The sequence below is a fragment of the Pelophylax lessonae genome (genome assembly GCF_965119305.1).
Source record: "Pelophylax lessonae genome assembly, chromosome: 7".
Lineage (NCBI taxonomy): Eukaryota > Metazoa > Chordata > Amphibia > Anura > Ranidae > Pelophylax > Pelophylax lessonae.
Genome location: NC_138774.1, coordinates 268005003 through 268995512, shown reverse-complemented (window position 1 = coordinate 268995512; position 990510 = coordinate 268005003). Strand labels below are relative to the sequence as shown.

The following is a 990510-nucleotide window of genomic DNA, read 5'->3' as shown; positions in this document are numbered from 1 at the left end:
AGATCGCACTGCAATATGCGATCGCAACTGGGGGTGTCGTTAACTTTTAATTGACACCCCCAGCGTATCGCATATGGCAGTGTGAACTGCCAGAGGTGCGGATGCGATGCGGAATCACGCTGCATATTCGCAGCGTTCCCGAATCACACAAATGTGAACCGACACTAAGAGCCGGTTCACACTGAGGCGATCCGACTTGCCGGGGCGACCTGTGAAGTCGCGGTGCACAGCACGCACCGCGACCTCGGAGCGACATGCACGGACTTCATATTATTGAAGTCAATGCAGGTCGCCCCGAAGTAGTACAGGACCCTTTTTGTAAGTCGGAGCGACTTGTGTCGCTCCTATTAGAACGGGTCCTGTGCTAATCTATGGCAGGCGACCCACAGCGACTTGTCAGGCGACCAAGTCGCCTGACAAGTCGCCCCAGTGTGAACCGGCTCTTATACTTTTATTTTTACTATATACGTGGCTCCTGGGATTTGTCCAGCCCTATATTACAACACAACGCTCACCATGAGCAGCAAAACCAGGAAATATCAATTGTAATATTAGGATTCTGGTACAGGGAAGTTTTGTCTATCAATCTCCTGCATGACCAGAAATTACCCCTATATTTAGGTGACTGAGCTGTAATGAATCATTAGACACAGGGCCTGCGATAGTGGAGGGCAGCTGGAGCACTGTATGACCAATCAGATTGAATTGTGCATGTAACAAAATCTGCAATCACTGAAGGTCAAGGATGGATCTGTATCAATGTTGTAACCACAGCACTACTCATATCATAACTTCTAAGGAGGTCATACACTGAATAATCATTAGTCAATTTGTCTTCATAAGATCGAAAAGTACCTCTAGAGCAGTGATGACGAACCTTGGCACCCCAGATGTTTTGGAACTACATTTCCCACGATGCTCAACTACACTGCAGAGTGCAGGAGCATCATGGGAAATGTAGTTCCAAAACATCTGGGGTGCCAAGGTTCGTCATCACTGCTCTAGGGTATATATATTTATAGGTGAATATATATTTCGAACATATATGTTACAGGCAATGTGTGAATTTAGGCATTCTATATTCTATATATAGATTACATATATATATATATCCATTCTATAGAATATATATATTTAGCCATTCTATGGAATACCCATATATATATATATATATATATACATATACAATACTTGGGTATTCTATAGACTACCCATATATATATATTTTATATAATATATATATATATATATATATATATATATATATATATATATATATATATATAGCCATTCTTTGGAATATCCATATATATATATATATATATATATATATATATATATATATATATATATATATATATTTTAGGCATTCTATAGAATACATATATCACAGTGGTTAGCACTTTCCCCTAGCAGCAAGAGGCTTTCCCTTAGCAGCAAGAGGGTCGCTGGTTCAAATCCCAACCACGACACACAGGGTTTCCTCCGGGTTCTCCGGTTTCCTCCCACACTCCAAGGACATGCTGGTAGGTTAATTTGATCCTGTATACATTGGCCCTACTGTGTATGTATGTGAGTTAGGGACCTTATATTGTAAGCTCCTTGAGGACAGGGAGTGATGTGAATGTGTAATGTATATGTAAAGCGCTGCGTAAATTGACAGCGCTATACAAGTACCTGAAATAAATAAAAAATATATATATTATTATTAATTATAAGCCCCCGTTCACACTAAGGCGACCTGTGAGGTGACCTGGTCGCCTCACAGGTCGCCTTCCATAGGGAAGCTGCGGACCCGTTCTAATAGGAGCGACAAAAGGGTCCGGAGCTTCTTTGGGGCGACCCGGAGGCGACCGCCATAGACTTCAATGTTATGAAGTCCGTGGCGGCCGCTCCGAGGTCGCGGCGCGCTGCTCGCACCGCGACCTCGGAGGTCGCCACCCGAAGTCGGATCGCCCCTATGTGAACGGGGCCTAAAAGTGAATGGACGTTGACATATCTTCTTTGAGAGCACCAAGCCCCCTCTGCTGGTCATAACTAGCACTGCAGTAATAAAAAGGCCCTTCTTGTAAGTGCTCCTGCATTAGAAGTGTGTAATGATCATTTTGCTCGCCTCCTTCTGAAAATAGTGGTTACATTGCTGTCATGCTAATCCAGCTAATCTGAGTCAGTGACCAGAAGCAGCACACAGATCAGGAGTTCTGATATTGCTCTAACTAGGCTTGTTCTGGGTCAGTAACTTAGAAACTGATACCCGCAGCAGCCAGGAAATGTATTTATACTGAAATTAAGAAATGCTGCAAAAATGTTCTATTCGTGGGGAAAACTGTCGCAGTTTCCAGCTGTTCAAACATAAATCAGTCATTTTAAACAGTCTCTTGTAATGACAATGTTCCTGTTCCTCCAGGGGTAGAGGAGAGCGCATTCAATATAGCTTCTTTTGTGATCCGGGCACTGCAGTTATGAGATGGATGACACAATCATGAAACAAATCGCACACCATCCTATCTTTAGGGAGATTTATGAACATTGTCATGCTGTTGATTTGCATTTGCACCCTTCACAATTCTACACCTCTCTGCAAAGTCTGCATGTAATACATTTAGAACATTGTAGAAGCAATACAAATACTGATGGTCGCATAATAATTTGAAGACTATATAAACTCAACATTCCATATTTCAGGAGCTCAGGTAAGGATTGGGGGGGGGGGGTGCTGCTGCACACAGAAGGTTTCTGCCTTCATGCATTCTTAAAAAATCTTCTGCCTTTAGAACCACTTTAATGCATGCTGCACCTAAATGCAGCATTTTTACCCAGAGCACATCAACAAAGCATATTAGTGAGGGCTGTACCTGTTGGAAATAATGGATTGCAGCTTGTCATTGCACTGGGCATGCATTGAGCAACGCAGCCCACTACATTTGGTGTGGGTCAGGGGCATAACTACAGGGGTTGCAATTGCAACCGGGCCCCATGCTCCAGGGGCCTGTGCGGCTCCCCTGTACACCTGGATAGGAGGGGCGGCAGGGGCAGCATATAGAGAAATCCCTGTCCTCCTTTTTCCTCCTGTAGCTGCAGGAGGAAAATGGAGGCGATTGGTTCCTCTGTATGCTGCCCCCGCCACTCCTCCTACCCAGTTCACTTGTGTTCTGCTGTCTCTGGGCCCCTGTGTGCTCCCCTGGTCCCCCCACACTCACACTGTGCTCCCTCCCCTCTCCTTTCGGCTGCTGCAGGGGATGTGTCACAAGAGAGAACTAGGAAGGGGTCGGTAAATATGTAATTTATCAGCTCCTTCCTTTTCTGAATGGACAGAGTCATAGTCAGTCACATTGTAAAAAAATAAAATAAAATGATAAAAAATAATACAATTAAAATACCCAAAAATAAAAAAAACTACAGACACCAGTGGGTGAACTTCCAGGATCGTAAAGATCACACTTGCGACCGGGCCCTGGCATTCCACCACCGTGGGGAGGCCCAAAGATGGCAGGAAGGGGGCCTACTGCAGAACTTGTGAAAGGGTCCGGCTGCAGGACCTTAATAAAGGGCCCCGCAACCAGAGTAAAGGGCCCCAGGATCAGTGGGAAGAGCCCAAGGCTTGAAGGAATGGGCCCCGGCCAGGGGTCCGGGGGGGGGGGGGCCCTTCATGGTTTCTTGCACCGGGGCCCTGAAGGTTCTAGTTACGCCTATGGTGTGGGTGAGCCCTTGAGCCCTAAGGGTTGCCATAAACTGTTATCCATTTGTGCATCAACTGAGATAAATGGGCTGTGTAAGGCAAAACAGTTCACCAAACTGTCACTGCTCACTCACTTCAATCCTTCCTGCCTTCTATGGGAAAAGACATGTGACAACAGTGGTAAGATTCACAAAGAAGATTTTGGCGGGTTTGAGGGCAGGCAGATGTCTTGCCGCCTGTCATTCTCAGCAGTATGTCTGCCTGCATGCATAGACGTTCACTAATCTGTTCTCAAATGTAGATATTTATAATAACACTTGTTCTATGTATAGATGTATGCGTCACTGTATACCTGCCTACATAAAACAAACAGAACTGTATTTATCTCAACATGAAATCTCTACTCCTATATGTGCCGACATCACATCATTTATACTACAACCCAGAGTAGGCTTTTACAAACTAAAAAAATGTAAATCAATTCTTAATGGAGTCTACTTCAGCTCTGGAAGGTTTTACCCCCCTTCCTTGCCAGGTCATTTTTTTTTTTGCGATATGGCACAGCATTGCTTTAACCACATTAAGACTGCATGCCGCAGATTTACTGCGGCGGGCAGCCTCTCCTGCAGGAACCGACATGGTGGGTAAGGCGGGCGGTCAGCAGATGCACGGGGCCGGCAGCCGAGATTGCTGCTGGCCACTCGCGATCGCTCCCCACTGAGAGAGAAGACCGGTCAGCTGTTGTAAACACAGCTAAACGTTCTTCTCTCTGAAATTATCACAGAGCGCCTGTGATCCTTCTATATAGTTAATAATTTAGTTTATTCAGCATGAAATGGAGCTTAGTTATGTATCATAAGACTGTATATTCTGCAAGATTTACATTTTTTGCATTCAATGAATCCAAGCTCTGCAAGCTAAGATAACATGCATTGCATTGATGTATTCACACAATTTCACACCAACTACCAGCAAGAATAAGTCCTTACATTTAAAGAGCACCTGTCATTTCAGATTAATCATGGCAGCGCCTGTAAGCGGGCATCCACTCACCTGCTGCCGCCACGTCCCTCACCTTGTTGTGTCACTGCCGCATCACCAGCCGTCCTATTAAAGTGAATGGGACAGTCAGTGAGTCAACAGAGGGTCTGCAGGACAGAGATGACAGTTCTTTAAAAATTATGATTTAAATCAAGCTAGTGATTTAAAATGGACTTGATTTAAATCAAATCCACCCTGGTGGAGTGACTCCCTAAAAATCCCTTCTCAGCATGACATATATTGTGTATGTAAAGGCAAAAGTTATCAGTAACACCCTCTAACAAGTTTACTGTTCTCTTCGCTGATGAGATTCACCCCTTCTGTTTATCCTGGTGACCATTATCACGGAGGCAGAAAGAGGGAAATTTCTAAATATTCGAGTTGTCACCATCACAAGAGGTTGGGGTATATATTCCAGTGGACACACCCTGTTCTGGTGACAACTGTCTAAGAGGTGTTCCCCTCACTCTAGGAGATTTCCTCTAATTTCCTGTTGGTTGCATCTCTAGTGCAGAAAGTAAAAGGTACATCTTCCAAATGGTACACGACCACCAAAAGTATGACTCTCATCGATCTTGTTTTTAGTTGTTAAAGTATAAGTAAAGGCAAAACTGTGCCTTTCCAAACCAAGTGCCTGCATCATCCTGTTTTTAGCCCTGATGAAAGGGGAGTGCTGAGCTCCCGAAAAACGTTGGCTGTTCCAAAATAAAAATATTTTAAAAAAGTTTGTACAAGCTCGTGTGGCGCTCCCATCCTTTCAAAACGTCAACGAACCCCTCTGGAGGTCCAGCAAGACTGTCAGGGTACCAATGGCAGGGGAAGGACTCTAGGACCCAGCATTCGTAAGGGTACCAACGGTAGGAGAAGGACTCTAGGACCCAGCATTCGCCAGGGTACCAACGGTAGAAGGACTCTAGGACCCAGCATCTTCACCAGCACTTCATATGGGCCTTTAAGTCTGCCAGTGGTCGAAGTTGCTGATCGATCTTCAGCTTGTTACCCATGTTCCTGTGATTCCTTGCTCCTGTGATCCTTAGTTACCGACCTGGCTGGTTTCTGACCTGGCTCTTGTCTGCTCCAGTCCTCGACCCCCGGCTTGTGTTATGGATACCTTATGGATACTTTTCGGCTTCCCATCTGGCTTGTCTGCACTGTTACCCACCTGGCTCCTGATCCTGGCTTGCACCGACCAGCCTTCTGACACAGTGATCCTACAGACCTGTCACACCTCACAGTCGCCATCAGTCTGCAGCCTCTGCTCAATACATCAACAGTATCCCTAAGTCCTCCTGCAAGCAACTCCGCAGGCTGCAGGGGAGTCCAGGACTTAGCCACAAGATAAGCCCTCTCTCCATTGGCCTCCAGCACCCGGTACCTGATAAAGACCCTACAGTTGTTATGGCACTTTTCCACTGCAAGTACCGGCTGGGCTGTACTCGGCCCTGCTTGGCCCGGTTTGCTTTTTGACTGCTGGTACCGCATGGTACGGTGTTGGAACGGTTCGGTACGGTACGGTATGGTTTGCTTTTCCACTAAAGTAGTACTAAAGTTAAGTGGGTGGGATAACAACGGGGTGGGTGGGATTCTCTGCCCAATCAGTGGCTAGTAGTGACTGCATGCCAAGGATTGTGGGATATGGTACCGGGTATGGTACCTGTTGGAACCGCAATCGAGGTGGTACCGTTTTTGAGAGCTGTTCCATGCAGTGGAAAAGCGCCGCCGTACCGTACCATACCGAACCGTTCCAACACCGTACCATGCAGTACCAGCAGTGGAAAAGCACAAAAGCGAGCCGAACCGTTCGGTTCCATGCAGTGGAAAAGCGCCATTAGTAAACAGCCTCTAGGACAGTGGTCTCCAAACTGTGGCCCGGGGGCCAGATGCGGCCCTCTGCTTGCCTTTTTCCAGCCCTTGAGGCAATATTCCTCCCACTGATTTGAGACACTAGACTGCCAACTGAGTTGACATCAACAATGGGGCACCATTTCTCCGACTGACACCAGCAATGATACCAACGATGGGGCACTATTCTTCCTCCTAATACCAAATGTGGCGATGTTTACTCCCACTGATGCCAGAAAAAATGTACCCACTGGGCACAGTCTGGCCCCCCAAAAGTTTGAAGGGCAATAAACTGGCCCTTTGTTTAGAAAGTTTGGAGACCCCTCCTCCAGGACCACAGACCACCTATCCCCTCAAAACACATCCGCATAAGGTTCAGTGCTCCTACAACACAAAGATTGCTTTCGTTTTGGACAGAGTGGCGAGGGATTGGAACAACTGTCAATTCTACTGTGGTCTGCGCCCACGTTAGGGTGAATCCCCCCTCTCTATTTGTCCTGTTTACTGTTCCTGCTAAAAGTAAAAGAAAATCCCACATTTAGGGTTGTCACTAGAAAAGTAACAGAGGAAAAATCTTTCAATGGGGAAACTAGGTCTGGTGACAACCAAGGATTTCCTCACTTTGGAGGGATTTACCTGTTTTGGCTACAGGACAGGAAGTGAAGGGAAATCTTCCCCAATGGGATACAGATGGAAAAAAAAACGGATAGGGTTTTAAACCTCTCTAATGCCTCGTACACAAGCAACGATTATCGGCCGTCTTTTGTCCAAGTTGTGTTTTGTTGGTTGGAATGTGCCTAGACTGCACACAAATTTTCTCGGCCAACAAAATTCTACTTCAGAAGTGATGTCATGTGCTGGTTTACTTTCCGTGTGTTTTTTCTTCTCTGAGCATTCCCAGTCTTGCTCATCAGATTTTTGTCTGCCGAAATCTGTACTGACTGACGGAAAATTGGGCGTTGTGTTGACGGCCAACAAAAATTTTATAGCCTGCACACCAGATTTTATTCGGCCGAAAAGTCGGAGTCGGTTGTCGAAAGCATCATACTAACAAGCCGAAAATCTTACTTCTACTTTAATTGTTTTGGCTCTAAATACACTTGAAGACAAATTGGATTTCAGTCATGTGTTTAGATTTTACAACTTCTATCAGCTGTCTGATATTATAAATCTCAGCAAAATACACTGAAGCTACCAAGTGTGTGGGAAACTACATGTCAGTGCATCTCGGTGACTTTTAGAATTTAATTTGGCTAGCAGCTAAACAAGGAAGCAAAGCATGGGCTTGACTAGGATTAAGTTGAGCTCTAGTGAATTACACAGGGTGGGGTGGGCCGACTTATTTTAGTTTATGTCTCCGTCCTTGGTGAGAAAGTCAAAATGCTCGGGAGAGGACCCAAGCCTTCGTATTATCAGCAGACCTTGTACTAGAGTGATCATTAATCAAACAAAGCCAAAACATAGCTAGTGGAGCAAAGACTCGTGGAGGTCTTCTGAAGCCACCTACATGTACATGTAATAGGACAAAGGTCTTCTCTGAGCCATTTATAATCTCTGGAACCTTCCTCAGTTTTCAGTACAAAGTATGACTTGTGCTGATCTCAGCTAGGATTAGACCACACTGTAGGTCACTTACAAAAGGGACTATTAAGTTAATTGTCCTTCTCTTTTCAAGGTTTTTCTCAGATTTCACTGGTTGTCATGGCTGTGAATTGCAAACACGTGTACAGAACAAAATTGTCTGCAGGAATCACCCCAAGCGGGTCATATCTACGTGGTATGCACAGTGGAGCACACAGTTGCCTTAAAGCAAATCTGTGAGGTCAGAAATACAGGTCCTGCTAGTGTCAGCTAGCAGCTGCAGTTACCTGGCTGTCATGTTCATTTTACTTCACATTTTTCATACTTCACTATCCACTTATAGAAGAATGGGAGATAGAAGAAAGGAAAGGTATGTGGAATGGGTGAGGATTACTTACTCACCTTTCCTTCACTTCCTTGCTGTTCTGTTCACCAGTAAGAATGAACAGAAGAACCTCTGTTAAATCTACAAGTCTCTCCAGCTGGAGAGACCTTTAGATTTCTCTCTCATCAGCAGTAATCAGCACGGGTTTACAAATGGGCGTTCTTGTCAAACCAATCTCTTAACATTCTACGAGGAGGTGAGCGGTGAGCTAGATAGGGGGAGACCAGTGGATGTGGTGTACCTGGATTTCGCTAAGGCATTTGATACAGTTCCCCACAAGCGCTTAATTTATAAAAGAAGGTCTGCAGGTATCGACCACAAGGTTTGCTCTTGGATACGGAACTGGCTAAAAGGACGTGTCCAAAGGGTGGTAATAAACAGCGCATACTCAGACTGGTCTGAGGTAGTAAGCGGGGTCCCCCAGGGCTCAGTCCTGGGACCAACCTTGTTCAATTTATTCATAAACAGCATTGAGGACGGGATCAGTAGTTCTATATCAGTATTTGCAGATGACACAAAATTGGGCAGGGCAATAACTGCACAGCATGAAGCAGATATCCTACAGAATGACCTGGACAAAATAACGAAGTGGGCAACGACATGGCAAATGAGGTTTAATGTGGAGAAGTGTAAGGTTTTGCACTTGGGGACTAAAAACATAAAAGCACAATACACGTTAGGGGGGGAACCCTTGGGGGAATCAAAAATGGAGAAAGATCTGGGAGTCTTGGTTGATGATAGACTAGGCAATAGCATGCAATGTCAAGCGGCAGCTGCCAAAGCTAGCAGAATATTAGCATGCATAAAGAAAGGGATGTATTCCAGAGATAAAACTATAATCCTTCCACTTTATAAAACTCTGGTCCGACCGCATCTGGAGTATTCTGTCCAGTTCTGGTCGCCAGTCCTCAGGAGGGATGTGTTGGAGCTGGAGAGAGTCCAGAGAAGGGCAACTAAACTAATTAGGGGATTGGAGGACCTTAATTATGAAGAGCGTCTGCAATCGCTTGATTTATTCTCCCTGGAGAAGAGACGCCTGAGAGGGGACATGATTGCAATTTATAAATATCTCAATGGTGATCTCGGCATTGAAAAAAAGCTATTCAATCAGAGGGATTGCATGAGGACTCGAGGGCATACAATGCGATTAGAGAAGAAGCGTTTTAACCTCCAGGCAAAGCAGGGGATTCTTTACTGTTAGGGCTACAGGATTGTGGAATTCTCAACCACAAGAGGTGGTTTCTGCGGGAAGTATGGTGGCTTTCAAAAGACTCTTAGACGTACATCTCATAGATCAGAACATTCAGGAGTATGTGAAAGGAGTACGGCCACACACACCTACACAGGTTGAACTGGATGGACTATTGTCTTTATTCAACCTCAACTACTATGTAACTATGTAACTATGTAACTATGAGATAACATTGGGCTATTGACTCTTGCCCTGTCCCTTTGTGACAACATAGGACCTAACGGCATTTTTTGAAAATCCAAAATTTCAAGGAGCGGAGGAGAAATCTTCCAACAGTGAAATCTGTTCCTGTGGCAATGAGAATTTCCCCTCACATTCTATGTGTTCTAATCTTCATTAATCAAAAAAAAAAAATGATATATATATATATATATATATATATATATATATATATATATATATATATATATATATATATATATATATGCCTTTAGATACAATTTAAACCTTTGGATTTTTTTTTTTTAATCCAAAGCTGTCTAAATGTCTGGTTGCATCTGGCCTTAGAACTTCAGCATCACAGAATCGTAAGAACCAAAACAGCAAAAGGAAAGTGGAAAAACATGCAACACAGAAAGTAATGAAGCCAAAGCATCCGCATGACAGCCAGGGAAGTAACATTTTTAAAAGAGGTCAGCAATGGTATCTACCATATTTCTATGGGTTTCCTTCATATGATCTACATTTACATTTACGTCCTACATTTAATACATTTCTCAACCAGGGTGCCATGGAACCCTAGGGTTCCTCCTGGAGGTTGCTGGGGGTTCCTCGAGCAATGGGCAATTTCTGCCTCTCAGATAAGTTCCCAGTGACACCATTTTTCCTTTTAGCTATCTGTAAGGGGGTAATTTTTCCCATTGATGACAAGAGTAAGGAGCGTTCTTCCCACTGACTGTCACACTAATGTGTCATGAGTTACAAATTTTTCATTTTTACCAGGGGTTCCCCGAGACCACAAATTTTGTGTCAAGGGTTGCTCTGTGTTGAAAAGGTTGAGAAAGGCTGATTTAATATATGCAGCTATTCTATGGACTAGCCTATAGCTACACAGGAGCACAGCTGTTGTCTGTGGAAAGGTCTCAGTACAGATTTTTTTCTGAGAGCCTGTTTACTTGATAACTAGATGCTATTCATGGATCCAGACAGCAGAAAATAAGAAGTGTTTCAGTTGGCCTCATAAAACATCAAAGTTTATGAAGGATTACAGGGAGTGAGTGTGGCCCTGCCCTGAGCTGCCTTGTGACCAACCATAAATTTACATTGTACACCCTGTCAAGGACAAATGATATCCCGCGTCTGAAAACAAAATCGGCACTCTAGTCAAAGCTGGTGAATTTTCACTCACACTGCTATGCTTACTGTGGTCCAAGCATGATAGCTTAAAAAATGTAAAGGAAACCTTCAACTTCCCCACCAACTCACTCCACTCCTAGTCCCCCTCCTTGCTAAATATTCAAATATTGTTTAAATGTAATTCATTTTGGAAATACCTTTTTGGGGGAAATGTCCCTGCACATCCTGGATTGTTGCCTGGGTGAGAAAGATGTATTGGTTTCCTACAGACTAAGATACCCAAGTCATACATCCCAGGAGGACTCGGGAGACTACAGTGCATCATCAGGGAGTCGGGGACAGTGCATCATCAGGGACTCGGGGACAGTGCATCATCAGGGAGTCGGGGACAGTGCATCATCAGGGAGTCGGGTACAGTGCATCATCAGGGAGTCGGGTACAGTGCATCATCAGGGAGTCGGGTACAGTGCATCATCAGGGAGTCGGGGACAGTGCATCATCAGGGAGTCGGGGACAGTGCATCATCAGGGAGTCGGGGACAGTGCATCATCAGGGAGTCGGGTGTCTATTTGGTTCTTGAACAGCCAGTCCCTGGTGATGCGCAGCAGAACATGTGCGTCTTCGGGGGGCTGGCTATAAGAACCCAGAAGAGACAACCTGCCCCCTGAAACACTGAGAAAATTATTGTGGCGCAGGACCCTACAGAACACCACTTTTAAAGGAATGTTTGTTGGGCGCTTCTGCTGAGAAACCAGTCCTCCAGCTTGATCTTGCTAGGGGGGGGGGGGGTGAAAAGGGAGGTGGGTGGACTTCCAATATCGTGCAAGTGCACCACGCTAACAATGAGGGCAGCTCTTAGGAATGGCAGAAGCAGTTTCAACTAGTAGGCACAGAGAAGAAGAAAGGCGTGTCCGAGTGCAGCTAGCAACACTTTATTGCACACAACAGACTTACAGGATGGATAACATGTATCGTCACGGCTCGGGTCTAACTGGTGGACAGTTAGAGGATAGGACGAGTAGCGGGGACCAGGAAGAGACCCCGAGCCGTGACGATACATGTTATCCATCCTGTAAGTCTGCTTGTTGGGTGTGCAATAAAGTGTTGCTAGCTGCACTCGGAGGCGCCTTTCTTCTTCTCTTTGCCTACAGAACACCACTGGAACGCTGGGCGTATATTTTTTTCCTAACCCAGCCAAAGGTAAGAGGGGAAAGTAGATAAGGGGAGTGGGGTGAAGTTCCTCTTTAAAGTAGATTGGTTGAACTAGACTGACTTTTTTCAATGTATATCTGATGCCAAAACCCTCCCTTCATTCCTGCCCTGCAGACTCACCAGGAAGCGAAAATATATGTTTCCAATGTGAGGGGAAATCACCATACAGACCGCTGTCATAGGACTAAGTTCCCCCATTGGGAGATTTCCCCTCTATTCCTGTTCTGGTGAAGAATCAGAATTTTGGATTTACACCCACTTTCATTCCTGGTGAAGCTGATAATCAAAACAATTAGAGTGAATCTCCCTAGCAAAGACAGGCCACAAAAAAAATGAATTCTAAACCTTCAGCACTCTGAATACAAAATAAAAAAGATTTGCCTTCTGTTATTACAGCATGGCCCATTGGTTGAAAATATTGTAGCCATGCCATACTGTGCATACTTAGCCTGTCCTTGATAGGCCCAAAGGGAACACAGGCCTTGCAAGGTCTAGTGCTGCTCCTTCCCTGGTCAATAACAGGCTGAGGTGGGGAAGTGACTAAGTTGTATTGTTTAACTGCAGTAAAAAAACAAAAAAAACAAACAGGTCAACAAACTGGCTGCACTTTCTGGCATGGTTGTGTTAATCTCAGGAAAAGATAACTAATTTTTATAGTAGTTGAAACCTCAGACATGAAATATGAACAAAGCATATCCCTCTACAGTGAGAGCACTAAATGTAACTTCTCTCAGCTGCTTTGTTCCTCTGCTATCAGCATAAATCACTTCAGACAAGTTTTCCTGACACCAAGACAAAAATGGTGACATGGGAGGTAGCTCCAGCTGATTAGCTCTGCAGATGTGTGTGTGGTGTGGTTTGTTGAATGTTTTTTTTTAACTTAACCTCTTGCCGACCGCCCACCTGCGGCATGGCGGCTCGGTTGCGCAAAATCACGTAGTACTACGTGATTTCGTGCGCGAGGTCTTGGCGGTGCACGCCCTGCCGGAGCTGCGATCCCGCTGTGTTTAGACACAGCGGAAGGCGGGTTGCGGGAGGAGCGGCGGCGATCGCCACCGGCCTCACACGATTGTCAGATAAACTGACAGAAGCCCCGTCTGCTTATGTAAACAAAGGAGACGAGTCTTCTGTCAGACGGGCAGGGAGAGATCAGAAGTTTCAGCTGAGCTGAAACCCGGATCTGTCAGTGCCTGTCACAGAACCCCCCCCCCCCCCCCACACAGTCAGTAAGCATATTTAGTTACACATTAACCCCTTTGATCACCCTCAGTGTTAACCCCTTCCCTGCCAGTGTAATTTATACAGTAACAGTGCATAATATTTAGCACTGACTACTGTATTAATGTCACTGGTCCCCAAAAAAAAAGTCTCAAAAATGTCAATTAGGGGCCCGATCTGTCCGCCGCAATGTCGCAGTCCCGCTAAAAAAACGCAGATTGCCGCCATTACTTATAAAAACACAAAAATTCCAAAAGTCTATCCCGTGGTTTGTAAACGCTCTAACTTTTGACCAAGCTTTTTGGGATTTTTTTTAACAAAAATATGTAGCAGAATACAAATTGGCCTAAATTGATAAAAAAAATTCGATTTTTTAAAAAAAATTTTTATTGGGAATATTTTATAGCAGAAAGTAAAAATATGGTGTTTTTTTTTTTCAAAATTTCGCTCTTTTTTTGCTTAAAGTGCAAAATCTAAAAACCGCAAAGATGATCAAATACCACGAAAAGATATCTATATTTATGAGGGAAAAAAAAGGACATCAATTGTATTTGGGTACAGCGTCGCACGACTGCGCAATTGTCAGTTAAAGCAATGCAGTTCTGTATCAGGTCTTGGGATACTTGGAAAGACATGTCCCACTTTTCAATACTATTTAATCTTAAAACTTTTCATCAATTAAAGTACATTTCCTCTAAAGCTGTTAAGCAGCATCTCTCCGACATTATTTTATCCATCATGGCTACTCTCACCCTGAGTAAATGACACTACCCACATTAATCATATAACAGGGACATAATTCCAGTAAAGTCAACGCAACCTCACGTCAAATGATCTGGCAGGGAGAAGATTTTGTTTCATGACAGTGAGCCTTGCAGAGAGATCTGATGACAGATGATTCAGGAGATATGTCACAGTAGTGACACAGCACTCCGAAGGAACAGTCCTACACATCTGTGCCACGGTGTCACATCCATCCAGGGTGGATAAAAATTAATGATTTTTAAAAAAAAAAAATGTATTTAAATTTGATTTTGATCAAATGTATTTTAATAAAATGCATTTGAAATAAAACTCTATCTAAAGATAGTTTTCTATTTAAGATACATTAATAGAGCTTAGGTATGTAGCATATATACACTTTCCAAAAAATTAAAGGAACACTTTTTAATCAGAGTATAGCATCAAGTCAATTCAACTCCAGGGATATTGGTCTGGTCAGTTAAGTAGCAGAGGGGGTTTTTAACCAGTTTCAGCTGCTTTGGTATTAATGAAATTAACAACAGGTGCACTAGATGGGCAGAAATGAGACAACCTCCAAAAACAGGAATGGTTTTACAGGTGAAGGCCACTGACTTTTTCCCCTACTAATCTTTTCTGACTGTTTTTCATTAGTTTTGCATTTGGCTAGGGTCAGTGTCAATATTGGTAGCATGAGGTGATACCTGGACCCTATAGAGGTTGCACAGGCAGTCCAACTCCTCCAGGATGTCACATCAATATGTGCCATTGCTAGAAAGTTTGCTGTGTCTCCCAGCACAGTCTCAAGAGTATGGAGGAGATTCCAGGAGACAGGCAGTTACTCTAGGAGAGGTGGACCATAGAAGGTCCTTAACCTATCAGCAGGACCAGTATCTGCTCCTTTGTGCAAGGAGGATGAGCACTGCCAGAGCCCTACAAAATGACCTCCAGCAGGCCACTGGTGTGAATGTCTCTGACCAAACAATCAGAAACCGACTTTATGAGGGTGGCCTGAGGACCCGACGTCCTCTAGTGGGCCCCGTGCTCACTGCCCGGTACTGTGGAGCTGAATTGGCATTTGCCATTGAACACCAGAATTGGCAGGTCTGCCACTGGCGCCCTGTGCTTTTCACAGATGAGAGCAGGTTCACCCTGAGCACATGTGACAGACATGAAAGGATCTGGAGAAGCCGTGCAGAATGTTATGCTGCCTGTAACATCGTTCAGCATGACCGGTTTGGTGGTGGGTCAGTAATGGTCTGGGGAGGCATATCCATGGAGGGACGCACAGACCTCTACAAGCTGGACAATGGCACCCTAAATGCCATTAGGTATTGGGTTGAAAAACCTTGTACCCATTGTAAGACCCTACGCTGGTGCAGTGGGTCCAGGTTGCACTTCAGTCTGTTCAGGAGCTCAGTAATGCCCTGGTCCAGATCCAGGAGGAAATACCCCAGGACACCATCCGTCGTCTCATTAGAAGCATGCCCTGACATTGGTCAGGCATGCATACAAGCACGTGGGGGGGCCATACAAACTACTGAGTACCATTTTGAGTTGCTGCAATGAAATTTTAGCAAAATGGACTAACCTGCTGCATCATTTTTTCACTTTTTTTCATTTCCATCAAACAATTTGGCATTCTTTTGTTCCTAACACATTACCCAGTCCATATCAGTATAGATGTCCAGCATGATATTTTTCCCCATTGATAGCTGATGTGTTTTTAAAGTGTTCTTTTAATTATTTTGAGCAGTGTACTATACACACATTATTTATTTATTCTGCAAATATGTATATTCTGCAATATTTACATTTTTGGTAAACTCATTCAACGAAGCCAAGGTCTGCAAGGTGAAATAACATGCACTGCATTGATGCATTAACACAATTTCCCACTAACCACCAGCCAGCATTTCATAAGTGGTTGCAGAAGTGGAGGAATCCTCTTCAATGTCTGAGGATTCAGGGTGCGTGGTCGCAGACCCAGCAGGGTGACCCACGTTTGCGGTGGCCAAATCAGATTCAGGATCTGATGAGACAGACGAGGCGGGGATGTTGCTTTTTGCCAGCCCGTCGCCCAAAAGCCACCTCCACCCGGGACACCCCGTCAGTGCAGCCTCAGCGAGAGGATCAGATGGGGAGATGTGCTCCAAAGACTCCATGAGTCACCAGGGGGATACCACAAAAAAGTTTAAAACATTGCTAAGTGACAACCCCCACAGCTCTGGCAGCCCACCCGGTTGCCAGCCACAGAGCACCAATCGATCCTCAGTAGAGAGGAAGAGGACCCCACCGGACTCACTACCCCGTAGAAACCGGCACTGTAGCCAACAGGAGAATCTGCACTGCATGAACTGCGATCAGGAAATTAAAAGATCCAGAAGTCAGCACCAGGGGATGAGGAGGGGCTCCCATTACCGAAATCGCCACCCAGAGGGCTCCACTGTCATGGCCGTTGCTATTTTCAAATGGCAAACCACCGAAAAATGGCCACCCGACTACACAAACATGGCCTCCGTGCATTAACCACACAGGCCACAAGAAAATGGCGGCCAATGACGTGGCTCTTTACCCATGTGATCGGCTGTGTCCAATCACAGCCAGTCACATGTAAATGAGGAAGTGCTGTTTTTCGGCTCTCCTCGCCTCGCACTGTCAGAGTGTGTGATGAGGAGAGCCGATCAGCGGCTCCTCCTCGAAGGGGAGTACAAGACAAGTAATCAGGGCACTAATGATCAGTGCCCTGACTACAATACAGTAAAATAAATGCACAACAGCAAACATGGCACATCAGTGCCCCAATCAGTACCCCAATCAGTGCCTGCCCATCAGTGTCACCAGTCAGTGCCGCCCACCAGTTCCCATCAATGCAGCCTATCAGTGCCACCTGCCTCATCAGCGTGCATAGTGAAGGAGAAAAATTAATTAGTTTCTGCCAGTAAATTTTGTAAATAAGAAAACTTTTTTTTTCAAAATTGTCTATTTTTTTTTAGTAAAATATAAAAATTTGAATAAAACATAAAAAACCCAGCGGTGATTAAATATCACCAAAAGAAAGCTCTATTTGTGTGAAAAAATAAAAATTTGGATACAGCATTGCATGACCGCGCAATTGTCATTTCAGCGTTGAAAGCTGAAAATTGGCCTGGGCAGGAAGGGGGTGAAAGGGCCCTGTATTGAAGTGGTTAAGGCACTCTCTGCAACAAAAAAAATGTATTTTTGGTGAGATACTCCTAAAGGGTTAATTGCGTCTAAAGGGATGCAGACCCCGCAACTTTCCTCATTAGGACACTACACATGCATCAGCTAATCAATAATGAAAAAGTCACTCCCATTCAGATTAACTCTGCACTTTGACATAAAAAAAAAACAAACAAACAAACAGCTTTTACTTCAGAGCAGAAACAGGTAAGAATCTGCAAGAAAGTGTGTTAAATCCTTGCAATTGTATATTAATCCCGCAGATTGTTTTTTTTTCACAACAAAAGTGAAGTAAGCCTCGATTGACACTAGCGCGACTTGTCAGCCTGACAAGTCGCGCTCCCTCGCGTTCCATTGACCGCTACAGGACCCGTTCTAATAGGAGCGACACAAGTCTCTCCGACTTAGAAAAAGGGTCCTGTACTACTTCGGGGCGACCTCGGAGCGACTTGCATAGACTTCCATTATGTGAAGTCCCTGCAAGTCGCTCCGAAGTCGTGGTGTATGGGAATGCACAAGTCGCCCCCGAAGTAATACAGAGTCGTGTCGCCCCAGTGTGAACCGACTCTTAATCTTTAAATCTACTCAGTTCACCTTTATTCTATAACAGCCAGCTCTCTTCTGCCTCTGGACTTGCTGAGAAGACACGGCCTGCAGATTTGCTGATCAATATCTGCTCTTATCAGAATACAAATTACGGGAAAGAAAGTATGGACTGCTGCATGGGTGCTCTGTACTCATAAAGATCAGGAAACATTTTTACTATGGTACAAGCGTTGCTGAGAGCAACGAACCAAAACAAACTTACCAGGGAGAAACCTCTAAAAATAGAGTTTCCTTGAAGTGGAGTGACTAATGTCAGTCAGACCTGGCACTAATGAGTCACATGCAGTCACTTCCAGGTGGTGGCTGAAGAATAAACATATAGTGGAAGCGATCTCTAAATATGAACTTCTCTTCATCTCTCTTTTTGGTCTCTTAACCATTTGCTGTCCGCACTATAGCCGAATGGCCGCTACAGCGCAACCAGCTAGTTCTGGGATGCCGTCAAATGACGGGCGGCGCGCTCTGTGATTGCAGTGTCCAGAGGAGACTACTGATCACAGATTGAGGTAAAGAGCCTATCAGCGGCACTTTACCATGTGTCGAATCACAGCTGACCACTAATGTAAACAGAAGCCGGTGATTGGTCCTCCTTTCCTCACACTGACAGCTGACAGCGTGAGGAAATGAGAAGACAGCCGATAACTGGTTTCTGTAAAAGGGCTGATAATCAGGGCACTGATTATCCTGATTATCAGTGCAGTCCCAACATTGTCCACCAGTGCTGCAAATCAGTGCCCACTAGTGCCACCTCATCAGTGTCCCCTATTAGTGCTGCCTACAAGTGCCACCAATTAGTGCCACCTCTCACTGCTGCATATCTGGCAATCCAGTTCTGGTCGCCAGTCCTCAGGAGGGATGTGTTGGAGCTGGAGAGAGTCCAGAGAAGGGCAACTAAGCTGATTAGGGGATTGGAGGACCTTAATTATGAAGAGCGTCGCTTGATTTATTCTCCCTGGAGAAGAGACGCCTGAGAGGGGACATGATAGCAATTTATAAATACCTCAATGGTGATCTCAGCATAGAAAGAAAGCTATCCAGTCGCAAGGATTGCATGAGGATGCGAGGTCATACAATGCGATTAGAAGAGAAGCATTTTGACCTCAGGCCACGCGGGGGGTTCTTTACTGTTAGGGCTACAGGATTGTGGAATTCTCTACCACAAGAGGTGGTTTCTGCGGGTAGTATGGTGGCTTTCAAAATACTCTTAGACGTACATCTCAAGGATCAGAACATTCAGGGGTATGAGAGATGATTACGGCCACACACACCTACCTAGCTTGAACTGGATGGACTATTGTCTTTATTCAACCTCACCTACTATGTAACTATGTAACTATATATCAGTGCCGCCTCATCAGCGCCCATCACTGAAGGAGATAAATTAACTGTTTGCAAAATTTTCTAACAAACTATGAAAAACTTTTTTTTATCAAATTTTTCGGTCTTTATTCGTTTATTTAGCAAAAAATAAAAAACCCAGTGGTTAAAAAAAAAACAAAAAAAAAAACGCTCACCTGTGAATGAAGGCGTATGGTCCACAATATAAAACTGTTAAGAAAAAAAAAGACAAAAAGGGTCATTTCAGGGGCCAGTTGTACACAGACTACATCCCTTTATACATTTGTATAGAAGATCATTTTTATTTTCACACAAAATTTCAAGTTATGTTAACACTTTAAAAATAGTTTACAGGATATTGAATCTACGTATCAACAATTTAGACATCTTAGTACATAAGATGTCATATGTCACATACATAGTACAGTATACAAGTGATCAACCACAGACGCTACCCATATGCTACACCAGAGTATAAGAACAAAATAGTTTCAAAAGATATTCCTCATATATTTTTGAAATTTCTTACAAAAATTAATAAAAATAAATAAAAAAAGATATTTCTTTAGTAATAGTTACATAATTGATGATTCCAGCCCTGGAGTGAGAATCTACAACGCATTTCACAGGTTTGCCACTTGTTTCATCTGGAAAACTGGAGAGCCTTAACAATATATATAGAGTTTGTTGATGCAGATGTGCACCCCAAAAAGAAGGGATCCCAGACCAGGCACCCGCTTAACCACTTAAGGACCGCCCCACATACATTTCCTGCAGCAGGGTGGCCCTTAAAATGCTTGTAAACCCTCTCTTATAACTTGTACCTATAGGTAAGCCTTTAATAAGGCTTACCTATAGGTACTGTAAATATCTTCTAAACTTGCACCGTTTAGGAGATATTTACACTTCAAGCAGCCAATGACGTAATCGGCGCATGCGCTCTGAAGGAACGGCCATCTGTGCCTTTCCTTCAGTGCCCTTTGCCGTGAACGGTGGCCCCCACGCGCATGCGCAGGAGTGATGTCATCGCGCCTTCAGCCAATCAGATGGCCGGAGGACGCGAACCAGGACGGCCGAAACATATCGGCCGTGTCACCGGTGAGCGGGCGGCACTGCGGGGGCTTCGTTCTAAGGTAGATATTTACAGTGCAATGCAGCCAATGATGTCATCGGTGCATACGCTCTGAAGAAACGACCGCCCGTGCCATCTCTTCAGAGCCCTGTGCCGTGACCGGCGGCTCCCGCGCACATGCACCAAAGTGATGTCACGCGGCTCCGGCCAGTAATACAGCCGGAGTAATACAGACCCAGAAGGATGACGGGCGAAGATGGCTGCGGCCGCCAGCGGGGACAACACGAACTTGCAGGTAAGTGTCACATAATGTGCTAGTATGCGATGCATACTAAACACATTATGCATTTACTTTGCAGGGAAGAAGAAAAAAAAAATGAAGACTTTACTTCCTCTTTAATGTATCTTAAATAGAAAACTATCTTTAGATAGATTTTTACTCCAAAAACATGTTATTAAAATAAATTTGATAAAAAAAAAAAAAAAAAAAAATCTGAGTTAAAAAAAAAAAAAAATCAGATTGTTTTTAGAAAAATCACTGACTTTTATCCACCCTGGCTCTCATACACATCGCTGGATCGAGATTGGACTCAGGAGAGGAGGGGCTGAGGAGAGGAGAGGAGGGGCTGAGGAGAGGAGGGGCTTAGGAGAGGAGAGGAGAGGAGGGGAAGGGGCTGAGAGAAGAGGGGAGAGGGGAGGAGGGCTGAGAGGAAAGGGGAAGGGGCCGAGAGGAAAGGGGAAGGGGCCGAGAGGAGAGGGGAAGGGGCCGAGAGGAGAGGGGAAGGGGCCGAGAGGAGAGGGGAAGGGGCCGAGAGGAGAGGGGAGGGGGGGCTGAGAAGAGAGGAGAGGGGGGGGCTGAGAAGAGAGGAGAGGGGGGCTTAGAAGAGAGGAGAGGGGATGAGGAGAGGGGGGGATGAGGAGAGGGGGGGATGAGGAGAGGGGGGGATGAGGAGAGGGGGGGATGAGGAGAGGGGGGGATGAGGAGAGGGGGGGATGAGGAGAGGGGGGGATGAGGAGAGGGGGGGATGAGGAGAGGGGGGGATGAGGAGAGGGGGGGATGAGGAGAGGGGGGGATGAGGAGAGGGGGGATGAGGAGAGGGGGGATGAGGAGAGGGGGGAGAGGGGATGAGGGGATGAGGAGAGGGGAGGGGTTGCATTCAGAAGGTTTATTACCATAATGCATCCGGGGGAGACATAGGAGAACGTGCCGGGGGAGACATATGAGAACGTGACGGGGGGGGGGAGACATAGGAAAACATGACGGGGGGGGGGAGACATAGGAGAACGTGACGGGGGGGGGAGACATAGGAGAACGTGACGGGGGGGGGGGAGACATAGGAGAATGTGACGGGGGGGGGGGGGAGACATAGGATAATGTGACGGGGGGGGGAGACATAGGAGAATGTGACGGGGGGGGGAGACATAGGAGAATGTGACGGGGGGGGGAGACATAGGAGAATGTGACGGGGGGGAGAGACATAGGAGAATGTGACGGGGGGGAGAGACATAGGAGAATGTGACGGGGGGGAGAGACATAGGAGAATGTGACGGGGGGGAGAGACATAGGAGAATGTGACGGGGGGGAGAGACATAGGAGAATGTGACGGGGGGGAGAGACATAGGAGAATGTGACAGGGAGGGGAAACATAGGAGAATGTGACGGGGAGGGGAAACATAGGAGAATGTGACGGGGGAAGAAACATAGGAGAATGTGACGGGGGGAGAAACATAGGAGAATGTGACGGGGGGAGAAACATAGGAGAACGTGCCGGGGGGGGAGACATAGGAGGAGAACGTGCCGGGGGAGGAGACATAGGAGGAGAACGTGCCGGGGGAGGAGACATAGGAGGAGAACGTGCCGGGGGAGGAGACATAGGAGGAGAACGTGCCGGGGGAGGAGACATAGGAGGAGAACGTGGCGGGGGAGGAGACATAGGAGGAGAACGTGGCGGGGGAGGAGACATAGGAGGAGAACGTGGCGGGGGAGGAGACATAGGAGGAGAACGTGGCGGGGGAGGAGACATAGGAGGAGAACGTGGCGGGGGAGGAAACATAGGAGGAGAACGTGGCGGGGGAGGAGACATAGGAGGAGAACGTGGCGGGGGAGGAGACATAGGAGGAGAACGTGGCGGGGGAGGAGACATAGGAGGAGAACGTGGCGGGGGAGGAGACATAGGAGGAGAACGTGGCGGGGGAGGAGACATAGGAGGAGAACGTGGCGGGGGAGGAGACATAGGAGGAGAACGTGGCGGGGGAGGAGACATAGGAGGAGAACGTGGCGGGGGAGGAGACATAGGAGGAGAACGTGGCGGGGGAGGAGACATAGGAGGAGAACGTGGCGGGGGAGGAGACATAGGAGGAGAACGTGGCGGGGGAGGAGACATAGGAGGAGAACGTGGCGGGGGAGGAGACATAGGAGGAGAACGTGGCGGGGGAGGAGACATAGGAGGAGAACGTGGCGGGGGAGGAGACATAGGAGGAGAACGTGGCGGGGGAGGAGACATAGGAGGAGAACGTGGCGGGGGAGGAGACATAGGAGGAGAACGTGGCGGGGGAGGAGACATAGGAGGAGAACGTGGCGGGGGAGGAGACATAGGAGAACGTGGCGGGGGAGGAGACATAGGAGAACGTGGCGGGGGAGGAGACATAGGAGAACGTGGCGGGGGAGGAGACATAGGAGAACGTGGCGGGGGAGGAGACATAGGAGAATGTGGCGGGGGGGAGACATAAGAGAACGTGGCGGGGGGGAGACATAGGAGAACGTGGCGGGGGAGGAGACATAGGAGAACGTGGCGGGGGAGGAGACATAGGAGAATGTGGCGGGGGGGAGACATAAGAGAACGTGGCGGGGGGGAGACATAGGAGAACGTGGCGGGGGAGGAGACATAGGAGAACGTGCCGGGGGGGGGAGACATAGGAGAACGTGTCGGGGGGGGGGGGAGACATAGGAGAACGTGCCGGGGGGGGAGACATAGGAGAACGTGCCGGGGGGGGGAGACATAGGAGAACGTGCCGGGGGAGGAGACATAGGAGAACGTGCCGGGGGAGGAGACATAGGAGAACGTGCCGGGGGAGGAGACATAGGAGAACGTGCCGGGGGGGGGGGAGACATAGGAGAACGTGCCGGGGGGGGGGGAGACATAGGAGAACGTGCCGGGGGAGGAGACATAGGAGAACGTGCCGGGGGAGGAGACATAGGAGAACGTGCCGGGGGAGGAGACATAGGAGAACGTGCCGGGGGAGGAGACATAGGAGAACGTGCCGGGGGGGGGGGGGGAGACATAGGAGAACGTGCCGGGGGGGGGGGAGACATAGGAGAACGTGCCGGGGGGGGGGAGACATAGGAGAACGTGCCGGGGGGGGGGAGACATAGGAGAACGTGCCGGGGGGGGGGGAGACATAGGAGAACGTGGCGGGGGAGGAGACATAGGAGAACGTGGCGGGGGGTTTATTGGCTGTAGAAAATAACGCCTGACGCCAAAAACAGCCGCAGTAAAAACGCCCCGTGTGCATGAGGCCTAACAGGTTTGTTTTTTTCTGAAAATCCCTTTAAATCAGCGTTGGAACATAAAAGTCCAGATAACTTCTCATGTGAAGCATCCAGTGCTCTTCTAATGGAACTTCCCTCCGTGAAATCCAAAGCTCCTCCCCCTGTGACACACTGGTCACATGACATGACCTCCTGGATAATAGGAGGTCTCCCAGGCTTGTTCCCCATACAGCGGAGTCTCTCTCCTTTCCCCATTCACACCACAGGTCCTAGCAGGACAATCCTCATCATGGGCATAGAAACAGAGAACACAAATAGACCAACATAGTGCTCACTGTGCACTTTATATTAAAATAAAGAGAAGGTGAAAAACACTGACATAGGAAAGACTGTCAGTGCAAAAAGTAAACAGCCACAAATATACTGGCTGGGAGGGGACACTCAGAGGACGTCCCATAGGACGACACGCGTACGGAGGGGATCTGTCTGCTGATGACTTCATCGTGCTGAGAAGAAATCCCTAGGAGCGGAGTTTGCAGCACATATTAGAGGAGTCCCTGAGTGTCTTCTCTCCTCCAGAGCAGGAGAAATCTCTGTGGTCGGTGGATTGCACTGTATATACTGTGTGGAATCTTCTATAGGTTACCTTCATCTTACATGTGAGGGCGCTGCACTGATTACTGGGATCACACACAGCGATGGCCTTCTGCAGGCTGACAGAACTGGGGAGACTGGGATTCGTTTTACATGGAGCAGGCCGCCAGTGCCTGGGCACATGGAGTATGCATGGACACATAGCGTATGTAGTCAATGTATGGACACATGGAGTATGTATGGACACATGGAGTATGTAGTCAGTGTATGGACATATGGAGTATGCAGTCAGTGCATGGACACATGGAGTATGTATGGACACATAGCATATGTAGTCAGTGCATGGACACATGGAGTATGTATGGACACATAGCATATGTAGTCAGTGTATGGACACATGGAGTATGTATGGACACATAGCATATGTAGTCAGTGTATGGACACATGGAGTATGTATGGACACATAGCATATGTAGTCAGTGTATGGACACATGGAATATGTACAGACTCATGGAGTATGCAGTCAGTGTATGGACACATGGAGTATGTATGGACACATAGCATATGTAGTCAGTGTATGGACACATGGAGTATGTATGGACACATAGCATATGTAGTCAGTGCATGGACACATGGAGTATGTATGGACACATAGCATATGTAGTCAGTGTATGGACACATGGAGTATGTATGGACACATAGCATATGTAGTCAGTGCATGGACACATGGAGTATGTATGGACACATAGCATATGTAGTCAGTGTATGGACACATGGAGTATGTATGGACACATAGCATATGTAGTCAGTGTATGGACACATGGAGTATGCAGTCAGATTATGGGCACATGGAGTATGTATGGAATATGCAGTGTATGGAGACATGGAGTATGCAGTCAGTGCATGGACACATGGAGTATGTATGGACACATAGCATATGTAGTCAGTGCATGGACACATGGAGTATGTATGGACACATAGCATATGTAGTCAGTGTATGGACACATGGAGTATGTATGGACACATAGCATATGTAGTCAGTGTATGGACACATGGAGTATGCAGTCAGATTATGGACACATGGAGTATGTATGGAATATGCAGTGTATGGAGACATGGAGTATGCAGTCAGTGTATGGAGACATGGAGTATGCAGTCAGTGCATGGACACATGGAGTATGTATGAACACATAGCATATGTAGTCAGTGTATGGACACATGGAGTATGCAGTCAGTGTATGGACACATGGAGTATGCATGGAATATGCAGTGCACGGACACGGAGTATGCAGTCAGTGCACGGACACATGGAGTATGCAGTCAGTGCATGGACACATGGAGTATGTATGGAGACATGGAGTATGCAGTCAGTTTACAGACACATGGAGTATGCAACCAGTACATGGAGTATGCAGTCAGTGTACGGACACATGGAGTATGATTGGAGACATGGAGTATGCAGTCAGTTAACAGACGCATGCAGTATGCAGTCAGTACATGGACATATGGAGTATGTGCAGACACATGGAGTATGCAGTCAGGGTACAGACACATGGAGTATGTATGGAGACATGGAGTATGCAGTCAGTGCATGGACACATGGAGTATGTATGGACACATGGAGTATGCAGTCAGTACATGGACACATGGAGTATGCACTCAGTACATGGAGTATGCAGTCAGTGTACGGACATATGGAGTATGCAACCAGTACATGGAGTATGCAGTCAGTGGATGGACACATGGAGTATGTACGGACACATGGAGTATGTATGGTCTATGACCCCCCCAGCACTGGGCACACACAGTCATTATACAGGAGACCGGCCATGTATATGGGGTGTTCCTCCTCCTCCAATCACACACTCTCATTCGCACAGTGCAGAGATATTCGCTGTCACTTACCTGTCCCTTGTCCCTGTCTGTCCCTGTGTCCGCTCCTTCCGCTCCTCCGGCCGCCGTCCGCACACAGCTCCCTTCACCTGATTTACGCTATTTGCGTTACCACTGCCGCGGCACCCGCACTCTCAGCATACGGAAAGCTTTTCGCTTACGCAATCTGCGTAATAGCCGCCAACTGTTCATCTTTCGGAATACAGGCTCTACGCAGAAATTAGCGCAGAGGTGACGCAAGTCATGGAAGGAACGCGCGGATTGGTTGTCAAGTACGGGTTGGCCGCCTTCTATTGGCTGGTAACAGGAGGCGCCGGTTTTGATTGGTGGGAGGATGCTGCCTGAGGTCTGCGATTGGTAGAAAGATCAATTGAAGAGGCGAGCGTGTGTTTTGGGCTCAGATACAGGCGCGTGACGTGTCTGCAGCTGAGGAGAATAGTGGAAGGGGGGCTCAGGCTCCTCAGTGGGGTTATCATAGGCTGTGCTGCTGGAAACCCCCAAATAATTCACATTAAAGCAATTTATAAATATGTTTTTATTATATTTTTCTTCTCCCACATTACCCGAAGCCTCATTTCTCTGGTAACAATGCCAGAAAACATTCACCTTTTCTGTCCATGGTGCAAAGAAACTGCCCTCAGTAACCACATAACACAACCCTTTCACTTCTTTATAATAAAACATTTCCCTGCACCCTGTAATATAAAGGTCCTTTATTCACACGTCGCCCTCCAAAGAGTGAACTGCAGTGAGTTGCTTTTCAGAGGGCGCTTGGCATGCAGCGGGAAAGCTCTATGCCGCCTCATTGTTATGTTTTCACCACCACACGCATGCAGTTGGCGGGCGATAGTGGTGTGGCCCTATTCAGCTGAATGGGTTTTGGTCGGTGGGCGGTTTTGCCCGCTGACAACGACAGAGCGAATCAATATTGCCGCAAAGCATTGTGGTCATGGCATGTGTGACCCCCCCATCCGCTGCCAGAAAGGGGGGAGCGACTGTGAAGACGGGGGATTACCAAAGACTGGCGCATGAGGAAAAACGTTCCATTTTTCTGGACCGGAAGGATTTGCCCCCTTGTATGTGAGTTAGGGACCTTAGATTGTAAGCTCCATGAGGGCAGGGACTAATGTGAATGTGCAATGTATATGTAAAGCGCTGCGTAAATTGACGGCGCTATATAAGAACCTGAAATAAAACAAAAATAAAATGACCAGGCCATTTTTTGCAATTCGGCACTGCGTCACTGTAACAGAAAATTGAGTGGCTGTACCACACTGTACCCAAATAAAATGTGTGTCCTTTTTTCCCCACAAACAGAGCTTTCTTTTGGTGGTATTTGAACACCAGTGCGATTTTTATTTTTTGCGCTATAAACAAAAAAAGACTAAGCGCTGGTTCACACTACCGCAACGCTACTTCCCGGGGTGACCTCCGAGATCCCGGTGCGAGCAGCGCGCCGCGACCTCGGAGCGGCCGCCACGGACTTCATAACATTGAAGTCTATGGCGGTCGCCTCCTGGTCGCCCCAAAGAAGCTCCGGACCCTTTTTCTAAGTCGGAGCGACTTGTGTCGCTCCTATTAGAACGGGTCCGCAGCTTCCCTATGGGAGGCGACCTACGGCGACCTGTGAGGCAACCAGGTCGCCCTAGTGTGAACCGAGGCTGACAATTCTGAAAAAAAAAACAATATTTTTCAAATTCTGCTATAAAACATTCCCAAAAAAAAGAATGTAAAAATCAAAATTTTTAATCCATCTAAGCCAATTCGTATTCTGCTACATATTTTTGGTAAAAAAAAAAAAAAATCACAATAAGCGTATTTTGATTGGTTTGCGCAAAGGTTATCGCGTCTACAAACTAGGGGAAAGATTTATGTTATTTTTATTTATTTTAAATTTTTTTTTTACTAGTAATGGCGGCCATCTGCAATTTTTAGCGGGACTGCGACATTGCAGCGGACAGATCGGACCCCTAACTGACATTTTTGACACTTTTGGGGGGACAAGCGACATTACTACAGTAATCAGTGCTAAAAATAGTTGATGATAATGGTTGCGGTTCCCCATTCGGGGAGGGTGTCTGAAAATTGCAGGAGCTGATGTAGCGCCCTTGTTACTTATACAGACATATAGCTTTATGCTATTTATTTCCTTTTTGCATCCCATCTGATGTTGGCCAGATGGTTCTGACATGCATTTAACCAACCTTAGATGCATCTCCCTACAAGGATAAAGCTCTGCATTTTTGCTTACTTATTCCGCTCCTGTATATGCTCATATCACCTTCCTCGTTAGTTCTATATTGCGGTATTATGCCTTTCTACAAGTTTACAGTACTATACAGAATATCTCATTATTAGCTCCAGACGAAGCTATTTAAGGGAAACATGTCGAGCAATATGACTGTATAAATCTTCTGATTGTCCGAATACAACATCAAGCGATCTCGATGGACGGCAGTCTCATCTTCTGTCACCCCTCATGAGATCCTCCTGATGTGATGTATTTTCCAACTTATGCTACTAAGAATATTGTATAACTGTTTATTCTGTATCTGTTACCAATCAAGTTTATTGATATACGGACTAACTAATGCCTCTGTTGAGGCTTACTGTCCACATTTTGATGTCATTTTAATAATTTATTAATAAAATTGTTATTTTTTTAATTTGGTGCCTTTAATAACCACTTAAGCCCCGGAAGATTTTACCCCCTTCCTGACCAGGGGGTTTTTTGCGATTTTTTATTGCATGAATTTAACGGACAATTGCGCGGTCGTGCGACGCTGTACCTAAACGAATTTGACGTCCTTTTTTCCCACAAATAGAGCTTTCTTTTGGTGGTATTTGATCACCTGTGCGATTTTTACTTTTTGCGCTATAACCAAAAAAGAGCGTAAATTTTGCAAAAACAACAATATTTTTCACATTTTTTTATATGAAATTCCCCCAAAAAAAAAGTAAAAATCAAAATTTTTTAACATTTTTGGCCAATTTGTTTTATGCTACATATGTTTGGTAAAAAAAATCGCAAAAAGCATGTTTTGATTGGTTTGCGCAAAAGTTATTGCGTTTACTAACTAAGGGAAAGATTTCTGTCATTTTTGGTGTTTTTTTTTTTTAACGCGTAATGGCGGAGATCTGCGATTTTTTTGCGGTACTGCGACATTGCGGCGGACAGATCGGACTCTTGACTGACATTTTTGTCACTTTTGGGGTTACCAGTGACATTACTGCAGTAATCAGTGTTATACATATGCACTGTTATTGCAAAATTACACTGGTGGTGAAGGGGTTAACTTTATTTGAGAGGGAGGGGTGGTGTGTGTCCCTAGGGGCATGATTCTTACTGTGATTGGCTGTGGTTTGAAGTGTAGGAACAATGATCAACGGTCCTACATAGTAGAACCGTATGATCACTGTTTCTACACAGGGGAGAATGACAGGCGGCTTGTTTACATCAGCCGCCTGACTTTCTCCCTCTCCACCGACGATCGGCGAGTGACCGGCGGACATCGGGTCCGCCGGTCACACGCACGGACTTGCTGGGGAACGAGCCGGGGTGGGAGCGCACCTCCGCGGGCGCGCGCTCGCCCGCTATTGGCTCCCAAGCAAGTGACAGGCTAGGGACGTGCCGGTACGTCACTTTGCCTGGCCGGAGCTGACTACCGACGTATATCGTCATGCGGCGGTCGGCAACAGGTTAAAGTCCTTGCCTCTCCAACCAATCTCTTTCCAGTTTATTAGGGATGTGGCACCCATTTACTTTATATATGCGCTCAGACCACTGCTATATGATTGCGCATCCAATTCAGGAGGAAGAAAACTAATGGAGAAGAGAAACACTGGAATACTAGTCAGTAGCAGTTTGCAAAGGTGTTTTTGCTTTGGAAGAATAAATCACCTCTAATGTTGGGTTTTCTACATATGTGGATGTTGCTGTGTTATGTAACACTGTTTGTTTAACTTTTTACATTTTAGAATGACGTGCTTCAAGACATGTGCATCATTTTAATGGGTGCCTTGACTGAAAAAAGGTTGAGAAACACTGGTCTAGCCTGCTTTTTGCTCACTGCCTGTATGGGCTTTTTTTAACAAGGCCTCAGCCTGGTCTTTCATTAGATTACAATGTAGAATTGTGTCAATCAGTGTATACATCCTAATCCACAGCCAGTGGACCTTCAGGCATCCACCATATGTGAGCCATCGTGCTCACAAAACCTGAAACAGAGAGGGGAACGTCCGGGAACAAATTTACAGATGCGAGTAAGAGACTAGCGCTTCAGGACTTTATAGGAAGTTTTAAGCGCTATCACATTCCAGGAGCATGTAGCTGTGGACGATCAAATTTACTTCCAGTCTTCTTTCGGAATAGTTACACCAAATTCCCACTCCCAACCTGCCATATAAGCCGTCTTTCGAGAAAGGGCAGAGGAGTTGAGAGATGCGTATAGAAGCAAGATGAGTGCAGGTTGGCGTGGCATTTGCTTTCAAACCAGGTAATTGTGGGTAACAAGGGGGCTTGTGCACGAGAAGTGATTAAACAAAATGTCTGAGTTGGATGTAACTAAAGATGTCCCATGAAGGTGCCTCATATTTTTGGAAAATAGTCAAAAGACTTGACTCCCTTAGAATAAAAAAGAGACTACACATTCATAAAGAATTTTTGGGTCCACCAGCGGAATAGGGTTGGTGCCTCAAGACCTGGAGGGCACAATGGGCAGTGAACCAGGTTCAAGAGCAGAAAATATGGAGAAATGAGGCCACTTGAGTATTTGATCAAGTCCCACACTCGAAAAAAGGAGGCCAAGGGAAGAGCTGAAGAGGTTGGTCAGCGAGGAGATGGGAGCCAAAGCAGAGATGAATGCTACATTACAAAATCTATGCGGTCCAGCAAAACCCAGATAGGGGTAGTAGCAGGGGTCAAGTCCTGGGAAAAAAAGTGTGGGAACTCACTCAAATCTCCCCCCCACCTCAAAAATAAAAAAGTGTGTGTGCGTGTGTATGTATATATATACCTTTTGAGGAGCGAGGGCCACTTTAGCAACTTGGTAACCAGTCGTGGGCCACAATGAAAAGAACGGGCAGATGACAGGTCTGTGTCCACTCAGTATATGCAGAGCAGACACGGACACAGCCCGCTCTACCCTATGGGCCCTCCAATCCGATCTGCCAAGACAGAAGGGGATGGATCTTCTTCTGTTTTTTAAGTGGATTGGATTGGAAATAGCCGGGTGTAAACGGACACAAGGGGCCTAAGGCTGCTTTCACACAGATGCACTGCAGTTTACCTGCACCTCAACTGACCTCGATCTTCACTTCTTCCTCAGGATTACTGCAGGTATCGCTGGCTGCTGCTGTCCCCCAGACGGGTATGGCTGGGGGCTGCTGCTGGCTGTCCTCCAGGGCTGGTACTGCTGGCTGGAACTGCTGGTGGGTACTGCTGGTGGGTACTGCTGGCTGGTACAGCTGGCGGGTACTGCTGGTGGGGGAACTGCTGGCTGGTACTGCTGGTGGGTACTGCTGGCTGGTACTGCTGGTGGGTACTGCTGGCGGGTACTGCTGGCTTGTACTGCTGGCGGTTATTGCTGATGGGTACTGCTGGCTGGTTTTGCTGGCTTGTATTGCTGGCGGGTACTGCTGGCTGGTACTGCTGACTTGTATTGCTGGTGGATATTGCTGTCTGGTACTGCTGGCTGGTGCTGCTGGTGGGTACTGCTGGCTGGTACTGCTGAGATGTATTGCTGGTGGGTACTGCTGGTGGGTACTGCTGGCGGTTATTGCTGATGGGTACTGCTGGCTGGTTTTGCTGGCTTGTATTGCTGGCGGGTACTGCTGGCTGGTACTGCTGACTTATATTGCCGGTGGGTACTGCTGTCTGGTACTGCTGGTGGGTACTGCTGGCTGGTACTGCTGAGTTGTATTGCTGGTGGGTACTGCTGACTGGTATTGTTGGTTTGTATTGCTGGCAAGTACTGCTGGTGGGTACTGCTAGCTGGTACTGCTAGCTGGTACTGCTGGCTTGTATTGATGGCGGATACTGCTGGCTGGCACTGCTGGCTTGTATTGCTGGTGGGTACTGCTGCCGAATACTGCTGGTGGGTACTGCTGGCTGGTACTGCTAGCTTGTATTGCTGGCGGGTACTGCTGGCTTGTACTGCTGGTGGGTACTGCTGGCTGGTACTGCTGGCTTGTATATAGGGCTGGTACTGCTGGCTTGTATTGCTGGTGGGTACTGCTGGCTGGTACTAGCTGGCTTGTATTGCTGGTGGGTACTGCTGCCTGGTTACTGACACTATCAGTGTGACAGGAGCCATGCTGGAGGAAGCATGCGTCTGCAGTAGAGAGCTGCTCTCTGTACAGTATCTCTCCTGTACCCTGTCACAGGCAGAGTACATTTGGTATCACTCCGGCTCCTCTTCCTCTAGTGCTGGCTCAGTTCCTTCACACTCATGCTCAGGGATGGCGGGTCGGGAACCCACAATCTGGGCTTACCAACCCGCCATCCCAGAGCAGAAGGTAGCACGGGGATTCTGTTGGGGGGTCACCAGGATGCAGCTGCTAACGGGAACAGCGTTCTTGCTGTGGAAAAAGTACAGGAACGTCGTCCCCATGCGTTCTGCAGGACTCAAGCCCTGGGTAGTAGAAAGAAGTCAGGTAAGTGGAGCCAGTTGTGCCGCCCTATAATAATGAAGGAGACGGGGAACCCCCAAGCCCCGACCCTATTTTTCTAATGCAATGCAGGCAATACAGTATTGTTGTGTTATGCTTTTGGGTGTCATTATCGCAAAGCAGTAGTGTGAATCCAGCCTTACTGTATATCATGTACTGTATATCATACTGCCAAAATTGTGCCCATTCTTGACCCAGGAGAGATCAGAATACAGGGAACAATGGTTACATGCAATAATAGGGTATGCATTTTGTAGTTGAAAAAAAAGTTAAAAAATAGTGCATAACTGCATGTGATTTAAGCCGTTATACATGTTACAGCCTGATTGTACAATCTCCTTTAGACTAGGTTTACATTAGTACGGTTCTGTGTGCCGAGTTTGTTGCAGGGATAGAGCAGCTCATTTATTTACACACATTCCCAAACCTGTATTAATGTGAACCTAGTCTTAAATATACCAACAATGATGTAGGGTAGTGTTTCTCAACCAGGGTGCTATTTAGGTTTCCATTGCGTGCCACAGTTTGCCCTGGATCAGAGATGGATGAGAGAACTCTGTGTTGATGGGAGACTCATGCACGTGTGTCAAGCCACCAGCCATGTGTCGATACCAGTCCTCCAGGCCATTTCATGTGGCCTTCGCCCCTCTTCTGCAGCTGTAGGAGAGCTCCAGCCCTCCTCTGGTCCTCCTCCAGACCATGTACTTTCTGCTTTCTAGCAATGCCCCCAGCAGCAGCACAAGATAAAGGGGGTGTGCTGTGATGTAAGGAAAGGTGGGGGACTCAACTTCTGATGGTGGGGAGGCTCTTTACGTCTTATGTAAGGGTAAGGGATGCTCTGGACATCTAGTCTTACAGATACAACTGGCCCTTTTGAGGGCAATCATAATGCTGGTGCAGCCCACAATTTAATTGAGTTTGACACCCCTGCTCTAATGTGATGGGAAGACTCTGATATGATGGGGCAACTCTGGAATGGGGGTACTCTGATGTAATGGGGGGGCCCTCTGACGTGAAGGGGGACCTCTCATGTAAAATAGGTTTTTCTGATGTGATAAGGAACTCAGTTGTGAAGGGGGAAATCTGATGTAAAAAGGGGTTCTCTGATGTGATAGGGAACTCTGTTGTGAAGGGGGAATTCTGATGTAAAAAGGGGTTCCCTGATGTGATTGGGGGACCGTTCATGTAGAGGAGGCTTCTATTGTGAAGGGGAGACCTATGACATGATGGGGGGACTTTGATGTAAAGGGAGGGCCACTGATGTGATGGGGAAAGTTTTGATGTGAAGGGATCTTTCATCAAGGTGTGTATTGTCCCAGGCTCAGGTTTCCCATTAATAAGTAACATTTATAGACAAAAATGCCAGGTGGGCCAAAAGGGGAAGGAGTGGGACTTTGAGGGTTGCCAGAAATCATATAATCAATAGGAACATTATTGTATAAAAAGTTATAAATGTATTATTAATATAAGTTAAACAACCCCACAAAGTGGGACTCAATGACAAACAGTTAAAACAATCACATAAATTATCAAACCTATGTAGCACATCACAGCATGGGCTTGACAATGTTAGTGCACAGCAGGGTACAGTCCCATTGGTTCTTATCCAAAGCCTCAACGCGTTTCAACTTGTTCAGTCTTCTTCAGGGAATTACTGGACAATAGGATTATATCGCCCTGCTCACCCTGCTGTACACTAACATTGTCAAGCCCATGCTGTGATGTGCTACATGGTTTTGGTTATGTGGTTGTTTTAACTATTTGTCATTGAGTCCCTCTTTTTGGGGATGTTTTAACTTATGTTAATAATAAATGTATAACTTTTTATACAATAATTTTCCTATTGATTATAGGATTTCTGGCATGACTCAAAGTTCCACTCCTTTCCCTTTTGGCCCACCTGGCATTTTTTGTCTATCAGGGACGGGTGCCTCTTTCATGATTGGTATGGCCAACAGTTAGATGGTTGCAAATATAAGTAACATTTATGCAATTTACTTTGAAGACTGGGGTGCCTCAAGAATTTTCATATGTTTAAAGGGTGCCAAGACTAAAACAAGTTTGAGTAACGCTGATATATTTCAAGGGTCTGCCTGACTGGATACACAGTAATTAAATTGGATAGATGAGGCAGGGGCATAACTACAGGGGTTGCAAGTGCAACTGGGCCCCATGCTCCAGGAGGTCTGTGCGGCTCCCCTGTACACCTGCATATGAGGGGCAGCATGTAGAGAAATTACTGTCTTCCTTTTCCCCCCTGTAACTGCAGGAGGAAAATAGAGGACATTGGTTCCTCTGTATGCTGCCCCCCCCCCCCCCACTCCTCCTATCCAGTTCACTTGTGTTCTGCTGTCTCTGGGCCCCTCTGTGCTCCATTGCCCCCCCCCCCCCCACTGTGCTCCCTTCCCTCTCCTGCCGGCTGCTGCAGGGGATGTGTCACAATAGAGAACCAGGAAGGGGTCGGTAAATATGTAATTTACCAGCTCCTTCCTTTTCTGAATGGACAGAGTCATAGTCAGTGACATTGTAAAAGAATAAAATAAAATGATAAAAAATAATACAATTAAAATAGCAAAAAATAAAAACTACTGACACCAGTGGGTGAACTTCCAGGATCGCAAAGGTCACACTCGCGACCGGGCCCTGGCATTCCACCACCGTGGGGAGGCCCCAAGATGGCAGGAAGGGGGCCCACTGCAGAACTTGTGAAAGGGTCCCACTGCAGGACTGTAATAAAGGGCCCCGCAACAAGAGTAAAGGGCCCCAGGATCAGTGGGAAGAAACCCAGGCTTGAAGGGAAGGGCCCCAGCCCTTCATGGTTCCTTGCACCGGGGCCCTGAAGGTTCTAGTTACGCCTCTGAGATGAGGTATATCTCTGTATCACATAGATTTGGTAGATGTAAAATGGATTGTACAAAGGTTGTATCCTCAAATTTCAAAGTGTACAGTAACCCTTAATTGGGTGTCTAATTCTTATAAATGAAGGGGAAATGCAAGAATAATTTTCTATAGAGACAGGGGGCAGATAAAGAAATAAAAACATTGCATTTAGTAATGTGGTGAAAGTGTAACTCAAGGAAAAACTTTTTTAAGTTTTGGACAGGGAGAGGGATTAGAACCCCTGTCAGTTTTCATTGCTGCCTGTGGCCCCGATAAGGCCATTCCTGCGCTCTATTTGTCCTGGTGACCTTTATCACCAAGAATGAAAGTGATAGAAAATCCCAAATTTTGGGTTGTCACCAGAGCAGCCCTCCTGCGCGAACCGACGTAGCTCTACGTCGGTCGCGCGCCTGCAGCTAGGGGGCGACCGTGCGTCACCGGTGGGGCGCTCCCGCCCCCACTCGGCAGTGGGGACTCTGATGCACGGGGCAGGCAGCTTCGATTGCCGCCTGACACCCATGATCACTCCCTGCTGAGAGAGAAGAACGGTCAGCTGTTGTAAACACAGCTGACCGTTCTTCTCTCTAAAATGATCACAGAGCTCCTGTGATCCTTCTATATAGGAACACAGGTCTCTGTGATAATTTCACAAGCCACGCCCCCTCACAGGTAGACACACCCCCCTAGGTACACATTTAATCCTTTGATGACCCACAGTGTTAACCCCTTCCCTGCCAGTGTCATTATTACAGTGACAGCGCATATTTTTAGCACTGATTACTGTAGTAATGTCACTGGTCCCCCCAAAAGTGTCATAAATGTCAGTTAGGTGTCCCATCTGTCCGCCGCAATGTCGCAGTCCCGCTAAAAATCTCAGATCGCCGCCATTACTAGTAGAAAAAAAAAAAACAATAAAAATTACAAATCTTTCCCGTAGTTAGAAGACGTTATAATGTTTGCGCAAAGCAATCAAAATACGCTTATTGCAATTAATTTTACCAAAAATATGTAGCACAAAACAAATTAGCCTAAAATATAAAAAAATTTTGATTTTTGAATTTTTTTTGGGGAATTTTATATAGCAGAATGTGAAAAATCTTGTTTTTTTTCAGAATTGTCGCTCTTTTTTTGGTTTATAGTGCAAAAAAAAAATCGCACAGGTGATCAAATACCACCAAAAGAAAGCTCTATTTTTGGGAAAAAATGGACATTAATTTTATTTCGGTACAGCGTCGCACGACCGCGCAATTGTCCGTTAAAATAACTCAGTGCCGAATCGCAAAAAATGGCCTGGTCATTAAGGGGGAAAATCTTCCTGTCCAGAACTGGTTAATCTGATACAAGTTGAACTGATTTTTCAGGTATGCCTTCCTGTTACATAATTTTGGTAAATCCAAAATGCAATTGTACAGAGATTGTATTATCAGATTGTACAGTGAATGGCCGGTCTAACCCCCTCTGGTTGGTTGTGGTGCGTTGTAATGTCCCTATGGCAAATGCACCTGCTGGAATCTGAAGGTAAAATGCAATGAGCAGGGTTTTCACTTTGTACCAAAGTACTTATTTTTCCCAAAAAGAAATGTAAGACAGGAAGTGAGAAATTGTTCTAGATTGCAGATAGATGTATCGGCTTTGACAAGGAATGAATCATTTTATATCCTCCTACACTTCTCACAGTTGATAAATGCATCATCACTTTGCAGATTGTAGCAGAAAACTAATTAACTATTCTTTTCTATTTGTATTGTGTCATTTCAGTTTTGGAGTTTATTATGTTAATAATCTATATGTTATGTATTGTAAATATAATCTATCTGTCAATTTATCTATTCATATCTAACCGCATCTATCTATCTATCTATCTATCTATCTATCTATCTATCTATCTATCTATCTATCTATCTATCTATCTATCTATCTATCTATCTATCTATCTATCTATCTATCTATCTATCTATCTATCTATCTATCTATCTATCTATCTATCTATCTATCTATCTATCTATCTATCTATCTATCTATCTATCTATCTCCATGTTGCTTAAAGAGGAAGTAAACCCTCCTCTGCAACTTTTACCTATATGTGATCCTATGATAAGTCTTACCTATAGGTACTGTAAATATCTCCTAAACCTGCACCGTTTAGGAGATATTTACCTTACATGCAGCCAGTGACGTCACTGGTGCATGCGCTCTGAAGGAACGGCCGCTTGTGCCGTTCCTTCAGAGCCCCGTGCCGTGACCGTCGGCTCCCGCGTGCGTGCGCGGGAGTGACGTCACTGCGGCTCCGGCCAATCAGATGGCCGGATGCCGTGATCCCGGAAGACGGGCGACGGGACATGTCGCCCATCATACAGGTAAGCGGATGGCATGGCGGGGGCTCGTTCTAAGGTAAGTATTACATAATGAGCTAGTATGCGATGCATACTAGCTCATTATGTGTTTCTCTTTCAGGTCGAAAAAAAAAATGTTTGTATGGGTTTACAACCTCTTTAAAGTGACATCAGACTCCAGTTTTAAAATAAAATCGTATTCAAGTATGTATTCCCAACTCCAAAAAGATCCTTTTGCTCTCAGCCTCCTCCAAATCTCCAAATTCTCTTTTCCCCCCCACAGCATGCAATAGTTCCTTCCACAGACCAATAGGTCCTGTAGTTATATACAAGCTGGTGTAATGTTCCGGTACCTTTGGTACCCTAAATTACACTTTCCACAAGTGTATGCGCCCTACCATTTACTTTTGGAAAGGTGCGCATACACCTTTAAGACTGGAGCTGTCATCACTCAGCGCCGGACTAGATGGCTACATAGTTAGTGAGGTTGAAAAAAGACATGAGTCCATCCAGTTCAACCTATGATGTGTGTGTGTGTTTGCTTTTAGCCGTACATTGTGTACCCCTGTATGTTGTGGTCTTTAACCACTTGCCGACCGCCGCACGACTATCTACGTCGGCGGTCAGCCCCTCACAGGCAAACTAACGTAGGGCTACGTTGCTTGCTTGTGAGGGTCTAGGGAGCGAGGGCGCGCCCCCGGAGGCGCGCTCCCGCTCCCGCGTGGTCACGGACCCCCCCCCCGCGCGTGTGACCAGCGGACCCGATGTCCGCCGGCCACTCGGCGATTGGCGGGGGAGAGGGAGAATGTCAGGCAGCTTGTGTAAACAAGCTGCCTGTCATTCTCCTCGCTGCAAAGACACTGATCACATGGATCTACTATGTAGATCCGTTGATCAGTGTCCTTACAGCTGAAGCCACAGCCAATCACAGTAGAAAGCACGCCCCTAGGGACACACACAGCCCCTCCCTCCCAAATAAAGTTAACCCCTTCACTACCAGTGTATTTTTACAGTAACAGTGCATATATATAGCACTGATTACTGTAGAAATGTCACTGGTAACCCCAAAAGTGTCAAAAATGTCAGTCAAGGGTCCGATCTGTCCGCCGCAATGTCGCAGTACCGCAAAAAAAATCGCAGATCGCCGCCATTACGCGTTAAAAAAAAAACAACAAAAATGACAAAAATCTTTCCCTTTGTTAGTAAACGCGATAACTTTTGCGCAAACCAATCAAAATACGCTTTTTGCGATTTTTTTACCAAACATAGGTAGCATAAAACAAATTGGCCGAAAATGTTAAAAAATTTTGATTTTTACATTTTATTTGGGGGGAATTTCATATAAAAAAATGTGAAAAATATTGTTATTTTTGCAAAATTGACGCTCTTTTTTTGTTTATAGCGCAAAAAGTAAAAATCGCACGGGTGATCAAATATCACCAAAAGAAAGCTCTGTTTGTGGGAAAAAAAGGACGCCAAATTAGTTTAGGTACAGCGTCGCACGACCGCGCAATTGTCCGTTAAAGTCACGCAGTGCCGAATCGCAAAATACCCCCTGGTCGGAATGGGGGTAAAATCTTCCGGGGCTTAAGTGGTTAAGGTGTCCATCTAATAGTTTTTTGAAACTATCAATGCTCCCTGCTGATACGACTGCTTGTGGAAGAGAATTCCACATCCTTACCGCTCTTACAGTGAAGAACCCCTTACGCACTTTAAGGTTAAACCGCCTTTCCTCTAGTTTTAGTGAGTGACCACGTGTCTTATTGTATCTCCTTTCTCTGAATAGTTTGTTCCTTATGCTCGGGTCGCCAGTACAGTATTTGTACATTGATATCATATCCCCCCTCAATCGTCTCTTCTCCAGAGAGAATAAGTTCAGGGCTTGTAGTCTTTCCTCATAGCTGATGTCCTCCATCCCCCTAATTATTTTTGTTGCCCTTCTCTGGACTTTCTCCAGTTCCAGCACATCCTTTCTGAGGACCGGTGCCCAGAACTGGACAGCATACTCCAGATGTGGCCGGACCAGAGTCTTGTAGAGCGGGAGAATAATCTCTTTATTTCTGGAGTGAATCCCCTTTTTTATACATCCCAGTATTCTGTTGGCTTTGCTTGCTGCGGCCTGGCATTGCATGCCACTGCCAAGCCTGTTGTCTACCAGTACCCCGAAGTCCTTTTCCATCCTAGACTCACCCAGAGGTTCCCCCCCTAGCGAGTAGCTTGCTTTCTGGTTTCTGGCCCCCAAGTGCATTACTTTACATTTTTCAACATTAAATCTCATCTGCCATGTAGTTGCCCACTCCGTTATTTTGTTCAGGTCCGCTTGCAAGGTTTCCACATCCTGCATAGAAGATATTGGCATGCCTAATTTAGTATCATCCGCAAATACTGAGATTGTACTAGATATCCCCTCCTCTAGATCATTTATGAATAAATTAAACAGGATTGGTCCCAGGACAGAACCCTGGGGGACCCCACTTTCCACACCCGCCCAATCCGAGTACTCCCCATTAATCACCACCCTCTGTACTCTCCCCTGGAGCCAGTTCTCTATCCAGGTACTCACCTTATGGTCCATACCTATCTTCCTTAGTTTGTACAGTAATCGTTTGTGGGGAACGGTGTCGAAGGCCTTTGCAAAGTCCAGATACACCACATCCACAGGCTTACCTTTATCTAGGTGGCAGCTCACTTCATCATAGAAGGTTAATAGATTGGTTTGGCACGAACGATTTTTCATGAATCCGTGCTGATTAATACTTATAATACCGTTTTCATTACTAAAGTCTTGTATGTGGTCCCTTAACATCCCCTCCAATATTTTGCAGACTACAGATGTTAGGCTGATCGGCCTATAGTTACCCGGGATATATCTCGGCCCCTTTTTAAATATTGGTACCACGTTGGCTTTTTTCCAATCAGCTGGCACCATACCCGTCTGTAAACTATCCTTAAAGATCAAGAATAATGGTCTGGCAATCACCTGGCTGAGCTCTTTAAGAACCCTCGGGTGCAAGCCATCCGGTCCCGGGGATTTATTTATGTTAAGCTTCTCTAGTTTAGCTCTAAGTCTATCTTCTGTTAGCCATGGCGGCACTTCCTGAGGTGTATTATTTAGTTCGGCCTTACAAGCTGGGTTCGTGTAGACCCCCGATTCCTTTGTGAAGACTGAAGAAAAGAAATTATTTAACACTTCCGCCTTTTCTCTGTCCTCAGTGGCCATTTTTCCTTTATCATCTTTTATGGGGCCAATGTGTTCTGGCCTCGCTTTCTTACTGTTTATATACTTAAAGAACTTCTTGGGGTTCTTTTTACTCTCCTCTGCTATATGTCTCTCGTGTTCTATTTTAGCCGCCCTGATTTCATCTTTACATTTCTTATTACACTCTTTATAATGCTTAAATGCTGCCACTGACCCCTCAGTCTTGTATTTTTTGAAGGCCTTTTCTTTAGCTCTAATATACATTTTTATGTTGGAGTTTAGCCACCCAGGGTTTAGTTTTGTTCTTTTAAATTTATTTCCCAGTGGAATGCACTGGCCCACCCCCTTGTTAAGTATGCTCTTGAAGCACTCCCATTTTTCCTCCGTGTTCTTTGTTCCCAGGGTTCTATCCCATTTGATATTTTCTAGCAGCGAGCGCAGTTTAGGGAAATTGGCTCTTTTGAAATTCAGCGTCTTAATATTACCCTTGTGTTTCCTATTATTGTAATTAATACTGAAACCAATTGACCTATGGTCACTGCTCCCTAAGTTTTCCCGTATTTCTATATCCGTGAGCAGGTCTGCATTGTTGGTAATCAGTAGGTCAAGTACCGCATTGTTTCTTGTCGGTGCATTCACCATCTGACCCATGAAATTGTCCTGCAAAATATTTAGGAACTGCCTAGCCTTGGCTGAGTGCGCGGTTCCTTCTGCCCAGTCTATATCCGGATAATTAAAGTCCCCCATTATAATGACATTTCCCATCCTTGCTGCCAATCCTATCTGTAACATGAGGTCCGCCTCCCCCTCCTCACTCTGGTTGGGGGGCCTATAGCATACGCCCAATATTACCTTCCCCACCGTGCCTTCCCTTTGAAGCTCTACCCATAGGGATTCTGCCTCGTCCATAGCTCCATTATTAATATCATCCCTCATATTTACCTGTATACTGTTCTTAATATACAGACATACCCCTCCCCCTTTTTTACCCTCTCTATCCCTGCGATAAAGGGAATACCCCTGAATGGTCGCCATCCAATCATGAGAGCTGTCGAACCAAGTCTCAGTTATCCCCACAAAATCTAAGTCCTCCTCAAACATCAGCAGCTCCAGCTCTCCCATCTTGTTGGCCAGGCTTCTGGCATTGGTATATAAGCCTCGTAATTTAGATCGGTTACATTTATCCTCATTTGATGTTTTTAGGCTGCTCTCTTGATTTTTCCCCGTACCCACCCTGGGTTTAGGAGCTCCGAACACCCTACCGCTAATGCCCCCATTTCTGCCCTCTGAATCTTGCTTTCCACTGGCTAATTCTACATCTGTACCCTCCCCCCCATTCCCTAGTTTAAAAGCCCCTCTAACTTTTCGGCCATCCTCGCACCCAGTACGGCTATTTAAGGCGTCGGTTCTCACTCACATGTGTTCGTTCAAACACCCTTATCTGGATGCTAACCTTGCTTGAAGCTTCCATGCTTGCAAGCTTACTTCGCTGACGGAACCTCGCTGCGCTGATCCCTGTATCCCGCTACTGGATCATCCGCCTCTCCTGAACCACCCTTCGGCTGTATTGCTAATAGTGCTAAGTACCCCGCAGGGGAATTCTCTATAAACTTATACTAAGCTTACACTATCTAGCTCTGCATAGTAGAAACTGTTTATCACATCTGCATAAACTAGATTGCTAGCTCTTGAGACTACTGCTACTTTTCTGCACTGGGTTGATCTCTTTTGTATGTCCACCTGCTATTCTATCATCTGCTATCATACAACATTGCTAAACCTTCCTGCATCCATCTGCTACTGTCTCACCTTCAAGTGTCTATCACCTACCACCTCCACTCAACCTATCCCTCAACCTTCATCATTGTGTTACCACATATATAAAGTCACTCTAGGAACCAGCTTGCTAATTGTGTGTATTTACTGGCTGAAATAAGACCTTCCACACATGATGAGTCATTGAGGTTGGGAATGGTATCTCAGCATATCTCTTACATGACTACTGACGTGGAACTATTTCTGCAGCTGAAAATCCACACCATATAAGAAACGCAGAAGCGTTACAGCTGGCAGGAGAAACCACGGCATGTGGCAGGGGAGCAGTCATTCCACACACTCAGGTGTGTTGAGTACTTACAGCCACTGTCAAGCAGTGAAAAGGCAGTATTTTAAGAAAAGGGCCGCCGGAAACAAGAATATAATGACCATTCTTTTAGCAAATATGTAAGTCTTTATAAGTGGCCTTTTGCTGCCGGGTCACTTTAAACCTGAAATTCTGTAGCTAAATACAAATTTGTGTAAACATGTTATCAATTCCCAGCATGTGTGTTTGTGCTGCCAAGATACGTGTGTAAACTAATTACATGTGCCAAGAATGCCGAATGTACTTATCTCTATGATGCTGCCAATGTTATATTATAGGTTAGTGCTGGTGATAATATTATATCACAGCAGTCAGTACTACATAACATATTCCAGGTATTGATTGCTGTAGTGTAGGAGAAGAGAACTAACACCAATAATTAAAACCTGGGCATGAATATGTAATAATAAAGGTACGTGCACATGTCACTGATGTATGAACATCAGATTCCAGGCGGAAAATTCCTGCATAAAAAAACGAGGAAAGGCAGTATAGTAAATGCGCGTATCTGCACATAAAATTCTATTTTTTGTTGGGATGTGTTGTACGCACGTAAAATACTGCCCAGAAATGCTGACTTATTTTTTTTATGTTTTTACTCATCTATACGCAGCGTCAGTGGCATCTTAAGAGCCTTAAAGGACTCCGGGCAATGCAGTGCACTGGGGCCCCCTCTACACAATCCCCCACGAGAATAAAAATGCAAATTATGGATAAGGCGATATTTATTGGTACAGCAATACCAGGCTAATGACAGCTTCCAAGTTGGGGGGCTAGGTCCTGTGAACACACACACGCAGGGCCGTCTTTAACACAGGGCAAAAGGGGCAGCTGCCCTGGGCCCAGTCATTGGTGTGGGGCCCAAAGAAGCTGCCCCTTGAGCCCACAAATAGTTGATAAGTGGATTCGGGAGGGCCCAAGAAAATGTTTGCCCAGGGTCCAATAAATATTAAAGATGGCCCTGCACACATGGACGGGAGTCAGGCTCGACTGTCCTGTGTGTGCCTGTTCCCGTGGAGGTTGACAGGCATTCCTGAAGTTGTGGGCTCCCCCTCCACGGCCCAAGTGGCCTGACAGCATTGCAGGGCCTGCTTGCCACCTGCTAAGTTCGGCGGCAGGATGCTCACGGGACTAATGCTTGGCTGGGGCTGGGTCGTTGGGCAGGTGAGGCCCCAACGACCCAGCCCCAGCCAAGCATGACTTGCATTTACATCAGTAAATAAAAAATGACTGTATGCCTAAAAAGTTGCTTTGGACATCAGTGTGCAAGAGGACTTAGGCCAGCCATATACTGAGTGAATTTCTTACCCTCAACCAACAGACAGTGCTGAGGTGGGAATCCCTCCTGCTGAGCCATAGTCTTCTGCTGACGGAGAGGGGAGGAGGCCAGGGGAAGCCATGCCACTGGGAGAAGACCGTTATTATTGCTAGCAGCTATAGCAGCTGCTAGCAAAAATCGCAAGAGAATCTTGCAGGCTGATTGTACCCAAGTTTTTACTGCCCCCTGGCTGCCTGTGTGAAAGGAGCATCAAAGTAAGCTCACAATTACACATAAAAAAAAAAAAAAAATGTCCCCATGCATATCTACAGTGTCCCCAATATATTAAAATGCTGTGCTCTGTTCTCCAAACAACTGCTGACACCATTGTGCTCTCCAATTTGTCCTGCAGATGGCTGGACACACCCAGCGCCAGATGTGTGGCCCAGGAAATCCACTAATGAGCACGCCAGACCTCCCTTACCACCTGTGGAGTCTACTTTCTCCCCGTGCTGGTGGCGCTCTTCCACAGTGGCACTGCAGCTGGAGAGGAAGTCAGGAGGAACATGTTTCCTCTATTACGTAGTTATGTAGTTATTCAGGTTGAAAAAACACACCTGGCTCAACCAATAAAAAAAAAAAAAAACCGTAAAGAAAACCCAACCATACAATCCCATACACACAATCCTATACTCGCAGTTGATCCAGAGGAAGGCGAAAAAAAAGCAGCAAAGCATGATCCAATTTGCTACAGCAGGAGAAAAAATATTCCTTCCTGATCCTCTGAGAGGCAATCGGATATTCCCTGGATCAACTTTACCTATACAGTGAATATTTGTACCCAGTTATATTATGTACACCCAGAATAGAATCCAAGCCTTTTTTAAAAGCAATCTACTGAGCTGGCCAGAGCCACCTCTGGAGGGAGTCTATTCCACATTTCACAGCTCTTACGGTTACATAGTTACATAGTTACATAGTAGGTGAGGTTGAATAAAGACAATAGTCCATCCAGTTCAACCTGTGTAGGTGTGTGTGGCTGTAATCATCTCACATACCCCTGAATGTTCTGATCCTTGAGATGTAAGTCTAAGAGTCTTTTGTAAGCCACCATACTTCCCGCAGAAACCACCTCTTGTGGTAGAGAATTAAACAATCTTGTAGTCCTAACAGTAAAGAACCCTCCTCGTTCCCTGAGGTTAAAACGCTTCTCCTCTAATCGCATTGTATGTCCTCGAGTCCTCATGCAATTCCTTCGAATGAACAGTTTTTTTTCTAAGCTGAGATCCCCATTAAGATATTTATAAATTGCTATCATGTCCCCCCTCAGACGTCTCTTCTCCAGGGAGAATAAATCAAGCGATTGCAGCCGCTCTTCATAGTTAAGGTCCTCCAATCCCCTAATTAGTTTAGTTGTCCTTCTCTGGACTCTCTCCAGCTCCAACACATCCCTCCTGAGGACTGGCGACCAGAACTGGACAGAATACTCCAGATGCGGTCGGACCAGAGTTTTATAAAGTGGAAGGATTATAGTCTTATCTCTGGAATACATCCCTTTCTTTATGCATGCTAATAATCTGCTGGTTTTGGCAGCTGCCGCTTGACATTGCATGCTGTTGCCTAATCTATCATCAACCAAGACTCCCAGATCCTTCTCCATTTTTGATTCCCCCAAAGGTTCCCCTCCTAACGTGTATTGTGCTTTTATGTTTTTAGTCCCCAAGTGCAAAACCTTACACTTCTCCACATTAAATCTCATTTGCCATGTCGTTGCCCACTCCGTTATTTTGTCCATGTCATTCTGTAGGATATCTGCTTCATGCTGTGCAGTTATTGCCCTGGCCAATTTTGTGTCATCTGCAAAAACTGATAATGAACTACTGATCCCGACCTCAATGCTGTTTAAGAATAAATTGAACAAGGTTGGTCCCAGGACTGAGCCCTGGGTGAAGAAACCTTTCCGTATTTGGAGACAAAATCTGTTTTCCTCTAGACGTAAAGAGTGCCCCCTTGTCCTCTGTGATGACCTTAATGTGAACAACTCAACACCAAGTTCACTATATGGATCCCTTATGTATTTATACATGTTGATCATATCCCCACTTAATCTCCTCTTCTCAAAAGAGAATACATTTTAAGAACTGGTGCCCAAAACTGAACTGCATATTCCAGATGAGGTCTTACTAATGATTTGTACAGGGCAAAATTATATATCTCTCTCTGGAGTCCATGCCTCTGTTAAAACAAGGAAGGACTTTGCTTGCTTTGGAAACCACAGCTCTATGGTTTTCTGAGTCACTGGGGAAGCAGTCCAATTGGATACTGCCACCCCATGTAACTCGAGTAGCCATCTTGGGTCAAGCAGAGCCTATTTAAGGCCCTGGCTTCCAGGCTTGGCGTGCATTTTGCGATTTGGCAGAGTAGGAAAAGGTAACCTGGGACAGTAGTGGTGGTAGGGAGAGGTTCCTGATGAGGAGGGAAAGAGTAGGGTCTTCTGGACATCTTGCCAATTCGGTACTAGACAGCCAGGCTGCATTCTGTCCCCTCTTTACAGGAGCAGTCAGTTCAGCTGGAATCTGCTTCTTCCATGTGGCTGGAAACTGTGAGTGTACTTGACTGGGTAGTCTTCCCACCAGATTGGTTGTGAACTGTTACTGCATTACTTCAATACAAGTCTTCTATTGCACCTGCCTTACTGCCTCCACCCTACGCTGCACCACACCAACACACAGATCTGTCTGTAAAGGGCCAACAACGTGGCTGAATCCCTAAAACACTGATGCCATCCCAACAGCATCCATAGTTCTAAGACATTGTGGGCCCCAAGAGAATTCAGGCCCACCAGTCACACAGAGACACAATCACCAGAGGTTGGTCACGTGACCCCTTAGAAAAAGTTAATCACTTGTGGACCGCCCACCATAGACCATAGAAATACTGTGAGAGGGCAACCACTCTGCGCCAGATCACGTACCTATTATGTGATCCGCCACTTTCCGGCTTGGTGCGTGTGCGCGTGCCGCCGGCGAGACACTCCCGCGGTGATTAGACACAGCGGGAGCCCAGCAGTGGGTACTGCGGACTCGATGTTCGCCGGCACCCACCAATTACACAGGTAGAACAACAATCTGCCTATGTAAACAAGGCAGATTATCATTCTGTCAGAAGGGAAGACATTTTTATTGCAGAAAGTAGAAAATATATATATATTTTTATTTTTAAATTGTCACGTTGTTTGGTTTATAGGTAAAAAAAAAAAAAAAAAAGCAGAGATGATCAAATACCACCAAAAGAAAGCTCTATTTGTGGTTAAGGGTACAGCGGTGTTGGGTACAGCGTTAAATTACCGCGCAATTGTCAGTTAAAGTAGCGCAGTGCCGTATCGCAAAAAAAATGGCGGGGGGGGGGGGTAAAACCTTCCGGTGCGCAAGTGGTTAAAAAAAACATTTACAATAGGATTTATTGGAACAGTGGGGAGGCAATATTTGAATGGCCTTCGAGCAGCTGAATAAATCCAGCTGCCCTCTATTTCTATACATTTTAAATCGATTAAAGGTAAGTGAAAGAATGTTTTGACTTTAGCACAGTTGCACAGCTGCCTGCCCAACACTATCAGCTTGTCACAAGCTTTCACATTTTTCTTTGCTGCTGTTCTTTGAACAAATCCAGATAATTCTCCTCGTTTCTCCCCACCCGGCACATGTTCAGTAATTGTCAGTTACGGCCACTTCAATCAATACTCATGGAGCATACAAATGATTTATTCATTCTTTGCAGCTAGTTCACCTGGGTGCTCCATGTAGGCAGCACTTCTTATAGAACACCCAGCGTGCGTCTGAACTCATTAAAATGGAGTCACACTGCCCTTTCTCTGCAGAAATGTTGGCTGAAATTGCTCAGGTGTCCGTCCATGATATATTCAGTGCATGGCAATTAGTGCATAACAGATACCAGATCCTGCAAAGTGACCCTCTTACCGACAGGTCACATGGTACAGGGTGATGACTAATGGGAATATCAAATAAAGAGAAAGTCAGAGTCTCACACACGCCATGCACAGGACTCAATTGAAGCCTCTTGAAAATGTAATATGACTGCCATTTTTTTTAACTAGTTCTGGACAGGAAAAGAAAGCTCTATTTGTGGAAAAAAAGGATATCAATTTTATTTGGGTACAGCATCGCACATCCGCTCAATTGTCAGTTAAATCGGAGTTCCGGCCTCAAAATCAAAAAAATCTATTTTGGGCCACCCGCTTGCTGAGGGTCACCTGAAAAAGAAGAAGGACCCTGATGATGTCAGTTACGCGCTGACGAAACGCATCGGGACATAGGATCGTGATCGCGCTACCTCGTCACTTCCGGCTCCCGGCGGAATGCAGGTGGAACGCGGAAGCGGCGTTCAACACCCGGAGGCCGCGGCTGTTTTCATGTATATGCTTTGTACAAGCCTTTTACCATGTAAGTGCATCTGAGTAATTTTATTAAATTATACTTCATTAATGTACTTCACCATTTGAGTCCTCTTGTTTCTTCCTGGGTACGATTTATGGGAGTCCATCCCCAGCAACATTGAGTTATACAGGAGGATTTGTTTGGAGTATATTATAGGGGCTGCCTTATCCTGGTATCGGCTGTTAATAATAATGGTATCCTGTTCCTGCTTGTACTGACCCCCTGTAACTTAAGGGGTCCACTTCATCTGGTAAGCCTTGAGTGCACACCGGGTGGTCCTGTTTTTTGGTGGAGGTGTTTAAACTTATCAAGTGCTGAAGTCATTACCATCAATATCTATTCACATTGGACATTTATTGGGATCCATTGCGGACTATTTATTTATTTATTGCAATGTATACATATATTTTTTATGCTTGATTTATATTCTACATATTTTTCACTTGATTTTTATGGGTTTATGATTGCACAGTAATCTCAGTATTTAACTTTATTTATTTATTGCAACATATTATTCACCCACCTATGCATTATATTATAAGGTCTGTGTTTCTCACAAGTGTTATTTGGTTGAGCGCAACTCTTATCTAGCAATATTTAATTTTTTCCACAATTCACCTGAAAAAGAAATGGATACTCCCGATTTTTTATTTTTTTTGGTCACTTACCTTGTAATTGAAGAAAATATACTCACCTTCCTTCCACTTCCTCCCTCTGCAGCCGCGGCACGCGCCGTCTTTTCCGGCTTGCGATAACTCCTGGGAGCTGAACGTCATCGCTCCCAGGAATCAATGCACCTGCACCGGCCCCGCTCGTCAGTTCCGCATTCCCTTGCTAAACAGCTTCTGGGCATGCCTGCACCGGAAGTGACGAGCGGGGCCGGTGCAGGGTATTCCGGGACTCCGACGTCACGGAAGAGGACACGAAGAGGGGCGCTCCGGCTTCAGCTGCCCACACCTGAGATGGCAGCGCTGGAGAAGAAATTTCCAAGGTAAGTATTTCTTCTAAAAGGTAAGTGCTATCCTGACTGTCCCGGGGGTATTTTTATCAAAATTTGACCCCCGAGGCCGGAACTCCGCTTTAACCAGTTCTGGACCGGAAGGATTTGCCCCCTTAATGACCAGGCCATTTTTTGCGATTCTGCACTGCGTTATTTTAACAGAAAATTGTGCGGTTGTGCGACGCTGTACCGAAATAAAATCGACTTCATTTTTTTCCCCCACAAATAGAGCTTTCTTTTGGTGATATTTAGTCACCTGTACGATTTTTATTTTTTGGGCTATAAACAAAAAAAAATAGCGACAATTCTAAAAAAAAAAAAAAAAAAAAAAAAAAAAAACAATATTTTTCACTTTCTTCTATATAACATTCTCAAAATAATATTTAAAAATCATTTTTTTATTCATCCTTTTAGGCCAATTTGTAGTGTATAGTATTATCACTGATCACTGTAATACTGTCTCTGGTGATGTCAGTGCAGCATCAGTTGGTGTCAAATTGGCCGCTGATCGCAGTCTCATTATAAGTCGTTGATCGCCGCCAGTAGAAGTTTAAATACATTTAAAAATGTTAATTCCATTATACTGTATATACTATAGTTTGTAGGTGCTATAACTTTCACCCAAATCAATATACACTTATTGGGATATTTTATTAAAAACATGTAGCTGAATATTGGACAAAATTTATGAAAAAATTTGATTTTTTAAAACTTTTTTTATTGGATATGTTTTATAGCAGAAAATAAAAAATATAGGGTATTTTTGGTCTTTTTTTTGTGTAACCAGTTCTGGACCGGAAGGATTTGCCCCCTTAATGACCAGGCCATTTTTTGCAATTTGGCACTGTTACTTTAACTGAAAATTGTGCGGTAGTGCAACACTGTACCGAAATAAAAGCGATGTCCTTTATTTCCCAACAATAGAGCTTTCTTTTGGTGGTATTTAATCATGCGATTTTTATTTTTTGCGTTATAAACAAAAAAAATAGCGACAATTCTGAAAAAAAAAAAAAAACAACATTTTTCACTTTCTGCTATATAACATTCCCCCCCCCCCCAAAAAAATGTAAAATCAAACTCTTTTAACATTTTAGGCCAATTTGTTTTCTGCTACATATTTTTGGTAAAAAAAAAAGTGCAATAAGCGTATTTTGATTGGCTTGTGCAAAAGTTATTGCGTCTACTAACTACGGGAAAGATTTATGTCATTTTTATTGTTTTTTTTTTTTTTTTACTAGTAATGCGATCTGCGATTTTTAATGGGACTGAGACATTGCGGCCGACAGATTGGACCCCTAACTGACATTTTTGACACTTTTGGGGGTACCAGTGACACTACAGCAATCAGTGCTAAAAATATGCACTGTTACTGTAATAATGACACTGGCAGGGAAGGGTGTAACATTGTGGGTGATCAAGGGGTTAAATGTGAGCCTAGGGGAGTGATTCTAACTGTGGGGGGGGGGGGCGTGATCATAGAGATCTGCGATCCTTTATAGAAGGATCACAGGAGCTCTGTGATCATTTCAGGGAGAAGAACGGTCAGCTGTGTTTACAACAGCCGACCGTTCTTCTCTCTCAGCAGGGAACGATCGCGGGTGTCAGGCCGCAATCGGAGCCACCTGACCCGTGCATCGGCTTCCCCGCTGCCGAGTGGGGGCGGGAGTGCGCAGCCGGCGGTGCGCGCTCGCCCCCTAGCTGCCTACGAGTGACCAACGTAGACCTTTTTTGGTTTGCACAGGAGGGCCACCTTGCCGCAGTAAATAGGCGGCGGGTGGCCGGGAAGCGGTTAAAGCAACCTTGTTGCTTCTTCAAGAAAATATATCCAGCTGCATCCTTTGATACAAGAAGGGAAATAGTAGACCAGGTGGTGAGAGAAATTTTCTCTGCCTTCATTATCCCTGGGCGCAGCTGCCATGTGACATATTCCATGCTGTGGAGAGCATGTCCCCTGCTGAGTGCCAAGGCCACAATAAAGCAACCTACGGGAGAAACCATGGTACCCAACGGTGGACATGGTTTCTCGCACACTCAGAATTGGCAGCTAACAGCGGCACCCAGAGCTGATGAAAGGAGTGAAGATTCCGTTTTCTGCCCATCACAGAGATAAATATTTCATTTTTTGTATCGCAGAGAGAAGCTGGCTGTGTTTTCTTAGAGAAGTGACAGGGTCACTTTAAAGCGTAACTCCACTTTTGTTGAGAAAAAAACATTCCCTTCTGGGTGATCTCTGTACATTACAAGGATTATAACAAACTTTGTTGCAGATTCCTACCTTTTGTTATTCTGAAGAAATCATTGCTTGTTCCTCTGTGCTGAGTGGGTCTAATGGGAGGAGTTTCATAATTATGTATCAGCTGTGGCAGCTGCAGGGCTCTAATGAGTAAAGTTGCTGGGCCTGCATCCCTTTAGACGTGTTCCTATTCTGAGTATCTCACCAAAAATGACATTTTTGTTGCAGGGGTTGCCTAAAATCTGACTTGTATCTTATAGCAGGAATACACAGTTCGAATATCGACCGATCGTTCGGTCACCGATCAACGAAAAAGTGTTCGTTGGTCGAATCGTCGCCAACATTAAAGCGGAGTTTCGGGCTCAAAAACAACTTTGGCCCATCCGCTTGCTGTGAATGCCCTGAAAAACAAATGGATGCTCCCAAATTTTTTTTTTCTTTACTTACCTTGTTTTTGAAGAAAGTATACTTACCTTCCTTCTACTTCCTCCCTCTTCGGCTGCAGCCCGCACCGTCTCTTCCTGCTTACATTGATTCCTGGGAGCTGGACGTCATCGCTCCCAGGAGTCAATGGGCCTGCACCGGCCCCGCTCGTTAGTTCCGGTGCAGGCGCGTCATTCCCTGCTAAACGGCTTCTGGGCATGCCCAGAAGCTGTGCAGGGATGACGCGCCTGCCCCGGAAGTGACGAGTGGGGCGCGGTGCAGGGCATTCTGGGTCCGAAGAGGACGAAGTAGAGTATGCGCTGGCTTCAGCTGCCCACACCTGAGATGGCAGCGCTGGAGAAGAAATTTTCAAGGTAAGTATTTCTTCTTACAGGTAAGTGCGACCCGGGACAGTTCAGAGGCTATCCATTGTGGAATGTACTAGCCCTGACTGTCCCGGGGGAATTTTTATCTAAATTTCATCCCCAAGGTCGGAACTCCGCTTTAACAATCGAAAATAAAGTCTTTCAAAGAGCAATCAATTTCATACGTAGAAAAATGAAAATCGCACAGGTGATCAAATACCACCAAAAGAAAGCTCTGCTTGTGGGAAAAAAAAGGACGTCAATTTAATTTGGGTACAGCGTCACACGACCGCATAATTGTCCATTAAAGTCATGCAAAGCCAAATCGCAAAATAGGGCCTGGTTTTAGAGCAGCCAAATCCTCCGGGGCTTAAGTGGTTAACCACTTGCCGACCAGCCGCCATAGTTTTACTGCAGCAGGTAGCCTCTATTACGCGAAACAACGTACCTGTACGTCACTTTCTGTAATAGACAGTGGGGGGCGCACACGTACTGATTGGTCAGAGGGGAAGTCAGTCATTGGGTCCAGGTCTGGCCACCCGTGATCGCTCCCCATGGAAACAGAACAGCGGTCTGTAAACACGGCAGACTGCTGTTCTGTCACAGATGAACCCAGGGATCCTGTGTTACTACTACTTAGGAACACAGATCTCTGTGTTCATCTTATGAGTAAATCCCCCACACAGTTAGAAAGCACTCCCTAGGAGCATACTTAACCCTTTGATCGCCCCTGGCGTTAACCCCTTCCCTGCCCGTGTCATTAGTACAGTAACGGTTCATATTTTTAGCACTGATTACTGTAGTAATGTCACCGTTCCCCTCAAAAGTGTCAGTTAGGTGCGTGATCTGTCCGCAGCAATGTCGCAGTCCGGCTAAAAATCGCTGATCGCCGCCATTACTAGTAAAAAAAATAAATAAATAAATAAAAATGACATAAATCTATCAACTAGTTTGTAGACCCGATAACTTTTGCGCAAAACAATCAATATAAACTTATTGGGATTTCTTTTTACCAAAAATATGTGGCACAATACATATTGAAAAGAAAGTGATCACATTAGTGATAACTATAGCGCTTGCAGTGTCCCCTAGTGGGAAAAATTATAAATCACAATGATGCTGAATAATATATGCAAAAATGATGCTCTCAAATAAATGCACTGATAAATAGACAGATAATAAATAAGTAGATAAATAAATAAACCACTCATAAATATAGTCCTTCACAGTGTACAGTGATAAAAAAACTTTCAGTGTGTAATAAATATTAAATATAAATAATAAAAGTCCAAACAAAGATGAGATGATAAAAAGTGCTAGTGCTCGTTGTTTGATCCCTTAGTGCTTCCTTCACCGTGAGAAAAAATAAATGAAATGCCCACTCACCAAATGCTGTGGGTTTTATATGTCTTACGACATTAAAACCATCTGTGCTTAGTTAGGAGATCCTTCCCGGTTCGGATAGCTCTCCCTGGGTCTTTGCAGCCACTGCGGGTTAGACTTCCACCTCGGGTATGTCCCCTCCAGCCACGATCCCAAACTTAGGAATGTGCCCCACCTGCAAGTCTCCTCCAATCACAAGCGTGATGGGGAAATAAAAAGCGGATAGTGTGGTATTGTTTCCAATATTTTATTCACACACCCCATGCAATAACAGCAATAAAATCCTTGTAAAATTCCAGCAGGTGATAAAAAGTGCTCATCCAAAGTTCAAAATAAACAGCACAATCGTGAGGTAAAACGTGGTCAGTCCAAACAATACAGGCAAACGGATAGGACCGTCATACGTTAGACACAGAGAGTGGAGAGCGGTAGTTCCGGTTTGCGTTCCACTCGAGTGCGTATGACGTCACGGCGTGCGTTCCACCTAACGCGTTTCGTCATTGGCTAGACGTCTTCAGAGGTAATTTATTTAAACTAATAATCACTTAATTATCCACATATATGTTTATTTATTTATAAAAACCAGATCCTGATTTAATCTCCCTGGCGCGCTAATATATACATACTGTATATATTTTTTTGCACACAATACATATTGGCTTAAATTAATGAAAAAAATGTTTTTTTTTTTATTGGATATGTTTTATAGCAGAAAGTAAAAAATACAGTTTTTTTTTTTTTCAGAGTTGTCATAGTTACATAGTTAGTGAGGTTAAAAAAAGACATCAGTCCATCCAGTTCAACCTATGATGTGTGTGTGTGTTTGCTGTTAACCGTACATTGTATACCCCTGTATGTTGTACATTGTATACCCCTGTATGTTGTGATCTTTAAGGTGCCTATCTAATAGTTTTTTTAAACTATCGACGCTCCCTGCTGATACCACTGCTTGTGGAAGAGAATTCCACATCCTTACTGCTCTTACAGTGAAGAACCCCTGAGTATTTTAAGGTTAAACCGCCTTTCCTCTAGTTTTAGTGAGTGGCCACGTGTCTTATTGTATTCCCTTTCTCTGAATAGTTTGTTCCTTATGCTAGGGTCACCAGTACAGTATTTGTACATTGATATCATATCCCCCCTCAATCGTCTCTTCTCCAGAGAGAATAGGTTCAGTGCTTGTAGTCTTTCCTCATAGCTGATGTCCTCCATTCCCCTAATTATTTTTGTTGCCCTTCTCTGGACTCTTTCCAGTTCCAGCACATCCTTCCTGAGGACCGGTGCCCAGAACTGGACAGCATACTCCAGATGTGGCCGGACCAGAGTCTTGTATAGTGGGAGAATAATCTCTTTATTTCTGGAGTGAATCCCCTTTTTTTATACAACCCAGTATTGTGTTGGCTTTGCTTGCAGCGGCTTGGAATTGCATGCCACTGCCAGGTCCTTTTCCATCCTAGACTCGCCCAGAGGTTCTCCCCCTAGTGAGTAGCTTGCTTTCTGGTTTCTGGCCCCCAAGTGGGGGCCAGAACTTTACATTTTTCAACATTAAACCTCATCTGCCATGTAGTTGCCCACCCCGTTATTTTGTTCAGGTCCTCTTGTAAGGTTTCCACATCCTGCATAGAAGATGTTGGCATGCTTAGTTTAGTATCATCCGCAAATACTGAGATTGTACTAGATATCCCCTCCTCTAGATCATTTATGAATAAATTAAACAGGATTGGCCCCTTTTGTTGCGCTCTTTTTTTGTTTATAGCGCAAAAAATACAGACAACATAGGAGATCAAACACCACCAAAAGAAAGCTCTATATGTGGGAAAAAAGGACATCAGTTTTATTTGGGTACAGTGTCGCACGACCAGTCAAATGTCGAGTAAAATAACGCAGTGCCGCATCGCAAAAAAATGACCTGGTCATTATTATTATTATAATACAGGATTTATATAGGGCCAACAGTTTGCGCAGCGCTTTACAATGTGAGGGAAGACAATACAGTTACAATACAATTCAATACAGGAGGAATTAGAGGGCCCTGCTCGTTAGAGCTTACAATCTAAAAGAAGTGGGTAAAACCTTCTGGTCCAGAAGTGGTTAATGATATGTAGGATGAGGGCTTCATTTTATTCTGTTTTTTTTTTTTTCTTTTTTGTTAACACACATTTCCATAGAAACAAAGATGAAGCATGGGTGTATCCATTGGTATAGAAATAACCAAGCGTCATAATAAAAATGTAATCTAACAACTGTAGTGTGCTTAAAATAGGATAGGAGTGTTTGTGTGTGTTTACCTAATCTTATATTGCCACCTAGTGGACAGAAGCATCATTTTAGGACTGACAAAAAAGTTGTTGTAGCGCCATCTAGCCAAAAGAAGGGTGTACATGCATGTGTAAATAATAATTTTATTTCAATAAAAAATAAGGTCCATTGTGTGCCGTATTGTCTATTTTGATAAGTCTCAATTGATTTATTTTTTTCGTTTTGAGGTTCTCCTATTATTTATTCAATACATAATTCCCTTTACTTGCATTGCTTTCTTTGCTAATGGTTATCAATCCTTGACTTCCGACAAAAACCTGCATTTACTATATCTTGCTGGTTAATTATTATTATTATTATTATTATTATTAAGGATTTCTATAGCGCCAGCAGTTTACGCAGCGCTTTACAATATTAGAGGGAGACAGTAGATTTACAATACAATAAAATACAAGAGGATTAAGAGGGCTCTGCTCAGAAGAGCTTACAATCTAATGGGGTGGGGCAGGTGTTACAAGAGGTTGTAAGATTAGGGAATGAATGCATTTTGTGAATAGCAAGAACTGAATGGCTGCATTGCATCAGGAGTCCCATGTTTATAGTATACTATAAGCTTATACTGTATATGCATTAAAGCAGAACTCCAGGCAAATATTAAGAACTTTGAAAATTATATTTAAAATTAGATTAACATGTTAAGGTTATATGAGATTTTAAAGCGGAAGTTCCGGCCTCGGGGATGAAAATTCAATAAAAATACCCCCGGGACAGTCAGGGCTAGTACGTTCCACAATGGATAGCCTCTGAACTGTCCCCGGGTCGCACTTACCTTTTAGAAGAAATACTTACCTTGAAAATTTCTTTTTCAGCGCTGCCATCTCAGGTGTGGGCAGCTGGAGCCAGCGCGTCCTCTTCTGCGTCCTCTTCGGTGACGTTGGATTCCCAGAATGGTCTGCACCGGCCACGCTCGTCACTTCCGGAAGAGATGAGCGGGGTCGGTGCAGGCGCATTGACTTCTGGGAGCGATGACGTTCAGCTCCCAGGAGTCATTGCAAGCTGGAAGAGACGGCGTGGGCCGCGGCCGCAGAGGGAGGAAGTGGAAGGAAGGTGAGTATATTTTCTTCAATAACAAGGTAAGTGACAAAAAAAAAAATCGGGAGTATCCATTTCTTTTTCAGGTGGCACTCAGCAAGCGGATGGCCCAAAATCAATTTTTTCGATTTTGAGGCCGGAACTCCGCTTTAATGATTGGGTTAAAGAGGAACTAAAGGGGTCAATACTCACTTTTTCAATGGCCCCTCACTGATGCCAGCATCTTCACCAGTGTGCCAGCCTTTGGCCATCTTCATTGGCTGGTGCAGGAAGACATCACCCCTGCGCATACGCAGCAGGCCGCCATTCTGACACAGAGACGGGCCCAGAGCTGTAAGCTGAGCTGTGCATGCACAGCTCAGTTTAGCATGCCGGAGTACACAGCAAGCAGGCACGTGGGGCATTTTATTGCAGAAAAGACATTGAGAGTCTCTCCTGAAATAAAAGCTTGTCTGCTCACTGTTTGTTCCAGAGGCGTTTTAGTGGAGCTTTAACCTAAACGTAAAAATACAACTTAATCCAATTTGTTATCTAGCATATGTTCAAAAGAAAAAATTGGCCTTCAAATAAAACAGGTCAGTGGAAATGTAAAAATCTGAAAAATGTGAAAACCATCATTATAGTGTGGCAGTATAGGGGCTGCAAAATCACCTATTCATCCTAAATAGGACGGGGTACCTCCACAACTGGGGCAGGATACTGTAGACAAAAGAAAGACCCCAAAGTTAGCCCAGAGGGGGGCACTAAGGGGAAGAAGTTGTAAAGGAGGTCCTCCTTTACAACTTCTTCCCCTTAGAGCCAACCTCTGGGCTACCTTTTGGGTTTTTCTTTTGTCTACAGTGGAAAATGTAAACCCAAGAAAAAAATAAAAATAAAGATGGAGAACTATTTAAGGTGCATACTGTATATATGAAGAAGATATTCATTAAAATAATGATTTAAAGAAATTATCACAATTCACAGTAATTGTTAAAATGTAGCAAAGGAAGACCAAGGAAGAAGCAACTATAAAATGAAGCTTGAGCACAGTGTTGAAACCAGCTGAAGCCCCCGTTCACATTGGCGCGATTTGACTTGTCGCAAATCACAGCCTATTGCTGGCAACCGATTTCCAAAAGTAGTTCCTGCACTACTTTTGGCGACTCCAGGGGTGATTTCAATAGACATCTGTGCATGCACCTGCACGGATGTCATTTAAATCGCCCCCGAACTCGCACTGAAATGCAGACTGAATTGCAGCTGAAATTGCACGATTTTAAACCCACGTTCAGTGTGAACATATGCAAATGGTTGGGGAGCAGGCATGAGGCGATCATAGTAAGCAATTTAAGGGGTCATTTAAGGGGTTCTTCACTGTAAGAGCGGTAAGGATGTGGAATTCTCTTCCACAAGCAGTCGTATCAGCGGGGAGCATTGATAGTTTCAAAAAACTATTAGATGGACACCTTAAAGACCACAACATACAGGGGTATACAATGTACGGTTAAAAGCAATGTACGGTTAAAATCGCCCCCGAACTCGCACTGAAATGCAGACTGAATTGCAGCTGAAATTGCACGATTTTAAACCCACGTTCAGTGTGAACATATGCAAATGGTTGGGGAGCAGGCATGAGGCGATCATAGTAAGCAATTTAAGGGGTCATTTAAGGGGTTCTTCACTGTAAGAGCGGTAAGGATGTGGAATTCTCTTCCACAAGCAGTCGTATCAGCGGGGAGCATTGATAGTTTCAAAAAACTATTAGATGGACACCTTAAAGACCACAACATACAGGGGTATACAATGTACGGTTAAAAGCAAACACACACACACACATCATAGGTTGAACTGGATGGACTTATGTCTTTTTTCAACCTCACTAACTATGTAACTATGTAACTATAGTGGGCTTTGTTTTAGTCTCCTGAAATGCATGCTGTGATCTTTCAGTGCTCTGGAATAGGGGGATTCAGGATCTATTAGACCCCAAATCTCTCCTCTGGCCCCCCCATGTAGCAGATAAGACCGAGATCGGTCTGATTGGCTTCTTTCCTGGCCGCTGAAGGCCAGGTAAATAAAGGGGCAGAGCCGGAAGTGACAAATCCTTGTCGCTCCTGGTTTCCAGGGCTACAGAGAGAGTGGAATGACGTCAGTTCCTTTCTCTCTGTACAGGGCAGCCATTGCTACCAACCACATCACTCCCAGCCTCCACGATGGGACCGGAGAGCCCGGGAAAGGCAGCAGCAGAAGGGGGGTGGGTCCCCCTTCCGCCACCCACAGAAGTATTCGAGTGGCTAATTAGCCACTCTAATCACTTCTGCACTGTAGATAATTGCCAGCTGAAAACAATGATACTGAGATGATGCCTGTAGGTGCAGGCATCATCCTGGTATAACCATTGAAACCCAAGGACTTATAGGAACTTCCTTGGGTGGGAAGTGGTTACATTTTTTTGAGCAGTGTAGTTGTTTCTCATAACTGAGGTCCTTCAGCTTCCTTAAAAGCTTTGTTGCCCTTCTCTGGGCTCTCTCCAGTTCAAGCACATCCTTCCTAAGTATTGGTAACAAAATCTGGACGGTATACTCAAGATGTAATGTGGTAAAATTACTGTACTCAAGATGTGGCACCGCTCAACAATACTCAAGATGTGACCAAACCAGTGTTTTGTAAAGTGGTTAAATTATTGTTTTACCTCTTGGGTAAATACCCTTTTTTAATGCCTTGCTTGCCACAGCTTGGCATCGCATGCTATTGTTGATTCTGTGATCTACTAGAACCCCCAGATCTTTTTCCATCCTCAATTCTCCCAGAGGTTCTTCTCTTAGCGTGCAAATTGCATTCATATTTTTATGTCACAAGTGCATTTTTCAATATTAAACCCCACCTGCCATATAGCTGTGCATCCCTTTATTTTATCAACGTCTTATTGTAGAGTTGCTATATCCTGTTGTGAAAATATTGCTTTGCTTGTTTTTGTATTACCAGCAAACATTGAAAATTAACTATTTATTTCAACCTTTATATAATTTATAAACAAATTTAACACAATTGGTCCCAGGACAGAGCCCTGGGGCATCCCGCTCACAACTCTAAATCATATAGAAAATATGCATTATTCACGATCCTCTGGGCGTTTTCCTGCAACCAGATTTCTATCCAGGTACATACAGTACTATATCCGCAATTCCAAAAGACCCTATTTTACCTGACTTCTTCTATCCAAATTACAGCTCACCTTTTCATAGTATGTATCACGTACCTGGTGCTGGAGGCCAATGGAGAGAGAGGGCTTCCCTTGCGGCTAAGTTCCAGACCCCCCTGAGGATGAGAACAGGAGAGGTCAGGCCCAAAGTAGCACGGGTCGCCTGCAGGACTGTGTGTGGAAGGATTCAGAGTACAGCTGGAGTGCTGGAGTGGGATCAGCAGACAGGTGGGGCCCGTGAGGTGTTTGCAGGACTTGGATAATGCTGAGACTGGAACGTGGTCAGGTGGATAGCCAAGATCAGGAGCCAGGTGGATATCAGAGCAAGCGTAGTCAGGGGGATAGCCAAGATCAGGTGCCAGGTGGATGTCAGAGCAATCGTAGTCAGGTGGATAGCCGAGGTCAAACACAGGAAGCAATCAGGAGACAGGTCGAGGACAAGCCGGGTCGGTAACAGGAAACAGGAACTGGAATATCACAAGGTTAACACACTGGAGGAGCCGAAGATCAAGCAGCAACTAAAATCACTGGCAGGCTTCCTTATATAGGCCCAGGTAAATTGCTGGTAGTGCTGCTGGGTCCTAAAGTCCTTCTCCTGGTAAGTTGCTGATAGCGCTGCTGGGTCCTAGAGCCCTTCTCCTGGTGTTTGTTCCCTGACAGTGCCCCCCCCTGACGGGCAGCCTCCGGATGCCCATTTGGGCAATTTTCTCCGGGTGTTTGTCCTGAAACTCTTGGAGGAGTCTGGGGGCATGTACATTGGCTTCGGGTTCCCATGAGCTTTCTTCGGGTGGATACCCTTTCCATTTAATTAAGAACTGGGTTTGTCTCCCTCGCTTCCTGCAGTCCAGGATTGCTTCCACCTCGAATTCTGTGTCCTCACCTATTGTCACTGGCGGCGGAGGTGGCTCTACTCTCCCTGGAAATGGATCTGGAACAGTTCGTTTGAGCAAGGAGGTGTGAAAAACCGGATGGATCCTATATGAGTCAGGCAAAGATAGTTCGTAAGCCACTGGGTTAATTTCCCATTTGATCTGAAAGGACCCAATATACCTTGGCCCTAGCTTCCGTGAAGGGCAGGCAAATTTCAGATTGGCAGTAGACAGCCACACTTTGTCCCCAACCTTGAAGGAAGGATTTCCCCTCCGTTTCCGATCAAAGTGTTTTTTTGTAATCCACTTGGGCTTTCTGTATGGACTCCCGGAGGACCTGATAATTGTTTTGAATGAAAACAAGTCTGTCCTGCAAGGTGGGTACTGAAGTTTCAGGCATGATTTCAGGCAGGGCAGCAGGGTGGAATCCATAATTAGCCCAGAATGGGGACTGGTTTGTAGCTGAATGGACAGAGTTATTATAGGCAATTTCCGCCAGTGGAAGCAGGGATGCCCAGTCATCTTGGGAAAAAGCTGAAAAGCATCGGAGGTATTGCTCGAGGGTTTGGTTGGTGCGTTCTGTTTGCCCATTACTTTGGGGATGGTAAGCAGATGATAGGCAGAGTTCCACTTCCAAGGCTTTACAAAGGGCTCTCCAAAACCTAGAGGTGAATTGCACCCCCCGATCCGAAACAATGTTCTTTGGTAGTCCATGAAGTCTTATGATTTCCTTGATAAATGTGTGAGCGGTTTCCGCTGCAGAGGGAGTACCAATCATTGGTATGAAGTGGGCCATTTTTGATAATCGGTCTACAACAACCAGGATGGTCGTGAATCTTTCAGAGGGAGGAAGATCAACAATAAAATCCATTGAAATCATTTCCCAGGGGCGATTAGAAATAGGCAAGGGTCTCAATAACCCCCAGGCTTTGACCTTGTCGCTTTTGCTGCGTAGACATATCGTGCATGACTTGACGTAGGATCTACAGTCCCGACTGAGGTTAGGCCACCAAAAAGAACCGCTGAATGAGCTCGTTAGTTTTACGGGCCCCAAAGTGCCCTGCAAGTTGGTGGTCGTGGAATGCCCTGAGAACCAGAGACCTAGCTTCTTGAGGTACGAAGATTTTGTCCTGGTGCCAAAGTAATCCACCCTGCCTCCTTAACGAGTCATGTTCGGATTCGGGGCACGATACAGAAGCTTGTTCAATGGATGCCTTTAGGTTGGGTTGAATCAGCAAAAAATTTTGGGCAGATAAGATAGTGCTTGGAGGAGCACATTCAGTAGATTCGGGGAACATCCTGGACAGGGCATCGGCTTTCCCATTTTTGGAACCTGGGCGGTATGTCAAGTGGAAATTAAATCTCGAAAAGAATAAGGCCCACCTGGCTTGTCGAGGTCTTAGGCGTTTTGCAGATCTTAAATATTCCAAATTTTTGTGATCTGTGAAGATCATAATTGGATGGTTAGCGCCCTCCAGCAGGTACCTCCATTCTTCGAGAGCCACTTTAATTGCCAGGAGTTCTCTGTCACCCACATCATAGTTTCTTTCGGCCTGATTCAGCTTCCTGGAGCAAAAGGCTACTGGGTGAAGCAGGGCCTTTGGGCCCTGACGCTGAGAGAGCACGGCTCCCGTAGCTACTTCGGATGCGTCCACCTCAAGGACAAAGGGAAGAGCTGGGTCAGGATGTTGCAACACGGGAGCAGAGGTGAAGAGAGCCTCCAGTTTTTCGAGAGCCGCTTGAGAATCCTGGTTCCAGGAGAAGCGTGAGTACAGGCGAGTGAGCTGGGTGATCGGGGCAATAATAGTCGAGAAATTCCGAATAAATTTCCTATAAAAATTAGCGAAGCCCACGAACCTCTGGACCCCTTTCTTGTCAGAAGGTGCAGGCCACTCCAAGATTGCTGATACCTTCTGAGGATCCATGGAAATCCCTTTCGTGGAGATTATGAGTCCTAAGAACTGGATAGATTGTTTCTCGAACTCACACTTTTCTGCTTTAGCATATAAGCCATGGGTTCTTAAGGTCTTTAACACTTTTCTGACGTGCTCTCGATGGAGTTCAAGCGAGGCTGAGAAAATTAGTATGTCGTCCAGATAGACGATTAAGAACAGGTCAAGGTATTCTCTGAAAATATCATTCACAAAATGTTGGAATGTTGCGGGGGCATTACATAGCCCGAAAGGCATCACAAGGTACTCAAAGTGACCAAAGCGTGTTCGGAAGGCAGTCTTCCACTCATCACCTTCCCTAATACGAACCAGGTTATAGGCCCCCCGTAAGTCCAACTTTGTGAAGACCTGGGCTGTTCGGAATCTTTGGAATAACTCGGGGACGAGAGGGAGTGGGTATGTGTTCTTGATAGTAATTTTATTAAGGTCCCTATAATCAATACATGGTCTGAGAGAGCGATCCTTCTTCTCGACGAAGAAAATGCCGGCTCCAGCAGGTGACGAGGAAGGGCGGATGAATCCTTTGGCAAGGTTTTCATCTATATATTGTCGGAGGGCCTCCAGCTCCAGCTCGGATAAAGGAAAGATGCGCCCGAAGGGTACTTCTGCTCCAGGTAGCAACTCAATTGGGCAGTCATAGGACCGATGTGGGGGCAAGGCATCCGCACCTCTTTTGTCAAACACATCAAGGAAGTCAAGGTAGACTGAAGGAACAGCATGACAGGGATCCGGTGTAGGTTGAACGGAGAGACACACTGAAGAGTTGACAGGCGTGGGGACGCCACAGTGTTGATGACAGTAGGAAGATGAAAAGATGATTTCTCCCTTGGGCCAATCAATTTGCGGGTTGTGGGCCCGTAGCCAGGGTATCCCTAGAATGGCTGGGAATATAGGAGACCTGATGACATCAAAGCGGAGGAATTCCCGATGGCCTGCTTCTGTTGTGGCAAGGACGGGGATAGTCTCCTGAGTGACTGGTCCAGAGCTAGGGGCAGTGCCATCTGCTAAATGCACATCAAGTCTTTGTTCCTTCATTTTCAGGGGTATGCGCAAGTTCTTGGCTAGGTTGATGTCCAGGAAGCAACTACAGGCTCCAGAGTCAATGATCGCCCGCAGCTTTACTTCCTTTCCATCCACCTGCAGAGAGATGGGGAGAATTAAATGAGTGGATATAGTCCCAGACAACTGGAGGTATGAGGGGCGTGGAAGGCTGGACTTACTTGGGCGAACAGGACAACTGCGAAGAAGTGGCCCGAAGCCCCACAGTAGAGACACAAGTTATCTTGTTGTCTGCGTGCTCTCTCTTCAGGGGTTAAAGCAGGGCGGAGTAGGCCAATTTGCATGGGTTCCCCAACGGACGTATTCATGGACTGGGGAACAGAGACTGGGAGTGTTGGTCCTGGGACCTTTGTAATTACCCATGTGGGTCGGAGGGTCTGAGTGCGTTCGGACCTTCTCTCCCGCAGCCGTCGGTCTAGTTGGATGGAGACTTGGATGAGACTTTCTAAAGAGGCAGGAGCCTCAATCCTAGCCAACTCATCCTTGAGAGACTCAGATAAGCCTTGCCGGAACTGGTATTTTACGGCGGCATCATTCCACCCAGTATCAGCTGACCACTTGCGAAATTCCACAATGTAATCCTCCACTGGTCGTCTGCCTTGTACAAGAGCATGAAGGGCCGACTCTGCAGTGGCAGTCCGTTGTGGATCATCATATAGGGTAGCCATAGCTTCAAAGAAGGTGGAAACTGAATCCAGGACTGAGTTCTTTTGCTCAAGGAGATTATGAGCCCAGGACTGTGGCTCATCAGATAAAAGTGAAATGATGAAACCCACCTTGACAGTCTCAAGAGAAAAAGTCCTTGGTTGTAGGGCAAAGTAAAGGTCACAAGCATTTTTGAAAGCTCTGAATTTCCGACGGTCACCTGAAAAGCGATCAGGAGTGGGGATTCTGGGCTCCGGAGGGGGTAAACCCATTGCAGGTGCGGCTGCTTGATACTATCACGTACCTGGTGCTGGAGGCCAATGGAGAGAGAGGGCTTCCCTTGCGGCTAAGTTCCAGACCCCCTTGAGGATGAGAACAGGAGAGGTCAGGCCCAAAGTAGCACGGGTCGCCTGCAGAACTGTGTGCGGAAGGATTCAGAGTACAGCTGGAGTGCTGGAGTGGGATCAGCAGACAGGTGGCGCCCGTGAGGTGTTTGCAGGACTTGGATAATGCTGAGACTGGAACGTGGTCAGGTGGATAGCCAAGATCAGGAGCCAGGTGGATATCAGAGCAAGCGTAGTCAGGGGGATAGCCAAGATCAGGAGCCAAGTGGATGTCAGAGCAAGCGTAGTCAGGTGGATAGCCGAGGTCAAACACAGGAAGCAATCCGGAGACAGGTCGAGGACAAGTCGGGTCGGTAACAGGAAACAGGAACTGGAATATCACAAGGTTAACACACTGGAGGAGCCGAAGATCAAGCAGCAACTAAAATCACTGGCATGCTTCCTTATATAGGCCCAGGTAAATTGCTGGTAGTGCTGCTGGGTCCTAAAGTCCTTCTCCTGCTAAGTTGCTGATAGCGCTGCTGGGTCCTAGAGCCCTTCTCCTGGTGTTTGTTCCCTGACAGTATGTTAAAAGCTTGGTCTGGTAAGACCAGTCCTTCATAAATCCATGCTGATTACTACTAATGATACTATTTTCATCAGCAAATTCTTGGATACAGTCCCTTACCATTCCTTCCAGTAGTTTACATACTATTGATGTTAGGCTGAATAGTCTATAGTTTTCAAGTATATAGTGTATCTCGGACCTTTTTTGAAAGCATGTTTGCTGTCCTTAGGAACTGTAAGGAATAACAATTCGGCTATAACATGGCATAACACGTTTTTTGAGGACTCTTTGGTGTAAGCCATTTGGTTTTGGTGATTTATAGGCCTTAACACTGGTCTCTGTCAGCTACAAGGTTACATTCAATGTACATTCAATATACTGTTAATAATGTTACTGTGATATTTTTTTATATCCCTCCTTTTGAGGAGAAGAATGTATTTATTATCTTTGCCTTCTCCCTGTCACTTGTGACCAACTTTACCTGATCATCTTTTATGAGGCCAATATTTTCTGACTTTGCCTTTTTACAATTAATATATCAAAATATAAAAATTTTGGAGGTTTTTTTACTCTCCTTAGCAATGTGTCTCTTGTATTTTGGCTGCCCCCTCACACTCTTGCATTTCCTATTGCATTCCTTGTAGTTTTGGAATGCCAATAATGACCCTTTGTAGTGGACTCATATTGATTAAAGAACCTTTTTTTCTCATTAGTGCTTAGCCAACCAAGTTTAACTTTTGTTATTTTATATTTATTGCTAATTGGAATGCACTGGCAAATTCCATTGTTAAATATGTCCTTAAAGTACTCCCACTTTTTCAGTGTTCTTTGTTACAAGAATTTGATCCTATTTAGTGTCATGTAGTATGAAGCACAGCTTAGTAAAGTTGACTCTTTTGAAATTGAGTGTTCTTCCACACTCGGGTCTCTTTTTCCTATAATTTATGGCAAATGTAATTACTCTGTGCTCACTCTCTTCCACCTCTGCAATCATCTCTGCGTTTTTTTGTAAATAGAGGGTTCAGCAGAGCATTATTTCTAGTTGGAGCTTCCACTATTTGACTGAAGAAAAAATGACAAGCCTTAGGCTGGCCATACATTGAACAAATTTCGAAAGAATATTCTTTTGAAAATCAGAAATTTTGTGCGTGTTGTGGTGGCGTGATGGTGCCACCATTGATTTTGAAATTCGACCAACCAAGCCTTCAATTTCACTTCATATTACTACAGAAAAGAATTTTGTAGCTGGGAATCTTCTTTTTTTTTCCGAGCATTTTCTTTTCTTGCAATCATGCGCATTTCTTTTTCGATTAGATCTTTCGCACGATTCTCCCATCATTGATTAGAAAATAGTTTGTTTTTCAAAACATTTCCAACATGTCCGATCACTCAAATTCAATGAGCACACAAAAATCGGCTTTTGCTGCAGCCCACTAATGGTGCGAAATTCAAACGAAAATTCTTAGATAAGATTTTCAAAATCGACCCATGTATGGACAGCCCAAGTTGAGCAAACAGATCTCACTCAGATTAGCAAACAACCTCTTCCAGTGTTTCTTCAGTCCTTTTCATTAAACCAGGGGGGAAGGTCATACTGTGCATACACAGTCTTTCTTTTAAAGGCTGTAATAGGGCAGACATCTTCTTTCAGGTAAGCAAGTAGAGATTTTTTTTACCATTTAGGCCTATGGAGAAGCAGCCATCAAGATCAATGAAGAAGACTGAATAACTGCCAGAGTCAGCGTAGGCCATCCAGTAAAGGAGGTTAATTGCTGATCTGAGGTCAGTACCATAATAAAGAACAAATAGCCTACCTGATGTCAGAATACCAGGGTATATATGAGATGGTGATGCCCCAACATAATTAAATGTATGCAGCCTTTGAATGTATTTTTACATATAGCTATCATTTGCTCCTGAATCTATATTTTTATTAGTGTCTGATTATCCTCTGCACATTAGCACCCAGGTTCACTCACCTGTTCCACGGTCCAGCACCGGAACTTTCTCTTTGTGTGCAGCCACTGGCTTCCAATCAAAGAGGGGGTGCCATGTGCCAGCACCTGCTCTACAGTACCCGTGTGATTCCCTGTGAGTTTCTGTCAGCTACTTGTTGCTTTCCCCCATTCACACTTTGTTCACATTGTGCTTTAGTGTTTGCATTACTTGCCTGTTGCCGGGGTACCCTGGGATTCTGCGTACCTCAACAATTCCCAGTGCCCCAGTGTGTTTGTGCACCCCTGCCTCCTTTCGTTACCCGCCGATCACCGATCAGCGGGCTTTGATTGCTCGGTTCTCAGTCTTAGGGCCGGCAGGGGACAGATGCAGCACTGGACAGATGCTGCACCCACTTAGGTAAGTATGGCTCTGAAAAAAAACAAAAGTCCATACTTCTCTATAGAACATTATTTTTATGCCTGCGTCTCATTTCATATGTTAGTATATAAAGCAGGAAACAAGTACTTCAAAAATAGATATTTGATTTTATTATAAAAGATTTCATGTTGACAAAAAAAATTGGGTATGGGTTGAGATGTTGAGTGGATCCTAAACAATTAAAGCTAAGAATAATTTAAAGAGAAAGTCACAAAAAATGTGTAGTAAGCACATGCTTGTTTCATCCTTTTTCCAAATCTGTACACATACCAACCATATAAAATGCTTCATACTTCTCAAGCCATCAGTTCAAACAAGAAAGTTCTCCGTTTGAGACAATTTTATCAAGCTGCAGGGCATTAGACATTAGATTACTGTTCATTAGACAGTAAACCATAACTTCATGAAGGTCTGTTTGTCTAACCAATCACACTGGTTTTCCATTAGTCGTTATTCGATCATTTGACCATCAAAAGTTCACTTTTGCATTTACTCAATAAAAATCTTGTATAGTCTCCACAGAAACCAAAGCTCCTAACATATGTAGGGAAAAAGGCAGAATTCACAATTTCTTAACTTTGCAAATGATAGCATTTTGTAGCAATAGCTTCTCCCTTAAGGTGCAACTATTTTTTGACCAGGCAGGGCGAAGCAATGGGTCCACTTTAGACCTGCCCCCACAGTATATATATATATATATATATATATATATATATATATATATATATATATATATATACCTTCCTTTCACTTGCCACCACTCCTTTGCTGGGAGTAAAGAGAACTAAAGAGAAATTCTCATTTGACACTGACAACTTTGGCACCAGTGCTATCATATGGGGGCAGAGGAAGCAAACTTAGGGTAAGTAAACCCAACTGCAGAGACCGCCTTTAAAGTAAGCCTACTACTTTGTCCTGTATGAACTCTTTAAATGCAGATCAGTTGTTAAAATATTGAAAAACATTTTTCACTTTTTTTTTTTACTTATGCCTCGTACACACGCATCGATTATTGGCCGGGAATTTTCGTCCAACGTCCGATCGGCCGATTTTCGGCTTGTTAGTATGATGCTTTCGACAACCGACTCCGACTTTTGGGCCGAAAAAAATCTGGTGTGCAGGCTATAAAATTTTTGTTGGCCGTCAACACAACGGCCGATTTTCCGTCAGTCAGTACAGATTTCGGCAGACAAAAATCTGATGAGCAAGACTGGGCATGCACAGAGAAGAAAAAACACACAGAAAGTAAACCAGCACATGACATCACTTCTGAAGTTGATTTTTGTTGGCCGAGAAAATTTGTGTGCAGTCTAGAGCACATTTCAACCAACACAACAACACTGGACAAAAGACGGCCGATTGGTCGGCCGATAATCGTTGCGTGTGTGCGAGGCATTAGAGGATATTGAAGTAAAAGCACTCTGGCAAAAAAGCTTTATATTTCCCTTTCTGGCAGGCCATGAATGCCCCTCTTGATCTCTGTGTGGCGGTGCTATCTGATACCTCCGAGTGCATTAGATAGGTTGTCCTCCGCCTTGTGCTGTGGTCCTGCTGACCACTATGGACACAAAAGTGGGGAAAGGGGAACCACAGCGCCAAGTGAAAGACATGCTATATGGCACATGAAAATCTCTCCCTACCCTTATGTGACAATGCTGGCATCTGAGCAACTGAAAACCTTTTTACTTTTTAAGTTTTTGATAAAATGGGGAAGCGTTAATGTATTTATTTTTTTTATGCCTCCATCCTATTGGGGAGATTTTCTTTTAATTCCTGTCCTGCAGACACAACAGGAGGAGATAGAAAATTCTACAACATGAGAGGAATTCTCCTCTTAAGCCAGGGGTGTCCAAACTATGGTCCTTCAGCTGTTCAGGAACTACAATTCCCATCATGCCCAGTTATGTCAGATTTAAAATGCCTCATGGGAATTGTAGTCCCTGAACAGCTGGAGGGCCATAGTTTGGACACCCCTGTCTTGAGCAGTTAACACTAAAACAGGTTGGTACAACTCTAAAACTTTGGATTTCCTTTCATTTTCTCTCTCTGTGACTACGGTAATCAGGAAAAAATATAGAGGATGAATCTAACTAACAGGGACATCAACAGCAATTGAACTTGACAGGAGTTCTAATCCTTTCCTACGCTTTTCAGTTATATACATTTTAACTCAAGGCATGAGAACAGGCAAGTATAAAAATTCTCCTTTCACACCATGCTTGACTTTCATCGTCTTTCAGGGGCAACAAGCTCACTTTAGATACACTAAGGTAATTTCTTGCTTTCACAATGCCATTACCAGTCATTGACTTATATTGTTTGATTGTCCATTTTGAGTCCCCTGGTCACCAGCTTCATTGGCGGCTGAAGACTCCGTGTTTCGACTTTGTAGGAATTTGCGTACATCTTTGATCATAGGTCGCAATACCTGAATAAGGGCGTTCAGGGCTGCCTGAGACCCCTCCATGGCCTGGGCTTGGCGTTCCTGAGCACTAGCTTGGACTTCTTGGGACCGGCGTATCATCTGCAAGATATCATTTTGTTGCTCCAGGTGTTGAGCAATCTCCTTCACATGCAAGTTCGTTACTCTCTGCTCCTGCAGCAGTCGTGCGGAATTTAGTGCAATTCTGTTCTTTAGTTCTTGAGGTTTTCCCGTAACTTCAGCTGAAGGAGAGATCATTTCTACAGGGGTCTCAGAAGTAACTGTCGTGGGGGTTTCTGTTGTACAATACTCCACCACATTTTCTTCTAAAGTATGGTAGGTTGTCTCTGTAGGGACTGAGAAAGAAATTAATTATACTTACAGATCCTTTGTTCAGATGCAAGTCAAAATGTTTAGAACAGGGATCCTCAAACTGTGGACCTCTAACTGTTGCGGAACTACACGTCCCATGAGGCATTGTAAAACTCTGGCATTCACAGCCATGACTAGGCATAATGGGAATTGTAGTTCCTGAACAACTGGAGGGCCATAGTTTGAAGACCCCCATGTTTAGAAGGACATGCCAACATCTGCAATTTCCATGTGTAAAGGTATTCACAGACAAAAGTGAATGTTTTCACCATTCCTCCCCTTACAGTCAGACAGGGAACCTTCCTACATTTGTATTGTCCCCCAAATGCCTCCTGCCTAAATATGCTCAGTAAAACAGCAACTAGGCCATGGTGGATTTACAAGACCGGTAAATATTGCTTCACCCCAAAATGCCTGCCTGGAGCCTTTCCTCTGTCTTAGTCATAGGTGCCTGAAGCTTTTCCTCTGCCTTCTCCATAGGCATCAGCAGCCTTCTTTGTGCCCCCTCTATTGGCACCTGCAGTCTTCCCTTGTCCCCCTGCATAGCCACCTGCAGCCTTTAATCTGCCCTCTTCATAGGCACCTGCAGCTTCTTTCTGCCCTCTCCATAGGCACCTGAAGCCTTCCTTATGCACTCTCTATAGGTACCTGCAGCCTTTTCTCTGCCCTCTCCATTGGCACCTGCAGCCTTCTTTCTGCCCTCTCCATAGACACCTGCAGCCTTCCCTCTGCCCTCTTTGCCTTCTCCATGGGCATCAGCAGCCTTTAATCTGCCCTCTCCATATGCACCTGCAGCCTTCTCTGTGCCCTCTCCATATGCACCTGCAGCGTACTCTCTGCCCTCTACATAGACACCTGCAGCCTTCTCTCTGCCCTCTACATAGACACCTGCAGCCTACTCTCTGTCCTCTAAATAGACACCTGCAGCCTACTCTCTGCCCTCTACATAGACACCTCCAGCCTACTCTCTGCCCTCTCCATAGACACCTCCAGCCTACTCTCTGCCCTCTACATAGACACCTCCAGCCTTCTCTCTGCCCTCTATATAGACACCTGCAGCCTTCTCTCTGCCCTCTACATAGACACCTGCAGCATTCTCTCTGCCCTCTATATAGACACCTGCAGCCTTCTCTCTGCCCTCTACATAGACACCTGCAGCCTTCTCTCTGCCCTCTACATAGACACCTGCAGTCTACTCTCTGCCCTCTCCATAGACACCTGCAGTCTACTCTCTGCCCTCTCCATAGACACCTGTAGCCTTCTCATAGACACATGCAGCATTCTTTTTGCCCTCTCCATAGACATGTGCAGCCATCTCTCTGCCCTCTACATAGACACCTGCAGCCTTCCCTTTGCCCTCTCCATAGACACCTGCAGCCTTCCCTTTGCCCTCTCCATAGACACCTGCAGCATTCTTTCTGCCCTCTCCATAGACACCTGCAGCCTTCTTTCTGCCCTCTCCATAGGCACCTGCAGCATTCGTTCTTCCCTCTCCATAGACACCTGCAGCTTTCTTTCCACCCTCTCCATAGTCACCTGCAGCCTTCTTTCTGCCCTCTCCATAGTCACCTGCAGCCTTCTTTCTGCCCTCTCCATAGTCACCTGCAGCCTTCTTTCTGCCCTCTCCATAGACACCTGCAGCATTCTTTCTGCCCTCTCCATAGGCACCTGCAGCCTTCTTTCTGCCCTCTCCATAGTCACCTGCAGCCTTCTTTCTGCCCTCTCCATGGGCACCTGCAGCATTCTTTCTGCCCTCTCCATAGGCACCTGCAGCCTTCTTTCTGCCTTCTCCATAGTCACCTGCAGCCTTCTTTCTGCCCTCTCCATGGGCACCTGCAGCATTCTTTCTGCCCTCTCCATGGGCACCTGCAGCATTCTTTCTGCCCTCTCCATAGGCACCTGCAGCCTTCTTTCTGCCCTCTCCATAGGCACCTGCAGCATTCGTTCTTCCCTCTCCATAGACACCTGCAGCTTTCTTTCCACCCTCTCCATAGTCACCTGCAGCCTTCTTTCTGCCCTCTCCATAGTCACCTGCAGCCTTCTTTCTGCCCTCTCCATAGACACCTGCAGCATTCTTTCTGCCCTCTCCATAGGCACCTGCAGCCTTCTTTCTGCCCTCTCCATAGTCACCTGCAGCCTTCTTTCTGCCCTCTCCATGGGCACCTGCAGCATTCTTTCTGCCCTCTCCATAGGCACCTGCAGCCTTCTTTCTGCCCTCTCCATAGTCACCTGCAGCCTTCTTTCTGCCCTCTCCATGGGCACCTGCAGCATTCTTTCTGCCCTCTCCATAGGCACCTGCAGCCTTCTTTCTGCCCTCTCCATAGTCACCTGTTGCCTTCTTTACAATCACTTTAACCCTCAAAAATTGCATCAAAGTCGTACCTGAATGTTATACAATGCATCTTGTGCGCCACAGTTGTCCATTATCACTGATCAAATCCAAAATTGTATCCAAGTTGCACCCATCCAAAGTTGCATCAAAGCTGCACTCCAAAGTCTATGCAACTCTGGAGTCTTACAAGTGTGAATAGAACCTTAGAGCCCTTTCACACTGATGCGCTTTTCAAGTGCTTTGGTGCTAAGAAAAAAGCTCACGAAATGAACGCTTTCACACTGGGGCGGTAAAAAAAATCCTGCAGGCAGCATCTTTGGAGCGCTAAAAAAAAGCAACTCAAAAACACCCCTCTCAATTGAAATCAATGGGAAGTGCCTCAAAAGCACTGCAAAAGCACTGGAAAAGCGCTAAGCGCCTCAGTGTGAAAGGGCTCCTAGGATCCATTGACACTTGTGCGACTTGTCATGCAACTTTGGACATTAAAGTCGCATGACAAGTCATTCCCCATGTTTTCCATGTTTTCCAATGATAACCATTCATCTATGTGCAACTTAAAGTTGCAGAGACTTCAAAGTAGTTCTTACGCTACTTTGGTTCAACTTTCATGCAACTTGAAGGCCATTGACTTCAATGTTAACCCTCAAAAGTTGCATGAACAAGACAGTTACCACAACTCCAACCTCCTGTTCCAGCATTGGCCTCAGACAAGGTAAAGCTTTGTGAGTAAATCTACACAATTAAAATTTAAGAAAGTCTATACACATTCTTGGACAACTTTTAAAGTATATCTAAAGGCAAACTTTTTTTCTGGTTTTGTGTAGAATGTAGAGGGATTAGAACACCTGTCATGTTTTTATTGCTGTGTTCCCATTGGGGGGATTCACACTCTCTATTTGTCCTGGAGACCTTTATCATCGAAAGAGAAAGAAAATCCAAAATTTGGGGTTGTCATCAGAACAGTAATAGAGGGGAAATCTTCCAATAGGCGCACTAGTTCTGGCGACAACCAGGACAACCATACTTTGGAGGGATCATCTCCCGTTCCTGTTTTGGCTATGGGACAGGAAGTGAAAGGAAATCTCCCTAATAGGATATAGATGGTATATATAAAAACCTTACAGGGATTAGAACTAGTGATCCACCGATATCGTTTTTTCGTTGCCGATACTGATATTTTGGCCATTGAATATCGGTATCGGCCGATATTTTCGTACATTTAAAAAAAATGTTTTTTATTTTTAGCACTTGACAGGTACTGTTGTGGAGGGATCTGGGGGTCTAAAAGACCCCAAACCACTCCTCTGCCCTTAAAAGCATTTTTTTAAATCTGGCGCTGAGTACCCAGAAGTGATGTCATGACATCACTTCCGGGTTTTTACATGGAGACCCAATCAGAGCCGAATGCGGCTTTGATCGGGTCTTCTGGGGTGTGCAGGCTGGTTGCCCGGTGTTGTGCCGAAACCAGGCACTCAGGTCTGATCGGAGCTCCGCCTCTCTAGCCGTCTGCAATCCAGCTCCACCTCCCCAGCTTAAATGAATTCCGTCCCTCCAGCCTTCTGCACTCCAGCTCCTCCCATGCTCCCTCCGCTCCGTGTAATCTATGTTTTTAAGACTACACTACTTTAGCCGAGTGCCTGGGGAAACTGGTACTGGTCTCCCGGTGGGGCGGGAGATCCGGGCGAGCCGCGGAAGGCGGCAGCAGCATCGGTTGCCATTACAAGACAGCTTACCATCGGCTATGGACGCCGGTACTGGGGTGATGCCTCTAGCTGCAGACATCACTCAGGTACAAGCACTTTCCTGAAATATCGGCAATATCGGTAACCTCCGGGGGCCGATTCCGATATATCCTTATAATCCTCCCTTATTCTATCCAAAAGGTAAAAAGGTTTTGCCTTCAGTTCTAATTGAAACTGTTAGTTCACATTTACAGAAAAAATGTAAAGGTGAACACCCTCCCAACACTCCCCCCACCCCATGGTACTTACCTCCATGTTGCCGAGCCGTCAACACCCCCCATAGCCAGTCCAGCGGTCTGGAGATTTGAAACTTCTGCTTTTCTCAGCCAGCGCCTCCAGGACGGACCAGATGGGTTTTGACTGGTCAGCATCGTCACACTCAAGTCACATTCACATTAACAGTGCTGACCAATCAGAATCCATCTGGTCTGTCCTGGAAGCGCTGACGGAGCGGAGGTAGAACAGTGGGGATTTAATATCCCCGGACTGCTGGAGTGTCTGCGGGGGGGTGCGGACAGCTTGGCAGCCCCAAAGGTAAGTACAGAGGGGGGGGGGTCAGGCAGGGGTGTCCAGTGTTAGTTCACCTTTACATTTGGTAAAGGTGAACGAACACTGGACACCCCCGCCTGACCCTGAGAGCTGTGAAGTCCCATTCACAGCTCTCGTATGAGTTTTTTGGGGGGGCGTTTTGGAGCATTTTGTCTTGAATGGGTTGCCCACATGCACCAAAGTAGCCCCAGAACTTTTTTTTTTTTTTAGATCGGAACGAAGAGTATTTTTTACTACACTTTTTGGTGCGTTTGCAGCTTGCTTGTCGTGTGACAGGCGGGCATCTGCTACCCGCAGTGCTATTACCATTTTATAGCAACACAAGAGCGATGCGGGTTTGCAGCGCATTTTCCAAAATGCTTTTTCTGTGCAGTTTGCTATGCGTTCAGAAACACATAGATATGAATGAAGCCGGAGCATAAACTAACACTTTAACTACTTGCCGACAGCCCCACGCAAATTTATTGCGGCAGGGCGGCTCGGCTGCATATAATCACGTAGATCTATGTGATTATGTGCATGCAGTCTCGGTGGCGTGCGCGCCTTCCGTTGTGATTAGACACAGCAGGAGGCAGACCATGCGAGGAGCGGGCGCGATCGCCGCTGACCTCCTGCGATCTTCAGGGACACTGACAGGAGAGCCGCCTGCCTATGTAAACAAGGCAGGTGGCTCTCCTGTCACACAGGCACAATGAGATTGTGTGTCTCAGCTAAGCTGAAACACCGATCTCTGTGTGCCTGTCACAGAGCCCCCCCCCCCCCCCCCCACAGTTAGTAAGTACAATTTAGGAGCACACTTAACCCCTTGATCACCCCCAGTATTAACCCCTTCCCTGCCAGTGTCATTTATACATGCATATTATTTAGCACTGATCACTGTATTGGTTTCACTGGTCCCCAAAAAGTGTCAGATTTGTCCGCAGCAATGTCGCAGTCCCGCTACAAATCGCTGATCGCCGCAATTACTAATAAAAACAAAAAAATAAAAAGTCCAAAAATCTATCCCATAGTTTGTAAACACTATAACTTTTGCGAGAACCAATTAATATACGCTTTTTGGGATTTTTTTTTTTAACCAAAAATAAGTACCAGAATACAAATTGGCCGAAACTGATAAAAAAATTTAATTTTTTACGTTTTTTATGGGAAAGTTTTATAGCAGAAAGTAAAAAATATATATTTTTTTTAATCACAATAGTCGATCTTTTTTTTTGTTTATAGCGCAAAATCTAAAAACCGCAGAGGTGATCAAATACCACCAAAAGAAAGCTCTATTTGTGGGGGGGTAGCACGGCAATTGTATTTGGGTACAGCGTCGCACGACTGAGCAATTTTTCGTTAAAGTAACGCAGTGCCGAATCGCAAAAAATGGCTTGGTCATTAAGGGGGCAAAACCTTTCGGGGCTAAATTGGTTAAAGAACAGACTTAAAATGTGTGCGTCATTTTTTTTCCCAAGCTCCATGAGGATGAAACGAAAAACGTTGTAATTATTTCCACCATTTTTTTTTTATAATGGGTATTAATGGCATACTTGCCAACAGTCCCTGGAAATAGGAGCATGTCTCAGGTAATTTATATTGTCCCTGGAAGCGCCTGTTAATCGGGCTGCCCATAAATGTTATGCAGAAGTAGTGCAACTGAATGGGAGAATTATTCCAACTCTGCTACTGTGGCCTTAAAGCGGAGTTCCACCCAAAAATGGAACTTCCGCTTTAGGTATTCTAACCCCCTGACATGCCACATTTGGCATGTCATTTTTTTGGGGGGGGGGGAGCGGGTACCTAGTTTTGACAGGTACCCGCTCCCACTTCCGCTCGGAGCTCCGCGGCGCCCTGAACGGAAGTTCTCCTCTCCCCCTCCCTCCCTGCAATCTTCTGGGACATGTCAGAGGTCCCAGAAGATTGCCGGCCAATCAAAACGCGCAGCGCGACTCGCGCATGCGCAGTGGGTACCCGGCTGTGAAGCCGCAAACTGTCACAGCCGGGTGCCCACAGCAGTGATGCCGGCGCCGAGGGAGAGGATCGAGGCTTCGGGCGGCCGCATCGCTGGACCGTTGGACAGGTGAGTGAAATGGCTGGAACTCCGCTTTAAGTTTGAAATCCCCTTTTTAATTTCCTGTAATTCTCTCTATATTGAGTAGACCCTATAATCTGATAAGTAGGCGGAGATTAATTCTGCAGAGTGGGCGGAGCTTCAGGGAAGTGGGTGTGGTAATTGATAGCTGTGCTGCAAAGTGTCCCTGGAAATTTTTTTTAAATGTTGGCAACTATGTAATGGTGGTTTTTGTACAGACGCCGGCGTTGATCTGGCCCCATGTTACTTATCTCTGCCCACTCACTTTGTGCCAGGGTGACGGTGTCGGGTGAACTGATGGAGACTTGGGTGGGGATTTCGGTGGCGCACTCCTGGGCGGGCAGGCTGAGGATGGCGCTCTCCCCCAACAAGTTGCATATGCGCTGTTGCAGAGGCGTGAGCATGACGGGCGGCGTGCCCACGTCCCCCTCGCCCTCCACCGCGGCGCGCGCCTGCGACATCTTCCTGCGCACCTCCGTCTTCAGATCCGACCACTTTTTCTTCACCTCCGCCAGCTCGCGGTGGCACGTGCTAATGGCGTTGACGCGCTTCAAGATGTCGTACCAAGCGTTGCTTTTGGTCATCAGGGGCACCCCAGCGTTGTAATGGTTAATCAATATGTGCTTCTGCTTCTCCATCTCCTCCATGATGATCTCCACTTCTTGCTCCGAGAAATTGGTCTTTCTTTTCTTGGCTGGCGTAGCCATCGCCGCTCCGACGGTCGGGAATAAAGCCGCAATACGTAAATTGCGTAAACTGGGGCGGCACGGAACCTACGCAGCGTAACGGCTTCCAGAATCTGCCTCTTTATCGCGTCTCTACGCAATCTTGCGGAGGGAGGACGGGTCCCGCCCACACGGGCGAGTGTAACATTTGATTGGCTAACTAATCAGCGCCAGCAATTGCGTGACACTCCCGTCAATCATTAGTACAGCGCCACCATTGGTCGGTGTTATTAAAGCGATAACAGAAAAGTGCTGTGTAAAAATTAAAAACTGTGTAGGTTTTCTGTCAGGTGAATGGCGTTTAATATAAAAACTACGAATGGATTTCAAGCTAAGGAATACTTTGTGTTTTCATTTAAAGTTAAGTTTCCCTCGCAATGCCCGAGCAGCGATTGGTTGCTGAGCCTGCAGCGAGCCAATGGGCTGCGCGCTCTGTTCCGCATCACTTCCGGCTGGGCGGGGCCTGCACAGCGATGTGGAAGGGTTGTGGCGCAGACGTCAGGGGAGGTGTGAGGTGACGTGTTTCCGGCCGCCATATACCGGCGTCTGACGAAGAGAGCTGTGAGGTGCTCCGCTAACGACTCCCGCCGCTTACCCGCCCGACCGCTCTGGATCCCGGCGTCCCGTCTATGGCCCGTCCCCGCTCGCTGGTGTCGCCGCTGCTGAGCGGAGTGTTCTGTCAGTGTGATACATTGGGGGGAGCTCCGCACACACACGAGGCCCACTCCTCCGACCCGTGCGGGGGGCTCCTGTGTGGGGGGCCCGAACAAGAGCGACGCCTGCTAATCCTCTTCCAGGAACTGGACGTCAACAAGGACGGCGCCATCTGTGTCAATGACCTGACCGTGGGGCTCAAGAGGCTCGGGGTGCACCGGACAGAGCTGGAGCTCAGGGTAAGAGAGCGCTCATTGGCTGAGGGGGGAGGCGAGGACTACAAATCCCAGAATCCACTGCGGGGCTCACAGCTTACACAGCCAGGGCTGCTGATAGGGCAGTACAGTCAGACCTCCTGTACTGGGCCCAGGCCTCATCAGTTTGGGGGGGGGGGGGACATATGCAGTACTGTCTTATTGATGACAATTGTACAGTCCTGCTGGCTTCTGCTTTTCTTTTCTCCCAGATGCACTGCCGGGGGATTGGTTCTAGTATCTGCGCTCCCAGCTGTCTAGGACCCCCGTGTGCCCCTTTCCCCGCAGTGCTGCTGGTGTCACTTTTCTCCTGCTGGAAGCTGCTGAGGGCACATGGGGGGGGGGGGTTATTTCAGGCTGGTGAACAGAACCATCCTGAATGAACACAGTGAGTGATTAGTACTAGGGATCGACTGATATATCGGCAGCTGATCTGCACTTTGCCTGATATATCTGAATTGGCCCCCGGAGGTGACTGATATTGCTGGTATTTTGGGCAAGCGCTTGTACCGGAGTGATGTCAGCAGCTAGAGGCATCACCCTGGTTCCGGCGTCCATAGCCGATGGTTGGCTGTCTTGTAATGACAACTGATGTGGCTGGGAAGCCACTTGGCTGTCATTACAAGGAGCGGGAGGGGACGTCTGTCCCCTCTGCCCTCTGTGGCTGGCCCGGGTCTCTTTCCACCGCTCCTTGTAATGACAGCTGAGAGGCTTCTCAGCCGAATCGGTTGTCATTACAAGACAGCTGACCATTGGCTATGGATGCCAATACCAGGGTGATGCCTCTAGCTGCAGGCATCTCCGGAGGAGAAGTCCCCATCCCCCCACTCTGAGGGGGATGGGGATGTCCCCTCCCGCTCCTTGTAATGACAGCCGAGGGACTTCTCAGCCGCATCGGTTGTCATTACAAGGAGCGGGGGGGGGGATGTCCCCCCTGCCCTCCGTGGCTCACCTGGGTCTCCCGTCCCACCGGGAGACCCGGGCAACCAGCCTGCACAGCCGCCGAAGTTGCCCGATCAAAGCCGCATTTGGCTCTGATCGGGTCTCCATGTAAAGGCCGCATTCGGCTCTGATCGGGTCTCCATGTAAAAGCCGCATTCGGCTCTGATCGGCTCTCCATGTAAAAGCCGCATACGGCTCTCCATGTAAAAGCCGCATTCGGCTCTGATCGGCTCTCCATGTAAAAGCCGCATTCGGCTCTGATCGGCTCTCCATGTAAAAGCCGCATTCGGCTCTGATCGGCTCTCCATGTAAAAGCCGTATTCGGCTCTGATCGGCTCTCCATGTAAAAGCCGCATTCGGCTCTGATTGGGTCTCCATGTAAAAGCCGCATTCGGCTCTGATTGGGTCTCCATGTAAAAGCCGCATTCGGCTCTGATTGGGTCTCCATGTAAAAGCCGCATTCGGCTCTGATTGGGTCTCCATGTAAAAGCCGCATTCGGGCTCTGATCGGCTCTCCATGTAAAAGCCGCATTCGGGCTCTGATCGGCTCTCCATGTAAAAGCCGCATTCGGGCTCTGATCGGCTCTCCATGTAAAAGCCGCATTCGGGCTCTGATCGGCTCTCCATGTAAAAGCCGCATTCGGGCTCTGATCGGCTCTCCATGTAAAAGCCGCATTCGGGCTCTGATCGGCTCTCCATGTAAAAGCCGCATTCGGGCTCTGATCGGCTCTCCATGTAAAAGCCGCATTCGGGCTCTGATCGGCTCTCCATGTAAAAGCCGCATTCGGGCTCTGATCGGCTCTCCATGTAAAAGCCGCATTCGGGCTCTGATCGGCTCTCCATGTAAAAGCCGCATTCGGGCTCTGATCGGCTCTCCATGTAAAAGCCGCATTCGGGCTCTGATCGGCTCTCCATGTAAAAGCCGCATTCGGGCTCTGATCGGCTCTCCATGTAAAAGCCGCATTCGGGCTCTGATCGGCTCTCCATGTAAAAGCCGCATTCGGGCTCTGATCGGCTCTCCATGTAAAAGCCGCATTCGGGCTCTGATCGGCTCTCCATGTAAAAGCCGCATTCGGGCTCTGATCGGCTCTCCATGTAAAAGCCGCATTCGGGCTCTGATCGGCTCTCCATGTAAAAGCCGCATTCGGGCTCTGATCGGCTCTCCATGTAAAAGCCGCATTCGGGCTCTGATCGGCTCTCCATGTAAAAGCCGCATTCGGGCTCTGATCGGCTCTCCATGTAAAAGCCGCATTCGGGCTCTGATCGGCTCTCCATGTAAAAGCCGCATTCGGGCTCTGATCGGCTCTCCATGTAAAAGCCGCATTCGGGCTCTGATCGGCTCTCCATGTAAAAGCCGCATTCGGGCTCTGATCGGCTCTCCATGTAAAAGCCGCATTCGGGCTCTGATCGGCTCTCCATGTAAAAGCCGCATTCGGGCTCTGATCGGCTCTCCATGTAAAAGCCGCATTCGGGCTCTGATCGGCTCTCCATGTAAAAGCCGCATTCGGGCTCTGATCGGCTCTCCATGTAAAAGCCGCATTCGGGCTCTGATCGGCTCTCCATGTAAAAGCCGCATTCGGGCTCTGATCGGCTCTCCATGTAAAAACCTGGAAATTATGTCATGACATCACTTCCAGGTACTCGGCGCCAGATTAAAAAAAATAAATGACAGCATTCAAAACAGCCAAACTTGGCGTTTTGAATGCTTTTAAGTGTGGAGGAGGGGTTTGGGGTCTTTTAGACCCCCCGATCCCTCCACAAGAGTACCTGTCAAAAAAAAAAAAAATTAAATGTAGAAAAATATCAGCCGATATGCGATGACCAAAATATCGGCAATAAAAAAAACTATATCGGTCGATCACTAATCTGGGACCCCTGTGTGCCCCTTTCCCTGCAGTGCTGCCGGTGTCACTTCTCTCCTGCCGGAAGCTGCTGAGGCCATACGGGGGGTTATTTCAGGATGGTGAACAGCTTGGGGGGCTTACCATCCTGAATGAACACAGTGACCGATTAGTACCAATCGCTCCCTGTTGGGGTGCAGATATTGCCTCCATGCCGTTATTCACTTGAACGGGTCTTCTTTGATGGGGGGAATAATTTGGTCTATGGCTGCATAGCATTGCATTTTAGCAAAAGTATCATTTGATATTTTAATAGGGGGAGGGCCCTATCAGGTAGGCTGTACTGTGCCCCATGATTTCTATCAGCAGCCCTGTACACAGCACCCTGGGATTTGTAGTTCTGGTCCTGTACATGGTGTCTATGGGTTTGGGGGGTCCCAAAGGCAGTATTTCACAACTCTGGTCCTCAGGGCACACTAAGGCCTCTTTCACACGGGCGATCCGGTTAGATCTGCCTGTCAGTTTTTCAGGCGTACCTGATCGGATGCTCCATGCATCCCTATGGGGCAGCGGATGTCAGCAGAGACCTCTCCGCTTCCGATCCTGTCCGTGAAATCCGGATGGAAACCCTATTTTCCATCTGTCTGGAGGATAAGATCGGACAGGCGGTCCGTTCTCATCCGATCTTCCCATAGAGGACATCGGGGATCTGACAGCTCTGTCTCTGCACACAGAGCGTAGACTGAGCTGTCATCTGCCTGCTTAATGGGGATGGGCGGATTGATCCCCGCTGAGCAGAACTGAGTCCATCCCGTGTGAAAGGACCCTAACAGGCCAGGTTTGCAAGAAAATTGATATACATCACAAGTGAAATCATTTTCTGCTCAGTGATTGCAGTATTCTAGTCTGCATCTCCCCAAGGTAATACTTAAAATCTGAATGAAAATGTGTGTACTAGTGCACTCCCATTTAAATTAAATAATGTGCAAAAGGTATTAGTATGTAATTATACCGTATCTCCCACTGCAACAAGAGGCAGAGTAAAGTGACAAAGTGCTAAAAAGTACTTGAATGGTGAAAAATAATTTAAAATTGAAGATGACAATTAATAGGTGCTCCTCTATTATAAAAAATACTAGAAACACTTGAAAAATTAAATGCTGTGTTAAAGGGCATATAATAATCAATAAAACATCAATGATTAAACAATTGATTATGACAATATATAAAGTGCTTAGTGCAAAAAATATATCTGACAGTGACACCAGTGAATCAAAAAACATCCAAGACACAAAGTAAGGATGAGTCCTTTAAGTGTGCCCAGCAAGATATACTTAAAATCTGGCCTGTTAGTGTGCCCTGAGGATCGAGTTTAGAAACGCTGCCCCAAGGGGTTTGTTTAATTTGTAGGGATTTCCTCTCACTCCTATTGGCCACGGGGCAGGAGGTGAAGGGTGCATCTCAAAAAATTAGAATATCATCAAAAAGTTTAATTTCAAGTGTAAAGGTACACAGTATAAGAAAATCGGGTCAATATTTTTGTCAAGAGAATTTTCGTATAGAGCGTACACAACTTTATACAGCCGATTCAGAATTTTTGTAAGAGTTCTCGAAGGGACAAACTCCAAAATGTTTCTTGTATGGAGAAAAAAATGAACTATTTTTGCTTAATGTTTTCCGTTTGCATACGATTTTTGTACAAGAAGAATCAGTAAAGAGACTGCACATGATCAGAAATGATAAACAAAGTCTTTGTCATACGATAATTTTCATATAAATTTTTATTCATTGGTTCCGATTTGCTGTGAAATAAGAGGAAAATCAGACCATCGTTTGCCCGATTTTCTTAGTGTGTACCCCACTTAACTCATATATATTTTATAGATTCATTACACACAGAGTGATATATTTCAAGCGCTTCTTTCTAGGGCTACAACGATTATCTTCATAATCGATTAGTTGGCCGAATATTTATTCAATTAATCGGATAATAACCTTAAAGTGTGGTGTATAATTTAGTTAATATGTAAATTTAAAGAAAAAGGCAATTTATTCTTAAATATCTATATGAAGTGTTAAATATAAATAACCAGCTATATGGTTAGGGAGGAAAATCTCTATTTCACTCTGAGAATATCAGACAGAGGAGATATACTGTATATACTATTAGAGGGTGAATCTGGTAAATATCATCAGACTCCGAGATCAAATTTTTTTTATGAAAAGAAAAATTACCTTTTTGCCAATTTTTCAGACAGAACTGTAATATATGATGTATGACAGACTCTCTTGTCATAGGCAGGTGACTTGATAAAAGCTCCCTGCGCCTGCTGTCAGTTATGTTGGCCATACAAAAATAACGTCTTCCTTCAAAAAAGTGTTTTAAAGCGGAGTTCCAGCTATTTGACTCACCTGTCCAATGGTCCAGCGATGCGGCCGCCCAAAGCCTCGATCCTCTCCCTCGGCGCCGGCATCACTGCTGTGGGCACCCGGCTGTGACAGTTTGCGGCTTCACAGCTGGGTACCCACTGCACATGCGCGAGTCGCGCTGCGCGCCGTGATTGGCCGGCAATCTTCTGGGACCTCTGACATGTCCCAGAAGATTGCAGGGAGGGAGGGGGAGAGAACTTCCGCTCAGGGCGCCGCGGCGCTCCGAGCGGAAGTGGGAGCGGGTACCTGTCAAAACTAGGTACCCGCTCCCCCCCCCCCCCCAAAAAAATGACATGCCAAATGTGGCATGTCAGGGGGGTAGGACCACCTAAAGCGGAAGTTCCATTTTTGGGTGGAACTCCGCTTTAAGAACTTTCCTTCAATTTTCTAATCATTAGTGGGGTTCAAATCGACGTTCATTTTCAATAACAGTGATGATAAAATTAGAAGGAGCAGAATAGAAAACTTTTTGGTGAAAGAATTATCAGACAGTGTATGTGGTTTTCATTCAGAAATTACATTCATTTTTAAAACTGAATGCTAAAAGCAAGTGAAATTTTCAAACAACATTCCTTCCTTCAGCGAATGTACAAAGATTTTTCCTATGAATATTCCCATCCAAAAATCGATACGTGTATGGCCAGCATAACTCTCGGTTCACACCTAGGCGCTTTGCTTTGTTCTGTTTCTGCAGTGAATTTTGCTGTGTATTTTTGCACGCACAATTTTGCTGCGTTATACTTACCCGCACAGTGCAGCCCTGATGGTCCTTTTCTGGGGTCCCCTACCAACACTTCTGGCTCCTCCTGCCTTCAGAGTGCCTCAATAGCAAGCTGCAAATATAGTAAAGCGTGCCCCCATAGCAAGGTAAGAAAAACTTTTGTGAGGCACTCACTGAGCTGTTTGTGTGCTGCACGGTCTTCTGACATGTATGGAGGGTGTACTGAGCTGTATGTGTGCTGCACTGTATTTCCTTATATGTAAACAATGCATTCTGTATGCTGACAAACTAATTGATTATGAAATTAGTTAACAGCTATTTTCACAATCGATTAGTTTCGGCCCTATTTCTTTTAATATTGATGATTATGGCTTACAGCTAGTGAAAACCAAAAATTCAGTATCTCAGAAAATTAGATTACATAAGACCAATAAAGGATTTTTAATACGGAAATGTTGGCTTACAGAAAAGTATGTCCATGTACAGTATAGAATGCACTCAATACTTGGTCGGGGCTCCTTTTGCATGAATAACTACATCAATGCGGCGTGGCATGGAGGCGATCAGCCTGTGGCACTGCTGAGGTGTTATGGAAGCTCAGGTTGCTTTGATAGCGGCCTTCAGCTCGTCAGCATTGTTGGGTCTGGTGTTTCATCTTCCTCTTGACAATAACCCACAAGATTCTCTATGGGGTTTAGCTCAGACGAGCTTGCTGGCCAATCAAGCAGAGTGACACCATGATCATTAAACCAGGTATTGGTAGTTTTGGCAGTGTGGGCGGTGCCAAGTCCCGCTGGGAAATGAAATCCGCATCTCCATAAAGCTGGTCAGCGGAGGGAAGAATGAAGTGCTCTAAAATTTCTTGCTAGAAAGCTGCATTTTTAATAGTCTTTAGGGTGTAAAATGTTAAAACCAAACAATCTTTTAGCAACTTTTAAATGTTCTGAAACTTTTCCTAAGAATTTTTTTTATCCATCTATGACCAGCTTTAGACATCATTCACACATTGCACATCTGGGATCTCAGGATCCTCTCCACAGTTTCAGTTCGTGTTTTAAAATAGCTGAAAAATGCACACAGTGGGCTTGGGCGCTGTACATTCTTAAGCGCACCCCAAATGTGGTGAAAAAAAATGTGCAAAGCTTGCTGCTGGAGAATCCTTGGCATGTTTGGCAGCTCATTCAATAAAATGGGCTGTGCTTGACACATGGAAGCACGCTAAAATTGTGCCGAAACATACGTTTTCCACTCTGTAAATTGGGAATGGGCCTTAGATGTTTTCAATGCTTCACAATATTCCTGTGTGCATTCATGCCTGCGAATGCACCCCGTCTCTGATTTGATGCAAGAACCCCAGCAGGGGGTCCTGTGATTAGCTAGGAGAGGCAGCCCCAATGGGAGGTTGCTGGTTCTTGCAGCTAATCGGTGACACTCGCATGTAATTGCTCATGTGAGCAATTGTTTTATGAATGATTGCATGCGAGTGGCCGCGATTTAGCTGCGGAAGCCATCCGACTTCTATTGCTTTCAATGGTCTGCCTCTCCCAGCTAATCACAGGACCCTCACTGGGGTTCTCCCATCTAATCAGAGGGCAGGGTGCATTTGCAGCGGTAAACGCACCATAAAGCCCAGTACACATGGGCCGAATGTCAGACGGCTTCTATTGAAGAATGGCCTTGTGTATAGCAACCGTTTGGCCGGCTTATCGGAGGCTCATGACCAGCAGGGGGGGGTTCCCCCTGTTAGAACACAATAGTTTAGAAGGGGAGATTGAGGTACTAACATCAGATTTTTAGTACAGCGGCTCTGACCTGAGCTGTCAGTGGTGTGCATGAGGCTTTAGTTTACAGAACTGTGGTAGCCTGTACAAAATTAAAAAAAAAAAAAAAAAATGCTAAATTTTTAGTGCTTATTATCCCATAACCGAAATAGTTAATGCATTTGTTAAACACTTGGTGGTGGTTTTTTTTTTTTTTTTTGTGAATTTGCTAGCCTTGAGTCAAATATCGCATGAGTTATTTTAATTAAAATATCCTGTGTAGAAAATGGCATGGAATGATCTGTAAAGGTGGCAATATGTTACTATACAATCTGATTGTGCCATCTCCTTTATGGTGCCCATACATGCTCCCATAAGGGCCTGTTTGGATCTTTTTTTTTTTTTTTTTTTTTTATTTACATATAACAATTTTTGCATGTTATTAGTGCATGATTTTAAAATAGAATGTAACGCATTTTGCATGCATTTTCATTCCTGGCCACCTGGGAAAATTGAGGTCTCAAAAAAAAATGCACTCAAGTGTGGAAGGTTTTTGGTGAGTTTTTGTATAGACGTTTCCAATGGGCCCCAGCTTGGCAAAAGTGCACAGATGTTAACAGACCCTAATGGATTGATTTCTATTCTGATGAATCTTCCCCTGATAGAGATAATAGATTTATAATCGACAATCTATTCGTCTATAGGGCATACCCAGGGAAGTCTTAAGTTATTCGCAATAATCACGTCTGTTTTACCATGTAATCTCATAATGTGGTCAATTGAAGTACAATTGTATTCATGATCAAAGTGCCTTTAGTGTTGTGGAATTATGCAAATCATTCATTATGCTCATCATTCCACCCTGGACAATAGCCTCAGTATGAAATTAGCCATAACTTTTTTTATTGTTTTTTCCCCCAGTGATTTAAGACTCAATCGACTGTCTACGGTTTTGATCAATATACACTGATCAGATAATAAAGTTGAAGCTTGAGTTGTGTGGCCATATATGACACTATCTGTACAGCTAACAAAGTATATTGTAAACCATCTTTATGATGGTCATACACATGCCATAAAAGATTGATTTCTGTTCTGATCACTCTCTCCTTATAGTATTAACAGCAGAAACAGGGAAGCAGATTTCCGACCATCATTAAAGCAGACCTTCACCCTACCTGTGAAGTTGTCCTACCTATGGACTTTTTTTTTTTTTCCTCTTTGTAAGGATTTATTTGTAAGCAGCGCTTCTTTTCTTCACGCCTAGGTGAGACTTTGTCACTGCTCCAACTTATACACAGATGAGATGTCCCGCAGGGCTTGGTTTCTGAGAGAGTCCTGCAGCACATTTCTACGCATGTGCTGGGGTCCCCGGTATCTGTGCACATGCTGGTTTTGCTGTGTATGTGCAAAGACCGCTGTTATGCCTCGTACACACGTACCGATCGTTGGCCGACCGATCGGCCGTCTTTTGTCCCCGGGCTGTCGTGTCCGCTGAAAAGTGCAAAAGACTGCACACGAATTTTGTCCGCCGACTGCAGAAGTGATGTCATGTGATGGTTAACTTTCCCTGTGTTTTTTCTTCTCTGAGCATGCCCAGTCTTGCAAATCTGCTGTCTGTCGGCCGAATTCTGTACTGACTGGCGAACAATCGGCCGTTCTGGTGTCGGCCTACAAAAATTTTAATGCTTGCACGACAGATTCTGTTCGGCTGAAAGTGCGCTGTCGGAAGCATCATACTAACAAGCCTACAATCGGCCGAATCTTTTCGGCCGACAATCTGCACGTGTGTACGGGGCATTAGGGAAACAAATAACTTTCCTTGTCTTTGCACATGTGCAGCATTTTCACGGTATGTGCGCAGAGCCTGTAGGTGCAACTGCACCCCCCCACCATAATGAGGATACACTGTTCTGATCCATTCATCAGATCCACGCAGATGTGCACTCCATGATGGGCATGGAGCTCCGTACAGCCAATGGCCTGCACAGAACACCTATGGATCCCTGGCACTATAGGATGCCCTTTGCACGGGTCTTCGCCATGCCCATGTGAGAGAGACCGGTGTTATAAATCTCCACTTACTGTAAGCAGGCATGTGAATGTTACATCACAGGAACCACTGCAATTGGTAAAAATCTATCTGTTGGTGCTGCTCACTGATAACCTTAATAATCTGGTATGCTTCTGCCATTTCTTGGTGAAATAGTTTCCAGTATTGTAGTCAGGCAATAGTATTGGTGATCTTCCTTGTACAGCCAGGTAGAAGTTGTGTAGGTTACTCTTACATAGTTTGTGAGGTTGAAAAAAGACATCAGTCCATCCAGTTCAACCTATGATGTGTGTGTGTTTGCTTTTAACCGTACATTGTATACCCCTCTGTTGTGGTCTCTAAGGTGCCCATCTAATAGTTTTTATAAACTATCGATGCTCCCTGCTGATACCACTGCTTGTGGAAGAGAATTCCACATCCTTACTGCTCTGACAGTGAAGAACACCCTGCGTATTTTAGGGTTAAACCGCCTTTCCTCTAGTTTTAGTGAGTGGCCACGTGTCTTATTGTATCTCCTTTCTCTGAATAGTTTGCTCCTTATGCTAGGGTCGCCAGTACAGTATTTGTACATTGATATCATATCCCCCCTCAATCGTCTCTTCTCCAGAGAGAATAGGTTCAATGCTTGTAGTCTTTCCTCATAGCTGATGTCCTCCATTCCCCTAATTATTTTTGTTGCCCTTCTCTGGACTCTCTCCAGTCCCAGCACATCCTGGACTCTCTATCAACAACAGGACCATGGGCCCTACTTAGCTCTCTTCCCCCCAAATACTGAAGCCGAGCTTTGTCCTCCTTCCAGCCCAATTTTCTTTGTCACTATCTTGGCCTGACCTAGTGCATACCTCGAGAAAATTCCATTCATTCCTATAAAGAGACTGTATTTCCCAATGACAGATGGCCTTTCTATAGGAATAAATGACCCTGTGCATTTGCAGACAGTGTCGATCTTGCAGGTACATGTAGAGTACGTGTAGCATATAGGGGGAGGTAAAAACAAAAAAAAAAACTGCAGGCAATTGCATATAAAGGAGCTGTTCAATTTGAAGTTTTGTCTATCAATTCCTGAAGTTTACACAGCTTTACCCCGCAGCCCTGCCTAGCAGTGGAGGGTTATTGATCTTAAGTTCTGAACACTTACAGGTCACCTAACCATCCCCACCCTGTGACTGGACAGTGAAAGAATAAGCAGTGCAATAATTAGCTCACCTCAGTTACTCTGCTCTCTCCTCCTGTCAGTATGCTGCTTGCATTTCAGCACAGTTATTTGGCTTTGTCCTATCTCTCTATACATTACCAAGTCAAATCTAACATTTTAAAAGCCGAGGTTGCAACAGATTGCTGAAATGTGATTCTTTTAGGAACCCCCCCCCCCCCCCCATGTAATTTGGAATTGCATTTAAAATAAATCAAATATTAGGAGAAAGTAAAATATACTTGCCTTACAGCAGCTTTTGAGGATCCAGAATCTCATGAAGATTCTCCTGCACTGTCGAAGCGCCTTCCCTGAATTTATTTGGCAGGCCTGTGGCATCGCCCCTACCAAGGTGCCATTTGAGGCACCTGGGGTGTAAAAAGACAAGTGTGTATATATGTATGTTTTACCCTGATGTGGTATCAGTGAGCAATGTTGCTGTTTATGTGGGAGGGGGCTCTAATGGCTTCATATCCTATGCTTTAGGGATGGAAAAGTTATTACTTGGTATGGATGTATAATTAGCCTTATCTTTACAGATATTCTGCCATCTGTATACCTTGAACCTATACAATCTGTTATGTGTTATCTTATCTGTAATGGGTGGTATCTTGCAGTATATGGACTGCCATTTCTTTTCTTTTTTTTTGTAAATTTCCTTTACACCCATCCCCCTATCGGGAAGATAGACATAGACACAGCTGATTGATGATGCCCTTTTGTAAAGATCCGTCCCCTGTGATGATTGTAGAAAAATCGAATGGAAGAATTTGCTGTTGGAGGAAGGAGGTGGTCAGTTTTGCTGGAAATAGAAGATATGGGTTCTCCATTTTAAAGTTTTATTTTGCACACCAGCAAAACCATACCATTCCAGTATCGATTGAAGGTATATTATTCAAAACTGTTACACAAACACATAAAACAAATAAAGCCATAGGCATTAGGGCTGAACGATAGTCGATGTGATATCGACTATCGTCCTGCAGGCATGGGCGTTATTCATATCGCCGAAGACACGATATTCAGGCATTAGGCAGGGAAAAGTCGGGACTGGGGGGGGGGGGGGGATTACATCCGTCCGACACTTCCCTCCCAGCTCTGCCTCTTAGTCTCCAGCCGACCATTACTCCGCCCTGCTCCGCCCATTGTCTCTCCTGGCTGCATCGGGGGCGGGATAAAGCTGTAATGTTTTGTAAATAGATTCAATGGAGAGACAATGGATGGAGCAGGGCGGAGTAATGGTCGGCTGGAGACTAAGAGGCAGAGCTGGGAGGGCTGGAGTGTGGGGTGGATTGTATGGCGGCGGAGAGGCTACAGTGCAAAGCAGCAGGAGAGGGGGGAGAGACGTCCGGAGCATGGCGGAGGAGCACTGTGGGACAAAGGCTGCTACTGACAACTTCACTCAGCCCGCTTCCTCTACACTCTGGCTCCGACACAAGGCTCGGGCTGTCCGGGCGGGAGAAGTTCTACAAGTGTAGTGGATCCCCTGGCAGAAAGCTGAGCTCTGCTAACTGATCCCTCCTCCGGAGACTGTCTGGGAGAAATATCGCAATATATATCGTTAAAAATGAAATATCGCAATGTACTTTTTCCCCCAATATCGTGCAGCCCTAATAGGCATAGTATAAAACCTGAACGGTAATGCCTGAGCGGCAACTGGGCATTTCAGTACTCTGTAAAGAAGTGTAACAAAAGGCAAATTGGAAAAAGCATAACCTCCGTGGAGGTTAGATGGCAAACAAACTAGAATGAGAGGAAAATGAACAGACTCTAAAGGAAATGGCAGATAAAGAACAGAGTGGGGTGGAGGGGGCGTTGGGAATAGGAAGAGATTGTTTAATGCAGGGCTCAACAAACCCCAGGTGCCAGGTCGCATTGGCAACTAGAATTAGTGTCCTGGTGCCTGGGCTACACTGTGGCAGGTGTCAGACATCCCAAGTCTCCTGCTAGATGCGGATGTTTCCCGATATCCCGGCTTTCTGTATCAGCTGTCAGAACGGAGCTAATGCTTCCTGTTTAGTTCCGGCTCCGTCCTGTCACAGGCGGGGTGATATCAACTGCACTCCGCCTTTGAGGAGGCCAAGATATGCAGGAAGCATCGGCTCTGCATGCTCCCTTCAGCACTGCTGCTCACATTCTCTGCCAGCAGTAATTCACATGTGCTAGGGGTGCTACTATCCCCCAGCACATAATTGTAAATATCCCAGCGTGTGCAGTGTTTGACTCCTACCACCATCACCACTTCAAATCACTGAATGGGTCATGGTGGTTAGTGTTCCTTTTAATATCTCTGAGGAAGTAAACCTCTGTATACTGATCCCATTTCATTTGATCATCCTCTAGTTGTGTTAAATTGTGGCGCTTTTCCACTGCATGGAACCTAACGGTTCGGCTCACTTTTGTGATTTTCCACTGCATGGTACCACATGGTACGGTGTTGGAACGGTTCGGTACGGTACTGCGGCGCTTTTCCACTAAATGGAACCGAACGGTACGGCTCGCTTAAACGGTACCACCTCAGTTGTGGTTCCAAGAGGGCCGTACCAGTACCATATCCCACAATCCTTTCCATGCAGCCTTGACTGTTTGTCACTACTAGCCACTGATTGGTCAGAGAATTGTTGTTATCCCACCCACTTTACTTTAGTGGAAAAGCAAACCGTTCCAACACCGTACCATGCAGTGGAAAACCTAGAAGGGCCGAGTGGACATGAGTCCGTACTTGCAGTGGAAAAGTGCCATTGGTGGACAGGGGGGTGCCACCTCCCTGAAATTCGTTTTTTCAGGTTGGGATGTCTGTTGTCTCCATGCTGCCCCCCCGCCCACGTGTACGCAGACTAAGATGCCGCGCCGCCCGGTAATTGAGGCCGTAGCTTTTGCGGCCTGCTGTAGGGAGACTCTTACATCGGGGAACTGGCGCCCTCTTGTGGTGGCTGGGGCTGCAATAAGCAGTCACTGGCGGTGCTGAGGGTTTCCCCTGCCACTTCTCACTGCTCGGAGAAGAGGTTGAAGATGTTGAGGGCTTGATCTGGTGCCCTGTCCTTACCGGTGAGTGGATAGAGTGTGGGGCAGCTGGTCAGGACAGCGTCAGTTCCATTTACAACCCCACAAATATGGAAACTGTTTTTATTTTCTATCAAAATACATTTTATTTTTCCTCTCCCTGTCATGCCACACAGCCGAAGCCCCTTTCCCATGGGCTGTCTAATCAGGTCCGCCTGTCAGTTTTTTTTTTTTTTCAAGCAGACCTGATCAGACCCTCCATTCTTTTCTATGGATTGGCAGATGTCTGCTGACATCTGCCACCACCCGATCTTGTTGACCATAAACAGACATATATGGTGGTCCTACTTTTCTTTTTTTCGTCAGAAGTCTGACGAATCGTATCCGATGGCATCGGATTGAAATGGACAGGCAACCCACTTCCATCTGACTGCCCCATGAAGGAGAGCGGGACTGTCCATATTTGCTCGGCTCATAACTTTTTTTTTTTTTTTTAGCTGGCTCCTAGCTTTCAAGCAAATTTGTCAAGCCCTGGTTTAATTTTCCCTGAGTTTAGAGTCTTCTCATCCCTCTACAGTTATATTGGTGAATTTAGGCACAAGTTCAGAGAAGGGAAACAAAAGGACAATATTGAGACCTGGTGCTGCACCCTTTACCCTGCTGATATGGACTCTGGCCCATGTGATTATGGATAATTTAGGCCTGTTCCTTTTTTATTAATCCTTTTTATAGGTCTGACTCCTGGGGATTGCAGCCACTATATGAGTGCTGTTGTGGTCCAGGTACCTTTTTTATGGTCTTTGCCTGGCCAATAAGAGGCTATATCTAAACACTGCTAATCGTTGATCCAGCTGTAGTTAGAAATGCAGTCAGGCATGAGCTGGTGTTTCAGTGCATGTAAAAAAGGGTCTACATGTTAGAGCAATTGGGGGGGGGGGGGAGTGCTTAAGCAAAGTAGAGATGATGCAATTTTCTTGTTGCAGGAAAGAATCATTTGATAAACTTCAATGGACAAGCTGCAGAAAAGCATGTGGTGCATTTTGCCGCAATTTGCGTTTTTAAATCTGCTCAAATTTTCGAGGGAAAAAAAAAAGCTTAGTCCCGGTTCACACTTGTGCGATGCGGGAAGGCTGCGAATTTGCAGCCTGTTCCCTCATTGCAAACGCACATCTGTCAGTTCACACTGCCATATGCGATACGCAGGGGGTGTCAATTAAATGTTAACGACACCCCCCAGTTTGATCGCATATCGCAGTGCGATCTGACAGTTCGCACAGGATTGCATCGCACAAGTGTGAACCACTGTGCGATCCGATCCTGATGCGGCTGGAAAAAAGGGTCATGTGCGTCTTTTGTGCGGGTGCAGTGCGAATTTCAGCCATACAAAGTGTATGGCTGAATTCGCATCCGCACATCCGATCGCATGTAATGAAGGAGCAGTGCGATCCGAATTACATCGATCGCCGCACTCGCAAGAGTGTGAACCGGCCCTTAAACTCACGTTAAAAAAAAAAAAAACGTAGAAAGCACAGCAAAAAGCACTAGAGAAACGCCTAAAAGAAACATGCACAGGTGTAAATTGAGCCTATTTGTATTTTGCTGGCAGGAAGCCTTCCTTGCCAGCAGTACACAATTGCTGCTGGTGGCTAGAGTCACTGGCAGTAATCGTGTGCAAAAAATCCACCAGGCTGGTTGTCAATTGTAGGAACAAGCCTGCCCCTAGATTGCTCAAATCTCAGCTGGTTCCGCAGGGACTGGCTAAAATTTGATCCATCTATGGCCAGCTAAAAGCAGAGTTCCACCCATATATGGAAGCTCCGCTTTACTGTGAGCCCCCCATTTGGCACTTTTTCGGGGTGGGGGGGAGTGGATACCTGTCAAAGAACAGGTACCCACTCCTACTTCTGGGTAAGGGTGCTGCGATGACTCGTGTCATTTGCACCCCCGCTGTCTTCTGGGAGACACACACAGAGGTCTCAGACAGTGGGGCCATTTAGAAAGTGAACCGTGGCACGCGCAGTAGGAAACAGGCTTTGAAGCCGCAAGGCTTCACTTTCTGTTTCCCTTAGTAAGGATGCTGGAGACAATGGACGGGTCGGCTTTGGGTGCCTACGTCGTGGGCTCCATGGACGGGTCCTTATATTAAAAGTCAGCAGCTAAAGTATTTGTAGCTGCTGACTTTAATTTTTATTTTTTTTTCCTCAAGGCTGGAACTCTGTTTAAGGGCCAGTTCACATTTGTGCGATGCGGGAACGCTGCGAATATGCAGCGTGTTCCCACATCGCATCTGCACTCCTGGCAGTTCACACTGCCGTATGCGATACGCAGGGGGTGTCAATTAAAAGTTAACGACAACCCAAGTTGAGATCGCATATCGCAGTGTGATCTGCAAGTTTGCACATAATCGGATCGCACTAGTGTGAACCACCATGCGATCCGTTCTGCTGTGGATAAAAGGATCATGTACGGGTTTAGTGCGGATGCGGTGAAAATTCAGCCATACAAACTGGCTGAAATTTGCACCGCACAGAGATCACATGTTGTTTAGGGCAGCGCGCTCCGAATTACATGCAATCTCCGTGATCGCACTAATGTGAACCGGCCCTTAAGCATGATTTGGGGATGATGGATAATGTTATTGGTGTTAACCACTTTCATGTATAAGAAGAGCTTGCTCTCCGTTTCCAATTTGTGTGTACATGGTATGAGAGCATTGACAAGGATGGAATTCACAGCAGTTTCCTATAATGTGTCGGTACAAATATTGTCTGTACTCTATGAAGCGGCCTTTTTTCAATCTGCTAGCAGAATAAAATTTGAAAATATGAAATAAAAAAGAAAAAATAGCTTTGCTGTGTTTTTTTTTTTGTTAGTAATGCACTTAGATGGCACAATGATGGTCATGACTAAAGCCAGATGCATGTAGCGAGATTCGGCTTGTTCAGCAGAGACCAGCCACATTTGGATCCATGTATGGGCAACCTGGTTGTACACACCTAGCCTATTCATCCCCCCCCCCCCTCATAATTATCAGTGTTACTGGCTGTAGCCAGTAACACTGATCATTGTAATCTGCTGGTGGAGAAGGCTCCCTGCCGGCAGAATACAATGGCTCAGTAGTAACTATTCCTCTATCCAAATGTGTGGATGGGAAAATCTGTTAATTTTTTTCATTCAATCCCCTATTTACTGTATAATTTGACATTTATAGTAAAACCTGCTATTGATTACAAATGTCAAACGCTTTGCTTACCCATTTCCTAAGTGTTTATGATGAGTTTTGGAAAGTTTTCTATAGGAACACTGATTGTTTGTTTCTTAGATCGTGATTTCATTCTTCTGGTTTGTGGCAGCAGTTTAATTGGAAAACATTGACTAGCTAACTGTATGGTAGACATGAGGGGAGCGAAATATGCAGATCACATAATACCGATCTCCTAATGAACTGAAGAACATTTTACCAGTATAGTTTCATGTAGCGTGACTTTTAGTGACTCCCTGTGGGAAAGACAAGGCCACAACCAGACAGTTTACAGACCTATAACTATTGTGTGTGGGTTGTTTGTTTTTTTTCTCTCGCCAGACTAAACAAGCCTATTTCTGTTCTCCTTTGGCTCAAATGGGGTTTTCCTCAACAATGTCAAAGCTCCATCCTCCAAGGCCATCAGTTTCTTCACTTGTGGATTGACGTGTGTGTTCAAGTGTTGGAAGATTAATTTAACACTTGGAAATATTGAAGGTTTAGCGTGGACCCTGATGTAAGGTTTATTTCATTAGAGAAAGCTCATTAAATCCAAAGATAGTCAGTCAGCTTATTGGAAGCCATCCAGGAATGCTCATTAAAGGTTTGGTAATTTGCACACTGGGGCAAAGGAAGCATGACTGTCCATAGCAGCTAATCTGACAAGCATTGTCTTAGCGCGTTAATACATCATATGTCTTATTTCTTTATACTTCCTAGAAGAGGCTTGTTGATCCTCTGTAAAAGTGATTGTAAACGATCCCCTTGTAAAACAACCATATCAGTTTAAGGCCCCTTTTTTAGATGGGGTGGATCCATTTGGATGGACTTTGCATACTCCGTCTATCCCCGCTGAGCAGGCGGATGACAGGTCCATCTCCACTCACTGTGCAGAGACGGACCTGTCGGTCCCCTCTCATCTATGCGGAGATTGAGTGAAAACGGACTGCCTGTCTGTCATCCGATCCAATCCACTGGGCACCATCTGTCTGTTTTCAGCATATCTTGTCCGATCGGGTGCCAGGCATTCAATGTAGAAGGTAACGGAGAGAGTGGGTTGAGTGAAATGTATAGATTGGAAGTAGTAGTGAGTGTTAGCACCGGGGGGGGGGGGGGAGAGGTCGGCTACGCAAATAAAAACAAGGTATAGATTGGGTAGGGCAGAGGCTTGAGGGTGTAAAGTGACCATTGGAGATTGGTCTCGTTGTCTGTCATTTGTATGGATGTATTGGAAAGAGGGAGGGTAGGAGGAGGAAAGGCTTCACCCATTATTAGGTGGGGTTCATGTCCTTGGAGAGATGTCTGCAGAATGTGGGAATTTAGTCAGGAAAGTGTCTTTGGACTTTTTTTTACAGCTGCTGTTTTTGGGGTCTGGCATTTTTTTTAATTTTTCTACAGCCATTAAACTCCCCAGTATGTTATCCTATGTGTCTGTGCACACACAGGCTGTTATCAGCGGTCCGTATGTCTGTTTTTCCTCCCGTCCGTTTGTGGATGAAAAACAGACTTTATTTATTTCAGGTACTTGTATAGCGCCGTCAATTTTACGCAGCGCTTTACATATACATTGCACATTCACATCAGTCCATGCCCTCAAGGAGCTTACAATCTAAGGTTCCTAACTCGCATACATACACAGTAGGGACAATTTTTTTTATTTTTTTTGTTTTTTTTTTATACAGGATCCAATTAAGCTACCCGCATGTCTTTGGAGTGTGGGAGGAAACCGGAGTACCCAGAGGAAACCCACGCAGGCACAGGGAGAACATGTAGTGTCATGGTTGGGATTTTAACCAGCGACCCTCTTGCTGCTAGGTGAAAGTGCTAACCACTACACCACTGTGCCACCCTAACATAATGTATGTCTATGGGATTGCGGGCGTTAGCGGATGACTATCCACTGACATCCGTTTTGCGTCCATTCCGTTTTTTGAGACGGAAGAGAACCCTATTTTTCTTCCATTTAAAACAAAAAAAAAACGGATGTCAGCGGTGTCATCCGCTAACGACCGCAATCCCATAGACATACATTATGTCCGTTTTTTTCATCTGCAAACGGATGGATGAAAAACAGACATACGGAACGGCCCCTACAAAAGTGTCATCCGTGTCCGTTTAAAAAAAAAGTCACTGAGCGGAGCAAAAAAGTAGCTGACCGTGTGAAAGGACCCCAATTCTGATAAAAGCTTAAAAATGAGGAAAAACACGCCTATTTTGCGTTTATCAATGTTATTGAGCCATAAGATTTTGTGGGAGTCACATTTTGCTATATAAAATCAAAAAAGCTACAACTGAAAAACGCTACTGCAAAAAAAGCTGAAAAACTCCTTCCACAGCTTTCTACTGGCGTTTTGATAATGTCCAGTGTGCCTGAGGCCTAATAGTATCTAATGTGGGAGCATATAAAGAGGTTATAGTACGTCTATCGCTCATAGCAATCATATTCTAGCGGTCATTTATCTAGTCCAGGTTGAAGGTGATCTAGTTGCTATGAAGCCCTTATAAATTGGCAGAGATCTCTTTGAATCCATTTCATGCAGCCTTTGTGGCGTCGCACGGTCTTGCATTGCCAGCATCATTCTCCAGTTCCCATAAGGTTATATCTGTTATAACTTTGCCCTCATTACTTATACAGGAGTGCTGATTTATGCAAACTAACCGGGAAGGTTTCAGCTTTTAATGCAGTGAAGTAGTCTGGTTGCCATTAGATTGTGCTTCCTTTTCTACCTGAGCAATGTGATAGTGAGCAGTTTACCGGCTTTCAGGGCCTCAATGAATGGATTGTTTGTAGAGTGACAGATGCTGGATAAATATTGGCTGACACATCAGCTGTGATGGTTAGGAATATGCACTTCTTGTTTGTTGCATGCAAAGTAAACATTGCTATATCAGGGCTTTAAGCATTCCATTATCTCTCAGGAAAAATGTCTTACGTCAAAGCGATTGAGTTTGTTGCTTTACTGGAAATTCAATCGCCAAGAAGGCCATTTCCCCTGGAGCCTAGCAGTGTAGAATGTGTGTGACTCGTGTGTGAAGTAATGTTAATTCTATTATTTAGTGAAAGGACGCTATTACCAGCATGACAAGAGGATGCCCCAAGGCCACTCCTATTCCAGGAATACCTAAAAGAACGTGGAGAGGTCTCTGTTCATTACCAGAGGAAATGCTAATTATTTACCCCCCCCCCCCATTCCCACTCTGCTGACGCACAGGAGTCTCTGTACATGCAGGTATCTGTAGCCAAAGAGTTCGAAGGGAGAGTTGTGTGTAACCCTAGTGATAATCTTCGCAATCTTTCAATGCACAAGGGCCGTTCCATGGCTTGATTGTGTGATCGTCCTTTATATAGGACCCCTTATGCCATAACTTCCTCTATATGTAGTTGGCAAAGGTTATTATACATTGGTTCTCCTTGTGTCCCGTTCTCCCACCCTTCAAATCAGATCACAACAAGGACATTTGTGGTCGTTTTATTTTTTGCTCAGTGCTCTGCATGTATACCGGTCGGCAGAGCTGTGTAAATATCACACCTGGATGGACAAATAAAAATCTTTTGGTGGGTAAAACTGCTCCCTTCATTGTTTTTTGGATTTAGTCATGCCCAGAGTTTATTTATTTCAGGTACTTGTATAGTGCTGTCAATTTACGCAGCGCTTTACATATACATTGTACATTCACATCAGTCCCTGCCCTCAAGGAGCTTACAATCTAAGGTAGTTAAGCTTTAAAGTATAACTAAAGGCAACTTTTTTATATATATATATATATATATATATATAAAACAAACCTATCCACCATACTTACCTGCTCTGTGCAATGCTTTTTCACAGTCCAGTCCTCTTCTAGGGTCCCCCGCTGGTGATCCAGGCCCTGCGTCCTTTATTGGGTGCTTGCTCCCGAGCCCCGCTGCCGCATCCATTGACAGCTGGACTCTGCCCTACCCCCGCTTCTGTGTCACAGCATTTGACAGCAGTGGAAGCCAATGGCCCCACTGCTGTCAATCTGTCCAGTAAGGAGAGACAGCGACGGGGGCCGTTGCACTTGTGTACATTGCTGGATTGAATTGGGCTCAGGTAAGAAAAGGGGGGGGGGGGGAATGTTTTTTTCACCCAAAGACCCCTTTCAAATGGGCTTTCCGATCTGGTCTGCCTGTCAAGTTTTTTTTTTTTTTTGTTTTTTTTTTTGTTTTTTTCAGGCGGACCTGATCGGATGCTCCATGCAGCCCTATGGGGCAGCGGATGTCAACGGAGACATCTCTGCTGACACTCGCTGCTATCCGATCCTGTCCGTGAAATCCAGATGGATGGAAACCCTATTTTCCAATCCGTCTGGAGGATCGCATCGAATGAGAACGGACAGGCGGTCTGTTGTCATCCGATCTCTCTTAGAGGAGAGCGGGGATCTGACAGGTCTGTCTCTGCAAAGTAAGGCGGAGACGGACATGTCACCCGCCTGCCCAGCGGGGATCGGCGGATCAATCTCCCGCTGAGCAAAACGGATCCTGACGGACGCACCGCCCGTGTGAAAGGGGCCTTATGCATTAAAGTGAAAAAACCTTAAGCCTTAACAACCAATTTTTTTTTTTTTCTGTCCAATCGCTTCTGCTCCTGAACATGCTGCGATCTGGGTTTTTTTTTCTGCCTCTAAACATAGGCTAACATGAAGGGGTATTTAGAGTCAGGAAAAAAAAAACACACCCCTAAAAGCAGCATTGTGCATGAGACCTTAAGCTGTTAAACTTTTTGCACCTACTATGCTGCTTTATACCATCAATCTGGTGATTTAAATGTAATGGAGTGAATGCCACCGGCATGTTGATCTCTGAGTGAAAACATTACTGTTTGCCATCTAATCTTAATACTGTAGGTGTCACAAGAAACTCCATGGGTTGTGCTTATGTGCAACACTAATTACCTGGTTTGTGATTACCTGCTGAGGACATCCTGCTCCCACCTGTTGGGTTTGTGTTTACCGTGATGGAAGATACTTTATTATGTGCACACAAATGGGCTGTTAACCAAATCAAGTAACAGTCACTATCTGACCATGTTGTGTGCGTGCTGTCTTACTAGAATATAGTAGAAAAGAAAAATGTTTTAAACTGCATCACTAGCCAGAGCATTATTTTTTAAAGTTTACGCAACCCCTAAAAATGAACTTATTTAAATCTACCACTGAAAGTATTGTTATATGTTCAGTAAGTGCAAAAAATATCTGGTTGATTATAAAGCAGGCCATACATTATGCAATTTCCTTTCCTTCCACCTTGGAAAGAAGGAAAGAAAATAGCTCACTTCCCCCGTCAACACAGTCAGTGTTGTGGGGAAATCCCTCCCACAGTGCTATTGTATTCTGCTGGGGAGCCTTCCCTGCTGGCAGAACACAATTACTGTTCCCGGCTTTTAGCATGTGGCGCTAATTCAGAGAAACCCTACAGGTTGGTTGTACACAAGTCGATTGATGGATCTTATATGGGACTTGTGTACAACCAAGGTACCTGTACATGGATGGAAATTCATCAGGTCCTTGTTGAACCGGCTGAATTTTTATCCATGTATGGTTAGCTTAACACTCTGTAACTGGTTTTAGAAGCAAAGCCTACTTTTGTGAAACATCTGGCTGTCCCTCCTTCGCATCTTCAATTGAATGGTTCAAGCACTGGCACCCAACAGTGACTGTAGTGCATGCACTGTTTGCCGGAAAACTTTCCAAAAAAGATCTCGTGACAAGCACACCATGCCCTGAAGATGTTTTATCCCATAAGAGTTAAGAAATGGCTTAATTATTGATTTTTATATTGGCTCTCACCACGAGGAGGATCCACTATAAGATTTCGGTTATTATAAACACTTTTGGAGTCCCTTTCATCTTGGGGTCACTGTCCTTGCCTTCTGTTCTCTTACTATGGTGCTGTATATGAACACGAGATCAGTGTCTCGTTTACAGAAGATAAGCCTTATTAATGTGCTTTGTACTTCCATCATTTTTTAATCCATTTAAGATCTTTACACACAATGATCTATTTCCTCATCACAGGACGCTCTTGCTACCCTTGTTCACCTTTCCTTTCACAACCATCTGTTGAGCAGTTTGTTCTTTGGGTTAGTGGTCAATTTGCAGTAGATGGAACATTCTGGATTCAATTGTCATTTTATCAATGCTTTATTTGTAAAGCAAAGATCTTTGTTATGCAGAAAACTTTCTTTCAGAACTGTATTGCTGTGTAAGGCAGGCCATGCATGAGGCAATTTTCTTTCCTTTAACCACAGTTTGAAAGAGAAAACTGCTTGATTTGGGAATCCATCCTACGGTGTTGTGGTCTGTTGATGGTGAGCTTTCCCCATCAGCCGAATACAATGACCACCACTGCTGCTGCTGGTTATAGCCGCCAGCAGTGATCATATGGAGGGAAAAAAAAACCCAATCAGCTGTTTGTACTGAAGTCAATCGATGGATTGAATTCAGTACAACCAGCCTGCCCATAGACCTATTTAAATTCAGCCAGTTCCTGCTGAACTGGCCGAATTTCAGTAAAGCCTCGTACACACGCAACGATTGTTGGCCGACCGATCGGCCGTCTTTTGTCCAGTGTTGTTGTGTTGGTTGAAATGTGCCTAGACTACACACACATTTTTCTCGGCCAACAACAACCAACTTCAGAAGTGATGTCATGTGCTGGTTTACTTTCCGTGTGTTTTTTCTTCTCTGATCATGCCCAGTCTTGCTCATCTGGCTTTTGTTGGCCGAAATCTGTACTGACTGACGAAAAATCGGCCGTTGTGTTGACGGCCAAAAAATTTTATAGCATGCACACCAGATTTTTTCAGATGAAAAGTCTGTTGTCGGAATCATCATACTAACAAGCCGACAATCGGCCGATCGGACATTGGCCGAAAATTCACGGCCAACAATCGTTGCATGTGTACGAGGCTTAAGTCTTTGGCGAGCTTAATTGATGAAGCAGAATTCCATCACGGTCTGGCCTTGAAAGGGCTCCAGGAAGATCTTTCAAGCATTGTCAGCCAAACATTGTATGTAGGTACTTGATTACCTTGTGATATTCTTAACTAACTGATTGTTTTGGAATGCACAGTACATAAATATGCGTGCTCAGACATGCATCGGTCATTTTAGGAGATGACTGACTGGAAGTCTAATTTTATTTGCCCATCTTTTCCCTAAAGCTGAATTCCCACATTTCCTAAATAAGGGGTGTATGGCAAGTGTATTTATTTTTTATGGTCTAGCAAGGAGCTGCAGCAGGCAGCCCATAAGTAAATGGAAACGCAGCAGCTCTACAAATAGCTGCAACAGGCAAGGATGGGTGCATGGCCCCTGACAGACTTTGGGCTGAGTCCATCATGTCTCCATTCAGATGTATAGGCTGCTGCATGCAGCTCTGCCAGTCGATCAAAATAATGCCTAGAATGTACTATCGTGTGTGTGTTTTTTTTTTTTTTCCCCTCGTTCGTTTCGCCTACTGAGGAGCTCACTGTACTAAGTTTACTGTACTAACTATCTTAGCTGATCTATTGTGGTCTGACAGGGGACTGAGCACACTGATCAGATGCCGATTCACTAATGGCATGGCCCTTTGACAAAAGCTGGACAAGTTGCCGTACACACTGCCGAATGCCATCCGGTTTCTATTGAAAAAGTTTGAAAAAAAAATTTGTTTTTTGTTTATGCTATACAATTTTGTAAATAAGTTTTCCTGCACTGATGGGGTGGCACTAGTGGGCTGCCCTGCTGGGCAATGATGGGCACTGGTGAGCGGCAATGATGGGCACTGGTGGGCGGCACTGATAGATGGCAATGATGGGCACTGGTGGCCAGCACTGATGGGGAGGGCACTGGGGAGCCCTGATTGCCATCCCCGGTGGGCATCTCTGGGGTCATGGGTGGGTATCCCTGGTGGTTCTAGTGGCTTGCTCTCAACGCCACCCCCCCCCCCCCCACCCGTCAGGAGAGACGCAGATCGGCTCTCATTTACTCGTGCCTGTACTGAGGAAAGCCGATCAACGGCTCTTCCTGTGTACTATGTGACCAGCCGTCATGGTAAAGAGCCTACGTCAAGAGCACCCTCTGCACTTTAACCAGTTACAAACCGCCTGCCGCAGTAATACTGCAGCAGGCAGCCCCTCCTGCGCGAACCGACATAGGTATACGACGGTGATGCGCCTAGTGCTGGAAGGCGAGTGTGCCGATGCACAGGGCCCGGTGGCCGCGATTGCCGCTGGGCACCCGTGATCGCTCCCCGCTGAGAGAATGGCAGCTATTGTAAACCAAAAATATGTAGCAGAATAAATTGGCCTAAAAAAATGAAAATTTTGATATTTAAAATTTTTTTGGTGAGGAATGTTGTATAGCAGAATGTTAAAGCAGTTGTAAACCTAAAAAAAAAAAACCCTGCAAGACAAAGGCATAATGAGCTAGTATGCATCGCATACTAGCTCATTATGAATTACCTTAGAACGAAGCCCCGACACGGACCCCCGGACACCACTGTGGGAGCTGACATGATCCCTCGGCGTCTCTTCCGGGTTCGGCGGCTCCGGCACTGTGATTGGCCGTAGCCGCGATGACGTCCGAGAGTCATTTTCCGGCAAGCTCCCGGCATGGAAAGCTGAAGGTCCGCCGGACCTTCAGAGCGCATGCGCCGCTCACGTGAGAGGCTGCATGTACTGCAAATATCTCCTAAACCGTGCCGGTTTAGGAGATATTTGTACCTACAGGTAAGCCTTATTATAGGCTTACCTGTAGTTAAAGTGGAAATACTACCGCTTTAAAAATATTATTTTTTCAGAATTGTCGCTTTTTTTTCTTTATAGCGCAAAAAATAAAAATTGCATAGGTGATCAAATACCCCCAAAAGAAAGCTCCTATTTATGGGGAAAAGACATCCATTTTATTTTGGTACAGTGTCGCACGACCGTGCAATTTTCCGTTTGAAGTAATGCAGTGCCGAATCGCAAAAAAAAAAAGGCCTGGTCATTAAGGGGGCAAATCCTTCCGGTCCAGAACTGGTTAAGGTGGTAAACCTTTCATAAACGGGCCCCCCAAAACTTTACCTGAGCCCCAAGCTCATTTCAACATGGTGCCCGAGAGCGTCATCACTGCTCGCCCTCGTGTCTTTTCATACGACGTGGAGGCAGCAGTGGAAGCCATTGGCTCTTGCTACTGTCCATCAAATCGTTTGAGGGTGAGGGTTGGCTACACTGTAGTATGTCAATAGAGGCAAGCAGCCTGGCTCGGGATCAAACCAGAGGAGAAACCGGGGGAGGGGGGGGGGGGAGAGAGAATCTTCCAATGGACACACTTGTCCCTGGAAAAACCATATAGGAGGGGACTGGTCTGTGTTTGGAGAGATTTCATCCTGTTTCCTGTCATTTGCCGGGCAGGAAGTGAAGAAAAATCTTTTCAATGGGACACAATTTCCAAAAAAAAATTAAACCTAAAAGGTTGCACACTAGATTTTGCTTTAACCAGTCTTTTTGTAATAAAAAGGAAAAATGCGTAGATTTATTGCATTCATCAAGAGAACTTTAGCCTTGGCTGCATCCTCTACCTTTTTCAGAGACTGATGGTAACTGAATTCTTTGAATGTCACTGCGACTTGGCAAGGTTCCGATCTCTTGAGCTCATTATATTAGAGCTTCCTGAAAGGGAAACACTGGGCCTCATTTATACAAGTGTAGGAAAAGAGTAGAGGAGTTGTCCGTGTTATCCAATTAGATTTCAGATTTTAGACCGCTGCTTGCTAGGGGCCTTCACATTGTTTAATGCTAGATATCACATCTTATTTCTAATAAGGATTTAAGATGAGGGTATTTTGTAAAAACTATCTTTCTTTTTAGAGGAGAAATTATTCCTATGGGCAATTTTTTTTACGTTGGATAACATGAGTGACTGCATATATTTGGAGACCTTGTCGCTGCCTAAAATTGTAGATAAAAGCACAAAGTGCTTTAAATGCTTACTTGCATTGTCCTTTACTATAAATCATTTGTATTGATTTGCAATTGACCCCTGAAATTGCTAGGAAATATAATTACTACCTCAGGAAATCAGTTACATTACACAGCCCTATCACCCCTTGCACATCATAGTCCTATACTCTTCTGGGAGTGTCTAATTACGGTCTTTGCTGGTCCAACTCCCCTGATCTTCCCTCACCTCCCTATGTAACCTTTTATGTAGTTTCTGGGGAGGAACAATGGGAGATCCAGTCAGTAAAATTTTCTTCTGGCAGACGTCTGAATCTTACGTTTGCACTATAATCATAGCCTGCCTTTTACGTCACAGCCACCTCTTTACATCACGTGTCTTCAGTGCCCATTCACGTCACTGTGCCCCTTTTCAGTTCAAGCCTTTGCTGCACAGCAGAGGCACTTATCAGCCTGGGTTATGCTCTCCTAAAGCCTCGTACACACGCAACGATTATCGGCCAACCGATCGTCCATCTTTTGTCCAGAGTTGTTTTGTTGGTTGGAATGTGCCTAGACTGCACACGAATTTTACCGCCCGACAAAATTCTACTTCAGAAGTGATGTCATGTGTTGGTTTGCTTTTTGTGTTTTTTCTTCTCTGAGCATGCCCAGTCTTACTCATCAGATTTTTTCCCTGTCGAAATCTGTACGACTGCACGAAAATCGGCCGTGTATAAAACAAAAGTTTTATAGCCTGCGCACCAGATTTTTTTCGGCCAAAAATTCTGAGTCGGTTGCCGGAAGCATCATACTAACAATCCGAAAATCGGCAGATCGGTCGTCGGACGAAAATTCCCTGCCGTTTTTTGACGCGTGTGTACGGGCCTTAAGTCTCCCATCTGCCTGCCGTTGTCATCCTCACAGCAGGGCAGAGGGTGGGAGATGCTGCAGATGAGGGCGGGAGATGCCCAGCTTACTATGTTAATGTGTGATTGCCCACTGGTTTGTTAAAACTGCTGCTCTCCATCCCGATCTGCAGCACCTCCCACCTCCCTGCCCTGCTGGGAGGATGACATTGGCAGCTGGACAGGAGACTCGGGAGAGCACATGCAGCTGCTAAGTGGCGATTGTGGCTTGGACAGGACTGTCACTTAGTCTTCACGGTTATCCCTGCTGCAGGGTGACCTCTTCTGAGGCTGGGGAACATATCCAAGATGGTAGCACCCCGCTACAGTCTCAGGGTTTTTGGATGGCCATATAATGAAGGGGGTTCATCTTTTACAGGAAAAAAAAAACGTAAAGGTGAACTAATGCTGTACACCCGCTACACCACGTCCTCCATCCCAGTCACTGCTGTACTTAACCTCAGGGTTGCTGAGCTGTGGGCACCCTAGCAGAGCTGGTCCAACAGATTTGAAATTCCTTGCTCTCTTCAATGCAGCGCTTCTAGAATGGGCCAGATCGATTCCCTGTAATGACCTTAACCAATCAGAATCTATCTAATGTATCCTGGAAGAGCAGAGGATTTCAAATCCCCGAATTGCTGGGCTGGCTGCGGGGGTAGTGAACAGCTCAGCAACCCTGGGGCTAAGTACAGCAGGGACTGGGTGGGGTGGCGGGGAGAGGGTGTATGGCGTTCACCTTTTACTGAAAAAGTATAAAGATTAGGGATGCACCGAATGTTCGGCAACCGAACATTATTCGGCCGAAAATGGCAAAAGAAGCACTTTCGGTGTTCGGCCGAATAAGTAAAAAGGCCGAATAAATTTGTGCCGAACAATAGGGCTGAACGATAGTCGATATGATATCGACTATCGTTCTGTGGCCGTAGGCGATATGAATATCGCCGAGGTCACGATATTTACATAGGCAGGGGGAAGGGACTCGGAGGAGGACTCACAGACTTCCGTGTTAGGCAGGGGAAGCCGGGACACTTCAGCGGTGAGCATACATACATTACTCACTCGTGCACTGCAGCCCACCCCACACATTCAGTGAGTCTTACTCTCCTCCCTAGTTTTTTCAATGGCACATTCAGGGAGCCAATCACGCCGTGATTAGCTGCACAGCGAACCAATCACGCGTGCCTGCACACCTGATTGGTTCCGCTGTGCCGCTACTCACGGCGTGATTGGCTTCCTGAATGTGCCATTGAAAAAACTAGGGAGGAGAATAAGACTCACTGAATGTGTGGGGCGGGCTGCAGTGCACGAGTGAGTAATGTATGTATGCGGCTGTGCTCCTTTCCAGGCTCCTACTAGTCCACCTCCAGCCTCCTACTACCACCACTATGAGAGACTGTCTGTCACTGTATAATCTGATCGAGTCCACACTGACACTGACTGACTGACTGTCACTGAGTAATTGATGTTACCACATTAACCCTGACCTGCCCAGTGCCCTGTATCTGCAATTAAAATTTACAAGGCTGCCTGCATGCTTCCTGATTTCCATTCCCAGCATCCTTCCCAATCCCTACAGTGTCACTAACATTAACCCTATGGTACAAGGCTGCAGTGTGCACTGAATCCCATTCCCTACAGTAACATTTAGGGAGAGAGAGAGACATGAGAAGACGAGAGAGAGAGACACGAGAGGACAAGAGGACAGAAAATTGGCAAAATAAATGGAAAAAATGCGAAACACCGCGTTCGGTATTCGGCCTTCGGCCAAGAATTTCATTTAGGTGCATCCCTAATAAGGATGAACTAACACTTTTTTTTTTCTGTTAAAATGTGTGTGTGTGTATGTGTGTGTATATATGTGTGTATATATATATATATATATATATATATATATATATATATATATATATATATATATATATATATATATATATATATATATATATATATATATATATATATATATACACACGCACGCACATATTTTTGTTACATGGATGGGGTTTGCAATGTTTTATTATTGTAAGAACATAATTATGGTGTCCGTCAGGCATGTATCTCCGCTGACAAGGAAGTGAAGCGCTCACATAGTTACAGCTAATAGCGGCCGCTCCCCCCGCCCGGTGTCAGGTCAGTTCTGTTCTGTTCTCATTCACACATAGTTGACAGGCTTACAGGGATGCACAGGGATGGATCACATAGTAATATCTATAGCGGCCGCTCGCCCCGCCCCCCCCCCGCCCGGTGTTAGGTCAGTTCTGTTCTCATTCACACATAGTTGACACTGACAGGGATGCACAGGGAAGGATCACATAGTAATATCTATAGCGGCTGCTCGCCCCGCCCTCCCGCCTGGTATGTCCATTCACTAATGCACAGAGTAGTAGGGACGTCATTGAGAGGCGGTGTCCCCGGCCAGAGGAGGGACTTTTGAATGAAGGACACCCGAGGAGGGGTAGCTGAGGCAGTGGGGGGGGGGGGGGAGCTGAGGCAGCTTACCAATGATATTTGTATTATGAAGCATGAGGGGTTAATGTATTGTCACTGCTGGTCACTCATCTATTAGTGACTGACCAGTGGCAGGTAATTAACCCCTTTGTGCTGCATTAGTGCAACCAGTATCAGTGCAACCAGTGTTAATTAACACTGATACTGGTTGCACTAATGCAGCACAAAGGGGTTAATTACCTGCCACTGGTCAGTCACTAATAGATGAGTGACCAGCAGTGGCAATACATTAACCCCCTCATGCTGCATAATACAAATACCATTGGTAATTAAATTAACCTCTTGCCAACCCGTCACAGTACATATACTGTGACAGGGTGGCAGCGACAGGTGTACGCCTGCCTGTTTTTGGTGTATGCCCCTCTTCTATCCATTTTAAATTTTTTTGGGGGGAAAAAGTCATTTTCGGTTTCGGTTTTCGGCCAAGGGCATCCTGCATTTTCGGTTTCGGCCCAAAATTTTCATTTCGGTGCATCCCTACTTTTCATTAATTTATTTAAGAAAAAAAAGCCTAAAGAAAGTGAATACCACTTGAAGAAAAGCTGTGTCACCTCTGTAGCACAGGCTGCTGTATAGATTTCTCCTCAAGGACCATGAGTGATGCTGGAATTTCCTCCTGGCTTGCTGGATGCTGACTGGTCTGACTCCAGAGCGTGTTAATGTCCGCAGCTGTGATTGGCTAGACCCTGCTGCAGTGTGAATGCAGAGTCAGAGCAGCCGGCTTCAGTATTTTTGGTGTGAACATTTGCAGAGTGAGGGCAAGGCAGACTCCAGGTGTTTCCACTGTATTGCATGATGCTTGCTGTACAGCTACATTGCTGCTCCTAATTCCAGTGTTACATTTCTTTTTTGCTGTCTCATTGAAGCAGCCCTTGTTACAAAGAAGCATCCAGGTGTAAAAGGGTGTGTTTGAGGTTTCTCAATCTTCACATTTCTTTATTGCTAACGGAAGGATGCTGAAATCAGTCTGGGAGTTCTTGGGCACGTATATTCCCTGGATAGCCTGCAAGGGCTCTGACGGTGATAATGTAAATGGTCCCTCTATTACGGAGGGGACAGATGTGAAGGAGCAGAGTGATGCTGATGAGGGTCCGATTGTCCTGATGGTGGTGGCACCCTGGAAGGAGCTGCAGCAGGTAAAGTTTTCTTGTCGGTGAACCATCACAGCATGTCGGTGGGTGTCACTCAGCAGAGGAATATGAAAACTCACAAAACTGAGTGACTTTGAATTGGGGATGGAATTATTGCTGGGTGTGTACCTGCTGCCATATATTGGAAGAGAGCTCAGATTTTTACTTCTGGATCGCTCTAAAAGGCTTCATAGATTTAATTGCAGAAATAAATCTGATATAAAGTGAATATGGCATAAGAGCTGCTATTGCTGACGACCTGCTGTCTTTATTAATAACCCCTCTGTTGGTACCCTTTATATCACTGACCCAGAATGATGCAGATCCAGAATACTGGCTGCATGCTTGTTCTGTCTTTCCCTCAAACTATTTGAAGCAGCCTTTTTCAGAGATTTAGCAATGGCAGGCTACATATGATTCTCATTAGTTTTCCTTGAATTTATTAGCCCTGTGTGTGTCTAGCAGTAAACCTGCCTTATTCACTGAACAGGGGCTGGGCAAACTGAAAGAGCCGGGCAAATGTCTTTTCTAAGCCATGCTTTCTGACACGCATAGAGGTTTAGATTTGTCCCCTATATTTTTGTAATGTACTCCTAATTGCAGCCCATCTTTGAATTGCATTACATACTAACATAAGACTCTACCTGAAGTCAGTTCCTCACATTTCTGTCCTGCTTTTTGTGCTTGTACTATATACATGCAGCATGTGCTTATCGTGCATTGACAATTTTCAGTCATTTTAGCTGCCATGTAAATTTGAGTTGAGCAAGTACACACTATTACTCTGGGTTCACATTGATGCGGCTTTGCGAGCCACATTTTGCGCAGTCATGGCTGCCTATTCATTATAGTGGACTGCCATGCCTCCTGAAATGCAGGGAAAGGTCCCTGCGCTATTTCTGGAATTGCAGCCCGCACGGGAACTGCAAGTGCGGTGTGATTTCCAGCGCGTGCAGTGTACCATTAGGAATCATGGCAACCTCATGCATTCAGTTCGGCTTTGGGGACCGGTGCGAACCTACAGCAGGAATCGCCTGCACAGATGTGAACCTAGCCTGTCTGTAGTTTGTATGCAAGAAACTTGTAGCTGTTCTGAGGAATGATTCCTTCTGAACAAGGTTACATTTTACTTGATTCACGGAGTTCACTGTAGCTAAGCCTAAACTATTCTTACAACTTTTAGAGGTGAATTTCGTGAGTAAGCTGCTACTGAGCTACCAGTGGAGCCCAGTGGCTGTTGCTGATTAGCTCTGGATTTTGAGCTACTGGTGAATGTTTCCTTCCTACATATAGGCAATTACCCCAGATGGGTATTCTTAGTGGGGTAAATTTGCTGTACCATTTAAAAAAAAAAAAAAAAAATCTATGGCATATTAGGATATATATATATATATATATATATATATATATATATATATATATATATATATATATATATATATATATATATATATATATATATATATATATAATTTTTTTTTTTTTTTTTTCAATTCATTTATCTAACTTCACTGCCTGCATGCTTGTTTTTGGTCAGTGACAAAAAGGGTCAGGGTGGTTGTAGGCATTTTCAGAACATGGTGGGCATTTTTGCAGTAAGATAAAGGAGTGTTTTGTAACTCGATTGAACCTTTCTTTGGTCAATGTCAGAATGTACCAGGGAGTATCAGATTGTTGGCCCAGAATCTATGTTCAGCTTTGTACATTCCTGGTAGCAGCATTGATGTAATACGCAGGGGACAAACTCACGTGGACCTCCATGGTTGTGGATCTGATCTCTTATCTATCTAATCTTCATTAGCTTGCATCACAGAGGATTTATCTCTTAATTATTAACCACCTGTGTGTCGCACGACTTTGTCTGTTCCAGCTCTTTTGGAAGGTCCTTGTATTTGGATTACCTGTCTTGTGATGGGTCTGGTTCCAGATTGGATAATGATCCTTACACCCCCCTATTACCTCCAGTTTGTTTATTGCACAGTTGAAACAAACCCCTGGTTTTATACTATTGCAACAGCTGTCCCAAACATGTCACAACCACATATACATAAACTGTTAATAAGCATATTCTGTTTAGATGTGTGGTAGTGCTTGCTGCCCCTCTGAAAAGCAATTTGCGTTGAATCACTTTTGAGAAGCTTCGAACAGGTGGTGAGGTTATGTCACCGCCTGTTTAAACCCTGTAAATGCTGCGCCACAGCCCTAATTACATGAGTGGGTTTGCAGCTGGCTGTGGTGCTGAATGCGACCAAAGCAGGGTGGGGTGACGAGGAACATGTGCAGCGTTGCGGGTGTGGTGAAGAACCCTCCGGTTGCATTTGGCAGTCAGTACTCTGTCCCTCTTTTGCATCATATTATGTTACACCCATATTTAGGGTATAACATGGTGCAAATAGGGGCCCCTACCAGACACCTGCATTCCACTGATTGCGGGTGCAATGCTTTGCAGGCACATATATCTATCTATGCAGTTAATAATCCTTTTCAGAAAACAAAGCGGGAGATGGTCACTGGACATACTATATATGATGTTGGAGACTGGGGCTATTCAGAAGATAATTCTAATTTGGAGATATCACACAAGGCTGCTAGAAATCCTTACTATAATATAACAATGGGGAAACAGATTAGTGTCTGCAGAGGCCCCTAGGGCCATAAAACGGCACCAAAGGGAAGCAGGTTGGGCACCAGGGCTTTACAGCTTTGATCAATGTAACTATGCATATATCATACCTGTAGGATACCACCCAGAAGTTGGGGAAATCACTCCACTCTAGTAAGCTGCTACAATATCTGGTTAGCATGGTTGCTTTTCAGAGATCTGGGATTGGTCAATGTGGAGAGAATTCTCTGAATGGCACGCGTGCGAAGCAGCCAACCTCCTGTGTCCAGCAGAGAAGACGCTTGGCACGGGACCCGGAAGCAAGAGGTTACTGGAGTAGCAGTGCCTACTATATTGACATCTAGCTTCTAGAAAAGACTCCACAGGTATTATATATGCAGGTATGGCTTTTACATTGGTTCAGCTTGGACCAATATAACTATGTAAATAAATGCCTTACCTGAAATTCTTTCAAGTACCGGTAGGTCTAAACTGGATAAAAGATTGTTACTGCTTTCCCTGCTTCCTTTCAATATTATTAGTAAACCTGTTATATCATTGTGAGTTGTACTCCATATTGGCTGCTACTGCAGAGAAATCGCATTTGATAGGGCAGATGATGAAACCAACTGTCTACCTGAATTGACCTTTTAATTGGCTGATAAGTGATTTTAGTAGCCCCAATACCCTGCTTTTTAATTACGCAAGAGTATTTCTTTACTTGCACTGATGTCCTTAGTCTATTTGTGGGGTTACCGAGAATGGCTTCTTAAGCTGATTGTATATACTTGAATTTGCTTAAGCCAATAATGTACTAAATGTGCAATTTGTACTTGCACACCAGTATAAAGCCTAATTGTATGAAGCTGCTGCTTCCTTCAGGGGGATTCCAGCACTGGCAAATTATTCCTCACTGGAATTTTTTTTTTTTGGGGGGGGGGGGGGGGGGGCTTTTGGACTTTAATAATGCTGGGATGCTGGAAAGCCCCCCCCCCCCCCTTCTCCAGTAAGACATAGGCTTTTTCCTATTAAATATTTTTACAATTCAGAATTTCCCCACTTAAAGTATGTCACAAGTCCTTTAAATATTTCTTTTTCTGCATAAAGCTCATTCACTCAAGAGACCCTTATGTAGTCATACTAGTTGGTGTGCCTATGGCGGGCAGATGTTTACAGGTCCTGGCTCTGTTTTACGAACTGTACCATCATACTCGTGCATGTGCACTTGATGCTGTTCTAGGCCCTTATGCTTGTTTCAAGTGCATTTGTATAGTATGGCTATTCTGTGTCGGCATCTAGTCCCACTTGCATGGCTGCTACATGTGCTGCAGGCCATGTCAGATAGTGTCTGCTTTGTAGGTTTTAGGTATGCATGTGATAACTGCATAAAGGAATGGTGTGGAAAATAGTGCCAAACTGCCCTTGCATTCTATATATATATGTTCTCTAACATGATTTTCCCAGATGGCTGCACTAAGATGGGATGGTTACAGAGGACACAGAAGGCAACTGTACTAAATATTTTCTTCTCCTCTGTATTTACACATGAAAAGGAGGGGTATACCGACCATGACTGTATGGTTAGCAGCACATCACAGGACTTGCTGCAGTGGGTAACCGAGGATGAAATCAAGGAAAGACTTGATAACATTAACGCAAATCACCAGGACTGGATGGTTTGCACCCAAGAGTACTCAAGTAACTCAGTAGGGTTATATCTAGACAATTGTTCATGATCTTTGCAGACAGTATATTGACAGGAACTTTACCAGGTGATTGGCGGAAAGCCAATGTAATACCACTATTAAAAAAAGGGCAGAGGCATATTCCAGGAAATTACAGGCCGTCAGTCTGACATCAATTGTATGTAAATTATTGTCAGGGATGATAAGGGACTATATCCAAGAATTGGCGAAGGACAACAGTATAATCAGCATGAGTTTACAAAAGGACATTCTGGCCAAACCAATTAACATTTGACGAGGGGGTGAGCTAGATGGGTGGAGACCTGTGGATGTGGTGTATCTGGATTTTGCTAAGGCATTCGGCACAGTTCCCCACAAACTCCTAATCTACAAAATAAGGTCTGCAGGCATCGACCAAAAGGTTTGTTCTGGATAGAAAGCTGGTTACATTGGCGTGTCCAAAGGGTGGTGATACCACTCCAGACCAGTCTGACTATGAGTTAAGTGGGGTCCCCCAAGGCTCAGTCCTGGGACCAATTTTGCTCCGTTACATGGAGGAAGGGATCAATAACTCAATCTCTTTTTTCGTGGATGACACAAATGTAGGCAGGGCAATAACTTCTCATCAAGATATAGAAATCTTACAGAATGATCTGAACAAAAAAGTGGGCAACTACAGGGCAAATTAGATTTTATGTGGAGAAATGTAAGGTATTGCACTTGGGGGCTAAAAAAAAAATAATGCAAATTATGCTCTGGGGGGGGGGGGGGGCCTCTGGGGAATCCAGGATTGAGAAGGATCTGGGGGTTTTAGTAGAAGATAGACTAAGCAATAGCATGCAATGTCAAGCCAAAGCTGGTAGAATATTAGCATGCATAAGGAAGGAGGTATATTCCAGAAATAAAGCTATAATCCTACCACTTTATAAAATTGTGGTCCGCCCACATCTGGAGTATTCTGTCCAGTTCTGGTCACCAATCCTCAGATGTGTTGGAACTGGAGAAGAGTCCAAAGAAGCGCAACTAAACTAATTGGGGGATTGCAGGGCCTTAACTATGAGGAGCGATTACAAGCGCTTAATTCTCCCTGGAGAAGAGAGGCCTGAGAGGGGACATGATGGCGATTTACAAATACCTCAATGGTGATCCCAGCATAGGGAAAAAACTATTTACACTCAAGGAGTGTAAGAGGACACGTGGCCACACAAAAAGATTAGAGGAGAGATGGTTTACCCTTAAGCTGCATAAGGGGTTCTTCACTGTAAGGGCGGTGAGAATGTGGAACTCTCTTCCACAATTGGTGGTAGCTACACGGAGTATGGCTACTTTTAAAAGACTCTTGGACGTGCATCTCGGATCACAACATTCAGGGTTATGGAAAAAGGCATCACTGAGCTCCTGAACAGACTGAGGTGCAACCTGGCAGTGTCAAATGGACCGAAACATAATGTCCCAGAGGTGTTCCATTGGCTTTATGTCAGATGAGCAGGGGGGGGGGGGCAATTCAATGGGTCATGTCCTTCATCCTCCAGGAACTGGCTGTATACTCACGCCACATGAGGCCAGACATTGTCGTGCACCAGCGTAGGGTCTGACAATGGGTCCCAGGATTTGATCCTGGATACCTGACAGTCAGGGTACCATTGTCCAGCCTGTAGAGGTCTGTGTGTCCCTCCCATGGATGGATATGCCTCTCCAGACCATCACTGACCCAGCAACAAAACTGGTCATGCTGAACAATGCTACCAGGTAGCATAACGTTCTCCAGACTTTCACGTCTGTCACTGCTCTTTTGGTCAGAGAAATTCACCCCAGTGGCCTGCAGGAGATCATTTTGTAGGACTCTGGCAGTGCTCATCCTTTTCCTACTTGTACAAAGGAGCAGATACCGGTCCTGGTGATGGGCTAAGGACCTTCTATGGCCCTGTCCAGTTCTCCTAGAGTACCTGCCTGTCTCCTGGGATCTCCCCCTTGCTCTTGAGACTGTGCTGGGAGACACAGCGAACCTCCTGGCAAGGCACGTATTGACTGCCTGTGCAACCTCTATAGGGTCCAGGTATCGCCTCATGCGACCAGTAGTGACACTGACCCTACTCAAATGCAAAACTAGTGAAAAAGTCAGAAAAGATGAGTAGGGAAAATGTCGGTGGCCTCCACCTGTAAAACCATTTCTGTTTTGGAGGTCGTCTCATTGTTGTCCACCTAGTGCACCTCACATCAAAGTTCACAAGTTCATCATAGTTCACATCAAAGCTGCTGAAACTGATCAACAACCCCCTCTGCTACTTAACTGACCAGATCAATATCCCAGGAGTTAAATTGACTTGATGCTATAATCTGATTAAAAGGTGTTCCTTTAATTTTTTTGAACAGTGTAGAAAACCTAAGGATTACCCTTCAGACAATAGAGGAATGCATGTAACACATTTTAAATGTTTGCATTTAGATGCAATTTAAGGCCTCTTGCACACAATACTCCTGTTTGAGCATCTACTTTTTCCAGACTTTTTTTTTTTTTTTTTTTTTATGTATTTTTGAGCAAATGCATGAAATCTTTCTCACTTCTGTATGTAAATGAGCATTTGCGTGCATTGAGGTGTAAATTACTGACTAAAAATGCAGATTTTTCTATTTTGTTTTTACTGAAGAATGCACAGCGCTTGTTTACATGCCTGTGTGCACAGGCACATTACAATTAAGGGGCTATATATTAGCTCATTAAAAAAAACTGTACTGAGCTTTTTCAAGCTGCGAGATGCTCAATGGGAGTTTTGTGTGCAAGAGGCCTTATAATGAGGAGGTATTTTGTTTCCTCTGAGCAGCCTTTTTATTTATTTAGTACTTTGCCTTTTTTTTTTTTTTTTTTTGTCATTGTACTTATTAGGCCAAGATGATGATTGGTTAGGTTTTTTTTTTGTTTTTTTTTTTTATTGAACTTGTGAGCACAGGCTTTTTATAGCAAAGCTCAAATATATCTATTTATATATGTAAACAAGTGTCGGGTCTTGCCATGTCATAGCATTGTGCTACTGAATCTATGTAACATTTTAAGGAATGCACCTTGTGATGTGTTCAGTAATTGATGTCACTAGGGGGTCTTCTTTCCCTTTAGCCTGGTAACCTTATCAGCTGCTGTCCCATAGCAACATTCCAGGGAGTTGTCCATTTATGTGGCTGGAGAATCCTTTGTCACATTCAGTGACTTGGCTTCGCTGGGATTGGTCAGCTGTAGAAGGCTGGTTCTGCCAGTTAGGCAGACTTCAATGGGAAGGGGTTGGTCTGTATCGGCCAATAGGAGCTGAGCACAGGCACCTAGTCTTGTAACCTGCCGGGTTCAGCATTTACTGTAGAGAAAGCGTGGAGCTGTAGAGGAGTCCAGAGCTGACGCAGGTGTAAAGCATCTCCAAGATGCTTTGTCTGTGCTTGTATGTGCCCGTGTCAGATGACTCTCAGTCAGAGTTTCAGTACTTTGAGTCCAATGGATTACCTTCAGAGCTGAAGTCCATTTTCAGGCTAAGCCTTTTTATTCCATCTCAGGAGTTTTCAACTTACAGGCAGTGGAGACAGGTGAGCTTATGGCTGCTTTACACTGGATGTCCTTTGTCTCGCTCGTGTAGTAAAGGAGTGCAGTTGTATTTTACACTATTACCTTTTTTGTAAAGGGAAGATTTTACAAAATTCCTCGTCCTTTGTATCTTACAAATACCCACACATTGATATCATTTTTTTTTTTTTTTTTTTAAAAGTTGGTTGTGAAGATCTTTACTTTCAAGTGTGTGAACTTTTTTGAAATTTTTTTTTTTTGAAATTTTTGCAACCAGATAACACAATTTTCCAGTAGTGGGATTTTTTTTTTCTTAGCAATTATTTAAATGCTGTATTAATGCATGCAGGGTTTTCATGGCTTATTTATAAATGGGACAACTTTTGACAACGGTGTGTAATATAAATATTCAAATTTTTTTTTTTTTTTTTTTTTTGCAGTTCACAATGCATTCTGCAGTCAGGCTTTTTGGCAGTTTCTTGCATGTTTTGTTACATGTTCATAGCGCTCGCCATGTGAATGCCTGAAGTTGTTTCACTGCAGCAGTTGCTTCTAGTGGTGAATCGGAGAGAGGTTGTGCCGGTTCAGAAAATGATCAGTCATTTATTGGTTTATATTAGTTGCCCAATTATTAAAAAAAAAATAGCACTTCATTTGGTCCCGTTTCATATATACTCAACCTAGACAATTTTATTTTGTGTGCAACGTTTTTTCAGACATACTGATTTGGCTCTCATAAAAGCTAAAATACTGCATCAGATTTTTTTTTTTTTTTTTCAAAATTAGAATTTGCTAAAAGCCTGTAGTGATGGGATGAATTATTAATCGTATTGCTGCTTTAGATTCTGACCCTACTGTAGCTTGGAGCTCTTCAGTCTCCATAGTTGATGTGATCATGTGCTTGACAATTGATATAGATATGTGCGGTTCAGGGCTAGTCATGGTGTTGGTTATAATGCAGGATTTATATAGTGCCAACAGTTTGCGCAGCGCTTTACAATATGAGGGAAGACTTTTATATTATATATATTATAAATCTCTCTCTATCTCATATGATATGAGGAAGACAGTTACAATTCAATACAGGAGGAATTAGAGGGCCCTGCTCGTTGGAGCTTACAATCTAGTATCTACAACTAAGAATCCCCCCCGCCCCCCCCCCCCCCAGCCGAGGAATCTGTAGTTCTATTCGCTACAATTGGGAAAAGCTTTTATATTTTTGGGAGCTGTGGATTACCTGGTCTATGGTTTTTTTTTTTTTTTTCTATTTGTACATTTTACACAAAAATGAAAAAACGGTAAATAGGGTCTTTGGTATGTGTTTGACATATGTACCGGTTTAAAGTTATTTATGAATCTGTAACATTATCACCATCCCATGATTATAGAATTTGCTTAAGGTAAACTGTGCGCCCGCTGGCCAGCGTGTAATGTCACACACTCAACTATCTTTAGCTGTCAGCACTCCGTGTCCTCTGATGGAGTCCTGTGACTGCAGCTCAGACAGTTTACAAAGGTCACTGTAAATCTCTCTGCTGATCTCACTCATCCTCCGGTGGCATTGCAATTGGTGCCTATTAACCCCATCAGGTGCCTCTGTGCCATGTACAATGGCTTCTCACCTAGTCCGTTTAAAATCCTTTGTCGTCCAATTTTGAGACTCACACATTTCCATCATTAGGATCTGTCCAACGTTTTAACTCAAGTTTGCATATAATGTTGGCTTCCCTGAGGTTTAGGTTCCTGTATGCCCCAGATAAATGATTTGTTTTGTAGACTGTTTCTGTAGCCGCTTATGCTTTTTCCAGTTCTATCCTGCGCTTTCCAGAGGCAGCATGCCAGTTGATGATGATCATGCATAAAGAATGACAATGCAAATCTGTTTCTCCTTTTTCTTCCATAACAGAAGATAGTGAAAGCTGGAGATAAGGACCAGGATGGGCAACTGGACTTCGAGGAGTTTGTGCACTACCTTCGTGACCATGAGAAGAAGCTCCGATTGGTCTTCCGCAGTCTGGATAAAAAGAATGATGGTTAGTAATGCAGTTTGTCTTACTGAGGAATCACCACAGGCAGACACAGAATAGTGAGGCAGCTGCTTTCCGAAGCTTACTTGCCAAGAAGTTCTCAGTTTTATGAATTGGCTTACTAAAGCAGTCTAAATGTGTGTGCAACCTCAGCAGCTATTGCGACTATGAAATACTGCTGGCATCAAAATATGATGTCCAATACCTTGCCCCCCAAAGAGCCTTGTTACACTTAGATCAGGCTTGCTTGCTTCAGAAGTTTACATTTAGTCATCCCAGTTGCAAGTGTTGAATTAATTTCGGATAGTTTTGTCAAGTTGTTGGCCAAGCTTAGATGGCATTACTTTTTTCTGTGCCCTGTCTTATTAAATGCATATCATAAATTCACTTAAAGTACAAATAGCCTTTTACAAATATAGTGATAACCTCATCTATTGAAGTTGTAGATCACAATCTGGCAGTTTATTATTTCTGTGGCCTCCATTTATAGTTCTAGAACAAGTCAACCTATGAATGTCAGCAGTCCATGAGACTCAAGTCAGAGCGAGGCCAGGTGTTCTATGAGGTTACAATTGTTTTGCCATGATCTGTTTGCTCAGAGACATGGTCTTTTGAAGTATTCTGAACTTAAAACTTTAAACTTAATCTTTAAATATAATTTTATTGATTTTCTATTTTTTTTTTTTTTTTTGCTCCTCTTCCAGGTCGAATTGATGTGCAGGAAATAATGCAATCTCTCCGTGACCTTGGTGTAAATATCTCCGAGCAGCAGGCAGAGAAAATCCTTAAACGGTAAGCACACAATACCCATCAACCAAGTCTGTCTTCAAATTCTGTAGTCTGTCCTGTATTGTGCTGATGACTCCTTCTCGTGTTTCTCTTCTCGCTTTCACCCCCCAAAAAAACTAAAGTGATCTAGTCTAGTAATCCCAGAGTTGCCCACAAATACTTTCTGGCAGGGAGTAACAGTAACTGTTTATCTGTGCTGTCTTTCCTTTTGCTTCTGTCTGTGTGGCTGTCAGAATTAGGACGGGACACCGCTGGGGTCCTGTCGCCCAGTAAGTATGCTGTCCTCTTGTACCCTTCCCGCTGTGTCTTGCTGTGCTTGTGCATGGTTGCCTGTGTTTTTCTCGGAAATCACTGACCCCTATGCATTGGCCTTTGTCTTTCAGCATGGATAAAAATGGTACAATGACCATAGACTGGAATGAGTGGAGGGATTACCATCTCTTACATCCTGCTGAGAACATTCCAGAAATCATCCTTTACTGGAAACACTCTACAGTAAGTGCAAATTTAAACACTTCCTTTGTCTTGTTTCGGCATGCTTTGATGAAACTGGATGCTAAAATGCTTTTCATACTGTGAAATGGGATGAAGTGTGTGCAGCGGAATACTCCAACATAAGCAGGGCCTGACCATTTTTAGGGGTATCAGTCTGGTCTTTAGGCTGCAGGAATACACCATTGTATATATGACCAAGTTTTCAGCCCAGCTGAGGAGACGAGTTTCTGTTAAAATAAGTTTCCGAATGTTTGTAGTGATCTGTGGACAGTGATCTAATAAACCATTGCTGGGTATTAACAATCACCTGCTGTTCCTTGTTCACCTAGGTTTGGCATTTTGGGGGTTTAATTGAAACGTAACTGGCATTCCTTAGAGGACCTGTCTGCAGGTCTGAGCAGCCCATGTCTTGTAACAAACTTGCTGTATCTGCTATTAGGTGAGCAAAAACCATATCGTAAAACTCCGGCAGCGAATTGCATGCAGAGAATAACTGGTCCAACTCAGCCTATGCTGGTTAGTTCCACCCCCCTGTAGCCTGAGGCTTTTGTGCTGTAGGAACCGGATGTGCTTCCCTTTTTTTACATAACCTTCTGCAAAAGAATTCTTTACCATTCTCTGCTAAAGTACTTTTAGGGAACAGGCCTGACCGGCAGCTATAAAGCTGCTTAGGGTAGAGTATGGTTTATACATACTGGCTGGATAGTGCCAACATTGATTCCATCTCGCTGCTCCCTTTGCAGATCTTTGACGTTGGAGAAAACCTCATTGTGCCTGATGAGTTTACCGTGGAGGAGAAACAAACTGGAATGTGGTGGAGGCATCTTGTGGCTGGTGGCGGGGCTGGCGCTGTGTCTCGGACATGTACGGCTCCCCTAGATCGGCTGAAGGTCATCATGCAGGTTAGTAGATTTTATGGGGCAATCATGCCACACCGTCTGGGTATTTGGACATAGTTTCTTCTTTTATATGGTGACATATTCAGTATTGATTAATGATGCAAGCTCTGTCACAACTTTTTTCATTGCATTTTGTTAACGAAGGCAAGGAGAATTGTGTAATCGCAGTCAGAGATAAATGGAGGAATGCTGAACTTTGTCCTGCACATTATGAATGACATTTGCCTTTTTAGCTCACTGTGTGCTATAGAGCAGTACAGGTTCTTCCCTTGGCATTCAGCCATTTTGGGGTTTAAAATTTATGTTAAAAAAAAAAAGAGGTTTGTGGCGGCTGCAGAAAGAACCTTATGCTTTGTGGAGGCTTGATTTTTAAAGAATTCTTAATTAGAAAAATTTGTGGAAGTTCTTTCAACCCCGCTATGTGCATGGACTGGTTTACTGAGTAGCTTCTACTGGTAATGATGTATTGGCTGATTACCATCAACGCCAGCTCCAGGTCCATGTGTTGCAGTTGTTAATCACGGTTTTCTGAAAGACGTATTATAGTAGTGACGCACTAGCAGCTGAGCAACAGGTCTTTAACTGAAGTACTGAGAGTTATTATGCATTCCTGCTGGGATTACAAAGTTTTCTACAAAAAAGCAGAATCCATTGTGCCGGGATTAGAAGTGATTTCTAAACGCATGCCTCATGTTTTTCTCTTGCAGGTTCACGCTTCACGCAGCAACACAATGTCCATGGCAGGGGGCTTTATGCAGATGGTCCGTGAAGGAGGCTACCGCTCGCTGTGGCGGGGAAATGGCATTAATGTCATTAAAATTGCTCCAGAGTCTGCTATTAAGTTCATGGCTTATGAACAGGTGAGTTTGTCACGATCTGCTGCTATGTAATAATGCTGGCAGAATGTCAAAGGTGAATGCAGACAGATTGAGTCAGTTTTGTGTAGACTTTATTCTTCCATGTTAGCTAATAAGGGTGCTTTTTCTAGTGCTAAAACCTACTTTATTCCAAACAAACTTTAAAAACTCACCTGAATGTGTATACAGTGTATCAGTACCTATACAGGGGAAATTATCTAGCTGGATACCACGGTGCACTGGTACGTTGTGCACACATCCATGTGTTTTTAAATTTGTTTTAAATCCTTGATTTTTAACGGTAAGCACTATGAGAAGTGTATTTATAATTTTTGAGCACTTCTCTAATGTACAAATGAAGTAGACAGAAGTTAAGCAAGGTAAATTAAGTGGTTCAGTTTCATTTAAGCTCATTATCACACAGATAAAGCACAAGTGGCTTTTTGTTTTTCTTTTTTTTTTTTTTAAGATTTTTTTTTTTTGTTAAGATGCACAGATTTAGATGGTAATTTTGTCACATGTATAAGTAGAACTGTAGTAAATTGTAGGTACCTAGTAGCGCTGCATTATTTGATTTCATTTTGGATAGTGTGGGAACACAGTGTGTTGGTAAGCTGCTATCTGAGGGTAATATTGAAAGTGTGGGGAAAATAGATGTTGGTTTTTTTGTTTTTTTTTTGTATCTTTGTATTTTTTTTTTCTCACTGTTTTTATTAACTTGCTTTTTCTAGATTAAACGTTTCATTGGGAGTGACCAAGAGACCTTAGGCATTCGTGAGAGATTGGTGGCAGGGTCTCTAGCTGGAGTAATTGCCCAGAGCAGTATATACCCCATGGAGGTGAGGACATTAGCTGCTGGAATTGTGATCCAACCTGTGGTTATGAAGTTGGCACTTATGCACTTTTCCTAATGGTTACAGGTTTTGAAAACGAGGATGGCTCTGAGGAAGACTGGCCAATATCAAGGGATGTTGGACTGTGGCAAAAAGATTTTGCTGAAGGAAGGGATGTCTGCGTTCTACAAAGGATATGTACCCAACATGCTAGGGATTATTCCTTATGCTGGTATTGACTTGGCAGTATATGAGGTAAGCCACTAGGGCCCTATAGTTAAAATGTAGCTGTAAGAGATGAGCAAATGTATCTGCAATTTATTTTGGACTTTGAACATGTGAATCCAGGCTTTGGATATTCGCTTAGCGATTTCCCTCTGCACTGTTCAATAACTTACATTATTATGACCCTACTTCTAGAAATGTCTAGCTTTTCCATTTTTTAATGTTAGTAAAACACTCCTTGTAATCATCTGCTTCAATTAAACCTTTTCCAGACAGTGATATTGTTTTGTAGAAGGTTTCTTGCTCTAACCACTTTTTTTTTTTTTTCTTGAAGACTCTGAAGAACGCCTGGCTAAGTCGTTATGCTACAAGCAGTGCAGACCCTGGCGTCTTTGTGTTACTGGCCTGCGGGACCATATCCAGTACATGTGGGCAGCTCGCCAGCTATCCCCTAGCTCTGGTCAGGACACGCATGCAGGGACAGGGTGAGTACACTTGTCAATCTGAGGATTTATATTTGTAAGAATCTGCATTTATCCAAGCTAACAATAGACAAGCAATCCTTTTACTGCAGAAAAAAAAAAAAAAAATACTTGGAGCACCTTGAAAGCTAATGATAAAACCGAGCTCAGATGATAGATGGGCAGGTCGATTATCTATTTCAGGGCTGTGAATGCCTTCGGGCAGGACAGAATAGCGCACGTAGATCTCCCCTCCCTACTTTAAGTATAAACTAAATGAGTGCTTGCCCAAGGCACCCCTTTGTATTGCCCTCCCATGTCTAAGGGCACCCTGAAGGATTTTTTTTTCTGTCCCAGGCAGATTTTCATTTCACTGGGTCTCTTGATCATGGCAAATTTCTTACCAGGCACTTCTCTGTTCTCCAACTTCAGAGTTTAAGGTGCTGACATGTACTTGTGTCTTTTTGCAACCTGGCTAACTATGTATGTATATGTCTTGATTTACTGTGGGGGGTGTTATGCGGTCTTGGATCTCTGCACTAACCAATTTATCTCTAGAAGCGTGAAACATTATGGTTGACCTGCTTTTTATTTCTCCCCTCTGCAGCTTCCATTGAAGGAGCTCCACAGCTGACTATGAGCAGTCTCTTCAAACATATCATAAAGACTGAAGGCGCTATTGGACTGTACCGAGGCCTGGCCCCCAATTTCATGAAGGTGATCCCAGCCGTCAGCATCAGCTACGTTGTGTATGAAAACCTAAAGCTCACACTGGGCGTAACTTCGCGGTGATAAGAAGCGAATGTCATGCCATTGCTGGACATTAGACTTCATTCTTGGGGTATCACTCCCTGGATGTGAAGTGTCCCGTCTTCATTCTGTGAATGTGTTTAACACTAAAACGAACGGGGTAAAGCTGTGATAAGCCGAGAAACAGAAGGATGTGAGACTTTGCCTCTCTATGCTAGGAACCCCTCACCTAATCGACGATTGGCCTCATTCCATGCCCCTTGGTTAGGGGGGACCAGTAGCATCTTCCACGCTGGAAATGTGTTTACATTTTATTTTTTATTTTTTTGTGTGTGTACACTCGGCTTATTTTATGTATTGAGCTTATGATGTGCCAGCATGAGTTCTCTGAATGTACTTAATGTACTGAATATATGTCATACAGCATGCATATTAACAGTGCTATTGCTGAGGCAGCAGTCAGAGATGAGGACAATATACTTTTTCAGGGCAGCTGATCCTCTTGTATGGGCTTCAGGCCTGGGCAGCTGACAAGCAGAGGGAATTTGATTGTGGACAAGGAGTGTGATTTGGCACAACACCACTGAGGGGAAATTAACTGGAACCGATCTGCCTGTGTGGCTCTGAAAACGAGCTTCTCCACTTCTCCCTCCAGCTTTCAGCTGCTGCAGAAGGAGCCACATAGGTGGACCTGTGTCATATTTACTGGCCTCCTCCTTTTCTGAATGAACACGATGGGTGACCGGTACTGATCACTCATTCATAACTGAAGCATATTAAACGGTTTTACTATGCTTCGAATCGTTTGTGAATGAAAAGGGAGCCTCAATACACACGTCCAGTTAATTCAGCTTTAGTGCTCAATTTCTTTTCGGACTCAAAAGTGAGACATGGGGGTTCTACTTGGACCCCATGATATTTGACCAAAGTCCTGCCCCACTCCCACAATGTGAAAAAAATTGTAAAAAAAAAAATGAAGGGCTCATTCACACCAATACTCCTGCCAATACAGTGTGAATGAGCAGTTTGCTTGGCTGGCGCTGCCTATTATTCTATGGGGATGCAGTGGCTATAGAGAAAAGATGCAGGTCTTTGACAGGGGTGGGTAACCGGTTCCAAATGCACACTCTGTTCAGTGCTTTACACCTATATCCACGCTCCTGTCAAATTACAACCTGTGGCTGTTTGTATAACTGCTGCGTCCCCATAGCGTAACCTAGGCTGCCTGCATTCCAGCCACATAAACTACTGATCCACAATGTATGAGGTACAGTGCCAATGTGACTGAGCCTCAAGACCTCATTCACACACAACTTTATTTATTTACTCAATAGTATTTTCTTTTGGGTTTAGTTAGATTTTTGTAACTGTTATATTTGTGTCCACTTTTAATGTATTGTATATTTTTTGGCAAAAATATTGTTTTTTTTGGGTGGGGGGCCTGTGAATTGTAACCACAGCCCTGACTCTATGTAACTCCGCACCAGGTTATCTGGTTTGCTTGTTGTTGCCCGACCCAAGTTCAAGGCAGCCAGTTTCCTTCAATCAGAGCATTCTACTGAGTTGTTCGAAATTTGATTTGATGAGGCTCAGGGGCGTCTGCTCAACTTACAAAATTGGCACCTCTGCAGGTCGCTGACCTGCTAAGACTCACCTCTGGCTTCTTAGCTGCCTCACAGCTGTTATGATATCATTTACTTTAGTAAAGTAACCTAGCAGCAGCACAGTGTCTTAAGTTTTGCAAATGCTGTTGTCCCACACAAGACCATAGTCTGTGTCCATCCAGGACAGTGTTTGCTTGCACATTCCTCATTGTGTTTATTTTGTTCCATGGTTTTTACTGCCTAGCTTGTATATTTATTATATATTTATTTAAAAGAAAATAACAGTGAAATATTTTTACAGATGTTATAATTATAGATATAGTATTATGGCCTTTTTTATTTGACTAACTTTTATTTTTTTGCTGAGTATACAAGTGTCAGACCATATAGTTGGCAGTTGGGGTACTTTGGTCAAATACCCACAGTCACCTCTGCCCTGGTCTTAAGTTCTTACCTAAGAGCTGCTCCTTTCTGAACAGTGGACTCTAACCTGTTGGGAGGGGAAGCAGCTGGCATCAAGTTTCAAAGTCGGTGGTTTCTAGTAGGTTTTGAGGTCATTGGGATCAAAGGAAACGTTTATGGGACCCACAAACGGATAAGCAATCTGTTCAGACCTCATAAAGATAATTTGCACTTTAAATAGGATGTTGTGAGAATGAGTGAATGGTTTGGTACTTTATACACTATACACTCTCCCCCGGTTTTTAAAGTTTTTTTTTTTGTTCCACTTTAAAACAAATCTATTGGTTTGAGTAGGAGCTAGTGTCAAGCCCACCATCTTATCGTGGGGTTTCTATTGGTGCCATTTGTACCTGTTGAGCTCTATCTGCTGTGCCTATGACAAGGGGAAATAATTCTTCCAGTGAATTTAATTAGACAATGTCTACTACAGCTGGAGACTTTATTTGGTTATGGTAGCAGAAATAGAGTAAGGCCTCTTTCACACGGCCGTTCCGTATGTCCGTATATCACCCTATCCGTTTGCGGGTGATATACGGACATAATGCATGTCAATGGGATTGCAGATGTCAGCGTATGACCATCCACTGACATCCGATTTGCGTTCTTTCAGTTCTGTTCCGTTTTTTGGAATCGAACAGAACCCTATTTTTCTTCCGTGCAAAATCGGATGTCAGCGGTGTCATCTCCCATAGACATACATTATGTCCGTATATCATCCGCAAACGGATGGGATGATATGCGGACATACGTGTCCGTAAAAAAAAAAAAAATGCCGGAGCGGATCGAAATACGGTCCGTTCCGTGTGAAAGAGGCCTAACTTGCAGAATCATCTTGGTACTGGAAACGCCAAGAAGTGGAGGATTTTTTTTTTCTTAAGGAAACTTTATTAAGCAGGGCATACATGCAGGGTTTTTTTTTTTCTTTAAAAAACCCAGCAGGTTGAACGGAAAAACTCATAGCTCCCAGCATCCACAAAAGCAAAGTGGAAGTGGGGACTTCTCCCCTCCCCCTCTTCTTCCTGTTAGAATACACAAGATCAGGGCTTCAAATGCTGATTGAATGCCGGTTTTCCAGCATAATTGTTTAACTGAAGCCGGTGTAACGACTGGTTTCTGTTGGAGAGTACAGACATACCAAAAGCTGGCTAGTTCCTGTTGAATCAGCTGTCTTTCGGTACATGTGTACCCAGCTTCAGATTTTTCATAGTCAAAGCAAGTGCATAACACACGTAGCTATACAACATGTAACACAGGTCCACATAATATAGCATTTGAAAGCCGTATTGTACCAGCCAGTCATATATAGCATTGTATGCCAGGTTATCACATATGCCGAATACAGTGAAAGTGACCTCTTGGTTTCAACTCAAATGCGTTAATACCCCTAAAGTATTAACTAAAAACAAAATAGTTGTACTATTGCTTTAAATAAAAAACAACTTGCTGACAATAAGTAAATATTACAACTTCAGTAATAAAATGTGCATTAAACTTAATAAATGCAAAAATAGTCTGGAGTATTTTGTGAAAATCAGTTTTTGACATTCCACTGTTATCCAACGCCACATTATCCGATTATTTGGTAATCCGGTCGATAGCACTTGTGTGTAAACGTGTGCCGTGGGCATGGAGCCTCAAAGATGGATGCAATCCTCTCCATACCACTTTAGGATCAGATCACAGCAGCACTCAGCGCGGGCACGCTTTTTGGTGGGGAGATGGTGACATTACCCTTTAATTACAGGAACAGCATGGCCTCAAATGGAGAAGTACAAAGGCGCTATAGCGCATTAAAGCAATTTTGGGGAAAAAAAGTGAATGTAGTAAAAAGATACTCGCAAACAAAAAGGTAAAACTGTGTGTAGAATAAAAAACAGTGCTCAATCCATGTGTGATGACGTCCCTACAAATGCTCTGTCTGATGCGTTTCATCACACCAGATGTCTTTGGGGACAGGAACTGCTGGCATTTGATAAAACCACATTGAGCCTAATGAGTTTACATGGAGGAGAAACAAAATGGAATGTGGAGGAGGCATCTTGTGGCTGGTACTGTTGTGGACATGTGTGGCTTCCCTTCACATGCAGCCCTGCAGGGTTTATTGGGTAATGCCACACATGTGGGTATTTAGACATAGCTGCTTTTTTTTATAGAGGGAAATGTTCATTGATTAATGATGCAAGCTCTATCACAACTTTCATTGCACTGTTTGCACTGTGTTCACGAGGGCAAGGAGAATTGTGTAATCCCGGTCAGAGATAAATGGAGGAATGCTGAACTTTGTTCTGCACATTATGAATGACTTCTGCCTTTTTAGCTCACTGTGTGCTTTTTGAAGAGTACAGGTTGCTTGGCATTCAGCCATTTTGGGGTCGAGGTTTGTGTAAAAAGGTCATATAAGAAGCTCCGGGGCAGCTGTACTTTTAGTGCAAAAGATACTCACAATAGCTCTTAAAACACAGAGATATAAAAGGAGTAACCCTATGTGCTTAGGAGTATGGTAATATGAGTAATAGTGTGCTGCTACTTAAAGGGTACAGAATTAATAAAATGAAATTCTGTGTATATATAACTTTTAGTGCAAGAAGGATCCTCATGTTTCACTGTCATTTTATTCAGATTTTGGAGCCCCTATGTGGGAGCTGTCCTCATCTTATATCTTACTTGGTGTACTGTAGTTTTTCATACAACGTCATTTAAACTTTAAGCTGGATACACACTTTATAACTTTTGTTAGATTTCCTTTAGATTAACCTTCCAACTATGTAGTGCAAGGGACTGCCTGACTGCATACAAATTGAAAGGGTTTAGATTTGACCTCATATTATATGGTTTTGGTAAATCTAAAGACCATTGTATAGTGTGTATTGCCCATTAGGCTTTTCTTACTAATGAAAAAGCCAGTGATGGGAATACATGTTATATTTAAAGATTTAGAGAAATCGGTGTACAACTTTTTCTAATTTGGTTGTATTTCTGTTTTAATGCTTTTAATTTTCCATCTGGCAAAACTGGCATATTTCTTGAACAGTGTTAGTTCAGAAGAGGACTTTCACTGTGCATGGGACTGGTTTACTGAGTAGCTTCTACTGGTAATCTGTTGGCAGATTGTGGTCAATGCCAGGTCCAAGTGTTGCAATTGTTAATGAGTTTTCTGAACACGCTAGCACGTTCCCACTGGGATTATACAATTCTCCACAAGCAGGTTATATATCATTATACTGGGATTAGAAGCAAGTTCTGAGCGCATGGCTTGCCTTTTTCTGCTGCAGGTTCACTCAGCAACACCATATCCATCACAGAAGTCTTTGTGCGGATAGTTCGTGAGCAAGGCTTCTGCTCACTGTGGAGGGGAAACTACGTTAAAATTCAATGTCACGATCTGCTCCTGTGTATCAATACTGGTATATCATAGGTGGATGCAGACAGTTTGATGGGGATTTCACTGAAATAAAAATTACATAATTTATAAGAAATTTCATGAAGGGGTGATCCTAGTCATATATGTTGATTAGGAGAACCTGAAGCTCAAACTGGGCATGACTTTGCAGTGATAAGCAGATATCGTTCTTTTTACTGGATATTAGACCACATTCTTGGGATGTAAATGCCTGGATAGTGCACGGCCTGTCTGCATTCTGTGAATGTGTTTAACTCTAACAGCAACAGAGTAACACTATAGTGTTGTCATGCACGATCGAACAGTGTGTTACTCTACATGCAGTTTCACGTCTTATTCTTTCACGTCTTATTCTTTCACGTCTTATTCTTTCACGTCTTTATTCCTTCACGTCTTTATTCCTTCACGTCTTTATTCCTTCACGTCTTTATTCCTTCACGTCTTTATTCCTTCACGTCTTTATTCCTTCACGTCTTTATTCCTTCACGTCTTCCTTCCTTCACGTCTTTATTCCTTCACGTCTTTATTCCTTCACGTCTTTATTCCTTCACGTCTTTATTCCTTCACGTCTTTATTCCTTCACGTCTTTATTCCTTCACGTCTTTATTCCTTCACGTCTTTATTCCTTCACGTCTTTATTCCTTCACGTCTTTATTCCTTCACGTCTTTATTCCTTCACGTCTTTATTCCTTCACGTCTTTATTCCTTCACGTCTTTATTCCTTCACGTCCTTGTTCCATTAAATCGATTTTTAGAAAAGGTTAATGCACTATTGCACCTTCTACGCAATGTTATTTGGGGGCCATGCTGGTATTGTGATTGGTGGGGGGTGCTAGTGACACCCTCACCCTTAAAGGGATAGAGCACTGAAGCTGCTGAAGTGGTTTGGATGGGATGACCTCCATCTTTGAGGCTGTCTGGGCCATGTATTTACACACAAGTGCTACTGACCTCAGTACCAGGCGGTCAAATCATCTGGTCCACAAAAGGGAGCAAAAGTCAATGCAAAAAATAAATGTCAATGTTAAACCTGCCTGTTGTAAATGGATTGCTAAGAGTGCTTGTCTAGAATCTGTTTAATAAAGTTCTATATATTGTAATAAAGAACATTTTTGGTTTCTAATTTTTCTCTTGTATAAATCACCCCTGCAAATTCTCAGAAGTCTGGATTGAGTACAATACTTGCCTCAAGATTTTTCATCTCCAGTCTATCCTACCTAGAACCGGATAGACCTAACTCTAAACTAGCCTCCCCAAGCCTTGGAAATCTTAGAAGTAGCTGGAAGGAGCTGCCTGTTAACCATTAACTAGCAGGGAGTGGAGACTTCATGAGAATTATTTGGCCAAGGCTGCAATTCTATAACCAATAGGTATACAATTTTTACTGCAATACCTTGTGCTTTACCATCTGATTTTCTAGTTTATGGGCCTTGTGCTTTACAAGAAAACCTGTAACTAAAAATGCTGATGAACCTGATGGGGTGTCCTTGCAATACAGGGTTTGTCATTTCACATGACTGAAATTCAAGTTTAAACGGAATATTCTTTTCAACCTATTAGTATTTATTGTAAGTGTTCTGCCTTAAGGCCCGTACACACGTAGCAATTGTCGGCCGTAAATATTCGGCCGCCGAACGATCGGCCGATTGTCGGCTTGTTAGTATGATGCTTCCAACAACCGACTGCGACTTTTCGGCCAAACAGAATCGGGTGTGCAGGCTATAAAATTTTTGTTGGCCGTCACCACAACGGCCGATTGTTCGCCAGTCAGTACAGAATTCGGCTGACTAACCGCAGATGAGCAAGACTGGGCATGCTCAGAGAAGAAAAGACACGGAAAGTTAACCATCACATGGCACCACTTCTGCAGTCGGCTGTTGTTGGCCGACAAAATTTGTGTGCGGTCTTTAGCACTTTTCAACCGACAGGACAGCACCGGACTAAAGACGGCCGATCGTTTGGCCGACATTCGGTACGTGTGTACGGGGCTTTAGTCTACAAACCTGCAAGCCTTTTGGCCATTGTTGGGTACCTTCAGGACTAATTAAAAAAAAAAAACTTGGGCATAACTTTTTTTTTTATAGCTTAACTGTAGACAAGGGTGTTTATTTTTATTTTCCTTCATTTGGATGGGTTTTAGTCTCTTCATAGTAGGTTTTGATTGCAGTCATCATTGTGTGTTCATCATGAACGGAACTGAGATAAATCTTGCACAGGATCACAAATGACCTTTTTATTTGCTTTAGCAGAGAGAATAAGTTAGGCATACAGTTTGAAAGTCAGCCTAAGGCTTTTTTTTTTTTTTTTAAATCTCTGCATATTTATTCCTGTAATTGGGGGGGGGGGGGGGCAACAATATAGGGCTTGGGTTTTGGTGCTGTAAAATGCAAGGTCCATTTTAATGAATAAAATGCTTGTATGCTATTTATTAGGCAATTTTATATAGTGCTGTCAATTTATGCAATTTGTTTACACCCCTATATATTGTACATTCAATATGGGGTTTTGTGACTGTGTAAATCTCAGTTGGTAGATGAACACGCTACTTTAGAACCATTTCTCTTCCCAATCTTTTCAGTATACACACTATTCTGCTTACTGATAAAGCCACCATTGAGGTTAGTTGAATGAATGCCAAGTATGAAAAGGCAGCCCTAACATGAGCAAGGGGGGAGAAGGAGCTCACTGAAGGAGCACTATTCCTCAAATAGTGTATTTGAATGTTAATGCAACTTACATATCTTGTATTAGTACATGCATAGTGATGGAGCTGGCCATACATTATACAATTTTTCGTTTGATTTACCAAAAGCATAGATTAGGAGGTCAAACCTAAACAGTTTCAATTTGTATGCAATCAGGCAGACCCTTAAAAGGGAAATCTAAAGGACATTGAATAAGAAAAATTGTATATGTATGGCCAGCACAATGGCAGCAAAGGTGTCAGTGCGGTGCCTGGCCAATACAAATATGCATGATAATACAAAAAGACCACCCCCACCTATACCTGACCTTGATAGTAAGGAGCACTGGAAGAGCAAACACAGATCAAAAAAGCGAGGGGATTTCCAGTCACTACTTACCAACCCAATTGACCTGTCTTTTTTTTTTTAAATCAGATTATTTTTATTGAAACAAAGAAAGAGTTTTTATACACAATACAAAAACAAAACTCCAGAACAAAGAGAGAGAGAAAGGCAAATTGGCGAGCACATATCAGAGGTACACCCCAGTCTGTACGTTCTCGAGATGGCATATATTGTGAACACAATAATGAGCTAACACATACATTAAGAGTCATAAGGCCATCCCCCCGAAATCATTTGTTAACATATGCTATTCATAGTGTACATGAAAGTAAATAGTAGCCAAGATAGGTGCATCGACACCATCGCCAATAAAGAGCCAGAAACACAACAAAATAAAACAAAACAACATCGGTGAATTCCCTCTAATTGCCCATACGGAGTATAATGATGCCGAAGTCCCGTAAGTAGACACCCGCATAAGATACATATCAGCAGATGCAATCCCCACCCGTCCACTAACGTGCAAGGTAGAGCAAGTAGCCACACTACGCTGAGGAGATTACCCCACCTATCAGCCTGTTGGATACCAAATGAAGGGGAGCCAGACCCGGCACATCAAGCCAAGGTCCCCAAATACGGTCAAATTTAAGTGCGTTCCCTCTATGTTTGTACGTAAGGTGCTCCCTATTCAGTAGCAATTTCACCTCCTCAATCCATTCAGCATGTGTAGGCGCAAGGGCGGAAATCCATTTCCGCGCTATCAGCTTCCTGGCAAGAAAAAGAGCCCTGAGGACCGCAGCGCGCACCTCAGGGGGGTAGAGTTCCTCATCCAGCCAGCCCAGTATACACAGCTTTGGTTCCACAGGAAGAGATAGTTTCCAAATATCATTGATGGAACGCAAAACCGCATGCCAGTAGCGATGCAATTTCGGGCACCTCCAAAGCATATGCAGCAAGTCGCCTGTGTGTACCATACACCGAGGGCAGAGGGGGGAATCCCTCCTCTGCCAGCGATGCAGGCGTTGTGGGGTCCTGTATGAGCGGTGCAAAATAAATAGCTGCGTAAGCTTATGCGAAGCAGATAGAGAGACCTTTGGTACATTATCCAGTATGCCCGTCCACTCCTCTGAGGAAATGGGGCCCAGATCCTCAGCCCAGGCCTCCCGACACTTATAGGTCATAGCCCTAGAGATTTGTTCCATAAAGGCTGTGTACAATCAATTGACCTGTCTAACAGTATGCGTTTAAAAACGGGTTTCCTTGCACACATTTACAAATGCATGTGTAAGAAACCTCCAGCGCTGTGCTGTGAAAAGACAAGCGCTCTGCTAATCGGTTGCTATGCACCCACCCCAACACAAATTTTCAGCTGCTTGTATCTCCTGTGTCAGATAACATATCTTAAGTTATCATGCTGATAACATAGGAATGGAGCAGCAGAAAGACATGACTTAGGGCTTTGGAGACGAACTCTACAGCTGTGCCCAGGTCAAATTTCATAAATAGGGTTTACATCCACTTTAAGTCCAGCGCTGCCTCAACAATTTAAAATGAAGAATTATTCAATACATAGAGGGAACAGAATGTCAAGCACAACCTCCTATATAGTCAAAAAGTAAAATAAAATCATTAGCAGGAGGACACTGTAGATTTCAACAATGCTGAAGGATAAACAAGTTAAAATCAATTTTACCACCTTTCAAAACTGTTTACACAAATAAAACAATTGATCATAATGAACTCCTTTTTTAAAATACCAATGTTGCATAAATTCTCAATCTATATAATGGGTCCTCATACACCTCTCTGCATTTCACAGGATCAAAGCTCTTCAGGAGAACGTTTAAGGGATATGCATTCTGAATAGTCCTAAAAAGAAGAAAATACATTTTATATACTGTATACACACGTTCCAATGCTTATTATACAGTAGTCTTTTGGTTTATGCACTGCATCAGGCTTTAACGAACCAACAACCTAAACAAGAGAAGCGCACCACCAAAGCCCCTGGGGGTCGAGTGCAGGGCCATCCCACAGGGCAGCGGGGGGAGAGAAGGCAGCAAGGAGTAAACCACTATCACTGTTAGACATGCACATATATACTGTATATTATCGAGGTTTTGGGTGTGGTGGTAGATCGTGAACCGTAGGAGCTGGCCAGGGGTTTAAAAAGGGAAAAAGCTCAAAATGTAATTATAACTGTGGAGGCTGCAGTCACCGAACTATGGGGGAACACTGGCCTTCCTAGTGCACGGGTGGAGACCTGTCTCCACGCAGGGTCAGTGGTTGCCCTCTGTGCCTCAGTCATTCCCATCTTCGTTGCTCTAAGGGGGTTCATGTGTGGGTGTACGAAGTACTAGAAAGAGTCAGCGCAAAAAAGTCAGGTAGTTATATTGGCAGAGGTGGCTATCCATTGAACAAATTCATCGGGTGCCTCTGCCAATCGAACTACCTACCCGCCCTTTGCGCTGACTGTTTCTACTACATGTCTATCAAGGGTTGTTAGAAAGTTGAACCTACATGCTGACCTCAAATAGATAAGGTGTGATCAAGAACTGATGGGACCATACCATTAACCCATGGTTTATTCATGTAAGGTTACTAGAGAGGTGGTGAACTCAGAATTGTAACAATTTAGATCACTTCTAATGGTTTAAATTTCTCTCCTACATTAGAACAAATGAGACAAAGGATCATCTATTAAGTGTAGTATGACAAAATGTAGAAATAAATTAAATAGACTTAGGATAGGAGTCCTTACCAAGATGTTCTCATATGAAAGATTTTATAGTTTGAGTCCCTCCATTTGCCCTGGTGGAATCAGTGTTCATTAATTCCTCAAAGTTTTAAAATCAGCTCAATTTGAATCCGTTTCTGGATAGAACTCCAACTTACTTTCCATATGTTCCCCTATCTCATTGCTCACCTTATTAATACACACACCACAAATTGCCCCCTCACATGACCATAAATCTCACCATACATAATCAGATGGCACCATCAATCAACCCTCCCATCCTCAACAAATTCCCCTACAGGCATCCAACCTATCACATACACAACCATATAAACCATCCAATCACAATCCATAATTTAGTTGCAACATAATGTATATTTCTCTATCGCTCATTGACAGACGTAGTCTTCTTGATTCTCAAGAGCTGGGTTATGTTGTCTCCGCAGGAGTAGGACTAGGCAGAAAGACAAAACGTTCTGGCTCCACCTTAGGGGCAGTCCCTGAGGGTATATCCTCCCTCTCTCTGCTACAGGGAATCAGTTTTTTTTCTGTCTAGTCAGGAGTAAGGACCTAAGCTCCTTGCTGGGATCTTTTTGGTCCTGGCAAGATTTTTTCTTTAGAAGAAATATTTTTTAGGTAGTTTTTTCTCCAGTGTTTTTCCTGTGAGATCTTCAAGCAAAAAACGCCGGACTGGGCGACACTAGTGGTCACCCCAGCCGGCCTACGAGCGCGCGCAGACCATTGCATTGCGCTTGGTCGGCCGCGACATATTCAAGTAAGTATGCGGGGCCGGGCGACGGGCTGGATGTTGAGATCCAGTGGTCACCCCGGTTTCTGCCTACGAGCGCGTGCAGACCAGAGCTCCGCGCTGGGTCGGCCGCGACGGAGTCCCAGTGGAGGGACTGACCTTGCGAGTTAAAAGTCTCGCTTGGACGCCAGGAACCTGAGAGTCGAGGCGTCCGGAGTGGTCCACAAACCCCCACCCCGGTGGAGAGGGTATTGTGAAGAGAGGGTGCCTGTCGGTTCGGTATGGTGAGTAAACGTTCCCTTTTTTTCTTTCCTCGTTATGAGGCAGTATGAATTATGGGCCCCTCCATACATGGTCAGTATATATCTGACACTAAAAGTCCCCCTTGTAAATACAGTATGTGTTTGTGGGAAGTGGACTTGGTTTGAGAGCTAACACTCTACCCAGCAGACTGTAGCATTACAGCAGACATAGGAGGTATAATCCTACCTTATTTGTAGTGTATCTCCTGTAGATCTATCAATCGCCACTCAGCAGAGATGCAGGTGGATGTGCTGAGAAAAACGTTTTCGGCGGTCCGCCGCCATTTTGCCGTAGACCAGGTGCATGCATGTCCTCAGGTCACGCCGGCCGCCATGTTTTTGGAGTCTAATGTCTCCTATATGGGGGCGGCCATGTTTCATGAGCCCAGCTACCTCGTGGAGAGCTGGGAACGCCGGAAGGCGTACACAGGGGGCGGAGCCACGTCCTTCTACCCGGGAAAAAGCAACAGCTCCTTCCAGTCTGTAAAGACAGACGCTGACTGCAGTTGGTTGGAAACTTCACTGCATCGGTTGGTGAGCCTTGGGGGTCCCTCTCTCTCTCTGTGGGATCGAGAAGCAGGTACTCTGAGGGGCGCTATTGCGCTAGGGGGAGACACATAAAAAAAAAAAAAAAAATTAAAAAAAAAAAAAAAGTTTTTTTTGTGTTTTCTGGCAAAGGTGTCCTGAATTATCATGGACCCTGCCACTCATGTATCTCCTCCGGATCCCCTCGAGGGGTCTGCGGGATCCTCCAGCACCCCACTGACGATTAAATCATTGTCCGCTATTATGGAAGCTTGTGTCCCGGGTGGAAGTGGCTTGTCAGGGACAGGGCGCAAGTAAGCGACCCCCGCCTAACCCCTTATTATCTGAAACCTCGGATTCAGACTCTGAGCCTATTTCTGCAGTTGCAGGTACTTCATCTGGTATTGGTGTCTCGTGTACTGTCTTTTCAGACAGTGAGGAGGATGTTTCGGCATCAGCCATAGCCAGAGAGGAAGCGTTGGTAAACGCACTCATGGTATCTGTTCAAGAGACCTTAAGATTACAGGGTATTCCGTCAGAAATAGCTGAAACTGAAATCCCTTTTGGGACTAAAAACGCATCTAGTGGCGAAGGTTTTTTCCATTCCCCAAATGTTTTGGCAATCCAATCAAAGAAGAATGGAGTCTGCCAAAACGCATTTCTACTATTTCTAAACGCATTAACAGGCGTTATCCGTTTGAGGAAACCCTCATTAAGAAATGGACAGAACCACCTGTGGTGGATTCACCAATTGCTAGATTGAATAAAGCCACGGTTATTCCTCTAGAAGACGCTCCGTCTTTTAAAGATCCAGTGGATCGCAAGATAGAAGTTACGTCTCGCACCATGTTTACCTTGATTGGATCAGCTTTTAGACCAATAATTGCTATTGGTCTGGTTTCGCAGGCTGTAACTGTATGGACCAAGTGGTTACGCCGGGACCTAGAAGAGGTCCCTCAGGCGGTATCAGATTTGTTGGAACAGATGATACAGGGGTTACAGTTTGTGTGTGATGCGGCGTTAGACGCCACTTCATTATTGGCGCGAGCATCTGTCTCAGCGGTGGTTCTCAAGCGTACACTGTGGCTAAAAGGTTGGTTAGCCGACCAAGGTTCCAAAAAAGCATTGGCTAATTTCCCCTTTTTAGGAGAGCGTCTATTTGGAGCCAACTTAGATGAGATCATTTAGGATCTCACGGGTGGAAAGAGCACCTTTTTACCGCAAAATTTTAAAGGTAAAGGAACTCGTCAAAGACGAGGGCCTTCTTTTTCTGCTCACAAGAGGTTTTTTTCGTCCCGCGGGTGAAAAAATTAAGTCCTCCAAAGCTCCTGCAGGAGGCGTCAGGGGTCGTTGGTCGGGCAAGCAAAAGCCCGCCCCCTCTAGACCTGAAGATAAACCGTCCAAAGCCTGAAGGTGCGCCCCCCACCCATAACTGGGGTGGGGGGACGTCTTCGCCGGTTCCCGGATCCATGGCTTTCCAGAATCCCGGACAGATGGGTTTGCGAAGTCATAAGGTCAGGGTACAAGATCGAGTTTCGATCTCTCCCACCGGCGCGATTCTTCCCTTCCAATAGCCGACTATCCCCGGATCGTTTAGACGATCTGTGGAGAGCAGTCACAGATTTACTACAACAAGGAGTGGTAGTCCACGTTCCTTGGACAGAACGCTTTCAGGGGTTTTTATTCAAACCTATTTACAATACCCAGGAAAGAGGGCAAAGTGCGTCCAATTCTGGAATTAAGGGCTCTCAATTCTTTTGTCTACATAAGAAGATTCAGAATGGAGTCCATTCGCACAGTAGCAGCCTTTCTGCATCCAGGGGATGTCCTAGCGTCCATAGACATCTAGGACGCATATCTTCACATTCCCATTTTCGCAGGACATCAGCGGTTTCTACGTTTTTCCGTAGAAGAGAACCACTATCAGTTTGTGGCGTTACCTCTCGGTCTCGCCACGGCTCCGCGGGTCTTCACGAAGGTGTTGGCCCCAATGTTGGCACTTCTGCGCCAAAGAGGCATATCGATTCTAGGTTACCTAGACGATCTTCTGCTTCATGCAGAGTCTCCTCAGACCTTGCTACAAAACATAGAAATTACTATGATTTCTTTACAGGAATTCGGGTGGCTGGTGAACCAGCAAAAGTCATTTCTGGTTCCCACCCAGAGGCTCGAATATCTGGGTCTAATTCTAGACACAGTCAGGACAAGAGTTTTTTCTTCCGGTAGGGAAACTCCGAAAGATTCAATCAGCAGTCCACCAACAGCTGGTCTTTCCTTCGGACTTGCATGAGGGGTCTGGGGTTGATGGTGGCTTCCTTCGAAGCAGTCCCATTTGCCCAGTCCCATACCCGAATTCTTCAGCAAAAGATTCCTCTCAGATGGAATCGGAATCCGGAATCCCTGGACAATCAGATCCGATTGAGCAAACAGACCAGAGAGTCTCTGGTCTGGTGGCCTCGGTCTCCGATGCTCAGCCAGGGAAAGTCATTTCTGCCAATATATTGGATGACAGTGACCACGGATGCCAGTCTATCCGGATGGGGAGGAATTCTCGGTCAGTTATCTGTCCAGGGACTTTGGTCCCCGGAAGAATCCAGGTTACCGATAAATGTATTGGAACTGTAAGCGATCAGACTTTGTCTGATTCACTGGACCGAGCAGCTCCAGGGCAGCCCGGTTCGGATCCAGTCGGACAACGCCACGGCCGTGGCTTATGTCAATCACCAGGGGGGCACCAAGAGTGTCCGAGCGGCCAAAGAAGTGGCTTGCATTCTTCGCTGGGCGGAACGATTTGTTCCAGCAATCTCTGCGGTGTTCATTCCGGGGGTGGAGAATTGGCAGGCAGATTATCTCAGCCGTCAGACTCTGGATCAGGGGGAATGGTCCCTCCATCCAGACGTTTTCCACCAGTTGTGCCTACGATGGGGCACCCCGGATATGGAACTGTTGGCATCTCGATTCAACAGGAAAGTTCAGAGATTCGTGGCTCGCTCCCACGATCCTCTAGCAGAAACCGCAGACGCACTGATCGCCCCGTGGGGGCAATACCAGCTAATGTATGCCTTCCCTCCTCTTGGGTTACTGCCAAGACTTCTTCGCAAGATAGAGGAGGAAGGAATTCCAGTAATCCTGGCAGCTCCGGACTGGCCTCGTCGAGCTTGTTACGCCGACTTGGTCAGACTGATGGCGGACGTCCCGTGGAGACTTCCTCTCAGGGAGGATCTACTGTCTCAGGGACCGATCTTCCATCCTGCTTTACGATCGCTGGTTTTAAACGGCCTGGTTATTGAGACCCAGGTGCTGAAGGACAAGGGATTGTCAGCTTCAGTTATTCCTACTCTAGTTAAAACAAGGAAAGCGACTTCCAGAAAGATTATCATCGTACATGGAAGTCTTATATTGTGTGATGTGAATCCCTTGGGTTCCATCTACATCTTTATTCGGTAGTCCGAATATTGGCTTTCTGCAACAGGGAGTTGAGCAGAAGCTGGCCTTGAGTGTTATCAAGGGTCTGGTTTCAGCATTTGCTATCTTCTTTCAGAAGCTTTTGTCTACTCATTCCTTGGTGCGGAATTTCATCCAGGGGGTGCGACACCTGGCTCTGCCAGTGCACGCGCCGTTACCATCCTGGGATCTTAATTTGGTGCTGTCGGTTCTTCAGACACCTCCCTTTGAAAATATCAGGGAGATTCCCTTGCCTACTTTATCCCAGAAGGTGGTCTTCTTGGTGGCTATCACTTCTGCACGCAGGGCGTCAGAACTGGCTGCATTATACTGTTGTTCCCCAGATCTGGTGGTTCATAGGGATAAGGTTGTTCTTCGTCCGAATCCATCCTTCCTTCTAAGGTGGTTTCAAAGTTTCATTGAATAAGGACAGTGTATTTTCCTTCCTATGTCCTTAGCCCAATCATCCTCGAGAATTTGCATGGCATTCCTTGGATGTAGTTCGGGCGATCAGGATATACTTGAATACTACGGATTCAATTTGTAAGACGGATTCACTGTTTGTGATCACGGATGGCCCTAAGAAGGGGTTGCCTGTTCTGCTGCGACCATCTTTAGATGGATCAGACAGACGGTGGTATAGGCTTATTTTATCTAAGGGTCGGGATCCCCCGTTCCCTGTTAAGGCGCATTCTACTCGGGCGCTTAGAGTTTCCTGGACCTTCCGCCATCAGGCGTCAGTGGTTCAGGTTTTCAAGGCGACTGTTTAGTAGTCGGTTCATACCTTTACAATATTGTATAAGGTTTATGTGATGGCATCGTCAGATGCCTCTTCTGGCTGCAAGGTTCCTGCAGGCCACTGTTTGAGGAGACTGTTGGTCTACCTCGAGGATTTGTGGGGTAGGTCTCATCTGTTTACTCGATGAGTCCTTTGATACTTCTGGTTGGCTCCGGTTGGGCCTTCTAGATTGGATTTTGATTCTGTCAATCCCACCCCTCATTTTGTGGCACTGCTTCTGGATGTCCCAGCTCTTGAGAATCAAGAAGACTACGTCATTGACAGACGTAGTACCCGCCCCTCTATCATTGAGTTGGGTTGGGTTAAATTCTCTGTACTGCTTTAAAACAGAACTGATTCCCTGTAGCAGAGAGAGGGAGGATATACCCTCAGGGACTGCCCCTAAGGTGGAGCCAGAACGTTTTGTCTTTCTGCCTAGTCCTACTCCTGCGGAGACAACATAACCCAGCTCTTGAGAATCAAGAAGACTACGTCTGTCAATGAGCTTAAGAGAAAAGGATTTTACGGTAAGATCTTACAAAAATCCATTTTTCTCTTACGTCCTCCGACAGTCGCCGCCTCTTCATATTCGTCACATATGGGGTATTAGACTTTGCTCCGAATGAGTAGCTAGGCAACAGAATATGTTAACATTAAAGCTTTTAACATATCCCACCCTCAAGGGGTGGTCCCCTCAGTCAATACCCTCCTACTTCCTGCAACCATATCCCAGTTTCAATGTCTAGCTTGTCAGGAGTGGCTGGCTCTCTCTGTGCTGGGGCTTTGTGCCCCAGACTCTTTCTTCTTTTTTGATTTTTTGTTTGAGTTTTCTCTCTACCTTTACTTAGCTGTTCTTTTTGTCAGCGTTAGTTAGTTCTTCGGATGAAGAGGATCATGCGGGCTGGGTCTCGGGCTGATCCCCCTGGTCGCAGGTCGTGGGTCAGTGGCTTCCCAGCCTGCCATCGAGCGTTCAGCCAGGTAACGCTCCTGGCACAGTGAACGACCCATCCCTGTTCGGTGCAGGGATGATTGGTGAGGTGGCTACCTCACTGGACGCTGTGCGGTTTCTTAACCCCCATTCTGTGCGTCTTGTATGCGACTCTCCCTGCCTCATGTGCAGCGGCTTGTTCGCCTGTGCGGGTCCCCCACGCCACTGTGAGGTAAGTGTATCTATGTGGGGACCTGTCTGTCTGGGGGGGTGTCAGTCTGGGACTGTGTAACCTGCCTCTGTTCACACTGTTTGTCTCCCTATCACTCGGCTGCATGCTGTGGGCTGCAAGGGGGGGGGGGAGCTGTGTGACACTGTGTGTGTCAGCCTTGTCAGTGTGAGAAGCTGGGTGCTGTGGGGCATGTTTTGGGCACTATACAGCGATCGCTGCGGCGATCTGACATGTTTTTTATACATGGATGACGTGTGCATTACTGTACTGTGGAGCGGCGGTTTCGGCGCCAAACGGCGCCATTTTGCCTACACTCGCTCCGGCCGCATGTTCTACATGCATGGCGGCCATTTTCTTGTAGCCTCCCATAGGCTTTCATAGAGCGCCCTGGCAGCATCACTTCCTCTTCTCCAGGAACACCGATCGAGGCAGCAGCAGCGGCGAGGGTCTCCTCAGGTTATATCCTTCTTGTCCATTGCCTGTGTCAGTTTTATTGGCCCTGTGGGGGTCTCATTGTGCTTGTGTGTGGTGCGGTGGGCTGCGCTCGCCGCGCTTGTTAAAGGGGCAGTTAACCCTTTATTATCCGGATTTAGCCTCTATTGTGGCGGGCCTTGCTGCTCAGGTGCAGATGCTGGTGGCTGCTCAATCTACTAAAAGACCCAGAGTTTCTCTTTCCTCTGATTCTGAGGGTGAAGGTGATGGGGCTGTTATGGCGGGGGCCTCCTTATCGGGGTCCCGCTCCTCCCTGGATCTAGTGGGGTCCGAGGTGGAGGCTGAAGTTGAAGGGATTGATATAATTCTCCCCCTGGCTCGCCTGAAGAGCTTGCAATCATGGATGAATTGATTGCTTCCATAAAACAAACGCTGCGTTTGCAGGATGAAGTGTGTCCTCCCGCTGCCTTGGCGGCTTATGGGACGCAGAGAAAACGCAGGACGCCGCAGGTTTTTCCCTGCAATGATGATTTTCAGCGCGCTGTTAAGGAAAAATGGCGCAATCTGCGCAAACCTTTTGCTGTACCAAGTAGGTTCAAGCTGCGTTATTCTTTCTCGCCTTCCACTGATGAAAGGTGGTGTGTGCCACCCCCAGTGGATCATGCAATTGCGGTTTTAAACAAATCCACTGCGATTCCTGCAGAGGATTCCCCTGTGTTCCGTGATGCCACGGATAGGAGATTGGAGTCTCTTGCCCGTCATACTTATTCTGTTACGGGTTCTATGCTTAAGGCTCTGTTTGCCTCTCTCATGGCGGCCCAGGCGGTCGCAAGTTGGACGCAGATGCTTAGGCGCGTCCTAGTGGCCGATTCGGCCTTGCCGGCGACCCTGGATATGGTGGATCAAATCCACCAGGGTGTCATGTATCTGTGTGATGCGGACTTGGACCTAGTCCCATTGGCTGCACGTGTGCACAGCGTGGCGGTGTTGTCTCGCCGCCTGGTTTGGTTGAAATGTTGGTCGGTGGACCAGTCTTCACGTAAGACCTTAGCCAATCTGCCTTATGATGGGTCTCGCCTTTTTGGGGAGTCCTTGGATGTGTTGATTAAGGGGATCACCGGAGGTAAGAGCACTCTCTTGCCCCATTTCCCCAAGGCTAAGGGGGCTTCTGGGAAGAAGCATGCTAATTTTCGGCCCCCTCAGGGGTCCTTTCGTGCCTTTCGGTCGCACTACAAGGGAAAACCGTTCAAAGGTCAAGGCTCTCAGAAGAAGCCCTGGTCTGGTAAACAGAAGTCCGGTCAATCCGGATCCGCAGCCCATAACAGTGCGGCCTGAAGGGGCGCCCTCACCCAGTTTTGGGGTGGGGGGACGCTTGCTTGGTTTTCTTCAGCCCTGGTTGGCCCGCGTGCGGGACAGATGGGTTCAGGAGATCGTTCGATCTGGTTACAAGATCGAGTTTCTCTCTCGGCCGGAGAGCAGATTTTTTCCCTCAAATCTTCAACTGTCTCCAGAGCGTTTACGGGACCTGCACCTGGCGGTGCGGGACCTGAGGGCTCAGGGAGTGGTAGTTCCGGTGCCTCATCGGGACAGATTTCAGGGGTTTTATTCCAATCTGTTCACCGTGCCCAGAAAGGAGGGCAAGGTTCGTCCAATTCTGGACTTGAAGGCTCTGAACCGCTCTGTGCGGGTTCGCAAGTTCCGCATGGAATCCCTGCGGTCGGTGGTGGCTGCCCTGGTTCCGGGGGAATTCATGGCCTCCATCGATTTGAAGGATGCGTATCTTCACATCCCCATTTTCGAGGGTCACCAGAGGTACCTTCGATTTGCCATTGCGGAGGATCACTACCAGTTCGTGGCGTTGCCTTTTGGTCTCGCCTCGGCTCCGCGGGTCTTCACCAAGGTGCTTGCACCGGTTCTGGCATTATTGAGGGCCCAGGGCATTTCTGTCCCGGGGTATCTGGACGACATTCTGGTTCGGTCTGCGACCAGCCAGGGTCTGGAGAAGGACCGGTCTGTCACGATGCAAACTCTGCAGGAGTTTGGTTGGACGATAAATTTTCCAAAGTCGACACTGAGTCCGTCGGTTCGTCTTCCCTACCTGGGAATGATTCTGGACTCGGTGCAGGCGAAGGTCTTCCTGCCGGAAGACAAACTCAGAACTCTTCAGGAGGAAGTCGGGTCCCTCAGGGACGTTCCGCACTCGTCTCTGCGGACGTGCATGAGATGTCTGGGATTGATGGTCTCGGCCTTCGAGGCGATTCCCTTCGCCCAGTTTCACACGCGGGGTCTCCAAGCGGAGATCCTGTCCATGTGGGACGGGCGACCTCAATCTCTGGATCTTCAAATCTCGTTGAGTCATCGCACCAGAAGAGACCTTCTGTGGTGGCTCCAGTCCCCGATGGTGTCCGGGGGAAAGTCGTTTCGTCCTATCTCGTGGACGGTAATCACCACGGATGCCAGCCTGTTGGGCTGGGGTGGTGTTCTGGGCGTTCTGTCCGCCCAGGGGACTTGGTCGGAGGGGGAGTCCTCCCTTCCGATCAACATTCTGGAATTGCGTGCGATTAAATCTCTGTCTTCATCGCTGGACGGACCGGCTGCAGGGCTGCCCGGTTCGGGTGCAGACGGACAATGCCACGGCGGTGGCCTACATCAACCACCAAGGGGGCACCAGGAGTGCCCGAGCGGCTCGAGAAGTGGCCGACATCCTGTCTTGGGCCGAGACTCATGTCCCGGCAATAACGGCGGTTCACATTCCGGGGGTGGAGAACTGGCAGGCGGACTATCTGAGTCGCCAGACCCTGGATCAGGGGGAATGGTCTCTCCACCCGGCTGTCTTCCAGATGTTGTGCGCGAAGTGGGGTCTTCCAGATGTGGACCTATTCGCGTCTCGTCTCAACAACAAGGTGAGAAGGTTCGTGGCAAGGATGCGCGACCCTCGGGCAGACGCGTCGGACGCGTTAGTGGCCCCGTGGCATCAGTACAGGCTGATGTACGCGTTTCCACCGATTCAGTTGCTGTCCAGGTTCCTTCGCAGGTTACACTCGGAACGCAGCACGGTGATTCTTGTGGCACCGGACTGGCCTCGCCGTCCTGGTACGCAGACCTCGTGAATCTGGCGGTCGACGCCCCGTGGCGTCTGCCTCTTCGAGACGATCTCCTGTCTCAGGGACCGATATACCATCCTGCTTTACAGTCGCTGGCTTTGACGGCCTGGCTGTTGAGACCGAGGTCCTGAAGGAGAAGGGTCTCTCCCCGGAGGTCGTTCATACCTTGATCAACGCGAGGAAGTCTTCCTCGGGGAAGGTTTATTACCGTACTTGGAAGGCCTGTTTTGCCTGGTGTGAGTCCAGGGGGTTTTCACCCCGCACGTACTCGGTTTCCCGAGTGCTGTCCTTCCTTCAAACGGGTGTCGATCAGCGTTTGGCGCTGGCCGTTCTGTTTCAATGTCCCGTGGCTTCCAACTCCTTGGTTGGCACTTTTGTTCAGGGAGTGCGGCATCTGGTTCCTCCTAGGAGGGATCCTCTGCCCCCTTGGGACTTGAATCTCGTTCTATCTGTATTACAACGTGCTCCTTTTGAACAGATCAGGGAGATCTCGTTGTCTATGTTGTCCTAAAAGGTCGCCTTTTTGGTTGCGATCACTTCGGCTCGCAGGGTGTCGGAGCTGGCGGCTTTGTCCTGCAAGTCTCCGTATCTGGTTGTTCATTTGGATAAGGTGGTCTTGCAACCTAATCCTTCTTTTCTTCCGAAGCGAGTTTCGGAATTCCATCTTAATGAGGATATTGTCTTGCCTTCGCTGTGCGCGAAGCCTAAACATCCAAAGGAGGTGAGATTACATTCTTTGGATGTTGTTCGGGCGATAAGGGTTTACCTTAAATCGACTGAGTCTTTTCGAAAGACGGACTCCTTGTTTGTTCTTCCAGAGGGTCCTCGGAAGGGCATGGCGGCGTCGGCCTCTACCATCGCCAAATGGATCAGGCAGACCATTGAACAGGCCTATGCTTTGCAGGGGAAGGTTCCCCCTGTGCCTGTGAAGGCGCACTCTACTAGATCTCTGAGTACGTCTTGGGCCTGTCGTCATGGGGCTTCTGTAGCCCAGGTGTGTAAGGCGGCAACCTGGTCGACCGTGCACACTTTCACAAAATTCTACAAAGTAGATGTTCAGGCATCGGCGGATGCTTCCTTTGGCCGCAAGGTTCTTAGTGCGGCAGTTCCCTAGGGTCCCTTGTTGGGGACCTCTGGCTGTTGGGATAAGTTTTTTATCCCCTGGTTATTTGTCTTTTCCTGGGTTGTTGCTCCTGTTGAGCACTTGTTTTTCCTGTAGCCCAGCTGGTTTCCTTCCTTTGGTAAGGTTCCTTTCTTTGATGCGGAGACTGCGTTGCCTTTCGGCGCGGATGCGTTTCCCACCCTTCATGTTTGCACTGCTTTGGGACGTCCCCATATGTGACGAATATGAAGAGGCGGCGACTGTCGGAGGACGTAAGAGAAAACGGAATTTTTGTAAAATCTTACCTGTAAAATTCCTTTCTCTGAGTCCTCCGACAGTCGCCGCCCCCGCCCCTCTTTTGGGGTTTGGTTGTATACTCTACTGCTATTCCACTGAAACTGAGATATGGTTGCAGGAAGTAGGAGGGTATTGACTGAGGGGACCACCCCTTGAGGGTGGGATATGTTAAAAGCTTTAATGTTAACATATTCTGTTGCCTAGCTACTCCTTCGGAGCAAAGTCTAATACCCCATATGTGACGAATATGAAGAGGCGGCGACTGTCGGAGGACTCAGAGAAAGGAATTTTACAGGTAAGATTTTACAAAAATTCAGTTTTTCCCTCAATTTACCAACAATTGTTTCAGCATTTACCAGATTGCCAAATCGCCATATCAGTATTTACATACTCCTTCACTTCTAGTGCCACAGAATACCATCCATTGAGCAAAAAAAAAAAAAAAAGTGATTTTTACCTGTAAGGTTCACAAATCTGTGCATCTTCTCTGAACCCTGATGCTCTATAAGCCACCCCCACTAGCAGAGGCACTGATCCATGCCTTCTCCTAGTACAAACACTTTCCCTACAGTAGTAAAGCACATGTCAGGCACACATTTAACCCTTTTATCGCCCCTGATGTTAACCCCCTCTCTCTGCCGGTCATTGACAGTGCATATTTGTTTTTTAGCACTGATCACTGTATTGGTGTCACTGGTCCCCAAAAAGTGTCAGTGTTCCAACTGTTCACAGCAATATTGCAGTGCCCCTTTAAGTCTCTGATTGCTGCCATTACTAGTTAAAAAAAAAAAAAAAAATCTATAGTTTGTAGACACTAACTTTTGTGAAAACCAATCAATATATGCTTATTGGGATTTTCTTTTACCAAAAATATGTAGCAGAATCCATATTGGCCTAAAGTGATGAAGAAACTTGATTTTTTACATATGTTTTTTGGTATGTTTTATAGCAGAAAGGAAAAAATATATATATTTTTTTCCAAAATTGTCGGTCGAATTTTTGTTTATAGCACAAAAAATAAAAACCACCAAAAGAAAGCTCTATTTGTGGGAAAAGGACAAACATTTTGTTTAGGTACAGCGTCGTATGATGATTATCAGTTAAAGTAACGAAGTGCTGTATCACTAAAATTGGCCTGGTCATGATGGGGGTAAAGTGGTTAAAAGATATGTCACATAGCACTGTATTTTATCACTGAAAAGGACTTTTGAACTGGACTCCCTATGAATATTTGGGAACACACAGAGATACACGAGGGTGGGGGTCAAAGCATGTTCGTTTATTTTAGGAAATGTCCTGAGCATATATACAGTTAAAACCGAAAACTTAATTTCGCAATAAGGGGCTTGGCTTCGGTATGACTCACGATCACATGATACTTTTTGGCATACTACAGTTTAAACTGTTCCCATAACAAATCTACCTATTAGATGTTCTTATGTGCAACTGTTTCTGCAGAGTCAGACATAGCCGAACAAACAAGATGTTATGACTATAAATCAGGCATAATTGCAGGAATAACGAGAAGAATATACAGCATTAATACGCCATTAGCCCTTCAATCCCCTCTTTTATCATGAATATGATAAATCCCATTAAATCGCTTGGGCAACAGGCTTGTCCAAGCCTGATCATCATTCTTTTTAATCATTCCGTTTATTCCTTCTCTGCATACCAAATAACAACTATACAGGACAAGTATAACCAAGACAATAACACAGACAGCAAGTAGGCAGGAAAAAGTTCTCAGCACCTCACTTCCTTTGGGTGACCACCCTGTACACACATCATACCATGAAGTGTGGGCATCCTGTGACAGCTGAGTGGTGGCTGCTGCAAGTTTGGACCTATGGGCAGTGAAGAATTACCTATTTGGACTGCATGGGCTTATTTGTTTTGTCATAGTCCTCAAAACACACAGGCCTGAATGGGCCTAAATCAGTTTATTATCCATGTTGGCAGAAAGACCAACAGAATCAAAGGACTAAAGCCCCGTACACACGCAACGATTATCGGCCGACCGATCGTCCGTCTTTTGTCCAGAGTTGTGTTTTGTTGGTTGGAATGTGCCTAGACTGCACATGAATTTTCTCGCCCAACAAAAATCTATTTCAGAAGTGATGTCATGTGTTGGTTTGCTTTCTTTGTGTTCTTTCTTCTCTGAGCATGCCCAGACTTGCTCATTAGATTTTTCACTGTCGAAATCTGTACTGACTGCACGAAAATCGGCCGTGTTTTGACGGCAGAAAAATTTTTTATAGTCTGCACACCAGATTTTTTCGGCCGAAAAGTCGGAGTCGGTTGTCGGAAGCATCATACTAACAAGCCGAAAATCAGCAGATCGGTCGTTGGACGAAAATTCCCTGCCAATTTTCGATGCGTGTGTACGAGGCTTAAGTCCACACAGAGTTTTCCCAGAAATCTGGAGAGACAGTAGCTAGGACTTCTGTATCCTCTTCCGGCTTGTCTGTTGCTTTAATTGCAGGGCCTTTATCACCTGTTTTACCCCTCTTTGTTACTCTCTTTATTCTGGTCGCATGGATCCACTGGGAACTCTGTTCAGTCAGGACTACTGTTCTGGTCACTGCAATCACCGTCTGTGGTCCAGATCCCTTGACCTTGTTTAGTTGTCTCACAACGACTACATCTTCAGGTTGAAAAGTGCGTGTTGGTTCCTGTTAAGAAACAGACAAATCACTGCAGATGCCATTTAAAGTCTGAATTAACCTAGTACAATAATGTGTTCCAAAGCACCAGGCATGATTACTAGAAGACATTTTGCCCAAAATGTTGGAAATGGTTTTCCCATTAAAATTTCAAATGGTGACAATTTAGTTTTTTTTGGCAGGTTTCATCCTTATTTCTAATACTACTGGAATAGTGTCTTTCCAATTTTTGGGAAGTCCCCCTGTTACAATTTTATCCTTGATTGTCTTGTTCATTCTTTCCACTCTACCCAAACTCTGGGGATGATATGGAATGTGAAATTTCCACTGAATATAAAACAATTTTACAAGATCCCGGCAGATCTGGGAGACAAATGCTGGCCTATTATCAGCAATCACTAGGGGACAACCCCACCCAGGTATTATTTCTTTAACCATGACTTTTACCATTCTGTTTGGGAAACAAATTCAAAATAACTATGATCACATTGTTAATCATTAGATTAATTAACCCCGCACATATTGCTATGATATACCTGTAGTCATGTCATATGGGTGACCTTGCCAGTTATCACTAATGTCTCATCCCAGTAATTATTTTCATGAGAAAAGGGAGGGTGGCAAGGGAGAGGATCACGTCTGCACACAGCTAACATGACACACAAGATGTAGAACTAACCCTTCCAGCATTCACACATACGCAATTATCTCTTTAAAATTGCTTACATTTTTCCCATTTGTACACAACACATGCATATTGTTCTCTCCCTTTCTTTTAACTTATTTCCCTGCTTTTCTACCTCCCCAAAATCTACTTTCCTTCCAACACTTATATTCTACTCTATGTACATGACTTATAAACACATAGGCTCTATACTGAGGAATACTTATTAACCACTTCTGGCCCGGAAGGGTTTGCCCTCTTAATGACCAGGCCATTTTTTTGCGATTTGGCACTGCGTTACTTTAACGGACAATTGCGTGGTCGTGCGACCTAAATAAAATTGAGGAAATGTAGAAAGTCCCCGGTTAATGGAAACCCTGGATGTGGGTTGCCATTGTCCCTACACAAAGTGAAAAGCAAAGGAATCCCCCTGGGGGTAGGACTATGTAGGCAACCACACTTCCAAATGAGGTAAAAAAAATATATAATTTTATTGATAGTAGATAAAAAAATCGTAGGATAAGAATATACAAGGGATTATGGTGTGTGTGTGTATATATATATATATATATATATATATATATAGACATTAATCAAAACATAATGGTACCAGGCAAATGTACAAGGCGACAAGGGAGTCACTTGCAGATGAAATCACAAAGGGCACTGCTGTGGAAGATGGTGTGTCTTGACAGAAACCGCTCATGGATGGTACGGGCACAAGCCGTGATCTCCTCCGTGGTTCCAACAGGGATCCCCAGAAAAATGGGTCAGTATGTGGTCCCCTACAGAGTAATTCTGAGTGGTCTGTAAAGAATGTATATAAATGTTTGTGTATATATAGGGATATATATTGGAGAAAGGGGGAGTGGAAATGTACCCGAGTTTCTGGGCTAGGCAACCAATATGGGTTATAAGTGCCCCGTAGGGGGTAACAATGGGGGAGGGGGGATGTACCTGTGTCTATGTCAGTAAATCGTGATAAAGTACATCCAGGCAGGTATGGTACTGCACATCAGCCGGAGAAAGGGGAAATCCACCTAGTAATGCGGTGTGGACCTTCAGTGGCCGTCTGAAAAGTATGTACAGATTTTCTCTCCTGTGTGGGGATGGTAGGCATCTAAGTGTGTAATACTCTATGTACCTATGGCTGTTGAGTCTGATTTTGTCATTGCAGGTGGTGTTCCACTGGCGCCCGAGTCCGCTGCAGTGCAGGGGCACACTGCGGCCGATGCCACCCGACCCCCCCAGCCGACCACTCAAAGAAGCACCACCCTGCTGTTGGAGGTGGGGGCACTGATTCTTCCAGTGATCTTGTCGTCCAAATCCAAAGCAGTGAGTGCCTCTCCCTGTATTGTAATTCCCTCTTCTTCTACCACTGCCTTTACCACCTCTCCAAGGCCTCCTTTCACCTGCCATTTCTCTTTCCCTTGCCTGCCCAGATCACAGTGCCATCCATGGTCACTAAAAAATGCCTTTTCAGGTGTTTTAAATTCAAAACAACCTGCTACATCCTTCTCCATTAACGTCATACCTCTTTTCCTAAGCCTTTGTTTACATGCCTCTGCCGTTGGAAGAGAAGTACGTCCCTTCCACTATCTAACCATTTCAGTTTCTAATTCGGCCCACATTGTAGCTCTGCCAGCTTCTGCAGCCAAAGTACCCGCTGGTTGAAGTGTACTAATAGACAGTACCTTTGTCCAGTCACAACCCGATCCTGACTAATTTCCCAGTATACCATCCACAAGAAGCCTCATATCTTCCTGTGACAGCTGTCCCCCTTTTGTAGCCCTTTTTAAAAAGACTATACAGGCTGTCTGATTTTTCTGAGGTTTAGGGGACTCACCTAAATTTGGGTACAAGGATGCATACGGGACAGGTTAGTATGCTGGGGGTTATTTAACAAAATAATTTTTATTTCCCTTGACGGATAGCGCACGACTAGCTTTCTTTTCAGCAGCAATCCTATTTATTGCACAACAATCCTGATCCTGTCATTATTTACATTAGTTTTCCATTTAGGTACAGCCTTTTCCTATTTGGTTTTTCCCTCCTTAACATCACTAGGATCCACTACTGGGTGCCAATGTGGAGCTACCTTTAACCAATTCTCTCCTCCTCCTTTCATGTATTCTATATCCCACGTGGGATTAGGGCCAAATGCATCATAGGCACTTGTGTCTCCCAGACAAAGTCCTCATATCATACTCATGAAATTCATCATTAGCCCCATCCCTAGGAAAAGGATTACTACTTCGCACAGCCTCTGTCCAGACCACTAAATTTGAAACCCAAGGGTTAATATAGTAATAATTAGTTGATGACACGCTGCCTACATAATCTTTACAATTATCTCCATAAATCGGAGGTGCAAATTTGCTACTTTGGGAGCCCATTTTCAACCAAGCCTTAAAAACTCTATAAGGATGCGAGGAAGCCACCGTACCAAACAGCCTTTCCTTTTGATATCCCTATGTGACTGTGGGTCTCACAAAGACCTGCTTCTCACTGGGATCGGCTGTTCGAATCTCCTTTTTACAGAGACATCCAACAATCCGGTCAACCACAAGAGTGCATTATGCACACATAGTGGAAGTCATCTAGCCTTTAAAACCTGCTGTGTTCCAACACAGCTTTTACGCAGCTCCTGCAAAACTTGTATGCAGTGCACAACCGGATCTGTACCAACAGATCTTTTATATCTGTCCCATTAAAACAATTTTATGGCCCATGGTTCTTTTAATGCAAAAAAAATAAAATAATCAGAGCTAAGGTGTTAGAATGTGCCAAAAATAAGGTACACTTTACTTACCTTAGATGATCTTCCATCCCACTTCTGACACCAAACTAAAAGGAACTTTTGAACCAGACGGCTAGATGGACTCCCTACGAATATTCGGGAACACACAGAGACACACGAGGGTAGAGTCAAAGCATGTTCGTTTTTTTCAGGAAATAACCCCAGCATATATACAGTTAGAACTACAGAAAAATAATTTCGCAATAAGGGGCTTGGCTTCAGTATGACTCACGATCACATGATACTTTTTGGCATACTACACATGTTTAAACTGTTCCCATAACAAATTTACCTATCGGATGGTCTTATGTGCAACTATCTCTGCAGAGTCAGACGTAGCCGAACAAACAAGATGTTATGACTATAAATCAGGCATCATTTCAGGAATAACCAGAAGAATATACACCATTAACCCTTCAAACACCTAAGGTAGTGCAGGAGTATTACTTTCTAAGCTATAATTTGTGGTTATCACCTCATTTGCATGTACCTCAGTTGCTCCTCTACATTTTTCATCTGCTGCAGTTCATAGTTTGTGGTCTACATGTAATGTGGGAACGTTTAGTCTAAGACCTATTTAACACTAGCGGACCGATGGGGTCCACCTGAAAAACTGACCCTCCAGTCTCCTCTATGGAGCAGTGGGTGTAATCAGAAGTGTCTATTTACACACACTGACTTCGGATCTGATCCAATCCTATCAGCTAAAAACAGATGGATGGGGATCCGTTCCAATGGACCCCACCCCTTGTGGAAGGGGCCGAAGTGTAATATTGTCACGTTTTTAAAATTTAAAGTGCCATTAAATCCCAGGCTATTATACATGTCTTTATATGTAATATTACATTATAAACCCACTCCCTTAATTGTTATTACATTTGTTTTATATAGAGAATTAAAAGCCTGGTTGATCCTGCCAGTCACTGGTGCTACTTTCTTGCTTGTGTCCCCGTTGCAGCATCAGATTGTGCGGACCAACCGTTGCCACCTGTACTCCACATGGGAGGGGCTTTAAAGAGAATCCGCCACTGTCCTATGAATGGGTAAAGATTCATTGTAAGTCTGACTCAGTGAGAATGATCTGCACACCTGTTCTAGGTCCATTGACTTGTGTTAGCATAGCAGTCAAGCAACTGGCATTTTCAGAAGGTTTTCAGCAACTGAAGTCCCATGTTCCCCCCATGAAAGGGTACACATTACCAGGGTTTTTTTTTTTTTTTAACGGTTAGATTAACCACCTGCCAACTGCCTGCCGCTGATATACTGCGGCAGGCTGGCTCAGCTGCGCAAACCACCGCACCTGTACGGCGGTTCGCGGGAGCGCTCCTGGGGAGCGCGCACCGCCGGAGGCGCGCTCGCACCCCATTAGCCAGTTGGGAAGCTGATTCACAGGGCTGGTGGCCGTGATTACTGCCGGGCACCCGCGATCACTCCCCGTGGAGAGAGAACGGCGGTCTGCTGTTGTAAACACAGCAGATCGTTGTTCTCTCAGGAATCAGCACAGAGCGCCTGTAATCCTCATTTTTTTTGATCACAGGTCTCTATGTTGATTCCACAAACCCTTCCCCCTCACAGTTAGAAAACCCCCTCTAGGCATACACTTAACCCTTTGATCGCCTCTGAGTTAAACCCTTCCCTGCCAGTGTCTTTATTACAGTAACAGTGCAATTTTTTGGCACTGATTACTGTAGTGATGTCACTGGTCCCCCCAAAAATGGCAGTTAGGTGTCCGATCTGTCTGCCGCAATGTCGCAGTCCCACTAACAATCGCTAATCGCTGCCATTACTAATAAAAAATATAAATAAATAACAATTACATAAATCTTTCCCCTTGTTTGTAGACGCAGTAATCAAAATATGCTTATTGTGATTTTTTTTTAACCAAAACAATGTAGCAGAATAGCAATTGGCCTAAAATTATGAAAAGATTTGATTTTTACATTTTTTTATTGGGAATGTTATATAGCAGAATGTGAAAATATATATATATATATATATATATATATATATATATATATTTTTCAGAATTGTCGCTCTTTTTTTGTTTATAGCGCAAAAAATAAAAATCGGTGAGGTGATCAAATACCACCAAAAGAAAGCTCTGTTTGTGGGGAAAAAAAGGAAATTTTACTTGGGTACAGCGTCGTACGACCACGCAATTTTTAAAGTATTGCAGTGCTGAATCGCAAAAAATGGCCTGGTCATTAGGGGGTAAAACCTTTCCGGTCCAGAAGTGGTTAAGTGATGGGGGTACTAAGCGTAGGGAATTCTTTGTAGAACACTGGGCAGCCACACAAAACACACTAGTTCTTTGCAGCAATAACCTCATTCTGACAACCAGTGCCAGGCTTCTGTCACAAAATAAATGTGTTTGGATTCCGGACACGCTTCCACTTTAACACTATATTCTCTTGTGTTCACAGTTCAGTTCCCTAGAAGGAAATGGTTAGCTGGGAAATGTGCTTAGTTCCAGCTTACAAAAGCATTGGGCATGAGTCATTTTCTAGGAATTCTAGAAGCAGTGTCAGAGATCACATGCTACTTTGCACCCTGAATAAACATAGGCAGGCATTGACATCTAACAAAAACGCTTGTAATATACCAAAAAAAGAAAGCTCATGTACTTTTTTGAGCTTCTGGCATTTTGCTTTAGGCGACAGAAGGCTCAAATGTGAACAGTGGCCATTGAAATGAATGGGATTTTGCTTGTTGGGCGTTTTGAGACTTCGTTTTACGAGCTGAAATACGCTCAGGCGTGGACAGGGCCTAAATATTAATTAACTGATTTCTATTTGCCAAAAGCTGAGATCTTGGTGAAAAAAAAGACCCTTGCAAAATTAAGATTACAAACCATTATGGGGTTGTGTTCAGTTTACAAAACATTCCATAGCTAAGAGGGCCATGTTTCAAAAGAGGGACTGATGGCCCAAGTATTAAAGCTAAAATGAGTACATTAATAAATGGAAACCAAACACCCACATAACGGAAAGTCAAGATACCGTGAGACAATAGGAAAATACTACCAGTATAATAAAAGATGAAAAAAACTAAAGCAGATTCACTGCAAGCATATATATATATAAAATCACTGTAAGTGCATGCCAACTATGGGACCTATGGCTTCAAGACTGCAAAACAGAAGAATAAGAAGGAGCAAGGAATAGGGCAAGGGAAAAAAGATAAAGGAGGGAAGAGGAAATAGAAAAGAAGAGAGAGAAGGAAATGGATATGGGACACGACTCAAAAGAGAAGGAAGTAGCGTCCTTCCCCCCCCCCTCCCTGAGACCACAGAACCCATATTTCTAACAACTTTTTAGTGGTAAATGCAGTTAACATTATATCTATGTCTAGCAGAAAAGAGATTTCATCTCCAAATACAGAAAGGTTTCTTCACAATATGAGCTGTAACAATGTGGAATAGACTCCCTCCAGAGGGGGTTCTTGCCAGCTCAGTAGATTTTTTTTTTTTAAAGGAACTTTTATTAGTGTGTAGAAAAAAAGAATACATAAAAAACATATGGCATATCATACTGTTGCACATGAGCACACATATACAATAATATAATAAACAAGGAACACTTCCCTTATTCAAAGCAGGATTATACGGCAGCAGAGACATATTCTCCACCTTTTTTTTTCTTTTTTTTTCTTTTTTTTTAAGCAAACCCACCCAAAAGTATATTCAAATCAGTATTAATCCACTGGTGAAACGTACAATTTCTTATAAAGAGTTAAATCAAATCAGAGCGAGCGGAGAAAGAAGAGTCCCAGAAGAGCAGGCCATCAGGGTTATGTGTATAGGCCACCAGGAGAGACATCCACTACCAGTGGCGGCTGGTGCTCCATGGGTCGGGGGGGCGGCAGATGGACCACGGCAGACGGACCGCACCATACACCCCCCTAAACCACACCAGGCCGCACACCATACCCCCCCCCCGGACCACAGCAGGACAGGACCCGGCTCACTCACCCTGCCTGGACATCTGCAGAAGCAGGCGATGACGGCTTCGGCTTCTTCCCACTGTCTTCTGCGTCGCATCCCTCCACCTCCATGCCCAATGGCATGGCTTCCCCTTTCGGCCAATCGGGAAACGGGTCTCAAAACCCACTTCCTAATTGGCCAGGAGGAGGATCCGTGTGACAATAGCGAATTTTCATTCGCTATTGTCACACAACTGGGTGGGCTCGGGGCGCAGTGCTCTGCGCCCCAAGCTCAACCTTTTTTTAGCCTGTTAGAGCCTCTGGCTCTAATCACATGGTTAAAAAAAGAAAGCCCCATTCAACTCCATGCGTCCGTCGCCCCGCATGTAGATTAGGGGGCCGGACGCATGGCGCCCCTGCGCCCCCAATTCACCAGCCGCCACTGTCCACTACCCCCACTTTCTCTCCATTTTCCCTACAAGCATTGCCTCTCGGACATCAAGAGGGCCCGATACCGAGTCCACCCAACCTTGCCACAGTTCATCAAATTTTTTAGGACAACCTTCTACCAGATATGTTAGTTTATACATTGGTAATGCATTATTTACAAGTTCCACCCAGGCCCTTACGCTAGGAGGATCTGGTTTCTTCCATTGTAATACTATAGTCTTTTTGGCATAAAAGAAGAAGAGTCATAACAGGACCCTCTGGGACTGCCTAAGCTCCTCCTCCCCCAGGCTACCCAATAAGTATCTATCCGGGATACAAATATTAGGAAGGGCCAGTTTATCCAAAACTCCTGCACCCTTGGGCACCCCTAAACCAGCCAGCTCAGTAGATTGCTTTAAAAAAGGCCTGGATTATTTCCTAAATAAGCATAATATAACTGGATACAGCTGATCCAGGGAATATCTGATTGACTCTCGGGGGATCAGGAAGGAATTTTTTCCCCTGCTGCAGCAAATTGGATCATGCTTTGCTGGGGGGTTTTCACCTTCCTCTGGATCAACTGTGGGTATAGGATTGTGTTCATGGGATTGTATGGTTGTTGATTTTTTTTTTTTATTGGTTGAACTAGATGGACTTTTGGATGTATTTTTTCAACCTGACTAACTATGTATATGTGGCTATATCAAATAAGTGAGTTGGATGTACACTATCTGTCCTCCTAGACCTACAGTCCTTTATTCAACTAGTTAGCCTCAGTATCCCCATAAAAGGCTTAAGCCTAGTACACACGATGAGATTATCAGACGAATGATCATTCGTTTTTTTTGCATGCTATTGTCCATATCAAAAATGAATAGGTTTCTAAAGTATGCAAATTCTTGTAGGGCAGAAAAAAAAATTGGAAGTGATGTAATGCATTTGTATTGTATTTTCAGACAAAAACTATACTGATTAAACCAAAACCGTACGATCTGGTATCGTAGGAGAAACATTTTCGTGTTTGTACCTTTGGAAAATTTCGGACGAAAGCTGTGTACTAAGGATTAGATTATCGTACGATCGCTTTGAAAGTAGTGGTGTAAAATATTCTGAGCGTGTGTACAGGGCTTTATTATGGGGGTGGAGAGGCTGTAAAGAACAATGTGACTACCCTGCATTGGTACAACTAGACCCAACAACTAGAAGAGGAGGGCAGAATTTGAACCAACTCTGCTAGCAATTTGGTTTTAGGTGAACTACTATTTCACCAATACAACTGCAATAACTGTGACAATAGGCATCTGGTATAATTCCTCTGCCTAGCAGGGCAGCAATATGGAAATTTTAACAATACATGCAAGTGTGGTACTGACCCCATTATGATGTGTGGGTTGCTGTGTGCCACCACCGGCAGCCCCACTGCCCTTGGCCATAGCCTTTGTTGGCTTATGCAAATAATCCTGGCCTAAGTATACTACCGTCAATTAAGATAAAATCTTGATATGCATATAGGCAAAGCACACCTGCTGTATTGCTCTAGGAAATTCCACTTATTCCTGTTAGTGATCCGAGAACCTCTGCTTGTGGAACAGAAGAATTCATGTAGACACTAAAGGCCCGTACATACTTGACGGAAATTGGACGAAATATCCTCCGATTTTTCTCTCTCTTGCTCAGCGTTCATTACCATTTTTAGTTGACAGTGCATTTAGTTGACAGTGCATTAGTTGACAGTTCACAAAATTTCTCGTCCGATTTTTTTTTTTTTTTTTGGTACATTTGTTCCTAGACTTCCGGGTCGTCAGCAACTCCAAATCATGCGCGGTCTTTCGTATCCGATTTTTCGCGGAGGTACTGCATACACATTAAACGAAAATTGGTCGTCTGGGGACGGACGATAAAAATTTTGGTGTTTGTCCCTCTGTTTTTTTCGTTGAAAATGTCGGCATCGGCTGCTGAAAGTTGTGTACACACTAGCCGAAAATCATACAATTTTACCTCTGACGGGAATTTTGGGCAGATTTTATACTAGTGTGTACCCCACTTAAGGCCTGGTTCACACCTATGCATTTTTTAGTGCTTTTTCAGTTTTGCAGAAAAACACTATAGTCCATTTAACATAGTTTCCTATAGATCAGGTTCACATCTGTGCATTTTATAGAAAGGGCCAGGGACTTTTTTCTGGTTTTTGGTTCCATAGACTTTAATGGATCAAAAACGTGTATTGAAAAACTCAAAATGCACCTGCAATATGCAAAATGGAATATGCAAAATGCAACCTGCATATGTGTGGACCAGGCCTTACTGACGCGTCAGCACTAAGAAATATCTCCCAGCTATCAATTCAGTTCAAATCTGCAATGGAGGTGCAAGTGTATCGCACAGAAACCTGTACTGAGCGCATAAGAAGAATATCATCACTGATCTCCCCTTAGGACTCATTCACATGGGTGCAGTGGCCTGTTCAGCATGAAAAGCATTTTTTTATGCATTTGGAACAGAGTGGAGCTATGTGCAGGCAGCCTATGTTAGTCAATGGAGATGTAAGGACTATACAGATTCCCCTGCACAGCTGAGTTTGATAGGCAGGCAGGGAGGGATGAATGACATGTTTAGGGTTGTCTACTAATTTCTGTATACCTGTTAAACTCTGGATATGCAGGCGAGTGGGTACAGCCAAAACCTAACATAGGCTACCTGAATGCAACTCTCTGGATGCACGAACAATTGTCTCTTACATGCTGTACGGGCCTCTGAACCCATGTGAATGAGCCCTTATTGAGTTACAGCCACTGTGTCTCCAAAACCTAACATAGGCTACCTGAATGCAACTCTCTGGATGCACAAACAATTGTCTCTTACATGCTGTACGGGCCTCTGAACCCATGTGAATGAGCCCTTATTGAGTTAAGGCCCGTACACACGTAGCGATTGTCGGCCGTAAATATTCGGCCAACGTCCGATCGGCCGATTGTCGGCTTGTTAGTATGATGCTTCCGACAACCGACTGCGACTTTTCGGCCGAACAGAATCTGGTGTGCAGGCTTTAAAATTTTTGTTGGACAACACCAGAACGGCCGATTGTTCCTCAGTCAGTACAGAATTCGGCCGACAAACAGCAGATGAGCAAGACTGGGCATGCTCAGAGAAGAAAAAACACACGGAAAGTTAACCATCACATGACATCACTTCTGCAGTTGGCTGTTGTTGCCCGACAAAATTCGTGTGCAGTCTTTAGCACTTTTCAACCGACAGGACAGCACCGGACAAAAGACGGCCGATCGTTCGGCCGACAATCGCTACGTGTGTACGGGGCTTTACTAACAAAAAAAAAACTTCTTACTGTCCATGATCTGAGAACCCCTGCTTGTGATGCATTAGAGGAACTCCCGAACACACCCACTGCAATTTCGATATCTCCCAGCTCCAATTAGGATAAAATCTGCCATGAAAAGTGCAAACAGTATCGGTGGTACAGGATCTAAAGAGAGAGCTTCTGACTTTCCTGCTCTTGATCAGTGACTCAGAAAGTATCCAAGCCAGGAAATTAGTGACCTGATCCGGGTAGTCTCAGATCTCACTTCTTTTAGGGCAGCTGCAGTTACTGTCAGACATTCCCCTGGTGACAGGTCTAAGAGGAAACAGTTTTATCTGGTCTGAACAATGGCAGTTTTCTCCTCCTTAATTGCCCCTATGTAAACTTTGCCTCAGAAGCCATTCACACCAAGTTTCAACCTTCCTGCTTCTATGTACTTTACCCACATATGAAAACACATTTTCTATGCATGATTTCCATCATGTGCCCTAAAAAGGAGTAACCTTTATAAATAAGAGACCCTCCATGTTACCATACGTGCATTTTTGCTCATCACCACTCCATATCTCAGTCTTGTTTTAAGCGTGTCAATGTGCAGAATAAGGAGCCTGTGGGCTGCTGATACAGGGACACCTAATATGCAGATACTTGTTCTGGGTCAGTGACTCATCAAATAGTGAAGAAGAATGAGGTTGACAGCTCTGGAGACCAGATTACAAGCAGGCCATATGCATGGACATCTAAAACATACAAAGGGGGCAATTAAGTTGAGCATTTGAAACCTGTTTCTGGCAGTATGGCCCCTATAAGACAAGCATGCGCCTAATTTATGAAAACCTTGCGAATGTTTGGATAAGAGTACTGATGAGTGCAACAGATTCATGTCGTTTTTAATTGCGCCACTGCTATGACTGCAACATATTCAATTGCAGCCAATTCACAGATTAGGAAACAACTGGGGGAATCAATGGTGGAGAAGGATCTGGGTGTTCTGGTAGATCATAAGCTTAAAGAGGAAGTAAACCCTCCTCTGACACTTTTACCTATAGGTAAGCCTATGATAAGGCTTACCTATAGGTACTGTAAATATCTCCTAAACATGCACCGTTTAGGAGATATTTACCTTACATGCATCCAGTGACGTCACTGGCGCATGCGCTCTGAAGGAATGGCCACTGGTGCCGTTCCTTCAGAGGCCCGTGCCGTGACCGTCGGCTCCCGCGCGCGCGGGAGTGACGTCACCGCGGCTCCGGCCAATCAGATGGCCGGATGCCGCGATCCCGGAAGACGGGCGACTGGACATATCGCCCGTCATACAGGTAAGCGGATGGCAGGTGGGGGCTCGTTCTAAGGTAAGTATTCATAATGAGCTAGTATGCGGTGCATACTAGCTCATTATGTGTTTCTCTTACAGGTTGCAAAAAGAAGAAAATTTTTTTTTCAGGTTTACAACCTCTTTAATATTAGCATGCAAGGCCAAGCAAAGGTTTTCAAAGCGAGCAAAGTCCTTTCTTGTATTTAGAGAGGCATGGACTCCAGAGAGAAAGAGAGAGAAATTTAATTTTGCCTCTGTACAAAATCATTAGTAATAGCTCATCTGGAATATGCAGTTCAGTTTTGGGCACCAGTTCATAAAAAGGATATCGGTGAACTGGAGAAAGTGCAGAGAAGAGCAACCAAACTGATAAGAGGCATGGAGGAGCTCAGCTATGAGGAAAGATTAGAGGAACTGAATTTATTCTCTCTTGGCAAGAGGAGATTAAGAGGGGGATATGATCAACATGTATAAATACATAAGGGGTCCATATAGTGAACTTGGTGTCAAATTATTCACCTTAAGGTCATCACAGAGGACAAAAGGGCACTCTTTATGTCAGGGGGGGGGAGAGAGATTTTGTCTCCAAATACGGAAAGGCTTCTTCACAGTAAGATCTGTGAAAATGTGGAATAAACTTCCTTTAAGAGCTGGTCCTAGCCAGCTCAGTAGATTGTTTTAAATTATTCCTAAATGTACATAATGTAACTGGGTAGTGAGAAGTTAAAGGAGTTATGGCATGTACCCTCTCCCACTTCCACTGAAATTGCCTAGGTTGTCCCCCCTCCCCTCCCTGCATGCAACCTCTTGGGACACCTCACAAATTGCAGCATGGCTTACGCATGCCCAGTGGGATACCAGCTATGAAGCCACGAGGAGTCAATGCTGGCTTCCCACACTAAACATGCTGGTGCTAGGGACCCCAAGAACTAGGTCAGGTGAGGACGTATCTGGATCCTTGGACAGGTAAGTGTCCTTATATTAAAAGTCAGCAGCTACAGTATTTGTAGCTGCTTTTAATTTTTTTGTACACACTGAAGAACCTTTTAAGACCAACTCTGAGTTGTCGTACAGAGAGATGCAACTGCTCTGATCGACCATCAGCTAAATGGGGCTGATATGCGTCATTGGTTTCCATGATACTGTTGACTGAATAGCCTACAGAGTCTTAGCAACTAAAGGAGCTGTGCAGCCAACAGCCTCTAACTGTCCAGTGTCCCAGTGCTGCCACCCATCCCCATGGCGCCCTTTAAAAACTTCCACGATTCACAGTTCTCACTAATGCATAGGTTCCAGGTATCCCTCTGTCCCTCTTTCTTCCATAGTTGTCCCTCATTTTGGTCTGATGAATAGATATTTATTTTAAAAAAATATCACAATTAGTATGTAGCACTACGCCCTTGGGAGCTGCTTGAAGCGGGTTCCCCTGGGTTGCCCATAACAACAACATGCAAACCCTTAGTACTTTAGGTTCTTGGCTCAGTCAGAAAACAGTCTGGGAGATTTGTTTTTTGTTTTTTATTGTAGAACTTGGGATGGGAGAAGGGATGAGTGGGATACTCCAACTAGATGAACTATGCACAACTTGAGGACTTCTAGCTATGTTGAATGCGGCAAGGCCGCTGCTTCACCTTGCCACTGTAGTGAAGTATAAGATAAGCGAACTACACAGTGAATCACTCTTCATGGCCCCGCTTGGTACCCCCTTTGCCCTTACTCTTTAGGGTCACGTTTGGCACCTCCTTTTACTCTTGCTAACCATGTGAGCTGACCTTTTATCCTCTGACTTCCCTGGAGTGGTCCCCTTTGCTAGGCGGACCCCTTGGCAAGCCCCCTGGTACTCACGCCTGAGGAAGGAGCACGCATGCTCCGAACGCGAGCACCCCCCTGCCACTATTGGATGTAAGCCTGGATACTGAACGCTGCCAGAACCACAGGAAGTGTCGGACTCCACCGGCACAGCCAGGACCACGGCCACCACAGTGTACTTCTCGAACATCCCTGGAGTGTTGCAGAAGAACTATTACCATTTGCTGATCAACGATTTCCTCTGTGTGAGTTACTACGTTGTTTTTATGTAATAAATAACCTTTTAATCTACACTGAGGTGGCGCTGCTTTTCTTCTCCTACCCCTTTTTGTCTGTTGTAGAGTCCCTCTAGCTCTGTATGAAGCCTGCAGCCACCTCCACCATCCATCTCCACTAACCCCAGGGATTGAACTATCCTGCATACTTCCTAAAAAGACTAACTACAGCCACAGTTGAAACTTTTTTCATAAGATCGAATGTACTTGACTCTTTCACTGGCGCAGGTCGAACGTTGTGTATATGCCCCTGGTACTCACGGATACTGTTTTTCCCAGAGGACTCTGCCCGCAACTCCACCATCAGCTTTTCGGGATCCTTTAGGCTCAGCTCCACACCTGGCTCACTAGGCCGACTGCCAGTGACCACCTTCCTCAGACAACAGGAGGAGAGACAAGCCGTCACCCTCCTCCTGGGACTCTGCTTCCCACCAAAGATGCCCTGTCACATCTGCCCTTGGCTTTTATGGTCAATCCCAAGATGCACTGCAGTGGTGACCTCCCACTGGGACTGCCACAAAAGCCCATTTGCCACTGGCCAGGTTTCCGCCACTGTCCAACAGGATCCCCTATTGGATACAGTGGGGACACTCCCTTAGACCAAATGACTCACACCTGGACACATGTAACAGGCATAACTAACAGATCAAGCTCCCCTGATAAGCAGAATGGAGCAACAATGCTTTTAACCTAGCACCTATCTAGGAGGGTGCTACAAGTATATTATAATAAACCATTTATCTCCACATTAAAATATTTGTTATTTTAAAGTCAATTTATTGGAGAACCAGTGAAGATAAGGACTTGTTGGTTTAACTATTTATTTTCTCATAATTTAGTAGGGTTTGTCTACATGGCAGGGTAGGTGTCCTTTGGGTGAATACTGCTTGCTAAAAGGTGTCCCTCTTTCTCATTTCACAATATTTTGAGGAATGGCAACCTGCTGTATTGAAGCACATAGTCAGAGAACGCAGAATGCTCCATTTTAAACCACTATGGGAACAAATGAAACCACCTGAACAAAATCATAAAAAGGTATGTAGATACATTTTCAACACTCACAACTGGAAAAGTGACCTATGACATAAATATAGGGGTTGCTGTTTTTGACCTACTTCTAAAAATGTCTTCAGTTCTTCTGAGTCAGAGACTGGGAAAACACGTGTGACAAGTAAATCAGAATTCATTTGCTCTGTACTTGGTTGGGGTCAGTGACCCCAAATATTGAAGGTAAAACATCAGGATTGAAAAAATTGGGTGGTGCGCTATATCAATGAATGTGAATGCATAAACTGTGCATAAAACTGAATGTGCAAATCAATATATAAACATATTGTGCAAATGGAATGAAAACAAAGTCCCAAAGATTTCTTGGTTGAAAATCCAAATGAATATTCAGTGACTGATGTAAACAGATGGTGACAATTCAAAAGTAACTCAGTGATTCCCTCCACCTATGTGAATTCCTCCTTACCGGACGGATGAAAGTAAGTGCTCCTCTATACAAGTATAAACACACGATAATTGTGCTCAAGCCCAAAACGATCCGTGCTCACCACCGTGCATGCATATGAGCCTGCTTGGCCCCTTACCAGATCGGTATGGATAAAGCACTTTGCCACAACTTCCTGGACTGCAATGGCTGTCTCTTAGGATGTTCAAGCAATCGTTGGGTAGACTCAGCAGGAAGATCGTATCATCCAACAATTACATGTAAAAGAATAGCCGCTATGGTGCATTACCTTTTAAACTTGGTTTATTAAAGGAAAAATACACTTACATGTATGTGGATAAAAAGCAGCAAATAGATGTATAGGAGCGTTGAGGAAATTCTAATGAGCCCGGGTCCGGCTGCAGCTCGGATCCCGAGCGACGTCGTGACGGCACGCCTCCTGTCTGACGCGTTTCCACCGATTGGTTATCTTCAGAGATAGGAGGTTCCCGCGCGCCGTCACTTCCGTCCTTTTATTTTCAATGGAGCCGCGTCACTTCCGGTGTCAACAATGGAAGCTCCGGAAGTATCTCATTCCATTGTTGACACCGGAAGTGACGCGGCTTTTTTTCTTATACAAAACATCAGGATTACAGATAGGCTATAAGCATTTTCAGAAACAAAAAGGTAAGTAAATGACAGTCTAGATCAGTGATGGCCAACCTTGGCACCCCAGATGTTTTGAAACTACATTTCCCATGATGCTCATGCACTCTAAACCCATTGGGCTGGTGCTCTTCTTTCCTTTAACTTCTAGAAAAACAACTATTCTTTCAGAAAAAAAAGATATGAGATACACTAACATTTAAAGGGTATGTAAAGCTGACAGTTGTTGTTTTTAGATTTGGATAGAGTGGGTAAAGCCTAGTAAACAGGGGCCGAATGTCGGGCGGCAACAGCCGGTTTATTAGAAACTGTTCGACATTCGGCACATGTGTACAGCAGCCAACCCGACGGAAGCCAACTGTTCAGCCGGCTTCTGTTGAAGGGTCATGAGTGAATAAGGTATGCCGACCAGCTCCTGGTTGGCGATCTCAGCCAATGGCTGGGAGCACTGACCGGAGTTGTTAGTACAGCGGTTATGACCTGAGTTTTCAGTTTTTTTTTCACTCAACCCTCTGGGTTGAACGAAAAAAAAAAAAATAGTGGTGTGTACTAGGGATAGACCGATTATTGGCAAAGCCGATATATCGAGAGCCGATCTGCACTTTCCCCGATATATCGGAATCAGCCACCAAGGCGACCGATATTGCCGTTATTTCGGGAAAGTGCTGTACCGGAGTGATGCCTGCAGCTAGAGGCATCACCCCGGTTCCGGCAGTCATAGCTCAGAAGCCGCTCGGCTGTCATTACAAGGAGTGGGAGGGGACTGTCCCCCCTCTTGCCGCCTTCCGCTCCAACCAGCCAACCAGCCTGCATGGCCGCCAAAGACCTGATCAAAGCTGCTTTCGGCTCTGATCGGGTCTCCATGCATGTCATGACATCACTTCTGGGTACTGGTGCCAGATTTAAAAAAATTACAGCATTCAAAATAGCCAAACTTGGCGTTTTGAATGCTTTTAAGTGCAGAGGAGGGGTTTGGGGTCTTTTAGACCCCCAGATCCCTCCAGAAGAGTACCTGTCAAAGAAAAAAAATTTTTTTTTTAAATGTACGAATATATCAGCCCATATCGGCCTATACCGATACGCGATGACCAAAATATCGGTATTGGTAATTGGTATCGGCAATGAAAAAACTATATCAGTCCATCACTGTTATGTGCGAGGCTTAAGGGTTCGAACCTATGTCAGGTTTTGCTGACCATCTGCCAAAGGAGACTGCAGTAAATAGGGGATTTCCCCCAGTTTCTCTCATTACTTGCTGTGTTTTTGAGACAGGAAGTAAAGGAAAAACTCAGTGGGGCACGGAGAGGAGAATAATGCAGGAAGACATTAGCTGTGGCTGAGGAAGAGACTAGCAAAAATGCAGTATATGAGGACAACAGTTATTTTGGAGTTGGAGAAAGCACAAGGGGAAATTTGCATGTATATGACATGCAAGGAATTATCCACGCACAGTAACTGAAAGCACTAATCTGGTTATAAGTCAGGTAAAGCAGAAGTTCCAGACATGGCATATTTACCTACTTTGGCACACCCTTCCATGGTAATACATGGGAATCCCCTTAGATACTATCTTTATTAGGATTGCAGATCATTAGTATGGATTACTCTAATTGAGTGCAATTACTACTGTCAATCTTTTCTGCTTCACTTTAGTCATGTAGACACTAGTTATATCAAATGTGCTTAGGGATAGTCAACTCACTTACAAATTAGCTTTAAAGCGTAAAACCAATTTTGTTCTCTACTACCTGTAATAGTATAGCTAACTGGACGAATGATCAGATTGGGAGTAACTGAAGCATGCAGTTTACAATACAGGTGCATAGTTAGCAATAATGCAAAACATGTTCAGAATGGCAAACACATGTATACGCTGCAGAAGACCCTATTGCAGGGCTTGCAGCAAAATGTTCCATAAATAATAACCCAGACCTGCTACACGCTGTGCCATGCTGCCACCGTGGTGAAGGTTGTAAGAGAGGATAGGGGGACTTAGGACTCTGATATGAAAGGAGGGGGAGTCATCAAAAGTAATAGGGGCTGTGATGTGAAAGTGGGGCTCTGACATGCAGGGGGAGCCTTTGATGAGCAGGGAGAGGGGGGTTCTGATGTGCATGGGAGGCTATTGATGTAAAATGGGGCTGGGATGTGATGGGGGCTTTGGATGTGAAGGGCAAACTCCAATGTGATGGGGGGGGGGGGGGGATTCTGAAGTAACATAGTAGTTAAAGCGGAGTTCCACCTAAAAGAGGAACTTACACTCATTTGCTTCCCCCCCCCTCCAGTGCCACATTTGGCACCTTTCAGGGGGAAGGGGGGAACGGGTACCTATTTGACAGATACCCTTCCCCACTTCCGAGAGACAGCGCCACGGGGCTGTCCCTCGGAAGTTTGGCCCTCTCCTCCTTCCCCCGCCGCCGAGCCAATCCGAATGTACAGTGCGCTACGCGCTTGTGTATTAGGGACCCGCCCGTGAAGCGGCACTGATTACTGTAATAATGTCCCTGGTCCCCCCAAAAGTGTCAAAAATGTCAGTTACCCAGGATGGTTTTCTGCTCACAAGACCGTATGTGTGATATTTCCTTGACTACCTCTTTGGTTCCTACGGGATCTGCTGAATTTCTGTTTTACTTGCCACATTGGTCCAATTTATGTACTTGTTCCTGACTGTAATGTATGCCTTGTTTACCTACTATAAACAAAGAATTTACAAAAAAAATAAAATGTCAGTTAGGGGTCCGATCTGTCTGCCGCAATGTCGCAGTCCCGCTAAAAATCGCAGATCGCCACCATTGCTAGTAAAAAAAATAAATAAAAATGAAATAAATCTTTCCCCTAGTTTGTAGACGCAATAACTTTTCCGCAAACCAATCAAAATACGCTTATCGGGATTTTTTTTTTACCAAAAACTCGTAGCAGAATACAAATTGACCTAAAAGGATGAAAAACTTTGATTTTTACATTTTTTTTGGGAATGTTAGATAGCAAAAACTGAAAAATATTGTGTTTTTTTTTAGAATTGTTCCCCTTTTTTTGTTTATAGAGCAAAAGATAAAAATTGCACAGGTGATCAAATACCCCCAAAAGAAAGCTCTATTAGTGGGAAAAAAAGGACATCAATTTTATTTAGGTACAGCGTCGCACAAATGCGCAATTGTCCGTTAAACTAACGCAGTGCCGAATCACAAAAAAGGGCCTGATCATTAAGGGGGCAAATCCTTCTGGTCCAGAACTGGTTAAACAGGGCAGACCTCCGTCTACCCCTGGGGCATGTTGATTTGACTATTCCCATTCACATGCGGATCTCTTTTATGATCTCTTTATTCCACCCTACTTACGGCTGGAGCTACTATTGAGGGCAATCTCACAGTCTTTTATTATATAATGGTTTACACTGGGCTTCATTTGTTTGCATGAAGATCATCCTCTATACTACTTGGATATTTGTTATCCTTAGCTATCTATTAGTCTGTATCTCGTACATTGTGCTCGACTGACATCCCTCCTGACTTGCATTATTGCACTTTGCTTTCGAGCAGAGGTAGTTGTTACCGGGCACGGTTACTCGAGATCTGACTAATCAGTATGCTATTGAGGTTCACTGTCCTGAGTCCGGACTCTGCTTGGATTTATTGTATGACAACGTTGTCATTTGCACATGGTGTTTGGTGGAGGTGGTGCTTTTTATTCGTGTGATGTTTATATATAATATTCAGTGGCGGCCCGTCCATTGGGGGCGCGGGGGCACCGCCCCCCCCTATACATGCGTCTGGCCCCCTAATCTACATGCAGGGCACCGGACGCAATGGGTTTCCAATGGGTTTTTTTCTTAACCACGTGATTAGAGCCAGAGGCTCTAATAGGCTTCAAAAAAGGGTGGGCTCGGGGCGTAGAGCACTGCGCCCTAAGTCCACCCAGTTGTGTGACAATAGCGAATGAATATTCGCTATTGTCACATGGATCCTCCTCCTGGCCAATCAGGAAGCGGGTCCTGAGACCCGTTTCCCGATTGGCCGAAAGGAGAAGCCATGGCATTGGCCGAGGAGGAGGAGGGAGGAGACTGAGGAGAAGCAGCCGACACCACTGCTGCCTGCCCTCCACATGGTGAGTGAGCCGGTGACCCAGGGGGAGGGGGGGGTTAGGGTTTGCGGGCTGGTGTGGACCGGGGGGGGGGGTATGGTGTACTATCTATTGTAATTAAATAATACTTTTATATATTTTTATATATATATATATATTTTTTTTAATTGTATGAATTCAGACACCTGCATACACAATATAAGATAAACAGTACATTCTGAATCCTCCTGTATTAAATTGTATTGTAACTGTACTCTCTGCCCCTCATGTTGTAAAGCGCTGCGCAAACTGTTGGCGCAAAATAAATCCAGTATAGTAATAATAATTTTATAGATCGGATTTTTACATAAGACCAAAACGAGGGACAACTGAGGAGGAAAGAGGGACAGTGGGATTTGGTTACCAAAAAGGATTTCTCTCACAATGAGGAACCTTTGGAACCCATAATAAGGACTACAGCAATAAAGAGGACATGTGATTTGCACAGTGTGATTTGCACAGCGTGATTTGCACAGTGTATAAGTCTAAAAGCGGTTGTATCCTCAAAAATACAAAAAAATAAAATAAACCCTGCAGGACAAAGGCATAATGAGCTAGTATGCATCGCATACTAGCTCATTATGAAATACTCACCTTAGAAGGAAGCCCCGACAGGGTCGCCCGGACACCGCTGAGGCAGCCGACATCTTCGCTCAGCGGCTTGGGCGCTGTGAGTGGCCGGAGCCGCGATGACGGGAGTTCACTTTCCGGCAAGGAGCCGGCAAAGAGCTCTGAAGGTCCGCCGGACCTTCAGAGCGAATGCACCGCCGGTGCAGCGGCTGCACGGTTTTGGAGAAATTAATTTTACCTACAGGTAAAACTTATCATAGGCCTATCTGTAGGTAAAAGTTAAAAAGCGAAGTATACTATCACTTTAATAGCGAGCGCTGGCTTGGTTTTGCAAGAGAGAGACCTTTTGTCAAGTAACCCAGCCTGGCTGGAACCTGGCCAGACTGGGAACCCTGTCAGGGAAATTGGTCAAATGACAAGTGGCTTGTCAGCTATCTTCGGCATGTAGAAGGCGAGCTGGAGGATCAACTCCCTGTCAGTGACGTTAGTTAGCTCGTGCAAGCCGGTGACCAGAATAATCCAGACGTCAGTGTGTAAACCTACCTAGAGATTTCCCATCCTGCTCCATGCACCTGCTAAAAACAAACACAAACCATTGTATGGGTCCTCATTGACAAGAAAGGTACAAATACCAATCTAGGACATTAATAGTAGATTCCTTAACCACTTCTGGACCGGGAAGGATTTGCCCCCTTAATGACCAGGTCATATTTTGCAATTCGGCACTGCGTTACTGTAACGGACAATTGCGCGGTCATGCAACGCTGTACCTAAATAGAATTGATGTCCTTTTTTTCCCACAAATAGAGCTTTCTTTTGGTGGCATTTGATCCCCTCTGCGATTTTTCTTTTTTGCGCTATAAATAAAAAAAGAGCGACAATTCAGAAAAAAAAAAAAAAAACAACATTTTTCACATTCTGCTATATAACATTCCCAATCAAAATTTTTTAACATTTTAGGCCAATTTCGGCCAATTTGTTTTCCGCTACATATTTTTGGTAAAAAAAAAAAAGAAAATCGCAATAAAAATATTTTTGATTGGTTTGCACAAAAATTATCGCATTTACTAACTACGGCAAAGATTTGTCATTTTTATTGTTTTTTTTTTACTAGTAATGGCAGCGATCTGTGATTTTTAGCTGCGAGGGACTGCGACATTGCGGCAGACAAATCGGACACCTAACTGACATTTTGACACTTTTGGGGGGACCAGTGACATTACTACAGTAATCAGTGCTAAAAATATGTACTGTTACTGTAATAATTACACTGGCAGGGAAGGGGTTAATACTGTGGGTGATCAAGGGGTTAAATGTGAGCGTAGGGGAGCAATTCTAACTGTGTGGGGGGGGGCGTGGCTTGTGAAATGATCACAGAGATCCTATATAGCAGGATCACAGGGGCTCTATGATCATTCCAGAGAGAAGAACGGTCAGCTGTGTTTACAACAGCTGACCGTTCTTCTCTCTCAGCGGGGGGTGGGAACGCGCTGCCGGCGGGAGCCCCCTAGCTGCAGTCGCGCGACCGATGTATATTTACGGTGGTTTGCACAGGAGCGGCTGCCTGCCGCAGTTACAGTCGTTAAGTGGTTAAAAGGTAACTCCACTTTTCGTGGGGGAAAAAATAGCAAATAAAGAAAAATAATATAGCGTATACAATTGCGACACAAATCATATTGTAATTGAATGTTATTAAAAATGACCTTTACTTTTCAATCTACAGCTGCTATAATTTTCTGAAAATGTAATGCAACATGGCTACCTGGAGCTGTTCTGTACACAGAATGTATACTGACCACACCCCAGAAACATCATTTCCTGCTTGTGTGATTGGCTCACTAATTTTCCCAGAAGTCTGCAGTAAGTCAGATTTCTGGCATCCCCTGCAACAAAAATGTAATTTTTGGTGATATATTTCCCATAGGAACACGTCTAAAGGGATGCAGACCCAGCAGATGTCCTCATTAGTGCCCTGCAACTGCCACAGCTGGTTGATAATTATGAAACCACTCCCATTAGACTCACTCAGCACAGGAGAACAGAGGAACAAACATGGATTTCTTCAGAATAACAAAAGGTAGGAATGTAATGTACAGAGATCACCCAGAAGGAAATGTTTTTTTCTCAACAAAAGTGGAGTTACGCTTTAAACAAATATACTCTTTGTACTATGTATAGCTATAGCAGTTATTTTGCAATTTTCCATTTCTGCAATGGACCAGAAGAAAAAAATAAGATTCCTATTACTTTGTCAGCCCTGCTTTCCTAGGGCCTGCTCACACTGTACTATTGCAACGCAAGTGCCGCAACACACTAAAATGTGGGCACATGGTCTACTCCTAATGTGAACAATTATGTGATGTTCACATCTCTGCACTGTTTTGCAACAAAAAAAATGTGGCCGTCTGATTTTCGTTTCATTCTAAAGTGTTGTGTGGGGTGTTTAACCACTTCTGTGGTCGGTCAAATCTGGTAGGAGGCTTGGACACCTGGGTGATTGTTGGTGGGTGGCCCCTGGATTGACATCTCTATTGGAATTGGCTTAATACCGATCTCCTATCTCACCCCTGTTTGTGGACTCTATATGAACTGTTCACTATTGCATTCACACTTGAGCGTAGCGTTTTACCGCGATTTTACGGCATTTTTTTTTCAGTCATTTTTGGAGGCAGGCATTGACATCAGCCCAAAAAGAAGCTCATGTACTATTTTCTTTTTTTTTTCAAATATAGTTTTATTAAATCATTTCATACAAAAACCAACAAGACATAACAATTCAACAAGTTCCCAAAACATAAACACAATGGCAACAGTACATCCTCATAGGTAACTCTCAACTATATCTCAAGATGGTATTTCAGACCTTCATATATTAGCCCGTCTGGCACCTGATCCCAATGCTGTTGCCCAGTTTATTATACCCTCCCACCCCCCACAGAGAAAAGAGGAAAAAAAAAAAAAAAAAAAAAAAAAAAAAACCAAACAAGCATCTCCTCCTCCCAATCCCCCCCTCCCGTAGATGAACGACGCGCCCCCCCCCCCTATCTCCAGTCCTCTATCAAGCCCTCTTAGCTAGCAAAAAGTCGTCTGCCTACCTCTGATAACATAAACAGGTTCCATTTATCCCAGATACTATTATATTTTTCCTGCTTATGTTGTGAGGACAAGATCAAGTCTTCCATTCTACTAATATTTTCTACCTTCCGTACCCAATCTGAAATTGACGGTGCTCGTGTTTTTTTCCACAGTAAGGGGATACATGCCTTTGCAGCATCTAATAGAAAAGGTATTATTGACCTCTCATACTTTCCACTTGGAATTTCAGAAAGATGGAATAGGAAAAAGGCTGGGTCCTCCTCTATCTTATAATCTGTAAAAGTTTGGGTCAAGTTCCTTACCTCCGACCAAAAGGGCCTTATTACTTCGCATGACCAAAAGATATGTAAAATTGTGCCCTTCTCCTTCCTACACCTCCAGCATTTATCTGTCTCTTGTGGATACCATTTGTGTACTTTGTCCGGTGTGTTGTACCACCTGGTAAGTATCTTAAAATTTGTTTCTTGGGATTTAACGCATCTTGCAGGTCTAAAAGTAAATCTAAGAATCCTTTCTATTTGTTCCTGGGTGAGCTCACGGTTTAGCTCACTTCTCCATTTCTCTACCCATGGCCAATTCATCAACTCTTTTGGTGTGGTTAATAATAATGTATATGAGGTTGCTAGAGTGCGCGAAACACTCCTTCGTCCTTCACATAATCTCTCAAACTCCGTCAGTGGTCTATCAAATCGCTCTGGATTCGGTATCGATGATAGAAAATGGTGTAACTGATTCGCCTGCCAAAAGGGTAGGCCAAATGGTCCCCCTTCCTCTTTTAATTTTGCAATCGAGGGCCACTTTTTCTCTATCAAAAAAGCTGATACTTGTACCTGCCCTTTTTCTTTCAATTTTATATACTCTTTCCCCTCCATACCCGGAATGAATTTGGGATTTCCCATTATTGGAACTAAGGGTGAATCCATAGTTGTTAATTTTTGTTGAATACCCTGATAATGGCTTATACGAAGCGTATTACCTATTATTGGGTGGGTTTTCAGATTTCCAGGTAGACTTGGGTAACACCATATTGCCCTCTTTAAATCCACCGTAGTTTGCGCTTGTTCAATTTGCGTCCAAAGTTTTGTACTGGACTGGTGCCACCACTCCAGTACTCTGCTTAGGTGTATACCGTGGTAATACTTGCGTACGTCTGGTACTGCTAAACCCCCGTACTGTTTTGACACCACCAAGGTACTACGGGCTAAACGAGGCTTTTTCCCTGCCCATATATATTTAATAAATAATGTGTGTACACTCTTAAAGAAATTATTTGGTATTTTTACCGGTAATGCTCGCATAAGGTATAAATATTTAGGGAGGATATTCATTTTCAATAAGTTACATCTCCCAAACCAGGATTGCAGCCCTCCTTGCCACTGTCCCAGCATCTTCCTCGTCTCTGCTAACAATGGCGGGAAATTCAGTTCAAAGACCTTAGATAAATTTGTAGGTACATACGTCCCCAGATATCTCACTGCCGAATCCTTCCATTTAAATTTAAAACTAGCTTTTAATGTAGATAATTTCAACTTTGGGATACCCACCCCCATTGCCTCCGATTTCCCATAATTTATTTTGAAATTGGAAAATATTCCATACTGCTCAATTTCCTTCAGTAAATTCGGCAGCGAGATCTCTGGGTTCGTTATCGTAAACAAAAGATCGTCGGCGTATGCGGCGATTTTATATTGTGTTTGTTTCAGCTTTATCCCCCCTATGTCCGGGTTTGCTCTAATTCTGCACAGTAGGGGTTCCAGCGATAAAGCGAACAGGAGGGGAGACAACGGGCAGCCTTGCCTTGTACCGTTTTTTATTACAAAGGGGTCTGAAAGAATTCCGTTTGCTTTTACTCTTGCTGTGGGGTTTGAGTAAACTTTCGCTATTTTCTGTAACATTAACTCTCCTACTCCAATGTGTTTTAGGACTGAGAACATATAAGACCATTTCACCCGGTCAAAGGCTTTCTCCGCATCTGTGCTCAATATGACGCAGGGGGTCCCAGACGAGCTGGCCACCTGCATCAGATTGAGCACCCTAGTCGTGTTGTCCCTTGCCTCCCTGTCTGCCATAAACCCCACCTGGTCTAAATGTACTATGTTTGGCATATATTTTGTTAATCTTGTAGCAAGTATCTTAGTATATATTTTTAGATCCACATTTAGGAGAGATATCGGTCTATAGCTCCCACACTGCGATGGGTCTTTCCCTTCTTTTAAGATCAATGAGATATGGGCTGTCAGGGTATCTCTAGCCCAGATCTCATTTGCATCGACCCCATTGTATAGTCTTCCCAGATATGGGCCCAGTATGTGAAATAACGAATGGTAATATTGGTTTGATAACCCATCCGGGCCCGGAGCTTTCCCCTGTCTCATTGATCTCAAAGCTTGCTGGATTTCTTCCTGCGTGATGTCTGTCTCCATAGCTAAACATGCCTCCTGAGGTAATACTGGTAGACCAGATTGTGACAGGTAGTTTTCTATCTCTTGCTCGATATTCTCATCTTCCGTCAGATTATATAGGGTCGAGAAGAAAGATTCAAATTCCCCTGCTATCTGTCCCGGGAGTGCTTTCCTTTCCCCTCCTGGCGCCACTATATAAGGTATATATGACCTCCCCTTCTGATCCCGCACTGTCTTTGCTAACATTTTCCCACATTTATTTGCCGATTCGTATGAGAATCTTTGTGTTACTTGTAGTGCTGCTTTTGCCTTGTATTGGAGTAGATCTGTTATCTGTTTTCTGACTAGTATTAATTCTGCTAGTAAAGGTGCTGATGGTTTCTGCTTATGATTCTTCTCTAGGTTCTTTAATTTCTCTAGTAGTGCCTTTAGGTTACTATTTCTTTCTCTTTTGATTCTAGCCCCATGCTTTATTAATACCCCTCTTACTACCGATTTATGTGCTTCCCAGAGAGTACCTATCGTACATTCTGCTTGGTCATTAATCTCAAAATAATTTTGTAGTTCCTTTACTACGTCCATTAAAACCTCCTGGTTTTGTAAAAGGCTTTCGTTTAGTCTCCAGAAACGTTGTTTATGTGAATTAATGGAGGTCAAGCTATAGATCATTGAAATTGGGGCATGGTCTGACCAACTGATGTTATCTATCCCTGTATTCCTAACCGCCTGGAGTTGGGCATGGGGGACCAGGAAGAAGTCAATCCTGGAGTAGCTTTTATGAGGATTTGAGTAGAATGAAAATTCTTTCTCAGAAGGGTGTTGGAGTCGCCAGATGTCTATTAGCTGTTCTCTATGTAAAATTTTTACCACTCTTCTTCCTATTCCCTGTGGGGTTGCTGATAGCCCATTGGAAGTATCCACTACTGGTGTCAGGGTGATATTAAAGTCCCCCCCCAAAATTAGTTGGCCTTCTGCAAATTCCCTCAAATCCGATAGTGTTCTGGCAATAAACTTATCCTGCTGGGTGTTCGGTACATATAATGTTGCCAATGTAACTTGTATATCTCCTATTTTACCCTTTAGAAACAAAAATCTGCCATTTACATCAATTTTACTTTCTTGATATGTCCATGGTATACTATTAGCGATCAATATCGATACACCCCGAGATTTACTTTGCATATTGGTTGAATGATATACATACGGGAAGGCTCCACTATTGAGGTATGGTAATTTATTTGTCTTAAAGTGCGTTTCTTGAATGAAAGCTATGCTTGTTTTGAGACGTTTTAATTCCATCAATAGAATTCGTCTCTTTTCTGGGATATTTAATCCCTTCACATTAAGGGAGATGAGTTTTACGTCGTCCATCCCCGGGAGGGTGGGAGGGCAGGAGGAGAGCAAGAAAAGCACACCGAGAAAGAAAAGGGAGAGAAAAAAAAAAAAAAAAAAAAAACCCAGATATATTCCTCTTCCCCTAACTAATCCCCCTGAGTCAACGGCGAGGACCAAGGTTCGTCCCCGCTGGTCCCTCAGTGGGAAGAATATCTATTCTTTTTTTTTTACACACGGCATTTTGCTGCCATTTGTGTGTTTACCTAAATGGGGAAGTAAGCGGAAGAGGCCAATGAGTAAATCCCCTCGCCGCTTCTCCCCCCCCGCCCTTAAATTTCATTTTTCGCCCCTTTTATCTGTTATATCCCCGATGTACTCCCAGGATCTTAATTGCTCATACCAGTCCACTTTTCCTCAAGTTTCTCTCCTCCTCTTCCTTTCCTCTCGCCCCGAGAGAGAAAAAAAAAAAAAAAAAGAAAAAAAAAAAAAAAAAAAAGAAATTCCCATATCCCTCCTAACCACTCCTCTAATGTATTCAAGTACATCCACAATCAAACTCAAATTTACACTGTTAAATTTATACTTTTATACAGCAGTACCCCCTCTCTCCCGTTCCCCCTGAAAGAGAGGTAGGGGCAGGATATTGACTCTTTAGTTTCAATGGTCCCCAAAAAAAAAAAAAAAAAATGGGGGTGGGGAGGGAGTCCATATCCCTTCTATCCAATCTTCTAATATGTTCAAATACATCTACAATAAAACTCAAATTTGCATCGTTAAATTTATACTTTTATACAGCAATATCCCAGCACTCGCTCCATATGGTGGGGGGGGGGGAACCCACATCCCTTCTATACAATCTTCTAATATGCTCCAATAAATCTACAATAAGACTCAAGTTTACATTGTTAGATTTGTACTTTCACCTAGAGGAGGGAGGGAAGAAAAAAAAAAAAAAAAAAAAAAAAAAACCTCTTGCCCATGAGTGTATAAATCAACAACACCATCCTTATTGTAAGTGGCAACGCAAAAAAAAAAAAAAAAAAAAACCCCGAAACCCGTGTCGCTATGAAGAGAAGGGGGAAAAAAAAAAAAACACCCCTTCATTTACATATCGTGAGAAAAAAAAAACCCGTGTCTTATGCACAATTTATTGTGAGAAAAAAAAAAAGGAACCAAAGAGAACCACCCCGTGATTCAGGGGGAAGAAAAAAAAAAAAACAAAACAAAGAGACCCCCTTCGTTACGTACTATGGACCCCAAAAAAAAACCCCTTTTACTAGTATTACTATTAGTGTTATTATGTGTAGGGAAAAAAAAAAAATTACCCTCTGCTCTATTACCACCCCTTATTCCTTGACTCTCCCCAAAACCTCTCTACTCCCACCCAACATTGTGGGTACTTCCATCAGCTACAGTGCATCATATGTCCACCTCTGGAAAAAAAAAAAAAAAAAAAACGTTTTTTTTTAAAAAATTCACAAAAAAAAGCAAAAAGTTTTTCCTTTCTTTGTCCGTGCGTCACTAGGACAGAGGAAGAGAGGAAAAAAAAAAAAAAAAAGGAAAGGGGGGGAATCTTCCAGCCCCCCCTCCTCTCCTCGCTTCCACTTCTCATTTATTCTCTTCATTTTCTTCCTATAGACTGGATTTCTGTATATCGATGATCCCCTCCTCTGTTATTCACCCCGAGGGGTCCCATCCAATTAGGGATATCTATGGGTTCCGTGCCCAGAAATGTAAACAGTGCATATTTCTCCTGTATTCTCCGCAGGGTAAAGTAATGTCCACTCCTACAAAATGTTATGGAGAAGGGAAATCCCCACCTATAAGTACAACCTTGCCTCCTGGCTAGGTCTAGTAGTGGTCTTAACAAAGCTCGTCGTTGTAGAGTCGCTTTAGCAATATCCGAAAAAATTTTTATGGGTGTCCCTTCATAATCCAGCTCTTTCATGCCCCAGGCCAGTCTCAGAATGGATTCTTTGTGTACATAACTATAAAGCTTACATATCACATCCCTCGGGTTGTCTTCCGATCTTCTAGGGCCGGACACCCTATGTATCCTCTCTACCTCCAGCTGTGCCGGGAATTTATCCCCCATAATTTTTTTAAACACCTGCTTAGATACATCTATAAGCTGTTCCTGCTTTACCGTCTCTGGTAAGCCCCGAATCCTCAGATTGTTTCGGCGACTACGATTTTCGAGATCTTCAAGTTGTATATAAATAGTTCCTTCACTTTCCTCCTGTAAATCTCTTGCATGTTCCAATACCGTTACCCGGTCTTTAATTAAAGCTATTGTTGTTTCATCCTCTGCTACCCGGTTAGCCAACACCTGTATCTCCTTTCTCACCAACTGCATCTCCCTGCGGTGCGTTTCCTCCACTCGTTCAATAATTTGTTCCATATCCATTTTAGTGGGTAATGCACTCAGGATGGCTTTTAATTCGGCTGTCTGGGTTGCAATTTGGGGGTTTACTAGGGGGCTCAAATCTCCTCTTTGACTCCCGTCCTGCCCCACCAGACTAGATTCTCCTGAAGGTGAGGTGACCCGAGAATCGGTCATATCACTAGTCTCTAGGTCAGTCTGTATCTCCTCCCTCCTCTCTGCCATCTCACCTTCCCTGGTTGTTTTTTTTGATAAGAACCGCCTTATTTCTCCCTCTGCTTTATTGTTTACCGGCTCTTTTCCCAAGCTTTTTCTTCCCTTGCGCCTTTTCGACAATGTCATATTATCTATGAGACACTGATGGGTTTTCCTTGAATGCAATCTGAACCACACTTCTAGCAGGCTCCTCTTTCTTACTTTGCTGCCGGGTAAGGACTTAACTGCTAGTGAACCTCCAGCAGGTTTTATTTATAGGATAAAGTGTCTGCTCACCTTCTTCCAAGGTTTACCTCCTCGATGCTCCTGCCATACAGCGTCTCGGCGTTGCCTTCCCTGGAGGTTCCCGTGTGTCTCCGCCTAACCTCCCACAGAGCGGAAGGTGAGCAATCTCCTTAGCAGACTGTCACTGGTCCCCTCGGTCCTGCTGCAGGCAGTGCTTTTTCTCTCAAGAGCGGTGAGTGAACAACCTCCTTGGCGGTCCGTCACTGACCCCGCCGGTTCTACTGTCTGCCGAGCTCTCTCTCTCAAGAGCGGTAGTTACACACGCTCCTTGGCGGTCCGTCACTGGCCCCCGCCGATCCTGCTGCATACGGTGCTCTCCCTCTCCGGACAAGTGATTGCGGGCTGATCCGACCGTGTCACCGTCGACCCCCCGCGCGCTCCACGTGTAGGGCGTCTCTAAGCTACTTAGCTCTGGTGCTCATTCGGGCGGGGGAGAGAGCGCGAAGCTAGGGAGTTCACGGAGCTCTCACTCCCATGACCGCTTCCGACCACGCCCCCTCATGTACTATTTTCAGCTACAGGCGTTTTGCAAAACGCTCAGATGTGAACAGGGGCCATTTAAATGAATGGGGTTTTACTTGTTGGGCGTTTTGGAACGGGTTTTTTTTGCGTTTTTGGAGCTGAAAAACACTCAAAAACGCCCAGGTGTGAATGGAGTAATGAGTGCTGCACCTATTGCTTTTTTCTATTGTATCCGTTATTCAGGATTTGTGCCAGCTGCTATTGTACTCTCTATTTATTGAGGTTGGCGCAGTATATAACCACCATTTAACCACTTCTGGACCGGAAGGATTTGCCCCCTTAATGACCAGGCCACTTCTTGCGATTCGGCACTGCATTACTTTAACAAACAATCGAGCGGTCGTGCGAAGCTGTATCTAAATCAAATTGATGCCTTTTTTCCCCCACAAACAGAGCTTTCTTTTGGTGGTATTTGATCACCTGTGCGATTTTTATTTTTTGCTGCTTTAAACAAAAAAAGAGCGACAATTTTGAAAAAAAAAAAAAAACTATATTTTTCACATTCTGCTATATGACATTCCCCCCCAATAAATTGTAAAAATCAAAATTTTTTAACATTTTAGGCCAATTTTGTTTTCTGCTACATATTTTTGGTAAATAAAAATTGCAATAACATAACATAGTAACATATTTAATAAGTTTATTTTGATTGGTTTGCACAAAAGTTATTGCGTTTACTAACTAAGGGAAAGATTTATGTCATTTTTATTGTTTATTTATTTTATTTTTTGTGGGACTGCGACATTGCGGCGGACAGATCGGACCCCTAACTGACATTTTTTACACTTTTTGGGGTACCAGTGACATTACTACAGTAATCAGTGCTAAAAATATGCACTGTTACTGTAATAATGCCACTGGCAGGGAAGGGGTTAATACTATTAGTGATCAAGGGGTTAAATGTAAGCCTAGGGGTTTCCTACATTGGGGGGGTTGGGCTTGTGAGATCATCACAGAGACATGCGATCCTATATAGCAGGATCACACAGCCTCTGTGATCACTTCAGGGAGAAGTACGGGCGGCTGTGTTTACATCAGCCGTCTGTCCTTCTCTGTCAGCGGGGGAAGATCGCGAGTGGCCGGCGGACATCGGAGCCGCCTGTCACACGCACTGGCTCCCCGGCTGTCCCATTACTTTTGGTCCCTTAAAAAGTGGGGGGCACATATACAAAGTGTTGTAATTCCTACACCGTTCACCTGATTTGGATGTAAATACCCTTAAATGAAAGCTGAAAGTCTGCAGTTAAAGCACATCTTGTTTGTTTCATTTCAAATTCTTTGTGGTAGTGTATAGAGCCAAAAAGATTAGAATTGTGTTGATGTCCCAATATTTATGGACCTGACTGTAGCACAAGATAATTTTATACATTTTCCCAACAGTTTTTTTTTTTGTATTGTAGTACTCTGGGCGGGGGGCGGGGGGGGGGGGGTTCAGGTGTATTGCATGGTCTGCTTTTTTCACAAAGCTTTATTGAGATGCCACGTGTAAAAATTCTATACAGTTTTATGCATTTCCGGTGGTCTGTGACACAACCTGTAAACAGTAGTTGTGTATGCAGTACTTTTTCTTAGCATGTGAACTGACATGATTAGGACTTATTCAGATGCCAGGGCCGCCACTGGCAGATGCATGTGCATCCACCTCGGAGCTGCACAGCATTGGCAGAGGCTCTGCGCTTTGGTCTGTGTATCTGCTCCTGCCCACATGTTAAACTTTGACATGTGCTCGTGTTCGTGCCTGTATTCTGCCGAAAACTCCAACTCGCCAAAATCTCCATGCACGTCACTTCCAGTGACTCTACAGCAGGAATAATTGGAGATTTTGACGAGTTGCAGTTTTGACAGACCACTGGCAGCCAATGCACTACAGCAGTGGTCCTCAACTCCGGTCCTCAGGGCCCACTAACAGGCCAGATTTTAAGTATTACCTTGGGGAGAAGCAGACTAGAGTACTGCAATCACTGAGCAGCAAATGATACCACCTGGGATGTATTTCAGTTATCTAGCAAACCTGGCCTGTTAGTGGGCCCTGAGGACCAGGGTTGAGGACCGCTGCGCTACGGTACACGACAGAGGCGTAACTAGGACATTCAGGGCCCCGGTGCAAGAAACCATGAAGGGCCCCCCCGGACCCCTGGCTGGGGCCCTTCCCTTCAAGCCTGGGGCTCTTTCCACTGATCCTGGGGCCCTTTACTCTCATTGCGGGGCCCTTTATTACGGTCCTGCAGCGGGACCCTTTCACAAGTTCTGCAGTGGGCTCCCGTCCTGCCATCTTGGGGCCTCCCTACGGTGGTGGAATGCCAGGGCCCGGTTGCAAGTGTGACCTTTGCGATCCTGGAAGTTCACCCACTGGTGTCAGTAGTTTTTATTTTTTGGTATTTTAATTATTTTTTATAATTTTATTTTATTTTTTTACAATGTCACTGACTATGACTCTGTCCATTCAGAAAAGGAAGGAGCTGGTAAATTACATATTTACCGACCCCTTCCTGGTTCTCTATTGTGACACATCCCCTGCAGCAGCTGGCAGGAGAGGGAAGGGAGCACAGTGGGGGCAGCACAATAGGGGGGACCACGCGAGCACACAGGGGCCCAGAGACAGCAGAACACAAGTGAACTGGATAGTTGGAGTGGCGGGGGCAGCATACAGAGGAACCAATCTCCTCCATTTTCCTCCTGCAGCTTCAGGAGGAAAAAGGAGGACAGTGATTTCTCTACATGCTGCCCCCGCCGCCCCTCCTATCCAGGTGTACAGGGGAGCCACACAGGCCCCCTGGAGCATGGGGCCCAGTTGCAATTGCAACCCCTGTAGTTACGCCCCTGGTACACGACCAGCGGCCTCTTTTCACAGAACACTGGGTAAGGAGGAAAAAAGTTGTCGCCGCCTTTAAGGCGGTCATGTTGTTGGTTGGTAGTGAGCGGACTAACAATGTCCACTCATTATAGCATGTAGTGTAGTGTATAGGCTGCCGGTGGTCTGTGAACTCATCAAAATCTCCAATTATTGATGCTGTAGAGTCCACCGTAAGTGAGGTGGTGGGAAACTTTTCGGCGGAACACCGGCACTGCGCGTGCATCCACTTCTATTGGCTGCCTGCACGCTGTTCCAAGGTGGATGAACACGCTTCGGTCAGCAGCTGTGCATGAAGGATGGCACAAATCTGAGTCCTTAAAAACAGGACATTGTGCATTCAGGCTGCACTGGAAAAAAAACTGCCAGCGTAGCCCCAACACAGCTGGTGTGAATGGGCCCTTATGACCGTTATAGCTAATGGTAGCAATGACACCCAGCACTCTTCAGTGAACTACAATGTTAATTACACTAGTGTCCCGATTCCTACCCCTGAGGGGCTAACCTTCCAGTAGACCTTGCCATGCCACCCCACTGGGAGAGGAATCAAAAGTTGCTATGCCTACAACAACTGCAGAACTTCATTAGCATATTCAACATTACATCCACACCTAGGGAACTCTACTTAGAGGATCTCTGTGCTTCAGTTCCAGGGTCTGGGCCACCCGCTGTGACCATTGTGAAGGGTTCCTACTCTCCACACTGGATTGTTTACTTGTTTAACACTATGCAGAATGTAACAATAATTGTTGGAGCCTCCAGAACCCCCCAGGTGGACAGGAACAGAGTTGGGAATAATGGCAGAGAGATCTCACTATTGACATTTCCAATACATAGAAGAAGCCCACCAGGCTCCTATAAGCAAATTATCAATTTTTATGTGGAATTCCCATTACAGTAATAAAGGTTGAGTTGTATAAACATTAGCGTATAACAACTGTAACCATCTGATCAATGAGAACCTGTGTTCCCTGCTAAGAGATTTATGGGTGCTACCAATACTGGTACATTCTTTGTCATCTTGATTATTGTATACCACTTTGTCCAACCCAGTGGGAATGCTTTCTAACTGTGTGGGGGATGTACTCATAAGATGAACACAGAGATTTTTTTATTAGTAACGGCGATCAGCGATTTTTAGCGGGACTGCGACATTGAGGTGGACAGATCGGACCCCTAACTGACATTTTTGACACTTTTTGGGCACCAGTGACATTAATACAGTAATCAGCGCCAAATAATATGCACTGTTACTGTATAAATGACATTGGCAGGGAAGGGATTAACACTGGGGGTGATCAAGGGGTTAAATGTTTGCCTAATAGTGCTTACTGACTGTGTGGGGGGAGGGATTTTGACAGAGGCAGGGAGAGATCAGTGATTCAGCTTAGCTGAATCACACGATCTTTCCTTTCCACTCTGACAGAAGTGCAGCCTGCTTTGTTTACATACTGTAGGCAGACGGCACTTCTGTCATTCTAGCCAAAAATCGCGGGAGGCTGGCAGCGATCGAGCCCGCTCCCCCCGTGGTCTGGCTCCCGCTGTGTCTAATCACAGTGGGAGCGCGGCTCCGGTGACGTGCGTGTACCGCCGAATCCACGTGCACATAATCACGTAGATCTACGTGATTATGCGCAGCCCATCCGCCCTGCCACAGTAAATCTGCGTGGGGTGGTCGGCAACTGGTTAATTTATAGCACAGGAAAAAAAAAAGCAGAGGTGATCAAATACCATCAATAGAAAGATTTATTTGTGGGGAAAAAAGGACATACTTTTTTTGGGTACAGCGTTGCATGACTGCGCGGTTGTCAGTTAACCGCTTGCCGACCGCCGCAAGTAGATTTACTGCGGCGGTCAGCCCCTGCCAGGCAGAGTGACGTTAATTAACGTCACTAGCCTGGGAGGGTCTGGGGAGCGAGCGCGCGCCCGCCCACGGACCCCCCCGCGCGTGTGACCTGCGGACCCAATGTCCGCCGGCCACTCGGCGATCGTCGGGGGAGAGGGAGAATGTCAGGCAGCTTGTGTAAACAAGCTGCCTGTCATTCTCCTCGCTGTAAAGACACTGATCACATGGATCTACTATGTAGATCCGTTGATCAGTGTCCTTACAGCTAGAGCCACAGCCAATCACAGTAAGAATCACGCCCCTAGGGACACACACAGCCCCTCCCTCCCAAATAAAGTTAACCCCTTCACTGCCAGTGTATTTTTACAGTAACAGTGCATATGTATAGCACTGATTACTGTAGAAATGTCACTGGTAACCCCAAAAGTGTCAAAAATGTCAGTCAAGGGTCCGATCTGTCCGCCGCAATGTCGCAGTACCGCAAAAAAATCGCAGATCGCCGCCATTACGCGTTAAAAAAAAAAACAACAAAAATGACAAAAATCTTTCCCTTTGTTAGTAAACGCGATAACTTTTGCGCAAAACAATCAAAATACGCTTTTTGCGATTTTTTTTTTTACCAAACATTGGTAGGATAAAACAAATTGGCCAAAAAATGTTTAAAAATTTTGATTTTTACATTTTTTTTTGGGGAATTTCATATAAAAAAATGTGAAAAATATTGCTATTTTTGCAAAATTGTTGCTCTTTTTTGTTTATAGCGCGTGATCAAAAAATCGCACAGGTGATCAAATACCACCAAAAGAAAGCTCTGTTTGTGGGAAAAAAAGGACGTCAAATTCGTTTAGGTACAGCGTCGCACGACCGCGCAATTGTCCGTTAAAGTCACGCAGTGCCGAATCGCAAAATACCCCCTGGTCTTTTAGCAGGAAAATCCTCCGGGGCTTAAGTGGTTAAAGTATTGCCGTGCCGTATCACAAAAAATGGCCTGGTCATTAGAAGGGGTAAATCTTCCAGAGGTCAAGGGGTTAAGGGCTTGCGGCCCGTGTTTATTGGTCAGCGTTTACAGCAAAACAAGAAGATTCCCACCACAATCCAAAACAACAGTCCAGCAGAAATCAAGTATTGAGCCTTCTGGCTAGTAAATAGACCACACTGGGTCTGCTTTCATCCATTCCCAGCAACCACCCATTAACCCAGGACAGACAACGTATACCCCAGCTGGGGAACGAGGTGTGGTCCGTGATTATCCCCCTTCATCCTGCTACAAATCTTCCACTTTAGGCCACTTTCACACGAGTGATCCGATCCGATCCGCCTGTCAGTTTTTCAGGCAGACCTGATCGGATGCTCCATGCACCCCTATGGGGCAGCGGATGTCAGTGGTGACATCGCCGCTGACACCCGCTGCCATCCGATCCGATCCTGTCCATGAAATCTGGACGCATGGAAACCCTATTTTCCATCTGTCTGGAGGATCGGATGAGAACGGACAGGCGGTCCGTTTCTCATCCGATCTCCCCATAGAGGACAGCGGGGAATCCAACAGCTCCGTCTCTGCACACAGAGCGGAGACGGAGCTGTCACCCGCCTGCTCAGCGGGGATCAGCGGATCAATCCCTCGCTAAGCAGAACGGACTCCGTCAGGCGGTGCGCCCATGTGAAAGGGGCCTAAAGAGGAAGTAAAGTCTTTCTTTTTTTTTTTTTCTTCTCTGCAAAGTAAATGCATAATGTGGTAGTATGCATCGCATGCTACCACATTATGTGACACTTACCTCTAAATAAAGCCCGCGTTGTCCCCGCTGGCGGCTGCATCCATCTTCAACCTGTCTTCCTTTCCGGATCTGCGGACTCCGGCTGTATTACTGGCCGAAGCCGCGTGACGTCACTCCCCCGCATGCGCACGGGTGCCCAGGGCTCTAAAGGAATGGCACGAGTGGCTGTTTCTTCAGAGCGCATGCGCCAATGACGTCATCGGCTGCATGTAAGGTAAATATCTCCTAAACGGTGCAAGTTTAGGAGATATTTACAGTACCTATAGGTAAGCTTTATCATAGGCTTACCTATAGGTAGAAGTTATAGAGTTGGGGTAACAACAACTTTAAGGGACAGTTCACACTGAAGCAATGTCAGACATCGCATGTGATTCGCACCGCACTGCTCTGCAAATCACATGCGATGTCTGTGTAATCCAAATTCAGCCATACAGATTGTATGGCTAAATTTGCATCGCATTCGGACCAAACTCGTGCAGGACCCTTTTTTGGTCCGTACCAGAATTGGATCGCATGGTTGTTCACACCCATGCGATCTGTTTTCTGTCTGAATTGACAGTTCGCACTGCGATATGTGAACTGATCTGGGGGTGTCATTAACTTAGTATTGACACTCCCAGCAGTTTGCATATGGCAGTGTGAACTGCCTGCGAGTCTAGTGCGATGCGGGAACCCCCAGTGGACTCACAGGGTTCCCGCATCGCACCAGTTTGAACCGAACCTTAAGGCCATATGGACTGTTTATTTCATCAGTTCAGTCACAATTTTTTGTCCGTTTTTCATCTGTTGTCATCTCGGGTCTCCCAGTGGAATGGGAGACCCGGGTGGAGTGGCAGGAGGGGGCGTCCCTTCCCGCTCCTTGTGATAACGGCCGAGTAGCTACTTAGCCACATCGGTTGTAAGCACCTGACCGTCCACTGTAAAAAAAAACGGTACCGGGGTGAGGTCCAACCCAGTTACTAGCAAGGTGTATCTAATAAAGTGGCCAGTGAGTATATAAAAAAATATATATAGTGGTTGAAATAAACTCTCCAAGTGACCCCTTGACACGTCTCCTATGAAAGAAGGAATTAACCGCATTAACCAAAAAGTGAAATTTAAACATTTAACCACTTCCCGCCCGTCGTATAGCAAAATGACTGCTGCAAAGTGGTTGCTCTATCCTAACTCGGCATCATATGATGTCCAGCAGGATAGGCCGCTTTGCGCCTATCAGTGCCCATCAGTGTCACCCATCAGTGCCGCCTAGTAGTGCCCACCGGTGCCGCTTATCAGTGCCCATCAGTGCCGCCTATTAGTTCCCACCAGTGCTGCTTATCAGTGCCGCCTATCAGTGCCCATCAATGCTGCATACCAGTGCTACCTATCAGTGCCCATCAGTGCGTCATATTAGTGCCACCCCATCAGTTCCTCCTCATCAGTGCGGCCTCATCAGTGCTTGTCAGTGCAGGAAAAAACTTTTATTTATTTATTTACAAAATTTTATAACATAAACAAAAAAAACATTTTTTTTTTTTCAAACTTTTCAGTAATTTTTTATTTGTTTAGCAAAAAAAGAAAAAAACTTGCAGTGATCAAATACCACCAAAAGAAAGCTCTGTTTGTGGGGAAAAAAGGACATAAATTTGGTTTAGGTACAGTGTTGCACGACCGCGCAATTGTCATTCAAAATGCGACAGCGCTAAAAGCTGAAAATTGGCCAGGGCAGGAAGGGGGTGAAAGTGCCCGGTATTGAAGTGGTTAACTTATCAGCATAAAGGGGAAACCAGAAAATAGGCAGTTGGCTAAACTTTGCTGGCTCCTAACCACTAATACCTGTTCACCCATTAACCCATGGGGTACTTGGATGCAAGATGGATGGATGAAGATGCAAACTACGGGGTACCCAAAAGTGGAACTTCTGCTCATTTGGTCCCCCCCCCCCTCCGGTGCCACATTTGGCACCTTTCCGGGGGGAGGGGGGAACCCTTTGGCACCTTTCCGAGGGGAGGGCAGGTACCCTTCCCCACTTCCGGGAAACGGCGCCGCGGCGCCGTCCCTCGGAAGTTTGGCCCCCTCCTCCTTCCCCCGCCGCCGAGCCAATCCGAATGCGCAGCGTGCTTCGCGCATGTGCAGTAGGGACCCACCTGTGAAGCCGCAAATTTTCACTGCCGGGGTTCCCTCACCGGTAATGGCGGCGGCAGCACCTAACAGCCAATGGAAACAGCCAACATCGCTGGACTCCAGGACAGGTAAGTGTCCTAATATTAAAAGTCAGCAGCTACAGTATGTGTACAGTATGTGTAGCTGCTGACTTTTAATTGTTTTTTGGGGGGGGGGGCTGAACTCCGCTTAAAGTGAAGATCGTAGACACATGACCTTACAAAGGTTTATACCTTAGACACATGACCTTACAAAGGTTTATACCTTTATTTTTAAACAGACCATATCTACAATAGTAATTTATTGGTAGTCATTTTATAGTCTGTACATGTTTCTACGTGAGACAGTGTAAGGTGTTTGTAGGTCATACATGGGTGTGTACAATGGACTTTGTTGTCCCCATGCAAACTGGGAGTGTTAAGTGGCGGCAACAAAAGATTTACTTTTTGTTAATTGGTTCAAATCAAATGTGAAAAGCATCAATAAAAGCATGAGCAGATTAAATGAGATGATTGCTAAAACCCTTGTTATGAATACGATTTACCTAGAGGAGTTTTTTAACGTAAATTTTAACACAAACAAAATGATATTTAGCTTGTTTAGGCACTATAAATCATAAATAATTGACTTGTTTTCACTTTTTTATCCTCTGTTGAATTTTAGTGATGCTGATCTCCTGCAGGCTCTTTGCAGCAACTTCATGTATGAACTCCAGTGATGGTTACATAGCACTTTTCAGGTAGGTCTCCTGATAGTGATGTAGGAACCCTGCCTTAAAGTGTAACTTCACTTTTGTTGAGAAAAAAAAAAAAAACATTCCCCTCTGGGTGATATATGCAAGGATATATAATCATACTATGTAACTATGATTATAACAAACTTTGTTGCAGATTCCTACCTTTTGTTATTCTGAAGAAATCCCTGTTTGTTCCTCTGTGCTGAGTGGGTCTAATAGGAGTGGTTTCATAATTATCTATCAGCTGTGCAGCTGCAGAACACGAATGAGGAAAGCTGCTGGGTCTGCATCCCTTTTAGATGTGTTCCTATTGGGAGTATCTCACCAAAAATGACATTTTTGTTGCAGGGAATGCCTGACATCTGACTTGTATTTTAATGCAGACTTCTGGGAAATTTGGAGAGCCAATCACACAAGCAGGAAATGATGTGGCAGTTGCAGGGCTCTAATGAGGAAAGTTGCTGGGTCTGCATCCCTTTAGATGTGTTCCTATTGGGGTATCTCTCCAAAAATGACATTTTTGTTGCAGGGGGATGCCTGACATCTGACTTGTATCTTAATGCAGACTTCTAGGAAAATTGGTGAGCCAATCACACAAGCAGGAAATTATGTGTCTGGGGTGTGGTCAGTATATATTCTGTGTACAGAATACCTCCCAGGTGGCCATATTGCATTGCATTTTCAGAAAATTACAACAGCTGCAGATTGACAAGGAAAGGTAATTTTTAATAACATTCAATTACAATTTGACTTGTGTTGCAATTGTATACGTTATATTATTTTTTCTTTATTTGCTAGTTTTTGTCCCCCCACAAAAGTGGAGTTACCCTTTAAGATGAGGTTTCCCTTGTTGAAACTTAGTGTTACAGCTGGACTGTAGTCATCCTAAGCTTATATTTACTGTATACTACTGCTTTCACTGGGGTTTCCCTTAATTTCCGGTTATTGTTTGCTTCCGCCTGCTGTTGGGGAACGTTCCTGGCAAAAGAGCAAGTAGATATAATAATTCTGAGGCATAAATATTCATTTCTCCCTGACCACCCACTAGGAGGTTTATTGCCTGTGGTGGATGCTTGGTCAGGATCTGAATATTTGGGGTGACCTTCCTTACATTTGTCCATGCGTCCTGGACTGCTGCCAGGAGGGGAGGCTGTGTCGGAGGGCACACACCCATTTCTTCAGAGTCCGAGCTCTGAAGAAGGGGTCATGTCCTCAGAAATGTGGTAGCCATCTAACTGTGTCATACATGGTCAGATGCCATCACCTTACAGCTGGAGTTGAGATGTGAAACACTTGTTCCTTACTATGTTTGTGGGTATACAATTGTCCTTTTGGATCCAACATTTTTGGTGCTAATTTACTAGGCGTTTGAGCCCTCCTTTGCAGTTTGTTGAAGATTTTCCGATCTAAAGGGGCTGCAGCAGGCGAAGCATTACGAAGACCCCATTAGATGTACGACTGTCTGCTAGAGTGTTTTTAATTTTTTCTGCTGCTAGATAGACTGAGCTCAATAGAAACTGATCATACCGCCAACTAACAACCTTATTGTTGCCTGCAGACTTGACTTGGACTATTCTCATGTGCACCAGTGGTACAACTGGGCCCCGACACTAGCTGGCTAAAGCGTTAGGACTAAAGACTGACCCTTTACAGCTGCTACACAGTGACCTTCACTTATTGCCTATGCTAATAGGCACCTCTCAGGGGACATTGCAATTAATGTATACTATATGCACTGTTTATTGCTGACTTTGCTGATTCATGAGTTAATCCAGTCTAGTGTTACGGAACTCTCTTCTAAGTTACCTTGGCATAGTGATTATACTGTCTAGCACACTGTGTCTGAACCTACCTTCTGTGTGGTCATTTATGCTTAAACCACCAATTTACCAACAAACAGTCTTGTGTTTATTTCCCTGTACTAATTCACAGGCAAGTTAAAGGTATTTATACTCTAGTTGTTATAAGTGCTTGCAGTGACTTTCATTCACCCAGGTGTGTCAGAGGGACTGAGGTTGTTCTTGGAGTTAAGGGGCAGAACAGGGAACTCGACAGAGAACCTAAATTACAGAGCAGCTCCTGCAGGTCTAGCACTATACGTGTAAGACCCCATTCAGACTAGCGTGACTTGTCAGGCGACTTGTCAGCCTGACAAGTCACGCTCGATCGCTCGCCATTGATTAGCACAGGACCCGTACTAATAGGAGCGACACAAGTCGCTCCGACTTAGAAAAAGGGCCCTGTACTACTTTGAGGCGACCTTGGAGCGACTTGCATTGACTTCCATTATGTGAAGTCCCTGCAAGTCGCGCCGAAGTCGTGGTGCACGCTTTGCACCGCGACTTCACAGGTCGCCCCTCGAAGTCGGATCGCCTCAGAGTGATCCGGCTCTAACTGCAAAGGCGGGCGGAAGCAATCTCCTGGAGGAGGATGGCAGGTGCAGGGTGTGTTTTAATGAGGTTAGCTGCTGAAGTACTTCCTTATACCACTAACAGTTTTCCCATCCTAAAGGATGAATACCAGAAGTCATGGAGGCGTTTTCTCTAGAAGAAACTGCAGGCTGAGGTAAAGCATCCCCTAGAATATAGAAAAAGCCTTTTCTTTTCTGCAACAGAAGTACATTAATGGTATACTTTGCTTTTAAATGTTCCTATTTCTGTATTGACTGTGGCTAGTTGTAGTGTATTAACACAGACAAGCTGTACAGGTTGCTTCTTTATTCACTGCACATCAGCATGCAACTAACTTCAGCCACACCCAGCTCTCAGACATATACATAATTGTAACATTTTGCAGACAGCAACTTAACCCGTTGCTTACCATACTACATTCCCTCCTCTCTTTGAATAAAACATAACATGCACAACGTATTAATAAGATTAACAAAATGCATGGATGAACAACTAAAAATGTAACCTATAAACTCCTGACTATACACATAGTCCTTAAGGTAGGCCGGTGGATTTGTTGCTCGTTTTTCTCTTGGCCATTCCGATGTGGATGGTTGTGGATTGAAGTCTGGATCACTGGCAGTATCATCACTACTCTTTGCCTGTTCGCCATCTTCCGATACTTGACCTTCTGACTCAATAAATTTCTTCACAAATGAGGAATTACGCACTTTTGTGTGTCCATCTAAATCCTCTAAAACCACTTGAGTACCTCTTTTCTCCTTTACAACATAAGGCTCAGGTTCAAAGGACGGAGCCAGTTTGTTAAACCGATCACTTTGAAGCAACACCTTATCACCCTGTTGAAGGCCACTAGGTTGACAATGGCGGCGGTGGTTTGCATACTGTTCAGCCCGGATCTTCCTTTCCTCATCAATATGCCGAAAAGGTTTCTGACTTGTAGGAGGACCCCCAATGTCTGGCAATTTTGTCCTGAATTTGCGACCACAAAGAAGTTCCGCAGGACTAACGCCAGTGACAGTATGCGGAGTTGTGCGATAAGCCAAAAGAAAACGCCACAGTTCCTTTTTCCAGTCTCTTCTCTCTAAATGAGCAATCCGCAAAGCTTTCAGCAAGGTTCGATTCTGGCGTTCCACTTCCCCGTTAGCCTGTGGCCAGTATGGAGTTGTACGATGATGTTCAATAGCATTTGATTTCAGATAATCCTGAAATTCCTGAGAAGTAAATTGGGCACCATTATCACTCACAATCCGTTTAGGCAACCCATGTGATGCAAAAATGCTCTCCAACCCCTCAATTACAGTTGATGATGTAGCTTTAGTGAGAACTACCACCTCTTGCCACCTTGAATAATAGTCCACAACAACTAAAAGATGGTGTCCAGATGGAATGTCGCACAGATCAATGGCTAAATCTTCCCATGGTCCCTCAGGTAGAACAGTGTGAGTTACTGGTTCTGGTTTAGGTTTGCTGCCCACCAACTGACAGGCTCGACATGAAGAAACCAAACGTTCCACATCCTTGTCAATTCCTGGCCACCAGACTTTCTCACGTAATCTTTGTTTGGTGCGTACAATGCCTTGATGGCCCTCATGGGCTAAATGTAATGTACGTTTCCGTAAATCTTTAGGCATCACAATACGATTGCCACGTAGAACTAGTTGTCCTGCAATACTCAGCTCTTGTTTGATTCTGTGATAGCTTGGGTCACAATCCACCCAAACCCCTTGTCTTACACATTTTCTCAACCGAGCAATTTCCGGATCCACAGATGACAATTCTTCAACCTCCCGCGGTGTCAATGCCTGAGGCATGGCGTTAGTAGCCACAAAACGAATGTACTCTTCTGCCAGGTTATGAACAGGTGCAGAAGACTGAGGCAATCTGGAAAGTGCATCTGCCGCATTAGTCGGTCCAGGTCTGTACCGCACTGTAAAGCGATATGGTAACAATCTGAGAACCCATCTCTCAATTCTGGCGGATGGTTTTGAGCGTGGCGAATATATCACTTCCAGAGGCTTGTGGTCTGTGATGATTTCAAAATCAAGGCCGTAGAGATAGGTGTGAAACCTTTCACATCCCCAAACAACAGCCAAAGCTTCTTTCTCGGTCTGAGAATAACGTCTCTCTACATCAGTGAGGGATCTGCTTGCATACTGAATAGGCCTGTAATCGCCTGTGCATTGTCTCTGAACCAAGATGGCGCCTAACCCCACAGGGCTAGCATCGACAATAACTTGGGTGTGTGCAGTAGGATTGAAATAAGCCAAAGTTGTGGCGCAAGTCAGCCGTCTCTTAAGTTCATAAAATGCACCTTGTTCCAAAAAGCCCCACTTCCACGGGACTGCTTTGCGAGTCAACACTCTCAAAGGTTCACTGACAGTCGCCATATCTGGAATAAACTTGGCACAGTAATTCACTAGCCCAAGAAAACTGCGTACTTCTGCAGGGTTTTCAGGATTTCTGGCATCAGACACAGCTTTAATTTTACAGTCCTCCGGACCAATGCCCCTGTCAGACAGCACATGGCCCATAAAAGTCATTTTATTCATTTGAAATGTGCATTTCTTCTCATTTAATGTTAACCCTTTCTCCTTCAAGCAATTTAGCACTGCACGGAGACGTTCGTCGTGCTCCCGTGTGTTTGTTCCCCACACAATTATATCATCAGAAATGTTATGCGTGCCTTCACAACCATGTAGCACTTGCTGAATCACATGTTGATAGGCCTCCGGTGCGGACGATACGCCAAACATCAACCTCTTGTATCTAAAAAGACCTTTATGGCTTGCAAATGTAGTGATGACTCTAGATGCTGGGGTCAATTCAATCTGATGATAACCCCATTTCAAATCCAGTTTACTGAAGACACTTGCCCCATTCATTGCATGTAGAACATCTTCAATAGTGGGAATTGGATGTCTCTCTCTCTGCACAGCTTGGTTAGCACATCTCATGTCCACACAAATCCGAATATCTGTGCCCTTTGGTACAACAACTAACGGCGATACCCACGGAGTGGGCCCTTCCACAGGTTCAATAATGTCAAGGTCTAGCAGCTCTGCCAGTTTGTGCTCAACAGGTGATCTCAGGCTATAAGGAAGTCTGCGTACTGGCTGTGCAATAGGCTTTACATGTGGATCAATGTGAAGCTCCAACTGAAAATCCTTTAATTTTCCAAACCCAGAGAAGCAATCTTTAAATTCCTCTTTTAATGCAGAAATAGCAGGAGACACCATATTCACTCTTGCGCTGCCTACATCACGGCCAATCTGTAACACCCCTAGTGCCATTGCGGTTTGACGACCAAGCAGAGGCGACCCTGTGCCATCTACAACATAGAATTCGGTCTGCAATGGAGGACCAGTCTCATGTGTTTGAACAGAGGTATAAAATTTGCCTTTAAGTTGCAGTGGTGTACTGGAGCCATAAGTATAAATCTGTTTAGTGGTGTTACACAATTTAAGGTGATTTTCTCTGCCATTAAGACTGTGCCAAGAAGCCAAGTCCATAACATTGCATGTAGCTCCAGAGTCAATCAACACTGACACATCTGTATTTCCAATCTTAATGGTTAATGTCCCGGCTTGCAGAGAACACAGGGAGAATATAAATTCACAGTCAGGAGCACTCTCTTTATCCTCAGCTATAACATTTACTTGTGCAGATTGTCCTTTGGTTTTGTTATCTCTGGTTGTACTTCTACACACAGCTGCAAAATGACCTGTCTTTCCACAAGCATAGCACATTTTATTCTGTACCACAGTGCAGTCCTGACTTGTGTGTCCCGCCCTGCCACATTTATTGCAGGTGATATGTAAAGTCCTCTTTGGAAAACTCTCTTTCCTACTCCAGATATTCCTATTATTATAGGTAGGTTTGGAGACTGTATTGACAGATGCAGTGTTCTTGGTTTCAATATGCAGAGCCTGGAGCTCAGACAGTTCAATGGCTCTTGCAATCTCCTGCAGACTAGTAAGTGTGAGACTAGGTTCTCTCAATAATCTCCTCCTGAGGTGCACAGATGTGCATTTCTCTATGACCTGATCTCTGATTATCTCCTCAGTTACAGTCCCAAAATCACAAGACTTTGCCAGATATTTCAGCCTAGTCACATAACTGTCTGTGGTTTCTCCCAGTTCTTGCACAGCCTGTCTAAACTTATATCTTTCATAGGGAATATTTTTCTTTGGCTCAAAGTACTCACTCAGTCTATTCATGGCTGTCTCATAGTCTGAATCTTCCCCTGTTGCTCCCAGGGTTTCAAAAATGTCCTGAACTTGAGGTCCAGCTAGATGCAGCAGCATGGCTCTCTTCTGAGCAGGTGCAGTCACTCCTGTGGCTATAACATAGAACTGAAATCCCTTCTTCCACTTGTCCCAGCGCTGTGAGAGACTAGTGTGGTCTCCAGACGCATCAAACGGTCCGATAGCTGGTAAATCCAGAAAGCTAGCCATCCTCGTCGCCAAAATGTAGTGTATTAACACAGACAAGCTGTACAGGTTGCTTCTTTATTCACTGCACATCAGCATGCAACTAACTTCAGCCACACCCAGCTCTCAGACATATACATAATTGTAACATTTTGCAGACAGCAACTTAACCCGTTGCTTACCATACTACACTAGTGAAGACGTCTTGACTAATTTCTTTGTCCTATAAAAGGTATCCTGTGCCTTACCCTCTCTCTCTAAGATTATTTTATACTCAAATAACTCTGATAAAGTGTCTAAAGCACAGGTGTCAAACACAAGGCCCGCGGGCCCTCCAGGCCATTTCATGTGGCCCTTGCACCTTTCCTGCAGCTGCTGCATCTTCCTCATCTCTGCCCATGCCTCGTCTCAGCAGGCGGCAGCAGAGAGGACAGAACTCCTCTGCCAGATACTGTGCTTTCTCCTGCAGCTGCAGAGAGGACCCCCCAGCTCAGCAGCTGGCAGCAGAGAGGAGAACACAACTCCTCCTGCAGATCCTGCTCCTCTCCGCCTTCACTGGTCTCAGCATTTAGCAGACTTCGGTAGCTGACTCCAGCCCTCCTCCAGACCGTGCAGTTGCTGCTTCCCAGCTCTGCCTCCAGCTTCTTCCCAGCAGCAGCACATGGTAAAGGGGATGCACAGTGATGTAAGGGAGGGTGGGGGCTCCTGACTTATCATAGTGGGGGGCTACAGATAGAACTGGCCCTCTGAGGGCGACCATAATGGTGATGCGGCCGGCGATGAAATTGAGTTTGATACCCCCGGTCTAAAGTAACTGGTGCCCAATTTCTTCCACCCCACAAGAAGGTTTAAGCTACTCGCCCATGGAACCACCTGGGGATCCTCATTTGCCTCCCAGGGATAAAAGTACTACAGTGACAGCAGTGGACCACGCCTACACATCATTTTAACCGCCCGCCTGATGTATATTAAAATGTTGGTGGGCCGGATCACCTCTCGTTCTGGGATGACGTCATATGGCGTCGTCCCAGTCACACCACTCTTGCGCGCCCACGGGGGCATGCAGCACGGTGATCATGGGTTTGCGTGTCCCTGATCTCGGTAAAGAGCCCATGACGCAGCTCTTTACCCATGTGTTTAGCTGTGTCCAGTTACAGCCGATCACATGTAAACACGGAAGTTCCGGTAATCGGCTCTCCTTGCCTCACATTGACAGAGTGTGAGGTGAGGAGAGCCGATCAGCGGCATCTCCTCGCAAGAAAGACCTGTACAGGTAATCAGGGCATGGATCATCAGTGCCCTAATTATCTGTGCAGCCCCAACAGTGCCCAGCAATGATGCCAGTCAATGACCATCAGTGATGCCAATCTGTGTCCATCAGTAATGCCAGTCAGTGCTGCCTTTCCGTGCCATCAGTGGTTGCTCATCAATGCTGCCCATAAGTGCCCTCTATCGGTGCCCATTAGTGCTGCCTATCAGTGCCCATCTGTGCCACCTATCAGTACTCATCAGTGCTGCCCCATCAGCGCATATCAGTGAAGGAGAAAAATTACTTATTTACACATTTTTCTGACAGAAACTAAGAAAAACTCTTCAAAATTTTGGGTCTTTTTTTTTTTTTGTTTTATTTAGCATAAAAATGAAAAACCCTAGTGGTGATTAAATATTACTAAAAGAAAGCTCTATTTGTTTGTAAAAAAAAAAAATTTAAAAAATCTAATTTGGGTACAGCGTGTCATGACCACGCAATTGCCATTCAAAGTGTGACAGCGCTGAAAGCTGAAAATTGGCCTGGGCGGGAAGGGGGAGAAAGTACCCAGTATTAAGGTGGTTAAAATGACCACTTGCCTCCATCAGAAGCCTGTGTGACAGAGTGACAATGTAAGAGCACAATTGGGAGACAGAGACAGTGTTGTCACTCTATAACACAAATGCATAGAAACCAATCAGCTTTTTTTGTCAAAGCTTAAAGCGGAGTTCCGGCCACAAAATCAACATAATCGATTTTCTGGCCATCCGCTTCCTATTTTGTCACCTGAAAAAGAAATGGATAGTTACAATTTTTTTTTTTTTTTTACTTGTTATTGTAGAAAAATATACTCACCTTTCTTCCACTTCCTCCCTTGGCGGCCGCGGTCCGCGCCGTCACTTCCAGTTTGCAATGATTCCTGGGAGCTGAACATCATCGCTCCCAGGAATCAATGCGCCGGCACCGGCCCCGCTCGTCACTTCCGGTGCGGCACCGCATTCCCTGCTAAACAGCTTCTGGGCATGCCCAGAAGCTGTGGAGGAATGCTGCGCCGACCTGGAAGTGACGAGCGGGGCCGGTGCAGGGCATTCTGGGAGAAGAGGACATGGAAGAGGACGCAGAAGAGGATCACGCTGGCTTCAGCTGCCCACCCCCGAGATGGCAACGCTGGAAAATACATTTTAAAGGTAAGTATTTCTTCTTGCAGGTAAGTGCGACCTGGGACAGTACAGAGGCTAGACATTGTGGAATGTACTAGCCCTGACTGTCCCGGGGGTATTTTTATTGAAAACATTTTTTTCGTGGCCGGAACTCCGCTTTAAGTGAACAAGCTGAAGTTAGAAGATGGTTGGCTATAATGCATAGTTGCACCATATTTTGCACTTTCCAGTTTTAGTAAATTACCCCAGAGTGTCTGGATTTTGACAGGCAGGATCACCATGTATTTTCTTGTTAAATCTTCTTTTATTATAAATTTTCAGGTAAGACACAGAACAAAGTTTGCATAGACAGGTATCACAAGGTTATGCATGGACAATCATGATGACAGTGGTTATATCTTATAGTAAAGGATGTTGACATTAATGTCCTAGGATGCAATTTTTTTTAACAGAGCAGTAAGGTATTAGGGCCGGCTCACACCATAAAAACGCACACCCCTGTTGCGTTACAGATGCAGTTTTGCTTATAGTTCACGCCACAAAACTCACTCCAGATGATACAGCGATCTCCCCTGCTGTTCTATTGTGTTCTGACAGGGGAACACTCCGGTCAGAACTCTCAAATTATTTGCTGAGGGCGCTAGGGTTGCCACCTCATCCCTTTTAAACTTGGACACACATTAATTACACAGGTTCTGAGGCTGATTAAGGTGGTAATTAAACTCACCCCGTGCCTTATGTGCATTATATCAGCCTCAGAACCTGTGTAATTAATATTAGTCCTGGTTTAACCACTTCTGGACTGTAAGATTTTCCCCCTTAATGACCAGGCCATTTTTTGCGATTCAGCACTGCGTTATTTAACAGACAATTGCGCGCTCGTGCGAAGCTGTACCCAAATAAAATTGATGTCATTTTTTCCCCACAAATAGAGCTTTCTTTATGTGGTATTTCATCACCTTTGCGATTTTTATTTAATTTTTTGCACTATAAACAAAAAAAGAGTGACAATTCTGAAAAAAAAAATAAAAAAAAAAAAAAAAATATATATATATATATATATATATATATATATATATATATATATATATATATATATATATATATTTCACATTCTGCTATATAACATTCCCAAAAAAAAAAAAGTAAAGATCCAATTTTTTCATCATTTTAGGCCAATTTGTATTCTGCTACATATTTTTGGTAAAAAAAAATCCCAATAAGTGTATATTGATTGGTTTGCGCAAAGCTATCACATCTACAAGCTAGGGGAAAGATTTATGTAATTTTTATTTATTTGTTTATTTTTTTAGTAGTAATGGCGGCGATCTGCGATTTTATAGCGGGACTGCGACATTGCGGCGGACAGATCGGACCCCTAACTGACATTTTTGAAACTTTTGGGGGGACCAGTGACATTACTACAGTAATCAGTGCTAATAATATATACTGTTACTGTAATAATGACACTGGCAGGGAAGGGGTTAACACAGGGGCGATCAAAGGGTTGTGTGCTCCTAATGGGCCACACACACTATAAGATTTTCTGAAGACTTTTTCCTTTAGACTTACGTAAACCATATAATATAAGGTCAAACCTAAACATTTTCAATTTGAATGCAATCTGCCAGGCCCTTGCACTACATAGAAAAGGTAAATCTGAAGGAATTCTCTAACCACAAAAGTTGGATGTATCCAGCTTAAAGGCCCGTACACACGATAAGAAAATCTGTAGGGAAAATTCATCCGACGACCGATCTGCCGATTTTCGGATTGTTAGTATTGTGCTTTCGACAGCAACTCCGACTTTTCGGCTGACAAAATCCTGATGTGCAGGCTATATAATTTGTGTCGTCCGTAATACAACGTCCGATTTTCGTCTCATTAGTACAGATTTGGACGGAAAAAAATCTTTAAGAGCAAGACTAGGCATGCTCAGAGACGAAAGAACACATACAAAGCAATCCAACACATGACATCACTTCTGAAGTAGAATTCTGTCGTACGGGAAAATTCGTATGAAAATAACCTCTTCACTTTCCACATCAGACTAGCATGCCACAAAAAACGGACGACAGATTGTTCGATAATCTGATCGTGTGTACGAGGCTTTAGGAGTGCTTTCTAACTCTGTGGGGGATGGACTGACTGCAGGAAGAGAGACATCTGTGTTCCAGGTTAGTAGGAACACAAGATCTCTCTCTTCCTGTCTGACAAAACGACATTCTGCTTTGTGTATAGGACATTCCTCTGAATGCACGTTGGTGGCCAGTGGGGTGTTTTCTAACTGTGGGGGGATGGGCTTGTAAAATCAATACAGAGACCTGTGTTCCTAAATAGGAGGAACACAGGAGCTCTGCATTGATTGCTGAGAGAACAACGGTCTGCTGTGTTTACAACAGCAGACTGCCGTTCTCTCCTCACGGGGAGTGATCGCGGGTACCCGGAGGCATTGTGAATCGGCTTTCCCACTGGCAATTGGGCGATTCGCGAGACCCTCCCGACCCGCTGCCGTATAACTGCAGCGGCTTGTCTGCAAGTGGTTAAAGGTATGAGGTGTCAACCCTAGAGGGCACGGATCAGAAGTCGGTCAGCAGAACTTTTCCAGGTATGCCCCTTCGACAAATGCCGGCCGAACGTCGGCTGGTGTTTATCGAACTGGCCAATGCCATTTGACTCGTGTGTACTAGGCTTAAGTCACTAATACATTCCATGAGCATGAGTTGGTGGTATTCCAGATGTGGACCTACTCATCGTGATCTAGTTTCATGTTTAAACCTTGTTCCCATTTGCTAAAGTATTTTAGACGTTCGAGAGTATATTTGGATGTAGGAGTGCCACACATAAGGAAAATCAGCCCTGGGGAGCATGGATCATTTGTGCATTTGAATTCAAAAGGAGTGAGGGATAATCTTTTGAAATGAGCTGTGTATGAATCACAATGCTTGACCTGCAAATAGCAGAACAGCTAGGAATTAGGTAAGGTTTTTTGGAGAGCAGGGAAAGACTTCATGCCTTTTTAAGTAGAAAAAGTGTAGAAACAGGTTACTTTTGAGTCCATCCAGTGCCTACAGGTGCTAGGTAATTTGTGTCTTAGAATGAATGAGGGATTGTGAATAATTTGATAAAAGGGGCAGGTGTGGAGAGAGTAGGTCTCCCGAATACTTAACATCATTCCAAATCTACAGGGAGTGTCAGGTAATAGGATTAGAAAGGGAGGTCCTGTCCTGCTGATGTAGCCATAATAAATTGTGTATAGACAGTGGATTGCAATCAACCTCCTCCAACACAACCCAAACTGGCAACTAGCATAATATTTTGTAAATTGAACAGCCTGGTTGTGTCTTAAAGTGGTAGTAAACCGAAAGTGGTTAAAAAAAAAAACATTTCCTGCATGTCATAATTATGCTAGTATTTATCACATACTAGCACATTATGAGAGACTTACCTTAGAACGAAGCCCTCCAGCACCACTATGTCACCGCTGAGACAGCTGGCATCTTCACCCGGTCTTCCTTCTGGGTTCACAGTCTCCGGCTACATGAGTGGCCGGGGGTGCAATGACTTCATTCCCGCACATACGCGCAGGAGCCGAAATTTAGAGCACAGGCTCTGAAGGTCCGGCGCTGTAAGCCAGACCTTCAGAGTGCATGCGCCGGTGATGTCATCTGCTGCATGCAATTTCTCCAAAACTGTGCAAGTTTAGGAGATATTCCCAGTTCCTACAGATAATCCTTAGTATAGTCTTAGCTGTAGGTACATGTTGAGTTTACTACCACTTTAGGAAATTTGGGGCACCTAGGCCTCTGTTTGGTTTGGTTTAGTTTGGAACATAATGTGTTTTGAGAGTCCAGGTTTGCAGTTTTGCCATATAGGGATGCAATCACACTTGCGAATGCACTCTGTGTGCAAGCAGCTGTGAGCACCCCAGAGAGGGTTTCCGGGATTATCTGCAAGTAGGCAGCCCTATTAAAAGCTATGGGAGACTGTCGGCTCTTGCATGTAATTGCGCATGCTACAATCACATGCAAGTGATTGGCCCTGAACTTAGGCCGAATTGTGGGCGAAATTAGCAGTGAGAGCTGGCAGCCTCCCATTGTTTTCAATGGGGCTGCCTACTTGCACGACAAAAACTGGATGTGCAGGCTATAAAATTTTTATCCTACGTAAACACAACATCCGATTTTCTTTTAATTAGTGCGGAAAAAAATTGTGAGAGCAAGACTAGGCATGCTCAGAGACGAAAGAACACATACAAAACAATCCAACACATGACATCACTTCTGAAGTTGAATTCTGTCGTACGGGAAAATTCGTATGAAAATAACCTCTTCACTTTCCACATCAGACTAGCATGCCACAAAAAACGGATGACAGATCGTTCGATAATCTGATCGTGTGTACGCGGCTTTAGCCATAGTAGTAAGCATTGAAATACGAGGGATCCTCAAAATGTTCCCGCACTTTTTTAAACTCAAAAACAAATTACGTCACTTTTCTACATTGTCCCCTTCATTGTCGATGCATTTTTCCCAGCGTCATACCAACTTTTAATGCCATCAGCAAAAAATTTTTTTGGTTGAGCGTGTAGCTACTCATGAACCACTGCTTTCACATTGGCATCACATCTTCTTCCCCTTAAAGCTTCTTTGAGCGGTCCAAAAAGGTGGAAATCAGATTGCGCTAAATCCGGACTATAAACTGGGTGTTCTATAAATTCCCACTCATAAACGAGATTAGGGGAGAACTTTATCCCCATACTGAGCACAAATGAAGAGATGAATTTGTGCTCCCGCCACACATTCTGACCACAAAAAGTGTATGACTGTTCCTCTTTGGTGCAGTTTATAGGTTTAGCAGCCATCTTCACCACAGCGTGACAACTCGTATACTAAACTGCAAGCTCAGCCGGCTTGCTAGACAGTCACATGAAACTCTCAGACACGACCAGTCACTACTCCTCCCACCCTCACTGTTTCCAATGAAAATATAAAAGTGCAGAAACTTTTTGGAGACCCCTCATATACGTATTATTGAGACCAGAGTAAACAACAAGTAACAGTTTAGGTCTCTATTTGCATGAATTATGAAGATGAGGGTAGATAGAAGAGAACAGGAGGGTACCAGGAAGGTGGAGTGTGAGAAAGACGAGGGGTGATGGGATTACGCTCCATATAAAAAAATAGCATTAGATTGCAACCTGTTGATCACCAGGTATTATTGTAATAAAAGCTGCAGACTTAAAATAATGAAAATAACTTTTGAAATAAATAATACAACTGGGATGACACTTTAAAGCCAACAGAATACTGGGATGTATAAAAAAGGGGATTCACTCCAGAAATAAAGAGATTATTCTCCCACTCTACAAAACTCTGGTCCGGCCACATCTGGAGTATGCTGTCCAGTTCTCGGCACCGGTCCTCAGGAAGGATGTGCTGGAACTGGAGAAAGTCCAGAGAAGGGCAACAAAAATAATTAGGGGAATGGAGGACATCAGCTATGAGGAAAGACTACAAGCACTGAACTTATTCTCTCTGGAGAAGAGACAATTGAGGGGGGATATGATATCAATGTACAAATACTGTACTGGCGACCCTAGCATAAGGAACAAACTATTCAGAGAAAGGAGATACAATAAGACACGTGGCCACTCACTAAAACTAGAGGAAAGACGGTTTAACCTTAAAGTGCGTAAGGGGTTCTTCACTGTAAGAGCGGTAAGGATGTGGAATTCTCTTCCACAAGCAGTCGTATCAGCAGGGAGCATTGATAGTTTCAAAAAACTATTAGATGGGCACCTTAGAGACCACAACATACAGGGGTATACAATGCACGGTTAACAGCAAACACACACACACATCATAGATTGAACTGGATGGACTGATGTCTTTTTTCAACCTCACTAACTATGTAACTATGTAACTATGTAAGGATAAGTTCACCTTTAAAAAAAAAAATCATAATTGCACATTTTTTTGCTGCTAAACAAAATGTGCATTTACTATTTTTTTTGTAGGAGCCTGGAAAGCATTGCACCCGTGATCAGCAGATCGGGGCTAAAACCTAAAAAGAGAGAGGGGGGGGGTGCCACCTGAGGGTAGTATAAATAACAGGTTTTAATAAACAAAGGATTAAAAATGGGCAGTAGAAGGAGATGTAGGTTCCGGGCATGTATCCTGTGTATCTGCCAGCCTCAGCCCCGATCCTCCTCTCTCCCGGTGACGTCACTTCCCCTGCGGTCCACGCTGGTTAGCATGGACTTCCTGACACTATAGAACGTACGTCCGTGCCTCTATCCATCCATCTGACTGCCAGTGGAATCTGCAAGATGACTGAGAGCAGTGGGCTAAGTACTTTATTTGATGAGCATGCATACTTCTCCTGCTTGTGGGTGTTTGCCACTACTAGCATCTCATAAATTATCTTCCATGGACTTGGGACTGAATTTGTTGTTTCGTATTATTAATTGCTGAAATACTTTTGTGGGCATACACGCTCTGTGCGCCAGTAACCGCTGTCTGCCTTTACAGGCAGGCAGTTACACAATGATAGGAAAAATCAAGGAACTACCTAGAGCAGGGTTTCCCAAACTTTATCGGGCCGAGACCCACTTCTGAATACAGTTATTTTTCGGGACTCACTTGCTTGTAATTAAATATTGTAAAGCGCTACAGAATTTGTTGGCGCTATATAAATGCACATAATAATAATAATAATGCATATTTTAAAGAGAGGGGGATGTTAAATTAAAAATATCAATTTACTACTTTTCAATTTAATATTGAATACACTTGCCAGATGTTCTAATGCCTCGTACACACGTTCAGATAATCGTATGAAAATAATCGCTTTCGACTTGATCGCACGATAATCTGATCCTTCGTACACAGCTTTCGACAGCCGATCATGACAGTTCCTCCAACAAAATCGGAAGGGACAAACATGAATACTTCTGTCGTACGATAGCCTAGCGAACGACAATCGTTTAATGAGTACACTATGCGTCCGCTAAAAATCGAACAACAAAGACCGCGCATGATCAGAAACACTAAAATAGCACGGAAAAAGCCTGGCTGCCATTGTTTTTGTTTTGCACCATCTGATACATAGCTACGCAACCAGGAAGCTTTTCTGGAATCGTACGAAAAAAATCCTACGTTTATATGCATTGTTGAATTCGATATTCGTATCATGCAACAAAATCCGAACGATAAGTCGTCCGATTATCTGAACGCGTGTTCGAGGCATTAGTCAGGGGTCAGAAACCTGTAGCATGTGTGGCATATAAGCGGAGTTGTAAGTAATCAGCACCCTCATAGACAGTATAAGGCAGGCAGAGGACAGAAATCAACCACCCCAGAACAGTGATCAGCAGGCTATATGACACTCACCCTCCTTCCTCTCACAGATGTCCACAGTGAAGGTTTGCCCTCTCGAGGGCCCAGCACACCTCAGAAAAAGACAAAAGAAAAGGGGCGCACCGACCTAGTGCATTACCACTAAAACCATTTATTAAAATTTAAAAAGTATGCAATATACACAGAAGGCAGGTGTGACTATACACACATCAACATTGTACATAAAATCTGCAAGGTAGCCAAGGTCCCACACAAAGCTAAATGGCATGCAGTGTGCTGGGCTGACGCGTTTCAGGGGCGAGCCCCCTTCCTCAGAGCCAGAAAAGTTGCTGCTCATTTGTTTTACTACCCGGCACACCTCACCCAGAGTCTCCATGATGAGGAGCTCTATGCTGGTCTTGGCTCTTCTCCTTCAGATCCTCTACTGGGGTCACATAAGCTGCCATGAATGCCTGACACCATCGGGCCACCTGGTCCTTCTATGACACCGAGGCTGCTGTCTCTGCCCACTATAGCTGAGAGAATCCCACCGCCAGTCTAGCCACCACTGCTGCCGCCAGCAAGACAAAGGAGCTGGCTCTGCACCACATGAACATATCCTACATAACAGCCCACATATGTACTCACTGATGCAAGTATCCTCCTCGGGGGAAATGCAGACCAGGCTACGTAAACTGCGTGGGTGGGGTCCTGAATCCATCCCGATTTGACTGATCTGGGTCTCTGTAATTTGCGCGGGCTCGCACAGCACAATTTAAGCGGGCCCACTCTCAGTGATTTCCGGCTCAGCGCGACCCACTCAAACACAGTTCGTGACCCACCAGTGGGTCCCCACCCACAGTTTGGGAACTCCTGACCTAGAGCGCTCATCGGCACCCTGGTAGTTCATTGAAAACTACAAGCCGTAAGCTGCAAAGGCTGTCTGTACTTGTAGTTCATTCATTCACAGAACTCTGTGAATGAATTACGTGGCCAGGTGGCCCTACTTTCAAATTAAATAACTAGAATAAATAAATCGTATCTAAACATTAGGAAAACTAAAATCAGGGAGTTGTAAAACTAGTATTGTATTGTGCTATATATAAGCTAGATAAAAACATCATAAAGGGATTTGTGATTTTTAGAGAACAATACGGCATGTTCTCTAAGGATGACTTGGTGAAAACAACAATTTTCCTTTACTTTGAACTCTCCCTCCAACTCACTCTGTAACGTCATCACTCGAACATTGTTTTTTAGCTGTATTTGGCTGCAAGACACAAGTAAATTATTCTCTGATGTGTACTTTCCTGCTCACCAGAATCCTCACATACCAGCACCTGTAAAATAACAAACACAGTTCATCTACATCAGTGCTGGACTCAATGTGTTAGGGGGTTACCTGTTTGTTATTGCCCTCTTGGAGAGAACTGCTGATGTCATACAGATTACAGGGTGTTCTGATAGTAAAAGTCATATTTACTACTTTCTAACATGAAAACAAGACATAAACTTAGAAACCCTAGTGTTTTCTGCTTCAAACTTTGGAACAAAACTCTATTTTCCACTGGTATAAGCAAAATAGAGTAACGCCATCATTAGACAAACACACTATAATGCCAAAGGTTTGTGGATACCTGACCATCACAACTATAGACGCTTTTCCACTGCATGGAACCAAACGGTTCGGCTCGCTTTTGCGCTTTTCCACTCCATGGTACTGCATGGTACGGTGTTGGAACGGTTCGGTACGGTACGGCGGCGCTTTTCCACTACACTTCCAAGAGGGCCGTACAGGTACCATATCCCACAATCCTTTGCATGCAGCCTTGACTGTTTGTCACTACTAGCCACTGATTGGTCAGAGAATCGTTGTTATCCCACCCACTTACTATTAGTGGAAAAGCAAACTGTACCGAACCGTTCCAACACCATACCATGCGGTACCATGTAGTGGAAAACCAAAACCAGAGCCAAGCAGGGCCGAGTGGAGCCGAGCCGGTACTTGCAGTGGAAAAGTGCCATATATGAGCCTGTTGGACATCTCATTCCAATACCACAGGCATTAATATGGAGTTGGCCTCCCCTTTGTGGCTCCAGCGGCCTCCACTCTTCTGGTATGTGTGAGGACAGAAGCCTCCAAAAAATGGTTATTGATCACAGAGGTGCCCTGTGTGAAAGACAATGCTTGAGATAATCTTTTACATCAAGAAAAGAACAGGTCTTTATTGGTCATTGAATAATTGTATAGACCAGTGATGGCGAACCTTGGCACCCCAGATGTTTTGGGACTAGATTTCCACTACACTGCAGAGTTCAAGAGCATCATGAGAAATGTAGTTCCAAAACATCTGGGGTGCCAAGTTTAGCCATCACTGGTATAGACCATCTATATAATTTATTGGGGGCTTCTTTTCTTACACATATCCTCCATCAGGATCCAATTGCCTTTCCAGCACAGGATCATTTGAAAAGTCACCCAAACAAGGCTTAAGAGACGTATATACTTCTGCACAGAAATATTCTCCAAAGGCCTGACTATCCTGTTGCTTGATCCCTCCTAATTGAAGGTCCTGTAGCCCCACCAATGGGAGTATTGGGCCTACATTACTTTTACTTTTTACTACATTACCTAAGTACTGCAGAAGGATCTCTTTCTCTTGTTCATGCTCTTTTGCCATGATCCACTCTTCCGGGAAGGCTTTCCACAAGATTTTGGATTGTATCTGATTTATGCATATTCAGTCAAAATAGCATTTGTGAGATCAGGCACTAATGTAGGACGTGAAGGCTTTAATTCCCTGACCCTAACAGTAAATTAACCTAGCCTCCTAAACTGTACTAACCTCTTATTCACCAAAAATAATCTCACTAATCCACTATTCTGATGGCCAAGGGTGGCAAAGTTTCAAGAGGTTGGCATTCTACTCCTTGTTTCATTATCTTTAAAAAGTCAACCAAAATGTATACATTAGATATTTATATTAAAAAAGAATAGCGCGCAAATGCAAAAGAAATAACTACCAAATCTGAAGACAATCCATAAATAAAAATGGGGGTTTGGTCCCACCATATGGCCATATCGTGCTCAAGCCCACTACTGCGTCAAAGTACCCCATTATCAGTGGGTCCTACACTATCCATGAAAAAGAGATGAATCCAGCCTAACCCTTGGAGATAATACTCCTTGCTGGGAAGGATGTGCAAATGCACTACAGGGGACTCCTACTATATCCACTAGATGGTGGACACTGATTGAGTACAGGTGTGTGTGGGGGGGTGGGGAGGGTTGCTCAACCTCGATGGTCTGGTCAGACCGAATACATAATAAACAGGCAAAAAGTTTGGGGGAGCATACCCATGTATTTCTAAAGCTGCTGCAGCTATGAACCAAAAGACATGTATATTAAAAAAGAATAGCGCGCAAATGCAAAAGAAATAACTACCAAATCTGAAGACAATCCATAAATAAAAATGGGGGTTTGGTCCCACCATATGGCCATATCGTGCTCAAGCCCACTACTGCGTCAAAGTACCCCATTATCAGTGGGTCCTACACTATCCATGAAAAAGAGATGAATCCAGCCTAACCCTTGGAGATAATACTCCTTGCTGGGAAGGATGTGCAAATGCACTACAGGGGACTCCTACTATATCCACTAGATGGTGGACACTGATTGAGTACAGGTGTGTGTGGGGGGGTGGGGAGGGTTGCTCAACCTCGATGGTCTGGTCAGACCGAATACATAATAAACAGGCAAAAAGTTTGGGGGAGCATACCCATGTATTTCTAAAGCTGCTGCAGCTATGAACCAAAAGACATATTGTTGGAACCTGTTGGGTTGGGTAATGCCACTGGCTTCTGTCTTAGATGACCCAATAGAGAGATGACTCTACCACCATTCTTGTTTTGTCCACCTGGGAGTTTTGGATGTTCCTGCCCACTTGTGTGTGTCCCCCACCCCCTGTAAACACCTCCATAATATATGTGAGAGATACAGAATTGAAAAGAGAGAATGGAAACCTACAGAAGATGTGCAGATCCTGGAACTTCTCCATAGGGATCTCACCAATATTGTCACTGAGAGAAAGAAAAAGCTGTCACTTAGTTTAACTTTCCGACATCTAAAAAAAACCAAAAAAAAAACAACTATTTCAATAGTTGACTCCTCAAAAGAAGAGAAAAATACAACGATCCACCACCCATGCCTCCTATTCTCACCTTCTTTATGAGTTACTTTGGCTGAAGAATTTTCAACTTGAATAGACCATGAAGGTAGGCTCTTACATGACATTTTTGATAAAGAGATTGTACAGTCAGATTATAACTTTAGGGCGTCCTTGCAATACGCAGTTGATGTTTCTAAGAAGTTCCCGGTGAAGCATGCTCTCTTTGCTATTGGTGGGTTTACTGTGTTTGGGCTGAGTGGAGACCTGAGTAGTGAGAAGTTATCCCTTTGACCTCTCAAGAGATTCAGCAGAAAACACCATGTAGTGTTGTTCAGGTTACCCATCTTGATAAGTATGACACTGTGAACTGTGCTAGCTCCAGGGGTTTTCAAGTGCTACAGAGCTGATGTGAGAAAGGAGGATTCCTGGACTTTTGTGGAAAGTAAACAGCCTCAAGTCTAGAGAACATGCTTCGGCTATCTGAGTCATAAGGTGAAAATACCTGATGTATGTGCTGTTGAAAATAAGGGTGTACTCACACAGAACTTGGATGAACTGAACCATGCCTGAGTTCAGTTGTCTCCTTTTGCTTGATGGTCTTCACTTACACTGTGCTTGAAAGGAAACATTTCTTGGTACATCACACCAGAGTGATCCCTGCTTCCATGCTCAGGTGATCTATGTAGAACGCTGTGCTCAGGCATGGGTTGCACTCAAAACTTAAAAAATTCTCCGGCACTCAAGTGGTGTGTGTGACAAGGGAAGAAATGTCATTAAATGGACTTTGTTGGCATCGCCTTTGGTCTTGCCGTCCCCTCAGGACCAAGGGTATCCAAACACACTAAAAAACAGCAACAAGAGAGGGGCGCACTCATACTGAAGCAAACTATACCCAATTACAAGTGAACTGCGCTCCTGACCACCCTTTTCAAGAGGTCCCGAGGACAGTACTCGTACCTGGACGTAGTTCAGAACACTTACAGGGTGACCCTATTCTGTTTAAACTGCCAGTATGAGTATAAGAGCCGGCACAGAATGCATTAAGATAAAAACCTTCTGAATTTACAACTTCTTTAACCACTTGCCGACCGCCAGCAGGTCGGCTCTGTCCTGCGAAACTACGTAACTGTACGTCGCTTCGTGGGAACAGGAGAGGGGGCGTGCGCACGCCCATTCACCACAGGGGAAGCTGATCTGCGGGTCCAGCGGCCACGATCGCTTCCCATAGAGACAGAACTGCGGTCTGCCTCCTATTTAGGAACACAGGTCTCTGTGTTCATTCCATAAGTACATCCCCCACACAGTTAGAAATAACCCCATAGGGACACATTTAACCCTTTAAACCCCCCTGGTGTTAACCCCATCCCTGCCAGTGTCATTAGTACAGTAACTGTGCATATCTTTAGCACTGATTACAGTAGTAATGTCACTGGTCCCCCCAAAAGTGTAAAAAATGTCAGTTAGGTGTCCGATCTGTCCACCGCAATGTCGCAGTCCCGCTAAAAATGGCAGATCGCCGCCATTACTAGTAAAACATAAATAAATAGAAAGAAAATGACAAAAATCTTCCCCCCAGTTTGTAGATGCAATAACTTATGCATAAACCAATCAATATACTCTTATTGGGATTTGTTTTACCAAAAATATGTAGCAGAATACATGTTGGTCTAAAATTATGAAGAATTTTTGATTTTTTTTATTGGGAATATTATTCAGCAGAAAATAAAAAATATATTTTTTTTTAGGAATTGTCGCTCTTTTTTTGTTTATAGCGCAAAAAATAAAAATCGAAGAGGTAATCAAATACCACCAAAAGAAAGCTCTATTTGTGGGGGAGGGGGGGGGGAGGACATCAATTTTATTTGGATACAGTGTTGCACGACCGCGCAATTGTCAGTTAAAGTAACGAAGTGCCACATCGCAAAAAGTGGCCTGGTCATTAAGGGGGAAAACCTTCTAGAAGTGGTTAAGTATAGATGAGTCAGGCTGGCAAGGGGAGTCGGTGGAAGGTGGAGTGCTGAGGGGGTCTGTTGGTGGTCTTAAGGGGCCCTCTAGGTTTAGGGGGACCCCACAGGGTGAAGGCTCAGGCTAGCTCAGGAAGGATCCCTTCAACACTGCGGTGTGATTGGGACCACCATCTTGGAGAAGTGGGAGAGGACATTGAGTACATCAGCACACCCAGGGATTCACAAGGGGAAAGACTGCCACACGTCGTGCGACTGACCGGGCTGTGAGATTGTGAGTGTTGTGCAACTGAGTGTCAAGTGAGTAAAGCGGAGTACCAGAGGGTGAGAAGGTAGAGTTAGGAAGTCAGGAAATAGCCACATAGGATAGTCTTAAATCACTGAATCCCCATTAGATTAGATTAGTAGGTACAATGCCTGGCGGGTGTGGAGATGCGAGTCGGTGTACATCTTGTAATATGTATGCGTTCCTCAGACATGTGATCGAGGGCGAATACAAATGCACAAAATGTAAGCACGTTGCTTCCCTGGAAGCTCAGGTCCTGAATCTAGGGAAGCAGCTGGCAACACTGAGACGAATGTCCATACCGGAGGAGAGCCAGGATCGTACCAGTCAGGTGCAGGCAGGGGTCTGCACAGAGGTGGGTGGAGTATCGGAGGTGCAGGCATCAGAGCAGAGTAGACATGTGACAGTTAGGAAGGGTAGAGGGCAAAAAGGCAAGGAGGCTGATCCTGGACTGGAGCACCCCAATAGATACGCCCCATTGTGTGATGTTGGGGAAACCAGTCAGGGACCAGCATTGCTGGAGCAGAGTGACGCCCCTAGCTGCCAGGGGAAGAACTCCTCCAGTGAGGCTGGGAGAAAGGGAAAGGAAAGACAGGTGCTGGTGGTAGGGGACTCAATTATTAGAAGGACAGACAGTGTAATCTGTGACAAAGACCGTGTGTGCCGAACAGTCTGTTGTTTGCCGGGCGCTCGGGTTCGGCACATCGCGGATCGGGTGGACAGATTACTGGGTGGGGCTGGGGAAGACCCAGCTGTCATGGTACACGTGGGTACCAATGACATAGGCAGAGGAAGACGGAGAGTCCTAAACGATTTCAGGGACTTAAGCGCTAAGTTGAGGACTAGGACCTCCAAGGTAGTATTTTCCGAAATACTACCTGTACCTCGAGCCACACCAGAGAGGCAGCGGGAGATTAGGGAAGTTAACGAGTGGCTGAGGAGCTGGTGTAGTAAGGAGGGTTTCGGGTTCCTGGAGAACTGGGCTGACTTCTCAGTCGGTCACCGGCTCTTTTGTAGGGACGGATTGCACCTAAATGGGGAGGGTGCAGCCGTACTGGGTGCGAGGATGGCCAAAAAGCTAGAGGGGCTTTTAAACTAGGGAATGGGGGGGAGGGTACAGATGTAGAATTAGCCAGTGGAAAGCAAGTTGCAGAGGGCAGAAATGGGGGCACTAGCGGTAGGGTGTACGGAGCTCCTATACCCAGGATGGGTATGGGGAAAAATCAGGAGGGCAACCTAAAAACATCAAATGAGGATATATGTAGCCGCTCAAAATTAAGAGGTTTGTATACCAATGCCAGAAGCCTGGCCAACAAGATGGGAGAGCTAGAGCTGCTGTTGTTGGAGGAGGACTTAGATTTTGTGGGGATAACTGAGACTTGGTTTGACAGCTCTGATGACTGGATGGCGACCATTCAGGGATATTCCCTTTATCGCAGAGATAGAGAGGGTAAAAAAGGAGGAGGGGTATGTCTGTATATTAAGAACAGTGTGCAGGTAAATATGAGGGATGATATTAATAATGGAGCTAAGGACGAGGCAGAATCCCTATGGGTAGAGCTTCAAAGGGAAGGCACAGTGGGGAAGGTAATATTGGGCGTATGCTATAGGCCCCCCAACCTGAGGGAGGAGGGGGAGGCGGACCTCATGTTACAGATAGGATTGGCAGCAAGGATGGGAAATGTCATTATAATGGGGGACTTTAATTATCCAGATATAGACTGGGCAGATGGAACCGCGCATTCGGCCAAGGCTAGGCAGTTCCTAAATATCTTGCTGGACAATTTCATGGGTCAGATGGTGAATGCACCGACAAGAAACAATGCGGTACTTGACCTACTGATTACCAACAATACAGACCTGCTCACGGATATAGAAATACAGTAGAACTTAGGAAACAGTGACCATAGGTCAATAAGTTTCAGTATTAATTATAGTAATAGGAAGCAGAGGGGTAATTTAAGGACGCTGAATTTCAAAAGAGCCAATTTCCCTAAACTGCGCTCGCTGCTAGAAAATATCAATTGGGATAGAACCCTGGGAACAAAGAACACGGAGGAAAAATGGGAGTGATTCAAGAGCATACTTAACAAGGGGATTGACCAGTGCATTCCAAAGGGAAATAAATTTAAAAGAGCAAAATTAAACCCTGGGTGGCTAAACTCCAACATAAAAATGCATATTAGTGCTAAAGGAAAGGCTTTCAAAAAATACAAGGCTGAGGGGTCATTGGCAGCATTTAAGCATTACAAAGAGTGTAATAAGAAATGTAAAGATGAAATCAGGGCGGCTAAAATAGAACACGAGAGACATATAGCGGAAGAGAGTAAAAAGAACCCCAAGAAGTTCTTTAAGTATATAAACAGTAAGAAAACGAGGTCAGAACACATTGGCCCCATAAAAGATGACAAAGGAAATATGGCCACTGAGGACAGGGAAAAGGCGGAAGTGTTAAATAATTTCTTCTCTTCAGTCTTCACAAAAGAATCGGGGGGCTACACGAACCCAGCTTGTAAGGCCAATCTAAACAACACACCTCAGGAAGTGCCGCCATGGATAACAGAAGACAGACTTAGAACTAAACTTGAGAAACTTAACATAAATAAATCACCGGGACCGGATGGCTTGCACCCGAGGGTTCTTAAAGAGCTCAGCCAGGTGATTGCCAGACCATTATTCTTGATCTTTAAGGATAGTTTACAGACAGGTATGGTGCCAGCAGATTCGAAAAAGGCCAACGTAGTACCAATATTTAAAAAGGGGCCGAGGTGTATCCCGGGTAACTATAGACCTGTCAGCCTAACATCTGTAGTCTGCAAGATTTTGGAGGGGATGTTAAGGGACCACATACAAGACTTTAGTAATGAAAACAATATAATTAGTAGTAATCAGCATGGATTTATGAAAAATCGTTCTTGCCAAACCAATCTATTAACCTTCTACGATGAAGTGAGCTGCCATCTAGATAAAGGTAAGCCAGTGGATGTGGTGTATCTGGACTTTGCAAAGGCCTTTGACACCGTTCCCCACAAACGCTTACTGTACAAACTAAGGAAGGTAGGTATGGACCATTAGGTGAGTACCTGGATAGAGAACTGGCTCCAGGGGAGAGTCCAGAGGGTGGTGATTAATGGGGAGTACTCGGATTGGGCGGGGGTGGAAAGTGGGGTCCCCCAGGGTTCTGTCCTGGGGCCAATCCTGTTTAATTTATTCATAAATGATCTAGAGGAGGGGATATCGAGTACAATCTCAGTATTTGCGGACGATACTAAACTGAGCATGCCAATATCTTCTATACAGGATGTGGAAACCTTACAAGCGGACCTAAACAAAATAACGGGGTGGGCAACTACATGGCAGATGAGGTTTAATGTTGATAAATGTAAAGTAATGTACTTGGGGGCCAGAAACCAGAAAGCAAGCTACTCACTAGGGGGGGGAACCTCTGGGGGAGTCTAGGATGGAAAAAGACTTGGGGGTACTGGTAGACAACAGGGTTGACAGTGGCATGCAATGCCAAGCAGCTGCAAGCAAAGCCAACAGAATATTGAGAGAGATTATTCTCCCACTCTACAAGACTCTGGTCCGGCCACATCTGGAGTATGCTGTCCAGTTCTGGGCACCGGTCCTCAGGAAGGATGTGCTGGAATTGGAAAGAGTCCAGAGAAGGGCAACAAAAATAATTAGGGGAATGGAGGACATCAGCTATGAGGAAAGACTACAAGCACTGAACCTATTCTCTCTAGAGAAGAGACGTTTGAGGGGGGATATGAAATCAATGTACAAATACTGTACTGGCGACCCTAGCATAAGGAACAAACTATTCAGAGTAAGGAAATACAACAAGACACGTGGCCACTCACTAAAACTAGAGGAAGGGCGGTTTAACCTTAAAATGCGTAAGGGGTTCTTCACTGTAAGGGAGGTAAGGATGTGGAATTCTCTTCCACAAGCAGTCGTATCAGCAGGGAGCATTGATAGTTTCAAAAAACTATTAGATGGGCACCTTAAAGACCACAACATACAGGGGTATACAATGTACGGTTAAAAGCAAACACACACACACATCATAGGTTGAACTGGATGGACTGATGTCTTTTTTCAACCTCACTAACTATGTAACTATGTAACGTAGCAAGCCTTTAAAGGACAGGGCTGTGCTTAACCCTTTATCCTTGTCCTGGGAGATCTCCAGAGCAGCCAGGAGGGCTGCTGGTGAATGTGGAACTGGGAGCAGGTCTACAGGGGGAAAAGAGGAATGTTCTGCATGTAGTTTGCTGAGGAGCTGGGAGCAGTCCTTCAGGAGAGAGGAGGGACTCCTACGTGTAGTGTGCAACAAACTGTGCTAAATTCCAAATGGGGGCCAGAGGGTTCCTAGCCTGTAAAGGGATTTTGCTACGAAAATCCTACCAAATTCTGAATGCTGAATTCTCAAGAAGGACCTGCTGAGTAATGGAGCTGGGACCAGATATAGGCCCCTTTCACATAGGCTGTCCGATCAGGTCTGCCTGTCAGTTTTTCAGACAGACCTGATTGGACCTTGCACTCTACCCAATGGAGTGGCGGATGTCAACAGACACATGTGCGCCGCTATCTGATCCTGCCCACAAAATCCTAACAGATAGTGGTCCTATTTTCCATCCGTCTGGTGCATTGGATTGTATAGGATTGGACGAAAACAGACTGGCAGGTTGGTTTTTACCTGATTTCCCCATAGAGGAGAGCAAGACTGTGTCCATCTCTGCTCTGCACAGCGGAGCAGAGACAGACCTGTCATCTGTCTGCTCAGCTGGGATTAGCAGAGTGATCCCCTCTGAGCAAGCAGACTCCGCCAAACAGGGGTGCACAAGTGAAAGGGGCCCTACAGGGGGGAGCGGAAACACTCCTGCAAGCAGTTACTCCAAGTTTGTGCTAATTTCCAGAAGGGTCCAGGACAGGGCCGGACTGGGAATAAAAACCAGCCCTGGAAATAATTTCATACCAGCCCCAGTGGTGTAGCATGGAGTGTCAGCACCCAAGGCAAGGCAAGTAATTTGCGCCTCTAACCAGCGGACATTTAGCGCTCTCTGGGTCCCTACCACTCATACAGAATTAAAAACCCCTTATGGTACATTTTAGGATTTACCACTCTTTATTCTTTCTTTCTCTTTTATCTCTCCCTATCCTAATTTCTTGTTTTTTTTCCATCTCTCTCTCTATCCGGCTTTCTTGTTCTCTTATTCTTTATCTCCCTTTTTCTTTGTTCCTCCCCCACTTTTCCTCTCTCTTTTTATTCCTTCTCTTACTCCTGGGGGGGGGGGGGGGGGGGGGCTGGGAGAGCGGCGCAGGCTCCAGGGACAGCCCAGCTGATCCCTCCTCCCCTAATACAATGCTGATCCCCCCCCTAATACAATGCTGATCCCTCCTCCCCTAATACAATGCTGATCCCCCCCTAATACAATGCTGATCCCTCCTCCCCTAATACAATGCTGATCCCCCTAATACAATGCTGTGCCCCCCCAGCCCCCTCCCCCTAATACAATGCTTATCCTCCCCGGCCCCCTCCCCCTAATACAATAATGAGCAGGTGGATGACAGCTTCGTCTCCGCTCTGTGTGAGCAGACGGAGCTGTCAGATCCCCGCTGTCCTCTATGCGAAGATCGGATGAGAACGGGACCACCTGTCCGTTCTCATCCGATCCGCCAGACAGATGGAAAATAGGTTTTTCATCCATCCAGATTTCATGGACAGGATCAGATCGGAGAGCAGCGGGTGTCAGCGGACATGTCTCTGCTGACCAGTGGCGGCCCGCCCATAGAGGGCGCAGGGGCGCCGCCCCCCCAAACGACGCAGGAAAAAAAAAGATTAAATAAAAAAAGTCAAGTTTTCGCCCACTAGGGGCGCCGGACTGTGTGCTGGGTATGGGGGGGGGGGGTTTGACCCCACCCTCGCCCGGCAGAGGCGCCGATTGGCACTCTTCTGGGGGTGTGTTGGGGCGCAGAGCAATGCGCCGGGACACACCCCACTTTAACGATGTCCGGGCTGTGATTGGCCCAGAGTCCAGTCTGGACCAATCACAGGAGGACATCGGACCTGGTGACGTGACGCCTGGGGGCGGTGCACCGCCCAAGCGTCACGATCACCTTCCGTTCCCGCCGGCGGCCCGACGTAGAGAGAGAAAGGACTCGGAGCGGCGATCGACTCGCAAGCAAGAGCGGCGTGGAGGAGCTGACAGTCGTACGGATCGGAAGAGCAGCGTGACCGGCGTGGAGGAGTGAGTGAGCCGTAGCCGCCCGCGGCCAGGACGGTAGGAGACATCACAGCCGCGCAGCCAGGGAGGGTGAGTAGACACAATCCCAGGCTCCCAGCAGTGTGTGACAGACCGTCAGGGACCAGCAGCAGCAGCTAACGGTAAGTGGCGATATTAGACAATATGGCAGCGGCGCACTGTGTGTTTTTTGTGAAGCTGCATGCCTGTACATTGACCTGTGCTATCATGCCTGCTGTACATTTTGCTGTGCCATCATGCCTGCTGTACATTGAGCTGTGCCATCATGCCTGCTGTACATTGACCTGTGCCATCATGCCTGCTGTACATTGAGCTGTGCCATCATGCCTGTACATTGAGCTGTGCCATCATGCCTGTACATTGACCTGTGCCATGCCTGTACCATGACCTCAAAGTCACGCAATTTTTTTACCGCTTTTTGGCCGCAAAGCAATACCTATTACATTTTTCTTTTTGCGCCCCCCCCCCCCCCAAAACTTTTGAGCACCAGCCGCTACTGCTGCTGACATTCGCTGCCTCATAGGGATGCATGGAGCATCCAATCAGGTCCGCCTGAAAAACTGACAGATCGAATCGCCTGTGTGAAAGGACCCTAAGAGAAGAAAGGAAGATTGTCCCCAAGTTTTACTGTGTTCATCATCTGCTGGGCATCCCAAAAATTCCTTCACCCTATCCAAGTTGTTATCCCCTAATAAAAATATCAAAAACAAGTTACGGGACTGACTTCTTGTGTCTGGCTGCAAGTGGAGAAATGCATGTTGCCTGGCTGTGCAGGAATAGGAGAGTCAGTTACCAGCAGCCCCTATGGGGTTAGCGCTTCACGAGTAATTTGGAACCTTCCCTGTACTTTAGTAAAGTCATAAAGTATTTGTTTGTGCTATAGAATCACTCTCACTCGCTACATTACACGTAGCATGCCATGGTAATTATAAGTGTGAAAAGAGGATTATCTGTCTTGGCTGCCTATCCAGGCTCTATACTCTAGACTCTATTGAGTACACCTTCACTGGAACTAGCACTAATTCCGGAGAATTCCAGCACACAGGCTACAGAGATGATGGGAATAAACTGGACCCTGGGACGTGCACTTGAGTGTCAACTCGCCTATTATCCTGCTGCTCTTTATCCTGTTTATTGCCTTTTTTTTTATTTCAAATGTCTGGACTTCATACTTTCCACACTATTCTTTGAATTCCAAATACAGATTTCCTGTTGTAGTCTTCTTGTTTTTTTTTTTAGCTACTTTTAGCTCCTTCCTCTGACACAGATTGTAGCGCTGACGTGACAATAGGAACTGAGAATTGGCAAAACCTTTTTTGTTTTGATGCCTTTGCCAGGTTTTTCCAGGGAAAAACACTTTGCAGCTCTGTATATGTGTTATGTCGGAAGTTGAACCTCGATATTCATGCTGAATGTCATGTACAACATTTGGCAGTTATTAATCTAGGTCAAAGTGCAGATATACAGTATCTCACAAAAGTAACTACACCCCTCACATTTTTGTAAATATTTTATTATATCTTTTCATGTGACAACACTGAAGAAATGACACTTTGCTACAATGTAAAGTAGTGAGTGTACAGCTTATATAACAGTGTAAATTTACTGTCCCCTAAAAATAACTCAACACACAGCCATTAATGTCTAAACTGCTGGCAACAAAAGTGAGTACACCCCTATTGAAAATGTCCAAATTGGTCTCAAAATGTCAATATTTTGTGTGGCCACCATTATTTTCCAGCACCAGTGTTGGGGGTAAGGAGTTACAAAGTAACGGATTACAGTAACTACATTACTTTTTTGGGTAACGAAGTAACGTAACGCATTACAAGAATAATATTGGTAACTACACTACTTTACTAGGCTATAGGAACACGCTTTCCTGCGTTACCCAAGCCGTGCGGTGCGTGCGTGGCTTGCATGAGTGCGTGTGCCGCACATCGGCGCCCTGCGCAGGCGTGTGACGTCATTTTGGCGCCAACACGCCGTCTAGCCGCATTTCCACCCCAGTGCATTTGAAGCAGCCCGCTGGACAGTTTGGCACCTCGCACTGACGTGACGCTGGGCGCATCAGGATCAGCGGCCTGCTGTGGCGAATCCAGATTCCAGAATACTTACTTATCGAAGAGGAAAGTAAAGTAATAAGTAGTGAAGTTACTTTTCAAATGCAGTAACTAGTAAAGTAATCTCATTACAATTTACAGTAGTACTAGTAACTAATAACTAATTACATTTTTTGAGTAACTACCCCAACACTGTCCAGCACTGCCTTAACCCTCTTGGGCATGAAGTTCACCAGAGCTTCACAGGTTGCCACTGGAGTCCTCTTCCACTACTCCACTCCGACATCATAGAGCTGGTGGATGTTAGAGACCTTGCACTCCTCCACCTTCCGTTTGGGGATACCCCGAGGATGCTCAATAGGGTTTAGGTCTGGAGACATGCTTGGCCAGTTCATCACCTTTACTCTCAGTTTCTTTAGCAAGAAAGTGGTCGTCTTAGATGTGTGTTTGGGGTCGTTATAATGTTGGAATACTGCCCTGCGGCCCAGTCTCCGAAGGGAGGGGATCATGCTCTGCTTCAGTATGTCACAGTACATGTTGGCATTCATGGTTCCCTCAATGAACTGTAGCTCCCCAGTGCTGGCAGCACTCATGCAGCCCCAGACCATGACACTCCCACCATGCTTGAATGTAGGCAAGACACACTTGTCTTTGTACTCCTCACCTGGTTGCCGCCACACACGCATGACACCATCTGAACCAAATAAGTTTATTTTGGTCTCATCAGACCATAGGACATGATTCCAGTAATCCATGTCCTTAGTCTGCTTGTCTTCAGCAAACTGTTTGCGGGCTTTCTTTTACATCATCTTTTAGAAGAGGCTTCCTTCTGGGATGACAGCCATGCAGATTAATTTGATGCAGTGTGCAGCGTACTTTCCTTTGCTACATTTACTTGGTAGATGTGTGTTTGACAAATACAAAACTCTGACAGATGTGGTCACTATCCAGTACCATCCCAGTGCTATTGTTTGTTTACAAGGCTTGGAGGCGCCTGCGTCACTTCCGGTATCGGCAGTGTTACCCGGCCCCACCCTACACGTTTCGTCACAGTCACGTGACTTTCTCAGGGATGTTTGGCAAAAAGTGTTAATGTTGGCTCTGTTTAGAACATGTGTATTCTTTGGATGAAATAAAGAGACATTTCATTCATCCTCACCTGGTTTCTGACTTTATCTACATAAACAATTGCAGAAATCTGATTCAAATACTTGTGCAGGTTGTATGTAACAATTTAGAGCCAATCATGCCAGTGGGTGCTCGTTGTGGTGCGTATATCATGCTGACTGGTGTGCATTGTGCATCTATGTTGCAATGTGTTAAAATAATGCATCAGAGTTTATGTTTTTCTTTTTTTAACTTTATTTAAAGTTTAAGATAAAAACACAATGACTTAAAGGGTAACTCCACTTTCATGAGAAAAAAAAGCAAATAAAAAAAATATAGCGTATACAATTGCGACACAAATCATGTTTTAATTGAATGTTATTAAAAATTACCTCTCCTTTTCAATCTGCAGCTTTTGGAATTTTCTGAAAATGCAATGCAATATGGCTACCTGGAGGTGTTTTGTACACAGAATGTATACTGACCACACCCCAGAAACATCATTTCCTGCTTGTGTGATTGGCACACCAATTTTTCCAGAAGCCAACATTAAGTTAAAAGTCAGATTTCAGGCATCCCCTGCAACAAAAATGTCATTTTTGGTGAGATACTTCTAATAGGAACACATCTAAAGGGATGCAGGCCCAGCAGCTTTCCTCATTAGAGCCCTGCAGCTGCCACATCATTTCCTGCTTGTGTGATTGGCTCACCAATTTTCCCAGATGTCTGCACTAAGATACAAGTCAGATTTCAGGCATCCCCTGCAACAAAAATGTCATTTTTGGTGAGATACTTCCAATAGGAACATGTCTACAGGGATGCAGACCCAGCAGCTTTCCTCATTAGAGCCCCGCAGCTGCCACAGCTGATAGATAAATATGAAACCACTCCCATTAGACCCACTCAGCACAGAGGCACAGGGGAACAAACAATGATTTCTTCAGGATAACGAAAGGTAGGAATCTGCAACAAAGTTTGTTAAAATCCTTGTAATGTACATAGATCACCCAGAGGGGAACGTTTTTTTCTCAACAAAAGTGGAGTTACTTCACAGCTGTGTGTTGTGCATAGACACGGGGCATATAGAGAACAATTGTTCAACACTGGTCCAATGCGGGAAACCCTGCAATTTCAGTGCGGGTTTCCGCATCGCACCTGAATCTCACACTGGTTCACACTGACCTCTATGAAGCACTGGGGGTGTCAGTGTAAAGTTAATGACACCCCCAAATCGGTTCGCAGATCGCAGTGCGAAATGGTACAGGAATCGGATCACGTGGGTGTTAACACCCATGTGATTCGATTCCAGTGTGGACCAAAAAAGGGGTCCAACAACCATTTTGGTGCAAATGCGATGCGATTTCAGCCATACAATTTGTATGGCTTAATTTGCATTACACAGACATCGCATGTGATCTGCACAGCAATGCGGTGCGAATCACATGCAATGTCTGTGATCGCACCAGTGTGAACCCAGCTTAAATTGCCTGATACGTGTACAGAGTTTGCTTTCATTGTGTAATTTTGCAATATATCTGATTGTATGGAACAACAAACTATTTTGATATGAGGGGACCAGGCAGGTGCCTGAGGAGTACAGTAATTGCCATTTAAAGGGTAACTCTACTTTCGTGGGAAAAAAGTAGCAAATAAAGAAAAAACAATATAAAGTATACAATTACAACACAAGTCATATTGTAATTGAATGTTATTAAAATTTACCTTTCTTTTTTAATCTGCAGCTGTTGTAATTTTCTGAAAATGCAATGCAATATGGCCGCCTGGAGCTGTTCTGTACACAGAATGTATACTGACCACACCCCAGAAACATAATTTCCTGCTTGTGGGATTGGCTCACCAATTTTCCCAGAAGTCTACACTAATGGCCCGTACACACGTGCAGATTGTCGGCCGAAAAGATTCGGCCCGACGACCGATCGGCCGATTGTAGGCTTGTTAGTATGATGCTTCCGACAGCGCACTTTCGGCCGAACAGAATCTGTCGTGCAAGCATTAAAATTTTTGTTGGCCAAGACCAGAACGGCCGATTGTTCGCCAGTCAGCACAGATTTCGGCCGACAGACAGCAGATTTGCAAGACTGGGCATGCTCAGAAAAGAAAAAACACACGGAAAGTTAACCATCACATGACATCACTTCTGTAGTCGGCTGTTGTTGGCCGACAAAATTCACGTGCAGTCTTTTGCACTTTTCAACAGACATGACAGCCCTCGGACAAAAGACGGCCGATCGTTCGGCCGACGATCGGTACGTGTGTACGGGGCTTTCGATACAAGTCAGATTTCTGGCATCCCCTACAACAAAAATGTCATTCTTGGTGAGATACTCCCAATAGGAGCATTTGTAAAGGGATGCAGGCCCAGCAGATTTCCTCATTAGAGCCCTGCAGCTGCCACAGCTGATAGATAATTATGAAACCACTCCCATTATACCCACTCAGCACTGGAGGAACAAACAATGATTTCTTCAGAATAACAAAAGGTAGGAATCTGCAACAAAGTTTGTTAAAATCCTTGCAATGTACAGAGATCACCCAGAGGGGGATGTTTTTTTCTCAACAAAAGTGGAGTTACGTTTTAAGTGCAAAATAAACAATTACACTAACAGCTTACTCAAATATACAATTCTATATGTTAGATTTAGAGGAGGACCCAACACCCAAGTCACCAATGCAACTAGTTCCTGTGTGGTACCAAGCCTTGTACTGTCCCAGATTTACCCATTAGCATGGCCCCTGGGGAGAGCCATTGTAAATGAATGGGACTGTAGTTTGTGTGCATTTGCCTATTTGATCCAATTACCGATTTCAGATAAGCTGTTGGGGGTTGGGCGGCAGGTGTTTGACTCAGGTGTCCGGGGTCTGAGTCTTGTAGGAAATGGTATTTGAATCCGTATTAAAGCTGAGCTCCAGGGTAACAGTTAAATACATAGATAAAATACAAATTTGGGAGCTGTTTTCTACCAAAGGGTGTGTAATTCTGTCAATCCAGTCCAAAGATTACACAGCTCTGCCAAAGCTGATTGCTGCTTCTCCCTATGTGTCTTTTATACCCCCCTAGTGATCAGCTTTTAACAGCTTCCCGACCGCCCGCCTCAGTTATACCGTGGCAGGGTGGCCCTCCTGCGCGAACCGTATACGTTGGTCGCGCGCCTTCAGCAAGGGGGCGAGCATGCGCTGCCAGCGGCGCTCTCCCACCCCCGCTCGTCAGTGGGGACTCCAATGCACGGGGCAGGCGGCTCCGATTTTCCGCCTGACACCCACGATCGTTCCCCGCTGAGAGAGAAGAACGGTCAGCTGTTGTAAACACAGCTGACCGTTCTTCTCCCTGGAGAAATTCTGTTTTCACTAAATTTTCACCCTTAGATGCATCTAAGTGATGCTGATCTCCTGCAACCTCTTTGCAGGCATAGACACCAGAGACAGCTGCATGTCATGTCACCAGGTGCGTTTCTAAATGTGACCGAGGCAGAGCACGTCTGCACAATAAGCACCAGCATAGCTGCTTACAGCCAGTGCCAGAAGCGCAGTTGACAAGATGACAGCTAGGGATGTTTGTTTGGGCCGGTGTTCAGGTCCAAACCCAGCTGTCATTCTTCGTTCAATGAGCACCGGGTGGGGGGATTCCTTCCCCTTGCAGCTGATTTTACTAAGGCTCCATTGACACCATAGCGTTCCGGATCGCAGGAGGAATCAACACAATTCTGCAATCCTGAATTGCCGCAGTTACTTTCAATGGCACCCTAATTGTGGAGCGTTATTTTTTTTGCCACGATTGTCAACCGACAAATTGCGGTAAAATAGCGCAAACAGATTAGCGGGACGCCATTGAAAGTAACGGGGCATTTTGCGACGATTCGGGATCTCCATCATGCGAACAGAGCCTAAAGGCCTGTACACAGGATAGGAAAATCGGAAGTAAAATTTAGTCCGACAAACAATCTGCCGATTTTCGGATTGTCAGTATGGTGCTTTCGGCAGCCGATTACGAATTTTCAGACGACAAAAACTGGATGTGCAGGCTATAAAATTTTTTATTTTTTTATTTTTTCATTTAATTAGTATTTTTTTCCAAAAAAAATCGTAAGAGTAAGACTACGCATGCTCGGAAAGGAAAGAATACATACAATTTTACAATTCAACACATGACATCACTTCTGAAGTTGAATTCTGTTGTATGGGAATTTTCTTATGAAAGTAACCTCTTCACTTTCCATATGAGACTAGCATGCCACCAAAAACAGATGAAATTTCATCTGATAATCTGATCGTGTGTACGAGGCTTTAGGCCCTATTCCCACTTGGTAATTGGACCGCTGCGTCCAGGGCCAATCATTTGCCGGTAATCACTCCATGACTGATCAGCTGCGGGTTAGCATCCCATTGTTTATAAAATGGGAACCTGCCCTCAGCTAATCACCTGGGAACCCCTGCTGGTTCTCCTGTATATTGGATATTTAATTTTGAAAGCATAAAAGTTTAGCGCTGAGCAGTGCGGGGTGTACCAACATGGCCATCGCCACCTTCCTACTGCTGGCATCCAGGTTCTTTCAAAATATAACCTCAAAACAGCATCACAGATGTCAATATACTATATTTATTTTCTATACGCTCACTTTATTGCTAAAATTACTCTGAAATTCAAGACATAGCTGGGTGTAGTAAGATGTCCGCATGGGTGTTCTATCACATTACCGCTACCCGTCAGATCCTGAAGTGGTTGGAAGGCAAAGCGGTGTGGAACGCATAGCGCATGCGCAGTAAGTATTTTTTTGATCGAAATGTCACTTCCGTTACACGATCTGACGGGTAGTGGTACTTGATAGAACCACATTACTGTCAAATATCTCACCTTTCTTTACAGGATCTTCCATATCATCCTTTCTCAGCCTTTTTAACCCAGGGGAACCCTTAACCACTTAAGCCCCGGAGGATTTGGCTGCTAAAAGACCAGGGTTTTTTTTGCGATTTTTTACTGCGTGACTTTAACGGACAATTGCGCGGTTGTGCGATGTTGTACCTAAACGAATTTGACGTCCTTTTTTTCCCACAAACAGAGCTTTCTTTTGGTGGTATTTGATCACCTGTGCGATTTTTTGATCATGCGCTATAAACAAAAAAAGAGCGTCAATTTTGCAAAAATAACAATATTTTTCACATTTTTTTATATGAATTTCCCCCCCAAAAAAAATGTAAAAATCAAAATTTTTTAACATTTTCGGCCAATTTGTTTTATGCTACATATGTTTGGTAAAAAAAATCGCAAAAAGCGTATTTTGATTGGTTTGCGCAAAAGTTATCGCGTTTACTAACAAAGGGAAAGATTTTTGTCATTTTTGGTGTTTTTTTTTAACGCGTAATGGCGGCGATCTGCGATTAATTTTTTTTCAGTACTGCGACATTGCGGCGGACAGATCGGACCCTTGACTGACATTTTTGACACTTTTAGGGGTACCAGTGACATTACTGCAGTAATCAGTGCTATATATATGCACTGTTACTGCAAAAATGACACTGGCAGGGAAGGGGTTAACTTTATTAGACAGGGAGGGGTTAAGTGTGTCCTAGGGGCGTGCTTATAACTGTGCAGGGACATTGCTATTGGTGTAAAAACAAAGATCAACGGTTCTACATAGTAGAACCGTCTGATCTTCACTTTTACACAGGGAGAATGACGGGCGGCTTGTTTACATAAGCCGCTCCGCCTTTCTCCCTTCACAGGAGCGATCGTAGTGTGACCGGCGGACATCGAGTCCGCCGGTCACACGCACTGACTTGTCTGTGAACGAGCCGCGGCGGGCGCGCGCCCGCCCGCAATTGGCTCGCAAGTCAGTGACAGGCGAGTGACGTATCCATACGTCACTCTGCCTGGCCGGGGCTGACCGCCGCAGTATATAGTCGTGCGGCGGTCGGCAACTGGTTAAAATAACTTTCAGTTCTGAAGGAACCCCTGCTAAAACCAACTGATTGGTGGGTCAGTGGGAAAAAGTGTTCCCCTAACATCGGCTGTTAGAATGCCAACCTTACAAACAGCTCAGAGATCATTGGTGTCATGCATCTGGTGCTACGAAGTGGTGTAGGTCATGGAAATATGGAGGCACCATCAGATGGAAGGTCATTCAGACGCAGCTTAAGGAACCCCTAACATCCTCTGGAGGAACCCTATGGAAAACTTGCTGGAAGTGATTGCTCTTTATGTATAGCTTTAACCACTTGCCGACTGCCTAACGACGATTTACATCGGCAGTCAGCCCCTCACAGGCAAAGCGACGTAGGTCTACGTCGCTAGCCTGTGAGGCTCTAGGGAGCGAGCGCGTGCCGCTGGAGGAATGGAAATCACACGGTTCTACTATGTAGGACCGTTGATCTCTGTTCTTACACCAGTAGACACATCCAATCACAGTAAGAATCACGCCCCTAGGGACACGCCTAACCCCTCCCTCTCGAATAAAGCTAACTCCTTCCCTGCCAGTGTCATTTTTACAAGGGTCAAGGGTCCGATCTGTCCGCCGCAATGTCGCAGTCCCGCAAAGAAAAACGCAGATCGCCGCCATTACTCGTTAAAAAAAACCAACAAAAATCTTTCCCTTAGTTAGTAAACGCAATAACTTTTGCGCAAACCAATCAAAATACGCTTTTTGCGATTTTTTTTTTTTTTTTATGAAACATAGGTAGCATAAAACAAATTGGACTAAAATGTGAAAAAATTTTGATTTTTTACATTTTTTTTGGGGGGGGGATTTCATATAAAAAAAATGTTAAAAATATTGTTATTTTTGCAAAATTGACGCTATTTTTTTGTTTATAGCGCATGATCAAAAAATCGCACAGGTGATCAAATACCACCAAAAGAAAGCTCTGTTTGTGGGAAAAAAAGGACGTCAAATTCGTTTAGGTACAGAGTCGCACAACCGCGCAATTGTCCGTTAAATTCACGCAGTGCCGAATCGCAAAATAGGCCCTGGTCAGGAAGGGGGTAAAATCTTCCGGGGCTTAAGTGGTTAAGTCTCGTAGTTCAGTGTTCTTTAAACATGATTTCAGTGGATTGTTTAATGTAGTGGTATAATAATAATAATAATAGCTGTTATGAGATGTGATTATGATGCGGTCTACTCCATTCTCAGAAACTGAAGCACATTCCATTAATATACTTTGAAGGCTACATTCTTGTTGTACCAGAAATGGCTTGCAAGTGATAAGAATGATCCGGTTATGATTGGAACAGAACTAAACATATCTACATCCATTTTTTTTTTAATTTTAGACCAGCTTAGGCCAGGCTGTGATCTACTGGACAATGATGAAGCATAACCCAACCTGCTTCTTTCTGGACAGTAACTGGATTTAGTCACAGCTAAAAGAAAATAATCATAATCCTATATCTCCACATACTTATGTCTAGCAGATGAGGATATCATGCATTACCTTGTTATTAATGTTCTTTATGTATAAAGGGACAACATAATGCATTTTTGCCAACATTTCCCAAAAAAAATTCCAGGGACACTTTTTTTTTTGCTGTGCGTCCAGTAAGCCATTGTATGCAGAGAAATAGTTATTTAATTTACAATATAAATCTATTTTATTATATGAAAATATATTTAGAGTTTACATATAATTTAATTAGAGGCAGGCAGGTCATTTTTTAAAATGGGTTTTGTTCTACAAGAGGCATACCATCAACCTATTGTACAATTTAATTTTAAAGTATAGGTAGATTTATCATAATAAAGAAGAAAAAAAAACACTTGTAAGAAAATTCATTAATAAAAGAAATTTTAATAAATTAATAAAATAAACATTGGGTGCCTTTTTAGCCCCTTAGAACTCCTGGCAGTAAAAGCTGCATATTGCACACGTATCAAGGCGCGCCTGGCATTTGAACGTTAATGTGTTCCATTGGCCAGAGTATTAATTTATAGAGGCCATTGGATTGCATTGTTGATCAAACTAGTTATCAACCAATATAGTTTTTTTAATGCCGATACCAATATTTTGGTCTTTGGATATCGATATCGGCCGATATTTTTGGACATGTAATTTATTAATTTTTTTTACAAAGGTACTGTTTGTGGAGGGATCTGGGGATCTAAAAGACCCCAAACCCCTCCTTGGCACTGAAAAGCATTCAAAACGCCAAGTTTGGCTGTTTTGAGCTGTCAGTTTTTTTAAAATGAGTATGTCATGACATCACTTCCGGGTTTTTTACATGGAGACCTGATCTTGAATGCGGCTTTGATCGTGTCCTCTCTTCGGCGGTGGTGGAGATAGGATGCCCGGGTCTCCTGGTGGGATGGGAGACCCAGGTGAGCCGCGGAAGGCGGCGGGAGGGGGGGGGGGACGTCCCCTCCCGCTCCTTGTAATGACAGCCGAACGGCTTCTCAGCCGCATAGGTTGTCATTACAAGTCAGCCAATCGTCGGCTATGGACGCCGGTACCGGGGTGATGCCTCTAGCTGCAGGCATCACTCCGGTACAAGCACTTTCTGAAATATAGGCAATATCGGCAACCTAAGGGGCTGATTCTGATACATCTGGAAAAGTGCATATCGGTGTTGCCGATAATCGGTCGATCCCTAGATCAAACATTAGACACCTAGTATTTAGGTGTGTCTACCATTTTTCCTGCTCTTCAGCTCCTCTCCTGAAACACATTTGGTGTTTTTTTTTTTTGCCTGTATGTGTAAATGCTCCTCAACTAAGTGAAGTTTCTATCCCTGCTGCCTGTCAAAGTCTATGCTGCAAATGGACGGGGCTGAGTGCTGCACCAAGATGTACTTATGTTTAGGAGTAAATGTTCGGAGTGCTGGAGCAGTACTAGCATTTTGGGCCTTATGCACAAATGCCTGTATCACAGACTTCATGAGTTCCAGGCATTTCTTCCTGGATACATAAGGCCCTAAATGTCAGTATAATTAAGTACACTGTCTAGCCACAGCAGTTTTCAGCCTTTAATAGCTGTTTATAGGCTACCGGCAGCAGGACTGGACAGAGCACCTGTGCCTTCCAACTTCACAAAAAAGCTGGATCCCCAGGCATAGAGGATAAATGCCCAGAGTGCATGAGGCTTTAGGAGGCATTACACTGTAGTGAATTCTGAACCACATTTTTCAGAAACCAGTCGAAACCATCCTTGTAGCCACAACATACAGTCTCATAGACATGTCTAAACGTAACCACTTCCCGCCAAATAACGTATGTGTATGCGATTGGCTTACAGTTGTTATACCTTGATTATGACTGCAGCTGCATGCCAAAACCCCAGTATTTTTTTTATCTGCCAGCAATACTCTTTCATCTAAAAGCAATCCTAGCGGCTAATTAGCCACTGGATTGCTTTTACAGGTGGAGGGAGGGGACCCTGCCACCCATCGGGACTTCATTGGGGTCTTCAGTGTGTTTAGGGAGCCTGGTGTCTGATCCAGCTATGTCGCCAGGTTATCTAGAGCTGGTCCCCGGCCATTTGTATGGTCTAGGAGACCGGAAACAACATCATTACTTCACTTCCAGTTAGGACAGATGTAAACTCTGCCTTTTTTTTTTAAATGTAAAGCATTAGATCAATGGGTTTCTTTTTAACTTATGCTTTCCAGGCTAGAGGAGAGATCTGGGGTCTTATAGAGGACCTGTCATGTCTTATTTCTATCACAAAGAGGGATGTTTACATTTCTTGTGATAGGAATAAAAGTGATTAAAAAAAAAAGGGGGACAGTGAAAAAATTAAAAAAAGTAACACATTTTTTTTTTTTAAAGCGCCTCCGTGCTTCCCCGCAGAAGCGAAAGCATATTTAGGTCGCGTTCGCATATGTAAACGGTGATAGCACTACACATGTGAGGTATCACTGCGGATGTTCTAGTGAGAGCAATAATACTAGCACTAGACCTCCTCTGCAACTCTAAACTGGTAACCTTTAAAACATTTTAAAGTGTCTCCTATGGAGATTTTTAAGTATCATAGTTTGTCGCCATTCCACGAGCGTGCACAATTTTAAAGGTATCTATTTACTCTGTGTAACATCTTTTATATTTTTCAAAAAAATTGGGTTATATATTGTGTTGTCTTCTTACCCCAGTGTGTTTAAGACCCACTTGGTATACTATGTGTTCCGGTTACTTGTATTACACCTCTTTCAGTAACTTCAGACCAGGCGGGGACAACATTTCAAACGCTTTACAAAAAAAAAGGTAATTACTGAGTCCAATATTCATGCACAGAATTCTTCCCTATTCTAACTAAAGGATGTGCGCTGCCCTGGCATACCTGCAAAGGTAGGGTTTGTGCAATACAAAGTCTATTAAAGGCATTCTTCCAGTGCTGGTGTCTTCCGGGCGAACTCCAGGTTCTGATGACTTCACATCCAAAAGGTGATGAGCAACATCCTTCTGCTCCTCGCGGGTGTCATTCTCCATCACATTCCCTTCCGAGCATTGGTCTTGGCTCTCTGCAAGGCCTTTGTTGGGAACATGCTGTTGGAGATAACTCCGGGGCCGGACCCAGAGAGGAAAGCATCAAAAAGACCAAAGAACCTGGAAAGGCATTATCTCTTACAGCACCTAGGACAGCACCTAACTGGCTGATTCAACCTGCACTGTGTATATATACTGTATATACACTATATTGTCAAAAATATTGATACGCCTGCCTTTACACAGATGAAGTTTAATGGCATCCCAGTCTTAGTCCATAGGGTTCAATATTGAGTTGGCCCACCCTTTGCAGCTATAACAGCTTCAACTCTTCTGGGAAGGCTGTCCACAAGGTTTAGGAGTGTCTATGGGCGGTCATGTTGGAATAGGAAGGGGCCATTCCCAAACTGTTCCCACAAGGTTGGGAGCATGAAATTGTCCAAAATGTCTTGGTATGCTGACGCCTTAAGAGTTCCAAGCCCAACCCCTGCAAAAACAACCCCACACCATAATCCCCCCTCCATTGAATCATTTGGACCAGTGCACAAAGCAAGGTCCATGAAGACATGGATTAGCGAGTTTGGGGTGGAGGACCTCGACTGGCCTGCCCTCAACCCGATAGAACACCTTTGGAATTAATTAGAGTGAAGACTGCGAGCCAGGCCTTCTCGTCCAACATCAGTGCCTGACCTCACAAATGCGCTTCTGGAAGAATGGTCAAGCATTCCCATAAGACACACTCCTAAACCTTGTGGAGAGCCTTCCCAGAAGAGTTGAAGCTGTTATAGCTACAAAAGATAGGCCAACTCTATATTAAACCCTATGGACTAATATATAATGGTAATATAGTGTATGTATATACATCTCTATATATTTCTAAAACTGTCAAAAAATGCAATCGAATATGGCAACCACTAGGGTTGAGCTCAGCCATTCATAGACATTCCCCGCATCCTCGCACGTACAAGGGGTGTGTATATGTGAGGCTGCGGGACAGAGAATGCCTGAGCTCATCTCTAACAACCACTGATGTACAGAATGCCCCCCAGAAATGTCTTTTCCTTCTATGATTGGCTCACTGATTTTCATAGATGTCTGCGCTAAGATACAAGTCAGATTTCAGACATTCTCTGTAAAAAGGAATTCTATTGTTGAGATACTCCCTAAGGGTCCATTTGCAGCATTGGCAGCCTTTCCCAGGAAAGTCCCAATGCAAAAACCAGGCAATTTTCCTTGGAAGTAGTATATACTGAAAAAAAAGAATAAAGCAATACACTGTATCAGGGGAGTAACTGCAGGGGTTGCAATTGCAACCCGGCCCCATGCTCCAGGGGGCCTGCGCGGCCCCCCTGTACACCTGGATAGGAGGGGCGGCAGGGGCAGCATGTAGAGAAATCACTGCCCTTCTTTCTCCTCCTGTAGCTGCAGGAGGAAAATGGAGGAGATTGGTTCCTCTGTATGCTGCCCCCGCCACTCCTCCTATCCAGTTCACTTGTGTTCTGCTGTCTCTGGGCCCCTGTGTGCTCTCCTGGTCTCCCCCCCCCCCTACTGTGCTCCCTTCCCTCTCCTGCCGTCTGCTGCAGGGGTCACAATGGGGAACCAGGAAGGGGGGCGGTGAATATGTAATTTACTAGCTCTTTCCTTTTCTGAATGGACAGAGTCATAGTCAGTGACATTGTAATAAAATAAAATTATAAAAAATAATACAATTAAAATACCAAAAATCAAAAACTACTGACACCAGTGGGTGAACTTCCAGGATCGCAAAGGTCACACTTGCAACCGGGCCCTGGCATTCCACCACCGTGGGGAGGCCCCAAGATGGCAGGAAGGGGGCCCACTGCAGAACTTGTGAAAGGGTACCGCTGCGGGACCGTAATAAAGGGCCCCGCAACAAGAGTAAAGGGCCCCAGGATCAGTGGGAAGAGCCCCAGGCTTGAAGGGAAAGGGTCCGGGGGGCCCTTCTTGGTTTCTTGCACCGGGGCACTGAAGGCTCTAGTTACGCCTCTGCACTGTATTGTACACATTACCACACTGCAGTAAATAAAACTGAATGGGATGTTATAAAAAAAAAAAAGCTTACAGTGCAGTGCAACGTTTTCAGAGCATCACCATTGCTGCAGCCACTTTGCACATTAGTGGCTGCTTTCTAAGGCCCCTTTCACACGGGCTTTCCAATCAGGTCCGCCTGTCACTTTTTCAGGCAGACCTGATCGGATGTTCCATGCACCCCTTTGGAGCAGCGGATGTCAGCGGAGACATGTCCACTGACACCTGCTGCTATCCAATCCAATTCTCTCTGTGGAAACCCTATTTTCCATCTATCGGATCGGATAGAATCGGATGAAAACGGACAGGCGGTCTGTTTTCATCCGATCTCCCATAGAGGAGAGCGGGGATCTGACAGCTACGTCTCTGCAAAGTAAGCGGAGATGGAGCTGTCATCCGCCTGCTCAGCGGGGATAGGCGGATCGATCCCCGCTGAGCAAAATGGAGTTCGCCGGGCGGAAAGCCCGTGTGCAAGGACCCTTACACTGCTGCATGTGTGAAGCTCTAAGAGTTAACTACTTCTAGAGGGATGCAAGCACAGCAGCTTTCCTCATCAGAACACTGAGATTACACCAGGTGGTCATAACGAGCCTGACCCTCCCAATCAGAGTGGGAAAGACATGGAGAAAGCAGCAGCTATTGCTTCATAACAGATCAAGGTAGGAATCTATCAAAAAGTTTGTAAAATCCTTGCAATGTCTGTAGATCACCAAGAGGGGATTGTTTTTTTCTTAACAATAATGTTGTTAGGCTGCATACTATAAATCTCCATAGAGGACAGACAGCAGGCCATACTACATGCCTTGTGTCTCTGACTACTCAGAGTCTTTCATTATCTGGCTTGTCCATTTACATCATGCTCTGACCTAGGGCTATGTCACACTGGTGATTTGTTTGCATCATCTCTGTCTCCTTTTTTTATTTTTTTTATTTTTTTTTATTTTTTTTTTTTAAATTGCTACTATAGATTCACCAGTCAGACATGGTCTTTAGTGTTGTCATTATCAACACCGCTGCGTCTTTCTTTATACACATTTTGTTTTGTATGTGTTTGAAGTAGAACAATGCTTGATTCCAGGCTTTTTGTTTACAAAAATATAAAAGTTGACTGCTGCACTGCCACACCCGGATTCTTTATCATTAGGATCCTTTCACACCGCTCCATTGAAAAAACACATATGCATTTTTGGTGCGATTTTTGGCTGCCTGACTTCAATCGTTCACCTGTGAAACATGGACACTCAAAAAGCACACCAAAAACACAACTGTGGTGCGTTTTTAATGCGCTTTTTTTTATTAACTTCAATGAGGTACGTTTTTTTGTGTTATTTTAACCCCTTTGTGCCTACTGAGTGCAAATATGCAACCTCGGGTTCAGCGGGTTGTACCAGGGTGATGCCTGTAACTAGAGGCATCACCCTGCTACCGTTGTTTAGAGCCGACGGTCGGCTTTCTTTTAATGACACCTGATGCGGCTGAGCAGCCGCTCGGTTGTCATTACAAGAAGCGGAAGGGGACGCCCCCTGCCTTTCGCGCCTCGCCCGGGTCTCCCGTCCCAACGGGAGACCTGAGCGCCCAGCCAGCTGGCCAAAGACCCGAACAAAGCCGAATTGGGCTCTGATCTGCTCTCTGATGTAAAAACCCAGAAGCGATGTCATGACCTCACTTCTGGGTACTGCAGCCCTAAAGGCGCCAGATTTATAAAAAAAAAAGACAGCATTTAACCACTTCAATACCGGGCACTTTCACCCCCTTCCTGCCCAGGCCAATTTTCCCCTTTTAGCACTGTTGCATTTTGAATGACAATTGCGCGGTCATGCAACACTGTACCTACACCAAATTTATGTCATTTTCCCCCCACAAATAGAGCTTTCTTTTGGTGGTATTTTATCACCTCTGGGTTTTTTCCTTTTTGCTAAACAAATAAAAAAATACCGAAAAGTTTGAAAAAAAAAAAAGGTTTTTTTTGTTTGTTATACAATTTTGTAAATAAATAAGTTTTTCCTGCACTGATGAGACGGCACTGATGAGGTGGCACTGATATGCAGCATTGATGGGCACTGATAGACGGCATTGATGGGCACTGATAGGCGGCACTGATGGGCACTGATAGGCGGCACTGGTGGGCACTTATCGGCACTGACGGGCGGCACTGATGGGCACTAATGGGCACTGATAGGCGGCACTGGTGGGCAATAATGGGCACTGGTGGGCGACACTGATAGATGGCAATGATGGGCACTGGTGGGCAGCACTGATGGGGAGGGCAATGGGGGGCTCCCTGAGCCCTGATTGCCATCCCTGGTGGCCATAGTGGGCATCCCTGGGGTCATGGGTGGGCATCCCTGGTGGTTCTAGTGGCACCCCCCCCCCCCGAGGGTCTGCACTGGTAATCAATGATCTGATTACCAGTGCCGACCCCCCCCCTGTCAGGGGAGCCGCCGATAGGCGCTCCTTTACTCATGCCTGTCAGGCACGAACTAAGGAAAGCCGATCAACGGCGCTCTTCCTGTGTACTATGTGACCAGCCGTATACACTTTATATATCTAGCACCTTATATTATATTCAAGATAGTTATTGAGCACATATGGATTAATTTATTATATTTAACATAATTTTGAGTAGTGCTTCCTGTATAGTTCCGGCTCTCACAGGCGGAGTGATATGAAATGCACTCCGTCTGTGACAGGATCCATACAGGAAGCAGCAGCTCTACGCTCTACCTCAGCCGCTGCTTCCAGTATAGTTCCGGCTCTCACAGGCGGAGTGATATGAAATGCACTCCTCCTGTTACAGGAGCCATACAGGAAGCAGCAGCTCTGCTTTCTACCTCAGCTGCTGCTTCCTGTATAGTTCCGGCTCTCACAGGCGGAGTGATATGAAATGCACTCCGCCTGTTACAGGAGCCATACAGGAAGTGCGCTCCTCTACGCTTTACCTCAGCTGCTGCTTCCTCCAGCAGAGTGCACACATCTTTTCTGTGAGGAAACCTCACAGAAACCAGGAAGAAAGGAGAAGTGGCACAGTTACCTACAAGAGTAACAAGAGTGAGTACTTTGAATTTCTTCCCCAATCCCACTGAACAGGGAGGGTGTCTGCCATGGCTGTGACCCATAAAGGAGTCCACCTCATATTCTGGCTTATTAGTGGACTTTTTTTTTTTTTTTTTTCTGCACGTTGCACTTGTTTTCTGGACTTAATAGCAATACTGAGGAAAAACCATGGACTTTGAAGGCACTGGATAAGTAAAACATAAACATTGTATTCATTTACATCTTAAAACCAGAAAAGAAAACAAAAATACTTCGCCTCAAAAAAGGTGTAAATTTACAAGACTTCAATAACATTAAGCAGTCACGATGCTGAAATGTGGCAAGCAAGTACAAGCTTTTTTGTTCATGTTATTTTTCCTTTTTTGTCAAATTTATCAGCATATATGATTAAATTTTTTCTATATTCCATTACCATATAGAGCATTGAATCACTAGCTCCAGAAGAAGCTTAATGCCAAACATGTCGAGCAACTTGGCTCAATGAAATGCTGTATTCATCTGTAATCACATCGATCGATCTCCGTGAGAGGGCAGCACACACACCTGTCACCTTCAGTGGATCGTCCTGATGTGAAGTATTACCTATACAATTATGCTATATCAAAAAGCTTGTACTTGCTTGCCACATTTCAGCATCGTGACTGCTTAATGTTAATGAGGACTTGTAATTTTACGCCTTTAAGGCGATGTATACCTGTATTTTTGTTTTTCTTTTCTGGTTTTAAGATGTAAATTAATACAATGTTTATGTTTTACTTATCCAGTGCCTTCAAAGTCCATGGTTTTTCCTCAGTATTTCTATTTAGTCTTGAATTAGGATGTAGCACTTATTACTTATGATATGCGCCCAGCCTACCGCTATCTGGTAGCGCATTCAACCCAATAGCTATTGTTTTCTGGACTTGTTTTTTTTGCACAATATTTTTGCACACAGCTTGTATATTTTATATATAATTTTTCCATGTATTTTTGATTGAATTTTCTTAGTGTTTATATGTATAGATTTAACACTTTGCCCTGAAGCACTTGATCACCCATCTTTGAATATTAGGATTGTATTGAGTATTGTATTTTTTGGTTATATAAATAAATATATATATATATATAAGTACTGTGTGGGTACACTATATTAGCACTGGGATTCATTATTGGCAGTTTACGCTGCTAAAATTGCAATTATTGCGATTTATTTATATGATTTGTTCCTCCAGCAGTACCCGCATGACCAGCAGTAACCGCCAGAAGTACCCGCCAGCAGTAACCGCCAGAAGTACCCGCCAGCAGTAACTGCCAGAAGTACCCGCCAGCAGTAACCGCCAGCAGTCTGCAAAATAAGTAGAAAAGGTATGTGCATTAGCGTGTGTAAATTGTTGCAATATGTTTTTTAATAACTAGTTGTGTTTTGTCCTAATATGTCATGTCCTTGTTCATACATGTATGGATAAAGACGTGGCATTTTCTGGCTGCCTAAGTCCATATATGCTAGGGGTGTAACTAGCCCTCAGCACATAACTGTAACCAGTGTTGGGGGTAACGAGTTACAAAGTAACATATTACATTAACTACATTACTTTTTTTGGCAACAAAGTAACGTAACTAGTTAAAATACTAATATTGGTAACTACACTACTAGGCTATAGGAGGTAACTACACTACTTTACTAGGCTATAGGAGGTAACTACACTACTTTACTAGGCTATAGGAACGCACTTTCCTGCGTTACCCAATCGTTATTTCGAAGAATAGAGAGGGATGAAGTTTATGACTTTTTGTTGCACTTTATGTTTTATTCTGTTTTTTCAGGTTTTGTTCTCGTGTTTCCCAAAGCCTGTGTTTATACAATAAACTCTATGCAGAAAGAGTGTCATCATGTATCTTCTTCTACACGGTCAATTAAGAAAGAGGAGAGTAAAGTAATAAGTAGTGAACTTACTTTTCGAATGCAGTAACTAGTAAAGTAATCTCGTTACAATTTACAGAAGTAACTAGTTACATTTTTTGAGTAACTACCCCAACACTGACTGTAACTATCCCAGCATGTGCAGTGTTTCTGACTCCTACCACCATGACCATTTCAAATCACTGAAGTGGTCATGGTGGTTAGAGTGTTCCTTTAATATCTCTCAGAAGTAAACCTCTGTATACTGATTCCATTTCATTTGATCATCCTCTAGTTGTGTTAAATTAGCGCGGGGGGGGGGGGGGGGAGGGCAGGGAGGGCGCATAATCACTATGCTTTAATTATGTTCAATTTGTAACAATGAAAATACGTCCTGCATATCAGATATTTACATTATGATGCAAAATTACAGTTATGAAGTAGCAACGAAAATAATTTTATGGTTGGGCGTCACCCACAACATGAGGAACTGTATTAAAGGGTCGTGGCATTAGGAAGGTTGAGAACCACTGCTCTAGTGAATTTAGCTGTAGTGTTGTGGAAGTTTTTTAAAAAAGGCCGCATTGAGAAAAATAAATACAGATTTATAAAGCGGATAGGGCAAGTTGCTGATAACCAGTTAGGCTCCGTTCACACTTATACGACTCCAATGTTGCGATGACTTTGGTGTGCAACTTTGAGGCAGCTTTGGATGGGTGCAACTTGGATACAACTTTGGCTTTGACCAGTGATAATGGACAACTGTTGCCCTGTATAACATTCCGGTACGGCTTTCATGCTATGTTAACATTGAAGTCTATGGCCCTCAACCTGCATGAAAGTCGGATCAAAGTAGTGCATGATTTACTTTGAAGTCGCTGCAACTTAAGTCGCACATATATGAATGGTTATCATTGGAAAACATGGGGAACGAATAGTCATGCAACTTTGAACATCAAAGTCGCATGACAAGTCGCACAAGTAAGAATGGACTTTTAAAGTATAACTAAAGGGGTCGGGCAGGTTGCTCTCTTCCTCGTGACACAGTTTGTTCCCATTGGGGCGTCATAGGGGAGGGCAACGCGGCCACGGCCGGCCAGCACAATTGCAGTCAAAGCGGAGGAGTCCTGACATTTACATATGTTAATGTTGAAGTTTTATGAATGTATGTACCATGATACATCACTGTGTATGTTTATCACAATAGAAAAGTACATCCCGCTGACTTTGAACTGGTCACAATCTTTTGCTGTTTTTTGTAAAACTCGGAGGAACATAAGTACCGTTTGTGCAGTTTCCTCTGCAAATTTTATGGCATTAATTAAACAGTAATAACCCAATAGGAGATTATGGGGTAAACCTAAGCTTTCACGTTTCAGATCGATTCCACACTCTAAGGTTTGGACTAGGTACGAAGTCAAGGACTGAAGAACAATATGCCCATAGGAAGGCTATTGTCATTTAGGGACATCTCAAGCAGATTTCAGCTGACAGGGTGGATGTTCTACTATCTACATACTGCCCTTGTCCAATTCTCTCAGCCCCCCCCCCCATACTGGCTATGGATCCCATCGAGAAGCCCCTGGCTCAGAAGTCTCTACCTAAGCCCATCTCCTTGCTTAACCTGGCGCTGCTGAGCCTTGACTCCCCTAAGATGGAGAGGTTATGGGAAGCTTGGAAGGAGGACAGGATGGGGAGGACTAAGAAGACTGTTTGGAGAGCAGCTCTAAACTGGTCATTTCCTCTTGAGACAAACTAATACAGACTAAATCCCTAATAGGGTGTATTACACCTCCCAGAGACTGCACAGACTATATCCCCAAAGAGACTCCACTTGTGGACATTGTCACTGTGCTGTGAGGTCTTATTTCCATATGTTCTGGAGTTGTCCTCGGGTAGCATGGTTTTGGACGGAGGTATTTGAGGTGATCAATAACAGTCTGCAGTTGTCCCTCCCGATGTCTCCTGACCTAGTGCTTTTGGGTATACAGGATGACGATCAGAGGCCTAGGTGTACCAAACTTTTGATATCCTATCTCCTCTATTATGCTAAAAAGGCAGTTCTATGTAAGTGGAATGATTCCATCCCCCCCCCCCCCTTTAGTGGTTATGTGGGAGAAATCAATACCGCACTACCGATGTCTTAATTGACTTCTATGAATAAGAACTGTCCTAAGAAGTTTTATGCGGTTCTGGAAGCCATGGACAGCATAAGGGATGGACTATCCCATGATTGGCTGCTGAGATCCAATAGTTAGAGGCTGGCTCCTATCTAGCCTACGTGGACCCCGGTTCTCTTCTTCTTGTGCTGTGTTCCTCCTAAACTTGTATATCACATGCTTTATTTGAACTTGTATCTGCCTGGATCTGTTTACTCTCATAACTGTTGATTCTCGCTTTACCACTGTGTGTAAACGTACCATGCTATTTTATTCAATAAACGACCATTTTGTCTGTTAAAAAATAACCCAATAGGAGGAAGAAGCCTGTCTTTAAACACTGAAGTACAGAGGGTAGAAAAAAACCTTATCTCTTCTAATGCACCTATTAGGGATCGACCGATTACTGAGGGCCGATATGCACTTTCCCCGATATATCGGAATCGGCCACCAAGGTTACCAATATTGCAGATATTTCGGAAAGTGCTTGTACCAGAGTGATGCCTGCAGCTAGAAGCATCACCCCGGTGCCGACGGTTGGCTGTCTTGTAATGACAACCGATGCGGCTGAGAAGCCGTTCGGCTGTTATTACAAGGAGTGGGAGGGGACGTCCCCCCCCCCTTCTGCCGTCTTGCGCGGCTCGCCTGTGTCTCCCGTCCCACCGGGAGACCCGGGCACCCAGCCTGCACGGCCGCCGAAGACCCGATCAAAGCCGCATTCGGCTCTGATCGGGTCTCCATGCAAAAACCTGGAAGTGATGTCATGACCTCATTTCCAGGTACTGGCGCCAGATTATAAAAAAAATTACAGCTTTCAAAAATTACAGCAGCCAAACTTGGCGTTTTGAATGCTTTTAAGTGCAGAGGAGGGGTTTGGGGTCTTTTAGACCCCCATATCCCTCCACAAGAGTACCTGTGAAGTAAAAAAAAATAATAATCCTACTCTTAACCGGCTTGCCATGCCTGTGGGTGGGACGGAGCGGACCCCCACTTTTCACTTTTCTGTCCATCTTTTTCTCCCTCTCTCCTTTTCCTTCCTCCCTTTCTCTCTCCTCATTTCTCCCCTCTCTTGCATCTCTTCCCCTCCCTCCCTGACTTAGGGCATTGTGTTTGCCCTATCCCTTCTATTAAGTCATAAAATGCCACTAGGTGTGCTCCAAACAAAGGGTGGGGGGCTGCTCCCGGGGTCTTCCCCGCTTCGGGTGGGGGTTTTGGTGGGCCCCCTTGCCGGCCAAGTGGTAGATGCCGACGGGGATTCCTATCCCCCTCCACTTGGGTGGGTGTCGCTGGACTACCCTCCACACAAACTCTTGTTTACAGCAATGCTGCACATGAATGAATAAGTATGGAAGATAAGACAACATACGAACCCAGGTTACACTATATGTTTATGCTTTGTGATAGTATGTTTTACACGAGGTTGTTCCCTGTACTACGTAGTCCACATTTCTATTACTATCATGCAAATGTTTGTAGCATTGTTATTCCTTATTGTTCATGGCATACCTTTAAATAAAGAATTAAAAAAAATAAAAAATAATAATTTTTCTACATGTACGAAAATATCAGCAGATACCGATACGCGGTGACCAAAATATCAGTATCGGCAATGAAAAATCGGTCAATCACTAGCACCTATTCCATTACTTGCACTGATATTTCTGTTATCATTATTAACATCATCATTCATCAAATTATTTCTCATGCATAATTTGTCATCCAGCATTCCCCATCATCTATCATTAATCATTTGACACCATTCATCAGCCTATTGCATTAGGGTGTGCACCCCAAAGCTCGCACGTGTGTGTGTGTGTGTGTATGTGTGTGTGTGTGTGTGTGTGTGTGTATGTGTATATATATATATATATATATATATATATATATATATATATATATATATATATATATATATATATATATATATATATACACACACACAGGCCATTTAAAATGTATTAAAACATGGACAGGGTTAGTAGTTTTTATTTTATTTCTATTAATTTATTGTTTTCTTACCGTGTTTTTTACTTTTTTTTTTTTTTTTTTTTTTTTGATTGGGGGGCTTTGGTGAAATATCAGGGGTCTAAACTGACCCCTGATGTCTCACTTTTATTACAGGGAAAGGGACTGAGGACAGGGATTCCCCCAGTCCTTTTCTCTGCATCCTAAGCTGCACTGGACAGGGAATTAATGGAACGTGCTCTGTGGTGAGCGGCTTACTGTTCATTCACTAACTGAAGCATACTGTAGGAGTTTAAAGAGGAAGTAAACCCTCTGAAAAAAAATGTGAAAAAAAAAAACCTGTAAAGACCAAGGCATAATGAGCTAGTATACATTGCATACTAGCTCATTATGAAGTACTTGCCTAAAAAGGAAGTGCCGACAGGACGGCCGACATGTTCAGCCGTCCTGCTTCCTGGATCGCGTCCTCCGGCCATCTGATTGGCCGGAGGTGCGATTACATCACTACCGTACATGCGCCCGGGAGCTGCCGTTCATGGCATAGGGCTCTGAAGGAACGGCACGGGTGGCCGTTTCTTCAGAGCGCATGCGCCGATGACGTCATCGGCTGCATGTACTGTAAATATCTCCTAAACGGTGCAAGTTTAGGAGATATTTATAGCACCTATAGGTAAGCCTTAATATAGGCTTACCTATAGGTAAAAGTCTTTAAAGTGGGTTTACAACCACGTTAATGTCCTGCAGGCAGCAGCATAACCCAGTGCCAAAAAAACACTTCTACTCTGTGCCCCAAATGAACTCCAAAAAAAGGATTTTCTGGTATTTTAAAGATCCAGGTTAAAGTTAACCCCTGTAATGTGAATCGCATTACCGCAGAGAGATATCTAAACGGTAAGACATCTACATGCACACTCTACATGTGTCTGAGACCAGCAAGATTTCAAGAGGCCCATTATGTAAACCCATGTCTACCCTGCAGCTTCGACTAGAGTCTCTATGCAAACTCCCAGTATAAACTAGAGAGCGAAGTGAATTGTTCTCAGCCATGCAAATATAAGTCAATAAAGATGCAAAGCTCTGAGCAGAAAGTCCTAATAAATAAGCCTTCTATTCCTGGTAGAGGATAGATAAGGCTAGTGCTAAATTTTTTTGGTAAGTGTAATTTGTATTGTCATTTAGAGTGATTCATTGGGGGTGAGATACAAGAGGTTGCTAGACAGCTAACTGCTCTCCAATTAGAAAGAAAGGAAGTATCTGTAATAGACAACAAAGAAAGGAAACGTATACACTGATTTATCTTTTTAGTGTTTTAAACAGCTTTTCCTTTTGATAACAGCTATGTGCTTTTCTACTTGAGATTGGAGGTTTTATGTATCTTTACAGTAGACGGCTGGAAACTGACCGATTCTGATCATTAAATAATCAATAAACACTTCTCCCTCAGCACTGAGTCCCCTCTATCCAGGCTGACAAAATACTGGATCCTAATCCAGAATAAAAGCTCTTATGTGTCCAGTGTGTGTGTGTACACAGTATCTCACAAAAGTGAGTACACCCCTCACATTTTTGTAAATATTTTATTATATCTTTTCATGTGACAACACTGAAGAAATGACACTTTGCTACAATGTAAAGTAGTGAGTGTACAGCTTGTATAACAGTGTAAATTTGCTGTCCCCTCTAAATAACTCCAGCCATTAATGTCTAAACCGCTGACAACAAAAGCGAGTACACCCCTAAGTAAAAATGTCCAAATTGGGCCCAATTAGCCATTTTCCCTCCCTGGTGTCATGTGACTTGCTAGTGTTACAAGGTCTCAGGTGTGAATTGGGAGCAGGTGTGTTCGATTTGGTATTATCGCTCTCACTCTCTCATACTGGTCACTGGGAGTTCAACATGGCACCTCATGGCAAAGAATTATCTGAGGATCTGAAAAAAAAGAATTGTTGCTCTACATAAAGATGGCCTAGGCTATAAGAAGTTGCCAAGACCCTGAAAATGAGCTGCCAGCATTGCTGCAGAGGTTGAAGAGGTGGGGGGTCAGCCTGTCAGTGCTCAGACCATACGCCACACACTGCATCAAATTGGTCTGCATCAGGCTGTTGTCCCAGAAGGAAGCCTCTACTAAAGATGATGCACATGAAAGCCTGCAAACAGTTTGCTGAAGACAAGCCGACTAAGGACATGGATAACTGGCATGAGACCAAGATAAACTTATTTGGTTCAGATGGTGTCAAGCGTGTGTGGGGCGGCAACCAGGTGAGGAGTACAAAGACAAGGGTGTCTTGCCTACAGTCAAGCAAGTGCTGCCGGCACTGGGGAGCTACAGATCATTGAGGGAACCATGAATGCCAACATGTACTGTGACATACTGAAGCAGAGCATGATCCCCTCCCTTCAGAGACTGGGCCGCAGGGCAGTATTCCAACATGATAATGACCCCAAACACACCTCCAAGACGACCACTGCCTTGCAAGAAGCTGAGGGTAAAGGTGATGGACTAGCCAAGCATGTCTCCAGACCTAAACCCTGTTGAGCATCTGTGGGGCATCCTCAAATGGAAGGTGGAGAAACGCAAGGTCTCTAACATCCACCAGCTCTGAGATATCATCATGGAGGAGTGGAAGAGGACTCCTGGGGCAACCTGTGAAGCTCTGGTGAACTCCATGCCTAAGAGGGTTAAGGCAGTGTTGGAATATAATGGTGGCCACACAAAATATTGACACTTTGGGCCCAATTTGGACATTTTCACTTAGCAGTGTACTCCCTTTTCTTGCCAGCAGTTTAGACATTAAGGTCCGGTTCACACTTATGCGATGCGGGAACGCTGCGAATCCGCAGCCTGTTCCCGCATCGCACACGCACCCCCGGCAGTTCACACTGCCATATGCGATACGCTGGGGGTGTCAATGTAATCTTAACGACACCCCCAGTTTGATCGCATATCGCAGTGTGATCGTGCAGTTCGCACAGGATCGGATCGCACAAGTGTGAACCGCTGTGCGATCCGATCCTGATGCGGCTTCCAAAAAGGGTCCTGTGCGTGTTGGCTGCGGTGCGAATTTAGCCATACAAAGTGTATGGCTAAACTCGCACCGCACAGCCGATCGCATGTAATGAAGGAGCAGTGCGCTCCGCACTCGCATAAGTGTGAACTGGGGCTAATGGCTGTGTTGTTATTTTGAGGGGATAGAAAATTTACACTGTTATACAAGCTGTACACTCACTACTTTACATTGTAGCAAAGTGTAATTTCTTCAGTGTTGTCACATGAAAAGATATAATAAAATATTTACAAAAATGTGAGGGGTGTACTCACTTTTGTGAGATCCTGTATATGTAGAGAGGGAGAGAGAATAATATCTGTTCCAAAACTAGGAAAACATTACTCATTACTAGCATTGTTTAAGAAAAAAGGAATAAGAAGCAACATAAAAACAAGCAAGGACAATTTTATTTTAGGAATTAGAGTTTATTTCAAAATCAAAATAAAATGTATGTTTTTGTGGAAGTAATAGTGATACAATGAGAATGAATGGTTGACACTTGCATTTATATATAAACAGTACATGGTTTCCTGGCTCTCACAAATTCACGCTTGTTTGGCATTCACACATTTCGGAATTCACTATAGCACGGGTCTAAAATGAAATGACAGTAGGTTTGTGACCAGTTTTCTAGTCTGGGCATGCTCAGTTGTGTCAGTGCAGAGATCTAAAAACTGGGTGAATTTTATCTCTTCTCAGACTTTCAAGCATATTTCTGCTTTAACAACAATATTTCAAGAAATTTAAAAGCAGATCATCTCCAAACAATTATACCACAGGTTTACGAACCATTTAATCTATGAGACTAAGCTCTAAACATTATTTCCATGTGCAATTCACCTGCTGAGTAAATATTCACCGCGTGCTATAGTGAATATCGTTTGTGACCATTTGTTCACCCATTTGCCGACTAGGTGCTATAGTGAATTAGGCCCTTAGCATTAAATGTTCTGTTATTGGGCTGGCAAATACTGGACAAATTAGCAGCCATATGAAATCTACATTACTTTCAGAATATTTCCCTTGGAGTGGAATGACTATGGATTTAATAATTTGGCAATCTTTTTAAATGCATTGTTAGACTACTAAGCATGTACATACATTACTCTTTTTGCACCACCTGCCCACTATTCTGCTCTGCACTTCTCCCTTCACCCCTTCATCCATCTTTCTCCTCTGAACTTCTTGTCTACAGCTTTACTAGCAGAATTCTCCCTCCCCAATGCCACTGTCCACCCCTCCTCACCTCTGAACCTTCACTCCGCCACTTCCCACCTGCTTCTATCACTCTGTGCAACCCCTGCACCCCTATTTCACTATTTTTTTCAAACCTGCGCCCCTCTTCCACTACTTCTGCAGAACTTCTGTTCCTGCTCACTTCTGCCAAACTTCCTCCTCGCACACAATGCACACCCTTCAAACTCACTTAAATTCAGTCCCCTGCCCCCCCCTTCTTAAAGGCTAAGTTCACCATTTAGAACATGTTGCAGGTTACACCTGTATTTAGGGTGCACTATGTTCTCGTTCCTCTCCTTTCCCCCCTGTAACAGCGGGCAGAAGTTCTTCTTTTATCACCCACTATCACATTTTGAAAATGGAGCAGCTGTGTGGAGCTCCGCCAACACAAAAGCATCATTGTTTCACAGAGATCTGTGAATGAAGAAACTAGAAGTCCCATCTGCCACTGCAGTAAACAGATTGAAGTTTCAGTGAGCTTCTCTGCATGCTAGTAGTTCATTCACACTGCCTACAGCTCTGAAAATGACATCCCATGCAGAGGTACAGGCACAGAACTGTAGGCAGTATGTGCAGAAGCCTGACTTACATCCTCAATCTGCTGATCGCAGATGCAATACTTTGCAGCAGGGCCGCTGATAGGGGGGGGGGGACCACCAGCCCTCTTGTAGGGGGCCCTAGCACACAGGGGGGCCCACACAGAGAGGGGGATTAGTGATGGACAACAATCACAGAAATCTTCCAGCACCTGAATCTGATCTGTCCCTCTCCCTGCTATCAACTTTTATCTGTTGAGAAAGAGACAGTCATCCCTCACTAATCCCCCTCCCTTGTGTGGGCCCCCCTCCCAGCACTTATCTCTGCTCAGGAGTTTATTTGTAAATTGTAACTTTGTTTTTCTCTCTCTGATCACTGAGCTCCAAGCCTGTATATTTTTCTCATCTCATCTTCTTTTTTATTTAACATAGTTTTTTTTTTTTTTTTTTTTTTAGATTTAGCAGGAATTATACGAGTTATGTTATATTTGTGTCTGATAATAGTGATTTTGTTGTAATTTTAGCTAAATATATCTTTAATATTTTCTTGAGGGGGCCCTGCCAGGTAGTCTGTACGGGGCCCCGCGATTTCTAACAGCAGCCCTGCTTTGCAGGCTCCTCTTTTTAAAAAAAAATAAGTGCACATTTTTTACCTGCAAAAATAAGTGAATTTATTGCTTTTTAATTATTGGTGATATTCACTTTTAAACTCACTGTGCATCCTGAAGCACATACAACCAATGCAGTCCCCAGATTTCCCTTCCACACGCATATACACTATTGCCTTCCTGTCCCCCCTCCCTCACACAAATATTGCAACCCCCTCTCCCTCACACTTGCGTACAACACAGCTCCCATCACAGTAACTAATCTCAGTCCTCCTAAACATGCTGACAGCCACAGGTGGGCATAGGCACATGCTGTGCAAGAAAAGGGAAAGTCCATTGAAAGCGGAGTTCCACCCAAAAGTGGAACTTCCGCTCATTTGCTTCCTCCCCCCCTCCGGTGCCACATTTGGCACCTTTCAGGGGGGAGGGGGGAACGGGTATCTGTTTTTGACAGGTATCCTTCCCCTCTTCAGGGAGACGGCGCCACTGCGCCATTCCTCAGAAGTTTGGCCCCCTCCTCCTTCCTCTGCCGCCGAGCCAATCCAAATGCGCAGCGCGCTTCGCACATGCGCAATAGGGACCCGCCCGTGAAGCCTCAAGGCTTCACTGCCAGTTTCCCTCACCGGCAATGGAGGCAGCAGCAGCCGACAGCCGATGGAAACATCGGCTGCGGTGCTGACGACGTTGGACTCCAGGACAGGTAAGTGTCCTAATATTAAAAGTAGCAGCTACAGTATGTGTAGCTGCTGACTTTTAATTTTTGGAGGGGGTGAGGCTGGAACACCGCTTTAAAGACTGCTGCCAACAGAGATTGCAGGGGCAGTACTGCAGAGGTGGCTGGAAAGCTTAAGGGGTACAACTCGCTACACGGTTCCTGCCATTCCCACATGGAAAAGCTGCACCTGGAGCGGCTTCCCCCCCCCCACCATTGTCCTTGCCCTGGGTATAGAAGCTGATGACAAAAGAGAGGAAAGGGGGGTGGGGAAAAAGAGTTGTGTTAGATCTTTATTTACATACTGAGAGGGTAATTCAAAAGATTTTGGAGAACGTGTCCACATTTTGACATAATAAAGCTCTGTGCTGTGTGCAGGCAATCTATTTTATGCTATGGGGATGCAGCAACTGTATGAACACAGCCACAGGCCCTCATTTGACAGGCATGTGGATGCAGGTGTACAGCCCCACGCAGACAATATGCATATGGGGTCACTCCCCCACACCTGCACACCGGTCAGATTAGGAAGTGTTCATACAGCCACTGAGTTCCCATGGAGTAACAGGCGGCTCCAGCCACACAAGCAAACTGCTCATTCTCACTATATGGGCCAGGGAACCCTTGGGAGGGAGCCCTTAATTTTTTTTTTTTTACATTTTTAATTTTTTATTATTTACATAGTAGTTGAGGTTGAATAAAGACAACAGTCCATCCGGTTCAACCAGTGTAGGTGTGTTAATGACGTATTCATTTCCCATAACCCTGAATGTTGTGATATTTGAGATGCATGTCCAAGAGTCTTTTAGAAAGTAGCCATACTCTCCCCGCAGCTACCACCAATTGTGGAAGAGAGTTCCACAATCTTATGGCCCTTACAGTGAGAAACCCCTTGCGTAGCTTAAGGTTAAACCGCCTCTTCTCTAATCTCATTGTGTGGCCATGTGTCCTCTTACACGCCTTGAGACTAAATTGTTTTTTTCCTATGCTGGGATGACCATTGAGGTATTTGTAAATCGCTATCATGTCCCCTCTCAGGCATCTCTTCTCCAGGGAGAATAAATTAAGCGCTTGCAAACGCTCCTCATAATTAGGGCTGTTTGTGTAGCACCCTCCTAGGTAGGTTCTAGGATAATTAGATAGCTGTTAGATTGTGTATTTGATAGGCAAGTTTAGTTGCCACACTATAGACAGTGTGGCTGCAATTATTTGGTAGGCAAAAGCATATAATGCTCACTGTACCCAGGAAGGAGTCATCCATCTGTCCATGGGCCTTGTGAGTACAGACATTGGGAAGATCTTGGGGACCTTGTGCTCTAGCCACCCCTCTGGTGCCTAGTGTAGTCAGCTGTGGGACTATTAAAGGGGGCACCAGCTGGTGTCCTGAACAGCTCTGTCTAGATACAGTATTTGTCCACTAAATGAAAAGGACTTTGCTCCAGTGCCTCTACTACTACTTTGGCAGAAAGGAAGACTTATGCCCCGTACACACGTGCAGATTATCTGCAGACTTTTGTCTGCAGACTTACCTTTTCTATGTAGTGCAAGGGCCTGCCGGATTGCATACAAATTGAAAGTGTTTAGGTTTGACCTCAGATGGTTTTGGTAAGTCTGCAGACAAAAGTCTGCAGATAATCTGCACGTGTGTATGGGGCATAAGGGCTCATTCACACTGTCCGTCCGTCGGATTTATCTCAGCGGGGGATTGATCCGCCGATCCCCTGCTGAGCAGGAGAATGACAGCTGTTCCCCGCGCGCTGTGTTATCAGAGCCCCATACATCTCTATGGGGGAATCGGATGGGAACGGACCGTCGGTCCGTTCTCATCCGATCCGCTGGATGGATGGAAAATAGGGTTTCCATCCATCCAGATTTGACGGATCGGATGTCAGCAGACATGTCTCCGCTGACATCCGATCCCCCATAGAGATGCATGGGGGGACCGTTCAGATCCGCCCAAAAAACTGACAGGCGGATCTGAACAGTCCGCCTGTGTGAAAGGGGCCTTAGTCCTCAGTTGTGCATAGTTCTTGGAGTATCCCACCACTTCCCTCATCCCTATCCAAGTTCTTCAAACATAAAAACAACAAAAAAGAGAGAGAGAGTAAACGAGCTGGTTGTGTGCCTGGCTGCAGGGCTGAAGTTGGGAATACCTGGACAAGTAATTCCCGTGGCTCCTATGGGAGTAGCGCTACATTTGTTGCAATTTTATTTATTTATTTATTTTACAAGCAATACTTTTTTTTGGGGGGAGGGCTTTGGTGAAACCCCTGAAGTCTCACTTTCAAGACATGTTCCCCAGTTCCTTTCTGCAGTCTCCACTGCACAGAATGAATGAACAGGAATAATTCTGCACAGCCTTCCTGTTCATTCATAGATTACTATGCTTTAGTTATGAATGAACACAGTGATTGATTGGTACCAGCTGAATTTTTTTTACATTTTAGCCCGTAGGGTTAGATATAAGTGCACCTAAACCAGTGTTTATCAACGCCGGTCCTCAGGGCACGCTAACAGCCCAGGTTTGCAAGAAAACTGAAATATATCACAGGTGATATAATTTGCTGCTCAGTGATTGCAGTATTCTAGTCTGCATCTCCCCATGGTAATACTTAAAATCTGGCCTGTTAGTGGGCCCTGAGGATCGGAATTGAGAAACACTGACCTAAACAATTGTATAATGACTTAAGAAGAAGCCAAACAGGTTCTGAAGTCTTGCTTTTGTAATAGGTTAACCACGGTTATCACTTAAACTCCAAATTTTCAACACCCACAGTACATGGAAATCCATGAAATTTTATAGGCATTGTAATTTCTATTTCCATCACTATAATACACCACAGTATGGAAAAACATGAATCCTCGTGATCACTCGCACTTCTTCACTTTAAATATGTAATTACAATTTCACACAATAGAAAACCCTAATCACCATCACTAGTCTGCTATCTAGAAGAAGAATAGTTCTCATGTTGAAATCTCTTGTGGCTTCCAACATCCCTTAAATGTAAAGCGTGATATTCCCGACATTAAGAGGAGCAGAATGAAACTAAGCATTGTGCTAATGCGAGAATCTTAAATGAGATGCATCTTTGGGGTGATTGTAGTTAATAGAAATTTGCCCTAGTTTTCACAGAACAGCGCTTTTCTGTGCTGGTTTTGCTATATATAATTGCTTAAAAAAATTGATGCGTTCTGTCATTGGTGTGACATGAAGTTTGTAAACAACTACATCTGTTATAAAGTAATAATTTTGCACAAACTGCAAAATACTGTAGAAATCTACATAGTACTGCCTAGAGGAGTATAAGGGCCTAGAGGGTATGCTGGCTTTTGAGATGAGTTAGGTTAAGTCAGACATCTCAAGTCTCCCGCAAGTTGCGGGAGTCTCCCGCATTACGCCCTGCACTCACGGACACCCGCGAGCGCAGGGCGATATCCCGGCAGGGCTGAGGATTGCAGTGTCAGAGGCGAGCTCAGCTGTCATGACTGAGAACGGAGTCGCTATTTAGTTCCGGCTCACAGGCGGAGTGATATCAAGTGCACTCCGCCTGTGGGAAGAGGAGCCATACAGAAGAAGCACGTGGCTCTGCTCTCTACTGCAGCCGTGTGCTTCCTCTGTATGACTCCTTCTCTCACAGGCGAAGTGCACTTGATATCACTCCACCTGTGAGCCGGTATTACGGAGGAAATGGCGGCTCCATTCTCAGTCTTGACAGCTGAGCTTTGACACTGCCGCCCTCAGCCCTGCCGGGATATCCACAGCATACCACAGAGACCGCCACACCACATAGCCCAGCATACCACAGAGACCAGCATAGTCTGCAAAATAAGTAGAAAAGGTATGTGCATTAGTGTGTGTAAATTGTTGCAATGTGTTTTTAATACCTAGTTGTGTTCTGTCATAATAAAATGTCATGTCCTTGTACATACATGTATGAAGAAGGACATGACATTTTCTGGCTGCCTAAGTCACATGTGCTAGGGATGCAACTATCCCCCAGCACATAACTGTAAATATCCCAGCATGTGCAGTGTTTCATTGAAGTGGTCATGGTGGTTAGAGTGTTCCTTTAATATCTCCCAGAAGAAGTAAACCTCTGTATACTGATTGCATTTTATTTCATTATCCTCTGGTTGTGTTAAATTAGAAAGGGGGGGATGACTTTGCCATCTCCCTGAAATGAGTTTTTGCAGGTTGGGATGTCTAAGTTCACATTTAGATGGAATTTGCTGCATCCTGAATTCCTGCTTTTTTATTTATTATTATTTTATTGTTAATATACATTTTTTTAACCACTTGCCAACCGCCGCACGACTATTTACTGCGGCGGTCAGCCCCTCACAGGCAAAGCGTTGTAGGGCTACGTCGCTAGCCTGTGAGGGTCTAGGGAGCGCGCGCGCGCCCCCGTGTGGTCACGGACCCCCCCCCCCCCCCCCCGCGCGTGTGACCGGCGGACCCAAACGTCCGCCGGTCACTTGCGATCGTCTGTGGAGAGGGAGAAAGGCAGGTGGCTAATGTAAACAAGCCGCCTGTCATTCTCCCCGGTGTATGAATGATGATGATACGGTTCTACTATGTAGAACCGTTGATCACTGTTCATACATCTCAAGCCACAGCCAATCACAGTTAGAATTGCGCCCCTAGGGACACACATAGCCCCTCCCTCTCAAAAAAGTTAACCCCTTCACTGCCAGTGTAGTTTTACAGTAACAGTGCATATGTATAGCACTGATTACTGTAGAAATGTCACTGGTAACCCCAAAAGTGTCAAAAATGTCAGTCAAGGGCCCGATCTGTCCGCCGCAATGTCGCAGTACCGCAAAAAAAATCGCAGATCGCCGCCATTACGCGTTAAAAAAAAACAACAAAAATGACAAAAATCTTTCCCTTTGTTAGTAAACACGATAACTTTTGCGCAAACCAATCAAAATACGCTTTTTGCGTTTTTTTTTTTTTTTTACCAAACATATGTAGCATAAAACAAATTAGCCGAAAATGTTAAAAAATTTAGATTTTTACATTTTTTTTTTTTTGGGGAATTTCATATAAAAAAATGTGAAAAATACTGTTATTTTTGCAAAATTGACGCTCTTTTTTTTGTTTATAGCGCATGATCAAAAAATCGCACAGGTGATCAAATACAGCCAAAAGAAAGCTCTGTTTGTGGGGAAAAAAAGGACGTCAAATTCATTTGGGCACAGCGTCGTACGACCGCGCAATTGTCCGTTAAAGTCACGCAGTGCCGAATCGCAAAATAGGCCCTGGTCAGGAAGGGGGTAAAATCTTCCGGGGCTTAAGTGGTTAATATTATTATTTTTTTGACGAGTGGCATTTATACACTGCAACTGCAAGGCATGCATTTCGCTGTATTGACTTGAATGAGTTTAACAGGCCACCTGCCATGTGTTAATGGCCACAGCATGTGTAAGGCCTCCTTCAGTGTGTTATCTTTTAGGTGTGCAGTCAGGTGGCTGTAAAAATGAGGCTTATACATTTGTTTTTACTGCCCGTGTGAAAGATCACTTTAAACTCCAGATCCAAAAAAAAAAAAAATTTGTAGTAATTCCATCGTGTTCATTTAAAAGATATTAAATGTATTTTTAAATGTAGCTACTATAAATACCTGACTTGGTATTACTGCCTTGTAATTCTCTGTACAGCAGCACTAGGAGAGGGAGGGGCACCACCAGGAGCCAATCAGAAGTAGTACATGCACATGAGCTGACAGGGTACATTATGACAAATGCTCAAATGACCCAAAAATATGTGTAAACAGCGCTTTCAATTGCAAACCAACCAAAAAAAGAGAAAATTGCTAAAATTGTGAGGATTATAATATATATGGTGCCAATATGCATATTAAACAAAACCCATAGTACTTGATATTAAGTCTTGGTAATGTGAATGAAGATAATAATATGCAGTTCACAAACAAAACATAATAGAAAACAATAATAATAATAGAAAATAATAAAAGTGCTCAGTCCCAAATAGTAGTAATAATCAATGTGACAGGTCCTTTCAGTGCCTTGTGCTATCTTCAACTCCAATATCCACTTTTGGGCCACCACTTCACCATGTGTGTATTATAGGTCTCCACTCACCAAATGGAGTTGACCCCCTTGTTGTATAACAAGGAGTCAAAAGTGTTTATTGGTCATCCAAAGACCAGGGGTATCCTTCACACCACTCTCCAATGTTCTCTCCTCGTGGTAGCGTCTCCAGTGGCTCCAATGGCAGGGTTATTTGTGAATGGGAAAAGAAGAGAAGGGTGGACTTCTCATAGTGTAAAAAGCTCTGGTTTATTTAAACTATTTATCCGCTGCCGGTACCATACATAAAAAAATGTAAAACCATGGGCTTCCCATAGGTGCAAGAAGTGAGTAAAGCTGAGAGCCACTAAACTCCAGTGTGTTCTCCTACTGGGAGTCCTACGCACTCACTGTTTGTTCCAACTTGACACATTTCGTCACTACGTAACCTCTTCCGAAGTCCTAATCTGTTTGTAACAGCAGCTGCAGTTATTTGCAATGGTGTTTTATACTTGTAGAGTTGGGGGAGGGTTAGGGCCTCTATTCACCTTTTATTTCTGTCTATGTCCATCTTAATTATACTGTATTTTCCCTGTGTTTTCTTTTTTTTTTGTGGTCCAAGTGCTCCAAAGCATACTGATCAAAGCTGTTAAATGAGATCACTCCTAAATTTTAGGGTCTAATTTGACCCCTTCATCAGGTAGGATCTACTCCATGTATACCACCCACTCTCTTTTTAGATGCTGCGGATTCCCACTGACCTTCCCACTTCATTGCTACTTTCCCTGCACAGTCAGATGTCCGAAGCAAAAAATAAAGTTGGCAAAAGGCAGGCATTACTAGGCCAGCAGAGTAGTACAGTCAGTGGGTTAATGGTAAAGTGATCAGGGGCAGGGCCGCTGATAGAAATCATGGGGCCCCCTACAGCCTACCTGACGGGGCCCCCCTTAGCCCAACCCTCAACCCCCGCCCCTGGCCCCTCCCCAGACCCCGCCCTGAAACAATAATCGCATGCAAAAATCAGACAGGCTGGTTCTACCCGAGTCGATCTATCACTTGAGTACAATCAGCCATTTTCCAGGCGGACCTGATCTGTGTAACGCTCCTGCGTTTTACGTATGAAGTGGTTTTTCAGCTGCAGAAATATTCCAATTCAGTAGTCATGTAGAGAAACGCTGAGACACCTATCCCAACTCTCAATGACTCATCATGTGTGGATGATCTCAATTCAGCAAGTAAATACACACACTCAATAAGATGTTTCCTAGAGTGACTTATGTATATAGTAACACAGTGATGATAGGCTGAAGAGACAGGTTGGGTAGAGATGGTAGATGACAGACACTTGAAAGGAAATGTTCTTGAAAGTAAGATAGTAGCAGATGGGATGCAGATAGGTTTAGCAATCATGTATGGTAGTAGATGACAGAGTAGCAGGTGGACATACAAGAGAGATCAACCCAGTGCAAGAACAGGTGGTAGTAGGCTCAAGAGCTAGCAATCTTAGATAATGCAGATGTAGTAATAGTCCTTAGTATGCAGAGCTAGATAGTGTAAGCTTTAGTATAAAGGTTATAGAGGTTTCCCCTGTGGGGTACTTATCACTAATAGCAATGTAGCAGAGGAGAGGTTCGGTAAGAGCGGATGATCCGGTAGCGGGATACAGGGATCAGCGCAGCGTGGTTCCGACAGCGAGGTATGCTTGCAAGCATGAGAGCTTCAAGACAGGTTAGCATCACGGCACAAAGCAGTTTGAACGAACACATGTGAGTGAGAGCCGGCGATCTAAATAGCCATCCAGTACGGCGCTCAGTGATGACAGCATCAGTCTTAAAGGTGTATGCGCACCTTACCAAAAGAGAATGGTGGGGCGCATACACTTATGAAAGAGTAATTAGGGTACCCAAAGGTACCAGAACATTACAATCTGACCCCCCATTCACTACAAAAGAGCGATGGATCTAAACTGACTTTTTACACCTGCCTACCTTCAATCCGATCTGCTAAGCAAAACAGAAAGGGATCTGTTCCCCTCTGTTTTGTGGATCCGATCGGAGGGAAGTCAGATGTAAATAGACAGTTGGTTTGTTTGCATCAGATTCCCTTCGAGTAGAGTGGGCTGTGTCCTGGGCTGATGACCTTTCATCTGCCCACTCTGCTCAGCAGGGGGATCAGTGGACAGATCCCCCACTGAACAAGCCGATTCCACCCTAAGAAGCCTTAATAACAGCAACACAGGCATTTTAAAATCATCAGGATTATGATAACACACAGGCAGGTGGTCTATCATGGCTGGCTCTGTCACAGTGTTTTACATGACATGGCTGTTGGTGGCTGACCTTGTTAACTTATGACCAATAAGTTAACAAAATCAGCACCCAACAGCCATGTCATGTAAAACACTGTGACTAAGCCAGCCATGATAGAGCACCTGCCTGTGTGTTTTAGATAGTGACGTAGTAATGTACATTACAATCACTGCTATATATAATAATATAACTAATATTACCCACCCCCAGGCACCCCTGTGCTGCAGCAGCCAGCCACAATGAATTCTAGCTTCCCTCTCCTCCTGGGCGCTGTCAGATGACTGTTGCCGCCACCCACCTCACAGCCCCTCTCACTCCTGATCTCTCTCAAGCCAACTTCTGAGTGGGGGGGACTATGCAGAGCAGGAGCTGAATGCACTGGTCATTTTGCCCCGAAAATGAAAAAAAAAGTTCCTCCACTCCCACCAACATGCATAAACAGAGAGAGGCTCAGAAGATAGTAATAATACACCCCCATAAGCTAGAAGGAGCAGCTGAGCGGGGGTGTAATTTAGAAAGACCTTTTTTTTTTCTGCACTGATCGTCTGCAAAGCTGCCCGGGCCCCCCCTGCTGAGACAAGGACGCCAGGCCCGGTACAACAGGGCTGGTTGTACTGGCCTATCAGCAGCCCTGATCAGGGGTCAGTAAGGGGCTGTACGCATTGATTGTTGTAGGTAATGCTAGGGAGGGGCAAGGGCTGTAGGGAGGTGAATTCTGAGGGCAATTCGAGGCAGAGGGAGGATGAAAAAGCTTCCCAACCTCCTGCCCTGTGGATGTTGAACTTGTTGGGTGGTTGATATGTTATGGCGGTTGGGGTCAATGTAAGGACCCGTCTATGGTATGATATCCTATGGTTAATCCCAGTTAATGGTGGTTTAACGGGACTTGTGAAGATGGAAGTGTCAGCAGAAAATTTGGTATTGCACTCGAGATGGTGTTCTGTAGCTGAGGACCTTCAAGTAGTTCCGCAGATACAAAGTTTTGGTTTGGTTTCGGTAGTGCCGCCAAGGATAGGCAACCTGGGGGTCATTATTGTTGTTGCTCTATTTCTGGTCTAAGGAATGTTGATATGTTTATTGTTAATGAATGGCCGCTACGGCCCATTTTGCTCCAAAAGTGTGCCATTTGAATCATTTTAGTGATAAGTGGAAAGTGGGGTTCACTGGGCTCTCGAAGGTCTACTGAAGCCAATCCAGCACTACCTCTGGTATGCCTTAGAAATGCACATTACTGTTGGTGGAATACTGTGTGTACAGTTCCTTAGCTTTGGGTCTGTACACCTAAAACAGCACTGCTAGCAAAATAAAGTGGCAGTTTACTCTGCTATATTAGTCATTGGTTGTAGATGTACTAATGTGGGTCTTCCAGTATGACAACGACCCAAAACATACTGCCAAGGTAACAAAGGAGTGGCTCAAGAAGAAGCACATTAGGGTCATGGAGTGGCCTAGCCAGTCTACAAACCTTAATCCTATAGAAAAATTTTTTGGAGGAAGCTGAAACTTCAAGTTGCCAAGCGACAGCCAAGAAACCTAAAAGGATTTAGAGAAATCGACTATAAGAAACGTCTTACCTCTGTGCTTGCCAACAAGGGTCGAAGTCATGTTTTGTTTAGGGATGAAATCCTTTTTTTACTCACTGAAGAGCAACTCAATTTATAACATTTGTATTGTGTTTTTTTTTTTTTTCTGGATTTTTGGTTGATATTCTGTCTCATTTAAAATCTACCTATGATAACAATTCTAGACCCTTAATTTCTTTGTAAGTGGGCAAACTTACAAAATCTGCAGGGGATCAAATAATTATTTTCCCCACTTCACTTTGTCTCTAGGACGAACTGCTTCCAAACTTGGGTGCCTTGTGTGCAGAGCTGGATCATTCTTAAAGTGGTTGTAAACACTGTTGTACACCATTCATGAAATTTGAGCTAAGCACATATATCTGTAGTGTTTACTCATCTCTCTCCAAAGCTCTAAGTGTGGTTTCTCTCTTGTGCCTGGTTCTTCTGTTATCAGCATGAGTCACTTCTGACAAGTTCTCTGAGATAACATGAGCTCAAAATTTGTGTCAGGGAGGGAGAAAAGCAGGGAGCTTGTCTATTCCGAATAGAGCTCTGCATGTTCCTTCGTTCCTGTGCCTTTATGGAGGGGGTCCCTTTCCTCCAATCAGCTCTCACCCAGTGTAAGTCCAGTTTCCCCCACCCACCCCTATGTACTGCTGAAAGATGAAGAAAGATTTTTAACACAATCTGCACTTTTCAAAGTGTGTAGAAAGGGGAGGACAGCAGATATACAAGTAAAATTTATGTAGGATTTGTTTATTCTCTCTGTATCATCTGAGCCACTTCACTGGGTATATGTGAGGGTTTGCAACCACTTTAAAGCAACCCAGGCAGGGTGCTATAGAGCCTGCTCAATAACCTGCACAGAACAAGAGGAATATTTTATTTGGTTAAAGCAGTGTACCTGCCTGTCATTTTACCAGGGAGGATATATTTTTAAGCAATTGGGGTGGGAAGAGGCCAGGCCAGTACAAGCAATGCAAATGTGGTGGCTTCCCTGCGCCTGTTGTAATCCTTACTAAAAAAGGATTGAAGGGTCAATCTGCTACCTTGCCTAGCACCCCATTCTATCACACAGGCTATATACTGAGCAAATGTTGTACGTTTAAGGAGAATCAACAGAAATTTTCTTAGTAGATGGCCCTGTCGCTACCCTTCACCCAACATGTATCCCCGGCTCACCTGTTCCCTCTCCTGAGTATCCAGGGTGTCTGTAGGCAGATGCAGTCTACTTTCTCCACTGCAGGTGGTGCACTTCTGTAGCAGCACTACAGTTCAAGAGGAAGTCAGGAGGAACACAGTTCCTCTATGGTTTCCTGGGTCACTGGGGAAGCCTTCCATTAGATGCTGTCACCCATGTGACTCTGGCAGCCATCTTAGGTCAGGTAGAGCAGAGTAGGGACAGTACTAGCAGCAGGGAAAGGTTCCTGACAAGGAGGTAAACCGTAGGACTCACAACTTCTCTGTTCCCAGTTGGGCTACCTTCCCACCAGGTTATTTGTGAACTGTTTCTGCATTATTTCATCACAAGCTCTTTTCATTGCACTTGGACTAAGTGTGTTATTCCGCCGCACCACACTGCACCCCATGTACACATCTATAGCGGCCGCGGGTGCCAGTGGGAAAACAAGTGTTTGCTGATCTCCCTTTACTAGAATAAACCACCCCTTGATCCAACGCTGTCATTCCCTGGATGGGGAAGAAGCTAATAGAGTGCAATCAGTGCTTGTTTAGCTTCCAAGGACCCCATAGGTGACCTCATGGGGCTAATAGACCCCTAGTGATTCCCTAAGGAGAAGCTGTCACTTACAATATGCTGTCAGATGGGGGACTTGCTGGCCCCCCTGGTGACAGCAATAACATTAAGGGCAATAAAGTTAAGGTAAAAAAGAGGCCAATTGTTTTTTATTAAAGTAAAATAAAAAAAAAATAAAAAATTCAAAGAAACATTTTTTTTTTTTTTTTTAAGCCCCTGCCCTCACGCTTACTTCAATATGTACACAAACATGCATTTGACGCTGTTGCATATAAAAGCAATTGCACTACAGATGCCGGAGATAATGCAATTAAAGCTATAGCCGTCATTCACTGCTGACTCTAAATTGATGAGCTTCTGCAGTGTACAATTTTGGTACCATAGTTTTATTAATAGTAAAATGATTTGAATTTTTTTTTACTAAAAATAGGGGTTTTAGAAACCGTTTCAATTTCATTGTGTGACATTAAAAATTGTAAGTAACTGGTACCATTTTGTTCTACAGACTCTGTGCTTTCATTAAAATATTTTGGGGGGGGGGGTCTTAAATAAACAGCAGAACTAATATGTGCATTTTACCAAGGTTGCAAATAATGCAAAATTGTCTCTGGCAGTATTGTCCTTATGGACATTGGTCTCTGGCCAAAAAAATGCATGCAGATTTAAGGGGGGTTGTCAGAGAAAATCAGATCACTTTAGCTCTATACATGTTCCTTGTTTTGTAAAAGCTGACCATACACATTAACAATTTCACTTGATGCTGCAATCCATACTTTAAAGTGTTGATACTTACCTTCCGATGCCCATGCTATGAATTCCCACTGTTTGCAGGAGCTCTACTACCAGCAAAAAAAAAAAAAGTTGTCAGCATCTAAACTCGTCCAGGAGTGTTAAAGTCTAGCTTCATTTCTTCTAACCACTACATGTCAGAGGGAATGGAAGAAGGAACTGCGAAGTCCAGCAAGGGACCAGGCATCCAAAACACCTGGTTCTGGTTCCATACCAGATCACACACTGCCTTCTGGTCCCACTCCAGTTCACACATTGCCTTCTGGTCGCACTCCAGTTCACACATTGCCTTCTGGTCCCACTTCAGTTCACACACTGCCCTCTGGTCCCACTCCAGTTCACACTCTGCCTTCTGGTCCCACTCCAGTTCACACTCTGCCTTCTGGTCCCACTCCAGTTCACACACTGCCTTCTGGTCCCACTCCAGTTCACACACTGCCTTCTGGTCCCACTTCAGTTCACACACTGCCTTCTGGTCCCACTCCAGTTCACACTCTGCCTTCTGGTCCCATTCCAGTTCACACTCTGCCTTCTGGTCCCACTCCAGTTCACACACTGCCTTCTGGTCCCACTCCAGTTCACACACTGCCTTCTGGTCCCACTCCAGTTCACACTCTGCCTTCTGGTCCCACTCCAGTTCACACTCTGCCTTCTGGTCCCACTCCAGTTCACACTCTGTCTTCTGGTCCCACTCCAGTTCACACTCTGCCTTTTGGCCCCACTATAAATCATGCAGTGTTTCTACTCTTACTCTAGGTCACATGCTGCGTTTTGGTCCCACTTCAGGTCATACAATGCGTTCTGGTCGCACTCTAGGTCACATGGTGTTTTCTAGCTCCGCACCAGGTCACATACTAAGTTCTGGACCCACTTCTAGTCGTACAATGCAGTTTAGTCCCACTCCGGTCACACACTGTCTTCTGGTCCCACTCTACATCAGAGTCCTAGTCCAAGTCACATTTTGACATTTGGTCACACTTCCGGTCATGGGGTTCATTCTGATTCCATGTAAGGTCACACACTGTGTTCTAGTCCCACTCTAGGTCTTGCAATGTGTTCTAGTCCAGCCCCAGGTCACACACTGCTGTCTTCCACTGGTGTGTGACTTTCTATAAAAAAATTCTGTACTTCTCTGATTGTCTCTCTGTATTTCCATAGTTGTGACCATTGTGTACACAGGTACTGTTACACTGTGTTCAGCTGTAGCAGATGGCATGTCCTGGTCTTCAAGTTATTAATATTTGTGTAAATTAGTGAGGGAACAACCTTACTTAGATCCAGTAAAACTTTTGCAAAAACTGATCTACATGCTAGACAATCTACAGTTCAGAGCAGGAAGCAGAAAACGATGAGTGATGCTCATTTTGTCACCCAAGCAGCAGCTGACGAGCTTATTTTGAGATTTTGTCTTCATAAGCAATCTAATCACAATTCTAAAACCTGCTCCTCTGCTGTGTAATGCTATGATTGTGATAATTTGTGGATCTCTTGGAAATAAAATCTGCTTATATTTTCCCTCCTTTGCCCTCTCATCAACATGCTGATGACTGTTTAAAAAAAAAAAAAAAATTCTGCCTTCACTACTTTTATTTTAGACCTAGTAATGTGCTTCTCTATGCAATGAAGGCAGATCATTACTGGTGGGAGGGTGCTGTACATACAGAATGCTTTAAAAAAAGAAGTGTTAATCAGTGGCGGCTGGTGCTCTATGGGCCGGGAGGGGTGGGACGGCAGACGGACCACACCATACCCACGCCCCCCCCCCCCCCCGGACCACACCAGCTCGCACACCATACCACCACCCCCTCGTCCCTGGCTCACTCACCCTGGACTGACGCGGAGGGCAGGCGGCGGCTGCGGCTTCCACCGGCAGCGGTGGCTTCCCCTGCATCTCCTCCCTCCTCCTTGGCCAATAGCATGGCCTCTCCTTTCGGCCAATTGGGAAACGGGTCTCAGGACCCGCTTCATGATTGGCTGGGAGGAGAATCAGCGTGATAATAGCGAATATTCATTCAATATTGTCACACAACTGGGCGGGCTCAGGGCACAGTGCTCTGCACCCCGAGCCCACCCTTTTTTGAAGCCTATTAGAGCCTCTGGCTCTAATCACGTGCTTCAAAGAAAAAAAAACCCCATTGGAAGCCATGCGTCCGGCGCCCTGCATGTAGATTACGGGCCATGCCCCTGCGCCCCAGTGGACGGGCCGCCACTGGTGTTAATAGTTTATCAATTGACAGAATAGAAAGAGAAATCCAAATGAGTTGGTGTTACCACTCTTTGCCTTCAAAACAGTATCAATTTTTCTAGGTACACTTGCACTCAGTTTTCTAAGGAACTCGGCAGGTAGGTTGTTCCAAACATCTTGGAAAAATAACCACAGGTTTTCTGTGGATGTAAGCTGCCTCAAATCCTTCTGTCTCTTCATGTAATATTAGACAGACTCGATGATGTTGAGTTTATAGCTCTGCGTGGGCCAAACCATCATTTCCAGGACTTCTTGTTCTTTTGCATGCTAAAGATAGTTCTTAAAGCAGAACTACACTGCATCTGAGCACCACAATCCAAAATGCTATTTAATTCATTTTTAATATTCAAAACAAACTCCCAAATCCATCCTTGTCTCCATGCTTTATTTGTTGGGACATCACTTTGAAAAACACCCCCTAGCATTTCTGGCCATGGCCCTCTTGAATAAGGGCAGATGATTAATTTAGCATTTACTTCCTGGAATCCATCTCCCCTAAGCTCAGGCATGAAAGCAGGAGGATGTGCTTAGCTGAGAAAGCCCATCCTCCCCACCTGAGGACTCCTGGGAAGTTTGACATCATTTACCTAGGCCTGGAAACCATGAAGCAACTGAAGAAATATAAAAATAATAAAGGTTAAAACAAGTAAATACAATATACTTTCCTATCTATTTACTAATGCTAGCATCATCAGGATTAAGACAAGTCAAAGATGTTTCAGAGAGTGAAGTTCCACTTTAATGACAATTGGCTGTATGTTTGGGGTCGTTGTCCTGCTGCAGAATGAATTTGGGATCAATCACACACCTCCCTGATAGTATGGCATGATAGAGAAGTATCTGCCTGTATTTCTCATTATTGAGGACACCATTGATCCTGACCAAATCTCCAACTCCATCTGCAGAAATGCAGCCCCAAACTTGCAACAATATAGGGCTTAGGTTTTGGTGCTGTAAAATGCAAGGTCCATTTTAATAAAATGCTTGTATACTATTTGATTATTTTTTTTTTTATAAATGGTGCTGTCAATTTATGCAATTTTTTTACACATCTATATATTGTACATTCAATATGGGGTTTTGCGACTGTAAATCTCAGTTGGTAGATGAACACTCTGCTTTAGAACCATTTCTCTTTCCAATCTTTTCAGTATACACACTATTCTGCTTACTGATAAAGCCACCATTGATGTTAGTTGAATGAATGCCAAGTATGAAAAGGCAGCCCTAACATGAGCAAGGAGGGGAGAAGGAGCTCACTGAAGGAGCACTATTCCTCAAATAGTGTATTTGAATGTTATTGCAACTTTCATATCTTGTATTAGTATAGAGCTTCTCGGCCTTTTGGCTAAGATCAAGTGTAGTATCGACTTTAGCCCTTAGGGGTGTCTCTGCTTTACGGCTAGGACGTTGAGAAACATTTGTATCTATCCAAGCCATTTGGTCCTTGTGGGGTACCCTCTGCTCGGCCTTGTAGGATCGTTGATTAAATTCAGCTTCACCTACTCGCTGCTATTGGGTTAGAGGCTTAGCCCCCACAAGGAACGAGATTGCGATCTTCCCTCCTCCCCCCCCCACTCTGCGCTACTACCTTCGGGCAGTAGGCGCACAAGGGCCTTTTTAAAGGCTGCAAAAGAGTGAAGACGCCGAGGAATAAGAAGGAAGCCGCCGAAGTTCTCCTGAAGCGACTACCGACGAACTCCTCCGTCATGGGGAAGAGCACTGGGAAGAAGAAACATGTCTCCGCCATTTCTGCCAAGACTCCGGGAGAAGTCGCTTCAACCTCCACCCCCACCCCGGCGGCCGTTAGCCAGTCGGGCTCAGCAAGGCCAACCAGGTCCGCAGACGGGCTTCCTACCCTGGAACCCTGGATGAGGCAGACAGTGGTGCTGCAGCTGAAGGAGGTGGATGGAAGAACCCCCGACATGACCCCGGAAATCTTTGGCAAGAAAATGATCCTCGAGCAGGGGTTCAGCAAGGCGGAGACCCTGTCCGTACAGACCTTCATGAAAGGTATATTTTATATAACTTTTGTGTCCCTACAGGTCTGTAGAAGGTACTGGGAAGCAGTGAAGAATTGTGGCCCGGATTCCCCTTTCCGCAACTTTGTTGCGAACACTCCCATTCAACGGGATGAAAGGCGGGTGACGGTGTCCATGAGGAATCCCCATACCCCAGCAAAAGACATCGCTACCTACCTCCAGAGGTTTTGCATCGTGGCCAAAGACCCAGTCCGAATCCTCGATGTCAACGGCTTCTGGACAGGTAAGTGGGCAGTTTCTTGCAGGTTAAGGAGAGAGCCTTCGGGGGATCTCCAACACCTGAAGCCCTGCTTCTCTCTGGGAGCCTCCGCAGGACTCCTTTACTACGCAGACATGCCCCAGACCTGTCGCAGGTGTGGCATGCAGGGTCACGTAAGTTTTGGTTGTCAGGAACCTTCTTGCAGGTTCTGTCGGGCTACAGGCCATGAGACCAAGGATTGCCCGAGGTCCAAGACCTGTAACCTCTGCGGATTGGCTGAGCACGTCTACAGAGACTGCCCCCAGAGATCCCGGTCCTACGCTGGAGCCCTGCTCAAGGGCAGAGCCCCAGACAGCGCTGGGAAAAAGAAGCCAGGGGAAAAGACTGCGAAGGAACCTCGGAAAGCCACTGGTGAGTCCCCCCCTCCCCAGGCCCCTACCACCTCCTCCGACCCATCCCTCCCCAACCCCCCTGAGTCGGAGGTGACCTCACCTGCCCCTGCCCCTGCCCCTCCCCCCTCCCAGCCCCCCCCCGCCCTGTCCTCCATGGAGGACTTCCCCACCCTGCCCACCGCCCCCCCCACCCCACCCCCCACCAGCAAAGGCCGAAAACGGAACCTAGACAGCCCGACAACTGAAGAACCCACCAAGCGGCCCACCGTGGCCCAGCAAAATGACATCGCTGGACTGGACCCAGTGGTGGAGGACCTCGAGGACCTCGAGTCTGCGGGGGAAGACGAAGGAGAAATGCAGGTAGGTAAGGACCTGGCCCCCCCAGAGACTGACCTCACCCAAGACCTTATGGACAGCGTCCTTGAGGAGTGCGGCCTGAACCAGGACACCGGACAGGCGCAAGAGGCAGTGGAAGAACCACCCCCCCCTCAGGGGAGGTAAGTTCAGCCCACCTGCTAACTAGCCCCTTCATCTCCTTTACATGATGGCAGAGATCTCTATCTTTTCCATTAATGTTAGGAGCATCAAGGATGCGTCTAGAAGACAGGTGGCGCTGACATTTCTTTCCACACAGCAGAGTGATGTCTACATGCTTCAGGAGTGTGCCCTACCCTTCTCGAGGAGGTACACTCATCTGTCCTCCCAGTGGACCCATGGTCCCTCCTACTGGTCCGGGGGTGTCGATTGTAAGTCTGCAGGGGTAGCCATTCTTGTCAGGGGTGGTCGTTTCACGGTTGACTCCGTCCAGGAGCTCGTCTGTGGCCGTCTTTTGGTCGTAGACGGCTCGTGGGCGGGAGAGCCAGTTAGGCTCATCAACGTGTACGCCTCCCCAGATAAGAATGAGCGACTGGAGCTTTTCCAGACCCTGCGGACCCAACTCGTCACCACCAGGGCAGTAGTAATCGGCGGTGATTTTAACTGTCCGATTGAGGAGGATGGGCGCAGCTCCAGCATGTACGCAAAGCTCGACACCACGTCTAGGCTGCTCAAGGAGATGATCGCGGAGGCTTCCTTGAAGGACGCCGTGGGATCCATAGGGAAAGGTTCCGTGAACTATTCGTGGTGCCGTCCTGATGGATCCGTGCGTTCTAGGATAGACTTCGTGCTCACCTCCAAGACAGTCAGACATCGCGGGTTCTCCATGGTCCCCTGCTTTTTCTCTGACCACAGGGCCATTCACTTTCGGGGTGACCTGGGCGAGGGCTTTGCCCCCGGTCCGGGCTCCTGGAAGCTGAATGGTACCCTGCTGGAAAATGAGGAACTGCTGGAGGAACTCAGGGAGGCCTACATTACCTGGAAGGAGGACAAGAGGTTCTTCAGAAAGGTAAGTGACTACTGGGAGTTTGTGAAAGTCAAGCTACGCAGCTTCTTTCAGGCAAGGGGACGCCAGCAAGTGTGTGCCAGGAAGAGGGAACTCAGGAGACTGCAACGTCAGATGCAGTCCCTGCAGGACCTTCACCACTGCGGCTGGGACGTTAGGCAGGACCTGGAGGACACCAAGAAGAGCCTGAAAGGACACTTCGAGGAAGAATCCAGGCACCTCGTCTTCCGTTCCAAGGTGGAGAATCTTGAGAAAGGTGAGAAATGTAACTCTTTCTTTTTCAGGAAACTCCACTCAGGACACACTCCCTTGTCTGAGCTGCGGGACGAGACCGGAACACTCCAGAAGGGGAAGGAGGCTGTGATGCAAGTTGTCAGCGACTACTACACCAACCTCTACTCCCCGAAAGAAACAGATACGGCTGAGGCCGACAGGTTCTTGTCAGGTATCACTAACCAAATTGATCCTGCAGGTATGTCGGCAATCAACGCCCCCTTGGCGCTGGAGGAGCTGCACTCTGCCGTCAGATCCTTTAGGCAAGGCAGGACCCCGGGCTGCGACGGTCTCCCAGCGGAGCTCTATGTAGCGCTGTGGGATCTCGTTGGCCCGGACCTGCTCGAGCTGTACGAGGAGATGGTGGTGGAGGGCACAATGCCTCCGTCGCTGAGGGAGGGGATGATCACGATTTTGTATAAGCGTAAGGGGGAGAGAGGGGATCTGAAAAATTGGCGTCCCATCTCTCTCTTGAACGTGGACTACAAAATCCTCGCCAAGGTTCTGGCCAACAGGCTGAAATCTGTCATCGGACAGATCATCCACCCGGATCAGACTTGCGGCATTCCTGGTCGCAGGATTGCGGACAGCCTCGCGCTTGTCCGGGACACGGTCCAGTACATTCGAGGCCGCCGTGTGCACGCGGCCCTGGTCAGTCTTGACCAGGAAAAGGCCTTTGACCGTGTCTCCCATGAGTTTATGTGCAGAGCTCTGCGCAGGTTTGGTCTTGGGGACATGTTTTGTTCGTATGTGAATGTGATGTATAATGACATTTGTAGTACGGTGTTGGTGAATGGCTGGAAAACTGACCCTTTCCCTGTTCTCTCTGGGGTCAGACAAGGCTGCCCTCTCTCACCTCTGCTTTTTGTTTGCTGTATAGAGCTCTTTGCCGAATGCATCCGACAGAACCCAGAGATCAGAGGGATCACCGCACCGGGACCGGACAGAAGGGTTGTCAAGTGCTCACTCTACATGGACGACGTAACGGTGTTCTGTGCTGACCAGCGCTCCATCGACTCGCTCGTCCAGACCTGTGAGGACTTCGGCAAAGCTTCAGGGGCAAAAGTCAACTGCGGGAAGTCAGAGATCATGCTCTTCGGAAAGTGGTTCCTGCCTTCTTCTGCATCAATCCCTTTCAGCATCAAGGCGGACTTCATCAAAATTCTTGGAGTTTGGTTTGGAGCTGAGGGCGCAGCCCTGAAGTCTTGGGAGGAGAGACTGTCCAAGATGAGACAAAAGTTTGGACTATGGAGCCTCAGAGAACTCACCATCGAAGGGAAAACACTGGTACTCCGCAGCGAGATCCTCCCTGTGTTGCAGTACCTCGCCCAGGCCTGGCCCCCCCGGGTCAACACCGGCAAGGCCATCACCAGGGCGGTGTTCCACTTCATCTGGGGCTCCAAGATGGACAGAGTGAAGCGAGCAGTCATGTTCAAGGAACCCCTCAAGGGCGGTAAGGGCGTGCCCGACATCGCAACGTTACTGGGGGTGTTCTTTGCCTGCAACTGCATCCGCAGAACTTTGATTGACAGAACTTCGGACTCTGGAGGCAACTCCATGTCCCGTTTTTTCCTCCTGCCTCTCTGGAGGTCCCTTGGATGGGACAAATGGGACAGCTCCATCCCCTACAACTGGGACACTCCTTGGTACTACTTGGACACTTTCAAGTTCATCAAGGAGCTGGGGCTGCATGGAGTTAAGCCCGACTTGTGGAAGCCAAAAACTATCTACAAGTTGATCAGAGCATCGGACATTGCTGAGACTGTTCCAGGCCTCCCTTCAGCCACTTGCAAAGTGGTCTGGAGGAATGTTTCTTCAAAGAGACTCACCAACAGGCATAAAGATCTGGCATGGATGGCTGTCCAGGGGGGTTTGCCACTCAGGACATTTATGCATGCCAGAAACTTGTGCAGATACAGGCACTGCCCCTTTTGTATCATCCATGAGGAAACGTCTTACCACGTTTTCTGGGAGTGCTCATTTGCACAGAGCCTGTTGAGGGCCTTGGAACCTGAACTGAGAGACTTTGTCCCACAGACTGCCATCACACATTTTGCTGTGCTGAATGGACTTTTTCATGGGACTTTTTCCCAAGAGGACATTGACAACGCCTGGCGGGTGTTGTGCTGCTTTAAGGACGCTTTATGGTGCGCCAGAAAGCGCCTTATCCACCAGCGGGAGAGGATGTCCATTGAGGACTGTCGCAGACTGGTTCACAGTCTGCTCAGAGACTATAACCTGATGGATCTCATGGAGGAAGAGGAGGTCTGAAGATTTCCCCTTCCCCCACTCTCCCTTGTGTGTCTTTGTCCATTCAATAAAGCTTCGGGCCTGTGATTTCATTCCCCTCCCCTTACCCCACTCTCCCACTCCCCTATCACACCTGTTGCTTTTTGAAATGTAATATTGTTTGATTGATTCATGCTACGTATAGATAACGTTTCTTAGTTTCATGCTTATAGGGGTATTGCGGCGTCATGCATGATGTGATGGCTCGGGGTATCCTTACTCCGCACACCACATCAGGCATCATACCGCAGAATGAATGTATGTGATTGAATGTATTTATTAGTATGACCGGAAATGTATTGTAATGTAGTGTATTTATGCGCTGCGTCGCAGTACAGGGGAGAATGTACCCCGACAAAAGTATTGTTTTTTGTATATCTTTTATGCAAATAAAGATTACATTTTCAACCAAAAAAAAAATTAGTATAGAGCTGGCCATACATTATACAATTTTTCTTTTGATTTACCAAAAGCATATATTATGCGGTCAAAACAGAATAGTTTCAATTTGTATGCAATCCGGCAGACCCTTACATGGTAAATCTAAAGGACATTGAATAAGAAGTATTGTATAATGTATGGCCAGCTTAAAGTGGATGCAAGCCCTCACATATACCCAGATCAGGGCTCTGTGGGGGCCAAACCATCACTTCCAGGACTTTTTGTTCTTCTTTACACCGAAGATAGTACTTATTGTACTGCTCTCCACCCCTTTGATGAACAAACTGCCTCCTGCTACAGCCAAATATTTCAAATTTTGACTTATTAGGCCGGAGCACCTGCTGCCATTTTTCTGCACGCCACTTCCTATGTTTTCGTGCAAAGTTGTGTCTCTTAGCCTTGTTTCCATGTCTGAGCTATGTCATTTTAGCCATGATTCTTCCAAGAAGTCCACTTCTGGCCAGACTTCTCTGGACAGTAGATGGGTAAACTAATATAAGTATCAGTGGCGGCCCGTGCATAGGGGGCGCCAGGGCGCCGCCCCCCTAAAAAAAAGAAGACAAAGAATAAAGTTCGGAAAAAAAAAAAATCGGTTCGCCGGCCAATGTGGTGACTAAAGGGGGGGTGGGGTTTACGACCCAGAAGAGGCGCCGATTGGCTGCCTTCTGGGGGGCGTAACCTGGCCGCAGGAAAGAGCGCTTGGCCACCCCCACCTTCGTGATATCCTGGCTGTGATTGGTCCAGTCTCCAGCCTGGACCAATCATCATCCAGGATATCGCTGACGTCGCAATGGGGGCGGGGCCGGTGCGTGCGTCAGTCACTCACCGTCACCGCCGCTCAGAGAAGAGGAGTGGCCGCCCGCCAGTTCCCGCCACCGAGACGAGGGAGAAGGACCCGCCGCAGAAGAGGAGGAAGAAGCTGAGCCGCGCCGCCGCCAGGTAAGTTTGAAGGGAGCACGCTGCACTCTGCATTGATTGGGGGACAATGCTGTGGGCACTCTGCAATAATTGGGGGACAATGCTGTGGCGCTCTGCAATCATTGGGGGACAATGCTGGCACTCTGCAATCATTGGGGGACAATGCTGGCGCTCTGCAATCATTGGGGTACAATGCTGGCACTCTGCAATCATTGGGGTACAATGCTGGCACTCTGCAATCATTGGGGGACAATGCTGGCACTCTGCAATAATTGGGGGACAATGCTGTGGCACTCTGCAATCATTGGGGTACAATGCTGTGGTGCACTCTGCAATCATTGGGGACAATGCTGTGGCGCTCTGCAGTGATTGGGGACAATGCTGTGGCGCACTCTGCAATCATTGGGGGACAATGCTGTGGCGCTCTGCAGTGATTGGGGACAATGCTGTGGCGCTCTGCATTGAAAGGGGCTCGCACGCTGAACTCTGCATTGATGGGGGCACGGAACAGTTGCATTGAAGGGGGCACGCACGCTGAACTCTGCATTGTGGGGGCACAGCACAGTGTTTATTGCATTGAAGGGGGCACAGCACAGTGTTTGTTTATTGCATTGAAGGGGGCACAGCACAGTTGCATTGAAGGGGGCATGCACGCTGAACTCTGCATTGTGGGGGCACAGCACAGTGTTTATTGCATTGAAGGGGGCACAGCACAGTGTTTATTGCATTGAAGGGGGCACAGCACAGTTGCATTGAAGGGGGCATGCACGCTGAACTCTGCATTGTGGGGGCACAGCACAGTGTTCATTGCATTGAAGGGGGCACAGCACAATTGCATTAAAGGGGGCATGCACGCTGAACTCTGCATTGTTGGGGCACAGCACAGTGTTCATTGCATTGAAGGGGGCACAGCACAGTGTTTATTGCATTGAAGGGGGCACAGCACAGTGTTTATTGCATTGAAGGGGGCACAGCACAGTGTTTATTGCATTGAAGGGGGCACAGCACAGTGTTCATTGCATTGAAGGGGGCATAGCACAGTGTTCATTGCATTGAAGGGGGCACAGCACAGTGTTCATTGCATTGAAGGGGGCACAGCACAGTGTTTATTGCATTGAAGGGGGCACAGCACAGTGTTTATTGCATTGAAGGGGGCACAGAACAGTTGCATTGAAGGGGGCATGCACGCTGAACTCTGCATTGTTGGGGCACAGCACAGTGTTCATTACATTAAAGGGGGCACAGAACAGTGTTTATTGCATGGAAGGGGGCACAGCACAGTGTTCCTTGCATTGAAGGGGGCACAGAACAGTTGCATTGAAGGGGGCATGCACGCTGAACTCTGCATTGTTGGGGCACAGCACAGTGTTTATTGCATTGAAGGGGGCACAGCACAGTGTTTATTGCATTGAAGGGGGCATAGCACAGTGTTCATTGCATTGAAGGGGGCATAGCACAGTGTTCATTGCATTGAAGGGGGCACAGCACAGTGTTTATTGCATTGAAGGGGGCACAGCACAGTGTTTATTGCATTGAAGGGGGCACAGCACAGTGTTTATTGCATTGAAGGGGGCATAGCACAGTGTTTATTGCATTGAAGGGGGCACAGCACAGTGTTTATTGCATTGAAGGGGGCATAGCACAGTGTTCATTGCATTGAAGGGGGCACAGCACAGTGTTTATTGCATTGAAGGAGGCACAGCACAGTGTTCATTGCATTGAAGGGGGCACAGAACAGTGTTTATTGCATTGAAGGGGGCACAGCACAGTGTTTATTGCATTGAAGGGGGCACAGCACAGTGTTTATTGCATTGAAGGGGGCACAGCACAGTGTTTATTGTATTGAAGGGGGCAGAGCACAGTTGCATTGAAGGGGGCATGCACGCTAACTCTGCATTGTGGGGGCACAGCACAGTGTTCATTGCATTGTGGGGGCACAGCACAGTGTTTATTGCATTGAAGGGGGCACAGCACAGTGTTTATTGCATTGAAGGGGGCACAGCACAGTGTTTATTGCATTGAAGGGGGCATAGCACAGTGTTTATTGCATTGAAGGGGGCATAGCACAGTGTTCATTGCATTGAAGGGGGCACAGCACAATGTTCATTGCATTGAAGGGGGCACAGCACAGTTGCATTGAAGGGGGCATGCACGCTGAACTCTGCATTGTGGGGGCACAGCACAGTGTTTATTGCATTGAAGGGGGCACAGCACAGTGTTTATTGCATTGAAGGGGGCACAGCACATTGTTCATTGCATTGAAGGGGGCACAGCACAGTTGCATTGAAGGGGGCATGCACGCTGAACTCTGCATTGTGGGGGCACAGCACAGTGTTTATTGCATTGAAGGGGGCACAGCACAGTGTTTATTGCATTGAAGGGGGCACAGCACAATGTTCATTGCATTGAAGGGGGCACAGCACAATGTTCATTGCATTGAAGGGGGCACGCACGCTGAACTCTGCATTGAAGGGGGCACGCACGCTGGTCTCTGCATTGAAAGGGGGCATGTACACTGGTCTCTGCATTGAAAGGGGGCATATACTATCTCCTGTACCATGACCTGTGCCATGCCTGTACCATCACCTGTGCCATGCCTATACCATCGCCTGTGCCATGCCTGTACCATGACTTCAAAGTCACGCAATTTTTTACTGCGTTTTTTGACGCAAAGCAATACCTATTACATTTTTCTTTTTGCGCCCCCCCAAAAATTTTGAGCACCAGCCGCCACTGATAAGTATACAATATTTTTTTTCCGGTGTCCTGTTCACACAACAATGCTGTGTCAACCTGCATTGCATTAAAATGCATACATGTTGCATTTTAGTGCAATGCAACGCAGGACAACACAGCATTTTTGCAAGGGGATCTATTGTTGCTGGTAGGGGCCTATTGTTGCTGGGGTATGTCTTTTATATTGCTGGGGGGTCAGTTAGGTTAGGCTAGCTGAGGGAGATCTACTGTTGAGAGGGGTTTATTGTTGCTGGCTGTGGGGAGATCTTTTGTTGCTGCCGGGGGGTCTATTGTCGCCGGGGGGGGGGGGGGTTGGTTCGGGTGGGCTATTGTTGTTAAGAGGGATCTGTTGTTGCTGGAGGGGGGCTATACTGTTACTGGCTACAGGAATCTATTTTATTGCTTTTCTTGTTAACAAATTCCATACAAATTACTTTAGTAATAGTATCACCACAAAAATTATACTTGGTTCTGTATTCTCTAAAAGGGCAGTAATGGGTGGGGTGGAACCAAGGAACGTTGGGGGTGGAGAAGAGAGGTGACTCAGAGTGAGTTCCTGCACTTATTCTCTAAGAAATAAAGTCCTGACCTCAACACTCCTGGGCATTAACACACACAATAAAATGCAGTGAACAGTTGGTATTTGCCAACAAGCGGCTGCTGCTAACCTGCACAGCATCAGAAGATAGCCAATCAGGACAGGACAATATCCGCCGGCTATGAAGGAAACACTGCATGGATGATTTTTATGCATGGATGATTTTTATGCAGGGATGATTTTTAGCAACAGCCTATAGGTAATAGGATATAAACCATTAAACCTATAGCCAGCCATAGATGGAGTGATTTTCTTTCCTGTGTTCTGAACATTTTATATATGGGCAACTCCTATCCTCATATTGATTAGTGGTTCCAAATTAATAACTACTGCAGTAGGGAACCGACACAAAATGATACACACGCATCTTTCCAAAATAACAGTTCTGTTTAATTTGACGCAATTGAAGGCTTTTATACACATGATTACGTAGGTATCGCATTAATATTTACAATTGTACTTTTATGGTAACAAAGGGCGTAACATAGGCAGGCTAATTCTAATCAGGACTCCGAAAGAATGCAAACATATAATGAAAACCTTATTAGTGCTGTGTGCACAATGAGTAATATGCAGTGTGCCATACATACAAAATAGAATACAATAATATACAGGATGTACAAATTTCCATTACACCTGCAACCATGAAGGCCGCCCCCACCGGGAGAACACTGTAAATACTGCTAGCCGCTATATTAGCCGCTGGCAATAATGGCATGTAAAATCCGAAGATTGGTTGTATCCAAGTTGATCGCTCAATCAACTCCGATACATTCAGCCTGCCTATATATGGTTTGAATCTCCTCTGGTTCCTGCTGAATCGGCCCAGATTCTAACTGTCTATGGCCGGCTTTACTAATGTGCCACTGTTGATTGTTGTATTTTTTTTGTATAAACTTAATAAAAACCTCCTACCTCTAAAAAAAAAATAAAAAAAATACTAGTGTGTTATACTAAACTTTGTGTATTTTTTAAAAACAGATGTGTCTGACATACATAAATTTAGAGCTGTACTCTGGGCAGATAGTAAAATACCATTTAATCCTCCATGTACCTCCTTCTATAAGACATAGAGCCAACCAAGTATGTGCAAAGAGCAATGGCAGCTCCTATTTTACTATTCTGACCAGTTTACTTTAAATTTAATTTTAGGTATTGGTGCAGGCTTTTTTTTTTTTTTTTTTTTTACATAATTGCCCTGTTTTTTTTTTCCTTTAAAATTCTAAATGTATTGATTTTCTGGTATCATGCACACCCAAATAAAGGGTGTGCATGATACCAGAAAATCAATACATTTAGAATTTTACCTTTTCTACTGTGTACTTTGTTCAATAAAGCTTTTTGGGAAAAAAAATAAAAAATTTTAAAGTGAAAAAAACAGGGCATTTATGTAAAAAAAAAAAAAAAGATGAGATACATTTTTTTACATATACTCTGCAGATATGTTTCTCTGTCATCATAGCATAAGAGACTTTCTTGATATGTCTCCGAGCCTGTCCTGTGACTTGTATAAATATTTCTATTCCCCAGTTGGCCTGGGGCAGCAAGTCTGTAAGAGGCAAATTGTGTGCTGACAACCTAAGCATCAATAAAGTCAAGTACACGCGGGCTGAATGTCGAGCAGCAACAGGCAGTTCAATAGAAACCGGCCAACATTCGGCCATTTGTACTTCGGCCGGTCCGACAAAAGTTGGCCATTCGGCCCGCTTCTGTTGAAGGGGCATGACCGAAAAAGGTCTGCCGACTGTTTTCCGATCTGTACTCTTATCCAATGGCTGAGAATGCTGACTGGAGTATTGCGTCCCCTGTCCTCCTGTCAGAACACAATTGCACAGCAGCGGAAATCGCTGTACTACGATCAGATTGTTAGTACAGTGGCTCCGACTTGAGTTGTCAGGCTTTTTTGGTTCAGCCCCCTAGGTTAAAGGAAAAAACTTGTAGTGTGTACTAGGCTTAACCGTTTGCTGACCGCCGCAAGTACATATACTGCGGCGGTCAGCCCCGGCCAGGCAAAGTGACGTACCGGTACGTCACTAGCCTGTCACTTGCTTGTGAGCCAATAGCGGGCGAGGGCGCGCCCGCCCCGGCTCGTTCCCTGGGAAGTCCGTGCGTGTGACCGGCGGACCCGATGTCTGCCGGTCACTCGCGATCGTCCGCCGTGAAGGGAGAAAGGCAGGCGGCTGATGTAAACAAGCCGCCTGTCGTTCTCCCCTGTGTAGGAATGGTGATCATACGGTTCTACTATGTAGGACCGTTGATCACTGTTCCTACACCAGTACCCATGTCCAATCACAGTAAGAAGCACGCCCCTAGGGACACACTTAACCCCTCCTTCCCCAATAAAGTTAACCCCTTCCCTGCCAGTGTCATTTTGCAGTAACAGTGCATATGTATAGCACTGATTACTGTAGTAATGTCACTGGTAACCCCAAAAGTGTCAAAAATGTCAGTCAAGGGTCCGATCTGTCCGCCGCAATATCGCAGTACGTACCGCAAAAAAAATCGCAGATCACCGCCATTACGCGTTAAAAAAACAACAAAAATGACAGAAATCTTTCCCTTAGTTAGTAAACGCAATAACTTTTGCGCAAACCAATCAAAATACCCTTTTTGCATTTTTTTTTTACCAAACATATGTAGCAGAAAACAAATTGGCCAAAAATGTTAAAAAATTTTTTTGGGGAATTTCATATAATAAAATGTGAAAAATATTGTTATTTTTGCAAAATTGACGCTCTTTTTTATTTTTTTGTTTATAGCGCAAAAAGTAAAAATCGCACAGGTGATCAAATACCACCAAAAGAAAGCTCTGTTTGTGGGGAAAAAAAGGACGTCAAATTTGTTTAGGTACAGCGTCGCAAGACCACGCAATTGTCCGTTAAAGTCACACAGTGCCGAATCGCAAAAAAGGCCCTGGTCAGGAAGGGGGTAAAATCTTCCGGGGCTTAAGTGGTTAAAGTGGTTGGCAGAAAGTTTTTTATCTTAATGCATTCTATGATTAAAAAAAACCTTCTGTGTGCAGCAGGCCCCCTAATACTTACCTGCGCCCCATCTAATCCAGCCATGTAGCACAAGAGACTCTGGTATCCAGGACTCTCCCTCCTGATTGGCTGAGACACCGCAGCGGGGGCCATTGGCTCTTGCTGCTGTCAATCAAAGTCAGTGAGTCAGAGAGGGGGCCGTGGCTCCCTGTCTGCTTGCTGTGGGGGCACTTGGCAGGAGGGAGGGGCCAGGAGCGCCAGCGAGGGACCCAAGAAGAAGAGGGTCAGGGCTGCTCTGTGCAAAACCACTTCACAGAGGAGAAAAGTATAACATGTTTGTTTATTTTAAAAAAAAAAACAGACTTTATTATCACTTGAAGTCTGCTTGTCCGTTTTGTATTAAGTCCCCGTTCACACTGGGGCGACCTGTGAGGCGACCTGGTCGCCTCACAGGTCGCCGTAGGTCGCCTTCCATAGGGAAGCTGCGGACCCGTTCTTATCTGACTTAGAAAAAGGGTCCAGAGCTTCTTTGGGGCGACCCGGAGCGACCGTCATAGACTTCAGTGTTATGAAGTCTGTGCAGGCCGGACCTCGGAGGTCGCCCCGGGAAGTAGCGTCGCTGCTATGTGAACGGGGCCTTAGTGTGTTGCTGGTGGCCCCTATCTTACATGTCGTCATATAAACAACACCTCACCAGTTGCAGAACCACATTAGAAAGCCTTCCACTTTTCCCTTTTACCTGCTAAGAACCCTTCACATAATTTGCAGTTCTGGGAGAACCGCTGATAAAACCAGCTTATTGGTGGGTCAGTGGTGTTATGCAGCTCACTCTACAAGTTGTGATGGCCCTGGAATACACACCATCAATTGGAAGGTCAATCAACCACAGCTCAAGGAACTCTAGCAACTTCTAGAACGCCAGGGCTTCATCAAACCCTGGTTGAGAATGGCTACTATAGAGTGATGGCTTTGAGTCTGCTGACATCACATCCAAGATGGTGCTGCCTATCAGCAGTCTTAGGGCTTTTGGATGTCGCCACATGAGAGGCTATTACAGGTAAAACCCACATACAATATTACATATTATCATACAATATACATACAATACATATTTTCTTATGTGATTTAGTGGTTAGTACTTTTGCCTTGCAGCACTGGGGTCCTTTTTGTTCAAATCCCAACCAAAATGCTGCCTCCATGGAGTTTTCATGTTCTCCTTGTGCTTGCATGGATTTCCTCCCACACTCCAGTGACCTGCTGGTAGGTAATTTGGTACTTGTCTAAACTGTCCCTAGTATGTGTGTATGCATGTCAGATAGAGACCTTAGATTGTAAGCTTCTTGAGGGCAGGGACTGATGTGAATGCAGTGGCGGCCCATCCATTGGGGACGCATGGGGCGCCGCCCCCCTATCCATACGTCCCTAATCTACATGCAGGGTGCCAGACGCATGGATTGCAATGGGTTTTTTTTTTTAAGCGCGTGATTAGAGCCAGAGGCTCTAATAGGCTTCAAAAAAGGGTGGGAATATTCACTGTTATCACACTGATTCTCCTCCCAGCCAATCGGGAAGCGGGTCCTGAGACCCATTTCCTGATTGGCTGAAAGCAGAGGCCATGCTATTGGCCAAGTAGGAGGAGGAGGAGGAGACGCAAGGGAAGCCGCCGCCGCTGCCTGCCCTCCACATCAGTTCAGGGTGAGTGAGCCGGCGACTGGGGTGGTATGGTGTGCGAGCTGGTGTGGTCCGAGGGGGGGGGGGTATGGTTTGGTCCTTCTGCCGCCCCCCCAGCCACAGGAGCACCAGCTGCCACTGTGTGAATGTAATGCATCCATTCTGATAAACTTTTTGTTAAGATGAATGATTTGATAACAGGTCTCTTTAGGTAGACAATGGTCTCTTCTGCTTTGTCCTTCAGGGGTTGGGGGGGGGGGACAGATAGTTGTAGGGGGCAAGGGCTGAACCTTGCCCTACTTTTCCATCTCATGCAATAATGTACAGGCACGGGACCCTCTGTAAGATAATGAAAATTTATAGATAAAATATTTAATTCAGGGATCAAAAGCTACAGAGTATATAAGACATACAATGCAGATATTTGTGTTACAAATACAGTTGATTGCACATAAACCTATGTATTGCACAGCTATTTTCTTGACCTATTTGTGTTAATTGTCCTTGTGAACGAGTTCATGTCTGCACAAACAGTGTGAAAACTCAGGAACTCACACGGCCCTAACTAATAAAGTCCAAAGTGTAATGACTGTTCAAAGTGCGGTAATCCATAGCAACCAATCATCGTACTTATTAAACTAAGTAGACTAGTCTGACTGAATTGTGGTTGGGCTCTTGCAATTTGCACTGTTTAACTGAATAGGCATGAAAGGGCAAAAGGACATGTGTAATTGCACTGCTATCATGTAAGTGAGAGTGCAGTTGGAACAGGATGGGTGCAGAGTCCAGTCATTAGTCAACTAATTTGCTATGTCATCGTCTTCCTTCTAGGACTCGGATCAGATGACACGGGTCAATGCATGGCCGTATATTGCACTCTGTACTGTAGGACAATGAAACCACTTTCTATGCTTTTCATAATACAGTAGCATGGGTACTATAAGGTGAATGGTATAAATGTACAATGCCTCAGAGAGTTCTTTTCATTTGTGATCATGATCTGTTTGGTTGGAGAATCACCACTCACCCCCTGCAAACCCTAGGTTGGTTTTTGGTATTTTGATATTTTTTTCACCACAGCCAAGATCTCTCTTTTGCCACCTCATTGGTTTTCCTATTGGGTGTTTATGGTCCCCTTCCATTTACTCCCGTGCCAGACACTGAGCATCAGTCACCATTTGGAGACGCTATGTTTTATCAAGTTCCAAGCAAGTTTTATAGGGTTCTGTTGTTGAAGGCATCCACTCCTGAAGAAGTAAAAGTATTCACGAAACGCGTCGAGTTACAAGATGCATTCCTCTCTCATATTGCAATCATCTTGGTTATGTAAATTATGTACTTGAAAATATACCAGCTTGATGTACATTATATATTGTTACATGTACCCTATTGGCTTGATATGCCAAACATTTTTTATGTGTACTTTATACATTTATGTGTCCAATCCTTGTACAATAAATTGACATTTTATGATTTTTGTATTATGCCTCATTTAAAGTCCCATGGGCGAATATTGGTTGTGTGTCTGGTATTTTCCATATTACACCGCACACATAAAGAGAGACTCTTCACCAGAGTTGCTTTGAAGTAGAATTATGGTCTCCCATTAAATACACATATTAAATGTATTACCTGCACTTTTTTTTTTCCTCAGTCCCTCTGCAAAGTTTCACAAATATCTGTTGATCCTGGCCGTGAGGTTCACCTAAAGCAGTTTCCTGGAGTAATAATGATGCTGCACTGCTACAGAATTCAGAGCAGAGTTGCCACTTTCATGTAGACTGTGCCTGCTTGCACTATAGTGGGATGAGTTGTTGTTGCATCCTATCACGCCTAGTCCTGCCCACTGCGATTTGGATTGACGGTACTGCCTCTGTTGATGAAACTCTTGAACTGTGATTTGCAGTGTCTGGGAGCGGGAGGGTGTGAGACACAAATGGAGGATTCCACTTAGTCAGGGAAGGTAAAGGAAAGGTACGAGGGTGGATAAGAAGATGTGTATTGTAACTGGGTGAGCTATAGTATCTCACAATCCAGGGAATATCCGATTGCCTCTCGGGGGATCAGGAAGGAATTTTTTCCCCTGCTGTAGCAAATTGGATCATGCTTTGCTTGGGTTTTTCGCCTTCCTTTGGAACATCTGTGGGTATAGGATTGTGTATATGGGCTTGTATGGTTGGGTTTTCTTTTGATTTTTATTAGCTGAGCTAGATGGACTTGTGTCTTTTTTTCAACCTCACTAACTATGTTAGTATGTTACAAAAGTGAGTACACCCATTAAATTTTTGTAAATATTTTATTTAATCTTTTCATGTGACAACACTGAAGAAATGAAACTTTGCTACAATGTAAAGTAGTGAGTGTACAGCTTGTATAACAGTGTAAATTTACTGTCCCCTCTCAAAATAACTCAACACACCGGTTCAGGCACTGTCAACCCTCCTTGCTGCAGCTTCCAGTTTCACTAGCCCTTCTGGATAAACTTCTCCACATTCCTCCAGACTGATACTCTCTCCACAGTCCTCCCAGACTGAACACTCACCAGCCCACCTGGGTGACTTCTCAGGAGACCTCCCAGACGCACTGTTCCAGACACGCTTGCTCCTGTGCCTCCAGGAAGGGTTTCCTCTGTGTGTTGTGGGGGATCCTTCCAGAACCTGAGCTCCAGGCCCGAGGTCACCCCCTAGTCACCATACTAGGGGGCGCCCTGTGAGGGCCTCCGGCAGCCTCCTTAGCACTTCCATCTTCCACCCGACTCTCCCTGCTGGCATGACCCATGTCTCTTTATGAGGTAAACTGCCCCCTGCCAGTCCATTTTGCTGGGGATTGGCCAGGGTCCTCATATATATGCATTACAGCCCCTTCTAGCTGCCAGGGGGAGGCACCAGAAGAGCTGTCAGATGAGTCATCCAGCCTCCCTGAGTCACTCAACCCTAAAACCCTGACCCAGATTCAACCCAGGCCTGGCTGGCTCTCAGGCAAACCAATATACCTACACTAACAGCTAACTATATACTCTAGCTAGAAGGTGCTACATTTGAAATTATGTACAGGCAGTCCCCGGGTTACAAACAAGATTGGGTCTGTAGGTTTGTTCTTAAGTTGAATTCGTAAGTCAGAACAGGTACATTTTTAAGTGTAGCCCCAGCCAAAAGAATCATTTTTTTAAGTTTTTTGGATAGCATAGGGAAGGGTTAACACCTCTGTACCATTTGTTTTGCTGTCTGTGCCCCTGTTCAGAAGATTTCACTTCACTTTCTGTCCCTATGACAATTGGATTTTGAAAATTTTGGATTGTTGTGTAGACAAGGATTCGTGATAACGCATCAGTGGAGACACCTTTTTTCCCATGATCACTCTTACAGTACTCTTACAGATTGACATTTTCTTCCTAGGGGTAGATTTCCCCTCACTTCCTGTTGTCTCCCTCTGTTTGTAAGTAGAAGTCGTTTGTAGGTCGGATGTTTGTAACCCAGGGACCGCCTGTATTCACTACAGACTTGCTAAAGCTAGGGGTTTGTTGTTTAGCTGTAATGATGATTTTTTTGCAAGATATAGGTGTATGGCATCAGATTGTATTCTAGGTGTCCTCCCACCCTGCAATCCTCACTCAACAAGCTTTTGACAGAGTTAAATACGTTAGTGGCTGGTGAAACCGTTGTAGCAATCAATGCACTAAAAGGATGAATAAACTTTCATGCAATTTTCATTACAGTGGAGGGCGGCTTCTTTTTCTTTGTTTACATGCCACGGTTTTGGAGTGGATAGCGAACTGCTAGAAGCCTGGACCCCATCATTGGAGGATCAGGGGTAGGAGTGTCTGTAATGGAGCAATATGTGCTTTCCTGTTGCTCCAGCTTGGTAACCCATTTTGAGACTGAAAGTATTTCATTGGGGATTATAATGGGCTACCGATGGAGCCTTGGAATGCTATTGTAGCCTGTATTTCTTAACAACCTGGTGGCTGTGTGGCAATACCTGGAAAGCTTCTAAAATTGCGGATAAATAGCCTTTTAAGACAAAATGGTAGATTCTGTAGTACTGCAGAGATCATGACAGCCAAGCTGCGCATTTGAGACCACTACCTTCTCCCTCATATTTTTCCTCTCTAGCCTCCCAAGAACTAACTAGAATACAGATAAGAATGAAGGCCTGGGATGTAATTGCTACACACATATGTGCAGGAGACATAGGGAGGGGGAGGATTTGTATTGTATTACTGCCAAGCTAGTTGGGGAAATATGTATCTGTGACGTTACTGCTGTTTCATATATGTGATGTACACGCTTTTTCAGGCACTTAGCAAGCGTGCATGAGCCGGGCTAAGCCATTTTTGCTAGCGAAATAAAAAGGTTTGATTCTGAATCCTGAGTCCAAGAAATTCATTCTTGGTTTCAATGTATTTGCTGCAACGGCTGTATACAGCAGGAGATGCATAGAGTGTGCCTTGAGTAAAAATAAACAATCTTTCTAATTTAGACATTGGTTATAGTTTGGAGGAGAGAGGATTATTTCTTGCACATTTTTGAGTCCCACATTATGATTTTAGGAATGGGCTTGCAATGTAACCATATACAGTATATTTCTTTCAGTAAACCAAAAGGGGCACATAGACAAGCATTGTTGGTATGCAAAACGAGGGGGGGAGACCAGAACTCTAAGACTGTCACAAGCATTGCTGGTAATATGCAGAGCAGCTTCCCAAAAACATGTAATGCAAAGGATGTGATTGTATTCCGTAAACTCATTCCAGAACTGATAGCAGCTGCAATAAATAATATTGCCAGGGACTAGTGAATTTGTTTCCTATGCTTGAGATTCGGGGAATATGGCAAAGCAATATATTGTGATTGTACAGTATATGCTCAGCAGGGCCGGTGCTTCCACTAGGCAAACTAGGAAGTCGCCAAGGGTGCATTGCCACCTAGGGGCGCAGCCATGAGTCGGCACTATCTCTCCATCATGAATGATCCTTGTGAGCTGAGGGGAGGGGCGGCCGTGGGGGAGGAAGAAGGGGCAGTGGAAGATGCCAGGTGTCTTGGGCAGTGCGGCACTACCAGGCCCTGGCTTTCCACCACTGTTAGGGGGCCCAAAGAGGCAGGAAGTGAGTCCACCAGCGTGCTGCCTGAATGATGATCCTCTTTGGCTGGATCTGAGCGGCCTTAACCCCGGGCAGGAAGTGACTCTCTGCACTGAGCTGATGGGCAGCCGTTCGTTTCCCTGGGTCGGTGTAGCGTGAGAATTACCTACCCCGTGAGTATTACCTACCCCTCGTCACTTCCGGCCAGGAACAGCTGAGCAGCGCAGCAGTGCGCATGCTCACAGGGCCAGATACCTAAAGGGACGACAGAGGAGCTGACTAGTGCGCATGCGCACTAGTATGGAAATAGGACGGTGTACCGTGGAAAAAACCTACCCACGCGGCGGTTAAATAAAACAGCGGGGTTGCAATACGAATCATCTCCGCTCATGTGGCTGTCACTTCCCTGCTCTCGGCAAGTAAATATAAAAGCGGCTGGCGTCTCCGTGATTTATGTTTTCATACACCCGCCGCCGCTTTTATATTTACTTGCCGAGAGCAGGGAAGTGACAGCCACAGGAGCGGAGATGATTCGTATTGCAGCCCAGTTGTTTTAATGTAACGGCTGCATTCCATACAGTGCCGTGAACCGGAAGTGACGAGGGGTAGGTTTTTCTCACGGGTAGGTAATTCTCACGGAACATCGGTATTAAGCAGGGAGCGGAGGAGAGCTGAACCTGAGCCAGAGCTCGGCACCGGAGGGCTGAACCTTTACTGGAGCAGAAGCGACGAGACACTGAAAGGGTCTGAGGAGGTTGGCGATTAAATAAGTGTGGAGCTCTCTGCTGCTTTTCCCTCCACCAGGAGCCAGTTGGAGCTATGTTGAGCACTGTGGTCCAGGAGAGGAGTGTCCTGGGAGAAGGAATCAGCAGGATCAGTGCGGGCCACTCTTCATACCGCCCAGTGAGTGTGCCCAGAACAGGGGATCGGTGTCCCTGGGTGTTACATGGAGCATCCCTGGTATGAAAGGGAATCGGGGTCACCAGGTGTGCCATGGGGAATCGGAGTCACCAGGTGTGGCATGGGGAATCTGAGTCACCAGGTGTGACATGGGGGATAGGGATACCCGGGTGTAACAGGGGTTCGGGGTCACCAGGTGAGCCATGAGGAATTGGGGTCCCTGGGTGTGCCATGGGGGAATGGGGTCCCCAGATGTGACACAGAGAAACATTAGGGTCCCCAGGTGTGACATGGAGGAACATCAGGGTCTGACATAGAGGAACATTGGGGTCACTGGGTATGACAGCATGACATGGAGGAACACGGGGTCCTTGGGTGTGACATGGAGGAACATTGGGGTCAGTGGGTATCACAGCATGACATGGAGGAATATTGGGGTATCAGGGTGTGACATGGAAAAACATCAGGGTCCCTGGGTGTGACATGGAGGGACATCAGGATCCCCGGGTGTGACATGGAGGAATATGGGGGTCACTAGGTATGAGAGCATAACATGGAGGAAGCATCAGATCAGGGTAACTGGGTATGACATAGAGGAGTTTTTAACCATTTCCCTTTTTTTTTTTTCTTTTTTTGAGGTGGGGGGGGGGGGGGGGGGAGCAAGTAGCTGGTCTTGCCTAGGGTGTAAAATAGTCTAGCACCGGCCGGCCCTGATGCTCAGCATGAGAACCAACCATAGCCACACTGACTAATACTGTTCAATACTGGTGAGGGGCATTGGCAAAGAACTTTCCAAGTTCCAGAAAAATGTAATTCAGGCATACTAAAGACCTACTGGTATTACTGTGGTTGCATTTTGTGTTTAGAGTGCACCGGAATCTTAGGAAGACGTGTTCTTGGATTGTATTCCTGAGATCGGAGAATAGATTTGTGCATTTAAGTGTCAGATTGTGAAGACGAATCTAAAGAGTGTGTTGCAGTGTACACATACCATGAGTTTATACACCACTTCCATCGGGTTGTGTTGAATTATACTGCAGAATAATAAGCTTTAATAATTTAACAGTTCTATTAGATAAATCCCGGAAAGAAGCCTCAGTTTCCTACAATAGCGGACTATAGCAGCCACAGAAATGAGACATAATAGATAAAATCAAAAGTTTTTGTACAAAGGTAAAAGATTTAGAGATAATACTTTTCTAACGCCAAGACACAGGGGAGAAAAAGTATACTCAAATTGGAAAATACAAATTTTAAAATGAATGCGTATGGTTGAAAGTATCAATACAATCCATACAATAATAGTGATTTAATGTTGTCTGTAGGCTCTTATAATAGCGTAATGTGCTAGTATGCATCGCATATTAGCACATTATGAAATTCTTACCTTATTGTGTCAAACTCCATTTCATTGCGGGCCACATCAGCATTATGGTTTCCCTCAAAGGGCCGGTTATATCTGTAAGATTAGATGTCCAGAGCACCCCTACGCCCTCTTACATGAGATGTCAAGAGCCCCCCACCATCAGAAGTCATGAGTCACCCACCCTTCCTTACATCACAATGCACCCCCTTACCTTGTGCTGCTGCCAGGAAGAAGATGCAGGTGGATCTGGGAAGCAGAAAGTACAGGGCCTCGAGCAGGACCAGAGGGGGGCTGGAGTCAGCTTCCAGAGTCTGCTGAATCCTGAGACTAGGGGAGGCAGAGACAAGGTGGTGTTGCGGCTGCACAAAGAGGTGCAGGATCTGAAGGTGGTGTGGGCAATGACAAGCCTTTCTGCAAGTGCACAGAGAAGCACTAGATCTGGCAAAGGAGCTCTGTCCTCTCTGCTGCCGACTACTGAGACAAGGTGGTGGCAAAGAAAAAGGGTGTGCTGCAGCTGCATGAGAGGTGCGAGGGCCACATGAAATGGCCTTGGGGGCCTCATTCGGCCCGCAGGCCTTGTGTTTGACACCTGTGCCAAAAATCTCCACCGCTGAGAGGCCTTCCATCTTCCCCCAGTCTTCCTTCTGGGTTCACAGACTCCGGCTGTGTGAGTACCTGGAGCCATAATGACGTCACTCCCAGGCATGCGCACAGGAGCTGAAAAAAGACACAAGTCCATCTGGCTCAACCAATAAAAAACAAAAAACAGTAAAGAAAACCAAATCATACAATCCTATATACACAATCCTATACCTGCAGTTGATCCACAGGAAGGCGAAAAACCCCAGCAAAGCATGATCTAATTTGCTGCAGCAGGGGAAAAAAATTCCTTCCTGATCCCTCGAGAAGCAATCGGATATTCCCTGGATCAACTTTACCTATAAATATTAGCATCCAGTTATATTCTTTACACCTAGAATCCAGGCTGTGGACCTTCAGAGTGCAGGCACCTGTGACGTCACCGGGTGCATCCAGGATGAATATCTCCTAAACGGTGCAGGTTTAGGAGATATTCATCTTACAGGTAAGCCTTATTACAGGCTTACCTGTAGGTAAAAATCACAAAGCGTACTTTAAGCATACTCTGCTACATGCATGCCTGAGAAGTGCGGAGTGGATCTAGGCCAGTGATCTAACCTTGGCACCCTAGATATTTTGGAACTACATTTCCCATGATGCTCAAATACACTGCAGAGCACATGAGCATCATGTATAGTTCCAAAACATCTGGGGTGCCAAGGTTTTCCATCACTGATCTAGGCTATGTAGTGGATCAGGTGGGCAGCTTGTCTCTACAAACTGGAGTGCATCAGGGACAGATCAAGAGTCTAGTCTTGGGAGGGGCACTGCGGTTTTTCGCGGGCAGTTAGTCGGGGCAATGGCTGGTGTTGGCGCTTCAATCATCACGACCCCACGGTTGATATGGTGTCTGGATGATTGAAGCGCATTATTCCTATTATTACATTGTAATATAAAATTAAATAGTTCAACTCACCATAATGCAGAATCGGTGGGAGCCCTGAGCGTGTCACTTGCCACATCACCTGCCACCAGATGTGGATTGTCACTTTCCACGTCGCCTGCCACCAGGTGCAACTTGTCACTTGCCACGTCGCCTGCCACAGGATGGGGATTGTCACTTGCCATGTCGTCTCCCACCAGATGGGGATTGTCACTTGCCACATTGCCTGCCACCAGATGGGGATTGTCACTTGCCACATTGCCTGCCACCAGATGGGGATTGTCACTTGCCACGTCGCCTGCCACCAGATGCGGATCGTCACTTGCCATGTCGCCTGCCACCAGATGCAGCTTGTCACTTGCCACATTGCCTGCCACCAGATAGGGATTGTCACTTGCCATGTTGCCAGCCTCCAGATGCGGATTGTCACTTACCATGTCGCCTGCCATTAGATGCGGATTGTCACTTGCCATTTCGCCTGCCACCAGATGTAGCTTATCACTTGCCACCTAGAGTGGATTGTCACTTGCCAGTGGCTGTGTCCCAGAGTGAGGGCAGGCAGTGAGAGATAATGTAACCTCTCTGCTGCCCACGGCTGCACAGTGAGAGCGTTACTCGGTCACAAGCTAAATAGCGGTGTGATGCAGGGTGGGCAAGTGAGTGAGCAGAGAGATTACATCATCTCTTACCGCCCGCCCTGCATTATCGCTGTTCAGCTTGTGACAGAGTACCGCTCTCACTGGGCAGCAGAGAGATTACATTATCTCTCACTGCCCGCCCTCACTCTGGGATGATGCCATCTCTCTGCTCGCTCGTCCGCCTGCTCACTAGCCTGCCCGCTCGCTCACCTGCCTGTCCGCCCCCTCGGGGACAGTCCTGCGAAATCCAGGACAGTTGGGAGCTATGCTGTTATCATATGTCAGCCACAGATTGAGGATAATGATATGTGATAATAGTCTGGTATAATAGTTACACTTATAACATGTTGCTGCCTCTTTATTTTTTTTATTGCCAAACTTGTGTTGTCTCATGTTCTAAAGACCGGCTGAGGTCTTCTGCACTCATTCTGATGATTTGAAGCAGTAATTTTTTGTTATACTTGTTATGACTGCTTTGTAATGCATATTTGCGCAGTGTTCACATGACATACGACTGGTGGAAGCCCTTTCTGGCTTGAAAACTCATGTATTCTTTTTATACCGGTTTTGTGAAGATGAAAACTCTTCAATAAAAAATATTTGGGGATAAAAACAAAACTGGAGAGTGTAAAATCTGGTGCAGCTCTGCATAGCAACCAATCGGCTTCCAGATTTTTTTTTTTTTTTTTCCAAAGCTTAAAGGAGAAGTACAATGAAAGCTCATTAGGCTGTACTTCTGTGGATCACAGGAGTGCAGATCGTTTTGCACTCCTGTGACCCGTTTTCAGCAGACGTCACAGAGCCGGTCCGGGTTCGGGAAAGATTGCGACCATATAGTTGGGATCCACCCACTTGCCTGAACCGGCACCTGGCTCAGCCTCTCAGCGCTCTCCCGCCGCCTCCACAGCCCAGCAGTCCAGTGAACACGGATGGGGGGGGGGGGGGGGCAGAACAGAGAGCGGTAATTGACAGTCACCAGCTCTCTGCTCAGGGAGCACTGAGAACCAAGCAATCAGCGGTGTTTGATCTTTCACTTCTCAGCCTTAGAGTCGGCAGGGGACAGATGCAGCATCGTACCTAGGTAAGTATGGATCAAAAAAATAAAAATTCTCATAATTCTCTTTTAATTGAACAAGCTGAAGTTAGAAGCTGATTGGCTACCATGCACAACCACACCAGATTTTACAGGTTTAGTAAATCAACCCCTATGTGTCTGTCTCTATGTTTAATAACTTGTATGCTCAAGAACAAGAAACTCCAGTCTCCATCGGGGACCCGTGGAGGTACAGGTGCCGGTGGACTCGTAACATGTTACATGTTACACACTAAATATGGGTGTAACATGTAACTAGTTACAAAAGGTGAACTTATCCTTTAATGATACAAGGGAAAAGGGGACTAGACCCGGCACCACTAGCTACGGGTCCCACCACTTTCAGAAACTATTTTGGTTACTCCCTATGTTGGTACATTTGTTCTTTTAGTAGGGTAATATTGACTTGTTGTCTCTAGTAATCAAAGGGGGGTGGGGGGTTGTAGGAGCAGTAAATAGCAATCTCAGTACTGGAGGTCTAATCGCAGGAGGAAATTTTTCTTCATCAATATCTCCCAGTAAACACATTGCTGGATTGAGCTCTATTTGTATTAGATACGCTCTGTTTATTTTGTCCACCAGTGTTTGCCAATAGCGGACAAGCTTGGCTGCACTGATGGGCACTGATAGACAGCACTGATGGGCACTGTTAGGCTGCACTGATGAGGTGGCACTGATGGGCGGCACTGATTGGCAATTAGTGATGTCGCGAACATAAAATTTGCCGTTCGCGAACGCGAACATCGGCGAATGTTCGCGAACCGGTGAACATTGCGAACCGCCATAGACTTTAATAGGCAGGCGAATTTTAAAACCCACAGGGACTCTTTCTGGCCACAATAGTAATGGAAAAGTTGTTTCAAGGGGACAAACACCTGGACTGTGGCATGCCGGAGGGGGATCCATGGCAAAACTCCCATGGAAAATTACGTAGTTGACGTAGAGTCAGGTTTTATTCCATAAAGGGCATAAATCACCTAACATTCCTAAATTGTTTGGAATAACGTGCTTTAAAACATCCAGTGTGTGTATACGATCAGGTATGATGTTGTATCGTTCAGGTAGTGTAAGGGTTACTCCCGCTTCACAGTGACAGACCAAACTCCCCGTTTAACGCACCGCAAACAACCGCAAACAACCGCAAACAGACCAGAACCGACCAAAATGGGACAGGAACTGGGCTTTAAGGGTTAGGGTTAGGTTTAGTGTTAGGGGCTAGGGTTAGGGTTACGGTGAGATACTTAGGGTTAGAGTTAGTAACCCTACCCCTACGCCTCTAACCCTAACCGTCTAACCCTAAGCACTAAAAATAACCCTAGCCCTAACCCTAACCCTAGCCCTAACCCTAATTCTATTTTTTCTTCTGGTTCTGGACATGCTACAGAGCTGAAACTTCACAGGTACGCTTTTTAGACCCCCAGACACTGAATCACACAAAAAAAGTTTTTAAAAATTGTAATTTTTTGTTAGAGAGCCAATTATTGGAAAAATTAAAAAAAAATAAAAATAAAAAATTTCTTTGGATTTAGCATCTGGGCGGTCTAAAAAGTGTACCTGTGAAGTTTCAGCTCTGTAGCATGTCCAGAACAAGAAAAAAATACGAATTAGGGCTAGGGTTAGGGTTAGGGCTAGGGTTAGGTTTAGGGTTATTTTTATGGCTAGGCTTAGAGGGTTAGGGTTAAGGTTAGAGGGTTAGGGTTAAGGTTAGAGGGTTAGGGCTAGGTTTAGTGTTAGGGGTTAGGGTTACGGTGAGATACTTAGGGATAGAGTTAGTAGCCCTACCCCTACCCCTCTAACTCTAACCCTCTAACCCTAAGCACTAAAAATAACCCTAACCTTAGCCCTGACCCTAACCCTAGCCCTAACCCTAATTCTATTTTTTTTCTGGTTCGGGACATGCTACAGAGCTGAAACTTCACAGGTACACTTTTTAGACCCCCCAGACAATAAATCCAAAGAAATTTTTTTTTTAAGTTTTTTTTTTTTAAGTTTTCCAATAATTGGCTCTCTATCAAAAATGACAATTTGCTAAAAATGACCATTTGCTAAAATCATTTAAGTTCATTCTTCTTCCTCATGAATGTACACATAGCACCCCATACTGACAGAAAAACACAGAATTGTTGACATTGTTGCAGATTTATTAAAAAAGAAAAACTGAAATATCACATGGTCCTAAGTATTCAGACCCTTTGCTCAGTATTTAGTAGAAGCCCCCTTTTGATCTAATACAGCCAGGAGTCTTTTTGGGAAAGATGCAACAAGTCTTTCACACCTGGATTTGGGGATCCTCTGCCATTCCTCCTTGCAGATCCTCTCCAGTTCTGTCAGGTTGGATGGTAAACGTTGGTGGACAGCCATTTTTAGGTCTCTCCAGAGATGCTCAATTGGGTTTAAGTCAGGGCTCTGGCTGGGCCATTCAAGAACAGTCACGGAGTTGTTGTGAAGCCACTCCTTCGTTATTTTAGCTGTGTGCTTAGGGTCATTGTCTTGTTGGAAGGTAAACCTTCGGCCCAGTCTGAGGTCCAGAGCACTCTGGAGAAGGTTTTTGTCCAGGATATCCCTGTACTTGGCCGCATTCATCTTTCCCTCGATTGCAACCAGTCGTCCTGTCCCTGCAGCTGGAAAACACCCCCACAGCATGATGCTGCCACCACCATGCTTCACTGTTGGGACTGTATTGGACAGGTGATGAGCAGTGCCTGGTTTTCTCCACACATACCGCTTAGAATTTAGGCCAAAAGTTCTATTTTGGTCTCATCAGACTAGAGAATCTTATTTCTCACCATCTTGGAGTCCTTTAGGTGTTTTTTTAGCAAACTCCATGCGGGCTTTCATGTGTCTTACACTGAGGAAAGGCTTCCATCGGGCCACTCTGCCATAAAGCCCCGACTGGTGGAGGGCTGCAGTGATGGTTGACTTTCTACAACTTTCTCCCATCTCCTGACTGCATCTCTGGAGCTCAGCCACAGTGATCTTTGGGTTCTTCTTTACCTCTCTCACCAAGGCTCTTCTCCCCCGATAGCTCAGTTTGGCCGGATGGCCAGCTCTAGGAAGGGTTCTGGTCGTCCCAAACGTCTTCCATTTGAGGATTATGGAGGCCACTGTGCTCTTAGGAACCTTAAGTGCAGCAGAAATCTTTTGGTAACCTTGGCCAGATCTGTGCCTTGCCACAATTCTGTCTCTGAGCTCTTCAGGCAGTTCCTTTGACCTCATGATTCTCATTTGCTCTGACATGCATTGTGATCTGGAAGGTCTTATATAGACAGGTGTGTGGCTTTCCTAATCAAGTCCAATCAGTATAATCAAACACAGATGGACTCAAATGAAGGTGTAGAACCATCTCAAGGATGATCAGAAGAAATGGAAAGCACCTGAGTTAAATATATGAGTGTCACAGCAAAGGGTCTGAATTCTTAGGCCCATGTGATATTTCAGTTTTTCTTTTTTAATAAATCTGCAACAATGTCAACAATTCTGTGTTTTTCTGTCAGTATGGGGTGCTATGTGTACATTCATGAGGAAGAAGAATGAACTTAAATGATTTTAGCAAATGGCTGCAATATAACAAAGAGTGAAAAATTTAAGGGGGTCTGAATACTTTCCGTACCCACTGTATATAAAAAAAATTACACAAATACCAGCCCTTAGAAGGGCTTTTTGGGGTGCTGTCAGGATGCTGTCCTTACAGCAGTAGTGGACCAAGAACACTGACTAGCAAGACCAGGAACACTGACTAACAACTGTCCCTAGCTATTAACAGCAGCAGCAGCAACACTCTCCCTGCTCTCACTAACACACTGCTTCAGAATGATCTAAGATGGATGCTGCCCTTGCTTATTTATAGGAGGTGGGAGGGAGGTATGCTGATTGGCTGGAAATGTGCCTGCTGACTGTGAAGTTCAGGGTCAAAGTTTGCCTCAATGATGTATTATAGGGGGCGGACCGAACATCGCATATGTTCGCCCGCAGCGGCGAACGCGAACATGCTAAGTTCGCCGGGAACTGTCCGCCGGCGAACAGTTCGGTGCATCTCTATTGGCAATACTGATGGGCACTAATAGGCAGCGCTGATAAGCACTGTTGGGGCTGCACTGATCATCAGGACACTGATGATCAGTGCCCTGATCAGTGTAGATGTCCCCTTTCACACTTGCCAGTTACCGGCTCTCCTCTCCTCATGCTGTGACAGCGTGAGAAAAGGAATGCCAATAACCAGCAAGCGTGTTTACATTGTGATCAGCTGATCATCTGGTAAAGGGCCGCTGTGATTGGCCCTTTACTCCAATCTGTAAACAACAGTGTCTGAAGGGGGGGGGGGGGGGGTGTTTCTGGGAGGACGTCAATAGACTCCCTCCTAAAACTGGACCTCCTCCCCTGCCACATTTCATTTTTTTTTTGGGAAGGGAGGGGCTACCCAGTTTTGACTGGTACCTACTCCTACTTCCGATGGGATTACCTAAGTTGTCCAAGGATAGTTATCCTCTCCCCCTTCCTTCCCAAAGTCTTCTGGGACACATCACAGGTCCCAGAAGACTGCAGGACCATTCACGCAGCACAGCGGGCAGCCAGATGTGAAGCCGAAAGCAGCATGGCCAGGTGCCCAGAGTTAGGCTGTCAGTGCTGGGAACCCAAAGGCTAACAAAGAAGTAGCCCGAGTGAGGACTGTGCTGGATCCCTGGACAGGCAAGTGTCCTTTTATTAAAAGCCAGCAGCTACAGGATTTGTAGCTGCTAACTTTTTATTATTCTCCAGAGTGAAATGCCTCTTTAAGCATCTCTTTTACAGGGAAAATAAGTTTAATATTTGTAGTCATTTCTCATAACTGAGGTCCTCCAGCTTCCTTATTCGCTTTGTTGTCACTTTCTGAACTCTTGGTTCAGTTCAAGCACATCCTTCCTGAGGATTAGTGACTAGAACTGTATAGCATATTGAAGATGTGGCCGAGCCAAGGTTTTATAAAGTGGTGGAATTATAGTTTTATCTCTTGAGTTAATTCCATGCTAAAAGACTGCTGGTCTTGCTTGCTGCAGCTTGGCATTGCATTCTGTTGCTGAGTGTGTGATCTATCCAACAACCTTTTCTTTCCTCGATTTCCCCAGAGAGTCTATCCACCCAGATGCCTGAGGTGTCTCAGGGCACCTCTGAGAGCTGGAGCTAGCTACTTCTGTCCCCCCCCCCCCTTCCTCCCCACACAGCCTGGCATTCCAGTGAGCGCTGGAGGGGCAGAGCAGAGAGCCAGTGACGGCTCACTGAAGACCGAGAACTGAGTGATCAGTAGTCTTTGATCGCTCTGTTCTCAGTTTTTAAGAGGCAGCTGGGGACAGATTGAGCCTCAGACTAATGCTGCATCCACCTAGGTGAGTATGATTGTATGTTTTTTTTTGTAAATAATATGTAGATGGTTTACCCGCCATATTCTTGCCACAGGTGCACTTTAGGGTACAAACAGAAATTACTGGTTCTCTTTTGAATATTAGTAACCACTAGTATCCTTTTATCTTCTGGATTATAAGCTCTAACGAGTAGGGCCCTCCAATTCCTCTTGTATTGAATTGTATTGTAACTGTATTCTCTTCCCTCATATTGTAAAGCACTGCGCAAACTGTTGGCGCTATATAAATCCTGCATAATAATAATAATTAATTAATTAATTGGACCCCAGCGGTGAAGAGGGGGTGGCACAAATACAAGATTATCTATCTCTATGTACACTAATTTAAATGTTTTACTTTTCAGACTAAGTGACAGGAAATGATAGCGGTACACAATACAGTGTACGTGCGACTAATAACGACAGCTCACATTTATACACACTCACTAATCAGAGAAGCAGAAATGCTAAACTTAGTCACCATCACTCTCATATTCACACCCCAGTTTACTCTCAGCCTGTGCCAGCTGTTATCACTGCTGCTGGAAGCATGGGCACAATGAGTGACAAATTACAGGAATGTCCGAGGACACATCACATGGGTTTATTTATAGAAAACAATAAATCAAAGGAACTAGTCCAATTTCAGCTTAAATTAAACTATATCAAAAGCCGGAATTTTTTTGGGTGGATATTCCCTTTTCCTGTCTCGAAGACTTGGAAGTGAAAGAAGATCTCTTTCGCAATTCGAACATGGGGCTGGAGATAATCAAACGCACACATGCACAGTCCCATATGCCCTGCACTGTGCACCAGCATACTTCCCAACTTTTTGAGATGGGAACGAGGGACACCTATTAGCAAAGGTATGTAGGTATAGGACACACCCCCTGCCACGCCTCCTTAACCACTTGCCAACCGCCCGCCGCAGTTTCACTGCGGCAGGCTGACTCGGCTGCGAGAAACGATTTAGCTCTACGTCGGTCGCGCACATGGTGCTGGGGGGCAAGCTAGTGGCGCCGCCGGTGCACTCCTGTCCCTCACTAGGCAGCCGGGATGCCGATGCGCAGGCCCAGCAGCCGCGATTGCCGCCGGGCACCTGCGATCGCTCTCCGCTGAGAGAGAAGGGCGGTCAGCTGTTGTACACAGCTGACCGTTCTTCACTCTGAAATGATCACAGAGTGCGCCTGTGATCCTACTATATAGGATCACAGGTCTCTGTGGTTATTTCACAAGCCCATCCCCCATACAGTTAGAAAACACTCCCCTAGGCTCACACCTAACCCTTTGTTCACTCTTAGGTTAACCCCTTCCCTGCTGGTGTAATTATTACAGTAACAGTGCATATTTTTAGCACTGATTACTGTAGTAATGTGACTGGTCCCCCCAAAAGTGTCAAAAATGTCAGTTAGGGGTCCAATCTGTCCGCCGCAATGTCGCAGTCCTGCTAAAAATTGCAGATCGCCACCATTACTAGTAAAAAAAAAATACATAAAAATGACCTAAATCTTTCCCCTAGTTTGTAGACGCAATAACTTTTGCACAAACCACAAAATATACGCTTATTGCGATTTTTTATTTTATTTTTTTTTCTGTACCAAAAATATAAAGCAGAATACAAATTAGCCAAAAAGTATGAATAATTTTGATTTTACAATTTCCTTTTTTTTTTGGGGGGGAATGTTTATATAGCAGAATGTGAAAAATATATATATTTTTTTTTTTCAGAATCGTCGTTTTTTTTTTTGTTTTATGGCGCAAAACAAACAAAAAATTCTCACAGGTGATCAAATACCACCAAAAGAAAGCTCTATTTGCGGGAATGAAAGGACATCAATTTTATTTTGGTACAGTTTCGCACAACCGCACAATTTTCCGTTAAAATAATGCAGTGCCGAATCGCAAAAAATGGCCTGGTTCATTAAGGGGGAAAATCCATCCAGTTCAGAACTGGTTAAAGTAGAAATAAACAAAATATAAGATTAGTTAAACCCACAAGTGCTTTTTTTTACCACTACTATTCCTTTATATTGTAGAAATGACGTGATAAAGGGTGCGCTGACAAATCAAAAAAAGCTGCTACCTGTGTATTGATAAGTGATAATGTGATGAAAAAAGGTGCGCTAGGATATCTGCAGTGTTTTGGGACACTTGATGCACCATTGAACTTTGTGGTTTATTTGTTAGTGCACCATTATATCATTTACATTGTATTTGATTTATTATTTGCATTGTGACACACTCACTGCAGATATCCTAGCGCACCTTTTTTCATCACATTATTCCTTTATATTGGTTTTTGAAATTTACAAATGCTGCAATTTAGAAATTGGATAAAAGGTTTAGCCCTGGGAAATACTTTCTTTAAGATAAAAAGTGCATTTTATACAGGTCCCTCTCAAAAAATTAGTATTTTGTGATAAAGTTCATTATTTTCTGTAATGTGCTGATAAACATTAGACTTTCATATATTTTAGATTCATTACACACAACTGAAGTAGTGCAAGCCTTTTATTGTTTTAATATTGATGATTTTGGCATACAGCTCATGAAAAACCAAAATTCCTATCTCAAAAAAATTGCATTTCATAAAAAGGTTCTCTAAACGAGCAATTAACCTAATCATCTGAATCAACTAATTAACTCTAAACACCTGCAAAAGATTCCTGAGGCTTTTAAAAACTCCCAGCCTGGTTCATTACTCAAAACCGCAATCATGGGTAAGACTGCCGACCTGACTGCTGTCCAGAAGGCCATCATTGACACCCTTAAGCAAGAGGGTAAGACACAAAGAAATTTCTGAACGAATAGGCTGTTCCCAGAGTGCTGTATCAAGGCACCTCAGTGGGAAGTCTGTGGGAAGGAAAAAGTGTGGCAGAAAACGCTGCACAACGAGAAGAGGTGACTGGACCCTGAGGAAGATTGTGGAGAAGGACCGATTCCAGACCTTGGGGGACCTGCGGAAGCAGTGGACTGAGTCTGGAGTAGAAACATCTAGAGCCACCGTGTACAGGCGTGTGCAGGAAATGGGCTACAGGTGCCGCATTCCCCAGGTCAAGCCACTTTTGAACCAGAAACAGCGGCAGAAGCGCCTGACCTGGGCTACAGAGAAGCAGCACTGGACTGTTGCTCAGTGGTCCAAAGTACTTTTTTCGGATGAAAGCAAATTTTGCATGTCATTCGGAAATCAAGGTGCCAGAGTCTGGAGGAAGACTGGGGAGAGGGAAATGCCAAAATGCCTGAAGTCCAGTGTCAAGTACCCACAGTCAGTGATGGTCTGGGTGCCATGTCAGCTGCTGGTGTTGGTCCACTGTGTTTTATCAAGGGCAGGGTCAATGCAGCTAGCTATCAGGAGATTTTGGAGCACTTAATGCTTCCATCTGCTGAAAAGCTTTATGGAGATGAAGATTTCATTTTTCAGCATGACCTGGCACCTGCTCACAGTGCCAAAACCACTGGTAAATGGTTTACTGACCATGGTATTACTGTGCTCAATTGGCCTGCCAACTCTCCTGATCTGAACCCCATAGAGAATCTGTGGGATGTTGTGAAGAGAAAGTTGAGAGACGCAAGATCCAACACTCAAGGCCGCTATCGAAGCATCCTGGGCCTCCATAACACCTCAGCAGTGTCACAGGCTGATTGCCTCCATGCCACGCCGCATTGAAGCAGTCATTTCTGCAAAAGGATTCCCGGCCAAGTATTGAGTGCATAACTGAACATAATTTTTTGAAGGTTGGCTTTTTTTTGTATTAAAAACACTTTTTTTTTTATTGGTCAGATGAAATATGCAAATTTTTTGAGATAGGAATTTTGGTTTTTCATGAGCTGTATGCCAAAATCATCAATATTAAAACAATAAAAGGCTTGCACTACTTCAGTTGTGTGTAATGAATCTAAAATATATGAAAGTCTAATGTTTATCAGTACATTACAGAAAATAATGAACTTTATCACAATATGCAAATTTTTTGAGAGGGACCTGTATATAGATCAGACCAAAATGAGGAGGCACAGAGAAACTAAGTTCCAAATCGGGGACAGTACCTCAAAATCAGGGACAGTTGGGAGCTATGTGCATCAGTCATCAACCCTGCTCAGGGAGTGTAAGGATTATAAGCAGGGCTAAACTATTTTGCACCCTAGGCAAGACCAGCTAGTTGCACCCCCCCCCCCCCCCGAAATGATGATACCATTATATTCAAAAAGCATATGACTGCAGATATACATTTCTTAAGGTTGGCAAATGCAGGCTGTGCAGGGATGTTTTCTCACCTCCTTGCCAATGAGACTGACTGGGGAGCTGGGAGGAAGTGATGTAGCGCAGCTTGCCTGGCACCTCATTGGCTGGATACATCATATTCATGGATTGGCTCAAGTTTGCAGGAGACGGCTTTGTCTCCCGCTAACATCATCCAATCCTGAAGTGGTATGCGGAAGGTCTGCGCAGTGTGTGGGGAACATTGACAGACTGTGTAAGGAAGCCAGTGGAGTGTTAGGAACCTGGCGGAGCAGAGCCATAGATAATTTTTTTCCCTGGGGGGGGTTCATCTCTCAAACTGCAAGAGCGACACAAGATGGTGCCTCTTTCACTGCTTAGTAAGGTTCACTGTTGGGGTATTTTCTGAAAGCAGTTGGGCCTGTGTGAAAAATTATGCCCCTTGGCTGTGAAGAAGAAAGTGCGGCGCATGCAGTGCACTGCAACAAATATTGAGCGTGGTTCTCATTATGCTGATTATTGGCCGTGGCTTAAAGGAACATAGAGTTCAGGGATCAGTAGTAAGTGAGGCAGATTTTAGGAGTCAGTAGTAAGTGGAGGGGGGGGGGGTGGTATTTTTGAGAATATTTATGGATAGGCATTAATACCACTTTAATGACAAATGAAAGAAAGAAGGTAACGGAGGAGAGATTTCATTCTGGATTGAATTTTTAGACCAATGACAGCCTGCCAGACCAAGAAAGATCTGTGCCAGCAGCTTCCCTGTGCAGCTCTGTTTGGGAAAACTGTTTCTGTATTGTAAATTACTGCCGCACTGTGCCTTATTGCACCCTGTATTATGCTCTCTTCATGAACCCACACTGTGCGCTCCTGCCCCCTGACTCACCCATACTGTGCCCAACTGTTTCCTGTACTGTGCCCTCCTGACCAGCACAACCTGTGCACTCCTGACAACACTGTGCCCTACTGACCCCTGTACTGTGCCCTCCTGATCCACCTACACTGTGCCCTACTGTCCCCCCATACTGTGCCCTTCTGACCCACCTACACTGTGTCCTACTGATCCCTTTACTGTGCCCTCCATACCCACCCACGTTGTGCTATACTGACCCCTGTACTGTATACTCCTGACCCACCCACATTGTGCCTTACGGACCCCCGTAGTGTTCCATCCTGACCCAAACATGCTGTGCCCCCATGACCCACCCACACTGTGCCTTACTGTGCCCTCCTGTTCTCCGTTCTGTACTGTCTTGAGCCAAACGCACTGTGCTGTACTGATCCCCTTACTGTACCCTCCTGACCCATCCACACTGTGCCCTACTATCCCCCATACTGTGCCCTTTTTATCCATCCACACTGTATCTAACTGACCCCTGTACTGTACCCTGCTGATCCACCCACACTGTGCCCTCCTGACTCCTGTACTGTGGCCTCCTTACCTGCCCAATCTGTGCCCTCCTAACACATCCACACTGCGCCTTACTGACCCATCCACATCGTGTTCTCCTGACCCTCTCACACCTTGCCTTCCTGACCCACTCCCACTGTGCTCTACTTTCCCCCATGCTGTGCCCTCCTGACCCACCTACACTTCTCCCTACCTACCCAACCACACTCTGCCTTACTGACCCACCCACACTGTGCCCTTCTATCTCCCTTACTGTGCACTCCTGACACACCCACACTTTGCCCTACTGACTCAAATTCTGTGCTCTTCTGACCCACCCAACCTGTGCCCTCCTGACCCACCCACATGGTGCCTTACTCATCCCACACTGTGCCCTCCTGACCCACCTGCACTTTGTCCTACTGTCTATCTTACTGTGCTCTACTGACCCCCTTACTGGGCCCTCCTGACCCACACACACTTTGCGATCCTTATTCACCCACACTGTGCCCTACTATCTCCCTTTTTGTGCACTCCTGACTGACCCACACTTTGCCTTCCTGATCCTTGTACTTTGCCCTCCTGACCCCTCCACACTGTGCCCTACTGATACCCTCACTGTGCCCTACTGACACACCCACACTGTGCCCTGCTGACTCCAAAGCTTTCTCTCATGAACCACCCATACTTTGCCCTCCTGACCCACCTAAACTCTGCCCTCTTGACCCCATACGGTGCCCTCCTGACCCAGCTACACTCTTCCTTACTCAATCCAGTACTTTGCCCTACTTACTCACCTACATTATGCCCTCCTGACCCATCCACACTTTGCCTTACTAACACTTGTTCTGTGCCCTCCTGACTCGCCAACACTGTGCTCTCTACACCCACCCACACTGTACCCTCTGCACTCACCTACACTGTGCCTTTCTGGCCTCCTTACTGTGCACCGTTGACCTACCCACACTGTGCTCTACTAACCCCTGTACTGTGCCCTACTGACTCACCAACACTGTGCCCTCTACACCCACCCACACTGTACTCTCTGCACACACCAACACTGTGCACTCCTGTCCCTCTTACTGTGCACTCTTGACCAACCCACACTTTGCCTTACTAACACTTGTTCTGTGCCCTCCTGAACACCCATAATGTTCTCTACTGACCCCTGTACTGTGCCTTCCTAAATCACCAACACTGTGCCCTCTACACACACCTACACTGTGCCCTCTTGACCCACCCATACATTGTCCTAATGACATCTATACTTTGCCTTCCTTATCCAACCACACTTTGTCCAACTGACCACCGTACTCAGCCCTCGTATCCCACACTATGCCCTCCTTATCAGAACACACTGTACCCTACTAACTCCGTATTGTGCCTTTCTGACTCATCCACACTGTGCCCTACTGATTTTTTTTTTTTTATACTGTCCTTTTTGACCTATGTACTGTGCCCACCCGATTCACCCACATTTTGCCCTACTGACCCACATAATTTTCCCTCCTGACCCACCTACACTGTGCCCTCTGTACCCACCCACATTGTGCCTTACTGACCCACGTAATGTGCCTTCTTGACTTACCTACACTGTGCCCTACTGTCCCCTGTACTGTGCCCCCTTATCCACCCACATTGTGACCTCCTGACCCACCCACACTGTGCCCAACTAACCCCCATATTATGCCATCCTGATTCCCATATTGTGCCCTTCTGGACCCCCGTATTGTGCTCTTCTAGCTTACCTACACTGTTCATTTCTGACCTACTCACTACTCACACTGTGCCTGCCTAACCCACCTGTACTGTGCCTTCCTTAACCCACCCAACGTGTGCCCAACTCACCCCTGTTGTGTGCCCTTCTGTTTTAATTCTATCAACAATTTTTACTTTACTTTTTGAGAATATGTGTGTAAATTGGGGCAAGCTGATGGGGGGGCCCCAATGCATTACTTTGCCCAGGGTTCTAACAAGATGGCTCAGTGTCCCACATTGCGCAGGCTGCTGGGTTCTGTAGAAATTTCACTGCAGGGATTTCTCTATTTTCTTCCTGTTAATGAACTTCAGGCACGGTGGGGTTTAACAGGTTTCGGTCACCTTCTCACTCTTTTCCTTTGAGAAAAGTTAATTCACTGATTATACTGCCTGTAACGAGCACTGTGAATAAGGGTGAGAATCAGAATTGATCAGACGATCCCCCAGATAGCTGCAAATTTAAAGGTAAATCTACAGCAGTGGTGCAGACAAGTCTTGATTAAACAAAAAAAAAAAGAAGAAACAAATTGTTATAAAAAACAAGTTGGAGCAAAAGATGTCCATCCTCCTAGGATATCAGCAAACCATTAAGGCACGCTGGTAGTAGGAGGAGTTATATACCCTGGGCTTGCCTACAGCATTTTTTGACAGTGTCCAATCCAATAAGTAGGCTGCAGTATAAATTGAAGGTTTAAGACTTCCTGTGACCCTCCATGCACTAGAAATAAAAAAATAAAAAAAATGTCACTCCCCCTTCCTACCCCCCCTTATGGCATGCTGCTGATCTCCTGAAGCCTACCTGCAGCCACTTCCTGTCTACATAAACTCCAATGATGGCTGCATGACATTCTCAGAGGGTTTCCTGATACTGCAAATGTACATTGAAATGGCAACTTGTAGTTTATTATCCAGAAGCCTGTGTGACTGACAAGATGACCATACAGGAGCATAATTGAGAGACAGGAACAAAATAGTGTTGCCATAAAACAGGAAGTGCCTAAACAAGTATCTTAATGGTAGGATCACCAGGGATTATTTACATAAAAGTTGCAAATTAATTTATGACTTTTCAGATTACATTTTACGTGTTCAAGAATAATTGAGATTTTATTAATTGGATTTAGTTCTAGTTTAAACTGCATTATTATAGGAATAATTAACAGGAAGAACAGACCTATCCTCCCATGACAAGCATGTTGGGGAGTGTAGGAAACCCTTCCTCAGTCATGGGACATACAATATAAGACAAGGAAAGAATAGAGGATTTCCCTAACACTCTCTGGCATACATTTCGTCTGAGGATATTTCTGCTCTTTTCCACTTAAGTACAATGAGCTTTACGGAGCCAGGCTGCAGTACTTAATATCCCTTCAGCCCTCTGATAGCCCCCCTGGGCTTGTGGTCCACAAGAGCGAAGATGAAAATTAGAGACACTTGCGTAGTGTAGCTGAATAAATACAATTAGTTTTACCTAAAATACACATAGCTACATAGTTGGTAAGGTTGAATAAAGACAATAGTCTATTCGATTCAATCTGTGTGTGTGTGTTCCCTTTTCCCAATCATTTCCCTATATTCTTGAATATTGTGTCCGCTAAGATGCACTTTCAAGAGTCTTTTAAAACGATCAATACTTCCTGCCGACATCACCGGTTGTGGTAGAGAGTTCCTCATCCTTACCAACCTGACAGTGAAAAATCCTCTACGCAGCTTAAGGCTAAACCACTTCTCTTCTAGTCTCGTCGTGTGGCCTTGCATTTTCTTACACTCCCCAAGACTGAATAGGTTCCTACGGTACCTACGCTGGGATCATCATTGAGATATTTGTATTTCGCTATTCTATCTCCTCCCAAGCGTCTCTTCGCCAGGGAGAATAAATTTAGTGCTTGTAGTCATCCCTTGTAATTGAGGTTCTCCAGTCCCCTTATTAATTTTGTTGCCCTTCTCTGGACTCGCCCCAGCACCTCCTTCCGGAGGATTGGTGGCCAGAACTGGACGGAATACTCCAGATGTGGCCGAACCAGCATTTTATAAAGCAGCAGGATTAAAGTTTTATCTATGGAGTAAATCCCATTTTTATTGCATGCTAATAAATTCTGCTGGCTTTGCTTTCTGCAGCTTGACATTGCATGCTACTGCTCAGTTTGTCTTCTACTAGGACCCCCAGATCCATCTCAATCTTGGGTTCTCCCCCCTAGTGAGTAGCTTGCATTTATTCCCAAGTGCATTGCTTTACATCTTTTAATATTAACCCTCATTTGCCATCTAGTTGTCCACTCTATTAATTTATTCAGGTCGTCTTGTAAGGTTTTTCTATATCCTGCTGTAATGTTATTGTCCTACTCATTTTTGTGTCATCCGCAAACACGGAGATTGAGCTTATTAATAAATTCAACAGAGCTGGTCCCAGGACAGGGCCTTAGGGTACCCCACTTACCACTTCAGACAATTCTAAGTACACGTTATTTCTCACCACCCTTTGGCACGCCCCTATAGCCAGTTTTCTATCCAAGAACAAACTCTATGGTCCATGTCTACAGACCTGGGTTTGTAGATTAGGTATTTGTGGGGGACTGTATCAAATGCTTTTTCAAAATCTAGATATACAACATCCACTGGCCTATTTTGGTCCAGATGGCAGCTCACTTCTTCGTAAAATGTTAACCGTTTTTATTTGGGCAAGAACGCCTTTTCTCAAACCCATGTTGGTTACTACTAATGATACTGTTTCCATCAGCAATATACATTTAATTTAATTATGTTTTCAAGTATGGGCTTTGTGGAATCAGAATTCATATCGTGTATATATTGTTTTACTTTCTAGAAAAATTGGTTGCCATAAACTCTAATAGGGGTGGGGAGCTCCCGTGTATTTTTCAATAAAATAGTAATGTTTACTGCAACCTGTAGACATCCTATCCTGTTTTCACCCCTATTAATATATTAGCGGTCGTGTTAATATATAAAGAGGGATTTAACGAATGTTGGTTTACATCAGCCTTTCTCAACCAGGGCCCTGTAGAAACCTAGGTTTTTTCAAGAGTTTGAAAGGGATTGCTTGAGCGGGTGTGGATTGATCTCCTGCCTGATGATGCCAACATGTAGTTGGGGTGCAGCATGGTGTATGCGGAGGCAATAACTCACACAGCAAGTTGCAATAGAAAACTTATATTAAAGAAGGGAAGCAACAGTTCACAATAACCCGGTGGGACAGCCAGGCACGCTCCGTTTTCAAAAATGTGAAGAAGTGGGATGCAGTCAAACCATCAGTGTCTGTTGAGAGGGGACAGAATGTGTCCTGGCCGTCTTGTGCTCAGTCAGGAAGGTATTCAGAGAAAAGTGACCCTACACTTTCCCTCCTCCTCAGGACCCCAGTTATAAAGAATAACTGCAAAAATTAAAGGATAAGTTCACGTTTAAAATAAATGCACATTTTTTGCAGGTAAAATATTAACATTTATTGTTATTTTTTTAGGAGCCTGTAACACATTGTACCTGTGATCAGCAGATTGTGGGTGCAGTGTCAGGCTTCTGCAGACTGTCTGTGTAGCTGTCTGCCTGTACCTCCGATATGGGCAGGCAGTTACTGAAGGACAGGGAGATCAATGAACTACCTAGAGTACTCATCAGCGCCCCGGTAGTTCATTGAGAACTACAAGCCATTAGCCACAAAGGTTGACTGTATGTGTAGTGCATTCATTTACAGGACCCTGTGAAGGACTAACATGGCTGTGTGGGCCGTGCTATTTTTGAACGGTGGGAAGAAGATCCTTCCCGTTGTCACAGGGAAGGGGGGATTGAGGGGAGAGCGGGCAAATGCTGAACATGTTACACCCTAAAAATGGGTGTAACATGTTCACAAATGTGAACTTATTCTTTAAATGTACTCTTCCTAAAGAGCAGCGTAAGAAGAGATAGGATTGCAATATACAAATCTTTAAATAGTGACTCTAGCATTGGGAGGAAACTATTAAATTCTAGGTCTCTAAAGAAGACCTGCAGCCACGCAATGAATTTGGATGAGAAGTGGTCCAGTCTTAGGCCTCATGCACACTGGACATTTTTGCAACTTCTGTTAGGGTTGTCAGACTTTTCTTTTTCCCCTGGCTCTAAACATCCTGCACGTTTTGCCTATGTGTCCATGCACACATACTGTATCCCAGGGCTCGACAAACCCCAGGCGCCAGGTCGCATTGGCTACTAGAGTTAGTGGCCTGGTGCCTGGGCTACACTGCGGCCGGTGTCTTGTCCCCATGCGGCCCCCGTCCACAGGTGCATGAACTAAGATGCCACGCTGGCCGGTAATTGAGACCGCGGCTTTGCTGCCTGCTGGAGCAAGATTCTTACATTGGAGAACTGGCACCCTCTTGAGGAGGCCAGGGCTGCGACAAGCAGTCACTGATGACGCTGAGGGTTTCCCCTGACTGTTCTCACTGCCCGCACATCTCCTTTCCAAGAGAAGAGGTTGAAGGTGTTATGGGCTGTATCTGGCACCCTGTCCTTAACGGTGAGTGGACAGGGAGTGTGGGGCAGCTAGTATGGAACGGCCTCAGTTCCCTTTACCACCCCATAAAGATGAGATTAGTATTATGTTTTTTATTCATTAAAATTCATTTTTTATTTTTTAATTCTCTCCCTGTCTGATCAGGTCCGGCTGTCAGTTTTTCAGGTGAACCTGATCGGACCCGCTAGTCTCCTCTATGGAGCAGTGGTCGTCAGCGGACACATGTTCACTGACAACCGCCACAATCCGATCCTGTCCGCCAAAAACAGACAGATGGTGGTCCTATTTTCCATCTGTCGGGCAGATAAGATCAGATGGCATTGGATGGAAATGGACAGGCAGTCCGTTTTCATCCAATTGCCCTATAGAGGAGAGCAGGGCTGTGTCCGTGTTCGCTCTGCATAGAGGATAGGGCCTGTCATCCGCCTGTTCAGTGGGGTTCAGCAGAGAAATCCCAAATGGATTCCGCTTAGTGGAGGCGCCCGTGTGAAAGGGAACTTTGGTGGCATGAGTCACTGGATCTCCTGTCGCCCCCACCTTGCTGCACTGTCCTTCCCTAGTGAGCCGCTGCCCGTCACAGCATCAAGCCAAGTACACATGAGCCGAATGCCGGGTAACATCACCTGGTTCGATAAAAACTGGCTGCTGTTCTGCCCGGATGTATGGCAGCTGGTCCAACAGGAGCCAGTCGTTCGGCATGCGCAAAAAAAAAAAAAACTTGTCAAGGCCTGCTGTAGCCTTTTAGCAGAGTTTAGTGGCAGGGGCTTATAGAGGCAGAAAAAAAAAAAAAACCCACTGCCAGTGCATCCAGGAACAGCAGCGTTTTGGCAGAAAAAAATTGCTTGATGCTTGTAAAGGCCTGTAAACGCAGCTTAACGCGTTATAAGCTTTAAGCGTCAGGCATCTTTTCTGCCAAAACGCTGCTGCCAGAAGGAAAGGCTTTTAGGAGAGTTGGTCACAGTCTCCTGACATGCCAATTACATGCAGGGAAACCTGCATCCAATTCGCACCAGTGCAAACCCAGTCTCAGATGTGTTTCTCAGTGAACGCAGTGATATGGAAATTTCGTAGCGACCTATGCATACCAGTTGAACTGCATAGACTTATTCAACCATACAAACTACTGTATGTATGTAATTATGTAAGTAGTCATTGTTCCTACTGTCCAATTTAAGATGACACTAGAAATTGCACTTTCACTCCTACACAAAAAAATAAGTGCTATATAAAGCCGGTAATGGTTGAAGGAAATGGAGCAGGGTTTAACAAAAAAAAAACAAAAATAAAAAAAACAAAGAAAAGGACCTACCCCAGGTGTTAGATACTCTACGTTTTTATATTCTTACACCTCACAAACCACTCAAAGATACCGTATTTTTTATTTTATAAGTCATTCATTTTAGCAGGAATTTCCTGGGCTCTGAAAATTATTTAAGGGTTCCTTTGAAGATAAAAAAAGATGAAAAATGCAGTTCTACACAAATTTATCACAAGTGGTAGACATCCATACTGTGGCTTTTGATATGGCGTAACGCGTAGAGGTACCATGCGGTGGGCAGGTTTGACGGTTTTGATGTAACCTCTTTGGAGTTGTGATTGTTAAAGCTGGTTTTTATTTTAATAAATGTGAGTTTAATATTTTGAAGTTGGGACCTGGGTTTATGCCTCCTGAATTTATCGATACTGCACGATTGGAGATTGTCTTCCTTTTTTTTTTTTTTCATATGTGCTTTTTTGGACGGCATTCATCTAACTGCCTTCTAACTGCTTGAGACCCCTAGAGGGTGAATTATGGAGGTGAGCAGACACTTCACCTGGTAATAGCAGCACATAATTCAAGGAGTGGACACACGGAGTGACCCGCTGGCTGCTTTGCTGATTGAGACTCTTTCGGACTTATATATTATTATATATTATTATTATATATTGAACATTTGCACCTTCGGAGTGGTTATTTTTCACTTTGGACTTATCCGCTTCGTTTGCACTTTATTTAATCAGAGACAGCATCTCTGCACTACATTGCACTTTATTCGATTTTTTTTTTTACCTTATTTGGCACAACATTTTCTGTATGGTACATAATGTATGCTTTTTACACTGCTTTTTTTATATACTATTTTTTTAGCAGTGATTTCACATACATTAGTTTTGTTTTTTTCACTTTGGAGTTATTCCTCTTGGTTGCACCGTATCTAATCAGAGACGGTGTCTCTGTATCACATCGCACTTTAGTAAGCCATTTATTTATTTATTTATTTATTTATTTGGCACAACATTTATATGGTATTTAATGTATGTGGTTTTTTTTTTTTTACACTGCATACTTTTTATATTCTAATTCTAATGTCTTTTTTTCAACCTCACTAACTATGTAACTTGTATATTCTGTTTTTGTTTTTCTGATACCATTCACCAAACTTTTCAGACACACCTTGTATATGTTGTAGTTAAGGGATGATTTTCAGATGTTGCCAGCATTACGTGCCCCATGTTATATCTTACAATGTGCTCAATCCAGCGGGCTAAACGGAAAAAAAAAATAACAGAGGAGGTCGCTGAACTAACGATATGTTACTAACGACTTGGGGCTCCCCCTCGCTCTTACTCGGTGGCTCGGATCTTGGCTCTCCTTCAACAGGGAGTTGATCAAAAGTTGGCTTTGAGTATTATCAAGGGTCAGGTTTCGGCCTTGGCAGTTTTCATCCCAAGGCCATTGGCCACCCATTCCCTGGTGCGTAACTTCATCCAGGGGGTGCGACACTTGGTACCTTCGGTGTCACTTCTGTTGCCACCTTGGGATCCCCACTGTGCTATTTATTGTGTTCTGACAAGGGGACCGCCTTCCCCGCTAGAAGCTCATTGGTCAGTGCTCATAGCCTTCAGCTGCAGGTGCTGATTGGGATGCTGATTTTCCAGCATGTTCATTCCACAGAAGCTGGTTGTGAGACCGGTTTCTGTTGGACAAGGAGCTGTACACATGGGCCAAATGTCGGCTGGTTTCAGCGGATATTCAGCCTGTGTGTATGGGGCTTTAGATTGTGTTTAATACAGCATCTTCATGTGACCTTCCTTCTTGAGTCTCTAGTCATAACGCTAAACAGCCAACTGTTCTTAGAAGGAAATCATTGGACTCCGTGTTGATTTTAGTAATTCTGAACAATGAGTGCTTCAAGGACTGATCCAAAAAGCCCATGGCCATATAACCTTGGCTACAAAGAACATAGAGAATTTGGACGGCAGCCTAAATGAAGACGAATCTTATGACTGACTGTATTTGTAGTGTTTACTTTGTTCTGACGGGCTAAACATAGCCATGTAGCTGATTCAGGGTTCAGAGAGGGTAACCAGTACTGCAGATTACACCCTGTTAGTTGAAGGTTGAATACTTACTTTGTCGGAGGCTCTAGAATTTCAAGAATGATTAAGCAGTTTAGTGACTTCCTTATCAATCGACGGCGCTCCCCATCTTTACTCATAATCAATATTTACTGAAATTGGTAACATATATGAGAGAATGGATAGAAAAAATTCTCTGGAACTTTTCCTAGTTTGCATATTCATTTTAAAACAAATAAATTATATGGCTTGTTCATTTGAAGCTGAATCCAGGCAAAAGGCTAAGTTCACAGGTGAACTACAATACATATATGATACCCGCTTTTATCTGCCAAAAGATTTGTATTTCTTTCTAGTCAGTCCTAAGATTTACACAACTCTGCCACATACCATAGCCGTGTCGGTCACTGAATTAAAGAAAGAGAAAAACAGGCCGCCTCTACTGTCAGAGGTTTTTTTCAGTCCTCCAACCTGTAACTGGACAGTGAAAAGAGAAGCAGCAGATTGATGAGCTCATCTCTCTGCTCTCTTCTACAGTCAGAATATTTATTGTTAGCAAATGAGCACAGCAGCAATATGACTGATTGGCTCATTGTACTGCTTTTAATTCTCCCATTGTACTGCTTTTAATTCTCCCAGTCTGAACTCGTCTGTACAAGGATTACAAGACGCTAATACCAAATCTGATTCTTTCGCATATACAATTCAATTATGTATTAATGAATGCAGAGCTGCATTATTTTATGTATTTTATATTCTCCTTACCGCTGGGGTCTTTTTAAAGGAAACCTGTTCAGAGAGAATGCGTATCCTATGTCTGGTTTCTCCTTCTGAAAATGTCAGTTGACTTGCCGTCATGTTGGCGCAGTGACTTTTAAGGCATTACACATATACAGATCAGAGGTTTTGACTTTACACCGACATTCTTGATCTGTAGGCCTGTTGGAGCTCAGTGACTTAACCGCTTCCAGTACCGCCTGCCACAGTTTTACTGAGGTAAGGTGGCCCTCCTGTGCAAACCGACGTAGCTCTATGTTGGTCGAGCGACTGCAGCTAGGGGGCGAGCGCGTGCCGCTGGTGGCGCGCTCCCGCCCCCAATCGGCAGCGGGGACTCCAATGCGCAGGACAGGCAGCTCCAATTGCCGCCTGAATCCCGCGATCGCTCCCCGCTGAGAGAGAGCGACAGTCAGCTGTTGTAAACACAGCCGACCGCTCTTCTCTCTGAAATGATCACAGAGTGCCTGTGATCCTTCTACATAGAAACACAGGTCTCTATGATCATTTTACAAGCCCAACCCCCATACAGTTAGAAACACTCTCCTAGGTACACATTTAACCGTTTGATCACCCACAGTGTTAACCCCTTCCCTGTCAGTGTCATTATTACAGTAACAGTGCATATTTTTAGCACTGATTACTGTAGTAATGTCACTGGTACCCCCAAAAGTGTCAAAAATGTCAGTTAAGGGTCAGATCTGTTCACCGCAATTTCGATGTCCCGCTAAAAATCACAGATCGCTGCCATTACTAGTAAAAAAAAAAATTTGAAAATGATATAAATCTTTCCCGTAGTTAGTAGACGCGATAACTTTTGCGCAAACCAATCAAAATATGCTTATTGCGTTTTTTTTTTTTTTTTAACCAAAAATATGTAGCAGAAAACAAATTGGCCTAAAATGTTAAATTTTGATTTTTACATTTTTTTTTGGGAATGTTATATAGCAGAAAGTGAAAAATATATATATTTTTGTCAGAATTGTCGCTCTTTTTTTGTTTATAGCACAAAAAATAAAAACCGCACAGGTGATCAAATACCACCAAAAGAAAGCTCTATTTGTGGGGAAAAAAGGACATCAATTGTATTTGGGTACAGCGTCACACGACCGCGCAATTGTCCGTTAAAGTAACGCAGTGCCGAATCGCAAAATATGGCCTGGTCATTAAGGGGGAAAATCTTCCGGTCCAGAAGTGGTTAAAGTGGTTGTAAACCCTTACCCATATTTAGTGAAGGGATTGGCCTCAGATGATACACAGGGTTTAGTGAGGAGAGAGCGGATTGGAAGTAAGGGACAAACCACACCACACACACACATCTGCAGCGCTAAGGCCATCAATCAGCTGGAGCTTGGTGTCAGGAAAACTTGTCTGATGCTGATAGCAGAGGAACAAAGCAGCAGAGAAAAATTACATTTAGTGCTTTCACTGTAGAGGGATATGCTTTGTTCATATTTCATGTCTGAGGTTTACAACCTCTATAAATATTACAAGCATAGCAACTAGCATGTTTAGATAGAAGTCTACATGGACAGCTTCTTTTTAGTTTAACTGATTTGTAAAAAGGCAAAACGTCTTTTTCTTTCTTTTTTTTTTTTTTTTTTTTACAACAGCATGAAGAGGGATTAGAATACTTTTCTGTTTTTATTGTTGTGTCCCCATCAGGAAGATTCATTTTATACAGGATTTATATTGCGCTGACGCAGCGCTTTACAACATGAGGGTAGACAGTATAACTACAATACACTTTGAAGAGAAGTAAACCCTCTGGGGAAAAAATCGCATACTAGCTCATTATAAATTACCTTAAAACGAAGCCCCCGCAGTGCCGCCCGCTCAGCGACAGGACGGCCGACATGTCCGGCCGTTCTGCTTCCTGGTTCCCGTCCTCTGGCCATCTGATTGCTTGGAGGCGCGATTGCATCACTCCCGCGCATGCGCGCAGGAGCCGCTGTTCACGGCACAGGGCTCTGAAGGAACGGTACAGGCGGCCGTTCCTTCAGAGTGCATGCCCCGATGATGTCATCGGCTGCATGCACTGTAAATATCTCCTAAATGGTGCAAATTTAGGAGCTATTTATAGCACCTATAGGTAAGTCTTAATGTAGGCTTACCTATAGGTCAAAGTCTTTAAAGTGGGTTTACAACCACTTTAATACAGTAGGAATCAGAGAACTGTTAGGGTGCCAGGAAACCAGACCACACAGGGATGCAGGAAAATTAAGCAGTTTATTGGAGTAAACAACCATAAACGCACAGCAAGAGTGAGGAAGTGAGAGCAGGAACAAGCCAGGATCAAGTCCAGAAGCGGGTAGTCATCCAAGCCGGGGTCGAGTCCAGAAGTGGGTAGTCATCCAAGCCTGGGTCGAGTCCAGAAGTGGGTAGTCTGCCAATGAGGGGCCATCTGCCAATGTGGGGTTGAGAGCCAGGAGAGTTGTCAGCCAAACCAGGTCATACACGGAGAACAGAAGACTGTTAGCAGAGATGCACCTTGGATCACAAACACAAGGGCAAGGACTGCAACCAATCAGGAGATGGATATAGTCAGGTGTGCAGCATCATCACTGTGTGACAGACAGGCAGCAGACAAGTGATGACGCAATCGGGGTTTATAAGAGGCAGTAGTCTGCACATGTCCAAGATGGCTGCCAACAGCAAGGCAAGGTAAAACCTTGACCTTGCTCGTTAGAGCTTGCAATCTAAAAATAACCCTGTCTTTTTGTCCTGGTGATCATTATCACCATGAGTGAATGCAAAACCCAAATTTTGAGTTGTCACCAGAATAGAAATAGAGGGAAAATCCTCTAAAGGGGACACTACTTCCCGTAAAGCTGGTGGCAGTGCTTTCCTCACATTTTGCACAGGATTTCTGGTCACTTCCTGTTGTGTCAGGAACACAGGCAGTGAAAGGAAATCTCCCTACTGTGACACAGATGGCAAAATAAAAAAAAAACGACGGGTTTTAACCCTTTCTTACGCTATTCAAAATGGAAAAATAGTTCTACTTTAAGACATGCATCTCAGGGCATGTTGAAAGCTAGTTGCTATTTTTTTTCCCACTTCAGATAAATGTTTTTTTTTTTACTCCTCTTATTCCTTTTCTAACAATGTTTACAGGATGGTGGTTTTTAGGTTTTTAAATGCAAGTCATTGTGTCAATTACATAGTTAGTCTGTCTGAAAAAAGACACATCCATTTAGTTCAACCAACAGAGGGGAAAACATTTTTTTTTATATATTATACCTGCAGTTGATCCAGAGGAAGGCAAAACCCACCCCCCATCAAAACATGATCCAAATTGTTCCAGCAAGGGGACAAATTCCTTCTTGATCCCTCAAGAGGCAATCAGATATTCCCTGAATCAACTGTACCTATAAATATTAGTACTCACTTATATTATGTGAATCTAGGAAAGAATCCAGGCCTTTCTTAAAGCAATCTACTGAGCTGGCCAGAACCACCTCTTGTGGGAGTCTATTCCACATTTTCACAGCTCTTACTGTAAAGAAGCTTTTCTGTATTTGGAGATGAAATCTCTTTTCCTCCTGACTTAAAGAGTGCCCCCCCCCCGTCCTATGTGATGACTTTAAAGTGAATATTCCAAGTTCATTATATGGACCCCTTATGTATTTATACATGTTGATCATATCCCCCCTTAATCTCCTCTTCTCAAGAGAGAATAAATTCCGTTCCTCTAATCTTTCCTCACAGCGGAGCTCCTCCATGCCTCTGATCAGTTTGGTTGCCCTTCTCTGCACTTTCTTCAGTTTCCCATTATGCTTTTTATGAACTGGTGCCAAAAACTGAACTGCATGTAGCACTACTCCCAAGGGAGCTGCTGGTTACGGGTCCCCCTGGGTTACCATTAGCAACAGTAGAACATTCAGACATGTTTACAAGTGTTTTTACCCCAGAGAAGAATCAGTCCAGTTTCTTTGGTTTTTATGTTTTTTTAAGAACTTGGATAGGAGAAGGGATGAGTGGGATACTCCGACTAAACAAACTATGCACAATTTGCTGGGACGACTTGAGTAAACGCTGAGTAACACTGAAATTGAGCTAGCCATGGCTATGCCACTGGTTTCAGCCTGTCACAGCTGTGATGCAGAACTGAAGTAATTCTCTGAAGCAATCTGTACTCTGAAGCAACTGCACTGTACTACTGAACAACTTCAGGGCACCCCCTTGTTCCTAATCTTCAGGGTTCACTACATGGCACCCCTTTTACTGTAACACTCTGAGGGAGCTGGCTCCTTGATTCCCCTGACTTCTCTGGAGTCAGGGCCGGCCTTAGGTGTTCAGGCGCCCTGTGCGAGCTAATCCTGTGGCTTTTTTTGCACTTCATTTGACTTTTCTTTTTTATGATCACTAATAACTTAGCCCCCCTTACATTAGAGATCCCCCACGGAGCCCCCCTTACATCAGAAACCCCCCACAGAGGCCCCCCTTACATCAGAGACCGCCCACTGAGCCCCCCTTACATCAAAGACCCCCTTACATCAGAGACCCCTCACGGAGCCCCCCTTACATCAGAGACCCTCACAGAGGCCCCCCTTACATCATAGACCCCCAACACAGAGCCCCCTTATATCAGAGACCCCACACACAGAGCCCCCCTTACATCAGAGCCCCCCACACAGAGCCCCCCTTACATCAGAGACCCCCCACAGAGCCCCCCATACATCAAATACCCCCACACAAAGCCCCCTTTACATCAGAAACCCCCCCACACAGAGTCCCCCTTACATCAGAGACCGCCCACACACCCTTACATCAGAGACCTCCACAGAGCCCCCCTTACAGCAGAGACCCCCTTACATCAGAGACCCCCCAGACAGAGTCCCCTTACATCAAAGACCCCCCACCCAGCGCCCCTTTACATCAGAGACCCACCACACAGAGCCCCCTTACATCAAAGACCCCCACACAAAGCCCCCTTTACATCAGAGACCCCCCCACACAGAGTCCCATGTACATCAGAGACCCCCACACAGAGCCCCTCTTACATCAGAGACCCCCATACAAAGCCCCCTTGCATCAGAGACCCCCACAGAGCCCCCCTTGCATCAGAGACCCCCACAGAGCCCCCCTTACATCAGAGACCCCCACAGAGCCCCCCTTACATCAGAGACCCCCTACACAAAGCCCCCCTTACATCAGAGACCCCCTACACAAAGCCCCCCTTACATCAGAGACCCCCTACACAAAGCCCCCCCTTACATCAGAGACCCCCACACAAAGCCCCCCTCTTACATAAGAGACCCCCCACACAGAGCCCCCCTTACATGAGATCCCCCACACAGAGCCCCCCCCTTACATTTGATGCAGGAGAGAGCTTACTTGCCTTGGTACGGAGGCTCACCACGAGGAGAAGGGCGGGAGGAGGAGGAGCGGGAGAAGGAGGAGCTGACGATCTCTCCTCTGGCGTCCCTGGAGAGGAGGGATCGGTCAGTGGCGGCAGATCGGAGGCTGAGCTGTGTGAGACATACACAGCTCAGCCCTGGAGCAATAGGAGACCGAAGCACAGCCGCACAGCGGGAGGTAAGTGGCAGCCCTGGCCTGTGTTAACCCTCTCCAGGCCGCGGTTGACGCTTACCTCCCGCTGTGCGGCCTGATCATGTGCGAGCTGTGATGGCGAGCTTTAGACCATTCAGAGTAAGAATCATTAGCCACTATTCTCTGAATCTTATCTTTTAGCCAATTTTCTATCCATTTACAAACCGATCTTTACCTTACACATTAGTCGTGTGTGGGGCACTGTGTCAAATGCTTTTGATTTTGGGCCATTAAATATCTGTTCATATGGACTTCACTATGTGGGCTGTCTGTTTCTTTTTGAGCTGCTAAAGATTCCTCACAAGGTGTTATACAGTGACAGAATGCCATTATAAAGTGGATTTTTCCTTTCACCAGTTTCAAGCTTATTTGACCCCCAGACTGAAATAGCTGAGGGTCCATTACTTCCAGTGAGTGGGGGCACAGGAGGGGAGTGAGACTCCCTGCACTGTCTGATTGATTTGAAGCACCCCAGCACTTTTTGATGCACTCCAAGCACTTTCTTATACCAAGCATAATTGCACTATTTATGGACTCTTTATAGCACTTTTTGCACTTTCAAGGAATTGCACAGTTTATGACTATATATTTTTTCAAACACTATTGCACTTTTGGAATTTTTATGCACTATATTTTGCACATAAGATATTTCACTATATGATTGTTTATTGTTTTACTGCAAGCGCTGTTTTATTGTTGGTCAGTAGTGTCAGATCTGTCCGCCGCGATGTCGCAGTCCCGCTAAAAATCACTAATCGCCGCCATTACTAATAAAAACAACACAAAAAATTAAAATTCAAAAAATCTATCCCATAGTTTGTAAACGCTATAACTTTTGCTCAATCCAATTAATATACACTTTTTGGCATTTTTTTTTTAACCAAATGTTTTATAGCAAAAAGTAAAAAATATGGTGTTTTTTTTTTTTTCAAAATTTACGCTCTTTTATTGTTTATAGCGCAAAATCTAAAAACCGCAGAGGTGATCAATTACCACCAAAAGAAAGCTCGGTTCTTGGGGGAAAAAAGGACATCAATTGTATTTTGGTACAGAGTTGCATGACTGCGCAATTGTCTGTTAAAGTAACGCAGTGCTGAATCGCTAAAAATGGCCTGTTCATTAAGGGGTAAACCCTTCAGGAGCTGAAGTGGTTAAATATAGGCACCACATTGGCCCTACACCAATCCGCTGGTACTATTCCAGTTATTAACGAGTCCTTTTCAAATTATAAACAATGGCTTGAAATGATACAGCTCAAATCTGCTAGGATTCGTGGGTGGATGCAATCCGGTCCAAGTGCTTTGTCCACCTTTAGTCTGTCCACATATTTCTGGACCATATCACTTTTTTGAGCCATTGTGGATAATTTGGGGCTGTGTCAATACCGTCCTCATTATGGTCATGAGCTCCCCCTGCTCCTTTGTATACACAGAGCTTAAGAAAGTATTTAATACATTTGCCTTCTCTTTGTCCGCAGTCACCCACTCCTGATTATTTTGTAAAGCGCCTACATGCTCAGACCTGACTTTTTACTATTAATATATGTGAGAATAATGTAATTGGATTTATTACTACTAGAAGCGCAATGTATCAAGGGGCATGATGGGAATGCTGTCCCTACAACCCAAAATCAATGGTCAGGAGAATGGATATAAAATCCTAGTGTGTAGTAATACAATTGTTTATGTCAAGTAAATGGCATATACTGTTACATAGTTACATAGTTAGTAAAGCTGAAAAAAGACATCAGTCCATCCAGTTCAACCTATGATGTGTGTGTGTGTGTTTGCTTTTAACCGTACATTGTATACCCCTGTATGTTGTGGTCTTTAAGGTGTCCATCCAATAGTTTTTTGAAACTATCAAGGCTCCCCGCTGATACGACTGCTTGCGGAAGAGAATTCCACATCCTTACCGCTCTTACAGTGAAGAACCCCTTACGCACTTTAAGGTTAAACCGCCTTTCCTCAAGTTTTAGTGAGTGGCCACGTGTCTTATTGTATTCCCTTACTCTGAATAGTTTGTTCCTTATGCTAGGGTCGCCAGTACAGTATTTGTACATTGATATCATATCCCCCCTCAATCGTCTCTTCTCCAGAGAGAATAAGTTCAGTGCTTGTAGTCTTTCCTCATAGCTGATGTCCTCCATTCCCCTAATTATTTTTGTTGCCCTTCTCTGGACTTTCTCCAGTTCCAGCACATCCTTCCTGAGGACCGGTGCCCAGAACTGGACAGCATACTCCAGATGTGGCCGGACCAGAGTTTTGTAGAGTGGGAGAATAATCTCTTTATTTCTGGAGTGAATCCCCTTTTTTATACAACCCAGTATTCTGTTGGCTTTGCTTGCAGCGGCTTGGCATTGCATGCCACTTCCAAGCCTGTTGTCTACCAGTACCCCCAGGTCCCTTTCCATCCTAGACTCACCCAGAGGTTCCCCCCCAAGTGAGTAGCTTGCTTTCTGGTTACTGGCCCCCAAGTGCATTACTTTACATTTTTCTACATTAAATCTCATCTGCCATGTAGTTGCCCACCCCGTTATTTTGTTCAGGTCTGCTTGCAAGATTTCCACATCCTGCATAGAAGATATTGGCATGCCTAATTTAGTATCATCTGCAAATACTGAGATTGTACTAGATATCCCCTCCTCTAGATCATTTATGAATAAATTAAACAGGATTGGTCCCAGGACAGAACCCTGGGGGACCCCACTTTCCACACCCGCCCAATCAGAGTACTCCCCATTAATCACCACCCTCTGGACTCTCCCCTGGAGCCAGTTCTCTATCCAGGTACTCACCTTATGATCCATACCTATATTCCTTAGTTTGTACAGTAAGCGTTTGTGGGGAACGGTGTCAAAGGCCTTTGCAAAGTCCAGATACACCACATCCACAGGCTTTCCTTTATCTAAGTGGCAGCTCACTTCATCGTAGAAGGTTAATAGATTGGTTTGGCATGAACGATTTTTCATGAATCCATGCTGATTACTACTTATAATACCGTTTTCATTACTAAAGTCTTGTATGTGGTCCCTTATCATCCCCTCCAAAATTTTACAGACTACTGATGTTAGGCTGACCGGCCTATAGTTACCCGGGATATATCTCGGCCCCTTTTTAAATATTGGTACCACGTTGGCTTTTTTCCAATCAGCTGGCACCATACCTGTCTGTAAACTATCCTTAAAGATCAAGAATAATGGTCTGGCAATCACCTGGCTGAGCTCATTAAGAACCCTTGGGTGCAAGCCATCCGGTCCCGGTGATTTATTTATGTTAAGTTTCTCTAGTTTAGCTCTAAGTCTATCCTCTGTTAGCCATGGCGGCACTTCCTGAGGTGTATTATTTAGTTCGGCCTTACAAGCTGGGTTAGTGTAGCCCCCCGATTCCTTTGTGAAGACTGAAGAAAAGAAATTATTTAACACTTCCGCCTTTTCTCTGTCCTCAGTGGCCATTTTTCCTTTATCATCTTTTATGGGGCCAATGTGTTCTGGCCTCGCTTTCTTACTGTTTATATACTTAAAGAACTTCTTGGGGTTCTTTTTACTCTCCTCCGCTATATGTCTCTCGTGTTCTATTTTAGCCGCCCTGATTTCATCTTTACATTTCTTATTACACTCTTTGTAGTGCTTAAATGCTGCCAATGACCCCTCAGTCTTGTATTTTTTGAAGGCCTTTTCTTTAGCTCTAATATACATTTTTATGTTGGAGTTTAGCCACCCTGGGTTTAGTTTTGCTCTTTTAAATTTATTTCCCTGTGGAATGCACTGGCCCACCCCCTTGTTAAGTATGCTCTTGAAGCACTCCCATTTTTCCTCCGTGTTCTTTGTTCCCAGGGTTCTATCCCATTTGATATTTTCTAGCAGCGAGCGCAGTTTAGGGAAATTGGCTCTTTTGAAATTCAGCGTCTTAATATTACCCTTGTGTTTCCTATTACTGTAATTAATACTGAAACCAATTGACCTATGGTCACTGTTCCCTAAGTTGTCCCGTATTTCTATATCCGTGAGCAGGTCTGTATTGTTGGTAATCAGTAGGTCAAGTACCGCATTGTTTCTTGTCGGTGCATTCACCATCTGACCCATGAAATTGTCCTGCAAAACATGTAGGAACTGTCGAGCCTTGGCTGAATGCGCGGTTCCTTCTGCCCAGTCTATATCAGGATAATTAAAGTCCCCATTATAATGACATTTCCCATCCTTGCTGCCAATCCTATCTGTAACATGAGGTCCACCTCACCCTCCTCCCTCTGGTTTGGGGGCCTATAGCATACGCCCAATATTACCTTCCCCACCGTGCCTTCCCTTTGAAGCTCTACCCATAGGGATTCTGCTTCGTCCATAGCTCCATTATTAATATCATCCCTCATATTTACCTGTATACTGTTCTTAATATACAAACATACCCCTCCCCCTTTTTTACCCTCTCTATCTCTGCGATAAAGGGAATACCCCTGAATGGTCGCCATCCAGTCATGAGAGCTGTCAAACCAAGTCTCAGTTATCCCCACAAAATCTAAGTCCTCCTCAAACGTCAGCAGCTCCAGCTCTCCCATCTTGTTGGCCAGGCTTCTGGCATTGGTATATAAGCCTGTGTGTATGTATGTGTGTGTGTGTGTGTGTGTGTGTGTGTGTGTGTGTGTGTGTATATATATATATATATATATATATATATATATATATATATATAATGATACCATTAAGTGACAGTGTCAATAAAGGCTTAGGGTATATATCCAGAGGTATGTCCCATCCGTCCTAAGCCTTTATTGACCTCCATTGCCGTACGGTACTGGGGGTCAACATCTTCCGGTGAGTTTGTATTTCTCCCTTACCCCACGAGCACGGAGGGTGACACCACCATTGCTTTAAAGCTGCACTCCACAGTGATTGGAAGACCTACTTCACCAGTCCATGTTTGAGGAGTTCTTTAAATTTTAAACACACTATATCCACTTTTAACTTATTGGACACTTTTATGTGTGTTTTTAATGTGAAGATCACATGTTTAAAAGGACATCTATATTACCTGCAACGACCATTTTTTAAATTCAGCATCTTGATGCACTTTTCATGGGCACTTATATTGTTGTATGAAGTATTTTATGACCATCACGGATGCACTTTAGTTTTTATAGGATGCACTTTATATATTTTGATATGTACTTTATATGAATATTATATTAATGTAATTTGCACATGTCACTTAATGGTATCATCATCATATATATAGATATGCCATTTACTTGACATACACAATTGTATTACTACAGACTTTAGGATTTTATATCCATTCTCCTGACCATTGATTTTGGGTTGTAGGGGCAGCATTCCCATCACACCCCTTGATACATTGCGCTGCTAGTAATCTAATTACATTATTCTCATCTCTTACCATTGTGGGTTGTAGCAGCAGCAGTCCATACATTGCCAACATTTGGTGTATAGATCTATACACATACCTTTTCCCTTGGCGCGAGTGATTTACCATATTGATAGATTTGAAGATTTTTTTGGGGGGTTTTTCCTTCTATCTTTTGCAATCTGTTGTTTGTTTAGAATTTTTACGTCCTTTATTTCCTTTTTACATATTCTGTTATATTCTTTGTAACCTTTAAACAATGATAGTGTTCCTTCATTTTTATATTTTTTAAAAGATCTTTTCTTATTATATATAGCTATTTTTAGCTTTGGATGTGAGCCACATAAGTTTTATTTTTAGCCTTTTAAACTTATTGCCCATGGGGAATATACTTTGTAGTGAGTTTGCATATCTTGGAAACCCAAAATAGTCTTTTCAATTAGAACTCAGGAAAATGAATATTATGTCTAAATATTTTGGGACCACAACAATTAGGAGACCCCATGTGAGTGCCTGACAGACAGGCTGGATACATGTAAATCACATATTCTTTTGGCAGTGTAAGCGGCATCAGTTTAAGATGCTTCTGAGATCATTCATTGCATTTGACCTGCTTGAAGCAGGTTTTGCCATACCTCCCCACAGTTCTGGATTTTGTGTGACTGTCCCACATTTTACATAGTTAAGTTGAAAAAAGATCTGTCTCAACCAATTAAACAGTAATGATAACCCAACCATACAATCCAATCTACACAATCCTATACCCACAGGTGATCTAGAAGAAGGTGAAAAACCCTACTACCACCATCCTGTGTACAGAGGCTGTGTCCTACAAATGCTCTACCCCTGTACACTGGGTCCACAGCTCATTCATATTCAAATTTATGTAGAATTTGCATATCAACAGGCAGTCAGTGGGTTTTGCACATGAATGAGCTTTACTGGCTCATCCATATGTGAAGTCGATGGAAGGCCCTCTTCAGGTCTAGTCACATTGTACAGCTGAGGGGAGGATTTCCTTCTGCCACTGCATCTTTCCATTGCATCTGATGAGTTAGCGGAATGTGGGGAAAGTCTGTACAGGTGTATTGGTCAACAGGTAGGGTCTGTACCGGGTGGAGGGGGGGGGGTGGGTGTGTATTGTTCATGAGGGAGTGGGTCTAAACTGGTTGAGAGGGAGATGGCTGGAGGTTTGTGCTGTAGGTATGGTCTGAAGTATTTTTGAAAGATGAGACTCAAAAACCCCCCCCTGCTTGTCTGTGCAATTTTTTTATTTCATTTAATTCCACTATACTTCAATACCGGGCACTTTCACCTCCTTCCTGCCTATGCAATTTTCAGCGCTGTCACACTTTGAATGAACACTGCAGGGTCATGCAACACTGTACGACAATGACATTTTTATCATTTTGTTCACAGAACTAGAGCTATGTTTTGGTGGTATTTAATCACCACTGGGTTTTTTTTTGTGCAAAATAAACAAAAAAAAAACATTTTCTTTGTTAAAATAAATTTAGCAAATAAAAAATCTTTCTTCATAAATTTAGGCCAAAATGTATTAGGATACATTTCTTTGGTAAAAATGACCCAAATCGGTGTATTTATTTAGAGTATATCTGAAACTCCTGATGTACTGACGGCCTATAGTTTCTTGTGGCCCAAAAAATGCCAGGACAGTACATATACCCCCCAAATGACCCCTTTTTTGAAAGGAGGCAATCCAATGTATTTAGTAAGAGGCATGGCAAGTTTTATGAATTTGTATTTTTGTCACATGTCACAATTGTTTGGAAAGTAAAAAAAAAAAAAAAAACTTATTTTTTAATTTTCCATACTGCCAACCAGTGCAGTACGAGTCATCACATAACTGGTGTGGCAGTGAACAGGGACACTGACTGGTGACCAGTATGTAAATAAATAAATACATTTTTTTTTAAATACGTTTTTTTCTTTATTACATTTTTTTTTTTTTTTTACATACTCTGACCAGAGCAATACGCGCAAGGTGCATTGTGGGGAGGACGCCATATGTTCACCATAATCTAGAGTGGTTCCACCCGGCTGTCATTTGTCTATAGGCCAGGTGGGAACTGGTTAAGGTAAGCTGTGTGCATAAAAGCATACAGTATGTAATGGAACAGTGAATTTTTTCTAAAGAAGTCTACTGAGGTTTTTATGTGTCTGCTAGACTCTAGCTTTGTTGCACTGTAATTAACCCCTTCAGCTCCGGAAGGTTTACCCCCCTTCATGACCAAGCCATTTTTTGCAATATGGCACTGTGGTACTTTAACTGACAATTGCGTGGACGTGCGATGCCATACCCAAATAAAATTGATGTCCTTTTTTCCCCATAAATAGAGCTTTCTTTTAGTAGTATTTGATCACCTCTTGGGTTTTAATTTTTTTTAAAAAACAATATTTTGTACTTTCTGCTATAAAAAAGTAAAAAAATCAAATTTATTCATCAATTTAGGCCAATATGGATTCTGCTGCATATTTTTGTTAAAAAAAAAAACCCCGCCAATAAGCGTATATTGATTGGTTTTCACAAAATTTATAGCGTCTACAAATGATATGCAGTATTCTAAGATCAGATATTTTTGCGGGATTGCGGCAGACAAATCTAACACTAAGTGCCACTTTTTGGGGACCAGACCAGTGACACTAATACAGCGATCAGTGTTAAAATGCACTGTCCCTGTACTAATGACACAGGCAAGGAAAGGATTAAATGTGTCCCTAGGGGGTGCTTTCTAACTGTTTGGGGATGGCATAACTGGGGGAAGAAAGATCTGTGTTCTTCCTTGGCAGATCTCCAACTTCCTCTTTGACAGAATGGAGATCTGCCTTGTGTACATACGCAGACTGCCATTCTGCCTCTCCTGTGAATGATCGGTGAGTCGCAGCCGGACATCGCGTCTGCCGGACCCGCTGAGTCCAATCACAGCGGAAACGGGTCACTGGTGGCGCTAGCCCCCCCCCCCCCCTGTGCACGAAATCACTTGCATGTACGCGATTTCGCGCAGGAGGGCCCCTCGGCCGCAGTATATCTGCATGGGGCGGTCCTCAATCGGTTAAAAGCATATTTTGTGGGTAAGAGGACTGTGGCGCGTGTGTGCGCGCTGTATGCAGTGGGTAGGCACAACGGGTGTTGCAGAAAGGTCAGTGTCAAATGATTTCTAAATATTTTGCCAAATATGTTGGCAGTGTAATTGGTGTTTATCACTGTAATCTCTACAAGAGCTGTTGGGTTATTGCACTCTTAATAGACAGTAAAAGTGGTAGCTAGCTAAACAATGTGAAAATGCATAAATAATTTTATGAATGAGCAATACCTTCTTGGATGAGTTTCTGTCCTTATGATAAATCTTCCAGTGGCAGGTGGGATTCTGATCAAAGCTGCTACAGGTATAGCTTTAAACCACACCTAAATGGTTAGACCCACTTTTTACTGTGTTGTGTCACATTATGCCACTATAAAAATGGTCCCTCCAGCTCTCCTTGGCTTTCCTATGACTCATCCCTCCCTCCCTTGCTGGCAAACTTTCACGTGATTTAGAGAGAGAGCTGTGCATGATATCATTAGCCTAGGCTTTTATTTACCAGTCTAGAGGAAGTGGACTGTATAAGGCATTTTACTGGCAGCAAAAAATGTTTTACCATCCAAAATTAAAACAGGCAGAGGATTTAATAGATGAAAAAATGACTGAAGAGCCGCTTTAACCTGGGTATACATGGACATTTTTTGTTTCATTTGACCAGTAGGTGGAACTAATGAAAAAGAGGATTTCCCCATCCATGCAAGCGAGGTGGATGAAGGATTCCTCCTGAATTAATATTGTATTCTGACAGCAGGGACGCCCCAACATTGTATTCAAATAGCGGGGATTCTCCAACATTGTATTCTGACTTTGGGGACTCTCCACTGATTGGTGGCTGCACCTGCTGATCGATGAAAGTTTTCCAGCGTGGTCATTTGACAGAAGTCTGTCTAAAGACATCTGTTGAACAGGGAGGGTCACACACATTGAAAGTCGACCGGTCCATGCTGAACTGGGCACATTTTGAATCCTCTGTACCACCTTTAGTCAAGTTCAAAAGTTTAGAGGAAAGCATTCTCAAATACGTTTGAGCTGTGCTTGAAGTATTGTAATGAAATGATGTTCAGACAGAACTACTGATTGTCCACATGAGATCTGCTGTAGAGGCAGTTTAAAGTGACCATTATTTAGGTTTTTGTTCACCTTACCAGTAAAAAGTCCATAGAGCTAAATTCTTTTTTTTCGTGGGAAAATTCGTCATCAGCTACGGAAAGTGACGACAGCGATTCTGATGTCTCTTTCTGGCACATTGCTGCGTTGGAAATTCTGAAGAATCATTTGATATCCTTCCCAAATTCCACAAGCTGTGTGCCAGAAAGAGACATCAGAATCGTCTCTGTCGCCACTTTCCGTACCTGATGACGAATTTTCCCACGAATCGCTATCGGTCAGTTCTTCAAGTAACTCAGTATCGCTGACACGGTTTTCCAGTTCATCTAAAAGCGCTTTTGCGCAAAAAAAAAAAAACTTTTTGGATGCCATGGTCGTTCTCTATTTTCCAGGTACAAAGAACTGGAAAAGCACAGGCAGGGCACTGGAAAAGTCACCAGGTGAAATCCTGTGGTGAAATGGCATGAAACAGTGTATGTAATCTGTTAGGATCACAGCTTTGTATTATGTCATTTAGTCCCGGTTCACATTTCTGCGATGCAGGAACGCTGCGAATATACAGCGTGTTCCCGCATCGCGTTCACACTGCCATATGCGTTAGGCTGGGGGTGTCAATTAAAAGTTAATGACACTCCCAGGTCAGATCGCATATCGCAGTGCGATCTGAAAGTTCGCACAGAATCGGATCGCACTATTGTGAACCACCATGCGATCCGATTCTGCTGCGGACCAAAAAAAGGGTCCTGCGTGTGTTTTAGTGCGATTGTGGTGCGAATTCAGCCATACAAACTGCGTGGCTGAATTTGCACCGCACAGAGATCGCATGTGATTTTAGGAGCAGTGTGCTCCGAATTACATGCAATCTCTGTGATCGCCCAAATGTGAACCAGCACTTAGTGTTTTTACACTTTTGAATTTGCCACCAGTTCCACCCACCTGCGTCGCAACGCTCGCAGGGAGGGAACCAGAAGGCAAGTGCCGGAAATCAGCCGTGCACAGAGCTGGGAGAGACTGTAAGGATGGCGGGGGAGGTGAGTAAGATTCTGGGGTAATCCCGAGTGTGGCTCGGGGTTACCGCTTCTGGTACTGAAAGTAAACAAAAAAAGAGATCTTTCTGCACAACCTCATTCTGAAATATTTTTTTTTTTTGTTTTATTTAAACAAAATGAATGTGAATAGAGATTCCAACACCCTGAAACAGATTAATGACATGGGGCAGAGAGGAGGTCTGGGAGGCAAAGAAAGAAAAATAATGGCAAGGATGCAGGTGTGCAGAGACGCAACATATAATGGAGCAGAAAGGAAAGAAAGGAAAAGCCCCAAAGTCACATGTTGAGGTATTTGGAAGAAACTTGCCTTCTTGGAATTTGTAGGTGGAATTTGACAACAGAAAAACAACCCCCCCCCACCCCCCCCAAAAAAACAAAAGCATAAAACAGACATTCACAAGAAAAAAAAATATACCCAATAGACCTTTCTAAACATAGAACATGGTATTCTCAGTACAGTACAGCCTAGATTACAATATATAATATAGAACACGACAGATAACATAATTCTCTTTAGCTCCAAATTTACACATAGAAACTAAAATCTCTACAGAATTTACTCCAAAGCCAGTTGGGTTTTAAAAGCAACATTAATTCTCTTTTAACAAAGCAAAGAGAAATGTGACAGACATGGGGGGAAGAGATTCCGGGACTGGACAAGGATGCATTTAAATTAAAAATATGATTTTTTTTTTTCCCATTTCTGGTGTGAAAAAAGCAGGCAGGCAGCAAAATGCACAGGCAACAGCAGCAATTGGCCAAAAAAAAAAACATACAGCTCTGAAAAAGCAATTTATACAACCAAGCAGTGAAAAAAATGAAAATCTACAAAGATATCTATGAATAAAAATTACTTTGGTACAAATTTCATCAGTACGCAAGCCTACAAAAATATTCCCTTAAAATATATAAACAGATTAATTTAAATTAATTTTTTTCTTAATTTATCTTCTATTTTATTATTTTTATTATTTTTTTTTACCCCTTCATGCCCGAGTCTCTTAATCCGCACACTGTAGGGTTTGTATTACCACGATACAACAAGTTTAAAAATCAAGGAAAATAGTGCTTTATACGTTTCTTTTTTCTTTCTTGAACTTTTTCTTTTTGCCAATTATAAATGGTTTGGAATTCTATTTTTTTTTGTTCTGGATAGTTGAGCTGTTTCTTAACAGACAATTTTTTTTTTTTTTTAATATAAATTCAATTAAATGTAAACTTAGTTTTCAAGATCCACAAAATGACAGAATGGGGCCCTAGTTGGCATGCCCCTAGGAAACAAAAAAGGTCAGTGCGAATATGATGGTAAGTAAACATTTGCAGTGCCAGTCTCTGACGAATTCCTTTAATATAGCATATTCCAAGAGATCAGACATGAATTTTCCAGAAAATGTCTCAGGGGTGAAGGGGGCTGTACATAAGGAAGCAACCATAGCTTCCTCCTATTAAAATAATAAAAGCCAGGTGTCCTCCCACAAATGTGCGTGGGAAGTCATCATCAGCACCTTCAGAAACTTTTAAATAGCTTTAATAAAAAATAAAACAAGCTTCAATGCACCAGAGATTTTCACAGTGGGGGGAGGGGAGAGGAATAGCACCGATCGCCTTTATCTCACGTTGTTGTATCAGTCACGCCTCTGTGTAAGTACAGCTTTGGTTTTTTGTGTTCCTTCACAGGAAAGATGTGGGGAGGGGGGGGGAGATACTACTCTTAATCTCATTAAATAATATATTACTTTTACATATTTTTTTATATTGCACTTCACAATGCTTTCTGCCTAGGTTACCCAAAATTCTTGTCTGTTACCAGCTCCCCGGCAGAAAGGGAGGATAAGGACAGACTGAAGACTGTTTTTGGCTTGTTGCATGTAATCGCTCAAGCACGTGACTGGTGGACCTCATGATCTTTCCTTATTTCTTTGGCTAACACACTTTTCCTGTGGGTGTTAGCTAGTCTGGAGAATGATTATTCCGTTTCCTGTCCCTGAAGATTCTATTAATATGGGGGTGGGGCATGATGGAAACCCCCCCCAAGTCCAAGTTCCTCTGTAATGCAGTGGATTGGGGTCCAGGATAACCGGATTAGCTCTACTAATATTTGCAAGTCACTCGGCAGCCTTCATCCATTCAGGATAACAGTTCATTTAGGGTTCAAGACTGTTGGTTTAAGTCAGGTGGATGCAGAAACCAGAGTAAGAGTTCACAAGAAGCAGACACTCCCCACTTCTAGGTGAAGGTTCTTCCCAGGTTTGGATGGAGGGAGGTTTATTACGTCTATGATCGGTAAATTAGTTGGGTCCTGTGTCCGAAACGTGAAGATAGTTTGATGCCAATGCCCGTCTTGTAACTGCAAAGAAAAATATTTTTTATAATTATAGTGCTCATGCTGTAAAGATTTGTTTTTCTGTAAGAAATAGACATTAGCTTTCATCTTTTAGCCATACAAAGAACAATATTAGCAGCCAAGTTCCTAAGACAAGATCTCTCTGCCCTTGTATATAGTAGAAGTAGACAATGCGGCAGCCATATACCTAGTCAGACTGGGCCAAGTCCTAAATCCTAATATGGAAACTCCTCCCTTTGTCAATGACTTGGAAAAAATACAGAAGCCTTTAAATAAATGTGACAGCTAAGCATTGAATATTTTTAGAACAAGTTGTCAGCAATGCCACAGAGTCTATAATTTCTCACTAGAAGTTACCCTAATAAGCCCCCGTTCACATTAGTTCGCTCCGACTTAGGGGGCGACCTGTGAAGTCGCGTGCACCGCGACTTGCACGGACTTCACATAATGGAAGTCAATGCAAGTCACCTCCAGGTCGCCCCAAAGTAGTACAGGACCCTTTTTCTAAGTCGGAGCGACTTGTGTCGCGCCTATTAGAACCGGTCCTGTACTACACAATGGGAGCGACGGTGCACGACTTGTCAGGCTGACCAAGTCGTACCAGTGTGAATGAACCAATATTACATTGATCATGTTTTATTTTTTAAAAATAACAAACATGTTATACTTGCCTGCTCTGTGCAATGGTTTTGCACAGAGCAGCCTCAATCCTCCTCTTCTTCTTGGGTCCCCTGCCGCTTGCTTTGGGGGCACTCATATGCACGCTCACTGCCGAGCCTGCACTATGTGTCCATTAACACACACAGCGTGGCTCAGTCCACACCCCCCTCCCTCCTTCCCCACTGGCTGTGATTGACAATGGTGATGCAGAGAGGCTCTGGTCTCATGCACAGCGCTGAGTCGAAACTCGGATAAGTATAAGGGATGAGCTGCATGCATAGAATGCAATAAAGCTGATTTCCAGGTTTCCTGTCACTTTAAATAGTTTGTTGACCAAGCTGGTCCAAACAAACTACAGTAGTTCCTTCACTGACCAAGCTGGTCCAAACAAACTACAGTAGTTCCTTCACTGACCAAGCTGGTCCAAACAAACTAGTTCCTTCACTAAGTGTTGCAGTGTCTCCATGCACTATATAAATCTGCATGTAGCTTCAACTACGTTTGGGTTTTGGCTGTGAGACAGACTTCCCTTCTCACACTCTGAGCCCTGCTTAGACTGAATCATTTTGTGCAGTCATTCATAGGCAGCTTTGTATTCTGTGAATGAAGTTGGAGAGAGTGACATCATCAGCCCACCCTTCCAACTCAGTCATTCACAGAAAACTTTGTATTCCTTCACATAATACAAAGCTGCCTATGAATGGCTGAGCGTCGCTCGGACTGACTCATATTTTGAGTTGGGTATGATATGGGAACCCAGCACTGTGTACTGTATGTAGCTGAAGCCACATATAGTGCCTAGGGCCAGTGCAGCAATGAAGGAAATAGTTAATGAAGGAAATAGTTTGGACCAGCTTGGTACAAACAAACTATTTAAATTAATAGGAAACATGGACATCTGCTTAAGGCTCGGTTCACACTATTGCGATGCGGGAAGTGCGAATTCGCAGCCTGTTCCCGCATCGCACACGCACCCCCAGCAGTTCACACTGCCATATGCGATACGCTGGGGGTGTCAATGTAATCTTAACGACACCCCCAGTTTGATCGCATATCGCAGTGCGATCGTGCAGTTCGCACAGGATCGGATCGCACAAGTGTGAACCGCTGTGCGATCCGATCCTGATGCGGCAGCAAAAATGCCTCCTGTGCGTGTTTGCACTGGGTGCGATGCGAATTTAGCCATACAAACTGTATGGCTAAACTCGCACCGCACAGCTGATCGCATGTAATGTTGGAGCAGTGCGCTCCGACATTACATGCGAACCCGGCACTCGCAGAAGTGTGAACCGGGTCTTAAGGTAAAAAAAAAAAAAAAAAAAAAGTCTGTCATTACAACCACCTAAAATGCTGTTAGTAGCAGATCTATGTACTTGTGAGATGAGCCTTAAATGGAATCTGTCATGTTATAATATAATAGCAGCTCTCATATTTCTGTTAGTATCCTAACATAAGCATGCAGTTAGTAAAGAATTCTTGTCCTGAATGCTTCTTTTGGGTCAGTTACATTAACCAGTAAGAGCAGGTTAAGGCTGGGGTTCACATATGTGCAAATTGGATGTGGATTTCCCCACATCCAATTCACATGACATGCGAGTATGGTTGAACGAAAAAAACCTGACTGTATTGCCACATCCACACACTCAATGTGAACAGGGGAATCCTCCCTGCTGGGCTAATGTATTGTGACAACGGGGAGACTTCCCTGCATCATAATACACCAAGAGTGTTATAACTATGGCCCTCCAGATGTTCAGGAACTACAATTCCCTTCATGCCTAGTCATGTCTGTGAATGTCAGAGTTTTACAATGCTTCATGGGGTGTGTAGTTCTACAACAGCTGGAAGGCCATAGTTTGAAGATCCCTGTAATACACTGATCAGATTGTGGGCTTATAGCCTGCAGTGCTGATTGAGTGGGGAAAATCTGACAGGGTGTTTGTACAGAGGTTGATTGGTAGATCTACTTCTGAACAACCACAGTGCCCACACATGGAACGAAATTCAGCCAGTCTCTGCTGAATTGGACCAATTTTGATCCATGTATGGCTGGCTCAATAATACCAGAAACCTTAAACATGAACTCAGACAAAGAAGCTCCTATATTTTTAGGCTGACAGGTTACTTTATAGGCAGCAGGGTGTGGATCCACTTTGGAATATAACTGTTGTGACAAGTGCATGCCAATGTTCTTGTGGGTAAATGCATCAGAGTCCCACACTCCCAGATGCCATGTTTTGTGCAGCATTATAGATGTGTGTGTTGATATGTACACAAGGGAAAACACAAGCAACTAGTTATTTTTATAGTAGGGGCAGCTTTTTGTGAGCAATGGAAGGTGTAACCAGAGTGTGTGACATGGTGACATTTGGGTGTTTGTAAAGGACATGGTTATTGTAACACGCTTTCCAATTTTCCAGCATCCGTTCCCTTTGCATTTAGTCAAATGACCTTTCAGAGCTACCAATGAAGCTGGTGCTGGAAGTCTTCTCTGTGCCAGACACTGTGGTGGTAGATTTACTAAAAACTGGTGCACTTAGAATCTGGTGAAGCTGTGCATGATAGCCAATCAGCTTTGGCAAAATAACCTGGAAGCCGATTGGTTTTATTAAAACATGTGACTGATTTTGCACTTTCCAGCTTTAGTAAATAAACCCCTACAGGGCAGCCATCAGAAATTTTGGGGCCCCTTACACAGCTTTAGGCCTGGGCCCATCCGGGCCTGACCATCAAAATTTGCAGGGCCCGCCCTTTGGCTGTCCAACCAAATCCACCCACTGGCCATCCCACCAAGTCCTACAGTGCACTCACTTCTATTTTAACACTCTTACAACTTAATACGTGAAAATGAATCCAATCCAGCAAAGCAACATCCCCATATATTCAGAAAAGAGACATCTCAATCCAGTAAAGAGACGGCCTCATATATTCAGCAAAGAAACATCCCAATCCAGCAAAGAGACAGCCTAATATTTTCAGCAAAGAGACAGCGCAATCCCGCAAAGAGACAACCCTTCAGCTGCACCGGCTTACTCTGCAGCCACCCGTCTTTAGCAATTGCTAGTTACTACAGTAGCAACAACTCGGTCTCGTTGGTTGGGACCTGGGTGGCCGGGCCCCTCGGAACACTTGGGCCCCCTACATGTGTATGGGCTGTCCCCCCCTGATGGCTGCCCTGAACCCCTATGATCTGAGGTCTGAACAGGGAGCTGTAAATAAACACACATTTAGACATTTTACAAATTTATCTACACTCCCTGCTGCCACCCCTAACTTTGGATGGGAGTTCACATCTTTATCTCTCCAGGGCTGCATTTATACCAGGGGAAAATTGCGTGGTTTGTCACCCAAGAAGTTCAGGGGCTTCTTTTGGGCAACATGTTTCATGTTGTTCGCAACAGAACTGCACAGAATTTTTAGGAGCCATTCAAAGGAAAGTCATCTGAAATGTGCATTGTGCTATATTTGTCATTCACACCTAGGGTGCTTTAAAATCATGGGCAGAAGGGTGCCCATGAAAGCGACCCGGTGAGAATGCAGCAACAGTAGAACCCCCCTTATGCAGTTTAAGACTGAACAGCTTTTTATCCAACTTTGTGTGGCTGCATGTCTTTTTTATATATCTTAGGTTAAATAGTTTTCATCCAAAAGATACAGTCCTCATTTAAAGATTTGCATATTACAATCAAACAAAAGGTTGGTCTGACTAGAATAGTCCTTCGTAAGCTTATTTTGGTTACTACTAATGATACAGATACTACGGTTTTAATCAGAATATACAGTACTAGACATTAAGCCTGTTAAATTAACGGGCGCTAGAACATATGTGGTCAAACATTTGTAAAAACAGATTTAGCAGTAAGTCCACGCGAGCGCGCGCGCGCGCGCCCGTGCACGCCAACCGCTTCCAACAGTTTTGCCCGGGGGATTGTAGTGTATGGGGGGAGGGAGGGGATTGTAGCATATGGGAAGGGAGGGGATTGTAGCGTATGGGGAGGGAGGAGATTGTAGTGTATGGGGGGGGGGGGTTCTACAGTGTATGGGGAGGAAGATTGTAGTGTTGGGGGGAGGGAGGGGATTGTAGTGTTGGGGGGAGGGGGATTATAGTGTATGGGAGGGAGGGGATTGTAGTGTGTTGGAGGAGGGAGGGGATTGTAGTGTGTTGGGGAAGAGAGGGGATTGTAGTGTATGGGGGTGGATTGTAGTGTATGGGGGAGGGAGGGGATTGTAGTGTGTTGGGAGGAGGGGATTGTAGTGTGGGGGGAGGGGGGAGAGAGGGGATTGTAGTGTATGGGGGGGGGGGTTCTACAGTGTATTGGGGGGGGGGGTTCTACAGTGTATTGGGGGGGTTCTACAGTGTATGGGGGAGGGGCTCTACAGTGTATGGGGAAGGGAGGGGATTGTAGTGTGTTGGGGAAGGTATCGGGGAGGGAGGGGATTGTAGTGTGTGTGTGGGGGGGGGGGGGATTGTAGTGTGTTGGGGAAGAGAGGGGATTGTAGTGTATGGGGGTGGATTGTAGTGTATGGGGGGACACAGGGGATTGTAGTGTATGGGGGAGGTTCTACAGTGTATGGGGAGAGGGAGGGGATTGTAGTGTGGGGGGGGGGAGAGGGGCTCTACAGTGTTTGGGGAGGGGATTGTAGTGTGTTGGGGAAGGGAGGGGATTGTAGTGTATGGGGAAGGGAGGGGATTGTAGTGTGGGGGGAGGGAGGGGATTGTAGTGTATGGGGGGGTATTATAGTGTATGGGGGATGGGTTCTACAGTGTATGGGGAGGGAGAGGATTGTAGTGTGTTGGGGAAGGGAGGGGATTGTAGTATGGGGGGAGGGATGGGATTGTAGTGTGTGTGTGGGGGAGGGGATTGTAGTGTATGGGGGGACGCAGGGGATTGTAGTGTATGGGGGGAGCAGGGGATTGTAGTGTATGGGGAGGAAGATTGTAGTGTGTTGGGGAAGGGAGGGGATTGTAGTGTTTTGGGAGGGAGGGGATTATAGTGTATGGGGAGGGGATTGTAGTGTGTTGGGGAAGGGAGGGGATTGTAAAGTGGGGGGGAGAGAGGGGAATGTAGTGTATGGGGGGTTCTACAGTGTTTGGGGAGGGGATTGTAGTGTGGGGGGGGAGGGAGGGGATTGTAGTGTGTTGGGGAAGGTATCGGGGGAGAGGGGATTGTAGTGTATGGGGGAGGGGTTCTACAGTGTATGGGGGAGGGAGGGGATTGTAGTGTGTTGAGGAGAGGGAGGGGATTGTAGCGTATGGGAAGGGAGGGGATTGTAGCGTATGGGGAGGGAGGAGATTGTAGTGTATGGGGGGGGGTTCTACAGTGTATGGGGAGGAAGATTGTAGTGTTGGGGGGAGGGAGGGGATTGTAGTGTTGGGGGAGGGGGATTATAGTGTATGGGGAGGGAGAGGATTGTAGTGTGTTGGGGAAGGGGGGGGATTGTAGTGTATGGGGGGAGGGGGTTGTAGTGGGGGGGGATTGTAGTGTATGGGGGGACACAGGGGATTGTAGTGTATGGGGAAGGGAGGGGATTGTAGTGTGGGGGGGAGGGAGGGGATTGTAGTGTGTTGGGAGGAGGGGATTGTAGTGTGTTGGGGAAGGGAGGGGATTGTAGTGTGGGGGGGGGAGGGGATTGTAGTGTGGGGGGGGGAGGGAGGGGATTGTAGTGTATGGGGGGGTATTATAGTGTATGGGGGAGGGGTTCTACAGTGTATGGGGAGGGAGAGGATTGTAGCGTGGGGGGGAGGGAGGGGATTGTAGTGTATGGGGGGGGGGTATTATAGTGTATGGGGGAGGGGTTCTACAGTGTATGGGGAGGGAGAGGATTGTAGCGTGGGGGGAGGGAGAGCATTGTAGTGTATGGGGTGATATTATAGTGTATGGGGGAGGGGTTCTACTGTGTATGGGGAGGGAGAGGATTGTAGCGTGGGGGGGGGGGGGATTGTAGCGTGGGGGGGAGGGAGGGGATTGTAGTGTATGGGGGGGGGTATTATAGTGTATGGGGGAGGGGTTCTACAGTGTATGGGGAGGGAGAGGATTGTAGCGTGGGGGGGGGGGGTTGTAGCGTGGGGGGAGGGAGGGGATTGTACTGTATGGGGGGTATTATAGTGTATGGGGGAGGGGTTCTACAGTGTATGGGGAGGGAGGGGATTGTAGTGTGTTGGGGAAGGTATCGGGGGAGAGGGGATTGTAGTGTATGGGGGGGGGGGGGGTTCTACAGTGTGTTGGGGAAGGGAGGGGATTGTAGTGTGGGGGGAGAGGGAGGGGATTGTAGTGTGTTGGGAGGAGGGGATTGTAGTGTGTTGGGGAAGGGAGGGGATTGTAGTGTGGGGGGGGGAGGGGATTGTAGTGTGGGGGGGGGAGGGAGGGGATTGTAGTGTTGGGGGGAGAGGGGATTGTAGTGTGTGGGGGAGGGGGTTATAGTGTATGGGGAGGGAGGGGATTGTAGTGTATGGGGAGGGAGAGGATTGTAGTGTGTTGGGGAAGGGAGGGGATTGTAGTGTGGGGGGGAGGGAGGGGATTGTAGTGTGTTGGGGAAGGGAGGGGATTGTAGTGTGGGGGGGAGGGAGGGGATTGTAGTGAATGAGGGGGTATTATAGTGTATGGGGGGTGGGTTCTACAGTGTATGGGGAGGGAGAGGATTGTAGTGTGGGGGGGAGGGGATTGTAGCGTGGGGGGGGGAGGGAGGGGATTGTAGTGTATGGGGGGGTTCTACAGTGTATGGGGAGGAAGATTGTAGTGTGTTGGGGAAGGGAGGGGATTATAGTGTATGGGGAGGGGATTGTAGTGTGTTGGGGAAGGGAGGGGATTGTAGTGTGGGGGGGGGGTATTATAGTGTATGGGGGAGGGGCTCTACAGTGTATGGGGGGGGATTGTAGTGTGTTGGGGAAGGGAGGGGATTGTAGTGTGGGGGGGAAGGGAGGGGATTGTAGTGTGGGGGGGAGGGAGGGGATTGTAGTGTGGGGGGGAGGGAGCGGATTGTAGTGTATGGGGGGGTATTATAGTGTATGGGGGAGGGGTTCTACAGTGTATGGGGAGGGAGAGGAAGAGGATTGTAGCGGGGGGGGGGGAGGGTATCGGGGAGAGATGGGATTGTAGTATGGGGGAGGGAGGGGATTGTAGTGTATGGGGGAGGGGCTCTACAGTGTATGGGGGGAGGGAGGGGATTGTAGTGTTGGAGGAGGGAGGGGATTGTAGTGTGTTGGGGGGAGGGGATTGTAGTGTGGGGGGAGGGGGATTATAGTGTATGGGGAGGGAGGGGATTGTAGTGGGGGGGGAGAGAGGGGATTGTAGTGTATGGGGAGGTATTATAGTGTATGGGGGAGGGGCTCTACAGTGTATGGGGAGGGAGAGGATTGTAGTGTGTTGGGGGGGGGGGAGGGGATTGTAGTGTGTTGGGGAAGGGAGGGGATTGTAGTGTGGGGGGGAGGGAGAGGATTGTAGTGTGTTGGGGAAGGGAGGGGATTGTAGTATGGGGGGAGGGATGGGATTGTAGTGTGTGTGGGGGGGGGGGGAGAGGGGATTGATTGTAGTGTGTTGGGGGGAGGGAGGGGATTGTAGTGTGGGGGGGGGAGGGGATTGTAGTGTGGGGATGGGATTGTAGTGTGTGTGGGGGGGGAGGGGATTGTAGTGTTGGGGGGAGAGGGGATTGTAGTGTGTGGGGGAGGGGGTTATAGTGTATGGGGAGGGAGGGGGTTATAGTGTATGGGGAGGGAGAGGATTGTAGTGTGTTGGGGGGGGGGGGGGGATTGTAGTGTATGGGGAAGGGAGGAGATTGTAGTGTATGGGGAAGGGAGGGGATTGTAGTGTGGGGGGGAGGGAGGGGATTGTAGTGTGGGGGGGAGGGAGGGGATTGTAGTGTATGGGGGGGTATTATAGTGTATGGGGGATGGGTTCTACAGTGTATGGGGAGGGAGAGGATTGTAGTGTGTTGGGGAAGGGAGGGGATTGTAGTATGGGGGGAGGGATGGGATTGTAGTGTGTGTGGGGGGGGAGGGGATTGTAGTGTATGGGGGGACGCAGGGGATTGTAGTGTATGGGGGGACGCAGGGGATTGTAGTGTTTGGGGAGGAAGATTGTAGTGTTTTGGGAGGGAGGGGATTATAGTGTATGGGGAGGGGATTGTAGTGTGTTGGGGAAAGGAGGGGATTGTAAAGTGGGGGGGAGAGAGGGGAATGTAGTGTATGGGGGGTTCTACAGTGTTTGGGGAGGGGATTGTAGTGTGGGGGGGGAGGGAGGGGATTGTAGTGTGTTGGGGAAGGTATCGGGGGAGAGGGGATTGTAGTGTATGGGGGAGGGGTTCTACAGTGTATGGGGGAGGGAGGGGATTGTAGTGTGTTGAGGAGAGGGAGGGGATTGTAGCGTATGGGAAGGGAGGGGATTGTAGCGTATGGGGAGGGAGGAGATTGTAGTGTATGGGGGGGGGGGGGGTTCTACAGTGTATGGGGAGGAAGATTGTAGTGTTGGGGGAGGGAGGGGATTGTAGTGTTGGGGGGAGGGGGATTATAGTGTATGGGGAGGGAGAGGATTGTAGTGTGTTGGGGAAGGGGGGGGGATTGTAGTGTATGGGGGGAGGGGGTTGTAGTGGGGGGGGGATTGTAGTGTATGGGGGGACACAGGGGATTGTAGTGTATGGGGAAGGGAGGGGATTGTGTAGTGTGTTGGGGAAGGGAGGGGATTGTAGTGTTTTGGGAGGGAGGGGATTGTAGTGTGTTGGGAGGAGGGGATTGTAGTGTGTTGGGAAGGGAGGGAATTGTAGTGTATGGGGAGGGGATTGTAGTGTGTTGGGGAAGGGAGGGGATTGTAAAGTGGGGGGGAGAGAGGGGAATGTAGTGTATGGGGGGTTCTACAGTGTGGGGGGGGGGGGAGGGAGGGGATTGTAGTGTGTTGGGGAAGGTATCGGGGGAGAGGGGATTGTAGTGTATGGGGGAGGGGTTCTACAGTGTATGGGGGAGGGAGGGGATTGTAGTGTGTTGAGGAAAGGGAGGGGATTGTAGTGTATGGGGGGAGGGAGGGGATTGTAGCGTATGGGAAGGGAGGGGATTGTAGCGTATGGGGAGGGAGGAGATTGTAGTGTATGGGGGGGGGGGGTTCTACAGTGTATGGGGAGGAAGATTGTAGTGTTGGGGGGAGGGAGGGGATTGTAGTGTTGGGGGGAGGGGGATTATAGTGTATGGGGAGGGAGAGGATTGTAGTGTGTTGGGGGAGGGGGTTGTAGTGGGGGGGGATTGTAGTGTATGGGGGGACACAGGGGATTGTAGTGTATGGGGAAGGGAGGGGATTGTGTAGTGTGTTGGGGAAGGGAGGGGATTGTAGTGTGGGGGGGGAGGGGATTGTAGTGTATGGGGAAGGGAGGGGATTGTAGTGTATGGGGAAGGGAGGGGATTGTAGTGTGGGGGGGAGGGAGGGGATTGTAGTGTATGGGGGGTATTATAGTGTATGGGGGATGGGTTCTACAGTGTATGGGGAGGGAGAGGATTGTAGTGTGTTGGGGAAGGGAGGGGATTGTAGTATGGGGGGAGGGATGGGATTGTAGTGTGTGTGGGGGGGGAGGGGATTGTAGTGTATGGGGGGACGCAGGGGATTGTAGTGTATGGGGGGACGCAGGGGATTGTAGTGTATGGGGGGACGCAGGGGATTGTAGTGTATGGGGGGACGCAGGGGATTGTAGTGTATGGGGAGGAAGATTGTAGTGTGTTGGGGAAGGGAGGGGATTGTAGTGTTTTGGGAGGGAGGGGATTGTAGTGTGTTGGGAAGGGAGGGGATTGTAGTGTGTTGGGAAGGGAGGGGATTGTAGTGTGTTGGGGAAGGGAGGGGATTGTAAAGTGGGGGGGAGAGAGGGGAATGTAGTGTATGGGGGGTTCTACAGTGTTTGGGGAGGGGATTGTAGTGTGGGGGGGGGGGGGAGGGAGGGGATTGTAGTGTGTTGGGGAAGGTATCGGGGGAGAGGGGATTGTAGTGTATGGGGGAGGGGTTCTACAGTGTATGGGGGAGGGAGGGGATTGTAGTGTGTTGAGGAAAGGGAGGGGATTGTAGCGTATGGGAAGGGAGGGGATTGTAGCGTATGGGGAGGGAGGGGATTGTACTGTATGGGGGGTATTATAGTGTATGGGGGAGGGGTTCTACAGTGTATGGGGAGGGAGGGGATTGTAGTGTGTTGGGGAAGGTATCGGGGGAGAGGGGATTGTAGTGTATGGGGGGGGGGGGGGGTTCTACAGTGTGTTGGGGAAGGGAGGGGATTGTAGTGTGGGGGGAGGGAGGGGATTGTAGTGTTGGGGGGAGAGGGGAATGTAGTGTGTGGGGGAGGGGGTTATAGTGTATGGGGAGGGAGGGGATTGTAGTGTATGGGGAGGGAGAGGATTGTAGTGTGTTGGGGAAGGGAGGGGATTGTAGTGTGGGGGGGAGGGAGGGGATTGTAGTGTGTTGGGGAAGGGAGGGGATTGTAGTGTGGGGGGGAGGGAGGGGATTGTAGTGAATGAGGGGGTATTATAGTGTATGGGGGGTGGGTTCTACAGTGTATGGGGAGGGAGAGGATTGTAGTGTGGGGGGGAGGGGATTGTAGCGTGGGGGGGGGGAGGGAGGGGATTGTAGTGTATGGGGGGGTTCTACAGTGTATGGGGAGGAAGATTGTAGTGTGTTGGGGAAGGGAGGGGATTATAGTGTATGGGGAGGGGATTGTAGTGTGTTGGGGAAGGGAGGGGATTGTAGTGTTTTGGGAGGGAGGGGATTGTAGTGTGTTGGGAGGAGGGGATTGTAGTGTGGGGGGGGAGGGGATTGTAGTGTGGGGAGGGGATTGTAGTGGGGGGGGGGAGGGAGGGGGATTGTAGTGTATGGGGGAGGGGTTCTACAGTGTATGGGGAGGGAGAGGATTGTAGCGTATGGGAAGGGAGGGGATTGTAGCGTATGGGGAGGGAGGAGATTGTAGTGTATGGGGGGGGGTTCTACAGTGTATGGGGAGGAAGATTGTAGTGTTGGGGGGAGGGAGGGGATTGTAGTGTTGGGGGAGGGGGATTATAGTGTATGGGGAGGGAGAGGATTGTAGTGTGTTGGGGAAGGGAGGGGATTGTAGTGTGGGGGGGAGGGAGGGGATTGTAGTGTGTTGGGAGGAGGGGATTGTAGTGTGTTGGGGAAGGGAGGGGATTGTAGTGTGGGGGGGGGAGGGGATTGTAGTGTGGGGGGGGGAGGGAGGGGATTGTAGTGTATGGGGGGGGTATTATAGTGTATGGGGGAGGGGTTCTACAGTGTATGGGGAGGGAGAGGATTGTAGCGTGGGGGGGGGGATTGTAGCGTGGGGGGGAGGGAGGGGATTGTAGTGTATGGGGGAGGGGTTCTACAGTATATAGGGAGGGAGAGGATTGTAGCGTGGGGGGAGGGAGGGGATTGTAGTGTGGGGGGAGAGAGGGGATTGTAGTGTATGGGGGGTATTATAGTGTATGGGGGAGGGGTTCTACAGTGTATGGGGGAGGGGTTCTACAGTGTATATGGGGAGGGAGAGGATTGTAGTGTGTTGGGGAAGGGAGGGGATTGTAGTATGGGGGAGGGAGGGGATTGTAGTGTGGGGGGGAGGGAGAGCATTGTAGTGTATGGGGTGATATTATAGTGTATGGGGGAGGGGTTCTACTGTGTATGGGGAGGGAGAGGATTGTAGCGTGGGGGGGGGGATTGTAGCGTGGGGGGGAGGGAGGGGATTGTAGTGTATGGGGGGGTATTATAGTGTATGGGGGAGGGGTTCTACAGTGTATGGGGAGGGAGAGGATTGTAGCGTGGGGGGGGGGGGGGATTGTAGCGTGGGGGGAGGGAGGGGATTGTACTGTATGGGGGTATTATAGTGTATGGGGGAGGGGTTCTACAGTGTATGGGGGAGGGGTTCTACAGTGTATGGGGAGGGAGGGGATTGTAGTGTGTTGGGGAAGGTATCAGGGGAGAGGGGATTGTAGTGTATGGGGGGGGGGGTTCTACAGTGTATGGGGAGGGAGAGGATTGTAGTGTGTTGGGGAAGGGAGGGGATTGTAGTGTGGGGGGAGGGAGGGGATTGTAGTGTTGGGGGGAGAGGGGATTGTAGTGTGTGGGGGAGGGGGTTATAGTGTATGGGGAGGGAGAGGATTGTAGTGTGTTGGGGAAGGGAGGGGATTGTAGTGTGGGGGGGAGGGAGGGGATTGTAGTGTGTTGGGGAAGGGAGGGGATTGTAGTGTGGGGGGGAGGGAGGGGATTGTAGTGTGGGGGGGAGGGAGGGGATTGTAGTGAATGAGGGGGTATTATAGTGTATGGGGGGTGGGTTCTACAGTGTATGGGGAGGGAGAGGATTGTAGTGTGGGGGGGAGGGGATTGTAGCGTGGGGGGGGGGAGGGAGGGGATTGTAGTGTATGGGGGGGTTCTACAGTGTATGGGGAGGAAGATTGTAGTGTGTTGGGGAAGGGAGGGGATTATAGTGTATGGGGAGGGGATTGTAGTGTGTTGGGGAAGGGAGGGGATTGTAGTGTGGGGGGGGGGTATTATAGTGTATGGGGGAGGGGCTCTACAGTGTATGGGGGGGGGATTGTAGTGTGGGGGGGGGGAGGGGATTGTAGTGTATGGGGGGTATTATAGTGTATGGGGGAGGGGTTCTACAGTGTATGGGGAGGGAGAGGAAGAGGATTGTAGCGGGGGGGGAGGGTATCGGGGAGAGATGGGATTGTAGTATGGGGGAGGGAGGGGATTGTAGTGTATGGGGGGTATTATAGTGTATGGGGGATTGTAGTGTGGGGGGGGGGGAGGGGATTGTAGTGTATGGGGGAGGGGCTCTACAGTGTATGGGGGAGGGAGAGGATTGTAGTGTATGGGGGAGGGAGGGGACTGTAGTGTATGGGGGAGGGGGGATTATAGTGTATGGGGGAGGGAGGGGATTGTAGTGTATGGGGGGATTGAACGATAAATGTTGGGTCGGAGATTGATGTGGGGGAGGGGAGATGTGAGGGCGGGAAATCAGAGAGGAGGGGGGAGGGGAGCTCCTGACACACACAGAACAGTGTATCATCCAATAGGAAAAGACCCCAAAATCCACCACCACCTCCCTCCCGGGAAAATTGCTGTCACGGGCGAACCAATGGTAGTGGAGACCCCAAAATTTTACCACAGGTGGCTAAGACGCTCCCCCTACAGCTGATAAAAATTTGGGGTTTCGGGGATGAAAGGGCACGGAATAGTGACCCCGAGAACCGGGCCACCCCCCGCCATAGACTCCAATGTTAAACCTGGTCACCTCGCGGTTAGGTCACGGTCCCTTTGGGGAGGGGATTGTAGCTTATGGGGGGGTATTATAGTGTATGGGGGAGGGGCTCTACAGTGTATGGGGAGGGAGAGGATTGTAGCGTGGGGGGGAGGGAGGGGATTGTTGGGGGGAGGGGAGGGAGGGGATTGTTGGGGGGAGGGGATTGTAGTGTATGGGGGGGTATTATAATGTATGGGGGAGGGGTTCTACAGTGTATGGGGGAGGGAGGGGATTGTAGTGTGTTGGGAGGAGGGGATTGTAGTGTATGGGGGGGGGGGGGATTATAGTGTATGGGGGAGGGGTTCTACAGTGTATGGGGGAGGGAGGGGATTGTAGTGTGGGGGGGAGGGAGGGGATTGTAGTGTATGGGGGGGTATTAGTGTATGGGGGAGGGGTTCTACAGTGTATGGGGGAGGGGTTCTATAGTGTATGGGGAGGGAGAGGATTGTAGTGTGGGAGGGAGGGGATTGTAGTGTGTTGGGGAAGGGAGGGGATTGTAGTGTGGGGGGGAGGGAGGGGATTGTAGTGTGGGGGGGAGGGAGGGGATTGTAGTGTGGGGGGGAGGGAGGGGATTGTAGTGAATGAGGGGGTATTATAGTGTATGGGGGGTGGGTTCTACAGTGTATGGGGAGGGAGAGGATTGTAGTGTGGGGGGGAGGGGATTGTAGCGTGGGGGGGGGGAGGGAGGGGATTGTAGTGTATGGGGCCGAGGGAGGGGATTGTAGTGTATGGGGGGATTATATCCAATATATCTATCAATATATATAGATTACTTACATCTAGTTAAGTATACTTTTTTTTTCCTAATCCCATACTTCTCTTTTAAGCAGTGTTTTTTTTATACCTGTTCAGATTTCAATCCTTACCCACTGTTTTAGCAATAGCAGTGCTCTGTAGGGAACCATAGCAACTAAACAAATCTCTAAATGGGACTTTATAGATTCTGAATCTGAATTAACCAACAATGAACTCTCTGAATGTTTTATAACAGGTGCAGTAAAGTCTGAACTTCCTGACTTGTAACCACACCTGTATCTATAGATTCTTCAGATTGTTTCATATCATCCATTAGGTTTTACTATTACTGAGAATTTTATTTTTCAATAAGAACAAATCATAACTACCTCCACCCAACATAAAAATAAATAGCCTGAGGCTAGTTACAATGTTTTCTGTGTCTTTTATATGCGGAGCATATAATATTGTCTGATGGCAAAGAGCCAGTGTATGTGCTCTGCGTCATATGGTTTGAATCAGTATATTCCATTAATTTAAACAGATATTCAACTTTTTCTTTGTATTGAATCCTCCTAATAAGACAAAGAAAAAAGCCTAGTTTGCAAAGGAGCCCCTCCTTCCATTTGACAGTCTAAGGCCTAGCAGTCAAGCACTTTCACATGACTGATGTCACTGCTCCCCCTAGGGACTGACACCAACCTACACTGGGGATTTTAGTTAGAGAAGAAGCCTCAAGGGAGCACTGGCAATGGGTTGGACCTGGAAAAGGGGGAGCTGTATTCTCTGCAAAGATGTCAGTTTATAACTGTACATGTGATATATTGTAAACCTTTGGCTCTGATCGGGTCTCCATGTAAAAAAACAGGAAGTGATGTCATGACATCACTTCCGGGTACTCGGCGCCGAATTAAAAAAACTGACAGCATTCAAAACAGCCAAACGTGGAGTTTTGAATGCTTTTCAGTGCAGAGGAGGGGTTTGGGGTCTTTTAGACCCCCCAGATTCCTCCACAAGGGAGTGGCAAGAAGAAAGCCATTTCTTAAAGATATCCATAAAAAGTGTTGTTTAAAGTTTGCGACAAGCCACCTGGGAGACACCAAGCATGTGGAAGAAGGTGCTCTGGTCAGATGAAACCAAAATCAAAACTTTTTGGCAACAATGCAAAACGTTATGTTTGGTGTAAAAGCAACACAGCTCATCACCCTGAACACACCATCCCCACTGTCAAACATGGTGGTGGCAGCATCATGGTTTGGGCCTGCTTTTCTTCAGCAGGGACAGGGAAGATGGTTAAAATTCATGGGAAGATGGATGGAGCCAAACACAGGACCATTCTGGAAGAAAACCTGATGGAGTCTGCAAAAGACCTGAGACTGGGACGGAGATTTGTCTTCAAACAAATCAATGATCCAAAACATTACGCAAAATCTACAATGGAATGGTTCACAAATAAACATATCCAGGTGTTAGAATGGCCAAGTCAAAGTCCAGACCTGAATCCAATCGAGAATCTGTGGAAAGAACTGAAAACTGCTGTTCACAAACGCTCTTCTCCATCCAACCTCACTGAGCTCGAGCTGTTTTGCAAGGATGAATTGGCAAAAATTTCAGTCTCTCGATGTGCAAAACTGATAGAGACATACCCCAAGCGATTTACAGCTGTAATCGCAGCAAAAGGTGGCGCTACAAAGTATTAACTTAAGGGGGCTGAATAATTTTGCACGCCCAATTTTTCAGTTTTTTGTTAACAAAGTTTGAAATATCCAATAAATTTCGTTCCACTTCATGATTGTGTCCACTTGTTGTTGATTCTTCACAAAAAATTACAGTTTTATATCTTTATGTTTGAAGCCTGAAATGTGGCAAAAGGTTGCAAAGTTCAAGGGGGTCTTATGCTTTCGCAATGCACTGTATCATGTCATTTAGTGTATTTACATTTTTGAATTTTCCCCTGGTTCCACCCCATTGCTTCGCAACGCTCACAGGGAAGGGAACCGGAAGGCAAGTGCCGGCATCTGCCGAGCACAGAGCAGGGAAGAGAGTGTGAGGACGGCGGGGGATTGCAGGGAAGGTGAGTAAGATTCTGGGGTAATCCCAAGTTTGGCTCGAGGGTTACTGCTTTTGCGACTGAAAGTTAACCCCGAGCCACACTCGGGAATACCGCCAGGGAGGTTAAAGCCAGTGGTGGCATGGAGAGTCTGCCAGGCGCCTTTGAAAACTACATCATTCTGGTCCGGTTTGGTGCAATAAGGCCCACCAGAACGTGCCTCATCCTGATCCTGCAGAGACATTGAGAAAGGAGCTTAGGAGGTGGAAAAATGTAGATCAGGTTGAACTGATCCACAGTCACCAAAGCATCTACAGTGAAGGATTCCTGGATCCGGAGACAAGCTTGTTGTTGTACCTGGAAGCCAGGAGGTTCACATCCGGTGTCCCCCACCTGCAACAAAGGTCTTTGATCACCTCTGGGTGAAGAGGCCACCTTCCCGGCTCCAGCCATTGATCACGGAGGTAGTTCACCTGCTAGTTATTAAAGCCTGGAAGTACATGGCAGGAACATGAAGTTCTGTGCAAGCCAGAGTCAGAGATCAGCTTCTCCTTGAGCTAAGAATTCTGGTACCGCTTGATGTAAGCCAGTGCTATTGCATTGTCTCTTCCTGTACAAAGTCTGTAAATAAGGATCTGGTAAAATCCTCCACATCCATGGCTGACTCTACAGAATAAGCTGCAGCCTCAAGGAAATCGGAGACAGACTCTGAAGGAAAGGGCATTGAAACGTTCATGCCTGCCTTTTGAGGGAGCTATCATGGTTGTAAATTTGTCTATAAACACAGACACAGTAGCTGGGAAGTTTTACCTAGACAATACTGAGGAAGAGTTCGTTCCCAAAGGTGTTAAAGGAGCACACAGACGAGTGCTGTGACTGGGCTATTGGTATCCAGTCCCTAGACGATTCCTTGATGAAGCTAGTGGATCGCATTGCTGTCTATGTAAAAGTTTAGGTATCCTAGTTTGTCGTCATTTCTCTGGTGCTTGTTTTTTGAGTCTTGACATGTTTGGTATCTATTTACTCGATTTAACCTCCGCTTTTATATTTTACCATAATTTGGCCATTATACTTTTCGAAAATTAATTTTAGTGTACTTTTTCCTGAAATGTTGCTTTAGATAAATGGCTGCACAAATATTGTGTGAAAAAAATTGCAAAGGCCACTTCCAGGGCCTTGGCTTTCAGAACACAAATTATGTTTGGGGTTTCTAGATTTTTCTAGCAACAAATGCCAATATTTATTGTGTGTGAAAAAGTAAAAATATTGCCCCAGACAGCAAGTGGTTAAGGAAAAACGAAAACATTTTTATTTGTGATGGATTAGAACACCTGTTGGGTTTTTACTGCGATCCAGGGCTTCTTCATTAGGGGGATTTTTCCTCATTAATATCATGGCGGCCATGATTTCACCAGAGAAGGGGAAATCTGTAACAGGGACATAGCAATAAAAGAGGTTCTAGAAGGCGCAGGAGGCACTAAGTGCCAGTGTAGAATGCGCCTTAACAGGGAAAGGAGGAACCTGACCCTTGATTGAATAGGCCTGAACTACCCTCTGTCTGATCCATCTGGAAATGATCGCAGCAGATGCGGCTAACCCCTTGTAAGGTCCATCTGTAAGGAAAAATAGCGAGTCTAGTTTCCTAAAAGACTCGGGTTACCGCCAGGTGCACCCTGATCGTCTGAACCATATCCAGAGAATGCAAAGCAATCTCCTTAGAATGCTTAGGTTTAGGACACACAATGTCTTCATTCAAATGGAAACCAGAGACAACCTTAGGAAGGAAAGACTGACAAGGGCGAAGCACCACTTTATCTCTGTGAACGACAGGACAAGGTGAAGTAAGGTGTAAGTAAGTAAGACAAGTAAGGTGAATGACAGAACAAGGCTGCTAGCTCCGAAACCCTGCGTGCAAAAGTGATCGCCACCAAGAAGCCTAACTTCTGGGACAATGTATGCAAAGGAAACTCCCAAATATTTTCAAATGGTGGTTTCTAAAGGACCGACAGTACCAAATTGTGATCCCACAGGGGCAACGGAGACCGCACAGGGGGAGCCAAGTGGCGAACCCCCTAAACAAAAGTGCGAACCAAAGGATGCGTAGCCAAAGGACACTGAAAGAATATCGCCAAGGCCGAAACCTGGCCCTTGATGGCACCAAAGCCCAACGCTATTCCACACCTCTTTGAAGGAATGTCCAAATCCGAGCCACCAAAAGAACAGGGAGAAACCCCTAGAGACTCTCACCACGTCATGTATGACTTCCAAACGCGATGGTAGATCTTCCTAGAGGTAAATTTTCTAGCTTTTAACAGCATGGGAATCACTGAGTCCAACAACCCCCTATCCTTCAGCACCTGGCTTTCAACAGCCAAGCCGGTAAAGCCAGCGACTGTAAAGCAGGATGAAAGACCGGCCCTTGAGCCAACAGGTCTTCTCTCTGAGAGGGAGTCGCCAAGGGACATCGGCCATACTGACAAGGCTAGTCTGAGGCCACTAAGATGACCGTAATTCCTTCTGCCTCGATCCTTCGTAGAAGTTTTTGAGGCGGAAAGGCGTAAATCAGACAGTACTGGCCCAAAGGACCCACCAGTGCGTCTGTGGCATTGGCCAGAGGATCCCGAGACCTTGCCATGAACCTCTGCACCTTCCTTTTGAGGCGAGAGGCCAACAGGTCCACCTCGGGATTTCCCCACCAGAGACACAGCTGATGAAACACCTCCGGATGAAGAGACCATTCTCCCTGGTCCAATTGCCTGTTGACTGAGGTAATCTGCCTGCCAATTTTCCACCCCTGGAAATATGCACAGCAGAGAGAGGGTGGGAACGAAATGTTCCACCCATCTTAGAATTCCGGCTACTTCCCGAGCTGCTAGGACACTTTTTGTGCCTCTTTGGCGATTGATACATGTGACCCCCCTGAAGACGAACCGTCCAATGCGCCAGACAAAGTCTGATCGCTTGAAGTTCCAGTTCATTGATTGGTAGTCTGGACACCTTCAGAGTCCAAACCCCCTGAGCACAATCGTGCCCAAGACACCTCCCCACCCAGACAGGCTGGCATCCATGGTCCAGTACAGGGGAAGGAAGGATTTACCCTGTCGAAGAGCCAGAGAGCGAAGCCACCATATCAGGGATCCTCTCGTACCCCGGCTCAGCAGCATCAGATTGTCTAGAGACTGGATACCTGTCCCACTTGGTAAGAATCTCTCTGCAGAGGTCTCGTGTGGAACTGTGCAAAGGGAACCGCCTCAAAGGTAGACACCATCAGGCCTAGCATCCGTATGCAAGTCCTGAGAGACGACCGACTGCTGAACAACAGAAGTCGAATGGCATCCTGCAGCTTCTGGAGCTTGTCCAGCGGAAGAAACACCCTGGATGAAGCCAAGTCCAGAGTCAGACCCAGATAGTCTAACTTGGTGGACGGAACCAGAGCAGACTTCTGGAAATTCTATGTGCAACTGAACACCATGATGTCTAGGTTGTCCTGCAGAGCAGTCGGAGACTGTTCGTGCAGAAGAAGATCGTCCAGGTACCCCAGTATCACAATCCCCCGCTGTCGCAACAATGCTATCACCGGGGGCCAACACGTGTGGATACCCAAGGAGCTGAGGCGAGACCAAAGGGTAACGCCACAAACTGATAATGTTCCTCGTCCATGGCAAAGCGGAGGAAGCGCTGATGCCTGACATATTTTAGGAGATGGAGGTAAGCATCCTTGATATCACAAAGAGGCCATAATGAAGGGATGCCTCTACTGTATGAATGGACTCCATCTGCAACTTCTGTACTCTCACAAAGCGGTTCAGGGCCTTGAGGTCCAGGATTGGACACATTTTTTGCCTTCCTTCCTGGTAACCGTAAACAGGTTGGAATAAAAACCCCGAAAATGTTCAGAGTTAGGAACCAGTACAATTACCCCTTGCAACAGCAAATCTTGTACTGCCCCGAAGAGACCACGTAAGCGGTCTGGGGACAGGCGCAGGTTGGAAGGGAAAAACCTCTCTGGAGGACAAGATTGAAATTTGATCTTGTAACCTGACTGGATAAGCTCATGGACCCACTTGTCTTGAATCAGAGAGGTCCACGGGTCCGGAAAAAAAACAAAGACATCCCCCCACCCCAGATATGGTGTAAGGGCGCCCCTTCAGGCAGAAGAGGGCTTGTCTGCAGGCCTGGAGGGAACTGCTCTTGGCTTACCAGGCCAGGGCCTCTTAAAACCTCCAGAGACGGTCCTAACAGATTTGGATCCCTTGTCTTGAGACCCTGAGGGATAAAAAGGCAGCTTTATGAAAAAGGGACCATGTCTCCTTGGCCCTGTAAACCTGTGGGAGGAGTGTACTCTTCCTTCCTGTAACTCCCTTATAATGATTTCATCCAGGGAAGAACCAAACAAGCGATCCCCCACAAAAGGGGAGATCTGATAAGGTCTTCTTGAAAGCTTTGTCTGCAGACCGACATTTCAGCCAGATCATGTGCCAAATTACCACTGCTGTCACGGACAGCCTAGAAACTAAGGGAGCTGCATCCAGAGAGGCAGCACAGATAAACTGTAACCCCTGGACACTGGCCTAAGGACTGAACTGGCCATAGTAAATATGTGCCAGACCAAAGTCTCTGCTTCATTAAAAAGGGTCTTTAATTTCGGTGGAGGAGTCTCCAGCTTTCATAGCGGATTTGTTCAGCCTGGAAACCTGAGAATCCACCACAGGTGGAACATTCCACTTTTTTTAACAAGGACACTTTAAAGGGGTACCTTCTAGCGAAACACTTAGGTACCGCAACATTGCATTTAGGGGAATCCTACTGCCTCGCAACAATTTTGTCAAGATAAGTGGGAAAAGGAAAAACCTTTGTCACCTTTTGAGGATTTTCGGGTAACGAAGGTGACTGGCGCCTCAGACACAGCTGCATCCTCCATTTTTAAACAATCAATGTATCCAGCCGTGCTTTTTCATGCGCGGCTGTAGTAGAAGAGGAATTATCCTCTCTATCAGAGCACCGCAGGGTGACTCTAATCCACGGTGGCCAGATCAGACTTAGAATCTGAGGCGGAAGAGGAGGCAGGTGAAGGTGGTGGGACACTTTTTGCAGGACCATATCAACCTTTGACACTATGGACTCCAGCGCTGCCGCCATTGCATTGCTATGTGTGGTTAGATAGGGGGTGGTCCACAGGGGACCCTGACATATGGGGGAAGGGGACGTTGTGTGGGAAGGAGGGGAACCCAGGGGTCCAACCGTCCCTGAAAGGCCACCAGGGAATGGGGGAAACTACTTACCATACCATGGAACTGGGTGGCCACTGCGACTCATCAGGTCCTAAGCGCCCTTGCAAGAGGTTTAACTCTCAGGCCAGCTCCTGTCCAGTGGGGCTAAGTCGCAGTCGACCTAGCATGGAGCTGAGGCCTGCACGCACTCGCTGGCCGGACTGGGAAGACCGTAAGGATCTAGAATATCCAGTCCGTTGCCCAGTTCAGCAGTTGACTGTAGTTCCCATAGCAATAGAAAATACAGAGAAAATCAGTTTAAAAAAAGACAAAAAATGCTAGGACCAAATATCCCAGCAAGGAATTACAAGGTCCTTGACTAGGCAGAAAAAAACTGTATGCCTATAGCAGGAGGTGGGAGTATACCCCCTGGGACTGCCCCAGGAGTATACCCCCTGGGACTGCCCCATAGGCGTGGTAACGTTTTTTTTTTTTCCTGCCTAGTTTCCTGTAGGGGGCAGCATAACCCAATGGTCAGGAAGATTCTGGAGCTGTGTCTGTCAATAAACTAAAGAGAAAAAAAAAATTGCTTCCTTTTGATGCTTTAAATCTAAAAATAAAACAAAAACAAAACGATTATACTATATTACTACAAGATTCTGGTCCGGCCACATATTCAGTATGCTGTCCAGTTCTGGGCACCAGTCCTCAAGAGGGCTGTGCTGGAATTGGAGAGAGTCCAGAAAAGAGCAATAATGCTAATAAAAGGGAGAGGATCTCCGCTATGGGGAAAGACTACAAGCATTGAACTTATCATCTCTGAAGAAGAAACGCTTGAGAGGGGATATGATAGCGATGTACAAATAACGTACTGGTGACCTTGGCAAAGGAAAAAAACTTTTCAGTGAAAGGGAGATTAAAAAGGCACGTAGCTATTCACTAAAACTGGAAGAGAAGCGGTTTAACCTTACACTGCGTACAGCACTGGTTCTCAACTCCTGTCCTCAGGCCAGATTTTAAGTATTACCTTGGGGAGACACAGACTAGAATACTGCAATCACTGAACAGCAAATTATCACTTGTGATGTATTCAGTTATCTTGCAAACCTGGCCTGTTAGTGGGTCCTGAGGATAGGAGTTGAGAACCACTGGTGTAGAGGATTCTTTGCTGTCAGAGCAGTAAGGATGTGGAATTCTCTTCCACAAGCAGTGGTATTAGCAGGGAGCGTCGATCGGTTAAAAAAAAAAAAAAAAGATTATTAGATGAGCACCTTAACAATCACAACATACAGGGATATAAGAGGTACTACTGACAAGCACACTCACACACCACAGGTTAAATTGGATGGATCGGGGTCTTAGCCTTACCAACTATATATTTTTGCTAAAAAGCTTACTACTATACTGTATACTATTACTACTATACTGTATACTACTGTATCTCTTGCGGAGTGCAAGACGTGAATACCAGGTTAAATGTAGATATTTACAGTAATCACATTGTAAACATGGAGGACAATTTATATCTGCTCAAAGTTTGGCTTTATAGGTAAGTTCTATTGGAGAAAGGCTACCATTGTTTATCCTGAAAATGTCACTCATCTGTCTTTGAAACACCGACCTGAAAAAGCTATTGGATAGAGCAAGGAATAGTTAGGCAACAAGAAGAGACTTGTGCCAATGTCCCAGCTGAGCATTTTCTATTTGTACTGCTGACTATTGCCCCTTGAACAGAGGGTGCCAGACAATTAAAAGTTTGAGTTGTCAGCAGAACAAGATATGTACCAATGAAGGCAAAAGTTTCAGTGGCAACTGCCTAAAATAGAAATTATCCTCCCTTTACAGGGATTTCCTTTTATTCCCTGTTTGGTCTCAAGAACAGAAGTAAAGGGAAATACTCCCAGCAAGACACAGACAGCCAAAAAATCTGCTGGAAGATATATCCTTCCCTACTAAAATTTAAAAATCTATTGGCTACCCATGCAAAAAAAGGGGCATAACTTAACAGTTTGGGGTTAAATTATTTTTAGGGCCAAGAATATTTCCCAATTTAGCAGGAATCTACCCTAATTTTATGGTTTATATAAGGACTCCTTTTCATTTTTTGCCACTGCAATAGCTACAGAGGGTCTGCAGTTGTGAATAAATGGAACTGCCTTTTCTAAATACCTGTGCACAATGGATTAAAGCAGTCCGTTGTGATGTTACACTGTACTCCAGTGCAGAGCTCCTCCTTAGAAGAACAGCTTTGTTCCCAACAGCCCTAAAGACTGTAGGCTGCCTTAATCCATTGTGATATTTGCATTCAAATATTAGCTGATTGTTCTGTGATATTAAGTATTTTCCCATGAGGGTTATAGCACGATTTGAAATCTTACCTTGCAGTCATCCAGCGTGACCTCTGGCTGAAACTGGCCTCTCGCCTCAAATATCTGTCCATTCCAAGCCTTGAAGCGCAAGGGTTTTGGGGAGACTTTGTCTGAGGCAATTCCCCACACAGGGACGTTAAGGCAGTGGATAGTTATGTGCTGTACTGCTTCTGAACTCAGGAGGTGAAGAAAATTCATTTGAACCCGGCCAACATCAAAAACCAACTGTAGAAAGACACAACTGTTATTCTAGGTCCATTATGTGTAAATATGGAACATGCATAGTCAATGTGGAAGATAGAATCACATTGTTGAAAATACAGATATCAGGTGATTGGGGATTATTACATTTTGGTATTTTTTTGCCTCAACTTCATTGTTTGAGCACTTCTGTATGCAGCCACCTGCAATCTTTGTGCAGAATTTAATAGTGAATTCTAACTAATTAATGTAGCATTGGCATTTTGAGACGTGGAGACTGGTCACCTGAGCCGGCTAGTTGTGCAATGGGTGACTGGTCTCCAATATCTCCCCGCCCCCAAAGCACTGCACAGCACACCAATGCCATGGGCTTTTCAAAGTTAAGCCATTGAGAACTGGAGGCAAATGCCAAGGATTATTTTATTATTAACAGAACAGTAGGGCAGTGAGGGGAAGAGGAGTATGTGAAGGTGGGGGGGGGGGGGGGGGGAACAGCACAATTTATGTGAACCAGTTCAGTTGCTGTGCCTTGCAATTTTTTATCCCTCACGGAAAGACAAGAACATCTAACTTTCCTTCTGTATATAATTTTTTTATTTAGTCTTCATTTAACCACTTGACCTCCAGAAGGTTTTACCCCCTTCATGACCAGAGCATGTGTTATTCAGTGCCGGCTACTTTAACTGGCAGTTGCTCAGTCATGCTATACTGTACGCAAATACATTTATATCATTTTTTTGACACAAATACAACTTTCTTTTGCTATATAAACAAAAAAATAAACTGTCCAAAAAAACAATGAGTGCATTGCAGCGTGTTTTCAACGCTTTTCAGGCATTTGCGGTGAGCTTTTTAAAGGACAGGTGACTCAAACTTTCTCCAAAAACCATTTTGAGGCACGTTTGAAGCACTTTTCAGGCGCTTCCCATTCATTTCAATGGAGAGGGGCGTTTTTTGAGTTTATTTAGCTCTCCAAGTATGCTCCAAAGATGCTGCATGCTGGACTTTTTTCACCCCCCCCCCCCCCACCAGCGCACCGCCGCAGTGTGAAAGCAGTCATTGATTTTTCGTGAGCTTTTCAGGCGCTTTTTTTTTTTAACGTCAAAACACTTGGAAAAACTCCTCCATGTGAAAGGGCTCTTATAGAATTTTGCAAACAAATATTCTTTCTTCATGAATGTAGGCCAATATGTATTCTGCTACATTTTTTTTTTTGTAAAAATAACCCAAATCAGTGTATATCATTTTGGGTAAAAGTTACAGAGCCAACAAACTATGGTGTGTGTGTGTATGTGTGTATATATATATATGTATATATGTGTGTGTGTGTGTGTGTGTATGTACACACAAACATAATAACACACACACACACACTATTACCAAAAGTATTGGGACGCCTGCCTTTACATGCACATGAAATTTAATGGCATCCCAGTCTTAGTCCGTAGGGTTCAATATTGAGTTGGCCCACCCTTTGCAGCTATAACAGCTTCAACTCTTCTGGGAAGGCTGTCCGCAAGGTTTAGGAGTGTATCTATGGGGATGTTTGACCATTCTTCCAGAAGCGCATTTTTTAGATCAGGCACTGATGTTGGGCGAGAAAGCCTGGCTCGCAGTCTCTGCTTGTCATCCCAAAGGTGTTCTATCGGGGTGAGGTCAGGACTCTGTGCAGCCCAGTCAAGTTCTTCCACCCCAAACTCACTCATCCATGTCTTTATGGACTTTGCTTTGTGCACTGGTGCACAGTCATGTTGGACAAGGAAGGGACCATCCCCAAACTGTTCCCACAAAGTTGGGAGCATGAAACTGTCCAAAAGGTCTTGGTATGCTGACCCCCTTATGAGTTCCCCTCACTGAAACTAAGGGGCCAAGCAAGCTCAACCCCTAAAAAACAACCCCACACCATAATCCCTCCTCCACCAATTTTGGACAGATGGATTAGAACGCTTGTCAGTTCTTATTGCTGTCTGTACCCCCCTGTTAAGGAGGAAATCTTCCCATGGGGACACTAGTTGTGGTGACCTGGGGGTCCCCAAGGAATTCCCGTAATTTGCAGGGATTTCCTCTCCTGTTTGGCTATGGGACATGGGGCACAGATGGCAAAAAAAAAAAAATCTTAAATGGGTTATAACTCTCCCTTGCTTTATCTAAAATGTAAAAAAAGTTTTGCCTATAGTTCTGCTTTAACTGTCATGAATGGTTTTCCATACATGACAGCTTGCTTACTGTTGACATGCTGTGATTGGCTACAGCTAATCACATGGTACAGGGTGCTGTGATTGGCCCAGCTGCCATGCGACAGCTGTGAGTTAATCACAGCAAAACATAGCGATCACATACTACCCCAGCAGCCCACAGCAGGCATCGCCACAGGTTTGCACCTCTGTGCATGTGCACCTTGATGTACCAGTATGTTGCGGTGCCTGCAGCTGCCACCCACGCAGTACATTTACTGTGAGTGGGTCAGCAAGTGGTTAAAAAAACTCCATCAATTTTAAAATTAAAATATTTGTATATATTAGTACATGTTTGCATCATTATAAATCTAACAAGTTGTTCTTGTGTGTGTGTATGTATAAATCTATATTGCCAAATTATTAGAACTATAGCGGAAATGTAAAAACTACTTTGGTCCGAAAGGTACAAGTGTGTACATACAGACTAAAAAGAATGGTTTTCTGTAAGATATCCAGGAGATGCCTATTAATGACCGCCTACCTTGGATGTAGTTATAGGTCTCAGACACGTGTAACCACCTTGTGTAAAGTTACAGGTGACCTCAATTGTATCCGAAGAACAGCCAACATTAGGGTCAATCCAGTAAGTGCCTGTTGAGAAAGTACAACATTACACCATATGTCCAAACCCACCCTAGAATATATCAAATGGAAAACATCTCCTTACCATCTCCCATCTTTTGTTGGCAATTCATCAGATCACGGCAAACACGGGCAGGATTATCTCTTGTGCCCAGCGGGTTCTTTATACTTTGGATGAGGCTACTGAGGTAGTGTAGGGTCTTGAAAATTTCTCCCCCATTGTCCACCAGCATAAAGTCAGTACTCCGATAGGACTAAAATAAAAATTTTAAAGTTCTTTATTCCTTTCAGAAAAAAAATAAGCGTACAAATTCCCTAAATTGCAAAAGGTAAAATAATATAAACTTTTACACATTTAAAAAGGACATGATAGCGATTTACAAATACCTCAATGGTGATCCAAGCATAGGAAAAAAAATATTTAGTCTCAAGGAGTGTAAGAGGACATGTGGCCACACAATAATATTAGAGGAGAGGAGGTTTAACCTGAAGCTGCGTAAGGGCGGTGAGAATATGGAACTCTCTTCCACAATTGGTGGTAGCTGCGGGGAATATGGTGGCTATTTGTAAAAGACTCTTGGACGTGCATCTCACAGATCACAACATTCAGGGTTATGGGAAGTGATCACGTCACTGACACACACACCTGCACAGGTTGAACTGGATGGACTGTTGTATTTATTCAACCTCAACTACTATGTAACTATGTACACTAATGCTACTTGACTACTTGAGGAGGACTTTGACTTCATGGGAATTATCAGAAACCTGGTTTGACAGCTCACATAACAGGTTGTGACTATCCAAGGGTACTCCTTGTATCAGATGGGGTGGGTTGTGCCTGTAAGGAGGGAGAGATTTGATGGGAATTATAAGGCATGACATTGCTGATGGGGCTAGAGAGGAGGTGGAGTACTTGTGGCTGGAGCTTCACAGGGATGAAACAAACGGTGAATTGATTGTGGGGGTATTCTATAGGCCACCTAATCCTAAGGAAAAAGTGGAGTTCATCTTCTTTTACAGTTGGAGATGATGAGAAAGGCAGGGCAAGGTTTTGAATGCAAGCAAACAAGTCATAAAGTAATATAGAAAGGTATCCCATAATAGTGAAGGCAGCTAGACAAGTTTGCTACCAGCACAATGGGAACAGGTTTTCTGTGACACATCAGTAAATTTAAACATTTTCCCCACTTACCGTAACTGCAGTGCTCTACAGAGCACATACCCACACAGCAAATCTGCTATTTAGGAGCCACACTGCAGGCCCCACCCTGAAATCTTGGCCCTCTTCAGTTGGCTGCTTCTTCCAGGTGTGGATAGTCAACTCTGATGACATGCCAGACCCGCCACCTGTCTGCTCTGTGTGCTGATCTTGCAGCCTCCTGGAAGATGTGATGTAAGTATCCCAGAAGGCTGCAGGACCCGGTACGCATCTTTCTGGCCTAGGTCAGAATGGTGGTGGAGCAGGGCAAAAAAAATTTGTGAAATGGGTTTGAGATAAAAATGAGCTTGGATTTGGTCCAAACTTGGGTTGCGGCCATATCAGGTCAACGACATCACAAGTATTCCTGCTCCTTTGTGTACATGCCTCTTTATGTACATGCAGCTAAAGTGGGCAGGGAATAACCTAGCAGCAGTAGGCAGGAGTTAAGAACAAATCTGCGCTCATCTCTAGTTTCAGAGATGGAGAGCACAGTAAGGTAGTAGCTCCTGGTATTTTTCTGTATATGTAGTTTTTTGGGGAATGTGGATATTGTCTTTTGGACTCTCTGCGCTGCCATGAATCATTTATTTTCTATTTACCCTGTCCTCTACTTATATCTATAAATAACGAATATAGCAAAGTTTTAATGATTTTTCTGTGAGTGGTATAGAACTTGTATGGTTGCCGAATATGTTTTATAAACTGATAAATTCAGATCAATTCGGTGTTAGAATTAAGGAACGGATTGCCAAAAACATTACGGTCACATCTCCTTTAATTGTTGTAAGCCCATGACCACTCAGGCAGTATAGGAGTAATAAGGGTAATCCGAAATTATATATTTACCGGTCCATTGGAGTCCATAAGGGCTTGGTAGTTTTCATTAATGTCTTCTGTCCTCTGAAAAACACAAAATGTTGAAACTGAGTTCATTTAAAGTTTACATTGCGACACCCCCCCTCTTTTATACATAGTAGATGATATATTCTTAAACAATATTGGGAGTAATACTAAAATCAGCAGCATGTTTTTTTTTTAAATATGGTGTGCAGCAACCAATCAGAAGCAGAGATGTATAGTAACGAAGTAGAACTACTTAAGTACTGTACTTAAGTACCGAAATGCGGTATCTGTACTTTCCTAGAGTAGAATTTTTTTCTCCTACTTCTACTTTTACTTCACTACATTTTTTTGATGATTTCGATACTTCTACTCAAGTATTTTTTTTTTTTGTGCTGCATAGTTACTCGTTACTTTTAAAAAAATTACCACTGCCAGAACAGTAGATGGCAGGTTGCATAAAGCTCAAAAAAATGTGTATAATGTCATTTGTAAATCAGCGCATACGAAAATAAAGGCTGTGTATAATAAAAGCTGCTATACCAAATCTTTCCAATAAAAAGAAAATATGAAATAAACAAATAAATGGTGCTACAGCGCTTAAAGTGCATCAAGAAACTACTAACAAACACAACTTGGCTGTGCGAATAAAGTGCCTGTGCAATCGATATAATATCATTGTTGCCCCCAGTGCCCTGCCCACGCTCCACACAGTATCAAAAATAAAGTGACATGAATGTGCTAAAGCCTAAATGCAGTGAAAATAATTATTCCCACAATGTAACAGTAAATTCAATTCATATAAAATATGACAATAAATCACAATAAAATAAGTTATGAAATAAGTTAGGTCAGGTGCGTGCAACAAGTTGAAGTGTGTAAACCTATCTAGAACGAAAAGTCCATAAATGAATTCCAGTGTGCAAATCTAAAGTGTCACTTCACTTGTCAGATGCTTCCACCTCCTTCAGTGCTCGAGTGACCGACCAACACACTTAATGGTGGTGGCACTGGTGGATAGCGTCTGGGTGGCACTGTGGCACTGACTGCACTGGTTCAAAAAGCCATATATATTTATTTCAATTCTCAATCCATAGGTCCTCTCCTCATAAGATATTAATAACTTAAGATTAGGTGATGAACTTCTTGGCGGCCCTGGCAGGATGACGGGGACACCCGCCACTTCTGGAGCCGAGCCGATGTGATTCCCCAACATGTGACAAAGTGACAGCCAGGAGATCTAGTGGCTAGTAGTGCTCAACAATACCGCTTTTATATATAAAAATGAAATAAAATATACTGACTCACAATTTAGTAGTAGTAGTAGTAGGTAGCGTGTAGCAGTAGGCAGCACAACTCAATTCAATCAATCCCACAGCCTCGCTCGCGCCGCGGCCCGCGGAATCACTGTCATGATCATCAAGTTAAGACCGCACTGGAGGAGCCGTGCTGCCGTCTTCCCGCTCGAGGTCTCCGCCTCTAAACGTGTTGTGTGTCACTCAGACTCCACCCCTTAGGGCACTTACTGAGAGGAGTTGTGACACGGGCGGCGGGACGCAGGAGCAGGACTCGGAGCATTTTCTTCGTTATCTCATCTTCTTCTCTCTGTGAGTGAGGTGGACCGTGAAGAGGGCCTAATCCTTGCCATGGCAAATGTGCCATTTGAGAATCAAATAATCAATATAAAATATTAATATATTATATACACACGGGTCATGGGTGGCTTTTTTGAACCAAGAAGAGTGAGACTGATGGCTATGATGATTATCCGACCATCCATGGTCCATGGACCATAAGTGTTGTGTTGTGGTGGTGCCTGTGCTTCCTGCGGCCTGCCTCTGCCTGTGCGGCTGTGCCTGCACTGCAGTGGCCACTGGCAGTGGCACTTGACTTGAGCAAAGCAAATGAGCACTACTAGTGTGAAGGACAGGTGGTGGAAGCATGTTCTGACAAGTTCTTATAATGAAAATAATATAGACAGCTTTTTGAACCAGTGCAGTGCCAGTGCTACTAAGGTGAGAGACAGAGAGAGAGGCTATCCAGTCCACCACTTTACTTGAGCAGATCACAGAAGAAAGGTGGAAGCATCTGACAGCAAGTGACAAGCACTTCTTAGATTGCACACTGGAATTCAGTTATGGACTTTTCGTTATAAAGTTTAGTTTACACACTTAAACTTGCACCCAACTTATTCACAATCACAACTTATTTTATTGTGGTATTGTCATATATATTTTATATGAATTACATTTACATTGTGGGAATAATTTGCACTGCATTTAGCACAGACATGTCACTTTATTTTTGATACTGTGGGCGATGATTTTGAATACAAGAAGAATATATATACATATAAAATTGCAGGCACTTTATTAGCATTTTTAGCACAGCAACTTTGTTAGTAGTTTTTGATGCATTTTTCACTTTAAGCGTTGTAGGTTTGATGAAGCTGGCCTGGCACATCATCATCAATTGAGCGAATCAAATCAAACCGCGATTAAGAAGACTGCGCATGCTCCTGTTCTGCCTTTTGATCAGCTGAAAAGATGGACGAACCAAAAACACCACCTTCCACCCCTGGCCCTTCAACTTCAAGTGATCTGCCTGGCTGTGAGAGTGACGAAGCTCAGGAAGGAGACCACCCCTGGCTTTAAAAGGTGGATGCTTTAAAAGGGGAAGGGAGGGACATACTTTATCTGTTTTTTGTTTACAAAAAGTTACAGCCTAAGGAATTGTGATTGTCCTTTAGGTTGATCATTTGAATAAATCATTTAAAATAATAAAAAACAATATGATGTTCAAACTTTTGACTTCTTTCTTTAATAACTACATAACACAGTACTTGTACTTCTACTTTCAGTACTTGAGTAGAATTTTTTTTTCAAAACTACTGGTACTTTTTACTTTTAGTACTTAAGTAGCAAATTTTTTGAAAAAACTACTTGCAATACTTAAGTAAAAAAAATGTTGAATACTTTAGTACTTCTACTTAAGTAACTTTTTCTGCGAGCACTTCCACTTCTACTCAAGTCACTTTTTGATCGAGCACTTGTACTTTTACTCAAGTAGAAATTTCGAGTACTTTATACAAGTCTGATCAGAAGTAAACATTCGTTTTCAAACCGATGAATACTGTCAATTAGTTGTTTTGTACATCAACAGCAGTTTTCTGTATTACCTAAACATTCAAGCTAGGAGTGGAATATCCTGGTTAGGCAGAACCCCCAGCTCTCCATTCCTGAGCCAGCATACACTAGCTTATCAGTTGGCACATGCTACACTTTAAGTGCCATGTCAGTTTCTTTGCAAGACAAATTGGGTAATGTCGCAAGTTCATGTATTCGACTGAAACAGCATTTGATTTTCTCTTTCATTCATTGACGGACACCGCTCCTCATCTTCTTGACTAAGTGGGTTATACTGCCCCCTACAGGAGCTAGGACACTAGGCAGAAAATGACTATGTCTATGGGGCAGTCCCAGGAGATATACTCCCACTCTCTGCTATAGGTACTCAGATTTTTTTTTCCTGCCTAGTCAGAAGGGACCTAGTGCCTTGCTGGGATCTCTGGTCCTGGCATTTTTTTTCTTTTTAAATGGAATTTCTTTCCTCTTTTTATTATTTAGTTCCTGTGAGATCTACAATCAGTGCCGGACTGGGCGATGGACTGAATAATCTAGATCCAGAGGGTCCCCCCAGTCTGGCCAGCGAGCACGTGGTATAGATCGGCAGCCATGTTTGTGTAGCCTCGGCGGCCATTTTCTTGTGGTTTCACATTGAAAATAGTGGCAGCCATATTTTTGGAGCTGGATGGGCGTTGATTCGGTGGTGGGAGCCCCTCTTCGACCTCTAGTGCTGATCCCTGGATATTCCTCTTCCTGATCGCTGAATGGTGTGCAGTTAGTTTGGTGCTGCGAGTACCTAACCGGTGGTGGTGAGTCTGTTTGTGGGGTTCTCTCTCTGCTGTTGCAGCAGTAGTGCTCTGTGCTGGGTCTTGTGGTGCCGCCGGTGCGGTGGGGTGTCCCTTGCAGTTCTACACTTTGTTTGTGTGGGTTTCCCTCTCCATTCAGGGAGACCCTGGAGCAACTTTCACCACCTGATCCCCTCTCAGAGGCTGTCGGGCCCTCCGGGTCCCAACAAATGACTGCACTGATGGCGGTCCTGGAGTCCTTGGTGTCCAAGGTAGATTTGGTCCTGGGCAAACAGGCTAGCAAAAAGTGTCCCCCCTACCTTCACCTGCTTCCTCTGTTTCATCGGATCCAGAATCTGATTCGGCCGCCGCGGATGTGAGTTACTCTTTGGGGTCTGCGTCCATGCACCTTGTGTGCTCAGATAGTGAGGATGATTCCACTGCTCCACTAGCCGCGCTAGTGGATGCTCTGATTGTATTAGTGCGGGAAACCTTAAAGATGGAGGATGCAACTAAAGCAGCATCGGAGGCACGGGTCATCTTTGACACCCACAGGTCCTTCAAAGCGGCGAAGGTATTCCCCTTTCCCACCTTCTTTGACAATATTGTCACAAAACAGTGGGGGGTGGCCGAAACGCGCCTTTGCAATCCCTAAGCGGTTTGCAATGCAGTACCCCTATGAGGATTCCCTGCTTTAAAAATGGACGGTTCCTCATGTAGTGGACTCCCCAGTTTCAAGGTTGAATAAAGCCACTGTAATTTGAGTTGAAGAGTTCCTGGTTCCAGATCCGGCTGATAGGTGGTCAGAGGCCTTGACTCGCCATATGTTCACTGTGGCTGGTTCAGCCCTTAGACCAGTATTTACTATTGCCCTGGTGTTGCAAGCTATGACAGAGTGGGCAAAACTTCTACGCTGGGACCTGGAGGGGGAACAGCTCCCACTGCCTTTGTGGAGCTGGCAGATCAGTTGGTCCAAGTGCTACAGTTTGTCTGTGTCGCCTCTTTGGATGCGGCTCCCTTCATTTCTAGACTCTGTCTCAGCAGTAGTCCTGCGGCGTATTATATGGCTAAAATGAAGGTCTGTGGACCAGACTTCTAAGAAGGCTTTATCCAATCTTCCATTTGTGGGGAATCGCCTGTTTGGAGCTTCTTTGGATGAAATCATCAAAGGCCTCACAGGGGAAAAGAGTACTCTTCTTCCTCAGGCTTCCAAGGGTAAGGAGTCCTGTCGCAGACAAGGAGCCTCTTACCAGGGGTTCTAAGAGGACCTGGTCTGGCAAGCTATGAGCGGGTTCTGCCAGACCTGCAGACAAGGCTTCCTCCGCATGAAGGGGCGTGCTCACCCGTATCTGGGTTGGGGGGTCTTCACGGGTTTCCTGATCCATGGACCTCCCTGACAAGTAGGTCCACAAAGCCATTCACTCCGGCTACAAGATTGAGTTTCGATCATATCCTCTGGACAGGTTCCTTCCTTCCAACCTGCACTTGTCCCCAGATCACTTAGGGGATATCTTTGGGCCAGTGCAAGACTTGTTACTTCAAGGGGTGATTGTTCCGGTTCCGCCATTGGAACGTTTTCAAGGTTTTTACCCAAACCGGTTTACAGTTTCCAGGAAGGAAGGAAGGCAAGGTGCGTCTAATTCTGGACCTGGCTAAAAACTGCTTTGTGTGGGTACAGAAATTCCAAATGAAATCTATTCGCACAGTGGTGGCGTCCCTACATTGACATCAAGGGCGCCTACCTACACATTCCAATATGCATCGGCCACCAGCGCTTCCTCCGCTTTGTTGTGTGTGAGGAGCATTATCAGTCTGTGGCGTTACCCTTTGGTCTCGCCTCTTCACAAAAGTATTGGCCCCGGTGGTAGCATTGCTGCATTAGCAGGGGATAGCGGTACTGGGGGAATCTGGATGATCCGCTTGCTCTGTTGGACAACTTGGAGATTACTCTGAGAACTCTGAGGGAGTTTGGTTGGATTCTGAATCTTCAGAAGTCTGCTCTGGTTCCGTCCACAAGCCTGGACTATCTGGGTCTGACTCTGCCTCAGCCAGAGTTTTTCTTCCTCTGGAAAAACTTCAGAAATTGCAGGAGGCAATTCAGCTTCTGCTGTCCAGCAGATGGTTATCTCTTCGGTCTTGCATGTAGGTACTGGGCCTGATGTTGTCTACCTTCGAAGCAGTTCAGTTTTCACGGTTCCACATGAGATCTCTGCAAAAAGATTCTGTTGAAATGGCACAAGAATCCTCAGTCCCTAGACTATCTAATCCTGTTGAGCCGGAATACGAGGGGGTCCTTGAATTGGTGGCTTTGCTCTCCGGCACTTTGACAGGGCAAAAAGTTTCTTCCCCTGTACTGGACGGTCATCACCACGGACGCCAGCCTGTCCCGGTGGGCAGGTGTCCTCGGCACAGAGTGTGCTCAGAGGGTCTGGACATTTGAGAGGTTTCCCTGTTTACATTGTCCAAGAAGGTGGCCTTTTTGGTGGTTATTACTTCTGTGCACAGTGTGTCGGAGCCGGCAGGGCTGTCTTGTCATTCGCCTTACCTGGTGGTTCACAGGGTAAAGTGGTTCTTCGTCCATGTCTGTCGTTCCTTCCAAAGGTCGTCTCTGATTTTCATTGAATGAAGACATTGTGTTGCCCTCTGTATCCCAGGCCTAAGCATCCTTAGGAAATTGCCTTGCATTCATTCCCTGGATGTGGTTTGGGCAATAACAGGTGTACCTGGCAGCTACGCATTATTTTAGAAAGTCAGACTCACTATTTGTCCTCATGGATGGACCTTGCAAAGGATTGGCTGCTTCTGCTGCGACCATTTCCAGATGGCTCAGACAGACTGTGGTTCAGGCGTATTTCATTATGGGTCAGGTTCCTCCTTTCCCTGTTAAGGCACACTCTACTCGGGCGTTTAGTGCCTCCTGGGGCGTCAGTGATGCAGGTTTGCAAGGTGGTTACCTGGTCATCTGTGTACACGTTCACATGTGTTAACATCTGCAGATGCTTCCTTTGGCCGCAAGGTTTTGCAGGCTGCTGTTTAGAGGACTTGGTCCTGTTTGAGGGTGTTTTAATTTTTTTTCAGGTGAGCTCCAGTTGTTTTATGGTTGAGCTTCAGGTTACCTGGTTGGCTATGTTTAGCCATGGGAAGTTTTTTTTTTTTCTTGCTGTTCCCTCCCCTCACGTTTGACACTGCTTTGGGATGTCCCATCTAGTCAAGAAAATGAGGAGCTGTGTCCGTCAATGAACAAAAGAGAAAATGGGATTTTTGACTTACTGTAAAATCCATTTCTCTGATGTTCATTGACGGACACAGCACCCATGGGTTTTACTCTTCTGACACTGTAACAAAACTGAGTACCTATAGCAGTGGGAGTATACCCCCTGGGACTGCCCCATAGGCATATAGTCAAGTTCTTTTCTGCCTAGTGTCCTACTCCTGTAGAGGCAGTATAACCCACATAGTCAAGATGATGAGGAGCTGTGTCCATCAATCAACATCAGAAAAATTGATATTATGGTAAGTCAAAAATCCAATTTTTAGACATCTTCCATGACTAGCCAGACTATGACCTCTCTGCTGGCTTAAAAATCTAACTAAGCCCCTGAAATATTTGCCATTGTCTACATACCCCACAAACTTAAGATTGCTCACCTGACATCTACAAGTAGAGCCAGTCTCGCAGTGGGGAACAGTAGTTTTAACCGCTTTTAGTACAGGGCACTTTTACTTCCTTCCTGCCCATGCCAAATTTTTAGCTTTCAATGCTGTCACACTTTAAATGTCAATTGTGCAGTCATGCAATGCTGTACCCAAATGACATTTTTTTTCTTTTGGTGAGATTAAATGACCACTGGGTGTTTTTTTTTTTTTGCTAAAAAAAACAAAATGAGCGAAAATTTTGAAATAACAAACAAAAAAAAAAACGAACAAAACATTCGTTAGTTTCTGTCAGAAAATTTAGTAAAAAAGTAATTTTTCTCCCTCACTGATGTCCGCTAATGAGGCTGCACTTATGTGCACTGATAGGTGGCACTTACTTGCATCACTGATGGACACTGTTGGGGCTGCACTGATTATCTGTACAGGTCTCCCCTGTGAGGAGATGCCACTGATTGGCTCTCCTCTCCTGACACTGTCAGTGTTAAGGGGTAGTGAGAAAAAAAAATCTGAGCAATGAGGGGCAGTGGGGAGGGAGGTGTAGTGTGAGAGATAAGGGCGATAATATTGAGGTTTGTAGCTGCAAACTAGTTCTGTTCCCTGTGGGCAAGGGGTACAAAGTTCAGCTGTATCCCAATATTACCCCCCTTCCCAGCATATCTCCCTAGGTTCTCATTATATGAAACTGTTCTCTAAAAAGTTCACGCTAGGAACTCAACAGATTCCTAACGTACCTCAGTTCCAGGTTTTACCCAGGTAACACTAATTGCTAACAGGAACTAATTTAAATACAAAAAACAGGGAATTAATTTGTTGATGCACAATGCTTGTAAACAAGCCTATCAGTTTCGCCAATACCATTTATTTAGCAATATATATTTTTTGGGGGCACCACAAAGGACCTGAATTTAAGAAAACACACAAAATCATGAGGTATTTCTTTACATTTGGCCAAAATATATAAGCTCATCACCCACACCAAAGGCATGTCTGATGATTACTACACATACACTTCACAAAGTACAAGAAAGGTATGCAAGGAAAAAGAAGTCAGTTATTTGTACCATTGACTTGCACATTCTGGCCAAAATATAAACTATTACCTTGTAAGTTTGTGTTTTAGTCTTTTTGTAAGTTTGTGTGTTTTAGTCTTTTTGTAAGTTTGTGTGTTTTAGTCTTTTTGTATGTTTGTGTGTTTTAGTCTTTTTGGAAGTTCTTAAAGAGGATCTTTTACCCTGTAAGCAAAATGTAAAAAGTCAGCAGCTACAAATACAGTAGCTCACCCGACCCGGTTCTTTGTTGGTCTTTGGGTATCTTAACTGTGGGCAGCCAGCTGTGACTCCTTGTGGCTTCACAGCCAGCTGCCCACTCTGCATGCACCCCTTTTGGGTTAAGTTACGCTTTAATTTTATATGTAGAGAGATAATGTAAAAAAAAAAAAATAACGATATTTCATTACTGTAGCCAAGAAAAAAAATCTGCAATTCAGGTTACTTACAAATGATTCCAGAAACCCTGGTGGTCCCTGCAAGGGAAAACATGAAAAAATATGATCAATGATATCAAAGGAAATATGTGGCTTTTAAAATGAGGACCACACACGCCATCTTTACATGGGCACTCTATGCATCTAATGAAGGCATAAATTAGGGCATTACGCCACTGACTTATCACATGATAAACCCATCCATTGTTTGTAGAGGTGAACAAAGGTTGTGCTGAGATGATTTAGTCCTAAATTGCCAACAACTTGTAAATCACAAAACTGCAACTTTGAGCTCAATGGTATGATACTTTTTTCAGAGATGGGTTATAGTTAAATACGTCATAAGTGGATGGGGAACATGGAAATATTATATGGTCAGACTTAAGGAAAGACCTTACCTTAATAGCTTTATGTTCAACACCGCAAACCAAGTGTATTATTACCAGTGGACCTCAAGGACAAGGGTAATAACACTACTTGTGTTTATTGCCTTTGAAACCTCAATTGCTAGCTGACATTCCCACTTAAGATGATATTCTAAAACCACATAAGTGGTAAGAATGCAATACAACTGTACAATGCCTTCCCACTGGCTTTTCTAGAATCCATCACAATTTTCTTTAATCCTCCTTAATGTTTTCTGCGTGTCTAGTGTCACTTTATACGAGAAAGCCTAGACTGACTACAGAAATATATCTGAAAATGTGTGTCGTTTATTCCAATGGGTGTACCAGGCAATATACTGTATACATTAAATGTATAGGTGAAAGAAAGCTGGCAGCTTGATTGTCTGCAATAAATTAGTTTCATATTCCAGGTAATCCAACATCTTTCTTTCACCTATATGTTTGCTCGGGTGCTAGGAGGATAATAAAAGCCAGTACACCGACACTTACCACCTCGGGGAATTACAACAGTTTTCTACTATACCTCAAATGTGCCTCCGCTTTTTTTTTTGGTTTGTTTTTTTATTATCAAAGTTTCTAATTAGCATTTGTCTGTTTTTGGCATGACAATGTCTACACTCTTGTCTTTTCCTGACCTGTTCTTTACTCACATGACAAATGCTTTTGTCCCAAGCATAAACATACAGTAAGGTCCTGCTCTTTGAACTGCAGGCTACCCCCAGTCGGACACTTTTTTTTGGAGGGCATGGTAGTGTTTTGTTCTCTGTGTAGCTTAACTCTTATTTGGACATCCCTCTTGCCTCAGAATTACCCTGTGTCCAATGAACAATAAAGAAACAAGACTTTTGTTCTTTTCATAAAAACCTTTTCTTAAGAGTTCCACATAGGTCCCACTTTATGATCCAGTCCTAACTACTGCCTTTCCACAAAACTGGAGCATTATGGGAGTGGGAGGGATTATAGCTGGCTGACTAACAGCTTTGTTTGCTAGTGTCCACTCATGTAGGCAGCAGTATAACCATCCTGTCTCAGAATTAACCTTGTGTACCCTAATGAACTCCAAGAAAAGTTTTATAGACCGACAGGCACTGGCACCTGTACTGCGTGCAGGTTGCCTTTGTTTTGGCATCTGCTTTGAGCTACAAGCAGGTAGGCTGTAGAGGTGGATGCAGACAGGGTGCGTTCTGGGCTGTGCAGCTGCCGTTTCTACATCCACCCCTATACACTGCTTGTATGCAGATCAAAGGAGTTGCAAATGCCAAAACAATGGCAGCCTGCACGCAGTAGAAGTGCCATCACCTGTCTCAACAAAGCCTCATGGCAAGTACAAAAAACTTTTTTTCTTAACCTGGTGTTTCTGCCAGTAAACCTTTTACTCTCCTTTGCAAAATATATTTGGTCGATGTGTGTTCGACAAATACAAAACTCTGACAGATGTGGTCACTATCCAGTACCATACCAGTGCTATTTTTTACAATCAATGGGCTTTTGGGGCCTATGCACTCATTAAGACTTAAGCCTCGTACACACGATGAGAATATTGGATGAATGATTGCCCATTGTTTTTTGAATGCTTAACTCATGTCGAAAATTAGGCTACTAAAGTTTCGAAAATTCTCGTACGACAGAATAGCGCTTTGGAAATAAGTCCCCGTTCACATTAGGTCGCTCCGACTTAGGGGGCGACCTGTGAAGTCGCGTGCAGCACGACTTGCACGGACTTCACATAATGGAAGTCAATGCAAGTCGCCTCCAGGTTGCCCCGAAGTAGTACAGGACCCTTTTTCTAAGTCGGAGCGACTTGTGTTGCTCCTATTAGAACGGCTCCTGTACTACACAATGGAAGCGACGGTGCACGACTTGTCAGGCTGACCAAGTCGTACTAGTGTGAATGGACACTAAATGTAATGTATTTCTTTTGTTTTCGAGCATGTGCGGTCTTGGTCACTTTTCAGACGAATACTGTACTGATTAAACAAAAATCGTGCTGGTCCCTTCAGATAATTTTGCATTAACTGACGTAAACGGCTCTCGAAAGCGGTGTACGAATGATCAGATTATCCTACAGTTGCTTCGAAAGTGGTATTTTTCTGGATTTTCTGATCGTGTGTACAAGCCATTCAAGGAGCCCAATTGAATACTTAAATTGTATGTAAAGCCTAACAATTAACTTTTTTGTACCACTGAAATGTTCAAAAAATACCCCATGATCCTGTCAATAATTATATGAGCTGATAACTTCCTGCGTTGCACTGTTATAAGTTACATTGTTCCCAACTTTCTCTGTGGACTACAGAACACACTCCTATGCTATGGAGATGAGACTGGGAGATGTTCTGTAGTCCTTAAACACTTTACTAAAACTGTTTCAGCCTTGCATATTAACCAATCAGCTTGCTCAATTAAGCTTTGACAATAAAACCTGGAAGCCGATTGGTTACTATGTACAGCTGCACCAGATTCTGGTAAATCCACACCTTAATGTCCTCAGGGGACAATGCTATTCCTCCACAGATACAGTATGTTGAGTAAGCATTTACGTCCTAGGACAGTGTTACTGGCAAGATCCCCAGATGAAATAAAAGAAAACCACTGCATCTATGGACCAGTAACCTGCAATATGCAAAAATGTAATTCTTGTGTTCACATACACTTTTATAGCAGGGTGCACAGTGAAACAACTTAAAATAGGGCTTTTTGTATTGCAATACAACCCAAACATGCCTTTATAAAATCTGTTATTCCCTTATACTTACAGGAGGTCCAGGCTTTCCACGAGGACCAGGGGGGCCCTAAAAAAACAAACATTGTTAAAATATTTATCTAGTAATTAAATCTGTAAAAAGATGAAAGAATCAGTTTCATATTAAATAGCATATAAAATGACTATAAGATCAAGTGATTTCTATAATCTGACTTTACTTACCCTAGGCCCAGGTATTCCCTGAAAAAGCAAGAAAATGAGTATTAAATAACTGTCAAAGTGCAGCTCCAAGCAAACCTATACAGTATTATGTATTTACTGTTTTTACTCTGCCAAAGTATTTTGTTATTTTGACCTGCTATTCTAGTGATCCACATACCTTTACAAGTCAGACAAAGGTGATGGCACTGACTTACTGTCAATGAGGAGTGAATGTAGGTGGAGAGGCAACATAGGAAGCTGAATTGTTGAACTAGGAAGATGTTAAGAGGTAATTGATGCCTGGCCTCCTGAGCCAAACTTGGCATGTGTCAGTTACTTAACATGGAACTAAACTCATCGATTTATTGGTTTAAAAAAAAACATTACATTCCAGACATGCTGGGATGCTGTCACATTTGCCATGTGCTCTCAACCAAAACTCTCAAATTATCAAATGACTAAGATGGCAGCCTCCTGAAAAGGATTAGGGCATCTGCTTTAGTGCCGGGTCACACTTGTACGATGCGGGAAGGCTGCGAATTTGCAGCCTGTTCCCGCATCGCAAATGCACATCTGGCTGTTCACACTGCCATATGCGATACGCAGGGGGTGTCAATGAAATGTTAACAACACCCCCAGTTTGATCGCATATCGCAGTGCGATCTGGCAGTTCGCACAGGATCGGATCGCACAAGTGTGAACCACTGTGCGATCCGATCCTGATGCGGCTGAAAAAAAGGGTAATGTGCGACTTTTGTGCGGGTGCAGTGCGAATTTAGCCATACAAAGTGTATGGCTGAATTCGCACTGCACATCCGATCGCATGTAATGAAGGAGCAGTGCGCTCCGATATTACATGCGATCGCCGCACACGCTATAGTGTGAACTGGCACTTAACAAAAATTCTGATTATTTTGAACTCATAAATATTTTGAATGACATTTAAGCTTTTTTTTGGTACACTGTTTAATTAAAAATTATACTGCTTCTGCTTTAGACTGACAAATGTGAGAAAAACCTCTTTTCATGTGTTTTTTTTTCCGATAAGACTGACAACTCATCCTGTGTCCTCATTCTGTCATCAGTGACCTGAAGAGGGAGGCCATGCCTCCGAAACGTGTCGTCATGACAACGAACTGGGACGTGACGTTGCTCCTTTTCTCCTGTATGCCTCGACCTCCCCGTGATTACTGGTCTTTCCGGCTGAGTTTAGACACGCATGCACGGTAGTGACGGTGCAGGCCTGGCCGGGCGCAGGCGTATCAGCCGGAGACGCTGGGATTACAGTGAGCGGACCGCATGGCCAGTAAATCGTGGGGGATTACCATCATACAGGAGCAGTGATCGGGTTCCTTGCTATGCTTGAAGAGGCCATATAGGACAGGAACATGCCCAGAATCGTCTGCCAATATGTGAGTATCTGCTTTCACAATTGACATCTTTTAATAAAACTGTGTTATGCTAGGTCAGATGTGCGCTTGTCTCTTTTTGACTTGCATTCTGTCATCAGTGCCCGCCATTCTGTCCATTTCATTGGTGCCCACCAATCTGTCCTTCACCATTCAGTCCTCGACTGTGCCGCCATTCTGTCCTCCACTATAAGTTTGCAGAGCTTTTCTATTGACTTGAATGTGTAGTGTTCGGCAGGCTTGTTGCCCGCTGATCGGTACAAGTCAGGTAAACTTGATGCTTTGTACCCGCAGCATGTAAACACCCCTATCTGTTGCCTATTGCAGGTCAGGGGGGTTGGCGGGCAGCAAAAACACGGCTCATCTGCACATAGAACACTCTACGCGTGTGTGTGTGTGTGTGTGTGTGTGTGTGTGTGTATATATATATATATATATATATATATATATATATATATATATATAGAAAACATTTTTGATGTTTACCTACCATGTCGCCTTGTGTTCCTCTTTCTCCAATTGGCCCCTGTAAGAAGAAAATATGTAGAATGAGTAGTTTGTGTTGGGGTAGAATGCAATGTGTGACAGATTCAGGTGTTATAGTCATTAGTTCCACATTAGTCTCCTGTGCTGGTCTGCCAGCTTTGGTCATAATGTGCTGGGGGATTCCTTACACTGACAAATGGAACAGAGAGGTGTATACATCATGCACAGGGAGTTCACACTACCGACAATTTGAAAGGAAACCAGATTATCGAGTTCCATTTTATGGGCTTTTCATTTTAGTCTGGGTAGGTGTATTCCAGCTGGAAGCAGACAGACTGAACTCAACTGACTGATAAAAAAAGAAAGATTAAGCGGAACACATAAAAATATCAGAAGCCAGTTTATTAGTACACTCTGAATATTTTTACATTGCCGCATTTTGTAGGCACAGTGCTGTTGTGTTCAGTTTCTTATCTCCATCTATCCATAAATAACCTGTATCTTATTACACAAGGCACATGCACCAGTGAATGATCAAGGTGGAAAATAAACTACTATGTTTGCTAATGTCTTTCAGCAGCTGCTCATTCTCGGTTATCCTCATTCATGAGCTTCACTAAAACAAGTATTAAGACAGTGAAAATTTGGCACAGCAGTCTTCGTGCAAATAAGTGACTCTTTAAGCAGTGAAGGATGCTCACCATCAAATGAACTGGCTGACCTAATGAACTGGCTCCAATATAATGCCTCACGTGTGAAGTTCCTATAACTAATTATAGAGTTGATGAAGCAAAAGTATAGAAACTTGCCATGTGTTATGCCATCCACAGACATTATAATATTGTCACCCAATCTGACCAACAACATCTGGATCAAGAATCAATCATATTTCTCTAACCTTTGCAGCCTCACGGCTGACCTGTCTTAGAGTAAAGAGTTGATCATACAGAATGTATTTCTCAGAACGAATATTAATGCTTCCCTCAAGCTAGGGCTGTCTAAATGGGAACCTATGTTTTACCTATGCAGGACAAAAGCAACATGTTAAAGTATTTCAAAAGCCTTATGGCTTTTCACCTTAACGCATATTTAATGCATTCAGGGATCGGTACCGGTATGCAACCCCAGCTGTCTGACCCTGTGCTCCTCAGGTCCCCCCAAAGCGCTCTCCCACCGGCTAGCAGTGCAGTAAGTGGGCGGCCTGAATAAAGGCATAATCCTCAGTATAGAGAAGTTTAGCATAAGACAGCCACAAAATCGTTGCAACATAACCCTCCTTGGCACTCGTTCTCCTGGTCTTCCTTACCCCGCTCTCCATCCTAAATGGATTGAAAGTGAAGAAAGGAAGACCAGGAGAACGAGTGCTGAGGTGGGTTAGGTTGCAACTATTTTGTGTCCGCCTTACCAATCGTGCTGAATTCCTTATGCTCAGGATTATTATGCCTTTATTCAGCCCGTCTGCTTACTGCACAGCTAGCCGGCAGGGAGAGGGAGGTAGAATAGCTAACTACACAGCTATTGCCTGGGACTTTCTGTCTTTCCTGCCTATTGTATCAACTGTTACACATTGTGCATAGTGCACCCCTAAACCCTGCACTCTTCTGTACACAGCGCACCCCTGAACTCTGTATGTGACGAGGCTGGTAAAGTATGTAATTTACCGGCCCTCTCCTTTTCTGAATGAATACAGTTGTGTTTACTATGCTTCAGTTTGTGAATGAACAGGAAGCTGCTCAACACAGAGCACTTCCCATAAATGCAACTGAGGCTGCAGAGAAAGGGACTGGGGAATCTGTCCTCAGTCCCTTTCAGTGTCTCAAAAATCAGACCTCAGTGGCCTGTTTGGGCATTTTTGGCAGCTTGGCATCTTTGCCCTGGGCACTGAATAAACTTGTTTTAGTACTGGGGGGGGGGGGGGGGTGGTTGCCGAACTGAGTCATTGCCCCGGGTAAAAGAATGTCTAGCTTCGAAACATATTGTTATACAATGATGAAATGAGTTACATAATCCAAGCTATTTGCCCGAATTATGGTGTAAGGAGAAACAGAAGCAACTAAAAGCCTTTAATCTGACTGGTCTGGTGTATTGTAATGTCATGAATCCTTTTAAATTGCCCTGTGTTACATTGGTACAAACCGAAAGTACAAAAGAAAAAAAGGCGTAAGCCAGAAGGGAATGCTCCCTAAAGGTGCATGAGGTTATCACCAAAAATAACCGTGGTAAAAGGGGTGCAAAGTTGCAAGTATTAACAATGTGAGGGGGAGAAGGATCTCCAGCAGTGTAGGAGGAGCACCCAAAGCCCCCCCTTTCACAACACAAACACAGCAATAAAGCATACGTAAATTAAAACTTTTGTACCAATCCTACAGGATGCCAATTCTAAGCCAGGGACTAACAACTTTAAGATACAGGAGATATAAGCGCTAAGTTCAGACTCCTGAATGATAGGTTAACAAGTGTCCTTTGAAAAAAGGGGTAGTTATAACCCCTGAGCAGGGTAGCGTGTCCCTAACTTCCTGTTTAACCTGACAACGTAGAACCCTTTCTGAAAAGGGTTATAAAATCACAACCAATGTTGTCAGCCCTGCCTGCTGGACTACAGAAAACTGCCTATTGCCTTCTCTTTTCACATGCATTTATTAAACTTCTTTCCTATCAAAACAATGCTACTAGCCTTGAATACCAAATGCTTGCTCACACACTGTGCATAGAGAAAGGGCTCTTGGTAGATGTAGTTCTGGAAGAAAGCCTATGTCAACAGGATATGAGCTCCCAGGAGCTGCTTCTACAAGAATTTTACAAGAATAGTGATGACATCACTGGAAGTAATAAAAACGGTTTCCCGCTACAGGAACATAATAAAATAAAAAAAAATAATGCTGAGACATGATCTAGAAGGGGAGCACAATAAATTAAGGTACAATGATCTTTTATGTCCCCTTTCCCTGACTGAAACTAGCAGAAACTATCCCTCCCCAGATGTATTCTTACCCCAATCAAACAGCAGCTGTGTCCAGAGGATATGTATATTTATGTGTACTGTTATACATCCTTAAATATTTCTCGCAAACTATTGCATAAAAACAGGGATTATTGATTTGCTGGTATTGCAATACATTTTCAGACTGGTCATCTTCATAAAAGTGTACTTTAAAGTAGAACTATAGATAAAAAAAACTTTTTTTTTTTTTTTTTTTAAAGGGAGGGCTTAAGCCATAAGATTTTTTTTTCAGCCATCTGTGTCCCATTTTGGAGATTTCCCTTTACTTCCTGTGTCCCATAGCAAAAACCGGAAGTGAGAGAGGAAATTCCTGCAAATTAGGGGAATCTTTTGGGGACCCCGTGGTCACCAAAACTAGTGTCCTATTGGAAGATCCCCCCCCCCCCCATTACTTTTCTGGGGACACCCAAAATGTAGGATTTTCTTTACTTTCAATGATTATGGTATATAGGACAAACAGAAAGGGTGAATCTCCCTAATAGGGAGAGGGAAAGAAAGAAACAAAAGCTGACAGGGGTTCTAATTTCTACTCGAATTTAAAAAAAAGTTTTGCCTTTAGTTACACTTCAAAGCTGCCCCTGTTATGTCTAATATCTATGCAAGAAGCCATGTGTAAGTCGTTCCTGATTGGAGCTTGCACCGGGGTCTGAAGACCCTCTTCCTGCTCTGAGCAGCCATCTACCAATGCTGCAACGTGAGTCCCATTCCCTAAACCCATCATTACCGCCAGTGAGGGGTACAGGATAAAAGGGAAGAGACTATAAGCCAATTCCAGGTTATGAATAAAAAGCCTTTGGTTTAGAATTTAAAAGTGGCAAATTGGGTAAAGCACAGGTTCACTTTAAATCTTAGATAACAATTTTAGAAAAAGAAAACTTACTGGGTTTCCTGTGGGTCCTACAATCCCCATTGGTCCTCTGACTCCCTCATTACCCTTAGGTAAAGGGAAACAAAATATGAATTAGTACACCATTAAACAGAATTCTAAAATAAACACTACTTCCAAATACATAATATTTGTAAACTCGTTAAATACCTATCTTATGTTACTATCTGCAAGTTCTGTGAATTTCTAAGAGATACAATCACATTTAAATACCAGCATAAAACTAGATTACACTAGAAAAATTGAGTGCAGTCTGGCTAGCGCAGACAAACATAGACTTGCTGCGGGTTGTTTGCTAACATGCCATGTGCGTACAATAACACACAGCTGCCAATCAGCAACTAGCTAAGGGTAAATTCCACAGCAGCAGTCAAGGCTTGGCACTTTTAAAAAGTGTGAGTTTGGAACAAACCATCTCAGAATCAACATGGCAAAAAGCCTTTATACCCTCATTTAAAGCGTCCCACTGTACCAATCATTGGGAGGCATACCTAAAAATTCTTCATCAATGGTATCTAACCCCCATCTAAAATATACCCCGATCACCCATCTCAATGTTGGAGATCATGCGGTGAAACAGGCTCCTTATTTCACATCATATGGTCATGTAAATCTATCAAACCTTTTTGGAATAAAATCTTCACATTAATCTCTGAAATCTCAGGCAAAGTAACTCAACCAGATCCCAAACTAGCATTGCTTCATCTAAACATAGAACAATTCCCTCCCAATTCCAGAACAATTATTATACACCTACTATATGCAGCAAAGCTTAACATCACCGGACTTTGGAAGTCGGACTTTACTCCCTCACTTTCAAATATGATATCAGATCTTAACTGCCAATGCGAGATGGAAAGGCATTTCGCTCTAAGATCCTCTTCTCTTTCTAAGTTTACTAAAATATGGGATGTACGGTTCCAAAATCCTAATTGTACTGTCTTAGTATGATAATCTAGTAGAGAACAGAAAAGCTATGATAATAGGTAGTGTATGTATAATAAAACAAGTACCAATTTTATAATGACTGTTCAACCCCAATATTTCATTATATTGTTTAATTATAAATTTGATTTTTTTTTTTCTTTTGTGTGTTTTTCCTGTTTGGATTTGTAATGTTTAAAATTCAATAAAAATTATTGAACTGTTAAAAAGTGTGAGTCTTTTCAATGTCTTTACTTCGGTATACATGTTAAAGAGTTCTTCTGCTTGATGTAAATGATAGAACGAATATAGGTTAGGCCACATGCACATTGGGAGTTTAGCCTGTTTGCATCCAATCCTGGCATTTTCATGTACATGGGAGGCACCAGTGCAGCTTCCTATTATAGGCTGAAATATTCTGCAGCTGGATACTACGCAGAGTGGTACTCATATTTAGGTCCTTATGCATTGAGGCAAGTATTCCTGGAACGCAGAATACTTGCGTTCTGAGCATACTTTCCCTAAGTGCAATTACCATCCAGTATAGTGTCCTGCTGCAGTGTGTTTCAGCCTGTCGTAGACTTTGATAGGCTGTAGGCAGTGGGGCTTGGATGCTGCACCTGTTTCTCCTGGGTACATGAAAATGCCAAGATTGAAAAAAGTTGAGTTATTAAAAATATGCCAACGGGGGGATTTCCCTGCCATACAGTGTCTTGAAAAAATATTCATAAATCTTAAAATTTTCCACGTTTTATCATGTTACAATCAAAAAATGTAAGTGTATTCTATTGGGATTTTATGTCATAGACCAACACAAAGTGGCACCTAATTGTGAAGTGGAAGGAAAATTATAAATGGCTTTTTTTACAAATAAGTAAAAGTGTGGCGTGCATTTGTATTCAGCCCTTTGAGTCAATACTTTGTAGAACCACCTTTCACTGCAATTAAAGCTGCAAATCTTTTTTGGGGATGTCTCTACCAGCTTTGCACATCTAGAGAGTGACATTTTTGCCTCTTTTGCTTTGTAAAATAGCTCAAGCTCTGTCAGATTGGATGGAGAGCATATGTGAACAGCAATTTTCAAGTCTTGCCCCAGATTCTCAATTGAATTTAGGTCTGGACTTTGACTGGGCCATTCTAACACATGAAAATGCTTTGATCTAAACCAGGGATGTTCAAACTACAGCCCCTCCAGCTGTTGCAGAACTAGACATCCCATGAGGCATTGAAAAACTCTGACATTCACAGATATGACTAGGCATGATGGGAATTGTAGTTCCTGAACAACCGGAGGGCCAAAGTTTGAAGACCCCTGATCTAAATCATTCCATTGTAGCTCTGGCTGTATGTTTAGGGTCGTTGTCCTGCAGGAAGGTGAACCTCCACCCCAGTCTCAAGTGTTTTGCAAACTAACAGGTTTTCTTCTAAGATTGCCCTGTATTTGGCTCCATTCATCTTCCCATCAACTCTGACCAGTTTCCCTATCCCTGCTGAAGAAAAGCATCCCCACAACATGATGCTGCCACCACCATGTTTCACGGTGGGGATGGTGTGTTCAGGGTGATGTGCAGTATTAGTTTTCCGCCACACACAGCAATTTGCTTTTAGGCTAAAAAGTTACATATTGGTCTCATCTGACCCAGAGCACCTTCGTCCACATGTTTGCTGTGTCCCTGACATGGATTCCTGCAAACAGAACTTGTTATATGGCTTTCTTTCAACAATGGCTTTCTTCTATAAAAAGCCAGATTTGTGGAGTGCACGACTAATAGTTGTCCTGTGGACACATTCTCCCACCTGAGCTGTGGATCTCTGCAGCTCCTCCAGAGTTACCATGGGCCTCTTTGCTGCTTCTCTGATGAATGCTCTCCTACCTACCAAGACATGGCCGTCCACCTGAACTGACAGGCCGGGCAAGGAACAAAAACAAGTTCTGTTTGCAGGAATCCATGTCAGGGACACAGCAATGCTCTCCTTGCCCGGCCTGTCAGTTCAGGTGGACGGCCATGTCTTGGTAGGTTTGCAGTTGTGCCATACCTTTCCATTTTCGGATGATGGATTGAACAGTGCTCCGTGAGATGTTCAAAGCTTGGGATATTTTTTTTTATAATCTAACCCTGCTTTTTCGCTTTTCCACAACTTTATCCCTGACCTGTCTGGTGTGTTCCTTTGGCCTTCATGATGCTGCTTGCTCACTAAGATTCTCTAACAAACCTCTTAGGGCTTCACAGAACAGCTTGTATTTACACTCAGATTAAATTACACACAGGTGGACTCTATTTACTAATTAGGTGACTTTTGAAAGCAAATGGTTCCAATTTTATAGTTAGAGGTATTAGAGTAAGAGGGGCCACACTTTTCAGATATATTTGTACAACATTTTGAAAATCATTTATCATTTTCCTTCGACTTCACAATTATGTGCCCCTTTGTGTTGGTCTATCACATAAAATCCCAATAAAGTGCATTTACGTTTCTGGTTGTGACAACATGTGGAAAATTTTAAGGGGTATGAATACTTTTTTTAAGGCCTGTCCACCTCTGTGTGTTGCAGTTCCTCCTGTTACATTTTCCAAAAACAAAGGAAGGAGATTGGGAAATATTCACAATAGCAACGTGTGTAGACTTTGAATTCAGCACAAATAGAGTCTCCTGTTCAGCATCTACCAAAAACTAAAATATCAAATTTTGGGTGGAATGACCTTTAACCTGGTTTGGAGCTTGTTCACACCATATCCGCTGAGCTGCCTTGATCTGCATAGGGTAATGAAGGCTCAAAGCAAGGACACATAGAAAACATTTGTTTTCTGTTTGCCCTGCTCACACAATATAACTGCTTTGAGGTGCGTGTTGTAAAAAAAATGTTGGACAACACCACATTTCCCACACTACGCAACACACTATAGTGCATTCAGTTGATTAAAATGTAATTTAACGATATTTAAATAAAGTAAAAAAAAAAGTAAACCGTGCAGTGCATCACATCCTTCACATCGTACATCAACACAAAACCGTTATCCGGAGTGTTAACTCATGTGGGATGGTTTGAATGAGCCCCTTACTTTAAAAAGTATAAAATTAAAGTGGTTGTAAAGGCTGAAGGTTTTTATAAAACCTTCAATGTGCAGCATTCCCCCCCCCCCCCCCCATAGTAATTGGAACCCAATCCAGCAATGTGCATAAGAACAGTGGCTCTCTACCTCCTCATTGGCTGAGACACAGCAGCAGGAGAAATTGGATCTCACTGCTGTCAATCACAGCCAGTGAGGAGGAAGAGGGGCGGGGCTGAATTGGGTCCTGTGTGTCTTATGGACGCATAGAGGTGGCTTGGAAGCGAGCACGCACGAGTGCCCCTATAGCAAGCAGCATGCTCTGGGGGTACTTAGCAAGAGGGAGAAGCTAGGAGTGTAGACAGGGGACCTGAAAAGAGGAGGATCGGGGCTGCTCTATGCAAAACCATTGCAAAGAGCAGGTAAGTTTAAAATTTTTTTTTTCTTAAGTTGAACCTTAAGCAGTCACCTTAAGTTGCTTGTCTTTACCATAACCACATCTCTCCTGCCCAGATAAACCAGGTAGATGGAGACCTTAAAACATCCCCACAAGACCGAGCTCAGTCGCAGAGCTGGAACAAGTATCCGAGCCTACGACCATCCTTGCCTGTCTCTGGCATACTGTAGGCCTTACGTATCTATTTATCAATGTCCTCTATCTACTATGTGTGTATATTTTTCTAGGGCAGTTTGAAATTTAGAATGAAAACAGCACAATCCGCAATTAACCAGATTTTAAAAATCCTTTAATTGTGACTTTTGTGCCAGAACAGCTGATCTGATTGCTGGAAATTACTCACCATTAAGCCAGGAGGTCCTTTCGGTCCCTGAATGCCCTTATATCCAATGTCACCCGGAGGTCCCTGTAGGGATTATAAAAGTACAAATTAATTGGTTACGGTACCCAATCCTTGGCATGCCGTGCCCACAGACTCCTCTACTGCCCAACTGTACATGAATAGTCAAAACCCACAATTACCAGCAGGCAAAGCTGCCAACCACCCGACTACCCACAAAGTCCTGACATTTGGAAGCTTGCTTGATTGTGTCATCAGAAAAAGTATAACATGGTCGATAAACTACAGTTATGTTAGGGACGTCTGGGCCAAAAATGTTCTATGAGGAGCACACAAAGATGGCAAGTTCAGCAGCTTGAAGAAAATTGCCAGAGATCACAGAATGAATACCTTTGGTCCAAACAGGCCAGCTATGCCAGGGAATCCAGTCTCTCCATGGTCCCCCTGAAAAGCACAATTAGGACAGAATATAGGTGGTCTTAATAAATAAGGACACATAATAATTAGGGACAAAATAGCACATAAAACAAACACTCCAGACACTCAAAGCCTGTTTCTGTAGTTTAATCCTGTAAGCACTTGAGCAGATTATGCATTACACTGAAAAAGTTGACGAAGTTCGTCATGAAACATAAGAGCATCAGTGAATAAGCAGTGTGATTTTAGGTCAGAAAATGTCAGTGTCCTATTATCTGGTTAACTGTAGCACACATTTCTTTTTGATTGATTAAATGTACAAAGAGCTGAAAAAACATCAGTTTGATTGAACCTGGCTGTTTTGTTATCACATAGTAGGCACATTCCTCTGTGCAATCACAATAACATTTATTAGGTTCATGCAAAGAATGGATTTGTGTTCTGATCTATACTCACTCTACACCCTGTGCACTTAATAACCCTGATATAAAAAATTAAATGAAAAAAACAAACAGCCCAAGCTGCAAAACTCATTTGAGTTGAGGGTCAGGGTTGAATGACACCCAGCACTAATCCAGAGGACTGAGGGCAGACTGTGCATGCAGGGCGCCCCCCTCTGTGCTCTGTAATGGTGAAGAAAGTCTGCTTTCTGCATCTTTGAGATCCAGCACCTGACAGATCAGGACTGAAGGGAACCCTTGGGAATCATAACTACATAGTTTATATTTTTAGAACGTTAAAAAAAAAAAAAAAAAACTTGGGTCCATCCAATTCCTATATACCTTCCTTTAATATATATCTTTATATATTCTGCTTCCTGAGGAAGACAAGTTGTAAACACTCAGCTAGTACCACTTCCTGGTGGAGGGAGTAACACATTTTTTGTGCTCTAATAATAAAAAACCCTTTCCACAATCTAGTTCACCTTTAAAAAACAAAAGTGTACATATTTTTTCAGGAAAACAAAAAAAAACAACAAAAAAAAATATATATATATATATATATATATACACACACACACAGGCTAAGTTTTAAAGCTGCAGGCAGTGGCAATGGACAATGATAATGGTGATTACTCCACTTGTGTTCCATTGAGAACTACACATCTATCTGCCGCAGTAGAAGATTGGACTAGTAGTTCATTCATTCACAGATCTCTGTAAACAAATGACATGGCTACGTAAGCAAAGACTCATACAGCTGCACCGACTTCAAAAGTGACAGCGACTATGGGGGGAGAAGGACACCCACATGCTCTTAGAGGTGAACAGGGTGTTCTGGGGGACTATTTGCTTAGAAAAGACATTACACCTTAAATGCAGGTGTAACATACAACATGTCAGAAAAGGTGGAGTAAGCCTTTAAGCCTCCTTTCTTCTAACCTCGATTTGTGGTCATGTGCCTTGTTTAGAGACTTTGGCATAAACCGTTTATTACAGTTACTGAAGTCAACTTTGATATATTTGCATATTGTAATCACAGAAGTGTAAAACGGATACAACAAAAATGAAAAGAAGATAGAGTCCAAACATAGATTGGGCAAATGGTATACAAGATATGGATATAGAGAGTCAATGAGCGATAATGAACAGTTAATAAGTATAATAATGTAGAAGTGGAAGTCAATGGGGTTGTAATGATAGGAATAGCGTGTCCGTGTCCTCCCTTTGGGTCACCCCTAATGGGTTCAAGCTGTGACCCAGAAGGAGAACAGGTAATGGGAACCTTCCACAAATAAAGGATCTTCGAAAAAGTTACATATCTTGACTAATAAAATTATATCATAGAACATATGAAGAACAGCCTAATATAGCATGGCGCATAATCTTTCAAAACAACAATTTACTTTCTCTACTAGGTTTGAGTCCTCGTTTATTTTGAACAATTGGATGACTACTATAAACCAAATAATAATTTAAAAAAATAAAAATAAATAGAGGGAAGGAGAAGCTCATCATCTTCATGATAAATAAGGCACAGGCCATAGATGTTTGAACCATGTATGGGCAGGCAGAATGTACCAAAGTTGATCAATTAATCAATTTGGGTACAACCAGCCGTCTTCTTTTTACATTAGATTAGCGCTAGCAGATGGTATAGCTAGCAATAATTACGGTCTTCTCCTGAAGAGGGTGGCTTCCTCCGCCAGGAGAATACATTGGCTCGGCAGAAGGGATTCCCCTGTTAACACTGTCTTGTCTGAGTTGATGGTGGAATCAAGCTAATTTCTTTCCTGCAACCCGTGGTTGCATAACAGTATTTTGTGATCTTTGTTAGCTGTGGCTTGGCAGTGCATGCTATTGCTAAGTCTGTGATCTACAGACACCTGCCGATCTTTTTCCATCACCAAATCTTCCAGGGGAACCCCTCCTAATGTGCGATTTGCATGTTTGTTTTTGGCACCCAAGTGCATACCTTTACATTTCTCAATATTGAACTTCATTTGCCATTTAGCTTTGAGAATTGAGCGTAGAGTCTCTTTGCACATAATATTATGCAAATTAAGTCTGTAGGTAAAAGGAATGTAAACTACAGGGCTCTGTGTTTGATACCATTATGGTTGCTTGGAAGCTGGAAGACTACATTTCATATCAGCTTGGATTTAAGGGTTTGCTCACTTACAGCATCCAGACCAAATGAAGTCAAGTCAAAGGTGATACAAATACATCTTTCATAGGTAGCCTGCACAACTGTAATCATTAAAGATGAATCTGGCATGGACCCATTTGTAACAGGTTTTTTTACTAAAAGTTACACTAATTCTCACCGGTTGGCCTTTCGTTCCTGGCTCTCCTTTGGCTCCGGGAAGTCCCATGCCGCCTTCATTGCCACGGTTTCCAGGTACCCCAACTTCTCCGGGTAGTCCCCTTTCTCCCTAGAAAACATCAATAGTTATAAATGGAATGTGTTATTCCAGTTCAGTCAAATATATTCCTGAGATTAGGATAAAGACAGCAGGCCGAAAAATTCCTTAGGCTCAATTGCCTAAAATTCCAACCGTGGGTACCCGCCGACCTTCATTGAAGGAGCCACTCGGATGCAGCCACTGTTCAGGTATTTTGGCAGCCGCAGATGTCAGCTTTCAAAGTACAATAGCCCACAAGGAAAATTCATCTATCCGTGCTCTTTAGGCTGAGCAAAATAAGTCTATGCATGTATGGACAGTTTCAGACAGGGGCGGACTGACCATTCGGGGATTAGGGCACTGCCCGAGGGCCCAGGGTCAGTAGGGGGCCCCATTAGAGGCTACACACTACAGAAAGAAGCCAGGAACTTCCATGCAGGCTATGCCCACTCTATGTGGCTGAGCTGCAATTTGTAGGTGGGGCTTTGTGTGACTTGAGTGTGGACACAGGTGGCCCCATGATCTCCGATTGCCCGGGGCCCCATAAGTTGTCAGTCCACCCCTGGCTTCAGAGTAACTTTTATTATTCTAATATGTATTTACATTCAAATGCAGAGTTAATAAGTCAGTCTTGGCTGGAATATAATGATCAGACCAGTTCAAAGGACAGAGCTGCTCTCTACCTTTGTTATTATATAGTGCTGTGCTAAATTTTATATACAGCTGGAGTAAAGCAGAAGTATTTTAGGTAGGCCAAACACATGGGATCATACCTAGAGCACAAGACAATACATTTAATGCACTGATATACAGGGACATCCCTGAAAAACAATAAACTTTCAATACATTCAAACCAGCTAAATAAAAAAGGAAAATTCAGATGTTGTCATGGGTTGTTACAGCTTGCATATTGTTCTTTGCCTTATTATCCTGTGCCAACTACTGTATATGGGCTGTGCTTTCAAAGAACCACCAATGTGTGTTTGCTGGGTTCAGCAAAACCAGACCACTGTGACAAATAGACCCAAAAAAATACTTTTCTCTTACGTCCTCCGACAGTCGCCGCCTCTTCATATTCGTCACATATGGGTATTAGACTTTGCTCCGAAGGAGTAGCTAGGCAACAGAATATGTTAACAATAAAGCTTTAACATATCCCACCCTCAAGGGGTGGTCCCCTCAGTCAATACCCTCCTACTTCCTGCAACCATATCTCAGTTTTAATGTCTAGCTTGTCAGGAGTGGCTGGCTCTCTCTGTGCTGGGACTTTCTGTCCCAGACTCTTTCTTCTTTTTAATATTTTGTTTGAGTTTTCTCTCTATCTTTACTTAGCTGTTATTTTTGTCAGCATTAGTTAGTTCTTCGGACGAAGAGGATCATGCGGACTGGGTCTCGGGCTGATCCCCCTGGTCGCAGGTCGTGGGTCAGTGGCTTCCCAGTCTGCCATCGAGCGTTCAGCCAGGTAACGCTCCTGGCACAGTGAACGACCCATCCCTGTTCGGTGCAGGGATGATTGGTGAGGTGGCTACCTCACCGGACGCTGTGCGGTTTCTTAACCCCCGTTGTGTGCGTCTTGAATTGCGACTCTCCCTGCCTCATGTGCAGCGGCTTGTTCGCCTGTGCGGGTTCCCCACGCCATGTGAGGTAAGTGTATTTATGTGGGGACCTGTCTGTCTGGGGGGGTCTCAGTCTGGGACTGTGTAACCTGCCTTTAATCACACTGCTTGTCTCCCTATCTCTCGGCTGCACGCTGTGGGCTGCAAGGGGGGGGGGGAGCTGTATGACACTGTGTGTGTCAGGCTGGGCAGTGTGAGAAGCTGTGTGCTGTGGGGCATGTTTTTTCTTGGCATGTTTGGGCATATACAGCGATCGCTGCGGCGATCTAACATGTATCCTTATATTGGGATGTAATGTGTGTGTTTTTATGCACTGTGGAGCGGCGTTTTCGGCGCCAAACGACGCCATTTTACCGGCGCCCGCTCCGGCCGCATGGTTTACATGCACGGCGGCCATTTTCTTGTAGCCTCCATAGGCTTACATAGAGCGCCCTGGCAGCATCACTTCCTCTTTCCAGGAACACCGATCGAGGCAGCAGCAGCAGCGGGGTCTCCTCAGGTTTTATCCTTCTGTTCTTGCTATCCATTGCCTGTATTCAGTTTGTATATTCCCTGTGGGGGTCTCATTGTGCCTGAGTGTGGTGCGGTGGGCTGCGCTTGCCGCGCTTGCTAAAAGGGGGCAGTTAACCCTTGGTTGTCTGGCATTACAGGGGCAATGGATTCTCAGGAGGGCAAGTTTCCTACAGTATTGGTGGAAAGCCAGGGGACCGCTGTTTCCCCCCCAGGGGGGGATTTAGCCACTATTGTGGCTGGCCTTGCTGCCCAGGTGCAAATGCTGGTGGCTGCTCAATCTGCTAAACGGCCCAGAGTTGCTCTGTCCTCTGATTCTCAGGGTGAAGGTGATGGGGCTGTTCTGGCAGGGACCTACTTATCGGGGTCCCGCTCCTCTCTTGATCTAGTGGGGTCTGAGGTAGAGGCTGAAGTTGAGGGGGTTGATAATTCTCCCCCTGGCTCGCCTGAAGAGCTTGCAATCATGGATGAGTTGATTGCTTCCATTAAGCAGACGCTACGTTTGCAGGACGAAGTGTGTCCCCCCGCTGCCTTGGCGGCTTATGGGACGCAGAGGAAACGCAGGACGCCGCAGGTTTTTCCCTGCAATGCTGATTTTCAGCGCGCTGTTAAGGATCAATGGCGCGATCTGCGCAAGCCTTTTGCGGTACCAAGTAAATTCAAGCTGCGTTATCCTTTCTCGCCTGCCACTGATGAACGGTGGTGTGTGCCTCCGCCAGTGGATCATGCAATTGCGGTTTTGAACAAAGCCACTGCGATTCCTGCAGAGGGTTCCCCTGTTTTCCGTGATGCCACGGATAGGAGACTGGAGTCTCTTGCCCGTCATACTTATTCTGTTACGGGTTCTATGCTTAAGGCTCTGTTTGCTTCTCTCATGGCGGCCCAGGCGATCGCAAGTTGGACGCAGATGCTTAGGCGCGTCCTAGTGGCCGATTCGGCCTCGGCGGCGACCCTGGATATGGTGGATCAGATCCACCAGGGTGTCATGTATCTGTGTGATGCGGACCTGGACCTGATTCCGTTGGCTGCACGTGTGCACAGCGTGGCGGTGTTGTCTCGCCGCCTGGTTTGGTTGAAATGTTGGTCGGTGGACCAATCTTCACGTAAGACCTTAGCCAATCTGCCTTATGATGGGTCTCGCCTTTTTGGGGAGTCCCTGGATGTGTTGATTAAGGGGATCACCGGGGGTAAGAGCACTCTCTTGCCCCATTTCCCCAAGGCTAAGGGGGCTTCTGGGAAGAAGCATGCTAATTTTCGGCCCCCTCAGGGGTCCTTTCGTGCCTTTCGGCCGCACTACAAGGGCAAACCGTTCAAAGGCCAAGGCTCTCAGAAGAAGCCCTGGTCTGGGAAACAGAAGTCCGGCCAATCCGGACCTGCAGCCCATAACAGTTCGGCCTGAAGGGGCGCCCTCACCCAGTTTTGGGGTGGGGGGACGCTTGCTCGGTTTTCTTCAGCCCTGGTTGGCCCGTGTGCGGGACAGATGGGTTCTGGAAATCGTTCGATCTGGTTACAAGATCGAGTTTCTCTCTCGGCCGGAGAGCAGATTTTTTCCCTCAAATCTTCAACTGTCTCCAGAGCGCCTGCGGGATCTGCGCCTGGCGGTGCGGGACCTGAGGGCTCAGGGAGTGGTGGTTCCGGTGCCTCATCGGGACAGATTTCGGGGGTTTTATTCCAATCTGTTCACCGTGCCCAGGAAGGAAGGCAAGGTTCGTCCGATTCTGGACTTGAAGGCTCTGAACCGCTCTGTGCGGGTTCGCAAGTTCCGCATGGAATCCCTGCGCTCGGTGGTGGCTGCCCTCGTTCCGGGGGAATTCATGGCCTCCATCGATTTGAAGGATGCGTACCTTCACATCCCCATATTCGAGGGTCATCAGAGATACCTTCGATTTGCCATTGCGGAGGATCACTACCAGTTTGTGGCGTTGCCCTTTGGTCTCGCCTCGGCTCCGCGGGTCTTCACCAAGGTGCTTGCACCGGTTCTGGCATTATTGAGGGCCCAGGGCATTTCTGTCCTGGGGTATCTGGACGACATTCTGGTTCGGTCTGCGACCAGACAGGGTCTGGAGGAGGACCTGTCTGTCACAATGCAAACTCTGCAGGAGTTTGGTTGGACGATAAATGTTCCAAAGTCGACACTGAGTCCGTCGGTTCGTCTCCCCTATCTGGGAATGATACTGGACTCGGTGCAGGCGAAGGTCTTCCTGCCGGAAGACAAACTCAGGACTCTTCAGGAGGAAGTCAGGTCCCTCAGGGACGTTCCACACTCGTCTCTGCGGACGTGTATGAGATGTCTGGGATTGATGGTCTCGGCCTTCGAGGCGATTCCTTTCGCGCAGTTTCACACGCGGGGTCTCCAAGCGGAGATCCTGTCCAGGTGGGACGGGCGACCTCAATCTCTGGATCTTCAGATCTCGTTGAGTCATCGCACCAGGGAAAACCTTCTGTGGTGGCTCCAGTCCCCGTTGGTGTCCGGGGGCAAGTCGTTTCGTCCGATCTCGTGGACGGTAATCACCACGGATGCCAGCCTGTCGGGCTGGGGTGGTGTTCTGGGCGTTCTGTCCGCCCAGGGGACCTGGTCGGAGGGGGAGTCTTCCCTCCCGATCAACATTCTGGAATTGCGTGCGATAAGGCTCTGTCTTCATCGCTGGACGGACCGGCTGCAGGGCTGCCCGGTTCGGGTGCAGACGGACAATGCCACGGCGGTGGCCTACATCAACCACCAAGGGGGCACCAGGAGTGCCCGAGCGGCTCGAGAAGTGGCCGACATTCTATCTTGGGCCGAGACTCATGTCCCGGCGATAACGGCGGTTCACATTCCGGGAGTGGAGAACTGGCAGGCGGACTATCTGAGTGGCCAGACCCTGGATCAGGGGGAATGGTCTCTCCACCCGGCTGTCTTCCAGATGTTGTGCGCGAAGTGGGGTCTTCCAGATGTGGACCTGTTCGCGTCTCGCCTCAACTACAAGGTGAAGAGGTTCGTGGCAAGGAAGCGCGACCCTTGGGCAGACGCGTCGGACGCGTTAGTGGCCCCGTGGCATCAGTACAGGCTGATGTACGCGTTTCCACCGATTCAGTTGCTGTCCAGGTTCCTTCGCAGGTTACACTCGGAACGCAGCACGGTGATTCTTGTGGCACCGGACTGGCCTCGCCGGTCCTGGTACGCAGACCTCGTGAATCTGGCGGTCGACGCCCCTTGGCGTCTGCCTCTTCGAGACGATCTACTGTCTCAAGGACCGATTTACCATCCTGCTTTACAGTCGCTGGCTGTGACGGCCTGGCTGTTGAGACCGAGGTCCTGAAGGAGAGGGGTCTCTCTCCAGAGGTCGTTCATACTTTGATCAACGCGAGGAAGTCTTCCTCGGGGAAGGTTTATTACCGTACTTGGAAGGCCTATTTTGCCTGGTGTGAGTCCAGGGGGTTTTCACCCGCACGTACTCGGTTTCCCGTGTGCTGTCTTTCCTTCAGACGGGTGTCGATCAGCGTTTGGCGCTGGCTACGATAAAGGGTCAGGTGTCTGCGCTGGCCGTTCTGTTTCAACGTCCCGTGGCTTCCAACTCCTTGGTTGGCACCTTTATTCAGGGTGTGCGGCATCTGGTTCCTCCTAGGAGGGATCCTTTGCCCCCTTGGGACTTGAATCTCGTTCTATCTGTGTTACAACGTGCTCCTTTTGAACAGATCAGGGAGATCTCGTTGTCTATGTTGTCCAAAAAGGTCGCCTTTTTGGTGGCGATCACTTCGGCTCGCAGAGTGTCGGAACTGGCGGCTTTGTCCTGCAAGTCTCCGTACCTGGTTGTTCATTTGGATAAGGTGGTCTTGCGACCTAATCCTTCTTTTCTGCCGAAACGAGTTTCGGAATTCCATCTTAACGAGGATATTGTTTTGCCTTCGTTGTGCACGAAGCCTAAACATCCAAAGGAGATGAGATTGCACTCTCTGGATGTTGTTCGGGCGATAAGGGTTTACCTTAAATCGACTGAGTCTTTTCGTAAGACGGACTCCTTGTTTGTTCTTCCAGAGGGTCCTCGGAAGGGCATGGCGGCTTCGGCCTCTACCATCGCCAAATGGATCAGGCAGACCATTGAACAGGCCTATGCTTTGCAGGGGAAGGTTCCCCCTGTGCCTGTGAAGGCGCACTCTACTAGATCTCTGAGTACGTCTTGGGCCTGCCGTCATGGGGCTTCTGTAGCCCAGGTGTGTAAGGCGGCGACTTGGTCGACCGTGCACACTTTCACAAAATTCTACAAAGTAGATGTTCAGGCATCGGCGGATGCTTCCTTTGGCCGCAAGGTTCTTAGTGCGGCTGTTCCCTAGGGTCCCTTGTTGGGGACTCCTGGCTGTTGGGATAGTTTTTTGTATCCCCTGGGTTTTTTTGTCTTTTCCTGGGTTGTTGCTCCTGTTGAGCACTTATTTTTGCTGTTGCCCAGCTGGTTTCCTTCCTTTGGTAAGGTTCCTTTCTTTGATGTGGAGACTGCGTTGCCTTTCGGCGCGGATGCGTTTCCCACCCCTCATGTTTGCACTGCTTTGGGACGTCCCCATATGTGACGAATATGAAGAGGCGGCGACTGTCGGAGGACGTAAGAGAAAACGGAATTTTTGTAAAATCTTACCTGTAAAATTCCTTTCTCTGAGTCCTCCGACAGTCGCCGCCCCCGCCCCTCTTTTGGGGTTTGAATGTATACTCTACTGCTATTCCACTAAAACTGAGATATGGTTGCAGGAAGTAGGAGGGTATTGACTGAGGGGACCACCCCTTGAGGGTGGGATATGTTAAAGCTTTATTGTTAACATATTCTGTTGCCTAGCTACTCCTTCGGAGCAAAGTCTAATACCCATATGTGACGAATATGAAGAGGCGGCGACTGTCGGAGGACTCAGAGAAAGGAATTTTACAGGTAAGATTTTACAAAAATTCCGTTATTTGCAAGTCACACTAAAATAATAAACCACAGGTCTCATCCACACATCGGTATGCAAAAGCTGTAACATCTAATGGAATATTAAGCATGAGAACATTACATTGCAGGCACCCTGGTAAGAACATACATTGTTGTCAACAGTGGTCATATGTCACATGCCTAATGTGAACTGCAAGAGGAAACCCATTACCTGACTAGTGTGCAGGACGTGACGGTTATAAATAAACCAATGTACAGGCCTGTCACATGACGGCAGGAAAAGGCTGGATACCAGATGGGAAAACTGGGTCTCTCTGCTATCCTGGAGTGACCCAGCTTGGTGTCATGTCTGTCTCTAAGCTATAAGTAAAAGATACACAGAACTGCTTATAGGCTGGGACACAACCTATGTACTACTCTTTATACATATGGGATGTTTAGCAACTATAACTTAATGCACAGTGATCAGTTATTCTTAGACATATTCCTTATATGCTTAAAGTGGATTTTCAGCTTACATCTAACTAACCTTCAAAATGCCACCTAACCCCCCCCTCTTTCTAACACCTATGCTGACTAACCTGTGTAAGAAAGATGTATACATTTACCTATTTTAAGGCTGCTCACGTGACATCCCCTGTGTCAGCTAGAAGCAGCTGCAGGGGAGAGGAGAAAGTGCTCCGATGATGGCTCGTAAAGCCTAGAGCAGTGACTTCACCCATAGACTTTAATGGCCCATCAGCCCGTCAGCGCTCCCAGCTCCCCCCTGAAGCCATGCTGGATCACATGACTGGACAGGAGCAGCGTGAAAATAGGTAAGTATGATAGGCCAGTTTGAAGGCTAGTTAGATGTAAGCTGAAATTCCACTTTAACCATATAAGGGATATGTCCAATATCTGTGGATGGGGCTAGTTTGCTGTAAGCTGGAATTTCACTATGACACGTTACAGAATGCCTTTGAGGACAGAAACATGGGTGCCTTTGAAAACTTCTGAGCATATTTTTCACAAAATTGACCGAATTCAATCTCTTATGATGGCTTTTAGTTCCAAAACACGTTGGCTTGTTGTCTTTGAACTTCTATGATAAAATACAGGTGCATCTCATAAAATTAGAATATCATCAAAAAGTTAATTTATTTCATTTATTCAATTCAAAAAGTGAAACTCGTTATATAGATGCTTTACATACAGAGTGATATATTTCAAGCATTTCTTTCTTTTAATTTTGAGGATGTTTTGTTGGGTCTGGTGTCTCTCATCTTCCTCTTGAAAGTACCCCACAGATTCTCTATAGGGTTTAGGTCAGGTCAGTTTACTGGCCAATAAAGCACAATGATACCATGATCATTAAACCAGGTATTGGTATATTTAGCAGTTTGGGCAAGTCCTGTTGTAAAAGGAAATCAGCATCTCCATAAAGCTTGTCAGCAGAGGGAAGCATGAAGAGCTCTACAATTTTCTGGTAGAAGGATGCGCTGACTTAGGACTTGATAAAGTACAGTGGACCAACACCAGCAGATATCATGGCTCCCCAAATCATCACTGACTGTGGAAAATTTTGCATTTCAATTGAAAATCAACGTCCCAGAGTCTGGAGGAAGATTGGAGAGGCACAGAATCCAAGTTGCATGAGGTCCAGTGTGAAGTTTCCACAGGGGTATTTTCAAGAGGAAGATGAGAGGCACCAGACCCAACAATGCAGAAGAGCTGAAGGCCGCTATCAAAGCAACCTGGGCTTCCATAACACCTCAGCAGTGCCACAGGCTGATCGCCTCCATGCCACGCCACATTGATGCAGTAATTAATGCAAAAAAGGAGCTCTGACCAAGTATTGACTGCATGCTATACTATACATGGACATACTTTTCAGAAAGTCTGTATTAAAAAACCTTTTTTTTTAATTGATCTTGCATAATATTTAAATTTTCTGAGATACTGAATTTTGGGTTTTCACTAATCATCAAAATTAAAAAAGAAATGCTTGAAATATATCAATCTTTGTGTAACGCATGTATATAAAATATAAGAGTTTCACTTTTTGAATTAAATTACTGAAATAAATTAACTTTTTTATGATATTCTAATTTAATGAGATGCACCTGTACATACATTTGGACTTGTAGTTAATCCAAGGCAACTTAAAACATCCCTCTTGTTCACAAGCTGTCTAACCAGAGTCACTTTATTCCACAATATGGATCAAGTGATCCCACCTACAGTTTTTAAAGCAAAAATAAAAAACCTGATTGGGGTTCTAATCTTTCCACGCTCATACTAGAAAAAATGGTTTGTCTGCAATGGCACTTTGCAATCAGCAGGGTATTGGACAATGAAATCTGGGTATATATAGGCACCTTTAAGGTAAACATTCGCACCTTGCTTCATGGCACGGATACTCGGCTAAACGTGTATTAAAGCTTTCCTCTACAAATGTCTTTCTTTCTGTTTCTAACAGACATTAGACCTTTTTGGTAATTTGTGTTAACTGGAGCTCCCGCAGGTGGCCAGCTGCTGTCAGTACAGCCAATAACCAGAAATTTTGCACTGACGTAAAGTTGTAATGTCTTGAATGTCAACTATTTTTATAACACATGTCCAACTGAACTGAGCTGAGCTAATGTTCCCTGAAACCGCTGATTCCACACACAGAGCGACAAGGGTCTTCTCTGCAGCAAGCCAAAAGGGGATCAGTATTTCTAATCAGGCTGTGGTTACTTCATAAAAAAAAACGTAAGACTTTATACATTTTTAAATTGATGCACCTTGAATGTATTTAGCCAATTTAAACTGAAAGTCCAGTTAGAATTAAAGGCTTGTTCACAGTCACTGCTCAGGGCACATAGTAAACAATTGTTTTCTCTGTGCTCCATTCACACTGCAGTGCAGCTGAGAGATTCTATGTGGTGAACTGTGGGATAATGCAGATGTATAGTTCCTCTGTGCTGAGTGGGTCTAATAGGAGTGGTTTCATAATTGTCAATCAGCTGTGCAGCTGCAAAGCACTAATGAGGAAATCTGCTGGGCCTGCATCCCTTTAGACGTGTTCCTATTGGCAGTATCTCACCGAAAATGCAATTTGTTTTGCAAGGGATGCCAGAAATCTGACTTGTATCTTAGGCAGACTTCTGGGAAAATTGGTGAGCCAATCACACAAGCAGGAAATTATGTTTCTGGGGTGTGGTCAGTATACATTCTGTGTACAAAACAGCTCCAAGTAGCCATATTGCATTGCATTTTCAGAAAATGACAACGGCTGCAGATTGGAAAGGTAATTTTATGCTATATTTGCCCCATCAACATGGAGTTACCCTTTACCCCTTCACGCCAATGGGCGCAAATATGCAGCCTCCGCTTCAGCGGGCTGTACCGGGGTGATCCCTGCAGCTAGAGACATTACCCCGGGACCGTTGTTTAGAGCCAACGGTCAGCTTACTTGTAATGACAACCAATGCAGCTGGGCAGCTGATCGGTGGTCGGTGGTCATTACAAGGAGTGGGAGGGGACGTACCCCCTCCTTCCACCTTTCGCGCCTCACCTGGGTCTCCCGTCCCACCAAGAGACCCGAGCAACCAGCCGGCAGAAGGCCCGAACAAACCGGATTTGTTTTTGATCAAGTCTCTGATGTAAAAATCCAGAAGCGATGTCATAACATCACTTCTGGGTACTGAAGCCTTAAAGGGGCCAGATTTTTTTTAAAAAACGGCCGCATTCAAAACAACCAAACTTGGAGTTTTGAATGCTTTTAAGTGCAGAGGAGGGATCTGGGGTCTTTTAGACCCCAGATCCCTCCATAAAGAGTACCTGCCACTGCCTATTATGGTCACAATGTTTATATTCCTTGTAACAGAAATAAAAGTGATCAATTTTTTTTTTTTAAAATAGACAGTATAAAAATAAAAAAATGTAAATAAAATAAGAAAAAAATAAATTTAAAGCGCCCCATCCCTGGAGATTTTTAAGTACCGTAGTTTGTCGCCATTCCACGATTGTGTGCAATATTAAAGCGTGACATGTTGGGTACCTATTTACGTTGTGTAACATCATCTTTCACATTTTGCAAAAAAACTGGGCTAATTTGACTGTTTTTTTTTTTTAAGTTGCATTTGAAAGTCCCGCTGCGCAAATACCGTGTGACATAAAATATTGCAACAATTGACATTTTAATCTCTAGGGTCTCTGCTAAAAAATATATACAATGTTTGGGGGTTCTAAATAATTTTCTAGTAATAAAAATGGATTTTTGTAAGATCTTACCGTAAAATCCTTTTCTCTTAAGCTCATTGACAGACGTAGTCCTCCTTGATTAATATCAACTCGGGTTATACTACCCTCTACAGGAGTAGGACTAGGCAGAAAAGAAAAACGTTCTGGCCACACCTTAGGGGCAGTCCCAGAGGGTATATCCTCTCCCTCTCTGCTACAGGAAGTCAGTTATGTCACAAAGCAGTGTTTAGAGAATTTAACCCAACCCAACTCAAAAACAGAGCGGCGGGTACTACGTCTGTCAATGAGCTTAAGAGAAAAGGATTTTACGGTAAGATCTTACAAAAATCCATTTTTCTCTGTCGCTCATTGACAGACGATGATTAATATCAACTCGGGACGTCCCAAAGCAGTACCACAAATGAGGGGTGGGAAAATGGAAATCAAAATCCAATCTAGAAGGCCCAACCGGTGCCAACTAGAAGTTTTAAAGGCTCATCAATCAAAAGATGAGACTCAACTGAAATTCCAACGAAAAAAAAAAAAAAAAACCCTCGAGGTAGACCACCGGTCTCCTCAAATTGCGGCTTGCAAAACCTTGCGGCCAAATGAGGCATCCGCCGATGCCATCACATCAACTTTATAAAATTTTGTAAAGGTATGCACCGACGACCAGGTAGCCGCCTTGCACACCTGGACCACTGACGCCTGATGGCGGTAGGCCCAGGAAGTACTGAGCGCTCGAGTGGAGTGCGCCTTAACAGGGAACGGAGGATTCCGACCCTTAATAGAATAAGCCTGTACCACCGTCTGCCTAATCCATTTGGAGATAGTCGCGGCAGATGCAGGCAACCCCTTTCTGGGGCCATCCGTGATCACGAAAAGTGAATCCGTTTTACGGAACGATTCCGTAGTCTTCAGGTATACCCTGATTGCCCGAACCACATCCAAGGAATGCAACACACATTCCCGAGGATGACTGGGCTTAGGACACAAGGAAGGTAGCACAATATCTTCATTCAGATGAAAGTCTGAAACCACCTTAGGAAGAAAGGATGGCTTCGGATGAAGAAATACCTTATCCCTATGAATCACCAGATATGGGGAATGACACGATAATGCAGCCAGTTCTGACACCCTGCGTGCAGAAGTGATAGCCACCAAGAAGGCCACCTTCTGGGATAATGTAAGCAAGGGAATCTCCCTAATATTTTCAAAGGGAGGTTTCTGCACAACCGACAACACCAAATTAAGATACCAGGGCGGTAAGGGCGCGCGCACTGGCGGAGCCAAGTGCCGCACCCCCTGGATGAAATTCCGCACCAAGGAATGAGTAGCCAGAGGCTTCTGAAAGAAGATTGCTAACGCTGAAACCTGACCCTTGATAGTGCTCAAGGATAGTTTCTGCTCAACCCCCTTTTGCAGAAAAGCCAAGATTCGGGTCACCGAATAGTTACGTGGGGGAAATCCCAAAGATTCACACCACGCGATATAAGTCTTCCATGTGCGATAATAGACTTTGCTGGAAGTCGCTTTCCTTGCTTTAATTAGAGTAGGAATAACTGAAGCTGACAATCCCCTGTCCTTCAGTACCTGGGTCTCAATGGCCAGGCCGTTAAAGCCAGCGACTGTAAAGCACGATGGAAGATCGGTCCTTGAGACCGCAGATCCTCCCTGAGAGGAGGTCTCCAAGGAGCGTCCGCGACTAGTCTGCCCAAGTCGGCGTACCTGGCTTGACGAGGCCAGCCCGGAATTACCAGGATTACTGGAGTTCCCTCCACCTCTATCCTGCGGAGAAATCTCAGCAGCAACTTGAGAGGGGGGAAGACATACAGTAGCTGATACTGCCCCTACGGGGCGCTCAGCGCGTCTGCTGCGTCCGCTAGAGGATCGCGGGCGCGAGCTACCAACCTCCGCGCCTTCCTGTTGAACCGACATGCCAACCGATCCACCTCCAAAATGCCCTATTGAAGACACAGCTGGTGAAATCCTTGGTGATCGACCTAAGTCATCACCATGGCATTGTCTGACTGGATCTGAACCAGGCTGCCCTAGAGCTGTTTGGTCCAGGCAATCAGACCAAGTCTGATCAGTTCCCACACATTTATCAGAAACTTGATTCTTATCGGAAGTGATAACTTTTCCTGGCTGAGCTTTAGAGACCGGAGTCACCGGACCAGAGACTCCCTGGTCCGCTTGCTCAACCGGATCCGATTCCTGGAGGGAACTGGGAATGATCTTTGGAAAAAGTAAAGAAAACGTTCTGCTCAAGGAATGGGAACTACTGCTCCCTGTAGCATATGAATGTTGGCAGGGAAGAATTGCACCGGTAGAGGTGATCGACCCTCGATCTTGTATCCTGATCGTATGATCTCCTGAACCCCTTAGTCCGGGATTCAGGAAGGCCCTGGATCTAAACACCGGTGAAGACGTCCATCCACCCCTGAGCTGGGTGGGGGGCGCACCTTCAGGCTGTATTAGTTTTATCTTCAGGTTTGGCTGAGTCGGCCTTTTGTTTACCCGACCAGCGCCCTTTGAAACCTCCTGAAGGGGCTTTGCCCTTCACGCTCGCCCCGGCGGAGCGAACGAACCTTTTATGAGCGGAAAAGGAAGGTCCTCACCTGTTACGAGGTCCTTTAGCTTTAGCAGTCTGTGGCAAAAAAGTGCTCTTGCCCCCAGTGACATCCTTTATGATCTCATCTAGGGTGGCCCCAAATAGGCGATCCCCCTGAAAAGGGAGATTAGCCAAAGCTTTCTTGGAACCTTGATCCGCCGACCAACACTTTAACCACAGCACACGTCTGAGGACTACAGCTGACATCGATGCATGCCCTAACAAGGGAGTAGCATCCAGGGCTGCGTCACAGACGAAATGTAGTCCTCATATAATTTGCTCCATCAAATCAGACGCTGCCGGGGGGATACCTCTCCCCTTTAAGTCATGGCGTAGCAATTTTGCCCACTCTGTCAATGTTTGTGAAACTAAACCAATGGCAACCACTGGTCTAAAGGTTGACCCTATCAGGGAAAAAACAGTGCGGGATTCCGCTTCCACTTTTCGATCCACCGGATCCTTAAAGGACGGAGCGTCCTCCAACGGGATAACAGTGGCTTTATTTAGTCTGGAAATCGGTGGATCCACCACTGGTGGTACCGTCCATTTTTTAATGAGGGATTCCTCAAACGGATAGTGTCTAGCAATGCGTTTGGAAATAGTAAGGATTCGTTACGGATGATCCCATTCCTCTTTAATTTTATTACCAAAACATTTGGGTAAGGGAAAGACCTTCGCCGTCTTGGTAGGCTTACTAGTACCAAAAGGAATTTCCATCTCGTTTACTTCTGCCGGTGTAACCTCAAGTCTTAAGGTTTCCCGGACAGACACAACTAGTGCGTCCACCAACGCTTCTTCTTGTGCTATGGCGGAGGTAGAAACATCCTCCTCACTATCTGAGGAGACATTACATGAGACAACAGCCCCAGCAGGGGGACCTGCAGCTGCAATGACCATCTCAGAATCTGAATCTGAAGTATCAGATGAAATAGGGGTAGGCGGGGGTCGCTTTCTTGACCCCCGTCCCTGACAGGCCATCTCCACCCAGGATACCAAAGACTCCAAAACTGCTGATAATGCATCAATACTCTGTGAGGAACTGGAGGGTCCTGCAGCCACCTCGAGGGGATCAGGTGGGGATACATGTGTGGCAGGGTACATGATTATACAAGACACTTGCTAAGAAAAATAAAAATTGCAATTTTTAAAAAAAAAGGAAACTGACTTCCTGTAGCAGAGAGGGAGAGGATATACCCTCTGGGACTGCCCCTAAGGTGTGGCCAGAACGTTTTTCTTTTCTGCCTAGTCCTACTCCTGTAGAGGGCAGTATAACCCGAGTTGATATTAATCAAGGAGGACTACGTCTGTCAATGAGCGACAGAGAAATACAGATTTTAACTTGTAAGCAACATATGTCAGAAAAAGGCTAAGGCTCCAAGGGGTAACTAAGGCAGCCTAACTATGCAGCCTAACCAGCGGGTTGAATAAAATAAAAAAAAAAATGACCAGATTCCCCCCTCCAAACACTCGAGGATGGGGGATCCCTTCCCATTCCGCTATTGTTATCTGACAGCGGGGAGACTTCCCATTTGTCAGAATACAGTGAGTGATAAGTGCTGCCAGCTATAGCCAGGTAGCACTGATCAATTAGGAAAAACCTGACAGGGTGGTTGTACAGAAGTCGATCAGTAGATCAACATCTTGTACAATCAGCCTGCCCATACATGGATTGAATTGCGATCCATGTATTGGCAGCTTGAGGGATTAATTCACTTTACTGTATATCCAATCGAGGAGGCACTACATAGTTGCTGGCAGATCTAAAAGAGATTGTGCAATGCTGTACATTGTAATACTGTATGTACGGACAGTTTAGGATTACATACACTGCTAGATTGATATTTTGTTTGTCTAAAATTTCCACTTGTCAAGGTGATGTGCACTCAGCACATTATTACATTTGCTACATATGTGGGTAATTACAACTTGAACTTTACTTAGAATAAATACTTCAGGTGCTAAAAATAACCTTTAGCTTGGCATTTCTTTTCCAGCCCAGTAGAATCATGCCTTGTGACATATGAGGAGAGAGTATGCGTTTCTCCTTGGTCATATGCATTTTACACAGTCTGATGACTAGTGGGTATACTGCCTAAATTAAAATAAATAAATATAATTTATTTTCTAAAGTCAAGATCCACCTTTCTAATACAATTTTAAAAAGTGGTCCAAAACCTGATTAGTTTTTGGAAACAAATACATAAGATAATTTCCAAGGTGGTTTTGTTTACAGACCACAATAGCTTAAGCTGAAATAGACACAAAGAACTGAAGGAGTAGCGACTCCCCTCCTCCCTGCCTGCCATTTTAATTTCTCCCTAGGAAGTTGCATTTAGAGAAAGAAGCCCTGAAAGCAAGCAGCAGAAATTTTAACAATTTTACTTTGGGTACCAAAAGCAATTTGATTTGACAATGGACTAATCTGAATAGACAGAGCCGTTTACCATACGGCTAGGTATGCCAGAGAGTGTACTGGTTCTCTATGGAGAAGCAGAGTTGTACGGATTGTATCTTGCAGACAGCTGGATAATATTGAGAAGCAAAATAAGGAACTTAATACAATATCCCATTGATATACCCAGAAAGCAAGAAAACAACACACCAGTGCATAGAAGGTGAAATAAAACCAGTCATTTATCTAGGGCCAAAGAAGTCATTCCCAAGCCCTAAACAGCTGTTCACACACCTCCAGCCAGAAGAGGGTCCCGCAGAGAACACTGCAGTCAAGATGGGACAGCTGCAAGAGCTTCACAATATGGAACGGCTTATGTTTAACTCCAAGGGGGTTAGCCCAGACCCGAGCTGTAATGATGTATCTATGAGGAATTGAATGAACTTTCCAACAGCAATTGAATTAAACACAATCCTATTAAAACAGGATTCCCTGTGTGTAGCAGACAACATCCACTAGAGGGTAGCAGATACAAAGACAGTCACAGCTAGCAACTCATTTAGGATTCTTTTGGCATTCTCTAATGCTCAGAAATTCGGATGATTCCAATGACTCTCTGGCTCTCTTTAGGTCACATGACCAGTTGAGACTGGGCAAAATGCAGCCTAAAACCTCAGAGGAGTCCATAATGGATGTTTAACGTTTACATGAGTCAGACATTGGCTCCACCTGGATCAACAGAGTAGACATAATAATTAAGCATATACTGAACTGACCTCATGCTGTCTAGGGAATAGTGGGAGAATCCTGGAAAATTACAGATTGGTCAAAAGAAAATTGCAATCTGAGCAATACTCTACAATATATGACATTACCGGGGCAAAGCAGGTGTCCATAGGGGTTAATATACTTAATGAAATAGGCCACAGTACTTCTTCCCTTGACACCCTTATGCCCACTCATATCCTTAATGTCTGCACTCGCTCTTTCTTTCTTCACTTCTCTATACAAGGCCCAACCAACACAAAGGTGGAATTTAAACATGATACTATGGCTGTCTGACAATGTCATAAAGTGACAGTTGACAGTATATAACAATTGTACAGCTTTCATTGTTGGGCTATCTAATTCTGTGACATGTTATTAATATTTTACTACATTTCATCAAAGATTATTGAACAAACAAGCTACAGAAAAATACATCATGTCATTTTACCAGTATAGCAAATCAGATTCAGGCCAAACAAACTGAAGGCCATTCATTGAACATTTACAATAGGCAGCCACTTAATCAGACTGTTATATATATATATATATATATATATATATATATATATATATATATATATATATCCTGCAAGATTTGCCAATAAATAAATATGGTAGAGTGGGGGGACTGTTTGTGGTTTGTCTTGTACTAGGTTCTTGTTCAATTCAGTCCAGTGGCTTCACCCAGGTGTTGTGGTTACCAAAGGAAAACTTTAGTGTGAAAGTATCAGGGCTGTCCTTGACTCCCCTCTGAATATTTTAGTTCTCTGGCTGTCACCTCAATATCCGTTCCCTTTGAGCTTAGGTTCTTACTCCTAGACAGTAGGCTAAAAACGGAGCTGCCTCTAGCAAATAGAGGGTTTGGCCATCCCTAGGATGTTTTTTTTGCCTAGTGTCCTATAAACTCAATAGTCCGAGACCAAGATCTCAGCTGTTCCCATCAATGAACGAAAGGGAAACAATGTTCCTCAGCACCTCTCATAAACTCATCAAATATCCAATCACTTTCTGATAGTGAGGCCACTTGCCTATTCCTTCTTACAGACTGCATACTCTTATTGGCCATCATAATTAAAGTATGAGCGCTTAGAGCAGGGGTAGGCCACCTGAAAAATGGTGGAGACCTACCTGAACAACATGGGAAAAGTCAAAGATCACTGGGCACAGTGTCGCCCCTTCACACCCAATTTAAACATCTAATTGCCATACTACTGTTCGCAATCACGTGCATTGTACAGCAATCATGGGTTTAAATCATGTGGTGAGGAGGCAACCTATCGCTTCCTCACCACCTATCAAACACACTTGGATTGCTTTTCAGAGTAGCAGCAGTGCCTTCTGCACTTGTGCATGGGCCCTTAGTTGCATTCGGCAGTGGCACCATTAGGGGTCATTCACACAAACTTGGGGGGTGGTAAACCCTGTGGTTGACTTTAGGTAGCAGCCAAAGGTGTACACACGCCGAAGAAGGAATAAAGCCCCCTGTTGCTTTTGGTGGAATTTACTGCCTGCCAATCGCGACCCATTCAAGTAAATGGGGCCACTCTGCAAGTGCCCCACAACTGTATGCTTCTGTAGGGGCCAAGGGGTTAAAGCAGGCAGTGAGAAAGCAACACAACACTGCATGACAGGGAGTATAACTCCTGCTGTGGCTGAAACACGTGTACACCCCTGGCCACTGCAGCTAAAGGGGGTGCGGTTGGGGCAGGGGTGATAAAAACACATCTTAACTATGGGGTTTTACTACCCCCCCCAAACTCCAAATGTAAATTAACCCTTACTATTACCCTTACTGTTCTGCTGCGCTGCGGTTTACCTGCACCCTGGGTGCAGCCCAGTGCATCTGCAACTTTTTTGAGTTTGCTACGCTTTGCCATAGACCTCTATTATATCTTACAGGTGTGGGGCACTTTCTGAAAGTATACCAAACCCACAGAATATAATAAAAGTCCATGACTAAGCACAGCAAACCCACAGGAAAGCTGCAGGTACACTGCACTGCACCTGCGGTGTGGATAAACCGCAGTGCATCAGTGTGAAAGCAGCCTTATATTATTATCCCCAGTGTATTGCTGACCTGAAAATCTATTCTTTCCTGCTGATGGCACCACTCTGGAGACCCCGAGCCGGGATTAGAGATCAAGTGCAGTTGGTATCACTCCGCATGGGACATGAGCCAGCACTACAGAGGAGGCATTGGCTTATGTGGCTCTTGCTCCCTTTTACAGCTCCAACTTTACAAGTAGGAAGGGACAAGTAGTCCCTCTGCTCCCTTTTACAGCTCCAACTTTCCTGCCATCCCAGAGCACTCTGTTCAATGCTCTGGGATGGCAGGTCAGCAAGCTGAGAAGGTGATCTACCAGTTACCTGTCTGCGATCCACAGGTTGCTGACCCCCAGGGGCTGACTGGCAACCTTCGGCCCAGGGGGCAAGTACAAACCAGAAGCCCATGGTGCAGCTAATAGGCATCGCTCCCTCTATCCATCTTCCTGGCTGCCTCCTGACCCCAATTCCAGGCTGAAGCTCCGCTCCGGGTACTCTCTACTGACTGGCCGAATCTGGATTCCCGACTTGGTCAGCAGGGGGCGGTTGGGGAGAGCTGGGACAGCTCAATCAGGGCTGGCCGGGGGAGGCGAGTCTCCAGTGGTGCATGGAACTGGCCTCTGTTCAGACACAGTTTACACCATGCATGCTGGGGGGAGGCCTGTGCTCTGTCCTTGTCTCTATCCTGCACTCAGTAGGTAAGCAGTGGAGACTTTTTTACTTTTCTTCACCAGGAATCATTTAGGCATGTCTGTGGCAGAAGCGGTGCAGCCTTTTCATGGGGCATCAGAGCTGACCCCCCACTTGGATGCAAGCTCCAACACTTCCCATGTGTTACCTCTATGTCTTGCAGAATGGTCCAGCATTTAGCCATGACAGTAAGGTTCGGAAGACTGTTGCAGGAAGAGGTGTCTGCACTTCACGCTTACAACATTTTGGCCACCCCCCAAGGAAGGAGGTTCTTTAAATACCCCAACTGTTAATCCCTAAAAAACTGGACCCCTAAGCCTGACACTAGTTACTGCCTCAGGTATCTAAGCAGAGCTCTCAGTGCCAAAAGAAATTGCCTCATTCCCCTAGACACACAGTATTTATGGAATCTTATAAATCCCCAACTCCATCAAATAGTATTGAATATCAGACCTGGAATCATCTTACACTCCTTAGCAATGTTCAGAAGGTATCCACTTTAACATAAAGAATATATGATTAATTGTCCTGGTGTAAGCTTGAAATCCTTACCCTGAGTCCTATGGGTCCCTGAGCCCCAGGTAAACCAAGCACGCCAGTGTTTCCTCGCTTTCCAGGCAAGCCATCAGGGCCAATTTCCCCATCATCTCCCTGTTCCCCCTGAAAAGGAACAATTCATTCTGGTAAATACAAAATATCTTATGACTAGTGTTCTTGGTGTTCATTGCTGGGAAATTCACACACTTACCTTTATCCCCACACTGCCATCTTTCCCTGGTATTCCCTCTGGTCCAGGAGGACCCTCTTGGCCTTGTCTTCCTACCACTCCCCTAGGACCAGCCAATCCTACAGCTCCCTAAAAATAAAGTCAATCAATATTAAAGATTTCAAGTTTTCACCCATTGCTAGATTGTTAAAACAAACCTGTACTTCCCTTATTTAGGGCAAAACAATAGATTTACTTAAAAGGTGGCCCCACTAGGGGCACATACTCACCTTTCTCTTCAGTCCCCAGCCTCCCCATTCAGCTGCCAGGAGTGAAGAAAATTACCTAATATTTCTATGTATGTGAGAAAATTGACTCACTCCCCTCCCGCCAATGTGACAGTGCTTGTCAGTTGGCCACTCAGGCACCAAGGAAGTGAGGAGGGAATTATAGCTTACAAGGATCTAACTCTCCCTTTTTCCCAGCAGGTGCACAGGACAGTATGGGAATTAAAGTAAGGTAAGTATGCCCAGCTGGTGGCCCCTACCATTCAAGTGAACTTGCATGGGCAAAGCACGTGTTCAGATTGCCATCTACAGTATGTACTAAGACAGAATTTTATCTCATATTCTTTTAGGATTCTGAAGAACATACAGGACCATAGCAAACTGAAATGGGAATAATAAAAAAAGGAAATAAAAGGACATTAAAGTGATATTAAAGGTTTTTTTCTTTTTAACCAACATACATGTTATACTTACCTGCTCTGTGTAGCGGTTTTGCACAGAGCAGCCCCGGTCCTCCTCTTCTCGGATCCCTCACCGTCACTCTTAGCCCCTCCCTCCTGCCGAGTGCCCCTAGACCACGCAGCTTGCAATAGGGGCACCTAAGCAGGTTCGCTGGGGAGCTGCAGCCCTCCATGTCCATTCACACACAGAACCGCAGCTCTGCCCCCCCCTCTCCTGATTGGCTCAGGTGCTGTGATTGACAGCAGCAGGAGCTAATGGCTCCCGCTATGGTCTCAGCCAATGAGGAGGAAGAGTCCCTGGAGAGCCAAGAAACTTGTGCACATTGCTGGGTCGAGATGGGACTGATGAGAAAGTCTTAGCCTCGGTTCACATTTATGCGATGCGGGAAGGCTGCGAATCCGCAGCCTGTTCCCGCATCGCACACGCACCCCCGGCAGTTCACACTGCCATATGCTGGGGGTGTCAATGTAATCTTAACGACACCCCCAGTTTGATCGCATATCGCAGTGCGATTGTGCAGTTCGCACAGGATCAGATCGCACAAGTGTGAACCGCTGTGCGATCCGATCCTGATGCGGCTAGAAAAAAGGGTCCCTGTGCGTGTTTGGTGCGGCTGCGGTGCGAATTTAGCCATACAAACTGTATGGCTAAACTCGCACCGCACAGCCGATCGCATGTAATGTCGGAGCAGTGCGCTCCGACATTACATGCGAACCCCGCACACGCACAAGTGTGAACCGGGGCTTAGGGGGGGGGGTCTGGAGGGATGCTGCACAGAGAAGGTTTTTTATCTTCATGCACAGAATGCATGAAGGTTAAAAAAAAAAACCTTGAGCCTTTAGAGCCACTTAAAATGTGTCTGAGAAGACAGCTGTATACAGTGAATCCGGAAAGTATTCACAGCGCTTCACTTTTTCCACGTTTTGTTATGTTACAGCCTTATTTCAAAATTGATTATATTCATTATTTTCCTCAAAAGTCTACAAACAACACTTCATAATGACAACGTGAAAGAAGTTTGTTTGAAATGTTTGCAAATTTATTAAAAATAAAAACCGTAAAAAAAATCCCATGTACATAAGTATTCACAGCCTTTACCATGATACTCAAAATTGAGCTCCGGTGCATCCTGTTTAAACTGATCATCCTTAAGGTTTTTCTACAACTTGGAGTCCAACTGTGGTAAATTCAGTTGACTGGACATGATTTGGAAATCCACACACCTGGCTATATAAGGTCCCACAGTTAACAGTGCATGTCAGAGCACAAACCAAGCCATGAAGTCCAAGGAATTGTCTGTGGACCTCTGAGAGAGGATTGTATCAAGGCACAGATCTTGGGAAGGGTACTGAAAAATGTCTGAAGCATTGAAGATCCCAATGAGCACAGTGGCCTCCATTATCTGTAAATAGAAAAGTTTGGAACCACCAGGACTCTTCCTAGAGCAGGCCGTCTGGCCAAACTGAGCGATCAGTAGAGAAGAGCCTTAGTCAGGGAGGTGACCAAGAACCTGATGGTCACGCTGGCAGAGCTCCAGTGTTTCTCTGTGGAGAGAAGAGAACCTTTCAGATGAACAACCATCTCTGCAGCACTCCACCAATTAGACCTCTATGGTAGAGTGGCCAGACAGAAGCCACTCCTCATTAAAAGGAACATGACAGCCCACCTGGAGTTTGCCAAAAGGTACCTGCGGGACTCTTAGACCATGAGAAACAAAATTCTCTGGTCTGATGAAACAAAGATCAAACTCTTTGGCCTAAATGGCAAGCGTTGTGTCTGGAGGAAATCAAGTACCTCTCATCACCTGGCAAATACCATCCCTACAGTGAAGCATGGTGGTGTCAGCATCATGCTGTGGGGTTGTTTTTCATCAGCAGGAACTGGGAGACTAGTCAGGATCGAGGGAAAGATGAATGCAGCAATGTACAGAGACATCCTTGATGAAAACTTGCTGCAGAGTGCTCTGGACCTCAGACTGGGGCGAAGGTTCATCTTCCAACAGGACAACAACTCTAAGCACACAAAGATAACAAAGGAGTGGCTATGGGACAACTCTGTGAATGTCCTTGAGTGGCCCAAACAGAGCCCAGACTTGAACCCGATTGAACATCTCTGGAGAAATCTGAAAATGGCTGTTCACCAACCCTCCCCATCCAACCTGATGGGGCTGGAGAGGTCCTGCAAAGAAGAATGGGAGAAACTGCCCAAAAATAGGTGTGCTATGCTTGTAGCATGATACTCAAAAAGACTTGATGCTGTAATTGGTGCCAAAGGTGCTTCAACAAAGTATTGAGCAAAGGCTGTGAATACTTGTGTACATTGGATTTTTTTAAGTCTTTTATTTTTTAAAAGGTTTGTAAAGATTTCAAAAAAAAATTCTTTCCTGTTGTCAATTTGGGGAATTTTTGTAGAATTTTAAAGGAAAATAAAGAATTGAATCAATTTTTGAATAAGCCTGTAACATAACAAAACGTGGAAAAAGCAAGTGCTGTGAATACTTTCTGGATATTCCGCACTATAATATGTGTTATAGGTAGAGAATGCCAAAATTATACCTCTACAACTCTGCAACCATTTTGTCTTTTTTATGCTGGATAAGCGGGAAGACATTAGAAACTTAGTCAATGTTTTCATACTTTGTGCCCACTAAGTGTCTCCAGGACAGGAAGACAGACAGCAAAATAAGCCTAAAGAGTCCGCCTTTTGACAACATTTTATGAAATGAGAATACTTTCACTGTCCCCGTTACAGAGATTTTCCCTAATCTCCTGCCTGAGACCACCCAGGAAGTTTGTCCAAGAGAAGACTGTCCTGGAGGGATCACAGTGGTGGGTAACAGGAGGACACTTTTTATCTGACAGGTTTAATACAAACACACACACACATTTATATATATATATATATATATATATATATATATATATATATATATATATATAAACTAAATTAAATCAATATTTAGTGTGCCCACCCTTTGCCTTTAAAACAACATAATTTCTTATAAGTACACCTGCACACAGTTTTTTTTTTTTTTTTTAATGATCTCCGAAGCTTGTTGTCCGAAACATCTAGGAAAATGAACCACAGTCTCTGTTGCTTCAGGCTCTTCGTGTAATCCCAGAAAGACTCGATGTTGAGATTCATGGCTCTCTGGGGGCCATATTATCTCTTCAAGGTCTCTTGTTTTTTTCCTGAAGACAGTTCTGTATGACTGTGGCTTTAGGTTTGTACTTTTCGGCATTGAGAAGATCATTTGTTCTAACCAAATACTCAATGCAAATGCAGAAATGAAGTCCCAAATAGGAAGGAGCTCCACCATACTTCACTGCTGTCTGCAGACACTCACCCTTGCACGGCTTGTTTTTCTGTGTGGGCTGGTGTGAACAGGCCCCTGTGTGCAAGTATACGTCAGAGAATCGATGCTGCTTACAAAGCAAAGGGCAAATGCACCAAACATTGATTTGATGTGAGTTTTTTTTCATGCACTTTGTGGAAAGTTAATAATAAATAAAAACAAATTAATGTTTTTTTTTTTTTTTAAACCTGCTAATTTTACAGAAGTTAAAACATTAACAGTACTATATTTAAGGAAAAATTTATAAATATATACACAGTATATACTTGGCTGAGAGAATGTGAAACTCAAAACTTACAGGCGGTCCTCGAGCTCCGGGTTCCCCTGGTTTTCCTGGCTTGCCCTTTGTTCCCTTTGAAACAACAGAGAAATTAACTGAAATCTGGATTACTTTCACATTTGGTTGAAATCTACATTCTGTTCCTTTATGTAGCAAGTGACACCTGTACTGTCACCTTTTCATACAACTGTATCAGCTCTCCATATACTATAAAAAGCCAATCACGCTGATGGATTAATACTGAAAAAAGAAAACGAGCACAACTTTGAAATTGTAGCGCTTGGCTAGCAATAATTCTATTGTCTGCACATTTTCTTTTTACTACTTTTAATGTATTAGCTACAAAACCTTTTTTTGTGTTTCTAATTTACAGTTTTTACGGAAACAATTTATTCCAATAATTACTCCTAATCATAAAGTTTTTTGACAATCCCTCCATTTACTCTTGCCCATATTTCATCAATGTAAAGTAGAAATATTAGCAAAACATTTTTTTATCATTTTGGATAGAGCAAAAGAGGGTCATAAGTAACCCATCGGATTTTTTTTTTTCCCATCTGTGTCCCATTGCTGAGATTTTCCTTCACTTCTTGTCTCAAAGCCAAACAGGAAATGAGGGGAAATTCCTGCAAATTAAGAGAATTCCTTCAGGGCCCGCCAGGTCACCAGAACTAGTGTCCCCATTGGAAGATATTCCCTCTATTACTTTTCTAGGGACAACCCAAAACTTGGGGATTTTCTTTTACTTTCACTTTCAATAATGGCAAACAGGACAAATAAAGATGATGAAGTTCCTTAATGGGGGCACAGACAGTAATAAAAACTCACAAGCATTCTAATTCCCCTCCACTCCATCCAAAACTAAAAAAAAAAAGTTTTGCCTTTAGTTCTACTTTAATTATACGCAGCTAAATCTGATCTGTAAATAGATACTAAAAACGTATGAAGACTTTTAATCCATTTGATCAATTTTTCTAAAGCACAAAGCAATTGTAAACATTTGTTACTGTAGAACCATAATTTTCCATGTCCGACTTTGTGAAACTTTGTTTTCTCAATTGAGTAACTGAAGGGCCAAAACAATGTGGCCTTAGTGCCGGTTCACACTAATACGACTTGTCAGGCGACTTGGTTAGCCTGGCAAGTCGTGCACCGTCGCGGCCATTGAGTAGTACAGGAACGGTTCTAATAGGAGAGACACAAGTCGCTCCGACTTAGAAAAAGGGTCCTGTACTACTTCAGGGCGACCTGGAGGCGACTTGCATTGACATTCATTTTATGAAGTCCGTGCAAGTTGCGCTGCACCCGACTTCACAGGTCGCCCCCTAAGTCGGAGCGACCTAGTGTGAACCGGCACTTATAGCAAAACCAGTAAGGGCTCTCTAATCTCAAAAACAATTACGAAAGCCATACTGTGTTTTGTGCCCACAACCAACAGCAGTTCTATTCATTTTGTTGGATGGTGGGGGAATACAAAATGTGTCAGGAAGAGGACAGCCTGGTCAACTATGAATCCCTTTCGATCACACAATGTTTTCACAGCGTTATGCAGAGAGCACTTCATAGAACACAGCAGGCTGCACACCTGTTATGACTAAGGCTTTATAGGCTGAAACGTGTCAACTGATCTTATCAGCAGTTGTGTTCTGTGGTTCCTAAATAAAGATGAAGATTTTTTAAGAGCAACTACTGGTGTGCGGATCATCTTTCTACATATGTACTCAGTTAAACGGCTGTGGATCGGGCACCCGGGAGCTTGTTTATTGGTGAGCTGTATGGGTAGTATATTATAAAATATATATAAAATATATAAAATAGCTCCTTCTGTTTGTATTTCAGACTGCACACCTAGCCTGCATTTTATACGTGATAGGTAAAATACAAGCACAGTGTGGAATAAATCCTGTGATGTCCAGTGAAGAGTGGATAGTGATATCCGCTCTTTGTTATAAATAGGCCCCTAAGTGTTTTCACAGCAATCATCAGAGGTTTCCAAAATATATGAATTAATTTTATGTAACAGTCAAATGCCATTGCCACCTGCATAAATCACTGTGTAGCCAGACATTGCTGGATGCCTACGACCCTATAGTAGTCTGCCACAGCTACACCCATGAATTAAATTTTGATTGATCCAAGGATTCTGCTTTTATAGTGGCACGATAAAGGGTACAAATTCATCAGCTTTAAAAAAAGGTTTTCTAAAAACTTTCCCTCATTAAACTCACCACCACCTGGTTAATAGACCAGAGAGTCAAGACCCCTTCCGACATATCAGTGGAAGAATGATTTGTTGATGTAGGGAATACCAAGTACTCTTGGTAAAGGAAAGATAACTAGCCGCTAGCAAATTGTAAGTTGGAAATGCTGGTTTGGTAAAGATCAAACTAAGGGTCCATGTACAGTGGCCTAAAATAACGCTGCTACTGGAGGAGTTTAGAGTTTTGCCTGTAGAAGCAACTAAAGTTATCCTATGTGTCCATGCACATCACGTTGTTTAGAGGAGAATTTCAAGCTCAACGTTTAGAGGCAGAAAAAAACCCTTCTGTTTTGCGGTTCTGGCAGAAAAAATAGCTAAACCCTAGTACAAATAATGGTCAAAAATAGCCTTTTTTCCTGCCCAGAGCACTAGTGTTTTTTTTAAGTAGAAAGAGAGAAGTGCTTATGCCGCTGTACAGAACACTGGTGAGACCTCACTTGGAGTATTGTGCGCAGTACTGGAGGCCATATCTCCAGAAGGATATAGATACTCTAGAGAGAGTTCAGAGAAGAGCTACTAAACTGGTACATGGATTGCAGGAAAAAACTTACCAGGAAAGGTTAAAGGACCTTAACATGTATAGCTTGGAAGAAAGAAGAGACAGAGGGGATATGATAGAAACTTTTAAATACATAAAGGGAATAAACTCGGTAAAGGAGGAGAGCATATTTAAAAGAAGAAAAACTACCACAAGAGGACACAGTTTTAAATTAGAGGGGCAAAGGTTTAAAAGTAATATGAGGAAGTATTACTTTACTGAGAGAGTAGTGGATGCATGGAATAACCTTCCTGCAGAAGTGGTAGCTGCAAATACAGTGAAGGAGTTTAAGCATGCATGGGATAGGCATAAGGCTATCCTTCATATAAGATAGGGCCAGGGACTATTCATAGGATTCAGATATATTGGGCAGACTAGATGGGCCAAATGGTTCTTATCTGCCGACACATTCTATGTTTCTATGTTTTAAGCCAGTGTGCATGGACCCTAAAAGACATTAAGAGAAACAGAAAAACTACCATTGTTGGTCTACGTTTGTACATTCTGGTTGATTGCCAAAAATACCAGGTCACTGACAAGCTTATCAAAAAGGAAATTTTTTTTTTTTCAAACTTTCTTGACCTGCACACTTATTCTGGGCCACCTCCTCAGATAACATGGCTGTTATACCAACCCTCTGGGTCCTATACTATCATATTAAGGAGTTGGTCAGTAGTAGCAACCATACTTCTTTCATGGCAGAAACCTGTCACAAACCTGGCACCATGTGACAGACCTTAGACCTTGCTGTTCAGGAACGGAGCACCGAGTCATTGGGGATAGGTGGAATGTCACATGTCCCCCCATACCCCAAAAGGTAGTGTGAAGTGAAATATTTACAGGCAACTTAAGAGTGTCTTAAGTGAAGCTAACTTTCAGCTTTAAAATAAACCTGTGAGTAGTAAAAAGCTCTTTTTTTGTCTTTTTTGGTCCCATTGTCTCTTCCATGTTACGCTTAAAGCTCCCACTGACTAACCATGTTCGAGTGATCACATGACCTCTAATTGCTCACTTCTCAGTTGACTCTGAGCAGCGAGCAGTGATACCCAGTCACCACTCTGCACCTCTAGTGCCCGCTTGAGTGTCAGGCTTGGCAATGGGCAGGCACCGCCAACTCTGGCTCCTAGCCATGTGCCGAGAAGCAAGCCAGCTGTCAATCAGGCAGCTGAGTGGATCCCATCAAAATTTTCCACACCAGCTGTACTCCTGTGATCCACAAGAGAAATATGGCCAAAAAAGCTTTGACCATAGTTTTCTTTATTACCCAACCCTGAACTCCAGAAAATAAGCTGAGTGAGATAGGTGGGAGATACACAAACACCTATTAGTCAGTTGTTCAGAACATACCCTTTCATACAGTATATAAGGCCACATTCTGCAGGCTAATATTACAGTGAGGCATCCTTTCCTTTACCCTGCAAAGCTTACCATAGAGAGCCAATCAAAACATTTTTCATGCCTCTCTGACACACATCATCATACATAATTGTCTTTTATGATATGCACAGTAGATAGCTGTGTTCTAACCATCATCTGCCTCTTCCTATATGCTATTGATATGCTCTGTCCTATGTCTTACCTATACATCATATAAGGTGACAATAGGCACAAGGAAAAAAAACTGAATTTGGTAAGATCTCCTTTCCAAAAACAGAGAGGTTTTTCAGTTGACTGGATGCAGGCATTGGTGTTGAGGGCTGGGTTAGCTACTGCTCCTACATTTACTATCATGTATGAGAGTGGTACAGAGTGTGCGACAGGCAAAGGGGTACTCTCAGAAGATCCTCCTGATAAAACGTGAATTCCTCTCTATCCAGTGTTTGCTGAAGTAGTAAGTTAGTGAAACTTACAAATAAAGTAAAGGAGGGCTAATAAGGGGAAGAGCTGACAAGAGAGTGAGAGCCCAGCCACATAGATGTTTGGCTATGATTTTGTATGCAGCATTTTTTTTACTTAGACGGGTGCCCAAAAGTCTAACATTTCCAATGTAGAAGAAATCACCAGAACCTACCACAGTGCCTTTGGATCCCTTTAAGCCCTGAAAACCTGGAGATCCAGAATGTCCCTGCAAAAAAAAAAAAAAAGCAAATTTTACTGGAGAGTACACAAAAGACAAAATACTGAAAATAAAGTAGGAGGCATTTTGGTGTGAAGCACACCAAGTTCTAATCATCACGCTACATTAGCCAATACACCAAACAATATCTCATTTTACGGCAACTTAAGGTGTAAGTGTAATTTTGGCGAAAAATAAACTACATGCACCCTGCCTCCCCATTTAGCTTTATTGTGATATGAAATGTTTGTTACTGAACAAATAGGAGGCAGAGGTAGGACGTGGATGGGGTCAAGGACACCTCAAGATTTACATACAACTTCAGCTGTATGTATCGCCGCTACTGATTGTGGTTTTCACCAATGGCCACCTCCAATTATGCCTCAATGGGCAAAGTGACATTGGGGGAGGTTTACAAAAAGAGGAGCATTTCGAATCTGGTGCAGCTGTGCATGGTAGCCAATCAGCTTCTGACTTCAGCTTATTCAATTAAGCTTTGACCAAAAACATGAACGCCGACTGGCTTCTATGCAGAGCTGCACCAGAATGTGCACGCTCCAGTTTTAGTAAATCTCCCCCAGGGTCTCTTTAAACTGGCCATCAACGTTACAATCTCATTTTGGGTAATTTTTAAGGAGAATATACAGAGATTGTATAATCAACCTGATCACATCATCCAGTCTGGAATTTTTCAGGCAGGCCCTCACACTACGCAAATTCCTCTAATCAGACTAACATGTATGGTGAGGATTACAAGCCAACAGTGACAGTTCCTTACCGGTAAACCTTGTTGCCCTGGTTTTCCTCTGGGGCCATCTAGTCCTTCTTGGCCCTGCATTTAAGTAAAATATGGTTAAGGGTTATACTAGGCCTTAAAATTAATCAATATGTTTCATATTTACAATAATATAGAACAGTGTTTCTCAAACTTTTTTTTAATCAAGGCACCCTTTAAAATGATTCACAATCTCGAGGCACCCTATTTTAAAATGTAAAAAATGAATCTAATAATTTTACATTACGAAGCAATATCCTTGTACCACAGCCAACGTTAGAGGTAATTTATTCTTCCAATTACACCTTAGCACACGGATACTGACTAGTATTGCATTTTTTCTTTCTTTCATTCAGTTAATGTGACCTCTTTGCCGACGTTGAGGGACGGGGGAGGTTAAAACAAGGATGCTGTGCAGGCGCCCAACATCCGCCTTATCAACTGATAAAGCCATTGGTGATTAGGAAACCCGGCGGCTAGAAAGTTGTAATGGTGCACAATGAAAACCTGTGGCTTGTATACAATTTTTGGGCACTTTTTAAGAAACTTTCCAAGGCACCCTGGTTGAAAAAGGCGGATATAGAACAATATTGGCCTGTTTTTGGCTTGTATAGTAACCCTTAAATAGAAATCCAACTTGGCCTTCATAAGTTTTTATCACTCATGTGGTTTTTGGTACCTTTAACATCAAACCCCAGAAACATTTTTTTAGTTTTTTTTTTTTATAGAGTGTAGAAGTGTTAGATTTGTTGGGTTTTATTGCTGTCTAAGGCCTCATTGGGGAAATTTCTCATTACGTCTTGTTCCCATCAAAACATTTGATAGTAAGGAAGGGTAAAACTCTAATTGGGACACAGCTAGCACAAAAAAAGCGGACTGGGGTTCTAGCTTTACCCTACTTAGATTCAAAATAATTTATTTTTAACTGTTCCCTGTGTCCCTCATGAAGATTTACACTATTTACTACAGGAAAATCTCCCTAAAGAGGCCACAGATAGTAGTAAAAATGGACAGTTTTGGCATTGCGTACATTTTAAAGCGTGGCTCCACTCAAAAGGGGAAGCTCCGCTGCCACATTTGGCACTTTTTTTTTGGGGGGGGGGGCAGGTACCTGCATGTGCAGTAGGAAACCGGCTATGAAGCCGCAAGGCTTCACTGCCGGTTTCCCTTAGTCAAGATGGCAGCGCCAGCACCTGATAGCCGACTGAAAAATCAGCTAAGGTTAGGACAACGCTGGATTCCTGGACAGGTAAGTGCCCCAATATTAAATAATATTCAAAGTCAGCAACTACAGTATTTGTAGCTGCTGACTTAATTTTTTTTGGGGGGAGCCAGGAGCTGCTCATTAGGTACGCACCATCTGTTTATAGAAAGAAAATGAGCAATGAGACAAAGATCCTTCATTTATCTGATAAATAAAAATGCATTTCTGCCTTTGCACATATCTGCATGGCACAGTAACTGCAAGACCTCATACTGGTAATCTACTTCTAACTTGTTTGTTCAAATACCCAAGATTTATTTGAAAAAGAAATTAAAAGCCCAAGGTAACTATTTGTGCGAGCATCTTCAATCCCTAAGATTGATGAAGCCATCAACTGGTATTAAAGCAGAAAGTACACTGAAGATTGTATGTGAATGTTACACCAAGAAGATTTTTATAACTGAATAGGCATGGCGATTTGAAACTAGAACAGGGTGATTTTACAATTGTTCACATCTCCTGTCATGATCGTGGACAGTCAACATTTGCCTTGACATATTACTTGACACCAACAAAAACGGTCATACCTAAGGAAGAAAAAGGTAGCCTGAAAAGGATACGAATACTAAAAAATACACAGCATTTCTCCAGATCTATCGTGTCCACCAACCTTATAAAAGGACACATAAACGTGTCACTTATAGATTTGAAATCACATACCAAAAAACAATATATCTTGTGGTATGTATAACTACAGAGAAACTGCAGACCACTTAGAACCATATGGCATTGTGCTATGGAGAAACCTATCCACAGCTCCAACTTACAGGATATCCAGGATCTCCCGACTCCCCTCTATCTCCACGATCACCGACAGGACCCTTGATAAAGAGAAAAAGATGCATCACTTGATAATTTGGGTAGACCTGGTCTCCATTCAAGATATTGTGAATAATGCTATGATATCTAAAGGCTAGCTGAAGTCTCATTAATCTTAGTGTCTGAAAAACTTTTCAGTCTTCGAGAGTCGATGAAACTTTCTACAGATGTTTATTGACCTGGTTGAACTTTACAGGCCAGTCTCTGTTGTTTTAACCTTGAAGAGGCTGTTGTTGCTCAAAATGATTCTAAAGGAATAGAATTTAAAAAAAACAGACATGTTATACAGTACTTATTAATGGTTTTGCACAAAGCAGCCTGATCCTCTTCTTTTTGGGTCCCCCACCAGCGGTCCTGGCTTCCCCCCCACCTGCTGATAGCAAGCCTCTTGCTATGTGGGCACTCAAGCAGGTTCTCTCCCGAGCCACGCTCCTGTGAAAGGACACTGTCCATTCACACACATAGCACAGCTCGGCCCCGCCACTTGCGCTCTCCTCATTGGCTTACTGACTGTGACTGACAGCAGCTGCTGTGTGAGCCAATGAGGAGAGAGAGACCTGGGAGAGCCACTGCTCTCATGCACATCACTGGATCAAGATGGGGTAAGTATAATGGGGGGTTGCGGGGGGAGCTGTACCCAGAAAGTTTTTTACCTTAATGCATAGAATGCATTGTATATATAATAAATAAACCTTCCACCCTATCCCTATAGCTAAATCTAAGAACACCGTGCTACAAAAAACTAAATGATATAGGAGGCAGCTAAACACCAGTCTGCATCCAAACAACTGTGCAAATGCAATATATACTACATTCAAGGCTGCAGCCCTCTCCTATAATATGTTAAGTGCATAAATTAATTAATATATAAAGTTCATCAGTGAACAAAAGTATATTAATAAAATGAAATACAATACCTTTTATATACACAAATATATAAATATATCATTGTGAGTCCATCTTCAGTGCCAGTTCATATAAATATATATAGGTAAAAAAAAATGTGCATCGTGTAATCCCATACACGAAAAACAATCCTGTGTGTATCATCCTTGGTTCACCACAGTGCCCTTCACCCCACCAAGGGTGTCTTCTGATGAACTGTATATATTAATTAATCTATGCCTTTAACGTATTGTAGGAGAACGCTGCACCCTTGAAGGTAGCATAGAATGCATTAAGGTGAACAAAAACTTCTGCATTTAGTACCACTTTAAGTGATTTGTAACACCTAACATTCAATCTAAAACATCAGTCAAATAGGAGGAAGACATACATCTTTCATAGCTAAAGCCAGCCATGGATGTTGCGATTTTCCTCCCTGCAAGACTAATGATTGCTCACTTTCCCCATCAACACAGTCAGTGTTGATGGGGGAATCCCTCCCGTGGAGATATTGTGTTCTGCTGGCCGGGAGGGGGTGCAGGGAGCTTTCCCTGCCAGGAGAACACACAGCATTAAAAATCTGACATGCTAGTTGTACCCAAGTGGATCGTTGGAATGACTTGGGCACAATAAGCCTGCTCATAGATGGATCGATTTTTGGCCTGTCCCCGCTGAACTGGCACAGATTCGAACCATTTATGGCCGGCTAGTCATACACAACTCCAATTTTATTGTTCAGCCCTGCAGTTGATTCCCCCCTCTACGCTAATAGCACCAGCTGGTTATTATATTCAGCCGGTGGTCTGAATACCTGAACAGTGACTGCATTTGATAGGATTCTAAATTCAGATTCTTGTATAATCTCCCATGTGACTGGTTCTCTTAAAAGTATATAAAAAACACTTTTGAATAGGTAGAGAGTGGTTAGCAACCTACCAATTTAAATAGCTCCAAAGCTTCCAGTATCAGTAAACAAGTACTGTATAACCCAGTAGAAAGAAATGTGTTAGAGGTTTTCTAGTTTTTGATAGAAACTGCCCTTCCACCAATTGACTGTTTAAATAGCTCCATTGCCCAAAAAGCTAGAGAGATTTTAAAGAGACACACAACCAGACCACAGAAAACAACTGCTTTAAATAAATTCCAATGGCTGGGCTGTGTTGCATGCTTTAAAGAAAGATGATCAGCTCTCCAACTGAAGAAAAGTCCGAAGCTTCCATCTAACCCTTAAAAGTAATAACAGTTAGCAAAGTTTTTACTCTGGGATCCCACAGAAGCTGATCATTTGACTAAATACTTAGAATTTAGTCATGTGATCTCTTCTGGTGGAAAGCATAGACTGATATGAATTCTGTTCCTGCCCTTCGGAAGATTACATGACCAAAACCCTAAGCATTAAGTGACTGGCCTCTGTGGGAACTAGGGGGCCGCAGTTTCTGCTGCAATGTATTTTAGGGCTGCTGTTACCTTTTATGGCTTTAAGAGAAATTGGAGGGCAGAAGAGTTTCTTTTACATGGTTCGGATTTCCTATAGCTGATGGGTATGAGTGAAAAAACCTCTCTGAATTTGCCATAAATGTTCAGTTTGTATTACCAGCAAACAATCTGACTGAACAACTAGTCCAGTTTTAAAGTAAACCTGTCACAAATCAAAACATTCAAACTGAGCACATAACATATTTTTACCTTTAGGGATGTCAAAGGATCAATAGAATTGGATTATATAGGGAGCTGAAGAGGTTTGTAAATCTGAATGTATCACTTGAGCCTATTGGTCACAGTGTCCTCCCATCAAATTTAAAACAGACCTTGTCCCTTGTTCTAAATTTCACTTCAGCACGCATCACTACATGCTAATGTGAAATCATCAAACGCTGATTAAAAAAGAAAAAAAAAAAAAAAAGTTTTTGATTTTCTTACCCTTTTTCCCACCCGCTTCCTGGTTTCTCTGAAGGTACTAATGATATAGCTCTGGCCATAGCGATGCCCCCTGGGAAGGCAATGTCACTAGTGCCTTCAGGGAGATTAAGTACCCAAGCTGCAAAATCTCATAGTATTCTGACACACGCATGAGATGAAGTGTATGCATCTTACGCTATTTATCTGATTTGCTCCAAAAAAAACGAAAAAGTTTCTCCCAGAGATTTTGCAAGATTTTAGTGGAAGTCTTTTTTTTTTTTTTAAACATAAATGCGAGTACCATCGTATGGCGCATGTGCAAGATGGAGAGCATGACATTATGCGTCCCACCCAGTGACGGCTGGTGAATAAAAATTTGGGGGTTGGCGGCAGCAAAACCAACCCCCCCCCGCCCCCCCCCGGGACGGCCAGCTGGCAATCTGCTCTACCACCCCCTTAATCCCCCCTCCCGGGATGGATGGCTGGCTGCTCAGCCAGACAGCCGGCATCCTTACCTGCTCCTTCCCCAAGCGCCGCTGTGAGTCTCTTCGGCCGCATATCCCCTCCCTCTTCCTGGCCAATGGCCAGTAAGATCACGTCTCTTTTTAGCCAATCAGGAAAGGGGGGTCTCACGACCTGCTTCCTGATTGGCTGGGAGGAGGGTCCGTGTGATAATAGCGAATATTCATTCGCTATTGTCATAAAACTGGGTGGGCACCCCATGCCCACCCTTTTCTGAAGCATATTAAAGCCTCTGGCTCTAATCACGTTCCCCCATTGGAATCCATGCATTATACAGGAGTTCCATATAGTGCCAACAGTTTACGCAGGGCTTTACAATATAAAAGAGAGACAGTACAGTTACAAAACAGTAAAATACAAGAGGGTAAAAGGGCCCTGCTCAGAAGAGCTTACAATCTAATAGGTTGGTGATCGTCAGTTTCTCATTTACATGTGCATAAGCAAAAAAGACAGAATTTCACTAAACAAAAGAAAAAAAAGACCGTAATTATGAATGTGACCTTCTATGATAATAGTATTAAGTCTTACTCTGTCTCCAGGGGGACCAGGTGCACCTTCCATCTTGCCATCCTCCCCCTGCTCTCCCTGCAAAGAAAGATAGTATGTCATTATATACATATTACAATGTAATTCCCGTGAAGAGCTGGCAGCATGTTGCAACTGGTAACAGTCCTTGGTCTGGTCATCATGCTCTATGCCAGCTAGCTTTGCGGTGCCCCTCTTTACAGGACCCAATACACGTCAAGCAGTTAATGTGCTTGAAAGAGCAGCAAGAAAAGAGAAAGTCAAAATTCTGTTTAGATTATATGAATGAGTGAGAAAAACAGAGCAATGGCAAGTGACAGGAAAAAATGCAGAGGAGAAGGGCCAGAAAGTAAACATGTGAAGCTCCAAACACACATGATGAGGGGAGAAAAAGACGGGTGTGTTGTACTTGGCTGAAGGCCCACACACAGACACATTTATATTATAAGACAATGCATCTGGAAAGTTCTGAATGAAGGAAACCAAAAAAGTCACATACATAGCTTCCTTTTGATTATACAAATTTGACCATCGTTCTCATTTATACTGAGAGCTAAAAAAGCCAAAGTAAGCTTTCCTTTTAGTCAATTTAAACTCAGTTTAGATAGAATTTGAGGAAATAGAGGATTGGCCAGGGCAGAAAATTATTTGTTTTGCATTATTCTGCAGCACTGAAATAATCAGTCATAAATTCAATTGCATTTTCATCGATTGGATTTAGAGGTTGCTCAGTGGAAAAAGAGATACGACCGGTACCTTCAGTCGAATTCCACTTCCCTGTGTGTGGCATATCGATCAATTGTGTTGTCAGCTAATGACCAATCAATACTATTGGTAGAGATCAATCAGAAAAACAAATTGATAGTTTAACAAAGCATGCATGGCCACTATTAAGTTTTCTTTAACCAATCAAAAGTTAAATGTTCTATTTTATACTGTCACAGTTTTGCTGTCCCCATCTCTATTACCAATTGCGGCCTAGTTATTTACCTAAACAGGTTACATTCCATAAGGCTGACCTGTTATTTAAACAAGTTGGAGGCTTTTTTCTAGGCTCAGCTAATATTCACAAAAAGGAATGCCTACCAATTCACCAGAATGCAGTATCATTACTGTGTCATGAGGAGAAAAAAACGATTTTTGTACTCTCAATACTTTTCTTGGAGTTTACTAAGGGTAAAGAAATTCTGATACTGCAAGGTTAAATTGCTGCCTAAAGGAGGATTTGGACACTGGAAGGCAAAAAACACAAAAAAAGCATTGTGGCACAGCCTACGATAACCTCCTCTGCCCAGCATGCCTCGGTTCGTACCAAGCAGTACCAGGAGAACAATCATAAACACAGAGGGGTAATACTTGTGTCTGTCAAAGGACAACTAAAAAATTGTAAAGGATTTTACAGCAAGTACAAAAATCATACTCCTTTCTAATTAATTGAGGGACATAGGAATTCTGATACTGTCATACGTCCAAAAGCAGTTCAGCTGATGGGTGGGCAACGAGCAATAAGCTAATTAGCCCAGCAAAACAGAACCTGGGACTAGTGTCAGCCTAAGGACCAGCACCTGAACCTAGCACAAGATGAAGGTGAATTTCAGGCCTGACTGGGGAACCTGCAAACACAACAAGAGGGTGGACATGGCGTACCAGACTAATACCCAAGACAAAGAAGAAAGAGTCACCAACCACGGAGGAATAATGGAAGGAAGCATCGACTCAGACTTAGGTAGTGGGACTACCTGAAACATCAAGGAGTGGAATAAATTCCTATTTAGGAGAGAAAAAACAACCAACATGGTTAATAAGAAAGGGAAACCAGTTCCTGGAAGAAACCGGTATTAGACAAGGGACCTGGGAACAAGTCCTTGTAGGGGAAGACCAGCCACTATGAAGGGAAGGCCCTAAGCCCGTATACACCTGACCCCATATGGGTCAGGAAACAAAAACTCCATATCTGGAAATTTAGACAATCATGTTATCAAGGCAAGACTCACCAGGGAAGAACCCTGAATGACTACAATCACAACCTGTACAGAGGAGAACTGGCATATGAGGGGCATGAAAGTGTCTTAGTCCCAATATGTGTGAATACAAAAAAGAATGCCCAAAGGACTTTGTAAGACACAAACCACAAAGTATAAAATGTACAAAATTGATTAAACTTTAAACATTTTGTACATTTTATACCTTGTGGTTTGTGTCTTACAAAGTCCCTTGGGCATTCTTTTTTTGTATTTACAATCACAACCTACAAGGGGTGTGAAAACTACTTTTAGGCCGACAAGAAAACTCTGGGTACCCAACAAGAGTAGGCAGAAAGAAAGATTAGAACCTAGCCATAAGTTAGTGAGTAGGGTTACAACCCTAATGGAGTGGAGGATAAGCGGGACACACATACCAGTTACACAAGGCAACTATGGGGTGAGCTTTAAAAGGGAACATGCAACAAATCTATCCTGTCTATCTGAGTTCAAAGTCACAGGACTAAGAATGTTCCAGACTTCCCAGATACAGAAAAGCAGTGCCCCTAATAACAGCTAGGCTTTCTCAGCAGAGCTGAAGAATAGAGAGAATCTTCCTAGGACACTGAGGCAGGCTGGATAGAGGACACGTTATCCTGGGATGGCCTATGGATTTTTTTTTTTACTTTGTTTGACAGTGTTCATATATTCCTTTAGGCAACAGTATAACTTGGCAGTATCTGAAGTCCTATGTCCCTCAATGACACAGAAAGAAAATATCTTGTACACCCTGGACATGAAGCTTAATGGATCACTCTGATTGCAAGGCTTTCTTGCCACAGTTAGACTATCAATAACGGTAACAGTTACTCATGTTATCAAACATTTTATCATACGCTAAATTCACACCTATGCACTTTTGCGGATGGCGTTTGGGCATGAATGGGCTGCCATGCCTGCGTTTCCACAAAAAAAGAAGTGTATGCACCTTTTCAAAAACGAGGCCGCAGGGAAATCGCATGGTCTTTTTGACCATGCAATTTCCCTGTAGTTCCTACAAACGCAAACATAAAGCAGGGATGAGTGGTGGTGCCATTCAGAATGAATGGGGGCAGCCCTGCATGTCTTCTAAGAGCAGCACAATTTGGCTGTGGGTGCAGACCCTAGTGTTATGTAGCAGCTACAAATTACTACAATGTTACTGGTGTGATCCAAGAAAAGCTTTTCTCATTGTTATTTTATTTCTTTGATGTCTCAACAAACGACATATACCACTATGAAAAAGGAATGTGTGCTGGAGAAAATTCTTTAAATATTTGAATAAAGGTTGGTGCCATCCCTCCTGTTCACTTCAGCACTCCATGAACTACTGGGCGATAACCAGTATGGTATGCAACAGACATCTTTTTAACCAACCCTAAAGCAGGACACAAGGTGAAGAAACTGCCTAGCTGTACATTATACATTATACAGTTATACAGTATTCTCCATGTCACCCAAATCTGTACACTCTTTATTACATTATATACTTTGCACTGCTACACTATGTATACTAGGTTGTACATTATATTGAACTTTGCTCCACTCTGTATAGGGTCTATATAATATGCTCCATTCCCTCTACTCTGTACACTATGATATACATTAACCCAGTAAGTATAGTATACACTTTGCCACTGTCTATTGTCCACTCTAAGAATGACCAGACTCCATAATGTTCAGGCCAAATTTTTTTCCCGAAATGGGCATATTTTGCTAGTTTTCGTGAAATAGTAAAATCTGTGCGAAACATCACTACACCGTGAATTCACATGTGGATAGGGTTTTCTGTGATGTGGCTTATTCTATTACATTATAACATTTTCTAAAACTTGCATGGTATGTTGTGTGCTCATCATTACTAGAACAGTATGACAACAAATTAGGTGTCATTTCCTCTTGCACTGCAGAAAATTTTGAAATCTGGTTGTTATAAGCAACACTGACTGAGGAAAGAAACAAACAGGCTTTTCTATAGATAGATAGTAGGAGCCAGGAGGTAGCTTCTTGAGGTCAATCCTTGGCTGCTTAAGTGAAGAACATGGACACTTACAAAAACAAAAGTCTTTGTTTCGGTGTAAACACTCTTAAGAGTAACCGGTGGGACATAATATCTAACATTTAGATATATCTGTCCACTGAGAGAAGACCATGGGTGTTTTTTTTTTAGGTTTCATGTGCAGATGTATTCCTCGAACAATTAAGTCCTGCTAAGTGTACCAGGAATGGAAATAGTTTCCATTTTTCTCACAGTTCCTAGGTAAAGGAGTTTCCCTTCTTTCTGCTGAATGACTTGTCCCAGAAACCATGAGAATGTAGCCTGGTCCAGCTGGACCCAACATCGAAGAGATCGCTCAGACACACAGCCAAGCTTGTGAGTCATATTCTAGTCTGAACTGGTAAAACAAAGCTGAGTCAGCGCTGGATGTTAAAAACTGGGCTGCGGTTGAGGGGTTCACTGCAATCCTAAATTCCTAATCACCCAAATACTAAGTATTACAAAGGGTTGAGAGGAAAAAACCCTAGAGCTTCATGAATTTATGTTCCATGAAATGCCACAATTGAAGCCAAACTCTATTACAGTGCCATTACATTGATAAATGCACCATTAAAATACATACAGTATCTCACAAAATTGAGTACACCCCTTACATTTTTGTAAATATTTTATTCTATCTTTTCATGTGACAACACTGAAGAAATTACACTTTGCTACAATGTAAAGTAGTGAGTGCACAGCTTATATAACAGTGTAAATTTGCTGTCCCCTCCAAATAATTCAACACAGCCATTTTTGTCTATACCACTTGCAACAAGTGACAATGTCCAAATTGGGCTCAAAGTGTCAATATTTTGTGTGGCCATCATTATTTTCCAGCACTGCCCTAACCCTCTTGGGCATGGCGTTCACCAGAGCTTCACAGGTTGCCACTGGAGTCCTCTTCCACTCCTCCATGACAACATCACCGAGCTGGTGGATGTTAGAGACCTTGCGCTCCCCAACCTTCTGTTTGAAGATGATCCACAGATGCTCAATAGGGTTTAGGTCTGGAGACATGCTTGGCTAGTCCATCCCCTTTACCCTCAGCTTCTTTAGCAAGGCAGTGGTCATCTTGGAGGTGCGATTAGGGTCGTTATGTTGGAATACTTCCCTGTGGCCCAGTCTCCGAAGGGAGTGATCATGCTCTGCTTCAGTATGTCACAGTACATGTTGGCATTCATGGTTCCCTCAATGAACTGTAGCTCCCCAGTCCCGGCAGCACTCATGCAGCCCCAGAAAATGATACTCCCACCACCATGCTTGACTGTAGGCAAGACACACTTGTCTTTGTACTCCTCACCTGGTTGCTGCCACACACGCTTGACACCATCTGAACCAAATAAGTTTATCTTGGTCTCATCAGACCACAGGACATGGTTCCAGTAATCCATGTCCTTAGTCTGCTGGTCTTCAGCAAACTGTTTGCGGGCTTTCTTGTGCATCATCTTTAGAGGAGGCTTTCTTCTGGGATGACAGCCATGGACAGCAATTTGATGCAGTGTGCGTCGTATGGTCTGAGCACTGACAGGCTGACCCCCCACCCCTTCAACAACTGCAGCAATGCTTGCAGCACTTATACGTCTATTTCCCAAAGGAAACCTGTGGATATGACACTGAGCACGTGCTCTCAACTTCTTTGGTCGACCATGGTGAGGCCTGTTCTGAGTGGAACCTGTCCTATTAAACCACTGTATGGTCTTGGCCACCAAGCTGCAGCTCAGTTTCAGGGTTTTGGCAATCTTCATATAGCCTAAGCCATCTTTATGTAGAGCAACAATTCTTTTTTTTTCAAATCCTCAGAGTTCTTTGCCAGTGACCAGTTTGAGAGAGTGAGAGCGATAACACCAAATTTAACACACCTTCTCCCTATTCACACCTGAGACCTTGTGAAACTAACGAGTCACATTAAACAGGGGAGGGAAAATGGCTAATTGGGGGTGTACTCACTTTTGTTGCCAGCGATTTAGACATTAATGGCTGTGTGTTGAGTTATTTTGAGGCAACAGCAAATTTACACTGTTATACAAGCTGTACACTCACTACTTTACATTGTAGCAAAGTGTCATTTCTTCAGTGTTGTCACATGAAAAATATATCATAAAACATTTACATGCTCCCAAAGATGAACTTCTACTTTAATTTGATACTTGTAGGCAAGACATATTTTGGTCTTGTTTATAATATGCTGGTTTTAGGCAATATGTGTAAGTGGATATTTATCCCATAACTTTTTCATTATTTTAATATTTGTCTTGTAACCCTGATGAAGGAGGAGCATGTTTTGCCTCTGAAACATGTTGACTGTTTTGTGAATCATTAAAGATGAAAGAATTTGGCTCCTTCTGCTTGTTTAAGCTCTGAGTGATGCTCTTGGGCACTCATTGAAGAGTAGCCACCCTACCATGCCAGTGAGCTCTTTAAATGATGGCCTTTCTTGCTTTGTCACTCTGTGTTAATAAGCATTGTAGTCCCAGTGTCTCTTAAATGTATCCCTTTGACCCTTCTGATCTTCTTTGTAATCTAATGCACAATGTTATTGGGGAAGTATGCACAAATAAACAGGATGATGGAGACACTGTTCCAAAACCGAAAGGTGAAAAATAGAAGGTGACCTGCCTGGTACACGCAAATCTCCTATACTGTGGGCCCTTGGTGAACTCCTAGAAATTATGCTAGTTCAAAGGCAATAAGCACCTGTGTAGCCTCATGTGTGCTTGCCTTGAAATCCGCAGTGCTCCAATGATTTGATCATTGACAACCTCCTGCACTCAGCAGGTGCTTCAGCTGAGTTGGGTACAAATCTGACAAATTTCCGGTTAGTACGGTTTTAATGACTGGACAATTGACGACCTTCAGCAAAAATTAGGTTGCATGGCTGAGTCAGGTATAGAACTGACAAGTTTCCTTAAAAAGGGGCTCAAGAAGTGAATTTATCTGGGTCACTCTCTCTCTTATTATGCTAAAGTAGTGCTAGTTCCAGAGAAATGCATATCTATAAAGCCTCACCTGATCTTACCATGGAACCTGCACTGTTCTGATGATGGGGTGACTGACAAACCTTAGCACTCAATAGGCGCTTCAGATAAGTCAGGTATAGATGCTACAAGTTTCCTTTATGGTAAGCTAAAGAAGTGCATTAGTCTGGGTCCTTCCATCCCTTATTATGCTGAGGTTTTTATTATTCAAATATGTTCCTCCAGACATGGTCATGTGACAGACTGCTTACTGTGAAGCTTTTTAGAAGAATGTGTATCTAACTATTACCAGGCAAGGCAATGCCCAGGTGACTAGACCCACAAATAGGTTAAAATACAGTGATGGGAAGAGACAGCTAAACCCAGAGGAGTCATTACTTTTCCTGACATCATTAGATCAGCACATTATATGAATTCTAGGAGTGAGTCACTAATGCACTCTGCTTGTTAGACTTTGAGAGTTTACCACAAGACTGCTGACATGCACTTTTTTGTACATCCAAACGGACAGATTACAAACCCAATTCTAAAAAAGATGGGACACTGTACAAATTGTGAGTAAAAAAGGAATGGATTAATTTACAGATCTCATAAACTTATATTTTATTCACAATATAATATAGATAACATATCAAATGTTGAAAGTGAGACATTTTGAAAAGTCATGCCAAATATTGGCTCATTTTGGATTTCATGAGAGCTACACATTCCAAAAATGTTGGGACAGGTAGCAATAAGAGGTCGGAAAAGTGAAATGTACATATAAGGAACAGCTGGGGGACCAATTTGCAACTTATTAGGTCAATTGGCAACATGATTGGGTATAAAAAGAGTCTCTCAGAGTGGCAGTGTCTCTCAAAAGTCAAGATGGGCAGAGGATCACCAATTCCCCCAATGCTGCGGTGAAAAATAGTGGAGCAATATCAGAAAGGAGTTTCTCGGAAAAAAATTGCAAAGAGTTTGAAGTTATCATCATCTGCAGTGCATATCATCATCCAAAGATTCAGAGAATCTGGAACAATCTCTGTGCATAAGGGTCAAGGCCGGAAAACCATACTGGATGCCCGTGATCTTCGGGCCCTTAGACGGCACTGCGTCACATACAGGAATGCTACGGTAATGGAAATCACAACGTGGGCTCAGGAATACTTCCAGAAAACATTGTTGGTGAACACAATCCACCGTGCCATTCGCCGTTGCCGGTTAAAACTCTATAGGCCAAAAAAGAAGCCATATCTAAACATGATCCAGAAGCGCAGGTGTTTTCTCTGGGCCAAGGCTCATTTAAAATGGACTGTGGCAAAGTGGAAAACTGGTCTGTGGTCAGACAAATCAAAATTTGAAGTTCTTTTTGGAAAACTGGGACACCATGTCATCCGGACTAAAAAGGACAAGGACAACCCACATTGTTATCAGCGCTCAGTTCAGAAGCCTGCATCTCTGATGGTATGGGGTTGCATGAGTGCGTGTGGCATGGGCAGCTTACACATCTGGAAATGCAACATCAATGCTGAAAGGTATATCCAAGTTCTAGAACAACATATGCTCCCATCCAGACGTCGTCTCTTTCAGGGAAGACCTTGCATTTTCCAACATGACAATGCCAGACCATATACTGCATCAATTATAACATCATGGATGCGCAGAAGAAGGATCCGGGTAGTGAAATGGCCAGCCTGCAGTCCAGATCTTTCACCCATAGAAAACATTTGGCGCATCATAAAGAGGAAGATGAGACAAAGAAGACCTAAGACAGTTGAGCAACTAGAAGCCTGTATTAGACAAGAATGGGACAACATTCCTATTCCTAAACTTGAGCAACTTGTCTCCTCAGTCCCCAGACGTTTGCAGACTGTTATAAAAAGAAGAGGGGATGCCACACAGTGGTAAACATGGCCTTGTCCCAACTTTTCTAAGATGTGTTGATGCCATGAAATTAAAAATCAATTTATTTTTCCCTTAAAATGATACATTTTCTCAGTTTAAACATTTGACATGTCATCTATGTTGTATTCTGAATAAAATATTGAAATTTGAAACTTCCACATCATTGTATTCTGTTTTTATTCACAATTTGTACAGTGTCTTAACTTTTTTGGAATCGGGTTTGTACATGGAGTCAGCCTGAGGTACCACAAAGCTCAGAGACACAATGAATGTTCTAAGTTTACAATTCACATCACTTTGTGGAATGATCTGGAACCTATCTGTGAAAAATACGGTTGTTAAAATTGGTTCTGACATTGCTTACTGCCTGCGTGACAAACTGATTGCTGGCCCCTGTGATATATTCAGCCTCCTGTATACAATCTGAAGAAGGGAAAGTATTTGGGTTGCACAAAGCGATTAATAACTTTCCAGCTGCCATTTGTCTACACCAGGTTAGACAGAGCATTTAACCCTTTATTTCTCTAAAACACAACAAAACGTTTTGGCTGGAGTTTGCCTTTTTATCTGCATTTAGTTTTGGATAGTGTGGAAAAACACTAAAACTTGTGTTTGGTATTAAAGAAAAGCACACTAAACATGAAAACTGCTCGATGCTACATGAAGCGAGTGATAATCTGATGAGGATTTTCTAAAACATTTTCAAATATGCAGCAAGCAGGATTGTTACAAACTGCATTGCATCAAAACGCATAAATGCATTCCTGAAGCAGGAAGTACAGGACACACAATTATCTACCTAGTTTTGATGTGATTATGCTTTTGAAATGTTAACATGCAAGTATGAAGGGTCCATGTGTCCTTAGAAGTCATTTGTGGTTATGCGTCAATAGTATGTCAGTATTTAGGGTTTATTCCATTTTAAATTTTCACATGCTGCAATCAAAGTTCACGGACATACCTTTTCGCCTTTTACTCCGGGAGGCCCAATGGGTCCTGGGGGGCCTGCGTGTCCCTGTTGTAAGACAGAAAACATTTTCATTTACATGTCATTTAGATCATTCACAATTATTATTCCTCTCTCTGCATTTACCAGGCTAGGCCTGAATGTCACATTTCATTTGTAACCAAAAGCCTTAACCTGTGTCTCTCCCTGGTCACCAAGAAAAGGTTAATATATACCAGGAGGCCAGTTTACAAAAACTGGAGGATGGAAAGTGTTACTTATAACCAGTTAGATTTAGGCATTTTTTAAAAGACGAAGCATCAAGACTGGTTGCCATGGTAAATACTTACACTTTTGTCCCCCCATTACAAAAAAATAAGATAGGTCTGTGCTCAAATCCAAATAGCTTTACACGTATATCATCAGGTGCAAAGGGGGTGTGACCACCTATATACCCAAAACATTGCAATCAATCCTCTGCACACTGCTATACATCATTACACATTTCCTTTGTGTTCACATACACTATATTGTCAAAAGTATTGGGACACCTGCCTTTACATGCATATGAACTTTAATGGCATCCCAGTCTTAGTCCGTAAGGTTCAATACTGAGTTGGCCCACCCTTTGCAGCTATAACAGCTTTAACTCTTCTGGGAAGGTTGTCCACAAGGTTTAGGAGTGTCTATGGGGATGTTTAACTATTCTTCCAGAAGCGCATTTGTGAGGTCAGGCACTGATGTTGGATGAGAAGGCCTGGCTTGCAGTCTCCGCTCTAATTCATCCCAAAGGTGTTCTGTCGGGTTGCCTTACAGGGACCATATGCTTTTAGATGAGTGAAATAATTACTTCAGGATTGATTTACAGGACTTTAGTTGGCTCAAAAGTGCTCTTGAGCAGACGGATCTATGTTCAGATTTGTTGAAAACATAATACATAACAGCCAGTTGGCACAAGTGCCAGTATTAGTGATGAAAAGGTCTGTAATCCCTTATTTACACCGGCCTCCTGCACTTTTTAGAGAATTTTACACCCATATTTAGAGTATATCATGTAACATGGTGCCAAGACAACTGACAGCGATGGGGTCAGTCTTAAATTTTGTCTCTGCCAGCATAGCTGGATCATTTACACAGAGTTGTGAATGAATAAACTACAAGTCCCAGCTTCCACTGTGACAGATGGGCTTGAAATTATCAATAAAACACAAGTGCAATGATTACCTCACCTATAGTATATTGGCAATTCTTCCAGTTCTCCAACTCAAAGTCCATACCTTGGTACAGACAAGAAGCAGGAGGAAGAGCTTGTAGCAGCCTGTGCATTAAACCTGTAATTTATTGATCACAATTGCAATGCTTTGCAGGTTCATTTGCAAAAAATGAATAAATAAATGCACATTTTTTTTTCTCTTGCATGTATATGTGCTTGTATTTCCATGTACTTTAGACAGGTTTAGAGTTTTTAATTTACCACTGGATGCATATAATTCTATATTTTCTAAATGCAGCTAAACTGAATGCACGCAAATGCAAGTAAACACACAGTATAAATTGTACTAATTGAATTTATTACAGGGGTTTATATGCATTTAGAAATGCCCTGTAAATGCATATAATCACATGCCTGTGGAAATTAGGCCTAACATGCAGCAAGTATGCAGATATTGACCTTTTTTTTTTTACTATGATCCTCCTGATCTGCAGACTTATTTGAGGTCAATAGCTCAAAATACTGAAGCTATTATGTCACTATAGTAGCCAGGAAAGAAACATTTTTTTTGTGGAGGTAAGCATATTTCTCTTACTAAAGGTTGACGTCATTAAACTGACTTGTCATTAAAAAACAGTCAACTTGTGCTTAACCACTTAAGCCCCGAAAGATTTTACCCCCTTCCTGACCAGGGGGTTTTTTGCGATTTTTTACTGCATGATTTTAACGGACAATTGCGCGGTAGTGCGACGCTGTACCTAAACGAATTTGACGCCCTTTTTTTCTTACAAACAGAACTTTCTTTTGGTGGTATTTGATCACCTGTGCGATTTTTTTTGATCATGCGCTAGAAACAAAAAAAGAGCGTAAATTTTGCAAAAATAATAATATTTTTCACATATTTTTATATGAAATTCCCCCAAAAAAAATGTAAAAATCAAAATTTTTTAACATTTTCGGCCAATTTGTTTTATGCTACATATTTTTGGTAAAAAAAAAAAATTGCAAAAAGCGTATTTTGATTGGTTTGCGCAAACGTTATCGCGTTTACTAACAAAGGGAAAGAATTTTGTCATTTTTGGTGTTTTTTTTTAACGAGTAATGGCGGCGATCTGTGATTTTTTTTGCGGTACTGCGACATTGTGGCGGACAGATGGGACCCTTGACTGACATTTTTGACACTTTTGGGGTTACCAGTGACATTACTGCAGTAATCAGTGCTATAAATATGCACTGTTACTGTAAAAATGATACTGGCAGGGAAGGGGTTAACTGTATTGGAGAGGGAGGGGTTAAGTGTGTCCTAGGGGCGTGTTTCTAACTGTGATGGGACATGTCTACTATTGTAAAAACAGAGATCAACGGTTCTACATAGTAGAACCATCTGATCTCCATTTTTACACAGGGGAGAATGACAGGCGGCTTGTTTACATTAGCCGCCTGCCTTTCTCCCTCTCTACCGACGATTGCCGAGTGACCGGTGGACATCGGGTCCGCCGGTCACACGCACTGACTCCTTAGTGAACGAGCCTCAGCGGGCGCGCGCTCGCCCGCTATTGGCTCACAAGCCGGTGACAGGCTAGTGACGTATATATACGTCACTTTGTCTGGCCGGGCTGACCGCAGCAGTATATGTACTTGCGGCGGTCGGCAAGTGGTTAACAAAAACTCTATTACTAGCAGACACTGAAATTGCAGACCTACACAAAGTCACTCAGGAGTTTATGAGACACATGGGTGAAATATTATCTTTGGGTGGAGTGATCCTTTAGACTTCAATATTCATAAAACACATGGTAGAAAATAACAACAAGGCTGTAAACGAATACACTGATAAGCCATAGGGCTGCTGTCTAAACTAGTAATTTAAAGACAAAATTATAGTCACTTTGTGATAGAATGAAAGCAAACATATTACCTGATAGCCAGGTATTCCTGGTTCTCCCTGTGCCCCCATCCTGCCCGGAGATCCCTACAGAAACAAAGAATCACCAGTCAATTCTTCAGTCCCCGAAGTGATTCCTAAACTAAGCCTGTGGTTTAGCTAATAACATAAACATTTATATAGACTTGAGGCCTCATGAGCTGTAGGAACTTCACAATCCTTTTCTGAGAAATCTAGCATAAATGCCATAAGGAAGAACAATGGGAGCAAGTAGATTCTCTATAGTCCTACATCCTGTAGTAGCTAGCAGGACTGAACATAGCGGGCGGTGGCAGAGCAGGTATTTAACATACATGTAAACGTTAGAAACTTGCAGCAGTTGGAGATTAGAGTGCAAAGACATTGGCCACCAGAAATAGGGACAAGGATATTTAAACCCAAGAACAAAAAAATATATATATTGCAAATTACCAGTTGTTATTGGAGGCTTCATTAGTTTTTATTTTTTATACAAGCAAACATCAGCAAGTATAGACAACACCTGTGTCCTTGGCACTTCCTGTAAATTAAACTGAAAGCACAAACATTTTTATCTTCTTCCTTCCAAGCGGCCATCTGTAAACTACCAACTTTCCTGCCTCCATGTACTGGAGATAAAGGGAGAATGATGTTTGTAGTCCTTATCAAGAGTCAATATTAAGCTAAGGACTGTATTAGGAGCAGTCTAGCACCACATCCCACCACATCAGTATAAACTAATAATGGCTTCCAACCAAGGGAACCCAGAAGGTACTTCGGGATTTTACTGCTGTGCTCTTCCAGAATCTTTTATTCACATTAGTTCAACCAAACATACAGTGGGTACGGAAAGTATTCAGACCCCCTTAAATTTTTCACTCTTTGTTATATTGCAGCCATTTGCTAAAATCATTTAAGTTCATTCTTCTTCCTCATGAATGTACACATAGCACCCCATACTGACAGAAAAACACAGAATTGTTGACATTGTTGTAGATTTATTAAAAAAGAAAAACTGAAATATCACATGGTCCTAAGTATTCAGACCCTTTGCTGTGACACTCATATATTTAACTCAGGTGCTTTCCATTTCTTCTGATCATCCTTGAGATGGTTCTACACCTTCATTTGAGTCCAGCTGTGTTTGATTATACTGATTGGACTTGATTAGGAAAGCCACACACCTGTCTATATAAGACCTTCCAGATCACAATGCATGTCAGAGCAAATGAGAATCATGAGGTCAAAGGAACTGCCTGAAGAGCTCAGAGACAGAATTGTGGAAAGGCACAGATCTGGCCAAGGTTACAAAAAGATTTCTGCTGCACTTCAGGTTCCTAAGAGCACAGTTGCCTCCATAATCCTCAAATGGAAGACGTTTGGGACGACCAGAACCCTTCCTAGAGCTGGCCGTCTGGCCAAACTGAGCTATCGGGGGAGAAGAGCCTTGGTGAGAGAGGTAAAGAAGAACCCAAAGATCACTGTGGCTGAGCTCCAGAGATGCAGTCAGGAGATGGGAGAAAGTTGTAGAAAGTCAACCATCACTGCAGCCCTCCACCAGTCGGGGCTTTATGGCAGAGTGGCCCGACGGAAGCCTCTCCTCAGTGTAAGACACATGAAAGCCCGCATGGAGTTTGCTAAAAAACACCTGAAGGACTCCAAGATGGTGAGAAATAAGATTCTCTGGTCTGATGAGACCAAAATAGAACTTTTTGGCCTTAATTCTAAGCGGTATGTGTGGAGAAAACCAGGCACTGCTCATCACCTGTCCAATACAGTCCCAACAGTGAAGCATGGTGGTGGCAGCATCATGCTGTGGGGGTGATTTTCAGCTGCAGGGACAGGACGACTGGTTGCAATCGAGGGAAAGATGAATGCGGCCAAGTACAGGGATATCCTGGACAGAAACCTTCTCCAGAGTGCTCTGGACCTCAGACTGGGCCGAAGGTTTACCTTCCAACAAGACAATGACCCTAAGCACACAGCTAAAATAACGAAGGAGTGGCTTCACAACAACTCCGTGACTGTTCTTGAATGGCCCAGCCAGAGCCCTGACTTAAACCCAATTGAGCATCTCTGGAGAGACCTAAAAATGGCTGTCCACCAACGTTTACCATCCAACCTGACAGAACTGGAGAGGATCTGCAAGGAGGAATGGCAGAGGATCCCCAAATCCAGGTGTGAAAGACTTGTTGCATCTTTCCCAAAAAGACTCCTGGCTGTATTAGATCAAAAGGGGGCTTCTACTAAATACTGAGCAAAGAGTCTGAATACTTAGGACCATGTGATATTTCAGTTTTTCTTTTTTAATAAATCTGCAACAATGTCAACAATTCTGTGTTTTTCTGTCAGTATGGGGTGCTATGTGTACATTCATGAGGAAGAAGAATGAACTTAAATGATTTTAGCAAATGGCTGCAATATAACAAAGAGTGAAAAATTTAAGGGGGTCTGAATACTTTCCGTACCCACTGTATCAGGTTTGTGTACTTTAAAATTCTTTATCAAAAAATTGCCTCAAATATTCATAAATCCTCTCTAATCCACTCATCCTAAAATAGCACCACAACCCAATACCTAATGAAATACGGAGGATCACATAGCTTCCCAAACAAATGCGGAATGTGAATTGTGTATATGGAGGTTTGCTTTTTTCTTTATTGCTTGAACTAGACAGACTTGTGCCTTTTTTCAATCTGACTAACTATGTAACAATACTCCATAGTGAGTAAGAGTAACCATTCTAGGACAGGAAGTATGTTATTCGAAGGATTACCAGGGGAAAATAAAGAAGGAAGGCTGAAGAAAGAAAATCAATGCACCATGCCTAAAAGATAGGTAAACTGCAATATATTACATTTTTCTTTTGAAGTTCAGATACCCCAAAAGATTTGAGATTAGTAAAAATAAATAAATAAATAAATAGGTTAGATCATTTTAAGTTGGTAGTATTTCTGAAATAGTTCAAACCCCATGTTCTCTGTCAGGCTTTTAGTGTTGTCTGTGTCACAAGGACAGGAAGTGAGTAGAATCTACCCAATAGGAATGCAGACAAAAACAGCCCTTTAGATTAATAGAGACACAAAGGGTAAGAACTCATGTTTTTTTTTTCATGTTTTTTGTGTCTCCACTGAAGAGATAATTCTCTCTTCCTGTGAGGTTACTAAGAATTGAGGGTAAATCTCCATACTGGGGATAGGTAGAGCAATAAAAACTAGACAGAGGTATTGGGACTTCCCTTTTCTATATTAAACACATTTTGACTTCATTTGGACATCAACCATAAACTGTAGTTTTAGAAGGCATACGTTTGAGAGTGCGTGTGTGCCAACTGTGTACCTACCACTGGTCCAAGAGTGCCCCTGTTTCCCTTTGGTCCTTGATTTCCTGTGGGTCCGGTTTGGCCTGGTGATCCCGTCTCTCCTAGATGCCCTTGAAAACCTTTGTTTCCCTATTAAACAGCCCACAGAATAACTGATCAAGACAAGTTAATGTGTCATCCAGGAACAAGACATGGTGAACCACAGATGCCTGACCTTACCTTTCGTCCTGGCTTGCCCTTCTCGCCTTGTTTTCCTGGTTTTCCTTCTGTGCCCTATGAATCAAAGGTAAAAATTATATGTTTTTAAAATGAGAGGAATATCTTTGGAAAGCTTTTTTTATTAAAACAGAACAGTCAGCTTTTATCCCCCTTCCAGCCCAAGCCAATTCTGGCATTCCTTTCCTACATGTAAAAACCATAATTTTTTTTTTGCTTTGAAATTACTCAGAACCCTCAAACATCATATATGTTTTTTAACAGAGACCCAAGGGAATAAAATGGTGGTTGTTGCAACTTTTTATGTTACACGGTATTTGCGCAGCAATTTGTGACACACAATCTTTTTGGAAAAAAAACCCACTAAAGTTAGCCTGATTTTTTTTTTTTTGTATAATGTGAAAGATGATGTTAAGCCGGGTAAACATATACCTAACACGTCACGATTTAAAATTGTGCACACTCTTGGAATGGCACCAAACTTCCCTACTTAAAAATCTCCATAGGCTACACTTTACACATTTTTACAGGTTATTTGCTTAGAGTTACAAAGGAGATCTTGTGCTAGACCTACTGCTCTCATTAATGTTCGAGGCGATACCTCCATGTGTAGTTTGAACACCTTTTACATATGCGGGCACGATGTACGTATGAGTTCGCTTCTGCGTGCGAGCACATGGGGACGGGGGCGCTTATATTTTTTTTATTGCTTATTTTATTTTTATTTTCTCACTTTACAGAGAGATGTGGGGTCTATAAGACCCCACATCTCTCTTCTAGGCTTTAAAGCCGGAGTTTAAAAAAAAAAAAAACATCTCAGCCTTTCCAACTGAAAACATGGCAGTGTTTACATCTGCCGGTGCTGGAAGTGACGTCATAACGTTGCGCCCGGCCCCTGAGAGTCATACAGATGACTGGAGGGCGGCAGGGGGATAGAATTACATTTCTGAATGCCTGGATATACTTTCTGGCTGCTCAGCTGCAGCATAAGTGGGCAGGTATGCCTCAGGTGAAGGAGAACAAGGGGACGATCTGCGATTCTTTTCTGGCCATTCTATTACACTATACAAATGCACCCTCTCTCCCTAAAGGACTAGAAGCCCAATACTTTGCTAAATTGGACTTTTCTCTACTTATCGCCTAATGCATTAGGTTTGATGTAAAGTGAAACAAATGCAGGGGGTGGCTTGTTTCACTAATTATAGCCCTATCTGAAACAACCACACCTACCTGCAGTTGGCTAAGCTTATATATGCCACTCAATGGCATATGTATGGCATTACGCATTTAAAACATAATTTTAGGGTGGGGAAATTGTTATCATTTTTCCTTTTTACAAACTGTGTATCATATACCAAAGTCTCTGTATTTCTACTGAGCACAGCCGCACCATGCAGTCGCGGTCCAAAACATATTGGTAGACTTTTCGCTTTCTCCAACCTCCACTTTTGGTATGTTGCAATGTAGCACTGTACAGAAAGGTATTTTATTCTAGTGGCTATGCATCCTTTCTCTCCATCTATTTGGAAGCGTATCCCTGCAAAGCAATGAAACAGTGGCAGCCCGATCTGGGGAAATGAACCAGTGAACAATGGGAGATGGCTTTGGAGGTGCATAATAGTTCCTGAAACACCTCGCAGCACTTTTTCCAATAGTACATCTTGTTGAAAGTACACTAGAATTCTCTTAAATATTTCAAGATGGGACTTCTCCCTGACTGCCTGTCCTAAATCTAGCAAGGATCATGGAGAAATGTATGTGCTTTGGTTCTGTCTAAATGTATTCAAGCATTTCAGTGTACTATACCCCTGGACTCCAAATGTTGTTTATTGGGTATTCTGGATGATGTAATCTCCGATGCTTTTAGGAAGCAGTCTTCAGGGCCCTGTGTCAGGTCGGTAGGGTCGTTTTCGTTCACTGGAAAGGTGCTTCCCCTCCCACCCATAGAGGATGGCTAACACATATGGGTACAACCCCTAAATATGAGAGGGCTATCTACCAACACAGGGGATGCCCGTTCACATTTGAAAAAGTGTGGGGTGGGTGGTTAGACATTTTTGGACTGGTTCCCGTGTATAAAACAACAAAACTGTTGTAGGCTTTAGATGCACTTTTAAGAGCATAGTCTACAAAACCCAAGTAACATGACTTGTGCATGTGAGATTACCTCTTAATCCTCCCAATTGATAAAAATATTGAGCATTTCACGGTTCACGTCCAGATATAAACCCATTTCCACTTGAAGATTACTTTTTCAGGTTGGCTTGCACCTGTGTTTCTAAAGTTTTAATGTATCTCTTTTTTTTTTTTAAAGCTTCAATCTGTACCTTTCATGCTGAAGTAGAATGTGGTTCAGCCCCACGCTGCTGTGCCAAGATTCTTTTGTGTCCAAGGACTAGCCTAAAGCTATATTTCAAGCAACAGAAACACATCTGCTTATACAAATGAGCTCATGTCCAAAATGCACAGAAGGAAGCTATAAAGTAAAGGCAATGGGCCTTGTTTTGTTAAAGCGAACATGTCAGGGTATAGTTATAGTAGATCTATATCAAAAATGTGAAGGTCTGCTACATTATAAAGAACATATTGAAATTTAAATTGTGGTTAAGTAGTGCCCTGGAAAAAAAATCTACTTTTTGCCTTAAATTCCTCTTGTAAAATAGTAATGCAGATTCTAGCCTGTGCCCAGGCAGTGCTGTAGCATCATAGCTGAATATCTGCAATGTGAGCTCATATAGCAATGCTGCCTCTGACTGCTAGTCTAAGGAAATTTGTAGTAAGATTGTGGTGTCACTACTGTGCTGTCCACTGTTCTCCTTACTGGAGTGAAACTACATCTGAGGACCTGCAGCGCAAGTAATCTGCCTGCTGCTGCTCATTCCTTTTGTGGTTCTGTGCTTTCCCCACCTCTCCTGATGCTTTTTAATCCTTGCCCCACCAGTCATCCGATCTCTACTCTTTAAGGAGGGCAATTCTGATATGAGAAGGCAAATTTCTGCTTTTTTACCAATGCTGGAGCCTCTCCTGACCACAGAGGATCTACAATGTCAATGCGGCATAGTAAAACAAAAAATATCCTGCGCTTGGTAACCTCAGGGTGGGGTTTAATTCTTTCAGCAGCTGATTTAGTCACTTACTGAGTGAGTATGCATCATCTTTATCTTGTAATCCTGGCATATCCTGTGCAAACTGGTGCCATGACTGCTGCCCAACGTTTTCTAGTTTATTGTGGCTCCTTTCTCTTGCAGCATCCTATGGAGCCAACCTATCTATGCAGGGACTAGATGGTCTCTCCCTACATTGTGTGCATCAAAGAAACACAAACCCCCGTAGGCTGGGAAGGCAAGTCACTCATTTGCTCCCCTTTCTCCACGCTAAAAGACTTAACTCCAGATTGCACTATTCACTGTTGGTGACAACACAATGATGTTGCACACAATGGCCCTGAACCTCCTCTTCTTGGGCCCCCCGCTGGCAGTCTTGGCTCCCTCTTATCTCAGTGTGTTACCCTAAGAACCCACTGTCTATGGGCGTGTATCTGCAGGCTCACTCCCGAGCAGGGTTGTGTGCTTCTACTGACATACACAGCATGGCTCAGCCCCGCCCCCACTCTCTGCTCACAGTTTTGATTGACAGCAGCAGAAATCAATGGCTCCCTCTGCTGCCCCTGTGAGCAGAGACAGAGTGGAGAGCTGCTGCATATGGGCACAGTGCTGGCTCAGGATCAGGCTCAGTATACAGGGGGGTGAAACAAATGCAGGGACATTTTTGCCTGCATTTTATCCAGGTGAGTACCTGGATAGAGAACTGGCTCCAGGGGAGAGTCCAGAGGGTGATGATTAATGGGGAGTACTCGGATTGGGCGGGTGTGGAAAGTGGGGTCCCCCAGGGTTCTGTCCTGGGACCAATCCTGTTTAATTTATTCATAAATGATCTAGAGGATGGGATATCTAGTACAATCTCAGTATTTGCAGATGATACTAAACTAAGCATGACGATATCTTCTATACAGGATGTGGAAACCTTACAAGCGGAGCTGAACAAAATAACGGGGTGGGCAACTACATGGCAGATGAGGTTTAATGTTGAAAAATGTAAAGTAATGCACCTGGGTGCCAGAAACCAGAAAGCAAGCTACTCACTACGGGGGGAACCTCTGGGTGAGTCTAGGATGGAAAAAGACTTGGGGGTACTGGTAGACAACAGGCTTGGCAGTGGCATGCAATGCCAAGCCGCTGCAAGCAAAGCCAACAAAATACTGGATAAAAAAGGGGATTCACTCCAGAAATAAAGAGATTATTCTCCCGCTCTACAAGACTCTGGTCCGGCCACATCTGGAGTATTCTGTCTAGTTCTGGGCACCGGTCATCAGGAAGGATGTGCTGGAATTGGAAAGAGTCCAGAGAAGGGCAACAAAAATAATTAGGGGAATGGAGGACATCAGCTATGAGGAAAGACTACAAGCACTGAACGTATTCTCTCTGGAGAAGAGAAGATTGAGGGGGGATATGATATCAATGTACAAATACTGTACTGGCGACCCTAGCATAAGGAACAAACTATTCAGAGAAAGGAAATACAATAAGACACGTGGCCACTCACTAAAACTAGAGGAAAGGCGGTTTAACCTTAAAATGCGTAAGGGGTTCTTCACTGTGAGAGCAGTAAGGATGTGGAATTCTCTTCCACAAGCAGTGGTATCAGCAGGGAGCATCGATAGTTTCGAAAAACTATTATATGGGCACCTTAGAGACCACAACATACAGGGGTATACAATGTACGGTTAAAAGCAAACACACACACACATCATAGGTTGAACTGGATGGACTGATGTCTTTTTTCAACCTCACTAACTATGTAACTATGTAATTTTTACCTTAATTAAGGTACAAAATGTCCAGCCTGTAGAACCACTTTAACTTTTTCCTGTGAAGACCGGAAGTTCAGAGAAACATCACAGAGAGAAGCCAGTAGCATTGAAAGTTGAACACTGCAAAGTACTGGGTAAGAATTTTAACAAGTAGTTTCCTATGGAATTTTTATTTTTTTTGTGCTCAATATGTTAAGCATAAAAACTCTGAGGGTTCAATACTATTTAAACCATAAACTTTTTTAATTCATCAAGCTGTGTTCTTAATAGGAATAGATTTTTATATGGAATAATATATTCATCAGGGAAAATTGATTTTTTTTCAAGTATCGACAACCTTGATAGTTTCCAGGAATCATTTGCATACACATATGCAAGCATTGCTAGCATAGCTATAGAAGGCAAACATCTTATGCTGTGATTTGACTGCAGCTGGAGTCTGATTAGGACCAGAGTCCCTGGAATAAGACAGGCAGACTGATGAAACCACAGAACATTTCTTCCCGCAGACACAGAAGGGTCTCCATGTATTAAACATCGACTTGTGCACCAACATGCATCAGGCAGGGCTACAGGAAATTTGAAGGATTACCATGGCTGTTCTTGAACTCCAAGCTCATAAAAATTATACGATCCATATTCATTGGTGTGCCCAGTGATCAGAGATGGGAAAAGAGAACACTGCTGTCTGCGGCTGAACAGGGGGGTTATGAGTGACAGTGGATTGGCGTGAGATGACTTGACATGCAGTGTGACAAAGCAGAATCCCTCAACTACCGATAGCCTAAAACTGCAAAGAGATGCAATTTACTCGTCTGCACTCCAAGCCAAATGACTCTGCCATGGAACTATGTTGAAACATTCTCTCCAAAGCAAATATAATGTCATGTGATGTGGTATATCTAGCAGGCAATGTGGTTTTTCTAGAGACATGCTGTATTAGCTGTTTGATGCTGTTGCTGTGGTATAATAAGGAAATTATTAGCACCTCCCAGTTTGAATAAACAACAAATGGGATCACTTAAAGGAGGTATAGGTAGTGGTAACCCCATGTATATACAAATTTAGTGAGAGAAAATTCTTTGGACATGGATTTGAAACTCACGATAGTCTTTTGGAATATGTCCTTTTCTTAAGTTTTATTGTATTAAATCGGGGGTTAGCAACCAGTGGATTGCGATCAACAGGTGAACTGGTAGATTGTGGTCTGGGCTTGCTGACCCATAGCACCTACCAAGCATGACCTATTCAAGTGAATGTGGCTGCTCTGCAACCTTGTGCAGTACAGCAAACAATGGGGTTAAAGCAGACAGCGTTGTGTTGCTTTATCACCACCTGCTTTAACACCTTGGACCCCGCAGAAGCACTCAGTTGCAGGGCACTTGAAGAGTGGCCCTATTTGAAAGGGTCACGATTGGTAGGCAGTAGCTCCCACCAAAAGCAGCAGGAGGCTTAATTCCTGCTGCGGCATGTGTACACCTTTGGCTGGGGGTTGTAAAACATGGGGGTTGTAAAACCACAACATAACCACAGGGTTTTACCCCCAACCTTACGTGTAAACGAGCATTAAGTGTGCCACTGCCAAACCCAACTAAAGGTTTATTCACAAGTGTTGCTGCTCCTTTTAAAAGCAATCCAAGTGTTATTTTTAACAGGGGCGAGGAGGTGATATGTTGCCTCTTTACCACCCGATTTAAACCCATGATTGTCGTTCAATGCATGCGATTGCAACACAGTAGTACAGCAATTAGAGGCCTAAATCAGGTGCGAGGAGTCAACACTGTGACCGGTGATCTTTGACTTCTCCCATGTTGTTCAGGTAGATCTCCACCTCTTTAAGGTTGCCTATCCTGCATTAAATGAATAGGAGATCAAAGATTTGATTATTTTGATTAAAAATAGATTATTTCATTTAAATTAAAAAAAAAAACTATTATTTTGGTGATTTAACTGGATTTTTTACCGGGATGGGTCATCCCTTTTTATGAAGAAAATGCAAATTATTACTTAGGGTAGTTTATCATTTGGACACACAATCTATTCATTAAAATTATTATATCAATTATATTAACAGTAAGGCCAACGTTTGTAATAAAAATTAACATAGCAAGGGTAATTCCTACCAAAATTATGAGCATACGTTAGATGCACGCCTATAAACATGTATATAACATATTTTCTCTTATAGTGGCAATGTATAGGTGCATTTAAACCCTAACAATTACCTTTTCCTTTCCCTTTTTTCATGAAATGCTATTGAAAACGTTTTATTATATCTGTTTGCTAAATGCAAAAAATACACATTAATCTGCTTGAAATTCAGTCCTGTCCTGTGATCTCTGCTCTCTTATCTCAAGCAGTGTTATCAGTCATAAACTGTACATCTCTATGAATTGCAGAACACCGCACACCAAACTATAGATGGGTTGGGTTACCAGTTGAAGATAAAAGAAAAATCATCCTAAAAAAAAAAAAAAAAAAAAAAAGTATGAAGCCACCAGGACTGGTAAACTAAATAATATAATTTTCTTAGGTTGAAATTGTGCGGTTCCCACCATTGCCTAAAAGGCAAGCATCCATGCATCCATACCATTGAGCCTTTATTTTAATTTTTAAATTGCGTAGAGTAAGTTAGACAAACATGTTTTTATGTTTTTTAAAAAAGAAAAGACAATAAAAAACAAAGATGATAAACCATATCTCTGTAGGAGGGTAGTCCAATTACAAATCTCAGAGAAAGTAAACCAGTATAAAATAGAAATCGCCAGGGCTTTTTTTCAGCTGGAACTTGGTGGAACTCAGTTTCACCACCTCTGGCTCAGGCCTTCTGCTCACAATTATTACTTGTAAACACAGAAGTCCAGCTTCTGTGTTTACAATTGACAGCTCGTCTCCCAATGGCACCCACAGATCTGATTTCCTGAGTGGCTCCCAGGATGAGGACAAGGGATATGCAGGTGCCCAGTGTGCAGTGAGGATGCCTACACCCCTACTGGATGATCTCCCTGCGAGTAAGAAAGGTGGGGCTACCTACAATTTACCGGTAGGTACTAGAGCTGGCTGGGTGCTTAAAAAAGCAACAAATGTAAGACATTTGTAAGATGGGTAGAGTTTTTAAGGGGGGGAGATGATAGGGGCAGTGGAGGGGGAATTGCATGCAGAGGTAAAAGCTAAAAAGTGGTGAAAATGAGGCGTTGATGTGGGTAAGCAGCTTTAGAAATGGGCTGAACTCTACACTCTGTATGCAGTGCACCCTGAACTCTACACTATGTACATAGCACACCCCTGCCGCCGCCTCCACCCGACTTGTGCACTTTGTACCTAATGCATTCCTGGTATTTAGTGCCTGTTTAAGATCCTCAAACTGTTGGTGAAATTTGACCACACCCACTATTTGGGGGGGGGGGGTCATGGTGGAGTTCCTGCACCTATTTTCTGAGAAAAAAAGCCCTGGAAATCGCAATATCAGTAATAAGACATCTTTTGCACATGAAGACATTAAAGCAAGCTGGAGGAAAGGAAGGGAATGAATGTCTCATGTACCTCTGCTTAGGAGAGTGCCATACTCCCCATGTTGAAAGAAGGAGCTATAGAGCAAGAAAAAAAGATGAGAGAGGAAAGGAAATGAACAGCAAAAGTGAAGCAATTATAAATCCGGGGATAGTGTTTGGAAGTGGCATTTGCATAGCATGAAGTGCTGGGACAGAAGTGAATGGGAAACCAACAAAAAAGTGAGTGGTACCACAACAGTGGACTTCAGCAAAAGTCCCTTTAAAAAGGTATGTAGCTGAGGAGAGGTTTTTTTTTTTTTTTTTCACATGAAGTATCATGATCTTTAATTTATAAATTTTTCCATGTGCATACTGTTGTTGAGGGTCTCAAGCCATTTACGGAATGAACGGCTGTTAGAGGATTTCCTCTGTTGAAGAAGAGTGTTTTTGCTTGAGATACCAATTGAGGGAAAAGGGTTATAAGGGTGAGTTCAGGAGGACTGGAGACTGATTCCTGAGTAAGGAGGTTGTAAATAAGAACAAAAAAGTCACAAAACTTGGGAATGGGGGGACAGGCCCACCAAATATGAAGAGTGCCCGGGGAGGCCTGGCAGCGCCAACAGGAATCTGAGTGGGATGGAAAAATATGGTGCACTCTAGAAGGGGTAAGGTACCATTTTGAGAGCAATCTAAAGTTACATTCTTCGGTGGTACAAGACATGGACAAGCTTATTGGTGTTAAAGAAGATTTGTCCCAAAATTACCTAGAGTAGGTTTTATCTTCAAGGAGTCCACCCAGAATAGATATAGTGTTTACAGATATATACAGTATCTCACAAAAGTGAGTACACCCCTCACATTTTATATATCTTTTCATGTGCCAAAACTAAAGAAATTACACTTTGCTACAATGTAAAGTAGTGAGTGTACAACTTGTATGACAGTGTAAATTTGCTGTCCCCTCAAAATAACTCAACACACAGCCATTAATGTCAATGTGAAAATGTCCAAAATTGGGCCCAAAGTGTCAATATTTTGTGTGGCCACCATTATTTTCCAACACTGCCTTAATCCTCTTGGGCATGGAATTCACCAGAGCTTCACAGGTTGCCATTGGAGTCCTCGTCCACTCCTCCATGATGACATCATGGAGCTAGTGGATGTTAGCGACCTTGCGCTCCTCCACCTTCCATTTCAGTATGCCCCACAGATGCTCAATAGGGTTTATGTCTGGAGACATGCTTGGCCAGTCCATCACCTTTACCCTCAGCTTCTTTAGCAAAGCAATGGTCATCTTCGAGGTGTGATTGGGGTCGTTATGTTGGAATACTGCCCTGCAGCCCAGTGTCCGAAGGGAGTGATCATGCTCTGCTGCTTCATTATGTCACAGTACATGTTGGCATTCATGGTTCCCTCAATGAACTGTAGCTCTCCAGTGCTGGCAGCACTCATGCAGCCCCAGACCATGACACCCCCCCCCACCACCATGCTTGACTGTAGGAAAGACACACTTATCTTTGTACTCCTCACCTGGTTGCCACCACACACGCTTGACACCATCTGAACCAAATAAGTTTATCTTGGTCTCATCAGACCACAGGACATGGTTCCAGTAATCCATGTCCTTAGTCTGCTTGTCTTCAGTAGACTGTTTGCGGCTTTCTTGTGCATCATCTTTAGAAGAGGCTTTCTTCTGGGATGACAGCCATGCAGACCAATTTGATGCAGTGTGCGGCGTATGGTCTGAGCGCTGACAGGCTGACCCCCCCACCCCTTCAATCTCTGCAGCAATGCTGGCAGCACTCATACGTCTATTTCCCAAAATCAACCTCTGGAGATGACGCTGAGAACGTGCACTCAATTTCTTTGGACGACCATGACAAGGCCTATTTTCAGTGATACCTGTCCTGTTAAACCACTGTATGGTCTTGGCCACCGTGCTGCGGCTCAGTTTTAGGGTCTCGGCAATCATCTTATAGCCTAGGTCATCTTTATGTAGAGCAACAAATCTTTTTTTCAGATCCTCAGAGAGTTCTTTGCCATGAGGTGCCATGTTGAATTTCCAGTGACCAGTATGAGAAAGTGAGAGCGATAACACCAAATTTCACACACCTGCTCGCCATTCACACCTGAGACCTTGTAACACTAAACGGGTCACATGACACCAGGGAAGGAAAATGGCTAATTGGGCCCAATTTGGAAATTTTCCTTTAGGGGTGTACTCACTTTTGTTGCTAGCAGGTTAGACATTAATGGCTGTGTGTTTGAGTTATTTTGAGGGGACAGCAAATCTATATACATATAGCAAAGTGTAATTTCTTCAGTGTTGTCACATGGAAAGATATAATAAAATAATTACAATAATGTGAGGGGTGTACTTAACTTATGTGAGATACTGTATTTATTTATTTTTTAGCAGAGACTATGGAGAATAAAATGGCAGTCATTGCAATATTTTATGTGACGCAGTATTTGCGCAGTGGTCTTTCAAACGCAATTTTTGGTGAAAAAAATACACTTCACTGAATTAAAAAAAACTAAACAGTAAAGTTTTTTGAATATTGTGAAAGAGGATGTTATGCCGAGTAAATATATACCAAACATATTACGGTTTAAAATTGCACGCACTGTAATGGCGACAAACTACGGTACTTAAAAATATCCATAGGGGACACTTTAAAAATTTTAATGGTTACCAGTTTAGAGTTACCGATGAGGTCCTTTGCTAGAATTATTGCTCTCGCTCTAAGGATAATGGCGATACCTCACATGTGTGATTTTAACACCGTTTACACTTATGGGCACGACTTACGTATGCGTTCTCTTTGGCGTGCGAGAACGCGGGGAAGCAGTGTAAAAAATAGAATCACTGAGTTGGAAAAAGGATCTCCCCCTTGTGTCAGTACTTTGTTGACCCACCTTTTGCTTAAATTACAGCCTTTAGTCTGTTGGGATATGTCTCTACAAACTTTGCACATCTAGACTTTGTAATATTTGCCCACTCAAGTTCAGTTAAATTTGATGGTGACCATTTGTGGACTGCAGTCTTCAAGTCATTCCACAGATTTTCAATGGGGTTTAAGTCTGGGCTGTGGCTAGGGCCAAAGAAGGACCTGCACCTTTTTTTCCTTCAACCACCGTATGGTCATTTTTGCTGTTTGCTTTGGGTCATTGTCATATTGGAAGGTAAACCTTCTTCCCATTGACAAATTCTTGACGGCAGCAGATTTTCCTCAATAATTTGATGGTATTTTGCCCCATCCATTGTTCCTTCTATCCTGACAAGTGCTCCAGTCCCTGCTGCAGAGAATCACCCCCAAAACCAGATATTACCACCTCCATGCTTTACTGTAGGAATGGTGTTATTTGGATGGTAAACTGTATTGGATTTCCGTCAGACATATTGTTTGGTGTTGAGGTCAAATTATTTAATTTTAGTCTCATCTGACCATGACAACTTTTTCCATGTGGCCTCAGATTGTTCAAGGTACATTTTGGCAAAGCTCATTTGTGACTGCATGTGGCCTTTCTTAAAGAGTGGCTTTTTTTCTTGCAACCTTCCCATACAAGCCACATTTGTAGAAAATGTGTAATGTTGTTGTTACATGCACAGAATGACCACTCTTTGTCATAAATTCCTGCAACTGCTTCAGAGTTGCTATAGGCCTCTTGGTAGCCTCTCTGACCAGCTTCCTCCAGGCACTTTCATCCAGTTTGGAACAACGTCCCGATCCATGGAGTATCTGTTTTGTACCAAATACCTTCCACTTATTAATAATAGATTGCCCTGTGCTTTTAGGCATTGATAAAGCCTTTGAAATGTTTTTGTATGCATCTCCTGACTTGTGCCTGTCCGCAAGTTTATCACGGAGATATTTTGACAGTACCTTGCCACCCACAGTTGACTGTTTGCTTAAGTTGCACTAACGGGGACTGAAATGCTACAGGAAAGCTCTTTTCATGCTGAGATAATTAAAATTACCACATCTGATCACATTTTAAAGTCAAATGGCTTTGTGTGCCATTGAGAAGGTAATTAGCTGCGCCTGATTGAGTTTACAAGTAATTTTTAGGAGAGGGGTGATCCTTTTTTCAACTCAGTGATTCGGCTTTTGAATTTCTTTACATTTTTTCTGACATGTTGGTGTTATAACTTTCACTTGGATGTTATAGGTTGAGTAAATACAGCTGGATAAAGCAAAAACCGTGTCTGTCTATTTTTCCTAGATTGTAAGCTCTCACAAGCAGGGCCCTCTGATTCCTCCTGTATTGAATTGTATTGTAACTGTACTGTCTGCCCTCATGTTGTAAAACGCTGCACAAACTGTTGACGCTATATAAATCCTGTATAATAATACAGCTGGATAAAACAAAAATTGTGCCCGTTTTCATTTCAGGCTGCAAAGCAACAAAATGTGATTATTTTAAAAGGGAGGGGGGTGATTCTTTTCTATGTCCATGATATATATATATATATATATATATATATAAACATGCATATACACACACACGCGCGCATACATACATACACACACACAGCAGGTAAAAAAAATATTTAACAGGTCACCATTTTTCTGGGTAAAAATATTTCTAAAAGTGCTTTTGACATGAAATTTTCACCACGTCGGCAGCAACCCATACATACAAAGAAACCTAAACAAATACATTCATACAAGTTATGTGAATTCTAATGGAATGACACAGGGAAAAAGTGTTAAACAAGTGAAATATACTTAAGACAGCTTTAAGATGCCTCCTGTATGGAGAACCTAGTCGCATGCTTTGCTCAGGTGTGAATTTGACCCATTCTTCCACACAGTCTTTAAATCTTGAAGGTCCCGTAGGCCTCTTCTATGAACTCTGATCTTGAATTCCTTCCATAGATTTTCTATTAGATTCAAGTCAGGTGATTGACTGGACCATTCTAGCAGCTTTTAATTTCGTTCTTTGAAACCAATTGAGAGTTTTCTTGGCTTTGTGTTTGGGATAATTGTCTTGCTGAAATGTCCACCCTCACTTCAACTTCATCATCCTGTTAGATTTTTATCAAAAATATCTTGGTACATTTTTTCAACCATCCTTCCTTCAATGACATGATGTTTGCCAGTAACGTATGCTGAAAAACAGCCCCACACCATTATGTTCCCACCTCCAAACATCAAAGTTGGTATGGTGTTTTTGGGGTGATGTGTAGAGCCATTTTACCTCCAAACATGGTGTGTATTATGGCATTCAAAGAGCTACATTTGGGTCTCATCTGACCAGACTATATTCTCTCTGTATTTTACAGTGCAGCAAACTTTAAACAAGCTTTTTCTTCAGCAATGGAGTCTTGCATGGTGAGCATGCATACAGTCCATGGCGGTTGAGTGCATTACTTATTGTTTTCTTTGAAACAATTGTACCTGCTAATTCCAGGTTATGAAGCCAAGTGGTCCTTGGCTCTTGGACAACTCTTCTGATAATTCTTTTGGCTCCTCTGTCAGAAATCTTGCGAGGAGCACCTAGTTGTGGCTGGTTTATGGTGAAATTATGTTCTTTCCATCTCTGCATTATGGCCCTAATAGTGCTCACAGAGGTTTAGAAATTATTTTACCCATCATGAGCGTTTTCTTGTGTGACACCTTAGTAATGAGGCCCCTTTTTATAGGCCATCAGTTGAGACTGAACCAGTCAATATTAATTTGCACTGACAAGGGGCAGGATTGCTTTGTAATTGATGATAGATTTCCGCTGTGTCTTGGCTTTCCATGGCTTTTTGCACCTCTTTGTGTATTCCATACTTTTTCCTGGTGTCATTCCATTTTATTACACATAACCTAATTTCTGAACTTATTTGTTTTGGTTTCTTTGTATGCAATGCTGTATCTTTGTCTAGGCCAATAAAGCCCAGGCCTAGGGTGGCACTTTGCAGGGGGGAGGCAAAAAGCGGCCCTGCATGAAAGAAACAGCCTCCTCCTGGCTCCTGCATGAAAAGAGTCCCGACCGCTTGTCTGGTGCCCTCATAAAGCGCCCCCACTGCTGCCAGTATGATAATACTGGCTGGTGGACAATGACTTGCCTGACATTTGGACAGACCGGCAGCCGCACTTAATACAACTGGCGGCCGCTAATACTAGAAAGTGTGGCGATGGCAGCAGGTCTTAGCAGCCTAATGCTCAGCCTACCCTCCTCTGCAGCATACTGGGCTTTTGTAGTCTTCTAAATGAGAAGAAAAGCTGGAACATATACTTTTTTTGCTCATGGTTTTTGCAACCTGCTGATTTGTCTTATGTTTTTCTCTATAGGAACATCTTAATGCCAGTTAATCCCGTTTTATTTAGCAAAATGTATTGTAATTAAACATACACAGGTAAAAGATCTTTCAGTCCGTGTGTTGACATATTTTGGGGTCATTTTTGGCCTGATTGAGTCCTAATGCTTTGATTATTAAACTGGTTTGTGAATTTCACATGACCATCTTCAAATGGAACTGTAGTTGGCAGGTCCCCATCCCCAGTGTTCCTCCTGGGATAAGTAGCACTGACATCTAAGAGCGGTACCTGTGTTGTCAGATCAGCATTGTACTGCATGTTCAATAATACACAAATATAGATTTAGTCCAACCCTATCTGCTGGCCCAATGTGATGTAATTTAGGGTTATTTTAGCAGGAGAACATGAGCACTTCCACCACTGGAAGTGCTTTTGGTATCACTTAACACTGGCATTTGTTCTGAAATCAGTTTGAGATGTTTCAGTGATCATTCAGAATTTATTGACAGGTGAACTTGACCTCCTTCTGACTTGCACTTACCTGTGCTTAATGCAGATTTTGCATTCCAATAGACTTGCATAGGTATGGGAGTATATAGTATATACCTACTTGAAGCAAGCAAAAGCCTCTCAACACAGCCTAGGGTCCATTCACACCAGCCGCTGCGTTGGTGAAGCCTAAAGAAGAAGGGGTGTGGTTTGCAGATGACAGGAAGGGGTGTGGCCTTAGCAGGAAGGGGTGGGTCAAATTTAAATTAGGGGGTGCATGGGTCTAGTCAGGCCTAGGGCAGCACAAAACCTAAATACACCACTGTTTGTATGTATGGATTGCATGGATTCTTACTGACATGTGGTGAAACGTTCATGTCAATAGCACCTTTAGAAATATAGTTACCAAGAAAAATGGTGATGTGTTCAATACTTATTTAATATTTTTATTTAAATTATTATATATATACACACATATACATACACACACACAAATATATCTATCAATGTGCTTTTTCCTACTAACGTCAATTGAAAGGGGCCCTTTACAATGTGTATAAAACATGTCTTAAGACATTCACATCTGGAGTAAATGTAGCCTCATCTTTCTGCTCATAAGCCTCAACCAATGCTGACATTTTTATGTCCTTTATATTCTTAGCAGAGTTGTAATATCTCTTCTAAAAAATATAAAATTGTAGCTTTGCTCATTTTCTGACAACACATAATCCAATGATGTGGAACAAATCCAAAAAGTTATCTAGCCCAGTGTTTCTCAACTCCGGTCCTCAGGGCACACGAACAGGCCAGATTTTAAGTATTACCTTGGGGAGATGCAGACTAGAATACTGCAATCACTGAGCAGCAAATGATATCACCTGTGATGTATTTCAGTTTTCTTGCAAACCTGGCCTGTTAGTGTGCCCTGAGGACCGGAGTTGAGAAACACTGATCTAGCCAATGCTGGTTAAAAAAAACAAAAAAAACACAGTTCAATACTTGGCAAGTATATATATATATATATATATATATATATATATATATATATATATATATATAGTACAGACCAAAAGTTTGGACACACCTTCTCATTCAAAGAGTTTTCTTTATTTTCAGGACTATGAAAATTGTAGATTCACACTGAAGGCATCAAAACTATGAATTAACACACGTGGAATTATATACATAACAAAAAAGTGTGGAACAACTGAAAATATGTCATATTCTAGGTTCTTCAAAGTAGCCACCTTTTGCTTTGATTACTGCTTTGCACACTCTTGGCATTCTCTTGATGAGCTTCAAGAGGTAGTCACCTTAAATGGTCTTCCAACAGTCTTGAAGGAGTTCCCAGAGATGCTTAGCACTTGTTGGCCCTTTTGCCTTCACTCTGCGGTCCAGCTCACCCCAAACCATCTCGATTGGGTTCAGGTCCGGTGACTGTGGAGGCCAGGTCATCTGGTGCAGCACCCCATCACTCTCCTTCTTGGTCAAATAGCCCTTACACAGCCTGGAGGTGTGTTTGGGGTCATTGTCCTGTTGAAAAATAAATGATGGTCCAACTAAACGCAAACCGGATGGAATAGCATGCCGCTGCAAGATGCTGTGGTAGCCATGCTGGTTCAGTATGCCTTCAATTTTGAATAAATCCCCAACAGTGTCACCAACAAAGCACCCCCACACCATCACACCTCCTCCTCCATGCTTCACGGTGGGAACCAGGCATGTAGAGTCCATCCGTTCACCTTTTCTGCGTCGCACAAAGACACGGTGGTTGGAACCAAAGATCTCAAATTTGGACTCATCAGACCAAAGCACAGATTTCCACTGGTCTAATGTCCATTCCTTGCGTTCTTCTGCTTGTTGCCTTTCTTTAGCAGTGGTTTCCTAGCAGATATTCTACCATGAAGGCCTGATTCACACAGTCTCCTCTTAACAGTTGTTCTAGAGATGTGTCTGCTGCAAAGAACTCCGTGTGCCATTGACCTGGTCTCTAATGTGAGCTGCTGTTAACCTGCGATTTCTGAGGCTGGTGACTCGGATGAACTTATTCTCCGCAGCAGAGGTGACTCTTGGTCTTCCTTTCCTGGGTGCAGTCCGCATGTGAGCCAGTTTCTTTGTAGAGCTTGATGGTTTTTGTGACTGCACTTGGGGACACTTTCAAAGTTTTTCCCAATTTTTCGGACTGACTGACCCTCATTTCTTAAAGTAATGATGGCCACTCGTTTTCCTGTACTTAGAATTTGTATTATGGCAAGAAAAAAAGCAGCTAACAGTCTATTCAGTAGGACTATCAGCTGTGTATCCACCTGACTTCTGCACAACACAACTGATGGTCCCAACCCCATTTATAAGGCAAGAAATCACACTTATTAAATCTGACAGGGCACACCTGTGAAGTGAAAACCATTTCAGGTGACTACCTCTTGAAGTGTGACTCTACAATTTTCATAGTCATGAAAATAAAGAAAACTCTTTGAATGAGAAGGTGTGTCCAAACTTCTGGTCTGTACTGTATATTCAGTACAGCTCTGCAATACATGCATAGCTCCTGGGGTTTTATCATAACTTCTAAATGCATGAAGTACAAAAAAAATCTTGACCTAGTTGACCTGGCAGAAATCCAGTGAGCTCCCAACTTTCTCTTTGGGCTAATAACACAAGGAACAAAGTAAAAAAGAAAAAATCAGGGCTGTTTTCTAGAGGGAAAATAGGGAGGTTAGGAAGTAAATTTGGATAATACCTGGACATACCCTTTAAGTAAATCCATCTACATGCAGCAGCCTCACTCTGATTTTTCTATAACCTAGTGACATGTAAAAATTGATTGCTATGGGCAACAGCTTTTTCATTGCTTTATACAATAACAGTCCACTGACACTAAATTGCCCAGAGTGATTAGCTCACACTGCCTACAATCAGTAATAATGCTTCAAAAGTTCCAATAATGACCTAAGCTCATCAGTCCTGCGTGTAACATTGTTTGTTTTCTCTCTGCAGTATTTGAAGATTGAAAGTCATCTGAAATAAACAATCAAATTCTTAGAAAGCTAGAATAGTCACTTATGGTTGTGCCAAGTAATTGACGTTTTCTGGCAGAAAACATGTTGACCTTCAATGGAAGAGGAAATACTGTACGATATGGGTAACAAGCACAGGCACAAAGCACAAGGTGTGCGAGAGCCTTCCCCCTCTAGGCACCTCCAATATGAGATATTGGCCAGGGTCTGCTTGTAAAGCGAGGGATTCCATAATGCGGGCTCGGGTTTCTCACACACTCTAGGATGACTTTCCTGGAGCGGATACCCAATCTCTGGCTTGTCGTGAGACCAAAAATTTACTCTGTAGCGCTGCTGGATCTGAATTCAGGATCAGGACTCAGCGCCAGCTGGCCCTGCTGCAGACAATTCAGACGGCCGCTTAACTCTATAATAGCCATTCTACTCCAACTTATGAGAGCAATCTTTAGTTGGACACATGCGCAAAAACCTTTAGTTCTCCATGACTAAAATAAAAAACTGGCTTGACTTTCAAGCAGTAAAAAAACAAAAAGTCCACTAGGTATCTAAATTAGTGTTTAAAGCGGTAGTATACCGCTTTTTGTGACTTTTAACTACAGGTAAGCCTATAATAAGGCTTACCTGAAGGTACAATTAATATCTCCTAAACCTGCACGGTTTAGGAGATATTTACACTGCATGCAGCCGCTGACGCGAGCGAGGCATGCGCTCTGAAGGTCCGGCGGACCTTCAGAGTTCCTTGCCGGGAAGTTGCCGGAAAATGACTCCCGCGCATGCGTCATCGCGGCTCCGGCCACTCACAGCGCCGGAGCCGACGAACCCAGAAGAGACGCAGAGGGATCATGTCAGCTCCCACAGCGGTGTCCGGGGGTCCGTGTTGGGGCCTCGTTCTAAGGTAAGTATTTCATAATGAGCTAGTATGCTTTGCATAATCATTATGCCTTTGTCTTGCAGGGTTTTTTTTTTTTTTTAGTATACTACCGCTTTAAGCTTTGTCATAAATCCTGGACCTTCAATAAAATTGCTCAAACGCACATCTTGCAGAAATATCAGATGTACATTGTAATATTTGCAATAAATGGCATTGAACTCTGATAACTTCTTATGCAACGCCTACAGTACATTCATGGCTTTTCAACCCAAGAATATTTACTTGTATTGTATTAGTCTTGATAGGCTTGCAATAGAAGTGACACATTTGTGTTGCCTTTCATTAAATGTATGTAAAAACAAAAATCATAAAGGTAGATTCAAAACAATTTGCTCAAGTAGTATAAAGGGATTTTAAGAGGGCTATCAAAGGTCAGCTCTTTTTTACCTGGCAAAAGATATCTGATCAAATGTGATACACTTCTGCTGGGAGAGATGGATAATTGGGAGTAACAATGACATTTAAGTGTGCAAAACCAATGCCACTGCCCTGCCTCACACCTGGAGACCCCACACTGGTGATGTACAGCTTGAGTTCTTTCCCTTCTGTAAGCCCACCCAGGTACCTCTGCTCTTTCCACATGTAAGCCTACCTAAATACCTCTATTTTGTTCGTCATCTAAGACTTTCCAAGTACCTCAGGTCTTTCCAGTCGATCAGAGCATGTTTGTTAAAAGTCACATTCTCTGCTTCATAAATAGATCCCTTAAAGGAAAAGTCCAGCCTAACACTAAACACTGTGTATGGTGTGGTCCGTTTGGCCTCCCCCCCCCCCCCGGCCCATGGAGCACCAGCTGCCACTGCCTTTAAGGGCTCTATTTATAAAGCAGAGAATGTGACTTTTAACAAACATGGGCTTGGGCATAAAAAAATATATATTCAGTACATCTCTGTAATAGATGCATATTTCCCCATGTTTGTCTGTAATAAAAAAAACAAAAAAAACACACACACTTCAAGCACAGAAAGGTACCGGTTGATCTGCCAAAAATATAGTGATTTCTGTTTGAGCTAAAAACTGCCTTTGCTGCACTGATATCCCATGCAATGTTGGCAGCTCTGCCCCAATCTCTTCAGCAGTTCAAACAGGAAGTTGGGCGCACACTGGGTTTCCGGAAGATCAACAATTATCTTATTGTAATTACAGCCTTTGTAAGGGTACTTTGGGAAATATGATGGACACTGGCAAATGCAGTTGCAAGGAAAGCCCTACATAACCTCTCCAACTGCCTGCATTCCTCAGTTTTTTTAGCAGGCAAAAATAGGAGTAGATCCTAAAAGAGGGGTGGGGAAGCATGTCCTGTAATGTACTCCAAGAAAAATATTTTACAAGATAAAAATCCTTTTTTTTTCAAATTTCCATTACAGGACACAGTTTAACAAGTCTTAGACCATTTGGATGTCCAAAAGTAATCCAACAGAAGGGTGGCCGACACAGAAAAATAATATCAACAGGCCCACATATCAAAAGGGTCAGGGAAGGGCACAAAGAAACTCAGGGACCACCTTAAAGTACCTTGCAACCTTAACCATATACAGCTGCAAGAAAAAGTATGTGAACCCTTTGGAATGATATGGATTTCTGCACAAATTGGTCATAAAATGTGATCTGATCATCATCTAAGTCACAACAATAGACAATCACAGTCTGCTTAAACTAATAACACACAAACAATGAAATGTTGCCATGTTTTTATTGAGCACACCATGTAAACATTCACAGTGCAGGTGGAAAAAGTATGTGAACCCCTAGACTAACGACATCTCCAAGAGCTAATTGGAGTGAGATGTCAGCCAACTGGAGTCCAATCAATGAGATGAGATAGGAGGTGTTGGTTACAGCTGTCCTGCCCTAAAAAAAACACACACCAGTTCTGGGTTTGCTTTTGATAAGAAGCATTGCCTGATGTGAATGATGCCTCGCACAAAAGAGCTCTCAGAAGACCTACGATTAAGAATTGTTGACTTGCATAAAGCTGGAAAGGGTTATAAAAGTATCTCCAAAAGCCTTGCTGTTCATCAGTCCACGGTAAGACAAATTGTCTATAAATGGAGAAAGTTCAGCACTGCTGCTACTCTCCCTAGGAGTGACCGTCCTGTAAAGATGGCTGCAAGAGCACAGCGCAGACTGCTCAATGAGGTGAAGAAGAATCCTAGAGTGTCAGCTAAAGACTTACAAAAGTCACTGGCAAATGCTAACATCCCTGTTAGTGAATCTACAATACGTAAAACACTAAACAAGAATGGACTTCATGGGAGGACACCACAGAGAAAGCCACTGCTGTCCAAACAAAACATTGCTGCAGGTTTACAGTTTGCACAAGAGCACCTAGATGTTCCACAGCAGTACTGGCAAAATATTCTGTGGACAACCGTAAACGCTACATTTGGAGAGGAGTCAACAAGGCCTATGATGGAAGGTACACCATTCCTACTGTGAAACACAGAGAGAGATCGCTGATGTTTTGGGGATGTGTGAGCTACAAAGGCACAGGAAATTTGGTCAGAATTGATGGCAAAATGAATGCAGTATGTTACCATAAAATACTGGAGAAAAATTTGCATTCATCAGCCCAGAAGCTGTGCATGGGATGTACTTGGACATTCCAACATGAAAATGATCCTAAACACAAGGCCAAGTTGACCTGTCATTGGCTACAGGGGAATAAAGTGAAGGTTCTGGAGTGGCCATCTCAGTCTCCTGACCTCAATATCAGGTGTAGTTCATGCAAGACAGCCCAAGAATTTACAAGAACTGGAGGCTTTTTTGCCAGGAAGAATGGGCAGCTTTACCATCTGAGAAGATAAAAAGCCTCATCCACAAATACCACAAAAAACTTCAAGCTGTGATTGATGTTAAAGGGACCAATACATGGTATTAAGAACTGGGGTATGTAAACTTTTGATCAGGGTCGTTTGGGTAGTTTCTATTGTCATTATAATTTAAAAAGAGTAAACACAGTTGATTGATAATAAATGGCTTCAGCCAAACACTAACCATGAGTGAAGAAAGTGCTCATGTTATCATTCATATTCTCTAAGAAATGGCCAAGAAATCATAAATTCTGCCAGGGTATGTAAACTTATGAGCACAACTGTAGGTAAACACTACAGATATTTGTGCACAGGCCAAATTTCATGAAGAGGGTTTACATCCACTTTAAGCAGCACGCAGCACATCAAGATAGTGAATCTCCCTATGATGTTTGGAAGCAGGACATAGATAGGGAAGTTCAATGTCCTGGTTAGGTAGAAGGAAGAAACCACCGTCGGAAGCCTTAGGCTGCAAATACAACCTTATCCCTGTGTAACATAAGAAAGAACTCTACAGAATAAGGATTCTAACTCAGAAAGGTAACGTTATGAGCAAGGGGATAACAAGGGGACAAGGGGGTATCGCTGATAGGTTGAAAAAATAGTTTTTGGAAAATCAAAAGAACCAGGTTGAGATCCAACTGGAATGAAAAAAGTAAACATATAATTGAGGGATGACAAAGTAATAGCCCTGATAGGTTCAAAGGGTGGTCTTTGCAAAATCAACAAAAGCAGGCTGAGATCCCACAGTGTCACTGGGGAATGCAAAGGGGGAGCTATGTAAGCAACACCCTGTAGGGATGCTTTCACCAAAGAATGAGGCAAGAGGCTTTTTGGAAGAGAATTTCTAGGACCGAAACCTGATCCTTGGAATTAGTCAAAGCCAAATGCTGGTCTAGACTAGACTGGAAAAAAACATAATTCATCCCTAAGAGAAGATCTTCCCAGGATGGAAGTTGCTGGCTTCGCATCAGGAGAAGCAAGCTTTCAAAGTGCAATGTTAGACTTTAGGAAGTTGATTTCTTAGCCTTTAAGAGCATTGGTATGGCCAAATTCAATATGCTTCTGTTCCTCAAGACCTTGACTGCAACTGCCAAGCTGTTAAAGTCAGAAACCAAAAAGCAAGATGGTAAATCTGTCTTCGGGACAGAAGACTCAGACAATCTGAGTGGGTGCACAAAGAGTCTACCGAGAAGCTATGTCTGAGGACCAATCTTCCTGGACCAGTTTGGTGCAATGTGGACTACATCAGGAATGCCCTTTATCTCGATCCTGCAAAGCAGGTGAGGAAGGAGCTTCAGCAAGAGAAAAAGCATAGGTCAGGTTGACTGCTGTCATGGAGTCATTAGCATCCAATGTGAAGGCCTGAGGATGCCTGGTCCTGGCAACAAATTTGTGCACTCTGTAAGCCAGGAGGTCCATATTTGGCATCTCCCATCTGCAACAGAAAGTTGGACCCTTCTCCAGAGTCCAGACATTGATGACTGAGGAAGTCCATTTTCCAATTTTCCACACCTGAGAGGTGTATCACAATCAGAACTAGAGCAGGATGAGTTAAGGCTTTCTGTGATTAGTCACAGTAGGCAGTGGATACAGAGGCATGTTAGGGAAGATCACTGTGTTGTATGTAGGTAGAGAGACATAGTGTGGATGACCTGGCCTGTGCACCATGGGAAATGGTGCACTGAGAAGAAGCTGTGCAGGTGCGATATTTCTCCCTACCAAAGGCCTGTTGGCTTGAAGAAAAAATGTGCCAAATTGAAATAGTGGTGTGGCCAAATTGTGCTCCACATGTTAACACTTCAGGGACTGTAGTGACAGCACACTGGGTTCCAAATACATATACAGCCCTGACATATCACCATTGTCTGTGGTTTCTCCAAGGTAGCCGAGGGAATATTGGAGAACCAAGCCCAATCCTTATCTTTTCATTCCTGGTTGGCATACTTGCTGAGAGTTCCACTGGTAGATGGACCACTGACCTGGACCTGTAAAGCACCCTGTAGCAGACACCTCACAAAGCACTGCGTGCCTAGGTAAATGCAAAAAGTAGGCTCCAGTGCTCTAAGCAACATTACAGGCCTGACACGCATCTTCTTCCTGGCCTCCAGGCTGTGCAAAAGAAAAGCTGAAGTGGCTATGTAGCAATATAGAAATCTTGCTAGAAGAGTATCTTGAAAAGAAAGACAAAACACATAAAAGGGAACATAAAGGGGAGAAGACATATGTTCACCAAAGGACACTAGCAAAAACGGAGGCTTGCTGAGAGTGGGAGGGGTTACATAAAGGTTTTCCTTACAGCTTAGTTCGCCAGTGTACAATTACCTGAAGCAGCTTCATAACCCAATGGTCCAAGACTTAAATACCCTGTGTCCGGTAATGTAGACTTAAATATGCATAAAATGCAGAGATATACAGTACGTAATGATTTTTTTTTTTTTTTTTTTTCATTTTGCCGAAGCATACAAAAATGTCACCCTAACATCAACCCTCACCTAACCTCTGAAATACTGGGTAAATGCTTAATTTTCCTAATTTGAATGAAAAGGCACCAAGCAGATGGTGCTAAGTCCAGCTGTTTTGCCGAGAAAGTTCCATTGGGTACTTCTCACTGGCGTCTACTCGTCACTTGACTCATCAACAGAAGCTTTGTGTGCTTCACTTCCCATCAAAAACACACCTCGCCGCTAACAGATCATTGTTATGCAATGGGCATTGTAGGTGTGCATATTAACTGTAGACCTAAAGCCCTAATGACATCCACAATCCAGCAATAATATTTTTTTGTGTGTAAAGGGAGCTGGGGTAACACATTGTCGCTTACATATAAACAAACCACAGTAATTACAGCTGCACACCCACTGGGGTCTGTGTGAAATTTTTCTTGTACATTCTTGGTGTCTGCATTAAATCACAGCAGCCTGTAACATCTCTTAATAAACTGTATGAGATTAGAAAATTCCTGTGGTGAGGAAAGGTCAGATGACATCATGCAAGGCTTTAAACTGCATATACTTGTGTTAAGTGGACTTATAGCCAGGCATTCATCAGCACAGAAAGTACTACAGACAAAGAATACAGGGTAGGTGGAGAAAATGGGATTTTGACTTACCGTAAAATCATTTTTCTGGTGTTCATCGACGGACACAGCTCCTGTCATGTTTGACCATTAGGTTATACTGCCCCGTACAGGAGTAGGACACTAGGCAGAAAAGAATTCTGGCTACACCCATGGGCAGGCCCAGGTGGTATACTCCCTCTCTCTGCTATAGTCACTCAGTTTTGCTACGAGCAGTGTCAGGAGATTGATAACTCCACAGAGGGGTGGCTGCTGTGTCCATCAATGAACATCAGAGAAATGGATTTTCTCTTTCGTTCATTGACAGACACAGCTCCTGTCATTCTTGACCATTGGGACGTCCCAAAGCAGTGTCAAACATGAGGGGTGGGAAACAGCAAAATATTCCGAAGGCTAAACAGTAGCCGACAAGGCGAAAGGGGCTCAACCAAAACTGAAGCCCACCTGAAAAAAACAATACACCCTAAAAGAGGATCAGGTCCTCTTAACAGCAGTCTGCAAAACCTTGAGGCCAAAGGAAGCATCCGCAGATGCCAACACATCCACTTAATAAAACCTGGTAAAAGTGTGCACCGACGACCAGGTGGCAGCCTTGCAATCCTGTGTCACTGATGCTTGATGACGGAAGGACCAGGAGGCACTAAGCGCCCTAGTAGAGTGTGCCTTGACAGGGAAAGGAGGAACCTGACCCCTGATGAAATAGGCCTGAACCACCATCTGGGATGGTCGCAGAGAAAGCAGACAACCCTTTGCGAGGTCCATCTGTGAGCACAAATAGAGAGAGTCTGACTTCATGGAGGACTCCCTAGCTGGCAGGTACACCCTAATTGCCCGGACCACATCCAAGGCATGCAAGGCAATTTCCTTCGGATGTTTAGGCCTGGGACACAGAGAAGGCAACACAATGTCTACATTCAAATGAAAGTCAGAGACCACCTTAGGAAGGAATGACGGACAGGGGCAAAGCACCACCTTATCCTTGTGAATCACCAATTAAGGTGAGCGACAGGATAACGCCACCAGTTCCGACACCCTGCGCGCAGAGGTTATAGCCACCAAAAAGGCCACCTTCTGGGACAGCGTAAGCAGGGGAATCCCCCAAATATTTTCAAAGGGAGGCTTCTGTAGAGCTTAAAGCACCAAATTAAGATCCCAAGGCGGAAACGGAGCCCGAATTGGAGGAACCAAATGACGGACACCCTGAAGAAAGGTATGCACCAGGGAGAGTGTGGAAAAAGGTCATTGGAAAAAAGACCGCCAAGGTCGAGACCTGGCCTTTGATGGTACTCAAGGCCAAATTCTGTTCAACCCCCCATTGAAGGAAAAGTAAGATACGAGCCAAGAGACTCACACCACGCAATGTACATCTTCCATGTACGATCGTAGATCTTCCTAGAGGTAGATTTCCTAGCTTTTAACAACGTAGGAATCGCCAACTCAGACAAACCTCTATCCTTTGGCACCTGGCGTTCAACAGCCAAGCCGTCAAAGCCAGCGACTGCAAAGCAGGATGGAAGATCAGTCCTTGGGACAGCAGATCCTCCCTGAGAGGAAGCTTCCAAGGAACGTCGGTGACCAGCCACACTAGATCGGCATACCAGGCCCGGCGAGGCCAGTCCAGTGCCACTAAGATGTCCTGGAATCTCTTCTGCCTCGATCCTGCATAGGAGTCTGGGCAGAAGCTTGAGAGGAGGGAAGGAGTAGATCAGGCGATACTGACCCCACAGGGACACCAGCGCGTCTGTGGCTTCTGCCAGAGGATCCCTTGACTGAGCCACAAATCTCTGCACCTTTCATTTGAGCCGAGACGCCAACAGATCCACCTCGGGATTGCCCCACCAGAGACACAGCTGATAAAACACTTCCGGATGAAGGGACCACTCCCCTTGGTTCAACGCCTGCCGACTGAGGTAATCTGCCTGTCAATTTTCCACCCCGGGAATGTGTATGGCAGAGAGGGCTGGAAAGAACCATTCTGCCCACCTTAGAATGCCGGCTACCTCCAGTGCCCCCTTGGTGATTAACATAAACCACGTCCGTGGCATTGTCTGACTAAATGCGCACTGGGCCTTATTGAAGACGACCTGTCCAATGATCCAGACACAGACTGATTGCTCAGAGTTCTAGGACAATGAACGTTGTCTGGACTCTTCCATTGTCCAGATTGCCTGAGCAGAATGCTTGTCGAGGATGCCTCCCCAGCCAGATAGGCTGGCATCCGTGGTGACCACTGTCCAATACAATGGGAGGAAGGATTTTCCCAGCCGAAGTGCCGGAGAGCAACGCCACCATATCAGGGACTCCTTTGTTCCCCAACTCAACCGGAACCACTTCGAAGGTAGATACCATCAGGCCCAGCACCCGCATGCAAGTCCAGTGAGATGAAAATTTATTGGACAGCAGGAGGCGAATTGCAGCCTGCAACTTCTGGACTTTGTCCAGAGGAAGGAGTCCTGTGGCTACAGCCGAGTCCAGATTCTGGCCCAAATAGTGCAGCTTCGTGGACGGAACCAAGGCAGACTTCTGAAAATACAGAATCCAGCCGAACTCCCGCAGAGAGATAGTCCAAGTAGCCCAGTACCGTGAACTCTCATTGGCGTAGCAAGGCTAGCACTGGAGCCAACACTTTTGTGAAGACCGGAGGAATGGAGGTGAGACCAAAGGGTAATGCCACAAACTGATAATGCTCCTCTCTTACAGCAAAGAGGAGAAAACGCTGGTGACTGGCACATATTGGAATGTTGAAGGTAGGCATCTTTGATATCTACAGAAGTGAGAAAATCCCCCTGACGCAGGGATGCCACCACTGTTCGAATGGAATCCATTCTGAACTTCTGTACCCACACAAAGCAATTTACCACCTTGAGGTCCAGGATTGGACGCACTTTGCCTTCCTTCCTGGAGACTGTGAAAAGGTTTCAGTAAAAACTCTAAAAACGTTTTGAAGTCTGACCCGGGACAATCACCCCTTGAAGGAACAGGTCTTTTACTGCCCCCCCATACAGATCCTGTAACCGGTCTGGGGACAAGCGCAGGTTGGAAGGAAAAAACCTTGCACGGGACAAGAGGGGAATCCAGAGCCAGCGAAGATGTCCCCCCACCCCAGATACGGGTGAGGGTGAACTTTCATGCAGAAGGAGCCTTGTCTGCGGGTCTGGAGAAGTCTGCTCTCGACTTGCCAGACCAGGTTCATTTTGGATCCACCAGAGGAGGCCCTGAAAGGCTTTGAGCCCTTGTCAGTCAACCCTGAGGGACAAAAAAAGTTCTTATGGGCCAAGAAAGAAGGTCCAAGTCTACGATGAGGTTCCTTGCCCTTAGTAGCCTGCAGAAGAAAGGTACTTTACCCCCTGTGAGACCTTTATTGATGTCATCCAGGGAAGTTCCAAACAGACCTCCTTGAAAGGGAAGATCAGTCAAGGCCTTTTTAGAAGTCTGGTCTGCAGACCAGCATTTGAGCCAAAAGACACGTCGACCACCGCCAAAACAGAGAGGCGAGCCATCAGGGGAGCCGCGTCCAAAGAGGCATCACATGTAACCTGCAGCCCCTGGACCAGCTATTTCCCCAGCTCAGCAAAGGAAGGAGGGAGCGGTTGTCCCTCCAGGTCATGGCATAGGAGCTTAGCCCACTTGGTCAGAGTTTGCGACACTAGGGCAATGGTAAATACCGGCCTCATTGCCAAACAAGCTAAGGTGTACATAATGTGGGCCACAGCCTCCGCCTTCCAGTAAGCCAGATCCTTAAAGGCCGGGGACTCTTCCACCGGATTCATGGTTGCCTTGTTTAATTTGGAAACCGGAGGGTCCACCACCGGAGGCACAGTCCATTTCTTAAGGAGAGACTCCTAATAGGGGAAACACCTAGTAAAGCGTTTAGGAACCCCACGGGGACGCTTTGGTCGTCCCTTTTTAGCGACAATTCTGTCAAAATAGGCGGGGAAAGGAAACACCTTTGCCACTCTGGATGGCTTGTGAGCACGAAAGAGTAGCTGCGCCTCCGTCGCAGCTTCAGCTGCGTCCTCCATCTTCGGGGTCTCACGCACAGATACAATCAGTGCATCTACCAGCCCCTTTTCGTGTGCGGTCGCAGAAGTGGAGGATTTATTTTTACTCAGGAGGATTCGGCAGATTTGGCAGGATGACCCACGTCCGCGGCGGCCAAATCAGATTAAGGATCTGATGAGACAGAAGAGGCAGGGGAAGGCGGGGGGCGTTTTTTGCTAGCCCATTGCCCACAAGTCCTCTGCAGCCAGGAAACAAGGGACTCCAGGACCGCGTCAGTGTATGAATGGATGGTTGGGACCCAGAGGGCCCTGCAGCCTCAGAGAGGGGATCAGGTGTGAAAAGTGCTCCAAAGACTCCATGAGTCACCAGGAGGACCCCACAAAAAAGTGTATTACACTGCAAGGGACAACCCCCACTGCGCTGGCAGCACCACCGGGTCGTCAAGCACAAGGCACAGAGCGATCCTCAGCAGAGAGGGAGAGGACCCCACCAGACTCACCACCCACCAACACATGCATCTACAACCACCAGAAGAATCTACACTACACGTGTGGCGATCAGGAAGCTAAATGACCCAGGAGTCAGCACCAGGGGATAAGGAGGGGTTCCCACCGTCCAAAATGCCACCCACAGGGCTCCACTGTCATAGCTGCTGCTATTTGCTTTGGTAAACTAAAAGAAAATGGCCCTTAGACTACACAAACATGGCCGCCATGTATAGAAACTCACAGGCTACAACAAAATGGTGGCCCCGCGTGGCACCACGAGGCATATACGGATCCAGAGGGGACCAGGCCTCAGGACAGATCCAGGCAAAACAGGGGGCCCAGGCAGGAGCCCCCACCAGGTACAACCACCCCCGCACAATCGATCATCCGGTCACCGGTGGCCCACCTCTCCAGTCCCCATCGCCAGTTAGCGCTCTGCCACCACCCCAGGAAAGTTGCCAGACCACCCAAAAAAAATACATCCCCAGCATATGTGGGGGGGGGGGGGTAGGATGAGGGGCTTGGCAAAGGGGGGGATGCCTGCGGGAAGGAGGTGAACCCGGAGTCCAACTGTCCAAAAGAGAGGTCCACGTCCACCCCAAAACCCTCCAGGGGTAGAGGGGGACAGCTACTCCCCATACCAGGAACCAGGTGGCCACCGCTCTAGACAGATCCTCTTTTGCATCGAAATGGGGGGGCTGTCAGCCAGGAGGAACGCTGCAAACTCGCAAGACGTTTAACTCGCTGGGCCAGCCCCCGTCCAGTGGGGCTATGTTGTGGCCGACCTAGGGTGGAGGTGAGGCCTGTGAGCGCTCGCTGGCCAGACTGGGTTGACCACTGGATCTAGATTATCCAGACCGTCGGCCAGTCCAGCAGTTGATAGTAGATCTCACAGGGAAAATCCAGGAGGAAAAAATTGTCAAAGTTTTGCCAGGACCAAAGATCCCAGCAAGGAACTAGGTCCTTACAGTGACCAAAAAAAAACAGTGACAAGAGCAGAGAGAAGGAGTTTACCCCCTTGGACTGCCCATGGGTGTAGCCAGAATGTTTTCTGCCTAGTGTCCTACTCCTGTAGGGGGCAGTATAACCCAAATATGAAAGAGAAATTACGGTTTGCAAACCTTTTGAAATGCAATGGCTCAGTCATTGTAGTGGGCCATATGCAAAGCACAGCATACAGGGGAGCTTGCCGTGAAGAAGGAGCACGGCTGCCCTCCCCCAGGCAGCAAGCACGCTCGGAAACACGTCGCATGCAGATGACATCATCCAGGTTCGACTATCCACCAAGTCTCGCTGTCAAGCAAATACACCGAGCCTACTTCCTGGTTCTAACTTTGCCGTACAAGCCGGCCACGGCAAAAGGATTTCGGCTCCAGCAGGACGGATGTCCATGACCGGATGATGTACACTTCTCCACACTGGAACTTTGTTTTATGGGCATGAAAAAATGGATTTTTGTAAAATCTTACCGTAAAATCCTTTTCTCTTAAGCTCATTGACAGACGTAGTCCTCGTTGATTAATAACAACTCGGGTTATACTGCCCTCTACAGGAGTAGGACTAGACAGGAAAGAAAACGTTCTGGCCACACCCTAGGGGCAGTCCCAGAGGGTATATCCTCTCACTTCCTGCTACAGCAAATCAGTTATGTCACAAAGCAGTGTTTAGAGAATTTTAACCCAACCCAACTCAAAAACAGAGGGGCGGGTACTACGTCTGTCAATGAGCTTAAGAGAAAAGGATTTTACGGTAAGATTTTACAAAAATCCATTTTTCTCTGTCGCTCATTGACAGACGTAGTCCTCGTTGATTAATAACAACTCGGGACGTCCCAAAGCAGTACCACAAATGAGGGGTGGGATAACAGAAATCAAAATCCAGAAGGCCCAACCGGAGCCAACCAGAAGCATCAAGGACTCATCGAGCAAAAAGATGAGACCTAAGTGAAACACCCAACAAACCCTTGAGGTAGACCAACAGTCTCCTCAGATTGCGGCCTGCCGAACCTTGTGGCCAAAAGAGGCATCTGACGATGCCATCACATCAACTTTATAAAATGTTGTGAAGGTATGAACCGACGATCAAGTCATCGCCTTGAAAACCTGGATCGCTGACGCCTGATGGCGGAAGACCGAGGAGACACTAGGCGCCCGAGTAGAGTGCGCCTTAACAGGGAATGGAGGATTCCGACCCTTAATAGAATAAGCCTGTACCACCGTCTGACTGGTCCATCTAGATATGGTAGCGGCAGACACAGGCAACCCCTTCAAGGGCTATCCGTGATCACAAAAAGTGAGTCCGTCTTACGAAAACAAGTTCGTAGTAGTCAAGTGTATCCTTCTGAACCCCATCCAAGGAGTGTAATGCAAACTCCCAAGGATGGCTAGTCTTAGGACACGGGGAAGGGAACACAATATTTTTATTCAGATGAAAACTCTGAAAACCACTTAGGAAGGAAGGATGGATCTGGAAGAAGAACCACCTTATCCCTGTGAACCACCAGATATGGGGAACGTCAAGATAATGCGACCAGTTCTGACACCCTGCGTGCAGAAGTAATGGCCACCAAGAAGGCCACCTTCTGGGATAATGTAAGCAAGGGAATCTCCCTAATATTTTCAAAGAGAAGTTTCTGAAGAACCGACCACACTAAATTAAGATCCCAGGCGGTAAGGGTGCGCGCACTGGCGGAGCCAGATGTCGCACCCCCTGGGTGAAATTCCGCACCAAGGAATGATTAGCCAAAGGTTTCTGAAAGAAGATTGCTAACGCCGAAACCTGACCCTTGATAGTGCTCAAGGACAGTTTCTGCTCAACCCCTTGTTGCAGACAGACCAAGATTCGGGTCACCGAATAGGTATGTGGGGGAAATCCAAAAGATTCACACCACGCCATATAAGACTTCCATGTGCTAGAAGTCGCTTTCCTTGCTTTAACTAGAGGTAGGAATAACTGAAGCGGACACTCCCTTGTCCTTCAGTACCTGGGTCTCAATGGCCAGGCCATTAAGCCAGCGATTGTAAAGCAAGATGGAAGATCGGTCCCTGAGACCGCAAATCCTCCCTGAGAGGAAGTCTCCACGAAGCGTCCGCGACTAGCCTCACCAAGTCGGCGTACCAGGCTCGACGAGGTCAGTCCGGAATTTCCAGAATAACTGGAATTCCCTCCACCTCTATCCTGCGAAGAAGTTCCCGCAGTAACTTGAGAGGATGGAAGGCATGCCGTATCTGATACTGCTCCCACGGGGCGATCAGCGTTTCTGCTGCGTCCGCTAGAGGATCGCGGGTGCGAGCTACAAACCTCCGCACCTTCCTGTTGAGCCAAGGTGCCAACAGATCCACATCCGGGGTGCCCCAATGAAGGGACAGCTAGTGAAAAACCTCTGGATAAAGAGGCCATACCCCTTGATCCAGAATCTGATGGCTGAAATAATCTGCCTGCCGATTTCCCACCCCCGGAGTGAACACTGCGGGGAGATCCGGAACAAACCGTTCCGTCCAATGAAAGATGCTAGTCGTTTCGATGGCCACCAGGACACTCTAAGTGCCCCTTTCTTGACATAAGTCACGACCGTGGCATAGTGCGATTGGATCCGAATCGGGCTGCTCTAGAGCTGCTCGGTCCAGTAAATCAGACAAAATCTGATCGCTCTCAGTTCCGATACCCTACTGGTAACCTGGATGCTATCGGAAGGAATGACTTCCCCTGGTTGAGCATCGGAGACTTCCTTTTCCGCTCGCTCAACCGGATCCCATTGTCCAGGAAATCGGAATTCTGATTCCATTGGAAAAAAATCTCCTTCAGGAGAATTCGGGTATGAGACTGGGTATACGGTACTGCCTCTAAGAAGGCCACCATCAGTCCCAGCCAATTGACGGACAGCAACATCCGAATCGTTGACTGAACCTTCTGGAGTTTCTCCGCAAGGAGAAACTTTCTTGCCCAGGATGTATCCAACATTAGGCCCAGATAGTTCAGTCTCATGGTGGGAACCAGGGATGATCTTTGGGAAAGCGAAGAAAACGCTGATGTCCTGCGATGATGGGGATATAAGGATAGGCATCCTAAATGTCTATGGACGCCAGGAACTCCCCCTGATGCAGGGAGGCCACCACTGTTCGGATGGACTCCATCTTTCCCCAAGTCCAGAATTGGACGCACCTTGCCCTCTTTCCTGGGCATTGTGAACAGGTTCGAATAGAACCCCTGAAACCGTTCAATGTTAGAAGGGAAGAATCGTACCGGTGGAAGTGATCGAAACTCGATCCTGTATCCTGACCGTATGACCTCGCGAACCCCTTAGTCCGGGGTCCTGGCAAGCCATGGATCCGGAAACCGGTGAAGACATCCCCCCACCCCAGAGATGGGTAGGGGCGCATCAGGCTGTATACTTCAGGCTTGGCTGAGCCGGACTTTTTGTTTAGCCGACCAGCGCCCTTTGAAAAACCCTCTGAAGGGGCTTTGGAGGGTTTCGCCTTATCGCCCACCCTCGCGGAACGAACAAACTCTTTATGAGCAGAAAGGGAAGGTCCTCATTGGTTACGAGGTCCTCTTTATCCTAACAGTCTGTGGCAAGACAGCAGGTGGTACCGTCTATCCTTTAAAGAGGGATTCCTCAAATGGATAGAGCCTAGCCATGCATTAGGAAATAACAGGGGTTCATTTCAAAACGACCCCATTTGGGTAAAGGAAAATCCTTCGCCCTTTTGGTAGGCTAACAAGTACCCAAAAAAGAATTTCAGTCTCAGCTACCTCTGCCGGTGTAACCTCAAGACTAAAGGTTTCCCGGACAGACACAACTAGTGCATCCACCACTCTTGTGCTATGGCGGAGGCAGAAACGTTCTCCTCACTGCTGAGGAGAAATTACCTGAGACAACAGCCCCATAAGAGGGACCTGCAGCTGCATTGACCAGCTCCGAATCTGTATCTGAAGTATCAGATAAAAAATAGGGGTAGGCGGGGGTCGCTTCTTGACCCCCGTCCCTGACAGGCCACCTCCACCCGGGATACCAAAGACTCCAAAACTGCCGATAATGCATTAAAAACAAGTGGGGTACTGGAGGGTGCTGCGGCCACCTTGAGGGGATCAGGTGGGGATACCTATGCGGCAGGGTCAATGATTATACAAGACATTTGCCAGCGACAAAAAATGACAAAGTAAAAAAACTTTTTTTTTTTTTTTTCCCCCAGTCGCAACAGCGCCCCTCAGTGTTACCTGCCTTTTTGGACCCCACAGAGAGAGAGAGACCCCAAGGCTCATCCCTGATGCACAGAAGTTTTCATCAGCTTTCTCAGTGCTGTCCTGTTACAGACATGAAGTCTTTGGCCCTTTTTCCTGGGTAAAGGAGGCGGCTCCGCCCCTTAACACGCCTTCCGGCGACTCCCCCTGGCTCCACAAGGTGTTTGGTCACCTCAAACATGGCCGCCCCCATGCTGGAGACACGAGGCTACGCCAATATGGCGGCCTCGTGTGCTCTGCAAGACAATGGCGGCGGCCTGTTAGGATAGCGGCGGCTTAGCAGCGGCCTGCGGGATGCTGTATTCAGCCTAGCGGCCTGCGGGAGTGCATCGGCCCCCCAAACTTCACCCTGGATGGTGATCAGCCTGGCCGGCGGTACCGGACCCTGGCGGGCCGCATGCCGGCCGTGGGCCGTCGGAAGGCAGCCTGCCCTTGCTGGAGGAATGCGATCTGGACTGCAGTTATACATGCATAGACATCGCCCTGTGAACACCTCTGACAGGTAGGATACCTTATGCTACCACAGTAATATTCTAGTACTGCCACTGACTTCAGTCATCTTTACAGTTTTGAAATGACATTAGATTGTCAGCTCCCAAACCAAGCCTCCTGGTTTCTTGTTCACAAAAATCACACTCAAATAGGGGGATCTGTGACATGTTATAGGATAGAGGGGAGACCCATCCTTACCATTTCAGAGAGGGGCCCGCGTTCACCACAAACCCGTCAGGGGGAAAGGGGGAACATACTACTCACCATACCGGAACCAGGCGGGCGCCTACTCCTGACAGTACCCCTCTCCGCCGGGGTGGGAGGGCTGTCGACCAATACGGACGCCGTGACTCATGGTCATTGGCGTTTAAGCGAGACGTTTAACTCGCAGGGTCAGTCCCCGTCCAGTGGGACTATGTCGCGGCCGACCCAGCGCGGAGCTATGGCCTGCACGCGCTCGTAGGCTGAACTGGGGTGACCACTGGATCTCAACATCCAGCCCGTCGCCCAGTTCCAGCTTTCTTGCTTGAAGATCTCACAGGAACACTGGAGAAAAAAGCTGTCTAAAAAATCTTTCTAAGAAAAAAATCCTGCCAGGACCGAAGATCCTAGCAAGGCATCTAGGTCCTTACTCCTAACTAGACAGAAAAAAACTGATTTGCTGTAGCAGGAAGTGAGAGGATATACCCTCTGGGACTGCCCCTAGGGTGTGGCCAGAACGTTTTCTTTCCTGTCTAGTCCTACTCCTGTAGAGGGCAGTATAACCCGAGTTGTTAATAATCAACGAGGACTACGTCTGTCAATGAGCGACAGAGAAATATACTTACTAACGTGAGTGCATAATTTTATTAATTAAACCTGTTGCATAAAGTCTACACTTAGAGGCGCCTCTGTCTGTCTTTGTTTTAGCCCTGTGGAACCCCTGGCTTTTGGTTTCTGGATGGCTGCCCTACATGGTGGACTTTTTTTTCCCCCTGTGCCATTAATGACTTTTATATCTATGGACTTTTGGTTCGATATGTGATCAAGCGCCTGTTAACATTGTGTATTACAGGGGAGCTTGTGGCTCTTCAACAGTTAGATAATCACAGGTCGCATAAGCTTGATGTATCACTGCATCCCCTCGATAGGGAGGCAATGGTACCTTCAATTATTATTTTTGTTACATTTACCTGCAAAAGGGATCACCTTTAAACAGATCATTTTTGTGTGTTGTCGAAGAATGAGCAGCTGCACTCTGATGATGTCAGAATATTCGCAGCTTTATTTCACAAACAACCCAGCCAGCTGGAGATAAAGAACTTTGTTATTGTGATTCTGTCGCAAAACAATAATTAAATAAATAAATAAAATAAAAATAAGCTGATAGCAGATCTAAAAGGCACCTGCAGGTAGTGTCAGAGTTTGTCTGCTCCACATTCCTACTGTCTCATCACTATGATAGGTCTCAGTGGCCAATAGGAAAATTGTCAGATGTGGGAAAAAGTGGGCATGCTTTCTGCTTTGGCATCACTTGGAGTTCTGGAGCTTTGCTTGATTGGCACAGCCCATCATATAGGCATGGCAGAGGCAATAAAAGTTGCTGTAGGACCTCTAGGCTAGAGCACAACTCTCCAAATAGCATTGTTTGTCCCAGTATTCAGGTCTAACATTCTCTGTAACACTACAAATGAGACACATCTGTTGAATACCCGCTTTTTCTCTCTAAGTGGCTAGAGGACCTTGCTCTTACTGAAGATGACAGACTGGGATAAGATACTGTTTACTCACAAAGCCGCCATACCTACCAGAGCTCAGGAGCATAATTATAAGGTTTTATCCAGATGGTATCGATGCCCTTTGGTGCATGAACACCCCAGGTACTATGATACATATATGGGGGACCTGCCCATTAGTCACCCTATTCTGTAACAAAATCCTTCAACTGTATCATAAACTGGTCAGAGATCAGATTCCTAGTGGTCCTCTGATTATGCAGATATCCATGAAGCCTGGGTCCTTTAAAAAGAATAAAAAAAAGCTTACTCTGCCACTTAACCGTAGCATGTAGGGTTATATCCAGAAATTGGCGTAAACAGGGCACTCCCCCTCTGGTTGAATGGGCCTTTAAGATGTACTCTCTAGGTCACATGGAACAGATGGTCTCCTGCTTCCTATACCCTCCCCCCCCCCTCCTGTTTCCTATACCCTTCCTCCCCCCCCCCTTTTTTTTTTTAAAATCTTTTCTTCTTCTTCTCTCTCCTCTTCCCTCCTTTCTCTTCTTTGTATCCATTGAGTGCTTGCTTACCATTGTCTGTCACATGAGGATGTAATTGGTCTCAAATTGCGGATGCAGCCAATTTCACTCAAAAACGATACACCATAACTCCTAAGTTTGGTCCTTCATTATTCTCCCTTATGAGTTAGGGGATATTAAACCCGGATGTTCATGATATGTCACTACTCACCTTTACAGTTTGCATTATGATGTTTCTAATTTTGTGGCATTGTATTTGTTATCTATATTAAATGTAGCACTCCAATTACACATACCTTGCATTCACTTTCCTTGATTTGGATACATGTTTTTTACATAGGTCTCTACATACCTCATGTAATCCATCTTTTAAAAAGATATGTTCTATTTTGTACTGTTTGTATGTGCAATAACTTTTACTAAATACAGATTAAGCATAAAATATTAGTCTGCTACACCTTTATAGTCTAATCATATACTGAGGGGTGATCAAGTTACATTGCTTAATAGCAGGAGGAAAAACTGCAAGGGTGGATTTTATTTTCCAATTCCTGGAGTTAGGACTTAATGATGTAATAATGATTACAGAGCTGCATTTACTACATTTTCAAAGACTTTGGCACAGATTGTGATGATATGAGCCTGGTAAGTAAAGGAGAACAGTGGTTAAGGCTGGGCCCCCTAACTACATGGGTCTTGAAAAAGTTGCAGCATCTTTACGCCTGATCGAGAGCTTCTCCTCAGTGCAACACAGTGTATGCTGAATGCATGTAGTACAGTATGAAAAAAATGGAATTTGTCTTTAGTTTTAAACAACACTAATTCTAAACCCTCATTAGTTGACCATAAACGTCTTTTAGAAAACAACTAAGCTACAACCAGCTTCTCTGCAGTTTTACAGCAATCTACTATGGGTAAGCTGATTTAGATCATCATGAACTCCTGCCAAGGTAAACTCATTTTTAATTTGCTAGTTTACAGAGCTTAGGCGTGTGAATGGCTGCATGCATTGGACAGTGAGCTGGACACAGAGGGCTGGGCTAGAGACATGCAGATGCTGGAGGAAGAAGGAGAGTGTGGGGGAAAGCAGCTGTTCTCTTCTATCTTATGCAATATCAGTACAGCTGTGATGAGCTTCTGATGTCTCATTCAGATGGTACTTGTCTGTCAGCAATATCACTCCTGATGAAACCCCATAGTACGGTTATTGGGCTGACTATTCTTCCTAAAATCATTAATGGTGTTCCAGATTTCCACTTAGAGTTGCTAGAGATCCGATTCCCCTGTTCAGTGACATTTATGGTTCCAGGGAGGAGATGCATAAAAAACAAGGATTTCTGCATATGGCTGGGAGCACACTACTCAATGCTCCTGGGTGACATGAGGAAAAAAACCCATGTGCTTGTTTAAAGGAAACCAATTCGGAGAGGAATATGGAGGCTGCCATTGCTTACCTCCTTCTGAAAATGCTTGTTGCCCATCTCTGGCTGCAATGCCTTCTGATACACTAAGCTAAACCAAGCATGCAGTTTAGGAATGCCAGAACACACCTACTTTCAAAGTTAAAAATGGCAGAAAGGCAAGCCAATGTTATAATCATGGGGGGCGGTCCCTATCCTGACAGTGATTGGGCAGATGGACCTGTACAATTAGGTAAGGTTTGTAATTTCTTGAGCCTAGTGTAGGAAAACCGAGTTTAAAAATGGAAGCCCAAACTAGAAACAATGCTTTGTTGGACTTCCTAATTTCAAACACTACACAGCTGATTGCATTAGTGAAAGTTAGGGGTATCTTAGGTAACCGTGATAACAGAGTAATCATGGTTTGCAGTAAATGATAGGAAAGAGACATGGGTGGGACAAGAATATTACATTTTAAAATAGCTAACTTTACTAAGCTGCAATCCATACTGCATGCTACTAAATGGGTTTGTCCAAAGAACACCAAGAAATGTTTTAAGGATATATTAACCACTTCACCAATAGGCCTATTTCGGACACTTTTTGTTTACAAGTTAAAATCAATATTTTTTCCTAGAAAACTACTTAGAACCCCCAAACATTATATATATTTTTTTAGAAAAGACTCTGGAGAATAAAATGGCGGTCATTGCAATATTTTTTGTCACGCGGTATTTGCGCAGCGGTCTTTAAAACGCCATTTTTTGGGGAAAAATTACATTTCACTGCATTTAAAAAATACTAAACAGTAAAGTTAGCCCATTTTTTTATATATTGTGAAAGATGATGTCACGCCGAGTAAATAGATACCCAACATGTTACGGTTTAAAATGACGCCCCCCCGTGGGATGGCGACAAACTACGGTCAATAGAGATCTCAATAGGCGACACTTTAAATTTATTTAACGGTTACCAGTTTAGAGTTAGAGTGTAGCTCTTTTTTTTAAATTATTGCTCACGCTCTGACGATCGCGGCGATACCTCACATGTGTGGTTTGAACAGCGATTTCATTCGCGGCTCGACTTCCGTATACTTATTTTTTGTGCGCGAGCTAACGGTGACCGGGGCGGCAAAATTTTTTTTTTTCCCCATTTATTTTATTTATTTAACTTTATTACAGTTTTTAAAAAAAAAAAAAAATCTGATCACTTTTATTGCTGTCACAAGCAATGTAAACATCCCTTGTGACAGCAATATGTAGTGACAGGTACACTTTATGGAGGGATCGAGGGTCTAAAAGACCCTAGACCCCTCCACTACACTTCCCTGTATGCAAAACGTGGAAAACAGCGTTTTTGCATACAGCCGTTTTTCAAATTTGCCGCCGTTTTGCAGTACACTAACCCGGAAGTGACGTCATGGACGCCGCCTCCGGGTTACGTCATCGGAGACCCGATCGATGCCGTTTCCGTCATTTATCGGGACTCCATCCAGCCGGCGGACGCGCTGGCTGGGTGCTCGGGGCTCCCGGTGGGACGGGAGCCCCGGTAAAAGCCGCAGAAGGCGGATCAATCGGTACCGACGGAAAGCCGACCGTCGGCTTTAAACCACGGTCTAGCTAGAGGCATCATCCCGGTATACCCCCGCAAAGTTTTGGACGTCATATGACGTCCGCCCAGGGGGAAGTGGTTAAACAGCATTCAGTAGTGCATTTCACTTGGCAACAAATATAAGGAACAAAGGTTAAAGATGGATGGCTAAATACGAAGATAAAAAGGCATACAAATGAGAAAAAAAATGTCCTTTAAAATAAATTGGTATTTCAAAACTAAAAAGAATGCAAAACACAAGGGCAGGTAAAACAGATTGAGAAACACATTGCTGAGGAGAGTAAAAATAAATATAAATATATATATATATATATATATATATAAATTAATATATTAACTGGGTACTTTCCCCGCCTTCCTGCGCAGGCCAAATTTTCAGCTTTCAGCAATGTCACACTTTGAATGACAATTTTGCGGTCATGCAACTCTGTACCCAACAAACTTTTAATCATTTTGTTCATACAAATAGAGCTTTGTTTTGTTTTTGTTTTTTTTTGGTAAAAAAAATTAAAAAAAGACTGAAAATAAAAAATAAATAAAAAAAAAAACAGTTTTCTTTTGCTTCTGTTATAAAATTGTGCACATAAATAAGAGCCTGTGGCAAAAGCCAGCTTATATCCTCACCCAGGAAGGAGGGGGGAGGAGGGGGGGGGCCTAAGGACCCACAGTGACCACCGAACTTTTAGAGGGCTGGGGGGAGGGGGGGGGGGAGGGGGCTCCCACCATCCTGGGGAGGGGCCCACGTCCACCCCAAAAACCCTCCAGGAGTAAAGGGGGGACAGCTACTTACCATAACAGGGACAGGGTGAGCACCACTCCTGACCGACCACCACTTCATCGAGATGTGGGTGGCTGTTGGCCAGGAGGAAGGCTGCGACTCAGGTGGAAGACAGGTCGTATGTGTCCTCGCGAGACGTTTACCTCGCATGCCAACCCCCGTTCAGTGGGGCTATGTGGCGGCTGACCTAGCGCGGAGCTGGCCAGACTGGAGGCTGACCCTCTGGATCTAGGTTATCCATCACCCAGTCCGGCAGCTGATAGTAGATTCTCACAGGAACAAGATAAAGGTAGGAAAAAATCAATTTAAAAGGAAAATTGCCAGGACCAGAGATCCCAGCAAGGAACTAGGTCCTTACTCCTGTCTAGGCAGAAAAAAAGTGTGCCTATAGCTGAATGTGGCCCCACAATGACTATACCCCCTGGGACTGCCCATAGGCATAGTCAAGCTTTTTCCTGCCGAGTGTCATACTCCTGTAGGGGGCAGTATAACCCAATGGCTAAAAAGAAACAGGAGCTGTGTCCATCAATGAACGAAAGAGAAGTATTTGATCGCCTGCTGATTTTGTCCGTTTGCCCACTGACAAAGAAATGATCAGCCTATAATTTTAATGGTAGGCTTATTTTAACAGTGAGAGACAAAACAACAAAAAAACTCCAGAAAACACATTTCAAAAAAGTTATAAGATGATTTGCATTTTAATGACTGTAATACGTGTTTGATTCCCCTATCAATCAGCAAGATTTCTGGCTCCCAAGTGTCTTCTATACAGGTAACGAGGTAAGGTTAAGGAGCTCTCTCTTAAAATAAGTACTCCTAATCTCAGCTTGCTACCTGTATAAAAGACACCTGTCCACAGAAGCAACCAATCATTTAAATTCCAATCTCTGAAACCATGGCCAAGACCAAAGAGCTGTCCAAGGATGTCAGGGAAAAGATTGCAGACCTACACAAGGCTGGAATGGGCTACAAGACCATCGCCAAGCAGCTTGGTGAGAGGGTGACAACAGTTTAGTGTGATTATTTTTGGTCAGTTACTAGCTCTAAAGCAGGTACGGACTGCACCAAAATGGGCAGGGTGCAGCTCGTTTGGGGGGGAGAAGATGGCCAAAAAATTAAAGGAACTTTAAAACTTGACAGTGAAGGGAAAGAAAAAGAGGAAAATATTACAGACAGTGAGTGAAGACCAGAGGATGCTACTATGGCCAGTGTTGGAAGTGTATAATGCCTAGGACCAATGCGCATAGGCAGACAGAATACTATTGTAGCCTCAGAACACACAAGGAGAAAATAATATGCTCTGGTACACAATTAAAAAGGATGTTCGCAAATGCCAGGAGTTTGGTGAATAAAATGACAGAACTGTAACTACTGATACACGAGAAGGATTTTTGACTTTGTGGGAGTAAAAGAAACCGGGTATGGCAGCTTACATTGCAACTCTTCAGGTGTACTTCCTGTATCGGCGAAACAGGGTAAGTAGATACGGGGGAGGGGTGTGCATGTATGTCAAGAGTGATTTGATAGTAACTACGAGGGATCACATTACAAGGGAGGAGGTAGAATCCTTGTGGCCGGAGCTTCAAGAGAAAAAACAAAATGTAAAATGATTAGTGGGTGTATACTACAGGCCCACTAACCTGAAGGATGAGGAGGAGACTGTTCTATTTTCACAGTTAGAAATGGGGGTGAGGCAGTGCAATGTTATTATCATGACATGACAGGGACTTCAAGTATCCAGATATTGACTGGGCAGATGGAACTGCTCAGTTCTCTATGGGCCGTCATTCCCTAAATGTCTTGCAGGAGAATTTCATGTATGCTGCCTTGAAGTCAGAACCCAACTGATGATGGAGCAAATAGAAATTAAATAGACTGCAGTGCACCGGAATCAGGAAACAGACATTCCCAATGAACATATGAGGAGATGTGTGAAATATAATTGCAGTGCAGTACTCTGTGAGCTCAGATTACAGTAAACTAAGTGGAGTTCCTGACTTTAGCACATTTGTGATATTTGCAGAATTAAACCATTTCTGGATGATTTTTACTATTAAAATTAAATAAGATAATACTGAAAGAAAGCAGGATCATAGGCATGAATGGGGTTGTACTCAACACAATCCCACCACTAGCAAAACATATATGGAAACAAGCAGGACATGCAGCAAATATCCTCTAAACTTTATAAGAAACACTTAGAATAAAAAAGATAACCATGATGAAATATAAAAGTAAACATTAGCCTTGAGAACTGTGAATATGTCCTGTATGTTTAAAGGTTTCCAATTTCGAATAACTGCCCTTTCCATTGGGCCCCTGCCAGCTTATTTCTTTGGGGCCATATATAAATATTTGGGGGCAGAAGATTGTACAGTACGATATGATTTAACACAACATACAATACATACATAGGATGTCAGTAATATATAGAGTGGCCTCTTAGGGAAGAGGATTTCCTGCAAAGGTCAGTGCTGCCCTTTGGACCTATACTGTTGTAGTTACAGCACAGTCCAGAACAGATAAACAGGACCATTAATCTATCACCAGTCTGGGAATTTAATGGTCTTATCTATGCTGGAAAAAGACAATAATGGGGGAAAAAAAAAGATGACAATATGACAAGATGTACAGTAATGCTTGGCTAATTGATTAATCTCACTTTTTTGAAAGTTTGAAATGATAGATTTTATCCAACCACTTTGTATCCCTTAACTACTTAAGGACCGGGCCTATTTCTGACATTTGATGTTTACAAGTTAAAAATCAGTATTTTTTGCTAGAAAATTACTTATAACCCCCAAACAATATATATTTTTTTTTTAGCAGAGACCCCAGAGAATAAAATGGAGATCGTTGCAATACTTTTTGTCAAACCGTATTTGCGCAGCAGTCTTACAAACGCAATTTTTTTGGAAAAAATACACTTTTCTTTATTAAAAAATTAGAAAACCGTAAAGTTGGCCCAGTCTTTTTCTATAATGTGAAAGATAATGTTACGCCGAGTAAATAGATACCCAACATGTCATGCTTCAAAATTCCGTACGCCTAGCGGAATAGCGACAAACATTGGTACTTAAAAATCTCGACGCTTTAAAAATGTCTACAGGTTACCAGTTTAGAGATACAGAGGAGGTATAGGGCTAGAATTATTGCTCTCACTCTAACAATTGCGGCGATACCTCACATGTGTGGCTTAACCACCGTTTAAATATGTACGTATGCGTTCGCTTCTGCGCAAGCTCGGAAAGACGGGGCTCTTTAAATTTTTTTTTTTTTCTGTTTTTATTTTACCTTATATTTTTACACTGTCCTTTTAAAAAAAAAATTTTGATCACATTTATTCCTATTACAAGTAATGTAAACATCTCTTGTAATAGAAATAACAGGTCCTCTTTAATGTGAGATCTGGGGTAAAAAGACTTCAGATCTCACATCTACACTTAAAAGCAAAAAAAAAAATATATATATATATTTTTTATTAGCATGAAAAAAAAAAATGGGCTCTTTAAGGCCGTTGGGAGGAAGCGACATATAACGTCGCTCCGGTACCCCAAGGCCATAGAGATGGCCCCCACTGGACTACCTGCCTAGGACCCAAAAGGACCGATTATTTTCCCTGCTACTGACGGCTCCGGTAAGCGGGAAAAATGACGGGGAAGCAGCGGGAGGGGGGCACCTCTCCCATCTCCCATAAAACTGATCCCGCGGCAAATCCGCTGCTGGGACCACTTCTACGTGAAAGAGGACCGCCCAGGCTGTAAGAAAATACCGAGGTTATGACAGCTATCTGCTGCCATAACACCTGTATTTAACGTCAAAGTACCGACGTAAAACTGTGGCGGGCGGTCTGTAAGTGGTTAATAGATGAGGAACACAGCAGGTAATGTCAAAGAGGATAAAAGAAAATGCATACTTACTCTGACGCCCGGAAGACCACTGAGACCTGGGGGCCCATCTTTTCCGACCAATCCAAAGGCTCCCTTTTCTCCTTTCTCTCCTTCTGGTCCCGGTTCACCCTTCTCCCCCTTTAAGAAATACCCATAGAGAGGATTGCTGTACATTTCAATATACACAGCGACTTACTATATTCTAATGTAAATAAACTCCAAATATTTAAAAAAATATTTCTTACTTTCGGCTATAAAACAAATCCAATGAAAAATGGGGGAAAAATTGGATTTTTGACTTACCGTAAAATCTATTTCTCTGATGTTCATTGAAGGACACAGCTTTAGATCTTCATAACCATTGGGTTATACTGCCCCCTGCAGGAGTAGGACACTAGGCAGAAACTTTAGCAGCCTGCAAAACCTTGCGGCCAAAAGAAGCATCCACAGATGCCAACACATACACTTTAAAATTTTGTGAAAGTGTGCATCGACCTTGCAAACCTGCGTCACTGACACCTGATGAAAGCCCGGGAAGTACCAAGCGCCTGAGTAGAGTGCACCCTGACAGGGAAGGGAGGAACCCGACCCTTGATGGAATAGGCCTGAATCACTGTCTGTCTAACCCATCTGGAAATGATCGCAGAGGAAGCCTTTACAAGGCCCATCCGTGAGCACAAAGAGTGTCTGACTTCCTAAAGATTCAGTAGCTGCCAGGTACATCTTAATTGCCCGGACCACATCCAAGGCATGCAAGGCAATTTCCTTCCAATGTTTAGGCCTGCAACACAGGGAAAGCAACACAATGTCTTCATTCAAATGAAAACTGGAGACAGCCTTTGGAAGGAACGGCGGACAGAGGGTAAAGAACCACCTTAGCTCTGTGAATCACCAGGTAAGGTGAACGACAGGATAATGCCAGGAGGGAGGGAGGAGGAGGAACCAAATGTCATTAGAAGACGACCGCCAAAGCCGACACCTGGCCCTTGATGGTACTCAAGGCCAATTTCTGTTTAACCCCCCATTGAAGGAAGGTCAAGGTCCGAGCCACCTAGAAGGAGCGAGGATGAACCCCAAGTGACTCACACCATGCAATGTACGTCTTCCACATACAATGGTAGATCCTCCTAGAAGTAGATTTTCTAGCGTTAAACATTGTAGGAATCACCCACTCAGACAAACCTCTATCCTTCAGCACCTGGCATTCAACAGCCAAGCCATCAAAGCCAGGGATTGTAAAGCAGGATCGAAGATCAGTCCTTGGGACAGCAGATCCTCCCTGAGAGGTAGCTTCAAAGGAACGTCGGTGACCAGCCGCACCAGATCGGTGTACGCCAGGAGGTGGATCAGACCACTCAAACAGCCCCACCATATGTTGGAGGGAGGGGTAGGATGGGGGACAGATGACAAAGCGGGGGGACCCAGGGGTCCGACCGTCCCAAGGAGAGGCCCACATCCAACTCAAAACCCTGCAGTGGGAGAGGGGAGACATCTACTCACCATACCAGGAATCAGGTGGGCACTGCTCCAGACAGAACCCCTCTCCATCGAAATGGGGGCTGTCGGCCAGGAGGAATGCTGCAACTCAGGCTGAGATGCGGTCGTATGCAACCCCGCGAGGCGTTTAACTCGCTGGCCAATGTCGCGGCCAACTGGGGTGACCACTTGATCTAGATTATCCAGCCTGTCGCCCAGTCCGGCAGTTGATTGTAGATCTCACAGGGATAATCCAGGAGAAAAAAAATGTCTTTCTAAAAATAAAAAAATACCAGAACCAAGATCCCAGCAAGGAACTAGGTCCTAACTCCTGACTAGGCAGAAAAAAAATGGAGTGCCTATAGCAGAGAGGGGGAGTATACCCCCTGGGACTGCCCATGGGCGTAGCCAGACTTTTTTTCTGCCTAGTGTCCTACTCCTGTAGGGGGCAGTATAACCCAACCGTTATGAAGATCTGAAGCTGTGTCCGTCAATGAACGCTAGAGAAATAAAACATTTTTCCATCAATTTTTAAAAAAAATCACAATAAGCGTATATTGATTGGTTTGCGCAAATGTTATAGCGTCTACAAACTATGGGATAGATTTACGGAATTTTTTACAATTTTTACAATTAATTTACTAGTAATGGCGGCAAACAGCAGTGGCGAAATTGTGGTGGACAAATTGGACACCAAGTGACACTAATACAGTGATCAGTGCTAGAAATATGCACGGTCACTATACTAATAACACTTGCAGGCAGGGGTTAACATCAGGGGCAATTAAAGGGTTAAATGTGTGCTTAGTGAGAGCTTGCTAACTGTGTGGGGGTTCCTGTACTATGGGAATGCAGAGATTCATGTTCCTGCTTTGTAGAAACACAGAATCATAACCTTCCCTTTTCATAGAACGGTGCACAGTGCACACCGGACACGGGGGTGCAGAATCGCGTATAGGTACATGATTTTGCACACGAGAGCCGCCTTGCTGCCGTATATATACAGTATATGGTCAGCAAGCTGTTAAGTAACATACTGAAAATTGATGTTTATACTACAGGGGTCTATGTAACAATGTTTTACCCACAAATCACACAAAATAAATCGAATGTAAACAATGAAGGGATAGCCCGATATGGTTTTTTCAGGGCTGATACCGATATTTTGGTCACAACGTATCGGTATCAGCCGATATGGGCCGATATTTTGTACATTTAAAGTTTTGAAAAATAAAGCCAATTTTTGACACAAATCTGGTACTAAACATGTTAATGTTTGCTTAATGACTGGCTTGCTGGCACCCTGTGGAAGGTGGCTGGCTGGCACCCTGTGGTAGGTGGGTGGTTGGCTGGCACAGGGGCTGTGGATGGCTGGCTGGTACAGGACCTGTGGGCGGCTGCCTGGTACAGGACCTGTGGGCGGCTGCCTGGTACAGGACCTGTGGGCGGCTGCCTGGTATAGGACCTGTGGGCGGCTGCCTGGTACAGGACCTGTGGGCGGCTGCCTGGTACAGGACCTGTGGGCGGCTGCCTGTCTGGCACAGGGGCTGTGGGTGGCTGGCTGTCTGGCACCCTGTGGTGGGTGGCTGGTACAGAGCCTGTGGGTGGCTGGCTGGTACAGAGCCTGTGGGTGGCTGGCAGGTACAGTGTCTGTGGCTGGCAGGTACAGGGCCTGTGGGTGGCTGGCTGGCTGGCTGGTACAGGGCCTGTGGGTGGCTGGCTGGCTTGCTGGTACAGTGCTTGTGGGTGGCTGGCTGGTACAGGGCCTGTGGATGTGGGTGGCTGGCAGGTACAGGGCCTGTGGATGTGGGTGGCTGGCTGGTACAGGGCCTGTGGATGTGGGTGGCTGGCTGGCACCGGGCTGCTGTGGGTGGGTGTATGGCTGTGATACACTCCCGCGAGACTAATCCCGACTCCAGACGAGGCTGTCCAAAGTGAGGGAGGCGGCCTAAGAAGGTAGAATGACGTCACAAAAATATTGGCAATATCGGCCAGTTCCGGGGCCGATACCGATATATCGTTGAAAGTGCATATCGGCCCCCGAAATATCGGCCTTGCCTATAATCGGTCTATCCCTAAAACAATGTGTGAATCGTGCTTGAAAGCATTGTTAACCTTCAGAGTGCCAAAATATTTTTTTTCTGGAATCGATTAGGTGCAAAAAAGTAAGCTAATGCACACCTAGTTTACAACATCTGTGAATTAAGGGTGAATTGCATGAACACAGGTGCAGAAATCATATATTGGGCTTCCTTAAAAAAATTTTTTTGAAGTAAAAATAATAGGTAGCACTCCAAACAACTAACGTTTTGATTTTTATATATTTAAGAAAGAGGGCAACATATACATACAAAACAGTACACCAGAGTACATGCACAGGGTCTCCCACAGTTCCTCTTTCTAAAGACAATCTCTCAGCTACAAGCATTATTTTCATTAGAACATCGAAGAGATCCAGGCTAATAGTAAAGCAAATATCAATTAACAATACACATGGGTAGATACCAGAAAAAAAAACCTTCAGCTGACATGCAGACACTAAGGATCAGGCGGAGGTGGAAATCACAAAGTTTTGGAGTAAAAACCTTTGTCTCAAGTGACCTGGATCCTATATTCTACTACATACCTTCATTCCATCAGGGCCCATCATGCCGTTGTCCCCCTCCAGACCTGTTTCCCCCTGTAAAAATAAGAGTGCTTGTTTTAAAAAAGTTTACTATACACACACACACACACACACACTATATATATATATATATATATATATATATATATATATATATATATATATATATATTAGTAGTAACATTAGTACAAAAAAAAAAAGAAGCACTAGAGTGCCTTCAATAAATTATTCATCAGTTATAATTTCAGAATGAATCTGTATTCTGGTTCCGTTAGCTGGGGAATAATAAGTACAGTGGTATACTCACTCTCTGGCCTATCAGTCCTTGTTCTCCTGGAATTCCCAAAGGTCCGATATCTCCCTGAGGAGAACAATACAAGATGAGATTCATAATGTATAACTCTTTTATATTTATTACTGAACGGCGCAAAACACAAATTCACTTAAAGTGATTGGATGTGTAAAAAAAAAGCAAGTCCTACTTACCAGCTCTGTGCAATGGTTTTGCACAGAGCAAGTCCAATGCTTCTCTTCTGGGGTCCCCCGCCGACACTTCTGGCTCCTCCTCCCTGCCCAGTGCCCCCATGGCAAGTCACTCGATATGGGGGCACTTCTGCAGGCTCGACCCAAAGCTGTGGTTAGTCTGTCCATAGACACACACAGCGCAGCTTGGCCCCACTCTGCACTCTCTCCTCACAGGCTATGATTGACAGCAGCATGAGCCAATGGCTCTCGCTGCTGCCTCCATGTCCAGTAAGGTCAGAGAGAGCCACTGCTCTCTGGTAAAGCACTGGATCGAGATCGGACTTAAGGTGCTGGTGGGAATCCTGGTCAGTGAAAGTTTTGTACCTTAATGCAGAGAAGATACACTATTTATTACCAACTTTGGACGCACCCCTGTAACCAGTTTTCTCCTCTGGTACATAAATGATCACCAATGCCAAGAGACCTCAATTTGTAATTAAAATGTTTATGGGGCACCTTGTCAAATGCTTTGGTAAAAAACTAGACACACTACATCCAGAGGCCTTCCTCTATCCAGATTAAAGCTCGCTTCCTCATAGAATGTTAATAGGTTGGGCTGGCAAGAATATTTCATAAATCCATGCTGGGTTCTACGAATACTATACTTTTTTTCACCAGAAAATTATTGGAAATGGTCCCTTAACATCCGTTCCAATCGTTTACAAACAATTGATGTTAGGCTGACTGGTCTGTAGTTATCAGGTACATATCAGCCCCTTTTTGATTACCATTCCAGTCAGTAAACTGTCTTTAAAAGATTAGGAATAACAGTCTAACAATGACCTGGCTAAGTGCTCTGAGAACTCTAGGGGGTAAGCCAACTGGCCCTGGTGATTTGTTTACATTAAAGCTAAACTCCACCCAAAAGGGGAAATTCCGCATTAAGGAACTCGTCCCCTGCTCCTCTTGCACAATTGGCACTTTTAAAGAGGGGGGGGGGCAGGTACCCGATTTTGACAGGTACCTGCTCCCACTTCTGTTCCAATCGCCGCGGCCAGGTGAGTGGCTGTTTTTTAAAAAGTCAGCAGCTTCACTTTTTGTAGCTGCTGACTTTGACAGGTGCCTTGAAATCCTCTAAGTTTTTTAAAAACACTAGCTTCTGTTAGTCTCAGGGGTAACCTCCTTGCTGTGTTGCTAACACTACCGTCTTGTTCATTATACCCCTCCTTTTCCATGGTAGAAACAAGGTACGATAATAGATTGGATTTGGCTTTTCTTGCTTTTAGCAAGGTAATAGTCAAAGATTGAGAAATCCCTCTATCCTTAATGACCTGGGATTCAACAGCCATGCTGCTGGACCGTGAGCTAGCACATCTGGCCTGTTGGGAAGGGGCCAGGGGTTGTCTGCTACAAGTTGGAGTATGTCTGTGTATCAGGTTCTTCTGGGCCAGCTTGGAGCAATTAAAAACACTACTTTTCTCTGTTGCTCTATTTTGTGGAGCAGGTAAGGCAGAATTTACACTGTTGAGAAGGCATAAATTAGCCCAAATTGAGACCAGGGGATTATTAGGGAATCCAAGATCAGGGCTAGAGGATCCCTGGTTCTGGCAACAGAATGCCCCATTTTTGGCATATCAGATTGAACACATATGAACAAAGATACTATTCCACTTGGTTCAAGTGGTGGCAGCTGAGACAATCTGCCTGGCAATTATCCACTCTTGTGGACTGCAGAAATAGGATTTCTGTCAATGAAAGAATCTCGCTTGCTTCCTTCAAGGCAGCCAGGCTCCTCATGCCCCCTAGATGGTTGATATATGCCCCCATGGTGGAATTATCTGACTGTACCTGGATTACGTGTCCCTTCAGGAGCAGCCTTGAGCTCCAGAATGTTAATGAAGAGCTCCATATCCTGTCTTGACTATGTACTTTACAACATTTATCAGGCTGGAGAGGAGTGTTCCAATCCTTGACAGTAAAGACTTTCTAGTGGCAGGATAGGAAGGACTTTGCTACTGTTAGGCCACTTTCCCACAGGTGGACCGTTCAGATCCGCCTGTCCGTTTTTTTTTGGCGGATCTGAACGGATGCCCCAGGCATCTCTATGGGGCATCGTATGTCAGCTGAGACATGTCCGCTGACATCCGATCCGTCAAATCTGGACGGATGGAAACCCTATTTTCCATCCGTCCAGCGGATCGGATCGGATGAGAATGGACAGACGGTTCATTCTCATCCGATTCCCCCATAGAGAACAGCGGGGACCTGACAGCTCTGTCTCTACACACAGCGCGGAGACAGAGCTGTCATCTGCCTGCTCAGCGGGGGATCAATCCCCCGCTGAGAAAACAGAGTCCGCCGACAGACTCTACAGTGTGAAAGGGGCCTTAAAGTGGTTCTAAGGCCTCTTGCACATAATACTCCTGATTGAGCTTTTACTTTTTCCAGACGTTTTTTTTGTACGTATTTGCGTGTATTTTCACGCAAGTCCGCGAAAACTTATTCTCGCGTTCTCGTTCTGCACAATATGTAAATGGACATTTGCACACATTTGTGCGTACGCAATCGCGCGCAAGAGGCGTAAATTACTGACCAAAAACGCCAACTTTTTTTTTTTTAACTGAAGAATGCACAGCATTTGTTTACATGCCTGTGGGCATAGGCACATTACTACTAATGGACTGTATTCTAGCTTTTTTTAAAAAGAAGCTGTACCGAGTTTTTTCAAGCTGCATTGTGCAAGAGGCTTAAAAGCTGAGGAGAAAGAGCCTGCTTTTTCCATGCCAACAATGTCTGGAGTGTTTGAATTGTTCTGTGGACATTTTCTGACAACTACCTGGGGTATGAGTCCTTCTGAAGAAGGTTGACTATTGAGCCTGTGACTTTGAATGCACTGGGTTCTATGTAGGGCCAGCAGAGGTGCTAAGAACTTTGAGAACAGAGGATAGATTGAAGGGCAGTGTGACAAAATGGGAGTTAAATTATTACCGGTAATTATTGCCTGATGCAAAATCAAATTCAGGAACTTACACAAATTGTTTTTAAAAAATACACTCACATAATTTTTTTGCACAAATACCTGCGTGCTTTTTCTGCCTTAAGTTCAAATTTAAACTGAGTGTTTATTTAGCCATAATACACAGTTTTACTTTAACTGTCAGGAAACTAATTTCTATAATGGGAGAAGTCAGCAATAGACACCAAAATTTCCCTCAGTACTTTATTACATTTGTGGTGAACAGGTGACAGGTCCACTTTAAATCCATCAGCATGTTGAGAATGTTTAATTCAGCAACAGCTGGCACAGCAAAGATAGCTCACTCCGGGAATTAGCTGACATTACTTTCAATTTTCTATTTTAAAGCACAGCTTTAATTCCAGACTTTTCTTTCTTCCTGTTTTTATACTATAAATATTTCTTAGTTTGCTGCCTGTGATGCTCTGACCCTTTGTTCAGAAAACAAACTACTGCTGTTAGGCACAGGGAAGAGTCTTGGGAAAGGCAGCTGCATTGTGTGCACAGTCTTCAGCTCTCCAGCTAAGCAGGACATGTAAACCTTCAGAACAGGACATGGAGGTAGCTTGTGCAATCCATCCATAGCTGTCTAGTCTCCAGCTGAGATAAGAGTCTCACGCTGGCAGGCACAGAAAGCAGTCCGCTACTGTGAGCCTCGTGTTTCTGAATGACCGCACTGCGCGCATCAATGGGGTTTTGTTCGCGGAAAAAATGGACAGGAGGGGAGGATGGTTCAAGTTTCACCTCTGTCACAAAAGGGGAACAGTAGCCTCTGTCATGAGCCAAGGATGGTTTGCCAAAAACAATGATACAGGGGGTTCTGAAAAATGCAGAGGCGCAGTAAAAAGAAGAAAAGCTGCAAACGGCGACCTCCAAAATAAACAGGATGACATTAAAGCAAAAATGTCTTTGAGAGAGTACCAAGAACAAATCTGACGGGGACACCTGTTACTGCAGAGAGGGGACACTCAGAAATAGATTTTACTTTCTTATCTTCCATCTAAAATGAGGCATGGCAATGTCCTCTCTATAGTGTTCTCCTGACTTATAACATCATTTCAGAGTATCTTAATGGCCAATCAAGAGATGGTTCCCATCATACAAATATGTGAGATGGTTTATTGGTCAATAAAGCCAGTTTTAACAGAAAGCACTATTGCTGGAATCTGTCTTCCATTATTCCTAATTCAGCACCTGCCCATGTTTTGGTAAAAATGTCTTCCTGTTCACCAAAATTCCCTCGGTCTTTATCCATGCCCACTTAACAGCTAAACACAATGGGGATGGAATATTACATGTTGATTGATGGAGGCGTCACCTCCCTGTAATTCTAAGCACATACAAGCAATAGACACAGGATGGAGGGATGTGAAACAGGCTGTGTTTGGCAGAACCTCCCTCTAGATAGCCCACACCATGTTTTTGCATTAAAAGTTTTGAGTTCAAATACATACTTTTATGACAATTAAAAATATTTATTGGATATTGTGTATTTTTCTTTTGTATTTCAAAGGCTTTTTTTGAACATGTGACTATAAGTGCCTCACACTAATGTGTCCCTGCAGATGGGCTGGGAAAGAGCTAGGTCACCTGACACCTGTATATCGATTATGAAAAAAGGTACAAATTTTTTTTTTTTAATAAAAAAAAAAAAAAAAAACAGTGCCGTCAACCGTATACATAAATAGAAGGGATGATATAAAATAAATAGTGTTTGTTTAGTATCGCTTTACTTGCCTTTATCCCCAGCAGCACAGCAGCACACCCTTCTTTTTATCCCCATCTGCTTTGCTTTAGCCACCAGGAGGGCTCTTTGCCCACTTCTTGTGACAGCGCTAGAGCAATAAGCAAGTAGCAGCAGTGCTGTTACCACGAGAAGGAACTGGAGTCGCATGCTCCATATCTAAAATTACTGGATATTTCTCTTCCTTCTCAGCAGCTGAATGTAGCGATAATGGAGCAATTAATAGGTGAATATTTTCTGATGGGAAGGGGCCATTGAAATATATCTGTTGTACTGTCCTTCATGCGAAAACACACAGAACTGCTTTAAGAAACTACAATTTAACTCTCCAGGATTTTTTACAAGCTAAATTGTAATCTCATTTTTAGTGATGCCTCAAAGGTAATCTCTCACAAAGCAAAAGCACTAATGGATACAGCCATTCCATTATTTCAGGTGTCCTGTCCCTGTGAAGTGAAAAATGGCTATTCAAAATCAAAATTATTTTACCAAATATTGTTTGTCAGTCTATGTGCTCTGTTTGGATTGTTCACACTGATAACCTCACTCGTTAGTGGTGGCCTGCAAATAATGACTTTTTAATCTTGTTTTATACCAAAGACACTGCCGGAGAAGGTTGTAGGATCTTTGGCATATTGAAAAACTGTCCCATTTATGGCCAACACAAAAGAGCAAAGTGTCCAGTATTCAAACTGCTGATGGTGGCCAAATATGCATGGAAATAGCAGTATTGTACAGGTAAGATAAGGAAGGGGTCAGTCTACAGATTTTAAAAAGACCTGTTTTAACATCCATTCTGTCTGAATAAATATGCAAATAAATATGTAAGTAGATTGTCACCTATAGGGCATTATTTCATGGTACAATGGTTTCCAAAGCCTGGTTGGTGCCAGAAACAATTTTAAAGTGCCTTTGACAACCCAAAACGTAACATGACCCACACACCTATCCTCCCCAAAACCCTAAAATGTAACCTAACCCACAAATGAACCTTAAATTCTCTAAAATGGGTAACCATTAACCTACTCTTGCAATCTTATCCTAAACACTTAACTTGATTCTAATATTTAACCTCACGCTAACCCTAATCTACAAATTGTTAAAACAGACCCTTAACACAAAGCCTAAATCTTATTCCAATAATCATTTCATCCTTGTTGTAAGCAGAGATGTATTCTGCACTGGAATTAGCACTGGAAGCTCCCTGTGCCCAGTTCCATTCCAAGCCACATTGACTTCATACATTTGTGGACTTTTAGAAGCCGATTATCATACAACAGAGATAACATTCAGAATTTTAAGGCGCAGAGAACATGTACCCAATATCAATTTCTCTATGAATTTTCCTTAAAATCTCATCTTGTACAAGTGTCCACTTCCAGCTAGCCAGAATTATGCCTCACCTTCATTCCTGGTTCACCTGGTGGTCCCGGTTCTCCCTTTGCCCCTGGAGGTCCCTAGAATACATTAAAACCATTTAAATATTTGAGACATTTGTTTTCATGGTAAAAAGAAGTGACTTCTTTGTAAAGATTTTAATGTTATCTGGCAGTGTGGATATGGGAACTATTGAGTCGTGTGAATTGAGAATTTAAAAACAATGCTTGAGCCCAATTCTTTTTTTTGTTTAGTTTTGCTGATTACTTCAAATCAGAGATAACCATCCATATTCCCATCGCACACATTCCTGGAAAATGCTCTACTGGGTGCTACAGCAACCAACAGCTGGAGACTTTTACATTACACAGTGTAGATATTTGCCAACACACCACAGATCTTCAATTTGAGTCCAAGTGGCTTTATTGAAGTATGATTACATCAAAAACAAGAGAGTGCAATGTTTCGGAGTCACGCAGGACCCTTTCGTCAGGCATGTGAGGTATGTGAAACGTATGAAAACATAAAGAGGAACAATTCAGTAAAACGTGGTATTACTGGCATGACTTTCAATATTTGCGGGACTATGCTTCCTACCCATCCTCTCCAGTCGCACTGGCTCCATTCTAGTAAAGATCAGCTACTCTGCACCTTTGGCTTTCTTGGTGGGCACCAGTCTCGGACCCCCTTACCCCCACAACCCTCCTCCTTTTTTTTTCTTCTTTCTTTTTCCTTTTTTTCCCCCTTTCCATTTTCTCCTGCCCACTTTTCTGGGCATCCTTCCTGATTCCCATATACTGTATGTCAATAATCACGTAGAAACGTTCTCTGGGCTTAAGCCTGACCTGCTCAGACCCCCGCTTACATACGAGTGCTATGTGGTTAGGAATAATTCGTTCCAGGGGCTTTGTTTTGCACTGATGTTTTCCATGTGATCAGATCTCTAATGTTCCAAGAGACGGGTAAGATGACTGTTACTGATGTGTATGTATTTTTTTATTATTCTCATTGTTATGTACTATATGACTGTATTTTCTGCTGTAATGTACAATGTGTTTTGCTAAAGATTGAAATAAAAACTATAACTGAAAAAAAAGATGATATATTCTGACCCCACACTTAGACCCAGTGCTGCCCAGTTCATCATACCTGGCTCCCATCCTATCGTTCTTAAAAGCTATGGATAAAGTTCACTAAAAGTTACTTTGTAGCCAAATCATGAAGCCAAAAATGTCATTTCTAAACCTCAAAATGATTTAGTGGGCTGGGTATACAAACTGTAATGAGTTTATAATGATTTTAACATTTGTTTTTAATGTTCAGATGTTTAGATATGAGGGCTGAAAAAATACTCAGATGCGAAGCAGGTCAGAATTTTGTGTGTGTACACAGAAGATTACACTACTTGGCCCAAAATCAAATTATATACAGTTATAAACATTTTGCTCATCTAGAACTGATGCTAATCAAACTAGTCCCAAGGGAATATTAAGGGATCATTCCCTAGTTCAGCTGTTACCCTACAGTGAATACACATAAAGCATTAAACGTCCATTTGCTGTATCTGTGTGACTCCTAACATTAGTGACTAATCCAACAAACAATAGGGACTGATTACAAAGGGTTTGCTTCCAAGTACTGCCTCTGAGTTTATTGTATAAATACCTTATGTCCAATTTCTCCCATAGCCCCAACAGGTCCTGCAGGTCCAGGTGGCCCCTAAAACAGTAAAATATTAACATTAGTGTACTTTAAAAAGGGACATAATTTCTTAATTTCCCTTAAACCTTCAAGCCCAAATAAAACCCTTGCTATATATTATTGTAATGCAGTCATTCTGCCTATACATTAATATATATGAGACAATTTTACTTTCTTTTTTATAACTGCTATGTGCTGCAGCAATGTTTGAAATACCCTGTGCTGGCACCACGTAACAGAGTCAGACTGTGGCTCTCTCACAAAGCAGCAGTCAGGCTCTCAAGTGATCCAATACACTCACCTAACAGTGGCCTGCCAGCACAGGGTATTTGTTGCTGTACTTAGCAGTTAAAAAAGTAAAAGAGAACAATATTTATTGTTGTATATTGTATATACTAATACAGGGATTACCAAATTATTGCCCTCCAGTTGTTCAGGAACTACAATTCCCATCATGCCTAGTCATGTCTGTGAATGTCAGAGTTTTACAATGCCTCATGGGATATATAGTTTTGCAACAGCTGCAGGGCCGTAGTTTGGGGATCCCTGCATTAATACATAGATGGGGTTTAGTTGAATTTTTATTTTTCAGTCATTAGATTTCTAAAATTTAAAACAATAAATTAAAATATTTTCACATTTTTGAATTGTCTGCATGTCTATTAATGGGAACAGCCATTTTGTTTTTAAAAGTTATTTGGCGCTGGTCAATCAAGATGGCTAAAAACCTGAACGAAGCCAGGGAAAAGATGTAGCCGAGGTACCTTGTGGGTGAAGGACTGTTGAAGCGGAGGTTAGTAATCCTGTCTTTAGTGCCAGTTTTATTCTATCCGATTATTATATCAGAAAGTAAAGATTTCTAGTAGAGGCGACTCATACTGACAGAAAAATAGGTCATGTCATTGCTGATCTTTACTTCTGAAAATGCCAGTTCTCTGGCTTTTATGTGGATCCTTTGTCATTTATACTGTCTAATCCAAAGCAAGTACTGTATCAGGATTTCTGGCACTTTCTGAATATTTATTGCAAAGGGGAGTAAAGCCAAAAGACAGCCAAGGCAACTAACATTTTCAAAAAGATATCAGCAATGGCAGATTACATGTTTCTCTCAGTAGATACAGTATATGGCAAAGGTACATGGACATGGGGATGGGAGAATTGATAGAGAAGCTTTGTGTATTCTAGGAAAATGACAATGCACATGCCATGTTAAAGGACTGAGAACCGTATTCAACATAGAAGCAGAAGGACAAGTATAGGATTGATTACGTGGGCTTTAATATTTCCAATGCTAATTGATATTTATTTTCCATACCGTTTGTAGTATCCTTCTTCCTACTCTGTGCACTACAGTGCTTCATATAATTGCTAGGGATGGGCTGAACACCCCCGTTTGGTTCACAGCAGAACTCTCGAACATGGGGAAATATTCTAACTCGAACGGCGAACCTCATTGAAGTCTATGGGAGCCCAACAGGAAAAATTAAAAGTGCCCATTTTGAAGGCTTATATGCTGGGGGGAACATGTATCAATAAAAAAAAAGAAAAAGAAAATGGTAAAACAATAGTTTTTTTCAGGAGCAGTGATTTTAATGATGTTTAAAGAGCAACAATAAAAATGAGAAATTCCTTTAAATATAGTGCCTTGGGGGTCCCCTTAATATTACTGTAAAGTTGCCCATCTGAAGCATGTATAGATCTTGCTAAAGCAAAAATTAAATTTCCAAAAAAAAAAAAAAAAAAAAAAAAGAGTCAAATCTCATTAAAATTATTTACGGTTACAATTGCCGACTCCCGGCTATTAAAAAAAAATTAAAGAAAAAAAAAAAGGCGTGGGGCCCCTCCAAAATCCATACCAGACCTTAATCCTCCCTGAGGAAGGCACGAAGTCCCGGTGTCGGCAGCAGCAGATTTTCATACTAAGTGTTAGTGTCTCTTTGGATAAATTTTCACCTAGACTGGTGCACTCTAGCACCAGTATCACGTGAGTGAATTTTTAACTTTTGTAATAAAACACCCCTTTTATACGTTATTGCACTATGGATCTGCTTTATTTTGTCCCCCACATGGATGGTTAAGTAATTGAACGATCCATCGGAAATTTATCCCTCTGGGCGATTACCATCGAGGAGTGAATGGTGGAAAAATCCAGGAGAGCATCACATAAATCCAAGTGCAATTATTCACCCCGTGAGGTAAGCACATACCCTTAGGGGGAGTTACTAAAAGAAGGAACATCCACAATTGCTCATCTACATTCCTATAACAGCTGATCACTAAGCGGAGTATTAGACCCGGTTCACACTGCCACGACATGTCAGGCGTCTTGGTCGCCTGACAAGTCGCGCTCCATTCTGTGCAATGGAACCGTTCTAATCAGAGCGACTCAAGTCGCTCCGACTTTGAAAAAGGTTCCTGCACTACTTAGGGGCGACATCGGAGCGGCTTGCGTTGACTTCTATTAGAGTAGTCGTTTGCAAGCCGCGATGAAGTCGCCCTGGGGTGAACCGACTCTTAATCTAACAAGGGTGATTAATCACCACCACAGACTCTACACAGAACTGTGCACTTGCAACAGTGTTTCTACATTCAAAAAAGGCACAGTCTTTGCAACATTGTTTAAATCACTATAGTGGATACACTTGTTTATTCAAGGGCAAATGAGACACATTTTTTTCAGCAAGTGGCATTTCCTTTTATTATTGGTTTATAACTATTACTGATTTCTAATTAAGCACATTCAGGAATTTGTTTGCACTTATATGATTCACATCACATTGATTATACACTATTCACAAAAGTAATTTTTTTTATAATATTAGTAACGGATTATTTATACATTTTTTTGGGTTATAATGATTTTGATTTTTAGCACGTATAATTTTATGCGCAGCACTTTAACAAAACATTTTATCCAGGCACGCAGCCTGGCAGGTCGGGAAAGGGGACAAGCGAGCACCCCCCCCCCCTCCTGAGCCGTACCAGACCACATACCCTCAACATGGGGTGTGTGCTTTGTGACAGGTCTCTAACCCCCCCCCCCTCACCCCGAGGCACCTTGTCACCATGTTGATGGGGACAAGGGTCTTTTCCCAAAAAGCCTGGGCTGTGGTTGTCAGGGTCTGTGGGTGGGGGGTTAATCGGAAATTGGACCCCCCAGATCCTGCCCCCCCCATGTGAATGGATATCGGGTACATAGTACCCCCACCCATTCACCAAAAAAGTGTACAAACAAAAAAAAAAAAAAATTACACACAGGAGACAATTTTTGACAGGTTCTTTGTTCAAAAATAAAAAAAATAGTGTACCTTGACGTAAATCCATCGTCAATCCCACCCCGAAAAAAGGAAACAGCTCTGATCTCATTGAACGCTTCCCTCGATCTGCCTGTTCACGGTTTGACAGTTCTTTTATAAGGAAGCATAGCTCAGGGTTGTCGGGAAGAGGCCCTTGTCCCCATCAACATATTGAGGGCATGTGGCCTGGTATGGTTCAGGGGAGGGGGGCGCCCGCTCATCCCCTCCCCTTTCCTGACCTTCCCGGCTGCATGCCCAGTAAGGATCTGGTATGGATTTCTTATGGATTTTGTGGGGGACCCCACGCCGTTTTTTTTTTAAATTTTGGCATGGGGTTCCCCTTAAAACCCATACCAGACCAGAAGGGCCTGGTATGGACTGGGGGGAGGGGGGGTGACCTATGCTGTTTTTGTCTTAATTTTTTAATAGCCGGGAGCCAGCAATTGTAACTGCGAGTCATTTTAAATGTGATTGCACTCATTTTTTTTTTTTTCTTTAGAAATGTCATTTTTGCTGTAGCAAGATTAAGAGGACCCCCCCCCCCCCCGGGCACTATATTTAAAATGATTTTTTTTTCTTTTTAACCAGCACTTTATTTTTTTCAGTTGTCAGCGGGGAAACCAGTTTGACAGCTGATGACTCATCGGTTGTTAAGTACACCGCGGCCGGCATTCCCTGCCCCGCTCTTCAACAACCAGCTTATACTGCACCCTGATTGAGCAATGCTTTGCCCAATCAGGGAGCAATTTGGGTGTTCAGCAAACGGGCAAATGTTTGGGCGGAACCGTTCGCCCATGCCTAATAATTGCAACCAAAGAACTGGATTGCGGATTTTGTCTGTGTGGATGATAATCAAAATGCATCCCATTAAAAGGGAAAGGTCATCACTTTTTATTGAAAAAACTACTGCCTCCTAAACAAGAAGTGGTGGGTGCCAACAGTAATAAAAAAATAAATAAATAAAATAAAATCCTTACCAAAACCATTCGACTTTTTTTTTTATTTATTTTTTTTTAACTGGATTTAGTCATCCCTCATTGTCCTAAAACAAACTAGTCTTGATTTTTTCATTAGAGATGTAACACACTGAGAAAATGCTGGTTACTGCATAAATGTGATCATATTTGAAGTGGTAGTAAACTCTGTTACACCACTTGTACCTACAGGTAAGCCTATATGAAAGCACCTGTGAATATTGCAGCGTTTAGGACAGTGGTTCTCAATTCCGGTCCTCGGGACCCACTAACAGGCCAGATTTTAAGTATTACCTTGGGGGATGCAGACTAGAATACTGCAATCACTGAGCAGCAAATTAGATCACCTGTGATGTAATTTAGTTATCTTGCAAACCTGGCCTGTTGGTGGGTCCCGAGGACCGGAGTTGGGAACCACTGGTTTAGGAGATATTCAGAGTGTATACAGCCAGTGACATCCCCGGCGCATGCGCTCTGAAGGTCCGACTTACAGTGCCGACCCTTCAGAGCCAGTGCCATAAATGGCGCATGTGCAACAGTGACGTAATCACGCCCTCCAGCCACTCATGCAGCTGGGGGTCTCGAACCCAGAAGGAAGACCGGTGGGAAGATGTCAGCCCTCTCAGCAGTGACAGCACGGCACTGGAGGGCTTCGTTCTAAAGTAAGTCTCTCATAATATGTCAGAATGTGATGCATACTACCACAATATGACATTGCAATTTTTCTTTTTTTTACTACCGCTTCAAATGAAATAAAAAAAGATATGCTTTAACAACGTACTGCATGAAACCATGTATCTGGGCCTCATGTTCTGGGCTGGGCCCATCCATAACTGTTTTTTGCTAGGAAAGAAACTGGGATAGCAGAAGTGGCAAATAACCATGTGGTCAGAGGATCTAGCTATTTGTTCATCACTTGAATAGCTTGGAAAATCAACCACATGCTAAACGGCAGCATCTCAAGGTTTTTTTTTTTTTTATGAAATTGCAAGTGGCTAATGAGACAACTGTACACACCCCTGGCAGGGAAATGAGCTGATTTATGTGCATCGAAACTCACAGACAGCGCTGGCAAGCCACACCCCTTCTCCCTCCTCCCAGCAAGATGAATGACAGCTGCAGCAGCCTGTCGCACCCCCCCTACCCTCAGCAACCCAGAAGTTCAGGGAAAAAAACATGGTGGGACATAGAGCAAGTGGTGGAGAAGAGAGAAAAAATAAGTATTGGAGGTGGGGGGACGGGAGAGGCTTACAAAGGTACAGGGCGTTTTGAACTTAAACGCTGTATAGAAGTTAGAACTACCTTAAGTATTGTTATTCATAATACTTACTGGATTCCCTGGAATTCCTTTTTCCCCAGTTGAGCCGGATGGTCCTGGAATTCCCTGTAAAATTATATAATTGTAGATCAATGACAGCTAAAGGCAAGTTCCAAACAGTGATGTAACTTTACTTACTGGAAAACCACGTGGGCCAACAGGTCCTCTTTCTCCCATCTTGCCCTGGGTACAAAAAGTAGGTAAATGACATAGCCAATCTTCCATCTGTCCATGATCATTTCAGATGTCTAATGTGTCTACGTACCTGTTGACCAGGCAGTCCTTCCTTGCCCTGCACTCCATGAGGTCCCTGTAAAAACATAACTTTATTAATGCAGTAATGATCAGAAGGAATCACCAACTATAAACGCAACTTCTACTCTGAGTTTCTGTTAATACAGACTATGTACAATGGTACTGTTTCTGACACAACTGCAACTATACCAAAAAAAATCCCAAAATGCTGGACAGTACTGTTTGCCCATCCCCAAGAACTTTCTGCTGTATCATAGAAAATGTGATGAAAACAGAAGGCCACTTACTCCATGCAATGACAGTGGAATTATAGGAAAATTGTTAAAATGGACTTGAACTGTGAAGACGTTATTTTTTGGGGAGAAAATCTAAAAAAGGTAATTCTAAGCAGTAACCCGGAAAAATCTACATTTTATCTTAAATGCCTTCTAATAAAAATATCAGTACACTTCCTCTGCCCGGGTACTCATGTGCCTACAGCCTATATTTACATACCTGGCACTATGGTAGGATACTGATTTGGTTCTGTGTGATGAAGAGGGGACAACAGATTGCCAATTTGGTGGTGCCAATCCAGTGTCCTGCATGTAAATATACTCACAAAGAACATGCCGACATGATCAGAGATGATCTCAGTCTGCTGCTGCTCCTTCACTTGACAATCTGGGCCCAGGTTATGCTGCTTGACTGCAGTACAGAAATGCCAGATCACTATCCTGGTCACTATCCTGGATGTGTTTAATGGCAGGGGTGGACCCTAATGGTGTATTTAGCTGATTTCCCAGACTTCAGCTTAACATGTGTTTATAAATAGGACAAGAGCAGTACACCAATCCATGGCAACCAATTATAACTAATGTGCTAACAGGAAAAGACTGTCAAGCAGGGGTGAGACATCTGTCCATCCTCACTTATATCAGAGGAGCTCCAGGATCAAATTTGGTATGCATTTCTGGTAAAATGCTAGTTCCCACCTCTCTAGAACACCTCTGTGTGCAGTAATGGACAAAATTGAAGCTCAAAAATAATCATTGCTGCCCACAAGGAAAATCCTACATACATGCAATGCACATAGGCCTTGTGTATGCATTCTAAACTACTAAAATCCTAACTAACTAAAATTGTCTGCTATAAGTGAATTATCATCACTGCCTTTAGCACATTCTGGCAAGCTCATATTGTACAAAACTTCGAGCAGTCTGTAACCGGGGGGATAAATGTTAGGTTTGCCACCGACACATAAATCACTGATGCAGTAAAAATAAAGCAGTCAGTTTGTGTTCTGCAGGTCAGGGGTGATAGTTACAGTGGACATACAGCATGCCCCCAGCACTGCTTAGTCTGCCTGAAAGCATCACTGCATATACAGACTGTCTGCGGGTGGCTTAACAAGTCAATGACAAAGAACAACACCTCTGTGGGAACAGGAAGACGTGGAACGTTCCCCCAACCCTTTATAGACAGCCCCCTCCTGAAATCAGGGTCCGTATGATCTGCTCTGTCTCAGATAATGTGATTTCCCCAGCATCAGAATGTCAAACTTTACTATTGCACATGGAAAATGCTTTGTACTATGCAGGCTCTAGCTACTGCATTATACGTCAGCCGGTGGAAAGTGACCAATTAACTCAGAACAGCCAAAAGAGCTTTCTTGTAACAGGTGCCGCCTGCAATGCTCTTTTCAGCAAGTGTTCTGATTGGTTATAGCCTTACACAGGTGACAGGAGCTGCTCCACAATGCCCAATTCTTTCACAGTGCTGAAGGAGGAATGTGAATATGCTTCAACCTCAAACTTGCTTAATTCCTCTTGAAAGAAGCCCTGAGAATCGGGGGGGGGGGGGGGGGGATCTTGGTGAAACGGGTTGTAGAATTATTAAACAGTGCTTTTGTAGCAGAGGAGCCTTAGCTCAAAGCATAAAGGAAGAAGAGCCCATTCTAAAAAATGTTCATTTCTAAGGAGTCATTGGTGCATATCTTTGATAATTTCTTTTGGTATTATGAAATATTCTTTTTGGGGGCGATATATTACACCCACTACCATTGGGAGGGCCCTGTACCTAATTATACTGCAATTATGTGATATATATGAAAACAAAATGAGCTACCAAGAGCGTGCCATAATCTGGAAAAACAGACAAAGAAAAATTATCAGTTGAAATGCTCACTGAACACATGGTGGACTTTACGGGCATATCATAAGATAGACTAGGACACAAATGTATATAAAAAGAAACATTTGAGTTTGAGCAACTTTGCGTTGCTTGGAGAAGAATACTCTTGTCTGTTTCTGGTCCTGATGAAGCTTACCGCGAAACGCGTTGACCTCTAAGCAGACATTCTCACAGCCAAGTATTGTTGGATATGTATTGTTGTGTCTCATGACCACTCGAGTCATGTCCACTTTTATACACATGTAGAATGATTTGGACCCTCTCGTGTTTGGTTGAGGTTCATCACCTCTTGTGAACTATTTTAATTGCAAACTCAATAAATGTTTCTTTTTATATACATTTGTGTCCTAGTCTATCTTATGATGTGCCTGTAAAGTCCACCATGTGTTCAGTTGGCGTTTCAACTGATAATTTTTGCTTGCATGTGATATATATCTTATTTACCCCAATATAGTTAACTATGTCACCTTTCCTGGGGCCCACACTCGCCTGGGAGACTGCCAACGGGCATGCTATTCTTTGGGTATAGGTGTGGCCCCTGCAAATGTAGTTGATCCTCCCCCGCAATACTTGGACCCTTTCTTTATGAGAGATAACTGGGAAAAAGATATACTTTTATGTACCCACATGAGATGGTGGGAATGTCATATAAGTGTTTAACTTTGTGAGTTTATTGTACACACATTAATTGGCCCTTTGTTGTATTATTGTTTTTGATTTTTATCTTTTTATAGATCAACTCCTCTTGATCAGAACTCCTGAAGAAGTGGACTCCCCTCGAAACATGTCGAGTAGGATTGGAGAATTATTTTGAGTGGTCCCCCTGTGTGGGTAGATGCACTAATATCCAATTTGTACCAGAGGAGTTTCTCATTGAACTACCCTTTTTTTTAGTTCATTTTCAATGGCCCATGTGCCGATAGTGGACTACTATAATATCATGCGTGTTGTGTATTTTCATCCCTGTATGGGCGGTTTTCTTTTAATACTTGTAGATGCAAAAAAAATTAGCATTTTTATATAATCATTGTGTTGTAAGTCTTTGGGGTACCATGAAAGTCCTCAGTGCCTCAACCCATTTCTCAATGTGTTGATTATAAAAAAATATCTTCAACGAAATAATATGCTGCAGATAAACAAACAGAATGTTCACCTTTCTCCACCTATGAGTTGTAACTGAAGCACTCAGCTTCAAAAACACTACTTAAAGTTAAATTGTACCAACAAAGCAGAAAGGTGGCAAGAAAGAGCGGATTAGAGCATAGGTTACTGGGGAGGTGGGCTTTCAGCAAACATGGTCACTTCCCTAAATGGGCAAAGTTACTGTGTCTTTTTAAAGTAGGACTCCAGCCAAAATTTTTAGTTAGAGTGGGGGGAAGGTAAGGACCTCGTCTGGTTTTTATTACTGCATGTCTCTGAAACATCAAGGAGTCTATTTATAAAAAAAAAGTAGTTGGGTAAATTTCATACACATTTACTTAGTCATCATGAAGTCTGACTGTATTTTGCCTCTCTTCCTCTACAACCTTCTAAAACACACAAAGGTTTTTTTTTTTTTTTACTCAACTCAAGAAGGCAGGGGAAGGGGGTATGATGTCACACACTGCACAAGAGGAGAGCTCAGTATAATCTGAGACCTGAGAGGAGGATGTGAAGACAATGGACTTCAGTCACTCATAGGGGAACTTGTACCACCGAGGCTGTGAATAATCTGTTGTGTTCTGGATGGGGGTGGGGCCATCTCCCAGGATTGCTTAGTGTGGAGTTATGCTGGCCATACACTAGCTGAAAGATCATTAGAAAATCTGTCATTTGGTCCGATCGTTCGTTTTTCGTCCCGTTAATGGGCACAAATAGAAAATCGTTTTTAACTTTTCAGAGCCGAAAAATCGAAAGAACAGCTTTGAAAATCTGCCAGCCGAACGATAAACGAACAATAAATTGAAAGGTCTATGTGTTTCTCGGTCGACCTGTTTGCACTAGGTATATGTAACAAACTGAATGAAAAACTGATTAATTTATGTCCATTGAACGATTTATCGTTCGAAATTTGGTCATTACATGATGGCACGATCGTCTGCTCTCACGGCCGATTTTTCGTTTTTCGAAAATGAGTTCGCCCAATATTTCGGCCTAGTGTATGGCCAGCTTTAGATTGACAGAAGTGATTCTTGCAGGGGATATTAGACAAGAAACCACACTAAGCGCTTTGGTTTGAGGATAGTATGTACTACAGAGGAATGTGTGTTGTTCATTTTTTATTTCAGAGGTTTACAACCACTTTATTATGTTGATTTCCTATAATAATAGTTATAGTAATAGAATTTATCTAGTGGCCATAATGTGGTATTGTGTGTTTCAGGGAAGAAAAAAAAAAAAAAAAAACAAACTTATGGCTACTAGATGGAGCTGATGATCATAAGAAAACCATATGGTTTCAAAATATGGCTACAATTTGTGATGGCTGGATGAATGCTTGTGACATTCGTCCAACTCATTTATAAATAGACCCCCAAGTGATGGGAAATCTCATCAGGGGGAAACATGCAACAGTAAAAAACAGAAGGGGATGGAATCTTTCTTCTCTGTATCCAAAACTGTAAAAAAAGTGATGAATATGAAAATAAATGAATGATTTATTACATATTCATGTTTATATTGATGACTTTTTACATTTATGAGCTTTGTCTTTTTTTTTTTTTTTACCCCTGATGAAGGGGGATATGTATGGCCTCTAAAATGCATTGGATGTTCATGCTATGAATTAATTTGATCATTAAAACCTTAGAATCTTGTAAATTTGTGTGCCACTCTCATTGGACCGTATGCATGCGACTTCTCAACTCCGAATTGTTTCTCCGTTTCTAAGGAGTGTCCCTGTTTTGTGCAGTGCTGCTAAACCACAGCCACAGCCAGTGGGCCCCTGTGACAATTTCAGTGACCCTGATATCCAGCACTCTGTTTGTTCTTTTGTTTAGGTTTTTATTGTTGTCTGTGTCTCTGTTGGGGAGATTCACACTCTATTAGTGTGAACTGTAAGCAATAAAAACCTGACAGAGGTTCTAGCCTTTCCTAACTTTAACAATCTTTACTTTTTATTTTGCATAAATTAGATCTGGCATAAAAAATGGAGGGGCTGCTTAATGTATTAAAAACTAGCTTATGAATACAGAAAATACTCATCTTGGTCCTGGTTTCTGACGCTTCTGGGAGGCACAGTGACTTCACCATTCCCAAGTGCTGCCTTCTACGAAGATAGCTGGGCAGTAGAAATCCTGAATGTGCTCCAGTCTATTGCAGGATTGCATTCTTACAGAATTTCAAGTACCCAGGAGGCACCAGTAAGGCACAGTGATGTCAATCTGCACCTCACAGTATTAATCCATTTTTTAAATCTTTTTTATTCTTGTAAAGTCCTTTTTTTTTTTGCAGCTTATTTTGTCTGTATGGCACAGTCCTGGGAGGAAAGTGGACCTTCATTTGGAGCAAATCCCCAAACGCAAATTATTTGTTTGGTTTTAGGCAGAGATGTATAGTAACTAAGTAGAACTACTTCACTACTGTACTTAAGTACCGAAAGGCGGTATCTGTACTTTCCTAGAGTAGAATTTTTTTCTCCTACTTCCACTTTTACTTCACTACATTTTTTCGATGATTTCAATACTTCTACTCCAATATTTTTTTTTTGTTCTGCATAGTTACTCGTTACTATTATAAAAATTACCACTGCCAGAACAGTAGATGGCAGGTTTCATGAAGCTCAAAACGTGTGTATTATCCGCGCATACGAAAATAAATGCTACTGTATGTATAAATAAAAGCTGCATTTGAAATAATAAAAAACAATATGATGTTCAAACTTTTGACTTCTTTCTTTAGTAACTACATAACACAGTACTTGTACTTTTACTTTCAGTACTTGAGTAGCAATTTTTTTTTCAAAACTACTGGTACTTTTACTTTCAGTACTTGAGTAGCAAAATTTAAAAAAAAACTACTTGCAATACTTAAGTACAAAAAATGTTGAATACTTTAGTACTTCTACTCTACTCAAGTCACTTTTTGATCGAGCACTTCCACTTAAGTCACTTTTTGATCGAGCACTTCTACTTTTACTCAAGTATGGGTTTCGAGTACTTTATACAACTCTGGTTTTAGGTGACAGCAGACAAGAACAAACTGTTTCTAATCTACTCTTGATAAAACAGTGTATTTTCTTTAGGCTACATCTTTCCACTGCTCTTTTTAGAATTACATGTGTCCCAATTATGGACATCCAGTGTTGTCACCTGTCCCCTAGTGGATTCTGCATAGGTATATATAAACAATGCGGCTAGCTCAAGAAAGGACCGCATGGTTCTGCCTGCCAGGTGTAAAGGCCAAGCAGTGACATAGCTCTTCTCCAATCTACCAATAGCAAAAAAGAAATAAATAAAAAGTTTGATTCTAGATTAGATGATCCCCTGTTCCTGTTGATGGTGGTGGGGGCCCATAACTTTAGATAACACAAGCCTATCTCAATGTTATATTTTCAGCAGCTGCAAACAGACCGCTGCTAAGCATGAGGGAGATGGGACACCCCCTCCCTCCAAAACAGCATGGATCCCAGGCATTATAACTCAGCTGTTCCAAAGTATGGGCTTTAATATAAAATCATGAGGACAATATCAGGAACTTCTAAGGCTTTCTCTTAATGCCTACCCACCACAAGCGTAACTTGTTAATGATGACGACACAATAATTATGCAGCATGTTGTGTTCATAAAACAAGTCACATGCTCGGTCAACTCTGGACATGGTTGGTCTACATAACTAATACACAGGAACTAATTCCAGCTGAAACAACATAGCAAACATGCGCTGCATGCTTGTGATCACGTCAGCTTTCTCCTCCACAGTTAGAATAGATTAGCTCAATCTTAGATTTTAATTTGTTTTTTTATTCTGTAAAATGAACATAGCCACATCAAAGCTGGACTCCAGCCAAAACATGCAGAAGAGTTAGAGCCTCTGTCAAGTTGCTATTTCTGTCTGTGCCCCTATGCAGAGATGTACACTCACTTCCTGTTTCTGTGTCACCCTGTCATGGAGAGAAGACGCAAGTGGAAACATTATTAATGGAGACAACAACAGCTTTAAAACCCAACACAGGTTCTAAGCTCTCCAGAAACTGTTCAAAATGAAAACAATGATTTTTTTGGCTGGAGTTCCACTTTAGCTTAAGTTTAAACTTAAGGCCCGTACACACGTACCGATCGTCGGCATACAAACGTCGGTGGACGAAGGATCTGCCGATTGTACGCGTGTTAGTATGGTGCCTCCGACAGATGTCTGCGCACAATCCGCGGACAAAAGTCTTTCGTGCAAACATGAAAATATTTGTATGCCGACACCAGAACGGACGATTGTTCGCCTGTCAGTACACAATTCGGCCGACAGACCGCAGATTTGCAAGACTGGGCATGCTCAGAAAATAGAAAACACAGGGAAAGTTAACCATTACATGACATCACTTCTGCAGTCGGCGGACAAAATTCTTGTGCTGTCCTTGTGCTGTCTTTGCACTTTTCAGCAGACACCGACATCCCGGGGAGAAAAGAGGAACATTTGTAAGCCGACCATCGGTACGTGTGTACGGGGCTTTAGGTTTATCCCTGTGTTACATAAGGCGGCTCTTTTTTTGATGGGCAACCTGTATAACGGGGAGGACAAAACTCAGAAGCCAGGTATCTTTAAATAAATATAAATATAATTAATAAATATTATATTATTTAATATAATTACATTATATTATATTTATAATTAAATAAATATTAATACAATTATAATTAATAATAAACAGATTTATAAAAAAAATAATGGATTTTTGATTTACCGTAAAATCCTTTTCTCTTAAGTTCATTGACAGACACAGTACCTGCCCCTCTATTTTGAGTTGGGTTGGTGTTACTTTTCTGACACTGCTTTGATACAAAACTGGTATCCTATGCAGGAAGAGAGAGGATATACCCTCCGGCACTGCCCATAGGTGTAGCCAGAACTTCTTTCTGCCTAGTGTCTTACTCCTGTAGGGGGCAGTATTACCCTTCTGATAAGAATCAGAGAGAACTGCGTCCGTCAATGAACAATAGAAAAAAAAAATGTAATTATGGCTGGAAACATTTTGAGTTTTCTCTTACTGTTGTCAGTACAAGCACATTTCTAGGCTTCTATCTTGAATAAAGAAGAATTCCAAGCACAGAGATTTTGGTAAATTTTAGCTCTGCTCAGGTGTAAAATATGGCAGCATTGCTGCTCTGTACTTCACTTAATGCCAGATGGTACAGCTCCTGCTATACTGCTCCAGTTATGAGAGCTGCAGGGGTCAGAGTGCAAAGCCAATGTAGTTATTTTGCCCCCTATCCCCCTGGTCATTTACAAAATACACAAAGTTTTGATTTTTTTGTGTAAAAAGGGGAGGAGACCCATGTCACATGACCTGTCAAAGTGACATAACCAGCTTCTCCTCCAATCACGGTACTCTCCCTGCTGCATTACTCAGAGAGAACACTGTAGATGAATAGAGGCTACATACTGTGGCCCACATTTTAACAATGGGCCATAAACTGAAGCGGAGTATAACAGAGACCTGATAGCGATATCCTCTCCCCATTATAAATCAGGCCCTTAATCTAATAGTTTACCAGCTGCTATGCTGAAGGTTCTTTTACATTAAATGCGATTGAAATTACCAACTGTATAGTATAAAATACTGGTCTAGATACACTTCCTGTCCTAGGGTGACAACACTCACTGCAATGTATCTACAAAGGAACAGTGTTGTCACGCAAAGCTGCTCGCTACTGTTTTGGACTGCAGGCTGGTTTAACAACACCTGCACATTCAGTTTGCATAAATGAGGGGCAGCTGTTGCAACATCATCATCCACCCACACTTAGGGTGCAAATGCATAATAGCCACTGAACGAAGAGGCTGCCAGAACAAGAGCAGCATTTAAAGAACTGAAAAAACTAGGGATAACAACTGATTAAAGAGATATATAAATACAAAAGAAGTTATTCCATCACTATTAAATCCTAGGCAAAAGGTTTTTGCCTTGGGTTTAGTTGCACGTTAATATTTGTAAACAGAATTTCCAAAATTTGTTTTGCCGTTTGTAAATTGTGTTTTGTACTCTATTTCTTTTTTTATTGCTTTAAATCCATTTTTAATCCTTTTTAGTATTAAAAAAATGCCATATAAAGTCTATTACTGATAAAATATTTGTTATTACAATTCAATAGGCAACTCTTCTGTGCAACTTACTGTTTTGTGAACTTGTGGCTGACTCCATGAAATATTCCATAGAGTACAAAACAGCAAACTCCCCCTAGAATTGTAATTGCCATTATCCTGCACCTTTAACAGCAAACTCCCCCTAGAATTGCAATTGCCATCATCCTGCACCTTTAACAGCAAATTTCCCCTAGAATTGTAATTGCCATCACCCTGCACCTTTAACAGCAAACTCCCCCTAGAATTGTAATTGCCATCACCCTGCACCTTTAACAGCAAAGTCTCCCTAGAATTGTAATTGCCATCATCCTGCACCTTTAACAGACTCACTGCCTTCCCCAGAAGTCTGCATACAGCTGGAAGTCCAAATAAAGGAACTCTGGAGATGTATTTTATGTGGGATGGCTGCACATCTAAATCGCAGTCAGTATATGCCGTGGGATTAAACACATCAATGTAGCAAGCGGACCTTGCGCCTACCTAAAAAAAAAAAAAAAACCCTAAAAAAAACCCCCTAAAAACAAAAACAAACTATTGATGTCATCATCTTCCACCCGAAATCTGTATGTGTAGACTATAAGCTCCTGAGGAAGGGGGGGGGGTGTAACAGCTGATATGGATGATTGCTTTCATTCTATAAATTGTTTGGAGTATATAAATTAATAAAAACACACATACATATATATATACATACATACATACAGTTGCACAGCTATTCTCTTATACTATAGTATAGTTGTTGCTTTACTAAAAAAAATTAAATCTATGGCTATAGGGATACAAAGTAGGATGTCCAACAGTCTAAGGCAGGGGTCTCCAAACTATGGCCCTCCAGTTGTTCATGAACTACAATTCCCATCATGCCTAGTCATGTCTGTGAATGTCAGAGTCTTACAATGCCTTATGGAACTTGTAGTTCCACAACAGCTGGAGGGCCGCAGTTTGGAGATCCCTGGTCTAAGGTATTATTGTCACATCCCTTCGAACTCCAATATCAGCACCAACACAAACACAAATATAGCTGCCAAAGTTGTGCTTACCATGGTGAAATACTGAGATGTCAGCTCGGTCCCATAAATGGAAACACTTTTTTTTTTTTTTTACACTATTTTTTTAATTTTTTTAAGGCCACTGAAATAAACATGCAGTCTTATTTCTGCTGGCAGGCAGCTAGATCTGTGTGAACAGGTCCTTGTTCTAAAGGGGAAAGGGTGCTACAAGGCTTAATATTCACTATGAGAGGCATCTGTGCCAATGACGGGAATGCTCAATTAAAGTCTACCCAGCATGTGGCACAATTACCAGAAGGCTATGCCAACAGACAGGTTACAGTGCTGGGAGTTCCAATATCAGGACCGAGATGAAGAGTGGTTTATAAAAAGGAAAGGGGGGGGGGATAAACGAGGCACCATTAACATATTAGAGGCTGCTGATGCAGGTGATTGAAGAGTTAACCACATGAAGTGGACAGAAACTTGTAAAGTCAGATACTGGGATCTCGAATCAGCTGCCTGCACTGCCAATTTAAAATAAAGGAGTTGACACCTTCAAGAGCACTTACCTTGGTACCTGGGTGCCCAGGTCCTCCTGTTGGTCCATCAGGGCCTCTGGCACCCTGAAAAAGAGGAGAGGTTAGTTGCAATATGAAAAACAAGCAGCAGGTGTCTCCCGTGTGCTGTTCAATGCTGCTCTTACAGAGGGCCCAAGTCAAAAGCCCCCTTGTCCTGCTATCCTCCCACTTGTAGCCCCGTCGCTTAACCCTCCCCCCCCTTCCTTTCCCCTCAGCCTGCTTGGAGAGGGGTGAAAAAAAAAAAAAAAAAAGCTTTCAGGAAAACAAACAGCTGTGTCCTTTTACTCTCATCCTGAAGCCGGCCCCTGATCACTGCATTCCCACTAACTGAGGCTTGTGCTTCACATTTCTCCCTGATCGGCATCACATCTCGGAGCTGAACCGAGTCAGAAATGTCTATGATTTATTGGCAGAGGGGTCACTGAGTTAGCTAAGGTGAAGGCAACACTGGCTTCTAATCAGAGGAGCCTCTTTATGTATAGGTGACCATTAAGAGAAAGACAGATAGAAAGCTACAGCTGTGCAAGGAAAGTGGCTGCAGTGCCCAGAGCAACTGGATTCCAGAGGTTTTCAGATTAGGAAAGGACTGCTGGGATATAAAGTGACTACAGTGATGCTGAAAACATTCCTCTCCTAAAGCCCAAATCCAGGAAAGTAAATATGCTCCTTTGCAGTGGGACTGCAAGGGTTACATGCTTGTTTAGGTCTAGGAATACTGCCACTGACCACTAGTTAGGAGGGAGGCGGGGGGGGGTTACATAATAATGTCGCTGACCACCAATGAGGGGTCATAATACTGCCGTTGACCACAAATAGGAGGGGTTAATATAAATCCCACTTGCTACTGATGCAAGGGTGTTTAACAGCACTGCAAATGGTCACAAATGTTGGAGAGAGGGAGTTTAGTAGTAAAACCACTGAATCCAATGCTGGGAGTTGTTATGGTCACTGACACCAATGCTGGATCATTACTGCCACCAGTACTGCTTCTACTGATATGCTGGGGTTCGTTTGTGATGACTGACATCAATGCTTGGGATTACTATGTCAGCCATTGATACCTATGCTTGGGGTTATTACTGCTGCCACTGATACCAATGCTGCGGATCATTAATGCATCGACGGAAACCAAAGCTGGGAATTACTTTTTTGGCCACTAACACCAAAGCAAGGAGTTATTATTGCCACCACCAACACCAATCCTGATGGTTGTTATTGTGACCACTGACACTAGTGCTGGGAAATACCATTTCTGCCACTGAGACCAATGCTGGTGGGGGGTTAATATTAGTGATCGACCGATTATCGGCAAAGACGATATATCGAGGGCCGATCTCCACTTTCCCTGATATATCGGAATCGGCCAGCAAGGTGACCGGTATTGCCGATATTTCAGAAAGTGCTTGTACCGGAGTGATGCCTGCAGATAGAGGCATGACCCCGGTACCGGCGTCCATAGCCGACGGTCGGCTGTCTTGTAATGACAACCGATGTGGCTGAGAAGCTGTCATTACAAGGAATGGGAGGGGACGCCCCCCCTCCCGCCGCCTTCCGCAGCTCGCCCAGGTCTCCCGTCCCACCAGGAGACCCGGGCACCCAGCCTGCATAGCCGCCGAAGACCCGATCAAAGCCGCATTCGGCTCTGATCAGGTCTCCATGCAAAAACCCGGAAGTGATGTCATGACATCACTTCCGGGTACTGGCACCAGATTTAAAAAAAAAATGACAGCATTCAAAACGGCCAAACTTGGCATTTTGAATGCTTTTAAGTGCAGAGGAGCGGTTTGGGGTCTTTTAGATCCCCAGATCCCTCCACAAGAGTACCTGTCAAAGAAAAAAAAAATTATTTTTTAATGTACGAAAATATCGGCTGATACCGATACGTGATGACCAAAATATCAGTATTGGTAATGAAAAAACGATATCCGTCGATCACTAGTTATTACTGCAGCCACTGATACCAATGCTGGGGATCATTAATGCATCGACTTACACCAAAGCTGGGAACTACTTTTTTGGACACTAACACCAAAGCAAGGAGTTATTATTGCCACCACCAACACCAATCCTGATGGTTGTTATTGTGACCACTGACACTAGTGCTGGGAAATACCATTTCTGCCACTGAGACCAATGCTGGGGGGTGTTAATATTACTGACACTCACACCAATGCTTAGGATTAAGATTACAGCCACCGACACCGATGCTGGAGGTTATTGATACTGCCACTGACAATGGGGCTTATTTTACGCCCACTACTCCTTCATGCATGTTTAATACATTTTAAATACATTTTTGGATTCCTATATTTTCATTGTTCATAAAGTCATACATTTTTACTGCTGTAATATGGAGGATTTTGAAAAAATTCATCAGGCCCTGGTAGCAACAACATTTAGAACCACTGCTCTAAGAGAACTTTGTGAACTGAAATGTGATCGATAAAAAAAAAAAAAAACTCCCACTGAGAGTCATTACATCTCTTGGTTGAGGTGAACTGTATTATTTCACCATCTGGTGGCGCTGCAGAATAATTATTTTGCTGCAAATTTCTCTGAAAATGAAATCTAGGGCCATGGGGGGCACTCTTAATATTTTCCTTGCTCCTTGGATTCGATACATGTCATTTGATTAGCGAGGCTCCGGGAACAATCACTCCATTGGCTCTGATAAATCTCTCTTCTTAAAGTAGAACTAAAGGGTCTTTTCTTTTAGTTTTGGATAGAGTGCAGAGGGATTTGAATGCTTGTCAGTTTTTTTTTTCTGCTGTCTGGGCCCCCCGTTTAGGAGATTCGCCCTCTCCATTTGTCCTGTTTACCATTGTTTTTGAAAGTGAAATTAAAAGAAAATCCCAACTTTTGGGTTGTCCCCAGAAAAGTAAGAGAGGGTAAATCTTCCAATGGGGCCACAGGAGGGCCCTAAGGAATACTCCTAATTTTCAGAAATTCTCTGTTTGGCTATGGGACAGGAAGTGAAGGGAAATCTCCGCAATGGGACACAGATGGCAAAATAAATCTGACAGGGGTTATAACTAAAATCTGACAGGGGTCAGATTTTATAACTATCTAAAATAAAAGTTTTGCCTATAGTTCTACTTTGACTACACTTCATTTTTCTTTATCTCTCTTTCCCCTAATACTCCTTTTTTATCTGTATTTTTGGGGTTTTTTGCGCAGCAATGAAAAATTATGAGACCTAATTAACCCATTTTGTCTGTGAAGAATTTAAAATTAATATAACTGGGTACCAATTTGTTGTACCCCAATAGTCTCGATAATTGAGTTCATAACAATCTTTATTTTGTATATCTTATTACAATTTCTGTCTATCCAAGTTGCCTGCAGGTTAATACTTTCCTCCCACTGAATAAAAAGGTTGAAATTAAAAATATAAATAACATTTTTCTGCCAATTCTTTCCGATTCCTAGTCCTTAAGTCACTATGCCCCACCCCTCTATGATGTCACCTGTTCCTCATCACATAACTGACTGTATAGGTGGCAGGTACATGTAAACCCTGCAGACAATGATTGTATTCTTATTGAAGTAGTCATTTATTATGAAGATGAAAATCTTAAAGATGTTGAGACTAAAAACCTCCTCAAAGTAATTAATGTCACAGGCGGAAATGTAACAGCTCTACACTGCCTGGGGGAATCTAGCATAATAGGTTGCAGGTTCTTCTTTAGAATCCTACTAGACAACGCAAACAGAATGTGGAGACATGCAAGCAATATAATGTATAATACTGTCCCAATAAATCGAATCCTGGCCACACAGTAAGGCTCATTTATAAAAGAAAATAGGTCCCCAGCAGCACATAGGAAAAAATCTCTCCGTGAACCATCGGTCTTCAAGCAAACAGTGCAGAGAATTGCCTTTATTCCCATCTGACAGTGACTGCAGTATAGAACGCGTTATTTTCTTCTTTGTTTTTTTTAAGCAGGCGTTGTGGAGGGGACATCTGGCCAAAGGGGAATTTGCATGGTCCATGGATGTTGGTACCCGGGAACCGACACTGGACACTTACGCCGCTCAGGCTGCAGCATCTAGTGACACATATAATTGTTAATGATTCTCAATACTCACCACCAATATCCCCACTTGAGTTATGAGCATGGTAAGGTTGGACGAGTACCACAACACCATTAAAGGTGACTTGTTACTATGATACTTCATACTCTTTAGCTCAGTGGAGGACGTCTTGTTATACCGCCATTTCTAATCATTGGATACAACTGCTTTATGATATAGCAACCCCTACTGTATAGTTACCCAGACGCCTGCCCCGGGATATTGCTTCACCCTGCCTTTGACCTATATGGAATGCTGGTCTTTTTTCGGTCTCTTCGGCCCTGAGGAAGCCCCAGTGCGAAACGCATTCGCTTCCCGGGGACCGCTAGACTGCACTTCTATTGTAACTACGGTCACCAACATGGTACTTTTGTATCAGCACTCTTATACGGAGCATTTCTCCATTTTGATATTTTATTATGTACATGTGTAGTTTTTATTAAGTGATTTAATAAATATGTAGTTTTTACGATTTACTGTGCCTTATTTATAGATATCTCTTCTACTTTGGCCCTTTTAAAGTCCCGCTTTTTTCTTATATTTGTTTTTTACATAGAGGACAGAGAAGCAATGTGCCTGCCCACAGGAAGTTTTTCTAGCTTTTAGTAATGAGTACCGTTTACCAATATAGGCATTTGCCATTACAGGGGCAGAAAAAACACACTATGTGCAGGCCATTGTACCAGCAACAGGACTACTGCACGTGCAGATACAAAATAAAACATTTTTTTAAAGCCTAACTCTAGGCTTCTTACAATGTTAAATAGTTTGTTTGAACCAAGCTTGTCTTCACTAATAGATGCACCCACTGGGAGCACTGTACTGTATAAAAACTATATGTAGCATTGGCTACATACAGTATACACTGCTGTGTTTGGGCAGCAGGATGGGGACTTCCTGTGCCACTCACGAGACATAATCAAATAGGGCTGAGCATTGCTCAGCCATTCACAGGAAGCACTGTATTTTATCAATGAATACTGGGCTTGCTCTGATTGGCTGGGGTGGAGAGGCCTGTGGATGATGTCATGTTTTTATCACCAACCACAGGAAGCCTTGAATTCATTGATTGATGAAATACAATGCTTCTTCTGAATTACTGAGCAGCGCTCAGTCCAACTCGATTTTTTTTCAGGGAGTGGGACGGAAAGTCTCCATCTCACTGCCAAAACACAGCGATGTATATATACAGTTTATACAGCCCTAACAGGTGCATCTGTGATGCAAATAGTTCATTGAGACCATTGGGTCCCTACAAACTTTTTAAAGCAGAACTGCCTTTTGCTTAAGTGAAAGTGACAAGGTTCCTTGCCCTTAGCAGCCTGCGGAAGAAAAGTACTCTTCCCCCCGTGAGAACTTTAATGATGTCATCCAGGGAAGCTCCAAACAGGCGATCTCCTTGAAAAGGAAGATCAGTGAAGGCTTTTTTAGAAGTATGGTCTAGAGACCAGCACTTGAGCCAAAAGACACACCGAAGGACCACTGCCAAAACAGAGCTGAGCCAATTGGGGAGCCGCATCCAAAGAGGCATCACAGATAAACTGCAGACCCTGGATCAGTTGGTTCGCCAACTAGGCAAAGGCAGGGGGAGCGGTTATTCCTCCAGGTCCTGGTGTAAGAGCTTAGCCCACTCAGTCAGAGTTTTCGACACCAGATCAATGGTGAATACCCGCCTCATTGCTGAACCAGCCAGAGTGTACATATTGAGTGTACATATTGCGGGCCACAGCCTCCGCTTTCCTGTCAGCCGGATGCTTAAAGGAACAGTCCACACCTTAAGAAGGGACTCCTCATAGGGGTAATGCCTAGTAAAGTGCTTAGAGACCCCATGGGGAAGCTTTAGTCGTCCCCACTCTTTAGTGACAATTCTGTCAAAATAGGCAGGGAAAGTAAACACCTGTGCCACTCTGGATGGCTTGTGAGTGCCAAAGGGAACCTGCGCCTCTGTCGCAGCTGCATCCCCCATCTTTGAGGTCTCACCCACAGATGCAATCAGTGCCTCCACCAGCGCCTTTTTGTGTGCGGTTCCAGACGTGGAGTAATCATCCTCACTCTTGTCCACCTCCTAGGGTGGGGGCAGGGCACTAGCTGGCGCACCCCCATCCCCAGCTAGCGCCCTACCCCCACCCAAGGAGGTGGACAAGACAACCCAAAACAGCCCGAGCGTATGTGGAGGGGGTGACTGACAGGAAGGGGGGAAAACCTGGGGGTCTGACCGTCACAAGGAGGGGCCCACGTCCACCCAAAACCCTCCAGGGGGACAGGGGGGACAGCTACTCACCATCCCAGGAACCAGGTGGGCACTGCTCCAGACAGAAACCCTCTCCATCGAAATGGGGGGCTGTCGGCCAGGAGGAACGCTGCAACTCGAGCAGAGACTCAGTCATCTGCAACCTCGCGAGGCGTTTAACTCGCACGTCCAGTGGGGCTATGTCACGGCCGAAGTAGCGTGGAGCTGAGGTCTGCACGCGCTTGCTAGCCAGACTGGGGTGATCACTGGATCTAGATTATCTAAACCATTGACCAGTCGGGCAATTGATTCTAGATCTCACAGGAAATATCCAGGAGAAAAAATTGCCAGGACCAAGGATCCCAGCAAAGAACTAGGTCCTTACTCCTGACTAGACAGAAAAAAAACTGAGTGCCTATAGCAGAGAGAGGGAGTATACTCCCTGGGACTGCCCATGGGCATAGCCAGATTTCTTTTCTGCCTAGTGTCCTACTCCTGTAGGGAGAGGTATAACCCAATGGTTAAGAATATCAGGAGCTTCAATGAACGAAAGAGAAAACAACTCTTCCTCACTTTAGCCAAAAAAAAAGTGTTAGACTTTAAATGTGGGTAATGAATTGAGATAACCATCACCTACTATTCCATCCATGACTAGCCTTTTAGTGTTGAACTAGGAGACCATCATATGTCTATAGGCAATCCATGTGCAGAAGAAGTAGCCATATTGCTTGTTACAGATCTCCTGAGATTAGGGTGGTAAAAGGTATATCTACATGCTGAGCCAGCCAATACAAACATGCTTCTTTGTGCGAATATTTATTTTAATTAATGTTCCATTGTCAGATCTTGCCTATGATGACCTTAAAATTAAATTGTCAGATGAAATACTATAGTTATTTGAGTGATATTTACCCAATAGCATAGCCAACACATCTGCCTTTTTCTTTTCATTGTTCTAGAGGTCCTGCATGCCCTGGGATCCCCCAATTGAATTGTATATTATATGCAAATCCTGCCAAATGAAGTCCATGTCAAGGGTTGTGATGCATATGATAGATCTCATAATGTTTTGTGCATTTTTCTCTACAAAGGTTCGTTCCCACCATATGTAATTCAAGGCACTGTGTTTTGTTTTGTAACACAAGGAACGTGTACTGTGCATATTAAAAAAAAAATGGCTATTGTTTACAATACCCAGTGCTTTACCAAACATTTATTTAGGGTTTACTTCCCTTCTACTTACCATTCTGATGTATGTGTATAGAAATTCTATCAGAAAATACTTATACATGTTATATGTTAGCACAGTTTTCAATGTGTAGGTACAACTTATTCTTTTTTCAAACATTTAGTGCCGGTTCACATTTAATGCGATGCGGGAACGCTGCGAATATACAGCGTGTTCCCGCATCGCATCCGCACAACAGGCAGTTCACACTGCCATATGTGATACCCTGGGGGTGTCAATTCAAAGTTAACGACACCCCCAGATCAGATCGCATATTGCAGTGCGATCTGAAAGTTTGCACAGAATTGGATCGCACTAGTGTGAACCACCATGCGATCTGATTCTGCTGCGGACCAAAAAAAGGGTCCTGTGCGAGTTTCAGTGCGATTGCGGTGCGAATTCAGCCATACAAACTGTATGGCTGAATTTGCACCGCACAGACATCGCATGTAATTTTAGGAGCAGTGCGCTCAGAATTACATGCGATCTCTGTGATCGCACAAATGTGAACCGGCACTCAATATTAACATTGTTATTGATTATAGTTGGAATAGTGAATACATCAGCAGACTGTGACAAGGAGAGAGCCATGGACATTAATCCACAAGAGTTGTGGTTCCTTCTTTTTTACATAATCGGTCTGTGTATACTTGGAAAACATTAGTTGCCAGCATCTATAAGGCATGAGGATTTACACTTATGTGAAGATTATGGATTCATTCTTAGGTTGTAGAGTTTACGCAATTTAATTTCAGCCGATGGCTGCAAATTTAACGGGAGCCAAGTGAGACTTACTTAGGAAAATCTCATCTTTTCCTATGCTGTGACTGCCAAAGCAGCTATAACCTAACTTCAATGGGTCATTCAACATGGCGGAAAGAGTATGGCTGCCAGAGAATTATGGAGCATGGAGTTCCCAAATACATGAACACAGAACATTCTACACATAGAGAAGAAACTTACTAAGAATTATGATGCTCGGATTTTATTCTACCATCTAAACATAGGAAAGCATACATTTTTGTAACAAAATTTAAAGGAGATGTATGCCCATACTTCTCCTTCAGGTCACAGGAGTGCACTTAGTTCTGCACTCCTGTGACCCAGATTTTGACATCACAGCGCTGGTCTATACTGACTGGCAGCTGGCTCAGTCTCCCAGGGCACCGCCACCTCCATTGTCTGGCGCTCCAGTATGGACTCGAGGGAAAGAACACAATGCAATGAATGACACCGTCACCAATCTGTGCTCAGAGCAGACCTGAGAACTGAGTGATCAGTGGTCTTTGATTGCTCAGTTGTTGGTGTAGAGGCAGAGGGGGACTGCAGCCATCTAGGTGAGTATTTGTGTTCTATACTGACAAAGATTTTACCTTGCAAAAAATACTAGTTGCCCAGCTGCAAATATGATTTAATGTCTAATATTTTTTTGTCCCTGACCCACAGTAATTATGCAGATCATGAGTGCCAACTTCACTATAGTTTTCACTTGATGTATGCTTGCTTCTGGTCAAAGACTAAGAAAGCGCTAAAGCCAGAAAAAGGTAGCTAGCATTTTTTACAAGGTGAGCAATGGCAGATTTCATATTTCCTTTATACAGGTGCATCTCATAAAATTAGAATATTATATTAATTAGAATATTAATAATCACTGAATGTGGAAACTTCACACTGGACCTCATGCAATTTGGATTATTAGCCTCTCCACCCTTCCTCCAGACTCTGGAAAGAGAAAATATGTTATATAAGGCGCTCACAGGGGGTGCTGCTCTCTATTGTGGCTGCTAGTAGAGGCAAATGGTCAGGCGGGGTTCAGGCAGGACACTGGTACTTGGAACAGTTGTCAGCTAGAACAGCCTTGGGGGGGGGGGACAAAAAGTAGGGCTCAGATGCCTGGAGGCAGAGAGTATTAGGCTGACCCGGGGTGTAAGGGGGGAGGGGGGAGGGGGGGTCCGGGTGTGGACGATCCTCTGTTCAGTGGGTGGATGAGGATGGGTTGCACTCAGGGCTGCTCTCCGGGTGAGCAAAGCAGCTCAATGTGCAACCCATGATTGTGACTTGACAAAGGAGTGCGCATGCCCGCCACCGGCATGTTGCGCATGCTCCGAAACATGTTGTGACGCCCGGATACGCCCACCTAAGCCCAGACACCCCGTGACGTCAGACGCAGCCGGAAGAAGCCTCTAACACGCTCCACATCTCCTATGCCGATCCGACCCGGAAGTCGCCTGAGCAACCCCGGACTTCTCCCGGATGATTGGACCGCATCAGGACCCAGAGCAGGCACCGAGCTTCTGACCTACACCAGGGAGGGCACCACAGTGACTGCACTGAAGTGAGTCCAGTATCGAGTCACCTGTTCCTTTATACTTACTTTTAATAAACTTCCTTCTTTTTTAAAAACTGCACTCCACTGGCGCTTTTTTCCCCCTTTCCTCTATTCCTCCAGACTCTGGGACCTTGATTTTCAAATGAAATGCAAAATTTTCCACAGTCCATGATGATTTGTGGAGCCATGTAATCTGCTGGTGTTGGTCCACTGTACTTTATCAAGTCCAAAGTCAGCGCAGCCTTCTACCAGGAAATGCATGCTTCCCTCTGCTGACCAGCTTTATAGAGATGCGGATTTCATTTTCCAGCAGGACTTGGCACTGCCCACACTGCCAAAAGGTACCAATACCTGATTTAATGATCATGGTATCACTGTGCGTGCTTGGCCAGCAAACTCGCCTGACCAAAACCCCATAGAGAATCTGTGGGGTATTGTCAGGAGGAAGATGAGAGGCACCAGACCCAACAATGCTGAGGAGCTGAAGGCCACTATCAAAGAAACCTGGGCTTCTATAACACCTCAGCAGTACCACAGGCTGATCACCACCATGCATTGCCGCATTGATGCAGTAATGCATGCAAAGTGCCCTAACCAAGTATTGAGTGCATACTATACTGTACATGGTAAGACTTTTCAGTAAGCCAACATTTCTGTATTAAAAATCCTATTTTTTATTGGTCTTATGTAATATTCAAATTTTCTGAGATACTGAATTTTGGGTTTTCACTAGCTGTAAGCCATCATAATCAAAATCAAACAAAAAAAATGCTTGAAATATATCACTCTGTGTGTAGCACATCTATATAAAATATATGAGTTTCACTTTTTGAATTGAATTACTGAAATTAACTTTATGAGGATATTTTAATTTTATGAGATGCACCTGTTGTTTCCTTTATACACTGCTCAAAAAAAATGAAAGGAACACATTTTATTAAGAGTATAGCATCAAGTCAATTAAACTCCTGGGATATTGATGGTCAGTTAAGTAGCAGAGAGGGTTATTAATCAATATCACCTGCTTTGGTGTTAATGAAATGAACATGTGCACCAGATGGGCAACAATGAGACGATCTCCAAAACAGGAATGGTTTTACAGGTGGAGGCGACTAACATTTTTTTCCCTACTCATGTTTTTTTACTGTTTTTCACTAGTTTTGCATTTGGAACCAGAATTGGCAGGTCCGCCACTGGCACCGTATGCTTTTCACAGATAAGAGCAGGTTCACCCTGAGCACATGTGACAGACATGAAAGGGTCTGGAGAAGCTGTGGAGAGTGTTATGCTGCCTGTAACATCATTCAGCATGACCGGTTTGGTGGTGATTCAGTGATGATCTGAGGAGGCATATCCATGGAGGGATGCACAGACCTAGACAATGGCACCCTGACTGCCATTAGGTTTTGGGTTAAAATACTTGGACCCACTGTCAGACCCTACGCTGGTACAGTGGGTCCTGGGTTACTCCTGGTGTTAGACAATGCCCGGCCTCATGTGGCGAGAGTACGCAGTCAGTTCATGAAGGATGAAGGATACCAATGAATGACCCCCAAGCTCACCTAACCTAAATCCAATAGAACACTTAAGACAGCCTTCAAATTTTCAATTCACCTGCTCGCATTTTGCGAGTGGAAAATTATTGAAGGCAAGTGTGGGGCTGCCTCGGGAGCCTTTCTCCCAGCGATCGCTCAGGGGAAAAGAGAGGAGAGGAAATAACAGCCAATTGAAGAGGCGGGACTGTGTGTGATGGTGAGCACCCAGCAATTCAAATTAAAGTTACAACGGGGCGATCCTCGCTCTGTGATTACCCAGCCGGCTTTCCTCTTCCTCTCCTCTCTCTTCTCCTGCACTGGTCAGGCTGCATCGACGGACACAGGTGAGGCTGCATTAACAGGCATAGGTGAGACTGTATTGACGGGCACAGGTGAGGTTGCATTGAGGGGCACATGTTAGGTTGCATCTATGGGCACAGGTGCGGCTGCATTAATGGGCACAGGTGAGGCGGCATTGATGGGCACTGATCAGGCTGCATTAATGGACACAGGGGAGGCTGCATTGATGGGCATAGGGAAGGCTGCATTGATGGGCACAGGTGAGGTTGCATTGATGGGCACAGGTGAGGTTGCATTGATGGGCACTGGTGAGGCTGCTTTGAAGGGCAATGGTGAGGTTTTACTGATGGAGACTAATGAAGCAGCACAGACAAGCTTCACTGATGATGCTGCACTAATGGGCACTGATAAAGTTGTTAATAATATTTATTTTTTGTAACTTCTGCATTAATGCAAAAACAGTTAACAGTCTAGTTTTATGAGATAATTTATGAGGGCGTGTTTAGGGGCAGAATTAGGGGAGGGGCAGGGTAGGGGTTAGGTGGGGCAACTGGGTCGAGTAATCCTTAAGGCCTGGCTAGTAGCTCAGGACTTGAAATTTTGAGTCCTGACCTAGGACATTATGTTTAGGTCCATCCAAAGCCGCCAGATTGCGCCTCAGTCTGTCCAGGAGCTCAGTGATGCCCTGGTCCAGATCTGGGAGGAAATACCCCAGGACACCATCCGTCATATCATTAGGAACATGCCCCAATGTTGTCAGGCATGCATAAAAGCACGTGGGGCCATACAAACTACTGAGTACCATTTTGAGTTGCTTCAATGAAATTTCAGCAAAATGGACTAGCCTGCTGCATCATTTTTTTAGTTTGATTTTCAGGGTGTGTTTGAATTCAGCCCCCTGTAGATTAATACATTTAATTTCCATCAAATGATGTGGCAATCTTTGGTTTCTAACACATTACCCAGTCCATATTAGTTTAGATATCTAGCATGATATTTTTCCCAATTGAGATCTGTTGTGTTTTCAAAGTGTTCCTTTAATTTTTTTAAGCAGTGTATATAGCATTTCTGCTTGTTTATAGTCTGCTGCACTGCCTCTCAGGATGTATAAAGCTTCAAAGCTGAATTTGGGGTAAAGTCCTGTCTGGTAGGGCAGGGCACCTGATTTTTCTCTGTTGCAGTTCAGTAATACTTAAAGGGCTTGTTCCTCCCTCTGTCTGGACAGCAAAAAAGAAGCTGCAAACTAACAAGCTAATCCTTCGTCATTCTGAGCTCTCCTCCTCCAATCAGCCTGATCTTTGTACTATAGAGCAACTGATTGACCTCTTGCGGAGTTCCTTTCCCCAGCTTGAACTTTGCTGTACAGGGACTACTGAGGCCAATATCAGGTCAAATTCAGGTACTTACACTGCTTGCATTAAAAAAAAACAAAATAATTTAAGAATTAATCAATTAATATAGGGCTTAATTATTTGTGTCTTTTACAGCTACCTGGAAGTTTTAAGAGATATGGCATTCTATCCAGGAAGAAGCCCTGTAAAACCTGGATGTTTAAAGGTACCGCAATTAGACTTTTGGCACAGTCGCCGCTGTATATGAACGAGGCTGTCCTAACAAAGGAAGAATTCTTCGGCCATGGAGGGTGCAAAGCAGTTTCAGGAAGAGGCTGATGAGAAGGTGAGACAAGAAGCTCCGTGTTTGGAGCCTGTCCGCTGTGCCCAGCCTCACACCCATTCATTACCGACGCTGTATGCACACTAAAAATTCATCTTTCAAGACCCAGCAAAAACAAACAGTGCAGAAGCTTTTCCTGATGGAAACATCTCCTATCAGGACCAAGGAAGTGTAAGAAACTCTGCCATTCCACACAAGATTGCCTTTGTCAAGGGCAGCAGTGGAGAAAGGCTGACAGAATTCCTTCTCTTTACAGCATACTGTACATTCCCTATTTCTGGAAGAGGGAGGTTTCTCTTCCTGGCAGCTGCTGGAAAATCTACTATTTTTTTTTCTATACAAGGTATTCGCACGAAACAATTATTGGTTACAGTAGGTTTATGGCTCACAATAAATATACATTTAGAAATTTTCTGAAAAAGAATACTTTGTTCCTATGTAAAAGGACCAACAGCATGAATGTAAGAGATATGTATTTTGGTTAAAAGACATTGCTGTGTATTGAATGGGGACCTCTTGATGGCACTGTTGCAAAAGCATATGGAATACAAAACCCAGCTTCCATGAGGGCAAGGATTTCCAAACTTTGGTCAGTAGTAGAGTGAACTCAGAATTGAACTCATTGTGTTAGCTCAAATTTAGACTTCAGCCAAACAGCAAAATACAGTTTAAGTACATATATATAAAAGTACTTTTTAGTGGCTAAAATATTTGCAGATCTGGTATTCTCATATCCCTGCCACCCTGTGCATAGCTAGGTTGGTGATTCCACTGTTCTCTAGCACAGGTAAACAATGCAGCCTGCTTAACTACCTACTTCATTCTGCTACATGGACAATGATGGAGGAACACAATATTCAGATGTGTATAATTGCCTGGTGAAGAGTGACAGTGTGCATTGGTGATCTTAGTAACTTTTTTTGCTGGACTTTTTCTTTGGTCACTTTTGGTTATGTGTAACACTGACTGGTTTTATATATTATGTATGTATTACATTTTGTATTGCATGTTACTTTTATTTATTATTTATATAGACTGGACATGCATAATGGATTTATGAGCATGTGACAGGTTTAAAAAGGGACAGTGCAACTTTTTTTGGTTTAAAGTTCACCTATATTTTTGTGCAGTGATATACATGAGTGCTGCTGTCTAAATCCTAGATATATGAAATTGCATTGAACACAGAATTGTTTAGATTTTAGTAGGAGGGAAGCAATGACCAGCCTGGCAGTTTCCATGCAGAAATCCTGAACCCCTAGGGACAGGTTGGCGGTCTTTAAATCCACACTGTGGGAAACACCTCAATTTATGAACAATAAAGAGGTTGGAGTAAAATCCCTTTGGAACATTCCCTGTGCGAGGAGCTGCAGAATAGCAGTGTAGAGGTCTGTGGAGAGGAAGGTCTATTGGAAAGCAAGTAAAAAGGAGGCAGAGTATGAAATTCCAGTTTGTAGCACCTGAGCACTACATTCTAGACCATTTATCTGAGATTTCCTGGGACCAGATGGCCAAGAAGGCCAACAGGCATCTCCTTCACATGGACAAGTGGGGGAATCCCTTCATTGTAAAGAGTGTTTGCTCCCAGACCTACAAGGTTTGGAATTTCATGCTTTCAAATAGAAGTGTGCCCCAGGTTTCAGCTTGGAGCCCAAAGAATGTGACGAAGGAAGAGCAGGGCGAAAGGAACTCTTTCTAGACAAGGAAGTTGAAGGCCTCGTTGCAGTCCAATGTGCCTTCTTATTCTGTGGAGAAAAGTATACTTACTTCTCGTTAGTTCCTTAACATACGTGTCCTTTCCAAGAGGGAACTTTTGAGAAACTTCTTACATGGAAATTCAGTTGACGAGCATTTCAAGCAGAGGATCGTCCCCATGTAAACACAATGGATGCTCTCATCCTGGATAGTTGGTAAAGCAGATCCACCCAGCTGTCTATGAAGTATCACAGGCATAAGTTCTAGGTGATGGTGGACCAGTGCATCCATTAAAATGAATCCAGGATCACAAGCCATACAATATTCCAGAGAGCCAGGATCTGGTAGACTGCCATTAATGCAACACGGCATGGTTGACCCAGAGAGGGCGAATAAGGCCTTATGAGAGCTTCTAGGCTCTTTTTCCACCATGTCCTTAAAAGCAGGAACATCAAAGTTTTGTTAAGGCAAGTGGTGGCTGGGTCCACGACAGGGACAGACCATTTTTTCAGAAATCCCTCTTCAACAGGGTATTGCTGATCAAAGGTTTGTAGGGGTGTAAAAAGCTATTCAGGATGAGGCCAGATACCTTTCAGTACCAGCTGTAAGTGCAAGAGGACAGGAAAAGTTTTAGGAGGTTTGGGCAGTTTCACTGAGCCAAAGCTATAGACCCAAGGAGGGTGGCTGACTCAGGCTGCCCTAAGGCAAGGCAGGAATGCCCCCCATCAATAAGGACCAAAATTGCATCCTTTAGTTTAGGCGATATCTCAGAGAACATCTCTGAGTTCCATTCTACAAAAGCAAATACCTCCTCCTTGCTTCCTTCCTAAGACAGGGCAGCCTCCTAAGGGGAGGCTGAAGGTGCCTGTTTTTGATCCCAGTGATGAAAGGTCTCTAAGAGGGTGAAACATGGCAGAAGAGAATTCCCCTCTAGACAGAAATTAGGAGGGGAGGGTGCCTGAAGGGACAAATGAACCCCCAGAGGGCAGAAAAACATAAACGGGGGAGACTTGGATCCTGTGAGGGGAAGCAAACACCCCCAACCTGAGCTATCAGCTAGATCTAAGCAAGTGAGGCCTTTTGATCCCCATTGCTACTGCTCTTACAATCTGCCATGAGTGGTGCTAGGTGTCTCTTAAGGGTATACTCAACCTCCATGCTGCTTAGGCGCGAGGGGATTGGGGCACTGTGCCAGGCAGTGCAGGCTGCTGGAAAACCCAGGTGACATCCGAAGGATTGTTGTGCTGCTCCTTTGGGAGCTGAAAGCTGTATTTCCATCCAGGAATACCACACCCAGAGAATCCAAGGTGGCATGCACATGAACAATACACCAGGGAGGCCATGACAAAAAGACCCAGAAAAATTATGGACATATTTAAACCACTGGTACTCCCACTCCTTGGCTGCGGTGCACTAGTTCTTAAGTGTTGCAACCCATTCCACTAACCATTGATGGGACAAAGTATAAGGGCACTAGGTTGGACTTACCACAGCAGATGTCTCTATCCAAGTGATGCAGGAATAAAGAGACAAGCCCAATTATGACTTCACCTTCCTTAATGAGCACACAGTAGCTAGCTCAAGACAATGGACATCATGCTAGAACGCCCACACAACATCCAGTGCAAAAAAGCAACATTATAGGTTGGCACTGCATCATTTTCCAGGCAGTGCCACTCCCACAGTCCCCAAAAACTCTGCCAAGGTGTCAACCAATCAAAAAAGCTGTAGGAGAAGCTGAAGTGGAGCAGTTAAAACTTAGTAGAATTTTACAGATTCCAGAAAGAATTTCAGCAAAAAAGAGGAAGTTACTCCCAGAAGGGAGAGAAATTGTTCAACACCTAATGAATGACACTAGTTAAAAAATTGCAGTACTCTAGTCTGCATCTCCCCAAGGTAATACCTAAAATCTGGCCCTTTAGTGGGCCCTGTAGGCCAGGGTTGAGGACCACTGATATAGAGGATGTCCTGTAGTATAATCGCCAGTTACGGCTTCAACTTTACGCAAAGCCAAAACCTTTAGGTTTTGGATAGCGTGAGGAAGGGTTAAATCTGTGTAATTTATACTGTGTCCCGGCTGGGAACTTTCCTCCTTTCTGTACTTGAGGACCATAATTGCCAAGGCAGAAAGTGATGGCAAATCTGACATCCTTGAGCTATCTTAAGGACAGAAGAAGAGGGCAAGTTTTACAATGGGTAAATCCGTTCAGGTGACAATCTAGAGGGTTGGCTTTCCATACACAAAGTCCTGTGTTACCCCTGTCTAGAGATCTCCTCCCCACCACCTAACCTACGGTCAAAGCCTGAGCTGTACTGAGAGCTGAGCTTCCTGGCTACTCTCTACCAAGAACAATTTTTATATATTGAAGACGTCATTACGACGAAACGTACGTAGAGCGTCATCGCGTCACATCCGCCTAAGTGGAACGCACATCCGCCCTGTGGAACGCACGGCGTCCCGGAAGTGCGCTACTATTGCTATTCTTTCATGCCACTACCCTCTATTCGTTTGTGAGTACCTATTTTAATCTTTAATAAAGCATTTTAAAAGCGGTAAAAGCGGTACTACTCTATGTGAGCCTTCTTCCCCCATATATCGGTACACCTTTGGACCCTAATTCCAAGGAGCCGGGTTTACAAGATTCGGGCAGATAATTGGACCACCCAACCACTTTGATGGTCAGTGGAGGAGACCCAGGATTATAGATTCAAGGCCTGACACCCCTGTAGGGGTATATAGCTCTGGTGAGTGCGGTCCAAGGGGTGCGGGGAGCACTGAATGGTCACCATATACCTGAGCACCTTCAATATTTATCATCAGAGCACCTGCACTCAAGTCACCTTTTGCCCTGTATTTTAGGAAAAGTTTTTTTAGCATTGTGGGACTATCTGTCGTTTTTAGGTGTTACGGACTTATTTATTCTTGTACTATTGCTGCCACAATATTTATATTTATGCCATACTTGATGCTTTGTATTTTACGATTATAAGGCTATAGATTTAAGCGGATCCCACTGTTTTTTATATTTTTTATATTTCATACACTTTATTTATTTTTAATTTTCTTATCAAACTGTATCTACACCAATTCACACCCATTTTGTATCAACCTTTCCTCATAGCACAAATATTTTTTAGCCACAGAGTGGAATATCCTACAGTATTACACATATTTATTAGAGATACACATATGATGCACTTGACACTTTAATTATAATTCATAGTGGTGATTTATATCGTATATACCTTTAGCACCTATTTTGGACATACAGAACCATCAGCACTTTTTTGGCAGCGCCATACACCTTCCCCCTTCCTTTCCTTCATTCTCACTATATTCTTAGGAATATAGTATAAAGGTAGGCTGCAGCCAATATCAAACACTAGAAATCTAAAATTATCCTAAGCGCGGATTTTCTACATTTCAAGATCTATTTTAGAATATCAGAGGAAAAAAATCAAAACATAAAAAAATAAAAGAAAGTGACAGTACAGGAAAACGTTAAGTGTGCAAGTATAGTACACAAAAAATAGAAGTCACTAATAAGAAAAGGCTTGTGTTAGCACCAAGTCAGACTACTGTCTGTACAGGCTCCAAGGGCTGCGCACTAGGTGCCAAAGGGCCATGGGTTGGGCACCAAGTACATTGGGACTACATAGCAAGTGATGTCCCTTTATGGCCATTTCCATTACTCACACTGCATTTGCTGACTATACCCAGCTGTCAAAATATGGGTGAGTGATAGCGCTGGACCAACAGAAGCAAGGCTTGGTTTGGCTGGATGGTGAGTCCTCCTCCAAAGGAGGCAATAGGCAATGAAGGTACAGTGTAGATGGTCCTTGTTCTTGTCCTAGGTTGCTACCTCTCTGATAGTGACAAAAAAGAAAGCTAAGCAGATGACAAACTCTGGGGTGGGCATTAAGGAGCGACCAGTACAAAACAAACATGAACTTTTTTACTTTGCACCCCCCAATTCCCACCCCAGAGTTTGTGAGCTGTCCAAATGACAGCCGGGAATAGTGGTGTTTTGGAGCCACTGCTTCAGAAGTGTGATTCAGAGACACAATATAACCTTATTGTTATATTGTATACAGTATATTTTGTCCCATTCATCTACAGATAAAGGTGACCTAAGAATTATAATTTTAGGATCATTATAAACGGGATAACAAATTAAATATTTTTTTTTTTATTATTTTTATCTACAGCAACATTGATTTACAAATTACGGCAAAAACAAGCATTTACAATACACATCAAAGAACCAGCTAAATTGCAACGTTATTATGCTTGTCAGGTATAAATACCACTTTAGTTTTCTGCTTGGCCATAAGTGGATTCAGTGAATCTGTCACAGTGACTGATCCTCTAATAGATTCACCTGTAGCTATATGTAGACAGCCCTATAATTCAGCTACTTGAGAAGTAATGCTGGAACGCTGTGATCTAGAGCCTTAAATAACACCTGGGGAATAACATCCTAACCACAGGTGCTTCACTTCCTAATACCAGTAGACAGTTCACACTCAGACTGAGTCTCAGACAACAGGAGCTGAGCTGTGGACTTAAGGGCAGGGGGAGCTCAAGCACTTGGGTCTTCAGAAAACAGTGAGTAGATACCAAGGAATTAAAGACTCACTGCAACCTGTCAACACCACCTAGACTTCTCCTTTATGCAGGATATAACATGTTAGCGAGAGAGGCTGACATCCATTTCAATCTAAATTATGTAGTCGGCATATACAGTGCATCCTGAAAGTATGCACACCCCCCTTCACTTTTTCCACATTTTGTTATGTTACAGCCTTATTCCAAAATGGATTGAATTCATTATTTTCCTCAAAATTCCACAAACAATACCCCATAATGACAACGTAAAAGAAGTTTGTTTAAATTTTTTGCAAATCTATTAAAAATAAAAAATGACATGTACATAACGATTCACAGCCTTTGCCATGACACTTAAAATTGAGCTCAGGTGCATCCTGTTTCCACTGACCATCCTTTAGATGCTTCTACAACTTTATTGGAGTCCACCTGTGGTAAATTCAGTTGATTGGACATGATTTGGAAATGCACACACCTGTCTATATAAGGTCCCATATTTAACAGTGCATGTCAGAGCACAAACCAAGCCATGAAGTCCAAGGAATTGTCTGTAGACCCATGAGACAGGATTGTATCAAGGCACAGATCTGGGGAAGAGTGCAGAAAAAATTCTGCAGCATTGAAGGTCCCAATGAGCACAGTGGCTTCCATCATCCGTAAATGGAAGAAGTTTGGAACCACCAGGACTTTTCCTAGAGCGGGCCGCCCAGCCAAACAGAGATCGAGGGAGATGAGTTTTAGTCGGGGAGCAGTGGCGGCTGGTGCTTAATTTACTTAGGGGGGGTGGCCCACAGCCCCCCCCAGCCAGCCAACCACATAACCCCCCCCATCGCTCGATTGACCGCCTGTCAAGCCCCCCCGCCAGCCCCTACACTTACCCCATGCAGGTGGTGTCTTCACCCCTGCGTCTCCTAAGGAGCCCTGGCAGTCGACTCTCCTCCCGGCCAATCAGGAGTTAGGACTCGCAGCCAATGAGGTCTTGGGACTCCCGGACAAATCGGGATTTATGACCCGATTCCTGATTGGCTGTGAGGAGAAACAGGGAGACATTAGCGAATATTAATTCGCTAGTCTCACACAACTGGGCGGGCTTTGGGCGCAGTGCTCTGTGCCACAAGCCCACCCTTTATGAAGCCAATTAGAGCCTAATCATGTGCTTCTAAAAAAAAAAAAAAGACCCATTGGAATCCATGCGTCCAGCGCCCTGCATGTACATTAGGGGCCAGGCACATGGATTAGGGGGCGGAGCCCCTGCACCCTGTATGTACGGGCTGCCACTGTTGGGGAGGTGACCAAGAACCTGATGGTCACTCTGACAGAGCTCTAGCGTTTCTTTGTGGAGAGAGGAGAATCTTCCAGGAGAACAACCATCTCCGCAGCACTCCACCAATCAGGCCTGTATGGTAAAGTGGCCAGACAAAAGCCACTCCTCAGTAAAAAGGCACATGACAGCCTACCTGGTGTTTGTCAAAAAGGCACCTGAAGGACTCTGACCATGAGAAACAAAATTCTCTGGTTTGGTGAAACAAAGATTGAATTCTTTGGCCTGAATGGCAAGCGTCATGTCTGGAGGAAACCAGGCACCACTTATCACCTGGCCAAAACCATCCCTACAGTGAAGCATGGTGGTGGCAGCATCATGCTGTGGGGATGTTTTTCAGTGGCAGAAACTGGGAGACTAGTCAAGTATAAAGGGAAAGATGAACGCAGCAATGTACAGAGACATCCTTGATAAAAACCTGCTCCAGAGTGCTCTGGACCTCAGACTGGGGCAAAGGTTCATCTTCCAACAGGACAACGACCCTAAGCACACAGCCAAGATAACAAAGGAGTGGCTACGAGACAACTCCGTAAATGTCCTTGAATGGCCCAGCCAGAGCCAAGACTTGAACCTGATTAAACATCTCTGGAGAGATCTGAAAATGGCTGTGCACCGATACTCCCCGCCAAACCTGATGGAGGTTGAGAGGTCCTGAAAAGAAGAATGGGAGAAACTGCCCACAAATAGGCGTGCAAAGCTTGTAGCATCATATTTTAAAAGACTTGAGGCTGTAAATGGTGCCAAAGTTGCTTCAACAAAGTATTAAGCAAAGGCTGTGAAAACTTTTGTACATGTGATTTTTTTGTTTTTTATATTTTATAAATTTGCAAATATTTCAAACAAACTACGTTGTGATTATGGGGTATTGTTTGTAGAATTTTGAGGAAAATAATGAATTTAATCCATTTTGGAATAAGGTTGTAACAAAGTGTGGAAAAAGTGAAGCGCTGTGAATACTTCCCGGATGCACTGTATAATGGAAGATATCTATGAAGAATGGTACATAAATAGCTGTGACCCACAGCCAACAAGGGGCTAATGACCTGAAAGGCTGATAAAGAATATTAGTAATATTAAAGTGGTTCTAAAGCCAAGACATTTTTTTAACCCTAATGCTTTCCTTACAACACTAATCACTTGAGTTCTGGAAGGTTTTGCCCCCTTCATAACCAGGCCATTCTTTGCTATTTGGCACTGCACTAATTTAACTGGCAAATGCATGGTTATGCAACACTGTATGGATATGAAATTTATATATTTTTTCCATACAAATAGAGCTTTCTTTTGGTTGTATTTGATCACCACTGGGTTTTTTATTTTTGGCTATAGAAAAGAAAAAAGAAAAAAAAAAAGACTAAAAATTGTGAAAAAAAATATATTTTCTACTTTGTTATAAAATATATCCCATAAAATCTAGATTCTTTATAAAATTGAGGCCAAAATGTATTCTGCTACATGTCTTTTGTAAACAAAAAAAAAAGTAGTGTATATTAATTGGTTTGTGTGAAGGTTATAGCATTGACAAACTATGGTAATTATACATTTAAAAATCGGTCACCAGTGCAGTTCAGCGTCATGATGGTATGGCAGTGATCAGGGATACTAACTAATGACCGTATGTAAAAAATAAATAAATCATTTTTTATTAATTTTCTAAACTTTTTTTTACTATTCTTCTTTACATACTTTCATCAGAGGGGTGATCATAGACTTTTTTTTTACACTGATATTGCTTATAATAGTGATGTACACGGATATAAGCAACAGTTAACTGTCATGAATGGCTTTCCATTTATGGCAGCTTGCTTTCAATTGACATGCTGTGATTGGCTACAGCTAAATCACATGGTACAGAGAGTCAAGTATCATGTGATAGCTGTGGGCTAATCACAGCTTCACAATACTAAGTAAGCAGTCATGTATGAAAATCAATCATTGTAATCATATGATTGCTATGACCAATCATACCCGTCATATGATACCGAGCTCTGTGATCCACTGGATGGTATACACTTTTTGGAACCCACAAACCTGTGGGTATCTCTTGACGATAACTCTCTGTACATTTTGATCCCCCATGAAGTTGGGCTCCAAGCAGTACATTATTTCCTCACTCAGGATCCTCTCAAAACTCAGACATGCCCAATTCATATTAAATGCCATGCATTTGTATCTGACACAATTATTTTTTGTTTGATGGTAATTTGCAAATACAAGGCACCGCTATGGGGGCGAAATTTGCCCCCAGGTATGCCAATCTGGCTATGGGCCTATAGGAACACCAATCTGTCTGGAACAACCACCCATTTTCTAGGAATATTGTCTTTTTCCGTTGATACATAGACTATTCCATTGTCATTTGGGACAGCCCATGCACATTGGTAGATGATTTTGTCACATACTGCAATTATAATACCCTTGGTTTATCTTTCACATCAGTTTATGACCCAGACAATCTGCCCTTTTTAGATTTAGAACTATGTCACACAAACATATTTGCCAAAAATTACATTAAAATTCCTTTCTTGATTTCCATATTTGTCATCATGCTAGATGAACTTCAAACATGCCAAAAAGTTAATTTTGTCGCCTTCATTACAGTTGTACACAAGATGAGGACTGTGTCACAGCGCCATTTGTTACAGAAAAAAATTCATGAAAAAGGGTATCCTTCATACTTGATACAGGATGCTTATTCAGCCTTTTCGACAGAACAGCCCATTTTCAGCAACCGTAGAAATCATAACCAAAGACAATCCCAAACAGGATAGAAGTCAATTCCACACACAACACAAGAAAATAGAACATACTTTCCGAAGACATTAGAGAATACTCTTGGAGGACCCTCATCAAAAAGTCTATAAAAGATATCACTAAAATCACATACAGTCGCTGTGTATTTCCTTTTTGGGGGATGGGCGGAGTCGGCATGTTGAGTCTTGTTATCCGCTGGCACCATCACCCCTATCTAATCACAGCTAAGATGGCCAAACGAAAGGCCTGAAGGAATGCGCATGCTCCGAAAGCACGCTGCTACGACAACGCCTAGTGCTGTCCTCTCCTCCTGGTGATATCTGGCTTGTCCACCCGCTCACTGCCCCAGAGCTCTGGACACCACCTGGATGGATCCCGCACCGCGGGGGTGATTGTTACATGCCGGTTTATCTCCACTATCCTGTTAATTTTATGAAACGTTGTTCATTTACTTCATACTGAAGTTTGATTGGTGCTGCTTTCTCTCCCTTATCTATACCCACAGAGTGCCCCATCCTGGGATTTCTTCATATCTGATGGACTCCTTTGAGGACTGATAATTTTGGGAATATACATCTGATTATTTACTGAGTTTTGTGTCACCCACTGGCAATTTACTCTGTATAGCGCTCATCATACCCACTACCTGTTTGTGTCCACTGGACACAACGGTCACAGGATAGCACCAATGACTGAACGGAACGTGACTGAACGGATGACACCTACTTGAAAGGGGACTAAAAGGTCACATGACCGTTTACATCCAGCTGACAATAGATCTGTGAGTTCAGAAATTTCCATTATTTACGCACAGAAAAAATATGAATGGGCCTGGATGTCACTTTTTTACATTCGTTCCATTCTGCTGATTTAGCAGGGGATCTTTGAGCATCAATATTGGTATCCCAGACGTCAAAAATTTCAAACCAAAGATAAAATAGATTTTAACAAAAGTGGAACACCACTTCATAGACTCTTTCACATAGACAGCCAGGGATGGGGCGCAGAAAAACAGGTGGTTGTGCTGAGGCTTTACCACCCCCCCCCCAACTTAATTCTACTATTACAGCCCGACGAGCCTATAAGCATGCCACAACTGCTGCAATTTTAACTTAACTAGCTGGGTTTGAGGGGCAGCGAGCCAAGTGATTGGTTTGCTGTTGCGTTGCACTAATGGAATACATAAAGAGACAGACATTCAGGAGGTGGCAGGATCACCTTCTAAATGCATGGCAATACTGCCACCCATGTGAAAGAGCCATGATAGCCTGTTACTCTGCTTCAAGAAACAAATCACATTTTCAGCTGCTTGCAGCTTGGTGGGTGAGATGGGTGGGTGCAGTTGGACAATGTAATGAAAAACTATTATATAGAACACACAAGACGACCAAAAGGGATGAAAAAAATGAGAAATTCTAATGATTGTCCCCTAATAAGCTACTTCGAATTGTGTGGTACAATTAAAAGGATTACTGGAATTTACACAAGATTCTTCTGCCTCATTAACCTTGCACTCCCATTTGACCTGTTCGCTGCCCCAGGCCAAAGACAGCAGTAGGAATGGTTAAGCATCTCTCAAATCTTGCCTTTTCTACTGCCTGCCAATGATCTGCTTTGAAGGAGGAAATCTCCAACAGGGAGCAGTAATCCCTTGGCTGCAGGCGAAAGATTGGATCGCACTTATCCCCAATCCAGACACTTATGCTGGAGCAACAATAACTGGAGCTGTTGAAACCAAAACAGCATTTCATATAAGCTACAAATTCAACAGCGTGATCGTAGGGGCATCCCAACATTATGCTGGGACTGCAATTCCTAGTCCCGATTAAACACAGATGGTCTCCGGTGTCTTATTCATTAACTGACAGGCTTAAGATGACATTTTAATTTCCTCTGAAAAATAACAAAATCCTGCATTAGGTAAAATCGCCAAGTATTGTATATGGCTGAAGGTTCCTCCTGGAAAGATTCGTCATTTCTAAACCATTAGCTTCCGATTTTATTTCCAGGAAAATTACGTCAATGAATTGTAGTAAAATTCGGTAAGTTTACTGTAATATAAAATGCATCTATTTTTTTCATTAAAATATTCTACCTGCTCCCAAAAATTCAATATTTAAATCACATTAAAGTGATTGTAAAGGTAAAAAGGTTTTCTACCTTAAAGCATTCCCTGCATTAAGATAAAAAAACATTTTAACAGTAGCTGCCGCCCCAGTCTTCTGTAAATACGGTACTTACCCGAGCCCAATCCTAGTCCAGCACTGTGCACATCTACAGCAGCTCTTCTCTCTCTCCCTTGTCTTATAGTCTTGGCCGAGAGCAGCGGAAACCATTGGCTCCTGCTGGGGGTGGGGCCGAGCAGGGCTGTGTCTGAATAGATGCAAACAGCCCGACTCAGGAGCACACGAGTGCCCCCTTAGGAAGTGGCTTCCTATAGGGGCACTCAGTGGGGGGAATCCAGGAGTGCAAAGAGGAGGATCAGGGCTGCTCTGTGCTAAACCACTGCACAAAGCAGGTAAGGATAACATGTTTATTTTTTTAATGAAAAAAATGTAAATCTTTACAATGACATTAAATGGAGTCACCGGTAGGAACACTGATATTAACCAAACAGAGTCACAAAACCTCCATATGCAGCTACCACTGATCCACTGCATTAAAAAATATTTGCCAAAATAAAAATAAAAAAATTGCTAGATTTACAAAGATACTTTTTTACACAAAAAGATGAATTAGGACTTTTTGTTACTCACTGTAAAATCTCTTTCTCAGAGTTTTTTGAAGGACACAGCTCTCTATTTTTCTTGGCTGTAGGGTTACAGTGCCACCTTCAGGAGTAGGATACTAGGAATAAATAAATTAAAGCGGAGTTCCACCCTGGTTATACTTTTTTTAATAAAAATACCCCCGGGACAGTCAGGGCTAGTACATTCCACAATGGCTAGCCTCTGATCTGTCCCGGGTTGCACTTACCTTTTAGGAGAAATACTTACCTTGAAAAAGTATTGTCCAGCGCTGCCATCTCAGGTGTGGACAGCTTGAAGCCAGCGCGATCCTCTTCTGCGTCCTCTTCCTTCTTCAGTCCCACGATGCACTGCACCGGCCCCGCCGTCACTTCCGGTGCGCAGAAGCTGTTTAGAAGGGAATGACGTGCGTGCACCGGAACTGACGTCGGGGCCGGTGCAGGCGCATTGATTCCTGGGAGCGATGACGTTCAGCTCCCAGGAATCATTGCAAAAGCCAGGAAGTGACGAATCGCCGTGGCCGCCGAGGGGAGGAAGAAGGAAGTAAGGTAAGTATATTTTCTCTACAAGGTAAGTAAAAAAAAAAAAAAAAATTAGCGATTATCCATTTGTTTTTCAGGTGACCCGGAGCGAGAAGATGGAGGTAAGTATAAATTTAGGGTGGAACTCCACTTTAACACGGCACCACCTATGGGCAGTTCTAACTGGTAGTCAACCCTCAACCATCTGCAATAGGCAGCTCAGTAAGTCACAAAGCAGCATAAAAGAACATAATAGAGGGGCAGGTGCTGTAGTCCTTCAATGAAGTCAGAGAAAGGGATTTTACAGTAACAAAAAATCGAGTTTTCTCTTACGGTCAATGAAGGACACTACTCTATTATTCTGGACCATAGGGATGTCCCAAAGCAGTGCCTTATCGAGGGGTAGGCCATCCAATACAAAGAACAGAGCTGAGCTGCTTATCGCAGATGTGGGGTTTGACCACTAGTTAGGACTGCCCATAGGCAGTGCTGTGTTCTTTTCAATGCCTAGTGTCCTACTCCCGAAGGTATGCTTTAACCCAATGGTCAAAAATAAGAGAGATGTGTACGTCAATGAATGTAAGAAAAAAATACTTTAAAATGTTCCATCACAAATTTTCAGATTTTATACATCCCAATAGTCTTTGCTTGATAAAAAAAAGAGGTCAAACTCTAATATTCAATGCAATAGCAACATTTTCATATCCATCATGCATAAAAATGAACAATGCACAATGTTGCACACTTTATCCTTGGAATCCAGAACCCTTAATAACCGGCAGCAATTTTGTCACTGATATTATCCTATAATTAGATAAGCAGTTGGCTTTAAAATGTTCTCAGTGTAAAGGGATAGGACCCATAACTGATATTCATGACAATTGATCCGTCACAGTAATGAATCAAATGTTTTTAAAGCTATATACACAGACTGTATATGTTCTTATATGTGTAATATGAGATATCAATATTTGTTACGCTGATTTTCTTTTATGTCCTCTCTTGTAGAAAAATCTGTACTATTCCTTGGTTTGTGCCCTGCAGTTTGAGATAAGAAGTCTAAGCCAATTTGTTCTGTTGAGCTGCCCTGCAAAAAGTCATCTCTTCCTCAAAGAATGTGCAGCAGAAGGGCAGTGTGGACAAATGTTGGGTCAGGAAGAGTGAGGCCTGTGGACCATAAACATGAAGTTTTTGATATGACACTGCATGACCCCTATAGTGTTCTTTTGGATCTAGAAGTAGAAAAAAAAGGGTGCAAACATAGCTGCTTGTGAAATTGTCTATCTTTCTCTGCATAGGAAGAAGGACCTGGAGAAAAAAAACTGCAATGCCAAAAGTAAATGATTTATGTGAGATTGCAAACCAGGCAAGTGTTGTAGATAAAGCTCCTACAATAAGTCATCTGCTGTTGGTGATTCAACGTTTCAAAAGGAAGGAATAGATGATCATCAGTTTACATCCATTTTTTCGTAGAAATGCATTGATGTACAGTATGTCACAAAAGTGAGTACACCCCTCACATTTTTTAATATTTTATCTTTTCATGTGACAAAACTGAAGAAATTACACTTTGCTACAATGTAAAGTAGTGAGTGTACAGCTTGCATCACAGTGTAAATTTGCTGTCCCCTCAAAATAACTCAACACACAGCCATTAATGTGTAAACCACTTGCAACAAAAGTGAGTTCACCCCTAAGTGAAAATGTCCAAATTGGGCCCAATTAGCCATTTTCCCTCCCCGCTGTCATGTGACTCGTTAGCGTTACAAGGTCTCAGGTGTGAATGGGGAGCAGGTGTGTTAAATTTGGTGTTATCGCTCTCACTCTCACATACTGGTCACTGGAAGTTCAACATGGCACCTCATGGCAAAGAACTCTCTGAGGATCTGAAAAAATTAATTGTTGCTCTACATAAAGATGGTGTAGGCCTTAAGAAGATTGACAAGACCCTGAAACTGAGCTGCAGCCCAGTGGCCAAGACCATACAGTGGTTTAACAGGACAAGTTCCACTCAGAACAGGACTCGTCATGGCAACAAGAGTGTTTAAACCCCATAGTGAAGATGTCCAAATTGGGCCCAAAGTATCAATATTTTAACCCACTTGGGCATGGAGTTCACCAGAGCTTCACAGGTTGCCACTGGAGTCCTCTTCCACTCCTCCATGATAACATCACAGAGCTGGTGGATGTTCCAGACCTTGTTCTCCACCTTCCGTTTGAGGATGCACCACAGATGCTTAATAGGGTTTAGGTGTGGAGACATGCTTGGCCAGTCCATCACTCTTACCCCCAGCTTTTTTAGCAAGGCAGTGGTCGTCTTGGAGGTGTGTTTGGGGTGATTATGTTGGAATACTGCCCCGTGGCCCAGTCTCCGAAGAGAGGGGTCATGCTCTGGTTCAGTATGTCACTGTACATGTTGGCATTCACGGTTCCACTCAAGTTCCACTCAGAACAGGCCTCGCCATGGTCGACCAAAGAAATTGTGCATGTGCTCAGCATCATATCCAGAGATGGTCTTTGGGATATAGACGTATAAGTAATGCCAGCATTGCTGCAGAGGTTAAAGGGGTGGGGGGGTCAGCCTGTCAGTGCTCAGACCATATGCTGCACACTGCATCAACTTGCTCTGCATGGCTGCCGTCCCATAAGGAAGCCTCTTCTAAATATGATGCACAAGAAAGCCCGGAAACAGTTTGCTGAAGACAAGCAGACTAAGGACATGGATTACTTGAACCATGTCCTGTGGTCTGATGAGACCAAGATAAACTTATTTGGTTAAGATGGTATCAAGAGTGTGTGGAAGCAAACAGGTGAGGAGTACAAAGACAAGTGTGTCTTGCCTACAATTAAGCATGGTGGTGGGAATGTCCTGGTCTGGAGCTGCATTAGTGCTGCCGGCACTGGAGAGCTACAATTCATTGAGGGAACCGTAAATGCCAACATGTACAGTGACATAATGAAGCAGAGCATGATCACCTCCCTTCGGAGACTGGGCCGCGGGGCAGTATTCCAACATGATAACCACCCCAAACACCTCCAAGACGACCACTGCCATGCTAAAGAAGCTGGGGGAAAGAGTGATGGACTGGCCAAGCATGTCTCCACACCTAAACCCTATTAAGCATCTGTGGTGCATCCTCAAATGGAAGGTGGAGAAGCGCAAGGTCTGGAACATTCACCAGCTCTGTGATGTTATCATGGAGGAGTGGAAGAGGACTCCAGTGGCAACCTGTGAAGCTCTGGAAAACTCCATGCCCAAGAGGGTTAAAATATTAATACTTTGGGCCCAATTTGGACATTTTCACAAGGGGGTTTAAAAACTCTTGTTGCCATGACGAGGCCTGTTCTGAGTGGAAGCTGTCCTGTTTAACCACTGTATGGTCTTGGCCACTGTGCTGCAGCTCAGTTTCAGGGTCTTGGAAATCTTTGTGTAGTGCAACAATTCTTTTTTTCAGATTCTAGGGGAGTTCTTTGCCATGAGGTGTCATGTTGAACTTCCAGTGACCAGTAAGAGAGTGAGAATGATAACACCAAATTTAACACACCTGCACACCTGAGACCTTGTAACACTAATGAGTCACATGACACTGGGGAGGGAAAATGGCTAATTGGGCCCAAAATTGGACATGCTTGCTTAGGGGTGTACTCACTTTTGTTGCAAGCGGTTTAGACATTAATGGCTGTGTGTTGAATTATTTTAAGGGGACAGACAATTTACACTGTTATACAAGCTGTACACTCATTACTTTACATTGTAGCAAAGTATGTCATTTCTTCAGTGTTGTCACATGAAAAGATAAATTAAATGTTTACAAAAATGTGAGGGGTGTACTCACTTTTGTGAGTTACTGTATATATATCTCCAACCGTAATCCAAACATAGATGATAGCGATCTTCCTCAGTATAATACTTAAAAAAAAAAAAAAAAAAAGCAGAATCTGTGCGGCAGCCATTTCCCTTGCCCCAGGCATATTGTGAACTGGTGACATCACATATATTTAAAGCGGACTTACACCCAAAAGTGGAACTTCCGCTCATTTGCCATCTTCCCCCCTTCGGTGCCACATTTGGCACCTTTCAGGGGGCAGGGGGGGACGAGTACCTGTTTTTGACACGTACCCTTCCCCACTTCCGGGAGACAACACCACGGTGCCGTCCCTTGGAAGTTTCGTCCAGTTTTAACTTCCCCCGCTGCCGAAAAAAATCAAAATGCACAGCGCACTTCGCACATGCACAGTAGGGAACTGGCTGTAAAACTGAAAGGCTTCTTTGCCGGTTTACCTTACAGTGAATGGCGGAGGTAGCCCACCGCAGCAAACCTCAAAATCGGCTGGGGTGCTGACATTGGACAGGTAAGTGACAGGTAAGTGTCTATATATTAAAAGTCAGCAGCTACAGTATTTGTAGCTGCTGACTCTTAATGTTTTTTTCCACAGCTGAAACTCCTCTTTAATAAAAAAAATTAATAAAATAATAGTCCTCTGGATGTGGTCATGTTGTTTCTATATATTGGCATCTATCATTTGATCAGTGGACAAAAGGATTTACAGTTAAATCACTTGTGCACCTTCTATTAAACTGTGTTATTTCAGATAACATTTATATAGCAGCCACTCTCCCTATCCCTAGAGGGCAGTCTGCCTAGTGCACTGAGAGAATGTAACTAAATATAAACTAGTATCAATGCACAAAACAAAACGCATCACACAAATTTCTACAATTCCCCTTTGTATAACTGAGTGTTAACTTTCTGTAAATGTTCAAGTCCAGCATGCTCATATGCATTCATAATGTGTAACCAACTACACTGCTCAAAAAAATTCAAGGAACACTTTTTAATCAGAGTATAGCATCAAGTCAATTAAACTCCTAGGATATTGATCTGGTCTTTTAAGTAGCAGAGGCATTTGTTATTAGTTTCAGCTGCTTTAGTGTTAATGAAATTAAAACAGGTGCACTGGCTCGGCGGCAATGAGATGACCTTCAAAAAAGGAATGGTTTTTACCTGATTTTTACCTACGTTTTTTTACCTACTCAATTTTTCTGACCGTTTTTTCAATAGTTTTGCATTTTTTTGAGGGTCAGTGTCACTACTGGTAGCATGAGGCGATACCTGGAGTCTATAGAGGTTCCACAGGCAGTCCAACTCCTCCAGGATGGCATATCAATGTGCGCCATTACCAGAAGGTGTGCTGTGTCTCCCAGCACAGTCTCAAGGGCATGGAGGAGGTCCCAGGAGACAGGCAGTTACTCTAGGAGAACTGGACAGGGCAATAGAAGGTCCTTAAGCCATCAGCTGGACTGGAATCTGCTCCTTGGTGCAAGGAGGAAAAGGATAAGCACTGCCAGAGTCCTACAAAATGACCTCTAGGAGGCCACTGGTGTGAATGTCTCTGACCAAACAATCAAAAACAGACTTCATGAGGGTGGCCTGAGGGCCTGATGTCCTCTAGTGGGCCCTGTGGTCACTGCCCGGCACCATGGAGCTCAATTGGCATTTGCCATTTAACACCAGAACTGGTAGGTCATCTACTGGTGCCCTGTGCTTTTCAGATGACAGCAGGTTCCCCCTAAGCACATGTGACAGACGTTAAAAGGTCTGGAGAAGCCATGGAGAACGTTATGCTGCCTGTAACATCGTTCAGCATGACCGGTTTGTTGCTGGGTCAAGGATGGTCTAGAGAGGCATATCCATGGAGGGACACACAGACCTCTACAGGCTAGACAACGGCACCCTGACTGCAATTTGGTATCGGGATGAAATCCTTGGACCCATTGTCAGACCCTACGCTGGTGCAGTGGATCTTGGGTTCCTCCTTGTGCACAACAATGCCCAACTCCATGTGGTGAGAGTATGCAGCCAGTTCCTGGAGGATGAAGGCATTGATACCATTGAATTGCCCCCACACTTGTCTGACCTAAATCCAATAGAACACCTCTGGGATGTTGTATTTCGATCCATCCAACGCTGCCAGGTTGCACCTCAGTAATGCCCTGGGTGGAAATACCCCAGGACACCATCTGTCGTCTTATTAGGAACATGCCCCAACGAACAAGCTGCAATGAAATTTCAGAAAAATGGACTAACCTCCAGCATCATTTATTCACTTTAAGTTTCGGGGCATCTTTGAATTCAGCCCTCTGTACGTTGGTAATTTTCATTTCCATCAAATGATGAGGCATCTTTTCCTTCCTAGCACATTACCCAGTCCATATCAGTATAGATATCCAGCAAGATATTTTTTGCCCATTGAAATCGGATGTATTTTCAAAGTGTTCCATTAATATTTATGAGCAGTGTATATTGTCAATCGGTACTCATCAGTCTTTTTGCAGTGAAAGAATTGTCCAGGTTCTCAAGCAATATCACTGGAAACACCATATATCTATATAAAAAATGGCACCATACTCCTGTTTTGCTTAGGGTATCATTCTAATTCCAATTTTATTTAAAATCCTAGATCAAATAAAATTGCCACACATAGCTGGTGGAGCAGCTAAGCCTAGTTGTAATTCAAAGTTAAAAAAAAAAATCACCTTTTAGGCTCCTTTCACACTATTCGTCCGTCGGACGGATTCCATTTTTCTCAGCGGGGGATCGAGCCGCCGATCCCCCGCTGAGCAGGCGGATGACAGCTGTGTCTCCGCGCTGTGTGCCTCCGCTGACATCCGATCCCCCATAGAGATGCATGGGGGGACCGTTCAGATCCGCCTAAAAAACTGACAGGTGGATCTGAACGGTCCGCCTGTGTGAAAGGGGCCTTAATATGCAGCCAGCTATGCATTTCCAAAGCTGGTAACAATATAGAAATAGGGCATGATTGATGCCATTGGAGGTGTTCTTTATACTATGTACAGGTGTCATGTGATTGACTCATGCCTTTCTCTTATTACAACACTGGGGCTGTTAGTTAGCAGTCAGGCCACTCTGCACTCAGAAAGAAGGAAGTCCCTGCAGGAAGTAAGAAATGAATGGCATGCATGTGTCAGCTGTAAAATGAAAGGCAGCAGGTAAGACTGCAATTAACTCTGACATAGTCCCTGGCATATATAATATAAACTTGACATGGCGGGATATTTTTTTTTTCTCTACAAAATTATACTTCAAAACTATTTTAGCAAAACAGACTCAGAGGTGCAAATATAAAAACAGTAATGAAAAATGCACTCCTTCCTAGCGAAGTTCCTACACGTCAGGATTACACTCACTTTTCTGAGTAGAGGAATGGGGGTGATCATGACCAGTTCACAAGTCCCAACTCTTCTACTTGCTGATCACTGTATAGAAACCAAATAGCTTTTGGTTACCCAAATTCATACTAAGCAGCATATATAATTCTGCCTTACTAGTTTGTATTAGCTAACATTGGTGAAAGTAATGGACCATGTAGCCAAAGATGGGAACAGCTGGACACAGCTAATTCAGATCAGGATCCAGCGCCTTTCTCAATAGATCATAAGCATTTCCTAGCCTAACTGGAATATATCCAATGCCTCTTTCAAACACACACACAAATATATGTACTTGCCAAGATTTTCTTGCATAGACTCCATTGTTTAGTCTTTTTCCCATAATCCACAACTCAACTTCCCTCAACATTATACTGCCAGCCTGATTCATATACAACTCTCTTTTAATGTCAGGCTGAAGTTATGACCTAGGTCAGATTACATAATAGCCATGGGGAAACTTATTTGAAAATAATTTTATTTTTTTAGACGCAATTTACACTTATTTTTTTCATTGCTTTAATAATCTCTTGTTGTAGTTATATTGCCTGTGTTGTTTGTTTGCCTTACCTTGTATTGATGGCCTCACATTTTGTGGCTACAGTTTGTAGTGTCATGGCTGCTCACTTTTCCTATGTCCATGTATTGCTTAAGCTAGCTAGTCCCTATGTCCCTATTATAGTTCACACCGGTATTTTATTAGTGGTCTCTGGTCCCTATGTGCCATCCAGTGCATGCCTTGTTATCCCCTCTGTGTTGCATTACAAATGTGGGAGCGCTAATGTGATAAACCATTGCATAAGTAAGCTCTCTGTGTGTATGTGACTGTTCTGCCTTCTTGTGTTTGTGTCAGATCTAATACTGCGTAGATCTCATTTACACCAGTGCTAGACTGAGACCCCCAGAAATTGCGGTCTAAATATGTACTTCTTCACAGGAAGTGTCAGTTATCACACTACAGAGGTCATGCATTAACCTGTACAGTGGCATGCTGCATGCCTCATGTTTTTGTACAAACACAGACTAACGACACTGTGAACATTTATTTTTTTTTCTACCATAGGCTGTGCATTCAGGGAAGCAAATGACACCATACAACTGCATGATTAATGCACATATAATGCAAATGAAAAACACAAGGTGCAGGGAGGAATGCCTTTAACTGCATATCCTTCGGTGTACATACATTTTCTTGTCCCCTGTGGTATACAAAGGACTGCTACCTGCCATTCTCAAACTAGGCCTCTATACAAGGCGTCACTAGATGACGGACTGAGTGACAGTCCTGTCCGGACCATGGCTGCACCATTTAGCAGCATTAATTGGACTCCACTCCTCCTGCCTCTGCAGCTGTTAAAAGTCACCGCGTTGTAGAGGGGGGAGGAGTAGCAGGGTGGACTCCTCTTCTGTATGCACTCACCTGCCGCTGCTGCTGATGTTGAACTCACAGCAGGGAGGTGGAAAGGAGGAATAGCAGGGTGGACTCCTTTTTATGTAGTCGCCCTCCGCTGATGCAGTTGAACTTACAGCACGGAAGAGAGCGGGCGATACTGCAGGTCTACAGGAGGAGTGGGAGCTGCCCAACCTTTCATATTAACAAGCTGATATCTTGCTTTTTAATAAGAAGAATTAGGCAGCTCCTGCCCTCAGTGCAGACCTTCCACGCCTCCCGCGGTTATACTTTGATATCAGTGCAATGCTTGGCATATACAAGTTTGTCTTTTTTTAAAAATCATTAGATGTTTTATGCCATCACTTAACTGGAGCTTGGCAATCTATGGGGCAAGTCAAGGTTTGTATATAGTTCCAGCTGTCCAGATCTAATGACCTCTACTTATGCATTTTTTCATCCTATGCTCAGTTTATGAACTGCCCAAAATTGTGACAAGTTTACTTTAAAGCATAATAATCACCAGTAAAACAGTTTTGGGGAGCAGGCTGAGATGCTGAAGAAATCACATTAAACGTTTAAATTCAAGCAACCATTGTGGGATAAGCAGTGGTGGAAGTCAGTCTTGTATTTTCATTCCAACACCTCTGCAGAGAATAGCTTATAAACTGCCTAAACATTGCTTAGGGTTGGACCTCCCAACACTGCAATGCACAGAATTATCCCACGTAACTAAATAAATGTTTCTAAAACTGATTTGAACACCGATTAATGTTTTTTTAAGGTGGCATGTTTCTAATAAAATTATTAAAGCACTACTATCAAGGGAAAAAAAATCTAAGTATTCCCAATGGGATTGATGTAAAAAAGCTGCATTTACCAACAAGAGCAGGTGCTGCCCGTTTGCTTTTATTTTCAGTCATGCACAAGAAAAATGGATACTGAATCCTGATCAGCTGGTAGGGGCAATACCTCCACTTATATATACCTTCTACAGGACATTATATTATTGCACCCCACAATATGGCAGCCTGTGGTCGGTTAGAACTCCCAACATCCTTCACCATCCAGTGACCTTCATGGCTTGATGGGATTTTTACACTAGCTTCCCAAGAGCTGGAGGGGACTTGGGTACCCAGAGATAGTTATACCCAGCTGCACAAAGCTTTTGCAAATCTGCAGAGAGGCTATAAAACCACCTCCTTGATTCTGGCTTGATTTAAAGCTTGTCTTATTTCATGTGGAGTTGTTTCAGGCAATGGAAGCCTTTGAGACACAAGTGCCAGGAAAAGGAACTGTTTTCATGGCCTACATTAACTGTGGCCTCAGGGGGGTTTGGGGTTTTCTGAAGTCTCTGAAGCATGACTGGAATGTTCTGTGTGACCTACAGCCAGCACTGTGGCATGGACACGGTGTTCTCAGATGCTGGTGGTGCTGAACAAGTAGCATATGCAGGTCCATGCTCCTTATATTAGCTATATTGTCACTGCGCAGGTGCCATGCACACAAACAATTCCACATGGTTCTGAGCAAAGACAATAAGCCATGAAGAAAACGAACCTGGTCTGTTGGCACGCTGCTGCAGAACTCCCTGAGAGACATAGCCGCACTAGACAGGCTCTCTTTAGAAAATGCATATAGGCACACAAGAATGCCGGCTAATCCCAATGAGGAAAAAAACCTCCACTCAGGGGAAAAAGACAACATTTATTCTGCAAATGCCAGTTGCCTGGCTGTTGTCATTTTGCTGATCCTCTGGCTTTAGTGCTCTGAGTCACTACCCCAAAACAAGAATGCAGATCAGGAAAACTGACTTTACTCTAACTTTCCTGTTCTGTATATTAACAGGACTCAACGCATATAAGCCCAGGGGTCAGCATGTCATTCAAAGAAGGCCAGCAATGGCAATTCTCACATCCATATATTGAAGGCTTGCTATAAATCACTGTGTGAATAACTAAAACATATAACTAATTAAATATGTGGTGTGCACTGGCAGTGTACTACATAAATACTCCTATTTTATATCTAAAGTAAACCTGTTGTGTGGGCCATAAATAAATACAACTGCAGAGCTTGCAGGATCCATAAGGACCTGCAGCTTATATGTAATATAACAATCTGGCTCCAAGGATCAATTCTCGAGCTTCCTTATAATCATTCTGCAATTGAAGACTTTCTGAAAGTCAGAATTTGCATAGCCCTAGACATTTTTCCTCATGTAACATATAGACTGCAGTCTGAAATCCTAGCTGCCCGACTGTCAGCTGAGCCCTTGGCTTTAATATTTTTGAGTCCCTGGATAAAAACCAAAGATTGTTGACAAGGACTACTGACTCTTTCCTGACTTTACTAATCTACATACTGTTTTCAGGATAGGAAATCAAAAAGCACTGATGCCATAGTATCACCTTGACAGTCATGCGGCTGGCATGTTGAGAGGGTGATCAACAGTGCCAAGAATTACCTGCTTTTCTAGGATGAATAAAACTAGGGTAAATTATTTAAAAATTGTCTCTAAATGAACAATTAAAGATTTCATGGTTATATCATCTATTTTATATTGACACAATGATGAACACTAGGTACACAGTGCACCAACTGTTAGTAACAGCAGCTGAGTTCCTGACAGTTTAATTTATTTACCATACTGTGCCCTGTCCACATGTCCTGTGAATTCTGGAAAATTGTCATGGTAAATATAATTTAGGGATGGTTTAATACCACAATGAAACGACTGGAAAAAATGTTCTGTAATACCACCCTTAAGCCAGCAGAGGGCAGTCAACAAGTTGTCAAGAGGTCACTCTTTTAGACACAAGAGCCAATAAATATTTGCCTGCAAGAAAACACATTTGGTCCAACCACAGAACACCAGCCTTAATTTCTGCAGATAATCATGTCATTATGTCAGCACTTATTTAAGCTTTACCATGGGAATGTAATTTCATAAGTGGTTTTTAATATTTTTAAATCTTCAGCTTTCATTAAAGAATATCAGGTGATCATATCATGAAGGTCCTTGTTCAGACCCGTTTTGCTATGGAGTGACAATACACTGTCCTAAACTCCCAACTGTTCTCCTACATTGTGCGCCCTGTCATACGCACCCCTGGGAAAGACTATAGGAGGCCATGCTGACATATTGCACAGTCATGCTCCACCGCTGTCACCATTCGGAAAGCTGGTCTAGAGCAATGATATGAAGCTGACACTGGAACGAGTGCATGTAGACAGGAAGTGGCTGAAGGAGTATGGAAGGACTGAGATGCAAAAAAAAAAAAAAAATCCTAAACACAATATTTCATAAAAAAATACACAGTGACATGAACAAACTTAACTATTCTGTTTGAACCTCCTCACAATCCATTCTGCAAACTGCAAACGTGTGAAAATGTGTATATGTATGATTTGTTTATAAAGTGGGAGTAGAAATGAGTCAGATGAAACCCCTCTTTTCTGGTGTTTTTCTTTACTCGTGGAACCTACTAACTGGTGATTGACCGATATTGTTTTTTTACCGCCAATACCGATTTTTTTTATTTAATGTCTACAGGTACTGTGGTGGAGGGATCCGGGGGTCTAAAAGACCCCAAACCCCTCTTCTGTATTTAAAAGCATTCAAAATGACAAGTTTGGCTGTTTTGAATGCTGTAAGTTTTTTAATTCGGCGCCGCCAGTACCCGGAAGTGATGTCATGTCATGATATCACTTCCGGGTACGCGGCGGCACCGAATTCAAAGAAATGGAGACCCGGGTCAGACGGCTGTGAAGGTAGGATTTCTGGGTCTCCCGGTGGAATGGGAGACCCGGGTGAGCCGTGGAAGGCAGCGGGGGGGGGGGGGGGGGGGTGTAACTTCACCTGTCTATCCTTTCAAACTGTGAAATATTTGCTGCACATCTTTCCCTCATTTGCATGTAATTAACCCTTTCTATCATGAATTAAACAAAATAATACAAGGAATGAAAATTAGAAAGATTTCACATCAATTGAACATCCAGCACAGTGGTGAGCACTTTTGGCCTTGCAGCACACAGAGTCCTTGGTTCTAATCCTGATCAGGACACTACCTGTACGAAGTCTGCATGTTACATAGTTAGTGAGTTTGAAAAAAGACATCAGTCCATCCAGTTCAACCTATGATGTGTGTGTGTGTGTGTTTGCTGTTAACCGTACATTGTATACCCCTGTATGTTGTACATTGTATACCCCTCTATGTTGTGGTCTTTAAGGTACCCATCTAATAGTTTTTTGAAACTATCAATGCTCCCTGCTGATACGACTGTTTGCGGAAGAGAATTCCACATCCTTACTGTTCTTACAGTGAAGAACCCCCTGCGTATTTTAAGGCTAATCCGCCTTTCCTCTAGTTTTAGTGAGTGGCCATGTGTCTTATTGTATTTCCTTTCTCTGAATAGGTTTTTCCATATGCTAGGGTTGCCAATACAATATTTGTACATTGATATCATATCCCCTCTCAATCGTTTCTTCTCCAGAGAGAATAGGCTCAGTGCTTGTAGTCTTTCCTCATAGCTGATGTCCTCCATTCCCCTAATTATTTTTGTTGCCCTTCTCTGGACTTTCTCCAGTTCCAACACAGCCTTCCTGAGGACCGGTGCCCAGAACTGTACAGCATACTCCAGATGTGGCCGGACCAGAGTCTTGTAGAGTGGGAGAATAATCTCTTTATTTCTGGAGTGAATCCCCTTTTTTATACATCCCAGTATTCTGTTGGCTTTGCTTGCAGCGGCTTGGCATTGCATGCTACTGCCAAGCCTGTTGTCTACCAGTACCCCCAGGCCCTTTTTTATCCTAGACTCACCCAGAGGTTCCCCCCCTAGGGAGTAGCTTGTTTTCTGGTTTCTGGCACCCAGGTGCATTACTTTACATTTTTCAACATTAAACCTCATTTGCCATGTAGTTGCCCACCCCATAATTTTGTTCAGGTCCGCTTGTAAAGTTTCCACATCCTGCCCAGAAGATATTGGCCTGCTTAGTTTAGTATCATCCGCAAATACTGAGATTGTACTAGATATCCCCTCCTCTAGATCATTTATGAATAAATTAAACAGGATTGGCCCCAGGACAGAACCCTGGGGGACCCCACACCCACCCAATCTGAGTACTCCCCATTAATCACCACCCTTTGCAACCTCCCCTGGAGCCAGTTCTCTATCCAGGTACTCACCTTATGGTCCATATCTACCTTCCCTAGTTTGAACAGTAAGCGTTTGTGGGGAACGGTGTCAAAGGCCTTTGCGAAGTCCAGGTACACCACATCCACAGGTTTACCTTTATCTAGGTGGCAGCTCACTTCATCATAGAAGGTTAATAGATTCGTTTGGCAAGAACGATTTTTCATGAATCCATGCTGATTACTACTAATAATACAGTTTTCATTACTAAAGTCTTGTATGTGGTCCCTTAACATCCCCTCCAAAATCTTGCAGACTACTGATGTTAGGCTGACCGGCCTATGTTCTCTTTGAGGTTGTGTGAATTTACTCCCACATACCAAAGACATGCTGGCAGGCTAACTGGCTCATGTCTAAAACTGGCCCTAGTATGATATTCCACTGAGCGTGCCCAAGATGTCTGCCTCAACAGCAGATAAAGTGGTTTCAGCCCCCAAGGAGAAAAGTGCTACATAATGAAACATTAAACAATCCCACCCAGCCCTGGCATCCCTATAAAAAGATCTTTATGCTGGGGGATGCAACGGATCATGTGACCACTGTGCTTGGCTGTCACAGTGCTCGTATGCCAGCTACTGATTATTAGCAAAGACCAAGTGCTTCTTTGACAGCTTGATCACTGTGCAGAAAGTTCTGCCACCGATGGAGGCATATGTGTAAAGGCTCCTACACACTATAAGAAATAAGGGCGAACATTTTCGTCCAAAGAATTTTTGTACAATTTTCGTATAGTGTGTACAGAACTTTCTACAGACGAAAATTCTCGAAGGGACAAACTCCAAAATTTTTCTCGTACGGGAAAAAAACTAACAATTTTCGTTCAATGTGTACCATTTTTGTACGATTTTTGTAAAAAAAAAATAAAAAAAATCAGAAAAGAGACTGCGCATGATCGAAAACCAACAACAAAAAAAAAAAGCCTTTGTCGTCCGAGAATTTTCGTATGCATTTTCTTTCATCGGTTCCGATTTGCTGTGAAACAACAAGGAAAATCGGACGATCGTTCGGCCAATTTTCTTATAGTGTGTACCCCATTTAAGGGGTGGGTAGTAAGTCCCACCCCTCTTTGCTACCGCACATATCGGTTATGAGGGTGGCAAGAGGATGAAAATAAATCTAGCAAATCAAAATCCCATAAGAACAATGGGTAAGTATCTATAGTATGACATTTTAAAGAATAAAAAAGGATAAAGGGTCCTTTCACACGAACGAACCGGACAGATCCGCCTGTCAGTTTTTCAGGCGGACCTGATCGGATGCTCCATGCATCCCTATGGGGCAGTGGATGTCAGCGATCCGATCCTATCCGTGAAATCCGGGCGGATGGAAACCCTATTTTCCATCCGTCCAGCGGATGGGATCAGATGAGAAAAGACAGGCAGTCCGTTCTCATCCGATTCCCCCATAGAGGACAGCGGGGAACCTGACAGCTTCATCTCCGCACACAGAGCAGAGACGGAGCTGTCATCCACCTGCTCAGCGGGGATTGGTGGATCGATTTCCCGCTGAGCAGAGAATGGACCGCACTGTGTGAAAGGACCCAAAGAGGGCGTTTCTCTTAGAATGATATTCAATATATAAATGTGACTCTGAGTACATTAAAGTATAACTAAAGGCAACATTTTTTTTTTTAGTTGTGGATTTTTGGAGGGATTAGAACCCCTATCAGCTTTTATTGCTGTCTGTGCCCCTGTTAAGGAGGTCCGCCCTCTCTATTTGTCCTGTGTACCATTTTCCCCAGAAAAGTAATAGATGGGAAATCTTGCAATGGCGACTCTAGTCTGGCTATCTCGGAGTCCCCAGGGAATTCTTCTCACTTCCTGTATGGTTATGAGAAAGGAAGTGAAGAGAAGTCTCCACAAAGGGACACAGATGGTGAAACAAAATCGGACAGAGGTTTTAACCCTCCCTTGCTCTATCTAAAATGAAAAAATAAATGTTTTTTTTTGACTTACCGTAAATGCATTTCTCTGATGTTCATTGATGGACAAAGCTCCTGCTCTTCTTAACCATTCGGTTATACTGCCCCCTACAAGAGTAGGGCACTAGGCAGAAAAAAAGTCTGACTACGCCTATGAGCAGCACCAGGGGGTATACTCCCTCTTTCTGCAATAGGGACTCAGTTTTGTTACAAGCAGTGTCAGAAGAATTACAACTCCATGGAAAGGTGGGTGCTGTGTCTGTCAATGACTATCAGAGAAATGGATTTTAAAGAAAGTCGAAAATACCATTTTCTCTTTTGTTCATTGACGGATACAGCTCCTGATCTTCTTACCATTGGGATGTGCCAAAGCAGTGTTAAACATGAGAGGTGGGAACAGCGAAAAATAAATTGCCAAGGCTAACTATAGCCAACCAGGTAAACAGGAGCTCAACCAAAACAACTGGAGCTCACCTGAAAAAAACAATACACCCCCAAACAGCAGCCTGCAAAACCTTGCGGCCAAAGGAAGCATCCACAGATGCCATCACATCCACTTTATAGAACTTTGTACAGAACTTTGCAAACCTGATGACGCCTGATGACCGAAGGCATAGGAGGCACTGAGCGCCCTAGCAGAGTGCGCATTAACAGGGAAAGAAGGAACCTGACCCTTGATGGAATAGGCCTGAATCACCGTCTGTCTGATCCATCTGGAAATGGTCGCAGAGGAAGAGGACAACCCTTTGCAAGGTCCATTTGTGAGCACAAATAGAGTCTGACTTCCTGAAAGACTCCATAGCTGCCAGGTACACCCTAATTGCCCGGACCACATCCAAGGCATGCAAGGCAATTTCCTTCAGATGTTTAGGCCTGGGACACAGATGGAAAAACCTTGCAGTGTTTTTTTTTTAGTTTTGTTTTTCCTTTTTTATTGGTTGAACTAGATGGACTGTGTGTTTTTTTTTAACCAGACTATCTATGTAACTATGATTTCAAAGCCGCACGTTTTCACATCTGTGAGGCTTCATGCACAGATGTCTATACAGTCGCACCCGAAATCGCCAAAAGCAGTTCAGGAACGGTTTTAAATTGATGCAGCGCTGCAAAGTTGGTGTCGCGCCGATTTGAACACTGCCATCGCTGACAACAGGGTGCGACTTGTCATGCGATTTAACCTGTCAAATCACATAACAAGAAAATCCGGTGTGAACCGGGGCTAAAGGGAAAACTGTGCTCAAATACACACATTGGCCGCCATTGCCGGTCTTCTTTAGAAAATCTGCCTGGCTATCTTGCTTACCTAATGGCTTTAAAGAGACCCTGTCACATAAGAATAAAGCCTGAAGAAAGTATGTATCTATAAAGAAGAATGAGAACAATTAACTCTGCCTGTGCTGCTAAACTACACTCCATTACAGGGAAGTGTTCCCCAAAAGTCTGCATAAAAATGGACCCTTCAAGGAATGTAAATCTCCAGGGTTCCCCACAGCTCTCACTAGTATTTTACAACCAGAACCACAGCCTCCCTTGGTACTTAACACCTGTTGAATAAAATCAGGCCATACACACTGCAGGAGTCGGTTGCAGCAATACAGAGGTTTTTAAGCAGCTGGGGAGGGTGTAGTGCAGTTGAGCATAGGAGGGACTGGGGTGGGGGATTAGTGATAGTTTAGCAAAAGATAAACCTGTCTTTTTAAAGTATGAGAGAAAGCATCTTCCAGGGGCACCAATGGCAGCCTCCGTATATCGCACAGCTCAGGCTTTCCTTAAAGCAAGCCTACATATAGATGATAGCCACTACAGAAGTTGGGGGGTCACCTTTCTTGATCTGTGGGCCTCAAATGCAGCCAAACATAAAATTCAGTAAACATTCATTATCATAGACAGCAGACATACAACAAGATATAGTTAAAGACCATGATAATGACACAAGAGATGGTCAGACTGCAGACATGATAGAAGAGATAGTCTGACACTGTGGACATGAGGCAGGAGACTTTCAGAGAATACTGAACAAAGAGTTGTTGGAGACTAGGGACATGATTCAGGAGACAGTCATAAACTGGAGACTTCAGATGAGACTGATAGAAATCACTGCTATAGTAGGGCAATAGGGAAACCGATCAGTGTCTGCAGGGACCTAAAGGGTCGTACAAAAAGTGCCAAAGGGCCGCATGTGGCCCCTGGGCCACAGGTTGGGCTCCATTCACTAGAGGACATATTTACACATTTCTTTATGACAATATAGCACAGCAAGCAAATAAAATTTGAAAGTCAGATCAAAAATTACTTTGCGATATATCTACAAATCTCAAAATCCCCCAATTCAAGGGGGAAAAAGGGAATAAAAGTAGTATTAAAAGACACGGGACACCAGACAGGTGAACAGATTTCACAGACTTGTGATTCACTTCTGAGTCATGGTCACATACAATCTGCATGTACAAACTAAAACATTTTCCAGACATTGAGCTGTCAAGCAGTTAGTCACTGAACTTCGCACAATGGCTTCCCAGTTGCGAAGTTATCAAGCCTCGTTCACCGAGACGGAACATTGCAGTGGTGTGGGGGAAAAAAGCTCCCAATTTGGTCTGCAAATAACCGCACCCACATTAGACTCCAAAATAAACCAAGTTTGTGTTATTAACTTTGTCTTTCCATGTGTTACCTGTCAACAAGCCAGTTGCTTTTAGAAAAATATGGCTATTTCAATAAGAATCAGCAAGTTTGAGCAATGAAAAGCTTGTGTGTCTCGCAAAGTGGGTTTAGTGTTTTGGTTACTCCGGCTGTGGAGGCTTGAACAGAGCGCTGTCACCATGGACAGGAGGCATGCAGGACATTGCATGATGGGTTAAATCTCTCAGCAAAGTGTGGGAGGATTCGTCGGAAGCTTCTCTTCTTAGCAGAATCAGCAAAGATTTTGTTACAACATTCAGCTGAAATAGAATGACCAATTTTTTTTTTTTTATTTCCACTGTAATTTAGGCAGTACTATCCCCTGGTTCCTTGCCAGGAAGCAGAATCACTAGAAACAACAGAAGCTACAAGGCTATTTATAGATGTGAAGTTAAAATGACTCATGGAAAGGAACTATCAAGGTCCAGTTTTTCTTACTAGGCAAAGTTTGTAAAGAGTCTTTTTTGAGGGTAGCAAACTTCTGGACTAAAAGTGTTGCTAAAAACACACATGGCATTGTCCATGGGGAGCCAACCCTAGCATGGGACAAAGGTGATTATAAATAGAGAAAACTATTTTAAACATATTTAAAAAAATACATGACAGAAGTCATAAATGTTTCTTAAATAGACTATGTTGCTAAAAATAAAACTTAAAATAAAGGACTCCTGGAAGCGTGATTCTAAAAAGGTAAAATAATTTTTTTTTTTTTTTTTAAGTGATTCTAAAAGGTAAATATTTTTTTTTTTTTTTTTTAATAAACGTTCAACTTACCTGCTCTGTGCAGTGGTTTTGCACAGAGCAGCCTGATTCTCCTCTTATCAGGTCCCATTGCTCCTGGCTCCTCCCCTCTTCTGAGTGCCTCCATGGTCAGTGAGGAGAGAGAAAAAGGAGAGAGCTGCTGCTGTCATGCATAGCACTGCATCGCGATAGGGCTCAGGAAAGTATGTTGAGGGGAACCGAACACAGGAGGTTTATTACCTTAATGCTTAGAATGCATTAAAGTGGTTGGAAACCTTTCCATATACCCAATGAAGTGACTGGCCTCAGGTGATGCACAGAGATTAAACAAATCCTCCTAAATAAGTGGCATCGGTCTAGCTGCAGTCTTCACTTCTTTACTGTTGTTCAAAGTCCAGCATTTATAAAGCTTATCTGAGAATGCAGGGAAAAAAGGGGTGGAGAGCTGAAGTTATACTCCACAGAGCTCAGTAAGGAGAGCTCTGAGAGCTGATTGGAGGGAAGGGACACACCTCCTTTACACAATACACAGGAACAGAACTGAGGCGGTCAATCAGCTGGATATGCCTCCCTTGTCACCATTTTTCTCTTGGTGTCAGGAAAACGTGTCAGAAGGGACTCAAGCTGATAGCAGAGGAACAAAATCTCAGACAGAAATTACATTAAGTGCTCCTAATTGAGACACATTTTAGAGGGATATGCTTTGTTCAAATTTCATGTCTGAGGGATACAGCCAATTTAGAGTAAAAACCTTCTGCCTTTAGAAGCACTTTCCTGCTGCCTTCATGGCTGATCTCTGTAGTGATAGGGAGAAATTGTCTGAAATTGTTTTGGAATCCAACAGTTTAGACGTCTTCCTCTGCACTCAGTGGTTCCTCTTGCTAATCCTTCCATCTCTAGACAATAGTGACACAGGGAGCGGGAGATCATCAAGCACAGGAATCGGACATTCTTGAAAGTGTTGGTTTCTGAAGAATCTTCAGTGGACTATTTCTCCCAAATTCTGCAGAGATTAGCAGACTGGGTACTAGGGGAGAAAAGCAAACCAGTTCTTTCCTGTCCTTCCCCTGTTCCCCCCATGTAAAGAACAGGTTCTTTTGAGGTGTATCTAAACCCAAACTCAAAAATGTAATATATTGCAGATTACTAGTACTTGGTGAAGCGGCTGCTCTTGTGGTGCTTGTTATTAATTTTAACCTGGTAATCCTACAAATTGTACACCTCTTGCCCTTGGTAGCTACATTACTGCTTTCATTGTATATGGGGGGGGGGGGGGAGTCTGGGTCATCATCACCCTAGGAAAGAAAGAAAGGAGGCGCAAACACAGAGTGCATTACCCTTGGACACCTTTAAAACATTTTTTTTTAAAATGCCAAAAACATACAGACATGAAGAGCAAAAATCGCATTAAATGAGTCCACCACATGTGGAGGTGTTCATCCCTGTAATTGGACCGCTGACGCGTTTCAGGGGATACACTCCCTTGCTTAGAGCTCCAAGGGTAATGTGCACTAGGTGTTTGCGCCTCCTTTCTCTCTTTCCTATGCACTTCTGATTGGAGTTCCCTGCCTGAGGAGAGCAGCACGCCTATTATTCCCATTGGAGTGAGCGCTTGGGTGATTCAGTTGTTTGGATCATCATCACCCTAGGCTGCTCTGCTGATACAAACACGTCCCTATACCTTCATCTCCATTATATGGAGGAAAGGACCACTGGAAGCTTACAAAAAAAAAGCAAGGTAGATAAGGTTCTCACTTCATGGTTAAAACCACCAGGTAAGCCTCCTGAAACAACAAATCTAAAAGCATGCAGTACATTTCACAGGAAGTGACAAAAACACACCATTTGTGGATAATCAAGCTTAAAAAAAGACTGTAAGCCGCAATGTAATCAATTTTGTTCCTGGGTTTAGTTATCCTTTAAATGCCCTCTTCTCAGCACATTCTCATGCCTCGTACACACGCATCGATAGTTGGCCGTGAATTTTTGGCCAACGTCCGATCGGCCGATTTTCGGCTTGTTAGTATGATGCTTTCGACAACCGAATCCAACTTTTCGGCCGAACAAAATCTGGTGTGCAGGCTATAAAATTTTTGTTGGCCGACAGAACGGCCGATTTTCCGTCAGTCAGTACAGATTTCGGCAGACAAAAATTTGATGAGCAAGACTGGGCATGCTCAGAGAAGAAAAAACACACGGAAAGTAAACCAGCACATGACATCACTTCTGAAGTTGGTTTTTGTTGGCCGAGAAAATTTGTGTGCAGTCTAGAGCACATTCCAACCAACACTACTGGACAAAAAACGGCCGATCGGTCGGCCGATAATCGTTGCGTGTGTACGAGGCTTAAGTCTTCTTTATCTTCAGGAAATGAGGAAAAGACCTGTAAGTTCCTCTACTTTTCCCCCCAAATAATACTAAAATGTTGTATAGGTGCTTTAATCTACATAGGTCTGGTTTGCCTACTCTGGTTTTGACAAATTAGTCAAAAGCATATACAGTATCTGGCATATGAGGCAACCTGTAGTACTTGATATCCCACCATGCCCTTCCACATTGAACATTGGAAGCTGTGGGCCAAAAACAGATACTTTCCAAATTTGCTCAACATATAAAAATGCCAGCCAGTTCCTGCCACAGTCATGCAAGACAGACCGAATTCAACGTAGCACTGTATTCCTCTCTTTTCTTAGATGCTGTGGGGTCCCAATCTCCCATTTGATGGCAATATGAGATCTGTAAATCACCTCTGATGACACTTCTTGCTGTTCATCAGAGTGGAATTAAAGCATTTTGGGAATACTATGCGGGGTCAAATTTTCCTCAGAGGAAACTCTAGGCACACAGCCTTTGGCAGTCAAAGGAATACCTATTTTCTAGGATCACCTTTCTTCAACAGAACACTTTCTTGTTCCCACACATCCTAACCCAGCTAAGAGTATTGTCACATTTCATGTATACAGACGATGGGGAAAATGTGTGGTTGACAAGTAGCGTCTAGTAAAATCTTGAGTTTATTTTGTGGTACTATTGCTAGAATGCTCAGCATAAGAAGCTGGTATTCTGAAAACTAAACAGAACCCATACCCGTGTTTTGAAAAAAGGTTATAAAGTGGTGCTTTAATGACTTTTTGGTGGTGATAATAAAGGGCTTTGGCATCAGAGGTGCTCAATATTGTAATTATTATTAATAATATACATATTATTAAAAGGAGAATCTTAGACTTTCACACATGCCTGTAACTTCATGGTTAAAACCACCAGGTAAGGCTCCTGAAACAACAGATCTAAAAGCATGCACTGAGCCATTTGGTTCAGTAAAAGGACCCATTTACACCAGATGCAGTTGGATGCATTTTGACTGCATTCCAACTGCATAGACAGTCCAAAATTCAGGTTATCCTATTAACATAGTTCGCACTATCACACTACAGTATAGTGCAGTGTAAAAAAAAAAAAAAAAAGTACAGCAAGCTGCATTTTCGCCACTGCAAATGCAAAAACGTGCAGTGCACATAAAAGCCCAAAGTAAGAATGAAGAAGGAAGTGACCTCAAATGAAACATAGATGGAAAATTGTGCATCTACTGCATGTAAAAGCACATAAAAATGCACATCAACCTTCTCAGATTGCCCATGCCTATGCTGGATGTAGAGATAGAGGTTTCCGGAATTACGGCTAGGGGATGTTCTACACATCTGGTGGTCATGCCTGCGACTGATAGAAAGTTGGTGCAGGGTTTTTGGCATGTTGCAAACTTTGTTTTATGGGACAGTCTGTAAAAATGCCCGGTTGGCTCTATTACAATGCCCTATGCTGGGCCTTTTTGCACCTCAACAGGAAATTGGCCTCATACCTATTTCTAGCAAGTGGACCATTGCACACGCTTAGAAAACTCTGCCTGTTGCCTTCCAGGGTGTGAAAACCCATATGGCCACCTTGATGGTTAAGGAGATGTCCAGTATCCTAAATGATTTGCAATCCAAATTCCTCAAGGTCTGGGAAACTTGGATAAGTTATTCCTTCCCTTCTCTGCCTCCAGTCAGCTATGGACATTTAATTGTTGCCTGTGCTGATACTGTGGTGTTCATCTTTCCCTTCGGTCCTTTGCCTTCCTCTTTCCCTCTCCTTCCTCTTCTTTTTTCTACTCTTCCTTTTCTTTTTACTGTCTTAGTTTATATACCTCTGTGGGTACTGTTGCCCCTTAGAGGACAGCCTTGCAATGATTGGGATATATAATCTGACTTATTTTCTGGTCCTTAGTTTTGGACTGAATTACTGATGTTTTGACTATTTCTGATGCCTACATATGCCTGTTTTCACATGTGAAGGTTTAGCTCAGCCCCCTGCGTGGGCTGACCATACGCTTGTCATATTTTCTCTGAAACCTACAATAAACATACTGAAACAGAAAAATGCACATCAAATGCATGCAAATGTGCATGAAAAAAAAACAGAGGAGTTTTGGTGTAAATAGGCCCTAAATATTAGTCTGGTGTGTTACAGCAAAACATGTTCTTTATCCAAAGCAGTGTGTTGAAATGCTTACTGTACAAGGGCTGCTTCACCCTGTCTCTGCTGCAGGATCAAAGGGATACAAGATGATCAGATTGTTTCCCTGCCTGTAGTCGTCTGGAAGACCACTGTCCATCTAAAGCTACCCGTATGCCCTCATACACTTATGTATGTGGTTGAGATATACTATTGCTGACACATTTCATAAATTATTTAGCATGAAGGTGAACCTAATGACATTTACATGAATTTGGAAGGCCCCTCTTAACAGGAAGAGTAGCTTTACAAAATGACAAAAAGGTCAAATAAGAAGGCAAAGAGCAATGTAAAGTGTTTAGTAAACCAATAAACCACTTGTCATCTTTTCCTGGAGATTGCTACAGGTTCCTAATAGTAAATGCACTAGACACCACTTACCTGACCAATTGGCATGAGTGTCAAAAAATAAAAAAAAAATGGAAATGCATTTATTTTAAAAAAAAAAGTCAGTTATAGCTGTTTTTTTTTTTTAGACACCACTAGTCATTTAAGAACTAATGCAATTACCAGAAAGACTTGGAATAAATTACATTAGATATCAAAATCTGCCATTCAACTCTACAGAGACTGTCTTATTAACTTTTAACTCCACTGAGTAGTTTCCAGATAGGAAAGGATAAATGCTTTTGTTGGTTGTAAATCCATCAGAATTCTTTTCCTCAGCCAACTACTGTACCATTTCTTGGCTTTGGCTGAGCCAATTTTTCTGGAATGCTTTGATCCACATTTTTAATGAGCCCGTGGACGATGGACGTTATCAGAGACAGTGACATTCACCTGGTGCCTAAAGGCCTCTTGGCTGTTTAAAGCAGATTTTAGATTTTTCAGAGAAGGGGCCATACATTCACTTCAATATAGTACAATGCTGCAGGTCTGAGACTAAAGCTGGCCATTGATATTAGATGGTGCTCAGATATTAAAGTTTTACTAAACCTCAACACGTTTTTTTACCTTAATGCATTGTTTGCATTTAGGTAAAAAACTGTTTCAATTTCCCTGTGCCCCCCTTCCCGTGTGAAGAGTAAGAGGGGAGAATAGATCAGTGCTGTGCATGGCTGCATCCATTCTCCCTTTACACAGCATTCAAGAAGCAGCAGGAGCCATTGGCTCTTGCTGCTGTCAATCAAATGCAGTGAAGAGGAGAAGGTAAGTATAACATGTTTGCTATGTTAATTAAAACAAAAACGACTTTAACACTTTAACCACTTCAGCCCCAGAAGATTTTACCCCCTTCCTGACAAGGCCCTATTTTGCGATTCGGCACTGTGTTACTTTAACGGACAATTGCGTGGCCGTACTGCGTGGGGGTACCAGTGACATTACTACAGTAAACAGTGCTAAAAATAGGCACTGTTACTGTAATAATGCCATTGACAGGGAAGGGGTTAACCCTGTTGGTGATCAAGGGGCTAAATGTGAGCCTAGAGGAGTGCGCGCGCTCGCCCCCTAGACTCCCCAGAGTGAGCGCCGTACATGTACAGTGATTTGCCTGGAATCTGCTGCCTGCTGCAGTACATCTGCAGCGGGCGGTCGGCAAGCAGTTAAAGTGTATGTAAACCCTAACAATGAACTTCTCTCATTTGTCCCTTTTGGTCTGTTAAATATATCCAACATCCTGTGCACTCTGCCTGTGCTGCACTGAAAGTTCCTACAGGGTTGTTAACCCTGCCTAAATTATCTTCTGTGAATTACAGAAAATGTCGTGCCTATGTCATTGAGATGAGAACATGGGGAGGAGTTGTGTCGTTCAAATCTGGTGTAAGCTGCCACATTACTCTTCTATAGACACATTGAGCGTTGTCATACTAGGACAGGAAGTGCGACAATAAGAAAAAGTAGTAAAAAAAAAAAAACATATGCAGCCACTGCATCTAAGGATTAGTAAGCTTCATTTTGTTCTTGGGTTTAAGATACCCTCTAAAGACCAATTCTAGCCAAAAGTTTTACGTACTTTCGGATAAAATGGAGGAAGGTTAGAAACTGTTGGGTCATCATTGCTGCATTGGTTTTAATTATTTTATGCTCTACTGAAAGAATTGTTCTTTTTGTTGTCTGGGTCCTCATTAGAGGAATTACGAACACCCCTAAAATAAAGGAAATGATAGGAAGTCTCCTGAAAAAGGACACAGACAGCTTTAAAAAGACCACAGAATTTATAACCCTTCTACACTTCCAAAAACAAAGTTACAGCAGGAGTTGGACTTTAATGGGTGGATTCTTGGAAGAAAATTCATAGTCCAAGTGCTTTGATCTCAGCTCCTCCTAGAACTGCAAGCAGAGAAAATGTAACCCAAACAACAAAACTAGCTAGAGGGTTTGGTAACCATAAATGGATGGAAGGGTCTTGGATGTTGGCCAGTGACCTGTTGACCACCAACATTGACACATGCTGTAAATACCATGATGGTAACAAAAAAAAAAAAAAAAAAAAAAAAAACCTTTCCCTCAGCATATTTCAGTGATTAATATTAGTTCAAAAACAAATATTGTAACTAGACGATAAAAGCACAAACATTAATAGTTAGTCTAGTCCATTAATGGTTCATTCAATTACCATCTTCTAATTTAAACACTGAACACAAGTTACACTAAACATTAAGCACTGTATATATTGAATGTTCTTTCATGTCTATGCAAAGGTACTTCAAATTTTATTAATCACAGGGATTTTTTTGGGGAAAGTAAACAAAAAAAAAAAAAAGGAAAACAAATTGAATTCCTATTTAGCCTGTAATGTGCACCACCTGGAAGAGTAACCACCATGATGTAAAGGGGACATGACATCTTGAAGCCGATAAGCACAGGCTCGAACAGTCTCCATTGAAAAACCTTTTAAAAAACAGTTTTCTCTTCATGTGGTTGCATGCTTAGGATTTTTTGAACAGAACCTTAAACAAAACTAGCTCTTATTTGCTTTACATTGATCTTTATTGGCCAAACGTTTCTCTGGCTCTTGTAATGCGCCTGTAAAACTCTGAGTCACTTAATCTCCTGAGGTCTTTCTGGGCTACAGCCAGAAGAACAATTTAAAGAGGAACCAAAGCTTAAAAAAAAAAAAAAATTCAGCCTTAGTTCGACTTAAATTACCTAGGTCAGCTCAGTTCTGTTAATGAAGACAAACTATGAAGTGCTATTGCATAGAATGCAGTGTATCTATGATGTTAGACTTACAGAATTTGGTATGACTGGGATAAGGGTTCTTTTGAACCCTTTTTTAGCTTTGCATAGAGTGTGAAAGGATTGGAACTCCTGTCAAGTTTTGATTGCTACTTCTGTTCCCATCGGGGAGATTTCACTTAACTTTTTGTCCCAGAGACAACAACAGTGAGAGGAAATTTCCCAAAATGAGGCACACTCACTTATCGCACCTGCCACTCGAACAGGTGTCCCCATGATCCCACATTGTCTGGTGACAACCATAACATTTTAGATTCCCCCTTGTTTTCTGTCCTGTAAACGGTCACTTGGACATAGAAGGGATATATCCCCACATCTGGGGCACAGACTGCAACAAAAACTTGATACGTGTGCTAACTCCACCATTTTATCAGAACTCAAGAGTTTTAGTGGATCATATGCCAAAAGTGTCAGTATCATCCTTTGTAGACACCAGAACATAAGTAGGAAGGGGAATCTATTTTATTCCTTTCCTTTTTTATCCATTGCAAACAGGAGACAGCCGGAGGCAGTAAGAACTTTTTCTGCTGCCTCTAGGGGGCACTGCATGAGACAGGACACCCTCAAAACAAACTTTCTTCCTCACTAACCCCCTTTTCCACTTTGCTACACAAACATTACTCTTTATTTTTTTAAGTGATAAGATTTTGCCCCTGCCCCCCCCCCCCCCTTATGCACATCACTTGCCTAGGTGAATGATGTGCACTGTGCTCCCTGTGCCTCCTGGCACACCCGGTAAGCGGAAGTTAAAAATAAAAAAAATGGGAGGAGGTTGAAGATCAGCTTTAACTTTGCAAAAAAATAAGACAGACAGACACTCCTGTCAATGCAGATACTGAGGCAAACAAATAAAACAGGGAATTGTATTTCTATCACATAGCAACTGATCAGATTTCGTAATCAACCAGTCAATGGAAAATGACAGCTAATTGGTTGCTGCCCCATTTTACAGCGACTTTGTCCTACTTTTTGGATACATCGCAGTTTTAAAAAAAATATTAAGTTTTTTATTTTTTTCCTGCTATGAACACATTAGCTGACAAATTTCCCATCCACCCCCACTTTCCTATTAACTGTATGGTTAACTACGTGCCAAACCATCCAAACATATACTGGTATTTTCTGCAGATTTAGGTTTATTTCTCTGTTTTTGAGATCACAAGTTTTACCCAAAGTAGCTAAGGAGTGAGAAGATTAGTGAGTCATGGAAAGTGGGGGTGTTGGTGGTAAAGGACTGTCATGTTTGTGGTCTGCTCTGTTTTTACTCTCCCATAAAATCATTACCAAGCAACAAACTTTCCCAAGAACCAAAATTTTGATTTATGAATAAAAACTGCATTTTTTTCTGGAACAACACATAGGCTTGGCCAACATAGGCCTAGCACGCTAATTATAAGGCCTCATGCACACTGGACGTTATCAAAACGTCAGTAGAAAGCTGTAGCTGTAGAAGGCACTTTCAGCTTTTTTGCAGTAGCGTTTTTCAACGTCTTTTTAGCTTTTTTTTTCATAGCAAAACTAGACTCCCACGAAAGCTTATGGCTCAAAAACGTTGATAAACGCTGAGTTTTTCAGCATTTTTAAGCTTTAATCAGAGTTACTTTTGTTTTTTTTTCCCAGCCAGAAAACGCCACTGCTAAAAACTGCTGATAACAGTCTATGTGTGCATAGACACATATGATAACATGCTGGGGAGTTTACTGACTTCAGAAAAAAATGTCTGACACCAAAAACAGCAGCTGTAAAAACGTCCAGTGTGAATGAGGCCTAAAAGATTGGTTTGAAACATAGGTGTGATAAAAAAGAAGATCAAAAATAATTGGAGCTTGGGTTTTACTTACCCTTCGGCCTTTTGGACCCCGTACACCTGGAGAGCCGCGAGATCCAGGAATACCCTGCAACAAAAAATATGCTACTCATATGTAATCCAAACAAAACATGTAGCTTAATCACAAACAGTATCTATTGTTTAACCTCCTCCCATCTGGCCACTGCATTTAAACAGCTGGGTGGGAGCTTCATCGTTCTGAGTGGACGTTCCCCTAGGTCCCTCAGAACAAATGCCTGCTCGTGGTCACAGGACAGGTGCTGTGATTGGCCCTCCGGATCACGTGGTGACTGTGTCCAATCACAGCCTTCACAATGTAAACAGAGACGCCTGTCCCTGTGACAGTTCTCCCCGCTAAGCTCAGCACAGGGGGGGAGCAGTGGAATTTGCAAGATCTGTGACAGTTCTGTGTGTAAAGATGGTTTTACACACAGAGCTGTCACAGATCCCCCACAAACAGTACACCAGTACCACTGTCACCCCTGTCCCCATACACATCTGTCAGTGTCCCAATAAAACATCTGTACCAGTGCACAAAACATCTGTCAGTCCCCCATCACATCTGTACCAGTGCACAAAACATGTCAGTCCCCATCACATCTGTACCAGTGCACAAAACATCTGTCAGTCCCCCATTACATCTGTACCAGTGCACATAACATCTGCAATAGTGTACCATTGTGACAACATCTGTCAGTGTCCGCCGGTGGCTGATCAACATCTGTCAGTGAACCAGTGTCCCACCAATAGATAAATAAAACCTTCAAAGCGCCCCTGTACGAACGCACACGTTGGTCCAGTACGTAAACAGCAAAAACACCCCACATGTGAGGTATCGCCATGAACGTCAGAGCGAGAGCAATAATTCTAGTACCAGACTGCCTGTGTTACTTTAAACTGGTCACCAATAAAGGCTTATAAAGCGTCACCTATGGAGATTTTCAAATACCGAAGTTTGGCACCATTTCACTACCGTGCGCAATTTTAAAATGTGATATGTTTGGTATCTATCTACCCAGCGCAACTCCATATTTAATATTTTACCAAAAACTTGGGTATTATATTGTCTCTGTGTGCATTGAAATTTATTAAAATGTATTTATGCATTAGTGTGTAAAATTGCGTTGGAAAAAACTGCTGCGCAAAAACTTGCAAAACCCACCATTTTATTTTCCAGGGCCTCTGCTACAAAAATATATAATGTTTAGGGGTTCTAAGTAATTTTCTAGCAAAAATACAGATTTGTACTTGTAAACAAAAAGGGTCAGAAGAAGGCCTGATCTTAAAGTGGATTATGGCTGAAGGTGCTACTTGGATGTTGCACTTATCTATGTGGCCAGGCTGTGAAAAATTCGCACTTGTCTGGTATCGCCATACTCAGGAGGAGTAGCAGAATGTGTTTTGGGATGTAGTTGCAAGTATGGCAATGCCGTGTGTGAGAAATAACTTAATATGACATTTTTGTGAAAGTAAAAAATAATAATAATTTCTTAATTTTCCAAACTCGCCATGCCTCTTACTATATATTCTGGACTGTCTACTTTCCAAAAAGGGGTCATTTTGGGGGTATTTGTACTGTCTTGACATGTTAGTGCCTCAAGAAATGAGATAGGCCGTCAGTACATCAGGCGTGATCAATTTTCAGTGATTGGTACCATAGATTCTAGACTCTAACTTTGCCACAGACCAAATAATATACCCTGATTTGGGTATTTTTATCAAAGAAATGTAGCAGTATAAAATTTTCGTATACATTTAAGAGGAGAAATTACTTATTTGCAAAATTGAATAACAGAAACAAAGAAAAACTCATTTTTGTTTTCTAAATTTTCGGTCTTTTTTAATTTGTAGTGCAAAAAAAAACTCCAGTGGTGAATAAATACCACCAAAAGAAAGCTATATTTGCGTGAAAAAAAAAAGATAATTTAATTTCGGTATAGTGTTGTATGACTGTGTAATTGTCATTCAAATTTAAGAGCTCTGAAAATTGGCCTGGAAAGGAAGGGGGTCAAAGTACCCAGCATTGAGGTGGTTAAAGGAATATCACTACCCCCTATTAAATATGTACTTTTAGAAATCATTGCTAACATTTTTTACACTCGATCATTGGTTTTGAGTTTTTGCTGGTGTAAAGTTTCTCTTAGCTTTAAGGTGGTTGTAAACCTCTGAAATGAACAAAGCATATAGTGTGCATTTGCCCCAATTAAAAGCACCAAGTGTGATTTCTGTCTGCTTTCTACCCCCTCTGCTTTCTACATTATTCACTTCTGACAGCACAGCAACCTAGGAGATTGTCTGCCACCCCTCCAGCACACAGAAGGTGACTGACAGCATCTGTTGTTGTATGTATCCCTAGGAGACTGTGTAGAAGGGGTGTGTTGTTTCCCTCTACTAAGGTCTCAGATTACATTCAGCTCTCCTCACTATGCTGTGCAATGTGTGACAAAACTGGATTTGTGACTTACCGTAAAATCCTTTTCTCTGAAGTCCATTGACTTCTTAGCCATTGGGTTATGCTCCTCCCTTCAGGAATAGGAAACTAGGCAGGAAAAAGCTTTCACCACGACTTTGGGGCTGTCCCTGCAGGCATAACCCCACACACTCTGCTACAGCCCTCAGTTTCGTTGCAAGCAGTGTTTTAGAAGACAACAACCCCATTCCACTCATAATAAGAGAGGTGGATGCTGCGTCTGTCAATAAACTTCAGAGAAAATTATTTTACGGTAAGTCAAAAATACAGTTTTCTCTATCGTTCATTGACAGACGCAGCTTCATATCTTAGCCATTGGGACATTCCACATTTTCATGAGGGGTGGGAAAAACAACGCAAAGAAGAACGTAATTCCCCAAAGGCTAAACTTAGCCAAAACGATAACAAGGAGCTCAACCAGGAACAACTGGAGCTCACCTAAAAAAACATACACCCTCAAAGAGAAAAAAAGATATCTTTTAAACAGCAGCTTGCAAAACCTTGCGGTCAAAAGAGGCATCCGAAGATGTCAACACATCTATCTTGTAGCATTTTGTAAACGTGTGCACTGACGACCAAGTTGCCGCAGAAGTGATAGCCACCAAAAAGGCAACCTTCTGAGATAATGTAAGCAGGGGAATCTCCCTAATGTTCTCAAAAGAAAGTTTTTGAAGAACCGACAACACCAAATTCAGATCCCACGGAGGTAACGGGGATCGTCTCGGAGGCGCTATATGACGCACCCCCTGAATAAAGGTGTGAATCAGGGCATGTGTAGCTATAAAGGACATTGGACACTTGGCCTTTGAAAGTGCCCAAAGCCAAATGCTGTTCAACCCCTTTTTGAAGAAAGGTCAAAACCCTAGCTAACGAAAACAGGCGAAGGTGCACTTTCAATGATTCACACCATGAAATGTACGATTTCCACGTATGATGATATATCTCTTCCTGGAAGTAGACTTCCTGGCCTTCAACAGTTTAGGAATCACAAAGAGTCAGAAAGACCTATATCCTTCAATACCTGGCTTTCAACAGCCACGCCGTTAAAGCCAGCGACTGTAAAGCAGGATGGAAGATCAACCATTGAGACAGCAGATCTTCCCTGAGAGGAAACCTCCAAGGAGCATCGGCGACCAACCTTACCGGGTCTGCATACCAAGACCAGCAGGGCCAGTCTGGGGCCACCAGAATGACCGAAATCCCTTCCACCTCTATTCTGCGCAGCAGCATCGGCAGGAGTTTCAGCGGAGGGAACGCATAGATCAGCCAATACTGACCCCAAGGAGCCACCAGTGCATCTGTGGCATCGGGTAGAGGATCACTTGACCTGGCCACAAACCTCTGAACCTTCTTGTTGAGTCGAGAAGCAAACAGGTCAACATTGGGTGTCCCCCACCAGACATACAGGAGGTGAAACACCTCCGGGAGCAAGGACCACTCCCCCTGATCCAACACCTGATGACTCAGGTAATCTGCCTGTTAGTTCTCCACCCCTGGGATGTGCACAGCAGAAAGAGCTGGGACAAACTTGCCCGCCCAATCCAGAATCTCAGCCACCTCCCGGGCTGCCAAGACACTCTTGATGCCCCCTTGATGATTGATATACACCATGGCCGTGGCATTGTCCGTTTGAATCCGGACCAGGAAACCTTGTAGACAAGCCGTCCAATGACTCAGGCAAAGCGTTATCGCTCTGAGCTCCAAGATATTTATCGGCAGCTTGAACTCTTCTAACGTCCAGGAACCCTGGGCGGAGAGTTTCCCCAGCACTCCTCCCCTACCTGACAGGCTGGCTTCCGTGGTAACCACCGTCCAATACAACGGCAGGAAAGACTTGCCTTGGCGAAGTGCTGATGAGAGAAGCCACCACAGAAGATCAGACTTTGTGTTGCGAATCAACCGAATAAAAAGTATCCAAGGATTTTTAAAGTTTCTTGCACTGAAACTATAAGTGCTTCCCCCAATGCACTTTCCTGCTCAGCAGCTGAGGAGGACAGTTCCTCTTCGCCATCAGAATGCGATGACACAGAGCCACCAGGGTGGGGTGCGTCTGCGGTGGCCACATCTGCCTCTGAATCTGAAGATAGAACAGAGGGAAGCGAAAGCAAAGGGCGCTTACGGCTAGTGTTACTTTTTAACACTAAATCCAATTTTGACACTAGGCTTTCCAAAACTGCTGTAAGAGTTGACAGGGGCTGCGACCCAGAAGGTTCCGCAGTCACACTGAGGGGGTCTGTAGGTGAAATTTTGTTCTGGGACTCCATTTACACTACATTTAAAAAGATGTAGTATCACTTTAAAAAAGTCAGAAAAATGTGATCGCACTGCTGCGCTGACGGTACAGCAAGTCCCAGTCTAACATAGTCTGTTAGCAGTGTGTGTGAGGAAACCCACAAAAGGAGGCTTGCAGAAAATCTGTACAGAAGAAAGAATGATCTGACACAGGAAGTGAAAGCAACATGCCTAGAGCGTCTGATGCCTGCCTATGCTGTCCAGCACCGTGGACCATAAGAAAATGGCAGCCCCATGTGGGGAAGATTTAGAAAATGGCTTCCCATACATTACAATGAGGGATTCTGACATTAATGCAGGGCAAGTCTACAGCAAAATGGAAGCCCCCACAGCGCACCATACGGTCTCCAGGACCCCCGGGGAGGTTAGCAAATGAAGGCATCGGGTGGTCCCCAGGAGAGGACCCAACCAGAGAAAACGCCCTCCCTCCCTCCCCACAGAACCCCCGCAGCGGCCGCAATATGTCCACCCCCAAAGGTAGGAACCTGTATTGGAAGGGGGGGGGGGGGAGCTAAGAGGAGGGGGCCTTGTATACCCGAGAGGCCAGGGGGACCGAGGGATACCCGAGGGTCCGACTATTCCATGGAGGGGGCCCATGTCCACCCCGAGACCGCCAGAGAATTGGGGGACACTTACTCACCATACCACGGAATCAGGTGGGCGCCACTCCAAACAGTCTACCTCCTGCCCGGGATGGGGGTGCTGCTAGCCAAAGGGTATGCTGCAACTCAGGGCGTTCCAGGTCGTTCGCATCTCAGCAAGACGGTCCACTCGCGGGTTGGCCCATATCCATCGAGGCTCTGTCGTGGTGAGGCCTAATGCTGGACTATAACCCGCTCACGCTCGCTGGCCAGGCTGGGAGACCTTAAGGATCTAAAATATCCAGTTCGAAACCCAGCCGGCTGTTGCTTGTAGATGTCCAGGAACTCTACTTAAAGAATAAATTGCAAAAAAAGGTTTCCCAACAAATAACAGCTAAGACCAAGGTCCCAGCAGGGAACTAGGTCCTACGCCTAAACTAGGCAGAAAAAAACTGAGGACTGTAGCAGAGTGTGGGGTTATGCCTGCAGGGACAGTCCTATAGGCGTGGTGAAAGCCTTTTCCTGCCTAGTGTCCTATTCCTGAAGGGAGGAGCATAACCCGATGGCTAAGAAGATATGAAGCTGCGTCTGTTAATAAATGATAGAGAAATCCCCACCCCCTGCCTTCTGGAGCTGAGAAAAAGCCTTTGATCTGTGTGTTTAAGGCTGTAGGGAAGAAAGTGCTGCAAATAAACAGGTACAGCTTATGTAGGAGGCTTTGTTCAATCTCTGTGTATCACGTGGAGCCAGTCACTTCAGTGGGTAAATGTAAGGGTTCACAGCCACTTCAAACTTTCTGAGACTGACAAGGTGAACAATAGTGCCAAAATATTTAAAGAGGAACTTCACGCTTCCCCCCACACTTATATTTTTTAAAATCTCGCTTACCTGATTCTGGGTTGTTCTTAATTCAGATACTTACCCACCTAGTGAATCCAGCATTGTTCCACTGCGATCTGCTTCCCTACTGTCACCTCTCAGGTCACACACCGCCATCTTACCCTGTGACCTCATGAGGAGGTGGCGCTGTCTCTAACTGGTCCAGGCAGCTGCCTCCCAATCACATGCAGTTAGAGCTCCCCTCCTCCTTCCCTGCATAGAAGCAGATATCTTCTGGGATACCTTTGCAGGGAGAAGAAACGGCACAGTGGTGTAGTGGTTAGCACTTTCACCTAGCAGCAAGAGGGTCGCTGGTTCGAATCCCAACCACGACACTACCTGACTGGAGTTTGCATGTTCTCCCTGTGCCTGCGTGGGTTTCCTCCCACACTCCAAAGACATGCTGGTAGGTTAATTGGATCCTGTATAAAAAAAATTGCCCCTACTGTGCAGACATGTGAGTTAGGGACCTTAGATTGTAAGCTCCTGGAGGGCAGGGATTGATGTGAATGTGCAATGTATATGTAAAGCGCTGCGTAAATTGACAGCGCTATATAAGTACCTGAAATAATAATAATATCGCTGTTGTTCTGTGTTTGTAAACACATAACTCTATGCTGTGGTTGGACAGTTGCCAATCAGCAGGTTTCGGCCAAAATTAGTGGCTGAAACCTGCTGACAAACTTGTGGTGTGTCCAACCCAGAAGAAAGCCGTCAAAATACATGTACATTGCCATGTCTGCACATGCCTCCTGCTTGCTGTAGATTTACTGTAAAAGGGTCGGCAAGTGTTTTTAAAAGGTAACCTAATTTTATTCCCTAGACAAAGTCGCATTAACCTGATCTTTCCAGGTTATGAAGTTGTGAGATAGGGAAAACAGAAATTGTGTCATTCGTTTTCTGGCGATAAATAAAAGTCTGGTGGCTAAACAATAATTTCAGCTGCGTGCACCTCCTCGTTCAGTGTACCTAGTGTATAAATCTTAGAACCAAGAGGGATAGGAATCCGCAGCACCACAGATAAAGCTTGGAACACCTCTACCTAAGAGTGGACCAGTTTGGGACAACGCAACAGAAAATAAATGAGAGTCCCTGGGCTGCAGCCACACTTGGGATAGTAAGGGTTATCTCTCCTTCCCCACTTACAAAGTTTTTTTTGGGTATCTTATATATTCTACTATTGGTGAATAATTTCTGAGTTTTTGTATATGGGGGCTGAAAACAATACTTGAGGGAGCACAACCTTTAATTGATATATCTCTGTACCATCAACCAATCCATATTCACAAGTTTACAGGCATCAACACTGACAGAGAGTACTAAATAGTACTACAATACTAAATTCTTGTGGCAACCTCTCTGCACCGCCACATTGGCACAAGTATACAGAACATTTTGATGAGGGACCTTTTTACAACCTGATTTCAGAGACAAAGTGGCAAAATACATGGAACAAATAAAAAGATGTAGTAAAAACCTTATCAAGAAACTTACCGGAGGCCCAGGTGGACCTGGAGTACCCGGAGGCCCTGGATTGCCAGTATGACCCTGCAACAAAAAACAGAAATTGAGTGTTGCTACATAGCATTCATATAGGTGACAAACCCCTCTGATGTGCCAGGATACAGCAGAAGTATCTGTGTATAAAAAGTGTTGATTGAAATTTAGACCACAGATCATATCATCAGTTTTATACCCTAAAGTGAGCTTATGACCAGACTATGAGCATTCAACTATTTACATATTCTTAACCAGCAGCAAATAAAATTTAAAGCACGCCCTAACTGACCTCTGTAGTTGCAGACAGAGTTGAGCAAATGATTCTCAAATTCCACAGAAAAAGCACAGAAGTTGTTTTCCAAGTTTGTTCAGCTCACACTGCTCTCCTCTCCCAGAGCTTATTAGAGATTAGAAAGTAGAAAGACTGCTGAGTCACTGCTGGGAGGAGAAGCAGGGGGAGTTGAGCTGCTTAGTCACTCCTGGGGAAGGGCGAACATGGGGGACTGAGCTTGCCTAGACAACCAGTTCAGTGTTCCTGTTGTGAACTTTGCGCCACTGTGCTTGCAGGTACCAAAGTCTTGTTTACAAAATTATTTACTGCTTTTAGGAATATATAAATGTCCACAGGCAGGCCACAAGTACACTTTAACCCTTTTGCTGCCAGGCCCTGTGCTCCACTTTTAACCGCTTCCGGACCGTCCGCAGCAGATATACTGCGGCAGGCAGCTCCTCCTGTGTGAACCGACGTGGGGTTATGTCGGTTGCGCGCCTGCAGCTAGGGGGCGAGCACACGCCTGCGCGCTCCCGCCCCCACTCGACAGCGGGGACTCCAATGCACAGGGCAGGCAGCTCCGATTGCCGCCTGCCACCCGCGATTGCTCCCAGGTGAGAGAGAAGAACGGTCAGCTGCTGTAAACAGAATGTGAAAAATCTTTTTTTTTCAGAATTGTCGCTCTTTTTTTTGTTTATAGCGCAAAAAAAAAAAATCGCAGAAGTGATCAAATATCACCAAAAGAAAGCTCTATTTGTGGGGGGGGGGGGAAGGACATCAATTTTATTGGGGCACAGCGTCGCACGACCGTTAAAGTAACGCAGTGCCGAATCGCAAAAAATGGCCTGGTCATTAAGGGGGCAAATCCTTCCGTCCAGAAGTGGTTAAACTTAGCTGGCCAGGCCATTTTTGCAATTTTTCCATTGCTTTTTTATTTTTCCTTTATAGCATTCAGAGTTTGTTAAAGACCTCCCAAACCATATATTTTGTGAAAACACATGACCAGTAGAATACAAATAAGGTGCTACTGATTTTAACGCCCTGCGATATTTGCACAAATGTTTATCAAAACTATATATTCGCTATAAACTAAACTAAATTCATTATTTGCAGATATAAACACAGCAAATTCCACAAAATTCCTGCTAAATTTCTACTACATATAAAAGCCTTATCTGTATTAAATTAATAAATAACAAATATTTGTAATTTTTAAATTACGCCTTTTTACAAAATGGTGAAAATTGAACGTAAGCAAAAATGTAAATAACCACATTTCTCTAAAAATCTGAAGGTTTTCGTTGTTCCCTTAGTTTTCAGAGTTTGTTAAAGACCCTCAAACCATATATATTTTCTGAAAGAATAGGACCAGTAGAATTAAAAGTGCTACTGATTTTTAAGGCCCTCACGATATTTGCCAATGTTTACCAAATCAATATTTTCGCTAAGAATTCCCTAAAATCATTTATAGCAGCCACAAACACAGCAGATTTTACAAAATTCCGGCTAAATATAAAAGCTAAACCTGTATTGAGTTAATAAATAACAAATATTTGTACATTTTAAATTGCGCCTTTTTTGAAAATAGTGAAAATCGGATGTACGAAAAAATGTCTCTAAAAATCTGGAGGTTTTTCTTTTTTCAGTTACAGCTTTGAGAGTTTATAAAAGACCCGCCAAACCATATATTTTCTGAAAGCACATGGCCAGTAGAATAAAAATAACATGCTACTGATTTTTAAGGCACCGCGATTACTTGCGCAAATGTTTATCAAACCAATATTTTCACTAAAATCATTAACAGTGTCAAAATGTACAAAATTCCTACTAAATATAGAATTTAAAACTGTACTGAATAAATAACAAATATTTGTACATTTTAAATGGCACCTTTTTGTGAAATAGTTAAAACTGAATGTACTCAAAACTGTAAATAAAAACAATTTACTCTAAAAATCCAGAGGTTACCTTATGTTTCAGTTACAGCTTTCAGAATTTGAAAAGTCCCCTCAGGCTCAGTTCAAACTGGTGCGATGCGGGAAACCCTGCAAATCCAGTGCAGGTTCCCGCACTGCACCTGAATCCCTGGCAGTTCCCACTTCCCTCTGCGAACTGCTGCGGGTGTCAATACAAAGTTAATGACACCCCCAGATCGGTTGCGAACTGTGATTTGGTACAGTAATTGAATTGCATGGGTGTAAACACCCATGCGATCCGATTCTAGTGAGGACAAAATAAAAAGGGTCCTGCATGAGTTTGGTCCTATGCGATGCAAATTCAGCCATACAGTTTGTATGGCTGAATTCGCGTCACACAAACATTGCATGTGATCTGCACAGCAATGTGGTGCGAATCAGATGCGACGTCTGGCATCGCACCAGTGTGAACCGGCCCTCAAACCAGACATTTTCTGCAAGCAAATAACCTGTAGAATTGTGGGCCCCACAATAATTGCGCAAATGTTCATCATATCGCTATTTTCACTAAAAATACACTAAAATCATTAATAGTGCACATAAACACAGCATAACTTGCAAACTTCCTCCTAAATTACTCATCATGTGGCATACTAAAAGTGTAAGCCCATGGAGGACCATGTTTACCCGCACAGGGATGCATAGGTGTTCCCTGCATCCCTGTACAGGCAGTGCCATTTATGTCAATTGGGATGCAATGGCTGCACAGGCATAGCTGCCGTTCCCAATCTGACATCCGTGTGGGTACACGACCCCAAACACAGACAGTCTGAGCTCAGGGACATGCACGTGGATCTACATTAATGTCAAATTGGAAGCAACGGCTCTGTTCCTGCAGTTACTACATCCCAAATGGCATCAATGGGACTGCCTGCACAGAGATGCATGGAACACCTGTTCATCCCTGTAAAGGTACGCTGTGTATGCCCGGTGTGAACAAGGCCTTAGGCCCCTTTCACACAAGCAGACTGATCTGGGCGCAATCGGACCACCCATTGTTTTCTATGGAGAGGCTGATGTAAATGGACATTTGTCCATTTACACCCGCCTGCATCTAATCCACTAAAAACAGACGGATGGGGATCCCATTCCCCATCTATCTAGCAGATCGAAACAGATGGAAATGGGCAGGAGGTCTGTTTCCATCCGACTGCCCCATAGAGAACAGTGGGCTGTGTCTGTGTCCGCTCTGCATTAGCATTGGACCTGTCATTCGCCTGCTCAGTGGGAATCAGCAGAGAGACCCCTCGCTGAGCAGCCGGATCTGACTCACAGAGTCCTCTCCATGTTTTTATTTTTTTGCTTTTTTAATTCTTTTTACTTTCTTTTTTAAAATTTCTTTACAAATATATATATCCCGTCTGCAGTACTTTACATGAATGAATAGGGAATTTGTATAGAGGCTCCTTATCCATTCATGAACTGTCAGTCTGACAAATAGTAAACTCTCGGTTTACTATGACCAGCGATGGCTGCCTCGGCCCACTGTACTACAGGGAGGGGGCTGCTAAACACATGTTTAGCAAGCCCCCCCAAGCCCCAGCTTCACCAGCACCCCCCACCCGCTTAGCATGACAGCTGGCCAGACACAGTGCCGGTCAGCAGCTGCAGGCCGCAAGAGGGAAAGGGAGGGAGGGATGGAGGGAGGGATGGATGGGGGGCTGCAGTGGGGGGGAAATCGGCCTGCCAGGGGGACATTATGGGATCCCACCCAATTCTCAGCAGCAACTAAAGCTGGCGGGAGCAGCAGGGAAGGGATGCCGGCTTCTAAAGGTAGCTGCAGGGGATCGGGTGTGTGTGTGGGGGGTGAATCAGTGCTAGGGGGAGAAGGGAATAAGAAAGGAGGGTGGGGTGAGATGTTTTAGGTGACAGGGAGCGGAGGGAGGCGGAGAAGCTGGGGACAGGAAAGCAGGAGCATGGGGAGGGCACATTTTAGGGTAATAACTCTGATCCGCAGATTGTAATCCGCTGATCAGAGTTAAAGAATTGTGCAGCAGAGACTGCTGAAGTGACCATGAGCTTTTAGAAGAGGGAAAAAGTAGGCCGGCTGCAAGCAGTGCTGTCGGTCTGTAGCTGTAGGGACCTGGCAGTAAAATGGTTAAAGTACATTTTTCTGGTTGAGCTATTGTATGTTTCTCAATGCACAGAGCACATGATGAAAATGCACAAGCAGTGGTTGTACAGTCAGAGCAATTATTGGGAAGAGATTTTAGTGTTTTTAAATGTTAGAAAGATTCAGCTATACTAAGGGAGAGAAGAAACCAAATGTATAAAAGAAAATGTAATTGTCATAGGGGCCTCAAACATTTGTGACTTTTTACAGAAAGGGTTTGACACAACTGGTAGACTTCATTTCTTGTTGCTGCATTTCAGAAGATTGCTCCTAAACTGATATATTTATTGTCAAAAATCAAGCTAAAGGCTTTACTTCACCTTATAGCTTGAAGCAAAACTGTGATTTGCTTCTGCAGGCCAAGGCAAAGAGTGGACTTTAATGGCAGCCTCACATGCAATACTATTTTCTTTTACTTCACTCCCCTACCCCAGTGCAGAAAATACCCTGTATTTCATGGTGGAGTCTGTGTCTTATTCTCCTCCCCTCCCAGGTGCTTGGCAACTGACCAGTAAGGAGCCTAGCGCTGTTGGTTGTAGTAAACACAGTCCTCAGTCCTGTGTTCGCTCCAAGTCCAAGACTTGCCCTTGTTTCCGATAGCTGAATGAAATGGCGGAGGAGCGAAGAAAAGAGAAGTATGTGCAGCCGGAGGGGCCAACATTAATGTGAACCTGTTACTTTGCCCTGCATGGACAAAGCACAGGTGCACCTTAAAGTCAAATCAGTAAACTGCTATCTTATCCAGCAAACACTGAAATAGTGCTAAAAATAGAGTGAAGTCCACACAACTGACCTCAGGACTACCCCACAGCTATGCCTGGATAAAAGTCTTGTTCCCTGTATGCATCTGAAGGCTTAATTTCTAGTTTTGATGTGAAGTTACCTTTAATCCGGTTCAAAGGGGAAACAGAAGCATAAGGAGACATATGTTCTGTCCTGTGGGATTTCATTGATAATATGGCTCCTGGCTAAGCGCTAATGGTGTTTAACAAAATGGATACATTCACTGCAATAATTTGGTGGAATGCTATTTTTTAAATACACCCTACGGCTCATCCATAGCCTTTGAAAGAGGCAGCTTTAAATAGCACATTTCAGTAAAGGCCTTGTGCATGCAGGAAATACTTGGTTCTAATACACATAAACAGACTGGGCGGGGGGAAAAAAGCCAGGGTAATTATGGTAAACAGTAGCCCCTGTAATATTCAAACAGAGCAGACGTCAGGGCACATAGGTATTCAACCGCACTAGAAAAATACACTCCCCTTAAGCAAACACCGAAAGCTAAACACACAAGGCAAGAACTATCCAAACACAGGTACAGACCCCTCTCTGAGAGGGAATCCAATCAAGCACATGGCTACTGGAGAGAAAATGACAGCAGTGACACCGGCTACACCTACACGTGAATTTCCCAGCATACACTTGTGGTTAGCATATGCAAACCTCATGGCTACTAAGCTGGCAAAAGCTGAGGTCTGGGCTTGAACCTGTATCTTACCCAAATTCCCTTTTAAGATTCTATTTTTAATTTGTGCTCTGCATTTTATTTAAAATTACGTAAGTCGCTCAGTGAGTGGCCATAAATTAGCTTCTATTTTGTTGAAGCATAACATTTCCAGAAGGCACTTTGAACTCTGGTCTCTTATGTTAGTGTTCACTAGTTACCAATAGATTACAATACCTGTACTTGACAATACTACAAATGCTGTGCCAATAAAGAATATATATGGCTGGTGGTTGTTCAGGTTTAGGTGCGGTAGTTTCCACGACCTACTTTAGCTATTTCTGTACCAACAACAACTGTTGCCAGCTGGTGTGGCACACTACAGTCTCTGTCTCTAACTAGAGATGGTGGAATGAATACTTACCGTCGATCCCTTTTCTCCTGGCGGACCTGGAGCCCCAATGCTGCCACGGTCACCCTAATAGAAAGAGCAGGACTGATTACGGGTTCAGTTATGTACACATGTATTCCAGACAGACATGAAGAAGCATAGTGAGATATCACAATTCATATTTAGTAGTTGCAATACCTTCTGACTACTGTATAAAAATACTAAATAACAAAATAACAGTGTGGATAATAATTAACATTTATTTACATTGTCTTACCTTTTCACCCGGAATTCCTGGCTCCCCAACAGGACCAATAAATCCTGGAGGGCCCTAAATAATAAGAAATGTCTCTTGTTTACTGTTTTAAAAACAAACCAGGCTTTTTTTTTTTATGATCTGGTCTTGCAAAAATTGGATTTTTGACTTACCGTAAAATGCATTTCTCTCATGTTCATTGACGGACACAGCTCTTGATATAACCATACTGCCCCTTATAGGAGTAGGACACAAGGCAGAAAATAATTCTGGCTACATACATGGGCAGTCCCAGGGTGTATACTCCCTCTCCCTGCTATAGCCACTTAGTTTTGTTACAAGCAGTGTCAGGGGAATTATAACGCCACAGATGGGTGGGTGCTGTTGTCCGTCAATGAACATCAGAGAAATGGATTTTACGGTAAGTCAAAAAATCCCATTTTCTCTTTCGTTCATTAACGGACATTGGGACATCCCAAAAGCAAATGAGGTGTGGGAAAAAACAAAAAAAATCCCAAGGCTAAACATTAGCCAACCAGGCAACAGGAGCTCAACCAAATAACTGGAGCCCACCTGAAAAACAAAATACACCCTCAAAGAGGATTAGGTCCTCCAAACAGCAGCCTGCAAAACCTTGCGGCCAAAAGAAGCATCCGCAGATGCCAACACATCCACACAAAACTTTGTAAAATTGTGCACCGAAGACCAGGTGGATACCTTGCAAACTTGCACCACTGACGCCTGATGACGGAAAGCCCAGGAGGCACTAAGCGCCCTAGTATAGTGCGCCTTTACAGGGAAAAGGAGGAACCTGACCCCTGATGAAATAGGCCTGAACCACCGTCTGTCTGATCCATCTGGAAATGGTCGCAGAGGAAGTGGAAAATCCTTTTCGAGGTTCATTCGTGAGCAAAAAGAGAAAGTTCGACTTCCTGAAAGACTCCATAGCTGCCAGATACACCCCAATTGCCCAGACCACATCCAAGGCAATTTCCTTTGGATGTTTAAGCCTGGGACACAGGGATGGCAACACAATGTCTTCATTCAAATAAAAATCAGAGACAACCTTTGGAAGGAACGAAAGACAGGGGCAAAGAACCACCTTGTCCCTGTAAATCACCAGGTAAGGTGGACGACAGGATAAAGCCGCCAGTTCCGACACCCTGTGCGCAGAAGTGATAAGTACTAAAAAGGCCACCTTCTGAGACAGCATGAACAGGGGAATCTCCTGAAAAAGGGAGGCTTCTGTAGAGCTGAAAGCACCAAATTAGGATCCCAAGGTGGCAACGGAGCCTGCACTGGAGGAACCAAATGTCGGACACCCTGAAGAAAGGTACGCACCAGGGAGTGTGTGGCCAAAGGTCGTTGGAAGAAGACCGCCAAAGCCGACACCTGGCCCTTAATGGTACATAAGGCCAATTTCTGTTCAACCCCCTGTTGAAGGAAGGTCAAGATCTGAGCTAACGAAAAGGAGCGCAGAAGAAACCCAAGAGACTCACACCACATAATGTACATCTTCCACGTACGATGGTAGATCTTCTAAATTTCCTAGCTTTCAACAGTGTAGGAATCACCGACTCAGATAAAACCCCATCCTTCAGCACCTGGCATTGGAAAGCCAAGACGTCAAAGCCAGCAACTGTAAAGAAGGATGGAAGATCGGGCCTTGGGACACCAGATCCTCCCTGAGAGGAAGCTGCCAAGGAACGTCAGCAATCAGCCCCATCATATCAGCGTACCAAGCCTGGCGAGGCCAGCCCGGAGCCACTAAGATAACCGGAATCCCTTCTGCCTCGATCCTGCGTAAAAGTCTTGGCAGAAGCTTGAAAGGAGGGAAGGCGTAAATCAGATGATAATGACCCCACAGAGGCCACCATCGCATCTGTAGTATCCGTCAGAGGATCCCTTGACTGAGCCATAAACCTCTGTTCCTTCCTGATGAGCAGAGACACCAACAGATCCACCTTGGGGGTGCACCACCGGAGACACAGCTGATGAAACACCTCCGGTAGAAGGGACCACACCCAGTGGTCAAACGCCTGCCGACTGAGGTAATCCGCCTGCCTATTTTCCACCCTGGTATTGTGTACGGTGAAGAGGGCTGGAACGAACTGTTCTGCCCACCTTAGAATGCTGGCTACCTCCAGAGCTGCCAGGACACTTCTTGTGCCCCCTTGGTGATTGACATAAGCCACAGCCGTGGCTTTGTCCAATTGAATGCGCACTGGGCAACCCTGAAGACGATCCACCCAATGATTCAGACACAGTCGGATCACTCGGAGTTCCAAGACATTGATCGGGAGTCTGGACTCTTCCAGCGTCCAGGTCCATGAGCAGAATGCTTGCAGAGGACGCCTCCCCAGCTGGATAGGCTGGCATCCATGGTGACAACTTTCCAATACAGGGGGAGGAAGGAATTTTCCAGCCGAAGCGCCAGAGAAAGAAGCCACCATATTAGGGACTTCTTCATGCCCTGACTCAGCCAGATCTGATTGTCCAGAGACTGCAGAGTCTTGTCCCATTTGGTCAGAATTTCCCTTCGTAAACGGAACCGCCTCGAAGGTAGACACCATCAGGCCCAGCACCCGCATGTCTGGAGGGATGACCATTTGTTGGACAGCAGGAGATGAATTGCAGCCTACAATTTCTGGAGTTTGTCCAGAGGAAAGATCACTCTGGCTAAGGCCGAGTTCAGAGTCAGGCCCAGATAGTCCAGTTTTGTGGACGGAACCGCTCGCAGAAGGAGATCGTCCAAGTAGCCCAGTACCGCGATCCCCCGTTGGCGAAGCAAAGCTAGCACCGGGGCTAACACTTTCCTGAAGACCCGAGGAGCAGATGCTAAAGGATAACGCCACAAACTGATAATGCTCATCTTCCACAGCAAAGCGGAGAAAACGCTGGTGACTGGCACATATTGGAATGTGAAAGTAGGCATCCTTGAAATTGATAGAGGCAAGGAAATACCCCTGATGCAGGGATGCAACCACAGTTCAGATGGAATCCATTCTGAACTTCTGTACCCCCACAAAGTAGTTTAGCGCCTTCAGGTCCAGGATTGGACGCACTTTGCCTTTCTTCCTGGTAACTGTGAACAGGTTTGAGTAAAAACCCTAAAAACGTTCCGAGGTCGGAACCGGGAAATCACCCCTTGAATCAACAGGTCTTGTACTGCCCCAAACAGGCCCTGTAAGCAGTCTGGGGACAGGTGTTGGAAGGAAAAAACCTTGCTGGGGGCCAAGAGCGAAAGTTAATCTTGTAGCCGGACTGAATTACTTTGCGGACCCACTTGTTTTGCACCCAGGAAGTCCACAAGTCCGGAAACCAGCGAAGACGTCTACGACGAGGTTTCTTGCCTTTAGTAGCCTGCAGAAGAAAAGTACTCTTTCCGCCTGAGACCTTTAATGATGTAATCTAGGGTAGCTCCAAACAGGCGATCTCCTTGAAAAGGAAGATCAATCAAGGCCTTTTTTGACGTCTGATGCGCAGACCAGCACTTGAGCCAAAAGACACACAGAAAGACCACTGCCATAAAAGAGGTGAGCCATCAGGGGAGCCGCAGCCAAAGAGGCATCACAGATAAACTGCATCCCCTGGACTAGCTGGTCTGCCAGCTCGGCAAAGGCAGGGGTGAGCTGCTCCCCCTCCAGGTCATGGTGTATGAGCTTAGCCCACTCGGTCAGAGTTTGCGACACTAGGGCAATGGTGAATACCGGCCTCACTGCTGAACCAGACCGAGTGTACATAGTGCGGGCCACAGCTTCCACCTTCCAGTCAGCCGGATCCTTAAAGGCCAGGGACTCATCAACTGAAAACATGGTTGCCTTGTTTAATCTGGATACCGGAGGGTCCACCTCCACCTCTTAAGAAGGGACTCCTCATAGGGGTAACACCTAGTAAAGCGCTTTGGAACCCCACAGGGATGCTTTGGTCGTTCCCACTCTTTAGCGACAATTCTGTCAAAATCGGCAGGCAGGAAGAAAACACCTTTGCCACTTTGGATGGCTTGTAAGTGCCAAAGGGCACCTGCGTCCTCCATCTTCAAGGTCTCACGCACAGATACAATCAGTGCATCCTCCAGCGCCTTTTTGTGCATGGTCGCAGATGTGGAGGAATCATCCTATCAGAAGATTCCAGGCGTGTGGTTGCAGACCCAGCAGGGTGACCCACGTCTGCGGTGGCCAAATAAAATTCAGGATCTAATGAGACAGATGAGGCTTTTTGCTAGCCCGTCGCCTGCAAGCCACCTCCACCAAGGACACAAGAGGCTTTAGGACTGCCGACAGTGCATGGTTGGGAGCCGAAGGGCCCCGCAGCCTCAGAGATGGGATCAGGTGGAGAAATGTGCTCCAAAGACTCCCATTAGTCACCAGTGGGACCCCACAAAAATATAAAACACTGCTAAGGGACAACCCCCACCGCGCTGGCAGCACCGCCCGATCCCCAGGTAAAAAGCACCAAGTGATCCTCAGCAGAGAGGGAGAGGGCCCCACCAGACTCACCACCCACAGAAACAGGCACCTGCAGCCACCAGGAAAATCTGCACTACACGTGCAGCGATCAGGAAGTAAAATGATCCAGGAGTTAGCACCAGGGGATGAGGAGGGGTTCCCACCGCCAAAATCACCGTCCACAAGGCTCCACTGTCATGGCCGCCACCATTTCCAATAGCAAACCACAAGGCAATGGCTACCGGACTACACAAACATGGCTGCTGTGTATAGAAACACACAAGCTACAACAAAATGGCAGCCCCGTGTGGCACCATGAGGCTTATAGAGACCCAGGAGGGAGACCAGGTTTTAAGGACAGATCCATGCAGAACGGGCGGCCCTGGCAGGAGTCCCCACCAGGTACAACCCCTCCCTCAGCACAATCGATCGTATGGTCCCTGGTGGAGGACCCCCCCAGTCCCCATTGCCAGTTAGCGCCCTGCCCCAATTCCAAGAAAGTGGCCAGACCACCCAACTAGCCCCAGCATGGGGGGGGCAGGATGAGTGACTTGGCAAAGGGGGCTGCCTGCGGGAAGGAGGGGAACCCGGGGGTCCGACCGTCCTAAGGAGGGGCCCACGTTCACCCCAAAACCCTCCAGGGAAAGAGGGGGATGACGACAGCTACTCACCATATCAGGAAACAGGCAGGCACCGCTCTAGACAGAACTGCTCACCATTGAAATGGGGGGCTGTTGGCAAGGAGGAACGCTGCAACTTGGGCTGAGACCCAGTCCTATGCGACCTCGCGAGGTGCTTAATTCACAAGCCAGCCCCGTCGAGTGGGGCTATGTCACGGCCGACCTAGCGCAGAGCTGAGGACTGTGCATGCTCTTTGGCCAGACTGGGGAGACCACTGGATCGAGATTATCCAGCCCGTCACCCAGTCAAGAAAAAAATCCAGGAGGAAAAAATTTTCTATCTAAAAAATTTTTTGCCAGGACCAAAGTTGGCCCCAGTGACATCGGGCTACACAAACATGGCGACCAACCGGAGACCAGCCAGACTAAGGGAAAATGGGCCAGTGACATCATCCGGCTACATAAACATGGCCGCCAACTGGAGACCAGCCAGACTAAAGGCCCGTACACACGTACCGATCGTCGGCATACAAACGTCGGTGGACGAAGGATCTGCCGATTGTACGCGTGTTAGTATGGTGCCTCCGACAGATGTCTGCGCACAATCCGCGGACAAAAGTCTTTCTTGCAAACATGAAAATATTTGTATGCCGACACCAGAACGGACGATTGTTCGCCTGTCAGTACACAATTCGGCCGACAGACCGCAGATTTGCAAGACTGGGCATGCTCAGAAAATAGAAAACACAGGGAAAGTTAACCATTACATGACATCACTTCTGCAGTCGGCGGACAAAATTCTTGTGCTGTCCTTGTGCTGTCTTTGCACTTTTCAGCAGACACCGACATCCCGGGGAGAAAAGAGGAACATTTGTATGCCGACCATCGGTACGTGTGTACGGGGCTTAAGGGAAAATGGCCACCATCAGTTACAAACGCTGAAGCATGCTGCCAGAATCTTCCTTGCAAACTCTGAAAAATTGTACCTTCTGCAAGGGGACCCCCCGAAGGTAGGACACACGTTAGGGGAGACACTGCACCGGTTTCTGCACTGGGACCCCCGTGCACTATACCCACACTGCAAACAGTAGGGCATGCACCTAGGAGTCTCCTACACTGGGACAACTCCAGACTACCAGGGCAGGACACACACTATCCCAGGACCCTTACAGAGTGGGGATAGCGGGGGAGATCCCAGGGGTCTCTGCTGCATTCTCTGCCCTGGGACAGCTACTAGACTCTAGGTCCAGACAGGGGGTGAGGAAGTAGGGAAAAGGAAGTAGGGGAAGCCCAGCTCACTGAGGGATTTAAGGATGAGAGGAGGGAACCTGCAGGCAGGTCCGACCATCCCCGGAGGTTACCCACGTCCACCCCAAAAAACTGCCAAAAGGGGAGGGAGGACTGTTCTTACCCTTCCACGATGCGGGTAACGCTCCAGACAGAATCCTTGTGCGACTTAGGCCCAAGCCCGGTCATATGGGACCCTGCAGTATGTTTAACTCACGAGCCAGCCTCTGTCCGTGAGACTATGTTGTGGCCAACCTAGCGTGTAGCTGCAGTTTGCACGCGCTCGATGGCTGGGGGGACCACTGGATCTAGATTATCCAGCCCTTTGCAGAGCCCGGCAGTTGATTGTAGATCTCCCGAGAGAAAAAACAAAAAAGATGTAAGGAAGGAGAAAAAATTGCTAGAGCCAGTGATCCCAGCTGGGAGCCTAGGTCCTTACTCCTGGCTAGACAGATAAAAACTGATTATCTAGAGCAGAGGGGGGGGGGGGGGGTTATATACCAAGCGGAGGATGGCCCATGGGGATAGCCAGGTGTTTTTTGTTCTGCCTAGTCCTACTCTTGAAGGAGGCAATATAACCCAGTAGTTATGATTTATGGAGCGCTGTGTCCATCGATTAACGAAAGAGAATTATTGGTTAAATTGGTTATTGGTTAATATTGACAATAGTGAAATGAGTAAAAGTAAAAATCCTTTACAGCTTAATTGTAGTGAGCTAATGTGGTAAAGTGGCATCAAAATGGTAGTGCATGCACCCAGAACTGCCTGAGCACCCCCTCAATTATGTTCTAGTGCTCCAGGAGCTCCAAACCTATACCCCATCCCCTTGCCTCCCTGTTGGTGTAGGAATCTGACAGCCAATTAGTGGGGCTCAGAAAGCAGGGCCAAGCACATACTTCTTAAAAGAAGCTAATATTTGCATATTGGCAGGCCTAAAGGTTTGGGCTGCCAAAGCTCTGTACAGAAATAAGTGAGGTGTCTGCTTTACAGTGTAAGATATGTGAACAGGTACACTTTGAAGGTATGTTCAAATTGACTATTCAAACCTAAAATGTATACTTCAGTCTGTTAACATGTTACATAAGAAGGCAGTTATTCATTACTTCTTATTTCAAACACAAACATTAAAAACAAAGCCAAGGATGGAGTACTGGATCGCACAGAGCTGGCTCCCGATCAGCCAGCTTGAATATAAATTTACATGTTCATTTACTAGCTTCCAACCGCAGCATTTTATCAGCTTTTTATGAGAATTTAAAAAGCTGCACTCATGTTGGTCCAATTTGGGGTAACTCAGGGTACCAATTATCTACTTTAAGAGAGCTTGAAAGAAGACTGAAGAACATTTTACTGGGGAAAAATATATTTCTCCAGTAAGTATTCTTCCAGAAAGACAAAAAAAAGTCTGAGTAAACATTAAGATATTTTGAGAGTAAAGAACCTAATATTGTTATTGGCGCTCAGGTTAATGGCTTCTTTCTTGCTGAGCTTGAATAGCGATGTGTAAATATTGGATGGGACCTGGAAGTGTGGATTAACAACTCTGGGTTATATAGCAGCATGAGAAGCAACTAGAGTCTTAGAGATAGGCTTAAACCACCACTATACCACAAAACAAATGCAAAAATACATTAGACACATTATGTGAAAACTAATAGTCACTGCACTGTATGTATAAAGTATTCTATTCAATAGATAAATCAAGCTACTCAACATTTATCTATGTAAAATCTTTGCATCTAATTTTGCACTGAATATAGCCAATGACATTACTGGACTTGAAGTTCGCTGTGTGTAGAAAATTGTAGTCTCTCTACAATAGCAATATAAAGTGGCTATTGAGGGGAGACTTGGCTTGGCATCCTTCTACCAGCTGGACCCAAGTGAAATACACAGTACTTTACTCTCCCCCTCCTTTCCTAAAGCAGGCAATGGCAAAGTCCAAGAGCCACGTGAAATTGGAGGGAGGGACCTCCAGAAGCATCCTGGAACTTACATTATGCTTTCTTTCAGAGCTCCCACAAATAAGCAGAGGATAAGTAAGTTTAAGTAGCAGAGAAGACCAGACTATTAAGGGAACCCATTACTTTGCCCTGAATAGAGAAGATAAAGGCTCTATTTAACCTATAAATGTTCTTAAAGTCTCTCATACATAATTAGGAAATGCTGGTATTGTGGTCCTTTGCTGGTTCGTCATATTTAAAATATTCCCTGTCTTCAGCAGTTGCTGACCACCCAAGACCATATGAAAACATAACATTCATTGAATGATGGAGAGAATGGCAACGTCAGGCAGGAGATGAAATTTACAGCACCTGTTCGCCGATCTTCCCAGCTCTTCCTGTGTTTCCTGGCTCACCCTGCAGAAGCACCAACAGACAGGAAGACGCAGTCACTTATAAGCTCTGTTCTCACATTGCTGAGCATACTAAATGAAGTGTACAAAGAAAACATAGAAGGGCAGGTGTTAAGAAGATGGTGGTGTGAGTCAGTTCTGCAGTGGAAAGCTGTTTGGGAATGGAAAATGGTGGTGAGAAAGAGAGGTGGAGAGTACCCATTCAGCCAGGAGGCAGAGACCTTTGACAAAGACTGAAAGACTAGAAGCTGATACAGGCTGATGTTTATAGTAAGGAGCTATATATGAACTAAAGTAGCTCACAGTACTTAATCTGATAATCTTCAATTGCAATAGCTGCTCTAATGCATAATTTAGTAACTGGTTTTCTGCAAGTCTTTGTTCTTAAGACAAACCTACAATACCACTCCTATCAGGGTGGATAAATTAAGTATAAAAGAAAACTGAACCACTTATTTTTCCTGCAGAAAAAGCTGTTCGGTGTTTCCTCCAGTACCCTCCACATGATAAAAGCTAGGGCATTTGGGCATATAACCTCTACTTATTAAAGGGTTTACCAGTGTTCAGAGGCTACCAACAGAAACTGAGTGAGGGCATGGTTAAGTCATTACTAGGGAACCGAAGCATCAGTTTCTCTAGGACATTCATTTTCAGCCTGCTTTGACTCTTTGTTTAGCCAAAATTGTCACTGCAGCTTTAAAGGTAACGTTTGAGTAACAATGTCTTGCTAGGGAACACTACCGAACAAAAGACTTTGTCACACCAAGGAACTCTATTCTTTGGTTGCTAATACTTTTTCCCATTTCCATGGCAATAAAGTTACAATGATTTTACATTTGGGAATTGCACCATTTTAGCATGCCAGAAAGAACTGCAAACAATTGTCAAAAAATGTATTTATGCAATTACAAAAAAGAGTGAGTATATCAAAATACAAACAATACACCCTTATCAGATAAAAAACCTTGAAAAACAAACCCACTTACAAATCCTAATGAAAGACCCAGTACATAGTAAACTGCATTAGTAAATATCGCAAAGTTCAAAATTGATAATCCAATACCAACTTAAAGGCTCAGTAATGTGCAATAGTAAATATATACTGCATGCAAGAATATTAGCACTAAACGAAAGAGAAAATATACATGTATTGGCTAGGGTAATATTGAACGCAAACCCTAATGAGGTGAACGCAAACCCTAATGAGGTAATAGAAGAATTAGTCAGTCAAAAAAACCCAACAAAAAGGTCAATTGCCTCCGTTGCATCAGCCCTATGAAGGTTTCCAATTGAGTCAAGCTCTTTTTGGAGGATTCAAAGGCATTCCCATCATTTTTTAAGCCTGTCCAAATGCCACTGGCTGGACTTTCCTAAAACAATATCTTTGGAAACCCCCCTAAAAAACACCCCTACAGGAAGTTTAGCTCAAATATAAACCTTTTTGGTTACTATGGAACAGAGCACTGAAAATAGACTTGGAATCTTAGTTTCCCTTTATACGTTCTCTATGATGCCTGACTTTTTGTTGAGTCCTGAGACATGTCTACCATGCTATCCTGTAAAGACTAAACACGTGTGAGCAAATACAGGCTATAAATAGAACCACAGAGAATAGCACAAAAAAGGTTACTTTCAAATCTTACAAGGCTACATAAAAACACCTGATCTTAATAAGTAAGTATGGGGATTTAGTCACACCATAAGGCCATACTGTGCTTAAGCCCACCACTGCATCAAAGTACCCCATTTTCAGTGGTTCCTACACTATTCATAGAATAGGACCCACTGATAATGGGGTACTTTGATGCAGTAGTGGGCTTAAGCATGGTATGGCCCTATGGTGTGACTAAATCCCCATACTTACTTAAATTAAGATCAGGTGTTTTGAAGTAGCCTAGTAAGATTTGAAACTAACTTTTTCTTGTATGTGTGTCCTATTCTCTGTGGTTCTGTTTGTATATTAACACAACACTCCTGTGACCCATTTTCAGACAGACAGTGGGCTAAAGCCCACTGTCAGCGGATGTCACTGAACCGGGTCCAGTCTCGGGGAAAGATCCTGACCATATGGTTGGGATCCGCCCAGAACCCTGGACCAGCACCTGGCTCAGCCTCTCAGCGATCTGCCGAGTGCCTGAGTAAGCCCTTCCCAACCCCCAGCCACAGCCCAGGGCTCCAGTAAGAGCTGGAAGGGAGAGCAGAGAGCTGCTAACCCACAGTCACCGCTCTCTGCTCAGAGCAGAGGGGGAGAACCCAAGTGATAAGCAGTGTTGGATTGCACAGTTCTTACTGCAGAGACAGCAGGGGAAAGATGCAGAGTTGAGCTGATGGGAAGTATAATTGTTTGTTTTTTTACAATCCCGAACTTCTCTTTTAAGGCTGCATTCACACTTGAGCGTAGCGTTTTCGCGCGTTTTTTACCACAATTTTTACCACAATTTTCAGGCGTTTTTGGAGGCAGGCATTGACATCTATCAAAAACGCTTGTAATCAGCCCAAAAAGAAGCTTGTGTACTTTTTTCAGCTACAGGCGTTTTGCTTCAGGCATTAAAACGCTCAGATATGAACAGGGGCCATTTAAATGAATGGGGTTTTACTTGTTGGGCATTTTGGAACGTTTTGTTTGAGCGTTTTTGGAGTTGAAAAATGCTCAAAAACGCCCAGGTGTGAATGGAGCCTAAAGGTACACTGCAGTCAAAATAAAAAAATAAGCATGTAAACTGCTTTAGGGCAAACCCTTACTACTAGATGGTTCCAGTTTTGATCAGTGTTAAATTTTGTCCACTTGGCTACCTGGTTACATTCTTACAGTTGCTCATTTATTTTCTGAATGACCCTGGATAGAAGCCTGCAAAACACTTTGTAAAAATACATGGTCCTACCCAAAAGAACTGTGACAGACTCTCAAAATCTAGATCTACTGCAATAGACAAAAAAAAAAAAAAAAAAATCAAATAAGGGCAAATTCGGTGGTCTTTAGTACAAATGCAGTGTTTGCTGAAAAGCATCTCACTAGTAATTTACTGATTTGGCAGTTTTTAAAATAGAAAAGGGACTGGGCCATACTCCATCTTTACAAATTCAGTCCACCTAAATTAGTATTTCTGTTCTTGAAAGATGCCTGGAAAATCCGACCACTCAACAGTTTTGTATAACTCTTGCTATGCAGTATATAACTGAATGGTGAGATCTCTGTGTTTGAGTTCCCAAGTCTGCGGACATTTTTGGTCATTATTAGGGCCTCCGCTCTTCCTGTTGGATGTTTTTTTATTTTAGGACAGGCGTTGTGGGAGGGATGATCGAAAACTCCCAGGTGGACATGAATAGAGGGCAGGGAAATTAGAATGTATGTGCATTTCCAAGACATATAAGAAGCCATCAATAACTAAGATATCTGTGTTGGGTGGACTGTCTAAGGGAAATATCACAAAGCAACATACTTGTCTTGACAGCTTAATCTGGAAGTAGTTACTATCCTTGACTTTTCTGATTTCTGGGCAGTGTGTCACGTCTAAAGCTCAGAAATATAACCAGCTCAGCTTCACAGTCAATGACTTAACTACCCCAAGCATTCAGTCTTAGGTTTAAAAATGCTTTTGAGAAGGGTATTTAGCTTTGTTGCAGGTTTTCTTAAACATAAATAAAAGTGTTTATAAGAGTGAAAAAGGCCTTTCCCCTTCTTAAGCTGGATACACACTATACAACTTTTGTTGTTTGATTTTCTTTAGATTTACGTCCAACTATGTAGTGCAAGGGCCTGCCTGATTGCATACAAATTGAAAGTGTTTAGGTCTAACCTCATATTATATGGTTTTGGAAAATCTAAAGGAAAAAATCTAAAGACAATTGTATAGTGTGTATCCAGCTTTAGTCTTGCATTTACTTCAAAGTGCCAGGTTCACTTTAAAAATAAATAAATAAAACAATTAAAATAAAAAAAGGGAAGCGTAGGAAGGCTTTAAGTTAGTGCTTCATCTGTCCCTGGCTTCTGTACGTGCATGTTATATCAGCCTGTTATAATTTGCTGGTGTGAGCTGGATGTGATTTCGAGGATTTACTTATCACACATATGGAAATAGTGTGTATAAAAAAATCTGAGTCAGTTTGTGGCATTTCTCTTTGCCCTCGAGAAATGCCAGGAACTTGTGCCAGGTCTGAGGAGTAGCAAACCTCCCAGACTTACAATGAGTGCCAAGTAAATGGAACTCTTTGTTACATGGAGCACAAGTACTAAAGGAGAATGGTAAAAAATACAGAGCTGTTTTTTTTCAATAGAACTTCCTTTCAACGATGTATTCACATCAAGAAAAAAAGCTTTTTCCCTGTTCAGTCATCTATCCAAAAGGCAGAGGCGGCTCTCTAATTAGGCAGTTTAGGCGGCCGCCGAAGGCCTCACGCTAGAAGGGGGCCTCGCGGCCGCCTAATCAATGTAGTCAGGGCCGGCGCGGCGCTGCCTCTGTTTGTTCCAGCTAAGAGGGAGCCTGCCCGTGTCCTGCCCATCCGTTCCGCCGCTTGGAGGGGGCACAAAATTAGTGTCTGTGTGATGGAGGGGGAGAGACGCTGTTGTCCGCTCGTTGCAGAGTTTCACTGCGAAGTGCGGACCGCCCCGCCTATCCTCCGCCCATGGAGAATCTGGAGTCGGAAACGAATGGAGAAAGGCAGCTGACGGCCAATAGAGTGAGGCGGGAGGAGCTCTGGCTGGCTCTGCAAGGAGACCCCATGACGAAAAGGCATCCAGGAAGTCTGAAGAGGCAGAAGCGCTGAGGCTGAACGACTGCCTGAAGCTGAGGGAGAAAACGACTGACAAGGTAAGTAATTGCCAGTGCAATTGATTGGTAATTGGTGCCGTTCTCCCCCACCATCCCCACTGCCTCTTTCTGATCCCATCCCTCCACAACCTTCACAGATTTCATCCCTGATGGGGGGGGGGGATTAGTAAGAGGTGGTGGGGGAGGATGGCACCCCCCCCATTACCACTGCCACTGATCCCCCCCCCTCACCACTACAGCTGCCACTCAATCCACCCCCATCACTACCGCTGCCACTCAATCCACCCCCCATCACCACCGCAGCCACTCAATCCACCCCCCATCACCACCGCTGCCACTCAATCCACCCCCCATCACCACCGCTGCTACTCAATCTACCCCCCATCACCACCGCTGCCACTCAATCCACCCCCCATCACCACCGCTGCCACTCAATCTACCCCCCATCACCACCGCTGCCACTCAATCCACCCCCCATCACCACCGCTGCCACTCAATCCACCCCCCATCACCACCGCTGCCACTCAATCCACCCCCCATCACCACCGCTGCCACTCAATCTACCCCCCATCACCACTGCTGCCACTCAATCCACCCCCCCATCACCACCGCTGCCACTCAATCTACCCCCCATCACCACCGCTGCCACTCAATCTACCCCCCATCACCACCGCTGCCACTCAATCCACCCCCCATCACCACCGCTGCCACTCAATCCACCCCCCATCACCACAGCTGCCACTCAATCCACCCCCCATCACCACAGCTGCCACTCAATCCACCCCCATCACCACAGCTGCCACTCAATCCACCCCCATCACCACCGCTGCCACTCAATCCACCCCCCATCACCACCGCTGCCACTCAATCCACCCCCCATCACCACCGCTGCCACTCAATCTACCCCCCATCACCACCGCTGCCACTCAATCCACCCCCCATCACCACCGCTGCCACTCAATCTACCCCCCATCACCACCGCTGCCACTCAATCCACCCCCCATCACCACCGCTGCCACTCAATCCACCCCCCATCACCACAGCTGCCACTCAATCCACCCCCCATCACCACAGCTGCCACTCAATCCACCCCCATCACCACAGCTGCCACTCAATCCACCCCCCATTAACACCGCTGCCACTCAATCCCCCCCCCCATCACCACCGCTGCCACTCAATCCACCCCCCATCACCACCGCTGCCACTCATCCCACCCCCCATCACCACCGCTGTCACTCATCCCACCCCCATCACCACAGCTGCCACTCAATCCACCCCCCATAACCACCGCTGTCACTCATCCCACCCCCCATCACCACCGCTGCCACTCATCCCACCCCCCATCACCACCGCTGCCACTGATCCCACCCCCCATCACCACAGCGGCCACTCAATCCACCCCCCATCACCACCGCTGCCACTCATCCCACCCCCCATCACCACCGCTGCCACTCATCCCACCCCCCATCACCACAGCTGCCACTCATCCCACCCACCCCCATCACCACCGCTGCCACTCATCCCACCCTCACGTTACCACCGCTGCCACTCATCCCACCCCCACATCACCACAGCTGCCACTCAATCCACCCCCCATCACCACCGCTGCCACTCATCCCACCCTCCCCATCACCACAGCTGCCACTCAATCCACCCGCCATCACCACCACTGCCACTTATCCCACCCCCACATCACTACTGCTGCCACTCATCCCACCCCCCATCACCACGGCTGCCACAATATGCAGTTCATTTTAATATCGCCTGCTTATTTATTTCTTTTATCGTGCGTGGGGGGCCTCCTACATGATTTTCGCCTAAGGCCTCAAAAAGTCTAGAGCCGCCTCTGCCAAAAGGTGTTAGAGAAGCTCAGGAAGTGTTACAGAAGTGTACAGTGTTACAGTTCTGATAAAATGATATGGGATTTACAATGTGTTACTTACAAAGAAAGTATAAATAACAAGTAGACACTTTCTCTGGGCATGTGTGGACAAAGCACATTTTGACTTTAAAGCAGAAGTATGGGATTCATAAAAAAAAAAAATATATATAGATTATAAAATATATATATATATATATATATATATTCACCTAGGTGAATGCAGCATCGGTCCAATGCTGCATCTGTTCCCTGCCGGCTCGAAGACCGAAAACTGAGTGATCAGCCTGCAGAGAGCTGATGACTGTGTCAGCGGCTGTCTGCTCTCCCCTCCATCGCTCACTGGAGTGTTGGGCTGTTGGGGGGCAGCTGGCTCAGGCTCTCAGTGACTCACTGAGAGACTGAGTTAGCTGCCAGGGAAGCCGGACCTTGAGGGAGCAGAGATAAGTAGCTCTGAATTTAGTCTGGCTTTAAAGTTTGTTCACTCAGCATAACAGCCAGACAGCTAGCATTTCCAGAAGATTAGCATTGGTAGCATTTCCCTTGTGACAGACTTAAGCCCCGTACACACGTACCGATCGTCGGCCGAACGATCGGCCGTCTTTTGTCCAGGGCTGTCGGTGTCTGTTGAAAAGTGCAAAAGACTGCACAAGAATTTTGTCCACCGACTACAGCCGACTGCAGAAGTGATGTCATGTAATGGTTAACTTTCCCTGTGTTTTTTCTTTTCGGAGCATGCCCAGTCTTGCAAATCTGCTGTCTGTCGGCCGAATTCTGTACTGACTGGCGAACAATCGGCCGCTCTGGTGTCGGCATACAAAAATTTTCATGCTTGCAAGACAGATTCTTTTCGGCCGAAAGTGCGCTGTCGGCTGCATCATACTAACAAGCCTAAAATCGGCAGATCGGTACGTGTGTACGGGCCTTTACTTTAAACGCTATAGCGAATTTAATGGTATCTAAAGTGTTATGTAGGGGGAAGGACGGTCATGGCCCCATCCTTGGCCTAGAACCCAAGGGGCTTCACAGGGGTAAAGGCTAACACAAGTACCTAAAGGCACCATAAAGTGCCTGTGCTTCAGTACTGTTGCTACTTTAGAAACTTCTTAGGCCAGGTCAGGTTTAATTTAATCTGAAATCACTGCTACCAATTTTATGTCCTATTTACATGTGGTGCAGGAGAGTATGCTTCCTGAAACTTTTGACATGCAGCTCTGCTTCGCTTTCTGTGCTTGATGTACCAACAATCAGATTCCAACTTCCAATGCAGAATGCTGAATGGTGCCTGTGAGAAATCTACTGACATTTTGATAACATGAGGCATTCCATATGTGAAAAACAGCAATAGACCTACAGTGGGTGTGTTTCAGAATTTCTTTCTCTGCATTACAAATAGGGAAGCAAAAGGAGTTCTCAGACCATCATATTACCAACAAATGTAACAGGGTGGACTGGATATACCAAATCTAGATAAAAACTACAGAAGTGAGCAGGTAGACTTTGTTTCCTTTATGCACTTTAAAACAGACAGAATTGAAGCCAAGCAATGGGCATTTCAATATTTACATATTTTTAATAAGCAGTAAATAAACTTTAAAACAAGTCTTTACTGACCTCTGTAGTTGCAGCCACTGCGGAGTAATTAATCCTCAAAGTTTGCATCAGAAGCCTCAAAGTTTTAAATTCTCTTGGTAGCTCTGCTTTATCCTAGTAGCTATCACTTGGAAGCCTGCCAGCGTTCTATTCCCTAATGTAATCACAGAGCAGGAGCACAGGAAGGACTGCTGAGACATCACTTGAATTCCTTTTTTGCATTTATTTTGAACTTTGAAGATGAATTGCCCCACAGTGGCTGTAGCTGCAACAGTCAGCGAGGGAATATTTTCTGTTTCAATATGTTTATTGTTTTGAAAAGGAGCATAAAAAAATCAAGTAAGCATTGGAATCGCCCATGCAGGGGCTAAATCATGGTTAGTCATAACAAATAATGATTAAAGTATCATCATGTTAATGACTATAAAGAAATTCTAAAACCTAAGGATGATAATAAACACCAAAAATGCCAGCGAGGGGATATTTTACCTGATATTTTGAATTTTTTAATGTCAATAGCCTAGCCACAGTTCTATAACTGCAAACGTTTTAGAACATTCCTATAAACAAAAAATCTGTGCATTTTCTACTCTAAACTAATGTTGTTTCCATCATTTCAACATATTTTTTCCCTGTCATTGCAGCATAGTCGAGGGTTGCAAAAATGCTACACACAGTTATTCTGAGTGGGTTCATCTACTCCAATCCTTGTATGACATAGGGAGCTGCTATGCTCAATAAGAAAATTGCAGCACACAAATTTCCATCTGGTATTGTCCTTTGTGTGGAAGGATTTCTTAACAGGGTAAGTGAGGCCAAAAACTAATTACAGCAGTAATGTAAGCAGTATGTAGAAGAGATCTCAGCATGAATTTCATGTAGCCAAATCTTTACATTGGGGATTTAGAAATTAGAATAATTTTGGTGTGGAAATCTTATTTAATAGTGGGGAGAGTGGGAAGATCTGGCCTTAATTTCTTAGCTACGCCTTTGGATTAGAATATGTCACATCAGCTAATACCAGACATTTGTGTGTAGAATCCATCACTCATACCTTTGGTCCTTCTGCTCCAGGAATACCAGGGAACCCCTTCCGGCCTAGATAACCCTAAAAGAAAAAAAAAAACACATGCATTGTGGATTGAATGCGTAAATATATATATATATGTATATATATATATATATATAAAATGTTTTTGAAAAGCAATGGCAGCCCAAATATGGTCAAACATAGCATTGTGTACCTACATCAAAACATTTAATAAGCCCTACCCTCCTAACACCACTGAAATCCTGGAAAGCCTCAAAAAAACTTCCTGATGGTTATTAAAGCCGGACTCCTTGCAGCTCTAAAAGATACACCACATCTATGTATTCATTAACAAATCATTGGATGTATGCTTAAAAAAAAAAGTACTCTTCTCATACTGAGAGAGGGAGGGCAGGACAGAGAGCAAATTGGTATATGCTACATTCACATGTGTTAAAAAGGAACATGCTAACAGGAATACAGAGCAAAGTGAGCAGAGAGATAGCCTTGCCTGTCTGCTGCTGCTCCTTATTGTGCAATAAGCAGATCAGGGTTGGAAAAAGGACACATTTGTAAACTCAATGTGGTGTCATCCACCTGGCTGTGTAAATCTCAGGCTTCAATCACAAGAAATACAAATCCTCTCGCAGGTAAAACGACTCCCTTATAAGCTTTTAATCCGTGCCACTGTTTGCCTGGAATTCAACTTTAAGCTACCCATCAACAATACCAATTAACTGCCTAACAGTTTTTCTAAAATAAAAAATTCTCATTGCAATACCATGCATGTTGTACCTATTGAGGGGGAGCACTCTGCAGGTATCCTGGGGCACCAGCATCTCTTAGGGAAAAACAATATCAACAGGTTTTTCCCCAGAGAAGGCTCAGAGAATGGATGCATGTACAGTCAGAGAGGGCCTTCACTGTTTGTTGTAATGATGTTAGGTCCCAGAAGTATAATTTCCCTAATGGACTTCAGGGGGCCAATTCTAAGGTGACTAGTGAGTAGTGCTTAGCTGCATGGGTGTATATATTCAGTCTCTTCTGCAGAAGTCTGTTCTTTATTCTTGCAGTTTAATGATGCAAGAGGGTCTCTTAAACCTGTGCTCTTTGATGTAGCATGAAAACAAGTAGCACAAATGTTAGACTGCATGCTTTAGCAAAGTCAATTTTGTGATATAAATTAACGATCTGCAATGTTCAACTAGAACTTGAGGCGCAAACAGTGTTTCTTTGATCAATCCAAAGAATACACAGAAATATGAAGGTTTCATTTACACTTGGCTGACATTTAGCGTGGCAAAACACAAAATGTGGCCAAGTTGCGCCGAAAAACATTCCTATTCTGAACACGATTCTTCCGCATTCAGGAGAGAAAGGTTGAACCTCACCTAACCGCAGCAGCTCCAAAACTGCTAAAAGCCTATGTGTACATTCGCACACAGGCTTTTATAGAGTGGAATTTAGGAGCTTTGGCAAAAAAAAGCCAAAAGCACCTAAACTCAAGTTTAGGAGCTGCTAGTCTACAATAAACCCTGAAAAGGCCCTGATGCTACTGCATCAAGTTTTTAGCGCTTTTTTGCACATTTTTATATGTTTTTGGAGCACCCTTCATTTGAACGGGGGCCTCCCTCCGCTCAAAAAACACACTAAAGAAGTTTATGTACCAAATGTTGGACATGAGCTAAGCGCCTTTTTGCATGGTGCATGTTTTATGCGTTGCGTCACACTGAAACCAAGGAAAAATGTGTGACTGCTACCTGCGTTTGGGGTGGGGATTAAAAAGGTTTTTTTTCGAGCATTTGCAGAAACGCTTAGTTTCTGCCCATGTTTCTGCTACGCCCAAGTGTAAACTGGGCCTCAAGAAGTCCCTATGTTTTGTTTTCTGTGAAATCCATTGCAGCATTAGGACCCTTGTACATGGGGTGTCTAGCACCTGTGCTTCCAATCCTGGTGTTTTAGTGCTTTAAGCTCTATCCAGCCACAGCGTATTTCAGCCTGCAACAGACTTTGACAGACAGCAAGCAGCGTGGCTCGACAATGTACCAGTGCTCCCGGAGGCACTAAAACGCTGGGATATAGGCACAAAGGCTAGATGTTAATGTACAAAGGGCCTACATAGTTGTATAAGCAAGAAAATACAAATATTTCCTTCAGATTCTCACCAGAGATGCCTTAAGGTGTAGGGAACACATGGTCTTAATGTCTATATATGGATACCTACCTTACTAGCCCCACCTTTGCTCTGCTCCCCTTTCCATATTTTTTTCTCCTATTAGTCAATGTCCACTCTTTTCTTTTTTAGGAGTTCCATACCTTTGCATACTTATTCTCTATACCTCTATCTACCTATTGCATACCACCTCCCAAGTTTGAATAATCTACCCTGAGGACCACTATACCCATACAAGATATGGAAAACAAAAAGACCAAAAAAAAAAAGTGCCTGACTTGTTGCTTATGGCCACATCACATCTGACATTTTGTACAATGTAAATCAAGAAGCCTTATACAGTCAATTTATGAAGGACGCAAAAATGTTCTTGAAAGAAAGCACATATTGTCTATACTTTCAAGCATTTCTTTGCTGCAAATAAACCAGCAACTTTGCAAGTGTCTTGCTAAGCAGAGCAATCAAAGATAGACTGTTAGCAAGCCAAAATACAGAGGTGACAGAGAAGTAGCTGACCACTGGTGACAGCAGGAGGAGCTGACCATGAGTACTGAGGGGTGGACAGGTTCTCATTGGGGCACACATTGCACCTATATTGGCAACTGCCAGCCATAATTACCTAATTAGAGGAATTTCAGTGTTAGATGACACCAATGCTCCAGACATAAAGGGGCTTCTATTCCTGCCCTATAAATAAGCCCTGTGCTGACTTCATTCTGGCTAGGGTCATCCGTAAGCATCTATATTAAGCTATAAAAACGTTTTGCAGGAAAAAGCTTCATTTCCTGCTAATGTCTAGGAGAAAAGAAAACTCAAAAACACAACAAGTTTAGTGAATAAAAATAAAATCAATTTGTACCTCCGGACCAGGAGCTCCTGGTGGCCCAATTGGTCCCTCCTCTCCCTAGAAAAGAAATAAAATGACAGGTCAGATAGAATTAAACCTAAACTCTCAGGTTAAAAATGACAGCTTCTTATAATATACGTGGCAAGTCAGGAAAAAGATGTTATGGTTTTTTTGCTGCTCCTACATCTATGTAATTAATGGATGTCCGTGAAAAAAATAGAGATGATAACAGTCTTTGTGTTTACCATTTTTAGGTTAGATTGTATTACAGTAAAATTATGGGTTCTATTGTCTAGAATAGCCAATTGAGCTTCCTATGGTTATTGTCTCTATTTCCAACATCATCTTCTTTAGTAAAAGGTTTCTCTACGTAATGGCACTACTCAAAACCAAGTAGTCCCTAGAGCAACCTTTCTTAACCAGGGTACCTTCAGAGGGAATTCAGGGTTCCTTGAGCAGTGGCAAACTACCTCCTGACTGATGGTGCCTACATAGTTCTAGGGTCAACATCACTTGACAAATCCAGTGGGGTTGAGACAGTGGCACCTCTCTCCTCTCAGATAAGTAGCCACAGACACCAATGGACGTTCAAGTATCTGTAAGTGGGCCTTTTTCAATGCGATTACCAAAATGTGGGGCATTCTTCCCACTGACTACTAATAAAAGAGATCATTTTCCACGAATCATCAATGTAGGGGTGAGTTACTACTGACCATTGTATAGAAGCTCTTTTCACCTGACAAGTATTGAAAGGGGGCATTTTTTACAGTTATTTTCTTGATTAATTTTAATTTAGATTACAAAAAAATGTTAGAGCATAAAGGTGTTGAATTGTTCTGCCTTGAGTGTCAAATACACTAGGTATGTCAAATTATTTACTCTTGTATTTATTAATACAGCTACTGACATGCAACTGAGACAGTCATTCAAAAGGGTCGAGCAGGTAGGTTTACGTCATTGTCATCGCATCCTCGTGGTAGGAGCAGCGGCTACCTCTGTAAGTCTTCTGGCCAGTTTTGTTGTTTTTATCCTGCAGCTATTACATTTGTTTTTAATACTAATAAAATACTACACTATATGAGCATCATTTGGGTTTCTGCCGGTGAGCTTTTTTTTTGCACAGCGTATGATCCCTTTGGAGTCTACCATCTGATCGCTTCACCTGAGCTGGAGACCCCTTTGTGTCACATCAACAATTCAAGGCTCAATGTTGTCCGCTATTTGGTGAGAGTTTAGATTGGTGGAGGTGCACGGCCGTGGCAGGCTATCTCTAAGCACGTTGGGTGAAGTGCGTTCATTTCACCAGAAATCAAGTAATTACAACTGTCAGTGGTTTTAACACAGCACACCCATCACTGGAATTATTTTGAATACACAGAAGATTCTTTCCAATTACAGATTTATATATTTCAGGATTATATTTGTTTAATATATAACAAGACTTTTGTACATATTTATCACAGCGGTGCACTGCACATCACTTTTTGCTTTATTGTTTATTGAAGGTTGTATATTCACCTTTGTGTGCTAGCTGCTAATTATATAGCGCTCACTTCACTGTGTTTTTATTGTTAGTACATTTGCTAACTAAATCTCTATTTCTGTGGCTTCAGTTTGGCCTTCTATGCCTTCAATTCCAACCTATAGTGTTTTTTTTTTTTACAAATTTTTACTTATTATAAGTTATAGTAAAAGTAAAATTGTAGCAATTTTTGATGTGTGCCCCGCTTAGAGGTCTAAAGGTGTAACTAGCAACCTACTTCACAACTAAATAAAATGTGTATACAGCTGATGATGAGTGGCTGATCACAGGCTTCACCGATTCCTGGTGCTGGTTTGGCTTATTGTATTCCAGCAAATCAGCAAGAAAAATAAAATAAATTACTACATTCCAAGGAGCAGCAACTTTTCTTATTTCCTGAATACCCCTGAGTGTGGTAAATTATTTTCTGAATAATTTCTGACCTACTTTCCATCTGTTGAGATCATTTCAGTGAGCTTTAGAGACAGTGGGGTTGATCTACTAAAACTGGAGTGTGCAAAATCTAGTGCAGCTGTGCATGGTAGCCAATCAGCTTTTAACTTCAGCTTATTTAATTAAGCTTTGACAAAAAAAAAAAAAAAAAAAAGAAACTGGAAGCTGATTGACTTCCATGTATAGCTGCACCAGATTTTGTGCTCTCCAGTTTTAATAAATCAACCTCAGTATGTTTTTAAGAATCACTTAATGGCCTGCAATGACAGAGAAGATCAGTAAAGCAGCACTTCTAAGGAGGCAGTAGAAGCCTTGTATGTAATAAACAAATATGGCCACCCTATATGTACATAAACACTGTCAAAAGTGTAAAAAAAAAATTAAAACTGTCAGATGAAAACAAATATGTAAAACGACCATAGATTCCCCTTAATATGTTTATTTTATATTAAAGTCATTAAATATGCAAAAATATACCACTGTAGGCCCTTAATCTCTACCCGTAGGCATGCAAAGCTGCACCAAACTAACTGGGGTTCTGGAGTTTCAGCGATAGGCTCCAAGACACAACAGGTGCCTTGAATATGAATAATACTGTGACCTGATCAGGTGCTTATCTAGTGATCAATACTCACATCAAGCCCAGGCTGTCCTCTAGGCCCTGGGAATCCTCTTGCTCCTGGCTTTCCCTGTAAACCAGCAAAAAGAAAGAGGGTCTCATTAATATGAAGGACAAAACTCATAGGATCTCTTCAGACGAAGGAGAGCGAAGTGAAGGAGAGCCAGCACTGCTATGCAATGGGAAGGCATCCAACGTCAATTTCATAGAAGAGAGACTTTTGGAGAAGCCTCAATACAAACAGTAAAGATGTGATCTCTGCCAGTACAATCTCCAAAAATCTCACTCTCAATCATTTGTTTTGTTTTCCTTCACTGGTCAATAACCGCTTACAAGGTATACCACGTTGTGAACATCTCACCTTCAAGCCTTCTGGCCCGTTTTGTCCTGGTGGCCCAATGTCTCCTGGAAAACCCTTCAAGAAAAAGAGAAGAGCATTACACCTGTATGATTAGCACTAATTGAGCAATCATATAAAACAGATTCTGTATGATAAAGAAATGCGCCATGGGTCTAATTTACAACATCTGGACCACATATTCAGTAAGCTCATGTGCCCAATTAATCTGATATCTCAGATCTGTTGCATAAACAGTAATGTAGAGGCAGCATTATTGGAAATTAATATAAAAATGTTCCTAGAACTGGACACTTTGCAAAAACATCATGAATGTATTTCAGCAGAAATTTTGCTCCAGGTCCGTAGCTAATTTCATGTTGTTAAAGTGCTTACTGATAGAAAGTTAAGCAATGCAGCATTTTCTACTTTTCTTGGAAAAGACAGATAAAGAAAGCTTCGTGTCACCATTAGCAAATGCAGATTGACCAAAGTGCAATATTCTGACAAGCTTTAGTTTAATCAATGTAAAGATCTAAACTAGTCCACCTCACAGATGCTCTGATGTACCAACTTCTAAAGTTCACACCCACAAGATCCCATTTTTTTTTAATGAATAAAATTTTATTGAGAAATATGGCTTATCGACAGTAATAACCATGCTAAACATTTGAGAATCATACCATAACTATAAGAATACATACAATATTTGAGAATATCATTGAGAAGGTGTAACACTCAACGAGTAAATGTCTCATAAAAAAAAAAAAAAAAGAACTAAACCATGACTACAAGCTCCCCACAGCTACTCGCTCAAATGACCACTTGGGTGGCTAGATTAATCGAAACCAGGGGATTAGCTATTACCACTATTTACCATTGCCACTGCACAATGCATGTTGGGCAACTCTATTTAATCAATGCCATGCTAAGCTAAAAGGAGAAGAGATAATGAGCTGAACTTTTACAAACCTCCAGACTAATCGGGATTGGCCTTACATCTAATACTGCAAATTTTTCCAGCCAGTCTTTTGAAAAGTTGCTTCAAAATAATCCTCACTTAGTTATGATTTAGAGTTATCATAGGCCACCCAGAAATAAGTAGCACTCACTGTATCTGCATGGATTTTATGATGACATAATTTCTGCAGTCATCATGTAGGGAGACGAGCTCTGCCTTTCTCTGTACTAGTATAAGCAGGAGCGACAGTAAACCTTGCTCTATGTCAGTAAAGAGAATGTCTCCTTTAATTAAAAAAAATAAATTAATATATATTTATTATCAAATTCATTGAACTCACCATGAAAGTTGTTGACTAGATTAAACAATAATACCAATGAAGCATTTCTGGTCTGAACTGCCATGTTTTTTTTTTACTTACTAATGGCACTACATATGCTGTAGTGCTCAAATGTGGCTTTACAATGTGTGAATGTGTGTGCGTGTATTTGTGCTCACACTGGTCTGTTTTTCTCTGTTCATTATTGTGCTAGTGATTACTTTGCCTTACTATGCTAAAGCTAGTTAAAAAAATATGGAGATTTCATTCAGAGCAGATGCCATTCGCTTGTAACAGAATAGTTCACTAAAGAATTACATCCAATTTCAATGTACACAACACAATGCAGCCTGCCAAGCCCATGATCTAACCATTTCTGGCTCTGCTGTGTGGCCGAAGCAAAAGAATACAGTTTTACAGTCTGCTGGCTGCCAGTGGGACTTCTCCCCATTGTACAGCAGTACTAGGACTGTAGGAAAAGGACAGAGGTTCAAACAGCAATCCACCCCAAATGGAATGACTCACTTGCGATGTCACCAAGTTCATATTAAACACCTTGAATGGACTAAATTCATACTCCCAATAATTGTTTTCTTCCAGCCTCACTATAAAATGTAATTACTCTCTACAAAACATCTTCCATTGCAGGGACTGTTCACTGACTACTCCCTGTACAGTACCATGGCTATAGGCCTGCCAGTTAAGAGCGTCATCAGTGTTAAGCTAGCCATATATGGAAAGATTTTAGAACAAAAATATTTAGGAAAGGAATCTTCTAAGAAAGTTTATTCGTTTTCCTAATAATTAGTGGGGTCAAATCGAAGTTTGTTTTCAACCACAGTGGCAAGAAAATGGGATTTTTGTACTTACCGTAAAATCCATTTCCCTGAGTTCATTGACGCACACAGCGCTCCATAAATCATAACTACTGTGTTATATTGCCTCCCCCAGGATTAGGACTAGGCAGAACAAAAAAAACCTGGGTACGCTCATGGGCCATCCTCAGCTTGGTATATAACCCAACCTCTCTGCTCTATGTAATCAGTTTAGTAGCAAGCAGTATTAGAAGTATCAAAATTCCATAGAGGGGTGGGTGTTGTGTCAGTCGAACTCAGAGAAATTAATTTTACAGTAAGTAAAAAAATCCCATTTTCTCTGTCGTTCATTGACGGACACAGCGCTCCATAAAACATAACTACTGGGACGTCCAAAAGCAGTGGCAAAAGGAAAATGAAGGGTGGGGAAAATAACCCAAGACTAAACTTAAGTGCCCTTACCCAGGACACAGGAGCCTTAACCAGGTCACAGGAGCACTGTCTGAAAAAATAAAAGTTTTAAGACAAACACCCCTCAAGAGGGAACAGCCCCTCTTAAATAGCAGCCTGTAAAACCTTGCGGCCAAAAGAAGCATCCGCAGATGCCAAACTATCTACCTTATAGAATTTTCTGAAGGTATGCACAGACGACCAAGTGACCGCCTTGCAAACTTGCGATATTGAAGCCGGATGACGGAAAGCCCAAGAAGCACTCAACGCCCAAGTGGAATGCGGCGTGATAGAGAAAGGTGGAACCTAACCTTTAAAGGAATAGACCTGAGTCACCATCTGTCTGATCCATCTGGAGATGGTAGCCGAAGAAGTAGCCAGCCCCTTTCTTGGTCCGTCCGTAGCGACAAAAAGCGAGTCTGACCTCCGAAAGGACTCAGTAGCTGTCAGATAAACTTGAATCGAACAAACCACATCCAAGGTATGCAAAGCCAATTCCTTGGGATGAGCCGGCTTGGGGACACAAGGAAGGCAACACAATGTCCTCATTCAAATGGAAGTCAGAGACAACTTTGGGCAGGAATGATGGACAGGGACGAAGAACCACTTTATCCCTATGGACCACCAAATAGGGACTGCGACAGGATAATGCCACCCAGCAAGCTGAGATAATGCCACCAAGAATGTCACCTTCTGGGATAACGTAGACAAAGGAATCTCCTGAACATTCTCAAATGGAGGTTTCTGGCGAACCGAAAGCACTAAATTTAAATCCCATGGCGGCAAAAGAGACCGTACAGGTGGAGCCACATGTCGAACCCCTTGAATGAAGGTATGAACTAAAGAGTGCGTGGATAGGGGTCGCTGGAAGAAGATTGCCCAGGCAGACACCTGGTCCTTGATGGTACTCAAGGCCAACTTCTTATCAACACCCCGTTGAAGAAAGGTTGAGATCTGAGCCACAGAAAAGAATCGAGGATGAGTGCCAATCTACTCACACCAAGAAATGTATGCTTTCCACGTATGATGGTATATATTGCTGGAAGACAACTTCCTTGGCTTCACTATAGTAAGGATCACTGATCCAGACAAACCTCTATACCTCAGTAACTGGCTTTCAATAGCTAAGACATTAAAACCAGTGACTGTAAAGCAGGACCACAAACGGTAATTTTGGTTATTCCCATTCCTTACAGGAAAACCAGTCAAAATAAGGCACATAAGTAAACGCCTTTGGAGTACGAGGTGACTTATGCATACCAAATGACACAGCCACATCTGCGGCTACATCAGCCGCATCCTCCATTTTTAGAGTCTCACGCACTGCAGTGATAAGTGCCTCTACTATCACATTTCCCATTCACTGCTGCGGCCATGGAGGAATCATCCTCACAATCGGATGGATCTGGGGGTGTAATATTAAGCCCCCCTGGACGGGCTGCGTCCATGGCAGCATCAGGCTCAGAATCAGATGAGACAGACTGAGCAGAGGAAGGCGGGGACACTTCCTCCTGGGCCTTTGCCTATACGCCACTTCCACCTAGGATTATCAGCATGGACGCCATCCCTGTTCATATGTCCCAGGCACAGGAAGAGAAGGAGCTTAAGCATCCGCACGAGGCATCGGTTGTTTCGAGCGTCGCCCAGACTAAGGGAAAATGGCCCCAGTGACATCATCTGGCTACACAAACATGGCCACCAACCGGAGACCAGCCAGACTAAGGGAAAATGGCCATCATCAGCTGCAGCATGCTGCCAGGATCTTCCCTATGCCTTCTTCAACGCTGCACCCTCTGCAAGGGGACCCCCACCTGAAGGTAGAACAGGCGTTAGGGTAGACTCCCCACCAGTCTCTGCACAGGGACCCACTGCACTATACCCACACTGCAAATAGTGGTCTCCTACACTGGGACCCCTTCAGACTACCAGGGCGAGACACACTATCCCAGGACCCTTAGAGAGTGGGAATAACAAGGGCAGACCCAGGGATCTCTGCTGCAATCTCTGCCCTGGAACCCCCACCAGACTCCAGGTCTAGACCGGGGGAAAGGGAGTGGAGGAAGCCCAGCTCACTAAGGAATTTTAAGGATGGGAGGAGGGAACCTGCAGGCAGGTCCGACCGTCCCTTGTGATTACCTGCGTCCACCCCAAAAAAAACACCAAAAGGGGAGAGGGGGGACTGTACTTACCCTTCCATGGTGCAGGTAACACTCCAGACCGAATCCTTGCCAACCAAGTAGGGGAGCTGTCGGCCAAGGGACCGCTGCGTGTCAGACCCAAGCCCGGTCGTATGCGACCCCCTCGAGAAGTTTAACTTGCGGGCCAGCCTCTGTCCTTGAGGCTATGTTGTGGCCAACATAGCGCGTAGCTGCGGTCTGCACACGCTTGCTGGCTGGGCTGGGGGGACCACTGAATCTAGATTATCCAGCCTGTCGCCGGCAGTTGTAGATCTCCCGAGAGAAAAAACAAAAAAGATGTAGGGAAGGAGAAAAAATTGCCTAGGACCAGAGATCATAGCCGGGAGCCTAGGTCCTTACTTCTGACTAGACAGTTTTAAACGTATTACCTAGAGCAGAGAGGGGGGTTATATACCAAGCTGAGGACCGCCCATGGGTGTAGCCAGGTGTTTTTTGTTCTGCCTTGTCCTACTCCTGGAGGAGGCAATAAAAGCCAGAAGTTATGATTTATAGAGCACTGTGTCAGTCGATGAATGAAAGAGAAAACTAGAAGGAGCAGGATGGAATTATTTTTTTTTCCAAATTATCCCATTTCTAACAGTGTATGTGGTCTTCATTCGGTAAAAGTTAATTCATTCCAAAACCAATTGTTAGAAGCAAACAAAATTTACATGCTCTGAGAATTTATATACAAATTGTCCTAGGACTTTCGTCAGCCCATACATGACATTTTTTTTTTTGCTCAACCAGTGTGTTGAATTAATTTGAGGTGGATAGAGGAATCACTCCCACTGAGCTATTGTGTTCTGATGGTGGGGAGACTTCCCTGCCTTCAGAATACACTAATGAGTGTTGCCGGCTATAGCTGATTGTACATAAATTTATAGAAGTCAATAAGTACAGCCAGCCTACCCATACATGGATGGAAATTTGGCCAGTTCCTACTTTCACTTACGAAAAGCAAGCACTCCAGTATCATTGAAGGCAGTTTACTTCAAAAGGAGCATGGTCAAAAGAAGCAGGACTGATGTTTCGGGCACTAGCTGGTTTCCTTAATTGAGCTGCATTGATTGTTCAAGTTGTTGCACCGTGATAAGACTGGGGTTCAACAAGGTTTGGCCCAAACCTGCAGGAAAATGTAACATACCTGGCTGCCAGCCCAATCAGCTGTGGCAGTAGAATTGTTACATGCGGCTGCAGAGCAGGGATACTGGTGACATTTTTGACCAAATATGGCCACGTGGTAATTGAACATTTGGTCACCAGCGTCCCCATCCTTAGTTACATGTGGTTGCAAGGTAGGGAATTCCACAGCTGTGATTGGGCTTGCAGCCTGTTATAATTTGACAGTTTTCCTGTTGGGATTGGTCAAAACTCGCCTTAGCTCATCCTTACTCCCCAATAGCAAGATCCCCTGGCCACGTTGACGCATTTTGTCATTTCAGATCCCCCCCCTGTGACGAAGTCAGAAATGACGACACGCATCAGGCCGGGACTACATGGCATCCGGAAACCGCTGATCGTGACCAACCGGTGTCTCCGAGCAATCTATTCACCAGCGTGGAGAGGGTAAGATCTGCAGGAGATGCTCAGCAGTGTAATTTATGCAATTTTATTATTGGACTATGGGAGTGTAATTATTGGAGTTTTAATATATGTGATGTCATAAAACGGTATTACACTAGTGGAGGTTATTCCTTTTTGCATAAGTCCGCACTGTAACATGTCGGGGAGGAGGAGACAGTGAGAGTCGCACATCAACCATCTAGGTGATCGGGACAAACCATTTTGGTTATCTTGTCCTTTTCCATGAGAGTGGAAAGGAATTTTGTTCTGGTGAGTGGTTAATTTATCAGGAGTGTGATTACACATCAGTGTTGGCGTGTGAGGTGTTCCTGTAATTTCACATCGGGTTACCACGGTCTCTTTCGGATTATGCTACTCACATGTGTCTTCAAGTTTGTTAATGGACTACTCTTTAAGAACTGTATTTAATAACTACTTTATAGAATTTAATTTATGATTCTGGATTGTCAGATTGCGCTACTGATTTGCCTTACGCGTAATTTGGATTACTCAGTTGCATGTTGGATCTCTTTTTTTGTACAATAAAGGACCCTTTTTGCTGGTAAAGTTGAAAATTGTAAGGGGTGCCTGCAATGTCTTATTACTGGCAATATCTAAGAAAGGTGAGCACACATACCAAATTATCCTAGGAGTCTCACTTAGAAAATCAGCTCATTTGTATATTTAGCAGGTTATATTTATTTAGGTAACTAAAATGCTCTACAACTACAAACTTTAAAATGTGTTTAGTAAGAAGAATATATGCACTAGCAGTGGTTGACTGCATATGACTGATAGGCAGTTATATGCAGTCAACTACTGTTAGTGCATATATTCTTACTTCTCTCACCCAGCATATGAGGATAGACATGCCCACCCTCCCTTTCATTCTACATTTATAATTAGGAGTTACAGCTCTTTCAGTTTAAGTTTAACCTTACAGTACATATGTGCTCTTCCCAATGATATTGGTGATGTTCTCTTGCAATTCTTCCTACACCGAAGTTGCTGTTCTGCTTAGGATTCTCCTGGCATCTAATCCATACTGAAATAAATAATCCTTTTCACTGCTTATTTTCCAGCCCTTCTCACTTCTTATAGTCTAATGACATGTGCCCAATCAATCCCTGTGCCTTGTACACACAATCAGATAATCGGACGACTTATCGTTCGCATTTTGTTGCACGATACTAGTATCGAAATTAAACAATGCATACTAAACATATGATTTTCTTTTCCGTAGAATTCTGGAAAAGCTCCTGGTTGCTTAGCTACGTATCTGATAGTGCAAAACAAAAACAATGGCAGCCAGGCTTTTTCCAGGTCATTTTTGTGTTTCTGATCATTCGTGGTTTTTGTCTATCGATTTTTAGCGAACGCATAATGTACTGATTAAACGATTGTCGTTTGCTAGGCTATCGTATGACAAAAGTTTTCATGTTTGTCCCTTCCCGATTTTGTAGGACGAAATGTTGTGATCGGCTGTCGAAAGCGGTGTACGAATGATCAGGCTAAAGTGTGATCAATTCAAAAGCGTTTTTTTTTCATGCGGTTATCTGATCATGTGTACAAGGCATTAGCCAGCTATCAAATTTTGCACAGGTGATTTATTTACAGTATGCAGCTGAGCCAATACCTATAACAGCTGTTATCACTGAGGGACCTATAGGGGTCATGAAGTTGAACTCTTTAAATATGTTGCTTACACTGGGGAAGGATTAAAACCTTTGTCAGGAAGTGAGAGAAAATACCCCCATTGGCCACACAACAACTGACAGGGGTTCTAACCCTTTCTCCGAAAACGAAGTCACATAGCAAACAACATACCTCCGGACCTGGTGGACCCGGTAAGCCGACCAAACCTTTATCCCCTGGTTTACCCTGTAAATGAAAAAAGATATGTGCTTAAAAGAAAAATGTCAAGTTGTGTACAAAAGTAATAGATAAAGTGATTGGTAAACTTTAATTTGGAAAAAGAACATTCTATTAAACTATATATTCCTAACTCAAAAAGAAAGTACCTTTTTATTGTTTTTAGGCTCCTCTTTTTTTTTTATGCTGTAATCCGATTTCCTGTTAGAGGGCGGCTATGCTCGTTTTACATGGTTCCACAGTATGCAGGAACATAGCCACCCTCTGTTGCTCATTCCCAAAATGGACTATGGGATGGGATTACGGACTATGGGATTTTTAGTGTGCATAGACCAGTGCAGATGACCACAACTACTGTTAAGCTATACTATACTCTTTAGACACTCCAGATGAAGCAAAACATTCACTTGGTCATTCCAAACCAAGATTAGGCATCTTTAGCCTTTCAAATTCAGAAATATTTCAGCAGGCCATGCTACTTTCACCATGGTCTTTTGGGCATTGGTAATGTGTCTCTCAGTAGCATATAACAAGCATGTAACAGCGCCATCTAAAAGGCCAAATGCAAAACTACAACAGTCAAATCTGCATCTGCCAAAAATCTAAGTGCCTTATACACAGTACGTCTAAGCAAATCATAGAACAAAAAGTGGCTATTATGGTGTATTTATAGCGGACGTATGCCTCAACAGCATCAGCTTAATGAAGATTTCTTACTCTGTTTTGCAATGTTTATTCTAACAAGACGTCGGAAAAAATTACACGAAGTTCAGTGGTTTATATTTAACACTGCGCCAACAATGGAAGCCTAGTGGAGAATTTCGCAATGCAATAATGTGGACTGTATTAAAATGAAGACAGAAAAAAACAAAGGTAATATAAGGACAATATTTAACCTCTGCTGATTAGTAAAACAGATCTTACCACAGGTCCTGTCTTCCCACGAGGTCCGGGTGGGCCTGGTAGACCCTGGCTGCCCTATTAGACAGAAATCAGAGGAGTTGTACAGTGTATAACCTGACAATTTAACCAATAAAAAAAAAACAGATTCAGTGAAAATATGTCCTGACATGAATTGGTGTATGTCTCTGTATTGCACAAAAAGTTTGAAAGGCCTCATTCCCACAGGCGCCTACAACAGGTGACTGATGCACATTTTTACTACCCCTGACCAAATTCCTTCCCCCTAGAAAGCCCACTGGCAAATTAACATTTCTAGCGGAAATGTCTGTACACACTGATGTGGTTCTGTTATGGCAAATTCTATACAGCATGTTGCTTTTGGTAGCTGGTTTCGCTACCAAACGTGCTTCATTCAAGTAAATTGGACCATGCAACAACCACACCTCCTTCACACTGTTGCGATGCAGTTTGGCAGGATTTTAAAAAAAGAAAAAAAAAAAAAAGGAGGTGCCTTCGAGCCACCTGTCAACCGGCTCCAAAAAGCAATCCACCCCGGAAATCAAGAATTTCGAGTCACCAGAACAGGGGTAGAGGAGAAATCTTGCAAAAGGGGCGGTTATTCCAGTGAGAACTGTCTGACAGGGCACTTCCCACAGCTTTGAGAGATTTTCTTTGAATTACTGTTGCGTTGACAATGCAGAAAGTCATGGGAAATCTCATCAATGGGACACAGATTGTAAAAAATAAAAAAAAAGGGTTTTACACCATTCCTACAAACCAAAATGAAAACAAAAAATGGCCTTAGATAGGTTTTAACTATTTTATTACTATTTCACAATACTGCCAACCATGTTATCAGTGGCTGGTTATTGGTGGGACTGCTGCATATTAGAAAATGAGAAAAAATAAAAAGATGAATATAATTATTTAACACACAACTACAGTTGACTATTTTGCATCCAAATCCTGAAAACATTGTAAGAAAACAGACTTGAAAAAGGTCTTCAATAAAACTTCAATGAATTTAATCCCAAAAACTGCTCTTCATGATAATGAAAAATGTGGATTTTTCCTACAACTTACCTGTAAAATCCATTTCTTTGAGTAGATCACGGGACACAGAGGAGCCATATTCATTACTATCTGGGTTATACGCCACCTATAGGTGAATGGCAACCAATTAAGACAGGAAGCTCTCTATATAACGCCTCACATACAGGAAGTGCCTGTTTTGTAGCAAGCTATAAACATCCCAGACCTCGGTGTCCCGTGATGTACTCCAAGAAATTGATTTTTCAGGTAAGTTGTAGGAAAAATCCATATTTATCGTACATCACGGGACCCAGAGCAGCCATATTCATAACTATCCTGGACCGCAAATGTTCTACATATCTGCCTGCAGAACACTGCGGCCAAATACAGACTCCTGGGTCCCAACATCCACTTGATAGAATCTTGTGAATGTATGAACCGAAGAACAAGTAGCGGCATTGCAATTCTGAGCCATAGAAGCGTGATGGCGAACTGCCCAAGAGGTACCTATTCTTCTGGTAGAATATGCCTTTACCGGTAAAGGTGGAACCTTTCCTTTTTAACCATATGCCTGGATAATAAACTGGCAAATCCATTAAGAAATTGTAGACTTAGATGATGCCTGCCCTTTCCTAGGCCCTTTTGCCAGCATGAACAAAAGGTCGGTCTTTCGAATCTGAGCTGACCTCAATAAATCTTGAATGCACGTACTACATCGAGAGAATGTAACAACCTTTCCTCTGCTGTTTGAGGATTTGTAAAGAAGAAAGGCAGTATATTTTCCTGTCCTGATTTAAATGAAAAGCGGACACCACCTTGGCCAAAAGACCTGGGTGTGGACATAAAGAGAGAGCCGCCAATTTGGATACCCTTCTGGCTGAAGTTACTACAACCAAAAAGACTAACTTTCTGGTCAAAAGAACCAGAGGAATATGCTGTATGGGCGAAAAAGGCTGTTTCTGTAAAACTGCTAGCACTAAATTCAGACCCCGAGGCCACACAAGGGTGGCCTCACTGGCGGAAGGATATGTAGCACCCCTTGAACGAAGGTTCGAACTAAGGAATGCGAAGCGATTGGTCTCTGGAAAAAAAACCCAATAAGGCTGAAATATAAATCCTTAATAGAGCCTAAAGGCCCCTACACACGATAAGAAAATCTGATGGGAAATTTCGTCCGACGACTGATCTTCGGATTGTTAGTATGGTGCTTTCGACAATCGACTCAGACTTTTCAGCCGACAAAACCCTGATGTGCAGGCTATATAATTTTTGTCGTCCGTCAAAACAACGTCAGATTTTCGTCTCATTAGAAAGATTTCGATGGAATAAAATCTTAAGAGCAAGACTAGGCATGCTCAGAGATGAAAGAACACATACAAAACAGTCCAGCACATGACATCACTTCTGAAGTAGAATTCTGTCGTACGGGAAAATTCGTATAAAAATAACCTCTTCACTTTCCACATCAGACTAGCATGCCACAAAAATGGACGACAGACCGTTCGATAATCTGATCGTGTGTACGGGGCTTAAGGCTAACTTCATATCTACCCCTACTTGCAAGGAAGCTAGAATTCTATCGCTGATATATTTATGGGGATGCCATTTCCTGGCCTCACACCAGGAAATGGAAGACTTCCAGACTCTGTAATAAATGCCGCTAGAGACTGGTTTTCTAGCGTTTATCAGAGTAGAGACTGCAGGGCCAGATATATTTCATTCCTTCAAGATTCAGGCTTCAATAGCCAAGCCGTCAAATGTAGAGACTATAAAATGGTGGAATATCAGACCCTGAGAGAGCAGGTCCAGACACAGTTGAAGAACCCAAGGCCTTACCACTGCCAACTTTTGAACTTGTGTGTACCAAAACCTCCTGGGCCACGCTGGAGCCACCAGGATTACGGATTTCCCCTTCATCTGGAACCTGCATAGAAGACGCGGCAGCAGCTGAACCAGAGGAAAGGCATAGATCGGGGAAAACTCCTCCCAAGGAGTCATCAATACATCCACTCCGACTGAGTGGATCCCTGGTCCTGGATAAAAACTTTAACTTGTTGTTGAACCTGGATGCCAACCGATCTACATCCGGGACCCCCCAGCGTTGGCAGATCAATGCAAAGATCTCGGGGTGTAAGGACCATTCCCCCGGAAACTCTGCTGAAGATCAAGAAAGTCTGCCTGCCAGTTTTCTATTTGCAGAATGAAAACTGCCAACAGGCATGGAACAAAATATTTCCGCCCAGGATAGTATGAGATCCACCTCCTTCTCGGCTGATTGACTCTTGGTGCCTCCCTGATGGTTGATATAAGCCACAGCCTTGGCATTGTCGGATTGTACCCTGACAGGGTAACCCCGAAGTCTGGGCGTCCAGTACTTTAATGCCTAACAAACTGCTCTGATTTCCAGGATATTGATGGGAAGGATCCTTCCAAAAACCATTTTCTTTGGACAGCGGCTTCCTCCACCACCACCTTCCAGACTACTGAAAGAAAGGATTTCCTTCTTTCCAAATTCCTGGCTATCAACCAACTTAGTCTCTGATGTACCCTCTTTACCAGAGACATGCACCAATCTAAGGCCTGGATTTTTCTGCTCCAGGCTGACCGAATGTTGTTCTGTAAAGTTCTGGCATTAAATTGAGCATAGCTAACTGCTTCAAAAGAGGACACCATCTTCCCTAATAACCTCATGCAAAGACGCACAGAAGGATACTTTTTCCTTCTTATGGACCAAACCAGATCCTTCGGGTCTACGACCTTTCTTGATGGCAAGAATATCATTGCATGTACTGTGTCCACAAGGAAACCCAGGTATTCCAGACGCTGGACTGGCTGCAATGCTGACTTTGCCAAGTTCAGAATCCAACCCAGATATTCTAAGAACTAAACTGCCTGGAACACATTCTGGCCTAGAGCCGAAGCCAAATCGGTCTATAAGTAACAGATCGTCTAGATATGCTACCACTGCTATCCCTTAAAACCTTACAGCAGCCAATACTGGGGCTAGGATCTTTGTGAACACTTGTTGAGCTGTGGCCAGCCTGAAGAGCAGAGCCACAAACTGAAAATGACGGGTTTCTACTGCAAAGCGTAAAAACCTTTGATGGGCCTGAAAGATAGGCACGTGAAGGTATGCATCCTTGCTGTCTATGGATGCTAGAAATTCTCCTCCCTGCAGAGAAGCCATGACTGAGCGAATTGACTCCAGTCTGCAAGTGCGAATGTTTAGAAACTGGTTCAGAGCTTTGAGATCCAGAATAGGTCTCAAGTCTCCATTTGGCTTGGGGACTACAATAAGGTTTGAGTAAAAAAAAAACCTTAAATCTTTTGTCGTCCGGAACTTCTGTAATCACTCTTTGAGACCTTAAATGATCCAAAGCCAGAAAAAGAGATCTTCTCTTTAGAGGATCTGTAGGTATGTTTGACTTTACAACCGAGGATGAGGAAACACCTGAAGTTCTAGTTTGTACCCCTGTGAGATAGTGGAAATACCCCAGTTGTCTTGAGAACCATAGCAGCCCCCCCCCAACCGACTGAGTGGGGGCGCCCCTTCACAAGGTAGATTTAGAGCTAGACTTGGTAGGTCTTTGGGCCCAGGGTTTCTTCTGCCCTTGACCTGAAGGCTTGGTTCTAGATATAGATGGCTGGGGCCGTCAAAACTGCCTGGGAATAAAAGTACTGGGAGTCTGAGTGTTGGAAACCTTAAAAGGAGGATATTTGCGTTTCCTTTTAACTGGTAGCAACGCACTCTCTCCCCCCCCCCCCCCCAAATATCCAGATCATCTACAAATAGGAGCTCCCCATGAAAGGGAAAGTCATACAGCAAGTTTTTACATGGTAATACCGCATATCAGCTTTTTAGCCACAGGATTCTGCGCATAGGTACTGACAAAAGAGCACACGTGTATCTGCTGAATTGAGTCTTTAAGAGTATCTACTGCAAAAAAAAGTTTGAGGTAGACCTGCCAAATCTTCCACAGACTCTCCTTGAGAAGGAGCCAACGGAAACTCGTTTAATACGGTCTTTTAAAGACTGACAAACTCCTATAGCTGCCACTGCCTGTGGTATTGCAGACCCTGCAATGGCAAAGGAAGCTTTTACTAAAGACTCCAACTTTTTATCAGCTGGATCCTTAAAAACCTGGGCATTATCCACAGGACAAGTTAAGCTTTTGTTAGCAGAAGAAACGGCAGCATCCACAGTAGGAATACTCCATTTTCTTGTGAGCTTTTTCTCCATAGGATACAAAAAAGAAAACCATTTGGGAGGGAGGAACCAAAAATCCTATCAGGATGGTCCCAATCAGCATAAACTATTTGCTCTAAAAGCGGATACAAGGGAAAAGCCTGGGGACTTAGAGGAGGGCGCAATGAGCCTAAAGAGGAAAAAAACCTGCATGCCAAGCATCAGGGGGTGAGAGCAGAATGTAAGCAACAAGGTACGCTTTGTCACAGCTGATACACCTACTGTCTCAGGTGGAAACCTAAACATGGCACTCGGTATCTGTAACTCAGAAGGGAACAGTACATAAACATATATAAAAAAATATTTTTAAAGTGAACTTACCATTCAGCCACAGGATTCTGCTTATAACAAGAATCCAATCTTCACCCATCACGGTGGGTTTCTGTCACTTGTCGACCTTCAAGGACTGGGTCCCCTTGTTTTTTAGGGGCCACTCCCTTGGACCTGTAGTGCACCCTGCCGGAACGCCTGTGGGGTTGGTTTTACCAAGGATCCAGATCCCAGGGTCCAGCGCCTAAGAAGGATACATTACAGGCAAAACATTGTTTCTCCTTTACCGAGGCTCCTTTTAGTATCCTTTTAGTATTCTACTCTCAGATGGGTCTGATTGCTAATCCCTTTAGATCAAAGATCTTGATTGGGGTTTGTAACTTTGTAGCATAATCTTCTTTCTTCTTCTTTGAAAAAAACATAAAAACATGGAGAGCTTCTCCAACCGTGACCATCACCTTTAAGACACTGGTGAAAAAACTGAGGTACTTCCTGTATGGGAGGTGTTATATAGAGGGGGACTTCCTGTCTTAATTGGTTGCCAGTGTCCATTCAACTATAGGTGACGTATAACCCAGATCGTAATGAATATGGCTGCTCTGTGTCCCGTGATGTACGATAAACAATTACTGACTTAAAATGAGAAATGAAGACTGTGCTTTTGACTTTAAGTGCTGAAAATAATGTAAATCCTCACCTTGTCACCTTGAAATCCGACTTCTCCGGGTATCCCTGGGAGTCCCTGAATGCCCTGAGTGCACATTACCAAAATAAATTACAAGGTGTATTATAATGATAGACAAATGTACCAGGACCAGCTCATATTCCACACCAGTAATATCGCAGCAGAGTGGGGAGAAAATCTAATGAGCGCCCTGTAGTTACACAGTATGCTTAGGAGACACACACAGGATAAGCATATAATACAATGATAATCATTAGTTGTCAAACACAACCAAACTCAAAGAGGGAAAAACTGTTTAGGCAGAAGAATAAGTTCTAAAAACAATTTTCATATTACAAGCAAGAAAGTCCTATTAAAAAGGGAAAAGCCTTGATGAGACCGTACAATACAATAAAACGCTTTGCCCGGGCAAAACTTTTTTTTTTTTTTACATTTTGAACTAAATTTAGAGAGGGGATAGCACATATGTTAAGATGTTGTTGATGGTAAGATTTCCCCTCACCCCTGTGTGTTTCAGAGCTGTCAGACTGAAGGGGAATTCAATGGATATTTTATTTCCCAATGAGGACACAGGCAGGCTGCAGGTTTCCTAGTAGTTATACGCCATATATGCAAGGGCTCTGCAAAATGTGTTTTGATATTGGTCACTTTACCAAACAATTATAGTGTACTATACTATGGACTCACCATATGTCAAAAAATATTAGCAACTTCTTAACAGCACTCAAACCCACCATACTGGCCTTGCCTGTTTTCAGTCAGTAAGTTCACATTTTAAACCGGTTCTCTGCAGTGTGTTCACATGACAAGCAACTGGATCCGCTGCCGCATGTTTTCTATTTTGCACTTGGAAATATAAGTGAGCTCATTTCTGTTTCAAGGTTAGCTTTTCTGGTTTTATGGCATATGAGCATATGTATATTCTAAATTTTAGCTATTTTTAGGAACAGGAAAGATAAAGGGTAAGTGTAATTAAAACATTAATTCCAGGTAGCCAAAGCCCATCCTGATCAAGAACTTTGAAAAAAACATCAGATGCAGACAAGTCAGACTTTAGGTTTCAAAAATCAAGTACCCCCCTGCTCAGCTGCTCCCAGCATGCAATGACATAAAAATAGCTGAATGGAGTGTTGGGGGAATGAAAGAAAGAAAGGTAAGTATGTGTGTTTGTGGAGATTTGCTGTAAAGCAAACCTGCAGACAGATCAGAACAGGAAAACATGAACTGTAGACCAGAAGAGCATGCAGATCAGAACAGAAAACACTATATAAAATGTGTACAAAACTATATCTGCACACACATTCATATATACTATGTATAAATATACAATAACATTCTAAAATTGCGGTTTTATTTACTAAACTTTTGTTCAAACATAAGAATCTATCAAAACACCTTTTTCGATAAAAAGGTTTGCAAAACAGAAACCTGAAAACCATTACCTTTGTTTCCCTGCAGCCACAGACCATTACAATTACATTAGCCTGACATATAACACAGGACTTCAGAGGGTGGAAATAACTATACATCTCAGTCTGTGATCCAGAGGAGATGAAAAGTTAATGGCTCTATGACATATATGACATAAAAGTGCACACACTTACACAATAGTGCCAATTCGGTCAGGAAACCTCCAAAAAAAACATGCAGAACTCAATGAAGAGAATGTCGCTAGAGGAAGATGAATTCAGTCCCTCAATTCTGTTTGTACTACGGATTCATCACAAAGTCAATAGAAAATCCACCACTATTCTGTACAGAAAAGAAGGCTTCTGCCTGACAAATACTACATTGTAGAACAGGGTAAAGGTGGTAAGCTATAGTTTAACATGGATTGATTTGAACCCTTACTTCACCAAAAAACTTTTCGTAATCTTCAAATGCAGTGACCACATTTGATGTTAATTCCAAAACTACCATCAGTGTTGGGTACTTGATTATAACACAAGTGTTATTATTTACACTTGTTGCTTAAAATTGAGAAACACTTTATGCAACTATAATGTAAATCGGATCATATACATTATTTCACACCAGGTGGCAAAGAAAACTATTTGTGCCCAACAAAAAGGTACAGTGTAGCTGCATATTTTGTGGTTGGTGACTGGGCTGTTATGAGCACTTGATGGATAGACCATCATGAAAGAACAAATACATTCTCTCCTCAGATGAGATCAATGACCAAACCGCAGAAAATTACGCTTGAAGCACAATATTTTTCTAAATGCGTTTTAACAACCAATTAATGAGTTTAGAAATTAGTGGGCTGCACCTCTAATACCCTACTCAATCCCACTATGTTCTTGAAGGCAACAAAGATAGTTCTCTACTGACCTAGCCAATGGAGCTTATGGACTTATAAGGCATTCTCTTTATCCAGTACAATTTTTTTTACCATAGTGGGTTTCCATTGGTTGAGAGAATTACACACCTGCTCTGCTTGTTTTAGAAGGAATCTTTTTTTAGGTCTACATTAGAGATTTGTAACTTTCAGATAATGAGTCTGAATTTCCAATGGAAGATATAGTTTAAGAGGTTCTAGCTGAAGAGGAATTTAGCAGCCAAAAGATTCCCTTTCATTAAATACCAAAACACCTCACTGAATGTTATTTAATTAGCAAGCATTGGATTGAAGGTCAATTACCTAGGGGAAAAATCCTTAACCTTCTGCTTTGGTAACGGATTTGGTGAATAACCAAATGTTACTTCATAAAGTGGGGAAAAACAACTGCAAATGTGCATTCAGACAATGAACAAGTAAGGGGAACTTGTATTGAAAAAGGGGGCTACAATTGCTAATCTCTCCTTTTCTGTTTCAATGTATTTATTGATTTTATGACACAACATAGGAAATCAGGAGCAAGCATATAGGTCGTGATCCGGTATTACAGAGAAATACAAAAGTAATACAAACAACAATCGTAGTTAAAAACCTTCATGCAATTTGGATGATATTGAAGGATAATTAATGCAAAATGGAAAGAAAAAAGGAGGGAAAAAAAAAGGATAAAAGGCCATATGCCGCGGCCTACTCAGTGTCATCCCAGGGTGGCCCAACTCCTGAGACCAACCCCAAAGGATAGCATCTGTAAGAACAAGAAAAAAAACAGGAAGAAAGTAGAAGGGAGTAAGGGAAAGTCAGAGTCTAGAGAACGAAGGAGAAATAGGGAGGTGGAAAAAAAGAACTCAGATACGCTGTCGGAAGCAGTCAGAGAAGGCCCGAACAAGCTGGTTGAAGCGAGAGAAACTCATAGAAAATCCATGGTTCCCAGACTTTGAGAAATTTAGGATGTGAGTCATTCACGATGCTAGACATCTGCTCATGGAGCATCAAGGCAGTTATATGTGACTTCAGCCCTTGAAAGGTAACGTGCAGGGTCTTCAAGGCCTGGGCTATGGTCTGTTTAGCAGAAATAAAAAGATAAGTAGCCAGCTTCTGCAGGGGTGCGTATAAGCCAGGATGATCTCTCCTTTTCAAAATGCAAGTTGTCTGGCTTTCCAGAACAACTATGCAGATCATTAGTTCTACTTATCTACAACTTTGCTGCATGCTTGCTCCAGGTCAATGTCTCAGAAAGAACTGAGGCCATAGAAAGCCATACAAGTCACTTAATCTAAGAGCTCCACAAACACTTGGAAAAACAACATGGCAGACAAGTGGGGTAGATGGAGCCAATATGCAAGACTAACTGTGGCCAAATGCTGAAGGCAGCAAAAGAAGTGCCATCTTTGGCAGTGTGAGGCGACAGCCAGGAAGATCAAGTTCATGGCCATGCCCCAGGATCTACACATGTGCATGAAGCAGTTCGTGGACCAGTACACAGAGTCAGAGCTGAGTGTGTATCCACGTGTGTTCGGTACTGCGCATGTGCATTAGAGTGGACTAACGTGCATATCTGGCACATTCTTTCAGCATAACATAACTAAAGGGAATTGCTGACTGGTCATTAGCTTCAGTGACTTGTGAGGAGATCTGCATCCTGATTATCCTGTGCTTAGAACCTGTTTTCCTCCTGACTCCACTTGATTCTGATCTCCTGTTGCTGACCTTGATTTATGTTCTGACTGTTCTCTGCCTGTCTGATATTAACTCTGGCCTAGCTCTTGACCCTGCTACTGCCTTCTGAAGGGGTGCCTCTTCTGCCCAGCTGTTGCTGACTCTGGCTCACTTTGACTACAGCTTTGATTCCTGCATCACGTTTCTGTGCTCCATCTGCATGACAGTATTCTGCACATATTCCAGTCCTGAATCCACAAGATTCCACCAATATTTAGACTATCATATTAATGCCCATAGTGTCAGGACCTACCACAGGCACCCTTGCCCCTCCTCGTCCTGCTACACCCCCTCACCAACTTCAGGGGGTATTGAACAGGAGGTTTAAGGGAAGCCATCTTGTCAGCTCAGCATCTACCAGGTATGTGACAGGAACTAACATCCCAAGAACATTCCAGTGCGTACTTACATTTTCTAATCTCAACTGGAAAACTAAGAGGTGGTGGCTGTGCACAGCACAATATAAAGTAACTCTCTTGGTGAAAAAATAGGTTATTTCCCTGCTTATCGTGGGGATATTTCCACCTCTTGCTACCATATCTTGTCTGCCACCAATGCAAGATGTTAGTGTGAACAGACACTATATTGAACAAGGCTTTTTGCCTAATCCATGCACTGCGATTGCATTGACCAACATAGCTCAAATCATATGATGTGAATAAGCCCTTTTGGCAAATGTATGTAAAGTTATGTTGTAAATGTATCTATAAACAGTATTACCTATTTGTTTAGGTAAAACATTTAAATAGCCATTACACCTAATTTAAAATATTTCAGTGTTCCTATTTGTCTTGGAGCTCCAGCTAGAATCGTCACAGTAACATGAAATTTTCACATACTGTAGACATGGCAGTCTAGTGTATCAACAGCTGTTACATGGCAACCAGTTTGAATATGGACTTTTCCAAAAAGGCACAAAAAAGTGGAGCTATAGGGCAGGTAGGCTACAAAATATTACAATTTTGTTCTTGAGTTTTGATTCACTGTAGGGTAAACCAATGTATCTATGTTGGTGATCATTAGAATCCAAAATGGAAAATGAATGAGTATGAACACCAAAAAGTACTTAAGTATTGATTAGCTTCTTCTCATTAGCACAGTATTCTAATATGCACTCCCTTGACAATTAACTGATCAGCAGATGTCTGAAAATGTCATCCCAGTATGTTATAATTCTCCATGCTACATTCTTCTTGTTTAATTCTGTCTCACATTTGTCTCCAATTGAGAGTAAGCAACCAAGACATGATTCATGGTTAAGAGGGGAAAAACCAGATTAAATGCTCCTAGTTCCCCTCCTCCTCTTTATTGGCAGCTACTTCAAGAACAGAACTCTGGAAGGCTGAAATTACAGAGACTTTCTCTATTACTGCTACTAGATGAGAGATGAACAGCATTACACAGGAACACAGGCCAAGGTCCTTGAGATAGGAAAACGCCAATGAGAGCCAGAAGCATTAGTTGAATGTGGAATACTAGGAGACAGTTAATTAACTCTAAACTACGGTATTCAGCAAGGGAAAACAACAAGAAAACTGTATTAGAAAGCTCCCAACAACTTTTTTCTCTAAATTATCTTCACACGAATCTGCTTCAATAACAGAAAAGGACCAATGATAGAGGATGCAATAAGAGTGCATTTGCTTCTTTACCACAAATTTTCTCATGAATGAGCATGTTTAATATAAAATTATAAATAAGGAACAGTGTTGTCAGCCTAGGACAGACAGTGTGTTTAGCCTACAAACACCTGCCCTTCTCCTTATCTCTGTAACATGGGAAGGGGAAGGAGTTCTGTAGTCCATGAAGGAGAACTGGGAAAGCTGTTTGAGATTTGTAGAAAATGTACTTAGCCTTAAAAACACAATACATGTTCAGCAGAGACCAGCTGAGATTCAAATCATGTATGGGCAGGCTGAATGTACCCAAGTTGATCGATCACTGGGAGAACACAATGGCTCTGCTGGAGGGATTCCTCCATCAACACTGACCTGTGCTGATGGGGGAATCGAGAGATTTTCTTGAAGGAGAGATTTTCTTGCAGGAAAGAAAATCACTCCATCTATGGCCTGCTTTAGGATTCGTAAACCGCAAAATAATTTGATTTTTTCAGGGATCTGTAAAATGCTTTTCTTGGGGTACAGTACAGGACACAGGTTTTTTTACCATAACTAATGGGTTATAGGGGAGGGGAGTGTCCTGTGCCTTGTACTGTTCTCCAAAAGAAAAAGGATTTTACAGGTAGGTAAAAAAAATCCAGTTTTCTTTATTGTGCAGTACAGGATGCAGGTTCTCACCATATAAATTGAATGCCCAAAACCGTAAAAGAGGGGAGGGTAACCAATAGGCAATAAAATAAATAAATAAATCTGACAACCCTCAAAGAACAAACTCTGGTTAACCTGGGTTCAAACAATGGCCTGCAAAACCTTGTGACCAAAACTGGCATCAGCCAAAGCATGAACATCCACATGGTAAAATGTAGTATGCACTTAAGACCATGTAGCAGCTTTGCAAAGTTAGGCAACCGAAGCACCCAAGACATGCCAACAGTTCTAGCAGAATGAGCCTTAATCAGAATGGTATACCATGAAATGCCTAAGACATGCCAACAATTTTAGTAGAATGAGCCTTAATCAGAAAGGGAGGCATAAGCTCCAGGAATGAGCAGGTGAATCCAAAAGGCAATTGTGGATCTCCTTAGCAAACAACTACGTTTGACCTCCTAATGCAAAACAAAAATCAAACTAAATTTTCGCACCATGTCCATACAAAGAGCGGCTTCCTTACGCCCCATTAGGGATGGGCACAGGAAAGGCAACAATATCCCCATTTAAATAGAAATCTGAAACTACCTTTGCCAAAAAGAAAATATTGGAATGAAGCACCACTTTGTTCTTATGTAAAACAAAAATCGTTCTTTGCAGGATCGGGCAGTCAATTCTGAAACCATTCTGGCAGAGGTAATAACAAGGAAATCCATCTTTTGAGCAAGGGAGGACCCCAAATCAGTTCTAAGGACAGTTTTTGTAGGATAGAACATATCAAGGAAGGTCCCACAGTGTCACTAGAGTTAGAACAGGTAGGGCAATATGATTAAACCCATGAATAAAAGGTTTCATCAAAGGGTGCAAGGTCAGGAGGTCTGTGGAATAAATGTTCTAGACTTAAGAAGTGTTGGAATGACCGATTCAGAGATGCCCCTCCAGCAAAGGACCTGGGCCTCAACATCCATGTCATTAAAAAGCAAGCAACCATGAAGATAGATGATGCATGAGGCCTTGAGATAAAAGATCCAAAAAGTCGAGAAGGGGCCGGGGTGGTTGCACCAACAAGTGAAGGATGTCTGAGAACCAAGCCCTTCTTGGCCAATTTAGGGTCACCCGGAATACTGCGGCCCTTTCCACCTCAAACCTGGGAAGCAACCGTGAAAATAATTAAAGCAGGGGGTGGGGAGGAATGCATAAATCGGATTAAACTGATCCCACAGAGTCACCAGTGTCCATCATGAACACTGGAGGGTTCCTTGTCCCGCACACAAATTGGTTCGGTTTTCCATTGAGCCTGGAAACCAGAAGGTCCACATCTAGCACCCCCCAGTGAGAACAGATTTCCTGAACACCTCAGAGTGCAGTGACCATTCCCCCAGTGACAGTTCGTCTCCTGAAATTTGTACAGTAAAATTGAGCTTCAAAGCTTTTTGCATCCCCCTGGTGGTTTACACAAGCCACTGTGATAGTTTTGTCAGGCTGTATCCTGACCAGAAGAAGTTCCTTGAGAAGGCCTTTCCATTGAAGAAGAGACCGAGGAATTATTCTCAGTTACTAAATGTTATTTGGAAGACAAGACTCCCTCTGATTACAAGTTGCCCAGCCTGAAAGGCTGACATCTGTGGGCAGAACTCTTCAGGCCAACATAAGGAAGGAACAGCCCAGTTCCAGCGACAGACTTGATGAGGGAGTACTTCGCCCTGGAGGATAGGTTAATGGGGTGATCCAACGACAGTGACAATTTGTTCCAGGCTGCCAGAAGAGGTCTGGAATGTCACTGAGCATACAGAAGCATCTTTGGGAGGTGGGACAGACAATGCATCAGTGGTTGGTTCAGACTGGGAATCTCAGACTCCCGGATCCATCCACTACAGCAAGCAGGGATGGAATTGCGTCACTGCTTGCTGTAAGAATCTACAGCTGGGTAGAGACAAGGCTTGTGGCCGGGGGAAATACATGGCATATCACCCACTGGTCTTACAAAGCAGTAATCGCATGCAAGAAAGCCTATGATTCAAATAATGCACCTGTATTTTCTCAGAGAAGATGGACAGGAGAAACAATTAAACAGCATATTTGCTGAAGGCATGAAACCACTAGCAATTAAACAGAATAAAGTTACCAGAGTGCAGCTTTAATGCAGAAGCTGACCTCTCTCCCAGGAGAAGTCTGTTCAGGTAACCTAGGACATAAATCCCATTGGATCTCAGTACAGCCAGTACCGGAGCCAAGACCTTTGTTAAGACTCAGGGAGCCATGGCTAAACCGAAAAACAGAACCACAAACTGAAAATGGCTGCCCTCCACTGAAAAACAAAGAAACCATTGATGTGGAGGAAAAGTCAGGGTACACATCCTTGATATTGATTGATGACAAGAATTCCCCAAGCCCCAGGGCCACTATGACCAATCTCACAGATTCTCATGAATTTGTCACCTTCAGAAAAGGATTGAGGTCTATAATTCAACCTCCCCATCCAGTTTGGGGATAGTAAACAGATTCAAGGAGAACCCTGATGTCTCTTGCCCTTAGGAACCAGGATCGCTACACCCTGGGGCAGATTTTGAGACAAACCCTTTCACAAATCCTCCTGACAAGATGAGGAAGGTATATTAAATGAGGTGGAGGTGTATTTTGAAATTCTAGTTTGTAAACCCAACTTAGTGGGTCAGGAGGACCAGGGCTTGTGACAAAAGGAATTGTCTGATTTAGTCTTGGATGTAGAAGCCTGCAGGGAAGGAAAGGACAACTATCTCCGAGGGGAAACCTGTTTGCCCAAGGAGGTCCTCATCTTCTTATAGGTGGGAAGAAGTCTTCTTTTTTTCCACTCAACCTTCTTGATGTATGCATTTAATGATTCCCCAAACAGAAGTTGCTCTTCAAATGGCATCCATTTCAGTCTTTTTTTTACAGGCTGGTCATGCAGATGTGAAATCTGATGGAGCATACTGTCCACGCAGTAAGGCAAGGCTGCTGGAAATTGATCCAGCTGAAGGTGGAGGGAGGGATTATCTTTAATTCCTCTAGGTCTTAGTCAGACAATGGACGTAAGAGCCTGACAAACTGCCATGGACCCCACAATAGACTGAGTGGTAGGCCCAGTTAATAAAAATTAAGCCTTGAGCAAGGTTTCAAAATGCTTTTCCAGATCTCTAAAAGTAGGCAAGTCCTCCGCTGGTACCATTATTTGTTAATTTATTGAAAAATAAGATAGCTGCATCTACCTCAGGAACCACCAATTTTTTTGTAATTTTCTTTGTCCAGAGGGTATTCTTGTACAAACTCCCTAGGAGAGACATATGCCTTTTCTGAATGTTTCTAGTCTTCAAATAAACCATCCTTGACTAGTTCATGCACCAAAAAAAAAAAAAAAAAGTATTAGCAGGTTTTTTCTCTTTGCTAGAGACTAAACTGACCATCTTAGGATCCTCAAGAACCGCGGAATGCCTTTTGAAGACATCTGTGGACCACTTTATTAGGTATCTCAATGGTATCTTAGTTTAGAAGAAACAGAAGCAGCAAGACCTTCTGCCACAGACAATTTGTCTGAATCAGAACAGGAGTCTTTCCTGGGCAAATTCTCATCCAAAGCTTTTCCCAATCAGGGCTCAGTATAAGTTGAATGTTAGAAGCAGGGCCGGGAAGCCAGCCGTGGTGTCCTTAACAACCGATGAGTCATCAGCTCTCAAGGTGTTTTTCCACTGACAGCTGAAAAAAAAAAAAAAGGGATCCCCCCCTCACGTGAATGGGTATCGGGTAAATCGTACCCCTACCCATTTACCAAAAATGTGTCAAAATGTAATAACCGCAAGAAACAGTTTTTGACAAGTCCATTATTAAAAAATAAAAAAATTGTTTCCCTCGATGTATATCCATCATAAATTATGACTCCAGCTAGACCCGGAAATAAAAAAACAAAACAAAACGCTGTTCTGCCATCTACCCGCTCTGTGCTTTGACAGTTCTTATATAGGCAAGAGGCAGGGTCACCCAGCTACGTCACCCAGTGGCACCGCCCCTTTCTGACGTCAATTTCATATGTAGCTGAAACAGAAACAGCTGTGTAGGAGGCTTAAAACTAGGTGAGGAACATCCAAACTCTGCTACTAAAGCCCCGTACACACGTACCGATCGTCGGCCGACCGATCGGCCGTCTTTTGTCTCCGGGCTGTCGTGTCCGCTGAAAAGTGCAAAAGACTGCACACAAATTTTGTCCCCAGACTGCAGAAGTGATGTCATGTGATGGTTAACTTTCCCTGTGTTTTTTCTTTTCTGAGCATGCCCAGTCTTGCAAATCACCTGTCTGTCGGCCGAATTCTGTACTGACTGGCGAACAATCGGGCGTTCTGGTGTCGGCATACAAAAATTTTAATGCTTGCACGACAGATTCTGTTCGGCCGAAAGTGCGCTGTCGGCTGTCGGAAGCATCATACTAACAAGCCGAAAATCGGCCGATCGGTCGTCGGCCGAATCTTTTCGGCCGACAATCTGCACGTGTGTACGGGACTTAAGTTGAGGGTGTGGAAAACAGTTTAATTTACAGGTCATACACAAAGGCAAGACTGAGCACATCAGCAAGTCCAAAGGTTGTTATACTGCATTAGCAAGGTCTCTCCCAGGCAAAGACTTCAAAGCAGACTGGGGTTTCAAGATCTTTTGAAGAAATATGAAGAAACGGGCAGCTCTGAGGACCATAGGTACAGTGGTTGGCCATGAAAACGTAATGCCGCAAATTCATGTTGATCATGCTTACTTCTATTCAACATCAGAAAAAACCCACAGTGCCCTCAATCCAGAACTGGCAAAAAGCAGTGGGACCCAGGTACACCCATCCACTGTCCAGGGAAGTCTGACCAGAAGTTGTCTTTATGGAAGAACTAAAGCCAAAAAGCCATACCTCCAACGTGGAAGCAAGGTAAAATATGTGGCTGTAGCAGGAGGCAGTTTGTTTGGTGAAGGGCTAGAAAGTGGTACAATAATGAGTGCCTGCATTCAAAAGTGAAGCGTGTGGAGGCTTGTTGCAAGTTGGGGGCTGCATTTCTGAAAATGGAGTTGGGAGATTTAGTTAGGATCAATGATGTTCTTGAAAGAGACCTTTTTTTTTTTTAGAATCATACTTACCTAGGTGGATGCAGCATCAGTTTGATGCTGCGTCTGTCCCCCTGTGCCTTTACCACTGAGAACCGAGTGATCAAACACCGCCGATCGCTCAGTTCTCACAGCTCCCTGAGCAGAGAGCTACTGACTGCCCCCCCCCCCCTTTCAGACCACTGTCAGCTGAAAACTGATCACAGGAGTGCGGAAAGAGCCGCACTCCTGTGATCCGGAGAAGTACAGCCAAATGAGCTTTGGCTGTACTTCTCCTTTAAAGCTCAAAATACAAGCAGATACCTATCCATCATGTCATACTATCAGCGTTCTGCAGCAGGACAATGAGACAATGAGCCAAACATACAGCCAATGTCACTAAGAACTGTCTTCAGCATAAAGAAGAACAAGGAGTCCTAGAATTGATGGTTTGGCCCCCACAGAGCCATGATCTTACAATCATTGAGTCTGTCTGGGATTATATGAAGGGATAGAAAGATTGGAGGCAGCCTACTTCCACAGAAGATCTGTGGTTAGTTCCTCAAGATGTTTGGAACAACCTACCTGCCGAATTCCTTCAAATATTGTGTGCACGTTTACCTCGAGGAATTGATGCGGTTTTGACAGCAAAGAGTGGTCACGCCAAATATCGATTTGATTTGGATCTCTCTTCTGTTCGTTTACTTTCCATTTTGTGACATGATACAAGAGACTAGGTGACATTCAAATACCGGAGCATGGCAAAAATGAAAATGCCGATCACTGCTACCAATCAGAATTTAGCTGTCATTTTCCCACTACAGGTTGGAAGATTAAATGAGCTGACCGCTTGGGTGTTTATCATTTCTTCCTGGAATTATTTATTAGGCAAAGTACTGTAAATATTCAGTTAAATCACAAACAGCAAGTCAGCGAAAATCTCTTCCAAGGGGAACATCTTGAAATGTTTTAATCATTATGGGCCTTGTGTATAAAAAATGTCTGAAACAAGAGTGTGAGTAATTACCTACAGCATGCAGATACAAACTTTGTACTCTAGCTTACGTTAAAAGAAATGACAGCTGAATTTCAATTGGCTGTGTAAATGAGCAAAGACTTTGAGTACTTTAAGTCATGTACTTAAAGGGAACTCAGTAAGGTTATATCTAGACCACTGTTCCTGATCTTTGCTGACAGTATTAGGACAGGAAATGTACCAGGGGATTGGAGGAAAGCTAACGTGATTCCGATATTCAAAAAGGGGCAGAGCCATATCCCGGGAAATTATAGGCCTGTCAGTTTGACATCACTAGTATGTAAACTTCTGGAGGGGATGATAAGGGACTATATCGTAGAGTTTGCTAAAGACAATATCATCAGCAATAATCAGCACGGGTTTACAAATGGGCGTTCTTGTCAAACCAATCTCCTAGCATTCTACGAGGAGGTGAGCTGTGAGCTAGATAGGGGCAGACCAGTAGATGTGGTGTACTTGGATTTTGCTAAGGCATTTGATACAGTTCCCCACAAGCGCTTAATTTATAAAATAAGGTCTGCAGGTATCGACAGCAGGGTTTGATCTTGGATACAGAATTGGCTTAAAGGGCGTGTCCAAAGGGTGGTAATAAACAGCGCATACTCAGACTGGTCTGAGGTAGTAAGCGGGGTGCCCCAGGGCTCAGTCCTGGGACCAACCTTGTTCAATTTATTCATAAACAGCATTGAGGTCGGGATCAGTAGTTCGTTATCAGTTTTTGCAGATGACATAAAATTGGCCAGGGCAATAACTGCACAGCATGAAGCAGATATCCTACAGATTGACCTGGACAAAATAACGGAGTGGGCAACGACATGGAAAATGAGGTTTAATGTGGAGAAGTGTAAGGTTTTGCACTTGGGGACTAAAAACATAAAAACACAATACACGTTAGGAGGGGAACCCTTGGGGGAATCAAAAATGGAGAAGGATCTGGGAGTCTTGGTTGATGATAGATTAGGCAACAGCATGCAATGTCAAGCGGCAGCTGCCAAAGCCAGCAGAATATTAGCATGCATAAAGAAAGGGATGTATTCCAGAGATAAGACTATAATCCTTCCACTTTATAAAACTCTGATCCGACCGCATCTGGAGTATTCTGTCCAGTTCTGGTCGCCAGTCCTCAGGAGGGATGTGTTGGAGCTGGAGAGAGTCCAGAGAAGGGCAACTAAACTGATTAGGGGATTGGAGGACCTTAATTATGAAGAGCGTCTGCAATCGCTCGATTTATTCTCCCTGGAGAAGAGACGCCTGAGGGGGGACATGATAGCAATTTATAAATATCTCAATGGGGATCTCAGCTTAGAAAAAAAAGCTGTTCAGTCGAAGGGGTTGCATGAGGACAAGATACAATGCGATTAGAGGAGAAGCGTTTTAACCTCAGGCAACGTGGGGGGTTCTTTACTGTTAGGGCTACAAGATTTTGGAATTCTCTACCACAAGAGGTGGTTTCTGCGGGAAGTATGGCGGCTTTCAAAAGACTCTTAGACGTACATCTCAAGGATCAGGACATTCAGGGCTATGTGAGATGATTACAGTCACACACACCTACACAAGTTGAACTGGATGAACTATTGTCTTTATTCAACCTCACCTACTATGTAACTTTGATACACTATAGACTGCCTTACCTTTTTCATTTGACTAAAAGCACACCTTGCAAAACTCATGGTATTCCCATTTATTAGCCCTGCACCCTTGTGGAACAATACTAAAATACAAAAAAAAAAAAAAAAGAAGCAGTGATGTTATTCGACCTTCCTGTCCGATCCTAGAAAAGTTGAGGATCCCAACTCAAATCTCACAAAAATGAACTTCCTTTTGCATAGTGCATTTTAATTAGATTTGGGTCAGCAGCTTTTGCAACAACTTCACTATCGCCTAAATCTGGTCATAAATATATAGATTTCTTTCAGCCTGTGGGGTAAATGAAAGGAATCTAAGATTCCAGGCCCAGCCAGCTGTCAGATTTTTTTTGACTGGATGAAGGCACTGGTCAGTCGACAAATCTCCATCATGCTCCCTCGTCATCAATCCTTGTAGAACAGAGCAGTTCTCATCCAAACTATGGTTTTGTTTTGTTTTTTGGTAAGCTTCAGTGTCAAAGGGGTGCTGAGCATACCTGGAATGATGAGGTCACTGCCCCATGTAACAATGCTGATTAGATCTTAGCACTAGGCTATGGGAGAGGTCAACCATTTTTCCTATCTGGGAGCCCCACAAAATCTGTTTTAAAAAATCATGTTTTATGCAGGGAGCATCTATGACGCAGGATTGATAGAGCACTATGGGTTTTCTAAAGAGGGCATTCAGAACAGTTGCTTTGCCTTCAGTCTCACTCTGTTTAACTGAAAAACTGAACAGAGCCCTCCGAACAGGTTGGAGGGGAAGGTAGATCGATGAGTTACAACTCCACATATTGTGTATTACTGCTGATCACACTGGTGCATAAAAAAAGGGTGACTATAATGCAGCCCAGTTCAGCCCTCAGAACAGAGCTCCTGTGAAACTTTATTAATTTAAGGCTTCCCTAAATTGCACAGGAGTATCGATATCTCCACTTTATAGAAAATGTTTTGTGGGACTTGGGTGACCATTCTCTTTTCTCAGTGAAAAGGGGGAAGAAGTTCTGGGCAGTAAAATTTTGGTCAGGCAAGTCACAAAAGAAGCAGTGATGGGTTCCAGTGGTAAAAGGGCTTGGAAGATGTCTCCTCATTATTTTGATTGATTATTTAGAGGGAGCAAAAGTTTGTGGACAACCATTAAAATGGAGTTTAGGTGTTTCCAGTGAAAAGTACTGTTAAATAGCATACAAAAACATTGCAGACAATTATGCACTTGCAACCTTGTGAAAACGGTTGGGGAAGGCTCTTTCCTGTTTCAACTATGATTGGGCCCCTGTGCTCCATAAAGACACGGTTTGATGAGATTGAAGTGGAGGACTCAAGTGGCCTGCACAGGGTCCTAACCTCAACACTAACAAATGTTTTTGAGATGAATTGGAATAATGATTACAAGCCAGGTCTTCTGTTCCAACACTGGTATCTCCTCTCAGTAGTTTTTTGGCTGACTGGGTGCAATTTTTCACAGACATTACAAAATCTTGTGAAAAGTATTCCCAGAAGAGTAGAGGCTGTTGTGGGTACAGATAGGGACCTATTCAATAATAATGGTGCCAACAGTTTTGATATGTGATGTCCATCAAACTCATAGGTGTGATGGTCAAGCGTCCACAAACCTTTAGGCCATGTAGTGTGTTCTTATGCTAGCATAATAAAAAGCAAATTCAATTTTTATAATTTCTTTTGACAAAATTCCTAAATGCATTAAAATAATGATAATTTTAACAAGGCTGAGGAAATAATAAAAATGACAGTTTTTCTCATGAATAAGCACCTAATGATACCCTAAACATCAATGATTGGGTTTTAGAGGACTTGTTACTCTATGTTTCCAGACTTTAGAAGCAGGTACATGAAGGTAAAGGGGACCATTTTATATTCCGGCTTCACCGCAAGGCAAAGATTAGAGGAAAAGCAAGACTGAAAACAAACCGCAACAGGCCACAAAAATTCTCATGTGCTTTTGAAGAAGAACATCAAGCTCTGGATGCTATCCAACTAAGTCCAGAGGCGTTTACAAAAGTAATACATACGTCATGTTTGACGAGAACTTTCATTCATATACCTGTAGAAGCCTCAAGCTGGATAAATGAATTTGCCTGGACACCCAACCCAGTTCCCTATTACATGGTTACAAATGATGGCATTGTAAAAAGTTGCTCTACTTTTAACACGTTTGATGATTGCATCAAACATATAACTCTGCAGAAAGTCATGTGTGTTATTTGGTCATAAGGCATATGCATGTACTGATTAAACAGCAAGTGCTAATTTCTGCACAACAGGGGCTCATTTCTATGTGCATGTGTAGAGTTGTGAGCATAGACACTTTATGATACGTGCAAGGGCAAGAATGCTCAAGTGCATAAGCATGCATGGGCATGCCCAGTGATAGGCCCCATGACCTATTTAATCCTGACATCTGCCTAGCCTCATTGCTGGATTGTCTTCAGTTCTGGTTCCTCCATTCTGAGTTCCAGAAAGTCAGCTTACCCAGTTACTGATTCAGTAACGCCTGACACCCCTCTTTGGATCAACCATGTCTGGACTTCTGACCACGATTCTGCCTCCTGACTTAGTACCTCACCGTCAGCACGTTGACGACTCCTACTACCAGGGGTGCTTGAACAGGAATTATGCTAAAGTCCATCCCTGTCATCTTACACTCCACAGTCTGGTATGTGACAGGGTAATTCACAAAGCATTCATATGCATAGCATATGCAGTTGCTACACAAGCAATGTTGTTATTCATTTTATTAAAAATTACCTTTCCTTTTCAAGCTGCAGCCGGTCTAATTTTCTTATTCAATGCAGTAAGGCAATTTAAAGGTGTTCTGTACATTGTTGCTATACAGAACACCCCCAGAAATGTATTTTCCTGCTTGTGTGATTGGCTCACTGATTTTCTCAGAAGTCTGCACTAAGATACAAGTCAAATTTTAGGCACCCCCTGTAACAGGAATTTAAGTTTTGGTAAAATACTTCTGAAGGGTTAAATACTTATAAACAGATGCAGACACTGCAGCTTTCCTCAATGGAACACAGAGAGTGCACAAGATGAATGAAAAAAACTCTAGTTCTACACAGCAACAAAAAGGTGGGAATATGCTACAAAGTTTGACAAACTCTCTGCAATGTACATTGTTTACCCAGCGGGGAATATTTTTTCCCCAACAAAAGTGGAGGTATTCCAAGTATTTACAAGTACATATTCTTAGGCAGTAAAATCAGCTTTAAACAAGCCATCAATGTCCTTTGGAGCTGCAGACACAGTGGAGCAATCTATCTTGTGTTCACAGCAGAAGTAAAGAAGTCATTCTTTCAGCAGCTCAGCTCCCTCTGTCCTTCCACTCAAGGCTGATTCAGCAGCCTGCCAAACTCCAATGCAAACACAGGAGCTAAGCTCCTAATGCTACATTCATACAGGCGGGCAGGAACAGATAGTTTGCTGGATTCAGAGGTGGCTGAATGTCGCATCTGGATGCTGCCACACTCATCTGGATGCTGCAACATGATAAACCGTGATCAGAAACCCTAGAGAAATGCCAACCCTAAATGCGCACTGTGAGTCCAGGGTCAATATTTGTATCTAACCATTTGGATGAGCGGGTACATGTGAACAGCTGTGGCTAGGAAATTATAATTTTAAGAAGGAAGCCAGAAAGAGCAGCCCCTATAATCTTCTCATACCGTGTACTTCCTGCCACTGATGACTTCCTCTAGAAAATGGTAGCTGTCAGACTTGCTTGGCTTCAGTACTTCCAAGTCAATAAAGAAGGGAAAGCATATAGCAAATAGGCATCACAGAAAAGTTCAAATTCCTTGTCCCTATGCATGTTCTTAGGCCTATGACTGACAGCAATAACATCAATGAAGCCAAAGTATCAGCATGTTCAGAAAAGTATTTTGGTCTGTATCTACATTGTATATACACTAATGTTCAGAATTGGGGCATATTAGAGTCTTTGCATGCAAAACACAATGCAGTAAGGGAGTATTCTGGTCACCTTATCACCTTTCAGTCCAGATTCTCCTGGGTTCCCCGGCAGTCCCTGTAAAAAATAAAGACATTTACATTTTTAAAAATGGGATGCTAATACTGGTCAGTTTAGTAGTATAGAAGGAGTAATTTAAAAAAAGATAGAAATGCAACACAGAAGAAGCTTGTGCCATGACTGCTCCTACCCTCAGAGTTTATACTTGGTCTTAGGCTGGTCATATACACATCAGTTTTCTAGCAATTTCATCTAGGTTTTCTTCCAGCAATCAAATGAATTTGCTATATATACAGTATCTCATAAAAGTGAGTACACCCTTCACATTTTTGTAAATATTTTATTATATCTTTTCATGTGACAACACTGAAGAAATGACACTTTGCTACAATGTAAAGTAGTGAGTGTACAGCTTGTATAACAGTGTAAATTTGCTGTCCCCTCAAAATAACTCAACACACAGCCATTAATGTCTAAACCGCTGGCAACAAAAGTGAGTACACTTCTAAGTGAAAATGTCCAAATTAGGCCCAAAGCGTCAATATTTTGAGTGGCCACCATTATTTTTCAGCACTGCCTTAACCCTCTTGGGCATGGAGTTCATCAGAGCTTCATAGGTTGCCACTGGAGTCCTCTTCCACTCCACCATGACGACATCAAGGAGCTGGTGGATGTTAGAGACCTTGCACTAGTCTACCTTCTGTTTGAGGATGGCCCACATTTGCTCAATAGGGTTTCGGTCTAGAGACATGGTTGGCCAGTCCATCACCTTTATCCTCAGCTTCTTTAGCAAGGCAGTGGTCATCTTGGAGGTGTGTTTGGGATCGTTATGTTGGAATACTGCCCTGTGGCCCAGTCTTTGGAGGGAGGGGATCATGCTCTGCTTCAGTATGTCACAGTACATGTTGGCATTCATGGTTCCCTCAATGAACTGTAGCTCCCCAGTGTCGGCAGCCCCAAACCATGACACTCCCACCATGACTGTAGCGAAGACACACTTGTCTTTGTACTCCTCACCTGGTTGCCGCCACACATGCTTGCCACCATGTGAACCAAATACGTTTATCTTGGTCTCATCAGACCACAGGACATGGTTCCAGTAATCCATGTCCTTAGTCTGCTTGTCTTCAGCAAACAGTTTTCTTTCTCTTGCTTTCTTGTGCATCATCTTTAGAAGAGGCTTCCTTATGGGACGACAGCCATGCAGACCAATTTGATGCAGTGTGCGGCGTATGGTCTGAGCACTGACAGGGTTAGGTTATAAAAAATATCCCAAGCTTTGAACATCTCACGGGGCACTGTTCAAACCATCATCCGAAAATGCAAAGAGTATGGTACAACTAAAAACCTACCAAGACATGGCCGTACACCTAAACCGATAGGCCGGGCAAGGGGAGCATTAATCAGAGAAGCAGCCAAGAAGCCCCTGGAGGAACTGCAGAGATCCACATCTCAGTTGGGAGAATCTGTCCACAGGTCAACTATTAGTCGTGCACTCGACAAATCTGGCCTTTATGGAAGAGTGCCAAGAGGAAAGCCATTGTTAAAAGAAAGCCATAAGAAGTCCTGTTTGCAGTTTGCATGAAGCCATGTGGGGGACACAGCAAACATGGAAGGAGGTGCTCTGGTCATACGAGACCAAACTTGAACTTTTTGGCCTAAAAGCAAAACACTATGTGTGGTGGAAAACTAACAGTGTACATCACCCTGAACACACCATCCCCACTGTGAAACATGGCAATGGCAGCATCATGTTGTGGGGATGCTTTTCTTTAGCAGGAACATGGCAGCTGGTCAGAGTTGATGGGAAGATACAGGGCAATCTTGGAAGAAAACCTGTTAAGAGTCAGCAAAAGATTTGAGACTGGGGCGTAGGTTCACCTTCCAGCAGGACAAGGACCCTAAACTTACAGCCAGTGCTACAATGAAAAGATTTAGATCAAGGCATATTCATGTGTTAGAATGGCCCAGTCAAAGTCCATATTTACATCCAATTGAGAATCTGTGGTAAGACTTGAAAATTGCTATTCACAGATGCTCTCCATCCAATCTGACAGAGCTTGAGCTAATTTGCAAAGAAGAATGGGCACAAATGTCACTCTCTAAATGTGCAAAACTGGTAGTAGAGATATACCCAAAAAGACTTGCAGCTGTAATCGCGGGAGTTCTACAAATGATTGACTCAGGGGGGCTGAATACAAATGCATGCCACAATTTTCAGATATTTATTTGTAAAATATTTGGAAAACAATTTATCATTTTCTTTCCACTTCACAATTATGTGCCACTTTGTGTTGGTCTATCACATAAAATCCCAATAAAATACACTTACATTTTTGGTTGTAACATGACAAAACATGTAAAATTTCAAGGGGTATGAATACTTTAAGGCACTGTGTACTTTCAACAAAATTAAACTTTTATTCTCAAAAAGAGATCCATCTTTGCCATTAAAAAAATGAACCTAATCCCATAATAAAGAAAAAAATTTCCACTGCATTTGTGAGGAAGGCTACGGGGCACCCAAGAAAGTCCAGCAAGCACCAGGACAGTGTTCAGGGTGCCCAAGAACGTTAATTCAGCTGCAGGATCAGGGCACCACCAGTGCAGAGCTTGCTCAGTAATGGCAGGGGGCAGGTGCGAGTGCATCTGCATGCACAGTGAGGCAAAGACTTTTGGAAGATGGCCTGATGTCAAGAAGGGCAGCAAAGAAGCCACTTCTCTCCAGGAAAAACATCAGGGACAGACTGATATTCTGCAAAAGGTACATGGAATGAACTGCTGAGAACTGAGGTAAAGTCATTTTTATGATGAATCCGCTTTCCTATTGTTTGGGACATCTGGAAAAAACCTTGTCCAGAGATGAATAGGTGAGTGCTACCATCAGTCCTGTCTAATGCCAACAGTAAAGCATCCTGAGACTTTTCATGCGTGGGGTTACTTCGCAGCCAAATGAGTGGGCCAGTCACAATTTTGCCTAAGAACACAGCCATGAATAAAGAATTGTACAAAAACATCCTTCGAGAGCTAATTCTCTCAACCACCCAAGAACAGTTTGGTAAGGAACAATGCCTTTTCCAGCATGATGGAGCACTGTGCCATAAGGCAAACGTGATAACTAAGTGGCTTGGGGAAGAAAACAGGAAATTTCCCAGACCTTAATTCCATTGAACTTGTGGTCAATCCTCAAGAGGCGGGTGAACAACAAAAACTCCAAGCATTAATTATGCAAGAATGGGTTGCCATCAGTCAGGATGTGGCCCAGAAGTTGATGGACAGCATGCCAGGGCAAATTGCAGAAGTCTTGAAAAAGGGTTAACACTGCAAATATTGACTCTTTGCAAAAACTTTAAGTAATTGTCAAAAATAGCCTTTGACACTTATGAAAGGCTTGTAATTACACTTCAGTATACCATAGTAACATCTGACAAAAAGATAAAAAAACACTGAAGCAGCAGACTCTGTGAAAATTAATATTTGCGTCATTCTCAAAACTTCTGGGCAGAACTGGACAGTCTATTTAACATGGTTTCCCATTGGTTTCTCCATTGAACTGACTTCAATGGAGTCGCAAAAAAAACACAATTGTTGCATTTTTTATGTGTTTTGTGTGTCCCCCCCCCCCCTTTAAAAACACTGTATACAACTGATTGCTAAGGAGCAGGCCAGCCAGGAAGCCCTCAGTCATCAGCTGAATGTAAAAAAAACAAATGTGAATTTTTGTACTTATTGTAAAATCTATTTCTCGGAGTTCATCGACGAACACAACGCCGCAGAACAAAAAAACATCTGGCTACGCCCATGGGCCATCCTCAGCTGGTAAATAACCACCCTCTCTGCTCTAGGTAATCAGTTTAGTAGCAAGCAGTATTAGAAGTATCAGAACTTCATAGAGGGGTGGGTGCTGGGTCCGTCGATGAACTCAGAGAAATGGATTTTACGGTAAGTACAAAAAAATCCAATTTTCTCTTTTATTCACCGACGGACACAGTGCTCCATAAATCATAACTAGTGGGACGTCCAAAAGCACTGCCAAAAGGAAAATGAGGGGTGGAGAAAATAACCCAAGACTAAACATAAGAGCCCTTAACCAGAACACAGGAGCCTTAACCGGGTCACAGAAGCCCTGTCTGAAAAATAAAGGTTTAAAGAAAAAACACCCCTCAAGAGTGAACAGCCCCTCAAACAGCAGCCTGTAAAACATTGCAGCCAAAAGAAGCATCGGCAGATGCCAAAGTATCTACCTTTTTTGTGAAGGTATGCACTGGCGACCAAGTGGCGCCATGCACACTTGTGATATTGAAGCCTGATGACAGAAGGCCCAAGAAGCACTCAGCGCCCGAGTAGAATGCGCCGTGACAGGGAAAGGTGGAACCTGACCTTTAATGGATTAGGCCTAAGTCCCCATCTGTCTGATCCATCTGTAGATGGTACCCGAAGAAGCGGCCAGCCCTTTTCTTGGTCCGTCCATAACTACAAAAAGCGATTTTGACCTTCAAAAAGACTCATTAGCTACCAGATATACCTGAATCACACGAACCACTTCCAAGGTATGCAAAGCAAATTCCTAGATCAGCCCTTGGGACAACTGGTCTTCTCTGATAGGAAGCCCCCAAGGGACGTTTACAGCTACCAGGATGATTGGAAGATCCTCGCTCTTGATTCCTCACAGGAACTGCGGAAGAAGCCTTAGCCGAGGAGGATACTGGCCTTACCGTGGCCCTTGGACGCCTGCCGCGTCTGTCAGAGGACCCCGTGACCTCGTCACGAACTTCAGTATCCTCCTGTAGAGTCAAACCTGCTAAAGGAGCTGCATGTAAGACTGTGCAAACAGAAATGTCTTAAACGTGGATTCCACCAGATTCAGAACCTGTATACCAAATGGGAGAGACAACTATCTTTGTCACAGCAGCCAGTGAATCACGGCCTGTGATCCCTGACGTTTGTGCAGAAGAAGGACCACCCTGGTTAGAAATAGAATCAGATCTAGCTAGATCAATTCCCTGGACAGAGATAGGGGGAACCTTAGGTAGTTCAGACATCTCCTGAACCTTTGCAGGAATTAAATCCACACAAGGAGACTCAGGACCTAAAAAAACCTGAAAAGAACAAGCAGTCACCCTTTCAGGGTACCCCCAAAAGAAAAATTTTGCGGATCTCCTTGACGCTCATCAAAGAAGTCCACGGGGCTGGAAACCAGCGAACATTTCTCCCCACTCCAATAATGGCTGAGGGAAGACTTTCATGCTGAAGGAGTCTTGTCTGCTGGTCCGGGGAAGCTAGCTCTAGGCTTACCAGACCATGGTCTGCACGCGCCTAATCACCCCTGCTGAAACAGAAAGTGTGGAAGGCACAGGAGCTGTATCCAAAGCTACATCACAAACAAACTGCAGCCCATGGACCAACTGGTAAATCAACATAAGCAGCGGAGATCTGCTCTACCCCCAGGCACTGGCGCAAAAGCTTGGCCCATTCAGTTAGGGTCTGAGACACCAGGGCTGAGGCAAAAACTGGCCGCAATTCCAAACCAGCCATAGTAAACATGCTGCGTGCCACAGCCTCTGAAAAGTTGGGACCCCTAGCACCTACGGTCGCCCGCCCTGCGCGCCAAGCTCTCCCAGCTGCCTTGGGGGTGAGGGCACCCCCACTCATCCGCCCCCATGGCGGGAGGGATAGTGTGGGTTCGGGGGAGGCGGCCGCCCACGCTCCCCACGTCCACCCTCGCACGCGATGGAAGACAAAAGATTAGCTCAAGGGATGACTTTCAATAGATCGCAGCGAGGTAGCTGCTCTGCTACGAATGATTTAGTACTGGGATCCCAACAAACATGCGATGCACTCTGGGAGAGAGGTGGCCCGGGTCCTTAAAGGACAGGGATTCCTCTACTGGCATCATGATTGCTTTATTCAACCTGGAAACAGGAGGGTCCACCACTGGTGGACTAGCCCACTTTTTCCTCAAAATGGTAACGTACAGCAAAACGTTTGGGGACCACAAAGATTATTTTGGTTGTTCTCATTCCTTACAGGAAAAAATGTCAAAATATGGCACATAAGGAAACATCTTTGGAGTACCATGCGACTTGTGCGTACCAAACGACACAGCCACGTCCATGGCTACATCAGCCGCATGCTTTATTTTTAAAGTCTCACGCACTGTAGTGATAAATGCGTCTACCATGCTGCCACCATGGAGGAATCATCCTCACTGTAGGATGGATCAGGGGGTGTGATATTAGGTCCCCCTGGACAGGGCGCGTCCACGGCGGCATCAGGCTTAGAATCAGATGAGACAGCCTGAGCAGGGGAAGGCGGGGGATGCTTCTTCCTGGGCCTTTGTCCACATGCCACTTCCACCCAGGACACTAAGGACTGCAGAACTGCCGTCAGTGCAACCATGGGAAGCTGGGGTTCCGAGGGACCTGCCACTTCCATGAGGGGGTCAGTGGGGGAGATGTGACCCTGAGGCTCCATAAGGAAAGGAAGACCTTGCAGTACAAAAACGATCTTTTGGCACCACTAAAGGATCCCCTCAAGGCTCAGGGTACCTATCAGCAGAAAGAGAGATAACAGGAAGAGGAAACTAAGGAGGAAGAGGAGGAGCTTTGGCATCCCACGAGGCTTCATTTGTCTCCAGCATCTCCCAAACTAAGGGAAAATGGCCCCCGTGTCATCATCCGGTTACACAAACATAGCTGCCAACTGGAGACCAGCAGACTAAGGGAAAATGACTAAGGGAAAATGGCCACCAACAGCTACAAACACTAAAGCATGCTGCCAGGATCTTTCCTGCACCCTCTGCAAGGGGACCCCCCCCCCCCTGAAGGAAGGACACACATTTAGGGATTTAGGGGAGACTCTACACTGGGACTCCCCTGCACTATACCCACACTCCAAACAGCAGGCCATGCACCTAGAGGTCTCCTGCACTGGGACCCCTCCAGACTACCAGGGCGTGACACGCACTATCCCAGGACCCTTACAGAGTGGGGATAGCGGGGTAGACCCCAGGGGTCTCTGCTGCATTTTCTGCCCTGGGACACCCACCAGACTGGGGGAAGCCCAGCTCAGTGAGGGATTTAAAGATCGGAGGAGGGAACCTGCAGGCAGGTCCGACATTCCATGGAGGTTACCTGCTTCCACCCAAAAAAAAAAAAAAACACCAAAAGGGGAGAGGGGGGACTGTACTTAAACTTCCATGGTGCGGGTTACGCTCCAGACAAAACTCTTCACCCCTGAAGTAGGGGAACTGTCAGCCAAGGGACCGCTGTGACTCAAACCCAAGCCCGGTCATACAGGACTCTGCGAGACGTTTAACTTGCGGGCCAGCCTCTGTCCGTGAGGCTATGTCGTGGCTGACCTAGTGCGTAGCTGCAGTCTGCACGCACTCGCTGGCTGGGCTGGGGGGACCACTGGATCTTGATTATCCAGCCCGTCGCCCAGCCCGGCAATTGTAGATGTCCCGGAGAAAAACAAAAAAGATCTAAGGAATGAGAAAGTTGCTAGGACCAGAGATTCCAGCCGGAAGCCTAGGTCCATACTCCTAACTAGACAGATTAAAACTGATAACCTAGAGCAGAGAGGGGGGTTATATACCAGCTGAGGACGGGCCATGGGCGTAGCCAGGTGTTTTTTGTTCTGCCTAGTCCTACTTCTGGAGGAGGCAATATAACCCACTAGTTATGATTTATGGAGTGCTCTGTCCGTTAATGAACGAAAATGAAAAAGGAATTGCAGGCAAAAAAAAAAAAAAAAATTGTGAAATAAAATTGCGTGGGGTTCCCCCCAATCCTCTCTCCCAATCCTCCCGGCAATGTCAGCTGGCGGCCCCGCCCCTTAGCTATTTAAGAAATGCCACATGGCAGAGCAGGCAGACCGCAGAAGTGTTCGTCATGAGCGGAGCTTTGTTTTGACTGACGATGGATCCACATTAGGGAACATTGTTTTTATTATTTTTAATTAAAGGACTTGTCAAAAGCTCTGATATTGTCTTTATTCACTTTTACACTTTTTTAGTGAATGGGTAGGGGGTACTATCTACCCCATGCTCATTCACATATGGGGGGTGGGATCTGGGGGCACCCTTTGTTAAAAGGGGTTTCTAGATTCTGAAAAGCCCCCAGCCTACAGACCCCCACAACCACAACCCTTGTGGGGAGGGTAAGAGGCTCTTGTCCTCAACATGGGGACAAGGTGCCAAACCCCCCATGTTGAGGGCATGTGGCCTGGTATGGTTCAGGAGGGAAAGGGGGTGGGGCGATCGCTTGTCTCCTCCCTTTCCTGACCCTCCATGCTCGAATAAGGGTCTGGTATGGATTTGGGGGAGGGGACCCCACGCCTTTTTTTTTTTTTTTTTTTTTTAGCATTGGATTACCCTCCAAATACATACCAGCAGACCCAAAGGGCTTGGTATGGATTTGGAGGGGCGGAACCCCATGTGGATTATTTCACACATTTTTTTGTCAGCAGTTTTTTTTTTTGAACCCCGCTGACAGCTGATGACTCATCGGTTGCAGCAGCCAGCTTCCCGGCCCACACCTTTGCAACCAGCTATATACTATGTGTTTAAAGAGAAAAAAACACACAAAATGCATGGAGACTCCAGCAAAAACACATCAAAAACATGGGTATAAAAATGCAAAGCGTGCCTGAAAAATGCATCAACCCCACAGATGTGAACCTAGACTAAAAGTCGTGACAGATTCAGTTTTGCTCACCTACCTTCAAACCTTTAGGTCCTATGAAGCCTATGACTCCAACAGCGCCCATGTCACCCTGATAGGAACAAAATCAGAGAGGTTAGAGACAAGGGCTACAAACATTAAAATGCATTTTACATTGACAGACAAGCATTTACATTCAGCAATTACCAGATATTTGTATTTAAACAATAGATAAATTATTCAATGTTATACATAAATTATTGAAATAAGCTAAAGTTTTACCGACCACACAGTAGGCAATCAAGGTGCTGACTTTTTTAGGTGACTTGCATAAAACAAAAAAAAAAAAAACTGAACAAGCTTCCACACCAGTACATACTCTCACATACACATTTATTGCAGCATTAAATAAAGCAAAGATGATGCACAAAGGACAGCCATTCAGATCAACCACTCAGAATACAAAGGGAATTCTCATTGGCTACTCTAGGTTTACTGCAATTTGCTCACCACTCTTTACCTTCATAATATTCTTTGCACATCATTCTTTAAGTAGAACTAATGGCATACATTTTTTTTTTTAACTAAAGAAAACAAAACATATTGTGGAGAGGCTGCACACCCCAATGAATCTAGAAAAAAAAGGAAGGAAAAGCCCCCAGGGGTCTTAAGCAGCAAATAACAGTAGGACTATAGATATATAAAATGTTTTATCTTTATTGGAGAATTATTTTAAAAAACTTCATAAGAATTGATCATATCAAACATCACAAACTGATAAAAAGCAAAGGACAATAATGAAACGGTTATCACGCCCAATAGAATTGACCCCAACACGTTTCGACCTGTACAGTAAGGTCTTCCTCAGGGGGTATGTTATATCCTATATGTGTGTAGCACCCTACAGGCAGGTTCTAGGTAAAAGTATAGTGGGCCTTGGCTGCCTAACAGCAGGGCCATGATTTCAGCTGGCTGTCATGTCTCCCTGGTGTGTCTGCTGAGAGGGGAGTCTCCCCACTGGCTCCATGAGAGGATTCTCATTGGACAGTGGAGGAAACCCAATCAGAGACACACTCAGGCCTGTATCTACCCCAGAAGGCAGATTCGGCCGCAGAGGATTCTGGGAGTGGGTATAAGTTCTGAGAGAACACATGACACAGCGTCTTTGGTGGGAAGCAGAGTCCCAGGAGGGAGAGTACGGCTGTCTCTCCTCATTTCAGAGGAAGCGGGTGTCTTGGGTGGCGGCCTGGGAATCCAAAGAGTGCGGAGCTGAGCTGCAGAGGGGATCCAGTGTGCCGAGAACCAGCGGAGAGAGAGGGTTTCAGTTCCAGGAAAGCCTACAATGGTCGTGAGTACTGTGGACTGTCCCTAGGGGTCTGCCTAGTGTCAGAGGGAACCACTCCGGAGAAGGTTATAGGGATCCAGGAGCCAGCTAGTGTAAAGGGGGTACCTAGTCAGAGGACCCTGAAGTATAAAGGGGGTACCAGTGGTTGGGCCCTGAAAAGTCAGTGTACAGTGAACAGAGTTATGAGTTGCAGCAGCACAAGCAGTGACAAGGAGCTACCTCAGCCAGTGAAGGGTTGGAGGGAGCTGTTCAGTGACTTTTGAGCTAAATCAAGTATCAGGAGTCAAGAGTTCTACAGTCCTGGAGCTTCTGAGCTAACAAACAAGTTAAAGTCGAGGTTCCAGCACTAATTCAGTCAAGCAGTATTTGCAAGGGTCAGGAAGCGCTGGTCGGCATTCAGCTGGCGCCAAGACAGCGCTAGTGAGCATTTTTTGTACAAAGTCCCAGTTAAGCCTAGAAGAGCCAGAGGAGTATCCCACTCATTCCCTTCTCCCATCCCCTAAAAACAATATAACAAAACAAACCAAAGATGCCGGAATGGTCATCGTCTCAGTTCTCACACCTGGGTTCACAACTTAAATGTGTTGGAAGTGTTACCGGTACTGATGGCAGACCCAATTATTAGAAATATTGCTACATGTGATAGATGACTAATAGCCAAAAAACACTTTCATGAGTACAGGGTGAGGATCCTCCCAAAAAGGTGGGACCTCCAATGTTCCCACAAGGGGTGAGTGGGACACACTGGCTTGCAAGGAGTCACAAATAAAGCTCACTGTGTGGGGACAAGACGTCTATCTATATCAAAATAGTAGTAGTGGTATCCAGTGATACTCAAAGGATGGTTATAGATAATCCAGGAGTGAAAGGAGCATTCCATCAACCAGCATTCCAAGACAATGAGACTTTTTTTTTTTATTTTGGATGGAGTTAAAACCTTTGTCAGGTTTTTTTCCAATCTGTACCCCACTGGGGAAATTTCCGTTCACTTCCTGTCGCATAGCCAAAGGAGGACGTGAGAGGAAGTGCTTTCAAAGTGAAAGAATCTCTGGATGTCACCAGAACTAGGATTCCAATTGGAACACTACAGGTGTTCTAATCTCCATTTATCCAGAACTTAAAAAAAAAAAAAAAAAACTTTTGCCTTTAGTTATGCTTTTACCTTTACAATAGTATTCAAACCTTTAAAAAAAATCTGCAGAACCACACGACTCCTCATGGGAAAAATAAACTCAGAAGGGCACATATATGAAGTATCAAATGACCAATTCTCAGAATAATTGCAGCTGAATGCACAACCTTTGCTATAAATTCCACATACAAACTGTCCCACTGTACACCCAGTGAGTTGTATTGCCATTGTTGTACCTGTATCATTCACTATATTTATATAACTGATCATATCTTGGCTGATACTGATTGATGATGAACTATTATTAAAAATAGGAAAATGTGATTGAAAACAATTTACTGATGGCGAAACACTGTTCCTTGTCTAAATCCATATTTACTATGGCGGATTTCGTTGGGCTGAATGTCGCTAGCTGGTTGGTGAATGCAGAGAAATCAAGGTACATGATTGTGCTTAAAATGTATCTCTCTTTAAAAGGAGATAAAAAGATGATATGGAGTTTTCTATGGACCAGGGCTACCACATATATCCAATTGTGCACAGTAATCTAGTGAACTTTAATGGCCCGGGGTACTGTATGCATGCTCAAAACATGTACAAAATAAAAATTATTTCACATGTTCCAATCTGCACCAATCCCTAAAATATAATGCAAATAAATACATATTTGTGACTTCAGTTCTGGGGAGCATCATGTACTGACCATAACAGATCTGTACAGTAAGCATCCTCCAGAGTCTACACTCCCTGCTTCTTCACATGGTTTGGATCACTGCGAGCAGGAAAGGTACAGGACTTTAACACATGCCCTGGCCCTCTGTTGCCAAACACATGCCTGGCCCCTGCCCTATTGGTCTCAGTACCTGAACACCCAATAGCCAGCCTCAGAAGCTATCACACTGATGTGCTCTGCAGAGTGCAGGAATCTTCTTTCATGGAATTTTTTATTTTTTTGCACAAATTATGCAGGGGCCACAGCTATAATCAGAGGTAGACTGTAGGTAAGGTGGCACTAAGTATGAGCAGAAGGAAGTATCTAGTACTTAATACAGGCCTGCTTTGAGCTGCCTACAAACACAAGAGCATATTGATCTGACCGGGAAACATCTGTATACCTCTAAACCCTCCATAGTGTCCCCTGGCTGAGCCTGCTTGTGGAAAGAATCAACTGGCAATTATGGCCCCCAAAGACAAGCTAGCATCTGACCAGTTCCCCCTTCATGCTCTTAACGCACAGACATAGTAATTTGTAGAATCTGAAAGTGTATGTTACCCAATGACAGTAAGAACAATGGTATCAATAATAAATGTATCAATGCATTTTAATGTACATTTTAAATGTGTGCGAGAGATTTTTTTTATATGCTCTAGTACATTTTGGATGGATTGCATTTTAAAGAGTAAGTCCACACAAAATTAATATTTTAGTTTTTGGTAGATTATGGAGAATGAAACCAACTGACAGTTTCTTACATTACTTGGATAATGGAAAAAAAAACTTGCAATTAAAGCGGGGTTCCACCCAAAAGGCAAAGAAGCTCTGCTTTTTTGCTTCCTCCTCCCCTCTGGCGCCACATTTGGCACTTTTCAGGGGGGAGCGGGTACCTGTTTTTGACAGGTACCCGCACCCACTTCTGGGTGATGTCGCTGAGGTGAGGTCACCCAGAAGTTCAGCCCACTACCCCTTCCCCCACTGCCGGGCCATTCACATAGCGCAGCGAGCGTTGCGCATGCGCAGTAGGGTATTGGCTGTGAGGCTGCAAGGCTTCACTGCTGATTTCCCTTACAAGGAATGCCGGCGGTTGCACCTGGGAGCTGATTGAAAAAAAAACCAGCTGGAGTGCCAACATCGTGGGATCCCTGGATAGGCAAGTGTCCTAGTATTAAAAGTCAGCAGGTATAGTATTTGTAGCTGCAGAATTTTAATTTATCGGAGTGGAGGGGGGCTGGAGCTACCCTTTAAAGTGAATGTAAAGTCAGAAGTAGTAAGAAATTAAACTCCCTGTAAGTTTTTTACCTTCTAGTTTTACTGGTGACCAATGTCACTGGGAGGGAGTTAGAACAGAAATAAAGGGAAAATCTTCCAATAAGGACATCTGTTCTAGTGACAACTGTCTAAAAAGGGATTTTCCTCTACTTTGAAGAGATTTGGTCTTACTTCCTGTTAAATCTATGCAACAGACAGTGAAAGGAAATCTCCCCATTGTTACACAACACAGGCAATGTTACACGGACAAATGTGAAATGTTTGTGAGATGGACTCCTGACACCCTGCCTGGATATCTCCGCCAGAGAGCTGCTTCTTCGCTGCTGGAACACAGGAACAAGGTATTATAGCTGGGAACTGCACCCAAGAACTAGACGACACTAGCTTAGGTGCAAACAGTAACAGCCTTTATTAAAAATTCACACATAATTTATACCACATAAAATCAGATAAGAGCTTGATCACAGTATCTTAAACAATGCCCACCCCAGACAGCCCGGCGCCTACATAGGTGTACATAAAAAACAGACACACTCACAAAATATAATAGTAATTCAGGGGCAAACACAAGGGAACAGTCCTTCAAAAAACAGGAAGTGTAACAAACAGGTGGATGTGGACAGAAAAGGTCCCTGCAGCCAGTGTACATGAAAACCCTCTTGGGGAAAAGGTTCCTTGTAAAACCCTCCTTAGTCCTGGGTCTGTAGTCGGTGGAAACGAGGCTGGCTCCTAGGCCCCTACAGCAATCCAAGTCACGGTGGTTCCCGTGACAGTTTGAAATACCGGTCGGTTTATCATTAGCTGGAACAAGTAAAAATTATTCTCTACATTAAAATTATCAGTGATAAGTGGGATGGTGATAATGGCTCTAGTATGGCCAATCTTGACAAAAATCCTTCAAACGGGGGCCAGATATGAAGATTCATGTGTATAAAAAGCTTAAAAAAAGCATCAAAAAGTCTCAGAGTCCAAAAACGCATATTATTTATGGTTCCCAAACAACAGCACAAAAAAGCCAACACCTTTTGGGGGCTCAAGAACCTTCCTCTTCTTAAAAGCTTAAATGAAATGCATAATCAGAAGGACTCAAAATTTGTACAAACCACCAAAGACAATTTTTTTGCTGTAGAAGGTTTAGCCTAAAAAAGTGAATCAGCAAAAGTGCAAAAAAGTTTATCGTTTGCTGTTTCCCATTGGGGGATTATTCTTCAGTTTTTATCCTAGATATCCAACAAAAGGTGGGAGGTAATCTCTATAAAATATGGGGATAGTTATCACCGGAACAGGACTCACTTCCTGGTTTGGTGTCAATTCTAAAACTGTTCACTTCCCATTACTTTCTGTCTCCATGACAGTGGTTCAGCCAACAACAATCCTGGACAGCATTCTAATTATTCCCAACTCTATCCAAATCAACAATAAAAGGGTTATTCCTATATATACACATTTTAGTCTTTCTCTACTCTTCCTAACCTACCTAAAATTGCTATGATTATTAAACTGTGCACATGGGAGATTTTTGCAGGTCTTAAAGAAAGGCAAGACACTTATGTGGTCAAATAACTGAGACTTTAAGACTATGCATTCAGTTTAAAACTGTTGCAAAGATTGGCCCTTTCTCTCACTTGGCCCAAACATTTCAGTATTAGCATAGTACCTCTAGCATTCTTTCATATTGTATTTAAAGGGTTACTTTAAGACAACCTCAGCGTGAGTTTCCTGTGGTGCAAAAGGTAGGTGAGGTCTTTAGCTATTATTTTATCTGCACAGGAGATCTTCCCATCTGAGTACAGTGGCTTGAGGCTGGGCTTGGAGCCAAGGACAGCAAGTTTCCTGTAACTAGCTGAAAGAGCTTTCTATGGCCAGTGTAGAAAGGTGCTCTTGTCTGTTAGATACCTGGCTCTACTGTCGCTAACTACAAGGATCTGAAGTGCACAAGGAAGGGGCCACAGATCAAAGAAACAGGAGACGTGCCCCTTCATTTTTCAACAAGCCTGGGACAGATATAATCAGAGGTCCGAGTATTGTGCTCGAGACTTGATCTACTGAGAGGCAAAGGATCGTCTCAATGAAGGAAACACAAAAGGCTATTTACTAGGCTTGTGCACTCCCAGCTGTGATATTATTTGCATCAATAAAACTAAACTGTGCTACTTTACCCCCTCTGTGGCTGCCGGTGGGAATGTTCTTTCCTGCACCAAGCTGGCTTGGACTGTTTTTCCAAGTAAATAAATAAAACATTTCTGCAACAAGAAGGCCCTTATTTTACAAGCTTTTGCTTTGGTCCGTGACACTATTCTTCATGTTATGGATCTAGAGCAGTGTTTCTCAACCTTTCTTCAGTTGTGGCACCCTTAACAATTCTGCAAAATCTCGAAGCACCCCATTTTAAAATGTAAAACAAAACCCTAAACCAATAGTTTTACATAACACAGCAACATCCATACACATGGGCCATCCAACATTAGAAGTGATTTATTCCTCCACTATTGCAAACTGGTACAGCCTAGTATTCTAAGGTTTCTCTTCTCCCTCAGTTTCTTTTCTTCTATTTGCTAATGTGACCCTAGTGCTGATGGAGAAGGGATGAGGAGGAGTAAAAAGGTATGCTGTGCAAGCACCCGTCATTCGTGAGGTCACTGGTTGTCAGGGTACCAAGTGGCTTGACCTGCACAGTGCCTAGGGTTGTCAGGGTGCCAGTGGCTTGACCCGCACAGTGCCCAGAGCCACGGCACCCTGGTTGAAAAAGGCTGATCTAGAGTACAGACTTTTTAGAAATGTCTTTACGGAGTGCCTGCCTTACCAGCTCATCACAGAAGCTAGCTCATAGAAGCAGGACAGCGAAGGCAATAGGAAGGATAAATGAAAGTCAAACAAGGCAAAAGAGGTGGGCCCCTGGAATTATTCATATGAAGGGGTTCCTGCATTAGTGGGTAGTGCAGGAAAAGCAGGACACCCAAGTCAGCTACAATATACATGTTGAATGCAATATGAAAATAGCATTCATGTGGCTGAACGGATACTCTTTTATTAATGTAGTGTGAGATGGCTTTACCCTATAAGGCCACCATAATGAGCAGAACACCAAAACGCAATATGCCCTGATTAAACCACAATATACAAGAGCCTTCATCATGCCAAAGAATGGTCTCTACTGCTTTGGGATTAAATACACAAACAATGATACAGGAAACACACACACTTATTTGATTATACTACAATGGCAAAGCATGCATGCAAAAAGAGTGCGTGATGGAACATTTTAGTTCCACGGATCAAAATTTCCAGAAAAAAGTGGTCTACTGCAAAGATCTCATTACTAAAAATTTACAGAAAGCAAACAATTGACTTGCAATTGTACATTTTTTGAGACATACTGCTATGGCAAATAAGGACATTCCAGTGACAAAATCTTTGCTCTAGTATATTTCATCCTAGGAAGGCCTAATCTTTGAAATACAGCATTCCGTCACAAAAGAAATGGGTATGGAAACATACGGGTGAAGCCTAAAGAAAGCAGTGCTGTTTTCAGGGCATGTTAGGGTTAAAGTTACATGGAGATTTACCAAAACTGGCGCACACAGAATCCAGTGCAGCTGTGCGTTGTAACCAATTATCTTTTAGGTTTTATTGTCAAAGCTCTGGATCACACTGCTGCAATTTCTCATGTGATTTGATGCGATGTGCGACACAGAAAGTGGCATGACAAGTAAAAACACATTCATTTCAATGGGTGCCATCTTAATTGCTGCAACTCAAGAGACTCAACTCCTTGCGACATGAGAGCCATAGACTGTTATGTTAAAATCACAAAAGTCACAAGGAAGTGGAATCTTTGTCTTATCTTTGTGACTTTGGCTGCGACTTCAGAGGGTTTTGTAAGTTCAATATGTGTCACACTCTGTATTGCTATGATCCTAAATTGCAAAACTTCAATGTTGCATGAAAGTCGCAATGCAGTCACATGAAAGGTCGCATGGCTTTGGGGTTACAGCAATGTGAACTGGGTCTGAATTGAATAGGCTGAAGTTAGAAGCGGATTGTTAATGAGAAAGCCACTAATGGTGAGCACATTAGCCACCTATCCACAGCTTAGTCATGGTTTAGGAGAATGTGCTAGCACAGTTCATAAGCAGATACACATTTAAAAGAAATCTGGAATTCACTCCAACACTTCACCTTTATTGATCCTTCATGCAAAACACATCACAGACATTGCGGGGTACAGTAAAAGTTAACACGTTTCGCACTGACTAGCGCTTACTAATAACCTTAGCTGTACCCCACACTGTCTAAGGTCTTTTGCATGAAGGATCGATAAAGGTGAAGTGTTGCAGCGAATAACGATTTTTATTGTTTAGAAGCTGATTGGATAAAATGCACAGCTGCACCAGATTATGGGTGCATCAGTTTTAATAAATGTCTCCCAAGCACTAGAGTTAAAGTGTGAGGGGGGGGGGGGCGGGGGTTGTTCTTTAAATCATCTGTCAAGCAATATGCACATCCACATGACTGATACAAGTGAACTCATGCTGTCAGGTGAGACCTAATTAAGAGGCTTAAGTTAATATTGTATTAAACAAGGGAAACTGTAAAGCAACCTCAAAAAGGGAAAAATAGACCAGAATTCAGCGATAGATTTTATATGGCAGACTTGGTGGGTCACTAAAAACAGTAAACGGTACACCGTTATAAGAGTTCCACACAGACTCTGGCTTTCTGCCTCCTGTGGAATACATGGACAACTACAGGGCACACACTCCTGATCTCCAGCGTGCAAAGCCAGGGACGCTGCATGAGAGTGTAACTTCCAACAAGCCTCCTCTTTGTACTGGCTCATATAAAGCCCCCTTCAGCCCTCTGTTTATCCAGGACAGACCCCAGCTATTTACAACCACACGAGTTTCACATTACACCGCCTGCTGCCCTTTAATAAGATTTCTTTCGGAAAAAGCCATCTGCGGACAGCCATGGACTCGGACGGGCGCGAGCTGGTGCCGGCAGCTTTTGTGTTAACTGCCATCACAGACTGACAGGGAAAGGGTTAATGCAATTCTCTACCTTATGCCAATATTTATGAAAGGGGGACTCTGTGCCTTTAATTACCATAAGTACGAATAGAATGAAACGATAATTTGCAGAAGTAACAACATGTGTTAATGACTGCACAAAGCTCATTGATTGCCATGTTTATACACTGTGAAGTTAAAAGAGGAAAAACTTTTTCTCTTTAAACTTTAGCCACCTCCCTGTGAGTTTGTTTTACTTTTTCAGATGAATTCAGGAAATGTTTCATATAGGAGCATAGTACAGGTAAGGAAAAATACCTTGAAACCGCTGACCTCTGGATGAAAAGGTTAGGTGCCTAACTGTTATACAGACCCGCTGGACAAGGGGCAGCCCGTCCATTGGGGGCGCAGTGGCCCCGCCTCCCCATCCATGCGTCCGGCCCCCTAACCAACATGCAGGGCGCCGGATGCATGGATTCCAATAAGGGATTTTTTTTTGAACCACGTGATTAGAGACAGAGGCTCTAATAGGCTTCAAAAAAGGGTGGGCTCAGGGCGCAGAGCACTGCGCCCTGAGCCCACCCAGGTGTGTGACAATAGCGAATTAATATTCACTATTGTCACACTGACTCTCCTCCCAGCCAATCAGGAAGAGGGTTGTGAAGCCCCTTTCCCGATTGGCCAAAAGGAGAAGCGATCTGACTGGCCATTGGTCAGGAAGAGGCAGAAGAGACATGGCTGGCACATTGGTTTGACGCCCCCCCCCCCTACCCGAATTACCGAGCACCAGCCGCCACTGCGCTGGACTAAATATTTTCTAAATCACTGAAAGCAACTATGCAGGTGAGAGAAGTCAAAGAATAAAAGTATACTAGTTCTGCATCAGTGACTTATTATATGAAAGAAAAAAGGGTTAAGCACGAGTCAAGGAATACCCATTTTCAGGGGACTAGTTCAGCAATGGCAGCCTCTACTTGTAAGAAGAGTAGAGGAATGGTCGCACATCCCATAGGATGCAATCAAAATGTATTAATAAAGTAAAAAAAGCACAGGATGCAACAGGCATCATGCAGGGGACAAAAGGATGTTGACCATTGTTTTTCCTTGCAGCAAAACAAACTAGAGCTTCACAATCCCTTTCTGGTGCCTTAACGTGGTATTGATAAGACAACTTTAATGACTTTCTAATAACATACATGTCTGGCTACTGGAAGAACTGGTATTATATATTAAAATGATTTACCTTCTCAGGCAATCTGTATGTGAGCAGCCATTTATCAATCCATATTCTACAGCAGGGATTCCCAAACTACGGCCCTGCAGCTGTTGCAGAACTACTCTTCCCATGAGGCATTGTAAATCTGACATTCACATACATGGCTAGGCATATATAGGAATTGACGTTCCTGAACAACTGGAGGGCCGTAGTTTGGGAATCCCTGTTCTACAGGATGGAAGTGTTCATCACATGTGCCACTATTGGTTTTTCTGTCTCATGTCCCATCTATGGCCAGCCCGAGTTGTGACTTTTGTGCTGCGAGTAGATCACCTCATACTGATAGCAGAGGTAAACAACAACTGGCCCCACTGCAGTTCAAGAACTACAGGTCCAAGCTTATTCTGGAAGCAGTGGTTAGCTATCTTTGGCTCCTTATGAAATGGAAAACATTCTAGAATGATCTTTAGAAAAAAAGGCTGTACATTGATGGGTATTTTTCGATCAGCCAACAAGCTGACTAAAAAAAACAAACTTAAAAATGGATACCCCCATCCACACAAGTAAGATGGATAGAGGAATCATCCCTGCGTTGTTAATGTATTCTGAGAGCAGGGATTCTTCCACTGTCAGAATACACTGATCAGCACTGCAGCTGCTGAGCGAATTAAAATTTTCCAACAATCCCGCTGAACAAAAGTCAATAGTTAGACTGACTTCGGTGTGTGTGTGTGAACGGCCATAGATGGATCAATATTCGGCCAGTCCCTACTGAACCGGCCAAATTTTGATCCATCCATGGCCAGCTTAAAGATATATTTTGGGCTTTACACCCGATTACAATGTAAGGCACAAAAATGTATGTTTCTTTTAGAAGTCACTATACAAAAGTTTCAATAAAGTAAATCAGTTCTAGGCAACTGCAGGTACAGTAGATATAAAAAGTCTACATATCCCTGGTAAAATGTCAGGTTTCTGTGATGCAAAAAATGAGACCAGGATAAATCATTTTTCCCATCATTAATGTGACCTATAAACTGTACAGCTCAATTGAAAAACAAACTGAAGGGGGTGAAGTAAAAATAAAAAAAAAAATAAAAAATAATGTGGTTGCATGCGTGTGCACACCCTCTTATAACTGGGCATGTAGTGGTGTTTAGAATTAAGCAATCACATTCAAACTCATGGTAAACAGGAGTCAGCAGGGCTGCTGATAAGGCAGTACAACCAGTCCTGTTGTACTAGACCCAGGCCCCATCAGCTAAACAGGAGGGCCCTGGGTAGCTTCATTGCTCATTTCTGAATTAATACATTGCTTTTACTAGACCACAACCCCAATCCTACTTGCTTACCAGGGCTTAAATTACATTTCAGTGGGCCCCATGAGGTTAAATGTGGGGCCCAGGAGGTGGGGTGTAGGCAGATAAAGTCAGTGCTGCTGTTCCGCTGCACCCCAGGGAGGGTGGGTGGGGTGTAAGCGTGGTTGGGGGGGCCCCGTCAGGAAGGCTGTACGGGGCCCCATGATTTGTAACAGCTGCCTTGTGAGTCAGGAAACACCTGCCATAATTTAAAGTGAATCAGATTAAACCCAAATAAAGTTCAGCTGTTCTGGTACTGACATTTTCTTGCATCCTACAGCAAAAGTCACGGTCCGCAGAGGGCTTCCAAAACCTCAGAGGGATCTCATTGTTAAAAGGTATAAGTCAGCAGAAGGGTACAAAAGATTTTTCAAGGCATTAGATATACCATGGAACACAGTGAAGACAGTCATCATCAAATGGAAAAAATATGGCACAACAGTGACAATACCAAGAACTGGACGTCCCTCCAAAATTGATGAAAAGACAAGAAGAAAACTGGTCAGGGAGGCTGCCAAGAGGCCTACAGCAACATTAAATGGGCTGCAGGAATATCTGGCAAGTACTGGCTGTGTGGTACACATGACAACAATGTCCCGTATTCTTTATATGCCTGGGCTATGGGGTAGAGTGGAAAGACAGAAGCCTTTTCTTACGAGGAAAAACATTCAAGCCCAGCTAAATTTTGCAAAAACATAATCTGAAGTCTCCCAAAAGCATGTGGGAAAATGTGTAGTGGTCTAATGAAACCAAGGTTGAACTTTTTGGCCATAATTACAAAAGATATGTTTGGGGCAAAAACACCACTGCACATCACCAAAAGAACACCATACCCACTGTGAAGCATGGTGGTGGTAGCATCATGCTTTGGGGCTGTTTTTCTTCAGTTGAAACAGGGGCCTTAGTCAAGGTAGAGGGAATTATGATAAATAAGAAGGCACAACCTTCTAAGTGTATCTGTTTATTCTTACAACACATGTAATAAAATGGATTTCACTCACACAGTGTGGAGATTGGGCTAGCAAAGTTGATTGTCCTCCTCCGGATGTGCAAGATGACAATCGCGGGGATCCTGTAGATGTATCGGGGTCCGCTTCCTGCTGAAAACTAGAGAGCAGACAAATGCTTGTCTGTGTGTGGTGGGCAACTCTGGGACTCCAGGAGTGGAGTAAGCCCTGAGATGGGAAGTCCGGAGACGTCAGCAAAGTGTGGAGATTAGACTGTCACAAGAGGAGAGAACGGTGCAACTGTGTGCAGTGGCCAGCCGTGACCAGGCTGGCATGCAAGCCAGAAGAGAGCGGGATCAACCGGCGTCTAGCCATGATGATGTCACACAGTGGGCGGTGAAGTGGGCAGCAACATGTTTTGGAACCTCCTAGCTCCTTCGTCAGACCAAATCTGACCTTCAATTGCTAGAGGTTCCGATACCCTCATAAAGGAAGTGCTGCAGCAGTCAATAAGTGAAACTTTTCTTGGGATTTCCCAATAGACTCCTACAGACTTCCACTCTCTTCCTAGGAACAGGCCTTTGTATTGGGGTTTATCTAAATATACTGTTTGCACTGAGAGTTTTTTTTACTTTTTTAGAGTAAATTATGAAAAGTTTCAAATACCAGTAAATATTGGCACAAAACCTTCAGGCTTCTGCTAGAAAGCTGAACATGAAAAAGAACTTCAACTTTAAGCATGACAACGACCCAAAGCACACATCCAAATCAACAAAGGAATGGCTTCAACAGAAGATTAAAGTTTTGGAATGGCCCAGCCAGAGTCCAGACCTGAATCTGATTGAAAATCTGTGGGGTGATCTGAAGCGGGCTGTGCACAGGAGATGCCCTCGCAATCTGACAGATTTGGAGCGTTTTTGCAAAGAGTGGGCAAATATTGCCAAGTCAAGATGTACCATGCTGATAGACTCATACCCAAAAAGACTTGAGTGCTATAATAAAATCAAAAGGTGCTTTAACAAAGTATTAGTTTAAGGGTGTGCACACTTATGCAACCATTTTATTTTTATTTTTTTTTATTTTTTCTTCTCTCCAACAAAAAGACTTCAGTTTGTTGTTCAACTGAGTTGTATAGTTTATAGGTCACATTAAAGGTGGAAAATTTCTGAAATTATCTTTGTCTCATTTTTTTACATCACAGAAACCTGACATAATAAGTGGGGTGTGTAGACTTTTATATCTGCTGTATACACCCTTTTGCTGTGGGAAATGAGACTGGTCTTACCTCTTGAACTAGAGCACAGGGCCCACTAGAGGACACCGGCCCTCAGACCACCCTCATGAAGTCGGTTTCTGATTGTTTGGTCAGGGACATTCACACCAGTGGCCTGCTGGAGGTAATGTTGTAGGCCTTTGGCAATGCTCATCCTGTTCCTCTTTGCACAAAGGAGCAAATACATGTCCTGCTGATGGGTTAAGGGCCTTCAACGGTCCTGCCCAGCTCTCCTAGATTAACGTCCTGTCTCCTGGAATCTCCTCCATGCTCTTTAGACTGTCCTGGGGGACACAGCAAACCTTCTGGCAATGGCACGTATTGTGCCATCCTGGAGGAGTTGGAATGCCTGTGCAAACTCCATAGGATTCAGGTATCGCCTCATGCTTCCAGTAGTGACATTGACCCTATCCAAATGTGAAACTAGTGAAAAACAGTCAGAAAAGATGAGTGGGGAAAATAATGTAATTTGCCTCCACCTGTAAAACCATTCTGTTTTGGAGGTGGTCTCATTGTTGCCCTATTTTTAATTTCATTTACACCAAATCAGCTGAAACTGAATACCAACCCCTCTCTGCTACTTAACTGACCAGATCAATATGCCAAGAGTTTAATTGACTTGATGCTATACTCTGATATAAAAAGGGTTCCTTTGATTTTTTTGAGCAGTGTATGTGGTCCTCCTACTTTGCAGAGCTACAATTTCCAGCATACTCCTAACCAAAGGTCCTCAACCTGTTGGACATATATTGCAGGGTGTACTTCTCTTCAGTAAAGTGTATTCATCAGGGGAGTGCTCTAACAAAAGATAAACTGTAGACCTGAGAAAGTTTTTTTTAAATATTTAAAATCATAAAATGTATACTGGAAAAAATTTAGACAACTGGGAGTTCTTTGCAAAAAATGAACACTAATCAAAATTTAGATTGGGGGGGTCTTAAAAACTGACTTAGCGGAACATAGTTAAATAGAATCAAGAAACATAACTCTGGGTCATCCTTCGAAAGATATCTTGCTGTGGATAGCTATGAGTCCTAGCATGTTTTGGAAGGCTGTACAAACGGTTGCACCTCTGCTGTCGTAGCGGTGTATTTTAGAGAATAATTAATCTGGCTTGGTAAAATTGTTAGTTCCATCTACAACCATAGTGAAACAATTTTTGTTGACCCATTCTGAAATATTATATATTGCTCCTGTCTATTTCTATTGCTATTTCCTTTACTGGAAAACCCCCTGGATACCCTTTGAACTTTCACCTTTTTTATAGCAAGCTCCTGTTATATGCATGTAAGGAAAGTCTGCATTCCCTAATTGTACTAACCTTTGTCCTCTCTACTGGGTGGTCATGTGGTTTATCGCTTGCCCTTATGTAAAACTTCTTCCTTAGCTGCACCAACAACCTGACCAACTCTATCTTCAGCATGTGTGTTTTTATCCTGCCAGGAATAAGACTCTCCTGTGTGCTCTAATAAGCCTTGACACACACCTCAAAGTGATCACATTGACAGTTCCATGCTGCTGAGGTTAATTCTATTAACAACACTAATCAGAAGTCATGAAATAGTTTAGAGGTCTGTTTAACATATGGTCAAAAGCGGTCAATCACCCGACTTCAAAACCGTGCTGAACAATTCCGCTTATACGCTCGTACTGGCCAAGTGAGAATGTATATGCACTGTGCCAATTCCTCTGATGCCAATCTACTCTCAAACGGCCAAGGTAAAATACAACCCGGCAACCTCCCAAAACAGACAGCTAGAGAGCCTGAAAATGTCACATAGGGCTAAGCCGCATTTTTGTGTCCTTTTTATTTACAACAGCAACCCAAATACACTTTTTTGCACCTTGGCAAGGCATTTTGCTAAAATGATGTTTCATTTTTCTTTTTTTTTTTAGGGACTGCAGACAAAATCAGGTGGCCTAACTGAACCCAAATGTAATGTTTTTATCCATTTCCTAATTCAAGCAAACCACATGGTACTGTGTAAGCAAGACACAACAGGCACCAAGACACCGAAGGTTCACACAAGCAATTGTCTGTAAGGTTTGTGTATTCAATCACCCTGGTCCGATTATATAGTGATGTTGTATTTCAAGCAGCCACCTTTTCCTTAAGGTCAGTGGTCCTACAAGTTTTCAGATGCCTGCAGGACTTGAACTTTGGCTCTGAGTGGAAAGAGGAGGAAAATGTACCACAGGCAGTAGTAGGTAGAGATGACTGCAGCAGAGGTAGCAGACAAGAGAGTACCCAGTAAACATAGCCAAATGTAATACTGACTGATAATATAGGAGCCCACTTGATCAGTTAGGAAAAATAACAATCCCTGGGCAATGTGTGGTGATGTTTAACCACTTATGGAGTGGAAGATTTTCCCCCTTAATGATCAGGCCATTTTTTGCGATTCAGCACTGCGTTACTTTAACTGACAATTGGGTGGTCGTGTGATGCTGTACCCAAATAAAATTGATGTCCTTTTTCCCCACAAACAGATTTTTTTTCCGTGGTATTTGATCACCTCTGCGATTTTTGTTTTTTGCACTATAAACAAAAAAAAGAGCGACAATTCTGTCAATTCTGCGACATTTCGGCGGACTGATCGGACACCTTACTGACATTTTTGACACTTTTGAGGGAGACAAGTGACATTACTACAGTAATCAGTGCTAAAAATATGCACTGTTACTGTACTAATGACACTGGCAGGGAAGGGGTAACACCAGGGGTGATCAAAGGGTTAAATGTATGCCTAGGGGGTGTTTTCTAACTGTGGGGGGGAGATGGGCTTATGAATTCAACACAGGTACCTGTGTTCCTAAATAGGAAGAACACCGCAGCCCTGTGTTGATAGCCGACAGAACAACAGTCTGCTGTGTTTATAACAGCAGACCGCCGCTCTGTGTCCACGGGGAGCGATTGCGGGTGCCCGGTGGCAATTGCGGCCACTGGCCCCGCAGATCAGCTTCCCAACTGGCAAATAGGTGCACGCGCCCCCACTATCGCTCCTGCGAAGCATCATACTGGTATGGCATTTTGCAGGAACCTGACAATGTATATCTGATATATATGCCAACCAGCCGTATATCAGATATAAGGCGGCTGGTTGGCAAGTGTTTAAAATGGGTGCCACAGAGACAGAAAGCCAACCAGTGCTGTGGTCATCAAGCCATCTCCCAGTAGCAGCTGTGAACAGTCAGTCACAGACTGCCGTGAGGCAAGGCTGTACCTAATCCCATTAGCAGGCAAGCTTTCTGGCTATCTGACAACACCCTCCTCCTAAGGGAGACCATCCAGAGCTATTTTTTTCAAGATGTGACTGATGGAATCTCTTTATCAACCATTGAGCATGAACGCAAGCTAGAGCTCAGAATGTTCCTTAGGCTGTAACCCCTTCAAATAGACATGGTCTTCAAGAGAGCACCTGACCCATTTAGAGTCCATAATCTTTTGCACCTCCTATTCTTCTTGACTGTTCACGAGTACTTGAGCACTAGAGCTTGAGAGGTCATGGATGTCAAAGGGAGCACAACTTTTATTAATGAGACATTAAATATATTAGGTATCTCTGAGATGGAAAAAAAAACAAAAAAAAACAAGAGTTAGGCTTATTCGTAACTTGGTTTCTAGGAGTCGTCCAGGACAGCATAGGAGAGAAGGCTCCACACCTGGAGGCAGGAAACACAAATCTTAAATACATAAAGGGTGGTCACCATCCCTCTTTCCCAGTCTTTTAATCTGGGAACTTCCCTGGAACGGCTTCTGAAACAACAAAGAAAACATGCGTCCAAGGTCATAACAGCATATAGGGAGGGAATCCCTGCTGTGCTGGACGACTCCTAGAAACCGAGTTACTGGTAAGTCTAACTCTGGTTTTCTCCAGTTGTCTGTCCAGGACAGCATAGGAGAGGATCAACGAGAACTTACCAGATTGGGTGGGGGGACGACTACCGCCTGGAGAATCTTTCTCCCGAACGCTTAATCCTGCGCTGAGAGAAGGTCTAGTCTATAATGCGTAACAAACGTCAAGTAGGGTCGAGCTGATGTTGCTGCTCGGCAAATCTTTTCTGGTGCCGCCCCAGCTCGCACTGCCCAAGAAGCTGACAGTGCCCGCGTGGAGTGAGCCCTTGGGGAAAAAGGCCATTCCTTCTCCAGAATTTTATAAGCTTCCACAATTGCCTGTTTGATCCACTGGTCGATTGTGCCCTTCAAAGCTTGAAACCCCAATTTTTGCCCAAAATGCAAAATAAATAGGGTATTCACTTTCGTAATGCCTTCGGACAATTCCAAATAACGCAAGACACAGTCCCTCACGTCCAGTTGGTGGAAATCTGCTTCTTTAGGATGTACAGAAGGAAGGCAAAACGATCTCTTGTGGAATTTAGAGGCCATCTTAGGGAAGAACTCCAGATCCCTACGCATTACTAGTCTGTCCTCAAAAATTTGCAGGAAAGGCTCCTCAATAGAAAGTGCCTGCACGCTGTATCAACAATAAACAAGAGGATAGGGTCTGGATGTCTGTGCATGTGAGCATTAACAAACCCCATCTTCAATTTATCAGGCTTTCAGAGCTTAAGAAGGCAAGACACAAGTATTACCACTTTTTTGGGGCAAGAATCTAATAAATGTTATGATCGTGGAAAAATTGACTGTAAAAATTGTCAAAGCCAGTGAAGTGCTGGATTGTCTTCAAGTCCTGTGGTTGTGTCCACTGGAGGACTACCTAAACCTGGTCTGAATCCATGAATATTCCAGTGTGAGAAATGAAATATGCAAGGAAGGGAACCAGAGACTGGTGAAAAAATTGGGTTTTTGACTTACCGTAAAATCCATTTCACTGATGTTCATTGACGGACACAGCTTCTGGTATTCATAACCATTGGGTTATACTGCCCCCTACAGAAGTAGGACACTAGGAAAAAAATAATTCTGGCTACATCCATGGGCAGTCACAGGGGGTATACTCCCTCTCTCTGCTATAGCTTTATAATAGTTTTGTTACAATCAGTGTCAGGAGACTAAACTCCACAGAGGGGTGGGTGCTGTGTTCGTCAAAAGACATCAGAGAAATGGATTTTAGGGAAAATCAAAAATCCCATTTTCTCTTTTGTTCATTGACGGACACAGCTCCTGTCATTCTTGCCCATTGGGACGTCCCAAACAGTGTTAAACATGAGAGGTGAAAACAACCAAAAAATTAAATTCCCAAGGCTAAACATTAGCCAACCAGGCGAAAGGAGCTCAACTGGAGCCCACATGAAAAAAACAATACACCCTCAAGGAGGATCAGGTCCTCTTAAACAGCAGCCTGCAAAACCTTGTGGCCGAAGGAAGCATTCGCAGATGCCAACACATCCACTTTAAAAAACTTTTGTAGAAGTCCACCGACGACCAGGTGGCTGCAAATCTGCGTCACTGATGCCTGATGATGGAAGGCCCAAGAGGCACTAAGCACCCTAGTAGAGTGCGCCTTGACAGGGAAAGGAGGAACCTGACCCCTGATGGAAAAGGCCTAAACCACCATCTGTCTCATCCATCTGGAAATAGTCGCAGAGGAAGCATAGAGTCTGACTTCCTGAAAGACTCCGTAGCTGGCAGGTAGACCCTAATTGCCCGGGACCACATCCAAGGCAAGGCAAGGCGATTTCCTTCAGATGTTTAGGCCTGGGACACAGGCAAGGCAACACAATGTGTTCATTCAAATGAAAATCAGAGACAATCTTAAGAAGGAAAGATGGACAGGGATGAAGAACCACATGCTTGTGAATCACCAGATAGGGTGAACAACAGGATAACGCCACCAGTTCAGACACCCTGCGTGCAGAGGTGATAGCCACCAAAAAGGCCACCTTCTGGGACAGTCTAAGCAGGGGAATCTCCCAAATATTTTCAAAGGGAGGCTTCTGTAGAGCTGAAAGCACCAAATTGGGATCCCAAGGCGGCAACTGAGCCCGCACTGGAGGGACAAAATGTTGGACACCCTGAAAAAAGGTATGCGCCAAGGAGTGTGTGGCCAAAGGTCGTTGGAAGAAGACCCATCAAAGCCGACACCTGGCCCTTGATGGTACTCAAGGCCATCTTCTGCTCAACCACCCAATGAAGAAAGGTTAAGATCCGAGCCACTGAGAAGGAGCAAGGATGAACCCCAAGCGACTCACACCATGCAATGTACGTCTTTCACGTATGATGGAAGAATTCCTAGCTTTCAACAGTGTAGGAATCACTGATTCAGATAAACCTTCAGATATTCTTCAGCACCTAGCATTCAACAGCCAAACCGTCAAAACCAGCGACTGTAAAGCAGGATGGAATATCAGTCCTTGGGACAGTAGATCCTCCCTGAGAGGAGGTGACCAGCTGCACCAGATCAGTGTACAAAGCCCGACGAGGCCAGTCCAGAGCCACTAAAATGACTGGAATCCCTTCGGACGCTATCCTGTGTAGAAGTCTGGGCAGAAGCTTGAGAGGAGGGAAGGCGTAAAATAGACGATACTGACCCCACAGGGCCACTAGCCCATCTGTGGCATCTGCCAGAGGATCCCTTGGCTAAGCCACAAACCTCTGCACCTTTCTGTTGAGCCAAGATGCCAACAGATCCACCTTGGGGGTACCCCACCGGAGACACACCTCCGGATGAAGGGACCACTCCTCTTGGTCCAACGCCTGCCGACTAAGGTAATCCGCCTGCCATTTTTCCACCCCAGGAATGCGTACGGCGGAGAGGGCTGGAAAGAACCGTTCTGTCCACCTTAGAACTCTGGCTACCTCCAGAGCCACCAGGACACTTCTTGTGCCCCCTTGGTGATTGACATAAGTTACAACCGTGGCATTATCCATTTGAATGTGCACTGGACAACCCTGAAGACGATCCATCCAATGATCTAGACACAGTCTGATCGCTCGGAGTTCCAAGACATGGATTGGTAGTCTGGACTATTCCAGCACCCAGATCCCCTGAGCAGAATGCTTGCCGAGGACGCCTCCCCAGCCGTACAGGCTGGCATCTTTGGTGACCACTGTCCAATACAAAAGGAAGAAGGATTTGCCCAGCTGAATCACCGGAGAACAAAGCCACCATATCAGGGACTCCCTTGTTCCCCAACTCAAGCCAGATCTGATTGTCCAGAGACTGCGGAGTCTTGTGCCATTTGATCAGAATCTCCCTTTGCAGGGAACCGCCTTGAAGGTAAACCCCATCAGGCCCAGCACCCGCATGCAAGTCCGGAGGGACGACCATCTGTTGGACAACAGGAGGAATATTTCAGCCAGCAATTTCTGGAGTTTGTCCAGAGGAAGGGGCACTCTGGCTAAGGCCAAGTCCAGAGTCAGGCCCAGATAGTCCAGTTTGGTGGACGGAGCCAGAGCCGAGTTCTGAAAATCCAAAATCCAGCCGAACCCCCACAGAGTTTGTATTGTGATCTCCAGGTTTTCCACGAGAGCAAAGGGAGACTCCGCTCGCAGAAGGAGATCATCCATGTAGCCCAGTACTGCGATCCCCTGTTGGCAGAGCAAAGCTAGCACCGGGGCTAACATTTTTGTGAAGACCCATGAACAGAGGCAAGATCAAAAGGTAATGCCACAAACTGATAATGCTCAAAAGCCACCTACACCCGGGACACAAGGGACTCCAGGACCGCCGTCAGTGCATGGATGGATGGTTGGGATCTGGAGGGACCCCCAGCCCCAGAGAGGGGATCAGGTGGGGAAATGTGGTCCAAAGACTCCATGAGTCACCAGGGGCATCCCACAAAAGGTGTAAAACACTACTAAGAGACAACCCCTACCGTGCTGGCAGCACCACCTGGTTGCTAAGCATAAGGTACCAAGAGGATAATGCACTACACATGCAGCGATCAGGTAGTAAAATCATCCAGGAGTCAGTGAAAAAAAAAATAAAAAATGCCCCCCCCCCTTTCATCAGGGCTGAAGTAATGAACAGGCTAAAACTAGTGGTGTGATGCAACTTTGGAGCCTTTAATAAGGCTGGTTCAGAGCTGACAGCCCCAAAACATGTTAGCCTTACATGTTACCGGTGAACTGTCAATGCCAATAAACTGATTAAATTTATCTTCAAGTGTGACAGACCTTTATACTGGGCGTGCTTCTATACCCATCTAAAAGCTACATGCAGAGCATCTTTGTCACATTTAGAGAAGCTGTAGCCTGTAAACTTAACAGGACTACCCACATCACACCTTTTTTGGTTAAAAGCCCCTTGGAAAGATAACCTAATCCACAGGGTTTCTCATAACACCAGACCATCAGTCCAGTGATGTTACTTACCAGGGAGAGAACCACAAAGGGCAGTCAAAGAGGTGAAGAAAAGGCAGATGAGGCAAGATTCATCTCACTGAATATGTGTAGGCTAGGATCAGTTTAAGGGGCTTGGGACATAAGAAGGCGGTATCCATATAACAGAAGATAGTGAAAGTGGAAAAAAATCCGATATACCAAGAGTAGACCATATTGTTAGATCCGAGTTGTTATTTGAGCCATTTATAATAATAGTGTATACTGGGTATGCTCAAGCCCTCACAGATCTGGGGTTTATATAAGATATTCCTATTTATTCTCGGCCTGGGCTCCAAATAAATTTTAGAATTTGAGCTTGCAGTCAGCAAGATACATGTGAGGGAACCTGAATAGGCAAAACGTTAACAGGTAAAGTAATTTTAAGTACATATTTTTTACACTATGTATATGGCCAAACCATGATATAGTGTGGTCCCCATGTTGGTAACAGTTCTTTAGGATTTTTAAGTATGGGAGGAACATTGACTTGATGTAATGAGGCACAAGTGGATGTGAGTACAATATCTAGGTATGGAAGAGCGGAAGACCAATTAAATGGAAACTGGGATGTTCTATCCATTCTTACCCTTTATCCAAAACAAAAAGCATCAATAATGTCGATAATTTCCGGTTATTGTTTGCTAAATGTATATAGTTACATTTCTAGCGAGCTCTCGTAAAAATGGTGGGCCTTGCTGTATTCCCTACTAAGATTCTGTCCTCTTTTTGCCTCCTTGACTTCTTGTTTACATTTTCAACTCTTATAAAAGAGAACAAAAAAGTATATAATTAAATCAAAAATAGTTTAAAAATTTGTTACAAATTTACAAGCAAGCCAGCATGAGTATCCCACTTCATATTTACAAGCCAGGGGCTACGGAAGTACAAAATACACTTCCAAAACGTGAAGTCCCCTTTCCTGACTGTTTATAAAGGGATGAAAGAAGTTCTAAGGGAAAGAATATTTTTCCATGTGGTTAGGCTCAGAGAGGTAATAAATTTCAACCAAGACCCAAGGCAGAATTTCCTGACATTATTTTTCTACAGCAGAGCGTTTTATGCTACTAGTGGCCTCACGACTGGAGAGCTATATGTGCTGCCCAACTGACAGCTGCACAAGAGCTCCTTATAAGCAAACTGAGTACACGCAAGCTGGTATAAAGAGATCTGCTATTTCCTTACAAGTATTTCACTCCGTACTAGACTAATCATAAAAAAAATTATAGATGAAACATTTTTATGGATGTGTAAATAATTAAAAGAGTACTGCATCTCGATTGATGTCCACCTTTCCGTGAACTAAATCTGACCTACGGAAATAACCCTCTTTACACTGTCCTAAAAAAAGGCACTAAAATACTTACCTTCTTTGCAGATAAAGGGGGATCTTGGTCTCCACCCAATGCCAGTTAAGACACCAGATGCAGAAGAGTTAGTCACATGATTTCTGAGTATGACATTAAGGAAGAGCTAACAAATCGTCAGCTCTGCCGAAACTTTGATTCTCTACTTCAACAAAGATCACATGACAAATTAAATCGCAATATGTGACTGATTTCAGAATGAACTCAGAGCAGCAGTTTCTTTCAAAGAGGGATTTTGGTGCTTTTTTTGTTGTTATAAATTTAAAGCTGGATTGCTGACAGCCCTGTCTGGCAGGAGAATTAAACCCCAGCAGCTCTCAGCCTCTCGCAGCCTTAGAAGCTGCTGGCAGAAGGACTGGATAGTGCAACTGTCTCTTCCGTCTGCACTAAAAATGCAAGGATCTAATGCACGGGGGATGAATTCCCAGTGGGCATGAGACCTTACAGGTCATCTCTCACCCCCACCCTGAGACTGGACAGTGAAAGGAAAGGAAGCATTCTGATAAGCTCCTTTATCTGTCACTTTGCTTTCTCGGCCACTCTCCTCCTATCAGCATGTTCCATGAGCTGCTTCTCCCTTCCCAAATAGGAACTCTGCTGCATATAGGGCTGCAAAAGGCTGATACCAAGTCACATTAACATACCTCACACAACTTGAATAAAAAAATAATAAATTTAAGAATGTAATAATGAATACAGTGCTGCAATAATATGTTGTTTATTTTTTCAGCTTTAAAGCTGAAACTTCGTTTATGGGGGGTTTCTTTTGGGGGGGGGGGGGGAAACAGCACCAAACACACTAGATATCCCTTTACTTAAAGGTTTCTGGTAAAAAAATCTTCCTGTAGTGTCTCCTTCACAGCTAATGGATAAAGCCCTGAGCAGCTGTCACCTGGCGCATTGAGAGGTAAAAGTAGCATCACTTTCCCACCTGCCTCCTTTCTGCCATACATATTGCTCTTATTATTACTCTCACACAATACATCACACTGTGGAGATCCTGTCATTCAACTGCATAAATGGAAGAATAAGCAGTGGGCCAGAATTGGTCAGCTTAAAGTGTCTTTAAAAAGGAACATACAAATTGGTGTTTCAAGCTTCACTGGTATCATGTTTATGTTGCAGCAGGAGAGGAGTCTAGTTTTCCACATTCCTTTTAACTATAGTGCTCTGCTCTTTGGTCCTGTTATGCACTCTCAGTAGCTGGGAGACTTCAAGTGACCTTGAACTACTAATTCTACATCTGAGTGCTCAAACTCAAGGCAACAGAAGTAAAGCTGAACAAATGGGGCAAAAATAAATCTTTCATAAGATTTACAATTTATAAGAACTACACAGTTATAACAATTGAATAGGAATACGTTGATTTTTTAAATCAACTAGAAACTGTAATGTTTTTCGTGTTTTAGATGAACAGTACATGTTAAAAAAAAAAAAAAAAACAGCTTAAAAGATAATAAAAATATGTGAAAAAATTTGCGCTAAAACAAAAAGAAATAATATACAGTGGGTACGGAAAGTATTCAGACCCCCTTAAATTTTTCACTCTTTGTTATATTGCAGCCATTTGCTAAAATCATTTAAGTTCATTCTTCTTTCTCATGAATGTACACATAGCACCCCATACTGACAGAAAAACACAGAATTGTTGACATTGTTGCAGATTTATTAAAAAAGAAAAACTGAAATATCACATGGTCCTAAGTATTCAGACCCTTTGCTGTGACACTCATATATTTAACTCAGGTGCTTTCCATTTCTTCTGATCATCCTTGAGATGGTTCTACACCTTCATTTGAGTCCAGCTGTGTTTGATTATACTGATTGGACTTGATTAGGAAAGCCACACACCTGTCTATATAAGACCTTCCAGATCACAATGCATGTCAGAGCAAATGAGAATCATGAGGTCAAAAGGAACTGCCTGAAGAGCTCAGAGACAGAATTGTGGCAAGGCACAGATCTGGCCAAGGTTACAAAAAGATTTCTGCTGCACTTAAGGTTCCTAAGAGCACAGTGGCCTCCATAATCCTCAAATGGAAGACGTTTGGGACGACCAGAACCCTTCCTAGAGCTGGCCGTCCGGCCAAACTGAGCTATCGGGGGAGAAGAGCCTTGGTGAGAGAGGTAAAGAAGAACCCAAAGATCACTGTGGCTGAGCTCCAGAGATGCAGTCAGGAGATGGGAGAAAGTTGTAGAAAGTCAACCATCACTGCAGCCCTCCACCAGTCGGGGCTTTATGGCAGAGTGGCCCGACGGAAGCCTCTCCTCAGTGTAAGACACATGAAAGCCCACATGGAGTTTGCTAAAAAACACCTGAAGGACTCCAAGATGGTGAGAAATAAGATTCTCTGGTCTGATGAGACCAAAATAGAACTTTTTGGCCTTAATTCTAAGCGGTATGTGTGGAGAAAACCAGGCACTGCTCATCACCTGTCCAATACAGTCCCAACAGTGAAGCATGGTGGTGGCAGCATCATGCTGTGGGGGTGTTTTTCAGCTGCAGGGACAGGACGACGGTTGCAATCGAGGGAAAGATGAATGCAGCCAAGTACAGGGATATCCTGGACAAAAACCTTCTCCAGAGTGCTCTGGACCTCAGACTGGGCCGAAGGTTTACCTTCCAACAAGACAATGACCCTAAGCACACAGCTAAAATAACGAAGGAGTGGCTTCACAACAACTCCGTGACTGTTCTTGAATGGCCCAGCCAGAGCCCTGACTTAAACCCAATTGAGCATCTCTGGAGAGACCTAAAAATGGCTGTCCACCAACGTTTACCATCCAACCTGACAGAACTGGAGAGGATCTGCAAGGAGGAATGGCAGAGGATCCCCAAATCCAGGTGTGAAAGACTTGTTGCATCTTTCCCAAAAAGACTCCTGGCTGTATTAGATCAAAAGGGGGCTTCTACTAAATACTGAGCAAAGGGTCTGAATACTTAGGACCATGTGATATTTCAGTTTTTCTTTTTTAATAAATCTGCAACAATGTCAACAATTCTGTGTTTTTCTGTCAGTATGGGGTGCTATGTGTACATTCATGAGGAAAAAGAATGAACTTAAATGATTTTAGCAAATGGCTGCAATATAACAAAGAGTGAAAAATTTAAGGGGGTCTGAATACTTTCCGTACCCACTGTAATAGTGTCAAAGTACCAATGGCAGCATGCATTCAGTGCTTCCACATAACACAAAGATAAATGCAATAATTCAAAATAATGCCGCGCCAAAGGAAATAAATGCCAATAGGTAAACAATAATCATAAATCAGTGATTAAACACAAATAAGTGGTTATGCACAGTGGAAATTAATTGCAAGTGCTTGAAAATCAAAATTAAGCAATATCGTGACAGTAAAATAATACTGACAAAATGTGTCACAGTGAATATAAAGTGCAAGTGCTGATGTCAATTGACTGCTGTGATCGTGATAAATTGATCATAAATAATCCACAATAAATATTAAATACATAATAAATGAAGAGACAAGTCCATAATAAATAATAAAATTCTTCAGTGGTAGTACAAAGATGCAATAAGGTGCTGGTGGTCCAATACCATAAAGGTGACTCAGTGTGCTGGTAATGGTAATACTAGCAGCTCACCTCACTGTCTGGTTCACAGATTATAATGAGCCAGACACGCAGATAACACCTGTGTGCTCAGGACAGTGGGTAAGGGATCGGTCTCCTCCTCTTTCTCTCCTCACAGGATAGGGATGCCTCCTAACTGGTAATGGTATACTGAGGAAGTCGATTGGTAGACGGAACGCGTACGGGGGGAGGAGCCTGGTCACACACACTTCCTGCCTGCCTGTCATGTCTGCACTAGCTTAGTGATTTAACATGAGAGTTCCTTACTTTTATTGAGATTTAATAAACATTTAAAATGGAGAGCACTAGGATTTGTGTTTATTCCTATACATGGCCCCCCTTATCTGAGAGAGGAGAAGGAAGGAGGTAACGTTTTCACTGCCCAAATTCCTATATTGAATACCAGCGTGCCTGCTGGCTGTCCATATACCATTACCGGTTAGGAGGCATCCCTATCCTGTGAAAGAAGGAGGAGGTGACAGATCCCTTACCCACTGTCCTGAGCACACAGGTGCTATCTGCGTGTCTGGCTCATTATAATCAGTGAGCCAGACAGTGAGGTGAGCTGCTAGTATTACCATGACTAGCACACGGAGTCACCTTTATGGTATTGGAGCACCAGCAACTTATTGCATCTTTGCACTACCACTGAAGAGTTTTAATATTTATTATGGACTTGTCACTTCATTTATTATGTATTTAATATTTATTGTGGATTATTTATGATCAATTTTCACGATCACAGCAGCCAATTGACATCAGCACTTGCACTTTATATTCACTGTGACACATTTTGTCAGTATTATTTTACTGTCACAATATTGCTTAATTTTGATTTTCAAGCACTTGCACTTAATTTCCACTGTGCATAACCACTTGTGTTTAATCACTGATTTATGATTATTGTTTACCTATTGGCATTTATTTCCTTTGGCGCTGCATTATTTTGAATTATAGCTTAAAAGATAAGTTCAACTTTTCAGGCAGAATTTCACTTTTCATTATAAATAGAAGCAATTTCTATCACTTACCTTATACACAGGAGGTTTAAAATCTTGTCAGTTTAATTTAATTTTTAAAATGATTTTCAGATTCCATCACTTCCTGTAAGCCATCTCCCAGAAGCCTTCACTTCCTTGTTGCATCACAGAAGAGTGATAGGGTGTGTTCACTCTGGACCACACCTCCCTCATTACAAGACTATCTTCCACCCACCTTCTACACAATCTGACTGTACAATCTCCTTTAGATCTCCCATCAGCAATGTTGTACAAGGGCCTGCCTTATTTGATACAAATTGAATGGATTGGTCAAGTTGGTCTTCCTATTCCATAGTTCTGGTAAGTCTAAAGGAAATTATACTGACTGTACAATCAGACTGCATAGTGTATTGGTAAGCTTTAAGTTGTCAGGCCTCATTCACATCTCAACGAAGCAAAAACTCACATTCCCACTTTTTTTTTTTTGTTTTGGGGCGTTTTGGAGCGTTTTCACTCTTCACGCATGGGGAAGCCCATTCACTTGAATAGGCTGTCCTATGCATGAAAATCACCCCAAAGAAGCCTCAGAATATTTTTTGGAGTGCAGCATGGTGCGTTACCACAGTTTTTACACTTAAAGAGCCTTTAACATGCAACAACACAAACATGATGCACATTTACGGTGTTTCTGAAATTCATGGCAAATCGCACGTTTTCTGCATGGTTTAACTTACACTTGGAAACACACAGTTGTGAATGGAGCCTCATTGTTCTTGTGTTAAACGCACTAATTTCATATTCAGGCCCCTAGAGTAGTGGGAGACAATTTTTTTTGGCTCATTTTTCCAGTGACACACATAGGGCAGCTTATTGACTTTAATGGCCTGCGCTACACGTGACAAAGTACCTCATGGGGTATTTCAGACTGGTGCGAGCTGCATATTTTTTTATTTTTTTTTGTGGTAAAATGTGTGTTTGCTTCTGTGTTTGGTGTGCTGTTAACAACTAAGGACACTAAAAGCACAACTAGGTCATTTTAGGAGTATAAATGTGCTCTTGCAATCCGACAGCTGTAGGTGCACACCCAGGCTTGCCATCGGGAAAATGTATGGAAAAAACAAAGAAGTGGTGGCACACTGCAGCAATGTCCAAATGTGAAAATTCTTTGTCTGTCACCAAGCCAGAACAAGAGACACAGGAAAAGATAGTTGACACATTTCACAGGAAGAAATCGTGCTTACTCATAACTTAAGAATACACAAACATAAGGAGTATAAATGTGGCAAAACACTATACAATCTCCTTTAGAATTACCAAAAATATATAATAGGAGGACACACCATCTATACAATCAATCTGTATCCAATCAGGCTGGCCCTTGCACTACATCAGGGGTGTCGATTGGGCTGCATGTGGCCCCAGAAAGTTTATCATGCAGCCTGAGCCCAGCTGGAGGGACACTGGGGAAACCAGACAAATGGAGGGATGCCAAGGATGCTGTGCAAACATAGTTGATGGGTGAAAAGTTTGTGCTAATGAGATCAACTGGTAAACTCGTTCCCGTTTTTTACTGGTTTCTCCATTCCAAATCTACATACCAGTAGTGATAAAGCTTTCTAAGAAATACAGCAACGGCTAGGGTAAGGCCTTGTTCTCAAAATCAAAGAAAGCTTGTGTTCTTTTTTTGCAACTGAGGCGCACTGGTACATGGGGGAGCTGGATTTTAGAAAAAAAAAAAAGAAAGGGGAACTTAGCCTTTAATGTAAATAATCGTATTTAATAAATAATCGTATTTAATAAATGTTAGTGGTATAAAATCTTGTTTCTCGAGTAATCTTATGTTTTGCTGATCCACCTGTCTCAATGCAAACCTAGCAGACAGGATCTATGTGAACAAAAGGCATATTCTGTTGGCTCTAACCATATTTCTTCACAAAACTCTTTTCAGCACATTGTGATTGCACAGAACTGGATGCAGGAACCTCACCTATCATGGGTCCTAGAGGTGAATCTCACCCTCCCTTAAAAAAAGTAAATTTACATACACTAAAGGTGTCCCGCTTAATATAACAAAATCTGGGATAGATGGTTAGCGTATTCTGCCACAAAGCGCTTCCCCCGAGTGTTTTCACAATTCATCCTATTCAATACTGTGAATTATTGAATGCTCCACTCTATGGGCCACCGGTAATTGCAGATAGACCTGCTATCCATGGGCTATTCCCCTGTGGAACTTTCCTCATTGGCAGTCTTGGGAACGTTTGTGTATGTCCATTTGTTTCCGCAAGCAGTAACGGTTATGTTTCTTGCAAACCTTGTTTTTCTGTTTAGGGATATCTTCCCTTTGCCACCTCTTTAATTTAATTTTATGTAATATTTATTGGCATTATGTTATGCACAATTGGCTTGTGTCTACCAGCTGTACTATGCTGTCCTTGTATTGATCTCAAAGTATTTATTTTTTTACATGAACATGTTTTTGAAAACTGTAGCAGTAACAATACTCTTCACTAGAAACACTTGATCTAAACAATTTGTAGGGGTATCCACATAAGTCTATAGCGTAGAGATGGTTAATACCAGAAATGCATCAGTCAATGGACCACTTGACTGCCTGATAAAAGATCTATGTTCCTCATACCAACCAATCATCTTTTTTTGTGACTTGGAAAACTTAAGGACAACCGATTGAATGCTATGAGGAACTGACAATTTTTTGTCCAGGCCCCTTCAAGCATGAGGCCAAATGTCTTCAACAAAAGTGCAGCTGGAATAATTATTGTGCGTATTCTCCACTTCAAAAGCAGGCTGGAAAACTTGGCGCACGTTGTTTTCATCTGTCACTATGATATGCACAGGTATCAGATTTCACCAAAATGTCTACATTTACAAGACTTATACAACCACCAGGACTATAAACAACATTTAACCTATCACAGTCCATGTGAAAAAGACTTTTGCAGACACTTCTGGTGTGTGGAACTGAGCCAACACTAATCTACTCAGCCTTATCCGTAGAAATAAAAAGTGAAAGACAGGGAAGAATTAGGTCGCTGGCTACTTCCAGATGGATACGTGAGGCAATAGACAAATTCATGCCCACGGCTTTGCCCGCTTAAGGCGGATAGCAAGCTTCCCTAATTAAAATAGTTGGTGTTTTACGATGGAAACAGCTATAAACACCTACTCTACTACAAGCAAGAACTGGTCTCCATGGGGTGGAAGAAATTAAATGCATTCACAGAGAGATCAGTAAATAAATTAGTGTTTTTGTAAACTGTGTGCTGGGGACGGAGTTTGTTAATGAATAGAAAGGATAGGTTGGTTACTCAGTCATTGTACTTACAATGAATCCAGGGACTCCGGGAGGACCTGGGGGACCCAGTTCACCCTAATTAAAAGAGAAAAAATGTCTTACTTTACCATTTGAGGACATTGCTGCACACCTTTGTGTTGCTTAAACAGCCAATAAGCTTCTAATGTAGTCCAGACTTACCTCCTTTTTTCTGGTTTATTCTCGCCCCAAAGGTACAGAAACACTACCAGCCAAAGAATTTGACAAATTGTAAACAGCATCCAATCCATAAAAATGTACCTGTCACTATTAGGCCAGATAGGACGGCAGGGGAAGACTATGAATCTCTGGTGTGGGGGGAACATAGCAAACTTACCCTTTAATGGTAGAGAGCAATTACTCTGGCATAAAGAAAAAGTGTGCCATACAAAGGATTCAATGGCGCCTCACTGATTGTTGGACATGGAGAACGAGGGGAGTTCCTAACGGACATTGTGAAACATCTACAGATCTTTAAGCATCATCTTTCTCTGTGACTCTCAGCAATCAGTTACATGATATCTCAAAGTTGCAAAAGAAGTTGATGCTGAAATAATTCCTTCTATCAGACACTGTAATTGCAACTCTGAACAAGGATGCAGGTAGCTATATAATGCCGCTTTAATTGATATCTGAAAGGTAAAGTGTTTCCGCTCAGGGTCAGGTTTACCTCCTGAGGAATTTGGAAATAGTCAATGAAGCGTATTGAGTCGGCTGCTCATCTTTCTCTAATAATGTTGTGATTTCACTGTAGACACTTTACTCCTAGAAGGGGGGCTTCTCATCACTTAGAATTTTAGACAGTCAGCATGTGTAACAAGAGCATGGTGGTTTTGTTTTTAAGAGGTTTTACTATATGTGAGTCTTGTGGTACTACTTTGTACGGTTTTATGATTGTTCAAATAAAAAGTATTCATTTTTTTTACATTGTATGTACTTTATCACTTTTCTTTGGTACCTTGAAAGTCCATCAATTATTCTTTTATATATAATTTCTTATACCTGGGATGTTGGTATCATTATATACTTAGATTGCAATTTGTAAATGAAAACGTGATAAAAGCAATGAATTAAAAGAAGTGACATCTTTTCTTCATTTATGAGACACCCATTGGAATTGTAATCCGAAATCATTACTGCAGTACCAATATGATTTTACACCATGCTGCAAGCAAGCATAAAGAAGGACCCACACCCCAGGACCCATTTACGCATAGTTTACTACAGAGCACCAGGCACTCCCCGTGACATGCATCTTACACTTACATCAGTAAGGATCAGCGGATCGATCCCCCGCTGAGAAAAACAGAGTCCACCGACGGACTCTACAGTGTGAAAGGGGCGTTAAAGGAAAATATCTTTAAAACACATTCACATCGGTCCCAAATTAGAAAAGCGGACTAATTTGTTTACACTAATCTGCGGATCAGTAATATTTATATGCTTTTTCCACATGTAAAAGCGTGACCAAGAACATTTCTGATTTCTGTATACCATTTAACAACCTCCTGTAAAAAAAATAAACACTTCAGTTCATAACAATAGTTCTTGTGTTTTATTATCAACTACTTACAGGGTTTCCATCAAGTCCAGGAGGACCCCTTTCTCCAAAATTACCAGGGAATCCCTAAAAGAAAACATACAAAGAAAGAAAAAGGTATAAAAAAAATAAAAAATAAAGCTGCCAAGTAACAGGTTGCAGTACAATACAAAGATTCACACAAGGAGTAGAGCTGGACAAGATAACATGCAAGAAGCACAAAAGGCAGCCAATGGCAGAACACCATTAGAATGTTTTCATCTCGTCCAAATTACTTGGAAAACTGACACACAGCATGTGGCTTTATAAATAAAAGTTTTATACTATCTGCAAATTCAAAATTAGAAAAATGTTTCTAGCACAAAAGTGTGGAAATCCTCCAAAATGTTATAATTTGGTTATTTTATGATTTCCAATGTCATAGTCCATTCCAAAAAAGTGCCTGATGATGTAATATTGAATGAATACAGTTTCAAGATACATGTGTTTCTATGAAAACATGCAAAGGTTATTGCTTGGAGAAACCAAAGATTTACTTGGCAGCTCTCACACACTAACAGTCCTTTTGTTCTGCTGCCCACATTAACATTGGCCAAATATGACATGCGATTTAACATGTCAGATCGGAGCCAACTGCCAGCAATGGCACCATCTGATTCCCAAAAGTCGTTTCTGCACTACTTTTGGCGACTTTGGGGGCGATTTCAATAGACATCTGTACGTGAACCTGCACAGATGTCTGAAATCTCCCCCGAAGTCGGACTGAAAATTAAGTCTTGAAATCGTACGAGTTCAGCACGATTTCAAATCCGCCTCAGTGTGAACCTAGGTTAAAAGTGACCTCCGGGATAAGCGAATATTGTCTAAATACAAGAGGCATGTGCAATCTCAATCTGCTATGTGTATTTCTTCCAGATCTGTTCAGTAATAAAGTGTGAAATGTCTCTTTTCAGGAACGTCCGATAATAAAGACCGGTCACTACTGTTCTCTCTCCTTGTGCTGGGTGATTGCTTTTGTATCCCTGCCCACTGGGTTCCTCCCACAGCTCTGCTCTCTATATATATTCCTTGAGGCTATTGAGCAATATAGGTAAACATTCTGGTTTCTCCATGTACAATGCAATAGTGCCCATTGGTTCTCCATTGTACATGACAAAGTTGACAAGACACTAGCAATAGCAGATAGCAGGGCTTCATGGGACCAGTCATTAATAATGGGATCAACATTCGGACCTGTGAAGCATGGTACGTTTTACTTCGTATTCTATCATCAAAACTTGACAAAATCATCTATCATCACCCTAACAAAATGATCAATATACTCTGCCTCAGTTGGGTAAGGTCACACACATTATAATTTAGTATCTGACAGAGTTGAGACTTAAAATCCTTTAAAACATATTAATATTCACTGTAGTGCTGGAAAGTTTTTTTCTCTTCTCCTCTCTCACACAGGAAACTAGTGGCTGCAGAAACTTAACTAAATACCTGGCAGAGGTTCTAACCTCCCAGAATTCAGTTGCTCCCTACTCTGTTAAAAACATAAATGTTGGCTGGACTTGTGGACCAATTTGGCTGGACTAAGCTTTCCCCAACCAAACAGTCCAAAAGGTTTCATGAGAATAATCCAGCTACATGCCAAGAATTTCTATGACTAAGCCCTGGTGGGCAGGATGAAACGTGGCAGGGCACACGGCCGGTGGAGTAGCACTGGCTGAGGCCGTTCACACACGTTTTTAAACCTCGGGACGGTAGAGCGGTGTCTCATTCTTCTCTTATTGCCACTTCTGGATTAGTGGAATCGGACGCCTGCCCCCTTCTTCTGAGTTCCAGGGGAGCAGCGTTAATTGCCTTGGGCTTCGAGCGGCACTATATGATTTCTAAGTTTGCATGTCAGGGATACAGCAACACTTTTGGACCTGCAGCCATGTCTCAAGTATGCATATTCATACAAAACACCCTGTACCAACTTTAAGGGCCCATTCCCATCATATGCATCACATGGTTTTGCCCAACTTTGTCCCAAAACATAGAAAAGCTAATTTGCATTAAGTCCTATTAGTTCAGTTCACTCTATTGCACTGTGTGGGTGTGCTTTGACATAAAGTAGGGCACAATGCATTTTCACACAATGTTAGAGATGCACTACACTGTATTGCAACATGCCGTGGTGTATAAAGATGAAGTGTAATTTCAAAAAAGTAAAAAAAAAAAAAAGTAAACTGCGTTTCAGGGAGGACCTCCCCTTTGTCACTGAGGTTGCATCACTGTGATGTCACGATTTGTGCCAAAATTCTGACAACTGGATTCTGGAAAATGGTTCCATTGACTATAAGTGAGGCTTTTCCTTTCATCTGAGGTCGTCCAAGGTTTGCTGACTGCCCGCGGTCAGGGCTGGAGATCCTCTGCTGGGACACCTGACTCTTCCTAGCTACTGCAGTCCTGCCCCACTATGCCCATGTTTGTGAGTTTTTGTTAGAAAAATCATTAAATGTTATATCATCACTACACTTTAAGCCTCTTGTGCTGTTTTTCTGTGTTTGTGACATAACATTTTGGATTGCCCTTCACTTTATATCCCAATGTAGTCAGATGCCAGTAGGGACACAAACAGAAGTCAAAGCCTGCAAGTGGTTATATCCAAAACAAAGAAATTGTATTTTGACCAGTGATATATTTTAAGTGTACTAGCACAAGAGGTTTATATTTATATGCATACTTTTGCGCAGGAAAGGACCCTAGGTCTGAAATCTTTGCAATTTTCTTGTCAAGTAACAGTTGGAGATATTTAAAAAAAAAAAAACTTCTATATTCTGTTTAAAATCTAGCAATCTAATGAATAAGCAAAAACTAGTTGTGCAAAAGACTATTTCATAATCCCTTTTCAGAGCTTTTACAGTTAAGAATCCTTTCTATATAAAGCAGTTAAGCATGTGTCCGTATACAGCAGTATCCTTGTGCTTCTTTTCTTTTAACAGTGTCCTGAAAATAAACAAACCTGAACTCCAGAAATGATTTTGTATTGCATACTTACATTGGTCCAGCTTGACACAGTTTAAGTATGGATATCCAATACCATATGGGTCGCTAGGTAAGCTGTAGTAGTCAGCTACTGCAATGATAGCTGCAACCTTTGGATCCTGCTCAAATTCTATGCATGCGGCTACCCAGTGCACACTTGGCATACCTTGAACACCTATTGACATCTCTGCACACCCGCTGTGACCATTACAAGGGAGTCCCACTCTCACTACTGGATTTTTCATTTAAATTGTATCATATAGTATATATAGCATTTGGAGGCAATCCAACATCCTAGCATCAGTGGGAACAGATCTAGACCTCCAAGGGGTACAAGAAGAATCTGAGGGATGCTGAATCCACCCAAAACTTACTTTTGGGTGGATTAGTCTAGTATTTTTTCTGAATTTCACACTGATGAAAAGCAAACATCAAATTTATAGTGCTAATATGCTACCTTCCATCTCTATTAAAGGTCTTCCTTTACGGTCAGGGCCCCCTTCCCCTGTATCAATAACAGATAGTGGTTTCAAAAACACACCTGTAATAAAAAAAAAAAAAATCCATTCATCCCTATAGACCAGTGGTTCTCAACTCCAGTCCTCAGGACCCACTAAAAGGCCAGGTTTTAAGTATTACCTTGGGGAGATGCAGACTAGAGTACTGCAATCACTGAGCAGCAAATTATATCACCTGTGATGTGTTTCAGTTATCTAGCAAACCTGGCCTGTTAGTGGGTCCTGAGGACCGGAGTTGAGAACCACTGCAGGTGGAAGATTCCGCTGTCCGTTTACACCCGACTACCTTCCAATACCTGTAATAAAAAAAAAAATCCATTCGTGAAGGTAGTCGGGTGTAAACGGACAGCGGAATCTGCTTACACTCAGCTACCCTATAGAGCACAGCAGGGTATGTTTTTGTCCGGTCTGCATAAACTAAGCGGACACGGACCTGTCATCTGTCCGTCCTGATGAGCAGACATATCCCCTGCTGATCAGAACAGAAGATGCCTGAGTGAAAGGTGCCTTAATCTTGCCTTATTTACCTCTTCTGCATTGCTGGGTGTGAGGTCGCTGTCCTTTTGGGAAGATTCCGGAGAAAAGCAAAGCAATCCTCCAGTCCATTGCAAGAGTCCTCCTTTCATATTTCTGCTGCTCTGTAGTCACCAGAATCTAGTCTCGCCAAGATGTTATGGACTAAAGAGGAGGGCAAGCCAAGTATAAATCTAATGGTTTGTTTACATGTACAAGTATATTTTGGACCTGCTGCCTATTAGTTATTTATACAGTGGGAGAGGATTCAGACAGCACAAGCAGAGCTTGCATTTTACTGCAAGGTCCGCTTTACCATAATTGGCATAATAAAGAATTTGCGTGAAATGTGTGTATTACATGTTACTGTATCTTAAATCTAAAATTTAAGCTGTCAAACACCCTGTGCAGTGCCAAACCCCTTTCTTCTGGAGAAACCATGACATTACTTTGATAACTTATCTAATAGGCGTGCATAATGGTTGTAATAATGCAAATCCATTAAGATCAAAAACTAAAGTAATAAAAAACATTCACAAGGTCGAGCAAAAACCTGAGACCATCGAATATAGTCATCCGATATTTATTGCAGCTACAGTGTCAAAAAAAACACAGAAGGATTTTTCATAAACATTGCATCCCTGTGCTTTTAAGCCCAACAGTACACCAAGAAAAAGCTTGTACATCTAAAGACCCAAAACAAGCAAGGTGCTGTAACTTGGTAAATGAAGCCCAGCATGAGGAGGAATGGAAAGACCTATAAATTGAGATGACCAAACAACCACTCAACAAAGTAATGGATCAACATAGGAGGGTGAACTCTGCACTACTACTAAAAGAACCGTTCCTTTGAGGATAATTGGGTGCACACACAGAGGACAACTAGTTAAAAAAAATATAGGACAGCCATCTTTCAAACTAAAACAGCCATCACAAAACAGGAGTGGGGGGCCTTCAATAAGGTCTGGAGCCATTTTCAAGACTTGCTCTTGTGGGCCATCTTGTGATGGGGATGATGGAGAGCACATGCCAAACCCAGAGTGATGGAAGGAGTCAGGGTTTTTGGCAGTGGTATCCAAACTGAGGCCCAGGGGACAGATGCAGCCCTTGGGGCACTATTTTCATTCACTAATACAAACAATAGAAGGGGCACTCATCTAGGTAGAGCGAGGTGTTATATGGGCACCCGACACCCAAGGGACACCAGTTGCAGGTAGTGTTTATATCCTCCCAACTCTCTGTTGGCTCCATCGCTCAATAAAGAACCCCTCGTTCACTCCTTTTGTCTGCGTGTGTTCTGTTCTGCCCTCACCATCATAGAGATACAAAGAGGAATAGTTGATTATGTACAGGGGTTAATGAAGGTGATAACAGGTAGTGGTCCTGAATTCCACAGTAACTAGAAAACTCCTAAAAGTAATTTCTCTACTGGAAGTTCGTAACGAACTGAAGAATCTGGATGCTATTGCCAAACTTCCCTTTCTTGCACTTTCAAGAATACCTAGCAATGTAGCAACTGCAGGGCATACTCTATCAACCTCTAGCATACTGTAGTATTACGGATGTCAACCACCAAGTATAAAGACCCTATAATGGCATATTGAGAGATCAGGGTACTAGTACCTCTAGGTCAGACCTCATTACCCAGACTGGCAGAGGCTTAAACAGTGCAGAACAGACGGATGGAAAAAATGGGATCCAGCCAAACAGAGCAGCTTTTCCTGGCCCCTCACACTCTCTCTCCCCGAGTGTCTTGGAAGACCGTTTTGCTGGCTTGTAATACAGATGCACGTGGGCTGTATGGAACACAGACAAAAAGCTCTTTGTTTGTGAAGAGGGGTGCATTGAAAAAGAGGTGTCTCAGAGCTAAGTAATGACAGCGACCCCCCAAAAAAAAAAAATCTGAGAAAGTGTTTTCATAGGCGTATTTGGACTACATTTGCAGAGTTTTAAAATCATGCGTATTGCATGTATAAAAAGGAATGGTAAACTGATATTACAGTAAGGCATGATGGCATATTAGTTCACATCAACTGGACAATACATGCACAGCCATAGTTACAGTATAGCTAAAAACAAAACTACTCTACTTTTTACAGCTCTCTGTGCGCCCTTAAGGACAGATTTTCCCTAATTTCTCGGTCATGGAAACGTGAGGAAAACTTTCCAAAGTAGTGGGATAACCATTTTAGACAGTTGTCACTGAAACTGGTATCCCTGTTCGAAGATTTTCCCTCTTTCTTACTCAATCCAAAAGTCCAAAAAACATGGCATTAGATATATTTGAACAAGTACAAAGTGAAACTCCATTTTTACACCCTGGAAAACAAATAAGTCAGAGATGTGTCCTATATGCAACTTATTTTACAATTGCTCCAGTCTCAATTTTTCCCCATATGAATCTGCATGTTCATTGTCTCTGATCCAGGGATTTGCTGGTCTCTTCTTTAAAGTATATCTAAACCAAAGCATACAAATAAAAATATTGTTGATCCTGCCAGAAATCGTGTGCGTTGGCAGCTGCTTCTTCTCTCTGCTTCTGCAGACTGGACAACCTTCTCTATCTACAGAGCACCTTCAACTTCTTTTATGGAAAGAGGATAGGGGAGGTGTTCTGTAGTAACAATACACTTTCTGTCCTAGGCTGCAACACTCCTCTATAAATATGTACAGTACATGAGCACTAGTCTCCCTATAAAAGGATCACCAGAAGAAAAAAAAATGAAAAAAGTCTGAAAAAATGAAAACTGATGCAGTCCCCATATACAAGCATCAGTAATCTGCCATATTTGTATTTTATGGTTGGGTTTAGATATATTTTAAAAGAAAAGGAAAAGCATACAAAATCCTATGAATACCTCTGCTTCATTCCCCAGTTACTGATATTTTCTGTCAGAGCCCCTGCAAACACCCAGTACACTATGGTCCAAAGCCCATCACTACAACTCTGCCTTACATGAAGCAGCGCTCATGCACTGTGGGAACAGCTGCTCTCACTGGGAGAGGGCTACTCTGAAACTTGTTACAACTTTAAAATTTGCCCCCACTTTGTTTTTGGAAGAGAGATGAAAATCGCTCCAACTAGCTAACAGGGAGTGGATTAGGACTTGTTCAGACTACATGCACTGGGACTGTGCTGGGCAGCCTTGGCAAAAAGACTTGTTCCCTATGAGCTCAGTTCGGTGTGTGCTGAAAAAGTACTGCCTGCAATATTTTTTTCAGTGGAACAGGTTGCAATTCAAACGACTGGTTTTGCAATGTTGCATGAATAGAACTTAATGAAAAAAGCAAACAGTGTGATGCATCAGCACTATTTCCTCCCAGTACACACAAGTGGCTATGCAATCGACACAGATGCTGGTGTGAATGAGCCCCAAAACCTGACACAGACACTAACTTTTCTTTTTACTCTTTTCTTCAAAACCATGAAAAAAAGGGTTGGCTGGAGTTACACTTAAATTATCAATTTGTTTACAGGGTAACTTCACTTTCGTGGGAAAAAAAAAAAAAAAAAGAAATTGCAAATGAAGAAAAAAATCCCATTTTCTCTTTCATTCATTAACAGACACAGCTCCTAAATCTTCTTAACCATTGGGATGTCCCAAAGCAGTGTTAATCATGAGGGGTGGGAAGAGCAGAAAAACTTCCCCAAGGCTAAACATAGCCAACCAGGTAACTTAAAGCTGAACTATGAACAACTGGAGCTCACCTAAAAAAAATAAAAAAAATCACCCTCAAAGAGGACAAGTCCTCTAAATAGCAGCCTGCAAAACTTTGCAGGCCAAAAGAAGCATCCGCAGATTCCAACACATTCACTTTATAAAACTTTGTGAATGTGTGTATAGACAACCAGGTGGCTGCCTTGCAAACCAGTACCACCGATGCCTGATGACAGAAGGCACCAAGTGCCCTGACAGGGAAAGGAAGAACCTGACCCTTAATAGAATAAGCCTGAACCACAGTCTGTCAGATCCAACTGGAAATGGTCGCAGCAGAAGCAGCCAGCCCCTTGCGAGGGAGGGCAACACAATGTCTTCATTTAAATGAAAACCGGAGACGACCTTTGGAAGGACCAACGGACATGGCCAAAGAACCACCTTATCACTGTGAACCACTAGGTAAGGCGGACAAGACAGCGCCGCCAGCTCAGACACCCTGCACGCAGAGGTAATAGCCACCAAATAGGCCACCTTCTGGGACAATGTAAGCAGGGGAATTTCCTGAATATTTTTAAAGGGAGGTTTCTGGAGAACTGGCAACACCAAATTGAGGTCCCATGGTGGCAATGGAGACCGCCCTGGGGGAACCAAGTGTCTCACTCCCTGGAGAAAGGTATGCACCAAGGAGTGTAAGGCCAATGAATGTTGAAAGAAAACCCCCAAGGCTGAGATCTGGCCCTTAAATGGTACTCAAGGCCAAACACTGCTCGACCCCTCACTAGAGAAAAGCTAAGATCTGAGTCACCGAAAAGGAGCGAGGGTGAACCCTGAGGATTCACACTACACAATGTAGGACTTCAAAGTAGGATGGTAAATCTTCCTAGAAGTAGTTTTTCTAGCTTTTAACAGTGTAGGAATAACCGAGTCAAACAACCCTCTATCCTTCAGCACCTGGCTTTCAGCAGCCAAGCCGTCAAAGCCAGCGACTGTAAAGCAGGGTGGAAGATCGGTCCTTGGAACAGCAGATCTTCCCTGAGAGGAAGTCTCCAAAGAGCATCAGCGACCAGGCATACGAGATCGGCATACCAAGACCGGCGAGGCCAGTCTGGAGCCACTAGGATGACCGGAATCTCTTCTGCCTCGATCCTGCGCAGGAGTCTCAGCAGAAGCTTGAGAGGAGGAAAGGCGTACATCAAACGATACTGACTCCAGTGAGCCACTAAGGAGTCTGTGGCGTCGGCTAGAGGATCCCGAGACCGTGCCACAAACCTCCATACTTTTTTGTTGAGGCGAGAGGCCAACAGATCCACCTAGGGAGTCCCCCACTGGAGACCCAACTGATAGAGCACTGCCGGATAAAGTGACCACTCTCCTTGGTCTAACGCCTGTCGAGTGAGATAGTCCACCTGCCATTTTTCCAGTCCTGGAATGTGCACAGCAGAAAGGGCTGGAATTAATCATTCTGCCCACCTTAGAATGCCGGCTACTTCCCGAGACGCCAGAACACTTCTTGTGTCCCCTTGGTGATTGCAATAGGCCACAGCCGTGACACTGCCTGATTGGATCTGTACCAGACATTGCTGGAAATGACTTGTCCAATGATCCAGACAAAGTCTGAACGCTCGGAGCTCCAGTACATTTACATTTATCAGTAGCCTGGACTCTTCCGGAGTCCAGACCCCTGAGCACACTCTGTGCCAAGGATGCCTCCCCCCCCCCCCCAGGCTGGCATCTGTGGTAACAACTGTCCAGTACAGAGGAAGAAATTATTTTCCCAAAAGAAGTGCTGGAGAACGAAGCCACCAAACGAGGGACCCCCTCGTGTTCTGGGGCAACAGGATCAGATAGTCTCAGACTGAAGATCCTTGTTCCCAGAACACGAGGGGGTCCCTGAAGATTCCACTTCACCAGAATCTTCTTTTGCAGAGATCTTGTGTGGAACTGTGCAAACGGAACCGCCTCAAAAAGGCAGACACCATCAGGCCCAGCAACCGCATGCAAGTCCGCAGAGATGACCATCTGCCGGACAGCAGGAGCCAAATAGCCTCCTGCCACTTGTAACGTTTTTCTAGAGGAGGAAACACTCCAGAGTCAGACCCAGATAGTCCAGGCTCATGGATGGGACCAGAGCAGACTTCTTTAGATTCAGAATCCAACCAGACTCCCTCAGCATTTGCAAAGTAATCTCCAAGTTGGTCAACAGAGCAGTCGAAGACTTCACGCAAAAGCAGATCATCCAGGTACCCCGACGCAGAAAAGCTAGAACCGGGGCTAACACTTTTGTGAACATCCAAGGAGCAGAGGTCAGACCAAAGGCTAACGCCACAAATTGTGAATGCTCCACACCCACGGCAAAGAGGAGGAAGTGCCGATGGGCGACATATATGGGGATGTGAAGGTAGGCGCCCTTGATGTCGAAGGAGGCGAGAAAATCCCCCTGATGTAAGGATGCCAGCACCGTGCAAATGGATTCCATTCAGGAACTTCTGTACCAGCACAAAGCAGATAAGCGCCTTGAGGTCCAGAATTGGACATACCTTGCCCTCCTTCCTGGGAACCGTAAACAGGTTTGAGTAGAAACCTCGATAACGTTCCGACGTCGGAACCGGAAGGCTCACCCCTTGAAGTAACAAGTCCGGCACTGCCCCATAGAGATCCTTCAAGTGATCCGGGGATAAGTGCAGGTTGGAAGTAAAGAATCTTTCCGGGGGATATGACTGAAACTCGATCTTGTAGCTGGAGCAAATGACTTTGTGGACCCACTTGTCCTGGATCAGGAAGGTCCACAGATCCTGAAAACAGCAAAGACGTCCCCCTTCATGCTGAGGAATTTTTCTCCGCAGGTCTGGCAGAACCCACTCTTGGTTTGCAGGACCAAGACTTAATGGAATCTCCAGGGAAGGCCCTGAAGGGTTTTTATCCCTTGTCTTGAGACCCTGAGGGACGAAAAGGCCGCTAGTGAGTCGAAAAGAAAAGTCCCCATCTGTGACAGGACTCCTTACCTTTGGAAACCTGAGGAAGAGTACTCTTCCCCCCCCCCGTGAGGCCTTTAATGATGTCATCCAAGGACGCTCCAAACAGGCGATTCCCCCACGAATGGAAGATAGGACAAATCCTTCTTAGAAGCCTGGTCCGCAGATCAGCATTTCAGCCATATAATGCGCTGCAGGACCACTGCTGAGTCTAGAAATCAAGGGAGCGGCATCCAAAGAGGCGTCAAAGACAAACTGTAGCCCTCGGACCAACTGATCCGCCAACTCCACATTAGCAGGGGGAGCATTTTCTCATCCAGGTCCCGGGTTAAAATTTCGGCCCATTCAATCATAACTTGTGACACCAGGGTGATGGTAAACACCGGGCTAAGTGCTGACCCAGCCACAGTGAACATATGGTGGGTTAAGGCCTCCGACCTCCTATCAGCAGGATCTGAGAAGACCGAGGACTCTTCAACCAGGTTTGCAGTGGCTTTATTCAACCTGGAAACCGGGGAGTCCTCTACAGGAGGTACCGTTCATTTTTTAAGGAGGGACTCCTTATAAGGGTACCGCATTGCAAAACGCTTAGAGATTGCAAAGGTGCATTTTGGGGAACCCCACTGTTTTGAGACAATATTGTCAAAGAAAGCGGGAAAGGTCTCTCGCACCAATACAGTGCATCCACTAGCGCCTTTTCATGTATGGCTAGAGGAACAGAGGAATCATCCTCACTATCTGAGCATGCAGGGTGCGCTGACGCAGACCCGGGAGGGTAACTCGTATCCACGGCAACCTAATCAGACTCTGGATCTGAGGAGACAGAGGAAGCAGGTGAAGGCGGGGGACACTTTTTGCTATAGGAAAATAGCAGCCGTGGCTAAACAAACATGGCCGCCGATCTGTAGCACACAAGGCTACAAGAAAATGGCGGCCCCGCACGGCTCCCGGGGCCGAAAAAACGATCCAAACAGAAAGGGGGGCCTTGGCAGGCTCCCCCATAAGGCCCATCCCCCATAAGGCCCATCCCCCACCCGAGGAGCAATCGTTAGCTGGCGGTGCGCTCCCCCCACCCCCATCGCTGGCGGTGCGGTCCCCCCCCCCCACCCCCATCGCCAGTACAGCACCCCATTTAACCTCAAATGGTATGTCCACCCAATGGGGCCAAGCTGGAGGGGGGGGAACAAACTGGGAGGGAGGGGATCCCGGGGGTCCGACCTTTCCAGGGAGGGGCCCACGTCCACCTCCATCAAAATGTGGGTGCTGTCAGCCAGGAGGAAATGCTGCAACTCAGGTTCAAAACCAGTCCGTATGCACCCTCACTAGACATTTAACTTGCAGGCCAGCCTCCGTCCAGTGGGGTTATGTCACGGCTGGACTAGCATGGAGCTGCGGTCTGCACGCACTCGCTGGCTGGACTGGGGGGGGGGGACCCTGAGGATCTAGATTATCCAGTGCGTCGCCCAGTCCAGGACTTGATTGCAGATTCACACAGGAACAAAATAATACAAAGGAGGAAAAAATCCCATTTAAAAAGATAAAATTGCCAGGAACAGAGATCCCAGCAAGGAACTAGGTCCTTACTCCTGACTAGGCAGAAAAAAAACTGAATAGCGATAGCAGGAAGTGGGGAGTATACCCCCAGGAACTGCCCCATAGGCGTGCTCAAGCTTTTTTCTCTGCCTAGTGTTCTACTCCTGTAGGGGGCAGTATAACCTTATGGTCATGAGGAGCTGTGTCCATCAATGAACAAAAGAGAAACTAAGTTTAACCACTTAAGCCCTAGCCCTATTTCGGACACTTTTTGTTTACAAGTTAAAACCAGTATTTTTTCCTAGAAAACTACTTAGAACCCCCAAACATTATATATATTTTTTTAGCAAAGACTCTGGAGAATAAAATGTCGGTCATTGCAAAATTTTTTGTCACGCGGTATTTGCGCAGCGGTCTTTAAAAAGCAATTTTTTTGGAAAAAAATTGAAAAATCACATTTCACTGCATTTAAAAAATACTAAACGGTAAAGTTAGCCCATTTTTTTGTATATTGTGAATGATGATGTCACGCCGAGTAAATAGATACCCAACATGTTACGGTTTAAAATTGCGCCCCCCCGTGGGATGGCGACAAACTACGGTCAATAGAGATCTCAATCTGCGACGCTTTAAATTTATTTAACGGTTACCAGTTTAGAGGTAGAGTGTAGCTCTTTTTTTTAAATTATTGCCCACGCTCTGGCGATCGCGGCGATACCTCACATGTGGGGTTTGAACAGCGATTTCATTCGCGGCTCGACTTGCGTATACGTTTTTTGTGTGCGCGAGCTAACGGTGACGGGGGCGGCTAAATTTTTTTTTTTTTTTTTTTTTCTATTTATTTTTTTTCAACTTTATTACAGGTTTTTTAAAAAAAAAAAAATCTGATCACTTTTATTGCTGTCACAAGCAATGTAAACATCCCTTGTGACAGCAATATGTGTGACAGGTACACTTTATGGAGGGATCGAGGGTCTAAAAGACCCTAGACCCCTCCACTACACTTCCCTGTATGCAAAACGCCGAAAACGGCATTTTTGCATACAGCCGTTTTTTAAAACTGCCGCCTTTTGCAGCACAGTAACCCGGAAGTGACGTCATGGACACCGCCTCCGGGTTACGTCATCGGAGACCCGATCGATGCCGTTTCCGGCATTCATCGGGACTCCATCCAGCCGGCAGACGTGCCGGCTGGGTGCTCGGGGCTCCCGGTGGGACGGGAGCCCCGAGCAAAGCCACGGAAGGCGGCGGGAGGGGGGGGGGGTAACGATCGAGCGGCTCCCGAGCCGCATCGGTCGTTACCGACGGAAAGCCGACCGTCGGCTTCAAACCACAGTACCGGGATGATGTCTCTAGCTAGAGGCATCATCCCGGTATAAGCCCGCAAAGTTTACCGACGTAGCCCTACGTCGATATGCGGTAAGTGGTTAACCAAGATAGAATATTTATTTAAACCTGCATCACTTCGCTGACTGGCTCAAGGAACTCATTTTGTCAACTGACACTCGTTAGATTTCAAAAGAGGTTGCAAACAAGCTTCCCAAGTGGAGTCAAATCTAAGCAGTGGTCTTGCAGGAATGGGAATTTTAGCATTAAATCCTGGTGACCTCATTTTTTAAAGTGGAACACATAAGGCCGTGGCAATATAAAACCCTCATATTCTTAATTGTTTTCCAAAAACTGTTACAGGCTGCTACTATAGCTACGGGGGGGATTGCTGGGTCAGCCAATCAAAGCAGACAGATTTTGCTGGTCATGCCCCTTTAGCACTTTTGGAAGGTTACAACAATACCAAGCGAGCTAGCTAAATCTTCTGTGGGCGATTAATCTGCCAGGAGGGAATACGGTCTAATGAGAAGGGAATAAAGTAATGCAACTGTGATTAGCGCAAAGTGACCAGTTTGAGAAGGCAAAAAGGAAAAACACATTGTAAGCTTGGCAGGACAACAAACTATACATGTTACTTAACGAACTATGCATCATTAATGCCGTCTCTTCCAGCTGGCTACAACACATTTAATCAGAACATAAATGTAAACTACCAAACTCCAATTTAGCTACTCTTCTGATTCACTCATGCCAATCTGAACTGGTAGTAAGGAGATAACCTTGTTTCCTGAGGGAGCACGACAGATTTCTCTACCTCTATATCATTTCACTGATAATGCTCACCTTTTCTGGTATGCTGCTTAAAGCCTACAGTATTTCAAAGAAAAATAAATACAGTCCTGTAAGAAAGACCAGTCACCTCTGTGCACTCTTTGCACTGGATAGTCTCCTCAATGCCCACTAACAGTATCAAATTCAGGCAGTGCTGATTTGGTTACATCGGCGCTGTCTGAACATGATCCTATTAGTAGGAGAATGCATATTCTAGTTGGAGCCTTTGGCTTCACCCAGCTCCCTGCTAAACATGCCTCCTGGATGTCAGATAGAACAGGACATGAGCCAATGGATCAAGATGAGACTGGAGATGAACTTTAAAACACCATCTTTAGCTCCCAATTCCTGAAATCATAACCTTCTGCCCCTAATCTTAACTGTGCAGTGCAGGGAATTGTGAAGACATTTTAAAATCTAAATTTGTATTGAAACCTGTTATAAGCAATGGCTACCACCACATTCCACTAATGACATATTTACTTTGTTTATTGGAAACCAGTACTTTGTGCTTTGCAAAACAGATCAGCCATCGCTGACTTTTTCCCCTGCAAATGATAGTTTCGTAGCTGTCATATTGATCTATTAACTTTAGTATTTTCTAAGATACTGAACTCTAACAAGTATGCAGATCAGCCATTTTGACTTCACTGTGACCAATACTTATTGTGGGTCCGTGTATCAAAGCACTGAAGTTGAAGAAACCCAGGCTGACATTTTCAGGTCAAAAAAGGCTGTCCATATGCATTCCCCCAAGATACCTTTCAGTATCTTTACAAATCTGCATTACATATAACAATTCGCAACTGCACTATTTAAAGTTTCTATTGAAAAGCTATCCATCTCCAATAAAATGACTATGCACAGACAGAGGTAATGTCATAAGAGTGTTTGTCAAGAAGGCAGTGCCAGAACGGAAGATGGCGTATCTAAGCAATTATTTGCTTGTAGACCTGTGCACATGGTTGCTGCTGATCGCACATGTGCGAGCAGAAATGTACGTGTCTACATGTGCGCTTTTCAGTTTGTTGCTGACATTGGTACCATTTGACCCATTTAATCCAGACAACCGCATATGCTTAGTGCTGACTTGTCTTCAGCAGTATCTGCGATCTCTGAAATCCATTTCCTGATTGTCTATCTGATACCGCCGGCTCATCGGCTTATCTTTACCTGCTCCTTTTTATTCTTATCTGACTATTGCTGCCTCCAGCCTATAAATTGGCCAAGCTTCTGCTTGCCACATCTGTTTCTGATTTGCTTGCCTGTTACCAACTTAAGTGGGAACTATGCACCTGCAGTCGTATTTGTACCTGATCTGCCGGCCTGTTACCAACCTGGCTTGAATTTCGACTTTATACCAGTCTCCAGTACATGAACCATGGCTACTCACCTATTGCGGACTCCATTGTATACACAGGTTGCATGTATGTCTTCTGATCCTAGGGCAAGACATCTGTTGGTACATCATTCTGCAGATCCTGTGACCAATCATCCACCTGTTTACAGTGTAACTGCCTGCTGTTCCAGTGCCCAGTCTTTAGCCTGCCACCATCCAGGGTGAAGCCTACACACTGACCAGTCCAGAATCCCTTATCAAAAGGGTGTTCAGCAGCCCAGCAAGATGCTCCTGCTATTCTGTTTACTCTACCAGGGGGGGCCTGGGCATGAGGTGTAAGAAGGGCAACGCTCATCTCATGAGACTCCTCCACCTTACACATGACCCTGCTGTAAGAAGCAGGAAGCTTCTTACAGCAGTGTCAGTGTCCTTAAGGCTCATACACACTAAGAAGATTGCACAAACATTTTTGTCCGAGGAACTTTCGTACGATTTTCGTATAGTCTGTACACAACTTTTCGTCAGTCGTTTCCGACTTTTCGTACAAAAATTCCCGAAGGAACAAACTCCAAAAATGTTCTCATACAGGAACAGAACAGACGATTTTCGTTTAATGTGTACAGTTTTCGTACGATTTTTGTACAAGAAAAATCAGAACAGAAAACTGCATGATCAGAAACCATAAACAACCAAAAAAGCCTTGGTCTTATGAGAATTTTTGTACGAATTTTCGTTCATCGGTTCCGATTTGCTGTGAAACAAGGGAAAAAAAAAAAAAAAATTGGATGATCGTTCACTTGATTTTCTTATAGTGTGTGTACCCCAGTCCCAATCAGACTGCAGCATTGTAACTTTGCAAATCACAAGGGTAAGAGGCTGATCGGTTTCAGGAATTTGTGAAAACAGTCAAGACCTTCAAAAATAGTGGGTATACATGACTGTCATCTCTGTGCTGGCATCACAGTTCAGAGGATAGATGGTGGCACTGGATCAAGCCTGAACAAAGATGGTGCAGCCCATCTGGCGGGTGAATCAGATGAAGGCACTGTCGGGGGGGAATACTGTGATCTTTTTGAGAGGTCATAAATACCTATTAGGTTAACGTTGAAAAATTACAGTTGTGCTCATAAGTTTACATACCCTGGCAGAATTTATGATTTCTTGGCCATTTTTCAGAGAATATGAATGATAACACAAAAACTTTTCTTTCACTCGTGGTTAGTGTTTGGCGGAAGCCATTTATTATCAATCAACTGTGTTTACTCTTTTTCGATCATAATGACAATAGAAACTACCCAAATGACCCTGATCAAAAGTTTACATACCTCAGTTCTTAATACTGTGTATTGCCCCCTTTAACATCAATGACAGGTTGAAGTCTTTTGTGGTATTTGTGGATGAGGCTCTTTATCTGCTCAGATGGTAAAGCTGCCCATTCTTCCTGGCAAAAAGCCTCCAGTTCCTGTAAATTCTTGGGCTGTCTTGCATGAACGGCACGTTTGAGATCTCCTCAGAGTGGCTCAATGATTTTGAGGTCAGGAGACTGGGATTGCCACTCCAGAACCTTCACTTTATTCTGCTGTAGCCAATGACAGGTCGACTTGGCCTTGTGTTTGGATCATTAACATGTTGGAATGTCCAATTACGTCCCATGCGCAGCTTCCGGACTGATAAATGCAAATTTTCATCCAGTATTTTTTGATAACATACTGCATTCGTCTTGCCATTCGTCTTGCCATCAATTCTGACCAATTTTCTTGTGTCTTTGTAGCTCACACATCCCCAAAACATCAGCGATCCACCTCTGTTTCACAGTAAGATCATAGGCCTTGTTGACTCCTCTCCGAATGTAGCGTTTATGGTTGTGGCCAAAAAGCTCAATTTTAGTCTCATCACTACAAATGACTGTGCCAGAAGGTTTGAGGCTTGTCTCTGTGCTGTTTGGCATATTGTAAGCTGGATACTTTGTGGCATTTGCGTAGTAATGGCTTTCTTCTGGCGACTCGACCATGCAGCCCATCTTTCTTCAAGTGCATCTTGAAACAGCCACACAACATGTTTTCAGAGAGTCCTGTATTTCACCTGAAGTTATTTGTGGATTTTTCTTTGCATTCCGAACAATTTTCCTGGCAGTTGTAGCTGAAATGTTAGTTGGTCTACCTGACCGTGGTTAGGTTTTAACAGAACCCCTCTTCTTCCACTTCTTGAGATGAACACTGTCGATTGGCATTCTCAATCTCAATTCCTTGGCTATTTTTTTATATCCCTTTCCTGTTTTATACAGTTCAACTACCTTTTCCCATAGATCCTTTGGCAATTATTTTGCTTTCCCCATGACTCAGAATCCAGAAACGTCAGTGCAGCACTGGATGAAAGATGCAAGGGTCTGTCAGGAGTGCAGAAACTCACTGACCTTTTATACACACACACACACACACACACACACACACACACTAATCACAGGGAGATCACAGGGGAGGATGGTTATCTTTAACCACTTACCGCATATCAACGTACCGGTACGTCGGCTGACTTTGCGGGGTTATACCGGGATGATGTCTCTAGCTAGAGGCATCATCCCGGTACCGTGGTTTGAAGCAGACGGTCGGCTTTCCGTCGATAACGACCGATGCGACTCGGGAGCCACTCGATCGTTACCCGGGTGAGCGGGAGTGGACGTCCCCCCCCCTCCCGCCGCCTTCCGTGGCTTTGCTCGGGGCTCCCGTCCCACCGGGAGCCCCGAGCACCCAGCCGGCACGTCTGCCGGGTGGATGGAGTCCCAATGAATGCCGGAAACGGCATTGATCGGGTCTCCGATGACGTAACCCGGAGGCGGCGTCCATGACGTCACTTCCGGGTTACTGTGCTGCAAAAGGCGCAGATTTGAAAAACGGCTGTATTCAAAAATGCCGTTTTGCATACAGGGAAGTGTAGTGTAAACCTCACAAGGGAGGTTTACATTGCTTGTGACAGCAACAAAAGTGATCAGATTTTTAATTTTTTTTTAAAACTGTAATAAAGTTAAAAAAAAGAAAAAATAAATAGGAAAAAAAAAAAATTTAGCCGCCCCCGTCACCGTTAGCTCGCGCACAAAAAAAACACGTATACGCAAGTCGAGCCGCAAATGAAATCGCTGTTCAAACCACACATGTGAGGTATCGCCGCGATCGCCAGAGCATGGGCAATAATTTAAGAAAAAGAGTTACACTCTAACTCTAAACTGGTAACCGTTAAATAAATTTAAAGCGTCGCAGATTAAGATCTCCATTGACCGTAGTTTGTCGCCATCCTACGGGGGGGGCGAAATTTTAAACCGTAACATGTTGGGTATCTATTTACTCGGCGTGACATCATCTTTCACAATATACAAAAAAATGGGCTAACTTTACTGTTTAGTATATTTTAAATGCAGTGAAATGTGATTTTTCAATTTTTTTCCAAAAAAATGGCGTTTTAAAGACCGCTGCGCAAATACCGCGTGACAAAAAATTTTGCAATGACCGACATTTTATTCTCCAGAGTCTTTGCTAAAAAATATATATAATGTTTGGGGGTTCGAAGTAGTTTTCTAGGAAATAATACTGGTTTTAACTTGTAAACAAAAAGTGTCCGAAATAGGGCTGGGGCTTAAGTGGTTAATAGCCATTCAAACCCCTTTGGTTCAACTTGTGTGCATGTTATCAAGCCAAAATCACCAGGGTATGTAAACTTATGATCAGGGTAATTTGGGTAGTTTCTGTTGTCGGTATGATTTAAAAAGAGTAAACACAGTTGATTGATAATAAATGGCTTCAGCCAAACACTAACCATGAGTGAAAGAAAAGTTTTTGTGTTATCATTCGTGTTCTTGGAAAAATTGCCAAGAAATCAAATTCTGCCAGGGTATGTAAACTTATGAGCACAACTGTATTTAGCATGCTGCACCGAACATGGAAAAAATATATACGATTCAGAATCCACTTTAAATTTCTGTTATAATTGTAATCAATAAATTGTAATAGAGTAAAGCGTTGTTATCTTTTACAAATTACCTAGTGTTTCACTTAACTCCAAGTATTACTACAAAAGCACTTTACATGTGCATGTAGATTTTATTCTTAGAATTATTACTGTAATGGCTGTAGGATATCAAACGGCGGTTAGAAGGAGCAATACTACCAAAAACACACATACAGATACACAGCCCTTTTTATGTTATAATATGACCCACAAGCTAACAAACGTTTGGGGCCTCAAACAGAACATGACATAAGTATTGATCTGAGCCCCCTTGGACAGCACGTGCCATATACTACTGGCCAGCTTGCTCGACAAGACGAGCTTAATGTATGCAACAACATCTGATTTTGCTTAAACTCTCTCTTTCCTTCTAGGCTGAAGAAATAGCTTTCTGGCAATCCTTACAACAGTCTCTGCCAATACAATCAGAATCCAGAAATAGGCCTGCGTTTTCCTGCTGGCTCGGAGGTAAGTGATTACCCAGTCAGCCTTCCAGTCTTGTACGTGAAATGCAAACACAATGCCAGCTGGCTGGATCCAGGTGAACATAATGGTGTAAGCATAAAACATTTCTTTACATTGTGTTTATAAAAGATGAAAGCATCAATGGTCCAATTCCCTAATGTAGAGTCTGTTAACCCATTTACTGCTCCTAAAAGAATCCGGCTTTTCAAAAATGATCACCCAGAAAGGACACATTGCTAGCAAACACAGACTTGAACCACACAGCAGTTTGGCAATTAATACACCCTCAATTGAATGTAGACTGATGCACTGTAATCCTGAAGTCTCGAAAGCTGCTTCTCTCTTTCCGATTTTATTATAACATGAAATCATACATCCATTCCTGATTACAGAATACTCTGGCATTGAAAGACTCTCGGTGTGGGGATTTCAATGTAAAAAAAATCTGGTAACAATAAATATATTCTATTAGAAAGGACCTAACCTCAAAACTTACCTCATAGGACATGTCAGATTTCCTTGTCATAGAATTGCTGAAAACCCATTTACCCTTTCTTCAGAATCATTCACTTGCTGTCAAGACAAGCAAGATAGTGCTTTTTGCTAGTGGGCAAGCAAAGAAACTGTATTTACGTGGGTCATTTCCTTGCCTGGGTGACTGTGTGTTGCCAGCAGCAGAATCTAACATCACACCTCATATTTAAAGTGGAACGAAACTCAAGCCAGGGCAAAGTGGTATAATGTGCAAGTATGTACAATATACGTGCACATTATGGCAGAGTTACCTTCCAGTTTGATCTCCTCCAGTTCTGAAAGGCCAAGGCTTGTTGTTGCTGCTCCATGGCTGCCATCTTCTGAACTGCTTCTTCTTGGTATGCCATTGAATGGCCACTGATGGCTAAAAAACTTTTACCCCATAGAAAGGTTTTTCAGCTTTAACTTTACTCATCACCTATACCCTTAATGAGGAACTCCAGCCATAACACTTTCTCTTTAGGATTGAGCAATAAAGTGTTATAACCTCTGTTCGGTTGTATTAGGGAGTTAGGGAGAATTTCCCTGACAGCAAATGCAGTCTTTAAGATAGGGAGTTTGGCAATCCTCTAGAATGAAGACATTAATAGCAACAAAGGCACATTTTTGAGTAAAGCCGAAAAAAGAACCTTCAAAAGTTTTTTTTTTCATCCTGGTCTTTCTTCACTGGGTAGAATCCCCCTTGCCCACGTCCTATGTGGTCACAAGACACAACGTCAAAAAAAAAAAATTCTCCTGCAGAAGCACAAACAGTGATTCAGAGGTTCTCCCACTGACAACATCTTTATCTTATTTCTCCAAGTATTCCACCTCTGTCTTCATTCAGACATAATTCAGACACAGCATCTAATTTCAAGATTAGGATGCTGGTATATAGACGAAGCAGTCATGTCAATTCTGAACCATGCGTCTTTATGTTCTTGGCAGAGTCTACACGTTTTCTCACACTGATCTGCCTCCCCTCCTGCTGCCTCCAAACTTGTGAGCCGCCATAAAGTGCTACAATAGTCCAAGAAAGGGATCAGTGGGGGAGGTGGACTGAGGAAATGCTTCATCCTGACTGCAGCAAACTAAAGACATTATAGCTCTAAGGAATTAATGTACTATTAACACTTCAACTGAATTCAAGGATTTTTTTTTTTTTTTTTAAATACAGTAATGCTCCTCCACTCAGCAGCAGACCCTGGCAGTCCACATCGCGGACATCCAGTGCTGACATCCCAGACTCCCCTTCCTGATGAGCTTGTCATACTTCACTCTATGTGAGTTGCCCCTTGCATTTTATTGCACCTAATAAACCTGTAAACTTAGAGGCGCTTTTTCTTCTCTCTCCTAACATGTTAGTTCTTAGAACAAAAAAATAGAAATAAACAAATGAATAAAAATTAAGCTGTAATGTCGCTTTAGCATGCTTGCACCAGGGGACCCGAAGACCGGCAAAGAATGTGCCTGGGTGAGGTTGACGCTGGATCCCTGGACAGGTGTCTGTTTATTAAAAGTCAGAAGCTACAGTTTTTTGTAGCTGCCGACTTAGTTTTTGCAGAACATGAAACTCCGATTTTCAGTTCAGATTAAAGCCTCGTACACACGCAACGAATTTCCACCGACCGGTCGTCCGTCTTTTGTCCAGAGTCGTGTCTGTGGGTTGGAATGTGCTCTAGACTGCACACAAATTTTCCCGCACGACAGAATTCTACTTCAGAAGTGATGTCATGTGTTGGATTGCTTTCTTTGTGTTCTTTCATCTCTGATCATGCCTAGCCTTGCTCATAAGATTTTTTCCCCATCGAAATCTGTACTAATGAGACGAAAATCGGACGTGTTTTGACGGTCGTCAAAAACTATATAGCCTGCACACCAGGATTTTTTCGGCCGAAAAGTCCGAGTCGGTTGTCGGAAGCACCATACTAACAAGCCGAAAATCGGCAGATCGGTCGTCGGACGAAATTTCCCGGCCGAATTTCTACTCGTGTGTACGGGGCTTAAGGGTTGATTCAAGAGTTCAGGGCAAGGTGAGGGTAACTGTTCTAGTATTTCTCCACTTTATTATTAAAAATAGATTTTATTGCTAACATGCCCAGTTGTCATTAGCACAAAAAAACCAAAAACCACCACGTAAAGGTTTTGGCGAGTTATATCCTTTAACCTAACTGTTAAAATATCACCTAAACCTTAAAATAACTCCATTAGGGAAAGATATGCACACGACCCATATGTGCAATGATATTTAATGCTATCAGATACAAATAACGAGATGAACATTTGGTCAACAGATGAGAAAACTCACTAGAACCAGCCCATCTGATAAATTCAGGACTAGTGGTAAAGACAGGAGACTGTCAGAACAATTAAACCATGCAATGGAAAGTAAAAATCAGCCAACCACGTGGAAATATTCAGCCATGAACTTAATCGACACCACAATTTGATCAATTGTCAAGTCAATACTGGGCAGGAAACCAATAGCTTCAATATTAATTAATTGGTCAAATCAAAAATGAAAAAAAAAAAAACAAAAAACACATGAATAGCCAGCATCAGAGTACCAAGTATTAGGTGAGGTCTTAAATAAATACCTTCCTATGACATGCGTAGATAGGGTGGAGATCTATCCCATCTCCATGAAAAGTCACACACCATCCAGTACATCTACATCCCATCTTCCCATAACCATTTGAGGTGTCAGAAGATTCCTTGAAGACGTCCATACTGAAAACTGCTACCTAATACACAGCGGCAGGTGGAGTGGCTGGAAAAGTACTAAATGAAGAAGGACTTGTAACTGGACCTTTACAACACTGAACAAATGTTTACAGTGCTGGATTTAGGCACATTAACAACACAAAGAACAAGTGTCATTAAGTAAACCTGCCATGGCAGAAATCTGGGAGCTGCCATTGCTGGTTTCTTTTTCTTACAAATAGCAAGTTTCTAGCGGTCATGCTTATCCTGTGATTTCACTACTTAGGGCTGCATTAACAAGCAGAGATATGGCCTTAACTCTGCAGTGTTAATCAAAGATAACTCTACACTGCAGCCTGGGGAATGGGCCATACACTGTAAAATGCAGACTGATACTCATCCTAGCTGCACCCCTCACAGCACCTTGTTTTATTGCAGGCAAAGTTGAAATTCAGTGATGTTGGTGACCTAGGGGTGCAGTGGATGCCAGTTCCCCTTAATCATGTAACAGTGCTCAGGCCTAGCAATTGGTACCAAGGCCAAAGCACTGTAGCAAGGGAGCAGGTCCCATGCTCCCCCTTACCCAAAAGTGCCAGGTATACTCACAGGCTGCGGAGAAAGAGGAAGCGGGGTCTCTTATACTATTTAAAGTGGAACTTTAGTCAAAAAATTAACTCCTGCTGGATCAAATCATGCTGGCCTCTTTTGCAGGTATAGCTATGTAAAGCATTAAAAATAAGTGCAACTATTTGAAATATAGTAATACACTGGACTCGCCCTGCTATGCATATGCGCAGTTGCTCTACATTTTTAAGGAAAAGAAGAAGACGCCTCTAAGTGCAGCTGATAGTACTTTCCTAAGCCGTCCAGCAGCAGGAAGATCGAGCCGCAGGGTCAGGAAGGGACCCTGAGCAATGACGCTTATGTCCCTCCATCCTGTAAGTGTTTTATCTTCGTATGCAAAATAAAAGTATCAGCTGCACTTAAAGGCACCTTCTTCTTTTCTCTACATTAGCAGTTGGAGTTGCTGCTACCAATCCAGAAGAGCTGCCCCCTGTGTTAGAGTGGCATTTCTGCATGATTATGGAAGTCCATTCACCTCTTTTCCCCCCTTTTTCTACCAATATTGAGGATTGATTTTCCAAACATAAGCGCCCTTTGTTCTATGTACTACTCTACATTTTTAGGCACTGTACCAAATTTGTAGAGGCAGATCTGCTGACAGCCTAAAGATTTAATACTACTCAGGGTCTGTGGGCTTCAACAAATGGCAGCTTCCAGCAAGAAGACACAGGAGCAATGCTGGAGGCAATTTACAGCACACACTTATTTTGGAAGCATAATAATGTGGAATGTATGTTTCAACAATATTTTTTATCAAGTTTTTATGGGTAAAGTTCCACTTTAAGATTAGATTGGATGCACCTGAAATCCAACATAAAGCTAAACTAAGGCCTGTTACATTCCAATAGATCAGCATTAGGAGTGATGACCTCAAAGTCAACAATCTTGATCAAAGCAGAAGGATCTTAATATTTAAAGTTCTTTCACAAGTTAAATAATGTAAGATTTTAATTTCTACTCTGTAAATTTGGAGAGATATAATAATATGGTTGGGCTTATGCACTGCCAATAGATACTTCAATGTTTGCATGTCTTCCTCTAAGTTACAATGGAATTCACCCAGATGACAAGAACAGCTTGTTCATTGCAATTAAAGCGGAGTTCCAGCCTTTTCACTCACCTGTCCCACGGTCCAGCGATGCAGCCGCCCAAAGCCTCGATCCTCTTCCGTCTGGTCTCGGCGGCACCGGCATCACTGGTGTGGGCACCCGGCTGTGACAGTTTGCGGGTTCACAGCCGGGTACGCACTGCACATGCGCGAGTTGCGCTGCACGTCTTGATTGGCCGGCAATCTTCTGGGACCTCTGACATGTCCTAGAAAATTGCAGGAAGGGAGGGGGAGAGGAGAACTTCTGTTCAGGGCGCCACGGCGCTCCGAGCGTAAGTGGGATCGGGTACCTGTCAAAACTAGGTACCCGCTGCCCTGCCCCCCAAAAAATGACATGCCAAATGTGGCATGTCAGGGGGTTATTACTACCTATTACTACCACTTTTGGGTGGAACTCCGCTTTAAAAATGTTCAGAAAGACCAGCAATCCTGGGCTGCCCACTGGTTTGCAAGTTGCACGTTTTTATGGGTAAAGTTCCACTTTAAGATTGGATAGGATGTACCTGAAATCCAACAAACTATGGCCTACTACATTCCAATAGATCAGCATTAGGAGTGATGACCTCAAAGTCAACAATCTTGATCAAAGCAGAAGGATCCTAATATTTCAAGATCTTTCACAAGTTAAATAATGTAAGATTTTAATTTCTACTCTAAATTTGGAGAGATATAAGAATATGGTTGGGCTTATGCACTGCCAATAGATACTTCAATGTTTGCATGTCTTCCTCTAAGTTACAATGGAATTCACCCAGATGACAAGAACAGCTTGTTCATTGCAAGTAACAATGTTCAGCCAGACCAGCAATCCTGGGCTGTCCACTGGTTTGCGACTAGACAAAGATAGTGGAGTACAGCTGCTTAGCTGTCAGGCACTCCTCTGCACAGCTCCTGCTAAGGTTACAAATGAGTCATTATTTTCCCATATAGGATACTTTTGAAAAATGGCTCATCTCCGATGAATCAAGCCATCATTTATGCAACACATAAAGATGGTGTCACTTCAACTGCAAAATTACCTGGAAAAGATGCACTTCCAGGAGATGCACACAGAGGGAGTAGTTAAAACATGCACAAGTGAACTGAGCTGGCTTGTAAAAACAGAGGAACGTTTGTGATGCCCCTCAAGTTTACCAATGGCCAAAATCAAAAATTGTGCATCTTACAGTATGTAGTCTTGTAGTAGCATTAACTTGGCAGTTTTTAGCTCCCCTATGTAACAATTTTATAATCTGTTGAGCCTATCAGTAGATCTACTATTCTTTCTCTATTCCCTGTAACAGGGCAACAACTCTGTTCATTATGCAGTGAGATTGCACAGCAGTATTGCCACTCTGTGGGGCAGGGTAGACTTATATGAACACGTAACTTAAAACAGACTTTTAATAAGAGACACAAAGTGAAGCCTAACTCCAGCTAACACTTTTCAAGCAGTTACAGCAACAGTGGCCGCTGTGATGTGGTGAGATTTGGTAGCTTTGGCACAAAAACTTCTAGCACTTGATAAAGTAGGTATGGTTTTTTAGGGATTTAGTGCCGGGAATAAGGTTAATGCAAACCTGTACTTTGCCTTAGCAATGGCAGTTTCTCCTATGGGTGAACCGTATTCATATCGGCCTCCAGAAACTTAGCAAAGTACAGCTTACCCAAAAGAATGAATGGGCAATAGTGCATATGTACAGTGAGAAGATGATTTTCCAAGGATGATTTTCAAGCAATGGCTTGAAAAACATTGGCCGGGCAGGGCCAAACAGTGAAAATCACTGAAATATGGAGGAAGTTAACTATTTTTTACGGTATGCTGCAATCATGGGGGTAGGATCCCTAATCGAACAACTACTAGACTAATTATTTAGCTATCCTTTGAAGTGTGAATTTGTTTGGTAGCTGTGGATAACAGTTTTTTTTTTTTTTTTTCATGGCAGTTGATAAGAGTCTACTGGTAGAACCTATTTGTCAAAATGTCTGTGGTAAGCGGTGAGAGAATTATTAGCAAGATCCGATTTGCTGCTAAAAGGCAAAATATACTTCCACCAGGCACTTTGACAAAATAAAAGCCCAATTTAGTCCTAGGTAGTCTGCCATGGAACCAAGCTACTGCTGTTCAGCCTTGGTCCTATAGGTATAGGTTTCAAGCTTTTCATCTTTCCAGGTTAGAATGAATGACCTTGACATGTTTCATAGCTTCCAACTGTCCCTAATTTGGAGGGACTGCTCTCTTTTGAAAACAGGTATACCCCTATCCCTGATTCTGAATATGAAAAGGGAAGTAGCACTGATAAAATCCATAGTAGGTTTAAAAGAGAAGCTTAGGATTAAAAAAAAAAAAAATAAACGTACATAATCACCTAGGAGGATGCAGCATCGATCTGATGCTGCATCAGTCCCTTGCCGCCTCTAAAGCCCCGTACACACGTACCGATTGTCGGCCGTAAATATTCAGCCGACGACCGATCGGCCGATTGTAGGCTTGTTAGTATGATGCTTCTGACAGCCGACAGCGCATTTTCGGCCGAACAGAATCTGTCGTGCAGGCATTAAAATTTTTGTTGGCCAACACCAGAATGGCCGATTGTTCGCCAGTCAGTACAGATTTCTGCCGACAGACAGCAGATTAGCAAGACTGGGCATGCTCAGAAAAGAAAAAAGACAAGGAAAGTTAACCATCACATGACATCACTTCTGCAGTCGGCTGTTGTTGGCCGACAAAATTCGTGTGCAGTCTTTTGCAGTTTTCAACAGACACGACAGCCCTGGACAAAAGACGGCCGATCGTTCGGCCGACGATCAGTACGTGTGTACGGGGCTTAAGACTCAAAACCGAGCTAACAAAGACTGCTGATCACTCAGTGCTTGGTCTTCAGTGAGCAGAGACTGTCAGTCACCAGCTCTCTGCTCTTCTAGCGCTCACTGCAGGGAGTGGCTGGCTCAGGGTCTCAGTGGCATGCTGAGAGGCTGAATCTACTGCCAGTCAGGCTTCTGGTTGGATCTCGACATTAAAGTTGGGATTCCTGCAGAGCCTGGACTAGCTGAGTGACATCAGCTGACAAAAGAGTTTAGCCCGCTGTCAGCTGAATACGGGTCACAGAAGTCAAAGGAGCAGTAGGCCCAGAAGAGCTTTGGTGATGATTATTCATGCATTTTACTTCTTCATGACGAGGGTGTGGTAAAGAGTGCGAACAATGCCTAAATATTCTGTACTTTTTCCTATCTCAGAAGGTGTGGTGATCTGATGTTTTACTTTTTAAAAATGAAGCATTCTTTTTATACACAACAGAAAATGGACAGAACTCAACAGCAATAAAATGTAAAGTTATGAAAACATGCTTCCATGCATTTATGATACAATGCTTTCACAACAAGATTCCTGCTATAAAATTACTGGCATCCAAGACACATTTGCCTAACAATACTGCCCCCTGTCTTGACTACAGAGGTTCAGAAACTAGACATTCTATAACTTCCTTGGGTCACTATCAGACCTGGCTGAAACCCAGAGCATGAAGTGATGGTCCCTCATGAGCTCTTTCTGCATGTTTTACATTTTCTGGCGGCTGTTCAGCAAGTTATGGATCCTGTAAATGCTATGTGGAAAAGAAAGCAACAACAAAAAAAGCAATCAGGATCAAAGGATGGCATAGTAGTCTTTAAGTGTATGTCTGGGCAAAAATAAAAATATTAAAACCTATCCAGTACATTTCTGCAATACATGCACATTTTCGGAATGTTTTCTCTCTTTAAAAAAGCTACAAGGAAAAAAAAGTAAAATTTTGACCCAAACAGAAATTCATTGCGATCCTAGCTTTCTGTAGAGAGCCGACAATGAGAGCTGACAATGTTGCCTCTGTTGCACTGGAATCCCGAGCAGAGTTGTCGGCACTGCCCGAGTTCTCATCTGCTGGACTACAGAACATCTCCTCGTTATGGTATTGTGATGGGGAGAGGGTGAGGTGTTCCATAGTCCAGCAGAGTAAGTGTAGTCAGTTCACGACAGAAAAGGGGAACTTACTAGCTCTAGGACAGGATCAACAAGTACTTTTCTGTACTTCCAGCATTTTTAGGAAGACATAGTTGGGGAAAGGTGCATGCAGAGATGTACTTAAAATTGTGTTTTATACTTTGCCCTGACAAATACTTTAATTCAGGGGTGTCAAACTCAATTTAATCGTGGGCCGCATCAGTATTATGGTTGCCCTCAATGGGCCGGTTGTATCTGTAAGACCAGATGTCGAAAGCACCCCACCCCCCTTACATCAAATATCAAGAGTACCAACCATCAGGAGTCAAGAGTCCCGACCCTCCCCAACATCATCGCGAGACCACTTACCTTGTGCTGCTGGGAAGAAGCTGGGGGCAGATCTAGGAAGCAAAAAGTGCAGGGTCTGGAGGAGGACCAGAGGAGGGCTGACGTCAGCTGAATGCTGAGACCAGGGGAGGCAGAGACAAAGGGGTGCTGTGGCTGCATAGAGAGACACAGGATCTGTAGGAGGAGTTCTCTCGTCCTCTCTGCTGCTGACTGCTGAGACAGGAGGGCAGAGATGAGCATCTCCATGGCTGTATAAGGGGGGTACCGCAGCTGCAGGAGAGGTGCGAGGGCAACATGAAACGGACTAGAGAACCGGATTCGTCCAGCGGGCCTTGTGTTTGACACATGTGCTTTAATTCATCTAACTTAGCAGACAGGTTTAGGAAGTCTTGGTGAGGCCTACAACAGTAAATCTAGCACAAAAGCAGCAAACAAATCTGTATTAAAAAGTTTGCAAAAATCTTTGCAATGTCAGTATTTGCGGATGATACTAAATTAGGCATGCCAATATCTTCTATGCAGGATGTGGAAACCTTGCAAGCGGACCTGAACAAAATAAAGGGGTGGGCAACTACATGGCAGATGAGATTTAATGTTGAAAAATGTAAAGTAATGCACATGGGGGCCAGAAACCCGAAAGCAAGCTACTCACTAGGGGGGGAACCTCTGGGTGAGTCTAGGATGGAAAAGGACTTGGGGGTACTGGTAGACAACAGGCTTGGCAGTGGCATGCAATGCCAAGCCGCTGCAAGCAAAGCCAACAGAATACTGGGATGTATAAAAAAGGGGATTCACTCCAGAAATAAAGAGATTATTCTCCCGCTCTACAAGACTCTGGTCCGGCCACATCTGGAGTATGCTGTCCAGTTCTGGGCACCGGTCCTCAGGAAGGATGTGCTGGAACTGGAGAAAGTCCAGAGAAGGGCAACAAAAATAATTAGGGGAATGGAGGACATCAGCTATGAGGAAAGACTACAAGCACTGAACCTATTCTCTCTGGAGAAGAGACGATTTAGGGGGGATATGATATCAATGTACAAATACTGTACTGGTGACCCTAGCATAAGGAACAAACTATTCAGAGTAAGGGAATACAATAAGACACGTGGCCACTCACTAAAACTTGAGGAAAGGCGGTTTAACCTTAAAGTGCGTAAGGGGTTCTTCACTGTGAGAGCGGTAAGGATGTGGAATTTTCTTCCACAAGCAGTAGTATCAGCAGGGAGCATTGATAGTTTCAAAAAACTATTGGATGGACACCTTAAAGACCACGACATACAGGGGTATACAATGTACGGTTAAAAGCAACACACATGCACATCATAGGTTGAACTGGATGAACTGGATGGACTGATGTCTTTTTTCAACCTCACTAACTATGTAACTATGTCACCTGGAGGGGGTGTTTCTCAACCAACTGGGGGAGAAAAATAAGGGAACTGCCCTTATTGATGTGTTCTTAAATCCAGGGCAAAGTAACAAGTTTGTTTAAAAGAATGACTACCTTATTTCCCTCCAATTATACTCATATTTGCAGCACTTTCTCAATGCTCCATTTTCTCTGTTAATAACCAGTGGTCCTGTCACATAAGGGAGGGAAAGAAGTTATTCATTCTGGGTAAAATAGGACATGAGCTTAAGACATGGTGAGCTAAGACAGGGTTTGAACTCCTAGCTCAAACAGAGGGATGGAGAAGACACAAGAAAGGTGAGAAAGGATCATCAGGACAGAGCTGCTCTTTAAAGAAAACCTGCCACTTTGCCCAAAATGGAGCAACATGAGAAAGTCTCTATATGGGAATATGCCTTAAGACTACCATTGTTATCCTCCCTTTGACCTGGAACAAGCATGTTTACATAATCTAGCATGCAAATAGTCTCTTGGGGCCAGTGACTCACTAAACAGCAAGGGCAGCATAAAGATGACAGACCAAGACTATGTATTTCAAAGTTAGGTCAGCAAAGGCAGTCTCCACATGTCTATCACAACAAGTTCAACTTACGATGTACTACAGATATCGGTTTAAAAGCAATATGAACTTTAGTAGCCCGACATGAATAATTACAGAAGAATTCATAAGTCTTTTTTCAGACCCCCTCCCCCCATGTTTTTTCATGAAGCGTTTTACTAAAAGAGGTCTACAGCAAAAGCCCCATATGCTCAATGCCTGACAATCAGAAAATCCAGTTGAATACCTTTCTACTGTCATGATGCACTTAATTTACCAAGGTTTTGAAAAATATTCCCCATGGAAAGCTTTTCCCCTAGTGCTGGAGAAAGATTTAATGGACCACTTAAATTCTTATTTATCGTCAGACTTCTATGTTTCTATGATATTGAATGTTGTGGGCAATGGACACTAATATAATGGTTGGAGCTCACAGTCATTAAATGTTAATGTACAATCCGTAGCAATTGAATTGTTAGTGTCATTTGAGTCACAAAGAATATCATCACTCTAAATGTGACTTTGATATGACATTACGATTACCAACTAGGCTGTGTGGTCAGATCAAGAAATAACTGGGTCTGTGTTCAAGCTGTGGCCCTGGCATGGCTTGCCTGACTGGAACATTTGCAAGGAGAAAACTAGACAGTTTAGAATAACGGTCATTAACGTTCTCTTTGGAGAAGGCCAGCTTCAATAGTGCTTGCTTGTTTGAGTGTGTATAAACATATGTACATGGTCTAAAAAGTCCCATATTTTGCCACTGCTCTATAGAAAGCTCATGCAGAGCATTAATCCTCTATACCAGTGATGGCGAACCTTGGCACCCCAGATGTTTTGGAACTACATTTCCCATGATGCTTATTCACTCTGCAGTATGGTTGAGCAGTTGAGCATCATGGGAAATGTAGTTCCAAAATATCTGGGGTGCCAAAGGTTCGCCATCACTGCCCCATATCAACCTTTTTCAACCAGGGTGACTTCAAGTTTCTTCAGGGGTGCCTTGGCAAAATGCCTTAAAATTGCCCAAAAATTGTATACAAGCCAGCGGGGTGGATGAAGCCTGCCTTTTAGTTACACAAAGCCACCAGTTTTTACTTTGCAACATTACAACCTTCCAGCCACCTGCTTCCTTACAACCAATGACATAATTTGTGGATATAGAGGACATGAGGGCGCCTGCACATCATCCTTTGCCTCTCCCCTGCTCCTCTCTGCCAGCACTGGGGTCACATTAGCTGAGTGAGGGACATGAGGGAGAATAGAAACACTGGAATACTAATCAGTAGCAGTGTCCAAAGGTGTATTTGCTTTTGAAGACTAAATCACATCTAAAGTTGGGTGTCCCGTGTGTGGACGTTGCTGCATTTTGGAAAATTTGTTTAGTTTTTTGACATTTTAGAATGGGGTGCCTCCAAAATTATGCATAATTTTCACTGCTCTATATTATGAATAGTCTTAGAAATGCCAACACTGCTACATAATAAGCTAGAGAAGCCTTTCCCAACTAGGGTTCCTCCAGAGATTGCTTGGGATTCCATGAGAAATTAAAGTAATCTTAAATGCATTTTTTAATAAAAAAGTTGAATTCTTTCATTTACTAAACAAATCAGAATTCAATAAAAGTTTGGTGTGAACATAGACTTCAAGATGTACTGTGAGTGCCTGGCATGAAAAAAAGATAAAGATCAATCCAACCCAAAGCAATAACCTTTGCATATACAATGGTATTCATGTAAGCATAATATTTCAAATGTGTTATATTCAATGTAAACCATTGTTCAATTTGTCACCCTAACTGGTAACCTATGAAAAGAGGAAACAGCATACATATTTGCAAACACATACAAGAAATAATAAAACTGCAAAGCCGGTTTCTTCTGGGGTTTTTCTGAACTATTCTGCTTCAGTTTGGCGATTTTGCAGATGGTATGTGGATAATGCAGATGTAAGAACATGAGAGTACTGGATGTTTTTCAGTTTAACTAGAGCTATTAGAAGTCATTTATAATTTTAATAAACGGCTTTGATTCTCATCCAGGAAAAAAAAAAAAACCCAGATAACCTTTTTCTGTCCAGCTATCAAACTTGCAGCTTTGCAAGGCATGCTGGAAAATGCATGCTGCTTACTCATACAAATTTGCTGGGCCTCATGCAAAAAGCCTTAGGAAATTAAAAAATGTTGACCATAGCAATATAAATCTGGCTGTCCATTGGCAATGCAAGTTAAAAAAATAATATAATATAATATAATATACATTAGCAAGCATTTTACAGTACTAATACTAACTAGATATTAGATGTCAGAAAGATACAGATATTAGATTAGATATTATTAGATTTTTTTTTTTAGCCTATAAGCAAATACATAAATGCTCTGGGCTTGTAGCTTTGTGTGCCAAGAAGCCTCAGAAAAACTACAGCTGATCAACCACAACAATCATTACTTGTATGAAATCCATTTAAAGGTTATTAACATCTAAAAAGGTACCCTTGGATATCCTGGCTATGGTTAGGGGTTGGTTCAATACACTCTTATGGAACCAAAGGTCATTGAAGCTTAAGGCGCTTTTCCACTGCATGGAACCGAATGGTTCGGCTCGCTTTTGTGCTTTTTCACTGCTGGTACCGCATGGTACGGTGTAGGAACGGTTCGGTGCGGTACGGCGGCGCTTTTCCACTGCATGGAACCGAGCGGTACGGCTCTCAAAAACAGTACCACCTCGATTGTGGTTCCAAGAGGTACCATACCCGGTACCATATTCCACAATCCTTTGCATGCAGTCACTACTAGCCACTGATTGGTCAGAGAATCCCACCCACCCCGTTGTTATCCCACCCACTTAACTTTAGTACTACTTTAGTGGAAAAGCAAACCATACCGTACTGTACCATGCGGTACCAGCAGTGGAAAAGCAACTGGGCCAAGCAGGGCCGAGTAGGGCCGAGCCGGTACTTGCAGTGGGAAAGTGCCATTATATAGCCAGAACAAATCCAGCAGCAACTTAAAGTGGTTGTAAACCTCAGACATAAAATTTGAACAAAGCATATCCCTCTATAGTGTGTACTTGTCTCAATTAGGAGCGCCAAGTGTCTTTTCTGTCTGCTGCTTCCTTTCTCTGCTATCAGCATGAATCTCTTCCGACAAGTTTTCCTGACACCAAGAGAAAATGATGACAGGGGGAAGGCTCTCCAGCTGATTGATAGCCTCAGCTCTCTTCCTGTAATCTGCGTGGAGGGATATGTGAGCTCTGCACAATGTGACTATCCACCCCCTTTTTTCCTGACTGCTCAGACAAGCTTATTCATTCTGAAATTTGAACGGGATATGTGAGCTCTGCACAATGTGACTCTCCACCCCCTTTTTTTTCCTGACTGCTCAGAACTGCTCAGACAAGCTTATTAATTCTGAAATTTGAACGGATGTAGAGAAGAGAATACTGCAGATAAACAGGTACAACGTATGTCAGCGGATTTGTTTCATCTCTGTGTATCACCTGAGGCCAAACACTTTACTGGGTTTATGTAAGTGTTTACCATTACTTTACTATAACTGACTAATCTGTTAGTTTGACAGCAGGGTCTGAGATCAAGGACTGCACACTGTTGTGCATTTCTTCATTTTTGCTGCAAGGTTAATGAAGAACCAACAAAAGGGCTTTGTGCATGAGAATTTAGAAGCATATTGGAGTCACAGTGTTTAAATCAAGTACCCAATCATGTGCAGGGGTATTTAAAAATTAGAATAGAGCTTTACATTATCACTGGAAAATTAGATCAATGGAACACAGCTTCACTGCAGCAAGCAAACATTCTACTCCTTTTGCAAAATCATCTAACTTCATAGAATTAAACGACCTACAAACTATTGGATGATCTCAACACATCTCGGACTTAAAACGGACGATGTGAAAGGACGTTACAAGTTTTTTGCTCATTTGTTCTAATGGACAACACAGTACAGAAGTAATGTGAGAGCAGTTTTAAAGGCTACGTCCAGCCAAAATGTTTTTTTTTCCCTGCTTTTGGATAGTTATGGCATTTGCTAATTTCTGTCATGTTCTTCTTTCTGTCGGTGACCCCCATTGGGGACATTCTCCCCACTCTATACAAAATGAAAGGTCTTGGCTGGAGTTTAAATATTATATGGACTGCTGCTGGCTGACATTGAACCACACCTGCAATCCTTTTCCGGCATGATATGTCTGAGGGGTTTGGCTGCTTGGAGTGTTGTGGTTTCAATACAGCAACTTGACAACCATGTTATGTGAATAGGTCACTTTAGAGGCAACCTGACTTGAGCTAAAACCTTATAAGGTAATGTCAGCGCCGTTGAGTGGGTTACTTGCCAGTAATTACCTAAATTAGTCTTAAAATTTGATCTCTGTAGCCCATTGAAGCCACAAAGACTCTAGAGGCCTCAGCTGCAGGTAGGGTTAGTATCCACAAATGAGAAGACATGTGAACCATATTAACCTCCTCAATACTGGGCACTTTTACCCCCTTCCTGCCCAGGACAATTTTCCCTTTTCAGCGCTATCACACTTTGAATGACAACTACGCAGTCATGCAACGCTGTACCCAAATGAACATTTATATCTTTTTTTTTTTTATTTCACACAAATAGAGCTTTCTTTTGGTAAGATTTAATCACCACTGGTGTTTTTTTTTTTTTTTGCTAATAAAAAAAAAAAAAAAAGACTGACAAAAAAAAAAAAAATAAAGTTTTTCTTAGTTTTGGTCAGAAACTTTTGTAAATAATACGATTTTCATACTTACCATAAAATCCATTTATCGGAGTTCATCGACAGATGCAGTGCTCCATAAATCATAACTAGTGGGTTATATTGCCTCCTCCAGGAGTAGGACTAGGCAGAACAAAAAACACCTGCTAGCAGTGATGCACCTTGAAGCACAAACACAAGGGCAAAGGACTGCAAGCCAACAGGTGACATAGTCAGGTGTGCAACATAATCACTGAGCGATGCCCAGGCAGCAGGCAAGTGATGATGCAAACAGAGTTTATAAAAGACAGCAGTCTGCACATGTCCAAGATGGCTGCCAAAAGGAAGGCAAGGTAAGACCTTGATACCTATTAGCAGTTCGAGAGATAACAGGGACCCACAAAGACTCACCCTACCGACCGGAGGAGCGCAGATAATTCGAACCCAGCATCATAATGAACGCTAACTACCGAGAAAGAGGGGGAGCTATGGCATCACCATGAGGCTTCAGTTGTCTCCAGCATCTCCCAGACTAAGGGAAAATGGCCCCCGTGACATCATCCGGTTACACAAACATGGCTGCCAACTGGAGACCAGCCAGACTAAGGGAAAATGGCCACCATCAGCTACAAACACTGAAGCATGCTGCCAGGATCTTTCTTGCCCCCTATGCAACGCTGCACCCTCTGTCCCCCCCCTGAAGTTAGGACACACGTTTAGGGGAGACTCTGCTAAGCACTCTGCACCGCTCTCTGCACTGGGACCCCCCTGCACTAAATCCACACTGTAAACAGCAGCGCATGCACCTAGGGAGTCTCCTACACTAATACCCCTCCAGACTTCCAGGGCGGGACACACTATTCCAGGACCCTTACAGAGTGGGGATAGTGGGGGAGACCCCAGGGGTCTCTGCTGCATTCTCTGCCCTGGGACTCCCACTCCCCCACTAGGTCCCGGCCGGGGGGGAATAGGAGTGGGGGAAGCCCACCTCAGTGAGGGATTTAGGGAAGGGAGGAATTAACCTGCAGGCAGGTCTGACCCTCCCTGGAGGTTACACGCGTCCACCCCAAAGAAAACTAAAAAGGAGAGAGGGGGACTGTACTTACCCTTCCATTGTGCGGGTAACGCTCCAGACAGAACTCCTCGCCACCAAAGAAGGCGAGCTGTTGGGCAAGGGACAGCTGCGACTCAGAGCCAAGCTCGGTCATATGCGATCCGCAAGACATTTAACTCGCGGGCCAGCCTCTGTCCGTGAGGCTAGCGCATAGCTGCGGTCTGCACGCGCTCACTGGCTGGGCTGACCACTGGATCTAGATTATCCAGTCTCTCGCCCAGACTGGTAGATGAATGAAGATCTCCAGAGAGAAAAAACAAAAAAGATGTAAGGAGGGAGAAAATTGCTAGGACCAGAGACCCCATCCGGGAGCCTAGGTCCTTACTCCTGACTAGACAGATTAAAATGTATTACCTAGAGCAGAGGCGGGGGGGGGGGGGTTATATACCAGCTGAGGACAGCCCATGGGCGATTTATGCAGCGCTGTCCGTCAAAGAAACGAAAGTGAAAAGTAATTTTTCTCCACTATTGTGCGCTGATGAGGCCGCACTTATGGGCACTGATGAGGTGGCACTAATATGCTGCACCGACGGGCACTAGGGAGCACTGAAAGGCATCACTGATGGGTACAGACTGGCATCACAGATGGGCACGGTTGGGGCTGCACTGTAATCATGGAACTGATGATCAGGTACAGGTCTCCTTTGTGAGGAGATGCCGCTGATAGGCTCTCCTCGCCTCACACGGTCAGTGTGAAGCGGGGAGAGCCGATTACTGGCACTTCCGTGTTTATATGTGATCAGCTGTGATTGGACACAGCCGATCACATGGATAAAGAGCCGAGTCATCGGCACTTTACTGAGAATCGGGGTCGAGCCGTGTCCCATGATTACTGCGTATACAAAAGAGGTGAGAATGGGGCGACATCATATGTTGTCGTCCCAGAACGAGAGAGAGATCCCGCCCACCGTCATTTTACTATACGGCGGGCGGGAGGTGGTTAAAGCGATTAGTACCAAAAAACTAAATTAGACTTATTTTACCACCCCAACTAAATTACATACCGTAGGTAAATGGTAATTGAGGGCCTAAAAAAAAAAACCTTTCTACCAGAAAATAGGACAATGGACTTCCTCTGGCAGGCCAGAAAGTAATCAATACAATGGAACTGGTCACAAGGTCTGAGGATGTTTTGGTAGAGCCAACCAATTGGTGGACTTTCTAAACAGTGATGCTCCTTGTCAGCAGAGACCATTTGGCTAGAGGCCTCAAGGGGCTCCAGGGTCCTGTTTTCTTAGCAAGAGCGGCATTTTCAGGCCATAAATTTTCCTGTACATTAAGGGGTTGATTTACTAAACCTGGAGAGTGCAAAATCCGATGCAGCTCTGCATAGAAACTAATCAATCGGCTTCCAGGTTTTTGTCAAAGCTCAATTGAACAACCTGAAGCTAGAAGCAGATTGACTACCATGCTACAGCTGCATCAGCTTTTGCATTCTTCAGTTTTAGTAAATCAACCCCACAGTGTTCACCTAAAATAGTAAGCCTAGGTTCCGCATGTTAATTGCATGCACCACATTTCTGTGCAAATCCCAAGCGATTCTCTGCAGTGCAATTTGAGCCCATTCACTTTTGATGGCTCAAATTGGACTGCATCAGCATCAAAAAGATGCAAGCACTTTTTTTATAACCGCACTGGAATTGGATCGCATGGATGTTTATAACCATGAGATCCGGTTCAGGCAAACGCACTGGGTTTGCGTCCTGCTGTTGGAGTGTCATTGACACCTGTAGCAGATCCCAGAACACAGAGCAAAAGCGACATGGTAGGGAAATGCACAGGATTCGCAGAGTTTGCTGCACCGCATCTGTGTGAACAAGGGCTAAAACAAATATTGAAGTATAGTCACTTTAAATCATATTAAAGGTATGAAAAGTAGACTGACTGATCAAAGCCATCAACTATATGCTTGCTTTTATTCACTCTAGTCTAGAAAGATGATGGCTGAGACCTGCCATTTGCTTTGTGCAACACTTTTTTTTTTAAATGTTTTTACATGAGACCCATGTTGTTAAACCTGATATATGCACAAACTTTTTAGGGTATGTATTAATAACTAAATGTATACTGCAAACTGGCAGATTTCCAGGAGTCTTGCGAATCATGCAGCTCTGGCATTAGCCAAAAGTGCTAAGATTATCAGTGAGATAAGCTCCTTTGAGTTGCTTAGCCTCAATTAGTCCTAGACTACTAGCCAAAATCAGAGGGACACCCTCCCCGCCATAGCACACAGGAACAGAGCGGAGGCTATCAATCACAGGCTGGAGCTCCCTCCCTGTCATCATTTTACCTCTTGGTATCAGGAAAACTTGGCAGATGTGATTCATGTTGAAAGCAGAGAAATGAGGCAGCAAACAGATATCACACTTTGGGCTCTGGATTGAGACATGTACACACTATAGGATATGCTCTGTTCATATTTCATGTCTGAGGCTTACAACCACTTTAAAGAAAACCTGCAATGAGAGAAAAATGGATGCTGTCATTGCTGACCTCCTCAGAGTGCTAGCTGCCTGGTTGTTTTTTGTATCCCTTAGGCTTCAATAGATGTTTTTTAGTCCATGATAATGAACAAATATGTAGATAATTGCCACACATACTCATCATTCTGCTGTTCCGTTCAGCTGTTTAAACCACACAAAATGCCTGGTATTCTCAAGTATAAGAAGCAGCATGTACCTCACTCCCTACTTCTCATGTGACAATTCTGGTGCTTAGTGACTGACCCAGCACTGTCACATAGTGACAGTAAGAGGGACCTCGGCCCTGTGTAAGCACGAACTAGAGCTTTTAAGATCTTACACAGGGCTACCTAACCTCACTCCTGCAAGCTGAACATCATGGCATGGAAAAAAAGAAAAGGTAGAAGTGCAGCCAGGCAATTAGCAATTTCAGAAGGATCAGCTATGTCAGCCTTCAAATTTTTCTCAGAAAATGTTTCCTTTAAAACAAATAGTTATAAATTGGAGTTTAATTTTTCCCATGGCTAGTGTTTACCAGGGAACTGTGAACAAACTACCTTGCAGTTGAAATCATGGAATATGGACATTTACTACACATAGTAAAATGCTACAATTACAGTGAGCTGTAGGGACTCTGTTTCCTGTTTCATTACACTAGGACTGCAAAGTAGACAAGGAAAAACTTTACCGGCCTACCCATCGTGCCCCTCTTCCCGGGAACTCCAGGCAAACCCTGCATGGAAACAAAAGCAGAAGGCTTGGGTTACAAGATGACAAAGAAGCCTATGTGCAGAGCCAACATAGAAGAAGCCTAGAAAGAAAAACAAAGGAGGCCGCACTTCCACCTCCACATAAAAGGTGCTGAGAGAAGGGGTAGTGCCATCATTTCACCAGGCTTAGCCAGCATTATGCTTCACATCACAGAAAATATGCATTTAATGATAGGGATTAGGAAGACCAACACTAACAACTAAATCTTTTCAATGACTGATAAATGGAAAATTCCCCACTATGCCAGGACTCAGATTAAAGTAGCAGTAAACCTAAACCTAATGTACAACCAAAGTTTATATTAAAAAGCAAGTAGAAACATTTATAGATACACAGAAAAAAGGTTTCCAGGGAGAATCAGAAGGGAGAATACTTAAATCTGAACTCAACAAACATAATTTAAAGCATAAATAAGGAAAAATATGGATTTTTCCTACATCTTAGCTGAAAAATCCATTTCTTGGAGTACATCAGGGGACACAGCCGCCATATTCATTACTATATGGGTTATACGCCACCTATAGGTGAATGGACACTGCCAACCAATCAGACAAGAAGTCCCCCCCATATAACCCCTCCCAAATAGGAAGTACCTCAGTTTTGCAGCAAGCAATAAACATCCCAGACAAGAGGGGAGGGACCTCTGTGTCCCATGATTTACTCGAAGAAATGGATTTTATGATAAGCTGTAGGAGAAATCCATATTTCTTTATTGTACATCACGTGACACAGAGCAGCCATATTCATTACTATATGGGACGTCCCAAAGCAATGCACTTGAGGGGAGGGGGGGGGGGATACCATAAAATACCATCATCAGACCGCAGCAGATCTACATAGCTGCCTACAGAACACTGCGGCCATATGCAGACTCCTCCTGGGTCCTAACATCCACTTGATATAATCTACTGAAGGTATGCACTGACGACCAAGTCGCAGCTTTGCAAATCTGAGCCATAGAAGCTTTATGGCGAACTGCCCAAGAGGCACCTACTCTTGTGGTAGAGTGTTCCTTTACCGGAAAAAGTGAAACCTTCCCTTTTAAATCATACGACTGGATAATAACCTAGCGAATCCATTGAGAAATAGTAGATTTAGATGCTGCCTGCCCTTTCCTGGAATGAAAACTGCTGATAGGCATGGAACAAATTTCCCTGCCCAGGATAGGATTAGATTCACCTCTTTCTGGGCTGACTGACTTTTGGTGCCTCCCTGATAGAAGTCAAAGCCATGGCATTGTCGGATTGTACCCTGACAGGGTAACCCCGAAGTTTTGGCGTCCAGTACTTTAACAAGCCCAACAAACCGCTCGGATTTCCAAGATATTGATGGGAAGACCCTTTTCTACCCAAGACCACTTTCCCTGGACAGTGGCTTCCTCCAGAACTGCTCCCCAGCCTGAGAGACTGGCGTCTGTAGTCACTACTTCGCAGACTACTGGAAGAAAAAATTCCCCTTTTCCCAAATTTCTGGTTAACCACCAACTTAGACTCTGACGTACTCTTGGTACCAGAGACATGCACCCATCTAGGGACTGGACCTTTCTGGTCCATACTGACAGAATGTGGTTCTGTAAAGGTCTGGCATTGAATTGAGCATAGGGGACTGCTGTAAACGAGGACACCATCTTCCCTAATAACCTTATGCAAAAATGTACAGAAGGATACTTTTTCCTTCTTACGGGCCAAACCAGATCCTTCAGGTCTACGACCTTTCTTGATGGCAAGAATACCATTGCCTGTATTGTGTCCACAAGGAAACCCAAATATTCCAGACGCTGGACTGGCTGTAATGCTGACTTTGCCAAGAATCCAACCCAGACGTTCTCAGAACTGAACTGTCCGGAACACATTCTGGCTTAGAGCCGAAGCCGATCGGTCTATTAGTAATAGATCGTCTAGATATCCTATCACTGATATCCCTTGAGACCTTAGAGCAGCCAATACTGGAGCTAGGATCTTGGTGAACACTCTTGGAGCAGTGGCCAACCCGAAGGGCAGAGCCACAAACTGAAAATGACCGTTTTCTACTGCAAAGCGTAAAAACCTTTGATGGGCCTGAAAGATAGGCACATGAAGGTATGGATCCCATGAGGTCTATGGTTGCTAGAAATTCTTCTCCCTGCAGGGAGGCCATGACTGGGCGAATTTACTCCATTCGGAAAGTACAAATGTTTAGAAACTGGTTCAGAGCCTTTAGATTCAGAATAGGTCTCACGCCTGTTTGGCTTGGGGATTACGAATAGATTTGAGTAAAAACCCCTGAATCTTTTGTCCTCCGGAACCTCTGTAATCACTCTTTGGGACCTTAAATGGTCCAGAGCCAGAAAAAGAGATGTTCTTTTATAAAGAATCTGCAGGTATGTTTGACTTTACAAAGTGAGGATGCGGGAACACCCGAAATTCCAGTTTGTACACCTGCGAGTGCAAATAACCCAGTTGTCTTGAGTCATTTCTACCCAGACCTCCAAGAACCGTAGCAGCCTTCCCCCCCCATCGGACTGAGTGGGGGCGCCCCTTCAAAAGAACATAAAACAGTTTCTCCCCAAAAAAAAATATGTTTGAAAACTTTCTGCGCAAATATCATGTGACATAAAAAGTTGCAATGACCGCCATTTTATTCCCTAGTAGGAATAGTAGTATTATAATAATAATAGTATTCCCCACCGGAGTAGGGGGGCTGTTGGCCAAATAGGAAGCTGCAACATAAGCCTAGACCCTGGCGTGTGTGTCCTGGCAAAATGTTTAACTCGCGGGGCCAGTCCCCGTCCAGTGGTACTAGGTCGCGGCCGTCCTACCACGGAGCTAAGGCCTGCACGCGCTCGATGGCCAGACTGGGATGATCACTGGATATGGAGGTCCAGTTTGTCCCCCAGCCCGGCATAATTGCTTGAAGATCTAACAGGAAAAACATTCCAGGGAAAGGAAAAAAGACTAGCGAAAAAAAATCTACATAAAAAAAAATTACTTCCATGCCAGGACCAAAGATTCCAGCAAGGAACTGGGTCCTTACTCCTGACTAGGCAGAAAAAAACTGACATCCTATGCAGGAAGAGAAAGGGTGTAGCCTCCAGGACTGCCCATAGGCATAGCCAGAACTTTTTTCTGCCTAGTGTCCTACTCCTGTAGGGGGCAGTATAACCATACTGATATGAATCAGAGAGAACTGCATCCCTCAATGAACGATAGAGAAATTAAGATTTTTACATGTAGGAGCGGAGTGACAGAAATTGTGCGGTATGGAAGGGGTTAAAAAGGAAAAAATGCCAGGACCAGAGATCCCATCCTTACTTCTGACTAGGCAGAAAAAAACTGAAGAGCTAGAGCAGGAAGTGGGAGTATATCCCATGGGACTGCCCTATGGGCGCAGTCAAGCTTTTTTCCACCTAGTGTCCTACTCCTATGGAGAGCAGCATTACCCAAGGGTCAAAGGAGCATTGGAGCTGTGTCGGTCAATGAACGCAAGAGAAAATATGTTTAAACAAACAAGGTGTGCTTTGACATAGCTAATACACCTACTGTCTCTTGTAGAGACCCAACATGGCACTCGGTATCTGTTATACTTAAAGGGAACAGTGCATAAAAATATTTTTACAAATATTTTTAAAGTGGACTCACCAGTCCCGCCGCAGGATTCTGTTCTGTAACAAAAACCCAATCTTCACCAATCACGGTGAGTTTCTGTCACTTGCCAAGCTTCAAGGACTGGGGCCCCTTGTTTTGAGGGGCCACTCCCTTGGACCTATGGAGCACCCTGCCAGAACGCCTTTGGGGTTTGGTTTTACCAAGGGTCCGGATCCCAGGGTCCAGAACCTAAAAAGGACAACATTACAGGCCAAACCTTGTATCTCCTTTGCCGAGGATCAGGTACCATCCTTTTAGTCTTTGAATTTTTTTGGATGGATCTGATTGCTAATCCCCTTAGATTCAGAGATCTTTGATTGGGGTTTATAGCATAATCTTCTTTCTTCTTCTTTGAAAAAAACATAAAAATGTGGAGAGCTTCTCCACCGTGACGATCACCTTTAAGGCACTGGTGAAAAAAAAACTGAGGTACTTCCTGTATGGGAGGGGTTATATGGGGGGACTTCCTGTCTGGTTGCCAGTGTCCATTCACCTATAGGTGGCGTATAATCCATATAGTAATGAATATGGCTGCTCTGTGTCCCGTGATGGACGATAAGAAACTTTTATATTTAGAATTGGATAGAATTGTGAGGGGTTAGAACCCAAAGTTAAGTTTTTTTGCTGTCTGTGCCCCCATTAGTGTGCATTCACACCTGCAATTGCACCTGCACTCCGATCAATCCCATGATTAGCTGTGTAAGCAGCCCTACTGAAAGCAATGGGAGGCTTCCAGCTCCCGCCACCTGCATACAGGGCTGATCACTTGCATGTGACTATTGTATGAGAGATTACACGTAAGTGGCCTCGATTAGCTGTAGGAGACAGCAGCCTCTCGTTGCTTTTAATGGGGCTGGCCCCCACAGCTAATCGCGGAAACCCCTGCTAGGGTTCTCACATCTAATCAGATTGAAGGTGCATTCTCAGGTCTGAATGCACCCTTAGGCCCCTTTCACATGGGCTGTTCAATCAGGTCTGCCTGTCAGCTTTTCAGGCAGACTTCTCAATGGAATGGCGGATGTCAGTGGACACATTTCCGCTGACATACGCCGCTATACGATCTGATCCTGCCCGCAAAATCCAGACGGATGGTGGTCCTATTTTCTATCCGTCTGGCAGATCAGATCAGATGAAAAACAGACAGGTGGTCCATTTTCATCCAATTTCCCCATAGAAGAGAGCAGGACTGTGTCCATCTGCACTCTACACAATGAGCCGACACGGACCGGTCATCTGCCTACTCAACTGCTAAACACTCTACTCTGTCTTGATATCTTATGCTTATGTAAACCCTGGCACAACAGCAGACTGGGAGAGGAGAATTAAGCAGCCAATCAGTGTTCTATTGTTTTGTAAAGTGCTGTATAAAGTGTATATCTGCTTATAGGACAGGAGAACAAAGACAGGGCTGTGTGGTGCGGCAAGCTGTGTAAATCTCAAGACTAGATGTACAGAAATACAACCTTTGGCAGGCAAACCAGCTCACTTCTATGTATTTCATCTGTGTCTTTAGCCGTTTGCCTTGAATTTAACTTGTGTAGTTTTGCTGGCTGCACAGAATTACAAATCATTTGGCAGGTACAACGGTTCACACACACACACACATATATTTTAGGGATCACCCGATATCATTTCTTTATTGCCGATACCGATATTTTGGTCATCGCATATCGGTATCGGCTGATATTGGCCGATATTTCCGTACATTAAAATTATTATTATTTTTTTTTTTTTTGACAGGTACTCTTGTGGAGGGATCTGGGGTCCTCTGCACTTAAAAGCATTCAAAACGCCAAGTTTGGCTATTTTGAATGCTGTAATTTTTTTTTAATTTGGCGCAGAGTACCCGGAAGTGATATCATGACATCACTTCCGGGTTTTTCCACGGAGATCCAATCAGAGCCAAATGCGGCTTTGATCGGGTCTTCAGGGGCCGTGCAGGCTGGTTGCCCGGGTCTCAGAAGGCAGTGGGAGGGGGGCGGGACATCCCCTTCCACTTCTTGTAATGACAGCCGAATGGCTTCTCAGCCGCATCGGTTGTCATTACAGGACAGCCGACCGTCGGCTATGGACGTACAGACGCCGGCACCGGGGTGATGCCTCTAGCTGCAGGCATCACTCAGGTACAAGCACTTTCCCGAAATAGGCCGATTCTGATATATCGGGGAAAGTACATATCGGTCCCCGATATATCAGCTTTGCCGATAATCGGTCGATCCCTAATAAATATATTATATATACATACACACACACATTTCAACTCTATACAGTATCTAGCTTTTTGATTGGAGTTTTAAAAAGGTGCCACCATTAAGTTTCTTTGTGTCTAAACAATTAATATAAAACAGTCTGCAGCTGGAAGTAGACATTCCTATTTGGTTAGCATTACATTGTGCTTTGCTATGCACACCATGGTCCATCCCATTCATTAAAATCAAACTGCTGTGTGTAGCTGGCATGGTCCTGTGGAGTTATCTCTGTTTAACGGACCTGTAAAAGGTATATTGCTTTTTTTCTTCATTTACACAGAACTTTTTTTGCATCAAAGCCAGCGGAGCCCAGAGCACATCTGTAAATCAGGTCACATCTATTTGCAGTGTTTGATTGTAAAGTATAGTTGAACCATACCGCTGCTTTTTAAATAAGAAGATGTGTCTTAGTAAAATAAAAAAACACCAGCTTAATATGGTTTTAATTCATAAACATATTGTTTTACCTGCCAAGGATTTGTAATTTTCCCCTGTCCCAGAAGTAAAGGGAGCCCCCTCTTAGACAGTTTTCACCAAAACATTTGCCCCAAAGGAAAAATTTACTCTCATCTCTTGTTCTGGTGAGAACTAAAAAATGTTGGATTGCACATGATTTTTTTTCTTGGTATTGATAGGGTGAGGAGAGAGGGGCGGGGACAGAGACCGTAATAAAAATTTGGAACGAGTAGAAATGAGACAATGGATTAAAAAATTTAGTCAATCAGATTGCAATACTGGCACCAGTGAGGCTGCGCTCCACAAAAGTTGGGTGTCCCATAAGCAGGGAGCCCACTTTTGAAGATTCGCAATGAGAGCACCAAACAAAAGAGCTAAGACTCAAAATTGTCAAAAAACACTTATTGATATTTGCTCACAAGGAGACAATAAAGAACAGGCAATGATTTTCAGAGGCCCCCCTTTTTCAGGGCTTGAATGTAATTGAGAGATTGGAGGACTTGTCACCAGTTTTTAATTGTTTGCTGCATAAAAACACGACACAGACGACGCAGATCAGTGGAACACTGGACTAGCATGGATGGGAGATCTTTCAGCCCCCAAAACGCATTGGCTGTTCTGTTTTATCTCCATGTAAGCTAATATCAATATTAAAAGCGCTTGGACTTTTAGACATTTTGTTTGGTGCTCTCATTGGATTTTGTACAAGCAATACAAACTTGACAGGGGTTCGAATTCTTCCTCACATTAGGAAAAAAGTTGTGGCTCTACATGAGCTTTAAGGCTAAATGGTTTACACATATTTGCTCTGTGCTATTCTACATATAGAACGTGTCTAGCCCGATATAATGAAGTAAACAATTCATTGAAAAGAAACTCTCTAAAAAATCCTGGGCTCATTCTCAGACGATCACCCTGCTGTCAGCACTTGATGAATGCAACAGGGTAAACACACTAATATAATTACTGAGCGCACAGGACTTTATTTAAAGAGGGTCATGACATCTTATACCCAGTGTACACTCCTTTGAAGTTACATGCTCCCTCCGTGTATAGATTGGCTCTATAAACCCATCACCCACCGAGCGCAGGGACAGAACAGTTTCTGAGTTTACCAAGTCTATAAAACACGCAAGTGCTCATCAATTATTCACACTTTAACAAACTGACCTACAAAAAAAACTGAAGTCTATGTAAACAGGGAGACTTCCTTTTACTAAACTTAGCTGGCCCTGGCCTTCTGCTATTCTCCTGTACCTGTTTATTTACACATTTGATGGGTTAGGAGGCCCCATGTGGCATGTTTGTAAATCCACTCTGATCATCACATAACAAAAGAGGTTTTTACAGCAGTCGAATGGCAGCATTTAAAATGTTTGCCACAGCAATTTTTTTTAGCTTTGCATACTGTGGCGAAGGAACAGAAAATCCCTGTTGGGTTTTTAGTGCTATCTGGGGCCTTGTTGGGAGAGATTTCCACTCACTTCCTGTCCTGGTGACAACAGATTACGCACAGGAAGTAAGAGAGAATCTCCAACCGCAACACGAAAAAAACGTAATTTTTGTAAAATCTTACCTGTAAAATTCCTTTCTCTGAGTCCTCCGGCAGTCGCCGCCTCTTCATATTCGTCACAATGGGTTATTGACCTTTTCTCCGTAGGAGTAGCTAGGCAACAGAATATGTTAATATCAAAGCTTTTAGCATACCCCACCCCTAGGGGGTGGTCCCCTCAGTCAATACCCTCCTGCTTCCTGCATTCCTACCTCAGTTTCAGTAGTATAGCAGTAGAGTACATAAACAAACCCCAAAAGAGGGGCGGGGGCGGCGACTGTCGGAGGACTCAGAGAAAGGAATTTTACAGGTAAGATTTTACAAAAATTACGTTTTCTCTTACTTCCTCCGACAGTCGCCGCCTCTTCATATTCGTCACAATGGGGACGTCCCAAAGCAGTGTAGACATGAGGGGTGGGAAAACAGCAGCCGCGCCTAAAGCAACGCAATACCCACATCAGAGAAAGGAACCTTACCAAAGGAAGGAAACCAACTGGGCAACACGAAAAAAACTTGCTCAACAGGAGCATACCCAGGAAAACAAATAACCTAGGGATAAAAACATCTCAACAGCCAAGGGTCCAAGAAAAAACAAGGAACCCTAAGGCACTGCCGCACAAAGAACCTTGCGGCCAAAGGAAGCATCTGCCGATGCCTGAACATCCACTTTGTAGAATTTTGAGAAGGTGTGAACGGACGACCAAGTCGCCGCCTTACACACCTGGGCCACAGAAGCCCGATGATGACAGGCCCAAGACGTACTCAGAGATCTTGTAGAGTGCGCCTTCACAAGCATGGGGGGAACTTTCCCCTTCAAAGCATAGGCCTGTTCAATGACCTGTCTGATCCATTTGGCGATGGTAGAAGCCGACGCCGCCATGCCCTTCCGAGGCCCCTCTGGAAGGACAAAAAGAGAATTCGTCTTGCGAAAGGATTCAGTCGATGACAAGTAAACCCTGATCGCCCGAAAAACATCCAAGGAATGCAAAGCCACTTCCTTTGGATGTTTAGGCTTAGCGCAAAGCGAAGGCAAGACAATGTCCTCATTGAGGTGAAATTCCGAAATCCTTTTTGGAAGGAAAGACGGGTTAGGTCGCAAGACCACCTTATCCAAGTGAACCACCAAATACGGAGATCTGCAGGACAAAGCAGCCAGCTCCGACACCCTACGAGCCGAGGTGATTGCCACCAAAAAGGCGACCTTCTTGGACAACATAGACAACGAGATCTCCCTGATTCTTTCAAAGGGAGCACGTTGCAACACGGACAGAACAAGATTCAAGTCCCATGGAGGCAAAGGCTCCCTCCTAGGAGGGACCAGATGCCGCACTCCTTGAACAAAGGTGCCAACCAAAGTATTAGATGCCACAGGGCGTTGAAAGAGAACGGCCAGAGCAGAAATCTGACCCTTAATCGTGGCCAACGCCAAACGCTGGTCCACGCCCGTTTGAAGAAAATCCAACACTCTCGATACCGAGTACGAGCGAGGGGAATACCCCCTGGACTCACACCAAGCAAAATAGGCCTTCCAAGTACGGTAGTAAACCTTCCCCGAAGAGGACTTTCTAGCCTTGATCAAGGTGTGAACGACCTCAGGTGAGAGACCCCTATCCTTCAGGATCTGGGTTTCAACAGCCAGGCCGTCAAAGCCAGCGACTGTAAAGTAGGATGGAATATCGGCCCTTGAGACAGGAGATCTTCTCGAAGAGGTAGACGCCACAGAGCGTCGACCGCCAGATTCACGAGGTCTGCGTACCAAGACCGGCGAGGCCAGTCTGGTGCCACCAGAATCACCGTTTTCGGTTCCGAGGCCAACCTGCGAAGGAACCTGGACAGCAGCTGAATTGGTGGAAAGGCATACATCAGACGATACTGATGCCAGGGCGCCACCAACGCGTCTGAGGCGTCTGCCCGAGGATCGCGCGTCCTTGCCACGAACCTTTTCACCTTGTTGTTCAGACGAGACGCAAACAGGTCCACATCTGGGGACCCCCACTTCTCGCACAACAGCAGAAAGACATCCGGGTGAAGGGACCATTCTCCCTGGTCCAGGGTCTGGCGGCTCAGATAATCCGCCTGCCAGTTCTCCACCCCCGGAATGTGAACAGCAGATATCGCCGGGACCTGCGTCTCGGCCCAAGATAGAATGTCGGCTACTTCCCGAGCCGCTCGGGCACTCCTGGTGCCCCCTTGGTGGTTGATGTAGGCCACCGCTGTGGCATTGTCCGTCTGCACCCGAACCGGACGGCCCTGCAGCCTGTCCGACCAACGCCGAAGGCAGAGATTTATCGCTCGCAATTCCAGATCATTGATCGGAAGGGAGGACTCCTCCCCCGACCAAGTTCCCTGGGCGGACAGAACGCCCAGAACACCACCCCAGCCCGACAGGCTGGCATCCGTGGTGATCACTGTCCACGAGCAAGGGCGAAAGGACTTGCCCCCCGACACCGCCGGGGACTGGAGCCACCACAGAATGTCCCTTCTGGTGCGATGACTCAACGAAATCTGGAGATCCAGAGATTGCGGTCGTCCGTCCCACCTGGCCAGAATCTCCCTTTGGAGACCCCGCGTGTGAAACTGGGCAAAGGGTATCACCTCGAAAGCTGAGACCATCAGCCCCAGACACCTCATGCACGTCCGGAGGGACGAGCACTTAACGTCCCTGAGGGACCCGACTTCTTCTTGAAGCTTCCGGAGCTTGTCTTCCGGCAGGAAGACCTTCGCCTGAACAGAATCCAGGATCATTCCCAGGTAAGGAAGACGAACCGACGGACACAGCGTCGACTTTGGAAAATTTATCGTCCAACCGAACTCCTGCAGAGTCTGCATCGTGATGGACAGGTCGCTCACCAGACCCTGACTGGTCGCAGACCGAACCAGAATGTCGTCCAGATAACCCAGGACCGAGATGCCCTGGGCTCTCAATAAAGCCAGAACCGGCGCAAGCACCTTGGTGAAAACCCGTGGAGCCGAAGCGAGACCAAAGGGTAACGCCACGAATTGGTAATGATCCTCCGCAATGGCGAATCGAAGGTACCGCTGGTGACCCTTCGAAGATGGGGATGTGAAGATACGCATCCTTCAGATCGATAGAGGCCATGAATTCCCCCGGAACCAGGGCAGCCACCACTGATCGCAGGGATTCCAAGCGGAACTTGCGAACCCGCACAAAACGGTTCAGAGCTTTCAAGTCCAGAATCGGACGTACCTTGCCCTCCTTTCTGGGCACAGTGAACAGATTTGAATAGAACCCCCGAAATCTGTCCCGATGAGGCACCGGAACCACCACTCCCTGAGCCCGCAGGTCCCGCACCGCCAGGTGCAGGTACCGCAATCGCTCCGGAGACAGCTGAAGACTTGAGGGAAAAAATCTGCCCGCCGGCCGAGAGAGAAACTCGATCTTGTATCCAGATCGAACGATTTCCTGAACCCACCTGTCCCGAACGCGGGCCAGCCAGGGTTGAAGAAAACCGAGCAAACGTCCCCCCACCCCAGAACTGGGTGAGGGCGTCCCTTCAGGCCGCATTGTTATGGGCAGCGGACCCGATGTGGCCGGACTAATGCTTACCTGCCCACGGCTTTTTCTGGGAGCCTTGTCCCTTGAAGGGCTTGCCCTTATAGTGCGACCGAAAGGCACGAAAGGACCCCTGAGAGGGTCTAAACTAAGTATTCTTCTTACCGCGAACAAACTTAGACTTGTGAGACTGGGGCAAAAGAGTGCTCTTACCCCCAGAAATACCCTTTATCAGAGTATCCGAAGATTCGCCAAAAAGGCGAGAGCCCGCGTAGGGCAAATTAGCTAAAGTCTTGCGAGAAGATTGGTCAACAGACTAACATTTCAGCCAGATCAGGCGACGGTTCAACACCGCCACACTCTGCAGACGCGCAGCCAAAGGGACCATATCTAGGTCCGCATCACACAAATACATGACACCCTGATGAATCTGATCCACCATAGCCAAGGTTGATGGCGAAGCAGAGTCAGTCACCAGGGTGCGCCTGAGCACCTGCGTCCAATCGGCAATAGCCTGGGCTGCCATAATGGAAGCAAAAATAGGCTTCAGCATAGAGCCCGCAACCATATAAGAGTGACGGGCCAGAAACTCCAATCTCCTGTCCGTAGGGTTCCGGAACACCGGGGTATCCTCAGCAGGGATCGCAGTGGATTTATTCAAAATCGCCACCGCGTGATCCACCTGAGGCGGTACACACCAACGCTCATCAGTAGCTGGTGTAAATGGATAACGCAGCTTGAACCTACTCGGCACAGCAAAAGGCTTTTTTATGTTGCGCCATTGCTCAGCAACAGCGCGATGAAATTCCGTAGAGCAAGGAAAAACCTGCGACAAAGTGCGTTTCCTTTGCGTCCCGTACGAGGACATCAAAACAGGAGGACATGGTTCATCCTCCAAATGCAGCGTTTGCTTGATAGAAGCAACCAACTCATCCATGAGTGCAAGCTCTTCAGACGAGCCAGGGGGAGAATTATCAACCCCTTCCACCTCAGCCTCCCCTTCAGACCCCGCAAGGTCTAGGGATGAGTGAGACCCTGAGAAGGGCACTCCAGCCATAGCAGCCCCATCACCCTCTGAATCAGAGGAAATTGACACTCTGGGCCTTTTTGTGGATCGATCAGCCACCAGCATCTGCACCTGAGCAGCTAGGTTAGCCACAATAGTAGCCAGATCAGCCCCCTCGGGGGAAGCAGCAGCCCCTTGGCCCCCTACCAAGGAGGGGGGAAACTTGCTTTCCTGAGAATCCATGCCCCAGTAATTTTGGAAAAAAAGGAGTACTGCCCCTTTAAGGTCGCGGCGAGCGTAGCCCACCGCACTCACAGAATACACCGACCCCCACAAGGATAGGAATACAAGGCAAGGAATACAGGAATATGGAAAGGTAAAACCTGGAGGGATCACACAGGCTGCTGCACAGATCACTGTCCCAGAGGAAAAGGAAGTGATGCAAGACTGACCGCCCTTATGAAGCCTATGCAAAGGCTATACAAACATGGCCGCTGGCTGAGGCTCCATAGCAGATACAGAAAAAACAGCGCTGACATGAGGCCGGATCGATCGCCGCCAAAATTGCAGCACTTGGCGCCAAAAATGCAGCTCCTTTCACACAGGACCGGCCACCATGCTCGCTGCAAAAAAATGGCGGACCGCAGCAGCGGTCGCCGCACAGTATGCCCCAAAAACATTGCACAAGCATGTCACACACAGCATACAGCACGTCTCACAGAACTCTCAGCCTGTTACACAGAGCAGAGCAGGAGAGCCCCCCCCCCCCTCTTCAGCCCACAGAAAGGCAGCTATTACTGACAGGGAGCTCAAAGGTTTTCACAGACATGCAGGGTCCCACAGTCCCAGACTGACACCCAAAACAGACAGGTCCCCACACAGAATACACTTACCATCCGGATGGCGTGGGGAACCCGCACAAGCGATCAAACCGCTGCACTAGGGACAGGGAGAGTCGCAGCCAGGACGCAGTGGAACTGCGGTGCGAAACCGCAAATGGCGTCCGGTGAGGTAGCCCCCTCACCACAGCATCCCTGCAGCGAACAGGGATGGGTCGTTCACAAATGCCAGGGAAACCTGAGCTGAACGCTCGATGGCAGGCTGGGAAGCCACTGGCCATGAACCCCGGGTACCCAGGGAGGCCAGCCCGAGACCCAGCTCCGCGTGATCATCTTCATAGGAAGAACTAAACTAATGCTGAAAAACAACAGCTAAGTAAAGAAGAGAAAATACTTGAAATAAAATCAAAAAGAGAGAATAGAGGCTGAGACTGAAATCCCAGCACAGGTTAAGCCTGCTAACTCCTGAGCTAGACAAATGAAACTGAGGTAGGAATGCAGGAAGCAGGAGGGTATTGACTGAGGGGACCACCCCCTAGGGGTGGGGTATGCTAAAAGCTTTGATATTAACATATTCTGTTGCCTAGCTACTCCTATGGAGCAAAGGTCAATAACCCATTGTGACGAATATGAAGAGGCGGCGACTGTCGGAGGACGTAAGAGAAATGTTTTTTTTGCAATAGAGTAGGGAGAGGCTTGAACCCCAATCAGTTTTTTTTTTTTTTTATGGCTTAAGATATACTGTATGGGTGTGCTTGATCTTTGAGTATATTGAAGTATTTTCTGGCCAGAAATGAATTACTATTTTAGAGCTTACTGGCTCTGGTAAGGCTGCTCTTATTTTGTGTCTCTGATCATTAAAGTCTTAGAGCCCATTCACACTGCCGCGACTTCTCAGGCGACTTGTCAGCCTGACAAGTTGTGGTATGTCGCGGTCCATTGAGTAGTACAGGACCCGTTCTAATAGGAGCGATACAAGTCGCTCTGACTTAGAAAAAGGGTCCTGTACTACTTTGGGGCGACCTCGGAGCGACTTGCATAGACTTCCATTATAGGAAGTCCCTCAAGTCGCGCCGAAGTCGCGTTGCACAGCGGTGCACGCGACTTCACAGGTCGCCCACCGAAGTCGTGCTGCTTCAGTGTGAACCGGCACTTAAAGACAGCAGGTAGATAAGGGGTGTTTCATTCTAATATTTCATCTTCTAATATTTACAGTATACGGAATACGCTAACACCACCCCATTTCTAACTGCTATATTTGATGACATTAACGAATAGAGACATACCATTTTTACAATGTTCTTTTTTGTTAATGTAAACCTTGATGGGTGGGAAATGCATTGCGTGTTTTATTGTAAAATAAATTAATTAAAAATCAGTATGGACTCTACAACCATTGGTGTGGCATTCCTATTGCCTCTTCAGGCTTTTATTGCTGACTGCCCCAAACCACTGTGTTCAATGCTGCTTTTGTACTGCTTTTCCTGGAAGTCAAATTAATTTCAACAGGACCTGCTGCGTCCAAGAAAACGCAAAGCTAACCAAAAGTGGTTAAAAGTAGGGTTGAGCGGACACCTAGATGTCCGTGTTCGACGGGTTCGGCCGAACTTTAAAAAAAAGTCCGGGTCCGTGTCCCGGACTTTTACCGAACTTTTCCCGGACACCGAACCCCATTGAAGTCAATGGGGACCCGAACTTTAAGGCACTAAAATGGCTCTAAAACACCAAAGGAAAGGGCTAGAGTGCTGCAAATGGCAGCAAAACGTAATTAAGAGCATGGCAAGTGCTCTGCAAACAAATGTGGATAGGGAAATAACTTAAAACAACAAAAAAAAACAGAAAAATAAAACAATGTTCTTCTTCATCTCTGAAGGACGAGGCCCATATGGAGTAGGAGGGAGGTTGAGGTGGTGGTGGATGTGGCGGTGACATAGGCGTGCGCACAGGGTGTGCTGGGTGTGCCTGGGCACACCCTAATCACCTAGGGCACATAGCATTGCCAGTGAGGAGATGGGAAAGATCTCCCTGGGACCTGCTCTGCTCTATTTCTCCTTGCCTACAGGTACATGGCCCCGATACATTACTCTCCCTGCTGGCAAACACATGCATGTGTATTTCAACTTTGGGGTGCACACCTTAATGCAATAGGCTGCGCACACCTATGGGCGGTGTAGGTGGAAGCGGCGGTGGAGGAGGACCAGGGCCGGATTAACAGCATCATGGGCTTGGTGCTGAGGATTTTGAAGGGCCTTAGGGCCGTGCCTTGCCATGCACCCAGAGGAGGAAGGGTGCAGCCATGCATGCCTAATTCAACATGGGATGCTGTCTCTGAAGCCCATAAACACATCCATGCATCGCCAACTGTCCCTCCTTGTCCGGCCTTCACGCTGTGTGGGGAGGTTCTGAGGGTGCTGCCTGGGGAAGCGAGCATAGAAGCCAGACTTCTGTGTTTACAAGTGACAGAAGAGCGGTAACAGTGAATATGGCCAACCCGGGGCCTATATAAAAGGTAGGGGCCTGGAGCTGCAGCTCCAATAGCCCCTACATTAATCTGGCCCTGAGGAGGAGGACGAGGTAGCCAACACTGCTTCTTTTCACAAATTTTAAATGAGGGTACACCCCAAAAGAGTGAGAAAGAGCAAAAATGGAACAATGGGTGGGTAAGGTCGGTATCCATTGCTATTCTGCACAAGGTACGGAAAAGTCCCGTGGGATCCATGCCTGGTTCATTTTAATGAACGTGAGCTTGTCCACATTGTCTCTGGACAGGCGGCTGCGCTTGTCTGTTATAACGCCCCCAGCCGTGCTAAATACCCGTTCAGATAATACACTGGCTGCAGGGCACGCCAGCACCTCCAAGGCGTAAAGGGCAAGCTCAGGCCATGTGCCCAATTTGGAGACCCAGAAGTTGAAGGGGGCAGACCCGTCATTCACTACATGTAGGCGTGTGCACACATACTGCTCCACCATGTTGGTAAAATGCTGCCTCCTGCTAAGACGTTCCATCTGAGCTGCTGGTGCTGCTGTTTGTTGTGGCGTGCTGACAAAGCTTTTCCACATTTCGGCCATGCTAACCCTGCCTTCTGAGGTGCTGGCGGTGCCCTGGTTGCGTTGGCGACCTCCTCCTCCTCCTCCTCTGCCTTGTGCTTCCACTGTGGCCCCGCTGTCAGATGGGAATGCCAGCAGCATGGCGTCTACCAGCGTGCGCTTGTACTCGCGCATCTTGCGATCGCGCTCCAGTGAGTGAATTAAGGACGGTACGTTGTCCTTGTAACGGGGATCCAGCAGCGTGGCCACCCAGTAATCAGCACAAGTTAGAATGTGGGCAACTCGGCGGTCGTTGTGGAGACACTGCAGCATGTAATCGCTCATGTGTGCCAGGCTGCCCAGAGGCAACGAAAGGCTGTCCTCTGTGGGAGGTGTATGGTCCGTGTCCTCTGTATCCCCCCAGCCACGCACCAGTGATGGCCATGAGCTGGCCTGGGTGCCACCCTGCTGTGAACATGGTTCCATCTCCTCCTCCAGCTCCTCCTCCTCCTCATCCTCCTCATCCTCCAGAACTGTGCCCCTGCTGGACAATTGCGTCCCTGGCGTTTGCGTGTGCAGGAACCCACCCTCGGAGCCCCTTGCGAATGACTGCCCTGAAAGCCTTGGAAATGTTACCTCTTCATCCTCCTCCTCCTCCTCATCCTGTGCCACATCCTCTTCCATCATCGCCCGAATTGTTTTTTCAAGGAGGCATAGAAGTGGGATAGTTAAGCTGAGAACGGCGTCATTGCCACTGGCCATGTTGGTGGAGTACTCAAAACAGCGCAACAAGGCACACAGGTCTCGCATGGAGGCCCAGTTATTGGTGGTGAAGTGGTGCTGTTCCGCAGAGCGACTCACGCGTGCGTGCTGCAGCTGAAACTCCACTATGGCCTGCTGCTGCTCGCACAGTCTTTCCAGCATGTGCAAGGTGGAGTTCCACCTTGTGGGCACGTCACATATGAGGCGGTGAGCGGGAAGGCCGAAGTTACGCTGCAGCGCTGCCAGGCGAGCAGCAGCAGGGTGAGAACGCCGAAAGTGCGCACAAACGGCCCGCACTTTCTGCAGCAGCTCTGACATATCGGGGTAGTTTTTAAGGAACCTCTGCACCACCAAATTCAGCACATGCGCCAGGCAAGGGATGTGCGTCAAACCGGCTAGGCCCAGAGCTGCTATGAGATTTCGCCCGTTATCGCACACCACCAGGCCGGGCTTGAGGCTCGCTGGCAGCAACCACTCATTTGTCTGCTGTTCCATGCTCCTCCACAACTCCTGCGCGGTGTGTGGTTTGTCCCCCAAACAGGCAAGTTGTAAAACTGCCTGCTGTCGTTTACCCCTGGCCGTGCTGAAGTTGGTGGTGAAGGTGTTACGCTGTCCGGATGAGGAGGCGGTAGAGGATGAGGAAGCGGAGTAGGAGGAGTTAGGAACAGGAGGCAAACTGAAGCGCCCTGCAATCCTCGGTGGTGGAAGGACATGCGCCAAATTGCTATCCGCCTCAGGCCCATCCGCCACTGCATTTACCCAGTGTGCCGTTAGGGAGATATAACGCCCCTGACCGTGCTTACTGGTCCACGTATCCGTAGTTAGGTGGACCTTGGCACAGATGGCGTTGCGCAGTGCACACCTGATTTTTTCCCCCACTTGGTTGTGCAGGGAAGGGATGGCTTGCCTGGAAAAGTAGTGGCGGCTGGGCACGACGTACTGTGGGACAGCCACCGACATAAGGTTTTTAAAACTGTGCGTCTCCACCAGACGGAATGACAGCATTTCAAAGGCCAATAATTTTGAAATGCTGGCATTCAGGGCCAGGGATCGCGGGTGGGTAGGGGGGTACTTCCTCTTCCTCTCAAGTGTTTGGGAGATGGAAAGCTGAACGCTTCCACGGGACATTGTGGAGATGGTTGTTGGTGACCCAGGTGGTGGTGTTGCTGACAGATCGTCTGTTTGCGGGGTGGCAGGTGCCGGTATCACTACAGATGTGGCTGGAGCGGCCGAGACTGCAGCGGAAGAGGAAGCAGGATGAGCCAGAGACGTTTCTTGGTTTTGAAGGTGTGTACTCCACTGCAGCTCGTGCTTTGCACTTAGATGCCTGATCATGCAGGTTGTGCTCAGGTTGAGAAGGTTCATGCCTCGCTTCAAGCTCTGATTGCACAGGGTGCAAACCACTCGTGTCCTGTCATCAGCACATTTTCTAAAGAACTTCCACGCTAGAGAACTCCTTTGAGCTGACTTTGGTGCGCTCGTTCCCTTGCTGCGTTGGGCAGTAGCGGGCGTAGTGTCTAGGGCACGGCCGCTCCGCTTCTGCACCCTGCTCCCTCTTCTGCTGTGCTGGTGGCTCTGTGCGACCACCGCCTCTTCCTCCAAACTACTCAGTTCACCTGCATGACGTTCATTCCATGTGGGGTCGAGGACCTCATCGTCCTCCACATCATCTTCCACCCAGTCTTCACCCCTGCCCTCCTTGTCGGTCTCCACAATGCTGAACGCCGCAGCAGTTGGCACCTGCGTTTCGTCATCATCGGAGACGTGCTGCGATGATCCTTGCATGTACTCATCTTGAGAAATAAGTGGTTGGGCATCGCTGCACTCAATCTCTTCCACTTCTGGGGCAGGGCTAGGTGGATGGCCCTGGGAAACCCTGCTGACAGAGTCCTCAAAAAGAATAAGAGACTGCTGTATGGCTTGGGGCTCAGACTGCTGGCCTGATTTGCAAGGGGGTGAGGTGAAAGACGGTTGGACATTGGCTGCAGGTGCCAACTCTGACCTTTCTGCAGTAGACTGGGTGGGAGACAATGTGAAGGAACTGGAGGCACTGTCAGCAGCAAACCAATCTACTATCGCCTCAACTTGTTCTGGCCTCATCACTTCTAGGGGCGTTTGATGCCCTACCAAATACTGATGCAGGTTCTGTCGCCTACTCACACTTGAGGAAGGTGTTTCACTTGTGCGTGTAGCTGGCACAGATCGACCATGTCCTCTCCTTGCAACAGGAGCTCTACCAGCAGCACCACGACCCAGGCCACGGCCCTTATTTGACGGTCTCCTCATATTTCTGTAATTTAAGATCTTGCCCTAGAAAGGTTTTTATTGAATAGCGGAATAGAAAATATGATCCAAAAAAAGTGTATGTATATCACACGTACACAACCACACTAGGCCCCAATTACTATTGTTTGTACCCCTAAAAGGCTAGATGAGGAGTAGGGGGAGTATGGAACAGGCAGCACCCTCAAACCTTCAGAAGTATGAGATGAACCCCAACAACTTGGAAAGGTGGATCTCTCTCACACGTACCGACACAGACTATCCCGCAATTCAATTGATCCTCAAAGGTTTTTATTGAATAGCGGAATAGGAAATATGATCAAAAAAAGTGTATGTATCTCGCACGTACACAACCACACTAGGCCCCAATTACTATTGTTTGTACCCCTAAAAGGCTAGATGAGGAGTAGGGGGGGTATGGAACAGGCAGCACCCTCAAACCTTCAGAAGTATGAGATGAACCCCAACAACTTGGAAAGGTGGATCTCTCTCACACGTACCGACACAGACTATCCCGCAATTCAATTGATCCTCAAAGGTTTTTATTGAATAGCGGAATAGGAAATATGATCAAAAAAAGTGTATGTATCTCGCACGTACACAACCACACTAGGCCCCAATTACTATTGTTTGTACCCCTAAAAGGCTAGATGAGGAGTAGGGGGGGTATGGAACAGGCAGCACCCTCAAACCTTCAGAAGTATGAGATGAACCCCAACAACTTGGAAAGGTGGATCTCTCTCACACGTACCGACACAGACTATCCCGCAATTCAATTGATCCTCAAAGGTTTTTATTGAATAGCGGAATAGGAAATATGATCAAAAAAAGTGTATGTATCTCGCACGTACACAACCACACTAGGCCCCAATTACTATTGTTTGTACCCCTAAAAGGCTAGATGAGGAGTAGGGGGGGTATGGAACAGGCAGCACCCTCAAACCTTCAGAAGTATGAGATGAACCCCAACAACTTGGAAAGGTGGATCTCTCTCACACGTACCGACACAGACTATCCCGCAATTCAATTGATCCTCAAAGGTTTTTATTGAATAGCGGAATAGGAAATATGATCAAAAAAAGTGTATGTATCTCGCACGTACACAACCACACTAGGCCCCAATTACTATTGTTTGTACCCCTAAAAGGCTAGATGAGGAGTAGGGGGGGTATGGAACAGGCAGCACCCTCAAACCTTCAGAAGTATGAGATGAACCCCAACAACTTGGAAAGGTGGATCTCTCTCACACGTACCGACACAGACTATCCCGCAATTCAATTGATCCTCAAAGGTTTTTATTGAATAGCGGAATAGGAAATATGATCAAAAAAAGTGTATGTATCTCGCACGTACACAACCACACTAGGCCCCAATTACTATTGTTTGTACCCCTAAAAGGCTAGATGAGGAGTAGGGGGGGTATGGAACAGGCAGCACCCTCAAACCTTCAGAAGTATGAGATGAACCCCAACAACTTGGAAAGGTGGATCTCTCTCACACGTACCGACACAGACTATCCCGCAATTCAATTGATCCTCAAAGGTTTTTATTGAATAGCGGAATAGGAAATATGATCAAAAAAAGTGTATGTATCTCGCACGTACACAACCACACTAGGCCCCAATTACTATTGTTTGTACCCCTAAAAGGCTAGATGAGGAGTAGGGGGGGTATGGAACAGGCAGCACCCTCAAACCTTCAGAAGTATGAGATGAACCCCAACAACTTGGAAAGGTGGATCTCTCTCACACGTACCGACACAGACTATCCCGCAATTCAATTGATCCTCAAAGGTTTTTATTGAATAGCGGAAAAGGGAATATGATCAAAAAAAGTGTATGTATCTCGCACGTACACAACCACACTAGGCCCCAATTACTATTGTTTGTACCCCTAAAAGGCTAGATGAGGAGTAGGGGGGGTATGGAACAGGCAGCACCCTCAAACCTTCAGAAGTATGAGATGAACCCCAACAACTTGGAAAGGTGGATCTCTCTCACACGTACCGACACAGACTATCCCGCAATTCAATTGATCCTCAAAGGTTTTTATTGAATAGCGGAATAGGAAATATGATCAAAAAAAGTGTATGTATCTCGCACGTACACAACCACACTAGGCCCCAATTACTATTGTTTGTACCCCTAAAAGGCTAGATGAGGAGTAGGGGGGGTATGGAACAGGCAGCACCCTCAAACCTTCAGAAGTATGAGATGAACCCCAACAACTTGGAAAGGTGGATCTCTCTCACACGTACCAACACAGACTATCCCCCAATTTAACTGATCCCCAAAGGTTTTTGATTAAATAGCGGAATAGAAAATATGATCCCAAAAAAGTGTATGTATATCACACGTACACAACCACACTAGGCCCCAATTACTATTGTTTGTACCCCTAAAAGGCTAGGAGTAGGGGGGGTATGGAACAGGCAGCACCCTCAAACCTTCAGAAGTATGAGATGAACCCCAACAACTTGGAAAGGTGGATCTCTCTCACACGTACCAACACAGACTATCCCCCAATTTAACTGATCCCCAAAGGTTTTTGATTAAATAGCGGAATAGAAAATATGATCCCAAAAAAGTGTATGTATATCACACGTACACAACCACACTAGGCCCCAATTACTATTGTTTGTACCCCTAAAAGGCTAGGAGTAGGGGGGGTATGGAACAGGCAGCACCCTCAAACCTTCAGAAGTATGAGATGAACCCCAACAACTTGGAAAGGTGGATCTCTCTCACACGTACCAACACAGACTATCCCCCAATTTAACTGATCCCCAAAGGTTTTTGATTAAATAGCGGAATAGAAAATATGATCCCAAAAAAGTGTATGTATATCACACGTACACAACCACACTAGGCCCCAATTACTATTGTTTGTACCCCTAAAAGGCTAGGAGTAGGGGGAGTATGGAACAGGCAGCACCCTCAAACCTTCAGAAGTATGAGATGAACCCCAACAACTTGGAAAGGTGGATCTCTCTCACACGTACCAACACAGACTATCCCCCAATTTAACTGATCCCCAAAGGTTTTTGATTAAATAGCGGAATAGAAAATATGATCCCAAAAAAGTGTATGTATATCACACGTACACAACCACACTAGGCCCCAATTACTATTGTTTGTACCCCTAAAAGGCTAGGAGTAGGGGGGGTATGGAACAGGCAGCACCCTCAAACCTTCAGAAGTATGAGATGAACCCCAACAACTTGGAAAGGTGGATCTCTCTCACACGTACCAACACAGACTATCCCCCAATTTAACTGATCCCCAAAGGTTTTTGATTAAATAGCGGAATAGAAAATATGATCCCAAAAAAGTGTATGTATATCACACGTACACAACCACACTAGGCCCCAATTACTATTGTTTGTACCCCTAAAAGGCTAGGAGTAGGGGGAGTATGGAACAGGCAGCACCCTCAAACCTTCAGAAGTATGAGATGAACCCCAACAACTTGGAAAGGTGGATCTCTCTCACACGTACCAACACAGACTATCCCCCAATTTAACTGATCCCCAAAGGTTTTTGATTAAATAGCGGAATAGAAAATATGATCCCAAAAAAGTGTATGTATATCACACGTACACAACCACACTAGGCCCCAATTACTATTGTTTGTACCCCTAAAAGGCTAGGAGTAGGGGGAGTATGGAACAGGCAGCACCCTCAAACCTTCAGAAGTATGAGATGAACCCCAACAACTTGGAAAGGTGGATCTCTCTCACACGTACCAACACAGACTATCCCCCAATTTAACTGATCCCCAAAGGTTTTTGATTAAATAGCGGAATAGAAAATATGATCCCAAAAAAGTGTATGTATATCACACGTACACAACCACACTAGGCCCCAATTACTATTGTTTGTACCCCTAAAAGGCTAGGAGTAGGGGGGGTATGGAACAGGCAGCACCCTCAAACCTTCAGAAGTATGAGATGAACCCCAACAACTTGGAAAGGTGGATCTCTCTCACACGTACCAACACAGACTATCCCCCAATTTAACTGATCCCCAAAGGTTTTTGATTAAATAGCGGAATAGAAAATATGATCCCAAAAAAGTGTATGTATATCACACGTACACAACCACACTAGGCCCCAATTACTATTGTTTGTACCCCTAAAAGGCTAGGAGTAGGGGGAGTATGGAACAGGCAGCACCCTCAAACCTTCAGAAGTATGAGATGAACCCCAACAACTTGGAAAGGTGGATCTCTCTCACACGTACCAACACAGACTATCCCCCAATTTAACTGATCCCCAAAGGTTTTTGATTAAATAGCGGAATAGAAAATATGATCCCAAAAAAGTGTATGTATATCACACGTACACAACCACACTAGGCCCCAATTACTATTGTTTGTACCCCTAAAAGGCTAGGAGTAGGGGGGGTATGGAACAGGCAGCACCCTCAAACCTTCAGAAGTATGAGATGAACCCCAACAACTTGGAAAGGTGGATCTCTCTCACACGTACCAACACAGACTATCCCCCAATTTAACTGATCCCCAAAGGTTTTTGATTAAATAGCGGAATAGAAAATATGATCCCAAAAAAGTGTATGTATATCACACGTACACAACCACACTAGGCCCCAATTACTATTGTTTGTACCCCTAAAAGGCTAGGAGTAGGGGGAGTATGGAACAGGCAGCACCCTCAAAACTTCAGAAGTATGAGATGAACCCCAACAACTTGGAAAGGTGGATCTCTCTCACACGTACCAACACAGACTATCCCCCAATTTAACTGATCCCCAAAGGTTTTTGATTAAATAGCGGAATAGAAAATATGATCCCAAAAAAGTGTATGTATATCACACGTACACAACCACACTAGGCCCCAATTACTATTGTTTGTACCCCTAAAAGGCTAGGAGTAGGGGGAGTATGGAACAGGCAGCACCCTCAAACCTTCAGAAGTATGAGATGAACCCCAACAACTTGGAAAGGTGGATCTCTCTCACACGTACCAACACAGACTATCCCCCAATTTAACTGATCCCCAAAGGTTTTTGATTAAATAGCGGAATAGAAAATATGATCCCAAAAAAGTGTATGTATATCACACGTACACAACCACACTAGGCCCCAATTACTATTGTTTGTACCCCTAAAAGGCTAGGAGTAGGGGGAGTATGGAACAGGCAGCACCCTCAAACCTTCAGAAGTATGAGATGAACCCCAACAACTTGGAAAGGTGGATCTCTCTCACACGTACCAACACAGACTATCCCCCAATTTAACTGATCCCCAAAGGTTTTTGATTAAATAGCGGAATAGAAAATATGATCCCAAAAAAGTGTATGTATATCACACGTACACAACCACACTAGGCCCCAATTACTATTGTTTGTACCCCTAAAAGGCTAGGAGTAGGGGGGGTATGGAACAGGCAGCACCCTCAAACCTTCAGAAGTATGAGATGAACCCCAACAACTTGGAAAGGTGGATCTCTCTCACACGTACCAACACAGACTATCCCCCAATTTAACTGATCCCCAAAGGTTTTTGATTAAATAGCGGAATAGAAAATATGATCCCAAAAAAGTGTATGTATATCACACGTACACAACCACACTAGGCCCCAATTACTATTGTTTGTACCCCTAAAAGGCTAGGAGTAGGGGGAGTATGGAACAGGCAGCACCCTCAAACCTTCAGAAGTATGAGATGAACCCCAACAACTTGGAAAGGTGGATCTCTCTCACACGTACCAACACAGACTATCCCCCAATTTAACTGATCCCCAAAGGTTTTTGATTAAATAGCGGAATAGAAAATATGATCCCAAAAAAGTGTATGTATATCACATGTACACAACCACACTAGGCCCCAATTACTATTGTTTGTACCCCTAAAAGGCTAGATGAGGAGTAGGGGGAGTATGGAACAGGCAGCACCCTCAAACCTTCAGAAGTATGAGATGAACCCCAACAACTTGGAAAGGTGGATCTCTCTCACACGTACCAACACAGACTATCCCCCAATTTAACTGATCCCCAAAGGTTTTTGATTAAATAGCGGAATAGAAAATATGATCCCAAAAAAGTGTATGTATATCACACGTACACAACCACACTAGGCCCCAATTACTATTGTTTGTACCCCTAAAAGGCTAGATGAGGAGTAGGGGGAGTATGGAACAGGCAGCACCCTCAAACCTTCAGTATGAGATTGTGTTCACTGTACCCCACAAAGATTGAGTTCACTGCACCCCACAATGATTGTGTTCACTGCACCCCACAAAGATTGTGTTCACTGCACCTCACAAAGATTGTGTTCACTGTACCCCCCAAAGATTGTGTTCACTGCACCCCACAAAGATTCTGTTCACTGTACCCCACAAAGATTGTGTTCACTGCACCCCAAAAAGATTGTGTTCACTGCACCCCAAAAAGGATGTTGTTCACTGCACCCCAAAAAGGATGTTGTTCACTCCACCCCAAAAAGATTGTGTTCACTGCACCCCACAAAGATTGTGTTCACTGCACCCCAAAAAGATTGTGTTCACTGCACCCCAAAAATGATTTTGTTCACTGCACCCCAAAAAGGATTTTGTTCACTGCACCCCAAAAAGGATGTTGTTCACTCCACCCCAAAAAGATTGTGTTCACTGCACCCCAAAAAGATTGTGTTCACTGCACCCCACAAAGGATTTTGTTCACTGCACCCCAAAAAGATTGTGTTCACTGCACCCCAAAAAGGATGTTGTTCACTGCACCCCAAAAAGGATTTTGTTCACTGCACCCCAAAAAGATTGTGTTCACTGCACCCCACAAAGGATTTTGTTCACTGCACCCCACAAAGATTGTGTTCACTGCACACCAAAAAGGATTGTGTTCACTGCACCCCAAAAAGATTTTGTTCACTGCACCCCAAAAAGATTGTGTTCACTGCAGCCCAAAAAGATTGTGTTCACTGCAGCCCAAAAAGATTGTGTTCACTGCAGCCCAAAAAGATTGTGTTCACTGCAGCCCAAAAAGATTGTGTTCACTGCAGCCCAAAAAGATTGTGTTCACTGCAGCTCACACACAGAAAAATGGATGTGGATCACTGACACCTGCCTATCTCCAATCCCACACCACACAGCAATATCGATTGTAGTTTGTAGAACACAGTTTCCCTAAAATTCAGCAGACTCTGTCCCTAACAGGATTGAGAAGAGATCGTAGATCAGGATTGAGTGCAGACCCCACCCCCCACACAGCAATATCGATTGTAGTTTGTAGAAGACACTGACCCTATATAATTCAGCAGACTCTATCCCTAAAATGCCTACAACTCGCCCTGCCTAAACACTCCGACCTGTCCCTCAATTCTATCCGGACACAAATGGTTTTTTCCTGCCTATCTTTCCCTAATCAGCAGCCAGCACGTTGATGTGTGCTCTGTCCCTGAATCTAAGCAGCATAATGACGCCGCTGCGGCTGCCTCGAACTTATAAAGACTTGGTCACATGCTTCAGACGGCCAATCACAGCTACTGAGACATTTGCAGGCATGGCTGGGATGGCTTAAGGCACACCAGTTAAACGATTGTTGATTGGCTGTTGAAAGCCCGCCATGAAAAGAGCGCCAAAGCATGCAAAACCCGGAAATAAAACGACCGAACACGGATTTTTACCCGAACATACAGTAAAGTGTCCGTGTCCGTGTTCGGGTACAAAAAATCCAATTATTCGGTACGAACACGAATAATACAGTCCGTGTTCGCTCAACACTAGTTAAAAGTAGCTTGTTTACAGAGTGTCAATTAACAGCATTGAGTTTAGGAAGCTGATTAAATGGCTTTACAGCCTCACACTCTGACTAAGGACAGCCATAGACAGAGCGCATTTCATTCCTATACGCTCGATTTCCCCATCAACACAGATCATGTTGACAGGGGAATCCCTCCCACTGAGCAATTGTATTCTGTGGAGGAAGCCGCCTCCATCGGGATAAGACAGTGATTATTGCTAGTAGCAATAACAACTGCTTGCAAATATCGCAAGATCGAGCAGGCTGGTTGTGCCCAAGATGATCTATCGATTCAGCATGCGTATACATGGTTTGAATCTTGCCGGTTCCTGATAAATCGGCTGAGATTTGAACCGTCTCTGGCCAGCTTAACACTTTGGGCAGGGAGCAATTATCAGTAAAGAGTTAAAAATCAAGTAGGAAAAAAAAAAAGTACACCTCTCAGGTTACTGAAATGCCAATTGGGGAGTGGCTCTCCTGAACATTTCAAAGTATTTCAAACAGGAAAATAAAGAAATATTTAGTACTATTGTTACACAGCTCAAGTTCATGCCATTTCCCAAATGTGTCCTCCTTTAAGATCAACAGTTGTGACAATGGCTTGCTTATGTAACTTTATTTCAGTGACTGCTGGCAAGCAACATGACAACGGGTAGCAATGACACATTTAAAGGGTATTACCATTTCTGTAATTGAGGTAGAATTTCCAAGAACCCGATGAAGCAGGAGTGGCACTGCTGAGACAAGATGTGCTGTATGTCTCAGTGGTGTCCTTAACTTAGCTGTGTATCTGTCTAGCCTCAGTGCACAAGGTAATAGATCCAATGAAAGAACAGAGCGGGGCACACAGACAGGGGGTAAAGTTCTCTCTGTGTTGCTGCCAGCCTGTTTTATTCCAAGACTGTTCCACTTCCTAGCTTGTTACACAATGCCATGCCCAGATTCAACTTCTGAAGGCAAATCAAAATTTGCTCAAGTCTGGTAAAACTCCTGTGATGGGAACAAAACCAATGGGTCAGTGAGAAACCTACTTCCTCAGAGACTATACTCAACTGTGTCCACAGTGCAACTGGTGGAGGACTCCACTCACCAGTTGGGGCATGTCTGCATTAAGCTGTAACACGTGTAAGAAAATTAGTTCAATTATCTTACCCGTGAGTTTGTGAAATTACTGAGCACTGTAGACCCTGTTCTGATATGGGCTGTTGATGTAATAAGCTACATCAAACAAATGTAAATAATGCTCATTGCAAGCAAAGATAAAGCATAAATATCAATAATTTTCTACTCCATACTAGAACAATTTTTTGTGTGTCAAATGGTTCCTTTAAATCAAATTAATATACTCGTGCTGCTGACACTGCAGAAACCATGATTTGTTAGGAAAAACTTGAAGTAAAATACAATTCCACTGAAAGAACCACAATTGTTTTTCAGATAGAGTTTGGTACTCCTTGATGGTTCTTCTTGTTGTCTGTTCTCCTGTTAGAAAGATTTTTTCACCAAGACTGGATTTCAACCAAAAAAAGTATGCAATGCACTACTGTTCTAATCCATTTACTCAGAAAGCAAGGTGCCATATAGTCTTTTTCCAGTAGACTGTCCTCCTCTACAGGCCCTTGCTTTACCCTTTCAAAAAACGCTGTCTTCTGAGGTGAACTTAACCCTCTGGAAATGGAAACTGTATTCAACTCCAGAGAGCTGCCAGACACCCACAGCACGTTCAATGCAAATACCAACTTTCTGTAATTCATTATTCGCACAGGCACACCAAACATTTCACATGACGGTACTTTTTGCTGGTGAAAGGTCACTTAGGCACCAAGCACTGTCACATGGCAGTGAGCAAATCTACTCACCTCCTACTGCAGAAGTCTGAGTTTTTTAAAATCATCTAGCAGAGTTCTGTAGAGGAGAATAGCCTACTTAAAAAGTACTTTGTGGCCTCTTATGGCATCCACGGTCTAGGAAGCAACTTAGCAACCTTGATAAAGCAAATAACTTAAGGCCCTCATTCACTGGTCTCACCACAGTAATGATAAGTGAACTATGGTTGCTATGAGTCACCGCGGATTGCTGCTTTTCTAAAATAAGCCCAAAAATTTACATGTGTATGAAGAAAAATACTCACGCGTTCTCCATCAGCTCCAGGCAGGCCAAATAATCCCGGAGGACCAATATAGCCCTGCAAGGAAAAGAAAAGAAAAATAACACATGAAACCCAACTCAAGCCTCAACCTTTACTACCCGCCTGGGGGCGTCAAGCTCTTGGTAGAACTGTGTCTCCTCCAGCGCTGGTCTGTGGTTCTCCATGATGAGATAAACCTTGAGGCAAGTGTATATGCCCATGGACTGCATGGTGCTGGCTTCCACGATGTAGTCCAAGGGCACATACCCTCACACCAGGGACTGTAGCATTCTATGCAGGAGGAAGGCAGGGTGTCGCATCAGGAACGGTGGTATTCTACGCAGGTGGTGTGTGGCCCAAGAGGACAGGAACCTACTGTAACAAATTCTAGTTAGGAGTTAATAGCAATAATTACTAAACAACATGGCTGGTTTACATAACCAGAACAAAATAGCTGTGGTGGCCATGGCAGCCAATCAGGTACTTTCTGGCATCTTTTTACAAAGAAATGAAAGCTACAGAAGCATCTTATTGGCTGATTTTGGCAAAAGCACCGTTTTGCTTTGAACTGGTAATTATAAACCAGACCCAATTTTCTGTTAAACAGTCAACAAGAAAAAGGAAATTGAAAAAGAAACAAGGTTTTCAACTGTTCATTAATAACAAATGTATCTGCATTATCACCCAAAAAAGCAGAACGAGCCCAGAAAAATCAGATAATGGTGGCTAAACAATATTAGTCTACAGATATGAAAGTCTCCAGGTCTCTATGTTGCAGATTAATTGTGTGTTTGAATATTTAAAAGCAGTTTATAGGTTCTTGATGTTGCAGCCACTTTATCACGTAGAGGGAGCAAAGCTGGCCATGCAGTTCTGAAGCTTAGAATCCAACCACAGAAAAAAGCTGGGAGTATCGGAAGAGGAGATTAACAGGCTACTGCGTTTGGTAATGTGTTCCAGATCAAAGATTGAAAAAAAGCACGACTTTTCATTTAACCTCTTTTAGACTTGGCATGAGTTTACAGAGGATGGCGTACTATAAAATGTACAAGGAAATCACAAACTGGAACCAATTCATAGCCCACACCCCTTGACAAAGCATTGTCTCACACATTGTAATCCTGGTGCTTCTGTAACCATTTTTCCCATCTACCTTTAAATCAAGTCTTCCCTGTAAGAGCTCTACTCTGCCATTGTGTGTTATATAGCTACTTCTGGACATAAGTGACTTAAAATACCGTGCAAGAGCCACCATGTCATATTATTCATCTTCTTTAGCTCCCAGGTTCCTCAATAGAATAGCGGCCAACTTGTATCAGAGGTTGTACAGAAATCCTCCATTATCAGGGCTTGGATTATAGAATATGTAAACCCAACATTACATATTCCTGATAGGTGCCTGCTGTACCATGTACTTGTATGAAAAAGTGTCCGGTTCTCTTTGTATTGCTTCCTTTGTGTGAAATCCCCAGTGTTCTGGTTAATCCCTCTGCTTTCTTATTAAAAACTGACCACACTAGAGCACACCGTGGTCAGTTTTCAAGCTGTGCTGAGAACTCAGCCTGCTCTTCTCCAATGATCAGGCTTGTCCTGACATGACCCCCCCCCCCCATCCACCCACACACAGCCACTCACTGGGAAGACCATAGGGCTGCTGTTTCTCCCCCCTTACTCTCTGAGCTCCCAATGCAGCTGAGTACAGAGGTTATGTGATCACTAAAAAAAAAAAGGGAAAAAAAGGTTTTATTATATATATATATATATATATATATATATACATAAACATATATACATACACACACATATATATATATATATATATAAAAATAGATACACACACCCATATATTTTGCCTTTCATTTCTATTTTAAACTGAATGGGTTGTTTTAAAAGGTGAAGGTCTACATATACTTTAATTGTGCTGGACAGTGGATCTAATTATGGGATGCAGTTGACTCATCAAGCAGCATAAATAAATTAAGTCTTAAGCCAGTCATAGATGGCTCGAATCCCGGCCGTTTCAGCGGGAACCGGCCGAGCGTCGAACTATGTACAGGCAGGCTGAATGTACCAAAGTTGTTGAGTGTAACCAGCCTGTCAAATTTTACATGTGACTATTGCTAGAGGCTCTTGTAGCCACTAGCAGTAATCACCGTGTTCTCTCACTTCCCCCCCAAGAGAACACAATGGCGCCGGGGAGGGATTCCCCCATCAATACTGACTGTGTTGATGGGAGAATAAAACTATTTTCTTTTCAGGAAAGAAATTTGCTCCATCTATAGCCAGCTCAAGAACAGCAATCCACTGTCCAGATCCCTCTGGCATAATTAATTCAAAGAGAGATTTATGTACACCCTCTGAAACACACTGGTAACAATTCTGTTAAAGAACCTTTTCATTGTAAAGAAAAAAGAATCACATTAGGATGGATATCTATTGCTTGGTGCACTGCCTAAGTCTGCTATCCAGAGGGTCAGATTTATCCCAGATTTCCTATTTATCCTGGCGCCTCACCACCATACTCTTCAAACAATGCTGGCTCTCTGGCTATGATGTTGAACTTCTGGCTTCAAAATGTTCTAAATCAATGATCTAGCACATGTATGTTTTCAAAACGCAATGAAGTCCCTACAGTAACATTCTATGAAAAGAAATTCTAGAAAATCTTTTGTGCCTCAGTGTGGTCTCTGGAAAAATAGGTAGATCCTCAAAAGTCCCACATAACTATGGGGTTGATTTACCAACACCAGAGAGTGCACAATCTGGTGCAACTGTGCATGGTAGCCAATCAGCTTCTACCTTCAGCTTGTTTAATTAGGTTTTGCCAAAAAAAAAAAACTGGAAGCGGATTGGTATTTTATGCAGAGCTGCACCAGATTTTCCACTCTCCAGTTTTAGTAAATCAACCCCAATGTATGCTGGAACAGAAGCAGTTCCCTAACTATTTGCAGCCACAATAATTAATCAAAGTGACATACAAGACTAATACTGCACACAAAAAAAGTAGCATGGTCTTTTTAAATAAGCTATAAGAGACACCAAGCACAGATGATCCAAAAAAAAAAAAATCCTAGACGTCTCATTTGCATATGGCTTCAAGATGTGTTTCTCAGTTATTGTTCAGTAATGTAAACTGTTTCTGAACTTCTAGCCATGGACTGTGAGCGCAATTACTGCCCACAGATTACAGAGCTGTGTTTACTCTGAATATAGATATTATGAGCAGCTGGGATCATGCAGCAAGTCTGGGGAACCCTAATAGAAGACAAGGTATTAAACCAACTGAACAGGGAAGTCTAAGCTCATGTAAAATCCTTCCCGTTCACGACTCTTCTGCTTTTTATGATGTCAATTTACACAGCCTCACCAGGTTGCTAATCTGACTTCTCTCTATTCCATTTAAGAGAATACAGCTTTGCCATCATCCTGGACAGTTAAGGAGCAGCAGAACACTAATGAGCTAACCTCTGCTTACTTTGCTCTCTCAGCATGTTCCTTATCAACATATACATACTGTTCACCAGATTCGTCCCTAGTGCTGCCCCTCTATTGTCCACTTCACACTGGCATAGTCTGGGCATCAGGCTCAGATGTTTTGGAACTACATTTCCCATGATGCTCATGCCCTCTGCAGTATAGTGGAGCATCACGGGAAATGTAGTTCCAAAACATCTGGGGTGCCAAGGTTCGCCATCACTGTGTATGGGGTAGAAAAAAAAAAAAAAAAGGCTGGATGAGGAGGTAAAAAACTCAGGGCAGGAAGGACAGAATGTAAATCCTTTTCCAGGTGAAAAAGTACCAGGGACATTTTTCCTAAATAACATGCAAAACAGCAATTCATACTCTGGTATTCTGGTCGCCTTACCACTTTGCTCTTCCATACTATATTTTGACAACCATTTTATAATGTGATAAAACAATAGCAGCAATTATTACAACCACTGCTGAAATAATTTTTGGTTTGCTTTTATTCATCACACAAGCAGAGCTGGGTTATCTGCTCTGTAGGTCAAGACCTGAAACCGCGATTTGGGCTGCAACATCATTTCCTGTTCGGCACTGGGAATTCAGTTCTGCTTTTCTGTGCTGATAAAGTATAAAACAGGCTGAACATAATCTGTAAATTATGACAAAATCATGATGAACTATAAATACAGTTTAAATGATTTCTAATGCATTCAACAAAATGATAAACTACAAATACATTTCAATCAAGCTTGTTCTCCTATGTGATAGGCATCAGTGGTATACTTGATGCTCCAGTGGGTATCCCAGAATCCTCTGGTTGTCTCTGCTACAAGAGAATATCTCACACATCGGCTGTAAATTATAGGATGACACTAACCCGGCTTCCCTTTGGTCCTGGAACTCCTATTGGTCCCGGTAATCCCTGGAGACAAGACAGATAAGAAAAGAGATACATATTCAGAGCTGTCACATAGACACAGGAGGTGGTAAGAAAATATATGTTCTGAGTGACAACAATAACATTTATGCAATTATTACAAGAAATATATAAAACCTGTTATTTTACACTTAAATGTAGCCTGTCCTTTATAAATGGTGACAGAAGCTAGTTTGGAACCCATGTAAAAATTTTATACAGCACAACTTTTCAATTCACAAGATGTCAGTGACATCACTTTAGGAAAGTAACTAAAAGTGAATCTAAGCCCAAAATTAAAAATCTAATGTATTTCAGCTTACTAGTCCTTAGATGTGGTAGCTGAATTTGTTTTCTTTTTTGGGCTAAGAACATTTTCTGAATGTACAGAACAATACTTGTTAATCCTGACAGAAATCCAGTGTCCTTGTAACTCATGCACTGAACTGAAAACCCAAACAATGTTATCAGTTTTCCAGCTATCTTCTCTGAACTATAAAGCAACTCTTTCCTAGTAAACATAGACTAGGGGAGGTGTAAAAGGAAAAAAATGGATTGGACATCCCAATCCAAAAAGATGGGCAATAATATAGAGTTGCCCTCTAGAACATCCTCTCTTCTACTTTAAAGGGATTGTAAAGGAAGAAGGTTTTTTTTTATCCCAATGCATTCTATGCATTAGGTTAAAAAACCCTTCTGTGTGCAGCAGCCCCCCAAATACTTACCTGAGCCCATCTCTATCCAGTGATGTTGCAGGAGTGTCTAAGCTGCCTGGGACTCCCCTCCTCATTGGCTGAGACAACAGCATGGCACAATTGGCTCCCAGTGCTGTCAATAAAAATCATTCAGTCAAATCAGGAGAGAGAGAAGGGGCGGGGATGGGTGGCGGCTCCATGTCTGAATGGACACAGGGAGCTGTGACTTGGCTCGGGTGCCCCCATAGCAAGCTTCTTTCTGTGGGGGCACTGAACAGGAGGGAGGGGATAGGAGCAAATAAGAGGGACCCGAGAAGAGGAGGATCCGGGCCACTCTGTGCAAAACCCACTGCCCTGAGTAGGTAAGTATAACATGTTTGGTATTTAAAGAAAAAAAAAAGTGAGACTTTACAGCTGAGTTTAAAAAATTATATCAGTATATCTAAAGCCATTTTTAACTTTAGATGAAGAAAGAAAGGACCAACTTTTTTTTTTTTTTTTTCGGCCTTACCCACTGGGAAACTTTACCAGTCTTGGTGACCACTGTCATCGAGACTAAAAATCCAAAACTTTGGAAGATTTCCTAAATTCGTTTTTTTTTCCAGTAAACCACCCAAAGTCTAAGAGGATATTTCATTTATATTGGGGAGATTTACTCTCACTTCCATTTATGTTTCACATATGCATTATGATCAGCTTGCAATCTCTTGGCAGATGACACTGTAAAGTGCAACCTCCCTCCTACGGTCCCATGTGTGCAGGATGAGGCTACAGTGTGTTGGGAGATGACAGTGCTGGAAGACTCTAGGCCAGTGATGGCAAACCTTGGCACCCCAGATGTTTTGAAACTACATTTCCCATGATGCTCAACTACACTGCATTAGCTTAATGGTAAATGTAGTTCCAAAGCATCTGGGGTGCCAAGGTTCGCCATCACTGCTCTAGGCTGCATTTTTACAGGCTCAGGACTATTCAGAACACTGATAGGGGCAATCAATGATTTCCCTGTACTACTTTAACACAAGACTGACTAATCATAGTTGTAGAGCTTCCAATATGGTTACCTCCACTTTCACTAAGTTATAGGTAAATGTTTCCTTAACTATACGCAATCCACATTTTTTTTTTTTGAGAATTTGAAAAAAGCAGACAAATAATGATGCCATGAGAATGACAATGAACAGTATAAAATGTTTCAAAGCACGTGAGAAACATGGAAAAAGTTAAATCATTAAAAAATAGCACTAATCATACTGCCAGATAAGGGCAACTAGTGCCAAGCTACATGGCACCTTTCAATACCACAATACCCTATCTGCACACAGCGGTAGAAGAATGCTGACACTGTTAGTTCCTCAATGGAAAATTGCATTCTTTAAAATCAACCAGGCCAAGACTGACGTATGAGGCTTTGGCAAACAGACAGTGTAAATGTAAGCTGGCTTGTCTGGGCTCCTGGTTATAAAGACTGAACTTAAGATTTGCCAATTAGTTTGTCAGTAGTAGCAGTGAATACAATGATGCAGACCTGCTGTGCTCAGTATGGTGCAGATAAATATTACATCTGCTGAGCATATTTTATACAATGTAATATTGTTTAGTTTTTTTGTTGCAATATACACCGATGCTGACCCATACTCACAGGCAAAAGCGCCTACAATGGGCACATGAGCATTATAACTGGAACATAGAGCAATGGAAGAAGTTGGCATGGTCTGATGAATCACATTTTCATTTATATCATGCAGATGGCTGGATGCGTGTGCATTCCTTACCTGGGGAAGAGATGGCACCAGGATGCAACTATGGGAAGAAGACAAGCCGGCGGAGGCAGTGTGATGCTTTGGGCAATGTTCTGCCTGGGCCCTGCCATTCATGTGAATGAATGTTACTTGACACTTATCACCTACCTAAACATTGTTACTGACCAAGTACACCCCTTCATTAAAATGGTAGTGGCCTCTTTCAAAAGGATAATGCGCTCTGCCATACTGCAAAAATGGGTTGAGGAACACAAGGAGCTTAGGATTTTGATTTGTTTTCCAAACTCTCCAGATCTCAATCCAATCGAGCATCTGTGGGATGTGTTGGAATACAAGTCCCATTCATAGAGGCCCCACCTCGCAACTTACAGGACTTAAAGGATCTGCTACTGACAGGTTGGTGGCAGATATCACAGCATAAGTCTAGTGGCGTCTATGCCTCAATGGGTCAGGACTGTTTTTGTGGCAAAAGGGGAACCTAAGCAATTTAAGGTGGGGGATCCTAAAGTTCTGACTGATCAGTGTATATCCCGATATTTCAAGGCTCTACTGGCCATACCTGAATAAACAGTAAACAGCTTTCTTCATACAGGACAGACCACTCCAGAAGCAAAAAATACACTACTAACAACACACCAAATGCTGCTCATACTGATGGCAATTCTTAATTATTTTACCAACTTTCAATCAATGGTTGAAATCAACAAGTTGATGGAACAACTATAACTGCAAAAGGTGAATTGTGTAGACCGTTTTGGTTGTTTCTGTGATTAAAAGCTGGTTGTAAGTAAGTGGTATTATCGAAGTTATGCACAAAATTCCAAGGGAGTGTAAAATCTAGACAAACTGCTATTACCTTCGGAGGTGAATAACAATTACACAGCTTCGCACAGGGGTTATGAGCTCATCACTCGGGCAATGCCATGGGCATTTCGGATTATCTGGGGACAATGGGAGTTCTATATTATATGGTTCTAAATGATTGCCTCTCAGAATGTACATAGCTAGCTTAAGGCTAAATTCCCCAGAAGGAGTGATATACACAGCTGAAAAAAGTATACTGGAAAGTTTTTACAACCCAAATTGGCAAAAAGTTGGGATGCTGTGCAAAATCTACAATAAAACAGAGTGCAATAATTTGCAAATATCATAAACCCGTATTTATTCACTATAGAAAATAGAAAACATATCAAATGTTTAAACCAAGAAAATGTACCATTTTAAGAAAAAAATAAGGTCATTTTGAATTTGATGGCCGCAACATCTCACAAAAGTTGGGATAGGGCAACAAAAAGCTGGCAAAATAAGCGATACTAATAAGGAAGAGCTGGAAGAACATTTTGCAACTAATTAGGTTAATTGGCAACAATTCAATAACACGACTAGGTATAAAAAGAGGATCTTAGAGACTCAGATTGTCTCAGAAGTAAACATGGGCAGAGGTTTACCAATCTGTGAAAAGCTGCACCAGAAAATAGTCAAACTATTTCAGGAATAATGTCCCTCAACATAAAATTACAAAGGCTTTACATATATCATCATCTACAGTACATAATATATATATTAAACAATATAATGTAAAAGATTTATAATGTCATCCAGAAAATTTGTGTGCAACGGACAATACTGAAACACACTACTGGATGCCTGTGATCTTCTTGCCCATAGACGGCACTGCATTAAAAAATAGCATGATTCTGTGATGAACATCGCTGCATGGGCTAAGGATAACAGTCTGTGAATCCAAAAATGCAAGTAACAGTGCTATCATACAAAGAAGCCATATCTGAGCATGATCCAGAAACACTGCCATCTTCTATGGGTCAAAGCTCATTTAAAATGGTCTGTTGCAAAGTGGAAAAACTGTTCTGTAGTCTGACAAATCAAAATTTGACATTCTTTTTGACAACCATGGGTGCTGCATCCTCCTGGAACGAAGAGGAGAGGAACCTTCCGGTTTGTTATCAGTTGAAAAGCCTGCACCTCTGATGGTATGGGATGGTATGGTAGTGCATTAGTGTGAATGGAACGGCCAGCTTGCACCTCTGGAAAGGCACCATCAATGCTGAAAGATATATCCAGCTAACATTTTTTTCAGGAAAGGCCTGCCTGAAAATGTCTGGAGCATATTGGAAAAATAAATTACGACAAAGATGACCAAGGACTGTTTAGCAGTTAAAATCCTATATCAGACAAGAATGTTCCCAGACGTTTGCAGAGTGTTGTTAAAAAAAGAGGGGATGCTAAACTGTTATAAATATGGCCGTCTCTACTTTTTTGAAACGTGTTCCTGCCATCAATATCAAAATTACCTCCATTTAAACATTTGATTTGTTTTCTATTTTGAATAAAATATATAAGCAAATCATTGAATTCTGTTTTTATGTGGATTTTATACAGTCCCAACTTTTTTTGGAAATAGGGTTGTACCTGCTAAAATCTTTCAGATCAAGCCTTGTGATCCAGACAGCCCTGCCGCAAAGCACAGCTAGGTCCACAACATCTACTGGAGCAAAAGGACAGTTTGGTCACTTGACCAGCCTGCTGACTGGACAATCAATAAGCGGCAGAATACGGATGCAGTCAGCACTCTACTTTCTCCTCCTACTATCATATTCACGGTTAGCACTGGATTTTCCTCCATTGTTGGCCCTCACTTTCTCAGTCTGGGTGCTGTTTACTGATAACAGGAGCCTGATTAAAAACAGATTCAGGTACCAATGCTAGCTGAATTTAGATATACATTTTAGGATTGTTTTGATGATTATATAACTACATTAACGGGTGTTTTTATCTCGGTTTGTAGTTCAGCTTTAGGGCTCTTCTTCATTTTCAAGCTCCGAGTTTGTTAAGTGTCCAATAGAAACACTAAGGTTCTAAGGCTATATTTGCCATACTAGTGCATCTCTACCACAATCCATCACAGTATTTGCAGACCAGATAGGCTGAAGACACTTGAAGCAAAGCCTGTGAGAATGATTCAGTGATGACATTATCAACAGACTACTGCCCTGGTTCTTCGAGTACCAGGCTTAGGTCATCTGCAGACACAAGACAACCGTTTTAAGAAATGTAAGCTTTTGTGCCAATTACTAATTTTCCTAAAAATTACTTTTTAGTAAAACAAGCCTTGCAAAGGGTCAATGTTGACAAAACCATCTTTGGATCTGTAATTTTTCACAGTTTTTTCTTTTGCATGACGAATCCATCCTTTTTTTTCTGTCTGATATTTGAACAATATCTGAATTTAAAATTAAATTATTTTGAAAGAGGTTTTAGCATTTGTAGATTGACGACTTGTATAAAAGTCTATATGGCTGAGAAACCTTCCTTACTAGACTTCCACAAAGTTTGGGGAGCCACGTTTAAAGCAATACACTTTATCTCCACGGTAGGTTATAGGACATAAATGTAATGTTTACGTGTTTTTAACAAAGAACCATTTTAAGCATCCAAACTATTTTGTTTTAAATCAAAATGGTAAAGTGATCTCCATCCAACAAGTATCAGGGACCAGAGAATACCCCTTTATCAGGACATTAAACATATATTAAAGTGTCTATTGGACTAAAAACGCAGCCAAGCTCCTAAAAGATAAGTCTTAACCAGGGTATAAAATAGTGTATGTACTGTCTAAAGCAGCAGTGCAGTGTGCCCTGCACTGTTGATGATGACAAGAACACAAAGGGCATTGTCTATCACAATCTACCAGATATGGATATAACAAAATCATCTGGACTTTAAAAGGCAGCTATGTGGCACTTTTATTAGCTGAGAGCGCTGTCCGAGAGACAGTTGGAAGATCTTTTTCGGTCATGCCCCTTCGACAAATGCTGGCCGAGCGGCCAGCTTCTGTCGGACCAGCTGCAGTACACATGGGCCGAATGTCGGCCGGTTTCTATTGAACCAGCCAATACTGCCCCACATTCAGCAAGTGTGTACGGGGCGTTAGGCTTAACTAAAAACGTGTTTCTCAATACTAAGGGATCAACTTCCAGCACTTTACTTCACCTTTCCAGCATTCATTTTTAGTCATGCTTCCAGTGTAGCCCAGAAAACTGGTTTCAGCAGTTTGTTTTTCAAAGTTCCAGAAAATGCCAAGTAACTTAAAACTGGTGGTCATATTGGTTGAAATATCCCCTAACTTAGCCCCTCCCCAAACCGGTTTATCCCCATTTACCCCACTGAGGTAGTTGAAGCTCCTCATGTGACATCTTAGTTTTACAGTGCCTCAATTGACATCTTCTATATTATGTGATTTACTGGTCATTCACTCAGTGACACTGTTGAATGCAATTATGTGCACAGTTTTTGCAATCTGTTGCCTAACTTCTCTACATCTGGTGATGACAAAAGATTGCACACGTGTTACTTTCTGTATTCTGTATATGTTTATATTTAAAAAAAAGGGAAAAATTTGATTTTTGACTTCCTGTAAAATCCATTTCTCTAAAATTCATTGACGGTCACAGCGCCTAATCTTCTTAACCATTGGGTAATACTGCCCCCTACAGGAGTAGGACACTAGGCAGAAAATCTGGCTACGCCTATGGGCAGTCCCATGGGGAATACTCCCTCTCCCTGTTATAGGTACTCAGTTTCGTTACAAGCAGTGTCAGAAGAATTACAACTTCACAGAGGGGTGGGTGCTGTTTCCGTCAATGAACATCAGATAAATGGATTTTACGGTAAGTCAAAAATCCCATTTTCTCTTTCGTCCATTGACGGACACAGCTCCTGATCTTCTTAACCATTGGGATGTCCCAAAGCAGTGTTAAACATGAGGGGTGGGAACAGCAAAAAAGACATTTCCAAGGCTAACCATAGCCAACCAGGTAAACAGGAGCTCAACCAAAACAACTGGAGCTCACCTGAAAAAAATACACCCTCAAAGAGGACCAGGTCCTCTAAACAGCAGCCTGCAAAACCTTGCAGCCAAAGGAAGCTTCCACAGATGCCAACACATAAATGTGGTCGCAGAGGAAGCGGACAACCCTTTCCGAGGCCCATCCATAAGCACAAATAGTGAGTCTGATTTCCTAAAAGACTCCGTAGCTGCCAGGTACATCCCAATCGCCCGGCCCACATCCAAAGGTATGCAAAGCAATTTCCTTCGGATGTTTTGGCCTGGGACACAGGGAAGGTAACACAATGTCTTCATTCAAATGAAAATCAGAGACAACCTGAGGAAGGAACGACAGACAGGGGCGAAAAACCACCTTATCTCTGTGAACCACCAAGTAAGGTGAACGACAGGGTAACGCCGCCAATCCAGACACCCTGTGTGCAGGGAAGAAAGCCCCCAATAAGGCCACCTTCTGGGACAGAGTAAGCAGGGGATTCTCTTGAAGATTCTCAAAAGGAGGCTTCTGAAGGACAGAACAACAAATTGAGCCCCCAAGGCTGCAACAGAGACCACGCTGGAGGGGTCAAGTGACTAACTTCCTGAAGAAAAGTACTCACCAAGGAGTGTGTGGCCAAAGGTCATTGGAAGAAGACCGCCAAAGCCGACACCTGGCCCTTGACGGTACTCAGGGCCAATATCTGTTCAACCCCCCGTTGAAGGAAGGTCAAAATCTGAGCCACCGGGAAGGAGTGTGGATGAATCCTAAGAGAATCACAACACGTAATGTACATCTTCCCCGTACAATGATAGATCTTCCTAGTAGTAGATTTCCTAGCTTTTAACAGCGTTGGAATCACTGACTCAGATAAACCTCTATCCATCAGCACCTGGCGTTCCAACAGCAAAGCCGTCAAAGCCAGCACTTGTAAAGCAGGACGAAGATTGGTCCTTGGGACAGCAGATCCTCCCTGAGTCAAGCTTCCAAGGAACGTAGGCGACCAGCCACACCAGATAGGCGTACGAAGCCCAGTGAGGCCAGTCCAGAGCCACTAAGATGACCAGAATCCCTTCTGCCTCAATACTGCATAGAAGACTTGGCAGAAGCTTCGGAGGAGGGAAGGCATAAATCAGACGATACTGACCCCACTGGGCCACCAGCACGTCTGTGGCGTCCACCAGGGGATCTCGTGACCGAGCCACAAACCTCTGCACCTTTCTGTTGAGGCGAGATTCCAACAGATCCACCTTGGGGATGCCCCATCGGAGACCACACTGATAAAACACCTCCGGATGAAGGGACCACTCCTCTTGGTCCAACGCCTGACTGAGGTAGTCCGCCTGCCAGTTTTCCATCCCCAGAATGTATACGGCCGAGAGGGCTGGAACGAACCGTTCTGCCCACCTTAGAATGCCAGCTACCTCCCGAGTCACCAGGACACATTTAGTGCCCCCTTGGTGATTGACATAAGCCATGGCCGTGGTATTGTCCGATTGAATGCGCACTGGACATCCCTGAAGATGATCCGTCCAATAGTCCAGGCACAGTCTGATCACTCGGAGTTCCAAGACATTGATCGGTAGTCTGGACTCTTCCAGTGTCCAGATCCCCTGAACAGAATTTTTGCCGAGGACATCTCCCCATCCGTCGTGACCACTGTCCAATGCAAGGGAAGGAAGGATTTGCCCAACCAAATCGCCGGAGAATGAAGCCACCATATCAAGGACTCCTTCGTTCCCTGTCTCAGCCAGACCTGATTGTCCAGGGACTGTGGAGTCTTGTCCCATTGGGCCAGAATCTCCCTTTGCAGGGACCTCGTAAGGAACTGTGCAAATGGAACCGCATCGAAGGTAGACACCAGGCCCAGCACCCGCATGCAAGTCCGGAGGGATGACCATCTGCTGGACAGCAGGAGATGAATTGCAGCCTGCAATTTCTGGAGTTTGTCCAGAGGAAGGAGCACTCTTGGCTAAGGCTGAGTCCAGAGTCAGACCCAGATAGTCCAGCTTTCTGGATGGAACCAGAGCAGACTTCTGAAGATTCAGAATCCGGCCGAACTCCTTCAGAGTTCGTATGCTGATTTCCAGGTTTTCCACCAGAGCAGAAGGGGACTCCACTCGCAGAAGAAGGAGGTCATCCAAGTAGCCCAGTACTGCCATCCCCCGCTAGCATAACAACGCTAGCAACGGGGCTAACACTTTTGTGAAGACCCGAGGAGAAGAGGCATGACCAAAGGGTAACGCCACAAACTCATAATGCTCTTCTTTCACGGCAAAGCAGAGGAAGCGCTGGTGACCGGGACATATTGGAATGTGAAGGAAAGCATCCTTGATGTCGATGGAGGCAAGAAAATCCCCCTGATGTAGGGATGCCACCACTGTTAGAATGGACTCCATTTGGAACTTTTGCACCCGCACAAAGCAGTTAAGCGCCTTGAGGTCCAGGATTGGACGCACTTTGCCTTCCTTCCTAGGAACTGTAAACAGGTTTGAGTAAAACCCCTGAAAATGTCCCAAAGTCGGAACTGGATCAATCACCCCTTGAAGTAACAGGTTTTGTACAGCCACAAACAGACCCTGTAAATGGTCCGGGGACAGGTGCAAGTTGGAAGGAAAGAACCTTGCCGAGGGGCAAGAGGGAAACTATCTTGTAGCTGGACTGAATGACTTTATGGACCCACTTACCTTGTACCAGTGAAGTCCACGGGCCTGGAAACCATTGATGGCGTCCCCCTACCCCCAATATGGGTGAGGGCGCACCTTCATGCTGAAGGAGCCTTGCCTGCGGGTCTGAAGAAGCCCGCTATTAGCTTGCCAGACCAGGTTTGTTTAGATCCTCCTGAAGAGGCCCTGAAAGGCTTCAAGCCCTTGTCAGTCAACCCTGAGGGACAAAAAACTTCTTATGAGCCGAGGAGGGGGTCCCACATCTACTACGAGGTTCCTTGACCTTAGTAGCCTGCAGAAGAAAAGTACCCTTTCCCACTGTGAGACCTTTAATGATGTCATTTAGGGTAGCCCCAAACAGGCGATCCTCTTGAAGGGGGGGGGGGTCAGTAAAGGCCTTTTTAGAAGTCTGATCCGCAGACCAGCATTTAAGCCAAAAGACACGCCAAAGGACCACTGCCGAAAAAGAGAGCCAAGCCACAAGGGGAGCCGCATCCAAAGAGGCATCACAGATAAACTGCAGCCCCTGGACAAGCTGGTCTGCCTGCTCAGCAAAGGCAGGGGGGAGCTGTTCTCCCTCCAGGTCACGGTGTAAAAGCTTAGCCCACTCGGTCAGAGTTTGCGACACCAGGGCAATGGTGAATGCCAACCTCAGTGCTGAACCAGCCAGAGTCTACATATTGCGGGCCACAGCCTCCTCCTTCCTGTCAGCCAGACCTTTGAAGGCCAGGAACTCTTCAACCAGAATCTTGGTCAATCTGGAAACCGGAGGGTCCACCACCGGTGTAACAGTCCACTTCCTAATAAGGGACTCCTTATAGGGGTAATGCCTAGTAAATCGTTTAGGGACCCCAAGGGGAAGCTTTGGTCGTCCCCACTCTTTAGCGACAGTTCTGTTAAAATAGGCGGGGAAAGGAAACACCTTTACCACTCTGGATGGCTTGTGATTGCCAAGGGGAACCCGCGCCTCTGTCGCAGCTGTGTCTTCCATCTTCAAGATCTCACTCACAGATACAATCAGTGCTTTCACAAGCGCCTTTTTGTGCGCAGTAGCAGGAGTGGAGGAAAAATCCTCACTATCAGAGGATTCCTGGCGCGTAGTTGCAGACCCAGCAGGGTGACCCACTTCCACGGTGGCTGAATCAGATTCAGGATCTGAGAAGACAGATGAAGCAGGGGAAGGCGGGGGGCACTTTTTGCTAGCCTGTCGCCCAAAAGCCACCTCCATCCGGGACACAAAGGACTTTAGGACCGCCGTCAGTGCATCAATGGATGATTGGGATCCGGAGGGCCCCACAGCCTTTAGAGAGGGGAACAGGTGGGGAGATGTGCTCCAAAGACTCCGTGAGTCACCAGGGGGACCCCACAAAAAAGATGTAAAACACTGCAAGGGACAACCCCCACCGCACTGGCAGCACCACTCGGTTGCCAGGCACAAAGCACCAAGCGATCCTCAGCAGGGAGAGTAAGTGAACCCCACCAGACTCACCACCCATCAGAAATAGGCACCTGCTATAATATCCACCAGGATAATCTGCACTCCACATGCGGCAATCAGAAAGTAAAGGGTCCAGGAGTCAGCACCACCATCGAAATCTAGTGGGGACAGCTACTCACCATTTCAGGAACCGTGAGGGCACCGCTCAAGACAGAACCCCTCTCCATCGAAATGGGGGGCTATCGGCCAGAAAGAGCGCTGCAACTCAGGTGTATGCGACCTCGGGAGGCATTAAAACTCGCAGGCCAGCCCCAGACCAGTGAGACTAGCACGGAGCGGAGATGATCCAGCGCATTGCCCAGTCCAGCAGTTGATTATAGATCTCACAGGAAAAATTCAGGAGAAAAAAAATTCTATCTAAAGAAAAAATTTGCCAGTACCAGCAATAAACTAGGTCCTTACTCCTGACTGGGCAGAAAAAAACTGGGTACCTGTAGCAAGGAGAGGGAGTGTACTCCCTGGGACTGCCCATAGGCGTAGCTAGATTCTTTTTCTGTCTAGTGTTCTACTCCTGTAGGGGACAGTATAACCCAATGGTTAAGAAGATCAGGAGCTGTGTCGGTCAATGAACAAAAGAGAAAATTAAGTTTTTGTTCTAAATAAAAAATTACTTTGTTCAGAAAAAAAAAAAAAAAAAAAAAAAAGCTTAATCCAGACCATTATATATATATATATATATATATATATATATATATATATATATATATATATATATATATATATACACACACACACACACAGTGGGTACGGAAAGTATTCAGACCCCCTTAAATTTTTCACTCTTTGTTATATTGCAGCCATTTGCTAAAATCATTTAGGTTCATTCTTCTTCCTCATGAATGTACACATAGCACCCCATACTGACAGAAAAACACAGAATTGTTGACATTGTTGCAGATTTATTAAAAAAGAAAAACTGAAATATCACATGGTCCTAAGTATTCAGACCCTTTGCTCAGTATTTAGTAGAAGCCCCCTTTTGATCTAATACAGCCAGGAGTCTTTTTGGGAAAGATGCAACAAGTCTTTCACACCTGGATTTGGGGATCCTCTGCCATTCCTCCTTGCAGATCCTCTCCAGTTCTGTCAGGTTGGATGGTAAACGTTGGTGGACAGCCATTTTTAGGTCTCTCCAGAGATGCTCAATTGGGTTTAAGTCAGGGCTCTGGCTGGGCCATTCAAGAACAGTCAAAGAGTTGTTGTGAAGCCACTCCTTCGTTATTTTAGCTGTGTGCTTAGGGTCATTGTCTTGTTGGAAGGTAAACCTTCGGCCCAGTCTGAGGTCCAGAGCACTCTGGAGATGGTTTTTGTCCAGGATATCCCTGTACTTGGCCGCATTCATCTTTCCCTCGATTGCAACCAGTTGTCCTGTCCCTGCAGCTGAAAAACACCCCCACAGCATGATGCTGCCACCACCATGCTTCACTGTTGGGACTGTATTGGACAGGTGATGAGCAGTGCCTGGTTTTCTCCACACATACCGCTTAGAATTAAGGCCAAAAAGTTCTATTTCTATCTCATCAGACCAGAGAATCTTATTTCTCACCATCTTGGAGTCCTTCAGGTATTTTTTAGCAAACTCCATGCGGGCTTTCATGTGTCTTACACTGAGGAGAGGCTTCCGACGGGCCACTCTGCCATAAAGCCCCGACTGGTGGAGGGCTGCAGTGATGGTTGACTTTCTACAACTTTCTCCCATCTCCTGACTGCATCTCTGGAGCTCAGCCACAGTGATCTTTGGGTTCTTCTTTACCTCTCTCACCAAGGCTCTTCTCCCCCGATAGCTCAGTTTGGCCGGACGGCCAGCTCTAGGAAGGGTTCTGGTCGTCCCAAACGTCTTCTATTTGAGGATTATGGAGGCCACTGTGCTCTTAGGAACCTTAAGTGCAGCAGCAATCTTTTTGTAACCTTGGCCAGATCTGTGCCTTGCCACAATTCTGTCTCTGAGCTCTTCAGGCAGTTCCTTTGACCTCATGATTCTCATTTGCTCTGACATGCATTGTGATCTGGAAGGTCTTATATAGACAGGTGTGTGGCTTTCCTAATCAAGTCCAATCAGTATAATCAAACACAGCTGGACTCAAATGAAGGTGTAGAACCATCTCAAGGATGATCAGAAGAAATGGAAAGCACCTGAGTTAAATATATGAGTGTCACAGCAAAGGGTCTGAATACTTAGGACCATGTGATATTTCAGTTTTACTTTTTTAATAAATCTGCAACAATGTCAACAATTCTGTGTTTTTCTGTCAGTATGGGGTGCTATGTGTACATTCATGAGGAAGAAGAATGAACTTAAATGATTTTAGCAAATGGCTGCAATATAACAAAGAGTGAAAAATGTAAGGGGGACTAAATACTTTCCGTACCCACTGTATATATATATATATTTACTTTTGGGGTTTGGACAGAGGCAGAAGGGGGGAATATACATTGTCAGGTGTTTTTTTTTTGCCATCTCTGTCCATGTAGGTGAGCTTTAACCTCATTCCCTCTGCTGGTAACCATAGAGAATAAAATCTCCCCAACAGCCAGACAGCAGCCCAAATCGGACATTCTCACTGTTTACGCACTATACTATAAAAAATATTTTGTTAGTGTCTGACTTCCATTGGAGATTTCGCTCACTTCCTGTCTCAGTTACCACACAGGAAATAAAGAAAAATAAATGCAGGAACAGTAGTAAAAACTTGACAGAGGTTCTATGCTCTTGTTTGGGCTTGTGTTTAATGTACTGCAGGAGAAGGAGGAAAAGAAAAAAATACAAAAAAATCAATGGATTTACCATATGTCAACCAGATGTTTGACATTTGGTAAATTATAGATTTTTTTGTAATTGAATGCAATGCCCTACCATCTCTGTGCAACACTCTTGTGATAAATGAGCTGCTATATGAGATACAGCATGCTGCATGGATGTTTGACATATTAAATTATTGATTTTTTTGTAATGTTTTCTTTTGTATAGGCCAAAACTTCTTTGATGCCAAGATATTGAGGTCTTTGAGGCTTTTTCAATATACGGCGGATATTGTCCGATGTTAAATACTAATGCATGGTTTTATTACCTTTTTTTATATATTTTTGTAATAAATATTGGTATTTTATCATAACAAAATGTGGCTGCCCTTCTCTTGGTACCAATAAAAGCCAACATTATCTACTTTTTATTTGAAATCAAAAGGCATCAAAGCATTGGTGCTTTTTTGAGTTGCATGTCCATTTTTCACAGGTGCATGCTGATGTAAGGCAACCAAAAAATGCACCAGAAACACACCAGAAAGATGGTAAAAACGCAGCAAAACTACATATGGGTTTTTACTGCATTTTTGCAATGGAACAGTGTTAAATCATTCATTCATGTAGCATGCTTATAGGGAAAAGTGGGGAATATTGCTTAACTAGGTGACAAACAGCTGTCCACAGACTAAGAAAGGTGGTCAGATCAGAATGCCCTCAAACAAGATCCTCTGCTAGCTGTATCATAAATGCGTGAGATGGGCTCTGGCCTATTTATAAATTGTGCAGGTTGATTTGTTTTCCTGTTAAAGAAGCTATGTCAGGCAGTAAGGTCCTTATAAAAACAAACTTCTCTATTTATGTGGATCAAAATAGGTGATCTGGATGCTACTGGAGGGTAAAGCTGTCAATTAAAGAATTTTTATTTTTCAATCCTCACATCATCTTGTTTTTCTATTATGAGCAAAGGACGACCTTACAGCCTGACACTAAAGCCTCGTACACACGCACCGATTGTTGGCCGTAAATTTTCGGCCAACGTCCGATCGGCCGATTGTCGGCTTGTTAGTATGATGCTTCCAACAACCGACTGCGACTTTTCGGCCGAACAAAATCTGGTGTGCATGCTATAAAATATTTGCTGGCCGTCACCAGAACGGCCGATTGTTCCTCAGTCAGTACAGATTTCGGCAGACAAAAATCTGATGAGCAAGACTGGGCATGCTCAGAGAAGAAAAAACACACGGAAAGAAAACCAGAACATGACATCACTTCTGCAGTTGGTTGTTGTTGGCCGACAAAATTCGTGTGCAGTCTAGAGCACATTTCAACCAACACAACAACACTGGACAAAAGACGGCCGATCGGTCGGCCAACAATCGGTGCGTGTGTACGAGGCATTAGCCTGAAATGTTTGCTCCAACAGGGAGAGTAACTAACTAAAAAAATAAAATGCTTACAGACAAGGCTGCACTCTTGCATATGGCCATTGTTGACAGTTTCTCTTTCTGGTTACTAAACTAAGCTTATAGTAGTAGACCAGAGACTTTTCTATGCTTGCAGGTACTAGTAAAAAAAAAAAAAAAAAATGGGGCTCCATCATACCAGGAGTTCCCAGAACTTGCTATGCAAGTTTTAAGTCAGAGTATAGGTACATCTTCATCCTGCTTCCGAAAATGAAATACCTGATAGTTTAGAAACCTAAAGGGAGCTTTTACCGCTGCTAAAGAAGAGTGGGTTGGTATGTGTGGGGAAGGGAGTTGCAATGAAAATAGGAGTGCCCTTCCAGAAAGCTTTGGCTGGAGTTGAGCTTTGGGGCATGGATGGCAGAGACACCAAATTATTTTGGCTACATATTCAGGAGGTTGTCCAATTTACATATAAGCAGCCCTTCTAGCTTCAGATATGGAGAAGACCGTGCTAAAAGGTTATTCGTAAAGACAAGACAGCTCTGTCCGGAAAAACCACAGAAAGGTTTTCGCTTTGGCAAGAGTTCTTCCTTATGCCAACTTTAGTCTAAACCGGCTGCTAACATGCTGCAGTTTATTGCACTACCACCTACATGTCAAATATTTAATTAACATTTTATATACACAATTGTGAATGCTGTAAGTAACTTTTTGTATCTTTTTTTTTTTTTTGCTTTAGGGTTAATGGTTTTTTAAATGTTCTTTTACGGAAACCAATGTGTAATTTGTGCTTGCTTAAAAAGTCATTCAGTTGGGGAATAACTGGAAACCTGATGTGCAAAATCGCAACACTGCTCTGTTTGCATTACCCAGTAATTTATAATAAAAGGCCTTTCATTCAATACAAACAGCACTGCAAAAATGCCTAAATAAACTCTCAGGTGAGCAAGGTGTTGTCTAGCCCCATAACTCGCTGCACAGAGTTAGAACCTGCACTGCAGCATGGTAAGATTTACTGCACCTGCCTGCCAGGATAACCTTTGGCCCCCGGGCTTCCATCCGGTCCATGCTCTCCCTGCAAGAGAAGAAGAGGCACCGCATTAAATCCTCACTCCTGCTTCCTGTGCCCACTTCGCTACAGCTAGCAATGAATTCAAATATCTAAACCCAAGACAGCACAAAACAAGATCTGTATCTGTCACCCTAAACAAATGCTGAAATAAGAGGAGTTCCTTTAAGGTGTCAGCGAAATCTTTATCTATAACACATGGAATGGTTCGAAGCAGTCACTCTCTGCCAAAACGCTTTCAAGAGTCAATGGTCTCTCTTGAAACAACCTTACTATTCATTTCCATCTCTGCGCAGACCAACTTATCCAAACATGCAAGAAGGGGGGAGGAAGGTCGAGGAACAAGAAGGTTATAGTGTGAACAATAATCCTGTCAATGGTCGGTAGGAATGTAGGGGTTAATAAGCGGATTAGGCACAAAAATTGGGAGCTGGCGATTTCCACTAACGTCATGTTAAAACACACATTTATTTTGTATAAATGTAAAAGTATTTCTGGCTGTCATTTTCAGAGGACTCCAGAGACAGGTCAGAAGGATTCCTGCAAATGAAGAAGCCGCTTTAATAATGAGTAAGAGGGGAAACACAGAAAGAGGGATCGAGGGAGAGGGGGGTTAAAGGGAGAAGAATGGAGAGAGAAAAAAATGGGGAGAGAGAGAGAGAGAGGAGGCGGGAGAAGAGAGAGGGAGTGAAAGGGAGAACGGAGAGATAGAGAGAAAGTGAGAGAAACAGAAAGAGCAAGGAGAGTGAAAGAGAGAAAGCAAAAGGGCGAATGGAGAGAGAGAGAGCGAGATAGAGAGAGAGAGAGACAGATGGGGAGACATAAAGAAAAAGGGAGATGGACATTTTAATCAGCCTGTTCATTTCATTTAGTTGTAAATAATGTGACTCAGGAGTTTTATTCTCAGTAGCCTGGGATTTAAATCATCCACTTTGTTTAGCCTGAAGAGGCAGTATACCAGGAGATCTAAAAACAAAAAGGGGAGAAACAGAGATACAGACAGGAAAGAATGAGGCAGAGACACAGAGCTAAAAAGGTAGGGACGCTGACAGATGGAAACAGCAGAGGGAGAGAGTAGGAGGGAGAGAAAGAGTTAAACCTGAAAGAAAGAGGGAAGATAGAAGAGAAAGATGGAACATAAGGAAAGGAAGGCAGAAGATGAAGGAAAAGGGAAGATCAAAGAAGTGAAGACAGAGAGAGAGAGAGAGAGAAAAATAAATATATGCATTAAAGAGAATAATGAAAGAGAAATAAGAAAGAATGAAAGGAAAACAGAATAAGAAAGAGAGAAGGTAGTGAAAGATAGGAAGGGGACAAGGAAAAGGAGGGAATAGGAAAAGAGAGAGAGTCAGAGACTGGAGCAGAAAGGAAAAGGCATAATGAAGATGAGGGATAGAAGGACACAAAAGATGGAGATTAGGAAAGAATGGGGAAAAAGGTAAGCACAGCACACACACTGGACATCTTAGAAACCTGCTTCGTGTACGGTTACAATCAAACTGATCATTTCACACAATGATTTTTTAATGAATTATGTGTACAATTAACTTCAATACTGCAAAAATGAAAGATTTGCATGCCACAGTTGCTAATAAACTTTCTTTGTATGGTAACTTTATTCATTATCTAATGATTTTTGGTAAATGTTTAAAAGCACACAGACAATAAACATGTGACTTTTTAAAGGGGTCAGATTATCTTACCGGTTCACCAGGATGACCTTGGGGTCCGGGATAACCCTTTTGTCCCTTAAACAAGAAAAAGTGGAATATTGCATTAATAGGCAATAGAGTGAATTTTTTTTTTTTTTTTTTTAACAGTACTATTCAGATAATGTATATCAAGTATAATATTCTCCTTACATAAAATCCAAGAGAAGTGCTCATGCCATATATCCCAATCAAACAGACTTCAGAGCTCTTTAGCCCAATTCCAAGCTTCTGCCAGCTTGATTCCACTAGGATATTGGTAATAGTCTGCATCATGGAAAGTTCCAATATAAAAAAGTCATACATTTTATTGATTGCATAAGGCTAAAGGCTGTGATTTTAGCCTTATGTAATCAATAAAATGTATGACTTTTTTATATTGGAACTTTCCGTGATGCGGACTATTACTAATATAATATTCCTCTTACATATAAACAATGTGATGATTCCTACTACTTTTACTAAGGACTGATGGAATTTATAGTTGTAATCTACTACAGCATTTAGAAATTATGGTAATTTAGTTGAGAAGAAACCAACATCCATAAAGAAGAGTGGAACTAGAGAATTGTATTAAGTAGGTATTAAATGAATATGTATGATTATGTATGAGAATGAAAAACCATTGCTTTAACCTAGGTGACAAGAATGTGTAACAGTGAACTTCAATGATAAAAAGTACATAATAATTTAATGCAGTTATGTACTTGATATAAAATCTATTTTATATAGGACTAACTCGTGTACTGGAGTATGCATCAGCCTCATATAATCCCTGCCCAGCAGCACTCAAGATTGGGAAAAAAAGGCCTAGCTCTCTACTGGTTTCCACTGTGCTGTCATTCTAACAATTACAATTCTTGCAGTACAAGATGGCGGAGTGAAGACCATAAAAGTGTGCTGCTTCTTAATTGTCCAGTTGGGGGGGGGAGGGGGGAATAGTGGACCAGGCTGTAGCCTAACTGCCGTGTAGTGTACAGGGAGGCGCTGGACCTGATGCACTGTCTGGGCAGTGGTACCTAGATCTCAAGATTAGGGTTCTCCCCTGCTTATACATTAGGACACTTTAAGGGGTAAATGGGTACTTTTTAATCAAACTACCAATGCTATTTGGGAATGTGAAATGTTCCTCTATTGCTTCACGTGAAGTGTGAATTGCAGTGACAGGTCCACTTTAAATGATATCCAGTGATAGCTAGCATATTCTTTTTACAGAGCTAAGCACATAATTTTCTTGGAAATGTATGAAATAAATAAAAAAAATCAGCTACAAACCATTAAAAAAAATCCTTGCATGTCATGAAATCTTTAGCCTGTTGCTTATAAACAAAATAGCGTGCCAATCAGTTTACACTGCAAACCAAAAATAGTCTCCACGGATTTACATTTCCCAGTTTTCTGCAGTGAACTGTATGCAGACTATATAGCAGTAAAAGACCTCTTCACCCGACTAGCACAGCAGCAGGACTGCTCATTAGGAAAATCGTGGCTGGACTATGGAAAATATATGCATGTATCAATTCACACAAGCTTACTATATTTATATATATTTTTTTTATGACACTGATGGGCAAAGTATGTATGTTTTTCTTCATCAAAATATCTTTCTTACATTTGTACCCATGAGCATAAGCTGACTGTTTTTGGCTGGAGTAACAATCCCATGTCAGTGGGAAGTGCAGGGTCAAGTCAGCTGGCCAAAGAACACATGAATAAAAAGGTAAGATAACCTGTCCTAAAGATCTAAAGATAGCTATTGACCCCCTCTCTGATAATCCAATAATGTCAATACTCTCATCGCACACTCATGAATAAGGCTCAAGAGTAGGGGGTGCTGCAGCAACAACCAGTTGGATCTGGAGACATCCAATGCACTTATGGAACACACCATGAATCATCGAGTACCATCCTAAACCTTTATTGAAGAATGGTCACATCACAGTGAGCAAAGTGCAACGTTTGAGAGCCACGTAGGCCTCCACTGTCTGTTGTGCCTGACAAAAGGGTCCTGTGTGGCTCCAAAACATTACACTTTGTCCACTGTGATGTGATCATTCTTCAATAAAGGTTTCAGACAGCACAACGATCCACGGTGTGCTGGAAAATATGTGCATTCCTCTCTGATACTCTGGCACAGTGTAACGTTCCCCACCATGCCTCCAACCTGAACTTCCAAGCTTGAGGCTGAGCAGATCTTGCCGACACACTCAACCAGCCTCAGGCAAGGGAAAGTTTAAATTAAACCTGTGGTAAGAATTAAGAAACCCACACAGTTTTAGCAGAGACCTTTAGATGTTCTTTTTAATGCAGGTTGCCACGGGAACCCTAAATACCAGGGAGTACTGATATGCAAATAGCAACCTTCTGAAGTGGTCATCAGCTTTCACTCACTTATCTCCAATTGCTCCCTCCTGGTTGGTGAGGGCAGCCACAGCAATGATGAGCCAACAGTGAAGCACAAGGGACGGAACAGCAGCTGATCACTAGCTACTTATCAGAGCACCCTGGCATTCAAAGAGCTTAGGCCAGTCTGCAAGGAAATGGAACATCATGACTTCAATGAGCCTGACTGCGGATTTCAGCTGAGATCAAAGGTCACACTATAGTACTTCAATCCTTTCCCATGCTCTATAGTAGAAAAAAAGGATTGAGCCTGTTCATAGGAATAGCTTCCTTCACAAGCAGCTCTCAAAAGCACTGCTTGTATTTATAGGGCCAATTTAGGGTTAAAAGGCTTAATGCTAAACTCCAGACAATTAGTTACATACAGAGGTAAAATGCTTAAGCTATTTTACCTGCCAAAATGTTTTAAAATTGTGCTCATCCAGTCTTACTATCCAGATGGTAAAGTCAGGTTTGTGACCTTGCTTTCAGTTAAGTAATCCAGCCTGGTCACCAATCTGCCTCCAGATTTTGACTGGACAATGAATTAGGAGCAATGCACTGATGAGGTCATCACTCTGCTCTCTCCTCTGGAAAGCACAGTACACAGTAGTACTGCCCTTTCCCTATCCCAGTAGTCAAGTACTAAAGGCTTACAGGAGAGATTAATGTATTTCTGCTAGTTCTAGGTACTAAAAAGTATATTTGCTTGATGAATAATCACCTGAATGTAGTAGTCTATAACCTGAGGTCTATGAATATCCAGCCTATGTCTAGTACTGTATGATTAGGATATTATACTTTATATCTGCCAGGTATCTTGATTTCATTTAAGCAATATTTGAGAAAATTAGGCTTTGTAGCTGTTAACAGCAGTGCAATAATAAATGCTTTTAAGAGTCAAAGTGTTTATTTTACCTTCAGAAAATGTCTGATATCCTAGAAAATATCTCCAGTTCTCCACAACCAATGATTTATCAGTCTCTCAGTTTTCTATGGAGATAGAGACTTATCCCCTCACCTGATGAGTACCAGGTCTTTATGAAACAACTCACTGAGAGGGCAACTCAATGCCCACTGTTCTTTAGTGAGAAATATGAATGTTCCCAGTCACTCTATTGCCTCTCCTAACTAGTATTTCTGTTAACTCACCTTTGCCATCTTCAATTTCAAATATGAGCAGGAGACTTACCTTTCGACCAAGAGGCCCAGGAAGGCCTGTCAGGCCAGCCAAACCAGGGTCTCCCTGGAGAAGAAAGAACAATGAGTACATTCCTGGCTGCCAATTTATCAGGAGACAGACAAATTCAGCAGTCACCCTTGACTGCTTTTTATACAAAAGATATGCCAGTCGTAAACTCTAGCCTTTAGTGTGATAGATGATGCCAACAGCCCTGGTCCATGCTGGCTTTATGTGTCCCCCAGGAAGTCACTGGCAGAACACAGTCCATTGTTACTAACATAAGACTTATGTCATTTAGTTATTTCAAACCAGTAACATTAAGGAAATCAACAAATGAAAGAGAACAATGTACCACTGCAATGAAACCAGCACTGTTAAGATGTCAAAGAAACGAGTGTCAAAAAACAAATAGATTTAGGAAATATGTACAACTAAAGAATTTTAGGGGGCTATAAGGGTCTTAAAACAGGTTCAAAGCCTTGAAAGGTTTCCATGGTGTCATGAACAAAATTGTACATTTTGTGTGTGGCAGATTTTGTGTGTGCTTTAGCAGGCAGTATATTATGCAATTTTCTTTCCCACAAGCAAGGGCTGAAAGAAAACTGCGCGATTCCCCCATTAACACAGTCAGTGTTGATAGAGGAATCCCTCTCACACCGCTATTGTGTTCTGCCAGTGGGGAGTGAGAGAACAAATCTGCCCATAGACAGATCAAAATTCAGTTGGTTCCTGCTGAACCGGCTAAATTTTGATCCGTCTATGGCCGCCGTTACTCAGTTGCACCATATACAGATGTCAAAGCGAAGGGGAGTTCCTTCTTTTAAATGTTATAATCCTGCAAAATCCTGGACAATAAAGCATGTAAAAAAAATGACAAAGCAAAGATTCTGCAGAAGGAGTTAATTTCTTGTAATTCATAACACATTTAGGGGGGTTATTGCTATGATTCTTTTTGTAAGAATGTGGCAGGGGTTTCCTTAGGTTGGTGTTAGGAGGATATGACATCATTTCTTATAAGTGAAGATTATAAGGAAAGGAAAAGACACAAACTGACGAGGATACCTTTAATCCATTTAGAGCTTTTCCTGGAGAGATGCCAGGATCACCCTTTTGACCCTGGAAAAAAAAATGAAAATCATCACTCAGCAAAAGATGAAATAGGAGATTGGCCATTTGGGGGATGATGTCAGTTCTTCGCCTCGTAATCACAGTTGCAGATGGACATACACACTTTGGGATAAGGTGACAAAGCACTACTCCAGGAAGACTAGGTAAACTACTGGGTCAACAATCCCACTACACACCAACCAAATATACAGTCCTATTACAACTGAGGCAATTGCTAATAAAGGTATGATTATGGAGGACATGTTTCCCTTCTGACCTCCTATTCAGTAGACAAAAAGACACTAGAGGCAACCTAAAACCCCTGGCAGCATAACAATTGATTAGTCTTGGCTATATACCACAGTAGGTTACAATGTAAAGTATTTTTAAGGTTTATGGAAACTTAAGCTTTTAGAAGAATTGGTCCTGGCTATCAAACAGCCTGCAACAGGCCTGTTTACAGATATATGGACATTCCCAGTCTGAATGTTATACAGCCATGTCTATGGATTACTGTCTGGAGCTCTGCTTGAACTGGCAGTGTGTGCATAGGAGGGTATATCTAGCAGTGCACATATCCCTTTAGATGTGTAATGAATACAATCATATTGTTTCCAATATGTTTATGCTTGTAGGTCTACTCTATGATTACCTTGATGGTTATCTTGGTTTTCACTCCCACGCTCGCCCCAGGACACATACACCTGGGATGCCTTTGAGTTGCCCTTTCCATGGTTACTATTTTAGTAAGTCAGACATAGTTCATAGTAAGTTTACTTGTTCTCCATTTCTTTCATTTTGTTCTTAAAGTGGTTGTTCACACGGTTTGAAAAATTTTAAGTCAGCAGCTACAAATATTGTAGGTACTGACTTAAAAAAAAAAAAAAAAAAAAAAAAAAAACACTTAAGACCTCCGGCATCGGCATGTTTGGTGTGGGGGAAGTTAGCTGCAACTCCAGCATCCCGCTGCACTGTGTGAATGGTCCTGCAATGTGGGGCTTGCTTAACTTCTGATGGAATCGCCTAAGCAATACGACTAAGTGGGTATCTACTAAAACTGGGTAACCCACCAAAAAAAGTTCCAAAAGACTAAAGGGGGGGACGGGGGAACAAAGACAGGAACTTATCCCTTTAACACTAGTGTTAGTATATAGTATACCTAGAAATATTTGTTATGATCCTTCTATACTCCACTCATAGCTCTCACACCTGTATTGATCTTGGAGTCCTGCTATACTGATTTATAAGGGGAGCTCTATTTGATCAATTGAAGGTATTTTGATTCTAACATTTGTAAATTGAATTATGATTTTTGGTTAATAAAAATTGTTTTGCTTTTAATATAAATGGTGTGTTCCCTGGGGTGCCAATAAAGTCCTAAATATACTCCACATTGCATATTTCCATTTGACATGAGATGTGATGCCCCTTCATTACATTACTAGATGAGCCCCTACTTTTACCACCCTGTAGAGACTCTCCTCCAGTATTTTCTAGCCTCTACCATAAAGCTCAGCTTTGTGGATGGTCTGGATTGTTGTTCTCCAAAAAAGACAATTACTCCTACCTAAGCTGCAAGTCTTTGTAATTGCTGCAATTTTACCATTGGCCTCCTGGTTGCATCTCTGGCTAATACACTTTTGTCTGACCACTGAGTTGAACGGTCTTCTGTAGTAGTTGTGCTATATTCTTTCCATTTCTTATTACATAGTTGCACACTTAATCGGGTTGAAAAAAAGACAAGTCCAACCACTTCAACCCACAAGGAAAAAAAAAAAATACCAAAACACACTACCATTAAGTAATTAACTGGGATCCAGGTGATCAATGTTTGAGTTCGGGTAGGATGTCCCACATCATGCATGGAGCTAGATCCTGTAGAAATCTTCACTGCAGGGATGCCCTGTCCTCTTCCTGTCTCTGAATGGCCAGTGCTGTGGGAATTAATAGTTTTAGGTCTTCTGTGAAGCTACTGTGAAAAAGTTCCTGACACGCACCTGCCCCCTCCTCCTCCATTGAGAAACCTTCTTTCATTGCTTTCACCGTCTGTAACGCAATCTTTAAATGGGGGAGGATTAACGATTCAGAAGATTCTCTCCCCATTCACAGATTGTGTTACAGTCAGTGAAACAAAGTTTCTCAATGGAGGAAGGAGGAGAAGGCGGAGTCTCATTTAGAACTTTTTCACAACAATTTCATAGAAGACCCAAAGTGAATACCCTCTTTATTGCTGAAAGTTCAGATACAGGAAGAGGGCAGGGCATCGCTGCAGTGAAGTTCTACAGCAGGGGTCTTTAAACTATGGCCCTCCAGTTGTTCAGGAACTACAATTCCCATGATGCCTAGTCATGTCTGTGAATGTCAGAGTTTTACAACGCCTCATGGGACATGTAGTTCCACAACAGCTGGAGGGTTGTAGTTTGAGGATCCTTGGTCTACAGGGTGCAGCTGCCTGCATGACGTTGGGCATTCTTCACTACAGGTACTGTATATTAACTCACTAAAGATATAGAGAATTCTTTATGGCTAAACTTCAGCGTTAAACCTCTATTTATACTTGTATTTGAAAAAAAATAAAAATCATGTGACATTTTACATGCATGTAGGTGGACTCCAATACCACTAAAGACAACAAACTACAAAAGCGCATCTGTAAGGGTTTGTTATCAAAGGAAGTAAACACATATGCAATCAAAACTTTTCAGATTGTTTATTTGGAAAGCAATGCAGTTTTCTTATATGTTTTATTAGAAAAAACGATTTGGATTAGTTCAATGAAACAAAATCTCATCACATGATCATTTGGGTAAATATACCATATGGACTTTGATTACAAAATTTTACTAATGCAGCAATATAGCTTGCAAACGTGACAAAAAAAACCCTCGTAGGCAGGAAATCCACACAATTTACGTTTTTATTCTCAGTGTTTCTAACTTGTCATAGACTCCACCATAAGTGCCGATACATTTTCACTCACAGATAATTCTGCAGTTTTTTCCACTCTATGTGCAAGATAGATGGCTTGTTCTGTGTATTTTGACAGGGACACCCTCCTTCACATCTGGCGTGTATGCCTGTGTGACTGAAGGCTCCAGAGGATTGTGGGGAAAAAAAGATTTTGCCAGCGATGACAAAACTTCCCATTTATATTGCGGTATTAGGTGTTAATCCACAGACTCCTTGTTTAAGGGTTAACCCTTTCCCTGTAGGCCTATAACAACAGGCTGGTATGTCGGCAGCTCATCCAGATGATAACCAAACCGGCTTTCGGCTCAGAAGCTTCTGTCACAGCAGCCTGCAGGTACGGACTCAATCTATCCTGCCTCTCATAAATGCTGTAGCAGCTTGTTAATTAGCTTTTCTTGGATGTGTGCAAGCGGCAGGAGGCAGGGAGATGATTTGACACAGATGCGCAGTATCTGTGAATAAATGTCAGATAGATCTGTCAAGCTCTCCTTGGTAAACTATGCGCAGATACCACAGTATCACTGGATGGCACCTGCCCAGCACTTTGAAGACATCCATACTGCTGCTTGTGTACCATTGACCTTACGTCACTCTTCTAAATTCAACAAGATGTTTGGGTGTGTGAGTGTTTCCACTGAAGTGGTTGTGGCAAGCTGAATCCACAAGAAGCTTGTCATTTTATGTCACACTGAGTTAGACATAAAGCTGGAAGTGAGTATATGGAGTATACAGGAAAACCTTGCAGAAACCGACAGCTGTGGATTTCTTTCCTGCACAATGATAGATTAGATAGATTAGATAGATAGATTGATAGATTAGATAGATAGATTGATAGATTAGATAGATAGATACCATAGGGAAGGGGGCGTGAATCTCAACAATCTGGTCCATCAAAGGAAAGACGTTCAGGCTCAAGTGGAAACACCCCTCCTGTTGGCTACTGATGCTCATGCAGTGTATAATAAAAATAATTAAAACAAACACTCTACTAGAACTGAAAGTACAACCCCAATTACAAAAAATTAGGGACACTGTGTAAAATCGACATAATGCCGGAGGATGCATGCGTGCGGCTTCCGGGATGACCGCCGGATCCTGGAGCTGCACACTTGAGCCCTGTTGTAGCAGTTCTGCAGTCCCAAGACCAAACAATTTGGACTACCCTGCCCCGGGCATCCATTCAGCACTGATCAATAGCCGGCTGCGTCTAACGCAGTGCCCTGGAGAAGGAGGCTCAGGATGCGGCGACTCGGGTAACTAACACCCCAGCCCACAATCTCATAGGAGTAGATTCTCACCTCCTCAGTGGTCCCCGGTTATTATTATTATTATACAGGATTTATATAGCGCCAACAGTTTGCGCAGTGCTTTACAATGTGAGGGAACACAATACAGTTACAATACAATTCAAAACAGGAGGAATCAGAGGGCAACTAAGTCCTTGCTGGAGCAGACCATGGATGGCCTCCTGCCTTCCTGTTAGCCCTAGTGGCTCAGAATCAATGGCTAGCCCACCTCATCTGGAAGATACTGACCATCAGACCCTGTTTGCAAAGTTCTCCGAATTGCTAAAGCGGACTCTGGCAAGAACCGTGACGCAAATCACTATGGCAATCAAAGCTTATCTGCAAGAAATGGGTGGCAGGATTGACACCATTGAACATAAGATGGAGGCCACAGTGTCCCGCAATAACCAGACCACCACCTGCATAGAACATCTGCACAGCCAACTTGACCAGGCCCTAGTCAAGATTGAGGACTTCAAAAATGGGTCTCAGCAGTATAATTTCCACATTTACAGATTTTGGGGAATCTATTATGGATGTGGATGCTACAGTCCGCACTTTCTTTTCAGGATTATTACCCAAGCTGCCTGATCATCAACTGGACCTAGATAGGGCCCAAAGTGCCTTGCAACCTGCATCCAGTCGGGCATCTGTGGGATATCATTGTAAAACCTCTTTACTATAAAACTAAGGAACTGGTTATGCTGAAACTCAGGGAAACACCATCTCTCTCTCCCTGATTGGGCGCTCTGTGCAAGTTTTTGGGGATAACCCCCCCCCCCCCCCCCCCCCCGCTACACAGCCCAGAAGGGCAGGGCCCTGAAGCCTGTGTTACAAATTCAAACCCACAAAGTGATCACATACAAATGAGTTTTCCCCTTTTGCTTATTCTTCACATATGCCAATCGTCAACACTCCTTTTCTACTTTCCAGGAGAGAGAGGAACTGTTACTTCATCTTAGATTGATTTCCCAGGACAGTTGGTCCAAGGGCCTCCTCTCCTGTGAATCTGCACCGGCCTGAAGGTTCTGTCCGCCCTCTGTCTCCCTTATGGCATCAAGCATCACCTAAGCAGGCAGACTCTGCCCAGTCTCCTTGAAGACACTGTTCCTCCCACGTAGGGATCAGGGGTTTTCTTTGCCTCTCCATTTTTATTTTGTTACCGCTGGGACTTGTGGGTCCATCCACCTCATACACTGCTTACGTTTGGAACTTCAGTTAATACGTTGCTTTTTTTTTTTCAGCACTATTTTGGGAATTGATAAGTTCTGTGGTATCCTTCTATTCAAATGTCTTCTAAGGTTCTCTATTTACAATGTACTATGGCTTTGGCCTGGTCAAGGTGTCGTTCACCCTCAAATGAGTCACAATCTTGCTTATGCAGGCTTCTGGCCTGATCTCTGTGCCTCCCTGGTTTGTCCTAACCGGGGGGCGTGATTTAGTCCCCTGGTTACGGTGTATGTATATACTTCTTGTACAATTCTCGCTCTCCCTCTTCTTTTTCCACTAATCTTAGTTCTCTATTTCTCTTGAAACCTAGGATCCTGTCTGGCCGCTCCTTCTCTCATGACCATGACATAGACAGCCCCGCATGTGGTTTTACTGAGATGAGGTGAGTAGTGCAATTTGTTGTGGAGATAATGTTTCAGAGCCATGAGTACGCCACTTAAAAAGTAAACCCCCTGTAGGGGGTCTCCCACAACACACAAGGCCTCAACATCCCTGTAAAACCCTGTAAAGCGTTCCAACCTTATCATGCCTGACAAGCGGATGTTCTATTGCTCAAGGAAACAGATTTCCCTCACTCAAACAGACCATCATTTTTACATAAACAATATATCCTTCAGCCTTTATTGGGAAATACGGGATCCAGATGGGAGATTTCTTTTAGTGAAGGGCTTGGTAGGGAAACAGCTCTGTACCTTAATTTCGTACTTTGCCCAAAACACAGGCCAAGCCTCATTCTATAGCAAACTTCTACATACAGTGGCTCCTCTTATGGAGGGACAAATTATTTGTGGGGGGGTGATACTAATTTGGCCCTTGACTTGGGTTTGGAAAAATCAAACCCTTCACGTGGTCTGACCATTCCCTAATGTCTGTTTCCCTGTCCTGCTTATCGCTACCTCCTCAGACACCTTAATGGCAACTAAATGAATCCCTTTTATTAGACCCCTGTTGGTTTGAGGATATTCAGCTTAGTTTGTAAGAGTATTTTGAGGATAATGTGATGGGCGATACCTCCCCAGTCTCTATTTGGGCTGCTCAAGGCGACAATGAGAGGTAAGATTATATACAGTGCATCTGAAAAGTATTCACAGCACTTCACTTTTTCCACATTTTGTTATATTACAGCTTTATTCTAAAATAGATTAAATTCCTTATTTTCCTCAAAAATCTACAAACAATACCCCATAATGACAACGTGAAAGAAGATTGTTAGAAATCTTTGCAATTTTAGTAAAAATAAAAAAAATCACATGTACAAAAGTATTCACAGCCTTTGCCACGACACTCTAAATTGAGCTAGGTGCATCCGGTTTCCACTGATTATCCTTTAGATGTTTCTGCAACTTTATTGGAATCCTCCTGTGGTAAATTCAGTTGAGGAGATGAGATTTGGAAAGGCACACACCTTTCTATATAAGGTCCCACAGTTACCAGTGTATGTCAGAGCACAAACCAAGCCATGAAGTCTAAGGAATTGTCTGTAGACCTCCGAGACAGGATTGTAATCAAGGCACAGATCTGGGGAAGGGTACAAAACATTTCTGCAACATTGAAGGTCTCAATGAGCACAGTGACCTACATCATCTGTAAATAAAAAGTTTAAACCACCAGGACTCTTCCTAGAAGGGCCTTAGTCAGGGAGGTGGCCAAGAACCAGATGGTCACTCTGACACAGCTCCAGTGTTTTTCTTTGGAGGGAGGAGAACCTTCCAGAAGAACAACCATCTCTGCAGCATTCCACCAATCAGGCTTGTATGGTAGAGTGGCCAGACGGAAGCCACTGCTCAGTAAAAGCCACATGACAGCCCGTCTGGAGTTTGCCAAAAGGCACCTGAAGGACTCTGACCATGAGGAACAAAATGTTCTGGTCTGATAAAACAAAATTGAAACCCCTGGCCTCAATGGCAAGCGTCATGTCTGGAGGAAACCAGGCAATGCTCATCACCTAACCTATACCATCCCTACAGTGAAGCATGGTGGTGGCAGCATCATGCTGTGGGGATGTTTTTCAGTGGCAGGAACTGGGAGACTAGTCAGGATCAGGAAGAAAGACATCCTTAATGAAAACCTGCTTCAGAGCTCTCTGGACTTCAGACTGGGGCAAAGGTTCATTTTTCAATAGGACAACGACCCTAAGCACACAGCCAAGATAACAAAAGGAGGGGCTATGGGACATCTCTATGAATGTCCTTGAGTGGCCCAGCCAGAGCCCAGACTTGAACCTGATTGAACATCTCTGGAGAGATCTGAAAATGGCTGTGCATCGACACTCCCCATCCAACCTGATGAGAGTTTGAGAGGTCCTGCAAAAAAGATGGGAGAAACTGCCCAAAAATAGGTGTGCCAAGCTTATAGCATCATACGCAAAAAGACTTGAGGCTGTAATTGGTGCCAAAGAGGCTTCAACAAAGTATTGAGCAAAGGCTGTGAGTATCAACGCACGTGTATTTTTTTAATTTTTAATAAATTTGCAAAGATTTCAAACAAACTTCTTTCAAGTTGGTATTCTAAGGTATTGTTTGTAGAAGTTTAAGGAAAATAATGAGTTTAATCCATTTTGGAATATGGTTGTATTATAACAAAATATAGAAAAAGTGAAGCGCTGTGAATACTTTCCGGATGCACTGTAGCTCTCCTCCCAATTAAATAAGGTCTGTCAGGAACACCTTTATTCTCGAGAGGGACTTCACTTATGGCACTTTTCCACTGCAAGTACCGGCTCGGCTCTACTTGGCCTGGTTTGCTTTTCCACTGCTGGTACCGCATGGTACGGTGTTGGAACGGTTCGGTACGGTATGGTTTGCTTTTCCACTAAAGTAGTACTAAAGTTAAGTGGGTGGGATAACGATTCTCTGACCAATCAGTGGCTAGTAGTGACTGCATGCAAAGGATTGTGGGATATGGTACCGGGTATGGTACCTCTTGGAACCACAATCGAGGTGGTACTGTTTTAGAGAGCCGTACCGTTCGGTTCCATGCAGTGGAAAAGCGCCGCTGTACCGTCCTGAACCGTTCCTACACCGTACCATGCGGTACCAGCAGTGGAAAAGCACAAAAGAGAGCCGAACCGTTCGGTTCCATACAGTGGAAAAGCACCATTAAAGCCCATAAACTCTCCCCAAATCTTTTGATACCTAAACAAATAGACCAGGTACAGCTTGAACTTAATTTCGAATTGATGACGCGAGTGGAAAAAGTGTCCGTTGGGCTTCTATTCATGTTTAAATGCAAAAGGGTAAAATTGGTTCCCTTGCCTTGAAGGTTCCAACTCTCAAAATCCCTGTACGGTTTTGGAGGTTTTTAAAAATGTTTATTCCTCCTTGAATAAAGCTCTGGTAGGGGGAAGACCCTCAATCTTGCGTACAATACTTGGCAGGTGTCCAACTTCCAAAGATATCGTCTGAACACAGAAAGCAAATAGAGGCACCTTTCAAGGACAGAGAAATATTGGCAGCGAAATAAAACCACAAAAATGGGCTCGGCCCCAACAGGTTTTCCGGCCCTCTAATATAGCAAGTTCCAGGATATTCTGGTTCCTCATCTGGTTTGGTATTATAATGCTCTGCGGGATGGTGCCCCTCTGGACTCCCCCTTCTATTTGGCAATAATTCCTATTGTGTTGAAGCCTAATCGGGATCCTGGGGAAGTGGGTAATTACTTTCCTATCTCCCTTATTGGTAATGACCTGAAATTCTTTACGAAGGTTTTAGCCAACAGATTATCTTCTTTCATTTCACATTATGTTCACAAGGACCAGGTGGGCTTCTTCCCTAGCAGGCAAGGTCCAGACCAGGTTAGGAGGGCAATTGACATTATTTCTCATATGCATACAGGTTGGGCGGTGGGGGTAACCTCAAACAGGACTTCTGTTATCTATTGATTTACAGAAGGCCTTTGACTCTGTGTCCTGGACATACTTGTTCTAGGTTTGGGAAGCTCGGCGCCCCGTTTTCTCGGAGTCATTGGGACCCCATATTCGCACCCACGAGCTAAAGTTAAATTAGCAGGTTATCATTCTGATCTCATTGAGATAGCACGGGGCACACCTGCCCCTTGCCTTCTCTAATTTTCGCCATTGAGATTAAAACTATGGCGATAGCCATTCGTGGTAACTCAAATATTAAAAGGGGTCACTTGTGGTCCGCGAGAACATAAGTGCGCATTATTTGCAGATGTTGTTCTTTTCATCCCCCCCCCCCCTCCCACTTCTCTTCCTTCTGTTCTGCGGACATTATGAGATTATGGTGGGATTTCGGGACTTGAGTAAAACGAGACCAAGTCATCGGCCTTTAATATAAATATTCCAGACCTATTATTTTCGCAGTAAATCAATTATTAACCACGCTCCCAAAAAAGTTATTGTGCAAATATACAGATCAAAGTGGATACACAGGTGCAATATCACCTCGAAATTAAAATAAAATATAGCAAACGTTTTATTAAAAAAAAAAAGAATTAAAAATCATATATATAGGTGCAATGTCCATAAAAGTAATTTATGCAGCACTGTCATTTTGACTGCAAAAAAAGTTTTAACTAAAAAAAAAAAAATCATATATAGCTGCAATGCCCATAAAAGTATTATAGACATTGCACCTATATATGATTTTATTTTAATTTAAAGTGATATTGCACCTGTATATGCACTTTGATTTGTATATTTGCACACTAACTTTTTTTGGGAGCGTGGTTAATAATTATTGATTCACTATTCATAGGATAAAATTTGCCATACAAAAGGCTGCTCTATACTTAAGTAAACATTTGTCCAGTTTGTGCAGGTTAAGGGATTTATTCCATATTTTTCCTATTTTTGCAGGTGGGAAGAGGGAGTTTTGCCATAATTAGGCCTTTACTTCGCTGCCTCCTGTAATTTGTTATAAAAGGTTAACTATCCCCCTTTTTTCCATCGTTTGGAGGACCTTTTATCAGGTTGGGATATGCATGATCTTTCGTAGCTGGGAAGGTAAACATAGTCAAAATGACAGTGCTGCATAAATTACTTTATCTATTCCGGACGTTACCTGTACCCCTCTGAAAAAAATATATATAGCGCAATTTCAATCTAAAATTCTTAAATAAATTTGGAGCTCTAAAGGCCATAGGTTGACTCTTGTCACAATGTATACACCTAGATCCAAAGGCAGTCTCAGGGTCCCTGATTGCTGGACCTATTACAAAGAGGCATAGGTAATGCAACTATTGGCAGTTTACTCCCACCGTGAATGCCATGACTGGGTATCTATGGAGTGACAGGCTGTGCCATTCAACACACTTGATTTTTGGTTGTGGCACCCTCCCAAGGATAGACCCCCCGTGTTGGAGCCTAAGCTGTCTCACTCGTTTGCACTCCAGGACTGTTTATGCACTAATCCTACGCTGTTTTCAGATTTTAACCCCCCCCCCCCGGATAATTTTTTTCCATAATCGTAATTTCCCTCCAGGTCGGGACATCATAGCTTTAAAATGGTGGACCGATAAAGGTCTATACCGCATAGGGCACATAGATGCCCCCTCACACTTTTTCATTGTATTGCAAATCTAGAAATGCCTCCTACTGAACACTTTAGATTTGCACAAATAGCTAATATTTTAGGTCTCTTCGATCCTCAACAGAACCATTTATGCCCCCCCCCCCCCCAAGGATAGACCTCCCATGTTGGAGCCTAAGCGGTCTCACTTGTTTGCACTCCGTGACCGTTTATGCACTAATCCTACGCTGTTTTTGAAATGCCTCCTACTGAACACTTTAGATTTGCACAAATAGCTAATTTTTTTTAGGTCTCTTCGACCCTCAACAGAGCCACCACCTTTAATGGCCTATAGGAAGTGGTGTACCAAAGATCAGGGCTCCAGGGATGGCATCTCCATGGCATATGCATCCCTGCTGACCTCTTCCTAGAAGCACCTATATATGCTGGCCTGGCATAGGAACTTTGCTTGTGAATAGGAACCGGAGGACATGTATTCCAGGCTTCAAAGGCACCTTTAAAGGAATACTAAATGTTTCTCTGAAGTCCTGACAAGGTGGCATTTGGTCCCTACTCACCTAGCTAGAATGTATACTACGGCATCAGCAGAGTGTTTTAGAGGATACTATGCTCCATTATTGGTGGGGATGCCCCAGGTTACGCAGCTATTGGAAGAGAGTTTTATGTATGATGCGCAAACTGATGTGTGTCCTGATTGCCCAACAGGTTCATATTGCATCACTTAAAGATCTTCCACCAGGATTGCCAAGACCTATGCAGGGCTTGGTTTACTTTGTCCTTCTGGCAGCTAAAGTCACCATTGCAGGTGTGTGGAAGCCAACTTCATAGGTCATTTGAAACATAAGGTATCTTGGATCATGGTGCAGGAGAGAATTGCTAGTGTGATAAATGATAAAGAAGAAGTGTTGGAAATGTTGGCTGGAGGGAGATTCCTGTGTAAAATTACTGGCACCGTCCCCAAAAGTACAAAATGTTTTCCAGGTCTCAAGAGAAGGAAGACACTGGAAATGGGGGATTTGAGTGTGCCCAGGAAAAATATATTCTTACAAAAGCCAAAAACAATAAATGTTTAATAAGTAAATACAAAAAAAGTACACAAAAATGTAGTACATTAAAATTCCTGCACATATACATGTATAAATACAATCTTCATGTAAAGATGTTGGATAAGCTCTGAAAGAGGTACGGATCTTCGCATTTCGCCAACTCTACAGGCTTCTTCAAGATCTGACTTCTATTACATATAAACCTCCACAAGCAATCCACAAACCATACATACAAAAAACATCCTATTATTGTGAATCTTGAGAGGAAGAGTGCCAAAGGTCTAAATTTGAATGTGATGTTGAATCTGGATGTTGAGAGTGGCATTTCTTCCCTTGGAGAGGGGATACGAGGGACTACTCCTGGATGTGGGCTTGGCTACTGGGATATGGATATTTTATGATGGTATATCTGACCATGACTGGGTTTATTTGGGGTTTGGTGCTGATGCTTTCACTCCGCTGGGGAGACTGGATTATTGTGTGATACTGGTTTTAGTGTCGATTTTTCCAATTACACTCTCGACGTCCAGATTCAACATCACATTCAAATTTAGACCTGTGGTCCCTCTTCCTCTCAGGATTCACAATAATAGGATGTTTTTTGTATGTATGGTTTGTGGATAGCTTGTGGAGGTTTATATCAAAATATAAGTCGGATCCTGAAGAAGCCTGTAGTGTTGGCGAAACACGTTGATCCGTACCTCTTTAATGTACTACATTTTTGCATTATTAATCAAAAATGTATCGTTTTTAGCTTTCGTAAGAGTATTTTTCCTGGTCTCACTCAAATTCCCCATTTCCAGTGTTTTCCTTCTCTTGAGACCTGAAACACATTTTGTACTTGATAAACAAGTATTATTTGACCAAACGTTGGAACCTTGGGCAACCTATATGTCTTGTGATTGTATGCTGCCTTGATCATATGGGTGTCCTAGGTATCATACCTTGGTCATGGCTTCCTGTGCTTTTTCTTTTCTTTCCTCTCTCTTCTTTTGCTCTCCTGTTGGAGCCTTATTCCTTCTATTTTCCCCATCTTTATGGATTTTTCGTTTGCATATCTGTTAATGCCAGTGTATATCGCAAGTACTGTGCCCTCTGCTGTGAGAAACATGATGGCTTCCAGTCTGTAGTTACTGCCTACTGTTCAGTTTGTTTTTGATACTATATTGGCTATATCGTGTGGCTGACCAAGTGTTAATTTTTCTTGATTTATTCTCTGGCTTTGTAAAACTTTTGAACGTAAAAAATGGATTTTTGTAAGAACTTACCGTAAAATCCTTTTCTCTTAAGCTCATTGACAGACGTAGTCTTCTTGATTCTCAAGAGCTGGGTTATGTTGTCTCCGCAGGAGTAGGACTAGGCAGAATGACAAAACGTTCTGGCTCCACCCTAGGGGGCAGTCCCTGAGGGTATATCCTCCCTCTCTCTGCTACAGGGAATCAGTTCTGTTTAAAGCAGTACAGAGAAATTAACCCAACCCAACTCAATGATAGAGGGGCGGGTACTACGTCTGTCAATGAGCTTAAGAGAAAAGGATTTTACGGTAAGTTCTTACAAAAATCCATTTTTCTCTATCGCTCATTGACAGACGTAGTCTTCTTGATTCTCAAGAGCTGGGACATCCAGAAGCAGTGCCACAAATGAGGGGTGGGATTGACAAAATCAAATCCAATCTAGTAGGCCCAACCGGTGCCAAACTAGAAGTTTTAAAGGCTCATTATAAACAAAGAATGAGACTAAAGAAAAAAAATTTCCAACGGAAAAAAAAACCCTCGAGGTAGACCACTGGTCTCCTCAAATTGCGGCCTGCAAAACCTTGCGGCCAAATGAGGCATCAGACGATGCCATTACATCAACTTTATAATGTTTTGAGAAGGTATGCACCGACGACCAGGTAGCCGCCTTGCACACCTGGACCACTGACGCCTGATGGCGAAAGGCCCATGACGCACTAAGTGCCCGAGTGGAGTGCGCCTTAACAGGGAACGGGGGCTCCCGACCCTTAATAGAATAAGCCTGCACTACCGTCTGTCTGATCCATCTGGAAATGGTCGCGGCAGATGCAGGCAACCCCTTTTTGGGTACATCTGGGATCACAAAAAGTGAATCCGTCTTGCGAAACGAGTCTGTTGTTTTCAAGTATACCCTGATCGCCCGGACCACATCCAAGGAGTGCAAAGCAAATTCCCGAGGATGACTGGGCTTAGGACACAGGGAAGGTAATACAATTTCTTCATTCAGATGAAATTCTGAAACTACTTTTGGTAGGAAGGATGGATTCGGACGAAGAACCACCTTATCTCTATGAACCACCAGATATGGTGAACGACAAGATAATGCGGCCAGTTCTGACACCCTGCGTGCAGAAGTAATAGCCACCAAGAAGGCCACCTTCTGGGACAACGTGGGTAGAGGAATCTCCCTAATATCTTCAAAGGGAGGTTTCTGAAGAACCGACAACACTAAATTAAGATCCCAGGGGGGTAACGGCGCGTGCACTGGCGGAGCCAGATGTCGCACCCCCTGGATGAAATTCCGCACCAAGGAATGAGTAGCCAAAGGCTTCTGAAAGAAGATGGCTAATGCTGAGACCTGACCCTTGATAGTACTCAAGGCCAGTTTCTGCTCAACCCCTTGTTGCAGAAAAGCCAATATTCGACTAATCGAATAAGACCGAGGACGGAACCCCAAAGGTTCACACCATGCAATGTAGGACTTCCATGTGCGATGATAAATCTTTCTGGAAGTCGCTTTCCTTGCTTCAACTAGAGTAGGAATAACTGAAGCTGACAAACCTTTGTCCTTCAGCACCTGGGTCTCAATAGCCAGGCCGTTAAAGCCAGCGATCGTAAAGCAGGATGGAAGATCGGTCCCTGAGACAGTAGATCCTCTCTGAGAGGAAGTCTCCACGGGACGTCCGCCACCAGTCTGACCATGTCGGCGTACCAAGCTCGACGAGGCCAGTCCGGAGCTACCAGGATTACTGGGATTCCTTCCTCCTCTACCCTGCGAAGAAGTCTTGGCAGTAACGCGAGAGGAGGGAAGGCATATATTAGCTGGTATTGCCCCCACGGGGCGATCAGTGCGTCTGCGGTTTCTGCTAGAGGATCGCGGGAGCGAGCCACGAATCTCTGAACTTTCCTGTTGAATCGTGATGCCAACAGATCCACATCCGGGGTGCCCCACCGTAGGCACAACTGGTGGAAAACGTCTGGATGGAGGGACCATTCCCCCTGATCCAGGGTCTGACGGCTGAGATAATCTGCCTGCCAATTCTCCACCCCCGGAATGAACACCGCAGAGATTGCTGGAACAAATCGTTCCGCCCAGCGAAGAATGCAAGCCACTTCCTTGGCCGCTCGGACACTCTTGGTGCCCCCCTGGTGATTGACATAAGCCACGGCCGTGGCATTGTCCGACTGGATCCGAACCGGGCTGCCCTGGAGCTGCTCGGTCCAGTGAATCAGACAAAGTCTGATCGCTCTCAGTTCCAATACATTTATCGGTAATCTGGATTCTTCCGGGGACCAAAGTCCCTGGGCAGATAATTGACCGAGAATTCCTCCCCATCCGGATAGACTGGCATCCGTGGTCACTATCGTCCAATATATTGGCAGAAATGACTTTCCCTGGCTGAGCATTGGAGACCGAAGCCACCAAACCAGAGACTCTCTGGTCTGTTTGCTCAATCGTATCTGATTGTCCAGGGATTCCGGATTCCGATTCCATCTGAGGAGAATCTCTTGCTGAAGAATTCGGGTATGGGACTGGGCCAATGGGACTGCTTCGAAGGAAGCCACCATCAACCCCAGAACCCTCATGCAAGTCCGAAGGGAAGACCAGTTGTTGGACAGTAACAACTGGACTGCTGATTGAATCTTTCGAAGTTTCCCTACCGGAAGAAACACTCTTGTCCTGACTGTGTCTAGAATTAGACCCAGATATTCGAGCCTCTGGGTGGGAACCAGAAAAGACTTTTGCTGGTTCACCAGCCACCCGAATTCCTGTAAAGAAATCATAGTAATTTCTATGTTTTGTAGCAAGGTCTGAGGAGACTCTGCATGAAGCAGAAGATCGTCTAGGTAACCTAGAATCGATATACCTCTTTGGCGCAGAAGTGCCAACATTGGGGCCAACACTTTTGTGAAGACCCGCGGAGCCGTGGCGAGACCGAAAGGTAACGCCACAAACTGATAGTGGTTCTCCTCTACGGAAAAGCGTAGAAAACGCTGATGTCCTGCGAAAATGGGAATGTGAAGATAGGCGTCCTTGATGTCTATGGACGCTAGGACATCCCCTGGATGCAGGAAGGCTGCTACCGTGCGAATGGACTCCATTCTGAATCTTCTTATGTTGACGAAAGAATTGAGTGCTCTTAAGTCCAGAATTGGACGCACTTTGCCCTCTTTCCTGGGTATTGTAAACAGGTTTGAATAAAACCCTTGAAACCGTTCTGTCCAAGGAACGTGGACTACCACTCCTTGTTGTAGTAGATCTGTGACTGCTCTCCGCAGATCTTCTAGACGATCCGGAGATAGTCGGATATTGGAAGGGAAGGATCGCGCCGGTGGGAGAGATCGAAACTCGATCTTGTACCCTGACTTTATGACTTCGCAAACCCATTTGTCCGGGATTCTGGAAAGCCATGGATCCGGGAACCGGCGAAGACGTCCCCCCACCCCAGTTATGGGTGGGGGCGCACCTTCAGGCTTTGGATGGTTTATCTTCAGGTCTGGAGGGGGCGGGCTTTTGCTTGCCCGACCAACGACCCCTGACGCCTCCTGTAGGAACCTTGGAGGACTTAGTTTTTTCACCCGCTGGACGAAAAAACCTCTTGTGAGCAGAAAAAGAAGGCCCTCGTCTTTGACGAGTTCCTCTACCTTTAAAATTTTGCGGTAAAAAGGTGCTTTTTCCACCGGTGAGATCCTTAATGATCTCATCTAAGTTGGCTCCAAATAGACGTTCTCCTGAAAAGGGGATATTAGCCAATGCTTTTTTGGAACCTTGGTCGGCTATCCAACCTTTTAGCCACAGTGTACGCCTGAGAACCACTGCTGAGACTGATGCTCGCGCCATTAATGGAGTTGCGTCTAACGCCGCATCACATACAAACTGTAACCCCTGTATCATTTGTTCCAACAAATCTGATACCGCCTGAGGGACTTCTTCTAAGTCCCGGCGTAACCACTTGGTCCATTCAGTTACAGCCTGCGAAACCAGACCAATAGCAATTATTGGCCTGAAAGCTGATCCAATCAAGGAAAACATGGTGCGAGACATAGCTTCTATCTTGCGATCCACTGGATCTTTAAAAGACGGAGCGTCTTCTAAAGGAATAACCGTGGCTTTATTCAATCTAGCAATTGGTGAATCCACCACAGGTGGTTCTGTCCATTTCTTAATAAGGGTTTCCTCAAACGGATAACGCCTGTCAATGCGTTTGGAAATATTAAAAGTGCGTTTTGGCAGACGCCATTCTTCATCGATTGGATTGCCAAAACATTTGGGCAATGGAAAAACCTTTGCCACTTTGATGCGCTTTTTAGTCCCAAAAGGGATCTCAGTTTCAGCTATTTCTGATGGAATACCCTGTAACCTTAAAGTCTCTTGAACAGATACAATGAGTGCGTTTACCAACGCTTCCTCTCGGGCTATGGCAGATGCCGAAACATCCTCCTCACTGTCTGAAGAGACAGGACCCGAGACACCAATACCAGATGAAGTACCTGCAACTGCAGAAATAGGCTCAGAGTCTGAATCCGAGGTTTCAGATAATAAGGGGTTAGGCGGGGGTCGCTTTCTTGCGCCCTGTCCCTGACAAGCCACTTCCACCCGGGACACAAAAGTTTCCATAATGGCTGACAAAGATTCAATTGTCAATGGGGTGCTGGAGGATCCCGCAGACCCCTCGAGGGGATCCGGAGGAGATACATGAGTGGCAGGGTCCATGTTAATACAGGACACTTTTTGCCAGCAATAAACAAAAAAACTCTTTTTTTTTTTTTTTTTTTTGTGTGTCTCCCCCTAGCGCAATAGCGCCCCTCAGAGTACCTGCTTCTCGATCCCAGAGAGAGAGAGAGGGACCCCCAAGGCTCACCAACCGATGCAGTGCAGTTTCCAACAAACTGCAGCCAGCGTCTGTCTTACACAGACTGGAAGGAGCTGTTTGCTTTTTCCCGGGCAGAAGGCGTGGCTCCGCCCCCTGTGTACGCCTTCGGGCGTTCCCAGCCCTCCACGAGGAAGCTGGGCTCACAAAACATGGCCGCCCCCATAGAAGAGACATAAGACTCCAAAAACATGGCGGCCGGCGTGACCTGAGGACATACATGCATTCGGTCTACGGCAAAATGGCGGCGGACCGCCGATATCGTCTTCCCAGCACATCCACCTGCACTCTGCTGAGAGGTGACATATGGATCTACAGAGATACACTTGAACCAAGTCCACTTCCCACAAACACATGCTGTATTACAAGGGGGACTTGTAAGTGTCAGATATATACTGACCATATATGGAGGGGCCCATAATATATACTGCCTCATAAATGAGGAAAAAAAGGGAACGTTTTACTCACCATACCGAACCGACAGGCACCCTCTCTTCATAATACCCTCTCCACCGAGGTGGGGGTTTGTGGACGCCTCGACTCTCTGGTCCTGGCGTCCAAGCGAGCTTTTAACTCGCAAAGTCAGTCCCTTTACTGGGACTCCGTCGCGGCCGACTCAGCGCACTGGTCTGCACGCGTTTTTAGGCAGAAACCGGGGTGACCACTGGATCTCACATCCAGCCCGTCGCCCGGCCCCGCATACTTACTTGAATATGTCGCGGCCGACCAAGCGCAATGCCTGGTCTGCACGCGCTCGTAGACCGGCTGGGGTGACCACAAGTGTCGCCCAGTCCGGCATTTTTGCTTGAAGATCTCACAGGAAAAAAACACTGGAGAAAACTACCTAAAAAAATGTCTTTTTCTTAAAGAAAAAAAGTCTTGCCAGGACCAAAAGATCCCAGCAAGGAACTTAGGTCCTTACTCCTGACTAGACAGAAAAAAACTGATTCCCTGTAGCAGAGAGAGGGAGGATATACCCTCAGGGACTGCCCCCTAGGGTGGAGCCAGAACGTTTTGTCATTCTGCCTAGTCCTACTCCTGCGGAGACAACATAACCCAGCTCTTGAGAATCAAGAAGACTACGTCTGTCAATGAGCGATAGAGAAAACAGAATTCAATGATTTGCAAATTACATAAACCTATATTATATAGTCACAATAGAAAATAGAAAACATTTTAAAATGTTTACACTAAGAAAATTTGCAAATTTAAGAAAAAAAAAAATAAGGTAATTTTGAAATCGAGTGCAGCAACACGTCTCAAAATTAGGAAATCATCTTTATCATGGTGTAGCACCCCCTGTTCTTTGAACAACATTCTATAAATATTTGGGAACTGAGAAGACCAGGTGCTAGAGTTTTGGGAGAGGAATATTGTCCCATTCTTGTCTGATATAGGATTCATTCCAAGATGCACCAAATATTTTTAATTAGTAAAAGTCTGGACTGCAGGCAGGCCAGTTAAGCACCGTGCATTTTTTGGGCGTCTTTGGAGGCAGAGTGCCTGTGCTACTAAAATGTATAAGAAAAATTATCTTTTTTTTCTGGTTCTGGACATGCTACAGAGCTGAAACTTCACAGGTACACTTTTTAGACCCCCCAGACACTAAATCCAAAAAAAGTCATGCCTGCCTCCAAAGACGCCCAAAAAATGCCAGATAAATGCCTGCAACTAAAACGCCCAGGTGGAGCAGGGCCATATCCCTGTGCTACTAAAAATTCTAAGAAAAATGATATTTTTTTCTGGTTCTGGACATGCTACAGAGCTGAAACTTCATAGGTACACTTTTTAGACCCCCCCAGACACTAAATCCAAAGAAATCTCATTTTTTTTTTTCAATAATTTTTTTCAATAATTGGCTCTCTATCAAAAACGAAAATTTTTAAGAACTTTTTTTTGTGTGATTGAGCATGACCCAGAACCATCATATTCTGATTGGCCAAATACAAAGTCGTACAAAGCCGTCTATCATACAAGTCGCGCTGAAGTCGCGCTGAAGTCGCGCTGAAAGTCGCGCTAACAAGTCGCCCCTTATGAGGCGACTTAGAGGTCGCAGCAGAGTGAACCGGCTCTTAATTGAATAGAGAGCAGTATGATGATTGTGATTCCCAGCCCCACCTTATCAGCCCTCCCTTTTTTCTCATCTAGTACATCTTTACCCCAGCCTCACCCAATCGCCTAACTCCTCTCCACCTCCTAAACCACCCCTCTACCTACTCTTCCTGGGCAATCAGTATCGGTAATTGGTGTCGGCGATTACTTACAAAAAAAAAAAAAGTATCGATACTCGTCCTCGGTGTTGAAAAAATGGAATTGGTGCATCCCTAGTTTCTATGCTGAAATTCCTTTAAGAAATCAGGACCAGATTTTACCATAATGTATTTAAGAATAAATGACTGCATAGTGTAGTTTTTTTGTAGTTCCTGCCTGCACTACTTACATCTGACCCGTGCCCCTTGTGTTTTACTTACTCCTGGACCCTGCACTATGTCTGTTACATACATCTGACCCCTGCACTCTTGACCTACTGATTGTATTTATCCCTTTAAAGTGATTGTAAATTAAATTTTATTTTTTAAACCAAACATGTTCTTTTTACCTGCTCTGTGCAATATAATTGCACCAAGCGGCCCGGATTCTCCTCTTCTTTGGTCCCCCGCCGGTGCTCCTGGCTTCTCCTAGGTGTGCTACCATTCCATCCTCTAGTGGCATACCTGCAGGCTCGATCCTGGGCCACGCTGCCTACATCCACAGACCATGTGACTCAGCACCTGCCCCCCACTCCGTCACAGGATCTGAATGACAGCCAATAGTTCCCACTGTCTCAGCAAAGCCTGTGAGAGAGGGGTAGAACTGCTACATATGGCCACAGCACTGGATAAAGTGAGACCTCAGGTAAGTATAAGGGGGCGATATTACTACCTAAACATGTTTTACCTTAACGCAGGGAAAGCATTAAGGTAAGAAATGTTTAGGATTTAGAACCACTTTAAGTCCCTTCCACTGTTACAGCAATTTGGCCACAACTACAGTTCCTTGTGCCGGTGTACAAGAAGAATAATTTCTGTTTTTGTGCTTCTAAAGACATTTTGTCTTTATATCTTGAATGTCTGCCTCTTGTTCCAAAAGTCTGTCACCAAACGTTTCAAAGTGTGATAAAAATGGAGATGTAATTTTGGGGATGCGACTACGAATCTGGTGTGGTTTTGTGGTTACGAATGGACATGGTCAGTAGGGGGGGTCTCCAGATTTAATTTTGAAAATCTGGTAACCTTAGGTCCGAGGCAGTGGCAGGGATTGATCAGTGTAAGATTACATGTAAGCATACAGCTAATAGTGTAAAGCCTAATTCACAGACACCAGAGCACACATGATTGCCTTATCTCTGGGCCAGCATTCTACGCCGGCTATACACAAAGCAAATTTCTTTCCTGCAACCACAGGTTTATCCCCTTTTCTTCCCCATTCTGATGCTCAGCTTGAACTTCAGCAAGTCGTCTTCAGCACGTCTAGATGCCTAAATGCATTAAAATGCGGCCATGTGATTGGCGGATTAGCAATTTGTCTTACCAAGCAATTGAACAGGTGTACCTAATAAAGTGCCCGGTGAGTGTATATAGCCCTATGTAAGCTTCAGACACCTCTGGTCCCAGCATAGACAGGGCAAAATATGTGTTTCATGCCCAAATGCAATTTACACACCCAGCACTGCACTGCGGGAAGAAGGGGGGAGAGTCCATAATACTCTTTTTCCTTTCCCTCCAGCTTGCTGAATGGAGCGTGAGTTTATGTGGGGGTAAAAATCATCTATTAATGATGCTAAACATTCCCATCTGGTATCGCTCTACTGGGATGAGGCCAAAGATGTCTGCTTCAGATACAAGTCTATCCAATGTTGGCGTGTAGAAGACACATCTAAGGCTGGGTTCACTTGAGCTTTTGTACTTGTGTTTGAACATGGGCTTTTGACATGTTTTAAAGAGTGCATTTTTCAGACCCTTTTAATAAGGTCTTTGGCTACAAAAACACGCAATCATGCCCCAAAGAAACTCATGTACTACTTTGGCGCAACAAAGGACCGCACATTACTCTAATGTGAACAGTCCACAAAAAACAACATAGAAATCTTATTGTCAATCGTTGTAGCGCTTCTGGAAAATGTGCAACAGATCACTCAGCTGTGTGAGCAAGGCCTAAATATTTAGTGTCTCAGGCAGCATCAAGGATCATGAGGTTGTAACCAGACAATGACTAATACAACACAAATTACTATGCACTATTGTAAACTTGCACCTAACTGTTACACAATTTACATACTTTCAGATTACCAGTAGTAATGGTTTACACATAAGCCACAAAAGTATGCAATACCTTGCTCAGGAGTTTCATGATGCCCCTTTAAGACCGGTGGGCACTGTGCATTATTGCATAATGCAGTTGATAGACAAAGCAAACAATCTGGCCTGCAGGCTTATTTTATCATTCTGATCCTTTCCTGAAATAGACAAGTTATGTCTGCACCGATAATTTACAACCACAACTTGGCCGCAGAGTTGTACGCTATCAGGTCCGGGATGATTGGGAAGACCTTAGGGATACACTGCAGGGGAAAATGTTACAATGTGTAGCCCAAAATCTGGCACACTCGCACTCAGAGATGTCACAATGCCAGGCAGATTCTTGAGCAGTGCGGCTATTGATGTTTATTAGACGGCGTCCACTAGATGGTGCTAAATAGTACGGGGTGTTTGAATGGAAAGTTGAAAGTACTTTTACAGAATTGTCAAGCCAAGCACACAGTCCAGGTCTGTGACAAAACACAATTCAGGTCTGTGTCAATGCTAATACCGTGAAAAATTTAATTTTGGGGTAATTTAAGAAACATAAAACTCTTTTAGAAACCTTTGTTATCGGACATGTAATGTTACTGAAAACTTTACCTGTTAATTTTAATCTGCAGCCAGCTATCATTTCTAAAACTTCCAGTCAATTTTAATTTCTCTTTTGCAACTATGGCTTGGAAAATGCAAGGTCTAAGCCAATTCCTCCACAAAAGAAAAGGTAAGGATATGCAATAGCATTTGCTAAAACCATTTGAATGCATATAGTTTATCTGGAGGGGATTTTTTTATCAACAGACATTGAGTATCACTTGAAGAAAAAAAAAAAAGTGTACAGAGTTATATGGAAGCTTCAATTGTCAACCTACTTCTAAAAATACAAGGTGCTTGGCTGTTCCTGGTTGTGCAAAAACACAACAGGGAGAGGGCAAACCAGATTAGCGCGTTATCCCAATGTAACATTTATTGTAAAATAGATTATATGATATGGAACACAGAGAGGAAGATTGTGTTTTTAATTCCATTTTTCCAGCAATGATATACACTTCAATATAATGGTATACTGTAATCCTAATTTGGGACAATATGTATGGAGATTATAAATTGATTTGCCCTGCCTCATCTAGATCCAAACATGCAGGAAAGGTAAATTAGTCTTTAAAATGTTTATTTTATATTATCTTTATGGTGAAATATATTTGCCTTTTATATTTGGTTTGTCTTTATGTTATTTGATTCATTTGACTGCGGGAAGTGATAATTGGCAGGATCACATCACTTTGGGAAGGTTGGACTCAAGGGGTGGGAGGGGTAAAGGATTCTCATGCTATGTTCAGTTGCATATAAATTGCTAAGCTGTAAGGATCTGGATGGTTTGGCTCTGAAAAAGATGATACTACCCTTGAAACGCGCAAGACAGTTTGGATCCAGGTGGTGTCCTCCCTAGCCCAGGAGCATGCAGAATGGACCGACTGACATCTTGAGCTTTGTTTGATATGGTGCTTGAGTAGACTTATTTTTTTCTTACAATAAATGTTACATTATGACAATGTGCTAGGCTGGTGCACCCCCTATCTGTTGTGTTTTTATAGAACGTTATTAGGGCTCCCCTAGGCCTAAGAGGGCAGCAAAGTTTGGTGCGTCTATAGTTACAGTGGAGAAGGGGATGTATTTGAAAAACTGATGCCCGATCACCACAGCACGCTCATGCACACAGGAGGTGCTTTTGATTTGTTGTCCCTGGTGCCAATGACCATATACTGTGCCTATTGGTCCCTTCACACATTGACTGAAAAATCAAAAGGTGCTTGGGCAGAATATGTGTGAGCTGAACCAGTAAACATCCTATTAAATAAACCTCGGCTAAAACTCTTAATAGGACTCTGCACTAAAGGAAGATAGAAAATGTGATTGCCGACCTCTCCTTTTCAAAATTCTGGCTGTCTGGCCAATTCATGATAATCAAATGGCTTCAGCCACTTATAATGCACTGACCCAGTATGAAGATCAGTACAGACACGTTCCTAAACCTTGTGGACAGCCTCAACTCAATATTGAACCCTACAAACTAAGACTGGGAAGCCATCAAAGTTCATGTGCGTGTAAAGGCAGGTGTCCCAATACTTTTGACAATATAGTGTGTGTGTATGTGTGTAAGTAATGTGAGCACCTCTGTTTTCCTTCTGCCTCCACTCACACTCCTTGCATTTCGCAGACCCAGTCTGAGTATAGAAATGACTGACTTTTCGTTGACACTGATAACCAAATCACTGAGAAGACAGACAGAATGAAAAAAATGTCTGTAAGCATTGTGAGTTTTGCTCTTCTGTCCATTCCTTTCCCTAAGATCCAGGATTATGTTGTCCAACAACCAATGGTATTCTCCCGTTTACTTTTTTTTTTTTTGCACCAGACTGCTGGTAACTGACTGGCTCAGTTTTAAGGCTAATTCACACCTGGGATTAGGGCCAGACAGTGCATTCCTGCAGCTGGAATCAAAGGTGTAGGTCGTACAAAATAGTGATAGACTGACGAGAGCCGCAACTGTTCACATGTATCATCACATCCGGCGAATACAGGCTAATATGTAGCACTAGGGAAATGATCAGTTGAATGTATGATGTACATGAAAGCATCAGCACTACTTAATACAGGAAGGGAATCTTTAAAATCAACAAAATGCTACTTCTCACGATTATGACTGTATAATGATCTGATCAGACGCTTTGGATCACTGTGAAAGAATTCATGGAATTGGTCTTGCTTATGGAGGTGGATAAACCATGACAGGGTTCATGGATGCTCCCTGTGCTATTTGCACAAAGCAATATACGTCTCAATAACCGGAGTTTAGCACTGAGTCCAAGATCAAAAGATAGGTGCAGTTCACAAAGCGTTCAATGAATATGTACTGAAAAAACTGCAGACACCAAAAATTTGGCACTAGACCTTCAAACCTTTAAATATACCCTTTGTATGCAAGAGTAGAGTACTTTTTCTGCTACTAACAAGTGATAATCCCCTTAACATGAAAGGAAAGTATGGGAATTGAAAAAAAAAAATAAAATATATATATACACATACATACTCACCTAGGTGGATGCTGCATATGTCATCTGCTGCTTCCAAGACCGAGAACTGAGTGATCAAACACTGCTGATGGCTCAGTTCTCGGTATTCAGTGAGCAGAGAGCTGGTGGCTGTTAGTCACCAGCTCTCTGCTCTGCCCCTCCAGTGCTCACTGGAACACCAGGCTGTGGAGGGGCGACTCGCTAGGTCTCCCAGGAGTCTGCCAAGAGGCTGAGCTAGCTGACGGTCCGACATTAAAGTTGGAATCGATTCAGAGCCTGGACCGGCTGAGTGCCATCAGCCGCCAGTGCACTTTAGCCCACTATCAGCTGAAATGCGTCACAGGAGTGCAGAACTAAGTGCACTCCGTTGACCCACAGGAGAAGTAGAGCCAAAAGAGTTTTCTTTTGCAAAGTATACATATTCTATGCCTGGCTCTGTGGCAGTGAAGAATCACTTCTGTAGCCGCTACTGCTACGACAGTGATCCTTTCAGTCTTCTTAATTCCATGCCTATTCCCATTCTCCGATTGACTGAGATGGAGATCATCACATCACCTCCCTACCTCTCCTCCTTGTCCAATCAAAGAATGTTTGCATTAATTGAAAAAAATGCAAAGCATTCTCTGAATGGCCCCATGCCAAGTAAGAAAGCGACCCCTGTGTGGTTACAATGCAGCAGGGCAGCTGCTTGGCACAGGACCCGGAAGACAGTGAGGATCCCTGTAAGCGGTGACTCCTACAGTGATTCCCCTCTTCCATAGGGATCAGCCAGGTATGCAATATGTATACTTACTATGAAGAAAAAATATAACTGGAATTCAGCTTTAATTTTTATGCTGTACGTCATATAAAAGTGAAAGAGGACTTTCTACGTCAGAAAATCTAAGTAATCATCATATGAATTAGGTACTACTAAAGTCAGACAATTTGGAGAAATGAATGCTACTCAAATTCCCTGACTTGCAGCTCCAAGTTTGGGACGTCGTATTTAGAGCATGTGCTGTAACAGCATGTGAACAGAATTAAAAGCTCACTGCTTAGATGCATGTTGTTCAAAACTGCTGTATATGAGGTGTCATATGAATTGTGTACAACTAACCTTTGGTCCAGGATATCCAGGTGGGCCAGGGTTTCCGTGGGGGCCAGGGGGACCCTGAAAAAAAAAAAATATATATAGTTAATCCTGAAGACTTTTTTGCCCTATCTAGTCAAATATTACCACATACCGACTTGCTAATATGCCAGCGTCTGGATTAACATTAAATAACTTTGAAACCTCACCAGTCACAAAGGCACAGTGTAAGGCGATTGCCCTAGGAAGATTATAGGTCATATGGCCTGCACAAACTTGCCTTCTTCTATGAAGCTGTGTGCAACTATTGTAGCTGGACAGACAAACTAGAAACCTAAAGGATTACTGAGGAATCTCAAGACTGAAAAGACCTTTCTGCAAAGGCTCAAGTGATGTACCAAGTGTAAATAGAGTGTGAACACAGCATATATCTCCTTCTCCTGTGTGGGTCTGACTGTTCACAGGACATCCCAGAGTAACCAATCTTTGTCCAGAAACTGGTTCTCTTTTATGCAAGTCAAAAAAAAAAAATGAGATGCCCTGCTAGGTATGACACCTTTGTTTTTACTTAGCATTACCTGCCCAGTGCAAATAATTAGTTTTCCTGTGTAAATTTATTAGTGCAAAGTGATAGCTGACAGGTTTCCCTGTCTAGCTGGTTATTCTTTTCATTCATAAGCCCTCTATATACAAATTCAATTTAGTAAATCCTTGCTGCTGTGGTTTACAAAATAAAGCCCTGGTTCAGATTGATGAGATTTCTGATACATTCCAGAAGGAAAAGAACTGAAATAACCTACATTTCTATGGAGGCAGTTCACATATAAGCAGTGCGATTCCAATTCGATTTCAAAAAGGGTCCTGTGTGGTGTGATTTGTAGCTACAAAGACTTGAATAGAAATCGCTTATCTGTAGTAAGATAGCACAATTCCAGTACTTTTTGCAAGTCTTTGCTTTGTTTCTCATCTCCCATCCCTGGTCCATGTCAGGAGAGAGAACGAGAGAGCGCGAGATTGACTAAAGGCTTTTACACACTTGACGAAAATCGGACAAAACATTCTCTGATTTTTCTCTCTCACGCTCAGCGGTCTTAATCGTTTTTAGTTGACAGTGCATACATGTTCATGAAATTTCTCGTCCAATTTTTTTTTTGGGACGTTTGTACCTAGACTTCCGGGTCATCAGCAAATTCACATCATGCGTGGTCTTTCGTATCTGATTTTTCGCAGGTGTACTGCATACACATTAAACGAAAATTGGTCGTGCTGGAGACAGACGATAAAAATTTTGGTGTTTGTCCCTCCGTTATTTTTACATTGAAAATGTCGGCATTGGCTGCTGATAGCACACTAGCCGAAAATCATACGATTTTACCTCGGACGGGAATTTGACAGTCTTTCTTCTAGTGTATACCCCACTTAAACTGACCGAATCCAAATCGCATTAAAAGTTCATTAGAATTGCTTCTGATGCGCATCTTGCGCTGGAGCTGCTCCTTGAAATTGCACTACAAAAGGGATATAACTTGCACCACATCAGTGTGAACCTAGGCTAAAAGGCAGAAGTGGAACTAGAACCTTCAGGGCCCCAGTGCAAGAAACCATGAAGGGGGGCATCCCGGACCCGGACTCTCGTTGCGGCGCCCTTTATTGCGGTCCCACAGCGAGACCCTTTCACAAGCTCTGCAGTGGGCCCCCTTCCTGCCTGCACGATGGTGGAATGCCAGGACCCGGTCGCAAGTGTGACCTTTGCGATCCTGGAAGTTCACCCACTGGTGTCAGTAGTCTTTATTTTTTGGTATTTTAATTGTATTATTTTTTATCATTTTATTTTATTACAATGTAAAATTATATATTTACCGACTATTGTTCTATGGTTCTCTATTGTGACACATTCCCTGCAGCAGCCGGCAGGAGAGCAGAAGAGCGAAGAAAGCAGAGTGGGGTGGGGGAAAGCAGAGTTCACCTAGAAGAGCGAGAATGATATTCATTTCCTACAGCCTCCTGGGATACCCACGTCACGCATCCTAGGAGGCCACAGGGTAACTTACTGCACATATGCTGTGGCGCGTCTTTCGAGGGGCGGCTGTCTTTTCCAAGCTTCACAAGCATGCATCCATTTTCACAAGCAATGCTCGTTATTTGGCATAGAACACTTTCCAGGAGCATTCATATTTAGAGAACTACAAGAAGCCCTGATTAAGGAGAATTGTTTAGCCCCCGAAACAGGGTGGATGCCTGTTGTCTCAATTTAGCCAACAATGAATAATGATAAACTCTTAAAACAACTGGCTGACACTCTTTTTGTCTATTTCTCTTGGGTTTCTCTTTTTTTTGGGAGGGGGGGGGGGGGGTGGTAAAGCAGCAGAGTTTAATCATCATGTTCAAACAATTCTCCCTGACTGACAAATAAGAGAATCACGTCCAATACCTCACATCAACCTTTTCTTGGGCCTTGCCCATTCAGGCCATCCCCCAGCACACCTGCTCACCTATCTGGACACCCTCAGTCTCTCTTTATGTAGTGCCATTCCTTCATTGCTCTAATGCACCAGAACTTCTTGGTACGACAGAGTATACGACTACCCCACTGTGACAGCGCTTGGGCCTAGGTAGCCAATTCCCAGGCATAATAAGGAGTACAGGACAGTGACTTTACCCACCTGGGTAAGCTCCAACACCATAGCTTACTTATGTTGGACTTGTGCAGCAGGGGGACAGCAAGTTGGCATGAATGGGTGGGTTTAACGTGTGTGTGTGGGGGCCACCAAAAAAACTTTAATTTTGCTCCAAAAGGGCAGGTGACTGTGTTTAAGAACTATGACCCCTGCACAGTTTTAGCCTGATCCACCCTGTTCATTGTTTTAATTTGTCTTCTTTTGATTCCCAGATTTCTTTGAACATTGATTTCTTCTTGATGGCGCTTTTGTACCATGCAAGAGCAGCCCACTTTGGCTTGGGGTGTGGGAAGGAATGGGTTTTACACGCTGCAACCACCTGCAACAGTGAAAAACCTAGCCTTGGTCTTTATTTTTTGCCCTCCTGAATTTTGGGACACATGATATAGACAGGCTTGCCTTGGGTCAGTGACTCAAGCAATACAAGAAAGACAATTCTGAAATTTACAACTTCTAAAGTCATAGAAGACTATATTTTTATCCTGAAATTTTTTAAACTATTCTACAAAAAAAGGCTTTCTACAGTTTCTATTGACAAAGTGGTTTAGATTTCTATATAAAAACTATTTATAATTTGGTTTGTTTCAGGGACAGCAGAGGCTGCCAATATGCAAATAAACTGGTCTTCTAAACCAGACACCTGGAATTACATGTTTGTGCCAGCCTTATTGTAGCACCATTGGGAATCAGTAGGAGCCATTCTGTATGTGTGCCCATAAGTTGCATCACTATAATGGAAACAACCTTGACTTATTTCAAATAAAAAAAAAAAAAAAAAACGGTTTTGTTTCCCAGTCGGACCCACTTGGCAATGACATGCTGAGGAGGAAGGGAGGAGGAACGTTCCAACACACATCGTAATATTTGACTTTTTCCACATGTGTGTGACAGCCATTGGGATCCCATGAACAGTGTTTTAAGTTTCTTTTTTAATAGTTTATTGTTTTTCTGACATGGCAATGGCATTGAGGTTATGTGATGAGTGATGGGTTTAGATACACATGGAGGACAATTTTCACTGCAAAAAGAGATCACTAGTTAGCAAAAAAAGGGTTTGCCAACACTGAGGACGATTACTTAAGAGAACTTCGGGTTTTAAAAAAAAAAAACAAACAAACACAGGATTTTTGACTTACCGTAAAATCAATTTCTCTGCTGTTCATTGACGGACACAGCTCCTGATTCTTCTTAACCATTGGGTTATACTGCCCCCTACAGGAGTAGGACACTAGGCAGGAAAAAGCTGGACTATGCCTATGGGCAGTCCCAGGGGGTATGCACCCACTGTCAGCTATAGGCACTCAGTTTTGTTAGAAGCAGTGCCAGAAGAAAGCCAACTCCACAGAGGGAGTGGGTGCTGTGTCAACATCAGAGAAACAGATTTTACGGTAAGTCAAAAATCCCATTTTCTCTTTCGTTCATTGACGGACACAGCTCCTGATCCTGATTTTTCTTAACCACTGGGATGTCCCAAAGCAGTGTCAAACATGAGGGATGGGAAACAACAGAAAAGAATTCCCAAGACTAACCATAGCTAACCAGGTAACATGGGAGCTCAACCAATACACCCTCAAAGAGGACCAGGTCCTCTTAACAACAGCCAGCAAAACCTTGCAGCCAAAACAAGCATCCGCAAATGCCAACACATCCACTTTACTAAAAACTGTGCACCGACAACCAGGGGGCCGCCTTGCAAACCTGTGTCACTGACGCCTGATGACGGAAAGCCCAGGAGACATAAGTGCCCTAGTAGAGTGCGCCTTGACAGGGAAAGGAGGAACCTGACACTTGATGCAATAGGCCTGAACCACCGTCTGAGCCATATGGAAATGGTAACAAAAGAAGTCAACAGCCCTTTGTAAGGTCCATCCGTAAGCACAAATAAAGAGTCTGACTTCCTAAAAAGACTCCGTATCTGCCAGGTACTCCCTAATTGCCCGAACCACATCCAAGGCATGCAAGGGAATTTCCTTCGGATGTTTAGGCCTGGGACACAAAGAAGGCAACACAATGTCTTCATTCACTTAGGAAGGAATGACGGACCGAGGCAAAGGACCACCTTATCCTTGCAAATCATTATAAAGGTGAACGACAGGATAACGCCACCAGTTCCGACACCCTGCGTGCAGAGGTGATAGCCACCAAAGAAGGCCACCTTCTGGGGCAGCAAAGCAGGGAAACCTTCCGAATATTTTCAAAGGGAGGTTTCTGTAGAGAGACTCACCATGCAATGCATGTCTTCCACATACGATGGTAGATTTTCCTAGAAGTAGATTTCCTGGCTTTTAACAGCGTAGGAAGCTCCAACTCAGACAAACCTCCATCCTTCAGCACCTGGCGTTCAACAGCCATGCCGTCAAAACACACGACTGTAAAGCAAGATGGAAGATTGATCCTTGGGACAGCAGATCCTCCCTGAGAGAAAGTCCCCAAAGAGCATCCGCAATCAGCTGTACCAGATCAGCGTACCAAGACTGGTGAGGGCAGTCCGGAGCCACTAGGATGACCGGAATCTCTTCTGCCTGGATCCTGCACAGAAGTCATGGCAGAAGTTTTGAGAGGCTGGAACGAATTGGTCAACCCAAATTAGAATGCCGGCTACTTACCGAGCCGCCAAGACACTTCTTGTGCCCCCTTGGTGATTTATGTAGACCATGGCCGTGGCATCCGTGGTGACAACCGTCCAGTACAGGGGGAGAAAGAATTTTCCCTGTCGAAGTGCCAGAGAAAGAAGCCACCTCTAGATCCTATCCCATTTTACCAGAATCTCTTTAGCAGAGATCTTGTGTGGAACTGTGTAAACGGACCGCCTCGAGGGTGGACACCGTCAAGCCCAGCACCCGCATGCAAGCCTGGAGGGATGTTCGTCTGCTGAACAACAGAAGCTGGATTGCCTCCTGCAAAGTCTGCAAAGCTTGGAGTATTTTAGGGGGCCATGGAGACAGACTAAGGGGTTTTAATAAATTCCGGAACTTGTGATCTAAGAAAGACAGCAATGTCACCTTCCTACCTACAGAATGCCGAAAAGAAAATGGAGTAGCAAGAAAATGTTAATTCATCACTCTATTCTCTCTTCCTGTCACCATGTTCCTTGTCAGCACCTGACTGGCTCCTAGTGGTACCTAGATGTACCCTCCCTCCTCCAATCTAAATTCTGATATTTGGTTAAGTGGGGTACACATTATAAGAAAATAGGGCGAACGATCGTTCAATTTTCCTCCTTGTGTCACAGCAAAGTTGGAACTGAGGAAGGAAATAATGTACAAAAACTCACGTACGACAAAGGCTTTTTTCTTTTTGTTGCTTTTTGTTGTTTCTGATCATGCGCAGTGTTTTTCAGATTTTTCTCATACGGAAATCATACAAAAATGGTACACAATAAACAAAATATCTTTGGTTCTGTTCCCGTACGAGAAAAATGTTGGAGTTTTTCCCAAAGGAGGTCGGAATTGGTTGTCAAAAGTTGTGTACACCCTATCAGAAAATCATACTATCCTTACTCGTATGAAAATATTTGCCCAATTTTCTTATAATGTGTATGAGCTATTAGATTCGGGCTGTATGCACAACTACATGCAATTATTTAAAAGGAATGCTGCATTTAAAGCTGCATTAAATGGTGAGTTTAGCTTTAATACATTTACACAAAAAAGCACAACAAATGTCTGCTTTACTGCTTATATACATCTGTATGCACTATATCTTCCCAACTACAAAAAATTACCACTCCCAAGTGTAGTGCCTTTGGGGGTTTAATTCCTGCTTCCCCTTTACAGAATGTCTGCTGCAAAATTTGGGGGAAATAAACATTGGATGTGAACTGGAGAAGAACAGCCAAATTCTTTCCTTTTCCAGGGTCACTTTCCAAGACTGTGGAGTACAGATCAAGTCTGAACTCAGAATTTGCTATTGACCCAGAATTACGAGAGGTGCAAGCCGCTGTGGATATAATCTACAGTTACAAGCTTCAGGAATCCTGCACAGATGTGTTAAATATTTTCCTTTTATTGCAGTTATATTGTATTTTAGCTTCCAGTGTGACACACGGGTTGTTCCTGTCCAGGGGAGGTTGTCAGTGAAAAAAAACAGAATGAACAAATATATATCTCTGGCTTAATATGTCCCTCTGGATACAATATCGTTTTTATTTACAATGATAAAATGCCTTTTGTAATGCTAAATGAATAACAAAAAAAAAAAAGATAATGGAGCCAGTGGCAAGAGAGGGGGGAAAGGGTGAGTTTGACAACAGTAACTAATCAGATGTTCACGATTTATCATGTTACCCTAAAGAAAAAAAAAAAAGCTGCAATGCGCATTGGGCAACCGCTCACCACACTTTATCCTATTATGTGATTGCTGCATGGTACAACTGTTGGTGTAATTGTTCGACAATATTTGAGTGTTTGGAGCATTGATGATCATATGGCCACCAGTTACAGGTGTCAGTGTTGCTGCAGTCTAGACGGTAGAAAAAAAAGTGTGTGAAATTTTGTTTAGCGAGGTTTATAGAAAACCCAAAGCTCCCTATTAATGCTTTTTTCCTCTTCTCCCACAGCATTGACAGAGGGAGTTCCTCACTCCTGGATAGAAGATCCTTGCTGTTCTATGCAGAATTCTCCTGTGAGCCCAGGGAGGTCTGTGACTGCTCATGCCTACAGGAAATGAGTTGATGGACTCTGAGCATCCAGTAGTGGAGGAGGACACAGAGTGCAACGCTAGAGTATGAAGAGGGCAGATGTACTTTTAAAAAAAATACCCACCATGCCTAGCCCTCCAGAGCTAAACCACCCAACTCAAGTGTCTTCAGTTGCAGTCAGCAATAATGATTTCACCCAGAGGTGAACTAGCATACCGAGATCATGGCTGCCCTACTCATGTAAGATGGCACCTGGGAAGGGGTAAGGTATGTTCGTTTACGTCTGCGGGGCTAGGCAGGGTGAGAAAACTTTGTCTGAATACACTTTCCCTGTTTTTTTAATTGTACTCCTATGATACCACTAGATGGGTTTAATGACACCACCTATAAAGAAATAAGCCATACACAACCAGGCAATGTGTCATAACACAATACCAAAGCTATCACTTGAATCTGCTGGTCCATTGCCATTTTAAAGTGGGAGTAACATTCTTTTGTTGTTTTGTACCTACAGATAAGGCTATATTAAGGCTTACCTGTAGGTACAGTAAACCATTTAGGAGATATTTACAAGTGTAGCAGCCAGTGACATCACCGACGCATGCACACTGCACTTTCAATGGACGGCATGCCATTCATTGAGAGAGCTGTGTTGCGATCAGGACTCCTGCATGCATACATTGGAGTGAGGTCATCCTGGCTCAGCCATTCAAATGGCCCGAAGTGCATGAACCCGGAAGGAAGACCGGGTTGAGGATGAATTCCCTATTAGCAGTAACAGGGCAGCGCTGGAAGGATATTTTTTTTTTTATACAGTGAATACTAGCACATTATGACATAAGCCTCCAGGGGGGCCAGTTTTGTGTTTTTGTTTTAAACATGGTTTACTACTGCTTTAAAACATGCAGCCTAGGAAGCGGGATCACTCAAGAATAGTGAACTGTGATGTAATCACATGACACCAAGAGCACCTAGGACAGTGATGGGGAAACTTGGCACCCCATATGTTTTGGAACTGAATTTCCTATGATGTTTATGAACCCTGTAGTGTAGTTGAGCATCATGGGAAATGTAGCTCCAAAACATCTGGGGTTCCAAGGTTTGCCATCACTGACCTAGGAGGTATTATGGTTTCAATCTGGGCATTGAAAGAGGTGGAAAAGTGAAGACGTCATTGGATGGCTAAAGCTTCAGTACACAGTCAAATCTGTGGTGGCATTTGACCTGATACTGCAATTTATATGAAATAAATCCCTGTTTCACTGCTGTCTGCTAAAATTTTGAAATGAGTGTATAGCAGTGTGCAGATGATTAACTGAGACTTAAGTGGTAGAATCACCACCAATTTATATTCGTGCCAGCAGTACACTCCACTGGAAGCTTAACCCAGAACAGGATTGAGGTGTAATGCCTAAAAAGAATGCTGACTGCAGTGAAATAATGCAAGTTAAAGTGGTTGTAAACACTCTCTTATAACTTGTACCTATAGGTAAGCCTATAAAAAGGCTTACCTATAGGTACTGTAAATATCTTCTAAATTTGCACAATTTAGGAGATATTTACTTTTCATGCAGCCAATGATGTCATCGGCGCATGCGTTCTGAAGAACGGCCACCCGTGCCATTCCTTCAGAGCCCTGTGCCGTGAATGGCGGCTCCTGCATGCATGTGCGGGAATGATGTCATTGCACCTCCATCAGATGGCCGGAGGACGCGAACCAGGAAGTAGGACGGCCGAACGACGTTCTAAGGTAAGCATTTCATAATGAGCTTGTATGCGATGCATACTAGCTCATTATGCCTTTGTCTTAGAGGGGTTTTTTTTGTTTTTTTTTTGGAGTTTACAATCTCTTTAAAGAACATTGATCATAAGTAAGGATTTCTACAGTTAAAAAAGCATGTAAAAGGATTTATAGTTCTGTCTATTTAGTCCGGAGATTTACACAGCTCTGCCACATAGCACAGCCAGCCCAGTGACCTGACTTTACTCTGCTGCTGCAGTTAAGCAACACAGTCTGGTCCCCTCTCCACCCCCGGCCCATGAATGGGCAGTGAAGAAGCAGAAACAGACTGATAAGGTAATCAATCTAACCTTTCTTCCTGTTAGCATGTTCCTCATCAGTTTATGTCAATGCAGAACACTTAATCTTTTCGCTGTCTGTGTCCCCATTGGGAAATTCTCTTACTTCCTTTTCCTGTGACAATATGTGTGTTTTGGCTGGAGATGGGCTTTCTTTTCACGATTTTCCAAAAATACTTTGCATATGTCTCACTTAATGTTATGTGTTCTACAAACTGTAGGTACTTACCCGAGGACCTCTTTTCCCAGGTGGTCCAGGAAGTCCTGCAGGACCAGGTGGACCCTGGAAAAATAAAATATATACATTAATGCCAAAGGGAAAGAATAAATAGTTGTACATTAAGCTTTGTGAGATAACATTTCAAAAGAAAATATCACAAAGAAATATTTTAATTTCTAACAAGACAATGAATAATGATAGCTGTCATCAGGGACGTTTTGGGTGTTATGAAAAAAAAAAAAAAATAGAAGCTCTCCAAAATAATAAAAGCAGATACTGATTTTCTGAAACACATAAAAACGTGGTAGGATTTGTTCCTCAACAGGTCTGCCTAACCTTTTTTTTCCCTTTCTTGCACCATCTTTAATCCTTTCCCAATTTTTCACCATATATCACATTTTTGTTACCCCATAGCACCACTCCACCAGTCCTTCCTTATCGTGCATAATACTTCATTATTTACTATATATGATATATTTTCATACCTATATTACGATTACTCCCAAACATTTATCACAGACATGGAAGGCTCACGGTTTCACCCCACATATTGGTCACCTACCTCCCATGGGCCTCTCCGCCGTTTTGTCGTCCGCTGGGACCCTCCAGCTCCCAGGCCAGACATATACCGCCGATACCGCACGGGGGCCCATTCTCTGACTCCAGCTCTACTGGTTTGTAAGTATTGGCAACTCCTTAGTTTCCTAGTACTTGCAGAATTTTTTCTAATAACATTTTTTATTTTTGCTTTTCAATTTATATTCCAACAATTATTTTTGTTTCTTTAGATATATTCTCAATGCACTTACTCTTGAAGAAGCAAGCATTTAACTCGCGCAACGCGTCAGACCAAGATGCATTACATGTATATGTCATGTTAATATTATATTACCATGTTTTTACTTTTGAGACCAAGATGTAGTGTACCCGTACGCATATCATTATGTATGTTATCCAAATGCATATATGTATTGTAAGATCTTCAACCAAGTTTGCCATTATAAGCGTCCTCAAGGCGCATAATGGTATTGACCTTTATACTTAATACAACTTTTTATAATAAAGACTATGTTTCCAATTATCCATCTTTTGTTATTTCCAGCCACATGTACCCACCTCATCTAAAGTCCCACGGGCCAATTTTCTCTTTTGCTGTTGATTTCGGGATGGAGGTGGCATACAGATGACACCAGACTATTTTTCTGTTTTGCTAGGATTTGTTCCTGCACAATTTATAGCCTTCTAGGTAACAAAGACGGGTTAGACTTAAAAATTGAGTGGATTCATCTAAAACGCAACACAACAGCCAAAAGTTTTTCCTTTTTGTCTGTGTTCTCATTGGAGAATTCTCCCATCACTTTTTGTCCTGATAGCAACAAAAAGCTGCAAAAATCTATCCAGCACCAGAACCCGTAAACCCTGCTGGTTGGGAGCGCATGGTTATTGGTGATACTGTGTTAAAGTTCAAAAGTCCAGCATTCCATGCAAATTCTATGTGGTTTATTAAAGTAGAACTATAGGCAAAACCTTTTTTTTTTACATTTTGGATAGAGTAAGGGAGGGTTATAACCCCTGTCATTTTTTCACCATCTGTGTCCTATTTTTGAGATTTTCCTTCACTTCCCGTTCCGTAGCCAAACATGAAATCCCTCCAAATTAAGGGAATCCCTTGGACCCCCCCCCCCCCCCAGGTCACCAGAAAAAGTGTCCCCATTGGAAGATTTCCCCTCTATTACTTTTCCAGGGACAACCCAAAATTTGGGATTTTCTTTACCTTTACTTTCAATGATAATGGTAAACAGAACAAATAGAGAGGTTGAATCTCCTTAAAAGAGGCACAGACAGCAATAAAAACTGACAGGGGTTCTAATCCATCGCCACTCTATCCAAAACTACAAAGAATGTTTTGCCTTTGGTTATTCTTTAAAGGAGATGTACAGCTAAAGCTTGTTTGGCTTACATCTCCTATGGATTACAGGAGTGCAATTCGTTTTGCACTCCTGTGACCCGTTTTCAGCAGAGAGCGGTCTGAAGTCCGCTCTCTGCTGACATCACGAATGTCAGTCCAGGCACCGTATGATCACAACAATGGAAGTCGGGATTCGCCAAGTGCCTGGACTGACATTCGGCTCAGCCTCTTAGTGAGCCGCTGAGAGGCTGAGCCGGCCACTCCCCATCCTTCCCTAGCCCAGCATTCCAGTGAGCGAGGAGGAGGCAGAGCGGAGAGCTCTCTCTGCTTAGGGAGCTGTCAGAACTGAGCGATAGGCGGTGTTCGATTGATCAGAGGCGCCAGGGGAAAGATGCAGCATTGGACTGATGCTGCATCCACCTAGGTAAGTAGAATTCTTGAAAAAAATCTCCTTTAGGCTCCATTCACACCTGAGCATATCGTTTTTTCAGGCCTTTTTTTTGCAGGTGTTTGGAGGAAGGCATTGACCTCTAACAAAAACGCTTGTAATCTGCCAAAAAAGAAGCTCATGTACTTTGAGCTTCAGATGTTTTGTGACAAAACGCTCATATCTGAACATGGGCCATAGAAATGAATGGGATTTTGCTTGTTGGGCGTTTTGAGACTTCAGAGATGAAAAAATAAATGTTTCACCTCCACCCATGTTGCAAAGATATCAGGCCCCAAAATGTTAATGGAAATATCCCAGGTCTTTAGATTTTTAAAGAGACCTCAATAAATCATAATAAAAATGTGAGATAATGCTCCATTTCTGATAATATTTTCTTTTCACAAAGACTTCAAAAGAAGATTAAAAAAATAAAAAATAATGCCCCTGCAAATGAAGACACCCCAATCTGTCCGACTGTCTCCTACTCGGTTTGCTTTTAGATGATCCCTGAAAACCCTCCTCTTCAGGGAAGCCTATTCTGCCTCTACCTAACAAATTTACTTTACTTTCTTACTTTAGATCATCCCCACAGTTAGTACCTTTGCATCACTTGTCCCTTCCTCCTAGATTGTAAACTAACGAGCAGGGCCCTCAGATTCCTCCTGTATTGAATTGTATTGTAAATGTACTGTCTGCCCTCATGTTTTAAAGTGCTGCGAAAATTGTTGGCGCTATATAAATTCTGTATAATATGTCAAAATTAATGACAGGTTTTTGTGGCTCTTTGCAGCTGTTCCAAGTGGTACACATGTACAGGGCCGTAAGCCCCGAATGCAGAAAGCCAGCGCTTGGGGGGACACATCCTTGTATGAGGGTAGCATTAAAAAAAAATAGTGTACAGTCGCTGCATGATCCAGCCTGTCGTTGATTTTAACCAATCAAAAGGAAAGTTGATACTTGATTGCTTAGTATTTGGATGGCGGATCCGACCTGTACTGTACTTTACCTCACCTGAGCGGCTCTTTCTGTCATTATGTCTGTCATTGATTTTCACAGGCTGCTGGCAGCAGCTATGCCTCCTAGGTGCAAAAGAACCCCCCGTTTTTTTACACTGTACAAGCCAGATTGTGTGCATCCTTATCACTGTGCTACACATAAGGATGCTGCTGTAAAAATGTATTTTGTCCAGACACAAAAAGCTTAATTGGGAAGTGCCATTTATTCATGTAATATTATATATATCTAAAATGTATTTTTGAATATTTATTAATCTAGATAATGGTTTGATTTTTGTACTGCACTACGTGTGCTGTGTGAAATTTTTTGCACTTGCCATTTTATTGTAGTCGGTATATCTTCTTGCTCGAATCACTTTAGCTTTGTGATGTTTTGCACAGTAATAGGGATAATACAGTCGAATGCTGAACTTCTTTACATAAATAAAATACAAATATAATAATTATAATAAAGTAAGATATCAGAGATGTGGGGATTGCATAGATGAAGCTTGTATGGAGAACAGGCCTACATTTATTTCAGTCACATTAAGGGCAGAGGACTCCTACACTTTCCTTCCATTCCTTGCAGGCATGGTATCTTATCTTCAATCATATTGCTCCTCTACTCCTACCAAGGTTCTGTCTGGGCCTGCTTTCTTTCAATCCTGAAATCCATACACCTCTGTCATGCCTGCAGAAGAGCCCCTTATCTCTGGACAACCCCCTCACAAAGTCCAATAAATCTTCAGCACGTGGTGACCTTTACACCTCTTGTTCCAATCTTCCATCATGTTTCCCAATTCAAAAAAACAAGGAAAACCTCTTGCTCCCTGTTTGGGCAGACACCTAACAGAGGATGAAAGCACCCATATATTTTTTAGTCAGCCCTTAAGAAAAACAGGCTTTCAATGTAAAGAGCTATTGAGAATCAAAACATACTGTCCAAAGGAAGCCCATGCAGAGAGGCACTTGTGAGACCACATGAAGTGACTCCTTCCTCTGCAGCCTTCACCCTTCATTCCAGGTCCCCTGACATTGGCCCTTAGTCTAGGATCACAGGCCATAGTATACGGGCCGGGCCGGTCACTCTGCTAGGGGCCATTATGTTTCTACAGCCATCTCCCCCTCAACATTCAATTCTTTTATGTCACAGCAATATTTATTTTAAGAAGACACACGCAGGGATTGTTTATGACTAGGTCTTATCCTTATCCAGACCAATAAGTCAAAAGTAGGGATAGACCGATATGTTTTTTTTCCAGGGCCAATACCGATATTTTGGTCATAACGTATTGGCCGATATTTTGTACATTTAAAGTTTTGAAAAATAAAGACAATTTTTGACACAAATCTGGTACTGAACATGATAATTTTTGTTTAATGCTTAATGGCTGGCTTGCTGGCACCCTGTGGTGGGTGGGTGGCTGGCATGTACAGTGCCTGTGGCTGGCTGTCTGTCTGGCACCCTGTGGTGGGTGGCTGGCACAGGGGCTGTGGGTGGCTGGCTGGTACAGGGCCTGTGGGTGGGTGGCTGGCTGGTACAGGGCCTGTGAGTGGGTGGCTGGCTCGCTGGTACAGTGTCTGTGGCTGGCTCGCTGGTACAGGGCCTGTTGTTGTGGGTGGCTGGCTGGCACTGCGCTGCTGTTGGTGTATGGCAGTAATACACTCCCGCAAGACTAGTCCCGAATCCAGACGAGGCTGTCCAAGGTGAGGAAGGCGGCCTAAGAAGGCAGAATGATGTCACAAAAATATCGGCACTATCAGCCAATTCTGGGGCCGATACCGATATATCGGGGAAAGTGCATATCGGCCGCCGATAATTGGTCTATCCCTAGTCAAAAGTATTTTAGTTAAAGTAGTTGTAAACCCTTACATATACCCAATGAATTGACCGGCCTCAGGTGATACACAGAGATGAAGCAAATCCTTATGCATACGTTGTACCGGTTTATCTGCAGTCTTCTCTTCTCTACAGCCATTCAAAGTCCAAAATATAAAGCCTGTCTGAGCGGTTGGAAAAAAAAAAAAAAGGGGGGGGCGAAGAGCTGAAATTACACTCGGCAAAGCTCAGTGATGAGAGCTCAGAGTGGATTGGAAGGAATGGAAGGGGCAAATCCCCCTTTACAAAGCTTTCAGACGCAGGGATTCATGCTAAAAGAGGAACAAGGCAATGAACAGAAATGATAGTTAGTGCTTTTAACCGAGACAAGCACACACTATAGAGGGATATGCTTTGTTCATATTTCATGTCTGAGGTTTACAACCACTTTAAAGTGTATGTCAAGCCAAACCTTTTTTATAGTTTTGAATAGAGTGGGGAAGGGGTAGAACCCCTGCCAAGTTTTAATGCTATTCAGGGCTCCATTAGAAATATTTCCTTTCACTTCTTCTCCTGTTGACAATGTTACAGAAGAAGTGAGGGGAACTCTTCAACAGCAACACAGACTGAGATAAAGGTGCTTTGCTTTGGTAGAGTAGGAAAAGGCTAAAACCCGTGTCAGATATGTATTTCTATCTGTGCCCCTGTTTTCCTCTCTTCCTGTCTGGTATAACAGTTATCACCAGGCTCATCGGTTCGAAACCCAACCACAGCACTACCTGCCTAGAGTTTGCATGTTCTCCCTGTGTCTGCATAGGTTTCCTCCTGGTTCTCTGGTTTCCTCCCACAATTCAAACACATGCTGGAAGGTTAATTGGCTCCAGTCTAAATTGGCCCTAGTATGCGTATGCACAGTAAATCAAGGGACTGATGTGAATATACAATATATGTAAAGTGCTGTGTAAACTGATGGAGCTATAAAAGTCAACAGCAAAAAAAAGAAGGGCGCTCCGAGCTCGTGCATTACCACTAAAAAAGGTTTTTTAATCCAAAGACGACATACATTATACTCACAAACGAATGATGATATAGCACATAAAAGACAATGGAACCGGTCGTCTCAAAGGTGACCAGTGAACTACTGACAGTAGCACTTTTTGGCTCTGAGGAAGAGGGTCCTCCCTCGAAACATGTCAGCCCAGCCATACAGCTGCTGACACCAGCAGGTCATCCAGTTCAAGGGTTCCCTGCTCACCTTGGAGACGACCGGTTCCATTGCCTTTTAAGTGCTATATCATCACTCGTTTGGGAGTATAATGTATGTCGTCTTTGGATGAATAAACCTTTTTTAGTGGTAATGCACGAGGTCGGTGTGCCCTTCTTTTTTTGTTGTTGTCTTTCAGTACATTTTGGATACCCTTGGTCCTGAGGGGGTAGCAAGACCTTGAGTGGTGCATATCAAGACCATATAAGATCCTTTATCCTTCATTACATACCACCCGAGCGCAGGAGAATGTTTTGTTTGGAGCTATAAAGGCCCCGTTCACACTGGGGCGATCCGACTTGCCGGGGCGACCTCACAGGTCGCGGCGCGCAGCTCGCACCGCGACCTCGGAGCGGCCGGCACAGACTTCATAACATTGAAGTCAATGCAGGTCGCCCCAAAGAAGCTCCAGACCCTTTTTCTAAGTCGGAGCGACTTGTGTCATTCCTATTAGAACGGGTCCACAGCTTCTCTATGGCAGGCGACCTACGGCGACCTGTTAGGCGCCCAGGTCGCCTGACAGGTCGCCCCAGTGTGAACGGGGTCTAAAAGTACCTGTCATAAATAAACAAACGGGACTGGAAATGTGGGAAAATTTACAGATGATCGAATCTTTACTCTTTATCAAAACCGTTTTTAGCTTGACATACATTTTAACAGAGTTGTTTTAGGAGCAAACTGTGGCATAGAAGACACTTCAGCCATCCATTGCTTTGCATTAATTACTGCAATTCCCCTCTAATGCTTTCCACCTCTGCTGGAGGCTCGCTCGCATTCTAACCATGCCAAATGTCCTCCCAAAGTTGCTACCCATGTTGGTTCTGGCAAGTTACATGACGGGGACTCATCCATCCATGCTTTATAGCCTTCAGGCTGAACGGAAAAAAAAAATCTCACACTGATTGTGCAACCTCTATACAATCTCCTTTAGAGTTAGAAAAGGATTACAGATGTGTAATGTGAACTTCTAACTATTCAATTTTATTTGTATTCAACCAGACAGCCCTTTCATGACACATTTATTGGCAGATCTAAAGGAGATTGTAAATCATATGATCAGCTTTAGGAACACCACACCAATTGACAATGGACTGGTTTTGTGTAATGTGCATGGTTAGCTTTAGAAAATACCTTTTTGGTTTTTTTTTCCATAGAAAAATCATTTATCAAGTATAACTATTCATTTGATTAGTTCCTAACAATTAGCTTCCATGCTTGAAATGAGGTCTCATTTAGGAATCTCTTTCAAGTCTAACGGCCATTCCACACCTCTATGTGATAGGTGTGGTCTGTTACCATTCATCCCTAAGGAGGTGCACTTTGCTGGTAACTGCACCAAAGATGCATTAGGAGGAAATTTTTCCTTTCTTTGATTTTGTGACCAGGTGATTTTTTTGTCCATGACACTGCATGGCTGAATGCGATTTTCCCTAATATTTTTTAGGTAAACAATTGCTTCAATAGAGGGGAATTTAAAATCCTATTTTTTGTACTTAAAGTCGTTTATGATTGCTCGTACCCAAAAAAGTTGACTTCTACTATCTGCTACCCACGACCATCTCAATGAAAATAAGAATTAAAACGTATAATTCTTACTCTCATTCTTATGTAGAGATCATGAGCAGAATGTATAGCTGGGGAGGTAGAATGGCCTAACTATACGAGGTAGAGATTTACTGAAACGTCAGCAACCGAAAATGGTGTTTTTGGCATTTTTCTGACAAAGAAAAAGCTGGTGATAATAGCACTGAAAACGCATGCGATTTTGACTCGCTTATGGTAAGTTTTTCATAGGTCGTGTGACAAATTGCGCATCAAAAACAAAACAGGTGCTTTATTGATGCGTTTTCAATGTAATTCAACGGGAAGGTGCGTTTTTGGTGCGGTGAAGATCATAGAATTTAGGCCTCAGACTCACACTAGATGCGGATGCATTTTTCTTGAGCTTTGCTTGCGCTAAAAGGTGCTGATAATGGCCGGCAATAAATCCATATTCATTTCAATTCATGATATTAATTAAAAGGTTGAATAGAATACAATTATATAAAAAATATGTTTATGTAGGTGCTAGAGAGTGAGTATAGTTTTTGGCTGTCGGCCTATCAGAGGAGCAGCAGGCAAATTCTAAATTGTTTTCTGCTTAACAGAGAGCAGGATCTGCGAGTTAGGTCTGCTCATAGTGCTCAGTGTGAGATTCATCTGGTCTAGGGAGTGTCCACACTGGTCCAATAGGGAGGCATATTGGTCAGTGGAGGAAACCAGGCCAATGGGTACACAGGCTTTGATACAGCCTCAGTGATTGGCACAGACTGGTTGTCTCAGTGCATTCTGAGGTGTGATACAGTATAAAAGCCAGGAGCACGTGTGCTCAGGGTCTTTGGCTGGTGAGCAGAGTCCCGGAGGGAGGGTGACGGCTGTCTCCTCCTCTGCATTGGTGGCACGTGGTCACATGCAGTTGGCCTGGTGAACCAGAGGGAAGAAGCTGAACCCAGAGGTCCAGGAGAGCAGAATAGAGGGGTTGAGACACAGGAGAACCTGGAAAAACAGTATCGTGAGTACAGGAGATCGTGTCTGAGGGCCTGACCTGTGAGGGGGCCATCCCAGAGTAAAGTAGTCAGAGGACAGGTGTCAGCTAGTGGAATGAAAGGGGGAGCTAGGCGAGTACCCTGAAGATAGTTGATCAATCAAGTCTTCTTTACAGAGACTTTACCTTAAATTCATCTAGTGGCAAGGTGAATCTGCAGCTTGGCTGCATCTTCAGTTAGGAGTCCTCGTCAACTGTGAATAGTTCAATTCTGGAGTATCCCACTCTATCCCTTCTCCCATCCCTATTTAAAATAAAACAACAACCCCTAGACTGATCAAAGACTGAGCCGGAAAGTAAAAGTGTTAAGTTTGTGCATGCAGTTGCTAACGGTAACCCAGAGGGACCAATATGGGTGAAGAATTCAGCAGTCCTCAAGGGGGCAGTGCTACATATGTTTTTTAAAAACTGTCATTTTTGGTACTCGACCAAGTGCATCCTGCATTTTCAGTTTCGGTACCCCTCTAATTTGAAGCACATGTTGTTCACAGAAGGGTTGTAACCGCAGCCACTCTCTCAATGTGGTGAAGAATAAGGTAAAGGTAAGAAGCCCCCCTAGCATGCAAGCACCAAGCAGGGAAAAAAAAAAACGGACAAGGTTCTTGGCAGTACTGCACAAGCAAACAACCAACTCATTGTTCTCAATGACAGATGTGTTTGTAAATGGCTTCACTTACTTTGAGCTGTATTATTTTTTGTAAGAAAACACAAATACAACACAGAGGATGGGCAGAGGTACATGAAATATCTAAAAGGACACATGTTCTAATAGATATACTGAACAAAATATAGACGCAACACTTGTTTTTGCCCCCATTTTTCATGAGCTGAACTCAAAGATCTAAGAAAACTGGGATTCATCCGTGAAGAGAACACCTCTCCAAAGTGTCAGACGCCATAGAGTGTGAGCATTTGCCTACTCAAGTCGGTTACGATGACGAACTGCAGTCAGGTCGAGACCCTGATGAGGATGGCGAGCTTGCAGATGAGCTTCTCTGAGACGGTTTCTGACAGTTTGTGCAAACCGGTTATGCAAACCGATTGTTGCAGCAGCCGTCCGGGTGGCTGGTCTCTGATGATCTTGGAGGTGAAGATGTTGGATGTAGAGGTCCTGGGCTGGTGTGTTTACACGTGGTCTGCGGTTGCAAGGCTGGTTGGATGTACTGCCAAATTCTCTGAAACGCCTTTACAGACGGCTTATGGTAGAGAAATGAACATTCAATTACGGGCAATGGCTCTGGTGGACATTCCTGCAGTCATCATGCCAATTGCACGCTCCCTCAAAGCTTGGGACATCTGTGGCATTGTGCTGTGTGATAAAACTGCACATTTTAGAGTAACCTTTTATTGTAGACAGCCTAAGGCATTACCTGTGCAATAATCATGCTGTCTAATCAGCATCTTGATATGCCACACCTGTGAGGTGGATGGATTATCTCAGCAAAGGAGAAGTGATCACTAACACAGATTTAGACAGATTTGTGAATATTTGAGAGAAATAGGGCTTCTGCGTACATAGAAAAAGGCCCCTTTCACACGGGCGATATGATCCGCCTGTCCGTTTTAGAGGCGGACCTGATCGGATGCTCCATGCATCCCTATGGGGCAGCGGATGTCAGCGGATACATGTCCGCTGACACCCGCTGCTCTCCGATCTGATCCTGTCCGTGAAATCCGGACGGATGGAAACCCTATTTTCCATGTCTGGAGGATCGGATCGGATGAGAATGGACAGGCGGTCCGTTCTCATCCGATCTCCCCAGAGGACAGCAGGGATCTGACAGCTCCATCTCTGCACACACAGTGGAGACAGAGCTGTCATCCGCCTGCTCAGCGGGGATCGGCGGATCGATCCCCCACTGAGCAGAATGGACTCTGTCAGGCGGTGTGCCCATGTGAAAGAGGCCAAAGTCCTAGATCTTCGAGTTCAGCTGATGAAAAATGGAGGCTAAAAAACAAAAGTGTTGCGTTTATAATTTTGTTCAGTGTATATTTATGTATGTACAATATTTATGCTATATCTATAACTGCTGGCCAAACATTTCAGGAAGAACAATTAACAAGACATAGTAGAAGGCCTTGCAATAGGCAGGAGGAAAGGACAGAGTGAAGACCACCTCAGGATGGTAATGTCTGTTTAATGCTGAGGAGGATCCTTGACCAGACTGCTGCACTTAATTGCATTGAAGAGAAATGAAGACACTGTTTGGCTGTGCTGTCTGTACCACAATCCTGGCTGAACAAAATTACAAATCTTTTGGCAGGTACACAATTCCCATAAAGGCATTCCAACTGTGAGTTAAGCTGTATGTCTGGATTTCAACTTTAAACTTTGATACACAAGACCAAATGTGTTTCTTCAATAAATAATGAAGAGAAGATGGAATACGTTTGGGCTTTGCTTGCCAAGCTGCTACCCATGATGTACCATCATTCTGGTAAATTATTAGGCTCACTTCCTCATGGTGCTTATGAAGCAGATTACTGGGCAAAACCAGTACGTTTCCCGATGTGTGAATTTTTCACCTCGCCAAAGTGTGAAGTGCTGAGGGGGGAATTTTGGAGATCTGGTGAGCATGAAGTGTGTGGATGTTCTGCAATGGAAATATTTTATATGACATATGGATTTAATACACACCATCTGCAACTGGGAGGGTACTACACTCTCAGAATAAAGACTGCATTAAACAGTTTGCTTATCTTCATACACAGGATGCATACAGTATATGGCTTCAATAAATTTGCACATGGGTAAACGTAATGAGGAGAGATGCAAACACGGCTTCCACTTTTCACGCTCGACCTGCATAGAGATCTGCAGGGCTCTCTGAACGCAGATGTCCATCAGCCACACGGATCACTACTGAGAATGAATGTAGAATCTGATGACGCACTCCAAGAAGAAAAGCTCAGTTTATTTTTACACTTATTTATATAAGTTTTAAGATCAAAGTTTTAGGAGGAGGGTAGAGGCCAAAGAAAGAAAGAACATTCAATTTAAAAAAAAAAAAAAATCAGATCTTACTTTTCAATCTGGACAATACTTTTTTTTTCCTATAGGAGTTACATTTTAAAGCTATCTTAACCAACTCTCCTCAGCTGTACTGAAACAAGCGAATGAAAACAATGAGAGTTGTACCTTTGTATTTCAGTTATATCTATAGCAATTTATGTACTATGCTGCCTAACCCTAGCTCAGGGGTGTCAAACTCAGTTTCACCACGGGCCGCATCAGTCTTAAAGCAGAAGTATACTCAAAAAAAAAAAACCCTGCAAGACAAAGGCATAATGAGCTAGTATGCACCGCATACTAGCTCATTGTGAAATACTTACCTTAGAACGAAGCCCCGACATGGACCCCTGGAAACGCTGTGGGAGTGGACATGATCCCTCAGCGTCTCTTCCGGGTTCGGCGGCTCCGGCGCTCTGACGCGATGACGTCACTCCCGCGCATGCGCACGGGGGATTAACTTTTCAGCAACTTCCCGGCAAGGAACTCTGAAGGTCCGTCGGACCTTCAGAGCGCATGCGCCACTCGTGTCAGCGGCTGCATGCAGTGCAAATATCTCCTAAGCCATGCAGGTTTAGGAGATATTAATTGTACCTACAGGTAAGTCCTATTATAGGCTTACCTGTAGGTAAAAAAGTCACAAAAATCGGTATACTGCAGCTTTAAGGTTTCCCTCAAAGGGCCAGTTGTACCTGTAAGACTAGCTGTCCAGAGCCCCCCCCCCCCCCTTTACATCAGATGTCAAGAGCCCCCCACCATTTTAAGTCAAGAGTCACCCAACTTCCCTTACATCACTGTCAGGTCTCTGGAGGCGAGCCTGACGTGCAGAGGGTAGGCTCTAGCTCACCAAGGAATGGAGCACAGACGATTCACCCAGGCAGTAGACACAGGCTAACCCAAGGTGCAGAATCTAAGTGCCAACCGGTCTTCACCAGAGCATCTGATGGTGAGGATGGATTTCGCTGCATGTATAGCACCAGGTCATGGTCCTCGGGGTTGCCCCGCCAGGAGGTGAACAGGTTCGGATCCGGCGGCAGATAGACAAGGATAAGGCAGAAGAGTGATCACAAACAAGCTGAGATCAGGGCGGGCAACAGACAAGCGACGTGAGGGACAGGCCAGGAGGTCAAACAGTAATCAAACTGGATACAACAGGTCTCAGGTTTAGGAGCACAGGAGAAGCTGCAGACAAGACAGCAAAGTGTAAATGAACCAGCCACCCTTAAATAGGCCGTTTGGGCGCCAAGACCAAAAAGGTCATTGCATGCGCATGCACGTTCCCCTACGTGCCCGGGGCACCTCCGTCGCACATTGGCAAACGCCTGTTAGCCATTGAATGGGCCATTGCGCATTGGCGAACGCCTGTTAGCCATCAAATGGACAAAAGGGAGGTTTGTGCCTGTGCACTTCAGTGTGCACAGGGAGTGTTTCCGACAATCACAGTGCACCCCTTTACTTTGTTCTGATGCTGGGAAGAAACTGGGGGCGGAGCTGGGAAGCAGAAAGTGCAGAGTCTGGAGGAGGACCAGAGGAGGGCTGGAGTCAGCTGCCGGAGTCTGCTGACTGTGGAGACCAGGGGAGGCGAAGACGAGGGGGTGCTGTGGCTACACAGAGTCCTGTCGTCCTCTTTGAGCCTCTCCATTGCAGCATGGAGCAGCACAGGATCTGGTGGAAGATTTTTGTCATCCTCTCTGCTGCCGAAGGTTGAGACAAGGTGGGGGCCTAGAAAAGGGGGGGTGCTGCAATTGCGGGAGAGGTGTGAAGGCCAGACCTCTGGATTCAACTTGCAGGTCTTATGTTTGACACATGTGCCCTAGCTAGTCATGTTATGAGCAAACACATTATGACCTACATTTCACCAAATAAAGACAAACAGAATTCTCAGTGCTACCCTTCTCTGTGGGGATGCCAATAGTCTATGATCTATACTTTTTGGACTAACAGGGTGTACTGTCCATAAAAAAAAAAAAAAAAAAAGTCTGAATGACTGAAAATAGCCTGGAGGGTTAAAACCCAGTTACTAACTTCAAGGGAGATGCAGGGCTGAAAAAGAAGAGGGAGAGGGAAGAGAAGCGCCAAGCAGACTCTTGGTGTACAGTTTAATATGCAAAGAAAAAAGTATAAAAAATGCCACTCATTTACACCTATACACGCAAGTGTAAGGCTCAGAGCAAAATGGTCCTGCCCGCGGCGTGAGGGGGCTTTCAGTCAATGCTGCAGTGACAGCTCCAGTGAATGTCAGCTGGGGAGCGAGCTGTCAAAGCCTGGAACTTGGTCTGCCAACCTGGAGGGGAATAGCCAGTCGGGATACGTTTCGGAGGCAAGCCACGCCTCCTTCCTCAGCCAATGTGAATGACACCAAATAAGACAGCTACATAATCTACTTAAGCTGGAATCCAGCACAACTAGCTGAACACAGATGTGAATAGTCTTATCTGCCAAAGTATTTGCAATTCTGTCCAGAAAATTTTTATTCATACACCTCTGTCCAGAAAATTTTGATTCATACACCTTTGCCAGTAAGGACAGCCAGGAGAGCAACACCACTTTCTCTGTAGTTTTAAGGAATACACTGGCATCTGTTCCTCCGCTGATTGAACATAGAAGGGACGACGCACTCAGGTCACTGACTCTGCTCTATCCTCCTGTCAGCGCATTACCTGTCAGTAGAGCCTGGCACTGGACCACAGAGGAAGAAGCATGAGGCAGCACTACAGCACAAAGTTACTGCCTGGAAAACATAAATCTATTAAGAAAGGGGTGGAATTCTATTTTTTTAAGGAAGCTGGCCTTGGGGTTTGGACTATTATTTCACCTTTAGTTCATTGAACCTGGTATTAATTTCAACATTTGGGATTCATCCTAATAGTAGCCATACGTTACGCACTTTGCTTACATCCTTTAACACCTAACTTCTTAGCTTGGTGTCTTGCGAAATATCTGGAGACCACACAATGTGAGTACAGAAACTAAGAAGGTGGGGAGTAAGGAGGCTATCAGTTTCTAGGAGCAAGTCCCACAAAAATTGGCATTCATTTTCCCGCTCAAATATGATGCATCTGGAGATCTTCACAAGTGACCTGGATAACAGAGCAGTGCAAGATTCCAGAAGCCAAGCGTATATATGAACGCCGCTCGTTGAAGCTGAGAGCCTCCTAACACATTAATAAAGAGAGCACTCTCTGCTCTCTTGGTCCGAGGGAGAGGAAAGTACGAGGGATTTCCCTGGAATTAATGTTCGCAGCTGAACAATTGACAAAAAAAAAAAAAAAGTGATTCCTTGCTCGGGATGAGGAGGAAATTAGCTGTGACCTCATCAGTATAGGCTGCCAGTAATGTGTGTGGATGACTCACAGCCTGTTCCAGTGTGCACAACTATGCTCCATTCTGTAAACTGAAAACATACTATGGCTGCACCTGGGCTAATGGTGCTGTCAGGGAATTTGGTCCCTCAACTCATAGTAACTAGAAATTCATACATTTACATATCCATGCGTTTCATGGACTAGTGCAATATAATTGATCAAACTATATCTACTTCATGTGACTGGGTTAATAGGCAAGTCGCGTGTATTTGAAACCCCACTGAGGTGTTAAAGGGAAACTCTAAAGGTTTATATTTTTTAAACTGTCCATCACACCACACTCGCTGGAGCACTGCGCTGTAGAGGGGGTGGGAGCGGCTCACTGAGAGGCCGAGTCAGGTGCCCGTCCAGGCATGTGGGCGGATCCCGACATATGGTCAGGATCTTGCCTGAGCCTTGACCGGCTCTGTAATGTCAGCCAACAGCGGGCTTCAGTCCGCTGTCTGCTAAAAACAGGTCACAGGAGTGCAGAATGAACTACACTCTTGTGATCCACTGGAGAAGTACAGCCAAAACAAGCTTTGGCTGTACTTCTCCTTTAGCACAGCAGATTGAACTGCCTGATGAGGAATGAATCATCATTTAGCTAGAGCTAATGAGTTCTTTAAAAAACTGGCTTATTTCAGCAAAGATAAAATAGTTGAACTTGTGAAAAAGAACATAGAGTTTCACCTGCTGGCTGAAAAGGTGACTGCATAGTTCATATTTTGCTGACAAAGTGCACTTCTGTTTTACCACCACCACAGCTGAGCTAAACTACCTCTCCTTCTCCCTCGATGTAAACCTAACTTGCAATGGCACCCACTGAGCCTCCGGTGATTGCAAAAAGTTGCTATATGGTGGCAACGCCTTTGCAGTAGCTCCTCATTGACTTCAGTGGGGCCCTGTCTTAAGACTGGAGACACTTTGGAGAAGGTCCCAGAGACATTCACAGAGTTACTGCACATGCATGGTCAGCACAGAGAAGCCCTGAGTGAAGGATGTAATTAAACGCCAAACAAAACCAAGCTGGAGAGCGGCACTGCCTCTTACTTCCTGTCCCAATGGTACCCATCACATTGGCAAGAATTGAAAATGAATCTCAACAGTGGGGAAACGGGAATAAAAAAAACTGAGGTCCAACCCTTACAAAGAAAACAGGTTTTTTTTTTTTACTACTATGCGCATCCTATTACCCGGTCAAGAATCACTTGCTGCTGTTCTAGCAGGCGGTTGCCGTTACTCCTTCTTTGGCCAATCAGCAGCCTAGAAATATATTCAGACCAAGCTGCCTTGCAAGTCAAGCACTTTAAACATCATCTGATTGGGGTGCCTGGATCACAAAGTTCCCATATATGTATTAAAACAGTGTACTTAGTGGTTAGCCAGAATTTTACAACATCTGTCATTCATAAAGGGTCATTGATTTCTTTAGAGAAGAAGTCACAGGAAGTGACGAAACCCATCAGAGTGGAGCTTAGTGACGTATCCAGGCATTTCCTCCTGGGTGGCATGACTACAATTGACTGGTGATGCTTTAGTCCTACCTTTAGTGCCGGTGTTCCATGAGAATTACCTACCCGTGAGAAAAACCTACCCCTCGTCACTTCCGGTTGCACGGCACTGTTTGTAACGCGTCGTTTACATTAAAACAGCTGTGCTGCAATAACAGTCATCTCCGCTCCTGTCCCTGTCACTTCCCTCATCTCGGCTAGTAAATATAAAAGCGGCGGCGGGTGTATGAAAACATAAATCACAGAGCCGCCAGCCGCTTTTATATTTACTAGCCGAGATGAGGGAAGTCACAGGGAAAGGAGCGGAGATGACTTATATTGCAGCCGACATGTTTTAATGTAAGCGCGGCGTGGGTAGGTTTTTTTCACGGATCAGTCATAATTTTCTACTAGTGCGCATGCGCACTACTCAGCTCCTCAGCTTTTACATTAGGTTGCCGGGGCTGTGAGCATGCGCACTGCTGCGCTGCTCAGCTGTTCCTGGCCGGAAGTCACGAGGGTAGGTTTTTCTCACGGGGTAGGTAATTCTCACGTTACACCGGTTCACACTATAGCGATGTAAGACATCACATTTGATTTGCACACACACACACACACACTGCTCAAAAAATTTAAAGGAATACTTTTTAATCAGAGTATAGCATCAGGTATATTAAACTCCTGGAATATTGATCTGGTCAGTTAAGTAGCAGAGGGGGTTGGTAATCAGTTTCAGCTGCTTTGGTGTAAATGAAACAGGGGCACTAGATGGGCAACAATGAAACAACCTCCAAAACAGAATTGTTTTACAGGTTTAGGCCTACTGACATCTTTTCTTACTAGTTTTGCATTTGGCTAGGGTCAGTGTTACTACTGCTAGCATGAGGCAATATCTGGACCCTATAGAGGTTCCACAGGCAGTCCAACTCAACATCAATACGTGCCATTGCCAGAAGGGTGGTCTGAGGGCCAAGCGTACTCTAGTGGGCCCTGTGCTCACTGCCCAGTACCGTGAAGCTCGACTGGCATTTGTCATTGAACACCAGAATTGGCAGGTCCGCCACTGGCACACTGTGCTTTTCACAGATGAGAGCAGGTTCACCCTGAGCACATGTGACAGACGTGAAAGGATCTGGAGAAGCCGTGGAGAACATTATGCTGCCTGTAACATCGTTCAGCATGACCGGTTTGGTGGTGGGTCAGTGATGGTCTGGGGAGGCAAATCCATGGAGGGACAGAAAGACTTCTACAGGCTAGACAATGGCACCCTGACTGCATTAGGTATTGAGATGAAATCTTTGGACCCATTGTCAGACCCTACACTGGTGCAGTGGGTCCTGGGTTCCTCCTGGTGCACGACAATGGCTGGCTTAATATGGCAAGAGTATTCAGCCAGTTCCTGGAGGATGAAAGAATTGATACGATTGAATGGCCCACACACTTGCCTGACCTAAATCTAATAAAACACCTCTGGGGCATAATGTTTTGGTCCATCTGACACCACCGGGGTGCACTTCAGTCTGTCCAGGAGCTCAGTGATGCCATGGTCCTGATCTGGGAGGAAATACCCCAGGACACCATCCGTCGTCTCATTAGGAGTATGCCCCGACGTTGTCAGGCATGCATATAAGCAGGTGGGGGCCATACAAAACTACTGACTACCATTTTGAGTTGCTGCAATTAAATTTCTGGAAATGGACTAGCCTGCTCTGCTGCATCATTTTTTCACTTTGATTTTAGGGGCCCTCTGTAGGTTGATAATTTTCATTTCCATTAAACAATGTGGCATCTTTCTAACACATTACCCAGTCCATATCTATATAGATATCCAGCATTATATTTTTCCGCATTGAGATCTGATGTGTTTTCAAAGTGTTCCTTTAATTTTTTTGAGCAGTGTATATATATATATATATATATATATATATATATATATATATATATATATATATATATATATATATATATATATATATATATATATATATATATATATATATATATAGTGGTGCACTACTGAGAATTAGTGCATTGACATTCTTCTATTTCTTTTGAGCGGTATTGATGATGGAAACCCTACTGGAGCACGGAGCTGCGGCTCGGCTCCGCCCCCTTTCCCTCCTATTTGGCTAACTGACTTTGATTGACAGCCATGGGAGCCAATGGTGCTTCTGCTGTGTCTTAGCCAATGAGGAGGGGAGACCCGGACAGCTGAGACAGTCATGGACATCGCTAGATCGAGAAAGGGCTCAGGTAAGCATTAAGGGGGGCCGAGGGGGGCTGCTGCACACAGAAGGTGTTTTATTCTAATGCATTAAGATAAAAAAACCTTCTGACTTTACAACCCCTCTAAGGTGAGCGCAGATAGTGATCGGTGGTGGTATTCACTGACGAGTGGTCACATTGGTGAATGTGGGCCTTTTTGTATTGATAGTCACAGAACCGACTTTGATATGGTTTTATATGTATAGAGAATGGTAAAATATTATCATATTTATCATGATATTGGGATATTTGAAGCGTTCATCACATTTTGAGTTATCAATGGATTAGGACTATAAAAATGTTGCACAGCACTTTAAAAGATAGATATCGATTTTATTCCTTCACTACTGATAATTTGCACTGGTATGAGCCAATGGCAATACCTACTTGATTATTAAATAACCCCAATGGAAGACTTAATTTGATGCTGGCTACAATAAATGCATTTATGTCACTTTTGTATGATCATTTCCACTGCTTGCTGAACAATATTGATACTTAGAATCAACTTGAACCACCTATATCTGTTCGAGCTGGACATCATTTTAGGGTCTGAGAAGAGACAAATGGGGCCTGAATGGAGTTCAAAAATGGAAAAATTTGGGAGACCTGACTGGGGGGTTAAGTCTTTTCTTTTTCGCAAGCTTTACCACACCAGTCACCAAATCATAATTTTGTCCCTCTACATATGGCAGGTTCACATAAATCCCAGCAGACAGATAGTAGAAGAACCTAAATTAAAGCAGTATTAAACCCAAAAGCAAACATTTATTATATTGCAGCTTACCAATTCTTAGATGTGAAGGCTGTATTCATTTTCTTTTTTTTAGACTCTCTTTCTTCTAGTCTTATCTAGTGATCTGACCAGTAAGGCTACAATTACTCCCACAATTTGGGGCCAGTGCGAACTGTAGCGGTAGGAATCTTTTGATTGCCGCTGCGGCTCTCAGTGGCTAGGTGCGACCACGGGCCCCGCTCACTATAACGTGTACATAGGTACATCCCACAGAAATCTGCAGGTAATCGCTGGCTGTGCGAACAGCCATAAATAGTTGCAGTTGCCAGCGACCTGTCATTATACTGAACGGGGCCGGCGGCAGCAACTAACAACAGAATCGCAGCAGGAATCTCTGATTTCTTTCATTACAATTCACACCAGCCCAAATTGGCAGTGTGACTGTAGCCTAAAGCGGAACAATACTCACTTACGATATAGCAATGTGGTGTCTACAAGCTCCCTGTCCAGCCGCTGACACTTTCGGGTGACCAGCTTCAAGGAGGGGGGGGGGGGGGTCGATCGCCAGCTGCTGTCATTGGAGCATACGCTGGAGCTCAGTCGGATTTGGCATTGCCAAATTTGTATAGTGAGCTGCGTGTGCGCGGCTAACTGTACAGCGGCGGACAGGTAGGCATGTAACTTTAAAGAGGTGAGCGGGCGGAACCGAGAGGCTTTGTTCTATGGTAAGTATTTCATTTGCATACTAGCTCATTATGCGTTTGTCTTTCAGGTGTTCGTTTTTTTTTTGGTTTTTTTTTTTTTTTAATTCTGAGGTTTACAACCTCTTTAATAAAGCATGTCTCTTCTGCATTCAAATTTTTGCCTGTCTGCCCATTTTAAAAATCAGGACTAAAGTTCCACTTTAGGTCAGTTTGTCAAAAGCACAAGCTCTCCAGCAGAATGTATTAGTTTACATGGATGAGACAACCCATTTAATACCAGCAGTTTATAGGTATTTATTATGCTCAGCTTTTAAAGAGGAAGTAAAGCAATGTTTTTTTTTCTATGACCTGCACAGTAAAGGCATATTTTCACATACTAGCACATTATGTGAAACTTACCTGCAAACTTAAGGCTGCATTCATCTTCACCAGTCTTCCATCCGGGTCCGCGGACTCCAGCTGTGTGACTGGCCGGAGCCGCGTGAAATCTAACCCGCGAATGCACGTGGGAGCCACCAGTCACAGCATAGGGCTCTGAAGAAGCAGTCTGGGTGGCCGTACCTTCAGAGCGCATGCGCCGATGATGTCATTGCCTACATATACAGTAAATATCTCCTAAACGGCGCACGTTTAGGAGATATTTAAAGTACCTATAGTTAAACCTTATTATAGGCTTACCTATAGGTACAAATAATAAATGGAAGTTTACTTCTTTTAATCATCCATATAAAACCTTGATCCCAAAAAAGTAGAAAAAAATGGTTTGCTGTAACTGATTACAAATTGTGAGCTGGAGTTTGGCTTCAATTAGTTAGTGTAATTAAATCTGCTAGTATATCCAACAGATCACCAGGTAAAAATAAACACAAAAAAAAGCTAAAAGAGAAAAAAGTTGATGCAGCCACCACAGTTAATGCATGGTAAGCTGCAACAGAATACATATTTGGTTTTAGGTTTAATACCACTTTAACATCAGCCAGTAACGTTCTGAAAGCATTGTCTATTATGGAAACTCACATTCCCTCCGATGGCTGTGGAACAGGATTTACTGTCTCAAGAACTATGCATCAATGTGTTCTGTTCTTTTAAGTAATTATTTTATGTATTTCATCAATAATTATTTTATGCATTTCATCAATAATTATTTTATGCATTTCATCAATCATCCCAGCAAATTTTTACAAAGATTTCCAAGCCCAAAACATTAAAGCGTAGCTTCACTTTTGCTGAGGGAAAAAAAACACTCCCCTCTGGGTGATCTCTGTACATTGCAAGGATTATAACAACCTTTGTTGCAGATTCCTACCTTTTGTTATACTGAAGAAATCATTGTTTGTTCCCCTGTGTATGTATGTATGTAAATATGTGTTGCGCTTATTCCCCTGTGCCTCTGTGCTGAGTGGGACAAATGGGAGTGGTTTCCTAATTATCAATCAGCTGTGCAGCTGCAGAGCACTAATGAGGAAAGCTGCTGGGCCTGCATCCCCTTAGACATGTTCCTATTGGGAGTATCTCATCAAAAAGGACATTCTGGTTCCAAAGGATGCCAGAAATCTGACTTGTATATTTCTGACACTTTTTGTTTAAAAGTTAAAATCAGTAGTTTTTTTGCTAGAAAATTACTTGGAAGCCCCAAACATTATATTTTTTATTTTTTTTAAGCAGAGATCCTGGAGAATAAAATGGAGATCGTTGCAATACTTTATGTCACACCGTATTTGCGCAGCAGTCTTACAAGCGCAATTATTTTGGAGAAAATGCTAGAAGCGCAATGCTTTTGGAAAAAATACACTATTTTGAATTAAAAAAAGAAAACAATAAAATTAGCCCAATTTTCCTCTAGTGTAAAAGAAAATGCTATGCCGAGTAAACTGATACCTAGCATGTCATGCTTTAAAATTGCGTACGCTCGTGGAATGGCGACAAACTTTGGTACTTAAAAATCTTCATAGATAATGTCTTAAAAATTTCTACAGGTTAACAGTTTAGAGTTACAGAGGAGGTCTAGGGCTAGAATTATTGCTCTCGCTCGAACGATCACTGTGATATCTCACATGTGTGGTTTGAACACCGTTTACATATGTGGTCGCGACTTGCGTAAGCATTCGCTTCTGCGCACGAGCTCGGAGGGACGGGACGCTTTAATTTATTTTACGTTTTATTTTTACACTGTGACTTTAAAAAATCACTTTTATTCCTATTACTAGGAATGTAAACATCCCTTGTAATAGACTTAGGCAGTACAGAGCCTCTACAATGTGAGATCTGGGGTCAAAAGACCCCAGATCTCACATTTACACTTAAAGTAGTGATGTTTGACATCACTCCGGTCCTACGAGGGCATAAAATGGGGGCCCATCCATGGCGAATTCGCCAATGGGACCACTTTCATTTCAAAGCAGACCGCCCGCTGTTTAAAAATATACTGGGTTTATGGCAGCTATCTGCTGCCATAACCCCGGTATTTAACGTCAAATTAGCGATGTAAATACATGGTGGGCGATCCGAAAGCGGTTAAAGGATAAAAAGTTTATACTTGCATAAAAAAAGTTATGGTAATGCAAAACATGTACTGAAATGCTGGAGGCTCTGAATCTGCCTGGGTGTCACTGAGATAGGGATGTGGGGGAATGAGGTTTCTAGAGGAGGCTGGGAAGCACTGTGGGAGGTTGGGGGGCACTGTAGCGGCACCGTGGGGGCCGAGGACTCTCTGGCGGCACCGTGGAGGCCGAGGACTCTCTGGGGGCACCGTGGAGGCCGAGGACTCTCTGGGGGCACCGTGGGCCACTGTGAGGGGTTAGGTTGGGAGCAGATAGGCACTGTGGGAGATTAAGGGATCTGCAGCTAGCTGGAGGTATGGGAGAGAGGAGGCCACAACCCCGTGTTTGAGAACCACATTATTGCACAGAGCATCAGAAATAAAATAGTGAAAACGATTCCACTCTAGAAGCTGCTACATGAACCAATCATTAAGCCTGTACCCTAAATACAGTGATATAGTATTAATGTTCTACCAGTTTGGACTTTGAACTAAAAATAATTGCTTGGTTTCAATCATTTTAAATTACTAAGCAAAACAGTAATTTCACTTACAGGGGCACCTTGATCTCCCTTAGGTCCAGGAGGTCCCATCAAATAAGGAAAAGCAGTTGGGTCAAGCCACAGGTAATCGTGAGTAAATGGCAGGCTTGTAATGGTCGATGTGGATGAATAAATGCCCCCGGAGGCTGGTTTTGTGTAGAGGACTGAGGATGTGGTTGGTTGGACATTGAGGTTCATGACAGTTTGAATCTTCTGGGACGGAGCACTAGTCCTTTTCTCGGCTGTTTGCTTTGGAGTGGTGGTGTTTGTACTCCTTGGGCTTCCTGTGCTCTTTTTAACCTGCTTGGAAGACGGAGAACTCTCTAGAGGCTTGATGGTTGTTTTTTGGTAGACAGCTTTCTTGGTCACTTTCTCTGGCTGCAGCTTCTTTGTGCTGTTCTGGCTGGAAAGGGCGCCATGTTTGGCGACGTGAGACTGAGGCTGTCCCAGTGCAACGGCAGAGGCTGGAGTTATCCTGAGTGCGTTGGTGGAAGTCCTGGTTGAGACACTTGATAAGAGCTGAGTTCTGTGAGGGGCTGGAGATGTCACGGAAGGCAAGGCTGGGGCTTTGGTAGTTAACTTCACAGGAGTCCTGACTTTGCTGTTGGTTGTCAAGTTTGTTTTTACTGACTGAGGGGAAGCTGTGGTAAGATTGCCTAGAGATTTTAAAATGATCTCTGTGCTTAGAGACAACCTGGCTTCTTGGGGTAGCAGTGGAATCAGAGGTGGCAGATTCGGCCGGTAGGTATCCACTTGCCTGCACTGCTTCTTAAGATATTTACAGTAATTATGAGCTGCCTTGGCGGGAGGATAAATATCAAACTGGCAAACAGTACCTTCAAACTGTATTGACTGCTGGTTAAGCTTTCCCAGCATGAAAACCCCATTAGAATCCAATGTGTCATCTTTCTTTATAGGCAAACTGGCATTTACTCTTTGCTTCCCACAAGAAGTATACAGAGTCACCTTTTGGCCTTGAATATCAATGGCCATATTGTGCCACTGGCCATCGTGGACATTGTAATCAAAATATACAGACTGCTTGTGACCCACATAAACTATAATTTTGCCCGGGATGAACTGCAACCCGAGCTCAAGTTTTTTCTTTTTGCTTCGGACCGCGAATAAGAATGCATTGTTAATACGGTGAGAGAGCAGGCTCAGCACCAAAGTGAGATCCGTTCCTAAGCTAGGCGGGATGACTGCATGAACGGGGGCTTCTACACGCGCTCTCTGCGTCAAAATGAATCCCGATTTGTCTGGTATGACCCCTTCGGGAACTCGGCGGCTGGATGGCTTGCTTCCCATGAGGCCCAGCTTCTGAAGAACGTCCACATCTGAAACCCAAAACCATAAATAGGTTAAGACCACATTCGGTGTAGGCAGGAACAAAACAAGTTACGTTAAAAGAGAAGAAAGGATTCTCGGAGGTCAGACATACAGTCACACATTCCTATGGTGCATCTTGCTGAATGACTGACAAACAGCTGCAACTGCTTTGGCCTGCCTAACAAGAACCAGTTCAAGGGTATTATTAGCCCCCGGCAACATTTCAGCCTTCTGTTACCCTATAAACCGAAGTCTAGATGCCAGTCACGTACGAGGAATTTGAAAATGTTTTATAGAATGAGGACAAGATGAAAAATTAGCATTATGTACAGTATATTGGTGAAATAACCTATCATAAAAGTGGTATGTAACTCTTCAGTCTTAATAGACATCAACACCTGGAAGTTGTAATGGGCAACAAAAAGTGGATATTTGATTGGCTGCTACAGATTAAGAGTCGGTTCACACTGATCAGACTCGAAGTTGCCCCGACTTCGGGCGACTAATGAAGTCGCCCGTGCAGCGCGACTTCGGCGCGGCTTGCAACGACTTCCCATAATGGAAGTCAACGCATGTCGCTCCGACTTTGCCAAAAAATAGTGCAGGACTTGAGTCGCTCTGATTGGAACGGTTCCATTGCACAGCATTGGAAGCTACTTGTCAGGCGGCCAAGTCGCCTGACAAGTCGGATCAGTGTGAACCGATAAAAAATAAATAAATAAAAAATACTGGATTAAAGCTGGATTATCAAAAAAAAGAATTAGCATTTTGTCCCGATGGTACCTAACGCCCTATAGGTTGTCCCAGTTCTACCCGACACACTCTCCGCTCTGTTGGCGGGATTGTGGCCAGGTAGGAAATTTATATCACATTCTATGGACATGTAAAAACCTTGCTAGCTTTTGGAACCAGGTCTTCGGCCTCATCTCGTTGGTGATACAATCACCAATCAAGCCGAACCCTGCCTTAGCTCTCCTCACTCTAGATATTGATCTGATTCCTAGCACAGCTAGGTGGGTTACATCACATATACTGTTGGTTGCTAGGGCCACCATCACTAGGAGGTGGAAAAACACGGATGCTCCAAATCTATCAGAAGTGGTGGCCTCAGTGAAACTTACATTTGAACATGAGAAATCACTGGCGTTGCGCTCTCACTCTCTTTCAATGCATAATAAACACTGGGAACCATGGATCAATTGGAATGACAAATTATCGTTAATTGTACCTGTTATATCTTCTGACTTACTATACCATATATTGCAAATGTAAACTGTTCTTTTATGTTATATCTCGACATATTGAATGCATTTCATGTAACTGCTGTTTTAAAACTAATAAAAATTTATTTGGAAAAAAAATTAGCAATTTTTTGCACTCTTTTGGAAGCTAGTTCAAGAACAGATATCTCGAAAACATAGGGCAACGACAGGCACTATTGCATTATGGAGCAGATTTTATTCCTGGTTCAGGAACAACCTTTTTTTACAACTTACTGGACTTGCAAAACAATGAGAAGAGCAGTGGCCACAGGGCCGGTACGGCAAAATGGACTTTGTGACTAACATGGCATCAATCCATCACAGAACAACTAGCTTGCTGCATGTATTTTCTAAGAGGGGTATTTTGAATGTGGTTTATGCACTCAAATCATGTATGATGAATATACAGGAGGTGCCCTTCATCTATTTGGAAATTACACTGCTGGAAACTTACCACACCGAAAAACAGATGAAAGCCGTGTCACTGAAAATATCAGCACCACAGAACTCTCCCTAAAGAGCATTAGAGCATCTTAAAGCCCTAAATGTTTCTTTTTATACAGAAGGGGTTAATGGTTTTCTGAAACTGCACAGGGTAAAGTTATGCAAAAGATTGTACACTGTGGAGTTCCCCTTTAAACATGCCCACATGTTGGCAATTATCTCATTACAAGCGATGCCTCCATACCAGGAGACAGCTCAGTGTGATGTTTCGGAGATGAAAGTGAGGATTATTGTGGATGTACTGTGCGATTTTCCGACAATCATCCCCTGCTCGTCACCAGACTTACTGAGCTACTAACACATTACAACTAATAAAACATGACACTTATGTCCGCATTCAGAACAAACCATCTTGGGTTTTGCAGCCTCATTGATGTTCAGAGGATGTGGGTTTTTAAAGAGGAAGACCAGTCACGTCCAATAACTACTTGTGTTTTCCGGACTGTACCCTAGCGCAGACATATGGGGTATTAATAGTAGTCATCCCCAGAGGGCTAGATTGACCCCACTCTCTGCTTCACATACTGGTCTACACTATAGCCGTGTCGTTCTGCCAAAGGGGGTGGACATGTAAGACTTAAACATAAAAAAATTTGCATTCCCTACAAGGCCTGGGTCTACTTAATAAAAAAAAAAAAAAAAAAAACAGTGCCTCAACATCACGTGACAGACATTACAATGATCTTCATTTTAAATCCAGATTCAGGTCAGGCAAACAGCATGTGGAAACATAGGCTTATGCATTTTGAGCCTCAGATGAGTCCCAGAACACATAACCTTCTATTGCTCTATGTTCATTCCCTGATTTTATTATGGGTATGAAAATCAGTTTACAATAGATGTTCTCTTTTAGACCAATTCTAAACTGCTGTATCAATAACCTTCAATAATAACAATGCAACTAATGCAATTAAGATACAAAAAAGATAAATTAATTAGTGATTGACCGATATCGGTTTTTCGGCCATTGCATATCGGTATCGGCCGATATTTTCGCACATTTTTTTTTATTTTTTATCACTTGACAGGTACTCTTGTGGAGGGATCTGGGGGTCTAAAAGACCCCTCCTCTGCACTTAAAAGCATTCAAAACGCCAAGTTTGGCTGTTTTGAATGCTGTCTTTTTTAATCTGGCGCCAGACAGTACCCGGAAGTGATGTCATGACATCACTTCATTGCTTCTATCTTTAATTTGTACATATGTGAGTGGATATGCAATAAAACTTGTAAATGGAATTATGCTATGTGACATCATTTTACCCTCAAATGAGCATATTTGGAATATCGGCCAGTTCCGAGGCCGATACAGACATATGGGCAAAAGTCAATATCGGCCCTCAATATATAGGCCTTGCTGATAATCGGTCGATCCCTAAAATTAATCCACTCCTGTATGTGCTCCAACTTGGAGACTCTCAAAACCATAGAGGTAGGACCGCAGTATACAGAGGAGCCTTGACGTGGGCACTGTGGCTTCCATATGTGTTTGCAAATCTGTGCAACAAAGCCCTCTGTTTTGAACTGTTAGACAGGGGGAATGTCGTTTGCAGGCTGGCTGGTGAGAGTGCTGGGTTTTGATTGTTTGTGAAGTGCGTTGCCCTTCCATTTGCACCTTACTTCAAAGGCAAATTATAAAACGGGGCGGTTGTCATCTTTTTGTATAGCTTTTCCATAATTGACACCTGATGACATCAGACACTTGCGGACGAAATGCGTCGGGACTGGGATACGCACTTGCGGTGTGTGGAGCACAGGTGGAACGCAGAACGGCGTCCTCTGCTTGGAAACAGGTCCAACTCAGCAATTTTAAATTGTAAGTTACTATTGAGTTTTAATAAAGCGTTTTATAATATACTACACTATAGGAGGCATTCTTATCTCCCCTGTATGCCCTATCCGGATATCTCTAATATACTATCGGTGGTATCTCTCTAATATACAAATCGGTAGTTCTCACATATGGCATTTAAAGTGGAAACCCTATCTATTGGGACAGCGCACTCATCTTTGATCTAGAGTGTTGATCCACAGCGGTTTTGACTACCTGTACAGGGAGTCAATTTCATCTGGTAAGTTGAATGTGCATGTGGATGTCAGAGGAGGAGACGATTATTCCACGAACACGAGTGGCTGGTTGATTGTTATTCACTAAAGAGATTATTCAATCAACTTGTATGGGACTTTGAGCACTTTATCACATTGCACGTTTAATTTTTGATAATACTTTTTCATATGAGCGCGGTCTACTCTTTTCCTTTATACCATTTATAGGCTATTTGCTTTTAGACAAGTCGCTCTTATTATTTGCATAATTATTTAATAATCCATAATTAATTAGATTTGTTATTCCTGTGCGCAATTGCATAAGTGTTACTAGCACTATTTTTTTCATATTTCCATAATTGTTGCCCATTTTGTGAGCCTTTCCATTGTTGTCAGCAGAGAAAGAACCTGCGCTGATGGAGGCTGCCACTGGTGACCTTCTGTAATGTCTCACTGTTGTGCTGAACCTCACTGGTCAGTAATGCAGAAACAAATCCACGGATCAGAAAATTTGACCTCATTCAGACTTAGAACAAACTTCAATTTTCAAATCTGTAACTCAAAAGCCCTGGAGACAGAGGGTCAGCATGACAGCCAGAGAACTTACACCTTCAAATCGAGATTAGCAATGGCAGCCACTGTAGTTCTCTCATGACATATTCACTATACAGGCAGTCCCTGGGTTACAAACAAGATAAGGACTGTAGGTTTGTTTGTAAATCGAATTTGTTTGTAAGTCGGAACAGGTACATTTTTTAAGTGTAGCCCCAGCTAAAATAATAATTTTTACGTTTTTTGGATCACATAGGGAAGGGTTAACACCCCTGTACCATTTGTTTTGCAGTCTCTACCCCTGTTCAGAAGATTTCCACTCACTTTCTGCCCCTATGACAATTCGATTTTGAAAATGTTGGGTTGTTGTGGAAAGAAGGATTAATGATAAAGCTTCAGTGGGGACACCCTTTTCCCATGAGAACTCTTACAGGGGTGAATTTCTCTTCCTAAGGTTAGATTTCTCTTCACTTCCTGTTGTCTCTCTCTGTTTGTAAGTAGGAATCGTTTGTAAGTCGGATGTTTGTAGCCCGGGGACTGCCTGGCCCTGTACAAGCCAGGCTTGTATTATTAGCCATAATAAAGCGTAATTATAAACTAATGACTAATACAGATCTGATACTTTCAAACTATTTTCCATTATAAAGCATTGCTTGACACATCATTGGAAAAATAATTTGGCTGAACTCAACTGAACTGATCATCTTTATTTATTTAATTTAAATTGTTTGTGTGTCAAAATGATCATTTTGTGCAAACTATTTGTAAAAATAATGATGCTGGTTCACACATGTCCGGCTGCAGTTTGCAGTCTGGTGTCCTGACTCCTGAGCATTTTTTGTTCACCAGGCCCAAAAACACACAGGACCCTTTTCAATAGGGATATGTGCGAACCCGCTCATGTTCACGTTATGCGAATTGGATGTGGTTTAAAAGGCATATATGTAAAGTGAACCCAACCTGGGCCTTCTATTAAAACGATCAGATAACTATTGTATCGTTATATGTGTGGAAAGGAATAGATTGTGTAGATGTGTTAAATGAAATCTGAATGCTATAGTAAATAACCCCAACTTTTGTGATTGCATGAAAAAAATTAACTAAACATACCTTTTCAACTGAACCCTCCGCTTTGTATAAACGTGCAGTAAAAAAAATGTGATAAGTGTTTGCATGTTTTTTTTTTTCTAAAATCCAGTTAACTACTTGCCATCCGCGCTACAGCCTATATACGGCTGCAGCGCGGACTCGAATTTTCGGGAGGCCGTTTTTAAACGGCCTCCCAGTGACACGCCCCCCGCGCGCTCCCGCGAGCGCGCAGCGGGGAGAATCTGTGTCGGCCGTGTCCCTTGGACACGGCCGATCACAGATCGTGGTGAATGGCCAATCACAGCGGCCATTCACCACGTGATCGGATCATCCAATGAGAGATGATCTCATATGTAAACATATGAGATCATCTCTCATCGCCGGCGCTCCTTCCTCACACGGAGCCTGCAGTGTGAGGAAGGAGGGAGAGCTGCACAGCGCCAGGGACAAAGAGACATGTAATCAGGGCACTGATCACCAGTGCCCTGATTACTACAAGGTAAAAACATACACACAGTGCCCCCCCATCAGTGCCCACAGTGCCCGCCATCAGTGTCCCCATCAATGCCCACAATCAGTACCCATAGTGCTGCCAGTCAGTGCCCATCAGTGCCTGCTCATCTAGGCACTGATAAGCACTGACTGGCAGCACTATGGGCACTGAGTGTGGGCACTGATGGTGCTGCCCATCAGTGCTGCCCATCAGTGCCACCCGTCAGTGTCCATCAGTGCCATCCGCCAGTGCCCATCAGTGCCGCCTCTCAGTGCCCAGCAGTGCCGCCCGCCAGTGCCGCCTCTCAGTGCCCAGCAGTGCCACCTCAGTGCCCAGCAGTGCCACCTCTCAGTGCCCAGCAGTGCCACCTGTCAGTGCTCATCAGTGCCGCCTATCAGTGCCGCCTATCAGTGCCCCCTATCAGTGCCACCTATCAGTGCCGCCTATCAGTGCTCATCATTGCGGCATATTAGTACCTCCTCATCAGTGCCCATAAGTGCCACCTCATCAGTGCCGCCTCATCAGTGCAGCCTATCAGTGCCCATCAGTGCCGCCTCATCAGCGCCCTTCAGTGAAGGAGAAAAATTTATTTTCAAAATTTACTCACAGAAAATAAGAAACTTTTTTTTTTTTTTTCAAAATTTTCTGTCTTTATTCTTTTTTTTTTGTAAAAAATAAAAAACCCAGAGATGATTAAATACCACCAAAAGAAAGCTCTATTTGTGTGAAAAAAATGATAAAAATTTCAAATGGGTGCAGTGTAGCATGACCGCGCAATTGTCAGTCAAAGTGTGACAGCACTGAAAGCTGAAAATTGGCCTGGATGGGAAGGGTGTTTAAGTGCACAGTAGGCAAGTGGTTAATATAACTGGTTACATATTGCATGCAACATGCACCGAGGAGTGTACATAGGTCAATAGTAAAGATGACAATGTCCTTCTGAATTCCTGACTTAGAATGCCTTGTGCATTAATGGGCACACACTGCACACAATGTTCAAACATATCCTCAAGCAGCATCTGGTTCCTTTATAACCTAAAATGAACTTGCTCAACCTGGTTTTCATCCTAAAATCATGGATGTTTATAAACTTATGCCTCGTTTCCACTGAGCGGTATGGTTCAGTTCGGTTCGGTACGGTACACAATTTTTACCGTTTCCATTGTCAAAAGTTGTGAATGGTAACCTAATTCCGAACTGTACCGTACCACTTTTTTGGGACTCTTTTGTTGGGGTACAAAGTACATTAGTACTGTACCAACAGGGAGGAGTTACACTGTTGAGGTACTGTTGAGCTGAGGTACTGTTGAGCTGAGGTACTGTTGGTGGTGAAAACGCAAGCCTGATCAAGGTGTACCGTTCCGATCCGTACTGAACTGAACTGTACCGCTCAGTGGAAAGTCGGCATTAGTGCTCCGAGGCACAGTGGGTGAAATGCTTCTCTCTCATAGATGCAGGTGTCAATACGAAATGACACTGTTCTGAGCAATAAAGACATTAATTTTGGTGCATTCAGCTCTGACCTAAGTGACATTTTTTTCAACAAGGATAATGGCTGAACTTCCAGAGGAGTCTTCATCTAATTCTGGGTAACATAGGGCACAGAGGTAAAGCCTCTTACATGAGTGAGCAGTGTGGTCCAGAGGTGTTGTCTTTACCATGTTCACCAATGCTTGGTGTGCAGTCAATTCCTAATGAATTTGTCCACCCTTGTTCATCCTGGTTTTCAGCACAAATTCATGGGTGTTTATGAACTTAGTGCTCCTAGGCAATTGGAAAAGGACTTCTGCACCAAATGCTCACAGACTAAATGTCCACCCAGAAAGTTCAGCCAATTTCTTTGTTGAACATGATGTCTGTTGAGTCAGTGCTGAATGCACCAAAATTACATTTCCTCAATGCTGAGAACAGTGTCTGTGAGTACTGAACCTGCATCTACTATACTGAGTGATGGCGAACCTTGGCACCCCAGATGTTTTGAAACTACATTTACCTGGGTGGGTTATGTGGGTGAAATGCTGTGATGGCAAACTTTTGCAACCCAGATTTTTTTGGAACTACATTTCCCATGATGCTCAACTACACTGCAGAGTGCATGAGCATCCTGGGAAATGTAGTTTCCAAACATCTGGGGTGCCAAGGTTCGCCATCACTGCGTCTAGTAGATGCAGGTTCAGTACTCACAGACACTGTTCTCAGCATTGAGAAAATGTAATTTTGGTGCATTCAGCAGTGACCCAACAGGCATCTTCTTCAACAAAAAAATTGGCTGAACTTCCAGGGTGGGCACATAGTCTGCGAGCATTAGATGCAGAAGTCCTTTTCCAATTCTGTGTATTATAATAAAGACACAGAGATATAGCCTCTTACATTGGTGAGCAGTGTTGCCCTGAGGTGCCGTCTCAACCAAATACTTGGTGTACAGACTATCCTTAATAAAATGAACCTCCCTCTATCATCATAATTGCTTGTCTTGTCTTATTCCCATGTCAGCATTCCCAACAATCACACAGACCATCAGATGGGCCTTTTTGTAGTTACATGAGAAGCATATTTATACCCTTTAATTTGGCGTCTTTGATTCTTGTTTGTGGCAATTAGTGGCTGCCATTTTTTTTTCTATGCTAGAATTCCGGCATTCAGGAACATGGGAATAAAAGCCTGGCCGATTCAGCAGAAAAAAAAAAAACACAACATATAACAGACAGTTGTTTGTGTGTTGGTATGAGGGGTGGTGTGTATACTGTATTACCCCCCCTTCTTCCCAATCTGTACATTGCTTACAGTTCAACAAACAAACCATTTACCTTCAGCTGCTCCCTGAGAAATATCCAGGCAACAGGAAATATATAGAATTATCCAAACAAAGAGCGATCTCCTAAAAGGGAAAAGAAGAAAGAAGGCCTTTAGGATGATGAACAATAATTACAAATAATTGGAAAGCAATACATAGGCACATGCTGCACACATATGTCATCCATGGCTTACAACTAAGGCTCACAGTACGTTCTACCAGTCAGGAGGAGAATTATGGGTTCTTTCAGGAAGAATAAGGGTCCATGCACACTGGCTTAAAGTTTGACACATTACTTGTACCTATAGGTAAGCCTATAAGGCGGCTAACCTGTAGGAAGTGTAAATATTTTCTAAAACGGGCAACGCTTAGGAGATACAGTATTTACATTACATGGAGCCAGTGACATCACTGGCGCATGTGTTCTGAATGAACGTCCGGCCTTGCCGCTCCTTCTGAGCCCTGTGCCATAACCGGCGGGTCCTGCACGGGAGTGACGTCATTGCGACTCCGGCCAGTCACAGCGCTAGAGTCCGTAAACCCGGAAGCAAGACGGGAGCCACATTATGCCTTTACCTTGCAGGGTTTAAAAAAAATAAATAAACGATTCAAAATCACTATTTCTACAGGAGTTTTGTGTAGAAGCAGCTCAATGTTACCCTATGTGTCCATGCACATTAGGACCATTACAGGCATATTTTAAGCTCAACGTGTAAAAGCAGGCAAAAAAAAAAAACACTTCTAGTTTGCATTTCCGATTGGAGCTTTCTGGCAGAAAGTGTAAACTCTATATAAGTGTTTTTTTTTTCTGCCAAGGGAACAGACGTTTTTTTAAGCCCAATGTGCGTGGGGCCTTATGGTGGAAGAACTTTAAAAGTTCTCTACACCCCAAACTGGAAAACTGGATTTTTGTAAGAACTTACAGTAAAATCCTTTTCTCTTGAGTCCATTGACAGACGCAGCTCTCATACTTCTTATCCATTGGGTTACGCTGCCCCCTGCAGGAGTAGTACTAGGCAGGAAAAAAAGCAATTCCCCCACGCCCACGGGGCTGTCCCTATAGGCATAACCCCACACACTCTGCTCCAGCAAAACAGTTTCGTTGCAAGCAGTGGAAGAAGACACAAAGCCATCCCCCAAATCAGAGGGGCAGGTGCTGTGCCTGTCAATGGACTCAAGAAAAAAGGATTTTAACGCAAGTTCTTACAAAAATCCAGTTTTCTATCATCCATTGACAGACGCAGCTCTCATACTTCTTATCCATTGGGATGTTCCAAAGCAGTGTAGGCACGAGGGGTGGGGAGAACGCAACCACATAGTAAACATAAACTCCAAAGGCTAAACTTAGCCAACTAGATAACAAGAAGCTCAACCAGGAACAACAGGAGCTCACCTATGAATGAAAAAAACCCCTAAAGAGAAATAAATGATTCTCTTATGAAACAGCAGCCTGCAAAACCTTGCGGCCAAAGGAAGCATCCAAAGATGCCAACAAATCTACCTTGTAGAATTTCATAAAAGTGTGCACAGACGACCAATTCGCTGCTTTACAAACTTGCAGTACGGAGGACTGATGGCAAAAAGAATAAAAAAATGGAGACCGAAGTCCCAGCAGGAAAACTAGGTCCTACTCCTTCACTAGGCAGAAACAAACTGTTTTGCTTGAGCAGGGTGTGTGGGGTTATGCCTATAGGGACAGCCCCGTAGGTGTGGTAAATTGCTTTTTTTCCTGCCTAGTACTACTCCTGAAGGGGGCAGCATAGCCCAATAGATAAGAAGTATGAGAGCTGCGTCTGTCAATGGACAATAGAGAAATATGGTCTTCCTGTAATCTACAGAAACACCGACATATATACCCATGTCAAGGCAAAGTATGGTCTTACTGTAATCTATAGGAACACCCACATGTATGTGCTGAATCATAGGCCGAGGCCTCTATGTTTATTAATCACTTTAAGACCAGAAGGATTTGCCCCCTTAATGACCAAGCCCTATTTTGCGATTCGGCACTGCGTTACTTGCGTAACAGGCAAGTGGTTAAAATATTAGAAATGGGATTTAGCAAGGTTTATTTTGCTGAGTGCTGGGAATTTTTATAATGCAATATTTCAGTAATGGTCAACCTGAGTCACTGGCTGGCTACAAGTAGTTTTAGAGAACTCCCCTACCGAGTCTCTGGCTCTGACCTCTCACCATGATGTATTGTTTTCCCTGATGAAAAAGGATGAGTTTCGCTTCGCTTTTCCTGATATATTCTCCATAAATGTTAAGCAAATGAAAAATGCAACAACACAAGACCTCATTATAATGATTATTGCAGACAGACATCCTTAGTCACTTTGCATGGGAAAATCTCAGCGCTAGAGTCTCAGGACATAGAAAAAGCCAGTTGACTGACTATATACAATAACTTCACCATTAAAGCTAAATCCAAAAGATATGCTGGTAGGTTAACTGGCTCCTGTTTAAATTGGCCCTAGTACACGAATGCGAGTTAGGGACCTTAGATTGTAAGCTCCTTGAGGGCAGGGACTGATGTAAATGTACAGTATATGTGTAAAGTGCGGTGTAAATTGACTAAACTGAAATAAAAACTCCAGGAATTCAGCGACTATGTACAATATGCTAAATTACTAGGGGTCAAATCCAAATCCGGTGCTTGCCACCAAGTGAACTTCTCTTTAACCACTTCCCGCAAACCAACGTACATGTACTGGGGTGATGCCTGCAGCTAGAGTTAGCCAGTACCGTTTTTTTTTTAGAGCTGGCAGTTGGCTTTGATACCAACCAATTCGGCTCAGCAGCCGCTCAGCCGTTATCCAGGGAACCGGGAGGGGACCTCCCCTCCCGCCACTCTGCCTGGATCTCTCGTCCCACCAGGAAACCCGAGCAACCAGCTGGCACGTCAGCCGGCTGGTCAGAGTCCCGAACAAAGCTAGCTTCCATTTCGATCCAGTCTCCGAGGAAGTAACCCGGAAGCAACGTCACTTCCAGTTTATTTGGCTGCCTATGGAGCAGGTTTTAAAAAATTGACAGTATTCAAAAACGCAGATTTTGCCATTTTGAATATTTTCAAGTACAAAAGGAGGGATTTGGGGTCTTTTAGACCCCTGATCCCTGCATAAAGAGTATCTGTCACTGCCTATTACTGTCACATGGGATGTTTACATTCCTTGTGACAGCAATAAAAGTCAGATTTTTTAATGGAACAAAAAAAGCATACATTCGCGCCTGCAAATGTAAATGGTGAGGCATCGCCGCGATCATCAGAGCGAGAGCAAAAATTCTACCAAAAGACCTCCTCTATAACTCTAAACTGATAACCTTTAAAAATTTTGAAAGCGTCACCGATAGAGATTTTGAAGTATCGTAGTTTGTCGCCATTACACGAGTGTGCGCAATTTTAAAAGGTAACATGCTAGGCATCTATTTACTCGGTGTGACATCTTTCACAATATACAAAAAAATTGGGCTAACTTTTACTGTATATATACACATATATTTTTTTTTTTAATGCAGTGAAGTGTATTTTTTCCAAAAAATTGTGTTTGAAAGACCGCTGCCCAAATACCATGTGACAAAATATTACAACGACCCTCATTTTATTCTCTGAGTCTTTGCCAAAAAAAAATATATAGAATGTTTGGGGGTTCTAAGTAATTTGCTAGCAAAAAATACTGATTTTAACTTGTAAACAACATGTGTCAGAAACAAGCTTGGTCCCCAAGTGGTTAAAGAGAGTATGCAATCATTTTTTTTTCATCTATTCATCTATTAAATCCTCTGCCTTTGTCGTTAAGGCTAATGACGTCATGCACAGCTCTCTCTCTCGCACTCTCCTGAGAGTTTGTCAGCAAGGTAGGAGTGATGAATCATAGGAAAGCTGCAGAGTTAGAGGGGGCTGGATGAGGGTGGAGCTAACAGGAGATTGCAGAGATCCATGAGTATTTATAAAGAGAGGAGAAATGTGCAGGCACGTATGTGTGTGTGCCTCTGTGTAAATCCAGAAAGTGAACAGGCAGCAGCTTCAGCTGCCCACAGTTAAAATGGCTGCAGCCAGACTTAGTGGAGGAAGATTTCTGCAGCATATTTGGCAAGTACAGAATCACAGTTATATATAAAATAATATATAAAGTGGTTGGAGGGAAGTTTCAGAATGGCAAAATTGTTTTTATTACAAATTATCTGAGCAGACTGTAGTTCCTCTTTAAATTTACAAATTGTTTTTTTTTTTTTACTGAGCGCCGGAAACATAGCTATTGCTATAATTCCAGTGCTGGACTTCCTGGTCCTAGTTACTGCAGCTGCAGCAATGTCCCATGAAGCTGCTGTGCCTACCCCATCCCCTCCCCAGTCACAGAGCGCTTTGTATTATGTGCCCTAATTTATAAAATACAAAGGCTTCTGTGAATGAACAGCAGAGGGGAGGGCCTGCACAGGTCTGCTGTATGAGAGAACAGCATCTCTCCTGCCAGAGCTCTGGTAGTATAGCGATCAGCTGTACTCTCTGCAAGACTGTCAGATATACACTAACGAGATAGGCCCTCTAGGTGGCATGGACATTGTTGGACTTAAACTCATGCCAGCAGAGTTCACAAAATGGATGAATTCCCAGGATTCAGCTTTTACAAAATATGAATTGAGTTTGGCACAAATTAACAAGTGGGTGCTAAATAGTCCTGTGTGTTCCTTACAGAAATGTTCCAGTATGCCCACAAATCTCTGCATGATTTAGATGTGGTCTGGCGATAAACTGTAGTTTGGTAATCTGGCATAATCTGTCGTTGGATACTTTGACACTGTAATCCTAGTGAGAAATCTCACATCTGAAAAAAAGCTTGTCCATTTGACTTAAAGCTTAACTCTTAAAGTGGTAGTATACTCCTCTTTTTAACTTTTACCTACAGGTAAGCCTATAATAAGGCCTATAATAAAGCTTACCTGTAGGTAAAATTAATATATCCTAAACCTACACGGTTTAGGAGATATTCACCCTGCATGCAGTCGCCGACACCGGCGAACCTTCAGAACTCTTTGCCGGAAAGTGAACTCCCATGCGCGAGAGTGACGTCATCGCGACTCCGGCCACTCACAGCGCCGGAGACCGCCAAACGCGGGAGAGACACCGAGGGAACATGATAGCCCTCTCAGCGGTGTCCGGGCGAACGTGTGGGGGCTTCGTTCTAATGTAGTTCATAATGTGCTAGTATGCGATTTATAAGATTTTTCACACTTATATGAGAAGTGAAGTGCTTGCGGCATTTTATTTGTTCTATTTAGGGAGGTTGCTCACGGAATTCTTTGTTTTATTTGGATACTACCGCTTTAACTCTGGGATAAAGAAATATTGTCTAAATACAAGAGTCCTGTGTACTCTTCCCTTGAATCTTGGTGTGCTTTGTGTATTTCTTCCCCTCTACAGAACCAAAACCGGTCACTGCTGCCCTCTCTCCTTGTGTAGGTTGACTGGTCTTGTGTTGGCCCCCTCCTGTTGCGGGCAGACGACCTTGTTGGGCCCCTCCCACAGCTCTGCTCTATGCACAGGCTATGAGCAGCACAGTGATGAATGTCAGCGATAATTTTACAAAGTGATGCCTGGGTTTATTAAGTGTATTAATCTCCTTTTTGGCCATGCTATTGGGGAGTGTATTTAAATTAATTTTCTGTGCCTGGAGTCTGGCTTTAAAGTGAGACAATGGCACCATCGCCATATTGGAAAGCTGCATTTAGTCCATGTTTTGATATATTATGCCCATATTGGCACGGGTTAAATGATAGCGACACACAATGAGTGACAGTGTCAGACTGACGGTAAGATAATAGCTTTGGAAGTAACACAAATTGATAGCTTGCCCGATTTTAAAGGAAACTTGTTCTGGTTGTCAATGCTCACTCCGCCTCTGAAAATAGTAATAGTAAAATCTGTGCTAATTCAGTTACTTGAAGTTTCTAACCTTAAACAAGTATGCAGTGTAGTAGTTCTGAATCCACTCTATTCTGATCTATACTATAGTTTTAGGTGGCTCAGTAAAGATACAAAGCCAGGGAACTTAGATTTTCAGATGGAAGTCAGCAATGGCAGCCCCTGGTATTTCTCTCATTGCAGGTTTCTTTCCAAATATATCTATCTACACCTCAACTTTTAATATAGGAGGAAATAGTAAAATCCGTCACTTTTTTGCCATTTTCCTTTTCGTGTCTTTTTGGGGAAATGTACCTTCACTTCTCCTGCAAGCACAAAAGGAAGTGAAAGTCCCTTCAAATTGCCCCTTAGAGAGTCATTACCAAAACAGGTGTCCCCACTGAAAGACTAAAGCCCCGTACACACGATCAGATTATCGAACGATCTATCGTCCATTTTTTGTTGCATGCTAGTCTCATGTCGAAATACGAAAATTCCCGTACGACAGAATTCAACTTCAGAAGTGATGTCATGTGTTGAATTGTTTTGTATGTATTCTTTAGTTTCTAAGCATGCGTAGTCTTGCTCTTACAATTTTTTTCGGACGCAAACTGTACTAATTAAACGAAAAACGGACGTTGTGTTGACGTACAATAAAAATTTTATAGCCTGCGCATCCAGTTTTTGTCGTCCGAAAATTCGTAATCGGCTGTCAAAAGCACTATACTAACAATCCAAAAATCGCCAGATCGTTCATTGGATGAAATTTTCCTTCCGATTTTCGTATCGTGTGTACGGGCCTTTACACTAACCTCCTGTTATAGTGAGAACTGTAAAAATTTGTTACCATTTTCTATAAGGCGTCTTTACAGGCCAGGAATAGAAAACGGACATTTACATAGAAGGTATTTACCATATTGGCTGAATCTTCCCTCTTGCTACTCTAGAAGTAATGGTAAATAGGAACTGTAAAGCCCCGTACACATGTACTGATCGTCGTCCGAACGATCGGCCGTCTTTTGTCCAGGGCTGTCGTGTCTGTTGAAAACTGCAAAAGACTGCACACGAATTTTGTCGGCCAACAACAGCCGACTGCAGAAGTGATGTCATGTGATGGTTAACTTTCCTTGTCTTTTTTCTTTTCGGAGCATGCCCAGTCTTGCTAATCTGCTGTCTGTCGGCCGAAATCTGTACTGACTGGCGAACAATCGGCCGTTCTGGTGACGGCCAACAAATATTTTAAAGTCTGCAAGACAGATTCTGTTCGGCCGAAAATGCGCTGTCGGCTGTCGGAAGCATCATACTAACAAGCCTACAATTGGCCGATCGGTCGGTGGCCGAATATTTGCGGCCGACAATCGGTACGTGTGTACGGGGCTTTAGTCTGACACAAATTCAGAATGACCAATGAGCATGAATTAGGGCAGTCAGATGCTCCGCAGGGTGATATGGGGTGTTGTGAAGCATGGCAGTTGGCATAAAACAAAGGGGTGTATGGAATCCTATGAAGGATCAGCCCCTCCTATACATTAAAAGTTCAGACAAATTCTAAAAAGAAGCTCAATGCTTTGTGCAGTTCTGTAATTGCAAATGGCAGACACAGATCAGCTCCTGATGCAGAATCTCCCCTTGTGATTTGTTACAAAGGTACAATACTGGGGGAGAAAGGAGACTATGGAAATACCTTCTCCTGACTGCAGCAGGCTAATTTCTTCATCTCAGCCTAGGTCAAGCCACTGGACCAGAGCGCAAGGTCAACGATTTAATCATAAACGAAACTTTTTCTTATAATGAAACAGTTTCTGTATATTGTGACAGGTCGGGAATTTGAGAACATTCTTAGGTGAAGTTCACCTTTACAAAACAATAATAAATGCACATTTCTTTTGCAGGTAATGATGCATTTATTATTCTTTTTAATGGACCTGTAAAGCATTGAACCCATGAGCAGCAGATCACGGGTGCAATGATGCGGTCCTGCAGACTGTTTGTGTATCTGTCTGGCACACCTTGGATATGGCCAGGCAGTTACACTGTGAAAGGAAGTTTGTAAAAAGCGACTGTAAAGGAAATGAAAAAATAAATAATAATTATATTATATTATATAATATATATATATATATATATATATATATATATATATATATTATATATAAACACACTGCTCTGTTCAATGGAATTGCACAGAGTGGCCCCGAAACCTCCTCTTCTCGGGTCCCCCGCTGGCACTCCTGGCTCCTTCTATCTGTCCAGTGCCCCCACACTGTGCCCTCCTATCTGTCCCAGTGCCCCCACACAGTGCGCTCCTATCTGTCCCAGTGCCCCCACACAGTGCCCTTCTATCTGTCACAGTGCCCCCACACAGTTCCCTCCTATCTATCCCAGTGTGTGCTCGCTCTCAAACCCCACTGCTGCTACCATTAACACAGACAACTTGCGCCCCCCCCACTCCCTCATCATTTAAGTTGATTGACAGGAGCGGGAGTCAATGGCTCCCTCTGCTATCCATCTGCCTAATAAGGAGGGAGACAGAAGCGAGAGCTGCTGCTCTTGTGCACATCGCTGGATCGGATCAGGCACAGATAAGAATAAGGGGGCTGGGGGGCTCCTGCAGCAGAGAAGTTTTTTTATCTCCATGCATAGGAGATAAAAAACCTTGAGGCTTTAGAACAGGGGTGGGGAACCTACGTTTTGGGGGCCGTATGTGGCCCCCGAAGTCATCTGGTCTGGCCCCCCATGCAGCTGAGTCTGTGTCTCTCAGCTGATCTGTCAGAATGGAGCCAATGCTTCCTATATAGTTCCTGCTCCGTTATTACAGTCTGAGTGAGTTACAGGCGGAGTGATATCAAATGCACTCCGCCTGTGACCAATACAGGAAACATCACCTCTTCCTCCAGCGTGGCGCTGCTACACTTCTCCTAGCCAGCAGTACCAGCCAGAGCCAGCAGTACCATCCAGAGCCAGCAGTACACACAGCAGAACCAGCAGTACACACAGCAGAACCAGCAGTACCAGCCAGAGTCAGCAGTACCTACAACAGTACCAGCCAGCAGTACCTACAGCACAGTACCAGCCAGCAGTACATGCCAGCAGTACCAGCCTGAGCCAGCAATACCCACAGCAGTATCCGCCTGAGCCAGCAGTACCAGCCAGCAGTATCCACAGCACAGTACCAGCCATCAGTACCAGCCTGAGCCAGCAGTACCTACAGCACAGTACCAGCCTGAGTCAGCAGTACCCACAGCAGTACCAGCCAGCAGTACCCCCAGCAGTATCAGCCTGAGCCAGCAGTACCATCCAGCAGTACTCGCAGGCGCAGCACAGTACAAGCCACCAGTACCAGCCTGAGCCAGCAGTACCCACCAGCAGTACCTGCCAGCAGTTCTTTTCAAAACTTACCACCACAAAAAAAGTCGACTGCACTCCAGACTGACCGACGCAAACCTGGGAAACCTGTTGAGAGTAGCAACATCATCAATACCAGCTAACCTCACACACCTAACCAAAGAGAAGCAGTTGCAGCCATCACATTAGGGGTGAGTTAATTAAATGTTTGACCAAATATAACAGGCTAATTTTTAAGGTGATAATTTTGTACAGCCCCCGAATGGTTTTATAAATACCCAAATGGCCCTTGGCAGAAAAAAGGTTCCCCACCCCTGCTTTAGAACCACTTTAATAAACTACCAAAGCGCTCAACAGTGCCTTGATTGTTCATTGAGAACTACATGCCAACAGCCGCAAGTGCTTTTTGCAGATTGTGGCAGCTAGCGAGGGGGGGGGGGGGGAGATACCCTGCTAGCTGTCGAAACAGGCAATCGGGGGGGGGGAGGGGCAGGTGCCGGTGCATCTGTAGCATGTTACACCCTGAATATGGCTGTAACATGTTACAAAAGACAAGCCTATCCTTTAAAGAGGCGCTAGGAACTTTCAAACTTGTGCTTGCAGTCAGATAAAGGAAAACTTCAAAAAAGCTTAATGGCTCTAGTGAGGCGGCGGGCACACAGCAAGACTTCTGTCAGAAATCAGCAGCAGGGATGGCCAGATCTGTGTGGCTACACTTAGAAAACTGGGACCAAACAAAAATCCAGTGACAGAATACCTGACTAATAAGCAACAAACAGATGCCTAACTAACTATATGCAATATATACAAAATGGTGAACACCGAAAAGCAGGGGATAACCGGAGGTGCAGGGAGCAGATGGGAAGGGGGAAAAAAAACTGGGATCAGGAATAAGTGGGAGCAGGTAAACGACAGCAGGGTACAGGGAAGGACAAAATCAGGATTTAAGCAAACATAATATATTAGCAGCAAAACACTGGAGCGACAGGGAGTAGAGGAGGACCTAAACACCATTTCAGCAGCCAGCATCAGGTGGAGACCGATTACTGGGGTCTGCTGGCTGCTAAAAGACACCCGCTAGTGGAAACTGGAATTCCAACCCTCTGCCTAGAGGACCACAGTGCCACCAGAAGGTAAACCAGGATTTGACACCAAACAGTACCTGAAACCACAGAAATACAGAAAGGAGACCAGACCAAAAACAGATGAAAAGCCCAAGAAATTTTTTATTAAATAGATAAATCATAGAAATTTGCCAACATGTTATGGGGTATACACCACTCTCCCTTCTTCAGGGCTACAAGAATAAACATAAAACATATTCATAAAGATAAAAGATTTTGTCCAAATATACAAGCACAGGAGTATGCGACACAAATTTATCACATAACAAAAGTGTCACATGAACTTTTACCATCTCATAGAATTAGAAATGTTTAAGGACAAAAATGGGTTATATATTCTGGTAAAACTATAAAATTCTCCATATCAGCGCATGAAGTTTACCAGCTTTTTGTGATATTTGTTATGCAGATAAGCGCTGGGTAATGTTGGTCTCTGCAGCATAGATCTAGTTTGCTTTGGCCAATAAATCTTACATTGATTTTGACATGTGAAGCCTGGATGTACAGGGGTTGTGAGGTCCTGGCACCAAAAGTCACATCAGTCCCATCGAGTTCATGAACAGTGGCACTGAGTCATTGTCAGCCACCAGAAAGGTCATGTAGACTGAACGATCCATTCTAATGACCCAGCTGCCTAGAACTACATCACCACGCTTACAAAGGGCACCCTGGAAAAATGATGACAAAATACACCCACCCTCCCCGCATCTCCAGAACACTGCCCATTGTTACCATGTCAAAATAGAACGCAGTCTTTTAATCCATTCATTTCAGGAGGAAAAAAGGGGCGGAAGGTTCTGTTTAGGATGCTTGTACAAATTCTTGATGGAAATTCTGATGGAAATGAATTTGCTACATGAAAAATCCCAGAAGATGGTTCTTTGTTAGTGGGCTCTCATTGTACCCTGAAGAAGATCCCTCACATCACACGCATACAGTACATGTTTACAGAGATTTCAAGAGAAACCGTTACAGGGAACCTATTAAAGCTGACCTGCAGCCAGAGAGCTAAATTCACAGCTAAGTTCGCTATTTTAAACAGACATAGAATTTATATTTCTATTAATGCAGTCTGGTTACCTGACTTATTGCAGTGAAGTAATACAATAAGTCACCTCCCCTCTAACAGCCTATGACTGGACAGCGAAGGAGCAGCAGTTCACCTCTTGGTTTACTCCGCTCTCTCTCCTATCAGCAGTGCCGGGACAAGGTCATCCAGCATCCAGGGCAAATATGCCAAACTGCGCCCCCTCCTTACTTTAGAGTTAGGGTCATGGCGCCCCCATCACTGCAAAAACCCTTCGCACCTAGGGCAGCCACCCCTCCTGCCCAACCCTTGTCCCGGCCATGCCTATCAGTATGTATGCTGTCAGCACATTTGCAAGCAGCTTACCTGAATGGTTCCTAGCCCTGCCCCTCCCTCCTAGTCTGAGCTCTGCAGTACAGGGGAGTATAAGAAACTGATAGCAAATCCCGTACTTATGCTAGCTTCACATAAAAATACATGTGATTATTACATAATAAAATACATAACTGGGGTTTTTATATCTTCCTCGAGGTTCAGCTTTCTTTGGTTTTGGAAGGTTATTGCAAAGGACAATGGGGTCACTCTTTGGGTCTGGATGAAAGGTTTTAACCTTCACATACAGAAAGGCCTCTTAACAGTAAGAGCTGTGAAAGTGTGGAACAGATTCCCTCAGGAATTAGTTCTAAGCAGCTCAGCTGAACGTAAAAACAAGCTGTAAAAGGTTTCTAAGGCTCCATTAACACCTGAGCATATCATTTTCAGGCGTTTTTTTCGGGCTTCTATCAGGCGTTTTTTGCAGGTGTTTGGAGGCAGGCATTGACATCTAACGAAAAAAAGCTCATGTACTTTGAGCTTCAGACATTTTGCTCCAGGCACCAAAACGCTCATATGTAAACAGGGGCCATTGAAATGAATGGGATTTTGATTGTTGGGCGTTTTGAGACTTCAGAGATGAGCGTTTTACAAGCTGAAATACGCTCAGGTGTGAACATGACCTAAATTCACAGGATATAAATGGATATTAATATTTATAGGAAATAACACCATAGATTGTTGATCCAGGGAATAGCTGATTGCCTTAGGGGATCAGGATTTTTTCTTTTGTTGACGCAAATTGGACCATGTTTTATAAGAGATTTTGCCCTTCTCTGGAACAGTTGTAGGTTTAGAGTTTTGTATATGCCAATTATCAAATGAATTATCTATTCACTTTTTAAATTGGTTGAACTTGTCTTTTTTTTCACCCTATGCAATATCAAATGGAACAGCAAGGTTTCAGCTTCCATTTACTGGGGAAAAACAGGTCATCTCATTGGCTGCTATGGGCAATGCCAAATAAGCCGTCTGCACTGTAGGCGATCTCAGAAATCAGCAGGAATGTAGTGAGTTGAGCGCAGAGGATACACAGCAGAAGATGGTGAGGCCGAGCATGTTCTCATCACTCACAGCCGCACGTTCTTGGCACTGCCCCAAGTGCCAAAATACTGAAATGCACACTTTGGCAGAACTTAACAAGAGAGTGGAAAACCTTAATCCAGCTAGGAGATGCCCGGTCAGTGACTAATGAAGGGTATTAATTGTCTGAGGTTAACAAATTGCTTTTTTCCAACAGTCTGTAAAGTTGTAGAAAAATGACTGCATCCACAAACACCAGACTGGAATACATTGTGCAATACAGCCAGCTGACCGAGGTCCAGGATTATTACTGCCCTGGTTATAAACACATTACTTGTAAGGCACAGCAGGAGGTATACAACTGCTCCCCATCAAATACTGATAGGACATCTATTATTTGGGAGGACTAAGAAGGGAACGGGAAGGGCCCATTCACACCAGAACGCGGTGCGGGAAAGGTTTGTTCCATGCGAGTTTCCTGCTCTGCACATGAACGCAGGCCCCTGCCAGACGTATGCGTGTCAATAATTCTTAATGGCACCCCAAATGCATCTTGCAAACGCAGCATATTTGCAAGCACCCAACCACATGGTACAGCATTCCCATGTAGTTTGGTGCAGTCTACTTTGAAAAGTAGTGTTTGCACTAGTGATCAACCGATAACGTTTTTTTTTCCCGCTGATACCAATATTTTGGTCATCAGATATCGGTAACGGGCGATATCTGCCGATATTTTCGGACATTACATTTTTTTTTTTTTTTTTATGTCTACAGGTACTGTGGTGGAGGGATCTGGGGGTCTATAAAAGACCCCAACCCTTCCTCTGCACTTAAAGCATTCAAAACACCAAGCTTGGCTGTTTTGAATGCTGTAAGCTTTTGAATTCTGCGCCACCAGTATCCAGAAGTGATGTCATTTCATTCAAAGAAATGGAGACTCAAGACGATGGCGGTGAAGGTAGGATGCCCGGGTCTCCCTGTGGGACAGGAGACCTGAGCGAGCCGCATCGGTTGTCATTACAAGATAGCCGACCGGTACCTGGGTGATGCCTCTAGTTAAAGGCATCACCCCGGTACATGCACTTTCCAGAAATATCGGCAATTCGGTAAATCAAAAGGCCGATTCCGATATGTCGGGGAAAGTGCATATCAGCCCTCGATATATCGGCTTCGCCGATAATCGGTCAATCCCTAGTTTGAACTACTTTTGCGTGATTGAGTACATTTGGCAGTCCATCCAAATGCTGTCCAAACCAGAATGCAAGGGATAGCCAGGATGGAGCATGTTCCAGTGTAAACTGGCCCTGAAACATAGTGAAGGTTTAATACACCCAAAACTAACACTAAAGGAGTTGTAAAGTCAGAAGGTTTTTTTTTTATCTTAATGCATTCTATGCATTATAATAAAAAAACCTTCTGTGTGCAGGCCCCCCCCCATACTTACCTGAGCCCATCTCAATCCAACGATGTTGCAGGAGTGTATCAGCTGCCCAGGACTTTCCTCCTCATTGGCTAAGACAGCAGTGTGGCGCAATTGGCACCCACTGCTGTCAAAGTCAATCAGCCAATCAGGAGAGAGAGTGGGCAGGGCCAGGTCGTGGCTGCCACGTCTGAATGGCTGCTTGCTATAGGGGCACTCAACAGGAGGGAGGGGCCAGGAGCATAAAAGAGGGACCCGAGAAGAGAAGGATCCGGGCCACTCTGTGCAAAACCAACTGCACAGAGCAAGTATAACATGTTTGTTATTTAAAAAAAAAAAAAAAAGCAAGACTTTACAATCTTCTTAATAATGGAAGAAAGTTTTGTATAGAGTGGAGAGGGAACAGAATACCCCTGTTAGGGAGGTTCACCCTCTCTATTTGCCCTGATGACTGCTATCACTGAAACCAGGGATTCCCCGACATTGGCTACTGGACAGGAAGAGAAGGGAAATCTCCCCTATGGGACACACAAAGAAAAAAACTGACAGGGGATACAACCCTCCTTTACACTATCAAAAGGGAAAGAAATTTCTTTAGTTCTACTTTAAAGGCAACTAAATATCCTGACCAACCCCTCCAGACCATGCTGCTCATAGCAGCCATAATACCAGTGCTGCTGGTGTAATAGTCTGTTCTCTGCTATACAAACCCCCAGAGAGAGTATCCATCATAGGGCTGTCAATGTCAAGTGCTCATTGGTTAGCACGCTCATGTGGATGCACTGACCAACAAATGCATGCCATTTCAAGCACTATTGTGGATACTCACATCAGAGCTGTGTATTGTGGTGAATGGACCACTACACCAGCGTTATATCAGAATACCGCTACCTATCAGATTCTGCAATCGGAAAGGAATGTTTGGACGAGAAAGCTTACTGCACATGCGCCATACGTTCCAGCATGGCTGCTATGCGTTCCAATAGGTTTCCTAATGTCACAGAACACAAAGCAGTGGCTTACATCTTCTTACAACCACGCAAATCTTGAGTTTTACATTTATTTTAGCAGTTAACTCACCTTCTAGACGGAAAAAGACCCATGACCTAATGAAATAGTCTATTTCACAATATAATCAGTTTGTCGCTGAGCAGTGCGGGGTGTACCAAGATGGCCGTCGCCACCTTCTACCTGCAGGTTTCTCGCTAGATTTACTAGAATACTACAATAATAGAAATGTAATACGGTTATTCAGTCTATAAGGTGAGTTTACTGCTAAAATAAATGTAAAATTCAAGACTGGCGTGGGTGTAAGATGTACGCCACTGCTTCGTGTTCTGTCACATTAGGAAACCTATTGGAACGCATAGCGGCCATGTTGGACGCCTTGCGCATGCGCGGTAAGCTTTCTCGACCGAACGTCACTTCCGGTTTCAGAATCTGATAGGTAGCGGTATTCTGACCAGCAGCACAGGGTATCATGGCTGCTATGTGCAGTGGGTTCTAGGATTAGCGGTGGCCAGGATTCTGGAGTTAGTTAACCCTTTAATTTCTCATAAAGAAGGTAGCTTACCCTTGAGCTCTTCAGCAGATGCAGCAATACTATAGCATACACCTGCTAATTACTGTATATCTCTTTGGGAGAAACAGAATACAAGTTTTCTTTATTTAAAGCCCAGCTGAACCTAAAAAGGCAATAATTAAAATGTAATCAGGACGCAAAGAAATAGTAAAAGATCAATCTCTTAGCTTTGTTGAAGCTGCATGACTAGCACTTCACATGAATACCTAAAGGTGAACTCCAGGTAAAACCTTATTAGGCTTGTTTAGATTGGAGAAGGGTTTTTATTGCAGTTTCTATTCCCATTGGGGAGATTTCCCTTCTCTTTCTGTCCTGGATCTAGTTACCAAGAAGAAAAAGGAAATATTGGAGATACACGTAAAATTAAAACCTGACAGAGGATCAAAATAAAATTTTCCCAATGTGGAAAACCAACCGCAGTGAAAACCTAATGACGATTCTGAGCCTGCACTACCATAGCCAAAGCTAAGCACTGCACTCCTCATAACAAATATATAAAGTATAAAAAAAACAATTTTTTTTTGTGGCATGTATAGAGCACCAACTATTTTATGAAGCATTACATACTATTCATTCACGTTAGTTCCTGTGCTTAAGTAGCTTAGATTCTAAGGTCCCCATCTCGCACACATAAGGCAAATTTTGGACAGGAGCAGATTAACCCACCAGCATGTCTTCGAAGTGTGGGAGCAAACCAGTCACCACAGGGAGAACATGCAAACTCCATGCAGATAGTGTTCTTAATGGGACTCAAATGGAGGACCCCAGTGCTGCAAGACAAAAATGGCGGCCACTAAGCCTATAATAAGCAACTGAAAAATCTCTATATAAAAAGGTATAGCCCACTAAAAACTCTCCAAGTAAAGCCTGAAAAATAAAAGTTTATACCAGGTGCTAAAAGAAACCTATTTCTTGCCTGCATCTATTAATGGGCTTTGGTTTTAAAATAAAATAAGCAAACTCAGGCAACAAGTGAAAGCGATCGATGGGTTACTAAAGGCCCATACACACGAGTGGAAATTCGGCCGGGAATTTTCGTCCGACGACCGATCTGCCGATTTTCGGCTTGTTAGTATGATGTTTCCGACAACCGACTCCGACTTTTCGGCCGAAAAAATCCTGGTGTGCAGGCTATAAAATTTTTGTCGACCATCAAAACACGTCCGATTTTCGTCTCATTAGTACAGATTTCGATGGGGAAAAATCTTATGAGCAAGACTAGGCATGCTCAGAGATGAAAGAACACAAAGAAAGCAATCCAACACATGACATCACTTCTGAAGTAGAATTCTGTCGTGCGGGAAAATTTGTGTGCAGTCTAGAGCACATTCCAACCAACAGACACCACTCTGGACAAAAGACGGACGACCGGTCGGCGGAAATTCGTTGCGTGTGTACGAGGCTTTAAGCTCTCAAGTGAACACTGTAGTGTAGTGGCATCCTCACTGTGCTGTACGTAACTTGTACAGACATCAGAGCTGGGAGAGGGACCCAGCAGGTCCACCTACTACAGGAGTGGGTGGAGACAAGAGCAGTCACCCTACACAAGGAAACAGAGCAGCAAGTCACTGGTCTTGATTGCAGGAAGTTCCTGCACAAAGTTGGATGAATTACTATACAAATCTAAAATACATAACGAACACCAAGACTAAAGAAAAATTCACATGTCAATATTTGTTTCTCCCCAAGTTCGACTTTCATCTAAATTCTCTACAATCTCCAGCACCTAGCCTTCAGTTCTCTAAAATCTCCAGCACCTAGCCTTCAGTTCTCTATAATCTCCAGCACCTAGCATTCAGTTCTCTATAATCTCCAGCACCTAGCATTCAGTTGTCTATAATCTCCAGCACCTAGCATTCAGTTCTCTATAATCTCCTGCACCTAGCCTTCACATACCACCTAACAGGTTTTTCTGAAAGGTGCTAGGAGTGCACATCTTGAAGTGTATGTAGCTTCCACTTTCTCTGTTTCCTACATCAGCAATCTGTGTGTGTGTAATTTCTCGATTATCCAGGTCATGGTAGAGCAGCATTTTATCCAGACATTGCTTTGGTACACGTCCATACAGTGCCTTTTATTGATAATTTGGTGATCCTGGAACATCACTTCTTGTGATTCCGGAGTATCCCTGCAGGCTGCTTTTAGTTCTTGTAGCAACCAGATTCAAACCTGCCATGGAAGTTTGAAGGTGAATGGTGATGTATCTAGGAGTACACACTTTCAAATGGTCTTGTTCTGTAATGTTGAAGAGGTTTTATAGCTCATCTAAACCACTTCTTCAGCCCCAATGAGTTCCAGGAAAATACCCCACATATGTTGGTTCCACAATTTTCACACTTCCCCTCCTGTCCTTAGACAATATAATCGGTCTTTCCACGGTAACTAGATGAAGGTGTAGGTCAGGCATCCTCAAACTACGGCCCTCCAGCTGTTGCGGAACTACACATCTCATGTGGCATTGGTAAACTCTGACATTCACAGACATGACTAGGAATGATGGGAATTGTAGTTCCTGAACAACTGGAGGGCCATAGTTGGAAGACCCCTGGTTTAGGTGCTACCTGTCTGGATAGGAATGCTAGGTAGTTTCCTGGCATTCATTAGAACTGAAGTGACTTGGAGAAGCTACAAAACGTCTTCAACATTACAGAAGAAGTCCAACTGAATGTAATACTATTAGATGTATCACCTTCAAACTTCAAAGGAAAGTTGGAATCTGATTGGTTGCCGTTGAGAACTACAAGCAGTCAGCAGAGATGTTCCAGCATCACCAGCAGGTATATTCCGGGATCATCAGATTATCTTAAAGAGGCACTGGTTGGACTGGTATACTAATGCCTGTATAAAAGCCTGAACTACCAAGCTGGAATCACGTGTGAACCTGTATAGATCTCAAAGGGGTTGTAAAGGTTCCGAGTTTTTTTTAAATAAACGTTCTACTTACCTGCTCGGTGCAAGGGTTTTGCACAGAGCAGCCCCTAACCTTCTCTTCTGGGGTGCTCCGTCAGCCCTCCTGGCTTCTCCCCTTCATCAGGTGCCCCCACGCAGAGATGCTTTCCATGGGGGTGTGCTCCTGAGACCCGTGCTGCATCCATTGACACAGACAGTGGTACTTGGCCCTGTCCCTCCGCTCCCGTGTCACTGGATTTGATGGACAGCAATGGCTCCTGCTGCTATCAATCTATCCAATGAGGACAGACACCGCAGCTGGAGACGCTGGGCTCAGATAAGAAAAAAGGGGGGCTTTGGGGGCAGCTGCGACAAAGAAGGTTTTCCACCTTAATTCACCTTGAGACTTTTCAATCCCTTTAAGGTTTTATATTAAGTTTTGACTGGAGTGTACCTTTAAACCATTGGTTGCCATAAAGAAATACAACCTGGGCACACAATGAGAGGAAGCCAGTCACGCGAATAGGAAGGAAGTTACAAATATTATCACCAAGAAAGGTCAGACACAAAAGCAGAGCCGCTTAATCACACTGACTGAGTCAGATTTTATATGATACATGTCTGGTTAACTGACCAAACAGATGCTCAGCTAGTAGAGCGGCACTGCACCTCTTAATGGTCCCCTGTGGGCTAGCCACATGTCATTATAAACAGCCGTCAGGCACCCTGAACTCGGCCTCAGTTAGTTAATTCTGCGGTAGTGCCCCGCTGCCAAGAACCAGTGCAAAGTGCTCCGTGATTTACATTGTATCCAAGTGTTGCTTTCACATTGAGCCGAAGCATAAACAGTTCCTTTTTAGTCCTTTTCATCTTGAAGAATGATACAGGAGGTTTTCCTAGTAAGTTCATCGAAGGAAGACAAGCCTGGGGGTCGAAACTAGAACCCAGCCACAATTTAGGTGTACAGGAAAAGCACGTGGCCACTTACACACCAGGCCGAGGCAATTACGCCTGGCGGGGCCAATTGTGTGTGGCATCCTCCTCTTCCAGGGAAGTCTATGGAAAACTCACATCAGTCTGAATTAGTGTAACTAACCAAACGTAGCACAGCCCTGGCTGCTTCCACTGGATATTGGTTCCATATTTGAAATGGAAAAACTGGAGACTGGGATGGAAAGAGCGGGTGATGTGATATTCTCGATGGGAGCGGCAGTTTGTCTAAGTAACAGAACTATTTGCCCCCCTCATCCCCTACAATTCCCAGGAGTGCTGCAGGTACCATAAGGATGTGGAGTGATGACAGCATACTAATGTAGCCTGATTTATCCAAGATGGGCTGCTTCTTCCAATACCTCACAATCTACTGTAATGAACTAGAGGAAGGCAGACAATTTCTGTGGCTGGAAAGTGGAAAAACGTACATCAAACTATATCCAAACCCAAGAACAAAAATCGAATATACTGCAGTTTAACAGTCCTGGAAACTGCAATAGCCTTCTTCTTTAAGCTAAGTACATGTTCTGCAAATACAGAAAAATCTCTGTCGATCATACCCTTGTGTCCTTGTGACTTTCTATACACTGAACTAAAATGGCTCTCTGAGGTGAACTACAGAACCCCTCCCCCATGTAACAGAGGAGGAGAGGTGTTCTGTAATCCAAATCCAAAGAAAAACAGTACAGTGAGTGTTACTCAGGGGAGGACTGGGCCAGGGGGGCAATTGCCCCCAGCACTGCTTCTGCCACAGACATGCCTAAAGGATTCCTGGTGAAGAAAAGTAAAAAGTCCCTGCCGCTGACCTACTAAGTGCAGGTTTTAGAAAAGGGAAAGAGCGTAGGCCTCCCCTCTCAGCATGGATGGTGTAAACTGTGTCTGAGCAGAGGCCGGTTCCATGCCCCACTGGAGCCCCAACCGAGCTGTCCCAGCTCCCCCCGACCGCCCCCTGTTGACCAGGTCCGGAACCCAGTTTCGGCCTGTAAGTAGAGAGTACCTGGAGCAGAGCTTCAGCCTGGAATGGGGGTCAGGAGGAAGATTGGGAAGAGGGAGGGTGGGAGGGGGGCTGAGTCGCTGCACCATAGGCCTCTGGTTTGTACTAGCCCCCTGGGTTGAAAGTTGCCAGTCAGCCCCTGGTGTTGGCAGGATCACTAGGTAAAAATAAAAAAGCCTGAACCCTTGAGAAAGCCCATTGGGTGCAACGCATGAGGTGGGCGTTGACGTAATCACACTGGAACTAGGTGGAGCTGTCGATTTGCACTATGGTTCTTACTTTACTCTTGCCTCCTATATGATTGACACCACTCTGACCTTAGGCTACGCAAGGGTTTTTTTTTTACAGTAAGGGCAATAAGATTGTGGAAAATGGTACTAAAGAGAGGAAAACGCTGCTCCAGGTGTATAGTGTGTAGGAGATAGGATATCCCATAGAGTGCTGGCCCCGGCCCGCCTCCATGGGAACATTTGCAGAAAAAAGAAATAGCCGCACATCCAGGGATTCCAATAAGTTTCAAATGCCTTTAATTCCAAAATGTTGCAAGTGATGACACCAAAGACACCAACATGAAGTCTCGTAGACGCGTTTCACACATACATCTTGTGCTTAATCATTAACAAAAATGTGGAAAATGGTGGTAAGTGCGGGTAGTATGGCTACTTTTAAAAGACTCTTGGACATACATCTCCAAGATCAAAACATTCAGGGTATGGGAAATTAATACGGGCACACACACCTACACAGGTTGAAATGGATGGACTGTTGTCTTTTTTCAACCTCAATTACTACGCGACTATGTAACTGAGAGCTGCGGAGAACCACAGATTTGCAGTGTACAGCCAGGAGGAGCGGTGCCACTTATAACACTGCAAAGCACATATAGACCTCCTTTAATTAGTGAGGTCCATTCAAGCAGGTGAGAAGACACCCATAGGTGAGGTGAAGGGCATTGTGGTGATCAGAGGCAATTACTGAAGAGTTTCTGGTTTATGGGACAGCATTTTGTTTTTCACGGACATTAAATCATTTATTGATGGACTGCATATATATTTAAAAGAAAAGATGGACTCACGTAAATTTATTATATAAAGAGGATTTTTACGCAGTTTTCAGATATTTTTTTTATGCACTATAATTTTAATGCACCTTATTGAAGGAGATCACTTCACTTTTTTGTGACTAAACAGAAAAAAAGCATGAAAAATAAAAACAAAGCCAGCGACCACATTTGAAATAACCTTAAACTTTGATTTTAAAAAATTATATTCAAAAAACCTAAACCTAAAAAAAAAAAAATAAAAAAGTAAAATAAAAAAATAAAAAGATCCTGGTTCTTTAAAGCATGTTAAACCGCATAGTGCTTCTGCGGTGTAATTTGTCCCTTTCTATGTTGTAATATGCCTGGTTGATCCTGCCTGATCCTGTGTCCCCCTTAGTGTGCTGACCACGGTAATCATGCTGATTACTGGTGATCCATGATAGCGTGGTCAGGTTACGTGCCTCCATCATCCCGCTGCTCTCCTCTCTCTCCCCCTCCCTATCAGCTGAGGAGTCTGTAATAAGTTAGTGATTTCAACTCCTGCCCGCCCCTTTGCAATTACAAGATGTACTATAGTGCGTTTTTTTTTTATTTGGCAGCTAAATACCTTTGTTCACATTGCCAATGTGTGGTCACGTTACCGCCCGGCTAATGTCCAAGGGGAAACTCAGTCCCTCCCACAGTAGTTCATAGATCAGGGAAGGAGAGGAGCTCCAGTCATTTTGTGTGTTTATTAAAAGTCAGCAGCTACAAAAAAAATAGCTAATTTCCCTCTCCTCTCCCTACAGGTGGCATTTCAATAGTGGGCATCTGGCTGTGACAGCTTGCGGCTTCACAACCAGGTGCGCACGGCGCATGCGCGAGTCGCACTGCAGCTGCTGAATGGTCTGCCAGTCTAGAAGACTGCAGGGGGGAGAGAGGACAACTCCTGCTGGGATCACCTACCCGATCCAAGCAGAAGTGAGAGCAGGTGCCTGTCAAAACCCTCCAAAAAAATGACATGCCAAATGTGGCAGGGGACGGGGAGGAACTTCCCCTTTTGGGTGGAGCTCAGCCTAAACAGAAAAGTCGAAAGCTTTACGTCATTGGCCTGTTAATAAGGGGGAAAGGAGGAAATGGGGAAGACAATATATAAACCGATGAATCCTTGGCATGAATGTATGTATATATATATATATATATATATATATATATATATATATATATATATATATATATATATATATATATATATATATATATATATATATATATATATATATATTATACATCGAATTGCAGTAGTAGTCTTTAAAGTGGTAGTATACTTAATGTTTTTACTTTTACCTACAGGTAAGCCTATAATAAGGCTTACCTGTAGGTACAATTAATATCTCCTAAACCTGCAAGGTTTAGGAGATATTCGCCCTGCATGCAGCCACTGACACTAGCAGCGCATGCGCTTTGAAGGTCCGTCGGACCTTCAGAGTTCCTTGCCGGCTACTTGCCGGAAAGTGACTCCCACGCGCATGCGCGGGAGTGACGTCATCGCGACTCCGGCCACTCACAGCGCCGGAGCCGCCGAACCTGGAAGAGATGCTGAGGGAGCATGACAGCTCCCTCAGCAGTGTCCGGGCTTCGTTTTAAGGTAAGTATTTCATAACGAGCTAGTATACGATGCATACTAGCTCATTATGCCTTTGTCTTGCAGGGTTTGATTTTTTTTGGCAGTATACAACCGCTTTAAGGTTCTGTTCATATCTAGGCACTATTTTCAGTTTTTTTCTGGCGTTTGTGCAGAGTTTTTGTGCAGTTGTTTTGCGTTGACAAGTGACCAATAAAAAGTAGTAAAACACCTGTAATCTGCCAAAAAAGAAGCTCACATACTTTTTGAGCGACGGGCGTTTTGCTTAAGGCAACAGAACGCTCAGATGTGAACAGGGGCCATTGAAATGAATGGAATTTGTCTTGTTGGGCGTTTTTAGAGCTGAGGCTTAAAAGCAGAAAATCGCCCAAAAACACCTAGATGTGAACAGAGCCTAAAGGAAACAAATACTGATTTGAAAAGCCCCATAAGACTCCATGGAACAAGAAGCAATCTAAATTTAAAAAAGTGGCTTTGTGCACTTCATATCCATGGGTGCCAAAATACATATTGCTGCTATGTGGAAACTCTTCCAGAACTGGAGATGGTTAACAAATAAATTTACTCAATCGTGCTTTCCCAAAAACTAAAAACACAAATAGATCCAACTCTACGTTATTCAAAAATGTTTGGCCGCCAGGCATAGATCAGTATTACTGTCAGAGTATGTATCACTTGCCGGGAAGTAAAATTCCCAGAATTCCCTTTCACTATGTCATTTCTTTATTACAACTATCAGTCCATTAATTATTCACCACTGTACCTGTTATGTTTACGTTTATTTATCGCTTAGATGAAATGCACACTGGCGGTTTGGCCTTTGTCTCAAAACTGGGCATTTTTGGGTATCCAAGAGGCACAAATGTAGCATCTATGCAGGAGCAAAGTAACAGGTTCCCTTTCCTGCATTTACCTCCTCCACTGCACTGTTCAGTTGCAGAAGTGAGGCAAGGAAGCCCTTTATAATGTTGGAGTCACCCCATTTAGAGCGCACAGGGAGCCAGGGACTCTCTCCTTGCCCCCCCACATGACAGCACTGTACCGATCACTAAGCACCAGTTATCCACCTAGTTGGGCTGTTGTAACAGAGCTGTGTAAATATCAGAACTGAAGGAACAGAAATGCAACTTTGCTCATGTCTAGTGACCCCCAATACCTCTGCAGGAGTCATTTTCTGGTGTTGTGGTGGTTAAAGTGGTAGTAAAGTCTGGTGTGTTTTCTACCTACAGATAAGCCTATGATAAGGCTTACCTGTAGGTAAAACAAATATCTCCTAAACATGCGCCGTTTAGGAGATATTTACATTGGATGCAGCCGGTGACGTGACCGGCGCATGCCCTCTGAAGGTCCAGCATACTGTGGGCACCCGCATGCATGCGCAGGAGTGACATCACGGGTCCGGCCACTCATACAGCTGGAGCCTGCAAATCCGAAAGGCAGATCGAGGGAAGATGGGAGCCACATGGTCTCTGGCAGTCTCTATGACTCTCAGAGGCACAGGTGTGACATGATGATGTCACGCCCGGCCTGGCAGTTGTCAATACTACCGTGATCTCGGCTGGATAGCCGAAATTGTTTTTTTTTTTTTTATTTCAGCTTTTCCAGCCTTTAGGAGAGATCTGGGGTCTTACTGACCCCAGATCTCTCCATAATGAGGACCTGTCAAGCACCATTCCTATTACAAAGGATGTTTACATTCAAAATGTGATAAAAAAAAAAATGAAAAGGGAAAGTATAAAAATAAAATAAACAAAAAAAAGTGCCACTGTCCCCGCACGCAGAAGCGAGCGCATGCGTACGTCGCGGCCACATATGTAAACTGAGTTGAATTAATACATGTGAGGTATCGCTGCGAACGTTAGAGTGAGAGCAACAATTCTTGCCCAAGACCTGCACTGTAACTCTTAACTGGTAACCTGTAAAAAATTTGAAAGCGTTGCCTATAGAGATTTTTTAAGTACCGAAGTTTGGCGTCATTCCACGAGGGTGCGCAATTTTAAAGCGCGACATGTTGGGTATCTATTTACTCGACGTTATATCATTTTTCACATTATACAAAAAAATTGGGCTAACCTTAGTTTTCTGGGTTTTTTTTTAATTTATAAAAAACAGTTTCTTTCCCCCCAAAAAACGCATTTGAAAAATTTCTGCGCAAATACCATGTGACATAAAAAGTTGCAATTACCGCCATTTTATTCCCTAGGGTCTCTGCTAAAAAAAAAAAAATATACATATTGTTTGGGGGTTCTGAGTAATTTTCTAGCAAAAAAATTATGATTTTTTTACATGTAGGAGCGGAGTGCCAGGAATGGCCCGGTATGGAAGTGGTTAATACAGCCGCTAGACCCGTCATAAGTACCTGTCTAGAGTTCGGACTATGCCCCCCTTTCTGCCCAGCGCTTTCATTCATAGAAACTGTACTATAGCTTCCATCAATGAAAAGTGCATGAATAGAGGTGATAGACCCTTCATTCATCCTCCCACTCTCCATTCATAGAACACTTTTTATTGATTTAAACTAGAGAACAGCTTCTATGAATGGAGAAAAGGGCCAAATAAGGTAGACAGTGACTCTTGGAAAAAAAAAAAAGCCCATGAAAGGTCCAGTGGCCGCATTCATTCATTTAGACCAGGGATCCTCAAACTACAGCCCTCCAGTTGTTGCAGAACTACATATCCCATGAGGCATTGTAAAACTGACATTAACAGACATGACTAGGCATGATGGGAATTGTAGTTCCTGAACAACTGGAGGGCCATAGTTTGAAGACCCCTGATTTAGACAGATGGCACCTGCACAATGAACCTCTCTCATTGACTAAGTATCGTCCCTTAACTAAACCTAGACTTTAACACTTCTAAACAATCTCTACAACAGCAAATCTTCACTTTTTTAGTTCAATTCCACTGTCAGGAATCCTTCTCACAACGGCAAATCATAAAAATAACATTAGCACATGGAGCATATTATAGTAAATTCCTTACAAAGTTTCAGACATTGAGCGAGTTTTGCTTTAATTCAAGACTGCATTGTGGGAATTCTGCAATATGATCTGAAGTCTCCAAACAGCTGATACATTGTACCTATCTTCTTCCCCCGCTGACCCATTCCAAGCAGAGAAAAATCGCACTGCCCCCTTAAGAATGCATTACTTTGCCTTACAACAGTCACATTATGTCTCAGCTCAGTCTGCTGGAGCCAAATAAACAAAAGACTTTTTCAGGCGATCTCTTCAGTATTTCCGTGACCTAAAAGTGAGGTGTAATGGGGGCAATGGAGGTGTGGGGCCAAAAATAGGATTTACAGCTGAGGGAGCAGGTGATGACAGCTGGTAGGGAATCTGGTAGCTCACCATAGAAATTCATTCCCTGCCAGCTTAACCGCTGCTGTGCCAGTGCATCCAGCAGAGAGACACATAATTCTCCAGGCTTGCATGAACGGAAGATTAATAATACCAGCAGGAGGAGGCCATCATTAGCACAGTATGGCATTAAAAAAAAAAAAAAATGTTTAGAAAGTAAAGCTCATCTGTAAAAAACAATAGGGCGATGCATAAAAGCTTGTGTGGTCTGTACTAACCAATCAGATGGTAGATATTAACCACAAAAATATGCTAAACATATGTTAGCTGAAATATGATTGGGACTCAACTCTCAACTTGTTCCTCCAAACTAGTTTTACAAATAGGACCCTTTATTTTGAAGTCACCAGATTCAGAATAAACAATACAATACTAAGACCCCGTTCACACTGGGGCGACTTGTCAGGCGACCTGGTCGCCTGACAAGTCGCAGTGGGTCGCCTGCCATAGATTAGCACAGGACCCGTTCTAATAGGAGCAACACAAGTCGCTCCGACTTAGTAAAAGGGTCCTGTACTACTTTGGGGCGACCTGGAGCGACCTGCATTAACTTCAATGATCTGAAGTCCGTGCATGTCGCTCCGAGGTCACGGTGCGCGCTGTGCAACGCGACTTCACAGGTCGCCCCGGAAAGTCGAACTGGCTCTACATAATGATAACCATGATAATCATAAATGGAAGGTAAGAATCAAGTAAAAAGCTATTTTTGGCACTATGAATCAAGCGCAGCTTTCACATGCTTTAAAGACCAATTTACAGAAGAAAATTATTAGCAGTTTTTAAATTCAACCCATTTTCTGACCCTTAATGTAACCCAGTCCTTAGCGCTGTTCACCATTACATGAACCCAAACCAGAACTTTACCCTAAATGTAAATCTCAACTTCAGAAGGCAGCTCTAATGCCTACATAGGAACTCATTTTTGCCATTGGAGCTGCAGGTTTGCTCACCCAGTTTTGTGATGTGGGCACTCCTGCCAGACAGGTCAGCCAGGTCCTTGATCATCACTGCAGCAGCATGGCTTTAAAGCAAAGGACTTGTAAGCCCCATGGTAAACTTGCCCCAGCATATAATGTAATGTATGTGGAGTGCAAACACTTCATAAGCCATACTCCACTGTCAGTGCCAGGTACCTAAGTGCAGCTTCCCAGAACTTCCTGTCGTGAAACACGCTCATTAGTGCCAGTTAATTGAGGAGACAGCACAGGTGCCAGCAGCCATTTCAGAATTAGCTTGGAGGAGGGAGGGATACTGTAGGTCTGAGTGTTTGCTTGGATCAGTGTTTCTCAACCTTTTTTCCATCAAGGAACCCTTTAAAATGATGCACAATCTTAAGGCACCCCTTTCTAAAAATGTAAACATCTAAACTAATATTTTTTACATATTGCAGCAGCATCCACATTTAGCATGTAGGCTACCCAACTTTAGAGGTGAATTATTTCTTCCACCTTTACACACTGGTACTGACTAGCATTCGCTAGAATCTTTTGTTCCTCTTCCTCTCTGCTAAAATGACCCCAGGGCTGACAGAATCACCTTCACTCTTGTGACCCCCCCAGAAGGTGGGTTCTCACCTCATGGAGAGTGACCTTGCAATTAAGCTTGGTCAAGAACCGCATAAAAAATCCCAGCAGCGAAAGGGTTAATGATTTCCTCCGATGCTCTGGCCCCCAATCTGACTTTAATGAGCTCAACAGCTCTCATGCATGGGGAGAAAAATGACATACACCCATAGTGCAAGTAACAATGATAAAAGCATACGTTTATTAAAAAATAGGTAGAACAGGTGCTGAAGTGCACCAGGCTATCCAGGCCAAATATACAAATCACGGATACAGCGACAGACAAGCTCAATGGGATACCCACTGTTAAGCCTAGGGGTATTAGCGTTCCTCCCACTGCTACACGATCTGCTCACCGACATAAACTTTGCCCCTCCCGTACACGTGATGACAGAGGGACTACGTCTATTCCTCAGGGGGGATCTCTCTTTCTGTTCACCAATATTTAAATTTGCGTGGCTTCACAAGGTAAAGAGAATAAGTTAGATGAGGGTGGAAGGAAAAGGAAATGTTTAACCCAGAGTGGAGCTTTGTTGAAACATAAGTGTTCTACATATTGGTGTCCTCTTTGACCTGGAAATGGGAATCCGGCAAATAAAGCCAATGGTTCCATAGTGGCAATATCACTCACAGTGATGCAGTATTACTTTCACAGACACAGCATGCTTAGAATCTGTGCTGCTGTTGAGGTGGAAGGTTAAGCAAAGGACTATTTCCCACAGGTGCTTTGGGTTGTAGTCCATTAGAATAAAACCCATGCATGCTGTAACTATGCTCCATTGACCTACGCTTTGATATTCCAACCAGCTGAATGAGGCTCTAAAAAGTGCAATGCATCTAAAAACACCGCACACTGAAGTATATTTTTTCAAGCCAAAATCAGTCAATAGCTCATTACAGCACAGTGTGGTAAAAAAAAAGAAAAACAGGCTAAAATACGTGAAACACACTTCACCGGTTTCGGTAAATGGAATTTGCTACAAAAAAACAGTGAAATAATAAAAAGCTGCATACAATCAGAGAAAATAAAGGTTTAGAATTTCAAAGAAATCCCATTATAAACAAGCCCCCTTATAAATAGGCAGCTGAGTGTTTATCTTACAGCGGCGCCTTCCAATGACTATCTTTTCCACCTGTCAAAAAATAATAGGTAAGAGGCAACACTTTGCGAGCAAAGGCAATTACCTCTAGAAGGCAGCCAAGCTGCAAAGTCTACATTCAGAAAATTTGGAGTTCTAAGAACATGCTTATTGGCTAAATTAAGGTTTTAAATGTGCAAGCTTTCAGAAACTATTAAGCTCCATTCACACCTATGCATTTTTGCTTTTGAGCATTTCTGTAGTGCTTTTCCTGTTTTGTTACTGCGATTTTACAGTGATTTGCATTTTTTATGGGGTTTTTTTTTGGAAAATTTGTTGTAAAGCAGATTTAAAAATGCAAAAACGCAAATCGCTGCAAGATTGCGGTAAAACCGGAATACTTGCGTTTTGGATGCGGGTCCATTGAAGTCTATAAGATGCAAAATGCTGCATTTTGCAGGAAAAAAAAAAGTCCAACCTTTTCCAAAAACGCAGAGGCACAAAAAATGCATTGATGTGAACGTGTTCCATAGGAACCCATGTTAAAAAAATGAAATACAGTTCTGAAAAAAGCATGAAAAATCGCATTAGGGTAAAAGAGCCTCAGGCCTCTTTCACACAAAGCACACTTTGTTACGATCAGCAGGGGATCCACTCACAGATCCCCAGCTGATCAGAGCAGGGTGAGCGGATAACAGGTCTGTGTTTATGTAGAGCGGACACAGAGCCTGCTCTGCTCTATGGGTGGCAGGGGGTAAACCAAATTCACTGTCCATTTACATCCTCTCCGATCCGCTTACACAGAGGACAGATACCCTTCCATTTGTTTTTACCGTACCGGATCAGAGGTAGGAGGGTGTAAATGAACACAAGTCCATTTACACCTGCCGGTCCATAGGGGTGAATAGACCGTCCCATCAGGTCTGTCGGAAAAACTGATAGGCAGACCTGATCGGAACAGTCGTGTAAAAGGGGCCTTCAGTTCCTTCTTTGGGTATTATACAAATGGATTTCAAAAGCCTATAGCTTTACTAGCTTAAAGCAAAACTCCAGTTACAAAAATTAGTCAGGTATGTTGGAAAAAAAAAAAAAGCTGCAATACTCACCTTGACTCCAGTGCTGACCCAACAACACCTCCAGAAACTCTGCTCCACCACCAGTAACTGGTCCTCCCAGGGTTGAATGACAGCTGGTCTTATTTATTCCAATTTCTGTCAAACACACCCACTGGGGCTGCATCAACACATCAGCCTCCTGGTCTCATAGTACAATAATGCAATGAGCAGCTCCGATGTCAAAACATCAGTGCTGCTCTTTGCAGTAGAAGACCACTTATCACCAGCAAAAAGGAGAAAAGGAAGAGGACCTCAGGACATAACATGACCGGCCAGAAGATAGCTTGATTTAAGGCGAGTATAAGGCCCCTTGCACACGAGGTTATCTAGATGCAGTGTTCCTTCCAGCATTTTAGTGCATCCGGGAGGGACAGGTGCAGCATTTAACCCCGCTGTCTGCAGCTTGTTAAAGTCTATGACTGGACAGGGCTGAATGCTGTACCGAGTGGTACTCATGTGCTTAGGGCCCTATGCGTTAGTCTCTGAACACACAGGGCCCTAAACCCAGGTAGGGATTTTTTTTAGGCTCCATGCACATGGGTGCATCAAGGGTTACAACATCAAATTCAGTCTTTTTTCTGCAGCCAGAGAGCCCAGGTGCTGCTTACAACCACACATAGACAGGAATGGCTGTACACGGCTGTGCACAGACACACACAAGCACTCGTGTAACCTGGGTATAGCCTACAGCCTTCTCAACCTTTTTTCAGTCAAGGTACCCTTTAAAATTATGGACAGTCTCGAGGCACCCTTTAAAATTATGGACAGTCTCGAGGCACCCATTCTAAAAATGTAAAACACTATTCTAATAGTTTTACATAATGCAGCAACATCCACACATGGAGGGCACCCAATGTTAAAGGTGATTTTTTTCTTCCAAAGCAAATACACTTCTGCACACTGGAACTCCTAGTATTCCAATGTTTCTCTTCTGCCTCAATTTCTCTCCATCACCCAATGTCACCCTAGTGCTGAGGAAGAAAGGCAGAGGAGGTTCAAACAAGGATGCTGTGGAGGCAACGGACATCCTCCGTATCAACTGATGACATAATTGGTTGTTAGGATGCCGGTGTCTAGAAGGTTGTAATGGTGCCTAATGACATTTGTGATTATTTTTTGGCATTTTGCCATGGCACCCCTGAAGAAGCCTCAAGGCACCCCAGGGTGCCTGGGCACCCTGGTTGAAAAAGGCTGGCCTACAGTCATATTCCCAGAATGCAAAAAGTCTGTTCAGGGAATTCATCAATAGGGTGTTTGCACGTTCTCCCTGTGCCTGCGTTGGTTTCCTCCGGGTACTCCGGTACACTCCCAAGACATGCTGGTAGGTTAATTGGCTCCTGTCTAAATTGGCCGTAATAATGTGTATGTATGAGAGCCGGTTCACACTGGGGCGACTTGTCAGGCGACCTGGTCGTCTGACAAGTCGCCGCGGGTCGCCTGCCATAGATTAGCACAGGACCCATTCTAATAGGAGCGACACAAGTCACTCCGACTTAGAAAAAGGGTCCTGAGCTACTTTGGGGCGACCTGCATTGACTTCAATGATATGAAGTCCGTGCCGGCCACTCCGAGGTCACGGTGCGAGCTGCGCACCGCGACTTCACAGGTCGCCCCGGCAAGTCGGGTCGCGCCTATGTGAACCGGCTCTGAATGTGAGTTAGGGATCTTGGACTGTAAGCTCCTAGAGGGCAGGGACTAATGTGAATGTACACATATGTGTAAAGGGCTATGCAAAATTGACAGCGCAATACAGGTACCAAAATTAACTAAATAAATGCTATATGTGAGTACCAGCATATACCCCCCACACAGCCATTCATTTGTATGGGTGGCAGTATACAACACCTTGAATTCCTGGGTGTAAAAAAAAAAGACAGAATTTTACACTGTATGCCCTTAAACTGGAGATCTGCAGTAAGTTGGCCAATCAAGTAGTGTAAGAATCACTTAGACTCCAAACTTTTGACATTAATCTATTACAAACATAAAAATTCTTTAGACTCCAATTAGCACAACGTAAGGAAAAAGGGATGCGGAGCAGAGTAATGTGTAGAAGATATGCCTAAAATTCACAAATATATTCACACGCCCACACACTCATTCATGAAAATATGCTACAGCAAGAACGTAGCTGGGGAATGGTGTCAAATTTTACAGGACTATGGTGAAAAGGAGGAGATGACTACGGGCAAACACACCGGCCTTTGAAGTGGGAGGCTTGCAGTTTGAATGCTGGTGTCATCTCTGTGTCACTCCTTGTGTACCAGTCACTATACCAAACACTGGCCTGCCAGCTAAGATTGGTTGTGTCTGTCAGTCCCTTCCATATTTAGCACATGGCTACTACTAGAAAGTGTGTGGACGCTGATGGGCCAGGCAAATGACAAATACCCCACTGCTTTTACCCAGAACTTTCCCTGTGTGGCTAAAAGCTATTCCATTTCAGGGCAAATATAAATCTTCATGGATACAGAGGCATGAACGGCCTGATCCCAAAAATTCCAGGGGTTCTTAGAATTCTAAAAACTTGTGTCAAAGTGGTGTTCCACAGTCGAAGATCAATACGCGGACACGCATATTACTCATTAGTGTCCACTTTTCAAATATAACCATTTTCCTACAATGTATAGTTTTTTATATATGCACACTTCAAAGAAATGGACATATGGGTTCTGTTTATTTTAAAAGTGAAACTGTACAGTATTTTAAACTTTTAGGGCAATTCACACTGCCCTGGACAAGCTGCTACACACTAAACTACCGAAGTTTAGTGGCTGCAGTGAGGAGGGGGTAGTGTGATGCATGTTTCAGGGGCATCAAAGAGTTCCTTTTTTGTACCGACTTTATATGAAGCATACAAAAGTGACACTTCATTCAGATCACTGTACAGCAGCGATGTTACTTGACACATACCACCTACCTAAACAACATTGTTGTTGACCAAGTACATGCCTCCTGCCACACTGCGAAAGTGGTCCAATAATGATTTGAGGAACACAATGACGAGTTTGAGGGGTTTACCTGCCCTCCAGTTTCTCCAGATTCCAACCCAATCAAGCATGTGTGGAATGTGCTGGAAAAACAAGTCCGATTCATGGAGGCACCACCTCACAATTTAAGGATCTGCTACTAACAGCTTGGTGCCATACATTTAGTGGTCTAGAGGCATCCATGCCTCGACAGGTCAGGGCTGTTTTGGCAGCAAAAGCGGGACCTACTCAATGTTCGGTGGATGTTCATAAATTTATAGCTGATCAGTGTATAACAAAGCCACAATCCGGGCTCCTACTCATACCACAGGACCATCTCCCCCTCCTTGATACCCTCTCTTGTGTATTTTTGCTGTTAACATTTCATACTTACCGTTTCCAGATGTCTCCAAGAGGCTCACAAGACACGCAAGATCCTCTTGTTCTCCGGATCTCCTGGTATCATGTTAGCGCTGCTTTCTGCATTAACACACTGTTGATGCAGAGAACCTCAGGGGGCAAATCCACAACACCTTACACTCACCATATGTCCTCAGTCTACAAGGTTAAATGATGCCCAGAAGAAGAAGAAAATCTTCAGGTGGAGAAGATGTGCTGTGAGGAAAAGCAATGGAAAAGAGGCATTGCAGCCAAAACCAAAGCCTTAAGGGGACATCACAACATTTTTTTTAAAAAAGTGAAGCTGGTCCTGTCAATGCAAGAAAAAGCAACAGGTTTGCTTCAATGCCCACCTCCCTAGCTCACATACTCACCTTTCACGTGCTCCCCTGTTGCTCCATTCAGCTTCTAGGAGTGAGGAAAGGAGGCCCTGTGTACGCTCTGAGTCACTCCAGTCAGAGTTTAAAAGGGGCCTAGGACTCCTAGTAATCGTCACATGGATTGTTTTACCGTACGATCATATGATTCCCCATACCCCTCCTATTCCTTCTGTATTGAACTGTTATGTAAAGCGTTGTGTAAACTGTTGGAGTTATATAAATGCTAAATAATAATACCCAGAAGTAGCAGGTTTTACACTACCAGTAGCTATGCAGAGTGACGTATGTGCTTTGGGGAAAGATTAAAAAAATAAATAAATAAATATTGTGATTGAATTACTCCCCCATAACTGAAAAAGGTACAATCAGCTTGCCCATACATTGATTGAAATTTCCCTGTTGAACCGTTCAAATTTAGTTCCATGTATAGCCATCTTACAGATATTCTTGGTGTCCTCAAATCTTTGAATATTGCGACTAATGCCTCGTTTCCACTGAGCGGTACGGTTCGGTACGGTACGCAATTTTTACCGTTTCCATTGTCAAAAGTTGTGAATGGTACCCTAATTTCGAACTGTACTGTACCACTTTTTTGGGACCCTTTTGCTTGGGTACCAAGCACATTAGTACTGTACCAACAGGGTTGAGCTACACTGTTGAGGTACTGCGGAGCTGAGGTACTGTTGGCAGTGGAAACCCAAGCCTGATCAAGGTGTACTGTTCCGAACCGTACTGAACTGTACCGAACCGAACGGTACCGCTCAGTGGAAACGAGGCATTATTTGCAATAAAGTTGCAGAGAACATTTTGGTGTGCTGCTGTCTACATATCTATGACCCTGGCAGATGATGATCCCTACCCGCACAGTGAAAGAAGTGCATAAACACTTCTCTTATTGCAGGGATAAGAAGGGGATCTTTGCTCATCTTCCTGCTGGCACACAGAGTTCATAATGCTAATGCTCATAGGGTGATAAGGGTGTGTCCAGGCACATCCAGAACACCCTGTGCACACGCCTCTGGTCACCCTGCAAAAGGAACTGGGAAAAGGAAGAATGGTTTGAAGGGACCAACTAATAATATTCTGGCTTTGCAGAGGGGGCTAGAAGAAAAAGATAGCAACACCTGTAGAACACAGTTAATAAGTGATCTACTGTCCTGAGGAAAGACCACAGGACAATTGGAGATGAAGACCCAGCATGACCTGCTTTTACCAGCTGGCAGGGCATTCTGGGACTCCTGGAAGGATGTCATGACGGATTCTAGCCTAGGCTAACACCAATCCTAACAAGGTTCTGCATGCACATTCCATGACAGCTCAGGACAGCAAGTGACAAAATAAAGAATGGTTATTCCGTGCCTACCCCAGTTAAAAAGTCAAAACACCGCAAGAAATATAAAGAGACAGGAGCTAGATTCATATCATCAAAGAAGACTCTATGCAGGTGATAGGGGCATACCTCCACTGTACTGCAAAGCCAATTACATAAAATCTATTGCTGTAATAAGGTCTCTTAAAGGGAAAGTATAGGGTACTTTAGGTACAAGCATATTTGAGGTATTAATAAAAATGTTTACCTGAAATTATTGTTTTGATGTGACTTTTACATTTTTACAAGTTTTTACTATTTTGCTATTTGTATTTTAGACACCAGACTAAGCAAGCACTCAGTTCACAATCACTCACCATACCTCCTCCTTAACCACTTGCCGACCGCCGCACGACTATCTACGTCGGCGGTCAGCCCCTCACAGGCAAACTAACGTAGGGCTACGTTGCTTGCTTGTGAGGGTCTAGGGAGCGAGCGCGCGCCCCCGGAGGCGCGCTCCCGCACCCCCCCGCGCGTGTAACCAGCGGACCCGATGTCCGCCGGCCACTCGGCGATCGGCGGGGGAGAGGGAAAATGTCAGGCAGCTTGTGTAAACAAGCTGCCTGTCATTCTCCTCGCTGCAAAGACACTGATCACATGGATCTACTATGTAGATCCGTTGATCAGTGTCCGTACAGCTGAAGCCACAGCCAATCACAGTAGACAGCACGCCCCTAGGGACACACACAGCCCCTCCCTCCCAAATAAAGTTAACCCCTTCACTACCAGTGTATTTTTACAGTAACAGTGCATATATATAGCACTGATCACTGTAGAAATGTCACTGGTTACCCCAAAAGTGTCAAAAATGTCAGTCAAGGGTCCGATCTGTCCGCCGCAATGTCGCAGTACCGCAAAAAAAAAAAAAAAAAAAAAAAAAAAAAAAAAAAAAAAAAAAAATCGCAGATCGCCGCCATTACGCGTTAAAAAAAAAACAACAAAAATGACAAAAATCTTTCCCTTTGTTAGTAAACGCGATAACTTTTGCGCAAACCAATCAAAATACGCTTTTTGCGATTTTTTTTACCAAACATAGGTAGCATAAAACAAATTGGCCGAAAATGTTAAAAAATTTTGATTTTTACATTTTTTTTTGGGGGAATTTCATATAAAAAAATGTGAAAAATATTGTTATTTTTGCAAAATTGAAGCTCTTTTTTTGTTTATAGCGCGTGATCAAAAAATCACACAGGTGATCAAATACCACCAAAAGAAAGCTCTGTTTGTGGGAAAAAAAGGACGCCAAATTCGTTTAGGTACAGCGTCGCACGACCGCGCAATTGTCCGTTAAAGTCACACAGTACCGAATCGCAAAATACCCCCTGGTCGGAATGGGGGTAAAATCTTCCGGGGCTTAAGTGGTTAACCACCTGAATCATAGTAATTTCAAAATGGTGCTTGGATAGCGGCTATTTGTCTGTGCAGCTTTTAAAACTGCAACAAGTCTCGGCAGCTGCTGCATCTCCCTACTGGCACTAGTGCAGGGATCAGTGACAGGGGAAGAAACAATCAGCTCCTGGGCTTTAGATGCTTTTAAAAAATCACACCAAAGGAGAATACTGTAAAAGCCATGTACACACATCAAGTGATGTTACAAGACTTCCTTGGAGTATACAGTAGAGACTTAACAGAGCTGTTGCAGCTCTGTCCAGCAGCAAAAGATCACTGCTATAGTGATCTATTGCTGACTGACAGCCAGCAATAGATTACGATTAGAAGTGTTCTGCTGCTGCACAGTAGCAGCATGTCTATATATCCTAAAAATAAATAAAAATATTTCCTCTTCAGATTAATCCCCATGTCGTAACAATGACATCAACTGATCTGCCTGAAATTTATGTTCAATGCACGATCGTCAAACGTTCATGAAGGTGAACACAAATCCCATTCTTCATCAACCCAATTTATTCTTATCTTTATATTACGCTAACAAATTCATTTTTTTTCTCTGAGTTCATCATAATGTAAGTGTCAAAAGAGGAAAAAGGCTCTCCTAAAGTTAAACATGTTTACTTTGTTTTACTCTTCGGATGAGTTACATAAAAGTCGCACTAATGTGATATAATTTTATTTAGCAGATTTTGCTGATTATATTACGAGGCAAATATATGGGGTTGCGCAAATTAGATAATCATTGTGTTTGGAAAAATTACAGAAAATGCAAATTTTCAATTTTTTTTGCTATTTAATACCAATAAAAATAATGAAACAAAAATGTTTCATTATCATTTTTTCATTATAATGAAAAAATGTTTCATTATAATGAAACAAAAATGTTTCAAAAAAAGAGCTACCCAACTCCTAGACTTGGATGGGGGGAAAGAGATGGAAAACACAACCATTGCTAGTACTGCACAACAGGAGGCAGAGCCTGCATACATACTGAGCAAATATGGCAGCCGCCGTGTGTATATATTTATTAGAGATCCACCGATTATTGGCAAAGCCGATATATCGAGGGCTGATCTGCACTTTCCCTGATATATCAGAATCGGCCACCAAGGTGACCGATATTGCTGATATTTCAGAAAGTGCTGTACCGGAGTGGTACCTGCAGCTAGAGGCATCACCCCGGTACCGGTGTCCATAGCAGACGGTCGGCTGTCTTGTAATGACAACCTATGCGGCTGAGAAGCCACTCGGCTGTCATTACAAGGAGCGGGAGGGGGGGGGCCTTCTGCGGCTCGTCCGGGTCTCCCGTCCCACTGGGAGACCCCAGCAACCAGCCTGCACAGCCGCCAAAGACCCGATCAAAGCCGCAGTCGGCTCCGATTGGATCTCCATGCAAAAACCCAGAAGGGATGTCATGAGTGACATCTCTTCCGTGTACTGTCTAGCACCAGACTCAAAAAAATTACAGCATTCAAAAGAGCCAAACTTGGCATTTTGAATGCTTTTAATTGCAGAGGAGGGGGTTTTAGACCCCCAGATCCCTCCACAAGAGTTCCTGCCAAATACAATTTTTTTTTACATGTACGAAAATATCGGCGCATATCGGCCGATACCTATATTCAATGGCCAAAATATCGGTATCGGCAACGAAAAAAAACGATATTGGTCGATCACTAATATATATCTATTTCTTAAAAATTATGCTAAAATACAAGCTTTTTTTCTTTTTTCAAACATTAGGAAATTATTTTTTAAGTCAAGTCAATCTGATTTGTTAGAATACCTAATAAAGCGTACATATTCCCTTTAACCCCTTGGAGCCTAAGCCTTTTTCTGACATAGGTTGCTTACAACCATAGGTCACCATAAAAGAGCGGTACAATAATGAATTTCTGCAGGCAGCAGCAAAGTATGGTGGAGGTTCCTTGCAAGCTTGGGGCTGCATTTCTGCAAATGAAGCTGGAGATTTGGTCAGGACCAATGGTGTCCTCAATGCTGAGAAATACAGGCAGATACTTATCCATCATGCCATACCATCAGGAAGACATGTGTGGTTGGCCCCAAATGTATTCTGCAGCAGGACAATGACCCCAAACATGCAGCCAATTTCATTAAGAAATATCTTCAGCGTAAAGAACAAGGAGTCCTGGCAATGATGGCTTGGCCCTCAAAGGGCCCTGATCTCATCATCCAGTCTGTCTAGGACTGCATGAAGAGACAGAAGGATTTGAAGTAGCCTACATCCACAGAAGATTTGCAGTTAGTTCTTCAAGATGTTTGGAACAACCTACCTGCCAAGTTCCTACGAAAACTGTGTGCAAGTGTACCTAGAAGAATTGACGCAGTTTTGAAAGCAATAAGTCACACCAAATATTGATTTGATTTGGATTTCCCTTCCATTCATTTACTTTCCATTTTGTTAATTGATAAAAAAAACAATTATTAACACTTCTATTTCTGAAAGCATTCTTCATTTACAGCATTTTTTCACCCCTGCCTAAAACTCAGTAGTGTACATATTCAGGGTACAGTAGTTATGAGAGAAAGAAGCCCCACAGTAGTGATCAACCGGTATCGGTTTTTTTTATTGCCAATACAGATACTTTGGTCATCGCGTATCGGTATCGGACGATATTTTCGTACATTAATTTTTTAATTTTTTTTACAGGTACTCTTGTGAAGGGATCTGGGGGTCTAAAAGACCCCAAACCCCTCCTCTGCACTTAAAAGCATTCAAAACGCCAAGTTTGGAGCCTCACCAGTGCCGGTCAATGCAGCCTCACCAGTGCCAATCAATGCAGCCTCACCAGTGCCAATCAATGCAGCCTCACCAGTGCCAATCAATGCAGCCTCACCAGTGCCCATCAATGAAGCCTCACCAGTGCCCATCAATGAAGCCTCACCAGTGCCCATCAATGCAGCCTCACCAGTGCCCATCAATGCAGCCTCACCAGTGCCAATCAATGCAGCCTCACCAGTGCCCATCAATGAAGCCTCACCAGTGCCCATCAATGAAGCCTCACCAGTGCCCATCAATGCAGCCTCACCAGTGCCCATCAATGAAGCCTCACCAGTGCCCATCAATGAAGCCTCACCAGTGCCCATCAATGAAGCCTCACCAGTGCCCATCAATGCAGCCTCACCAGTGCCCATCAATGCAGCCTCACCAGTGCCCACCAATGCAGCCTCACCAGTGCTCATCAATGCAGCCTCACCAGTGCTCATCAATGCAGCCTCACAAGTGCTCATCAATGCAGCCTCACCAGTGCTCATCAATGCAGCCTCACCAGTGCTCATCAATGCAGCCTCACCAGTGCTCATCAATGCAGCCTCACCAGTGCTCATCAAATCAATGCAGCCTAACCAGTGCCCATCAGTGCAGCCCCACCAATGCAGGGGAAGAGAAAGGACAGGAAGGAGAGCCAGCTAGATCACCACACAGAGTGGGGATTGCCCGCTGTGACAGCTTTGATTTGAATCGCCTGGTGTTCCCGCCACTCGCAGTCACACAAAGACCCGCCTCCTGGATCAGCTCCTATGATCAATGTCACACATCCCGGCGTTGGACCAGTGCTCTGTCTATCATAGGAGCCGATCCAGGAGATGGGACTTTGTGTGACTGAGAGCATCGGGAACACAGGGCAAATCAAAGCTGTCACAGCAGGCGATCCCAGCTCTGTGTGATGATCCACCTCCTCCTGCCCTCTCTCTTCCCCCTGGTTAGTTGCTGGGAGAACAGCTCCCATTTAACCCCACCTGCTGGCGGCGCTCACCTCCCCCCATGGCAGCCCCACACTTGCCCTCAATTTTTTTCTACTCGCCAAATGCGAGCAGAAATTTTGAGGGCTGTTTTAAAGTGTTATTAAACCCAAGACCCTGGATGCACAATGTCTGGTCTCCCACAGTACACAGAACATGGAAATGCAATTATTTTAGTAAATATAAACTGCTAAATACCTTTTCTCATCAGCAGTATATAGCAGTCTTGTGACTGCTATCGGTGTCCGGCCGGGCACGAGTTAAAACTTGTAGGGGGAGTTTCCATTTGCCCCAGATTGCCCTATGAGGCTGCAGGACCCCTGACCCTCTGTCTGGACAGTGATAATCACATGAACCATCCCAAAAAAAAAAAAAAAAATTCAGCAATACACATCAAACTGAGCATGTGCAGAGTGACTCCTAAGGCTCTGTTCTATCAGGAGATGGATTGGGGACAGTAAAAAGAGGAGGATCACAGAAGACTTGACACAATGCAGAGAATTAACTCTGTAGGTTCCACAGTGAATATAACAAGCATGCTTTGCTGCATATGCAGACTGATTTTACTGTTGTAGGTTTAGCCCTACAGAAGAAAATGTATTCTATTGGGCATTGAATTCTATCAGTCCTGCGCCATAAACGTTGTATTGTACTTTATATCTACAGAAAAACCATTGTTCAGATCAGGGCTTTTCTTCAGCTCCACCACCTTTGGCTCAGGCCCTCTTCTCCCTGCTCACCATTATCACTCAAACACAGAGGTCTGGCTTCCTGTGTTTTCCAAGGGCAGTATGGGGACAAAGGAGATGCCGGTGCCTGGGGTGCAGTGCAAATGCTGACACCTCCACTGGATGATCTCCCTGCAAGTGGGAGAGGTGACCCCATCTACAGTGTGAGAAGAGGTACTAGAAAAGTAGAGGGGTAAAATGGAGATGTCGATGGGGGATGCAGAACTAAGCAGCTGTGGAAGAAGGATGAACTCTGTGTGTAGCCCACCCCTGAACTCTGCACTCTGCGTGTAGCCCACCCCCTGAACTCTGCGTGTAGCCCACCCCCTGAACTCTGCGTGTAGCCCACCCCCCGAACTCTGCACTCTGAGTGTAACTCCACCGAACTCTACACTCACATACATAATGCACTCCTGGTATAAGATGCCCCCTTAAGACCACTCCCACTGAAATTTTGACCAGTTTTTTTTTTTTGGGGGGGGGGGGGGGGTCGTGGTTGAGTTCCTGCACCTTTTTTTTTTTTTTTTTTTTTTAGAAAAAAAGCCCTGGTTCAGAGACTTCTCAGGATTATGTTAGTTTAGATGCAACTAGCATACAGCTGTAAGCCCTAATCCTCTGATGTTCTTGTAACTTTTTTCTAAGGATACATGATGGGCCAAGAGCCTTTTCTGGGTGGCACAGCTTGAAGTTGTGTCTCAGTAAAGGGTTAAGCCTTCAAGTTTGGCTGCAAAAGAGTGAGGACAGGTAGGGGCAAGGGTGTGTCTGGCGCACTCCACGGGCTGGGATCCCCTCCAGTCTAGGTGTGCAATTTAAAGTGATTGCATTTTTACAGGGCATGTGCTGATTACTCCTATGTGCAGCGGGATTGTTGTTAGCTACTGTTTTCCAGTTTCGACAGCTTCTTTGCCAGGCAGGGCGGCAGGTAACGATCAATAGGGCTTGCCAATGTTTCATTCAAACCTACCCAATCACTGCCCTGTATACATTTAGAAATTAACACAGACACCACAAAAGAAGAGAAGTCTAATAACATTGCATTATCCCTGTAAAACAATGATTTTTTACGCCTCGAGTAGAATTTCTTCACTTCATCCTCAGTGGCCGCCAACAGTACATTTCCCAAACCCCTAAGAAGGATGCTTTTATTAACACCTTCATAAGCAGAGCGATTTTGGGAGGTTCATAACCTTTATATGACCCCCAAATATATTTCCCAATATGTTCCATAATCCCCAAACTGTCCTAATCATTATCATCACTAATTCTTTTAGGTACCATTCCAACGTCAAAGGATGTTAATAACTTTTACTGAATAGCTAAAAGGTTTTTACCATATTTTTTTATATAAAAACAACAAAATGACAAATCCACAAGCTACAAATAACTAGTGAGTTTTTTTTTTTCTGACAATGCTACTCGCAAGTCATCATGACAATTTTTCCACTTTTTGTTCAGAATCAAGAATACAGAGAATTCTGTGATCGGTTTAGGTTTAGGCTTTTTTTTTTCCTTTTTCCAAAATTCCTTAGATCAGGCCTATGCTTGCATCATTTTTTTTTTTTTTTTTTTAACATGCATTTAGCGACCCGAGATCAAAAGGAGACACTTTTTTCACTGCAGCGGCCAGTCTGTAGCCCAATAATGTTGTACAGCTTGCAGGAGCCTACATCAGAAGGTTTGAATTTGTGGTCTAGGCTAGGGCGTGAGGGAAGTCTGCACCATTATGGAATGGAATAGACTTAACAGTGGGGGCAGATTTAGGTGGATTATTATAACAAAGCACGGTTTTTCAACACTGGTATACTAGGTGATCACTGTCAAATGACACTGATCACTAGGAAGGGATTGTGTTCAACTTCTTGTATTAGTTCACCAAATTCTTTCCCCTGTCTACATGCACATTTTAGCAAGTAAACTTGTACTTTAAAGTGTTCTGGGCCCCCAAAAAAAATATTGGCACATACATCAAAGTGCTGACGCCACAGGTGTCTGCAAAGCAGCTTTGTTGTCCTGCAGAAAACCTGGGGACCCCAGAAACTTGGTCAGGATGTTTATGAAAGAGTAACCAGCATTGGTGATTAGCCCTGCCCTACCACTTGCATTTTACTATTTCTTGAAGACGACACCCCTTTATCACAATGATGGGCAAATTGAAAAGTGGAAGAGGTCAGAGGGGGGCATGGCTATCCATGAAAGTTGCTTACCATTCCATAAGTCAATGACTTAAGCTTCTGGGTCACTAACCTGGAACAAATGTTCAGATCACAATGGTCAATGAGAAATCAGAATTTCAGAAAAGGAGGTTAGCAATTGCAGCCTATATGACTCTCTCTGAACAGGTTTCCTCATTTCTTTCTGTGACAGGTTCTCAATAAATGCACTAAGCTGGTAACATCCATATGCGGTATTGCAGTACCGAATCTGGTCCTCCTGTTGACAACTTGTTCACAAACCACCCTAACACTAAGGGAGGTGTCTGCTGATTGCAATATGTCAGGCACACTGATCCACTGACTTTCATTGCTCCCCATAGTCCCCATTGTTAGAGCACCTGAGAACCATGGGTGGAACATCACTCGAACGTATGCAGGAACAAGATACCCCTTTATATCAGCACCTGCATGAACACAGCCTAAAGGAAACTGGCAGTGATAATATAGGTGACAACTGTTATTGGCTAACTGAATGTATTTTGCTGTATAAGCTTTTAAGAGTGCAGAGAGGTTTTCTTCATCAGAAATTGTCTGACTGCAGTATAGTGGTCAAAGCACCCCAGAAATTGGATAATCAGGAAGAAGCGGTTTACAAGCATTAAAGAATCTTCCAATCTAGCCATTTACCATCCAACTGGGGAAGATTACTATGTCTGTAGAACGTTCTTCCAAGTTGGCTCGGGTGGGAAGAACTGATAAACTTAGATGAATATTCCTCATCAGTCGTTATGGTTTTAGGACTTGCCAGGCTGTCAACTGCAACAACCCCCACCTCACTATAGGCCTGGGCATGAAAGTTAATAGAATGGGAACGTGCATGTTTGTAAAACTGTGACTATCTTTTGATAAAAAAAAAAGAAAAATAGAATAGTTGGGTTTTTTTCTAAGAAAACTATTAGTGCTCCAGTGAGCTGCAAGTCAGAACTTTGCTCCTTACAAGGAAGTATGGAGAATCTTCAGCATCTGACATTTCCAGTGCATCAGATGCCCCTCACTGGGTGCTGTGGTTCCATCTACCAGCCCCTACAGGACACAGTACAGGTGGACCCCGGGTTACAAACATTCGACTTACAAACGACCCCCACTTACAAAGGGAGGGAGACAACAGGAAGTGAGGAGAAATCTCCCCCTAGGAAGGGAAATTCACTCCTGTAAGAGTTCTCATTGGAAAAAGGTGTCTCCACTGAAGCTTTATCACTAATCATTGTTTCCACAACAGCCCAAAATATTCAAAATCCAGTTGTCATAGGGACAAAATGGGAGGTGAAATCTTCTGAACAGGGGTACAGACAGCAAAACAAATGGTACATGGGTGTCAAACCTTCTTTATGCTATCCAAAAAAACTTAAAAATTATTATTTTGGCTGGAGCTACAATTAAAAAAATGTACCTGTTCCGACCTTCAAACAAATTTGACTTAAGAACAAACCTACAGTCCCTACTTGTTTGTAACCCGGGGACTGCCTGTTGTGGCGAAGAGCCAGCTGGAGGAGCCACAATGCACGACAGGGGACCAGGCATCCAATACAGTCAGGGGAATCATAAAGCATGTCAGACATATTTTAGAAATTCTTCACTCCCCCACTCAACCAACCAATGTCAGTGCAGGCAACAGATTCATGTACCTGTCGGGAACAGGTACATGAATCTGTCATGTTGAGGGCAACACTGAGGTCAGGGTTTCTATACCACAAATATCAGTACTTAACCTGCTAGCTAGACGTCGCTGCAGAGCCAACAGCATCCAACAGCCGATGACTCATCCCGATTCAGCTGCCACCCAAAAGATTGCCTGGGCGACAGTGGAATGTAACCAAAGGGGTGGGGATTCTGGCTAACGTCAACACCAAAATACGGCCATGGTCATTTGGATAATGTCAGCCAGCATCCCTGCCTCTTAATGTACTTTCATCTATCACCCTCAGAATCTCCTAGCTGAAAGATGAATGGGGCTGGGAAAGCATTATTGGTTGCTAGGATGCCGGCAGCCACTGGCATCTTAGCAACCCACAAGCCCTGTGCAATAAGCTGTCACATTATTAACAGCTTCCCAGCACATACACTCAGCTCGGAGCACTAGCATCTCTTTGTATGCCAACTCAGAGCTAATCTTAATTCTAAAAGAATTACCGCCAGTTCACAAACGAGAAAAACTGAGGTAATTTTTTTAAAAATCTGTCCCAGCCATTGCAACAGATTATAAAAGTGGCAGTAGTAAGAACAAACTGAATCAGGTGCATGTGTCACTACTGGACCTGAAAATGATGCCAAACTAGGTTCAGGTCATGTGAAAGGGGCCATACCACTAAAAATGTATCGTTATTGCTTTACTAAATTTCACCTTTACTCATCTCAAGTGGGTATTAGATGGGAGGACTTTGTTTTAAAAAAACTGGCACCCTCACAATGGGAAATGGGGATTTTGAAGTGCCTCAAAATAGTGAACCACGTATCATAATATAAAAAAATATTTATGCAACGTTAAAACAAGATCTCCATAGAAAAAGTTATATCATCGCTGTTGACAATCTTCACATCAGACACACAGTTATTGAAATTTAGTAAAGCAATAACGATACATTTTTAGTGGTATGGCCCCTTTCACATGACCTGAACCTCGTTCATGAAAGCTTATCAGTTTCAGTACCAGTAGTGACACATGCATTAAAGTGATGAATTTGGTGAAACGCGTCGATCCATATATATTGTCCATTGATGTACAGACAGTTGTAATATTTGTCTACAATGATTATATAACTTTTTCTGTGGAGATCTTTTTTTTACCTTAGTATAAAAAAAAAAATGTGAATATTTTTTAGATGAGGATATGGAGTTCACTATTTTGAGGCACTTAAAAATCCCCATTTCCCATAGTCTCTCCAATGGGGGAGGCATAGTGACTATTTTTTTACACCTTTACAAGAATATTTCTTGTAACTAATTTTTCTACTGAGTTACAAGAAATAGTCGGCGCACTGCCCATGTACCTCAAAATGCAAAAAAGTGGTCACATAAAGTAAATAGGAAGAAACATCTACCAAGGAATAGTGAATGCTATGTGCCATGTGCCTTCTTAAGTTTTAATATAACTACTTTTGTATATTGACCTCAATACATTTTTGGGGTACATAGGAGGTGTGCTGATTATTTCTTGCAATTGAGCTACAACATGGGGTTACCACAAGCCAAAACACACCAGCATTGGGCGTATATGTAATGGTTCTGGATAAATTGGACGTTTTCTACATCTATTGAGCAGACTGCTGAAATCTGGTCGCTGTGGGCTACCAGCCTTTAGAAAATGTAGGTTTATCTCAACAATGGAGAGAATGCACAGATTTATCTAATCCCAGGCTACTATTCTTGAGATTACTATTCACCCTTAAATCTCACCCTACACTGTACAGATTGATTGGACTGTCTTCTGGACAAGGTACTGAATGGCTGGACCGTTTCACTCTGGATACATCTCTTGGCTGGAGACAGGTCCCCCTGGAGCACAGCCTAAGGCATCCTTTAAGGTTTAACTGTTCCTTCTTTAAAAGTTGCACATGTCCTCTTTCTCTGTCTGCTCTTCCAAATAACATGCATAAATTTATGAGCAAGATCATCTTGTGCTGAAAGATTCCTCTTTTTGTTTTTCCTATCATCTGAAACCATATCAAAGTTAATGTGCAATACATATAAACTGCAGAAGCCACATTTCACCTGTCATCAGTTTGGTGCAGTCATAAAAAGCAGACTGTTGCTGAATTTGCAGACTGTTCTTTGTTCTACCGAGTCATCTACAGTTTCTTTGAGGTTTGGGTTAGGAGCTACAGACAGAAGATGTATCATCCCGCATTGTTGGCATATTATTTACATTGTGCCACTTAATTAACCAACAAAACTACAGTATCCTTTGGAATTTAACAAAAAATTCTGGAAGCCTGTAAGACTCGATTCACATTAGCGCGACTTGTCAGGTGACTTGTCAGCCTGACAAGTCGCGCTCCCTCGCGGTCCATTGACTGCTACAGGACCCGTTCTAATAGGAGCGACACAAGTCGCTCCGACTTAGAAAAAGGGTCCTGAACTGCTTGGGGGCGACCTCGGAGCGACTTGCATAGTCTTCCATTATGTGAAGTCCATGCAAGTCGCTCTGAAGTCGTGGTGAATGGGAATGCACAAGTCACCCCCGAAGTAGTACAGAGTCGGGTCGCCCCAGTGTGAACCGACTAATAATAATAATAAATAATAATAAGTCACAAAATTGCCAAAACATCAGAATCCTTCTACGCTGCGAATATAGCGGTCTCCTTCACGAACCGACCACAACTAAAGTGGGGTACACACTAGTAGAAAATCTGCCGAAAATCCCCGTCCGAGGTAAAATCGTCCGATTTTCGTCTAGTGTGTACACAACTTTCAGCAGCCCATGCCGACATTTTCAACGGAAAAAAACGGAGGGACAAACACCAAAATTTTTATCGTCCGTCCCCAGACGACCAATTTTCATTTAACCGCTTGCCGACCGCCGCAAGTAGATTTACTGCGGCGGTCAGCCCCTGCCAGGAAGAGTGACGTTAATTAACGTCACTAGCCTGGGAGGGTCTGGGGAGCGAGCGCGCGCCCGCGGAGGCGCGCTCCCGCTCCCGCGCGGTCACGGACCCCCCCGCGCGTGTGACCAGCGGACCCGATGTCCGCCGGCCACTCGGCGATCGTCGGGGGAGAGGGAGAATGTCAGGCAGCTTGTGTAAACAAGCCATCCGTCATTCTCCTCGCTGTAAAGACACTGATCACGCGGATCTAGTATGTAGATCCGTTGATCAGTGTCCTTACAGCTAGAGCCACAGCCAATCACAGTAAGAATCACGCCCCTAGGGACACACACAGCCCCTCCCTCCCAAATAAAGTTAACCCCTTCACTGCCAGTGTATTTTTACAGTAACAGTGCATATGTATAGCACTGATTACTGTAGAAATGTCACTGGTAACCCCAAAAGTGTCAAAAATGTCAGTCAAGGGTCTGATCTGTCCGCTGCAATGTCGCAGTACCACAAAAAAAAACGCAGATCGCCGCCATTACGCGTTTAAAAAAAAAACAACAAAAATGACAAAAATCTTTCCCTTTGTTAGTAAACGCGATAACTTTTGCGCAAACCAATCAAAATATGCTTTTTGCGATTTTTTTTACCAAACATAGGTAGGATAAAACAAATTGGCCAAAAATGTTAAAAAATTTTGATTTTTACATTTTTTTTTTGGGGAATTTCATATAAAAAAATGTGAAAAATATTGCTATTTTTGCAAAATTGTCGCTCTTTTTTTGTTTATAGCGCGTGATCAAAAAATCGCACAGGTGATCAAATACCACCAAAAGAAAGCTCTGTTTGTGGGAAAAAAAGGACGTCAAATTCGTTTAGGTACAGCGTCGCACGACCGCGCAATTGTCCGTTAAAGTCACGCAGTGCCGAATCGCAAAATACCCCCTGGTCTTTTAGCAGGAAAATCCTCCGGGGCTTAAGTGGTTAATGTGTATGCAGTACGTCCGCGAAAAAGCGGATATGAAAGACCACGAATGGTCTGAAGTTGCTGAGGACCCGAAGTCTAGAAACAAATGTCCCAAAAATAAAAAAATCAGACGAGAAATTTAGTGAACATTATGCACGGGCAACTAAAAACGTTTATGAACGCTGAGCAAGAGAAAGAAAAATCGGAGGATATTTCGTCCGATTTCCGTCAAGTGTGTACGGGCCTTAAGGCTTAGAGGTACCTGTACACCAACCTTTGCACAATACTTTCCATTAAAGAGGTAACAATCACACTTAAAGAGGAAGTAAACCCTCCTCAGGAAGTTGTACCTATAGGTAAGCCTATGTTAAGGCTTACCTATAGGTACTGTAAATATCTCCTAAACATGTACCGTTTAGGAGATATTTACATTTGATGCAGCCAGTGACGTCACTGACGCATGCGCTCTGAAGGAACGGCAGATCGTGCCGTTCCTTCAGAGCCCTGTGCCGTGACCGTCGGCTCCCGCGCGCGTGCGCGGGAGTGACGTCACCGCAGCTCCGGCCAATCAGATGGCCGGATGCCGCGATCCCGGAAGACGGGCGACTGTACATGTCGCCCATCATAGAGGTAAGAGAGCGGCGCGGCGAGGGCTCGTTCTAAGGTAAGTATTTGATAATGAGCTAGTATGCGATGCATACTAGCTCATTATGTCTTTATCTTTCAGGATGTAAAGAAAAGAAAAAAAAAATTATCGGTTTACAACCTCTTTAAAGAAAGAAACTAAAATAAACCAACAGTAATCTCCGTCCCTTGACACTCTGCAACAAGGATAAAACCTTTTCACATGGTGTTACAGTCATGGGATTATGGTACACATAGCAGCAATCGGACCCACCCAATCCCTTTCACTCGTAAGATCTCACCGTGCTTTTTTATTCATGCTGGCTTCCAAGTTATGGAATCTGCACTTAATCCCAATCCACAGGGAACTAATTGTTGGGTAATTATAACTCAAGGTAACTGTCTAAACTGTGCAATATCAATGTTATCCCTTGGGAAAGCCTGCAATAGGAATCATTCTAACTTCTGGTGGCCTGACCTAATCCCCTTCCCTACAGAAGGGAGTATAGAGCTGAAAGCTTAGTCATCAATTGAAGACCTTTTAATGGATCAAACACTAAACACCGGCTGTATAGGCAATCTCTGGGTATAGAGCAAGCCAGGGCGGGATTCCTTGTACTTTGGCCTTCAATACATAGACCCCCCCCTGCTAGTTTACAAGGATCATGTTGTATACACCATCATGCAGTATACACAGGTGTTGTCTTTTGCATCTAACATGCATTTGTGAAGCATTTCTACAAACATTTAGAGGACAGTGTATGAATTTTGAAGTAAATCCTATCCAGCGGTATCCTCTAGAGCAGGGATATGCAAACTGTGGCCCTCCAGCTGTTGCAAAACTACCCATCATGCCTCTGCCTCTGGGTGTCTTGCTTGTGGCTGTCAGAATCTAGCTACGCCTCATGGGACTTGTAGTTCGGCAACATCTGGAGGGCCACAGTTTGCATATCCCTGCTCTAGAGCAATGTTTCTCAACCTTTTTTCAGTCAAGGCACCCTTTAAAATTATGGACAATCTCGAGGCACTCTTTAAAATTAAGGACAGCATTGAGGCTCCCCAATGTAAAATGTAAAAACTATGTATAGGTTTACATATTGCAGCAACATCAATACACGTAGGAAACCCAATGTTAGAGGTGATTTTTTTTTCCCCAAGCAAATACACTTTTGCAAACTGGTACTGATTAGTATATCAATGTTTCTCTTCCCCCCTCAGTTTTTCTCCATCACTTCGCTAATGAGACCCCAAAACTGATGGAGGGAGGCAAGGGAGGATCAAACCAGAATCATATTCATGCAACTGACAACTTATCAACTGATCATGTCATTGGCCGTTAGGAGGTTGGCAGCTAGAAGGTTGTAATGGTGTACAATGAAAACCTGTGGCTTTGTGTAACTAAAAAGGCAGGCTTCATCCACCCACCGGCTTGTATACAATTTTGGGGCAATTTTTGGGCATTTTGCCAAGGCAAAAAACTTTAAGGCACACCAAGGTGCCTAGGCACCCTGGTTGAAAAACGCTGCTCTAAAGCACGTGTCATCACAAGGCCTGCTGGCTGGACCTGGCCCCTGCAGCTGCGCCCCCCCCCCCCCCTCATCTCTGTCCTCACCTTTTCTCAGCAGTTGGCAGCAGGGAGGACAGAACTCCTCCGCCAGATTTTGCTCTTCTCTGTGCAGCCGCAGACAGGATTGTCTCTGTCCCCTCTGTCTCGGCAATTAGCAGCAGAGAGGAGGACATAACTTCTCCTACAGATTCTGTGCCTTTGTGCAGCTGCAGCACCTCTTCGTCCCTGCCTTCAGCATTCAGCAGACTCCAGCCCTCCTCTGGTCCTCTGAAAGACCCTGCAATTTCTGCTTCCCAGTTCCGCCCCAAGTTAGCACAAGGTGTAAGGGGGTACACTGTAAGGGAGGGTGGGGGACCCTTAACTTCTGATAGCAGGGGGGGCTGTTGACATCTGAGGTGATGTAAGAGGGGGTGGGGGTGCTCTGGACATCTAGTCTTACAGATACAACTGGCCCTTTGACGGCAACCATAGTGCTGATGCGGCCCGCAATGAAATTGAGTTTAACACTCGTGCTCTAAAGCAACCATCCTCAACCAGGAGTCTGTAGAGCCCTAGAGTTATTCCAGAAGTTTCTATGGGTTCCTTGAGCGGCCGATGTGGCACCTGCACAGTCTTGGGTCCAACACCACCAGACAGAGCCAGCAATGTGCCAAAATAGATCTATTTAGCTGTCTGTAGTGATATCATTCAGATCGCCACAGTAAGGGGGACATTCTCCCCACAGACCACCAATGTAAGGGGCATTCTCCCCACTGACCTCCAATGTAAGGGGCATTCTCCCCACTGACCTCCAATGTAAGGGGCATTCTCCCCACTGACCTCCAATGTAAGGGGCATTCTCCCCACTGACCTCCAATGTAAGGGGCATTCTCCCCACTGACCTCCAATGTAAGGGGCATTCTCCCCACTGACCACCAATGTAAGGGGCATTCTCCCCACTGACCTCCAATGTAAGGGGCATTCTCCCCACTGACCTCCAATGTAAGGGGCATTCTCCCCACTGACCACCAATGTAAGGGGCATTCTCCCCACTGACCTCCAATGTAAGGGGCATTCTCCCCACTGACCTCCAATGTAAGGGGCATTCCCGCCACTGACCTCCAATGTAAGGGGCATTCTTCCCACTGACCACCAATGTAAGGGGGCATTCTCCCCACTGACCACCAATGTAAGGGGCATTCTCTCCACTGACCACCAATGTAAGGGGGCATTCTCCCCACTGACCTCCAATGTAAGGGGCATTCCCGCCACTGACCTCCAATGTAAGGGGCATTCTTCCCACTGACCACCAATGTAAGGGGGCATTCTCCCCACTGACCACCAATGTAAGGGGCATTCTCTCCACTGACCACCAATGTAAGGGGCATTCTCCCCACTGACCACCAATGTAAGGGGGCATTCTCCCCACAGACCACCAATATGACGGGCATTCTCCCCACTGACCACCAATGTGAGGGGCATTCTCTCCACTGACCACCAATGTAAGGGGCATTCTCCCCACTGACCACCAATGTAAGGGGCATTCTCCCCACTGACCACCAATGTAAGGGGGCATTCTCCCCACTGACCACCAATGTAAGGGGCATTCTTCCCACTGACCACCAATGTAAGGGGCATTCTCCCCACTGACCACCAATGTAAGGGGCATTCTCCCCACTGACCACCAATGTAAGGGGCATTCTCCCCACTGACCACCAATGTAAGGGGCATTCTCCCCACTGACCACCAATGTAAGGGGCATTCTCTCCACTGACCACCAATGTAAGGGGGCATTCTCCCCACTGACCTCCAATGTAAGGGGGCATTCTCCCCACAGATTACCAATATGACGGGCATTCTCCCCACTGACCACCAATGTGAGGGGCATTCTCCCCACTGACCACCAATGTGAGGGGCATTCTCCCCACTGACCACCAATGTGAGGGGCATTCCTACCACTGAGTGTTCTAGCGGTGATTTCCTGAGACTTGTGTAGGAGATCCTCTCTGGTATCAGGTGGAGGAAGGCTGTTCTTAGTATATGATGGTGACAGATTATGGAGTGTGTACATAATAATATTTAAACATTTATGAAAACCAATAAGAAAACGGCCATTACTGACCTCCTTCTAAAGACTTGCAAACCAGAAACTGACAAACTAAGAACTGCACTGAAACAAAAAGGGGGTTTGGAAGCAATGGATGACACCCTATCAATCAGTGTAAGGCACACTGTGACACTGTGCTCAGCACACACCCTTCACCAAGATCCCTGGCACTGCAAACACCGGCTACAATGCTGCCTATTCAGAGAGAGAGAGAATGTCTACAATCCCAGAGACTTCAGCACTTTCCCATCCATCACATCTTGTACTGCATGCAGTCCTAGGGATCAGTAAGGGACCCTGTACATCGATTTGTAGGGATCAATTCTGGAGTGCATACAAGCATAGGGATCACATCCTGTAGTGCATGCAATCATAGGGATCATATCTTGCAGGTGACCCTGTACATACAATCATAAGGATCACATTGTGCAGTGCAAACAATCGTAGGGATCTATCTTGTAGTACATGCGAGTATAGGGATCACAGCTTGTAGAGGCACCCTGTACATACAACCATAGGGATCACATCTTGTACTGCATGCAATCATAAAGATCACATCTGGTAGGGGCACCTTGTAGATACAATCATAGGGATCACATATTGCAAGACACACTGTGCATACAATCATAGGGATCTAGCTTGTAGTACATGCAGTCACAGGGACTGGTCTTGAAGTGCAGTCACAGGGGACCCTGTACATACAATCATAGGGATCACATCCTGTAGGGAGACTATGTACCTACAATGATAGGGATCACACCTTGCAGGGGATTCCTGTGCATACAATAATAGGAATAACATGCAGTATTACATACAAACATTGGGAGTACATCCAGTAGTGCATACAATCATAGGGATCACATCCTATAGGGGGACCCTCGAAATACAATCATAGGGATCACATCCTATAGGGGGACCCTCGAAATACAATCATAGGGATCACATCTTGCAGCACATACAATGATAGGGAATCACGCGGTGTAGTACATACAAAGATAGGGAATCACGCGGTGTAGTACATACAAAGATAGGGATCATGTGGTGTAGTGCATACGATAGGGATCACGTACAATGATGGGGATGACATGGTGTAGTACATACAATGATAGGGATCACATACAATGATGGGGATTACATGGTGTAGTACATACAATGATACGGATGACATGGTGTAGTACACACGATAGGGATCACATACAATGACAGGGATGACATGGTGTAGTACATACAAAGATAGGGATCACATACAATGATAGGGATGACATGGTATAATACATACAATGATAGGGATGGCATAGTGTAGTACATACAAAGATAGGGATCACATACAATGATGGGGATGTCATGGAATAGTAATACGATGATGGGGATGTCATGGTGTAGTACATACAATGATAGGGATAACATAGTGTAGTACATACAATGATAGGGATGTCATGGTGTGAAGGGTCCCTGTGCACAGAGTGTTGGGATGACGTACAATGATAGGGATGACATGGTGTAGTACATACAATGATAGGGATGACATAGTGTAGTACATACAATGATAGGGATGACATGTTGTAGTACATACAATGATAGGGATGACATACAATGATAGGGATGTCATGGTGTGGAGGGTCCCTGTGCACAGAGTGTAGGGATGACATACAATGATAGGGATGTCATGGTGTGGAGGGTCCCTGTGCACAGAGTGTAGGGATGACATACAATGATAGGGATGACATGTTGTAGTACATACAATGATAGGGATGACATGTTGTAGTACATACAATGATAGGGATGACATGGTGTGGGGGGTCCCTGTGCACAGAGTGTAGGGATGACATACAATGATAGGGATGACATACAGTGATAGGGATGACATGGTGTGGGGGGGTCCCTGTGCACAGAGTGTAGGGATGACATACAATGATAGGGATGACATACAATGATAGGGATGACATGTTGTAGTACATACAATGATAGGGATGTCATGGTGTGGGGGGTCCCTGTGCACAGAGTGTAGGGATGACATACAATGATAGGGGTGACATACAATGATAGGGATGACATTGTGGGGGGGGGGGGGTCCCTGTGCACAGAGTGTAGGGATGACATACAATGATAGGGATGACATACAATGATAGGGATGACATACAATGATAGGGATGACATTGTGGGGGGGGGTCCCTGTGCACAGAGTGTAGTAGGGATGACATACAGTGATAGGGATGACATACAGTGATAGGGATGACATACAGTGATAGGGATGACATTGTGGGGGGGGGGTCCCTGTGCACAGAGTGTAGGGATGACATACAGTGATAGGGATGACATACAGTGATAGGGATGACATTGTGGGGGGGGGGGGGGGTCCCTGTGCACAGAGTGTAGGGATGACATACAATGATAGGGATGACATTGTGGGGGGGGTCCCTGTGCACAGAGTGTAGGGATGACATACAGTGATAGGGATGACATACAATGATAGGGGTGACATACAATGATAGGGATGACATTGTGGGGGGGGGGGGGGGTCCCTGTGCACAGAGTGTAGGGATGACATACAATGATAGGGATGACATACAATGATAGGGATGACATACAATGATAGGGATGACATTGTGGGGGGGGTCCCTGTGCACAGAGTGTAGTAGGGATGACATACAGTGATAGGGATGACATACAGTGATAGGGATGACATACAGTGATAGGGATGACATTGTGGGGGGGGGGTCCCTGTGCACAGAGTGTAGGGATGACATACAGTGATAGGGATGACATACAGTGATAGGGATGACATTGTGGGGGGGGGGGGGGTCCCTGTGCACAGAGTGTAGGGATGACATACAATGATAGGGATGACATTGTGGGGGGGGTCCCTGTGCACAGAGTGTAGGGATGACATACAATGATAGGGATGTCATGGTGTGGGGGGTCCCTGTGCACAGAGTGTAGGGATGACATACAGTGATAGGGATGACATTGTGGGGGGGGTCCCTGTGCACAGAGTGTAGGGATGACATACAATGATAGGGATGTCATGGTGTGGGGGGGGTCCCTGTGCACAGAGTGATAGGGATGACATACAATGATAGGGATGACATTGTGGGGGGGGGGGGGTCCCTGTGCACAGAGTGTAGGGATGACATACAATGATAGGGATGACATTGTGGGGGGGGGGGGGGGTCCCTGTGCACAGAGTGTAGGGATGACATACAATGATAGGGATGTCATTGTGGGGGGGGGGTCCCTGTGCACAGAGTGATAGGGATGACATACAATGATAGGGATGACATTGTGGGGGGGGGGGGGTCCCTGTGCACAGAGTGTAGGGATGACATACAGTGATAGGGATGACATACAGTGATAGGGATGACATTGTGGGGGGGGGGGGGGGTCCCTGTGCACAGAGTGTAGGGATGACATACAATGATAGGGATGACATTGTGGGGGGGGTCCCTGTGCACAGAGTGTAGGGATGACATACAATGATAGGGATGACATTGTGGGGGGGGGGGTCCCTGTGCACAGAGTGTAGGGATGACATACAATGATAGGGATGACATTGTGGGGGGGGGGTCCCTGTGCACAGAGTGTAGGGATGACATACAATGATAGGGATGTCATTGTGGGGGGGGTCCCTGTGCACAGAGTGATAGGGATGACATACAATGATAGGGATGACATTGTGGGGGGGGTCCCTGTGCACAGAGTGATAGGGATGACATACAATGATAGGGATGACATTGTGGGGGGGGGGGGGTCCCTGTGCACAGAGTGTAGGGATGACATACAATGATAGGGATGACATTGTGGGGGGGGGGTCCCTGTGCACAGAGTGTAGGGATGACATACAATGATAGGGATGTCATTGTGGGGGGGGTCCCTGTGCACAGAGTGATAGGGATGACATACAATGATAGGGATGACATTGTGGGGGGGGTCCCTGTGCACAGAGTGATAGGGATGACATACAATGATAGGGATGACATTGTGGGGGGGGTCCCTGTGCACAGAGTGATAGGGATGACATACAATGATAGGGATGACATTGTGGGGGGGGGGGGGGGGTCCCTGTGCACAGAGTGTAGGGATGACATACAGTGATAGGGATGACATACAGTGATAGGGATGACATTGTGGGGGGGGGGTCCCTGTGCACAGAGTGTAGGGATGACATACAGTGATAGGGATGACATACAGTGATAGGGATGACATTGTGGGGGGGGGGGGGGGGTCCCTGTGCACAGAGTGTAGGGATGACATACAATGATAGGGATGACATTGTGGGGGGGGTCCCTGTGCACAGAGTGTAGGGATGACATACAATGATAGGGATGTCATGGTGTGGGGGGTCCCTGTGCACAGAGTGTAGGGATGACATACAATGATAGGGATGACATTGTGGGGGGGGGGGGTCCCTGTGCACAGAGTGTAGGGATGACATACAATGATAGGGATGACATTGTGGGGGGGGTCCCTGTGCACAGAGTGTAGGGATGACATACAATGATAGGGATGTCATTGTGGGGGGGGTCCCTGTGCACAGAGTGATAGGGATGACATACAATGATAGGGATGACATTGTGGGGGGGGGTCCCTGTGCACAGAGTGATAGGGATGACATACAATGATAGGGATGACATTGTGGGGGGGGGGGGGGGGTCCCTGTGCACAGAGTGTAGGGATGACATACAATGATAGGGATGTCATGGTGTGGGGGGTCCCTGTGCACAGAGTGTAGGGATGACATACAATGATAGGGATGACATTGTGGGGGGGGGGGGGTCCCTGTGCACAGAGTGTAGGGATGACATACAATGATAGGGATGACATTGTGGGGGGGGGGTCCCTGTGCACAGAGTGTAGGGATGACATACAATGATAGGGATGTCATTGTGGGGGGGGTCCCTGTGCACAGAGTGATAGGGATGACATACAATGATAGGGATGACATTGTGGGGGGGGGGTCCCTGTGCACAGAGTGATAGGGATGACATACAATGATAGGGATGACATTGTGGGGGGGGGGGGGGGTCCCTGTGCACAGAGTGTAGGGATGACATACAATGATAGGGATGACATTGTGGGGGGGGGGTCCCTGTGCACAGAGTGTAGGGATGACATACAATGATAGGGATGTCATTGTGGGGGGGGTCCCTGTGCACAGAGTGATAGGGATGACATACAATGATAGGGATGACATTGTGGGGGGGGGGTCCCTGTGCACAGAGTGTAGGGATGACATACAGTGATAGGGATGACATACAGTGATAGGGATGACATTGTGGGGGGGGGGGGGGGTCCCTGTGCACAGAGTGTAGGGATGACATACAATGATAGGGATGACATTGTGGGGGGGGTCCCTGTGCACAGAGTGTAGGGATGACATACAATGATAGGGATGTCATGGTGTGGGGGGTCCCTGTGCACAGAGTGTAGGGATGACATACAATGATAGGGATGACATTGTGGGGGGGGGGGGGGGTCCCTGTGCACAGAGTGTAGGGATGACATACAATGATAGGGATGACATTGTGGGGGGGGGGTCCCTGTGCACAGAGTGTAGGGATGACATACAATGATAGGGATGTCATTGTGGGGGGGGGTCCCTGTGCACAGAGTGATAGGGATGACATACAATGATAGGGATGACATTGTGGGGGGGGTCCCTGTGCACAGAGTGATAGGGATGACATACAATGATAGGGATGACATTGTGGGGGGGGGGGGGTCCCTGTGCACAGAGTGTAGGGATGACATACAGTGATAGGGATGACATACAGTGATAGGGATGACATTGTGGGGGGGGGGGTCCCTGTGCACAGAGTGTAGGGATGACATACAGTGATAGGGATGACATACAGTGATAGGGATGACATTGTGGGGGGGGGGGGTCCCTGTGCACAGAGTGTAGGGATGACATACAATGATAGGGATGTCATTGTGGGGGGGGGTCCCTGTGCACAGAGTGATAGGGATGACATACAATGATAGGGATGTCATTGTGGGGGGGGGTCCCTGTGCACAGAGTGTAGGGATGACATACAATGATAGGGATGACATTGTGGGGGGGGGTCCCTGTGCACAGAGTGATAGGGATGACATACAATGATAGGGATGACATTGTGGGGGGGGGGGGTCCCTGTGCACAGAGTGTAGGGATGACATACAGTGATAGGGATGACATACAGTGATAGGGATGACATTGTGGGGGGGGGGGTCCCTGTGCACAGAGTGTAGGGATGACATACAGTGATAGGGATGACATACAGTGATAGGGATGACATTGTGGGGGGGGGGGGGTCCCTGTGCACAGAGTGTAGGGATGACATACAATGATAGGGATGACATTGTGGGGGGGGTCCCTGTGCACAGAGTGTAGGGATGACATACAATGATAGGGATGTCATGGTGTGGGGGGTCCCTGTGCACAGAGTGTAGGGATGACATACAATGATAGGGATGACATTGTGGGGGGGGGGGGTCCCTGTGCACAGAGTGTAGGGATGACATACAATGATAGGGATGACATTGTGGGGGGGGTCCCTGTGCACAGAGTGTAGGGATGACATACAATGATAGGGATGTCATTGTGGGGGGGGGTCCCTGTGCACAGAGTGATAGGGATGACATACAATGATAGGGATGACATTGTGGGGGGGGTCCCTGTGCACAGAGTGATAGGGATGACATACAATGATAGGGATGACATTGTGGGGGGGGGGGGTCCCTGTGCACAGAGTGTAGGGATGACATACAGTGATAGGGATGACATACAGTGATAGGGATGACATTGTGGGGGGGGGGGGGGTCCCTGTGCACAGAGTGTAGGGATGACATACAATGATAGGGATGACATTGTGGGGGGGGTCCCTGTGCACAGAGTGTAGGGATGACATACAATGATAGGGATGACATTGTGGGGGGGGGGGTCCCTGTGCACAGAGTGTAGGGATGACATACAATGATAGGGATGACATTGTGGGGGGGGGGGTCCCTGTGCACAGAGTGTAGGGATGACATACAGTGATAGGGATGTCATTGTGGGGGGGGTCCCTGTGCACAGAGTGATAGGGATGACATACAATGATAGGGATGACATTGTGGGGGGGGTCCCTGTGCACAGAGTGATAGGGATGACATACAATGATAGGGATGACATTGTGGGGGGGGGGGGGGTCCCTGTGCACAGAGTGTAGGGATGACATACAATGATAGGGATGACATTGTGGGGGGGGGGGGTCCCTGTGCACAGAGTGTAGGGATGACATACAATGATAGGGATGTCATTGTGGGGGGGGTCCCTGTGCACAGAGTGATAGGGATGACATACAATGATAGGGATGACATTGTGGGGGGGGTCCCTGTGCACAGAGTGTAGGGATGACATACAGTGATAGGGATGACATACAGTGATAGGGATGACATTGTGGGGGGGGGGTCCCTGTGCACAGAGTGTAGGGATGACATACAGTGATAGGGATGACATACAGTGATAGGGATGACATTGTGGGGGGGGGGGGGGGTCCCTGTGCACAGAGTGTAGGGATGACATACAATGATAGGGATGACATTGTGGGGGGGGGTCCCTGTGCACAGAGTGTAGGGATGACATACAATGATAGGGATGTCATGGTGTGGGGGGTCCCTGTGCACAGAGTGTAGGGATGACATACAGTGATAGGGATGACATACAGTGATAGGGATGACATTGTGGGGGGGGGGGGGTCCCTGTGCACAGAGTGTAGGGATGACATACAATGATAGGGATGACATTGTGGGGGGGGGTCCCTGTGCACAGAGTGTAGGGATGACATACAATGATAGGGATGTCATGGTGTGGGGGGTCCCTGTGCACAGAGTGTAGGGATGACATACAATGATAGGGATGACATTGTGGGGGGGGGGGGTCCCTGTGCACAGAGTGTAGGGATGACATACAATGATAGGGATGACATTGTGGGGGGGGGTCCCTGTGCACAGAGTGTAGGGATGACATACAATGATAGGGATGTCATGGTGTGGGGGGTCCCTGTGCACAGAGTGTAGGGATGACATACAATGATAGGGATGACATTGTGGGGGGGGGGGTCCCTGTGCACAGAGTGTAGGGATGACATACAATGATAGGGATGACATTGTGGGGGGGGGTCCCTGTGCACAGAGTGTAGGGATGACATACAATGATAGGGATGACATACAGTGATAGGGATGACATACAGTGATAGGGATGACATTGTGGGGGGGGGGGGGGGTCCCTGTGCACAGAGTGTAGGGATGACATACAATGATAGGGATGACATTGTGGGGGGGGGTCCCTGTGCACAGAGTGTAGGGATGACATACAATGATAGGGATGTCATGGTGTGGGGGGTCCCTGTGCACAGAGTGTAGGGATGACATACAGTGATAGGGATGACATACAGTGATAGGGATGACATTGTGGGGGGGGGGGGGTCCCTGTGCACAGAGTGTAGGGATGACATACAATGATAGGGATGACATTGTGGGGGGGGGTCCCTGTGCACAGAGTGTAGGGATGACATACAATGATAGGGATGTCATGGTGTGGGGGGTCCCTGTGCACAGAGTGTAGGGATGACATACAATGATAGGGATGACATTGTGGGGGGGGGGGGTCCCTGTGCACAGAGTGTAGGGATGACATACAATGATAGGGATGACATTGTGGGGGGGGGTCCCTGTGCACAGAGTGTAGGGATGACATACAATGATAGGGATGTCATGGTGTGGGGGGTCCCTGTGCACAGAGTGTAGGGATGACATACAATGATAGGGATGACATTGTGGGGGGGGGGTCCCTGTGCACAGAGTGTAGGGATGACATACAATGATAGGGATGACATACAATGATAGGGATGACATACAATGATAGGGATGACATACAATGATAGGGATGACATACAATGATAGGGATGACATACAGTGATAGGGATGTCATGGTGTGTGGGGGGGGGGGGGGGGTCCCTGTGCACAGAGTGTAGGGATGACATACAATGATAGGGATGTCATGGTGTGGGGGGTCCCTGTGCACAGAGTGTAGGGATGACATACAATGATAGGGATGACATTGTGGGGGGGGGGGGGGTCCCTGTGCACAGAGTGTAGTAGGGATCAGTCCCAGTAGTACTCACCCCCTGGATGCAGTTGCTCTGAGTCTGGAGCCCGGGGCTGATACCGGCTCCATCACGGTTACTTCATTCTTCGGGCATCCCGTCCCGGCCCTGGGCTGGCTATGGGCTCCCTCATAAGACTGGCAGCGGAGCCTCTCACCCCCCGGGGACCCTGCATGCACCTTGGCAGGGTGGCAATGGGCAGGTCAGGGGTGATCGGGGAGCCATGGCAGGCTGAAGCCCTCTGGATGTCCGGGCACCCCCTCTGCTCACTCTGGGGGGGTCCCTGCCAGGTCCGCACACGGAGATCCCTCCTGCCGGACCCGAGACTCAGGGAAAGGACGGCTCCGGGAAATGAACGGGATATAAGGCTGCCGGGCTCCCCGCTCAGCGCCGCCTGCTGCCATCTAGTGGCCACAAGTCAGTATAACATCAGTGGACCCATTCACTTTTTTCCCCCCTTTCTTTCCTTTCATAAATCAGGAACAGTTTTTTTTTTTTTTTGTAACTTTTTTTTTTTTGCATTAATTAACCACTGAAGTCCTATAAAAGCAGTGCCCAAACTGGATGCCATTCAAGTCATCTCTAATTACAGGTTTCCATCCTGCCCCTGAATTCGTCTTGTGGCCTCAGCAAACATGGCTCCGCACCAAAGGCCAGATTTAACAGAAAATAAACCAAAAAGTGTAAAGCATTATTTAAGACTTCTCGTTTTCTTTCCACTCTCGCAGCCAGACAGTCGCTGAATAAAAACAAGCGCTAGGCAAATAGGCAATTTTTATTTTTTTACCCACCAGGCATTTTTTCTTTTTCTGGGTGATACAGACTCACCAGTGTTTACTAATTAGATAGAGATGGGATTCCTGACAGACAAGTGCTGGGAAGAGTAACAGGACTGGGGGGATCAGACTGGCCCAGTAAAATGTATCTCAGGCAGGAGCTGAAGAAATATCACCACCAGAACTAAAATGGTATTAAACCCCCAAAAAAGTAAATATTTAATTATATTGCAGCTTACCAATTCTTAGACATGGGCACTGCATTCGTTTTATTTATGCTTTCTTTCCTTAATATTTTACTGGTTATCTGGTCAGTAAGCCTGCAGATGTAGCAGTTAGAGCGTTGAGACAAACCATATACCACTGACATGGGTGCTTACAAGGATCAGCATCTATTTAATGTAAAACCTTTATAACAAAAGGAAGAAAAACTGTTCCAATGTCTGCTTACATTGAGTTAGCTGGAGTTTGTTTTTCGATTTCAGTGTTTTTATTAAAGTGTAAGTCCACCCTAAACCTAAAATCCCTGCATCCACGATCGAACACTAACCTATCTAGCCCTGTAAAGAAGAAATCAGTATACTTACCTTTTTTGGAGCCAATCCGGTCTCCAGCGGTGAAAGCTCTGCAAAGGACACAGTCGGCAACAACTGTGAAATGAATGGAGAGTGACGTCACCCATAGACTTACTATGGGGCTTCCGTTGTCGGCACCCGCCTACACAGCTCAGCGTGGGATCGATTCGGATCGGCTTCAAAAAAGGCAAATATACCGATTTCTTCTTTACAGGGCTAGATAGGTTAGTGTTAGATCATGGAGGTCTGTAGATGCAGGGATTTTAGTGTAATGTGCCATACACACTATAAGATTTTCTGAAGACTTTTTCCTTTAGACTTACCAAAACCATATAATATCAGGTCAAACCTAAACACTTTCAATTTGTATGCAATCTGGAAGGCCCTTGCACTACATAGAAAAGGTAAATCTGAAGGAAATCTAACCACAAATCTATCCAGCTTTAGGGTGGGCTTATCCTTTAAGGTTGTGTGAAGAAAAAAAGAGAAAGTATACAACTCGTATCCAAACAATAATATCAAGATTGAGATAAAAAGTCCCACAACAAACGGTGGGTGATATCAGTTTATCAATGGCCGGCATTATCAGAAAAATAACATATCATAACATATGGCCATATCAACTACAATCAATAGTTAGACACAAAAAATTGTCTGCCAGACAGAGATGAACCACCATACATAACCCACCGGCCAGCCGACGTGGGTCACTAATGCTTCCAAAAACTCCATACCAAATAGCAAGTAAGGATACCATATACAGTAGGTCTAAATTAGAAAAGAGAAAGAGGAGGAAGAAAAGAGAAAAAAAAACAAGGGGGAGGGAAAAACTGCCCAAGAGAACTATCAAAGAGCCCACTGCCCTGATCTGCACTCTTCCAAGTGTCCAAGGTTTGGAGGTATTCAAGCCGAAGGTCCCAAACACAATCCAACCCAGCAGATTCATCTTTCAGTAGACCAGTGGAGGCCCATCCATTGGGGGCGTGGGGGCGCCGCCCCCCCCCCCCCCTATTCATGCGTCCGGCCCCCTAATCTACATGCAAAGCCGGACGCATAGATTCCAATGGGTTTTTTAAGCACCTGAGGCTCCAATGGGCTTCAAAGAAAGGTTGGGCTCAGAGCACAAGAGCACTGCGCCCAGAGCCCACCCAGTTGTGTGACAATAGCAAATGAATATTCACTATTGCCACACTGATTCTCCTCCCGGCCAATCAGAAAGCCGCTGCCTGTCATTCTGGAGGAACAGGGTAAGTAAACTGGTGGGCAGGCATGTGGTGGTGCAAGCTGGAGTGATATGGGGGGTGGCAGGTCCATCTGACGCCCACCGACCCCCCCCCAACTGATGGAGCACCAGTTGCCACTGATACTGACCAGCTTTTCATGTAACATGATCCATGGGCTTCAATTTGTTTTATCTAATCTTCTAGTGCAGGGATCCTCAAACTACGGCCCTCCAGCTGTTGCCAAACTACACCTCCCATGAGGCATTGTAAAACTCTGACATTCACAGACATGACTAGGCATGATGGGAATTGTAGTTCCTTAACAACTGGAGGGCCATAGTTTGAAGACCCTTGTAATCTAGTGCATCCAACACCCCCCTACCCCCAGACTGACAATGCTGCTGTCTGCTGTGTATCCTTTGCTCCTGCATCCAGAGTGGGGCACTCTAATGGCTCGTACACACAATCAGATAATCGTACGAAAAAAATCACTTTCGAATTGATCGCACGATAATCTGATCATTAGTATACAACATTTGACAGCCGATCACGACATTTCGTCCAACAAAATCCGAAGGGACAAACACAAAAACTTTTGTCGTACGATAGCCTAGCGACCGACAATCATTTAATCAGCATGCGCCTGAAACGCGTCGTCATGGCAATGCTCTTCCATTGCGTTCAAGGCTGGTTGGATCTGCTTCCTGTTCCAGTTTTCGCACTTCCGTTCCAGAGTCGCGGTGACGTCACATAGAAGCGCCGGCGGGCTTGGCTCCCGAACGCCCGTGGCTCAACACAGCGGCTGGTTACCACACTCCAGTGGCCCTTTCCATTCCATCCACTGGACTCTCAGACATTGGCCCAGCTCCATCTGTCCATGCCGGCTTGGAATCGTTATTTTAACCTTTATATCAATAACTTGTTCAATAAAAATCCTCAGACTCATCACTGGCTTTCTAGAATTGTGGAGGTTTTTATTAGTGATCGACCGATATCGATTTTACGTTGCCGATACCTATATTTTGGCCATCGCCGGTCCTCAGGAAGGATGTGCTGCAACTGGAGAAAGTCCAGAGAAGGGCAACAAAAATAATTAGGGGAATGGAGGACATCAGCTATGAGGAAAGACTACAAGCACTGAACTTATTCTCTCTGGAGAAGAGACGATTGAGGGGGGATATGATATCAATGTACAAATATTGTACTGGTGACCCTAGCATAGGGAACAAACTATTCAGAGAAAGGGAATACAATAAGACACGTGGCCACTCACTAAAGCTAGAGGAAAGGCGGTTTAACCTTAAAATACGCAGGGGGTTCTTTGCTGTAAGAGCAGTAAGGATGTGGAATTCTCTTCCGCAAGCAGTCGTATCAGCAGGGAGCATCGATAGTTTCAAAAAACTATTAGATGGGCACCTTAAAGACCACAACATAGAGGGGTATACAATGTACGGTTAACAGCAAACACACACACACATCATAGGTTGAACTGGATGGACTGGTGTCTTTTTTTAACCTCACTAACTATGTAACTATCGCATATCAGTATCGGCCGATATTTTCGTACATTTAAAACATTTTTTTTCTTGTATATATATATCACTTGACAGGTACTCTTGTGGAGGGATCAGGGGGTCTAAAAGACCCCAAACCCCTCCTCTGCACTTAGGCATTCAAAACGCCAAGTTTGGCTGTTTTGAATGCTGTAATTTTTTTGAATTTGGTGCCAGTAACCGGAACTAATATCATGACATAACTTCCGGGTTTTTACATGGAGACCCAATCCGATCAAAGCCGCATTCTGCTCTGGTCTTCGGCGGCCGTGCAGGCTGGTTGCCCGGGTGTCCCGGTGGGACGGGAGACCCGGGCGAGCCGCGGAAGTCTCCTCCCACTCCTTGAAATGACAGCCAAGTGGCTTCTCAGCCGTATCGGTTGTCATTACAAGACAGCCGACCGTCGGCTATGGGCGCCGGTACCGGGGTGATGCCTCTAGCTGCAGGCATCACTCGGTTACAAGCACTTTCCGAAATATGGGCAATAACGGCCACCTTGGTGGCTGATTCATATATATCGGGGAAAGTGCATATCGGCCCTCGATATATCGGCTTTGCCAATAATCGGTCAATCCCTAGTTTATATGGCATCACCTATATCCGGATAGCGCTGTCTACACTGGCTGCTTGCTATAGTGCAAGTGCCTACCTGATTTGATACATATGTAATGAATTGTTAGGGTTTGTCCCCATATTGCATAGTTTTGGTAAATCGAATGGAGATTATACAGCTTGTATAATGTATGTCTAGCTTTAGAAAGATCTCCAGTGTAAAAAAAGAACATCCCTCTATAGTTTCTAATGTCAAAACTGGGGTAATTCTCCTTTCTTATATATATATATATATATATATATATATATATATATATATATATATATAGTTATATATAGTGTCATCATAGTAAGTAGGGTATTTACACTACAGAATATAATCAGTAAAAGGGCCCCCCCACTAAGGGGAGATCACAGACAATTTTGTGTAGATTTCTGAATCTAAAGGTGGTTCTTGTGTGCACAAAGCGATCTCATGAATCAGAGGCTCAGAATGATATCATGTCTGTGTCTGTTCTGCTTTGAAGAAGATTCAGGTGACACCTGCCAGCTCTTCTGCCCAGGCCGCTGTCTACAGGAAAGCCTAGAATTCCTGCCTGTTCTGCCACTCTGGGATCCAGCAAAAGGTGGTCACATGATCAAATGCCTAGGCATCAGATGAAGTGATCATTTCTGAAGAGGAGGATCGGGTAGCAGTGATTGGCTGTTGTGGGAGCTCATCAAAAGGGGGGGGGGGGCTTTCAGCATATTTGAATTTGAAACAGAGGGTTAGGAATCCTGGAAAGTGGTTTGCCTATAGATCTGCTCCAAGGTCAATGAAGTAAGCAGAAGGCATGCTATGTGCATACTCTGTCATTATCGGTTATGCCGTGCTGTGGGGGGGGGGGGGGGGGCGCTACACAAAGACATTTAAGATATTTACATCCCCTCGTATGCTGTATAAGAATCCATAAACATTATGTTTTTTTTTCACAGAAATAATTATTATCTTTCTGATATTGAATGGTAGTTATAGTATGTGAGCTATTTGGTAGCAAAAAGTCCTAAGCAGAGGTCTTCTTTAACAAGAAAAAGCACTATGTGCAAATTGCAATGACTTGCAGCAACCAATCAAGAGTTCATTTTCCTTTAACAGGATTTCAAATCAGCTGAAATCTACTGGTTTCTTATGGCTCACTACACTCTCATATAATTCAACTTTATAATGGACGGTAGGGGGTGTTATAAGCTAATCATGGATGGATTTTTATTTTTTCGTTTTGGACTTTCTTTTTCAGTGACAATGATCACCAGTACAAATAGACAGGTGACACTCCCACAGGGGATACGGTAAACAATAAAAACTTGGCAGATGATCTAACCCTCCTTCACCCAAACAAAAGCTAAAAAAGTTTTTACCCAGAAGAAAAACTTTTAGAGCACTTCGAGCACTACCACCCTGTGCTGCTCGGTTCCTCCTGCTCTGATGTACTATTGCTCAGCACTGCTTGGTCCCTCCAGCTCTGGGGCTACTACTGCTTAGCACTGTTTGGTTTCTCTAGCTCTGAGGCTACTACCACCCAGTGCTGCTTGGTTCCTTCATCTCTGGGGCTACTACAACCCAGTGCTGCTTGGTTCCTCCAGCTCTGAGGTTACTACCATTCAGCCCTGCTTGGTTCCTCCAGCTCTGAGGCTACTACCATTCAGCGCTGTTTGGTTCCTCCAGCTCTGAGGCTACCACCACCCAGTACTGCATGATTCCTCCATCTCTGAGGTTACTACCACCCAGGGCTGCTTGGTTCCTCCGGCTCTGAGGCTACTACCACCCAGTGCTGCTGAGTCCCTCCAGCTCTCAGGCTACTACCATGTAGCGCTGCTTGGTTCTTCCAGCTCTGAGGCTACCACCACCCAGCGTGCTTAGTTTCTCCTGCTCTGATGTATTACTGCTCAGGGCTGGTTGGTTCCTCCAGCTCTGGGGCTACTACCTCTCAGAACTGCTTGGTTCCTCCAGCTCAGAGGCTATTAGCATCCACCTCTGCTTGGTTTCTCCAGCTCTGAGGCTACTACCACCCAGCGCTGCTTGGTTGCTCCAGCTCTGAGGCTACTACCATCCAGTGCTGCTAGGTCCCTCCAGCTCTGAGGCTACTACCATGCAGCGCTGTTTGGTTCCTCCAGCTCTAAGGCTACTACCACCCAGCGCTGCTTGGTTCCTCCAGCTCTAAGGCTACTACCACCCAGTGTTGCATTGTTCCTCCAGCTCGAAGGCTACTGAAACCCAGTGCTGTTTGGCTCCTCCAGCTCTGATGTACTATTGTTAAGCCCTGCTTGGTTCCTCCAGCTCTGAGGCTACCACCACCCAGCACTGTTTGGTTCCTCCAGCTCTGAGGCTACTATTGCTCAGCACTCCTTAATTCCTTTAGCTCTGGGGCTACTACCGCTCAGCACTGTTTAGTTCCTCTAGCTCTGAGGCTACTACCACCCAGCGCTGCTTGGTTCCTCCAGCTCTAAGGCTACTACCACCCAGTGTTGCATTGTTCCTCCAGCTCGAAGGCTACTGAAACCCAGTGCTGTTTGGCTCCTCCAGCTCTGATGTACTATTGTTAAGCCCTGCTTGGTTCCTCCAGCTCTGAGGCTACCACCACCCAGCACTGTTTGGTTCCTCCAGCTCTGAGGCTACTACCACCACCCAGCACTGCTTTGTTCCTCCAGCTTTGAGGCTACAACCAACAAGCACTGCTTGGTTCCTTTAGCTCTGAGGCTACTACCACGCAGCGCTGTTCAGTTCCTTCAGCTCTGATGCTACTACCACCCAGCACTGATTGGTTCCTCCAGCTCTGAGGCGACTACCACCCAGTGCTGCTTAGTTCCCTCAGTTCTGAGGCTATTACCACCCAGCGCTCCTTGGTTTCTCCTGCTCTGAAGCTACTACCGCCCAGCACTGGTTGGTTTCTCCTGCTCTGAGGCTACTACAGTTCAAAACTGCTTGGTTCTTCTAGCTCTGAGGCACCCACTGCTCAAAGATGCTTGGCTTCTTCTAGCTCCAAAGCAAATGACGGTCATAACTAAGCAGCTCCTTCCAGCTCCGGGGCCAACACTGCTCACAGCAGATGGGCTTTTTCCAGCTCCAGTGCTACAGTCACTCAGAGCTGCTCAGCTCCTTCCATCTCCACAGTTAGCACTGAACGGAGCTGCTCAGCATTTTCCTGCATGTGAATTAGTATAATTGTTTAGTTAGGAAATAAGATTATTTTCCTGTTTGTAAATGACAGGCTTTGCCCTGTACTCGAACAAGCTCCTCATTGTTTAGAAGTGATGGAGACAAAATTCAGTGCTGAAGTATCCCATCTACAGGATGCACATTTCATATGCAACAGCAACACATTAATACATGAGACTTATCTGCTGACAGATCATTCAGTACAGAAATGGAGGGGTGTAGGAAAGCCAGCTATTATTGTCAGTGACTTAGGCAGGCAGTAAGTACTTCTCAATGCACACAGGTAGGTTCTATACTGCACTTTACACCTGCCGGTGTATATGGCTGTAGCTGTAGCAGTACCTTACTTAGAGGAAGACATCCTCCTGACATTGCACATATAGCTGGACAATATTCTGCACTGCACTTGCTCAGCCAAATATGATGTATATGAAGAGTATGTGACCCATAGAAGTTCATATTTTACTGAACTATATATCCAGGCTCACACCAGACTGCATTATATATTCAGGCTCACACAGCACTGTGCTATATATATGCAGGCTCACACTGCATTGCACATCCAGGTTCAGATTGCACCGCAGTACATATAAAAGCTCAGATTGCACTGCATTTATAGTATTTTATATGTTCATACATTGCTCAGTACTGTACGGTGCTACATACACAGGTCTACACCACCCTGGAGTACAAGTCAATACTGCTTTTCAGGTCATAGCATAACACTGCCTGGCATCACTTATGGAGGTTAACCTTAGTCTGCTCTGCAGGTATGTGTCCATACTGATCTGTACTACACAACCAGGTTCATATTACCCTGCATTATACATACAGATTTACTCTATACTACATGTACATAAAAGGTTACCTCTGTTCTCTGTTGTACACACATAGGTTCATGCCGCTTCACATTGCCCTGCACTCTACACACAAGTTTACATTTAGGTTCACACTGCACCACACTGTACATACAGGCTCACACAGCTCTGCATTGTACACACACAGGTTCACACTGATCTGTAGTGCAAATACAATCTTCACACTAACCTGCAATATAAATAAAGATGACTGCTGTAATATATAAATTTGAGGCACTACAACACCACAAACACATGTCCAGACTTCTGCGCACCATACCGGTTTACACACTGTTTGATAGCACAGGTTACCATTGCACTGCACCACACATACAGAGGTTGATTTACTGCCCAGCATCCTACAATGTCTCACTGCTCCGCTTCACACATATACAATCACAATACTCTACACCACACATATACAATCACAATACACCACACACACATACAATCACAATACTCTACACCACACACACATACAATCACAATACTCTACACCACACATATACAATCACAATACACCACACACACCTACAATCACAATACTCTACACCACACATATACAATCACAATACTCTACACGACACATATACAGTCACACAACTCTACACCACACATATACACTCACAATACTCTACACCACACATATACAGTCACAGTACTCTACACCACACATATACAGTCACAGTACTCTACACCACACATATACAGTCACACAACTCTACACCACACATATACACTCACAATACTCTACACCATACATATACAGTCACAGTACTCTACACCACACATATACAGTCACAATACTCTACACCACACATATACAGTCACAATACTCTACACCACACATATACAGTCACACAACTCTACACCACACATATACACTCACAATACTCTACATCACACATATACACTCACAATACTCTACACCACACATACACAGTCACAATACTCTGCACCCCACATATACAGTCACAATACTCTACACCATACATATACAGTCACAGTACTCTACACCACACATATACAGTCACAATACTCTACACCACACATATACACTCACAATACTCTACACCACACATATACAGTCACACAACTCTACACCACACATATACACTCACAATACTCTACATCACACATATACACTCACAATACTCTACACCACACATATACAGTCACAATACTCTACACCACACATATACACTCACAATACTCTACACCACACATATACACTCACAGTACTCTACACCACACACATACAGTCACAATACTATGAACCATACTCACATACAGAGTCAAGCTACTCTGCACTGTAAGTAGATTGCATTGAAGGCTTTGCTTCACACACCCATCCAGGTTCACACTGCTTAGGCACTTGCTATGGCACAGTAGACCTATAATCGCTGAACCTCAGTAGTTGTATGTCTTGTCTGGTTTCCTCATTGAACTATTCTATGAATTGCAGGAAGAGCGCTGTAGGTCCTGGATGTACTTATTAGCCTGCCACACTCTCAGGTCAGTGTCAGCCTCATTCACCAGACACCCTCAGATCTGTCTGCACAGTAGAACAGACAGCGCATTCTGTAACACTAACTTGCCTGGTTTATGACCCTGGGAATAATATCCCCACAGCCTTAACCTGTACTTAACTGTTCTCCTCTGAGTAATTAATGGGCAATCCATTTTTGAGCTCTGCACCAGAGACCCACAATCACTGTCTATAACAACACTTTTTTTTTTTAAAGTCATAATATAAAGAGAAACAATCATCTTACTACAACCAATGTGGCCGTGCCAGCTGTGACAGATTGTCGGTTCGTATGAGGACATGGAGTACCCTACGCCATCACGCATAAGTGTTGGACGTCATATCACGGAATTCCCAGAAATGGAAAACGGAAGCAGTTCATTGGACAGAAATGACCCGAAGCCACAGTTAAAGGGAATCCTCATTCACCCAAAACAGCCAGTGCAATCTGGGTGTATATTTTACATGATAATATACAGTATATATATATATATATATATAATGGGTGACTATGTGTACGATGCCAATCAACCTACAAGTAGCTGGAAAGCCCTGGAATTCAATCATTGGTCTTTCAAAATAACAATCACCACAATACACCAATGTCTCTTGAGAGTTGTATGTATGCACAAAAAGGTCTTTTGCAGGTAAATCACAAAATCCATTGCAAAAAAAATGTCAAATCAGGGCGAGATCTTCATACACATACACCTTCATTCCATTATAATTTAGAGCAGTAATACACAGAGGTCATTTCCTACACATGTCAAGTAAAAAAGAAAATAAGTAACTTCTGACAGCCGTCACTGCTGTGTACCTGCAGACCCATTCTAATTACGTAATAGGCAGAATAATTCCATATCACACCAGTCATCACGTGACATAAGGTGCCCCCGATCAGTTATATCCAAAAGCTTCTCAGTGACGGCACAATGACAGAGGATGCAAGCCTTTGCAAAAGAACATTAAAAAATCCACAGAAAACATCCATATTTACCTCTTACAGGTAGTTTCTAATGCAAACAGCAAACCATAAAAATTAAACTACAGCAAAAAAAAAAATAATAGCAAAACTAGCAATCCATTTTATTAAACAAACTTTATAAAAATGGTGGAATGACACTTACTTGGCGGCTTGGTGAGAAGTGCAATCTCTCCTTCCAGCCCCTAAATTCATTTGTATGCATTTGTCCCAGCAGCTAGGATCTTGCTTCTTTTCCTTTTTTTGTTTGGGGGGGTGTGTTTGCCTGTTTTTGTTTTTATTTTGGAGGTTTTAAACTGACTCCTGCTTAGAGAGTCGAAAAGCCCCGTGAGCCTCCTGGGTCATTGGAGAGGCAGGTTCAGCCGATTATGGGTGAGAAGGTCCTGAAGCAGGCAATTATACGCTTGCACTGGTCTTTAACTAGGCTGCTGGACCTAAGCGGTAGGCTTGCTGGATGCTCATTTGACACAGCAAGGCACGAGGGGAAAAAAAAAAAAAAAAAAGTTAAAAAAAAAAAAAGAAAAAAAAAATCCACTCTTTGAAGAGTCTGTCATATAGGCACATGAAGACGTAGGGTCTCATAAACCTAGCCTTGTCCTTTTAAATAGATGCAGTCAGTATGAGAGGGTCCTTTTTTAAAAGCCCAGGTATCTGGTTTCAGAGCAAACATTTAACTAATAAGCAAAAATCCTGCCTCCGAAAGGGAGGGTCCTTGTGGCATACAGGAATACAAGGAGTACCAGTGTCTGTGGACAGAGGTAGCAAACATCAAGGCGGACGGGTTTGTGGATATACAAAGACAAAACCGTATCGTAACAACAGTATGGAAGGAAAACAGGTTCCTCAGGGAGCGACGAGGGAAGAGGGGGGCTTTAGTATAATTACAGGGGTACAGTATAAGCAGTAAAAGAATGCATATGTTAATGGAGCGGATTTACACTCACAAATAAACGTTGAAAGCTGAGGAATGTTTAAACAGGCTTCCACTTGATACACAATTACTCTTTATGGATATTGAGAGTTGTAGTCAAATGATGCTGCTGATTGCTTGCTTCAGGTTTTTCAAGTACAGACATCCTAAATAAAAAGGAAAAAACAATTTGTAGTTAGAGATTACTTGAATTAAAAAATCACACTCTTTGCTCATAGACATCATATAGACCTATTTTACCATTATAAAAGGCATAGGATTTCTTATACAGTGGGTACGGGAAGTATTCAGACCCCCTTAAATTTTTCACTCTTTGTTATATTGCAGCCATTTGCTAAAATCATTTAAGTTCATTCTTCTTCCTCATGAATGTACACATAGCACCCCATACTGACAGAAAAACACAGAATTGTTGACATTGTTGCAGATTTATTAAAAAAGAAAAACTGAAATATCACATGGTCCTAAGTATTCAGACCCTTTGCTCAGTATTTAGTAGAAGCCCCCTTTTGATCTAATACAGCCAGGAGTCTTTTTGGGAAAGATGCAACAAGTCTTTCACACCTGGATTTGGGGATCCTCTGCCATTCCTCCTTGCAGATCCTCTCCAGTTCTGTCAGGTTGGATGGTAAACGTTGGTGGACAGCCATTTTTAGGTCTCTCCAGAGATGCTCAATTGGGTTTAAGTCAGGGCTCTGGCTGGGCCATTCAAGAACAGTCACGGAGTTGTTGTGAAGCCACTCCTTCGTTATTTTAGCTGTGTGCTTAGGGTCATTGTCTTGTTGGAAGGTAAACCTTCGGCCCAGTCTGAGGTCCAGAGCACTCTGGAGAAGGTTTTTGTCCAGGATATCCCTGTACTTGGCCGCATTCATCTTTCCCTCGATTGCAACCAGTCGTCCTGTCCCTGCAGCTGAAAATCACCCCCACAGCATGATGCTGCCACCACCATGCTTCACTGTTGGGACTGTATTGGACAGGTGATGAGCAGTGCCTGGTTTTCTCCACACATACTGCTTAGAATTAAGGCCAAAAAGTTCTATTTTGGTCTCATCAGACCAGAGAATCTTATTTCTCACCATCTTGGAGTCCTTCAGGTGTTTTTTAGCAAACTCCATGCGGGCTTCCATGTGTCTTACACTGAGGAGAGGCTTCCGTCGGGCCACTCTGCCATAAATTCCCGACTGGTGGAGGGCTGCAGTGATGGTTGACTTTCTACAACATTCTCCCATCTCCTGACTGCATCTCTGGAGCTCAGCCACAGTGATCTTTGGGTTCTTCTTTACCTCTCTCACCAAGGCTCTTCTCCCCCGATAGCTCAGTTTGGCCGGACGGCCAGCTCTAGGAAGGGTTCTGGTCGTCCCAAACGTCTTCCATTTGAGGATTATGGAGGCCACTGTGCTCTTAGGAACCTTAAGTGCCGCAGAAATCGTTTTGTAACCTTGGCCAGATCTGTGCCTTGCCACAATTCTGTCTCTGAGCTCTTCAGGCAGTTCCTTTGACCTCATGATTCTCATTTGCTCTGACATGCATTGTGATCTGGAAGGTCTTATATAGATAGGTGTGTGGCTTTCCTAATCAAGTCCAATCAGTATAATCAAACACAGCTGGACTCAAATGAAGGTGTAGAACCATCTCAAGGATGATCAGAAGAAATGGAAAGCACCTGAGTTAAATATATGAGTGTCACAGCAAAGGGTCTGAATACTTAGGACCATGTGATATTTCAGTTTTTCTTTTTTAATAAATCTGCAACAATGTCAACAATTCTGTGTTTTTCCGTCAATATGGGGAGCTGTGTGTACATTCATGAGGAAGAAGAATGAACTTAAATGATTTAAGCAAATGGCTGCAATATAACAAAGAGTGAAAAATTTAAGGGGGTCTGAATACTTTCCGTACCCACTGTAAAAGACATTTTTATTACAGGATCAGTATAGAAAAGTCAAAGGGGTAAGAAGTTTATAGACATGATATCACTGTCGCCTAATTTTTAGGTCTACTGAGAGAGAAGCTCTTGGGGAGGGGGGAATGACTATTTCCCCCCCAACACTCTCTACTGGCATATATTTGCTATGTTGGCAGAACCAACCTCACAAGTTTATAGAATATGCATTCACCCTCTTTTATAAATGAAAAAATCAATAAAATTGGCACTCAATCAATCCCAATAAAATTAATAAAAAGCATACTTAAGCTATACATATAAATACCACGAAGTAAATAAGTGTCACCTATTTACTTCCTGGTATTTATATGTATAGCTTAAGTGTGCTTTTTATTAATTTTATTGGGATTGATTGAGCGCCGATTTTATAGATTTTTTCATTTACTTTGATGTATGTGATGACACTATACAGAATTTGATAGGGGGGGAGGGTAGTTGGAGTCGGCGCTACCTTTTTTGTGTGAATAAAACCAACAATGTATCCGGACCGCGGGGTAACTTTATAAATATGTGCAATTCAAAGTGCCAGTGCAAAGAATATGTGCATATAAAACAAATTGTGCAAATAGAATTTGTTGGATGTAGGGCCGGATAATAAAAAGATCACAAAGTGCTGGTGAAGTTTGTTTAATGTGACAAAAATAAGGTGAATGTGTAAAATAAATATTAATAAAAGTATCAAGTGAATAAAAATGAATAAATAGTAATGGTAGTGAGTAATAAGTGCTTAAATCCCGACTTCCACTAGAGGTCGCACTTACCCCTCAGCAAAGATATCAGTCCTGGCTGCAAAGGGTCAAACAGAAATTCCCAGACCTAGCACCAATGATCCTTACGGACAAATGGATCCCATCTGGGTGTGAAAAGACCTCATAGCGTAGTATGTAATATGTAATATTACAAAAGGGAGCAGCAGTGACTCACGGTTAGGCTATAGTTGATCGACTCCGAGCGTGTTTGCAGCGCCAGGGAGTTTCCGCGTTCCACACACGGCGGACTGCAGACCGGAAGGGACGTTGACGTATGGTACCGCCCTACGCGTTTCGTCATTGGACGTCTACTGGAACGGTTTGGATACATTGTTGGTTTTATTCACACAAAAAAGGTAGCGCCGACTCCAACTACCCTCCCCCCCTATCTGATTCTTGACCCCTAATTTTTAGGGGTTGGTTGGTGGCTGCAACCTATTTCTACATAATACAGTCCCTGAGAATTTATCCATAGCGCTGGTCTCTCGTTTACCTATATCCACACTATACAGAATTTGCTGCTAATCCTTGTTCCCTATTTTTATCCTATATCTACCACTCAATTTTATCTATTACATCTGGTATAGGGTCAAGCGCATAGGTTTCTCCTACTTTCTCTCCACCCTCTTTTATAGCCTTGTTTTCTGTTAAAGTTGACTTCCAAGCAAAAATCTAAAAACATGCAATATATGGCCAAAAAACTGTCCCTTACAATTACTTTATACGACCAAAAGTTATGAGGACACCCCACCAAATTACTGAGTTCAATAGTTTCCATTTAAGGGTTTAGTTAATACTACAGCACACAGACTTTTTAGTCAAATGTGCACTTTTAACCTTATGGTAACAGTTTGGGCAAGGCTCTTTTTTTTCCAGAAACCTTGTGCACAAAGCCAAACTCAGATTGACATGGTTTAATGTTTGGCGAGAAGGAACTTGAGTAGTCTGCACAGAGCCCTAAACTTCAAACTTTCTGAACCCCTTGATAAATTGGAACATGTATTAAAAGTCAGGTCTTCCCGTCCAACATCGGTAACAGGGATGAGCTAAGGAGTGTTCAGATCCTAGTACGAACCCACCTAACGATCCCACTAGGAAGCGATCACTGTACTGGGCCAATCATAATCAACAGAGGCATTCCCCTGCCCTGCAGCAGCACATATTCATAACCTTTATATATAGTGCGGCTCCGGAGCAAGAAATGCCTCACCTGCTTATGATTGGCCCAGTACAGGTGACAGTTTCCTGGAGAGATTGTTCAGCTGGATTTGAACTAGAATCCAAACACACCAGAGCTCATACCTAATCAGAACCTTACCTCAAAATGCTTTTTGGCTGAATGGGCACAAATTCCCCACAGACACGCTCCAAATTCTTGTGGAAATCCTTCCCATAAAAATGGTGGCTGTTATAGCCAACAAGATGCTGGCTGCTCCATATTAATACTCATGGTTGAATAATAGGATGTCCAACAAGTTCAGGTGGTGTGATGGCTAGGTGTCCTCAAACTTTTGGCCTTTGTATGTTTATTGTTTTACCGGCTAAAGGATTTCTAATTTTGTTTTGCCAATTCTGGGATTTACACACTTTACAGATAGACAGGCGACACACTTATTTCCTGATACAGCAATACAATCTCCCTGGTCACTTCCCCATCTCCACTCTGTATACTGGACAATAAATTAGCATCATTAAATAAAAACAAGACCTGTGCGCTAAAACGGGGTAAACGACACCCTAAATTACAAAGACAATCGTGGCACACCACAGAGAAAGCTGCTGATTTGGCAGTGTCACCACATATCCAAGTATTATTCAAAACATAGAAATCAGCGCTCTCCTCTTAAAGTGAGCCACTCTAATTATTTAAATGACGGTAATACAACTGAAGGTGCTCAAAAAAACTACTGATGCATAAACGACGTAAATGAATCTAAAAACAATATCCTTGAAATCCAGCTCACTAATGGAGACAATAGAGATGAAATAATTCTTCTAATCTAATAAGTCACAAAGCGGTAATGCAGATACAGTGGGACGACATTCCCAAAAAATGATTATTTGAAAAAATGTGAAACTAAGTGAGTGAAGTGGATGAGAAAAAGTTGATGTTGAAAAGTGCATGAAAATAATTGACTGATATTAAATAAAATAACAAATTATATATGTATCCATAACCCTGTGGAACATAAATAAGTGGGCAAATCAGAATATAAATATTCAAACAATCAATACAATTGTCCAATAAATATTAAGATCAATTCAAAGTGCAATAGTGCTAAATAAGGTGCATAATGTCCATCATTCCTTCTAAGAAAAACGTTTTCGTGATGAAAAGTGCAAAGTGCTCAAAAAATTCAAAACAAGAAGAAGAAATCCAAGTGAATAATCAAGGTGCATTCAAACTTCAAATTAAAGTAGGTAAATGTGCCTTCAGACTTCCAATTTAGGCCAGGTAAATGTGCACAGGTGAGCATGCAATCCGACACCGAATGCAATGGCCGCTCACCTCAAACACACTCGGAGCGAGCGTTTATACGATGTATTACTTAGACTCCTCTCCAGCCTCTTAATCTTTAGTATATAATTCGGTATATCTCCACTATTACAAATTCAGTATTGTAAACGACCAAAAAATGATCCCGGCTTGCCAATCACTCCATGCATCTGTCAGGTGCTCAAGGAATGGAAACTCACATAGTGTAGCATTTCAGGGTATAAATTTAATGGTAAATAAGTACTAAACACTTACTAGACAGTAGATAAAATGTCAGCGAGAAGTAAACAAAGTACAGCAGCCGCCGATGCGGCGAGTTCCGATGCTTCCGGTCTCGGCCGAAGACCGGAAGTGACGTAGGCACGGCTTGTCCCTGACGCGTTGCGCTACAACAGCCCGTAGCTTTTTCAAAGGGGTCAAAGTTTGGAGAAATGGTGTCATGTCTGCCATTATAATGGAGATGGGGTTATGAAGAAACGGAGGAGGGGAGAACAGGAGTACCTTTGTGGACCAGCCTCAATATTAAGGGAGATTTCATTCTATTGTCTGGTGGATTGCCATACATCAGCTGCACCCTGATTACTACATGCAATTTGGTTGCTGACATCTGGTAAGCAGGAATTCCTGGTGGTGGCCGTGTTTTATTTGAGTGATCAATATCGCACGATTTACCTACAGATTTCTGGTAATTAATTGGGAGCACGGAGGTGGTTCTTTAATTTCTACTTGTTCAATAAGACCTGTTATGCTCACTCTGTCTTACCTCTGGTAAGCAGCCTGTGGTGGTGGTGGTGCACACTTATTATTCCCTTGACACACTCGGGAGATTTAATATCTATACAGTATCACGCTAGGTTTGTCTTATGTTTTATTACATTATTCACGGATCTACATCCTTGAGTGGATACCATCTGTGAGGAGTCCCCTGCAGAATTCCATTTGGCCTGGCTTCTGTGTATATTAATGCTCATCTTGCTGCTACATCCGGTAAGCAGTACCTATACACACTGAATTTATTCGGGCTTTGGTGGACTGGACTTCAGCTGTTTATTCATCATTTGAATAATTTTGGGACTTTTGTGTATTTTTCTGGGACTTTTTATAATTTTTGATCATATCATCTATGGTCTATGTCACTTAGCGCAGCTTTTCCCATTATCTCTTCTCACAATTCCCAGGAAACACTGCATGATAATTTATTTAAAAAGGAGGATCCTCCCCAGCCTGTCAGTTGTTGAAGAGTACCTCTGGCAAGCTGAATAACAGAAAAAAAAGTAACAACATACCTACGAAACATATTAAATGGGTGGGTTGTCGCTGTTGTCATGAAAGACTCCTGAACATATCGTTACCATTAAGTCTAACTTGGATTTTTTTTTCAAATCATCTTTCAGGACAGCATACTGGGTGAGAATAGCAGCCTGAAGTACCTTTCTGCCTAAAGAGATCTCCAACCAACAAAAGGTCCGGTCTGTAATGTCTGATGAATGTTGTAAAGTTTGATCACATAGCTACTCTACAGAAGTGATCTAGGCTTGCACCAGCTCATGTTGTTCAGATGATCCAAAATCTGTTGTAGAATGGCAGACAGAAATCCCATCCAGAACTTTCAAATTTATGATCATATAAGCCTGCCGGATAGCCAGCTTGAGTCATCTGACTATCAATTCCTTAGCTGCTTTGTGACCTTTCCTGGCACCCAAAAAGGGAATTTGATTTTCTAAATTCTTAAAAATCCCCAGATAGTGAAGAACATACTGTATTCTCTTAACAGCCAGCATGTGAAATATCCCTTCCTGACTGCAAGATACATTGGGACAAAATGTGGGCAGTATAAAATTCTGAGACAGACGATAAGCTGAAAATACTTTGGGCAGAAAACCAAGTTCTGTCCACAGAACAATACATTCTGGTAAAGACTGTCAAAAATGCCCCTGTATAGCCAAGGCCTGCAGCTGACTAATTTGCAAAGTCAAAGTCACTGTTACCAAAAGCACTTGAGGGTCATAGATCTTAAAGTTGTCTGCAAGGGCTCAAAAAGTTTTCTAGATAAAGCCTGTATAACAATAGAACGGTCCCATTTGGGGAACCCCTTTTAAGGGCACAGGCCTAGATCTAGCTAGTGCCCCAAAAAAAATCTAACCACTAATGGTTTGTTAGTTAAAGCCTTTTTGGAAAACATTCGGAGCTGCTGTCTGAACTTAAAGGATGTTGATCGCTAGACCCTCATCTTTACCATCTTGCAAAAACCCCAATGCTATTGTGGTGTCCTGTGTACCAAACTGCCTCCCACGCCTCGAATAGCCTTGTGCGCAGCCAGCTGCAGTCCGGTCATGGTGCCAGCCATCCACCCACAGGCCCTGGCCTCAGCCACCCACCACAGGGTGCCAGCCGCCAGCCATCCGACCCACAACAGAACAGGGTGCCAGCAGGCCAGCATCCAGCCACCCACTCCACAACAGGGTTCCAGCAAGCAAACCAGCCACCAGACTTGTATAAAGTACTCAAAATTTCTACTTGAGTAAAAGTACAAGTGCTCGATCAAAAAGTGACTTAAGTAGAAGTGGAAGTGCTCGCAGAAAAAGTTACTTAAGTGGAAGTACTAAAGTATTCAACATTTTTTTTACTTAAGTATTGCAAGTAGTTTTTTCAAAAAAATTGCTACTTAAGTACTAAAAGTAAAAAGTACCAGTAGTTTTGAAAAAAAAATTCTACTCAAGTACTGAAAGTAGAAGTACTGTGTTATGTAGTTATTAAAGAAAGAAGTCAAAAGTTTGAACATCATATTGTTTTTTATTATTTCAAATGATTTATTCAAATGATTAACCTAAAGGACAATCACAATTCCTTAGGCTGTAACTTTTTGTAAACAAAAAACAGATAAAGTATGTCCCTCCCTTCCCCTTTTAAAGCATCCCTCCTTCTCTTCCCTGCATGTTTTTTTTTCTCCACAGCTTATTGGTGCGCAAAATCATATATAAACCAATGTGATATACAACAATATATTCCAATAATGAAATAAAGGAAGAGTGTATGAAATCTAAGTCAATAAAAAGTTCAAAATATTGTGAATCTTCAAATATATATATGTGACAAAACAAGATGAATATAATTTCATATCTGCTGTTAATGGGAAAGAGAACCTCCCAACCAGGGCCGGCCTTAGGTGTTCAAGCGCCCTGTGCGAGCTGATCCTGTGGCGCCCCCACCAGCGCCCTGCACATTTTTTCTTGCACTTTTTTTGCACTTCATTTGACTTTTCTTTTTTATGATCACTGCAAACTTAGCCCCCCTTACATTAGAGACCCCCCTTACATCAGAGACCCCCCAACGGAAGCCCCCCTTACAACAGAAACCCCCCAACGGAGCCCCCTTACAACAGAAACCCCCAGAGGCCCCACTTACATCAGAGACCCCCCACACAGAGCACCCTTACAGCAGAGACCCTCCAGCCCCCACAAAGAGCCCCCTTTACATCAGAGACCCCCCACACAGAGCCCCCCTTACATCAAAGACCCCCCCACACAGAGCCCCCTTACATCAGAGACCCACCCCCCCACACACAGAGCTCCCCTTACATCAGAGACCCCCCCCACAGAGCCCCCTTACATCAGAGCCCCCCACACAAAGCCCCCCCTTACATCAGAGACCCCAACACAGAGCCCCCTTACATCAGAGACCATCCCCACACAAAGCCCCCTTACTTTAGAGACCCCTCACACAAAGCCCCCCTTACAGAGACCCCAACACAGAGCCCCCTTACATCAGAGACCATCCCCACAGAGCCCCCCTTACATCAGAGCCCCCCATAGAGCCCCCCACAGAGCTCCCCTTACATCAGAGCCCCTCCACACAGAGCTCCCCTTACATCAGAGCCCCTCCACACAGAGCTCCCCTTACATCAGAGCCCCCCACATCAGAGCCCTCCCACACAGAGACCCCCTTACATCAGAGACCCCCCCACACAGAGCCCCCTTACATCAGAGACCCCTTACATCAGAGACCCTCACACAGAGCCCCCTTACATCAGAGACCCCCCACACAGAGCCCCCTTACACCAGAGACCCCACACACAGAGCCCCCTTACACCAGAGACCCCCCACACAGAGCCCCCTTACATCAGAGACCCCTTACATCAGAGACCCTCACACAGAGCCCCCTTACATCAGAGACCCCCCACACAGAGCCCCCTTACACCAGAGACCCCACACACAGAGCCCCCTTACACCAGAGACCCCCCACACAGAGCCCCCTTACATCAGAGACCATGAAAAAGGGTGCCTTCCTATAGAAAAGGGGAGGGGGAAGGCAGAATAGGGAGGATAATTGAAAGAGTAGGAGAGAGCAGTAAGGAGGGAAACCAAACAAAAAAGAAAAAGGGAAAGGCAGAGAAAAGTAACGAGTAACGATGCAGCACAAAAAAAATATATCGGAGTAGAAGTATCGAAATCATCGAAAAAATGTAGTGAAGTAAAAGTAGAAGTAGGAGAAAAAAATTCTACTTTAGGAAAGTACAGATACCGCATTTCGGTACTTAAGTACAGTACTTCAGTAGTTCTACTTCGTTATACATCTCTGCCAGCCACCCAGGTGACACCAAGCCAGCCACCCGCCACCGTGACCATAGTGTTCCAGCAAGCCAGCAGCCACTCACAACAGGCCAGGGTGAGTGAGTGACACCAAGCCAGCCACCTACACAACAGGGTAACCCCAAGCCAGCCACCCACCATAGTGTTCCTGCAAGCCAACCACCCACCATAGTGTTCCTGCAAGCCAGCCACGGCACCCACCACAGGGTTCCTGCAAACGAGCCACCCACAACAGGGTGACCCCAAGCCAGCCACCCACCACAGTGTTCCTGCAAGCCAGCCACCCGCTACAAGAGAAATGGCCGCACGCCAAGCAATAGCTCAAGATGAAAGGCTTTATTGAACAAGGATGCAAGGCACAGCAAAATGGATGGTAGACATGTTTCACACGACTCACAGCGTGCTTGTTTACTACCTGCCACCCGCAACAGGGTGACACAAAGACAGCCACCCACCACAGTGTTCCTGCAAGCCAGCCACCCACAACAGGGTGACCCCAAGCCAGCCACCCAGACACCACAGTGTTTCAGCAAGCCAGCCACCCACCCACAACAGGGTGACAAAGACAGCCACCCACCACATTGTTCCTGCAAGCCAGCCAGCCACCCACAACAGGGTGACACCAAGCCAGCCACCCACCACAGTGTTCCTGCAAGCCAGCCACCCACAACAGGGTGACACCAAGCCAGCCACACTGACAGGCGTAAGCCACCGACCCACAACAGGGGGCCAGCCAGCCACCCACACTGCCAGGCGTCAGCCACCGACCCTTAAGGGTGCCAGCAACTCAGCAAGCCACCCACACTGCCAGGCATCAGCCACCAACCCACAACAGGGGGCTAGCAGGCCACCCACACTGCCAGGCATCAGCCACCAACCCAAAAGAGGGTGCCATCAAGCAACCAACACTGCCAGGCGTTAGCCACCAACCCAAAAGAGGGTGCCATCAAGCAACCCACACTGCCAGGCGTCAGCCACCAACCCAAAAGAGGGTGCCATCAAGCAACCCACACTGCCAGGCGTCAGCCACCAACCCAAAAGAGGGTGCCATCAAGCAACCCACACTGCCAGGCGTCAGCCACCAACCCAAAACAGGGTGCCATCAAGCAACCCACACTGCCAGGCGTCAGCCACCAACCCACGCTGCCAGGCATCAGCCACCAACCCACAACAGGGTGCTAGCAAGCCACCCACACTGCCAGGCATCAGCCACCAACCCACAACAGGGTGCCATCAAGCAGCCCACACTGCCAGGCGTCAGCCACCAACCCAAAACAGGGTGCCATCAAGCAAACCACACTGCCAGGCGTCAGCCACCAACCCAAAACAGGGTGCCATCAAGCAACCCACACTGCCAGGCGTCAGCCACCAACCCACGCTGCCAGGCATCAGCCACCAACCCACAACAGGGTGCCAGCAAGCCACCCACACTGCCAGGCATCAGCCACCAACCCACAACAGGGTGCCATCAAGCAGCCCACACTGCCAGGCGTCAGCCACCAACTCACACTGCCAGGCATCAGCCACCAACCCATAAAAGGGTGCCAGCAAGCCACCCCCACTGCCAGGCATCAGCCACCAACCCACAACCGGGTGACATCAACCAACCCATACTGCCAGGCGTTAGCCACCAACCCATAACAGGGTGCCAGCAACTTAAGCAAGCCATTTTTTTAATCTTTGTTGTGTCTTTCAAATTGAAATGGAGATGGATGAGGAGAGGAAAAGTAAAAGTGTGGTCTGGGCTTATTTCTCGTCTGAACCTTCTCCAGGAAAAGCAGCAGTGTGCAACACATGTACAAACCTAAGCATGGGATTAATAACTGCAAAAAATACATCAAATCTTTGGGCCCATGAGAGAGTTCTTCATATTGAACTAGATCATGCAGCACAGAAAAAAGCAAAATGAATATCAATGTAATTTTGAAATACCTCCTCCCCTATCCCAGGCAACAATAACAGATATGTTTATGAAAAAAACAGGTGTCACTGTCTAGATTCAGATGGAAGATCCCAACTGCTGGACAGAGTAATCACAGAGATGATTGTCACTGATAACCAGCCATTTACAATGGTGTCTGATTTAAGCGGTTGATGTCCATACTTGAACCAAGCTACACACTGAAGAGTGAGAAGTAGTATTATCGAACCGAAATGCTGGCAAAGCTTCACCAAAAGGTAGTTGACAAAGTAAAGGCTATGCTGCAACCAGAGAATGCTGGCAACTCGCTCTCATTCACGACTGACTGCTGTTCAGGACAAACAACAGAGTCAAAGTCACCAATGATTCTTACATGCCACTTCATTGACAGCGGATGGAAAAAAAGGCAATTGGTGTTGAATACAAAAGTGATGCAAGGATCCCACACTGGGGAGTATAGTAGAGAAATGTTTCTAGGCATGCTTGAAGACTGGGAAATAAACAAAGACTGAGTGATGCTTGTGCTACTTCGAGACAGTGGAGCAAACATGCGGAAAGGAATGAGGCTCGCTGATATGTCAGACCTCAGTGTCATGGCACACAACACCCTCCAACTTTCAAATGATGGTCTGTCAAGCCAAAGAGCTTTGATTGATATATGCTTTGAGAAGCATGAAGAGATTAAAAATGTTGTGCTTGCAAGTCTTTTGAATCCTCGATACAAGAACCATGCTTTCTCTTCTGATGATGTATTGGCAAAGGAAAAACAATGGCTGACAGAAGATATTAAACAGGAGGTTCCTGCCAAAAAGACAAGTCCAGAACACTATTTTTATAAAGAGCAGCAATCTGCAAAAACAGAAAAATGTCCAAAAATACGTCAACGAACAGAAGAGAATCTTCATCGTGGTCGAATTGATCAGGACATTTTCAGTGTTTTCTTGGGGCCTCATGCGGAGGATTCGATTTCTTCTGAATCTATGAGCCTGGATGATGAACTTCATCTCTATTTGAAAGAACCAGTAACTGACAGAAGAAATCATCCTCTTCAGTGGTGGAAAGAAAATGAGGCACGCTACAAAAGACTTTCTTCCCATGCTAGAAGATACCTCTCTCTCTCTCTCTCTGCTCCTCTGTCCTCCTCTCCTCCTGAACATGTTTATGAAGTGGCAGCATTATATGAACAAAACAGAAGCTCTTTAACGGGTGACAATGGACATGCTGAAATGTTCTGCTTTCTGCAGTATAATATTGTTCTACTCAACTGGGAGCATTGATAAGAGTAGTGTCCACTCCAATCCACTGTCTAGCTGTTGCCTAGCTTTTTTTTAGCAGTTTTGCACTGACTGGAGTAGTTGTAGTGAGTGCCCAATTGCAGAGGTAGTCCATTGACTCCAATCCACTGTCTTGCTGTTGTCTAGCTTTTATTCTAGCAGTTTTGCACTGACTGCATTAGTTGCCGTGAGTGCCATACTGCAGAGGTAGTCCACTGACTCCAGTCCAATCCACTGTGTAGCTGTTGTGTTACCTAGCTTTTTTACAAGCAGTTTTGCACTGACTGCACTGCAGTAAGGATTTAAAATGATTGCAGTGAGTGAGTGCACTACTGCAGCAGTTTATTATGCATTAATGCACAATCAGAATGATGTGAAACTAAATGTCCCTGCAATTTAAGTTTTCCTATCAGTTCTCATGCAGTGAGAGCCGATTCACACTAGCGCGACATGTGAGGCAACTTGTGTTGCCCCAGGTAGCTTGACATAACAAAAGCAATGTTAATCAATCAGTGCCGTCTTAATTGGCACTACTGAAGTTGCTCCGACTTCAGAAAAGGGTCCTGTACTACTTTGAGGCGACCTGTGATCCGACTGTCCCATATACTTCAATGGGAGTTGCCTCCTTATCTTAATTGACACGACTTGTTATCAGACTTTCCAGGAAGAAGAAAGAGATTAGACAGGCATTCCCCACAGACAAAGTCGCCTGTCTCTTCAAAGTAGTGCACAAGTCTCTTCCAAGTCTCTAAACAAGTCTCTAAACAAGTCTCTAAACAAGTCTCTAAACAAGTCTCTAAACAAGTCTCTAAACAAGTCTCTTCAAGTCACGGGGCGACTTTCTGGTAGTGGTAGTGTGAACCAGCTCTTAAGGTGTGAAGAACGAGCCCTTAATGTTAACATTGTTAATAAAGTTTGATATGTTCAGTAAACAGATTTGTGTCAAATTTTGTGTTTATTTTGCAAAATTTTAAATGTGCAAAAATATCGGCCAATATCGGCCGATACCGATATGCAATGGCCAAAATATCGGTATCGGCAACGAAAAACCAATATCGGTCGATCACTATCAAAAGCCTCCTGTTTCAAAATCCACTTGAATTCTAGCACCAGGTATCTGTTGAGGTACCTTTCCTGCCACCCAAAGAGGGAATCTGACGTTCTAAATTCTTTAATAATCACCAAATAGTGAAGAACATCGCTCTTAATTGCCAAAGTGTGAAGTATCTCTTCCTGACTGCAAGATGCAGTGACCAGATTTAGATCGCTCTTCAAATATACAGCTGTTGGAGATGCCAAATTCACCTCTGACCTCCTGAGAATTTCTGCTAGATTCATATGAACTCTGCTTCTGGTGTTCTCTGTTTGTTGATGTATGCAACTGCCAAAGCATGGTCTAAAAGAAGCTGCACATGGTGGCCCTAACTCTGAGCTGGGGCAATTATTTATCTCCCTCCAGTTGAAGGACCTTAATGCATTCTTGTTTGACCAACTTCCCAGTACCATCCTTACATCCAATTGTACTCCACAGCCGTATAAACTTGCATCCATGGTCAGTCTTCAGGTAACTGGGAAAATCTAGAACAGTCCCTTTATCAAGTTGTCTGGATTTCTCCCCCACCAAAGAGATCTTTTCACCTGACTTTATTCCCCGGAGGAGCTTGTCCACATCTAAGAACAATTTATATTTGAGAGGATCTCTTACCATCATCCTCTTGTTCCTATTTTGCAGACTGCTGACAATAAGGAGGAGAGCGGTTATCCTCCTCCTCTGCCTCACACAACTTCCCCATACAGCAAAAACAATGAGTTGGAGCCTGAGGAACAGACGAATACTGCTGCTGAACAGACAGCTGAAGGACAGCAACACTGGGCATCATGGAACGATAAGACTGGAAAGTAGTGGCAATGTTATTACTTGACCGCGGAAGTGAGGTCATTACAGTGTGCTATGGAGTAAAACAATCCCTATGCGCTACCTCTTGTTGATATTGTTATTAATTAGATTTTGTAAGCAGCTGCTCACATCGGCACAATGTGTCCCCGCATATATACACAGAATTAGATAAAATATATGATGATATGGCGCTTTGCTTACAGTGTGTGATTCCAAACAAAAAACAAAAGTGTCTCAATGTTACAAAGAAAATAATAAATCTGTGTGTACCTTTTTAGTATATTAGAAGTTTTTGTGGGTATTTCCAACTCAGAATCCTTCAACTGTAAAAAAAAAAAATAAGTGCATCAAAAATCATATACAAACAAATGTTCCTTATACAAAAAAAATATTAACATACTTCTAAGTAGAAGTGATTCTTTGGGTGTTTAAAGTACAAAGAAACTCCATTCATAATTAGTGAAAACACTCATCACAATCAGTGTGAAAAAGTGCAAGAAATCAGTTCAATTATTTCCAATGTGGTAGTAAACTAAAAAGTCCCAAGGAAAGTTTATTGTCCCAAAACAGATATATAGCTCCTTAATGCAGGCAAAGAAGTACTTCAAGTGATATTTTGATTTTTTTTTCTTTTATATTACGGTGTCTCCCATTAAGCTTCCATGGTGATAATATCCACCTCATGTATTTAGATGTGAGGATGGCAGCTCACCTCAAAGCTTGATCTATATTCTCATATAGATCAAGCACGCTTGTTAGCACGTCTCTCCTTCGTGCTGGTAATGCTGATGGTCTGCCCTTGTGTGCGATTTCCAGTCACTTCTCTCCAAGGATGCTAAGAGATAAGCAAGCGTGCACAGGCCCACAGTGGCTGAGCTCGCCTACTTGCCAACAGATGAAGAGGTCCAGGGTGAGTCCACCACTGGGATATCCTCTTCAGCTAGGGCTACCTTCAGCTAGGATGCAAGACCGCCGGGGCTTCCGTAAAGCTAATAAATGTAGCACGGCATTTGAGGAAGTCGCAACCTTAGAGAACCGTGATGGATGAGCAGGAGGACTGTGTCTGTGCAGTGGCGGCCGGTGATGACGTCAATTGCTGCACCAGGTGGAGTGAGCAGGGGCCGCTGGGACAGAGGGTGCAAGGGATGGAAGCCTGTTAATGTGTGGTCCCGTCACCATGACATGTTTCGTGCGACTGCGCCTTGTCAAGTCAACTTTTGTCTCTCTCCTTGCCAGGAGGTTTTAATCAGCAGCTATTAACCCAGGGCTGTCTTCATCCTCAGTATTGTCCATTCAGCTGAGGCCTGATCATCTTGTGGATAATTTATGCCCCTCAAAACCTGGGCTTCAACAGGTAAATCTCCACAATAGGACACAGACGGAGGGGAAAAAAAAAAAAAAACTGACGGGTTTTAACCCTCTCCTCCTAAATGTTCTACTTTAAGATTTATACTTTTTAGTGGTGCACTAACTTTTGTGACACATTGCATTTCTTACTTTGATACAGAAACTGTTGCTTTTAAATTTATACTTGAAAAGCACAATTGCAAATTTTTGAGTATAGTGATTTCACACACATATATACATTATATCGTCAAAAGTATTGGGACGCCTGCCTTTACGCACAAAATTAATTTTAATGACATCCCAGTCTTCGTTTGTAGGGTTTAATACTGAGTTGGCCCACCCTTTGCAGCTATAACACCTTCAACTCTTCCGGGAAGGCTGTACACAAGGTTTAGGAGTGTCTATGGGAATGTTTGACCATTCTTCTAGAAGCGCATTTGTGAGATCAGGCACTGATGTTAGCCGGAAGGCCTGGCTCACAGTCTCCGGGCTAATTCATCCCAAAGGTGTTCTATCGGGTTGAGGTCGGGACTCTGTTCAGGCCAGTCAAGTTCCCTCACCCCAAACTCGATCATCCATCTTTTTTTGGACCGCACTTTGTGCACTGGGATGGCCCCTTCCTCTTCCAACATGACTGCGCACCAGTGCACAAAGCAAGGTCCATACGAGACGTGCAGACGCTAACTCACACAACGCCCCGCCTGCAATCCACGCTGACGGGGCGTGTGACGTGCCGGTGGAACGCAGGAGCCGACCGCACTTCCGCCCCGCCGGACTTCCGGATACACGGGGATGGGGGAACGCCCGGCCCCTCCGCACCAGGGACCCCACTAGGCGACCAGCTGAAACAGGAGCGCAATCAGATAAGTGAACACAGCTGCAATATTAATTGATTTATCTATTTAAACCCTCGGATTCTTAGCGGTGAGCTACATTGCTCGCTCGCTGAGAACATTGAGGACTGTTCAGCAGTATCTAGACCAATTGCCATCTGAACAAGGTAACTCCATATTCCTTTCTTCTATTCATTTATCTTATATTCTTTAGAGTTTATCTCTTTTTTCAATGGCTACTATTATGAATAGGAGGAATAGAATATTGAATTGGAAGCATTGGTGGCTTTTACCACCTACACTCTAGAATAAAGGGTTTTTCTGGTCCCTTGTTACAAAACAAAACTGAACCTGAGTTCAATATACTATTGCACGGTATAATACTGGCAATTAAAACCCCCCTGTTTGCTCTCTCCTCCTTTCTAATAGAGCCATCTTTAACTTACCTCCAATTAAAGGCTCCTATCTGATATTTTGATGTCTCTCCCCTCCAGCTGATCAGCCATACTTGGGATCCAGTTGTCTTTATCTGGTGCTCTCCGGGGGCCATCCACTACATACCATAATGATCCCTCTCTGATACAATTTATAATTGAGAGGCACCGCCACTCTAATTACATCTTTGATACAGCCAATGTTTGTACTCAGCGGAGCATGCAGACCACTTGATTTTAACATTATGTGCGCAAGTATATAGTGCTTCTCATCACTGCATAGAATGTAAGTTATAACGCTGTTTTGTCTTTTTGAATCTGTTGTTCAGATTGATATGATGTAAAAATGATTGTGACATGCTGTTTATTGACTGATCTATTTTCGATCAATTATCTACAGACCACCACACAGGGTTTCCTCTCTCCCCCTGAAGAAGGAGTATCTGTTGTAAACTCCGAAACTAGTCGGGATTTGAGTCTTCACCCTGAACTGGTGTGGTCATTCTTTATTGCACATGTGATGTATTCTATTCTACTTGCCTTTTATATTTTGTAATAATTTTCTTCAATAAAATTATAATATTTTTACAATTTTTGTGTATACGTGAGTGCCTAAAAAGTCCCACCAACAGGGGAATCTCTTTCTTTAGATTTAACCACTTTAGCCCCAGCCCTATTTCGGACACTTTTTGTTCACAAGTTAAAACCAGTATTTTTTCCTAGAAAACTACTTAGAACCCCCAAACATTATATATATTTTTTTAGCAAAGACTCTGGAGAATAAAATGTCGGTCATTGCAAAATTTTTTGTCACGCGGTATTTGCGCAGCGGTCTTTAAAACGCCATTTTTTTGGAAAAAATTTGAAAAATCACATTTCACTGCATTTAAAAAATACTAAACAGTAAAGTTAGCCCATTTTTTTTGTATATTGTGAAAGACGATGTCACGCCGAGTAAATAGATACCAAACATGTTACGGTTTAAAATTGCGCCCCCCCGTGGGATGGCGACAAACTACGGTCAATAGAGATCTCAATCTGCGACGCTTTAAATTTATTTAACGGTTACCAGTTTAGAGTTAGAGTGTAGCTCTTTTTTTTTAATTATTGCCCACGCTCTGGCGATCGCGGCGATACCTCACATGTGTGGTTTGAACAGCGATTTCATTTGCGGCTCGACTTGCGTATACGTTTTTTTTTGTGCGCGAGCTAACGGTGACGGGGACGGCTAAATTTTTTTTTTTTTTTTTTTTCCTATTTATTTTTTCTTTTTTTTTAAACTTTATTACAGGTTTTTAAAAAAAAAAAAAATCTGATCACTTTTATTGCTGTCACAAGCAATGTAAACATCCCTGGTGACAGCAATATGTCGTGACAGGTACACTTTATGGAGGGATCGAGGGTCTAAAAGACCCTAGACCCCTCCACTACACTTCCCTGTATGCAAAACGCCGAAAACGGCATTTTTGCATACAGCCGTTTTTCAAATCTGCCACCTTTTGCAGCACAGTAACCCGGACGTGACGTCATGGACGCCGCCTCCGGGTTACGTCATCGGAGACCCGATCGATGCCATTTCCGGCATTCATCGGGACTCCATCCAGCCGGCGGACGTGCCGGCTGGGTGCTCGGGGCTCCCGGTGGGACGGTAGCCCCGAGCAAAGCCGCGGAAGGCGGCGGGAGGGGGGGGACGTCCCCTCCCGCCCCCCCGGGTAACGATCGAGCGGCTCCCGAGCCGCATCGATCGTTACCGACGGAAAGCCGACCGTCGGCTTCAAACAACGGTACCGGGATGATGCCTCTAGCTAGAGGCATCATCCCGGTATAACCACTCAAAGTCAGCCGACGTAGAGGTTACGTGACTGGTAGTAAAGTGGTTAAATTGGGATGTGGCACCATTATTAGTACCTAACACAGGCAACCTTCTTTGAAGCAAGGTCCATAAAGACATGAATGAGCGCGTTTGGGGTGGGGGAACTTGACCGGCCTGCACAGAGTCTTCTTGACCTGTTCTTTCGGGTTGAGGTCAGGACCAGTGAAGTTCCCCCACCCCAAACTCATCCATGTCTTTATAGAGCTTGCTTTGTGCACTGGTGTGCAGTCATGTTGGAATAGGAAGGGGACATCCCTAAACTGTTCCCACAAAGCTGGGAGCATGGAATTGTCCAAAATGTCTTAGTATGCTGATGCCTTAGGAGTTCCTTTCATTGGAACTAAGGGCCTAAGCCCAACCAACCCCTGAAAAACAACCCCACACCATACCCCCCCCCCCCCCTCCACCAAATGATTTGGACCAGTGCACAAAGCTAGGTCTATAAAGACACAGATGAGGGAGTTTGGGGTGGAGGAACTTGACTGGCCTGCATAGAGTTCTGACCTCAACCCGATAGAACACCTTTGGGATGAATTTGAGCGGAGTCTGTGAGCCAGGCCTTCTCGTCCAACGTCAAGTGCCTGACCTCACAAATGCGCTTCTGGAAGAATGGTCAAACATTCCTATAGACCAGGGCTTGACAAATTTGCTTTGAATTTAGGAGCCAGTTGAAAAAGTTAGGAGCCATTTTATTTTTAATACTCTATATTTAAAGCATCACTAAGTACAGAAACCATAGAAACCATATAACAGACACATCAAAAATAAAGAGACTCAGCAAGAGGATCACACTCCAATATAAACACTGAGCAAGCCCATGTCTCACTGAAGCCAGTTTTTTTGACTGGTAGGGCTTTGTTTTCGGAGACAGAGATGGCCAACCGTTGATCTCTAAAGGGGGACGCTGATAAAAAGGGGACTCTGATTTAATAGCGGGGGGGGTCTCTAAGGGAGGCGCTAATATGAAGAGACTCTGATCTAATTGGGGGGCTCTAAAGGGGTTGCTACTATAAAAAAAACTCTGATCTAATGGAGGTGCTAACATAAAAGGACTCTGATCTAATGGGGAGGGGGGGGGGGTCTCTTTGCTGCCGGTCCTAAAATACCAGGACACATCAGGCAGGGAACACTTATTGCTGGGACCATGTGGTCAGAGTCATACATTCCTGTCACACAGTGTCCCCCCACCCTCTTTTCCTGTTGGTGGGGCCCCTGGGGTGTCTCCTCTCACCCGAGAAGTAGAGTTTAGCTAGCTCCTGAGCCCCACTGGGGGCTGCCCTCCCTGCAGGGGTCAGCCAGGTCACTCTGGGACATTGAAGCTCACTGTTAGCTCCTCCATGTGATGTCCTTGTGATCTCTCTAGCCAGCCAATCAGAGAAGCCGCTGTCCCCAGCCTGCCTTCCGATTAGGGGAGGGTCAAAAGAGGGCAGGAAGCTCAAGCTAATGGAGAAGGGGGAACCTGACAGGCTGCCCAATCATCGCTCCCTCTCACAAGGTAGGCATGTGATGCGCAGTTATTGGAGGGGAGAAGGTGAGGAACTTAGTCGGTGGCTGCCCGAGGAGTTGCTCATGCCACTGTCAGTGGTGGATGGGCTGGTGGGAGCCCGGGCGCCAGGACCCGATTTCTGGTCGCCTTGGCTTTGTCGAGCCCTGCCATTGACACACTACTAAACCTTGTGGACAGCCTTCCCAGAAGAGTTGAAGCGGTTATAGATACAAGGGGTGGGCCAACTCATTATCGAACCCTACGGACTAAGACTGGGATGCCATTCATGTGCGTGTAAAGGCAGGCGTCCCAATACTTTTGACAATTTAGTGTATGCAAGTATACAGGGAGTGCAGAATTATTAGGCAAATGAGTATTTTGACCACATCATCCTCTTTATGCATGTTGTCTTACTCCAAGCTGTATAGGCTCGAAAGCCTACTACCAATTAAGCATATTAGGTGATGTGCATCTCTGTAATGAGAAGGGGTGTGGTCTAATGACATCAACACCCTATATCAGGTGTGCTTAATTATTAGGCAATTTCCTTTCCTTGGGCAAAATGGGTCAAAAGAAGGAATTGACAGGCTCAGAAAAGTCAAAAATAGTGAGATATCTTGCAGAGGGATGCAGCACTCTTAAAATTGCAAAGCTTCTGAAGCGTGATCATCGAACAATCAAGCATTTCATTCAAAATAGTCAACAGGGTCGCAAGAAGCGTGTGGAAAAACCAAGGCGCAAAATAACAGCCCATAAACTGAGAAAAGTCAAGCGTGCAGCTGCCAAGATGCCACTTGCCACCAGTTTGGCCATATTTCAGAGCTGCAACATCACTGGAGTGCCCAAAAGCACAAGGTGTGCAATACTCAGAGACATGGCCAAGGTAAGAAAGGCTGAAAGACGACCACCACTGAACAAGACACACAAGCTGAAACGTCAAGACTGGGCCAAGAAATATCTCAAGACTGATTTTTCAAAGGTTTTATGGACTGATGAAATGAGAGTGAGTCTTGATGGGCCAGATGGATGGGCCTGTGGCTGGATTGGTAAAGGGCAGAGAGCTCCAGTCCGACTCAGACGCCAGCAAGGTGGAGGTGGAGTACTGGTTTGGGCTGGTATCAAAGATGAGCTTGTGGGGCCTTTTCGGGCTGAGGATGGAGTCAAGCTCAACTCCCAGTCCTACTGCCAGTTTCTGGAAGACACCTTCTTCAAGCAGTGGTACAGGAAGAAGTCTGCATCCTTCAAGAAAAACATGATTTTCATGCAGGACAATGCTCCATCACACGCGTCCAAGTACTCCACAGCGTGGCTGGCAAGAAAGGGTATAAAAGAAGAAAAGCTAATGACATGGCCTCCTTGTTCACCTGATCTGAACCCCATTGAGAACCTGTGGTCCATCATCAAATGTGAGATTTACAAGGAGGGAAAACAGTACACCTCTCTGAACAGTGTCTGGGAGGCTGTGGTTGCTGCTGCACGCAATGTTGATGGTGAACAGATCAAAACACTGACAGAATCCATGGATGGCAGGCTTTTGAGTGTCCTTGCAAAGAAAGGTGGCTATATTGGTCACTGATTTGTTTTTGTTTTGTTTTTGAATGTCAGAAATGTATATTTGTGAATGTTGAGATGTTATATTGGTTTCACTGGTAAAAATAAATAATTGAAATGGGTATACTGTATATTTGATTTTTGTTAAGTTGCCTAATAATTATGCACAGTAATAGTCACCTGCACACACAGATATCCCCCTAAAATAGCTAAAACTAAAAACAAACTAAAAACTACTTCCAAAAATAGTCAGCTTTGATATTAATGAGTTTTTTGGGTTCATTGAGAACATGGTTGTTGTTCAATAATAAAATTAATCCTCAAAAATACTCATTTGCCTAATAATTCTGCACTCCCTGTATAGCCGCGCCACCATTTTATTTTATTACATTGCTTTTTATGTGCCCCGTTCATATCAAAACACTGGTGTGATGTGCAGTGCAGATAAATGCAGCATATTTGTATCTCTCATGGCAATGTTTCCTTTCAGATCTGCCAATGCTGTGGTTTCTGTATTTGGGTTATCTCTAAGGCCTCATGTACATTGCTGCTGATAAACGGACGTTTAGGAGCAGTTGGGCATTTTTTTTTGGCAGCCCCTGAACTCTCCTCCATGTTATCTTATCTGTCCATGTACACTGAGACTTCTATACTCCTTTACAGGCAGTTGAGTTTAGGCCCCTTTCACACTTGTGCGACTTGTCCTGCGATTTGGGACTGCAAAGTCACATGACAAGTCATACTCCATGATTTCCAATGAGTACCGTTCATAACTGTATGACTTCAAGTCTCAACGACTTCACACTACTTTGAACAATTTTAATGCATTTTGAGGTCCAAAGACATTGCTTCAAGTCCAGTCAAAATCGTGGCAAAATTGCGCGACTTTTAGGTCGCATAAGGCTTTATTCACACCTGAAAGTATAGTTTTAAGGCATTTTTTGGGCTTTTTTCAAGCATTTTTTTCAGGCATTTTTCTGGCTTTTTCAGGCATTTTTCAGGCATTTTTCTGATTTTTTTTCCGGGCATTTTAGCTTGTAAAGTGCTGATCTCTGAAGTCTCAGAACGCCCAACAAGCAAATCCCATTCATTGCAATGGCACCTGTTCACATCTGAGCATTTTGTCTCCTGAAGAAAAAGGCATGAAGCTCAAAAAGTACATGAGCTTCTTTTTTGGCAGGTTACAAGCGTTTTTGTTAGATGCCAATGCCTGCCTTCAAACACCTACAAAAAACTAATGAAAAAAGCACCATAAACGCCCGTAAAAAGCCCAAAAAAAGGCCTGTAAAAAGCCCAAAAAAACCCCAAAAAAACGCCCATAAAAAGGCCAAAAAAAGCCAGTAAAAAGCCAAAAAAAAGCCTGTAAAAAGCCCAAAAAAAAAACCGCCTGTAAAAAGCCCAAAAAAAACGCCCGTAAAAAGCCCAAAAAAAAACACGCCTGTAAAAAGCCCAAAAAAACGCCTGTAAAAAGCCCAAAAAAAAAAACACCCGTAAAAAGCCCAAAAAAAACGCCCGTAAAAAGCCCAAAAGAAAAAAACGCCCGTAAAAAGCCCAAAAAAAAACGCCTGTAAAAAGCCCAAAAAACCGCCTGTAAAAAGCCAAAAAAAAAAACGCCTGTAAGGGTACTTTTACATCTTGGCGTTGCTATTAACAGGCATTTTTTAGGCGTTTTTACAGGCGTTTCTGTGCAGGCGTTTTTTGGTTGACTAGTGACCAATGGAAAAAAATAAAAACGCCTGTAATCTGCCCAAAAAGAAGCTCATGTACTTTTTTGAGCGTTGGGCATTTTGCTTAAAACGTCAAAACGCTCAGATGTGAACAGGGGCCATTGAAATGAATAGGATTTGTCTTGTTGGGCGTTTTTTGAGCTGATCCTAGAGCAGAAAAAGGCCCCAAAAACACCCCAAAATGCCTACATGTGAACTTAGCCTAAAAAGCCACAAAAAACGCCTGTAAAAAGCCCCAAAAAAACGCCTGAAAACTGTACGCTCAGGTGTGAATGGAGCCTCAGGTGACAAAACGCTCATATGTGAACAGGGGCCATTGAAATTATTGGGATTTTGCTTGTTGGGTGTTTTGAGACTTCAGAGATGAGCGTTTTACAAGCTGAAATACACTCAGGTGTGAACAGGGTTCTTACGGTGAAAGGGGCATTCATGGCATTTTTTTTGGCCCTGGTCACACCTGAGCGTTTTTCAGCCCATAAAATGCTCATCTGTGAAAATCCTACACACCCGACAATCAAACTCACATTTATTTCAATGCAAGGCAAAGCAAAACGCCTCTAGCTCAAAAAAGTACAGGAGCTTCTTTTTGGGCTGATCAAGAGCTGTTCTGGTCCCATAGGAATGAATTAAAATGCAGTTATCGCGGTTTTACAGGCGTTTTCCTAACACACAGGTGGTCCCCACCCCTTTTAACACACCCATTTTTTTTACATAAATCAAAACACCTGCAAATAACGCCCCAAAAAACACTCATAAAACGCCCTAAAAATGCTCCTTAAGCGCCTTAAAAACACCAGAGAAACACCCAAACGCCAGAGAGACGCCCAACAAACGCCAGAGAAACGCCAGAGAGACGCCCAACAAACGCCAGAGAGACGCCCAACAAACGCCAGAGAGACGCCCAACAAACGCCAGAGAAATGCCCAACAAACGCCAGAGAAAACGCCCAACAAACGCCAGAGAAAACGCCCAACAAACGCCAAACAAACGCCAGAGAAACGCCAGAGAGACGCCCAACAAACGCCAGAGAGACGCCCAACAAACGCCAGAGAGACGCCCAACAAACGCCAGAGAGACGCCCAACAAACGCCAGAGAAATGCCAGAGAGACACCCAACAAACGCCAGAGAGACGCCCAACAAACGCCAGAAACGCCCAACAAACGCCAGAGAAAACGCCCAACAAACGCCAGAGAAAGCGCCCAACAAACGCCAGAGAAAACGCCCAACAAACGCCAGAGAAAACGCCAGAGAGACGCCCAACAAACGCCAGAGAGACGCCCAACAAACGCCAGAGAGACGCCCAACAAACGCCAGAGAGACGCCCAACAAACGCCAGAGAAACGCCCAACAAACGCCCAACAAACGCCAGAGAAACGCCCAACAAACGCCAGAGAAAACGCCCAATAAACGCCAGAGAAAACGCCCAACAAACGCCAGAGAAAACATCCAAACGCCAGAGAAACGCCAACAAACGCCAGAAAAACACCCAACAAACGCCAGAGAAACGCCCAACAAACGCTGGAAAAAACATCTACAAAAACGCCCAAAAAATGCCTGAAAACGATACGCTCAGGTGTGAATGCAGCAAAAAAAATGCGTTCAGACAAAAGTTTATTGGCATTTGAAACGCCAAATGCTTGCAACAGCGTGCAAACGTGGTAACTCATATTTACTGCATTCACACCTGAGTGTATTGTTTTCAGGTGTCTTTTTGGGCATTTTTGTAGGCGTTTTTTTTTAGAGCGTTTTTTGGGTGTTTTAGGAGTGTTTTTAGGGCGTTTATGAGCATTTTTTGGGGCGTTTTTTTGCAGGCGTTTTGATTTATGTAAAAAAAAAAATGGATGTGTTAAAAGGGGTGGAGACCACCTGTGTGTTTGAAAAACGCCTGTAAAAATGCTGATAATAGCGTTTTAGGCTACGTTCACATATTGGCGTTGCTATTTACAGGCGTTTTTTCAGGCGTTTTTGTGCAGGCGTTTTTAGGTTGACTAGTAACCAATGGAAAAAAATAAAAATGCCTGTAATCTGCCCAAAAAGAAGCTCATGTACTTTTTTGAGCGTTGGGCGTTTTGCTTAAAACGTCAAAATGCTCAGATGTGAACAGGGGCCATTGCAATGAATAGGATTCGTCTTGTTGGGCGTTTTTTGAACTGATCCTAGAGCAGAAAAACTCCCCAAAACGCCTACATGTGAACTTAGCCTTAATGCATTCCTATGGGACCAGAACAGCTCTTGATCAGCCCAAAAAGAAGCTCCTGTACTTTTTTGAGCTTCAGGTGTTTTATTTCAGGGGACAAAACGCTCCGATGTGAACAGGGGCCATTGAAATGAATGGGATTTTGATTGCCGGGCGTTTAGGATTTTCACAGACGAGTGTTTTATGGGCTGAAATACGCTCAGGTGTGAACAGGGCCTTAGGCGTTTTCCTTCAGGTGACAGAACGCTGCTCAGGTGTGACCAGGGCCTAAGCGTTTCGTTGATAGGTGTTCTCAATGGAGATACATTTCTGACCATTTTACAATGTTATAAGGCTTCTAAAACATAAACGCGGCATGTAACTGCGGCAAAACAGACGTTTTTAAACCGTCGGTTACTAGCTGTCAGGTTCCAGCGTTCAGGAGAGGTTTTCAAGCGTCCCGTGTCTATGAAGCCTAAATAAAGTATTGAAAATAAATAAATAAATAAAGTTGAAAAAAAACAAACATTGCGAGCACTGAAATGTGCATTACACGGCTCCCTGCGCTGTATATTACTGTTCAGGCCAGGAAAAATAAAACTTAATATACTATAAACTCACAAAAAGCGCACACAGACTTCCACACATCTACCTCAGCTCCCTCACAATGGCGGCTCTGTGTTTCCGGCCTTCCTCACCTCACAGGTCCCCTTCAGCTCCTCACAAGACCCCTTTAGCTCCTCACAGGAGTTGTCTCTGCTACTGCCTGCACTGGGCTGTCTGTGTCACTGCCTGTGAGGAAAATATGTGGCCACAGAACTACAGCAAATGGGCTGCCAGGGCAGGGAAACCATCTTATCCCTTACTTTTCCCCATGGGGCCCTGCCTCTGCCCTGGACCCCACAGTTGCCACTAATTACACCATTACCACTTGCCTACCGGGCACTTTCACCCCCTTCCTGCCCAGGCCAGCATTCAGCGCTGCCACACTTTGGGTGACAATTGTGAAGTCAAATGTACCCAAATTACATTCTTTATCATTTTTTTTCACACAAATAGAGCTTTCTTTTGGTGGTATTTATTAACTGCTGGGTTTTATATTTTTTACAAAAAAAAATTAAAAATAAAATCTAACATTTTGAAAAAAAAAAAGTTTTTCTTAGTTTTTTTCAGTAAATTTTTTTAAATAAGTAATTTTTCTCCTTCACCGATGTCTGCTGATGAGCCGGGACTGATAGGCACTGATAGGCTGCACTGGTGAGGTGGCACTGAAGGGGCAGCACTGATGAGGTGACACTGAAGGGCACTGATGGGGCGGCACTGATGAGGTGACACTGAAGGGCACTGATGGGGTGGCACTGATAAGCACTGATAATCGGCACTGATAAGCACTGAATAGTAAGCACTAATAGTAGGCACTGATAAGCACTGAATAGTCAGCACTGATAGGTGGCACAGATGGGTGGCACCGATAGGCATTACTGATGAGCCGGGACTGATGAGCACTGATAGGCTGCACTGATGAGGTGCCACTTATGGGCACTGATGGGGCGGCACCGATGAGGAGGCACTAACATGCCACACTAATAAGCACTGATAGGTGGCACCGATAGGCACTACTGATGAGCCGGGACTGATAGGCTGCACTGATGAGGTGCCACTTATGGGCACTATGAGGCGGTACTGAACGGCACTGATGGGGTGGCACTAAGGAGGAGGCACTAATATGCCACACTGATGGGCACTAATAGGTGGCACTGATGGGTGGCACTGATAGGCACTACTGATGGGCAGCACTGATGAGCTGGCATTGATGGGCACTGACTGGCATCACTAATGGCCACTGATTGGTGTCACTGATGGGCCACTGATTGGTTGTCACTGATGGGCACTGCTGGGGCTTTACTGTGATCAGGGCACTGATGATCACTGACAGTGTATAGATCTTGGCACAAAATAGAGTATTCACTTACTAGAAAATAGATTGTGACCTCAGAGGGAATTGCGGATATTTGCCTTAACTGGGCTATTGGTCTGCCAATGCTTCAACAAGAGAGAGCGTGTCATACACAAGGAGAAGAGGGCACGGCAAGGTGAATCCACATCCAAGATCTCCTTTAAGCGTGGTGTGGCAGGGGGCGTGTCCTATGCCTACATACTTTTCCTAATAGGTGTCCCTCATTCTCTTCTCAGAAAGTTGGGAGGTATGGGACTGCCTGCACAGAGATGTATGGAACACCTGTGTATTATTGTGTGGGTAAACAATGCTTACACTGGGGTGCAGTGTGATGTGGTGGCAATAATTCACAGTCAAAGTACAATGGGAAACTTTTATTGAAATAATGCAGCAACAGCTCACAATAAACCCAGTGGGAAGGCTGCCAAGGCGGGTGCGCTCACGGTTTCCAGTATCAGCTGGAGCAGAATGGGGTCTGGCCATCTTGTGCCCAAGTGGGCTGAAGCACAGAGGAGTTGTGACCCTACACAACAAAACCCTTCTGTTTTTTATTGGCTGAGCCAGAAGGACTTGTGTCTTTTTTCAACTTGACTATGTACCTATGTACACTTCCTCCTCTTTCCCCACCACAAGTACTGTACCTAACAGATGGGGTATCTTTCCCTGAACTACCCATTTGCGTAAAACGCACCAAAAACCTGGGAGCCAGGGGCTCAAAGTGGTTGTAAATTCAGAAGGTTTTTTATTTGAATGCATTTTATGCATTAAGATAAAAAGCCTTCTTTGTGTAGCAGTCCGAATCAGCCCCCCTAATACTTACCTAAGCCCCCTCTCGATCCAGCAATTTCCATGAATGCCTGGGCCATCCGGGACTCTCCCTCCTGATTTGCTTAGACACCGCAGCGATGCAATTGGCTCCCACTGCTCTCAATCAAACTCAGTTAGCCAATGAGAAGAGAGGGGACGGGGCCGAACCGCAGCTCTGTGTCTAAATGGACACACAGAGCTGCGGCTTGGCTCGGGTGCCCCCATAGCAAGCTGCTTGCTATGAAGGCACTCCACAGGAGGGAGGGGCCAGGAGTGCTTGTGAGGGACCCGAAAAAAGGAGGCTCCCTCATGGCTCATGGCTCATGGCTGCTCTGTGCAAAACCACTGTCAAGAGCAGGTAAGTATAGCCAGGGCTTTGTTTCTCAGAAAATAGGTACAGGAACTCAACCACAACTCCCCAAACAACCCTCCCCCCTACACACCAAATTGTGGGTGTAATCACATTTCACAAGGGGCATTAAATAGCAGTAGTGCATTACATACAGTGTTAAAGGGGGGGTTACACACAGATTTCAGAGTGCAAAGTTCAGAGGTGCATTATGTACAGAGTGCAGAGTTCAGAGGTACATTATGTACAGAGTGCAGAGTTCAGAGGTGCATTATGTACAGAGTGCAGAGTTCAGAGGTGCATTATGTACAGAATGCAGAGTTCAGAGTGCAGAGTTCAGAGGTACATTATGTACAGAGTGCAGAGTTCAGAGGTACATTATGTACAGAGTGCAGAGTTCAGAGGTACATTATGTACAGAGTGCAGAGTTCAGAGGTACATTATGTACAGAGTGCAGAGTTCAGAGGTACATTATGTACAGAGTGCAGAGTTCAGAGGTACATTATGTACAGAGTGCAGAGTTCAGAGGTGCATTATGTACAGAGTTCAGAGGTACATTATGTACAGAGTACAGCGTTCAGAGGTACATTATGTACAGAGTACAGCGTTCAAAGGTGCATTATGTACAGAGTGCAGAGTTCAGAGGTGCATTATGTACAGAATGCAGAGTTCAGAGGTGCATTATGTACAGAGTTCAGAGGTGCATTATGTACAGAGTTCAGAGGTGCATTATGTACAGAGTGCAGAGTTCAGAGGTGCATTGTGTACAGAGTGCAGAGTTCAGAGTGCAGAGTTCAGAGGTACATTATGTACTGAGTGCAGAGTTCAAAGGTGCATTATGTACAGAGTGCAGAGTTCAGAGGTGCATTATGTACAGAGTGCAGAGTTCAGATGTGCATTATGTACAGAATGCAGAGTTCAGAGTGCAGAGTTCAGGGGTACATTATGTAGAGTGCAGAGTTCAGAGGTGCATTATGTACAGAGTTCAGAGGTACATTATGTACAGAGTTCAGAGGTACATTATGTACAGAGTACAGCGTTCAGAGGTACATTATGTACAGAGTACAGCGTTCAGAGGTACATTATGTACAGAGTGCAGAGTTCAGAGGTGCATTATGTACAGAGTGCAGAGTTCAGAGGTGCATTATGTACAGAGTTCAGAGGTGCATTATGTACAGAGTGCAGAGTTCAGAGGTGCATTATGTACAGAGTGCAGAGTTCAGAGTGCAGAGTTCAGAGGTGCATTATGTACAGAATGCAGAGTTCAGAGTGCAGAGTTCAGAGGTACATTATGTACAGAGTGCAGAGTTCAGAGGTGCATTATGTACAGCGTTCAGAGGTACATTATGTACAGAGTACAGCGTTCAGAGGTACATTATGTACAGAGTACAGCGTTCAGAGGTACATTATGTACAGAGTGCAGAGTTCAGAGGTGCATTATGTACAGAATGCAGAGTTCAGAGGTGCATTATGTACAGAGTGCAGAGTTCAGAGGTGCATTATGTACAGAGTGCAGAGTTCAGAGTGCAGAGTTTAGAGGTGCATTATGTACAGAGTGCAGAGTTCAGAGTGCAGAGTTCAAAGGTGCATTATGTACATAGTGCAGAGTTCAGAGGTGCATTATGTACATAGTGCAGAGTTCAGAGGTGCATTATGTACATAGTGCAGAGTTCAGAGGTGCATTATGTACATAGTGTAGAGTTCACACGGTTGCACAGTTTACGAGATATTCACACGGGATGCAGCCTGTAATGTCACTGGCGCATGTGCTCTGAAGTCACAGCATGCTTGTGCTGTCCCTTCAGCATTCCGTGCCATGGCCACGACTCCAGCATGCATGCGTGGGAGTGGCGACATCAGGGCTCAGTCATTCATATAGCTAGAGCCCATAAACCTAAAGGAAGACCAGGTAAAGATGAAAGCCCTGGTGACAACAACGCTGCTGGAGAGCTTCATTTTAAGGCAAGTATGCCATAGTGTGCTAGTATGCAGTGCATACTAGCACATTAAGACATTCATTTGCAGGCAGACTTTTTCTTCTTTGTTCTTTAAGGACTTGACTACCGCTTTAAAAGTATAATTTCAGGATAAACATAACTAATCTTAAAAATGCTCCCTCCCCCTCCTAACCCTATTCTGACGAACACTAGTAAGTAAAGCAGGATTTAAAGCGGAGTTACACCCAAAAATGGAACTTCCGCTTTAGGTATTCTAACCCCCTGACATGCCACATTTGGCATGTCATTTTTTTGGGGCGGGAGCGGGTACCTAGTTTTGACAGGTACCCGCTCCCACTTCCGCTCGGAGCGCCGCGGCGCCCTGAACGGAAGTTCTCCTCTCCCCCTCCCTCCCTGCAATCTTCTGGGACATGTCAGAGGTCCCAGAAGATTGCCGGCCAATCAAGACGCGCAGTGGGTACCCGGCTGTGAAGCCGCAAACTGTCACAGCCGGGTGCCCACAACAGTGATGCCGGCGCCGAGGGAGAGGATCGAGGCTTCGGGCGGCCGCATCGCTGGACCGTTGGACAGGTGAGTGAAATGGCTGGAACTCCGCTTTAAGGTTCAGCAGTATGTGATAGACATGTGCAGAATGGAAAAATTTGTTTTATTTCGGATATATTCATCATGTTACTAATTTAGTTTCCTTGCGGAATTCATTTAGTGTCCTTTCGGAATTTGTTTTGTTTAGTTTTCGTTAAATTTCATTTTGGTTATTAATTTTTTTAACGAATTCCAAATTTGCAGAGTGATTCAAACTCGGATCAGTCGAAAAATGATTGACCAACTGAAATTCTGTGTGAAGAATAGCTGGTTGTTAAGCAGCGGGGCGGGAAGCCGGCCTCCGCATTCTTAACAACCAATGACTCGTTAGCTTCCCCACTGACAGCTGAAATGTAAACAAAACAATGCGGACAATAGAAGATTCCGAAAAAAAAACAGCATGGGGTCTGCCCCCCGAACCGCACCAGGCCGCATGCCCTCAACATGGGGGGGGGGCGATGAGATGAGATTTACAAGTTCTTTATTTCTACTTTAAGGATTAAAGGGGGCAAACTGTGCCAAAGAAGTCAAGCAGAGGGCAAAGGACCAACCAGTATTTTTATCTGTGATCTCTCTGCAGGTGATCTTTTGCACCTTTTGACTTACCGTGCCTTGTTCTTTACTGTGTCTGTTGTGGTAGTTATCCTGATAGAAGCATATCTTCCCCCCCATGATTAGTAATAGGTTTCAGGAGGAATTCAAACAACAGGTTAACTTCTCAGGGTAATACTTAAGTAACATTACCATTCTTAGAGGTCCCCTATAATTGAACAAATCTTCAGTTGTTAGGTTCAGGTTCACTTTAAAAAACAACTGTACCTTTGATACAAATTGTCCCTAAAGGCATGCTCACACCCCCTGAGTGCAGCCAACCTGGAGAAATACTTACCTTTTATCCTTGATACAGCAATCCTACAAAAGTGAGATGTACATCTGGGTCCTGCACATGCAAACACATTCATCCTGCTCATGCAAGAACATTCACCTTGCATATGCAAGCTGCAGTCCCGATTATTCCCATAGAGAAAGCTGTACTTTGAAGGCCGCTAGGAGTATGGCTCCCTACAGAAATGAATGGCACACATGCATATTAATTCAGGCGTATGAATACATTTTAGGGTACGGTTAAGGGGAAGATTTGTTGTTGGCTAATCTTGGAGCTCAGGTTAAGGTTAGAAGTCAGGGGCAGTAGAAGGACACTTTTTTTCCCCAAGGCTGACTACCACCAGGCCCAAGGCTCTTGCCACCAAAACCCAAAGAAGATGACATAGTGAATATAGTGCCTCCTAAATCATTTTCAGCAATGGCTAGGTATTAATGTAAATTCTAAAAAGGAGCCTGTTGATTGTGTAGGGAGGGAGGGAAGAGGGGGAGATGGGAGATAAAAGGAAATGGTATATAGGAATATATAATATGGTTGTATTTTAAATGTTTGTATTGGAAAAACAAATACAATTGAAATAGAAAAAAAAAAAAGAAGAAGCCTGTTGAGAGCAATTGTAGTGTATCAAAATGGATATAGTTACATAGTTAAAATGGCCACACATTATAAAAGTTTCTTGTATAATTTTTCTTTAGATTTACCAAATCATATAATATGAGGCGAAACCTAGACACTTTCAATTTGTATGCAATCAGGCAGACCCATGCAGTACATAGTTACAGGTAAATCTAAAGGAAGTTGAATAAGAAAATTGTATTATGTACGGCCAGCCTTATGCCCCGTACACACGTTCCGATAATCGTACGACTAATGTTTTGCAAATTGTTGCATGTTACAAAAATCGAAACCAACTCTGCATACAAACCATCAGATTTTCTTCGTACGATTCACTGACCAAGTGTATTTTTCGTAGCTACGTATCGGAAGGGATGTTATATACGTCGGACCCCTGCGTCGTGCAACGTCATTTGACTATTTCCGATCATGCGTGGTATTTGTCGATCGATTTTTAGCGTACGCATACTGTACTGATGAAACGATTATAGTTCGATAAGCTGTCGTATGACAGAAGTTTTCCGGTTTGTCCCTTCTGATTTTGTTGGACCAACTGTTGTGATCGGCTGTCGAAAGCGGTGTACTAACGATCAGATTATCGTGCGATCAGGTTGAAAGCGAGTTTTGTCGTACGATTATCGGAATGTGTGTACGGGGGATTAGTCAAGTCCAAAAGAAAAAACACAAGTCCATCTAGCTCAACTAATTGGACAAAAAAAAAAAAAGGGAACCCCCATTTACATAATCTTAAACTGGATACACACTATACAATTTTCTTTAGATTTTTTCCTTTAGATTTACCAAAACCATATAATATAAAGGTCAGACTAAACACTTTCAATTTGTATGCAATCAGGCAGGCCCTTGCACTACATAGTGGAAGGTAAATCTAAAGGAAATCTAACAACAAAAGTTGTATAGTGTGTATCCAGTCTTATACCTACAGTTAATCCCGAAAAGGCAAAAACCCTAAAGCTGGATACACACTATCCAACTTTTGTGGTTAGATTTCCTTCAGATTTACCTTTTCTATGTAGTGCAAGGGCCTGCCTGATTGCATACAAATTGAAAGTGTTTAGGTTTGACCTCATATTATATGGTTTTGTCTAAAGGAAAAAAGTCTTCAGAAAATCTTATAGTGTGTATGGCCCATTAGGCTTGGTTCATACTAGTGCGGGCCGTGTGTTCCAGTTGTGAGAATCGCATTGATTTCCGCACCCAGCCAACAGCCAAACCGCACTGCTCTTGCGAAAAGGAACAGGGAAACGCAAGAAAACCGCATGGTCAAAAAGACCATACATACAGTTTCCCTGCGGCCACGTTTTTTTAAAAGGTGCCCACACCTTTTTGTGCTTTTCAAATCAAAAGGTTGCTGTGCCCGAGCAAATATGGGACGCACAGCTCGCAGTAGTGCGAACCAAGCCTCCTAAAGCATGGTCCAATTTGCCCCAGCTGGGGGAAATACCTTCTTGATCCCCCAGCAGGCAATCAGATATTCCCCAGATCAACTACCCCAGGTGTTATTACCTCTAAATGTTAGTATCCAGTTATATTTTGCGCATTTGGAAATGCATCCAGATCTTTTTAAAACAATCCACTGAGCCGGCCAGAAGTAGTTTGTGAAGGGGTCAGTAGTAAGTACTACTATAAAAAAAAGCACCCCCTCGCACATGCAAAGATCGAAAGACTTTATTCTACATGCGGTGGTGGCGCAGGTGGTTAATCTGCATTTTACCTCCCCGCCCCCACGACCGCCTACCAGTGAGTTAAGCAAGCATGTTTCAATATTCTACTGTGGTTGTTCCATAGTGTAGCAAATTTTATATAGAATATCGCGGTTGGTAGGCAGTATTATGCCTCATGAACACTGACCATTTTTGCAGCAGCTTCTGGGGGGGCGGGGGTCAAACGTTCTTTTATCCTGCCTCTAAACTCTCCTGCATGTTAGCATATGTGTCCATGCACTTAGACTTTTTTCAGTATTTAGATGCAGGAGCTTTTAGAGGCAGAAAAAAAAACCCCACTGCCAATGTGTCCAGGAGCAGCGCCGTTTTGGCAGAAAGAATGCTTGACGCTTGTAAAAGCATGTTAACGCATCTAAACGATTGTTAACACCATGCGCGTTTAGCACTTGAGCATTAATTCATCTCAATAGCCAGAATAAATTATTATTCTGGCCGAAGAAATTAATTAACGTCACAGCGCTTGACAACTGTAAACACGCCTATGCGCTTTAACATGTTAAACACTTTTACAAGTGTCAGGCGTTTTTTTCTGGCTTTCTCGCTACTGCCAGGGGGAAAGGTTTTTGGAAGAGTTTTCAAAACCTCCTGTGTGCATGGAGGCCTAACTGCCCATTCATGCCTCACAACCACATCTAAGAACCTGTTCACACCTGAGTGTTTTTCAGCTTGTAAAACGCTCAGCTCTGAAGCTTTGAAACACCCAACAAGCAAAATACCATTCATTTCAATGGCCCCTGTTCACATCTGAGCATTTTATCACCTGAAGCAAAACCCCTGAAGCTCAAAAAAGTACATAGGCTTTATTTTTGGCAGATTACAAGCGTTTTTGGCCCCACTGACTAAATTAGAAACAGCTCTCCACCCCTAATTTCCTTTCCTTCCCCTAGTGCTTTCTATTGGCTAAACACAAATGCCCGAAACTGTAAAATGCTTGTAATACACTTCTAAAACACCTTAAAAAAGTTTGTAAAAAGCTGCAAAAAAGCTTAAAAAAAACCCCAGAAAAAACGCGGGAGTGTCTCTACTGTATCTAATAAGGGAGCTTGTTGGACAGTGGAGGAAACCCAGCCAGTGACACATTAGCTTTTGTGGGAGTCCCAGTGGGTGGGCACTTTTGCAGTGCATCCTGGGATTGCTCATAAAAGCTGAGGGGACATGTGACAGGGTGTCTTTGGCGGGAAGCAGAGTCCCAGGAGGAGGCTGATGGCTGTCTCTCCTCCTGCTGTTTGTGGAAAGAGGTCTTAGGCAGTCGGCCTAGTGAACCAGGTGTGGAGCTGAGCTGCAGAGGATGCAGTGGAACTGACAGTGGAGCTGCTGGCAGAGTCTTGCAGGAAAACAGTGTCCGTGAGTACCAGGGGACTTGCCAAAGGGTCTGCCCAGGAAGGGGGACCACTCCAGTGAAGTCAGAGGATCAAGGAGTCAGCTCACACAGAGTATCAGATTAAAGGGGGTGCTGTATAGAACCCTGAAGAATAGGGATAAAGGGGGTGGCAAGTAGGACCCTGAAGAGTGATTCACAGTACAGTTCATCTAATTCCACTTCACTTAGTGGCAAGGTGAAGCAGCGGCCTTGACGCACTAAGCTATATTCAGAAGTCCCAGCAATTGTGCATAGTTTATTCAGTTGGAATATCCCACTCATCCCTTCTCCTATCCAAGTTCTCAAATAAAACAACAAAAACCAAAACCCCTGGACTGTTTTCTGACTGAGCCAAAGTATGTTCAAAGTGCTTAAGTTGTTGCAATGGGTAACCCAGGGGAATTCGCTATGAGCAGCTCCCATGGGAGTAGTGCTACAAAAATAAGAATAGAAAATAATGTCACAGTGCTTTAGCAAATAAAATGTCGTTCAGTTAGGGTTTACATCGTTTTTAAATATGGTGAATTTGTACTTAGAAACAACGCAGTCACCTCTTTTGGTTTCAGTAAGGTACATAAAAAAAAAAACTGCCATGTGCATCTTTGCTGCAGTTTCCAGTAAATGCACCTTGCAGAGGCATGAATGATAATGCACATCAAATGCATGTATAATATCTAAAAACACTGGATGCATGAGAAACACAGAGGTCTAAATGGTCACCTAACATGGTTGTAAACCTCAAACATGAAATATGAACAAAGCATATTCCTCTATAGTGTGTACTTGTGTCCTATTAAGAGCACTAAAGCCCCGTACACACGCACAGATTGTTGGCCGACCGATCGGCTGTCTTTTGTCCAGTGTTGTTTGAAATGTGCTCTAGACTTGCACTGGACTTTTGTTGGCCAACAAAAACCAACTTCAGAAGTGATGTCATGTGATGGTTGACTTTCCGTCAGTTTTTTCTTCTCTGAGCATGCCCAGTCTTGCTCATCAGATTTTTGTCTGCCGAAATCTGTACTGACTGAGGAACAATCGGCAGTTCTGTTGTTGGCCAGCAAAAATTTTATAGCATGCACACCAGATTTTTTTTTGGCCGAAAAGTCGCAGTTGGTTGTCGGAAGCATCATACTAACAAGCCTACAATCGGCCGATCGGACGTTGGCCAACAATTTACGGCCAACAATCTGTGCGTGTGTACGGAGCTTTAGTGTAAATTCTGTCTGTTGCTTTGTTCCTCTACTATCAGCATGAGTCACTTCTAACAAGTTTTCCTGACACCAAGTGAAAAATGGTGACTAGAGAGGGAGCTCCAACTGATTGAAAACCTCCACACTGTCCCTGTGTGCTTTGTGGAGGAGGTTGTGTCCCTTCTCTCCAAAAGGCTCTTAGAGCTCTCCTCACTGAGCTCTGCAGTCTGTAATTTCAGCTCTCCACCCCCTTTTTTCTGACAGCTCAGGCAAGCTTTATGAATTCTGGACCTTGAACAGATGTAAAAAAGAGAGGGCTGCAGATTAGCATGTGTAGCAAGATTCTCAGCAGTTTTGCTGGATATGGGTCCACCTGGGTTACCGCTAACAACAACAGCACATTTAAGCATGTTCTCCAAGTATGAGTACTGAGACAAGATCCAGTCCAGTATCTTTGGGTTTTTGTATTTATTTGGTAACTTGGATAGGAGAAGGGATGAGTGGAATACTCAATTGGCTCAACTATGCACAAATTGCTAGAGACGCTTGCAAAATGACAATTGGCGCTGACTTGACACTGGCAGGATGCCGGTGAACGCCGGTTAACACTGGCCTGCTGACTGTTAACTCTGAACTGACTTGTGACTGCTTTTCTGAATAAATAGGTCCTCTTTAAGTTCCCATAAGCACTCCTTGCTGAGGTAGCTACTTGTATACACTGCTGCACTGCTGAACACTTCAGGGCCCACCCCGGCGCCCCCTTTCTCTCACTTAACTTCAGGGTTTAGACACAGGCACCCCCTTTCTAAACCGCCTGTCCGCTCTCATCCGATCCGATCCGTTACCTGAACGGATGGAAAAATAGGGTTTCCATCCATCCAGATTTCACGGACAGGATCAGATACGGATGGCAGCGGGTGTCAGCGGAGGTGTCTCCACTGACATCCGCTGCCCCATATAGAGCTGCATGGAGGATCCGATCAGATCCGCCTAAAAAACTGACAGGCGGATCTGATCGGACCGCCCGTGTGAAAGAGCCCTAACTCTACTTTTGTTGAGAAAAGTGTGGATTACTCCTGTGGGTGATCTACAGTGCATCTGGAAAGTATTCACAGCGCTTCAATTTTTCCACATTTTGTTATATTACAGTGTTATTCCAAAATGGATTAAATTCCTTATTTTCCTCAAAATTCCACAAACAATACCCCCACAATTAAACATGAAAGACATTTGTGTGAAATCTTTATAAAATGTATTAAAAATAGAAAAATAAATAAAAATCACATGTACATACAGTAAGTATTCACAGCCTTTGCTCAATACTTTGTTGAAGTACCTTTGGCACCAATTACAGCCTCAAGTCTTTTTGGAGTATAATGCTACAAGCTTGGCACACCTATTTTTGGGCATTTTCTCCCATTCTTCTGTGCAGGAACTCCTAAGCTCCATCAGGTTGGATGAAGAGCGTTGGTGCCAGTGGCAGGTGGTGCTCAAAATGTTTGGGGGGGGGGGGCGCAAATAGAAAAATGTTATAGGCATTGCTTTGCGGCAAAAAACGCTGTAAAAAAATTGCGTGACTTTGAGGTCGCATAAGTGTGAAAGGGGCCTTCAGTAATTAAGGTATAGTGTGGCCCCTTTCAATGCAGAGAGGCCAGCGTGCCCCCTTTCAATGCAGAGAGACCAGCGTGCCCCCTTTCAATGCACAGTGACCAGCGTGCCCCCTTTCAATGCACAGTGACCAGCGTGCCCCCTTTCAATACAGTGACCAGCGTACATGCCCTTCTTCAATGCAGTGACCAGCGTACATGCCCCCTTAAATGCAGTGACCAGCGTACATGCCCCCAATGCAGTGACCAGCATACATGCCCCCTTCATTGCAGTGACCAGCATACCATTCCCCCAATGCAGAGATCAGCGTACATGCCCCCAATGCAGAGATCAGTGTGCGTGCCCCCTTCAATGCAGTGACCAGCATACATGCCCCCAATGCAGAGATCAGCGTGCGTGCCCCCTTCAATGCAGTGACCAGCATACATGTCCCCAATGCAGAGACCAGCATACATGCCCCCAATGCAGAGACCAGCATACATGCCCCCAATGCAGTGACCAGCATACATGCCCCCAATGCAGTGACCAGCATAAATGCCCCCAATGCAGTGACCAGCATACATGCCCCTAATGCAGTGACCAGCGTACATGCCTCCAATGCAGTGACCAGCATACATGCCCCCAATGCAGTGACCAGCGTACATGCCCCCAATGCAGTGACAACATACATACCCCAATGCAGAGATCAGCGTGTGTGCCCCCTTCAATGCAGTGACCAGCATACATGCCCCCAATGCAGAGACCAGCATACATGCCCCCTTCAATGCAGTAACCAGCATACCATTCCCCCAATGCAGTGACCAGCGTACATGCCCCCAATGTAGTGACCAGCATACATGCCCCCAATGTAGTGACCAGCATGTGTGCCCCCAATGTAGTGACCAGCATACATGCCCCCAATGCAGAGATCAGCGTGCATCCCCCCAGTGTAGTGACCAGCATACATGCCCCCAATGCAGAGATCAGCGTGCGTGCCCCCAATGTAGTGACCAGCATACATGCCCCCAATGCAGAGATCAGCGTGCATGCCTCCTTACTTACCTGGAGCAGCAGCGGGGGCGGACGGCTTCTCCTCAGTCCCGGTGACCGGCGGCGCGTCTCCTCCAGTCCTTCCGCTCCTGCCTCCTCCTCGGCCAATGGCATGTGGTTTGCCTTGCGGCCAATCAGGAAGCGCGTATCGGACGCGCTTCCTGATTGGCCAGGAGGAGGATCGGTGTGACGATGGCGAATTTTCATTCGCTATTGTCACACAATGGGTGGGCTCGGGACGCATGCGTCCGGCGCCCCTGCGCCCTCAATAGATTAGGAGGCCGAACGCATGGATGGGGGGGGGGGGCGGCGCCCCTGCGCCCTCAATACACCGGCCGCCGCTGGTTGGTGCACAACCATTTTCAGATCTCTCCAGAGATGTTCAATCAGGTCAAGTCTGGGCTCTGGCAGGGCCACTCAAGGACATCACAGAGTTGTTCCCTAGCCACTCCTTTGTTATCTTGGCTGTGTGCTTAACATTGTTGTCCTGTTGGAAGGATAACTTTTACCCCAGTCTGAGGTCCAGAGCGCTCTGGAGTAGGTTTTCATCAAGCATATCTCTGTACATTGCTGCGTTCATCTTTCTCTCGATCCCGACTAGTCTCCCAGTTCCCCGCAACATGATGCTGCCACCACCATGCTTTACTGTAGGGATGGTATTGGCCAGGTGATGAGCGGTGCCTGATTTCCTCTGGACACGACGCTTGTCATTCAGGCCAAAGAGTTCAATCTTTGCTTCTCATGGTCAGAGTCCTTCAGGTTCCTTTTGGCAGACTACAGGTGGGCTGTCATGTGCCTTTTACTGAGGAGTGGCTTCCGTCTGGCCACTCTACCATACAGGCCTGATTGGTGAAGTGTTGCAGAGATGATTGTTCTTCTGGAAGGTTCTCCTCTCTGCAGAGAAATGTTGGAACTATGTCAGAGTGACAATCGGGTTCTTGGCCACCTCCCTGACTAAGGCCCTTCTCCCCCGATCGTTCAGTTTAGCCAGGCAGCCGTTCTAGGAAGAGTCCTGGGGGTTCCAAACTTCTTTCATTTACAGATGATGGAGGCCACTGTGCTCCTTGGGACCTTCAATGCTGCAGCTTTTTCTGTACCCTTCCCCAGATCTGTGCTTCAATACATTCCTGTCTCGGAGGTCTACAGACAATTACTTGAACTTCATTGCTTGGCTTTTGCTCTGACATGCACGGTTACCTGTAGGATCTTATACAGACAGGTGTGTGCCTTTCCAAATCATGTCCAATCAATTGAATATACCACAGTAGGACTCCAATCAAGTTGTAGAAACATCTCAAGGATCATCAGTGGAAACAGGATGCACCTGAGCTCAATTTTCAGTGTCATGGCAAGGGCTGTGAATACTTATGTACAAATGATTTTCTTGTTTTTTTATTTTTTATAAATTTGCAAAGATTTTAAACAAAATTCTTTCACGTTGTCATTATGGGGGATCGTTTGTAGAATTTTGGGAAAAATAATGAATTTAATCTATATTGGAATAAGGCTATAACATAACAAAATATGGAAAAAGTGAAGCGCTGTGAATACTTCCTAAATGCCTGTGTCCATGTGGTAAGGTAATCTAATGGGAGTGGTTTCTTAACCGCTTAGTGACTGCCCTTTAGCAGTTTTACTGCGTTGTGTGCACTAGTGGGGTAGCGGGTGCGAATGCGCGCCGCCTGCGGCTCGCTTACGCTGCGATTATTCACAGCTGGAGCCGATGAGCGGGTACCGCGGACTCAATGTTCGTCGCCAACCCCCCCCCCTCCCCCCCCGATCGTTTGGTACCAAGGAAGAACGGCAGTCTGCCTATGTAAACAAGGCAGATTGCCGTTCTGCCACAAGAGAATGCATTGATCTAATGTCTCTGCAAATCCGTCTTCCCCTAGTAAAAGCTGAGTGCAGCCATTTACTAGTAAAAAAAACCACTTGCTATCTTCCCTCATCCTTCACCAATGGTGCCCATCTTGGGCAACCCAGATTTTCCCCTGGGTATTGGGGGTGTGGGGTTCCTTGGTCTGATCTCAGAGGGCCGACTTCACCTTTGGACTTTCTTGGGAGTGATGGGAAACTCTCCACGTAAATTCTGTCTAGAGCTGCCAACCCTCCACTGGACTTTTAGAGCGTTATTCAACTCCGGCATTTCCTCCGTAAATGTCTCCATCTCCCAGGTATCTTTTGCCAATTGACTGACATAGAGCACGTATGCCATAGACAGGAACCGATCCGCCATAGCCTTTCCATCACTTATGCTGCCTTAATCCGCCCGCCCGCAGATTTTTCAGCTCCTTTTCTGGCACGCTGGGAGTCTGACGTGAACACCAAATTCACGGAAGCCCAAAAAATAAAAGATCCTTCATTTTGCACAAAAATCATCAATCGCCACTAAGGTACAATGAACGGGCTACAAGATTCTCACAATGTGGTATAGGGTGTCCTCCATTTTACATAGTTTTCCCACAAGTATCAGATAAATGTTGGCGTTGTGATCTTGATCGAGGGACCGTGTTTCATATTTAAGGGAATGTCCCCAAATTAAACCATTTCTGACGAGCAGTGACTGACACCATCAAACACCTAACCAATGTAGACTTAGTGGACGACCCTGCGGCATGCCTGCTCCATCTCACCCGAAGGCCCATCAAAAAATATAAGGCATCTCTGACTGTTCCTAAACTCAGCCAAGGTGTGTATACCCCTCTGCGGGAAATCAGCTGTTCCACCCACGAGGTCTCTTTGGTTTTCCAAGATGAATGAACTCTGGGACATGGAGGATATGTCAGCCTCTCTATATAATCGGGAGGGCTTCTTCCAGGACAAATGGGGACCGTGGCAATATTTTACCCTTACCGACGACTACTTACGGGAATTTCTGCATCCTAGCTAAGGGACGGGGGGGGGGGGGGCACAGGGGGCTGAGCTTGGGGAGCCTTGATACCACTTTTTCTCTTTTTCATGTCTCCTTCACCCCTCTCCCTATTTCCCTTGCATTTATTATTCCTCCTCTCTCCTTTCCTTATATACCCTGTGCATTATGATTGGAAGATCCTTCTTGTACATCATGTACAGTATCTTCGTCATTTGCGATCTTTCTGATCATTTAACCCTAATCCTAGAACCTATTTTGATTAATACCTCGGTTTCAAAAAAGATTTGTGTACCTTTTATTGTACAGGGGTTCTGCCCACCGGTCGACGCGTTTGTCGCCGGTTAATTTAATACTTCTTCAATCGATTGTCAATTATCCTGTATATTGTTTCTGTAAATGGCATCTCTGTGCGGTGCATACCATTGTACTATATACTTCCTCTACAATTATATTTATGTATTTCTATGTTTTTTGCTATACCTTCATGCTCTGTGGTTAACCGGAGCTGTTATCCCTTATGCATTGTATGTTTGTACCATGTCATTTTATATTGTGCTATTTCACATTTTTTTGTACCACAACCTTTGACTAAAGAAATTATAAAAAAAAAAAAAAAAAAAACACTTGCTAGGCACACACTTAATCCTTGGATCGCCCCTGATGTTAAACCCTTCCCAGCCAGTGTCATTAGTACAGTGACATATTTTTAGCACCAATCACTGTATTAGTGTCACTGATTCCCAAAAAAGTATCAAAAGTGTCAGACACTTTTTGTCTGCCGCAATATCACAGTCCTGCTATATGTCGCTGAACGCAGCCCATAGTTTGTAGACGCTATAACTTTTGCGCAAACCAATTAATATGCGCTTATTGAGATTTTTTTTTACCAAAAAAAGTAGGAGAAAACATGCTGACCTAAATTGTTGAAGAAATTGGATTTTTTAAATGTTTTTATTGGATCTGTTTTATAGCAGAAAGTAAAAAATATTGTTTTTATTTTCAAATTTGTCAGTCTTTTTCTATTTATAGCGCATAAAAAAAAAATTAAAAAAAAATGCAGAGTTGATCAAATACCACCAAATAAAGCTCTATTTGGAGGAAAAAAGGGCATACATTTTATTTGGGTGCACAATTGTCAGGTAAAGTAGCACAGTGCCGTATCACAAAAAAATGACCTGGTCAGGAAATAAGGGAGGGGGGGGGGTAAATCTGCCAGAGGTCACTTGGGTAATTATCAGCTGCTGCCCCTGCAGGGCTCTGAGGAAAATCGCAGGGTCTTCATCCGTTTAGACATGATTTCCTATTGGGAGTATCTTACCAAAAATTAAATTTTTGTTGCAAGGAATGCCTCAAATTTGATTTGTATCCTAGGGCAGACTTCTTTGAAAATCAGTGAGCCAATCACACAAACAGGAAATTATGTTTCTGGGGGGGGGGGGGGCGTTCTGTACACATTCTTTGTACAGAACAACTCCAGGTAGCCATATTGCATTGCATTTTACAGAAAATTACAGAGCTGCAGATTTAAATAACAGTCAATTACAATATGATTCGAGTCATAATTGTATACGCTATATACATTTTTTTTTGCTATTCCCCCCCCCCCCCTCCCCCAAATACATTTAAAACCCTTCTTGATTTGCCAGCTACCAACTCCATTGATTTCAATACTGTAGGAGTTCTTTACACATGTGTTCTGGGGGGGGTGCGGGGGGAGGGGGGTAGTAAAAATAGGCAGTTTGGACAGCAGCTTTATTGCCCCCTAAACCTAATACATCGGCTGGAGGAGGTTGCCATGCCATTGAAAAACGTAAAGTATCAGCGCCTAACAGAATCCATTCAAATAAATGCAATGCAAGTTGTATGCCAACAATGAACTCTTCCCTAGTTTTTCATTTTTTTTAATTAAAAAATACTTTTTTAATAAAATGAGCCATGTCGAGTACATTGTCATATCAGTACGTACATGGTCATCTAATAAATTAAAAAAAAAAGTGAGCTCAGATACAATCAACATCGCAGTCTTGAACATCAGAAATGGTTTACGTATGACAATAGAATCATATTCTCAGTTTAGTAAGAGCAGCTTCTCTGTTAACAATCAATACCAGCAGTACATAAAAAAAAAAAATAAAAAATAAAATGAAAACAAGAAATCTGTGCAACATATAAAAAGGATGAGCAGGCAGGCGTTGGTTGTTTAATTAAAGCTCTAACGCCCAATCATGGAAAATGTAGAAGTGTAAGTTTGTAGCTTACTGTACTCACAGGAATGCATTGCAAGCATAACTCCATCCCAACCATCTTTTCTAGATTTTCTAGTGTTTTTCGTGGACCTCTTCGGTGGATTTATAGAAATTATTTGTATGGGAGAGTAGCATTCATCTCAGAGATCCATTGAACTCTAGTCGGAGGCAAGGCAGACATCTACAATTTGGCAGTTTATGGTCTACAAATTATGTTTCCTGAAGGAACTAAGAATCGTGTCAGGTCTCCAAATACACCCAAAAGGCATAATTTGGGGGGGGGGCACCGGGCAGCTCATTAGATTATGGAGGAATTAGACAATCTACTTTCAGTAATTGAGAATTACCAGGCAATCCTATAGAATATGTCATAAAGGGCCTAGGGAGGCCTGACATTTTGGGTACAGTGGGCCAGAAGAAAGTGAAAATTTCGCAAGCTGAAGTGAAGTCAAATAGGCTCTATGGAGAAAATATAGAAGTGTGAATTTATTAAACATTTTATCCTGGGTCTATAAGATAGGGCGTTTTACAAATTATCTTCTGCAGGCTGTTTTCAGGCCTCTAACTTTCTTACCTCAGACGCATGGCGCTTTATATCGGCCTTGGTGCACCCCTCTGGGCCTTTTGCCTGGTATTTCTGGAAAGCGCTGCAATTGCATCACTTTTCGCACATTAGGACCTCCGACATGGTTCCTTAGCCGACTGACATTGTTCGAAAAAAAAATTGCGTGGGCAGCGATAACCTACCCCACTCCTTTTCTAAAATGTGCTCACTCTTGGTAGCTCTACCAGACGACTTCACACTACCTTGCATCCATAAATGTAAGGCTGACCTTGATAGGATCTTCCCGCCCGACCAGGTTCGAAGGATCATCCAATTCGTTCTTAAGTCATCAGTATGCACCCACATCCAAAAGAGCAACTTCAAGTTGCTGATAAGATGGTATCGCACACCTTCAGTTGATCCGATATTCCTTCCCCTGAACCCTCAGATCATTGCTGGAAATGCTGAGGGGCACGGGGGACATTCCTCTATACTTTCTGGTCATGTCCAAGATTGGACTATTTCTGTAGAATTGCCTAAAGGTTTACAGACTATCCGGTTTCAGAGGACCCTGCCTTCTTTCTTCTTCATTGATGTGACATCCCTGTTAAAGTTTATAAGAAGTTGGTCCTTCATCACTTACTTAATGCTGCCAAAGCCTGCATTGCACTATAATGGAGAAACCCGAACCCTCCTCCAATTTCGCTATGTCTTTACAAGGTGGAGGACGTCTACAGAATCGAGGACCTGATGCTGACTGCTAAAGGTAGACGAGAATGGTATTCCAAAACATGGCTCTCCAATGGAACATGTTTGTATACGTTGATGAGGACAAGGCCCTACTGGATGAATGTCCTGGGAAGGGACTGCTCCCAGATCCACAACTGGCTCCAGATATACCGGCCCAGCAACTTCCCTTCTTCCCCCCCTCCACCCCCTCCCCTTTTTTTTTCTCCTGATCTCTCTCTTCGCCTCCCCTTTCTCTTTTTTTTCTAGTGCACTCCTCCTTCATATCCCTGACCTTTTCCCGCTTTCTATTTAATATAAAATGTTGTTCCTGCCCACATCTAGTCCTACGTTCCCATCAGCATATGTTCTGTTCCTTGTGCATTATCATTTCTGATATAGTATACTTTGAGCTTTCTGTTTACACATCTTCTGTAATGTGATCTTGCTGTTGAACATGTTTGGATGTGGTGTGTTGGACACTATCCTGTAAAATAAAGAATTTGAAAAAAAAAAAAAAAACATTTTAACTGAGATGGACCTTGGAGTTTCTATTGCCCCCTCCCTCTACTCTTCTTCAAGAGGCACCATTTTAGATGATTTAGATCTTCATGTTTTAAAGCCAGACTAGTGCCACATTAAGACTGTGAAGCTCTAGTTGTTGTAGGAGCTTTGAAGCTACTTGCAGTTATGTGGCGGTTGGCTGATCAAAGCATATATAGCTGTACAAATTCCTTTGGTCATCAATGCACACAGAAACTTCCACCTGGTAGCATGAAGATGGAAACCCCCTTTAATAAAGCTTTAAAACCACAGAAATAATATAATGACCTAAGCCCAGACTGAAATATATTTAAAAAATGACACAGAATATTCCAAGACCCCATCAATCAGTCCTATTTGCCCCATCGTGTTATTATATACTTGAAGTAATTGTTGTTTTCCTGGAAACAAAGATACGACTAGAGTTTTTAGAGGAAGACATGGTGGATTCATGGACATCAAAGTCCAGTGTCATTAGTTGTAGATCACTCCTCCCAGATCGCTCCTCTTCAACATACCAATTAGGAGCAGACCTGCCATTATACAGACGTGTTGGAGCACCTTTTCTGGATGTTGTAAGGCTGTATGTCTCTGCTCCAGTCTGCTGCTGTCCTTTGTCACTCTTAGCACCCTGTGAACTTCTGTTATCCAAAGCCGAGGCCTGGATCAGAGGCTGCAGGCACAATATGGTCACTGTTCACTGAGCACACCTGCAGAATTCACAATCTTCCTAATACAATAAAGACAGCTCCTATCAGGCATTTTGCATATAACAGCTGGTACTTGAGTAGATAGGAGGACACAGGAAATAAAAGGACAGTCTACCCACATGTACTGGGATCACAGACATTAGATCTTCCTCTATATGATGTCTTCACATTTGTAGCACTACCCCTGTAGGAGCCACTGAAAATTGCCAGATTACTTTTCCTAGTAATTGCCCTGCAGCTAGATACACAATTCCAGTCACTCTTCAGCTCAGTAAGCAGTCTAGGGGCGTTCTTTTTGGTGTTTTTATTTTTAGGGTAACTTGGATAGCTGGAAAACTCCAGAAAGGACTATGTACTAAGTGAGGACTGTAACTTTCTTCTGTAGTACTGCAAGCAAAGTCTTTTTAAAAGCAGACTGTGGACTTTACGTAGAAGCAGCTAAAGACACAAAAGCGTCCCTCTTTAAGCTCTTTAGGACACCAGGCCGGCGATGTTCCATTTACAGAAACACATTGCTGACTTTCTAGCACCAGAGGGATAGCAATAGCCCACAGTCTCTATGATCTCACAGCCCCTCAGTCAGCTCTCATGCATTTTCATCAAGTCAGGCCATCAGGCCTCCCCCTTGAGGCCTCAGCACCTTGCAAGCACATGCCAGGATAGCCTATGAGTCGATTCACACTAGCGCGACTTGTTAGGCGACTTGTCAGCCTGACAAGTCACGCTCTCTCGTAGTCCATTGACTGCTACAGGACCCGTTCTAATAGGAGCGACACAAGTCGCTCCGACTTCGAAAAAGGGTCCTGTACTACTTCGGGGCGACCTCGGAGCGACTTGCATAGACTTCCATTATGTGAAGTCCATGCAAGTCGCTGAAGTCGTGGTGCATGGGAATGCACAAGTCGCCCCGAAGTAGTACAGAGTCGTGTCGCCCCAGTGTAAACCGACTCTTAGGGGGCAAGCAGCCCCCTTAGGCAGTGGTCCTCTCCTATAGGAAAATACCTGGAGGCTCTGTGTCTCATCCAGGAAACCCTACCAGGAATTAGCCAGGGCTGTATAAATAATATTGCTGCCCATTTGCTTTGCTCCACACCTGTGTTTTAGAGCAGTGTTTCTCAACCTTTTTTCAGTCAAGGCACCCTTTAAGATGATGTATAATCTCAAGGCACCCCATTATAAAATGTTAAAGCGGAGTTCCGGGCACAAAATCAATGTTTTTTTTTTGTGCCCGTCTGCTAGTTCTGGATAACCTGAAAAATAATTGGATAGTTAGGTTTTTTTTTTTTTAAAACTCACCTTGTAATTGTAGATCGTAAATACTCACCTCAGGGTACTTCCTCCCTCGGAGCCGCGGCTCACCCCGTCACTTCCTGCCTCGTGATGATTCCTGGGAGCTGAACGTCATCGCTCCCAGGAATCAATGCGACGGCACCGGCCCCGCACGTCATTTCCGGGCGACGCCGCATTCCCCTGCTAAACAGCTTCTGGGCATGCCCAGAAGCTGTTTAGGAATGCGGCGCCGCACCGGAAGTGACGAGAGGGGCCGGTGCGGCGCATTCTGGGAGAAGAAGACGCGGAAGAAGACGCAGAAGAGGACCGCGCCGGCTTCAGCTGCCCACAAGAGAGATGGAAACGCTGTGGAAGAAATTTTATAAGTAAGTATTTCTTCTAAAAGGTAAGTGCGAACCGGGACAGATCAGAGGCTAGCCATTGTGGAATGTGCTAGCCCTGACTGTCCCGGGGGTATGCTTATTGAAAAATGACATCTGTGCCCGGAACTCCGCTTTAAAACTAACTGAATAGTTTTCTGTAACACAGCAACATTCACACATGTGGGCCATCCAACATTAGAGGTGGTTTATTCTTCCAAAGCAACAACATCTTTTCACACTGGTACCATCTAGTATGCCAATGTTTCTCTTCTCCCTCAGTTTCTCTCTCCCTCTCTCACACAGCTAATGTGACCCCAGTGCCTCTGTCACACAACTAATGTGACCCCGGTGCTAATGAAGAGGGAAAGGGGAGCGGCAAACAAGGATGCTGTGCAGGCCCCTGATGTCCTCCTTATCAACCAATGAGGTCATTGGTTATTAGGAGGCCAACGGCAGGAAGGTTGTAATGGTGCACAATGAAAACTTGTGGCTTTGTGAATATAAAAAGGCAGGATTGATGCACATGCTGACTTGTATAAACATTTAGGGCAATTTTTAGGCATTTTGCCAAGGCCCCCCTGAAGAAACCTGAAGGCACCTTGGTTGAAAAAGGCTGTTCTAGAGAGAGCCAGAGTTCTCCAGAAAGCAGAGTGAGCAATCAAACCTGCAGCAGGTGAAATGATGAACAGACCGGAATTATCAACGCAGCTCCTCTGATTACAGTGAGCAAAACAAATTAAATTTACCTACAGTAATCATAGCACCTATCTAGGAAGGTGCTACACATTATTGGTTAAATCTTTTCTTCTGGAAACATGATGAGAAAAACCCAAATCCAGTGTACTCCATAGGCTTCATGTGAAGCAAAACGCTATACTCCTATCTTCTCTTAAAAACCGTTTACATTTTGACAATCAGGCGACCCAATTTTGATATTTTTAGTTATGGGTGGAATGTGACAAGGCATTGTTATCTGTCAATTTCCTATATGCCTTGGATACTTCAAAAGTGCAATTTCTCTGCTATAATTTCTGACTCTGTTCCTGTCCAGCTGGAGGTTTTGCGTAGCTTTACAATTTTTTTTTTCATCATCATATAAATATGAAATCAAGCTGGCACGTGTAAAAAAAAATTTATACAAGAGTAGTCTCTATTCATACTCCTTATTAGCCCATAGTTGCTTATAATTATCTCTTGCATTCTCCCCTTTGCTATTTTTTGCAGATTTCTAATAGTTTGTATTAGGGATGGACCGATTATCGGCAAAGCCAATATATATAGGGCCGATCTGCACTTTCCCCGATATATCGGAATTGGCCACCAAGGTGACTGATATTGCAGATTTTTCGGAAAGTGCTTGTATCGCATTGATGCCTGCAGCTAGAGGCATCACCCCGGTACCGGCATCCATAGCCGACGGTCGGCTGTCTTGTAATGACAACCAATGCGGCTGAGAAGCCACTCGGCTCACATTACAAGGAGCGGGAGAGGACGCCCCCTCCCGCAGCTCACCTCGGTCTCCCGTCCCACCGGGAGACCCAGGCAACCAGCCTGCACGGCCGCCGAATGCGGCTTTGATCGGTCTCCAAGTATAAACCCGGAAGTGATTTCATGGGTACTCGGCGCCAGATTAAAAAAAATGACAGCATTCAAAACAGCCAAACTTGGCGTTTTGAATGCTTTTAAGTGCAGAGGAGGGGTTTGGGGTCTTTCAGACCCCCAGATCCCTCAACAAGAGTACCTGTCAAAGAAAAAAATATATATTTTTTTAAATGTACGAAAATATCGGCCCACATCGGCCGATACTGATACGCGATGACCAAAATATGGGTATCGCCAATGAAAAAACGATATCAGTCGATCACTAGTTTGTTTGTAAATTCTTTCACATTTAAATTCTTTCACTTTTTGTAAAAAGTACACAGAAATTTTAAAAAATATATTTAATTTATAAATAGTATTGCCCTACCATGTACTCGAAATGTAACTGTAAGAAGTCAGGCCTACTTTTTTCCATGATGTAAAAGGCATTTCTCAACCCCCCTAACACAGTTTAGTTTTTGATGAGCCCAAAAAATGGCAATAATACTTTAGAAGCTCTGTCAGGATTTTATTGCTATCCATGTCCCTGCAAGGGAAATTTCCTTTGAATTCCTATCCAGGTAACTGGTGTTAGGCAGAGAAATGTCCTCTAAAGTGATGTCTTTATATCTGTGCATCTCTATAATAATTTGTACTTCATTCCCTCCTTCTTCCTTACCAGTTGTGTTGGGTTGTCTAGTGAATCTAGCATTCACTGAGAGTTTATTGCGAGTAGTGACTGCAGCAAATATGTGCTGGCAGTAAATAGGCTACAGTGGTAGCATAGTTGAAACCCAAAGCAGATTTTTTTTTACCATCCTCTTCCTTATGCGCCTCAAAGCGCCAAAATTATTTTAAGCAGTAGTCATAAGATTAAATACTAACAATGGTCAAAAAAGAGAAAAGGCAGCAAAAAGTGTCTTTATGTGAATGTTTAATATAATAATAAGATGATTCCCCCCAGCTGTTACCTTTGGTACAGCCTTCCCCTTCTGTTAGTTTGTAAGCTACGGAAAGTATTCAGACCCCCTTAAATTTTTCACTCTTTGTTATATTGCAGCCATTTGCTAAAATCATTTAGGTTCATTCTTCTTCCTCATGAATGTACACATAGCACCCCATACTGACAGAAAAACACAGAATTGTTGACATTGTTGCAGATTTATTAAAAAAGAAAAACTGAAATATCACATGGTCCTAAGTATTCAGACCCTTTGCTCAGTATTTAGTAGAAGCCCCCTTTTGATCTAATACAGCCAGGAGTCTTTTTGGGAAAGATGCAACAAGTCTTTCACACCTGGATTTGGGGATCCTCTGCCATTCCTCCTTGCAGATCCTCTCCAGTTCTGTCAGGTTGGATGGTAAACGTTGGTGGACAGCCATTTTTAGGTCTCTCCAGAGATGCTCAATCGGGTTAAGTCAGGGCTCTGGCTGGGCCATTCAAGAACAGTCACGGAGTTGTTGTGAAGCCACTCCTTCGTTATTTTAGCTGTGTGCTTAGGGTCATTGTCTTGTTGGAAGGTAAACCTTCGGCCCAGTCTGAGGTCCAGAGCACTCTGGAGAAGGTTTTTGTCCAGGATATCCCTGTACTTGGCCACATTCATCTTTCCCTCGATTGCAACCAGTCGTCCTGTCCCTGCAGCTGAAAAACACCCCCACAGCATGATGCTGCCACCACCATGCTTCACTGTTGGGACTGTATTGGACAGGCGATGAGCAGTGCCTGGTTTTCTCCACACATACCACTTAGAATTAAGGCCAAAAAGTTCTATTTTGGTCTCATCAGACCAGAGAATCTTATTTCTCACCATCTTGGAGTCCTTCAGGTGTTTTTTTAGCAAACTCCATGTGGGCTTTCATGTGTCTTACACTGAGGAGAGGCTTCCGTCGGGCCACTCTGCCATAAAGCCCCGACTGGTGGAGGGCTGCAGTGATGGTTGACTTTCTACAACTTTCTCCCATCTCCTGACTGCATCTCTGGAGCTCAGCCACAGTGATCTTTGGGTTCTTCTTTACCTCTCTCACCAAGGCTCTTCTCCCCCGATAGCTCAGTTTGGCCGGACGGCCAGCTCTAGGAAGGGTTCTGGTCGTCCCAAACGTCTTCCATTTGAGGATTATGGAGGCCACTGTGCTCTTAGGAACCTTAAGTGCAGCAGAAATCTTTTTGTAACCTTGGCCAGATCTGTGCCTTGCCACAATTCTGTCTCTGAGCTCTTCAGGCAGTTCCTTTTGACCACATGATTCTCATTTGCTCTGACATGCATTGTGATCTGGAAGGTCTTATATAGACAGGTGTGTGGCTTTCCTAATCAAGTCCAATCAGTATAATCAAACACAGCTGGACTCAAATGAAGGTGTAGAACCATCTCAAGGATGATCAGAAGAAATGGAAAGAACCTGAGTTAAATATATGAGTGTCACAGCAAAGGGTCTGAATACTTAGGACCATGCGATATTTCAGTTTTTCTTTTTTAATAAATCTGCAACAATGTCAACAATTCTGTGTTTTTCTGTCAGTATGGGGTGCTATGTGTACATTCATGAGGAAAAAGAATGAACCTAAATGATTTTAGCAAATGGCTGCAATATAACAGAGTGAAAAATTTAAGGGGGTCTGAATACTTTCCGTACCCACTATATATATATATATATATATATTATAATATAATATAGATGTATAATATATATATATGTATTATAATAATAATAATAATCATCATCATGGTTAAGAAATAACAAAACTCAAGGTTTTAAAAATGACAAATGGGATAACAACAGAGTGTTAAACAAAATAAAATGTAAGGGTATAAAAGTGGTGCGTGTAGCGTACCATGGCAAAGCATGAGGATAACCGCGAACAGCGGAATATTTTGATAGTGACAGATCTACAGGGGACTAAATGATAGTAATCTGGTCCTCTAAACAGTGGTAACTTCACAATACGTAGGTCAAAAATGTCACTCCTGGCCATGCATAAGCCCCCCCCCCATAAAACACAGGCATCATACAGTCGACTGTTACATTGTGCAGGCAGCTAATGGGCAATATTTACAATACAGGAAAAAGCCAATTGTGACAGTATGCGATTGTGACATTATGTGGGCAACAAACTGGCAATCATGACAATATACAGGCAACAAATGATCATTTGTGACAATATGCAGACAACAATCGATCAGTCATGACAATATACAAGCAATTGTAACAACATGTGGGCAACAAACTATACCATTTATGACCTAATATTTACCCCATCGGCAAGAATTCTTTCCTTTTCCCAGCGAAAATTCCTCTTTCTCAGCAGACCCCCTAAAATGTCCCCCCTAACTCCAATTGCCTGACCTCATATACAGAATTAATTCCCTTGCAGAATGAGGGAAGTCCTCCTAGACTTCTCCATAGTAGATTACACATCCCCCTTTCTCAGCAGACCCCCTAAAATGTCCCCCCTAACTCCATTTGCCTGACCTCATATACAGAATTAATTCCCTTGCAGAATGAGGGAAGTCCTCCTAGACTTCTCCATAGTAGATGACACATCAAGGCCAAGAAGGAGTTTTTAGTTTCTAAGGCCTAACGCCGCTGTTGGGAACATTATTGCTATCCAGGTGGCATTGCTGAGCCATGGACAATGCAAAGTGTGGCTTTGCAAGAACTCGACATAGTGCTGATGTATGACAGACCGGAGCTGTTCTTCTAGTGCACTCCCAAAATGGACTATCTTAGGGCAGCCCCCAGGTATGGCCTTGTCAGTGCACGTATTGCTATTTAAATTAACTTCAGTAGCATACTTCACTCAACATGTAGGTCTGTATGCATTTGCTTTGTTCGACAACAGTATAGTATTTTCTGTAATTCTTGCTCCAACAAAAAACTTTTTCTGTACTTCTTAATGACAGAGCTACGGTATTTAGATCTTCTGCTATAACCTGTTGGCTTAAACTCTTGGGACTGCACTGCAGCCTCTTTCCATTGATTCTGTGCAACGCCATACTTCGAGAGTCCTCCTTCAATAGAGTCTAGAACAGGCATGTCCAACCTGCGGCCCAGAACCACAGGCAATGCGGCCCACTGCCCCCTGACAATTATTTTTTTTTTGCTGGGGAGGAAAGAAGTCGAGTCGGGGGCACGGCCACAGCGGCTTCCAACCAACTGTAGGCAGAGGCTGCCTCGGAGCCTTTGTCAATGATAGACAGCACATTGGTGACGTCTATCATAGGAGCCGGTCCAGGAGGCAGAACTTCGTATGACAGCGGTCGCCGGATAAGCAGGAGATCCCTGCTCTGTGTAATCCAGCGGCTCTCCTCTCTCTTCATTGCAGACTGCATTGGATGGACACGCACTGGTGAGGCTGCATTGGATGGGCACAAATCAGGCTGCATTGGATGGGCACTGGTGAGGCTGCATTGGATGGGCACGCATTGTGAGGCTGCATTGGATGGGCACTGATCAGGTTGCATTGGATGGGCACGCATTGTGAGGCTGCTATGGATAGGCACTGATCAGGCTGCATTGGATGGGCACGCACTTGTGAGGCTGCATTGGATGGGCACAGATCAGGCTGCATTGGATGGGCACGCACTTGTGAGGCTGCATTGGATGAGCACTGATCAGGCTGCATTGGATGGGCACGTACTAGTGAGGCTGCAATGGATAAGCATGCACTGGTGAGGCTGCATTGGATGGGCACTGGTGAGGCTGCATTGGATGGGCACTGAGCAGGCTGCATTGGATGGGCATGCACTGGTGAGGCTGCATTGGATGGGCACAGATCAGGCTGCATTAGATGGGCATGCACTGGTGAGGCTGCATTGGATGGGCATGCACTGGTGGGGCTGCATTGGATGGGCACTGATCAGGCTGCATTGGATGGGCATGCACTGGTAGGGCTGCATTGGATGGGTACTGATAAGGCTGCATTGGATGGGCACGCACTGGTGAGGCTGCGCAGGAAGGGCGCGGCAGCGTTTTATTACTTATATAAAACTTAACTGTAGTATATATTTTATATGCGGCCCGAGAAAATTTCTCTACACTCAATGTGGCCCAGAGAAGCCAAAAGGTTGGACACCCATGGTCTAGAACATGGGATTCTCATACATGGGTATTCATGTTCTAGAGGGTTTACAACAAGGGGAGGCCCAGAAGACAAAATCGATACTAGAATAAATACTAGGAATCCTTTATAAGTAGGCCATGTCCCTTATGTCTATTTCATTGACAATATTTTATGTCTTAATATAGAATAATACAGAATAACTTTGACAGAGCTACAGTCGAGTCGGGGGCACGGCCACAGCGGCTTCCAACCAACTGTAGGCAGAGGCTGCCTCGGAGCCTCTGTCAATGATAGACAGCACATTGGTGACGTCTATCATAGGAGCCGGTCCAGGAGGCAGAACTTCGTATGACAGCGGTCGCCGGATAAGCGGGAGATCCCTGCTCTGTGTAATCCAGTGGCTCTCCTCTCTCTTCATTGCAGACTGCATTGGATGGACACGCACTGGTGAGGCTGCATTGGATGGGCACAAATCAGGCTGCATTGGATGGGCACTGGTGAGGCTGCATTGGATGGGCACGCATTGTGAGGCTGCATTGGATGGGCACTGATCAGGCTGCATTGGATGGGCACGCATTGTGAGGCTGCTATGGATAGGCACTGATCAGGCTGCATTGGATGGGCACGCACTTGTGAGGCTGCATTGGATGGGCACAGATCAGGCTGCATTGGATGGGCACGCACTTGTGAGGCTGCATTGGATGAGCACTGATCAGGCTGCATTGGATGGGCACGTACTAGTGAGGCTGCAATGGATAAGCATGCACTGGTGAGGCTGCATTGGATGGGCACTGGTGAGGCAGCATTGGATGGGCACTGAGCAGGCTGCATTGGATGGGCATGCACTGGTGAGGCTGCATTGGATGGGCACTGATCAGGCTGCATTAGATGGGCATGCACTGGTGAGGCTGCATTGGATGGGCATGCACTGGTGGGGCTGCATTGGATGGGCACTGATCAGGCTGCATTGGATGGGCATGCACTGGTAGGGCTGCATTGGATGGGTACTGATAAGGCTGCATTGGATGGGCACGCACTGGTGAGGCGGCGCAGGAAGGGCGCGGCAGCGTTTTATTACTTATATAAAACTTAACTGTAGTATATATTTTATATGCGGCCCGAGAAAATTTCTCTACACTCAATGTGGCCCAGAGAAGCCAAAAGGTTGGACACCCATGGTCTAGAACATGGGATTCTCATACATGGGTATTCGTGTTCTAGAGGGTTTACAACAAGGGGAGGCCCAGAAGACAAAATCGATACTAGAATAAATACTAGGAATCCTTTATAAGTAGGCCATGTCCCTTATGTCTATTTCATTGACAATATTTTATGTCTTAATATAGAATAATACAGAATAACTTTGACAGAGCTACATACCTCTCTGCTTCTGTACACAATTTTCACCAAATCCGTAATGTTTTAATGACGAAAGAGTATGCCTTAACCTTAGATTGTAAGCTCTTTGAGGGCAGGGACTGATGTGAATTTAAAATCCATATGTAAAGTGCTGCATAAATTGATGGCGCTATAGAAGTACCTGAAATAAATAAAAATAAACAAACTAAACTAAAAGGAAGATACCAAAAAAAAAAAAGAGAAATTGTTTTAAAAGCATTTATAAACCCAATCTCTAAAATATCATATAACTTAACATATTAATGTAATTTCAAGTTATTATCAGTAAATTGTAATCTGCTTTTCCTAATTACAATAATACCTGGTGATCCTGTCTTGAAGGGCCATGTTGAGGCACATACTTGTTCAGACACAGTCTTTCAGTTGTGCATCCTTGTTGTCACCTTGTCACACAGGATTTCAATGGAATCTATGTGTAGCACTAATTAATAAACAATATTGCTGCGCCAGGTGCAAAATTAATCGTGTCTAAATCACTGTCAATCCAATATCAACTCAATAACAAATCATAAGTATTATTGAGTTGATATTGGATTGACAGTGATTTAGACACAATTAATTTTTCACCTGGCGCAGCAATATTGTTTATTAATTAGTCACTGGTGTTTTGTGTTTAGCACTGATTGTTTGCAGCCTAGTGTACACCATTTTATATGGTTTTTGATTTTTTTGTGTGTTTTATGGTTTGCGCTGATTACCATTTTTCTACCATGTGTAGCACTACTCCCATGGGAGCTGCTGTGTGTGGGTTCCCCTGGGTTACCATTAGCAACAGTAGAACATTCAGGCATGTTTCCAAGTGTTTTTACCTTAGACAAGGACCAGTCCAGTTTCTTTGGTTTTTGGTGATTTTATTTGTAACTTGGATTGGAGTGGGATACTCCAATAACTGAACTATGCACAAAAAGGCAGGGACTGTACAAAAATGCTGATTGACACTGGTTAGTGCTAACTGACGTTGGTTAGCACTGACTGACGTTGGTTAGCGCTGACTGACGCTGTTAATCGCTGATTGAACTGGTCACGGCTAGGCCGCTTACTTTAGTTCACCTTTGACTGTGAAAGAGTCCTTTTAGCTTCCTAAGGTACTCCTTTCCTGAGGTAGCTGACTTTAATAGTAGACTGCACTGCTGAGCAACTTCAGGGCCCTTCCTGGCGCCCCCTTTACCCCCTAATCTTCAGTAACACTCCGGATTAGCTGGCTCCTTGATCCTCTCTCTTAGGCAGAGACCTGGGCAGAGTCTTGAGTACTCCCGATACTGTTTTTCCAGAAGTATTCTGCCCAACAGCTCCACTTGGTCAGCATACTGGATCCTCTGCAGCAGTGGTACTCAACCCTGGCCTACAGGGCCCACTAACAGGCCAGATTTTAGGTATTACCTTGGGGAGATGCAGACTAGAGTACTGCAATCACTGAGCAGCAAATTATATCACCTGGGATGTATTTCAGTTATCTTGCAAATCTGGCCTGTTAGTGGGCCCTGTAGGCCAGGGTTGAGGACCACTGCTCTGCAGCACAGCTCAACCCCTGGTCCCTAGTCTGACCACGTGAACCACCTTCCTCCCTTCAGCTGGAGGAGAGACAGCCATCCACCTCCTCCTGGGACTTTGCTCCCCGCCAAATGACACCCTGTCACATGCTTCCTCAGAATTCATTCCCAATCCCAGGATGCATTGCAGCAATGCCCACCCACTGGGACAGTCATAAACCCTGGTGTGCCATTGGCTAGGTTTCCTCCACTGTCCAACAAGGTCCCTCATTGGAAACAGTGGGGAGACTCCCCAGACTCAACAGGTCACACCTGGAAGCATGTGACAGACTAACTAATAGATCAGACCCTTCTGATAAACAGAACAGGGCAACATATATGCTTTTGCCTAGGAGGGTGCTACATCTGAATAGCTGTCTGAATACATTAGGCAGGCATGGTCCACTGTTGTCACCATCAGGAAACCTGCATTGAGATACAAGCAACAGCTGCAGGAGTTTGTGCACATAGACAGAAAGTAGCAACAAAGTTACAGAAGGTCAGCAGAACTGTGATGCAAAATTGGATGAAAAAATTTAACTAAAACTTAAAATGTTATGTTAAAGTTAAAGCGGAGTTTCGGGCACAAAAATCGACCTAATCGATTTTGTGTCCATTCGCTTGCTCTTCTTCACCTGAAAAGGAATTGGATAGTTAGGATTTTTTTTTTTTTTTTTACTCACCTTGTATTTGTAGAAAGAAATACTCACCTATTTTCCACTTCCTCCCTCTGTGGCCGCGGCCCGCACCATCACTCCCGGTTTGCAATGATTCCTGGGAGCTGAACGTTATCGCTCCCAGGAATCAATGCGACGGCACCGGCCCCGCTCGTCACTTCCGGTGCGATGCCGCATTCCCTGCTAAACAGCTTCTGGAAATGCGGTGCCGCACCGGAAGTGACGAGAGAGGCCGGTGAAGGCGCATTCTGAGAGAAGAAGACGTGGAAGAGGACGCAGAAGAGGATCGCGCTGGCTTCAGCTGCCCACAACAGAGATGGCAACGCTGGAGAAGAAATTGAGTGAGTATTTCTTCTTGCAGGTAAGTGCGAACCGGGAAAGATCAGAGGCTATCCATTGTGGAATGTTCTAGCCCTGACTGTCCCGGGGGTATGTTCATTGAAAAAATGTTTTTGTGCCCGGAACTCTGCTTTTTAAGGTCACATGATGTTTTTGCTAAAACTACTATAGCGTTCGTTCACGCTTCTGGAGCATTTAAGATTCATTTTGGAGGAATTTGGTTAGGTTCACATGGGAGGCAGAAAGGCAGTAAACAAGTGCTTGATCTGCGTCTGTGTTACATCCACTTCAAATGTAATATCAGAAATGTTCATGAAGTATTCTGGCTTTTCATATTCACCTCTCACCAGGTCATTCAGCTCTCCAAAACCTCAGACACCTAAAAAAGAACCACCTTCTCCATAGCCCAAACATCTTTCTGGGCTTGAGAGCAACGACCACCCTCTGTGAACCAAGCACACACAAAACACACACACACACACAAAACTCTTTAATTAAAGAGTTAACAAGATCAAAAAATCAAACAACTCCAAAATTACAGATATTAGAGGTGACACCCGCAGGATCATAGTCATCAGCTGCAGAAATAGACCCATCAAAGGGAACCTGTTCCATGATACAGACAGAGCAGTGTCTCCAGATTGGCTTGTCCGGGGACTGGAGAACACCATCAATGCGAGGTAAAAAAGGCGAGTAACCTCTCTGACCCCTCTACTTCAAATGAAATTATGAGATGTCCACAAGTATTACAATGACCCCGGATCATACTATAAGATGCATAAACAAGTTTCTGTTAGTTGAGTTTTTGTCCATCCATCCCCAAAGAATCAAGTCCTTGTTCAAGTAAGCCAGACTGTTTCTTCCTTCAACTACTCTGAGGCTTTCATACATGTGTGCTGACATTTTGTGGTGGACCCAAAATACCAATTATGGTCACCATAACTTTCATGGGATGCGTGTGGATTCAGTGCCACTGATTTACATGTGCGTCACTGCCAGGGGAATCTCTTTTTTATAGTTTCTCATGTTTCTCTAGAAATATCTGTTCTACAAAAATGTTCAAACTTTCCTTGCTACAAAGAAATAGTTTGTACATTACATCGTTGGTGAACAAGTGTGTTATTCTGAAATTTTGCAGCATATTTATAGAATAAAAAAATGGTCCGCTAATCATTTGCTTTCGACCAACAATCCCCAATCAGAACTTTTACTATGCTAATGAAAAGTAAATTATAATGGTTTTGGGTGAGCTTTTAATTGGTGTTTAATATCAGTTGATGATATATATATATTATATATTTCTTTGACGTACGTATGTGTGCTTATGTTTTATATATATATATATATATATATATATATATATATATATATATATATATATATATATATATATATATATATTACACACACACACACACACACACACACATAATATATATATATATATACACACACACATACATACACACATACACCACAGTGCCTTAAAAAAGTATTCGTATAGCTTGAAATTTTCTACATTTTGTCATGTTATAACCAAAAAACGTAAATATATTTTATTGGAATTT

The 990510-nt window shown here is 44.2% G+C and overlaps 5 protein-coding genes across 9 annotated transcripts; 3 read left to right on the top strand and 2 right to left on the bottom strand.

The window, feature by feature from the left end:
- Window positions 1–71109: 71109 nt before the first annotated feature.
- On the bottom strand, window positions 71110–79413 carry NAIF1 (nuclear apoptosis inducing factor 1). The gene is made up of 2 exons (XM_082262663.1): window positions 78862–79413; window positions 71110–71883 (listed from the first exon to the last, which is right to left on the bottom strand). Exons 1-2 carry the CDS (start codon window positions 79301–79303, stop codon window positions 71408–71410), a joined length of 918 nt encoding a protein of 305 aa, XP_082118789.1. The 5' UTR covers window positions 79304–79413; the 3' UTR covers window positions 71110–71407.
- Window positions 79414–79823: 410 nt separating this feature from the next.
- On the top strand, window positions 79824–127615 carry SLC25A25 (solute carrier family 25 member 25). 5 transcript variants are annotated; one of them, XM_082263455.1, is made up of 11 exons: window positions 79824–80214; window positions 121622–121748; window positions 122447–122534; window positions 122765–122800; window positions 122915–123026; window positions 123770–123928; window positions 124633–124785; window positions 125514–125621; window positions 125703–125870; window positions 126175–126325; window positions 126909–127615. In XM_082263455.1, exons 1-11 carry the CDS (start codon window positions 79951–79953, stop codon window positions 127091–127093), a joined length of 1551 nt encoding a protein of 516 aa, XP_082119581.1. In that variant the 5' UTR covers window positions 79824–79950; the 3' UTR covers window positions 127094–127615. The 5 variants fall into 5 exon arrangements, with proteins under 5 accessions (XP_082119581.1, XP_082119582.1, XP_082119583.1 ...); XM_082263457.1 differs by lacking the exon at window positions 79824–80214 and adding an exon at window positions 111692–111890; XM_082263458.1 differs by lacking the exon at window positions 79824–80214 and adding an exon at window positions 119492–119738.
- Window positions 127616–268497: 140882 nt separating this feature from the next.
- Window positions 268498–271622, top strand: LOC309560614 (uncharacterized protein; the record flags this gene model as incomplete). The annotated part of the gene is made up of 3 exons (XM_082264237.1): window positions 268498–268579; window positions 270410–271191; window positions 271614–271622. The coding sequence occupies 3 exons, from the start codon at window positions 268498–268500 to the stop codon at window positions 271620–271622; spliced, it is 873 nt and encodes a 290-aa protein (XP_082120363.1).
- A 629-nt stretch (window positions 271623–272251) lies between these two features.
- Window positions 272252–275122, top strand: LOC309560613 (uncharacterized protein; the record flags this gene model as incomplete). The annotated part of the gene is made up of 2 exons (XM_082264236.1): window positions 272252–272834; window positions 273732–275122. The coding sequence occupies 2 exons, from the start codon at window positions 272252–272254 to the stop codon at window positions 275120–275122; spliced, it is 1974 nt and encodes a 657-aa protein (XP_082120362.1).
- A 58935-nt stretch (window positions 275123–334057) lies between these two features.
- Window positions 334058–916866, bottom strand: COL27A1 (collagen type XXVII alpha 1 chain). The gene is made up of 61 exons (XM_082264626.1): window positions 916508–916866; window positions 853944–854014; window positions 843877–845201; window positions 820237–820290; window positions 810639–810692; window positions 783954–784007; window positions 782901–782954; window positions 779321–779365; window positions 777570–777623; window positions 760899–760943; window positions 756557–756610; window positions 727278–727322; window positions 686941–686994; window positions 685380–685424; window positions 653599–653652; window positions 644890–644934; window positions 626841–626894; window positions 620617–620670; window positions 619648–619701; window positions 611557–611610; window positions 611212–611265; window positions 608614–608658; window positions 605606–605659; window positions 596270–596314; window positions 587621–587674; window positions 587377–587430; window positions 581140–581193; window positions 573437–573490; window positions 517681–517734; window positions 506683–506727; window positions 506556–506600; window positions 506430–506483; window positions 500794–500847; window positions 499155–499208; window positions 492834–492887; window positions 492527–492580; window positions 488455–488562; window positions 443346–443399; window positions 443148–443255; window positions 439820–439873; window positions 436704–436757; window positions 426843–426899; window positions 422957–423010; window positions 420929–420982; window positions 420106–420159; window positions 415315–415368; window positions 410955–411062; window positions 410759–410866; window positions 390395–390502; window positions 387601–387654; window positions 387214–387276; window positions 382434–382487; window positions 378557–378592; window positions 376679–376696; window positions 376509–376544; window positions 373358–373384; window positions 364302–364355; window positions 362337–362505; window positions 362151–362260; window positions 359241–359456; window positions 334058–334965 (listed from the first exon to the last, which is right to left on the bottom strand). The coding sequence occupies exons 1-61, from the start codon at window positions 916558–916560 to the stop codon at window positions 334819–334821; spliced, it is 5109 nt and encodes a 1702-aa protein (XP_082120752.1). The 5' UTR covers window positions 916561–916866; the 3' UTR covers window positions 334058–334818.
- Window positions 916867–990510: the final 73644 nt, after the last annotated feature.

Excerpts from the sequence above, each read along its gene's own strand:
- SLC25A25 (XM_082263455.1), top strand. The coding sequence starts at position 79,951 with ATGGCCCGTCCCCGCTCGCTGGTGTCGCCGCTGCTGAGCGGAGTGTTC. Across the intron at positions 80,215-121,621 it reads GGACAGAGCTGGAGCTCAGG|AAGATAGTGAAAGCTGGAGA; the intron begins GTAAGAGAGCGC and ends CTTCCATAACAG. Across the intron at positions 123,027-123,769 it reads TTTACTGGAAACACTCTACA|ATCTTTGACGTTGGAGAAAA; the intron begins GTAAGTGCAAAT and ends CTCCCTTTGCAG.
- COL27A1 (XM_082264626.1), bottom strand. The coding sequence starts at position 916,560 with ATGGAGCCGGTATCAGCCCCGGGCTCCAGACTCAGAGCAACTGCATCC. Across the intron at positions 619,702-620,616 it reads GTGGGAAGACAGGACCTGTG|GGTAAACCAGGGGATAAAGG; the intron begins GTAAGATCTGTT and ends TTTCATTTACAG. Across the intron at positions 517,735-573,436 it reads GGGGTCCAAAAGGCCGAAGG|GGTGCCAGAGGCCCTGATGG; the intron begins GTAAGTAAAACC and ends CCTCTTTTTCAG.
- NAIF1 (XM_082262663.1), bottom strand. The coding sequence starts at position 79,303 with ATGGCTACGCCAGCCAAGAAAAGAAAGACCAATTTCTCGGAGCAAGAA. Across the intron at positions 71,884-78,861 it reads CACCGTCACCCTGGCACAAA|TCCCTACAGAGACAACCTAC; the intron begins GTGAGTGGGCAG and ends TTTCTTTCTCAG.